This window comes from Xyrauchen texanus, chromosome 20 (genome assembly GCF_025860055.1).
Source record: "Xyrauchen texanus isolate HMW12.3.18 chromosome 20, RBS_HiC_50CHRs, whole genome shotgun sequence".
Taxonomy (NCBI): Eukaryota; Metazoa; Chordata; class Actinopteri; order Cypriniformes; family Catostomidae; genus Xyrauchen; species Xyrauchen texanus.
The window spans coordinates 23,886,437-25,039,869 of NC_068295.1; the positions used below are offsets into that span (position 1 = coordinate 23,886,437).

Below are 1,153,433 nucleotides of genomic sequence, written 5' to 3' on the forward strand. Positions count from 1 at the left end.
ACCTTCTCTTGACAAAGTAACTAGTTTGAGGATTTGAGGGCATACTATGATGAATATATCGGATCATTCTCAATCCATTGCAATATGAATGTTGAAATTATGGTAATTTTAATTTAACTAGAATATGTACTCCCATTTGGTAAACAAGCAGTATTCCAAAAGAGTAGCCTATTTTTGGATCTGTACATGTTTTCACTTTATGCTATGCTGCTGCCATCTACTGGTATTTCATCTATTGAGTAACACCTGCCTTGGCATCTATGACCTACACAACATAGTCTGCGTAAATTTAGATCTATCTAAATGGGATAATACCACTGACTTCAATTGTTTTTTATAATAAAGCTAATTATAATTTCTGTTGTCTAACCCTAAAAGAACACATTTTGCATTTTTAGAATGAAAAAATAAAAGAAAAACATTTATGTATAGATCGTTTTACCAAATAAGAATGTTCCAAAATGTACCCATAGGAAGCTTTTGTGAAATTTTACAGTAGCTCACTTAACTATAGTGTACCACACACACACACACACACACACGCACACGCACACACAAACACAAAACTTATCTGTATGATATAAATATCTTTCCTCAAAATCAGCTCTAGACAAACTTAGGTCTGATCGATGTTAAAAAAAAAACGTGTTTCCATCTACTTTAAGTATGGTAAGCATGAAATGTATACTGTTTCAACTACAACATAGTTTCATCTTTTGTCTGAACAGCAAACATCATAAATCCTAATTTTCTCATTTACTACTGCCAATGTAGAGCCCCCTAGAGTATGTGAGAGACAAAGAGAAAAAAGATCAAGGACAGAGAAAATGCAGAAGATTTCGCCTTACAGGCTGTCATCTTGAACAGAGTACTTTTCCTCAAAAAAAACATTGCTCTTTTATCTTGCACCAATATACTTTTTAAATGATCACATTCAGCTTTAATATCCCTTTCCTTAGCTACTTAGCCCAGAGTGAGACAGGAGTAGCAAGATGGAAAGAGGTGATAGGAGTGTAAAAGTCCTAGTGATCAGCCAAGAAAAATTGACTACTTCCTCACTGGCTGTGCAGACAAGTGTGTGTGTGTGTGTGTGTGTGTGTGTGTGTGTGTGTGTGTGTGTGTGTGTGTTCTAAGAGCATGCCCAGCTCCTTTGAGCTTGTAATCCTGAGAGCTGACCAGCCTTGTTGTTCACATCTCTGCAACCTTTCCATAGGGAGTAAGCTGGAGGTGGGTGTTGGCTTCATTTCCGAGGATTGTTGGAGGTCTTTGAAACCATCAAGAGGGAGGGGAGAGGGGGTACATGGGGAACGGAGGGGAACGGAGGGGAGTGGACTGACTGAGAGGAGATGGGAGGGAGCTAGAGGATCATTTGCGAGATGGGGGGTGGAGAGTTTCTATATGGAACAACAGAGCAACAGCTTTAAAACAACTTGTTATCCCGTCTCAGCCTTGTGCATTGTGGCAGTTTCTTTTGTGTTTACAGACATGGTGATGCTGAGGTTGGCAGTACTACTCCTGGGGCTGCTTCTTGCAGCACGCTGTGAAGTCAGAGCCAGGGACCCGGAGGTAGAGGATGAGGAAGAGTTGAAGGACATGTCGCACGATGGTGGATTGGGGCATGGAGTTCCCTTGGTAGGGTTTGGAGCACAGCAGAGCCCTGAAGTCTATGGAGCTCCTCATTATCCTATCGGTAATGGACACAAAGATCCCAGCCATGAACTTCCCTCTTCAGATGTGCCTGAGGAAGCAGGGGATCCATCATCTGAAACTGGGACCAAGGGCTCTTTACTACGCACTGGGTAAATGTTGCCATACCTCATCCTCTAATATAAAGTCAGTTAAGCTGGTAGTCCACCCAAAAATTAAATTTCTGCTGTCATTTATTTACTCTTGTATTGTTCCAAACCAGTATGAAAAGGCAGAATGTTAGAAACTGACAACACTACAAAAAATAATCTTTAAAATATCTTAAACATTCTTAAAACAAGATATATTTACTTGACAAGCAAACTGATATAACACATTTAGTCTTGTTTTTTCTTGTTCTAACTAAGTTTAGTAAGGTTTATGTTTAAAAAAAAGAAAAACTAAGCGTAATTCAAAGGGAAAACAAGCTTATTTTTCTTACCCCTTTGGAAGATGTTTTTTGTTTTAAGCATGAAGTTCACTTTAAATGTTATCCCACTTTGCGTTCAAGTAAATATATTTGTTTCAAGAATGTTTAGACATTTTTACTGGAAAACAGGACAAAAACATACTTTTGCAGTAGTTCACTTTCATTCAGTGTTTTCATACAATAAAAGTGAATTAGACTGAGGCTAACATTCTGCCTAACATCTCCTTTTGTATTCCTCGGAAGAAAGAAAGTCACATGGGGTTGGAACGACATGAGTGTGAGTACATGAGGACATAATTTTCATTTTTGGGTTCACTAAGTGAGTCTGGGATTCATTCATCATCCTTGCTTCATTTGATTCACATTATGCAAATATGATTTCATAATACAAAGTTATTTTCCTGAGGTTTCAGCCATGGGGAACTGTATGTTTAGGGTAGAAAACATAGAGGGCTGCCGCTCATGAGCTGCCTCATTAGATGCATGTCATAAAAAACTTAGTTTACATGTTTTGGAGCTCATTATTTGTGTTGGGGAGCCACCCAGGTTGAAGCAGACCAGAAGCTTGTGAAGCAATAGCTATAAAAACAAAGTCAAGCAGGGTTCCTCTCCATTAAATCAAACCCCTCTTGTCTGACCTCCTCAAGTTTCTTATCTCCTCCATCTATTTTGAAATCAATGTTTAGTTGATGCAGAAACTAAACATATGAAAAGTGTTTCAGCAAACATTTAGAAGTACCCATATTACTGAAGAAGTTGTGTACTCAAACACATCTCCTCTGACCCCACATCTCCTCAAAGTGTCAGGAGTGCCCATATGTTTTCTCTTAGCTCAAGATAATCCATAGTAATTCACTCTAATTACCTGGAACACATACTGTAGGAGATGAGTGTTTCCTGCACTTTTAGATCAGCTTCAGTTTAATCTTTGCATGAGAGCCGAGTGACTGGGTCACTCATTACCTCAACGCATACATTACACCCCAAATTGCTCAGCAGCATGCTTGAATCTTTGAAAACAACCTAGAGATAAACCCTGAACAGATAGGTTCTCTAAGTGTTATTATTTAAAACAGTTGTCATTGAGAATAAAGGAAGAACATCTGGTTGGGGCTTGATTAAGGGTACTAAACGGTAAGCATTAGGCACTCAATGTGAAAGAGTGAATATGTTTGAATGGGGAAAATCTGTGGTTAGGAATGCAACCGATCTTTGGCACTCTGCTGTATGGCAACTAGATGATACAATGCATTATTGCATGTGGACAGCACTCTTCAGAAACTTCTGACACCATTTTCTGAACCTCATGTTGTTCCAAACTTGTATGCCTTTCTTTCTTCCTTCTGTAGAACACAGTATGAGATGCTAGGAAGAATGTTAGCCTCAGTCACCATTCACTTTCATTGCATTTTTATTTTTTTGTTCCATATAATTAAAGTGAATGGTGTCTGAGGCTAACATTCTGTCAAACAGCTCCTTTTATGTTCCAAATGGTCATTTGGGTCAGGAAAATGATGATGGCAATTACAACATAATTACAAATTTTTGGGTGAACTATCCTATGAATTATGAATACATTACCTAATTTAAGCCTAGCTTAGCGTATGCAAAAATGGTAAATAAATTGTGGACTTAAAGGAATATTCTGTGTTCAATACAAGTTCAGCTCAATTGAACACATATGTGGCATAATGTAAATGTTGATTACCACTAAAATAAATTTCAACTCATTCCTCCTTTTCTTTAAAAAAGAAAAAATCGAAGTTACAATGAGGCACTTACAATGGAAGTGAATGGGGCCAATTCTTAGAGGGTTTAAACAGAAATGTGAAGCTTATAATTTTAAAAAAGCACTTTCATTAATTCTTCTGTTAAACCTGTAATGTTGTACAGTCATTTTAGGGTTTGTTGACATTACATCATCATGTAACGAAGTTGTAAAATTGGTTATAACTTTATACAGAAAGGGTTTGTGACTGATTTTATCACATTAAAAACATGTTTACACACATATCCTTTATGTCTTAAAAGTGAGAATTTTAACTTTAAAAATTGGCCCCCATTCACTTCCATTGTAAGTGCCTACTGGAACCTCGATTTTTGCTTCTCTTTTTCTTTCTTTTTTTTTCTTAAAAAAAAAAGTTGAAATACATTTTTGTGGTAATCAACATTATGCCACAAATGCTGTCGATTGAGCTTATCCTGTATTGAACCCAGAATATTCCTTTAAGGGGAGGTTTTAGTTTCAGAATGAGAGAAAAGATCCTTTTTTTAGTAATGTGATGTCTTAGAACACATGAGCAACTCTGAAAAACTAGAAAGAAATAAGCGGAGACAAAAAAAGAGTTTAATGTCCAGGTACAGAAAACTGGAGACTGCAAGCAAACTGAGCTGGAAAACCCATGAAGGGGGCATAATTGATCAGCGTAACAAAGATACATTTTTGTGCCATTCTGGAAAATCAATAAGAAGGTATTCAAATATTTTAAATAGAAATTTAATTTAAGGAACACGTCAAGCTGTCTTGTCTGAACAAAAACAGCTGTCAAACGTTTAAACAAATTCCAAATACTCATGAAATTAAATCTTGTTTTGCAAAAGCCAAATAGTCAAGACACATATCCTTTCTGTCATCCAACACCCCTGATTTCATCTGGATGTTCTGACCTGACATTGCGAGGGTGTACTTTTCTCCATACCTACTTATGTACATTGCTTTGTTTCAAATCCTATCTCATAGAGTCTGCTTTGTTTTTCAGTTAATCTGCTTTCATCCTGGCTCTGCCTCAGGAGGAGGCAGCTCTAGCATGCTGGCTTGAAAGGAGTTTTGCATTTTGCATACAACTTATTTTCTGGGTCTCAGCCAACCACAATAACTCAGAAAGCCTTTCCTTTTGTGCTCAATTCTTTATAAATGCATCACTACACTAGTTTATACAATATGCTTTATTTCTTGGACTAATCAAAAACATGAAATTGATGGGGGGAGTTATCTATTGCAGCTGTTGTATAGAAGTGAGAGGAGAAGCCTGAACAAGAACCAAAGAAAAACAAAATCCTTCATTGATATTCAGCCTTAATATGTCAGAAATTGGGATTAAGTTTCACTGATCATTTGTTTTTCAAAGCTATTTAATTTAATGCAGGGCTGTATAAAGTGGGGTCCAAAAGTGAAATACCTCTGTTATATTTTTCTAATGGACCTCTTTCACAGACTGTGATGACACATTTTCCAGCTTCCAGCATACATTGAATCTGGAAAACCTTTTTTATATTTTGAATACATCAATATTTTTTAGTAATTTAATGTAAATTTATAGCATTATTCTTTGTTACATAACCCTGGCATTAATTTAAAAAAAAGTTAAGACTGCTGTGATGGGTTTTCAAATATCATAGTTCTATAGTTTACTTTCACATTCCAAACTCAGAAATGTAAAAGAGTCATTTAATTAAAAGAAAGTATTGAGTTGCAAAACCTATGCCCCATTATAATGAACACTGTATGCCAACTTTTAAAATCCATCACTTATCTATGATAAACACTGGGGATGTGCACGAGTAGTCGAATATTTGAATATTAATTATGCAATAATTATTAGAATAGTAAAAATACTATGTGAATTTCGCAAAGTTTTGCTTTTCTGGCCATATATATACAGTGAGATGCATGTTAATTCCTGAACACACAAACTAAAACTGGCAGTTATAACAGAATGCACTGGGTGGCGCTGTTGAGTGTGGACACCAATTGATTAGCATTTGGTGAGCAAACCGTTCTATCAGTATGTTCAGATGGACACCAAAAAAGCAGGTTATTGTGAGAATGTGGCTTACTGTGAGAAAGCTGGGTTCCTGTTTAAATGTACTGGATAAGCGGTGTACATGTTACTCTCCTATATGTGCAGCTTATCAGAAAGCAGTGTCCAAATAGCAACTTAATCCCAGCGACGCTTCTGTAAACAACAAACATGGCATCCGAGAAAGACTTTGCTTCTGAGGTAAGGGACATTCCATCATTTAAACTGATGTTTACAGATGACTATAGTTTACTGAGCACGTGGATATGCTTGTTTATCTCAACAAACAAATGAGGTACAATATAAACATAACAAATATTTGTCAATTGTTTATGTTTGTCCTGTATGTTTACTGCGTCAGTCTACTTCATTAGCGGTTTCTTTTTATTTGCTTTGCATGAGCTTAAATGCTTTCATTCTATTCCTTTTTTTTTGTTTAAATATTTTTTTTAAAAACACAGGACATGATAAGCTTGTTTTTAATATAATTTGAAGCTTGTTTTTTTTAATGGTGACGCAAACTTTATGACTAAAACAATTATTTTACAACTTTCTCATTAATTACCTTTCTCAAGCAATTATGTTTTTTATGAGCTTAAATATTAGAATACCAAATTATTGATGAATGCCCATCCCTAATAAACACTACATGAATCTGATTCTAAAAAATAAAAGGTAGACATGATAACAGAAATGAAGATTAAAATGTTCTTTTCAATACACTGATCACCATTTTAAATCATAATGTATGAAACAATTACATTAAAATCAGATTATGTGTAGGGTCTAAATTTTCCTTAATGACAACCGAGCATTATTGTAGTGCATAAACACGTTCAAACAATGCAAGGAATGCAAAAAAAAAATGCTATATAAGCAGGATCACTTGGCATGTCATGTCCTGAACAATAGAGGATGTAGAGGAGGCATGAGAAAAGTTGTTTGGTACAGGGGCTATATCATGCTTAAAAAGGAATAATTCACCCAAACATTTTAATTCTCTCATCATTTACTCAACCTCATGCCATCCTGGATGTGTATGACTTTCTTTCTTCTGCAGAACACAAATTAAGGTTTTTAGAAGAATATCTCAGCTCTTTTGGTCCATAGAATGCAAGTGAATCAGTGCTAAAATTATTGAAGCTCCACAAATCACATATATCAGCATAAAAGTAGTCTAATCCATGTGCCTCCAGTGGTTTAATCCATGTCTTCAGAGGAGATATGATAGATGTGGTGGGAAACAGATCAATATTTAATTCCTTTTTTTACTATTAATTCTCCTCCCTGCTCAGTCAATCTCCACTTTATCTTTCAATTTCTTCTTGTGTTTTTGGTGATTCACTTTCTTCATGCATATTGCCATCTACTAGGCAGAGAGAAGAATTTATATCAACAAATGACTTAAATATTGATCTGTTTCTCACCCAAACCTGTCATACCAATTCTGAAGTCATAAATTAAACCACTGGAGTTGTATATATTATGTTTATGCTGCTTTTATGTGCTTTTTGGTGCTTCAAAGTTCTGGTCACCATTCACTTACACTGAATGGACCTACAGACCTGAGATTTTCTTCAAAAAATCTTTAATTTGTGCTCTGCAGCAAGAAAGTCATACAAATCTGGGATGGCATGAGAGTGAGTAAATGATGAGAGAATTTTCACATGGGGTCCAAATTGTCATCCTTTTGAGATTTAATGATACAATAACTAAACATTGATTTAGTTATTGTATCATTTAAGCCCAGAAATAGTTGTGTTCTCATTCTCATGCATGATGCACAATTTTCTGAAGTTTGTGAATGGTGGAATATCCTGCCTGAAGTGTTGCTCTACAAATGTTGATCTTTATAATGTCAAAGCATAATTATAAATAATTTTATCATCTCAGCTTCCCTGGTAATTTATTATACCAATTAACACACTCTCTACATCTGGGGTTGTAATTGTTTAAGAAATAAATTAATACAAATGCAAACGGGGCAACAACAACAAAAAAACCTTGGTGTCCCCTTCAAAAATTGCTCTTGAGAATTGTTATGTTTATTGTCCCCCCCAACATTTTGATGAAATTTTCGCCCCTGATTATTAGTGATCTAGAATTAAGCAGATTTTTAAATATTTTGCACTCATTTAAAGCCATAATGTTTATTGTTACTTACATTTTTCAACATAATAAAGCACTCTGTTTATTTCAAGGTTTAATTCAATTTGAATCTCAGATTTTGAATGTGGTCTAAAACCTTTGGACCAGATTGTACATGTTTTCCACATTATATTTTATGGCTTTCACTTAATTTCACGTAGATAGTAGAATTTACAGAGGATACTCTCTGGAAAATATCAGTGGAAACCAATGACACAAATGCATAGAGGTCATGTCAGTGTCCATCTGTGCAAATCCGTGGGTATCTTCATTGGGTGAGGATCCCAGGATGAGGGAATCTTGCATGAGGAAGAGAATGTCAAACACTTCCTTCCTATGAGGTGCCAAGACAGGAACAGGCCAATCTGCAGAGAAGCATTGTATTTACAGAGATGTCCATCCATAGAACTTGATGGCAGGAAGTGACATAAAGCAAGTCTTAAGTCTGCAGATTGGGGGAAGGTGGCTGGTGTACACCAGGGGTTATAGAAGATAACATATGCCAGAGAAGGAGGCAACGAGAAGGAATACGGCATCCTTTAATCCTATAATCCCAGTTTGCCCCAGAATGAAGCAAAATCAGGGCTTGTAAACTATAATGATTCACATGCTTTATCCATGTATTTATTCTGATGTGACTTGAGTTCTTTAATCCCTTTACCATCAGATCCTATTAATCAGCAGGCATATTACAGTCAGCTTAGTGAGCAAGGCAAACGTAATTTCAGGGGAACAGACACGTACATAATGCCTCAAATACTCCTTGCATTAACTCCAGGCAAAAAGAAAAATGCCTTGTATAGAGGTACAATTTCAGTCCATTTTCATTTTTGAATACTGAAATGTGTCAGAGTTGTTTTTTTGTTAACTTGTTTTTTCTATTTGGACAGAAGCATTCAGATAGATATAACTGTTTATGTAAGAAAAACAGTTTATGGTATCCAATTTTTCAGTGTCATCCTCTTGTGTTTAATTAGGAACCCTGGAAACTCTGTTCATACCTTCTTTATACAGCTCACTGCAGAACAAGTCATGCTTGTTAAGTTTCATAGTTTAAAGGTCTGAAATTAATCAAGTATTGCTAATCGTCCTTATATAGCTTTTAAGTGCTTACATCTCTCCTTGGCTCCAAGTCAAGGACCAGTCGTGTTGAAACAAGTACATCTATTTGTTTTTATTAATTTTTTTGGCTTATGACTGAAGTGCAGCTTTAGTCAGCCAAATGGATCTGCTGGAGATGTTCACTATATGTGTCATGAGTTTTGAGTCAAACCAATGTGTTACAGAAATCAAAAACTCAACCTGGCGTGCAGCCATTCGTTTAGTCATTAAATCTCTACTGAAAAGTACCGGGCCAGTTGACCTTATCTGGCCTACATTCGTGTCTGATTAATGTAGATATGAATACAGAGTTTCTCGTTCTCATGCTCATACAAAATGCTTTTAACCCTTGGCCAAAGACTGAACAATTACACCCAAAACAATTTAAGACTCGGCAGTAGACGTGAGAGTGATATTCGATTTGGCAGTGGTTGATAGCGAGAGGTTTTGACCTGTTTTACTTATGGATGATGAGTCATACATCAAGAGAGTTGGGCAAATAAAAACAGCCAATTGCAGGCTGATGTTCCTAATAACCCCTTTATCAAAACATCGGTCCACAAGGCCTTATCTGTCCACCCATTAACTTCAACAGACCTCTTGATCTCCTGTCATTGTAAACGTTTTAATTATAATCAGTAACAAAGACTAGGGTCAAGGGTTGATACTTGATCATCTCTAATGTTGTCAAATGAACTGCAGCCCACTATCATCATCATCAATACTGTCATGACCCCAGGAATATGACCTCACAGCTGGAGCCAATGAAATGTCATGCTATGTATCTGTCTCTCTTAGGCAGGGTATGTAACCAATCCCCCCACACCTGTGATGTGGTACCTCTTTTTACCTTTGTGGTGTTGGTGACTTTTCAATTTGTTTATCTCCTAATGGGGCAATGGGATATTTGCATGAAACAAGTTGGTGCTGGAACCAGCAGTTTTGGCTTGTCCAGGTCAAAAGGGGACATTGAGGGGGCTTGTTTACAACAGTGGTTCTCAACTGGTTTTTCTTCAGGATCCAGATTATACAGTGGCAATTGTGTGGCAACCCAACACCAAACTTGTAACCTGTATTTTATGTAGTCATTGTCATATTTTCTTTTACCTTGCATAGTTTTGTGGTTTTCAAGGAGGAGGGTGTGTCACGAAACCTTGCCAATGTTGGCACTGTGAATTCGGCGACAGTTCTACTGCTAAAATCTGTGTGTGTTGACTGAAAATTTGTGTTCCACAGTGGCCAAAGCAGGAAGTGTTTTTGAACATATGGGCACATGTGAGCTCCAGTTTCTGGGTGAAATGTCCACAGGGGGTGCCAGAAGTGAATTGTAAAGCGAATTGTTTTTAGTCCTAGATGATGTTATACATTGAAGAGGAATCCATTTTTAATTAATGTGCTATCAGTCGTGCCACAGGAACAGGTAAACACATTTGAATTAATGCAAAAATGTCTATTGGGAGATGGCACTTGTCAGTAGCTCAGCAGAACGGGGTCGATGTCAGGGTACTGGAACATTCGGTAGGAACATGTGCTTATGTTGGTAAGAATGTGCCTTATTTAACTTGCGCTCATTTAAGGATTTGGATATAGTTATTCATGCTTTCATCTCATCCAGACTCGACTATTTTAATGCATTGTACAGTACATTGGTCTTGGTCATTCATCTCTGTATTGCTTGCAGTTAGTCCAAAATGCAGCTGCTAGTTTGCTGACTGCTACAAGGAAGAGGGAAAGTATTTCACCTGTTCTAGCATCTCTTCACTGGATACCAGTCCAATGCAGGATTCATTTAAAAATGTTATTATTTGTTTTTAAAGCTATTAATGGTTTAGCCTCATCTTATCTCTCAGAACTCCTTAGTCATCAACAATCCTCCAGGACTCTCATATCCTCTGATAACCTTCTCCTGCATACACCATGCTCACGCTTGAAGTTAAAGTGGATTGTGTCGATTCTCCGTAGTCTATGGAATAACATACCTCTGGACATTAGATCTGCTCCTACACTTCACATTTTTAAATCACGTCTGAAGATGTATCTACTATTTCGAAAGTATATTGTATTGTTTATTGTATTTAATGTCAATCTTTTTTATTTCCCCTTAATTCATTGTTTTATGTGCCCATGTACAGCACTTTGGTATACACTTGTTTTATATGTGCTCTATAAATAAATTGACCTTGACTGTGTCCTTGCCAATATGGGCTACCAATTGTCTACCAAGTGACCGTTGAATTTGCAACAAAATACTGTGTCGATTTGCGGCCATTGACTTCAACAGCAAAAGATATGAAACAGCAAAAGAAACGTTTTCTCTGCCCTTTTTAAAGTTTATATAATTTGTTTATGATTAAATTATATGAGTTTATGAGTTTTTTATTATTTGCATATAGAATAGTTTTTACCACCTGTTTGAGAATAGACCTGGAACCCATTTTTGAGTCTTGAGTCACGTCCCACCAGTAAAAAACACTACATCTCACTACATTGTTGTAATGTAATTAGTTACTGTAATTTAATTACTTTTTTATTAAAAAGGTAGTGTTATGAATTACATCTTAAATTCTTGTAATCTGTTTACAGTTAAGTTAAGCTTATTTCTAATATATTATTAATGTAGAATACATGAATTATGGCCCCATAATGAGTCATTGTGAAGGAGAAATGTGAGTTGCTGAGTGTATGACTTGTGAGTAACAATGAACAAGAAAATGTGTTGAGTGAAAAGGTTTTTTGAAAGTAACTTTAAAGTAATTAGTAATGTGATTACTTTTTCAATTATAAGAAATAAGTTAAATTAACAGATTTTTTTTATAAATAATTAGTCATTTGTAATGGATTACTATTTTTAAGTTATTCAACACTGCTCATTACCATTCTGATTGAAGACCTAATGCCAGGGTTTCTGCCATGCTTTCAGCACCATTATCCTTGCATCATTGCAAGAGACCTATTTTTTGTTTCCTGGTTTAAAAGGATGAAACTATGTGCCAAAAAAGGTGTATAATGTGGACACAATGTGCTGACACAATTGCAAAAATGTGCCATATAATTATAAAAAACAGCACATAAACACTGGTAAGAAATGCACAGACCTTTTTACATTTCAATTAACCCTGTGCTCCTGTCTTTTAAAACTTGGGAATAGGGACACTGTTAACCCTGGGTTGGTTATTATGGTCACTTTTAATCCCAGTAAATGGCTTATATTCCAAGAACTTTGAGGAAAACATCTAGCCATTGATTAATCAAACTAATTGAGAAAAGCATGGATACATTCCAAAAAATACATTAGAGGGCTTAATGTGTCATAAATATGTTGATATTTTCCTCTGGACAATGAAATATCTTTAGCCTTAACCCTGAGAACTAAGAGAAAAGGTCTAGCTAAACACAAGCACACTGTATTACTGCTAAGTGTATTAGTACAATGAACCTCTAGCCTTGACCTAAATGGATGCTTCCTGATTCTTAACTGTACAGTAAACACATTAGGTTGTGTGGCTGACATACTTTCACTGTCTCTTCCAGGAATTGGTGTGCGTTTGTTCACAAGCGTGCTGTTTCTGTGGCAGTATCCTGTGGAACTGAAAAATACACTATCAAGTCCCAGAGTCCATGTCCTAATGGTACTCCAGACTGCCAGCTGGTGATGTAAGTGAAATAAATATATCACACCTTAAAGATGAAGGATGTCATTTTTGCTCCACTAATGTCACCAAATGATTTTACAAAAATAATTACTCTTTATTTAAAAAAAAGATTTCCAGAACATTCTCCCACATCTGCCATTGGCCGAACAAGCAGATAGTCCTGCCCCAAATTCACACCATTTGTTCATCCAATATTGCTCTATCGGTCTGGTTGAGATGCCCAATCAAACACCAATGTTTTCAGGGGAATCAACATACAAATGTCTGACTTAGTTATGGCTGAATAGTATTTTAACAGTTGTTGACTTTTTAAAAACATGTATAGTATGTGAAATATTTCTCTCTATGTATTTGTATGCAGGTACAAGCTATCCACTCGCCCAGTGTACAGAGAAAAGCAGAAAATATTTACTGCACTTCTATGGCGATGCTGCCCTGGGCACAGTGGGAAGAACTGTGAGGAGATAGGTAATGATGAGCTTATACAATAATCTTATAGAACAGAGTTTAAAGTGAAACTGGAAGCAAGAACAAAAGGTGCATTCCTTTGGTCAGTTGCTGTTTCATAAGTCAGTAAAGTGGTTTGTTTCTGCAAGGGGATCACAGTTTCTTGAAGTTTTTTTACACTTTGATTTGACATTGACTTCTGTTTCTATACTAGTAGCATCAATAACCTTGTGAGATCCCACATACACATGCGTGGACATTGTATTTTGGCTTCGCTATATGCAACGCATAATTAAATTAAATTTAAACCAACAGAACTCAGTTCAGGAGACTCTGAGCTGTCAGTAAAGTGTTAAACATTCAATGGACGGAGTCATGTGTCGAAACAACATGGCGCTGATCACAGTGGAGTTTGTCTTTGGGAGAAACACCAATAAAACTACATCTTAATTAAGTTTTTATCTTAAAACCAGTTTAAGTGAAAAGAGTCTCAAGTTTAATCTTGTTTAATTTGTGGGATTTATTGTAAAGCACAACAATGCTAATCACAATGTACAATTATGTGTACAATAGCACAAGGTTTTCATTTGAAATACAATATTTTCTGTGCATTATCACATTTAGATTTCTTTGTTTTGTTTTTTGCTTTCAGAGGCTTTATATGGAGTTAGGATGAAAATAAGGTGCATTTCAAACTGTTTTGAGACCAGTGCAGACAGACAGCCCACTGGAGGTTAAGTCATTAACTAAATAGGGAGCAAGGGTGCATCCTGTGTCTTTTCATCTTCCAATCAAAAGTTCAGTTTCAGGCTACTGATGATGTTTGAACCACTCAACATGGTTGGCAGTCATGGGACAATGGTAATCAGTACTTAAATTCAGAATTTATTTATGTATCATTTTATTTTAACATGATTGGCAGTGATTGGATGCTGGCCATTACTTTTATCAGAATAAATTATACTAATTTCTGATTGGTAAAATGCTTCAGCATTTTTGATTGACAGTGTAAGGAGAGAACATTTAGATTTTGTTGCCAAAATAGAAAAAAAAACTTTGTAACATAGAAGTCAAATCAAGTCAAATAATTTTTATTTGAATAGTTTTTTATTTGCGCTTTTCCCAATATACATTGTTCCAAAGCAACTTTACAGAAAATCAGCTGTGATGTCTGTAACGTCTCAAAAACATGAATAATCAACACTCATGGAAACATAATAAACAAATTGATTTAAAAAATATTACTTTTATGCTTTGGTCACAAATTTGTCCCGTTGTCCACATATGTTGACATAAATTTTTATGAAAACCATTTGCCCTAGAATTAACTTTTTATTAGGTGCTAGTTATATTTCAAAAATGGAAATGGAAAATGCACATAGCAGTCATGCTCGGGTGTAAGATGGCTTTAAACTCCCAGAGCCACTTTCCTTAGGGAATGTGCCATGTTTTTGACAACATAAGCCAATCAACATCATATTCTCTCTCTCTATTCACTCTGCAGTCCCAGACGGTCATATCGCTGACTCTGAAGACTCACATGCCATGACAGGCATACCACATCCAGGAGAGCATGACACCACTATTAGAGGTATGTATTACAAAAAATAAAAAGAGACTCTATGTATTAATTGGTAATTTTTGCAATCTGTTATTGAATAATCGCTATTATAAAATGAATAGTTCTGGTTCACGGTTAGTTCTGCTGACTGGTCGATATGGCATTCAAGATGTGCTTGCATTTCTGAGATAGTAACAGCTATGATGTGGAATAAATGTTGACCTAGCAACTGTGTCCAACTATTAACTTTAGTACTAGGTGTATAAAGTAGTTGTTCTATTCCTTACTCAGAGGCACATACAGCACCAGGAATATGGATTGAACTTGTATCTTTTCATGTGGTGGCCCACTTATCCTAAGTCTTGGCCGTTTGCTTACCAGTGACAAGCTGACATCCCATGGCACTTTTATTCAGTTATACTAGCCTGGACCACTGCAATCCCTGCTTGAGACAAACTAAGGAAATGACAAAGTGTGTTTGTGCATATAATGACTGGCTATGGGAATGCAATTGCCCCACATGGGAGGACGGAAAAAGGAGTATGAGCTTTGTAAAGACATGGGGCGAGTCCACGCTGGGTGTGAACTTGTGTGACCAAGCTTCAGTCCAAGCATGGACAAAACAAAAATGGTCTTGGGTAAACACACACATGCACTGGAGCACACTAGAAAAATAGCACGTCCAGAGGAGGCAATAAAATCCACAGTGCTAAAAATAATCTTTTGAGCTGGTTCTTGGGACACAAACAAAGGCTATGGAGACAAACCTAAAAATTCCCATGCTGCTAATTATTTCACTCTGATACTCACCACACCTCAACAACCTTCCTGAGATTCAAATGGACAGGTCAAAGAAACATTCATGAAGTAAACAACGAGAACTATCTGATGGCAGAACTACCACCAATTGATACATTGGCGAAATATTATGCTATCATACTAATCTAACAAATGTTTGTATTGGATTGTCTATTTACCTATAAGTGCAAATAGCCCATCTTGTTTTATATCTATATATTGCAGAACTAGTAAGAGTAGTATGCTAATTCGAACAGTAAAAGTCTAGCAGAAGTTAGCGGAAATGACTGAAATTGCTTACAAAAAAATCTATTCTCTGATGCATCATGATTCTTTCTCCAAGCATTCTGAATCGATTCTCTGAATCAATTTAGAATAAACTCATGAGTTCAATTTAAACTGTGGCAGCGCAGTGGTGCTTATGCTTGTACCAGAAACATAGTGAGATCCTAGAAACAAATGGTCAGACGCTCATATACTAAAGCCTAGAGCATACTACAGAACTGATCGCAGATTGGATGTATCAACCACACGAACAGCGTTCCTGACTGAAACTACGATCACAAAATTAATTTGCAAAATCAAGCACATAGCAACAGAAGAGATTATTTGTGATAACATGTCAACAAACAACATGAAAGACAAGATTGTGCCCATTATTGCACTGATTTGCACAGAAAGGGGAAAACAGCTGAAAATAATTATGAGACAGTGGCTCGGAAGATGTGGGTGATGTTTTATTTTTTAATTAAATTGTGTCTTCAAAAATGCCTTTATGTACTTTTGCGCTCTCTATTTCTTTGGCTGTTGCTCATTGGTGGTGTCATGCCGATTTTTCACTCCCTAGTATGGTTAAGTATAAGTGTAGGGGTGGCCCTAAGGGATAGGGGCCAGTGACTCCCTACTATGGTTAGGGTTAGAGGTGGGGTGGGGTTGGGGTGGGCTTTAGGGATATGGTCTAATCAGGAAGCAGGGAGTACAAATATGGCGGGGAGTCAAATTTGGCCACAACACCAGCAACTCCTCTATTTGTGTCACTTTACTATCCCCTGTGGTGTGGAAAGGAGAAGATGACATCTGTACTGACACAGAAGCAAATATATCATGTAGCCATCCTGGACCAATAACCGATAGTTGTGGTTATAATTATAGGCTAAGGGTCGTTTAATTCTAAATTAATAATTGAATACTATTTAATATTGCTAAAAAAAAATGTGGAGGACAAGATACATCGTGATGCATCGAGAATCATTTTGTAATTGAATCCTTACCCTTTGAATCGTAATCTAAACGAATCCCGAGGCCAATGAAGATTCACAAATCTAGAAAGTCTTGTCATGTATATTCCTTAATAAGTTATCAAAGATGACCAGTTCTTCCATAGTTCTCACTTTGATCTTTGTCTAAGATTTGGAATATTCTGGGATGTATTTTGAGAGGCAATCTTAATTCTGTCTTTAAAGCAGTGTCATTTGTTCTTTCTCTAGGATATGACATACTGACTCGGCAGCTAGAGAATCAGAACAGAGAGCAAAATGACTTCCAAATTGTAGAGAATCAAACTGCAATGGAGCCCAGCGATGACTATGAGCAGCACAGCCTTCATGCTGGCCATGACCACCATCACAATCAAGACTTTGACAGTAGGGGTAAGTTTAAAACAGAATCTACAGTGACTTTTGTTTTTGTGTGCAATATACCTTGCAGACTCGTAAAAACTGATACAGCAATTAGAATAATTTTTGCATTGACTACCTGATCTTACAAATGAGTGCCTGTTTCTTACACAATGTAATTTTATTGATGAGTGCTGGCAATGCACTTATTGTATGAGCTTATTGGCTTGTTTGTAAGGCTACCTTGGCACAAATATAGATAAACAGTGATAAACTGATTGGAAAATGCCTTTTCCTTGTTTCTGTAATATCCTTGTAGAAAATGTTTCTGTAATATTCTCTAAAACATTCAGATTTTCCTACTTTTGTATATACAAACAGTAATGAAAACAAATCCTCTCACATATTATGAATCTGTCTTCCACCCAGAAACTTGCTTACCAGAGGCACTTCCGTTGGTGGTAATATGCATTGTCAGAGATATTATGGGGGTATTATTCTGCCGGTCTCATTCAGAGCCAGTCTCACACACATCCTTCTAGCCAGAGGATGCCAGATTTAGACAGCTGTAAATAATGTGGCAGAGTGGGAGAAAACCTTCATTCCTCTGCAGTGACAACTCCTGCTCACTGTCCCATTACAATTTCCTACTCAGGATATCCTCTCTTTCTCTGGGGAAAAAAGTCCCTCTATACAGTGTATGATCATGTACATGATGTAATGCTTGTTCTCTACAGCCTTTGAGTCTTCTAAAAAACTAAGCAAAAACCTACCATAAAGAACCTTGAAGGTTTGAAGGTTTTGTCTAGAAATAGGAATGTTAATTTTAACATTTCAAGTGTTATGCTTATAATATAATTTGTATTTTAAAAAAATTACATTCAAAAGCTAAATATAGGTATTTTTATAATCAGAATGAGCTTTATCAGAAAGTGGACCACACACACTTGTAGAGGATGTGAAAGACCCTAGGCTGTTGACGGGTCAGATAGAAGGTCAACGGTCAGATGAATGGCCTGACTTGAACTGGAAATGGTGATATACATCTTTCCATCATGATATTGCTGTTTCCTCATGAGCAGCACAGAAAGTAAAACAGGAAAACATCACCATGCAGAGATATTTGATCAAAGAATGATAGTAAAATCAAATGACTATTTTTGGCACTGTAATATTTATCCCAACAAAAAACATTGTTATTGTCAGAATTAAGACTAATAAGGAACAAAACATAAGCACCAGTTTATCAGTGTAATCCTCTCAAAGGCAAATGCAGTGGTTTGGGATTTCTCACATTTTAGCAATTTAAAGAAAGGTATATACTTACTGGTGAAAGTTCTTTGTTCACTTCTCTAGCATGCATAATTTCTTAATGTCCATCTTTGTTGCAGATCCCTATGCTGTAAATGAAGGCATCCTTCATCCTGAGACATCTTACATTAACCATGGGCTCCTGCCAATCTTGAAAGAGGCTGTGATGTCTCAGCTGCAACCTGTGCTGGAGAATTTCAATCTAACCCTGGAACACCTCTTTCAGGAGGTGCAGGATTTGCAGCGGGACATGGCTCAACTCCAACATAATCAAAGGCAGGGGAGAGTCAGTGAACCTCTGGACGGTGGTGGTGAGGAGCATAGTCATCAAGAGGCTGTTGAGGAAGAGTTAAGGGAGAGCTTACAGAAGCTGGAGGAGGTGAAAGCTCAGTTTCACAACCACCGCATTGAGATAGAAGGGAGGCTCCATGCACAGCACAGAATGCTGCTCCACAACCTGACGAATTTCAAGACTGATATGGACCACAAAATCAAACATAACCAAAAGATGGTACAGGTCTGAATTTTTTACATCCTCAACCATCCTCAAACAGATTATTTTTATGAATGCAGATTTATTTTTTTTAAGTAAATTAGATCAAATTAATGTAGGTTGTAAGAAAAATAGAACACACCAGGTGGTCGATCTTCATGTCGATCTTTATATGAAGATGCTGAAGTCTTTATTACAGTGTAGCAGTGGCAAAGTACATGAGTCACACTGAACAACGAACAATGTAAACTCAAACCTTTTAACCAGTTTGTAAAAAACTGCCCACAATGTAAATTAAGTTGTGCTCTTCATGCAAATTAAGTATCCTGAAAGATGTGGTATGTTAATTAAGCTCAGGCACCCCATTGTCTGTGCTGGTTCTCCATGGCCCATTCTTGCCCCATTCTACAATTGATGATGACCATGTGGTCAGGGTGGGATCCCTCAGTGGTATAACAACACCAAGTTGTTAACATATCTTTGTTTTCATAAAAATAATCCATTTAGATGATGTGGACATTCTAAGATATCAATTGGAACTCAAATTTTAGGACAAAATACTGTGATTTCTTACATTTGTCCCCCCTTTGATGATTATCGGTCTAAATAAGCATCATAACCACTTCCTTTACCCATTATCACACCTACCGAGTTGGGCAGGTGTCAAGGGCGGTGATGTCCTGCCTTAGGTTGCCCTCTGCTGGCCAAAAGAAAGTCTTACCCATCATTGGGTCATCACCTGGTTCCACCACTCTATCACCTAGGCAATATATTTCTTATGGTCCCTCTCAACATGAAGACTAAAACATGAAGACAGTTCAAACATTTAGAGCAAAAACATAATTACATTTACAATATAATATGATTTTATTGTGTGTGTGTGTGTGTGTGTGTGTGTGTGTGTGTGTGTGTGTGTGTGTGGTCTTTTCTGGTGTCATGTGCAATGAGTCTATGTTCATTGTTAATTGAATGCAATGAGTGTCACTCATTAACAATATAATGTCACGTGCTGCATGCTGTCATGTGCAGTGTCTTTTCTGCATTGTCTTGTGCATGGGCACATCCTTTGTCCACCAGTGTGCCATTTAGGTGTGTAGGGATCATGTGTTAAAAGTGTCTGAAAGTGGTTTGATCTTGCAGATTTTCTTTTCTATTGTCCAAACTTTTCTCTTTGGAAGACTTGAACCCTGTTTCAAGGTTCTGTCTAGTCAGTCCAGGCTCATTTGGTGGGTATTCTGTATATTTCTTTTGCCTGGAGTTCTGTAATCCATGGTTGGCCTCTGGATCTTTGTTTTCCTGAAATTTCTAATTTGATGTGGGTCTCTGGATCTTTCAGCTTTGGGAAACCCTTCTGGATTTCTGGTCATGGCTTTTCCATTTTTCTTTTGATAGTCCCCTGGCTCCACTGGTTCTACCAGCTCTCTTGTCTTTTCCATGATTGGAACATCTTTCTCCAGGAGGTTGCACATTTCAGACAAACAGCTCAATGCTCATCTGAAATGAGAAATAAATAAAGAGGTAGCCCCCTTTCCCCCACAAGAATCTTCACACATTCAAAACATTAATCACATTAAGTTTCATCATAGATCAGTATTTATCATGCATCAATGTAATAAATATGAATCTAAAATTGAAGTCATAAAACATTCCCCACAGATTATAATCCTTATTAGCAATTATAAACAGTCACCCCCTATGATAGTAAAAATATTTATTAATATGTGGCTACTATCATAAAATTATTTATCCAATTACAGTTAACACCTGATCATGATGTTCATGCAGTGATGTGTTTGGCTTGGCGTCTTCCTTCTTTTCCTTCAACAATGACAATTGTTGCTCTAAGCTTCTCACTTTCTGTAGTAAATCCTTGTAGCCCAACTTTCTTTTATGTATTGCCTTATACATGCAAAATAAACTATTTCCTAATTGGACCTTCTGTTCTCCAAACGTTTTCTTGCTGTGTCCCTTCTTTCCACATGCATGACAGACAATGCCTTTAAGAGGTCTCACATTGTCTGGACAATGCCTTTCAATGTGCCCAGCATTTCCACATGCATAGCAAGCGACAACACCCTCTGAATCAACTCTTGAGAACTTTTTTGGCCTGTGATGGAATCCATCTGATAGTCTAGAAAAATGTTCAGCTTTGATTTCAGTATCTGCATTGAAGTACTGAGTCATTTTGGAAATGATTTGCTATGGTCTATTTACATCTACATGCAGAGCAAAGGCTTCCTGCATGTGCTATCAGTGCAGACTTAAACATGAGGTTTGCTTAGTCACATTTGGCACTCCACTGTAAGAGCTAAACATTTCCCACAACCTGGAAGCAAAAGCCACAGGATGTTCCCCAAGTTCCATTGCCACTTCAGTTATCTTTTATAAGCTAACAAGTCAGGTCCAACAAATCCAAGTAGAGCTTCTCTCCTTGCACCTCTTTCTGCTCATTTGCTACGGACACTCTGAGAGATTGCTCTCGTGAATGAGTGAGGAAGGCAAGTCATAAGAATTATACATGCATCTGCATCTGGCAATTTGTAAAGGTCCACTGCATTCTCCAGATGTGATTTCATATTCTCTCATTTCCAGTTCTGGTGTCACTAACTCTCTCATTGTCAGTTCCAGCCCTTCTTGTTTTTACTAGTGCTATTGGGAACCTCACAGAATCCTCTGATGACTCAATTTCTTTTGAAGTAAAGACCTAAAAGACTCACTCTCTCAGAATGTGCTATTTCTTATCTAAGTTTCACAATTTGTCCCTTCAGAATAATCACATCAGCTTGGTAGTTTCTCACAAAAATAACTCATTGATTTGAGTATGAAGCAATTTGTTTTCTGCCTTCATTTCCTCCAAATAGTTTTTAGTAACTTTGTATGATTACAAAAGAGCTTGAAGTGCATTAGCCATCTTTCCTTCTTTACTTTTAGGCATCTTGGGATAATTCGTGAACTGGGATATAGCCCACTCAAAGGGCTCATCCACTACATTTTCTATCCCATCAAACAATCCCTGTGAGCCGTGCTCAGCAATGTATTACACAATCAGCTCTTCCATTCTTAAAATCTTAGTGAATTTCTGTACTAATTCAGTAGGCTATTCACAATTATTCTTTCACTGACAATACATTGTCTAATTACGTTGTCACAGTACATTGGGCTTTTGAACTTGTAAATGTATCACTGCTTCAGACACAGCCACACTCCGTTGGGCATCAAAGTTCAACTTTACTAACACTCATTCTTTATGGTCAAACAGTTTATAATATAACACTGCCACACAACGCTGAGCAAAACCACACTACATCAGATTATCTATATATTTTTAAACAGTCTTCCAGCCACAGTACAGCAGACTTAAAACACTTAACAAGTTTAAAACACTTTCACGATTTAAAACACGGGAGACCTACGTCAGACAAAAAACATTGCTTTGGCTTATTGTTTTAAAATGAATGGAGCTGCAGTTCGTCTGGCTCCCTACACTATAATTAGTTTCAGTTACTTTAAAAACAACCTTTTTTATGTAATTCTGCCCCCACAGTGTGTCAGGTTGATTATTTTGATCTTGTTTGTTTTGTAAAGATTTATTTATTTATTAATAAAACCGATGACCCCACGAAGCCCCTCATGACTGTGTTACAAGTTTTTAACAATATCAGATATTTTGAAATTTAAATGAAAAGGCACATTTTGTTAAAGTCAAAGGGAGTAGCCATAAGAAAACTTCTTGATATTCATAACTCCAAAAAAAAATGTTTGTTTGTTTTTAAATCTGTATGAAAACCTTTTTTTAAATGAATTATTATGTTGTGTATATTATTCTATGTGTAAGGAAAGTTTTTTACCACCTTGCACCTAATGGTTACATCACTTGACATTTTTAAAATCATTAAAAATATTTGTAATATTTTTTGTAGAAAATGCTAAGAAAAAATAATAAATATAAATGTATGAAATAAACCAACATGGACAAAAATATTAAATATTTATGAACATCTGAACTTGACACATGCTTTCAACTACCCTCATCTGAGCACTTTATTAGGAACGCCTGTACACCTACTTATTAATTTGATTGTTTAATGTACCAATCATGTGGCAGCAGTGCAGTGCATAAAATCACGCAGATACAGGTCAGGAGCTTCAGTTAGTGTTCACTTCAACCATCAGAATGGGGAAAAATGTGATCTGGTGATCTCCTGGGATTTTCACGCACAACAGTCTCTAGTCTAGATTTTACTCAGAATGGTGCCAAAAACAAAAAACATCCAGTGAGTGGCAGTTCTTGTTGATGAGTGAGGCCAACAGAAAATGGCCAGACTGGTTCGAGCTGACAGAAAGGTGACGGTAACTCAGATAACCACTCTGTACAATTGTAGTGAGCAGACTAGCATCTCAGAATGAACAACACATTGAACTTTGAGGCGAATGTGCTACAACAGCAGAAGACCACGTCGGGACCATAGTGTTCTTAATAAAGTGCTCAGTGAGTCTATATTTAAAAAACTAATTTTCATTGTTATCACCTTGGACTATCATATTTTTCATTGACCTACATTCAAACCAATTTTGTTGTTCTAAATTAGGCTTAAATGAATGTTGGTTTCTTATTTAGGTGAATCACCACTCTCTGAACACATCAATGTCTGAAGTAAAGCAGGAGCAAGAGAGGATGGATGAGGAACTCCAAAGAATCTGGCCTGAAAAGAGAACTACTCCGACACAAAGTCAGCCTCACGAGAGCATGGCTGTCTGGGAGGCCATCACCCGTCTGGACAACAAAGTCATCAACAACACAGTGAGACTCAGTACTCTGACTGAAGGCCAAGAACAAGTGACTGACAACATCAAGGACCTCCAGAGTAGATGGAGGGATCTGGAAGAGAAAATAGTCCAGACTGGCCGCAACAGCCAGGTTCAGTTTATGGAGACCGGTTTGGAAGTGGAGGCAGCCAAAGTAGAAGTGCTTAACCGTATTAATGAGCTTAAAAGCAACATCAGTGACCTCCAGGGAAACCTGCAGGATATGGAGACAGATGTTGACTATCTTTATACACAGTATTACAAGAATATAAGTTCAGCAGGTGGGAACTGTGACTGTGTGGCTCTCGGAACATCTGTGGCAGAGTTGGAACAGACTGTAGCTAATGTGATAGCGAATGAAAACAGGTTAGTCAGGGAGGGTGAGGCAGAAGAGATGTGGGACAATCGGGACAATGGTGCTTGGATTTCATCTGTGGAAGATCTAAAACAAGGGCTAAACAATGTGAAGACATCCCTGGCCTTTGAACAAGAAAAGAGCAGACTGTTGCAGCAAAATTTGACCCAGCTCCAAGCCTCTATCCTGGGCAGCCAGCAGGACATGGAAACACTCCAGGAACAGGACAGGGCCAAGGTTGACAAGATCCAGCACCTAGCTAGCATTTTCAACACTTTGCTGCAGGATGTCATTCGTCACTCAGATGTACTGGAGATTTTGCTTGGGGAAGAGGTGCTGGAATTCATGGAGTGGTCTCACGAGGATCAGAGACATTACTCTATACCAGCATTGAAGAAAAGCATCAGGGATGTGCAAGAGAAGATGCCTGACAGCCTTAGCTTGGCCTCAATGTTGAACTCAGCTACTCCTCAGGTGACAGCAGCAGATGAGCCATCGGTGCTTGCAGACTGGGACTCGGTGGGCATCAAAAGGAGACGTGGGGATCAGAGATTTGACCTGTCTGAGGAACTGCCGGAATATTCAGACAATGACTTCTGGACTTTAGAGAAAAAAGTAGAAGAGCTTGGAACTCAGATCCGACGGCTTGAGGAACATCGCTGTCTTTCTTGCATGAACTCCACTAAAACCGCTGCTGGTGGCTTGGACGTCAAACTGGAGACCGAGGTCTCTACTTTGCGTAAAAACCTTGAGGCACATCTTGTTGTTTTTAACAACATTTTCAGTAACACAGAAGGACTTGCTGACACTAAGGCTTCTGTAGACTTAGATAAATTGTCAGCTTTGATGAAGAGAAAGGAAGCAAAGCAACAAAAAAAGAAACAGAAGAATAGACCAACTAAAAGAGTGGTCCAGCAAGTAAAACAAGATCGTTTCCGCAGGAGGAGGGATGCTTCACTGGAGTCAGCAGGTAAGAACAGTTTAATTAAAGTATTTAATAACAACATTTAGTGGAAGTAATCAGACCCTAAACTAATAATCTGATTTTACTGAAGAAAAAAAACATGTATTTTGTTCTGTAATGTTTTTTAAACCACTGAAAAACAATTTTAATCTTTGTATTTTTTACTGTTTGCATAATTATTAAGTCTAATATTCAGTTGTTAAGTAGGTTTATGTTTATGTAGTTACACAGCAATTATCACAATGACAATACAATCAGTCTTTTGAATGATTTTGAATCTAATCTATCACATTTGCAGGATAGGATTATGATAAAATAAAAATCATCATTTTAAAATAATAATAAAAACATTTGCAATTTATTTTTAAAATATTAATTTGCTCAATCAACAAAATAAACATTTCTGTATCAGTACTGAGTAAATCATATATATATATATATATATATATATATATATATATATATATATATATATATATTTTTTACAAAGCATTAATTTTAAAGGGATAGTTAACCCAAAAATAAAAATTCTCTATCATTTACTCACCCTCATGCCATCCCAGATGTGTGTGACTTTCTTTCTTCCACTGAACACAAAGATTTTTAGAAGAATATTTTAGCTCTGGTGGAACTTACAATGCAAGTGAATGGTGACCAGAAATAAAGCACAAAAATAAAAACAACATAAAAACATCTAATCCATGAAACTCCATTGGTTAAATCCATATCTTCTATTTTACACAGTTTAGTCTATTTATATTTATCCAACATATCATACCTCTTCTGCCATTACATTCCCTTGCTTCTGAATATAACAGATTGTATTTGTATATTGTACATATAGAAACACACAAGATATTATATATATATATATATATATATATATATATATATATATATATATATATATAATAAAAACCCCAATTCCAAAAAAGTTGGGACAGTATGAAAAATGCTAATACAAATAAAAATGAGTGATTTGTATATTATATTCTCTTGAAATAACTACAACTACACATACGATGTTTGAACCTGTGAATTTCATTGTTGTTTATAAATGTACAGTCATTTCAAATCAGATGATTGCAACATGCTCCAAACAAGTTGGGACAGTTGAGTGTTTTCCATTGTGAAACATCACCATTTGTTCTAATAATACTTATTAAGCATGTGGGCACTGAAGACATAAGTTTGTTAAGTTTAGAAAGTGAATTTCATTATGTAGGTCTTTAGCTGCACAATTGTACGGGGTCTTCATTGCCGTATGGTGTGTTTCATAATGCACCACACATTCTCAAATGGAGACAGGTCAGGACTGCAGGCAGGCCAATCTAGCACCCGCACTCTCTGCTTACACAGCCATGCACTTGTAATCTGGGCAGTATGTGGTTTGAAGTTGACCTGCTGGAAAATGCAGGGACATCTCTGGAAAAGACGGTGCTGGATGGCAGTGTATGTTGCTCCAAAATTGTACATGTATGTCTACAATCATGGTGTTCTCACAGATGTGTGAGTTACCCATGCCATGGGCACTGACACACCACTGGCCCATACAGACACTGGCTTTTGGACCTGATGCTATTAACAGCTTGGACGGCCCTTTTCCTCTTTTGGCCCGGAAAACACAATGGCTGTTTTTTTTTTTTCAAAAACCTTTTGAAATGTGGACTCTTTAGACCAAAATACACAGTTCCACTGTTCTACTTTCCATCTAAGATGAGATTTATCCCAGAGAAGTGCAGCGCTTCTGGACAGTGTTGATGTAGGACTTCTGCTTTGCATTGTTAAGTCTTAACTTGTATCTGTGGATACAGCAGCGAATGGCGTTGACTAACAAAGGTTTAATAAAGTAATCCAAAGCCCATGTTCATGATATCCATTACAGATCAATGCTGTTTTTTTAAAACAGTTATGTCTGAGGGATCAGAGATCATGAAGTGATCATTCAGAAATGGTTTTCGTCTTGTCCTTTAGACACTGAGATATTACCATATTCCTTAAATCTTTTAATTATATTGTGCACTGTAGAGGGTGAAATGCCCAAAATCCTTCCAATTTGTCTTTGGGGAACATTGTTCTCAAAGTGCTGGATTATTTGCTGAAGCATCTGTTGGCAAATTGACAAGTCTTGAACGATCCTTGCTTTTGAAGGACTATGCTGTTTTTAGAGGCTCCTAATACAGTATGAAGTATGACACAATAGCCTCACGCATTTAACATCTGTTTCACATCGCCTTTTATTTCAACTTGTCAAATTGTTATTAGTCTTAAATTGCCTGTCTCAACTTTTTTGGAGCATGTTGCATTCATCTGATTTGAAATGACTGTACATTTCCAAAAACATGAAATTCATATAATGTTTAGTTGTAGTGCTTTCAATATAGCAAAGGGTGAATATTATTTACAAATCACTCCTTTTTGTTTTTATTAGTATTTTTCATAATTGGGGTTTTATATATATATATATATATATAGAGAGAGAGAGAGAGAGAGAGAGAGAGAGAGAGAGTCCTATTGTGTATTTCTATATATACTTTATTTTCTATTCTCTTTATGTTTTTATTATTATGGATGTCTTGGTGCTGTTTTTGTATTTTTGTACACTGGAAGCTGCTGTAGCCAAGACAAATTCTTTGTATGTGTGCAAGCATGCTTGGCAATAAAGCTGATTCTGATTCAGAATCGATGTGAGCGGAGCGGGTGAGAAACAAATGAATATTGAATTTATTTTTAATACTTACTTTTTTTACAATAAATCTCCACTTTCACTTTCTTTCACATTTTGGTCTGGTCGCCGTTTACTTGCATTGTAAGGCCAAACAGAGCAGAGAAACTCTTCTAAAAGTCTTTGTTTGTGTTGAAGAAAGAATGTTATGCACATCTGGGATTACATGAGTAAAAAGATTAGAGAATTTTCATTTTTAGGTGAACTATCCATTTAAAGGTTTTATTGGTTTGAAAAGAGCACCCCCAGTGAACAGCATCATTAACTGCACTCTCATGGCCACTTTTTCCCCTCCAGTCAGCATTTTTATTTTGATTAGACTTTGTCATTTGTCAACCATTGTCATTTGATTCCAAACAGTGCTTCGTCAACTTCCAGACAGTCCATTCATGTTCCTGGCCAGCAGTGCAGATGGTGTTGATGTATCTGGTGCAGTCATTTTCCAGAACGTGATCCTAAATCATGGACAAACATACTTTCCCAAGACGGGCATATTTCGTGCCCCAACTTCTGGTGTGTACCTCTTTGTGGTGACACTGGACTTTGGACCAGGCCCTTCTCTGGTCCAGTTAAAGAGAGGTGGAGATGTAGCTGCCTCCTTGCGGCAGACCCAGAGGAAGTTTGGTGCACCTGCTACACGTGTCAGCATTCTGCAGCTGGATCAAGGAGAGGAACTCCAACTAGAATTGGTGCAGGGAACGTTAGAGCGCAACCCACAAGATAACACGTTTGCTGGTCTTCTAATGCTCCAGACCACCTGAGTGTGAGATACACTTGAAGAATGCAAAATGGCTGTGTTGAAGAGAGCGACAAATCCTGCTTTATTGCACTACACTCCACTTAAAATTTCTCTTTCAGGATCCCAGAGACTAAAGTAGCAGCTTATGTTGTTAGTAATGGTGACACGATATTATGAGACTGCACTGTTTACGTGGTGGCCCTGTTTGGTGGACATGGATGTCAGCATGAAAAGAGGAGTCTGGAATAGATGTGATTAATATATACACTACCGGTCAAAACATTTGAAACATTTGACTGAAATGTTTCACATGATCTTAAAAATCTATCAGAAGACATATGCTTAAATGTTTGAAATTAGTTTTGTAGACCAAAATATAATTGTGCCGCCATATTAATTTATTTAATTATAAAACTAACATTTATATGTATATATATAAATAAATAAATAAAAAAAATTTTTTTTTAAATTGATGACTTCGACCAAATAATAAAGAAAAGCAGCCATGAAGTGCCCAACATAGATGGGAACTCTTTCAATACTGTTTAAAAAGCATCCCAGGGTGATGACTCAAGAAGATGGTTGAGAAAATGTCAAGAGTACATGTCAACAGGGAGACTACATTGAAGATGCCATGTATAACACAGTTTTAATTTATTTTGGATTTTGTTTAGTCACAACATAATTCCCATAGTTCCATTGATGTTATTCCACAGTTTTGATGACTTTACTATTATTTTAAAATGTGAAAGAAAAAAAAAAGATTGAGTGTTTCAAAACTTTTGACTGGTAGTATGTATAAATATATAATGATTACATTGTATAATATTTGTCAGAGTATGAGGCCAACTCATAAGGTACCCTTTCAACATGGGGCTGTAGAAAACAAAAACAAGTTGTCCCAAATTGCCCACTAGGGGTTTTGTTTAATATATTACACAGATGGCTGTGTGCTACTATGGTAAATCACATTTAAAAATCTACACTCATATATATATACACACAGTATGGTAAAATTCATGCTCCAACACACTAGAAAAAAAAAAAAAAAAAAAAAAAATGGAGAAAAGAAATTAATTTAACAAGTGTCACTTCCCAACAAATAAACTTCATAACTAAAAGGTGCATTCTCAGTTGAGCACGGTAAAGAACATGGGTTAGATGCAAAATCTATTTGACAAAATTGCTGCACTGACAACGAGGATATTCTTCCAAAAAGGAAACTGACTTCAAAAACATTGGAATTGTGAAAATTAGACGAGTCCTCTTTTTTTTAAAGAAATCAGTTGCTAATGTTTGAATACCTCTTTTCAGACACAGAAGTGCATTTGATGTAAATAATCTGCTTCATGGATTCAAATACTAGATGGCTTATATGGCAGGAGTTTTCAGTGTATTTACATAGAAAGTATATATAGTTTTTGCTTTACCCCTATTGTACTGTTCACTGAAGTTAACGTCACCATGCTGAGATTGACTATTTCCCTTGTCTTAGAACTATTATTTTCTAATGATCTTTATTCAGAACTTTTCTAAAATAGTTATGTTGTTTTGTAAACATGACAGTAACCTTGGCATTCTGTGTAAATCAAGGCATACTGTGCAAAGTAGTATATATCATAGCACCTTAGTCTGGCACTGATATTATCATAGCATTTTTCAGCCACACTTCCAATTAGGGTTAACTAATGTGAATTGTTTTTTGTTTTGTTACTGTTTGAAATCACATTGGTCTTTTCAATGGCACTGAGAATAAATGGAGTATGCTAGGACACAACCTTGCATTTTGTGAATAATAAAACTAAATCCATATGGGAGTTTTGTAACAACTTATGTAACATTTTATAACAATAATGTGTATTTTGGATCGTACCAGTTACAGCAGCCCCAACTGAAATATTAAGCACTGATGATTAATAGATGTTATTTACGGTCATACCTTTCGCCTTATGGCACCTCGCAAACAATTACGCATTTGAAATACATAATTAAGAATATTGGCAAGCACATATGATCGGCATTTCACCACATGGTTAATAGTTGCTGTGGTTCATTTCATAATTCATAGTGGAAGCATCTACAGCAATATAGTGAACTCAGGAATGCATCACACCAATCCACTTATACCTATGAAAACAACCAACTCTCCCACCCTCACAAATCCAAAATTGAGTTTGACAACTTTGAAGGGGTGTTCACTCTTATAGTGATTAAATTGCCTGAGGTGGCCAAGCCACTGTACAGATGGTTGCAGGCAGACGTTCCTACTCAACTGCTGTATCTAACGGGATCAACTAGTGGACCACATTAGCCATTCCTTTTGGTTGTTGCCACAATGTGCCATTGCGTATTTGTGTAAAGTTAAATTCGGATCAACTTTGTTGCATCACCAGTGGTGTCGATCATGCTAAATCTCAAAGAAAACCGTTGTCGCTGGAAATCACAGTATGAACACCCTTAAAAGGACAGTTCACCTAAAATGAAAATTCTCTCATCATTTACTCATCCTCATGCCATTTCAGATGTCTATGACTTTCTTCTGCTGATTACAATGATTTTTCGTAGAAAGATCAGCTCTGTAGGTGCTAACAATGCAAATGAATGGTGACCAGAATTTTGATCCTCCAAAATGCACAAAGGTAGCATAAAAGTAATCCACAAAAAGTAAACCTCCAGTGGTTAAATCCATGTCTTCAGAAGCGATATGATAAGTCTGGGTTAGAAACAGATAAATATTTATGTCCATAAATATTTACAGTGATGCGTTAGTCATACACATCTGGGATGGCATTAGAGTGGGTAAATTATGAGAGAATTTTCATTTTGGGTGAACTATTCCTTTAACAGTTGGTTCATAAAAAAATAAAATAAAAATAATTTATCAAAATCACTTTAAAAAAAAAAAAGAAAAAAAAGGCTCATCTCAAAAGCATGCATTTTTCTTTACCTTATTTACAGGTAAAGGAGGTGGGCGGGTGTGTGTGTTATAGAATATTTATATGCCACACACATCAGGTAGCTAGATGCACATACAATCATCTAAGAAGTCTACAACTTGTACCAAGCTGGACAAGATTATATTGATAGTATATTATTTTGCTGTTCTTTGTTTATCTATTACTATAATATATTTACAAGTCATACTTTAAATCACAGTATGTTTTACACAGATTTCATGAGAATTAAACAGTATTTTATCCAAATGGCAGGAGGTTTAACCCAGAATCCAAAAAAAATTAAATGCACAACTGTAAATCCTCCAGAAAAATCCCACTCTACCATGTTTGTTTGTTTGTTGCAATAATTATCCAAATTTTCAACAATATAGCTTTCACAGAAAGCAGCGAAGGCACCAGGTCTGTGATCCACAACAGCTCGAGCAGGAGAGAAAAATATTTTACAGCTGATAGATGTCACCAACACCAACTCTCATCCTTCTCAGTGAAGTGGACAATGATGTCAAAGATTAAATAAAACCACTCAGTTGTGTTCTTGCAAACATGCGGAGGTAAAAAAGACGGCTCAGATTTTAATGTCTTGAGATTCTACCATTTTTGCTAAAGTCTTTTTGACTCGTAGGATGGTCAAACGTGATGCTGGATTGTGGGCCCAGCATTCTGACATCAGTTTCAACATGGCCCTCAGACACTGGGGAGAAAAGGTTTATCAGATCTAAATGCAATCCAACAAACATATCTTTATAAACTGAAGATTGTACGCAAAGCATATTGCCATCTGTTTGCCAGATATTGCATGTCGTCACTCACCTCATCACTGTTCCATCTGTTAGATACAGTTGGCCGCAGTCCTTTGACACACACTACCTCTAGCATATCCTCGTAGGACGGGTCTGATGGAACCATCTCATAATATGGTAGCTGATACTCCTCAACAATACCTGAAAAATGTGAATAACTGCTTAGTTTTAAAAATTGTTAGCGGTGCACCCAGTAATTTTTTACACTGGCAGATATGTGGACTTACACTGACAACTAGTGGCATGGATGCAGCATCACACAAAAACAAGATTTCAGCTACCAATGCAATTATCGAAATGCACTATTTGTAGCCAATCAGGGTTCATTTACTACAATGAAAGTGTGTGTGTGTTTGTGTAAGTAAAAATTCATATTTAATGAATACCTCCAGTTACACAGCGTCTGGCCATTTCCCATATAACCAGCCCATAGCTGTAGATATCAGCCATGATGTAGGCCTGGAAGTGGTTTTTATTCAGAGTCTCGTCCAGGACTTCTGGAGCCATATAGCGTCTGGTCCCCATACGTGTACTCAGTGGGAGGTCCACTTCATTTGTGTCACTGAAACAATAACAACATAACAAACTCAGCAAAAAAGAAACATCCTCTCACTTTCAACTGCTTTTATTTTCAGCAAACGTAACGTGTACATATTTGTATGAACATTACAAAATTCAACAACTAAAACATTTAAGGGGGGGTGGCCACCAGCTGCATTAAGTACTGCAGTGCATCATCTCCTCATGGACTGCACCAGATTTGCCAGTTCTTGCTGTGAGATGTTACCCCATTCTTCCACCAAGGCACTTGCTAGTTCTCGGACATTTCTGGAGGGAATGGCACTAGCCCTCACCCTCCGATACAACAGGTCCCAGATGTGCTCAGTGGGATTGAGATCCGGGCTCTTTGCTGGCCATAGCAGAACACTGTGCGTGATTTCCTGCAAGACAGCAATGTCAGAGCGAGCAGTATGGCTGGTGGCATTGTCATACTAGAGGGTCATGTCAGGATGAGCCTGCAGGAAGGGTACCACATGAGGGAGGAGGATGTCTTCCCTGTAACGCACAGCAGTGAGATTGCCAGCAATGACAACAAGCTCAGTCCAATGATGCTGTGACACTCTGCCCCAGACCATGATGAACCCTACACCTCCAAATTGATCCTGCTCCAGAGCACAGGCCTCGATGTAACACAGGCCTCTGGTGGGACAAAACAGTGACTCGTCAGTGAAGTGCACTTTTTGTCAGTCCTGTCTGCTCCAGCAAAGGTGGGTTTGTGCCCATAGGCGACATTGTTGCCGGTGATGTCTGGTACGGACCTGCCTTACAACAGGTCTGCAAGCCCTCAGGCTATTGCGGACAGTCTGAGCACTGATGGAGGGATTGTGCACTCCTGGTGTAACTCGGGCAGTTGTTGTTGCCATCCTGTACCTGTCCCGCAGGTGTAATATTCGGATGTACCGATCCTGTGCAGGTGTTTTTACACGTGGTCTGCCACTGTGAGGACGATCAGCTGTCCTTTCTGTCTCCCTGTAGTGCTATCTTATGTGACTCACAGTACAGACATTGCAATTTATTGCCCTGGCCACATCTGCAGTCCTCATGCCTCCAAACAGCATGCCTAAGGCACATTCACGTAGATGAGCAGGGACACTGGGCATCTTTCTTTTGGTGTTTTTCAGAGTCAGTAGAAAGGTCTCTTTAGTGCCTAAGTTTTTATAATTGTGACCTTAATTGCCTATCATTTGTAAGCTGTTAGTGTCTTGACGACCGTTCCACAGGTGCTTGTTCATTAATTGTTTATGGTTCATTGAACAAGCATGGAAAACCTTGTTTAAACCTTTACAATAAAGATCTGTAAAGTTATTTGGATTTGTACAAAATTATCTTTAAAATACAGCGTCCTGAAAAAGGGACGTTCTTTTTGTTACTTCCTCAAAATGATCAAACAAATGAAAAAGATCCAACACACTTGAGCTCAGCAACTTGTAGGATTAAATCTAAGGTATTTTGAAATTAACATGACGCACCTGTTGAACTTGACTGCAAGCCCCAGGTCAGCGATGCAGCAGGTTCCATTTTTCTTTACAAGGATGTTCTTGCTCTTCAGGTCTCTATGAGCTATAGCAGGTTTTCCTTGTGTGCCATAGATCTCTGTGTGCAGGTGACACAGGCCACAGGCAGCAGAGTAGGCCAGTCTAAGCAGGGTCTGTGTATCCAGAGTGATGAACCTCAAATAGTCATACAGAGAGCCGTTTTCATGGTAGTCTGTGATCAGGTAGAGCTGTGTAGAGGCTCCTGTACCATTTATGTCAGCAGCAATGAAACCTTCAAAATAAAAAATTGGAGACATAAAAAAAAAGCAACCATGCAAATGTGTAATTAATACACAATACTAAGCAAAAGTGAGTTGATCTTTTGTAAACTTATAAGATCTATTCATTGAATAAACCACAGTATACAGTACAAGGCTGAATGTGGACACCTGGACATCACACCCATGTGAAAATCAATAGGCCCTAATAGGGAGCTGGCCCACATTATTATTATGATTATACTTAATTTTTGAAACTAACATACCCTGAGATTAAACTGCAGTTTCAGAACTAAACAGCAGTATTATACTTTAGTAAAGCATACCTAGTATGTTCTCGTGTCTCATAAGTACAGTTTGGTAGATCTCGGTTTCTCGAAACCAGCTGGCCTCCTCTCGAGTAAAGAAAACTTTCACTGCTACCTTCTCCCCCCTCCACCGACCCAACCACACCTCTCCATATCGTCCTTTACCAATAAGACGCACAGTCTGGATCTGCTTTGCAATGGTGCGCTGAACCTGCAAGATATGAAAGTGAACCATGTTAAATGAGAGCAGTGAAGGGATTGAAACTTTAAGAACATTTAGCCTGCAATTCTCATTTCTCACCAGCAGAGGGAGCCCGGAGCCACTGCCAGAGGCTTGAGACTGGTTGATAAGATCTTTTAGAGATTCTCCAGCTGGGATAAAGGCCTCATCCTGCTCCAGGTCTCTGTGGTAGCGCTGCCTCTCTGCCTGCCACTTATACCTGAGGACAGGATACATTCATGCAACAACAAAAAAACAAACAAACCATGGTTATGGTAACTAAGCGCACCTTAGAGGACACACAATTAACTTTTCCTCATGAGTGTATCCACGCTAACATATCTGCATAGAATCTTGCCTCTGCCTGCATTAACAGTGACAGAAGTGTTTATCTTTAGACCACAACAATAGGTGATGATGTTGGTGGTATGCATTTTCAAAGGTTACAGTTCACTGATTTGGAAAAATGCAGCTATTAGCTTCAGTGTGTTTTCCTGATTCAGCACGGTGATGATCTCACCTGTAATAACAGATGACTGTGACACAGATGAGGGTGCAGCCGCACACAGTTACTGAAATAAGGGAGGCCAGCCAGTGAGGGTCTAGTGGTTCTGCAAAAGACAGACAAATCGAATTAATACCTGTTATTCTCCAGAACCTCCAAATTTCATGCTTTACAACTCTCAGGCTGAAAATGCTGAAGCTCACCCAAGTCTCGAGGTGGTAAATCTGGCTTTAGGTCTCGATTACAAAAGTCAAACTGGCAGCATTCGATAGTTCGACGTGACTGTGCAAACTGTGAATCCTGTAAAACATCAGTTTATGTCTCAGCAAGTGAGTAAAACTTACAAAGTCTGATATTTAGGGATATTAGAAGTGAAAGAGGTTTATGATACAAGTTTTCATACCTTGCACTGAAAGTGAGAGCCCTCATATTTCATGCAGCCTGAGCTTAGGATCACATCTCCATTTTCATCTTCTTCAATGATGGCGAAGCACTGCCCATTTGTCCTGTTAGGTTTCAAAGACAAGCCATCAACTTCAAAACCCTTGAATACATATACACAAAGTATATTTACAAAAAACAAAAGACGTACATGGTAGGGCTGAAAAATGAATCGAACTAAAATCTAAATTAGAGATGCACCGATCGACCGGCCAGGGACCGGAATTAGCCGATTTTCCGCATGCTCGGCCCGGACCGGTGATCGGCCGGTCAGCCTAATGTCTTTCCGATTCCAAGCCTGCCCGTTTTGTTGCCAGCGGTGCAGGCAATAACGTCACAGCTGCATGTAAACATGTCATTGGCGTGGAAGATCTTCACTGTGAGTGAAGAATACATAAGTAGTAGTAGAATGTTTTATTTAATGCCATGTCAGCGATCAAAGCTATTTTCATGGCAAGAATTCAATTACAAAAAACAAATATCATATAAATACAATAAAAACAAAACAAATATAAATAGCAAGTCATATTATACAATATTTCTTTTAAGATTAATATATGATAAGAAATCCAAAACCTTTTCAGGCACAATCTCATTAAATAAGTCCTTTAACGAGGTAACTTCATAAAAGAGCATTCTACTTGTGTTAAGACCAGGACAATCTAGTAAAATATGTTTGACAGATAAGGGAATATTACAGAACACACATAGGGTTGGGTCTTCACCTTTAAGCAAAAGGCATGGGTCAGATTTATGTGACCTATACGGCATCTGGTGTAGACCACTTGATCAAATCTTGTTTTAAAATTGATAAAAAGTCTGTTTGAAATTTCCGGATGAATTACATACAACTTATTGTTCTTGCACATATTCCACTCTTCTTGCCACTTATTTAAAATATATTGGTTAATAATCGGTCTGATATCTGAGGGAGGGATTTGACATTCATTAACTTCCTGATTAAGAGCTTCCTTAGCAGCTGCATCAGCTTGTTCATTTCCTGCAAGACCAACATGTCCTGGAACCCAGCAAAAGATAATGCTGAAAAACTGATTTAGTAGATAATCCACTTTGGTTAAGATGCAGTCCACTAAAGGATGGTCAATTTTTAAAGTGTCCATTGCTTGAAGGCAGGATTTAGAGTCAGTAAAAATTATAAAAAATTTTTGCAGAGAATTTTCAATGTGCTCCAAAGCTAAAAGTAAAGCACGAGCCTCAGCAGAGAAAATTGAGCACTGTTTTGGAATACTGAATTCCATAGCGTTGATTTCCAGTCACCATTGCTGCCGTTACACTGTTTTTCATCTTCGAGCCATCTGTGAATATAGGTACATGGGAGGGGAATTGGTTTCTTATTTCCAAATATTGCTGTCTATATACATTTGGATGGGTCACTCCTTTCTTCTGATGAGTCAAATCCAAATTGATATTAGGCTTCTTTAGTTTCCAGGGAGATATAGAATTGAATTGTATTTGGGTTAGAATGTTCAAATTTATATTCAAGTTCTCCAAATGAATTTTAATACGAATGAAGAATACATAAAGTTGGAAATGTGTAATAATTGTAAGGCCAAAGTAAACTGTGGGGGAACCACCACAATAACTTTCGGATCAACAAACCTAATCAGACATTTATAACACCATCACCCAGCTGAAAATGGCCATTTTAAAAAAGAAGCTAAAAAGTGAAAGCAGCTAAAGCTAGCCAGAGCTCAGAGCCAGTCACAATTTAGCAGCCTCACCTATCATTCCTTGGTATGAGCAGCGAAAAGACCAAAGCAATTACGAGGAAAAATATGGAATTCATGGCCCTGGATGACCAGCTGTTCTCCATATTTGAGGACAGAGGCCTCAGAAATTTGATAAATTTCCTCGATACAGGAAGGGGTGGTTATTTTCCACCATCGCGTTGCCCGAGTTGTTTAATCTCGTGTCATGTCACCCACGCAGCCTGTTATCTGTCAACATTTGGGTACACAAATCCGGGAGAGAGGAAGGGGGGGTGCTGGATGGCAGAGGCAGGCTAAATACATACAAATTGTGCCGTTGTGATTTAATGTGATTTTTCCCACCGTGTCCGATATTAAAATCAGTGCGACACATTGCAAAAGGCGTGGGCATTGTCGATATGGCTTCGGGATATGAAATTAAATTCTTCCATCCAGCTGTTGTTAAATGTACATGTATATTTTTTTTTTTCACCGGCGCACCAGCTGATTCTTCTCCTCCCATCTACCAGTGATGCTTGATTTAACATCCCGCGTCTACTGCCTGCGCAGATATCAACAGCGCAAATGGGTTGTAGGTTGCCAGATTGAGGTCATAAATGATTTGTAATGTGTATGATGTGTCGATTGTGTGAGTAGGATGCGTTTCATTCAAGATCTGGGAACTGGACCACCTTGGAATAATATATTGATGTGATTATTCATATAACGTGGTTTGGGCCATACAAATTACGAGAGTTTTTTTGAGAGAAATAACAAAACGGGAGACTCCAGGGAAAAACGGGAGTGTTGACAGATATGGTTACAAGCAGTTCCCGAAGCAGTGCTCAGTTTTACAACTGATATTTGGACATCTAACGTAAGTTGAGCGTATTGGACACTTCAGTTTTTCAGATCTTTGGAATTGTTTTGTTAGATGAGTAATAAAGAGAAAAAAATAGTTATATAAAGTTATATAATAGTTATATAAAGCAACTCATTTGCAGTTAATTGTTATTTCTACCTCTTTCCAGTCACAGAGCACTTTATTTTGAGAGTTGTTTAAGTGAGAGAAGATCCTGTAACTTAGTGCAGTTTGGGGGAGATTGTAATGTTTAATATATTTTATTATGAAAATAAAATTTAGCATTGAAGAAAGGTAGATTTTGTTTGTATATGTGGTCAATAATAGTTCTTAGAAAGAAAATCGTAAAAAAATCGTAATAGGCAGGTCACACTTGCAAAAAAAAATCGGAAATCGAAATCGGCCAAGAAAATTGCAATCGGTGCATCTCTAGTCTAAATCATATTTCTGAACATGATGCTGGCTATGCTGCACTTATTTGTGCAGCTGTTTTGTGTGTAGTGCTTTCATAAATACACATAAACAGGGTCAGTGTATTACACATGCATTTTCAGAGCAGTTCTGTGCTCAAACACAAATTCTACAGTATCTATCTGGTGTCCTGAGTGACAGATGTGCTCGGAGTTCGGTGTGGTGTGCTATGCACTGAGTGCATTATATTTATAGCACTCCAGATTTAATTTAATTTCAATATTTAATTTTAATTTAAAATCTGTTTGGCCACTACAATTTACAATACAAATCTGAAATAATCGCATGACACTGGGTTTTTGTGTGTACAGAAAAAGACATGAGCATTTCACTGCATCCAAAGGCTGTTTTCGTCTCAACTACAAACAGTTCCTGCAGTTTTCTGCCAAAATAAAGGCTTGAGGGTTTCACCCTTCAAGCTTGGATGGTGTTTTTAAAAGACTTCCTTTTTTTTTTGTTCCCAATCATGCAAACTGTATCAACTGTAATTTTGTGTTGACAAGACAAAACACTCAAAAGTTATAGCATTACAAAAATAATTTATCCTAGTGTCCAAAAATGTCTCCATGTGTCCAAAAGCCAAACAAATAAAACATTATAAATTTACATAAGAACTATTTACACATGCAAACACAACAATGACTTAAGGTTTGCATAGCATGCTGAATTTTTTTTGTAATGAGATTTCACATGATGAGTTTCATTTGACTTGATATCGAATCTGTGTCAATTACTTGGCGCCATCTCCTGGTGGCCATATGTAACGTGCTTTGTGTGGATAATCTAATGATCTATTCATCTGATTACCTTTTGTGAGCCAGTTTGAAAGATAATCACCTCCTCTAAGTAATGGTATGTGATATTTTATGTTCCGTTTATATTTCTTTAAGTTATAAGCAACACCAACATAATTGTCAAAGACATATATGTGGCTATTACGTGCTAGGGCTGCAACTAACGATTATTGTGATAATCGATTAATCTAATGATTATTAGAACTATTATTTGACTATTCGGTGATTATTGCAACGATTAATCATTAGCTCTTAACCGATTATTCAGCTTGTGCCCTGACTTAAAAGGTTGTATTAAACATGCTTACTAACAATAAGGAGAAAAAAAATTATCTTTTAAAAATACCTCTAAATGCCATTCACTGAATTAAAGGGGAAAGAAATAAGTTTATTCAGTAAAGAAATTCACCGTAAAAAAAGAAAACTATTGTTATCAAGAGTCGATAAGAAATGCACAGTGACATATATTATAATTCAATAAGTCGCGAGGCATCACGTTATAATCTAGCTTTAGCAAGTGTGAGCTCGAGTTGACGAGTGTCCCCGCGACAGAGTGTGCCTCAGCCAGGAGCAGTTTCAATCTCTCCCCTTAGATCGGGTCACTCGCGCAACTCATAGAAGAGGCACCTGTAGAGGCACAGCTGTTTGGAAAGTTTAGAGAGCATGTGGACTGTGAGCTGTGTAATTCTTCCTCTCCCGAGTCAGTGCTGCTCTCGCATGTCATCATTAGAGAGTTTAATGTGATCTCATGTTACATTAAATAACATCAAAAAACTATTCGACAATGAAAATGTTTAAAAGGTCGACTTAATTGCTTCAGCCCTATATTACGTACTATATTTTTGTCAGAGTAAAACAAAGAGGCTGGTTGTATTCTACTCAGAGCTTTCCAACAACATATGGAACATGGCTATTTGATGAGTTTGATGTTTTTACTGATTGCAATATGTACAGTGCAATTGTTTTTATTTTTTATAAATTATCAAAACAGAACAGTTCTGATTTGTCTGCAAATTTCAAACCACTTGTTCAGTTTTGGTCATAATTAATTGTTGTTAAATGGAATCACTTACAGTTGTTTTTATTTATTTTTTTATTAATGTTTACCATTTTGCAGTTCAAATCGCAATATTTTTCTAAATAACTCCAATCAGATTTTTTTTGTCCAAATCATTAAGCCCTAGTACATGGTCTCTGACACTTACTTGCAAGTGTTATTCTTGGCATCATCAGGGCAGTGTCCTGAGCAGTGGCAGCTGAGGAAGCGGGCAGCATCTTCTGGTGCAACAGTAGAGTCGTCCCCAGGCCTTCTGGAGTCTGAGCCAGGCCTCACTCCAGTGCCCTGTAGCATGTGGTCTGGATTCTGACCTGCTATAAATGACAAGACACCAACTATTAATATCATGCTGTGCTTTCTTTTTTTGTTAAGATAAATTGCACAGAGATACAAAATCACCAGCAGGTGTTAAACCACATCTGTGGTTAGAAACTCATACCTATGATGAGAATGAGTCCCCATAAAAATCACTTAGTAAGAAAATAAGACAATAATGTGCTAAAAATGTATCTCCTAAATGAATTATATAATTTCCTATCCTTCACCATCCCGCATGTCAAAGTTAGTCCTGTGAGCTTAATAGGTGATCCACACCTATTAAAAAAAAGCCAAAGCCCTCAAATCCAGTCCAACCCAAGTATCATGTACCCCCCTGCACAACATGAGCACCATTCCCATTTCTGTTTGAAACCCAGTAGACATCTTTTTACCTTTACTTGCATTTCAGTTAAAATAATGGCTCCTCTGAGACGTGTCACCACTAATCTCACTGTGTGTATATATTGCTGTAGATGCTCGAGCATGACTAACCCAGACTTTCCAGTCTAGACTTGTTGGTAAAACCGCTCACAAAGCAGCAGTTTGTGAGATTGGGCAGCAAGGCGACATGGCACTCTCTTTATCAGCTACATTCCATCATCAGATTCCATTACCAGTCTGTCGTATTCTTACAATCAGACTGGTCTCTACTCCTGGACTAATTCTATTAGGATTCAGTGATTAAATAGAGAGCTGGGCAAGATAAAGAAGCTTCTGTAGCTCTACAATTCACTTAATTCAACGAATGGGCGACTATATACACATACATACACGGAGGATGCGATAAATCCGAGATCCTCATCCAGGGGAATGTAAGCAGGTTCCAGACAGTACACAAAAACAATTGGGTTTTGTTATGTATAATTGAAATTATAAACAAAGTGTATGACTTCAAAAATAAACTGGGAAAAGGCCAGGGCAAAATATATATTTTCTGACTAATTGCAAATTTGAACAATCTCGATATCATTCTTAAAATCCCAAAAGGTATCTTTTAATATGCGAAGTTAAGCTGCATGTTGAGAGTAAAAGTTTGGCTTGACTTGTTCCGCTTAATTTGTGTCCAAAAACGAGATCCGCGCAAATCTATTTGTCATTGATGATGCTTCTTTTAATATTCTTTCTGTTCTGTACAGTCAGTTGCTGATCAAAAACAACAACAAAAGGAACATTTCAATATAAGCAAGCAAGCAAGCAAGCTGTGTCACTCCACGTTCATTAAAATTCACTCAACCGTAACAAAAAGCAGAACTGTTGCCATTCTTAGAGAAAGTACCGTTTTAGCACTTGTTCTACACTTCAGTGTAAATACTTGTATGGAGTGGTGGTGGCGTTGTGGGCTAAAGCACATAACTGGTTAACAGAAGATTGCTGGTTCAATCCCACAGCCACCACCATTGTGTCCTTGAGCAAGGCACTTAACTCCAGGCTGCTCCAGGGGGATTGTCCTTGTAATAAGTGCACTGTAAGTCACTTTAGATAAAAGTGTCTGCCAAAAGCATAAATGTAAATGTACTTGTAAATAGTTCAAATCATTAGTATACTTGTAACTGAACACATGCAAGGGTGCAGAGAGTATTTTTAAAAAGTTTAATAGCATAAGTTGTATTTAAATGCATTAACATGTTTACATTTAGCATACAACTTTATCGCTGCTGGCACATCAGCACTTCACAGAAGACGCTAGAAAAGTCCCACCACTTACTGAAACAGAAAGAATGATTTGTTAGTAAATATGCCATCTCGACTGAAACTAAGGTTCTGATTGGTTGCTCAGCCAAGTGAGACTATCTATCTTGCCCATGCCTCAAGTTCAGCTTGTTTGCATCTTTTGTGTTAGCTGTGCATGAGCACCTGCTTTCCTGAGCAGTGAAACTGCCCACTGTTCTTAAGAAAGATCCTACAGGTACTGCAGTCTTGACCAGCATCTTCCACAAATTTTAGTTCTTCCCAACTGTGGCTATATGATGTTAAAATCCAGTTTTTGACACTTAGGTCAAGTGAGGGACTCAAACACCGATATTAAAAAGGTGCAAACAATCATTGATGCTTAAAAGGCAACATACTATATTAAGAACTAAGGGGATGTAAACTTATGTACAGGGCTGATTTGTATTAGGTCTGAACGAAATCACTGATTTATAAACAATTGACTCCTGAGCCGGGGCTTTTAATGAACCGTTACCGAATTTACGTTTACTGAACTGTTAATCATAACTTTTCATTCATGTCTCGAAATGAAGATACTGTTACCATGGCATGTGAACTTAGCATGTTATGAAATTAGGTTTGCAAGACTTAAACTGGTAGAATTACTGACTGATTGTTCTTATAATAACAGACCATGTTAAATTCACACATTCAGAGTTTTATTCAATATGAAATTGCCACAAAAACAGCATTGTTTTGTTTAGCCTGTAGTCAAGTATGATGGAATGGATGGATAAAGTGTTTTGCCATTTAAGTAACCTACACTAAAAGGCAAACAACAATCATTTGTAGTTTATGCAACAACAAAACAAGAACAAAATTTGTTATGTAATGACTCAATGGATTAATCTTGCGCATTTGAATGGATGGTACGGAGACACGGTGGTGGTCTCTTAACAGATCGATCTTTACTGTGGAGGCTAAGAGCCAATACGTGACAACAGGATACATCAGTAAACCAGTCGATTGCCACACAAACAAGGGTACTGGGGGAAACACCCTGAGAAAATATGAGCTGATTGAGGCAGGGTAGTTAAATGGCCAGATAAAACTTAGTTCGCTTGTGAAACTGCGAGACCCTGCCTTGAAACGATCCATCTATTAAAGCAATTCTAGACCACAAACTAAATGACGCACTCAGCCTCTCAAGTGCTCTCATTCAGGGTGCGGACAGACTCCATATCTTACTTACTAAGTGGATCAAACACAGTGTCTCATATTACTTTTTCTAAACTAAACAAAATCAACTCTTAAAGTGAATTACACAGTCTAGACTAAATCTCATTCAACTGCTCGCAGGGGATTTAAATTAGGTCATTTCAGTCACTGAACTACTCAAAGCAAATGTAAAAGGTTGTGGGACCTTGAGCCCTTGTAAATGGAGACAGTAGCCATTGATGATGACCGTTCGCAAGAACATTTTGCTTAAGAAGGCTGGACCAGGATGAAATGTGCAAAGCACCAAATAGGAACCCAGGGGGTCCATCTCCCTCACTCTTTATTCCTCTTGTTTATTCTCTTCATTCAGGGCCAGTGCTTCAGTAATGTGTGCATTGGAGGAAAATTATCTTTGAATTCTTTTGTAAGAGCTCAATTGCTCAACTGCAGTCACAGAAAATGCATACTGCATTTTTACCATATTGGCACCTTGAAACAATGATGCTCTTCAAAATAGATACAAAGCAGTCATACTGACTGTCCAAAGGATATCTTTGCCTGTTATTGACTGTGGGTGATAACTGAAGCCCATTAGAGCCTCCACATTCACATGTGTGCCTAATTCTGCCACCAGTTACAGTGGAGACTGAGGTCTGGCAGAGCAGCCTCCTATAATAAACCACTCTTGCACACACATGCATGCACAAGAAAATATTTTACAGAAAATTCTTTAAAATGTTAGGTACAAACAGCCTCACTCCCTATTAATTTTCATTGTATGCAAAAAAAGCATGTTACCTCTTGTGTTCCACAAAAGAAAGTCATACAGGTTTGGAATGACAGAAGTGCAAGTAAATGAAGACATAATTATTAATTTTGGGGTGAAGTAACCCTATAAGCACTTGTAATGCTCAATCCTCATACATGACACTTGAAATGGTAGTCGGCAAGAACTTTCCTCCCTTGGAAGCAATGAGGGCTTATGTCAGGTAAAATAGAATAAAGTCAAGATATTGGAGAAAACAGAAGTGATGGTATTTTTGGTTTAAATTTTCATGCATTTTAATAAAAATTGTTTACCTAAACTCCACTTGTTGGGAAGCGTGGGAAACGACAGTCTGCATTTGAAACACACTTTCTTCTGCCCTAGGATGAGTGCTTACCTCATTCACTATTAAATCCAGGTACAAGTCTACAATTGCTTGGGGGGAAAAACAAGCAATTTAAAACTGTGGAGGGGACTGATGGCTTTCAGTCGCCAATGTCACCTCTATTTTTCTGTAAGATTAAGTTTCAGATGTGCAGACACCTGCCTGAAATTACATTTCATGGCTGCTCTAATGAGCAAGGTAAAAAAGGTGTACTATAGAGCCATTTAACTAGCTGTTACACAACTCGAACACTGGGGAAAAACAACAGTGCATTAAGAAGTCAAATGTCCTCGCTTTCATGCCTCATCTCTGGTTTCAACCATCTCCTACTTTTCTGCAGCATCTGTACAAAAATACATTAGACTGATGTTTGATATAATATGAACTCTAAAGGAAAACTGAGCTGTTCGAAAATCTGACTACTATGCATGTAACAATACTTCCACTCTTTCCCTAAACCAACATATTTGCCCAAATCAATTTAAATATAGCACTGAAATGCCTTTACTACAGAGAGCATTAACCCACAGTGGCATAAAGTTAAGTCTTGTAAGTGATGGGCCTACTTCATCCAAAAATGATAATATCATAATTTACTCACCCCCCCTTTGTTCTCAAAAGAAAAAAGAAAACCCCAAAAAACAGGCAAATAAACGCACACAAGTTTTCAGTTTCAATGAAAACTTTTATCGGTTAGTCCAAAAAAAGTAGAGAAAAATTAGGGCTGGGAAATTTAACATTAATTTCTGTGATTAAAAGTTGACTGTCAAACTCACATAAAAAAAAAACTGCACACAATTAATGCAGTATCCGCTTTTTTTTTTTACTTCTTGAAACTTCACTAATGTATTTCCCAACTTTCTGTTGCTAAAATTGCCATATACACATTTCCAAAAGGTACAAGCTTGACTCAACTGCACATCCTAACACAGAAACTGATTGTGTGGAGTAGTGCACGCTTATTCATTACGTGCAACGCATGTCTTTGGTTTAATAAACACGGGAGCAGATTTACTGTAAGGAGAATGGAGCCTTGACCAGCAAGAGGTGAGCCAGGTGTGGGAGAGATACGGACAAGCTGCTGTATCTCTTCACATTGCCCAAAAACACTCACTGTCATCTGAACCAGTTCAAAAGCGAAACCGCACGGAAGAAACCCAGTACGTGCACAAGACTGAACGTCAGCCAAAGACAATAACAGTTTTGAGATTTAAAACGTCAGCAAATTAAACTTTAGCATTCAATAGTTTTATATCTGTATGTTTAGTGTCTATTAATGCATTGGCAATGTACATTTAAGTTTATCTTGCCAATAAAGCTTGACTTAAATTTAATCTTACCATTAAATCCTTTAACTAAAAAAGTAGAAACTAGAAAATAACAAAATATTTGCCCAAATTTCATGGCATGTACAGTCAGGTCCATAAATATTGGGACATCAACACAATTCTAATCTTTTTGGCTCTATACACCACCACAATGGATTTGAAATGAAATGAACAAGATGTGCTTTAACTTGATTTTCTATTGATATAAACCATTTTAAGATACAATCACAACAGCAGGTACAATCTATATCTTTGTCAGACCACCAACATATAAACAACCAATAACAAAATTTAGGCAACTCACCTATGATGCCTCATAGTTGTACACTGAGCCATAACTTCCTCGACAAAAACGGTGTTGTTTCATTGTCAAATGTCCAAATGATCAAATCAAGTAAAATGTTTAGTCCAAATCACATTATTACATCAATAAATATCCACAGACTCTTGTTGCATCATTTCAAAGCACCTGGCAGCTGTGCCTAATCTTTCACATATTACCGTAATAACTTCAGTTCAGATGTAAACATTTCCTATATCCGTATCAAAATGGAAGCAAGCACTCTGACCTTTCGATTGACACCTCATTTGACCCAATAGGAGCTTCCATGTCCTGTCCACAGCCTTCAATACCCAACCACCATCTGTGTCGAGTGTAAGGGCATACCCACTTTCCTTTGTTTACTGATCAAACCAATTACATTGAAGAGTGGAAATGACTGACGATCGTGATAGCCAATGAAATTCTGAAAACAGTGATATGCGGCTTTAGTGGAACGATTAGAGTACGGCTCTGTTATTCCTGTGCGTAAAGTTTCCTCGAAGTTTACCCACTGCTGTAGGCCTCAGCAAATGCATGCAGAGCTGCTTTGGAACTGTTTACACATTTGGCGATTTAAATATGGTGAAACGGATGCTAAAAACAGGATTTTCACCCCAGGATGCTGATATAAGAAGGCATTCATTGTCAAAATTCTGAGTTTGGAGATGAAATTTCTGAAAACAATACAGATGATTCAGAGGCAGATGGAGAGATGAGACATGGCTCTGGACAAGTAAGTGTTTTCTTGTGTTTATAACATATATTACTGTATATTCCGGATAAATAAGCTTTAGTTTGAATAATGAATACACATTTTGTAATTACCCTTTGTCGTGTGTTTCCTCAGTGAGTGTTTGAACCGCTTGTGCGTGTTTTTAGTTCATTGTTTGTTTCAGATCTATTGACATGCTATATAGATGTTTTGTATATTTACTGTAAATATATATATATATATATATATATATATATATATAGTAAATAAATCAATAAATATAAGTTGAAAATAAGAATATATGTTTGAGAGTCTACTTGTTACAATGCGGGAGGTGGGGGAGGTGTAGGGCCATCTATTTGTTACAATGCTGAATTGATGGGGGAGGTGTAGGCCCATCTCTTTGTTCCATAGTACATTGGCAAAGTATACAGTATTTACAGTAAATATACATACAATAATACATTTTTACACACTCTAAAAAGAAAAATATACATATATATATATATATATATATATATATATAGAATACAGAAAAGATGGAAAAGTTGTGTCTAGCTTTGTAAATTACATTTATTTATTCTCCCCACTCAGCAAGCGCCACATAAAGTGGAGCAGCAGGACAGCACCTCATCAAGAGAGGAGGGCTTTCAGAGAGACCCTTGCTGAGGCAGACTTTCAGCTTTAATTTGAGGGTATTTACATCCAAATCAGGTGAATGGTGTAGGAATTACAACAGTTTGTATATGTGCCTCCCACTTTTTAAGGGACCAAAAGTAATGGGACAATTGGCTGCTCAGCTGTTCCATGGCCAGGTGTGTGTTATTCCCTCATTATCCCATTTACAAGGAGCAGATAAAAGGTCCAGAGTTAATTTCAAGTGTGCTATTTTTCATTTGGAATCCATTGCTGTCAACTCTCAATATGAGATCCAAAGAGCTGTCACTATCAGTGAAGCAAGCCATCATTAGGCTGAAAAATCAAAACAAACCCATTAGAGAGATAGCAAAAACATTAGGTGTGGCCAAATCAACTGTTTGGAACATTCTTAAAAAGAAAGAACGCACCGGTGAGCTCAGCAACACCAAAAGACCCGGAAGGCCACGGAAAACAACTGTGGTGGATGACCGAAGAATTCTTTCCCTGGTGAAGAAAACACCCTTCACAACAGTTGGCCAGATCAAGAACACTCTCCAGGAGGTAGGTGCATGTGTGTCAAAGTCAACAATCAAGAGAAGACTTCACCAGAGTGAATACAGAGGGTTCACCACAAGATGTAAACCATTGGTGAGCCTCAAAAACAGGAAGGCCAGATTAGAGTTTGCCAAACAACATCTAAAAAAGCCTTCACAGTTCTGGAACAACATCCTATGGACAGATAAGACAAAGATCAACTTGTACCAGAGTGATGGGAAGAGAAGAGTATGGAGAAGGAAAGGAACTGCTCATGATCCAAAGCATACCACCTCATCAGTGAAGCATGGTGGGTGGTAGTGTCATGGCGTGGGCATGTATGGCTGCCAATGGAACTGGTTCTCTTGTATTTATTGATGATGTGACTGCTGACAAAAGCAGCAGGATGAATTCTGAAGTGTTTCGGGCAATATTATCTGCTCATATTCAGCCAAATGCTTCAGAACTCATTGGACGCCGCTTCACAGTACAGATGGACAATGACCCGGAGCATACTGCAAAAGCAACCAAAGAGTTTTTTAAGGGAAAGAAGTGGAATGTTATGCAATGGCCAAGTCAATCACCTGACCTGAATCCGATTGAGCATGCATTTCACTTGCTGAAGACAAAACTGAAGGGAAAATTCCCCAAGAACAAGCAGGAACTGAAGACAGCTGCTGTAGAGGCCTGGCAGAGCATCACCAGAGATGAAACCCACCGTCTGGTGTAGAGGTCGACTGATATGGGTTTTTTCAAGCCGATGCCGATCTTTTGAAATCCGGGTCGGCCGATGGCCAATTAATGCTGCCGATTTATCTAGTTCAGATCTAATAGGCTCCTGATGCACACTATTTCCATAACTACATCCATTTAAGACATAAACTGTGTTTTAAGTGAATCTCCAAGCCAGTCGTTTTGACATTTTTGTGTATAGTTGATCGTTTAGACGTGCACATGAAACCCAAAGTAGCCTACACGTTGCTTGTCTCGTTGCGATCTGTTTCGGAGCGCGCGCGCCGCCTTGGGAACGGTCTCTCGTGCGCTCTTTTTATTATTAAACGCGTCCCGCAATTTAGCAACAGTAGCTAGACTGCATTTTACAACAATCACCGATCGTACTGATTCTGACGTTAAGTTTGAGTTTTAGGGAGAAATGTCAGTGCACCGCTGTGAAGGGAAGGAAGTTGTGCTAGACAGAATGCGGCTTATGTATAAATATTCTTTTTATAATCTTTGGAAGGTGAAATCTAAAATAAAATCAGACTAATATCACAGATCTAAAGTGTAAACAGGCTACGTTTGAATGTTTAGTTCTGTCACTCATTAAGCAGGGCTCGTGTTGTGCTCGCTGTGGCACCCCGTGAGAGAGATCTCTCTCGCTCTCTGAATGCGAATAGCTAAATTGCATCAGACAAATGGTTTCATATTATTATACATAGAAATGGCTGGCGAGATAAAATAACTTTCTCTTTATAGCAATAATAAATGTATTTTCTTAATTTCTCCAGTACCGACAGCAGAACCAATAACGTCCGAGCTTACCAAAGCCAGTCCTTCACTAGCCTATAGTGCGTTGGTATCTTTTTTATTACTTATTTCTCTGCATTGAGTGACAACCCTCTCAAAAATAAGACACAAACAGAACAAATAAAAGTCTCAGATTCACTGTCTGTAATTGCAAAATTCTTGCTTATTGTGACATGATAGCAACCCTTCTGCTCTGATAATGCAACTTCAACTACGCTATCAATATCCAAAGTAGCCGAACGTCATGTCGCCTATCGCGTTTTTTCTTTAAAGGTGGGGTATGTGATTTTCTTTTTTGACCATTTTTTCAAAATAACTTGAAATCCTATTCCTAACCCACTTACTGGCTGTAAATTAGAAGCACTGAAATGAAAATTAAGCAATTTAATCATCTGTGGAACGGGCAGGACTCGAAAAACTCCAGCCGATCATTTTCAAGACCATCTAGAATCATTGGACAGAAAATGTGTCAATCAAACGGTCGTACCATGCCCCCCTCCCCACTGGCCTGGCGTGTCCGTTAGGTCATCAGCTGCTTTCAGATGGGCGGCATTTACTACACAGAGCTGTAGTTCATCACTGACAAGCTGGGCAATTTACCCTTCATTATCACGGCCCAGCTTGTTAGTGAACTACGACTCTGTGTAGTATACCGCTCCATCTGAAAGCAGCTGATGGCAATTTACTAATCAATGAATGCACTTTATGTTATGTGCTTTACTGACGAGATGCGCATAACAATCTCATCTGATAACGTTATATCGGTCAGCCCTATATTTAGCCATAAACTTCGGTGACAACCAGGACGTCCAATATATTTTTATATATTTTATATTTATACAATATATATTTACATTTCAAAAACATCAATTTTCTAACAACACTAATGATTTATGTGACTGTTGAATGTTAATAATATCTGGTGCAACATACCGCTGAATGTTGTGCCATGTTGACGGTCTTAGCAGGTAAATGGTGACGTCATGCAGAAACTCCAACCTATGCTAGCCTGGCTCGCTCTCGCGCATCTGAGTTTTCGCTCGTGCATGATTGCGCGTCCATGTTTTTCGAATGGGTGGAGTCAGGGCCAGCATTGGAGGAGAGAAGGTAGGACCTTATGAGTTGTGTATTTTCAAAATCTGCCGGCCGTTTTGCAAATCACATACCCCACCTTTAAGTTGGCAGTAACATATCAAACGTTTTTAATTAAATATAAAGGAGTTATACAAATTTAATCCTTACTGTTTTCTCCAAGGAACTTAGCTCCTTCCTTAGGCACTGGATGAGGTCTGCTCACTCTGCTTGAAAATGACTCTAGGGGCAGCGTGCGTCGAACACGTGTTCCACAACAACACTAGGCTGCCCACAGATGCGCCTGCCTAATAATCGGCTTGATATACTTGGATATTGGCCGATGCCGATTATGTTAAAAAAATGCAAAAAAAAATCGGCCGATTAATCGGTCAACCTCTAGTCTGGTGATGTCTATGCGTTCCAGACTTCAGGCTGTAATTGACTGCAAAGGATTTGCAACCAAGTATTAAAAAGTGAAAGTTTGATTTATGATTGTTAATCTGAACTCTGGACCTTTTATCTGCTCCTTGTAAATGGGATAATGAGGGAATAACACACACCTGGCCATGGAACAGCTGAGAAGCCAATTGTCCCATTACTTTTGGTCCCTTAAAAAGTGGGAGGCACATATACAAACTGTTGTAATTCCTACACCGTTCACCTGATTTGGATGTAAATACCCTCAAATTAAAGCTGAAAGTCTGCAGTTAAAGCACATCTTGTTCATTTCATTTCAAATCCATTGTGGTGGTGTATAGAGCCAAAAAGATTAGAATTGTGTCGATGTCCCAATATTTATGGACCTGACTGTATAAATATACTTGTATATACACCTGTAAAAAGTGTTACATTAGATACATATCTGTACATATTTAAATAATTAAAATAAATGATGACTAATCTTTTTTTTTGCAAGTTCTTTGAGACAAAGTATAAAGTAAATATATTTATGATTATATGTTAATGTTTGTTTTAATGTACCATGTACAGTTGAAGTCAGAAGTTTACATACACTTAGGATGAAGTCATTAAAATATATTTTCTTAACCAGATTTCATATTAGCAAACTCTAGTTTTGGCAAGTCGTTTAGGACATCTACTTTGTGCATGACATGAGCAATGTTTCCAACAATTGTTTACAGACAGACTGTGCCTTTAAGTGGATTGGGAAGAAAATGTAATTATATCAAGCCTTTAGGCAATTAACCATTTAGCTTCTGATAGGCTAATTGGAGTCAATTGGAGGCATACCTTCAAATTTAGTGCCTCTTTGCTTGACATCAATGGAAAATCAAAAGAATTCTGCCAAGATCTCAGAAAAACAATTGTGGACCTGCACAAATCTGGTTCATCCTTGGGAGCAATTTCCAAATGCCTGAAGGTACCACTTTCATCTGTACAAACAATAGTACACAAGTGTAAACACCATGGGACCATGCAGCCATCATACTGCTCAGGAAGGAGACAGTCTCCTAGAGATGAACGTAGTTTGGTGCGAAAAGTGCAAACAAACCCCAGAACAACAGCAAAGGACCTTGTGAAGATGCTGGAGGAAACAGGCAGACAAGTATCTATATCCACAGTAAAACGAGTCCTATATCAATATAACCTGAAAGGCTGCTCAGCAAGGAAGAAGCCACTGCTCCAAAACTGCCATAAAAAAGCCAGTCTACAGTTTGCAAGTGCACATGGGGACAAAGATTTTACTTTTTGGAGAAATGTCCTCTGGTCTGATGAAACAATAATTGAACCGTTTGGCCATAATGACCATTGTTATGTTTGGAAGTAAAATGGGGAGGCTTGCAAGCTGAAGAACACCATCCCAACCACGAAGCATGGGGGTGGCAGCATCATGTTGTGGGGGCGCTTTACTGCAGGAGGGACTGGTTCACTTCACAAAATAGATTGCATCATGAGGAAGCAAAATCTCAAGATATCAGCCAAGAAGTTAAAGCTCTGTCGCAAATGGGACTTTCTAATGGACAATGACCCCAAGCATACCTCCAAAGTTGTGGCAAAATGAACTGGAGTGGCCATCACAAAGCCCTGATCTCAATCCTATAGGCAATTTGTGGGCAGAAATGAAAAAGCATGTGAGCAAGGAGGCCTACAATCCTGACTCAATTGCACCAGTAAACCAGTTCTGTCTACAGGAATGGGCCAAAATTGTGAGAAACTTGTGGAAGGCTACCCAAATGTTTGACCCAAGTTAAACATTTTAAAAGGCAATGCTACCAAATACTAACAAGTGTATGTAAACTTCTGACCCACTGGGAATGTGATGAAAGAAATAAAAGCTGAAATAAATCATTCTCTCTACTATTATTCTGACATTTCTCATTCTTAATATAAAGAAGTGATACTGACCTAAGACAGGGAATGTTTTCAAAGACTTCATGTAACAAGTTGTGAAAAAATTAGTTTAAATGTATTTGGCTAAGGTGTATATAAACTTCAGACTTCAAATGTAACATGATTAATCACAGAAAATTGTGTGATTACTTCAAACATTTTAATCGATTCAGAGCCCTAATAAAAATGTAGATGAATAAAATAAAACATTTAAACTGCACAAACACTTTAGTCAGAGTTTCCATTTGTAATATCTAAAATCTGTCCACACATATAAGCAACTTAAATCTGAAGACCAAAAGCACAAAAGACTCCAAGTATTTCCGGAAAACACAGTGTTTGGAAAAACTCATACCCGCTATAGGAAATGGTTAATGTGCTAAAAAAGGAAGAGAGAGTGGCAACAATCACTTCAACAGCTTCCTGTAGCAGGGGGGAGGGCCTCGTAGAGGCACATGGTTCAAGACTGATTCACTATGGGAAAGATGTATTTGAAACTCCCTTGCATGAGTAAACAAATCAACAGAGATATCTAGCTAAACCATCAGAACAAAGTGGTATTTTTGCATAGACAAAAGCTCAGAATTATAGTATGCCAACATAAACAATGTGTGCTAAAATATAAAACTGTAGGTCAGCTTCGCCCTCACAAAGCAGGTTCCCTATCGAGAGGTCTCTCCTATTGCGTAAGTAGCTTACGCTATGGGAAAACTCTGTTTCTCGAGAAATATTGAAGTCTTTATGTAAAACGCATTGCAGCTGCACAGCAGACAGCGATGAGCGAGGCAGCTCGGTCATTGGCTGTGCCGCGGCAACTGCTCGAACCAATGACGGGCGACTCTGAGCAGCGACCAATGGTAGCGCTACCGCGTTCAGCGCTCAGAGCCTGCCGAAATTAGCATAGGCAGGCTATATAATGGGCACCCCGTCATGCGAGTTCCTTTAGATTTAATCTCCTTCAGCGAAGACCTTCTCTTCGCTGGATCCTCCGGATTGTTGGAGTCTTTCACCGCCGTTGACAAGCTTACAGCGGGACTGCTAAGAGGACACCAGCGCCTTCAGCCGCCTTCGAAGCCTTCTGCTACGCCATCCGGCGCGCATCGCATATCCTTTACTGCAAGCGCTCGCCCCCGCGACGCTTTTAAAAGTAAAAGAGTAATTTTTCAAGGCCTTGTTTCAAATGCCTTCAGCCTGCGCCTCGTGCAGAGGCCCTCTTCACGACGGAGATCGGCACATCATCTGCACTCGCTGCCTGGGTCTGGACCACGCAGAAGCTGCACTCATTCAGGGCGGATGCCCCAAATGCGACTTGGGCCTCGCCGAGCTGCGCGCTCGCTTTGCCGTTTTCACCACAAACGAGCCGGCTTCCACCGTGCTGCCACCTCCGTTCGAGCCGCGCAAGAAAAAGCACCGCTCACAGAGGCTGCCAGAGCACGGCGACTTCGGTGACGTCACGCCGGCCCAGTCCCCGCGTGCATCACCGCTACCAGAAATCTCCCCGCCGCCAGTCCATTTCACGAGAGCGGACCTGCACCCCTCCAACAAAGCGGTGGGTCTCGTCTCGTTCGGCACATCAGGGGACAACGATGGAAAGGATGACAGCCTCTCTCGACGCTGCATCCGACGACTGGCCGGACGCATGGGCACCAGCATGGACTCGGAAATCGTCCGTATCCTGTCAAAAGCCGTGGAAGACCTCGGGCTCGACTGGTCTTCCCCGGAAGAACCCGCCCGCAGCCGGCTGGACGAGTGGTTCCTGCAGGGGCACCGGCAGGCCCCCGACAGAGACCCTCTCCTTTCTTCCCTGAGGTCCACGACGAGCTCACAAAGTCGTGGAAAGCCCCACACTCTGCTCGCCTAAAGCCTTCTTTTTCTTCCTCGCTCTCCTCAGTGGACGGCGCGAGAGAAAGAGGCTACGAGGCAACTCCGCCCCTCGAGGAGACCGTGGCCAACCATCTATGCCCACCCTCCACCGCTTTATGGAAGGCCAGAGCTTCTCACCCCTCGAAGCCCTGCAGAACCACCTCAGCTCTTGGCGGTCGCGCATACGCCGCCGCCAGCCAAGCTGCGTCAGCGCTGCATTCGATGGCGGTCCTACAAGTTTTTCAGGCCAAACTCCTCCGCACCATGGACGAGTCTGCGCCTGAACCCGAGGCTTTCAAGGACCTGCGCAGCGCTACGGACGTAGCCCTGCGAGCCACAAAGGCCACCGCCCAATCCATCGGCCGGGCCATGGCTAATTTGACCGTCCTTGAACGCCATCTGTGGCTAACGCTAACGGAGATGAAGGACGCGGATAAGGCACCATTTCTTGACGCGCCTGTCAGGACCGGCGGTGAGAGAATTCACTGAGCGCTTCACTGAGGCTCGGAAGGATTCGCAAGCTATGCATCACTTCCTGCCCAAGCGCTCCAGCTCGTCTCAGAAACCGCCCCAGCAGCAGCAGCGAGCCAGGGCAGAGCCGCCCGTCTCCCAGCCGAAGAGCAGACCTGAAAAGGACGCTCGACGCCGCTCGCGTTCCGCTGGCCGAAGAAAGCCGCACGAGCAACGAGGTCCCCGGCCCAGAATCACTCTGAACACGGAGCCTCGTAAGTCTTCCTAGCAACAGGAAGAAAAAGAGAGAGTACGTGTCTCGCAAAAGCCGGACCGCTCTCTCTCAAACATCTAAAACATTACCCAGTCCCCTTGCTGTCTATACAGCAGTCAAAGGGCCAGTCATAAAACTCGCTCACCCGCAATCAAACGCCGTTTTTACGGCGACACACAGAAATCACGAAAAGAGTCATTTTCTGCCTGTGTCACTAAGGGTTCACATGTCCACACTAAAGTGCGCATTCCCACATATCAATACTGTCCAAACAGTGCCAAATACCTCCCCAGTTCAGGCTGGATGTCCCAAAAATGTAGATCGTGTGCCTATTGTCATGTATGCACCACTACACACAAGCACTGTTCCCACAGTTATAAACACTTCCCCAGTAATAACGGGAAATACTATAAGTGTAGCGCGCGTGCCTGCTGTACTGCACGCACCCCTACACACAGCTACCCATACAGTTTCAAACAGCTCTCTATTTCATGCCGCAAGCATCACAGATGCAATGTGCGAGCAAAGAAACTCCCCGCTAAATGCGGAAAGCTTTATGAATGTGGCGCGCGTGCCTATTATGATGTATGTACCCCCACCCCAAAACACTGTTCATACAGTTTCAAGCATCTCTCCGACTCATGCTGTGAGCATCTCGGAGATAGCGCACGTGCCTGTACTCTCACATGCACCCCTGCACTCGGCACTCAATACGGCTGCTCAGCGTGCACCTGAGCCTCTGAGAGCCGTAGACTCTGTGTTAGCACAAAGCGATTTGCCGGTGGGGCCCATACTTCACTGCGACACGCCCCCAGCCAGCATTCAGCCCATATCTGTGCGAGCAGAAGCCTGGGAAAAAATCCCCGACATGCCGAAATGGGTTTTGAACATAATAAAACACGGATACTCACTTCAGTTCGCTCGCAGACCACCCCGCTTTTCAGCGGTGGTCGAGACGAAAGTGAGAATAGATGTGTCACATGTTCTACGCACCGAGGTGCTCAAACTGATAGAGAAGGGCACAATAGAAACTGTTCCTCCCTCTTTGAGCGAGGCGGGTTTTTACAGCCGCTATTTTCTCGTCCCGAAAAAGGACGGTGGCCTTCGCCCCATCCTGGATCTCAGACATCTGAACAAAGCTTTAATGATTCGCTCGTTCAGAATGTTAACAACCAGAATGTTCGCCCCGGGATTGGTTTCTATCAGTGGATTTGAAAGACGCTTACTTTCACATTCCGATAGCGCCTCATCACAGGCCCTTTCTGAGATTCGCTTTCGAGGGACAGTCATACCAGTACACAGTACTACCATTCGGCCTATCATTGGCCCCCCCGTACATTCACGAAATGTATGGACGCGGCACTTTCCCCTCTGAGACAGCGGGGAGTGCGAATACTGAATTACCTCGACGATTGGCTAATCATAGCACAATCAGAGGACCAGTTAATGACGCACAGATCTTGTATTATCAGCCATCTAGAATGCCTGGGTCTGAGAATCAATTTTGCAAAGAGCGTGCTATCCCCCAGCCAGAATATCTCTTTTCTGGGAATAGTGCTAGACTCAGAGCGCGCGCTCTCTATTCGACGCCTTGCAACATCGTTCAGAACGGGCGCGCACACCCCCGTCAAACGATTTCAAAGAATGCTCGGTCTCATGGCCTCGGCATCAGCTGTACTCCAGCTAGGATTGTTGCACATGCGTCCTCTCCAGCGCTGGCTCAAGAGCTGTGTCCCCACTCACGCGTGGCGCTCGGGCCACTTTTTGATCAGAGCGAATCACGGCTGTATAAAAGCCCTGACGCCCTGGAAAGCCATCAACTGGTATCAAACCGGCGTGAGTCTGGGCGTGAGTACGCGGAGAAAAATGATCATGACAGATGCCTCCAAAATAGGATGGGGGGCCCTTTATGAGGGCAGGCCTGTCTCCGGGTTTTGGTCAAACCCGGAAAAGCGCCTACACATAAACTGTCTGGAAATGAAAACGGTCGCCTTGGCTCTCAGAGCCCTGCTTCCGTACCTAAAAAACGAACACGTCCTGGTCCGAACGGACAACATGACGGTAGTTTCGTATATAAATCGCCAAGGTGGACTCAGGTCGAGCTCCCTGCACTCTATGGCCAGGGAGCTCATCCTATGGTCACAACACCACCTGCGCTCGCTAAGGGCAGCGCACGTGCCAGGTGTCCTGAACCAAGGAGCGGACATGCTATCCAGAGACAAGGTTCTCCCAGGAGAATGGTCTCTCCACCCTCTGACGGTTCAGTGGTTATGGCAAACCTTTGGCGAGGCAGAGGTCGACCTCTTCGCCTCCAAGGAAAACGCAGCACTGCCCTCTCTTCTCAAAAAGCACGGACGCTGCCGCCCAAGTTTGGCCGAGCCGCCCCTTGTATGCTTTTCCCCCGATCGCGATGCTACCTCAGGTCATCAGTCGGATCAGGGAGGTGAAATGTGCAGTGCTCCTGGTAGCCCCACTCTGGAAAAACCAGACTTGGTTTCCAGAACTGATACAGATGATGCAATCTGCCCCATGGCCGATTCCGCTGAGGCAAGACCTCCTCGGACAGGCCAGCGGGATGATTCTTCATCCCCGCCCCAATCTGTGGGCCCTCCATGCATGGCCCCTCAACGGGTTCCCGAGAACCTCCCCAGTGGAGTTTTGAGAACCATTACTGAGGCGCGAGTGCCCTCTACGAGGCGCTTGTATGCCCGAATGTGGAAAGTGTTCAGTGACTGGTGTGATACCAAGAGTTTGAACCCCAAAACGTGCGAGATACCAAGTGTACTCGCCTTTTTGCAGGAGCTGCTGGAGGCGGGCCGCACACCCTCCACGCTCAAAGTCTATGTGGCTGCCATAGCGGCGTCACACAATCCTGATAAAGGACATTCATTAGGGAAAAACAATCTGATCGTTCGTTTCCTAAGAGGCGCTACGAGGATGAACCCTCCTCGCCCACCTTCGGTGCCGATCTGGGACCTGGCCACGGCCCTGGACGCACTCAAGGGTGCCCCGTTTCAACCTCTCCGAACCGTGCACCTTAAGCAGCTCTCGCTCAAAACCGCGCTCTTGCTGGCGCTCGCTTCAGTTAAAAGAGTGGGCGACCTGCACGCGCTGTCATCAAGCGCTGCTTGCCTGGAATTTGGACCTAACGACTGCAGAGTTGTCCTTAGGCCAAAGCACGGGTATATTCCTAAAGTGCTCTCTACACCCTTCAGAGCACAGGTGATATCTCTGGCAGCGCTATCGTCCCCAGCAGACGAAGGCGACGCAAATTTACTCTGCCCGGTCAGGCGCTCAGAGTATATTTGGAACGTTCTCCCCTGTTCAGACAGACGGAACAATTATTCGTATGCTTTGGCGGCCGAACTAAGGGTCTCGCTGTCTCAAAGCAAAGAATATCGCGCTGGATAGTGGATGCTATAGCGCTGGCTTATGAAGCCAAGGGCCTTCAATGCCCCTTAGGCATCAGAGCTCACTCTACGAGGAGCATGGCCTCCTCGTGGGCGTGGTCGAGTGGGATACCCATTGAAGATATTTGTGCGGCGGCAGGCTGGGCCTCGCCTTCGACATTTATCAGGTTTTATAACCTACAGGTCCCCTCATTGCATTCCAACATTCTATCAGCCTGACTGTAGAATGGAATAGAGTGTGTGTATGCTGGGCATCACCTCCTCCCTTATAAGGTCCGTCTCTGACCGACTTAGAGGATTTATTATGCGTACCAGTACATAAAAAGCTCAGTACATAAGATAAGTGCTTGTGTTTGTACAAAGAGCGCCCAGCCTTGGGCAAGGACGCTCTGTAATATCCCAGTATATAGCTCGCCGTTGGCCGGCTCGGGGAATAATCACTTTGCTTTAAAGCTCAGGCACCTGCCTCTGGTTTTATAGAGCGAAGTCAGCACGCACGACGTTTTACATGGTGTTCCCATAGCGTAAGCTACTTACGCAATAGGAGAGACCTCTCGATAGGGAACGACTCGGTTACTAGCGTAACCTCGGTTCCCTGAGAGGAGGGAACGAGTACTGCGTAAGATGCCGTGCTTGTGCTTGGTCAGTTCGCTTCAGTCGATTGAACCTAAAGGAACTTGCATGACGGGGTGCCCATTATATAGCCTGCCTATGGTAATTTCGGCAGGCTCTGAGCGCGCGAACGCGAGGCGCGCGCCCATTGGTCGCGCGTTCAGAGTCGCCCCGTCATTGGTTCGAGCAGTTGCCGCGGCACAGCCAATGACCGAGCTGCCTCAGCTCATCAGCTGTCTGCTGTGCAGCTGCAATGCGTTTTACATAAAGACTTCAATATTTCTCGAGAAACAGAGTTTTCCCATAGCGTAAGCTACTTACGCAATACTCGTTCCCTCCTCTCAGGGAACCGAGGTTACGCTAGTAACCGAGTCGTTTTTCTGTACTCTGAAACTGCATTCAGAGGAATCAAGTATTGCTATTTGCCATCATAGCTCATTGACTGTTTACAAGCAACCTTTGTGGCAGCATCTGCAGATTTTACTGTGAAAACAGAATAATTTTCTTTGGCTCAGGGAGGGCTTTTTCTTAATAAACAAAGGTATCAGTTTGCTTTGAGATCAGTAAACATCACATTATTAAACATATGGAAATGTTCAGCAGAGCACATCTGATTCTTGTCCCGCTGTTTTCCTATCACATCAAAGCAAGTTGCATTTAGAGTAAAAAAATATCACAAATGCAAGACTCAAAACAAGAGTATGACTTAGCTTTAGCCTTAACCTTGTAACAATCAAGAAAATGATGAAGCAAAGTGTTGGCTGGAACTTCTAAAGCCTCTGTTATTTGCCTGTCTAAGTAGACCTCACATACAACAGTTACTCTGCTCGGTTTATGTAAACAGTTTAAATACAAGCTACTGTATCAAAACAATTACAATAAAATGTGTAGGACAGAAAACACCCTTACCTCGTATGCACAGCGTTAGAATGCAGGCTCCAGTCAAAAACACTGTCAAAGACGAAAGCCTTGCCATCGTCAATCAACCTTTGGGGGTGAAGATGAGATTAGGCTGTTTATGCTCCTAAAATTCCAGTGACCACTAACGCACAGGTGGAGCAATCAAAATTATGGCTCAAGGGGCTGCAGAGATGACCAGCATGAAAGGAATGGAGAGGGTGAGGTAGGAGGATGATGGCACTACAAACTCAGAGATTCCTTCTCACGGGGTCCACGGCACTAGAATAAAATAAAAGAAACCACACGTGATGAGCAGACCATACCATGTCTCAGCGCATCTTTTTAAAGAAGTCTAAGAAATACCCAGCCCAAGAATTACTCAGCCTGCTTTGCTTGAGGTTACATTTGAGGTTACTAGATTGCCCTAGGTTTCACAATAAAGTAGCCTAATTTGTGTATTATGTGAATTCATATTTCTATGACCTATACATTCAAATCACCCTAAGGTCATTAAAAGGAGTATAACAATAGTGGATGATAAAACTGCACAAAGACGAGAACCTGGAGGGAAAAGTTTAAATCACCACAATTCACTAGACAGTTGCAAGACTTTTGCATGATGAATCTTATTCACAAACCACCCGCAATCTTCTTTAAGCAGGCGCAACCGGCACCTTTCTATGTAAATTAGACTCATTATATATTGCGCTTTGTTCACAAAACTCAGTGCTATTTGCTCAGCACAATAAACATCAATCTATTAACGTCTGATGAAAGCAGGTGGAAAGCTGCTTTTTATTTCAAAAAGATGCTACTATACATTTTCTCTCGATGATGGCAGCAGTAATTCATCAGAAATGATCAAATTATGGAGAAGAGCATTATAACGTGGCATATATCCAGACAGACGTTGTAGTCAAGTGCACTTTCTGCATGTAAAGAAATTATTCAGGTGTCTAGATCACAATAGTGGAGTGATGCTGCACAGTTCCAGCAGAGTGTGCCAGATCGTGGTGGTCTGCTGCCTTCTCTTCTATAGAACGCTCAAAACCGACCCACAGGTTTTTCTGGGCTTGACCCCTCAACCCGTCAGACCGGCGCTACTCTTGAATGCTGAAACATGCCCAAATAATTTGATAAAGGATGTTCCAGCAATTACCCTGCGTTGGCCTCTTCCAACATTAATAACGTGATGTGTCTGTTCCCTTGTAGGCCTGTGCGTCTCGCTGCAATTAGTGGCCCTGAGGAAAGTCTGTCCTGAGGGGGGACAAATTAGTGGCAGAGTGGGCCGGTGTCTGTCACTTCTGATTTGCCCAAGGGGGACAAAGAGCCCCGACCTGTGCCCCACTTTCACACATCCCTGACTGAATAACAAGGGAACAAAGCCAGCCTTCGCAAGGCAGGGGGAAAGATATCTGTGCAGGCACCTACACACAGAAACAAGAGGTAGCGGCTGAGTGTGTCTACAAGGGGTGTAACGGTTCTGAGAGAGAGAAAGAAAGAAAAAAATAAAAAAAAACAACCATACGGTTCACCACACGGTAAGCATTTGCACCGAGGTTTACCTCAAATATATGGTTACTGTAGTAAAACCATGGTGATTTTTCATAAGGCCAAACGGTTGAAGTGCTTGCTACCAAATATAGTATTCTTATTTTGGATTTGGCAGTACTATTTTTTTTCTGAACATAGCAAGTACCGAAGCATAGCATACCGTTAAGCTAAAACTGTGATACAAACAGAACCATGAAAGAAATTGAAATGTTACACCCATAGTGTCTACCAGGTTAAGAGGTACACAAGCAGCAGGATCTACATCCAGGGAAACTTAAGGGCTGCAGTAAAGGAGATGAATAAGATGCCCTACAGCTTACCAAGAAGATGTCACAACCAAAACCCCTTCAGTAAACAATGGAATAAAGATGTGTAAACAACCGTGTGCATGCAGAAATGGTGCAGAAACTGTATTGGTCAAGCATATTAAGTCCTATTATAAAGTTGTGTAATTAAACGGTTTCTTTGCATCAGGAATTAATTATACAGGGCAAAAACCATAAGTGCCAAGGTTGAAAGAATGGGAAAAGAGTCAATGCCAGACTACAGGAGGACTTTTATAGCAGACATGCAATATGTCAGTCAAACATTGGTATCAGCCAATAAGGCAATTATCTGCACTACTGGACAGCAGCTAATTGTGAGGGTCCATTATTTTCTATAAAACATGGTGGAAAAATGTGTCAAACAATATCCTACAAGTCATACTTTGTGTGAGAAAATGTGGAAAAATGTGTCAAACAATATCCTACAAGTCATACTTTGTGTGAGAAAATTCTCGTTTGGAATTACTATGAATTAGGTGAGCCAACCGCGTGTGGTCGATTGCGTATCAACAGGTTAAAGATGTTCGTATTTGAATTTTGCCAATAGAGATAATTAACTGTTGGATGAAAAAGGATAACTAATTGATAGGCTGATAGTTTTAAAAAGTATATACTGCATTTACATCTCAAATGTGATGTGATGACATGCTTTTGACTACCTTCATATGTGTTTTTTGTGATCAGATTTTAGACCCATTTTGACCAGTGTTTGAGCTGACCACTTGTGATTGGGTCACCCAAAATGCATCTTAATACCAGGTGTAAACGAGGTCATAAAGCAGCATCCTAAATGGGAAAAGGAGCTTAATAAAAGTGTATAAGGGCCAGTAAAAGGGAATCACTCACATTCTGCAGGTAAAAACATCACTCAGATGTTGCTTCAATCTTAGACATGAATGGTTAAACATGTCAAGACCTGTCCTGACGAAGACAAAACTTTGGATCTACGAAACAGTTGTGTGTATAGGGCAAGAGTAACCCATGGAAGTAGCTCACAATACTTATATATTGGGCTGATCACATTCACTTTTAGGACTGATGGACTTTTACATTAGCCATGCGGTCTTGAAAGGACATCAGTCACTTTTATTGCTTCCAAAGTATCACAGATTTTCAAGGAATGCTCCGGGTTCAATACAACTTAAGCTAAATTGACAGCTATTGTGGCATAATGTTGATAACCACAAAAATAAATTGACTTGTTACTCTTTCTTAAAAAAAAAAAAAAAAAAAAAAAAAAAGCAAAAATCGAGGTTACAGAAAGGTCCCTCCAATGGAAGTGAATGGGGACAATAAAAGTGAATGGGGCCAATTTTTGTGGGTTTAAACAGAACTGTGAAGCTTATAATTTTTTAAAAGCACTTGCAGTAATTCTACTGTTAAAATGTGTGTATTATTTGAGCTGTAAAGTTGTTTAAATTTTTATTCTTACAGTAATTTTAGGGTTTGTTGACATTAAATCGTCATGGTAACAAAGTTGTAAAATTGGCTATATCTTTACACATAAAAGGTTTATAAGGGATTTGATCACATTAAAATCATGTTTACACACATATCCTTTATGTCTTGTGGTTAGAATTTTGAAAAATTTAGTATTTTAACATTAAAAAATTAACTTCCACTGAAAATGAAAGAGGAACAAGTCGAAATACATTTTTGTGGTAATCAGCATCATGCCACAAATGCTTCTATTTGTATTGAACTGGAACATTCCTTTAAAGCAATATAAGGCACACTATGCTTCAGTGTTTCATCTCATATTTCATGCTCCAGACACTCCTGGAGCTCTGTCCTCTGAAAGACTTTGGTGGTGCTGTAAATTTATGTAAGGAGGCTGAATGAATGGGGGTATTGTATAGTGAGGTGTAAGTATGGTGCACCTTTGCAGTCAACCTTAAGCCTGACCATGGATGTCTCCCAATATATTTTTCTGTCTTTCCTCATATACAAGCATAACATAATTAAGGGGTTCCTCAGATCAATGATCCAACATAAATCACAATTTCACCACAGCATACAGGCATCTGTGCGTGTGTGGGGAATAAACGGTTTTATATGGGGTGACCGCACAAGATAAAATCTTTCAGTAGAAAATTCCATATCTTGCCAAAGTGTTATACGGTTATAAAAATACAGATAGGTGCAGCAAAAGAATCAGCTCCATAGCTGTATTCGAGACTGTGAATAATACATTCCACTGCAGACCACTATCTGTGAAATAAATCTCACCTTGCCTTTACTATCAGTCTCCTACTGCCTGGAATGACGACCAGAGCGTTCTGGTGTTTGTTTCTCACCCCCCTTTCTCTGCCTGCTTTGGCCCGGATCTCTGTTCCCTCCTGGGGCCCCTCCTTAAAGCAGTGCTCCCAGAACTGGAGGCCGCCTTCCCTCAGTGTCGGCGCTATGCCCGACATGCCTTTCAAGGCCTGCTAGACTGCAGGGCAGACTTTCTGGCTCCGCTGCCATTGTTTGCTTGGCTGATTTGTGCCTCATCCCAGAAAAGAATTAGCATAAGAATACTTAGGCACATTGAGATGTACCCCACAACAAACTCACTCTCCCATCATCTTCTCTTCTTCCTCTTTCTTCTCCTCCTCCTCCTCACCGAAGTCCAGCATCTCTTCCTAAGACAGCGTCAAATCACTATCAAGCAGCTGCCTTGTGGACAGTTAGTTAAGCAGACTTTTCATGTAGCACAAATCTTCAGATTCTTTTCTGACACAGCAGGCAAATAACAAAAGTTAATCTGTGGAGCACTTGGGTGCAACATGAGCTCCTTCAGCCAGATTTCTCTGGAAGGGTAAAGGATTGAGACACCATTTCTACAACAAAGACTACAAAACTTGAGTATATTTTGGCTAAAATCTCAAGAAACTCAGCTCAACAGATTGGAACAGCCCATCAGTAAAACACTAAATTAAACAACTGATTCAATAAACTGATCTGTTCTTTGTGCATATATATGTACAAATTACCCAATAGAGGTCAACTGATATGTTTTTTTCAGGGCAGATACAGATAAAAATTATTAGTAATCAAGGAGACCGATAACCGATATTTGGGGCTAATGTACATTTGCAGTAAAAATTATAATTTTAAATCAACAATCAAAATGTATCTGAAATACTGGGCAAGTATGAGGACATTGTGGTCCAAAGACAACCAAACTAGTGGACTATGGTGGATCTTCTACTGTTTATATACATAAAATGATAGTAAAAGTCTTAAACAATTTGTACATTTTCTTTAAAATGCAAATGTACCAAAAACAATCTAAAGTTTAAATACTGTTTGCTATAGTCAAGTATAAATGGGCTGAATATCAAATAATAGAAACATTTTCATCATAAGTTGAATTTAGTTTTAGGTTGTCTTCCTTGCCATCCATGCCAGAGATGATGTTATCTCTGATTCATTTTCACAACATTTAAACAAAAATCTCTGTTTATTATCAATAGGCTCAAAACATGTTGATTAATAAAGCAAATTTAAGACTGGGGAAAAATTGTTACTAAACCCGGGGCGCTAATTGGTGACCGCTAGCATGGAGTATTGTGATGTTTACTGCAACTTCAGTATCTGAATTTTTCCTTTGAAAACAACTTGTCATCTCAGTGATTCATCTTTCTCTCGCTGCTTTCCTCTATCCCATATCTCCCCCACGAATACGGAGTACAGTGTTGATTGGCCATTTACTCATGACATATAACCAATCCAATAATACTGTGGGTGGGACACTGATCCAGACTACAAGCAGTAACCTTTCAGAGAGAGGTGGTGGCATCAGAGCCAACGGAGTGCATTTAAAACTTTATCAGCAATAAGATGAATATCAGATCCGATTATCGGCGAGGCTGATAATCGGTCAACACCTATTACCCCAGAATGAATTCAAAACAGTGGGTGCTAGATTTGCCAATTACTTTTATGGTCTGAATTGTTTGGTAGTTGGGCTGGGCAATACATTGAATATTTCTTTTTTATTTGCAATGATTTTGCTGGTGATATAAAATGAATCGTGAATATCACAATACGTTAATGCGCTTTATATTTGGTCACTATGTTTCCTAAATAGCACATCATTAAACCAATTTCACAATCCTTCATTGCTGCCCCGATAATTAAAACAGCATCAGAAATGTGATATGTTCATATGAGATTATTAAACCACAAAAAGACACAGGATCACAGAAAAAGAGATAATGGTGTTTAACCAGATTTGTAATGAGGAAACTGTCAAGTACACACCTAGGACAATTTTTAGGTGTTATGTGGCCTCTTTCAGTTTATTTTTTGTGTGCTTATAAACGAACCATTTATCATAAAATTAGTTCATATCGCTAGGTGGTTGATTCCATTTACTTTTTTAATGGTCTAGATTGTTTTTAGTTACTCACCCCCTCTTCCTGTTAGGTTATTGTTATTTGTAGAAGAAGAAGAAAAAAAAAAAAAAAAAAGGATTCCTAGCTCTTATTTGCTTGTTTTATGCCCCTTGTTAAGACTTAAGTGGCAGGTGAGAACTACTTTCTGCTTGTACTTCTCCAAAAGCTCAGCCTAAAATGTATAATTATACTTCTCTTCTTTTCACCTGAGACAAATAATTTAGCTTTTAATTCCTTGGAATTTACAAAGGAACAAATCTTGAGATGGAAATGTCCACAAATGTACTGGAATTACTGGAGCAGCTGAAATGTATTGCGAGTTTATTTTCCATTACCAGCCACTAACATTCCATTGAAGGGCCAGAGTTAGTAGAGGTGCTGGGGTTTTGATGAGAGCCAGGTTCAATCTAGAGACCTACAATACCCCATCATCTAGCAACAGGTTTGAACCATCTCTGGACTTCTAAAGATGCTGTTTTGGGATGCCCATTACTTCAGGGAACACACTCTTTCAAACAACAGGGCCTAATGCCTACTATTGTCTCTGATTAATTATATGAACCATTTCCAGCTCTGCATGATAATTGTTCACATGACCTTTCTAAAGGAAAAAAATCCCTCTTTCCAGAATTTGTCACAAGATTACATTTGCGGACCAAAAATCTACACCACAGGTGTGAGTGAAACTGGGCCCACCCATGGTATGCTGTTACCATTAAAAAAAACAGTCACACATAGATAAAATGTAGACTTGTAAATGTTATTTCTGCAAAAATTTATTTCAAAATCCAAACATGTGGAAATCATCTGTTGTTGTCTGTCTATTCCTGATGGAGGGAGCATTCCCATCTCTTAACTTGGGTCATATAATCACATTTGTTGCTTTTGAAAAGAAAACAAACGTTTTACTTGCACTGCAATGGATGTCAAGAACAGAATCATCTATGGTGTCCTCCTTTAGCAGAGGTTTCCCTACCGTACAAAAAGATCCATTTCTGTGAAGCATGTTTGCGTAGCATTTGGTAAACATGGAAGCTGGTTGCAGGTGTCATTCGGAACCAGGTGGTTGAATGTCCAAATTGCATTTGGGTTCTGGCATAGTACCCCAAAAACCTGTAACACAAGGGAGACAAAATCCTTTATGTACTGTACTAAAGAACGCAACACGTGTTAAATAATACACCATAATGAAAAGTTACCTTCAAACATTTTGAAATTCTGCAATAAATATAAGAAAGTGAATTTCTGAATAATAAATTATAATTTTTCTACTGGTCACCAGACTTAATCTTCAAACCAAGGTATTGCTTGCTCGGCCCTTAAAGCATGACACTGTGGCATTTGGAGGGTGAGTTGTTGCCAATACTAGGTATTCACGAATGTAAACTTTCACGTGATTTACATTCATGATGTAAATCACATGAATATGCGGTTTCATATATATTTTTTAAATGTGTAGTAATTACACATGTATAAATATTAAATTGCCCTTTTATTAAGTGTCATTAAGGACGTTATTCTGACTCAGTGAGAAGGAAGAGGATAAAGAGGCTGATAACAGATATAAAAAATGTATTAAACAACAAATAAACAATTAAGCGAATACAAATCTGAGTACAAGTGATGTAACTCGAGTGGTGATAACCAGGCGATAGTGACTTAAAGTATTTGCTTAATACTTAGTGATTTGTGTAACAACACACCAAAGACACTAAACAAATCATAGATATGAATGATTTCTCACTGGAGCAGTGTTTAAAGCTTGTAATGTATATAAATGTAAATCATCTCTGCTGTGCGTAATGCTCTCTTGGTTTTTGGTTGCCAGTATGTCACAATAACCTTTTGATATTGACAACAGAACTATTCATAACGGTTTTCAATACAAATAAATGTTGGGAATTGACAATTAATGTAATTTTAATGTAATTTTGGTATTACTTTATAAAAAGGTTCCATTCGTTAACATTAGTTAAGGCATTAGGTATCATGAACAATGAACGATACATTTTTATAGCATTTATTAATCAATGTTAGTTAATAAAAATACAATTGCTCATTATTAGTTTATAGTAAATGAATGTTAACTAATACACCTTTTGATTTTAAAAATGTAATAGTGTATGTTGTAGGGATGGGCATCCATCAATAATTTGGTATTCGAACATTTAAGCTCATACAAAAAAGAATATTTGAATATTCTATTATTTAAATGAAGGTAATTAATGAGAAAGTTGTAAAATAATTTTAGTTATAAAGGTTGTCACCATTAAAAAAACAAGCTTCTAATTATAATCAAAACAAGCTTATGTCATGTCCTGTTTTTTATTTAATTGAAAATATTTAAACAAGCAATGCATGAAAACAAAAAAAGAAAAGAATGAAAGCATTTAATCTCACGCAAAGCAAAGGAAAAGAAACTGCTAATGAAGACTGACACAGTTAACGTACAGGATGAATATAAACACTTGACATAATATATCTTGTTGAGAAAAACAAGCATATCCATGTGCTCCGTAAACTATACTCATATCACAAAGCAAAACTTTGCGAATAGTATTTTTACTATTAGAAATAATTATTGTAGAACAATACTGCAAGACTACTCATGCACATCCCTAATATGCTGTAGCTAACATTAAGTTTGTTCATGTTAACTACAGTAATGTTGTTAAATAATGTTAACAAATGGAACCTTTTTGTAAAGAGTTAACATATTTTATGGTGTGGGGCATAAACATATAACTGCAGCATATAACTTGCAAAAGTGTGGCAAAGGGCACTTTAAGAAAAAAATTGGTATTGGCCAATCTTAGTTTAAAAATAAATAAATAAATAAATAAATACATACATAGGAGATCGGCATCGGCCTCAAATTTCCTGATCGGTGCACCACTAATATTGTTAATTACAGGGAAGTAGATGCTAACCTTTAAAAAAAACAATTATCAGTTAAAAATTCACCGAGAGGTTAAATCACAGAAACAACAGAGTGGTAATTTGATGGGTAAGGGGCTCTAAAATAATTATTCATAAATAAGTACTCATTCAAATGTTGATGTAATAACTATTGCTAAATATGCACATCTGTCATATGAGCCTGTTTTGTTTCAGCCAGTATAGAGCTTTGTCATGCCTGTTTGTCACTTAATTTTTTCATGGCTTCTCGCTGTAAATTACAAATCTAATATACTCACATCTCGTGCAGAATTTCATTTTCATAGACTACGTTTACATGGACACCTTAAAGTGGCTTTTTGCGAGAAAGCAGCATTCCGGTTTGTATGTATAATCTGCAAACTCTTCTTTATATACAGTTAAAATCAGAAGTTTACATACACTCAGGTTGAAGTCATTAAAAAAAATTAACCACTCCACAGATTTTATATTAACAAACTATAGTTTTGGCAACCTGTTTAGGACATCTACTTTGTGCATGACATGAGTAATTTTTCCAACAATTATTTACAGACAGATTGTTTCACTTTTAATTGATAGATTATGATGTCGAGCCTTTAGGCAATTAACCAATTAGCTTCTGATAGGCTAAATGGAGTCAATAGGATGTGTACCTGTGGATGTATTTTAAGACCTACCTTCAAACTCAGTGCCTCTTTGCTTGACATCATGGGAAAATAAAAAAAAAATCAACCAAGACCTCAGAAAAAAAATTGTGGACCTCCATAAGACTGTTTCATTCTTGGGAGCAATTTCCAAATGCCTGAAAGTACCACATACATCTGTACAAACAATAGTATGCAAGTATATATGCCACGGGACAACGCAGCCATCATACTGCTCAGGAAGGAGACACATTCTGTCTCCTAGAGATTAACGTAGTTTGGTGAAAAGTGAAAATCAATCCCAAAACAACAGCAATGGACCTTGTGAAGATGCTGGAGGAAACAGGTAGACAAGTATCTATATCCACAAAAAAACGAGTCATATATTGACATAACCTGAAAGGCTGATTAGTAAGGAAGAAGCCACTGCTCTAAAATCTCCATAAAAAAGCCAGACTACAGTTTGCAAGTGCACATGGGGACAAAGATAGTAATGTTTCATGCACATGCCCACTCCTCAAAAACCTGTTAGAATGCTTGTTATGTGTTTACATATTCATAATAAGCCGCTTTCTCTTAATCCCTTAAACGGCGTAAGGAAATCTGCATTTTTGTTCACATGACATTCAGAACGCAGCATTCTTCTCCTCCCATCTACCAGTGATGCTTGATTTAACATCCCGCGTCTACTGCCTGCGCAGATATCAACAGCGCAAATGGGTTGTAGGTTGCCAGATTGAGGTCATAAATGATTTGTAATGTGTATGATGTGTCGATTGTGTGAGTAAGATGCGTTTCATTCAAGATCTGGGAACTGGACCACCTTGGAATAATATATTGATGTGATTATTCATATAACGTGGTTTGGGCCATACAAATTACGAGAGTTTTTTTTGGGAGAAATAACAAAACGGGAGACTCCAGGGAAAAATGGGACAAGCCGTTCCCGAAGCAGTGCTCAGTTTTACAACTGATATTTGTACATCTAACGTAAGTTGAGCGTACTGGACTCTTCAGTTTTTCAGATCTTTGGAATTGTTTTGTTAGACGAGTAATAAAGAGAAAAAGGTCCATTTATAAAAATAGTGGAAAATGACATCTGTTATATATATTTGCAGTTAATTGTTATTTCTACCTCTTTCCAGTCACAGAGCACTTTATTTTGAGAGTTGTTTAAGTGAGAGAAGATCCTGTAACTTAGTGCAGTTTTGGGGAAATTGTAATGTTTAATAATTTATTTTATTATGAAAATAAAATGTTGCATTGAAGAAAGGTAGATTTTGTTTGTATATGTGGTCAATAATAGTTCTTAGAAAGAAAATCGGAAATGGCCAAGAAAATTGCAATCGGTGCATGTCTAGTTTTAATTGTATAAATATATCGTCTGCATGCGCAGTGCTTCACAGTGATTATAGTCCTCTACTCTTTGTCATCAATATACACATAGTGCATGTGATGTTAATGATGCAGTTAATGTTTAAGCAGTGTCTTCTCACATTCACTACTGTTGAAGCGCGAAGCTCATGCAAATCACATATTTGTTTAATTAAATCTCAGCCTTTTGTGGTTTAATCATCAGACTAGGTCATACCATGATTTTAATTGGATTAATTGAGCATTTATACATTAATTTTATCCCAAATATGTCAAATTCCATGACATTCCATGTTTTATAGGAATTCCATTTTTATGACTGGATTCTGCGAGTCCGTCCACATTTTCCATATCATGGAAATCATAAGGCCCTACCAAATGCCACCAGCTAATATGGAAAACAAGCTTTCTAAGTGGATACAAGACCAGACAGAAATCCGTTTGGTAGTCTTTGCAATGTCCCAACCCATCTTCGAACTCACCCTATCCGATGCCACTCTAAATAATTTACTCCGACAGCCAAGTGTATTTAAAGCAGATCAATACCATTAAAGGACAGATGGGGCATACTGAATAAACAGAGACCACCCTCCTCATGGCAAAGGCTCAGCACTACATCAACCTCTGATTGCATTGCTTTGCTTTATCCCATCTATTTTGTTTGTCTGCCATAATGCTAACCAACAGTGGCGTAGAAAGAGTTAAAGAAAACAATTGCTCTCATTCACTTCTCTACCATCCTCCAACGAGCAATGGGAAAAACAACTGCAAATGCCTACACAGCCTACAGTTAAACTGTGTTCCATAAGGGCTCTAGCGTAGTGTGTATCAAATGGCCATGCTCATCTAGGATTAGTTTTCCACATTTTAGATCAAAGTGATATGACTAAATGGGGTGTTGATACATCAGCACTTTTGTGATGAGATGGTAGAAACATTCAAGACCAGGTCTGATGTGGCGTGTGTATGTTTTTCTCTTTTACTTAGCCATCCTGTCTTCAGAGTGAGTCAGGGAGGAGGGGTGGGGGGGCTGAATTTACATGGCACAGCAGCCTGAGGTAAGCAGGCAGGGATGTGAAACCTGATCTATATTGCCTCTTAACCCACCTCCCCTCCAACCTCCCTGCTGGAACCTTGCCACAGACACCCACTGCAATCTGATCCCTCTCACTGTGGCTGAGATTGAAATACACTCCTAGAGGGCTCCAGGGTAAATCAATTTGGGCCTGGCAGGCAGGCAGATATATATATATATATATATATATATATATATATATATATAAACAGATAAACAGAGGGAAAAACAACATCTGTGTTAATTGTTGTACAATTTTGAAGGCTTTTAAGCAATCAAGTGATTCTAGGCCTATTTGTCATTTAAGTGTTATTATATAAAATCGTGAACCTCATATCATACAGCAAATCAAATCAAGGGAAACCGGTCCTGCTCTACCCGCTTCGAGCGGGATTCGAACCGGTGTTTCCGTCAGTAGCTAGTAGCTCTTGAGGTCAGGGGAATGAGGTTTACACACAGTACACAGCTACATACCAGCTGGCTACCATTACTAGTGCGATAACCATATCGTCCCATCCCTAATATTGAGTTAACCCCTGATATTTTTTGGGCAAATGAAGAGGCTGAAGCAAGCTATATAGCATGTATATACTGTGAGCATTTCATTTTCTAAAATAAATCCATGTTTCCCAGCCTAAGCGTTTCTCTTCCAAGCCTCTGCAAGCAGACAGCATCACAGGCAGTGTTACCATCTGGCTTTTGACCTCCTTGTGTACCAGACCTCCGAGCTTTGAGAAGGTAAACGAGCTAAAAAGATCCCCTTCCCCCCAGAACCAGTAAACTAAAAGCAGCTTTTGTATTGAGAGGGGAAAAGGTATGGCCAAAATAAATAAATAAAATGAAAAAATCAGGACAGCAATACACACATATAACCCCAAATATATGGGAATACGAAAATGCACAGTAAAAGGAGGATCGCATTTATAGTACAAATAAATAAGACATTAACCAAAAACAGCCTGAAGTCAAAAACAGTCAATGAAAAGAAAAAATAAAGGAAAACAAAGTTGCATAGTGTATAGGACCATTCACTTAAATTATGACATTTTCTCTGAATGAATACACAAACGCGTTGAAAAGTGAGAGAGCTGTCAGATTTTAAAGAAAGTTGTTGTTAGCTTTGCGTCGCTGCCGCGTTAAAAACTACACACTTTCAAACGGACTATACACTATAACGGTGTCGTTTTGCTTTAGGCAATGTTAACGGCATTTTAAACGTATTACACGTAGGATAATAGTTATACAGTATTATTCGGAAAGAGAGTCGCTATAGACTGTTAAGTAAACCAATTAAAAAGTCTATTTCGACTTGCTAACAGCGATAGCACAATAGCTACAGTCAACTGGCGTCAAAAATCTGACAAAATCAAATTCTTACAAAAATCTTACATTACACATTTTAATTAATGTACAATGTTTACAGCGAGATTAAAAAACAAATCACGTAATACGGCTCAACAAGTCGATCAAAAAACATTTTCGAAGAAAATGCCAAATTCAGTGCAACAAACTTTCGTCAGGCAGCGTTCGCTTAGCCGAGCTAACAAGTCCCACTTCACTTACCTAAAGATCCTTCAGTTAAGCGTATATCCTTATAATCCGTCAGTTTAATGAGCTCTCAACACTGGGACAATTCCGAGGGGTCTGTCGTGGTCTACTCTTCCCGATGTACGTTAAAGGTCTGGCACTGGAACTAACCATCACCAATGCGCTGCGCTCTCACAGACGATACACAAATACACGAACCGCAGCGATCGCGCCGATTTACCTGACAGTACAGCTCCCCCTGGCGTCTGGAAATGAATATGGTTATGAGAATCGAGACTGTCTGTGCATTACCGAACTACATTTGGCTGCTCGTAGGCTGCAGGTTTGTACTGTTTGTAAAGTTTCAATATTTGAGAAAGAGGTTACACGGGTGAGGTCGAGACAGAGACACACTTTCTCCTTCACTTGTGAGAAATGTACAGAGGTGAGAGAGAAATACCTCCACAAACTCTCAAACCTCATGCCACAGTGTAGCAGAAACCGATCAGATGCTGGTGTTACTGGGGGAGGACCATCATGCATCAGTTGCAGCTAAAATCATTTTTGAGCTGCACACCCTCAGAAACCAATCACTGCCTTAATGTACTTCATTCACAGTACTTTTATTTTCTTATGTTCATAATGTCGTGTTAAATACTTATTTTATATTGTATAGTGTGTATTGTTATTATAGTTTTTATTTTATTTGATTCATTACGTGGCACCTTATTTTAATTCTATCTTTATTGTTATTTGTTACAATTTTATTATTATTATTATTATTATTTGTCTTGTCATTATCTGTTTTGTGCATTAATGCTTTGGCGATATTGTATGTAAACACAATCATGCCAATAAAGTACTTTTAAATTGAAAAAAACAAAATTGAAATTGAGAGAGAGAGAGATTGAAAAAAGCAAAATAAAAAAAAAAAAAAAAGAAAATTAAGAGAGAGAGAAAAAGATACACATTTCTTAATGTATCATTCTTTTATTTCATTCAAATCCATAAATTAATGAAATACATTATAAATACACCCAGTTGCATTTGTTCCAATGTGTGGTCATGTTGTATGGTATTTGCTGAAACTGTACATTGCATAAATTCCTTTCAAACAGTTTTATCACCATTTATTGTATAAGTTAAACATGACTTAGATTTAATTGTAAAAAATAATGTGATTAAAATATTACAAACGTGAATAAATAACGGTGCTGTCCAAACTGTAGAACAGTGTTATAACATTTAATCAAAAAATATTTAAGTTATGAGCAATTGTTTTGACAGTTTGTATAAAGCAACTTTTTTGTACTAGTCATGTTCCAAAAATGAAATGCAAATACAAGTCATTATTTTGACATTAAGGTCATGGTATTGGGTAATACAAGCACAAAGTAAGGCTGTTTGTTTTCTCCCAAAGGAAAAAAAAAAAAAAAAAAATACATTCAGCTATTATTTAAGTATCCACATCTCTGTTTGAACCATTTTTTGTTATTCTCCTACATAAATACCCAAAGAGAGAATCTGCAGTATTCAACAGAAGACTGCATTGAAGATTCTTTATGTAAAAAAATAAATACAAAAAAAAAAAAAACAGTAAACATAATTATTAAGGGTGTTTTTCTTACACTAACACAAATAAATAGCAAATTCAGGATTTTTGTTTTCATTTTTTCCCACTTTAAATTCCCAGGTGAATATGGAAGATGGTTTTACATTATGTGAAAAGAAACTGACATACAGCGTGACCATTCAGTAGTGTAAAATTACACGATGAAAACACGTCTTGTATCTTTTTCTGCAGTGTATTAAAATTATACAGTACATCCATACACATGAAACCAAGGCTGCTATAAATGCTGTGTACTGTAAAAAAAGAAGCTAATAATTTATTTCATTAAGGAGAGGCATTTTACGTGCACGAAAAACTGCTGTTTAAACTAATAACCCTACTGTATCAACCTGAAATCTAAAGTAGTCCTAAAAACACTTCTCAACACTTATGGTAGGTTAGATCAAATTCAAAATATGGCAGTGAACATATACTGACTTATATGTTTTTTTAAAAAGAATGACATGAATATATACACAGCTTGAAGGGAAATGTGTGTCTACAATTGCTCTTAATTTCAAAAATGTGAAAACATTGGTGTTGAACTTCTGCAGTGGCATTAAACAAATCCATTAACTGTAAGCTTAAAGGTATTTTACAGGCTCAATACATGTTACAGCATTTGTGGCATAATGTTGATTACTATAAAAAATAACTTTTCTTTAAAGAAATTTTTTGGAGGGTTTAAACAGAAATGTGAAGCTTATAATTTTAAGACAGCACTTACATTAATTCTTCTGTTAAAACTCATGTATGTTTTGAGCTGTAAAGCTCTTTACATCATAGTTTTTACAGTCGTTTTAGTTTTTTTTTTACACTAAGCTAAACTCATGATAACACACATATTGTTTATGTGTTGTGGCTATACTTTTGAAACAGTGAGTATTTTAACATTTATAGATTGGCTCCATTCACTTCTATTGTAAATGCCTCACTGTAACCAAATTGTTCTTGTTTTTTTTTAAAGAAAATGAGGGACAAGTCCTAAGAACTAAGTCTAATTTACCACATTTTTTATAATTTTCCAGAAAACATTAAGAATCCAATTTATCCAACTTTTCTTTTCTGTGTATGTGGTGAAATTGATCTTGTCTTGTTGATTAAATTATTAATTAAATTAAATTATCAATCCCTACTTCCCGGAAAAGAAAACAAGTAAATTATCTGTGCAAATCAGAACACTATGTAATTTGCAAATACAATCTTAATATTGAGTTTTTGGGCACATTAAATAACAGAACTAAAAACAACTATAATTGATGACCAAGAGAAACAGTTTAAGGTACTCAGTTCAGCATGGCAGGCTGGAAATTAAACAGCGATTTAGTCTTGCATACCGTACATTGTGAGGGCAAGAACTGATTGAACGTTTAAACTTTCTTACCTTGTCAGGTGCCCTGTTTATATGGTTTTTAATTGGCAAATGTAAAGTAACACTAATGCTAATATCACAAATGCATTATTTGCTCACTTTCACACATGAACAAGATTTGTAGCACATAAAAATGACCCATTCAGCATTTAAAAGACTAGATCGGTATGCTATCTCAGTGTAAAGTGAAAGAGCGACAGGCCTCGTTATTTTTGTGAAAACAACTTGTAATGCAATAAAAAGAAATACAACTAAGATTCCTTTCTGGGTAAAGGCTTAATAACATTCATATATTTTTGTTCAGGCTCTGTTTTTGATTTATGAATGATCTGAGGCATGACATCAACTCAAGACTATGCCTGGCCATGAACAAATACATCTCTAGACAATATTCACCAAAAACACAACAACATCCATGTATACCAATTTAAATTCTAAATAAAGAATGAGCTACTTGGTTAGGAATCTAACTAAATTCTCACGAAGGAGCGCAAATCAACGTTTTAGTCACTAACATCATAAAAATGCTGTTTAAATTCAGCAAACCAAAAAGTGAAAGTGATGTAACCTCAGTTAAATTAATGTATATCAGGCGAACAAGTGCCTGTATGCACATTTATTATAATAAAATATAAAGAATGAACTAATATATCATCCTCTATGTGCACATTGAGTTTTAATTTGGATTTAAAAATGTGCATATGCCAGAACACCTATCTGTTTAATTAAAAATGATATATATAATTATATAAATGTTTACATGTCATTTTCTGTAAGATTTTCTATTCATTTGGATTGGCACTGATGCCTTGCCATAGAACCTCAAATGCAAATGTTATAAAAACTGCATTTTTTAACCAACAGCTTCTGTTGCACCGTTAAAGCATCTACACATTGATGGCGTGTGCATGCTTCTTGCATAAGGGCTTGTCCTTCTTGGAGTAGAAAGGTTGCCCTTCCAGGTTCACATTGCACACCTGTATGTCAAGACAGAAGATAATTTCTTGTAACTAAATTATTTATAAACGATCTTCGGGAAAGTACAACTACAAACATTGATTTTGTACCTACCGCACAAACAAAGCAAGTATCATGCCATGTGTGGCCAAGAGCTTCAATAAATTTGTCTCCTGCCTCAACTGGGAAGTCACAGCCATGGCATTTTGTGCTGAAGAGAGCAATGTAATCTGGTGACAGAGAAAGAGTTAGTGAACATATGGTAGACCTGTAAAATGCATACAGAGACGTCTAAAATGAAATAAGACATAGCTGGTGATTCCCTTACCTTTCTCACAATAGGGCTCCCCATCCTCCATATGGAAGAGGCTGTTTCCAAATGGCTTTCCACAGGATGCACAAACAAAGCAAGTAGTATGCCAGGTCTGCCGCAGTGCATGCATCACTTCCTGTTGAGCACATGTTGAGCAGAGTAACTGTCAGTACCTGTGAAATGTGACTGTGTACAAATCAGCATGCATGTACATGTTATTAAGTTTTGAAACTTACTCCCATGATCTTGGTATTGCATCGGGCACAGGTAGGGGCAAAGAATTCTCCATAGCAGTTCTCACAGTAAACATTATTCTGCTCCTCCACAAAGCTGACATCGGCCAGAGACGAGTGGCAGTAATGGCAGTTGAACTCCTCGGGATGCCAGGAACGACCCAATGCTACCAGGAATGGTCCCCTGGAGGGTTAGAATACAATGTAGCATCAAACAATTTCTTTTGACAATTATGAAAGACAAATTTGAAAATCATGTTTTTGGAAAGTGTATAATTTCTGCAACATTAAACAGAATTGCAATAGGTTTGTTTTAGTGGCCTTTAGTGACATGACATAACGACATTGCTCAACCAATGGCGTGAGCTTGCAGCTTGTCAAGGTGGGGAATAAATTGCACCCAATACAAATGCAGTTTATTTGCATGCATTGCAATACTCAGAACCAGCATGAAACATCTGAATTGCGTCATGCAAATTGAGTTCAGCACAGATTTTGTGGGTGTGTTTGCACCATTATCTGATCAGCATAATTCCTTTAGTAAATCGGAAACTAAACCAGAACATATATATATATCTTTAACAAAAAGAAAAAAAAAAAAAAGTGATATTTATTGGGCTGACAAATATCACAGAGTTTGTAAATAAAGCTCAATTTACAATGAGCCTAATTGATATAGAAAGGTTTTGTGTTTGCATGGAAACTAATGACAATGACTGAATTAAAAAATACTACAGCGCTATTTCAGTGCAGATTGCACCAGCTTAAACTAGATCACAGGTGATTGATTAGTGAATAAGACACAGGCATTGAAATACCACACGCAAAAGAGGCGCCCCACAATGTTTTTGCAATTCTTCTATGCAAGTACAAGTAGATGTAGCTGCTGGCTGGAGATCTCCAAATGGAGGAGGAATCTCAAAAAGAGGTTGGAGTTACTTCAAAAAGGGGCTTCACTTCCACACATGATTAGAGTTAGGAAAAGGGTTCAGTTAGGGACTCCCTATTTCTTTGCTGGTGGTTTAGATCTTCTGCCCCTTTTTGGAGCTCTGCCTGCTGCTATATCCTTCTCTGCTAGTACGGCAGAAATTGCACACTTAATTTTTAGGAAAAATAGTGAATGCAGGGGGAGACAATGATTTACAACTCCTGACATCACAATTATATCACAAAAGGTCACAATTAGATCGACAAATATTGCACAGATGCACAAGTGAAATCATACCTGATGATGTTGTTGCAGGATGCACACAGAGCTGTTCTGCTGCTGGCTGCAAACCGCTCAGCCCTTTGAGCAACTCCACGAGCCACTGGTGGAAGTGGGGCGGGGTTCAATGAAGGAGAGGATGGGTTGAAAGCAGGACTTGGAGCAGCAGGAGCAGGGATGGGGTTGGGTATGTAGGTTGGTGGTGGTGGGGCACCCTGGGGCAGAGCCTGCACTTTGATACTTGTGGTAGTGGGTTTGCTAGGGTCAAATTTCTGTGCAAAATTATCATCAATAACCCAAGGAGGCCTGCTGGAAGGAGGGGCTGGAGCTGGGGCAGGTGGAGCAGGAGCATGAACCATTGTTGGAGCTGGTGCTAAAGATGCAAATCAATTAGTAACATGTACACATATACTGTATATACTGCTTTATACACATAGTGCACACACAATCATATGTGCAATAGCTACCTGGGGCAACCTGGTAGGCCGTAGGCACAATGGAGGCAGTGCTGACCAATTTAGGAGGCGCTGGATTTACAGGGATCTGAATGGAGCTGTGTTGCATGAGTGGCTGTTGCATTGGTGGAGGCTGCTGCATGAGTGGTGGCTGCTGCATGAGTGGTGGCTGCTGCATGAATGGTGGCTGCTGCATTAGTGGTGGCTGCTGCATGAGTGGTGGCTGCTGCATGAGTGGTGGCTGCTGCATAGTTGGAGGCTGTGTGTAAGGACTGTAGAAGAACAGACCAGAAACTGTAACATTTCAGTTCAAATGCATGACTAACAGAGCATCAAATCTATTCCTTCTTACCGCTTACAGTAAACAATATAAAATATATATTATTGGTGGTACAATAAATTTTACCTGAGTTACTGACTATTGTACTAGCAAAAATAGTTTGAATGCAGTTATCTAAGAGACTGAGACTATACTGTTAATATTTCCCATGGATGTCTGATCAAATACTCCACTATCTTCACATGGTCCAGTTCGACAGCATCTTACCTGGTATTCGATCCCTTCATCACAATTTTTTATGCATCAGTTAGTGTTCTTTTAAAGAAAGACAGACAGTCTAGTACCAAAAACAGTGTTAGACGAGAGAGCCTCCAATGCAAAAGTTTTAAATGAAATGACAATGTTACACAATTCCTTTCCACGCATTTATATATACACATTTAAAATATGGCTATAACATAAAAGGTAACAAGAAATCACCAAAGCATAAGTATTATTCTTTAGTGCCAGTTGGCCAAGAACGGACGGAGAAGGGAGATCTGTTACTGCACATACTGTATAAAACACTGACACTGTGAGGAAGAAAACATGCTTGCTGATTGAACACAGAGCTCCACCACAGCAGTACCTGGAGATGGAGGTTTTGTACTGGGAAGTGTAACCAGAGGAAGTCTCCAAGTTGAAGCTATATCAAAGACACAAATGGTGGACAGTCAAACTTATCATGCCTAGATTGAGCCGCAGTGAAGCCATACACACTCATATCTGTACCACTGCTGCAGTAATATCTAAATATTGTGATTCACAGTTACGATGAATTAGGTAACCTAAACAACTCAATGTCATCTATTCACACTAATAACAAATAAAGAGCTGTCTGGGTTTTAATAGTTTTAAAATGATTAATTTCTTAAAATGTACAGTATGAGATGCTTTGACTTTTGGGGCCCTATTTTAAGAGAGCTAAGCACAGCGCTATGCCATAAGTCATACAGTACACGCCAAGTCAGTGGGCATGGCCATGAAGTTTTGGCAGTTTCGTGCAAGCATGCGCCAAGTCTAGAAAATATCAATTTGCCACTTCATTAACATACAATACACTCACAGTTTGTGTGCCTACACACACAGTAGTGCAACTATTACTCACGACCACTTGTGCTTAGCGCTGGCACAAATTTGCACTTAGAAATATTACTCACTCTCACGAAATTGGATAAGACGTTGAGCACAGTTGTAGAGTGTAGTGCTGCGCTTTGCGCTCACAAAATAGAGCCCTTGAAATCAGTGAGAATATACAGTAACACTTTATAAACGAGTCAGATGTGTCCTCTTGTTTTGCTTAAAGTAGATGGAGACTTAAGTTGGCTGTAGATCGATCTACAGATGTACAGTATAAGTGAACATGGCAACAAATAGACCATGCACAAATACATGCATAAATAAAATGATGTTAGTAAATCTCACCAACATAAAAACATGCAAACACACATGAAAAGAAAGAAACATGTGAGTTCAAGACAAAGACATGTACCAACACTTTCTGTTTTCCCAGTGGTATATATTCCTATATCAGGTAGTATGAGGCCCAATATAAGTTAACACACAATCCAAGTATTTCAGGACTCAGTCTGACCGATCCATTAGTGGGCCTGAACATTAATCGTCTTTATTTCAGTTGTGTGATCTCCAGTAGAAGTTAATCTGAATTAAAAAGAAATATGGCTATGGCCTCTAATTACTAATTACTGGAGACTTCTGTAATTATAAGTCAATGTATAGATCATGAAAACATGAAGTTCACTCCAGTCTGCATGCAAAAATCATATTAGCAGGGTCAGCATTAGCAATGGATGAGGAAATGTCATAGTTAGATCCAAACACAGTGCAGTTTCTGCCATGTCTAAGAACAAACTTGTTTACAAACAAACTTGTTTGCTCTCAGTAAATCAAGCTGTATGGCAGTAGACTTCGTCTTAATAGTGGACTGTCTATTAATATGGTGTATGAATATATAACAGTCTTCTTGACATTGTCACAATGTGTACTAAATAAAATATTTACAAAATATATGTGTGTGAATTTAAAGCAATTAATAAGAAATTAAATCTAAAATCAAAACCTCTTCAAAAGAGAAAGCCAAGCCAGGCAAAATATAGCTCAACCCCCAAAAGTAACATTTTAAGTTGTTTCATAAAAGTCATTCTTTTGGCAAACAATATAAGAATAAGTTCATGGAAGTTTGCATTTGAATAAAGTTCTGGTGCTAAAAGATTGATAGAAACTCCAGACAAAAAAGCAGAACTTTAAAACAAATAATTAATCATGATATGGGTTAAATTATACGTGAGCTTCTAACTTCCTTTGGGGGATGAGCATTTGTCATAGTAAGAAGCAGAAATTGAAGCAGCAACTGCAACAAAAAATTGGGTTAAATCCAAGATGAACAATTTAGAGGATTAAAGTAATATTATCACATCATACTATCATACTATTGGTTATAACACCATTGGATTAGATGGATTAGAGTCTCCAGTGATAAATGAAAGCTCTCCTACAATCTCTCAAATGGAAAGTTAGTTTAATTGCACCATAATTGTTAATTGAATTACATACCTCCACTAATAGAGGTTAATTAACATTTAAATAACTTGTCTACTAACATTATGTGAAACACATAGCCAAACTGATGACCTGTAATTAATTGACTGTCACAATGACTAATCAAATTCTAACAGTTTTAAAAAAAACAATTCTACAGATATTTAAAACATTGATGACCCAATATGCCAAGAGCAATACAAAATGAAAAAAAAGCAAACCTGAAATATCAATTCAATGTAAAGCAATTGAATACAAATGGATGCATATATGCATGCCAAGGGAGAATAACCACACACGCAAAAAAAAATAAAACATGGAAAAAATAAGAAAAATACAAATCACAAACATGCAACTTTACCTGTCTACCAGGGATTGCTCAGGTGCCTGATAGACTAATTGCTGCTTCAACAGGAGCTCATTGGGCGAAGCAGCGATAGCAGGCGGACAGATAGGTGCAAGCCTGGTGGAAACTGGAGCATGCTTGGCAGGAGTACTAGATATAGGTTAGGTTGCATAGATTTCAGAGAAGCCAGGCCAAAGTCATAAATAAATACAGCAGCCATGTTACATGCTGTGTATGTATATATGCCTTCATTTGCCAGTTACATTTTATATTAGGCACTTTACAAGGAAGCTTCATTCTCATGCATGCAGAAAGCCTCAGCATTTCTGAGCCTAATGCAAGGATGTCCATCAAGGAGGCAGAAATGATTAAATAACCGAACCTGTTGGTTTCTTCTGAATTCATTATCCCTAGAGCTCACTGAAACAGGCCATGCGACTTCTTTCTTTGGTGGAACACAAAATGAGATGCTAGGTAGAATATTTGGGCCAGACAGCCTTAGTCCCCATTCACTTCTACTGTATTGAAAAAGATGCAATGAAAGTAAATGGTGACTGAGGCTGGAAATTAGTTTGGAACAACATGAGGGTGAGTAAATGAATTTTAGGGTTAACTATCACGTTTACCAATTTTGCAATGGGAGGACTGCAAAAACTGTGACATAATAGATTATAAACTATTGATTTGACAAGAGTCACTGTTTGAATAAGGACAGTCATATTTCACTCTAAATGATGTGATGTCTTGACAGCTGAAACCAGTGTAAGTGCTATTCTAGGACTAATTAAATAAATCCACACATGAGGGCTACTACAATCAATCATGTGCTTGATCAGGGACAATAAACTGCAGTTGGCATGACCACACCATAATAGAAAGATGCAGGGTATAGGTCAAATAAACCCTCTTAGTCTGCCCATAAACACTATATATTTTATTCAATGGTTGTAGTAGCAGTAGATAGTGTTAAATAATACTCCCCTGTGATCTAAGCAAAAAGTGCCTTATTTAAAAAACACAGATCAAATATCACTACTGACAGGTAGTGAGGTCACTTTTTTAATCATTTTTAAATCGTAATCAAACAGAATTAAATAAATAATGAAAACATTTTGGTGTTGTAGCCGCCCAGGTAGAAGAGAGAAGATAAAAGACAGGCACCTAGCAGCAGCAGGCTTGGTGGTGAACCGATGGCTGACCCCCTTCATACTCTCTGCAACCATCTTTCCTGACCATCTCTCTCCATTTCTGGAGGGGTGAGGTAATTAATAGTATTGTAATGGAAGACAGAGAGAGAGGTCTGGAACTGTTGGTTGCAGACATTTATTAAGCCTTCAATAAGATTTAATCACTTTCTGTGGTGAACTTGTATGTATATTGAATCACTCTCTAGTGTGTAACATGTGAGCAGAGCATGTACATGTGTGTATTGCTTTGGATAAGGTGTGTGGTTGTAGAAAGCAGGCACAGATTAGCATTTATAGCAAGCTGTGAGAGACTGAAATAAGAGAAAAGTTTTAAAAACTACTATAGACTATAAGCAAAGAAAACATGTAACTAATATTTATATATATATATCTCACCACTGCTTTTACTCTTTAGTCTGACTCACACACACCAACACAGAGTGGCCAGTCACAATTGTCCTAACATTGAATTCTTAAACTGGCTATTCTTTTAAAATGTTAAAATCCTGAATTTCTGAGACCACAACAATGGCCAACAATTGCTAAAAAAACTAAAATAAAAAAAAACACAAAAGCAGACAAAACCTTCAGAAAGAGAGGTTGTTATTGAAAAGAGTGCTGAACTACTTGCAAACTTGACAAGGACCAGGGAGCAAAGAGAGTCAAGACAGACTGAGGGTAATTTCAGACAAGAAACTGCAGTGCCACCTGCTGGCATTATCCGCTTAACACATAGTTTGGACATAGGGAAAGAGTGTTCTTGATCTGCAGCAAAGGGGTGCAACACCTTCACATGAACAGCAGCCATTTGACATTTAGACTATCACTGTATGGTATCACTGTAGACTATCTCTTTACAGTAAATTCAGGCATGCAAATTAGCAAAAAAAAGTTTGCATAGTAGAGGGTAAATATGGATGTTCATGCAATAACAATAATCACACACAGTAGACATGAGAGGTACTTTGAAGCTTTGAATGAAGAAATTAGATTAGATACATTTTCAGAAAATATTATACTCTTTAAGCTACAGACCCATCACTGGGTTGGTACCCTTGTTTTGGTTACACACTGTTATTTGTACCCTTAAAGGAAAATAAAAATTATCCCATTATTTATTCACGACATACCAGATGTGTATAACTTTCTATCTTCTGCTGAACACAAACAAAGCTTTTTAGAAGAATATCTTGGATCTGTTGGTCCATACAATGCAAGTGAATGGTGGACAGAACTTTAAAGGTCCAATAAAACACATAAAGGCAGCATAAAGTAATCCATATGACTCCAGTAGTTAAATTCATGTCTTCAGAAGTTATATGATAGGTGCGGGTGAGAAACAGATCAATATTTAATTCCTTTTTCACTATAAATTCTCCTCCTTGCCCAGTAGGTGGCGATATGCAAGAAGAATGTGAATCACCAAAAACAAAAGAAGAAGTGAAAGTAGAGATGGATAGAACAAAAGGACTTAAATATTGATTTGTTTCTCACCCACACCTATCATATCGCTTCTGAAGTTATGGATTTAACCACTGGAGTCTTATGAATTACTTTTCTGCTGATTTTATATGCTTTTTGGACCTTCAAAGTTCTGTCCACTATCACTTCGACTGAAAGGACCTACAGAGCTTAGATATTGTTCTAAAAATCTTCATTTGTGTTCTGTTGAAGAAAGAAAGTCATACACATCTGGGATGGCATTAGGGTAAGAAAATGATGAGAGCATTTTTTCATTTTTGGAAATTGTTTAGGTAGAGGTACATCAGGGTACCACCCCAATGACTGCCTTTGTACCTTAAATGGTACCTTTTTTCTGAGAGTGTATGTTCTGAATTTTCAACCCACACTTACATTTTAAGTATTAAACAGTTGTTTCCATTCATGTGTAGGTGATTTGAAGAAAATACCATCCTTTTTCATCCAAAAACATTAAACCATTAAAAAAAAGAAACTGAATTTAATAATGCTGCTATCCAGAACATGTTCTCAATTTACATAAAATACAGGAAGACATATGACTGTGCTGAGAGTTTCATATTATTGTAAAAAAACTAATCCAGGGCTTTGAAAGCTTTAAACGAATGCCCATTTGTTCAACCAATGACATGAAATAAATACAAATAGACATGATAGGAAACAGTTTTAAAAGGGTATGGGTTAAAAACACCAAAACAATTCTTAAATATTAGGACTATTAGAAGGAAATTGACTGTCTAACAAGAGGATTAAATACTGATAAAATAATGGCACTGAATGATTACAACACGCAATATTTACAGAAACACAACAACCAACATATAAAAGACTCGTACAGACAAAATTTCAGTGTAGCAGAAAAGGGAAATTTGTCAAAACACAAAGAGCATTGTTTTGTGGCAAACTGAAAAAACAGTGGGGCTCTGCTGACTTTTTAATTGTGTAGAAACATTGTAGAGCAACTACAATATATGCTTAATAATAATGAAACCATTTAAATATCAGAACCAAAACCAAGAAATACCCTCAAGCTACCAACACAAGTGCAGTAGTCCACTGAGATATATTACAGACAGATTTGGGCAGAGCAAGCAAAACAAGGCAACTTTGAGTTTTTGAATTTTAATCTAACTGTATCCATAAACTACAGTAATTTCACAAAGATAAAACGGTAACAACAGCAGGAAACAGAAGCACTGCAGTGATATGCAATGATTACTGAAATAATGTTTGCAAATGTTTTGTCTCAGTTAAGTTGAGAAGTGTCTGAGGTGAAAGACATAATGACAGCATATGACTGTGCAACCTAGTGACATATTCATACTGTATGTACATGAAGGCAGAGGTCTAGACAAGAAAGAATGAAGAGTGAGTAGGGGGGCCAGCCAACCAGGGCCACAAGCACTCCAGTGCAGTCACACGGTCACCCAGCATGTGTTGCATGCAAGTGGGAGGCTCAGAAGAAGTGAAGGAAACTAAAGGTGAGATGGTATGAGAGGAGGACACAGTTAGCAAAGGCATTAATCTATTCCATTATAGCAACCTAGCGCAAACCAGCCCACAGCAGAGCAAACACCATTTCCCTATGTGACATCCAGACAAGCAGAATTACCTGGATTATTGACTCTCTCTACTCACAGACATTGACCTCCATCTTGCCTCTCTTATTTCTCTTCTGGAAGAGGACAGACAGATGGATAACGTCTTGGAGTTCTGACGGCTTCATGTGCATTCGCCCATCTTCCAGACACAGAACTTGACCCTTCAGCCACGACTGAACTAAACCTAGAGGTTATTACTCATCCTAAATAAATGAACTCGCACATGTTCATATCTAAAATAAAAGCCTAATGTCCTGATAAAGTGAAACAATTCAATTGGAATCTATCATAGTACAAATGTCTCAAATGCATTATCTCACATCTACTCTGTCTTAGATCAGAGCCATTCACAAATACAAATCTAGCCTAATCCTTGTGATAGTTAGTAACTAACTGACATCTTCATATCTATATTTAGCAACAACGTCAGGCTTAATCCTTAAAGCTCAGAAGGTAACTTTTTAATAAAGTCAAAGCCAATTATTAATGAAGCCAAAAATTACCTTTTTTATTATTAGAGTGTAAATAAGGTAGCTCCAAAAAACTTTTGTTTTGTTCACAATCATGTCACCTGTAACTAAGTATAATTGTGTGTTGATATGACAAAGCAATCAAAAGTTATAGCATTACAAACATAATTTATCCTGGTGTCTAAAAAATGTATCCAAATGTCCAAAAGTCCCTCCAAACAAATGATAATTGTACATAATAACTAATTACACACAACTTTAGGTCTGCTCTCTCTCCATGCAGGCGTGAGTAATGAGATTTCATTAAATTCCATTCTGTGCCATCTGAGCCATCATTTAGTCATCATTTAGTACTTGACGACATCTCATGTTGGCCATATGTAATTAAAGTGAACAATCCTCTATGCCCATTTTTGGATGGCTCAACTCTGGTTGCAGCGATCTGAATACTTATATGATTAGTTAAGTGTTTTTAACCAGAGAGCACATGTGCTATGTGCACATTTTGCTTCGGATTGTGGATTATCTAATGATCTATGCATCCACTTATGTTGTTTGTGGGGGACTCCCTGTTTGTAATGGGAATCCCCTCCTCAATGTAATGGTATGTGATATTTTATATTATGTTTATTGTTCGTGAGGTTATATGTGAAAACGTGGCTTATAAGCAACACCTGTTTACATACAACATGTATGACAAAGACATTTACTTTTACTCACTTACTTTTTTTAGGCTGGTTATATTCTACCATTTTAGAGCTTTCCTATGACATATGACACATATGTATTAATTAATTTGATCAGTTTGATGTTTTTACCGATTACAATACTACAATACAATACTATGTACAGTGTCAAATTGTTAATAAATTATCAAAATGGAATACTTCTGATTTGTCTGCAAATTTCAAAGCACATGTTCAGCTTATGTCATAATGCCTACATACATTGTAAAGTACAGCTTCTAAGCATCAAAACAATATCTATTTTATGTTGGTAAAGACAGAACTTATTAATATTTTAATAATATTTTTTTTCTCACCGGGCCCACTGGTGGGCCAATCCGAGTTTAAAGGGTTTAAAACTCCATGAAATCGTTTGACAACGAACGTCACGAGAGAGTTCGGTCATTTCAAACAGCAACTGGAAGCAACGATTTAAAGTTGAAAACTTTTTAATTATTGATTTGTTTCTTACACAAACCTAACGATTTTCTTCAGAAGACATTTCTTGATCGACTGGAATTGTGTGGATTACTTTTATGCTGCCTAAATATGCCTTTTGGACGTCAATCAGCCAGCAGCATCATGGCGCCCATTTATTTTCATTGTATGGACATACAGAGCTGAAATGTGCTTATATAAATCTTCATTTCAGTTCTGCTGAAGGAGGAAAGGCATACACATTTGGGATGGCTTAAAGGTGAGCAAATTATGTGCGGATTGTTAAGTTATGTCACAGCCTTGAACCTACTTAGTAGTTGGTAGCAGGTGGTATTATGGGGAGGGAAATTCTCATTCTAGAGAGCATTTGATTGTACAAAATCTGTGTAGTGCTGGATGAGTCATCCAGACTGTAGGAAAAGTGAACAATATGTACACTTTTCCTACAGTCTCGATGACTCTTCCAGCACTACACAGATTTAATAAAATCTATTAAAAGTACATTTTGTCAAGTTTTGATTTCATGGATTTCATATGTTTTGAAACATCAGTTTCAGAACATCAATGAAAATATTCTCTTCAAAAGAATAATAGTTTTGTAATTCAAATTTTAAGTCTAAAGCTAAAGCTTTTACTTCATGCAGAACACTCTTTAAGGAGTCAGCGTTTAAGCAGATAAGCAATGACTCATGAATCCTGGAATAAAAATACCTACAATCACTAATTGCATATGCAAACAATTTTAACATTTGCTTGGCCTTACGTAATCATTGGTATGCTATCACAGCATCAAAGGTTTAGAGAAGGGCACAAGACAAATGATCTAATGAGGGGGCTTACCAAGCAGATGACCCAAGCAAAGAGAGAATTTGGAAATTTAAAAAGTTGTCATGCCTTAAAGCTTAAAATAATTATAGCAGGGTATTCTTTAAAATAATTGTAAGTTAATGTAAAGTTTAGAGCAATGGTTCTGAACTGGTGGGTTGCTACTCAAAATTGCAGGTATGTTGTGTTTGGGTAATTTGCTGCAGTGAAAAAAAGCTAAATGAAAATAATAAAATGCAACTAACCATATAATCGCGTATTGATAGAACAGAATAATAAAGGCTTATGAAGTTTTAAAAGGGAGGAAAAAATGTGTCCCATATCTTTTGCTATTGACATCAAATGCTGTGCATCTAATCAATCACGATATTCAAATTATTATTTTATTATTATTTTTTATTCTTTAGTAGTAAAATGGGTTATAATATTGCCATATTTAGCCCAGTGTTTGCTCCCTGTGTTTTTATGCATTTACAAAATTGTAAATTTAGTTGGGCCTATGTGGTTCATTGTAATATTATTCCAATGTTTAATTTTAAGGACATTTTGTATGTAACACAATTTGGTGCTGTGTTGGGTCACAACTTGATGTCTAATGTAAAATCTGGGTCCTATAACAAAACCATTTGAGAACCACTGATTTTAAATGTTTTTTCTTTCTGCAGACCTAAATCTTTTGAACACAGGTATATAGGGATGCACCGATATTACTTTATGAAGTTATGGCCAACACCGATACCTCCTTGAAAAAAATATTGACCCATAACTGTACTGATATTTAGCAACTTACCTTATTTTGTCATTAGATTTGTATTAGGAAAAAAAATTCAAAGAGATATAAAAGATGTTTACTGTTCTAACAATAGATTATTTCAACTGAACACTGGATCTGTTCAACACTTGACAGGCAAACATTTCAAAGAGAGCCACGGTTAAAGATACATCCCAGATAAAAAAAATAAAAGATACAAAACAATTACTAAATTTGATAACATGATGAAAAAAAATTCTAAGTAAAAGTACATTTTTTTACTTCTAAAAGTTTATTGCACTTCTGTTTTTGCAGTTTAAAACGCAATCACTTAAGGTTAATAAATGGATATCAAACAGATGTCTCATAAGTCAAAGTCTGCTGGTTTCAAAGCATTTTGGATGGTTTCCCTCATCATGTAGCCAACAGGTAAGACCCACTTTTACAACTGTCCCGTCCATTTATGGTGTTTTTTCTGCATTAACATGAGAACGATAAAAAATTCAAATTAAATATTACATGTTCTTCAGAGTGCCAACCCTTCTCTATTATTATTTCAAGATTGTGCTTTGAATTCACAGTTTTTGCAAAGTGTATTTTTAATTAATTAATTAACCATAGGGCTTTCATATCTGCGTTTTCATGCCTATTACCGACATGCAAGTAATTCTTTATTTTTATCAATAATTGGCCGATACATCGGTGTAGTTCCACACACACAAAGACCATTTCCAAAGAGGCTTTTGACTGATTTTTTTTAGTTCACACAGTCGCTTTTTTATTTGATGGATTTGAAAGACTTGCACACAGATGCAATGATGTTCTCAACAAGCATCAATATATAAGCCAACAATGCGATACAAGAGAGAGAACTTAAATGTCGGCGACATTCCCTTGAAAATAAAAATATACCACAAACTGCTCAACTATCTTGAAACTGTAAATCTTTCATAGTGGTAACATGGAAAAAGCCACTCAATTCTAACTAATATTCATTATTACCTTTTCTGCCTTTCCCTCTTACGTGCTTTAACTTACTTGTAACTTAAGTACTACAGTCTTTCTGTATAGCCTGTCTATGCCACCTGTCTAATTCTCTCTGTCTTGAAGCAATTATTGTGGCACATTAAGTATTTGTGCCGACAGGCCATTGTGCCAGTTTTTCAGTTTAGCAAAACGAGGGCCTTTGGCTTCAGATTCAAACTTTTCCCTGTGACATCAAGAGAGATATACAGGAAAACAGAGGGAAGGAAAGAGAGAGAAAAGAGAGGGTGGAGAAATGGGTTAGGGAATATGGCCTTCACTCCCCTGGCCAAATTGTGTAAGTGTATTAATGTTTGTGGCTTTCTGACCGTGTTCCAAAATGTACATGTAACATATGCATTCAGTCCAAGCCTAGTATAATCTGAGGTCATACTTTGATATTGAGGTCACAATTTACATTGTGTTAAAAATGTAAATGACAATATGAAATACAATACAGACTACTGTGAATAAAGTGCTGCATTAATGTAAATCAATGTCTAAACTTGGTATTAGGCTGTGTGTGGGTGAAGTTTAACACAGAAAGTGGTGTGAGACTAGGGGGTATATTTGGGGAACTCTGATCAAATGTCAGCTTTATTGATCAGCCTTTCAGGCTTTAAGAGTAAGAGGGCTGGCTCTCGGCACAGGTCAAATATGTGGCCACCAGATGCTGCTGGTAGATGCCTACCTTGATTTTCTCAGAGCATCCACATCAGGGTCTTGCACTGTAGAGGAGGAGAAAAGATAGGAGAGAAAATGTCAGTGGATAGATCTAGCTCTTTTTCAGAATCAAGTCAAAATCTATATAAAAAAAAGGAAATTGACAATAGCAAGCCAGATGTATCTATGCAACTTAGCAAGTATTACTGAACAATGCATATTGTTAAAAAATAATCATTAATTGTTTAGTGTATATAGCAGGCACACTTACTGTATTCAGTCCCAGTAATGTGGGCGAGGATGCGGAAGGACTTGGACTGCAGCTGGGCGGCTCTGAGAGCCCAATCAGAGGGCTCCATTTCATTGAGCTCCCTGGGGATGACGGCCTGATACACTGGGGAAGCACTGTCTATAACACGGTCTTTAACTGGCAGATTACTGCAACCACAGAAAGAGCCGTACTGGTGAAATATACAATTTCTTATCAACATGACTGGGAACGTAATCTAAAGTGTTTCAATTTGTAACCCCATAATGTGTATCCTTTTTTTAATGTTATTTGTAGGTTAATATTTTATAGTTTATGAACCGGGATGCAATTTTTCCCCATCCTAATTGGGACTAATTTACTGCCATTATTACTATGTCCAGGGTTGGGAGGGTTACTTTTGAAATGTATTCCACTACAGAATACAGAATACATGTTGTAAAATGTAATTTGTAACGTATTCTGTTAGATTAACAGAATACGTTACTCAATGTCAGTAACGTATTCTAAATACTTTGGATTACTTCTTCAGCACTGGTAGATTTTTTTTCACTTGTTTTGACTATAAAAACTCATTACAGTACAGTAAGACAAATTACACATGTTAAAAATACATTCTCTGAAAAACCTAAATATCTTATGCAGTGTTGTTTCTAAAACAAGATCAATCAAATTGATCTTGTTTTAAGGATTTTTAGATATTTTTACAGGATAACAATAGAAAAATTATTATCAAGAATACGATTTTTGCCCTAATATCAAAGGTCTTACTGGAAAAATTGAAATTATGCTCTAACGTGAATTTTCTTGATAAATAAATATGATCGTGTCTGATAACATGTGCATGTAAAATGGTTAGAAATAGCATTTTAGCTTAGCGTAAAGCTGACAATTTACACAAGGTTTATTTCTATTTCTTCTGCTCCAAACTTACTTCAAACTTAATTCTCTGTCTACTCGTATGAATGTTACACATCATAAGAAAGTGTTTCACTGCTGTTCAAATGCACTTTGAATCACATCTTTTGTATGTATAAATGTTTTCCATCTGAAAGGACTTAATATTAAATGAAACAAATGACAATAAAATACAAATTAATCTCTTCATTAATCAAACTACTTTTTAAATGTAACTGTATTCTAATTATCAATTATTTAAATTGTAACTCTAGTGGACTACAGTTACTTATAAATATGTAATCTCATTACATGTATTCTGATACTCTCCAACCCTGACTATGTCACATACTTTAGGATGTATTGCATAACAATGTCTGTCTCACTTTTATCTAACTTTTTTTACTCGCTTTTATGCCATCACAGATGTGTTTGACTTTCTTTCTTCTGCAGAACACAAACAAAGGCTTTTAGAACAATATCTCAGCTCTGTAGGTCCTTTTAATGCAAGTGAATTTGACCAGCTTTTTCAAGCCCCTAAAATCACATAAAGGCAGCATAAAAGTAATCAATATGACTCCAGTGGTATAATATACTGTACGTCTACTGAAGCAATGTAATCAATTTGGTTGAGAAACAGATCAACATTTCAATCCCTTTTTCCTATAAATCTACACTTTAACTTTCAGAATGTGAAATTTAATGTGGTTATAGTAAAAAAGGATTTATCTGTTTCTCACCCACACCTATCTCATCACTTCTGAAGACTTAGATTTAACCACTGGAGTCATTTTGATTAATTTTATGTTGCCTTTGTGATTTTGGGAGCTTGAAAGGTCTGGTCATAGCATTACTTTAGGAAGAACTTTCATAAAATCCAAAATGAAACAGAAAATCTTTAATCTTATACTATGTTTTTATTTTCTATTAGTATAATTATTAAAGTGTAAATGATTGTCCTATCTCTTTTAAAGCTGCACACAAACAGTGTTGTCACATGGCATCTGTTACTTTTTCATTTGTAGGATTTATTTTTATTTTTATTATTTTCTGGAGATTACATGGGCGGATTTCCATTAGTATCTTGTAATTAGCAGATTTAAACAAGCATACTTTTCGTGTACAATATGTTTCCTGTCAAAAAGTAAAACATTTAATGAGTTTTGAATGCAGCCCAATAGACGATTCTGCCCTCTTCAGGAAGACACCTTACATTTTTCATTTTGCACATTGGAGAAGAGCATCAGGATTAGAAAATAATGTTTTGTCAATAAAATCAGGTTTTTGTGATAAAAAAAAAAGTTAATTGTAGGCTAAGCCTAAAGCCTACTTTGATCAGGAGGCCTACTTTTGCTAAAAATTTAAGTACATATAAATAAACAATATGAGAAAAGATTATGTGGGAGTGAGGGGAGTTGGAATGCAGAAAGCTGGGGAAAATGTCAATGTTCCAAAGTTCCATTCTACCCATCATTTGTTCATCTTGTGATGTAAATTGTTAATTTAGCCTACACTTTGTTTAGATTTAACTTTTTACAGATTGTCACTTTATATTGTCCCTTGGATATTATTTACCAAGGTAAATACTCTTGAAAAATATAACATTTGATTTTGACCCATTAACATTACCGCATAATTCAACATATTATCCAAGTTTATCACATATTACAGTTTCCTCCTAACTGTGCAGTGGTCAGTTCTTAATTTTTGTTTTCTTTAGAAATACCTCTGGTTAATGGAGTGGTGGTGGCATAGTGGGCTAAAGCACATAACTGTTAATCAGAAGGTCGCTGGTTTGATCCCCACAGCCACCATCATTGTGTCCTTGAGCAAGGCACTTAACTCCAGGTTGCTCCGGGGGGACTGTCCCTGTAATAAGTGCACTATAAGTCGCTTTGGATAAAAGCGTCTGCCAAATGCATAAAACAAAATGCTAATATTTAACATAGTGGGGTAGACAAATACTGTAAGAAATGATAGGCCTAATTGTTATTTGACATTGTTATTTTTCCTATATTTCTGAATTTCTTGCATTTTCTTAATAACAACATTTTTAATATTATTCTTGCTTTATGTCCCTACCAACTTTCAAACCAAACCTATGCCCTTGGATCTGGTCACTATTCACTTGCATTGTATAGACCAACAGAGCTGAAATATTCTTCAAAAAGTCTTCATTTATGTTCTGCAGAAGAAAGAAAGTCATACACATCTAGGATATCATGAGGGTGAGCAAATTATGAGAATTTTCATTTTTGGGTGAACTATCCTTTTATCACTAATTTATTTCGGTAAATATACAGTATATAAATATGCAATATGCTTCACACATACAGTATGCTAATAAACAGCAAAGAAGAAGCATTGGCATTTTAAAGGGCAGAAACTTGCTTATTACTACAAAATTCACTTATCTAGAACAAAGCATATTTTGTACACATAGCCTATATCTCTTACCCAGAAGAATGACAGCGTAGTAAAGAGTATTCAGAAATCAGTTTGTTGACATCTACAACTGAATCACCGATAGAATGGATTTTCAGTTTCCACATAGCAGACCCTCCTTCTGTAAACCTCACCCTTTTAAACAAATTTCCACCAAACTACAAAATTGACGCCCAAGACTCTCAAAGTTACCCTTGCAGCAAGATCAAGTATGGAGTCATGTCATGTTGGAGGGGCATTTGAAGGGTTAGGAACAAGGCAAAACGAAAGGTACACTCTGTGATGTCATCATTGCATTTGGCTAAATAAAAATGCAAATCCAGCTACAGTGGCCCAAAAAATATTAAGAAACGTTTGGACACTTAAGGCACACTTTAAAATGTGTTAATCTAAAATGCCTTTAAAATGCCCTAATGCATTGCATCATGGCCATAACTGCCACAGATGTTGAGGAGGACAGACTGAATATACAGATGAGTAGTCTACTGCATTCCGTGTCCACAATCTTGAATGTCCGGTTACAGTACTGTGTTGCATTAGTGGCATTTGCAAACAAATGATGCTAGACCTTTTTTCAGAACAAAATTTTTCCTAGCCATTTTCTTAACAGATGTCAATGTCATTTTAGTGGATGTATGAATTTCTCCTCAGTTTACACAGGTGTTCTAGCAAAGCAACAACAGGTGCAGTTCATTACATTAAAAGGCACCTATTATGGAATTTTGAAAATTACCTTTCATGTAGTGTGTAACATAGATTTAAGTGAACAAAAACATCCTGCAAAGTTTTATATATGAAAGTTCACCGTAAAAAAAGTTATTGTCTCTCAAAAGTAGGAGTCGACTCTGAGTCAATTTAATGAATCGTTTTTCCAATGAGTCATTTTCCTTTTCATTGTGACATCAAGACGAAAAATTATCAAATTGGCCACGCCCACTCATTGCGCGCGCAGACACCAGGGAAAAATTGAAAACATCATGTCGACAACAAGATGCTGTGTTCTGAAGTGCATATCAAAAGCAACCTTTTTTTTCACTGCCCAGGGACGAGCATGTGAAGAATCAGTGGCTAGAGTTTATATTTACAAATATACCACACAAGTATAGCCCGAACCTTGTGCTGTGTTCGCGTCATTTTAATGACGATTGCTCTACGAACATGAATGCTTTCAAGTGTGGATTCGTAGGCCGGTTGATACTGAAGGAAGGTTCAGTACCAAGTTTATTTGGATCAGCTTCCTCCTCCGAATCACAACCTGTAAGTATTATTAATAATTGTTGCTTTTACGTGTTTTTTAGCATGCTTAATAAGTATTTGTGTGTGTTGTTACGCTCAGCACAGCTTCTAGGTCTCCAATGTCAATTTTTTTTAAATGTATGAAATGTTTGTTGATGTTATTGGAGTTGTCATAAAGAATAGAGCAATAACTTGTAGCAATGCAGTGCTTTACCAATATGTTTATGCGTTGGCCTAACGCAAACAATAACTGATTGTGTGTTTACCACCGAACTTTGGGCTATGATCGCTAACATAAATCAACTCAAATTCCTTCTCTGATTTTGATTTATTTACTACAAAGCGGTGATGGGCGTTCCGTTTCCGACAATCTCTGTACAGAGTATACCAATCACAACTGACTGGGTCATCTGACCAATCACCGCAGATTAGCGTCACGCAAAGGAGGGGTTTGGAAAAATGAGTCATTGAACGAATCATTTGGGAGTCGGTCAGCAAATCAGGTAAACATAAATGCATATTATAAGACAACAAAAGTGTTTTTTGTCATTACATGCATGTAAAACTGTTGTTGGGGACTCCCAAAACAATATTAGGAACATTTTAAATGCCATAATAGGTGCCCTTTAACTATGAACATACTGTTTTACAGCCAGAAAATGTCCAAATACTTTTTGTCTTAATTTTGAACAATATCATTCTTTTTACTTGAAAAGTATTTGTGCAAACACACACCACTTGCTTTAATATTTTAATAAAGAATCTAACACAATCATACATTTTTTAATTGTGACTTAAATGTTCAAAACAAATTTGGCAGGGCCATCGTTGGGGAAAACAACTGGGAAAATTGTTGTACCCTGGAGGGCTCACTAAGGTCCTCTTTGGCTCCACAAATATTAGTGACAGCCCTGCCTTTTGGGACCACTGTATTTCAAACATTACTGAAGTGTAAAACAGTCTCTACTCATGCACAACAAATGTCAGGTGCATTACAGAACTTGTTCTTTGAAGAACATAGATCATATTAGAAAAGGGTTGCAGTGTGTGAGAGAGGAAAATACAGATCGAGAGCGGCAGAGATAAAAAGAAATGGCTCGTATCAAACACATGGATCAGGCTACTTACGATAGGGTAGAGCCAGAAAGCGCTTCATTGCTGCCAGGCAGGGTCATTAGGATTGGGCAAGGCATGGACAGGACAGGGTATGTGATGTACAGTGTGACGGACAGATGAAGTGATGGATAGATAGATGATTGGATGGATGGAATGGAGTGAGAGAGCAATAATTAGATAAAGCTTCCACATTATGCACCAGAGAGTGGCTTCTGACACTACACTGAAATAAGTCTAGAGAATAGATAAGCATGAGTATAGAGTGGCCCCTTTCATTTACATTGTAAACCATACAAATACCACAGATCACAAGAATCACTGTTGACAACAATAACAACAAACATCAAAATATGTAGATCACAGCGAAAATTCAATCCCAGTGAGAATCCAGGAGCAAAACTGTGCAAAAATATAGTGCACAAAGCCCACATAGGTAAAGATGCTTGAGATCTGCTATTAAAACAGACAGCATGCCAATAAACCACAACCCTTAACTTCTCCAACTGACAATTCCCATTATTGTAACCACAACAAAAGCAAACAAAAAATCCAGCAGGCTCCACAGAAACTAAACATTACATTTACTAATATTAAGGGCTTTGAGAAGTTTGCTAACTGGCATTCTCTGCCCTCTGTGTGCATTCAGAGAACATGTACACATCATACAACATTTTACACCACTACTGGATCACAGAAACAATAATGCTAGAGCCAATATCCAGACTATCATCAGACATCCTTGGGAAGTCTTTAGCCTCTGCAGCATTGAGCAGATAGCGCTGGCCTAGTTAAGCATGGCTGTTTGGCTATATGGCAAAGACATTCATGCAGGTCATGTGGGAAGGAAGAAGACACAGTTAGGTGCAGGAGATCTTACCCGGACAGCTCGCTACCCCTGGCCTGGGACTGGCCAGCAATGGCATCCATGATAGCATCCTGGGAGTACATGCTGATTGGAGTGTTGTACTGGGCATGGATAATGGTGGCCTTGCCTCCAGGCCCCTTCACCTCAATGGGCTTGTGGGTGGAAAGGGCAGAGTCCTTCAGAGCTATGGGGTTGAAGCTGGGCAGGTACTCATTGCTGTGCCAGTGAGGGAATGAGTAAGGGTAAAGTAAGGGTAAGGGATGAGTATTGGGGGAAGAGAGAATAGAGAGAGTTTGAAAGAGGGATAGAGAGATAAATGGGGAAGGGGGTGGGGTTGAAGGTTTATTCAGTAGTGAAAGGTGAGACAGGAGTTGTAGGTGAGACAAACAAAATAAATTATAGTATGATAATAACTACATAAAAAAACAAAATAGGCTAAATAAAAGGCTCAACGTATTTTAAAGGTAATCAACACAACTATTATGCAACACATCAAACACACGTTTTACACACCACAATGTTACTACTGCACGAATCATGACACATACAACGATTTGCATTACTACAACATGCAGTAGAGCATAGCACATTGGGCCTTATTCATGAAAGATAAGTAGAACAAATTTGTGCATAAATGCATTCTTATGGAAATTGTTAATTTTTGGTTTACACACAAATTGTGTTTACAGTATATTAACAGAGAATTGTCCAAATAGGAACAAATAATTTGTGTATCCACATAACTATAGCTAAAACATTCTCTGCATATTAAACATGAGTTCTAAGAAAAACATATAGACATCGAGCCAAAGCAAACCTATAGCCACCCTTAACACACACTACAACACAGTTCTAGCTGGGATTATTATTTAAGGACAGGCCCAGATGGAATCAGGGGACTTTTTCCTTGCATTATCTACACTGATTTTGATTAAACCTTGGGTTAAAGTTTTGCAGAATTGATTAGGAAACACTTTACAATAATGTTCCATTATTTAACAACATTATGAAGGGGGGATCTAACAATGAACAATACTTAAGCCTTTATTACTTTTAGTTACCGTTAATTTCAACATATTAAAATAATTTCAAACATTTTGAAATCAAAAGTTAAATGTTTTATTTGTATTAACTAACATTAACAAAGATTAATAAATGGTGTAAAAAATATATTGTTAATTGGTTGTTCATGATACGTAATGCACTTACTATTATTAATGAATGGAACACTATTGTAAAATTTAACATTGATTTAAACTATGGAAGGTTACGTAGTGCTTTGTGAATGACCCAATTCTGCGGAAATCTGTACTGCCTAAAGTAGAGTTCTATTAGTGCAGATTCTGTGTGGACCTGCTTACCGATCCAGGCTCATATGAATTTTCTTTTCGATCGTGGTGATCAGTATTAGAATTGACTGGACTGGGAAAGTGACTAATCAAGAGTCGGCCACCTCCTACAGTTAACTACAGCTACCGGAATCATTCTGCTCAGAACCATTCAGCTCAGTGGAGGAAAAGTCTTCTTTTTCAAAGAATAGTTTATATACATCCAGCACTCAAAGAGTAAGTCAGCTTATCATATACGTTTCTCTGTGTTGTAGTATGGAATCACATTAAGCATACGTTCACCATTAAAGCAAGCTTTGATTGCACGATAAGACAAATCTCACTAACCACACTTAATTGTTGATAACACACCAAAAAGGCAGTTCCAAACAATTCCATGCACGTATACCACACAGAGCATTTAAACGTTATGCCAGGAAGCTGTTACTAACTTGACAGGAGTGTTGGTAATAACCTACAATGGCAGACGGAAACAGAAAGAAGGGCATTGGTTAGACTTGTTTAAAATTTAACATGGAGGGGTTCTGCCAGTGAAAGTTCTTCATTTTGTGGTGCTTCCTTGCCACAAGTGGAAATTACAAACTTCACATTTAAGGAAAAGGAAAAATGTTTGTGTGTTTGATTGTGTATGTGTGTGTGGTTGGGCTGAATGCAATATATAACGTGTTTGTGCACACACACAGAAGGTAGCTTGTCAAAGAGGCTAATTAATGCAAATAAGTGCCCACATTAATGTGACTTGTTTCATTGGCCACATACGATGGAAGAGAAATATGTCTTCATTTGAGTGCCTACTTGTAAAGGAGTAACAGGAGGGAGTGAGGGGGATGTATCAGTGTAGCAGCGTAGTTAGGAAACTGAACCCTGACATTCCATGACTTTTTATAGAGTGAAGTGCAACAGGTGTTCTCTCACCCCATCTCTATGGTGAAAGTTTAACTGTATTGGTCAATGGCCTGAGATTTCCTCTGTGCTGTAGCACATGTTATGAGGAAGAGGGTAAATTGAGATGGTACAGAAAACTGTCAGCCATTTTTTTTATCCACAACAGTACTGCCAAAATTCACTGCGATGACATTGAGATGACAGTATAACCTGACCACAGTACCTGAAGGAGGGCTGCCATTGGAACAACTAAAGCTTGAGCTCAAATTTGCCATCTTGCACATTCCTTCAGAAGCCTTAACTAGATCCTCTTTGCTCTACTATTGCCACAGTGGAATGGGGTCACTGTAACAGATGTAACCTCTTTCTGATTGCTGCATATCCGCTGTCATTCCTCTGTCAAAGAGGGACGTTAGCAACCAGGTGGGGCAGAACCATGCCTCCCATATACATTGTGGTTTCCCTGACTGACCTTTCTGATGTCATCATTTAGTCTAATGGCTAAAACATCTTTTTTAATTTCATGACAATGTCTGATTGAAAATATATCTTCCACTGGTTCACAAACAGTCAGCCTCTAATGAAAAAACCCTAAAGTTTTAAGTTAAGGCACTATTCATGAAACATGAGCAAAACAAATTTCTGTGTAAATCGTATGGAAAGATTCTGCACTGAATAACTTGTTTTCAGAGAATATATCATTTTATTTTATTTTTACAACATCGAAAAATATTATCGACATTTTTTTAAATGTCATTGGGTAAGATCAATTCAATATACTGTATATTCTTTAAAAACAAGTCTTATTATCACACACAATTTAGCTTCTTATGAACTTTTAACTGGAATACAAGACAAAAATACAGATCAAATATTTTTATTGAGTATTCACTTAATCTTTTTGAACAGGGATAGTTAAGGTGTACCACACCTGGCTGCTAGCATCAAATCTAGCTCTATGCATGATTACATACCCACTAGGAATGTCTGACCCCAAGCTCTCAGCCCTCTCCTGTAGCATGGCCATCTCTCTCAGTGTCTCGGCAGAGTATAGACCAATAGGGGAGTTATACTGCTGGCTTTTTTGCATAGGGGTGGATTTGTCCCTGAGAGAAGGAGACTGCCTTTGAGTAGGCAAAAAAGCCTCTCCACTACAGCTCATCACCATGCTATAGGTCTGGTTGGTGTGATTGCTTGAGTAGCTGGAGTTTGTTTGAGTAGAAGTTGAGAGACCCCCATTAATTTGCTGATCCTTAAAGAGAGGCATATGTGTGTGTGTAGAAAGGGTTGAAAAGGAAAGAACAGACAGAGCTGGTCAGAAGAGAGCCAAAAATAATATAAAAAGTTTAAAAATGAGTTGAAATACTGATGATTTGATCAGTACTTACTTATTTGAAACTTAAAAGGATAGTTCACCCACAAAATTAAACTTTTACTCATGTCATTTTTTGGGGTGAATTATTCCTTTAGTTCTGAAATGCATAATATAATACATGTATGTACTAATAAGTTTTAATAATATGCTCTTTTTCTTTTGTGTGATTCTTAAGTAAAACTCAACTCAACAAAAACTCAACATTTTAAACAAAAGTTCACTTCAAATGTACTTTTTTTTAATGCTGATTTAAAACCACTAGAGGGCATCATAAGACTTTTTATAAGTAGCAGAAAACTTAAAGGGGTCATGACATCCTCTTTTTTTAAAGTTTATTATCTTCCCTGAGGTCCACTTATAATGCTAGTAAAGGTTTTTTCCCAACAAACAGTCATAATTTAGTCATATATAATAATTTTCCATCCTGTCTCTGGCCCTCTGTCTGAAACACTCGGTTTTAAGCTGCCTAGCACTTTAAGACTTCAATGTAAATGCCCACTGTTGTGATTGGCTAACGTCATGCAGCCCTTCCAATACAGCTATATTTGAAATAAAATCCAAAGAAAAAGAAAACTCTGCACAACATTAAACTGCATTTCAGGGTTAACACATAATGTATACCCAACACATTTAATCTTTATGTATCAAACTATTCACAGCATAAACTATGAATAGACTATGAACAGTCTAGTCATTCATAGTCATTCATTCATATGAACAGTCATGATATATGAAATATTCATTAATTAAATTGGTGACAGTTTTCTGTCCAATAGTCCAATTTTAAAAGCCCCATCATTCAATAACAGCCATTTGCAAAGCTTGAATCACATTCTGACTGTTTCACAAGCAATTCACAATGAAATCATTTGAATACACAAATGTAATTCAATCCACGGTGATGTTGAGTGCTTCAACCAGATTCAACAGGCAAAAGCAGAAAGGTGCTAGTTTACACATCTCACATTTTCCCAGTTTGTTTTCACACTGAACAGCATGTGTTTCTCTCAGTCAGTGGCATCAGCAGAATGAGACAAGTTTTTTGCTGCTTTTAAAACTCACCAAAATTATAAAATACATCCATCGCATGCATGTTTACAAAAGATCAACAATTAAAAAGAGCACAGATGGGTACAACAATGGTCCAGGATGCCTTGAAAACAGCACAACAGCTAGACAGTGCAGCTGAATGAAACAAAATGGGGGATCCATTTTTGAGTTATAACTTGATATTGCGTCTTTTAATAGTGGCGAGAGATGTTTGATTATGGTACATGCCATATGCCTAGTGCACGTGTATGTTGAAAAACATTTAAATCCAGACAGGCACTTGAAGGTGTCCTGTGTGTGTACACTTAGGATGAATCTCGCATGACAGGCCCGTCTCTCTTCCTTCAGTGACTGACGAGCAGTGTTGGGGAAGCTACTTTGAAACTGTAGTTTGACAAGCTACAAGGTATTCATAATTTTAAGTAAAGCTACAGTCAAGCTACTCTTTTGAAAATGTTGTTAGTTACACTACAAGTTATTATTAAAAAGTAGTTAGCTACACTGAAGCTACTTAATGAGGCAATATTTTTTTTAATGTTACTATCAAACCAATAACATTAATAACAAAATTTACACTAATGACATTTATTAATTAATTAATGTATTAATTAAATAAATGTAATGTGTTTAATTAAATATATTAAATGTAATACATTTAATGAATAGTAACATTAATACAGTTAATAATGTCCATAAATAAAATACAACAGTATAAAATAAAAGCTAAAATGATCAGACGCCATTAAAAAAATATTTTTTAGATACACTTCACACTTTTCAGTCCTGCTGTGGCCAGGTGTAGCCTACTTCCCTAAAGATAAAGTTTTTATGACAAACTCTCCTTGGGCTGGCATTTTTTGTTCAGTGTGGATAATACATGAATTTCTCCCCTCACCTGGATTCATGCTCATTGTATTTTCTGACTTTTTTGACATTGACATGCAAGTGCCAGCTTTACAGGTCACATACAGAGGTTGCTCTACAAATATTTGTTTGCTTTGTTCAGGTCCAAAAAAAGTGGATGGATGGTCATCCTAAATCAGGGGTCGGGAACCTATGGGTCACAAGCCACAAGTGGCTGTTTGTTAAAAATCATGTGGCTCGCCGGGTGTCTCACCATTCATCAACACATGATCGTTTAAACCTTTCTAGAGATAATTTTCCTGCAGAAAGTGTGGTTAACCAATAATTGTATTTATTTTACATGAAAATAATAGTTAATTAAATGCTAAGAAATTGAGAAATCAAACAGTTCTGCATGATAGTAATTATTATGAGATATAATGTATATTTATACATATAATAATAATAATAATAATAATTCACTCGCTGCTCTCAATAACGCACAGACGATGAGAAGCGAAATAAACATTTAGAACAGAAACAAAATCCCTCAAAAGGCAATAATAACTTTTTGAATGATGTTATTTAAAATAGTAAATGTAATTATGCTGTTGTGTGATCTATTAAGAACAAAGTGTCTGAAACATTCTTTGTTACATAGAAGAATAAAATAATGTTCTTTTATTAACAATCAGACAATATCTTCTTATTTAAGTGAGCAACAAGAAGACGACGCTGCCTGATTCTGATCAGCAGATTGTCGGATGTTTTGCCGATAAAAGTTTGGCTTCTATGGTGTAAGGAAGGCTGTTAGTTATAATCTGATCAAAATGATGTAGCGTTTGGTCACGCTACACCACTACTTGCTGGAAAAAGTAGTTCGCTACTGGAAAAGCTACTCTGTTTTAAAAGCAGCTGAGCTACTGTCAAGCTACTGAAAAATGTAGCATCGCTAAACATAGTTAGCTACTCCCCAACACTGCTGACGAGCACCACTGGGCAGGGCCAAGGGTGCAATGATGGAAAAATTGGCAGTGCATATGCAGATATATTTGGTCTTTGTAAAGTCACAAGTTCCACAAATTCCAAACAAGCCATTTTTGCTGCTTGTTTTATATTAATGCTCTTAATCACTTAAGGAGAAAGTTTGCAGTTTTGAAACTTATAGTATTTTTATATACACTCACCTAAAGGATTATTAGGAACACCATACTAATACTGTGTTTGACCCCCTTTCGCCTTCAGAACTGCCTTAATTCTACGTGGCATTGATTCAACAAGGTGCTGAAAGCATTCTTTAGAAATGTTGGCCCATATTGATAGGATAGCATCTTGCAGTTGATGGAGATTTGTGCGATGCACATCCAGGGCACGAAGCTCCCGTTCCACCACATCCCAAAGATGCTCTATTGGGTTGAGATCTGGTGACTGTGGGGGCCATTTTAGTACAGTGAACTCATTGTCATGTTCAAGAAACCAATTTGAAATGATTCGAGCTTTGTGACATGGTGCATTATCCTGCTGGAAGTAGCCATCAGAGGATGGGTACATGGTGGCCATAAAGGGATGGACATGGTCAGAAACAATGCTCAGGTAGGCTGTGGCATTTAAACGATGCCCAATTGGAACTAAGGGGCCTAAAGTGTGCCAAGAAAACATCCCCCACACCATTACACCACCACCACCAGCCTGCACAGTGGTAAGAAGGCATGATGGATCCATGTTCTCATTCTGTTTATGCCAAATTCTGACTCTACCATCTGAATGTCTCAACAGAAATCGAGACTCATCAGACCATTCAACATTTTCCAGTCTTCAACTGTCCAATTTTGGTGAGCTCTTGCAAATTGTAGCCTCTTTTTCCTATTTGTAGTGGAGATGAGTGGTACCCGGTGGGGTCTTCTGCTGTTGTAGCCCATCCGCCTCAAGGTTGTGCGTGTTGTGGCTTCACAAATGCTTTGTTGCATACCTCGGTTGTAACGAGTGGTTATTTCAGGCAAATTTGCTCTTCTATCAGCTTGAATCAGTCGGCCCATTCTCCTCTGACCTCTAGCATCAACAAGGCATTTTCAGCCCACAGGACTGCCGCATACTGGATGTTTTTCCCTTTTCACACCATTCTTTGTAAACCCTAGAAATGGTTGTGCGTGAAAATCCCAGTAACTGAGCAGATTGTGAAATACTCAGACCGGCCCGTCTGGCACCAACAACCATGCCACTCTCAAAATTGCTTAAATCACCTTTCTTTCCCATTCTGACATTCAGTTTGGAGTTCAGGAGATTGTCTTGACCAGGACCACACCCCTAAATGCATTGAAGCAACTGCCATGTGATTGGTTGATTAGATAATTGCATTAATGAGAAATTGAACAGGTGTTCCTAATAATCCTTTATGTGAGTGTAGTACAATGACCTCTTATACTGAATGTCAAAAGATCAAATAGAATTTGATTCCTCATGTCATGACCCCTTTAAAAACAAGTCCTCTGTATAAAATAAAGGCATCCTGTGTAGAGTGGAAGCCAAAGCCAACAATCCATTATTGTAGCCTTTAAAAGGGCCCTCAGCATAGACTGCCAAATAATCCCATTTACATGACTCTTTACAGGACCTTACATACTCTAAGTCCTGTTGTCTTCATGAGTCTCTGTGTAAGATAAGAATTAGAGAATTTGGAATTGAAGATAAATTGTCTGAGGTTTGAAATATCTGAATGCATGAACATATGTTGAATGCAGATGTGTGTAGAATGGGAGGTGTAATGCATGACAGACCTTCTGATGGGCGATCATAGGCATAGGGGAGTCAATCCTTGATGTTGCCATGGGAACCGGGGTAGGCCGCTTTGACCTGTAATAAAACAGAGTAAATAAGTTTTTTTTTCTTTTGAGGAAATAAGTTCTGTGAACTAAAAGACTGTCAAGTTCGCACCTTAGTCTATGACCAGAAATTGATTTAAATAATTTATGATGAAATTACAATGTCCAGTAGGCAACTATAAACATGCATGGTACTGGATACATGATGCAAGCATAAGATTAGTTCACAGTGCCCCAACAAACACCAACAAACGTCAAACACGAACAAACCAAATTCAGTTGTTGGGTTTTGTTGAATAAGGCTGTCATACACCGGACGAGAAGCGCCACGCTGAGTTGCATCGTGGCTAGGATAAGGCACTTGTATCAACCAAAGGGCACGTAGATGCGGTTCCATTGGCACAGTACACACAAATGTTACCAAGGTTTTCCCTTCTTCAAGAATAAACAACACTAGAGTAAATAATCTGTCCTTTGGTAATGATTAGGGTTGAATTTAATGGAAAACATGCATGTTGCACTGCGTGGCGTGGTAGAAATTGAAGCAGCCTCCATAGGTGGCGGTGGTGTGTGTACCTTGATTGAAACTGTTGTTTCGAATTTTAGGATGTGCCATGCCGTCCACAAGACACGTGACCTCCTTCAGTTTGCTAATCTTGTTGTTGTTTGTTGGAGCAGTGTGAAAATGATCACACAAAATGAAAATTATGGTATGTTTGAATTTTTGTGTGAAGCAGCCAACTTTCCTTTTTGTTTTAATTAGATTGAACCCCACTGTCGCAATAACAACACATAGAATTCCATCCACAGAGGAAGCCATTTTTGCTGTTGCCATCAGAACTGAATGCTTTTTTCAAACAGACTTTGTGCCAAATTGAATCTTTTCAGCAGATTACATTAAAAACACTGCTGGCCTTGAGGCACACAAAGGACAAAAATAGACTTTATAGCACACATAGTTTAAAAAAAATAGAAAATGTGTGCAAAAAGACCATTTGTTTTCTCTTATAAGTCAAATCCTTGAAATATCACAATGAAGGCTGACAAAGTGTGTATAAATAAAAGGCGTTAGTGGCTATCAGCCTAGACAAGACACGTGGGGAAAAATGTTCTGTGCTATTTTTTAATTTTTGGTCTTTGACTGTTGTGATGCATCTCACAATGTTTTCAGGGGTTTCAGCAATTTTAAAATGACGTGTCAAGTTAAAAGATGTCTCGAGACGCCTGCATTTTGTTCCATTATGTTACACTACATTTTTAAAAACATGCATCCTATGCAGTCCCTCAGATCATCTCTCCCTATGTATCCACCCTGTATCAACAATTCTGCCAGAAGTCTGGGATCTATTAAGATTGCTAAAGTAAAAGTGACTATAAGGAAGTATGACCCAGTGTAATCCCCACAGGTATGCACAAAGAGGGGGCATGCCTTTTTTGGGGTTTTCTTCTCCTGCTCATGATAAAGTGAACTAGTTGTAAACGTAAATTAAGTGTACTTGAGATAGATCAAAATTGCTTATTAGGCTTAAGAGATTAAGGATGTTTTTAGAGACCCATAAACTTCACGGATCACACAGATGACTGGTGCAGGTTAACTCACTGTGGAAAACACATGCTAAAGCCAGTTTGGCACTTGCTCTGCATGGGTCACATATATACACACAACAACTTGCTCTGCATGGGTCACATATATACACACAACAGCTCAATTTTGAACCGGAAAAGGATTTTACCACAAAAAGATTTTACCCAGAAATGGTTGGTCTAGGGCATATATCACTGATCTGTATAAATATTTGTATAATGTGCCCAGAATAAATGGCTGGTATCTGAGTCTCTTTCACTTATAGTTGGCTCTCTCTGTTGATGGTTGGATTTAAGTCATATTTAATCGCAATTTAAACTTAATCCTCATTCTTTAATTAAACCTATATCTAAAACAAATAGTAGTCCTATCGATTTCTCCCACTGGAACTTGAAGTCCAAGCATGGCTAAAGGTGGCACAAATGCACATGAAATAACAGTCAATGCTCACCCACATGTGTAACTCATGTGTAACTCACCCTTATTCTGACATGTTCATCATCACATCAACAGATTACATGGATTCATTTAGGCTCTGACGTGATATTATATATTGATTTTATTATAGGTAATGACAAAATATGAAAGCATACTATTTAATCAGAAATTGGAACTTTTGTCTTATATCTATGGGTTAATATTACAATTTTAACTTCTATTGCCACCGTTCAAAGCAAGTGTCGCAACATTTTCTATATATTAAACAAAAATATTTAGCACCTTTCTGTGTAAAATTAAATACTGTATATACAGTACATTCACAAATCTGGGCCACAATCACAATTATGACTAATGCCGAGTTAAATCATCATAAATATTGCATTGATTCTCACCTGACTGTTCACACTGAAATAATATTGCCCAAAATCATATACATGTCCAATTTACATATATCAAAGTGGCCCAGATTGCAACAGAAGTGTCAGATTTACTGTTTAAACGGTCATACAAAATAATAATAATAATAATAATAATAATAATAATAATAATAAAAGAAAAAACAGATTTGTGCCACATTTGGAGTAAAATGGAGACAGTTTGCATTACTTCCTCTGGGAGGGCATTTCTATCTGCTTCTCAGAGCTGTGTGCTTTTGTATTTCTGTAAGTATGTTTATGTGGGTGCTGGGCAGCCTTGAGTTGGAGCACAGGCTTGGAAAATAGCTTATCAGGTGAACTGGAGTGTGAGGTTGCAGATAAATGAAACGGCACTTGGCAAAGACCATGAAGAAAGGTTCTGAAGTTAGAAAAGTGCTGCTGAATGTACAGTATGATATGCATTGTCCAATTTGCTCTATAATATACTCATCAAATCAAGAGGAAGACAGAAGAAAGTTTATAGTCTGTGGGGTGAATTTGTTATTTTAAAAAAAAAAAAAAAAAAAAGGGAATTAGTCGAGACGTGCGGTGTACTCAAAGGCACTTTCTCCATTTTAAAAAGCTTCAGGTGGTGGAGCGATGTCACACAGTCCCATAAAGTATGCCCGATTGCAGTAGTCTGCAGCAGGGGTGTTGCTAGGGTCAGAAGAGATAAGCTTAGCCCCATTTACATTGCATGAATGACTATTCACTGGTTAACTTAAGGTCTGGCTCTTTAAATAACTTTCTGCATAAATTAATCTACTTCTCATTTACTGGTCTGCCATGGGTCATGTCATACTTCTTGAGCTCCCTATCTTCTCCTGACTTGCAGTGTCTTGTCTGTTTTCTGAAATATTTTGTTATTTTCAGCATTTCTTCACATCTGAAAATATTATTTATCATATGGTTTAAAGTGAACCTACATGTAGCATAATCTCCAAGCAATGTACTACAAGGCTACAAGCATATTTATTTGTGCAAAGAGGTTAATTAACTGAGGAGCAGCAAGACTAATCTCTGATTAAACTGGATAGCTTGCTGAGCTCAAGTGGGAACAACTGATTTGTCCAACATTAGGTCATTAATGTTACAGTAACTGATGTTATCATCCTGCTACCTAGTTGGCTATATCAAACCTAGTTAAAATATGATCTATCTCTTTGAAATGTACAAGAACAGTGTTCCGTTACAATGTCTGTGTGTGTATATATATATAAACATTCATACCGTATTTCATTGAATAACGTTAATTTATTTCCCCCAAATGTAAATAGGGTCTAAAACAGCAATTTTTTTCTTGGTAAATTCCCCACTGTGTGTTAAAGAATGAAAGAGAAACATTAGATCTAGCGACATCTAACATGATGAATCAGCAGCTATTCTGTGTTGATAAGGCCAGTGCATTGTCAGAATGTGTTATTTTTGTTTTAGACTAACTGGGAAAATATGAAGGCAATCAAATCACATGACCTTTCCCTGATTAAACAAATAGGCTACAAGCATACACCGCTTATCTGCCTCTGTAATAACACATGTGTTAGTGATATATTGAAGCTGCTGTCTGTTTACGGTTCATTAAAATTTATACCATAATCAAGTGTCAGATTGTCCCGTTGGAAAAGTACGGTCCTGCTTTTATAACATTGCTGTGAAAGGGTAAACAATAGCACCCTCACTAAACACAGTTGCCCAAGAGACCTGCTAACATCTGTATTAAATATAGTAATTTACTGTATACAATACAATAATTTGTCTGTAACTCCAGAATAAACAGATCACACAAGAGGACGAGAAGCTGTCGGTGAAAATACAGCTAATTATGAGCTTATGCTGGTCAAGAGAGATGGAATATCAGAGAAGATCACAGTGTTAACATTGCGTTTTATGGTCTTCACCAGAATGGAACCCTAGAAGAGTCATTCTGGGATGTTATCCTTGACCTCAACCTCATGGTGTCATTTTAATCAGGATGGACAAATCTATCAAACAGGAATTTGCCAAATGACAAAATGCAACTTATGTCTTGCATAATATTGAATTTTCCATTACTGCTATGCCTTTATTTTCAGGTTATTATTCAGACTGAATGTGTCCTTTGGGCAAGTGTCCAAAGTTTTAAGGTTTCAAGGTTAATGTTCCAACCCTAGTAGCTACTTTGTGCTGTGACTGGTCATTATGTTAAAGTTAAAACTCACATCAGTTCACAGCAGGGGAAAACTCACTTACAAGATTTGCTGAATTGGGAGCTGAATAATCAAAAAACTACTTTGGTTAACAAGTTTTGTCAGCTAAATTTCGCTGGCGAACACTATGGCTATGCTAGTACAGCACATCAGCTAGATCAGCATCAAACCAGCTAGACCAGCATGGAAATCAATGCTGGTCTAAGATGGACTTTTCAGAAGGGTATTCTACTAATTTAGTTTACAAAGTCTGAGGGTCACGACCTCTGACTCAAGCCCTATCCTTACCCGTAATAGAAAAGTTTTAGCATTTTTTGAATTTATAAACATTATTTGCTTTATTTATAAGTTGTTGTCCAAATTGTTGTCTATTAATTGTCCACTTATTATACAAATGAGAATGTCCACAAATTCCACGCCACTCCAGTAAATATAACAATGTACCTTTGCATGGTGAGTGCCAGATTGAAGTTGGCAGACTTTATCTTGTTTTGGGCCTCCAGATGTGTCATCCCCTCCGTGTTGACCCCATCAATGGCCACAATGATGTCACCCTGATTCAGGTTGCTAGTGGCTGCCTTGCTGCCTGGAGTAATCTGACAAACACAAAATAAGTTTTTAAATGAAATATTGACAGGTCAGAGCAGTACCAAACACAATAGTTCAACAATAAAAATACCAAAGTAATAATTTGGTCTTTCTTCTTTTTGTCTGGCTCCTCATGGGACAGATAATATAGATTGGATGTGTGAATAAAGCTTCCTTGATAACCTCTCAATAAAATTAGGCTAGAAGAGGAAAAAAAACACACTTTGAATTTGAATCCATGACAGCTGGGTACACAAAGAGATCTGAAACAGTCCTTTATTGGAGCTATTTTTGCTCTTCACATTGTCTTAATTCTGCTGTCTCCCCTGTCCAGTCTTCTGTTTTGTTGCAGGATAAGCTGGCAGATTTGTCCGAAGTATCGTTGGATACCATGACTTGAGAGTGGTGTTCATCCGGTCCCGCACCATGACACTCCCTCCTCATTGACCATACGACTGTGCTATAGAATTGCTTCCTGGCACCTCTCCTCCTCGAGAATGGCTGTATTCACTCTCGGCTCCTGAGAGGGAGGCCATGAACAGGTATATCAATTATTCTTTAGCAGCTGGTCTCATCCAACCTTTCCCATTGCCCAAAGGGGTGGGGTTCTTCTTCGTGGAGAAGAAGGATGGCTCGCTTAGACCCTGCATAGATTATCGGGGGCTGAATGACATTAAGGTGAAGAACCGTTATCCTTTGCTGTTGATGTCCTCTGACTTTGAACTCCTGCAGGGGGTGTCCATCTTTACGAAGTTGGACCTACGCAACACTTATCAACACTGGTCTGTATCAGTAAGGGGGATGAGTGAAAGACAGCATTTAACACCCATAGGGGTGAAAACGAAGGACCATGTGCAGCCAGTCAGGCAGGTGCTTCAGCGGCTGTTGGAGAATTGGCTTATTGTCAAGGCAGAGAAGTGTGCTTTTCATGCACAGTCGGTTCCATTCTTGGGGTTCAGCATTTCATCTGAGGTAGTGCATATGGACCCAACCAATGTTAAAGCCGTCTCCGAGTGGCCAACCCCATATTCTCGCAAGGCTGGGGTTCGGCGACTTTTATCTGAGTTTTATAAGAAATTATAGCCAACTTGCCATGCCCCTGATGGATCTCACCTCCTTGCCCATTTGTCTGCCAAGTCTCCTTACTGACTTTTGTTGGTCTCTACGGGCTGAAGCCACATTTTCTAATCTTAAAGAGCGGTTTTCACCTGCACCTATTTTAATTACCCCCAACCCAGCTAGTCCGTTTGTGGTGAAGGTGGATGCATCTGAGTTCTGTATTGATCCTCTCACATCGCTCTCCCTCGGATGGAACGATGTATCAGTGAGCATTTTTTCACACCGCTCAACACCGGCAGAACGGAATTACGACGTCGGTAACCGGAAATTACTGGCAGTCCGGATGGCATTGGGTGAGTAGCATCATTGGTTAGAGGGTTCGGGGATATCTTTCGTGGTTTGGATTGATCACAAGAAGCTAGAGTACATCCGTAGCACTAAACATCTTAACTCTAGGCAGGCTTGCTGGCCGTTTTATTTCACAAGTTTTGATTTCACACTGTCGTATTGCCCGGGCTCCAAAAACATCAAGCCTGATTAGTTATTTTGATGTTTCGAAATTGAGACCTCCGCCACCCCAGTGGATACCGCTTTCCCCTCCCCTTGAGTGATGGGCATGATATCCTGGGAGGTGGAGGCTAAAGTCCACACTGTGCTACGTAACACCACGCACCCTGCCACATGCCCTGTGGGTAAGCTGTTTGTTCCGCGATCAGTTTGAACGCATGTCCTTCAATGGGGTCATTCGTCTAGCATCGCCTACCACACGGGGGCTTCTCGTACCCAGATGCTCATTAGACAGCATTTCTGACTTTCTTTGCCAGTTTATTGTTTGCTGTCAAGTGTTAACCATGCTCTCTTGATTAGTTGGAGATGTGTATGTTGGTTGCCTGTCTCTAGAGGTATGGTTACCTTCCTGTTCATTGTCGCCTTCACCTGTATTGTCACACAGTTCTCTTGGAGGAAGATTACTCTGTCTCTGCCCACGTGTCTGGGGAGAAACTCACCTGGGCTTTGTTTGCACCACATCAGCTTCAACTGACTCTCATAGCTGTGTAAGGGTAGCCAGCTGGTAGGTAGCTGTGCAGTGGGTAAACCTCACTCCCCTAGCCTCAAGAGGTGCACTAGCAAATGACACAAGAGGCTGTAGCCTTTAGCCTCCTTGTTATTGCGCCCGTCTCCCACACTGGAGATGCTGGTTTGAATCCCGTTCGGAGCGGGTCGAGTAGGAGTGATTACAGATGGATGGGCGGAGAATTTACCAGAACAGAACCATACCACCAACACCAACAGATTGTTTTAATTGTCTTGAAGTTAATAAAGTATTCAAGTAAAGTATTCATTTGACTGAAGTAGTCCTGACTGAAATGTAGGTTAATTTGATAATGCTTTCAGCTACAAATAAATGTGTAGTACTCTCAACGCATTTTTAAATCCATTCAACTAAATTAGTGCAGAAACTGTGAATAGGTCAACAAACTTGGTGTGCGCATGATAATTATAATACCTTGCATTGAATGGCTACTGTGTGTAATATCTTTAAAAAAGTATGAATATATAACTTTTGTTATGTTATGTTAATGTTATGTTTCCACAACTGTGGTCACGTCCATACTGTGGATGTGCTTAATATTATAACTTCATCCCAAACTGGAGATCTTATATCCTCTGGCACAAATTCTCAAATAACAGTCTGTCTCATATGCTTACTATGGTGAGGCCTGTAAAAATAAACCATGCTAGGTTTAGCAAAAATAAATGCTGGCTTTAATAACTCAGTTATAACTTTAATAACTCTCTTTGAAAGCAATGAGGTTAAAAGGAGAGCAAATGATCACCTTGTGTCTTCCGAGATTTTGAATTCTGAGAAACATCCCAATTCATACATGTTTCCTCTAGAGTTTCTGAAAAGACCTCAACAATTTCTCAAATTGTACTCAGATTTGCCAAGATAACAAATTCTGTATCAAAACTCAAAGGTCAAATTGAGGTCAACTTAAATATAAAATATTTCTTCCTAGACCAAATTATCCACAGTCTAAATGGGAGGTTATTGAATTGAAACATCTAGTACCAGCAGTTTGAGTTTTTATTGCAAAGTGCATTAAATCTCTTAAACTCTCATCTTCCACAATATATTAAAACAATCATGTAGCAGCATTAAACTTCACATAAAAAGTGCTTGCAGAGATCTTGTTTTGCTTTTAGCACTGGCACCGTCCACGTAATGATAATTCCTCCATATTGTCTTTAACACAAATTGTCTGGAAATGCTAATGCTTCACTCCAGCGGGTCGTGTAAATGGTGCTTATTACAAATCTCATCTGGGTTTGTTTTGTTCAAACATTTATGGTTAAGTGGTCCTTTCTCCATCACTTAATCAATGTTGTGTCTGTATTTGAGGTGTGTGCATCTATAATAAGACAAAATGCCCAAATACTGTAAAAACAAAGAAATAAGCAAATATACGTACTATACATTCAAACAAATATCAGTCTATACATGCCAATGTTATCAGGAGTGAAACAATTTTGTTGAGATTCTTTGCATGTGTAGTGGAGACATTGTTAAGCAAGCAACTTGAAGTTAATTTATAAAACATTCTCTGTGACCACACAATTCAGATTTAGATGTTTTTACTCAATGCACTGATAGTGTTGCTTTGTGCTGGGTTTAGCAAAACTAACAGCAAGAGGAAAAGGAAGGGAGCATGGGAAAACAAAGGCTTTGAAAGAGTGAGGGGGATTACTAGGCCTGGCACACAAAACATGCATTAACTCTCCACTCTCAGCTCATTCCAATTGATGCCCGGGTGAATGAGTGGCTGATATGCCAGCTCAAAACTTCTGCTCACTCAAAACAGCACAAAGCTGCTGTTCTACGGGTCAAGTAAATCACAGGGGTGAAAGTAAGCCACAGAGAAAATTAAAGAGGAAGACAGAGAGAGAGAGAGAGAGAGAGAGAGAGAGTGAGAGAGAGGGAGAATAATATTTTTTGTCTTTTTAATCTTTCATAAAAAACTTGCTCAGCATCTGAAATGACTTCTCTTTTCAGCTGACGTCATCAAGACCTCTTAGCCCATTTATTTCCAAACACCTGTAATAAATACTTTTCATTATCTGATCAATTCCTGGTGGGTAAATCAAGTTGTGCCCTAGATTTCTTTCTTTTATTGGATATCCTGTTTTACTCAGAGACACAGGTATGTATTATTTGATTATGTAACATTTCAGTATTATTCAGATCCTACATTTATGGAAACAAATATGCAAGTAAACACATCAGGGTCTGCATTAATCATGATTTGAAATAACAGTCATGGTGTCTAAATATCTGAAAATGTGAATATGCTCAGTTACATAATACAGAACTAGCAGTACTTACTCATATTTGAGGCCTGAGTACTTAACCAGATGGGCTCATTTATGCTAACAAGACCAAAAAGAATCCGATACCACATGAACGCAATCTGACCCAATACCCCACCCCCCTCAGAGAGTGGTGTATCACCCCTCATATAAGAGCTGAGTAAACCTGCCCAAGACCAAACTAATAAAACACATGTAAACAGACCAGAATTGAAGAGTTTAACAAACCACATCAAAGTTAAACTGATGAGTTGTCTGAGAACAAGCATTAGTGAAAAACACCCCAGATTTGTGAAGCCTGTGGTTTTGGTGGATCTACATACTGTTAGTATCTATAGCCTTTATAGTCTACGCCAGCAGAGCTGACTTGACCTTCAACAGCCATCTAAAAACAGCTCTGCCTGTCAGCAGCACTAGCCACAGGCTCTCATGGAACAGAACAAGACAGGGGACTTGCTGGCTACTGGTATGCAGAGGATTGTTTGAGACATTAGTGCGATGGATAAAACCCTAATTGTGGGTCCCACACCTTACATCTCTGGGTGGCTTCCTGATGGAGAATTTTTGTTTAAATTCTGACTATATACACCTCGTTTTATTAATCTATTAATTTATTATTCATGAAACATAAAAATTACATAAGGAACGGACTGAACTGATGGACGAACGATGGAATGATGGAAGTCTACGACTTTTTTTATATTTAAGTTGACCTCCATCATTCACATAAAAGCCATAACATTTTGATCTCGATATTATGCAAATTTACACATAATAGGGAAGAGCTGTCACACTTTTTAGTACAGTGAATATTTAGACCAGTTATTTTATTTATGAAAGTCAATTCCTGTAGGTACTGTACATGGCTACAAAAAAATAAAAATATTTTTTTTTTGCCAAGATCTTGAAAAAAAGTTTTCCCTTTTGTGACAATATGCCCCAATAGCAGGGTGTGTTGTCACTATTTATGGGATAAGTTGTCACAATGGAACCTGCCTTTAAATTGCCTAGGCTTTCTGGCTTTTGAAACACCAAACATCCCATGGAACAAAATGTAAAATTAAAACTATTAAAGTTAAAACGCTAACGCATGTGATTAATTAAAAAAGGTTTAACAAGTAATTTTTTCTTCATTGTAATTAACGCATTTACTGTTAAAGCATAAAACAGCATAAACACTGGTTGGACTAGGGCGGAACCTTTGGGACATGACCGCCCGGAGTCATTACACTGATGAACACACCACAAAAACACACATCAGCTGTGTTAGTCACCAAATGATAGGGAAAGGAGCTCTTAACATTATTTGTAGCACAAAACAAGCCCAGATGGGACTTGTGATGAAAGTACTTTGCAGCCTCTTTAATGCACAATTTAACAACCACAGAAGCATGTCTAGTCTTAACTCTTAAGAAAATGCAGAATGTGACGTTTGCAAGCGCTTTTCATGTGGAGATCAAAGCGGCGCTTGATGCTGGTGTTGACGCCCTGACACGAATCTTGAATGCGGCTGCACAATTGCTTTAGCAAAGGGGATAGCCACAGTCTGCCGGCTGATTAATATTGTGGAGGATGAGTGTTTTGCATCGCGTTGCAATGAGTATGCAACCTATGTGGAGACTAGTTCTTTCAATTAGTCCACCTTCCACTTAGAATCAGCGAAACTTTTAATGTTACTTGAATTGGTGCTATTTATTGCATTTCTTTATGCTGTGGAAGACGTTGTTTGGAAAATGTTAATAAAGCAATAGTGTTACACAGTGGGCTGATGTTATTGACAACATATTGATGCTCTCTAAACTTTCCAAACAGCTTCAGGTGATGTAGTTTGCAAAGTATGAGGGAATTATTATGCAAAAATACAAAATAACTAACTACAGAAGCACTCTCGTTTTGGAAATATTGGAGCTGGTGCTGCTGTTCTGCTGAAGCAAAACTTGCGTGTCGAGCATCTTTAAAGGAAACACCCTGGCGTTAAATTGAATGCGTTACAGCTTTATTAAAGTTCAAATAATATGGAAACAGATCATGTAAATAACTACAAACTCCAAAACTAGCATATCTCTGTGTGGTCGGTGCCTCTTCTATGAGTTGCGCAAATGTCCCGATCTAAGGGGAGAGAGATTGAAATTGCTCCAGGCTGAGGCACAATCTGTCGCGGGGATGGCTCATCCCACGCTTAATGCAGCTAGATTATAATGTGATGGCTCGCGACTAATTGAATCATAATAAATGTCACTGTGCATTTCTTATCGTGAAGAAAATTGGCAATACGCAGCTTTATTAATAAGAGAGAGTTTCTTTTTTTAGAGTTAAAGATGTGAAGTGAACAGAAATGTGAGAGAGTAAGTCTTCGCCCCATTATACACTGCAACAAAATATTGTTTTGATTTGTTTTTCTTTTGGCTTGTTTTCCAATATAAAAATATAAAACTCATTTAAAACAACATACATTTTCTTTAGCACCTATACTGCAGAAGAAATACATTTTATATGTTGAATATAATTTAAAATTTAAATTATTAAAAAATCCTTAAAAATATACATTCACCTGAGAAGCAGCATATAAGATATTTAGACTTGATTTTAGAGAATAGATCTTGAATATAAGTATATTTTGTCTTTTTTACTGCACTCGCAGAAGTATAACCAAGTGAAAAAATACACTTGTCTACAAAATACACTTATATTTAAGATACATCCTCTTAAAGCAATTCTAAATATCTTTTATGTTGCTTCTCAAGTAAATGTATCTTGTTTTAAGGATTTTTAAGACCATTTTAAATGGAAAACATGACAAAAACTCTTGATAACAAAAGGATTTTTGCAGTGAACTTCTTTACTGAATTAAGTATTTTTTCCCTTGAATTCAGTGAATGTCATTTAGAGGTATTTAAAAAATATATTTTGTCCTCTTTATTGTTAGTAAGCATGTTTAATACAACCTTTTAAGTTGGGGCACAAGCTGAATAATCAGTTAAGAGCTAATGGTTAATCGTTGCCACAATCGCCGAATAGTCGTATAATCGTTAGATTCATCGATTATCAAAATAATCGTTAGTAGCAGCCCTATCATAGTGTTTTCTTTTCTTTCCTAAGAAGGAAATAAGTATATTTTGACAGGAAAAGAAGTATATCTGGAGTCAAATGAGAGTACTTTCAAAAGCTAAACTAAAAAAATTATGTAATTAATCGCGATTAAAAAATGTAACCGTCAGACAGCACTATGTAAAAATGGAACACACACAAACATCAAACCATTGCTTTGGCCAACAAATACTTGGTATCATTTGTATTTTAAAACATGTGAAATTTGATAACTAAAAATGTGAAAACCTGAACTGACAATATAAATACACCCTTGTCCTGAGCAGATATAGCAAAATATAATTATTTATACAAAAAAAATCTCGTGTTGGTTATAAGTTACCAACGATGAAAAACAGAAAATGCCACTGTAGCCTCTTTTTGATCAGCTTGCACTTTGGGAAAGAAAATGCATTTACCCACTTCAAATAGGTTTGGGTTCATCTGCCAGATTTAATCTTACAGGCATTTCTGGAGTCTGACTGAAAAAAAAAAAAACATTTTCTTTCACCCATTTGAGAACAGGCATGTGAAGAAATGTCATATAAGCAGTCCAACATTGGAAAGTCACAAAGAAAATCTCCACTGTTGGGAACACTCTTATCAGGGGTTTTGTGCTATTTCTATATCTCAAAACAACTCAGAATGTCATCCAAGTGAAGAGACTGCCACATTTGTGTCATCAAATCCAACACATTCATAATATTAATGCAGATCAAATTCAGGCCACCCATAAAACTTAATCTTCACAAGCTTTAACTGGATGCTCCTTGAATGCCAAGTGAATGAGTGTGGCCCTTAATTTGAAACTTCCAAATTTGAGCACCCGAATTCCAGCTCACAGAGGGGAGATACTATTCCACCAGTTGCTACTCTAAGGTAAGTACAGAGAGCTCACAATAACATCATACTGTCATTTATATGCACCTATTACATCTCCCTAGCAAGATAAGATTTTGTAAGCTCATAAACAGTGGATTTCCATTGACATGTAACTGTAACATCTTTTCACAACCAAATGCATTTCTAATGACACCACCGTGTCCAATGAAATGTCACACAGCTTCAGCACAAAGTATGAGGAAATGTATTGCTGGGTGACCCCACAACTTTCCTCTTCTGCATAGGGGGTCCCCACTTCAAATTCCCCACCCCCACTTAATATAAGAGAATACGTGGTTTTATCATCTATGCAATGCATGCTAGTGTGGCATTAATGGGACAAGGGTTAAAACTTCCCTAAACATTTCCTTTAATCAAGATGAGATAGTTCCTGCACAATAATGAGCGCAAATGCTTGATTACCCATTTTGTAGTCTCCATATTAAAAGGATACATATTTGCTAAATGTAAGAACCTCTAAATGTGCATAGTTTTAATTGACATTGTGACATTTTATATAAATTTGTACAACTTCTTTGGGTCAAAACATGCACAACAAATTTGGCAATTTGCTAATATATTTTTTTTACCCTATATTGTCCAATACATTCTCTAAATACAAGTATTTTTCCCCCTTAGCAGTTCCTTTTCAGCCAAACCACCCAGAGGTATTTATACCCCTCATCTGTTGCTTTCAATCTGAACTGAATTGCAATTTTATGCTTTCTGTGTGCCATCTGTTACGGTCTAAACTGCTCTCAGCCAAGAGTAACACTCATTTAAGCACCTTGCTCTAATGAGGGAACACACAGTGATATACAGTAATTTCACCCAATTCAGAAAGCTAGAAAGAAAGTTTCTTATATCATGATATTCTACAAAAGCATTTGGAAAATTCTTGCACAAAAAATGCTTTAAAAATTGAGAAAACAAAAAGAAAACAAACAAAACACTGTATCATCGGACTGGAAAACTACTCCATGATGGTTTTTCTCTTAACTGTAAAATAAATTAAATAACAAAACATGGCAATGTCTGTATAACAATCAGAGTCCTGAGTGTGACTGCTGTGTTCATTTTCCATTTCCCTTTTTGATTTGTAACTAGTAGCTCCTTATAAACATACAAAATGAAACATTAGATCCTAAATAATACCAAGCTATATAAAAGTTTTTTTTTCTTTTCAAATTGAGTGTTGGTTATTCATGTTTTTAGGCATTAAAGACATTACAAATGATTTTCTGTAAATGTGATTTGGAACACCGTGTATTGGGAAAAGCACAAATAAAAAACTACAAATAAAATGATTTCACTTGATTTGAATTTTATGTAACAATGTTTTTTTCTACTTTGGCAATGTTCTCTCTTTACACAATCAAACAAACAAGTAATAGCAGGTGCTGAAGCTGTTTACCAATCAGAAATTAGCATAATTAATTCTGATACAAGTAATGGCCAGCATTGTCCAATCACTGCCAAGTGCCAACCATGTTAAAATAAAATTATACATTAGAAATTCTGAATCTAAGTACTTATTACCATTGTCCCATCCATGTCTGCCAAATATGTTGAGTGGTTCAAATATCATCTGCAGCCCGAAACTTAACTTTTAATAGGAAGTTCGCTCCCAATGCGCTCTAAGTACTCGTGGTGGCGTGGTGACTAACATGGCATTTTGGATGAAACTAGAGACTCATCCTTTGAATCAAATAGGTTTTAATTTAGTTAGTTTAGTTTAGATTTTTAGTTTATAGATGGCACACAATTTTTATTAGGTTTCTTGCTAGATGTAGGCTAGTTTTGTTGCCGTTTCTCCCAAAGACAAATTCTGCTGTGATCGGCGCCATGTTGTTTTGTCACATGAATTGTCCATCAAAAGTTTAATCCCAGAGTCTCCTGAACTTAGATCAATTGGTTTAAATGAAATAAAACTATGCATTGTGAATCCAAAATACAAGGTCCACAAGTTTACGTGGGGTCAAACATGGCTAAAGTAGGAAGTTTTCTAATTTGCATACAGTACAGTACAACATAGTGTTTAGTTCAGTGTACAGTTAGTCAACAGCATCTTTTATAAGAAGGGCATGTTATTTAACAGCACAGATGTAGCAACAGGTCTAGTACAGTACTGTACCAGAGGAGTTCGCATTTAGAACTTAGGCTCCAGCACTGAACTGGAATTTTCACAGGCTTATCATTAGCACCCAGGCTGCCTGTCTCCAGTGGCTGGCAAATAATATTAATCTATTTAAGTTACAGCGATCCTCCTCAGACCTACTAATGTGACACTCACAGCAGATGCAAATTTATTGATTCAAATTCAGAATAAGTGAGCTCTTCCTGTCCCATATTTACAGGGGGTTCACACATGTGAGGCATTTTCATAGAAAAGCCTCCTGTTGAGCCACCCCCACAGCCAGAGCAAAAGTGAGCTTTGGGTACCACCTGTCATTCCAGAGTGATGACTAGGCCCTGTGCTATACTGGTCTTTTCCTGTAGGGAGACACACAACAGACCTCACACACCTCTTGATTTGGATATTCTTAGTAACCACTACAGTGGTGTAAAATGCTGTCAACGCTCCAAATAAAAAGCCTGAAACAGCATCAGAAGATTCCACTGTGCCTTACGATACTGTCAAGAAGTGTCAATATACAGCATTTATACAGTATATCATAAGTACAATATTTGGGCTAGATTTTCAGGGTAATTTTTTACTTTACTAAGGGCATATTTTTATAACTATATTATAAAAAAATATATTGTGTCGACCATTTATGTAAAATACGCCAATTTAATGAATTCTTTAAAATATAAATATTCATTGGGAATGTATTACATCTTACATATCAAATTAAATTAACATCAACTAAATATAAGTATAATAAGTCAGGAGAAGAATTTTAAGAATTACATAATATATTACACATCTGAATCAAAGATTTTCAGAAGAGGTGCCCTTTTGGCCCCGTTTCTTGAAATTCAGGGGCATTTTTATCACTTTTGGTGGCATTTTTGCCCCAAGCCTTCCTTAATTTCTGACCCTGCTGTCAAGGGTGTTTATGTCACTACAGTATGACTAACATTGTGGGCAACCTAGGATAGTGACAGGACAGACATTGTTCCTGACGACCACATGGTATGTTGACAGAGGTGACAAAATGGCAGTGTATCATCTTTGTGTGACTTGTATTGCCACTGTTTAAGCACTTGAATCACTGCTTGAATCACAATTTATACTAGAGGATCTACTTTTTCAAGACACTCTAATGCCAGCAACATACTGGAGCTGTCAATCTGTCCTCACTAGACATCTGAGAAAAGGACAGTGAACATGGACTGTGTTCTTATTTAAAGACAAAAAGACACACTCAAACACACAAATGGATAAAAAGCCAAATGCCTTCATGGTCAAATATAGACATGCATATTTTAGCATTTTAATCTCAATCTCATATTCTTTGGTCTGTTTCCATGAAGCTTCCAGGAAGTAGAATGTTTGCTAGTTGTGTTTGCAGGGCTATAATTGTTCAGGACAATGATAACTTGCCCTCCTGTGATATTTTAACTTCCTATCTTACAACATTGGCAAAATAGAGGGAACAAAATGGCTCAATGCAATTTTTCACTTGTATGCTTAAATTCTTATATATGTCGAACAACAATTTCACAGAACTGGCTGTTTGAGAGAAGTGTTAGTCATCACACTTCCTGTTACATAAAAAATGCATGAAAAGCACATGCAGGAAAGCCATTTATCAAAATCTAACATCACAGAAAGGCATACCAATAAAAAATTCTGAATCACTCTCAAATAGAGACCCAGGGATACACAAAGGCTACTACTGCTTTATTACAAAGCACAAAGAACACATGCCCAATCCAGATTTCCAAATCAAGATGAAAGAGCAACATAATCTTTAGAATCATATGATAAATAACACCAGAATACATAATAAACAACTATCAGTCATACATCAGCACATTAATACACAGGATCATACGTAGGCAACAAGGAATGAAAAAAGCAACTACATCAATCCTAACATCATACATACAAGTCACATGGTCAGGAATCTTATGATAAGTCACATAATAAGGGAGTTTACTTTAGAAGGTCAGATTTTTGTGGACTTATTGAATATTGGAGTGCAATACTTAAGCAGAGTCCATGCAAGAGATCATCACCACTCATGAAAGTTTCAATAAAATCTATTAGATCCATTCTGCAGGGAGTCACAATTTGAATAAATGTGCTGATCTAATGAATCACTGAGTGTTTGGCCAAGATTTTGGGGTCTTACCCTAGAAACAGTGAGGGGCATGTTGAAGTCCTTGCCTCCTTGCAACCGGAAGCCCCAGGGTGAAGGTCCAGTGAGTGCCACGTTGTAAGAACTCATTGTTCAAAAAAGCCTGTGTATTATTTAATCAACAGAATTTCTCCAAACAGACGGGGAAAATGGATTTGGGGGGCGGGGCACGTGCCAAAAAGCCTCTGAAAGAAGAAGAGAAAAAGGAGTAAAATAAAAGCACCACTCACTCCTCAAAAAACAGGCACACTACAAGGCCAAGGACCAAACTGCAACCTACGCTAAAGAACCTGAGCAACAGAGAAGAGCTAGAAGCCAAAGGAAAATGATTCTTGCCTTCTCTGATGAGCTGGACAGACAGCCTATGAATAGCTGTCCCTCTGCAGAGAGCGATAGCACTTTGGCATTGTGGGGAGGGGAAGGAAGGGGTACTTATATGGCATGTAAGAGGACACCCAGAATGCCAGGCCTCCCATGATTCACAGGGCTAATATAGCCCCCTCTTAAGCTAAAAGATTTTTCTAGACTCCTTTCTTCTAGGGTGCCTCATTGATCTACAGACTAAGGACCATTTTGAGGACAATCCAGGGATACTGTTCATGTTATAACTGAATTAATGATCCCAGTAAAATTATTTCTTACTCTACCATTCAGCACTACTAAATCAGCAGTGCGAAATATACATCGCAACCCTTGTAGACCAATTCCCAGACAAATTACTCTCATCAACGGTTCTTTTAAAAGAATATCTGAACAGCAAGTCATTCATTTTGTCGTGTCTGTCTCAAAATTAACCAAAAATTGTTACTGTGTTATGCAGGGCAGCTTCTAGGCACCTTGTGGGGGGGCAAATTGGAAGGCGCCCCCAAACTCCCCCAACCCCCTGGTCTGGCAGTCAAGAGCGGCAATGATGCAGTCTACGCGCTAATACACCCCCAGCCCCTCCAACCCTACAGCACATCCCTGTTTCCCCAGCGCGACAATCGCAACAACGCCTAGGGCATGAGTTTTGTTGAAATTTGTGGCATGTTATAAAAGAAAATAATGAATGAATGCAATATCTTAATTCGACTGTGTAAAAACCTTTTGCAAGTATCTGTTCTGCTTAAATAGGGCCTATAAAATAATCTCATAATTTTGTAACGGTGATAAGGGCAGTAAATCCATAATTAATTCCATTTATTATATCCAAATATTTCCATCCTTAAAAGTAAAAAGAAAAATTGTTAATGGAACTGGAACTGATCATTCAGAGGATTCGGAACCGGAAATTAAATTCCTTATGATTCCCATCCCTTATAACGTCTTAACAAAAGGTTGTGGTTAATTGGAAGGCTCTATGAACACAATCAATCTGATCTCATCCTGAGATGGTACAATGAACCTGCGCCACCTGTTTGAATTAAGTGGCTATCAATTATCTCCATTCTAAATACATTAGAAGTTTAATATAGCTCAATGAATACATTAACTTTAAGCGGTAATGCTTTCATTTTCTTCATGTCTTTATTGCATACCCAAATTTTGAATGGCATCTACCACAAGATAATGGTATCCCAAACATTAAGAGGTATAGTCCACCACAGGGTTTTTGTTTGTGAGCTTCAGGACCAGAACCCCAAATCACAGCTTTAGGCATAGAGCAAGTGGCAAGAAAGGCCTGATATGCTCTCATTGCTCTCAGAGAACAGAGATAAGAGGACCTCTGCTGCACTAGCACTCTCTCCTGCCATCACACACTCTGCACTGAGACATCAAAGAGAACATAACCATTGAGGACTTGCCTGTTCACCCTGCCTAATTTGGGAGGCCTCTAGTTTGCAGCTAAGTTTAGCTCTCTTTATCAATGGAAGAATTTGAAGTAACACTGTACATGAATGTTCAACAATCATGCCTTTATAGATGCCATTTCAGAGAACAAGCCATGCCAATTCTGGACAGTGTGTGGCATTGCAACAATATATTGCTTGTCATTGCAAGTTGTTATTTCTTAGCACTTCTTGGTAGTAGCTTCAGACTCAACAAGTGTACTTCATTAATTTGTATATAAAATGCTTGATATTGTAAGACACCACAGCCTTCAGTTTAGCACTGGCCATTTAGTACAGTTATAACTTTTAGTTCTGGCATAGGTGTAGATTTATGTAGGGATGGTAAGGACATGTTCCTACCAACTTTAAAAAATCAGAAATGCCCCCACCAACATACGGTATGTGCAAATTTAACATATAGAAAACACTTTAACTTAATACTAGGTAAAACATTTTTGTTTTCCATTTTAATGAATGTTAAAGTTCTTCAGTATCATATTTCATGTAAAATTATTGTCGGACCTCTTCTGGAGCAGCGCAAAAATAGAGTTGTCACGTCACACCTGTTACTTTTCTCAGCACTAGTTGTTTTTGATTACTTGATAAAGATTTTTTACATTTATATTCTGTAGATTATACGGGCAGATTACCATTTGTATTTTAGGTCTAATCCTAGAAATTAATAGATTTAAACAAGGATACTTTTCGAAACATAAGTTTTCTGTAAAAAAATAAAATAAATAAGATCCTGAGTTTTGCATGTGGCCCAATGGAGGATTCTGTATTTACAGCTGGTATGCACTCTCAAAAGGAAGACACCTTTGAATTTGAATGGCTGTGCCATGTAAGGGGGTAAAATATGTGGGAGTGAGGGGAGTTGGAAAGTAATGTACATTCTCCCTAAATCTTAATTTCCCCCTTTGTTTAGATTTCCATGTTTAATGCTGTATAATACATTTTTCAGAACATAATTTGATGTCCCTTTGATATTATTGTTTTCTCAATGTAGATCTACTAGAAAACAATGTAATTCAGTTTTGGCACATTAATCTTAGGTTTATCTCATTGCATAGCATCGTCATATAATCCAACAAGTTTTTCCACATATGGCATTTTTCCTCCATATCGTAGTGGCCAGTACTTAACCTGTTTATTCTTCAAAAAATAAAATGTCAGTAGACAGAGGGTGAGCAGTAGCTATGAAGGTACCTCTTGATAAAAATAATAATAATAATAATAGAAAGGCCTATTTGAACTCATTTAAAATGCTAAGATATTTTCAAGTTAAATACAATTAAATCAAATAAAAGTTTATTTAAATAAAATACATCCTTTCATTATTATTTAAACTTGTGTTTTGGTTATTTGTAAGGTATTAAGGGTTTTTTTTTTTTTATGATTTAAGTGTAGACAAGCACAGAAGGGAAACTCTTTGTTCAAGCACCATTTCTGAGCCTGTCCTGAATTATGATAACCCTATCGCCTATATTATTTGCTATGTATGGTGAAGTGCATACATATAAACAAAACAATATCAGGCAAGACATTGACAACAGAATAGTCTACTTTAGGTCACAGTAGTAGGCCTAGTATATTAATTATTTAGAAGGTACGGATGAGTGAACATACTAACAAGAAGCAACAGATGTACACATAAACAGATTTCACGTGTCTGCAGCCACTGAGCGTCTCGAGCACCGTGTGAAGTCCTGTCTATAAACCTGTTGCATCCATTTCTCTACAACAAATCATCAAAGGCAAACGACTTCTGAAAGTTTTTGTTCAACCTACATTGCACAGTAAAAGTTGATTTATACAGACAGAAACGAGACCTTCCGTTGCGAGTCGTTTCGTTTTCCCCGGAGGCGAGCGCAGTCACTCACGCCAGGTCCCTGGAACCCCCGATGAACGTAAGCACAAGGGACGCGACTTTATTAATCCCACTATGGTGAAGGCCTCTCTCATTAATATTAATTACTAAGCGTAGCGTTCACCCAGTAAACCTAGCTGATTTGCTGAAAGGCAGACGTTGATAAGTGAGCACTAATCAGCTGGCGAATATACGAATCGATTTATGGTGAAATTTTGACTCATGAATACCAATTTATTTATTTATTTATTTTTTTAATGAACGCTATCGTTCGGTAACTACGCAACGCCCGCATGACCTAATAAATATTCATGAGCTAAGTCTTGGCCATCAAGGAGGTCTGTTCGGCATAGTATAATTCGTAATTTCGCACATGGGACAAGGGGGCGGAGAGCGAGGGATTTTCATTAGAGAGGAATTATTAAAGCGACAGTCATCCCTCGAGTGCTCTTGTAAAATGTTTTGAAAATGAGCCAACATTTGATGACAGAAGCATGTTGCATATCTGTGCCATATTATGCTTCTGTCATCGGCCCAGCCATACTTAAGGTTTTACTAGGGGCGTTTTATTTTATTAAAGGTGTTGTAAGATATTTTTTTATGTAGAGATCACTGAAATAAGTGTGCTCAGATATCTCACCGGTCTCTGTTGACAGTTTAAGTCTGTATATCCAGCAAATAAAAATGTATAACCGCGGGCGGGGACACATTCTTTGATCAGCCAATCAGAAGACTTTGATGTGCTTTCTGTCTGTCAATCATTTTGCGCATTTTCATAGTTGAAGCGGATCATTCAGTCATATATTCAGATTCATAACAGTTGTCTTTTACAGCACCTTTAACTAAACTCTATTATAATCCTTTGTGTTATTCTTATTTTTCTTTTTGAGTTGTTTCAATGAAATATAGGTGATTTCATTGAGCTGTGTTTGGGTGAACAATGAATAGTTCACCCCCAAAAAAAAAAAATCTGTCTTTCCAAACCCGAATGACTTACTGTTTCTCAGAACTCAAAGGACATGTTTTAACGGACGTCAAGACAATGAATAGGTTGTTTCTCAACAAAACCTGTTGTATTTCTTCAGAAGGCTTGGAATATAGACTTGAGTCACATGGACTTTTATGATACTTTGGGGTCCTTTTTAAAAAACTGAGTATACTTCCATTGTCCACGTTGCTGATCGCTCACCCAACACGTGGTGACTATTTTGCAATAATGACCAGCTGATTATTCCTTGTAAATTATTGTATCTGAAGTTATAACAAGTAAAAGTGGAACATAACTGAAATCTAAATGTAATGAATCAATTTTATTTATAGCAGCCCCTGATGTACAGGTGGCATGGCTCAGAGATTTGAGAAGAACAGCAGGCCCTAGAGAATGTGTCTTAATGAATAACTGCTGTAAGTGAAACACTTAAGGGGTATTTCATGCCACATCAGGTTATGATGCATCTCCTGTCTCCATAGAGCATATAAACAGTGTTGGGGGTAACGCAATTAAAGTACTTTTCAGAATAACAACTAAAGTAAAGCAATATTTTTTATTTTAGACCATACTATCAAAGTTACTTTTTAAATAGTGTAACACGTTGCTTTTGTACACCTCTGCTGGCCCTGTATTATGAGAAATCAGGAGTAAAAGTGCAAAGTGTGCAAACTTCAGGAAGGAGAGGTAGTGCATGATGGGCATTGTAGTTCTATAAAGTGTGAGGCCAGAGATTATTTAGCAGAGAGAGACGAGTCACTTCTATTTAAATTAATGAGAGAAATTGGAATGCTCAACCAAGAAGCTCTAGCACCCAACAGTCATTAGATGTAGCCCTAGCCCTCACCCTCACCCTCCGATCCACCATATCCCAGATGTGCTCAATGGGATTGAGATCCTGGCTCTTTGCTGGCCATAGCAGAACACTGACATTTCTGTCTTGCAGGAGATCATGCACAAAGCGAGCAGTATGGCTAGAGGCATTGTCATGATGGAAGGTCATGTCAGGATGAGCCTGCAGGAAGGGTACCACATGAGGAAGGATGTCTTCCTTGTAATGCACAGCATTGAGATTGCCAGCAATCTGATCTCAGTCCGATGATGCTGTGACACACTGCCCCAGACCATGATGAACCCTCCACCTCCAAATTGATCCCGCTCCAGAGTACAGGCCTCAGTGTAACGCTCATTCCTTCTATGATAAACGCGAGTCCGACCATCACCCGTGGTGAGACAAAACCGTGACTCGTCAGTGAAGGGCACTTTTTGTCAGTCCTGTCTGGTCCAGAAAGGTGGGTTTATGCCCATAAGCGACATTGTTGCCAATGATGTCTGGGAAGGACCTGCCTTATAACAGGTCTGCAAGCCCTTAGTACAGCCTCTCTCAACAGTCCCCTCTTGGTGCTGAACAATTTGGAATGAAGATCTTTTTAACTTGATATGGTGTTTAAAATGTGCCGGTCCTGTGCCAGACGCTGAAGAAAAAGCGAGACGTGATGCAAAGTCAAAGACATTCGTCTAGCATTTTTAAACAATGGTAAAACAGTACAGACAAATGCAAAAATACATTTGGTGTGAATGGCCATTAACTCGTCCATTAGTGCGTGTCTGTGAGTGAGAGCGCGTGCGCGAAACAAATTCGGTAAGCCTGTTTTTTATTTTTTCTTTAATTACAAACCTGAACCTGAAGATATGCTTGAAAAACTGACCCGAACCCAGCCTAAAACCCGTCGGGTTCTCGGGCCCAGTCTGGCCTGGGTCGGGTTGCAGACCTCTACCATGTAGGATACCGGAATAGGCCTGGCCATTCGCTGGGGGGAGTTGTCGTTTCTCTGATTCTATTCCCACAAAAACAATTAACAGATGGTCGGATGGCGAAATTAGGGAACACTTCTGACTAATTTGAGCTATCCTAGTTATGTGATTTTCGTGTGTGTCTTAACTTTAAATGCTTCTTTAAATTATATGTCGGGTCCATGGAAAATCAGTGCATCTTCACAATTGGAAGGTAGCCTCTAAATTGCACTGAACTGTAATGTTGTTTCCATTTTCTCCATTGAAGAGACAAGAACGTCTAAATTTCCACAAAAATAATAATATTTCTCCAGTAGACATTGCGATGAAACAGCACTTTTAATAGTTTGACCATATTTGCCTGGAGTGCGCAGTGTTGATGTGAGACATGTGTTATCTACACATGGGACAGTAAGTAGCACCAGATTCGAGTCTATAAGCAACGGTCTTTATAATTTTATGTCAGGATGATCTTTTGTTATGTTTTTTGTTATAAATAAAAAATTGTAATCCTGCTAGTAATCCCAATTTTTATCAAATGTAATTGTAATCTGAATATGTTGGCTTTTATGTAACTGTAACAGATTACAGTTATACAACACAAAAAGAATGCGTCCTCATCTTGTGCTGTCTCTAGTTTTAAGCAAGCCTGAGTAGTTTGTTGTCTGTGGAGTTTCTCTTACTACCACCTGCTGAAAACCAGTTGTATTTCAAGCTTGAATTGTTATAATAGTAGGAATATGCCATATTACGATCCGGGACATCACGTTATTTTTTAACATATTAATCGCACTGAATTAGCACATTAATCGTAAAACCTAATAATTCAATCTGTGCCCCTCTCCATTCATTGAGCTTGGTTCCTGTGGGAGTAGGTCATGGCCATGTTCCTTAGTGTTATGTGAAAGCCCACCCACCCTGAGAATTAAGAATAACAAGCAACTTGAGGGAAAATATATACAAAACCTGTGTATGTATGATCAGCTCACCTGTCATGTCTAGATGTGTTTTTGTTCATTTTTTGTTTTCATGTCTTTTATTTTGGAATTCTAGTTCCTGTTTCATGTTTCAAGGTTCCCTTGTCATGTGATTTCATGGTTCCCTCCATGTTCATGTTCATGTGTCTTGTTTTCATTGGTTTATTGTCTTATCAGTTCTAGTTTGTCATTGGTTTAAGGTTAATAGTCTTGTTATTGTTTTACCTAATGTCTGCGTCAGGGCCAGCCCAAGCCTTTATGGGGCCCTAAGCAGAATTTGATTTGGGGGCCCCTCGGTGCTGCCAATATGATTGAATATTGTCAATGCTTGATTATTCGCACACTATAAATCTAACACACCCCTTATCAATTTTATTAGTTGTAGATGTTATTGCTTACAACATACCAATGTCTGCCTGGCATGATTTTACCCTACGGTTATAAATGTAACAGTAGCACACCTATATTTACCCAATCCTTTTGTCCCTCTGTTACCAGTTTTGTGTACTTCCTAGAGAACAATTTGCAGCAGAAGCTGTAGACAGTATCATTTCTTTTTGAATAAGTGAGCAGCTCCACTTAAATTGTTTCCCCATTAATTAACTTTCTGTAGGTGTAGTGGAAGCTTCGGCCATCAGGTTTTTCAGGGAATGTGAAGTTTTCCTTTATAGGCAGTGGCCCTCTGCTTACCAGATCAGTCCTTTCTGAGTCAGATGACCACATCAGTGGATGCACGTGCTGGGAAGTGCTCCTCGCATGCAGAGGATGGACCTGATGAAAGATGAAAATAATAATAAAAGCTAGCCATGTTAGATGTCATATTAGAAGGTAATGCAACTGTCTGTCAAAAACAAAGGCATGGTTTATCCATATAAATATAATGATCTGGGATTGTTGAAAAATCATCATCAGCTGTAGCACTGGAACTTGGGGCAGGTGGCGTTGGTTGTGCCCCACGTCCAAATTTGACAGAATATTTGACAAAATGTGTTATTTTCTCAACACAAATTACACAGCAGCAAGCCATCTGTACTCCTAAAACAACAAGGCATAATGATATTGGAATATAATAGCAAAGACCCCAAAATGGTAGAGTAATGTAAATAATGTTAAGCTGTTATCAGTACAAAGTTTATGGAACAGAAGCTTATTTTTATTACAAAAAATATATACACAGGAAAGTTATTTTTACACAGAATACAAAAACTTTAATCTAAACTTGCTAAGTAATATGTTGTACTATAATATATTGAGATGTCAAGGCTATTTACTGATGTTTAATCAAACTTTCCTAAAAAAGCAGATATGCTACATAGGCTATGTTAACTAACTAGCCAGCTAATGTTAGCTCTTAACAGCCTAGCTACTTAACATACCTTTATCGTGCTGTTTTTCTCTTGCTCTGTTTTCTTCTTTTTCCTTTTCTCTGTACCAGAGGATATGTCCTTTTTTGTGACATTGCTGTTTTGCTGTCTGAATGTGCTTGCATCCTGCAGCCCGTTAACATAATATTGCATTTAATATTGCGTTTTGTATAATTACCATTGTCCATTGACAGTATAATCACAAAAAAAAAAAAAAAAAAAAGTGCTCTTGGGGGCCCCCTGGTGGCCACCGGGGCCCTAAGCAGCCGCTTAGTTCGCTTATGCCTTGGGCCGGCTCTGGTCTGTGTATTTAAGCCCTCATGTTTGCCATTGTCTCTTGTCAGGTATCATTAATGTAACCTTATTTGTTAGTCATAGTCAAGTTAAGTCTAGTTCATGTTTATGTTTGTTTCACGTGTGGATTTTGGGTTGATTAGATTTCAAGTTTTGTTTAATAAACTGCACAAAACTGTTGATGTGATTCTCTAAATGTCACTGGGAAAAAAAAAGAGTTGTAATTGAGACCCCTAAGAGGGAAATGTCCTAATCATTAATAATGACAGCTTGGTGGGGACAGTGATCGTTAAAGTCTTCATCATTGCCATTGCCACCAGCAGTATCGTTACATCACCAATGCTGTTGATGTGATTCTCTAAATGTCACTGGGAAAAAAAAAGAGTTGTAATTGAGACCCCTAAGAGGGAAATGTCCTAATCATTAATAATGACAGCTTGGTGGGGACAGTGATGCCTGACAGCTAGAGAAGAATCTCTATAAATAATCCAGCTATGAAAGTTCAACTTGACTGCCTCTTCTATATATATATATAACAAAAAATAAAATAGACTCAGACTGACCTAAATGTCAGTTTGTGAAGGGACAATTTCATTCGAAAATCCTCTAGAACTTTATTCAATATGCTTGTGTGGACTAAATGACCAGAAAAAACAATGTGTAGAACTGCAAATTTATTTAAAAAGAATAAATAAATAGGAGCAACCACATAATAACATAACAAATATACAATAACATTCACCTTTGTGTTTAATACATACATATATATACACTCACCTAAAGGATTATTATTAACACCATACTAATACTGTGTTTGACCCCCTTTCACCTTCAGAACTGCCTTAATTCTACCTGGCATTGATTCAACAAGGTGCTGAAAGCATTCTTTAGAAATGTTGGCCCATATTGATAGGATAGCATCTTGCAGTTGATGGAGATTTGTGGGATGCACATCCAGGGCACGAAGCTCCCGTTCCACCACATCCCAAAGATGCTCTATTGGGTTGAGATCTGGTGACTGTGGGGGCCATTTTAGTACAGTGAACTCATTGTCATGTTCAAGAAACCAATTTGAAATGATTCGAGCTTTGTGACATGGTGCATTATCCTGCTGGAAGTAGCCATCAGAGGATGGGTACATGGTGGCCATAAAGGGATGGACATGGTCAGAAACAATGCTCAGGTAGGCCGTGGCATTTAAACGATGCCCAATTGGCACTAAGGGGCCTAAAGTGTGCCAAAAAACATCCCCCACACCATTACACCACCACCACCAGCCTGCACAATGGTAACAAGGCATGATGGATCCATGTTCTCATTCTGTGTATGCCAAATTCTGACTCTACCATCTGAATGTCTCAACAGAAATCGAGACTCATCAGACCAGGTAACATTTTTCCAGTCTTCAACTGTCCAATTTTGGTGAGCTCTTGCAAACTGTAGCCTCTTTTTCCTATTTGTAGTGGAGATGAGTGGTACCCGGTGGGGTCTTCTGCTGTTGTAGCCCATCCGCCTCAAGGTTGTGCGTGTTGTGGCTTCACAAATGCTTTGCTGCATACCTCGGTTGTAACGAGTGGTTATTTCAGGCAAAGTTGCTCTTCTATCAGCTTGAATCAGTCGGCCCATTCTCCTCTGACCTCTAGCATCAACAAGGCATTTTCAGCCCACAGGACTGCCGCATACTGGATGTTTTTCCTTTTCACACCATTCTTTGTAAACCCTAGAAATGGTTGTGCGTGAAAATCCCAGTAACTGAGCAGATTGTGAAATACTCAGACCGGCCGGTCTGGCATCAACAACCATGCCACGCTCAAAATTGCTTAAATCACCTTTCTTTCCCATTCTGACATTCAGTTTGGAGTTCAGGAGATTGTCTTGACCAGGACCACACCCCTAAATGCATTGAAGCAACTGCCATGTGATTGGTTGATTAGATAATTGCATTAATGAGAAATTGAACAGGTGTTCCTAATAATCCTTTAGGTGAGTGTATATATATATATATATATATATGGTGTCTTTAATTTAAATGGATACAAATTAATCGATATAAACTTTGATACCATACTTCACAAAATTATTTGGAATAAAATGAAATGAAGCGATTCATTAACTTTTGGCCAATTTTCTACCTTTTCTAGAAAAAAAGAATAACAAACAAATTACTGAAGAAATAACACTAGATACAACTCTAGAGAGTGTAACAAAGTTTAAATTCTATGACAATATTTGCTCAAATATGTCTTTCAAAACTGTCCATAAGAGTAGCCACCACCATGTTTGAGGTACTGTACATCCAGCCCTAATAAATATTGAGTAAAAAGGCAATATTATAGTTGAAATATTAATTGCTGACTATAATTTGATTGTATAAGTTCATGTGAACATTGAAATTTAGGAACACAAACAACAATAATCAGTTCTTTTTAAATAAAAAAACACCATCATGTCATGTCTAGAGAGGTGGTTTGTCAAACTGGTTTTAGTTGTGCATGCTGTTCAGAGATCAATATTCATTAGGGTGCTATAATGATGATGGATTCATGGTGACAAGCACAGCATGCATTTTCTCATGGCTGCACTATTTTGTGATTTACTTTGTGATAATCATGTGTCCCCACTTCAGGCATTTGCATTACATGGTTTGTGCAGTCTGAGATGTCTTCTCTCGTTCCTTCCTATCATCAATAATGGAATACATTGTGTGACATACAACTGAAGAACTCCTTTCCCACCTATTTGTAAACTATGATAACAAATACAAATTAAATACCACATTCTTTTGCTGAAGTTATAATAAGGGTTATATTGCCCCACATAGTTTTTTTCAGAGGCCATTAATAATATTACAAGAACTTTTAAAAGCATAATAAGTACCGGTAAATACACATTTACAAATAAAACAATTGTGCAACATCAGACATCTAAAATGCTTTTCCAAATCAACTAGATGAGGACCTCCAACAACCTGGAAAATACCACATAGCTTTTAAAATTAGATGGGAGGTCAGATATACAGTTATAGTTGCAAATACAGTTCACTTAAATGTATTCATAAGAGTACAGTTTTCAAAATAAAACTTACAATGCAAAAGAAACTGATACCTCTAAACCTACTATAACACAAACAAATTTGCATCACGGCCTATTTGATATCAATTAATTTTGATGCCCATGAGGATTAAAAGTACTTTCAGATGTCCTTTCCCAGCCAAATATCCTTTCCATCCAATAACTCTCCATGGATAAGCTTAAGTAGATTTGCCTGATTCAAAGAACAGTCCCTTAAAATGTCCCTTGAACAAAAATATTGGACATCCTTTGACAGTTGAGGTGAGGTATTACACATGTAAAAGGAAGACAACAATCCATTTTCACATTTTACATTTAGAGCACAGATTACTACCTCTCTGTTTTTGTCTTGACTTCAAGTTTGCATTGCTAAACTTCTACACCACAAAACAGGATATCTCACAAAAACAAAAAACAAACAATCTCTTAAACTTGAACATTAGATTTTGGACAGCAAGTGAAGAGGTTTAAGGACTAATGCTGCTTTCATATGCTTTCGGAATTATCGTAAATATGAGTTTCCCACTCAGAAATTGCACATGGATGATCACTCAAGTCGTAATTACGACTGGTAAACTTAGGGATCATTTTGATAACTGAGTTTCCGAGATGGGAGGAGTACTAAACTTTCAACATGGCAGAGGAGATTACAGTTTATGAAGTGCATAACAGGTTTTGTTCATTTTTCTAAATGCAGCCAATTTTTAGCGCTTTCCTCTTTGGTCATATTAATTTATGTATATCAGCAACCATTCTATGCATGTTGTACATATTTACACAGTGAAAATAGCTTGTATTTGACCAAAATTCCATTATCGTCAGCAACCTAACTGAGTGATATGTATTATGGTGTCAAAATAAAAGTTACTCAAGAAATATGTATGAATGAACCTGCCATTGTCCATGTTTCCGGTTCTTTCTGACAACAAAGAACGTGAACATGACATACTTGTAATTACCACTTCAGAAGTGGGAAGTAGGATTATTCCGATAGCACATGAAGGCAGCATAAGCTTTTAAGAAGAGTTATTGAGGGCAAGGGTTTTCTAATAGTGGGAGCTTGGGTGTTTCAGGAGCAGTGAAGAGATGTACCTCCCCCTGCTGGACCTCTCCTCGAGAGTCTCTGCTGAAGGGATTTGCACCAACACTGCCACTGAACAAACTTGAGCGGCTTCTTCTGCAGCTAGGCCTTACTAAGGGTATCAAAGTGTTGGACTCAGAAGTGATAACAATGCTGGGGATCCGACCAATCGTACCTCTTGAAACTGACACTTCTGTACTGTCACCAGCCTGCAAACAATACAGAATCAAACCATGTATAGGTGTCTTCTGCTGTGGTACTTTTTCAGCTAGTTAATTATGGGAGATTACCTATTATATCTAAAATGAGGGACTTTATTGCACATTAAATTAAAAGGATTAGTTGATCCAAAAATGAAAATTCAGTCATTGTTTACTCACCCCTGTGTTATTATAAGCCCAAATTACTTTTTCTTTTTTTTCCTATTTATTTATTTTTATTTTCTCCCCCTTTCTCCCCAATTTGGAATGCCTAATTCCCATTGCTGTCTTAGTCCTCGTGGTGGCGTAGTGACTCACCTCAATCCGGGTGGCGGAGGACGAATCTCAGTTGCATCTGCATCTGAGACCGTCAATCCGTGCATCTTATAGCGTGGCTTGTTGAGCGTGTTACCGCAGAGACCTAACGCATGTGGAGGCCCATGCTATTCTCAGCAGCATCCACGCACAACTCAACACACTCAGGTGTGGTAGTCAGCGTCTTTACTAGCTGAGCTACCAAGGCCTCCATATGATGTTTTCTTAACACAAAAGGAGAAATTGTGAAAAACATTTGCTCAGTGATTTCATACAATGGCAGTTTATGGTGACCACCTCTTCAAGCTTCAAAAGGATGAAAAAGTATAATTCAGGAGTCTAATAAATTATTTGATGCAACTCATGTCTTGTTCTGAACGAATACAATAAGGATTTGTGAGAAACAAATCAAAATTGTCTCCAGTTACTCACGTAACATTGGTTCCCTGAGATGAATGGAATGAGACATTGCATCTGAACTATATGGGGAAAGTCTCTTTTCCACAACCTTGTTGAAGCCCTTGTATCATAAAGCCAATCTTGTGATTGGCAATGATGTTTGAGCTCCTCCACTTTAGGCGTGCATTTGCCATATATAAGTGGGTGCTTAAACACAATTTCTTCAGAATTTCTGATTGAGGGACAAGGACACGTCCTCGAAATGCAGACATTGTAGTGTGGCCAAGATTTGCAATGTCTCGTTCCCTACATCTCAGGGAACCAAGGTTATGTGAGAAACCTGAGACATTCCCTATCGATTCAGTTCACTCGGTACTACATTTGAACACTATGGGGAACGGAGTCCCATCACACCACACTACATAGCATCATACCCTAGATGTACCAGGGTAGAAACACTTAGAAGAATGCATATATGAGGTCACGACCCTTCGGGTGGTGACTTAAATGTCTTCAAGTATGTATGAAGATTAATAACCCCACATGGTGAAAACCATATGGAAAGTTAAGCTTAATCTGAGGATCTTCACTCCCCTAAAGGATTATTAGGAACACCATACTAATACTGTGTTTGACCCCCTTTCACCTTCAGAACTGTCTTAATTCTACGTGGCATTGATTCAACAAGGTGCTGAAAGCATTCTTTATAAATGTTGGCCCATATTGATAGGATAGCATCTTGCAGTTGATGGAGATTTGTGGGATGCACATCCAGGGCACGAAGCTCCCGTTCCACCACATCCCAAAGATGCTCTATTGGGTTGAGATCTGGTGACTGTGGGGGCCATTTTAGTACAGTGAACTCATTGTCATGTTCAAGAAACCAATTTGAAATGATTCGAGCTTTGTGACATGGTGCATTATCCTGCTGGAAGTAGCCATCAGAGGATGGGTACATGGTGGCCATAAAGGGATGGACATGGTCAGAAACAATGCTCAGGTAGGCCGTGGCATTTAAACGATGCCCAATTCGCACTAAGGGGCCTAAAGTATGCCAAGAAAACATCCCCCACACCATTACACCACCACCACCAGCCTGCACAATGGTAACAAGGCATGATGGATCCATGTTCTCATTCTGTTTACGCCAAATTCTGACTCTACCATCTGAATGTCTCAACAGAAATCGAGACTCATCAGACCAGGTGACATTTTTCCAGTCTTCAACTGTCCAATTTTGGTGAGCTTTGCAAATTGTAGCCTCTTTTTCCTATTTGTAGTGGAGATGAGTGGTACCCGGTGGGGTCTTCTGCTGTTGTAGCCCATCCGCCTCAAGGTTGTGCGTGTTGTGGCTTCACAAATGCTTTGCTGCATACCTCGGTTGTAACGAGTGGTTATTTCAGGCAAAGTTGCTCTTCTATCAGCTTGAATCAGTCGGCCCATTCTCCTCTGACCTGTAGCATCAACAAGGCATTTTCGCCCACAGGACTGCCCTTTTCACACCATTCTTTGTAAACCCTAGAAATGGTTGTGCGTGAAAATCCCAGTAACTGAGCAGATTGTGAAATACTCAGACCGGCCCGTCTGGCACCAACAACCATGCCACGCTCAAAATTGCTTAAATCACCTTTTTTTCCCATTCTGACATTCAGTTTGGAGTTCAGGAGATTGTCTTGACCAGGACCACACCCCTAAATGCATTGAAGCAACTGCCATGTGATTGGTTGATTAGATAATTGCATTAATGAGAAATTGAAAAGGTGTTCCTAATAATCCTTTAGGTGAGTGTATATGAGTCACATAATACACACAGAATAATTAACACCTTCATTATCAGAGGTAAGGATGGAGGTTTTTTTCTATTGGAAGTAGTTGTGACTTCTAGTGGGTGTAAATTGGATAGTGGCCTACCCAGACAGCTGTATTAAAATTATAACAGGTAATCAACCCAAATAAGGAGCTCGGGCTCACCTGCTAGGTGAAGAAATAGCAGCTCTCTAGACAGAGAGGACTCGTGAAGCGATGGATGAGAGACCATTCTAGTGCAAAGCATATATCCTGTGGGGATATACGATTTGTCCATGCCCATGAGGAAGCCATTCATCTAGCTGAATGCACCTTTATGCCAATAGGGTATCTAATGCACTGTGACTCATAAGCGAGGGTGATCGCATCAATGATCCAGTGAGAGAGCCTTTGTTTGGAGATGAACATGCCTTTTGTGCATCCTACATAACAAACAAAGAGCTGATCTGACAGTCTAAACTGGCGAGTGTGCTCCACATACGTGTGCAATGCCCACACGGGGCATAATAAATGTGCTAACTGCTCCTTATCAGAATTAGACGGTGGAGAATAGAAAGCTTTTAGGTGCACTATCTGAGCCTTGAAGGATGTGGAAAGCACTTTAGACACATAGCCATTTTTGGGTTTGATGGTGGCTTTTGAAAGCCCCGAACCGAATTCCAGACATGAACTGTCAACCGACAGCACCTGTATATCACCAACCTATTTTAATGAGGCCAGAGCCAACAGCAGTGCAGTCTTTAAAGAGAGCACACACAACTCAATGTATTCCAATGGGTCGAATGGGGGGGGGCTCGTAAGCACCCTCAGCACCAGATTTAAGTCCCATGTTCTAACTGTAGCATCGCTCCCCTAAGGAACTTTATAATCTGGGGCGTGAAATGCCGATATGGTCGCTACATAGACCTTAGCCATTCACAGAGTAAGACCTGTGTCCTACCGCTCTTGAATAAATGTAAGGATCTCCATTATGGAGCAATTCACTGAGCCAGCACTGGAGAGGTCTCATGTGTAAAAGACCTAACGGTATGATGGCGGATGCTGCTGCCGCTTTTCAGAATGCAGCTTCTCGATCAGAGCGCGTCATGCATCCGTGCAGAGCACTAATAGTTTAAAGGCTCGAGCGAGCTAGCAACAGACACCAAGCAATGCGAGGAATCGTTGCAATAAAAACTGACTAGTTCCCAGTGAGAATAACAGGGAAGGGCGAGTCGAAACAAAATAGAAAACTCTTCCAGGGGGATTCTTGTCTTTGGGGACTGACAGTGCTATTTGCATCAGAGCACAAAGACCATAAACTATGCCTGAGGACGGTAGCCCCACTGATCTGGACACGCACAGAGTAAGGTGCACGCCAGGTCTCAGTAAGCTCCGTATGAACCTCAAGGAAGAACGACATTGCCTTACGAACCACAGACTTTTGACGGTGGACGGTATGCAGGAATCATTCTTTCAGCACAACTCTCAAGTTGGTCTGATGGAGCGATGTGTCGCTCACAGGAACACTTGCGATGTGACATCTTTAAAAAGACGCACACACAAGCGGCTCTTTTATGTGTGTTTACGTCACTTGGACAGAATTATATTATATATATTGAAAGGTTACAACTCCTGCCTGGATGCTGCAGGAAGCGGGTAGATGTCTCGCTGTGAGAAGAACCCGATCAAACAGAGAGATAGGGCTGAAGGTACAGTTGAAGTCAGAAGTTTACATACACTTAGTTTGAAGCCATTAAAACTAAATTTTTAACCACTCCACAGATTTAATATTAGCACACTATAGTTTGGCAAGTTGTTTAGGACAACTAATGTGCATGACACAAGTAATCTTTCCAACAATTGTTTACAGACATATTGTTTCACATTTAATTGACTATATCACAATTCCAGTGGGTCAGAAATTTACATACACTAAGTTAACTGCACGTTTTAGCAGCTTAAAAAATCCAGAAAATGATGTCAAGCCTTTAGACAGTTAACCAATTAACGTCTGACAGGAGGTGTACCTGTGGATATATTTTAAGGCCTACCTTCAAACTCAGTGCCTCTTTGATTGACATCATGGGAAAATAAAAATAAAAATGTTGGACTTCCACAAGTCTGGTTCATCCTTGGGAGCAATTTCTAAATGCCTGAAGGTACCACATTCATCTGTACAAACAATAGTATGCAAGTATAAAAGCCATGGGACCATGTAGCCATCATACCACTCTGGAAGGACACGTGTTCTGTCTCCTAAAGATGAACATAGTTTGGTGAAAAAAGTGCAAATCAATCCCAGAACAACAGCAAAGGACCTTGTGAAGATGCTGGAAGAAACAGGTAGACAAGTATCTATATCCACAGGAAAACAAGTCCTATATCAACATAACCTGAAATGCTGATTAGTAAGGAAGAAGCAATGCTCCAAAATTGCCATAAAAAAGCCAGACTACAGTTTGCAAGTGCACATGGGGACAAAGATCTTACCTTTGGGTGACATTTCCTTTGGTCTGATTAAACAAAAATTGAACTTTTTGGTCATAATGACCATTGTTATATTTGTAGGAAAAAGGGTGAGGTTTGCAAGCTGAAGAACACCATCCCAACCGTGAAGCATGGGGGTGGCAGCATCATGTTGTGGGGGTGCTTTGATGCAGGAGGGACTGGTGCACTTCACAAAATAGTTGACATAATGAGGAAGTAAAATTATGTGGATATATTGTGTCTTAAGACATCAGCCATGAAGAAAGCTTGGTCGCAAATGGGTCTTCCAAATGGACAATGACCCCAAACATACCATAAAGGACAACAAAGTCAAGGTACTGGAGTGGCTATCACAAAGCGCTGACCACAGTCCGATAGAAAATTTGTGGGCAGAACTGAAAAACCGGGTGCGAGCGAGGAGGCCTACAAACCTGACTCAGTTACATCAGTTCTGTCTGGATCAATTGGTCAAAATTCCAGCAACTTATGAGAAGCTTGTGGAAGGCTACACAAAACATTTGACACAATTTAAACAATTTAAAGGCAATGCTACCAAATATTAACAAATTGTATGTAAACTTCTGACCCAATGGGAATGTGATGAAAGCAATAAAAGCTGAAATAAATGATTCTCTCTACTATCATTCTGACATTTCACATATTATAATGAAGAAGTGATCCTAACTGACCTAAGACAGGGTATGTTTTCTATGATTAAATGTCAGGAATTGTGAAAATCAGGGTGGTGGGACATTCTGTTGATCACTTGGTTTCTATATTTGGTGTTGCGCCATGATTCGCGTCAGCTATGAACTGGCCAGTTGAACTACCTGTTTTTGGCAGAGAATATTACATCTACCAACTGTTCTTGCAAAGATCTCTTCTGGCAGAGGTCTTTCTCTCTCTCTTTCTTACTCACTCACACACACATTGGTACTCCTAACATTACAAGGACTCTCCATAGGCAAAATTATTTTTATACATTGTAAAAAAATCCTGTTAAATTTACAGTAAAAAACTGGTAGCTGGTTGCCAGAAATTCACACAAAATAAAGTAACCACTTTTCATGCTTTAATGGATGTAATTTTGATGCCTGTATATCTTCCGGTGCATAACCATAGTTTAATAATTAAATGATAAGCAGTTTAACTGCAGATTGCAGTTCAAATTATAGACATTTGTTTTATAGTGTAATGTACAAACTTTATATTCTATCCCCTAATCTTACACCTACCCCTTAACCTAACCCTCATAGAAAACCTTTGGCATTTTTACATATTCCAAAAAGCATTGTTTAGTATGTTTTTAAAGCCATTTGAATTACAGGGACACTAGGGGTGTGCTCATAAACCACATTTATAGCATAATTCCCTCGTAATTACTAGTGTGTAACCTAAAAAAATTAACCACAAAAACCAGCTCACACACACAAACGCAGGTTCAGAATGGAGAAGAGGTGACAGAAATTCCCGCTCCTCCAACTTTCTCTCCAGTTCTGGGCATTGAAATGCATCTACTGTATTTTCGACTATAAACTCTTCAGACATGCTTGTAAGTTCTGTTCTCTGGTTTGAGTGCAGCTATGTTGTGTTTTCTGTTGTTAAAATCACCGGTGCTCCTGTTGAAGTGAAACAAAACCAGTTTTCGCTTGAACGGTCATCTCGCCGCAGCTGCAGTGTTCTGCTCTCGTGTAGGCTGTCTCACAAACACGCACAGGAGACTTACTGTCATTGAAGATTTTCACTAATTAATACATTCGATTCGGTTTGTTTCTCAAAAAACCTTATCATATTCCTTTAGAACAAAACATGAGTCACATACTATAATTTATTAGACTCCTGAATTGAGTCTAGAGATTGAAGGTGGTCACCATAAACTGCCATTGTATGACATCATGGAGCACAATTATTTTTTCAGTTTCTCCCTTTGTATTAAGAAAAGTAATATGGGTTTATAAAAACTAAGGAGTGAGTAAACAATGACTGAATTGTCACTAGATAGGTAAAGTTTGTCAAAACAAACTATGAGGTTGGTTTGACTAAGCCTTGTTTGAAAGTAAAAAAAAAATGTTTTGTTTTGAAGATGATAGATAGATAGACAGACAGACAGAGAGAGAGAGAGAGAGAGAGAGAGAGAGAGAGAGAGAGAGAGAGACCATCTTAAAGCTTAAAGCAGATTAAAGGCATTTTGTTTGTTTGTTTACATTTTATTTGTTTTGACAGTTGGGAGTTTGAATTAAAGAGTTGGCCTAGTATTTGAACATTCTGTCAGTGTTGTCTATGGGACTTTTACCATTTTGCATCATCCTCTGTGTGTGTAAACCAAAGTCTGATCAGTTACAAAAGCACACTATTTCAGAACAGTCTGAATGTCCGTGTTTGTTGGAGGTAGCTTGAAAGCTGTAGGAGGAGTTTAGACTGCTGAACACCGGACGAGAAGCACCACAAGTGTCGCAGGTAGGACAAGACACAGGTATCGCACACAATGCGTCGATGTGATGCAAGTGGCAGTCCGAAGTGGTGAATCTATTCACTATACACACAAATGTGCAAAGGTTTTTATTCTTCTTTAAAGATGAACAAAGTGGGGTTGATGAGTGTGCAGGTTAGTGTATGAAACAGCTGCAACTGCGCAAACTATATGATTAGAAATTCCGACGTTTATTATGCAATTTCCCTATATGTATCTTAGAACAGTCTTCATTCAAGCTGTTAAAACACAAAAATATGTGCTTGTAATTGAAAATACATTGTATAGGCTATATGAAAGATACATATACACAATGTATCATCCAGTCATGGCTAAAGTCATTCATCTATGTTCTTTGATAATGATTTGTCTTGAATTGAATGGCAATCTTTTGCACTCCGTGGCACTGCAGAAGTTTGAGCAGCCTACGGAGTCATAGCTGGGTGCCACTGACAGACGCCGGGCAGCAGCGGCTGTGTGCCTGCCTTCATAGACTATCATCCAGAGGCTTGTCAAGCCATCATAATTATAATTAAAACAGAGAAGAAATTGTTACAGTAGATAAAACTGATGCTATCACAAATATGTTTAAATGATCTCTTTAACAAAATACTTCCAGCGTAATAAGGCCTCACATGACTCATATCAGTTTAAGAGATTTCTTCTCTTAAATAAATAAAATTTATAAAGCATTTATTGACAACATGGAATAGTAATTTTATTATATGCTTTCCTTCTCCATTCAAAATGTCATCATAAAGCACTCTAAAGATTGTGAAGAGGCTTTCAGATTGTTCCTCACAGAAAAAGCCTGGGCATGAATTGACTGTATGAATTCCTCTTCCAATACTGCCAGAACAAAAAGTTCCCAAGGTCAGCTAATTTTACACGTCACACCTCCTAGAATATTCTGTGAAAGCTGAAAGGTGTGCGTCAGCAGAGATATTGTTTTATAGTGAACTTAATCAGATTCCCAGTTGGACTTACAGCTAGAGGGACAGTAGAGTCAGGATGACTGAGTCCAACCACAGACATCTCATCAACATCAGGGGAGCTCTAGGTCAGAAATAAAAGAGTGAAGTCTCTGTTGAGTGCTTTTGTACATACAGTGGAGCTTCCATAAGCTTTCCAAGATAACAACACAGCTAATATGAGAACAAAAAAATCAAACTGTACCTGCTGCAAGTATGTGCAATATGCAATATGTAATATGCTAAAATATTTTATTGGGATTAAGTGGTGCTGCATCACTAGTTAGGGGTTAACAGTCCGGCCAGCAAATTAATTGAAAATGAAAATTAGAAAATTAACTACAGTCTTGATCTGACCTGCAATTAATTCCAATTGGCTAAGGACACGTTAAAGGGATAGTTTACACAAAAATGAGGAATTATCTTTCACCTTCACGTCGCTTCATGTCCATGCCCCCCTCCCCTCCCCCAGTATGTGTTGGTGACATATTAAACGTTGTGCAGTTCCTACACAACAGGGGAGATATAGGTTTCCCACTGACACATCTTACCACACTCTCTTCTATCATTACCATGAACAAGATTTGAAAGCAAGGGCAAAAGACAAGATTTTCAGTGAGTAAGCTATTGTATCGCTTTAAAATACTTTAGCTGTGTCCCAAACGACACTATACACAAAGTGTAGTATCATCCCAAATGGAAAACTTAACGTTAACAGCTGGCGGATGTGACATTTCAAGCACACGTGATGTGTTCCACACTCCGTTTTGATGGTTAAAAAAGTGCATCATCCGTATACTTAAAGTACATTTATTTTTCGCAATTTTCTGTGTAAACATACTACTTGTACTACAAAATTGCATAGAATAGTGCAGAAGTGTGCAGTTTGGGATGCACCATTTGATATTATAGCTCATGATTTGTATTCTGAAGTCCATAAAACTAATTTTGTTTTTTGGAAAATAAAAGCCAGGACATTCTGCTAGACATCGCTTTTAAATGTTCCACACACACACACACACACACACACACACAAAACAAAAAAACAATTGACATAAGGGTGAACAGATAATGAAAAAAGACACATTTTTAGGTATAAGAAACTTATTTGTACACAAGCTACATTCCTTCCATATTGCCACATATAGAATATATTTGGCCTGAGAGGTCACCTTTTCAAAGATACCGGAGTCATGACATTTGAGTTTAGACTTGAAGCTGGATGAGTTAGATGGTTTGAAATCTGGGAGCTCAGTGGTGTCCTTGCTTATGTCACATGACACCTGCCGACTGGCTGGCCTGGAGCCCATGCTCGAGAGATCAGCCTCAGTGTCTGTCCAGCCCTGAAAAGTAGTCACACTGTTTTAAAGCCTATATACATCAACACATATATATGGATGATTCTTTTTATTTATTTCTATTTATTAATTTTTTTCAATTTTTTTAAGAGTGTTAAAATGTTATATTTGCCTGAATTTCACCATTTAACTTCCCCTTTATATTAAAATTATAGCTCAAGGCTTATGCAAAAAGTAAAAAAATTAATAATATAAATAAAAATAAAAACTTCCATTAAAACCATGGAAAACCCATCACACAAAATCCATTCCATCAAACAAACCAAAATTGACTTATCTACATCAAGGCCATGATCAGATCTTTACTCCAGGACACGTGATAAAACATAGTTTGGAAAAGTTTAATTTTTCAAGATTTCAAGCAGTCAAAAGTGCCTAATTGAAGAACCACCCACATGCAGTTAAAAGGATATGAGTGCCAAAAAGACAAAATTCACACACATCAATTTAAAGCTTGTACTCTAAAAGCCAAAGCATACTCTACGCAAATACGTGAATACAGACACTTCTCTCTATGCTAGCTGGATTTTGTGCCTTTTTGCATTCCAGAAAGTGTCATACTGCAATTCACAATGCAAATCATATATGTTTAGCATTGCCACAAGGGGCGCTAGAGAAGACATTAATGTGAACATTCCAGTTCTACAGTGAGTTTCCTCTTCAAGTCAACTACTGTCATGGTGGAGCAACAGTTTGAAGAGAATATTGCCTTAGTAAGGTCAACTATTAACTTGATATTTATAGCAACTTACCTGAATATTAATACATCCAGTTTAATGGCACAGACTTTTAATGGTAATTAGATCGCCCCCTTGAGTAATGAGGTTTCTAGCTATAAGTAGTACAAGCAGTGCAAAGCAAAGCAAGGTCGTTTTTTTATTTTGAGATATTCTAAAAAGCTGCGAGTAAGAGTCAGGCAGCTATTATGGCACAGTTAGACAGTTATAGGTGGCCCCCTTGTGGCCTGAGAGGGAAGGGAGAATGTAACTGCAATTCATGGGTGGCCCTGGGGTGCTTGGGGCACCCATATGCTCAGACGACCCTGAAGGTTTGTTACCGCCACAGTAATGCAAGAAGACACATTAAGCATTGCGTTGGTCAAGCACTTGTGTCTGAATATGTGTACTTGCGGAAAGTATGTTTCTGCACTAACAGTGTACTTGCATAGCCCATTACAAACACATTTAATCAAATATTCAGATCCACCAGTCTAACACACTCACAGATTCACTGTCAGAGGCGGAGGATAGCCGGGACTTGCCGGTGCTGGTTCTGCGGAAATATCCGGACATATCCGAGGACTGGCTCGTGACAGTGGAACGACGTGTGGACATTATGCTACTGTGGAATGAGTGGAGATCACGCTTGGGAACGCACAACAGCAGGCGAAGACATGGAATGTATTTTGCTATGGCCAGCCTGACAAAGAGACAGATCCGATACAGGCCTAAGACAACTTACCACACTAGATTCATATTCACAAAGAGCATGAAAGGATTCAGTTATTGGATACAGATATGTCAAGAGCTTACAATTCCTAAAGCTCTTCAGACCTGTCAAATAATTATCATATTTAGCAACCAGCAATAAGACACTATGTAAAATACTAATGAGAAATTACTGGTAGATATATTGAATGCTATCTAAAATATATGCACCACAGCATTTAGCATTATGTGTGCAGCCGGGTGTGTCTCTCGGGTAAAAACAAAATATACATTGACATATTTTTACATTTAGCAGCAAGACAACCATTTATTCTTATGAATAGCAAGTTAGAAAAGTGATGTTATCGAGCAAAGGTATACGGTAGGCTACAACTGGGCATCCTTAAGAAAGATTTCTTTTTCCAGTCAAAAAATGAATTTCTTTTTATTTAGTTTAGTTGGAGAAATAAAAATTATTAGTAGCAAAATCAAATGGCCATTTTCCCCTAAATACTATCCTTTTACTTATTTAACAGTAACTTAAAAATTTTATCACCTTCACCAAAACTGAAAATTAAGTCTTTTGTCTCAAAATATGTTAAACTTTTTGAGATTCTCATTATGCAAATACATTTTCAACATTTAAAAACAATTAAATGTTAGATCAACTTACCTCAAAATTAACCTAATGTCACTGCATGTTCCAGTCCTGTGATGGTGTTTGTTGTTATTTAATGTGGGAGAAAATACTGTACAATCAAATTGGCCTTTTACACCATGGGACCTTAAGCGCTGTTGTTTCCTAGTGTCGAGATGCTATGTGCAGGATTAATTACTATGTATGCTCAAATGGATATTCAGGTTAATGAAATCAGTAACAATGAAAATGTGCGCTTTAAACCCAGAAGCAATGGCTGTTTCTGATGTGACTGATCAATTTGTGATTGAATAGCTCAATGAGCTAGACATTTGTAAAATGAAAACAATCACAATTTGCATCAGGCATTTAGCCTTAATAGGGCCAGACCAAGTAAACCAGACACACACGTGAATCATGTTATTTTTCATAGACTGTAAGTTGGTTCATTAGAATGTCAGTCTAACTTTACCATTTTATCTCAATGAGCACATTTACATGCACACCAATACACTGATCTTGCAAATCAAGCAAGAAAACTGTGTTTACATAAGATTTGAAATAATTGCATTGTTCTCTGCTTTTGACGTCAACCCGTGAAGAGACATGCGCTCAACACGTGCACACATCAGATAAGATGGTGAGAACACCAGAAAAGGTGTTCACATACCATGCCCAATGGGCAAAAATCTAACAGGTTTATTCTTTCACCGTTTGTGACCTTAAAGGAATGCTGTTTATTGTGTTTACATGACGACACATGTTGTCAGCTTATTAAGCATAATCTGTGTAAGAACGTGCATGTAAACGCGTCCATTGTTACCACAGTCAATGTGGATCAAATATATTTTAGATTGATAGCACAGATACAGAGAAAATCATGTGTGACTCCTTCCAGCACCTGTATTTGGGGTGTGTGATGGCGTAGATGATAGGATTGTGAATGGCTGAAGCTTTGGCTATCACCGCAGGTACTGAATTCATATATGGTGTGAGTATGTCAGCATACCTGAGAAATACATGGAAAACGAGTAAATACATTAATTAACACATCATCACAATCATGCAAATCATGGTAGCTCAAGATTTCCTAATCGAGGGGTTTGCAAGCTCCTAAGGGTTCAAGATCTGTAGAAGTTTACAAAGATGCTGATTCCAAAGTTAATAATTTTTTTTTTAACTAAAATGTATATTAAAACAAATAAAATATAAAATGTTTCTTTGATCTTACATGCAAAAATGAGTCATTACATCTATTATTACATTATTAAAATGTCAGAACAACTTTAAACAACTGTCACAGGAATTCAATTTACCAAAAACATTTGGAACCATGGTCTTAGAAAATATAAAATATAGAAATTCACTGAGAACTTTTTTAGGAACACTATGTTCCTAATAAATTGCCCGATGTGGTCTTTTGCTGTTGTAGCTCATTCGACTCAAGGTTCGACTTGTGCATACTGAGATGTGTTTCTGCTCACTACCATTGTACGCAGTGGTAACCTGAGTTACCATAGCCTTTCTGTCAGCTTGAGCCAGTCTGACCATTCTCCGCTGACCTCTCTCATCAACAAGACGTTTTCATCTGAGTAAACTCAAGAGACTGTTGTATGTGAAAATCCCAGGAGATCAGCAGTTACAGAAATACTCAAACCAGCCCATCTGGCACCAACAATCATGCCACGGTCCAAATCACTGAGATAATTTTTTCCCCATTCTGTCAGTTGATGTGAACATTAACTGAAGTTCCCGACCTATATCTGCATGATTTTATGCATTGCACTGCTGCCACACGATTGGCTGATTAGTTAATTGCACAATTAAGTAGGTTTACAGGTGCTCCTAATAAAGTGCTCAGTGAGTGTATGTGCATGAGTGTTAGTATGTGTGTGAGGGTGAAGATTTATTTACCCAGCAAAGGCTGTTAGTGCCACAGTCGAATATGGAGACCAAGAGATGACATACATGAGAATAACTATAAGAGCGACTTTCGCCATCTTCCATTCATTTTTCAGTTGTTGGAATCTTTTAATTGAGTCTCTCTTGTTATCCCCATTAATTTTGCCCACAGCTCTGTCATAGACAAACAGAAAGCAACAATTAGTTCTTTCCATCTTATCTATTCTAGCAAGGTCACACTTCAAGGTTAATTAAAATATACCTGTGACAAGGAAGATGGTATGGCCAGGTCATTGGCCTAATCAGCTGGGAGGGGGAAAAAAGACGAACCTGGGGCACCAGTTCGAGAGAGAGACCCCCCATAAACACAACGGTGTGTGTGTGTTTATGTTTAAATTAATTTACGTCATTAAAGTTATGTTGACTAATCTGCTGGTTCCCACCTACTCCTTGCCGATCCTGAACCCTGTTACACTGGTGCCGAAACCCGGAAGGAGGAGGGTTGTCCTCGCCGCTGCCGGCCACCAGAGGATGGAGGAGTCGCTGCTGTCTGCCGGGAGTCGGAGAAACCGTTCCCACCCCCAGGAAGGGGAGGAACTGTTACCATCTGTCAGGGGTCGGAGGACTCACTGACATACGCCAGGTGGAGAAGCGGCTGTCGTCCACCAGAGGGCGGAGGAGTGGCTGAGGACCAGGCGTGTCAAAGGGACTGGCGAGCGAGTCCCTGTGAGCGAATTTTTCTATCTCTCTCTCTCTCTCTCTCTCTCTCTCTCTGTCTTTCCTCCTCACTCTTTCCCTCTCCCCTCTCCCCTCTCCCTCCCCTCTCCCATGGCTTCAGAAAGCGGGGAAGACCTAACAACAGAAGGGCGGCCGGTAGAGCAAAACCTCCCCTCCAGGAAGGTAAGGGAGTATGTCAAGCTGGAGGTTTCCCCGGCCTGAGTCGGGCAGTGGAGGAGTGTGACAAGGAGGAGGGCGTGGTCGGGCCGTGAGGCACGCCACATGCTGAGTTGTCCTAATCAGCTAGGAGGGGGATAAAGATGAGCCGGGGGCACCAGTTCGAGAGAGAGAGAGACACATCCGGCTGCTGTGTGTGGGTGTCTGTGTTTCTGTTTGTTTAAGTTTATTTATGTCATTAAAGTTATGTTGACTGTTCTTCCGGTTCCTGCCTCCTTCATGCCCATCCTTGACCCAGTAACAATACCATAGCAGTGTTGGAGAACTTCAGTTTAAATAGTTGTACTACTTTAATATAGATAATACAACATATATATATATATATATATATATATATATATATATATATATATATATATATATATATATATATATATACACAATACAATATCATCACAATATCAGCTGTGCTGATATTCAGTACAACAGCACTTTTGCTTGTGTATTATGCTTAAAAATACAATAAATATTTTAACAGCTTTAGAACAGTGCTGAGGTTATGCATAATTTCATATTGTAGTGTTAGAACTATTGAATAACTTACTTATTAGTACTACGAATGGCACGAAAGATGAAAAAATAGCAGTAGATGACGACAATTAGTGGAATGAAAAAGACGAAGGTGAAGAGGACCATGGTGTAAGCTCGCACAGAGGGTGTGAAGGTCATATAATCCCAGGTGCAAGATGTCAACAACCCTTCAGGAACATAAGCACCTGCAGAACAGAGACAGAGAATAGAAAATATTAAAGTATTTTTTTAAATATGAAGTATTTTCTGGTAATGTATGACAGTGGTCTTGGACATTAAACTGACACATAATGGCATAAATACAACAAACTTTTTTAGTTACAGATTCCAATGTAGAAAAATCCTATTCACGAGAGTATTTGTTGGTGTGTAATTAAATAATTCTGCAACCAAATGTGTCTGATAACAAGGTGTTAATGAGATTTATAACACATTCAATTCAACCTGTAAAGTCAACATTTCCAACATCCTATTTGGAAAAGTGCAATGGAATGTCATTTTAAGTCTGACTTCCAGCTTGGAAAACTCCGATTTCACAGAGATGCAAACATAACAGCACCCAGAGAGATGTGCAAAGTTAATTATAAAAAATTTTGTTTAAGCAACTATAAGGCATAACTCAAAGTCAAAGTTCCTACATTACATGATAATAAACTTGTTAGAAAATATTTGTCGTAAGTCGTAAGTCGTATGTGTAAAAACACAGTAAATAATACTCTCTTTTGATAAACATACACCTGAAGAATAAATGCTAGCATTGTTACTAGCATTGTTACTAGCATTGTTTATCCTCTGCAGTTGGTTGTTAGAAGATGTCTTTAGTGACAATCGAAGTAAATGGGAGTATTGCAGTTTTATTTCATTATCTTCTGAGCATCGGGCAATTAAATGCCTTTATGGTGGGAGATCAGAGATATCAAATAAGAATATCCCACATCCGACTTTGAATGAGACACAGCAAAAGTCAGTAGTATTAGGTTGGCCATGTGATCCCAAGGTGGTGGCCACCATGAGGGAGGTCCCACCCAATGTTGGATCAATAAGCTTTTTCTAGGTCCTGATATGACTGGAGACTGCATCTCATGTGAGATCAATTTTAAACATATTTTTCATAAGTATTATTAATTTCAAGTTTAGGGTTATATTTTTTTTACAGTTGCTGAGTGCATCTTAATTTGTGGAGGGAAATGAGGGATGGCCAGAAGCTAAGCTTTTACATCCAGTGAAATTTTGTTAAAAATTAAGAAATGTAAATGGATTTTATAAAGCTGGCAGCTGGGCAAATGCAGAGAAATTCTATCCAATGCACAAATAGCTAAGGATATTTTTTAAGTATGCTAAAGTAATAGTATTTATCATCACCATCAACCGCAGTCTGGTTTTCATGTGTGTGAGCTGCTATTATTTATCTCTATGGTTTGAGTTTCATGTGATGATCAGCAAAAAATATATAACCTGTCAGAAACATTCAAGGCGACACGTGAAAAGCAATTTGTCTGTAAACCAGATATAGAGAGTGCTACGGAAGTGAAAGCAGCAGGTTTTATTAGTCTATCCCTATCAAGCTAAAAGACTCAGTCCTCAGAGACCACCTTACACAGATCACAGTCCAACTCTGCACTATGTGCATTCGGAGTTGCCCACCATCCAGGTGTGCTTGAATGCAAGAACGTGTCCACACCTTGTGCTGTCTGCTGTTAGTAAGTGGGGTGTGTTGCCTGTACAGCTGGAGTTGAATGCTGACTGGTGGTACATGTAGGTGGTATATCAAGATGATTTCTTTTTAGAGGTCTGCATGGGTCTTAAAATAAAGCTCGAACCCCACCCATACATGAGACTGTGTGACCTGTCCAGCACCACCAGATTTTAAGTGTTTTTGAGTGAGAGTTCATGCACAAAACAAGCTAGGTAGGCCTATTTATATTTTAATTAGTTATAAACTCAAACCTATAGTCATACTTGAAAACTGCCCCGAACCAGGCCCAATACCCAATGGTGTGTAGGGTTACAGACCTCTATTATGGTCAGGAGGCATAATTAATTGTGTTGAATGCAACTATGTTGAATTGCGTTATAACGCATTATATTTTATATAATTAAAAGCACTGAATTAACGTGTTAAATCGACAGCCCTTGTTGGAACTAGGCCTGTCACGATAACTACTTTTGTTGGACGATATATTGTCCCAGAAATAATTGCAACAAATTATACTATTGTCATTTTAAAACAAAACAGTCCAAAAAATTTTAAAACAATATAAAACAAAATAAAAAAAATATTTCCAAATAATAAAAAAAAATGTGTAAACAATGACATGCTTCATGACTCCTCCTGCACGTGATGCGTGACAAGCTTAATTTGGACAATTAAGGAAAAACATTTTAGAAATTAGAAACATTAGAAAACAAAACACAAAACCAAATGTCATCAGCAAACAAATTGTATGAGATACTTTGGCAAATACTTTGAACCATCTAGCCCCAAGTTATTTTGAGGTACTCAACGTATGACGTTCACACAGTTGTTCTAGCAGTAAGTATTTATTTATTTATTTGCTTGAAATGTGTGCAAGAGCTATCTTTAAAATAAATGCAACTTAGTTTGATATTTTGTTATCTAATGCAATGATATTCATATTTTTTTAAGTGTGGCTTAAAGCTGCACTATGGAACTTTGGTCTCTAGTGACATCTGTGGTTGAAACCATACATGTCATATTCTGTATGTACTGTATATTATATTATACAAGGTATATTGTACATTTATATATTGTATGTTCTATTATGGCATATGGATACAAATTTTTTCGTGAAATGTTACTGTCCAATAGAGGTTCTGTGCCCATTACTTACTCCAACCAAAGAAGGGTGGCAGGCTCCAACCAAGTGAATAAGCCCAGGCTACCAAAAGTATCAGAAAAGCTCTCTTCTGAGACAACACTCCGATGGAGGCTAGAGGCCGCGTGATCACAAAGTATCGATCAATTGCGATGACCATGAGTGTGATCATGGAGCAGATACCGAATAAAGCCCCACAGAATGCATACAGCTCACAACCTGGAGAGGGAGATGAAACACAGTTAGGTGAACCTGTAACTAAAGCCTGGTTCACACGGGGTCATTCCTATGTTCCCCATATTTATATGGCACATAATGATCACATGACAAAGGGTCCTATGTTCCCCAGAATTATAGGGTTAGGGTTAATATTTATGAAATAAATATTATATGAATAATATTTATGAAATATTTTAACTTGAAATAGGTCAAATTTGACCCAAGCACAGTATGAGTGTAAATGTGTGTTAATAGAATATTGAACTGGCGAACTTAGGACATAGGACCCTGGGAACATAGATATGCTCCCATTTACACTGTACAATTTGGCAGTTGGCAAGTCACACAAAACGATGTAAATCAGGTGGCAGAATCGTAGCGAAAATCGTACAGTGTGAACCAGGTTTAAGCAATAAAAACCTTGGTAACACTTTATAATTACAGTACATGAATAATCATGAATTAATTAGTGAATGAATAGTTATTTCTGCATAAATTAATGATGAGTTAAGGAATGGACTAATCAGGAACTAATGAAGAGCTAACATAAACTACAACATGAGTCATATGAATTCTTGCATTAATAACGGTCACCTTAATTCCATGTTAGTACATGCTTGATAGTTAATGCATTAATTAACATTAGGAAATAAACAAAATCAAACAGGCTTTATAAGAAAGAATGTGAAGTGCTTCGACCTTGAATTAAATGTGCATAATTCAATATTTTCATCATTTAAAAACGATTTTTTGATGTCTTCAGGTTTGCCACTAACATCAGTGGATGACGGAGGATTATTCTGCATAATTTACATGGATCGTCATAAATAAATGTTGAAAACATTAAAGGAATAGTTCTCCCATCTTTTAGTCACGTCATGCCATTCCAGATGTGTATGACTTTCTGTCGTCTGCAGAACATAAATTGAGATTATAGAAGAATATCTCAGCTTTGTTGGTCCATACAATGTATGATGCAAGTGAATAGGGACCAAATTTATGAAGTTCCAAAAAGCACATAAAATGGCATAAAAGTAATCTGTATGACTCCAGTGGTTTAATACATGTCTTCGTGAGTGATGCAATCAGTTTTGGGTGAGATTAAACCAAAATGTAACTCTTTTATCACTGTACATCTTGCCATTGCTGTCTCTAGGCACAATCAAGATCTTAAGCTAATTTACACTTTATAGTTATTGACGCATGCAGAGAGTGCTAGATGTGCAAGGAAGCGTGATTGAGTTTGAAATCATGGAGTTATATTTTGGTCTGATCTCACCAAATATGGATCTGACAACTTTAGTAAACATAGATTAAACCACTGAATTTGTATGGATTAATTTTAAGATGAATTTATGTGCTTTTTGAAGCTTAATCATTTTGGTCACCATTCACCATTTTTTTGGACCTACAGAGCTGAGATATTCCTTTAAAAATATTTGTGTTCTGCAGAAGAAGAGTCACACACATCTGGAATGGCATGAGGGTAAGTAAATAATATGAGAATTTTCAATTTTGGATTTCAAATTTAACGATTGCCACTAATAATTATTCTTAATAATAATAATTGATCTCAACCCGTTCTGTGATTCTCCATTCCTTTCCCTTCATACTCACCCTACCACTGTAGGTCCTATCACTCAGTTCAATCATCATCCATGAGCAGGCCATGTCTGAATCTCAGCTTTTACCTAATGACAAACTAAATGATGCTAAACAATATGTGATTTAAATGGGATGAATACTTGTGTAGTACATGTGTATTTGATAGTAAGTTTATAATTATGTGTCCCACCAAATAAGGTCATGACATGATGATGCATGAACAAGTCATAGATTCATGAGTAGTTAATAATGAGTTAGTAATGACACACATGCAGTAAGGAGATCCTTACCCTTTTGCACCAGTGAAATAAAGACCAAATTTTTTTGGGAAACATCTGTTTATTTGAAATTACAAATCCACCAGCATATATGACATCAAAACATTTAAAGGGAAAAACACCTTTAATGTGAAGAAAAAACAATACAGAAAGTCAACTGTCAATCTTCCACCAATATGCTTTAAATGAATTATATCTCTTTTGAAACATATACAGGCTCAAAAGAAAACCCAAATATACCTGTTAAGACATACGATACACTTTTAAATGATTTACAAGGCGTGTTTTGTCTCTCTATATCTCCTGATGTTAAATCGTAAATATGCTAAAATATGCTAATGTTAGCACTTAGCCTAAAATGTTCAATTAAAATGACAACATTTATTCAAATAATCCAAATAATGTCGTAAAATGTATATTATGAACACTTATATCCTTAATTCAGTCCAATAAAACAGCCAATTATTTTAGATAAAAAATGTCAGCATTACCATAGGAAATAGTGGCAAGCAGCCAGCCAACACCTAGAGAGCGCTACTTATAATGTAAGTGCCCCATCGTAAACAAATTCTCCACATACTGTAGTTCAGGGCAGAAATGTAGCGAACTTTCTGCACTTGAAATGTGTAACATAGACTCCATTTGCAGCTTTACTTGTAAAGTCACAGAGAATAAACAACAGGTAGAGGTCAGTAGCCTATCCAAAATATACAGCACCATGGGCAAATCCAATAATCATGGTCACAAAACAGGCAGAGGGTCGAGGCAGGTAGAAAAGAGGCAGGTAGCTTGCTGTAGATGGACATGCGGCTGGTTCCACACCTCCTCGCTCAACCGGAGCCAGTCGTTGATGGCCGGCAATTCTGTGGGTTCTCTTGACCAAGGGAACAAGGGTGGTTGAAATCCCAGCACACACTGGAATGGAGTCATGCCTGTGGATGGTTTCAGTAGTGAATTCTGGGCGTATTCTGCCCACAGCAGGTACCGCCTCCAGATGGTTTGGTTTTGATGGCAATACATCCTGAGAAAACGAGTGATTTCCTGATTCAGACATTCGGTTTGCCCACTGGATTGAGGATGAACACAGAGGTGAGGCTGATGTTGACATTTAGTTGATGGAAGAAGGCCGTCCAGACCCAAGCAGTGAAACGGTCTGATACAATGTCTTCAGGTAACCCATAGAACCGAAATACTTGATGTAATAGATGTTCTGCTGTTCCGAAGGCTGTGGGGATCTTGGGTAGTGGGTTAGTCGACATGCTTTGGAAAAACAATATATGGATTGGTTGAAGCAGGCCTGCCGGGAGTAGTTTAGAAGATTTGGACACTGCACAATTGGAACCTTGGTTGACATAAGAAATGGTGTCCGTCTGTATGTTCTCCACCAAAATTGGTTCCGGAGCAGTTGGAGTGTAGCAGTGATGCCTGGGTTCCCGGAGCTGGTGGCAGTATGGATCCCCTGTAAAACCTTCTCCCGTAATGATTGTGGTACATAGATTTTACTTCAGGGCAGTCGTGAGGAACCAGGATCTTGCCTGGGTAATTTCTATCATGATGTCCCATTGGACTGGGGCTACAATTAGAAATGTAGGGATTATGCGTTCTGATATCTGATTCTGATTCTGAGCTTCAAATTGACGAGAGAGAGCGTCAGCTTTAACATTCTTGGTGCCAGGGCGATATGTGATCTTGAAGTCAAATCTTGTAAAAAATAGTGCCCACCTGGCCTACCATGGATTCAATCTCTTTGCGGAGTGCAGATATTCAAGGTTCTGATGATCTGTCAGCACGAGAAATGGATGCTTTGCCCCCTCCAGCCAATATTACCATTCCTCCAGCGCTGCTTTCATGGCGATTAACTCTCGGTTCCCCACATCAGAGTCATGGTGAGTTTTCAGGAATAGAAGGCACAGGGGTTGAGTTTCGGAGGTGACCCATGGCATTGTGAGAGAATGGCTCCGTTCCCGTTGTTCAATGCATCCACCTCGACAACGAATGGACAGTCTTGATTCAGATGATGCACAATGAGAGCAGAGGTGAGCAGGCTTTGAGGTTCTTAAAGGCTTGTAATTCGGATGCAGACCAACATAGTTTGGTGCCCTTTCCTTTTTGCATGGATGTGCAAAGGGGTGCAGCAATCGTGCTGAAGTTCCTGATTAACTGTCTGTAGAAGTTATCGAACCCCAGAAAACATTGTAGTTACTTCAGAGAAGATGGTTGAAGCCAATTTAAGACCACCCGCACCTTGTTGTCATCCATGGTGACCCCCTCAGAACGGATGATTTAGCCCAAGACGACACAGATGTCTGATGAAACCCACATTTCTCAGCCTTGGCATAGAGCTGGTGTGAGATTAGATGCTGGAGAACAGCTGTGACATGTCCGATGTGTTCTTCCAGGGTATTGGATTAAATTAAAATGTTATCGATGTATACAATCGCCCATTGATTTAACATATCTATGAAGTTGATGAAGGACTGAAACACTGAAGGACTATTGGCAAGGCCAAAGGGCATGACCAAGTTTTCATAGTGCCCACTACTGGTTGAAAATGCTGTCTCCCATTCGTCCCCCTCTCTGAAGCGGATGAGGTTGTAAGCACTGCGCAGATACAGTTTGGTGAAGTACTTGGCAGTTCATAGCAGTTCCAGTGCTGACGGGACTAATGGTAAAGCTTTTTTATTGAATTACATTATAACAGACAAGTGTCTGTTATAAAATAATCCTCCAACTCATCAGGATGTCTTCTCTCACACTTTGTTAGATAGAATATGCTTTCAGGTTAATCCATTCTAGAAAAGTGTATTTTTGTGAATTCTATCTGACTGATTGTGAAAGCTTTTAGGGGATTCAAGTTTATGAATGTAACAATCAAATTAATGATCATAATTGTGCCTTCATGCAGCAATCAGAGCTCACCTTTTAACCCATTTAACCATATGAAACTGGGTCAGAGCCCCTCCTCAAGGAAGGAGCCTTTAAACTGTGCTCAAAAATGGGATGATCCAATCAGGGAGACAAGAGGCTGTTCTGTTTGAATGAGAGTCAATGGAGGAGATGCCTCAATCTGCTGAATAAAGTGCTTTTGTGTGGAAACAGTTTTTCCACATACATAAATTATGCTTGCTGTGTCATATTAATTTTGGAGAAATCTATTTGGAGTCTGCTATGAATAAAAAATATTTATACTACAGGGCTGTTGAATGCTTGATTCTGATTGGTTGAGAACGTTCTAAGGTGTGCAATTATTTTCAGGGAAACGCACGGCTAAAGTAGTTCCAGGCAGGTCTTGACCGCATTACAGTTCCATATCACTTCGCGTAGTCAACTGTAATAACGGAAAATAGGATACAATTCATAACAAGAAGAGACAGCGACAAATCCACTTCAACTTCAAGAGGAAAAAAATGACAGACTATTTAGATTTTCCGAAGTAAATTTTAATATTTATGGTGAACATAAACATTTGAACAACTGGGCGACCGCAGTATTGGATAGCTCAGATGAAAAAACAAATAAACGGAAGAGGACATCAAAGGCAGCCGGCAACAACAAAAGACATAAAACAATCAGCTGAAGAACAGCTAGACCGACTCGAGGGCTGAAAAACATGAAGAAAACACCAAAAAACAACAGCTTGGGCTGTCAATGTGTTTAACGTGCAGTTTAATTTTACTAAATAAATTTGTTCGAATTAACGAATGAATTATAACATATGAATTAATAAATAAATTAAATAATATGACGCACATGATTTTCTGTCTCATTATTGCAACCTCTGTCTCTCTAATAACTACACTAATAACTGCATTAGTCTGCTGTCAGTGGCTCAAACCTCCGGTACTAACTCTAAAATGACGCTTTGGAATTAGCAACGGAGGCAGATTAGATGCGTAAGAAATTAGTCCTACATACAAGAGCGCTTTTAATGACAAAAACTTGACAAACGCCTAGAATCACATCATCTGAACAATGTTTCGAGGTGTGGTAACTGTAGTATAAGCGAATAATTGACTCGGGCGTTGAATTATTAGAAAAATAATGCATACCGGTGTAACAGCCACTCGGCCAGGCCGTGACCGCATTACCACCCCGGGTGTGCATTATTTTTCTAATATTTCAACGGCCCGTCGTCAATTATTCCTTACATATTTGTTTTACAAGAGAAGTGGACCCACTTTATAGGTGTCTTTAACTAATATGTACTAATATTAAAATACAGTTCATCCAGAAAGTATTCACAGCGCTTCACTTTTTCCACATTTTGTTATGTTACAGCCTTATTTCAAAATGGATTAAATTCATTATTTTCCTCAAAATTCTACAAACAATACCCCATAATGACAACGTGAAAGAAGTTTGTTTGAAATCATTGCAAATTTATAAAAAATAAATAAATAAAAAAATCACATATACGCAAGTATTCACAGCCTTTGCCATGACACTAAAAATTGAGCTCAGGTGCCTCCTGTTTCCAGTGATCATACTTGAGACATTTCTACAACTTCATTGGAGTCCACCTGTGGCAAATTCAGTTGATTTGACATGATTTGGAAAGGCACACACCGGTTCCACATTTAACAGTGCAGCATTGAAGGTCCCAATGAGCACAGTGGCCTCCATCATCCGTAAATGGAAGAAGTTTGGAACCACCAGAACTCTTCCTAGAGCTGGCCGCCCGGCCAAACTGAGCGATTGTGGGAGAAGGGCCTTAGTCAAGGAGGTGACCAAGAACTCGATGGTCACTCTGACAGAGCTCCAGCATTTCTCTGTGGAGAGAGGAGAACCTTCCAGAAGAACAACCATCTCTGCAGCACTCCACCAATCAGGCCTGTATGGTAGAGTGGCCAGACGGAAGCCACTCCTCAGTAAAAGGCACATGACAGCCCACCTGGAGTTTGTCAAAAGACACCTGAAGGACTCTGAGAAACAAAATTCTCTGGTCTGAAGAACTCTTTGGTCTGAATGGCAAGCGTCATGTCTGGAGGAAACCAGGCACCGCTCATGACCTGGCCAATACCATCCCTACAGTGAAGCATGGTGGTGGCAGCATCATGCTGTGGGGATGTTTTTCAGCGGCAGGAACTGGGGAACTAGTCAGGATCAAGGGAAAGATGAATGCAGCAATGTACAGAGACATCCTTGATGAAAACCTGCTCCAGAGCACTCTGGACCTCAGACTGGGGCGAAGGTTAATCTTACAACAGGACAACGACCCTAAGCACACAGCCAAGATAACAAAGGAGTGGCTACAGGACAACTCTGTGAATGTCCTTGAGTGGTCCAGCCAGAGCCCAGACTTTAACTCGATTGAACACCTCTGGAGAGATCTGAAAATGGATGTGCACCAACGCTCCCCATCCAACCTGATGGAGCTTGAGAGGTCCTGAAAGAAGAATTGGAGAAACTGCCAAGCTTGTAGCATCATACTCAAAAAGACTTGAGGCTGTAATTGGTGCCAAAGGTGCTTCAAAAAAGTATTGAGCAAAGGCTGTGAATACTTATGTTCATGTGATTTTGTTCGTTTTTTATTTTTAATAAATTTGCAAAGATTTCAAACAAACTTATTTCACATAGTCATTATGGGGTATTGTTTGTCGAATTTTGAGGAAAATAATGAATTAAATCCATTTTGGAATAAGGCTGTAACATTACAAAATGTGGAAAAAGTGACACAGCTGTGAATACTTTCCGGATGCACTGTACATATAATATAATTTATATAGTGTGTAACTACATTTCTCAGAAGATTCACATTTTCTGCTACTGATTTTGTGGTTTGGGTAGGTTTAGGGTTAGTGGTTAGGGTTTAGGGTAATGTAAGGGTTGGGGTAGTGTTAGGTTTAGGGTTATTGGAGTAAGTTTAAAAGTTTAACTACAGATGTAATTGAATGCAGGTACTAAACGTATTCTTTTAGGGGTAGGGTCACGTAAAAGTATATGGTATGTACTAATTTAGATAGCAAAGTAAATGCATGTATGTGTTTGCATACCTTTCTCTCCAAAGATCCATCTCTTGTGCATGCTAGTGGTAAAAAAGATAGGCGCCTGGGTGGCACACATGAGGAAGTCTGTGATGGCTAGATTTATTATAAACAAGTTAGCAGGTGTCCTCAGTGTACGGCTCCTACACACATATACACAAACAAAACAATTATTTGGAGTGCATTATTATTCTACTATAAACCTAATTGCACAGCAATGGTTTCCATGACTCCATTAGACTTACAGTCTTTCTGCATACACTTCTTTCTTTGTTTAGGAGATACAGTGGTATGACATCAGTGAAAATACCAGAATCCCTGTGCTAATAGTTTTCTGAATAAGTTCATTTCATTCAAGCTATCTAATGACGCAAATTATCAATTGGTGAGACATAATGGCTTTGGAACTAAATGAGTACCTCACAATGTAAATAGCAAAAGTATTACCACTTAATTAATTACCATATCAAAAGTACTACCCAACACTTAATTCACAATTTCACATTTTTAAATTAAGTTAATGATACAATGGATAGTTCCAACTCTAAATTCTGAGTTGATGAGTTGCATTCAAAATCCTTTGTAAAATTACTATAAATGAATAACTGTGATGCACTTTCAACATTAATATGTCTAGTTACTATGCTGCTTGGTAACTGCAAACAGCCTACAGATAGGATAATTAACTATATTACTTGGGAGGAATTTTTTATTCTGATCATTAATATTAATGAGTTTAACCCCGTGTTATGCCATGAACAATTCTTACCCATGGTAAAACCAGCTTTAACCAGTTAAAGGAATACTCTGGGCTCAATTCAAATTTAGCTCAATCTACAGCATTTGTGACGTAATATTAATCACCACAAAAAATATATTTTGACTTGTCCCTCCTTTTCTTTAAGAAAAGCAAAATGAGGCACTACAATGATGTTAATGGGGCCAATCCATAAATGTTAAAATACTCACTATTTCAAAATTATAAAATTATAAAACAATGTGTGTTAACATGATTTTAGTGTGATAAAATCACTTACTAACTTTTTCTGTGTAAAGTTATAGCCAATTTTACATATTCGTTGCCATGATGATGTAATGTCAACAAACCGTAAAACTTTAAAATGACAGTTTAAATTACAATTTTACAGCTCAAATACTACACAAGTTTAAACATAAGAATTTATGTATGTGCTTTTATAAATTAAAAACTTCACATTTCTGCTATTAAACCCTCAGTAAATTTTCCCTGCCTCACTGGAACCTTCTTTAATTTAAAGAAAAAGGAGGGACGAGTCAAAATCAAAATTATGCCACAAATGCTGTTGACTGAGCTTAACTTGTTCTGAACCCAAAATATTCCTTTAAGACTATCAAACTTAAGGCTGGTTTAAGATGTTGTTGTTTTTTCACCAGGGTTATTACATAATAGAATTTCATACACCGTGTTCATAGTGAATTCTTATCTTCCTCTCAGTAACAAGCCTGTTCTCACCTGCTGAAGGCATAGATGACCAGAAAGTTGCCCACCATGCCAGTGATGCCAACTGCAAGGATGACAGCGCCGATAGTGTAATGAGCATGATCAGGCACATCCACTGTGGGGAATGGGTAGACAGACTCTCTCACCATGGCAACCTTGAAGACACAGCAGAACAGACTAATTAATGGCTCAAATGAAAAGAAGCAGCTACTGTTTCATAATGGCCTTTGCATCAAAGAATGAGCAATATGTTTAAGAATTTCCATTAAGCTTGAACCCAGTTGACACAACCAGCAAACCAGAAATATTCACACAATACAGACATAGTAGTTTTTGTGTATTTACACCTTTGATATGATAAACAGATTTATGTTTGCATGTCCATCTAGGCCCTAAAGTGGAAATGGTAAACAGATTGTTACAGGTAAACAAATTTGGCTTGCTGTCCATAAAGGAGGGGCTCGAGCATGAGGGACCTGAAGTTCCCCCCCTTCAGGACTACTTAACAAAAGTTAGTTAAGGTTAATATAACAATCAAGGAAGAGTATGGGGTGGTGGAGGGATGCCAGAAGATTCATCACGGGAGTGAGGGTAAGCATCTGCTTCTATGTGTTTGCATTATGATTGATGGGACTAGCTTGACAAGCTCCTCCTTTTATTTACAACTCCATTTATAGGTCAAGATCTCAATTTTTTTTTCTCCTTTTCTCCCCAATTTGGAATGCCCAATTCTCAATGGGCCCTAAGTCCTCGTGGTGACGTAGTGACTCGCCTTATTCTGGGTGGTAGAGAATGAATCTATCCGTAGACCATCAATCCGCACATCTTATCATGTGTCTTGTTGAGCGTGTTACCGCGGAGACGTAGTGCATGTGGAGGCTTCACGCTACTCTCCGCGGCATCCACGCACAACTCACCATGCACCCCACCGAGAGCAATAATCATACATTATAGCAACCACGAGGAGGTTACACCATGTGACTCTACCCTCCCTAGTAACCGGGACAATTTGGTTGCTTAGGAGACCTGGCTGGAGTCACTCAACATGCCCTGGATTCGAACTCATGACTCCAGGGGTGGTAGTCAGAGTCAACACTCATACCCAGGTTCCCTAAAAGACAGAATGTTAAGGACAGTCAGCATCGGTAACCATTAACTTGAATTTTATGAAAAAAACAGCAGTTTTAAAAAAAAATTAACTTAAATTCAAACAGATTTGGAAAGACGTGAGAGTGAGTAAATAATAACATTATTTAAATTTTTGGGTGGACTAATCCTTTAAGTCACTTTTTGTGGAAAGAGATTTTGCGAGATTTATTATAAATTTTTTACACTAAAAAGTAATAAAGATTTCAGCTAACTGGATAAGCTTTACAAATATTTTAAAGCTTATCCAGTTATCTGAAATCTTAATTTTTTACTCTATCAGTCTGTCCCTCAACATTACACATGACAGACCAATAAGAGCAGCAATATCTGATGTAAGGCCAGTTATAAAAGCCTTTTGCCACTTAATTGAGCAGTAAACATTTTTGAAATAATTTTGAAAAAATTATTAGGAGAATGATAGAAAATATAGTTTTGCCTTGTTTTACAGTAAAATTATCTAAACATTCTTTAAACCTGATTTATTTACTTGTCAAGCAAAATATACATCTTAACATCTTAAGTCTTGTTTTAAGATAAATATGACTAAATGTAGTGAACTTTAGACTTAAAAAAAAAAATGTGATAATGGGGTAAGGCAAAAATAAACTAGTTTTCCCATTGAATGAAGATTATTTTTCTTACCTCATTGGCAAACAGTTTTTTCTTGTTTTGAGCATAATACAGTTGAAGTCAGAAGTTCACATACACATTAGCCAAATACATTTAAAGGGGTCATGACATGAGAAACCAAATTTGCCTTGATCTTTTGGTATATAAGAGGTCTTTGTATCATTAAAACGTCCTGCAAGTTTAATATTTTAAGACGTCCTCCCCATTCTAAACGAATCATTTATTTAATCAAGCTCAAAATACAGCTCGTTCTGGATTCATGGTTAGAAGTGACGTGTCGGTTAGAAGTGGCGTAACAGCGTTTGCATATGACCGCCTCCAGCACAAGATAACTACGCTTTAAGCGCAAGACAACTACGCTCATTTCAGTATCGCCGTGCGCCTCACAAGTGTTCAGTCGATGGACAGCGAGCTCTGACAGAGACTACTTGTGCACAGGAAAATTACGATGCCACACAGATGTGCTGTTCCTGGCTGTGGTCAAACAAAACCTCTGAATAAGCTGCCGAAAGATCCAGGCGTCAGGGAAAAATGGATGCAGTTTATTTTTTGCGGATGTTCCAGTCACGGCAGTGTTAACTTAAGCGTTTGTTCTGTACATTTTAAGGATGACTGTTTTGAGAACAAATCTCAATATGATGCTTTCTTTGCCAGAAAACTGTTGCTCAAAGATAAGTCCGTGCCGACTATTCTGGGAACAACGACGGCGCTAAACTGTAAGTAATCTATTTTAAACTTTAAACTACTTTTTAAAGCGCAATTTCATTCATTATGAATAATCACAGTGTTTTTACTTAGTTTACTTGCATATTGTTCTGGCTGGAAGCGTCAATAATTGATACATAGGCACTGGCGTTAGCCAATCATAACAGTGGACGTTAACACTGAAGTCTTAAATGGAAAACGCCCCCAAAACAGACTGTTTGAATCAGAGGATGAGAAACAGGGTGGGAAAAGGTCATAAATCACTAGATTTTAAAAGTTTTTCTTAAAAAAAAATATATTAATACTATAATTGCACCTAAGGGAACATAATAATACAATAAAAAAAAACCATGTCATGACCCCTTTAAACTCAGTTTTTCACAATTCCTGACATTTAATCATTTAAAACATTCCCTGTCTTAAGATAGTTAAGATCACTACTTTATTTTAAGAATGTGAAATGTCAGAATAATAGAAGAGAGAATTATTTTTTTTCATCACATTCCAAGTGGGTCAGAAGTTTACATACACGTTGATAGTATTTGGTAGCATTGACTTTAAATGGTTTAACTTGGGTCAAAGTTTTGTGTAGCTTTCCACAAGCTTCTCACAATAAGTTGCTGGAATTTTCCTCCAGACAGAACTGGTGTAACCGAGTCAGGTTTTTGTGATGGCCACTCCAATACCTTGACTTTGTTGTCCTTAAGCCATTTTGCCACAACTTTGGAGGTATGCTTGGGGTCATTGTCCATTAGAAAGACCCATTTGTGACTGAGCTATAACTTCTTGAGATGATGTCTTGAGATGTTGCATCAATATATCCACCTATTTTTACTTCCTCATGATGCCATCTATTTTCTTAGGTGCACCAGTCCCTCCTGCAGCAAAGCACCCCACAACATGATGCTGCCACCCCCATGCTTCACGATAGGGATGGTGTTCTTTGGTTTACAAGCTTCACCTTTTTTCCTCCAAACATAATGGTCATTATAGCCAAACAGTTACATTTTTGTTTCATTAGACCAGAGGATCTTTGTCCCCATGAGCACTCGCAAACCATAGTCTGGCTTTTTTATAGTGGTTTTGGAGCAGTGACTTTCAGGTTATGTCGATATAGGACTCATTTGACTGTGGATGTAGATATTTGTCTACTTGTTTCCTCCAGCATCTTCAAAAGGTCCTTTGCTGCTGTTCTGGGATTGATTTGCACTTTTCACACCAAACTACATTCCTTGCTAGGAGACAGAACGCATCTCCTTCCTGAGTGGTATGATGGCTACGTGGTCTCATGGTGTTTATACTTGCGTACTATTGTTTGTACAGTGGTACCTTCAGGCATTTGGAAATTGCTCCCAAGGATGAACCAGGCTATTTTATATTTACACCCAAGTTTTTTAGTGAGGTCTTGGCTGATTTCTTTCTTTCTGATATCTCAGTTTGAAGGTAGACCTTAAAATACATCCACAGGTATACCTCCTATTCAGTACACCTCCTATTATAAGCTAATTGTCTAATTGTCTAAAGGCTTAACACCATTTTCTGGAATTTTCCAAGCTGCTTAAAGCTTAGTTTATTTAACTTAGTGTATGTAACATTCTGACCCACTGGAATTCTGATATAATCAATTCTATATATTCAATTGAAAGTGAAACAATCTGTCTATAAACAATTGTTGGAAAAATTACTCACGTCATGCACAAAGTAGATGTCCTAAACGACCTGCCAAAACTATAGTTTGCTAATATTAAATCTGTGGAGTGCTTTAAAAAAAATATATTTTTTTAATGACTTAAAACTAAGTGTATGTAAACTTCTGACTTCAACTGTAGAATATGTTGAGAAACACACAAAGTGTAAATATGTGACTTTCACAGAGCAATTATGATTAACAATTCTGTGCATGCACACATTCCACTTGGCAGAAATTTGTTTACGGCCTATTCCTAAGAAAAAGGTTTAATGAAAGGAGCTTTCAATGGCAGAGCTCCAGGCCCATGAGATTGCTGAATGCAAGACAAGCACTCCAGGAAAACTCAAATCCATCCATGTGGCAGGAAATATGACAAAGCAGATCCTGTCATTGCCTTTGGTAAATGTCAAGTGATGATGTCAAGTCATTTCTTTACCAACAAACTGTCAAATTACTTTTTTTAGCTCCATTTTCTAGCATGGCTCTCTTGCAACATTATGCAACCTTAGGATGTTGAAAGAGAAAACTAGCATTGACCAACCACACATGCAAGCAAACCATGATTGTAATCAGAATGACCCATTTTCCATCATCAAAACAAATTACTAAACCTCTTCACATCCTTAACTGCACTGGTGAATTTATTTGTTCTGAAGTTATTCCAAAATATGTCAGTAGTCATTACTGTGTGTTTTCATTCATTATTTCTGGGGTCGTATGAAGATCTAAGACATGAAAAACTTTGAGGGCTGAGATAAGCTGTCTTTTTTTCCTGGATTGAAGATTTTTATGAAATTGATACTGTTTGAGTCCCACATCTGTTTTCCACTCGGGGTAATATGACAGTGTTAAAGCTTCTTTGGTGGGATTGATTTCAAAGATGTTTCAAAATGAACCAGCCTCTTCAATAAAATGTCTTGTTTCAAAAACAAAAGGGTTGGAATAGAAGAAAGAATTGTTGTGCATGTTGGTTTTTGTAACTTCTTATGTAGATTTTTCTCCTATAGTCTGGCTAACAAGAGAAAGCATTTAACCATTTTCAAATAAGATCTGTGGACCATCAATTGCATGGGGGCAATAACGCATCATGAAAGCAATTGCACTCTGGAAACAATATCAAAAGGCAACACTTAATAGAATTATTGACATGATAATCTTAAGAAAATATTTTGTATAATGAGCCTCAACCATTTTAAACCATCTGTCTTTCTTGCCATTATTTATTGGAATTGAGCACAAATAAAACACACATTATCATTAGATATGAATATCATTAATTGAACTTAATCTCTGTGAATACAATATTCCAACACCTAAACAAAATATTTAAGATGCAGTGGTTGAAAAACATTTAGAGTTTTTATTTGCTCCTTTTTCTCTACAAGACTTATTGTGGACTTAATTGGAATGATCATAACAGTTTCAGCATGCTTCATATTTATGACGAACAGTAAATAACAAACTAGATATAATGATATTGATATAATGTCGTTTTTATCAAAAATCGAAAGTGAGGCTTCACATTTAGTGATCTATTTCATAAATGATGGGATTTAGAATAATAAAGTGTATTGATGAATACTTAAAAAATTGCACTTAATTAACCTTTGAAAACAACACTTTAAAGGTGCAGTAAGCGGAAAGCTATGAAAAAAATGGCCTACTCCCTGAAAGATATTAATGAAATAAGTGTCATGAGATTTCTCACCGGTCTCTGTGACAGCTGTAGACTGTGTAAACAACAAACAAAAATGTGTCCGTGGTCTGCGGACAATTATGCTTTCAACCTGTCAATCATGTTGCGCATTCTCATAGTATTGTAGTTGCAGCAAAATATTGAGGCTTATGCATTTTTATGCCATTTTGTTCATAACAGTTGTCAGATGAGGGCACTATTTATCTACTGTTGTCTTTAACAACAGTTTCTGCTTTCAATAAAACTCATTTTGGTATCTTTAGTGTGCTATTAGTGCTATTATTTTGAGCAGGAACATGTAATAGTGAGAGGAGTTTCCAGAATTCCAGAGCTCTTATTCTTTTATTATACTTTAGATGTCACTAAATTAACAGCATGAGCTTTCAGACACACATTAATCTAAAATCTGTAAATCAATTGTCGGTTTAAGCTTGTTCTTCATCCTTGAGATTGAACTTACTCTAAATCATGAATCGAACATGACCATCTTTGATGTGCTTTACTGTAAATATTTTCTGTGTGTCTGGCCCAAATAACTGAGATTTAAATTTAATGTAATTTCCAAAGGATGTTCTCTACTGTCCTTCATATCTGGATAAGTTCTCTTACGCTCCAGATGTTACTGCTCTTTTTTGACTGCATTACTATGATTATTTAGCTCAGTTAGACAGTAAAGCTGCCTGAGCTTAGCTAAACACATATCCTGCCAAAACCTCCAACTTGATAATCTGAAACAGTTTTCCTCTACACTACCCTGAGCTTTTATTTTCAGTGTGTGTAGTTGTCCTTTTGGGGACAGTTTTGCCATTCAAATTGGAAAGAATAATATATTTCTATAAGAAATATTGTAAAAGACATACCAACTTTTTTCAAAGCAGGCAAATAAGCCTGTTTTGGTTAATGCATAATATACTGGGTTTTAGTACCAAATCAACAGACAATTCTCTTGGATAGCCTTGAGAATAATGTTGGCATTTGTGGACAGGCATTATCTTGGTCTAGGTCCTATTTTTCTGACCACTGCCACTTTGTCTGTGTAAATTAGGAATTTTCAGATGAAACTGAAGTTAAGTATGGAATGCCACCGGGATCAGGTTTAGGGCCTCTGCTTTTCTCCTTTTATATGCTTCCCCTGGGAGATATTATCAGGAACCTTGGAATTAGTTTTCACTGTTATGTAAATGATACCCAACATTATTATTTCTTTGAAACTTTACAAAATTTCACCATTCTCCTTCTGCTCAATAACGACAAAACAGGCACTAATTATTGGACCAAAAACCTCTAAAATAAGCAGCTAAAATATAATTTGATTCTTGATGTATGTACTATTATGTCGTCTTCTACAGCGAAGAAATTAGGTGTTATATTTGATAGAGATATGTCCTTTGAAAGACACATTTCCAATGTTTGTAGAACAGCATTCTTCCATCTCAGAAATATTGCTAAGTTACTGCACATGCTCTCTGTTTCTAATGCCGAAAAACGAATTAATGCGTTCATGACCTCAAGACTAGATTATTGTAATGCAGTACTGGGAGGATGTCCTGCAGGTTCCATAAATAAACTTCAACTGGTTCAAAAGGTAGCAGCTACAGGGCTGACAAAAACCAAGAAATATGATCATATCATCCCAATTTTATTATTGCTACATTGGCTACCTGTTAAATTTCATATTCATTTTAAAATTCTGTTAATTACTTACAAATGTTTGAATGGTCTAGCTCTACAGTACTTAAGCGACCCTTCTATCATGCTATATTCCATCATGTTCACTACGATCGTACGATTCTGGCCTGTTAATAATACCTAGAATATCAAAATCCACAAAAGTAGGTAGATTCCTATTTGGCTCCTAAACTATCGAATAGTCTTCATAGCATATCCAGCAAATTCCTAGCGGTCAAAATAATGCCACTTGCAGACTGTTTTCAAACAATAATATTAATATAGATAAAACATTTATGCACCCACACAAATTGAGATTTTTCATGAAAAATCTTTTGGTACTTTTGAATGTTGTTACACAAGTATAAACGCATGCATACATGCAAACACACGCAATACCCACACAACTCAAATACAGTTTTTATAATCTACATCTACAATATACACCAGTTAACAATGGTTGTTCTTCTTTTAAAGACTGCATTATCCAACATCATCAGAATGAATGAACCTAATCCTAATTTAACCTAATCCTAATTTAACCAAATCCCTCTTGGTCAGTGAGGATGGTTTACCTGTGATGTTATGCTAAACACCAGACACCCATTACTGTTATTGATAGACTTACAATTATGTCACCATGGCCTGGATTAATGAGCATCTTTTGCTATCAGTCCTGGGTGTCACAGGGTTTCTGGGTCACAAGATAAGTATGTTTATATGATTTATGCACATTTTGTTAATTTCCTGATGAATGTGACCCAAATATGTATCCTTCTAAACAAGATGCTCAAGGCTCAGATTTACATAAGGAAATCTCAAAGATTTCAAGAAGTAATCTACAGTAAAAGCTTTTTGTGGCCCATTTTTAGGTCTCACACATTCCAACATGGTCAGGATATAACTAACCCCCCTCTGTTCAATTTGTGTAAGAACAGTGTGGTAACAGAGATTTGATCATAACACAGTCCCTATTAATTTGTAGAGGAAATATGCAAAATAACATTATTCAAATCCCAGTCCAGGTTCTTGAAAGGTCATTAGGAAATCATGTGTTGGTGTATTCATTTGAATGAATGAGAATTGACTGCCACAATATGTTTCCACAGATAATCTAATTTTAAAGTCATCTATTGATAAAAAGTAGCGTACAATGGGGCTAAAGGCCCCATGGGGTAAAATGCACTTTTAATTGTATTTTCTCCCAAAACACTAAACAGCAACAAAAACACCTGTATGTCACTATACAATGCAAAATATTCCTGATCCATGAGATCATTGCGTGCGATGTCTAAGTTGATTTTATTGAAATTTTATCTAATATTTAATTATTTTTTAAATGTTGCAAATCCCTGAAATTATCACATTCATTTTAAGACAAAATAATTATTTTTTATTTTCAATTCAGTTTTGTTTCTGGTGATTAAATCACAAGTTTTTTCATAACTGTCTAATAACTGTCATAATAAAGTTATGAAATGTCAAATGTAATTGTATTTAACAGGAAATAGTTAAACCTTTTCTGAAGTGGATATTTTGAATAAGTATTATCTTAATTTGTTATTGAAGAAAGCATCTTGCTGTCTCAAATGTATTTGTGTAAGTTGACAAATTTGCCATACAATTATTGTCCATCAATTATTCTTGAGATATGGGACAAAACACATCCTACATGCCAAAGTCCTCTTTATGTTAAAAATCAAAATACTGATAAAGTTAAATCTAGAGGAAACATGTATACTCAGGGCATTTATTACTTAGATTTTTTAATAATTTCATTAGAATGTTTTAAAATGCATTCTCTATACCTGGAAGTGCAATCTGTCCTCAGCAAAGTTAAACTGCCAAACAAAGTGTTTAAAAATGCAACAAATTCATAAATATAAATATCAACTGAAAGGTAGGTATCTGTAATATACAAAACAATACATAAAGTAAAATTACACTTATAGTTTCCATCGAAATCTGCCTATCAAAGTTGTGTCCTCACTTTGCATCAATTTTTTAATAATCCTGAATAAATCAGACAATGTCAAGGTGTCTATAAAAAAATTATAGATTTTTTTATCACTTAACTTCTTTACTGAACACCATTATTACATAATTAAGACTTAACATTCTTGTTGTATGGATCAAATTAAAATAACATGCTATTATTGTGTCTGGCTGAGTTGACAGATATTAGTTATATCATCTTAAGATATAAATTATATAATTTTTATAGAAACTATAAATAAAACTCAGTTTTAAAACATGTTTTGTCCCTTATCTCAAGAATCAGTGCCCTATATTTACACAATGGCTGTGTCTTGTTTGGAAGGCTGCATGCTAGGATGCGTCCTTTGAAGGCTGCAGTATACAGAGCGTCCTCTAAACATGTCTCGTTTAAATGAGATGGCTTCGTAGGACGAACGGAAACGTAACGTAACATGGTTGCTATGACAGCACGCCACTCTTTAACAAGCTTTGAGTGAGAAGGGAACAAAGTCCCTTTAGAAGAGAATGTATGAGGTCAGTTTTAGGAGAGTTATAAAGATGTAGCCCTAAAGAGAAAAGAAAATAGATTTTACAGGTGCAGTTTTAGTCTAATACTTTATATTTATATAATTATACATATATTACATACACTGCACTGCACCCAACTTGGGAATTAACAGCACTTGCCTTTGAACATCATATTTACAGGCAAATTGGCATCTTTTTATTTTATTTTATTTTATTTTAGACATTTTCGTTGAAGCAAATAATTGTAGGTTATTAGTGCCCACGAAGTATACACCTCATGCATCCTCCGAATTCCCCAAAAAGAAGGTCACATTGGAAGGGTCCTACTCGCTTTTATGAAACGAGACAGCCCGACAAATGCGACCTCCGGAGGACGCAGCATTCCAAACGAGACACAGCCACCGTAACTATAAACCCCCTGGGGGCCTTTTACCCTAAGTGTAGGGTAAAACGCTCCCTTGCCAGCTTTTATTTTTATTATTATTATTTTATCAATCATAAATCATAATAACCTTCAATTATTAGCTATGTGTTTTTCTGTTCTTACATTTAGAAAAAGAATCGAATTTTCCTTAAAGGTTCAGATGTGTATGACTTTGTTTCTTCTGCAGAACACAAATTAAGATTTTTAGAAGAATATCTCGGCTCTGTAGGTCCATACAATGCAAGTGGATGGTGATCAGTATACTCTAAAGCTCCAAAAAGCACAGACAATCTGGAAGCACAGACACATCTGGGATGGCATGAGGGTGTGTAAATGATAAGAGAATTTAAATTTTTTTGTGTTAACTATCCCTTTAAGGTGTACCTTTAGCCCTGTTGTACCCTGCATATACGCAAGATTTTCTTTCGACTGCACAGTATTAAATAAGGGTTATAACCTGTTTAAGAGTAAAAACTAAATTCGGATCTTGGTGTTGAGTGGTTGTGACGCCCATCAGCACTCAAGCATGAGTCTATGTGGACTAACTTTGAATAAAATCTGTATTTCAAATGTGTCTTCTTATTTGATTTGATAACAAGTTGAAAACACTGAGTGTAAGACAAAACTGACAAAATTCAAGCGGTTTGGTTTATATCTTATTAGGCCTACTAACTCTGGACTGGAGAAATACATATAGAGTAAAATGAAGGGTTTCAGTTCATTATCCATATTTCATAAACGTGATGCCATGGATATTGAAAATAGCTTTTTTAAGGGCTAAACTTGCTAAACATTGGAATTTAGTACATTATTGAGGCAAATAGACGGCATTTATAGCAATTTAAATATTTTACGCATTTTGCCAAATTTTATTTACACCTAACATGACAATCAGCAACGGACAAGATGCACTGTCTGAAAACTGTCGAGAAGAATTTGGTTGAAAACAAGAAATCAAAGCATATGATTCACTTACGGATGTAGTCATGGGGGGTAAGTCCACCAGCCTATACGCGCTCATCACGGAATTGTTCCACGAGGAGAGAGTTTCCACAATGCGCGTGCAGTTCGGGTCTTGGGTCGGGCACGAGATACCCTTCCTTAAAGAGCGCATGGTGCCGCTCATCGCCACTCGCGGGACTAACAGAGAGCTGGCACAGCAACAGCCGGGGAGAAAAGCCTTCAAACCCGATCCGAACAAGTGCAGATGTCAGATTCTATTCACTCGTGTTCAAGCGTTAAAAGAGTGCGTAAAATTGTGTCAGCGCCAAGCATCAGTTGCGATGTGGGCAGAGCTCAGCTGAAGTATTATACTCAATCACAAACCCACACCTTCATATATTTAACACACACACACACACACACACACACACACACACACACACACACACACACACTCAGACGGACAGTTATGAAATAAGAGTACTGTGGTGACCTAACATAAGTAGACAGTTTTCCAATTTTTTCCCATTACAAATTATATTATCATGCACAGCATAACAATTTGAGTGAAAAGTTCATTTAAAAAATGTATGTCAAGCACATGGTCATTTCAGGATTCTGAGTTCTAAGTTTTCAGTAATTTGGTTATAAAATGCTGTTGTCAAAAACAGAACTGTCAACTGTATTCTTCTGCGGTGTGAATGTAGCCATTGTGATTTTGGTACAGATGTCCAGAGAACTTACACACCTTAACTTTAGTGAAGTAGGCCTACAGTCACTGACGTGCGGTCTGGGTAGGCAAACTAGGCACTGCCTACCCTGCCAAAATTCAAAAATAAAATGTTTATTAAATAATAAACTTGTATTTATATTTTTACTTTTTATTCTTGTGATTTATATATGCAATATGTGTGTTATTCCAATTGTTTAGACGTTATGATGACAAATGTAGCAGTTACGTATAATCAACTAAAAACAAATGGTAGAATAAGCAGTGCTTTTACGGTCCATTCATTGCAGACGACAAGCGGAAAACCCATGTTGCGCATGCGCACTTCGATCCTGTATTCTTTAACACGTACGGCAAAAAACACAAATCTGCTGTGCCTTTTGACGTAAATATGTTATGCCCGTAATCATCTCCGTTACGTATCAGACATGGACCAATTAAAATCAAGATATTCCTGGACATTTGCGTAGCTAACGTCATTACACCACAGCTAGCGTACATGCCTAATCCCCGCAAAATTCAAAATGACAGAACACCGGCCGTAATCACGGAATTAAGAAATTTTTCCAAGCTCGATTTTAATTCCAAATAGGAGTTAATTGCAAGAGGGAGGTCTACGCCAGCCTTAGATGGACTAGTACAGCAAAAGGGCCCAAAAAATTATCCGATCATTTCAAACTGATTGGTATGTAAGAAAAGATTGGCTATGTGGCTGTGCGCTTGTGTGTGTGTGTGTGCGTGAGAGAGAGAGAGAGAGAGAGAGAGAGAGAGAGAGAGAGAGAGAATACACGATATACATCCTGATTTGTACATTTCTTGATATGCCGCGCTTGTGCGTAACGTTCACTGTTTACGCGTGTGTGTGTGGGTGTGTGTGTGTGTGTGTGTGTGTGTGTGTGTGTGTGTGTGAGCGTGTATTTATCACTTTGTGGGGACCAAATGTCCCCATAAGGATAGTAAAACCCGAAATGTTTGACCTTGTGGGGACATTTTGTCGGTCCCCATGAGGAAAACAGCTTATAAATCATACTAAATTATGTTTTTTGAAAATGTAAAAATGCAGAAAGTTTTCTGTGAGGGTTAGGTTTAGGGGTAGGGTTAGGTTTAGGGGATAGAATATAAAGTTTGTACAGTATAAAAACCATTATGTCTATGGAAAGTCCCCATAAAACATGGAAACACAACATGTGTGTGTGTGTGTGTGTGTGTGTGTGTGAGAGAGAGAGAGAGAGAGAGAGAGAGTACACACTATATACATCCTGATTTGTACATTTCTTGATATGCTGCGCTTGTGCGTAACGTTCACTGTTATTACGTATTATCTTAAACAATCAGGTAATCTGGCTTTCATAACTCAGTGCCTAGCCTCTTTAAGACATCACCGCACGTCACTGCCTACAGTGAGACAAAAAAATAAATAATGCACATCGGTTCTCATTATGTTAACTAAAAATTTACTTTTTATACATTTTTATGATAGTGTTAGATTCTGCTGAGCTATACACACTCACTGAGCCCTTTATTATGAACACTATGGTTCTTATGAATTGCCCAATGTGGTCTTCTGCTGTTGTAGCACATTCCCCTCAAAGTTATATTACCTATATTCTGAGATGCTATTCTGCTCACTATAATTGTATAAAGTGGTTATCTGAGTTACTGTAGCCTTTCTGTTTGCTCAAACTAGTCTGGCCCTTCTCCATTGACCTCTCTCATCAACTGGATGTTTTTTGGTTTTGGCACCATTCTGAGTAAACTCTAGAGACTGTTGTGTGTGAAAATCCCAGGAGATCAGCAGTTACAGAAATACTCAAACCAGCCCATCAAACACCAACAATCATGCCACGGTGGAAATCACTGAGATCCATTTTCTTTCCCCATTCTGATGGTTGATGTGAACATTAACTGATGCTCCTGGCACATATCTGCATGATTTTGTCCATTGCACTGCTGCCACACGATTGGCTGATTATATAATCAAATTAATAAGTAGGTGTACAGGTGTTCCTAATAAAGTGCTCAGTGAGTGTAAGTCTGTTACTGTAAAACCAGAGGACTTTTTAACATTGGCTCCAAATACAACTTCTGATGTCTTTATATTCCTTCAAACTCAAGTGTTACAAATGCAAGCATGTCCTGATCTCCTCACACACGGGTTCTTGATGTGCACATCCACAGTTGTTGTTTCCACTTACAATGTCACCAATGACATTTTCTTCTAGCGCTTCTTTGTGAAGACAACAGCTCAACTTTTGCATTGTGTCATTCTTCATTTAAAAAATATAAACTGCAAAAAAATATTTAGCTTACATAAAGGTTATACTGTAAAATTAAAACTTTTTGCCTGTAGCAACATTTTGGAACATCGTTCACAATACTAATTAAAAAATACACCACCACTCATTGATTATTTTTATTATTATTATTATTATTATTATTATTATTTGCAAAAATTACATACAAATTATTTTGTTCAGCATATTATAAGAACTCATTAGCAAAGGCTGAAACACTTTTGTTGCTTTTTTTCACTGTTCATAATTTTTTTTTAAGCTGACAAATCAATTTCTAAAATGTTTTTGCTCTGGGAACAACAGCTTTTGTTTTCCGCTCCTAAAAATTCCATGGCCTTTTTGCCTTAACATAATATGAATTAAAACATGATATCAAATAAAAGAAATCCATAAGACTAGTGGTTAAATCCATATCTTCAGACACACTAAACAGATCAATCAATCAATATTCAAATCCTTTTTAATTACAAATCTCCACTTTCACTTTCAGATGTGAAAGTGAAATTGGAGCTTTATAGTAATAAAGGACTTGAATATTGATCGGTTTCTCACCCACACTTATTATATCACTTCAGAAGACATGGATTTAACAACTGGATTTCTTTTGGATTACATTTATGCTGTTTTAAACTTCTTTTTGGAGCTTCAAAGTTCTGACACACATTCACTTGCATTGTTTGGCCTTGCAGAGCTTAAATACTCTTATACATTTTTGTTTGTGATCTGCAGATGATAATCATACACATCTGGGATGGCATGATGGTATGCCAATAATGAAATAATTGTAATTTTTGGGTGAGGTATTCCTTTAAATTTAAACAATGGCTAAATTGTTTATAAATGTGTGAATAAAGTAATTTACCCCATGTTTTGAAGAATCTTGAGGCATCTTCTCTCAGCAGCACAGGAAGTGCACGAAGCACAGTGTTTCAACTTGTGTGGACACTATGTTGATCCTGAAAGTATATTTTTTTATCTAGTGTTAAATGTTGAACATTTTGAATAATAATGATCAAAATATTCATAGCTTTTCTAAACTTCACAATAGTCTGAAGAAAGCTTAGGCCCAGACAGAATCTGTAGACATTTTTGGCTCTTTCCAAGCAGATTTTTTGGGAAAATCTGCAGAATTTGGTGGATGGGTTTTAAACATGGTCAAATGTGTTAAATGAACCCGGGTACTGTACTCTAATGGTTACTAAATGCATCACACAATTAGCCAAACTATTTCACTAACAAAATGCAAGTGATGGGAATTTGTAGAACGTTTCAGAAATTATAAATGTTGCAATTCTGCTGAGTTTTCTGTGCACACAGATTCTGTCTGGGCTTATAACATAAGCATATTCTAACATAACATGTGAATATAACATTTCAGTACACTCACCATTAAAGGGATAGTTCACCAAAACATTTCCATTCTCTTAACATTTACTCACTCTCATGCCATACCAGATGTTTATTAATTTATTCCTTCTGATGAAAACAAACAAAGTTTTTTAGAAGAATATCTCAGCTCTGTAGGTTAATTCAATGCAAGTGAACGGGGACCAAAACCTAAGCTTCAAAAAGCACATAAAGGCAGCATAAAAGGTAATCCATACAACTCCAGTAGGTAAATCTATATCTTCTGAAGTGATCAAAGTTGGTTTTATTGTAGGTGAGAATACAAATATTAAATATAACTTTAATATGACTGTTTCACTATAAATCACCTTAGCGATCATGATTTCAAGCTCGATTACACTTCCTATAGCGCCATCTAGTACTGTACTAATACATGAAGCACCAGGAAGTGTAATCAAGCTTGAAATCATGATTGTGCTTACTGGATCACCTCAGAAGACATTGATTAAACCACTCGAGTCGAATCGATTACTTTTATCAACTATCATTCACTTAAATTGAGTGAACCAACAGAGCTGAAATATTATTTTAAAAATCTTAATTTGTGTTATGCAGAATGTGCCGGACCGAACTCCAGGCAGATGTCGCTGACAGAGAAGGCGTGCAGGTCCCCAACCCTCTTGATGGAGGCTAACGCGATCAAGAGGGCTATCTTCAGGGAGAGGGCCTTGAACTCAACTGAATCAATCGGCTCGAATCGGGGTCTCTAAAGGCCCGAGAGGACCACAGAGAGATCCCAGGAGGGGAACAGGCTAGGCTGGTGAGGGTTCAGCCTCCGGAAGCCTTTCAGGAACCTGATAATCAAGTCGTGCTTACCTAGGGATTGCCATCTACTGCGTCGTGGTGGGCTGCTTCAAGGGGGAAGGGGACAGCCTCCCCTCCAGCCTCTCCTGCAGGGATGAAAGCACTGACTGAACTGCGCACCTCTGCGGGTCTTCGGCTCGAGAAGAATACCAATTCGCGAACAAGCACCACTTTAGGGTGTAAAGTTGCCCGGTGGAGGGAGCTCTGGCTTGGTTGATCGTGTCTACGACTGCAAGTGGTAGATCCACTAGATCTTCCGCATCCCATCCAGGGGCCAGACGTGGAGGTTCCAGAGGCCTGGTGCAGGCGCCAGAAGGTGCCCCGTCCCTGAGAAAGAACGTCCTTCCTCAGGGGAATTCGCCAGGAAGGTGCTGTCGCGAGGAGCGTAAGATCCGGGCCAGTAAGGGGCCACCAGGATGACCTGTTCCTCATCCTCGCTGATCTTGCACAGCACCGGTGCAAGAAGGCTCACTGGGGGAAATGCGTACTTGCACAGCCCCCGGGGCCAGCTGTGTGCCAGCGTGTCTGTCCCGAGAGGAGCTCCTGTCAGGGAGTACCAGAGCAGGCAGTGGGAGTTGTTTTGGGAGGCAAAGAGATCTATCTGTGCCTTGCCGAATTGGTCCCATATCAGCTGGACCACCTGGGGGTGGAGCCTCCAATCTCCGCTGGGCGAAACCTACCGCGACAGCGCGTCCGCCATCGTGTTGTGGTTGCCAGGGATGTGAGTGGTGTGCAGCGAACTGAGTCACGGCTGACTCCAAAGGAGGAGATGGCGGGCGAGTTGTGACATATGACGAGAGCGCACGCCACCATGGTGATTTATGTACGCTACCGTCGCGGTGCTGTCTGAACGTATCAAGACGTGCTTGCCCCGGATTAGTGGAAGAAACCTCCGTAGGGCAAGAGATACAGCCAAAAACTCTAGGCAGTTGATGTGCCAATGCTGCCGGGGTCCTGTCCAGAGGCCAGCAGCAGCGTGCCCATTGCACATGGCGCCCCAACCCTGTCAAGAGGTGTCTGTGGTCACTACGACACATCTGGACACCTGCTGCAAGGGGACTCCGGTCCGCAGAAAGCAGAGGTCTGTCCAAGGGTTGAGAGTCTGACGGCAAGAAGGGGTGATTGTCACACGGTATGTGCCATGGCGCCATGCCCATCTCGGAACTCGAGTCTGTAGCCAGTGCTGAAGCAGTCTCATATATATCAACCCGAGCGGCGCGGCCACGGCTGAGGATGCCATATGCCCCAGGAGCCTCTGGAATTGTTTTAGAGCAACCACTGTGCCGGGCTCGAAGAGAGCGAGGCACCGGAGCACTGACTGAGCACGCTCGATGGTGTGACGCGCTGTCATTGAGACTGAGTCTAACTCCATGCCGAGAAAAGAGATGCTCTGAACCGGGACGAACTTGCTCTTTTCCCAGTTGACCTGAAGCCCTAGACGGCTGAGGTGTCTGAGCACCTGGTCCCTGTGAGCCAGGATGAGCCAGTCTCGAGGTAGTTGAGTATGCGGATGCCGACTTCCCTTAGCGGCGCAAGAGCTGCCTCTGCGAATTTCGTGAAGACGCGAGGGGACAGGGACAGGCCGAAGGGGAGGACCTTGTACTGATACGCCTGGTTGTTGAACGCGAACCGTAAGAAGGGTCGGTGTTGAGACAGAACGGTGACGTGGAAGTACGCATCTTTCAGGTCTACCGCCACGAACCAATCTAGCTGTCGTACGCTGGTAAGAATCTGTTTCTGCGCGAGCATTTTGAACGGGAGTCTGTCAGTTGAGAACTCGCAGGTCCAATATTGGTCACAACCTGCTGCTCTTTTTGGGTACGATGAAGTAAGGGCTGCAGAAACCCTTCTCCATCTCAGCTGGAGGGACGGGCTCTATCGCATCCTTGAGGAGCAGGGTCGTGATCTCTGCTCGTAAGGCGCTGGCTTTCTCGCCGCGCACGGAAGTGGAGCGAACACCGCTGAAACGAGGCGGGTGCCGGGCAAACTGAATCACGTAGACGAGTCAGATGATCCTGGCCAACCAGTGCGAAGGATTGGGAAGTGAAAGCCACGCATCCAAAGTCCGCGTGAGGGGCACTAACGGGACGATCGCTTTTGACATACTGGGCAGGGCTTTGCGGCGGGGGGAGAAAGAGCGTCTCATAGGATAGTCAATACCTTTGTTGTTGCAGTTTATGTATGTAAAGTAGTGGTTAAGGTATGCAAAATGACAAATCTTTCTTTAGTCATTAGTTTTCTTAAAATTATACATTTTGTAATGTATTATTAAAAGTAGGTTATTTTATGTATTTGACAGTGATATATTGCCATAACAAAAGCAATTTTTGTAAAATTTGAGAAAATTATGAAAATTTTGTCAATAAAGTATACTTTTTTATGTTCAGTTTTGTTAAAGTTGTCTTTTAAAAGCTGTTTAAAAAACAGTTATTCAATGTATTCCATTTATACAGAATTATTTTGTTAAGTCATGTGACACATTTCGATAAACAGTTTATTTTTGTAATTTAATAACATTTTCCTGACATTTTTAAATACAGGGACATTTTTTAAATGTATTGGTAAAAAATAAGTAAATGACAGTGTATTTCAACTTTTTTTACACTCTCAGAAAAAAGGAACCTTTTAAAGGACACCGATGACATTGGGGTGGTACCTTTGTTTTGAGGACATATTTTTACCAATCAACCCTTAAATGCATGGGAATTTCACCAAATACTCTTACATATTAAGGTCTTTAGAGATCCGTCATAAATGGATTTACAAAATGCCCAGATATTGTAATATTTTCCAAATATTTTCAAGACAATTATAAGTTAATCAAATCAAATAAAAAATTATATATATTTTTATGTTTCATTCTTCATATATCAAAGAGATAATGCAACAAATCAAGACAAATCTAGAATTCATTACTTTCACAGTGAGATGCATCTGTCTGTCAAAAGCATATTGGGTAACATATATGTAACCCCGGTTACAAACAGTATTAAGATGTGACTGAAAATGTAAATGAGCAGAAGGTAATTCTTTTTTATGAGCAGTAAGACAGTAAATGAAAATATGTTGTTCTTGGGAGAACTGACCAATGATATTTGAGAATGGTGTTTAGCGCATTTTCATTTCCTTAGGTAGCACGCGATTGAGTTTTTCCTTCTATTCACTCGGCGGAACAGAAGAGAGCAGACGTGTCATTGCGCTCTGAAGAAATTTGAAATTGTATTAGTCAAATAGCGATATTTGATTAATATTGAATTTATATTTATTAGGCACGATTTAACATGTGAAATTGAAGATTTTGTTGTAAATAGGGATTTTATTTAATTGCTTAGATTGACGCGGCTGCTGAGAAGAAGCCTCGTTTACGCATAGCGTGTTACTAACGCATTAAACAGTTGTTTTATGAAGAACTAAAGAGTTTGTAATGAGAGTGTAACTTTTATGATACGTTTGAGCGAAAGACCAGTTGAATCTGAGTTCCTTCGGAGTTAAAAGGAATTAAAATATTCAAGTTCATCAGTGGTCTTGGTCAGGTTTTTTTGTGTTTGTTTTTTTATGTTTATTTTGTTTGTTTGTTTGTTTCATCGTCTCCTTCCTGATGTGTGCTGATGAGCCAATGCTGCATTGAAGTTCTTGGACTTGAAAAAAAAAAAAGGAATCATATGTGAAATTATTTAGATTTCATTTGTGTTTCTTTTATTTGTATTGATGGTCGTGTCATTGTTTTTTTATTTATTTCCACAAATTGTAACTTAAAAGAAATTCTAAATTTAAAGAAATACTAAACAAGTGAATTTACCTTCTAAAATATATTTTTTTGAGTAAATATGTTATTCAAAAGTTAAACTCAAGAGTATCATTGGAGTGGGTTCACATTTATCTCTAAAAGTAAACTGAAACAAATAAGAGTATAATATCTAAGAAATCAAATTCAAAGGGTAATACAATTGGCATTAAAATAATTCTTCAGTATATATATATATATATATATATATATTATTTTTATATACAAACTTGGGTATTTTGTTAATTTTTTATTCTATTTTCATGTTATGCATTCCAGTAATGTGGTATAAATAAATATATTCCGCTGAACTTAATACAGTGTCTGAGTGAGTATATGGGTACCGAGAATTCACCATTGTTGCTCATTACTATTTATAAGCAAAAGATTGAGGAATACTAAAGAGGTGTGGGAACAACTCACAAAAATGGATGAGGTATATGGGGTGAAATTAGGTCCTGGGTCTTGTGTTTAAGGGTTAAGGCAAACCTTTGGCAACAATGGACAATTTGCCATCAACTCTTGATTTATAAGGGAAGTCATTAATAGACCACCAGACCAGACAACCCCTGAACCTCATTTACAGTCTCATCACATATTCACAATAATCTCACTTATCTGATAATAACACACTGGTAGGTTTATGGAAACAAATTTAATTCAGCATGGATTAGGATGGCTTTTTTATATTTATCACAGCACAGAATGTGCTTTAAATAACAAGACCTAATATTGGCAGCATCTACCTGTTTTTTTTATTCATATTATTTTAAGTACATTGTAATGCTGCATGTAGGAAACTCGTTCCCTGTGAAATCCTGCATGATTTACATTTCAAACACCTCATGTTATGAATTAGTTTTCCCCTTTATAACGTTTGACTTGAATAATTGCTATGTGATGTAAATTCATGCATCATGAATGTGTTTATTATGCAAGGAAATTGGAAAGGAAAATTATTTTGAAATTGTTAAGAAATGCATATTTCACTTACCTAAGCAATCAACACTGTTTTGACCTACTTGTTGCACATACAACTAAAGCACCATTCTGTGAATCCTTGAAAGATATTATGTTCATGCTGAACGTACTTCATTCTTGATGTTACATGAACATTTACAACATAGTGCATGACTGTTTGATGGACAATCACCACTGATAGACATATACAAACATGTCAAGGTTAAACATACTCAGCCTACATAGAATTAGGTCAAATGAGTGTCTGTGGGTCACTCAGTGTACTGTTTCATAAGATGCATTAATGTAATGAGTTATGGATAACTAATATACACACACACACACACACACACACACATGTTGTGTTTCCATGTTTTATGGGGACTTTCCATAGACATAATGGTTTTTATACTGTTCAAACTTTATATTCTATCCCCTAAACCTAACCCTACCCCTAAACCTAACCCTCACAGAAAACTTTCTGCATTTTTACATTTTCAAAAAACATAATTTAGTATGATTTATAAGCTGTTTTCCTCATGGGGACCGACAAAATGTCCCCACAAGGTCAAACATTTCGGGTTTTACTATCCTTATGGGGACATTTGGTCCCCACAAAGTGATAAATACACGCTCACACATACACACACACACACACACACACACACACACACGTTGTGTTTCCATGTTTTATGGGGACTTTCCATAGACATAATGGTTTTTGTACTGTACAAACTTTATATTCTATCCTCTAAACCTAACCCTACCCCTAAACCTAACCCTCACAGAAAACATTCTGCGTTTTTACATTTTCAAAAAACATAATTTAGTATGATTTATAAGCTGTTTTCCTCATGGGGACCGACAAAATGTCCCCACAAGGTGAAAAATTCCGGGTTTTACTATCCTTATGGGGACATTTGGTCCCCACAAAGTGATAAATACACGCACACACACACACACACACACACACACACACACACACACACAATTGATAGAAACCTAAATAGATAGAAGACCTGTGGCCAATACTCCAAGAAGATTGGAACAGAGTAACCAGTAAGTACATTAATCAGCATTTAAACAACAGAGTCATATCCTGTTACCTACAGATGCAGGCGTTCCATGCGCCTATGCCGGACATTATTAGCCAAGTTCAAACCTTCCCACTAACCATCTTAATTTTTCAGCATGACACTCTCAGCCTGTAAATCAAATAAATAATTTTTTTCATGTTTTATTTTTCCTCCTTAAATGAAATATGACTCAACTCTCCAAACATGACATCTTTGTCTCTTCATGGTCCATATGCACACAGCAATTGATTCAAATCTAAACTTTGCATCTTATTGGCAGCATGAAGACTTCCCATGGTGATAGATTAATGCTTATTTAATCTTCATAAGTATGCCAAATGAAGGGCTTTCAAAACTAAAATCCATTACACTGCTGAGGAAAATACAGTGATTTGAAACCAATATAACCCTCTGTCACTTTAGAATTCAGAAAGCACATAACTGTTATAACTGATGTTCAAGCTACTTGTTTGGTAATATTACAGGATAGGGCTCTCTGCTTTTGCAAGCCTTTAAAATACTTTGAGTTTAGTTGGACAGCAGTTTCAAAAGGACACAATACACTGAAATACAGTACATGATTTTCAACAAAACTCTTAACAAGAACCATTTTGGCTGCATAGAGTTCTAAAAAACATCATTATATGTTCTTCAGATCAGTATCTTTAAAGCACCAGTAGGCTACATAGATGGTTTTCTAAAGAACTAGTGAGTTAAATGTCCTTTGAGAAACTTAAAAAGGTTCTCCAACAACATCAGTCAATAAAAAAACATGTAGCCTTTTATTGGGACCTTTATTTTTAAGAGTGTACAGCAATGGAGTACAACAGAGAGAAACTATGGAATACATCAAGTATGTCCAACATACAAACATTCAAAAGACAAGCTGACATTATCTCAAGTACTCTTTTTCTCTTTCCCTCCCTTCTCCCAACATCAAGCTTGCACCAATAAAAAAAAGAGAACAAAAAAGTCTCAGGTGATCCAACAGCGTTAGAGATGCCCTGAGAATGACCCACTTACTTCAACATTTTCAGATGACTGGATAAGGCAGCATGGTTGAAAGTTATTGACCCACAGTTGGCTGGTTTGGTGGATAAATGGCTCCACATAGATGCATCTTCATATACCTGACAACAAACATGCAGAACAATATTGTAAATAAGAATTTGAACGTTGAAATCAGTGCTCAGTATCATTAATTTGTCAGTATCATCTATTTGATTTCTAACAAGAGTATGATGGTCACCTCTTGGTTTTGAGAGAATACTGCATATTTCTAGATATGGGTTGCCACACCACACAAATAACTTCACATACAATTAGTCATGTTTTTAAAAGTCATGTCATGTAAAGAAGTAAACATTTTGAACACTTCAAAAAAAGTAGCAACAGCAAACCCTCAACCACATTAAATGAGAAGAGGGTGTAAACTCTACTCAATATTTGCAATATCAAGAAACCTGAACATTTAACTAAATTAATTAATCTCTTCCCCAACTGAGCAACTGCACTTTCATTTAATTTGAATGAGTTGCTTTACAAGCCATTTTATGCACTGAAAACTTTGTGGGGAAGTAAATGTAACAGAATTGTATTTATTTTCTACAAAATTAAAATGATTTAAATGAAATAAGTTAGTTCAAGCGTCAACTTGAAAATATTAAGTAAATTCTACATTTAAGCATGTAAAAATGAATGCTCTAGCTTATAAGTAAATATTATTTATGATTGTTTTTTATCTTTACAATGTGTCATCATGTATCAATCTTAAAGTTGAAAACTTTGTCATATTTATTTGCTAATTTGAGGTTATTTCACTGGTAAATAAAGTAGGTACATTTTACTTAACTTTTCGAAGCTGGTGTTAAATAATAAATGAGCTGCCTGATACCACTGTTTCCAAGTTTTTGTACTCCATGTTTATTGTTAATTTTGTTGTTACATTTGGTAACTTATACCCATTCATGATCAAAAACATTATCAGTTGATTGTCAGTCATCGTGTTTTGTGCATGGTGCAGTAAGTATTGAGTTCTGCTTGTGCAGCTCTTAACCTTGTATGTATGCGTTGATCATACATTAAGCTTCCCTGAGGGAGGTGTCAGTTTGCATGTGGAACATGATTAATGTATTTTTAAGGAAAGTATAAAGTGTGACTGAATTTTCTCACTGAAAGTTCATTTACGTACCATGTAAATCATATTTGTAAGTATAAGTTATTGTTTTATTTAAATGTTTACATACATTTTACTCACTTCAATCAACATTATGCCACGTAGTTAACTGGATTTTACGTAATTGGAAACATTAAGATTTAATTAGAAAAACTGTGTGAAAAAACATGCAAAAAAAACAATTAAGTAAATCTTGGTCGTTTTTTCAGTGTGGTCTTACAACTGGAAGGAAAGGAATCCTAATAACACTGTGCTTCTGTTTACATGAACACTTCTGTTCTTAGCAGGTGCCTTCATACCAAATAAACTTTTAAAAAGTACATTACAATTCAAAAAGTGCACACAACACATTACCAGCACACGTAGATTAGTATACTTTTCTTGAGTATAAGTTTCATATCAGCCATGAGGGAAATGAAAATGCCCTGCATTAACATGGTTTCAAAAGGTGCATCTTATGAAGTAAGCCAATACCAAACATTGTGTGATGAAGACATGGAGCATCTTCCATCCAGTCCTCAAAAAAACTGTGAAACAAAAAAAAATTGTTTCCAAGAAAGACCCGATGGTTAACTGAAGGGCAGAGTCTGACATTCATCTGCAAATGCTGCTTTGACCTATAAAGTGAACGCAGCTCTACAATAACTAGGAACAGAAACAACCTTGTAAGTGTTATGAAATTCACAACAACACAGACAAACCTATTGTCATCTCATTGTGTGTGGTTGTGTTAATTTGATTGTAGGATCTGATTTGAAGTACGTGTGAAATCCCTTTAAGAGGACTTGTGGTGGATCAAGGTTAAAAAAATGGCCCTTCCCTTTGTGATTGAATAGCAGGCAAGTTATCACGCAACCAATTAGGACACAGCACAACCCCACACCAGCAGTGTGAGACAAGCAGAAGTCTTCTCAACACTAAATTAGCATATCAACAGTGGCATGTGAACAAAGATAATATTCCCTGTCAAAGAAACATTACTGTTATTACTCTGATGTCATCATTAGAAATGGTCTGCCTGTTTGATGTCTTACTACAGGAGCTTTGTGCTGCCTTACAAGAACCAAGTGACAAGGTTAAAGGGATAGTTCACCCCAAAATGAAAATTCTCTCATCAATTTCTTTATATGTCTTTCTTTCTTCTGAGTTGAGTCAGATTTGTTGAAGAATATCTTAGCTCTGCAGGTCTATACAATGCAAGTGAATAGTGACCAGGACTCCAAAAGTGCCAAAAAGGAGATAAAGTCAGATTAAAAGTAATCCAAATGACTCCGGTGGTTTAATCAATGTCTTGAGAACATGAGAACAGGCCAAAATATAACTTCTTTTTCACTGTACATCTTGCCATTGCAGTCTCTTGGTTATACGATCATGATTTCAAGCCCGATTACACTTCTCTTGACACAATAGCTGTGTCTAATGGACGAACAGAAATGGAATGTAACATGGTTGCTATGACAGCGCACCGCTCTTTAACAAGCGCGAGCACTTTGAGTGAGAAGGGAACAAAGTCCCTTTAGAAGGACATTTATGAGGTAAATTTTAGAAGAGTTATAAAGATATAAAGAGAAAAGAAAATAGATTGTACCGGTGTACTTTTAGTCTAATACTCTATTTATATATTAATATAATTATACATATTATTTACACTGCACCCATCTACTGAGGTACTTCAATTTGGGAATTAACATTACTTGTGTTTGAACATCATATTTACAGGCAACATTTTTTTTTTACACATTTCCGTTGAAGCAAATAGTTGAGTATGGGATTTTTTTCGCATTTCTGAAACGAGACAGCCTTGATGACGTATGCGACCGACAAACGCGACATCCGGAGGACGCAGCCTTTTAAAGACACACAGCCATGCACAGAGAGCTAGATGGCACTATAGGGAGTGTAATCAATCTTAAGGCGCAACACTGCACTTGTCTGAACCATGTTTTTTTCCTACCTGTAAAGATTGACCATAGCACAAGCCGATAGCATTGGAGTGCGGGCTGTGAAGGAGCATATCTTTGGTTTTACTCACCATTTCCTCATTTGCTTTGTGAACGAGCGAATCAGTGTCTTTTGACTGATTGAAGGAGAGGAGGTGTGTTGTTCGTTTAGTTCGAAAATCTAATTTAACAAGGAGAGAAAGGGGCTGGATAAATTAAAAGTATAAGTGTCCATGCCTTTACAATGATATCAGGTTGTAAATTAAAACTTGTAATTACTTTTAGGCTAATAATGTTGTCTTCTTTGTATACCTTGATGGGCATGCACAGCAGCTCACAAAATGATATGATTTGTTGTCATTTGTAGAGGAAATGCTTAAGACGCTCAAACACTCTGCTGAAGTCCTTTAGTAGATAGACACACAGGTTTTATTAAAATATAATTAGACTTGTATAGGTCGTGAAGCTGGTGCTTTATCAGTGGTTTAATGCTTTACTCAAAACACATTAAAGATGTTCTTTTGTTGCCACTGACTGGTGTAAAAATTCATTAACTGTGATAAAAAATAAAATTAAAAAAAGATTACTGAACAAATAAGTGAATAAATCTGAACTGTTTTTATTTTATACCTTTATTTTAACAGGGTTAGTCTATTAAAATCTCTTTTGTGTGATTTTCTCTTTTAAATGCATTCAAAAGACTCAAGTCACAAGTTAATGACATACATAGAAACATACTCCGGTGTTAATTCACTCCACAAAAAAATGACCAAGCTGAATGTGACATTTATTTAATACTATATTCTATTAGTATACTACTATAATAATTTTACATTTTAATCTATAGGCATTTTTTTTACTCTCTATAATAAAGTGATTTCCCATAATTGTTAATAAATGAAGAAAAAATAAGTAATTTAAATGTCAATATTCTGAATATTAACTGGCTATCTTGAATGATGTAAACGGTTTTAAAACAAAACAAAACAAAACACAATATGGCAAAGAGTAAAGTACATTAAATGTGCACATCTGATAGTGTCATTAGCCCCCCTAAGATTGAAATCTTCGATTTGAAAAGAGTCATACAAATCTGGGATGGCATGAGGGTGAGAAAATGATGAGAGAATTCTAATTTTTGGTTGAACTATTACTTTAAAGGAAATTCTGTCATCATTTACTCACCCTTATGTTGTTCCACACCAGCATTGTTCGTTTTTTCTTCTGTGGAACACAAAATAGTATGTTTAAAAAAAAAAATAATTTAAGTTTGGAACAACATAAGGGTAAGCAAATAATGACAGTTTAATTTTTTTTGGTGAACTATCCCTTTAAGAAAGTAATTTGTTTCTTTGAACAGTGTTAACAAACCTTTTGACTAAAGAATTATATAAACATTTTATAGAGATTGCTGGGGAGGATTTCCATTTGTATATCAGAAACCATTTTACTTATTGGTGCATAAATGTCTCCCAAAAGATATCCTGAGATTTGAATGCAGCTTAACGTATAATTCTGATTTCTGAGTCCCATGCAGACCACAACTAAAAAAATAAATACTCTTAATAAAAAATGTTCAGGACTTTAATTTTCCATGACATTTCCAGCTCTAGAAATCACAATTTTAAAGGTTCACTCAGTAATAATGTTATTTTTGCTGACACCTAGTGGTGAAGATGCAGCATTCACCAAAAGTAAAAATGCACTTATGAATTTATTCCGAGAGTGAAAGCAATTCAAGGGGATTATTGAGAAAAAGCAAAAATATTATCATATGATCTCAACATGGCATCGCTCATTAATGTGCAATGACACATTTAGAATAAAGAAGCTTTTTCTCTAAGGCCACATCCACACTAATTCATTTCTGTTTCAGTGGAGGAAAATGCAGTGTATATAGGGGTGTAACATAGCAAACTCAATGCATTTTCAAACAAAAATGTATAAGTGTAGACATGGCCTAAGATTGACATGACAAGAATCTCATGTATGCACTATTAATTTGGTGTAAGATTAGCTATTAGCAAAAGAATCCTTGAGCACACTTTTAAAATTACCTCTTAGTATAAAAACTGGCACCACAGAAAGACTCATCACTTAATTAAGTTTAACATGAGCAGTCACGGACAGACAAGGCATAGTGTGAATGCATATGAAGAAACTATATTTTCTAAAGAAAGAAAAAGTTACAGGAGCTCAATATAACTTTATTGCAAAAATACAAGTTTAATTTCTAGCACAGCATTTACAAGTCCTAATCCATCTGTATTCGGTCAAAGACTTCATATCTGTACACACTTATATATACACAGCCCTGCTTTTTTTTTTTGCAATATCTGTTTTTGTATTTTAATTCAGAAAAAAGGGAGGGACGAAAGAAAGAAAGGAGGAATAAGGAAGAAAAGGGGCAATTGTGTCACAGATCCATGTTCTTTTAATAATCATGCCAGGGCAGTGCTGTACTGCATATTGGCCAAGCTTCAGATAATTCAATACAGAGGCACTATGATTCACTGTTAGGTTCCGATTTACGAAATTATAGTACATGCAAAAAAAAGAAAACATTCGATTGGAGGTATTTGACCTGCTATAATCAGTGTTCATGTATGAAAAGCGTTAATAAATTTGGCCTTGTTTCAATATAAAGTACTCTTGTGGCCGCTATGATGAGCAGGTAACACTTTAATTTCCATGAAATGGCACATTTGCACTTTCAAATTCAGCTAACAGACATTGCTTCACACTTGCGTAAGACTTCATGACCAAGTTAATGATCTTAGTCCATGTTTCCAAGTAATAACAAAATAAAATAAAAAATAAAACTTTTAATCTCCAAGTGGGGAAAAGCTAATTTTGCACTATTATAATAAGCATGTATTATATTATATGGCTGCAAAATCTATAAAATGGAACTGAAAATGTGTTGCCTTTCACAATCCAAGGCACTGCAGATTTTTCTGTTCTTCTTTCATCTATCTTTTAATTCTTAACAGCCTAAAAACATTTTGCACTTAACATTTAATGTAAGATATACTGTATAAATCAAAAAGTTAAAACTGCTGCTACTACAAAATATTAAAAATGATCACAATTAGGAGGCTTTGATGCTACTATTAGGCAAAACTGTACACAAAAATACTGACACAAATGCCAATAAGGTGGTTGAAAATTGACTGTTGGTACAATGGAGAAATCTGATGTACCTTTGATTAATATTCTGATGCACAGTTACATTACAGCCCTCTAAGTTAAGTAGTTGCACATAAACATTTGTTTTCCCATAAAATGGGAGAAGTTACAACAGAGGAACGCTTCTAACGTAACACTTCTGAAGTGCACTAAACTTGTGTTAACATAGTTAAATTACAATCACAGAACTAAGTATGGTTAGCTTGGAATGCTAATTTCAAGGAGCATAAAGTAAACAAGTCTTATAGAACTTGTGCATATATGGAGCAAACACTGTATATCAGCAGGCAACGTTCAGGCAATGAACCTTGAACCAATGAAGTCAAGTCAGAGAATGAGAGTCTAGAAAGATGTATTTCAGATGTGTATTCCAGTATGTATATTTATCACTCAGCTGGTTATCCTGTAGTGGTTCATATGGGCTCTGCAGGTTTGGCAATAACTTCTAGAGGGCTCAGCTTGATTCTGCTTGCACAGGGCACAGAAATAGGCAGGTGGGCCACGGGATGTCCCACCACGTGGCTCTGGCTTGTGGAAGACACGAGTGTCTCTAGAAGCCACCCTATAGTCAGCAGTCGTCCAGTCCCTCTCAGGGGGCACATCAAGACGGAGTGGCTGGGCTGGTGGCATAAAGGCCAGATGTGGGTGATGATGGCTGGATTGATGTGGGTTATGAGTGGCACCATGGCTGGATTGTTGGTGATGCTGCCTGTGAAAAACATCCATTGTCTTAACTGATGGTGCATTACGGTGAGGGCGGGAAAGTGTGGCATAAGCATCTGGGTGGCTACGGGGTCCTGGGCCAGCCGGGGGTTCTGGCCTGGCTTGATGAACAGGGGGCCCGGTTGATGTTGACCGACGGAGAGCCCGTGGAAGAGTCCCATAGCTCATTGCGACATTGTGGTAGTTTTCACGGGAGAGCACTTCACCCCGGTCAAGCACAGCCAGAAACTTGTTGGGCTTTTGGATATCTCCTGCAGAGAGCATCAAAGAATATTTGAATAATGCGTGCAGGAGAAAAAAACAGTTCCATTGTAGAAAGACTTATTCAGGCACTAATAATAACTGGATTAGGTTTTTTTTTTTTTTTATAAACTCAGGAAAATGAGAAATATTTTTCCAGTTATGAGCTAAGCATATCTCAAAAAAACTATAATAACAAAGAGATTTCCATTACTTTTAAAAATTTGAAAATCCATTTGAAAATGTGTAACCTCATACCCCGCGTATACTTGTGTGGACGTTGTATTTTGGCTTCACTATATGCAACGCATCATTTAAATAAATTTAAACCAACTGATCTCAGTTCAGGAGACTATGTGCTGTCAGTAAAGGGTTAAAGTTTCGAGGCATAAAGTCATGTGACAAAACAACATGGCACTGACCACAGCGGAATTTGTCTTTGGGGAAAAATGCTATCCTGTAAGAAACCTAATTATGTTTTTACATTGAAACCTGTTGGGTCAAAAGTTTAGAGTCTTTAGTTTGATCTGATATGCCATTTTTTAATTTTGAGCGATTTACCGCGCTGCTAAACATAATGTACACTAATGTGTACTTAATTATATTTGCCATAGAAATCCTATATTTACTGTGTATAATTACACTGAGAATCAATGAGTTCACCAAATAGCTGAACATTTTTGCTTTCAGAGGCTTTATATGGAGTTAGGATCAAAATAAGGTGCATTTCTAACTCTTCTGAGACCAGTGCAGACAGAAAGGCCACTGGAGGTTAAGTCATTCACTAATTAGGAAGCATTCTATAGCACTCTATGCAGCTAAATGCATTCAATCCAAAAATCTGACCAAAAGTTCAGTTTCAGGCTACAGATGATGTTTGGCAGTAATCAGTACATAGATTCAGAATTTATAATGTATAATTTTATTTGAACATGGTTGGGCAGTGATTGGATAATCACTTTAAATCATAATTGATTATGCTAATTTCTGATGTAATGTCTGTAACATCTCAAAAACATTTATAGTATTTATAGGTGTCCCATGATCGTGGGAACTGTTTATCATATAACGTTTAATTAGGGGCTCAATTATTCAATTTACATAATCCTCAATATCTCAAACTTCAGAAAATAATGATGGAACAACAATGAGGACTGGTGGCAGAAAAACTTTTGTTTGTGGCATGGAGGCTCAACAATCAGGTGGAGGGAGATGGTTACCTGTTTGTCCATAAGAGGGCCCTGATACGCTAGGCCTCAGTGTCTGCTGGTGCAGGTGTGATGGAGGGGCGGGGTGGTGACTTGGGTGAAGGTACTTGTGCTGCGGCTCGTGAGAGAACATTGGAGGATTGTGGGGAGGAGGGGGTAAAACATGCAGGGAGGTGCTGGAACGACGTGTGGGGAGTTGCATGCTCACATGGTTGGGCATCCTGGAAACAGGGGGGTCCTTCATTAAACAAACAAACAAAAAAAGAGTAATGAAAGGGATGATAGGGAGGAGAGACAAAAATAAGACAAATTCCCAGCAGCAATATGACAGGGACAGAAATGACACAACAGAAAATAAAAAATGAATTGGTAATGAAAGTACAGATGCAATGGACACATTAATTGTGGCAAATTTTCAGATCAAACCAAAGTTCATAAACAACCTTTAAGTAAATAAGCTCTATGTAATAAAGTTTCATTGTGTTAAATATACACACCAGGTGTCAGTATTCCTCTTTCAAAATTAGTTCACAAACATCAAAGGTTTCCCAACCATGATGATACATTTAATACATAGTGAGACCAAACAAATTAAACGGTGCTAATGTGTTTGAGTGCATAATTTGAGACATGTTTGACCAAGTGAGTGTGAAGTGAGTGAGACACCCACAAAGCTGCGTGAGGGGGGGACGTTGTCAGCCCGTCCGCCGATGACAGTCCCACTGAAACTGCGAACAATTCGGCGCAGGTTCTCTGCACTGTATGATTCATCTTCACCATAGACAGCAGCAGAAACAGGCTGTACACACATACAGACAAACTGCATTAGCATTTCACATCCCAATCCACAGTAAGAATGTCCTTCACTTCACTGAAAATGACAGATGCATTTTTAAACAGTGTGTTAAAGACAACATGAAATGCCTTGATGAGTGCAGTTTTCTTTCCTATGTTGACATATTTCCAATTGAAACAGGAATAGAGAAGTGACATATCAAAGGGCTTTTTTATTTTTTTGTTATAGCCAGTGGGAATGGGTAGGACACTGAAGTGCACCATCAACGTTCCATCAAAGTAAAAGCTCTAGGTGAAGGTGGTCAAAACGACAGAAATATTTCACTATTGTATAAAACAAGCCCTCAAAATAATAACACCAATTTAGCATCATATTATAATAATAAATATAATATTCATCTAGGTTCCAAAATATATGTGAGTGAAGTTGTAATTTTTGCACACCCTGTTCATTCACAAATATTTTTGATAAAAATATATGTAGGTAAACTTTGCCTTTTTACTACTGTATTGTTGAATACAAATTATATTTATTATATTATACCATTCTTCCTTGTGTTCATTTAGTGAAAAACAACACTAATCAAGGGCCCCCAGCTGGACAGTTGCTTGTGATCATGACCCAGCCCCTGGGTAGGGATGTACCGTTACTACTTTTCTGCTTCTGATCCTATCACGATACCCAAACTCAATATTGGCTGATACAGATCCCATAAAAATATAGTTTTTTCTTAATCAGTTTAGAATGTATACCTCACTGTGTGGAACTGATTGGGAGTACTACTCTTATGTGAAATAATTTTTTTTTTCATTATAAAATGGTGTAGATGGAAAATAGTTAAAATAATGTGTAACTTATTAAAAAAACTTTGTTTTTAACAACTGTACTTAATAATGCTGCAGAAAAATTTACAGTAATTCCAGTGAAAATCTTCGTAAGAAAAGTATGTGGATTCAGATCTCTCTTTTTTTGTCCAATTTAGATGTTATAGGATATCAGTTCACTTTTCATTCAGTTATTTTTTGGAACCCAGTCATCTTAAATATTAGTGTAACTTGCAATATAATAATTATTATGATTAAATATTAGAGGTTTAGTATACAGTACTATTAAATTTCCATTGTCTTTTTTTTTTTTTTTTTAAACCCTCTGGCTTTTATTTTAGTGGAACACTCCAGGAAGACCCTAGAGATTCTGTGTGTGTGTGTGTGTGTGTGCAGCGTGCGTGGTCTGTTTTCCTGGAAAAGAAAGACTGTAAATTTGAAATGGGTGCATCTAACATTTTGTCAACTTATGAGTACACTAGCATATAGATGGCCTTAATGCTAAAAGACATGTACAAAAGCAACACAACTCAACAATTCCATGTGGTGTTTAATGTCTAGCTACTACTGAGATAATGCAGGAGTGCTAACTCACCTTCTGAGCCAGTTTACTGCTATATGCTGGCGTTCTGTAAGCATACTTCTCAATCTCTGCTGTGGGGGTTTTGGAACGACCAGGAGTGGCAGAATGTCCTACAATGTGCTTTCGAGAAGCAACGGGACCTAGAGGGACAATGATCCAATCATCACTCAAAAGACTGCACTTGTCAACTTCACTTCTCCAAATGAAACAAAATAAATAAACAAATTTGGAAAATATTTCCCGTATAACTCTTTCAGTCTTAATGTTTTGCCCAAAACTTGCCCTTACCTGATCTGTTGGCATGCTGAGGGCTGGGTCCTCGTGGGGCTCGGGGCATGCTGGGAGCCTTTAAGCTGGCCTGATAGAGCGAATCCAGCTCTGACAGCTCCTCACAGGGTGAGCCACGTCCTGACACTGCTGAATTCTGGGAATTGTAGTATCGATTGACATTCTCAGCCCAGCGCTCCACAGGCATGGGGGCAGCTGGATGGTGCTCCAGTGCTGGTGAAGACAGGGACGGAGGACAGGGAAGTGAGGGGGAGTTGAGGTCTGCTGAAGAGCGAAGGGTGGAATCCATCACAGTTGGATGCCGATCAGGTCGTCCCAAACTGCGGCAAGACCAGTTACGTGGGGGTGCCCGGAGTGTGTTTGATTTTTGACAGGCATCAGAAACGTGGCCATGGGGTGCATTTGATGGGCCATGTAGTGACTGAGGGCGAGCCTGCTGTGGTAACTCCTGCTGCCCATCCCCAAAGTTGGAGCTGATGTGTGAAGATGTGTGATGGATACTTTGTGACAGAGGTGGGCACTGACTGTTGAAATAAGATGGACTAGAGTGCTTGTAGTTGGGCAAAGCAGAGGGCTGGAGAGGACCCTCACAACTATTCACCGCAATCACAGGCACAGTGGCAGAACTGCATTTACTGGCAGTCTGTACAAGAGAGTTTGTGATTGTGATGGGGTCTTTGGGGCAACATGTGTGTGAGTGTGGTCCATTCTCTGTCACAGGACTGGAGTTGTCACCTGAACTGCCCTGCTGCATTAAGAGTGGGTCTGTATGGTGGGAGGATACAGGAAGGCCAGGGGCATCAGGAATTGGTTTAATTGCAGGCTGAGTTTTCATGAGGAGAGGTGAATGTGGTCTTAATGCATCTTCTGAAACTGCCTTCTCATCCTCTTCTTTAACATTTGTCAGAAGTATTTCGACCGGGACAGGCTGTTCACTGAATACAAAACATGAACACACACACACACACACACACACACACACACACACACACACACACAAACAACCCAGTGAGTTCCTGAACATACACTGATCAAAGTAGTTTCAGGTAAGTTCTGTCACTTTCAGCATCTTGAATCAGTATCTTCTGATAGTGTCATGCAGTATTCACACTTCCAGATTTGATCTGCCTCTCTATACATCAGTGTTACTGTACATTACCTTGGCAGCTCATTTCAGGACCTGGATTTAAATATGGACACTTAGACTAACCTGACTTTCTTACAAGATTTTGATCATGTTATGGCACAATGCATGTTTGCTCTTGGTGTGTGCAGGGCTCCTGGAGCACACACAAACACACAACTGCAGCCAGCAGCAGGTACCTGAGAGGCTGTTTCTGTTCCTTCTCTTCCTCCTGTTGCTTTTGCTGCAGTTCTTGCTGCTGCATGCGTTGCTGCAGACTTCGTGCTCTCCTCATGCACTTTTGCATCCTGCCCTGAGCGTTAGCGCTGCTCTCATGCAAGGTATGCCTGAGTTTAGCTACAACGCAAACAAAAACAAAAATAGGCAAAAGAAAAAAATGAAACAGATGCAGAAAATAAAGAGCTGAGTCATGGGGTGCATGCAAACACACTTGTTACAAAAAACTGAAATGAAAATGTTCTCAATAGACGCTTTTCCACTATCGGGCCAAATTAGTGCTAGTGCGTGCCAGGGTCAGTTGTGTTCTAACTGTCACTTCTGAGGCTTCATCGTGCCTCCTCAGGGATTCCTCGAGGCCAACGGCCAAGCGCCCAGGCCCACAGATTACCCTTGAGATTTTCCTTGAAAGAAGGCCAACTGGGCATTGAGGCGGGGTCAGGGTCAGGGCGAAATTTCGCTGAGTCAGGTCAGAGATTTCAGCACCAAGATACTAATTTCCCAATTCTTAACATCTAGCTACCATCTTACCTCAATAGATCAACAGAGATAGAGAATCATTAGGTCTGGTCAGTAGACGAAATCAGGGCTCTTCTGAATATTTGGGCAGATGAAAATTTGCAATGTCAGATCTACGACATCTGATCTAGGCCATAATCTGTCAAAACGAAGACGTGATGAAGTATATTGTTGCCGAAACTTGCCAAGTTGTTTAGCCAGCGCACAATGGTACAGGTTTGGGAAAAAGTTAATAAAGAATAAATAAATTGCAGACACAGTACAAATTGGTGTTCATTTCAAGGGCTAGCTGGTCTCCAGAGTCTGATAACTCTCGATATTTCCCTCTTGCTTGTGAAATGGTGGGGTGTGTGATGTTGGCATCAGGGCTGCGTATTCAGGGCGGGTTTTAGGGCAATGCTGCGTAGCTAATGGACAAATGCTGGGAATACAGATACGTTTTGGTCCCACGGGTCGAGGCTATTGGCCCATGACTGACCGGTTGATAGCCCTGTCTCGCAGTGGCCCGATAGTGGAAAAGCGGCTATTGTTTGGTATAGTTATGAGGAAGGGTTTGAGGGGAAGGGTCACACTAATAGGGAAGAATAGGGGAATCTACTAAAGTACTTACAAAATGTTAAATTATGTCAAGCACAAAATGATTAAATTAATGATAATTGATGATAATGAAGTTATCAAACCAAAATGAATTGTAGTTCAGCAATAGAACTTAAAAAAGCAAATTACATGAGCCTAACCTCTCAGTATAGATCTAATAATGGTATAGTAATTACAAAAGGAACGAGATTACTTTCACCATGATATGAGCTGCAATCTACCCAACCCTTACCCTAAAACTACAGAGCCTACAGATAATTTGTGGAGGCAGGTGGGGGAGTAAGGTTTAGGTAAAACACAGAGACCAGGCCATGAAAGGTGCATGTGAACACCGCATAAGTGACACACCTCAGGGTTGACTTATGAAAGTCGAAGACAGACAAACATAAAAAAGACACTGATAGTTGAAAGGCTCACACACTCTGATCACAGACAGCAAGAAAGAGAGATATTTTGTTTTATTGATTTTCATAAAATGGATAGTACTTGTGGATGCAAAAGCTATGATGTAAAATAACACTTCCCCTAGCTACTGTGTAATTGAATGCACAGCACCCATAGTTTGGTTATTATTTACATGTCAGGGACTAAATCTCCCAGCAGAAGGATGCCATTTATTAAATGTGCTTTAAAAAATGCTTTAACACAATGTTTATTGCAATTTTGTGTCTATAATATTTGTATTATGTAGTACCCATTTTATAAATGTATAAGGAATTCGGGACTGTGCTATATTGTGAATATATATTTATTGCTAAAGAGGTTGCAGACACTATGCTGTGTGTTGTGCCAAAATGACAAGGATTTTGGACTGATGTCAATAATCTCAAATTATATAATCAGCAGTGACTGTTAACAATATAGAATATCTCCTTGCTTAATGCTTAATTACATCATACACTATACACACATAGAATCCATCAAAGTTCTTGCACAGGGGTTGTTGCCATAGTGCTTGGCCCACCTACTTTAGAACTGCTGTTTGGTTTCTATGGTTACAGAAAAACAGGCATAAGCCTTGCCTGGTATCATTATGATGTCCCAGCCATTCCAGACAGGCGGCACGGCAAAAAGACAAGGCAGCCGACGTCTTTGTTATCCATGACTCCAGCAAGATACATTTTAACTACTGTTTTGAAATTAAAACATGTCATAGTAATATGGGGTAATTGTGGTGATGGCAGTGATAACAGGCCTATAAAAGCACTGCAATTGTCTCTCTCATATATGCACGCACTCATGCACACAAAGAGGCTCAAACAAAGAGGTGTACAGACATACACTTAGGTGGCAGTAGTGATAGCAGGCAGCAGACTGAGGGCAGGATTACTTACACATTGCTTCGTTAACCACAGACAGAGCAGCGGCCACCTCTCCTGCCTGTTCCAGTCTCAAAGACTGGTCTAACAAAGACTCTGCCTCCAACACACAGCGCTCAATGCCTTCCCCTTTCCCTGCAGGTGACAAACAGCAAAGCACAGCGCTTTTCAGCAAGGAAACCTGCACACCTGCATCACACACACACGTGCATGCACGCACACACTCACGCGCACGCCCACACACGCATTCCCAAGCTCCAAAGGTTAAGCCACAGCAGAAATCCAAGAAATGCATCTGGAGACAGAGCCACTCCCATTGTTCTTGCAAGGCATGCTAGTTACCTTGGTTCTGGAGCTCATCCAGATCCATGAACTTGCTGGGTCTGGGATTGAAGCCCATGGCTACCTCTTTCTCCTTTTCCTTTCGTCTCTGTAGCTCTTGCTCCTTGGCCCGGCGAGCTACTTCCTCCTGTAGCTCATCTAGTTCACTGCGGCCCTCATCCGCTGCGCCACACATACAAACATTAGAATATTAGTGAAACGGTATGTGCAAACAATGATCTACAGCTGCATTTATATTGTCAATCACTTTAGATCTTTTACTGATATCTGACACACTGATTGTACACAGAAAAAAAAAAAACTATTCTCATCTGATCTGGGCCATTTTCATTTAAACAGGCAGAACAAAATTGAATACCTGTTAAAAATTATTGAACCTGTAAATGCAGCCTTAAATACAAACAGTTTTTAAATGCACAATTAAATACAACAATTGGTGGATGGTGATACATAACTATTCTGGCAGAAGCACAAACAGATAAAGCACCTGATAGTTCTCCATGACAATCTCATGTTCCTCAATCAGTTTACATAGCATGTACAGAGATAACATTTCAGAGAAAGGAACAGGATGTATTTGGTCACAAATTTGTATAGATTCTCCTCAAAACTGCTTGCTTATTATTATATTAAGTACAGTACATACATTGAAACAGCAAGATAAATATTAAACACATGACAAGAATGATCCTTAAGTAAAGAACATGCAAAATTACCCTCATACCAGCTAGATAAGGAAAATAAACACACATGCTCATACTGTACACACTTTTGCCCTTTACTGACGCTTTGACATCTTGCAGTAGGCCACTGCTGCTCTTGGATTTGGTGACAGACTTTAATGATGGGTTGACATTAGGTGGAGGCTTTTGTAACCCTCCCTCTCGAAAGCTGAAGAACAAGCAGAAGACAGAAAGAGAGAGAGAGAGAGAGAGAGAGAGAAATATAGTTTTAATGATTATTATTTTCCATTATTTATGTCTTGTTTCAGGTATCTAACAGCAGTATAAAGTATTTAAGTAAACATTCAGCAAAAACAAATCAAATGTAAAATAAAACAGCTTAAATAATTGGCATTGTATTAATAGATATAACATGGTAATGATGATGTAATGTAGTTTGTACAGGTTCTAATATGATTGAAATTAACTTCTCATTTTATAATTATTATTATTTATATTTTTTCTTTAAGCCTTAGTTTGTGTTCAGGTTTGATTGCAGAGGGCAAAAGCTAAAGCTACTAAAATTATCTCTTTCTTGTATAAATATAATGTTATGTTAATGTCATTAACATAACATTATAAAAATAAGCAAATCCTTTAGCCTGCATTTACACTGCAAGTCCAATATTTTTACACAAATTCAAATTTTGTCCCACCTGTTTACATTCAATAAAATATGACCAATTGCATTAACTTTAACACCATGTAATTTGCCATGTAGCACTAGCACTCTTCACAGCAAGAGCATATTCATGTGAATGTACAAAAGCAGGTGCCTGTCAGTCAGACAGCAATTGTGAACTGCAGAAAGACTGGTATTGTTATTTATTGCATTTTAGCACTGACTTGGTACTAAAATATCTGTACTGTTACATCCATAGCATTTGCTTACTCATACCTGTGTGGGCTATTATTGGTGCCCTCGCTAACAGGCATGTCAAGGCTGACGGGGCTGTTACTGTTCCTCTCACTGCTCTCATAGCCACTCTCAATCCTCTGGATGAGCCGTGGGGGCTGGTCTGACTCTCTACCCAGGGATCCCGGCAGGCCTCGAAATGTAGACTGCTCCTTGGACCCCGTTAACGCCCCCTGAGGCTTGGTGTCTTCAGAAAGAAGAGCTCCTAATGGACTGTAGCCAGCCTGCTTGCGCCGTTCCTTGCCGAAGATACTGTCGATATTCAGGGCATCGCGCCGAGGCTTCCATGGCGGACGGTAGCGTCCTCCAGAGGAGCTGGACTTGGAGTCACTGCTGGTGCTCTCTGCCTCCCAGTCTTGCACCTTAGCGGTGGAGTCAGGTGGGCATGCAGAGCCTGAGGACAATGCAGAAAGTGGCCGGTTATGGATAATGTTGCTCATAGTCTCCTTGAAGTCTCGAAGTCGACTGGAGTTGGGTTTAGGTAGAGAGCGTGGAACCTGCTGCTCTTTTAAAGTCTCACCTGCAAGAGAAAAGGATAGGGAGTCAGAGGAGTGAGAGAGAGGAAAACATTTTGTAAAAAGAGGAAGAGGGAATATTATGTTTACTTAACCTATTTAGACATTATCTTATAGTGCACAGCAAGTATAAGCAATGACAATGTCTAATGCAGTTTGTATTTACTATCCACAATGTCAAAATTAAGGATTAATAACCTGGGTCCATTAAAACAACACAATGTATGTGCAAAGAGGTCCAGCTCCTGTTAAAAGTTTGGTGATAGGGTTATATTGTTAACTGAATACCTTCGCTGTGGTAGCCAGCAGAAAACACCTCATCTGTCTTTGAGCATCGACTCCTTGAATCAACACGTTTATCAAATTTTCGCGGCCTGCTGGCACTTCGTTTCCTTTCCAAAACACCTCCCTTCCTGTCCAAGACCCCGTCTTTTCGGAGAGTATGGCACTGCACTGGATCGGGTTCAGTCAAAGAACCTTCACAAATAAACAACAAGTAAAGTCATTGTTGAAGATAAAGAGCAACGACACAGGAGACAAATGTGAGCACATAACTCCAAAACTGATGAACCCATCTGGTGTCAATGCATCTTCATGGTGCAGCATATATAGTGCTATACCTGCGGTTTCCAGGCTGCTGTGGGAGGCGTTGTCAGGGTTACAAATTACGGTTCCCTGGGAGTCAGAGGAGAAGTGGGAAGCCACAGACTCATGATGAGAGTGAGAATGTTTATAGCTGTAGCTGTCTGTGGAAGAATCTGTCCGTGTGTCACTGGAAATAGATGGTTCACGGCCTGACAAAACAAACAGAAGTTGTGAATATCACAGTACCTGGAGAAACTGTATATGTGTAGAACTAGAATCCCTATTTTAAGAGTGCTATGTCTTAAGTGAAGTGCTCTACGTTACGTTGAATGCACAAAGTCAGTAGACATGACCATGAAGTTTTTATATTTTCTTGCAAGTCTTGGTGGTGTAAATGGGCTTTATGCAATGCATCCCCCTGCTCTATGTATTGTTGCCTGCACTGCTACAGATTACAATGTGTGTGTTGCATGTTCTCTTTCAGCCTCTGTCTCACATGCCCGTGTCTCACATGCTTGAAATATGCTTTGTTTTTTCAGATTACTCATTGTTTTGTAATGTCTACATTTTATATGCATCTCTGTTTATGCTTAATTTCAGTACAGCATACTTGAGGTTTGGAAAGGCACTATACAAAATAAACATCAAAATATTATCATAATTATAATTAATCATATTGATCTCCTGACAAACAAATCATGGCTAGTATTAAAGTGATCAATAGCTTTTTGATATCATCTGCTGGAGGAATCCCCAAACTGCAAATTTAAGAACTGATTTTAGACTTTGTGTTGAGAATAGACGTGGCCCTTAAACGTCCTTAAACGTCTGCAATGACCTACTTCTCAAGAAAGTCGCAAATTACACTTTGTGCCACTTCATTCACATACAACACACCCACGGTTGCACGCATACACCCGAAGATAGGGCAAACATTCCCAACTACATGCCCAGTTTAACTTTGCACTGGCACAAAAATTGTGCCTAGAATTAACGTTCTCATGAAAATTGGATAAGACTTAGTGCACGGTTGTTGTGCGTAGTGCTGCACCAAGTGCTGTCACGAAAGTGGAGCCCTAGATCTTTACAATTTAAGTTAAAAATGTGAGTGGTGCTTGCCCATGCAGAACTCATCGCCATAAAGCTAGGTTGTTGTGGCATTTGATAGGGTGTTCTTTGTGGTGCTAGGGCATTGTTAGGTGGTTGCTAGGGTATTGTGTGTGGTTACTGGCCCACCCCCAAGTCTATGAAATAGGAATCTATGAGATTTGTCGACTATTTAAATATCTTTAGTTCATTGACTTCTTGTCAACAAGCCAGCAAATATTTAGGTATCATTCTTGTCTGTAACAGTGCAGGACAAGTTCTCCATTGAAGTTTAATACTTAGGGGTATCAGGACTCTCCCTCTTTTCAAGGCACATTTCCAGGACATTTTATATGGGTGTTATACTTACACCCGATTTTGACTTTTGAAGCAAAAACACACAAGAGGTCATGATGTATATTGTGGTTAATGGATGGTTATTTTTTCTGAGTTCCGTATTCAACAATTTAATTAAATTTTATTGTCAGATGGTGTCTAATCAAATTAATCATGTGTATTAATTAGTGTATGAGTGAGATACTCATTTAATACATTATTATAATTAAATGAGTATCACACACAGAGCTTGCATGATTATCATGATAAAGTGTTTTCAGTGTATGAGCGGCTACACACATTTTGAAGGGCGCAGTACATGCAGATTATATATATTTAATGTAATCGCAGCATTTCACAGTATAGTAATCACACTAGGACAATATTTAATTTTATAAATTTTGCATTCAAAAATGCATTTTCATCCCAAATATATGAAAATCGGATGAGACGTTAAACCAAGGTCCTGACTCTCTGTGGTCATTAAAAATCCCAAACACGTCTCGAAAAAGAGTAGGAATATAAGCCGGTGTCCTGGTCAAATTCCCCCATCGGTACTTATCAATCATGGCCTCCTAATTGTCCCCATCCATTAATTGGCTCTATGGCTCTACTCTCCACCAACAGCTGGTGTGTGGTGAGCGTACTTGTGCACTATGGCTGCCGTCACATCATCCAGGTGTATGCTGGACACTGGTGATGGTTGAGGAGAGTCCCCTGTTCACTGTGTAAAGCGTTTGAGTGTAGTGTCAGAAAAGCAGTATATAAATGTAAAGTTCATTCATTAAACTATTTTGTTGGAGTAAAGCAGAGATGACAGCAGATGAGTACAGAATGTATATGAAACTGCTTCTTTCGTAAGAGTCAACCATTGATGTTGTTTCACAATGTGCAGCCGCCGGCAAATACACAAAAATGAATCCTGTTCGTTACTATGGTACATGCATCAAAAACCTTGTTGGCGACACAATAAAACATTTTACTATACTAAAATATTTTCCAGGACAAATAGGTTTTTTTCTTATTTTCCATGACTGGAAAACTGCAATGCAAAATTCCAAGTTTTCCAGCATGTGTAGGAACCCTGGGTACTTTTCCCTAACCCCATGTACGAGTAACTTTAATGGTGAAGCTTTCCTTAGCCTTAATGATTTGTTAATAATGGAGCTGAGAAGTCAATAATGGGATCTCATTATAATTATTAATATTAGCTGCTGTTGTTATGAATTTAACAATTGTTTTAGAACAACTGCCTCCTTAAATCGTACCAAAGAAATGTGTTCCACAAATAAAAAGCCCTTATACTGGCACAAAAGTACCTGAATCTTCGCTGTCGTAATATGCTTTAGTGTAGTGGTGTAGGTCTAGGCGTGAAGCCAGATCCTGAGCTGAGACCGGCGTCCCTCGGGGGTCAGCATAGAGCAGCAGTAGCGGCTGGTAATGCCCCTTTATACAACGGGATACCACATCCTTCCACTTAGGCCCAATCTGTGTGAAAAAATTAGAGCAGAGAGAGAGAGAGAGAGAAAACAGCAGTTTTTAACAGAATATTATAAACATTTTGGACGAGCTATAATCAAAAACCATAAGTTACTGTCTCCAACTGTAAAATTCATCACAAGCAGCAATTTGAAATGTTGAAAATTTGAAATGTTCTGGATAACCTGAATAGCAAGCTGTGAGTGAAACCAACCCCTTTCCTACATTTTCAAACCGATCTTACCCTGACTCAGATTTCCCAAACTGAAGACTTTTCCTGCACTCCATCCATAATCAGATACAGGATGTCCGAATGGTAACAGATAAGAATGCACGAATGTGTAAATGTGTGAGAGGTAGAATTAGCTTTAGTGTGTGTGTGTGTGATTGTTTGCAATGGGCTATCATGGCGATTTTTGCTGTGTCTCTATGTAGGCCACACCCTGCCGCTGTCCAGCTGGGGTTGTAAACAATAGTGGGATATCCTTGTTTTCAGTGGGCTTTTGTAAGCGTTCTGTGCAGCTCATGTTTTGGTCAGTGTAGGCTTGCCAGACTCTACAGACACACAGAAAAAGCGGCTTTGTATGCAACTGTCCAGGATCCATGGTCCTGCATTGCTATTATGCAGTTAAAAACCAGCACGTCCAGGTTTGCAATTCAGCATGGAACAACACCACCCAGAGTAACATAACATATGAGAATAAGAGAGAGAGGCGTGATTTTCCAATTGTATTGCAATGGAATAATTCATGGGATTTTGTTCATTGTTCATGTAACATGATTGCAAGATGGCAGTGTCTGTTTTGTTCTTCACACTGTGATTGCTAAATTAAGAGAAAAAGGCAAGAACCAGCAACACAGCACTTTAACAATGAATGACTATCGCGAAATCTGGATAATGAAAATGCATGTGCATTTACACCTTCTATGAATGTGGTTTCAGTGATCCGATCACGGCCCCTTCACAATGCGCCTTGCCTGCATTTACACCTGTCAATTAATGTGGTCAAGTGCATTCTGATACAATCACCGAAAACACATATAGAATAATTAATGGGATTTTGTTCATTGTTTGTGTAACATGATTGCAAGATGGCAGTGTCTGTTTTTTCTTCACAATGCAATGGCTAAATTAACAGAAAAAGGCAAGTGGAGAGTGGTGTCAACAAGCTGTCAAATTATGTACAACAGCATGTAAGCACTAATGGAGCAAAGCACACATACACCCAATGGTTGCGTTAACCGAACATTCTCCATTATTTACTGATTTTTTTTAAAGATTGACGGAAAATCTCAAATGCTGTCCGTCATTTTGACAGATAAAAAACAAGAAAATATTTTCACCTAGTGCATCAATTTGAACTTCCCTGTCTCACACACACACTCCTGCTGCATGTGTGTGTGTGCCCTGTTTATTGCCTTATATTAAGTATTAACTAGGGTTGTGCCGATGGACGATATCATCGTCCATCGTGATGGCTGACCAACATCACGATGTAGAGCCACCATCGTGATGCCACGCCCCCTTTTGCGAGTCTTGCTAGTGTGACTCAATAATCCTAGTCTCTTCTATAGTTAACCTAAAAACTTTGCAGGGATTGCTCTTTAAATTAAATTGAGAATATAACTAATGCATATATGCTATTTTAAATACTGTAGTATATGCCAGAGACGTGACGTGTTAGTCTGTGAAAATACCGTGTCAGGCAGGCTACACAAATATTGATCTTGACATTGTTAGCTTCTTGTCTTTTTTTTTTACATGTCTTACACTGTACATTTAGATTAAAATATTTTATGTTGTAGGCAACAAGAAAATAGCCTTTATTAATTAATTATTAGTAGTTGTAGTGGCTCAGAAAATCTTGCTCATTGTCACATAGCTCTTGTATACACTGAAGCGGCAGTTTAAGATAAACCCAGACCAGCGAACGTCAAATAACTTTTGTCTGGTTAATACTTTTAAAGAAAAATTTCCTTGGCCATAAATCCATAATGTCAAATCAAATGAAAGAAACAAGGTGAATATGAATAACACACATTTATTAAAACATAGAAGAACAACAAATAAAGAACAAGAAAACGGGAACAACACTCAGACCGAAACTCGGCATTAACATTTCACTTATAATTAGCAGCACAATTAACTTCAGCACAGGCTACAAAATAAATTATGTTATTGAAATATTGTAAAGTGGTCATATGAACTACACAAATGAGCGTTTAAAAAATAATATGCAAAATCGAATAGCTCCAGAACGGATGGCTGAAAAATGCGTAAAGAAGTCTAATATCTTTCACCATAGACCATGTTTAAATTTCGATGTTTCTGGCCATAAATACCAACATATTCACTTTATCTGGTTTTAATAAGCTGCGGATTGGAGTAACTACACTACCCGCTGTGCTGAAGACCCGCTCTGATGGAGTACTGGTAGCACATATGCGCAGATATTTCCGTGCTAATCTTGCCATGAACGGAAACCTTTTGTCGTTCGTTTTCCACCAAGTCAGCGGGTCCTCTTCCCCATCAATGGCCATTTCCTGCAGGTACATGGTCATTTCTGCCTCTACCTTTTGCTCATCAGTGAGTAAAATAACGAAATTATAGTTTTTAAGTGGAAAATAGTATTTATGTAAAGAGATATATTAAAATAAAAAGTGCACAACTCTTCTTAAATGAAAGCTAAAACGCTTCACGTGTCGTGCAACCTAGCCTACTGATAACGCGCCGACGAGTCATTAGTTGGGTTAGTAAAATAACGAAATTATAATTTTTCATATAATTTTTGAAAATTATATGAAATTATATTAAACCACCCCCCACCACCACCCCACCGACGATATCATCGTCCATCGCGATGTTTTACTGTCAACATCGTCAACTGCCAATTTAGGGGACATCGCCCAACCCTAATATTAACAGGCTACATCACCATTAACACCTGGTAGTATGCTTCTCTTTTGACCAATTGTGTTCGGATTTTGAGGAGAGGTCTGAATAATTGACTGCATGCATCAGTCATTGTGTTAGTGTGTTATTGCATGATCAGTGTGTCACTTTATTAATAAAGCACAAAAAAGTATAGTAACAAAATTTAAGCATGAAAAATTGGCACATCGTTTCAGCCAATTAATTGCATTTAATCTAAGTGCAAACATTAGCCTGCATTTAGAGCAGAACTGTCAGTAATTTTAGAGGAGTAGGCTACCTGCATTAGAGCTTCAGAGAGGAGTGTGCTTCTCATCTGTGACTTTATTGTTACAGGCTATCAGGCACATTGATTAAATTCCGTAAACCTGTGCAATTTCCGATCAGATGGTTATTTCATTTAAAAGCTGCATGTTTCGATAAAGTAAAGAAAATTGACAGGTAGCTACTTTCACCCAAGAATTCCTTGGTTTCACCAGATTTTTCTAGCGCAACTTCTGCATACACCCACCCACAAACCACAAATAACGAGCCAACACATCAGTCTATTCCAGCTAATGATTCAAAACAAAATACCTGTGGACAGAACAAGCAAGGAACATTACAACAGGGCATGTATAAATAAAACCCCAGCATACCGGCATGCTAAGGGCATCGGTTTAGCTTGTGTCATTCACCCTCGATTGTTTTAAAAAGATGGTGCTGATCAGATGGTTACCTCTTTCACATGAGCGTCATCGAAGTAAATCCATTTGCGGATTTTGGTTTGGAAGAAGAAAGTGGAGTAGTGTTTGCCATAGTAACAGACCACGCCCACCAAGTAGAGCTCCGCCTGTTTGGCTTTGTCCTCTGTAACTCGGTAGAACAGCTGAGGGTGAAACAGGAGGAGGAGAGGTCATTTTTCATTCATAAATACATACACATTCACATACACATACGCACACATGACAGTAAATGTACACAATCACACATTTACAAAGACAAAGTTTAAACTTCTCTGGCAAGAGATTTTAATTGACCATGAGCTCTTTCAAATAGATTAAAAACAGATGCGACAGAGATTATTGAATTACTACCCTTGAACTCTAGGTGTATTTCTGTCATTAGTTTAGGCCAGTTTAAAACTGTTTACATGCAACACTGAAAGGTGCACCTACTACATGACCTTAGTGAGGTTGAACTTAATGGCTGATCATCCCTGTTATTTGAGCCAGTCTTTGATTCATCAAGTTTATTTTACTTGTTCTGCCTGTAATCCGGAAATGTGCATTAAAATTAGCACTGCTGCTTTGAGCCCCACTGCATTCATCACCATTTATAACAGCAATAAAACTCCCATTTCCGCCAATTAATGCTCTCGAACAGTGAGGTTGTTCATCTATGCTGACAGAAATGTGTTGGCAACATATGATAAAAAAAACTAAAAATAGCAGCATTTGGGTAATGTCTATGTGTAGAAAAAAAACTTGAAAGTCTCTTCCACATATTTTAACCACAGACCTTATCCAAAACTGACATTATGCAAACACAATACAAATTCCCAAGGGAAACCACAGCTCGGAAATGCAAATTGTCTTCCAGGATGAAGGACTACAACCTGAACAGCTCTATATAGTTAGTGTTCGGGCCTTGTCAGGCATAAAGCGTGGCACCTTGCACCAATGGGGCTTTATCTATCCACCCATTTAAGTACTGAGAGCGTAGTTTTGGGGATTCTGACTACTGGTAGATAGCATGTCTTACATCTCCAAGCCGCAGGACGGTGCCCAGGCTGTGGATAACATCTTCAGCCAGGTCAGAGTGGTCTGAGTCCCACACCAGGCCAATGGTGATGATCTCTGGGGAGTTCATCAGTACACGTCGAATTCGGAGCTTCTCTCCACAGTCACCCTATATACGAAAGAAAGGAAAACAAATCTCATTCTGGTGCTTAATGAAATTACCACTAACCAACTTTTCCCATACAGTCATCCTAACATAGTCAAAAAAGTGTATATGCACTGCCGTATTTTGTTTAACACAAAAGATGTTAAGCAGAATTTTACCCTCAGCCACCATTCACTTTCATTGAATCTTTTTTTTCCCCATTCAATGAAAGTGAATGGTGACTGAGCCAACATTCTGCCAAACATAGCTTTTTGTTACATAAATAAGTAAATCGTTATTTATTTTTTTACTTTGATAAGATGCACCCCATCTAAAGCTATCCACTGATCTGACATGAAAACAAATATGTGTTTCATGTAAAAAGTCAACGCCATGAGACAAATTAGCATTCCAATGATAGCCTACTGTTTTGACACAGTGATCACTCAATGCTACATTCCTATTCAAACCCAGACAAGTGACACACACACACACACACACACACACACACACACACACACACACACACACACACACACACACACACACACACACACACACTTCATTATGCCTAATTAGCTTGATTTAATGGAGCGGAGTGTGTTGTAATACTAACCGGGCAGTTACGCAGGTCTCCCACTGTGCTGGCATTCCTTAGCAGCTCTCCGAACATGTCTGGAGTGGGCTTCTCCCGGCATTCCAGCATCCGCACTGCCTGGTTACTGTAGCATAACCAAGAACACATATTATATGTTAATACAGCACAAGCATTCAAATGTATCTCTCAGAAACATATTACATATCTCTAATTATGTGTGAATAATAATAATTAATATTAGATATATATACACACACACACACACACACACACACACACACACACACACACACACACACACACACATTCATTTATATGTTAGGTTATAATTGCACATTATAACATACTATATGACATAAACATTTGGATTAAGTGGAAGTGAGTCAAGTGTATGTGTGTGTTTGTGTATAGTGAGTATTTTCTTTTCAAAGGTGTGTTCATGACGTCACCGTCTGTTCCAGTTTAATCTCATTCTTGCAGAGGAGGGCACTGCACCTCAAAGACACTGCTACACTGAGCTCAGAGCAGAATCTCAGCTTAGCCAGCTCTCAGGGAGACAGCCATGCCAGTGTCACAATGCTACTTAAACAAACTCCTCTGAGTGATAGTGTGTATATGAGCTCATACAGCCTCAAAAAGCGACAGCACATCAAACCCTACCTTAACATAATTATGACATTCAGATACTTCAAATATATTACTGAAAAAAACACTCAAAAAAATTTCAGTCTCTAAAATCTAGACTGCATGAGTGATGTTCAAAGCCTCTGTAAAATAGCATATATATATATATATATATATTATATATTTCACACTAATTGAATTCAACATTACTACGTCAAGATGATAAATTGCTTGAGAACCTTTAACAGCTTATTGAACTATATAATTTGGTGGAAAAATTGTTTACTGTGATTATTGTTATTAATAGAATATTCCGGGTTCAATACAAGATAAGCTCAAACGACAGCACTTGTAACAATGTTGATTACCACAAAAACTCGTCACTCCTTTTCTTAAAAAAAAAAAAAAAGCACATGTCGAGGTTACAGTGAGGCACTTACAATGGAAGTGAATGGGGCCAATTTTTGGAGGCTTTAATAAAGGCAGAAATGTGAAGCAAATTGTTTTATAAAAAAAGCACTTAAACTTGTGTATAATTTGAAAGTTGTTAAAATAGTAGGTTTTCCAGAAGTATTAGGTTTCACAGCGTTATGTCGTTATAGCAACAAAGTTGTAAAAAACACAGAAAAGGTTAATAAATGATTGTATAACACTAAAATCATGTTAACATGCATATTATATACATATTGTGGCTATACTTTTGAAACAGTGAGTATTTAAAAGTTTACAGATTGGCCCCATTCAATTCAATTGTAAGTGCCTCACTGGAACTCAGATTTTTGCTTTTATTTGAAAGAAAATGAGAGACAAGTTGTCACATTCCCCGTTTTCTTTTGTGTACTTTTATTTTGAAATTCTTGTTAAGTCCCTGTTTCCTAGTCATGTGATGTCCTGTTTTCCCTCCGTGTTCATGTGTCTTGTTTTCATTGGTTCATTGTTTGATTACTTTGTTATCAGTTCTAGTTTGTCATTGGTTTTAGTTCATTGCCTTGTTTAGAGTTCTGTTTGCCCATTGGCTTATGTTTCCCCATGTCCATATATTTTTACCCTCATGTTTGCCATAGCTTCTTGTCTAGTATTGATGTTAGCTTGTGTAAACTAGCTTTAGTTTTGATGTTAGCCTGTGTAACATAGGTCTTGTGATGATGTTAGTTTGTGTAAACTAGCTTTAGTTTTGATGTTAGCCTGTGTAACATAGGTCTTGTGATGATGTTAGTTTGTGTAAATAAGCTTTAATCATGTCTAGTTCCTGTTGACGTTTTTGATAGGGTTTCTTGTATTATCTTCGTTTTGGCAATAAATCTGCACTTGGGTCCTACACAACGTCTTCGTCATTGCCTTTGTCAGCTACACAGCGTTACACAAGTTGAAATACATTTTTGTGGTAATCAACATTATGCCACAAATGCTGTCGATTGAGCTTAACCTGTATTGAACCCGGAATATTCCTTCAATAAATTTACTGTATTTACTTATTGATCATTACTGAACTTCTATTATATTGCTTTTATCATATTTGGTCATTTTCCACTCCACAACATACCTAACAACACCCTTTAACCATGATAAATCACTGTAATTTTATGTAACTTATTGTTACTGTAACTTATTCTTGAATTATACAGTACATGTTACTTTTTATTGTATACTTTTCTTATTTTGGTTCAGGAGGCTGAATCCATAAAACCATATTTGCACTTGCACACTAACAGCACTCAGGCGCAAGGACACATGGAGTCAATGGCCTTGAGCAGAAGAAAGCGATTCACTATTACAATGTCAACTATTATCATAAAAAGCCTGCTTAATCACCGAGCCACATGCTGGAATATTTATGAAGCTCTTTCATTGCTGTTGTTCTCACAAGTGTTTGCACCCGGCACCATGCAGTCAGCCTGCCAGTGCAGCAGACTGATAAAATGATCAAGAGGGCATCTGCAACTGCACAGCTCTAAAAGCAGATGTTGCTCTGCTCAGAGGCTCAGCTGTGTGTCTGAGAGCTCATCACCTGTGATGAAGAGCAGTGGCCCTGGTGTCCAGGAGACCTAGAGTGATATTTAAGGTTGCAGTTTCCATGTGCTCTTGGCCATTGAGGGAATCTCTTCTGTTCTGATGGGTTTCACTGTGTTTGATGTGGCAGAGAACTAATTTGCTCAGCTGGAGAAGAGAGCAGGACATGATGTTTTCCGTTCTATGCACAGTGTGGCCCTTTTTGCTGTGACCTCATTCTTCAACATGCATGCCTATATCCCTCACAGTGTGTGTGTGTGTATGTGTTTGTGTGTGCTGCAGAGGTGTTGTGCTCACCACAGAGAGGTGGTGGAAATGTAGTGGACCATCTGAATGAATGGCAAGGGGTCCGAAGAGGCTCCACAGTTGCTGCACACACACTAAATAAGAAAGAAATATGGTTAAATAATCATTATTTGAATGGAGTGATAATACTGAAAACTAGCTCAAACAAAACTTTAAACGACTACATGAAATCAAAATGAATACTATTTTCAAGGTTCTCACACATCTGACCAATGCATTTCTATGACTTTTCAAGTGGTTCATGACTTCTGATTTATTATTTTCTTATAGAGATCACAGTCATGGAGCAATTTCTATTCCAGAAGATTCAATATTTTAGATCTGATCATCAACTAGAATGTTTTTTATTTACAATACAAATTTTCACATAAGACTTTTGCATTCCTTTTAGATTGTATTCCTTTCTATGACATTTCCAGGCCTGGGAATAATAATTAAAAAATTCCCTGATATTTCCAGATTTTCCATGACTGTGGGAACCCTGTATTTCCTTTCTTAATAAATGCCCTGCGTCTTATATTGTATAATTCATCATTGCATGCCATTATAATGCAAAAAATAAATCGGAGGTGTCAGAAATAACACGTTAACGCATGCATTTAATTTTAAAAGTATAATGCGTACATTTTTCTTAATTGCAATTAATGCATTTTCCATGAATACAGTATAAACATTATGTGAATGGTGGAACCTTTGTAATGTGTCCGCTGGATTCATTACACTGACACACACGTCACAAACAGACACAGCACAAGAGCCCTTCTACCAAGATAAGCCTACAAGCTTAGCATAAACAGCATAACGCGGTGATCCCATTGACATTCTATCGGTGGTACTGTTGTAATACTCTCCTATGATAGAGCCACAGAGATTGTTATCTCTGAAAGCGCTTCTCCGTCAAGATGTATGATGTACGGAACAAGCCCAGATGGGACTTTTGGCACATTTTAATTACCACAGAAGCAAGTCAATTCTTAACAAATCACCAAAATGCAGAATGAGACGTTTTTGTCTGGAAGCATTTTTCATGATAAGTTCAAGTGGCGCTGATGCCCTGATGCGAATCATAAACGCAGATTCACGACTGCTGTAACAAAGTGGATAGCCACAGTCTACCGGCAGATTAATATTGTGGAGGATGTGAGTTTAGGAGATTTACTGCCCATTGCAATTAATATGCAACCTATGGGGAAACTAGTTCTTTCAATTATTAAACTACCACTTAAACTTTGGGAAACATTTAATTTTACTCGAATTGGTGCTTTTTTAGTGCATTTATTTTGGAAGGCTTTGTTTGAAAATGTTAAAGCATTATATTGTTACACATTTATTTTATTTTTTTTGCCAAGATGATATAAGTATATATAGTGCCAAATTTAAGCAATTTATAAATCTGCAATTAATCGCGATCAACTACAAAAAAATAATTTGATTCATTGTGATTAAAAAACTTAATTGACTGACAACACACAAAAAAAAATATCATACTTTTTCATGAAAATTATTAATAATAAAAAAATAAAAATTACTTTCCCCACCTCTGCTAACATAATAAAGGCTGTTAGGGCAAGGAAAATAATAGTAACCAATAATATCATGGCCCTTTTTCATGATCCAATCAGATTTTGATGTATAAAATCACTATTAGATTTCCAAATTAATTTTGTTTCACCTGAAAATATTTTCCATGATCAGAGTTAAATGATTTGGAAATGCATTTCACGTTGTCTTCAAAAGAAAAGACTGCACAAGCAGAGACAGCACTTGTTAATGAAGAGGCTTCACCTGCTCAAAGAGTGTCATGGCAAACTTCTGGTGTGGGATGCAGTGTTTGGCTGTGCAGATGTCCTCCTTGGACTCGTCAGAGATATGAAAGTGGATTCTCATGAGAATATTCTCCTGTGAGAGACAGAGAAAAAACAACCACAGTTAATGCTCAATTATTAACACTTAGTTTGCTGTAATCCCAATGAATTTGAAGTAAAATCCCATTGAGAACAGAATGAGAGCGCAACAGAATGTGCCTGTCCTGCATGTCTCATGTTAATTGATTCTTGCTGTCCTGTGGGTGTGTACTAAGTCTGTGGGTAACAGCATGCTCTGCAAAATGTTAGGTTGGGGGCAGCTCATGTTCCATAGGGATGTATTGAAAATTCACTAAGCATCTGCCCTTCAACAGTGTCTCCAGCCTTGCATAATGGCCAGACAACAATAGTGGTTAAGGGAGAAATAAATAACATTTGCACTTTGTGGTTGCAGTTCTTATTGGTCAGCATTTTGTACAATGTTGCAATACCAGCAGAAGAAAGAAGCAGAGACAGAGCGCCATTATTCATCTTGAATGTTGTGATGCTAGTAACTTTAAAGTGAGTCAACAGGAGGAGAGTAATCACTCTATAAACTGTACGAGTGTCTTTGTGATCAAACAGGGAGGTTTAATTTCAGTGGAAAGCATCTGTACTATAAATTATCCTGCATATAGAGAAAGACAAAAACTGACAAGAAAGGAGAACATGAAGTATATAACCAACAAGGAGAGGGAATGACAGATACAGATGACTAGAGAGAGATATAGAGCCAAAAAATAAAAATAAAACCCTTTCCTTTCTTCCTTCTGCCTGCCCTGATGGAACAAGGGCACTAACAAATGTCAGGCAGCATATGCTAACAATGTAGACTGTGTTTTTTCCTCACAAAAATCGACCTCTTCAGTAGAGTAGAGGATAATTTGACATGTGAAGGCATCATAAAGAGAATGGAGAGAACGAGGAAATGGAGGGGAGTGGGAGGAAAAGAAGTAATACTCTGAAGGGGAGAGTGACAGAGGGAAGAAGAAGAGTTAAGAGCCCTTACAAAGCACTCGGCCGCGTCGTCCATAATGCCAAGCTGGAATCGCTGCTCGTCCTGGAAGGTTTTGGCAAGAGCACAGCGGAGAGCATCAGAGGGCAGCACCTTCTCACTGCTGAACTGGAACTGCGCAAAGATGCTCTGAAAACACACAAACACATGATAGATGATGCACAATATGTGCATTGAATTTTTTGTTGTTGATTAAAATAAATAAAAAAGGTATAAGAAACAGTGTATATCTTAGGTATCTTAAGTTTCAAACATTTCTTTTAGGTTTTTTACCATTTCTCTCTCATTTCATGTGGTCCTTTTTAAAAGTAGAAATATTCCCTTAAGCCTCTCACTCTAAATTAATATGAGGTCATAAAAGTGACCAAAAAAATTTATGTAAACAATTATAAAATAATTGGTCAAATGCTGTATAAAATAGTTTTAGACATCAACACCACAGCTTACCCTCCACAGTAGCCAACTTCATGGAAGTAAAGAAAATCTTATGGATTTGGAATGGTATGAGATAGAGGTTGACCGATAGTTAATTTTGCAGATACTGATAACTAAAAATCTTAGTCTTTCCAAAATGTGATGTACAGACATAGAGGCTACAATAATCCACAAGAAGTTTATTAGTTAACCAAAAATCCCTATAATAACCACAAATTATGAAGATTTGGTGCATAGCTTAGGACTTTTAACAAGCCCAAAAAACACACCAGGGACACTTATTTTGCAATGACAGCGAATTGGCTCTGTTGCAATGCTCTATATTTAAGTATTTAAGTCTTTTAATGCCTTTATATTCACCACATGAAGGGTTTTTTATATAGGCCTACATATTTCACCAGATTTAGGTTTAAGGAGTTATAAGGTTTATTATTATTATTATTATTATATATATATATATATATATATATATATATATATATATATATATATACACACCACGCCTGTGCTGACAGGGCATTTCCATACGGTCCGCTTTGCTTCAATTTAGAACACTTGATTATCCAATCAAAATAAGAAAATATGCATTGAAGTGAGGATATAAATATGTCTGAATATTGTCAATGATGAAAGATTTAGACACAGCAAATCCCCATGTAATTGTTTTTATTTTACCTATAGAGGCTGCTTTTATACTGTAGAAACAAGCCTGCCACTGAGAAATAAAAAAATATTGGCAACTATCGGCACAGATATATTGGTCTACATCTAAAATGAAGTCAATGACCATGAAACCATCTGAAAGAAAATACAAGCAGAGCCTGAATCATATGAGAGAGTGGACAGGAATATTGTCCCAGTGCAATGCGTAAGAGCAGACAGGCAGCCCCTAACTGCACTGGCCCAGGGCTCAGGGGAGAGCTCTCTTATTTCCAGCTGAGTTATTGAATTTTGATGGAAAGCGCCAAAGGCACTCCTGAACATTAGATGGACTCTAATATAAAATGAGAGGGAACACAGACAGAGGGGAGGGAGGAACAGAAAAGAAACAGGACAGGAAAAAGAATGGCATGAATAAAGCTGCTTTCACACAAAGCTCTTTAAAAGTGATAAGATGGGAATCTGGACAAGACTACCATGCAGCTCTATTAAACACAGGATGTCTAGTTTTTTTACCCAAAAATCTGATCTATTTTTCCCCCATTAATGCTTTACAATATAATTATTATTATTTTTTTAATTTTGATAATACATGAAAATGTAATACACTGTTGGTTGAGTGGTCTATCATCAATTTGTCATCTGGAAGAAGAGGTGATTATATTGCATTATGAATAAGGTCTCCTGCTTTACCTTCAGAGCACAGAAGATGCACGAGTCCTCCATGCACTTGTGTGTAGTGAGCTGCCGGAAACTTCGGCGGAAGATATCCAGATGCCAGAGAACCTGTAAAAAAGGAGCAAAATTAGACTAAAGCAACAGGTTTAGAGTTTTGTCTAATTTTTGATGCTGCCTGCACACAGGCATGATTTGTCTTGCACTCTGGAAGGATGAAAAAAGGTTGAATCAAGCATCCGACACTCTTCAACACAGCTTATAAAATGTCTGAGTAGCTCAAGTCATCAAAACTGCATTAGGCTTAAAAAACACTTGCTACTCTGTACTGACTGCAGTTGACTTTCTACCTTTCTTAAGTGTCTGTCTCACAGGAGGGCAAGACTATCTAAGTAGAGCCGGTTTGGAGATGAAGAGCTTCTACCCAAGACATCCAAAGACAGAGTCCATGCTAGTTTTACCTTATGCTGACAGATTCCTTTCTATAATAATAATAATGTCTCATTAATAAACACTCAAGAGCTACTGTTATGTCCAGCTTTCTCGACACCTCGTAATCTGACCTTGACCCATCAGACGAGAGAAGAATAATGTTGTTTCACCAATCAGATGAAATAGGTCCGATAAGCCTGTCTGCTTCAGCCAAGAGTGTGAAGAAACAGGTAGCAGAAAGTAAAGTCTGAGTGTAAGTAAAGGAGAGATATACAGAAGTGATGAGAATGTTTTCCAGCTTCAGTCTTTCGTTCTGAGGAATGCATGCATCTCCAGGTGAAGGATAATGCGGAGTGTCAGCGGAACAAAGACCTGCTTGCGTCCTGTTGGGCAGCTCACATACACACACACACACACACACACATAGAATCATGTACACCTCCCATCTGGCCCTGCCCGAGAGGCTTCGGAGGCCGACCTGACTCCACCTGCTTGCCATGAGCTGGGACTTTGTGTGCCATTGCCCTACTGCTCGTCCTGAACATCTAACGCTTGCATGCTGAATTATAGAGAGAGCTGTCAGTCCCACTTAACATGACTCAACTACCCAACTGAATCTGCTGTCTGACTTTGCCTTCATAGATTATGTCTTTATCGGTCTAATAGTTATAAAATCTGTCAATGAACTTCAATTTCCAAAGCTAGCTGTGCTACACTATAAAAAAAAAAAGACTCTTTTGAGGAACCAATTGACAACGGTATAATCCTCACAATATCTTCCAGGCACCCTTTAAAGGACCCTTTAGTGTCCTATTTATGAACTCAATTTATATTTCAAGTGCCTCAGAGCTAAAATGAACCATTGACAGTCTTTTGAGTTCTTTGAAGTTCTTGCATGAACTAAGAGTAAGTTTCTCAAAGAACTGAAAAGGTTTGGAGGATCTCCAGAGGGTTCTGTGATGTGGCATCTGAGGAATCCTAAATGGTGCCTTAAGTATCTTTTAATTTTTATCTGAAATCTTATGCAGACTGCAGAGCTCTCCATTAAATTTACATTTGCATTATTTTGAACACCTTTAAAAATCTATAGTGCTGACAGAATCCAATTAAGAGAGTCGTTTTAGAGACCCCAAATCAGAAAACATCTGTTTGACTGCAGCTGGGCTAATGCCTCTGTCTCTGCACAATAAAACGTAATAGTACTCAACAGCATTGATCTTTCAGGCCATCATTCTGATGACCCTATGTAACCTCCTGCTGATGGCCTTTGCCAAGCAGGACTACAAGGGAAGTGATTAAACATGCAAAGCTGGCTTGGTTAAACACAAGACAAAAGCTTTTATGTAAATGTTTCCTCAAGCATGAACATTCAACCTGCCCAATAGAGAGCTTAAAGGAGACCTATTATGCCCCTTTTTACAAGATGTAATATATGTCTCAAGTGTACCCAGAATGTGTCTGTGAAGTTTCAGCTCAAAATACCCCATGGATCATTTATTTTACCATGTTGTAAATGCCTCTTTTTGGGTGAAATCAAAAACACGCTGTTTTCGTGTGTCTCTCTTTAAATGCAAATGATACTGGTACTGATCCATGCTTTAGAATCACGTTTTTGGAAAATCCTGCTTTATATTGACACTCATTCACAAAGCAGTCTGGTGTAAAATTATTTGCAAAAACATACAACATTTTTGGTATGTTTTGGGGCACATTTCCTTCTAAAACAAAACTTGTCCAGTGCATTTTCAGTGGCTCTGATGCGGGGAGTACATGAAGACCCTTGTGTTCACTTTTAGAACCAACAACAGAACACTTATGACGCTTACTAAGCTGAGACATTCTTCTTCTCACTTTAGCTGCTCCATCATGGAAAAAAATGGCTGAATGTGTGTAGATCACTCAGGGGAGGATCTATGATAATAGGGTGGTGTCTGTCACCAGTCTTGGGCGAGGCCTGCTCTTATGGGACGTCACATTAGAACAGAAATGAAAACCATTCATTTTGACACACTGTTTTTGATGAACAGAAATATAAGAAAGAGGAGTGCGTGGATTTTTAACATTGTAGGGTGGTTGTGTACACACACTGCAGACTCACATTTACAGTATGTACAAACGAATTTTGCATAATAGGTCCCCTTTAAACAGCACTTTCCCAGTATCCATCAAAGTCATTAAACATACTCTTTTTATTTGTAAAGCAAAGCACATGGCCTTAGGAAACAGTTGTTTAGGAAAAGTGACAGACAAAGTTTTAATAGAAGCCTTGGAAAGGTCAGCTGTAGTCCTAAATTTAACAATATCTATGACCAAAAAGCAACATTTTAAATTGTTAATGCAAATTTAGGAGATGGCTGGATGATTTGGTTTGGATAAATCCAGAAAAAACCTATTGGAAAATATACAAAATGAAGATTTAACACATAAAAATCATTCCAATGCACCACTGTGCATGCTTTGGCAATCACTAAAGGATTAGTCGGTAAACGTAGAAGAAGGGAATAAAAGGGACGATATGAGACCAATAACCTTATAAACGTCAATGGCGTTCATAAAGACATTCCCAAAATAAACATTGTTCCTTAAACACTGTTCTTGCAGGTCTCTGGGTGTATGTACAGCAGCTCGTCAGACACACAAGAACATTCTGAGCCAGTGGCCATGGACTATCTGATATGTCTGTGTCTCAACGGTCAAGTTCCCTTTTATTGATTTGACATCAATGATTTGACACTTAATACATTCTGGGAGCTCCTGTCATGCCACTGAGTTTGCCTCTGATAATGTCTGCAAACTAAATTCAGCTTTTCTTTTTTGAGATTTGGAGCTGTCTACTATAGTTCTATACTTGCATGGGACAAGAGTGCCTGTATTGAGGAGAAGCCTGCAGGACCTAAAAGAGGTACAAGTGTCTACTTGGCAACCTGGGCCACATCTTCTTATTAAAGCAATGTTCAGAGTCACTGTCATACGGAGAGGATTTCAAACTGCTGATCTGTAAGGGGACAGTCATATAGCAGTCACTGAAGCCACTTTAATTATTTATTTAAAAAACAAAACAATAACTATAAATGAAAAACAATAAATCCCAGCCATATCAGGAGGTCTAAACTGTGGAGTCTGTCATTGTGAAATGGCTCTAAAGCTTGCAGCAGATTGCTGCTTGAAAGATTAGTTCAATAAGAGCAACAAAGTTGCATGAGTTCCTAAACTGGACAGATCAGAGTTAGCCCAGTGCAAAGAGGGACACCACAGCCCATTACTAAGCATATTATACGCTTCAGAGTCCAGGGGACGGAAAGCAAACAGGAGGCAGGGATGATGAAAAAGAGAGATAGACAGAGACAGAGTGAAAATTACAACGACTGACTGGAAAAGAGATAAAAGAGAAGGGGGGAGTTACTTCCTTCAGCTCATCAAACACTCAAACAATGTGTGCAAACATGTGAAGTCTTCCTTTCACGGAACATGATCATTTCACATCATGTGCAGTTATCAGCAGAAATTAGGAACTGGCCTCAAAATGTACCCGAAGGCTGCAAAGATTCTGAATAAACTTAACAGATCAAGGGTGCTTTCCTAAAATCAAGTTAAAGGCAAATTTGTTAAGCATTTATAAATAGCCTAAACCCAAACATTACCTACCGTTGCACTCAACAGGAAATTGATGATAACACATCCTGACCAATACTGTTATCTTCTATCTCAGAATCAGCAGGAGATCATATGACGTCAGCTTTGAAAACACAGATGGCCTAGAGATAACTCTCTCCCTCTTTTTCCTCCTTTCAACTCATTTATTACAAATCATCTGAAGCAGTTCTTCTTGAAGTTTAAGGGGTTTCATAAAGACATCAATTTACAGTATATACAGACGATGGTTCTGTGGCTGATTCACAGAACTTGGTATGTAGGATATTAGACAACATGTCCCTAAACTCTGCAAAATGTTTTCTATAATCCACTGCTAAAGATATCGACCAATTAATAAGGTATTTTCCAAAGTAAAATAAAATAAAAAAAAATCACAAATTAGGTACTGATGTCTTTAAGGTCAACTGTTACCAAATACATCACCACCCTACCTAATGTAATAAAGACATTTTTACACAATTTGCAATATTCTTGAACTGAATTACTCAAATTATTTAGTTTGCCCAGATAAAATCTGTGTACTTTTCTTTTCTCCGCAATTTCACAGATTTTGAGGGAAAATCTGTGGAATTCTGCAGAAGGGATTTAGGAGGAAGGGGACTTAGTAAAATATATTAAATAGAGCTGAGAGTACTATTCTATACTGGTAGCTGAGAAATAATGAAATTAGTGAAAATATTTAATTAAACAAATATACATGTGGTGGGGATACCTTAAACTTTTATGAATGACAGATACCACAATTCTGCGATTTCATGTGAAGTTCTGAATGCACAGTTTCTGTCTGGTCCTGCTCACAGTTGGGCTGAGCAATTTTTCTGATTAGTTCTAATTTACTTTTTGACTAACTGACTTTGTTTTTGACACGATGTAGAAAAAAATCTACCAAAGTAGTCAATCCACCAAAGAATGAATAAGGATAAGAAAAAAATCTGCTTGGCTTAATGCTGCCTTCAATCTTATCAGCTGCACATGTGTGCATTCTCCAAATTAACGTAACAGGTTAACAACATGGAGACTGATATAAAAGGCACTAGTAATAATCCTGGAATGATTGTACAATGTGATTGTAGCTCAACAATCATGCATGTATACAAGTTGATAAACAGTCTCCAATAATACCCATAATAAAGTGTTCGTTAAGTGACAGTTACGGGCGCTTCATATTAAATCATATGGGTAGATTATAAATGGGAGCAGCTCCTTTTACCATGATGATTCAGCTAGATCGCAAATTATTGTGTTGTTCTGTGACATGATTCAAAAGGTACTGCATAGTCAACATTTGGCAAGCAATAATTTAGACAAACATTGCGAATTGAATAGTAATGATAAATAATTTCATATTGCTGCACTGCTCAGCATGTACAGCTAGAGAGCACCACATGCCCTGTATTCTATCTGCAGCGGTTTATGCTTATATACAGTTGATGTCATAAGTTTACATACACCTTAGCCAAATACATTTCAAATCAGTTTATCACAATTCCTGACATTTAATTGTAGAAAACATTCCCTCTCTTAGGTCAGTTAGGATCACTACTTTATTTTAAGAAGGTGAAATGTCAGAATAGGGCTGCCGGTTATTATTATTCACGATTATTAATGTCGATTAAAATATAGTACAGTAGTAGATTTCAATGTTGGATATGAGCTGCACTCTTAAGCAGTAATTTAATTACTGCTTAAATTATCAGTCCATTTACAGTAAATAATATGACATATTCAATATTCAAATGTATTAACAGCCGATTTAAATTGACCAAGTTACTGCATTCAGTAAGCACTGTGATGGTGAGACAAGTGCCCATTCATCCAGTTAGATCTTCAATGGTGATCTTGTTCATGTAAGTTCATCGTTAGATAATTTGCCATCTGAGTTTGCGCGAAAACTTTAACTCTACCAAAACCAATGGATCTTATTATTAGAGTAGATGCGATAACAATGACGGTGATTCCTGAAATATGTTATTCATGCCATATACTTTATGTTGGCTACACCTCCAAAACACACTTCGAACATTTATCCAATAAGCTGGATTACTTTATTGCTATTTTGTACAAATCAAATTCACATTGGCCCAATTATTAACATGACAAAACTAAAATATTATAAAAACAAATTATAAATTGCACACAGCAATCGAGCAACGTGACAAAACTCTCCCATTACAACGACTGCTGTCACTCGCTGCAGGTTTAAACTGTTTGAGATCTGCATTTCGTCGTCAGCTCAATGACACTCAGCACAATGTTCTGCACTCTCGCGAACGCTCTCATTAAAAACAAAGCTGTCTAATCAGCATAAACAACTCAATTATTTGCACCATGTCTGTGCCTTGATTAGAACAGGATTGTTTTAGTTTTGTAGTGTTGCTCATTTGCAGTGTATTTAACATCTACGTTCAAAGCGACCGGTGCAATATGCAATTTATCCAAAATAATTCCAAAGTGCTTTTCGCTCTCATTTTACAGCATTTTTCAAGTGTCAGTTGATGTTTCTTCTGCATTAATTTTTGTGTGCCACCACGAACAGAGATAGAACATTCAGACCGATTTAAGCATCTCTGATTGGCTATTGCCATTTTATTGCTCAACAGACGTGTTAGTGATTGGTTAGAATACTCAACAGCTGCAAAAACGTATTGTAAATAGAAACCATTGACGCAACAGCAGCAGACTTAAATTGAACGCTGTAATTGTCAGTTTTCACGATTACATAATCGTGGCAGCAGTTATCGTAATCGCGATTAGTTTTTCGATTAATTGTGCAGCCCTATGTCAGAATGCTAGTAGAGAGAATCATTTATTTCAGCTTTTATTTCTTTCATCACATTCCCAGTAAGTCAGAAGTTTACTTACACTTTGTTAGTTTGGTAGCATTAGGGCTGAAACGATTAGTCGACATTAATCGACAACGTCAACAATAAAAAAACATTTTGTGAGTTAAAGATGGATCGAAATCAAGTGAACAAAAAAGGTTTTTGGTGTAGTCTTAGCCCATTATACAATGCAAAAAAAATCTTTTTTGGTTTGTTTTCCAACATAAATATCTAAAAATCCTTATGTAAATTTACTTTAGCAGCTATACTGCAGAAGAAAAAAATTGTTATCGGAGAATTTTTTATAAATTATTTTATTCATTTATTCTATATTTTATTCATTTTAATATTTTATAATATCAAAAAATCCTTAAAACAAGATACATTTACCTGAGAAGCAACATATAAGATATTTAGACTTCCTTTAAGAGCATTTATGTTGAATACAAGTAAAGAAATTTAAGTATGAACTAGTGAAAAAATACACTTATAAAAATACAATTATATTTAAGATACAGTCTCTTAAAGCAAGTCTAAATATCTTATATTTTGCTTCTCAAGTAAATGTATCTTGTTTTAAGGATTTTAAGACAATTTTAAATGGAAAACAAGATAAAAACACTTGATAACAATAGGATTTTTTGCAGTGACATTTTTTATTAATTAAACAATAGTTTAAGCAAAGTAGTTTTCCCCCCTTTAATTCAGTGAATGTCATTTAGAAGTATTTTTAAAAGATGATTTTGTCCTCTTTATTCTTAGTAAGCACGTTTAATCCAACCTTTTTTAGTTCGGGGCACAAGCTGAATAATCGCTTAAGAGCTAATGATTAATCATTGCAATAATCACCCAAATAGTCGATAAACGTTCGATTAGTCGATTATAAAATAATAGTTAATTGCAGCCCTAGGTAGGATTGCCTTTAAATTGTTTAAATTGGGTCAAATGGTTTGTGTAGCCTTTAACAAACCTCTCGCAATAAGTTGCTTTAATTTTGGCCCATTCCTCCAGACAGAACTGGTGTAACTGAGTCAGGTTTGTAGGACTCCTTGCTCGCACACAGTTTTTCAGTTCTGCCCACAAATATTCTATCGGATAGAGGTCAGGGCTTTGTGATATCCACTCCAATACCTTGAGTTTGTTGTCCTCAAGCCATTTTGCCTCAACTTTGGAGGTATGCTTGTAGTCATTGTCCATTTGGAAGACCCATTTGCAACAGAGCTTTCTTCATGGCTGATGTCGTGAGATTTTGCTTCAATATATCCACATAATTTTACTTCCTCATGATTCCATCTATTTTGTGAAGTGTATCAGTCTTTCCTGCAACAAAGCACCCACACAACATGATGCTGCCACCCCCATGCTTCAAGGTTGGGATGGTGGTCTTTGGCTTGCAGGCCTCAAATTTTTCCACCAAATATAAAAATGGTCATTAATTTTTGTTTAATCAGACCAAAGGAAATGTCACCAAAAGGTAAGATCTTTGTCCCCATGTGCACTTGCAAACTGTAAACTGTATTTTTTATGGTGACTTTGGAGCATTTGCTTCTTCCGTGCTGAGCAGCCTTTCAGGATATGTCGATATAGGACTCATTTTCCTGTGGATATAGATACTTGCTTACCTGTTTCTTCCAGCATCTTCACAAGGTCCTTTGCTGTTGTTCTGGGATTGATTTTTACTTTTTGCACCAAACTATGTTCATCTCTAGGAGACAGAATTCGTCTCCTTCCTGAGTGGTATGTGTGGTCCCATGGGGTTTATATATATTGTTTGCTCAGATGTGGTACCTTCGGGTGTCTGGAAATTTCCCGAAAGGATGAACCAGACTTGTGGAGGTCCAACATTTTTCTTTTGATTTTTCCATGATGTCAATCAAAGAGGCACTGAGTTTGAAGGTAGGTCTTAAAATACATCCACAGATACACCTCCAATTCAGTACACCTCCTATCAGAATCTAATTGGCTATCTGTCTAAATGCTTGATATAATTTTCTGGAATTTTCCAAGTTGCTTAATGGTGCAGTTAACTTAGTGTATGTAACTTTTGACCCACTGGAATTGTGATATAGTTAATTAAAAGTGAAACAATCTGTCTGTAAACAATTGTTGGAAAAATGACTTGCCAAAACTATAGTTTGCTCATTTTAAATCTGTGGAGTGGTTAAAAAATTTGTTTTAATGACTTCAACCCAAGTGTATGTAAACTTCTTACTTTTCCCAACAAGACCAAACATCTGTTGAGGTCATTCAATGCACAAGTCAGTAATTATTGAGATTTTTTCTGATGACAAATAACCCCTGCATCAAATTTTTAACCACTCCACAAATTTCATATTAGCAAACTATAGTTTTGGCAAGTCGTTTAGGACATCTACTTTGTGCATGACACAAGTAATTGTAAACAACTGTTTACAGACAAATTGTTTCACTTTTAATTGACATTAAGCAGCTTGGAAAATTCTAGAAAATTATGTCAAGTCTTTAGGAAATTAACTTCTGATAGGAGGTGTACTGAATTGGAGATGTACCTGTTGATGTATTTTAAGGCCTACCTTCAAACTCAGTGCCCCTTTGCTTGACATCATGGGAAAATCTAAAGAAATCAGCCAAGACCTCAGAAATGTAATTGTGGTCCTCCACAAGTCTGGTTCATCCTTGGGAGCAATTTACAAACACCTGAAGGTACTACGTTCATCAGTACAAACAATAATATGTAAGAAATAAACCCCCTTGGGACCACACAGCCAACATACCGCTCAAGAAGGAGACGCATTCGGTCTCCTAGAGATTAATGTATTTTGGTGCGAAAAGTGCAAAATCAATCCTAGAACAACAGCAAAGGACCTTGTGATGCAGACAAGTTTCTATATCCTCAGTAAAACAATTCCTATATCGACATTACCTGAATGAAAGAAGAAGCCAAAGAGTACCATCCCAACTGTGATTGCTGCAGGAGGGCCTGGTGCACTTCACAAAATAGATGGCATTATGAGGAAGGATATTATGTGTATATGTTGAAGCAACATCCCAAGACAACAGCCAGGAAGTTAAAGATCGATCGCAAATGGGTCTTCCAAATGGACAATGACCTCCATACCTCCAAGGTTGTGGCAAAATGGTTTAAGGACAGCAAAGTCAAGGTATTATCTCAATCCGATAAAAGATTTGTGGGCTGAACTAAAAAAGTGTGTGCGAGCAAGGAGGCCTACAAACCTGACTCAGTTAAACCAGTTCTGTCTGGAGGAATGGGCCAAAATTCAAGCAACTTATTGTGAGAAGCTTGTGAAAGACTACCCAAAATATTTGACCCAAGTTGTTATCGGAGAATTTAAAGGCAATGCTACCACATACTAACAAAGTGACCCACTGGGAATGTGATAAAAGAAATAAAAGCTGAAATTATTTTTATAAAATGTTAAGACATTTTACATTCTTAAAATAAAGTAGTGATCCTAACTGACCTAAGACAGAGGATGTCAGAAATTGTGAAAACATTTGTTTAAATGTATTAGGCTAAGGGGTATGTAAACTTGTGACTTCAACTGTATAAACCCTCAGTAGACTGTGATCCACCATTTTAACTGTGAATCACTGTTTTCATTTATAGAACTGCACCATCCTTTTGCTCGGACACGTACACAAACACCTGCATACTAAACATTCTCTGTCAGACTGCCCTAACTTTGTGGAGACCACACATACACTGTGATACACAGAAGCCACACGATGCAAGAGATGGATACCTAACAGCACCATATAAAGTCATATTTCATCTGAACATGAGTACCGGTAGTCATTTCTGACTCATTAGTCATATCTTAATCTGAGCAACTACACAAGAAATACAAGCCACTGATTCAAGTATAAGAGAAGATAAGAAAATAATTTGTGTGCATGCCTGTGTGAGGCTCTTGTGTAGTAGGGCTGGGCGGTATATTGCCGTTTTAAGGTATATCGATATATTTTCAAACGAGATATAGGATTAGACAATACAGTTTATATCGATATAGTTTGATGTTGGTTGCATAACCCGTTTCTTTAGTACAAAAAAAAAAAAACAATGTTTAAATTATTTGGAGATGATCTGGATTTAAAAGATCAGATGAGCAGCAAAACAGCGGCGCATTGTTTGACTGAGAGGCGGCTTGTGTGTGTACGGCGTACTTTATTTTTACATTTGTTTTGTTCTATAATGGGGGGGTTTTCTATCCATTGCTTTTTTTCATTATTTAAATACTGACTTAATTCTTTTAAAATTAACAAATTAGTTAGTGTTAGGCTATTTTTTGTTGTGGTATTGAAGTTGAGGTATCAAAAATAATCACATTTCACTAAAGACTACTGAAATTTTGGTATTGTGGTAAATGTATAAATTGTGTATGGTAGATCTTGCTGCAATATCATGAGATATATCAAGTAGATCTTATTACATAGAAGTGTTAGCACCCCTGCAGTAAATGATGGCGATGTATCCTTTCCTTTATTTGACTACCGTGCGTACATGTAACATAAAATAGCCTCCCCTACCCAGCGCAGTTTACATTTATGTCCCAGAGAATCTAGCTGATTGTATAGGTATAATATTATTAGGTTGGCCATGTCTCCGTTTTAGAAAATATACAACAGAAACTCTGACATATTACTTGAGCATGTAACCAATACATGTCCTTTTTTCTCTCTGGACAAGTAACTTTTTTACTCGGAAAAGTTAATGACCAATTTACTTGTCCGAAGGACAAGCACATCACAATGCTTGATGTCGAGACCAGCATGCCATCTGTAGAGAATGCCATAAACAGGTTGCATCCAAAAGTCAAGGCACTTCAAATCTCTTCCACCATTTACAACAGCGCAATAAACTGCAGTATGTGTTAAACTTCGAGCTGCTGCAGCAACCCCGGCTTTCCTCGGGAATCCTTTGCAGCCTGAAAAGTCTTCAGCCCCGAATCAAAGTGCGTTGCAAGCTTAATTTACAATCTCACATGTGTCTTTGATTTACAACTAAACATTTAGTCCACCTCGTAGAAAATACGGAGACATTTTTTTTGTCCATATCGCCAGCCCATGTGTAGTATGGTGAATAGTGTGTGAATGAACATGTTTCCATGTTTTAGTTAAGGCACTAACATATGACCTCTTACCTGGAGAGCGCTGTTCAGGAAACAGCTGTTCTGTCCCGGCTCGTTGATGAGTCCTTTGCTAGGGGCGATTGATGTCATGGTCCGTGGGGTGAATATTCCCTGCAACCCACTGCTGCCAGATGCAAAGTAGTTTCTTTTCCATGACATGGTGGAGGAAATCTGTTTAGTTCTAACTCGTCCCTCCTCATAACAACAATCTCAAATTCATCTTCTAAAAAAGGCAAAGAGTAATTCATTAAAGTGATATATCTAAGAGAGGTGTGTCAGATATTCAAGTTAAAAACTGGTTGAAACTAAAAAAATATCCAAATAGTTTCTTCTGGGGAAACTGCTTTTATTCAAGGGTGTTGGCTTCTTATTGTGCTCTTGCATCAGACAGTAGTAATTCTCTGGTAATTGGTTGTGGAATTTCACACTCGCTCTACATATAGTCTTCTGGGTTGTGGAATGTGTGGTGATCCTCACTTCAGCTTTCTGTGTTACTCCACTAAACAGTAGCAACAATATGTAGACTGACGGCATGTGTCTTGTCCTCTTGTTGCTTGTAAACAAGTCTGCAGGGCGTGAATCTTCACAACACTGTAAATCTAGGGGAAAAAAACAAAATAAATATGTTAACATCTCTACACACTCAATCCAGTTTAATGGGGCACTGACACATGCAGCGATTTGCAGCAAAAAAGTGACCAGAAGTCATTCATTTTCAATGACAGTTTGCAGTTTCTGAGGCATAAGTGACAGCAATCGCTGGGGCTGCACAATTAATAAAATAAATAATACATTTCTGGGATTTACACACTTTGTAAAGTGTGTGTGTGTGTGGGGAATCAAACACAAAACATTTACCACAAACTCACCTAAATCTTTCTCAATTCCTGTATATGTCAGATGGAACAAGGGTCAGAAATTAACTTTTTAAATAAGGGGCAATATTTGATTTCCAGTGTCATAACTTTTTTCAATTCTAACCTTATAAAATGACACTGTCATCCTTTTATGTTAGAATTTAAACAATTATTTCCATTTGAAAAATGGCATGTTTCAATAATTACAAAATTGCATGATCTGCACATTTCATAATGTGCATTGTTACTGAAACAAAACATTTTTTCATTCACATTTTTCCAAACATTTTGGCTATTAAATTAACATCGCCTATAAAACTAATGCACTGACATAGAGATGACAGCATTTCTCCAGATTTGCTTAAAAAAAAATAAAAAACTTAGCAACTCCTATTGAATAAAACAATAACAAAATAAACATTTCACAATGAAAATTAGTCAAAGATTTGATTAATATCATAAAAGTGGTTAATGTAAAATTATTATTTTATTATTAAAAATGTTTTATTTCACATCAAGGCTATTTATTCAGATATTATTTTTGTTAATATTATTATTAACTACATTGTAGCATTTGGTTACATTATATTTTGTGTTCTCTTAGACTGATTAACTTAATAAATAAAAAACATCCATCCCTCCCACACTTTTGACTTCTCGCTGGTGAGGAGGGTTTTCAAACAGAGAGATGCATAAGTGAGATGAACCGACAGGCAGGTAAGTAGGCTAAAGCACAGGGAGTGACAGTGCTACTTTGTAAGACATTATATTTTTAACATAAGGACCGAACAGTCACATAATTTAGCGAGTGAGCATGACACCGAACTGCTGCGGAGCGTGAGAAGCGAGTGCTCGTTTGTGCACGTTTATGGCGCAAGCATCCGCCACTGACTCTGCACAATGGACAACACAAAACAAATTATGTTCAGAGAAAATTCCAATGAAGATCACGATGTATGCAGGGTTTTTCCTGCATAGAGAACTACTAGGCGGCCACCTACGTCAAATTTCGTCCGCCTCCGTCTGTCTACAAAAATCTGGTGGGTGTCTTCATGGAAAACACTAACAAGCATTGCACTTGGTGAATTGTCATTGTAACTGCAAATCTCAGCGATAATAATAAAAAAAAAATCCATTGTCGAATAGTCGCTTGATATCATTTAACGTAACGTGAGATCATATAAAACTAAAATGATGACGCGTGAGACGAGAGGAGCGCTGCAGCTTGAGTGTCTGATAGAAACACAGATCACAGCTTGCCGATATATCTTTATTTCATCCTTAATTAAAGTTCATATAATACTGCAGCATGACATGTAAATAAGCACAAACTCCAAAACTGTCATTCTCTGTGTGGTCAGTCACTGCGCAAAAGTTACCCAATCTGAGTGGGAGTCGAGACCGGGAGAGATTTAAAGTTCTGCTGGGTGATGCGCACTCTAACACGGAGACGCTCATCTGTCACCCCCGCTGTCTGCAGCTCGCAACAAGTTGCATCATTGATGAGATCATCGTGATAAGCTCAATCTTATGTGAAAAATAACACTAAAATGACAACAACAATAATATGTGTGTGTGTGTGTGTACCTGTATATCTATATATATTAGGTTTTGGATAGACTAGATTTACAAATGCTTATCAATAATACTCTATGTCTAAAAATGTCAACAGTTTTCATTGACTAAAACTACATTAAAATGCCCAGACTTTGTCAACTACAACTTGACTAAAAAAGAAAATAGGATAAGGTTGACTAAATATGATAAAAACTAAAAAGGACATTTGACACAAGACTAAAACAAAATAAAAAACAGCTGACAAAACTAACACTAGTATTCAGTTGCCAGGTCCTTAAGATTGTATTAATGCAAAGCCAACATTTACACGTTTTTAACGTCACTTTTTTGATCAGTATGGTACCACCTCTGCCTCATTTTGAGCCAGTAAAAACCCTGTATATGTATTTGGAAGTAGGCTTATAGGCTACCAGATGTTATAAAAAAAATACAAGAACGCTTTGCGGGAGCATTTTTTGACAAGATATGACAAAACTATAGCTCGTTCCAACATCACGCTTGCAATGTTAACACCTTTGTTAATTATTAACAGGAGTGATAGTTTTATCATGTCACTTGCTAACGGAGCAGTATAATGCCATTTGCATGTCGAATTAGGTTAAGAGGTTAAAAGTTTATACATCTGTAACATGTTAAATTAAGTAACTATCCGACAAAGTGCTCCCTCACTGCACATGCTCACACTAAACTCAACAAGTGCTCAACGAGCAGCTGACAGCTGCACGAGAGAGAGAGAGAGAGAGAGAGAGAGAGAGAGAGAGAGAGAGAGAGAGAGACTGGATTTACCCGCACATCTTCTGGAGTTACAGTTTGATACGAATACAAGTTTATTGATTTGATTTGTTCATCTGTATCTATTGGTGTAATAATTTGCAGCTGCAATGTAAAGTGAATAAAGCGTGCGGTATAAGATGTGTCTGAGGCAAGAACGATCGCTGTTTAGCATGTGCAGGCTATTTATATAAATCAATTGCAGCATTTGCAGTTTGATAAATCGCACTACGTCATATGCCAATTTCGATTTTATTTTGATTAAACATTCAGCCTTACATAACTCTGTAAGGGACACGATAGATGCAGCTCTTAAACCAGTCTCCCACAAGCAAGCTTATATTAGCAGCACTTAGCCAGCCAGTGCACTTGCATTAGAGTGAGGAGGATATGGTGCACCATTGTTCTTAGTTTTAGCTAGAGCTCCTGGCAAGAACTTTAAATGCTTCAGCTTTGAGCAGTTCCTCAAAAATTTTGCAAAACTGCCTATGTCCTTCTGTGTCTAATGTGCTTTTAACACAAGCAGACTTGAGGGCAGTTTTCAAGAAACAGAGGGGAAATCACGGAGAGAAAAGAAATAGGCCAAAGACTGACAGAAAAAAGGCAGACAGGAACAGAGATGACAAGCGCTGTGGCAAATGGATGCACAGAAATTATTATTATTATTATTTTAAGAAATGAGACAGAAGGAATGAAGAGAAATATTCTACCAAGATGTGTGTTTACCTAGCCCTGAGTCACCGGCTGACCTTGCTCTGCTTAAGTCACTGGGTTGTGTGTCTGTGTTTATGGCTTTGAAACCGCATAAATGCCTGATCTTGCTGTAAAAAAAATACTGTGTTTATAAACCGCAGGTAAAACATAAAGTCTGCATTGAAAATAATAGTCTGTGGACCCCCTCCACTCCGGGCCACCCTCAAGCCCAGGCCTGGGACAAAAGGTCCAGTTGTCCCCCCTTATCTACAGCCCTGGGTGCACCCCTCATGGGAGGTGGATAATCAATGTCATTTCCTAAAAAAAATAAAATTCAAGCACTATAATAAATTAAAATATAGATATAAATGAAGAATTTAAATGGGGTTTTGTGCCTTTGCTTAAAACTTTATTTTTCTATGGTACGGTTAACTTTTTCATGGAATTGAAAAAGGAATCCTATCTGATGAACTCCATTACAATTACTGACTTTTCTGCATGATATGTACTCTTCACTTTTTAAAGGTGAAGTGTTTAATTTCTGTGGCATTAGAGGCACCAAACCATAGCATCTTTAAGATGCTAGAGAGAGGAAATAATTGTGTTTCAAAGCTCAACATTAACACACATACAAACACTCGATAGCTAATTGTAGGTCTGTGAGAATTCCACCTCACAGGTATGCTGTACTGTGCCTTGTTAGGCCGGTAGGGCATGAAGTAGGTCGAATGGCAGTTCAAGCAGGCGGATTAGCCCGATCAGACGATGGATTATCCTGTCTGGCAGAAAACAGAACTAGCAGTGTCTACTGTAAGGTCCTCATTAGCTCCCAGACAGTGGCTTAGATGGTTCCAGAAGTAACTTTTCGTAAACAAGGGTTTTGGTGAGTCAAAAGCTGGTAAACAAGCATGTCTCAGAGTTTCACTCAGCGAATCTGGATTCGCAGATCATGTTAAGTCGTCAAAAAGACAAGATTTACTGTGGATTGCTGCTTGCCTATTTCTAATGCCAAGAAGGTATGGAGCAAAAATGTAATTCATCTTATTATACACAATTATAAATTGTATGCCTCTGTTCCCTGAAAAAGCAAAAGTAGGTTGAGTGATCAAAAAAAACCAACTAATTTAACTGACTCTGTAAAGACAGCCAAGTACAGGGGTATTCAATAAAATTTCCAAGAGGTACGGTCTCTAGATTTCCAGACAATAACATACATGGTGTTAGTAGTCAGTATAGCTATGAAATGATATAAGAATGCAACATTTTTTAAATAGTAGGCCTAATTATAAATTTCCAAGATGGCAGTAATAGTACTTTGAAAAAGAAGGAAAAAAAAAAGCATTGAAGTCAAAACTGTCTCTTTAAAACTGGGCAAGGATTAGGACATTGGGGCTCCAGACACAAAGCCAAAGTAGATGGGTTTGGGGGATCTTTTACCAAAAACATTAAAATATTTAAATGAGTTCATCAATCGAAAGCAATTTGTTATAAATATTAAAAGATAAAATCAACCGAATATTTGTAGATACTCAAGGGGCTAGGGTTGCAACGGTATGAGATTTTCACGGTATGATAACCGTCTCAGAAAATATCACGGTTTCACGGTAAATTGGATTACCATAGACTGTAAAAAAAGATGGACAACACCCCTTCGCTCTTTTCCATTGGTGAGAACTGAAGCCGCCAGTGTCCCGATATGGTGCTGACATCTTGAGACTTGAGTCTGCGCGGTTGCGATTTCGGGACCAGACCTGCGCAGTAGTGAGCAGGAAGTAAAGCCGCAAAATCAAGGCCCCGCCCTCACTCTCGCTGAATCAATCGCAAGCACACGCCCCTGCACTTTTGACTTATGACAGTGTGAAATAATGAATTATAGAAATTTAGATATTAAATTTAAAGCACCAATCTCCTCAGTCCTCCGAAGAAAAAAGTCTGTTGGTGCTTCAGTGACTACTTCGCTCAGAGAACCTGTCAATCACAGCTGTCAATCATGATGTCACAGCACCGTTTTTATAGCATCAAATAACTAACTAAAAACAAACTTATTTTGAAAACAAACACTTGAAATTACATCAACGTGATAGAAACTACAGTAAATGACAGAAACCATCTTTGGAAAAAAGATATGTGAAGTGTAATTTAATTGTTTAATTGGTCTCACGTCCCGTTGAATTTCATGGGGAGGCGGGGTTTATGACCTACACTAGGACCAGTCACCGGGGGGCGATCGAGACGTTTTGGCTTCACTTTTGAGGGCTTGTGCGGCACACTTGGGTATTACACATTTACTATTATTAGTGAAAACAGAAGGGTTATTTATTTATTTTTGAGCAAACAATTTATTATAATTGAAACTTGAAACCATTTATTTTATTGAAGTATGTGTAAAAAAGTCTCCCTTTTGAAAATAAAATAAATAGAAAAAATAAGAAAGCTAACAGAATTATAATAAACAGAATTATAAACATGATAAAAAAATAGCATGTAATTATAACATGTTATATAACTAAAGCATGTTAGTTTACATGTTAGCATAGCATGTTAAATTAATTACTAAATGAAAAATAACTTCAGCTGTGTGAGCTTTTAAAGTAATGTCCTGTGATCATTAATAATTAACTTTTACTGCTCCTGTCTGTACCTTTAACTCAGTGGTTCTCAACTGGTTTTGCTTCAGGACAGATTTTACATTGGAAATCAAGTGTCGACCTACCATAGATTAAACATAACCTGTATTTAATGTATCCTGGGTCGCATTTCCTTTTATGTTGTATAGTTTTGTTCATGGTTTTCCAGTACAAGGACATGCATCAAGTGACATTATTTTTGTTGATGATGTCAACAACAAAATCTACAGAAGTTTTCTCTCCCCCTTTTAAACATTGAATAGCATATTTACTTATATGGGCCCATTATTATCCCATTTGTCACCTAATATTAAATATGTATACACATATTACAAAGAAGGAAAGGCTCCTCATTACCATGGTTAGGTCAGTGTGCTAGTCTTAAATAATAGCAATAATAATAATAAATTAATGTATTTATGAAAAATAAATACTAGCTGAAACACATCTTGAAACTTTAACTACAACTGCCACTGTTGATATAAAATGAGGTCTAATAGATTCTACCTTTAGATTATCTCAAATAAAACTATAACATTTTGTCAAAATATACGTTTCTTTTACTCATGTAAAATCTTTTTTTTGGCGCATAGCACAGTTGCTCTTTTCCTCCTCAATGCTGTTTGGCATGTCAGGGCTGCTACTGTTTGAGAGGTTCGAATTGACAATCTCCATAACACTTTAAACTAGAAAAGTCTTGCTAGAATTGAAATTGGTCACATCAGTTTTGATGTCTGCGCTCAGCAACATCTAGGGATGCCCAGTTGTTGAACGCACGTGCCAGTGAGAAGAGCAGATCATTAACGCGAGCTCGTTACACTCGCGAAGGTGCAGATGAGAAGTTTTAGCTGTTTGAGAGATTATCATTAAATCTGCGTCGGCAGTCCTACATAGTCGCTCACTTGTGCGGCCACCGAAATATCTTTAATGGGAGACCCATGGCATTGTTCATTCCCTGCTGTCCCCAGTCCGAATAGACCAGTTGATAAACACTGCTTTAACTCACACACACACTCATGTCAGGCCGCTTCAACTCGCTTCTCTCAGACATTTTCTCTGCTGCATGTGTGTGTGATGCACGTTGACGAGTCTAATAGGCAGACAAGGAATAAAGGAGATGCGCACGCGCATGTGAGATTCTCTGTCCGGTTGCATTTTTTTCTCAATACCGTAGATAAGCAAATGTACATGGTATGATAACTGTCAATTTTCAAACCGTGGTATACCATGAAATATATACCGGTATACCGCTGCAACCCTACAAGGGGCATAGGAGGCCTTGTGACTATTCAGGAAATATATTGTTTGGGGATTCAGAGGCATCCCTTGAGGGAAAATATTTTAAAATTTAAAAGTCTGGGGCCTGGGTAGCTCAGCGAGTAAAGATGGTGACTACCACCCCTGGAGTCGTGAGTTCTAATCCAGGGCGTGCTGATTGACTGAGTGATGGAACCAATCCGAGGTCCGGACCTGGACAGCAGTCTGCTATTTGGTGACTGCTGGTCTAATATGTCAAAACATTGCTACTACTATTAAAATTTGCATTTTAGTAATGTACACAAGAATTTATTTCAGAATGACAGACAGAAATACATTACAAAGCCAAGCATGATTGTATTTACCTGCCAGCATGGGAACTTGCAAACAATATGTACCAACTGTATTTTTCAAATGGTAGCCTAGTACCACAAAAACAGTTTTTGGGAGCACATGAAAACGTTTAAAAGATTTGAAAAATTTAAATAATAAACATTTGCACTCACCCGATGCTTACATAGAAACCAATACTGACGGCATTAAGGTAATGCACAAACTGAGTTTACATAAAGGCCATAACATTTTTATCATTTCACACATTCCATAACTTCCTGGCATTCAGAAAAACAAGTGGTGAAATTTTGTATCAAATGTGCTCTGCCCATGTTCAGATTTATACTGCACCGGTCTGATGAGCTTCAGAGTTTCTTGTACCACTTCCTATCCACCATAAAAACAATTCCTTGACTGTTGGCATGCTTGACTTAAACAAGAACCGAACACCAATAGAGCAGACTAAAAAAAAAGAATCCAAACATTACAATCTAATTTCAGTGAGAATGTGTGAGGCAGGACAAAGCTCAACATTTTCTGACAATTGCTCCCATGGCACTTGGTCTCTTTGCTGTTATGCAACAACATTGTCTATGGAACACCTCCAGCTCTTCATCCCACTGTCCAGAACGAGCCTCTAATAGCATATAATGCTCCTACCTGGCCTTAGTCCAGGTCCAACACACTACTCCACTCTCTGGCTGATAGGCTGCAATACAACAAGCTGTAAGACCAACTTGACTTGCCACGGTGTCATCATTTTTAAACCGGTGTTCACATTCAAACCGACTAACACCGGTATTACCGCTGGTTGGATGCCTAGTGATACTACTGGGAAATTTTAATTAATCAATAGCCTACACAATAATGCAAGGCAGCTTGATTTCAAACTTTGAACTTTATTTTTTATTTATTTTAACAAAAATTTCAAATGAAACTGAAAAATTGAAGTGCAATTAAAATGTGTGTTGTTAAACTTTTTGAAAGATGGCTTTTCCACAGTTGTGAAGGGCAACATCTATTTGGAAACAAACCAATTTCATCTGTGCATTCTCTCCATCAAGGGCTACCGGTCGAGTATTTCATTGTACGGGCAAATACATCACTTATTGTGGGTTGTTACGGGTTTAATGTTAGTGTTTTATTACCTTTCATCCTAGGGCCCAATTTACCTGCTTCGGAAGAGTAATGTGTGAATACATTTGTTTTGTTCCCTCTTAGGGCTGGGCGATACGCAAGAAATATGTTCACGATATTTTTATATATATACAAAAAAATATATATAAATAAAAATACAAATAATATATATCACAATATCCAATTACATTGTAAACCCATCGTAAATCATGGTTTGAGGTGAACATGTTTTTGTATTATTTTATGATTTAATCACATATTTATAGGCTGTATATAAAGTGATCCTGCAGAGTTGCGCTCAAAACGAACTGCTCTGTGGAAATAAAGCGAACTGAACTCAAAGAACCTCCTGAGCTGAGATGTCTGACATCATTTACAGCATTCTTATAGACGATACTTTTCTTGCAAAAAATGTCAAAAGACTGAAACAAAGAGAGTGAGAACCCTTTACATATGCATTTAATAGACTGCATGCCTCTGAACATAGATGTATTTTCTGTCATCTGTTCTTAAAAATATAATAAAGTGGGTTTCTTCAAGCACGCCTGTGTGTCTAACAGCATTTCTTGAGTCATTTCCAATCCGAGATGTCTTACAGTTACCCACCATGTAATGCTACATACGCTACCTGCAATTAAATGTCTTCTGTCAGTGCGCATACTTTTCTGCCTGTGTAATTTGATAAATTGGTGATGAACATTTGTATTTCAATGTGTTATTTAGGTTAATTTATCATGGGTCAAAAACTCTTCATTAGGAAACTATTCTTTATTTAAGGATATTCTATTCATTAGGCTATTGTATTGATATTGGAAGTTCCATTCATAATTTTTCCACCGGTATAGAATTTCACACCGGTGTTGTCCCTTAAACTGAGTAAAACTGGTAACACTGTACACTGTGGGAACACTAAGCCCGACACAGATGACCGATGGTATCTCCAAACAGCCTCTTCAGGCCAAGGAAAAAAACGTGAAGATCTTAGAGAGTAAAGGTAAATGACATTAACTTCTCTACCATAGTAGTAACAAATCAGCAAATGTGAATATGTTCAAGAGCAGTTCAAGTGTGGCATAGTTTCAAGCATGGCACAGTTACCAGCTGCCATATCACCCTGTAGCTCTAGACTGGTTGCCCCCTGAAGCCAAGCAGATTTAAGCTTGGTCAGTACGTGGATGGGAGGCCTTCTAGGGAAAACTAAAGTTGGTGCTGGAAAAGGTGTTAGTGAGCCCAGCCTGAGGTGCTCACCTTGCAGTCTGTGTGGATCCTAGTGTCCCAGTTTAGTGATGGGGACACTATACTGTAAAAAGACACCATCCTTTGGATGAGACATTCTCAGTGGTCATTAAAAATCCCAGGGCACTTCTCGTGTCCTGGCCAAATTCCCCCATTGGCCTTTATCAATCATGGCCACTCTACTCTCTTCTTTCCACCAAAAGCTGGTGAGCGTACTGGTGTACTATGGCTGCCGTTGCTATAGTCATAGGTGGATGGTGCACACTGGTGGTGGCTGAGGAGAGTCCCCTTTTTCCTATGTAAAGCACCTTGAGTGTAATGTCAGAAAAGCACTTTATAAGTGTAAAATTAATCCATTCAAGAAGTCTCTACAGACTGGATTCAAAATATAGTAGTAAAACTAAACACACACTAAACGACTGAGGATCCCACACTACCCAACTGTCAAGCTGATCCGATCGGAAACAAACTCATAAATGCAGAAACACACACTCTCAAGTTACTTCGAGACATGTGACTGGTCTAAACAAACATGGATGAACAGGACCTGACTGCTGCTGCTGATGGTGCTACACTATGTGTCACACAAAAGAAAAGTGCTAAGCACATTTGGGTGAGGTCTTGGGTGGGAAGACAGCCAGTGTGACCTCTAAAGAGAGCAACAAGATTTGAAGGTTAAAAGTTATCTAGTTGGTGCTTGTTTGCCATTTCCAGGATTATTCCTAGAGTTACAGAATCTGCTGGGACTGTGATAACCATTTAGCCATCAGGGGTGAGAGAATTCCATCCCTCCCAGCCGCCACCTCTGACGCAGCTATCTGACATTTTGAATCCAGCAGGGCACATTTGTGCCACTAATGAAGTCTGTAATGTCTCACCGGTGAGAAGCTTCACACCTCAGTCTGTCACTGACAGCTTTGCCAAAACTTCACTTGAACCAGCAGTGAAAATATCCAACAGGGACAAAAGCTTGAGGAAAACATGTCGCCAGTCTTGGCACCCTATATCTATAACTGAAAGTGAATGATAAACAAGTCAGTTATCTGGCCAAAGTGTTGTTACAGTTTACTTTAGTGAAAGAGATTTAGAATCCATTCCGTTAGAGGGATTAAGCTATTTTATCTCTACATGCTAAATAAACAATTCTGTTTGGATGGATAGTGCACAGGCTTGCATGCAGCTAAAGCTATGTTTGGGATTTTCTCTGTTCAGTTAATTATATTAATAAGACATTACTCTGCTTAAGTAATCAGCCTTAACCTACATTCAAAGACTGCTTCTTGAGTACAAAAAGACAAGAAAACCTTGAACAGTCAAACTAGCAGCTTTAGAAGTCTCTGGTTATTTTATCTCCTGAGGGAACACAATTTCAAAGTTTAGTAGGACGATAAGAAACAGAAAGAGGCCCATCCTCGGGTGATATGCTCTCCACCTTTTCCATCATTCCCTGACTGACATCATTCCACAGCAGGAGCCCAGTGCTGAGGAAGCACAGGTCCAAGCTAGAGCAGTTATTTTCCACTATAGAGAAAAAAATACAGGGTAGGTTGCGGTTGCCATGGAAACCAAGACCCGATGCTGTTTTTGGAAGGATGAGGTGCAAGCATATGGGGTGGTCAAGCAAAGGATACAGCCAGACACAAACATTGTCCATATGTTTATATGTCCTATTCCAATATATACATCCAAAAGAACTAGATGATTTAAGCATTACCTGAATAAAAAAAATTAAAAAAAAACAACCTCATGGCATAGATCACAAACCAGGTTTATCAGAGGGTAAGACCCACAGTTGGAGAGTTTGGTTGTTCTCCTGTAAGCATGAGACAGTGAGCATCACTTTGGCCTGGCACAACTAACTACATTTCCCTCTAACCATCTGTGAAGGTGTAAGGCCACCTGAATCTGGGTCAGTATGATGCTAACTCTCTCTCCACAGCATAGAATGGGGCTGAGAACACTGTATTTTAGCCTGTGGTCATTTAGCACTGCAGTTACATCAAAACTGGCTTCTGTGCTGTTAATACGCAAGGGTAGCTTTCCAGATAATATTCAGCTGTTGGCAAGGGCCAAATCATTTGAAATATCCAAGAATAACAAACCTTTTATCTAGTAATTATAAACACCACAATAAGTGGTTACATCACTTAAAAAGAAGTTGTGAACTTGTTAATAAATTGTGAACTGTCACACCTTAACAGCAATTCATCTTCATATCATCATGATAATCAAAATGCATCATCATGTTCCTGTGGTAAAAGTATTGTTGTGGTTTATTTCTCCAATAAAGCACTCTCTTGTGTGCCAAAGCCTGTTAGTGAGGTCTGTTTGATCTGGAGCTGACCTGACCAAGGGTTTAGCCACATCTCACATCAGTGCAATTAGACATGTGACTAGAGCTGACCTGCAAAAGTTTGTGCTAGTGAATATTGAGTTGTTATTAGCCTTGTATAGTAATAACACATACTTCAGCTCCTCACAGACTATGTGAACATGTGTTAACTTAATTTCATTAACCCTTTTGATGCATACCTCAGGTCGAAAATTACCCTAGACCTCATTCCATGCCATTTGCTGGAGTTATGCCCACGTCTTTTTAGTATTCCTCAACATATCTCTTCTGAATAATGTCAGCAGCAGCAACAAAATAAAATAAAAAAGCCAAAATTGCAAAGAAACATTTTTTTTTTTTTAGAATTGCTTATCAAAAGTGTATAGGGTCAATAAAGACATTAGATACTGTATGTAATATTGTTTGGGCTTATTTAGTGCTTACATAAATGCTATTTTTATGATTATTTCATATCTATATAAGTTAACTATCACAGGATAAATATTTAATGTTTATTACTAGATAATTAAGTACTATATTCATACAAATGACAACTATATTATGTTGATTTTCTGTGCAATAATGGTGAATTATCAGTAACCTATATGCACATATGCATATTACACATATTATTTGTTACTCAGAGTGGCGCTGATGTATCAGTGATTGGCTCAATTTACATTTGGCATTGCTATTTGACAAAGCAGCAACGTGGAAGTAAACTATAGCAAGTGTAACACATGACCAGTATGATTTGGCTATTGTCATTTGGGTGTACTTCTGAAATTAGCCTATGTACAGTTGAAGTCAGAAGTTTACATACACCTTAGCCAAATACATATCAAATATTTTTTTTTTCACAAATGAAGCATTTCCCCCCTCATTTTAATTTTGAGATTATGGACATCTTATTTATTTTATGCACATTAGTTAAAAATAAAATGCTCTTTTCTAACAGCCAGGATATGAATGTTCTATGCAATAATATAACGATGCTGAATGGTTTATGTATTTATTGCTCCCTCTTGTGGACTAAGGAAACAACGTCAATTTAAAATCAGCTGATTGTAAAATTCGAATATTAGTTCATATATATTAATATTTCATTTAAAAAAGTCCAATATATTTTCATGGTTCAGTCAGTAGTTTATTTTTTAATAAACTTCAGCACCATTTACTTTGTGTTATATTTTTCATTCAGTATCAATTTAAAAAAATATCAGTTGATTTATCGGTTATCGGCAGGTACTACCCAACTTAGTTATCATATTGGTAAAATCCACTATCATAGGCTCCAAGCTCAATAAGTGTTTGACAGCCAGCTAGTATACTTCTATACTGAAATTCCAGTATAGAAGTAATGAATCCTGTACTAGGTTTGTTACATAATCTATTTGACATAAAAAATAAAACGTTAAAAAATACCTAAATATATTGTATTCAATAATTTTCTAATTGTCTAGATAATGTTTAGAAAATCTGACAATATCTGGCCATTTTGCAGATTAATTTGTGATTGAAATATGTTCATGTAATAATGTTTGGCGAAACACCCATGCATTTACGAGTTAAGACGTGTTAAATACACTTTGTATTCCACATGCAGGCTACTTCAGCACTAGTTCTCATGTGGTCAACTGAGAAAGAATTAAATGAAAGTAAAAGGGTAGAAAAGATCTTGCAGGTGCACGACAATAACATTACGCACAAATAAGGCACTCAATATGTTTCTTGTTATCCTTAACTTGTTATTTCCAAGTTAAGTCTTTTCTCACACCACGCGTACATTCATAGAGAAACTGCATACAATTAGCACCCTGTTATGAAGTTATATAGTCGTCGTTCACATTTTACCTTGAGGTGCCGAAACAAAAAATGGTGTTTAAAAAGCGACAAAAATGTTTTGCTACGTTTTTAGATCATAGTAATACATTAAGAAAAATATTCTCACACATTTATTCACAAGTTTGTCTCAGCTCTCGCAGAAACAAGATGTATGTCTTTTCAGTAAAACGATACTTTTTCTTTTGAATTTCTTTCCTGAAAAATAAAACCTGCTACCGCGTTTCCAACTTTGTTCCATAGTGTCTAGGTCCCAGAGGGATTCAGGAACAATACGAGTCTCTTCCAAACCAAATCCCGTGTGGAACGTCTAAATTTGATGGGTAAAAGTTTAGCCCTTCGTTAGAGAAAATGTTTGTAAAACTCACCCTTTTTATTCCGAGTTCGTCCGTATAAAGTGACGGGGAACTCCGGTTCGGTGCGTGACTTTATCCCGTATCGTTAGCTTTAGTTGCCGGTATCCTCGCGAGCTCCGGACTCTCCTCCGCACATAAATTACTTCGCGCGTTCATTGAACTCTTGAGAGAGAGAGAGAGAGAGAGAGAGAGAGAGAGAGAGAGAGCGAGAGAGAGAGAGAGAGAGAGAGAGACAGACATCGGGCGGGCGGGCTGGGGAGGGGTAGCGCTATTACCTGCAGCCCCTGCCCCCTGAAACACACACAATGGAGGCGAGTGAACTACTGAGCAAAGCCCACCCATGTAAAGAGATGCGTTACCTCTTTAATGTGCCATGCACAGTTGCAGATGACAAAGATGATACCCACAAGTAAATGGCTGAATGTTTGGCTTGCAACTGATCTGTCTAGATTTGACAAATTTATGTGAAACTAAAGTAAACAAGCTAGGCTAGATTGGAAAAAACAACATAGAATTTCAGTTTTCAAGCAAGTGAGCTACAGATATTTTCTTAAAAACAAGACTTCTGCTTTTACTTCGAATTCAATGCCCATCACACTAGAGTCTTGTGATCTTCTGTGTAAAAAAGTAGAGTATATAGTGGTTTGTGATGTAGAAGTCAAAAATCAATACATAGATATCCATGTTGTGTATATGGATATATGTTTACCTCAAAGTGATAAAATCATGTGTGTTAACATACTTTTATTGTCATAAAATCACTAACTAACGTTTTTTGTGTAAAGGCAAATTTTACAACTTCATTGCTATGACAAAGTACTGTCAACAAACCCTAAAATGGCAGTAAAAATGACCGTTTAAATGACTTTACCGCTCAAATAATACATGAGTTTTAAAATAATTAATGTAATTGCAGTTATAAAATAATTCTGTGAGAATTCATTAAACATAGCTTAACACTGAAAAGACACAAGAATAAAGATTCATTTTCAAACATCATGGGAGGAAACGTAAGAGCCTGATGACAGGAACCAAGCACCAAACACATCTTTCAAAAAACAGCAATTTTACAGTTCCCAAACTGTTAACAGATTGACTGCTGATTGAATGAGAATAACATGGTGTGGGGCAAGTTACTTCCTCCACACAAAGATAATTAACAAGGCTTAAAAAACAGTTTAGCCTGGAGAGCAGCCAGCAACTCATCAACACTCATGATTAAAAACATATGAAGAGGAAGGGAACTAAAGTGTCACAGCTAAAGAAATTACTTCTATTATACATCAGAAACTAAGACTAGGGATATGCATTCAAACTAATACTAGTTTAAGAATAAAAAGAGAGACTGGTACTTCTGATGTGCAATACAACTAAAATTCAATGTATTGTGTTTTAGTCACACTCACAACATGGCCAATTGTGGTCAAAGACAAAAGGATAAATTGTGTACTCAGATTTTCCATTAGCTAAACTGTTAATGGACAAACCAGAATATGCAATGCTTTTTTTATTTTACAAAGAGCCAGTCCAAACTGATCATTTTCAGTGACCACACAAAGGAAGGGAGGGCCAGTCCACAATTAACTTTATATTGGCAGATGTTAGAGGCTTTTCTTTCTGAGAAAAAAAAAACAGACTGATGTGGTAACACAAAGATTTGACCACACCAAAACATGAACATCAGAAGTCCTAAAATCATGATTATAGACATTTCTGACATGCATAAATGGTCTTTAATACAAATTTTGTCTAGATTCTATTCCAGGATGAGATGAGGCTGCAGTTCCTAGACAGCACGCCATACAAATAGAATATAAACAGAATAACAACAAACACTGTATAGCTTCCAGTCTGCACAGGAATTAATGGCAAAAAAAGAATAAAATAGAAACCACAATAGAGCCCAGTAAAAGGGAAAACAAATGATGGAGACAATCACAACATATGCACAGGTAACATTTCACAGAAATATACCTCCCACTATTAATAATAATAATAAATATATTTATATATATATATATATATATATATATATATATATATATATATATATATATATATTAGTAGTGTCAGTCAGTTTTAAAAGTGGGAAAAGGGGTACTCTATCTCACAATGGGCTATTCAATGACAAGACAAAAGCTTATGTAAAAAAATAAAAGGCTTCATTCATAACAATGCTTGCACTCTTTGTTCCAACACTTCCTCCACCTGTTCCAATTCTTCCAAAAGCCTGACTAATTGTTTTCCTAGGTTCACAAGTTCACTCATTAATTATGTTTTATGCCACCATTATTTTCCCATTAGAAGCTTCCCTTTAGAAATATACAGTATCAGCAGTTGATGTTAGTCAAAGAAAAATTTTAGTTGCTATTAATAAGTATATAAATAGTGCTCGTTTAGTTTTTTTGTCTCATTTAGTCTAAACTCTGAAAGTGTCATTTTGTCATATATGTTCATATAAGTAATATGTTCAATATGTCACTTCATATTACATTTCATTTAAAGGTATAGTTCACCCAAAAATGAAAATTCAGTCATTGTTTACTCACACCTGTGCTTTTATAACCCCATATTACTTCTTGTTTTTCTTAACACAGATGTGCTCAGTGATGTCATACAATGGCAGTTTATGGTGACCACCTCTTCAAGTTTCAGAAGGACAGAATGTCTTGTTCTAAAGGCATACGATAAGGTTTGATGAGAAACAGAACCAATATCTAACTGGTGAAACACTTGACAGACCTTGTTTAGATAAACAAAACAAGTTTTCTCCTTGAACACACCATGTCGCGATAAAGGGGCTATGTGAACTGTTGCTCACTTGCAGCCTTATGAACATGCAAAGGAGATCAATGGTAGGTCGAGAGCTTCACTAAATAATCAATTTGATTTTGATTTGTTTCTCACCAAACCTTATTGTATGCTTTCAGAACAAGACATGAGACTTCTGAATTACACTGTTGTGTCCTTTTCTAGCTTGAAGAGGCGGTCATCATTAAGTGCCATTGTATGACATCACTGAGCACAATTTTTTTTTTTTTCACAATTTCTCCATTTGTGTTAAGAAAAATAAATAAAGACATATGGGGTTATAAAAGCACAGGTGTGAGTGAACAATGACTGAATTTTAATTTTTGGGTGAACTATACCTTCAACCATTACATGCTGCTGATTATGTCACTGGCTGCTATACCGTTTTTTAAATGTGTGGTACATTGGCCACAGCTTGTAATTTGTGATTTGCATGGACTTCAGGAAACAGCCTTTTATAACCCCCTGTCATGACAAGGGAAGACAGAGTAAAAGAGATACTTCCTGTTACTTTTCATATCCTAACCACAGAATCATGACCGGAACAGTTTATGTAACAAAGAATTAACAAGAATACACAGAAAGTCTGGAGAAAATTCAGATCGTTCTTAAAAACGAATCGGTTACCTAACGTAACCTCGGTTCTCTCTAGATGAGAGATTAATCTTTTCTGAGTTATTGAAGCCAAAAAATTATCCTTAATTTTGTATCATTTGTCAACGCAGTGCAGCAACTGCAGACCTTGAGCGGGCTAGCTAGCGAGCTTATTGGTTGCTCTGCGGCAACCGCTGCAGCCTATAGATCGAACTTGAGCTAACTCGCGCCCAATGAGAGAGCGTCCGCAGCTATTGCATCAAAGCCCGCCAAAATGGGCGTGGCTAGAGTGCATATAAGCGTAGTTCGTAGGCTGGAACCCTGGTTTTCATTGAATGAAGCTTAAAGTCGCCGTGGCGCTGAAAGCACGGCCGGCTACGCAATACTCGTTCCCTCATCTAGAGAGAACCGAGGTTACGTTAGGTAACCGATTCGTTCTCTTACGAGAGGTTCTCTACGGAACCCATTGTCAACGCCGTGCGCACCGCCGAGTCCCGGGGGTGGGGGGACCCGGGGGAGCCCTTGTGAGTGGGGAAATAATATTTGGCCGGCAAGAGTGCGGGCCATTGTGTGTGTAATACATAAGCACATAGTGGGAAGGGAACGACAGAGCGGCGGTGCCGGTCTGTGTGGAATGAGTCCCATCAGTGCAGCTCACCAGGGGAGCTGTAGCGTATTAAACCACTAGTAGTTTTGCCTACAGGGCGGGCACTTCCAGATTATAAAATCTGACAAAGGTGGAGGGGGAAGCCCAGCCCGCTGCCACACATATGTCGTGAATGGAAATCCCGCTGGACCATGCCCACGATGAGGCCATGCCTCTAGTGGAGTGAGCCCTAATGCCCAACGGGCATGGCAGGTCTTTTGACGCGCATGCGGCAGCAATAGCGCCCACTATCCATCTAGACAGTGTCTGTTTCGAGGCGGCGAGACCTTTGGTGCGCCCCGAACTAAACGAAAAGCTGCTCAGAGCGCCTGAAAGAGGCGGAGCGTGCAGTATACAATCTCAGTGCTCTGACTGGGCAAAGGAGATTGACGCCGCTTCGCTATCGGATGCTGGCAGCCCGATAGGGAAATGACCTGTGCTCTGAAAGGAGTACCGATCACCTTGGGATCATAGCCGTGTCTAGGCTTTAAAATGACCTTGGAGTCACTTGGTCAAAACTCAAGACACGCAGCGCTGACAGACAGCGCGTGAAGGTCTCCCACACGCTTGACTGATGACAGGGCAGTCAGAAAACGGTTTTGAGTGAAAGGTATTTCAAATCCACGGATTGAAGCGGTTCGAAAGGGGGCTTTCATAGTTTCGAGAACTATAGAAAGATCCCAGATAGGAACCGATGGGGGCGCGGGGTTCATCCTTCTAGCTCCCTTGAGGAAGCCGGATGACCAGCTCGCTTTTTTCCCAGTGACTGGCCGTGCAGGGGTTCAGTGAACGCCGCGACGGCCGCCACATACACTTTGAGCGTGGATGGGGATCTGCCCTTATCCAGCAGCTCTTGTAAAAACACGAGCAGCGTACGTACACCCCACATGTCCGTGGGTCCAGGTCTCTGTCAGTGCACTATTTTGAAAACACAGACCATTTTGACGCATAGAGTCTTCTCGTGGAAGGGGCTCTAGCGTGTATGACGGTGTTTATTACCCCTTCTGGCAGAGCGACGGGTAGTCGCTGATCACCCACGCTGCAGCGCCCAGTGCTCTGGGTGGGGATGCCAGATCGCGTCGCGAGCTTGAGAGAGGAGATCTGTCTCACTGGGATGGGCCACGGCGCTGTCAGTGACAGCTGCGTAAGCTCCGGAACCATGTCTGATTCTCCCAACGCCGGGCTAAGAGGAGCACCGAGTGACGCTGCTTCCTGATCCTCTGCATTACCTGTGGCAATAGCGAGACGGGAGGGAAGGCGTAAAGCGGGCGGTTGGGCCAGTCCTGGGCCAGCGCGCCCTCGCTGAGAAAAACATTGGGCAGTGAGAGTTCTCTTCTGACGCAAGAGGTCTATCTCTGCTCTGCCGAATATGCGCCATAACTTCTGGACTGTTTGAGCTGCAGGGACCATTCCCCTGGAGGAATATTGTCTCTGGACAGTCTGTCTGGGCCGTCGTTCAGGTGGCCTGGCACGTGCATCGCCCTCAGCGAGCGCAGGTGGCACTGGGACCAACTCAGTATGCGTTTCGTCAGATGGAAGAGGTTCCTGGATCTGACACCGCCCTGACGGTTTAGGTAGGATACCACAGATCTGTTGTCGGAACGGACTAGGACGTGGTGACCCTGATCATTTCCAGACAATTTATGTGAAGGAGCTTTTCCTGAACTGACCATAGGCCAAAAAACCGGAGAGCCCTCGCAGACCGCACCCCAACCCATGTTGGACGCGTCTGTCGAGATGACTTTTCGGCGAGATACAGCTCCCATCGTCACTCCCTGCTGATACCATTCGGCCACTGTCCAGGGCTGCAGAGCTGAAATACAGGTCTGAGTCACCTTGATCGGCTGGCGCCTGTGGCCCAAGCCCGGCGAGACGCGCGGGTGTTTAGCCAATGCTGAAGCGGGCACATGCGCAGTAAACCCAGCTGAAGTACTGCTGCGGCTGAGGCCATGTAACCTAGCACTCTCTGAAATTTTTTCAGAGGCGTGAGGCTGTTCATCTGAAAGGACGCGGCTAGTCGCTGAACACGGCGCTGTGTAGATAAGCGAGCCGTCATTGCCACGGAGTCTAGTTCTATTCCAAGGAAGGAAATTGCCTGACTGGGCAGTAGTGAGCTCTTGGTCCAATTGACTGCAAGACCCAAACTGTTCAGATGGCTGAGGAGAACTGTTCTGTGAGACAGAAGCTCCGTGTGTGACTGTGCCATAATCAGCCAGTCGTCCAAATAGTTCAGAATTCGCAAGCCCTGACTCGCGAGGGGTGCGAAGCACCGCATCCATGCACTTCGTGAGAGTACGGGTGCTAAAGGCAGGCCGAACGGAAGGACGGTGTATTGATAAACCTGGCCTTCAAGGCTAATCTCAAGAATGGCCTGTGACGGGGATTTATCTGAATCTGAAAGTAGGCATCTTTCAGATCGAGAGAAATAAACCAGTCCCCCTGGCGCGTATGCGCGAGGAGTTTCCTGATTGTAAGCATTTTGAACAGTCTTTTTGCAAGCACCTTGTTCAAACCCCTGAGATCTAATATTGGTCTGAGGCCGCCGTCATTCTTGGGAACAAGAAAATAACGGCTGTAAAACCCCAACTCGCTCAGCGAAGGCGGCACTTTCTCTATGGCCCTTTTACACAGAAGGTTTGCTATTTCTGATGAAGCATGCAGGCTGCTTCCGTGTTCACAATAGTTTCGAGCCGCGCTCTGAAGCGGGGAGGGCAGCGATCGAACTGTAGCAAATAGCCCTGTTTTATTGTGCTTAACACCCATTTGGATATCCCTGGGATAGCTTCCCACGCTTTGAAGCGTAACGCTAGAGGGTGAATGGCCAAATCGCCCTGATTGCCACACAGCACGCTGAACAGAATGTGTGAGCGCGCTTACTGTGCTTATGCATGACTGCTCGCAGACAGCAGGGACAGGCTGTTCTGTGAGTGACTTCCCGATTGAGGTGAATGGGGAAAGAGTCACATCTGTTAAGTGATGTGCTAGCATAGTCACGGGCAAGGGACTTACATACAGAGAAGTGTTTGCTGGCCGTGTGACAGAGCGGGCAGTGAATGGGCGCGCGCACGTATTCATGAGCCGCTTATTGACTCTAACACTCGAGCGGGCTGTGTCCGCTTGATGTGAGTGGGCTCTGATCGGACACGGAAGTGTAATGCTTGTGTGTAGAGGTGAACACTGGATTGTGGGCACATTTTCTACACATAAGGCTGGTCGTGTGACAGAGCGGCCAGAGAAGGGCGCCGCGACGGATTCGAGGGCGCGCTTATTGATTCTAACACTCGAGCGGGCTGTGTCCGCTTTATGTGAGTGGGCTCTGATAGGAACACGGAAGTGTAATGCTTGTGTGTGGGGGTGAACACTGGATTGTGGGCACATTTTCTACACATAAGGCATGTTTGCTCTTTACAAGATTTCTTTGGGTCGCCGTGAAAACGGCATTTGAGTGCAGGCAAGCAGGCAGTATCACCGGCTTGTTGGCTGCTGAATCCACCACTGTAGTAGCCTGAGAGAGGGGGACTGACAGGGGCGAAGCTTTGACGGTGGTCTGGCTGCGGCGGGACTGAGCCGTCGTTTGTTTAAACAAGGCTAGGAGGACTTCGGTTGCTCAGGTTTCAGCGCAACCTTAGACCGAGGCCCGTGGGGGGGGGCGGCGGTCTGCGGCGGCTGTCTGAGCGCGATCGAGGGCGGCCGTCCTGTCGACGCTGAGAAGTCTGACTTTGTTGAGCTGGGCGCTGTGAAGAGGCTCGTGCAGGAGGCTGGTCACGTGGGCGGCCTGCAGAGGAGCTAGCGCGACGCAGCAGGAAGAGGTTCATGGCTTCGGTGGCTTTCTGGACTTCTGAAAACCGGTCAACAATGCCACTCATCGCGGAGCCGAAGAGACCGGTCGGAGAGAGCGGTGCGTTGAGGAACGTGGAGCGCTCTGCTTCTCCCATGTCGGCTAGCGTTAGCCACAGATGTCTCTCGGTCACAGTCAGCGAGGCCATGCACTTCCCTAGAGCTTGGGCTGCAGCTTTGGTGGCGCTGAAGGGCGCAGGTCCGTCGCGCTTCTTAGATCTGTAACAGCCTCTGGGTGCCTGCCTTTCTCATCCCACTCCGAAGAAGGTCCGCTTGGAGGATCTGTAAGACGGCCATGGAGTGCAGAGCAGATGCGGCTTGGCCGGCGGCGGAATAGGCGCGCCAACATAGGCGGAAGTCGCTCTGCAGGCCTTAGACGGGAGCACTGGCTTAGACCGCCATCTCGCGGAGGGCGGGCAAAGGTGTGCTGCTACCGAATCCTCGACCGGGGATGGAGGAGTAGCCCTTGAGTGTGGAGTTCCGGCAGGAAGGGAGCGGCCCGGCCGCGGGTGTTGCGCTGGCGACGGCTCTGAAGAAAGCAGTCGTCGAGTCTGTTGGGAGCCTGCTCAGGGGCGGTGACCACTAGGCGGTCGACGGCCTGTGTGAGGAGGCGTGTTAGTTCCCCTTCGACCCGGCGCTGGTCCTGCTGGATTCCTGGGCCGAGGAGGAGGCGTGGAGCCTGACCACCTCGCTGTCCGAAGCCATGATGGAACAGCCCTTATCCTCCGCCTCGTCCTCCGAGATGGCAGCAGTGCGGCCGCTGGGCGGCAACTGCGCGTCCCGGGGCGGGAGGGTGAGAGCGATGCTCGAGGGAGAGGCTCCGCAAGGCAGTCGCTTCTATCACCGGTTCTGGCAGCCTTTGGGAGCTGGCGCTTTTCCTGCGCGGGCGAACGGAAGGCGCGCGGCGGCTTCGATTCTGAGCGCTCGAAGTCGAGCCCGCAGGGTCGACATCAGAAGCTCCTCGCAGAGGTCGCATCCGCCTTCAGCGAGGGCGAGCTCTGCATGCCCCAGTCCCAGGCAGAGAGCGCAGATGATGTGGCGGTCTCCGGCGCTGAGAGGGGCGCGCATGAAGCGCAAGTGGTGCGAGGCATCTTAAAAAGACGCTCGTTACTCTTTTGTGAAGTTCGTTAAGAACTAGCTTGCTCTAAAAAGGATACGCCGCCGGATGGCGTAGCTCGCAGGATGGCTGAAGGTGGCGGAGACGGCCGGCTTCTTCGAAGCTGTCCAAGCTTGCTAGATGCCCCTCGAACGGCGACGCGGCTTCCAGTTCAGAGATGCGAAAACCTTCGCTGAAGAGATGAAAACCAGGGTTCCAGCCTACGAACTACGCTTATATGCACTCTAGCCACGCCCATTTTGGCGGGCTTTGATGCAGTAGCGTGCGGACGCTTCTCATTGGACGCGAAGTTCGCCCAAGTTCGCTCTATAGGCTGCAGCAGTTGCCGCAGAGCAACCAATGAGCTCGCTAGCTAGCCCGCTCAAGGTCTGCAGTTGCTGCACTGCGTTGACAAATGATACAAAATTAAGGATAATTTTTTGGCTTCAATATCTCAGAAAAGATGAATCTTTCCCGTAGCGTAAGCTAGCTTACGCAATACGAGAGAACCTCTCGTAAGAGAACAATAGTAACTCATATGTGATTCAGAGGTCTGGCTAACTATTCCTGCTTTACTAGATCTACTTTCTGAATGACATCATCCTCACTGAGTGACACCTCCCGGACATCCAGACATGCTTTACTCACTCTGTCATGTGATTATCCCTAACACAATGGCTGTAGTCATGCAACTTAATGACATCAGAGGGCAAACAGTCTTCTTACGCATAAACTCATTGGATGTCTAATACCACATCAGCTACACAAACACTACACCAGTTATGAAAGGAAAATGGGTCACTATTGGAATTTATTGTTCTCTTCTTCGCCTGTTTTCTTTCAATATTCCTAAGTCCCAACACCTTTCATTAATTTCCTGTTGTAGATTCATATCAGCAGTATATCTCATCCTGTAAAAACTCACAGCTGCTCATGGTATGTAAAACATATCTCTGCAAAGAGAATCAACTACTTTATGGCATGAGCTACATTGAAAACGACACAGAATGATTTAGTGTAAAAAAAGATTTACAGTGTCACAACTAACATGTCAGCACTGAGTTTAACGCTGAGACATAGCAGTGTAGACTGCAACTGTTAATTCATTATCATGTCCACATATAGTCTCTAGCCCTGAAAGTATAGGCTAGTGCATTATCATACAAAGCAAAAAAAAAAACACTCTAGAATTTCCTCTTTAACAATGCGTAAAGCCTGGCTTAAAATGCATTTCACAAAATGTTAAAACACAGCAATCACACCTGTCAGCTACAGCATCTGGTAGGCCATACATGTGAAACTGTAAAACAATCCCTCAAAATGACAAAAGGGGTTTCTTATAAACCTTTTATTCTGTGTCGAAGTACTTACAGCGCCTGTCTGGCAGACATCTGTGATCCGGTCGTGAGCAGCTGTAATGTGAATGTCCCACTGACAGTCATGCAGGTTTTTCCAGGTGATACTGAAACAATGACATCATTCCTATCAGTACACACCTGTTTCCTCAGGAAGCTCCTCCTCCCTTCCTGTCATTTAAATCTTTAAAGGGGCAGACAAGGTACTGCTGAAAAACATGTGACAGCTCATAATGAACATAATCTGTTTGGACAGACCCTGAAAGTCTATAATTGTGTATTATGTGAGCCAATGCCAAACAATGTGTTTTATACGTGTATATGTGTTTTTAAGTATGATCTCACCTAGCAAATAAGGCTTGAGACAGTTAACATAAAGACAGATAACAGAGCCAGTCAACCAAATACATATATATATATATATATATATATATATATATATATATATATATATATATATATATATATATATATATATATGTCATTGATTTACAGTATTGCTTTAGTCTTTCTTTACTGTTAGTGGATGGCCCAGACACAGAGATTACATGAGTGCAAATTGAATGAAATCCCAAATGCAGTTTATTATGCTACTCCAATGCCAATTAATAATTACCAAAAGGAAGAAAAAAAAACACAATACAGGACTTTTAACTAAAAAGAAGCCAGAAGTACACATTCGACTCTTATTTTGAAATGTCTGCACTCCCAGTTGTGAGTTCAGAGAAAGTGAATCTGATTCAAACTGCTAACCTGAGCTCCAGTTCTTTTCGGGTGATTCATGAAAAAAATTAGGTTCAAAAGAGTCTTTGTTCACGATTCCCTCGTACTGGGTTTGTTGCCGCGTGCAGTGCAGCGAGCTCATCAGAAACAGAATTGGTGAAAAACGGCGTGAGACACACCGATGCTCTAAAAATATATTCAATAACTCACAAGATATCTGACAAACCCGCATATGAACACACAACCTGACTGTCGCAAATCATTTTAGTCGCAGTCTGAAGCCCAGTGTGTGTGTATAAATATATATATATATATATATATATATATATATATATATATATATATATATATATACACACACACAGAGAGAGAGACTAAAATATAATTAATTTCTAAAATGTGATAAAAAGTTAAGCCTCAGGATTATTTAAAAAATTATAATTTTTGTCTTGAAAAAAAAATGGACATGTAATTAACATTGGCTTTTATAAAAGTTGACTTCATTCCAAGATCAAACCCAACTTACCCATAATGTCACTCAAAATTATCAACTGAAATGTCATTCACAGCCAGAAACACCAATGAAGGTCCATATGGGGCATTTATGGTTATAATCCTCTTTACCTAATTAAATGTTGTTGTTGCCTGGATGGACAATGAAAGGGTGTACCGTCTAATTTCATGACTAATTTGTCCTGAAAATTAAAAAGTTATTAACAGCTAAGCCTTTCTTAGAGCTGTGCCAATTAGACATCATTAAAACCAAAGCATTCAAACATTAAGAGCCTGTCTTCTTTAATCTAAATCTCCCATTTACATTAAAGACCTAGTGAAATCGTAACTGAAGTTTGCTTTTAGTCCATCTCTATTAGCTTTAAAGTAATCTACTGTATATGCTAATCCTTATGTATTCAAAATTTGTTAACAGAAGATATAAGCATTTAAGCATCTCTCTCTCTTCTGGCTAAAAAGACTCATGTACATCCATTAAATCACATAGAGGTTGAGAAACCTTGTCCAAATGCTTTTTAGAATGAAAATACACCCTCCCCCTCCATCTTATCAGTTCACATGACTGTTCTACATGACTGTGCCAATAAGAATTGCTTAAAAGTGAGTTGTGACTGACTATTATCACCTTTCAGCCCTCTGAAGATCTCACGGTGGAGGGTGATTCAAAACATAGATATATTGTGATCTTTGACTCACTTGTTTCATATTAATCTGCATTATTTGCACAACAGCTCCAGCCTCATTGTAGCAATGGCCTCAATGCACTGTGCCATTCGGATCTGAAGTCAGTGGAAAAAAAGTCACATTCTGTATTAAGATATCTTCTTAGTTTTCCAAGCTGAACAAAGTTTTTGGTATGAGAAGCATGATGTTTGTGAGAGGCTTTAGTGTAGCCTCTTTTAATGTATCTGCATTTGAAACCATGTACTGTCTCAGTATGTACTGTATTTGATGAGAAACGCACTTCTCAGCCAGTAAAACAGTACACTTTAGGTATGCGAGATGCAGAATGAATAGAATTCGAAAATACGAACATCCAGGAATGTACGCATGGTCCCGTGACCAGAATATATGATGTGACAACAACAACCGTGAATATAATCTACTGAAGTTCAGTTAAACAAGCGCCATTTAAGCACAATGAGCAACGTTCTTTATGTATACCGCACTTACTGTTGAAAACAGCCTTATGCCATTTGTTTTACTCCAGCATTTGAATGTGACAGATAGAAAGTGTTCAACCGATCCACACTTCGGATTCCCACCGGAAGTAGTAGGTCATCTGTTTATTTCTCGCTTACTGTCTTATGAATACTATGGATTCGGACATACTAATCCACTGGCATCCTGTTTTTGTCATACTATATAGTAGGGAAGTATGGATATTTGGAGACAGGACGAGTCTGCCTGTGAAATCGAGTCTCCAGGGGGTAACTGTTTTTAATGCCTGATCAAAAATCGTGTCATCGTTATGGCTTTGAAACAATGTGTATTATGAAAAGCACTATACATATGAAAATAACTTGACTGTCTTCATATAATTAACATATTTATTTAAAAAAAACATTCATGCATTAAAGACATGTTTTAGGACAGTTGCTTTTACCTAAATGTTCTTAAATGTACACAAACATGCTCAGGACACATTTATATTTATGGAAATGTAACATATATTTAGACTGCACAGAAATGTCATTGACTGCTGTTCCATCATAATTGCTTGGGTGCATATAAGACAGGAGGTTGTGTATGTAACATTTCGTATAATTAGCTTGCAAAATGTAACTGAAAAACAGAGAACGAAGCATTTTAATTTCACAATCTATAGCATTGGTTATATACTATTATGTGTGACATATGCTTTAAAAGTTGTTGTTGTATTTACAAAGTTATAATAACATAAATCATACAAGGGCTTTGTAGGATTTCTATTTAGGCAGTGAATAGAGTGCCCATTAAAAGTTTTATGTTTTAACTTATTTCAGTAGGAAATACATCAACATACCAAAGAAAACTGCATTTGTCAAGGCACTTCAGAGGACTTTAAGACTTGAAACAATGGTAAGTCAAGTTATATCATATGCTTTTGTGTTTTTTTATGAACTTTTATGAAATAAGTAATATTGTGGCTTCATTATGAATTTCAACCTTATTTTCTAAACATTTTAAACCATGTAATTCTGGACAGATTAATGAGGTACAATTAATACATACATTAAACTGTACAATTAAATTCTGAATAAATTAAAAGCCTAATTAATTTCAACTGGTTAGTCTTAAATGAAGAATTATAGAAGATAAAAGATTAATATATACATGATAAAATAAGCCTTAATTTTATAGGCAATTAAACTCGTATCTACAGCCTCATTTTTGTGAGTCTGGCCTTTAGATGACACAATATCCAGGACTGAAGAAAGCGGTTTATCATCAGCATATGAACTCAAATCCAACCTCACATCAATAAATATCACCATGGCTGACCTATTTACATTGTCACAATATGACAAAAGTGTCCCCAAACAAAGGCTTGAGGGGGTTGGAGAGGTTGTGTGGTTAAATTATTATTGCTCAACTGCATCCGTCAATATATGTGCTGTGTCTCTCCGGATGGCTAGTATTCAGTAGTACATGTACAGTGCCACTGGCCGCACACAAGTAGCCATTCACAAACGTGTGTTCTGCTCCCATGGGAATTCTGGGGGAAGAGTTAAAAATAGTCTGATGCTCCAAATGGGTAAATTTCTCAGAATTTCTGTCTCTCAGCATGTTTCTGCGCCTGAACTTGGCCACTGAAGCGTCTCTGTTCTTTATCATCTATAAACACTGTGAGCTCAACCATGAAATTATTATGCCAGAGATAAGAATGTGGATATTGTGTTTTTCACTTAATAACCTGTCTGAGTCACAAACATTTGGGCTATTCTGTTCTTTTCATATCAGCAGAAAAGTACAGACGTTATTAGCTAAGCAAAGTCTGTAGAAGACTGGCACTAAATTTTGGAAATGTTTTGGGTTGCTTATGTTTTCAGGGTGTAGACTTCCTTATGGCAGCCCGCAACTCCATGCCTTCACAGCTTTGCAGAAATTTCATGGTTTTCAAGGAATGTCTGTGACTCAAGCTTCAATAATACACACAGATATTTAAGTAAAAACAGATGGGAGGTGGAGAGAGAGGGTGGGGAGATGAGAAAGAGAGAAACAATGGGAGTAAAAAATAAATAAAATATAGCTGCAAGTGGCAATCATCAGGGTCCAAGCATGTATGGCCAGAACATGGCCAAAATAATTAAATTGGACATAGTAGATCCTGTGGATGCTTTGGACACAGCTGTTTTTCTATTAAAAATTAAAGTTAAAAATTAGAAATGTACAAACAGAATGACAATAGAAGATGAAAAAGAAGAAAAATAGATTTTGGATTGCCGGACAACAGCACTTTACAAGAGCAAAAAGCTACGTCAAAGAGGATTTTTAGTCTTGGCGCTACATCTAGTGGACAAAATCAGTAATACATCTTTGAGTTACCATGCATAAATGAGATTTTGGATTGCTGAACAATTAAATCAGGAAAAACTAAACTTGAGAAAAACAGATTTCATAGGTCTCATCATTTATTGGATAGCTGTTGCTATTTGTACTGCACATGTATTAAATTACAAGATTGCTGGACAACTGCACAATTCAAGAGCAAAAAGATAAGTCAAAGAAGATTTTCAAGGATTTTTAGTCTTGGCGCTACATCTAGTGGACATTGTTATTGCTATTTTTACTGCACAAATATTACATTTCAAGAGAAATAACTCAAAGAGGATTTAATGGAATTTCTTAACTTGCTGCTCCATCTAGTGTACAAAATCGGTAGTACATCCTTCATCTGTCAATTATAGTTGGAAAAAAATTAGATTTATAATATTTAGCATCCTGTGTATATGTTTTAAGTTTTGTCATATTTGGTCCTTGTGCACACAAATAAAGGCATAGTAGTGGTTACAGTTCAAACCCAAATAATTAATTTTATCTTTTATCTTCTAAATGATTTGACACATCAAAAAGTTTGAAAACATGCTTTTGTCAGGACAGTCCCTAGATGATATGTAAAAATGTTCGAGCCAATCAGACTAAAGTTGTTAATTAGAAAAATTCAAAATGGCAGAATATTTTTCAGAGCGGAAATAAAATCAGAGATATAGGTTTTGGTCATCTTGACTGAAGAAATTTTGATTCTAGCCCTTATAGATAAGAAGTTATTAGAAAAATGCTAAATAGCTCATTATAGCACCACCTTGTGAATGATTTTCGCTAAGTTTGGTAAAAAACTTAATTAAAAAAAAAAACTCCTTAAATTTTTTAACAATCTGCCATTCCTAACACAAGTTATAAGCTGCTGAAATGTTATTGGCTGCTGGCAGCCATTTTTGTTAATTTGTCAAATAGTTTTTGTGAGGACATGTTAGCACGTGACCCAAAGATAATGCATGCCAATTTTCAAAATTTTCACTCAATTAATTATAAGGAGTTTTTAGCTGTAGCAACCCCTATTGGCAAAATTGGACGAAATGTTGAATGCTTCCTCAAAATGTTCTGATATCAAAGTATTCCAAGTTTCATAAAGTTTGGACTTTGCGTTCAGAAGATATAGGCCACTGAGTAAATTTAGTTTTGACCCAAGGAATCAGAGGGAAACATTTTTTTATTCTAGCCCTTACATTTGCAAAGATATGAGCCAAAATGTAAAAGTGCTTATTATAGAGTTGGATGGGGGTGTGTATGCACCTGAGTGGGGGGGATTTAGGACCATCCAGACAAGTTTAGTGTCTCTAGGATTTACAGTTTTGGCATCCTATACACTTTTAGGCCAGACAAATAATAATAAGCAGCAGCAAATCAGTACAGATACAATAGGATTTTAGCACCTTCGGTGCCTTGACCACTAATAATAAGAAAATAAGCAGATTTCACGTGATGCCATGCGAGGGTCGGACGTGTGAACGGCGAGCTCTGCGCACTTTGCTAGTTATTAATTATTTTTATGTCATAAACCGGTGAGATTCAATACACCCTGTTTCATAACTGCTCTATGAAGAAAACATGTCAAAGATTTCAGAATACTCAGGTTTTGGAGACATTAAAAGACACTTACAAGGTCAAGCTGATACCCAGACAGACCAGGGACTCAATTTGGACAATGAGGTGGAAGAAATTCTACGTCAACTGTCGTGGCGAAAGTCATAGTGGACTTGGAGGATCTTGCTGTAATACGTTGATCGATTATGGCGAAATTCTCTGAGTTGGTTACAAGAATCGGGGACATCGAGAAATGGATCGATTATCTGGAGTCATTGGAAATGGAATAAGCTGCTAATCCGCTAGTGACCAAAGCAGACTTGGAACGCTTTTGGGAAAAACTTGAAGACCTTGAGAAGTGTAATCGGTTAAACAACGTCCGAATTGTTGGAATTCCTGAGCATGAGGAGGGCCGAGATATGGTACAATTCCTAGACATAACAGGCCATAAGATGGAAATCGAGCAAGCTCAAAGATTCCCGGTTCGGAAATTGAATGATGGAGACAGGCCCCGATCAATTGTGGACACATTTCTGAGATCATCTGATAAAGATTTTGTGTTCCATGAGACGAGGAGTAAAGGAAGGCTTTCTTGGAGGAACTGCAGCATTTTCTTGTTCCCAGACTTTGCGAATTTAACAAGAGAGAAGCGTGATCGATTCAAGGAATGCAAGAAACTCTTACATCAAATGAAGGTTGCTTTTGCACTGATTTTTCCGGCCAAGTTGAGAGTAGATACTAAGGATGGCCACAAAATGTTTACATGCCTGAACATTCACTTGACCGTCCGAGAAAGCTGGGTGCCTTTCTTGTTTCTTTTTGTGCAGGTTTCACCTAGTGGCTGGAGTTTGTTTTGTGGAATAGCATTCTTTCGGGTCAGTTGTGGATGAATATGCTCGTTCTTTGTGTTTATGCCTCCTACTGGCTGGAGATTGTTTTTGGAGTATTTTTTTCAGGACATTGGAAGGATTAGGTAATCTGCTGCACTCATGAACAGCGGGTTCTCTGAACATTCATTGACTGACTGAGGAAACTGAACAGCTTTTTTTTCCTTCTTCTTTGTGTTTGTGCTTAGACCTAAGGTGCTTGGACCCCTAAAAATCCTATTGAGTGACTTATAGATGCCTATTCAGAACAAGGTCAAGCAGTTTTTGCAATCGTAGAAACAAATTCTACGATTTTGTAAAAAAAAAATCATGAATGTACACAGCAAACATCGTAACTTCCCTTACCAGGTAATCTAACATTATTGCTGCCAGTATTACAAAGTGTGCACGATCAACTATTACTATTTCACAGTGCATGAAATGGAATAAATGGATAGTTCACCCAAAGATTTGAATTCTCTCATTATTTACTCATCATCATGCCATCCTGGATGTGTAAGACTTTCTTTCTTCAGCAGAAAAAAATTTAAGATTTTTGGTCCATACAGTGCAATTGAATGGGTTCCACAATTTTCAAGCTCCAAAAATCACACATAGGTCAGCATAAAAGTAATCCATATGACTCAATGGTTAAATCAATGTCTACCGAAACGATTTGAGTGTGGGTGAGCAACAGATCAATATTTTAGTAAATTTTTACTATAATTCTCCTCCCTGCTCAGTCGATCTCCACTTTAACTTTTACTTTCATATTGCATTGCATTGTATGGACCAACAGAGCTGAAATTCTTCTATTAGTATTCTGCAGAAGAAAGAACGTGATAAACATCTGGGATGGCATGAGGGTGATTAAATGATGAGTGAATTTTCATTTTTGGGTGAACTATCCTTTTAACCAGTTTTCAAGGTCATTTTAGTGAATGTGTGAAATCAGTTGCCCTGCAGAGTAACCACAGGTTCATCAAATTAACAATGGACATGTTCCAGTAAGTTTGACAACCAGAAAGTGTCTAAATACATTTTGTCTTCATTTATGCATTTGGCAGACACTTTTATCCAAAGCAACTTACAGTGCACTTATTACAGGGACAATCCCCAGAGCAAACTGGAGTTAAGTGCCTTGCTCAAGGACACAATGGTGGTGGCAGTGGGGATCGAACCAGCAACCTTCTGATTAACAGTTATGTGCTTTAGACCACTACGCCACCACCACTCCATTCAACCAGCATTTTATTGTTTTATTTAAAAAGTATAACATTTGTTTTTTTTAAATGCTTTGCTTTAAACATGTGCTTGGGCTATCTTTCTTTAAAATTAAAGCAATTTGGTTTTATATTTTATCTAACACAATAAAAATCAGGCATTATTAAGAGAAGCTTTAGTGTTCAAATTCACTTTATGTAACTTTACAGAGAGGACTTTGTAAGTTCAATGTAACTTAATAGAACTAATGTAGAGTGTGACCAGACTTTCGGCTTCAGAGACTGTTACATTATGACTGATTGAGACAGTCACCTGGTCTCAGGCACACATAAACACATAGACACACAAACATATGCTACAGTATACTAAAAATAAGGCTACACAGGTTTCATTGTAAGAGGAGGACCTTTAAGTTTTTGCTATTGGCTCACTATAGGCCAGTAGATAGAATTCAATAAGAGACAGAGAGGTGTGTGTGAGCAGTTCTCCAAAGACCACTGAAAGCACTGAAAGCACAAATGGATTTACGTTTCTCTATTCCCCTCCATTTCTTTAAAAGCATTTCTCCAAGCACAATTAATAAAGATTAACTGACAAAAATTGAAAACATTGAGCCATTCTTTGTAAAATAACAAAGACATATTTTATAAAATGACAAGAGCTGTTCCATACAGAGAGACCTTGTGCTGTTTTCTCAAAAATTGGAAAAGTTTTGTCTCTGTTGGGGCTTTATCTTGATTAAGCAGGAAAACTGCCCTTACAAGGAAAAGACCTTGGCAAATATCAAATGATGACAAAGTTCTGATTTACACATGAATGTCATCCACCCAGCTTCTATTGTCCTCTACCTTGAGAAGTTTAATAAAAGTTACCCTCAAAGGCTTTTCTGTCCCTTCCTGTTGTAAGCCCATATAGCATGTTGTGAAATTTACAGAAATCTCATACACCCCCAACCAATTAGCCTGAATGAAGGCTCTGTCCGCTGATGAATATTGTAGTGTAGGCCCTTGAGGGCCGACCATCAGTATGTTAATTTATTCATCTTTAAATTTTACATAACAATTAGTAGCCTTCTTTTATTTACTTTTTACAGAGAATTGGCTAAAGGAGGGGGTGATGCAAAAACATAAGGAGAATGTTGGGATGGAGAGGTGTCTGTTTTGATCACTCCTCTTCTCTGCATTAAGAGACATGTCACTTTGTTTACATAACATACCATCACAATGAGAACTAACTGATGTTTGTGCATGGCTATGCCCCAATTTATTAAACCCAAATCATTTTAAAAATGTGATTGTTTTTCTATTTGTGTTCAATTTTTTATCAAATTGAAAAATAATACTTTTGAAATGCAGAGTTACTTCAAAGACTTTCCATGCAATGTTCACATGCATTCAGACATTTTACCTCCATGTTTATGTTTGCTATTATTATTTTATAATCTTGTAATTTCCTTTGAACAGAAGGTGATATTAATACATAATCTGTAAGCAGATGTGACCACAGAGAGTAAAACAACAAAACAAAAACTAAGGAACCATTAAAGGGACAGTTCACTCAAAAATGCAAATTCTCTTATCGCTTACTCACCCTCATGCCATCCCAGATGTGTATGACTTTCTGACTTCTGCTTAATACAAACAAAGATTTTTAGAAGAATATCTCAGCTCGTAGGTCTATTCAATGAAAATGAATGGTGACCAAAACTTTGAAGCTCCAAACTCCAAAAAATACATAAAGGCAGCATAAAAGTAATCCATACGACTCCAGTGGTTTAATCCATGTCTTCTTAAGTGATCTAATCGATTTTGGGTGAGAACAGACCAAAATACCATAACTCATTTTCACTATACATCTTACCATTATAGTCAGGCACGATCATAATTTTAAGCTTGATTGCACTTCCTAGTGCTTGATGCATGCGCAGAGTGCTAGATGACGCTAGGAAGTGTAATTGAGCTTGAAATCATGATCGCCAAGGAGACTGCTGATGTCAAGATTTAGGCTACATCCACATAAATCTGGATACCTTTAACGGCAATTTCGTTTTCAGAACGTTTTTCAAAACACTCACTGCTGTTTTCAAGCGTTTTTCAAAACACTCACTGCTGTTTTCAAGCGTTTTTCAAAAGTTGCTCGTCCACACTAAAATGCCCTTACTGCGCATGCGGAAAATCGATGTTCCATGTGTGGCCTGAAACACAATTGTCCTTGTGTTCTGTCGCCGGACAGCAATTTCTAGTAAATTTGCCGTCGCCTTTGAAGGAATGCAATGTGAAGGTTGTATATAGTAACATTTATCTTTAACAACGCTATCAAAGTTAAACAGTAAAAACAAATGCTGCTACAACATATCCTTAGGAGTGGTGGTGGTGTAGTGGTCTAATGCACATAACTGTTAATCAGAAGGTTGTTGGTTTGATCTCCACAGCCACTACCATTGTGTCCTTGAGCAAGGCACTTACCTCCAGGTTCCTCCGGGGGGATTGTCCCTGTAATAAGGGCTCTGTAAGTCGCTTTGGATAAAAGTGCCTGCCAAATAAAAAAAATAATAATAAAAATAAAAAAACATGGGCCACCATCTTGATATTTTGGGATTGAATTGATCACATGACTGTGTCACATGACAACAAATACTGTACATCATTGTTTTCAGATATCTGTTTCCCGTCCACACATACGAATCCAGCATTTTCAAATTTATCCACTTGGAAGAGCGTTTTCGTAAAGCTCCATTTTCGCATCTCAGTCTGAAAAACGTAGAGAAAAAGATGTGTGGGCGTGGCATTATAGTGACAAGGGAGTTACATTTTGGTCTGTTCTCACTAGGCCTGTCACTATAACTACTTTTGTTGGATGATATATTGTCCCAGAAATAATTGCGATAAACTATATTATTGTAATTTTAAGACCCTTTTATGCCACTGATATAATGAAAATATAATAGCATAATAATGCAAGTACATCCTTTCAAAAAGCAATGAACTTTTAATTCTTAAGAATATTCAGACAGTGGAATCGGAATGTAAAAAACATTTAAGTCGGGAAGGGCCATCTTCATCTCCAACTGCGTTTTTTGTTCCCAGCCTGGAAAACTGGATGGGATAGTTATGTTTTAAATGAGATTTTAGGTTAGTTGTAGGGATGGGTGATATGGCTTCAGAAATAACATCTAAATATTTTTCAACAATTTGATGATATTCAATATATATATCTCGATAATTATGTTTTTGCTCTGAAATAGCATGTTTTGTTTTTTTTAATCAGAGGAACCATCATTTCATCTAAACAGCCATTGTAGCCAAGTAGAATTCATATTTCAAAAGTAGTAAATAAAAATCTATTTCAAAACGATGAATGCATGTTTCACACATTTTTTCACTAAATTAACACAAGGGAGAGGAAAATGTAATCATTTTCATTTATTTGCACGTTTATACTTATATTTAACAAACAATCATACATGGAAGCTTAATAAAAATCATATTTCTACTAAATATTTTCTTTGTGAATGAACAAGATGTGCAGAAACTACCGGTCCTTATCTTATTTTTTGGAAACCAGATGAATATTGCATTGTATTACATTATTACTGTGGAACCCAGTCAAGTTTATAATTATTATATTAAAGATAAGATTTGTTAAAAATAAATTAAGATATATCAGTCCTATTTTATTCATTTTATTTTTACACTGCAAGTGCACTCATGTTTATTTCACCTTCACCAGGAGATTTTACTATTAAACAGAAAGTGCAATGTTTGTTTGACATTTATAAGTTTAGCATCTTGTGAATTCTCCTTACTGTTCTGCATTTGTATATTTGTACAATAACTTTACAGCGGTTACTAATGTTTGGAATTGTGCGAATGCTTGAATCTGCATTACTTCACAATGCAGGTGAACTGCACTAAAAACACGAGTCCCCGCGCGTGCACAGATCAGCGTGTCGCCGGTTCATTCTGATGCACAAGATCAAGTTTTTAATTGAAGCCTTTGGCAGTTAAATAATCACACATGATCATATCTCCATTTTTATTTTATTTTGATTAATTACACAGCCCTAAAAAAAATCATGAAATTAGTCTATTGGTACACTCTATGAAACTTAATGGCCAAATAAATGGCTCATTAAAATCATCATGATATTGTTGAATTTTATATCTCCAGCAAAATCATTGCGATGATATCGTGGGTATTTGATTAAATCATCCAGCCCTAGTTAGTTGTAGTGCCACTTTTTGTCATCACTGTTTTTAAACAAAGTCGACATACCGGCTCATTCGCATTAATGGGCTCTCCTCTCTTGTTCAGCTTAAAGCCCAAATGTTCCCACACCAGAGCTCTGGAATGCATGCGGCTTTGAAACCAAGTCTATTTGGACTTATTCTTCCAAACTTCCTGTCTGGAATTATGCAGTCGTTAGGAAAAACGCCTATTAAAACACATAAAACAAATGCTGGTGACATTCTTATATAAACAAACACGCATGTAAACAAAAAGGGCAATATTCAGGTCAGCAAAATTATCATGTAACATACGATAAGTTGATAACTTAATTATCTTGGCAGGCTTAGTTCTCACCCAAACTTGGTTGGATCTCTTCAGAAGAAATGGATTAAACCACCAGAGTTTTATGGATTACATTTATGATGCCTTTATGTGCTTTTGGAGCTTCAAAGTTTGGTCACCATTCACTTGCATTGTATTGACCTACAGAGAATATTCATCAAAAAATCTTTGTTTGTGTTCTGCAGAGTAAAGAGCCACACATCTGGCATGAGGGTAATTAAATAATGAGAGAAATTAAATTTTTGGGTTAACTATACCAATAAGGGCCTATAGAGAAATATTAAAATACTGATGGATGGATGGATGGATGGATGCATAGATGGGTCAGCACACCTGCAGTACCTACTGTACACATCTCTCTTTGCCTGTCACCAGATGACATTGGGGGTTAGAGGACAATCAACTGTATTGAAAAGAGAAATTGCTACGTCATAGCAAATGGTAAGGAGGTCTCATTCTGGGTAAGTTAAAACGCAATGCAACAGAACCAGAAATGTATCACCTCTAAAATAGATAACACCCCGATTTTTATTTGATGTAGGTTGCATTTTATCACCAAAAAATAAAATAAGAAAATGTGCATTTTTGATATGCCCTATATTAAAAAATATTTTCATACATCGACAACGACCGAGATTCAACCATGTGGTTATTCTACAACGTGGCGAACTTCTAGGTACGCAGTTGGGTTGTGTTCGCCACAAATAACAGTGTGCACAGCTTGGTCAGCACATTAGAGCATGTGAGATGTAGAGTCTCCTTCACAATATGAATGTAATACAATACAACCCTCGTGAAGAACCATATTGAACATTAAAGCGCCACATTTAAATACGCAGCGCTGCGTAAATGAATAAAGCCATCCTTCTGGCAGCGCTGCATCCCTGTTTGTTTACTAACGTCACTCGCATTTCTTCAGGATCCCAGCAGCACATGCCCGAGGAAGAGCTACGTCCTAACTTCACAACTCACAGAGCAAAACGTCTCTTCTCCCCCTATTTAACGTCAGGGCAACCGATGCCGCCTCTTTATATTGGACAGTGAATTGTTGTTTCCTTACCTTGCTGCGTGCATCTTCGCCCTGACTAGTCTTTAGGGCAAAACCTGTTATTTTCTGCCGCTAAACCTTAAACATCCCTCAGCGTCACTGTGTGCTGCAGCCAAGGCAACCAACTCTCGCGATGTTTGGCGTCTCGGGTGTCGATGGAGTGCGACAGTGAGACTGGGCCATGGTTAGGGATGTATTAACTCTAAATAAATACAGAGGCTGTCTGGACTCTTTAAATAGAAGTGGATTTCACCTGGTAAAAAGTGCTTATGAACTATTGCAACCATGTGGCTGGCTGTGGTCAGCAGTAGGAGCAGTGGTAACTTTCTTCATTCCAATCTAATTACAAACACTGTACACTCACCTAAAGGATTATTAGGAACACCATACTAATACTGTGTTTGACCCCCTTTCGCCTTCAGAACTGCCTTAATTCTATGTGGCATTGATTCAACAAGGTGCTGAAAGCATTCTTTAGAAATGTTGGCCCATATTGATAGGATAGCATCTTGCAGTTGATGGAGATTTTTGGGATGCACATCCAGGGCACGAAGCTCCCGTTCCACCACATCCCAAAGATGCTCTATTGGGTTGAGATCTGGTGACTGTGGGGGCCATTTTAGTACAGTGAACTCATTGTCATGTTCAAGAAACCAATTTGAAATGATTTGAGCTTTGTGACATGGTGCATTATCCTGCTGGAAGTAGCCATCAGAGGATGTGTACATGGTGGCCATAAAGGGATGGACATGGTCAGAAACAATGCTCAGGTAGGCCGTGGCATTTAAACTATGCCCAACTGGCACTAAGGGGCCTAAAGTGTGCCAAGAAAACATCCCCCACACCATTACACCACCACCAGCAGCCTGCACAATGGTAACAAGGCATGATGGATCCATGTTCTCATTCTGTTTACGCCAAATTCTGACTCTACCATCTGAATGTCTCAACAGAAATCGAGACTCATCAGACCAGGCAACATTTTTCCAGTCTTCAACTGTCCAATTTTGGTGAGCTTTTGCAAATTGTAGCCTCTTTTTCCTATTTGTAGTGGAGATGAGTGGTACCCGGTGGGGTCTTCTGCTGTTGTAGCCCATCCTCCTCAAGGTTGTGCGTGTTGTGGCTTCACAAATGCTTTGCTGCATACCTCGGTTGTAACGAGTGGTTATTTCAGGCAAAGTTGCTCTTCTATTAGCTTGAATCAGTCGGCCCATTCTCCTCTGACCTCTAGCATCAACAAGGCATTTTCGCCCACAGGACTGCCGCATACTGGATGTTTTTCCCTTTTCACACCATTCTTTGTAAACCCTAGAAATGGTTGTGCGTGAAAATCCCAGTAACTGAGCAGATTGTGAAATACTCAGACCGGTCCATCTGGCACCAACAACCATGCCACGCTCAAAATTGCTTAAATCACTTTTCTTTCCCATTCTGACATTCAGTTTGGAGTTCAGGAGATTGTCTTGACCAGGACCACACCCCTAAATGCATTGAAGCAACTGCCATGTGATTGGGTGATTAGATATTGAATTGCATTAATGAGAAATTGAACAGGTGTTCCTAATAATCCTTTAGGTGAGTGTAGTTGGTTCAAACAAAAATTATAATTCTCTCATCATTTACTTACCCTCAAGCCATCCCAAATTTGTATGACTTTCGTTCTTCTGCTGTACACAAACAAATATTTTTAGATGGATATTTCAGCTCTGTTGGTCCATACAATGCAAGTGAATGGAGGCAAGATCTTTGAAAGTCCAAAAAGCACATAAAGAAAGTATATAAGTATTCCATATGACTCCAGTTAAATCTATATCTTTAGAAATGATATGATATATGTGGGTGAGAAACAGATCAATATTTCGATTAAAATAAAATACGTCGATTTTTTACTATTATCTGCCCAGTAGGTGGCAATATGCACAAAGAATGTGAATCGTCCAAAAACAAAAGAAAGTGGAGATTTATAGTAAAAAAGACTTAAATATTGATCTGTTTCTCACCCACACCTATCTTGTTGCTTCTTAAGACATGGATTTAACCACTCAAGTCTTACTTTTATGCTGTCTTTATGTGCTTTTTGGAGATTTAAAGTTCTGGCCACCATTCACTTGCATTGTATAGATGTACAAAGCTGAGATATTCTTCTAAAAATCATTGTTTGTGTTAAGCAGAAGAAATAAATGAATTACACATCTGGGATGGCATGAGGGTGAGAAAATTATGAGAGAATCATTTTTGGGTGAACTATCTCTTTAAAGTTACAAAAGACCAAAACAAAAATATAAGCTATCAATCATTTATTAAAGAAATGTCAGAAGACTAGTTTGTGGTAACAAGGACATTGTGTTTTGTGTATTACACTGTAAATAGCCTACTGGAAACACTGTAATTATAAGTAATTACACTGTAATGAGTTGTAATATGAGATTTAAAATGAAGGTTGTATATTGCACATTTGCCTTTTGCTGTTTTTTGGTAACACTTTTAAGTACATTAAGATTCCATTTGTTAATGTATTACGTCATGCACAAACAATGATAGATGTGTAATTTTACATCATTTATTAATCTTAGTGTAAGAAAATAAAAATACAATTGTTCATTGTTAGTTTATGTTAATTCATAGTGCATTAACTAATGTTAATTAATAAATGTTTTTATATTTTTTAATGTATTAGTATATGTTGAAACTAACATTTACTAAGATTAGTTAAGGCTGTATTAGTATTGTTTATTGTTAGTACGTCAATTTTATTGACTAATCTTAACAAATGGAACCTTACTATAAAGTGTTACCTGTTAATTTTATTGTTTTTATTTTGTATTGATTTTTTTATTTTGTGACAGAAAAAAAGCATTTTGTGTCAAGCAGTCCTTGGCTTCTTACTGGATTTTGTTGTCCAAAGGCACAAGTATTGCTAAATTTTGCATCTCTAAAGTGCAACATGCTGACAACATAAGAAGGAAAGCAAATCTTCAGTCTCATTCAGTATCCAAATGAAACTTTTTATGATCATTTAATATGCATCATGCTTCATGCAAAGACATACATATGTATTTGTAAAAAGCCCACATTCAGATGCAGATGTAGATTAAAGCTAAAATGTGGACATTGAGAGAGCAACATTTGGACAATACGTATTTTTACATTTTGTTTGTCAGCCTAATGATTCTACAGATTGTTACAATTTCTTTGTGAAAACATTTTGAATATGCTACAGGACATAAGCATTGATGCACAAGTGAAAATGTGTATGTTTTGTGTGTGTGTGAGTGTGTGTCTGTCTGTCTGTTAATTATAGTGCAGGCTAATTAGGGCAGGCATAAATTAGGTATGGTTTGTTTAAAAGGTTGTAGGTTCATAGGTCTCCAGTCTCCCCATCAAATGGTATAGTATCCAACTCCATTTGAATACTGCCTGGCTCAATGCTTCCTCCCCAGCCAATGGGTGTGCGATTAAATGAGGGCCGTGCGCTTATATCATGCTGGTACACCACTGTTGGTTCAGGCTCCTCAGTCACTTCGATGTCTGGCAGCTGAAAGGTCATCAGCTGAGCAGCCTTCTCAAAGCCCCCATAGGGTAGAGCACTCCTACACAGTTTAAAAGACACATAATGAAGACAAAAAGTAACAGGATTGATAATAGTACAATTATAGCCAGATGCAAGTGCAATGAGGCACCTGTTGAAGCTCTTAAATTTGCTTAGCTCCTTAGAAGCAGAGGGTCCTGACATTTGAGGCTTCATTGTGGCTAGAAGCTCTTCATTGCCCTTCATAGCCCGTTCCCAAGGTGAAGTATATGTCTTCACATGTTCAGTGCCTTTTTTAGCATTTTCCAAAGCAGCGTTAGCATTTTCCTCACCTATTGAGAAAGAGAAATATAAACTGATTGAAAGGGATCAGTCATGTACACCTATATAAAAGTGTCTGCTATGTAGAGATTAATTAATTTGTTAACACCGTTTTCATCATGAGTCTCAAGGGCAGTTTAATGTGGGTAAATTGGCTAGTGTTTCAAGGTCTCATTAGCCTCTTTTCCACTATTGGGCCATATAAGTGCATGCCAGGACCAGTTGCATTACCACCATCACTTCCAGGGCTTCATCGTGCCTCCTCGGGCCAACTGACAAGAGCAATGGCCCGCCGATTACCCTTGGGCCAAAGATGGCCAACTGGTGATTGAGGCAGGGTCATTGTCAAAGGCAAAGTCAGGTCAGATGTTTAAGCACCAAGATCCTCCTTTCCAAATTATTCATATCTAGCTACCAGCTTACCAGGAGAATGTAGAAACGTCAGTACTGGTCAGTAGATGAAATCAGGGATTTTCTGAATATTTGAGCTGATGAAAATGTGCAACATCTTTCAGTATACTGTAGCCAAACATGCCAAGTTGTGTATCCAGCATACAACGGTACAAGTTCCGGAAACAAACGTGGGCACAAGCTAGCTAGGAGTCTGATACCTCAGCTTGAGTTTCCCTCTTGCTTGTGAAATGGATGGTGTGTAAAGTTGGCACCAGGGCGGCATATTAAGGGCAGGTTTTAGGGCAACGCTGCGGGGCTATTGGCCCGATGGTGGGAATGCAGATCGATTTTGGTCTTGTGGCCAGAGGCTATTGGCCCCGGCTGACAAGTTGCCCGATAGAAAAAAAGCAGCTATTCTGGCTACCTACTCACTGTGTGAGGCATCTCCTGACACACCATCCTTCCCCCCGGCTCCTGCTCCAGCTCCTGCTGTCCCTATAGCACCTCCAGTGAGCCCATCTGCTGCCAGCCCACCCCCTGCTCCCTTGCCATAGCTTTCTGGTTTAGGAGGAGGCACTGGTGCTTGGATAGACCCACCAGCATGGCCAGCCATCTGTCCACCAATCAGGGAGCCACCAACATCCATCATCTGGCCCCCCAGACTGGGCACAAACTTCTGGAGGTTATCCTTACGCAGAGATCAGTAACAATATAATGGAAATGATGGGATCAGAATGATTACAGAATGAAGAATATTTATAGAGAATACATTTAGATAGATTTTATAATTACAACATAAGAACAGTTTGATGCATAAAATCTACCATCTGAGAGAAGTTTATTGATAACTACAGTATATTGAGTTTTTAACATTCCTTACCATAGACTCACTATTGAAGAGGTCAGGGTTGTTCTCATAGATAAACCTCTCCACACGAATCTGTCTCATCTTGAACATCTTGGAGCCTTTGTTCTTCATCAGGGACAGTTCCTCCAGCATGGTATCCTTTGGTGTCCTTATCTTTTTCCCCAAATCAAACTCTGAAGCCTCAGGCTTTGAATCATACTCTAGAATTGAAGTATTATACAACAGTTAGTTCCAGTCCTCAAATCTGATTGAACAAATGTCCCACCAAGAGTGCTGATATACAGTCCAACACCACATTGATGCTTCACTATATGTATCACTCCACTTCTCTGTGTTCATGGCTTTCCAAATATTCATAGTTCATTTTGATTTATTTCACTGATTCGCTCAGTGTCCATTTCTGGAGAATGCATATTTACTCCAGTAGGTGGCGACAAATGAGCATTATGTTAAAAGTGAGTGATTCAATCATTGAATTGAATTATTCAATCATTAAAAACTCAGAGTAATTTACCACAGAAACAAAGGAAGTGAAGGAGGATGATTGTTCACTGAAAAGATTCATTCAAAAACCCTGAACCATTTATGAATGAAACACATAGTTCAAAACAGAGTATAGTGCAGAGAGTGGAGTTGGCTTGGTGCTTTGGCTTTTTTTAGAAGTATGTTTACTGTCGGAGAAGAAATGGTTGAACTAACTGGTACATTTTTGACTGAAATGTTATTTATTGTTATTTTTTGTTGAACTGTTGAATAAAAGTAATATCACACCCACAATTGTGCTGTTGTTCCATGCATAATTATATATTAAGGTATTAATTAATAACTAAGTTGGTGAAATTAATGGTCAAGATATTTACAAAACAGCGTGATCAATTTAACAGTAATAATAACATTAATATGAATAAGTTGAAAGCATGAAATTGGAAAGCTAGTACATTTTATTTATTCATGTTAATGCAAAGTGCAATCTGCATTATTGCATTTTTATATCTACATTTATTTATTTTGCAGATACCTTTATCCAAGGGCTTACAAATGAGGAACAATATGTACAAAAGCGATTCAATCACATTTGAAGTACCACAATACAAAATTCCAGAAAAGCTAGTGCATAGGTTTAATATTCCGGGAGACAACAGATAGAGAACTGAGAGATTTTCTTTAGCATCATAGTGCTGACAAAGCATTAGTTGAATTATAATTGTGCATCCTGTTATTAATATGAAGAGACTATATTTAGAAAGTGAAATATCTCCTGGGTTCTCTAGAACAGAGGTCATCCATGTTCAGTGTATCATTCATATTAATACAGGCGTATCTAGGTATTTTTCTACATTGAAATCATAACAGTAACCGGATAGCTATTAGTCATCCTGCCACCCACTGCTTGTGCTGGAAAATAATTCAAAGTTCCTTGGAAATGCTGATGACAGTGATCAAGTAAACTACAAACGTCAATTGAAACAAGAGTTATCTCTGCATTAGTTATAACATCACTGACTGCTTAACATAGAATAAATGACTGTGTGGTCACTTTAAAATAATTTTGCACAAGGACAGACAGCCAAATTAGCATAGTTAGTGAAAATACAGACATAAATGTCAAGATCACAGGAATTTTTCTCAGAAAAAACATCAACAGCAATCTCCTCACAAGCTATATTTTCTGTCTTTCCACAACAAAAGTTTCTTGATCTCATTTAAAAGTATAGAAAATAACGTGTCAATTAGTCAAGTTTTCCACCTGGAGATTCTTATGTAATATTCTTTCAGTGGAGTATGACTGAGTCTCATGATTATAATGGTGAGGAGAAGGGTGAGATAGTTCCCAATGAACAGTTTGAAAGTGGCATAAATAATGTTTTTACTTTTCTGTCTTTCTCTCTTTATGTCCTGATCATTCTGTCAACACCCTAAGAATGGCTGCCGACAGGTGCTGGACCATGTTAGATACTGTCTGTGTTTTTGTTATCGTCAAAGCCTCTAATCTCTTTAATGACAACATTCAAAGACACCTGTTCACCTGTCAGACTCAACAAGGCTAAAAAAAATACTCATGAATTATATATACTGCACCACAAAAGATATATAAAGAAAAACTGTTATTACCAGTGTATGTAAGATACAAGATATAAGAAAGGGCAGAATCTGTTAGTCTCAGAGCTCAAAATCATGGTCAGGAAATGTTATTCTTAGCAAAGCTTCCACCTTCGAGAAAATCTTGCATGACTACGTATAATGCATGGCGTACTTGCTTGGTTGTACAGTATGATTACATTCGTCAGTCAATATGCATGAATGTTGAGGACAAAGGCTTACCATCCTGGGTTATGTGTGACAGGTCAGTGATTATCTTGGTAGGCTTTTTCCTCTTGTTGGGTGGGGCTGGGGTTCCTGAGAGAGGCATGGTTTAAGACTGAGAAAAACAATATCAGATTAGAGGGTTTGATTAGATATCCATAATTATAAAACTATATCTAAACTATAACAAATATTGATATCTACTGTATAACAAATTCATATAACAGATGATTCTATAACTTTCAAAGCAAGATTCAGAGAAGAGTTGAAGAGGCCTCTCATGTTTGCTGAAACCATGTCTTTCAGTACAGGTAGATGACACTCTGATTATGGTTTGTGTAAAAAAAAACATCCAGACAACAATCTATACATAAAATAATCTAAATTATATTATGCATTAAAGGGGTCATGACATGAGGAATAACATTTTCTTTTTTTTAATATAAGGGGTCATTGTACTGTAAAAACATACTGTAAGTTTCAGAACTGAAAACTTCCTCCTTAATAAAAAAGAGCATTTATTTAAACCAAGCTACAAAAAGAGGCTTGTTTGGATTTCATGGAACTTGTGACGTCAGTGCACCCTTGGCCCCGCCCACTGGTGTTCAGTCAGTCATACAGGTGAAGAGGAGAGAGATCGGGCCTGTCATGCCTGATTCATCCAAAGTGGTCTTACACAGGACACCTTCATATACCTATCTGGATTTAAATGTTCTTCTACATAAACGTGCACGGCTTTGACCATTATCATACATCTCGCGCCACTTTTAAAAGATGCTAAAATAAAGGTTTCCCCAATTGTGTTACATTCAGCAGCGATGTCTTGTTGTGCTGTTCTGAAGACATACTGAACCGTATTTGCACCCATCTGTGCTATTTTTAATTATTGGTCTTTTGTAAACATGCACTGCAGGGAGTCTTTGATTGTTGTGATGTGTTTTCGGCGACGTGCACCACATTTTAAGAGCCGTAAAAGCGCAACTTTTAAAAACGCATGTCATTCTACTGCTGCCACTGACTGGGAGAAACACATGAAGTCTTGTGTGTAAACATACATGGAAGCTGTGAGATGTGAATACCAGCGTTCTGCTTTGGACTGTTGAAGCCGGTTGAAGCACTCAACATCACTGTGGATAGAATTACATTTGTGTATTCAGACGATTTCATTGTGAAACAGTCACAATAAGATTCAAGCTGGGCTGAATCTTATTGTGGACTGTTACTGAAAGACAGGGCAGTTCAAATTGGACTTTTGCCAAAAAACAGTAAACAACCAGTTAATTCATGAATATTTCATATGACATGACTGTTTGGTAGTTTATGGTGCTGCTTGAGTGAACAGTTTAATACATTTATTGGGAGTACAATATGTGTTAACCCTGCAATGTACTTTTATAATGTTTAGTAGAGTTTGTTCATTTCCTTTGGATTGTGTTTCAAAAACAGCTGTATTGGAAGGGCTTCATGATGTTAGCCAATCATAACAGTAGACATTTACATTGAAGTCTTAAAGGGCCAGACAGCTTAAAACTGAGCATTTCAGACCAAGGGCCAGAGACAGGGTGGAAAATTATTATATATGACTAAATTATAACTGTTTGGTGCAAAACAAATCAAAACAAAAAACTTTACTGACATTACAAGTGGAGCTCAAGGAAGGTAATAAAATTATTTATAAAAAAATAAAAAGAGTCCCCCCCATGTTAAATACATAAAAAAATACATTCAATACACATTCAAACAAAATCAATAAAACACATACCCAACTAAACTACAAATCCCTCTCCACAGCCACTCCTCGTGAACCCTCCAAAAAAAATAAAAAATAGCCCCCCCAATTCCTGACGAACAATTACCATTTCCCCAGCCTTCTGTTTTTTAGATGGCTTGGGGAAATGGTAATTGTTTGTCAGGAATTGGGGGGGCTATTTTGCTTTTTCGCTTCAAACGCCACCTCCTCACCCATCTCCCCAGACCATTCCCTAAATGAGGGTGCCCAAGCCGACTTCCATCCCCTGAGGATGATTTTTTTTTACCAATCATGACTCCGGCTAGGACACAACTTTTTAAATAACTGTTTGGGGCTAAATGAAAGATCAGTGTTCAACACCTCACACATAAATTTCTGAACACCCAACCAAAATTCTTGGATCATTACACATCCCCATAATACACGTATTGTGTCTCCATCTTCTGATTGGCACCTGCAGAAGGTGGTTGTGTCTTTAAGACCCAACCTATACAATCTAGAGGGGGTCCAGTAGAACAGATGCAAAATCTTAAATTGCATCAGATGTACCCTAGCATCTCTAGATTCAGACTTAATACTTTTTAGGATCCTAACCCACAGTCCCTCTCCAATATCAGGTTTAAATCCTTCTCCCAAAATCTCTTGAGAGAAGACGAAGCTCCATCCCCCAGACTCTGAATTAACAAGGAGTAATACACTGATGCTTCATGACCTTTTCCAAAAGCAGTAATCTCCACTTCCAGAGTATCTGCCGCTTTGGGGGGTGTACACTACTCCCAAAAATAGTACAGAGCAGGTGGCGCAGCTGTAAATGCCTAAAAAACAGGGATCTAGGAATCTTAAAACATTGAACCAAATTATCAAAACATCTCAGTACTCCACTCTCATATATGTCACGGACTGTAGTAACCCCCCTCCCAATCCACTCTGACCAACAGAAAGGGGACTTTTTAATATGTAATTTAGGGTTCAGCCACATGCTTAAGGCAACATTTAAATAAATGTCTTAATTAAACACTCTGGACACTTTTGTCCAAACCACATGCAAATGCAAGATAACGGGGTGTGACTTAACTTCTCCGATTAATTTGATCGAAAGGCTTTGCAATGGCGAAATAGGGGCAAGGACTTCTTGTTCGATACGAAACCAGGGAGGGGCTCTCTCGGGTGGGAGCGAAAATGGGCCATATGTCTAAGACTGAACACATAATAATAAAACTAAATCTTGGGCAGGCCTAGCCCACCTTTGTCAATCGGCCTATGTAGCCTAACTTATTATCATCTCCAGTTCTTGAGTTGGAGTTTCTGTTTCATCTGATCTGTGTATGTTTTGATTGCCAATCCAGTGCTGGAATGTGTTATTTTGAATTTATTATAAATGTTTTTTTCTGATTGTTATCAATGTCATTTAATGTCAGCATTTTTTTTTTTTTTTTTTCTCGGAATAGAAGCGAAACTGTGAAATTTCCCCACCACTGAGGAGCTTTTTTTTCCCTCTCTCTAAAAGTCAGGGCATCAGCATTTCCTTGCTCCAGTACCACTCCATCACAAGCATAGGCTCACATTTACAAGAAAGATGGATTTTGTCAAATAGGCCGATAATAAGACAGTTTGATCACAAATACAGAAAATGACAGATGTTGAGAATGAACATGAGTGCGGGAGGAAGCCTGCAGTAATAATGAGCAACCACAAGCACATATTCATTGTGAAATAAAAAGACTTGTGGAAAGAAAAATTACAACTTCTCTGTTCACATTGGAGGAAACAAAAATAGTACGTCTTTCTCCTCTTTTGGATTAATAACCTATAGGCTATGCACAATTTCGAAAATTCATAAAGGCTGATAATATATCAGGCTTGCAAATACCCTATGGATAATGCACAAACATGAAAAAGATTTCTATAATTGTATCCAAATGAATTTGCTGATTTGGATTAAAACATCCCATAAATACTTAGTATAAATTGTTCAATATTTCTATATTATTTTATTTATAAATAAAATTAGATTGGTGTGAATCTTAACTAAAGAAGTTTACAGACATTTAAAGAAAATGTATTAAAAGTAAAATAGTAATTAAAATAACGTTGTAAAGAAAATGCATGATACATTTATAGAATAATAAAGAGAAAATGCAATCATTTATTTATTTTCATTTTGTATTTATTTAATTCAGAGAGCTTTCATATTGCTGACGTGTTTCACTTTTCTCCAAGTAGGCCTATGTTTATTTATTTATTCAAATTTTTATATAAAATGAAAAGAAGAAAAAACATAGAAAGTGCTTGAGTAAAGAGATAACTGTGCACAAATGTTGCTATGGTGGCGCACACACGGAGCAGGTTTCTTTCTAAGTGAATTGGGGTGTGAGAGAGGACTGCGGTCAAGCCAGCCGCCACATCGAAATGAGCGGTCAAACTAGCCGCACCTATATTTCGTGGTGTGCGTATACACTGGTTATTGCGGTATGACCGTCAGAACTAAAACAGGTTAAAGGGTAACTAAACACCTGCTCAGAGTCTGACTCCACCCACTAGAAATATTTGAAAATGCAGGAAAAGTGGGCAGACCCCGGCGGGGATAGAGGGAACGAACCGAGTGCGGGGCTGAGCGGGTGGGGGCACCTGAGACTAGTAGTGACGGATTAATTGACAGCTGCTGTCAGACTCTATGTTATTATTATTTCTCACACGGTATCAAGACGACATGTACATGAATCTGGCGTGGTGAGCTGGAACCTGCTTACGTCAGCTGTCACCGCTTACGTCACGAAGTACCGCAACAGCCAATAGGAAAATTCAACTGCAGTAGCCACCGTTCAACCTGAAGAGGGCAGCACTCAGACGTTTTTACACCATTTATTGTAGAATTAAAACACTTTATACACAAATGTCAAAAAAATTACTTGAATCAATGACCAGTACTAATAAAGCCCCATGCTTACAGATCATTAACTAAAAAAAGTTGGTTTAGGGTTTAGATACCCTTTAAATTCCTGCGAAGGCAATTTCACATGCATTCATTTATTCTGTCTGTCTGTCTGTCAGAAAGAAAGAAAGAAAAGACAGAACGAAAGAAAGAAAGATTTTAGCACACCTCACAACCTGTCACTGCATGATATATTGAATTCCAAAATAAGAACCCCCCAAAACTTATATATTACCTTTTTTGTCCATACATTCAGAAAATCATAAAAAATAAAAGTCCTAGCTTCCACAGACCAATTTCACCTCAGGTGGAGAGGACACCTTCTCAAGGTGTGAACTACAATGTTTCAGGACATTCTGATTTTGTCTTCCAAAATAAGAGCCCCCCAAAACTCGAATATTAGATGTTTTGTTTACACATTCAGAAAATCATAAAAATAAAAGTCCTAGCTTCCACAGACCAATTTCACCTCAGATGGAGAGGACACCTTCTCAAGGTGTGAACTACAATGTTTCAGGACATTCTGATGTTGTCTTCCAAAATAAGAGCCCCCCCCCCAAAACTCATATATTACCTTTTTTGTCCATAGATTCAGAAAATCATAAAAATATAAGTCCTAGCTTCCACAGACCAATTTCACCTCAGATGGGGAGGACACCTTCTCAAGGTGTGAACTACAATGTTTCAGGACATTCTGATGTTGAATTACAAAATAAGAGCCCCCCAAACTCGAATATTAGATGTTTTGTGTACACATTCAGAAAATCATAAAAATAAAAGTCCTAGCTTCCACAGACCAATTTCACCTCAGGTGGGGAGGACACCTTCTCAAGGTGTCAACTACAATGTTTCAGGACATTCTGATGTTGTATTCCAAAATAAGAGCCCCCCCAAACCTCATATATTACCTTTTTTGTCCATACATTCAGAAAATCATAAAAATAAAAGTCCTAGCTTCCACAGACCAATTTCAACTCAGATGGAGAGGACACCTTCTCAAGGTGTGAACTACAATGTTTCAGGACATTCTGATGTTGTCTTCCAAAATAAGAGCCCCCCCAAAACTTAAATATTAGATGTTTTGTTTACACATTCAGAAAATCATAAAAATAAAAGTCCTAGCTTCCACAGACCAATTTCACCTCAGGTGGGGAGGACACCTTCTCAAGGTGTGAACTACAATGTTTCAGGACATTCTGATGTTGTCTTCCAAAATAAGAGCCCCCCAAAACTCGAATATTAGATGTTCCCCTTCTGTCGCTCTCTCCACGTTGTGTCAGAGAAGCGACACTAGGGGTCTCTCGAGCGCCGATATCCACCTCTGATCTATGAAAAAAGGCCAATGAGAGTTGGCAGCCAGTATTTGCATGTCCCGCCCCCGGACATACGGGTATTTAAGCAGCGCAAATACGGGAGTTCATTCAGAAAATTTCTTCGGAGCCGATGGTCGTGTCTGCAATTGCTGTGTGTTACACACCGAGTTCCTGTCATTCCTCTGCTGCATGCTGTTGGATTCTACGGCGCACAACAGCGGCTTTCTCCTGTTTGCACAGCTGTGCATTTCCTGCCCCTGAGCGCTTCGACAGTGCAGATTATAAAGATCTCTCACGAGTCCTTTCTTTCATAAAAGAGTGATTTTATTTAAAAGAGTAATTTCCTCTAAAAGAGCAATACACAGCGGCGTTGAACGTCCTTTTAAGGACGCGTCTTTATTAAGATGCCTTTCCGCACCTGTGTTGTTCCTGGATGCGGTAGAATACTCTCCGCTTCCGACGGCCATAGGCGTTGTCTCGTGTGTCAGGTAGCGATCACACCGAAGCTGCGTTTGCGGATGGTTCATGTTCTCACTGCGAGAACATGACCATGACAACGCTGCGGTCGCAGCTTACCGTAAGCAAGCCACTCCAGCCGCCCCCCCGTGTCGCTCCTTCTTCCCACGGGATTGAGGACGATGCGGCTGGCGATGGAGGCGATTCTGGGATGGTAGCGGGTGCAGCTCCGCCGGGTAGGGCTGTTGCGCTCCATCTATGCCCCGGAAGCCCTACCACCTGGCGGGGCCGCCCTGTACTCCCTTCCCGGACCTGTAGAGCAACATCCTTGCTGACCGCAAAGGCCTACAGTGCCACCGGACGTGCCGCTTCCGCCCTGCATTCCATGGCTCTCCTGCAGGTCCACCAAGCCAAGGCACTGCGAAACATGCATGGGGGTGGCCCTGATCCCGACGCGCTGCAGGAACTGCGCTCAGCGACCGACCTCGCCCTCAGCCCCACGATTGTTCCCCCGGCCGGCCGGTTCAGACGAGTCCAGAGGACGCCAGCATCAGACCTCCTCCTCAGTCACGAACCCGCCCCCCCGCCGGGTGCGCGGAGCAAGGTAAGTGCTTTGAGTTTATTCTCAGCACCAGAGCCTCGGGACGCTACGTTGCTTCCCGACGCCGTGTTACCTGTTCCGCACCGCTGCGAAGCCCTGCCAGGTACGTACAAAATACTCGTCCCCTTGGTGCCCCTAGCACGGAGCTTAGAGGCATGGCTTTCACTGCCCAACCCGTCGTGCTGGCTGCACCGGACCATTCGACTCGGTTACGCAATTCAGTTTGCCAGGTCTCCGCCCCCCCCTTCGTGGGCGTTAATTTTTCCGCAGTGCACGACAAACATGCTCAGTCCCTGCGTGAAGAAATCGCCACCCTTTTAATCAAGGACGCGATAGAGCCTGTCCCTCCAACCGAAACGAAGAAGGGTTTCTACAGCTCTTACATTGTTGTACCCAAGAGCGGCGGCGGCTTACGACCGATCTTGGACCTGCGAGTTTTCAATCGGACCTTGTCCAAACTCCCGTTCACAATGCTCACCCAGAAACAAATTCTACCTGGCGTCCGGCATCTAAATTGGTTCGCAATACGCTAGACCTGAAGGACGCGAACTTCCACGTCTCGATTCTCCCTCGACATCGACCCTTCCTGCAGTTCGCGTTCGACGGACAGGCGTATCAGTACAAAGTCCTCCCCTTCGGCCTGTCTCTGTCCCCTCGCATCTTCACGAAAGTCGCAGAGGCGGCTCTTGCCCCGCTCCGAGGAGCTGGCATATGCATACTCAATTACCTCGACGACTGGCTCATTCTGGCCCCCTCGCGAGAGTTACTATGCGCGCACAGAGACCAGGTGCTCAAGCACCTCAGCCGTTTGGGGTTTCAGGTCAACTGGGAGAAGAGCAAGCTCACCCCTGTCCAGAGCATCTCTTTTCTCGGTTTGGAGTTAGACTCAGTCTCAATGACAGCACGTCTCTCCAACGAGCGTGCTCAGTCAGTGCTGAAATGCCTCGCTTCCGTCAAGCCAGGCGCCGTGATCCCTCTAAAACGTTTCCAACAGCTCCTGGGGCATATGGCATCCTCCACGGTGGCCGCGCCGCTGGGGTTGATTCATATGAGACCACTTCAGCACTGGCTCCAGACTCGAGTCCCGAGACGAGCATGGCGCCGCGGCACGCACAACGTGAAAGTTACCACTGCCTGCTGCCAAGCCTTCAAACCCTGGACAGACATCTGCTTTCTACGGGCAGGAGTACCCTTGCAGCAGGTGTTCCGACGCGTTCTGGTTACAACTGACGCCTCCAACCTGGGTTGGGGCGCCGTGCGCAACGGGCTCTCAGCCGCAGGTGGAACCGAGGCCCGCTGCGTTGGCACATCAACTGCCTAGAGCTGCTGGCTGTTTTTCTTGCCATGAAGAGGTTTCTCCCGTTAATTCGGGGCAAGCACGTCCTAGTCAGGACAGACAACACCACGGTGGTAGCCTACATAAACCGCCAAGGCGGAGTACGCTCCCTCCACATGTCACAGCTTTCCCGTCGTCTCCTCCTTTGGAGCCAGCAGCGACTCAAGTCACTGCGCGCCACTCACATCCCCGGCAACCTCAATGCGGTAGCGGATGCGCTGTCAAGACAGAGCTTGCCCGGCAGAGAGTGGAGGCTCCACCCCCAGTCGGTTCAGCTGATTTGGGACAGGTTCGGCAAGGCCCAGGTAGACCTGTTTGCCTCCCAGGAAACCTCCCACTGCCCGCTCTGGTATGCCCTGACAGAGGCTCCCCTCGGGGCAGATGCTCTGGTGCACAGCTGGCCTGTGGGCTGCACAAGTACGCATTTCCCCCAGTGAGCCTTCTTGCACAGGTGCTATGCAAGGTCAGGGAGGACGAAGAGCAAGTCACTCTGGTGGCCCCCTACTGGCCCACCCGGACTTGGTTCTCGGACCTCACGCTCCTCACGACAGCCCCTCCCTGGCGAATTCCCCTGAGGAAGGATCTTCTTTCTCAGGGATGGGGCACGCTCTGGCACCCGCACCCAGACCTCTGGAACCTCCACGTCTGGCCCCTGGACGGGACGCAGAAGATCTAGCCGGCCTACCACCGACCGTCATAGATACTATCAACCAAGCCAGAGCCCCCTCGACCAGGCATCTTTACGCCCTAAAGTGGCGTCTGTTCGCATACTGGTGTTCTTCCCAAGCCGAAGACCCACAGAAGTGCGCGGTTAGGTCAGTGCTCGTGTTTCTACAGGAGAGGCTGGAGAGGAGGCTGTCCCCCTCCACCCTCAAGGTGTATGTCGCCGTCATCGTGGCTCACCACGACACGGTAGACGGCAAGTCTCTTGGTAAGCACGACTTCATTGTCAGGTTCCTAAAAGGTGCCCGGAGGCTGACTCCCTCCCGGCCTAACCTGTTCCCCTCCTGGGATCTCTTGGTCGTCCTCACAGGCCTCCAGAGACCCCCCTTTGAGCTGCTAGATTCAGCTGGATTCAGGGCCCTCTCTCTCAAGACCACCCTGCTGATCGCGCTCGCCTCCATCAAGAGGGTCGGGGACCTGCAAGCGTTCTCTGTTAGCGACACTTGCCTGGAGTTCGATCCGGCAGACACTTACGTGATCCTAAGACCGCGACCGGGCTATGTGCCCAAGGTTTCTACCACACCCTTCAGGGATCAGGTAGTGAACCTGCAAGTGCTGCCCCGGGAGGAGGCAGACCCAGCCCTTTCGTTGCTGTGTCCAGTATGTGCTTTGCATATCTATCTGGACTGCACACAGAGCACTAGACGCTCTGAGCAGCTCTTTGTCTGCTTCGGGGGACAGCGGAAAGGGAACGCTGTCTCCAAACAGAGGTCCGACCACTGGGTTATCGATGCCATTTCATTGGCATATCACACCCAGGCCGTGCCCCCCCCTTGCGGGTTCGAGCTCACTCCACCAGGGGTGTTGCATCCTCGTGGGCACTGGCCAGGGGCACCTCCCTAGCAGACATCTGTAGAGCAGCGGGCTGGGCAACACCTAACACTTTTTCGAGATTTTGCAATCTCCGAGTTGAGTCAGTATCGTCCCGTGTTTTCTCAGGTCCGAGCCCGTAGAACTCGGTAGCACGCTGACGATCTGACCGGGTGAATCGCTTGCGCCTAGCGCCCTTTCCCTCAACCGAGGGAAAACAGTGCGCCTCCGTTCCCATGAGATCCCGTCTTCGGGTCGCTGGTTGACTCCTCCCTAGCCCTCGTGGGTCCGCAGTTCAGCGGAGGAACTCGCCGACCCAAGCCACTGCGGGTACCTCAAGTTACCCTGTACAGTTATAGGTGCTCCGCAGGTAAGGCCTCCTGTTCGGACTCCCCCTGTGTGTAATGCCACGGTACTGTCCCCTCACGAGCGGACCCCCGTGTCTCCCTTAGACAGTTACAGCTGCCTCGGTCGCCGTGCTGTTCGCTACCCCCCCCCAGGAGGTTGGGTCTACCACCGCACCAACTTTTCCACATAGGTCCTAAGTTAGGCCATCTGATGTATTTGCCACTTTTTGCCTCCCCTGCCGGGTAGGTGTGGCCTCCACAGGGTCTTCTCCACCCTGAAAGAAGGGCTAAGACCCCCTTCCCTCAATGCGTGTAAGGGCCCCGGCCGTAGTTGCTCTATGCGAGAATCATAGAGAGAAAAAAGGCCCAGCCAGGCTGGCCCGTTCCCAGGTTGGTGGCCATCACCTTGTTCCCCCCTTCAGGGTAACGATAAGGAGTCTGATGGCTTGAATGGGGCATTGGGGAAGGGTACGTGCAGCCTGATACAGTTGGTCGTCCTGCACGTAAGAATACCTACTCGCTCCTGTATCAGCAGTTCACGTACACGGCTCAGCGCATGGCACTTTATAAGTGGACCCCTAGTGTCGCTTCTCTGACACAACATGGAGAGTGCGACAGAAGGGGAACGTCTAGGTTACGTATGTAACCTCCGTTCCCTGATGGAGGGAACGAGACGTTGTGTCTCCCCCGCCACGTCGCTGAGCCGAGCCACTGTTGTGGCCAGACCATTTCCGGCTCCTCAGAAAAATCCTGAATGAACTCCCGTACTTGCGCCGCTTAAATACCAGTATGTCCGGGGGCGGGACATGCAAATACTGACTGCCAACTCTCATTGGCCTTTTTTCATAGATCAGAGGTGGATATCGGCGCTCAAAAGAGACCCCTAGTGTCGCTTCTCTGACACAACGTGGAGAGAGCGACAGAAGGGTACATCTAATATTCGAGTTTTGGGGGGCTCTTATTTTGGAAGACAACATCAGAATGTCCTGAAACATTGTAGTTCACACCTTGAGAAGGTGTCCTCCCCATCTGAGGTGAAATTGGTCTGTGGAAGCTAGGACTTTTATTTTTATGATTTTCTGAACGTGTAAACAAAACATCTAATATTCGAGTTTTGGGGGGCTCTTATTTTGGAAGACAACATCAGAATGTCCTGAAACATTGTAGTTCACACCTTGAGAAGGTGTCCTCCCCATCTGAGGTGAAATTGGTCTGTGGAAGCTAGGACTTTTATTTTTATGATTTTCTGAATGTATAAACAAAACATCTAATATTCGAGTTTTTGGGGGGCTCTTATTTTGGAAGACAAAATCAGAATGTACTGAAACATTGTAGTTGACACCTTGAGAAGGTTTCCTCCCCACCTGAGGTGAAATTGGTCTGTGGAAGATAGGACTTTTATTTTTATGATTTTCTGAATGTGTAAACAAAACATTTAATATTCGAGTTTTGGGGGGCTCTTATTTTGGAATTCAACATCAGAATGTCCTGAAACATTGTAGTTCACACCTTGAGAATGTGTCCTCCCCATCTGAGGTGAAATTGGTCTGTGGAAGCTAGGACTTTTATTTTTATGATTTTCTGAATCTATGGACAAAAAAGGTAATATATGAGTTTTGGGGGGGCTCTTATTTTGGAAGCCAACATAAGAATGTCCTGAAACATTGTAGTTCACACCTTGAGAAGGTGTCCTCTCCATCTGAGGTTAAATTGGTCTGTGGAAGCTAGGACTTTTATTTTTATGATTTTCTGAATATATGGACAAAAAAGGTAATATATGAGTTTTGGGGGACTCTTATTTTGGAAGACAAAATCAGAATGTCCTGAAACATTGTAGTTGACACCTTGAGAAGGTTTCCTCCCCACCTGAGGTGAAATTGGTCTGTGGAAGATAGGACTTTTATTTTTATGATTTTCTGAATGTGTAAACAAAACATTTAATATTCGAGTTTTGGGGGGCTCTTGTTTTGGAATTCAACATCAGAATGTCCTGAAACATTGTAGTTCACACCTTGAGAAGGTGTCCTCTCCATCTGAGGTGAAATTGGTCTGTGGAAGCTAGGACTTTTATTTTTATGATTTTCTGAATGTGTACACAAAACATCTAATATTCGAGTTTTGGGGGGCTCTTATTTTGGAAGACAACATCAGAATGTCCTGAAACATTGTAGTTCACACCTTGAGAAGGTGTTCTCCCCATCTGAGGTGAAATTGGTCTGTGGAAGCTAGGACTTTTATTTTTATGATTTTCTGAATGTATAAACAAAACATCTAATATTCGAGTTTGGGGGGCTCTTATTTTGGAAGACAAAATCAGAATGTCCTGAAACATTGTAGTTGACACCTTGAGAAGGTGTCCTCCCCACCTGAGGTGAAATTGGTCTGTGGAAGCTAGGACTTTTATTTTTATGATTTTCTAAATGTGTAAACAAAACATTTAATATTCGAGTTTTGGGGGGCTCTTATATTGGAATTCAACATCAGAATGTCCTGAAACATTGTAGTTCACACCTTGAGAAGGTGTCCTCCCCATATGAGGTGAAATTGGTCTGTGGAAGCTAGGACTTTTATTTTTATGATTTTCTGAATGTGTAAACAAAACATCTAATATTCGAGTTTTGGGGGGCTCTTATTTTGGAAGACAAAATCAGAATGTCCTGAAACATTGTAGTTCACACCTTGAGAAGGTGTCCTCCCCATCTGAGGTGAAATTGGTCTGTGGAAGCTAGGACATTTATTTTTATGATTTTCTGAATGTGTACACAAAACATCTAATATTCGAGTTTTGGGGGGCTCTTATTTTGGAAGACAAAATCAGAATGTCCTGAAACATTGTAGTTCACACCTTGAGAAGGTGTCCTCTCCACCTGAGGTGAAATTGGTTTGTGGAAGCTAGGACTTTTATTTTGTATGATTTTCTGAATGTATGGACAAAAAAGGTAATATATAAGTTTTGGGGGGTTCTTATTTTGGAATTCAATATATCATGCAGTGACAGGTTGTGAGGTGTGCTAAAATCTTTCTTTCTTTCGTTCTGTCTTTCTTTTTTTCTGACAGACAGACAGACAGAATAAATGAATGCATGTGAAATTGCCTTCGCAGGAATTTAACCTGTTTTAGTTCTGACGGTCATACCACAATAACCAGTGTATACGCGCACCGCGAAATATAGGTGCGGCTAGTTTGACCGCTCATTTCGAAGTGGCGGCTGGCTTGACCGCAGTGAGAGACGAGCGGAAGATCTCATCTGGCCATAATAATAGCATTCACGCTATATGGCTACGATGTTAAATTTCAGACACTGCCCAAACTTTGTTGGAGGCTGAAGTTCATCGCAAATGCTATTAATCAGTTGAACCGAAGATTACCGATTTTGCCCTACAACGAGAGATATCTAGAAATTTGTCTCAGACAGCGGAATCGTGGCCAAAATCATACAGTGTGCACCCGCCTTTAATCACTCTCAGGTTTGGGGGGTAACACGGTGATCTGATTGTTAATGGAGAGCAGCGGCACTCAGTATGTTTCCTTTCTTTACAAACCGAGTGTTTCATGGCTGGGTTGTGCAATGGTTGTTCATGGGCTGTGCCATCTTGGTCACCGGTGCTCTCACGCAAATTCCTGCTGCTGGAGCGGATTTTTCTGTGATTTTTTTTATCTACACATTGTTGATATGGCAACAAGTAAACAAATGAAGTTTTGTGTGAAAACATTTAAACAACGTGTGTGACAATCAACCCGCATTAGTTTGAGTCCCGGTGCTCTTCTAGGCTACGAATCTGAAAATGGCAATATGCGCTGAACACTTTTATGCTGAAAGTAAGTTTTCATAAATATATTTACTGATATAAAAATGTCAATTATATACAGTAGATATATGCAATATTCAGAATATGACAAAAATTTCAATTTTCATATCTGTATCATGCTTTTTTTTTTTTAAACACTTTCGGAATTTAAATGTGTACATAAATGCTCAAATATATGATCTCTAAATGTGTTTGTTCGTATATGGCCAGTGGCAAATTCTCAGGGCCAGCAAAGCCTTCTCTGGTGCATAATAGGCCTAATAAATACATTATTTTTAGCAAAAAATAAAAACGTATCCAATCAGAATTTATTCCTTGATGCTTAAATGTGAATTGTGACTGCTGTTTCACAAATCACATGCTGAAGCAGCGCGCGTTTGAGCTCCACCCTGTCAAGCCTTCAGAAATCCACAGAATCCCTCAACACTGCAGTGAATAGGCATCTAAAGTCAGATTGTCAGATTCATCAACCAATCAGATTGATTTATTTGTGCTTGCCGGTGTCGCCTTTAGGATATGTTACAGTCCACTTGCCTTCTGACTCGCCTTGAGTGACGCAATCATGCATCATGTTATTAGCACAATTACAGAGGTATATTATCATGATTTGTGAGTTCTCACTGCAAAACAACGCCAAAAAATGCAGCAATTTACATTGCAAATTTGAGAAAAGCAGAAGCAAATTCAGCCATTTTGTAATTCCAGCTAGCCGAATTACGTGGCCATTTCCTAAATACACAGTAATTTGATGACCAAAGTTGTGGCAATGTAACTGATTATGTTGTGACAACATAATGTGAAATTCCTGTATTCGTTGCCACAATGTAACTTTGGAACGGTGCCAGTCCATCATGATGACATTTTGCAACATCAAGGAACAATTGTTGTTTGTTGGTTACTGTCATATACAGTAGCTTAATGGTCCTGAGGGAATACTGTGTGATATACGGGAACGGGGGTTCAGCAGGAGTTACTGATATGTATGTTAGGATGACTTGTGAGTATTCATTCAACAGAAGCTAAAAGCTAGACATAAGACTCCATCGCAATCATTTACATGGTGTCAGAAGTGAACTCGTAAAGCAGACATGGCAAAATTGAATCCCCCGACAAACTTTTCCTTCATTAAGCTAGGAGAGTGGCTAGATTGGAAGCAGCATTTTGTGAGATTCAGAACCGCCACTAAACTAGACAAATAAGATGGCGCTGTGCTGGTGAGCAGCTTGATATAGTTGGTAATTACCAGTTGGTAATTTTTGATATTAATGATTATTCTGTAGGTGGACATGCAGTAGTCTAACCTAATCTTTGTCCTTATTTTCCCACCATAATTTAAAGGTGTAACACTTAAAGATGGGAAAGGAGGAAGCTGGGGCCGGCTTGACAAACAAATAGACATATATAATGACACTTTTCAATGTCCAAAGAAACAAAAACACGCACTGCTTTTCAGCCAGATGCGACATTCAGACACGCTAACAAGCTTCGTACATCTCTCTCCCATCTGGCCCTTAGTGATGGGTCGTTCATGAACGATTTGTTCAAAATGAACAAATCTTTTATGTGACTCAGAAGAATGAGTAGTCTCAGACTGATTCGTTTATTTTGTGTTGGCTACTCATGCACATTAAGAAACCTCCGTACATTTGTTACCTGATAACCGCATAGGCGCTTTACAGGAAACAGAAATGATTAGTTCAGCTTTCAACTCTTTTGGTCCAAGTCGTTCGTTATTTTGTCACGTGACAGCCATATACAGATTCCAGGGGTGAACTAATCTTCCTGTTTCTCATAAATTGTCCTTGACTGCATTATAATTTTTTTCCTTTTTGGGACTATAATCAAAGTTTGCGTAAGTAGACTTGTTGGGGGAGATTACTCATAACTGCCACATAACTGCAACAAAATTACAAGGCTAAATTACTTCTGTGCTCATTAAACTCTACCTAGACCAAATCCTAATGCATTGAACTACATTTGTTAACTTAAAGCAATTTTAGGGATGTATAAAAATGGTAAATGACTTCATTACAATATAATCTTCAGATCTACATATTTTTTCAATAAACAATAATATTACCAGGTGAACAATCCACATAAGACTTTAATGCCACACTTTTCAGTGTACATCGAAACATAAATGTGCTTTTCTGCGTAATAAACAAACACATTCAACAACACTCAACAGCCTTGCTTTTCATGCGTTTAAGCTTTAATTTGATACCAAGTTTGTGAACATTGATTTTTGATATAGAACAAAGCATTTGTTTTATAGCCACATTCAGATGGCCCAACTGTTGGCTAGTGACAGTTAACTGGTTTAAAATGGGCGTGTAAGACGGCTCCTGTAGCACACCCCCATTTTCACATGCAGTCACCAAAATTAGTACATATATAGTTCTCATCAAGCTGGACAACTTTCAGAAAAATAAGAATTAGCTCCGCCCAACAGGAAGTCTTCCATTTTTGATTTTTTACAATATTGCATTCTCTGAACTTTTAAATACTCCTCCTTGGGGATTCATGAGACTGTCACCACATTTAGACAAAATTATGCCAAGATATTGAAGATGCTATATTGCAAACAGATGCTATACTGCAATATTGTTCAACAATATTGAATGCTGTTGCCATAGCGAGGCATTAAATTAATGGCAAAAAATGGGAAACAGCAGTGTCTCACATCTTCTGTGTGCAATGTGTGATTTAGATCAAAATTTAGATGTTGGGGGCTAATCACATGGATTTGACAATTTTGGGTTATGGACATAGCGCCACCAGCAGGAAGCGTGGCTCTTAAAAGAGACTTTAAATTAGTTCTCTTATATTTACCCAAGTTGCTTCAAAATTGTCTAGAATAATGTCAAATGCCAAACGCATGTGTCCACCTTGCATTGTTTTCCGAAAGCCAACGGGTGGAAATGGACCCATGGTGTTTGGGCCCGTCATTGCTGCTTGCAGCTATATTTAAATTTTAGTATTTTAAAGCTGAAGTATTTCAGCACCACTAGCGCAACCAAATGGAATTGCGAAAATCAAAACAGCTTTCTTCAAACACCCCCCATCTGCCGTTGGTCAAAAAAAGAGATAGTCCTGCTGAAAACAAACAACAATTTTCATAGCGTAACAGAAACCGTGTTTACAGTTTGAGGAAATTAACCTATGTTGGATTATATATGCAGAAGAATTCCACCAACATTATTTGAATCTATGAAAAAAAACAGCCTTTCAGTTTGGAATGTGTCAACGTCATAAATCACAGGCCTTCACAAGAACCCCCCACCCAGTTAAAGCAGACTTTTCTTCTGTGCAAGGTTACCATCAGATTTGCACAACTCTAAGACAGTTTCATCTTAATCCAGGAACATTTTACACAAAGTCACAGTACTTTGCTGAATCAACCTTCTAACTTGTATAACTGACAAATGAATGATTACAGGCTGATGGAACTCTTTAAAATATGTGCAATCACTTATAATTGATAAATATAATCTTTAATTCTGTATGATTTATATAATTCTACTAAGAATGTAACTATAAGGTTTAACTTGATAAAATGCAATGATGTGTAAAACCAATATGATTTTATAACCAGATTTTCATGTTTTATTACCTACACGTATAACATCCATAAAAACGTCATGTTTAGTATGTAAAAACAAAATTGTGTTTGAAGAAAAATCTGATGACAATGAACATCATGTATCTTGTACCATTCTCAAGATAGAAAGCTCATGATTAAATATGCACTATTTTTGAGCGGGAAATTCTTAAGAGTCTGAAATGAAAGACCATAACTCAACTGTCGGAAAAGACAGCACAGTTGACCATGCGATTCTGAAAAGTCACTTCTGATTGGCGCAGGACACCTTTGGGGAATGCGGCCAATTTCAGTTAAAATAGTTCCAAACGGGAAGAATGCTCTCTCTTGACTCCGTTCTCTGAACACTCTTCCCCTGTGTTTGCTCTTCCGACCACTGCACTGCATCTCGCTGGATCCAAACTCATGACGTGAGATCCACAGGAAGGAGTGAGTAGGCCTCGCTTTTTTAAAAAAAGCAGTTGGATGCCCTGGTTGAAGCTGGTGACGTGCGAGCAGATGATTTCTTTTGTGCTGTCAGAAAGTTTTATCCAGAATGAGTGGATTACCTCCAGAATTGGAGCAGCTCATTGCTCACAAAAACTTGAGAGACTGAGAGACATCCCAGAGTGGAAAGATATTCAGAGAAACTTCTAACACTTCTACTCCAGAATCCCCGCTCTCAGTTTGATTGACAAAACCATGCTCTGATGAGTGGGCTTGCGCGAAAATCATTGTCACTTGTCGCATCACTGAGTGGAGCATGAACAAGATGGCCGTGTCTGAGAGATGAACATATGTTTTTCGTGAGCTGGAGAGCAAGACCATCAACTTGAGTCAAGGTGATGGAGTTTGTCTTGTTTTATGCCTGCCTTGGACATCTGCATCTGTGGAGCATGTGTTCTCATTAATGAACGCAGCATGGCCTCTGGATAAATCTAAACTCAGTATAACAGTCATGAAGGCAATGTAAAGAATTGTTGCTGAGATGAGACAGGAGACGTAGGATCTATGACTTTGACAAAGGGATACAAAAACTAGAGGAGATATATATATATATATATATATATATATATATATATATATATACATACACCATCAAGAACTAATGAGGGAATGGAAAACAGGTGAGAACAATCAGGAACAGAAGGCAATGATGAGGGCAGTGCATACTGGGAAATGTTGTCCGGGAATACACTTCACAATAAGAGTCCTAGGAAATCTTCGTATGTCTTAATTTTGGACTGGACTGTTCTGCATTGTACGATAAACTCTTGAAATACAAGTGCACACTGAGAAAAATTGCTGCAACTGAAAAGTACAAGGTATCAACAGTTACAGATGCGGATGCACCCTCTACTTCGCATCGATCTGCGCATAGGTAAGGATACATCATTTTCAGTTTTGCTGGGTGAGGGCTGTCCCGTTTTCCACAAGCAGGAATCTGGTCACCCTACTGACAGTAATTATCAAAACGTTTTACTTTCAAAGTCTGGACATGGAGGTAATTAAACAGTTCTTGGCAAGCAGTAATATGGCCTTATCTTCAAGAATTTTCATAATGTCCCATCAGCTTCACTGAGCACACAGTATACGTCATGTGCAGTTTCTTCAAGGATCTGTGAATGGCAAAAACTGCATCGACTTGTCTGTAACTCAATACAGTATGTCTATTTATAAACACTGTTTTGAAGCAAGACCTTTTAGCGATGAGTCATGGCATCGGTTTTATTGTCAGATACTTAGGTTCGTTCACAAACATACATGCATATAAACATGTACACAGTGACTTAACTCTGCTGAGAAAGCGAAAATCTCACTCAAACTGAAATGACACCATGGATGGATGTAGCGTTGGGATGAGGGGGCACAGTGACCCACCATGTAAAATAATCTCGAGCTGGGGTTCACCAGACTCAAGTTCCCCCAGCTGGACAGCACAGGATTTGCACTCCTTATAAAATCATCAGCCAGGCTAAAGGCGGGAGTGTGCAACACTTTCACACTTTCTTGCAGCAAAAGACATGAAGCAAACTGTACATATAAATTTGATTATTCCAAACAATACAAACATTTTGCATGTGCTGTTAATGGTTGCAAACTTGTTTTGTGGTTATCATGCCAGCAACAGATATTATTGCTGGTCATGTTCCTCTCCGGCATGCAGCTGTTAGTTTAACAGTGTGTGCTGTTAGTAAAGTGACAGAAAAAAAATCTCATAATCAACTTACCAAGGCTCTTGACTCCTTGAGGAAAGTGGTCTTAAAGGTACAGTGAAAACAGGCAAAGGCTGGTGGCTTAAGTTTACGAATTCCAGGGTACCTTTGACCTGTGGCTAGAACACGAACCCAGGGAGTGCAAAATCCAGTCGAGACTTGGATGACAGATATTCATGGAGGGGAGGGAGAGTTGGGGGAAGAAGGGGGAGTAAGGGATACGGAGGCTGCATTTGGTCTGCACAGCACTTTGCTGATAGGAATATCAAGAGACTAATATCTTTCTCGCAGATGCTTCATTGGCTAAATATAGTTAAGTGAGAGAAAGTGAGAGAGACTGGACGATTGCACACATAGCTTCACATTGGCAAAAGGGTATGAGGGTTGTGGCAGTAATAGATTTGCACTTTTTCACCTTTCATTAATCACCTACACTTCAAAAGGATTGTGGGCCCCCTAACTGTGCTAAATTTGTTTTTGTGATTTAAGCACTAAGATCCAGTGTTGGACAGGGCAGTGAATGTTATAACAATAAAACATGATTCTAAACAGTTTTAGTGCCAATTATAAAATTAATAAGAAAATAAACAAATTTGCAATTTCATACATTTGACATTACTGTACTGGGTTGTACACATTTGTGAACCGGAGAACTCATCAGATTCATTCTATCTTTGTCAATTCAGGAAGGATCCACTCATAAATAGAATCTAACCACATGTATAAAAGGGGAAAGCTTGGAGCAGCCATAAAAAGTGCCTGAACATTATCAGCACTAAATATAGGAAGACAACATATGTGTGAGAATAGAACCAGCAAAAGTGCTACTTATCCATCAGGGTACCTGATAGTACTTCACCACTACTGAGTTTTAGAAGAGTCATTGACTCTTAATTGTACACTTAAGGCATTATAGCTATACATTTATCCCTAACCAGCGTTCTTTCTTGGTCTTTGTTTAATATAAATTTGAAAGTGTTTATATCAGAGTCAGCAGAGAGGAAAATGGCATTTATTTTGATTTGAAATTATAAACAAGGAAAACTGTTTGAAATGATAATTTATGGAAAACAGGGACCTGCAGGTGCTTATATATATATATATATATACCGTAATTTCCGGACTATTGAGCGCACCTGAATATAAGCCGCACCCACTGATTTTTAAATAAAATATTATTTTGAACATAAATAAGCCGCACCTGTCTATAAGCCGCAGGTGCCTACCGGTACATTGAAACAAATGAACTTTACTCAGGCTTTAACGAAACACGGTGTGGCAGCGGGGGCGTGGTCAAGCGCCCGTCCGGGAGAGAAAAGCGGTAAGGGCGCTTACACCTGAGCTAAATTACGTCTAACACCGGTGTCTAATTTCAGTAAGCATGGGGAGAGCGGCATAAAAAGGCAGCAGCCACAGAGCTGAGAAAGTGACACACGTCAGTCTAGTGTTGGCGCATAGAAGAATTGAGAAACTTTATAAAATTGATTGTAAACATTGCTGTGGCCATTAAAAGCCTTACCTGGAACGTCAAGTGCTCTGCTGAAAACTGTCACACTGGTGCCCGTGTGACAGTTTTCCCAAGAAGGACACGTGAAGCAGGGCACTTGAAATTAGACACCGGTGTTAGACATAATTTAGCTCAGGTGTAAGCGCCCTTACAGCTTTTCTCTCCCGGACGGGCGCTTGACCACGCCCCCGCTGCCACATACGGCTTGTAATAAAACATTTGCAGTAAACAGTAGCCTACCAAGTCATTGGTCACTATCTTCCTCTTTTCATGTGCACTGAAACCACTGAAGTCATCTCCTTCGGTGTCGGAGTATAGCCTCAGATTTAGTTGTCTTTTTGCACTGAGTCAATTCCTCACGCTGCTGTTTCCAGCGTCTTATCATCGACTCATTAAGACCAAGCTCCCGTGCAGCAGCCAGATCAATCGCCTTCAGCTTGAAAGCAGCATCATAATGCGTTTCTCCATGTCTTTGCCATGGTGAGGGTGACAAAATTACTACCGTAATCAGAATGATGGGAAGTTTGAGCGCGCTCGATTTAATCTAAACAGTAAACAAAAAAAGTTGTTTTGACCTTAACCCGTTCTGCAATTTCATTGGTCTAATGAAAGCTTCACGCCGCCAAAAAACTGAGCACGTCACAGAATGTTTTTTTTTTTTTTTTTTTATAAAATTTGAAAGCGGGAAAAATCCATATATTAGCCGCGTCATTGTATAAGCCGCGAGGTTCAAGGCGTGGGAAAAAAGTTGCGGCTTATAGTCCGGAAATTACGGTATATATAATTTTCTATGTATTATAACTGACCCTGATAATTAAAAAAAAAAGTCAGATTCACAAATGAGTCAGATTCACAAATTCCCATACACTGAAGGCTAAAATGCGCATGCCCTAGAAGCAAAAATTAATAGGCTACAATACTTATGTATGAGAGCATATGCAAGACGCCAAGATCCTGCCTGCATTGTACACTGTGTGACGACCCTGAATCTTCTCGTGATTCTGTTGGATCAGAGAGTGGGAGTTTTTGATTGGTTCTTCCCATGCTAATTATCAATTAGTAAAAGTATAAGAATGTTGTGGGTTATTTGGGGAATGGGCTCGCTGGGATAGTTTGTTCCTTAGGAGTGGCTGGTCCCAGTATGTTAGACCTCATTGACACTTTTCTTGGTTTCCTTTTCTTATATCGTGTAGCATAAAGGTTTTGTTATAGTTATATTGTTTGTTAACTCTCTGTTTACTCCATTATCCCTAGACTCATGTTATTAATTATTGGTTGTGGTATTTTTTTAATTAAAATAAAACCATTTTTAATTGATTAGACTTGGTTGTCTGATCCCTCTTTTATGTTACATCTTGAAACGAGCTGGTCGTGACAACTGCAATACACTGTAAAAAATCATGTCAGGTAACCTATAAAAATCAGCTTTATATTATGACATTTAATCTAACTGTTGTTAATCTAGTCACCAGTATTATATAATATAACTAAATCAACCTGACTACTTTAGTTTATTACAAGTATTCGAGTGTCCAATCAAGTAGAAATGTCTCCTAAAGTTATCAACTGCACATTTTAAAGTGTAGATTCTCATTTCATGCCATGAGACAGACACTTGTGTGAAATTTCAGGAATATTTTATTCAAACTTGTTTATACAGTATTATCATTGTACTATAAATACAACACACTTTCACTAGCGTCATAGGGTTCAACTGATCTTCATTATATGTATTGCAAAAAGAAAACCACTATTCAGATACATTAATTTTGCAAAGACACACTAATCTAATGATTTGTACAACAGCAAAATAAGAGAATTTAACAAATGAAAGCTTTAATTGCATAGTTAATACAATAAAACATCATAACACTAATGGGAAAGACAAATAAACAAGATCTTGATGTTAAACACACTATCTACTTGATCTTTAGCAACAGTATTCATATTCTAAATAAAATAAAAAAATCTTTTTTTTCACCTACAATACAGCAAAAATTATTCGTTCTCTCCGTAAATCTAATACACATTAGTATAAAGTGATGTTCTTCCTTGTAATTCCATCCATTGTTCCCTGAGTGTTACAAGACCTCAGATTCCTTTACTTAAGACTTGCCTCATAACTCTGAGGGCTTTGGGAACACATTCTACAACAACCCATCCTAGGAATAATCAGCCTGAAAGCCATCATGTAAAGCATTCAAATAGGTAATCTGACAATGAGTATCCTAACTAATTCCATTAAAGCCAGTTGGCTTATTAACCTTCTGACATTCCTGGACAGTTCTAGCTTTGCACTTTTCATGCCAGTCTCAACTTGACAGAACTGCTTCTACACTCAGATAGCCTCGAGGACTCGAGGACTCTTTCAAACACTGTACGTTTCCTAACTTTAACACTTGCTGATTTGACCACTTAGCACCTTTATATAAAAATAAATCAAAACACGTGGTTTTCTGTAAGAGTAGTTCTCCCCAAAATAAATTGTCATCATTTATTCCAAACCTGAATGACAAGCAGAAGAGGATATTTTGATTAATATAATTTTAGGTAAGCTTAGGTTTTAGGCTTCGGTTCTGCATACATGAAATGCTGCTATTAATTGGTGGTCTGTGTAGCCATATGCCTGTTCAACTTATAAAAACAAATCCTGTGTGAATGACCAAGATACATTTTGAATGCTGAACATTATATCAATGTAAGTCAATTGTGGAAATTTCTTAAAATGTTTAAAGTTTGCCAAAAACCAAAATAGATTTATGGTTTAATATTTAGTGTTGGGAGTTTAGAATAAACCCTGACCAAAACATTTGAGGAATATTACAACTGTGATGCCTTGCAAGCACTACAACAATCAAGCAAAAATGTATGTAACATTTTCAGATGTTTTTTATAACTGAAAATTTAGAAATGTTCCGTTTTCCTTTCCTCAATGAATATATTTATCAAATTTGAAAAATATTAATTTTGAGAAGGGAACAGAAGCAGATGGTTCAGCTTCTTCGATAAAAGGTCATCTTTTCAGTGTGGTAGGGTTCCAGGCCTCCAGACACGGGGCTGAATACCCAATCGTGTTGCAGTAAAATGAGGTTTGGGAACTTGAATTGGAGACTTTAAAGGGTTTGGTGGTAGGGCACTTAACTCAGGTGCACTCTTAAACTGTTTAGCAGCTTGGAGCCGAGAGTAGCTAAGGTTTGACATACTTGACATGGGAGCTGGGGGTGAGTAGGGCATTGGGTGAGGGATGGGCACAGCTGAAATTCTGGGGATCTCTGGGAGGCCTGGGGCTCGTGAAGGTGCCGGAGTGGATTCCGGTACTGGTTTAGGTGGAGGTGGTGAAGTAGGTGTGGGGGGTGGGGATGTCATGTCAAAATGAGATCGATGCTCACCGAACGTGGACTGTGATCTTGGTACAAGCACTGTGGGGTTCAGAGTTGGGGCTGACATTGGGGTGGGAGTGGAGAATCGTTTGATTTCATAAACACATGCTGCCTTCACTGGGATCTGCTTAGGTGGTGTCAGAGTATGCCCCTCCCTCTGCTGTCTTTGGTAGGGGGGTGTTGAAGGCTGTGTATTAAAACTGAACATTGCTGAGTTCAGTTGGTAGGGTTGTCTCCTCATAAAGTCCAAGACTTTGATACCCTCTTTTGGGAACACATAACCACCTTTACTGCCTTTTGAGCTTTCCTCAGACACCTTGGCCCCTCCACGTTGCACCCCGATAGGACAGGAGGGAGAAAGCAGGGGGTTGTAACCAATGGGTGGAGGAGCACGAATGTTGGGAGAATACTTCCATTGGGATGGGTTTGGTGAGGGCTCATGTGGTTGGATCAGATCCTTGACTGATTGGGAGTGTTGAGCCCCAAGAATTTGAGGTTGCTGCAGAGGTGGAGAGTCTACAACAAAAAAATCCATACGACTCTGTCTACGAGCAAACAGCTCTGCACCTTTCCCTTCAGCCTGAGGGATATATGACATTTCTGGGATGACCCGTGGCTTAGGAGCCACAGGTGGTGGGACTCTTGTCATGTTGTCATCCATGTTCTGGACAACATTTTCAGGTTCAGAATACCTATGCCTGGGTCTTTCATCTATGTTCTGCACCATAGACAACAGCTCAGGGTTTGGCGAGTTCTTCTTGTTGTCAGGAACCTTAAACATAGGCTTGTATGCACTACGGCGGCGAGCCTCTTGAAGAATACCAGTACAACCACCAGTGGCTGAAGTTCGGTCGCGATACACCACAGGTGAAAGTGTAGTTACAAGACTGGATGTGGTCACAGGAGCTGCAGGGGTCAAAGTAGAAGAGGCCTGGGAAACTATCGCAGTGGTCTGAGGAAGCATAACAGAGGCCACGGAGGTCGCAGTGGTGTCAATATGGATTGCAGGAGTTTCAGTCTCTACAAAAAAATTAGGTTCTTTGGTTTGAGCTTTGGGAAGTGGCATTGATGGAACCTGAATATTTTCCACTGAGGAGAAGTGATGAGAAGTTTGAGAATAGGATTCCACTGGTGCAGTAGCAGGTGGAGGTATAGGCTTGCCAGGCATGAAGGGCTGCGTGGGTATCATTTCAGCAGGTACATAAGGACTTGGTTGGCTCATTGTGACCAGGGTGGAAAAGGAGGTAGGCAGAACACCCATGGCATGCTCCTCTGACAATGTTGAAAATGGAGGTCCCATGACAGCCACTGAAACAGGTCTGGGTGCCTTCTTACTGACTGCAGGGTGAAACACAACGGGAGCAGTGGCTGCCCGATTGGTAATGCAGCCTGGGGCAAAAGGTCGGGCAGTTCGGTTTAACACAGAGCTGGAAGGAAGTTCTGGTAGAGGAGTTGGTGGTGAAGGCATCATAGTTTCTGAAGGAGATACTGAGAGATCAGTTATGGGTACCACAGAGGGAGCTGGTGTTATTGTGTTTGAAGTTTCTTCATAAACCATAACAGGGATAGTGGGGATAGCTTGAGGTTTGCCAACGTTCATTTGTGTTTCTACTGGTGGAACTTCATGGTGTAGTGTTTTTGAAGGTCTGGCAGGTTTTAGAGCAACTGGTGGTGGCTTGACATTGGGCTTTGTTAGTGGGTCTGGTTGTGGTTTTTGTGTCTGAAGTGCTTGCGTCTCTTTCAGTGCAATGCCCAACATTTGGCTGTGCTGCTGTTCTTGACCAGTTTCCATTTTCTTGGCATGTTCCTCAGCCCTCCTCCTTTGCTGCTCAAACAACTGTGCCCCCTTCCCTGAGGTATCACTCAGACCAGGACTCAGAGCACCTCCATCCTCTCCTTCCAGACCTCTGGATGCTGATCTTTTCTCCAGCATCTCAAGATAGTCACTGTCCCAAGTGGGATCAGGCGCAGCAGAAAACCCATCCTCATCAAATTCTGATTCACTACCAGGAAATACACCATCCTCTTCTTGAGAGTCCTGCCTCATGTCCTCATCAACACTTCCAAAGCTGATCAGTGTGTATTTCTTGGAGCGTTGACGACGCTTTTTGAACATCAAAACACCCTTTGAGTGAGGGTTTGGTGCATCAGTCAGTAGCGAGGCGATGGTGCGGCACTTGAATTGAGCCTCTTTCACCTGTTTGTCCATGATTGTCTCTCTGCGATTCAATTCTGCAAAATATGAGATGAAAACACTTGAATCAGGATTGAGTTTGAGTTATGTCTAGAATAAGAATAATGCTTTGCTGTTTATGGCTTAACATTATCCACATTTTATGGTCAGTCTTGGTTATTTAGTATGAAGCATTTCAGTTATTTCTCCTAATGTGCATAATAATGTCAGCAGTAGTCTTTTGCCACATTAGGCCTGTAATATTGTGCAATAGCAGTGTGGAAAGTATTAAAGCTTTTCTTTTTCTAATCACTCGCTAAAATCTGCTCCTCTTTTAGCATTGCCAACAATAGTCTTTTTATAGGTTTGTTTGGAGTTTGGAGGTTATGTTGATAAAATACATTTCTCTATTAAAAAATTACTAGGCAAAAAAATCTACATAGTGAGGACTTTTTTTTAATATTGTAATGGTTAGCAAAGAACCTGCTATTAAAATGCTACTGTATAGTACAATCAACAAACATATCTTTTTGCATGCTAGGGATCCAAATTCAAAGAATTCTTAGCCCTTCCCACACAATCAACTCGGCACATTTAAAAATTTGAGTGTTGAGTATTTCAGTGTTATCAAACATTATATTAATCTAAGGCAATTAGAGAAAAAAGGATAATCATTTTGATGCAAAGATGATTTGTGTAACACAGGGACATGCTTAATTTACCTGTGCTTAATTATTGTCCCTGAGAAGAGCATGGGCATGTTTAGAGTGCAGATTAGTGTTGTCTTTAGATTTATGGCTGTTTATTTATTCTGGTGCTTTAAATGCCACTGCCTCAAATAGCTGTGGTTCTGAAGATGCATGTACACTTAATTAAAATGGTACTGCGGCACATAGCTTGAGATCTTTTAGCATACTGAGCTAAAACTGAAAATCCAATCTATAACAAAGGGCTTTACTCTAAAATGTAAAACCAGTAAAAGCAATTGCTTCAGTTATAAAGCTGTTGATTGCTTGTGTAGTTGACCTGATGCAGTTATTTAACAAGTAATTTCACATTGCAATATAATTTACATGTAGAAGATGCATTAGTAAATAATAAAACGTATATGTAATAAAATAAATCTGACGTTTTGATTACCAGATGAATGAACAGTTATCATTATATGTTTTTAATGTAGTTATTTATTAATATTCCATTAACAACAGATTCGATTCCACAGTAAGTAATATTAGCATAAACACAGATGTCAGTATGGTTTTTACTACCTGATCTGGGATTAACAAACAACACATTCCTCAGCTACCCTCCAAGATCAATGACATACCACTGTTATCTGTTACAGAGCGATTGGCATGGTCACAGTGTTATTTGGAATGTAAAACATGTGTAGCTCATTGTTTGTTGTCATTTATGCCTTGTAATGCATTTTATGAAGACGAACATGGCTACTGAAGTATGCTAATATGTGACTTGCACTGATGACCTTGAAGAGACTCTAAATTGCAGCCAGATATTTCTGATGATGTCTGAAAACAATACTGAAATAGAGAACCAAGTGCTAACGATACACAATACACTATTTCAGCTGTGAGCCTAGAGGGAGAGAGGTGGTTTATTGGTAGTGGTAGAACCTTTCTACCAGAAAGGTAGAGAGAATGAGAGCAGTAGGCCTGTGATGAACTCTGTCACCTGATATGTGCAAGCAAGCAGCTGGAGATGCTCAGGTTATTAACCCTTTGGGCATCAGGACAAATATAGGCAGTGGTGCTAGTTAAAATAAATCAGGGATGATCAGCCCACCTCTTTCCAATAGGTTACTTGCAGGCAATCACACTGTAATTTAAGTATTATTCTAGCTGTATTACCTGGGACAAGATGTGACCTTCATAACACATTTACAAAGCAGGTGTTCAAGACAGTATCTGTAAAGCCAGTAGTAAGCCAATCACAAGTTAAATTTAGAACTTATCTTGCCAAGTAATGAAGGATCCAGTGCAAAATTCTGCTCGTTTAGAGTTGGTAAAGAATTATTTATTGGTAGTTAACACATAACATCGATATCGCTTTTTCAATTTTAGGTTAAACTTTATATGAATGTAGAAGAGAAAGTGTTTTAAGGTGCTCATCATTTCTACATTCTGTGGTCTTCAGGGTTTTGAGTGAGATGGTAGAAGCATATTACAATTTATAGACATACTACAATCAGTCATTGGTATTGCATAAATCAAAATATAATTAGTTACCAAATTTGTCCACATATGGTTTCTTTCTGAAAATGAAGAGGTGAATTTGAAGTTAGCTAAACTTTGATGCCTGTACAGTATTCATTTGAAATTCTGTTTGTTGATTGGTTGGTCTAAAGTCATAACTTTTCATAGGAGACAAGTAGTACAATATCTTGTTATTTAGCAGTCTTGGACGAACTATTACCAGCTGCCATAAGACTATGTTGGTGGTAACACTTTGATGTTAAAATACTGCTTTTAGTGTTGGGAAGTGAAATTGGTAAATAACAAACTGCTTAGTTAGTAAAAAAGAAACCACCACACTTGACTTTGATTCTAATAAGTCATATACTCACTCGCTTGTTTTGCTTTATCCTTATATGTTAATGTAAGCTCCTCATCCACTGGATGGTCAACTGGCCCAACCATTGGCACCAATTGACTACGAGACCTCAGCATAAGAGCTTCTTTGGCTCTCTCTGGAGATACAAGAGGAGGAATATTTGTGGGCTCCTGGAACCCACTGTCCTCTTCCATTAACCCTTCTCGTGGGTTTTGGTCATCCGCACTCATGGATGAGGTCTCAGTGGAGGTCTGTGAGGACCAGGCTCCAGACAGAGGGGGCTGGAAAATCATCTCTCTGTGGGCTACGCCAGGCAATGTGTCTCCCCTCTCATTAGGTCCCATAGGATGGTACACTTGGGCATCTGTGGCACTGTCATACCCGCTCATCTCAGAAGTCTCAGCTCCCTCTGGTGAAGCTCGACCAGCCTTTGTGGGCAAATTGCTGGGACTGCGTCTTTTCGGCTTGCATTGCCTTTTGTGGGCGGCCACATCTGCATCACTGTCGGTTTCTCCATAGTAGGCCTCACTGCCAGGAGGAGATGTCAATCCACCGCGTCCAGTCGGGGATACGAGGGACCCGCGATGAATCTGCCGTACACTGGGCTGGCGAGGTCTAGAGTTGGATGGGGACATGGCCTTAAGAGCAGCACGGTACTCTTTATCAATGCGGGGAGAAGGAGCTCGTGCAACCAGAACCACCGATTGGAAGCCAGCCAGTGCCCTGATAGACATGTAAAAGAGTAATGTAGCACCGAGGTGGTCATAAACAACAGCAGCCCTGGCTTAGAGGTCTAATTACTGTTAATACTGTAATATACTACACTATAGGGCCAAAGGTAAGTGAACATCCTCTTCTTCAATTTAAAAGGTTCAGCTATTCCAGTAATTCCAGTGAAGACAAATCTTAATGATATACTGTATCATACAATTGTGTGCTTCCAACTTGGTGCCAACAGTTTGGGGAGGGTATTTTCTGTTACAGAAAAGGGATTGATTTATGTCTATGATTTTGAAATGAAGCACGTATGGGTGTGGTGCTCTATTGTTCATACTTTTGATCATGTATGTAACTTCAGCACTGCAAAGGTATAAAAGGATAGCTTACCTCCTAACCCTGATGTGTAGTGTTCCTGGTATGCTGTCGATCAGGTTCATGGCCTGAGCATGCGACAAACTGCCACAGGAATTCTCATTGATGGACACCAGTTCATCTCCCTCACGCAGTCCGGCCCTACATGCTTTACTTCGCTTACGCACCTAGGTGATAAATGTGCCAGATATAAACAGATCAAGAAGATAGATTTGAATGTTCTCCATAGATTCTAAAAAGAGTACATTATAGACACTTGTGTTTAATAGTAGATCTGCAAGAAAACTCAATAAGTGACTCATGGGTTTGGTTGTGTGCACGGACTGAAAATATGCCTATTTTGCTCACACCCTCACACAAAATGGTCTTGTTCTTCTTCTTATGCCAAAAGGGATGGGCCATCAAACAAGATAACAACATTGTTCACAATATTTAATAAAACTATGCCTTATGTTTCAAACAATTTTATATGAATATATGCAACATAACTGATGTCTAAAACCAGAACAAAAAGCACTTATAGCATATCAGGTGGCTGGGATAGACAGGAAACATGGGAACCCAAGTGCAAGTGTGTACAAATTTTCACTCACACCTTGAAATGCCATCTGGAGAGAATATTGTCAAACCCCTGTCCTGTCTGCCATCTTACCCAGCAAACTAACAGGAGGAAGATAGGCCCTGATTTAAGTTATTTTGTTTCATTCTCGCTCATACTGATTTGTAAGTCTTGCTGAAGCTGCAATAATCAGTCTTTAAATAGTCATGACATTCTGATGTGTTAATGAAATGTAAAATTCTCTGTTTGTTAATTCTGTGTGGCACTGCTGAGTCACTAAAAGAGTATCATATAGTTTGTGTGATTCTTTGGCCTTGCCAAAGCAAGTGTAAAGAACCATAATTGTAGGATAGAGAGGGGGAACAGAATCAGGACATGATTTCTATAGGATTCAATGAGCATGTCATGAGCTTTCTACATTGCCACAGTTCCAACCAGTGTTCAATTTCCGATTCTGATTCTAATTTTGAAAAGCACACTGTAACCATGAGTTCTGAGATCAGATTGTATTAAAGTGATCTTAATAGTCTAAGGCCATTATTAGTTCTATTACACTTTTAATGAAAAGTGTGTAGCTACAAATAAAAATGCCAATGTAATGCTCCTCATGGCAGCCAAGATTATTAGAAACATCCAACTTCCCTAAAAGTTCATCAGTCAGTGAGATAACACACATTAAAATTACCTAAATTAATATTGGTCAAATAATCTATATGAATATAACTGCACAGCCAATGTCCATGACAAACTGTAGAGGAAGAAATGCTCCTGGATCAGACACCACGGTTTATACTACCTCAAGAGGAATGTAGGTATAATTACAGGTACAGTTCATGCTAGCTATTTAGGACTCAAAATGTTAAGGGGTCATCCCACATTTGAGACAGTACTTGAAAGTTCACAGCTCTTTCAATCATTTTACTTTTTTGGTACAGGATCAGTTTCACACCACGCTCACAGCGCAGGGCCTGTGCTTCTGGTGTCCTTTACAGTTTAAGGATTGGTTAAATTGGAGCTATAGAGCGCTATGCTGACAACAGAGTTAAAAAGAAGCAAAGTACATTTTACAATATTTGTTTAAGTGTATTTTGCTCTACTGTGCTCACCACAACCATCATACCTTGGCAACCTGCAGAGGCTTCTGGTGTTCTATTCCTCCTTGCAGTCTGAAGCCCCATGGTGCTCCTCCAGATAGAGTGATGATGACCTCCTCAGCCACCATGGTGCGGTCTGTGCTTATGCCCTTTTTCCAGCAGTTTCCTGGCCTGGGGGGGCCCTTAGTACAGACGGTCCATGTTTTTACAGGGCCCCCTCAGAAAATCTCCAAGGGATTCTTTTAGTAGCCTACCTGAGTTGAGTCTCTAACACGAATACACTCTCAAGCACACAAAGATCCCCTCCCACAACAGGAGCTGGATGCAGGTGATAGGATCACAGCAATAAAGGAAGTTAAAATAGAGAGGGAAAGAGCAGAGATACCCGTCATCTCCCTATACAGTTGAATTTGTGTTGGATGAAGGTAGGACCCAGTTGTGCTGTCACTCACTGAGCTGGCTTGGGAGGGCTTGTACATTGCTGATATAAAAATAGCCCCTTGCCTCTCTTCCTAGGGAAGGTGGGGGCTGAACACTTAAATATTTTTGACAGCACATGTTCAGAATGGAGACAACAGTTAATTTAAGGTTAAAATGTAAAGAAATGGCTTTCACAATGTGTACAAACCTACATCGAAGAATCTAATATTTCATCTACGTAACTTTGTGTTGGAGGGTGGTCAGGTAATTTAAGACTACTTTAAATTCTCTGTCTGGTTAAGTCTTTGCTGGGTGTTATATTATTGTAATATTGGGAACTTATATTGTGACATGCGATAAAGAGCCAGTTCAGGTTTTAAACTAGTTTATGACTGTGTCTACACACATACTGACAGTAGACCTTTCCTTTTGACTTTCAAACTGGGACACTTGACCTATCAGTCCTTCTTAGACAAGCACACACATGCCTGACCTGAGTGGGACATTAAATAAGATGACCCCTTATTTCCACATACAGGTGTCATATTTTGATCTTGTCATTTTTCAATAATTAAATTACTTGATATGTAAATAATAATAAGGTACAGTCAGCCAGTTGTTACCACAAAATAAACCCTGACGACGTAGTGAGGACCCCAATACGAAGTGGAGGGGTATTTTATAAAACTAAAGGGGTTTATTTTGCGATAATGACAGCTAAATGCCTTAGCCCACTTATTACATGGCTACCTACCAAATAAATAAATAGTCGAAGTATTTATTTGCACTGAAATTGTTAATAATGTGAATAAAAAGATCACAGAGCCTCCAGAAACAGCTGAATTCAAACTCCAGTTTGCGTCAGAGTTCTGTTGGTGTCGAAAACGACTTACTGCTCATTATCCCGCTTTTTACAAATACATTTCAAATTTCAAATAAATAAATAAATGGTCATGAAATATTGATTTGAGCTAAATTGTCTAATATTAGCTTACGTAGAGATCACATAGGGATATGTGATGTAGCAAAGATGACTCGCAATACCTGGATAACCGATGAAATACCACTTCATCCCCAGATGTGCAGGCGTTATTTCGAAATATCAGACTGCTGGAATGGCGCGATTGACCTATCAGAATAGAGTATTCCAGACAGTTGTGACACAAATACTATTGTACAACAGTTACTTTCAGTCCTTGAATTTGATTGGCCAAGTGCCATATCAAGAGTGCTGATATTTAATATAACAGCACTGGGACGCTTTACTATTCATTTCACTCCTCTTGTCTGTGTTCATGGCCTTCCAAACCAGAGTAAGTGTCTGTGTTTTCTTTCATGCTATGATTGCTCTCACCAATGAGATGGAGCCAATGTAGAGCAGAAAATGGTAAACCCGGAGTGGCGCTTAAGAGTAATGATTACAAAGTGACTCAAGAGGGGAGGCAAAACTGCTGTTGCTCCAATCCATTTACATATTGTGTTCCAGTTTATGTGTTGCATAGCAACATGCAAAGCTTAATGCTTTGGCTTCTTTTGGAACCATGTTCGCTGCTAGAGGAAAGATATTCCAACCAATTTGCCAAATTCTTCTAGGTTACTCAATATTAACTTTCTATACCTATATAAAGGAAATATCACACTCTTGCTCATGTTATAATGCTTAAATAGCTATAAAAAATTAAAAATACAGTGTATCTACTGTAATTCTAATAAACATTTAACCTACATGCTACTTGAAGGTGATTTAAACAGGTTTTTAATTAAACAAAGTGATGCATAATCAGATTTATGTAGGAACACTCTTAGGATGTATAAGAAAACAAATAAGGACAAAAAAACCTTTGAAGGGTCTTTTGAATTTGTTGAGGCGTCTGAGGACCAAATGCATGTGGAGAGCAAAGACACTGCTGTTGAAATGTTCTTTTATTAAATACTTTCAAATGTTTCAATAACAAAGCTATGATGGCTTAACAACATTCAAGCAAACACTTGATAGATTTAAATTCATAGTTTTATTAATTGTGTGGTCATGCAAAAAAATCCAGCATCCAATTACACCTCAGAGTATAATCATACTAGTCCCACCATATATGGTTACAATGCAAAATAATTGACAAGAATGGGGAAAAATACCAAGCGAAAGCATTGATAGTCTCTTTTTGTCCTTTTCTTCAAAAAACAAAAAATAAAAAAAGATCATATAATTTTAGCATATTTCAGCCACATTTCATTTACCTTGAAGATGCAGGTAATATACATAGACTTCAATTTTAGGTAAACACAGACAGTGAAAATTATTACGAGAAAGTTACACATGCATATTTTCCTCCCGTTGAACTGCATATATGGTTTGAGTGGCCTTAAGAAGTTATTCAGTTAGCATTCAAAGGCTCCTGTGTCCATCTAACAGTCATAAGAAAAACAAGAACAACAATCTCATGCATCTAGAAATATCTCCTCTCTTGACCATTTAAGTTTTCTTAAAAGATCATTTAAACTGAATTAACTACACTACACTTTTTAAAACATGGACAAGGAAGTGGCAGAGAATGGAGCTGATCATCATTAGTGACACTACTCAAATCCAAATATCACATTGTTGTAAGACACACTGCAACAGGGGGCAACAGAGAGCACAGTGAGATGGTATGGCAGCCATCACAGTGCCAGATGGTTTCATCTTTAGACAAGTGAACTCACTAACAAGATGTCTTAGGGTCAGAGTACTTTTTAGTCCCTTTTTTCAACTACAAAACATAATATGACAAAAGCAATGGCTTAGCATAGAGTAAAGGGAAGAAGCAAGGCCCCACAGGCATCACAATTCTACATAACACAGTCAGTCACACAGATAAGCTTTAAAGGGAGCACAATGTGTCCGTGTGCTTTTACACACCAAAACCAGCATCATAAAATACATTTTTTTAACTATGTGGGTTTACTTTGTTGATAAGAAAGCGATCTGTGAGAGTTCAAGTGCCAGTGTACTGAAAGTGTGTTCAGATGAAGAGGGAGCCTGCTTGATTGGCTAAACTTTCAATCTATCACTCATTTAAAATCTGCAATAGTATTTACAAGATATATTGGAAGTAATAAAATAAAACAACTTCCAAAACAAATCAATGACAAAATACCAACACTTGGTAGAACATCAGAACAGATTCTGTCACAAAATGGACCACTAAAATAAACCTCGAAAATGCATTCAGCATTCAGTCTATTTCATTAAATTCCCAGCCACGTGATAACTGTCAAACCAAACCATAGTCACTTCTTCAAGTCTTTTAAAGTCACAATGTCTGATCAAAAAAACATTAGACAACGTAAACAGCTCTAGAACAAACACAGAAACGTGTAAAGACACCCATGGAGCGGTAACATGATGGGTTATGGGTGTTTGGGTCTCCTTATAGAGTGTGGACCCCTATAATGGATTTCATAAACTGAAGTTGCAAAGAAGTCCGCATGAAGTGAACAGAACAGCAGAGAGTCTCAAACTAATGTGCAAAACAGAACAGGCCATTTCATTTCCTTTTTTTTTTTTTAACATGCTTATAGTTAACAAAATGATATGCACAGCAGCTAGCCTAAAGGGTAAGCTGGGTACCCTCATGAGTGAGAGCTGCGAGCCTGGTCTATGTGTGTAGTGTTTAGCATCCTCTGGAGACCAGGAGCCATTCGATGATCTCGGAACACTACTTCAAGGAAATGAACGTTTGGAGAGGTGGGAGTTAACTGGAGCAAACATACAGGAGGGCAAGTAAACATACCCAACTTTAAGTTTAGGCCTCATGTAGATGTGCCCATGTGTGTGAGGAAAGACCTACTAAAACCACAACAGAGCAACAACCATATCAAATCCAAAAGAGACATTAATACAAATGCACACATTCAAGCAAATGCTCGCACAACTCCCCTCCCTGTATCCTGACAAGATTGACTATTTTTTCCTTTCTCTTCATAAATATCTGTTTATGCACAACTATATTAAATGGTGACCCACTTTAAAAACAATTTTTTGAAAACACAAAATACTTTCAAATTCAGCATCATTCAGGAGATAAAAATCAAGAGTTCCACAAAAACAATACAGAATGCCAAAAAACCTCATTCCTCCCTTCCAAGAAAAATAAAAGCAACAATAAAACAGCCTCTCCTCAAAGTCTACGATGTCTACACTTTGGTGCTTCAACATCAGATATTTATCAACAAAATGTTCTGTTCCTCTGATATGCCATTTCATCACATTCTTTGCATTAAAAATTGGAGAGTTTTCTTAAACTTCTTATAACCCACACCACTGACCCCTAAAATGGTGTGTGCTTTTTCAAAAATTCACATTTCTGATCCTAACTGCCATCACTATCAGTTGTTAATTACACAAGTTTAGATCTCAATATTTGACAATATGTATATTAATACTTGAAACACCTTTTCCTAATGTTGGGCGGCAGAGACTATGGGATTATGGATAAAGACAATACAGTGCCCCGTGTGGGCATTAGAAGCATGCAGCATCCAGAAGGCAGGGCTGCTGCCATGGCCGCCCGCCACATATCAACTTCTAGCTAGGTTTGGACTGAAGTGGTGGCCACAGTTGGCTTTTAAATAGATTTCTTAGTTGTCAATTTTTTCCTTCAAGTTTTCAAAACTTCAAGTGGTTCTCTTCTGGCCGGGCTCCAGGCGACAATACGTGCACGGAGAAGAAATGCTCCAATCAGCTTTAGTATTCAGGCATGCTAATGGAGAGAGGAAAGCAGACAGGAGTTTGTCTACATGCAATATATTTTTTAATAATATCAACACTTATATGATCATTTACTGATGCAAAATTTAAAATTGTTGTCCTGTGTGTTGATTCTAATAAATTAAATGCTCAGGGCAAAAATGCTACAGAAAGTGAAAAACAAAAAACAAAAACCAAGATATTATTTTCAGCTACTTTTGCATTTGATGTTGATTTGAAGTTTATTTCTTACACCTAGAGCCTAGCATAAAAGCTTAGTTCAGTGATGAGTACCTTTCCCCCGTGTGCTTCACTGTAGAGGTGCGGCGGGCGCTCCAGAGCAGTGGAAGTGGATGTTGAGCCACTTGGAATCTCGGCGGTGCCACACGCGTGTCTCCTCTGATTGACAACTGCATGGGCGGCCCTGGCTGTCGATGTACTGCATCAGGCGGATATACGCGATGCAGGCAGCGTCCTCTCCAATCAGGTGCACGTGAGGGTTCAGAATGGTTGTATGGACAGGCTTACTGTTCTTACTCAGCACTGTAGAATAAGGCCAAAGCAGTCAAACCCAAAGAGATGACAAAAACATGTTCAGTTACAGTAGTAAATCAAGTTAGCGTCAGTGTCAATCATTCTTTCATACATGATCCTCAATTGAATTTGTCAAATTACAACACAATGGAGCAGAAAGAACACAAAAAACGTATTTATATGTGCACTAGCGGATATAAATATAGGCGACATGGGCCAGCGCCCAGGGAGGCATCTTGCCAGCAATGCCGGGGGGCGGCACGGGGCACCCACAAAAAGAAATTCGGAATGGTGACATTTGTACAATTCATTTTCTAAAGCTCATTTGTACGTCATGTCAATGATATATTGTCACCGTGTGGGACTGTGGGTCAATTAACCTTGTCGGAGTGTGCGCCCTGATTCTAGTATTTTTTTGTGAGATAGGCAGGTTACTACCAGGGAAGTTCTCCCACTCAGAAATATGAGATGGGGAGTGGGGTGGGGATAGTTCAGGTCTAACCACTGGAAGCCTGAGGTAGGGGGAGCGGGGGAATCTATCAAATAGCGCACCTCTAACTTTGTACAGTACTAATAAAAATAAGTCACACTACAAAACATTACAAAATAAAACACAATTCATTCATAATACTGTGAATATATAGTTTCACCGACATATTGTTGCATTTTTTTCTGGTTTGGGAGAAATCGTTAAGAATAATATAAAACCAGACAGTCTACACCCCCAAGGTGAATTGGTTTAGTCTTGATTGGTTGACAGGGGTTATTATTGATGCTCGAGAGCCAAATCAACACAAATGGATAAGAAAAGAGTCTTATTTTTGTATATAATTTAATATGTATATAATTTAATTTAATTTAATATGGGGGGGGGCCCAGGGTGCCATACAAGCTATAACCGCCACTGAATATGTGGAAACAACTTATACAGCTTTGTTAAAAACAAAACACCTATTCATTTTTTCCAATTCACTAGGTGTACACTGTATAAAAAGCATGGGACTTACAATTCTCAAAGTAGAACTTATGGAAGTCCATTCCCTCTACAAGGTTTCCAAGTGCCTCTGGCTCAAAAGAGGTCAGGCCAGGGTCACAGATCCTCCTGAAACAGAAGAGGTACAGCATTTTTAGACTTGTATGAAATATGCAAATGTGCATAATCTTATTAATTATGCACACATTTGCATCTTATAACAAAAGTGATATAGATGGCACAGAAAAGGTCACAATTTGTTTTAATGTGATCAACAACTCTTAACTCTTAGCCCTTACTTAAGTTTAATAGTTAAACAAAACTTTTAGTAAAGCACTTAATGCATATAATTGCATGTCTTTTGTCCCTTTTTAAGATAAAATGCCTTCTAAAATGCTAATTTTAACCCAATTACAATTTTGAGATATTGCTGTTTTACGGCTTTACTATATGAGCAAAATATCAATTCAATGGCCAGACTTGTTTGGTAACAATCAAATTGCAGAAAACTGTTATATCAAACTAAAATAATCACTTATGCCCACTGTAACCCCTCCAGACAGCATTACCTTAGAACTAATAAATACCAGGCAAGTAAGCCAGGTGAAAGAAACATGTATAAACAGTACTTACGTGTAAGCTTCAAAATCTCCATTGTTGATGGCCTCAATCAGCTGCTCCGTGATTTTGATTATCTCCTGCTTTCGTGCTGGTGTTTGGGGAAATGGGAGGAAACACAGGGACACAATCAACCATAATCCATATCTATTCACATTCAATAATAAAATAAAAATAATAATAAAAATAAATATAAATCGTAAACCTACTCTATGCAAGCTCTTAGCTAGCTGCTCTTACTCCTGCAATACCTCATTCAGCCCAGTGCATTATTGGTTTTGAGAAGACTCAGGAATGGGAAGCTGTCTAATGTGGCTCAAGCATCCTGACTTTATCACAACCCCACACACTTATTACACCATTTTTCATATTTTCGGTTGTCTTCGAACATGCTCCAGTACTGTGAAGGCATCCATTCCTTTCAACAAGCAGAGATAGATGGACCAAATCTTAAATTGTTCTAGAATAACTTATTATTCAACATATATTAAATGCTTCTGCTTTCAACTGGCTGAATAAGATGTATAAAATGGTATAAACTTTGCATCGGCTTAAATATAAAAAAGCTCATACTCCCTACAGATGGACAATTTCACTAGAGAGGACTTTTACTGTGATGGACCCTGCAGCTACTTTGTAAAGCCAGAGGTAATGTCAAGCATGGACAGGACTACTATTTAGAGATGTAAACAGTTTTGTATCAATATGTCACTATGGGTGTGTCTTAATCAGCTCCATATGTGCTGAATCAGTATATCGTGAACACCAATTAGGGCACTGACAAGTGTTGATCTACTGAACATTGGTACACTAATGACTCAATCACCTGCAACACGAGTACGAGGTTGCGCTTTTAAACATAGCTGGAATTAATCAACAACGTCAATGTATACAGTAAATTACACTGTTGCATGTTCTTGCGGTAGATTTTTAAACACTGTGTTATTAAAGATAGATGATAGAAAGATAATGACATAAATAAAGAATTACAAATATAGGAATGTCTTTTTAAACTTCTAACAACTCTAATATTTAAAAGATTGTTTCACTTTCATGGTCATTATGGATGAAAAACCTTACAAACAACAGATAAAGAGATAAGGCTTTGACTTCATAGTTTTACAGTTGTGCTCCATATCTAACAACTTGATGACATTTCCGGCAGAGTGCCTTCTAGGAATTTTTGGGGAGCGAATATATCAGTGCACCGGAACAATTGTGCGATTGAGACAACACTAGAAAAGGCAGATTCCCTGATCAAGTGCCCTAGCTACCTACTGAACTAGGGAGCTAATTATGATGCAAAAAATGTCTACTACAGTCTAACACTTACAGAGCGGCCTGTGCACGCTGCTGCCCCCTGCTGTTGTGGAGGCTTGAGCTGGTACAGCAGGCTCTAAATCAGGGCAGGAGCTCCAAGCAAAACTCTTAACATCATATGATAAAATGGCTGCAAGACAACAGCACAAATAAACAAAATAGCAGCTAAGCACAAAGAGATGCTAAGACACAGCACAAACATCGTATGACAACACCATGTGAGAACTAAACTGAGACTTAGTGACTAAATCATACATGTAGATTATATTGTAATCTACATAGAAAATACCAAGCAATTGCAAATCATGTTTTAAAGGAATATTCCAGGAAGTTAAGCTCAGTCGACAGCATTGTGGCATAATGTTGATTACCACAAATTTATTTAGACTTGCCCCTCCTTTAATTTAAAAAGAGGCAAAAATTGAGGTTACTGAGAGGCACTTACAATAGAAGTGAATGGGGCCAATTTATGGAGGGTTTAAAAGTCAGAAATGTGAAGTGTATAATTTTATAACAGAACATTAATTCTTCTGTTAAAACTCATTATTTGCACTGTAAAGTTGTTTACATCATAATTTTGACAGTTGTTTTAGGGTTTGATGACAGTACATCGTTATGGCAACGAAGTTGTAAGAATGGCTATAACTTTACACTGAAAGGTTTAGTAAGTAATTTTAATCACACTAAAATCACGTTAACATGCATATAGTTTATGTCTAGTGGCTATACTTTTGAAACAGTGAGTATTTTAACATTTACAGATTGGCCCCATTCACAGAGTCTCACTGTAATCCAGATTTGTAAATTGATCTTAATTTGTATTGAACCCAGAATATTCCTTTAAAGGTTCACTCAGTATTTTTGTCCTCATTTAAAAAGTTTTACTTCTAAATAAATTAATAGTAATTTAGAAATATATGTATAAAATCATGACCACACATGCGAGATGAATTCAGTCAAAGCTGTTTTATTCTTCATGGGGCAGGAGCATCTCATAGGGGCTGCCATGTTAGCATCACATGACAAGCTGAATACTACTTCATCAGTAACTGGCCTGTTATTGGACACTTTCATTCATGGATTAAATTAATCCTGCTTTACAGTGCATAGTGCATTTCTTCAATGGCATTAGTAACTGAAAACCACTGAATTTGATTAATGCAGCACCAGGCCACTAGGTGTCAGTGTAAATCCAAGGTAAGCCAATTCGACATCAAAATATTACTGAGTGCACCTTTAAAGGAAAGGTTTCTCACTTCTGTGTCACTAGGAGAATCAAATGGAATCGCAATCTGATTTGGTTTAGTGCTTGTAACCATTTTTGTTATTCTGTTTAGTGTTACTAAGCTGAAATGGCACACTTCACCTTTAAATCACTGCACTTCTATTTACAGCAGGTCACACAGAAAAGTAAATTATTACTGAATTTGATTCATGAACAGAGGAGCCAAACACTAGAGCAGAAATAAATACAGTAGGGTTCACTTGTAAAAATGCTTCTAATTTACGTTTTACAAATTTAATACAGTTTTGTCATTACAAATCTTAAAAACTTATCTAAATCAGATATATTAAATCCCAGAAATCCAATGTGGACTATTGAATCCCACTGTGTGTGTGTGTGTGTGTATGCTCAAGCAACACTGCAACAAACTGATGCAGAGAGCTGTCAGAGTTTGGTTTAGCAGTATGAAAAGCACCCAGCAGATGGAGGCAGTCCCACACTCATGGCTTTCATTACTGTTCACTACTGATAGGTTCAGCTTTAACATTCAAAGATGTGCCTGTGCTATGAATGAGACTGTAATCTATGTACTGAAGTGGCATAAGCAGTAGAACTCAATGAAGAACACGCAGAGCTACAATGATGAATGGATCAAAAGCAATGGCCATACTGGGAAGAACTAGTCACAGTATGCTGGTGGGTGTATGTGTGTTTAGAGCTGTTTGCAGTGTACAGTCCCAGCACGAGCCCTCTGCTCATCTGTCACACTCAAAGTATTCAGTGTCACACAGATAAATAAACGAAAAGGTCACTCTGACTGAGAAGGTCAATGCAATTCTTTCCATGTCAGAGGTAAGGAAGTACATGAGGAAAGAGCAAAGAAAGTGAACTAGGAAAGACTCCGAGCAAAAACAGGTGACAATCTATATGTCTCGATGCACTAACAATGTGCAACGTGTTGGATTACAGCAGATTATATTATTGAAGTACTGCAATGATGAATATGACAACCCTAATTAAACAATAACATTTAAGAGTTTATATTATATAATAATACAGTCATGACTGTTTTTTTTTTATAGGCACGATACAGCAAATACAGCAATAAAGCACAGCCTTGACTGCCTAACCATTTTATCAAATCCTTTTACTAAAGAATAGCCAGTTACTCATTAATGCTTTATTTTATGAAGCAAATTTATCAAGCTCCAATCTTCTGCTAGAAGATATAATAACTGATATGACAGAATTGAGATGCTATGCAACAAAAATAACAATCTGCTATGGCTGCTGCTGCTCAATGATATGGTGAGCAGGTGTTCCATATCATAACTGTTACTATATTTTAGCAACAATTTGGCACATAATAATATTGATATCCAGCTAAATCAGATATGACAGGCTTAGAGAGGCGAGTAAGACTCTCAGTTAAGTTAGCAGAGGGAACAGTATAGGAACAGAGAGCATGGCAGTTAAAAAAAGGTGTAGAAACAGCTGATAAGGTTGAGGGTCAGATGACCAGTAGCTGCTGTAGCAGTTAACTTACTCGGAGGTGGGCAGGGGGCAGGGGCCTCAGTCTGAGGAGCTGGCTCCTTGGAGGCACTGCATTGGCTGACCACTGCACTGTCATTGCTAGCCCCACCCACCGATACTAACAGACAATTTGGGGGAAAAAAAGATGTGACATTTGTTGCAGCAAGTATTGCCACAACCCTTTTTCCTTCTCTGATTCAGTTCTGTATAGAAATAGTAACATAGTTTGCATGATACTCAAACATATTAACAGCAACACAAACACACAATAGAGTTAAAGAAAATGCTAGAACATATTGTGTGCAGAACTTACATGCAGAAAGCAATTAATTGAAAATAAAATATAGATAATATTGCCCAATTCAATGATTGTTTTTGCCCTCTAAACAAACTCTAACCTCTATCCAATGTAATGCTATAAATAGGGTTGCCACAGTGTAGGTTGTTACCAGTTTTACTCAGTTTAAGGGACAACACCGGTGTGAAATTCTATACCGGTGGAAAAATTATGAATGGAACTTCCAATATCAATACAATAGCCTAATGAATAGAATATCCTTAAATAAAGAATAGTTTCCTAATGAAGAGTTTTTGACCCATGATAAATTAACCTAAATAACACATTGAAATACAGATGTTCATCACCAATTTATCAAATTACACAGGCAGAAAAGTATGCGCACTGACAGACGACGTTTAATTGCAGGTAGCGTATGTAACGTACATGGTGGGTAACTGTAAGACATCTCGGATTGGAAATGACTCAAGAAATGCTGTTAGACACACAGACGTGCTTGAAGAAACCCACTTTATTATATTTTTAAGAACAGATGACAGAAAATACATCTATGTTCAGAGGCATGCAGTCTATTAAATGCATATGTAAAGGGTTCTCACTCTCTTTGTTTCAGTCTTTTGACATGTTTTGCAAGAAAAGTATCGTCTATAAGAATGCTGTAAATTATGTCAGACATCTCAGCTCAGGAGGTTCTTTGAGTTCAGTTCGCTTTATTTCCACAGAGCAGTTCGTTGTGAGCGCAACTCTGCAGGATCACTTTATATGTAGCCTATAAATCTGTGATTAAATCACAAAACAATACAAAAACATGTTCACCTCAAACCATGATTTATGATTTCATTGATTATTATCATCATTATAATTATTATGCCAATGTAATTGGATATTGTGATTTATATTTTTTTGAATAAAAATATTGTGAACATATTTCTTGCGTATCGCCCAGCCCTAAGAGGGAACAAAACAAATGTATTCACACATTACTCTTCCGAAGCAGGTAAATTGGGCCCTAGGATGAAAGGTAATAAAACACTAACATTAAACCCGTAACAACCCACAATAAGTGATGTATTTGCCCGTACAACGAAATACTCGACCGGTAGCCCTTGATGGAGAGAATGCACAGATGAAATTGGTTTGTTACCAAATAGATGTTGCCCTTCACAACTGTGGAAAAGCCATCTTTCAAAAAGTTTAACAACACACATTTTAATTGCACTTCAATTTTTCAGTTTCATTTGAAATCTTAGTTAAAATAAATAAAAAATAAAGTTCAAAGTTTGAAATCAAGCTGCCTTGCATTATTGTGTAGGCTATTGATTAATTAAAATTTCCCAGTAGTATCACTAGGCATCCAACCAGCGGTAATACCGGTGTTAGTCCGTTTGAACGTGAAACGGTGTGAAAATGATGATACTGTGGCAAGTCAAGCTATAACAATTTTTTGGAAAAGCTGAACTACTTCTCTATCTGGCACATATTTTCACCCTGGTATAGATTGTGAAATATTTGGGCCTCTCCACTATGATGCGATTGGCTAGATTGTGAGTTTTAACCCTCAGAGTGTCACAGTTGCAGTTTATACTGTAGGAGTTTAAGGTCAACATGAAATCAAAGTATTTAAAATGCACATTCCTGCTCTTATTGTGAACAATTAATCAGTGCAGGTTCTTCATGCAAAAAAACAATACAAAATGCAATAACTTCCTTTGCCTCTGAAAATACTTTTTTTTCAGATGTCACTGATCCCTTTTCAGCCCCTCCTCTCCAATCAATACAAGTTAGCTCCATTCTGGTATGTCACTCCCACTTTTCACAATCAGTTCTGTATGAATAAAATTCACCCCAAAACAAAATATGCATAAACGGCATCCGAAAACAACTTTTAAGAAAATAGGGAAAATCATCAATATCATGGTCTCTGAGGGCTGAATCATTGCAGCAAATTGACTTCTTGTCCATTAAGTTTAAAAAAAGAGACAACTAAAAACACTTTAAACATCTGCTTGTGGATTGACCAGTCAAGTTGAACATAAATAACTAAAGCTCCTTAGACAACATTTCATTAACAAACAGCTCTAAAAAGCAAGGTAGAAACCCAATAGACCAGAAATTAACACAACCATCAGATAATATGACACAAAAAATGATTGTTGAAATAAATTATATGAAGACAAAACTCTGTGATTAATCAGTGTTGTGTAAATTCTGGCATGCACAGCACGACTCCCCTTTCACAGTAGAGCTTGTGCTGATTCATCAAAACAATCAGTAAGTCTGACCCATTTTTTGTCCCTAATACTACACTATAGCTGCTGCTGTAGGAACCGTCAATTACTATGTTTCCATCCAAGGATTTTACGTGGAAAAAGTTTTAGCGCATCAAAATAAAGCTGATGGAAGCGCACATTATCGCTAAAATGTCACAAATGTCGACATAATATTTTTCAGTTTAACTCAAGCGCATAAACTCCATGTCGATGCATCAAATGTCGTGAAAAACTGGTTTGAAAACCCTTTTTGTTGATAAAATTGGCATTAAAGAAAAAATTTAGTGTCACTTGACAGAATTTGCCCCAATCGTTAGCCTGTGTTATCATGATGACAGAATTGAAAGCCAATTTATTGTATGTGATTATGGATTGATCTTTACAGGAGTGCCAACACAAATATCTTGTGCACATTGAACAAATGAATGGCCACTGTTTGCGATTAATTTAATCGCAGTATCATCCGTTTATTTATTAAAGTTTCTTTTCCACACCATTCCAAATAATAGACGGCAGGTACGGAATTAGCCCCCTAGTACAAAAAACATAGAATTTCTGTGCGTAAAGATGTTTTAAATTAAGAATAAATACACAATACTAGGTGAAAAGCTTCAGTCCACTTACAGCCCAATTCTATTAAATTGTTGTTTAGTCTATACTTTTGAAAAATGCCAATAAAATCTCCTGTATTAAATAAAATAAATTACCAAAAGAAAAAAGCATTAAATTAAAAAAAAAAAACTTATTAATCAAACAAAAAAAAAGCATTAAATTAAAAAAATGAATTACCAAACAAACAAATTAAAATACAAAATATTTTAGACCTATATATGCCTTTTTCTTTTCTGAAACTTAAATTAGCTTTACCCTTTTCTGTAGACGAATAAAGTCGTAATAAAGATGAATAACGTTCTCAGAATGTTCTGCCCTTTTCAAGACTAAAATATCAGAACTATTTTTCCAATGCTGAGTTCACTTTCCGAAAACGAGCTTTTTAACATTTTAAAACGTTTAAATACTTTAAATCTAACCCTCTTTACCTCGGATCGCATTTACTGCTTTTTCAGAAAATATATGCGGGGCATAATGCAGTGGTGATGGCGATGCTTTTGATTAGATGATTGTTCAAAACATTGAATATCAGGAATGTATAGTTTTTCTTTAATAGCGGTGCACACAGCATATACACATCGATTGATGGTCCTTATACTTAGACAGAAAGTTTCCGTCACTACTTGGTGCAGGTTGCCAGCTTGAACAGGGCCATGACAATCCGCATTCGGGTCAGAACCGGTGTCAACCTGCGATATTTGCAACATCAGGACCAATATTACAGTCCTATCAGAAGGGCAACTGTTCCCTTTTGATTGCAATTCCTCCTCTTCTGACTGCTATTATTTGTGAAATTAAAATGATTGTAAACTGGCTAATTTTAATGAATTGTCTCAAAACTCTCCCTATTTTACCAAAACTTCGAAGGAAATAAATTAGGGACATCTGGGAGGCAAATAAGTGATAGTGATAAACACACATTTCTGAATGGAAACGGCTTCAGGGCAGCTTTATTTTGCACTAAACCAAAACTTCTATGTGACAGTGTTTTTTTTTTTTAGGCATGACGTCATCACACACACCCTTATTATCGATAAAAGGCCATTTGAATGTAAACGGGCAGAAGGTGGCAAATGTCGCAATTGTATTTCACATTTTCATTTTGTCAATAATAGCACGAAAGGTGTACGGAAACTAGGCTAATGAATCTACTACGGCTCGCACAACTACAAATCTTTACTGGTCGACAAGTCATCAAGATAAGCAGTCAACTAGTAGGCAGGTCAATGTTTACTAATGCAAATCACTCATCATACAGTGCACTTATTAGTTCCAAAGAACTTTGCAAGAATTTTGGTATGTAAGGATACACTTAAAAAAAGAGGTGGGTAAACTATAAATTCTGGTGGACCACGACGTGGTCACCCGGTAAGGTGGGCCACTGCCTACCGGTTGTATGTGTATGACATCGCTATAGGCTATCATTTCATGGTACTACCAAGGGTATCACTGGTTGTTCCCTCATCATAGGTCACACAATCACTATTCAATTCATACATTAATCTAAGTTCATGTTAAAGAGACCCAAGAAGGACTAATATGGTTGAAATCTATAAAGTTTACTAAATGACAAAACAGAGAGAACAAAAATATTTGAGAGATAGAGAGGGAGGCTTATATCCAGGGCTTCCAATGCAATGCACTTGTACATAATGATTAGGGATTTGGGATTATTTTCATAGTCGATTAATCTGTTGAATATTTTCTCGATTAATCAATTAGTTGTTTGGTCTATAATATGTCAGAACAATGTGGATCAGTGTTTCCCAAAAGCCCAGGACGATGATGTCCTCAAATGTCTCGTTTTGTCCACAACTCAAAGATATTCAGTTTACTGTCACAGAGGAGAGAAGACACTAGAACATATTCACATTTAACAAGCTGGAATCAAATAATTTTTTACTTTTGTCTTAAAAAATGACTCAACCCGACTAATTGATTATCAAAATAGTTTAGATAGTAAAATAGTGCAGATTAACGACAGAAGAATGAATCTGGTGCCACATATTTAAAAAAAAAAAACTGCCGGATATCCATTTTTACATGAGACGTTTGGGCTAGTGAGTGACGGATGAATCTTGATGCAGTCTGCTGCTTCCTGCTGATTGGTCAACACTGACAGTAATGCAGCCAGGGTTTCCCATACGTTCATTTATTTGTGGCGGCCCGCCACAATATCAACGCTGACCGCCACACATTGATTTTCGATGTATTTTTTATTAAGCCTATTTAAAATCGTATTTGATTGCAGAGAGCCGTAGCGCGTTCGCGCAGCACTAGGCTACCTCTCGCTCATCCCTCTCTCTCTCTCTCTCTCAACCGTACCTCTCGCGCTCTCTCTCCGTCATGGAACACCGCTGCATAAATCTGTCCAACACAGCACTGTCGGTTATTACTTATTAGCCAGCATGCAAGGAGCCTAGCTAATAAGGAGAGCTAAGTTATTGTTAGAATACAGCTGGATTTTTGAGGTCAGCACGCTGTATATAGCTGGTAGTAGTCAATATCGATGCACGTGCATGGGAAACACTGGCAGCAGCGCATTATGAAAGACTTCGTCTTAGGTTTAACAATCTATGAAACTAATAATGAACAATATGAAACTAAAACGACATAAGCTTAATTTAAAATGGCTTAGGCACTATCTATTTAGAGGTGGATAAACGCAATTTAGAGGTGGATAAACCCACTTTGGAGGTGGGTAAACGCTATTTCCGAATTTTGGGAGGTGCGTAAACGGTGTTTACGTGCGTTTAGCATCCACTACATCCCTGACATAACCTCTTCCCAATCCTGTAAAATTAGCCTAAAACGCCTAATCAAGGCATACCCAAAGTAAATTTAAAGCTGTTCTTGAACTGTTTGGAGTACATGCATGGTTTCGGTCACATTTGAAAGGGGACACTCTGAAGTTTTTTCCCCAGCAGTCAGAATTACTGTAAGTGCTACTGATTTTGAGTAATAGAAGTTTGAACACAATGAAATAGAAGTTTGTTTTTCCGCCTGAAATTTTTTTTTGCATACAGATGCCTGCAGATGACTATAACTTGTAGCTATTAGCTTGAGAACACAATGGGATCACAGCATGAAGCCTTACCTAGTCCAAGTTCAAATGTTATAACAATACCATAAAAAAGGAATATTTTACACATGTTTTTCTAAGGGTACACCCAGGCGTTTTACAAAAGTGCATTTTGGATACTCCAAAAGGACCCTTTGATAACCTAAGACAAAAAGGCTCCTACTTTTGAATGCTTCAACGTACAGTCATAATTTTGGGCTCTAATGAAAGATGACACTTAGAGCTATCATATTCCATATCCAGATCCACTATTAGTTTTGCTGACACAGAGTAACTGATGCATAAACACATTAGAGTGCCTTTTCCCTACTTGAAACTAAATGATGTGCATATAAAAGAGTCAAAACTAGTGCTATGGTGGACAATTTGTTTATATAAAAAATACACAACAAACTATTTACATGAATTTTTACACAAAGTATTTACAAACCATTATAAAATTGTACATGTTTCTAGCAACATGCCAGTCATTGTAGCAGTCACATTTGGGTACAAAGCACAGAGGCACATCACAGGAAGAGTACTTCACTGGTGTCTTTGCATGACACTGCCTGCACTTCAGACGACCAGCGGTGCAAGATTTGGTGATGTGCAACGGCCTGTGATGTGCTCTTCGTGGAGCAGGAGATACGGGTCTGGCTGTGGAGTGAGACCCCAACTCTGCCAGCTCCTCAGCAAGGGTCTCTCTGAAAGCCCTCCTCTCTTGATGAGGTGCTGTCCTGCTGCTCCACTTTATGTGGCCGCTTGCTGAGTGGGGGAGAATAAATAAATGTAATTTACAAAGCTAGACACAACTTTTCCATCTTTTCTGTATTCTATATATATATATATATATATATATATATATATATATATATATATATATAGTTTTTCTTTTCGAGTGTGTAAATATGTATTATTGTATGTATATTTACTGTAAATACTGTATACTTTGCCAATGTACTATGGAACAAATAGATGGGCCTACACCTCCCCCCATGAATTCAGCATTGTAACATATAGACTCTCAAACACAACATATATTCTTATTTTCAACTTATATTTATATATATATATATTTATATACAGGTGAAACTCGAAAAATTAGAATATCGTGCAAAAGTTCATTAATTTCAGTAATTCAACGTAAAAGGTGAAACTAATATATTATATAGACTCATTACAAGCAAAGTAAGATATTTCAAGCCTTTATTTGATATAATTTTGATGATTATGACTTATAGCTTATGAAAACCCGAAATTCAGAATCTCAGAAAATTAGAATATTACATGAAATCAATAAAAAAAAAAGGATTTTAAATACAGAAATGTCGGCCCTCTGAAAAGTATAATCATGCATATGTACTCAGTACTTGGTTTGGGCCCCTTTTGCATTAATTACTGCCTCAATGCGCGTGGCATGGATGCTATCAGCCTGTGGCACTGCTGAGGTGTTATGGAAGACCAAGATGCTTCAATAGCGGCCTTCAGCTCTTCTGCATTGTTTGGTCTCATGTCTCTCATCTTTCTCTTAGCAATGCCCCATAGATTCTCTATGGGGTTCAGGTCAGGCGAGTTTGCTGGCCAATCAAGCACAGTAATACCATGGTCATTGAACCAGGTTTTGGTACTTTTGGCAGTGTGGGCAGGTGCCAAGTCCTGCTGGAAAATGAAGTCAGCATCTCCATAAAGCTTGTCTGCTGAAGGAAGCATGAAGTGCTCTAAAATGTTCCGGTAGACGGCTGCGTTGACTCTGGACTTAATAAAGCACAGTGGACCAACACCAGCCGATGACATGGCTCCCCAAACCAACACAGACTGTGGAAACTTCACACTGGACTTCAAGCATCTTGGATTGTGTGCCTCTCCATTCTTCCTCCAGACTCTGGGACCTTGGTTTCCAAATGAGATGCAAAATTTGCTCTCATCAGGAAAGAGGACTTTGGACCACTGAGCAACAGACCAGTTCTTTTTTTCTTTAGCCCAGGTAAGACGTTTGACATTTGAAGCCCATGTCCAGGACCCGCCTGTGTGTGGTGGCTCTTGATGCAGTAACTCCAGCCTCAGTCCACTCCTTGTGAAGCTCCCCACACATTTGAATGGCCTTTTCCTGACAATCCTCTCCAGGCTACGGTCATCCCTGCTGCTTGTGCACCTTTTTCTTCCACACTTTTCCCTTCCACTTAACTTTCTATTAATGTGCTTTGATACAGCACTTTGAGAACATCCAACTTCTTTTGCAATTACCTTTTGAGTCTTTCCCTCCTTGTGGAGGGTGTCAATGATGGTTTTCTGCACAACTGTCAGGTCAGCAGTCTTCCCCATGATTGTGAATTCAACTGAACCAGACTGAGAGACCATTTAAAGGCTCAGGAACCCTTTGCAGGTGTTTAGCTGATTAGAGTGTGACACTTTGAGCCTACAATACTGAACCTTTTCACAATATTCTAATTTTCTGAGATTCTGAATTTGGGGTTCATAACCTGTAAGCCATAATCATCAAAATTATATCAAATAAAGGCTTGAAATATCTTACTTTGCTTGTAATGAGTCTATATAATATATTAGTTTCACCTTTTAAGTTGAATTACTGAAATTAATGAACTTTTGCACGATATTCTAATTTTTCGAAGTTTCACCTGTATATATATATATATATATATATATATATATATATATATATATATATACATATATTTATATTCCATTTATATATAAATATATATTTACAGTAAATATACAAAACATCTATATAGCATGTCAATAGATCTGAAACAAACAATGAACTAAAACACACGCACAAACGGTTCAAACACTCAATGAACTCACACACGCACAAACGGTTCAAACACTCACTGAGGAAACACACGACAAAGGGTAATTACAAAATGTGTATTCATTATTCAAACTAAAGCTTATTTATGCGGAATATACAGTAATATATGTTATAAAACACAAGAAAACACTTACTTGTCCAGAGCAATGTCTCATCTCTCCATAAACATTTACTCTGCCTCCGAATCATCCGTATTGTTTTCAGAAATGTCATCTCCAAACTCAGAATTTTCACATTGAATGCCTTCTTAAATCACATCCTGGGGTGAAAATCCTGTTTTTCGCATCCGTTTCACCATATTTAAATCGCCAAATGTGTAAACAGTTCCAAAACAGCTCTCCAATGGTTTTACGCACGACGCACGAAACACTGGGTAATGGCAAGGCAACATTGCGCACACACATTTCAGAACCGTGTTGTAATCGTCCCACTAAAGCCGCATATCACTGTTTTCAGAATTTCATTGGCTATACGATGCGTCAGTCATTTCCACTCTTCAATGTAATTGGTTTGATCAGTAAACAAAGGAAAGTGGGTATGCCCTGACATTCGACACAGACTGTGGTTGGCTATTGAAGGCTTTGGACAGGACATGGAAGCTCCTATTGGGTCAAATGAGGTGTCAATCGAAAGGTCAGAGTGCTTGCTTCCATTTTGATACCGGATATAGGAAATGTTTACATCTGAACTGAAGTTATTACCGATAATATGTGAAAGTTTAGGTACAGCTGCCAGGTGCTTTGAAATGATGCAACAAGAGTCTGTGGATATTTATTGATGTAATAATGTGATTTGGACTAAACATTTTACTTGATTTGATCATTTGGACATTTGACAATGAAACAACACCGTTTTTGTCGGGAAGATATGGCTCAGTGGAGTACTATGAGGCGTCATAGGTGAGTTGCCTAAATTTTGTTATTGGTTGTTTATATGTTGGTGGTCTGACAAAGATATAGATTGTACCTGCTGTTGTGATTGTATCTTAAAATGGTTTATATCAATAGAAAATCAAGAAATGTAGCTTTCCAAAGATATGTGGCATGTGTACCAATGTAACACACAGCAGTTTTGTTTATCGCATACTTTTATTTTGTACATTTAAGGGCCCGTCCGCGGGCTGTGAAGTCTATGAGGATAAAATGTCTGCAGCGCATGCAGTGCGGTTCACTCATAACATGCTGTGTAAACGCAAAGCGCTCAAGGTTCACTTTATTTTCACTTTTGCGTAATTCCAAAAATATTTGCATATATTTGCATGCAAATACACCACCACACAGTTTGTGTGTGATGCATTTTCCTCATGTTGTCATCATATAGAACAAGCACAACTGTGGTAATATGATCATAGTAGTCAACACACACCCAGTGCAATTTTCTACTGGCAGAACTAATCAACTAGTCGAGTGGCTGACCCCAGTAACTACAGCAGCTGACGAGCTGCCCGTTAGCAGATCAGGCTACCAAAACACACAAAGAGTGACGTTACACTCAAATATCACCAGCCATGAAAATTGTCACTACAGAGGACTCAATCACACAATCAAGCACTCACTTCCTGTATCTGTACAGCACACCCTCTTTAATCTACTCTATTGTATTCCCAACAAGAACTGGGAAAGTGTGAAGCCTTTGATACACTAACAGATGACTACTTTGAATAACCAAGTAATATTTGTTTACATTTGTATTTTGTATGTATCAAAACTACCAGTCAAAAGTTTGTATAAATTAGTCAAAATTCATGTTTCTCAGGATCTTACAAACCTTTTGACCTAAATTCTTAAGTAATTGAATTTAGTTTTGATGATAAATAAAAAAATGTTTTTTTTTAAAATGGATGAGCTGCAACAGATAGAGAAGAAAAAGATGTTAAAAATAAAATAATAGTTACGCTTAAATTGACAGCATTTGCGGATTACCAAAAAAAATTATTTGACTCATCCTTATCTTAATATAAACAGAAATCAGTGTCATAGTGAGGCATTTAAAAAAAAAATGTGTATGGTTCAAAGTGTGTATGGTTTTTTTTAAAAGCACTTACATTTATTCTTCTTATAAATGTGTATTATTAGAGCTGTAAAGTTGTTTAAGTAGACATTTTTACAGTCAATTTAGGATTTGTTGACATTGCAAGCGATTTTATGACATTCAAATCATAACACGCATATTTTTTTGACTCGTGGCTATACATTTGCAATGGTGAGTATTTTAATGTTTACAGATTGGCCCCATTCACTTCCATTGTAAGTGTGTCTCTGTACCCAAATTATATTTTTTTTGCTTTTTGATATAAGGCGAGGCAGTGGTCCTGGGTAGCTTCAGCGTGTATTGATGCTGACTACCACCCCTGGAGTCACATGTTCAAATCCAGGGTGTGCTGAGTGACTCCAGTCAAGTCTCCTAAGCAACCAAATTGGCCCGGTTGCTAGGGAGGGTAGTCACATGGGGTAACCTACTTGTGGTTGCGATTAGTTGTTCTCGCTCTCAATGGGCACGTGGTAAGTTGTTTGTGGATCGCGGAGAGTAGCACGAGTCTCCGCGATGTCATTCACAACAAGCCACGCGACAAGATGCACAGATTGACTGTTTCAGAAGCAGAGGCAACTGAGTCTTGTCCTACACCACCGGATTGAGGTGAGTAACTGCGCCACCACGAAGACCTACTAAGTAGTGGAAATTGGGCAATCCAAAATTGGGAGAAAAGGGGAAAATTTTTTATTTTATTATATTAATAAAATTAATAAAAGGAAAGCAAAGTCAAAAAATATTTTTTTTTGTGGTAATTAATATTATGTCAATCAATATATAAGCATATTTTGGCTACTTTGAAGAAGCTAAAATAGACCGTTTAGATTTTTTTTACTCACTACATAATTTCCATAAGTCCATTTGTCTGTGATACTATTATTAAGAACATTTTATAAAAATGAGTGTGCTTCCAAACTTTTGACTGGTAGTGTCAAGTGCATCAAGTCCACATTTATCACCATTTGAAATTCTATCATGAAAAGCGAAAGACATGCAGAGGACATGAAGAGTTGATAGTGTACCTTTCCTACCTTTCATGTCCTCCTCTTCAGTGGTATTTTGGCTTTCTGTCGACCCCTATGACAAGAGAGAGAGAGATAAAGATGGAGGGATGGTGGTACAGAAGTAGGAGGAGAGGGAAAGGAAAGAGAGAGTTATGCAGACAGGGTCTATAAACCGGCATTGGAATATAAAAGCCACACACTATAAATCAGCAAATACACACACAAAGAATCACCCACAAGCACAGATATATCCAAGCTCTCCCTCAGACACACAGACCCCTTACAAAACAATAGGTTTTCACACAGGAACACACCAAGCCCTGCACAAACCAGCCAATCCTGCAAGAGGGCAAGCCCCATTTACCAGCCGCCAGTGTTGAGATATTTGTAGTGTTACTTTGAAGGTTTTGAGGTTGCGGTGTTAGTGAAGTTGCCCAAATGACCAATGTTTAGTTTCAGAGCTAAAACAGGTGGCTTACCTTGATGCCATTGGCTGGATTGTGCACGACAGTGGTCTGGGGTTCCTGGGAGAAGTAGGAGAGAGTTTACCATGCAGGGTTAAGGGAGGAGAGTGTGGGGGACCCTACAACTTGAACTTAGAATGAGACTGTACTACGGTCGTAAACTTTGGTAACAAAAATGTACATAGATCAATGATATTGGAGAATACTGCATATGAGCCAATTGAGAAGAAATATGTATAAAGTGATCCCAAAAAGTATTTAGACACTTAAGCAACACTTAAACATGTATGAATTGAATTGGAGAACAAAATATATAACCAAGTGGCAATTGCAAACAAACGATGCTAGACCTTTTATCAAAACTAACTTAGATTTTCTGAACCAATTACTTTTAACCAACTCATTCAAACACCATTTTTAGTGAATGTATGAGGTCAGTTCCCCTTAAGATCACACATGTGTCCTAGCAAAGTAACCACAGGTGTAGTTCATCACAATAAGCATGGAGATGTTTCTCTAACGTTTGACAACTAGATGTTTTGTGAAATGCATTCGTTGAAAAGTGTGTTTTTGCTTAATTTCTTTAAAACACATGCCACTTGGTTTCATAATTTGATATATACTGCAAAGACATTCATACATTCTTTGGTGTGTCAAAGTATTTTTGGGGGCCACTGGATATCATAACTAAAATCTCTATAAAGAAAGATATTACACAAGGGCTTTGCAGTTACTGTAGATAAATGAATATGCAGGCACAGATTGAGTATATTTAATCACAAAAACAGAGCAGAACAAGAAGTGATAATATAGGTTCTCTCTCCACGACAACCCCAGTCACCAACGGCACACAGACAATACAGAAAAGATTAGCACACTGTACAAACAGCTAGCTGTCAATGCCAAAATATGTTATTCCTCCTGAAAACACAAAGCATTGATCCCACCTTTGCACATACACACAGACACACTCTTATGCACTTAAGCCTACTTTATTTCCACAGCACCCTCTAATAAGCACACTTTCAACACACTTGAAGATGCAGTCCCAACATGCTTGAGAGCCAAATACAATTTCAAGTTATTGTCTTTCATGTGCATCTCATAAAACCCTTTCACTGGCTCTACCTTAAGGGTCTGGTCTGTGAGCAGAATGTGGCAAGATGGGCATACTGGTCAATGACATAGCGTGCACATCAGGCACACTGTCAGTGGCATTCAGTTTAGAGTGGGTAGACCACTCTAAAGCCAGTATAGTTGCTGTGATTTAGTGGGAGTCAATCTGTTTAAGTTTAATTTGAGCCGTATAGCCTCCAAGATCACTAATCGCTTTCATAGTATGGGAAAAAAATGCAGTAAACTTGAACGGTGACCAACACCCTGTCTACAACGAACGCGAGTGATGTCACATTGTGTCGCAAAAACTTGAGGCTGACTACACTAGACGTGTCAAAACAAACTTTCTAAACCGTTTATATTTCTTGTTGCAGTAGCAGCGCCAGCGTGTGAGGTGCAAAATGGCCATTTACAATCAGCCTTACACGACTAACGCATCCAGGGTAAACAGCATAATTTGTTATAATGGGAACAATTTGCTTTTGTTACGTCGTGCCACTCGCGTCTGGTGTAGACAAGGTGTGAGGCTAGCATTCTACCCAAGAACTGTTGTGTGTGTTTGTGTTCCATAGAAAAAGTCATATGGGTTTGGAACAACATGAGGGTGAGTAAATGATGACAGAATTAAAATTTTGGTGTTGAACTTTGACTTTAAGGCTGTGAACTGGCTACTGAGCAGTACCAGTGACAGGCATTTGTCAACCAAACAAGCAACCACCCACCCATAATGCAAAGGTTGAGACTGCATCTTCACAACAAACTAAACAGTTCTGCTTCCTGACACAAATGGATCCTGTTTTACCCTTGGAGACTCGACTGTGAGATTAATAGAAGGTACATCAATCTTTTAGTAGGATAAGGAAATGTATAAAAAATATCTTTGAGGCAAGAAAAAAAAAAATCCTAATATGGACAGACATTGCCCAAAAAGAAAACTGGTTATCTGAAATTATCCAAAACTTTTCCTACGAGTTTGTTTGGGTAAAATAGGAAGTGAGAAATCCACAGGCACAAACCAGGTGATTTAGTTCCACATATCTAAAGCGTAACAATGAGTAACATCAGACATCTTGATGTAAGTGAATTGAGCAATGAGTGGTGGAAGTCAAAACAGGAATAGGACAATCTCATAAAGCCTTTTAAAAGTAAATACACTATGAGTAAAAAAATGGTGAAGGAAATAAAAAGTTAAGATGAGTACCATTGGTGCAGTGGATGATATGCTGCTGTCTTTGGTGCTGCTGCTTACTACACTGTTTTTGTTGTTGTTTGTCTGTGGCTGGGGCAAAAAACAAAACAAAACAAAACAATGACAACAGAAAGTGAAGTGCAGTTCAAGAACTGAAAGGCCCCAGCTCATACTTGTCACGTCGAGAGGCCACAGAACAGCATGGTAGGGGACCTGTATGGGTGCATGTGATATAAAGTAACAGAACACTCCTGTAATGTGTCCTTGTGCACCTGATATACTTGTTATATTCTTTGAATTACAGTTTCAAACTACTGATTGTGGTGCAGTAGAAGTGCAGAGTCTACAAAATATAAACTACTGAAACAATGAAAATCACATACCTAGAAAAATCACATAATATTTCTTGATAAAAATGAAGTATGCAAAGTTGTATAAAATGAAACAATATGCTTCCTTTACAGGTTCAATACAAGTTAAGGACAATCTACAACATATGCAGCAAACATTATTAAATTTTTTTATTGACACGTCCCTTTTCTAAAAAAGACAAAAAAAAAAGGCATAAATCGAGGTTACAGAGAGGCACTTACAATAGAAGTTAATTGGGCCCATTTTTGGAGGGTTTAAAAAGGCAGAAATGTGAAGCATATAATTGTATAAAAGCACTTACATTAATTCTTCTGTTAAAACATATTTATTATTTGAGCTACGAAGCGGTTAAATCATCATTTTAACATTTGTAAGGTTTTCGGGTTTACGGCATTACATCGTCACAGCAACAAAGCTGTAAAATTGGATATAACTTTAAACAGAAATGGTTAGCAAGCAATATTTTTCACACAAGAATAACATTATCGCGCATATACTGTTTACGTCTTGTACTTTCCGTACTTTTGATACAGTGAGTAATTTAGCCCCATTCACTTCCATTGAAGTGCCTCACTGTAACCCAAATGCTGTTTATTTATTTTTTTAAATAGGGACAAGACAAAATTAATCTTTGTGGTAATCAATATTATGCCACAAATGCTGTCCATTGTTCTTAACTTGTACGGAACAGGAATACTCTTTTATTGGTATACTATATACTCTATAATGCTAAAACGTGATTTCCAAAAGGAATTTAGGTAAACTAGAGGCACTGTAATGCAAGACAATTAACCCATCTAGTACCTTGCCTTATCGTGTCATTTAATCGAAGTGCATGCTGAAGAATTTTTATGTCTACGTGAACATCTGTCAAATTTTATAAAGGGCCATGTTGTTAGTGTAATAATAATTATACTAAACATTAATAAATACATTTAAATATAGTAGTAGAATTTCTAAATTTCTAAATATAGTTCTAAAAATATATTTTAATATTCTAGAGTCCATTAAGATGATAACAATGGTTCATACCTTACCAAAAAAACATAAAAATTAAAGGAAATTATTTTTCCAGGAAAGTGTTTTTGTTTAAGGAGGTATTAAATCGAATACACTGCTTTCACAGTAATGACTAGAGGCCAGTGTTACTGTGTCAGAGCTGATGGTTTAGGCTACAGGACCCTGATAGTCCACTATTGCATGCAGTGCAAAGCTTTAGTGATACGTTTATGCACAGATCTGTGACTGTATACCACAATATAGGGTATATTTAAGGGAGAAGGGGAAGACGACAAAGAGAAGTAGCCTTACAAAAAGAGAGAGGAAAGGTGGCAGTAAATCACATAGTCATTTTTGAAAAACAATGCTCAAGGACTCTTGTAGAGGGATTTAAACAGGTTGGATTGGTACGACAAGTTAACAAACACCGATCAAACAGACAGAAGCAAAACAGCAGCCAAACGTAGCTCATCCCAAAATGCCATATGGAGAAAGGTTTTTAAAACTGCTCAATGTATAACCCAAAAAGTAAATGTAGCACATGTTTACTAATATATATATACACACACACACACACACACACGTATCTCAAAGTGAGTACACCCCTCACATTTTTGTAAATATTTGATTATATCTTTTCACGTGACATCATGTGTCAGTGCTCAGACCATACGCCGCACACTGCATCAAATTGGTCTGCATGGCTGTCGTCCCAGAAGGGAAGCCCGCAAACAGTTTGCTGAAAACAAACAGACTAAGGACATGGATTACTGGAACCATGTCCTGTGGTCTGATGAGACCAAGATAAACTTATTTGGTTCAGATGATGTCAAGCGTGTGTGGCAGAAACCAGGTGAGGAGTACAAAGGCATGTGTCTTGCCTACAGTCAAGCATGGTGGTGGGCGTGTCATGGTCTGGGGCTGCATGAGTGCTGCCGGCACCTGGGAGCTACAGTTCATTGAGGGAACCATGATAAAGAAGCTGAGGGTGAAGGTGATGGACTGGCCAAGCATGTCTCCAGACCTAAACCCTATTGAGCATCTGTGGGACATCCTCAAATGGAAGGTGGAGGAACATATGGTCTCTAACATCCACCAGCTCTGTGATGTTGTCATGGAGGAGTGGAAGAGGACTCCAGTGGCAACCTGTGAAGCTCTGGTGAACTCCATGCCCAAGAGGGTTAAAGCAGTGCTGGAAAATAATGGTGGCCACAAAATATTGACATTTTGAGCCCAATTTGGACATTTTCACTTAGGAGTTTACTCACTTTTGTTGTCAGCGGTTTACACATTAATGGCTGTGTGTTGAGTTATTTTGAGGGGGACAACAAATTTACACTGTTACACAAGCTGTACACTCACTACTTTACATTGTAGCAAAGTGTAATTTCTTCAGTGTTGTCACATGAAAAGATATAATCAAATATTTACAAAAATGTGAGGGGTGTACTCACTATTGTGAGATACTGTGTGTGTGTGTGTGTGTGTATATATATATATAGATATATATATATATATATATATATATATATATATATATATATATATACACACACACACTGTAAAAGCTTAACATTTTATAACTTCTTACGTCAAAGACGCCATCCAATTTTGGCATCCAGGACTCTGTCAGTTTGGCCGTTAAAACACCTAAAGGCCATACCAAAGATTGTGGCACTGTTATTTTAGTTTATTTTTAGGTTTCAAGATTGCAGATCCCTAGAATGTCTAGCATATTTAAAGAACTGTACAAAAGTGTTTAGAAATGCAAAGCTCTCCACAGCAGGTTTCAAAGTTTAAAACTCTAATATGACTGGAAAAGGACAGGGTTTATTTAATGGTAGGGTCTATATTAGAGTAAAACTGAAGAGTGTTGGCAATGCCGGTCCTCCCTACTGGCAAGCTAAGTAAGTTGCTTAGGGTCTCCGATCTGCCAGAGGATCCCCCCACACTCTGAAATACATTATAAGTAGTGTTACAGACATACTGATGGGGGCCCCCATACAAATTTTTGCTTAGGGCCCCCAACAGGCTAGGACTGGCACTGAGTTTTGGTGTGTGTATGTTCTGACCTCATGAAGCAGAAACCCAATATATGAGAGATGAGCATTTATGCATTGATATCTGAATGATGTTGGTTAGGTATTGAAAACGGGATAAACTACAGAAAGGTTTAAGTCCTCTTGTGAAAAGCAAATGCAGAGCAGCCATTTCAAGATAATTTTACCATGCACTATTGCTGTTGTCATTTACTTGCAATCAATAAATGCTTTATTTTTAAGGAAAAGAGAAAGACCAACAAAAAAGAACAGAAAATAATTGATTGAAAGAATGGCAGTTTTAAAGCAGACTAAATTTGACATAAAACTGATTTTCATCATTGCGACAAGGGGCTCTTCATTTGTTGTTAAGACCAAGCCTGATGTCACAGCCACTGCAGCTATTGCCATGGCAACAGAAATCGCCTGACACAATAGACTGTGGGAAAAAGGGGAGTTCCAGTGAGAGAAAGGCTTGTTTGTCTGGGGCTTTAAAAGTCTGCCTCGACAGCATTTAAATACTCTTTCCTATTGCGAATCATCAAGTAAGAGCCCTTTGTCCACTGAACAATCTTCGACCTTGGTTTATGGTCAGAGGATGGTACATTCTGCTGGTTCTAAAGGCAGGGTAGAGCTGAGGGAAACCTCACGGAAAGTATCGAGAGCTTGCAGAAGACAACCTTAGGTCAAGGTAAATGTCTGAAGAGAGATAGAGCAATCGACCTCTTAGAAAGAAAACCCAGGACTAGCTAACAAAGAAAGCACTGAGATGCAATGTCAATGAAAGATGAACTGCAGGGAAATGAGGTTTCTAATAAATATGTATCCATGTGAATGTATGAATGTACATGTTTTTGCCAGGGTAAAACAGACTTGAATGGGTGATCATGACTTTGTTAATGTTATTTGTGATAATGATGGTCCTATGATTGACAGAATCCTATGAAAGTCCAACAACGAGACAAAAAAAGACCCAAACAAACTCTCGAGCATCTCAACCAAGAAAAAAAAGAGAGTGAGAAAGTGTTGAGGGAGAGTCAGAAACAGGGGAGAGACACGGAACAGATCTCACCATCAAATAAACACTGGAGCTTGACTTCCTTTTCTGAACAGGGTGAAACAGAGGAGGGCAAAACAGGGAAGCATAGAAAACAGGCCAGTGGACACAGAAAAAATAAAGCTGCTAATTAGATCCCACAGAGAACAGAAAAAAAAAACTACCACAAGAAGTCCCCAAACTATGTGTGATATGACAGTGTAACACTTTTTAAAATAGTGCTACTAAAAACATCTGTTGAAATTGATTTAATTGATAAACGTTTTTAAGCAGCTTCTGCTTCTCAGTTCTGTTGAAAAGCTGATGATTCACTGCATGCAGAGACAGACACAGGGTTGAGTAGGTCTCTATGCTTGTATAGATTTTGCCATGACTAAGAATGTGAAATATATAATCTAAAATGGACATACAGGCAAATTACTGTCTAAATATGCTAAAAGGTTTTTGATCGGGGTGGTATTATTCCTTTAATAAATATTCAAAAATCACAGTGAATTATAAAAAAAAAATCCAACTGCTAAGATTTAGTTACCTTTTATAATAATAATAATAATAATAATAATAATAATAATAATAATAATAATAAATTAAGAAACTACAGAGAATATTTGTAATGTCTTGGGTTTATGCAAACCATTTGCTGGTTGTTTAGCTGTTAGGGAAAAATAACACAAAATGTGACAAATAAATCTTTAAAAACTAGGGAAGAAATGTGCATTTGTTAGATTTGTTAGCTCTTAAGTAATGAGAAAGATATTTGCAGGAAGTATTCGGGCTTACCTTTACGCCATCAGACTTTTTGTTCAGTAAACTTTTGCATGCTGAAAGATAAGAGAAAATAAAACATTTAAAACAGTTGAAACATCTGATCAGCTTGCATCGGCTCTTGAGAGACAAGAGATCTACAGTAAATCTGCCACTTCTTTCAGTGCAACACCACCCGCATCACAGAAAATCATCCATAGGGCAGTGAAAAATGCAGTTTTCCATTTAAACACATGGTAAATGCAAACATCAAAGCCCAGCTACCATATTAAGGTGCAAAAGTTGGTAGAACATTCTTTCCACCAAGAAAGCATGAAAGAAATACTCAGTTTGATTGATGTAACATGGTAGGAACAGACTAATAAGACAAAATATCAATATATAAGTGCACAAACAATCCAAATGAGAGGGAAAAAAATAGACTTCAAATATTTCATATCTTCGAATTCCCTTACCTTCCAAAGTGGATAGAGGTAGGAAAGAATGCAAAAGGGAGAAAGGCAAGATAAATTAATAAGCAGATTAATAATAATAAAATAACTGTGCCAAAAAGAATTTTTAAAAACAGAAGAATTTGTATATTTCATGCTGGGTCCATGCTTTGCAGACACATCTCCTGCCTGGCCTGCCGTTATCACTGAAACCATTCCCCTCCAGTCTCTGCTTCAGTTCAGTCTTCATTCATGAGGACTGTGAGTGGTGAGATGATAAATCCTACTTTTCTGACCCTGTTTGGCTGTGGTGTTCATAATTACAGAGAGGCCTAAAGAAACAAACTGTATAATAGGGTCATATGAGACACCAATTTATGAGTTAACGAGCTGCATTATTTGATAGTTGAGTTATATGTAATAAATCAAAAACAATATTAATATGAGTTTTTGAGACACCGATATGGGTTTTTAAATGGCTGAAGATAATGGCGATTATCTAGAGAGCAGGGTGGCTGATGTCTGATCAAATTTAATGAAGGATAAAGGAACTCAAGGAACTCTGAGTTTACTCAAAATATCTATCATTCATTGACAAGTTTTTTGGTAGTTTGTGCCACTGACACATCTGGGGACTACCAATTCTAATATAACAATAATTGTAATCCTTACACTGTGTTCTAACCAGTAGCAACAAAATAAAGCAGCATGTGGTATCTCGTCCATGCATATCAGATTTTTTGTCCTAACAGACAAAATCACACCAAGCGTCAGGACATTCTGTTGATCGCTTGGTTTTCTAATTCTACCGGCTTTTATTGTTCTTGGTTCTGCTCTCATTGGTCCAAAATCCAGTTTCTCATAACAGTACATTAAAGGAATATATGGGTTCAATACATGTTAAGCTCAATCGACAGCATTTGTGGCATTATGTTGATTACCATACTTTATTTCAACTTCCCCCTCCTTTGGAAAAAATCAGTGGATTACAGTGAGACACAATGGAAGTCAATGAGATTTATCAGAAAAATGAATGTATGTGCTTTTATAATATTATAACCTTGTGCGACCCCACGTACACATGTGCGGATGTCATACTTTGGCTTCACTATATGCAATGCGTAATTTCAATTAATTTAAACAGAATAATGTCCAATTTGAACTGTTCTGAAACTACTGTCGTTTCCTTAACTTAGTCCCGCTGTCCACATATGTTGCTATTAATTTTTAGGAAAACTATGTGCTCTATTTATTTTTGCTAATGTTTATTAGAGGTGCTACTAGTTACAAATCAAAATGGGAAATGCACACAGTCATGCTCGGGCCTCAGGAGGTTAAACCCTCCAAAAATTGGCCCAATTCACTTTTATTGCAAGATTCTTGCAATATCTGTGTGTAACACAGATTTTCTTTCTTTTTTTTTTTTTTTAAAGAAAAGGGGTGACGATTTGAAATAACTTTTTTGTGGTAATTTATGCCACAAATGCTGTCAATTGAGTGTAACTTGTATTGAATCCAGAATATTCTTTAAACATCAGATATGTTCTCATTGGCTGTGTGTCATGTCACACAGCAGTTTGCCTGCAATGTAGACAGACAGATTTTGATTCTTATCTCTGGAATCTTATCGCATTGTCTCAACTTAAGAAAAGGTGTTAAAACTATTCTTTCACCATTTCATATAGCTTTCAATGCATTTCATATAGCTGCAACTGACAAGTATGATTGTAAAAGAACAAAAGCAGTTGGCAGAGCATTCACAGGCATGCCATATCCATTAAGACAAATATGAGAGGGGAGAACGAAAATAAGAAACAAACATAAAGCAAGACACAAAAGAACAAGTGGATCCTGTTGCTTCCTCCATGCAAAAAGACACCTGAGTACATGCTGAAAGGCAGATGGTGCTTTTGAAGCACACCACACAAACATGAGTGATCCTTGCTGAGTGAACAACAGGTAGCATTTTTAGTGCAGAGGTTCTTCTTGATAAGTCTTGCCTTAAAAGCATGCTAACACATACTTTACATACTGTATGACAAGGACATTCATTCTTACACAACCTCAGGACTACAGACCACAGGCAACTGCAGCCATGATCTTTGCAGGTCAGCATCAACCCACAATTTCAAACCAGTGCAGTTGTGTTTGGTTGACAAAAAGATGACCTGACTTTAGAATGTAAGGCATACAAGGAGATCAAGCAACCTTAAGAAACCATCAAGATGATAAAACAAATTGTTGCTTAAGGTGACCCAAGTCTAAATACCTCCACCTGAGCATCCCTGGACCAAACCCATAATGCATTATGTTTCCAGAAAGACATCATATGGAAAACATAATACATTTTTAAAGAGATCATGACATGAGGAATCACATTTTCCTTGATCATTCGACATACTGTATAAGAGGACATTGTACTAAGTTTCGGATCTGAAACTTCCTCCTTAATAGTAAAAGAGCATTTGTTTAAACCAAGCTGCAAAAATGGCTCATTTGGAATTTGTGACATCACAAGGACCAAATACATCTGCATATGCAATGCCTATTTTTCCATCATTGCAACATTGGCCCCGCCCACTATTTTTCAGTCAGTGAAGAAAAGAGAGATTGGGTCTGTCATGGGAGATTCATCCCAAGTGTACTTACAAAGGACGCACGCCTTCGTGTGCCAGTCTGGATTTAAATGTTTTTCTACATAAACATTCACAGACAGACGTCCAAAGATACATATCTTTGCCCGCTTTTAATAGACACGGTGTCAAGTTACAACTCTGAAGAGGAGAAGCCCCGTCATTCAGCTGAGCACAAACACATCATGGATGAGTTCTTTTGCCCATCTGCACTATTTTTAGTTGTTGGTGTAAGAAAAAAATGAAGGAATGATACTGGAAACTGAATGTGTCTTCAGCAAATCGTAGAGTGGATTGTATGTTCAGCTCATAATGTACCAGTCTTAATACGATTCAAACTTTGCAAAGGAACTGTTATTGAAAGATGGGGCAGTTAAAAACACTTGGATGTGATCACAAAACCCCTGAGTAAACAGTTTTATTAATTCATATTTTATAAGTCATGACTGTGTGATAGTTTATGGTGCTGACATCCTATTTACACCAGGCATTACATCCTGTTGACGTGATACGACTCTCGCGTCCGGTGTAGACAGGTTGTGAGTGTTAATTGATTTTCTTGAGATTAACAGTTTAATATCTTCAGATGCAATGTGTTGGATGTGCATTGTGTAAACCCTGACATTTAGTTTTATAATACTGTTGAGCTAAGATTGAGTTTCAAAAATGGCTCTATTAGAGGAGCTGCATGATGCTAGGCAATCAGAACAGTGGGTGTTTGCAATGAAGTTTTAAGTAGGCGCTTAGGCTAAAACCGAGCATTTCAGACAGAGGGCCAAAAAAAGGGGGGAAATTCTAATAACTAAATTATGACTTTAATTTTATTTGGTTTAATTGGTTATGGGAGGCAGTGGCTCAGGTTGTAAAGCGGGTTGGTGGTTCGATTCCCAGCCCACACGATTCCACATGTCGAAGTATCCTTGGGCAAGACACTGAACCCCAAGTTGCTCTCAATGGCAGGCTAGCGCCTTGCATGGCAGCTCTGCTATCATTGGTGTGTGAATGTGTTTGAATGGGTGAATGAGACACAGTGTAAAGCACTTTGAATACCGCTAAAGTTTAAATAGGTGCTAAATAATTGCAGACCATTTAATGCAAAACAACTTTCCTTACATTATCAGTGGACCTCATGAAAGATAATAAAACTATCTATCTATCTATCTATCTATCTATCTATCTATCTATATATATATATATATATATATATATATATATATATAAAAGAGCATTTCATGGCCACTTTAAGATACTTCTTACCACCCCAACCTAATGGCATTGACACATAACATCCTCTGACAAGTTTGCAGCACTTGTGTAAAGATGTTCTGGCAGGTCAAAGGTAAAGGAAGCATTTGAAAGGAAATTCAAGCATTTAGCTCCAAACAGAAAATATATATATTTACTTAAGATCCCTATTGAAATGAATTTATATAGTGGTCTAAATTCAATTACTGAACCCAAACCCTGGAGACGGTGTTTGTGTGAAGGCCTGTATGCATTTTCTGCATAGCAAATGGTCTCTCCAAAGAGCTTTTGTGCCCGTGCGTTGGCAGGGGTATAGCAGGCTCCCCTAGGTCACATGCTGGCAGAACAAAGTCAGAAAATGGGCAATGCCCTCCTTGTGCCCATCTCACGTACCTTCCTGTGCCAGTGCAGCTGTGCTCGTGGTGGGGGTGGCGGGGCTGGTGTGTTGCCGACCCACTATTGGACAAAAGAGCATTTCGTTTTGGAGAAGCTGACTCAAAAGAAGCTCAGCCTCTCAGGAATCACTAAAACTTACCCCAGTGTGCACACACACATTTGTATCCTAACAAACCAACCTAAAACAAAGCCAAAATGACTACGCATATAGAAAGCGGGGCTAAATTATAAAATACAAGCTTTAAAACAATAAACTCAATCCATAACATTCAGATACCTTCAATATAAGAGCGCACTTCAAAACAATAAAATTCCTAACAATTATTTTTGACCTGTTCTCCAGTAAAGTAAAAAACATCCTAAAAACTGGACAAGTTCACCTGAAAAGCTAAATTAAGATTTTATAGAGATTAAACTCCCAAAAATGTTGTTATCATTTCCTCACCCTAATGTTGTTCCAAATCTGTATGACTTTCTTTCTTCCATGGAACGCAAAAGGAAATTGTAATCAGAATGTTAGCCTCAATCACCATTCACTTCCATTTTATAGAAATAGATTAAAGTGAATGGTGACTGAGGCTGTTCCACAGAAAAATAAAAAAGTCAAATGGGTTTGGAAAAACATTAGGGAGTGAGTAAATGACAATTTTCAAATTTGCATGAACTATTTCTTTAGGCTTGTTTTAAGTTTTAAAAGAATATGTCTTGAATATACAGTAAGTGTATTCTGTCTTGTGGCACTGGCTGATGTTTTCTCTTATTTCAAGCATAAATAAGTGAAAGAATCTGCCAGTGCCACAAAATAATTCATATTAATATCTTATTCACTCATGTTGTTAGATGTCGAGATATTTATACAAAAAAAACAAGCTCGATAAGAATATGATTTTTACAATTCACAGCTCTCACTAATGTTTCTGAAGTAAATGAGTTAATCACCTGAGAAGTTCCTGGACACCAGCATGGTGGTAATAATGGCCCCCTTCAAGAAAAACAAACAGATCTTTAGTTTATCTTATCTAGAAATTTAAAATAAAAATACATTGCAGAGAACAAGTCTTTAAACAATCATTAACTTGAATAAAGTGTTAATTAACAAATCAAACCTTCAGTTTTCTGCGGGCGTTGAACTTGCGCAGACACTCGACGGTCTCTTGACGATGCATCATGGAGGCAACAGTGGACCGTTGCTAAGTGGAGTAGACACAGCAAAGACCAACAAATTGGATATAAAGTGCCATTATATGTATTCAACAACCAACAGGCCAGCAGAAGTTTCTATGTTTTTTTCACAGCAGCCAGGAGTATAAACTGTATGACATTTTGACACATGCCAGTAGCTATTAGTTGCTGCATGTAACAGTGACAGGTGATGCAACATAAACCAGCCTTTAGAGATGCATTAAAAAGAGCTTGGGCTTGAAGGCAGTGGTTCTCAACTGGTGGGTTGCAGAACAAAAATTCATTGCAGGTCTGCTCTGATAGGGTCTCGGACAGCAGGAATAAAACAATGCTAAATGCAAAAAATATAATGCAATAAATCATATAATGCATATAAAGGCTTATCAACCTTTAAAATGGAACGGATAATGCCTGATATCATAGGATATCTCTGGTATTTTGCCTCAAAATCATCTGTCATGTAGAAGCTAGCCAAATTAGTCAGATGCCAACAAGAACAGGTCACCCTACTCTACAAAAACTATGAAAATAAACTATGGTAAAAGAAAATATAAACAAGGCACCATTTAAAGAGATAGTTATCCCAAAAACAAAAAATATTTTAGCATTTACTCACCATCATGTCATCCCAGATGTGTATGACTTACTTTCTTCTGCTGAACACAAACAACAATTTTTAGAAGAATATTTCAGCTCTGTAGCTCCTTTCAATGCAAGTGAATGGTGACCAAACTTTTCAAGCCCGAAAAATTCCAAAGGCAGCATAAAAGTAATCCATACGACTCAAGTGGTATAATATTTGTCTTCTGAAGCTATGCAATTACTTTAGGTGAGAAACAGATCAATACTTCCATCCTTTTATACTATAAATCTCCACTTTCACTTTCAGAATGTGAAAGTGGAGATTTATAGTAAAAAGGGACTTTAATATTGATCTGTTTCTCACCCACACCTATTATATCACATTTGTCATAAATCATATTTAATATATAATTGAATCACTGGAGTGTGGATTACTTTTATGCTGCCTTTATGTGATTTCTGGAGCTTGAAAAGTCTGGTCACCATTCACTTGCATTGTATGGAACTACAGAGATGAGATATTCTTCTAAAAATCTTTGTTTTGTGTTCAGCAGAAGAAAGAAAGTCATACACATCTGGGATGGCATGAGGATCAGTAAACGAGAGAATTTTTATTTTTGGGTAAACTATTCCTTTAACATGGGCTTCACATGGCAAATTACAATTTGAATATACTTTGTACAGTGAATTATTGGCTACCATTAAAATAAAACCATGAAAATATATGTTACATTTAAAATACCAAAATTGTCTATGTCCTATTCAGTTTATGTCAAGATAATAATTTTGTATTTTTTGGGGCCTATGTAGTTCATGATACTATTAACACATTTAAAGGTTTGAATTAAAGGACATTTGTGTTTACTTTAGCCCTATAAACCATTTCGGTACTGTAATGGAATGCCTTTTAGGTCCATGTGAAATCGGGGTCCTGAAGCAATACTAGTTAAAAACCACTGGGTTAAGGCTGGGGGACTTACGCAGATCCATGGATGCTTCAGCGCCTGGTCAGCCGTGATCCTCTTTGCTGGGTTGATGGTCAACATCTGGTTGATTAGGTTTTTGGCCTCTGGGGTAACAGTGTCCCACTCTGGAGAGGGAAACTAAGACATAAAACAAGAGAGAGAATCTGACACAGAGATTTCTGGATGACATATGAATAGGGAAATGTATACAGACATGCACAAACACACAGCTCAATGGCTTTCATGGCCTCTGTAATGGATGTTAATAAGATCAGTGCAGAGTAGCTAAAGTGATGGATGGAAAAGAGTTTTCCAACTGGATAGCCGAATATGCCGATACCAAAGCTGGCCGTGATAATCACATCTCTCCCAAACTGCAGCACTCCATCAAATGGACAATGCCACAATGCAACATAAACACTCTAAACATGTTATACTCTCATGCACTTAAAGAGAACCTAGTTGAACTAAATAGAATTTAGAAAGCAGCAATGAAATCAAATTAGAGTGAATCAATACTCCGATAATGCTATGCTAGAATGTTTACAAACAGCTATGAGCAGCAGCTCTGCCAAAGTGTGGTTGTCTCCGGTGTGGTACATGATTGCTTTCAAATCAATAAAGTTATCATATAGTATATTCATATATACATGATTAAATTTAGAATAAAACAAATTCTATTACAAAATGCCCAAAGTATACATATGGCATTTAATACTTTTTTCAAAAGAATGAATTGAAAACACTCTCTTCAGGTAACTACTTCTGCAGTATTGTGATGTTATATAGGATGGTGTAAATGGGAAAGATCACACGCTAAACTGTGGTTTACTACGGGGTTTGAGGAGATAAAGTCTCCACAGTTGTATGTTTCTCTGCTGTGCTCTTGAGCAGGGGGCTGGCATCATTCATTATTGAGGAACTCTTAGCCAATTAAATATTAACAAGGGCTTCAATCTGGGCTTGTCACTCGGGGTCAGTAGGGTGGCACTAAAAACTCTGTACGGAGACAGCAATGAGAGGATCTCTGTCAACATGTTGATGGGCTCTTAAAGACAGGCTTAATAAAAGGGCTTTCACTTGCTGTTTATAATTGAGCTTAGCTTAAGCAGGTCACACACAGGGTGTGTCTGGTGGATGACACACAGCATTCCTAAAAATTGTAAAGCATGTTTTCTATGAATGCACGCACCCAGCTACAACTTTGGGAGCTGCACTAAATTATGTCGTTTTCTATTAAAACTGGCCATATTTGTTATCATGGGATATAAATTATTGACTTTAGACATGGCTAAATGATACAATGTGTAAATGTATCTTTGATGTATACTACACAATGTAATTTCAGTAACAAGTATGTGTTTTTGTGGTCTAACAGCTTGAAAAAAGCCAATTGTATAATAAAATTCACCCTTTCTAATCTTTCGGTTAGCACAGTTCCAGAGACGGTGCTTTGCAGCCTAATGTTGTACTTTGAGACTTCAACAGTTCTACTTCATCAAGTATTTATAACTTGCACAGTATTCAGAAAACTCTGTGTTTTTGATTCACTAAAAAGAACCAACTCACATATGAGCCGGCTCATAAGAGTTATTATTTCGGGTATCATAATACACTGGACGTGCCGTATGTTTCACGTTCTATATTCAGTAGGAGGAAGGGCTGCCGCTGAAATGTGCTGCAAGAAACACTCTCAGAGTATTTTATTACAGTGTTTGGTCCGTAATGGTTGAAAACTGCATGTGCGAGAACTGTAAATGGAACCAAAAGTGGTGGTAAACAAGAACCAGTTCTCAACACTAGTGATTTGATTCACTGTTTTGGACTGCCACCTCTATGCAACACACCGGCACGCTGCATGTGCGAAACCTGTGCCTTGTCCTACACACAGCACTTCTCGCCCAGTACGTGACTAGAGTTAGAGTGCTACAAGAACTTTAAATGAATAATGAAAAATGTCTCATACATCATAATTACATAATTCAAATTTAAACATGACAAATGTTTGGAATTGACAAGACATATAAGACGGAATTACAACAGGTGGACATACAGTGCATCCGGAAAGTATTCACAGCGTGTCACTTTTTCCACATTTTGTTATGTTACAGCCTTATTCCAAAATGGGTTAAATTCATCATTTTCCTCAAAATTCTACAAACAATACCCCATAATGACAACATGAAAGAAGTTTGTTTGAAATCTTTGCAAATTTATTAAAAATAAAAAAATAAAAATAAATCATATGTACATAAGTATTCACAGCCTTTACTCAATACTTTGTTGAAGCATCTTTGGCACAATTACAACCTCAAGTCTTTTTGTGTACGATGCTACAAGAGTGACACACCTATTTTTGGGCAATTTCTCCCAATCTTCTTTGCAGGACCTCTCAAGCTCCATCAGGTTGGATGGGGAGCTTCGGTGCACAGCCATTTTCAGTTCTCAATCGGGTTCAAGTCTGGGCTCTGGCTGGGCCACTCAAGGACATTCACAGAGATGTCCTGTAGCCACTCCTTTGCTATCTTAGCTGTGTGCTTAGGGTCGTTGTCCTGTTGTAAGATTAACCTTCACCCCAGTCTGAGGTCCAGAGCGCTCTGGAGCAGGTTTTCATCATGTCTCTTTACATTGCTGCATTCATCTTTCCCTCGATCCTGACAAGTCTCCCAGTTCATGCTGCTGAAAACATCTAAACAGCATGATGCTGCCACCACCATGCTTCACTGTAGGGATGGTATTGGCCAGGTGATGAGTGGTGCCTGGTTTCCTCCAGACATGATGCTTGCCATTTAGGCCAAAGAGATCAATTTTTGTTTCATTAGACCAGAGAATTTTGTTTCTCATGGTCTGAGAGTCCTTCAAGTGCCTTTTGTAAAACTCCAGGCGGGCTGTCATGTGCCTTTTAATGAGGAGTGTCTTCCGTCTCGCCACTCTACCATACAGGCCTGATTGGTGGAGTGCTGCAGAGATGGTTGTTCTTCTGGAAGTTTCTCCTCTCTCCACAGAGAAACACTGGAGCTCTGTCAGAGTGACCATCGGGTTCTTGGTCACCTCCCTAACTAAGGTTCTTCTAACCCGATCACTCAGTTTGGCCAGGCGGCCAGCTCTAGGAAGAGTCCTGGTGGTTCCAAACTTCTTCCATTTACGGATGTTGGAGGTCACTGTGCTCATTGGGACCTTCAATGCTGCAGACATTTTTCTGTACCCTTCCCCAGATCTGGCCTCGATACAATCCTGTCTCGGAGGTCTCCAGACAATTCCTTGGACTTCATGGCTTGGTTTGTGCTCTGACATGCACTGTTAATTGTGGGACCTTATATAGACAGTTGTGTGCCTTTCCAAATCATGTCCAATCAACTGAATTTACCACAGGTGGACTCCAATCAAGTTGTAGAAACATCAAGTATGATCAGTGGAAACAGGATACACCTGAGCTCAATTTTGAGTGTCATGGCAAAGGCTGTGAATACTTATGTACATATGTAATTTGTAATACATTAATACATTTGCAAAGATTTCAAACAAACTTTTTTCATGTTGTCATTGTTTTGTTTTTTTTTGTAGAACTTTGAGGAAAATAATGAATTTAATAAATTTTGGAATAAGGCTGTAACATAACAAATTGTGGAAAAAGAGAAGCACTGTGAATACTTTCCGGATGCACTGCATATTTGTCCTTACCCTCATTTTAATGTTGATGAATAAGGAATATTCAAAATGAGGGGGCATGATCACCTGCATTTTATGCCGAAACTATCCTAGATCAAGCTTTAATGCACATTATTTTTATGACTCTAATATAAGTAAGACTTATTCATTAAATGTTCAGCACTTTAGTCTATGGTGTAATTTTAAAGGGCTTTATAAATAAATGAGACTTAACACTTATTGTAGGGTCAATTTTTATGTATATTATTAGAAATGAAATGAACACATTCCATGTCTGATACTTTTCTTAAAAAAAAGAAAAAGAAAGAAGTGGAGTCTGATGCTCACGTCATAAGCTCCAGCCTTAATCTGTTGATAGAGCTTGTGCTGGTCTTCATCCCAGAAAGGAGGGTAACCCACCAGGAGGATATACAAGATCACACCTACCCAGAACAAATAAACTGGTTACTTCATCTCACTCCACTGTCCCTCCCATTCAAAAAGACTGAATTGCATATTTAGTACACTAATTAAGCTGCGAAGCAGTCCGACAAAAACATAGAAGACCAAAATAAAGAGTCATTTATGTGTGAATATTGTGAAGTCCTACCACAGGCCCAGATATCCACTGGCTTGCCATAGGGGTCCTTTCTCAGGACTTCAGGGGATAGGTATCCAGGAGTGCCTGCAAAACCTGTTGAGCCATAATGGTGAATTAATACATCCTGCCCTAAAATTAATACACTGTAGATCATCACAAAAATCATCAACATCATCTCATTATGATAACCAACTTGTGTGCATTAGAAACAAAAGCAACAATATTTCAGTTAAGAATAAGAGAGCAACACAACAATACTTTGTTTTGTTCTTTAGGAATTTTGTCCTACATAGAGTATATTAAATGCTGGCAGACAATCTCAATCAATTGTCAATGTGCTCTTTTCCATTTCCACATTGTCACTATCTCACTACTATGTTGCCCTGTCCTGTTGTTCAGTGTCAAACATAATGGTTTGTTTGATTAAATATTTTGTCAACATTTACTGTGGCTTGTACTATTATTGATTATTAAGGTCATGTCTACACAAATACATTTTCACTTGAAAAAAACTTTTTCAATACGTTTTGGCCTTCCGACCACACTGGGACTGTTTTTTTGAAAACGCTCTCCCAAGTGGATAAATGCTAAAATGCATCTTGGTATTGATTGTAGTGTGGACAGTGAAAATGGAGATATCGGTGTACGATGATGCATTTGTTGTCATGTGACAAATAATGGTGGCCCATGTTGTAGCAGCATTGTTTTGCCTGCTATTCACTTTGAAAGCATGGTTAACAATAAATGTTACTTTGTACAACCTTCACATTGCATTCCTTCAAAGGCAATGGGAAGTTTACTCTGCTGCTCTCCAGGAAAGGACAATTGCATTTCAGACCATACATGGAGCGTAGAAGATATTCCTATAATGTAAGCCTTTGTTGTCTTTGAACTTTGACCTGCTTCAATAAGTAGTGCTCTTGACTCAAAAAGGACAGTAAACACTCGAGAGAAAACTACTCCACATTCTCCAAGAGCACAGTGGAAAAAAAATTCAAAAACAAACTCTGGCTCTTCTCCAGATTTCTCTAGTCTCAATAGAGCTGTAGATGCCATAGAGAGCAAACAGAGGAACAAGGGAAAATAAATGTTATGCTATCTGGAGAGACAGCCTTAACCTTAACATCATGCAAATACTTGTGCCATCTAAACAGGAAGATACATTTCTTTTCTCAAGAGATGAGCCAATAAGATTAAAATAGAGGGGGTCTTACCGAACCATGCTTGCTGGTCTCCCTGCACCTCGATGGCAAGACCAAAGTCAGCCAGCTTCACTGCAGCCCCCTTCATCTTACTGGCCAACAGCAGGTTCTCTGGCTGCAGGAGGACAAATGACAGAAAGGGTATGAGATAAAGAGAGAGAAAGAATAAAGAAGGGATTAAGGCAAAGAGAGCGTGGGAGACAAAGACAGAAAAGAGCAAACGAAAACATAAAAATTGGTACAATTGGTCACTAATGAAATCTCTCAATCTCAATTAACATCAACATTAGCATCTGCACCACAGTGGAACCAAATTAAATGAACTAGATTTTTTCAATTTCTGCAGACAATGTAGCACAGCACACCTTTCCTCAACAAGTAACATTATTTGAGATATCACTCACGTCTGTAGCACAAACGGTCAATAGAAAAAAAACAACCTGTTGATATGCATTTGTTCGCAATCTGGAGTGACGTCACTCTGCTTACGTTTAATATATAATTTACCGTCTATATATGTAATTCATGTTAACAAATTATACATCTTTTCAAAAGGTCTAAGGGTTCAACATTGATATCCGATCTCTGTTTCACGATAGCAATGCTCCAGAAATAGCAATTTGTTTATTTGTGCCAGGAGTACAAATGAAAACATGCAATATCAATACTTCATACCTTTATTATGAAACCGCAATCGCCAGATGAATCCAATTTGCCACACTTGGGTCAATTGTCCATGACAAGGGTTCATTGTATAACATCCAATAGCACTTTTTGTCCATAAAAGTGATAAATCTGAGAAATATTGATATATTCTCCATTGTTTACATGAGATCTCACCAGGAAGAATTACCCTTCATCATCGGTCTTCAACAAACTATGCAATCTGAGCAGCATTCATGTTGTAAAACTGTATATTATCTTATATATTCGAGTCTTATAAACAAAAAGAGCCTGTCTCCAAAGTCTATTTTAAAAAATGCAGTGTAGTTTCATTCATAAAAGCTGAGCATTGTCGGAAATTGTGCTTTGAGAATATTGTATTTCTGGGTTGTCTTGTCACTTTTATTATTACTTTTTTTTTTTTTATTATAAAAACAAGTTCAGCACAAAATATTTCCATTACTTTAAACTTCATAGTTCTCTAACTATAAAAAATAACAACATATTAATTCTGAAAAGCCCAAAGTGTCTTCTTATACTACAACTGTGTCCATACTCCAAAGGGTCCAGTAAATAAAACCATTTAAGTTCAGGTATGTCATTTTCATGGTTTGTGCTGAACAGGTATGATCAATAGTAGTCTTCCACTAAAAACAGCTAGATTTCACACCCCAAACTCATGTTAGTGGGTAAGCCAATGTTACTATTTCCACAGAGCCAAAAGTCAACCTCCAAAAGGCAAAATCTCTGCACATTAAGCTAGAATATGAGGAGGTATTTAACATTAAAAAAAATGACACGTAAAAGCACCAGCCAAAAGTATCATTGCAGTGCAATTCAGAGCCATTCACTCCCATATGACTGCTCATTTATTCTGTGCATGATTATACTAAAGGTGACAATTTAATCAGTTGTGATCTGCTCAAAAGGACATAAACGTATCCAGCATGTTCTATGAGCACAGTCTTTTATCACCGCTCTGTAGGAAAATTAAAGAGATCCAGGCAAGAACTACAGTGTATATCAAGTGAGTGATAGGGACAGAGAAAGTGTACATGCACGTAAGAGAGAGAGAGAGAGAGAGAGAGAGAGAGAGAGAGAGAGAGTGTGAGATATGAGAGATTGCATGAAGTGTCTATACCTTGTCTATATAGTCAAGTCAATTCAAGTCAAGTGGTTTTTATTGTTGTTTCAACCATATACAGTTAGTACAGTACACAGCGAAACGAGACAACGTTCCTCCAGGACCATGGTGCTACATAAAAACAACATAGGACTACACAACTAAATAAAATACCTATATATACCTATATAAAGTGCACGTGCAAACATGTGCAAAAAGTACGGGACAGTATAAGACATTTCTGACAATGAACAGGACAATAGGCACAGTGAAAAAAGATGACAGTTTCTAAAAACATAACATACTATGAGAGTGTTCTATGCACATAGCAGTTATTGAGGTAGCAGACAGTTATAAAGTGACAGTAATTAAAGTGCAACTCAGGACACGTGTGTGTTTGTGTGTGTGTGTGTCAGACCAGTCTCTGAGTATTGAGGAGTCTGATGGCTTGGGGGAAGAAGCTGTTACACAGTCTGGCCGTGAGGGCCCGAATGCTTTGGTACCTCTTGCCAGACGGCAGGAGGATAAAGAGTTTGTGTGAGGGGTGTGTGGGGTCGTCCACAATACTGGTTGCTTTGCGGATACAGTGTTTTTTGTAAATGTCTTTGATGGAGGGAAGAGAGACCACAATGATCTTCTCAGCTGTTCTCACTATACTCTGCAGGGCTTTGCGGTCCGAAACGGTGCAAGTCCCAAACCAGGCAGTGATTGCAGCTGCTCAGGATGCTCTCAATAGTCCCTCTATAGAATGTAGTGAGAATGGGGGGTAGGAGATGTGCTTTTCTTAGCCTTCGAAGAAAGTAGAGATGCTGCTGGGCTTTCTTGGTGATAGAGCTGGTGTTGAGGGACCAGGTGAGGTTCTCCGCCAGGTGAACACCAAGGAATTTGGTAATCTTGACGAACTCCACAGAGGAGCCGTCGATGTTCAGCGGAGAGTGTTCACCCTGTGCTCTCCTAAAGTCAACAACCATCTCTTTTGTTTTGTCCACATTCAGGGACAGGTTGTTGGCTCTACACCAGTCCGTTAGCCGCTGCACCTCCTCTCTGTATGCTGACTCGTCGTTCTTGCTGATGAGACCCACCACGGTTGTGTCATCGGCGAACTTGACGATGTGGTTCGAGCTGTGCATCGCTGCACAGTCGTGAGTCAGCAGAGTGAACAGCAGTGGACTGAGCACACAGCCCTGGGGGGCCCCAGTGCTCAGTGTGGTGGAGATGCTGTTCCCGATCCGGACTGACTGAGGTCTCCCAGTCAGGAAGTCCAGGATCCAGTTGCAGAGGGAGTTGTCCAGGCCCAGCAGGTTCAGCTTTCCAATCAGGTGCTGAGGAATTATTGTGTTGAATGCTGAGCTAAAGTCTATGAACAGCATTCAAACGTATGATTCCTTTTTGTCTAGGTGGGTGAGGGCCAGATGGAGGGTTGTGGCGATGGCGTCGTCCGTTGAACGGTTTGGATGATACGCAAACTGCAGTGGGTCTAGTGAGGGTGGCAGCTGGGTCTTAATGTGCCTCATGACGAGCCTCTCGAAGCACTTCATGATGATTGGTGTGAGTGCGATGGGACGGTAGTCGTTGAGGCAGGACACTGAAGACTTCTTTGGCATAGGGATGATGGTGGTGGCCTTGAAGCACGTTGGAACGACGGCGCTGCTCAGAGAGATGTTGAAGATGTCGGTAAGAACATCTGCTAGCTGGTCTGCACATCCTCTGAGCACTCTGCAAGGAATGTTGTCTGGTCCAGCAGCCTACCGTGTGTGTGTGTGGTGTGTGTGCGCATGTGTGTGTTTAACCCTTTAAGACCTAAGGGCATTTTTACAATTCATTTTCCGTCTGGTTTTATTTACTAAAAAAGCTTGTAAAACATCAACCCTGTTGTGCACAGACAATTGACACACCTCTTTTTTTTCAAGACAAATTGGACTTTCAGCATATTTGTGTTGCATTGATGTCACCTGAATGTAAAATAAGTTATGGGACCATAAAGACAAATGAAAAAATAAAACGGAAATTGAATCACTCAAATATTTATTGAAATCACACACAAATAAATAAAAGCTAAGCAAATTTCCTCTGGAAAACAGTTTGTTCATGTCTTTGGAGTCCTGGAGCACAGGAATAAACATTGTAACTTCTACAGAACCAAAACTATTTACATTTTTCCAAAAAAAGTCCAGGCGTTTTTTGCCTCATTCACTGGTGCCAAGCCTCAAAACAGTTCCTATCAGCAATCACACAGAGGGCCACATCACAGGCTTTGCATTTCCAGGGGTGGCCTGTTTGACCTGCCTTGTCTGCTTGCAGTTCACACATTGCCTTCTACCATAGGAGGCCTTCTTGCTGGTTTCAGTTTGGTCTGATGTTGGCACAGGTACATGGTCACTTTGTTGCTGGGTGGGGGGAACAGCAACTGTAACACCACAGAGTTGGGCTGTCAGCTCCTCCAGAAAAGCCTTGTGGGTCATGGGCTGTTGCTGCTTCTCTGCACAAACTTCCTTGTGAAGTAAGTAACTGTTGGTCACAGCAATGTCCAAAAAATGGAAAAACAATGTCCTGTACCAGCTCATAGTTTTATGGTGAACTGAGTAGTATTGGATGAGTTGATCAGAAAGATCAACACCTCCCATGTTCTTGTTGTATTCAGTGACAGGGGTTGGGCATGGAATGGATCTGGTGTTCCAGCCTCCATCCTGAGTTCTTACCCTTCTCTGAACTGTGTTGCCAGAGAAGGCCGGGTGAATTGTGGAGCAGACAGAGACTTCCCGAGTGTCCATCCACTTTACAAAAACCAGAGGGCCAGTCACGGATCCACCTGATGGTGCCCCTAGGATCCTTTTGGTCATGACTATTACAATGAACTATTACCTCAAAACTATTACCTCTCCTCAAAACTATTACCTCAAAACTATTACCTCTCCTCAAAACTATTTTGCCAGCATCTCTCTCTCTCTCTCCTCAAAACTACTTTGAGAAGAGAGAGAGAGAGAGAGAGAGAGGACACGCGTCTCTCTCTCTCTCTCTCTCTCTCTCCTCAAAACTATTATGCCGCGCATCTCTCTCTCTCTCTCCTCAAAACTACTTTGAGGAGAGAGAGAGAGAGACCGTCTCTCTCTCTCCTCAAAACTACTTTGCCGTGCGTCTCTCTCTCTCCTCAAAACTACTTTGCCGTGCGTTTCTCTCTCCACAATATCAGAGCTTGGTTCATGCGTAATGACGCACACCAACGTGGAAGACGGATCAGCCTGTCATTGGTCAACAACCTCGCGCAAAGCATCATGTGATATCCAAAATGGCAGCTATCATCGAGCTAGCGGCAAAAATTATGGAGAATTGATAAATTATGGACATCAAGTGGATAAATCTTGGATGTAAGTGTTTGGATTTATTGCTGAAAAACTCCGAAAAGAGGCACAAGTTCCGGGCTGGATAGAAAACCTTCTGTAAAGGCTACAAAGACACCAAAGACACCCCCGTGATGGCTAGCTCGTTAGCTTTCTGCTGGAAAAAACGGTAAGAAAATCGATAAAACTTTCATCAAATTATATAAATATTTTCGGAGGTGCCGTGTGATGTCGTGGACGATGCCGTCGGGCTCTGAGGGTTAAAGCAGACAGATAGCTGTGACAGCACACCCATTGCCCTGAGCTGCATAATTCTTGACGAGACAGAGAGGAGGGCTTGTTATCTCATGCTACGAGAGTAGGGGTGAGCTGCTCTCTCAACCTGATGTCCCGCACACCCCGCTGTCTCTGAATGCCGCAGGCACAGCCCTGACCCTGCCGCAGCTCACTCTGCCTGCAACATTTAGGGAAGGACTAAGACACTCTTTCCCCTCTCAAACATGCATATTCTCTGTATCTCCATGTGCCTTGCTTTTCCTTATCCACCTGGCTCCTGCTGGACTTTCTCGGTTCCGTTTTAATTTTGAATAATCATTGTTTTAGTGATTTTGCTGCCGAAAGCAACATTGTTAATATAGAGGATTTCAAGGTGCTTTTTATTTATCCATTCAAGGTGCACTCAATATGTGTTTACATTTTGCTGGCCGATAAAGCAGTTGTCTTATACTGACACCTACTGGAGCGGATGTGACATAAAAAAAAAAAAAAAATACTTTAGTTAATGCCATTATAGAATGCCATTATTCAGTCAGCCACAGTTCACTTATTGCACGAGCGAATGTGTCAAACAACAAGAGGGTTACATAAATAAAGCAAGCAATATTAAGCGGGGTCATGTAATCTCTATATGTCGATCCCACGAGGGATCTTCATCTCATGAGCGAACATGATGTTAAAACATTTTCAGCAGTATTATTCACTATTATTTAATTATGTGTAACACTTCTTTAATGAGAAAAACTAATTACGGTGTACACCTTTAAGTTTTCTTAAGACAAAATAATTTAGGGGGTCTTGGGTAGCTCAGCAAGTAAATGCGCTGACTACCACACCTGGAGTCGCAAGTTTGAATCCAGGGTGTGCTGAGTGATTCCAGTCAGGCATCCTAAGCAACCAATTAGCTCGGTTGCTAGGGTGGGTAGAATCACATTGGGTTAACCTCCTCATGGTCACTATAATGTGGTTCTCGCTCTTGGTGGGGCATGTGGTGAGTTTTGTGTTAATGCCGTGGAGAATAGCATGAAGCCTCCACACGCGCTAGGTCTCTGCGGTAACATGCTCAAACAGTCACGTGATAAGATGCGCAGATTAACAGTCTCAGACACAGAGGCAACTGAGATTCGTCTAGAGCACATACCAACTGAGCATGCCAAACAGGGGAGAAAAAAACTAAATAATTTCGCAATCCCTCCTATTCTCTCTCGACTTGTGGGTATGAGAGCATCAAGTCATGTTTTAATAGTGTCTCCAGTTAAAATTTCAGAAGTAAAAATAGAGTTGGTATGTTCTGATTCTAATTCACTAATACGACAATCTCTGATTGAAAAAAAGACTTCAGAGCAAATACATAAATAGACACATATAACGAATATTGTCAAAAGGGTAAAAAAAATAGAGAGATATAATTTTGTTTTAGTTATAAAGCCCAGCCCTGTTTCACTGTCACAAGATTCTTTCTCCTTGTATGTCTGTATTCATCAGTTGTTTCAGTAATGGCTGATGAATTAGAGGTGGCATAATACGTCGCAGCCACAGAAGCTCACTGCCACGCTGTCGATCTGCAGCCTCTGTGATGTCACACAAGTTGCCACAGCAACCACCCAGCCACCAGCAAATCTCTCTCCATCTTTACTTTTAAAGATATGAAGTAGCATGGTACGAGCTGGTCATTTGGAGGTTGTGAAGGGGTGATGGTTATGAGAATAAGACAGAAAAAAAAAAGAAATGACCACTCGAATGACACTGTTGCTGGTCCAAACTGGTCTAAACAGTTTTTTTAGAAGTGTGAGAGAAATCTCTGAAAACATGGGAGCACTGTTTGATTTTAATTCAATATGAGGTTCAGATTGAATGACAGCATTTTGTTAACAAATCTCTCCATCATCCATTAAATGTTCCTTGGTTTGGTTTCTGCATTGTACTAATAAAATGACCCCTCAGGATTTGTCATCTGTCTCTGACACCAAGAGGAAGAAATAACAGGGCCTGGGTAGCTCAGCGAATAAAGAAGCTGACTACCACCCCTGGAGTCATGAGTTTGAATCCAGGGAATGCTGAATGACCCCAGCCAGGTCTCCTAAACAACCAAATTGGCCCGGTTGCTAGGGAGGGTAGAGTCACGTGGGGTAACCTCTTCATGGTCGCTATAATGTGGTTCTCGCTCTCGGTGGGGCACGTGGTGAGTTGTGCGTGGATACCGCAGAGAATAGCGTGAAGCTTCCACACGCGCAATGTCTCTGCGGTAATGTGCTCAAACAGTCACGTGATAATATGTGCGGATTGACGTCTCAGACACAAAGGCAACTGAGATTCGTCCTCCGCCACCCTGATTGAGGCGAGTCACTATGTCACCACGAGAATTTAGAGCGCATTGGGAATTGGACATTCCAAATTGGGGAGAAAAAAAAAAAAAGAAATAACACAATCAAACAGGTTGGAAAATAGCCATTCAAGCTCTCTGATGACAAGCAAGCAGCCAGTGTTTAATGATGAAAGAACGTGTCTTGAGTGAGTGCATGCATGTGCAGATAACGACACAGCGTTTGACAAGGAGGAAGGTTTTGATGATGCAAGCTCCCATACTGGCACATTGCCACAGTGACTGTATGACTCACCTTGAGGTCCCTGTGCACAATGTCATGCTGGTGGATGTGGCTGACGCTTTCCAGGATCTGATTGATGCAATGACTGAGAGAGAGAGGGAGAGGGAGAGAGAGAGAGAGAGAGAGAGAGAGAGAGAGAGAGAGAGAGAGAGAAAAATGGGAAATAATAATTTAATTGTTTTTAATAATTTGTAGTACTTTTGAAGAATCTCCAAATAATTTATACCACTTATATCTTTTTTAAATATAATTTATATTACACCATAGTAAACCATTGTTTCTATGTCATATAAACAAAAATACTTGACAAAAACACCACTTTTGGTGACATATTTTACAAGTAAAAACAAACCTACTTAATTTGGAGTTAGGACAACTCCTGTTCATAATACGCATCTTTAACTACATGTTGTCTTGCCAACAGACAGTCGGTAATTACACTGATTTAATTCTCAGAAACCTTGAGAACACACAACCCATTAAATGACCTGACTAGAACTGAGAAATTACTCAAAAATAATGACAGGAAGTCAGAAGGTAATTCAGTTACTGCTCTAACTTATTCAGTGAGTCGTATTAGGCTGAAGGGTTGATCAATTCCACTTAAAAGAACCAGCTCATGAGACATTTGTCTGTGAATCAGACTACAAGGGCCACACATTATGTTTGTTTCTGCATACTTTGTTTAAACTGAAACCAGACTCAACTCCCAAGCATAGATATTAGTACAGACAACTAAATCAAACACCAGCGAGAAGACATCAGAGATCGCACTCAAGAAATAAAATTGAAGATTCTTGTCTGTGTATTGACTGAGCTTTGTTTTGCTGGTCCTTAAAGCTGCCAGACAAGCTTTCCAGGATGGAATACAGATATACTGCATTTACCATTTCACCCCAATGCCAAAACTAATTTCCTGCTGCCGAATACATATATACATATTTATCATTCCACACCACTCGGGTTGGCCAGATCCCAGTAATGTACAACACAGATGGCCATTTGCTGCTCTGACAGTCTCGCACTCCAGAAGTCTTTCCATAGACAGCGAATGGACCACAATAACAAGCACCAGTGGAGCTGACAGGAATGTTTATAAATGTAGCAAGTGGAACCGCTCATTATGAAGCCCTGAAACTTGTTCAAAAGGTTGCGACCTGAGGACAGAAGGTGGGTCAGATGTCTTCAAAGGCTTCTTTTCTGCTTTGCAACACACAGAATACTAAATTTCACAGCTCATGTGACCAGAGGACAAAAAGTAGAGTTCACAAAAAGAAAAGAGATGGTGGTCCAGTGAAGTGCCCCGTTTGCTATTCCATAAAGCTATCTTGAGTAAGGATGGCAAAGAATGCATTTCTTTTGTCCAAATTTGGCTAAATCTGTGGCCTGCATTCCACTCCAATACTGGGGCACTTTCCAGTAAAAACTCTCCCTCTCTGTTCCCCCTTTATGTGAACTCTCTCTCTCTCTCTCACACAAGCTCCAACATACAGTCATAAAATTTGCACTGTATGTCAGTAGAGTGCCTTCCAAAAGTATTTGGGAAGTGACATTAATTTTGTTGTTCCGTCTTAGTGCTGAATATGAAGTGGAAATGGACTGAAGTGCAAACGGTCATCTTTAATTTAAGGGGATGTCTATCCACCGTTGTTGACAGGTTAAAAATAACACCACATTTCAGGCAGGGTACAAACCCTTTTAAGGCACTTGGAGTATTTACATAGTTTGACATTACTCAAAATAAAAATATGTTTAATAATTAGTTACATACCCCTGGCAGTTAAATGACTGTTTCACTACCTAAAGCCAACATGCAACACTAGATTCTGGGTATCCTTATTGAACTCTTATAATAACTCAAATGAATATGCCATGGTACTGTATTTACATGTTATGCCAAGGTACATGAAAAGAATGCCATGCTATAAACATGGTACATATGTGGGGACTACTGGAAATTCGCAGTGGAATTTAAAAGACATGTCAAGAAATCATGAAGCAGCAGGATCAGAAATTAATTTTTGCAATAAGGGGCAAATCTTGCCCCTGGTTTTGATTTTTAGGGGCATTTTATACCTTTAAAGAACTTTTTTTTCCTCAAATTGAAAAATCTGTTGTCATAATTTTATTGCAAATACATTAACATTTAATCAATTAACCTAAATTCTCAATATGAATTACTAGATTGAGAAATTATTACCTCTTCAACTACCTCAATCAACATCAATTTGTACATTATACAGTAACATGTACAAGTATGACAAAACAGAGGAATTAATTATGGGGGAGTTTTTTTGACCCTGTATTTAGAATTTCTGGGGCACTTTTGTTACTTTTAGTGGTATTTTTGCCATGTGACAAAGTGACAAAAAGTTGTTATTAAACAATTTTATTGATTCCAACAAAGACAAGAATAGATTTAACAAACAAAATTATACGTATGGAAATCAACTTATAACCATCAGTTTACTTCCATCCCCTGAGGATTACCCGTCTGCCAATCATCACACTGGTTAGGACCCAGCATTATATATTTATCACCTATATTGAGGACCACCACATCACACAAAATACACAGTCTTGGACAGAGTGAGATTTGAGTGTCCAGGATCTCACAGGTGAACTCCTGGACTCTCAGACAAAATTCTTGAATCTTGGCACAGAACTAGAAGGCATGGGCCATGTCCCCCTCCACCAACTTGCATAGCCAGCAGGTAGGTGTATCCTTCAGACCAAGCCTAAACAATTTAGGGGGAGTCTAATATCTTAAATTGGATAAGATGGACCCTTACATTTCTAGGCATAGTCTTGATGTTCTTAAAAATTCTTCCCCACTCATCATCCTCGAGCACCAAATTCAGATCTTTTACCAATAACCTTTTAAAAGATGCTAAGGTTCCTTCCCCAAGATTCTGAATAAACAGGTAGTACACTGATGCTTTGTGACCCTTTCCAAAGGCAGTAATAACCACACGGAGGGTGTCCACCTCTTTAAGGGGCTGTATACTACTCCCATAGTTAGCACAAAGGAGATGGCGCAGCTGTAAATATATGAAAACGTTTGACCTAGGGAGTCCAAATTGTTGAACTATATTATCAAAGGATCTCAACACTCTCATCTAGGTCACAGTGTGTATTAACCTCCCTCACAATCCACTATGACCAGCAGAAAGGGGACTTATTAATACATAATTTTGGCCATATGATCGAGGCAACATTTAAATGTCACAATTAAACACTCTTGTTCATACAGAGTGCAATTGCGAGATAACGGGGTATAACTTAACTTCCCCAGTTAGTGTGATAGGCTTTGCAATGGTGAAATAGGGGCAAGAACTTCCTGTTCAATACAAAACCAGGGAGAGGCTCTCTCAGGTTGAAGCGACCGATGAGCCAAATGTCTGAGACCAAATGCATAATAATAAAACTAAATCTTGGGTAGGCCTAGCCCACCTTTGTCAATCGGCCTATGCAATTTACTGAAATGTAATCTGGGACATTTACCATTCCAAATGAAGGACTTCGCTATGCTTTCAAATTGCTTGAAATATTAGAGGGGGAAATCTATATGGAGAGATTATAGCAGGTAGCTGAATTTTGGAATACAATTTATTTTAATAACATTAACCTTCCCAATCATAGATAAATGTAATGAAGCCCACCTGCCCACACCAATTGAAAATCTTTTTAATAAAGGGTCAAAACTCTAACTAAATCACATAAATTTGCTGGGAATTTGAAAGCCATTGAAAGGTGCCTGGCTGAAAAGCCATTACCGGGCAGTAAACTGTCAGAGCCAAAGCTTCAGATTTAGACCAATTATCTCTGTATCCCATGAACTTAGAAAAGGATTTAATAATTTTGTGGAGGCAAGGCATAGATCTAGTAGGTTCAGAGGAGAATAATAAAATATAATATGCGTAAAACAAAAGCTTATGCACCACACCTCCTGCCACCACCCCTGGAAAATCATCCTCCTTTCGCAGCTGCTGTACAATAATGGGGAAAGAGGGCAACCCTGCTGAGTACCCCTAACCATAGTAAAATAATCTGAAATTAAACCATTCATTATTGATTCCATATAAACTTCTAGCAAAATTGGAGCCAGTTCTGTAACATAAGATCTAAAAAAACTCAGTGGCAAAGCATCTGGCCCCGGAGCCTTGCCTGTAGGCAAGGCCTTAATTACCTCGCCAAGCTCCTCCAAGGTTACCTCAGAAATAAGAGAATTTTTTTGCTCAGCTGTCAGTTTAGGAAGTTCTAATGGTTCCACAATGTTTTTAATATCCTCATCAGTAGACAAAGACGTGGAACTATAGAGATCAAGATTAATATCAATGGCTGTGGTAAATATTTCACCACCAGCCGATTTCACTGAAGGAATGGTAGAAAAAGATTCTCTGTTTTATATATCTAGCCAGAAGTTTTACTGCCTTGTCCCCTGACTCAAAGTATGACTGTCTTGCACTGAATAGTGAAAACTCCACCTTCCGCGACAAAAAAGCATTATATCTGTCTTGCAATCGGGTCAATTCTCTGAGGCCATCAGAGGACATTCAGTCCTTCAGATTTGCCTCAGCACTTTTACTATTCACTTCCAACTCCATGAGCTCTTATGCTTTGGATTATTTGGCAAATGAAGCATACTGTATAACCTGGCTGCTAAGAACCACCTTAAGTGCCTCCCAAGCCACACACACAGAGGATACTGAGGGCCAGTTGGTCTCCATATAAACATTGATTTCAGCCTTTAACATTTGTTGGAATTCAGGATTTTGCAAAAGGTATACATTTAAGCACAAACTATATGATTTCCTTTTCTCCATATGTGGCAACACCTCTAAACCCATGTGAGTCAAACAGATGAAATGAGGGACTTAGATAAAAAAAAAAAAAAAAATATAAATATAAATATATATATATATATATATATATATATATATATATATATATATATATATATATATATATATATATATATATATATATATATATATATATATATATATATTCTAGAATAATTCTTATGGGCTGATGACATTTTTTTTATAGTCCCTACCAGATGGGTTCAAGTGTCTCCAAATATCTGTAAGACCAAGATTTTATACATCCTGTAAAACATCTACACTAGGGAGCTTACATACTTTTGCTTTACTGTGATTAAGGACTCAAAAGATTAAAGTATCCTCCCAATATTATATCATGAGGGGTGCCAGTGGATCTATAAAAAATCCCTGATCTTCAACAGAAAGTGCGTAAATGTAAGCAAAATAAGACTTTGCCCTAAACTTTCTGCTAAAACAATAATGACTCTTCCTAATTTATCTTTAATCTGTTTGAGACATTTGAATTGTAGATGCTTCCTTATCAGTGTATTGACTCCCCTGCTCTTACTTGAACTAGCACTAAAGAGACCATGCCCACCCCATATCTTCCCAAAATGTTCAGCTTCCTGCAGGGAAAGATGGATTTCTTGAAGAAACACTACAACACATTTCTCATGAAGAGAAATAACCTTCCTTCTTTTGATTGGGTGCCCCAAGCCATTCACATTCCACATGGAAAGAGACAATCCACTCATATTAACGTTTGACATTTTGACATATGAGAGAATATAGATTGTGTCAAAAACAAAGTTATAAAGACCACATTCCAACATTAGAGCAACAATCAAACCCCAAACTTACCCACCAACCAAACAAACAGACAAAAGAAAAATGTACGCAGCTCCAACTGGCGTCCATCCCTCTAAACTCAGAGTCCATATACGATAACGAGCTCCCACAACAACTTTGCCATCGGATTGCTCAAGTCTGATTCAATACAAATTTTGTGAGACAGAATTAAACAACAAAAGATAATCTATAAAACAAACATCAGCCAATAGGTGGTATAAACACAAAGACTGTGTAGATTCATCCACAAAAAAAACAAAAAAGGCACTCAGTTTCCTCAGTCAAACAAATGTTTAGTGTGCTGGCCTGTAAGTGTCTTTTAATGTCTCCAGAGCCTGAGGATTTTGAATTCTTTGACATATAGTACTCCTAGAACAGTTATGGAACAGAGTGTATCGAATCTCACCGGTTTATGACATAAACGGTGTTAAAACTAGCAAAATGCACGGAGTTCGCCATTCACACGTCTGAACCTTGCATGGCGTCGATGACTCCTCCACCCTTGCAATTGTATGGAATTTGCAAAAAAAATAATTTCATTTAACACAAGTTGTGCCCAAATGATTGCTGTCACTTCACTTTACTAGGCAGACTGTCAGATTGCTTTTCGTCTTTCACACGGCTTACAAAAGTTTGCTCAATTTATCTGGCAGTTTTGGATTGTGTTCAATCTTTCAGACAGACTTGACATATTAAACTTTAATACACATGGCAGTATTGCTGAGTATAGGAATAGAAACTAGTCTGTCTTAAAAAACCTGCTGTCCTGCATCTCATGCTGTTGGCCATTCCAGCAATGTTGCCCAGCAACACTGCCTAAAACGATGCTCTTCATAAACACAATAGGCTACTGCAGAGAAGATGACAGAGAAAGGAGGAAAAGAACAGAACAGAATTCAGGGTTTCCACACCTTTCGACCAATAAATGTCATTCATAATTTCTGGATAAGGATTTTAATTTTTTTATTTGTAGAGATGTGCAAAGTATTTGTACTAAGTACAAGAGAAATTTCAATGACTTCTTAAGATCCTATTCATATTCAAGACTTTTCCAGGCCTGGAAAGCAAAATTTCCAGCTTTTCCATGAGTGTGGGAACCATGAAAAGTGTACAGTTTATGTTCTTCAGAGAGAATCAAACATGTGCAATTCATATGGATGAATCTAATGTCATTGAATTAAAGAATTCCCCATTTTTTTAAATTTTATAAATACTAATATGATCAAAGCTTAGGTTAATTGAACTTACCTTGCATCAGCTTCACTGTAATATTCTCTTGCGACAATGTCTTCAAACAGCTCTCCACCAGTCACACTACAGGGAAGAAAAACAGGCTTTACCAACAGCCAAAGGCTAGAGAGCTCACAGCGCTTTCACACAACTATAAAAATCTTGAGGCCTGTAGAGAATGAATGAATGAATGAATGAATGTTATATTTATATAGAGCTTTTCTGACACTACACTCAAAGCGCTTTACATACTGAACAGGGAACTCTCCTCACCCACCACCAGTGTGCAGCATCCACCTGGATGACTATGGCAGTCATAGTGCGCCACTACACTCACCACAAACCAGCTGTTGTGGAGAGGAGAGAGTATAGTTATACAGCCAATTTAGCGATGGGGTTATTAGGAGGCCATGACTGATAAAGGCCAATGGGGGAATTTGGCCAGGATACGAGAAGTGCCCTGGGATTTTAAGTGACCATGGAGAGTCAGGACAGCGGTTTAATGTCTCATCCAAAGGACAGTGCTTTTTTACAATATAGGCTCCCCATCACTATACTGGGGCATTATGACCCACACGGACCACAGGGTGAGGAAGTGCTGGCCTAACTAACACCTCTTCCGGCAGCAACCTTACCCCAGATTCACACATACTCCGTGAGAGAGGTGTCATATTTGGGCTTTCACTGAGGAATGTGACAGAAAGAGAATGAATGCAAGGAGACTTAATGATCAAAATCAAGTTTTAAGTTAAAAAGTAATCGGACAACACATTTTCTTTACATAAAGACTTTACTTAGTTTTAGACCTACACTACCGTTTAAAATAAGTCTATTCTGCTCACCAAGACAGCATTTATTTGATCCAAAATACAGTAAAAACAGTGATATTTTGTACTATTTTTACAATTTAAAAGAACAGTTTTCTATTTGAATATATCGTAAAATGCAATTTGTGATAACAACTGAATTTTCAGCATCATTACTGCCGTCTTCAGTGTCACATGATCCTTCAGAAATCATAATAATATGCTAATTTTCTAACATGGGCATATTTAAAGTGCATTTTACTCATTTACTCATTTGCAAGCACAAGCTTTGTTGATGATAATGAGGCAGCATAAACACTAGATAAAATATAATCTAAACATTCATATTATTTTTATATATTACATATCATATTTATATCATACTGCACACAATTTAAATGCCTGCTTTACCCGAAACAGCATTTAAATGTAACTAAAACCTGCTTATTAGGACATATTTCAAATTTCAACACTTTGAATCCTGGCTGGCAAGTTTGGAAACAGTCCCACTAGTAAAATATGAATATGTTTATATAAAATAGCATGTCAACTAATGAAAACTACTTACTACTTGTGTATTGTGCTGTCTTCCAAACGTGCAGATAAGTGTATGAACTATATGTTTTCAAGGCACAGTCAGGGGCGTTTACCATTTGATTTGATCGTCTCGAGACATTAGCATAAAAATGGCACGCTCTGCTGGTGGGTGTGATCACATTAGAGATAATTTGCAGAACCAGTAAAAACTGTACATCGCTTTGTTTCATACAGATTACATTGCAGGAGAATATTTGTTTTAAATTTGAATTGTTTTATTTAAAAGTATACATTAAGTTTTCTTTAGGCATATGTTTCATGTTTGTGTGATAAGTATTCGCAGAGTTTCAGTTCATTTTTGTGACGTGTTTCTGAAATATGCTCGCGAACACAGAGACTGCTTACAGCTCACCCTTTTTATTTTCTTTATTTTATAAAAGTACAAGGTTTGTTGTTATTGTGAGTGTACACAAATAAAAGTAGACCCTTTATAGTCTCTAATGATGTCTTACACTTATCTGTATGCCCCAAAATGACAGAATTTTATGTCGTTTCCGCTCTAATAATGAAAAAATCCAACAGGATTAACCCCAGAGGGTTAATACCAGTGGGCCATCTCTTCTAAACAGTCTCTGTATATATAAACACACAACACGGGCAAAAGCCTGCAGTTTATTTATTTATTCTTTCTTTTATCTAGTTATTATGTGTTTGCATACATGCAGACCTATAAATTGTAGCATATTGTTGTTCGGTTCAAATATTTCTTTTTCTGCTTTTGTTTCTTTTCTATAATCGCCTGATAATTTACATTTTCTACTGCATCCAGAGCCACTGAGTCCAACGTGAGCCGTGTAGGATAAATAGCTAACTGCTCAATGCCGCATCTGGGACACTTCTGGGATGCTTCACCTCAGGACTCACACTTGCAATGTGAAAGGTGTAATCTGTTTTTTTTTTTTTTTCATTTTTCCTGTGCTCTAAATTCTCAAGGTGGCGTAGTGATTTACCTCAATCCGGGTGGCGGCGGACAAATCTTATTTGCCTCTGCATCTGATATAGTCAACCTGCTCATCTTGTCACATGGCTTGTTGAGCATGTTACAGCGGAGACATGGCACATGAGGAGGCTTCATGCTAATCTCCGCAGCATCCATGCAAAACTCACCACGGGCCCCTCCAAGAGCGAACCACATTATAGACCAAGAGGAGGTTACCCCATGTGACTCTACCCTCCCTAGCAACCGGGCCAATGTGGTTGCTTAGGAGATCTGGCTGGATTCATTCAGCATCCCCTGGATTGGAACTCGCTACTCCATGGATGGTAGTCAGCGTCTTTACTCGCTGAGCTACCTAGGTCCTAGGTGCAATCTGTTAACATGGGCACTGAAACGAAAATGCAGCTCACGCCCCACTCACAGAGGATATATGAAACCACCATTAGTTTTCCCCAGGTGGTCTTACATCAAGGTACTGACCAGCCTCAACCCTACTTAGCTTCAGTGGGTAACCAGTCTAGAGCTCCAGGGTGATATGGCTGCTGGCAAGTGACTGGAGGGTAGTTTTATCACCATGGGTCTGCCACTTGAGTGTTGGGCGACAGCTATCAGAGTTTTAATGACACAAGAGCCCTGAGAGAGGGCAATACACACACAATATACACACATATGTGCACTTTCATGTATGGCTCACTCTCAAACACACACTATATTTTATCAACACTTCAGATTCTGATAACTGTTCAACAAGATGTCAACATAACCCATACAATGGAGTTCAGAAATAAACCCAGGTACATAGAAATGGACCTAATGACTGACTAATCTCATACTTTAATTGCATTCTCCTTTAACACACTACAGTTATTTACTGCCGAACTATGCTGAAAGAAATTTAAGTGGAAAGTGTTAGTATACTCGCCCTATCAAGCGTCAATCCTGTTTAACAACAGAGAAGATTAGAGTGAGTGACTCAGATACTTACAGGTCAAAGACCAGGTAATGAAAGCCTTCTTCCGAGATACTGTCATGGAGACGCACTGTTGAGAGAAAACACCCATGTTCAGAACAGGTCCAAGAAAACACAAGGTGTAATTTTTAAAAAAATGTAGAACGTTGAACAGGTTATTAGAAAGCAACTACATCATCAATTTCCGTGGCAATTAGGCAAGATTGCGAAGCAAAATAATCTCAGGCAAATAACAGAGAACTGTAGAAACAGTAATGGCCCCAGCTCACAATAAGTTCCTCTTGTGACCCCCTGTTCAAGTCAACATGAAACAGTATTACAAATCCATTATACTTTCAGAATGTGACATGTTTCTGAGTAGAACAAGATATTCAATGAGAACAAAAAGCAGGATGGGACCTCAGCGATTTTCCCCATTGGGAATTTATTGAATCTTAAGAGAGAATCTTGACATATCCCAAAGGTACAGCATCTATTTCTATCAATATATATCTCTATTGTAATTTGCTATTATGGTTCTAACCTCACATTAATGCAGGGGTCGGCAAACCTACGGCACTCGGAGTGTTAATCATATCAAACAAATCCCTTTATTGTCACTCAACCATATACACAAGTGCAAAAGTGGTTGAAAGTCTTGTGCGCAGTTCCGAGCAACATAACAGTGATGAGACATATAAAATTTACAGTTCTAATATACGCAAAATTACACACAACACACAAATAATAATATATAAATGTACAGTATACAATACACATAATATAGAACAAATAGTAGATATAAAATTTACAGTAGGTTGCACTGTGCTGTAGTGACATTCAGGCTGTTGGTTGATAGTCTGTTGCCAGTGTACTGTTAAGAGAGAATATAATTTATGACAGTAGAGTGTAAGATTAATAAAGTGCGGTGCTGATCAAGAGTTAAAAAGTCTGATTGCTTGGGGGAAGAAGCTGTCATGGAGTCTGCTGGTGCGGGTCCTGATGCTGCGATACTGCCTGCCTGATGTTGGCAGTTGCAGCAGCCTATGGCTCGGGTGGCTGGAGTCTCTGATGATCCTACAAGCTTTTTTCACACACCGCCTGTGTGGCAGGATGGAGAGTCCGCACACCTGACCTATAATCAGGCTAATCAATCCTCTGAGAGGGATAAAGACTGATTGGAGACTGCAGTGCAACAGAGTGTTACGGACAGCTGCCCAACACCTGAGTGTGTTTGCCTTTTTGGTTCAGTTTTATATTAAACTATTATTTATATCGTCAAGCTGGTTCTCGCCACCTCCTTAACAGTAACACCCTTTACAGCCTGGTATATATGTCCTGGCGGGACGGAAGCTCACCTCTGATGACCACCCTTTGCAGGGTTTTGTGATTGAGGGCAGTGCTGTACCAGGCAGTGATGCAGCCAGTCAGGTATCTACAGTGCTGGTGTAGAACCGTGTGAGGATGTGGTGGATCATTCTAAGCTTCCTTAGCCATCTCAGGAAGAAGAGGCACTGGTAAGCCTTCACAACAGCCTCAGTGTGGATGGACCATATGAGTTCCTCAGTGAAGTGGACACAGAGGAACTTGAAGCTGCTGACTATCCACCGGTGCTCCATTAATTCTGATGGGGCTGTGTTCTCTCTCTTTTCTTCTGAAGTCCACCACAAGCTCCTTGATCTTGCTGACGTTGAGGTTGTGCTCCTGACACCAGCGTGTCAGAGTGTGCACCTCTCCTCTCTGTAGGCCGTTTCATCATTGTCAGTGATCAGACCTACCACCATCATATCATCAGCAAACTTAATGATGGCATTAGAGCTATGTGTTGCCACACATGGAATACAGGAGTGGGCTGAGAACACAGCCCTGCAGGGCTCCAGTGTTAAGGGTCAGTGATGAGATGTTGCTGCCCATTCTAACCACCTGGAGTTTGTTGACAGGAAGTCCAAGGCATCATTATACATGTTGAAAAGAGTGGATAAATGGATATATTTTCTGGGTTTATTTTTTTAATTTTTCCTTTTTGCAACACATGATGTAAATAAGAAAATATGGATATTGTCTGTTATTGTTCACCACAGTGATTAACAATGAAAACTAAAAATGGCACTTTGTCAAAAAGGTTGACCCATGCATTAATGTTTACAGACATTAGATTTCTGTGCCAACTACTGGCAAGGTACTAGAAAGGCAGCATTTCCTACAACAGTAGCCTAAAACATTGGCGAAATAGCATAGCCTAGGTGACCTCATCCGAAAAGTTGTTTCAGAGGCAGAGCAAATAATTACATTTTGATGAATCATTAGAAAGACAAACAATTTTTCTTTGAAACAACATGCAGTCATGATGAATTGTGCACAATAAAACAAGAAATGTGTATAAAAAAAAATAAGAGGCAAATTTGACTTCACACGAGTTCTAATGAAAGGTGAAAATAATCATACAGCTGACATAATTTGCACATTAACCGATAATCTGCATTACTGAGGGAACAAAGGCATAACAAGTAAGGTAAGGAACATTCGTTTTCCTGATTGAAGGTAATTAATTTGTCATCGGTAGCTACAGATTTGAAATAGTGCACCAGCCAGATCTTACACACGCAGTCATTAAGAGATCCTCCCAACTCATTCTTATAGTGTGTGGGTATGTGTATATGACAGCGTGCATTAATCTCAGCTATGTGAGAGGAGGCTGTGCTGATGGAGGGCAGAGAGTGTAAGGTAGAATTATAGTTTAAGTCAGAAGTTTGCAAACACTTCAGTTGAAGTCATTAAAACACATTTTTTGAATCACTCCACAGATTTCATATTAGCGAACTATAGTTTTGGCAGGTCGTTTAGGACATCTACTTCGTGCATGATATGAGTAATTCTTCCAACAATTGTTTACAGACAGATTGTTTCACTTTCAATTAACTATATCACAATTCCAGTGGGTCTGACGTTTTCATACACCAAGTTAACTGTGGCTTCAAGCAGCTTAGAAAATTCCATAAAATTATGTCAAACCTTTAGGCAATTAGCCAATTCACTTCTGATAACTTAATTTAAGTTAATTGGAGGTGTACCTGTGGATGTATTTTAAGGCCTACCTTCAAGGCCTACCTTCAAACTCTGTGCCACTTTGCTTGACATCATGGGAAAATCAAAATAAATCAGCCAAGACCTCAGAAAAAATATTGTGGACCTCCACAAGTCTGGTTCATCCATGGGAGCAATTTCCAAATGCCTGAAGGTAACATGTTCATCTGTACAAACAATAGTACATAAGTATAAACACCATTGGACCATGCAGCCATCAAACAGCTCAGGAAGGAGATGCATTCTTTCTCTTAGAGATACATTTAGTTTGGTGTGAAAAGTGCAAATCAATCCCAGAACAACAGCAAAGGATTTTGTGAAGATGCTGGAGGAAACAGGTAGACAAGTATCTATATCCACAGGAAACAAGTCCTATATTGAAGTAACCTGAAAGGCTGCACAGCAAGGATGAAGCCACTACTCCAAAATTGCCACAAAAAAGCCAGAGTACAGTTTGCAAGTGCAAATGGGGACAAAGATATTACATTTTGGTAAATGTCCTCTGGTGTGATGAAACAAAAATGGAACCATTTGGCCATTATGACCATATTTATGCTTGGAGGAAAAAGGGTGAGGCTTGCAAGCTGAAGAACACCATCCCAACCGTTAAGCATGGGTGTGATAGCAACATGTTGTGGGGGTACTTTGCTGTAGGAGGGACTGGTGCACAGCACAAAATAAAAGGCATGATGTGGAAGGAAAATTATGTGGATATATTGAAGCAACATCTCAAGACATCAGCCAGGAAGTTAAAGCTCTGTTGCAAACGGATCTTCCAAATGGAGAATGACCCCCAAGCATACCTCCAAAGTTGTAAGGACGACAGAGTCAAGGTATTGGAGAGGCCATCACAAAGCCCTGACCTCAATCTGATAGAAAATTTGTGGGCAGAACTGAAAAAGCGTGTGTGAGCAAGGAGCCCTACAAACCCAACTTCAGTTACATCAGTTCTGTCTGGAGGAATGGGCCAAAATTCCAGCAAAGCTTGTGGAAGGCTTCCAAAAACTTTTGACCCAAGTTAAACAATTTAAACCTCTGACCTAATGGGAATGTGATTAAAGAAAAAAAACTGAAATAAATAATTCTCTACTATTCTGACATTTCACAATCTTAAAATAGTGATCCTTACTGACCTAACACAAGGAATGTTTTCTAAAATGAACTGTCAGGAATTGTGGAAAAACTGAGTTTAAATGTATTTGGCTAAGGTGTATTTAAACTTCTGACTTCAACTGTATATACATCCGCCCAGGATTACCAGCAATGCTGACATACAAATAGGGGTTCTGGCAGGTGAACGGTGTAATAACACAATTCAGACTGAAAGTGCTGTTAACAGTAAGTGAATGGAAAGAGATTTTTCTGGTTGGCCTGAGAGTGGTGATGTGTGAGATGATAAAGTATATGTATGAACTCTGATGATGTAGAAGGATATACTCCAAGGATTTAAAAAGTACTAGTACTTTCGTACAGACTCAGTTCAGTACCCTAGGGCTGTATGACATACAGACAGGTGCTTGTGAATGCTCACATGTATGGCTGGACAATATATCAAATATTCACAATATAAATCGCAATGCTTTTGCTGCCAAAAAACATTGAGAATATCACGATAATTTGAATGCGCCTTAAATGGACTTTTAATGTGAAAAGTTCTTATGCCTCTCTTTAATGCAGCTGCACATGTAAACTAAAATGTTCTTTTATGGCATATGCTTACTTGCATTTTTTGTTTCGGTGTTGACCACTGAAATTTTTGAAGCATGACAACCCTACTCTAAACTAGAGGAGAGCCAATTGAATGGACAGGACAGAACAGGGTGAAAAAAAGGAAAAGGAGAAAGAGAAGGAAAAGGAAAGAGAAAGGTGGTTGGATTGACCAATAAAAAGTCAGTGTCTATAAGCAGGTTTACTTATTCCTTGATTTTTATTGTATTTTTTGGCCGAGCGAAAAAATATTTATGCAGAAACATGATGAAACTTTTGCTCCTCAGTGTGCAGGGCTCCACATTGATACATTGTTTCATTTTAACACCATGTCACACTGAAAATTCACTGCAAAGCTCATGCCTAAAAGTAATAGTTCACTCAAAAATGATAATTCTCTTATCATCTACACACCTTTACTGTATGTAGACTCGTATAACTTTCTTTCATCTGCTAAACGCAAATGAAGCCATTTTAATGGAGATATACCGTCTGCTTGTCCATACAATGCAAGTGAATGGGGAGCAAATTTTTAAGCTTCAAAAAGGTCAAAAAGGCAGCATAAAGGTAATGCATTAGACACCAGTGGTTTAATCCATGTCTTCTGAAGCGATCTAATCGGTTTTGGTGAGAACAGACCAAAATGTATCTTTTTTTTTTTTTTTTTTTTACAATAAATCTTAACATCAGCTGTTTTAAAATATCCTAATTTGTGTTCTTCAGAAGAAAGATGAAATTGAGATGAATTATGGGTGAGTAAAGAATGAGAGAATTATCATTTTTGGGTGAAATATTCATTTAAGACATAGCCCAGGTTAAGAACACATGAAGAATGCATGTAGATATATGTGTTTTTAATCATGCATCTCCTGCGATTGAGTGACACAGCTCATGTTATTCTGTGTGCTCTAGATGGGTGTCCGTGGGCTGCAAGCAATCATGAATTCATTCAAATCTGTGAGAGAAGAGGGCTTGATTACAACAAACCTCTCTGTACATGTGTTGATAATGTATTTGAGGTTTGTAAGTTATCCTATAAGTGTTGTTGTGTGTGTTTAAAGCGAAAGGTAGAACGTTAGTGATGGAAAGAAAGACTACAGTGTGTGTTAGCTTTAGTGTTTGCTGCCAGAGGAGACGTGCTCCTTAAGCATGCTCTCCCTCTTATACACACACACACACTGGATTACTCTTTTTGTTAGGAGGAGTTTATTGGCAGTTCTTGTAGAAAATATGACAACCTGATCCTTTGAGAGAGGGGGGCAGGGAGAGAGAGAGAGAGAAAGAAAGGGTTGTTTAAGACGGTTAGACAGCACACAGGGTACAAGAAGGATAGAGAATGGAGGTGAGCAAATAGAGGAGAAAGAGTTAAAGAAAATAAGAGAAGAGAGACAAGTGGGTGAGAGGGTGGGCAGGGACAAATAGTTCCTAGTGAGAAGAAAAGCATGGGACACAGGGAAGTGTCCAGTTTGACTTAGATGTTTAAAAAAAAAAAAGTCAAAACAACAGCCTTTAAAGGGATAGTTCATCTGGAAAAAATATATATATTATTAAAATATATTATTAAAATATATAATAAATAAATAAATAAATAAATAAATAAATAAATAAATATCGGTCAATCCTCATGTCCAAACTCACTATTTTCTTACAATAGCTTTGAGTGAGGAACAAACTGAAATTTAAGTCGTTGTCACGATAATCTTCCTCTCTGCTGTAGCACTAAAATGTAATTTGCCGACGTGCTTTTCAATATTGCTTCGTCGTAATCAGTCACTTCACCCTTGAGACTCAATTAAGTTTTCCAAAATTGACATCAAACGTGGCGCGACAAATCTCAAGGTGCCATTTTTTAATTGAACACAAGTGCAAATGAGATTTGAGAGCCCTGGTGGATGGGAAGATTATTACTGAATAACAGTAAATTTTGGTCTCTTCCTATTACAAAGCTATTGTATGGCTTCAGAAGACTATGAATATAGCACGCACATTGCATGGACTACTTCAATGGTGTTTTTTTATTTTTTATTTGTAAGTATAATCACCACTCACTTTATTGTACAGAAAATCACAGTTCTAAGATCTCATTTTGTGTTTCACTGAAGAAATAAAATACAACATATGAAATGAGGGTGAGTAAAAGGATTTTTATTTGTGGTTAACTACTCCTTTAGATCGTCTGAAAAATATCAGCAGAGATGATAAAGATAATTATTTTCGAACAATTCTGACGGAATCGTGATACGAGTTCTTCACTTCACAAATAATTTAAATGGGTTTTCTTGTCTTCTTTCTTTGCACTTGGTGATTACCCACCTACCCACAGTGTCCTATGTCACCACCCACCACAATCCTGAGACATCTCCACCACCCACATTCCACTGTTCCCTGTAGCACTCTACACTGCAAAAAAACACTAATATCGAGTATCTTTGTTTTGTCTTCCAGAAAAAGTAATATTTTTCACTGGTTAGAAGCATAAACAAGTAAAAACAAGCAAAAATATTTGCCAATACCACAAGACCAAATAGACTTGTATTGAATGCAGATGCATTCTCTGGAAACCAGTCTAAACATCTTTTAAAGTTTTAAGTCTCTTGGTACATGCATCTTGTTTTACTGGAAAGACACTCATTATGAATTTGTAATTTTTTTGCAGTGTACTGTTCACTCACACTTACAGTAAAGGAAGCCCGAAGGGATGACACCGGTTTTATTTCCATGATTTTGCATGAGGTGGAGGTTTTGTCTGTGTGATCAGTCATATCAGCCCCATCCTTTCTCATTCCATGCAAATAACCTTGGACTTAGTGCAACTAGCACATTATTATATTTTACTGCTTATACATACATATGCACAATTATTGGGAGGGGAAAGGAGGAATAGGATCAGGACACAAACCTGTATCATCCACATGAGCACCAAAGTTCAACATGTCTGGAGCATTTGCCGATTTTAACCAACATTTTTCCAAAGCTTTTGTGTGTTTTAAGACCATGTGTGTTATTGAGACTAACCTATGTTGGGGTGTTTGAGCAGACGGCAGATCCGAGCCTCTCTCTCCAGCTTCTGATGATCTGAGAATCAGACAGAAGGAACAATTCAGCATATGAATCTGACATTACTCTCAACACAACACAATTCACTGTAATAACCTGTAAGAATGTATGCATGGGACCTTTTCACACTGTGGCCCGGTTTGCACCTGCTATTAACATGTTTCACAAATGCAAAAAGTAGTCTAAGACATTTGCACCCCAAGGCACATAAACAAACCTAAACACAGAACTTACCTGTGCCCTATTTACACCCATATTTACATATGACGGTCCAATTGTGATCAGATCACCAGAGACAAATGTAAATACCAGATTTAAACAGGGCCTATGATACATATAAATCAATATTAGGCCTACAGCCCTATTCTTCATAAGGATAGTTAATGAATGTGTATGTATGTGTATAGATAGATAGAGAGAGAGATTTATGGGGGGGGGGGTATAATGGACATAATACACATCTACTCAGAGCAACTGTGCTCACACCCAAACTACTGCTGAAGCATAAATATTGCACACACCAATACGGTGTTATTCTCCTTGGCCTTTAAACAATAATGCTACAAACTACCACACAGAACGGAGAAGTGTGATCATGCAATTACAGGACCTATTTACCCTTAGTAACTTCTTGTGTCTTTAACAATCAGATTGCTATCCAATTAATTATGCACATTGCATTTACTCATGGCCACATAAATTTGTCTCCGCAAAATGGATATAAAACTGATCTACAATTCCCACACTATATGCAAATTTAATGGGAGTTCTTCTCATTTGGCATTTACGGTTTGATTTTCGCAGTTGCTCCATCTATCTCATCCATGATTGCTGACTCATATGTGGATTATGGGACTCTCAAACATCTGGAAGTTGGTGTGGTTCCATTTTAAAGGCGTTAAGTTTACGTATGTGGCCTGAAAAACCAGATCCATTTACATTTAGCGGAGTCATGTCTTGTATGCGTCTTAAATCATCTCCAGAAGTAGTCTGAGGTTATCATATTGCTATCATAAGGAAAGCACCATTTAGAAGCTATTCGATCAGTAAGAATCCATGAAATGACCAAGTGTAAATACACCAAAGGAGAGGGAAAAGAGTTTGTGTCCGTGTGTGTAGACTGGCAGATAAAGGGTGCACAGTCCACTGGGAAAGAAGGTTGTATTTACAAGTTCCCATGCTGCTATTATGAGCTCTTTCAAGGAAGAACTAATTGTTCGATCTGCCACTGTTTGTGAGTTTCATGTCGTTGAAAAATATAGAAGCAAATGTGATATCTTTGATTACAATTGTATATTGTGCTTTGCTCAAGAGTTACAGTATATCCAATTTCAGATTTACCTGCCCATAAATGTTAAAACAAAACAAACGGTGGTTGGTTGTTTTATGTCAGTCAGACAGCCTCTTTCAGTCTAAATGGGTGGTTCCTGGCCTACAGACCTTATGCTGAAAGATGGATCAACCAAAGCAACGAATCCTGTTTGATTCTACTACGTTCTGTATCCACCTGATGAAGAAAGTGATTGATAAATATCATGGAAAGCATTTTGAATGGACCACTATCTGCATCATGCCAAAGAATGCCTTAATTGAAAATACTTACACACGTGCACCAAAACACACTGTCATCTGCAACAGCTGAGCTCAGCTCTGATGAATTCAAATCATGAGCTCAAGGCAGACTCCTGCTAGGTCAGATCAGCCTCGCATACACACAGCAATCATTAGGCTCTTACACAAAAACACATCCTTAGATCAAGATCACACAGCACAATAGTGAACTATTCTAAAGTAAACTTAAGCTCACATTTGAGAAAACATGAAAAAGAATACTAAAGAGAATATGAAAGGTATGGATGTAGGTGATGAAATCCGGTCTGTAGTATATGCTCTTGTTGTGTTTGTATTTGTGTGTCGCTATGTTACTCTCTCTACAGTAGATGTAGGCCTTGATAAGGCCCAGCCGTGACCAATAGATGTCCTCCTGTGGACATTCCAGAGACTTTTATTGTTATTATATACAGTAAAGCTAATTGAAAAAGACAAATCCTAACCCACATCCTAACCCTACCCCTAAAATACTTATTGCATTTTTTTGCCGTCAGATTTAGCTCACTTTTGGGGATATTTTTGCCCCCAGACTGTAGCTGTGTGTACAGACACAGGACTAACACTTACTATGTAGAACATAGTGTGTGAATCTTCTACCCAAAAGCCTTCAATCCCTCTGACAGTCACGGAGCATAATTCTTAGAAATGACATAACCCTCAGACATTCATCTTAAAAACTAAACCATCACCAGCGTCTCACAGCATTTACATTACTCTCTCTCTCTCTCTCTCTCTCTCTCTCTCTCTCTCTCTCTCTCTCTCTCATGCACAAAACACATTGTAGGCTTTCAGTGATGAAGTGTTCATCAGATTTGTAAAAAGTGAGTGTAGGATCATGGCGGCTTATAGCTTTTCTGAGAAATGCGACCAAATAAACACCTCTGAGAAAGGAGTGATGTGCGTGTATTTAGTTTACAGCAGCAGATGTCTCTATTACCTAACAGAATTAATGCAGGACAATTAATATTCAGCCCTGCTGCGTTTAATCTGAATGTGAGAGGGGGGCATATCCAGCACTGGCATGCAACAACTGCAGAGAAAAAACATGCATACACACACGTTGTTTTCCCATCACAGTGGAAACTTTCCATTTAATTTTATCGATTTTATACTGAGGTAATGATATTTTCTACCCCACCGCTTACACTAAAACTTAAACCTTACCTAACCCTTATAGATATTTTAAACATTTTCATTATTAATTTTTAGGGCTGTCAATTTAACGTGTTAATATAGTGAGATTAACGATATAATAAATAAAGAGCTAAAGAATTACAGCAATTAATCATGTTTCAGGACTATAAAAAGGAATATTACTACCATAATATACAATTCAAGTTTGAAGTACCACCTTCATGTTTTCAGCAGGGGGCAGTAAGTGAAACTCCAGCTGCAGAGGAAATGCTCAGCTGTACACAGAACAAACCACACTCTTATTTGTGTAAATAATTTTTATTTTAATAAATTAATCAGCATTTCATGCAATAGTTGACCCTTCGCTAAGCTCCGCCCCCCCAATGGTTACTGTCGCTTGCTCCGACAAGCTCTGGATAATATTCAGTTTATATAAAGTGGGCTGGAATAAACAGAAACATTGCAAGACAAATTAATCTGACTTTTTTGTAACATAAATCCTTAAATTACACAGCAATTATTTTTTAAATTGCAGAGACTGTGAATCAGAATAAAAACAAATTATCATCACAGTCACTTGAAAAGAGAAAAGCATCATTTGATAGTGATTACACACCTGATAACATTAATGTAAGTCAACAGAACAGTTTATAACATCTTATACACACACATTTTTATGCTGTTTATCTAATATATCTTTTACTATTACATGAATAAATACATAAATAAAAATTTCTAGGAAGATAAATGTCTTTGAGTGAACACACTTTCGTTTTTCCCTCATTTCCACTCATGATCCATTTTTGTGTTTTTTCTCTGTCTTTTCCTCTATCCCATTACTGAAAAGATAAATAAATGATGTATTGTTCAGTGACCATCTCTAAAATCCAATTGGGCTAAGTGCTGTTTTTTCACTGTGTAGTCAGTCCATGATGTCATGGACTTCACTCTCAGAGGAAGGCTGAAAGCGAGAATACTTAAGTAAAAACAGTTGAAAAACTGTAGTAAAAATAAGTTATCGAAAACCTCAAGTTGATTACTGCTTTTATAAAACAGCAAGAGTCACACGTACATACAGAATGTGTGGCCATAGTTGTACATTTATCTGCATTTTACAATGGCATCCAATAAGAACTATCCATTTTATAATATTCCATTAATATGGATTAGTGTTTAAAGCACAGAGCACAGTTGGAGCTCTTCTTTATGGATCTTTTGCAGGTGCTCCATCAGAGTTCATTGACGCAACCATAAAAATTTAAAATCAATTAATTTATATCTTGTCTAACATTGGCTAAATTGAAAGCACTGCTGTAGGCAAGTAAACACAGTGACGCCTCAGCAGGAGCAAAACAGATGTATCATGGGCCAGGCGCCTCAAATTTACCCATGAGAGGGTGTTTATCTCTGTGGAAAACATTGAACACGGCTGGTTTTTAGTAGAGACAAAATCACATAAATTCGGGGAATGTGTGTAAAAGGGAAGGAAATGTAACTGACCAGCTGACTGATACACTGTTGCCTTTAAAGTCACAATACAACACTAATAAAGTTACAGTACAATCACATTAAAGTTGTGTATCAGGTAGCCAAAATGAAGTTTTTGAGCATTTGCTCACCCTCATGTTGATACACAAAAGAAAGAAAGTAATTTGTTAATCATGACAATGTATTTACTATGTTTTTTTGGTGAACTATCCCTTTAAAACAGATAAACAAATCATATAAACCATCACATAAAGAACATGTGACTTATTTGAAAGTGATACATGAAGATTAGACCATCAATACCATTATCAAACAAAGATGACACTAACACAAATGTACCAAAAATTAACATTATTATTATTTTTACAATTTGTTGAAGTTTCATGGAAATAAAATGGTATATGAAAATGGAAATTATTTCAGTGCCATTGTATAGTTGAGTGAAAAGAGTTTTTTTAGAAGGATCATAAAAAATACATTTAGTACTGCCCTCATGATGCTATCTGACATAAAAAGTTAATTACATATATTCCACAAGACAAAATAATATCTGAATCTGAATTTACATAAATGATCCTGCTCAAAACTTTATATCCTCTTGGTTAATATGGTGTGTTGCTTTCTCTAATGACTGTTTGTATGTTTTGTTTGACTGCTCAGGACAAAGCAGGGACTCATGCACAACAATCACAAATGCAAACTTAGTAGAGTCGCATGCCGCCATGAGAGGTTCAGACATGTGAATGGCGAGCTCTGCGCACTTTGTAGCTTTAAAACTTTGTGTCATAAACCAGTGAGATTTGATACACCCTGTTCCATAACTGTTCTATGAAGACAATATGTAAAATAATTTAAAGTGCTTGGGCTCTGGAGACATTAAAAGACACTTACATGCTCAAGCTGAAGCTCCTGGGCAACAGGCCGAAAAGCCCAGGACTCAGTTTGGCCAGTGAGGTGAAAGAGATTCAGTGTCAACTGTTGAACATGTTGGCAATGCTGACGAAGGTCATTCCTGACTTGGGAGGATCTTGCTGTAATACGTCGATCGATCACTGCCATGAAGACGAAAATCGCTGAGTTGGTTACAAGAGTGGCGAATGTTGAGAAACGGATTGATTATCTGGAGTCAACAGAGAGGAAATTAGCTGCTAACCCACTATCGACCAAGACAGATCTGGAGCTTGTCTGGGAAAAGTGGGAAGACCTTGAGAATCATAACCGCCGAAACAATACACGAATTGTTGGAATTCCTGAGGACGAAGGCGGCCAACATATGGTGAAATTCCTAGACAAGCTCTACCCGAGTCTGCTCAACATAACAGGCCATAAGCTGGAAATCGAGCAAGCTCACAGAGTTCCGGCTTAGAAATCCGCTGAGGGACACAAGCCCCTGATAAATTCTGGCCAAATTTCTGAGATAATCAGATAAAGATCTCATGTTAAGCGAGGCGAGGCGTAAAGGAAAGCTTTCTTGGAAGAACAAACAGCATTTTCTTGTTCCCAGACTTTTTGAATTTGACAAGAGAGAAACCACTCTTTTGGGACAGTTTGTGGATGAATCTACGTTATTTGTGCTTATTCAGCCTACTGGGGCTGGAGTTTGTTTTATAGATTATTTTCTGTTGTGTAATTCTGTCTTAATTTGTAGTACCGGACTTGAGCAATCCGATGACAAAGTTGTTGCGGGGACTCTCGTAGGCGTACACTGACTGTTTGAGTTAAGAGGGATTGATGCCGGTTGGCACAGGGTTAATGCGCATGTTTTTCTTTCTTCATTTTTTTTTTTTTGTTCTGGGGGATGTTTGTGGGTTGATTGTTGCACCAATGTTGGAATGTGGTCTATATTTTTCTCATGTGTCAAAATGTCAAATGTTAATATGAGCGGATTGTCTCTCCCCATTATAGGAATGTGAATGGGTTGGGGCACCCCATAAAAAGAAGGAAGATTATTTATGTTCTTAAGCTAAAGAAATATGATCTTTCCCTGCAGGAAGGTGAAAAATATGGGGTGGACATGTTTTCTTTAGTGCTGGTTCAAGTAAGAGCAGGGAAATCATTACCTTGATAAGTAAACATCTACAATTCAAATGTCTCAAATGGACTAAATTATCAGAAATTAAGGGGCAAAGGTTGATTTTGGCTAATATTTACCCAAGTAACACTGATGATCAGGGCTTTCATATAGATCTTAAAGGAATGTTGCAATCTACTGGCACCCCTCATGATGTAATATTGGGAGAAGACTTTAATCTTTTGATAGACTCAGTCCTTGATCATAGTGAAGTAATAGTGTGTAAGGCCCCCAGAGCAACATTGACGCTTCACTGGATGTGTAAAAATATTGGTCTTACAGATATTTTGAGACATTTGAACCCATCTGGTAGAGACAATACATTTTTTTCATCAGTCCTTAAGATTTATTCTAGAGTAGATATTTTTTAGATCCAAGTCCCTCATTTAATCTGTTGTTGATTGCTCAACTGGAAACATCTTAGTCTCAGATCAAGCCATGGTGAGTTTAGAGATGTTGCCATACACTGAGAAAAATAAATCATATAGTTGGTGCTTTAATGTATCCCTTTTGCAGATTCCTGAATTCCAACAAATGTTAAATGCTGAAATCAGTGTTTATATGGAGATCAACTGGTCCTCAGTATCATCTGTGGGCATGGCTTAGGAGGCACTTAAAGCGGTCCTTAGGGGTTGGATCATACAGTATGCCTCATTCATCAAAAATTCGAAAGCACAAGAGTTGGAAGGGAATATTAAAAATGCCGAGGTAGAGCTGAAGCGTCGAATGTCGTCTGATGGCCTCACAGAATTGACCTGACTGAAATACAGATATTACACAATTTTGTCGCAGAAGGTGGAGTTTTGGCTATTTAGGGCAAGACAGTCATACTTTAAGTCAGGGACAAATCAGGAAAACATCTGGCTAGTTATATAAAGCAGAGTGAGTCTTTTTCTACCGTTCCCTCAGTGAAATCTGCTGGTGCTACCTTGGCCATTGATATTAATAATGCTTTTAAAGAATAATTTTTGTAATCTCTATAACTCCACGTCTACTGATGAAGATTTTAGACATTTTGTGGAACCATTAGAACTCCCTAAACTGACGACTGAGCAAAGAAATTCTCTTGATTCTGAGATAACATTGGCGGAGCTTGGCGAGGTAATTAAGGCCTTGCCTAAAGGCAAGGATCCAGGGCCAGACAGCTTTAACGCTGAATTTTTTAGATCTTATGCTACAGAACTGGCTCCACTACTGTTTAAATGGAATCATTAAATAATGGAAAGCTTCCACCAACCATGACACAAGCCCAGATCAGTCTGATTCTTAAAAAGGACAAATATTTTTTAAAAAGCGAGTGTAAGAGTTACAGTCCAATTTCCCTGTTTCAGCTAAATGTAAAAATATTGTCCAAAATTTTGGCTAACTGACTAAGTTATGACACCTCTTATACATATAGATCAGGTGGGGTTTATTTGGGGCTGTAGCTCTTCTGATAAAATTAGGCATTTCATCAATATCATGTGGTCAGTGGTGAATGATCATAGTCTGGTCACTGCCATCTCACTTGATGCCAAAAAGGTGCTTGATATGGTAGAATGGGATTATCTTTTTAAGGTTTTGGAAATATATGGGTTCTGGAATACTTTTATTGGATGGATTAATTTACTTTATAGACACCCGGTAGCGGCGGTACAAACTAATGGATTAATTTCTGATTATTTTACTCATGATAGGGGCACCTGGCAGGGTTGCCCTCTTTCCCCCTTATTGTTCTGTCTTGCCCAGGACCCATTAGCAGTCGCGATAAGAAAGTACAATTATTTTCCAAGAGTGGTGGCGGGAGGTATGGCACATAAACTTTTGCTTTACCCAGACGATATTTTATTATTCGTCTCCGACCCCACTAGATACATGCCTTGCCTCCACAGAATTATGAATATGTAAATTGGTGTAAATCTGAAGCTTTGTCTCTGAGAGCGTACTGCCCAGTAACATCTTTTTAGCCGGGCACCTTCCAGTGGCCCAAACAGGGCATTAAGTATTTGGGCATCTTATTCCCAGCAAAGTTGCATGATTTAGTTAGTTAATTTTGTTAAAATGAATTGTATTCCAAAATTCAACTACCTGCTGCAGTCTATCCCTGTAGATGTCACTCTCTCTTATTTCAAGCAATTTGATAGTACAGCGAAGTACTTCATTTGGAATGGTAAGTTACATAGGTCGATTGACAAAAGAGGGCCGAGATTTTGTTTTATTATTATGCATTCGGTCTCAGATATTTGGCACATTGTCACTTCCACCTGAGAGAGCCCCTCCCTGGTTTTGTATCGAAAAGAAATTGCAGAGCCTTTCTATTAAATTAACCGGAAAAGTAAAGTCACACTCCGATATCTTGCATTTGCACGCAGTATGGACAAGTGTCCAGAGTGTTTAATTCGGACATTTATTTAAATGTTGCTTCGAGCATATGGCTGAACCCAAAATTACGTATTATTAAGTCCCCTTTCTGCTGGTAAGAGTGAATTATGAGGGAGGTTAGTATGCTGTGTGACCTATATGAGAGTGGAGTGTTGAGATCTTTTGAAAATATGGTTCAACATTTTATAGGTGCCACCAACTCTGTACAATTTTTGGGAGTAGCAAACACCCCCCTAAAGCAGCAGATACTTTGGAAGTGGTGATTACTGCTTTTGGGAAAGGTCATGAGGCATCAGTGTATTATTACTCCTTGTTAATTCAGAGTCTTGGGGCAGGAGATTCAACTTCTCTCAAAAGATTATGGGAGAAAGATTTAAACTTGGTATTGGAGGAGGGAGTGTGGATTAGGATTCTAAAAAAAGAAATATAGAAATTTAAGATTCTATTGGAACACCCCTCTAGATTGTATAAGCTTGGTCTTAAAGACACACCCACCTGCTGGCGATGCCAATCAGAAGACGGGGGGGGAAAAAAAAGTTTTTTGGAGATGTGTTAAGATCTAAGAATTTAGTTTGGGGGGCTGTGATTTCATGTGGTTTGATTTTACATTATCTGTGTCCATTTGATTTTCTGCATGGAATCAATAAAAAATGGTTAATAACAAAAACAAATGCAAATTTATGTACTTATGTGCTGTTTATATCTAAATAACCATTGTATTGCCATTTAATAGCATCATTGTACCATCACAAACTGCTCCTGCTCTCACAGATCCCCTCACATTGTGGGATACGAAACCAGACTTATATATTGTACACATCTGAATAGCTGTTATTAAAATCAGGATAACCAAAGTCTCTAAACACACAGTCAGGTCAATATGACACAGAATGGAAAGCGAGAGGGGCTTGATACGAGAATTTCAACCATGTTTACAGACGATTTCAGAGGTTATCATAACAGAGACAGTTAAAAATATGCAAAGCTAAAAGGTGCACTATTGTGCATTAAACAGAGCCTTAATGGGAGAACAGACAGACACATTCAGACAATGGTGTCACTTTTTTTGAAGGGGCGTCAATGAAGTCCTGGCTCACTCTGTGCCCTAAGTGAGATGAAACAAGCCCAAAGAAATTTTAGAAACTTTTTAACAAGTGTAGTTTTCCGTAGGTTAATGTCAGATGAGTTAGTGCTAGTGGCTGAGTTTACATTTAATGTTTAAATCTTTATCACTTATTATAAAAGATACAATAATTTGTTTTTCGGAAGCTGCACTCAAAATCCTATTGACTAAAAGAGCCAGTGTGTTCACATTCCCTGCAGATCAGCGTCTATAAAGGACAGGGCTCACGTGATGTTAAATAGATGTGGTAGAGAGATTGGATCTCTTAGTACAGAGAACGAGGGGTTGAAAGGAGGTCTTTTCTCAGCAGCTGAATCTTAACCCAAAGTGCCAGACGCCCTCCAGGAGAAGTCTGTGACATCAGCACATTGTGTCTGAGCCAAGATCAGGTCTTTTCCAAGCGAGCTAGCTAGCTGTGTGTAGCTTTCCAATTGGCTGGATTTATAATAGCCTTAGCAACCTAAACATCCAGCTGGCCTCCAGGTAAAAGAGAGATACAACATCATCAGATAAACTTCAGTTGCAAAGCAACATATGCAGTACACAATGCAAGAAAAATATTTATGTAAGCTTCCCCCCATAGAAACACGTCTGATCGGGGTCTGGTGAACCCAAAATCAGCCTAATTATAAAAGGCTTCTTTAAAGCTGATGTGTGTAACTTTTTCAATATTAAAATAATTTCTCTTATCCTAATTTAACATGCAGAATCAACTATAAATCTTTTGTAAGTTAATGCCACCTAAAATGCCAGACACAGAACATTGGCTCAACCAATGGTGTGAGTTTGAGGCAGGACTCTGTTTGTACAACCAATAGGAGACATGGGGAAAACAGTAATTGTGTTAGCTTGACACAGAGCTTTCAAGCTACATCTGCCAAACCTCGTACAGACGTTCAGACTGTTCTGGTATAGTGGGAATTTTTTTAACTGATCGAACTTATGGTTTTTCGCACAGTGGACGCATTATTATACATTGCCAACATTGAAAAAAGTAACAAATTTCCCTCTGAAATGTAGTGGAAGTATACATTAATAGATAATGCCATGTTAATACTCAAGTACAAGTACCTCTAAATTGTACTAAAGTACAGTTTTATTGCTTATCTATAGCAATATTATGCTGTTAATGTATAACAGTCACAAACAATAACTCATGGTCCGCTGCTGCTGAGTCAAGAGATAAACAGAGGCAGCAGTGATACACCGTATTCTGCTATACAAATTCTGGGGAAACTTTCAAATGGTGAAAAAACAGACTTTTAAATATTGCGTTTTGTAAATGCAATGACTGGAATTGTTCGGTTGAAGGGGGTACCAAACTGTGAATACTTTACACATTAGCTTTGACTCTGCAAACAAGGTATGAAAGTAGCTACGAGGTTAGCTAGTTAGCTATAAGCTCATTGTCACGAAGAGTAAAAGATAGAAGTTGTTAATTTACGTTCCAGCATTGCGTTTCACCAACTAGGTAACAACGTTGTGTGAAATAAACCCTTAACAGACACAATCCCCCACCACACTGTTGTCTGCTGAGCTGCAAATAGATGCTCTGATGCTGACCTTTCAATCTGCTACGTTATTGACTGCACTGAACAAACTTTAGCTGACTAACAGCAAACAGATGTGATAAACATGAAAGAGGTGGTTGTCAGTGACAGGGTTAAAATTATATTAGTTATACTGAAAATTATGGAGTTATTGTTTATTAACTTTCCAGTATGTTTTTCACAAAGTAGTAAGCAACTTACCGAGAAGACACCGTTAAACTCAGCATCGTCAGCAGAACCACTGCCAGCTCAGCTCTGCAAACAATGGTGTCAAAGCATGCTCTACTGGACAAACTACGCTATGACACTACTTCTAAATCACCCCAAGCATTGTTTTCAGTCACTAATATAAACAACAAAGAGCATTCATAAGACACTACATAAATAATTGGAGAACACAGCATCCAGGGCATGTAGTTACAGATTTTTTTTTTTTTACGTTTTGTATAAAGTAAACGCATTTTACAATTACATAGTACAGTGAATATATTGTAAACTGTAAGTACTGCAAGTAATACGGTATTGAATATTCAGCATACTGTAAAAATACAGTAGTCCAACCGCAAAAGCCCACAGAACAAAGAAAACTGTAAATGAAAAGCACATTACAGTACATTCAAAAATGTTGTGCAACAGAAAAATCCTCAATGAGAGATTAATTATGCCTCAGCATCACGCTTATAATTCGTACAACTGGTTTGATCAAATCATTAGAAACAAGTGTGAACAATTTTGAGTCGTGGTATGTAAAAGATGACAACTGTAGTTGTGTTAACATTTTACCACCCGTGTTTACCATTTTGCAAAACAAGTGCAACACAAGTGCATCACAGTGCAAAATGTGTTTTTGTGAGTGATAATGTGTTTAGGGTTTTGCAAAAAGTGTGGATGAGATTTCCAAATGGCATCTAACTACTATCAATCACTCTTTTGCCAAAAGAGAGATTGAGTCGGCAAATGGGTTTAGATCAATGAGCATTTCGTTCAGAGAATGAGGTTTAGTGTTTTAGCAATTCAAAAAAACTTTATTATGTTTTAGATTTTTGTAAACTTTGTAAACTAGATCAAAGTTTGAAAATCTCCCATTGTTTAACATTGATGGAATGTTCAGGTTTCAAAATGTAACCACTGATGATGTCATCATTAGTATTGCATACCGAATTGTGACTGGTCTGGTTCTATTCATCTATTTAACCCTACAAATCCACATTTACACTGTAAAGAGTGTGTATTGTCTTGATTCTTGTGTACAGATGCGTACTGAGTGTCATGACAATGGCAAAGCAGCTTAAATGCAGCATTTTATTTTTACAAAGAACCAAAAGCCCAAATATTTACAGAGAACCAGTAATCTCAAAATGGTCAAATATCAACTGATTAACCGGTCTGGCTTATCACTAAAAAACTCCTGAGTTCTTTCTCTTTTGTGACATATCACGCTCACTTCAGGCAGAAGGGTAATGCTGAGCTGATATAATGGGCTGTCCACACATCTCGACAGCAGGACATGCACACGTCACTGGCCAGAAACTGAGAATCTGCCTCAAATTATCAGCCGACGGCCAGAGCTGCAGATTATCCCTCACTGACTATCTCTGTCACTTTCTCCATGTCATGTTCCCGATCAGTTTTATAATGTTAGTGTTTTGAGTAGAGTTGTTTTTAACGCATATGTTACATAATATCAGCTACTTTTCCACTATCGGCTAGTGTGAGCCAGGGCAATAATCTGGTCAGCCAGGGCCAATAGCCTCAAGACTTGAACAACGAAACCAAAATGTATCTGCATTCCAACCATAGGGCCAATAGCCCCACACCGTTGCCCTAAAACCCACCCTTAACCCTCTGGGGTCTGAGGGTATTTTGGGCCCTGGAGAAGTTTTGACATGCCTTGACATTTGTGCTTTTTTCAGTTGCTTAAAAACATATTAATGGCACTGTACATGTCACTCACTCTTCACTGTATTCAGCACAATCTGGGCTACAATAATATGTGAGCAACATGCATGTACAGGTTTGTATTTTTGAGAAAATAACATTCATGCATGGTTTTTGAAAAAACTAAAATTTCAAGTCACTGAAATAAGGTCATATAACAGATACTAAACATTTGTCCACAATACTTTTGAGAACTGGATATTGTAGCCTAGCGTTTTTGCTACAAAATGATGCAAAAATCATCCTGATCACTCATTCATACAAAACAATATAGTAATTGAACTTTTGTAAGGCACTTTTAGTGTTGATAGGTAATATGCGAGGAGGCGTGAACTATCTTGAATATGGATGTATTTCACACCTGAGGATACAAAGACCCTCCCCTGGGCCCATCAATGAGGGATAGAGAATGAATGTGAGGAGACTGAACGATCAAAATCAAGTTTTAAGTTAAAAGAAGTAATCTGATTATATATTTTCTTTACATAAAGACTTTACTTAATTTTAGACCTACACTACCATTTAAAAGAAGTCTCTTCTGCTCACCAAGACTGGATTTATTTGATCCAAAATACAGTAAAACATTGATATTGTGAACTCTTTTTACAATTTAAAAGAACAGTTTTCTATATAAATATATTGTAATGTATACATGTATATGTATAATGTTCGATAAGCTGTACTTTTATTTTATTTAAAATCTGCATATTATTGCTATTTTTTTTTTTTATTATTATTATTTTTTTTATTAAAGATGGTGGTAGTAGGGATGATGATATTGATATTATTATTATTATTATTATTATTATTATTATTATTAATCTATATAAATGCCAATTCAGAAAATATTACGTATAAATATGTATAAAATTTTGTTAAAAATATAAATGGTCTGGGTCGGGCGTCTGTTCTAGGAGCTGCTGGTGGGTGCAACTGGCATATCCTGTTGGCATAATTATCACAGACTCAGTGATTGGACTGACCGGCACTTCCCTTTCACTGCCTCTGGCCAGATCCCTCCCTCAGCATTAAATAATCATATTGATTTGATACCTAGGTTGGATGTGTTGTCTCTGGCTGGGGAGCTAACCAGTGCACACCTTGCTCAAGCCATGGAAGGGAAGAAAGAAAGAAAAGGGGGGGGAAAGAAAAAAAAAAAAATAAAAAAAAAAAAATGGCCCAACCACCCATAACATTTGGTTATGTCAAGTCACAAACAGACTAAGGGAGCTTGGTTTGGAGGTGCCTGTTATGGTGCCCCGGCGTACTTTTTAGAGGAAACCTCAATGGAGCCTAGAAGCTTAACTACTGGGGTTGGGTGTCGCTGGCGGCGGTGAGGGGGAATCGGATTATTGAATAGAGGAGAGGTATCGGTGTCTGTGTGGGGAGGGGGGTGGAGTTGTCTGTGGGTTGTGCTCACTGGCAGTTGTGGATCAGCCCCCTGACCTAGAGTTTAGAGCAGGTACGGTGACATTATTGACTGACCAAAATGTATCGTTATTTTATTATTATAGATTGCTAGAGCTAATGCTCCTATTATTGTCATGAATTATCATTATAAATATTATCATTGATACTATCACCACTAATATTAATATATTGCTGTTGTTGTTGTGATTGTTGGGGTGATTAATACCCTCACTAAAACTATACTGATACTACCGGACTGCCCCTATCTATACTTGCGTCACAGAAAGGATCTCATGTGCCTACATACACCACTTTATCGATGACTGTGTTGGGCTGTTTTGTATTTCGTTGTTTTTGTTTTGTTTTTGTGCCTTTTCTCTCTTCTGTATTGTATATGTGTCTCACTACCTTGTATGTGTTACTCTTTTGTTAATTTGCAATAAAAAAAAATTATCCTTCAGAAATCATAAAATATGCTGATTTTCTAATATGAGCATATTTAAAGAGCATTTTACTCATTTAATCTGAACACATATTTGCAAGCACAAGCTTTGTTGATGATAATGAGGCATTTTAAACACTAGATAAAATATCATCTAAACATTCATATTATTTTTATATCATATTACATATCATATTTATATCATACAGCACACAATTTAAATGCCTGCTTTAGCCTAAACAGCATTTAAATGTAACTTGCTTATTAGGAGATATTTCAAATGTCAATACTCTGAATCCTGGCTGGCAAGTCTGGAAACAGTCCCACTAGTAAAATATGAACATGTTTATATAAAATAGGATGTCAACTAATGAAAACTAATTGACTTACTCATCTGAAATTGTATCCGTGGCTGGATCAAGTCTCTCTTCAAAATACAAACATTCATCGGAGTCCCGCTCTTCTTCTGAGGAAAATGTTAAATCTTCCATAATATCCTGGAGCTTTCTCGTCTGTGTATTGTTGCAAACGCGCAGAAAAATGAAATGTGTTAAAATCAAACCTCACAGTCGCCTGTGTATCATTGCAAACGTGCAGAAAAATGTATGAAAAGGGTTTACAACCTCACAGTCGGGAGCCTGTACATTTGCATTGATCGTCTCTGCACAGTAGCGTATGAATAATGAGATGGACCAGTAAAAACTGTGCATCGCTTTATTTCATACAAATTGTATAACGGGAGAATATTTGTTTTAAATTTGAATTGTTTTATTTAAAAGTAGACATTTTAAGCTTTCTTTAGGCATATGTTTCATGTTTGTGTGAAAAGAATTCACAGAGTTTCAGTTCATTTTTGTGACGAGTTTCTGAAATATGCTCGTGAACACAGAGACTGCTTACAGCTCACACTTATTTATTTATTTTACAAAAGCACAAGATTTTGTTGTTATTGTGAGTGTACACAAATAAAAGTAGACCCTTTATAGTCTCTAATGATGTCTTACACTTATCTGTATGCCCCAAAATGACGGAGTATTTTAAGTTGTTTCTGCTGTAATGACGAAAATATCCAGCAGGACGCGCCGGCGCGTCCGTCGACCCCAGAGGGTTAATACGGCACCCTGGAGACAATTTAACACACCCCGCACATTTCACAAGCAAGAGGGAAACTCAAGCTGAGGTATCAGATTCTGGAGACTAGCTAGCCCTCAAATTGACTGTACTGTGTGTACAGTGTACTGTGACTGCAATTGTTTTCCCCCCGGACCTGTACTGTTGTGCGCCGGCTACACAAGTTTGGCGACAATATACTTAATCACATCTTCATTTCAGTAAATTAAGTCGATAATTCATTACAAATTTTCATCAGCCCAAATATTCAGAAGAGCCCTGATTTCAACTACCAATCATTACTGCCGATTCTCTGTTCTCCATTGACTCAAGGGTGGGCAAAGGCGCTTGGCCGTTGACCCAGAGGAAGCCCAGGAAGTGACAACTAATCCTGACTCACAGTAGCATGCCCTCATTTTGCCCGATAGTGGAAACACGACTAATGAAGCAAGACTTCAATTGTTATGACCAAACCTTATCTTTTGGTTTGCACTGATAAAGTAAAAAAAAAAAAAAGGGTGAAAAAAATGACATGAAGCACCTTTCATTTGAAAAACAGACATTACCTTGTGGTTATTTAATAAATAAAGCATGGCTGTGATTTATACCATTACTGTGATATAAAAATGGTCTTTTTTCTGGGGTAAACAGAGTAAATTGGATGGGGTGACACTGCTGGAAGGAACAGCGAGAGGGAAACAGATTCTATCTGGATCCAGATCCAGTCACTTCTTATTAATGCTGCTGATTCAGAATGAAACAGGTCCTCCAACAGTGGCAAAGCCTGAGAGGAACTGTGTGTGTGTGTGTTTGTTAAATATAAATGTGGTGGAAAATAAGTGTAAAATTTAAGAGGGAGACAGAAACATTTTTAGATTTGTAAAAATTATTGTGAGTGTTGCTTTTAATTCAATCCAATCCTCTAAAACATTTTATCACAGTCCAGCGTAAGTGACGTTCACACAAGAGCGCTGTGTTCCAAACAGCCAGAGTGCAAATAAAATGACTTGTGTCAGACAGACACTACAGTACAGCAGGAAAGCATCTTGGTTTGATGCTTTGGCTCATGCCAACAGGCCTTCATACTGCCAGAATAAACCACCAAACAACTTGCAATATTCAAGTATGTGAATGCAAAGCACCACCCTGTCTCAGTCGGTTCATCCAATTGAAAGCCTGCAACTACAAACAGACAGACAGACAGCTAAAATCCACGGCAGCTGCCACACTAGGACACATTCTGCAGGCACTCTAGTAGTGTAAAAGGTCTAAAAGGTTAATTTTGCAAACTTTCAGGAGTACACTAACATATAGATGGTTTCAAAGCAAACACTCATGGACTAAAAAGCATAAAAATTAAACGTAAAAACTCCTGCAAAACCTTCTCAAGCAAACGGCAAAAGACAAACAGGCCAGTGTCTGTCTTAAAGACCTGAGATTAAGCTGTCGTCTGATCCCTCGCCATCATACCACTAATCCGCTGTTTAGAGATTTACTTACAAACAGGACTGCAGGGGGACATGGACGAGCACTTGTCTTAGAGCACACAGTTTATAATAACATCATATTCTCTCTTGCCACCATGGTAACACTCACCTGACTCCTCTTTCCACCTCATTGAGCTTTCTTTCCACCCATATGCTTTCCAGCACTTCTCTTTCATCTCTCCATCACTCACTCTGTTTCAAGAGGCATGTACATGTGTGTGTGTGTGTGGGCTTTTCTGTAGTGGTGAATGGAAAAGTCAAACAGATCGTATGCACTTAAGGCCTGCATTCTACTTCATGATAACTGGACAATGCCAAATACAGAAGAAAACAATTATTGCTATAATTAATAACACAAATGCCTACCAAAAAACACTCACTCTGTCTCACTGTAATTATTCACTCTGATCAATGCACATAGCAGGATATACAAATGACAATTCACTCACATACATACACCACAATCTACTGAAGTTTGCGATTTCAAAGTACTGCACTCTTTTGCCTCACAATACTGTATTATACGAAAACAAAGAATCAAAAAGGCCAAAATGAGTCTGGTTTCATTTGTAAAGATGTCCGTGCTCAACTGCAATGTTTTTTGTTTAATGATAAACATGCTGGAAACAAGGTACGCTATTTGATCATGGACAATGAAATTACTATGCTCTGTTAGTGATTTTCTAACTGGGGAAACATATATACATATGGAAAAGAGCAGAGTAAACATTCTTCAAAACATATTTGATATTTCACGGAAGAAAGTCAAACTGGTTTGAAATTACATGAGGGTGTGTAAATTATGCCAGAAATGTTATGCACATTTTAGCATTCAAATGTTCATCTTTATCTGATATTTGATTTTCAAATCTTTATTTGACAGCCTTAATATGTACAAATTAGTTGTATCTATGTATATTTGTACAGTCTCTATATCTTAAAATAAGTAAATTGATACAGGTTTTCTTACTTGTGTACAGAAAAGCTGAAGATATGACTTGTAAAGTGGTTTCCTGTAAGCACGTGATGCTAGAGGTTATTGAAAAAGTGTGTTTATCTTCTGTTCTGACCGGATCTTTGTTTCCTCATCAGCAGAAAACAGATGTCAGAAACGCATCACAATCTTTGACAATTAATTTCATCCCAGTTTAACAGCTCTGCAGACCAACACAGCACATCTGTCAAACAAGCTGTCTCCTCATGCGTGCAGAGCCACGGCAAACACTCACTCACTGCACCCAATCCTGCGACATGCAACAGCTGCAGCCAGTATGACGCAGGGAGTGTCTCTAGTAACTGCTCCTTCACACACACGCTTAACAAATGTGATGGGCAGTAGCTTAGAAGCGGGAACCAGGAGGGACAATACAATATTATATTGATATCTGGATTGTGATAATACTGCAATTCTTTGTTTTATGATTCAGAACAAATATTGCAATCTTTATCTCACTGTTTTCCTCTTCATTGGACTTCGGTGCAGTATGCAACAAGTGCTGAACTTCCTGCTTTATCATAGAGCTATTGAAGTAGCTTAGAGCAGTGTTTCCCAACCTTTATTTGCTGCAAGTACCCCCCACAGCACCATCAATAAAGCTGCGTTCACACTGCCAGCTACTTTGTTGCTGCATGTCACCAGTGGCTTGCGGTTAGGTCGCTAGTGGTATGTTTGGAGTCTAAACAGAACTGTTTCTTTACAATTAATATTATTATTAAAATATTAGGATCACGTGAGCAAGTTAAACATATCTCAACATTGTCATGTCTCTGGACACGCCCACATCCGGTCGGCAACGGTCACCATCGCTCGTGTTGCCGGAAGTAGCCAGCTCTCATTGAAAATGAACGAGGCGAGGTCGTTTTGTCGCTGCACATCGCTGGTAGTGTGAACGCAGCTTGAGGCTTCCTAGTAGTAGTGTAGTCTAGAGCATACACCATATGCTCACCTATCTTTCTTAGGATTTTGCGTTTGCCCACCTAAATTAAGTAATTATACATATGGCCACCAGAAAAATTAGTAGGCTTTTGACCCAGAACTTTCAATCTACTAAAACGATGTCACAGCACCGTTGAGTGAATTGTGTTTTTTTTTTTTTTTTCTCTGAACACGCACTTAGCTGCGGGAGGTGGGAGTGCAACTGACAGCACTAGCATGACAGACAGTCAGACACCAAGACATGCATTAAATGGAAGGAGTCAAACCAAACCTTTACTCTCAACATGCAGCGAATGAATGTTGTATTTATATAGCACTTTTCTGACAACACACTCAAAGCGCTTTACATTGTGAACAGGGGACTCTCCTCACCCACCACCAGTGTACAGCATCCACCTGGATGACCATGGCAACGGCAGCCATTGTGCACCAGTACGCTCACCACACAACCGCTGTTGGGGGAGAGGAGAGAGTACAGATACATAGCCAATTCAGGGATGGGGATTATTAGGAGGCCATGATTGATAAGGGCCAATGGGGGGAATTTGGCCAGGACAACAGGGTTACACCCCTACTTTTTGCGAGAAGTGCACTGGGGGTTTTTTAGTGAACACAGAGAGTCAGGATCTTTGATTAATAACTCATCCAAAGGACGGGGCCTTTTTACGGGGTCACTGTCACTATACTGGGGTTTTAGGACCCTCAAAGACCGCATTGTGAGCACCTCCTGCTGGCCTCACCCACACCTCTGAATGGATCTCTATCCTTAACTTCACATATAAAAAATCTTGGAATTTTAAGAATCGATATCGGGGTCGTTTCCACTGAAGTTAATGATTAATTAGAAAATAATTATTTTTACCCAGCCCAACTCCCTATTATTTTGGGGCGTTTAGGTGATATATTTTGTTTCATAGGTTATAAACCAAGCATGTTCAAATTATTTCCACCTACTTACCACCTGGTATAGGCATTCAGGTGATGATTCCGTAAGTACCTGAGTGAACAAGTCTGCCTGCTTTCTAAGCATTCAGAACCACAGGAAATACTTTCACTTTTCAACTTCATGCTCATACTAGTGATTTCAGTCCAAAACTCTTTCCACTGACTGATTTTAATGTTTAAATTGAAGTTAGGGCAGTCCTAATACCAACACAAATTCCATCTTATCACATTAAATTCCACTTATCACAACTAAAAGATTATCACCCATTTTTTAGGAAGGCAGTGTATGTGTGCTTTGTGCAACTGACACACTAAGATAAAGGTAAACATTCAGTCAAGGACAGTAAAACTGCCACAAGGAATTTACTTACTGATTTATAGATATTCTGAGCTTGCATTATGGTTGAATAGAAATAATTTAGTGTTTGTTGTTCTAATGTCACATTGTTTCATTTTCCAACACATTTACTCTGAGTGGTAGTAAGTCTCATTTTTTTTCAAAACAGTATTGTGAAAAATATAATTGAAAAAAAGAAAACACAAACACATCCCAGTATTGCAAAAAACATTTTAAAAGCTTTTTGCAGTCATTTCCTCATTTGGTAGCTAGGTGTAAAAAAAAATACATCCAAACATAGGATAATGAAAAAGCATGCAAACTCAAAACTTTCTCATTAGCTCAAAGCACTAGAAAGAGAGAGTGAGCATAGTTGTTAATTGTAAAGCGAAGGGCATTCGTGTTTGTACGTTGACGTGCTTGTGTGTAAGAATGTGAGCTTAAGATGTGACTCTGCCCCGCACCAAGCCATCTGCTAAAAGGAGGGTGCCACTTGGTCTCCCCCCGATCTGTCAGGGATTATCCTGTTATGCGCATTAGATGCCTGAAGATTCCCAGAAGTAGTTAAATCCAAGCAGGTAGGACAAATCTCTATGACCACTGCTTGAAAAAGACATAGAAAGCGAGATAAGGATGGCCTTGCAGTCATCCCAATCACAGGCAGCATTAATGTGCAGTGTTTTTGTGTGCTTTTCAGAAATCATGGGAGATGTTTTACTCTATAAAATCAGTACACAAACCAATCCTTCATCATAAATGTGACAATGAAAACTCTCAACAATATTATAACATAACCTGTGCTTATGTGACTAACATAGTTCTTTAAGAAAGGAAAAGATTCACCCCTGGAGTCATGAGTTTGAATCCAGGGAGTGCTGAATGACTCCAGGCAGGTCTCCTAAGCAACCAGATTGTCCCAGTTGCTAGGGAGGGTAGAGTCACATGGGGTAACCACCTTGTGGTCGCGAATAGTGGTTCTCGCTCTCAATGGGGCATTTGGTAAGTTGTGCATGGAACGAGGATTTAAGCATTAGCCTCCATATGTGGAGTCTCCACGGTGTCATGCATGACTAGCAATGGATAATATGCACGGATTGACGGTCTCAGAAGCGGAGGCAACTGAGACTTGTCCTCTGCCACCCGGATTGAGGCGAGTAACCGCACCACCACGAAGATCTACTAAGTAGTGGGAATTGGGCATTTCAAATTGGGAGAAAAGGAGAAAAAAACATTTAAAAAAGGAAAAGATTAAAGACAAGTATACTTGGTCAACTGCCAATGATGGCATGATGTCCTGGATGTTGATTAGTCACTTCAGTGTTCCAGTCTACCAAAATACATGTTAAGGCCCCGATATACTTCATACGAAATCGAAGAATGAATGGTTGTGGCGTCATTTTGAACAAAATCTGGCCAAAAATATGTTTTTGCATTCGTTTTGGTGGTTCATAGCAGCTCGTCTGGGAAAACTTTTAGGAACCATTCTTACAGGCTGCCAAACACCTTCTTACTGCCATTGGTCCACGTCATCGTTAGGTGAGACATAGAGCGGCTGACAGCTAATTGTGTTTATGTCAGTCAAAATCAGTCAACATGGGGCCTGTGTAGCTCAGCAAGTATTGATGCCACGAGGAGCTACTAAGTAGTGGGAATAGGGCATTCCAAATTGGGAGAAAAGGGGATAAAAACATTTACTTAAATAAGAGTGATGAGTTATTAAAAAGCTGGTGCAAATGTAACTACATCTGTAAGATTTTTGACGCAGAGACATTTTAATGTTATGTGATTTTTTTTTTTTGGATCTACAAAAAGGAATCAAATCTACTCAAATACTTCATGTGCCCATTCTGCTTCTCTCGCGTGCCATTTGTGGTGAAAGCCATTCCAACATTTCCCCAAAGTAAGCCTATTATTCTTTTGTCTGTATTCTGCACATTAATACTTTTATACACATTAATCTTTGAAGCAGTATCGGTGTCATCAGAAATTACATTAACAGAGTGTAACCGGAGCATATTATGGCTGCGTGTAGTGTGCAAGTAGACTAGCATCATGAAATAAGAATGTAAACAAGAAAACATTTCTACTCGTATATATTACTCTAAATCATCAGAGTGGTTAAAACAACTTTTACTGATCTTGTGTGAAGTCTACTCATAGAATGAGGAATAAAGTAATTGATAACACATTTTAATGTTAGGTTGTAAGGAGCGTCCACATATTCAAATGTACTTCTAAATGCCACCCACAGTGGTGTGGCAGGTGTCTAAATGTTCGCAAACAGTATACCATTGCTCGGCTGTTTAAAATGTCTTTAAACCACTACAAGAAGAACAATTTCTCCGAAAGTATATTGGGGCCTTTACGGTTCACCTAGCTACTGTGCATATCACTACGAAGTACTCAAAAATGAAAACTATTAAGGTAAGTTTACATGTCAGGGACTATATCTTCTAGTGGAAGGATGGCACTACATTTATTTAATGCCCGCTTGCTCTCATTCTCAGGTGAGTGAAGACTACCAGTTCAAAGTCTTCTGATCATAACTCCAGACACCTAGACCAGCTTACACTTGCTCTTTTGGCACACCATCAACGCAGCTCAGAGGTGACAATTCTAGCCTAGATTATGAATAAATGATGCAGGGCCAAACAAACAATGAGTCAGCCATCTGAGTAATGGTGTTTATCTGTGTCAATGTTTGCACAGAGTGCCACATGGTACAGTCATATGCATTACATTATGGTCCTTTCAAAATATAGCACAACACTCGTAGGTTAAAAAAATGAACAGTCTCATGTATAAATAGGACTACAGGCCTGTGTTTAGTCTATGTGGAGGAGGAAAGTGGGCTTTTGTGTTGATTTTAAATGTGCAATACAAGCAGTTCATTACTGGTTGGTGGTAGATGCAGAGTAATATGTTAATTCATTTTATTAAAAATCCCTAACCCCTGAACTCTACTGATATACTGTTAGTGGCCAACAATATTCCTCACAATTTCATGAAAAATCCACAAAACATGTTAGAGGACTCATACTACAGAGTATACAGAGGTGTTAGAATTTTAAGGGCACCTGTTGCTGTAGAATTACAAACAAACTTAGATGTTAAAAAATATATATGGATTGCATTTGTAATGGACTTCTGAAGAGATGACATGGGTGAGGTCAAGGACATGGCCGGGTCATATTTCAAAATCAAAATAAGATAAAATAGGATACTATATTTACCATAAATAAAATTAACTCTATTTTGGGACAATTAACATTTTTATAAATTAACATAGACTTATGGTGCTGCCATCTTATAGTCTATTTTTAAAACATTTGTTTATCTGTCAAGCACCCAACAGTTTAAATAAATGCAAGTTAGGCCTACAGTGTCAGTACTTTGTTGCTACTTGTCCTACAACACACACAAGTACAAAAACAATTGATTTGGCTAGAACTACTGCTGCCATAATCACTAGAAAATGTACACAAACATCTCATTTAAATAAACTTTAATTTCTCACCTGCTTTCCATGGCACAGCTGTTTAGGAATTCAACCCTGGCTTAGTATGTTATGCCATGAGCAAATGTATCTAATTTAAAACTGAATTTCTGACATAAACTAAGTTGGGATACATTGATCTCATTAGACCAAAGAACATTCCTTTCAATCTATAGTCTTGTCAAGGTAAGAAAACAAATAGTTTACCTTTCATTAGCAGAGCTAATAAATCCTGTTTTGAGGCTTTCACATTAGAACTGAGAAAATAATTGAGAAACATCATTCACCATCCTAACTTTCGTGATAAAGGTGGTTTTACTCTCAAATCTATTTTAATTAAATATTAGCTACAAGTTATAAGTTACTGTAAACATGGTGACACTATTAAAGTAGAACTCAAAGCAACTGAGAAGGGTATTGTTAGATCCAGTCTCCTACTAGACCTTTCTCTCTGTCAGAAGAAATCCAAATATCAGAGTTCGGTCTGATATCCAAAAACAGTCAACATCAAACAGCTTGTTACGTTAACTCTTTTTCCAGCCCAAGAGCCAGGCAGAGTCAGCAGGTGAATATAGCATAAGGCAAGAGACGAAGTGATGGTAAAAATCAGTGCAGTTTATTGAATAATCTAAGTTCATTCATGACAACTCTATGAAAGATTTAGCATTTTAAAGAAGTAATAATATGACATGTTGATTTCGTCTTGGTGGACTAGATCTGCCTTACTGCTGCTGCCGAGCAAGTACAGAGACTTGCTACTGCTAGGACATACACAGAAATACTGAGTTAAGCATGTGGACATGCTACTTCTGCACAATTAGAAAAACACAACACATGCTGAATCAAGCCTGTATGGCATGCTTCTGCATAATTAGACATAAATATAAAACACAGATGTATCTTGAAGCCGCACTCACACTAAGGTTGCTTTTAAAACTCAAATTAGATCATTAGATCCTTCAGTGTGCCGTCATCCCCATCATAGGCAGCATTAATATGCACAGTGTTTCTGTGTGCTTTTCAGGAATCATGGGAGTTGTTCTACTCTATAAAATCAGTACACAAACCAATACTTCATCATACACGTGACAATGAAAACTCAAACAATACTATAACATAACTTGTGCTTATGTGACTACCATAGTTCTTTTAGAAAGGAAAAGATTCAAGACAAGTATACTTGGTGGTAGGAGGTTGGTACATATACTGATCTAATGCTTTAACTGTGTAGAGAAGTGACTGCCATTCCATGGTAATCAGAATACCACAGCAAGGGCAATAAGGAAGACATCAACAAAGTACAATTTGTTTTCACCAGAGAGCATGTAGAGCCTTTCCGCTCATACTTATTACACATGTATCTAGTCCTTTTCCAAAATGGTGCTTCTTCCAGAGTTGAGCCAGAGCCAGTGTTGTGTTTTCACTGACTTAGAGCTGAATGATCAGACAACTGATTATATTCCTACATATCCTGTTCACAGACAAGCATGCCACATCTTTGGTGCATTTAGGAGTCTTAGAATATATTAACATCCAACACAAGTTGATTCAGCATCTTGAGCCATATACAATCATGAGCTGGATGCTAGTGGTCGACCAATATATCGCTGCGACCGATAAATCATCTGTTATTTGGTATTTTTAAACGATCTGCATCAGTCGATACATTTCGTGTTTGGCCAATTAGTTAAGCAAGCCACGGTGGCACTGAGAATCCCTTGTTTGCATGTGAAGGCATGTAAATGTCCAAATCAGTTTGTTTTTTTACGTGCCATCGTCTGTTACAACAATAATAGATCGGCATGCAAAACGGTCTCATTTTAACAGTACCGCCCACTCAGGAGACATGCACAACTTATTATATTAAATGCTAGCGCTTTCGTTCTCAATGGTTCCTTATAACTTGTAATGGTCTTGTCTAATGACAAAAAAGGCAAATAGTAATAAAACCTTTCATATACAAGCTACAAATATGAGGATTGTATATCTTTAAAATATTTAATTCACAAAGTTTACAAAACTTGCACAAATCCAGCGATATCTTCCTGTGAAGTTCATATTCCTGTGTAGCACTAACAAATCTTCCTCTGAAACATGCATCATATTAGCCAGGATCAAAACTATGTCCCTCTGACACGAATTGTGCGTTACTGTCAGTCAGTGCAAAAGCAGGTGGTGAATTCAGCCCCATACACGCATGCAGTGACTTCATCATTTGATGTCGCTAGTGGGCGTTCCTATTGCTGTTGAGACAACGTTATTGGTGGACTGCGCCTATTTATAAAAAAATAAAAATAAATGTAATCCCCTTTTCTCCCAATTTGGAATGCCCAATTCCCACTACTTAGTAGGTCCTCATGGTGGCATGGTTACTCACCTCAATCTGGGTGGTGGAGGACAAGTCTCTGTTGCTCCTGCTTCTGAGACAGTCAATCCGCACATCTTATCATGTGGCTCATAGTGCATGACACTGTTGAGACTCACAGCATGTGGAGGCTCATGCTACTCTCTGCGATCAAATTACAAAGCACTCCTTCGGGAGCGAGGACCATTAATCGTGACCACGTGGAGGTTACCCGTGTGAATCTTCCCTCCCTAGCAACCAGGCCAATTTGGTTGCTAAGGAGACCTGGCTGGAGTAACTCAGCATGCCCTGGATTCGAACTTGCAACTCCAGGTGTGGCAGTCAGTGTCAATACTCGCTGAGCTACCCAGGACCCCAACTGCACTTATTTTTGAAAATACGATCACAAATTAGGCATAATTTGAAAAGGAATCGGTTTTCTTGTCCCTAAAAAAAATTAACCTTCTGCTGTGGAGAGTGTTTTTATATGAACTGTAGCAGTGCTCATTGCATCATGTAATTTACAAGACGAACAAACATATCAAACTCACTCAGACTCCTAACAATTTCTATTCCACACATTTTGTATTATATCTGTGGTTACAGACCAATCCTATAGAGCAGTGAAATCACTCATAGAAACATCTCTGTCTTAGCTGCACTTGACTCCATTATTTCAAAGGAGACGGATGACGTAAGCTCCACTAACACATTTTCACTGGTTGTCGCTCCAGAAAGTCACTCCTCATTTACATAAAGGTAAACCTTTTTCAACTTTGTAGCGTCGCTCGCCACGCCCGCATCTAGTCACCAGAGGCCATTGTCGCTCGTGTTGACATCTCTCATTGACAATAAATGAGATGAGGTAGCTTTGTAGCTGGAAGTCGCTACGTGTGTATGGGGCTTTAAAGAGCTCAGGTTAGCAGTTTGAGTGAATCAGCCATCGGTGAGTTCACAACTGACTACCGGATTAGGGGGATCGTTATATGATCTACTGTTGATTTTGTTATATGAAAATGTTCACTTTGTAGTGTTTATTTAGTTTTATATTGTAAATAATTGTAACAGTGGATATTGTGTTTCCTTTATCTATTTGAGGGAGAAGATGGGAGTGTAGACATTTCCAAATAAGAGACCCCGGCGTATTTAGGGCTCGTTTAAAAATGAACGTCCCATGTTATGCCCGCCACCTCACAGTAAGGGAAAACTAAAAAAACACATTTAATGTATATACATATATATATATCATTAGCAGTTATCTCTTCAGATTTCAATGTTACTTCTGAACAACCATCTACATTGAGCAATTCTGTTATTTGGCTACTAAAATCAGTCACAGTGTCTGGTGCTGATGCTTTACCCAAAGAGAAGAGAGAATAGAAGCTTATGCTGTTGGCACAATGGCATGCTGCTTTGAATTATAAAAATGCTTTGCCTACAATAGGGACCATATACAAATTTAACACATGCATGCAAGCTTAACTTAGAAGTGGACAAAAATGACAAGTGCACCACCATCTCTCCCTCCACTGGTACATACACACAGACATGCACAATAATAATAATAATAATAATAATAATAATATACATGAATGCAATTCTGTCTTTCTTTAAAATATGCCCCAATGCACACTCAGTCTTCAACCTCTCTCTGTTGCCCCATTTGTGCACACACACCATTTGGCTTGGGTTCATAAAAAATTCACAATTTGTTCCATTAAAGATTCACCACAGCAGCGCTGTTACATTTATCGTGCCTCTGCCAGTCAGCCTCCAGAGAACAGCGGGCATTCCAGAGCCCTAATAATACGGGAGGGCTGCGATGCTGCAGCTGACCTGAGAGAGGTCAGAGAGGGACAGAGAGATGTGTAGAGGAAGAAAGTGGTGATATACGGGGAGGGTCCTAGCCCCTTATTCCATTTAGATCTACTGCAGGCTGTGCACCTCAAAGATTCAGCAGTGTTTCATGCGCTTTCTGACATCACCAGCACCCAGTCGCATACTGCTTGCTTGCAATGAGTCTCAGCCACAGACTCCACGCAGCCCAGGATCACACCACTGACTACCATGACACAGATAGAAAGAAAAGCATGCTACCGTAAGAATGTTTAGGACAGCAAAACCGCACATGGTCATAGAACTGTATAAAAAATAGATTACATAAGAAACAGTTAAGCTATGCCACAGCAAATACAAGAGATCAGGATGTAAGATCAGAGTAACCAGAGATTAGATTAAATTGTTCTCAGGCTCTACAATTACATATTTGCCTTTACATTTCATTAGATTAATCTGAACCTTATGCAAAGCAGAAACTAAAGTAGAAGTCTCACATTCAAATAAATCAGACAAGGTGCAATTAAATTGCATTCAAAAGCCCTTTTAAGTATATTTAATAATGAACAACTCTGAATATTAAGAACATACAGTATGAATGTTTTTACATTACAGAAGACATAACAATCTCTCAGGATGATGCCAACAGGTTGCGAAGACACGCCCTCATTCTCGAAAACCATGAAGAAAACTATGAAAAGTAAATACTTCCCAGAATACATTCAATTTGGGTCCAACCACAATGTGTTTTTTTGTGCGTTAAATTAATGGCTGAAGAGAATGAAACCACCCAAATTCAGAAGACGTTTAGAAACCAAACACTTGGGCCTATGCAGTTGCTCTAAATACTATGAGGTATAAAACATTGTTAGAATGAGTAACTGCAGAATGTCCCGGCCTTTGAAAGACGACAAAGCAAATGATGGCACAGAGATGATAATAGCTTAATAGGTGTCTGTTAAGAGGTTGGCATGTCAAGAGATGTCTCTGGACTTTAATACAGGTTAAGAGAGTGGAGAGATTTAGCGGGAGGGGGCTTTGGCACTTGTGTGGGCCCCACCAAATGAATAGCACTGTTGCTTTTTAATGCAGTGCCAGCCAGCATGATGAAGATTTTGAAGAAAAACAGTTGCCAGGTTACTTTAAAGGAAGCCTATGAGAAATACCAAAACGTGCTGATCAAATTATCTTTTGTTTTTGTCCAAGGATCTTTTAAATTAATCTGTTGTTTACTGGCCACCCTTGGGGACTACACTGTACACACAAATACACGCACGCACACCCACAATGAGAACGGGGTCTGTTTTAATTCAGCTTGAAAGCCTATGGACAGAACAATCAATTCTCCAGATCTGGCCTTCTCAATACATTCACATTCCACATGCATTCACACAGTCTCACTTAAAAACTGCAACAAAGGGCAAAGGAGTTTTGCAAAACTAGAGGAAAAATATTTTATAGTTTATAGTTCAGATGCTGAAACTTCGCCAAAGGCAGTCAAAACTTCATTAAGAGCATTAAGACACCAGATGCCTTTCAGGAAAAATATGGTTGTTTGATGGACTGTTTGACTGGAAAAAAAGAGAATGCTTAATGAGAGATAACAAGCGGCTGGAAACTCTGTATGTGGCATGTAATTACCGGGGCTTGCTAAGGCAAGCTTCACTCTTACTACTGCACATCCTTAAGGTTATATATGAGCAAATCTCTAAACCCAAGTCATTGCCGCGAAGCTCGTCCTGCACAGTTTGTGCTATGGACATGAATAACTCAAATCATGCAGCTTGTTGAGGACAGAAGTGTAAGTACTTTACTTAGCAATTCGAATTACAATTTTTGTCCAGCTAGCAATAAATTGGCTGAAAAAAACCTTTACTTACATGAAAGGACTATAGTCAAATCCAGGGACCAAAATATCATAGAGACTTGGTGGTGGGCTCTTTTGAACTGGACTAGTAAGAAACTGGTCAGTTACACTGAGCCTTGCTGTTTTTTAAGCATTTTTAAAACTTAGTGTAAAGTTAATAAAAGTACAAAATGTAACTTACTTCTACCTGCTTTTGAACACAAGAATGCATCCTCTGTGTACACTCTCTAATTCTCTCAATACGTTGTTGACCACTGTTGCTGCCCCAGACATATACAGTGACATATACATATAAAGTGTGGACACAAACTGCCACCCCCTTTTAACCACCACTCAAAAAGCCATCATAACAAATCACAAAATAAGGCCCAAGTTTGCCACATGTGCACAGTTGTAGTTGTTACTGGACTTTAAAAAGTCACACAATTAATGTGATTTCATGAACATTGCCGTCACCTCCAAGCATTCACGAACCCTAGCTGATCATCCAAAAGACATTTAATTAAAATCATTTTGATTCAGTTCAACCCAAGAGAGCCCAACATGCTCCCATCAGGTACATTACAGATACACAGAGTAGGGGTGCACAGATCGATCAGCCACCAATCTAAATCAGCCGATCTTCGTCTTAAACCTGTGATCGACGATTATCCGATAGTGCCTAGATTCAGGGCGGATCTTTTTTTTATTGCATCATGGACCAAATCACACATACACTGCTACCCTAAAGAATGAGAGCCTGCTCAGCCATCGAAACATTGCAACCAATAAAGGGTTGTAGGCAATTCTGAGCATTCACAAATTTTATGAATATGCTGGTTTGTTTTAAAAATAATTATGAATTACATGTGTCTGAATTGTAAGGTGTCCATTTTCAAGAGTTATGAATTAAACAAAAAATAAAATCTGCAAATAAAAATCTGAGCATACTAGGGTTGCTCCAATACCAACATTTTGGCTTCGGTACAATACCAGCCCTTGTACCTCGGTATCGATACTAATTCAATACTTAAGCAACAAATAAAAAAGAAAACTCAGATTTGTAATTAAATTACACAGAAATTTATTGAGAAAAATAGCATAAAGTCTTATAGATACAAATTATGCCTTTTCTGTTTTAATTTCTCTGGATTCTATGTTAAATGTTTTAATTAAATGTTATGATCAAATTGTGTTAATTAGATACATACTGTACAGCTTTGATCAAATGATAATATAATGATCTATACATAATTCTTTTTAAAAAACAAAAATTAATTTTGGTAAAAAACTAAAAAGACGCACAACAGAGCTTTACAGTATTAATGAAATCATTAAATGAAAACAATATGATTACCAGAGGCTGCCATGGCTGAATCACAACATGCTGGTATTCAGCTTTTGTGATATTGCTTACAGATAAGAACACTAATAATATAATCATTAAATAAATTATTGTTATTATGAGTATTATTGCTACTACTTTTAATATTACACTTTTATACAGTAGTAATATTTTTCTGTCATAATGTCTTGCATCCAGTTAAATAAAGTGTTCATTTCAGTGGGACTTTTATTTTAAAAGACCTTTGAAGTTCTTCCTGTTTTAAAGGGTTCATTATATCAAGCTTCCCATGACTCGTGAGCTGAAATCTCTGGTGAAATATGCCATTTGAGTGTTCACAGCCATTTATAAACACTGCTCTGCAGATGGATACTATTGGACACACTGGATGAAAATCAAGCATTAGTAGTGTATGCTGCGTGTGTGTGTTGTGTGTGTGTGTGTGTGTGTGTGTGTAAAAGTGATGACAGAGCATAGAGGTGCCTCTCATTCATTCTGTGGGTCACAGCACATGTGCCTGTATATTATTTAATTAAATGATATCCTTCTGCTGTTTAATGATCACAATTGGCCATATCAAGACCTTTCTTTTTTATTATTTTCAAATAGATATCAGCATACTTTAATATGGTACCGAAATAAACAAAAGGATAATATGGTACCATTTAAACCATTTAATTTTTTGGTTATGAGATTTTTCTTTTGTAACGGTATACCGCGCAACCCTACAGTATACATGATGTTGCGCAAGTCTCGACAATCAGACGGTAAAAATATTCAGGATTTCTCACTGGAGCGGTTTTGGAAATTATAATAGATATATCTAGCTTATTTTTGAATATCTTTTCTGTATGTGTTATTCTCTTATGGTGTTTACTGGTTACCAGTATATCAATGATCTTTGATAGTGACAACAGAATTATTCATTACCGTTTTCAAATTCAAATAAATGTTAGCATTCCACAATTAATGGACATTTTATGTAATTTAACAGTATGGGCCATTAACATATAACTGCAGAATATAACTTTCAAAAGTGTGACAATAGGCATTTTAAAAAGAAAAATATGTGATCGGATTGTATCGGCCGATTACGGTGTTAAAATATCAATACCGGCCTCTAATTGTCTTACCAATAACACAGTGTCTCTATTCCCGGAGTCTTCTGCTCTTGCTTGTGATACAACAGAAATAATGTCTTGGGCACAAATATCCCAAAAATCTTTGCTAACAGCATAATTGGCACTGATGATCACTGACAGTGAGTTGTGACTCAAGTGAGATAAAGAAAGAATACATCAAACTGTGCAGCAATCAGGGGGCTGGACTGCTTAACATCATTTAAATGTAAGAGCAGCAAAGAAGCATGGAGTAATGCAAAATTACAGACCGTATTTAAGCTATTTTACAACTTTTAATATTTAATATCTACAACTTATATGGCTCAGCCAATACGAATTTGAAGTCTGAAGATTTTGGTCATACCGCCCATCCCCTATCCTACATACTAAAAAGTGACAAAATACAGCTCTTAAAAAAAGCATGTGGTTAGAGTAAGAGAAAGTGCATTATTTTTTAAAGAACTTTTAAATGTAACAAAAGACATATGGGGCTTTTCCACTGCACGGTACAACTCCACTCTGCTCGCTTTTTGGGGGTTTTCCACTGTGGATAGTACCTGGTACATGATACTTTTTTTAGTACCACCTCAGTCGAGGTTCCAAGCGAGTCGAGCCGATACTAAATGTGACGTCAAAATCCTGCAGATCACTGATTGTCAGGAAGAATCGTCACTTCCAGCATCACTGGATTTCCGACACAGGTCATCAACCTGCTAGTTTTAAAGTTAGCAACAACGATAACAGTATAATTTGTTCACGCGACTTTCGTATTGTGAAAAAAGAATTGCGCAAAACCACGCCACGGTCAATAAACGAGGTGCAGACGGTCCACTCGTTAGCGATGAGCGAAATGAAAAAGTCCCTCTGGAAGTGTATTGGCTGTTGGACGCACACCTACCAACAGCGTAGGAAAAAGTTAAAAAATAAAAATGACTACACGACATCAAGGAAATGTGGAAGTGGTTTGACCAAATGGACGGTATCTAAACTGGTGAGCAATGGGAGGGAGATTGCCCTGGACTGGCGTTGATCCACGATGGAGGATGGTACGTTTTGTTATGTTAACTCTATACTCTGCTTGAAAGCTTCACTTTATTTAGTTGACCAGCTACTGGAAGCTTGCTTCTAAAACAACCAGGCCAATTTAACTGTTACACTTGTGTAAAATCACCATGCAACAACTGCTTTATGCAGCACATTAGCTAGTAGCTAACAGCTAGCGGTCGTGATATTGTTTTGGTCAGTTTGTGTCGGGTTTAAGATGATGTCACGGCAGTAGAGGCGGCGCAACTATGAAGATCATCCTATAATCCCACCTACATTGAGGTTGCACTAAACTGCAGTACAAATGCAAGCTCAGAAAAGTAAAGCGAGTAGAGTTTATCTGAGGCGAGTCAAACAGTAACGTGCAGTGGAAAAGTGCCTATAGTTTTAGTTGCTTTAAGAATGATGGCACAAGTGTTGACACAAACAGAAAATGTAGACATTAGGACAGGTCAAATGCACCAACCTAACCAATGGAATAGCAAAATGGAGCACCTTACCTCTCGCTGACAACTTTTTTGTGTTGATGATTTTAGCAGCATATTCCTGGCCGGTTGATTTCTTTACACATCGCCGAACAATAGAGAAGGCACCCCTGTTTAAAAGAAATGCAAGTCAACACATTAAAACATTTCTCATAATCCTAACATCCCACATGAAGCCAATAAGACAAACAAAAAAAACAGAACAGAGAATGTAATGACATAGCACCTGCACTGAACATTTAGCATTAAATACATTGCATGCCAACATTCTTCAAAATGATTATTTACAAAAAGGCCAATGGTTCCCAAATGACAGCAACTTTATTATTGAGTAAATGGAGCCAGCAATCATAGCCTACTGCAAAAAAAAAAATCTAAACAAGGTTTCCAAAACACTCCCCACACGTTGCCCGCCCGAAACTTACACCATTGGCAGAAAACCACCACCAATTTTTCTGATTGGCTTACATGTGTGGGCCGCGGCCAGACATTTACACCAAGGGTCTTAAACAGGGTGTCTGTGAACCCCAGGGGGTCCATGGTGGTACCGCCTGTGGTCCGCAAATTATTGCTTGATCCACCATTAACATTTGTAAATCACTCACACGCGAGCGATGGAAGTATGAATTTTTGTCTATCCATAGGTTGAAGTCCTTCACAGCTTCATGTCAAATCTTAAAGTGTGACTAAACAGCACTAGTCAGTAGAAGCACGTAGCCCGGATAAACCCTTCACACGAGACACAACCACCGCTCATCACAAGCTGCTCAACGCACTACACACATCAGGTTCAGCAGTGCTGCAGTGGAGGGTAGCGTGAGTAAAACACGTCTGTTATGCGTTGTTCGTGCAGTGTGGTTGAGCAGATGACAGCCTACAGTTTTGTTTTTTTTTACTATTAGTTGCTTTTTGCTTTCAGAACAATAACTTACTTGCCTGTTGTAAATGAACTGTTACTGCTGAGATTATCAAGCTGGCACACACGGTCCTTAACATTCCACACATATAAGATGGTGACTCGTCGTTTTCCTCATTACAAATTTTTACTCAATGAAATGAACAATAATTTTGAAATATATGTATAAAATCGATCACTCACATGAGATGAATACTGAGATGAATTTAGTAACCTTATAATAGTAGTTATATTGTGCATAGACAGGGTCTGTCTGTTTTACTATATGTCTGTCTTTTTCTTTCTTTTTGGAGGAGGTTTGGCAGAAGGATTAACAGTGGAAATTAAAATGCCACTTCATGCAAAATTGTCCATGCTTAAAAGACCAGCCTAAGCTGGTTGGCTGGTTTTAGCTGGTTGCCAAGCCAGGCTAGTCAGTTCACTGGTTTCAGAGGGGATTTGAAAAGATTTTAGCTGGTCAGGCTGGGAGACCAGCTAGCCTCCCAGCTTAAACCAGCTTGGCAAGGCTGACCAGCCAAGACCACCCTGACCAGATAAGTCCAGACTAACCAGCTAAGACCACACTGACTAGCTAAGACCAGCCTGACCAACCAACTAAGACCACCCTCCAGCTAAGATCAGCATGACCAGCTAAAAATTGTTCAAAAACCAGCCTGACCAGCTACTTTATAACCAGACTGTGCAACCAGCTAAAACCAGACAACCAGCTTATGCCTATTTTAGCTGCTCTTTTCAGCAGGGCATCAATTAATGATTAATTCAACGACTTTGCAATATAAAACATCATTATGTACGTTCAATAAATTGGTACCTTAGCACCATACATGTTTTTATAAAACATAACACTCAATTTTATACAATATGTAACGGGTGCCCGGCTCCGTCTCTCTCTCTACCCACAAAGGGGTCCTTGGCCTGAAAATGGTAGAAGACCCCTGGTTTACACAGATGTTTACAGGTTTACAGGTGTTTACTCGGAAAATGAAATCTCTCAGGACACTTATTTAAGTGAAATCTGTCAGGTATTAGGGACATTTTATTAAACGGAACTCCATAAAAATGCGAGTTCAACAATAACAACAGCTTTAATAACAAACTGTCAGTAAAACGTCCGTCACATCGTAGTGACACATCTAACGTCACACATACAACGTCACGTCAAACTTTCCATTTCACAACCAAAACGGAATAAAGGCGACAACGACTGCAGCAGCATGTTCAATTCCTTCATTTCGTATTAATGTTGGCAACAAATGTAACCGACCACCCAATAACGGTGTGACATATGATGCTAAAACGCAGCAACAGCCACATTTTCCCGTTCGTGTGGAATGTCTATGGTTACACAAGTCTGCAGCAAAACCTATCATCCTGCGTGGCAGCAGTCATCATCAGTCATATTGCAACATAAATGCTATAAAAGTTTGGTTGAGCATAAAAAACACACATGGACGAAGATCACAAAGCTTAAATGCCACCAACTCAACGATTTCCCTTTCTAACTAATGTCCTTTAACGGCTAGATTCATCGATAAAGTGACGGTAAAGTATAGCATGTTGCATCATGACGACACGGAAGGCTTTGAAAGCACCCTGTTACGCGCGCGAGCAAGATGTATCTAAAGATTAACAAAGAAACGAGCGTCGAGAACACAGGCAACGAACAACAAATTTTTCACACCGACTAAATCGGGTGGGTAGCGCTGGCTTTTTAAACCTATGTCTCTTTGTGTGTATGCCGCTGTTTAACACACTGAACTAGACATAGGCAACACGATTAGACATAATGCAGTGAGTGGAGAAAGAGAGAGAGAATGTGTGCAACGCGTAAATGCAGCGGTGCGGTCGCTTACTTTCCGAGCTCTTCGTACAGCTGATATTCGTCTGTAAACCTGGTGGAGGTTACAATTGTAGCCATGTTGCGCTTTAGAAGGATATCGCCTCTCTGGTGTCTCCGGGACCGCCTCACTCGGGTTTCGGGAGATCTCGCGCTCACTCAAATGGAAAGGGAGAGAGAGAGAATGGAGGAGGAGGAGGAGGTGGTGGAGAAGGAAGAGAGAGGTGCTGCTGGTAAGTGGTGGTGTGTGTCGGTGGAGGTGGGGAGAGAAAACAGCCAGCCACGCGAGATTTTCTCCGTCGAGGAAGGAGAGGGAAGTGACAGCCCATGTATAGTTTGAGCGATGATTATTAGGGGTTATACTTTTGTCTCGTCGTGCCATCAGTGTAAATCGGGTGATGCATTGGTCTTTATTTGGCACACGATTGACTTAAAGCTTAATCATAGAGGTCTGATAATAATAAAAACCAAATATTTGATATTCAGCTGGATAAATATAACTTCATTAGCATTCTACATTACTTGATTGTTTTTTACTTGTCAGTGCTCGTTCTGTTCTTGCAGGATAACATCACAATCTCATGGAGTATGTTAATCGCAATCTGAAGGAAACTAAAGACATTTTAATTACAGTGTGGACAATCCAGAAAGATTTACTTCCTGGAAGAAACTGAAAGTTAAAGCTTAATATTGACAATTGTTTTTCATTGACAAATGAGATTGTCTGAGGTGATAAAAATGAGAAATCTTTTGAATTCTTTAAGGAATCCTTAGAAACAGTTGTGTGAAATTCATAGAAATTTATATATATATATATATATTTTTTATTTTCTACCTAATTAAAACTTAAAAGGTATTGAACTACTTTTACCTTGAATACAAGTGTACACAGCATAATCAATTCGAAAAGGATTTCGAACATATTTTTTGTCATTTTTCAAGGTTAAAAAGTCAAGAATATCAGGAATTTTTCTCAATGTAACACCATATGACCAGAAAAAATGTCAAAATATCTTATATTTAAAAAACAAAACTTTACACTCAGTCATGAGGGTAAAGGGATACTCTCAGATTTATTTATTTACACCATATGAATGATTTGGTGGACAAACGTTTTTTCAAAGATGAATCATATTTTAAAAGCAAAGTGTATTCCTTAATATTAAGAAAAGATTATTCTGCACTACTCATTCCAACATTTCCTTTTTATTGATTTTATTTCAGCTTTTAACCCTTAAAATGCATAACTCGGGTCTTTAGTGACCTCATTCCACCCCCTGTACCTCATCCATTTGTTTGGAGTTGTCCACACCTGTTTAGTATTCCTCAATCTTTCTCTTATAAATAATGTAACACAAAAACTGCCTTATATAGATATAAAATAAAAATATATATTTTATGGAAGTGCAAAAAAAAACTGATGCTATTACACACACACACACACACACACACACAAACATATATATATATATTATGGCTTAAGTACCAAAAGTGCCAAGGGTCAAGAGAAACTAAGAGTGTAAGTGTAATTTTTTTGTCCATAAATGTTATATATATATATATATATATATATATATATATATATATATATATATATAATTTTTATATCTATATAAGGCAATTTTGTGTTTGTGTTAAATTATATTTGTATTATTATTTTATATCTTGTATAAACTATCACAATATGTTTTTCTTTGTTAATTACAAGACAAATAACTACTATATAAATGACTACTATATTATGTTGATTTTCTGTGCCATAATGGTGAATTCTCTGTATCCCTTACATACAGTGAATCCAGAAAGTATTCACAGCGCTTCACTTTTTCCACATTTTGTCATGTTACAGCCTTATTCCAAAATGGATCAAATTCATTATTTTCCTCAAAATTCTACAAACAATACCCCATAATGACAATGTGAAATAAGTTTGTTGCAAATTGACTAAAAATTAAAAAAATCACATGTACATAAGTATTCACAGCCTTTGCCATGACACTCAAAATTGAGCTCAGGTGCATCCTGTTTCCACTGATCATACTTGATGTTTCTACAACTTGATTGGAGTCCACCTGTAAATTCAGTTGATTGGACATGATTTGGAAAGGCACACACTGGTCTATATTAGGACCCACAGTTAACAGTGCATGTCAGAGCACAAACCAAGCCATGAAGTCCAAGGAATTGTCTGGAGACCTCTGAGACAGAATTGTATTGAGGCACAGATCTGGGGAAGGGTTCAGAAAAATGTCTGCAGCATTGCAGGTCCCAATGAGCACAGTGCCTACATCCATAAATGGAAGTTTGGAACCACCAGGACTCTTCCTAGAGCTGGCCGCCCAGCCAAACTGAGCAATTGGGGGAGAACTTAGTTAGGGAGGTGACCAAGAACCCGATGGTCCCTCTGAAAGAGCTCCAGTGTTTCTCTGTGGAGAGAGGAGAACCTTCCAGAAGAACAACTATCTCTGCAGCACTCCACCAATCAGGCCTGTATGGTAGAGTGTCGAGACGGAAGACACTCCTCAGTAAAAGGCACATGACAGCCCACATGGACTTTGCCAAAAGGCACCTGAAGGACTCTCAGACCATGAGAAACAAAATTATCTGGTCTGATGAAACCAATCTTGAACTCTTTGGCCTGAATGGCAAGCATCATGTCTGGAGGAAACCAGGCACCGCTCATCACCTGGCCAATACCATCCCTACAGTGAAGCATGGTGGTGGCAGCAGCATCATGCTGTGGGGATGTTTTTCAGTGGCAGGAACTGGGAAACTAGTCAAGATCAATGGAAAGATGAATGCAGCAATGTACAGAGACATCTGCTCCAGTGCGCACTGGACCTCAGACTGGGGCGAAGGGTCGTTGTCCTGTAGGAAGATGAACCTAAGCCAAGATAACCAAGCAGTAGCTACGGGACAACTCTGTGAATGTTATGAAAATTAAAATGAAAGTGAAAGTGGCCCAGCCAGAGCCCAGACTTGAACCCGATAGAACATCTCTGGAGAGATCTGAAAATGGCTGTGCACCGACGCTCCCCATCCAACCTGATGGAGCTTGAGAGGTCCTGCAAAGAAGAATGGGAGAAACTGCCCAAAAATAGGTGTGCTAAGCTTGTAGCATCGTACACAAAAAGAATTGAGGCTGTAATTGGTGCCAAAGATGCTTCAACAAAGTATTGAGCAAAGGCTGTGAATACTTATGTACATATGATTTTATTTATTTTTACAAAATTTGCAAAGATTTCAAACAAACTTCTTTCACATTGTCATTATGGGATATTGTTTGTAGAATTTTGAGGAAAATAATGAATTTGATCCATTTTGGAATAAGGCTGTAACATTACAAAATGTGGAAAAAGTGAAGCGCTGTGAATACTTTCTAGCTACTTTTTATTTTACAGTTTGTAGGTCTTGACAATAAAATGTAAAATATTACAACATTTGCCTTGAGGTCAGCAGCCTTCTCAAAAATGCTGTTGTGTTAATTTTAGATAAAGATAGTGCCTTTTCAATATTTTTCACAGATATTTGGACCAATCTCTCATTATCCTCCACTCCAGCCTCTTAAATTGGATGTAAAAACCTTTTCTGTTACACTTTTATTTTTTTTATGTTTTCTGAGATGCAAGCCTGCCTCTGGTTCGCCCATTATATTAGGCAAGGTCTTATCACTCTTTAGAATAAGAATGTATCAATATTGTAACAATTCACCTGAGTAAATTGTCTCATGGTTTTAAATGGTCTCTCTTTCATGGTCAACCTTGTGGAGTAAAACACTCTGATTAGAAATGAATGCAAGAAAAGTGCAGGGACTGTAATCACACAGAGGCAGGTTAAATTGAAAGCTTAATTAGAATGGAGTAGAGGTGTGTGGCTATTAATTGGAATGGTGCTGTGTACGGTGGTACTATGGAAAGGAACTGGGTTAGTATACCAAAATGTGAAAAAAACACATTTTGGTATACTAACTTACTCTGCATAAGCTAGTAGTAGTGGTTTGAATGGGGGTTGTACATTTCACAGTGTAGATTTTAGAAGCATCTAGAACCATTTATTTAAACACACATGGGTGACCAAGGTTTATTTTACATTTACAATAAAGCAACACTAAATTTAAACACTTATCAGCGCTGTCAGGTCATGTCACATGGACTGCCCGCATTATCACATCATCTGTGTAATTGAAGAACAACCGAAGCATCACAAAGTAGGCTAAATATCAAGAGCAGTTCGTTGGGCTTGATGCAAATGTATTGTATTACACTACATGTCTTTAAATTGGCACAGTTATTATCTTAATAATAATATAATGTGTAATGAGTTGCCTGTTGGCCCTTGCAATGATGTTTGGTACCACAGCATTATGTTGCATTAACAATTTATGAAACAGATGCATAATCCACTAATTCTCATATCATAGCCATTTTACTGCTGCTGCAAGCAATTTCAGCCATTTTGCTAACTACCACCAGACTTAGCCACTTATGGCACTGTTCCACTGCACGATACGGTTTGACTCGACTTGACTCTGCTTGCTTTTCCACTGCAGATTAGTGCCACCTCGTGGGTGATTGTGCTGCATAAAGCAATTGTTGCATGGTGATTTTACACAAGTGTAACAGTTAAATTGGCCTAGTTTTTTTAAAAGCAAGCTTTCCAGTAGCTGGTCAACTAAATAAAATGAAGCTTTCAAGCAGAATATGGAGTTAACGTAACAAAACGTACCATCCTCCATCGTGGACTCCAACAACGCCGTGGCTGAGACCAGGGCATTCTCCCTCACATTGCTCGCCGGTCTATTGCCATAGATAGCGTCCATTTGGTTGAACCACTACCACTTTCTTCTGTATGAATCACTCCTGCTGTTGTGGTCCTCTATAGTTCTGTAGACACGTTTTTTTTTTTACTTTTTCCTACACTGTTGGTAGGTCCGGTGGTAGCCATGTGCGGCCAACAGCTGAGACACTTTTTGAAAGACTTTTTCATTTTGCGTCGTTTCGTTTGTCGCTAATGAGAGGAATGTCTGCACCTCGTTTATTGACCACAGCGTGGTTTTGCGCACAGCCATTTCTTTTTACAATGATACTGTTATCGCTGTTGTTAACTTTAAAACTAGAGGGTTGATGTCCCGTGTTGCAAATCCATTGATGCTGGTAGTGACGATTCTCCCTGACCAATTAGTGATCTGCAGGATTTTGACATCACATTTAGTATCAGATCGGCTCACTTGGAACCTCGACTGAGGTGGTACTAAAAAAAGTACTAGGTACTATCCAAAGTGGAAAACCTCCAAAAAGCAAGCAGAGTCGAGTCAAGCTGTACCATGCAGTGGAAAAGCCTAATTTGACTTCCCCCCCACTGGTTTAACCACTCACCCTCTCTCCAAAACACAGCCCTGCAAAAACAGGTCTGCAAACCTGAACATGCTCAATGATTGACATGCACTAGACATTTCTGATATAAAACATCTAGACTTTTTTTGGTTGTTTACAGAGCTTTGGGCTGTCAGATAGACATAGATTTCTCAGGACACCTATTTCAGTGAAATCTGTCTGGTAGTAGGGACATTTACAGCACCTTTAAGAGATGCCAAACTCAGCATGTGTTCAGGATGACTCATACTTAGTGAGGCAGTATGTTGATATCTCTCTCTCTCTCTCTGGGAAAGCCCATTGTGAATTCTCACCAAAGTTGAAGTCTGTCAAAAGTGAGTTGATGCTGTATTTAATTGTTTTCAGAGTAACTGGTAAACAGGAGGAGGAAGTAGTTGGTTTTGCAATGTTGAACTTATAATGCTACATTTGCTAATAAGGAGGAATATAATGATTGTTTTATTGTATCAATTCATCCATGAAGATTCCTGATAACGTGTGAATTTTATTTCCTTCTTTTGAATGGGCAAATAGAGACAGGAAACAAAAATGGCCTCTGTACTTATGACCTGTAATAAGTATAAAAAAATAAATAAAAAAGTAGGGGCAGATAAGTCAGTCTGAAACATGGTTTAATCAATCTTAAACAAGTATAGTCTACACCACGGAAACAAAAGATAACATAATTCTTGTTGTGTAACTTATAAACTAAATATCTGTTTTAAATTATCTCAACAAAATGCTAACTTTATCTTTTACTTTGTTCACTATAACCTTAATCTGGATTACTAAACCTTTTTGACCATCACAGAAGTTTATTTTGGGTTTATCTAGGAACACTGCAGCTGGGTTTCTATCCACAAATTTTTACGCAAATTGCATAGAAAATGCTGGATGGAAACACCAAGTTGCACATAAAATCTCCAAAATGCACATTAAAAAAGTAGATGCTTGAGATGGATAATTTTTTTTCGATAAGAAGACATTTGTATGATGGAATCACATTTATTTAATATATTCTTATATTATTCATTCAGAAAAGTCATACAATACATGCCATATGAATACATGATTTTCTCAAAGAATATCATCGCATAGCATCTGAAATGTTGCTCTGGTTTTTTTTAAATGTCGGAAACAAAGCCTGTCATCAAAATGATTGGCTGGTGTTAACTCCTAGAACTGTCTGACATGCTTTTGCTCTCAGACACAAGGCACCTGCAACTGAACGCTATCAAACGTGTTCTCTTAAACACATGGGATGGAAACACTGCTGTATTCTCAAAAAGTTTTTACTATTTTCGAAATTTGCACATAAAATAAATTCATAACTTGGATGGAAACATGAGAGGAAACGTTCTGAGGAGCTGAGCCGCATTAACTGGAATACTTACAAGTCCATCAAGGGGATTTACATAGGAGGCAAATATCAGCAGTTATTTAGAAATTAGCAACACAAGAACACAAGCATGACATCGCATCCTGAATACAAACCATTTCATCACATTTCTTAAGAATTTTGTTAATTCACTTGAAACGAGGGGATGAACAGGCTAAGAATGTCTCATAGAAAGCCACACAGCCTTCATATCAAGAGTGAACTTCCTTTTTTAAATAGGCCTACTCCTCTTTTAACATGAAACAACTTACCTAATCTCTTTCACATTTCCTTGCTCTGATGTGCTTTTATTTACTTCTGCAATGGCCTACTCAAAAACTAAGAAAAGAAAAAGGAAGAGAAACTGGTGGAGGAGACCGTGTGCAGAAACAATGAAGCAGCCTGAGTGTTATTCTGGCTGAGGTGGGCTGTGTCAGAGCAGATTTGGATAGTGCACAAGCTTTAAAGCAAAAGGTAGGACAATGAGAGAGGCGTGAGGAGGAGTATAAGGCAGAGGCATGTCGGAGAAAGAACAGATAGATGAGAGAAATTGAGCTAGGGGGTGGAAAAGAGAACACAACCAAGAACAAGTGAAGAACAAGTGAAGAAGTGCTGTATTGTTCTCTATCAAATCAATGCCAGTACTAATATTGTTTTCTGTGGATGAATAGCTGGATCATCTTATAAGACATGATAATAAACAAATAAACTGGAATCTTAGTAATCACATCAGTGGTAGTTGTTCTGAACAGCAAACTCTTCAGCAAAGTCTACTGATGCCTGGTCAGTGTTTCTTTGAATACAAAAGACCACAATCAACTGTACTATTGTGTAAAGATCCTATTTCAAAACACCATGCTGTGGTGAAATAGCAGAATGCAGGCAAATGTTTTTGATAGAGGGTCAGGATAATTACATCATCCTTCATTGTGTTCCTGATATAACATCACTATTTCTTTTGGTGATGAGATGATAAGCCTTGTAGGAGTGTGACACGGGCCCTGTTCACACCGATTATTAAGATGCGTTTTGGAGGATCCTATCGCAAGGTAAAACAAATCAGCCTTTACACCTGTTAATATGCATCTCTTTTGACCACATGTGTTCAGAGTTTGTAGGGAGGTTGATTTCATCTGATTTCTTTTTATAACTGCATGATAATGGATACAAAAAAAAAGTAAAAAACAAAATGAAGAAAAAAAAATTTCACACTCTTTCTTCCAAGAATACTTGCATTTATTCTAAATGCATGTTGATATCATGCACACTGAAGAAGTTCTTTTTTTAATTTTTTTTATTCCGATTACACTCTTTCATAGGTGACTGGAATGGACAGATATTAGCCAGGCAGCTTTGTTGATGCAAGCACTCCACAACAACCCTCCACTGATTACAAGAACAAAGCAGCCCTTTGCATACGACTACGGACCTTGTTGAACAAGGATCTGAGCTTGCAGACTCTGCAGGTACTCTTGTATCTGCCTTTCCTGCTGCCGCTGTCTGAATCGTCATCATCTTGTTCCTCTCCTGTCTCTTCCTGGCCTAGCCAGGGAGCCCAGACCCCTCCATGTAGTTGTGGGTCTGCCATTGGATCGTCAGGTGGATTGCGTGGAGGCACAGTTGTTTGGTTGTACTCAGCGAGTCTGGTCAACAACAGCTTGACGACCTCAGGCCGTGCCTCAGCCAAATCTGCCCTCTCGTAGGGATCAGCAGTGACATTGAAAAGCCAGACAGACTTCCCTCGCTGGTCTCGTCTCTTTTCCATGTCTTGCCACTGCTGCGGACCTCCCGGCATCGTCTGTGGAGGGAACCAGTCACCGTCGCCTACATTTCCGGTCAAAAGTTTCCAGTCACCAGCTCGGATGGCTGCACGCACTCCTGTATCCCAGATCCCAAAGCCATTGAGAGTTAGTAGCCTGGGGTCAACTTCATGCCTTTTGGATACTGGGTCTATGTTGAAAAGGATTTCAGTTCGCAGACAGGGCAGGCCTCTACTTATGGCCCCCCAAACATCGTGGCCATCCAGGTGCCTGGAATCAGGCTCTGGAAACCCTGCAAGAGACAGCAGTGTTGGGTACCAATCTGAGACATGAATCAGAGCCTGACTCACCACTCCCTTCCTTTTCAAAAGTGGGCTGTGTACAAAACCAACTGCACGAACTCCACCCTCCCAGTAGGAGCCTTTGCCTCCACGCAGGGGCCAATTACATCCCCCTGAAAGTGGTTGGCCCCCGTTGTCTGAAGAGTAGATGAGAACAGAGTTGTCATAGTATCCTCGTTCCCGCAGCTCACTGACAATCTCCCCTACTGACTCATCTACACCACTTACCATAGCGGCATAGTGGCGCCGGGGTCTATTACCAAGTGCCTGGTAGCGTCTGAGGAGGTAGGCAGGAGCCTGTAATGGCGTGTGCACAGCCTGGAGGGCTACATATAGAAACAGGGGCTTCCGTCGATCATGACTTCTCAGTATGTCTTTCACTCTGCAAGAATGATGTCAGTCCAAATTATTACAACAATGATTTGCATCAATCAATGTAGAACAAATACATTTACAAAATGCAATTTTAAAATGTGTTTCTGGGTCAAAGTAACTCAAAATGATGGAGCAGGTCACAAATGGTTGCAGTCTCTCACCTCTCTGTGTAAAGCCTTGTTGAGTAATTCCCACTCAGCTCCCAGGCAGGCCGGTGTCCATCATGCAGGTCAAACCCACAGGCCTCTGCACCGTCACAGCTCTGGAAGTTAAAATGGTCACTGCTGCCTGTCAGTGAGCCGAGGAAGCTTTGAAAGCCACGACTTGTTGGCAGACACTCAAGCCGGCAGAAACCCAGGTGCCACTTCCCTACCATATGGGTGCTGTAGCCAGCCTGCTGTAGCCTCTCAGGGAGTGTTGGTGTGTCGGGCGGCAGGCAGAGGGGCTGGCGTGCACGGATGATCGAGTGTTGAAGGCCAGTGTGAATCTGATACCTGGAGCAAGAGATGTTTGAGAGATGGAGAAGATCGGACAGGGGAATGCATAGGGATTCTGTAAACCATAAGTTCACTGGACTTAATGTTCCCATGAAAATACTTCAGAAGTGCACTTTTCATTCCTTTGTTGACGTATCGCCGATTGAAAGAGGAAGTTGGGGTGGGACTTATCGAAATAAAGGGCTAAAAAATATTTTATAAATAATTTATAAAAATTAATACATTTTAATAAAAAGATTAAAAAAGTCAGTGGGCTTTGGTTTGCATCATAGCTGTAAACCATTATTTGCTCCTGACCCATATCTGCATGATTTTATGCATTGCACTGCTGCCAAACAATTGGCTGATTAGATAATCATATTAATAAGTAGGTGTACGGGTGTTCCTAATAAAGTGCTCAGTGAGTGTACCATGTAGATCAGGAGTGCCCAATACGTCAATCGCGATCGCAATGCTGGTAGATCGCACGAAATTTAAATGTGCTTTCGTTAAATTTTAATTAAAAAATAATATATATATATATATATATATATATATATATATATATATATATTATATATATATATATATATGTCTTTCCTTCTTTTAGTTTCTGTCTGACTCGCACGTGACGAGTACATTTTGACCAGGTGAGATTTTTGTTTATTCAGTTGCCATGACAACTAGGTTTGGGCCTTCCAAGGGTTTCTGAGAACAGAGCGCGAAATTGCGAAGCTAGCAGTGTTTGAGACTAGCTTCCAGCCGCTACTGTCTGATTCCATTCAGTGCAAATCATCAGAATAAGGTAAATGCCCTGGCTATTGTGCTGTAGGTGTTTTGGGTTTAGTGTTAAAACTGAATGATATCAACATTGAACATTATTATATATATATATATATATATATATATATATTTGTCTTATTAATTACAAGATTAATTCCATGTAGGGATACATCCAGTAGTCCCAACAAGCATTTAAAAAAAAAATGAAACTGTGTTTTTTTTAGTTGGTAGATCTTATTGAGTTGGCCATTTAAAAGTAGATCATCATGCAAAAAAGTGTGGGCACCCCTGGTGTAGATGACCTCAAAGCTAACAGACATGAATCCAATTTTGATTTTCATGGGGTCTTTGGTTACCACAATATAGAACAGCTAATAAAACTGAACATGCAATACAATATTAAATTGGTCTGAAATGTACAAGTGAAAATCTTTCAATCCATTCAGGTATATTCTTTTATATACAGTAATAATCATTACGTTTTGTATTACCAATAAGTAAAAAGTGCCATTATAACCATTTTATTGATAGTGGTGTTCTTACCGACCAGTCATAAGCTGGCTGCGTGACGGGGAACAGATGGGCTGAACGTAGTAGTTTTCCAGCTTCACCCCCTCTCCAGCCAGCTGGTCCAACACAGGCGTGTGGATCTCTGAGCCATGGTACCCAATGTCATTGTAGCCTTGGTCATCCACCATCACAAAAACAATATGCGGGGGAACTTTACCTTGACCAGGAACCTTTCCAGAGGCAAAGCCCTTCGTAGTGTGTAGTAGTCCTTGCACCAAGCAGAAGCAATAGCCCAGTACCATCACATTCATGATGGGGTCACCGATCCACCAGATTATTTTCATGTCCACTGACTAGCCCTTTAATGTCTCTTAATAACTTAAATATTGGCTTTCAACTTGACCTAAGTCTAAAAGATTAACAGAGCAAGCTTGCCGTTATCCTTCATCATGGTACAATGAAGGTCTTTTTATCCTCTTTTTTTTTTTTATCCAAGTAGATTCAGCTCTTTCAATTTAGTTTTTGTTTTAAATCATGCTGGTAATTGTAACCAGTAGTGCAGTTCTTTGCTGAGTGTTAGGCTAGAATGCTGTACAGTATGTTTGATTAACTTTGTAATCCGAGCTGAACTGTCCAGGAGCAAACACTGATGTTTTCTAACAGCACAGTGTTACATTCCTCTAGGACACACACACACACCTACAGGATCAGGCACAGAACATTGCACATACAAGGCCCCCCAAAAGTACTATATTTGGATACATTTGGACACTTAATTCACATCTAAAAAGTCTGAGAGCCATTTTATTTTCTTCAATATCTTTCAACCAGTAATTGTGTCCAGGTCATTTTAGTGAATGTATGAAGAAAAAAATACAGGCCAATAAAATGTATATTATAATTTAGAAATAAAGATTTGACACCACCTGGCAAGTAAGTGTATTACAAACAGTATTAAACCACTGTAATAATGGGTTGGAATGATTCTTGCTCCACTTACCTGACTCACAATTTCAAAAGTCAGACATTATCAGTGGATGATATTGACACAAAACAAAACACATTAGTGCAGATGAAGCAGTGTTGATGAGATAAACCTCACATGTTGTTTCATTGATCCCATAATTACCACAGAACCACAGAAATGCATTTACCTCATAATGAGTTCCCAGAACAGAGGCTGTGGAGGTTGACTTTCCTGGATATAGGCTAAGTGATGCTTACTGTGAAGCTGTGCACGAAAGAGATACAACTGAGCTCTGATGGAGTTCTGTTAAACCCAAAGATAATGCAGTTATCCCCTCAATAAAGCATCTGTTCGTACTGATGAGATGCATAGCAATTAAACAATATTAAGGCTTGTGTTTAAAGTGGCCATTTAATAGATTTATCGCTTCATATTTTTAACCTAAGGTACATTTATAATGAATAAAATAATTCATGCATATCCTATTTGAAACATGATTTTATAAAGCCTTTACATCATTAAGATGATGAAAATGAAATGCATGTTTTTAATATGATACAACAGGTTTGTGAGATATATATCTCAATTATCATTACATTCATGCCCACCACAATAAAAAGCAAAGAACTTTGTAAATACTGACACATAATCACGGCTTGTGCTGTTTCTAACAAGATATTGGATAAACAAGGATGGATGGATGGTTGGATGTGTGTGTGTGTGAGAGAGAGAGAGATGGAGCCTGTGCGAACACCTGTTGCCTCTCCCAAGCAGAGATGCTGTCAGCTTTCTGAAGATCAGCTTTCTCAGCAGAAAAATAGCCATCCAAGAGGGGGTATTTCTCCCTATTTCGCGGTAGCAAGAGTCATTCACTTAAGAAACTGCAATGTCCTCCGCCATTTTAAACAGTGTGTCTACTCCAATGTGGAAAGTCCGATAAGAGGTAAGATCTTAAGTTTGTGTAATGTATCAATCTGTTGTGTCTCTCAGCTGTTATGAGCTGTAATGCTGAAGTTGTTTGTTTAAAGCCATTTAAAGCTATTTCCTAGCTTTAGTAGTAGTAATACATGCGATCATGAAGAGCTGTTGTATGTAAACGGCTGAAGCGGCTTCACTTCACGTCACCTAACTGGCTCATATTACAGATAAAATTATCTTTTGCCACCACCTAATGGCTAACATATGTAATGTCAAAAAACAAAAAGGCATGCAAAAAAAGACAAATCATAGCTCTTAAAAGATCTGCACTGCTCTTACACTTTAGTTTAGAATGGCACGAACACAAGCAGAGTGATACACAGTGAAGCGTCTGAGTGTTGATGGTTTCAGACCATCAGTGCTCATGGAACGTCTCTCATCCAATCAGATTCAAGGACTATAACTAACTGTTGTGTAATATATATATATATATATATATATATATATATATATATATATATATATATATATATATATATATATACACACACATATATTTATTTTTCAAACTTTTGGCTGCCAGTGTATATATGGAGTGGTGGTGGCATGGCATAGTGGGCTAAAGCACTGAACTGGTAAGCAGAAGGTTGTAGGTTTGATCCCCAAAGCCTTGTGTCCTTGAGCAAGGCACTTAACTCCAGGTTGCTCAGGGGAATTGACCCTGTAATTAGGGCACTGTAAGTCACTTTGGATAAAAGTGTCTGCTAAATGCGTAAATGTAAATTATATGACGATGAGGATAATTGACCTTTTTTTGTCAGTAGGTGCACTGTACATTCTGTAAACACTGGGTTAAAGTTCTTATCTGCAAATCAGCAGTGTCAGTAAAATGATTGGTTGTCATGATTGGAGTTCAGCTCATGATGGATACACAACCTGTCAAAGCCATTTAGACTTCTTTTCACATGTGTAATAACACACTTATTATTGTGGTTTTCAGATCCATTATAGCTGGCACTGCAGTATCCTTCATTATTACACTGCGACCTGAAATACTCTTTTCTTATTGGTCAATGGCGCCATCTAGCAGACGGTAATTTTCACATCAGCAGAACTCTGAAGCACACCAGAGTTTGATTTCAGCTTTTCAGCGATTTCTTCTCAAATTCCATACTTTCAATGCAAATCAATATTTTATGTCCAAGCATTTATTGATTAAGTTAGCAGCTGTGTAATAAGCAGGATAATGTACACTCTGACAGTTGTTATTATAAAACAAATCCATTCAGGGTGATACAAGACCCCTCTGCTTTGCGTCTGGGTCCTGATCACCCTGTCGGGGTTTATTGTGTGATAACAACCGGCTGACTGTACATTATCCGTTACATAACAGCTTCTTTGCAAAGTTTTGTAAAGGTTTTGTAAAGGTTCATTCATTCATACATTGTGATCTTCTGAAAATGCAGAGCTGTAGGTGCTACACACAGTCAGGAACAGGTTTGGCAGATCTACTTGCATCTTTTCAGTTTTTAGGAATAACTGGCATATCTGTCCTACTTCCATAATATTAGCTCATCTTGACTGGGAGCGCCAAGTTTCTGAATGCAGCTTAGTTTCAAAACATGGTCTTTTTAGACTGGAAAGAAGTTTTGAGTCCACTTACAGCAAAATTGGCTCGACCAATTGTGTGAGTTTGGGTGGGACTATCTGTTTGTACAACTATAGAAAGACATGGGGGAGTTTTCTGGAATTTGAAAAAGTTATAATATTTTGCAGTTCCGTTTGTTGACACTAGTGGCTAAATGAAACACTTCAGCTTTAAAAATAGTTTTTGTTAAATTCAACTTCTCATGACACAACCCTTTTAAAAACATGAACACTCATTTTGAAACATCTCAAGCCTTAAAATTCAGCAACAGCAGCATGAATAACTCCAAACAAAACTGTCCTTAATTCATGTTAAGAATAAACGTGTTATGTTGTGAAACCTACCAATTAAATAAATCAAGGAAGAAGCTGGAACTTTAGAGTCCTCTGCATTATAACAAAACCAGAGAGCCACTGACTAAACAACACAATTCATTCTGACATTTGCAAACTAAACAGCAGGAGCACCTTTATGTGATGCTACGAGGCCATAACAGTAGACTGCTAAAGTTACATTTATGCATTTGGCAGATGCTTTTATCCAAAGTGTGTTACACATACAAAGGAATTAAGAAGTCTATTCAAATGAGGGAAACAAACAACACACAAGCGCTCTCTCCCTCTCCTGAGAGAAGATCCAGTGAGTGAGAGGCCCTCTGTGGGACTATCGACTGCTCTCAGGTTGCTTTGCCAGCGATCTCCCCTATGAAGTAGAGAGGAAATCACTGCCACAGAAATGAGTCAATTTTCTACATTAAGCTGAAACAGACGACAGTCTCAACCAAGTGGGAAATTTTACAGCCATTTCACAGCAGAGAGAGAAAATGGAGGCGGGGGGAAGGAGAGAAGCAGAGATCAAACATATATATTCTCAAAATGAGCAGACTTGCCCGTTTACTTTGTAGGGGACTATCAATTGTGTCTCTTATAGACAAGTGGCTTTGGGGAAAAAGGTTGATCCAAATGGGATTTAATGCTCTGATGGAGCATGTGGCCTGTCCCACATCTACGGAGACCTAGCGGTAAAACAAACACAATCAAATCATATTCAAAATTAATCATTCAGAACACAAGAACAGAATTTCAAATAGCATCTTAGGTTAAAATCACATAAACAAGCTGCAAGCATCTCAAACAATGAATGTGAAACAAATGGACTTTGAATTCTCTAAAAAAGATACTCGTTTTCAAAAAAAGTAGTTATTTGCAAAGCCAAAGACAGAGCCTGTCTGGTAAGTCAATTTGGATAGTAGTGGTCTATCTCTACTCAAACAAAATATTAAAGAATGATAACACACACTCAGTAGAGGTGTAAAACCTTTTGTGGCCAAATGCCCAGTCAACATCCCATAAAGCATAACATTATGTGTTATTAATCAATAGTAGAGTAAAAATGTTCCAGGTGTACGGACTGTATATGCATGTGTTACTTAAACCGGATCGCTGCTTCCTCTTCCCATATCATGATAAACCCATGACAACTTCTATGCTGTGCCCCCTTATATTTCTTGTAATACACTGCGCCAGCCTATGTAGCTCATCTCGCCAGGTTAGTCATTTATCTTAATATTTTTTTCTACTTTTCTTCACTCTCTTTCTTTGTCTCTTTATTCTGCCATTGTCTTTTTGTTCTCTGGTTGTATTGTATACTGATTTGTTATTGTACTATTTGCAACATATTTGAAAACATTAAAATTTGCTCTCACACCAGATGGGATTACGGAGGTATCCTACCAGCCACACTGACCGGGCATATCCAGATGGAGGGGGGCCACTGCAAATTCAGAGAAGAGGCTTTTAACCATAACACAACTTGAGGACTAATACACACACACACCTGCAAATGTTGTTCCTCTATTTTGTATTTGTGTTCATTCTCCTCAAAAATGTCAAAATTATCTGAGCTAAATATTCACTGTCCTTTTGTTTGTCTTCTAGTGTGTTTATATGATGTGGATTGCTGTTAAAAATATATCTATATTTATATATATGCATGCATCCTATCCCTTTATTTTATTACCAGAAATTATTTTTTTCTGTCCATCACTGTGTTCAGGTTTACTAGCATTAGTTTTGTCAGTCTAATTCAGCAGATAAAACTAGAAGTTACCAAAAGGGATTAAATTGCTTACAATGCCTTCAGTAAGATGAAGAGAGTTTAAGCCATTACCAAATCTCTAAAGTCGGTAGCACCACTATGTGGAGAAAACAGACATGACAACTAAATATAATTCATATTGCTACAAGAGGCCATGCTTACCTGTTGAATTCAAAAATGAAATACTGTATATGCAGTCCTTTAGCCCATGACAGGTGAATGTCAGCCTCTTAATACAATGTTTTAGCATATTTAGTGTAACACTGAAGAATAATACATTTTTGGAAGAGGAAAGAGTTTTTTTTATTTTATATCTTCATTTAACAAAGCTTACACAGGAAGTTCATCATGCAGCTGTGAGATCTGTTTTGAGAGAAATGTGGTTTGCTTGAGTGGTAAGTGACCACGTCGAACCCTGAGCTACTTACCAAAATTGTGTCTGCACCAATAGACACAATATGAGTGTTACACATAATGTACATCGGTTCTGTTCAGCAAAAGCAGAGAGCTTCCAAAAAAACAACAACAACAAAAAAAAAACAGCTCTTGTTGGAGCATTTGCACATTTGGTAGAGCTGTGGTCCTTTAAGGTCCCTTTTTCTGGTCATTTCTAGTCAAGTATCGGTCATATCTACAGTACTTGACTTGGGAAAGACCAAACTGTCTAAAACTATTGGCTAAGCTTACATTTTAACAACCAGGTTGGGGAGAAACAGAATACATGTAACCGTGTTACATATTTAAAATACGAGTAACTGTATTCCACTAGAGTTACAGTTACAAACGCTCTGACAGATGAAATATAAATCCAATAAATACATAACTACAAGGCTATATGGTTTGTCTTTTTTAAATGCAATTTGGATATTTTTACAAGAATAAAGATGCTTATATGAGAAATACTAACCAATGTATCCTGTAGCATCATATACAAATCTACAAATAATAGATTATCTGCTTAATCTATGAGAAGAATCCACAAACGATCAGAAGATGATGATGATAAACACTATGGGGTTATGAAACAATTTGAGCATCAGAAATAGTTCCTTATGTAAACTGTCATGTGAACATTTAGCATTATGTCAATGTAAAATGGTTTTTCAAGCCATTAGATGGACCTGTTACCAGTCGCAATTATATTTTCAAGAAAATCCAAGTATTTTTTTTTCCTCTAGTAAGACCTTTGATATTAGTGCAAAGATCTACTGCAAAAATAATAAGAATGTGTGTATTTCTTTTTCTGAACTTTTTATTTTTTTATAAAAATCATTAAACTAAATTTACTCATCATAAGATACTTTGGCTTTTTCCAGAACATGTATTTTTTTTTACAATTGTGTTATATTTTACTGTACTGTCAGATGAAAAATCTGCCAGTGCTGAACAAGTAATCCAAAGTATTTAGATCACGTTACTGAAGAGTAATCTAACGGAATTAATTACAAAATACATTTTACAGCATGTATTCTGTAATCTGTAGTGGAAACATTTTAAAAGTAACCCTGCCAATACTGTATTAGATCAGCAATTAAATCTAACATTCTTAATATATATACAAATATAAATATATAAATATACAATTAATATCTGTTTATATCAAGCTGGAAAACTGTATTTTCTGTTTTGTCATACAAAAATAAATACATTCATTAATTAATAAAACAAAAAACAGCTGATGCCTTTAGAAGTCAGTCAATTGGCTCTTTAAACTGAAAACTGGGATTTCTATTCTTATATTCCAATGATTGGTCAGTGTCCTTCTCATATCGTCTCTGGTACAGTATATCCTGTATATACATTAGGTAGATAACTTCTAAAATGTAATCTGGTACAGATTACACACCTTAAATTGTAACTGGTAATCAGGAGTGTAATCTTTTATTATATAATTTTGGATTACTCATTGCATGTTTACATTTTAAGTGAATTAAGTACCAAATTATACGCCATGATACATAAATAATCATAAAATCAAAACAATTCACTCTTCTCGAGTCCCTGAGTCAAGGCTCAGAAACAGATTAATCCACACATAATGAATCACATAAACATTTCCAACCTCTGTAAGTTTATTAGAGATAATACAGCGTTGGGAGTTTTTAAAATACATTTTTTACAAAAAAAAAAAGACAGCAGCCTCTTGTTGTGTAGGATAGACCATGAATAAAAAACACAGCCCTTCTCCTCTCCTTCGTTTACAGCTCCTGACATACAACACATCTACCACAACGTCTATATGAACTTCCACGTGTCTGTGTACGTTGTGTAGAGGAAAGTGCATGGTTCGGATCAATAGAGGGATACAACCAGATAAGACACTTAATAAAAGCTTTTGACTGAACTACAGTACAGTGGGAGACAAGACGTGTACACAAATCCATACTCCCTCAATTGCATATACTTTCTTACCGTTTGGTTTCTGATCCAACTTTGTGCGTTTGTGTGTGCACGTGTGGAGAAGAGAGGGGCTGCAGATCTGGGGGTCCTCAAGGTGTCCTACTCAAACAGAGCTCAGTCTGTACACAAACACTGTCAGCTTGTGTCTATTCTGCACAATCCCAGCAACCCAGACCCAAAATATACAATGCTTTCAAATGTACAATGTTTTACAATCATTACTCTAATGAGATGAGCAAGGCTAAACCATGTGCATTTTGAGATTTAGTGTGTTTTAACACACTTCAAGTCACCAGTTAATTCATGCTTGTCCAGACCTGTAGTACGTTCTGGTCCGAACAGGCAGGCCTGTCATTAAGAGAAGAGGAAAAAGACAAGGGAGCACATTTCCCAATGTCTTCAACATCTCGGACAGAGCGTGCAAGCACCTTGGCAGAAGGGAAGTCTCATGTTTGCAGCCCACTCATAACTGCACTCCATCCCATCACTGCTACTAGGGTCCGGACAGAGTGGCATAGGGGTGTTGAATTGGGAGTCTCTTCCCCTGGTTCCTCTGTAGTGAGTGGACACTGTTTTTAAGGGTTCTGATACTGGAGAAGCAAGTCAAATCTTCTCAACTCCAGCTGCTGCTCTGGAGCTCTTCTCTAAGCCAGGAGGGTAACGGCTGGCCCAGCCGATTCAGCAGCCGCAACAGCTCCAGGTTATGCTCGTTGTAGTACTCCATCAGGAAGGCACGTGTCTGAGAAAAACACAAGTATTTAGCTATTTTAAAATACACAATACAGTAACAGATATCTACCATACTAGTGTGTATCTCATCATTTACCTAATGACAGGGAGTGGTGAAAAAGGTGAAAGTCATAGCAGGTTGTTTCAGATGTTTAGTTTCTGTTAAGTCTTTAAGCTTAAAAATATTCTGGGTTCAATACAGGTTAAGCTCAATCTTGCCCATCCTTTTCTTTAAAAAAAGCAAAAATCGAGGTTACAGTCAGAAACATATAATGAAAGGAATGGGGACAATTTTTGGATGTTTTAAAGGCAGAAACATGAATCTTATCATTTAAGAACGTTTCTGTTAAAACTCATGTTTTATTTGAGCTGTAAAGTTTTAGGGTTTGTTGACAGTACATTATCATGGCAACAAAGTTGTAAAATTGGCTATAACTTTACACATAAAAGGTTAATAAGTGATTTGATCGCAATAAAATCATGTTAACACGCATATAGTTTGTCTTGTGGCTACAATTTTTAAAAAGTGAGTATTTTAACATTTACAGATTGGCCCCTATTCACTTCATTTGTCTCACTCGAACTCCGATTTTTGCTTTTATTTTTTTTTAAATAAAAAGAATAACAAGTTTTTGGTGGTAATCAACAATATGCAACAAATGCTGTCGATTGAGCTTAACTTGTATTGAACCCGGAATATTCCTTTAAAGTGACCCTTTCAAGTGATTTTAATACAGAAAATGTAGAAAATGTCACAAAACAATTTGAGCAAATTAGCTTCAGAAAAAGTGACTAGCTGAAAGGTGAGTAGTTTGCATCCCTGTAATTAAAAATGGTGTCCTTTTATCTTATGCAGTAACTGCTTTACAAAAAGCATTAAGGCACTGTACAGTTACAGCTAAAGGGGTTGCAGTTACTCCACATCATGTTGTGACAAACAACACCAAGCTGTTGCTATATTCACAACAGCATGTTCTCTCATGCCTTATTGCTGAATTAAGTACATATTTACCCTCTAAAGTTTTTTTTATTACAACAAAGCATAACAACATTTCCAGAAATGATTCCATGAGTACATGCCATTTAAAAGCAAAATAAAAGTGAGGTGAAAAAAGTTGAATTCATCTGCACTCCTAAGCACATCACTGATGAGTCACATATCTGTAAACGAGTGTCCTTGCCACGGCGATCATTCAGAACACACAGAGAGAGAAAGTCATATGAGGAAAGAGAGAAGAGACAGTCGTTTACCTCAGGGGTCATTTCTGGATATTTCCTGCCTTTACTCTTGCCCAGACACTTAGGACGCCCACCTTCCAGCCTTTGACACCAGAATCCTTTACCCTCATCAAAGCTGTAATACATATCACACAAACACTCATTTTTATATAATAAACATTTTCAGATTATTCAAACTTTTGCATAAAATCAGAGCAGGACTCACACAAGGGCTTGTGTGTAGTTAAATATGGGCGCAAGTCCCAGGAACTGCTGGATGCCATCCATCACCAGGGCTGGGTTAGATCTGAGCAGAGTGCCATCTACAATATGGAGCTAATGTGGGCGTGGTCAAAAACAGAAAATATTCAGTATGTCATATAATGCAGGATTTATGTGCAACTTTATTTAAACCTTAACACTTTACAATAGTACACAAAAATTAAAATAATCTCATTATTCACATACCCTGATGACATCCCAGATGTGAATGACTGTCTTTCTTCAGCAGAACACAAATTAAGATTTTTAGAAGAAGATGGAGCTCTATCAGGTCCTTATAATGGATGTAAACAGATGCCAGGACTTTGATGGTCCAAAAGTCACATTTAGGCAGCATAAAATCATCTATGTGACTCCAGTCGATCAATGAATGTCTTCTGAAGCGAATCGGTAGGTTTAAGAAACAATTTGATATTTAAAAAGTTTTAACTTTAAATTGGTGCTTCCATCCAGGGCTCTGATGCAGTTTGAAATGGCCGAACTCTCATGTGACGTTTGTTCTTCTGTTGTAAATAAGCACCGCTTCAGAATTCTTGCGTGAACTCACCGACACGCTTACGTCACGCTTTGAGTCAGCTGCAGGAAGGAATCGCTTTTTAAAAGTTAATAACATTTGAATTATTTATTTATTTTTTACACAAACAGTAGCGAGCCGGGGCCGAGCAGTAAGTATGGACACCTGGCGGAGAATTAGCAATCAGACGGGAGAGAGATAAAGAGGAGCACCAGTTCGAGAGAGATGCCAGAGCTGTGTGTCAGTTTGAAGTGTACTGCTGAAAAGTAGTGTGTTATTGTGCGTCACTGAAAAGTGGAGTAATAAACGTCTACGTGGATTATTCACTCGGTCCCCGCTTTCTCCTTTCCACATTAAGAACCAGAGATGTCAAACAAATATCTAAATTTGCTTCAGAAGACATTCATTGATCGACTGGAGTCAAATAGATTCCTTTTATGCTGCCTAAATGTGACTTTTGGACCATCAAAGTGCTGGCACCTGTGTACTTGCATTATAATGACCTGATAGAGCTCTATCTTCTTCTAAAAATCTTCATTTGTATTCTGCTGAAGACAGTCATACAGGCTTCAGCGTAAGTGAATGATGAGAGAATTTTCATTTTTGGGTGAACTATTCCTTGAAGCCTATTTTACTCTGAACCCCATTTAACTTCTTTAGTTGCATAATTCCATGTTATGATATCCCAAAGACATATTCATAGGCAAAATAGCAATGCATCACACAAACTGTTTACATCTTTAGTTGAAAATAAATAAATAAATACATATTTTGATGAGTATTGACGCTGACTACCACCCCTGGAGTCGTGAGTTCGAATCCAGGGCATGCTGAGTGACCCAAGCCATGTCTCTAAGCAAACAAATTGGCCCGGTTGCTAGCGAGGGTAGAGTCACATGGGGTAACCTCCTAGCGGTTGCTATAATATGTGGTTTTCGCTCTTGAGGGGCGCGTGGTGAGTTCTGTGTGGATGACGCAGAGAATAGCCTGAAGCCTCCACACACTACGTCTGTGCGGTAAGATTTGTTATCCGTCACCCAGATTGAGGTGAGCCACTACGCTACTATGAGGACTTAAAATGTAAAAATTAAAGTGTAAACTTAAAATGTAAAATTGGGGAGAAAACCTTTTTTTGACAATGACAAAAAAAGTTGTTGGGAATAAATGTACATTTAAAAGTTGTTGGGAATAACCAGTATCAGTATTTCCAATTGCATTTTTGCTTATTTCCTCTGTAAAGCAAGACTCAGAGGAGAATAAAACGGAATGACAGAAAGACCACATTTAGTACTACAAGTTTCAAATCAATGCTTTCACATCAAGAGTGGTTAAATAGGCCATAAACCCAAATGGGAGAATGAAGTTAATAATAGAAAGATAACTGTTGTACCTGTCTTGCCTGGTAATGCAGAAGCCAGTTCTCCAGATGTGTGGCATAAGTGCCAGGCTTAAGGCTGCGGTTCTGAAGAGTCAGAAGCTCTTTAGATGCAGAGGGACCTGCTGTTACCACCTCGTGGAAGGTGTGGTTTATAGCAACAGGGTCCTGGTGTGCTCGCTGATGCTGAGAAGACACAAAAAACACACATAAACCATCCATGTCTTGATTTCTTTGGTGAAAGACACAAGACAAGGGGGAAAGTATAGACATGGTTACCATACAGAGGTGTTTAAAAAAAATTGGAGTAAGAAAGAGAGAAAGCTGTGGTAGTGTACCTGATACCAAGAATAGGCTCTGTCGGCAGGGTTGATGAGCACAGCTATGATCTTGGCTCTGGGCAGTAAAGCTGCAACCCTCTTTGGAGCCACCTCTGTGTCAAAGTAGTTGGCACTTTTCTCAAACATGAAGTCTGTGCTGACGTTCGAGGGAAAGGGAAAGAAGTCCATGTACCTACAGGACAGAAGGACATTTAGTAACAAAACAACTATGCTGCTTAAGGTTACAAAGAATCAGAGAGAAAAGGACATTATTTCCAAACAATCCCAAACTAGGTTAAATTTTCCATTAAATTACACTATGTATCACTACTAATTTTCCTTGTTCTTTGCCCAGGTAATGGCTCTATAAGACTTCAATACGAAACCAAGACAGTATAATCGGTATAATAAGGTGGAAGGGGTGATAAAAACTTTTTAGGATTGATGGTTCATGCAGTGGATTCAGAAAGTATTCAGAACCTTTAATTGTTTTGTTTTTTTACACATTTTGTTATGATGCAGCCTTATGCTAAAATGCTTAAAATAATTTTGTTGTTTCACATGAATGTACACTCCATACCCCATAATGACAAAGCAAAACCATGATTGTTGATAACATTGCAAATTTATTTAAAAGAAAAAAAATGAAATAATCACAAGTATTCAGACCCTTAACTCTGTACTTAGTTGAAGCACCTTTGGCAGCAATTACATTCTGCCATTCTTCTCTGCAGATCCTCTCTGTCAGGTTGGATGGGGAATGTCGGTGGACAGCCATTATCTCTCCAGAGATGTTCGATTTGGTTCAAGTCCGGGCTCTGGCTGGGCCACTCAAGGACATTCACAGAGTTGTCCCTAAGCCACTCTTGCATTGTCTTGGCTGTGTGCTTAGGGTCATTGTCTTGTTGGAAGGTGAACCTTTGGCCCAGACTGAGGTCCTGAGCGTTCTGGACCAGGTTTTCATTAAAGATATCTATATATTTTGCTGCGTTCAGCTTTCCTTCAACCCTGACAAGCCCCCAGTCCCTGCCGCTGAAAAACACCCCCACAGCATGATGCTAACGCCACCATGCTTCACCATTGGGAAGGTATTGCGCAGGTGATGAGGCCAAACAGTTCAATCTTTGTTTCATCAGACCAGAGAATATTGTTTCTCACAGTCTGACAGTCCTTCCAAGCAGGCTTTCATGTGTCTTGCCACTCTGCCATAAAGCCCAGATTGGTGTAGTGTTGCAGTGATGGCTGTCCTTCTGCAAGTTTCACCCATCTATACACATGATCTCTGGAGCTCAACCAGAGTGACCACAGGGTTCTTGGTGACCTCTCTTAACACGGTCCTTCTACCCTGATTGCTAAGTTTTGGCAAGAAGCCAGCTCTTGGAAGAGTCCTGGTTGTCCCAAACTTCTTCCATTTAAGAATTATGGAGGCCACTGTGCTCTTAGGAACCTTCAATGCAGCCAAAAATGTTTTGTAGTCTTCCCCAGATATGTGCCTCGACACAATCCTGTCTCTGAGTTCTGCAGGCAGTTCTTTTGACCTCATGGCTTGGTTGTTGCTCTGATATGCATTTTCAGCTGTGAGACATTATATAGACAGGTGTGTGCCTTTCCAAATCATGTCCAATCAATTGAATTTACCACAGGTGGACTCCAGTCAAAGTGTAGAAACATCTCAAAGATGATCCAGAGAAATGGGATACACCTGAGCTCAATTTCAAGTGTCATAGAAAAGGGTCTAAAGAATAATGTCAAAGTGATATTTCAGTTTTTTCTTTTTAATACATTTGCTTAATAAAGTAAAAAAATCTAGTTTTTGCTTTGTCATTATGGGGTATGGAGTGTAGACTGATGTGAAAAAACAAACAAAATAACAATTTATAGCATTTTATTAATGCTTTAAAATGAAAAAAACAAACAAAATAACAATTTAAAGCATTTTATTAAACACAAAATGTGAAAAAAATACTTTCTGAATACACTGTATCTGTTACATTAGTGTGTAAAAAATGAGTGTGTGCGTTATACATTACCAATCAATGCCATTGTTGTAATTAGGCCCATTAAAAAATTGGATCTCCTCAAAGGTGATGGGGCTAGGGAAATTGCTGGTGATGGCAGGGTGGAGGGTAAGAAAGGAGTGCAATGCTGTGGTACCTATGGTCAAAAAAACAACAACAATCCTTTATCAAAATGCTAGGTTGTTTCCAAATGTCTCCTATATATTTTGAATGTGTTGAAACTTGACACTGGGCGACGCACCCTGAAAACTGCACCGTTTGAATGGTTTCATGCTGAAGAAATGCTTAAAAGTAAATTTTTTCTGTCTCGGAAATGTAAACGAGTGTATTTGATTCATTGATGTCATTAAATATCAGTGCAACTCAAATATGTAGTTGTGTGTAATTTGTGACTTTGTGCCCATTTACGCCACAACTAGGCTAAGTTGTAATTTACGTAGAGCTGGTGCGTTGAAGTAATACCATGGCGAACATTATTTTACTGGATAAACAAACATTTTTGAAAAGAAGTTTGGATTTATTAATATATCTATGTCACCATTGCCCTCGGCTAGGCTGTTTTTTTGTCCCACCCCTTCTCCGATGGATCGTTTTACAATTGAAATAACAGAACTTTTTGTTCTACAAAGTTTTACAAGTAATGAAATGAACTGTTTTGCATATGTACTGAAAACAATAATAATAATAATAAATTCAAACTTAACTTTTTATGATTTAGTCTTTGTTCAAAGTTTTGTAACATGATAGAATCATGACTTCAGTAATGTAAATTGAACCAAATCCTTACGCCCTTTATCATTTCAGTTTCAAATTTTTTATTATTATTAAAATACAGGAAATATATATATTTAGAAATATATATACAATTAATCGAAGAAATTATCAAAAGATAATCGTTAGTTGCAGTCCTATTTAAATACTTCAACAAATAGTAGTTAAAGACACCTAATAAAAGGTGAAGTGTGTCATTTCCGTGCCACTACCCATAGTATTATAAGGTTCTGTCTAGTATTACAAGGACATGCATCAAGTGACATTATTTTTGTTGATGAGGTCAACAACAAAATCTACAGGAAGTTGTCTCTCTCCCTTTAAAAAATTGAACAGCATATTTACTTATATGAGCCGATTATTATCCAGTGTGTTACCTAATATTAAATATTTATACACATATTACACAGAAGGAAAGGCTCCTCATTACCAGTGTGCTAGTCTTAAATAATAGTAATAATAATAATAATAAACTCATGTATTTATGAAAAATAAATACTAGCTGAAACACATCTTGAAACTTTAACTAAAACTGCCACTGTTGATATAAAATGAGGTCTAATAGATTCTACTTTTAGATTATTTCATATGAAACTATAACATTTTGTCAAAATATAACAGTTTCTTTTACTCATGTAAAATCGTGAAACAAATTGGTAAAGGTGATGTGTGTAATTATTAATATTTGTAACTATTTTTGTAAAGGGGCCACAAGGGGCTGTAAGTAGTACATAGGGGCCACGTTGCTTTTGAGATACAATGTTCTGCATTGATTTGGTTTTTGTATCTTTTAAGCCCAGAAATAGTTGTGCACTCAATTTTCTGAAGTGTATCTGTGACTAATGGGACTATTCTGTAATTGCCTAAAGTATTATATTGCTCTACAAAGATAGATACTTTTCTATCTAGCATTAAAAAAAGGTGGAGATTATAAATGTATTTTGCCATCACTTCCCTGTTAACTCTTTCCCCGCCAGCGTTTTTAAAAAAAGTTGCCAGCCACCGCCAGGGTTTTTGACGATTTTTGCTAAACTTTAATGGTCCGCAGAATATTTTCTTTCATGAATATATGAAGATGCTATATATCAAAATAAAGATCTGAGCCTCTGCTTTTAGGGAAAAAAAAAAAACGATTTTATTTTATCTTCATTTGTTCTTTTTTTATTGCCACTTGAACAGAGGTAGGTTTTGTCAAAAACAACATTTCGGACAAAAAGCTGAGAAAAAGGCATTTTTATCAAACAAGTGCTTTAGTATTAGTATGGTGTTCCACTTCACATTTGAGACGATCGCAGTCTGTTTCTTTGATCAAAGAGTTGTGTACTCTTTCAAAACATGCGTGCGGGTCTTCCTTACCGTATACCACCTAAAACACGGACACCCGGAAAATTCCGTGTTTGCCGGGGAAACGTTTTTTCATAAAACCCGGAAAATTCCGTGTTTGGCGGGGAAAGAGTTAATGTGTTATTCAGTTTTAATAATAATAAAAAAAACTTTTAATGTTTGTCGCAAAGCGGCGAGTTGACTTTTTATTCTAAAACTTTACCCGTTTACATGCTAAAAGAGTCATGATGCGGGACTCCACGATGGATTGACTTTCAGCACATAACTGAATAACACCGACTGCATGAATATGATAAATGATTACTGCAAGAGTTAGATTAACTTACAGGTGTGAATGGACTTCAACGTTTCTAAATTGCAAAAATAAAACATTAATTTACATATTCGTCTCTGGCTTGATTTTGCTCACGTCAATGATTACCCCTCCGTGTGTCAATGATGCCGAGATCTACTTTTATATTTAATTTAATCACTGAGAAGGTTTACCTGTAAAATTAGTAGCACCACATCACAAGCAGCCTCAAGAATGGACACAGAGTAGCCCAATAACACTTTTCCTTGAGCAGAATATTGCACTACAGATAGCTAAGTTTGTTCAAAGTGGAAAGCGAGATGTGCATGGTTGCCAGATTGCACAAAATAAGTATAACATTAGGCAGAATATTTCCAATTTGCGCAAGTATAAATCTCAAACTAGGGGTGTTTTGTGCCTTATCTGGCAACCCTGAGCATGTTAAACGCTTGTGGAGATGCGTTAGGTCCCAACGCAAGTTAACTGAAATATCCAATGAAAAATAAAAACGCTTTTATGATAAATGAGCCGCGGGCCGGAGAACCATGGCATTGCTCTTTCCCTGCTGTCCGTGACCCAGTCCGAATAGACCAGTTGAGAAACACTGCTTTAACTCACACACACACTCATGTCAGACCCCCTCGCCTCACTTCTCTCAGACAGTTTCTAGGAGTGCACACGCGCATGTGAGATTCTCTGTCAGGTTGCATTTTTTTCTCAATACCGTAGATAAGCAAATGTACATGTATGATAACCGTCAATTTTCAAACCGTGGTATACCGTGAAAGCGGTAACCACTGCAACCCTAACTCAGAGATTGGAAGTATTGGGAAGAGGTAAAACTAATAGAGTTGTCTTACCTGTTTTCTGTGGACCAATGACTAGAAATTTGGGCAGCCTATCACAAGTCTTCTCCTTGGACCAGATGTCTTTATGTCTCTTGTCATTACAAGGGTTCTGATTGTATTATAAGATGAAAAGATATTATGAGTGATACTGTCCACCAATCCCTGTACACTTGAGTAATAATACAAACCAAACACTGGAAATATAAAGAAAACATCTTTATATGTTCCGGACGCCATTCTTCATGGTAATATATTTAATAGATTGCGTTTTTTCTTCACCTGCCATAGGGGGTCCATCTCCTCTGGAAAGATCTGAAAGTATTTCTCAGCAAGTTCCAAAGGAGGCAGAGTTTGTAGCCGTAGGTTGGTCCAGCATTGAACAAACTTCACCAGAGACTCAAAAGTGTAGAGCCCAAGTCTGTCATTTCCATAGTTAGACAAGTGAGTCATAAAAATGCTGATCTGTGGGTGGGAACAACATAACTTACAGTTAAGTTCACTTTTATTCTTATAAAAGCTTTGGAAACTCTATTTATGAAGATTAACATCTAGTTTATGTTTCCAGCTACCAAATTCTCAAAACCTACTTGCAATAGCCCTGTACACAAAAAATGCATAGAGCACAAGGGCAGATTTGTCACCATTCATGGCTTTGGGACTTTTTGAAAAACACAAACACAAAGAAAAAAATATACCCACTCCCATTTGTTAAGCACACACACACACACAAGAGCACAAACAAAGACAGCATAGATGCATTGCAGCTTGTGTCTACTAACAGGGTTAAGAAGGACGGTGAGGAAGAGCTCTCCTCCACGGATGCTTTTGTCCAGTTCGCGCGAGCCTCCGGGGTACTCATTATAGAAGATGGTGTGAGTAAAAAGGCCACATGTCTGCCTGGGCAACACCTGCATACAGTGGAAGTTTAGAGAATGGTACAGCCAGCACTTAATTTAGCTTCAGACATTAGACAGACATACTTAGTCTGAATGGCCAAGACAGTTTTATTGGAATGAATGATTGGAAGTAATTCTATGATGACAGTGGACTTAATTTATGCTCAGACTACAATAACAGCATTTCCGTTTCTCAGATTTTAACACTGAAAAGGGTAGGAGTACAAAAAATCCTCTCAAAATGTATTGACATTTTCCAAGGACTCAAATAACAGCTTCCATGTTTTTCTTCAAGACATTGCTTTCAATTTCACAATATGTAACATGAAAAAGTTGGAGGAACATTTAGCTTGTGGTCAGCAACCTTTTTTCCAAATGCTGCCATGTTACTTTTAGATAAGAATTGTAAGTTTTTATGCCAAGTTAATTGCATCTCAAATGTCTGTATCTCCCAGGACATAAAAAACATTTAAAGGATTAAAAAAAACACTGGTCTTAATTCACAAAAAACAGAGACTTTTTGTGTTAATTCTTCACAAAACCCTTATTACATAAATTGAATTAAATGTGAACATTTACTTAAAGGGATAGTTCACCCAAAATGTTTTATCATTTCATTATTTAGTCACCCTCATGCCATTCCAGATGTTTATGGCTTTTGTTCTTCTGCTGAACACAAAGATTTTTAGAAGAATATTTCAGCTCTCAATGTTATTACCATGCAAATGAATGGGTACCAGACTTTGTATCTCCAAAAATCACAAAGGTAACATAAAAGTAATCCATATGACAGTGGTTATATCCAAATCTTTGGAAACAATATGATAGGTGTAAACGGTCTGCACTTATATAGCGCCTTTTTAACCTTAGTGGTTACCAAAGCGCTTTACACTGTGTCCCATTCACCCAATCTCACACACACACACATGCGCGCACACACACGCACATTCATACACCAGTGATAGCAGAGCTGCCATGTAAGGTGCTAGCCTGCCATTGGGAGACTTGTGAAAGTGAATGTGGATATTTAGAGTAAAAAAAGGACGAACATTTTTATTGGCTTCTTACCCACACCTATCATATAACTTTCAAAGCTATGGATTTAACCCTCTGGGGGTTTTGACATACTTTGACATTTGTGCTTTTTTCAGTTGCTTAAAAAACATTAATGGCTAAAGTCTGATAACACTGTATTCAACACAAACTGGGCTACAATAATATGTGAGCAACATGCATGTTTGTAAGACACATTTAGTGTTAGAAATGTCATATGCGAGGAGGCGTGAACTATCATGAATATTGATTGTAATTCACACCTGAGGAGACAAACGACCCCTCCCCTGGGCCCATCAATGAGGAATGTGACAGAAAGAGAATGAATGTGAGGAGACTTAATGATCAAAATCAAGTTTTAAGTTAAAAGAATTAATCGGACTATACATTTTCTTTACATAAAGACTTAACTTAATTTTAGACTTACACTACCGTTTAAAAGAAGTCAATTTCAATTTTTCAATTTAAAAGTACTTTATTGGCATGATTGTGTTTACATACAATATCGCCAAAGCATTAATACACAAAACAAATAATGACAAGACAAATAATAATGATAAGATAGAATTAAAATAAGGTGCCAGGTAATGAATCAAATCAAATAAAAACTATAATAACAATATACACTATACAATATAAAATAAAATATGCATTTAACACGACATTATGAACATAAGAAAATAAAAGTACTGTGAATGAAGTACATTAAGGCAGTAATTGGTTTCTCTTCTGCTCACCAAGACTGGATTTATTTGATCCAAAATACATTAAAAACAGTGATATTTTGAACTATTTTTACAATTTAAAAGAACAGTTTTTTATTTGAATATATTGTAAAATGCAATTTGTTATCAAAGCAGAATTTGATCCTTCAGAAATCATTAAAAGATGCTGATTTTCTAATATGGGCATATTTAAAGTGCATTTTACTCATTTAATCTGAACACATATTTGCAAGCACAAGCTTTGTTGATAATAATGAGGTATTATAAACAGTAGATAAAATATAATCTAAACATTCATATTATGTTTATATCATATTACATATCATATTTATATCATACAGCATACAATTTAAATACCTGCTTTAGCCGAAACAGCATTTAAATGTAACTAAAACTTGCTTATTAGGACATATTTCAAATGTCAATACTCTGAATCCTGGCTGGCAAGTCTGGAAACAAGTCCCACTAGTAAAATATGTATATGTTTATATAAAATAGCATGTCAACTAATGGAAACTAAATTACTTACTCGTCCGAAATTGTATCCTCGACTGGATCAAGTCTCTCTTCAAAATACAAACGTTCATTGGAGTCCCGCGCTTCTTCTGAGGAAAATTGTAACTCTTTGTCTAACTCAGGACGCGCCGGCGTGTCCGTCGATCCCAGAGGGTTAACCACTGGAGTCATATGAATTACTTTTGTTTCTTTTAAGTGATTTTTGGAGCTACAAAGTCTGGTACCCATTCACTTGCATTGTAAAGACATACAGAGCAGAAATATTCTTCTAAAAATCTTTGTTTGTGCTCAGCAGAACAACAAAAGTCCTACACATCTGGAATGGTATGAGGGTTGGTAAATTATGAGAGCATTTTAATTTTGGGGTGAACTATACCTTTAAGAATGTTTTTATGATTTTATGTATGATTCATGAATGAGGCCCAGCATTTGTATTTTTGTATATTTGTATAGCATATTTACCACAATGGAACATGGCTTACTGTCCTTTTTTCTTACTGTATTGTGGAGCTTTACTTTGAAGTGGAAATGCATTCGCATCGTTTTTACCTTTATTTCACGATGGATGAATCCTCTGCGATGGCGTGCAGGTCTTAGGTTGGGATACTCTTCTGTGCTGGTCACTGTGATCCCCCATACGTTCTTCCAGGCATCATATAGTTGGCTGTGTACAGGATACACCCCTGAATGGTGGGGGGCCACGGCGTAACCCATGTCTGTGGGAATACCGTGCTCCTGTAATGGGGAGAAACAGAGAAAATACTTCAACAATCAATCTTGATACTAACCACATTATAGGGACAGTTCGCCCAAAAATGTAAATTGTGTCTTTGCAGTATCTTAATCTCAGTCACATGCAAGTGAATGGTGACTGAAGATGCCATTCTGCATAACATCTCCTTTCCATCAAATAAAGGGATTGGATCAACATGAGGGCGAGTAACTGATGACAGTTTTAATTTTTGTGTGAACTATCCCTTTAAATTCACTCTTGGCAATTGCATTCCCAAAATTGGCAGGATGAATGTTAGTAAAACAGAGGAGAAAAGTCAATACGAGATGCATTAGAGACAGCGCTAACAAGTCGTGTCATCAGGAGGCACGATCTTATTAAGTGTGCCGGGGGCGTAGTTATTTCTCTCACCACAGTAGGGTGGTATACAAGCACACCACCTCAGATAAGTTTACAGCAACACTGAGGCAGCATATGGGCAAGTCCAAGGTGTTTGTATTCACCTGCCACTTTACAAACTGTGTGTGTTTTTCCCTTTTTGAAGACCAGACTGTGAGATCCACAAGCCCTGGCTAAGGAGAGCCCTTTGCAGGCTCATTAAACTTTGATGAAGGAGCTGTGTATTCACCATTGAGCATAGTGCAGGAGAAGGCATATGTCAGTGTCTGCTCTAAAGACAGGATGTGACAGAGGGATTAGTGAGAGGAGGAAAGGGCTTGTTTATTATTCACAGCGTGCTCTTTCTCGCTCTCTCTCTCTGCCTGTGGTCCATATCCCAATCCAATGACCATCATTACACCAGGGTGGGCTCGTTTCAACAGCCCAAATTCACTATCTTCTGCACACAGAGTCAAGGTCAAAGAGAATCCAACCGAGCCAATGAAAAAGTGCTAATACAAATCTATAATGAAAGACCAACAATAGGTAAAGCTGGCGGGCAGAGAATCAATACTTGCACCTTTGTGATAGCAGCAATAATACCCATAAATAGTAACACAATGATGAAGGAACAAAATGCGCTTCCCGGTGACTAACACGCAAGAAAATAGAAAATGTTTGGTCAAATAGTACAGGTGAAGAGTGTGATTTAAAAAAAATATTTTTTAATGCTAAAATATTTTCTTCTATTCCAGGTTACTGTGTGACTACACTTAGTAAACCACTAAATCAGAGTTCCCACTCTTTTCAAGGCACAATTTTCCAGGACATTTTGTGTGCCCATCTGGTGTTAGGCTTACACCCATTTTTTGTGATTAATGTTTTATTAATTCTTTAAAGACAAAGAAAAACAAAACATATATACAATGAATCAACATTTAATTCCCACTGCTACCCCTCCCCAATCAAGAACCCATCCAACCCAAACAAACATCCCAGTGGTCTTACATAAGTACACATGCACGCACTCAGAGAATAAAGAAATAAAGGAAAAATATCATATCCCCAGAATTCTACGTTACCACTTCGAAGGCTGCCACCCTTCCCATCTCCTCGCATCACCCCCAAATTGAGGGTGCTCCTACCGACTTCCAACCCCTTAAACAATCTGCTTGACTATCATCACACTGGTGAGGACCAATCGTTTATGTAATTGTCACCTAAGTCGATGACCACCCCATCACCCAAAACACAGAGTCTAGGGCAAAACAAAATCCAAATGCCCAACACAAAACTCTGTACTTTCAACCAAAATTCCTGAATCTCTGCACACCACCAAAAAAACATGGCCATGTCTCCATCCTCAGATTGGCAACGCCAGCAGGTGGGTGTGTCTTTAAGACCAAGCCTATACAGTCTAGAGGGGGTCCAATAGAATCCATGTATAATCTTGAATTGTATAAGTTGCACCCTTGCATCTCTAGATACAGACTTGACATTTTTTTGAATCCCAGCCTACCCTACATTTTAATACCAAATTAAAATATTTTTCCAATAATCTCTTGATAGAGGTTAAAGCTCCATCCCCAAGACTCTGAACTAGCAGGGAGTAATACACTGATGCCTCATGACCTTTTCCAAAAGCAGTAATCACCTCTTCCAGAGTATCTGCCACTTAAGACGGTGTTTGCTACCCCCAAAAATAATAAAGAGCAGGTGGCGCAACTGTAAATACCTAAAAAACTGAGATCTGAGAATCCCAAAATGTTGAGTCAAATTACCAAAGGATCTCAACACTACACTCTCATATAGGTCACCGAGTGTAGTAACTCCCCTCATAATCCACTCTGACCAGCAAATGGGGACTTATCAATATATAATTTTGGGTTCAGCCATATGCAAGGCAGCATTCAAATAAATGTCTGAATTAAACACTCTGGACACTTTTGTCCGTACCGAGAGCAAATGCGAGATAACAGGGTGTAACTTGGCTTCTCCGGTTAGTTTGATAGAAAGGCATTGCAATGGCAAAACAGGGACAAGGAATTTCTGTTCAATATAAAACAAGGGAGGGGCTCTTTCAGGTGGAAGCAACCAATGAGCCAAATGCCTGAGACCGAACGCATAATAATAAAACAAAATCTTGGCTAAGCCTAGCCCACCTTTGTCAATCAGCCTATGTAATTTGTTGAAATGTAGTCTGGGACGTTTACCATTCCAAATGAAGGACTTCACTAAACTATCAAATAGCTTGAAATAGGAGAGGGATATCTATAGGGAGTGACTGCAGCAGGTAGATGAATTTTAGAATACAGATAATTTTAATAACATTAACCTTACCAATCACCGATAAGTGTAATGAAGCCCACCTGTCCACATCGCTTGAAAACATTTTTATTAAAGGGTCAAAATTAAATTAGAAAAAATTGCTGGGAATAAAATACCTAAATACTTAATGCCCTGTTTTGGCCACTGGAAGACGCCCGGCTGGAAGGCCGTTACTGAACTGGATGGATTTAGGCCAATTGAATTTGTATCCTGAGAACTTGGAAAAGGATTAATAATTAGAATTAGAATTAATAATTTGGTGGAGGCAAGGCATAGATCTAGTAGGGTCAGAGACAAATAATAAAACATAATCTGCGTAAAGTAGAAGCTTATGGCTCCTTTCTTTTGGTGGCTGCTAATGTACTCCCGAGCCCATACATTGCTAAAATCTTAAACCAATAATCCCATTCTACCATATCAATCGCCTTTTCGGCATCAAGTGAGACGGCAGTGACCAGAGACTGATAATTAGCCAACATTTTTGACAACATTTTTACATCTAGCTGGATCAGGGAAATTGGATGGTAACTTTTACACTCGCTTGTATCTTTGTCCTTTTTAAGAATCAGACTGATCTGTGCTTGTGTCATGGTTGGGGGAAGCTTTCCATTCTTTAATGATTCCGTATAAACTTCTAACAAAAGTGGAGACAATTCTGTAACATAAGATCTAAAAAATTCAGCGGCAAAACCGTCTGGCCCTGGATCCTTGCCTGCTCCTCCAAGGTTATCTCAGAATCAAGAGAATTATTTTGCTCAGTCCTAAATTTCGGGAGTTCTAATGGTTCCACAAATTTTCTAATCTCCTCATCAGTAGACGAAGAAATGGAACTACAAAGATCAAGATAGAACTCTTTAAAGGCATTATTAATATCAATGGCCGAGGTAAAAATGTCACCACCAGCAGATTTCACTTGCTTTATATATCTAGCCAAAAGCTTCCCTGCTTTGTCCCCCAACTCAAAGTATGACTGTCTTGAATTGGTGTTGGTGCCAGAAGGAATGGTTTTAGTATTTCTGTAACTGCTGCTCTCCTCGGAGTCTCTAACCACACCATAGGGACAGAATCTCTAGAATTTACTCAGAATGGTGCCAAAAACAAAAAAAAAAAAAAATCATCAAGTGGGTGGCAGTTCTGTGGATGAAAATGCCTTGTTGAAGAGAGAGTTCAAAAGAGAATGCCAGACTGGTTCAAACTGACAAAGTCTACGGTAACTCAGATAACCGCTCAGTACAACTGTGGTGAGAAGAATATCATCTCGGAATGCTATTCTGAGAAACAGGTTGGTGCTGTTTTGGTGGCACGAGGGGGACCTACACAATATTAGGCAGGTGGTTTTAATATTGTGGCTGATCGGTGTATATGAAATTCCAAATTTTTATTATTATTATTTTTTGCCATTTTATGACTGGATGCAACGATTTCATCCAATCATATTTTGCACCGTATCAGTACTTAAATTATTTTGTTGGAGTAAACAGAGATGATTGCAGATAAGTAGAAAATGTACATGACGGGGCTTCTTTCATGACAGTAAACAATTGATTACTTAATAAAACTATATAAATTTGTGAATTTGACGCTTATCTAGAATCCCAATCATTACCATGTTTTTGTACATGTAGCGAAACAGACAGTTTTACTATACTAAAATATTTTTCAGGACAAATAATTACTTTCCAGGACAATTAGGTATTTTTCTAATTTTCCCATTACTTTTCCATGACTCGAAATTTGCATTGGTTTTCCAGGACATGTGGGAACCCAGTAAATACCTTGATTTCCCCAAAGAGTGTAAACATTGCAACTCTCTGGTGATTTTAACATTGCTTTGTTTGTTTAAAACGTAAACTCTTTAAAAAATTCTTTCATCATTTGTTCATCCTTTCCTTCAATCATAACACACAAAAGGAGATGTTAGACAGAATGTTAGGGACTCTGATGGCCTCAGTCACCATTCACTTTCATTGTAAGAGAAAAATATTCAATGAAATTGACAGGTGAATGAGGCTGCCCATCCCTAACATTCTGTCTAACATCTCCCTTTTGTGTTCGAAGAAAGAAAGTCATTCATACAAGTCTGGAACAACATGAGGGTGTGCAACTGATGACAGAATTTTTATTTTTAAGTGTAGATTTGTATCCTCCTTTCCACTTAAGCTGATATAGCAACATAGGCTGAACCAATGGCAGAAGTTTGTCTGTTTGTTCAGACAATGGAAAGAAATGTTTGAGAGTCTCTCTCTCTGTAAGTAATAATTTCTGCAAAACTGTTTGGTGCTGCTAGATGCACAGATATTTAAAACTTTAAGTTGCATAGTCACAGTGAGAGTCACAACTAACCTGTGCAAACTGCATGTTGAGTCTCATCTGCTCCGCCAACACACTGACATTGTGAAAGAGGTGAGGCTGCATGTGACTCCACATGTGAGGAAACCACCAGAACTCATGCCTGTGCTGCAACAGCATGTCATCACCTTCATCTTCTTCCTCTGTACCTGCACACAGCAACAAACAAAAGACAGGATAATACAGATACCATGCAAGTTTAATAGTAAAACATTAGATGTGGTTCGGATAGGATTAAAGAGACCCTCAAAACAACAAATGAAGAAAAATAATAAAGTACCTGAATGGTAGAACTTCCCAGAGAAGCCAAGATTGAAGGTGAAGTTGGGAACTACTGTCCGTAGTTTGTTCTGTGTGTTGAGCAAAGCCTTGAAAATGAAGAGTCACTTTAATAACTAAAATTAGTGTTTTACCCAAAACAAAAACAAACGAATCATATAATCTGACTTCATTCTGAGCTGTGCTCAAAGGCAAAAACATCAACAATGGTGTTAAAAGAATCACTCCATGACCATAGGCATTCACATAATTATATAATCTAAATAAATTGTTTAAAGTATCCAATAGATGGCAGTGTGCTGCCAATGCAGCCCTACATAAGGAAAAGAACTTGCAGGCCATCAGCCATATCAACAGACTGAGTGGGATGAGAAATATACATTTGCATTCAAATCTCCTCTACCCACAGGCGGGTCAAATGCTCCGAAGGAAGCTGCAGTCTTAACATAAATCTAAACTCATCCTTGCGAAATGAACACATTTCATAACTTAGCATCACCGCACATATCTAGCTAATGATGGCGCTGTGAGGCTTGAAATACAAAATGATCCTGCCATCAAGCCCTTCAAACCTTGAGAGTGATACGGGTGTATAAGCGAATTACAGCGCTGTTCCAGCACAAATCAGGCTGCAGGAGAGATAGTGTCTCTTTGCGCACAAATCTAACACAAAGCCGAGGCGATAGATGTGACGATATCACAAATCAAGTCGTGCTGCTGGGAAGAGAAGGTTGCTGTTTTGCTATGAAGAGATGGCATCTTATGCTGATTTAAGAGTAGCCATGTCCCTGAGTATGTGTATCCAATATATATTCTGCCTTCGAGTGTGTTTGCTCAGCATGTTGGTATTTTCCTGCTGTTTTTATGACAATCTGGGAACACAAAGGGGTGGCCAGGGAAGACAGAGTTTGTGGCAAATTCAATACAGGGTTCCCACACTCTTTTCAAGGTAAAATTTTCCAGGATATTTCCAGGACATTTTATGAGCCCAACTGGTGTAATATTTAAGCAAAAACACAGGAGCAGTCATGCTGTATATTGTGGTTATTAGATTCTCATTTTTTAGAATTATGTATTCAACAGTTACATTTTTTTTTGTTCCTGTCAAAATGATGTCTATTCAAATTAATTTGTTAAAACTTTAATCAAATGACAATATAATTACTTTAAATGTATTTGGTTAACATTGGGTTAATTGTTTTTATAGTAGTAAATATAATAGTAGTATAATCTACACTGGTGGCCAAAGGTTTGGAATAATGTACAGATTTTGATTTTGCCAAGAAATTGGCACGTTTATTCACCAAAGTGGCATTCAGCTGATCACAATGTATTGTCAGAACATTAATAACGTGAAAATGTATTCAAATTGTCTATTAAATAATTATTATTATTTTTCTTAAACTACTTGAAAAATTCTCCACATGCAGCAATGACAGCTTTGCAGATCTTTGGCATTCTAGCTGTCAGTTTGTCCAGATACTCAGGTGACATTTCACCCCACACTTCCTGTAGCACTTGCCATAGATGTGGCTATCTTGTCGAGCACTTCTCACACACCTTACAGTCTAGCTGATCCCACTAAAGCTCAATGGGTTAAGATCCATAACACTCTTTTCCAATAATCTGTTGTCCAATGTCTGTGTTTCTTTGCCAACTTTAACCTTTTGTTTTTGTTTTTCTGTTTCAAAAGTGTCTTTTTCTTTGCAATTCTTCCCATAAGGCCTGCACCCCTGAGTCTTCTCTTTATTACTGTACATGAAACTGGCGTTGAGCTGTTAGAATTCAATGAAGCTGTCAGCTGAGGACATGTGAGGTGTCTATTTCTCAAACTAGAGACTCTGATGTACTTATCCTCTTGTTTAGTTGTACATCTGGCCTTCCACATCTCATTCAGTCCTTGTTAGAACCAGTTGTCCTTTGTCTTTGAAGACTGTAGTGTATGCCTTTGTATGATAATTTTTTTGGGGGGCAATTTCAAGCATTGCATAGCCTTCGTTCCTCAAAACAATGATTGACTGATGAGTTTCTTTTTTCTTTTTACATTTTTGACATAATATTGACCTTGGGGTCACTTGCCTGAAATGTTTCTCATGATCTTAAAAATCTTTTGATTTGAAGGCGTATGCTTAAATGTTTGAAATTAGTTTTGTAGAGAAAAATATAATTGTGCCAACATATTCATTTATTAAAAAAAAGTTTTGGAAATGGATGACTTGGACCGAATAATTAAGAAAAGCAGCCACTAAGTTCCCAGCATATAGATGGTCCAATCAAAGATCCAATCATAGTATTCGGGCCAAATGAAATGATTGGACGGGCCTCTTACAGGCTTGCGACAGCCACAGATAATGAATTTGTTTTTTATTATTATTATTTTTGTATCAGAGCACTTGATTTATTGATTGCTGTCAGGATGCAAAGATAATAACAAAAAATGCTTCTGGTATAAATTGCATACTCTAGCTTTATGTTTACAACTCGGAACAACACTGTTCGACTCCAAACTTCCTTCTCTGTCAGCTCGTATGAATGTAACGCATCATAAGAAAGTGTTTCACCGCTGTTCAAATGCACTTTGAATCACATCATTTATATGTTTAAAGGTTTTGCATCTGAAAAGCACTAAATATTAAACAAATGACAATAAAATGCAAAGAAATCTCTTCAGTAATCAAAATATATTTTGAATGTAACTGTATTGTAATTACCAATTATTTCAATTGTAATGGTAGTGGAATACAGTTACTAATATTTTGTATTTTAAATACGTAATCCCATTACATGCATTCCGTTACTCCTTAACTCTGGAGGATAGATTAATAGAAAAGACAGAAATAGTGCTAGATAGATAGACAGATAGACAGACAGATAGATAGATAGATAGATAGATAGATAGATAGATAGATAGAAAGAAAGAAAGAAAAGTTTAACAATAATAATGGGTTTCTATTTAATACACATAGCTAATAGAAAATAGTCATGTACGCCCCCATTAGGATGTGAGAGTCATAAGTCGAGCCAGGGCACTTGGCAACAACGTTGAGGACCCTGTATTGGGCATCAAAAACTACTTTTGCATTGATCCTGTGGAATAAATTAAGGTTGACGAACAAGTCTTCATCCTGTGTTGGTGCAATGATTGCATGTTACGTCTACTGCATCAACTAAAGTATAGCTCAGCGATGGCCATAAATGGGAAAACATAAGAAATGTAGGAAAACAATTTGGAATGCCCAATTCCCACTACTTATTAGGTCCTCGTGGTGGCGTGGTTACGCACCTCAATCTGGGTGGCGGACGACAAGTCTCAGTTGCCTCCGCTTCCGAGACAGTCAATCCGTGCATCTTATCGAGTGGCTTGCTGTGCATGACACCGCGGAGACTTACAGCATGTGGAGGCTCATGCTACACTCCGTGATCCATGAACAATTTACCACATGCCCTATTGAGAGCGAGAAACCCTAATTGTGACCACAAGGAGGTTATCCCATGTGACTCTACCCTCCCTAGCAACTGGGCCAATTTGGTTGCTTAGGAGACCTGGCAGGAGTCACTCAGCACACCCAGGTTTGAACTTGTGACTCAAGGGGTGAGAGTCAGCATCAATACTGCCCTGTTGACAGCCCTATCGGCCGATACTTATCCGATTATGGATATTTATTTATAAAGTGCCCCTTGCCACACTTATTAGCAGCATACAAGTTATATGCAGGTTATTTGATGCAGTTATACATTAATAACCCACATTGTAAAATTACATTCTTTCTATTTACATATATTGTGAAATGCTAAAATTTATTTGAATTAAGAATAGTTCTGCTGACACTATCACATCATATAAGATCATTTTGACATACTGGAAACCTGAAAACATCATGAGAGCGTCACACATAGCAGAAATACATTATATCCACTACACAATTCAAAACTGCTGCAGTGAGAAATCATTTGTATCTATGATTTGTTCACCATCTTTGGTGTTTTGTTGTAATGCAAATCACAAACTATTACGCAATTGCATGAAGATGCAGTGCCCTTATTGAAAGTTAAACTGTTACTGCTGTTATTAGTGATATTGCAACAAACATATTCATCTGATTTAAATCAGGGTTCTCACAAAATAACGCTGTGATGAGTTACTGAAAGAGACTTCGAGCGAGCAAGTTGGAGTGAGAGATACTGAGAGTGTGCATTATAGCTCAAACTGAAAGTGTGCATTATCTCTCCACACACTTTCTGACTGCCACGACTTTTGTTACATTAAGTACACTCAGATTTTGAATGCATTTTAATTTTTTTGAATGCCTTTTCACATCTGTTTGCAGCAACTTTGTCCTTCCTGTCTATAACTGTACAGAAGATCAGAATTACTACCATAATGACTGTTGAAAACGAGCCCCTTACAACTCAATTACGCCTATTATTTTTTTATACCACCCATCATATTTATCTGAATTACATGTCTGAAAGTGTACATTCACAAACTGACAAGAATTCACTCTCAAGTGGCCGCAATATCATGCTTCGAGGGCTGAGCAAGTGCTGATTCAATAGAGTAGCAATGTACATGTGATTTTGTGCATGTTGCAATTAAAATGATATCAGCCCTGAATCTAAAATTTACTATGTAAAATAAATTATCTAGGATGCCTTAAATAGAACTCCATGTAGAGAAAATAATTCCTAGCATTAAGTAATTCTGGAGTTCCTAAGTAATTCCATTGTCAATATGTCTTTGGAACAAAAGTATATTTTAAATAAAAATAAAGCAAAATACAATTTCATGGCTGGTAAGAGATGGCCAGTAAATCATTCCAATTTACCACCTTTGGAATGTGTGGCATACCATTAATTGAAGACCCTGTCAGTAATATTCATGGTCAACTAAAACATCAAATCAACAACCAACAGTGCCAATTAGAAGCAAGCTAATTACATTCTTTTCAGGAAGAAGAGCTATCTTGGCGTATGTGTGGAGTAAGGACATAATGTATGCATGGGTCTGTGAGTAGGTGGAAATAAACTTTAGCTGCCGAGAAAGCCCATGGAGTAAGAATTTATGAGATTAACCCACCATTAGACACGGTTTGTTTGAGTTTTCTATGCAGCAGCACTGCCTGAGGTGATTACAACCCACTTGTTCAGATTGAGGCCAGCTGGCATGACATACATCGATCAGCTACAACATTAAAACCACCTGCCTAATATTGTGTAGGTCCCCCTCGTGCTGCCAAAACAGCACCAACCTGTATCTCAGAATATTATTCTGAGTTAATATTCTTCTCACCACAATTGTACAGAGCACTTATCTTAGTTATGCCTACACTTTGTCAGTTCGAACCAGTCTGGCCATTCTCTGTTGACCTCTCTCATCAACAAGGCATTTCCATCCGTAGAATTGCCCCTCACTAGATGTTTTTTGTTTTTGGCACCATTCAGAGTCAATTTTAGAGACGGTTGGGTGTGAAAATCCCAGGAGATCAGAAGTTACAGAAAACACTCTGCAGAGCATAAAATCATGCAGATATGGGTCAGAAGCTTAAGTTTATGTTCACATCAACCATTAGAATGGGGACAAAATTTTATCTTAGTGACTTGGACCTTGGCATGATTGTTGGTGCCAGACGGGCTAGTTTTAGTATTTCTGTAACGGCTGATCTCCTGGGATTTTCACACACAACAGTATCTAGAATTTACTCAAAAAAACAAAAAAAAAAATAAATAAATATCCAGTGAGCAGCAGTTCTGTGGATGGAAATGCCTCTTTAAAGAGAGAAAACAACAGAGAATGGCCAGACTGGTTCGAACTGACAAAGTCTATAGTAACTCAGATAACCGCTCTGTAAAATTGTTGTGAGAAGAATAGCCTCAGAATGCTATGCTAAGATGCGGGTTGGCACTGTTTTGGTGGCACAAGGAGGACCCACACAATATTAGGCGGTTTTAATGTTGTGGCTGATCAGTGTATATCGCCAAACAAAGCTGCCAAAAAATCTAAAATAAATAAAAAACAACGTAAACACAGCTCTGTTGGTGGATAATCTGTCTGCTACACATACTGTATATTTTTGCAAAACAGTTATTATGCTATCTGTGGAAAACATGGATGAACTAAAAACTGTGTCTTTGCTCCAAGGTACTGTCCCCAGTAACCATTATGATTAATAATGATTGCAAGAGTAAGACATAGAAAAATCTGATAGTACATGCATTTTTAACAATTATTTCATCAATAATTAATAAACAGCAGTAAATGTATAAGGCCCTGTTTCCACTTGGTATTCGGATACATTTTCAAGATGAATTCATCGTTATTTTATATTAACCTGAGCTTCAGATGTGTGTGCTTGTCATCTGTGTCTCTGCATGTTGATATCAGGCACACCGAAGAAGATCAGTGAAGTTCTTGTGCTTGTGTATGTATTCGCTTTTTAAATTTTTCCTATGGAACGCTTATTTCCTTTTAAAATTTTAAGAATATTCAGAGTTCAATACAAGTTATTCTTTATCAACAGCATCTGTGGCATGCTACTGATTGCCACAGAAATTAGACTCCCTCTCAAATTTGTGGATATGATTTGTAACCTACTGAAATTCAGTTTTCAGTGATGTTTAGTTACAGAGATGACACATCTGTCCATCCACTGTATTGATTTAACTAGTCATTTCAGCACATCAAGTCATATAAAATTCCAATGGACCAATCATAAATAAATGCAACGACACCCCATGCAAATGCAACAAGTGGTGTTAACTTTGTCACATTTAATTGATGGTGGGCTAATTAACTGCCTGATTGATTCAGTAAGCAGACGGACAAGGCAGCTTCTTCTGTTGAAGCGACAACTTCATCTCCTTTTCTGTCCCACCTTCCGCTACTTCCTCAGTGATTTCAATGTTGTCAATTTAAAAGGGACGTAATTGTCCTATTTTTCCTCATTAGAACTGTTAATTGACTTTGACTGGCTTCACAGTGGACAACCTCCAAGTGCTGTCTCTCTTTGCATTAAAACAGTGATAAATAGTGAAGTGAAGTTTATAAGCCTCCAGCTATCAAGGGCTCAGAAAACCAATTCTACTCAATCTGATGAAAGAACTGGGAAAAATTAATTTGTCTCATGTAATCAGCCTTTTCGACAAAGACACTATTACACAGGGGGTTAACAAGCACATTGTCCAAACAAAGCAATTATCCCTTGCTATAACAAGCACATTATTTTGAGTACTTGCTGCTTAGCCTCGCATCTTCATCACACCACAGTGCTCAAAACATCTGTGTACCGTTTTCTCTCAGCCAAACTGTATGCAACCACAATTTGTGTTACTTATTTTGAGAACATACCTTTACAAAACTTTTTGCTCTTTACATGAGGTGTCAATTTCAAAACAGCTGAGATAAAGACTTTGAGAGATCAATGTTCCTCTGTGGTGAATGCTCACAGGTAAACAACATTCTGAGCAGCCAAAGAACTTTCATTTAACAAGGTAGGAAGAGAATTGCAAAGTCACTCACCTTCACATCCAATACCTTCATTCGCGTACCCTCCTTTCCCACAAATATATCATCCACGTCAACCAGCAGATGCCTCTCCAAGGACAGGCAGAGTCTTTTCCCTGTCAGATAGGCAATAGCATCCACAAAAACCAATTTATGAAGCCAAAATGACAGATTATTCCCAAACAGCACTCTTTGAATGCCATCGTGAAGGCCTAGGTCTTGAACTACAGTGGCGTGCAGGGCTCGGTGGGGGCCAAGGTGGGCCAGTGCTTCTGAGGATTTTGTGATGGCCAGGAGCACAGGCTCATAGGTGCTGTGGTTAGACTGAAAGACCGTCCAGTCATCGCCTGGGAGTGGGCCCTGCTCCACCTCATTGGGTTTGGTAATGTACAGTAATGGGGCGGCAGGGTTGATGTGATAGTCCCGCAGGCCTAGGTTAGAATGCAGGAAAAGGGGGAAGCCTTTCAGCTGGGCACTGAGCAGTGAGTTCTCATTGGCTTTGAAGAAACCGATGATGCCTACACCAAATTCGACACAGTATTTATCCAGCAGGTCACGGTTCCAGGCATCCAAGTTGACATACTTAAGAATATTCTCATAAATTACCAAGGCATAGCGGCCAACATCACGCTCCATCAATGTAGGCATGTCACCCTTGCTGGGCGCAATCTCCGTATGGTAACGGAAACGGCTGGACTCCAGGATAGCCACAATCTCTTGGCCAAGCTGAGAGTAGATGCTCTCAACAAAGACCAGCACCACAGATTCTGTTCGTGAGTTATCCACTGCTTTGACTGTCATCTGCCTGCCTGTAAAAGGGGGCAGGAATAGAGGAGCCCGTTGCCCTCCTGCTGCAGCTGCAACAACCCCACCACAGTCACTAAAGGGTAAAGGGGGCGCCTCCTTTATTTTTGGGCTTTTGCTGACAAAGTAGGCCAGGAAAGCCATGGAAAGCAGGCAAAAGACGATGAGCACCAGGATGAGGCGGTGGAGCTCGAGCTGCCTGACACCCCGCACTAACTTCCACAACCCCATGGTCACAGAGCGAAAGTGGGACTGGGGAAGAGAGGTGGGCAGAGGGAAGGACGAGAGTGTGACAGATGCAGCTTTTGCAGCAAGAGGAGGACAGACAGGAAAAGAGAAGAAAAAAGGAAGAGGGTTGAGCAGCAGACAATGGCACAAGCTTTGGGTCAGGAGTAGCCATTTATGCTAAGTCACCATGGCCCCCATAGCCCATGACGTGCGTTGTAGCCCCAGTCCTACAATGAGGGCAGTTGCCTCTTCTACCCCCCACCACACTCAGAGTACACTCTCGCTTAGCTGGCGTCTTGGGATAAGAGGATTGGGTTTCTTGATCACTCTTGACACTCCTCCTCCTCCAACACTCTCCAAAGGATCAGCTGCTACTCTGATGACTTCTTTAGCATTGCTGTGCAATGAGCATTCAAATAAGCATGTGCCTTTTAGTGCAGAGGGATCTTTGAGATCTGATGCTCCACTTGCCCAGTTGACCTCACTAGTGGGTGCTCTGCGGGTGTTCACCACTGGGGCAGGTTGGGGAACAGTGCCCCCTGCAGAGGCCCAGCATGGCTGATACATTGACCATTGCACAGGATAAGTCAGAGCCTGAAAGATAAAAACAAATCGGTCAAAACATTTTACATTAATTACATTTAATTTGAACTATGACAATAAGTAACAGGGCTGCACGATTATGACAAAAATCATAACTGTCGATCATTCCCCTTGATATGGTAATTGTTAATGTTGATTAACAGAAGTTACATTAAATACTTATTTGTTCATCTGCATGCCACATGTTGGCAAAGCAACAAATCAAGCTGGGAACGGTTGAGCTGAATTATTTTATGTAATCATTTGCGGTGTATTTACCATCTACATTGCAAGTAAAGCTGTGCAACAAATAAAAGAAAAATTCAAAATTACCAACAATGCTTTCGCTTTTGTTCTTAAGCTGAAGAATCTGGGTATTACACCGTTTAAAACTGGCACATTATGATTTATTGACTCATAAGCATCTTTGATTTTGCCATTGCTGTTTCAAAGCTTAAAGGGCATGTTTGGGATTGGCTAGAATTCTGAAGTGCTGCAAAAATCATGCTGTAAAAAGAATCCTTTGAGGCAACAGGAGTAGACTTAAATGGAATGCTGTAATCTTTAATTTTCATGACTAGTTAATCGCAGCAGCCATAATCGTAATCTTGATTACTTTTTTTTTTAATAATTGTGGGCTCTAATTGTGTAGCCTTAAAAGAGCAATATGCAACATTTACATCAAGCGTTTAAAATGAGTACTGCAGTCCAAATTCAAAATATTGGAGAGAGTTGTCACCCCCACCCCCACCCCCTCCTTCCCAGACTCGAAGCTCACGCAGGTTGCCAGGTTGAGGACACGTAACAGGAATGAGCAAAATAACAAATGGTAAGAGACTTACACTGTAAGTTGATCAGCTAATGTATACTTTTGCAGTGTTTTTATTGTTTGCAAATTTAAGAGTTTAAAACTCTGTCAATGTTAGCTAGATGTATTGCTGGCTTCCACGGCTGTAGCGCACTGTGTTTGCCCGCTAACTTGTATCAAAATCTGGCAACCCGGAGTGTCAAAATACTATTGGGAAATGGGCAGTGGGCGGGATCACACAGGCAAAAACACAAACAGAAATTCTGGCCCGGAAAAGACATTTCTAAGTAGAATATACCAGCTGTAGCATTTTCTTTCCAGAGAAGCCAGTATTTCAACTTGGCATACTTCCTAAATCTCTGATATCATATGATAATTCTATGCTTTAGTGCAGTAAATATATCACATATTGCTCCTTTAATTAGCAACAATACATAAGGTTACAATAAATGTAAAAATATATGTAGAGCCATAAATATTATTTACATATTAAACCTGCTAAGTAAAAAGGACCTAAAATTGGATGAAAAAATATTTTGCAGCTAAACACAGCTAAAGTAAGTGAAGCAGCATATGCGAATGAGAAATTACTAAATCTACTATCCGACCAATTGCTGCATCATTCTTTATGCTAGCAAGCAGCCATGTGATTTTGCCATTAGTGTGATTGCTGAAGCGGATCACCACATTTCCATGGCCTATCAGTGTTTTCCCCTTATGACTCCTAAAATAGTCCTTAACCTCAGTGAGCCCTTGTCCTCCATTAAGATACCATTAAAAGTAGGGTTAAAAAAAAAGGCCTTACGGATAACTGAAAAGTCTCATCAACCAGTGTGGGCTGTTTGTATTTAAACCTGGACCCACAAAGACCTAAATAGAGCACAGCATGGTGGATGAAGAGTAATTTAAAGGCGCGATTTGGAATATATTCTTGGTAAATTTGAGAATTATTGGATAATCTTAAATTTTCTTAGAAGAAAGCAAGGTAACACACATTTCTCATGTCTCTCCCTCTGCTTCCACCATGAGAGGTTTTGTCAGCTTACAGCCAGCTATCAGTCTATGACATTATCAATGCCAGCCAAGCTGTAACAATAAATAAGGGCTAGCACTTAAAGGATCATATTTTACCACAGGTGAACAAGCATAGTCTGAGCTTTGGTCAAAGGCACCCTGTCTAAGAGATTTGAGAGGGAAATTAAGAAAACGAGAAACGCAAACAGTTTTAAGATTGAAAAGATGCAAAGATTTACACATTCTACACTGATTTGAAAAAAGAAAAAAAGAAAAGAAAAATCCACATAATTCTGAGTAATGGATTTAAAAACAGAGTTGAGAGTAGTACACTTTGAAGGGCAGTGGAAAGAGTTATAATATTTGCCAAAATATGTAATAAACAGCAGAAATCGGCGTCTGTTTTCTGTGGAGTTCTGCACACAAAGATTCCATGTGGGTCTGGTCACAGCTAACAATAAGTGCAGAGAAGCCAAATGTAATAATTCAATATGAATGGTCTGAGATGGCACAGAATTATATAGAGAAAAGCAGAATGGTGGCAGTGCTCACCTGCATCAAATTTATCAACTTCACAGTGAACATTGCAGAAGGCAGCATCCTAAAACAGAAACCTAAGCTATTATTAGCCTGGAAGTACTAAAACCTTGCTGACCAGTTTTAAATCATACACACTAGTAAACATGCAAACACCAGTTTACACAAATAGTGGGCTTTCATTACGACACATCACAATTCACGAGGCCATAAAAAAAGACACACTCAGGTCAGTGTATCCAATTCAATATTATATTATCAGTGTATTCTAATAGGTAACAGAGCAAAAGAGAGATAGAGCGAGAACAGCAGTACTGAATCACTGAGCAAAATGGTTTCACATTGCTTGTACTGCTGGAGCCAGTATGAAATTACTACTGAGTATTTGTCACATATACACACACACACACACACACATATATATACACACACACAGGCGTATGCAAAACTTTAGGCACCCCTGACACTTTATAAATAATTGGGTGTTTGGATTTTGATTATCAAATAACTGAAGGACACAGTAATATTTCAGTAGTGAAATGAGGTTTATTGGATGAACAGAAAATGTGCAATATACATCAAAATGAAATTAGACAGGTGCATAAATTTGCGCACCCCAACAGAAATATCACATCAATATTTAGTTGAGCCTCCTTTAGCAGATTGTCAAAAAAAAAAACATGGTCATGGGTGCCTAAACTTTTGCATACGCCTGCACACACACACACACACACACACACACACACACTTTTTTTTAATTACTTTTTTTTGTATATGATACATTTATGGAACTTTTTCCTCATCTTAAGAGAATAGCTTTCACATTTGAGAGAGTGAATGTAAATAATGAACTATTCAGAGCTGAAGTGGACCAGGAAATAGATCAGGATGGTCATGTATATCTTGTGTGTATTAGGCTGCTCTTGTAAGTAAACAAACATGCTTACAGAGCAACGGTACAAATGAACACAGGAGGAAATGAGACGGGGACAGGGACTAAGAGAAAATGGAAGATGGAAAGAAAGAGTAAAAGAAGGAATAAAACAGGGAGAAGAAAAATGCAAGAGGCAGCAAAAAAAAAAAAAAAAAAGAAGAAGAAAAAAAAGAAAGAGCGAAATGCAAAAGGTGAAGAAAGTATGTCACTTGATAACTAATACAGCACCAATGATGTACTCAAGGAGCATGTGCATGTTTGAGGAAGTTACATTGCCCCTAATAATAGAGTCTTGGTTTGGGATTGCATTGGTATGTTTGAAGCAAGTGAAGACAAACACAGAGCGATCGGTTGTCTTAGTTGGTATGAAAAGTTATACTGTAAAAAATACAATATAAAATGAAAAAAGGAGAAAAGTGTCCAAAGGTGAGTATTACACAAACAAAGAGCATGATGACGATTTACAGGACAGTGGAAACACTTGAGTGAAAATATGTATGTCTGTATGTATACAAATCAACATGTGGATTCAAATACCAACATGTCTAACTTTTTGGATCTGTCCAGTTCTGTCACATGCACTAGGGTGTTCAAACTGCATGCATTGTGCGCCAACAAAGCAACTGGAAGTCATTCATTTCTGATTAAAGCTGGGGTAATTTGAGGCGACAAAGGTAGGGTGGAAAGATTTGGGAAAAAATATAAATAAATCGAATTGCAATTGAAAAATATTGCAATTGCGATTTCGAACTGTGATATGATGAACATTTTGAAAATTCTGAACATCTTCTACTGCCAATAGAAATACTGTTCCAAAAAAGATGTTCACACTTGAGTCATCTTAAAAAGAACCAGACTAAATAAAAACTAAAGTAAAAACATTGTATTTGGACTACCTGTTTTTTTATGGTTTTTTCTCGACTTTGTGTAAGGGTCTCAACCCACTTTTAATCATTTTTTATTTTTAACCCAATAAGTTAAGAAATAATGTTGGAAATATATTTCTGTATAATATTAACAACAACAGCAACTATTATTATTATTATTATTATTATTTTAAAACAGTATAATATGAATATAATATTTTCTTAATCTGCATGCAGCAAACCAATGTGGGCCTTTATTTTGGCGGTACTATTCAGTGTGTAGAAGAGTTGACAATGGGCATTTTATACAGAGAAAAGCTCATTCATCCAATCTTTTGTCCACAAAAACCCAGTGTTCAGATTTGGATAGTAACTTTTAGCGGCCAAGCATATTTGGAATTACATAAATGTGCAATTAGTGAATCTAGAGTGCTGTAAATGTAACGCACTCAGCTCATTAGCCCTAAGCTTACCTTGAGTACACAGAACAGAGATTAGTAAAGGTTCCAGAGCTCACTGAATAAAACCTACATCCTTCAAACACTACAATGTGTGAAAGAGGAGAGAGAGACCTGACAAATGCACGCATCATCCCGTTTTTCATTAAATATATGTTTTAATCTCTATTTTGTTTAATTGTTTCAAAGATAAGTATATTGATATGTTGAAATGTAAATGCAGAAGTAGAAGCGTTGGCAAAGATAATGAGTAATGACATGAAATATGTGTAGTGTAGTTAGATATACTTTATTGCAGCTGCAATGTATTCATTCAATTTGACATTAAAATGGCTTTATTCGGTTCTGAGTAATTCTTCAATCTGGGACATTTAACCGAAGTCAAGTCATTTGCAGACACGTATGGTGGAATTTACTGTAACCGGAAATGCCTGAGCCACACTATGTAGAACACTTAAGCAGCTGTGCAAGTAGTCCATTGGATAACTTTAGTAAAGTAGAAACACCTACTCGTGTCTCGGACCAACAGATCAGTGATTTAGGTACTATCGCAGTGAATTAGGGTTGCATACCAGTTTCATGGTATGAAAATTGACAGTTATCATACATGTACATTTGCTTATCTACGGTATTGAGAAAAACATGCAACCGGACAGATAATCTCACATGTGTGTGTGGATCTCCTTTCCTCCTCGTCTTTCTGTCAGACTCGTCAACTTGCCCCACACACACACATAAAATGTCAGAGAGAAGCAAGGCGAGGGGGTTTCACATAAGTAAGTGTGTGTGTGAGTTAAAGCAGTGTTTCTCAAACGGTGGGTTACAGCTCTATTCGGACTAGGTCATGGACAGCAGGGAAAGAATAATGCCAGGCTTCTCCCATTTAAAATATTTTGGCGGACGCACAAGTGATAGCCTATTTAGGACTGTCGAGGCAGATTTAATGATAATCTGGCAATCAGCTAAATGCTTCTCATCTACAATTTCGCACAAGTGTAACAGAACAAACTTGGGCTAATCTGCTCTGCTCTCTGACGCAAGTGTGCAACAACTGGCTTCCCTCGATATTGCAGAGCGCAGACCTCAAAATTGATGTGACCCATTTCAGTTCTAGTGAGACTTTTCTAGTTTAAAGCATTACGGAGGAAGTCAAGTCAAACCCATCAAACAGTAGCAGCCCTGACATGCCAAACAACACTGAGGAGGAAAAGAGCAACATGGTGCTATGCGCTAATTTCTTCTTTCATTATGCATCAGCGCCTTTACAAAATTGTTTCATGATTTTACATGAGTAAAGTAACTGTTATATTTTGACAAAATGTTATAGTTTCATATGAAATAAACTAAAGGTAGAATCTATTAGACCTCATTTTATATCAACAGTGGCAGTTAGCTACACTGCTAATGAGAAGCCATTCCTCCAGTGTGTTCTGTTTGAATTATGTTTGAAATTAGGAAACAAACTGGATAATAATGGGCTCATATAAGTAAATATGCTCTTCAATTTTTAAAAGGGTGGAGAGAAAACTCCCTGTCACTTTTTTTGTTGACGTCAACAACAAATATAATGTCACTTGATGCATGTCCTTGTACTTGAAAACCATGAACAAAACTATACAACATAAAAGGAAATGCGACCCAGGATACATAAAATACAGGTTAGGCTTTTACTATGGTGGGTTGCCACTTGATGTCCAATGTATAACCTGTCCTGAAGCAAAACCAGTTGAGAACCACTGATTAAAGGTACAGACAGGAGCAGTCTGGCTGTGCTGTCGTGCACCTACATGTTAATTGTTAATAATCACAGGACATTACTTTAAAGCTCATACAGCTGATGCTATTTTTCATTTAGTAGTTAATTTAACATGTAAACTAACATGCTTTAGTTATATAACATGTTATAGTTACATTATATATTTTTATCATGTTTATAATTCGGTTTATTATTATAATTCTGTTTGTGCGTTCTTAATCTATTGATTTGTTTTTACACATCAATTTAAAAATGGTTTCAAGTTTCAATTATAATGAAGTGTTTGCTCAACCCAAAAAATGTTAAGGGTCACTGTAACTGATAATTGTGTAATACCGTATACAGTGACATTTTCTGAGATGGTTATCGTACCGTGAAAATCTCAAACCATTGCAACCCTAGAGTGAATGCATCTTAAAAGGGAAATCTAGCTGTATTCACCAACCTGACAAAGCCAGTTTTCCAATCATTGCCTCTATACAATTTTTCCCCTTGTTTTTGCATTTCTACAAGGGGGTCATACAGAGTAAAATCCATGTACTCCTTAAGTGTGAGAAGCAAGGAAATGAAGAGAAGAAGATTTATTAGAACACTTATCTGTAATTACAGGCAAAATTGAAAGTCTCGCCTCAATATCCTGTGACACTGAGATTTCCCTGGTAATACAGAACAGTGCTAATGGGGCAGAATGAGGGCAAAAAGAAAAAAAATTAATGTGAAAGTGAGAAAGTTGACTGATTAGACACGGGGTGTGATCAGGTGTATATGGATTTTATCACCTTGAGGCCACGTGTACCAATGTGAAGCACACATGTAAGATATAGCTGTAATCACTTGAGGCTTTATTGCATTTCACCTGGGTAAGACACATTTTTTTTAGTTTAGTTCAGTGCAACATTAGGTTTATATCTCCAAGATTATCATCCAAGAGGGAGCCAGATCCATTGGCACTCCACAAATTACCCAGCAAGGCTGACGTGCCTCATGACCAGTATGACCTCTGGCCACTAACCTATACTAGCTGAGCTTGTGGATCGTGTTGCGTCTCGGATTTCCTACACACTCAGTTTCTTTCTGCTCTAACCTGATTATGAAGGAACAACTCAATCTGCAGTATCTCGACTGTTAACAGAAATCAGATCCTAACTCAATCAAACCAGCAGTTCTTAAGTAAATGTGTCTGCACCACTTTATCTACACCAAACTTGATTTTTTGCCATATTAGGGTGTTGCGGAGTGCTTTTTAGCATGTTGCTACAGTATGATGTTGTTAAAGTGTTCTGGGTGGTTGCAAGGTGGTTGTTAGGGTGTTCTTGCCTCTGGGCCCAAAGCAAAAGAGCCCACCCCCAAGTCTCTATCTTGTTCTGATCCCAATATATGGCTCTGAATCTTCCTTCTTAGTATATGGGTTTCTTTCAATCATATTTTCATCCTCCAGATGACAATCTTAAGCCTGATCACTTGGAAATGTAATAGCACCGCGCTTCACTAACAAGTCACACAATTTTTTTAGTAAATGTATAATTTATGTCCCTAGCACAAACGGTGCACAAGTTACACAATTGTTTGTTCAAATCCCTTTAGTGCAATGGAAAAATATTGTAGATATTGTGTAAGTGCAGAGTACCAAGTGACCAGCAGGGGGCTTCCATACACAATGCACAGAGAATTTAGCACTCTGGACAATGTGGAGGAGGGGGCTGTCATTAAGACCCAAGGTCATGCCTTATTTGAGCCACAGGAGTGCAGGCCTCTAGACATCATGGGAGTCTGGCCTGTACAAACACATGCGCACACACTCACACCTGCAAGAGAATCAGACTGCTTTAAATAAACACTAAGGTAAAAAAAAAACACATTAAACTGCTACGTGTTGAGAAATGTAATTAGTCTGTTGCCTACCTGCTATATTCAGTTTTCAAGTGAAAAAAAATACTTGCTGCTATCACAATAAAAAATAAAAAAAAAAACACTTCAATAGTAGAAAAAACTTTAGATGGATTCAATCCCCAGGGGCAATTATTATGCAAATTATTTTTAGCATTTACAAACCAGGGGGGCTTAATTTTCCAAGAGCGTGGCTTAATTTTAGCTATAATTTAGAATCTCTGAATTTCAGGAGACCGCAGAGTGACAACAGCTATGCTCGCTCTCTTAACCACAAATGTTTGGAACAAAGAGATAAAGGGGAACACACGAGGAACCTTTTCTCAGCCCCTTTCCCTCAACAAGCCCAGGGTCAAGCCCTCTCTACCCAAACACCACAATGCTGACTGTCAAATTCCACAGGGCGCAATTCCACCCCCCCGATTGTTCACCATGAATAACACACCAAAAAGACTCACTCCAGTGCATGAAACAGAAAGAACAAAAAAAAAAAAAAACAAAGGATAAAACTTCCCCTTCAATCACCACATTTATCTTCTCAGTGGCATTTCTGATCTAAGCTGCGAGGAAGAAGAAAAAAGTTTGGATGTCAGTTCCATTTGAATCATCCTGCGAGCTGAACTCTGTCTATCAAGTCTATGAATTTAGTTCAGTGTGGACATAGATAAAAGCCTCTTTATCCCATTCAAACTTCAATTGGGCATGTGAAGTGTGGCTAAACTACTTGTTTAAAGTGTTTATTTCACCTGTCTATGTCTCAGAGTGTTATGCGAGAAGAATGAGGTCGATGGAGCTGATAAAGGGCTGCTTTTATTTGACTTTTGAGGATGCCAGTCTCTCCAAAAAAAGTGCAAAAACAATGCATTTTGAGTGATTGATAAGGAATCAACTAAACTAAGCTGATTCACTGATGTGAGCTGAATGCATAAGTAATCCATTAGGGTTCACTCTCACTGGCCACAGATCACCTGATAAAGCTTGTAGCTAGACTTGCCATGATATTATAATTTTCATACCAGTGCGGTGTTCACATTCAAACTGACTAACACGGATATCACCGCTGGTTGGGCACTAAGTGGTACTATGCGATAATTTTGATTAAGCAATAGCCTACACAATAACGCAAGGCAGCTTGATTTAAAACTTTGAACTTTAGTTTTTATTTATTTTAACTAAAATCTCAAATGGAACTGATAAAAAAATAAATAAATGAAGTGCAATTAAAATGTGTGTTGTTAGATACCTTTTCCACAGTTGTGAAGGGCAACATCTCTTTGGCAACGAACCTACCTAATCTGATTTCTCTCCATCAAGGGCTACCGGTCGAGTATTTCGTTGTACGGGCAAATACATCACTTATTGTGGGTTGTTACGGGTTTAATGTTAGTGTTTTATTACCTTTCATCCCAGGACCCAGTTTAGTTGCTTCAGAAGAGTAATGACTTTGAATGTGTGAATACATTTGTTTTGTTCCCTCCTAGGGCTGGGCGATATGCAAGAAATATGTTCACAATATTTTGATAAAAAAAAAAAATATAATAATATTTTAATATCCAATTACATCGTCAACCTCCCGGCTGAGTGATCAGTGAATATTCTTGCTTTAGTGATTTTGCATTGAAAATAAATTCATTTATTTAAAAAACTAAAAACTTAAACCAAAAGACATTTCTAAATTCAAATTGCACTTCAAACTAAATGAAAAAGCAATTAAAAGAACAAAGTGGTCAAAATGTTTTTATATATAACCACTTTTCCATTTACTGTCACACAATATCTGTCGAAAATTACTAATAAAAATTAAGGTCTAAAAAAAAATTATAAAGGTAAACATAATAATTATAATGTTAATCAATGAAATCATAAATCATGGTTTGTGGTGATATAAAGTGATCCTGCAGAGTTGCGCTCACAATGAACTGCTCTGTGGAAATAAAGCGAACTGAACTCAAAGAACCTCCTGAGCTGAGATGTCTGACATCATTTACAGCATTCTTATAGACGATACTTTTCTTGCAAAAAATGTCAAAAGACTGAAACAAAGAGAGTGAGAACCCTTTACATATGCATTTAATAGACTGCATGCCTCTGAACATAGATGTATTTTCTGTCATCTGTTCTTAAAAATATAATAAAGTGGGTTTCTTCAAGCACGTCTGTGTGTCTAACAGCATTTCTTGAGTCATTTCCAATCCGAGATGTCTTACAGTTACCCACCATGTACGTTACATACGCTACCTGCAATTAAACGTCTTCTGTCAGTGCGCATACTTTTCTGCCTGTGTAATTTGATAAATTGGTGATGAACATCTGTATTTCAATGTGTTATTTAGGATAATATATCATGGGTCAAAAACTCTTCATTAGGAAACTATTCTTTATTTAAGGCTATTCTATTCATTAGGCTATTGTATTGATATCAGAAGTTCCATTCATAATGTTCCTCCTTTTACCCAGTATAAAATTTCACACCGGTGTGGTCCCTTGTACAGAGTAAAACCAGTAACAACCTACACCGTGGCAACCCTACTTGCAGGAAATGATCTATTAATTGTTGGATTAGGGTTAAGTTTAGGGTTAAAGGTAAGGTTAACAGTGTAACTACAAATGTAATTAAATGCAGAACAATGCAACAACAACTATGTACATATGTTCACAGTTACAAATGCTTAAGTACATAATAGTTAAAGGCACCTAATATAAAATGGGACAGTGAGGGAGAGAAGGTCGATAGTAGGGTTAGGAACCGAGAACCGGGTCTTGTTCAGAACCAGTTCCAGTCTTTAAAAAAAAAAAAAAAAACAGAATTGTTTGATCTTCGTGTCTTTCAGTTCCGTTAATGGTTCCTCCAGAGTGTGATGTTCCGCCGACGAGGCTGAAACGCCATCCTCAAATACTATTATAGTATATATAGTACAACATTAGGCTACAAAACACAGTCTAAACTGTCTATGGAAATGTTACTGTTTATTTAATGATGACCTGTGTCTCTATTAAATCAAGCAGTGCAGTTTCTGACTGGTTGTTCATATGACAATGTATAATTAAAGAAACACAATGTTAAAATAAGTGGAATTTTATCAAATAATAAAACAATTAATTAAATATGCCATCACATTTCGTGTTGGTTTAGATTTATTTAAAATAGTGTTAGGATCTATTATTGAAAGAATAACTGGAATTGTTACCGGAACCATTAAGGAACTAGAATCATTAAGAGGAATCGGAAAATTCCTTACAATTCACAACCCTAGTCGAAAGGTAAAAAAGAAAAGAAAGACATTAAAGACATGAGCTGAGAAAACAACACATTGTGAGGTCATCACACCTGCTCTTTCTCCACATGAGTGGCCAAGCATATGTATAACCACTTGACTATTCCCATTTGGATTCTCTGCACCGATATTCAGAGAAAATCTGCAGAATTCTGTGGAATGGATTTAAACATGCTAGCGTGTTAAAAATAGCTGAGAATACAAGTCTTATTGGTAGCTGAAAGTTTAATATAATTAGCTAAAATATTTCAAATGTGGCATTGCTGAAAGGTGTAAACAGTGGCGCAATCAGAACGTAGTTCTGTTGATGCTCTGAGCTCATTTGCAGTAAACCATTTTCTCTTAATCCCTTAAGTGGCATAAGGAAAACTGTGTTCACATTTACATGACAAAACACTGGAAAGATCCTGGAATAAACCATTTTCATAATTGCATATAAACAGGATCACTGTTAAGCGACCTGACCAGACTGACAAGTCAACATTCAGAGCTGATCATTTTAAATTTTAATTTAAATTAAAAAAAATAATAATAAGCTGATAAAATGTAAGGTCATGTAAATACCTTAAAAGGCTTTGCTTTATAGGATACATAGATTTTTGACAATTATCGGCACATTGTTGTGCATTTAACATGCTCAAAGACTCACACAATGATGTGACTGGGGCGGGACTATCTTTTTTTTTTTGTAACAATGGCAGATTAAGGGAGTATTCAGAAATTCTGTTTGAAAGTAATGTTTATTTTTGCTATTTAGTTTGATGATGCCAGTGATGTAGAACTTACAGACTTCAGCTTTAATAAACACAGAACTTTGTGAATGAAGGGCATTCAAATTCTGAGAAAACCTAAAGAGCATTCTATAGAGGTTTGCGGTTGCAGACTCCATGTGTGCCTGCCATGACTCATTCCCAGAGTAAAGCAACACTCTAAAATCCTACCCATCTACACTTATTACTGCTCTTCGTTAATTTAACATCAAACATTTAGAGAGAGAGAACAGATCTGATTAAGAATGACAAAAAGCATTGCAACGGTGGAATGGCTGGAGGGAAGCTGATAAAACATTTCATTACCAAGAGAAGGAAAAGACTAAGAAAAAATTAGCAGATTCCCACGCTGAAAGATATTGAGGGCTAATCTCTCTCATTAACACAGAATAAATATTTAACGACTAAAGATGGCACCTCATTAGAGGGCCCATTTGTCATGAGAGCGTACTGCAGTAAGCAGTCAGTCGGACGCACTTCTCTCTCCTCCTCTTGCAGGTGGCAGCTGTGATGTGCCCATTGGCATCGAGAAAGCCATGCAAAAATATTGACATTACCGGTGATAATGTCAAGCCTATCATCCACACTAATCCAAGCTCTGGAGCTTTGCCACAATGTAGTAGTATGTGATCGTTGTCAATGTCTGTGTGTGTGAGTGTGAGAGAGAGAATGTGCTGGCTCAATTGCTGCATGCTAACTGTGCTGTGAACAGGCTGGTAATTGCGAGTATATTGCAGTTGATCTGTGGATGTTCAGTGGGGTAAGATTAAAGTCAGCTGAGAAAGCAGGACAGCAGCAGTGAGAAAAATCAAACTCTGAGCTCAGTGCACACATTCAGAGGTAGCTGTATCGAGGAAAAGGATGCTAGAGCTCCTTTTACCTCAAGAGCATGCCGTTCCCATCCTGCAGCACCAAACATGACTTTTTTGAGAATAAACATTCCTCTCCTGCACACCAAAGAGCCGAGTACAGCCGGCCACCCACCGTGTGTGCATGTGTGGGATGGGGGACGCGTGCCTGCTCCAAAAGCAGAATGAAGGAATCTGACCACATGTCTGGCTTACCCTGACCGCTGGATGACCCCCAGGCCTCCCTGATCTCAAAAGACAAAAGTGAAGTTCCTGTATAGTGTTTAAAGGGGCACCAACACTAAAGGCCCCAATATACTTTCCAAGAAGTTTTCTGCATTCTACATTCAGGGGTAAAAAGAAGTTCTAATCAGCCGGGCAATGGTATACTGTTTGCGAACATTCAGACCACTGTGGGAGGTGTTTAGAGGAACATTTAACTGAGGAAGCTCAGTAAAACCTAAACTAATATGATATTAAAATGTGTTATTAATGACCTCATTCTAGAATTCACATGATGTCAATAAAAGCTGTTTTAACCATTTGATGATTTAGAGTAGAAAATGTTTAATTTATCTAGTTTAGATTCTGAATTTATGATGCTAATGTGCTAACACGCTATACGCAGCCATAATATGCAGCGATTACACTACTACTGTAATTAATACTGGGCAAAATACAGACAAAAGAATGATGATAATAGAGGCATATTTTACTTTGGTCAGATGTATGAATGGCTTTCACTGCAGATGGTCACACCTACCGATAAAGTGGATAAATGGCAGCAAGCAATGTTTAGCAGTCGGTTAGAGGTTTTACTAAAAGTTTGCAAAAACAAGCTATTCTGAACCACTGAAACAAACGCAAAAACATCTTTTAGGCCAGATTTTGTTCTAAATTACATCAAACCCATTCATTCTTCGATTTCGTATGAAGTACAGTTGTGGCCAAATATATTGGCACCCTTAGTAAATATGAGAAAAGAAGTCTGTGAAAACAAATCTGCATTGTTTATCCTTTTGATATTTCATAAATAAAAAAATAAATAAAAAAATAACAAAAAACAAACCTTTGATTGAAGCAAAATAGAGGAAATATCTAATTATTAAATACATATTTTCCTCCAAAAAGCACAGGCCATAATTATTGGCACCCTTTTATTCAATACTTTTTGCAACCTCCCTTTGCCAAGATTTCAGCTCAGAGTCTTCTACTAATGAGGTTGGAGAACACCTGGCAAGGGATCTGAGACCATTCCTCCAGAGAATCCTCCAAGGAATTTAGAGGACCATGTTGGTGGACTCTCCTCTTTAGTTCACCCCACAGGTTTTATATGGGGTTCAGGTCAGGGAACTGGGATGGCCATGGCAGAACCTTGATTTTGTGGTCAGTGAACCATTTTTGTGTTGATTTTGATGTTTGTTTTGGATCATTGTCCTGCTGGAAGATCCAACCACAGCCCATTGTAAGCTTTCTGGCAGAGGCATTCAGGTCTGTGGTATTTGATAGAGTTTGTGATGCCATGTATCCAAACAAGATGCCCAGGACCTCTGGCAGAAAAACAGCCCCACAACATTATAGATCCAGCACCACATTTAACCGTGGGCATTGGGTACTTCATCATCTCTGTGTGTGCCAAACCAATCTCTGTTGTTTGCTGCCAAAAAGCTTTTTTTTTATTTTTTTTTTTATTTCATCTCACCATAGAACCTGGTCGCATTTGAAATTCCAGTAGTGTCCAGCAAACTGAAGATGCTTGAGTTTGTTGTTGGATGAGAGCAGAGGCTTTTTTTCTTGAAACCCTCCCAAAAACTTTCTGCAATTCTCCAGCTGTGATCCTTGGAGAATTTTTGGCCACTTGAACCATCCTCCTCACTGTGCATGGAGACAATATAGACACATGTCCTTTTCCAGGCCAATTCTTAACATCTCCAGTTGATTGGAACTTCATAATTATTGCCCTGATGGTGGATATGGGTATTTTCAATGCTTTGGCAATTTTCTTTTAGCCACTTCCCATTTTGTGAAGCTCAACAACCTGTTGCCTCACATCAGAACTATATATTTTAGTCTAACCCAATGCATTGATGATAAAGGGAATTTGGCCTGTGTGTTAACTCATATTTATACCACTTTGAAACAGGAAGTCATGGCTGAACAATTTCATGTTCCTAGTCACCCAGTTGCACTACAAAATGTAAAATATGAATGGGAATATACTTCAGGTATATTTTACACATAATAATAATAGGGGTGCCAGTAATTGTGGCCAACGTGTTTTGGAGAAAAATATTTATTTAATAATGAGATATTTCCCCGCTTTCATTTGTTTTTCTTCAATTAAAGTTTAGATTTTTGTGATTTTTTTTTTCACAGACTTCTTTGCACATATTTACCAAGGGCACCAATATTTTTGGCCACAACTGTATAGCTGGGCCTTAATAGAGATTTAAATGCTCAAGGTCGCAAAGATGCTGTACTGATGGTTACAAGCAGACGTTCCTACTCAGCTGTTGTATCAAACTGTATCAGGTGGTGGATTCAGACTACACTGTCTGAACTCCCATTGGTAGTTTCCAGATTATGTCGCTGTGCAAATGCATAAAGTTATACCCTGCTTAAATTTGTCACATTGTCAACAGTATTTGTTGTTTATGCAGTCTCGAATCGGCAACTTTCAATTACAACGAATGAATTTGTGCATCCCAGCAGTCAAATCGGGATGGATTTTTTTCCATTTAAACTGCTCAGACTTAGACACTACAGTATGATTTTCTATAAAGCTGCTTTGAAACTATATGTACTGTGAAAAGCTTTATACAAATAAAAATTACTTGACTTCAGGACATTTTGACGGTGCAAATAGCTGTCAGTGTGAACATCCATTAATATGTCTGATTCTGACATACTGATGTCCATTCTGAAACTCAGAGAGAGCTATAGAGAGAGGCAAAGAGAGATAGGCCGAGCTCTGCATCATCATTAGGAAATGAAGAATGAGCGTAGGAGGATGGAGAGAGAAAGAGAAAGAGAGAGAGAGAGAGAGAGAGAGAGAGAAACAGCAGAGCCCTGTTTGCACAGTTTATTTCTGCCTTGGCTGTCTCTCATATGGGAACACTGAGTTCTAAGAGTGCTGGCTAAAGCCATAATCAAACCAGAAGAGTGGCAAGGTCAAGTGTGTATGAGGCATGTTGCATGCATGCTTGAATAGTCCTTTTCCAACTACAATTTGCCAGACCAACGGTTATGGAATGTTCTGAATACGATTATTGAGAATTATAAAGGCCTCAGCTTAATAGTGTAAATAAATAACTGCATCCTGTTTTCTATGAATCAGAGCATGTTCAAGATGTTGTTTATAGATGTTGTTTGTACATTAATGAGAGAGCCAACATTAAATTATTTAAAATGTGTTTTATCATGCATGAACAGAACATTATAAGAGTGTCTTTAGATGGCACTGGTCTTTGAAGAACATAGTGTTCCCACTTGCTTAACACGGGAGAGCGGAAGCACAGCCTGTGTTGTAACCCGAAAGCACAGGTCCAGTGACATATCTAGGACAGGGAGATTCCAGGAGGTAGACTGTGACCTGACCTGACCTGCCCTAACAAGGCACCCACACACTTCCTCTCTCCTGACAGGCTAGAGGCCAGTGTGGTCATAGGGTCACTCTGCATTCATTCCGATGGCCATACTTCTGAAAAGTATTATTATGAAGATGGCCTACCAAGCTCTGAAACCTTCTTCTATAGTTCTCAGTTCAAATCAACCAATTACATGTGCATGTTAGGGATGTTAAAAGCACCGTTACTTTGGTATCAAGTTGATACTAAAATAAAAAAGATGTTATGATACCAGTGGTTCTGCAGTACTGATAGTACTGAGCACAATCTCAATTTGATATGTCCTAGTGTGTACCACAAAATGCTGCAATCTTAGTCTACATGTGCTGCACCCTTCAAACTGAATGTGTAAAGCCGACCACTCATAACCTAAAAACACATTATGAACAATGTGTGCTGCACATGTTGTAAGAGATGACAGATCAGAGCCGCTCAATCATTATGAAACGTGCAGCCCATGCAGACTACATACTTGAAGACAAAAAGGTTGAGAACCTCTGTTTTAGATTATGCTGTGAGGGCCTTTACAGAAGTGCTACATTTGGTTAAAAACAGCAATGGTATGTTTAAAAGTAATTGTTATATTTTCATTTGTTTAGATATTTATGAAGGCATTTTATTATACACCAATTTGATGATTAAATTAATCTTTAATACATGATTCAGGTGGGCCCTAGTATAAAAAAAAACTAAGCAATGCTTACTTAATTGAGAAACTCTTGAACAAAAGCATGCATTTGTTTTAATTTATTATTTACCTTGATAGCATATTACCCATTTTTGTGGTGGTATCGAAACTGGTATAGAGAATCATGACATTTTACTGGTATCGGTACAGACTACTGAAATTTTGGTATCGTAACAACTCTATGTTAAAACAGGGTTAAGTGTGTGTAGAGTTTATTTCAGGCATGAACAAAGCAGTAAGCCAAGAAAGAATGTGTGTTACAGTGATTCTACTGTGGTTAAGAGGTATTTTTGGGCATGACACAAAGCCTTTTATACAATGCCACCAAAAGCAATATAATAAAGACACCAATGTTCAATGAAAATTATTATTGTTATTATTAATAATAGTAATCAAAACAATCAAACACTTATTTTGACAACAAACATCGATCAAGAACATAAGGGTTGTGGTGAACATGTTTTAAATTTTACATTTTTGTGTCGAAAGTCACTTTATCTGGAGCTTAAAGTAAAAAATGCCTAAATGGCGTAACCGAACAGGATGACTTCTGAGAAAAAAGTAATAAAAATAACTGTCATAAGAAATTCGGAATAATCTTAATTTTATCTACAGTATGAGGGATATAAGATAATAAAAAATAACAAAATATGTATTATTTATATAAAAATGCAAATTCGAAATTCACATCAGAAAGAAATCTAAATCAGGTGGTGTAACCAACATGCAGGCAGACATTATGCTGATGTGACAAAAACCACAAAACAAATAGGACTCCTTTACTTTTTTTTTTTTTTATATTTTGGAAATTTTTACAAGGCATATAGAGTAACCCTAAAAATCCTTTTTTGTTTGATTAACTTTTGTACACACATATATTCAAAGTTCAAGGAAAGTGTTTTTATCCCATTTACTTGATGGTTATACAACTTGGCATTTCTAAAATCATTAAATAATGTATTTTGTAGAAAATGCTATAAATGTTTTTCATAAATGTTTGAAACCAACATTTATTACATTTCTAAGAACTTGACAAATCTAGAATTTTAAAACATTTCTAATTTTTATCACCTCGGACAACCTCATTTGTTAATGAACCTTACCTATGAAGATGTAGACTTGCTGTATTACTATAGAATTAAGGTTTGGTTACAGGTGTGCATATATAGGCTATTTTATAATGGCTTGAGCCGTGGCTCATCCAATAAAAATTCAGAGTCAGAACTATTTTATAAAACTTGTTTCCATCTACATTTGCTAGGTTTTCTAGTCTGCTGAACCCAATTAATTTATTGTCAGATTTCAAGGCTACAGCTCACACACCTTCTTCTGAAACCTCAGTGCGAATCAATCACAGCGGCTTATTAACTGAGAGTTAAAGCAGGGAATGTGACTTCTTTATGACCGACAAAGACACACTAAAGTGTCACATGCTCTGACAATGGCAGTTCATCCTACTTGTCAAAAAAACTCATACAAAAATAATACAAATGCTCTGTCCAGACAGTTTTGCCTGTTGAGTTTTGTAACATGAGCAAATTGTAATTCAATATTTTTGGGCAAAATGTTTAGAAAGTAGATCTGTGAAAAAACAGAAAAATCTGAGCAGGGAACAGCGAGGGAATTAGCCACAATATGTTGCCCAAACCTGGCAGCAAAATAATTGCTGATGTTGGCATGTACCATTAACTCTTAGATAGTTTAACTCGCTATCTGGTCTTATATGCTATTAGAGCTTTTTTACATCTATTTTGTCATTTGCTTAAAATTAAAGCATTAAGCATGTTGTTGTCTTTCTCTGAAACGCTTCTAAATAGTTTAAAGTCAAACCACAAAGTCAGCGCACCCTCAAAAGATAAATTCCTCTCTTCCCACTTCCAGTAAGAAACTTCTAGAACTTCTTGAAAACCTTCAGTAAGTGAAGACACACAGAATTAGGGAAGGAGGACATGGAGATGGGATGTTTCAGGTCTCAGGTGAGCTTTAAATTACAAACTTCAGGGTAACACACTCACAACTGGCACAGTAACTTCTTCAGCTTCACAAACGCTTTAGCGTCACAGGCTCCTAGTCACAGCCTCTTAATCCTCACAAAGTCTTCATCACAACTCTTTAACATAACAACTCAGTTGTGTCAACTTCACCAGTGCCAGACTCTATCTGCCTCTCTGCTGGTGGCGTGGCCACTTATATGCTGCTCTCCCCATGCTCACTGGAATTAGAGACAGGTGTTAGACATAATCTAGCTCAAGCGTAAGTGCCCTTACCACTTTCTCTCTCTCCGGACGGATGCTCAACCAAGCCCCCGCTGCCACACCTACAGATGAAGTGAAATTACTTTAAACCAAGTGCATCTCAGAGCAGATGAGATCAGCCATTTTAAAAAGCCATAAGAGCGGGAGGCTATTTCCTTCTATCTTTGTGCTTTCTGATGTCCGGTGGATTCAGTTGAGTCAGCAGGGGATGAGGAGCTCATGGCACTATGACCTAAGCACTGCCCATTCTCCTGGAGAGAGAATAGGCATGGCCGCTGAGGAGTTCACAGGGGGCTGTGATCAAAGGCAGGCCCTGAAGGAGTTCTAGTGAAGGAGCGCGCACACACACACTTGCCTACAACTGTCATGGTGGCACTCTGCTGAAATCTGGTAGGGGGTCTAACTGGTGGCAGATATGTTGAGGAATTGCTATCCTACAAAACCGCTAAGTGCACACAGTCACAAAAAACAACAACAACAAAAAAACATACAGAGTGCTACAAGGAGAGAGCAAACAGATATATTTTTGGTTTTCAAAGGCTATGTTCATACAGGTAGTTTTTGGGATTTACAACCAAACAGGAGCAGATGAAATAATGTCTGTATGGACAAGTAACTGAAGACAATCCTCCTCTTTAATTTGCAATAGCCTTGAGTAATCCCTGTACCCAAATGATAAACAAAAGTAAATAAAAATATTTTATTTATTTTATGGATTTCATTATTATTTTTACAGCATTTAAGCATTTTGGGCAACTCCCGCTACATCAGAGAAGTGGTCAAAAACCAATTTCTTTATTTTTGTCAAATTTTAAAATATAGAAAACACAATGGCCTTATTTTCCACCATTAGTGATTAACAGAAAATAATAATCTGCAAAATGTGTGTAACCACGTGTCGAGATCACGCAGACCACAACAGCTTTGATTGATCCTCTTTGTAAACATATACCATCCCCCAGGATGATTATACAAAAATCTGAGGTACCGTGCATTTTCTCCAAAATTATTTTAAGATCTACGCATCACATCGCCTTTACACTTGTTTCGTTTTCCGAGAGCATCTGTTTTTTTTATATTTTGTTTGTTACATGAAGTTACAGTTGAAGTCAGAAGTTTACATACACTTAGGTTGAAGTCATTAAAACAAATTTTGTAACCACTCCACAGATTTAATATTAGCACACTATAGTTTTGGAAAGTCGTTTAGGACATCTACATTGTGCATGACACCAGTAATTTTCCCAACAATTCTTCACTCATTTTTCCAACAATTGTTCGTTCGTTCGTTCGTTCGTTCGCTCGCTTGAAATTCAACTTACTGTGAGAAGCTTGTGGAAGGTTACCCAAAAAGTTTTACCAAAGTTAAACAATATAAAGGCACTGCTACAAAATATGAACAAATTGTATGTAAACTTCAGACTTACTGGGAATGGGATTAAAGAAATAAAAGCTGAAATAAATAATTCTCTCTACTATTATTCTGACATTTCACATTCTTAAAATAGTGATCCTAACTGACCTAAGACAGGGAAGTTTCAAAACGACACCCATTTTGAGTCTATCAAGTGAATAGTTATTCATTTTATTATAATTTTTCAGCACGGAGCATCAAAGTATGACAAAAAAGTAACTTAAAATGCAGCATAATAGACCTGTTGCTGTCTAGAATGTCGATAATATTAAACAAACAACAATAACAAGAAAACCACGTACTGCTCTTGGCTGAATAACCAGAGAAGATTTTAAAATATTATGAATGCATTATAATCATACAGTGAAGACCAATACCGTAATTTAAGTAGTTTTCTGCTATATTTCATGCCTTTTCCCCCAATTTCAGGTTTATTGAAAACTTGATACTGCTGTTAAAAACTTCAAGCACTGTTTTCTTAATTTGTACCTTTGTTCTATTGTTGTTATTTGTTATATTGCTTGCAATTTGTTTCCTTGTCTTCAATAATTACTTGAGATTTGGAAACAATGTTTAATCAAAATAGTTTGTATTTTGTTGTTGTATTGAAATTGTATTTTATGGTTGCTAATTTAAGACATTTAAAGACCTTTTTAAAATCCTGAACAATAAAAATGTATACCGTATGCCCATACAGAACAAACCCACAAAATCTCAAAATAAATCATAGATTATTTTACTTAAACAGGCTGGAGTACACATTCAACAAGGCCTTTTGCTTATCAGCAAAACAGGGTATCTGCAAGTTTAAAATACTCAAGACATGTCTTCCACATATACATCTTATTACAATTGGTATATGTACCGGTATATTAAAACATTTGAATTAGGGACCACCTGATATTTTGCTGATACAAATTAAAACACCATTAAAGCAGTTCATATCACTCGTGTATTTTATTCAAAGCCACTTAGACATGTGATATCTCTGTGACTCACAAAAGGCTGTGTTTAATAAGTAAATATATAGTATGCGCAGCGCATTAGTGAATAGTGCTGCTCTGCTTACACACACACACACACTCGCGGCTATTTTTAGCCTTCACGCAGTGCGCAATATTTGAGCGCTACTCACGAACAACATCTCAGATGTAGATGCTCAATAGTTCGGTTCATTTATAATATGCATTTAGAACAGCATTGGACGTGCATTTTACCAGAATTTGAATAAGAAGTGAATTAAACTACTGTGAACTTGCCTACAATAGACACATACAGGACTTCCTGGAGAGTTCACAATTTCAAAGCATGAGGGTTTAAAAAGTGCACGATTTAAATATAATACTATTGTATTTAAAATTAAATGTCAATAATAATAATAATATTAATAACAATTTATTATTTATTATTATTGTCATCATTAATATTAGTTTACAATTTATAACAATATCTAAGTTGAATGTGTTCCAAATAATAACTGTGTGAATGAAAATTTGACTTACAACTAAATTGAACAACAAGGGCAAAAATAAAACACTGGTTACTTTTCTACTGAAGACTGGAATCACTGTTAATTTTACAGCTACATTATCCAGTATACTAATTAATAATAAAGTCTAGTGTGGAAAAGAGGCGTAAACACAACAAATCAATGTGTTTTCAAATGAAAACGTATTAGTGTGGATGTGGCTTGAAAGGTAGTCACTTCGATACCGATTCGGTTGTCAATCTCTTTCATAACCTACAGTACATGTACATAAACATTACCATATCTCCAAACAGGACTGACAACTGTACACTGCTGTGTGGATGTAGCCCAAGAAAAAGCAGAGATTGTGGGAAAAAAGTGTGTTATTATTTGTGAGTTAAGTGGATAGAGGGAGAAGAGAAATCTAAGAATCGATAAATTCCAAGCAAGATGTCACAGTGGCCAATCACAGCCAGCTCCTGTCACCAGTGTCATTATGAGTATTTAGAGCTTTCTAATTGGTCACACTGTGCAAAGACTTCTAGAGCAGCAAAAAGATAACTGACAATGGATCCACTCTTGCTGTCAAGTCACACATCCACAACCCACCCACATCTTGTACATAAGGTGCTTCTGTTATACAGTGCAAAAAATTTGAGTTTGAAACTCACAGCACCCTTTGGCTTCAATAAGAAGGCATGCTGTCACAGCTGGCCAATCAGTGCCAAAAGCTGCCTTGATGAACCAGAGGATTCAGTATGTTTTTGTGTGTAGGCGTGAGAAAAAGCAATGGGGGAGTATGTGTGTATCTGAAAGCAAGAGAGGCCCTACTTTCTCTATTCTACTTCGACGCTCTGTTTTCCTGGCCAGGGTTAAAGGCACTCCCATCCACCTCCAAACAAGAATGCCTCTCCGCTCCAATTAAAATTTCTTTGGCACCATTTCTCTTTGGTTATCTTTTCACTTTGTATCTGTCTGTGGATGGTGCTTGCCAATATTCTCCATTCATTCAGTGATCAATCCTACCCTGCACACAAAATTCCTGGTGGACCTCACAAGCACAAACTCGTCTTTTTACTTCCTCTCACCAGACAAATAGAGCCAAACAGAATTAAACAATCAAGGGGATGTGCATGCAAGGCCCCTCTGAATAATGAATTCTTTATTCACAGACAAGCTCTGAATAAGGAAAAAAAAAATATATAGCAACATAACATTATATCAGGGCCTTGATGACCAAGCCCTGAACGTAGGTAACATATTTCTCTTGTGCTGGGTTTCCCTGACTAGGTGAGGAAGGCGTCCCTGGAGGTATTACGAGTTGCTAAGTTGTTAGCTTAATTGGCACAGAGCAGGAAAGAGGACATGAAAAAAAGAGGAGGGGATAGAGGGGGCGGTGGTAAGGTTCAGGGGCCACAATTCTCTTTCTGGCAGAGCTGATAGCACCACAGGGACCACACAAGACCACACACACACACACACACACACACACACACACACACACAAAAACGGCTGGGCGATAGGAAGATGTAATCGGATATCGACGATGTCTTACAAAGATCCCGATGCCGATTCTGAACAGACATGATCGACAATATAGGGAAATGTCAAAACCATGGATCTGAAAAGTCGCCACATATATTAAACAGTGACTAACTACCATCCGCCACCCACCAAATGTGACGAGGCTGAATCCAGTTCGTAAACTCCTTGTCCAAATGTATTTCATGTGTAGGTAATTTTGCTCATCTACCCGAAACAGGAGGGTGACCTGCTGCAAGACATCTCGGAGTGAAACAAGACAAGAAATGCTGTTAGTCACAAAGGCATGCACTTGAAGAAACCGTCAAAAGAAAAGCTACCAATAGCTATGTTTCCATCAATGCTTTTTTAATGGGCATTTTAGGATATCGCATAAAATCTGGATGGAAACTCCAAAATGTGCATGGAATACTTATACGCTCGCTTGAGGTGGATAAATGTATTCGATAAAAGAAATGCGCATAGTGGGGTCTGGGTAGCTAAGCGAGTATTGACGATGACTACCACCCCTGGGGTCGTGAGTTCGAATCCAGGGTGTGGTGAGTGACTCCAGCCTGGTCTCCTAAGCAACCCAATTGGCCCGGTTGTTAGGGACGGTATAGTCACATGGGGTTAACCTCCTCCTGGTTGCGATTAGGGGTTCTCGCTCTCAATTAGACACGTGGTAAGTTGTGCATGAGCCTCCACATGCTGTCACGCACAGCGGGCCACATGATAATATGCATGGATTGACTGTCTCAGAATCGGAGGAAACTGAGACTTGTTCTCTGCCACCCGGATTGAGGTGAGTAACTGCGCCACCAGGAGGACCATCAAAGTAGTGGGAATTGGGCATTTCAAATTGGGATAAAAAACCGAAATATTTTTTTTATAAAAAAAAAAAAAAAAATAAGAAGAAATGTGCATAAAATATGATGGAAACACATTAATAAACTCTTATTGAATTTAACAGGAATACAAGATGAACATAAAAAAAAACATCATGCGACTTCATTACTGGACAAACCAGCAGACCAATCAACGGAATTGTTGGCCTGGGCTGCGATGCTTTTGGGAAACACAGCCCTGGTCATTCTGAATGTTTTTGTTTCCCAAAAGCATCGCAGCCTAGGCCAACAATTCCGGTGTCCTAAAAATCCAAAGCCTGCATAGAGTTTGCAGAGTAAATAAGTTAAACACAAACTTCATGTTGTGTCATGATGTCGGAATGCACGCCCACATATTACTCCCAGAACTGTGTGATGCTGTCATTTCCAATCATGAAACGAGTTAAAGTTTTTTGTCTGCGCGTCATAAACCGCCATGCACGCCCAATTTTTCAGTTTTCTATTTGTTAAAAAAGTTTGAAATATCCAATAAATTTCGTTCCACTTCATGATTGTGTCCTACTTGTTGTTGATTCTTCACAAAAAATTACAGTTTTATATCTTTATGTTTGAAGCCTGAACTGTGGCAAAAGGTCGAAAAGTTCAAGGGGGCTGAATACTTTCGCAAGGCACTGTAGCTACTGCTTGTGTCTGATTTGCTGTTCAAACAGGTCTCGTGTCTTGTTGAACAAGCGCAAGTAAAGAGTTTTCACTCTTTTTTCCATTTCATTTATTTGAAAACTGTTGACAACAATACTGTTGTCTATGAGAATGCTACAAATTATCTCCAATCATCTCCGGAGGTTCTGTGAGTTTAGTTCACTTTATTGCCATTTGGTTAACATGCATTGTGAACACAACTCTGCAAATTCAATAACATATATCTTTGTATTAAAGAAACAAAGACGAAAGTGAATAAATCAAAGTAATATAAAACATGTTCACCTTGAACCTAAAATTGCTTATTTTTTTCTTTTCATTTGGCAGAATGAACTGTATAACCAAAACGCAATACAAACACAAATTAAATAAATAAGAACACATTTGGCAGCATTATTTTGGGAACACAAGGGAATTTATTAGGCTTATTTATTTTGTTTATCATTGCCTTTCCATTTATAAGTCTTTAGTTCTTAATCTGTAGGCTAATAGTGTACCAGGTGCAGTCGACGGATACTTGCGTGATGGCAAATGGGTTCTTTGGAGAGTCGGTAAATGTTTAGATTTGGGGATCAATTCGTTATTTTAATGTTTTTTTTTCTGTTTAGATTAAAGTGCAATTTGAATTTAAAAATGTCTTTTGTTTCAATAAATGAATACATTTTTTAAAGCAAAATCAATAAATCAAATAAATTCACGACCCTCGGCAGGTGGGTTGACGATGTACATTTTTACAGCAATTATCACTAACAAAATGTTTTTCACATCGCCCAGCCCATCACACACACACACACGGTTTTGGACACGGTCACTGTGCTGCTTCATGGAGCATCACACTGAAGCATTCTTACACTCTTACACATTTAGAATATGAAGGTCTCAGCATTGCAGAATAATAACAATTAGGGATGTTCCGATACTGATACTGGTATCAGAATAGGGTCAGATACCGTGCTCATGAAGGCTACTTCTACTCATGCTCATAAAAATGCTCAGATTCCAAAAACCGGTTTAATAATAACATAATGTGATCCTCCTTATGCCCCATTCCCTTTGTACACTTTGCCATCCACTGTGAGAGCTTTGGAGGGCTGAAAGTTGTGGGGTCAAAAACAAAGTTTATTTGGAACTCAACTTTTAAGTAATTTTTATTGGAAATTCTGTTTGAAACGATCTTACAGAATGGCTATCATGATTATTCTCCCTTCCAAGTGCCCTTCAAAGGCTGAATATTGCGATTAGAATGCATGTCATGTCATGTCATGTAGTGACCTACTTTTCCGGAGGTGAGAAGCTCCCAGCAAAAACACACAGAAACCGAAAAGGGCTTTATGCCAGAATAAAAGCTCAATTTAAATGGAAATAAGAACAAAAATATCTGACTAATGTACAGTTATGTAATATTCAGTGTAATACTTCTAATACTACTACTACTACTAATAATAATAAATCAATAGTATCTATTATATTCAAGCAATTTCTTACATATGTGATACTCTGTTATGCAGCACTTCTTTTGACAAAAATAACACCAATGTTGTATTTTGGATTGTGCATTGAGGTTCTGTATTAAAGCATTTCATTTGATAAGAATAATTAGTATTTTCCTTTGATTTATGGCCATAAACAAGCCATTTATAATTTCTCTGGAACCTAATTGTTGCATTCTTTTAATGCAAGCTGACAGTTAATTAGGCTAAAGTAGCCTTATACTGAGAAACCAAAAAAAAAAAAAAAAAACGATGACGCAATGAGGGGCGGCAACAATTCTTATTTATAAATGTTTTCCGATTCACAAAGTTAAAAAAGTAATGATGTCTTTTGCTATTATCATGTTTAGGTAAGATTTAGTCTAATTGGAGTGCTTGTTTTCAGTGCAGCCTTAAAACATTGGATTGGGAACCACCGATTTAATCGATTTATAAGCTCTTGATTTCAATATCAACAGACCTGTCACAATTAGATTTTAAGAATCACTACCAGATATTTTTGTTTACCCAGTCCAACATTACAGTGAGACGAAACTCACCCACCCCCCCAGGGGAGGGAAAAAATGACAGCTTTCCAATTGGGTAAAAGACTCATCGATCACGTCGACTAGTGTCATTTCTGTGACAGAGATGCGCTCAGCGATTCAGAGCATATTCTGTTTGAACAGAGCTCAGAGGGAGACAGAGAATATATCCAGCACCCAATGCACTATACACCTGATTCTATAGAGCAATACGCTCTCTGTCAGCTTTTCAATCAATGCAATTCTGCTTCATTCAATTCCTTTATACTGAATTCAATGGATGGGCTATTGGCATTATTCACAGTATAGATGGAGGGGATGCATAAGACAGTATGCAGCTCTCCTCAAGAGACACTACCACAAAACATATCTTCATCCTGCTTTACTGTCACAACTGTGCCAAGTCATTCTCATTATTTGAGATCCAGGTATAAATACTATGAATACTCAAAAGCTGTCATGGTTGTGCTGCTACATACAGGACTGAATAAGATCTAAAAACAGAGAGGCAGCAGATGACACCGGTCAACAATCCCATACACAAGCACTGATGAAATCTCAACCAAACAAACTATTTCAAATCAAGATAGTTTTCATTGAAGCTTTACAGAGGCATCAGATAATCCCTGTGCTGATTGTCTCTTTGTGTCTTTCTTCTAAATGCAGCCCTGAGTGCAAGGCTCGAAATTTTGGTCACATAAGCTCCTGAAATTTTATCTGTGACATCAAAATATATTTGGGAGCAATTGTGTGAGCGCAAATAATTGTTGTGCTGTGACCTGTTTTAATTCCTCTACAAATCGTTTGCCAATTACAGCACTATGTGCCTGCTGTGAGCTGATACAGTGACCAGTCCACCGTTCTATTCAACGTTACATAACCAATTAAAGTTAATCTTTACATTCTTAACTTTAATGCAGATTTTAGATTGGTTGATATTCAATCACTTCCTTTCACCCCGCTTCATTGTCACATGACAGGGAGCTAACTAGCGCACAAAATGTAAAGAGCTGAAGAGAGTTGTTGATGGCGATCATGTGGTGAATGTGGATTCACAGTGCTCAATGCGCTGCATTCACTGTAAAGCCTGTGGGACAGAGGTTGAAGGTAACACCGTGTTCGCCAATGAATCGCACACATTTTAAGCGCTAGAGCTTGATTAAACACTGGGAGAGCTCCAAGCACAAAAAATACCGGGACAAGCGTGTGGCAAATAATTCCGGATCAGGTTTGATTGTTGAAGCTTTTTATCGTCAGGATGCCGCCGGACGTTCCGCTCAATTGGCAGAGCTGAATGTGAAATTTAACACCGCAAACACCATCACCAAAGCTTGCCTTCCCTAAATTTAAACCCATGTTGCAGCTCATGAAAATGAACGCCGTTGAGATCAACATGATGTATACAAATGGCAAGTCATGTGCCAACATCATCGGCGTGATAGCAGGATATGTAAAACCCTAGTTGTGGTGTTGTTTTTAAATAAAAGAAATCTGTTAATATATATAGATATAAATTGTAGTTGTGGTGCTCCTTAATTTTCGGTGGGTGCCCTGCCTGAGTGTGTATAAAAGTGAATATTAATGGGAATGTAGCTGCATATTCAGAACGACAAAGAGTGGGTGAATTTATGAGAAAAGGAACACAACAAAGACCTGGGGAGCTTGTTTTCTCCTCTGTGTGTGTGTGTGTGTGTGTGTGTGTGTGTGTGTGTGTGTGTGTGTGATATATATATATATATATATATATATACATACACACACTCACCTAAAGGATTATTAGGAACACCATACTAATACTGTGTTTGACCCCCTTTCGCCTTCAGAACTGCCTTAATTCTACATGGCATTGATTCAACAAGGTGCTGAAAGCATTCTTTAGAAATGTTGGCCCATATTGATAGGATAGCATCTTGCAGTTGATGGAGATTTGTGGGATGCACATCCAGGGCACGAAGCTCCTGTTCCACCACATCCCAAAGATGCTCTATTGGGTTGAGATCTGGTGACTGTGGGGGCCATTTTAGTACAGTGAACTCATTGTCATGTTCAAGAAACCAATTTGAAATGATTCGAGCTTTGTGACATGGTGCATTATCCTGCTGGAAGTAGCCATCAGAGGATGGGTACATGGTGGCCATAAAGGGATGGACATGGTCAGAAACAATGCTCAGGTAGGCCGTGGCATTTAAACGATGCCCAATTGGCACTAAGGGGCCTAAAGTGTGCCAGCCGGCATGACTTCTAACCATAGTGCATCACGCTGCCATCTCTTCCCCAGCTAAAACAACGCACATGCACCGCCCGTCCACATGATCTAAAAGAAAATGTGATTCATCAGACCAGGCCACCTTCTTCCATTGCTCCATGGTCCAGTTCTGACACTCACGTGGCCATTTTAGATGCGGTCAGCGGTAGTCAGGGGTCAGTGCACTGTGTGTTTTGACACTTTTCTATCATTTCAGCAATTTGTGCTTCAGTAGCTCTTCTGTGGGATTGGAACAGATGGGCTAGCCTTTGCTCCCCATATGCATCAATGAGCCTTGGGCGCCCATGTACCCGTCACTGGTTCTCCGGTATGTCCTTCCTTGTACCACTTTTGCTAGGTCCTAACCACTGCATACTGGGAACACCCCACAAGACCTGCTGTTTTGGAGATGTCCTGACCCAGTTATCAAGCCATCACAATTTGGCACTTGTCAAAGTCGCTCGGATCCTTACGCTTGAAAATTCAAGAACTGACTTTCATTTGATGCCTAATATATATCCCACCCCTTGACAGATGTAATTGTAATGAGATAAATGTTATGCACTTCACCTGTCAATAGTTTTAATGTTGTGGCTGACCAGTGTATATCAAGAGTTTCTGCTAAGAAATTTTGATGCCAGACAACGTGTCCGGGAATGCTAAAGTTGTCCGGAAAAATTTGACAAAATTAAATTTTTGGCTGTAACATTATGGACTAAATTATAATAATGCAATATTATAATAACACATTCAATTCAAATTAACAATAAATGTTTGTTCATTACAGCTGCTTTTGCATTAAATAAAAAACTGCCATAACGGAATTAGCATCTAATTCAGAAAAGTATTTAACATGGGACAAAGCAAAAACAAACCACAATTTGGCACATAAACTCAAATAAAGAAACATCCTCTCACTTTCAACTGCTTTTATTTTCAGCAAACTTAACATGTGTAAATATTTGTATGAACATAAACATTTTATGTTATTATAAATGTAAATATAATTATCACTGAAATATAAATCATGGTTTGAGGTGAACATGTTTTTGTATTATTTTATTATTTAATCACAGATTTATAGGCTATATATAAAGTGATCCTGCAGAGTTGTGCTCACAATGAACTGCTCTGTGGAAATAAAGCGAACTGAACTCAAAGAACCTCTTGAGCTGAGATGTCTGACATCATTTACAGCATTCTTATAGACGATATTATTCTTGCAAAACAATTTTAGAACACTGAAAAAAGAAAAAGTGAAAACACTTCACATACATGTGTTCCACAAGACTGCATGCCTTCGAACAAACAGCACGTCAGACATGTGCATCTTAAAATATAACAGTGTGTTTCTTCAAGCACGTCTGTGTGTCTAACAGCATTTCTTGTGTCATTCCGAATCAAAGACGTCTTACAGTTACCCACCATGCACATTATAGTCACTACCTGCAATTAAACGTCTTCGAATACCACTTGCTTTATCTCAGTAACTGCACTGTTATTCAAATCTTTCACTCATAAATGACTGAATTCACTTACTCTGAAGAGTGCATTTTTACAATGGTGTCAGGTGTCCAATATGTCATAACCAAAACATTTACTGAGTGCACCTGTAAGGATTATTTCAGTTCAAAACATCCAAACCATGAAAACAACACTTACGTCTTATCGCAGCTGCAGCTAAACTTAGAGCTTGATGAATCAGTCTGTTAGCTGACTGTCCTGTGAAGAAGTGTGTGAATCCCAGCGTGTGTTCAGTCACCTGTAATGAGGACAGAGAGGACATGTGGTGAGGCTTTGATAGATGACCCCTTGCGCAGTTGCGAGATGGTGCAGTCAATATTTGCGTTCTCTCATTTGCAGGGTGTTTGTCTCAGACAGAGCACTCTTGTCTCCTAGACAATGATCTGAAGACCAGAGAAGCTTTGTGTATCTGTGACTACTGATGCAAAGGTATCGACAAACCACGCAGAGATAAGAACCCACCCCTTGACCAATTATAGACAGACTTTGGCACTTCTGTCAAACAATGTTCATGTTTACTGATCCAGTAGGAGAGAGATCCAGGAAGGGTATTAAAATGAGGTTAAAGCAAGAGTAAATGGTAAAGCAACTTGATGTACTGGAAGATTTGATCACTGGACATTTGTGAATGCAAAGGGGTAATGTGCTATTAGGACACACAAAACAAAGTGTGATTCTGCTGAGCCACATAGTCCAGAAAATGTCCTGATCCTATTTTACTCCAAAGTCAAAAAGTAACAATTGTTTATTTTGCATATAGAAAATAAAGGCTATTTTTGGGCCATAACAATTTTTACATTATTTTCAAGACCGGAATCTGAAAAAAGTGTTTATTATGATATTCTTGTTACAAAAAAATTTGTTATTTAAACTGTAATGTATTTAAACATCATAGTTCTGTCTTTCCATTTCAGTGACTTTAAAAATTATTTAAAAAAAAAAAAAAAATATATATATATATATATATATATATATATATATATATATATATATATATATATATATATATATATATATATATATATCTCTAGTACATAATAAAATGTGTTACAGTAATGAGAATTGGGCTATAAAAGGTATATAAGTGTCCTGAAAATATTGTGTCAATGCAAAAATTTGAATAGTCCTAAATGTTAAAATATAATTGCTAATATTCTTTTACTGATATGTGGTTAAATATTATCAAGACATTTTCATGACAGATTTTGTGAGAATCACCCAAGTAGGTTCCTCCAAAATATGCATACAAAACACAAGAGGAAATATAGCATACCCTATGCAGAGACTGTTTGGGATGGGCAACGACGGTTGACTAGTCATTAGGGCAACAACTAATGATTATTTATATAATTGACTAATCTAACAATTATTAGAACAATTATTTGACTATTCTGCAATTATTGCAATGGTTAATCATTAGCTCTTAACCGATTATTCAGCTTGTGCCTGACTTAAAAGGTTGTATTAAACATGCTCACTAACAATAAAGAGGACAACATTATCTTTTAAAAATACCTCTAAATAACATTCACTGAATTCCAGGAAAAAAATACTTTTAATTCAGTCAAGGAATTCACTGCAAAATCCTTATCAAGAGTTTTTGTCATGTTTTCCATTTAAAATTGTCTAAAAATTCTTAAAAATTTCCTTAAGAAGCAACATAAAAGATATTTAGAATTGCTTTAAGATGAATTATCTTAAATAAAGTGTATTTTGTATAGACATGTATTTTTTCACTTGGTTATACTTCTTGCGAGTAAAGACAAAATATACTTTTTTTCAAGATCTATTCTCTAAAAGAAAGTAATAAGCATTGAATTTTAAGATGGCATGTCAAGTTATACCAGCACCCATATCACCCTGGTTGCCCACTGAAACGAAGCAGGGTTCAGCCTGGTCAATATCTGGATGGAAGAACTAGAAAAGCTCTATATAAAATGCAACGTTCATTAATTCATAAACAAACTGTTGTTAAAATCGAGTCCCCGGTGTTCTGTTCCATTCTTTTGAATGCAAGATTGCTTCTTATATCAGGTGAACCCAAAACAAGCATAATTATATAGTGCTCCCTTAAGACCGATTAGTTGATTTTGAACATCCCTATGTACAGTACAGAACAAGGAGATTTCAATGGTGATCATCTTTGTAACCAGCATGCATCTGGAGTTATGGGAGTCTATTTGTGCTGTAGCTTTATTCTGTAGCTGGTAATGCACAACAGGAGGCCGGGAGAGAAAACAGGAACATGTGGAGAGAAAACGATACTTTGAAAAAGAAAGGGAGAGATGCATAGAGGGAGGGAGAAAAAAAAGAGGACAGGCATAAAAGACAACAGAGGAAGCATACAGGAAGGCTTCTTTGTTCTTGTTGACGCAGATTGAGAGTTTAATGTTTAATGGAACTCAGAGAGATGCAGAAGATTCCTTAGAGGACTCAGAGGAAACTTAGATAACCAGGATGTCAACACACACCTGCACATGGACATGGATGAACATACAGGTGCATCTAAAAAAAATTGAATACCGTGGAAAAGTTCCCTTTTTTCTGTAATTTAATTCAAAATGTGGTGTACTTTTATTTGAAAATTATTTTCTTTTTTAATTCATTTATTTATATATTATAATTTATAATACACAAATGTCGACCTTCTGAAAAGTATGCTAATTTATGCACTCAATACTTGGTCTGGGCTCCTTTTGCACGAATTACTGCATCAATGCACAGTGGCATGGAGTCGATCAGCCTGTGGCATTGCTGAGGTGTTATGGAAGCCCAGGTTGCTCTGATAGTGGCCTTCAGCTTGTCTGTATTGTTGGGTCTGGTGTCTCTCATTTTCCTCTTGACAATGCCCCATAGATTCTCTATGGGGTTCAGGTCAGGTGAGTTGGCTGGCCAATCAAGCACAGTAATACCATGGTCAGCAAACCAGTTACTAGTAGTTTTGGCACTGTGGGCAAGTACCAAGTCCTGCTGGAAAAGGAAATCAGCATCTCCATAAAGCTTGTCAGCAGATGGAAGCATGAGGTGCTCTAAAATCTCCTGGTAGACCCTGCATTGACTCTCCACTTGAGAAAACAGTGGACCAACATGATGGGCACTGACTGTGGAAACTTCACACTGGACTTCAAGCAACTTGGATTCTGTGCCTCTCCACTCTTCCTCCAGACTCTGGGACCTTGGTTTCCAAATGAAATGCAAAATGTACTTTCATATGAAATGAGAATTTTGGACCATTGATCAATAATTATTTGCAGATATTTGTAGAAAAGGAGCCTCAACCAAGTATTGAGTGCATAAATTAACATACTTTTCAGAAGGTCGACATTTCTGTATTATAAATTCTTTTCTCTAATATTTTGAGATACTGGATTTTTGATTTCCATGAGCTGTAAGCCATAATTATTAAGATAAAAAAAAAAAAAAAATATTTCACTTGATGTGTAATGAATCTAGAATACATGAAAGTTCCACTTTTTGAATTAAATTAAGGGAAAAAACTTTTCCACGATATTCACATTCATTGAAAACAGCATTTTGATGTTTAACATGGGAAACGTCATTGGTCAAATCAGAAGAAGACATAAGTTAAACTAAAAATTAAATAAATGAATATTTAAAATTGGCATTTGAAATTAAACAGCACTGTATTCTGCTTCTCCACACATGCACACAAAACAATCTCTGCACAGTGCCAAAGTCCCAGCGAGAGCAACTCTCCACTGACTAATTCAATATTGATAGAGAAACTAAACAAAGCATGGCTATCACTGCTGGAAGATTCCCAGTACCAACAATCTTCCAACTCTACCCTCCCCTCATCCTCCACCCCCTGGACTGAACTGTTTTGTCCATTATTCTTTGCTTGCTCCTGCTTAATGCAATAGATTTATTTAGAATAGCTTACTGCCATACTTCTCTCATTATTTCTGCAGTTTTTAGAAGTAAGTATACTGTGCACAGTATGCAAATCTTCTGTATGCACAGAATACCCCAGATTACTTACTACCTACGACGTTTGCCAAAATGTGCAGCATTACAGCAGAGCACAGTGCCCACAATAATGTGCAGCGCATAATAATGTGGCAAGGTCACCTTGACCTTCCATTTCTAGTGTGATGAATGAAACGGAAGTAATATCAGGTGCAATCTCCTTTTTGACGCAATATTTGAATAGACTACTATAAATTCAAGAAATGTTTTTAACCAAATTGGATTACAAATGTAAATAAATTAAGATTTTTATTTCTGAAATAATACGCCATTCGCTGAATAATTAGTTAAAATAAAATGAGGTCATGTGCCAACTATATAGCATACTAACCTAGTCTTTGACATTTTTATCACTGCATATTGAATTTGGTTTCACACACTACTTTTTTTTTTTCTTTTTTTTAAAGTAGGCAGTACACAGTGAATACTGTGAAGTATGAAATAATTAGCACACTTCCATTATGCTCATAGCCATTTAGTGCACAATTTGACTCTCCGATCCATCCATCTATACTTCCTTCGCCATAACTCACCTCTCCAGTGAGTCCTCTCTTTGTGCACATTGTGCAGATTGGCTGACTGTTTAACAGCACTGGAGACAGTGAAAATCACTTATATCACCTTCCAACAACTCTGTATCAGCAGGCAGGAACCAGACAAACTTCATCTACCCCTTTATTAATTCAGTTTTCCACTGACTGTCAATTTGCATGTGCAAAAGCAAACAAAATCGAAACAGACTGATAATGTGTTTGACCGTATATTATATACACACACATACAAATTTTCATACGTTTCTACTTGAAGGATTATAGATTCTTCAATGTTAGGTCGAACAATGTTTGGTCTGTCTCTAAAAAATAGTATCCATCAAACAATGGTCTTCTAGAGTAAAATAACTTAATGTGCAAGTTGTTCGCATAACTTAAGAAAACAATCTGTTCTGCATATTGGTTATTGAAAAACGTAATATAATCGTAATAAATAATAATAATAAAAAGGTTTTTTTATTAGCCATCAAAAAAACAATATCAGTCAATACTGAACTCTCATTTCACAGTTAGCAGTGGTGAGCGTATGGCTGGCCAGGATGTGACTGGCAATGCCATATGAATAGTTGTGACTCATCCCTCCGGCAGACGAGAGACCCGTTAAATGTGACAGCTCCATGTGCAATGACAGGGAAGAAGATTAGAAAATGATCACAATGGAGATTGTGGAGTGCTGGGCTGTCAATACTCAGAATCATGGGCATATTTCACAAAAAAAGATGAGTAGAGGGAGGAGAGAAGCAATAAGTGAAATACCCTTTTAAGGTGCTGCAATCTCAGTGCCATTTTATATGACGAGCACTGCTACCAATTTGCGGACCACACAGGTGAGAAAAGCACAAAGCAGCGGGGGGTAGGTGCAGCATAAGACAGCTGCCAAACTGATGACAGGGAATGACTTAATTATACCTGAAACTACAAGCCAAATTAAAGAGATAAAGAGATGTAGAATGACAGAGCAAGGAAGAGAGAAAATGAATTCCAGATAAATCTAATCAAAAATAAAGACCAGCCAGGAAAACACTTCAAATTCATCAGTGTGAATATCTGAATGTGAAAGAAAGAATCTGTTTTAATACTATAATAAAAAGGCTGATAGAAAGCCATCACCACAAGTAAGATATGGCCAACAGAGGCCTATCACATCCCTGAAGAAACACTCATCCTCTCTAAAAGGCATTTAATCTTCTTTGCAACAAAAGAAAATACACAGAAGATAAAGCAAAGAGGCGATCCTGTTTTTTTATAATCTTATCCTGAGAAATACTTCAGCATCAATCTTCAGCAATGGACACAGCTTTTTCATATGTCTGCTTCTGAGACTTTATGTCAAGTAGGTCAAATTTGTTGTGGATGTGATTTGTACAAAAATCACACATACCTAGGCCCAGACATAATATGAGGCCATTGTTTGCATTTCAGCTGAATTTATGTTGCATGTACTTAACAACGGGCAAATGTGCAACATTAAATGTGGCTGAAAATACTATACTATTTATTATTTTTATTTTTTTTAAGTAAATGAGAGCATTGTTAACTTAGCTGTCATGCCAAGAGCAGATGACTTCTACAACTCCGTGAATAATGGCCAGTTGCATTCTGCGGAAATGTGCGGAGTCTGTGGGCACAGATTCAGTGTGGTCCTGCACATACTCTTCTGCTGGATCTTATGTCTCATAAACTGGTTACGTCGTTTTGGTTTCAGAGCTTATTTGATAAGTCACAGAAGGCTCGCTGCTCTAAAAATGAACATTTAATCCCTCAGGATGATCACAGCATGTTCACTGCAAATGTTACAAGTCTTCGTTTTCTGGTTGGAGACAGGGAGCTGTTTTTTAGTTGGTGCCAGAAAGAAAACCATCTCTGCCAAAGCTGTCCATTTTTCAACTGCCAGGAATCTAAATCTGCAAACAGATTTTATAGGTCTCAATAAATTCTAAAAGTATCAAGCCCCCCAAAAAAAACAAGTTGTTTTGAGCTTTCGACTGGAGAGATACCAGGATTTGCTTGTTTTGATTATTTTTCCCCCTCCACTCAGGGGTAGAAAGTTTTGGTGCTTACCAGAGTATTTAGATGAGATTTACAAACAGGCCTTGGAGAATTAAGGTAAAATGATTTGTGTAGTAGCAAATTCCCTAAATAATAATATGCTTGAAAATGAGCCTCACAAAATTACAAACTGGAGTTCCAAGGAAATGAATGAATAAAGAATGTCAAACAAAAAAGTGCTGAAGTGCAGAGATGAGCAGTAGCTGACCATTGTCTATGCTTCTTATGTCTAGGGTAGTTATGAATTGAAGGAATGTCATTATATCTGTCATTATTTCTCTTCCTTGTGTTGTTCCAAACCCATATGACTATAAAATCTCCAAAAAATGACCATAAAAGTAGTGGTAGTAGCTAATCTGCCATAACTCTCAAACCTCATTCATGCTTGCATATATTCAAACTTAGTGCTTTAACATGCGTTGCACCTTGGGACAGATAGCAAAGCACCAGGTTTGAACGTGCACAAGTGTGAATGAGATTTAATATGGAAAAATCTGTCCTTTTGTGAATGAGTTTTAAATGACATGAGTGTTAATGACAGTATTTTCATTTTTGCTTTAAGGTCTGTTTATACAACTAGAGAGCTTCATAAATATCTTGCTCAAGGGCACTGCAGCACAACCATGGGTCAATAAAACTGCTTGACCCTGGTAAAGGTGGGGAGGTGGGGAGAAAGAATAAAACAAAGGAGAAGTGTTGTGTATTTTTCAGCCTTTTGACTGCATTCAATTTCTCACTTGCTATTTATAAATTTGCTGTGAAAAAATGTGTTTAAGAACTAAAACTAAATGAACCCAAGAAAGAATAATATTGGTTTGTATTAATATATTCCAATTTGATAATACATAGTAATAAACAGCATCATTTAACCGCATGTCTTTTGTCACAAAAACATTTTTAAGCAGATCAAATGCCACACTGGAACTCCAGTTTTGAGGGATGACAAACGAATCATTGAATTCGACAATCTGAAACTTCAAACTCTATAATCTCTGCTACTGAGGTTCTAATCAAAGACACTAAGAACATATCTTTAATATCGCTCTCATAATCGTACGTTATGAGACGAATAGTGGCCACAAAACTGGGCCACCAACAAACTCATTGACACTGTGGTCTCTCTCTATGGAGAGATCATGCAATCATTTACAGAGACGTCAATTTACACCATCACATTAATAATCATTAAAAATGAAGGACGACTATATCCTCAAAAAGACATCAAACTCTACGACAGATATAATCTTCCAAACACCTAAATCAGACAAAGACAGAAATGTTTCAACAAAAGCAATGACAATGAATGACTGCCCATCAACTTTGACCACATCCTTTGACCTGGCCTTTTATTCCAGAACATTCCATTAACTCAACTACCCCTGCTACAGACCCTCTGAAATCAATGCTCTCCCGCTGAACATAGCAGTGATATTCAGCACCAATATCCACCAGCACATCCCTGTGTAATTCACAGTGACTTAATGGCTTTATTTCAGTGCTGAGCTCCCCATCATCTGTCTGGTATTTTTAGAGTGGGGAGCACTTGCATATTGTCTGTGACTTTGCTTTAATCTGCAGAAGGGTGTAAACAAAAGGGTCAGTTAAAGAACCGGTGATAATGGTGCTCTTAGGCTGAGTGGGAATGAGGAGAGGAAGGGAGGGGAAGAACAATGGAAGAGAGTGCAGATGGGCGCATTAGGGCTGGGTGATAGGACGAATCGGATATCGATGATGTCTTACGAAGGTCCCGATGCCGAATGTGAATGGACAAGATTGACAATATTGAGAAATGGCAAAACCATGGATCTGGGAAGTCGCCAAATATAATAAATGGTGACAAGGGTGTGGATCTAGCACCTGCCTCCAGCAAAATGCGACAAAGCCGAATCCAGTTTGCAAGCTCCTCGTCCAAATGTTTTTCATGTGCAGGTAATTTTACACATCTACCTGCAACAGGCGGGTGACCTGTAAAACGTCTCAGAGTGACAAATGACAAGAAATGCTGTGAGTCACAAAGACACACGCTTAAAGAAACACACTTTATAACATTTTTAAGAGTTATTAGTCTTTTCTTCTCTGTTTCATTCATTTGAAAACTGTTTACAAGAATACTGTTGTCTATTAAATTATCTCCAATCATCTCGGGAGGTTCTGTGAGTTTAGTTTGCTTTATTTCCACACGCTTTGCATGCATTGTGAACACAACTCTGCAGGTTCAGTAATATATATATTTGTATTAAAGAAACAAAGATGAAAGTGAATAAATCAAAACGCAATAGGAGGATCTTTGTTGACATCTTTGTACGCATGCGCGAGTGGTTGTGTGGCAAAAAAACAAACGGTATGGCAGGCTGTAAAGACGCGACGAGCACTTTCAAGAGAGTTAGCGGGCGAAATCCACAATATATAAGCACTTTAAAATCTGAAGACCGGAGGAGGTTTGGAGAGAAGCTCAAAATTTGTATTGGTGACAAAATCGAAGTTATTCAAAGCCCATATGAGATCTGGGATGACAAAAAACGTTGGTCCGACTCGCCCGTGTCTTGGCCACCAATCTGCTGGGGAGACATTTATTCTTATTTAATAGAAAACCCTGGACCCTTAACTCATGAAAGATTAAAGGCTTTCAAAAGTCTGGAGGCCTATGATTATTTTGTTTCTCGAAAAGTTGGGCCGATCTTTTCTGCCAAACAGAAAGCAGTGATCGTGCTAAAAGCAGAGGTTAGATCTGGCCAAGCAGAGTCACAGCGTGATTCGCGATCTCCGTGGGTGATCGCCAAAGCAACGGCGAAATAATCACTGCTCACTGCGACTGCAAAGCCGGGTAAGTCTTCATTGATCAGTGTTCTTATTTATTTATTGAAAATGTAGTGACTGTTGTACCAATTCAATTGTGTTCAGTGTGAGACTTTCAATGGCGTCTGTACTATGGTGAAAAATTGTATATCACAGCTTACACATTTCTCCTTCTTTCAAATCCAGTCTTGGAGAAACATGCAGTCATGTAGCAGCTTTAATGTTTAAAGTAGAAGCAGCTGTCAGGATAGGACTTACAAATGCTGCATGTACTAGTGAGGCTTGCAGGTATCAAAGCACAGCTACAGAATGTAATTGCACACGACCATTTCTTTCGTTTTTCGCGATCCTTTTCGGAGGGAATTCGGAAAAACTTTTTATCAGGCCCCCAACGAGCCGTACAATTGACCACACAGCAAGAGTGAACCATCCTCTTCTCTAAATCTTCCTCCAAACGTGCAAAACAATCAAATTACAGGTATCTAGCTGTGTTTCCTGCCACACGATTCCCATGATGCAACGCGACAAACATAAACAATGACGTCACAAAAGATCCGCCTATACAAACACATTCTGTAAGAACACACATTTGGCAGCATTATTAGGCTTATTTATTATGATTATTTTTGTCTTTACATTTATGATTGTCTTTAGTTCTTAATCAGTAGGCTATTAGTAATTTTCTACCAGTTGTTTTTGACAGATACTTGGATGATGGCAAATGGGTTCGTTGGAGAGAGTAATGTTTGGATTTGGGGAGGTGGTTAAATAATTTTTATCACTTCCTTATTTTATTGTTTTACTTTCCGTTTAGTTTCAAATGCTATTTGAATTTAGAAATGTCTTTTTATGTTTTTCGTATTTCAATAAATGAATGAAATTTTTAAAGCAAAATCAATAAAGCAAAAGAATTCACCGACCCTTTGCATGGGGGTTGATGATATAATTGTATATCAAAATTTTAATATCATCCAGCCCTAGGGCATGTGTTATGGCAGCTTCAACACAATGGCTTAGAGTGCTCTATTCTACCAGCACTGAAGATAAGCAAACACATAGCTCCACAAACCCACACACATATATATGCTCTCTAAAGGATATTTCACATTGCCCCAACAAAAAACTAAAATACACTAACATTTTAACTATTCTTAAGTTGGCAGTTGGATTTAGAATGTTGAGAAATAGGCAGTTAATCTACTTAAAGAATGCACAGACAAAGATGGACATTGGTGAAAGGTTTTTTGATTAAGACAATGATGACAAATATAAGACGAATTGATGCATGATGATAATAAAACTATTTTATTAAAGCATACTGTTGAAGAAGATATTATGAGAAAAATTAATTACTTCAAGATATTAACAAAGCAAGATATAAACAGAAGAAACAACATAGAAGATATTAGATATGGATTCATAATCCAATACATTGGTGATTTCCCCACTTGATCTGTGTGAATTAAAATTAATCACTTTAAAACGGGTTAATTACCTTACTCAAACGCATCCTATTTATACATGAGATTAATCACTATATTCACAACATATATGTAATATTTAGGGCTGCCAATTGATAAATTTTTTTAATTGCGATTAATCGCATATTTCTTTATAGGGGGTTTTTGGTGATAGTAACAGGACTGATATGAAATTAGGGGACAATGATAAAATGACTTATATTTCTAAGAAAATATATCTATTTATGTCAAAACCATTGCTTAACAATGAGATTACACTTAAGACAATATAAAACTGTGAAAATTTTATAATTTTACCAACATTGTACAAATTAAAAGTCCTGTTGAAAAAGAACAACCATAGCGAGGACAGGCTAAAATCCTTACCCATAGCATGTAATATGTGATTTTAATTATTTAAAATTATATTTTATTGGCTTTTACTTGGTCTTATATTTATGCATATGATCTATAGTAACATTAAGTTTTTTAAATTACAAATTTATTTGTTGTTAAAGCAACTTTAGAACTGATAATTAGTTAGGGACGCAAAAGGCACCGATTTCACGGAATCACCCTTGTAGTTAATCAAATATTTCGAAAATGATGAAATTTGACACCATATATCCTCCTTTTATGGTCATAGCACATTTATTTCCATCTCAGGAAATACAATAAAAACAATAAGTAACAATATAATGTTTAATTCATATTTTTAAACAAAATATTCCACAGAATAAAGATAGGAATGCACTAAAATAGCACCAATTCATCTAAATGTAAACATTTCCCAAAGTCTAAAGTCTGGGAGCTTGAGTTATTGAAAGAATTAGCCCCTGTAGGTTGAGTATTCATTCATATTTTCATTTATTTCATATTTCTATATTCTCTATATATCTCATAATTTTACATTTAAGATTTTCATGTAACAAAATTATAAATCTGCAACTTCTGTGTAAATGCATATTCCTGCTCTATGATAATACATCTAAGTGCCATTTCAGATGCAGCTTCTGTTCTGTGCCACATTTACTGTGTAAAAATTAGGGATGCACCGATTCGATACCTTGATCGGTATCGGCTCCGATACTGAAGCTTTCAGATGGGTCGGGTATCGGTACGATCCAAATCCAATACTGTGTGTTAGTCATGTTCGTTACTGTCAAGCTGATGACACAAAAGATCTATTAAAACACCATTAAAGCATTTCATATGACTCGTGCATTTTATTCAAAGCCTCTTGAAGACGTGTGATAGCTCTGTGAATCACAAAAGTGAATTATTCCAGAATTTGAATAATAAGCTAATTAAACTACTGTGAACTTGCATACAAACAGGCACATACAGGACTTCCTGGAGAGTTTAGAATGTCAAAATAAAAGCGTGAGGGTTTAAAAAGTGCACGACTTAAATATAATACTGTTGTATTTAAAATTAAGTCAATAATAATGATAATATTAATAACAATTTAATATTATTAATAGTATTTGATTACAATTTATAACAATATTTAAGTTGAATGGATTCCATAAAATAACTGTGTGAATGAAATTGAACAAAACAGAGATCTGAGTCCTTTAAATTTCCCAAAAAGTTTTGGGAAAAAAAAACAAAACAAAAAAAAACACTTGTTTCTGTTCTATTGAAGACTGGAATCACTGTTCATTTTGCTGCTACATTATCCAGTATACTAGTTAATAATAAAGTGTTTCTTAATAAGCTATACATTTATGTTGAAATAATGTGTAGTTGGAGGTTTGTATTTCTTTACATATTAAAGAGCACTCCCAATTATTTCCACACAACAATGTAAAGATATTATAAACTGATTATGCAAAGAAAAAACAACACTGTTATCATATCGGCCGATACTGAGATTTCCGGTATCGGAAGCGAAAAAGTGGTATCGGTACATCCCTAGTAAAGATGGCTTTAGTCCCCATAGGTTTAGTATTCATTGCAATGGGCATTAACTTTCATTCTCCACAATATTAAATCTGCCTGTAGACTGTGAGAATCCACTTTCCTACAGCAATTGTGAAGCGGCACTCATGATTCGCGTCAGAGCATCAATGCCCGTATCAAGCATCACTATGAACTTCTTCAGTGGTAATTAAAATGTGCCTTACATAGAAATCAAGTATTTTCAGCCTATCACATGTCTTGTTTTGTACAAAATGAAAGCATTAAACTTGAATTAATTGCATTAACATGTTAATGTTGACAGCACTAGTAATATTACATCTTACATCTGCACAAACAATGAAGTGGATGAACGGGTATACTAAGTTCCATGCTAGTCATATTACGCGTACCTTGCGTTGTATAACTTTTCGTTTAAGACAAAGTTTAAACCAATCTCTCTCTCTCCCAAACCGGTGTCTCCGGCTGGCCTTTATCTCGCTCTCCTGCTGATCAGCTAATTCAGTGCCAGCCTTGCTCCACCACAGCCCGGCCACATCCTCCTCATCACACTCAGTTTGGTTATGGGGTGAGTAAATAACTAAGGCTGAAACTTTCATATAACTGTGATCGATGTTTGTCTTAAACCTATGAATGGCTGGCTATATGTTAACGCATAAAAAAAATCCCTAAATGTAAAGAGCACATGCAATTTGTTTCACCCTGGTCAAGGTTGGACTATGGTTAGAATGATGGTGCTAATCCATAAAGACATTTTGACAATAAATGCACATACACACACACAAGAGTAAAGGTGAACACATTTTACACTGACTAAACATCTAAACAAGGTATATGTCAACATGTACTCATACCTGCAGGCTGCAGTGCTTACATTTCCACCCTCTGGTTCCGGCTCATTGTACACACTCAAATTTGACGTGATCTCACACAAATCATACCAGAAGAGAGGTCATTCAGAGGAAAGAGGAGATAGATCACAGATCAGAGAGATTAAAAAAAAAAACAGCAGGAAATAGAGGGCAATTGAGCGAGATGAGAAGAGGGAAACAGGGATAAATAAGGTTGGAAGTTTCCAGGCACATCTGTCGATGACATTGACAAGGCCATCCAAGCAGGCTGTCCAGAGGCTGTGGGACAGGAGAGCTGAGAAATGTGTCCTTCCACATCACTGTGCCTGGAGCCAAACACACAGACAGCAATAAGCCACCAATGAAAGAGCTATGCTGCTCCTCACACGTGTGCACACACACCACTAACAGCAAGGCTCAGCAACCACAATATGATCCAACAAATGGCTTTCTGAGGTTATATTACTGGAAGTCACCTAAATTCCACCTCCAAGTCAAACCTCAGATATCGTTTTGGGAGCTGAGGGCAGGAGTTAATATCTGTCTCACCATATAAACAAAGTGAAGGCAGAGTGCAATACCCTGAGACCCAGATAAAAGTGTGCTTGGCTTTGAGCCTCTGAAGAATACCTGTCTGACTGAAATTTGACCCAATAAACCCTCCACTGGACAATAAGCACCATTCCAAGCACCTCATTAGCTAAGGTGAAGGTCTGTCTCTAAATGCCAATTTAACAACCCTACCATTGCCCGAGTCCATCTAATTCCAATTACAGATCATTCTTTCTCACCCTGAGGCTGTGTTGCTAGTGAGGCCCATTACGGCCTATAATCGGCAACTTGTAAAGATGTGAGCTCAACGCAGAGGCTCAGGGCATACGGCCTGCTGGAGCGATCTCGTCTGACTGGGCGGGAGACTAATCCAGACTCATGCTGCGACAGGCCCCATCTAATAACAGGCTGGTTGGATTCAACTGAAGACCAGACGCAGACACTCAAGAGGGCAACTAGTGCAACGGGAGGAGAGCCAGAGAGACGAAGAATTATCTGATGTAAATATTCATGGAGGTTTTTCTCCCTGCTGTCTTTCTCTGTTGCTTTCTGTAAGTGCCAAATGTTGGGTCCCTGAGGGCTGCTTATTTAAAGGCAGATTAATGATAATCCAGGTTAATGCAAGAGGCAAACCCACTCCGAGATATACGTGTGTTCTAAACCTCCATTATTAACCCCAGAGGCAAGTGTATATTACAATGCATGAGGGTGTTTAAAGTCCTTTCCGCATGACTTCAAAGCACCTCTTAACACATGGGTCATGTGCCATTTTAACTTGCACAAGTAAAGCATTGCAAAGAGGTGATTTTACTGTTTTCCTGTTTAATTGGTATATAATTCTCCAAGATGAATGTCCTGATTTGCATTAAACATTATGTTGTGCAACTCAATGCATCTAGGTACGCTCAAGATCAGTCTTTGTGTCAAATTGTTTTGATTTTTACACCAGCCCCATGATGTAATGATACGTCATGTGAATTGTACGACGATCTCTAGCTGCTTTCCAAAAGGTCAGTGGCAAACAGGGTCAGAGTTGGAATTGTTTGAACTCTCATTACAATGCTTGACTTGCGCACAACATGGCACAGGGGAAAGGGCATTGTTTGATGCTTCGCTCCATAGAGCTGAATGCATTGGGGAATGCTGGAACAAGTTAAAGTGCATTAAAAGTAGGGCTGCATGATTTGGACAAAAAAGTCATATTGCGATTATTTTTTATAAATATTGCAATTGTGATTTGAACTGCAATGAACAAAATAGTAAGCGATTCCTTTTTACCAAAATTTGGATTAAAGTGTATTAACACAAAACATACCTGACTGAGCAGCGCAAGTACAATTTGAAGCAAGCACCATGCGCACACTATTCATTTATTTAATTAAATTGCAGGCCTTTGTGGATTGTAAATTATCCAAATGAAAAACTCGACAAGGGCTGAACCTTTTCTGTTCTTACCATCGTTGGCACTTTCATTTTATGCAATATATTAACATGAAAACGTTTCATAAAAATTATTTTGTGTTTATTTACATTCAAAGGGATATAGTTATTATTTTTAAGGTTTGGCTGAAGAACAAACATGACTTTACAACCTTTGACAATATCAACCCACATAAGAAAAAATGTCAATCTTATACAGGATCGTTCTGTCTAATAATGAACTTTACAAAAGAATAGGCTTATTTAAAAACTGAAAAAAGAGAGAAAATGTCTACTTTCCTTTTCTCCATTTTCCTCCAATTCAATGAGGGGAAATAAGACTTTCCTTATCCTACAAACACATTGAATTTGAACACATGAGCCATATTTCTGTAAATATTCATTGGTATATGGGAAAAAACTGATTTGATGTTCAGGAATGCAAAAGCTGATATATAGCTGTATATAGAACCAAACATTGTCAGAATATATATGCAAGTATGCAGGTTCAGTGGCACTTCACATTATTACTTTGTACAAGCACTATAGAGCAAGAACAGATGATACACGCCTGTTTAACATTTCAAGAATGGAGAACTTTTCTGAGCATTTTCTTTGAAGGTTTGGTTTTTATCATATCAAGTTTCTTAAAAAGTATGAAGTTTACAAAAGCCAAAAAAAGACAGCACACTGAAGGCTGAAATAATCTACAAAACAGTTTGAATGGATTCTGTATGTTAAGTGGTTCGGTCTGAATTAATTGCAGAAACTTGTGGAGAGGAAAATGGAATTTCAATAAAAGTGCTCGCCTTGCAAGCATAATAAATAAAGAGGGACAAACTCTGAAACAACTCCCAATCTTTAGGCTCATAAACCATCACTGCCCCTTCTCCCTCCTCTCTCTGTGTGTCAGGGTGAAAAAGATAGACGTGGTTGCTCACTTATTGGGTTAAATGCACCACACTGCTCTGCTTCTCTCTAATGCAGTGCAGCTCAGGAGATGAGACTTCCCACAGAGAAAGCTCCGAGCCAGAGAGAACATGTTGACTCACTGCTACATTAGACACATTTGCAAGAGAGTGCGCACGCACGCACACACACATAGAAATATAGCTTTTCCGATGATGCATCACACTTACAAACACTTAGATTCCACTGAACAGAGATCAAGATGACACAAAATTGATGGAACATGCTGATTGAAGACTGTCAACAAGAGAAATTGTGAGTTACTCTGAGCAACACAAAACAATAGATTTCTGTCCCCTAAACTTCAGTGAAGTTTGTGTCGTTTGCTCCATCCAAGACTCTTTTAGTTCGGGAAGCAACTGAGCACTCTGTGTGGAGGTAATGGTGCTGCAGTTGAGACGCAGCGGTTCAATGTGTCAGATCGCATCAGGGTAGAAGCATTACCCTGCAGCAAGACACAATCAGAGGAAGCTATGCGCACACACAAGTTTTAAATGATGTTATTAAGCAATGAAGCTCTGGCAAATGAGAAGAGGGATGAGACAGTCATGCTAAATGACAGCCTGAACATTTTCTATTAATGCTTGTTTTTCATATGGGAGAGTAAGGGGAGGTATGAAGAGAGAGATGGGCTAATCAATTTGTCTCTTGTACTCTCTTCTTCATCTGATCCAAACTTACAGTAGTGCTGATGGTGTAGTCATTCTTAATTCATGGAGTCTTGTGAAAATGCGCACACACACACACGCACACAAAGGTTTTTGGCTACTCGTGTCTCATTAAACCTCTCAGTGGGAATGAAGCAGCTAAGATATAAGTCACATTAACACAGAAATATGACATGAACACATGGAGGTCTGTGATTGTTCTAAAGAACCAAAGGCAAGAGATGAAGCAAGCGGAATATATTCCAGACCAAATACTTCCAAAAAAAGAAAGAGGAAATTTCTTATATATTATATTTCCTTTCTTAATGTTTGAAGTGTAATTTGAATGTAAAAATATTTGGGTAACATTTTTCCATGTTCAAATAAATGAATTACATTTTTCAAAATCGACCAGTAGAAGTAAAGTGCATACTAATACAATTATTATTAATACTATCAATGATTTATGTGTCAGTAAACACATACAAATCATTGAGCTTACAAATCCTGATGAGAACCACATTTTCCATGTGTATAAATGGAGTGTGTAACTAACTGTCAAAGAAAAATGCCTGACATTCAACAAGGTGAAGTTAATGCATAAGAGGTAAATTAATATTTCTATAATTCTAATTCATTGCATACTGTACAGTCCATTTACACCACCAACTTCTTAAGAATGTGCTGTCTTTATTTATATTGCAGGTGCTTGACAGGGAATGGACTTTATTATAGGATTCAGACACTGCCGGAAAAGAACCTCAGAACTAAATTGCACTTGATCCAGCCCATTAGTGAAGTTTCAATTTGACCAAACCCACTAACGCCTAGACTAACAGACAGTTGCTACTTACATTATTTAACTGATATAATAAACAACACCAAAAACTAAATTTTATTATAAAACATATTATAACAATGTGTAATAATATTATGAAATAATGGTTGTAAAAATTTTTTTTTAAAAAAGAGCCGGTTTTGCCATTGTTCTTTAATTGCTTTACATTCAAATTATATGTTTGTTTAGGTGAGCGAGTTATTTCTGAATGCAGTGACATCAGCAAAATGTTTTCAAAATGCTCAATTTTTGGTGGAGAAAAACAAAATTCCAGTGTGGTTGAGAGGCATAAATGTAGCTAAATTAATGTTTTTTTTTACTGAAAACATATTGAGTGTGGACATGGCCTAAGAACACTTCAAATCAGTCACTTATGAGATTCAGATTGTAGTTAGGATGTTAACTTCAATGGTAAACGTATACCTTCAAATGCATGATTCTAACTGAGGCAGCACACTAGGTTTTGGAACTGAGCTTCTGTCTCTCCTCATTATGGTCAAGACAGAATAAATATGGCTGTGAGAATGTTTTACATGAAGTGTGTTATTAGTGCATAATAATCGCTGCTGACTCGCGAGTAGATCTGCCCATCTCTTCAAGCTCATATCAGTACATCTACTGCAGCATTGCCTCTCTCACTTACTCCCATTTATATTCATAAATTTGGTGTTAATTTCCATTTGAGAATGTGCTATTTTAGGAGCATTGCTTGAGCATTTCCTGTCTGACTGTAAACTGTCTGCTATCTCTTGCTCCAACATAGTCTTGTAATGCTGGATGAGGCATCTATTACTTTGGAGGCCAGAGGAGGAATAAAACAGAACAGTGATTGAGTGTTTGGCATTCACAGCCAAACACATTGAGATGTTCCCGTGGAGGGATATAATTCAAGTCGTGACATCGGAGGAGGAAGAGGGAGCGATATAGAGATGAGGAATGGAGGATGACTATGTGCACATCTGACATGGCATTTACATCATTAAAGATTGATGAAGATCGGCTCTTTTGAGGCATTCAATCAAATTAGGATCAAAAGTTCATCCGTATTTCTTTCGTACACCATAATGCATTATTACGCTTTATACGTCACTAGCCCCACCAATATTTTTTGTTTTTAAAACAGCTTTCTTAATACACCATCTTTCTGCTTTTGATCAAACAAACTCACGTCATTGGTTGATTCAATGTTGTTGTGTCGGTATCAAACAATTATAGGGATTTTTATAGCACCACAGAGACAGTGTTAACAGTTTTTGATAAAATGAACCTAAAAAAGGTATACAGTTGAAGACAGAAGTTTACATACACCTGTCGGCAATGCTGACGAAGGCCATTGCTGACTTGGAGGATCTTGCTGTGATACGACAATCAATCACTGCCATGGAGGCGAAATTTACTGATGTGGTCACAAGAGTGGGGGATGTTGAGAAACTGATCTATTATCTGGAGTCATCGGAGAGGGAATTATATGCTAATCCACTATCCAAGGTGGAGGGACGGGATATGGTGGAGTGGAGGGACGGGATATGGTGGAATTCCTTGATGGGCTCTTACCGAGTCTGCTCAACATAGCAGACAATAAGTTGGAAATCGAGCAAGCTCACATGGTTCCAGTTCGGCGACCTGCTAAGGGAGACAGGCCCCGATCAATTCTGGCCACATTTCTGAGATCATCTGATAAAGAGCTTGTGTTACATGAGGCGTGGATTAAAGAAAGGCTTTCTTGGAAGAACCAAAGCATTTTCTTATTTCCAAACATTGCGAACTCGACAAGAGAGAAACGTGATTGATTCTATGAATGCAAGAAACTTTTATATCAATGGAAAGTTGATTTTGCACTGATATTCCCAGCCAATTTGAGAATAGACAATTCACATGCCTACAGCAAGCGATATCCTTCATAAAGTCAATGGAGTAAGACACTTTGTGGTACTCACTTTGCAGCCGAATGGACGGGCTCACTGAACATTTGCTTGACTGTTTGAAGATTCTGCATACTCTTTTTGTGCTGGTTCCGACTCTAGGCTGGAGTTTATTGTGTAGAGCAACACACCTTCGGGACGATTTTGTGGATGAATCTACATGCTCTTTGTGCTTAATCCGCCTATCATCTGGAGTTTATTTTGTGGAGTATTTCTGGCTAAGTCATTGGAGTAAGTAATTTACTTGCACTCATGTTGCAGCCGAGTGGACCGGCTAACTGAACATTCGTTTGACTGTCTGAAGAATCTGCTCGCTCATTTGTGCTGGTTCTGCCTAGCGGATGGAGTTTTTTTAATAATACACCTTTAGGACAGTTTTATGGATGAAGCTACACACTCAAACAAGTTTATTCTGCCTATGGGCTGGAGTTTGTTTTATAGATTATCTTTTGCTGTGTAATTCTGTCTCAATTTGTTTTTATAGAAACACCGGACTTTGCAATCCAACAGCAAAGTTTTCTCTCGTAGGCATAAATGGACTGTTTGAGTTTGGAGGGATGGACACCAGTTGGCGATGTCATGCGCAGGGTTAATGTACATCCTTTTCTTTTTTCTGTTTGGTTCTGGGGAAAGTTAGTGGTTTGACTGTTGCACTAATGTTGGAATGTGGTCTCTATAATCCTGTTTTTGACACACAATCTATTTTTCCATATGTGCCAAAATGTCAAATCTTAATGAGTGGATTGTCTCTATCAACATGGAATGTGAATGGGTTGGGGCACCCCATAAACAAAAGGAAGGTTTTTTATCTTCTTAAGCATAATAAATACGATATAGTGTTTCTTCAAGAAATGCACATTTCCCCGAAGGAAGCTGAAAAATTTGGAAAGATATGGGGTGGACATTTTATTTATAGTGCTGGCTTGAGTAAGAGCAGGGGAGTCATTACACTGATAAGTAAACATCTTTAATTCAAATTTCTCAAAAAGAGTAAAGATAAATTCGGAAGAGTCATTGTAGTTTTAGCTGAAATTCAGGGACATAGTCTTATTTTGTCAAATATTTATGCACCTAATGTTGATGATCAGGGCTTTTTTATAGATCTTGAAGGGATGTTACAAGCCGCTGACACCCCTCATGATACAATATTGCGAGGAAACTTTAATAATTTGATGGACTCAGTCCTTGATCATAGTGAAGCAAAAGTGTGCATGCCCCCTAAAGCAACAGTGACTCTTCACAGGATGTGTAATGATCTTGGTCTTACAAATATTTGGAAACTTTTGAACCCATCTGGTAGGGACTATACATTTTTTTCTTCAGTCCATAAGATTTAATCTAGAATAGTTTTATTTTTTATATCGAAGTCTCTCATTTAATCTCTTTAGATTAATTTCATTCATTTTAGTTACAGATCACACCGTGGTGTGTTTAGAGGTGTTGCCACAGAGAAAAATAAATCATATAGTTAGCACTTTAATACATCCCTTTTGCAAAATCCTGATTTCCAACAAATTCTAAAGGCTGAAATCAATGTCTATATGGAGACCAACAGGTCCTCAGTATCCTCTGTGTGCGTGGCTTGGGGGGCACTTAAGGAGGTTTTTAGGGGCCGGATCATACAGTATGCCTCATTCACCAAAAAATCGAAAGCACATGAACTAGTGGAATTGTTAAAAGTGCTGAGGCAGAGCTGAAGTGCCAAATGCCATCTAATGGCCTCAGAGAATTGACCTGATAGAAATACAGATATAACTATATATACTATTTTGTCATGGAAGGTGGAGTTTTGGCTATTCAGAGCAAGACAGTCATACTTTGAGTCAGGAGGATTCTGGCTAGACATATAAAACAGAGAGAGTACTTTTCTACTTAAAAGGCATTTGATATGGTGGAATGGGATTATCTTTTTAAGATTTTGGAAATGTATGGGTTCGGGAATACTTTTATTGGGTGGATTAAGTTACATTATAGACACCCGGTAGTGGCGGTAGAAACAAATTGATTAATTTCAGATTATTTTACTCTGGATAGGGGCACCTGGCAGGGTTGCCCTCTTTCCCCATTATTGTTCTGTCTTGCCCTGGAACCATTAGCAGCCACGATGAGAAAGGAGGCTGATTTTCCAGGGGTGATGGCAGGAGGTGTGACACATAAGCTTTTGCTTTACGCAGATGATATTTTATAATTCGTCTCTGACCCTACTAGATCTACGCCTTGTTCCACAGAATTATTAATTCCTTTTCTAAATTCTCAGGATACAGAGTTAATAGGCCTAAATCCGAAGTTTTGGCTCTGACAGCATACTGTCTGGTAACGGCTTTTCAGCCAGGCACCTTCTAGTGGCCCAAACAGGGCATTAAGTATTTGGGTATTTTTCACAGCAAATGTGTGTGATTTGGTTTCATTTTGACCCTTTAACAAAAAGGTTTGAGCGATGTGGGCAGGTGGGCTTCATTACATTTATCTATTATTGGGAAGGTTAATGTTATTAAAATGAATTGTATTCCAAAATTCAACTTCCTGCTACAATCTCTCCCTATAGATGTCCCTCCCTGATTTTGTATTAAACAGGAAGTTCTTGCCCCTATTTCGCCATTGCAAAGCCTATCAAACTAATCTGAGAAGTTACCCCCCTTATCTGGCATTTGCACTCAGTGTGGACAAAAGTGTCCAGTGTTTTTAATTCTGACATTTATTTAAACGTTGCCTAGAGCATAACTCAAAATGATGTATTAACAAGTCCCCTGTCTGCTGGTTAGAGTGGAAGGTGAGGGAGGTTAATAAGCTTATAAGAGTGGAGAGTTGAGATCCTTTGAAAATATGGTTCAACATTTTGGCATTCCCAGGTCTCAGTTCTTCAGGTATTTACAGCTGCGCCACCTGCTCTGTACTATATTTGGGAGTAGTATGCACCCCCCTAATGTGGCAGATACTCTTGAGAGTGGTGATTACTGCTTTTGGAAAAGGTCATGATGCATCAGTGTATTACCCTCTGCTAATTCAGAGTCTGGGGGATGGAGCTTTAACTTCTATCAAGAGATTATTGGATAAAGATTTAAACTTGGTATTGGAGGATGGAGTGTGGGCTAGAATTTAAAAAAAATTAAAGTCTACATCTAGAGATGCAAGGGTGCACCTTATGCAATTTAAGATTTTACATTGATTCTATTGGACCCCCTCTAGATTGTATAGGCTTGGTCTGAAAGACACAACCACATCCTGGCGATGCCAATCAGAAGATGGGACACAACCCATGTTTAATGGTGGTGTGTTAAGATCCAAGAATATTTGTTGAAAGTTCAGAGTTTTATGTGTCATGTATTAGGCCCTCAAATTTCATTTTTGCCCCAGACTCTGTATTTTAGGCGATGGGGGCGGTCATTAATATAGGGGATAAACACAAAAAATTGGGTCCTAGCCAGTGTTATGGTTGGCAGACAGATTGTTCTAAGGGGATAGAAGTCAGCTGGAGCGCCCTCATTTCAAGAGGTGCACAGAGACGGCATTCTGGAAAATGTCATGTAGATGGCTGGGGAATTTAGATTCATTTGATGGGAAATGGGGCAGCTATTTGGCATTCTTGGTGGGCTCTCAGGGAGGGGCAGTGGAGAAAGTAGTATAGTTTTTAACGTGTGATTATTATTATTTATTTTTATTTTGTATGTGGGTGTGTGTGTGTATTCTCATGTGTGACCACAGGGATGTTTGTTGAGGGTCAGGGTGGAGTTGGGGATTGGGAGGGGTAATAGTGGAGGTTAAATGTTGATTCTGTGAATATATGTTTTGCTTTTCTTTGTCAATTATATGAATAAATAAAAACTGTTAATCAGAGAAAAAAAATAATGTGAAATGTCAGAATATTAGAGCGAAACATTTGTTTTACCTTTTATTTATGTCATCACATTCCCATTGGGTCAGAAGTTTACATATACTTTGTTAGAATTTGGTAGCATTGCCTTTAAATTGTTTAACTTGGGTCAAACATTCTGGGTAGCCTTCCATAATATTCCTTCTCATAATAAGTTGCTGGAAATTTGGCCCATTTCTCCAGAAAGAACTGGTGCAACAGAGTCAGGTTTGTAGGCATCCTTGCTCAAACACGCTTTTTCAGTTCTGCCAACACATTTTCTAACGGATAGAGGTCAGGGCTTTGTGATGGCCACTCCAATACCTTTAATTTTTTGTCCTGAAGTCATTTTTCCACAACTTTGGAGGTATGCTTTGGGTCATTGTCCATTTGGAAGACCTATTAGTGACTGAACTTTAACTTCCTGGCTGATGTCTTGAATTGTTGCTTCAATATATTCACATAATTTTCCTTCCTCATGATGCCATCTATTTTGTGAAGTGCACTAGTCCCTCCTGCAGTAAAGCACCCCCACATTACCCATAGCTACACCACTGGAACAGCCCTATGTGAGTCACTGCCCTTACAAAAACTATAATAAGCACACAAAGCCATTAAAGCTGCATACGTACCAATCATAAAACAATTGGGTGGCCATCTGTAGCAATAATAAGGAACAAGAGGGGGGAGTTGTTATTGGTTTCTATACAGTTCTCATAATTCAAGAGGCAAATGCTCCAATTGTGCCAGGGTAAATTAATTGGACATTGCGGTGCTCTGAGCCATAACTAGAACAGAGGCCATGACACCAGAAACAATATCTATTGTTACATTATATAAAACTGCAGAGATGATAAAGATGTCGTTTAGACTGCCTTATGACCACAAAAAATAGAGGGAGATATAGAGCTGGCATTGATGAAGAGAACTGCAGGAGGTTTTTGGCATTGCATTAACACTAATTAGGGCAGAATTGATTGAGAGGCGAATGTTCCCGCCCATTACAGTGCATCCATTACTCTTAGAGTGACAGATGACAGTGTTTCAAATGAGACTGAAATAATACAATGCTTCTGCTGATAGCAGCATCGCTCAGAGATGGCACGCAGTTGCCTAACAGACGGAGACTTATTACAGTCTGTTGCCATACCTTGCACTTAGAATGTACTTGGTTTCAGACTCTCAGACTGTGTTCGAAACCTGAAAAATATATAATTTAAGAGGTAGGAAGGAATAAACCTGTGTCCGAATTCAATGTTTGTGTAAGAATCCGGTCTACTGAGAAGCCTGAAAGAAGCATAGATGTATCCTTTGCAGCCTATAAATATGTCACAATCCTGTGCATGTGGCTCAGCAGTTGGTTGGAAGAATAAAAATGTAAATAGCTGGAATGGTTGAAAGAGGTCCATTTATTTGTCTTATAATTCCATTTCTACCTAAAAAAATAGGCATTAAATATTTACTAGGTTATTTCTACAGCTCATTTGTAGGGGTGCGCCGATCCGATATTCAGTATCGGTATTAGTCCAATACTGGCCAAAATCACTGGATCGGATATTGTAGGAGCCGGGGGAGTATATTCCGATCCGATACGATCACGGACTTAGTCCTAAACTGTCGCTTAACACCTGAGCAACATGCCGTGAAGAGAGATGAGCAGCATACGTCACACAGGGTTGCCAGGTTTTCACAACAAAATCCCGCGCATTTGCTGCTCAAAACTGGCCCAATCGCGTTTCAGGAGGAGAAAAAACTCAGACTTGGCAACCCTGGCGTCACGTGAACAGTAGCTAGAACTTGAATGATAGATAGGTGAGACCTGTCAGCACTATCATCATGTCAGCTGTTTTAAACTCAATGAAGAAAAAACAAAGCAGAGTGCAATTTATGCAATGTAAGCGTTTCGAGAGAGAAACTTCAACATCATGAACTTGATTAAACACTTGCAGAAGCATCACAGAAAGGAGTATACAGAATTTACCCAGGCAACGAGTGCCAAGAAGAAAAGTGTGCCGCAACAACAAACATTGCTTGAAACAATTCAGAAGCATGAAAAACTCCCACCAAACAGCAACAAAGCAAAGTTGATAACGGAGAAAGTGACTGACTTTATTGTGTTGGATGACCAACCCCTTTCTGTTGTTGAGAATATGAGTTTGACGCATAATGGAGTATTTGGAGCCTCGCTACATGATGCCAAACCGGCATTTCATCTCCGACACGGCTGTCCAAAATAAGTACAAGCAAGTGTGTGAATTAATTTCAAAATGTTTAGAAAATGTTGCCATGATTAGCTTCACAACTGACATCTGGAGCTCAGACGTGTGTATGTCATTACTAAGCCTGACTGCACAGTGGATAGACTCAAGCTTTCATTTGAAAAATAAAAAGCAGTGCTGCATGCTAAACACTTTCGTGGAAACACTTTTGTTTACATTGCAAGTATCTTTTCATACTGGAATTTCATACTGTTTTATACAGGTGATTTACAGTTCAAATATTGTACTTATTGTACTGTGTTCTACTGTACATTTTATAATGGAGATACTATTTTTTTTTTTTTTTTTTTAAGTTATGGTTTACAATAGAGGTATGACTACATTGAGTGTTGAGTTACATCCAGTATTTTACTGGAATTATAATTCTTTAAATTTGCACTTTAAATTTCATTTTGAATGTTTGAATTGTGCTGACTAATTAAAAATGCTGCAACAAGTTCTGTTTGGAAAATGTAAATAAAAATGAAACAGCAGTATTGCACAACTGAGTCATTTTGTGGGCTACTTCATTTCTTCCTTTAGGGGAGTAGAACGTTTGTTGCACAGTTTGATCATGATGATTTTTAGATGGATAGGTTAAGCATAGTGCAGTCTCCTGACAAATGTGTTATTAACAGCTTAATTGTTTAAGAGGGAGTAAAAGATGGTAGTGTATCGGTATCGATATAGGTAACGGCAGATACTCAAGGCTGTGGTATCGAAATCGGTATCGGACATAGAAAAGTGGTATCGAGCCACCCCTACACATTTGAATTAATTCTAGTTTATAAGATGTGATGTAATGGTCCCTTTAAAGCTTGCCTGAAAACAGTTTGCTTAGGAGATTCTTTTAAACAAAATACAGTCTGGTAAAGAGATAGTTCATCCAAAATTCAACATTTTGGCATAATTTACTAATCTTCATGTTATTCCAAACCCCTAAGACTGACTTACTTTCATGGAACACAAAAAGAAATGTAAGGCAATATATTAGCCTCCCCCACAATTCACTTTCATCGCAACATTTGTTTCTATACAATGAAAGTGAAATGTGACTGAGGCTGTTATTCTGCCTCATCACTTTGTGTGTTCTACAAAGTCATTCAAGTTTGGAACAAAATGAGGGTGCGTAAATGATGGCAAAATGTCATGGACTGACTGGGAAGCATGACTGCTGCCTTTGGTATTAAACAGCCTAGAACAGTGGTTCCCAACCTTTTTTCCTTAAAGGTCGGTAGAGACTTTTAATGACGTTTTGCAACAGTTGCTATGGATCAAGGTCTTAAGACAGTTTTTTTAATGATTATGTTGAGCTAATTTTTATATCTTTGACTGCATCAAAGCATACAGTATGTGGCTCACATATGCACGCCTTGGAAACTCTAGCGCCCCCCTAAGTTTGGCAACCACTGGCCTAGAAAACAGTGGTGACCTACAGGTATCCCTTTCATGGAAATCTATGTTCCTTCAGAGTTTAGTTCCATTGCTGCTGTAACACACCTGCCAGCAATTTTCAAGTGAACCCAAAGACCTTGATTAGCTAGTTCAGGTGTGTTTGATCAAAGTTGAACCCAGACTCTGCAGGAAGGTAGACTTCCACTAGCAAAACTGAGTACCCCTGCGGTAACACAAATCAGCATCCTGCCCCCTAAGTGGTACAAACCTGACTGTTGTTGAACTGCTCTCCCCCATAAAGGCCAGTAATTGGAGTATCTCTGCTTCTTTGGCTGAGCTGCAGTGGAGCAGAGAAAGGTGTCTCATTAAAGAAAAGAGTGAGAGCGAGGTTTAAAGACATATGAGGAGCTGTAAGTAAAAACACACTGGAGTGAACAAGCAACGTGCGCCCTCTGCCTTGATCAACCCACTAAAAATGCCAAGCACGCACACACACTTGCAAGCACACCGGCATGTCCTAGTTTGGCCCATGGACATGCTTCTTCTCTCCATCTGCTTTGGTTGTCTCAGTTGCACTTGGCAGCAGATTCAGGACTCACCAAATCCCCACTGGTGACACCATTTACGTCCCAAACAATCAATCTCACTTACAGTCTCTGCTATCAGACACAAACATACATGCAAATAACATTAAAATGCACTTTACTTTTTGATGATACCCTCTTGGTAGACAAACAATTAGCCCCAACCTTTCTGGAATCAGTGTGATGCCCTTAAATAATAAAAATACATAGCACAAAAAAATATTGGGTCAAATTATTACATTTGTCTGATGATTGTCCAAAAGAATTGTGATTATGATGATTATTTGTCTGTTTTAGGAATACGACGATTAATTGTTACATACACATTTTATTATATTTATCTAATATTTATAATATTATGCAATAGTAAAACATTTCTTTCATAATTTCTTCACTTTGCACATATCTGTAAAAATTTTTAATGCATTTTGTCAATATTAAATTGCAGTTGCATTTTTAATGTAACTGGTGAGAACTGACTTGTACTCTTGCAGATGCAAGCACTTAGTCACCTCATTGCTAACGTGCAATCTGGTTGAACATGCTTAACAAGCATTAATGTGGCTGGAGCAAATCTCAGTGCTCAAGGGGGCGAGACAGTTACCTTGAAACGTCTGTGCCATTAAGCTGGATGTGTTATTATTCAGGTAATTTGCGATAAATATACAGTATTGACTAACTTCTCTTCAAACTGTTGCTCCGTCAAGACAGTAGTTGTGTTAAAAGAGAAAACTCACAGTAGAAGTGGACAGTTCACATTAATCTTGAGGTAGTGCCTCAAGGCTACATTGAGAATGCAACATGTAGTTCTTTAAAGTTATGTATTGCGGTCTGACACATTTCAGAACGCAACGACGCATGAAATCAAGCTTGTATTGCAAGGTGTGTCTGTGTTCACGTGCTTGCGTAGACTATGTTTCGGCCCTTAAATGGATAGCTCATTAAAAATTACAAATTATTGTATCATTACTGCCTTACTGTTGTTGCAAACCTCATTGACTTTCTATCTGCTGTGGAACTCAAAAGGAGATGTTAGGGAGAATGATATTCCGAGTTTCCACTACCCGATTTTAAGCTCGTTGAAAGTTTTGTGGACATCCCCGTCAAAAGGCTGATATCTTTATAGAAGCTCGCTCTTGTGAATGACGATCGAATGGTATGAATTATCAAAGACGCAATTTGAGAGCAGCATCGAAGAGTTGCTGATGTCAGCGAGATATTTAACATTTTAAATATCTGGACCTGTCTGCGATTCCAAATCGTGCAATGCGAAATGTGTTTTGACTGAATACAACTGCAGCGTTGATCTACAGCCAATGAGAGAGCAAGAAACGGGGCATGGGAAGTTTCAGTGGGAGGAGACCTGATGTACCTGCAGCAGAACATCAACTATTATGGCTGCAGTATCAATAAAGTCTTACTGGACCAAAGAAATGGAGGAAAAATTCATGGAACATTGGCAGGAGCACCAGTGCATATTTGATGTTTATTTCATCTGAACGGTACCACAACCGGGTGGAGAGAGAAGATTTGGAGAGAAATCGCCAATTCTCATGGAGTGTCAGGTAAGCAAATAGGTAGATTTGTCTGTAGGAGGTACTTTTTCATATTGTAACCAATCAAATATATGATGACTTTAGGCGATTAAAAACATACACATATTCTGAAATGCATAACATATGATCATGCATATGTTTGTATCTCGTATCACTTCTCGGATGCACTCTGTTGTGAAAAGTAATTTGGAGTCCAGGCAGAGTCATCAGGGATTCGTCAATAGTGAAATGTTTTGTAATGTGTTCACCCCTGTCGCCAATTCCTCATGTAATTTGAAAACGCTACAACTTCCATAACAAGACAGACAGATGTGTAATACGAATGGTACCATGATCCAACGTCTTTGAAAGTCGTGTTGTGTGTAGGAGGCATTAGTTTCAGTCACCATTCACTTCCACCATTCAATTGACAATGACAGAGATTGGTGACTGAGATAGAGACATTCTGCCTAACTTATCCTTTTGTGTTCTGTGGAAGAGAGAAATTAATTTGGGCTTCAGGGTGAGTGATGATAAAATCTTTTGGGTGAATGTTCTTAAAGAAAGTATATGAACGTTCTTCATTTTATGCAATACATACTCATGACAATACGTTCTTCTTCGAGAAGTTTACATATGATTCTGCCTTACAATTTGTCCAAAACATGTTATCTTATGTGCCAGTAAAATTAAATGGCCTACATTAGCGCACTTATGTTGCTTAAAATGCACCTGAAAATGCTGTCTATATAGGTAACTCACTAGGTTTTAGAACAGAGCAGTCTCTTCTGCAATGCTGTGGCAAATAGGTATTAAACTATTGGCTCCCCTGCTGTTACTCCCCACTGTCCCCTTAAACTGCCCTACTCTGCTCTCCCTCTTACAGCTCTCTCAGCTGCAGCCCATCTCTCACCAGCCCCACAACACAATGAAAGACTGTCATCACCACTACAACAACCTGCAGATCCTGATGACGATCATCAGCCTGGAGGCAAGGGAGAAAGAGATCAAATGAAGGAGATGTCACAGCTAACAGGGTTTAAAAAATAATAACACAAAGAAACGGATATCAAATAAGATTAAATATCATACAACCCCATATTTTTCCTCTCTCACACAATGTCATGAAGGAACTAAAACAACCTGAGGCCTACTACACACTACAAGACAGAAGCTTGTCTGCCTTTGATGTTTGAAGTCTGCAACGAACAGTCCCAGATCGTAGCCAACTCACAGAGTATCCCAATCATTGACACCCAGTGTGCGCTAATCTGTACTTGCATATGCTGCGACAAATTTAAGAACACTTTACAAAGGTTCCAAATGTTACCATAAGTTAACAACATTAGTTATTTCACAGCATTTATTCATCTTGGTTAATGCTCATTTAGACAATTAGTAACACATTTTTTTAAATCAAAAGTTGTATTAGTTAATGCACTATGAACTAACATGAACTCAAAATTAACAATTGTATTTTTATTAACTAAAAATATAATGAATAAAGGCTGCAAAAATATATTGTTCATTGTTTGTTCATTATACCGAATGCATTAACATCATTAGGTCATTGTAACATACTGGTAAGCAGTAAAAACCACGAGAGCATCACACACAGCAGAGATACATTCAAAAATAAGAAAAATATATCCATTACAATCTCAAAAACTGCTCCAGTGAAAATCATTAATTTCTGTGATTTGTTTACAGTCTTTTAAGCAAATCCTTGAAGACGCAGTGCCGTTATGGTAAAAATGTAGTTGCTGTGATCAGTGGTAATATGACCAACATTAATCCGATTTAAATTGGGATCCTCACAGAATAGCGCTGGGATGAGTGACTGATGAGATATTGAGAACACATGGAGAGCCACATGTTTGATTGACACCACAAGTGAGCATATTGAAGGGAGTGAAGCTGAAAGTGCTCATGATCGCTCAAACAGTCTCTATCGCTCAACACGATGTCTGATTTTCATGACACAGCTTACATAACGTATACTCCGATTTGCATAAGCATGTTTATTTGTTGTTTAATTTGTTTTTATACACGTTTGCAGGCTCTTTATCCTCTCCGTGATCACAGTGCAGCGTCAGAATTACTACCGTAATGACTCTAGAAAATGGGCAATTTACCATTCATGTTATCCTTACACATTTTTAAAAACAAAACCTGCAGATTCATCTGAATAACAGTATGTCTGAAAGTTTAAATTCATGAATACTTCGAAATGACAACAGTTCACCCTCAGAAGCCACACTGTCATGCATCAAGGTCTGAGAAAACGCTCATTCATTAGAGAAGCAGTGTATGTACGATTCCCTTCATGCTGCAAAAAAGATCGTCCCTGATTCTAGACATGATCTGCTGATCGCCGATCACACACTTAAAACAAAGAACGGCCAATTTAGGCTGGGGGCCGATTGATTGGTGCACCCCTAGTTGAAGCTACAGTTGAGGAGGAAAAGGATCTTGTAATTGATGCACCTAGTCTGCAATCATGTGTGAAGTGTGCATAATAACATTAACAACACAGAAATTTGTGCAGGGTAATGAGCTTCTGTTGTGTGGTATGTCTTTGGTCTAAAACACAAATGTGCCTTAGAAAAGACCTTTGAGACACATGTTAAAAGAAGTGATGGAGGCTTTGGGCTCATGATACTGATAGGAGAGACAGAAAAAATGACAGACACACCAGGGTGGATAAGGCGAGACAGACAGTCAGAAAGATTAATAGATAGAAAGATAGACTACTAAAACGGCACAGTATGTCTACTGCTAACAAGGACACAGAGACCAGATCAGAGAACATGGCCAGCACCAAAAACAAAGGCAGAGTCAGTCTTTCTCTGAGAACATGGTCATGTCTGTTTAAATAATGACTGAATGTGGGAATGTCAGAGTCATTCTTAATTGGGGTTGGGAATCGAGTAGTTGTTGTTATTCAGGACCAATTCCAGTTTTTCTTTTTTATCCTTAAAACAAGATACATTTACTTGAGAAGCAACATACTATATTTAGACTTGTTTTTAGAGAATATATCTTGAATAAAAGTGTATTTTTTTCACTTGTTTATACTCCTGCCAGTGCATATCCAAGATACATTCTCTGAAAGCAAGTCTACATTTCTTATATGTTGCTTCTCAGATAATGTATCTTGTTTAAAGTATTTTTAGATATTTAAAATATTTAAATATTAATTATATTCAACATTCTCAGATGAAAAAATAATTTCTTCAGCAGTATAACTACTAAAGTAAATGTACACATGGAGTTTTCTATATTTATATTGGAAAACAAAACAGACCAAAAAAACAAAACAAAAGAAAAAAGATCTAAAAACTTTTTTTTTGTTGCATTGTATAAAGGGCTAAGACTATACTATCACCTTTTTGGTCACTTCGATTCATTTTAACTGACACAAAAACAAACTCCCTCTTCTTAATAGAGCTTGAATCGCTGATTTTCTTCACAATAAGATAAACACCGTGACACATATATTATGATTCACTACATTGCGAGCAATCATATTATAATCTAGCTGCAGCAAACGCGCTAGTGTCGATTTTTGTCGACAATAAAAGATTGTCTCCTATGATATCTTGTTTCGGTTAAATTCTATATCATCATATGACACACCCTTCTCTGAGTTGCCAATCCCAGAATGAACGGGCAGTCACTTGCACTTGTTCATTAGCGTACATGGTCGTGATTGGTTAATATATCAAAGCCCCTTTCAAGGCAAGTCAGTCCACTCTCCGGTCATCTTTGGAACACACTCGGGCAGGCTGGGCAGCTATTTTCTTTGTAAACAAGTGGCATAAAAGTACAGCTCCAATCTACTTGAATGGGGAAAGACTGACATTTCCAAAACGATTGGTCATAACTACGATCAGAAAACATTTAAAAACAGCAGTAAAATCTGACAACAAAAGTATCATAAATTGTGCTGCTCTGCCTCAGATTAAGCCAAAAATGCTTACAAGTCTTACAAGCTGTGTGTACACAAAACACGGTAACAATTCTTGGTTCATTTCAAGTCGGACATGACGAAATTATTGACATGCAGTTCAGTAAGATATTCACTAAAAGGAACAGGATAATACGAGTAATTAATTTGTGAGGTAGCACTGTATATTTTGCTTAGTAGATTTAAAAGAACCTCCTCATAAAAGTAATTTGTTCAGAAATCGGACAACACTGGTCGTACTGCATGTTTCGCTCAGTAGATTATAAAGTACCAGCTCATATGGTCAACCTGTGTGTTTCACGATGATTAATTAGTAGTCATGTAGCAGTGCCACTAATGATAGCGCTGGACACACTATCAGAGTATTTCAGCACAGTGTTTATACTGCAAAGACGGAAGAATGCATGTTTAAGAACCGATCATCATTCGGTTCTAGTATTTATTCATTTTTAAACTGAACCGGTTCTGAATAGAAACCAGTATGGTTTCCAACACTAGTGATAAATAATCTGAAAGAGACATAAAAATGTGTTACCAAAATGTTTTTGTTAAAATTGTAATTAGTATTTCTATTGGGTGAATGTCTGAAGAGCACAAAAAGAATCGGTACTGAAATCGTTAAAGACCTGAAATCATTAAGAAGAATCAGAAACAGAAAAGATTCAAATCCATCAGCGTTAGTGTGTGTTTGATAATGTGTTAATGAACAAAACATTCTGAATGTGTTTATGCACCTGCCAGTCTATGTGCACTGCTATTTGTTCATGTTGTTTTCTTCTAACAATGCTATGAGAACTCAAGGCACTGGAAGCTTGCAATTCCTTATCCCATCTCAATGTGGACTGGCCTTCTTGTTCCACACACTGTCCCTCTCTAGTTGGAAGCCTGAACCTATTAACTTAGCAGTGTATACACACATCAACAAAAGCCCCAGTAAAAAAGCCAACTTCGGGAAACTTCTCAGATAGCTTTTCTAATTCGATCTTAATCAGTCCCTTCTCCGTTCCTTCCACTCCCTAGAGAAGGGCTGACACTTCCCGCACCCTCCTCTCCTCTCCTCTTTTCTCTCCCTCGGGGCCATCTCTTCCCTGGCTGCTTCATTACTCTGCTCGTCTTTCTGGTAGAAACAGATCCTGAACATTCCTGTGTACTATTAAGCTGCAGGCACTTACTGTATTATGGACAGCTCTCCGCTTTCCAGCACAGCCGAGCGATCACTCAAACTCACGTATCTGCTATATTTCCCTAGCTCTACTAGTTCTGTGAGCTATTCACACTAAGTCAAAGGAGGAAATGCAGTGAGCTGATAAACTATAGACTGATCTGAAGACCGTGCATCTGTTAGGAGCCTTCAATGACTCAGCTTTGAGTTGTCATTCAACACAGCAAAAAACATTGTGCTGAGCGATTTTGCTATGACATGTTTGTGCAATGCCAGAGCATAGCAAGCATCCTACTACATCTGCTGTAAGATGTATTGTGCTGTTTGATAAGTCCTGGTATATGTCAAGAGCAAGAAACATTGCTCTACTGAGCAAAAACTCAGAACACTAAAGTGATATTAGACCAACGCAGGCCTGAGCCTGATGTGGAAGAGCTTGAGTGCAGGAGTGTTTGATTACCCCCGCTGAGAGCAGCTGCCAGAGTGACAAGAAATGCTGTGCTGTTGGTGTAATTCCAGTTGAGCAAATGGAAAAACACAGCATCCAATTGCAATGGCTTTAAATTCACATTTCAGTGTCACCAGGATCAGATCAGGTTACACTGCTTGATGGTGGAAAAGTCAATGACGTTTGACCTCTTTATAAATGACTCAGGAGTTCCCATCGTGATTATATGCCTGTGGGTTTGCTGTAATCAAGCTGCATGCACTTCTATGCACGTTATTTCCCCTTTGCAGCGTCAGTATAATCTTAAGTGATGTGTGGAATGGTGCTTGTTCTGGTGCTAGACAGGACACATGCAATACTTCTGTATCATATGGGTGTTTGTTAAAGGGATAGTTCACACAAAAACAAAAATGTATTTATTTATTTACTTACCCTCATGTAACTCCAAACTGTAAAGATATTTTTCAAGATTACTCACTATATTCTTTCCAAATCAACAAAAATGTATCATGACAAGTTTCAAGAAGATAAAGCACCATAATAGAATAAAAAAGTAGTCCATGTGTGCTATATTTAGTCTTCTGAAGCCACAAGATAGTTTTGTGTGGTGAACAGACAAAAATGTTATTCACTGACATACTTGCATTCTATCACTGCAAATGCAAATGAGATTTGAAAGCTAACTCACTGTATCAATATGTGTTATGCTAGGTTTGGCATCAATGACACTAAACTGCATTGGTTCCGGGGCATCTCATAACCAAAACACAATTTGCCATTTCAATATGCTGTAATACAAATTAGATTTGAGAGGGCAATATTTGAAGTAAATAACAGCTCAAAATCCAAAAGTCTGTCTGGATCGACCTGAGTGAGAAACATCTTTTTTGGGTGAACTATTCCTTTAATTGGAAGAAAACGTCAAGTAAAAAAAATTGGGGGTTGTGTAAAAATAAGCTTGAGTTTAGCACTTCCTGTTTGAAAGGTGTAGCAGAGACCAGCTGGTGCATTAATGAAGTCATGTTGCGAATGTACAGCTGATGCAGTGATTGAGTGTCTGGCTGAAGACTGTTTCTCTCCTCACTCAGAGCACCTGGAAACGAGCCATTTCAGCTTTTCAGCAGCATGCAAATCAACGCCACACCGAGCACTCCTCGCTCAAACACACACACAAATCTCTACCTTATTTTCCTACCTTTAAAATAGGCGCCAACAGAGATGAACAGAATGTGAAAGCAGAGTTTAAAATGTTGTCTTTCCTCAGGTCTGGCACATGCAAAAATACCATCTCCCACGCAAACAAACAGCGCAACACAGGCACACATGTACACGCACAAAGGGACCAAGACAGATACAGCGGACACCCCATAGCTAGGCTTTGCCAATGGCTTCTTCCTGTCTCTGTAGTAATAGCTGTTTGAAAACTGGGCAGTGGGTGACACTGACAAATGTCCAGCCTCAGCCCCACATAGTGGGAGAAAAATAGGAAGAGTAAGATGGATGGACAGAGAGAGAGAGAGAGGTAGAAGACAGTTGCATCCCTGACAAGGCCATCTGCACTGCACCAGCCCTTGAGCCCTTGGTTCAGACACCTTCCTCTCTTTCTTTCTGCATTCCTGCTCTTAATTCTAAAGCAAGTCAACTAGAAATTAGCCCCTCGTGCACAGTCACCAGTAATGATGGCAGCAATGAAAGTGACATGAATTCGACCTGGTGATGAGGTCTTGGTTCAAGCCAACCATTCAGCTGTCCGTCAGGCACTAGCCATCACGATGTGTTACAGTTAGTGTGGCACAGTCCATTCGGCTGAACCTGTAGGGCTTCATTAGTGCAAAGCTAATGAGACAGAACCTCAGTGGGCTGGAGCACACACTCATTATGGCAGGATCACGGGCATGTGTAAGGTAGGAAACCAGTGTGTGAGAACACGTGACTTGTGGGAGAAAGCCAAAGAGGTGTGATGGAATTTGCTGAAAGTTTAGGGCTTCAGGGCTCAAATTCCATCAGAAAGAAAGTGAGTATAGATTGAATGTTCAATGAATTTAAACATCTGCAAGAGGTGTTGCCCAAAGCGGAGTAATTTACATAGAATGCTGGAAAACAAAGTAGAATACTGGCACATAGTCTTAGAGCAGTGTTATTTTTCAAGAAAATGAGTCAAGTCAAGAATGACTTGGGCTTCAGGGCTCAAGAATGAGTGGTGCTTTCTGGGCAAACTCACCACCAGGATGATAGGAGGTTCTAGCGGGTTGCAATGGGATTGCCATGTGGACTGATCAGTCCACTATTGATTATACAGGTGGCGCAAGAAGAAACAATGCTATACTTTAATGAGCATAAATATACATACACAAACATTTTTGGTAAAACAGTTTTTGATGATTTTAAACTATTTTTTTATTGTTTTTAAGGTACCGACCTTTTGGAACAGCCTTCACATTAGGAGCGCACTTATGATGCCTTAAATTTCTGCCTCCAGAGGCAGCTCACTTGGTTTTGAAATAGCCCCAATGTGGCTGCAATGTGCTAAGACCCACTGACTAGTGTACACTAAAGAATGCAAAAACAACAAAGCAGTGCTGAGCAACTGACTTGACAAACTAAAAGACCTGATTGAATGCATTTAATCTAAACTGTCACTTGTGTGAATCCAGTCTGATCTAATCCAGATTCCTTTTCTCCAAGATACACAAGTATACAGCCAGCCATAACACAGACTGAAATGCCAATCAACCAGATGGACAACACCTGCTTAAACACAACAGGACCGAAAATCCAAAGCACTAAAGGAACTCTTTGAGATTGTACCCTATACTGGCCTTTCTTTCCAGGGCTGGATGCAGGTAGTCGTTAAACTTGTCAAAACTACACAGTGCCTTGACATGCACTTATAGAAAATAAACAGAGGCAACCTGCACCATTAGGGCACAGTTGAGTGATGTCAGCTCTGCCACAGCCCCTGTGATGTAATGCAGAGCGCTAATAATCACACTGAACAGAAAGAGATGAAGTTGCTCTGGCCAAAAGGGACTGCACAGACTGTGCTTTAGCCCAACTCTCACTTTGGACACCATACAGAAAAGCCATTACCAAAGGAGTCATTTAATAACATCAATTAATCAATCAGAACAGGCAGGAAAATGAATTTGACCAGCATCTCATCACAAAGTGCATTCTGAGTAACTTTTTGATGCAGAATATCTCATATTTCAGAATGGGGTGGGGTATGGATAAAAACAACACAGGAGGGGAAATTGTCCCATTTGGATGCTGTCCCAGCTTCTTAAATCCCACTTCATTAGCAAAAGTGGGCAGAGAAACTAACAAGGCCTTGAACTCAAAAGAAACTAAGTAAAGTTCTATCAGCACTAAACCAAGGCAGGAATGACATTGTGTCTGCAGATTATCATACTCAGATTTGGATCACGGTCTTAAGCTGTTTTTTAAGATGACAAGGGACCAATGCTGATGACAGGAAATGCCCGTCAATAGCCGGAGACTGCTTCTCAGGTTCAGTTTCCTTCCATCTGTCTCAAAGAAGCTACTGCTGCCAATTTTTTCAGATTCTTTTCCCCTCATTCACCCCATTACCCTGTGTTACACAGAGGCATGTATGCTCAGGTGGCCCATTTGCGCAGCGTGACAGTGTGTCCCCATTTCCCCTTAGGACACATTAGGATGTGGAGGACAGCAAAACCACCCCAGCACTGTGCACACTTCGGCACTCCCAGAGAGGCCCTGATCTATTGGATCAATGAAAGTGATCAGCCTTATGAGCTCTGATCAGAGCCACTGTGGGGAATTGGCTAATCCAGTTAAGCCATTAGCAGTCTGGGACAGATGAGCCCATTAGGCATCAAGCCCATCTATGAGGTCTGCTTATTAGCACACTGCCATATGGAGACAATAAAAGTGCAAAAGTGAGAGACATTCATGAATGGTGGAGAGAGTGATAGAGCGAGCGGGATACAGAGCATGATAGAGTGAGCGATATATAGCTATAGAGAGCAATAGGGAGCATGATAGAGGGAGCATGACAAGAGCAAGACATTGTGATAGAACAAACACAATAAAAGAGCAATAGTGTCAGAGACCAATGGAGATAGAAACAGAGCGATAGAGAGCGACAGCGAGATAGATAGAAAGCGATATAGCGCAAGAGTGAGCATGACAGAGGGAGACAGACCAAACTTAATAGAGAGCGATAGAGTGTGATAGAGCACGATAGAGCAAGCATGTTTGAAAAAGTGATAGTGTGTGAACGAGAGAGCGGGTGAGCGCAATAGAGCGCTAACATGCAATACAATAACCATACAACAACACAGTTTGGAATGCTAAAAATTATCACAAACTTCTGTACTAGGGTTTGAGGTGTATCATTACTAGCAAACTATTACAATACAAAAAAATAGAAAACAATGTCATATCATCTTGTTGCTAATTTCAGCACCATACTACAGAGTGGTGCAGTGCTATTAGCAAAATGTTAAGAAATGTGACATTTTTAAGAGGGAATCAATGACAATGTGTCAATTAATCAAATGAAAACCTTGATATGGCTAAGTGCAATCATTAAACAGTTGAAGGATGTCATTTAATTAAATAATATGCAGTCTACAGATGCTGCACGCTTCAGAATGAACGAGATGTGCTGCTCTGCTCTGTCATACTACACACACACACACACGATGCGTTTAGTGAATGAGCGGCTGTGAACACTCAAAAACTCCTCCAGTGCTGTTCTGAGATCTCAGCTCACAGAGTATTTCAGCATTTCATTTAGAATGCGGACATTATTAAAAACTGTCAAAAAAGTTCTGTCAAAATGTAAGTTTTGCCAAAATGAAAGATCTGTTTAACTAGATGTGTGAAATTAAAGACAATACAATATAGAAAAATAATTTTCAAAATAATAGCAATAATACTACTATAACAATAATTTAATAATAAATGGTTTGTTATTATTATCATTCATATTTATAAATATAATTGTTATTACATGAAAGCAATATCACAATAACAATTATACTGAATATCAGCACACTGTGATTCAGTCGTAGCAGCCTTGTGCCACAGGAAATCAGATACATTTTCATTAAAGTATTAATTTATACTGTGAAGCTCTGTTTTATTTGACTAAAAATTCTGTTTAAAACTATTATTTTTTATTTGATTAAAACTATACGTATTTAGCTGATCAAACACTTTGTTCAATGCTAACATTTAACTAAAACATAAAACATGGAATCCAGAAATTTTTTAATGGAAATTGCAGAGTTTGCAACTGCAAAATTTTATACAGCTCTTTTAATGAAGTATTTTTCTGTGCCATTTCATGAGTAATCTGAGGTGATTTATTTGTTGCCGAAGTATCGAGTTGGTATCGCAGCAACCCTAGTCTGTGCAAGCTAATATCTGATTCAGTATGGCCGAGGCAGAGCATGTGACCTAACAGGACTGGCTGGTGCTGGTTAAGATGCATGGTGCAGGGCCGGTGGCTGGGCAGAAGAAGGGGGGAGTGAGACCCTGCCCTGGGTAAACACAGAGAAGGCATTGCCCTGTGCTAGAGGTCACCCTTCAGCCTGTGATTGAGCATGTGGATCAAACTTCATTAAATGCACTACAGCTTGTGTTACAGAAATCCATTTGCAGCTCTGCAATTACCAGCCACAGCCTTCAACCTGCGCTCGCACACACTGCCCATCTGGGAGGCAGTTTAAACAAGATCTGTCCCAACGTTTGGTGAGTGGGGAGGGCTGGTGGAGGAGGTCTACAGGTCTGCTTGGTTGCAGGATGAGTAAATCACATTAATCATCAGTCCTGATGTTGTTTTTCCTGCTGCTGCATTTCATTTGTTTCATATGTAGATGCTCCTCACAGATAAGTTTCTGCAGGCGCTCACGTAGGCTGACAAAGGCATAGGGGGCATTAAACAGCTCTGCACAAACCCAATATAAATTACTTGGCCACATTAAGAAGAACAGAAGATACTGCTGAGAAAGAGAGAAGGAGAGAAACTAGTCCTAGTTTAGTAAACCAGCAGATGCTCCACTTTGCTTTTACTGCAATATAATACATTTCCATAAACATGTTAAACATTAGGGATGGGCATTCATATATTTAAGCTCATAAAAAAAAGTATATTCTATTATTTAAACGAAGGTAATTGATGAGAAAGAAGAATTTTTTTTTAGACATAAAGGTTTTACTTTTCCATTAAAAAACAAGCCTCTAATTATAATCAAAACAAGCTTATATCATGTCCTGTGTTATATATATATATCTTTTTTTTGTTTGTTTGTTTAAACGAGCAGTACGTGAAAAAAAAAAAAAAAAAGAATAGAATGAAAGCATTTAAGCTCACACAAAGTGAAGAAAATGAAGTAGACTGACGCAGTTAACGTAAAGGACGAGTATACACACAGGGAATATAATAGTTATCATGTTTATATTGTATCTCATGTCATGTTTTTGTTGATAAAAACAAGCATATTCACGTGCTCCGTAAACTATACTAATTTATTCACATCAGTTTAAATGATGGAATGTCCCTTACCTCAGAAGCAGTGTCTTTCTCGGATGCCATGTTTGTTGTTTACAGAAGCGTTGTGGGGATTACGTTGCTATGGGGACACTACTTTCTGATGAGCTGCTCATATACGAGAGTAAAGTGTACACCACTTATCCAGTACATTTAAACAGGAAACCAGCTTTCTCACAGTAAGCCACATTCTCACAATACCACTCTTTTCTGGTGTCCATCTAAAAGTACTGACAGAACAGTGTGTCCACACTCAACAGCACCACCCAGTGCATTCTGTTATAACTGCCTGTTTTAGATTGTGTGTTCAGGATTTAAAATGCATCTCACTGTATATATGGCCAGCAAAGAAAAACTTTGCGATATTCGAATAGTATTTTTACTATTCAAATAATTATTGCAGAATGAATATACGACTACTCATGCACATCCCCACTAAATACAGATAAAATGCATAAAAACACAAGAAATGTGAAACGGACTGTTCATTTGGACAAAACAATATTATTGCTGTAGTCCGACTGAAAACAAACTTTTAAAGTCCATGTAAATGTGCTGATTTTCTCTCCTCCATCACTTAAAAGTCCAGAATGTAACAATTTTCATGTAATATTCGCTTTTTATTTTCCAGTTTGAACGGCTTGTAACGCAAATTAAAAAATGAGCCCTTCCCGGACTTCCTAGGAAGCCTGTTGACTGATTTTCATGGAAAGGGAGCAGCTCTGTTTTGCCAGGAAAATCCAAAGGATGTGATGTTTATGCGAGCTCCCAAGAGCCTTGCCTCAGTAATTCTCTTCCGCTATTCAGCAGCGACAACAAACTGCAACACTGGGTAACGTTATATTAGAGATGGAATCCAGCAAACGTCCGGCTCCCAGCACAACACCGACTCCTACACAAACTCCTAGTAAGCCAAAAAACAAAACAAAAAATGTATCTACTGAATCCTGTCTGGCTAAGTGGGAACGTGATGATGGTAGAGCGAAAACTAGAGTGAACATCGCCAGGGCATTTGATTCCTGAAGGGACCTTCGAAGGTAGCCATTCTCAGCAGGGTGGGAAAGAGGGGTGGAAAAAAAGTTAATTAGGTAAACACAACAGTTTCACTATTTAGCTTAAAGGATTTAAACAAATCTTCTTTGCATGAATTCAGCACCTTTATTGCATTGCAGAGCCTAAAAACTCTGAGAGACTTTGTGTGAACAGAGGAAACAACCTCAAAGCAGCAAAAAATTAAGATATTATATTTTCTAGACAGCCTGGGGGGATTTGGAGATGGAAGGAAACTTATGCTGCTATAGCATGAAGATATCAAAGGCACCTGCGTTAATGCCGGTATATCATAAATGCATCAAAGGATACTGCACTTAAGACAGCACACCTTTGATTTAGATGGCTGTTCCCACCACATGACAGCTCACAGTGTGCATGTATGTAGCATCCAAGCTTTTGCATCTCTATTTTTAATGGAGACAAATGCTCTGTGTTAGAATAAAAAAAAAAAAAAACATTTGCTTACTATTTATACATGTCTTGGCAATATCCTACAATTAAAATGAAGAATTTAACAGAGACGTTAAATATTACATAGCTCTCTGGAAACCTGATTCCTATTGGTCAACTGCAGCATTCTCTGGTATAATATTTTTGTAATGACCTCTAAACTGTATAATTGACAGTTGCCCCTGCAACCGATCTCCTACATAGCTGTGATACTCTCAAGTCTCTTGTAACACTTGTATAACATAACAATAAATAATTTTGACTGAAAAAAATATTTAAATGGCCATTTATTAGGTAAGTATCCATTTACTAAGTCGGATAATGTACAGTGAGTCTTTTAATATAGCAAATAAACCCTAACATTATCAATACATACATGCACACTCGCTGAGCACTTTATTTGGAATACCTGTACACCTACATATTCATGCGACTATCTAATCAGACAATCATGTGGCAGCAGTGCAATGCATAAAATCATACAAATACAGGTCAGGAGCTTCAGTTAATGAAAACATTTATTGAAAAAATTGTTGGTGCCAGACAGGCTGGTTTGAGTATTTCTGTAACTGCTGATTATGTCTAACACCGGTGTCTAATTTCAAGTGCCCTGCTTCACGTGTCCTTCTTGGGAAAACTGTCACACGGGCACCAGTGTGACAGTTTTCAGCAGGGCACTTGACGTTCCAGGTAAGGCTTTTAATGGCCACAGCAATGTTTACAATCAATTTTATAAAGTTTCTCAATTCTTCTATGCGCCAACACTAGATTGACGTGTGTCACTCTCTCAGCTCTGTGGCTGCTGCCTTTTTATGCCGCTCTCCTCATGCTTACTGAAATTAGACACCGGTGTTAGACATAATTTAGCTAAGGTGTAAGCGCCCTTACCGCTTTTCTCTCCCGGACGGGCACTTGACCACGCCCCCGCTGCCACACCGTGTTTCGTTAAAGCCTATTTATTTTTGTTACAAGCCGTGTTTCGTTAAAGCCTGAGTAAAGTTCATTTGTTTCAATGTACCGGTAGGCACCTGCGGCTTATAGACAGGTGCGGCTTATTTATGTTCAAAATAATATTTTATTTAAAAATCAGTGGGTGCGGCTTATATTCAGGTGCGCTCAATAGTCCGGAAATTACGGTATATAAAATGCACACGCAGCTTCAGCGCATTATTGAATGGTACTGCTCTGTTTACATACACAAACTCGCAGCTATTTTTAGCCTTCACGCGGTGTGCAATATTTGAGCGCTACTCACGAACTCAGATGTAGAAGCTCAAAAGTTCGGTACACTTATAATATGCATTTAGAATGGCACTGGAGGGGCTTTTTTTATTTTATTTTTTTACCATAATTGGAATAAGAAGCTAATTAAACAACTGTGAACTTGCCTACAAACAGACACACTTACAGGGGAGATTAGAATGTCAAAATAAAAGCATGAGGGTTTCAAACATAAAGTTGTACGACTGAGATATATTACTATTATAATATATTATTATTATTTGTTTACAAATTATAATAATATTTAAGTTGAATGGGTTCCAAAAAATAACTGTGAATGAAAAGTGAGCTAAATTGAACAAAAAAGAGATCTGAATTCCAGATACAAGATGAAAACAATTTGAAAAAAAAAAAAGAAAAAAGAAAATGCTTATTTTCTACTGATGACTTATACTGGAATTACTGTTAATTTTGCTGCTACATTATCCAGTATACTAGTTAATAATAAAGTGTTTCTTTATAAGATAAACATTTATATTGAAATAATGTATAGTTGGAGGTTTGTATTTCTTTACATATTAAAGAGTACTCCCAATTATTTCCACAGAATAATGTAAAGATATTCTAAACTGATTATGCAATAAAACAACACTTGTATCGGATCGGGATCGTATCGGCTGATACTGAGATTTCTGATATCGGAAGAGAAAAAGTGGTATTGGTGCATTCCTAATTTTGATCCCTACACATGTAGTGTTATTTTCAGGAAAGGAGTAAAGCTCTATTGTCTGGGCCCAAACAGCATCAGAGAAGTCGTAGTGGACTAGTGGAGGAATACTGAGGGAATCGTGGGACAAGAATTCGAGGATCAGGGGGCCACTGATCCTTGGCACTTAGCCCCATGTGCTCCAGTGCTTTGGTCCACTGCATCACACCCCTGCATGTCAAACGCCAATCATCTTAGATCAACCAACCAGCCAGCAAACACTGTACATAAATAATGCAAAGATATTGGCTTTAAGCTATGAATCATTCATACATGCTATACACATATTTATGTATGCACACAGTGTTGCAGATCTTTTTACTATGCACCCTCATTCTTGCAATCATGTTAAAAATATAATGAGGGTTTAAATATATTGCCGGCATTCTGAAGGGTAAAAAGAAACATACTAAATCATTCAACTCCCTATCATAATATGAAGAGTTCATGGTCACATTTAGAGACCTTTATGTTGTCGATGAGGAATTATGTCTCTCTGGTCAGACTCAAAATATGTGATTGCTTTTACAGATTAAAGACACTGTCAATCTTGTTTATCACACCCTGCCCATGTGATATATATGCCAATTAACAAACCAGCAGGAACACTAACAACTGCGCCTGACTGCGGATGCAGTTGCCAGAGTCTCTCAATTGGGGATAAAGCAAGAATGGAACAGAGAATGAAAAAGATAGTGTGAGAGAAAAAGTGCAAGTGATGGTAAGCAGCCTGCCAGCAGGTGCGGATTAGTAGTCTATAATAATGGGATTTTACCTATGCGGTATGTAGCAAATCAGCACAGCACAGCCGAGTTCCACAAGACTAAAGACTGAATCCAGCATTTCTACATGGACTTACTTTCTGCTTTGCCTCTCTCTCTCTCTCTCTCTCTCTCTCTCTCTCTCTCTCTCTCTCTCTCTCATACACACATAGAGCTTTGAAAGCTCCCTTCATCTGATCATGTTCAGGAGACATAGACCCTGTATACTGCTGGAATTAAGATGCGTGTTGTTCGATCTGAGAGTAGGAAAGGGAAGACATATTACTGTTTACCCCTGGTTGTAGTATGTGTCTGTTATAACCACTTGGGTTCGGGTTTCGAGGGGAGCGTGTCTGATTTCATGACGATATCAATCCTTGCCATTATCCACATAAAAAAATGTAAAGACAAAATAAAGGTGTCAATTTAAGTTATCATTTATTTTATTTTTTTTAAAACAAACATACATACACATATGTATGTATGCATGCATGTATGCATGCATGCATGTATGTACACTCACCTAAAGGATTATTAGGAACACCTGTTCAATTTCTCATTAATGCAATTATCTAATCAACCAATCACATGGCAGTTGCTTCAATGCATTTAGGGGTGTGGTCCTGGTCAAGACAATCTCCTGAACTCCAAACTGAATGTCAGAATGGGAAAGAAAGGTGATTTAAGCAATTTTGAGCGTGGTGGCATGGTTGTTGGTGCCAGACGGGCCGGTCTGAGTATTTCACAATCTGCTCAGTTACTGGGATTTTCACGCACAACCATTTCTAGGGTTTACAAAGAATGGTGTGAAAAGGGAAAAACATCCAGTATGCGGCAGTCCTGTGGGCGAAAATGCCTTGTTGATGCTAGAGGTCAGAGGAGAATGGGCCGACTGATTCAAGCTGATAGAAGAGCAACTTTGCCTGAAATAACCACTCGTTACAACCGAGGTATGCAGCAAAGCATTTGTGAAGCCACAACACGCACAACCTTGAGGCGGATGGGCTACAACAGCAGAAGACCCCACCGGGTACCAATCATCTCCACTACAAATAGGAAAAAGAGGCTACAATTTGCAAGAGCTCACCAAAATTGGACAGTTGAAGACTGGAAAAATGTTGCCTGGTCTGATGAGTTTCGATTTCTGTTGAGACATTCAATCAAATCAAATCAAATCAAATTGCCGTACCAGGCGGTGATGCAGCCAGTCAGGATGCTCTCTACAGTGCTGGTGTAGAACCGTGTGAGGATGTGGTGGTTCATTCCAAAATTCCTCAGCCATCTCAGGAAGAAGAGGCGCTGGTGAGCCTTCTTCACAACGGCCTCAGTGTGGACGGACCATGTGAGTTCCTCAGTGATGTGGACACCGAGGAACTTGAAGCTGCTGACTCTCTCCACCGGTGCTCCATTGATGGTGATGGGGCTGTGTTCTCCGTCTTTCTTCCTGAAGTCCACTACAAGCTCCTTGGTTTTACTGACGTTGAGGGAGAGGTTGTGCTCTTGACACCAGCGCGTCAGAGTGTGCACCTCCTCTCTGTAGGCTCTTTCATCATTGTCAGTGATCAGACCTACCACCGTCGTATCGTCAGCAAACTTAATGATGGCATTGGAGCTATGTGTTGCCACACAGTCATGTGTGTATAGTGAATACAGGAGTGGGCTGAGAACACAGCCCTGCGGGGCTCCAGTGTTGAGGGTCAGTGATGAGGAGGTGTTGCTGCCCATTCTAACCACCTGACATCTGCCTGACAGGAAATCCAGGATCCAGCTGCACAGCGAGCTGTTTAAGCCCAGAGCCCGGAGTTTCTCATCAAGCTTGGAGGGCACTATGGTGTTAAATGCTGAGCTGTAGTCTACAAAGAGCATTCTCACATATGTGTTCCTTTTTTCCAGATGGGAGAGAGCAGTGTGTATTGTAGATGCAATGGCATCATCGGTGGAGCGGTTGTTCCGGTAGGCAAACTGCAATGGGTCCAAAGAGGGGGGCAGAACAGAGCAGATGTGATCTCTGATTAACCTCTCGAAGCATTTGCTGATGATGGGGGTCAGAGCAACAGGACACCAGTCATTTAAGCAAGTGATTATAGCTTGCTTCGGAACAGGCACAATGGTTGATGTTTTGAAGCATGTGGGGACTGCAGACAGGGAGAGGGACAGATTGAAAATGTCCGTAAAAACACCAGCCAGTTGATTCGCGCACGCTCTGATGACGCGGCCCGGAATGCCGTCTGGACCCGCGGCTTTACGGATGTTCACCCGTCGGAATGATCGGGTTACATCCACAACAGAGACGGAGAGTGAATCAACCTCTGTAGCGTCAGCCGCAAATACTCTCTCCGCGAGGGCGGTGGTGTTGTCCTTGAAACGAGCATAAAATGTATTAAGTTCGTCCGGGAGAGATGCAGCGGTGTTCATGGCGGAGACTTTATTCCGTTTGTAGTCCGTGATTGTGTTAATTCCCTGCCACATACTTCCGGAGTCAGTGGTGTTGAACTGACCTTCAGGTTTGTGCCTGTACTGGCGTTTGGCTGTACTGATGGCATAACTGGCTTGTTTACGCTCCTCCGTGTTAGAAGAATTAAAAGCGGAGGTCCGCGCAGTGAGTGCCGCGCGAACATCGCCGTTAACCCATGGTTTCTGGTTGGGGTATATCCGTATACTTTTGGTCGGAACAACGTCCTCTACGCACTTCCTGATGAAACACGTTACGCTGTCAGCGTAAACCTCGATGTCGTCATCAGAGGCGGACCGGAACATCTCCCAGTCCGCGTGATCAAAACAGTCTTGTAGCGCAGAGTCTGATTGGTCCGACCAGCACTGGATCGTTCTGAGGGTGGGTGCTTCCCGTTTTAGTTTCTGCCTGTAAGCAGGTAGAAGTAGAACGGAAGAATGGTCCGATTTGCCAAATGGGGGGCAGGGGAGGGATTTGTAGCCTTCCCGGAAAGGAGAGTAACAATTATCTAAAACCTGGTCCCCTCGTGTGTTGAACTTTATGTGTTGGTGGTATTTTGGAGCGATTGTAGATTCAGAATTTGGCGTAAACAGAATGAGAACATGGATCCATCATGCCTTGTTACCACTGTGCAGGCTGGTGGTGGTGGTGTAATTGTGTGGGGGATGTTTTCTTGGCACACTTTAGGCCCCTTAGTGCCAATTGGGCATTGTTTCTGACCATGTCCATCCCTTTATGGCCACCATGTACCCATCCTCTCATGGCTACTTCCAGCAGGATAATGCACCATGTCACAAAGCTTGAATCATTTCAAATTGGTTTCTTGAACATGACAATGAGTTCACTGTACTAAAATGGCCCCCACAGTCACCAGATCTCAACCCAATAGAGCATATTTGGGATGTGGTGGAACGGGAGCTTCGTGCCCTGGATGTGCATCCCACAAATCTCCATCAACTGCAAGATGCTATCCTATCAATATGGGCCAACATTTCTAAAGAATGCTTTCAGCACCATGTTGAAACAATGCCACGTAGAATTAAGGCAGTTCTGAAGGCGAAAGGGGGTCAAACACAGTATTTGTAAGGTGTTCCTAATAATCCTTTAGGTGAGTGTGTATATATATATATATATATATATATATATATATATATATATATATATATATATATATATATATATGAGAGAGAGAGAGAGAGAGAGAGAGAGAGAGAGAGAGAGAGAGAGAGAGAGAGAGAGAGAGAGATTGATTACTGGAGTGCTTGTACAAACTGAATTGCGGGTATATGTGCCTCACATCGGTGTCCCCGTATGTTGATATCTTGTACACGTTTATGAACTTTTTTTTTTTCATATTAGGTAATTTTACTTTTAAAATTGTATTTAACCGGCACAGTTTTAAAATCTTATTTTAGCGCAGTGAATGATTGACAGGTGAGTAGGTAGTGCTTCACTGCTGTTCAATGCATTAAAAGGATGACCATTTACACTATGCGTCCAATGTGATCACATGCATTGCGACTAGTGGTCATCGGTAAAAATTTATCGGGCAATGCCGATAATTAAAAAAGTCAGAATATCTGCCAATTTATCATCAACGGTATCGGCGAGGCCGATAAACTGGCAGATATTCTGACTTTAATTATCGACATTGGCCAATACATTTTCCCATTTGGCCGATTTGTTTCTTGAGGGCACCAAGAATCGCCTGCTTGAAGCAACTGAGACATGTAAATGACCAGTAACGGTTAGTTTTATTGTTACATGCCATATTGTTATTACACTAATAGATGGGGGGCAACTTTCCAATTTAAACTGTTTGCATATCAGAGCCGCAACAGATGCGTTTGAGCTCATAATGTTAAAGTGTTCGCCTGTTTCATTCTCCCTCTCTCTCCTCAACAGTTCCCTGTAATTTTTAACTGTCTCTAATAACGAAAAGGCAAATATTAATAAAACTAATATAATATACCATCTGCAAATATGCACATATCTCATTTAAACAGATGTAAATAACTCAACCTCAAAACTTCAGCAGATCCAGCATCCTGTGAAGTGCTCATGAATCTTCTTCTGAAGCACATATTCTTATATTCTCTCTTCCATGTGACTTAACTTTTTCTAATTATAAAGGGCAAAAATCAATTAAACTTCTATTGTACACCATCTTTTTGCAAATATGTAGATCTCTCATTTAAATGGATGTAATTCACGAACCTCATGAAAATCCATAATTTTCTTCCCGTTGAGTGCTCATCTAATATGTTCCTCTCAAGCACGTATTCCATCAGACAGAATCTAAAACTTCAGGATCAAAAGTTCCTCTGATTCACAAATCATGATGGGCACTCCATAACAATCCAAGCAGGCAATCCAGGCCATATAAACTGTCAGGAGATTTAAGCTCATGCTGGACACGCATGAGTGTGTGAGTGCAACTTCGAGGCTGCGTCCAAAACCTGGAAAATGCTGCCTCCGGAGGCATAAGGTGCTTTTCAAACTGCTCTGAGACCAGTTTCCTTAAGAGTTCCATTCATTAAAAACAGCTGTCAGTTAAGCCATTAACTGAATAGGCAGCAAGGTAATAAGTCAGCTGCCTACGCATTCGGATGCAGCCCAAGGTAAAAGCGCTTCACCTGTGCTTTAAGTAAATGTCTTACTCACAATGCACTGTATGTACAATTGGTTTGATTGTGTATTTTTTGAGTAAATGCAATTGCTAAAGTGGACATGCCATCCATGTTTGCTGGAGGACTGTGTGAACTGTTATTTCCTTGTTCCTATTAACTATTTATTCATGACTTAAACCAAAATCTGAAGAAACTGCTATCAACCATTTAAATTATAATATTTTATTTTAGTTTTGTGTGAGATTGAGCAAATATAGTGCTAAATAAGGGTTCATATATATTTTGTTTATTGTATACTATATTAAATTGTGTGATATATCGGCATTGTATCGGTCCATCGGCATCGGGCATTAAAAAACCCCATATTGGTAGACCACTAATTTCGACCTCCTTAAAATATATAGTACATATGTATTTTTATTTATATATTTTTTACTCCTTTTCTCCCCAATTTGAAATGCCCAATTGCCACTACTTTGTTTGTCCTCGTGGTGGCACCTTGCCTCACCTCAATCTGGGTGGCGGAGGACATGTCTCAGTTGCCTCCGCTTCTGAGACAGTCAATCCGTGAATCGAATCATGTGGCTCGCTGTGACCATGGAAACTTCCCAGCAGGTTGAGGCTCATGCTACTCTCCGCGATCCACGCACAATTTACCATGTGCCCCATTGAGAGCGAGAAACACTAACTGCGACCACGAGGAAGTTACCGCATGTGACTTTACCTTCCCTAGAAACTGGGTCACTATAGTAGAGTATATTAAGGGCCTTAGGGGTTTTGATATGCATACAATGCAACTCAGTAACCTTCAATCCCCTATACAGCTCAGATTTAAAGTAGGATGAACCATTCAAATGTGCTGAGGAGGGAAGTAAACTGAGGCTAAGAAAGGAAAAACATATTTGTCAATTAAAAAACGGGAATTTTTTATTGGCCAAGTACATTCACTCCTAATCAGAGCGGCTGAAGTTCACGAGGTGACATTTGCATACTGACAGGCAGGGCCCTTCAAACTAATGCTAGAGTGTAATTAATCTGCCCCCAATGGAAGCCAAACCACTAAAGGTCACTCACACACTCACTCTTTGCATCTCTCACACACAAACACCCACACATACACATCCCCAAATGCACAGCAACAATCTGCAGCCAAGACTAATATTACTCTCTGCTGTGGGATCTATACAAGCAGCAAAGACCAGCAATTCACTTATCCTTCACTGCATATAAAGCTCATACGAGCAGAATGTGTGATGGTGCGCATCTAATAGGGCCTGAAATTAATTTCTGAAAATGGGAGGGAATTCCCCCCTTAAAGTTGAATTTAGAAGTTTATATACACATTAGCCAAATATATTTAATCTCAGTTTTTCACAATTCCTGATATTTAATCGTAGAAAACATTCCCTGTCCTAGGTCAGTTATGATCGCTACTTTATTTTAAGAATGTGAAATGTCAGAATAATAGTAGAGATAATTATTTATTTCAGCTTTTATTGCTTTCATCACATTCCCATTGGGTCAGAAGTTTACATACAATTTGTTAGTGTTTGGTAGCATTGCCTTAAAATTGTTTAACTTGGGTCAAACTTTTTGGGTGGCCTTCCACAAGCTTCTTGCAATAAGTTGCTGGAATTTTGGCCCATTCCTTCAGATACAATGTGGTACCTTCAGGCATTTGGGAATTGCTTCCAAGGATGAACCAGAATTGTGGAGGTTTAAAAAAAATGTTAAGGTCTTGGCTGATTTCTTTTGATTTTACCATTATGTCAAGAAAAGAGGCACTGAGTTGAAAGGTAGGCCTTAAAATACATCCACAGGTACACATCCAATTGAATCCAATTAGCCTGTCAAAAGCTAAAATGTCTAATTGCCTAAAGGCTTGACATCATTTTATGTCCGAGATGCTTAAAGGCACAGTTAACTTAGTGTATGTAAACTTCTGGCCCAATGGAATTGTGAAATAGTCAATTAAAAGTGAAACAATCTGTCAGTAAACAATTGTTGTAAAACTACTCATGTCATGCACAAAGTAGATGTCCTAAAAAAACTTGCCAAAACTATAGTTAGTTAATATAAAATCTGTGGAGGGGTTAAAACATTTTTTTAATAACTTCAACCTAAGTGTATGTAAACTTCTGACTTCAACTGTACATGGCTCATATACAATGTACAAGCCTCTGACTTATTTTAATCCATGGAACTCCACGGAAAAGATGTTTATGTTAGTTGTGCAGAATGTTAGTCTCAGTCATCTTTCACTTTCACTGCATCTTCTTTTTGAAAGTGCATGGTGACTGAAACTAACATTCTCCCCAACATCTCCTTTTGTGTTCCACAGAAGAAAGTCATACAGGTAATGACAGAATTTTCATTTTTGAGTGATCTCTTTAAGAGTACAAGTCAATTCTCACCAGTTACATTAAAAAACAATTCTGTTTAATGTTGACAAAATGCACTGAAAATGTTCACAGATTAATTCCTGGGGGAATTAAGCTAATATATATATTACTAATATAATATGAATATTAAAGATTGATAATATATTGTCTTATTTTGTATATTATTAATATTATAGTATTTATATAACTATATAATTTTTTATGTATAATATAAAAATTGACAAATCAAATGGTCTAATTCACATGGCAGGGTAAATACCTGTATAGGTCAAATCGAGCTCTAGAGAAATGGAAATGAGAGATGTAACAGGTGTTTAAGCATTTCTGGTCACCCATTATGAGGGAGCGCCATGACATGAAAGGCGGCAAAACTTGATTGCTCCAAAGTCTCGCTTGCAACATTGACAGCATTGTTGATTAGAAACAGGAGCGATAGTTTTAAATCGCACGCTTACAGAGAAGCCATTCTCGTGTCGAATTAACAGGTTTATAGATCTGTAACATCTTAAATTCAGCAAATATGCACTTCCTCACTGCATGCCCTCACACTAAACTAAACAAGCGTTCAATGAGCTGCCAAAAGCTGCACAAGAGAAAGGGAGAGATGTGGGGGTTAGAGGGGGAAGCAGAAGATCTGATTTATTTGAGCAGATTTTGGAATTACAGTTTGATGCAAAAACAAGATTATTGATTTGATTTGTTCATCTGAAAATATTGGTTTACCAATTCTCAGCTACATGTTAAAGTAAATCAAATTCCCTGCATTATGAATATGGAACATATAGAAATGGTTAAAATTGTAAGCAATACCAGAAATCCCACGCCAAATGTCAGGCCCTGATCTCATCTAAACCTTTCCTCAGAACCATTTCTGTTTAAGTGCATGACGAGCTTTGTTAAGAAACACAAGAATCTGCCATTGGAGACACGGAAGACCTTTCCTCTGATGCAAGCCAGGTCTAATGCACCTACAGGTCTTTCTGCATGCCAACCTCCTGCATTTATGTGTTCCTGATGTCCTATGTACAAACAGTACCGCTGCCACAGTCCCAGCATGAGGAGTCAGCTAATGAGATGGACCCTTTTACTTACAATTAGTGTGCCAACTGAGATCTTTCCATGAAGACTACTGTGTGCATGTGGTTAGTGCGAGCAGGGCCTATTGCTTTTTATGTATGAGAATGTGCGCATACATTAAATATGAGATTCCTCCACTTGCACTCTTCTGTGGAGCTTTGTGCCTGAAAAATATTGTCTATGTGTCATGCTACTGATTAAGAAAGATGAAAACAAGAAACATTCATTTAAAAAGCTACTGAAATAAATCTGCATGTTTATACATGTCTAATAAATAAATAACTTACATTTAAAAAACAGGATATCTTTCCTGCAATAAGCCTCTGTGTGTTTTCATTTTCACAAATGAAGTATCCGATTGTGCTGCTTAATGAATAGGCATATTTGTGCAAACAATTGATTTCAAGCCTGTACATCAGATAAGAGACTAAAGTCTTTGCAGTCTAGGGCTGGGCGATTTGCAAAAATTATTTTATCGATAACAGTCTTAAAAAATATCATGATATACGATTATATCGTCAACCCCCCTGCAGAGAGTCTGTGAACTTTTTTGCTTTAAAAATGTTCATCATTTATTGAAACACAAAAAACATTAAAAGACATTTCTAAATTCAAATAGCACTTTAAAATAAATGGAAAAAAGCAATAAAATAACGAAGTGATAAAAAATCTTATTTAACCACCTCCCCAAATACAAAAATTTACCGTCTCAACGACCCCATTTGCCATCATGCATGTATCAGTCAAAAACAACAGGTGGAAAATTACTAACAGCCTACTTATTAAGAACTAAAGACAATCATAAATGTAAAGACAAAAATAATCATAATAAATCAGCCTAATAAATTCCCTTGTGTTCCCAAAATATTGCTGCCAAATTCTTATTGAATTTGTGTTTGCATTGTGTTTTAGTAAAACAGTTAATGCTGCCTAAAGAAAACAAAATAGAACTAAATTTTAGGTTCAAGATGAGCGTGTCTTGTATTTTATGATTTTATTACTTTCGTCTTTGATTCTTTTTTTTATTATTTTCTCCCCTTTTCTCCACAATTTCGCATGCCCAATTCCCAAAGTCCTCATGGTGGCGTAGTGACTCGCCTCAATCCAGATGGCGGAGGATGAATCTCAGTTGCTTCAGTGTCTGAGACTGTCAATCCACACATCTTATCACGTGGCTTGTTGAGTGCATCACCGTGGAGACTTGGCGCATGTGGAGGCTCACGCTATTCTCCGCAGCATCCACGCACAACTCACCACACGCCACACCGAGCGAGAGAACCACATTATAGCGACCACGAGGAGGTTAGCCCAACATGACTCTACCCGCCGGGACAATTGGTTGCTTAGGATGCCTGACTGGAGTCACTCAACATGCCCTGGATTCGAACTTGCGACTCCAGGTGTGGTAGTCAGTGTCTTTAATTCTGAGCTACCCAGACCCCTCATTTTTGTTTCTTTAAAACAAATATATATACACACATTACAGAACCTGCAGAGTTGCGTTCACAATGTATGCGAAGCGCACGGAAATAAAGCTAACTAAACTCACAGAACCCTCTTGAGATGATCAGTGATCATTTGCAGCATTCTCATAGATGACATTATTCTTGTAAACAGTTTTTAGACAAATGAAACAGAGAGAAAAGAAATCTTTACGTGCGCTTGTTCCATAGGACAAGCTCGTGCTGAACGCCTCTGAACAAACAGTGAATCAAACACGAGCAATGACTTCTTTTCTTTTGTCTGTTCATAAAAATATAATAGCGTGTGTTTCTTCAAACGCATGTCTTCGTGACTAACAGCGTTTCTAGTCATGCATCACTCCGAGACGTCTTACAGGTCACCCGCCTGTTGTGGGTAGATGAGTAAAATTACCTGCGTATGAAATACATTTGGACGATTCACAGAATTGTATCAGGACTGCGCAAATGCTCTACGCAGATCCAATGTAAATTAAAAGACAAATGTGGGAAAAGTGGCTTTGATACAGCACACCAGGCTTTAGCATATCTGCATTAGGAATACAGCAGGAAAAATCTAGTGAGTTCCACCGCCACCAATGTGTCAAAGACATTCACTTAAGTGCTTTGTCTTTTTAATAGACAAGGAGTTGTGTGAATCCCAAACAGCAGGTCTATTATTGAGCAGATTTTTCCAAGTACACCATTTAAACAAGCATTGGTTTTAATTTATAATTAATTGCTATAAAATAACATTTAATAGCAATGAATGCAAACATAGGCAGGCTAGCTGTTTTAAGCATGGTTTGCTATGTGTACATATTAGAGAAATCACCATCCCTCCCTCCACAGAATAGGGAAGAGGAAATACAAAAATAAATAAAAAAAACATTACTTGGAAAGTGCACGGCAGGAGAAGTGCAAACTCTTGCACTTTCTGACAAGAGGAAGAAAGCGAGCAGGGTGAAGATTTATGGCGTGCACAGCATCAGGAGTTGATCATTCTATTAGAGGTAGCACCAAGGATTAATACACATCCTCCCTAGGCCCTATGGGTTAAAAAAAAAAACAAGAGTAAAACTGTTAGTTCTCCCCAATAGATCGACAGAGGAGAGGCGGCAAGCTGACAAAACTACAACTCCAATCTCTAACAGCCTACATCAAACTAGAACTCGGAGGGAGACCATAAGATAAAAACAGCAAAGATAAACATTTAACATTGAATAATAAATAAGGACAAAGTAGGAGGGCTACAACAATAGAATACATTCTCTAAATCTGCACTGAGACCCAGTGAAAATTTGAGCTTAAATTTGTATTTCAAACTCAAGGTTACAAACAAATATATAACAGAAAAAAAGCAATGCTTTAAAATACAGATGTCACCATCAAAGAGCAGATTTGTTCTCTGCTCTCCCATTTTGGCAGACACTTAGGCCCTGTTTACACCCAGTATTAACATCCGTCTCTGGAGATCCAATAACATGTTGTTAGCCAAGACGCATAATCGTTTACACCTGGTATTTGCATGCACCTCCTGTGCACACTTCCAATAAGATTTAATCGAAGGAAGGACCTCTGAATTCATGACTACATACCATCAATTAAAATGTCAGTACTACTAGGGCTGTCACGATAATTCTATTCAGCTAATGCTTAATTATAATACAAATAATTGCGAGTAATAATTTGGCTTTTCACAATTATGACGATTAACTGTCATACAAAATGTTAATGACTTAAGGTATATGCTGTGTCACTGCGTTTTACAAAACAATGCATGTGTGAACTTGCAACATTTGCCACTACACAAATGTTAAACTAGGGTGTGCTCTAGGGCTGCACGATTTGGACAAAAAGTCATATTGTGATTATTTTGAAAAATATTGTGATTGCAATGATGATGGTAATGCACATGTTCAACTGCAAAAAGGCTTCTGGGGTTTTCACACTTGAGCCCTCTTATAAAGACCAAACTGAGACCTTTTTTCAGTTCAACCACAAACAAATAAATATATAAACAGTGAAACAGTCTTCTTCATTTTCAAATGTTACCATCCACCATGTACCTGTTTTTGTCCATTTTGTGACAGGATCTCAGCCCACTAATCATCATCATTATTTTTTGAAACACAGTCAACTTGAATATTAGGGATGCTCCTATCAGGATTTTAACATCTGATTCCGTATATTTTTTTTTTCATCTCAATCAATGCTGATTATTTTACTTTTATTATCAGCCCTGTCAAAACTGGTTATATGTAAGCTTTCTGCTCAATGTCACTGTTAACCAAATTTCACAGTTGGTAAACCATAGTTGTTGCCTAGTTTTTGCTGTCAGTCAAAAATTCAGTATACACAAAATATAATTTTAAAATATAAATGTTACTCTTTATTCTAGGCCTTAAAAACTAGTAGGCTTATACAAACTATTCTTTACTGTATATAAGATAGTCCTAAAGAAGGAGGCTTAATGTCAAACTGAAGTTGAAGTGATAACCTATTGGTGTAATTAAACAAAGTGTTTTGGTTAGTTTTTCACCATTTCACTTTTATTCATTATTTTATTATATTTAATTTAGCAATGCGTTATATTACAGTAACTAAATATGTGATACAGATTTATTATAAAGGTGAAACTCGAAAAATTAGAATATCGTGCAAAAGTTCATTAATTTCAGTAATTCAACTTAAAAGGTGAAACTAATATATTATATAGACTCATTACAAGCAAAGTAAGATATTTCAAGCCTTTATTTGATATAATTTTGATGATTATGGCTTACAGCTTATGAAAACCCCAAATTCAGAATCTCAGAAAATTAGAATATTACATGAAATCAATAAAAAAAAAAAGGATTTTAAATACAGAAATGTCGGCCCTCTGAAAAGTATAATCATGCATATGTACTCAGTACTTGGTTTGGGCCCCTTTTGCATTAATTACTGCCTCAATGCGGCGTGGCATGGATGCTATCAGCCTGTGGCACTGCTGAGGTGTTATGGAAGACCAAGATGCTTCAATAGCGGCCTTCAGCTCTTCTGCATTGTTTGGTCTCATGTCTCTCATCTTTCTCTTGGCAATGCCCCATAGATTCTCTAAGGGGTTCAGGTCAGGCGAGTTTGCTGGCCAATCAAGCACAGTAATACCATGGTCATTGAACCAGGTTTTGGTACTTTTGGCAGTGTGGGCAGGTGCCAAGTCCTGCTGGAAAATGAAGTCAGCATCTCCATAAAGCTTGTCTGCTGAAGGAAGCATGAAGTGCTCTAAAATGTCCCGGTAGACGGCTGCGTTGACTCTGGACTTAATAAAGCACAGTGGACCAACACCAGCCGATGACATGGCTCCCCAAACCAACACAGACTGTGGAAACTTCACACTGGACTTCAAGCATCTTGGATTGTGTGCCTCTCCATTCTTCCTCCAGACTCTGGGACCTTGGTTTCCAAATGAGATGTAAAATTTGCTCTCATCAGAAAAGAGGACTTTGGACCACTGAGCAACAGACCAGTTCTTTTTTTCTTTAGCCCAGGTAAGACGTTTGACATTTGAAGCCCATGTCCAGGACCCGTCTGTGTGTGGTGGCTCTTGATGCAGTAACTCCAGCCTCAGTCCACTCCTTGTGAAGCTCCCCCACACATTTGAATGGCCTTTTCCTGACAATCCTCTCCAGGCTACGGTCATCCCTGCTGCTTGTGCACCTTTTTCTTCCACACTTTTCCCTTCCACTTAACTTTCTATTAATGTGCTTTGATACAGCACTTTGAGAACATCCAACTTCTTTTGCAATTACCTTTTGAGGCTTTCCCTCCTTGTGGAGGGTGTCAATGATGGTTTTCTGCACAACTGTCAGGTCAGCAGTCTTCCCCATGATTGTGAATTCAACTGAACCAGACTGAGAGACCATTTAAAGGCTCAGGAACCCTTTGCAGGTGTTTAGCTGATTAGAGTGTGACACTTTGAGCCTACAATACTGAGCCTTTTCACAATATTCTAATTTTAATTTGGGGTTTTCATAAGCTGTAAGCCATAATCATCAAAATTATATCAAATAAAGGCTTGAAATATCTTACTTTGCTTGTAATGAGTCTATATAATATATTAGTTTCACCTTTTAAGTTGAATTACTGAAATTAAATGAACTTTTGCACGATATTCTAATTTTTCGAGTTTCACCTGTATGTATGTTCCTTCCTTTTTTTTTGTTGGATGTTGGAAATATTAGTTCCGCTTTCACTTGTTTCCGCGGGGAGTGTAATAAGGGCGACACGCTCCCTCATGAGGTAAAAAAATGACAGGAGAATTAAAAGCGCATGTTTCTGGACTCTACAGGTGTTACTGTTAATGCTGTTTGCTCAGCAATCATTTAATAAAGATGTTTGAATTATACCCCATCTTGTATTCTTCGTTATTATTATGATACATGTGCCTTCCGGAGACTGAGATGCTGCTACCGCAGATAACAATAAAAAAAGCTTCACGCAGGATGCCGCAGTTTAGTGTAAATAAAGCGTTTAGCGCACGCAAGCAAACGGAACCGAACTTAGAGCACTTCTGTTACTCTAAGCATGAGTTGTCGAGCACAGAACTGCTCTGAAAACACCAACAATTCACTGACTTAATATAGACCGGACAGAGCAGCGCAAATTAACTTTGAAGGGAGCAGACTATTTATTTATTTAATTAAATCGCAGCCCTTTGCAATTTAATAGTCGCACAAGGTCATATCGCAGTTTTGATTTTATTTCGATTAATTGTGCAGCCCTAGTGTGCTCACACTTGTAGTTCGGTTCTCTTGGTCCGGACCAAAAAAGAAAATGATACATTTAGTCCTATTTCACTTAGCGTTCACACTGGCATTTTTAACACTGAACCTAAAGATACAAAACAAAGGGCATCAGGAAAAAAATCACTGCTTGTTTTGTGAGCACCAAGGTTCGGGTGACAGTGTTCACACTTGTTCAAATGAACCGCACTAACAGAGCAATCAGACCAGAGTTCGTTTGAATCGAACCAAACCTGTTAATCTGTACGCGCTAAGTGGTGTAGATCTGTGAGAATGTTGGAATTCATTCGGAGTGCTTACCTAATGTAATAACACAGGAAAATGAGACACAAAACGCAGCATTTCTAAAGTCACTTAAAATTAACTTATTTGGACAGTGATTGGAATTTAAAGTCCACAATAATCGTAGATCGATAAATATTTGCTGTATCTTAGTTGTACATCTTAGCTGTATCATGTCCTATAATCCAATCAGAAAGGGACAGCCTCACATTAAAAAGCATGAATGATATTTGAAGGTGGAAGGGACTTGCGCATTCTGAGAAACAGTTGTCAAATCTCCACACACACACACACACACACACACACACACACACACACACACACACACACACACACACACACACACACACTACGGTTGTCACAATACAATAATCATAACTTACAATTTTGAAAGGCAACACAGTTGACTGGGCATAATCCAATCTGAAATGTAGAAAAAACTAAAGTATACCCAGCCTTAACACAACCACACACTATACTTTTGTGACTGTCTGATGGAAATAAAAGACAAAGAGACATTCACAAGCTCGCATGCACAAGACTGTATCTCTCATACATACACACAAAACACAAAATATCCTGGCATTTGCTCTATCAGAGCTCAATTATTTCCATATTATGAAGGCGTTCCAGAAGAACAGAGCAGCGTAATAAATGGCAATGAGGTGACACTAATGTACCTCGCTTGCGCTCCCCACTCTCAGCCTGAGAAAACAAAAACAACCCAACTCTCAGGCCTGGCTGAACACAAACCTTCCTGAAAGGGCGGGAGGAGGCTTGCTTATCCATTTTATCCCCTTTGATTTTGCCTCTGCACCCACGTAGCAGCCTGCCTCTTTATGTTATTGTAGGGCAGTGTGTTCACAGCCTGTTTCTCTTCATCTACCCCCCAACAATTGTTCCCAGCCTGTCTGCCACAGGAAATTACACTTCCACCTTCAGGCCACGCACGAGTAGCCCAGACTTGCTTCCACATGCAGGCAGGTGGAGAGAGGGCGACAGATGTAGTCAGACATGTTGCTTATTCACATAGGCTGGAGACTGGCCCAGGCACTGTTTATACCTTACATTAACATCCATCTCAGAGGATAACATGAAACTGAAGCGGTCAGCTGAGACAGATTATTGTTCACACCTGGTATTCACAGTTACAAATGAGTGTCCTGTAAAAACTTGTAATCAGACTTTATCAAGGGAGGATTTCCTGTTGATTTTGTGACTACATACATCACTTACTACATCACTTTGTTATTAGGGATGGGAATTTTGGCCATTTTGTCATGTTTAACATGTTTAACTTTGGCTACATGTACATAACTGCATATATAATAACATGTCTGAAAAATGTATTTAGCTGCTGCATTGTATCTTGTTGTTCCAGTGTATCCTCAATTCATTATTATAGGCTATTGTAAAATAATCTTTTTCAAAATGTGCAAAAGATTGCATAATCAATATATAAGGTGTGTGTGTGTGTGTGTGTGTGTGTGCGCGCACGCATGCGTTCATGTCTGTGTGTGCGTGTGTTGGTTAATTTGTGATGCTCCGTATTGTTGTTGCTGTAATGATTCATGAAGTGTTTCGTTCAACTTGGAAAGTCTGAATTTCCAACTTTCAACTGGGGAAAGTGCAACGGAATTACATTTTATGTCAGACTTCTAACTTGGAATCTCGTGCGGAAATCTTCATTTATTTCGTTGAGATGCAGGTGTGTGTTACATCACGCAGGGCAGGGATGTTTAAAGTCAGTGACAAACATTCACTTTTATTAAATAATATCCATTAACGAGTCAAAGTTCTTACATTATTTGATAATAAAATGTGTTTAGCAAACATTTTGCATTCTCTTTTGATTATAATGATAGCATTGCTGCGTCATATATCAAGTTTGGTTGCTACGAGACTCTGACAATCAATCAATGTACCCCTCAAAATCACAACGTAATCAATCTCAAAATTAAATATAAGCTCCCTCTTTGACTCGTTTGTGTTTATTTGTCAGGTAGTTGACACTGGATTTCGAATGAAGACAAAAGATCATGCATGTTCACCATCGATCATCATTTCCATGATCGATCATTGCTGCCACATCCGAGTACCAGAGTACTCGAGTACTCGTGCCCATCACTGTTTGTTACATGTTGATAAAGCAAAGTACAAAAGCAGCACATTGTTGCATCGAAATATACTTCAATTGTTAATCCAACCACAAGCATAATGTTTTGATATTTGTCGTTCAGATGTTTTAACTTAACTTGAAACGTAAGTGCTGCACATGATGTTTCACTCTATGTTGATGTCTAGCCTGGAAGATATACCATGAATTCTTGTGCATAGGTTTATAACCCTTTTGGTTGCACAAAGGATGACAAATAGGCATTTAAACAGTCCTTCAATGTGGTGTCGTGCAATAGTATTTAGACTAGTGATGGGCCAATATATATCGGCCAAGCAGATTAATCGTCAGATATTTGGCCAATTTGAGATTATCAGCATAGTCCAAATTGTCATCTGAACAACCAATGTGTTAACTGCATTGCAGTACCACAAGTACATCAGTAAGTAGTTCACAACTAGGGATGGGCACAAACTGTTTTCATCTGTGTCTTAAGACAATATGGGACAGCCCTTGTCGTGACGCCATCGAAATACCTTCATTGATAATGAATATGCGAGACACTGGAAAAACAACAAGATGCAATGCTGCAGTTAAAGTGTCTGTCTGACATATAAGTACATACTGTAGATATATACATATACTGTATATGTACTGTATGTCTACATCTCTCCCGATCTGGAATATCTCATGCTTCTGTGTCGACCCTTCTGGCTACCGAGGGAATTCACAGCGGTCATTATTACAGCTGTGTACACCCCCCCCCCCCCACAGCAGACACAGACCGGGCACTCAAAGAACTGTATGGGAGTATAAGTGAGCAGGAAACCGTGCACCCTGAGGCCACGTTCATTGTTACCGGGGACTTTAACAAAGCCAATTTTAAAACAATAGCACCAAAATACCACCAACACATCAGCTTCAACACACGGGGGGATCGGGTTTTGGACCATTGCTATTCTCCTTTCCGGGATGGCTACAAATCCCTCCCCACCAACCATTTGGCAAATCAGACCACTCTTCCGTTCTGCTTCTGCCCGCTTACAGGCAGAAACTGACACGGGAAGCACCCACCCTCAGAACGATCCAGTGCTGGTCGGACCAATCAGACTCTGCGCTACAAGACTGTTTTGATCACGCGGACTGGGAGATGTTCCGGTCCGCCTCCGATGACGACATCGAGGTTTATGCTGATACGTATACGCACGATAGTGTAATGTGTTTCATCAGGAAGTGCGTAAGACGTTGTGCCAACCAAAACAATATGGATCTACCCCCAACCAGAAACCATGGGTTAACGGCAATGTTCGCACGGCACTTAAAGCAGACCTCTGGTTTTAATTCTGGGAAAACGGAGGAGCGTAAACAAGCCAGTTATGCCCTCCGTAACTCAGTGTAGCCAAACGTCAGTACAGGCACAAAATTGAAGGACAGTTCAACACCACCAACTATAGAAGTATGTGGCAGGGAATTAACATCATCACAGACTACAAAGGGAATAAAAACTCCTCCGTGAACACCGCTGCCTCTCTCCCAGATGAGCTTAACACATTTTATGCTCATTTCGAGGACAATAACACCGCCCTCGTGGAAAGAGCATTCACAGCCGATGCTACAGGGGTTGGTTCACTCTCCGTCTTTGTTGCGGCTGTAACCCGATCCTTCCGACGGGTGAACATCAGTAAAGCCGCGGGTCCAGACGCCATTCCAGGCCACGTCATCGGAGCTTGGGCGAACAAACTGGCTGGTGTTTTTACGGACATTTTCAACCTGTCCATCTCCCCTGTCTGTAGTCCCCACATGCTTCAACACGTCAACCATTGTGCCTGTACCGAAGCAAGCCAAAATCACTTGCCTAAATGACTGGAGTCCTGTTGCTCTGACCCCCATCATCAGCAAATGCTTTGAGAGGTTAATCAGAGATCACATCTGCTCTGTGCTGCCCACCTCACTGGACCCACTGACCCTCAACACTGGAGCCCTGCAGGGCTGTGTTCTCAGCCCACTCCTGTATTCCCTGTACACACACGACTGTGTGGCAACACATAGCTCCAATGCCATCATTAAGTTTGCTGATGATACGACGTTGGTAGGTCTGATCACTGACAATGATGAAACAGCCTACAGAGAGGAGGTGCACACTCTGACACGCTGGTGTCAGGAGCACAACATCTCCCTCAACGTCAGTAAAACCAAGGAGCTTGTAGTGGACTTCAGGAAGAAAGACAGAGAACACAGCCCCATCACCATTAATGGAGCACTGGTGGAGAGAGTCAGCAGTTTCAAGTGCCTCGGTGTCCACATTACTGAGGAACTCACATGGTCAGTCCACACTGAGGCCGTTGTGAAGAAGGCTCACCAGCGCCGCCTCTTCCTAAGACGGCTGAGGAAGTTTGGAATGAACCACCACATCCTCACATGGTTCTACACCAGTACTGTAGACAGCATCCTGACTGGCTGCATCACCACCGGCAATAGCACCGCCCACAACCGAAAAGACCTGCAAAGGGTGGTGCGAACTGCCAGAAACATCGGAGGTGAGCTTCCCTCCCTCCAGGACATATATAACAGGCTGTGAGTTAAAAAAAAGGAGGATCATCATGATCTGAGGATCATCAGAGACTCCAGCCACTCGAGTCATGGGCTGCTCTCACGGCTACCATCAGACAGGCGGTATCGCAGCATCAGGACCCGCACCAGCAGACTTCATGACAGCTTCTTCCCCAAAGCAATCAGACTTTTGAACACTTGATCTCTCACGATCAACAGTCAGCACTGCACTTTATTAATCTTCATCTTATTATCTCACACTGGACTGTCAAATATATTCTCCACAATATAACTACTGCATATATATTTTTATTTACTCTTATTTTTTATTTTTATTGTATGTGTATTCTATATTGTGTGTATTGTTTACTGTACATTGTATATTAGTATTGTGTTGTGTAAGTATATGTACATTTGATATGTAAATTGTGTTGTGTAAATATGTTGTTTATTGTAAATTGGTATGTCTCGCTATGCTATGTTGCTCGGAACTGCACACAAGACTTTCACCTACTGTTGCACTTGTGTACATAGTAGTGTGACGATTGATTTGATTTTGATATATGCTCCCGTAACACCAGGAGTCGTACTACACTATTTCACACTGTAGGTTCAGTAGAGGTGCAGAGCTGTGCTGCAGGAAACTTTGTCAAGAGTATTTTAGTGCAGCGTTTCGTTCAAATTGGTGGAAAATTGCAAGTTCGTGAACCGTTAACTTAACCGAAGATCATGAATCCTGTATTTGTTTATTTTTATTTATTATTTTTTTAGCCAGCTTTGAACAAGAAATTGTTTTTTGGTTCCCAACCCTCCCAATTAACACCAAAAATGTGGTCACATATATTTCTGACCAACTAAAAATTGTGTGTGTGATCGAATCACCAGAGACTGATGTGAATATCAGAGGGTAAATGGGGCCACAGTGAAACCCACATCACCTGATACAGAGGAAAGCACAGATCTGTATTAGTCAAAGCAGAACAAAGAAAAATCAGAATGAATAGTCATTTTGAGTCAAAGGTTAACAGAAATGGATCTGTCAAGTCAAATTAAATTAACTGACACTGTTCAAGCACAAAAGAAAGGGAGAAAAGTCTGTAGGAAGACCAGCTATACTCTGAGAAAAGGCTTGTTTTCTGTCTAGCAATTAAATGTTTAACTTGAATCTAAGCTCAATAAAAGCTACAGAAAAGTGGACCTCAAGAAGAAAAAATAAATAATTTTCTGAAGTACCCCTGAAAAGGAATATGGACATTAGACGGATCCAACCAGAGCCACAAAGATGTGGCTGAAAAGAGACGAGTCAAGAGAGAAAAAGAAATGGATCAAAGCAGATGGAAAATGAAGGGAGAACAGCTGAAAGTTTGCTCTAATCCAGTAAATGAACAAATATTAAATAAAAAAATAACATCTCTTCAAGTCGAAAGGTCTTAGTTTCCAAATGGAATCACAATACCCAGCTCTCCAGGCGACAGGAAAACTATTAACACAACAGCTGGGTTTAGACAGAAGGGAGAGAGACCACGAGGGAGAGACAGAGCGGGGACCGTGGAAAATAAAAGTGAGCTGAATAGACATGTCAGGGTAGCAGGGGGGCATAAAAAAGGTGATGTGAGTGCAGATGACAGGAGAGGAAACGAAGAGTGGGGAAGGAGAGTCTATGAGAGACAATAACTTTAAACCACCTAATCCATACTAAGACAAGCCACAACACATCAGGAAATGATCAGATCTCTGGTCTGCCCTTTCCCATAGAAAGGTAAAAAAAAACAAAAAAACTTTAGCCTTTTTTCAGTCACCATTAGTCATGTGGGGGAAAAAGATGGAATACATTAATTTCATTCACACATTACATTCATTTCGACACACTCAGAAAACGGTGATATTTCCTGTGTTAAATGCATGCTCAAAATATTGTCCATACACATGATCCTAAGTTTTCATAAGGTAGAAGCATAGCACACTAAACCCATATTATAAGGAGGAGGAGGACAAAATAAAACATACACAAAGCTCATTGCTTCTCAAGAGTATCGTGAACGTGCAAGGTTTGAACAAGCAGAAGTGCGAACAAGATTTACATTGTATTGATTTTTTTATTTCAGTGAACTTCGGATAAACTATCCCATAACTTTTTAACAACCATTCCAAACTTTGCTGAGTTTTCTGGTTTGGCTCAGCACTCAAAGATCAAAAGAATCAGAGTATAAGCTAAAACAGAGAGCAAACAGTCAAACCTGTCCCGCAATCAATGGTTTCTTGAAGACAAGGTGGATCTGTCCCAACTTTATTTAGCAAATGCTTTTATCCAAAGCACTTACAGTGCACAAACCAAAAGTACAGTCCATCTATAGCACAAATGTTTTTTACCAGGTAAATAAAAAAATGTAGACAAATTGTAAACATATTCAACATAGAGCTGTTAAAATGAATGTGTTAATGCCTGCAAATAATTTACAATGCATGAAGAGAGGTTTATGTGGACCATTAAACTCCTGTATACACCTCTGATTTTTGGTTGTATCCGTGGGTATTACTGACCGCACCTCACAAATTCCACCGTTATTTGGTTAATAAAGCATCATTACATATTGTTTGTTTTTTTTTCCTAGAAAAAAAAAAAATGACAAGTAGTAGATATACAGTAAAAGCTCTCTAAAAAAAAAACTAAAGCCCTTATCTTTAACATATAGTCAGCAATAAAAGTGACAATGACTTCACCAACAGTGAAAAGAGAATAGGAAACATCCTGAGGGAGACAAACTCAAATGTGAGCTCCCGTCAAGTTTCCTCCCTTTCATTACAGCACAGAGAAAGCGAAAGATAGAGAGGAAGCCAATCAGCGTTGCATAAATGCATCCCAAAAAACTGCAACTCAACTCAGAGTACTATGTGAGATTGCGAGATAAGTGTTGGCTATATTTGCAAAAACAATCTTGTGCAATTACGGGTACAAACAGACATTCAGACTGCACACATGCATAATACACACAAGTGCACTCTTAAAATACATGAGCACAAACATATACGTATGTTTACATACACAAGATAAAAAAATGTCATATTATATCAGTTTGCCAATTATCCCCAAGTCATGTACGGTCGTGAGAAGCTGGTACCATTATGTCATTAAATGTATTTCAAGCCATAACACACTTTCGAACATAGAGCCAAATATTTACTTTCATCCACTCTCACCTTCATCTGCATTTCCCAGCTGCTGTGAGCAAGCACGCACACTATGAAACAATGCTCACAACAAAACCATGTGGTTAATCTTTACTTGCCTCAAACCTCAAAAGAATGGGAGGCCAGAACTTATATTAAAACGTACATGGGACATTTATGGCACATATAGTTTAAATCATGTCTTCTGAAGCGATCCAATTGTGTTTGGGTGAGAACAGACCAAAATATATCACCTTGTTCACTAATCTTGCCATTATTAGTCTTCTTTGATGATAAAGCTTGATTCCACATCCTAGAGCTCTGCGAATGCATCAAAAGCTAGAACGTGTAATCCATCTTAAAATCATCAGACTGCAATGGCAAGACGTACAGTGAAAAAGGAGTTATATTATATATATTTGGTCTGTTCTCACCCAAACACAATTGGATAGCTTCAGAAAACATGAATTAAAACACTGGAGTCTTATGGATTATCTTAACTAGAGAACCTTGCTTATATAATATGTATATAAAGATAGACTGATAATAATATTTTCATTTTATGCATATTATAAATATTATAGTATTAATATTACTATCATTATTATGTATATTACATATTTATTAAAACTACTCTAAGGAGATGAGATGTAGCCTAATGGCCATTTAAGTTTTTCTTTACACCCTGCAGCTAAGCAGTTCTGGTTGCAAACAAGGCACATTTTTATTTATTGCTATTTCCGGTGCTGTATTTTTATGATGGTGAGCCATAGTATGAAAGGGGGCAAAATTATATTGCTCCAATTTCACGCACTTGCAATGTTGACAGCTTTGTTGATTATAAACATTAGCGATAGCTTTAACGCATCGCTCGCTTACAGAGATGCGGTACAACACCATTTGCATGTCGAATTAACCGGTTTATAGATCTGTAGCATCTTAATTCAGTAATTATGCCTCATGCTCAAAATGAACACAACAAGCGTTTAACAAGCAGCTGAAAGCTGTACAAGGGAGAGAAGAGAGAGATGAATTGTTGAGATTGTGGAAATAAAGTTTGATACAAAAACTAGATTACTGATTTGATTTGTTCATCAGCATAGATTGGTTTACCAGTTCTTAGGTACATATTATGAACGTGGAACATGAGTGATAACATTTTGCACAATATCCACATCCATGCCTAATTTCATGCCCTGATGATAATAATAATAATAATAATAATAATGGCTATTATTACTAAATCAAGAAATTACAGAAATATATTAGGCCTACAATTGCATTATAATAACTAATAATAACAAAATTAATGTTATTATTATTCCCAACTAATATTTCTCTAATAATTTAATAAACTTTGCATTGCAAAGGGATCTGGTTAAACCTTAGAGACGATCTCACCTCCTCTTCTGTCCACAAAAACCTGGTGTCATAGGGTTGTTTAAGATTTATATAGGAACGTGTAGTGAACAATTAATTTGGAGCACTGTACATATAATACGGTCAGCGCACTTTACCAAACTGACACGAACACGTCTTTTATTTTTTGCATGAGATGAAATTCGTGGAGCGAGCACAGAACCGCTGCATGCTTGCTCATTCAAAACGGAGCCGTGCACGAGCATCGTATGCAGTTTAAATCACATCACAGCCCTTTATGGGGTCATATCACAAGGTCGTATCTTGATTTCAACTTTATTTTAAAGGATCGTTCAGCCCTACACAATGCAATAGAAAGAGGTGTTGTTTTTACGTTATTTCGCGGCATGCGCTAATTTGATCACATCACATTCAATTCAGACTGCAAGCTCAAAACTTGAGTTTCTTCTTTTACTGTGGCACTGGAGATTCAGTAGTGGCAGAGCACTGCTGCTGAATAGCAGCGCAGGAAACACTGGCGTGTAGAGTAAGTACATTTTGGTATGACTTATACCATTTATTGTCTGTCCAAAGATGAGATCAACGCAATCCATTTGTAATTGAATAATGTCTCTTTAATATCTATTGTTCTCTACATTCAGGTTTTGATCAAAAACAACTATAAAATAAAATGTTAATTCAAATCACACATAGCACCGAAATGTTAAGAAGCCATTCGACTTCAATCTTGTTAATGTGTGCTCAACTGAAATACATCTGTCAGACAATCGCTGAACTATAACTATTCTTAAAGAGACTGTACAGTTTTAGGACATGTTCTACAAATCAATGTAAATAAAAATTTTAATAAACTAATGTAAACCATAAACATTCGACATAATATATATATATATATATATATATATATATATATATATATATATATATATATATATATATATATATATATATATATATGCTATATAATATATGCAACTTCAAGACATCATATTTATTGATTAAATAAACAGATTTGTAAATGTTTTTAAAAGATAAAATGTGACCAAAATTACACACAAAATAATACACTGTAAAATAACATTTGTACAATTAATATTTTTGTAATGTACCATTCAAATTGGGAAATTTGTATCAATACCCAGCCCTAATGTTAGCTACCTGGCATGTTAAAAAAGCAACGGTTATGGTGCAAGGTAGTGAAAAATACGAACACAAAATAAAAATAAACTCACTAGTCAACCTCACTGATAGTCAGTTGTTGTATGACTCAATCATCCTGACCCATCCCTAATACAACAAAAGACCCTTTAAAAGGCAGGTCAGGTCACTCTTGACAACTCCAGGCAGTCTGTGGGACACTATTTTTTATAGACACAAGAACAGCTCCTGTCACCTTGAAAGGAAATTATTGGAATCTCCAAAACAGTTGGTCAAGATTACAATCATATAACATTTTTCAAATCAGCAATTAAATTCGACAACAATGGTATCATAAATGCCTTGCATCCCCTTTAAAAAAAAAAAACTCTGATTTTACATGGATTGTCTTCATAATGTATTCCATATTGACAGGAGTTCTCTTAAACCTATAATATAATATAACTCACCTAAAGGATTATTAGGAACACCTGTTCAATTTCTCATTAATGCAATTATCTAAATCAACCAATCACATGGCAGTTGCTTCAATGCATTTAGGGGTGTGGTCCTGGTCAAGACAATCTCCTGAACTCCAAACTGAATGTCAGAATGGGAAAGAAAGGTGATTTAAGCAATTTTGAGTGTGGCATGGTTGTTGGTGCCAGACGGGCCGGTCTGAGTATTTCACAATCTGCTCAGTTACTGGGATTTTCACGCACAACCATTTCTAGGGTTTACAAAGAATGGTGTGAAAAGGAAAAACATCCAGTATGCGGCAGTCCCTGGGCTGAAAATGCCTTGTTGATGCTAGAGGTCAGAGGAGAATGGGCCGACTGATTCAAGCTGATAGAAGAGCAACTTTGCCTGAAATAACCACTCGTTACAACCGAGGTATGCAGCAAAGCATTTGTGAAGCCACAACACGCACAACCTTGAGGCGGATGGGCTACAACAGCAGAAGACCCCACCAGGTACCACTCATCTCCACTACAAATAGGAAAAAGAGGCTACAGTTTGCAAGAGCTCACCAAAATTGGACAGTTGAAGACTGGAAAAATGTTGCCTGGTCTGATGAGTCTCGATTTCTGTTGAGACATTCAGATGGTAGAGTCAGAATTTGGCGTAAACAGAATGAGAACATGGATCCATCATGCCTTGTTACCACTGTGCAGGCTGGTGGTGGTGGTGTAAAGGTGTGGACACACTTTAGGCCCCTTAGTGCCAATTGGGCATCGTTTAAATGCCACGGCCTACCTGAGCATTGTTTCTGACCATGTCCATCCCTTTATGGCCACCATGTACCCATCCTCTGATGGCTACTTCCAGCAGGATAATGCACCGTGTCACAAAGCTTGAATCATTTCAAATTGGTTTCTTGAACATGACAATGAGTTCACTGTACTAAAATGGCCCCCACAGTCACCAGATCTCAACCCAATAGAGCATCTTTGGGATGTGGTGGAATGGGAGCTTTGTGCCCTGGATGTGCATCCCATAAATCTCCATCAACTGCAAGATGCTATCCTATCAATATGGGCCAACATTTCTAAAGAATGTTTTCAGCACCATGTTGAATCAATGCCACGTAGAATTAAGGCAGTTCTGAAGGCGAAAGGGGGTCAAACACAGTATTAGTATGGTGTTCCTAATAATCCTTTAGGTGAGTGTATACTGTAGCATCACTTTTTTTAATACACAACTTTACGGTTCTTAAGTGTTTTTCTTTGCCAAATATTAATAATATTAATACTATTGCTGTCGTGCATCGACATGCAGTGCACTCTGTAAAGATGTCTTTGTATCACAGTACCCTTGAAGACCAAAGACTTGTTGATGTTGGTTGGAAATTAAGTTTTATTCTGTGTAATATATAGACTCCTGGAGCATTTAGATATCATCACATTTATTTTGTACCATTCATGGTTTTGAGTAAATGTATCATACAAGTAGATACTCATGACAATAAGTCACATTATTGTTAATTTGCTAACTTTCTAAATCAACCCACAGACTGTGTCTACACTGTACATGATAATGCTGTCCAGCAGGTTAATTGCAATATTTTGTTTAAGTGAATGTTTTCTTTCTAATTGAGCATATCAGCACATTTGTCATCACTGCTGCAGCTTGTACAGAGATATGTTTATTTTTTCAATCAGCTTGCTAGAGAACTCGCTTGCTTGTCTTTAGTATTGTGATGTCATGGTTGTTTAATATTCTTCTTCTCATCCTTGATCCTTGTCGCTTAGCGCCACCTATTTTAAAGGCCTGAATGTATTAACAGCAAACATTTGCATCGCTGTTAATGTGAAAGAGTCATGCCTTTGGTGTGCAATAGGGGTGTGCGAGACCAGTCGACTAAATGGTTCTGATGCTGCTAGTTGACTCTGGAATTACTAGTCGGTTAATATTTCTCCCCATTGAACTGATCAACATATTAAGGTTACATATTTTAAATAGAATTAATAATACAAATATTATTTTAAAAAGAGGATATCTGGCGCAGATACAAAGTTTGACTTACATTTACATTTATGCATTTGGCAGACGCTTTTATCCAAAGCGACTTACAGTGCACTTATTACAGGGACAATGCCCCCGGAGCAACCTGGTGTTAAGTAACTTGCTCAAGGACACAATGGTGGTGGCTGTGGGGCTCGAACCAGTGACCTTCTGATTAACAGTTATGTGCTTTAGCCCACTACACCACTACCACTTCTTCTCAGGCTGCGCGTGCTTCTTCCCTCTCTCACTCGCTGCGCGCACAGGAAAATGTCCCCTAGAATACATTAGGTTTATTGTAGGCTACATCATAGGCTTATTTTTTCTATCCTATGGCTATTTCTATTTTTTACATCGTAACTGTTATTAGTTAACTTTCTTTACCAAACAGCTGTCACATTAGATAAATGGCTAATGCACGACTGCACGTCATGAAATACAAATTTTCAGCACGTTTTTTTCCGGGTCATAAACAAATTGGGTCACATAAAAACATTTTTGTTTTACGGTTTTCTGAAGGTTACCTATTTAAAAAAAAACTATTTAATAAAAATAAAAAAAAAATTTTTTGGTGTATAATTGTATTAATATTATACTTTTTCATTAATTCCATGAATTTCATGAATCTGAATTGAAAAACTACAAACCAATAAAATAAATCACACTTTTATTGAAACACCAATATTGGACAAAAAATATATTAAAACATTATTAAATATTATTCTTCATTCAGTTCTGTAAAAATCTAATTTTACAGATTTTATTAACAATTATCCAAATAATGTAAAGTTTTAGAAAACTATTATATGCAAAACAAAAGTCAAGTAATGAACTTAGCTAACATCTTTCAAAAAGTTTAAATATGCAACAGTAACTTTTATTCAAACAAAAAGGCAGAACACAGAATGGCAGAGGGCCTCTATTCCACTGATCTATATATAACTATAATATATAATTATATATATAGATCAGTGCTCTATTCTGTTTATGTAAACGTGTGTACACTTTAAGTGAAAATTATTGTGCAAAACAACAGTAATTGAACTAAATCCAACCTCAACTGTAAACGACAGATGTATCCTCAAGTGAAGAACAAGTGTAATGTAATTGCTATACACATCAAATTGGACCGCTTTCTATTTCACTACAAGTGACCGGTTTCTCTTCAAGAACAAAAGTTGCTAAACTTTCTGACAGGAGCTCATCAAGAACATGAGATTCTGCACAGAACAGTCTCTCACTCTCTGTGCTGGTGCTTGGGCAGATAAATACCTGTGCGCAATCCGCGCAAGCAAAGTAAAGCGGTCTTTGTTTATGCGACCGTAGTCAAGGGGATTGTCGCTTCTGGCGTAGTTCAGCTAGATACGTCTCATGTTGTGGTGTAGCAGCGCTAGTTGTGACACTGCTGTGGATCGGGGCACTTTCCTGTAGAATCTCTTGCTGTACTCTGTATATATATATATATCTTGAAAGTTCTGCTGAACAAACACTGCAGATCGCAAATGTGATGTCCTTATCAGAAACTTTGAAGAATTTCCACACCGCTGACATGATCGGCCTTTGTTTGGTAGCGCCATGATAAGGGCTAGATCGATCCAGAGTGAAATCTGAGCACTGAGGGGCGGGGCGAGGAGGTATATATTTTCGGCCTTTTTTCTCTTTCGGCTGAAAACCGCAAGTGCCATTTTCGGCCGAAAATTTCGCCGGCCGAAATTTCGGTGCATCCCTAATTTAAATGTCAGTGAAATTAGTCTATCAGCACATCCCTAGTGTGCAAAGGCATTTAGTGTGGACTATGAGGACGACAACAAGGACAGAAAGTGTAGTTTGGGACAGGGCCAGAGAGCTAATGTGCAGATGGACATAGAGGATAGGACACCGGGACAGTCCTTAAGAACCCTGACAGCACACATGTTGACACCGTGCATCATCTTCCCTGTTTCCTTTATAATCTTCTACAGTAAACCCTGATAATGTTTCACTTACAGACAGTGAATCCATGGCATCTTAGCAGGACATTGGAAAATTAACCACTGAAACAGCATGGGATCAAAGCTCAAGCATCAAGACTCCTTCAGCTGAAACATTTTGGATCGGACCATCCATCCTTTTTATTTCAGCTTCTTTACTAGGGCTGGGTATCGCTAGCCACCTCACGATACCATATATATTGCGATACACATCACAATACAATATATTCCGATACATTTCGATATCATGGTGCAATTTCGCTTTTAATTTCAATTAATTTGGCTATACCAAAATTCAGTTACAATGTCCATTTTGCTTGCATATAGGATGGTAGAAATTATCTTTCAGCTAATGCTGTTATTAATTATACAGAAGACCCTCTAACTTATTAAATTACAGACGTATACATTTTACAAATGTTATTTTATCATTCGTTTTTCATCATTTGCGGACATTGCTTTTTAAAAATATAGTCCATGTATTACATCAATAATATTGTGTTTTGAAATTGCATATATTATACTGCATATATACAGTATATTGTTGCATGTTTGTTGTTTGCATGCCTAATTTGTAGTATTTACTAGTATATACTTAAATATGTAGAACAAGTGCTAAAATGGTACGGTCTCGTTAAGACCTGTGGCAGGGACTTGTTTGGTCGAATGGCTTCTTTACAGCATCCATGCTGTGTGTGATTAGAAATGAATGTTTTATATATATATATATATATATATATATATATATATATATATATATATATATATATATATATATATATATATATATATATAAACTGACTGTAAAGAACAGAAAGGATATTAAAACTAGGGATACACCGATCCGATATCTGGATCGGCTCCAATACCGAAGCTTTTAGACGGATCGGGTATCTGTCCGATCCAAATCCAATACTGTGTGTTAGTCATGTTCGATACTGACAAGCTCAAAAAAATGACATCAAAGAACCATTTAAACACAATTAAAGTCGTTCATATGACTCATGCATTTTATTCAAAGCCACTTGAAGACGTGCAATAGCTATGTGAATCACAAAAAGTTTTAATAAGTAAATATATAAAATGCATGTGCAGCTCCAGCGCGTTATTGAATGAGTGGCAAACAGCAGGTGAGTAATATCCAGACAGGGTATAGACACGATGAACAGATAACTCACAACAGTCTTATGATACTTGCAGGCAATAATGAAGACACAGGTATGTTTGACACAGTAGAAAGTTCTGGAGTCTCAGAGATACTATCAATAAGAACAGATAAATAGTGTGAAAGTGGGGTATATAAGCAGTCCTTGATTAGCCACTAATGATATGCAATGAGTATACTCAGAACTCAGGGGAAAATGAGCGCTGTGACGGGATTGAGGAAGAAAGAGAGAGAGAGCGAGACCGGTGGATCTTTGACACAAGATTCACTTTTCTACTGATGACTTATACTGGAATTACTGTTAATTTTGTTGCTGAATTATCCAGTATACTAGTTAATAATAAAGTGTTTCTTAATAAGCTATAAATTTATGTTGAAACAATGTATAGTTGGAGGTTTGTATTTCTTTACATATTAAAGAGCACTCCCAATTAGTTCCACACAATAATGTAAAGATATTATAAACTGATTATGCAAAGAAAAAACAACACTGTTATCGGTTCGGGATCGGTATCTGCTGATACTGAGATTTTCAATATCGGAATCGAAAGAGAAAAAAATGGTATTGGTGCATCCCTAATTAAAACTTTAACTTTAACTCTCAGCACAGGGTGAAAAGATCTCGTACTAAACTTCTGTGCCACAACACCACTCAAATCCTGGTGAGTGAAATCATTCAAGCAAATGGGAAGTATTTACACACATCTGATTGTTGGGGATTGCAGATAGAAATAAAGAGCGATCTTGGCATTTTAAGAATAGACACTGGGATCACACAAATGATCTAAATGATCTATAATGAAAAATCTATGTTTTTGCCCTGCCCTAGATTCAAACGCATGTGAGAGATCCAGCATGTCCTTGAGAGAAACCGTGAAACCTACAGGATGAATTTGTTAATAAAATTGTCTCTGACTGCACTGAAAAATCACAATATATCACGATACATGGATCCAAGTAGTGAGATATATAGATATTTTATTGTATTGACACAGTCCTATTCTTAACTCAGTAAATGCTGAGCTGTACACTCTGCAGCACATGGGCTGAGATCAGAGCATCATACAGTTGGTTAGCAGCAAATAGGAGAGCAGTGAAGGGCAGGCTTCATTGGCAAGGATGTCCTTCAAACTGGAAATCTTTTATCATTACATGCAGGGATAAAAATTACTCGTAGACTGGTTCTTGACCATTCCAAAACTTTCTTGATTTAAGTAATCCCCTTCAAGGCTTAGAATTCTCTTACACCTCTCTTCATCTCAAACGCTGTTATTTTTTTTGCCTGGTTTCTACCTCTATAAACCAACTTAGTTTCAACATGATTCATTAATGAGCAAGATTTGTCTTGCCATGGTGTAGAATCTGCCCGACTAATCTCTGTGCTGTTGCCGTTTGAAGTAAAGGGGCTGATCAGGAGTCAGGTCAGTGCGTTAAACCACAACTAAAGCCCAATGGACAGCAGGCTAGATGTACAAGCCTCCTCAGGACTGAAGAGCACTCAACTGGAGCACATCACACAGCGAGCACAAAAGCGTGACACAAAGCTGCAAAAAGCCAGGCACAAGAAAGTCTGTGTGTTAGCAAGTGAGAGATTATGGCAAAAAAAGATGGAAAGACCCATAAGACGAATGGATGAAAGAGACGGCATGAGGGCAGTAGTGTGGAGCTGCCAGGAAATTAACCAGAGAATCGGTGGATAGGATGGAAACTAAATAAGGCAAGAGAGAATGTGTCATGAAATCTCCCTAGTTCAGCACCAATCATTTACATCTCAGACTGAAAAAAGACTCACAGAATAGGCCTGCACATACATCGATCAGCCACAACATTAAAACCACCAGCATAATATATTGTAGGTCCCCCTCGTGCTGCCAAAACAGCGCCAACTCGCATCTCAGAATAACATTCTAAACTGTCATTCAAACTGACAAAGTCTACTGTAACTCAGACAACCGCATTGGGTTGGTGCTGTTTTGGTGGCACAAGGGGGACCTAAACAATATTAAGCAGTTAGTTTTAATGTAGGTGGTTTAATGTTTAATGGGGGTTGGAAGAGGGAAGGATGGGAGGGGGTCAAGAGCTACTTCCAAAACACAACAGAGATGGCTGAACATCCCATTATGAGTGGAGATGAAAACACAAGAGTTTTGAGGATCTTTGCTGTATATCCGTCATTGGAATAAAGTGTGAAGAGTGAAAACAATAGAACAGTTTGGAAATCTGCAAAAACATTTGGATATTTTATTCGAATTTCTTAGAATAAAGCAAGAACAGCAAAAAATGTTACTCGAATGTGTTCAGTTAGATGCATACAATGTAAGTAAATAGGTCCAATGCACACTTTTTTTTTTTCTTTTTAAAGTATAGCCACAATACTAAAGCATAATGTGTCTTAACATGACTCTAGTGTGATAAAATTGCTTACTAACATTGTCTGTGTAAATTTATCCAGTATTTCAACTCCATTGTCATGATGACATAATAGCAGTAAACCATGTAGGAGTAAATCCCGGAAACTTTAGTACAATGTAAAGACTAGAAAAAAGAGCTGACATGACTGAGTTTTCAGTATTCATCATTGTCTTCTGTTTTTTGAACAAGCCATCAAGTTATCTGGTCCATTATCAGACACTTAGTGAGAAGACAGTAAACCAGTGCTCCATTTAAACAACAAGCCTCTCCTCTTACACAGCTGCTTCATGTCTGCAGCCAAGAAATGTTCACGCCAGTCCGGCTATGGACTGCGGTCCGTTCTGAGGAGCTATTTCGATATTATCTGGTCCATTATCAGGCACACAGAGAATAATCTATGCAATCAGTGCTCGGTCTAACAGCTAGCCTTAATAAACCGCGTTTGGAGTGCGAGTAGCAAAACTGCAGCCAACAAACACTCGCACCAGTCCAGTTATGAACTGTAGTCCATTCTGATGAGTGCTCTCGATCTCAACATGATGTTTAGTGTAAAAGTCCGCTCTCATGTCTGTTCCCCCAAGTATTTTTGAAGTCTCACACCTGCTGAACAACGGATTTGTCCACGAGTTTGCCTGTAATGCCAGCTCATGCATTATGCAGCACTGTGCTTAGACTGAAGCGTTCCTTCTCATGAAAAAACGTGGAGAAATTCTCAGGATCTATTGACGTATATGTGTACTGTCATACCAATCATAAATCAGTTTATACCGCATATACCTAATTTTTGTGACGTTGCTTCAACTTAAGTTTTTAAAACTAGAAAATTGAAATGGCTCAATAAAATAAAAAAATAACTTTTCCCTTAACAATAAACACAATGAGTGATCATTGTTTTCAAATGATGTGCAAGTTGTACATACCTGTTACCATCTTAGAAAATGTGCTTTGGAGTTACATGACCCTTTATAGAGAAGAATAGCCCCTTAATAAAAGAAAGCTAGAGGTAACGCTTTCTTGGCAGATTGTCCGGGGTCAGGGGCTCTTTCAGTGAGCAAAGTCTATAGCCATTAGCAAGACATTAGGAGACTTAGGATCAAGTTCTATTCACAACTTTCCTGGATCTTCCAAATATTTCGGGGGAAAAAGGGATTGGCGGGGATCAGAATACCACTGAATGGGCTGGACTAGACCTCAGATGAGAACAACGGCAGGGGAATAGCAGAAAATGAGGGACAATAGAGCACATGAATGAAAGAGAGAGCGTGAGAGAACTGTGGAGAGAGACGGAGGGAGGGACAGAGAAAAAGAGAGGGAGAGACCAACTAAAAATGAAGCAGCAATAAAGAAAATATTCACTCTGCTAGGGCAAGTTGAGTCTTGTGAAACAATCCATCCCCATCAGTCTCATAAGATTGCTGCGAGACTATTAAACACACAGTCAGCCTGCTGTAATCTGCCCTGTGCTTTTGATGGATACACCTCTGTCCCTCACAGAGACTGACTAAAGAGGCATGGAAATGTAACACTTTGCTGGAGAATATGTAGGATTATGGTCATGGAGACAATGCAGTTGTCGTGGTAATGGACAGGTCAGGGTCTGGATGCTAAAGGTTTAAACACTTGTAAATTTATTTTGGTTGACAGGAATGTTTGGCATATGCTGTAGATTTCCACCATGCTCCAAATTCTAATTCTAAACTCCAAATTCTAAAATGTACCATGAATATTCCTTCATCTAAACACAATGCATCAAAATAATCTAAAAGCTAACACAATTTAATTAGTTTTCTTTATTCTAAAGGCAAACTTGGCAGTAAAAACCACCTATTAACACATGCACAGCTGTCTCTGAACACATTTTTGCAGTCTAGAATGAATCAGTGATTTCAAAATATTTCTATTGTTGTGGCATAAAATCGGCAGTCTTTGATCCCTTAATGTGACATGTTCACCAATGGCCGATGCAGTGAATCTTACCCAAGTTTTAGCCGTGTCTCTCAAACTCACAACATTGGTTGAGCCAAATGTCGGACCACTTAAATAGCAATAATTATTGCATTTTTTGTAAGACGTCAGAGAGCTACAGTGTTTATACTCTTTGGTGACTCATTTGATTTCTGAAATGTGACAAATTTGAGTGAATGAGTTTTTAGAACAGGACTTTTTTTTTATTTCATGCTGACTATACTGGGATAGGATTAAGTATTTAAACATAAAAAAATTTTTTTTTAAATTGCCGGTATCACCTTTAGAGTTTTAACACATTTAAATACTGACTGAAAATGGTTTCCAAGTTACGATCCCATGTTCAGTAAGGACCTGGGATCTCATGAATGTGTCTCTACGTGTGCAGGCATGCCAACACTGGAATGCAGCCACAAAACCTCCACTGCCGCAACCTCTGTACAGCTGGGGCGGATGCCTTAGACACAGCAAGGTCACAGTGAGGTCAACAGGTTAATAAACACAAAACCCCACTAACTACATCATGACACGTAAGCCATAAACTTAGCTGCACTTCCCTTCTGGATCTGACTCAACAAGGCAACACATGCAAGGAACGGAGAAAGAAAAAGAAAAAAAAAGGAGGACGCGTAGCTCACACAAAGTTGTTTTTGAACGTTAAAACTTCCAGCATCTGACAAATAAAATTTTTTTTTGGACAAAATGTCCATTGAAAATATTAACAAAGCAACCCCTTAGTTGATGCCACAAATGTGCAGCGTGATGGCATCCTAATGATGACAATACTTCGCTGCCACGGAGTTTTAAATATTTTCGGCAACTTGCAAGTCCAAATCCGCAACTACAGCAGCAAAACGCTTCTTTTTTGGGGGAAAATCTAAGAAAAATTGTCAAAAATAAAGAGAAGGAAATAAACCAAGGTGAGAAATTATGACAACCTAACAATTCTTTTTTTTTTTTTGAATTCTAAGATATGTGGCAAATTACAGTTTATCTTTTTGATTTGCCCTCTGTTTGTGTTTTGAATGTTTATTTATGGTTAAATAAGGCGCTAATTCCATGAATTCAATTTTTTCAATGAAAGAGCAGTGAATAAATGTTTATTTAACTTGATTGTATTTACGATTATCATAATGCATATTCCATTGCATTACAGCACAAAATAAATACCGAAATGAGATGACCGTATTTTATCCCATTTGTCAGGTCAACTTTCCCAGACATGTTGGCGGCACCAAATTTTTTTTGCGGAAACCCTGATGTGCAGTTACCAAAAAAAGTTAAAAAAAAGAAAATTATCTAAATAATACATTAATTTTAGCTTCTTTAAAATAGCCACCATTTTGTGCAGATTTTCTGCACAATTTTTGCCATTTTCTCAAACCACTTCATGAGGTAGATAGGGATGTACTGATACCACTTTTTCTCTTCCGATCCGATTCTGATAACTGAAATCTCAGATAGCCGATACCGGTGTTTTTTTTTTTGTTTTTTTTTTAGCATAATCGCTTTAGAAAATGTCTACATTATTTAAATTAATTATAATTATAAAAACTACTTCAATTATGTATTTATGGTTTTTTAAATGTAATTTTTGGATCTTGAAAGTAACAAACACGACTAACACACAGTATCGGATTTGGATCGAGCTCGTCGGACAGATACCTGACCCGTCTAAAAGCTTCCGTATCGGAGCTGATACCAATCCAGGTATCTGATGGGTGCATGCCAACAGGTAGCCACCTGGGATGTTTTTTTAAATAGTATTGATGGAGTTCCCATGTATACTGGCACACGTTGGCTGCAATTCCTACACCAACCGATCCAACTCATATGGTACATTAAAAAAATATACAATAAATCATGAATAGGCCCTACTTACCTGTCTGCAAACCTTAACTTCAAGAATTAAAGTATAAGCTATAAATGTAACATATATATATATATATATATATATATATACACACACACATATACACACACTCACCTAAAGGATTATTAGGAACACATTATTAGGTTCAATTTCTCATTAATGCAATTATCTAATCAACCAATCACATTTAGGGGTGTGGTCCTGGTCGAGACAATCCCCTGAACTTCAAACTGAATGTCAGAATGGGAAAGAAAGGTGATTTAAGCAATTTTGAGCGTGGCATGGTTGTTGGTGCCAGACGGGCTGGTCTGAGTATTTCACAATCTGCTCAGTTACTGGGATTTTCACGCACAACCATTTCTAGGGTTTACAAAGAATGGTGTGAAAAGGGAAAAACATCCAGTATGCGGCAGTCCTGTGGGCGAAAAATGCCTTGTTGATGCTAGAGGTCAGAGGAGAATGGGCCGACTGATTCAAGCTGATAGAAGAGCAACTTTGACTGAAATAACCACTCGTTACAACCAAGATATGCAGCAAAGCATTTGTGAAGCCACAACACGCACAACCTTGAGGCGGATGGGCTACAACAGCAGAAGACCCCACCGGGTACCACTCATCTCCACTACAAATAGGAAAAAGAGGCTACAATTTGCAAGAGCTCACCAAAATTGGACAGTTGAAGACTGGAAAAATGATGCCTGGTCTGATGAGTCTCGATTTCTGTTGAGACATTCAGATGGTCAGAATTTGGCGTAAACAGAATGAGAACATGGATCCATCATGCCTTGTTACCACTGTGCAGGCTGGTGGTGGTGGTGGTGGTGTAATGGTGTGGGGGATGTTTTCTTGGCACACTTTAGGCCCCTTAGTGCCAATTGGGCATCGTTTAAATGCCACGGCCTACCTGAGCATTGTTTCTGACCATGTCCATCCCTTTATGGCCACAATGTACCCATCCTCTGATGGCTACTTCCAGTAGTAACATTAACATTAATTGCAAACACAGCCCAGAACTGATAAGCCCCAAAACCAAAAAGCAAGACCCAGACATCTTAATTCCATTACAGTGGTATTGTAAACAGGTGCCTAGTAACTCAGTCTGCTGCATGCGTCTCTCTGCAGAGGGGAAAATAAATCCAAACCCCAAAACCTCAGGGACGATCACACTGCTGGCTAAATAATGAAAAGACAGATAGAATGGAAAAGCCCTGTGAGCTGAAAAAAAAAACGTTTTAAAGGCAAGGAGGCAGATTGGATGGGGGGGGATTTGTGATAGACCCCCAGTGTGTGACAACAACAGGAGGGGGGAGGTAGGGGATGGGGAAGCCCTTATGTTTACTTTGGCACCTATTTAATCTTATTTTCCTCAAATGTATAAAATAATAGAGAAACAATTCAATGGAGAACAATTATTTCACACAATATAAAAGAGGTTACCCCAACACATTAAAACTCTCCATTGTGATACACTTTTACACATTGTGATGGGGGGGGCTATCAAATTAACAAGAATGATCAAATTAGCGCAATAATTTTAAATCTCCAATAGCCCTGTATGAAAAATTTTATTGTAGACAAAAAAAATTCAGGGACATATGGGACAAAGTCAAACAATAATGCACAAGACAAATCCTAAGAGAGATCAGAAAACCCACCTGAGATAAAAATTTCTCACAATGATAGAGGTAGAGTGTGGGCTGTGAAACGAAAAGGCTCTGGCAGAAGATGAAGTGTCTCCCTAATTAAGTGGTCAGGAGGAGCAACCTGTTAAAACAAGACATGGATCATAAGATTATATTGCTCAGAATAGCAATGTAACAGTACAATCACATTCCTTACAATTAACTGCATTGGACTGTCATCTGACCAGACCATTGGGCAACAAATGCTATTGGCTTATAACGGTAACCTCAACAAGTTCATGCTCTAGGGTGCATTTAACGGCCTGAATACCTGACTCATCTTTGGGCTGCATTTAAACTGAGACCTTTTTTATTTTCCTGGTAACATCTGTATCTGTATGATCACAAATAGATTCTACAAATGAACATAAGACATAAGGCTGAACAATTTCAAAGACATGTGACTAACAGAAATGGAATAATGTGTCTGCACATTGCGCGTTCGACCTGCCTCAACTCTACTTGCATTTCCACTGCAGTTTAGTGCCATCTCAACGTGGGTGGGATTATAGGCTGATCGTCACAGTTGCGCCGTCTCAACTGCCATTTCTTTTTTTCACAATTCACGTGAACAAATGATACCGTTATCGCTGTTGCTAACTTTAAAACTAGTGGGTTGATGTCGCATGTCGGAAATCCAGTGATGCTGGTAGAGACGATTCTCCCTGACCAATAAGTGATCTGCAAGATCTTTACGTCACATTTAGTATTGGCTCGGATTGCTTGGAACCTCAACCAAGGTGGTACTAAAAAAAGTATCAGGTACCAGGTACTATCCACAGTGGAAAACTCCCAAAAAGCGAGCAGAGTCGAGTTGAGATGTACATTGCAGTGGAAAAGTCACATAACAGTCAGTATCTGGTGTGGCCACCAGCTGCATGAAGTACTGCAGTGTATGTCTCATGGAATGCATCAGATTTCCCAGTTCTTGCTGTGAAATGTTACCCCACTCTTCCAAAAAGGCACTTGCAAGTTCCAGGACATTTATGGAGGGAATGGCCCTAGCCCTCACCCTCAGATCCAACAGGTCCCAGACATGCTCTGGGAGATCCAGGCTCTTTGCTGGCCATGGCAGAACACTGATATTCCTGTGTTGCAGGAAATCACGCACAGAGCGAGCAGTATGGCTGGTGTCATTGTCATGCTGAAGGGTCATGTCAGGATGAGCCTGCAGGAAGGATACCACATGAGGGAGGGATGTCCTCCCTGTGACACACAGCATTGAGATTACCTGCAATGACAACAAGCTCAGTCCGATGATGCTGTGACACACCGCCCCAGACCATGATGGACCCTCCACCTCCAAATCGATCCCGCTCCAGAGTACAGGCCTCGGTGTAACGCTCATTCCTTCGACGATAAACACGAGTCCGACCATCACCCCTGGTGAGACAAAACTGCGACTCGTCAGTGAAGAGCACCTTTTGCCAGTCCTGTCTGGTCCAGCGAAGTTGGGTTTGTGCCCATAATTTACATTGTTGCCAGTGATGTCTGGTAAGGACCTGCCTTACAACAGGCCTACAAGCCCTCAGTTCAGCCTCTCTCAGCCTATTGCGGTCAGTCTGAGCACTGATGGAGGGATTGTGCATTCCTGGTTTAACTCGGGTAGTTGTTGTTGCCATCCTGTACCTGTCCCACAGGTGTAACAAAACCTGCACCGGATCGGTACATCTGAATGTTAAACTTGGTCTGCCAATGTGAGGACGATCAGCTGTCCTTCCGGTCTCCCTGTAGCGCTGTCTTAGGCATCTCACAGTATGAACATTGCAATTTATTGCCCTGGCCCCATCTGCAGTCATCATGCCTCAGAGTCAGTAGAAAGGTCTCTTTAGTGTCTCTTTAATTTTTATAACTGTGACCATTATTGCCTACCACCTATAAGCTGTTAGTGTCTTAATGACCAAAGGTGCATGTTCCTTAATTGTTTATGGTTCAGCATGGATAATACTGTTTAAACACTTTACAATAAAGATCTGTAAAGTAATTTGGATTTTTACACAATTATCTTTAAATACAGTGTCCTGAAAAAGGGATGTTTCTTTTTTGCTGAGTTTATATATATATATATATATATATATATATATATATATATATATATATATATATATATATATATATATATATATATATATATATATATATATATATATATATATATATTTATTAGGGCTGTCCATTTAACTTACTTAATTTTACAAAAAATAACGCATAAAAATTTTCCCCGCATTTAATCGAAATGCTTTCCTGAGAAATTCAAGCTTGCAGTATCACCCGTTTATGCCAGAGGGCAGTAAGTGAAATTTCAGCTATGTGAGCAACACACTGTTTATTACAGTGAACAAAACATTAACAACTCTTCAGCGGACACACACACACACACACACACACACACACACACACACACACACACACAAGTGTGCATTACATTCTTGCGTTCGAAACACTTGAAGGAGCGCAAATGCGAACTAAAGGGATCTCAAGATGTGTTTAAAGATTGAGTATTAAACTATATTTAACTTGACACAGTGACCTAAACATTTTATTTTTATGACGTAACACACCCGAGACGCAACAAGCATGTCTGACACAGGTCGTATGGTCTTTACCTCACAAATATTTAATTACCAACAAGGTTAAGGAGGTGTCCTTTAAACTGTTACACTGTTTTTACCCAGTCAATCTTTATATAAGAAACATGCTCCCTGAAATAGATCCACTTTGCTCCTTCTGTAATGCTGTAGATTAATCTGACCCTCACCTTTTTTGGGAATGTGTCCGCGCAAGTTTTTTGTTTGTTTGTACGTACCTCTATTTTAACTAGTTTTTCTTTGCTTTATAAAAACGTTTTATGTGGTTTTCACAGTTTTGATAACTTAAGTTAATATTTTCTGATTAATCCGTTTATTTTTCTTACCAAGTTTTTTATACACAAGTGTAAATTTATGTCTATAAAGCCCCATTTGCACTTTTTTGTAAAGACTTGAAATATTATTTAAATACTCTTTGTACCTTCAACAACTCCAAAGCATTGAAAACCATTGCACTATGTAATGAATATAATGTCTTGGCATTATTGTAAAATATATATGTAGTATTGTATACCATGTATACCCCTCGCTTGTTTAAAAAAAAAAAAAAATGTCTGACGCAGGTGTACATTGATGGGTCCTTAAACAAGCCCTCATAATAAATCTCCAACTGATTGACAAATTCACTTGTGAACTGGATTGCAGTGAACTGTATGCCAATGATTGACGTATGATCAATAATATGGTAGTAAACAATACATTGTATTCTAAAGCCGCATTTTGAATGGTCTTATCAATGATGAACTCTTCTGCCACAAGAATGAAATGCATTTTAATTATCTGAATATTTTTATTTTATATATATATATATATATATATATATATATATATATATATATATATATATATATATATATATATATATATATATATATAATTTTTATATTTAAAGATAACCATGTACAATTATTTCATCATTATATATTGAATTATTGTTATATGAGGGGCTTTCTCAGCAAATATTGTATATGCGATTAATTTATCGGGACATCATGTAATTAACTAGATTAAAGATTTTAATCGATTAACAGCCCTAATATATATATATATAAACAATTCTAAAAAAAAAAAATAATTGTAGACAAAAATTCTCGTTGTCGAATAGTTGATGTAATTTAACGTAACATGAGATCACAATAAACTCTAATGATGCGCACGAAAGCAGCACTGCAGTTCACGCCTGACTGAGGAGAGGAAGACTTACACCGCTCCTAGTCCAGATGCACTCTAAACTTTCCATTTTATGCGTTAAAGCTTTATTGAAGTTCAAATAATACGGAAGCAGATCATGTAAAGAACTACAAACTCCGAAACTAGCATATCTCTTCTACGAGTTGTGCGAAGTGTCCCAATCTAAAGGGTAGAGAGATTGAAACTGCACCAGCTGAGGCACACTCTGTGATGGGGCACTCATCCCTCCAGGGGACATGCTTGCTGCAGCTAGATTACAACGTGATGTCTCGCAACTTATTGAATCATAATATATGCATAACTGTGCATTTCTTATCGCTAAGAAAATTGGCAATACGCAGCTTTATTAATACAAGTGAGGATTTTTTATTTTTTTGGGTGAGTTAAAGATGGATTGAAGTGAACAAAAAGGTGAGAGAGGGTCGTCTTCGCCCCAATATACACTGCAACAAAATACGTTTTTGATTTGTTTTTGGCTTGTTTTCCAATATAAAAATCTAAAATTCCTTTAAAATAACTTACATTTTCTTTCAGCTATACTGCAGAAGAGGAAAAAAATATCAGAGAATGTGAAATATAATATTAAGAATACAAATACTTTTAAATATCTAAAGATCCTTTAAAAAAAGATGCATGCACATAAGCAGCAGCATAGAAGATATTCAGACTCACTGATGGCTGATTCGCTGAGAAAGTAAATCTGATTCAAATTGCTTCCCTGAGTTCAAACCCTCAGTTTTTTTCATGCGATTCATGAAAAAGACCCTGTTCCAAAGAGAAATTTGGGTTTGAGCTGGGTTTGTTGTTGTGTGCAGTGAGCTCGTCAGAAACAGAACAGGTGAAAAGCTGTGCGAGGCACACTGACGCTCTAAATATATTCAAAAACTCACAAGATGATATCTGACAAAACATATGAACGCACACAATCCGACTATCACCAATGGTGACTACATTTTTAATTATTGTTGAAATTAGATATCTTTGGTCGCATTTGCAACCATTTTAGTCACTGTCTGGAGCCCTGGATACAAATGATACATCCACCCTGCAATCTCTAGAAAAGAGAGTTTTCCTTTTTCCTTCTATGGACTAGAATAATCTTTAGAAATGCATAGTGATGTTATCTAGAACGTAATGTGTAATTATTGGAGGTTTCTTGATTTGTTTAACTGATACTGTCATTTTCTTAAAGTCCTAAGTTTAGCATGCAACGTGGGTTCTAGGTACCTGTTCTGGAAAATGGCACTTAACTGTGCGATTCTCACATGGCCTAAGAAAATAAATGCAAATGAAGCTTATGAACAATGGCATAGGATAGTGATTCCCAACCGTGGTTACATGAGCAGGTTCAAAGAGGAGTTTGGTTTGACTTGTTAGTGTAATATGTCCAAAGACGAGATCCACGCAATCCATTTGTCATCAACAATAACTCTTTAAGATCGTTTTTCTTCTTTACCAGTCAGTTGTTGATCAAAAACTGCAAAAAGCAGCATTTGATATTAATAAAAGAAGCTGTGAATCTTTACAAAAAAAAAAACAAAAAAAAAAAACAGAACTGCCACTGATATATAGATCAGTGGGAATGGCTGGTTTTCCAAAAGACAGTAACATTGTTCTACATATCAGTATAAATAGTACAAATTGTGCATGTAAACAAACATGCAGGCCTTATACACACACACACACACACACACAATGTATACAGTGGCCTACATGTTTATTGTTTTTAACAAGTTTAAGATGCACTCAGTCATTTTTTCCTCGTTAAAAAAGTTTAACTCTTGAAGATATGAATTGCAATTTTGCAATACATGTAGAAAATCATGACCACTCACATTAAAATGACTCCAGTCATATCAGTAACCTTATCTAAGCTGTTTTATTCTACACTGAGAGGGTCCACACATGGGGGCTGCCATGTTAGAATCACATGACCAGTCGAATACTACTCGCTTAATCTCAGTAACAGTCCTGATATTTGACAATTTTACTCATTGATTAATCATGTCTGACTGTGAATTCTACATTTCTACAATGGCATATGAAACTGAAAACTATTTAAAGGATGCTATATCCAAGCCACTAGTTGTCAGCGTCCAAGACACAAGTCCAAGATGACACAAGGACAAAAGTTAGAGTGCACCTTTAATATACTGTGTAACAGAATGATGAAAAAAAAAAAAATAAACATTTTTTCCAAAATACAAAGTTAGAATATACCCAGCCCTGTATAATTAACAGCATTAGTCTGTTCTAATTGCCCATTTCTCTACTCATTTGCCCTGGTTTTCTTTTTGTTGATAAATAAAAATCATGAATTATACTTCTATATATAAATGTTTAGTCTTTGGTACACATCATTGGTTTTGTATCAATGAGAGGTTAATTGCTTCTTACTGATAGTGATGTGGGGATACTTACAGCAAAAAGGTTTGGGAAACAATGGCATGGGAGACTCCACATTATCCAGGTAGGCTCAAATGAAAATAAATAAAAAAAGTTAAGTTAAGCCACAGTGCACTAGAAAATGCATGCTTTGAGTTTGTAGCATAGTGTGGCAAACAGCACTCGTGGTTTTCAAAAAATTGGACTGGCAAGTAACATTAGTTTTGTTTCATAGAGAAGTGAATCTTCTCACGTTTGGCAGGGGATTTTGGAAAGAAAGCTGCCCAAGCTAACCACAGTAACAGAATTCTCCGTTCATGACAGCAGTGTAAAAAGTTTTCCTTTCCAGAAACCTTTGTTAGATATCACAAAAAAGGTTTAGTTTTTGGCTGTACTTTATCTAATAATAAGATGTCCTTGAATAGCGGTTTTAAATCAACTATTGTTTGTGTGACAGCCTTCCAGGTTAGGCCACGCTGAACACAAATTATCAAGCTATCCAAAAAAGACAACACTACTAAGAGTTTCAAAAATGTCCATATGTCATTGTATGTGAGGCCATCACTTTAATTAATAATTCAGCCAGCTCCATCTCTTGTTGAACAAGATTCATAAAACATCTTGCCTCCTCCCCTCGTTCAGCCAATAAGCAGGGGCGTAACCGGTCAGTGGGTCAAACCAATCATATGGTCCTTCACAGTCCACACTCGAATGCTATTGGCTCATGCTAAAGTCAGTCTTTACAGGCATTAAAAGTAGTATAGCTAATTTGCTGTGAAAGGGAGAGATGTCGGTGAACTAAAAATATGATTCAGTGTATGGAGGTGAACGAGAACGATTCGTTCACTTAAGATTTGTTCAGAAAGACAGATTTGTTCACGAAAGACACATCACAAATGTTTGCTATTATTGTTCTGTGCAATCTTGAATCTGCAATGAGACAGCCTTCATTAATACAAGACTTCATTAAAATGTATGCTTCCACATTCAATATCAGAGAACAGCAGTCTCTACAGGTGCACAATCTGTAAATGTAAATCATGCCAAAAAGCCCAGAGTCTGGATCGTGTTCCCTGTTCACCCTCTTACCTCACTATCTGCACACACACACACACACACACACACACACACACACGACTCTCTTCAATGGGCACTCTGCATTTCTATAGAAGCCCAGCAAGTCCAATTTGTTTACATGGCAATAATTAAGTCTGCTTTAATGGAGTAGCAAAAGTGGCAACAATGAGTCCCTGTATTGGGAATGAGAAAGTGAGAAAGACAGAGTGATACCTGGCTTATTTATGTAATGCAAGACTGGCAACCTATTTTGCAGCCCTTACATGTTAAAACAAAAAAAACAGAGAAAATTATACTTTAAGTCAACATCGAATCAAAATAGACCCCATTTTAGGGATGTGCAAAACTACCAATTTTCATAATCAACTAGACTGTGGGTTGTTTGAATGACAAGTCACCTAGTCTCTGTTAAGGATAATAATGATGCAGTCTCCATTATGGTCACATGACCCTAGGGCTGGGAATCGTTCAAAGAATTTCAATATTGACACCGATATATTGACTTCGATACCGGTTCACAGATGATACTTTTTTCGATACCAATTTTATGAAATCAGTTTTAACAAGATTACAAACATTACCTCAAAAAAACGTTGGTTTTATTATTTCAGTTTGTTGACTTTTTTTACAGACTCATCTCCTGAGCCTTCTGGTCTCCTCATGCCAGGGTCGGCAGGGGCAGAAGCTATAACATTAATGTGAATAGGAAAAAAAAACAAGAAAGCTAAACTGCTAATTCAGCCAACCCTAAGGATAAGTATGGTTTAACAAGATAGCTAGTTTAATGGGAGTTAAATTGATCAGATACTGTCAACCTTTAAGGTTTTTTTTTAGCATCGATTTAGCTAGCTATCTATAGCCATACATCCAAACAATATCTAACGTTACGTAGGTCCCAGTTTATAGGACTATGTCACTGCGCACAGAAACGTTAATTTAACAAGTACACAAACATGTACCACTACAAGTTAGCCAATTTTGTTTGTTGGTTTGTATGCTAAAAGTTAACCTTACCTGTCGGAGTCCCAGTCATAGCGCCACTGCATTCATCAGTAGTTTTGCAGGAGGACTCGTGTGGTGGGCATGTTCAAGGAAGCTCTGTGGCAGGAGGACGCTGAGAGGATGACTGCAAGAAGACAGAGCCGGTGCAGTCGAAGACGGAGCAACTTTCTGCTCTTAAGTTTATTTTGGGCACTGTCAAGTATCAGATTTGTCATGTTGCCGGTCTTGGCAGCAATTATCTTGTCACAAATATTGCATCGCGCGTTGTTTGCATTGATCCTGTTGAAATGTAGCCACACTTTTGATATTTTCCACATCTTTTACATCTATGGGGGTTGGGACGCATTCACACTACAGCCTCACGTGTGAGCCGCATCTCTGGACATAACCGGTGTAAACTAGAGTTTTCCTTGATGCCTACACACAGCCAATCACTGGCACTTTTAGATTTAGGCAAATCTAGCATGCTACATGCTTTTCACTGAAGCTGACGAGATTAACCCCTTAGGTATTGAAATTTGGTACCGAACGACAAGACATTTTAGAATGTATCTTATATACAAGTGTATTTTTTTCAGTTAGTTATACTTCTGCGAGTGCAGAAAAGACAAAATATACAATATTCAAGATCTATTCTCTAACAGCAAGTCTAAATATCTTATATGCTGCTTTCAGATGAATTAATCTTTTTTTTTTTTTTTTAAATGATTTTTTTTATATTTTCAAATATTTGTAATATTATATTCAACATTATCAGATTTTTATATATTATAAATTATTCTGCAGTATAGCTGTTAAAGAAAATGTACATTGTTTTAAAGGAGATTTATATATATATATATATATATATATATATATATATATATATACATACATACATAGGAAAACAAGGCAAAACAAAAACAAATCAAAAACGTATTTTGTGGGATGAGTGTCCACGTGACAGAATGTGCCTCAGCCGGGTGCAGTTTCAATCTCTCACCCTTAGATCGGGACACTTCATGGAACTCATCGAAGAGGCACTGACTGCACAGAGAAATGCCTGTTTCGGAGTTTGTAGTTAATTACATGACCTGCTTCCGTATTATTTGAACTTCAATAAAGCTATAACGCATAAAACCTAACTGCATTTAAGACGTAATGACGGGTTGTTTCCTTTAAAGAGCTCCGACTCCACTTTTTCCACAACGAGAGTGCTTCTGTATTTACTTATTTGCTATTTTTGTATAATTCCCTTGTACTTTACAACCTACAATCACCTGAAGTTCTTTGGAAAGTTTAGATAGCATTTTTACTGCAATCAGTGTAATTCCTCCTCTCCTCAGTCAGGCGTGAACTGCAGTGCTGCTCACGTGCATCATCATTAGAGTTTAACCCACTGGGGTCGACGGACACGCCGGCGCGTCCTGCTGGATTTTTCCGTCATTACAGTGGAAACAACATCAAATTCTCCATCATTTTGGGGCATACAGATAAGTGTAAGACATCATTAGAGACTATAAAGGGTCTTCTTTTATTGGTGTACACTCACAATAACAACAAAACCATGTGCTTTTGTAAAATAAATAAAATAAAAAGGGTGAGCTTTCAGCAGTCTCTGGGTTTGCGAGCATATATCTGAAACGCATCACAAAAATGAACTGAAACTCTGCAAATACTTATCACACAAACATGAAACATATGCCTAAAGAAAGCTTAAAATGTACACTTTTAAATGAAACAATTCAAATTTAAAACAAATATTCGTCTGCAATGTAATCTGTATGAAACAAAGCGTTGTACATTTTTTACTGGTTCATCTAATTATCTCTAATGTCATCCCACCCACCAGCAGAGCACGCCATTCATACGCTAATGTGCCGAGGCAATCAATGCAAATGGTAAACGCCCCTGACTTTGTCTTAAAAACATGATACACAAGTGAGAAAACTCCTGGATAGTGACGAAGAGTTAACATTGTCCTCAGAAGAAGAGTGGGACTCCGATGAACGTTTGTATTTTGAAGAGAGACTTTATCCAGCAGAGGATACAATTTCATTAAAAAAATGATTAAAGTCATTTAGTTTTAATTAGCTGACATGCTATTTTATATAAACATGTACATATTTTACTAGTGGGACTGTTTCCAAACTTGTCAGCCAGGTTTCAGAGTATTGACATTTGAAATATGTCTTAAGCAAGTTTTAGTTACATGTAAATGTTATTTCGGCTAAAGCCGGTATTTAAATTGTATTCTGTATGATATAAATATGATGTGTAATATGATATAAAAATAATATGAATGTTTAGATTATATTGTATCTAGTGTTTATGCTGCCTCATTATCATCAACAAAGCTTGTGCTTGCAAATATGTTTTAGGGTTAAATTAGTAAAATGCTCTTTAAATATGCCCATATAAAATCAGCATCTTATAATGAATTCTGAAGGATCATATGACACTGAAGACTGCAGTAATGATGCTGAAAATTCAGCTTTGATCACAAATTGCTTGATTTTGATTATTAAGTCGTCTCACATTCATTCTATTTGTCACATTCCTCATTGATAGGCCCAGGGGTGGGATCTTTTGTCTCCTCAGGTGTGAATTACAATCAATATTCATGATAGTTCACGCCTCCTCGCATATGATCTTTAACACTAAAAGTGTCTTACAAAAGTTCAATAACTATATTGTTTTGTATGAATGAGTGATCAGGATGGTTTTCACATCATTTTGTAGCAAAAATTCTAGGCTACAAGATCCAGTTCTCAAAAGGTTGAGGACAAATATTTATTATGTGTTATATGGCCTTATTTCAATGACTTAATTTTGTTTTTTCCAAAAACCACGCATAAACGTTATCTTCTCAAAAATACAAACACGTACACACACGTTGCTCACATATTATTGTAGCCCAGTTTGTGCTGAATACAGTGTAATCAGACTTAAGCCATTAATGTGTTTTTAAGCAACTGAAAAAAGCACAAATGTCAAGGCATGTCAGAACTTCTCCAGGGCCCAAAACACCCTCAGACCCCAGAGGGTTAATATGATGTTAAATGACATCATGTTACATTAAATTACATCAAACAACTATTTGACAAATAAAAATGTTGTCAAGAACTTTTATTGTCAATGTTGTCGATAATGTTGACTAATTGTTTCAGCCCTAGCGCTCACATGATGAGAGACGATCAAAACACTTTAAAATCACACACTTTGACCTCTAAGACATCAGCGTGAAATCAATGAAAGCTGCACAGTTGAATATATTGAAACTGAAAGCGCAGTATGATGTTGCACAAGTTTAATCAAAATGATTGCACTCCCTTTCTCCATTGTGATGTGGATTGATTGACGCGGATGCACATGCTCGCTTGCTCAGCGAAGTTTAACGGAGACTCGCATGTGGTAAAAATCTGATTTGCGAAATACATGGAAATATGCACCTGAAGAACTTAGTTCTTGATGGTTGAAAAGTGGGCTACATTTTTCTTAGGTATTCTGGCGATTAGTATAAATACATTCCCATACATAGTACATGTGCCATGTTGGCATTATCCTTTGACTAGAGATACAACAGTGAGTTTAAATTAATTACTGGTTTTACGTTTACAAATTTTTGCAAGAAAAGGGACAAAGAAAAACCCTGTAATGGTTAAATTATGCACAGACCAGAGGGAGAGACACTGTAGAGGATTTTCAGAGGATGAACTAATTCTTGTACACAAATGCTTGTTTTTGTGGTTCCGATCACAGTGAAATAAAACATGCATGAAGCTCAACAGAGAGGAAGAGGCCAGTAAACAGAGAAGCTCATCATGCTTTTCTCCCTCCTGTGGAGTGCTGCAAGGGAGAAAGAGAGTAAGCGAGAGAGAGAGAGCATATAAGTGGGAGAGCAAGCAGTGACCGCTTGTTGCAGATCCTGCTGTTTATCCGCCAGGCTGCCTCCACACTGCGCTCATTCAGACTGAAACAAAGCCAGATCAACCGAGGGGCTCCGCTAGGATACGCGCTACAAAACAGGGACTGCAGAGACAAAAACATAGATGGACAGCGAGGGAGAAGGACAGAGGATGGGAAAGGGGGAGAAGAGCGAGGGACATTGTACCAAAACAGAATTAGACGTGGGCACTATATAGCAGGGCAGTTGTGCAGGGCCAACAAAACAGGGCCAAAAATAATAAACCTTATGAAATTGCCTGATGACAACATGGGGTACAAACAGATTACCAATATGCAAAACAGCCCTAAACCTATTCTTCAATGCCAATAGCACTGATGATATTTTTCAAAATAAAGCAGAATCCAATAGCCAGTGGAAGATGATTTGTATGTGCATTGTCTCTTTTCACAAGTGGAAGTACGTGAGTTTCAATGGCTTTATAGTTACAGATGTGTCAAAAAAAAAAAAATCTTTTTTTTTCAACACGCAACCAATTTCTCATTGTAAAATACATTTTTTTATACCATTTCTATTTTGTACAGTCAGTTGTTGGTAAAAAATAAATAATAAAAGTTTAATTCTAATCAGGCAAAGCACAGTTAAATACATTCAAGTCTCTCTCACATTTATAGATGCTCTTTATAGAACAGACTTTTTAGCTCGTTCAACAAATCAAATGTAAATACCTGTAAATAGTACATATTATGCAATTAACCATGAATATAAATATATATATATATATATATATATATATATATATATATATATACACAGTGAGGAAAATAAGTATTTGAACACCCTGCTATTTTGCAAGTTCTCCCACTTAGAAAACATGGAGGGATCTAAAATTGTCATCGTAGGTGCATGTCCACTGTGAGAGACATAATTTAAAAAAAAAAATCCAGAAATCACAATGTATGATTTTTTAACTATTTATTTGTATGATACAGCTGCAAATAAGTATTTGAACACCTGTCTATCAGCTAGAATTCTGACCCTCAAAGACCTGTTAGTCTGCCTTTAAAATGTCCACCTCCACTCCATTTATTATCCTAAATTAGATGCACCTATTTGAGGTCATTAGGTGCATAAAGACACCTGTCCACCCCATACAATCAGTAAGAATCCAACTACTAACATGACCAAGACCAAAGAGCTGTCCAAAGACACTAGAGTCAAAATTGTACACCTCCACAAGGCTGGAAAGGGCTACGGGAAATTGCCAAGCAGCTTGGTGAAAAAAGGTCCACTGTTGGAGCAATCATTAGAACATGGAAGAAGCTAAACATGACTGTCAATCTCCCTCGGACTGGGGCTCCATGCAAGATCTCACCTCGTGGGGTCTCAATGATCCTAAGAAAGGTGAGAAATCAGCCCAGAACTACACGGGAGGAGCTGGTCAATGACCTGAAAAGAGCTGGGACCACCGTTTCCAAGGTTACTGTTGGTAATACACTAAGACGTCATGGTTTGAAATCATGCATGGCACGGAAGGTTCCCCTGCTTAAACCAGCACATGTCAAGGCCCGTCTTAAGTTTGCCAATTTGGCCGCTTAAGTTTGACCATTTGGATGATCCAGAGGAGTCATGGGAGAAAGTCATGTGGTCAGATGAGACCAAAATAGAACTTTTTGGTCATAATTCCACTAACCGTGTTTGGAGGAAGAAGAATGATGAGTACCATCCCAAGAACACCATCCCTACTGTGAAGCATGGGGGTGGTAGCATCATGCTTTGGGGGTGTTTTTCTGCACATGGGACAGGGCTGACTGCACTGTATTAAGGAGAGGATGACCGGGGCCATGTATTGCGAGATTTTGGGGAACAACCTCCTTCCCTCAGTTAGAGCATTGAAGATGGGTCGAGGCTGGGTCTTCCAACATGACAATGACCCGAAGCACACAGCCAGGATAACCAAGGAGTGGCTCTGTAAGAAGCATATCAAGGTTCTGGCGTGGCCTAGCCAGTCTCCAGACCTATACCCAATAGAGAATCTTTGGAGGGAGCTCAAACTCCGTGTTTCTCAGCGACAGCCCAGAAACCTGACTGATCTAGAGAAGATCTGTGTGGAGGAGTGGGCCAAAATCCCTCCTGCAGTGTGTGCAAACCTGGTGAAAAACTACAGGAAACGTTTGACCTCTGTAATTGCAAACAAAGGCTACTGTACCAAATATTAACATTGATCTTCTCAGGTGTTCAAATACTTATTTGCAGCTGTATCATACAAATAAATAGTTAAAAAATCATACATTGTGATTTCTGGATTTTTTTTTTTAGATTATGTCTCTCACAGTGGACATGCACCTACGATGACAATTTCAGACCCCTCCATGATTTCTAAGTGGGAGAACTTGCAAAATAGCAGGGTGTTCAAATACTTATTTTCCTCACTGTATATATGCAATATAATAAAGCACTGCAGCTCACGCCTGACTGAGGAGAGGAGGAATTACGCAGATTACAGTAAAAATGCTCTCTAAACTTTCCAAACAACTTCAGGTGATTTAGATAATAAAGTACAAGGTAGTTATAAAAAAAATAGCAAATAAGTAAATACAGAAGCATGTATAACAAAATGATAAAGAACTAATAAAATATAATTTGTAAAATATATATTTTCATAACGTACCTTGTTAAAAGGTCCCCTGTATAATTAACAACATTAGCTGGGAGAGAATGTATTTCATATGTAAGCAAAAGGAACATATAACTGAAATATACCCATATGAAACTAATCGAAATCTTGTGAATCAGAATCAAATCAGGAAATCTGTATCAATACCCATCCCTACCTGTCAAGGACAGCAACAATAAATTCATGATTTCAAAACAGCAGACTTCGCTTTGTGAGGACTACAGTGAATGGACCATTTAAGATTTAATAGGAATTTGACAAACTAATGACAACAGGGTTGTTAAGCTGTCTGTCTCTAATGAGACTGGGGTGGGCACGAGTACGCTGATGTGGCAGCAATGATCGATGGTGAATGCATGATGTGACTTTTCACTTAATTTGAAATTTTGTGAGAATTACCTGACAACTAAACACAAACATGTCAAAGAGGGAGCTTATCTGAAATTTTGAGATTGATTACGTTGTGATTTTGAGGGGTAAACTGATTGTCAGAGACGTCTTATAGTAATCAAACTGATTTACCTCTAGGGTTGGGGAGTAACGAGATTACGTATTTAAAATACAAAATATAGGTATCTGTATTCCACTAAAGATACAATTTAAATCATTTGTAATAAAAATACAGTTACATTCAAAAAGTATTTTGATTACTGAAGAGATTACTTCGCATTTTATTGTCATTTGTTTCATTTAATATTTAGTCCTTTCAGATGGAACATTTATGGATATATAATAAATAACATATAAATATATGCATTTGAACAGTGGTGAAATACTTTCTTTTCCTCCCAATTTGGAATGCCCAATTACCAATGTGATCTAAATCCACTTAGTGACCACGTAGTGTAATCTGGTTGGCGGAAGACGAATCTCAGCTGCATCCGCATCGGAGACAGTCAACCCGCTCATCTTATCACGTGGCTTGTTGAGCGCGTTACCGCGGAGATATGACTTCACGCCATCCACCGTGGCATCCATGCACAACTCATCACGCACCGTTTTTTTCCCCGTTTTTTGCAGTTCTAAACAATAAACCTCACATTTTACATATTATGATAAAATATTACAAATTTATATTATGAATCATTATATTCTACATTATTTTTCTTATTGGATTTTATTCATTTTGTTTAGTATTTCTTTGTACAACACACAGAAAAAATATGAAAAATTGAATACAAGTTAATAAATATACATAATTATAAATAAACAATCCATTTTTCATATCAGCATTTTCATGCTTATTCGATCATAAGTATGAACGCAGCGATATGAAAATATATACACAAATATATAGTGACTTATATATATTTTAGGAGGGGGTCCCTCACAAGGTGACTGTCATATTTGGGGGTCCTTGGCATCAAAAAGTTTGAAAACCCCTGCCCTAAACAACAAAATTAGCCCAGTTGCTATGGAGGGTAGAGTCACATGGGGTAACCTCCTCGTGGTCGCTATAATGTGTGGTTCTTGCTATCGGTGGAGCGCCTGACGCTGTTGTGCATGGATGCCACGGAAACCTCCACACGCACTATGTCTCCACAGTAACGCTCAACGAGTCACGTAAAATGATGCGCGGACTGACGGTCTCAGACGCGGAGGCAACTGAGATTCTTCCTCCACCACCCGGATTGAGGCGAGTCACTACGCCACCACGAGGACTTGGGCATTCCAAATTGGGGAGAAAAATCGCATACACACACACACACACACACACACACACACACACACACACAAGAAATACTGCCAGTCAATTACAGGCAGGTTGTAAAACAAGCATTTACACCTCCCGAATCAAAAGATAAACAGCAGCAACGGTATTACACCATATTCTGCTATACAAGTTCAGGGGAAACTTTCAACAGTGGAAAACCAGACTTTTAAATATTACATTTTGTAAATGCAACGACTGGAATTGTTTGGTTGAAGGGGGTACCTAACTGTGAATCCTGAACAAAACAGTTTTTGTGAATACATGTTTACACATTAGCTTCCACTAAGCTGACAAGGTATGAAAGTAGCTACGTGGTTAGCTAGTTAGCTATAAGCTTGTTGTCATGGAGAGTAAAAGATGGACGTTGTTTATTTACCTTCCAGCATTGCATCTCACCAATTAGGTAACGACGTGGCGTGAAATCAACACTCAACAGACACAATCCACCGCACCGTTGTCTGCTGAGCTGCAAAAAGATACTCTGATGCTGACCTTTCAATCTGCTACATTACTGACTGCACTGAACAATCTATAGCTGGCTCAAAGCAAACAGATGTGATAAACATGAGTGATGTGATTGCCAGGGACAGGGTTTATGTTATATTGAAAAGGGAAAATGATGGGGTCATTGTTTATTAACTTTCCAGTATGTATTTCACAAACTAGTTAGCAACTTACCGTGAAGACAATGCTTTTCTCCGCACTGTCAGCTCAGCTCTGTAAACAATAGAGTTTGAGCATGCTCTGCTGGACAAACTACGTTATGACAGCAATTCGAAATCACCCAAAGCATTGTTTTCTGCATTATATGTTCTGGAAAAAAGTTTACATATCTGCGCATATTGGAAAAAATATACGCCGATACTGATATATCTGTGAAAGTCTAATATCGGCCAACCGATAAATTGGTTGGGCGCTAAAAAATTATCTGTTCCAGTTTTCAGTTACGTTCCTTGAACCGCTTATAGCCCCTGGTAAAAATGACTACTGAAACAACTTTACAGCTCAAATAATACATGAGTTTTAACAGAAGAATTATTGTAAATCCTTTATAAAATTTGAAGTTTCACATTTCTGCCTTTAAACCCTCCAAAAACAGTTGCCATTTTTTTAAAAGACAAATTTATTAATTTAACCTTTATTCCTCCAAAGGTCCCACAAGAGTCCAAGAGTCCTCCTACAGACCGTAATAGCTTCCTTTTTTTCTGCTGCAATGATGACAAAGGTGCATGTTTTCAAACTTACGTAAATTAATTAGCTAAATTGTTACCAATCCGTTTACACTACTGCTTTCTATGTTTCCAACCTCCAAAAATTGGAATTAAACTAAAAAAATAAAAACTTCCCTTTTTTTCCCTTTTCTCATTCATAGCAACCTTAAACAATTAGATGTGACATCAGAGTATGTTGACTTGTCTTTCGGGACTACTGAGTCACTGTTGACAAGTCATGGAGTGAATGTTCTTTTCCATCTTCTGACACAGATCTTATGCAACATTTAATGGTGTTGTTACAAAAATCTCTCTATAGCCATTATGCCTTCAAGATAAGCAATTAACCCAAGATTGTTCCAGATGGACTGTCCATACAAGTCGCTTTTGAAAACTAGCATTGGCTAAACAATAACAACGACACAAATAACCATAACAGTTTGACCACAGCAGTTTAAAAAAAATATGTGAAATAATTAACTCAAAGCTAACAAAAATACACAACATTTTAAATGCATTATTCCAAACTCAAAGATTTTTCCTCAATCTAAACTCAATTTGTACAATACTGTCCAAACAAAATCTAGAATGCATCAAACTTATATGTAAATTTCGATGTATATAGGTGAGCAGGTGGCAGCTAGTGCCTCCTGTCAGGTTAAATGAAAACAATAAACTAGATTGATCAGTAAAGGCATCATATTCTTTTGTCTTTTTATCACTCCATGTACTTTCTTACACCGAACATGCTTGGTCTACATTCATAAACAACTTAATAAACCAATCGACATATAGAGAAATATCAGTGTATTGGTATACATATAAACTGCCTTGTTGAAGTCCACTTACAGGTTTTGTTTCTGGATTATGTTCCACTTCAGTTCTTCAAAGCATGCTTCTGTGTATGCAGTGTTGTGGCACATTAACGTAACATTTTTCAATATACGTTTTTCAGTATACTGTTTTCAAACAGTTTATATACTCATACAGCCTAGGCAATGAGAGATTTTGATAGCAAAAATCCAACAAATCTACCTGAAGGACACTTCTTTCCTGGTATTTAGCTGAAAACATTGTTTTCAGGAATGTTTTTAGGTATTTGCAACAGAACAAACTCAAGGTTGTGCAGCACTGCATCTGACAATGACAAAAGGGTCACAGAGGCCCTGGTAGCAAGAATGGATAAACTTGTATTAGAAACAAAACTAGAACAAGACTAGTAAACAAGACAGAGTCAAACATAGTAGACTTTTGTGCGATTCCCTTATTAATCTATAGTTATTTAAGATACACTGTTAAAGACAACCACAAGGGTTCATGCGCTTCTGAAAATGTGAAGCAATAGCAAACACTTATTGATTTCTTTCCTTTGAGGAGCCTATAGACAGGAGAGCATCTCAAAATGCTGAGTGCGTGCCAAGTATAACAACTGTCTATATCCCAGCAGTCAGGAAAAGTGCAGAGCAATTGATTTAAGACTTGAAACATTAGCTGAAATCAAATTAAGCCTTACAGAAATCAAGTGTGGAAAATGAAGTCTTCAGCAGCCACACACTTCAAAAGGAAAATAAATCATGAGATTGCGTTATCCTTTGGAAGAGGACTAAATAACATTCCACTTAAACATTTATTGGCAATTCAGTCAATAATCATATAAAATCTTGTATCATAGGTCAGGGTTGGATAATAATGGGGGCTTATGGCAAAAAAGCCACCAAAATGGACAAAAATGCCCTCGAAATTCAAAAATTGCTCCTGAAATTAGTTTTGTTGTTTTTATTAATAACATCTGACATGGATACAGAACATACATGATGATCTTCAACTGAATTTTCACTTAACATTTGTAGCCATCTGTCGTGCAGATGTTGCCAAATCAGTGGTGGATCGTTGCACCATCGACGTGCACAGATGGGCACTTCTCTTCTACCGCTCAACAAACGCTTGGTGTCCTGATCCCACTCTAAATTCTGTGACCGTTTACCCCTCTCATTGAAAATATACTGTTCTAGTGAGTAACACTGTATTAGACTTCCTTGCTCATCATCCCATTTCACTTGTCCTGCTCCAGTATCTGTGTGAAAAGCTTTCACACCTGCTAGAGAACAAAACTACAAAACTTGCAGGAGGGATGGATGGTTATATTTTGTAAATTAATCAGGTATGAAAAATCACAAACTATAATGTAACCACATTCTAAAATTTACTTAATAATATGAATGTTTATTAATCTCAATATTATATGTTAACTCTAATGTTAAATAAAACTATAATAATACAATAATACTTCCAGTTGAAGTCAGAAGTTTACATACACTTAGGTTGAATCATTAAAAAAATTTTTTAAGCACTCCACAGATTTCATTTAAGCAAACTATAGTTTTGTCAAGTCGTTTAGGACATCTACTTTGTGCATGACATGAGTCATTTTTCCAGCAATTGTTTACAGACAGATTCCTTCACTTTTAATTGACTATATCACAATTCCAGTGGGTCAGAAGTTTACATACACTGAGTTTACTGTGCCTATAAGTAGCTTGGAAAATTCCAGAAAATTATGTTTAGCCTTTAGACAGTTAACCAATTAGCTTCTGATAGGTGTATTGAACTGGAGGTGTACTGCCCTACAAAGGCAAAACGCCGTAACATCATGTTTGGTCAAAAATGAGTTGTCATTTTTGGGGTATTCAAGACCTCCTTTATCATGTGAATAAATATCGTCAATTTGATTGTTTTAACGAGAAATTAAAGGGCTTTGACAACCGTAACTTTCAAAACCATACGAGAAACCACAGCATAACGCCGCAACAGTTGTTACAGCTCTTAGCCTTTGTTCCGGCACGCTGAAGTTGAGTTAAGGTGTTCTGACTTTGTTTCGCCTGGCATCAAGAGAGATGTTACGGTGCCACTGTGATGTTACTGTACTCTGGCTTTGTCATACTGTCAAAGATTACCGCTCTTTTATTGTCACCAAACCGCGTAACATACACACGACACATCTTTGAAATAAAGTGTAGACTGCCGACTGATTGTTTGTATTATTGCGATGTGATAGGGCGATGGTTCAGATCTGTCAATGTCAGTGACAGCCCGGAGATAGCTAAATTTAATCTGTGTCAAGTAAATTAGCGCTAACGTTGACGCTGACACTCGCCTCACATCAGATGCTGAAAACCAAATATTAAATACAGAGGCATCCTACCTTTCCATGCAATCCGATATAATCCATAGAAGATATAATCCATTGCAATGCACGTCATCTGCCGTATCCACAACAATCCATACGTGTTTGAGCCATATTTCCTTCTTGCAGGTGTTCACGTCAGATTTTACAGCTAGTTATCGCTAACGTCCGTACAAAGTAGGCTAACCTAAATAGTAAAAATAATTCCAACTTTTTTTCAGTATACTCGGTCTATATTATCTCAGAATTAAAAAGTAGTAATCCAAGTCGAGTTTGTTGACTGAGCATCTTGAGCAGTTTGGTGGCCCTTAACCCTTTAACTGTCACCCCTCCCCCTTTATTCGCATAGACATGAAAATCACTATCCAAACTTAAATGGTTGTATTTCAAGAATGCTTTGTCATATATACCTATGGACAAGTTGTGTTCCAAATTTTAGGTTGATATCTCAAAAAATTAGTAAAAAACTTGGAATGAGCAGTCTCTAATCTCTAATGTATTGGTCCAATGTTTAATTAATTATTACTCTATATCTTGCATTTAAATACATATACCTTTGTATTCAATTATAATTAAATTATCCTTATTGTGAAAATATTTATTGTATTTATTCATACTGTACTGCAAAGTAACTTATCTGTCATACTGTTTAACTGTGTTAGTGTTGCCGCACTATCCTGATCATTATAGCACTAAATAGGAACAACCAAAGGTCTTCTATATAATTTAAAACAAATACCATGATGACTAGACCTTGGATAGGTGTTCTTATAATGGATGTAAGTATGGTGAACAGCAAGTAAATATTGATTATATGTCAGTTACGGCCTTTTGCCTTTGCATGACTCCTGATTTTTGGCACATGATACAAAGGCAGAGTACAGTAACTGCCAAACAAGGGTCAAAGGTCAGTTTTGAGCTCAAGATTTTTTGCATACAAACATTTCTTCAGTATAGCAACTAGTTGTGAAATTTTGGGAGTCCTACCTATAATACTTTTGTCTGGACAAAACACAAACTTTAAAGTAATTTTTCTCAGTTTCACACTCTAGTGAGTTAAGGTCTTTAGCTTTTGCAGGGCAGTGTACCTGTGGATCTATTTTAAGGCCTACCTTCAAACTCGGTGCCTCTTTGCTTGACATCATGGTAAAATCAAAAGAAATCAGTTAGGTACATTTGGGTTGAGCCAACAGACGATGATTTCGGGAATCAACAATTGTTAGAGTGATCGCCAATAGCTGATGCCTTTGACAATGTCAAGATAATATTTGGATAGTTTTCCCATTAAAGTATTTATTATTTTTACATTTATATTGTTTCTATGTCTTCATTTGTATAAGTAATTTTCCTCCTGCATGTTTAGACAGATATTTGGCTGACGGTAAATGGAAAGGTGGTTACTTATATTTCTGATCAATTCATTATTTTAATTGCTTTTTCATTTCATTTAGAGTGCAATTGAATTTAGAAATGTATTTGATTTAAGTTAATTGTTTTTAAAATAAATTCATTTTCAATGTAAAATCACTAAAACAAGAATATTCATCGATCCCTCAACCTGGGGATTGCCAATGTGAATGGACATTGCGAGAGATATATATATATATATATATATATATATATATATATATATATATATATATATATATATATATATGCATCAAGTGTGTGAATAAATTAGTTTTGTTCTCCTTCACGAGAGAGATACATTATATATCTCGTGAAGGAGAACAAAACTAATTTATAGTAAAACGAGTCCTATATCAACATAACTGGAAAGGCTGCTCAGCAAGGAAGAAGCCAGTGCTCCAAAACGCCAGACCACAATTTGCAAACTTGCACATGGGGGGAAAAAGATCAGCCATGAAGTTAAAGCTTGGTCGCAAATGGGTCTTCCTAATGGACAATGACCACAAGAATGTTTAAATTAGGGCTGCACAATTAATAAAAAATAATAAAAAAATCGAAACAGCGATTATTAAACTGGAAGGGTTGCGATTTAATTAAATAAATAAATCTTCTGCTCTCTTCAAAGTTTATTTGCACTGCAGTCAATATTAAGTTAGAGCATTGTAGGTGTTTTCAGAGCAGTTCTGCACTCCACAACTCCCTCTCATGCTTAGAGTAACCGAAAAGCTCTGAGTTTGGTTCCGTTTGCTTACGTGCGCTAAACGCTTTATTTACACTAAACTGGCACATCCTGCATGAAGCGTTTTTTATTATTATCTGCGGTAGCAGCATCTCAGTCTCCGCAAAGCATGGGTATCATAATAATAATGCGAAATACAAGATGGGGAATAATTCAAACATCTTTATGAAATGCTTGCTGAGCAAACAGCGTTAACAGTAACACCTGCAGAGACCAGAAACTTCCCTTCCTCCATTCTCCTGTCATTTGTTTACATCACGAGAGAGTGTGTCGCCCTTATTACACTCCCTGCAGAAACAATTCAAAGTCAAAAATATTACCAATATCCAACAAAATGAAAAAGAAAAGAACGTACATATAATACATTTATATTAAATATTAAGTTACTATACTATAATGCTTTATTAAATTAAATATAATAAAAACAATTGAAAGAAATGGTGACAAACTAACCAAAATTTTCACTTTAAATTGAATTACACCAATGGGTTATCAGTTCAACTTCAGTTTGACATTAAGCCTCATTCTTTAGGACTATCTTATATACAGTAAAGAATAGTTTGTATAAGCCTACTAGTTTTTAAGGCCTAGAATAAAGAGTAACATTTATATTTAAAAATTATATTTTGTGTTTATAACATTATTCACATCAACCAACATTATTTTTGACAGTAAAAACTAGGCAACAACTATGTTTTTACAAACAGGGATATATATATGTGTATGTGTGTGTGTGTGTGTGTATGTATATATTATATATATATTTTTTAAAAACCATGTTCCAATTGTAACCATTCAATTTGACGATGCAATGATGATAATCTTGGATATTTGATAAAATCTACATAATTTAAATAAACTGTATCACTCTGAACTGAATTAGAAATGGCCCAGGAGACAGCTTAAAATGTAAAAATGTATTTGCATATATGTCAAATCGAATTTAACATAGTACCAATCAACTAGATATTGAATGCTAGGCATACTGAAAATTCAGGCCATGACAGGAAAAAAGCCATTATGTTTCTGTTTGTGTAAATTGTACCGCCATCAAATACACGTAACCTCCTTCAACTATAACACCAAATTCTATCAGTCTGGACAGTGAAGGAAAAACTCTGAACTTTTTAAGGCTGGAACTTAATTTATGCAAAATTAAAGTGCTATAGAAATTTGTTTTAACTTGGTGTAAATAAGAGAATTAATCCATTGCATTAGTTCACTCACTTTTAGTTCCAAATCTGACTCAACATTTTTCAATTCATTGCATTTGTCCTTGTATCTCATCAGAGTATTAGATTTTTTAATCATTTCAGTCATGAGTGTGTTAGATTTGTTTTTGGCCTGCTCAGCTTTTTGATCGACATCATTCTGAAGGCTGGCGCACATCTCCATCAACACCTCCCTTTTCTTTTTCAATTCTTCCAGCTCATCTTCCAAAGCTTTTCTCTTAAATCCACGCATGGCACCCTCTCTCTTGCTCCTCTCTTCATCAAGGTAGATCCTGTATATGGTCCTGGCTGAGGCTACATTGTTAAATCGCAGAAATCAGTTTATTTTGAAGTATGGGGCAAGTCCACATTTTAAAATGTAGCTGGTTTTGTCCTTTCCACGGGTGAAAGATTTGGCTATTTGCGAATCAGGAAAATTAATACGTGTAGGAATAACATTTAATGCTTTTTAATGCCAATTAATGCGTTAATTTTCGCAAAATCCATATAATGACTTTTAATGGTTTTCAATGCCCCGCAGATTTTTAAAACCCTATTACCGAGTGCACATTTAAGAAGCAGACAGCAATGTATCTGTAAGTTTACAATGCCTTGGTGGTCTTCGTAACCTTTTGGTAAACAAGGCTTTTGAAAGACGTACAACATCTTTTGAAAACCTTTCATGAACAAAAAAAACAAAAAACATTTTGCATTATGGAATACTTTCATTCAAATGAAAGACTGATGGCACACCGACTACCTCTTCAAGCCAAGTAAGTAGGCTTAAAGACAGAGGTTTCATCTTGAAATAGGCTAGAGGAAGCACTGCTCTTTGTAACAGCCCCCATGTACAAGAGCTCTAGATAGGAAGCAGAAAAACCCTGAAGAGATTAGATCAACTAATCTGCCACTGTTACTTCAAAATTTAGTTTTTCGGAGTCCTCTGATCTCTCATTTACAGATAATTGAATCAATCTACCATTTATTTAACTTAAGCGGTAAAAGCATTCTAGAGGTGCACTAACCACCCCTCCGATTCTGCTAGACTGATTAATACTGGTCTGAGCCAGGCTTTCATTAGCTTGCAGCTATTTTGCTGAACAAGGTGTTTCTCAACCAAAACTATAATTTCACTTCAAAAGACATGGATTAAACCACTTGTACGGATTATTTTATGCTGCCTTTTTTTGAGCTTGAAAGTTTTGAATCTCATTGACTATATGGACAAAAACACCTCCTACAGCCTACAAAAAAAATATTTTTGTTTCACAGAAGCAAGCCAATCTAGTTTGAGATGGCATGACTGAGTAAATTAATTTTGGGTGAACTATCTCTTTAAGTAGTCTTTTGTGTTTTGCCAATTCATATTTCATTTTCCCCTATATGCATTTTGCAGCTGTGCTGTGCCACTGCTGAATTATAAGAGCCGCTGTTGGGATTTCACATGGGTAATTTAAAATATTTGACTTGCCAGCCCATCCATCAGCTGTGCGCTTTCTACACTGTGAAAGGGACCCCACCAAACACAAATACACGCACTTACTCACAATGACGTCACCGCATAACAACACGTGTCAAACTCGCTTCATTTCAAGTGGCCCGCGAACTAATTTCTGAAACGTAGGATGGCAGAGATCACAACGTTTCACTGAACAATCAGTTATCGCTTCCCTTGTGAATATAAATTAGCCTTTCCAGTCATCTGTATGCTTTGGAGCACATTTTGTTCGATTCAAAAGCGGAATGCAACAGCACTACACGGGTTAATTATCAACTAGGCATAATCCTAGCAGCATGAGGGCAGAGCAGGTGCGGCAGACTATTGTAAATGCACCTGTGAACCAATGAAATTTGCAGCGGGGATTGCGAAACACGTTTGAATGTGGTACATGTTTGTTGCAAAACTCTTATGTCTCAGTGATGAAACTAGTTTAAGACAAACAGCCCCAACATTCTAAATGGCATTGACAAAGAAAACAGGAGAAAATATCAATTAGAAGGCTTTTCAATTCTCAGATCACAATGCTTACAAAACTTTACCATGGATTTTCTGCAGTAACACTAACTGTACTGTTCTAAATGTATTTTTTCATTACAAAAATGCCATAGTTCTTTCTATAGAAACCATAGTTACTAACCATGGTAGTGAGGAGCCATGCATGGTTTTACCTATGGTTACCATGAACCATTACAAATGTCATTGTTAAAACTACAGATCCTATGGAAGAACTATGGTACATTTTCATAATTATGGACCAAGCTATCAGTTTTCCATCTGTATAAAATCTGTACTCTTATAATGCTCTCTGATTGTAGGAAAATATAAGTTGTTTTGTTTGCCTTCAGAAATTCCAAGACATGACTTAGTAGTTTAATTAGTAGGAGCCTGATGAAAGGATTCTTTAAAGAAGACCCAACTTATTCACACTGTCAGAATATTTCAATTTAGCCATGTAAAAATGTGGTGTTTTTCCACAGATGTTACTGTTGTTAATATTATAATTTTCATCTGAATCCCAACCTCAAAATCAATGCTGTACTGTCAAATGTGCATTTCAATGCACAGAACATGTAATATTATTTGCTTGGGTGCTCCCAAAGCAGGTGCTGATGACACATTTTCAAAGGGCCCTTTGATGACACAAATAAACCCTGATGTGGCCCAGGCTGAAATGGAGTCTGACGACCCTGTTTTAATCCATTCTTTGACCAACACACGTTAATATGGGTCCGCCGTTGCAGGCTTGTGGACACGTGCACAACAGCACCACTGCTGAAAAAAATCCTAGGGGAAACACTGTATTAATTTACAATTGAAGTCCGAATTTTACATACACGTTAGCCAAATACATTTAAACTCAGTTTTTCACAATTCTTCATATTTAATCGTAGAAAACATTCCCTGTCTTATGTCAGTTAGGATCACTACTTTATTTTAAGATTGTTAAATGTCCTAGAGTGCATTGGAAAATGGCTATGCCAAATTGGGGAGAAAAGGGGAGAATTTTTTATATAAATAATAATGAAGTCAGAATAATAGTTGAGAGAATAATTTATTTCAGCTTTTATTTCTTTCATCGCATTCCCAGTGGTTGAGTTAGTTTATTTACATGGCACACTCCCGTATTATATTAACTTTAATTAAGGATAAAATAAAGATATATCTCCAAGCTATGATGTGTTATTTTTTCTGGCCACCAGTTCAGTGTCGGTCTGCTCTGCGTCCATCTTCACCTGATCTGAAAAAAATCGGTATCGCCAGGTCACACTTGCAAAAAAAAAAATCGGAAATCGGCCAAGAAAATTGCAATCGGTGCATCTCTATTTAAAAACCATTCAATTGACTCCAATTAGCCTATAAAAACGAATTGTCTTAAGGCATGACATAATTTTCTGGAATTTTCCAAGCTACTTAAAGGCACAGTTAACATAGTGAATGTAAACTTCTGAACCACTGGAATTGAGATATAGTCAATGGTCAAATGGAAAAATCTGTCTGTAAACAATTGTTGGAAAATTTTATAATTTCAGGTGCAAAGTAGAGGTCCTAAACGACTTGCCAAAACTATAGTTTGCTAATATTAAAAATGTGGAGTGTTTATAAATGTTTTTTAATGACTAATGTAAATGATTTGTGTATGTAAACTTCTGACTGCAATTGTAACTATTTTGTGTAGTCTGTTATTTTATATATTCTTAAAAGGGAAGTGGGTAATTTCTGTTCCACAAGCATTATTAGAAATACAGTTTTTAAGCCAGTTCATCAAAACACTCCATCTTCCATTGGTAACATACAGTTAAGCCCAGCCCCTATCTGCTTAAGCAAAAACTGATCCACACAGGAAGATTCTTACCCTATTTTAAAATAATTTTACAAAGCGTTGAATGTTAACAGATTTACTGGCATTCTTACTGGTTTTTCCGATGTGCACACTTGTCGAATGCATATCTCTTCACAGTTTGACGTTAAATCAGAGTATAACGCGATTATTTCAAAACTCACATATACATGGTTTTCTTGCTTAGTCAGATTTTTTAAAAAGCAGATTTTTTTGGTAGTAATCAGCGTATTGGTTTGAATGTAAAGGTGTTCAGTGATATAAATACTAAGATAAATGTTCTTTGTGCTGAAATGGTGCTTGTTTAACAATACAAGAGCAGATCATTTTTGTGGTTCTTACATCATATATTCAGGTCACAGGTCAGTACCCATATCCCCGGATAAAACATGTCCAAAATCTATTCATACTAGCACGCATTCCGAAAATAACGTACTGTTTTACCTGTGCATAATAATAAGCGAGTCCATCAAATACAGTACAAACTGTGACAGTACGCAGTTTCAGACACAGGGCTAGATTCACAAACCATAACTCAAATTTCCATGTTTTCTGCAAGTAATGATGCAAACCCCAGATACAGACCTTAAGGATAGCACCTCTCAAGGACAGCAGCTTGGTAATATGTGTCTAGTACCAGCATTTCAAGGGGCCATTCCTGATTATCAAGTTTAAATTAAATGCCACACATCATCCTCAATTGTGAATAAGCACCAGGAGAATGAGGCTTACATTAAGGAGAGTTGTGCTTGCCCTCCATGGCTATGCAATTAGTTACACACTATCTTTTCCCCTGAGAAACTTCATGAAGAATATAAACCCACAGAAAAGGGAATGCAATTTTTTAATCCGCAGCTGTGCAGAGAGATAGATTGACCGAAAAAGAGACTTAATATTTTGTGGTATGTAGAAAGAATCCATCTTATGGGGTTCTAACCAGGTGAGATTTCCAGACAATGGGTAGGCCTAGATAAAAATAAATAAATTATGGATCTAAAAAACAATTATACAACTGAAATAAATTAAGTTGAAATTTTGTTTGAGAGGTGTGCAAATAGATTTTAAGACACATAAAACAAAAAAGCATATAGCTTTAAACACCAAGTAAACTAATCCATGCACATAATTTTACTATTATAAACAGGTCTAAATATAAAGCCCTCTTTATCAAAAACTTACTAAGCAACATGTATTAAAAGGCTGTAACATTAAAAATTGTATCTTAGTCTACACCATAGACAAGAGCCACAAACACTCTTAAATCATAATTATTCATAATTCATCATTCACTAGATAAAAAAAGATTGTTCCCTTCAATGCTGTAACCTGTGAAGATAACACAAAGCTAATTGAAGCCCCACAGGCCTGCAGATGAAGGACGCTCATATCTCTGCTGTGCTGGCAATCAGCTCAGAACTGATCTGATATTAAACTAGCATGCCATTAATACTTCCACCTCTTGACCCCTGCCATGCAGAGATCCCTGCAGCATTCCTTTTTTATTAATAACAAGAGCTATTAGGCCCTGCATACTGATCTGCTGTTAGAAACCAGAGGAAGACGTGATAAGTGTTATGATGACAGTCCGTTTGCCTCTGCCTCTTGACTCACTGATACGAGGGCTGAAAGAGGTGCATGGGTACATGAAGCTGTCTATTCCAGTAAACTGTTTTAGGCTTGTTATCAGGGCTTCAATATACTGACCTGAATCAAAGCCACAACCAAAGTCTTTCAAATGTACCAACCTGACAACTGGAGACTCCAAGTAAACAGCTTGGTAGGTGTTGGGCTTGAATGTTGAGAAAACGGATAAACTCCATCTAATTGATTCATAGGGATAGGAATCAAACAGAATTTAACGCTTCTGGTTCCAATTAATCCTAATGATTTCAGATCCTTAAATGGTTCCATTTTTTTACTTTTGAGGAAGAAACCACTGAAAATAAGTAGGCATGCACAACATATATACACATATACAACAGTTAGTTTCGGTCCTCAAAACTGATTGGACGAGAGACGTTCCATGAGCACTGATGGTCTGACAGCATCATCACTCGGACGCTTCACTGTGTGTGTATCACTCCGCTTGTGTCTGTGCCATTCTAAACTAAGGTGTAAGAGCAGTATATATCTGTTAGATGTTACGGTCTTTATTTTTGAAATTACATATGTTAGCCACCAGGTGTTGGCAAAAGATCATTTTTGTGTGTAATATGAGCCAGTTGGTGATGTAAAGTGAATCCTTTAGTCATTGTTTACATAGAACAGCACTCAGTGATCGCTTGTATTACCACTACATTACTTGAGCTAGGACATTCTTTTAAATGAACAATTTCATGATTAAGGCTCATTTCAGCTGAGAGACACTGTTTGTGTATAGAACTCGAGGCGCTTACAGAGTTTCCACATTGGATACCCACTATTTAAGAATGGTGGAGGACATCGCTGTTTCTATAGTGATCGACTCTTGCACGGCTACCACGAAATAGGGAGAAATACCACCGCTTGGACGCTATTTTTCCACTGAGAAAGTTTACATACAGAACGCTGACAGCATATCTGCTTGGGAGTGGCAACAGTTGACACACACGCTATGTCTCTCCCTCTCTCACGCACACCAATCCATCCATGTTTATCCAATAACTTGTTAGAAACAGCACAAGCCGTGATACTATTTCTGACGTGAACTTTTTGAATTACTAACGGAGGCTTGGACGCATAATTTGTTTTGAACCACCAACGGCAGATTCTGATCCGTCGCCTAAGAAAGTAGTTCCACGCACAAATGCGTTTTTATGACATTACTCAGTTTTTCCTAATTTTTTTAAATGTACTTGTTCATTGAACTGTAGTATATAAGCAATATCACACTCGAATCGTGCTATATGGCCCTACATCAGCACTGCTGTAATTACCTACGGCACTCGTGTGATATTACTTGTGTGTGTGTGTGTGTGTGTGTGTGTGTATACACACACACACACACACACACACACACACACACACACACACACACACACACACACACACACACACCAGTTAGTTCCAGTCCTCAAATATGATTGGACCATCAGCACTCGGACGCTTCACTGTGTGTGTATCACTCCGCTTGTGTTTGTGCCGTTCTAAGCTAAAGTGTAAGAGCAGTGCAGATCTGTTAGGAGTTACTGACTTTATTTTTGAAAGTAGATGTCCTAAACGCCTTGCCAAAACTAGTTTGCAAATATGAAATATGTGGAGTGGTAAAAACGAGTTAATGACTTCAACCTAAGTGTATGTAAAATTTTGACTTCAACTGTATATACAAAGATTATAGTTTGTATTGTGTGTTTTGTTGTTTAATATTCGTTACATGCCATTTATTGCCTCATTTTGGTTTAATGCATTATTACTGCTGTTTGAAGTTCATTATTACCTCTGTTAATCATCAGGTTTACCGTAAACACTCACATAAATGGGCACCATATAATTTATGCACGTGAACATTAAAATCAGCATTCATCCGTAAAATAGGCACATTTCTGGATCATGTTACACTGGCCAATCCTGAAATATCAATCCAAATTCCAAGATTTTAAGTTACACTTTTGTCAAACGAAAAGCTTTGAGATTAGCTAGCAGTTCAAGTTAAAGTATTAAAAATTAAAACTTTTTTATTATATCGGTTATGGGTCACAATGAGCTGTGAATTATCGGTTATCGTTATCTGCCTAGAAATAATTTATCGGTGAACCTCTACATGTCAGAATGTAATAGCATCTTGGGACTGAAGAGTGATTGGTAGCAAAAAAGAATCGAGAGCATAGCATATGTGAATAGCAAATGTGATAAATTTACCAGTAGTAGCAATCCAACGATTTTACTGCAATTTGACCTGTTTCATGTGTAAAATTGGCCATTGTCAAGAGTATTTTTGTACGATGTTCCATCTGCGTCAGCAGAAAATTGCATGTTCAGACACCTAAATTCATGAAAAATCAACCGGTTCTGAACAAGAACTGATTCTCAGTTATCAACCCTGGTGATTCAGCAGCTTCACATCAAATAAGGAGTGGTCATGTTCATTCCAGTCGTGCAGGACCAACAACTGTAATTTTCCTCACACTGAAACACTTCCTCCAACACTTGAACCAAACAACAAATTCTGGATTAATGTTGTGACTTGTTATTGTAGTTATTATTCTTGTTGCCCTAAAGGCTATTGGTCTGGAGAAGAACCATTCATCCCCTCAAGCATTCTGTGTTTCCCTCATTGCATAGCTGTGATCAAGCTTTAGAATTCCCTCCATGTTGACATCCCTCTCTGACTTTCAAGTGCTGTGCAGGACCTGACTCAGCTCCCTGAAGATTAAATGGACAGAAAAAAATTAGATACCCTATGCTTGTTTTCTGTCGTGGTCCTTAGTGGAGAGTGACAATTGACTCAGTGGACTGCAGTGCAGCAAAGGCAGTTTTACATGATCAATGCAAAGAAAAGGTGCACTGCATGCCATGGACAGAACCAGACTTATCTAGCTTGATGTAGCCTAATCCTCCCACACAAAAGCTTTCATGAGACTCATATCATTATGAAATCTGAAAGATAAAATACATGATATAAACCTGGCTTGAAAATTCAGTTAAACAGTCCCAAGGTCATTTGGTGTGCAGAAGAAGAAATCAACCAGCATGCGAGTAATTCTATATGCATGTGATTAAGATAAAGGTGCAGATGAATACCAGATTTAGGGATATGAAACCAAAATAAAGAGCCTGGTCATTTTAAGTAATTAATCTAATGAGATTCTGGGCTCTTCTGCTCTATTGAAACGTAATCCAAGCTTTGTCCCAATTTCATAGACCCAAACTTTGTTTTTTATCCAGTTCAACAAAAAAACGTCTCCATTAGAGAGTTACCCCCAGGCCCAACAATCATTTACAAAATTATCTTTAGACATTTATAATGTTCTCAGGACAGAACAGAAGTCATCTTCAACTTACAATTAATTATAACCATTATTATTTGCGTCAAGCTCTCAGAGATGGAGTGATGTCATGGCATGATATTTCTGTCCTGTTTTTAAACTCTAAACTTGTTCAAAACAGTCAGCATGGTAAAGAAAATGGTTAAAAGCAAAAGATGGGACAAGAAAAGATAAATAAATAAATACAAAATTAATAAATACAAGCAACGCAATGCTTAAATTAGTTAGTTATTTCGCTGTTTTACACAATGCCAGATTCCAAGGTTATTTTCATGGCTGAAAAACAAGTTAAAATTTAGTAAAAAGGTAGTGATTGTGGGATAGTGGGAGGGATTAAAAAATTATTATATATATATATATATATATATATATATATATATATTTTTATTTTTTTTTATTTCATGCAAGTTGTTGTAATGCATTGATCCCATTCAGTTTGCTATTTGTTGATGATGTAAGAGATTATGGTAGGTTTCAGATCTGAGGGTGGTATGGAAAATGTTTTAAGATCTGTAGAAGGTGCTTCTTTAGCAGCAGTCTGCTTGTTCATTTCCTCAGATTCCACAATGGCCAGGCACCCAGCAAAAGTAAACATTAAAATTCTGTGCCTCCAGAGCTGACAATTTGTTTACAATCTTTACAAGGGCTGGGTGGTCATTTTTGAGTGATGCAAGAGCTTGAAGTCATGATTTTGAATCTGTAATTCACAATGCTTAAGAAAACTACTTAATCTTTGGAGTCTTCAATCCAATGTTTCACAAATGCCCTAGGATGGGGAAATTATTTTATGAGCATTCATTTCTCCAATTCCCTTGCAGGCAACTAAAGGACTTCTTAAAGAAGAGAAGAGGAAGCAAATATTTAAAGCAATCTGATGATCTAATAACTCAAGAATCAGTGATTCAATAGTCACAGATATGACTAAAATGAAAGAAATTTGATGTCAAATTAAATTTCAATGACACTTGATCAAGTATGCATTAAACATTTAAATGCTATGCCAGGTATTGAAGCATGAGTTTGAAGAACACTTGGGGCAAGGATTATATATATAAAACACCCAATTCAATTATTAAAGAGCAGAGAGTTCAATGAAATACTAATATCTTATAAAGATTCTATACGAACAATTACAAATGTGCATGTTCTTACTCGAGATGAAAACATGGAAATAAAATCAAAACAATCCGTCAAGCAGACAATTTAATTGCATTCAAACAGTTCAAAGTGCTGCACGTTCAAGGGCAGAAGCGGTTAACGTTCACTAGGGGCAAAATGCACAAGATGATTATTTTAAATTCAGATTTTAACATCAATACAGTACTGCACTAACAGACTGACACAATCATATTCATGATTCATCTAATAAAAAAAAAAAAAAGAGAAAAGAGCCTTGACTGAAGCCCATGCAAAATTCATAACTACCCATTTCAAGTCAAGTCTCTATGGCACGAGCTGGCACAACTGTTCGGATTTTTCTCTGCATTCCTAAGCACACTAAATCTGTCCATAAAGATTCACAGAAACATTATACATCACATGCATTAAAACAACAAAACACTTTGGTTTGTTTCCACGGCTGCTCTTTACACTCATGCTTACACACATTTTGCTCCCGTTACCAAACACGAGAAAAGTGTAAAAAGCAGAAATTCTCTGGTTTGCCCATGTATAGAGATATTAATTCTATTAAAACACTCTATGTGTGCAGATGAAAATCAGACTCTACGAAACTTCCACAGAACTGTTAAACTCCATGTAAACCAAACTCCACAGCAGCTTTTATGGTTTCCTTCAGTGCAGAGTTGTATACGAGCAATAGAGCTTTGAGAGCTGTAAATGTATATGTTGTGGAGTTTTCCGTTTGTTAACTCAGGTTTAAAATAAAATCATGCTGATAACTCGCTCAGATTACCCTCAGAACGCGGTTAGCGCGGTTAGCGCGGCTAGCAGTAGCATTTCTTCAGTTCTAAAGTGGTACAGCCGCGCAATAAATGGAAGAAACCTCAAAACACGACTCACCGATAAACTTTTCTTTGATACAGCTATCCAAAAGGGAGCCTAGAAGGTTTGATAAGTTTAAGAAGAAAAAGGTGAACTCAAAGTCTCGTTGACAGCATCACTCTCTGAGCCGCCATCTTCACTCGGCTTCCACTATGATGATGCTGTTGGCTCGAGACGCTCTACCTACAGAAAACTCTGGAAGGAACCAAATCACTCCGTCAGAAGGGAGAACCGCAGACCCAATACAACTTCACATGACATTATCCAAAACTATTTTTGTAACATGAAGCTCAAGTTGGTGGTCGTGCAACATCGTGCAATTGAGGTTGCGGAGTATTTACAGTAAAATATCCGGAATATAATATTTTAAGATACACATCATTACAAATAACCCCCGCGATGTTGTAAAATTGGAATATTTATTTCCAACACACTGCACCTCAGAACAGTTTTTTTTTTTTAGGTAGGGGTCCAAACCAAGACCGGTGTGATAATTATCATGCATGATGACACGTGTTTTTAATGCACATTCTACCTGAACTGTGTTTGGCGTGGGTTTGACAAACACTGCGAAGTTATTTTAATCGATTACTTAATTTATTAAAAAACAAATTATGAAAAAGTTCCACTTTGTATGCATCTAAACTAACTGTGTATTGAATACGCAAAGCTTCTAGGCCACGCATCAGACTCTCTGTTGAACTGGAATTCACGACAGGCTACCACAAAACAGGAGTTAAACAATTCGATTTTAATCTTCTATTGCCCCCATGCGGTCAAAATACTCATAACACTCCTTACTCCTAAACGCCAAGATGTGCATTTGAACTGCTCAAAATGAGGAAACATTTCTGACAACAGCTTTTGCAAAAACAACTGCCATATTTTAAACATTAGAAAGGTTAGTAGATGATTTCTATTTGGTTTAGTTAAAGGCACCTTTGATATATATTTGTGCTGAAATGAGATCCGATCATATGTGAACAGACACAAAATCTATTAGTTTTTGATTTATCTTTATTAAGTAAATACTACATTTTTAATATTGCTTTGTTCCAATTTAGTTTCTCCATGTTTCCCCATTTATTCTAGATTACAGCCTCTTGCAATCAGCAGTTTATATATTTATATAGATTTTTTTTTCATGTTTTTTTTTTTTTTTTCCAACTAAGCTACACTTGAATACAAAAATATCACAGTACATTTTCTATGCAGTCACTCTCAACTAAATAGTTCCAAAGTTGGGGCTGAGCTGATGCTGGAAACATGGGAATCTGGCAGTGACGTTTATCGACTATTTAACTACACTAGGCACAGGGGAGCATTTAACCTATTTTATAATGAGAACCAACTGCCCCACCCTCCAAAAAAACCTTAAAGTGTGTGTATCATAATTGACTTGTCCAATAGCTGGATTACAGATACAAAAGAAATGACTAATTGTTGTGTACTTATGTCACAATTCTAAATTAAAATGTTAAAGCAGTGTAATCTGGTCCAGCCAGAATTCTCTGTTCCAGCACTCAAGACCCCAACAGTTAACTGGAAAAAGGAACCCACAAAGCAGTCAATAATAACATTCTTCCATCCCTCATCCTGCTCTCTGCAGACACGCTATACAATACAAAATACTAAAAACAAATGATAAAACAAAACATTGAAGAATCCTCACTCGTACTTTGATTATTGTTTCATAATAATTGTCTCTTTAATTCTTTTAACAAAGATTGTTTTCCTCATTTTTACACTGCCATCGATTATCCAACATTGAAATCCTTTGACCGGTGGAGGCTCTGTTCTCCAGGGTAGAGGAATGTTATAGTACGAGTCTGACATTTATTGGTTTTGTTCAAACTTGAACCAAACATCAACATAGCAAGTGAAAACCTTTGGCCCCTTCTCAGCCATCTAAATGAACTCAAGAGGGATCACAAAGCACAGAAATCATTGAATGAAGGATATAAGGACACACAGATAAAACATAGATTGCCATTAAGTTACTTGACAGTACACACCAAATAAAGAAGATAAAAAGAAAAATCAGACACAACACTGTGTTCAACAACTTGACAAAGGAGGGATCCATGGACTGAAATAATTCTCTTGCCCCAGTAGCTCAGTTCCACATTCGCATGACTTCAGGGCCTGGAGGACTAAATGTTCTGTCATGTGAGTAGGCTTGTATAGGAAGTTGACATGGCTACACTTCCTACAAAGGGGAACAGAGAGCGGTGTGGGATTGTGTTAGTGGTCTGGAGAATAGCTGCAGGTGAACGGGCGTTTATAGAGCCTTCAGGGTGAGAAAGTGGCCATCTCCAAAGAGATCCTTTGCCATAGCTCCTTAGTCTGTTTGCCCCTCTTCAGGTTTTGCAGCACATCGTTGAACTGCATCATGCCAACTGGTGTCAGGCAAAATGCCCCACGGGCACTTCGGATAATGTTCACAAAGTCGTCGTAGTCTGCTGGAGTCAGATGGATCAACCTATGGTGGATATACTGAAACACATACAAGTAGACATTAAAATAAGAGGGTGGGCAGTGCTGGGTAGTAACAGATTACATGTAATCTGGATTACATAGATTACAAATCACATATTTGTAATTGGATTAAATTACATTTAAAATACTCGTAATCAGACTAGTTACTTTTTTTTATAGATAACAATTACATAAACAAGACAACAGCTGTAAATTGTTAATTTATTATTTTCTTATCAATATTAAACATTCTTCCCACGAAGCGCAATATTTTCACAGATGAACATTGAGCATGTGCTCCTTTTAAGCTACAACAGTAAGATATGCACCTCAGATAAGGAATAGGTGATGGACTATTAATAAATAATAAGGGTTAAAAGTGTTAGATTTGAGCTGTTACCTTTCGCCTAGCAATGTCATTGCTGGTGATTTCAGGTTCATTACTGTTTGTTCGTGTAATGTTTCTATTGTTTTATGCACTTAAAATAAACAATGTTTAAAAAATTTTTTGTATTTTTTCTTATTACCTCAATAATGGATAATAAAAAAGATAATATCTTGCACCTCTGCTTTGGAATAGGTGATGAACTATCAGTAAACAGTAAGGATTAAAAGTGTTTGTTTTTAGACGAAAGCTTTGACCTAGGCAACGTCATTGCTTTTAATTTTATAGCCATTAATTTTCATTCATTTTATGATAATTTTATGGTCCTTAATGTTCGTATTGCTGCTATTGTTTTAGGCACTTAAAATTAACTTGATGTCTCAGTGTTTTGAATTATAAATTTTGTCCATGCACTGTCACTACTTTTAGACTGCTTATAGGAAACCTATTATGCCCCTTTTTACAAGATGTAATACAAGTCTCAGGTGTCCCCAGAATGTGTCTGTGAAGTTTCAGCTCAAAATACCCAATGGATAATTATACCATGTTATCAATCCCTCTTTTTGGGTGGAATCAAAAACATGCTAATTTTGTGTGTCTCTTTAAATGCAAATGAGCTGTTGCTCCCCGCCTCCTTTCCGGAAGAGGGCTGTGCCTTTACAGCAACAACAAATCAGAACCAATATGACGGACAGCCAGGGCTGGACTGGGAAGAGAAATCGAATTTTACATAGCCCGGGGTTCACTGTCATTTACTGCATATCGCGGTGCAGTTTTGTGGTCCGTTCTGCATAACGTGATGGGAAAATGCCCGGTATGCCAAATTAACAGTCCAGCCCTGCTGACAGCGTAAATACCGGAGTTCAGTCATATATGTAAGAATATATGTACATGTATGAATATATGTATACACACACACACATACATATATATACATATATACACACACACTCACCTAAAGGATTATTAGGAACACCTGTTCAATTTCTCATTAATGCAATTATCTAATCAACCAATCACATGGCAGTTGCTTCAATGCATTTAGGGGTGTGGTCCTGGTCAAGACAATCTCCTGAACTCCAAACTGAATGTCAGAATGGGAAAGAAAGGTGATTTAAGCAATTTTGAGCGTGGTGGCATGGTTGTTGGTGCCAGACGGGCCGGTCTGAGTATTTCACAATCTGCTCAATTACTGGGATTTTCACGCATAACCATTTCTAGGGTTTACAAAGAATGGTGTGAAAAGGGAAAAACATCCAGTATGCGGCAGTCCTGTGGGCTGAAAATGCCTTGTTGATGCTAGAGGTCAGAGGAGAATGGGCCGACTGATTCAAGCTGATAGAAGAGCAACTTTGCCTGAAATAACCACTGCTACAACCGAGGTATGCAGCAAAGCATTTGTGAAGCCACAACACGCACAACCTTGAGGAGGATGGGTTACAACAGCAGAAGACCCCACCGGTACCACTCATCTCCACTACAAATAGGAAAAAGAGGCTACAATTTGCAAGAGCTCACCAAAATTGGACAGTTGAAGACTGGAAAAATGTTGCCTGGTCTGATGAGTCTCGATTTCTGTTGAGACATTCAGATGGTAGAGTCAGAATTTGGCGTAAACAGAATGAGAACATGGATCCATCATGCCTTGTTACCACTGTGCAGGCTGGTGGTGGTGGTGGTGTAATGGTGTGGGGGATGTTTTCTTGGCACACTTTAGGCCCCTTAGTGCCAATTGGGCATCGCTTAAATGCCACGGCCTACCTGAGCATTGTTTCTGACCATGTCCATCCCTTTATGGCCACCATGTACCCATCCTCTGATGGCTACTTCCAGCAGGATAATGCACCGTGTCACAAAGCTTGAATCATTTCAAATTGGTTTCTTGAACATGACAATGAGTTCACTGTACTAAAATGGCCCCCACAGTCACCAGATCTCAACCCAATAGAGCATCTTTGGGATGTGGTGGAACGGAGCTTCGTGCCCTGGATGTGCATCCCACAAATCTCCATCAACTGCAAGATGCTATCCTATCAATATGGGCCAACATTTCTAAAGAATGCTTTCAGCACCTTGTTGAATCAATGCCACGTAGAATTAAGGCAGTTCTGAAGGCTAAAGGGGGTCAAACACAGTATTAGTATGGTGTTCCTAATAATCCTTTAGGTGAGTATATATATATATATATATATATATACACACACACACACACACACATACATGTATGAATACATACATACACACATACATGTATGAATATATACACACACACACACACACACACACATATATATATATATATATATATATATATATATATATATATGTATATATGTATATATATATATATGTGTATATATATATATATATATATATATATATATATATATATATATATATATATATATATATATATACACACACACATATACACACACATATACATACATACATACATACATACACACATATACAGGTGCTGGTCATTAGAATATCATCAAAAAGTTGATTTCAGTAATTCCATTCAAAAAGTGAAACTTGGATAATTGACAATTTCAAGTGTTCATTCCTTTTTATTGATGATTATAACTGACAACTAATGACAAACCCCAAAATCAGTATCTCAGAAAATTTGAATATTGTGAAAAGGTTCAATATTGAAGACACCGGATGCCACACTCTAATCAGCTAATTAACTCAAAACACCTGCAAAGGCCCTTAAATGGTCTCTCAGTCTAGTTCTGTAACACAATCATGGGGAAGACTGCTGACTTGACAGCTGTCCAAAAGACGACCATTGACACCTTGCACAAGGAGGGCAAGACACAAAGGTCATTGCTAAAGAGGCTGGCTGGTCACAGAGCTGTGTCCAAGCACATTAATAGAGAGGCAAAGGGAAGGAAAAGATGTGGTAGAAAAAAAATGTACAAGCAATAGGGATAACCGCACCCTGGAGAGGATTGTGAAACAAAACCCATTAAAAAATGTGGGGGAGATTCACAAAGAGTGGACTGCAGCTTCAAGAACCACCACGCACCGACGTATGGAAGACATGGGTTTCAGCTGTCGCATTCCTTGTGTCTCTCTTGAACAAGACACCGTGTCAGAAGCGCCTCGCCTGGGCTAAAGACAAAAAGGACTGGACTGCTGCTGAGTGGTCCAAAGTTATGTTCTCTGATGAAAGTACATCTTGCATTTCCTTTGGAAATCAAGGTCCCAGAGTCTGGAGGAAGAGAGGAGGCGCACAGAATCCACGTTGCTTGAAGTCCAGTGTAAAGTTTCCACAGTCAGTGATGGTTTGGGGTGCCATGTCATCTGCTGGTGTTGGTCCACTGTGTTTTCTGAGGTCCAAGGTCAATGCAGCCGTCTACCAGGAAGTTTTAGAGCACTTCATGCTTCCTACTGCTGACCAACTTTATGGAGATGCAGATTTCATTTTCCAACAGGACTTGGCACCTGCACACAGTGCCAAAGATACCAGTACCTGGTTTAAGGACCATGGTATCCCTGTTCTTAATTGGCCAGCAAACTGGCCTGACCTTAACCCTATAGAAAATCTATGGGGTATTATGAAGAGGAAGGTGCGATACGCCAGACCCAACAATGCAGAAGAGCTGAAGGCCACTATCAGAGCAACCTGGGCTTTCATAACACCCGAGCAGTGCCACAGACTGATCGACTCCATGCCACGCCGCATTGCTGCAGTAATTCAGGCAAAAGGAGCCCCAACTAAGTATCGAGTGCTGTACATGCTCATACTTTTCTTGTTCCAACATTTCTAAAAATCCTTTTTTTGTATTGGTCTTAAGTAATATTCTAATTTTCGGAGATACTGAATTTGGGATTTTCATTAGTTGTCAGTTTTAATCATCACAATTAAATGGAATAAACATTTGAAATATATCAGTCTGTGTGTAATGAATGAATATAATATCCAAGTTTCACTTTTTGAAATGGAATTACTGAAATCAACTTTTTGATGATATTCTAATTACATGACCAGCACCTGTATATGTATGTGTATAATATACAGTATATATGCGTATAATATATATGCGTATAATATATATATATATATATATATATATATACACACATACACACACACACACACACACACACTCACCTAAAGGATTATTAGGAACACCATACGAATACTGTGTTTGACCCCCCTTTCGCCTTCAGAACTGCCTTAATTCTACGTGGCATTGATTCAACAAGGTGCTGAAAGCATTCTTTAGAAATGTTGGCCCATATTGATAGGATAGCATCTTGCAGTTGATGGAGATTTGTGGGATGCACATCCAGGGCACCAAGCTCCCGTTCCACCACATCCCAAAGATGCTCTATTGGGTTGAGATCTGGTGACTGTGGGGGCCATTTTAGTACAGTGAACTCATTGTCATGTTCAAGAAACCAATTTGAAATGATTCGAGCTTTGTGACATGGTGCATTATCCTGCTGGAAGTAGCCATCAGAGGATGGGTACATGGTGACCATAAAGGGATGGACATGGTCAGAAACAATGCTCAGGTAGGCCATGGCATTTAAACGATGCCCAATTGGCACTAAGGGGCCTAAAGTGTGCCAAGAAAACATCCCCCACACCATTACACCACCACCACCACCAGCTTGCACAGTGGTAACAAGGCATGATGGATCCATGTTCTCATTCTGTTTATGCCAAATTCTGACTCTACCATCTGAATGTCTCAACAGAAATCGAGACTCATCAGACCAGGCAACGTATTTCCAGTCTTCAACTGTCCAATTTTGGTGAGCTCTTGCAAATTGTAGCCTCTTTTTCCTATTTGTAGTGGAGATGAGTGGGACCCGGTGGGGTCTTCTGCTGTCGTAGCCCATCTGTCTCAAGGTTGTGCGTGTTGTGGCTTCACAAATGCTTTGCTGCATACCTCGGTTGTAACGAGTGGTTATTTCAGGCAAAGTTGCTCTTCTATCAGCTTGAATCAGTCGGCCCATTCTCCTCTGACCTCTAGCATCAACAAGGCATTTTCGCCCACAGGACTGCCGCAAACTGGATGTTTTTCCCTTTTCACACCATTCTTTGTAAACCCTAGAAATGGTTGTGCGTGAAAATCCCAGTAACTGAGCAGATTGTACACATACACATCTACATCACATACATACACACACACTATATATATATTCATACATATTTGACTGAACTCCGGTATTTACGCTGTCAGCAGGGCTGGACTGTTAATATATATATATATATATATATATATATATATATATATATATATATATATATATATATATATATATATATATATATATATATATATATATATCTCTAGTCTCGTGAATACAATCAGAGACAATGGTAACTTTAGCTGCATTAGCCGTGGAATTAGCTACAAAGCACATTCGGAAAGGCGATTTGCAAACATTCACAAAATATAAAGTGCGATACTTACATCTTCAGGATATAAAGCTGGAATACGAACAGTTGGTACTGATCCATGCTTGAGAATCAAATTTTTTTAAATCCTGCTTTATATTGACAAGAACTCACAAAGCAGTCCAGTGTAAAACAATTTGCACAAACATACACACATTTTGGGGCACATTTCCTTCTAAAACAGAACTTGTCCAGTGCGTTTTCAGTGGCTCTGATGCCGGGAGTACATGAAGACTCTCATGTTCACTTTTACAGCCAACAACAGAACACTTATGACGCTTACGAAGCCAAGATATTATTCTTCTCACTGCAGCTGCTCCAGAGCAGAAAAAAAATGGCGGACTGTGTGTAGATCACTCAGGGGAGGATCTATGATAATAGGGTGGAGTCTGTCACCAGTTGTGGGCGAAGCCTGCTCTAATGTGACATCACTTTAGAGCAGAAATGAAAAACATTCATTTTGGCACTAAGTTTTTGATTAATAGAAATATGAGAAAGAGATTGGGTGGACTTTTTACATTGTAGGGTGGTTGTGTACACACTGCAGGCTCACATTTATGTACAAACACAATGTAAAAGTAAATTTTTCTTTACTTTAATGCTTTAATGTTTATTTCATTCATGTAATGTTTAATGCACTTTTTTTGTTAGTAATAAATGGAACACATTTTCTACCTCTTTGTACATTTATGTTAAAATGATTATCCTACTCTAATGCTTGCGACAAAATAAAATAGAATTGTTCAAAGTAATCCAATTAGATTACCCTTTTTGTCATATAATTTGTAATCAGTACCTGATGGCTATTAACAAGTAATCCGCCCAGCACTGAGGGTCGAACATGAAAATGTAATGCAGGAGTTTGTCCTCTCAGGTAATCTACAGTTGTTGCAAATCATTTTGGAAGTTCTAAATATGCTAAATGATTGTAAATAATTTCATACTATTAACCCCCCAGTTAAATTTGTGACCGAAATATTTTTTGAATTTCTAAATCACTGAGCACTTAATTAGGAACACCTGCACACCTTCTTATTCATGTGATTATCTAATCAGGCAATCATGTGGCAGCAGAGCAATGCATAAAATCATGCAGATGCAGGTAAGGAGCTTCACATCAACCATCAGAATGGGGAAAAATGTGATCTCTGTGATTTCGATCGTGGCATGATTGTTTGTGCCAGACGGGCTGGTTTGAGTATTTCTGTAACTGCTGACCTCCTGGGATCTCCTACGGTAACTCAGAGAACCACTCTTTTGTACTCAATTGTAGTTAGCAGAATAGCATCTTAGAATGCACAACACATTGAACGTTGAGGTGAATGTGCTACACAACAGCAGAAGACCAAGTCGGGCACTTCATTAGCACCATAGTGTTAGAAGATAAAAAGTAGTTCTAACCATACTCTTCTAATAGTGTTAGAAGAGTTTGTTTAAAGGGTTCATTATTGATTTATTATTAAGGCTCATATAAATCATGTTAACAATTGTGGCCAGTGGAAATTTGTTTTAAATATGGTCGCTTTACGATGAAAAACACGTATCTCCACATTTGGTCATTTGTACTTTTTACCATAGACAGAATGCACTGAATGACCTCTTCCTACTGTTTGAATTGTGCATCGAAATGACCAATGAAAAGATGTTTTATCAGGCTCTCTTTTTTTAACAATATCTTGTAAGATTGTTTATGAGAAAAATAGTTTTTCCATGCTCTTGAAAAATTAGTTTTTTGGAGCTACGTGTTTTTCATCAGACAGCGAACTGCACGTGTCAGAATCTGACTGCACTAAAAAGTATCACAAAGCAGTTATAGTACCTATGCATTGAATGTGTCCATGGTCAATGGAGTATCCTTTGAAAAGCTAAAATACTCAACTATGAGTGAGAGAACAGTGGGGAAAAAAGATGGAATAAATGCAAACCTAGGCCTAGGTATTAGTGTTATGCTTTTTGTAGTTAAATAGAGTATTATTGTGTCTCACTGTATTGTGAGACACAATAAGGCAGGATCACGCTGAACCTGTTTTAATACAAATGTAAACAAGTTATAGTGTCATGTCATTGGATGATTATAGGGACACGCCTTATATGGAGTGCACCAGCGACATACAAAATGACTCCGTGACAGTGTGCATAGATTTCCGCTTAAGTATAGCCTCTGGTCCCTCATCTAATTAGCCACGCATGTAGATAGTTGATTAAAACTGGCACAGTCTCCCTTCCACATTTACTTTACACTCATCTGCAAAGATTTACAGTGGCAGACATATGGAAGTCTCCCTTGATCTGGGCATTTTTAAATGCAAGACGGCTACAACAGCATGGTAAACACTTGCGTAAACATATGCGTAGTTTGACAATGCAACAACTTGAAACCTCTTTGAAAGAGAAAAACAGACTCTGAGCTAGCTAGCAGGTAACTACTAGATTGTGTCTGTGTGTGAGGGGGAGATGGCATGTGTGTGCTGTTCCTCTAGGAAGCAGCTCTTGGCTTTGGGCTGTCACTGTGTGTTTGATGCTCTCTCATCAGTATGCCCCATCCTGTGAATACACTCAGGCACCCTTCTCTAGTTGTAACACTACAGAAATGTTTGTGCAAATTTATATTCAACGTGGGTGAAAATGCCATCACAATCCAGCCTCGCCACCACTCTAAATACCCTAAAACTCAACTCAAATTCTCTACTTGAAATTTAGCAGAAATTTAAGTCTAACCAAAAGAAAACCGATTTTATGACAGTTGCTCCTGATTCAATACACAGTGTCTTCTGCAGGTTTCATGATGCTAGATCCAAGACTTTTTAAAGACCTTTTTAACACCACATTGGCCTAAATGGAAATGAAAGAAACTCTAAGAAGCATGTCGTACTGTTATGATCAACTTATGTCTTAACCACAGGCATGAATTTGAAGCACACAACGTTATGGAAATGTGCTTGAAAAACTGCATTTTTGCAATTTGGTTTGTTGCCACCAAATGTGTAATAAAAAAAAAAAAACTGCTACTTGAATGAAACAAGAAATCAATATTAGAGGTCGACCGATGGCGAATTGTGCCAATACCGATAACTAAGGTGGTGGAAAAAGCTGATAACCGATTAATTGGCCAATAGTTTTTACAATCGATTTATAGAATGTTAAAAAAATATATAAATCTTAGTCTTTCCTTTTTCATATTTCCTTACTATGAAAAAAATTAAGACGTGATGCATAACCAGGCACTTTAAACTATAAACAAGCCCAAATGGACTCTTATTTTGAAATTGAGACTTTCCTTCGTTACAATGCTCTATATTTAATTTTAAATGATTCTTTCAGTGGAAGAATGTGTTCCTGGATCACGATCCGGGTACAGATTTATATCTGTATTTCATCCCATTAGCAATGTTATTAGTAATAATATTAGCATGATTAGTCCCCCATGGTGAATCTTGGGGATTTGTGAATCTGTACCTGCAAGTAGGCCTGCTGGCAGCGCTGCACAAGCTGGTGGAAGGCAGGAGTGCGGAGGTGTGCATGGATATGTGCAGGATTTAATCTCTGCAGAGCCTCCATAATGATTTCCTGCAGGACAAACGGACTCAGAACACCTTTTGCTGCTCCAACACAAAACTGGTACACAAGGTTCACACCTGCAGAAAGATGCATGCAGAAGATAGATAAGGAAACAAGAAATCATCTGATTAAAAAGAAAAAATATAAGGCCGATATTAGAGATCATTTGAATTAGTGCTGTCAATCGATTTAAAATTGTAATATAATTAATTACATTAAATCAAAATTGCATATATATATTTTTGCTGAGAAAAGCCCTCACATAACAATACTTCAATATATAATGATTAAATAATTATATCTACATAATTCAAACTATAACATAGTTTGAAAAAAAAACTATAATATATATTATAAAATGTAATCATTCAGATCATTTAAATGCATTACATTATTGTAGCAGACGAGTGAAGTGTAAGACAATACAAAAAGTGGCAATATATTGTTTATTTCCATATTATTGAATCCAACTACAGTCCAAAGCAATCCATTTTGTATTTGAATTCATCAATCTGTCTAGATTTGTTAAAATCATAAACACAATTGCATCATAAACACAGCATTTAGGTCACTGTGTCAAGTAAAACACAGTTTAAAATGTCTCAAGCTCCCCAATATATCTCTGACCTTCTTCAGCCATATTCTATTATTATTATAATACATATATTATTGGGGGGGTAGTATATCTGTTGAAGATAAGAATAGGATAAATAAGCTGATTAAGAGAGCTGGTTCAGTAATTGGTCTTAACCCAGATGTATTGGAGGTTACTGTGGAGAAGAGAACAAGTTCAAAACTAAAACTTGTCCTGTTCTTTGAAGGCCATCCACTTCACAATCTGTTTAAAGGACTCAGAAGCTCTTTCAGTGAGCGATTGATAATGCCCCGGTGCTCTAGTGAGCGCATGAGATCATCTTTTGTTCCTTCAGCGGTTAGATTTTTTAATGAACATCGTTAATTTGAACTGTGAAATTGAATTCTATTCACATTGTGTTTCCTAATTAGGGCCTATTATTATTAGTCTGTTAATCCAGAATTGTCTATTTGTTAGTTGTGTATTGTGTTTGTTTGATGGCTGTATGGTTGGTGGCAAACTAGTTTCCCTATCGGGATTAATAAAGTTTTTTCATTCATTCATTCATTCATTCTGCTCCCAGGTCGCTTTGGTCAAGCAATAAACTCTTTTTATCCGTTCCCCACTATAGGTGTAAATCAAAAGGGTATTGAGCTTTCTCTGCCGCTGCCCCAAAGCTCTTGAATATCTTACGTTCTCATTAAGTCTTAACCCCCCATTCAAATGTTTAAATCCAGCCTAAAGTCCCATCTACTGTATATTCATTTGCCTCAGACGTAATTTGAGTTTGTTATTGGTTGTTTTTGGTACAATTTAAGAAACTACAAATCTTAGTATTCTTAACTATATATGTATTTTTATCTATATGTTACTTTAGTTGTATTGTTTTGATGTATTTATTTACTTTTAATAGTGTAGCACTTTAAGTCAACTTCTGTAGCTTTTAAATGTGCTATATAAATAAACTTTGAATTGACCATTCCGGTCCAGGCATATGATTAATTGCGTACATTTTTTTATACACTTAAATTACACTGAATTTATGTGTTAAAGAAATGTAACATTAATATTATGGAATTGTGACACTGTTATGAAAGTACAGAATAATAATAGAAGTGTTAAAATGTGACTGGTGTAATAGATTGCTAGAAAACCACCTCCAGTTACGAACTCAGAAGTTCATCCATCTAGAAAACTAGTCCAACCTAAAAGGATGATTTAGATCAAATAATAATCTATTTTTAAGTGTTTAAAAAAATTAAAGCTTCACAGTTCTGCTTTCAAACCCTCCAGTACAATTGCCCCATAGACTTTAATTGTAAGTGAATTGCTGTTTCGTGTTTGTTTATTTGACAAATTGATGGACAAGACAAATTTATTTTCTGTGCTAAATGACAAAATGCTCCATTTCATTACCATCTGATCAGCCTTTTATCCCTTCTAAATAGGGAAATATAGCAAGGAAGCAGAAAAAACAGTTGTTTGATAGGATCTCTGATCTGAACAAGTCAAAAAGAAATTCTACTATAATCCTTTATACTTCTACATTTTCAACGATGACATTTAAGAGAATAAAATCTGGCCACGTTCTGCGATCAGACAAGTATACAACCCCAACTTTAAGGAAAGACATCAAAATGTAAAAAACTATGTTAAGAGTCTTACTGTTAAATATCCTCTTCCTCTTCTCAGCTAAAGGCAAAGTAATATGGCAACCCCTCATATACAGCTGATTTCACCACCTTAGCTATTTTTGCAGGTAACAGGAAATTAAACAATTTGAGAAAACCTAAAGCCATATTTAATGTGGGCATACCGAGACGTGCAGCCAGGCCTAACAGCCATTTGACGTCTTCTGTGTATGGTGGACTACGGGAGAAGTTGTTTGGATGATCGTTGTGGGCCCTCCTTCCCAACATCTCCAAAGCCAGCATGCCTAAATGGGAGCAGGAATAGTTTACAGTCAGCAATCAGCCACTGTATCGATCAAGTATAGAATTGGCTCATGCACCCAATGTCCTAATCTCCTTTGCGAGTACAGGGTCATGCCTTATTTAATATTTCTCACTGTGAGAGTTCTTTGTCAGTCCTGCAACATGGACTCATCTCCCTCACCTTTCTTGATAATTAATCACCACAATTCAGGACCAGATGGATCCTAATGAGTGCAAAAAAGCAACATAAGGACAGGCAAGCCATGCCCTAAAGGATCCATGTAATCAGAAATCAGCCGTCCTTACCGACTCTGTAGGCTGAGTGTAGATAATGCAGCCCCTGCTGGCTGATTGGTTGACTATGCTGCTCGTCCTCTACAGGGAAGGGTGCGCTGACCAGTGAGGCGGGCTGGGATGAGAGTCCTGAAAGTGAAGCCCCCTGAATGGCCTGGATGGTAGAGCCAGAGTGTACTCCTACTGAGTCAAAGATGAGAATGTTCATGTGTCTCAAATATAAAATAAACAAAATCTTTTTAAAGCAAGTCAGTTCACACTGCAGCCATATTGGTAATGTCTCCAGGCTACTATTTCCATCCGCACGAGTACAGCTACTTTAAAAGTAATAGTTCACCCAAAAGTGAAAATTCTCTCATAATTAACTCACCCTCATGCCATCCCAGATGTATGGCTTTATTTCTTTTGCTGAACACAATTTTTTTTTTTTACAAGAATATCTCTGCTCTCCAAGTCCAAACAATGCAAGTGAATAGTGGCCAGAACTTTGAAGGTCCAAAAAGCACATAAAGGCACCATAAGACTCCAGTGGTTTAACCCATATCTTCAGAAGCGAGATCATAGATGTGGGTGGAAAAACAGATAAATATTTAAGTCCTTTTTTACTATAAATTATCCTCCCTGCCCAGTAGGTGCTGATTTATAGTAAGTAAAAAAAAAAAAAAAAAAAAGGACTTGTATATTAATTTATTCATCATATTGCTTCTGAGGATATGGATTAAACCACTGGAGTTATATGGATTACTTTTATGCTGTCTTTATATGTGTTTTGGACCTTCAAACTTTGGCCACCATTCACTTGCACTGTATGGACCTACAGTGCTGAAATATTCTTCTAAAAATCTTTGTGTTATGCAGAACGAGGAACGTCATACATATCTGGGATGGGATGAGGTTGAGTAAATGATGAGAACATTTACATTTTTGGGTGAACTTTATTGGGAAAACTATATTTTCAGACTGGTCTAGGTATTGTGCATGCACGTTCTAGAACAAACAAAAGGCAATTAGCTTTTACTCCTTACAGTAAGGAGTGAAAACCGCTGTCAAATTTACGGTTACGATTTCTCCTATTGATTTACATCTACACCTATATACTGTATAAATGAAAACAGGAGTATTACATATCCTGAATCCTACCCTTATAATATCTCTGGAATAAAATGATTGCTGAAAGCAGATTCTTTCACACAAAGCAGCAATTCTCAAAACTAAAAAATTTCTGGTAAATTCTGCACTGAATTAAAGGTACACAGAGTAATTGTTATGTATGTTTCATTGGGTGATAGGACAGTAGTCTGGGTAGAATAAAATATCCTTTTCTAGGACAGCAATCCTTTTCTCATTTTAGACACGTCAAAACACTATTCATTACTTCAGATGCAAACTGTAACTTAATATTGTATTTTAACAGATAGGATGCCCAAACTTTCAATGAACTTTTAGACTGAGATTTCATTGTGACCATTTTTTTACACCTATGCATGCACTCTCTTATTGCACTCTCTCCCTCCTTACCTGCCACAGTAGTGCTGAGGGGCAGTGCTGCTTCTGCGGTGTGGAATGGGTGGACGGCAATCTGGGTCATGGATGGCACAGGAACTCCAGGGAAAGTCAGAGCAGTTGCTGCCATAGGAGGATGTGGGCCAGTGGTCACTGAAAATGGGTACTGTGCACCAATAAAGGCAGGGTGCATTCCCTGAAAAGACAAACAGATCCACTTTAAACTAGGTTCATTATCCTGCTAAAAGTTATATATCCATGGTGTTCCAAAAATTCTAAGTCATATAATCAATTCAGGCACAGTTGTAAAGTGTATCTTTAGAAACATAAAAATAAACTGCTATGAATTTCTCATTTTAATTAATTTATACTCTTTATTTCATCAAGGGATATCTTGATGCAGAGCTACACGTATGCTTCTGCATTATCGTTAAATTGAGTATTTATCACCTTCAGTTAACATGAATACAACAAACAATATTACAGACTGTAATTATGGTATGAACAGTAAATTGAGATCCATTATTCATGTCACAACTAAAAAAAACTGACAGTGCTCGTACTTGTGGGTAAGTGGCCCCAGTCACAGGGAAGACAGCAGGACGAGGGACGTGCTGAAGTGGGTGGCCCAGAAACTGTGGGGTGCAGACAGTGGGCAGATGGGTCTGAATGGTGGTGTAGGGATGCAGGCCTTGCGTGTGCGCAATGGCAGAGCCGGGCAGCGCGTGTGATTGGTAGATGGTGGAGCCAACGGAAATGACAGGTACTACAGCTGCCGCTGTCACTGTTGTTGTTACTGCTGCAACACCTGATGAATCCAACACTCCACTGTTATCAAGAATACCACAGCTTCCCTCAGGGGGCGTCCTCCCTGCTCCACCGTTGGCCCTGCAGCGTACCGAACCTTCTCGCTGGGCCCCTGAGCCACCACCCACCGTTTGCTCATACAGCCAATACCACTGGTGAGCCACCTCGAACAAAACCTCAGGATATACACCTCCTCCCTTTGCTGCCTCCTCAACCGCCATGCAGGCTTTCTCCAACATCAAGTTATCCTAAGGAGAGAAAAACGCAGAGAAATGGCAACAGGAAATTATTACATGGTAATGGCGTGCAAAAACAAAGATGTGTGCCGAGTGTAAGGATGTTTCCTTTACACGAGTACAATGTGTAATCAGGCAATCTAATCTGAATTGTGCAAAATTGTTCATTAAAGGTGCTGAAATTGTTTTTATCCAATACAGAACTTCCACCACTTGCCACTGAGTTATACACACCCCCTTTCCAAAGTTGAGCAAGCACACAGATATGCCGATGTCAACAAACCCGAACGCTGGCCTTGTATTGGTACTATAACGTTAAAGCCCAGGTATAGTTCTGGATAGGTTTGCGGCAAGTCAACCACGTTGCCTTTTGAAGTATACTCTTTAAACCGTGAGCAAATGCGAACGCGTTCAACGCTTGCACGCTACGACTGCTATGTGATACTCTTTGCCCATTTCTCTATGTGCATTTTTTTTTGTTCTCGTGGACTTGTTCGACGTCATCATCCACTGCCTAAGTTCAATTAAGATACTCAAGAACACAAGTACCAAGAATGCATAAAATTACCCAGATATCCTCTTGATCAGGTCGAATATCAAAGATGCATCAGATGGGAGAGTCACGTGACGTCATGCAAGGAGAGGATATGTGATTGGCGAGCTCTAAGCACTTTGCTAGTGTTAATAATATGTGTCATAAACCGGTGAGATTCATTACACCCTGATTCTATACAACGGTCTCAATTCGGGCGGTGAACTGAAAGAAATCCAGCATGAATTGATGAATGTGTCGGCAATGCTGATGAAGGTTGTTGCAGAATTTGAGGATCTAATGCAGTAATACATCGATCGATCACTTCGTCGATTTGGTTACAAGATTGTCGGACGTCGAGATTTGGATTAGCAGCTAACACGCTAGCGACCATGGGAGATTTGGAGCACGTTTTTGAAAAATTGGAAGACCTTGAGAATCGTAGCCGGCAAAATCCTGAAACAACGTCCGAATTGTTGGAATTCCTGAGCATGAAGGCAGCAGAGATATGGTGAAATTTCTTGATGGGCTCCTCCAGAGTCTGCTTGACATAACAGGCCATAATCTGGAAATCGAGCAAGGTCACAGGGTCCTGGCTTGGATATCCACAGAGGGAGACAGGCGCCAATCAATTCTGGCCATATTTCTGAAATCATCCGATAAAGATCTTGTGTTAAGTGAGGCGAGGAGTAAAGGAAAGCTCTCTTGGAGGAACCACAGCATTTTCTTTTTCCCAGACTTTGCGAATTGACAGGAGAAACGTGAACGATTCAGTGAATGCAAGAATCTCTTACATCAATGAAAGGTTGCTTTTGCTCTGATATTTCCGGCCAAATTGAGAATAGATATGAAGGATGGCCATAAAATATTTACATGCCAACAGCAATCATTGGCCAACATAGATTTGAGTAAGCCATTTGGTGATTTTCATGTTGCCGCCTAGTGGATCTATCTCAGCGAACATGCACTCGACTGTCCGAGGGAACGGAGTGCCTTTTTCGTTTTGTTTTGTGCTGGTTCCGCCTAGCAGCAGGAATTTGTTATGTGTAGTATAATTTCTTCGGGAGAGCTTGTGGAAGAATCTGATCGTTTTGGGGGCTTATGCCTCCTTTTGGCTTTAGTTGGTTTTGTGCAACATTACTTGCAGGACATTGGGGTGAGTTGAACAGCCCGTTTTCATTATTGTGCTGGTTCCGCTAGCGGCTGGAGCTTGTTTTGTGGAGGCACACACCTTCGAGACTATTAAGTGGATGAATCTACACATTCTGTTGTGTAATTCTGTATTACAAAATATTTGTAAAGATGCACCGGACTTGAGCAATCGGAAGGCAAAGTTGTCGCAGGGGCTCTCGTAGGCGTACATGGATTGTCTGTGTTTAGAGGGATGGACGGCAGTTGGCGCTTTCGTGTGTGGGGTTAATTTGCATGTTTTTTATTCTTTTTTATGTTTTTTCTGTTCTAGGCAAAGTTCGGGGGTTGATTGTTGTGCTAATGTGGATTGTGGTCTTTATAAATTTATTTTTGACACACAATATAAATTCTCTAATATGTCAAACTGTCAAATGTTAATATGAGTGGATTGTCTCTCTCCACATGGAATGTGAATGGGTTGGGGCACCCCATAAAAAGGAAGGTTTTTCTTTTCTTAAATGTAAGAAATATGATCTTTCCCTGCAGGAAGCTGAAAAATTTGGGAAGATATGGGCTGGACATGTTTTCTTTAGTGCTAGCTCAAGTAAGAGCAGGGGAGTCATTACATTGATAAGCAAACATCAACAATTCAAATGTCTCAAACAGATTAAATATAAATTAGGAAGAGTCATTATTGTTTTAGCAGAAATTCAGGGGCAAAGGTCGATTTTGGCTAATATTTAAGCACCTAATGCTGATGATCACGGCTTTTTTATAGATCTTGAAGGATGTTGCCGCTGGCACCACTAAAGTTATAATATTGGGAGAAGACTTTAATCTATTGATGATTCAGTCCTTGATCATAGTGAACCAAAAGTGTGAAACACTGACGCTTCACAGGATGTGTAAAAATCTTGGTCTTGCAGATATTTGGAGACTTTTAACCCAATCTTGTAGGGACTATAAATTTCATCTTATCGGTCCATAAGATTTATTCTAGAATAGATTTTTTACTATACATCCAGGTCCCTCGTTTAATCTGTGGAAATATCTTGGTTTCAGATCACACCCTGGTGAGTTTAGAGGGGTTGCCAAATATGGATAAAAAGAAATCAAATAGTTGGTGCTTTAATGTATCCCTTTTGCAAAATCCTGAATTCCAACAAATGTTAATGGCTGAAATTAATGTTTACATGGGAGACCAACTGGTCCTCAGCATCCTCTGTGGGCGTGGCTTGGGAGGCACTTAAAGCTGTTCTTAGAGGTCGGATCATACAGTATGCTTCATTCACCAAAAAATCCAAAACTCAGGCAGGTCATTGTCATGCTGGAGGGCCATGTCAGGATGAGCCTGCAGGAAGGGTACAACATGAGGAAGGAGGATGTCTTCCCTGTAACGTATAGTGTCGAGATTGCCTGTAATGACAACAAGCTCAGTCCGATGATGCTGTGATACACAGCCCCAGACCATGACAGACCCTCCACCTCCAAATCGATCCCGCTCCAGAGTACAAGCCTCAGTGTAACTCATTCCTTCGATAATAAACGTGAGTCCGTCACCCCTGGTGAGACAAAACCACGACTCATCAGTGAAGAGCACTTTTTGCCAGTCCTGTCTGGTCCAGCGCTGGTGGGTTTGTGCCCATAGGTGACATTGTTGTCGGTGATGTCTGGTAAGGACCTGCCTTACAACAGGCCTACAAGCCTTCTGTCCAGCCTCTCTCAGCCTATAACGTTCAGTCTGAGAACTGGAGGAGGAATTGTGTGTTCCTGGTGTAACTCGGGCAGTTGTTGTCGCCATCCTGTACCTGTCATGCAGGTGTGATATTCGGACTTACAGATCCTGTGCAGGTGTTTTTACACGTGGTCTGCCACTACGAGGACAATCAGCTGTCCTTCCGGTCTCCCTGTAGCACTGTCTTAGGTGTCTCACTGTACAGGCATTGCAATTTATTGCCCTGACCACATCTGCAGTCCTCATGCCTCAATGTAGCATGCCTAAGGCACATTGATGCAGATGAGCAGGGACCCTGGGCATCTTTCATTTGGTGTATTTCAGAGTCAGTAGAAAGGTCTCTTTAGTGTCCTAATTTTTTACCATCAGTAAGCTGTTAGTGTCTTATCAACCGTTCCAGAGGTGCATGTTCATTCATTGTCTATGGTTCCTTGAACAAGCATGGAAAACATTGTTTAAACGCTTTACAATAAAGATCTGTAAAATTTGGATTTTTATAAAATTATCTTTAAAATACTGTGTCCTTGTTACTGCTGCAACACCTGATGAATCAAACACTCCACTGTTATCAAGGATACCACAGCTTCCCACAGGGGGCGTCCTCCCTGCTCCACCGTTGGTCCAGCAGCGTACCGAACCTTCTCGCTGGGCCCCTTAGCCACCACCCACCGTTTGCTCATACAGCCAATACCAATAAGGGACGTTTCTTTTTGCTGAGTTTATAAAGCAGAGCCAGACTTTTTCTACCATTCCCTCAGTGAAATCTGATGGTGGTGAAATATTTACCTCGGCCATTGATATTAATAATGCTTTAAGAATTCTATCTTGATCTTTATAGTTCCACGTCTTCGTCTACTGATGAAGATCTTAGAAACTTTGTGCTCAGCCGTTAGTTTAGGGAGATCTAATGGTTCCACAAACATTCTCTTGGTTCTGAGATAACCTTGGAGGAGCTTGATCAGGTAAGTTTATACGGAATCATTAAAGAATGGAAAGCTTCCACCAATCAAGGTACAAGCCCGGATCAGTCTGAATCTTAAAAGGACAAAGACCCAAGTGAGTGTAAGAGTTACCATTAATTTTCCCTGATTCATCTAGATGTTCAAATTTTGTCAAAAATTCTGTCTAACTGATTAAGTTATGACATCTCTTAAACCTGTAGATCAGGTGGGGTTTATTTGAGGCCGTAGCTCTTCTGATAACATTAGGCGTATTATCATCATGTGGTCACTGGCGAATGATCAGTCTCCGGTCGCTGCCATCTCACTTGGCGCTTAAAAGGCATTTAATATGGTAGAATGGGATTATATTAAGGTTTTGGAAATATACGGGTTCGGCAATACTTTTATTGAATGGATTAAGTTACTTTATAGACACCCGGTAGCGGTGGTACAAACAAATGGATTAATTTAAGATTATTTTACTCTGGATAAGGGCATCCGGCAGGGTTGGGCCATGTGTGAACCAAAGCGTTTTTTCCTAAAGCCAGAGTATATTTTCAATTGTTTGCAATGGGAGTGCCATGTATTTAAAAAAGCCAGCAGCATGATGAGGCGCTGAGCGTCTATTCATGTGTGACATTTATTTCTGGTCGCCGAGAGTTGAAAAATTTTCAACTTTGGGTAAAACGCAGCGCTCATCACGGTCACCCAGCCATCCAATCACAGAGGAGGGGCGGGACAAATACCACACCGACCGACCAACCATCACAGCCTACTTGAATAACAACAACAGAGAAGTTTGCCTGTCTCTGAGCATTCATGTCTGTACCAGATGACATTCCCGGACAACCACAATATTAATATGAAAATATAATGCTTCAGCCTTCCCTACATCCAGAGCAAGTACTCTTCCTTGTGCCTACATTTTCACATTCAGTACTTGTTGATAACACAAACAATCTGCGAAATGAGGTACTTGCAACACTTTCATGGATATTCCATATCATAGCAACCAAACCATCTCAGCTGAAAAACCGATGCGCCTCCAAAGCGCTCTGAAGCACTCCCAGCTGGCCATTTTCAGCTGCAAAAAATGCTTTGGTGCTTTCCAGATGTCCCAAACACATGGCCTTTCCCTCTTTCCCCATTATTGTTCAGTCGTGCCCTGGAACCATTAGCTGCTGCGATAAGAAAGGAAGATGATTTTGCAGGGGTGATGGTGGGAGGGGTGGCGCATAAGCTTTTGCTTTACGCAGATGATATTTTGTTATTCGTCTCAAACCCCTCTAGATCTACAACCGTGGCCAAAAGTATTCGCAGTGATATAAATTGTGTTTTGCAAAGTTTGCTGCTTCAGTTTTTGTAGATTATTATTTCACATGTTTCTATGGTATACTGGAAAACAATGATAAGTTTGAAAGGTTTTTATTGGCAGAAACACTCAACTTATGGAAAGACACATCACATCAACCTGCTGCCAATATTGAGCAAGCCCTGCACTGGTGGTGACACGATTCCATAGTTGACTCCTCAGGAGGAGACGGTCCTTGCTGAACACTCTGGGACATCCTGAAGCCTTCTTCACTGCAGTTGAACCTCTCTCCTTGAAGTTCTTGATGATCCGGTAAATGGTTCTTTCAGGTGCATTATTCTTTGTACCGATTTCCTTGCATGGGATGCCATTTTGATGCAAAGCGATGATGGCTGCATGTCTTTCTTTAGAGGTAACCATTGCTAACAAGAACACAAAGATTGGAAGCACTTCTTCCCTCCTTTTATAGCAAACAGTCTGCTCTCATAATCCAATCAGAATAATAAAGTGATTTCACCTGACTAGTACTCATTCACACTTTCCCAGGTGATGCTGATATGATTAGTGAAATTATGTTAGCTGATCATATTGTGCCAGGACGAAAAAAGTGAAATTTGGGTTTTTGTGATAAAGTAAAAAATTTTTGGCCAATGAAGCTTTTTGCAATTACTTAAAATGCATCTGATCACTCTGCACAATAATCTAGAAACAACTGAAGCAGAAAAATTTGCGGAACACAAAACTGATTTCACTGCCAATAATTCTGGCCATGGTTGTATGCCTTGCCTCCACAGGATTATTACTTCCTTCTCTAAATTCTCAGGATACAGAGTTAACTGGTCTAAATCCAAAGCTTTGGCTCTGACAGCGTACTGCCCAACGGGTTTCCAACCGGGCACCTTCCAATGGCCCAAAGAGGGCATTAAGTATTTGGGCATTTTATTCCCATCAAATTTGTTATGTGTGATTTAGTTAAGAGTTCATTTTAACCCTTTATTAAAAGGTTTAAGCGATGTGAACAGGTGGGCTTCATTACATTTATCTATGATTGGGAAGGTTAATGTTATTAAAATGAATTGTATTCCAAAATTCAACTATCTGATACATTCTCTCCCAGTAGATGTCCCCCTCTCTTATTTAAAGCAATGTGATAACATTCCAAATGAAGGACTTAGCTATGCCAAGGGTCCCAGATTAAATTTCAATAAGTTACATAGGCCGATTGACAAAAGGTGGGCTAGGCCTACCCAAGATTTCGTTTTTTATTATGCATTCAGTCTCAGACATTTGACTCATTGGTCGCTTCCACCTGAGAGAGCCCCTCTCTGGTTTTGTACTGAACAGGAAGTTCTTGCCCCATGTCGCCATTGCAGAGCCTTTCTATCAAACTAATCGGAGAAGTTAAATTACACCCCGTTATCTTGCATTTGCACTCTGTAAGGACAAATGTGTACACAGTGTTTAATTCAGACATTTATTTAAATGTTGCCTCGAGCATATGGCAGAATCCAAAATTATGTTTTAATAAGTCCCCTTTCTGCTGGTCAGAGTGGATTGTGAGGGGGGGTTACTACACTCTGTGACATATATAAGAGTGGAGTTTTGAGATGTTTTGAATGATGAATTTATGATTTAACATTTTAGGATTCCTATATGTCAATTCTATAGGTATTAACAGCAGCGCTACCTGCTCTGTACTATTTTTGGGGATAGCATACAGTCCCTAAAGAGGCAGATCCTCTGGAAGTGGTGATTACTGCGTTTGGATAAGGTCATGAGGCATCAGTGTGTTACTCCCTTCTAATTCAGAGTCTGAGGAATGAAGCTTCAACTTCTCTCTAGAGATTATGGGAGAAAGAGCTAAACTTGGTATTGGAGGTTGGCTAGGATTCAAAAAAATAATCAAGTCTACATCTACAGATGCAAGGGTGTGCCTTATGCAATTTAAGATTTTACATTGATTCTATTGGACTCTAGATTGTATAGGCTGGGTCTTAAAGACTCACCCACCTGCTGACGATGCAAATCTGAAGATGGGGACACAACCCATGTTTTTTGGTGGTGTGTTAAGATACAAGAATTCTAGTTGAGGGGTGACGTATTCGCAATTCAAAATATCATTTTGCCCCAGACTCTGTATTTTAGGTGATGGGGGCGGTCATTAGCCTAGTTTCCATACACCTTTCACGCTATTTTGTTATCGACAAAGTGAAAATGCGAATATGCCACCTTCTGCCCGTTTACATTCAAATGGCCTGTTATCGCTAAAAAGGGTGTGCGTGATGACGTCATGCCTAAAAAAAAAAAAAGCTTTGGTTTAGCGCAAAAGAAATCTGCCCTGAAGCCGTTTCCATTCAGAAATGTGCGTTTATCGCCAATTCGCCTCCCAGATGTCCCTAATTTATTTCCTCTGAAGTTTTGGTAAAATAGGGACAGTATTGAGACAATTCATTAAAATTAGCCAGTTTACAATCATTTTAATTTCACAAATAATAGCAATCAGAAGAGGAGGAATTGCAATCAAAAGGGAACAGCTGCCCTTCTGATAGGACTGTAATATTGGTCCTGATGTTGCAACTATCGCAGGTTGGCACCGGTTCTGACCCGAATGCGGATTGTCATGGCCCTGTTCAAGCTGGCAACCTGCACCAAGCAGTGATGGAAACTTTCTGTCTAAGTATAAGGACCATCAATCGATGTGTATATGCTGTGTGCACCGCTATTAAAGAAAAAAAAAATAAATGATGCGGTGTTATATCAGGGTTTACATGATACATTCCTGATATTCAATATTTTGAACAATCATCTAATCAAAAGCGTCGCCATCACCACTGCATTATGCCCCGCATATATTTTCTGAAGAAGCATTTTAATTAAACGTTTTAAAATGTTAAAAAGCTCGTTTTCGGAAAGTGAACTCAGCATTGGAAAAATAGTTCTGATATTTTAGTCTTGAAAAGGGCAGAACATTCTGAGAACGTCATTCAGCCGACTTTATTCATCTACAGAAAAGGGTAAAGCTAATTTAAGTTTCAGAAAAGAAAAAGGCATATATAGGTGTACTATATATATATATATATATATATATATATATATATATATATATATATATATATATATATATATTTTTTTTTTTTTTTTGTTAATTTTTATTTAATACTTTTTTCATTTGGTAATTACATTTTTTAATTTAATGCTTTTTTCACTTGGTAATTTATAAAATTTAATACAGGGGATTTTGATGTCATTTTTCAAAAGTATAGACTAAACAATAAATTAATAGAATTGGGCTGTAAGTCCTCAAAAATAAAATAAAAAGCACACTGAATCTTTTCACCTAGTATTGTGTATTTATTCTTAATTTAAAACATCTTTACGCACAGAAATTCTATGTTTTTTGTACTAGAGGGCTAATTCCGTACCTGCTGTCTATTATTTTGATTGGTGTGGAAAAGAAACTCTCATAAATAAACGGATGGATACTGAGATAAAATTAATCGCAAACAGTGGCCATTCATTTGTTCAATGTGCACAAGATATTTGTGTTGGCACTTCTGGAAGTATCACATTTGCAGACCAGCTCTATATGCCATAAAGATCAATCCATTGGCTTTCAATACTGTTGTCATGATTAACACAGGCTAACGATTGGGGCAAACTTGCTGATGTAACATGCTCATATGCTGCCTTTTGTAGGGATATGATCATTCCCTGCAAGCAAGTTAAAATCTACCCTAATAATAAACCATGGGTGACCAAATCTGTTAAGCTCAGCATACAGAAAAAGAAACTTGCTTTTAAACAGGGAATAGCCTTAGACATGTATATAGCTACCAAAGAACTGAAAATAGAAATATTAAAAGTAAAGCAGAATTATAAATCCGAATTAGAGAGCAAGATGGCTGCAAATAATCTTGGCTCAGTCTGGTCTAGTATGAAATCTATAGCAGGCCTACGGAATCCAAAGACCAGCAGTCGGGTCAACCTAGATGGTTTTAACTCTGATACTGAGCTTGCCAATGCTCTCAACCAATTTTATAACCGCTTTGATACATTTGATTTTAGTAATACTCAGCAACTGAGAAATAAACTTGAAGATAACCAGCACTTTGTAATAGACCAAAAAAAGAGTGGAAAAAGCATTCCGCTCAGTAAAAGTAAATAAGAGTCATGGACCTGACAAAATAAGTGGTCGCTTACTTAAATCCTGTGCAAAAGAACTGAGTCCTGTGTTCCACTTCATTTTTAATAAGTCCTTACAGACACAGTATGTACCCAAGGTCTGGAAGGATGCTGTGGTAGTTCCGGTCCCCAAAACCTGTAATGATTTTAGACCGATTGCTCTCACGTCGATTTTAATGAAAATTTTAGAAAAATTGGTAAGGTCAGAAATCCTACTGAAAACTGAGCAAACACTTGATTCCATGCAGTTTGTTTATAGGCCACATAGAGGAGTAGAAAATGCCACAGTTACCTTGCTTAACTTACTTGTTAAACATTTGGAAGGAATTGGGTCTCACGCTAGACTTTTGTTTGTTGATTTCTCGTCTGCTTTTAATACAATCCAACCACATATTTAATCAGTAGATTAGTAGATCAATTCAACTTGAGTAACAATCTTGTGGGTTGGGTTCTCGACTTTTTAACTGACAGGACACAAAGAGTTAGGGTAAATGGAACACTGTCAGACCAAGTCTCCTCCTCAACTGGATCCCCTCAAGGATGTGTGCTTTCACCCCTATTGTTTATCCTCTACACAAATATGTGTCAGAGTAGGTATGAAAATAGGACTATTTTAAAATATGCAGATGATTCTGTTATTGTTAGTAGGCTTCAGGGCAATGAGACCTGCCACGGCCCGGTCATTGATGACTTCGTCACGTGGTGTGAGGAGTCCTACCTTCAATTAAACATATCTAAGACAAAAGATATGATTACTGATTTTAGAAGAAATGCCCATATGCATGAAGTCACATCCATCAAAGGTCAGACTGTGGAATGTACCCAATCCTACAAATACCTTGGGACAATTATAGACTCAAAAATGAACTTTGAAGCAAATTGTGAAGCTGTGTGCAAAAAGGGGCACCAGCGGTTGTTTTGTTTGAGGAAACTGTCTGATTTTAACATTGACAAAACCATGATGGTCTTATTTTATCTTGCTTTTATTGAATCATTTTTATCTTTTTCTCTGGTGTCATGGTTTGGAAATCTATCCTTAAAGAATAGAAACTCCTGATTGTGTGTCACAGTTTAGTCCAGTGTCCCTGTACACTAGACAGTTACAGCGGATAACTGGCTCAATTTTAAATGATGATGCCCATCCTCTGCACAAGGAATTTCAGCTTCTTCCCTCCAGACGAAGGTATATAGTCCCAAAGTGCAGAACAAAGCGGTATAAAAATAGCTTTGTTCCAGCAGCCATCAATCAGAGGAACAAAATGCACAGATGACACAGAAGCTATGTTTATTTATTTTTATGTATTTTATCTATTTTATTTTATTGTTGTCAAATGTGTATTGTCTGTGTTTGTCGTAAAAATTGTGTGGATAACTCTGACTCTGACACTGCAAAACAAATCTACCTATGGGTACAAATAAAAGGAACTTGAACTTGAACTCTGTCATGCGACACTACATTTTTGCGTTAATGCCAATTTTATCGACAAAGTCTTTCCACATAATTTTTCCACGACATTTGATGTATCGACAGAGTTTATGCACTGGAGTTAAACGTAAAATATTATGTAAACATTTGTGACATTTTAACGATAATGTGCATTTCCATCAGATTTATTTTGATGCGCTAAAAAGTTTTACACCAAAAAATGCTTGGATGGAAATGTAGTTATTGATGTAGGGGATAAGAACATGAAGAATTGGATCCTGGCCAGAGTTATGATGGAAATCAGCTGGAGCACCCTCGTTTCGTGAGTGGTATGCGGAGATGGGCAGGGTAGCGACATTTGAAGATTTGACACATAGAAGGCTAGGCAAAATGGATTTATTCATTAAGAAATGAGGCAGCTATTTAGCCTTTTTAGAAGGCTCTTGGGGAGGGAATGTTGAGGGAGATGTGTTCGTTTAAATGTGTGTGTTGTAGCCTTTTTGTTTTTGAATGTATACTTTTTTTTAAATATATATGTCAATTGGCATGACCACTGGGGTATCAGTTTGTGTTGGGTTGGGGGGGGGGTTAATATTCAGAGGGAAGGGTTGTACGTTTTAAAAAGTGATTCCAAATATTCTGTTAATTTCTTTTATTTTTTATATGTTATATGGAATCAATAAAATTGTTAACAACAAAAAGATGCATCAGATGGTGACTTTTGAATCTGGTACTACTGAGCAGACAAAGGACATTTACCATTGTGTTTTTCCTCAACTGTTTTCCACTTTAAGCTTCCAAAAGTCTGACGGCTCGTCACTGGTGTGATAAAGCCGGTAGTTCTCTCACTGGCTACAAATGTGCTGGGACAGGCAATTGCACAACATGAAGATCGCAGCACATCTCAAAGCTCACAATAGATGCATCTGCATCCTCCTGTCCTTCAGAGTTCGTTTTTTGAAGGTAGCTTGGCAAGACTAGCCTTCATAAGAATGCAAGTCTGTTCTCTGTGTTCTTAGCATTGAGAAACACCCTTAGTACAGTCAATAGCTACTGTATGCTTCAACAATGCGCTCAGACAAGAACTGTGCACGCTTGTCAAGAAAATCTGGGCCGAGAGCGGAGTTCGTAGAGACTGTGCTGATGACAAAATTTGTGTCACGTATACTGTGTGTGGATCAATCAGCAACACGGAAAACCGAAGTATACTTTGGACTTAAGTTGTCAAAAGCAACGGTAGCAAAATAGTCTTCTCACACAATAAACTGACAACTATTAAGCTGTCACTCTCAGCTTCCTAGCACGTCTTGATTGAAAGCACCAAAAAGTGTTCTGATTGCCTAAACAAATAATCTGGCTGTGGCCTGCATCCAGTTTTTTTCTACTGTATACAGAGCCTAGGACTGTCAGAGACAGGTGAGATATTTTATGGCACTCATTTCAGCAATATCTTACAGGTAATAGTGATAGATTTTCTGTGTGTCAGTTAAAAAAAAATGCTTACAGCACCTTTAAGAGTTAAAAATAAAAAGGAAGCTGTCAGAGATGATCTTGATAAAACACACTAAGGGAACATTGTATATGGACTATGCCTCTGCTCTGGTAGTTAAGTGTGAGGAATGTGGGGTGTGCTGGTTGGTACCTGCTCTTTGCACTGCACCAGTGCTCTCTGTATCTCATTGGGGTTGAGGGCATGAGCATGAGGCAGACAGCTTAAGGCCAGCTCTGCTGCAGCACGCACCATGTTGGGATCCCGTGCACGTGATGCACGGTCTGCAAGTGATGCCACTTCAGGAGGCGTTAGGTGCCCATCCCAGCATTCCACCAGGATGTTGAGGGCAGCACTCCCAATCTCCATGGCCTGGCCTGTGTAAGAAGATGGAATGTAAAACAGAAGTCCAACCATTTATATTTTAATTAATTATACTTGGATTTCAAGTCTTGACAATTTTGGTTGCGTTCACTCTCACCAGTACCATAAATTTCCTCTCACCTGTAATCCAGGACACATGTGAAGAATAAGTCCTTGACAGCCAATTAGGAGACACAAAATTGTGCAGGCCGAGAGCATACAGGCCAATCTCAAAGGCACACAGATGCAGGTTGCGGTGGGGACCCTGGTGCCCTCCACTAGCAGAGGGTTGGGTGAAGATTGATGTGGAGCTGTTTCCTCCAGCTTTAATCAGCACAGTCTTGGCCAGCTCAAAGTAAAAATGGGCAGCTGCCTCGGATGGCTGGTTGGGCACGTGTGGAGCGTGGCATTCAGGCCTACGGCCTTTATACCTAAGAGAGAAATACACAATGTGTGACATAAACTGCAGACTTTGAGGATCAGAGAATGTGTTTTGAGTAAGGTTGGGCAATATAGCATAGTTCTAGTTTTAAACAGTTTGAAAAGATTCGCAGAAAGTAATTTGTACTTTAACTTACCAACTCAAACACTGTTTTTGCCACAGAAGTTTAAATGAGAAATGCTTTTAAAACAAAATCTCACTCATAATGGTCTTATTCTTGTAAGTTGTAAGACAAGGAGGTAACAAAGAGTTGCAGAGCCAGTCAGTCGATGCGGTCTTCAGGAAACTCAAAGGGTTAATTCACCCAAAAATGTAAATTCTCTCATCATTTACTCACCCTCATACCATCCCAGATGTGTAAGACTTTCTTCCACAGAATACAAACAAAAGATTTTAAGAAGAATATCTAAGCTCTGTAGGTTTATATAATGTGAGTGAATGGTGGACCTTTTAAGCACCATAAATCACATAATGGAAGCATAGAAGTAATCCATATGACTCCAGTGGTTAAATCTATATCTTCAGACGCAATATGATAGGTGTGGGTGAGTAAGATCAATATTTAATTCCTTTTTACTATCAAATCTATAATTTTTAAAGTGAAAGAGGTAATTGTGAGTGGTTATCTGGGTTACAGTTTCTGTCAGCTCTGACAAATCTGACCATTCTCATTCAATTGTCAGTAAAATTGGCATTAAAGCAAAAATGTAGTGTCACATGACAGAGTTTGCCCCAATCATTAGCCTGTGTTAATCATGACAACAGTATTGAAAGCCAATGGATTGATCTTTATGGCATATAGAGCTGGGCTGCAAATGTGACACTTCCAGGAGTGCCAACACAAATATCTTGTGCACATTGAACAAATGAATGGCCTACGTTTGGCCACTGTTTGCGATTACTTAAATATTGATCAGTTTTTCACCCAAAGTTATTGCAATGCTTCAGCAGATATACAGTATTAAACCACTGGAGTCTTAAGAGTTACTTTTATGCTGACTTTGTGATTTTTAGACATTTCAATTTCTGGTCACCATTCACTTGCATTGTATGGACCAACTGAGCTGAGATATTCTTCTAAGAATCTGTGTTAAGCAGAAAAAAGTAAGCCTTCTGGGATGGCATGAGAGTAAATGATGAGAGAATTTTCATTGTTTCAATCTATCTCCTTAATGGTAAAATAAAAAGCGTATTAAAATAATCCTGGAATTCACAATGTTGCTCAATTGTATTTTTTTTGCATTTGCAGCCAAAACAAGACCACACAATCAAAAGGCACAATCAAAGGGCAAAAACTCAGGGCATCTCACCTGCTTGTGTCAGTACTTTTGGCTCTGGCTCCTCCTCCAGCTCTGCGTGAGCCACTGGATGACGATGAGCCCAGTGAGTCAGAGGAGGAGCTGCTGATGCTGTCACTGTCCTGGCCTCTCCCCCAGGAAGCAGCTGTCCAACCCCCACGAAGTGGCCGTCGACTGAGAGTGGGGGAGCTATCTGAGGTAGTCTCTGGAGCACTGCTATCAATGCTTGCCATGCCTGACAAAACACAGGTCAAAAGAAACATGACCTCAACAAATACTTAAAAATCCATACTCCTACATTTCTTTATGCATACAATTAACAGTACAAAGATAGAATATGTTGCAAAATAAATGCATGAATTGAAATAAATACTAAATGCATGAACTGAAATAAATCTATCAGATGTTTGATGACCACAGGTGCTGCATTAAACAGGCATGAAAACTGGTCAGGGGTAAAAAAAGGTGAGAAGAATACGGCAGCAAAAAAATCCAATCCAATCGACTTTATATATACTGTACATAGCACATTTTAATTAATCAGGTGCGTGTATGCAGTACGAGCGCACAGAACCGTATCCGCGGGCGTAAAAACCGTCCTCGCAAGGGAGCATTTCTGCTCCAGGCTCAAACAAATTGAATTATTAATGCAGAACGGATAATTGTTAATTTATCATTAGCCTACTGCTTCGCTAAAAATGGAAATTCAGCATTTAAAGCATGCCATAAGTTAGGGTTGGGCAATTGCCAAAGAAATCTGAATTTTGGGGCTAAATGGCGATGGTATAATCTCAGTATTTAACTTTTTTTTTTTAATCTGTACTTAATTTAAACAAAAAAAGTTATTTCATATCCTGGTAAATATTGTCCTACAAACAATGTTCATATTGAAGGCTATGAAAACAAACAGTGAATGCAACCTTTCAGTCTATCCAAAAAGGGGTCAAATCACATTACACTCTAACATTGCAAACATTACGATCTAAAAACAAAATAATGCTTTTTAAAGAAGTAGTAAAATTTACTAAACTTAAAATGAAAATAAAAACAAAACTGATATCATAAAAATACACTTGTAGGTTTGAAATTCTCTAGCACATTTATGTTCACCATCAACAACAAATATTCAACAACAAATATATTAGCAAAATCTATTTATTATTTAGTGTTAATGTATATTTTAGTCAGAATTATTACGCTCCTATTCTATTGCGCTCCGTCTGTTCAGCGCGCATGCTCGTTCACGGAAGTTTAGCCTGCTGAAGGCTCGTCCACTCATGACAGCAAAATGGAAATATTTGCATAACTTTCTAACATTTACAGATGGAGAATATGTCTGTGGAATCAAGTAAGTTATGCACTGAGGAAATTATTGGAAGTCACTTCGTTAAATATTATTAATAGAGGTATATTTGTTTCCACCAATCGCTGCACAAGTTAAGGTCACGTACTGTATGAAAGCACGTTAGTGCGAACCCTCCCGGAACCCATAGAGAATGCAAATAACATTGTAAGCTAACTTACCTCAGGCTTGCTTTTCGACGTGCAGAACTGTCTTTGTTCGGCAGTGTGTCCAGTTATCAGACTTGCGGTGTGGTGTCCAGTTGTCAGATTCACGGTGTGACTTTGAAAAAAATTCTGCCGTACGCTCTGACTCGGATTGGCTGTCAGTCGGCATTAGGAATGATGATTGGTATTTAAAGCCGCGAAGTTTATGGTAACTATAGATACATCACACACACCCCAACACCCCCCCCCCCAATGTTTTTTCATCGGATCTGCACAAGTCACGTAGGTGACCCATTTTGTTTTTAAAACGGCGAAATTCGCCTAAAGGTGAGGAGTTTTCATGCCTGATTAAATAAACACTTCTATTTGTCTTTCTCTTACCTGTGTGTTTTTTCTTCTGCCGTACAGGAGATCCCCAGCAACGTGTGCCGTATGCCCCACGGCCCCCAAGCGCCAGACGACTGGGGACAGTGCCCTCAGGCTTGAAGGGTGCAGCTTCATTCTGCTGCTCGCAGGAGGACTGCGCACCTTCTGTCAAAGAAAAATTATGAGAGATATTAATATTATACATGGTCACTACAAACGCCACAAGGTCCCAAGATAATAAAACTTTTCAGCATAAAAAAAAAAAAAGAAAGAAAAAAGTCCTCGCCATTGTCAAAATTATTTTGTAAAAGAACAATACGGTGCTGTTAAATACAACCAGCAGAGAAAAACACTTACCTCAAACTCATCAAAATGCTAAATATTTGAGCAAGAAACAGCATTTGAAAATGACCTTGAAGACAGGTCAATCGACCAGATTCACACTTCTTTTTGACTTTTCCATTTGTTGGTGATTACAATTATTGTTTAAGTAATTTTACAGAGATTGCACCCACAAAGAGCAATTTCAAACTAATTCTACTAAGCATAAGTAGAAACACTTGTAATAGTTACTTTTTTTTCTTTTTTTGCATGACTTTTGCAAGCTTTTTATATATTTCCATTACTTTTCCAGGCATTTCAACATTCCCTATAATATTTCCAGGTTTTGTATGACCATTGGCATCTTAAATCAAGTTATCTATTAAGACTAAATGACTATGCACCCTTGTAAACAGAATTGGTGGAGGTGGTTCACCTTGATCTCTATCGTTACCGATGCCCTCCCCCGTCGCTGTGTTCTGAGGTCCACCACCCGTTAATCCTCCCTGCTGCACTGCCACTCCCCCGCTGGTCACACCCTGCACAGAAGCTGATGTTGCTGAAGGGGTGTGCTTTGACACTCCCCCAGTGGCACCATGGTTGGCATGTTTGGAAGGGCTCTTCTGGCTGCTGGTGGCTGGTTTGCTCGAATAAAATGAGCTCAGAGTCTGAGGCTTATGGGTCTGGCTCTCACGGTCAAGGAGCTTATCCAGAATCTACATAGAGATTAAATCATACATTAACACACCAGTGACAATATAAAAAAACAAGGCATTTACTACTTTTCAAATGTTTCTTCACAATCAAAATCAGAACCAAGAGTCTTATTTGAGAGTGGTTGCTCTTAAAGTCCCCATGAAATCAAATGTGGCTTTTAGTCCAAGTCTATAAGCCTAGAAGACATCTACATTCTAGTTTTTGCCTTACAATTGACAAAATTTTACTCTTAGCAAATAAAATTTTGTCTTTCTCTTCTGGGAAAATGGACAACAAATATGGATGACTCATTTTTCACTACACAGATATTTGCTTAAATAAATGCTCTCTAGAATGAGTGTGTTACCAAGTTTCAAATCACAGTTCATGGCTGTGACTTAACTCAAGTTTATTGACTATTGTAAAATAAGAGACGAGCCCTTTCGATATGTCCCGTGCAACAACATACATGTTTCAAGCAATATGAGGGTGAAAAAATTATGACCAAATATTCATTTTTGGAAGAACTATCCCTTTAATCCTTTGCATAGTGAGCAGGCAACCTGAGCCTTCATGTACTTTTTGTTGATAATTATATGTATAAATTTACATTTACATTTTACATTTATGCATTTGGCAGACGCTTTTATCCAAAGCGACTTACAGTGCAATTATTACAGGGACAATCCCCCCGGAACAACCTGGAGTTAAGTGCCTTGCTCAAGGGCACAATGGTGGTGGCCGTGGGGTTCGAACCAACGACCTTCTGATTAACACCCCAGATTAACAGCCCTGTGCTTTAGCCACTACGCCACCACCACTCCATTATAAATTAGATGCACACTCACTAACACTTTATTAGGAAGACCTATACACCAACACATTCATGTGATTATCTAATCAGCCAATCGTGTGGAAGCAGTGCAATGCATAAAATCATGCAGATATGGGTCAGAAGCTTCAGTTAATGTTCAACCATCAGAATGAGGAAACATTTTTTCTCAGTGATTTAGGTGTGGCATAACTGTTGGTGCCAGAAGGGCTGGTTTTTAAGTCTTTTTGTAACTGCTTATCTTCGGGGATTTTCACGCACAACATTCTGATGAATGTTTCATCAGAATGGTGCCAAAAACAAAAGACATCAAGCATATGCCATTTCTGCAGACAAAATGCCTTGTTGATGAGAGTGGTTAATGGAGAATGGCCAGATTGGTTAGAGCTGACAGAAACTGTAACTCCGATAACCACTCACAATTACAATTGTAGAAAGCAGAATAGGGGACCATAGTGTTCCTAATAAAGTGCTCAAAGAGTGTATAATTTCAAAGCTCTTGCCTTTTTTAGCTTGCTTTGGTCATCTTTATAGGTGATCATTAGTGCTAGAGCCAGATCTCCTTTCTCTCTCCGTGTTCCTTCACATAGTAGAGGATGTTCTGCTTCACTGACCGTTGTCTTCATACCTGAAAAAAGACAGACAGACAGAGTAGAGCAGAACAAGAGAGAAGGAGAGACTGTTGAAACACAGAAAGAGAGAGAATGTCTTGGACAACAAACAGAAGTGCTATACAGATTCACATATATTGACACTTACCAAGAGCTGCTACAGCAGCCTCAAATCCTAGCTCCTCATCTCCAGGCATCTCATTGTTACGGTTACGGCTAGGAGGTCGGGAGCCCGTTGGAGAAACCACTGCGTAAAAGGTAAATAATAATGATAGATGTTAATGAAAGTCATAGGGATATTGGGGCTCTTAAAAAGCATTTTAATATAGTGGAAAAAAGGGCAGGTGCCCTACCAGGTGTGCAAAGTACATCAAATATGAAGCTAGCCAGCATGAGGGGAAGAACAGGTCGGTAATCACAGAAGTTTCCATCTCGGAGCTGCTCAGCTCTGTCCCTTATGGAAGTCATCTCTACAAGACCAAGAGGAATCTTCTTCAACAGAGCCACCACTTCTGACTCTTGATATGCCAGCTTCACCTAACACAAGAGCACAGAACCTCAGAACTGTAGGATTCAAAACACTATTCGACATACAAAGGCATGTGGAGCATACTGTACAAATTAGCATTAAATCAGATGTATTTTCATCGTTTGTGTTTCTAAAGAAACACAAAAAAAAATGCATTTCACACTCGACCTAAAGATCTAAAGACAAAAGCAAAGAAACAAATATGGGTGGACAGATACTGAAAGCTGATAAATATTTTTATATTATGGTAAATATCCAATATGATATTCTAAATAAATTGAAAATGTTTTTGCCAGTTGTTTCCACACTAAAGCTCCAATCTAGAATTGTATGTGTTGGAAGTGAGATCAGAAATCAAAACATTACAACTTTCTACTTTTAGGCCTAAACACACACATCCCTAACAACAAACTGTACTGTCATACTAGCAGATCATTAGATGCATCAGAATAGTGTAGTAGCCTGTTTTACCTCAAGGGCTTTAGTAGAAGCTGGTGGTCTCTGCAGCTCCAGGGAGAACATGCCAGTGTTGAAGGCCAGGTTATGGAGCTCCAGCCTCTCACTCAGCACAGTCAGCAGGAAGGCAACTTTAGACAGGGTGTTAGTGGCCACCTGGGTCTGTTTACTGGTCGACACCTTACTCTTCTTACCCTAATACAGACAGAGATAGATTAAGTTTAGATTCAGAGCACAAACATTGATATAGATCTACAGTGGGAAGAGAAAGTATGTGAACCCTTTGGAATTAGCGGTTCTCTGCATTAATTGGTCATAAAACGTGATCTCATTTGATCAAAGTCACAAGTATAGTCAAACACAATGTGCTTAAGCTAACAATGCACAAATAATTATAATCTTTCAGTCTTTATTAAACAAATCCCATGAAACATTCACAGTGCTGTGGAAAAAGTGAACCCTTGGATTTAATAACTGGTTGATCCATCTTTGGCAGCAATAACCTGAACCAAGTGTTTCAGGTAGTTGTGGATTAGTCCTGCACAACGTTCAAAAGGAATTTATGACCAATCTTCCATACAGAATGTCTTCAGCTCAACCATATTCTTAGGATCTATGGTGTGAACAGCTCTCAAGGTCATTCCACACAGTCTCTTCTGGGCTCTGACTGGGCCACTCGAAAAGGTGGATTTTCTTTTTTTAAGCCATTCTGTAGTGGATTTACTTCGATGTTTCGGGTCATTGTCCTGCTACATCACCCAATTTCTACTGAGCTTCAGCTGAAACACAGCCACCCTGACATTATCCTGTAGGATATCTTGATAAACTTTTTAATACATTTTTCCCTCAATTTTGGAAAGCATTCACGGCCCAAAAGTAGCAAAGCAACCCCAAATCATGATGCTCCTTTCACCATACTTCACTATTGGGATGATGTTTTCATGTTGGTATGCGGTGCCCTTTTTACACTATACGTAGTGCTGCTTGTTCTTCCCCCCAAAAAATTCAACCTTTGTTTCACCAGTCCACAAATTATTTTTCCAGTAGCATTGTGGAGTGTCAAGGTGTTCTTTGGCAAACTTAAGACATGAAGCAATGTTTTTGTTGGAAAGCAGAGGCTTCCTTCGTCGTGTCCTGCCATGGACACCATGCCTTTTTAATGTTTTCTGTACAGTAGACTCATGAACTGAAATGTTAACCAGTTCCAATGATTACTTCAAGTCTTTAGTTCGTCCTTTGAGTTAGCTTGGCTGGACGGCCACTTCTAGGGAGAGTAGCTACAGTAATAAATGGTCTCCATTTATAGATAATTTGTCTAACTGTGGACAGCTGATTATCTAAGCTCTTCGAGATAACTTTGTAAGTCTTTCCAGCTTTATGCAAAGCAACAATTATTGATCGTAGGTCTTCTAAAATCTCTTTTTTTACGAGGCATGGTCCACATCAGCAAATGCTTTGCTCAATGTTTGCGTGCTCTTTATTAATAAAATTGGCACTTACTGACACCACCAATCTTGTTTCATTAATTGGATGCCTCTCACAAAACTACGGGTTGTGAGATTGCAAATTTAAGTGTAACTATAAGATCAGGTGGTCTACTGTCTACTATCAAATTCAATCTAAAAGTGATGCACATTGTATTTGGCTTTCAAGGTATTTGCTAATGTTATTCTGTGAGATCATCTACACATGGCTGCATCCTGTTTGTCAACTTGAAAATGTGTATGTGAATGAAAACTTGTTTCTCATGCTAAGGCCATCAACTTTTGTCTATGATGGCTCTAGGTGCCCTAGCCCTATTCTTTGAATTGGTGACCATTGTTCATGATTCAATCAGCGTCTGATTTCTATGAAAATTAAGTCATCTGAGTAATATAGTTATGCTGTTTGGCTTAGGCATGGAGAAACCCCAGTCTGTGGCGGGTTCAACTGCATTCTTTAAAGTTCACCAGAATTTTTTGTTACCACTTGGAAGGACTGCCCACTGAATGCCTATAAAATACAATGTATGCCTCCCTAAGTTAGACTTGATTACTGCAGCACAAGACAGCACCTTCTGACATGTAGACTGATTCTCCCAATCTTCAACCATAAAGAATCCTGCTGAAGCTTTACCGGAGTCTCCTTGTCTTCTCTCTATCTTGGTCTCATCAGACCAGAGAATCTTATTTATCACCATCTTGGAGCCCTTCAGGTGTTTTTTAGCAAACTCCATGCAGGCTTTCATGTGTCTTGCACTGAGGAGAGGCTTCCATCGGGCCACTCTGCCATAAAGCCCCGACTGGTGGATGGCTGCAGTGATGGTTGACTTACTACAACTTTCTCCCATCTCCCAACTGCATCTCTGGAGCTCAGCCACAGTGATCTTTGGGTTCTTCTCTAACTCTCTCACCAAGGCTCTTCTCCCCGATAGCTCAGTTTGGCTGGACGGCCAGCTCTAGGAAGGGTCTGGTCATCCCAAACGTCTTCCATTTAAGGATTATGGAGGCCACTGTGCTCTTATGAACCTTAAGGGCAGCAGAAATTGTTTTGTAACCTTGGCCAGATCTGTGCCTTGCCACAATTCTGTCTCTGAGCTCTTCAGGCAGTTCCTTTGACCTCATGATTCTCATTTGCTCTGACATGCACTGTGAGCTGTAAGGTCTTATATAGACAGGAGTGTGGCTTTCCTAATCAAGTCCAATCAGTATAATCAAACACAGCTGGACTCTATTGAAGGTGTAGAACCATCTCAAGGATGATCAGAAGAAATGGACAGCACCTGAGTTAAATATATGAGTGTCACAGCAAAGGGTCTGAATACTTAGGACCATGTGATATTTCAGTTTTTCTTTTTTAATAAATGTGCAAAAATGTCAACAATTCTGTGTTTTTCTGTCAATATGGGGTGCTGTGTGTACAATAATGAGGAAAAAAAATGAACTTAAATGATTTTAGCAAATGGCTGCAATATAACAAAGAGTGAAAAATGTAAGGGGGTCTGAATACTTTCTGTACCCACTGTATATACACACACACACACAAGTATTCACAGCCTTTGCTCAATACTTTGTTGAAGCACCTTGGGGCACCAATTACAGCCTCAATTATTTTTGTGTATGATGCTACAAGCTTGGCACACCTATTTATGGGCAGTTTCTCCCATTTTTATTTGCAGGACCTCTCAAGCTCCATCAGGTTGTATGGGGAACGTCGGTGCACAGCCATTTTCAGATCTATTCAGAGATTTTCAATCGGGTTCAAGTCTGGGCTCTGGCTGGGCCACTCAAGGCCATTCACAGAGTTGTCCCGTAGCCACTCCTTTGTTATCTTGGCTGTGTGCTTAGTGTCGTTGTCCTGTTGGAAGATGAACCTTCACCCCAGTCTGAGGTCCAGAGCACTCTGGAGCACGTTTTCATCAAGGATGTCTCTGTATATTGCTGCATTCATCTTTCCCTCGATCCTGACTAGTCTCCCGCTGAAAAACATCCCCACAGCATGATGCTGCCACCACCACCATGCTTCACTGTACGGATGGTATTGGCCAGGTTTCCTCCAGACATGACGCTTGCCATACAGAGAATTTTGTTTCTCATGGTCAGTGTCCTTCAGGTGCCTTTTGGCAAACTCCAGGTGGGTTGTCATGTACCTTTTACTGAGGAGTGGCTTCCATCTGGCCACTCTACCATACAGGCCTTATTGGTGGAGTGCTGCAGAGATGGTTGCTCTCCCCTCTCCATAGAGAAACGCTGGAGCTGTCAAAGTGACCATAGGCTTCTTGGTCACCTTCCTGACTAAGGCCCTTCTCCCCCAATTGCTCAGATTGGACGGGCGGCCAACTCTAGGAAGAGTTCTGGTGGTTACAAACTTCTTCCATTTACGGATGGAGGCCACTGTGCTCATTGGAACCTTCAATGCTGCAGACATTTTTCTGTACCCTTCCCCAGATCTGTGCCTCGATACATTCCGGTCTCAGAGGTCTCCAGACAACTCCTTGGACTTCATGGCTTGGTTTGTGCTCTGACATGCACTGTTAATTGTGGGACCTTATATAGACAGTTGTGTGCCTTTCCAAATCATGTCCAATCAACTGAATTTACCACAGGTGGACTCCAATCAAGTTGTAGAAACATCTCAAAGATGATCAGTGGAAACAGGATGCACCTGAGCTCAATTTTGAGTGTCATGGCAAAGGCTGTGAATACTTATGTACATGTGATTTGTTTCGTTTTTTATTTGTAATAAATTTGCATAGATTTTAAACAAACTTCTTTCAGGTTGTCAGTATGGGGTATTGTTTGTAGAATTTTGAAGAAAATAATGAATTTTATATATTTTGGAATAAGGCTGTAACATGACAAAATGTGGAAAAAGTGAAGCGCTGTGAATACTTTCCAGATCCATTGTAACATCATGTGAAAAACTAAAGTGATGCACATTGTATTTGGCTTTCAATGGATTTCCATACCTTGATTCTGTGAGATCATCTACACACATGGCTGCATCCTGTTTGTCAACTTGAACAAGAGTCTATGTGAATGAAAACTTGTTTCTCAAGAAAACTAAGGCTATCACCTTTCGTCTGTGATGGCTCTAGGTTCCCCAGTCCCATTCTGTAATGTCAGAGTCAAATTGTAAATGCATTGCCATAGGTGTGGACCCTTCCTTGTTTCCAGGAAAATAAAGTCATCTGAGTGATAGCTATGCTGACTGGATTAGGGCTGGAGAACTGCCCACTGAATGCCTATAAAATACAATGTATACCTCCCTAAGTAAGACTTTATGTCCGCAGCGTGAGACAGCACCTTCTGACGTGTAGATTAATTCTCCCGATCTTCTACAATAAAGAATACTACTGAAGCTTTACCCGAGTCTCCTGGTCTTCTCTAAGTTTCCAACAGGGTTCACATACTTTTTCCAACCTACACTTTGAATGTTTTTATTATGTATTCAATATGTACAATAATAATACAATAATTTGTGTGTTAGTTAAAACAGATTGTGTTTGTTCATTACTGTAACTTGGATGAAGATCAAACCAGATTTTAAGACAAATTTATTTCTAAATGCAGGTAATTCCAAAGGGTTCACATTCTTTTTCTTACCACTGTATGCAACATTTGCAATTTCTGGGAAAGCACTAAATAAAGTTGTTTTTTGTACCTTTGTCTGTGGTTGCTCCACTTTGAGGTCGGGCGGGTTACCCAGCAGATCTCGAGCAAGATCAACAGCTAGTCGGCATGCATCATTACTGTAGCCGTGAGCGTAGAGAGCCTCTGCACAGGCAAACAGCACCTGCAACATACCATTATTCCATAGCTTGAATGCTTTGAAATTCTGTGCTATCAAATCAGAGAAACTGCAAGTAAATAAAGTTATTTATGCTTTTATCAACTCTTTTTACCTCCATCCTGCCCTCCAGCTCCAGAGGTTTAATCCCAGCAAAGATGTCTGGCTCTTCCTCGTGGTTGCTATCCGCAACCCCTCTATCCACTCCCTCTTCTGATGCAGCGCTAAGGTAGTATGCCTGGTAGTCGTCTTCACCAACAGCATCTCCTCCAGCTGCTGCCTCAGCAGCCTGAGGTCCGGGTGCCCCTGAAGCCCCATCTCCCTCGCCCTCTCTCCGGCCTCGCTGCGCCTTGCTGGTAACCGACATCGAGGGCCTGGTATCTTCTGCTGGGTCAACATCTCCATTTTCATCCAGGTCTGCCTCCACCTCCACCTCTTTCTCTATAGCTACCACTACTGGGGTTGGCACAGAGCTCTCCTTAGAGAAACAGGCATGAGCATCAGAAGCAGAGGGCATGGCAGGGTGTGCAACACGCTTGGTCTCAAATGTGCGGTCTTTAGAAACGTTACCACTGCTGTATTTGCGTGGCTCTCGGAGCAGGGGACTGGGTGATGGCAGCATCTCAGGAGGAGGAGGAAGAAAATCAAAGGTGTTACTTGCCTCCGCCCCCAGTGCAAGGCTGGATCCATCATCCAGACTGAGCTCTGCCATGTCAGGCTCTAGAGAACTGTCCTCACTGCTGGTTCGCCGCTTAGCACTGGGATGCTTTCCACCGACACCACTAGAACTTCCACAAGAGCCCTTATTGCTCTGTGTTAGTTTGGCTTTACTTCCAGTTGATGGGGAGGAACCACTGGCTTTGTACATGCTTTTTCCTCCCTCCTCAAGTGAGAGAGAGACTCCACCAGCCAGACGAACCAGCACCCCACCACTGTTCACCCCTGACACTCCTTTCCTCTTGCTCACAATAGTCTCTTTTGGGCGGACAGCCACCTCCTGTTGGGGAGGATGGGAGTTGCTTCGTGCTCTGTGTTCAGAGGAGGAAACTTCGGCCGGTAACTTCGTTCCTCCTCCAGGCTCTTGAGGGTCCCCACTAGTACCAGCTTTAGCACTTCGCTGCTGCTGCATTGCCCTGGCCCAACAAAATGAGGCTATTTTCTTATCTGCGTTGGAATAGGTGATGCCAGGCAAAGGGTAGGCCACCTCCCAGTTGAAGTAGCAGCATTCCACAGCTGGTTTGAAGCCCTGGAATAGTTTGTCCAGGGACTTGCGGTGCTGCCCCCGCTTCACAATCTCTATTACCTTCAGGTGCCACTGCTTTAGCTGGGCGGCAACTTCCAAACGCCTGAAGAATCAGAAACACACAGACAGCAAAAGAACATTTACATTAGGGCTAAATATTGATACAGATTTCCAAATTTGATTCGATTCCGATTAAAAGGCTCTCCAATCGATTTTATTTCAATTCTGATTCGATATCGGTTCATATGGGTATATTTCATTTATCATGTTCATTTTGCTTACATATGAAAAAATATATATATATATATATCTTCCAGCTAATGCAGTTTACAAAACGGGGTACCTTCTCACTAGGCACATTACAAAAATCACTTTTTTGTTTTTTTCAAAATAAATTTTTATTTATTCACATTTAAGCTTTTAAAAAATTTACAAATCCATGTATTCCATTAAACAATATGATATTATACTGAATATATATAATGCAGTAAAAGGATGCTGAACTTTGTCAATATACTACTCTGAACATTCTAATCTGAACATTTACTTGCCAGTGGCTAATCACAGATATTTTCAGTCACACAGTGCAAAATGTGGTCTCATATGAGAATGATTTAGCATTGTAAAGAGTTGCGCATATATAGTAAAATATTGATCTTAGGATTTAAGAATCGATATTAAGATCGTTCAAATAAAGATCGCGTTGCATCAGAAAATCAATGTTTTTACCAAGTCCTAATTACCTTCCTTAAATATGGACAAATATAGTCATTATTCCTCAGGGTTTTGATCTAAAATATCTTTCAGCTGATGCACTCAAATCATATTATACAAGGATTGGTAGCTCTAGGCGGGCCTGGGTAGCTCAGCAAGTAAAGATGTTGAGTGACTACCACACCTGGAGTCTCAAGTTCGAATCCAGGGCATGCTGAGTGACTCCTGTCAGGCTTCCCAAGCAACCAATTGGCCCGGTTGCTAGGGTGGGTAGAGTCCTCGTGGTCACTATAATGTGGTTTTCGCACTCTATGGGGTGCGTGGTGAGTTGGGCATGGATGCAGCAGAGAATAGAGTGGGCCTCCACACATGCTACGTCTCCGTGGTAACGTGCTCAACAAGGGACATGATAAGATGCATGGATTGACAGTCTCATATGCGGAGGCAACTAAGATTTGTCACTACGCCATCATGAGGACTTGGAGCGCATTGGGAATTGGGCATTCCAAATTGGGGAGAAAAGGATTGGCAGCTCTTTTAAATTCAAGGGATCTATTGAGTTTCTCACCTCTGAGGACTCATTGTAGGGTCTAGAACTGCCAGTCTCCATAAGACCACCATCTCATCACACATACTTGCACAGGCATGTGCTGCAACCTCTGTCTGCCCATTACTGCGGCCTGTGTGCCCACTGGCACTGCTGTGAGAGGCAGATGTCCTCACACTATACCACCAGCCAATGATCTGGATAAAAAAAAAAAAAAAAAAAGAGCATTAACAGTTATTTAAATGCTTGGTTACACTATATTTTTCAGTGTCCTTGTTACAGTGTAATTACACAAGTAATTACTAATTATTACTTATTAACATGTACTTACTATAGGTTTAGAGAAAGGGTTTGGTTTAAGATTAGTTGCTTGTAATAATGCATAACTGGCTGTTATTACTACAGTTAATACATCTATTGTGTAAAAGGACACTGTAAAATAGTGTTACCAAATTCTTAGTTTAAAATGCATCTTTAATCCAATGCGAAGGAGACTTTTGTTTTTTAAATGTTAATGTTCTGCATTTTAACATAAAAATTAATAAAAATGTTAGTTCAAAAACCTACTATTTAACAACTATATTTAATAAAGCAAATATCTGCCACAGAGTTAAATGGCACATATTACATACTATTATGCCAGTATAAAAATTAAATAAACTGATCTCAACACCCAGTGAATAACCAGGTAACAGCATGATGTCAATGCACAGTGAATGGGGTCAACATAAAATAATGTTGGGAAGTTGGAATGTCGTGTGGTGTGACATGCTAGAATCCATCTAAATCTACATTAAAAAGCATTTGGCCAATTCTTTCATAACTATTATGCATGCAGTATTATTGAGACTACATGGAATGTATGTACTTTTAAAAACAAATTTATCACACTGCTAGACTATTTAAAGTGAACGATTAAGAAGTTAAATTAAGTGAAAAACTGACCCTAAAATATACATTCTTAAACATTCATATCATTTTAACCTTAAATATTGATTACATTTTATTTATTTATTTATTTTAAATAAAATTGACATGTTTTACTTAAACTACCCCAATACAATACCACCAAGTTAAAAATTTAGGGTGCTGGCAATTATGTCATGAGTTTGTCTATGATTTGAATGTGGACAGCATTGTGTCAGACGTTGTTGACACGCAAGTGTTTGCAATCACATTGGGATGATGCAATTTCTATACACACATGAAACTCTCACCCTGGGTATAAAGCATGTCTGAGTGAGATCGTGTACCTGCTCGTGGGTTAGACACTGTTCAGTAAGGATCTCTAACAGGGGTGCAGCGTTACTGTCTCTCCTCTTAAACATCTCTCTAACGATGGACAGAAGGTTCCAGATGCCCTCTGGCTCTCTTCCTCGCAGGGGCCTCAGCAGACAAGCCCATTCTGCAGCTGCCGGAGGCTCAGTGGACGACAGGTACATGGAGTTCACATCACTAAGAATGACAAGAGACATACCGAGATAACAGTTAGTTCGGTCTTTTTGACTCAGTGATGGAATAAAGATCCGTTAAATCAAAATTTGTGTTTTGTGGCTTTTAGTCTACGTCCGGTAGGTTGGAAGCCATCTGTTTTCAAGTATACCCCATAAAAGTTTAATTACATCAACACAGGGCAGAGAACTGTGCTTGTTAAGCTATTTAATGGGGTATTTAAAAGGTTGCTGCTAAAATAATACTAAATATGTAAAGGAATCTTAAATGGAAATAATATGATGCTTTCGCACCACAATCCATAATGGAAGTGCTTTTCTGTGATACCTAAAATAACTTTATATTAATATGGCAGTGTATGAATGAAAACAGCATCAAAGAATGTAACAGGTTGACAGGGTAATACCAGTCTGACTGCTTTTACCTAAACACAACAGGTGACGGACCACAGAACTTGTGCAGGGTCTTCTTGATGTTGTCACTGAGGGTGGACTCATCTAAATACCAAGTGCTCTGGTCAGAGGCTGAAGGGCCAGCAGTAGGATCTGTGAATCCAGAAACATTTATTTTTGACAAGGTAACAATATTCCAAACCTAATGCCTTCACAAACAATTAAATGAGAGTGGTTTGTAGGTCAGTGCATACCTGGGGCTCCACACACTGTGTTAATAGCGGTAGACTGAGAGGAAAGGAGCTCATCCAAGAGACGCTGAGCAGTCGGCAAGATCTGTGATATAAAACGGCGAATCACAATACAGCCCGATATAAATCAAATATCACACAAGGCAAATCAGCAGAAACAAATGTCTTTGTTCTGAGCTCAACAAAGGGCTAGAAGAAAAGGAGATGAAATTCATCCACCTTCAATTTTAAGTGTTCAGCGCTGCCTGTGGGGGTAAGAAGGTAATGAAATGAGGACATTTTCAACTACCTAGTAAATTTTAGAAGCCAAAAAATTCTTACACTCTCTCTCTCCCCAAGGCTTAAATGACCAATAAAATTCAGAGAGCATGTGGAACCCTGGTAACATTACCCATTCCAGCAACAAATAACTGATTTGCACCTATAAGGACAATGAGGCCACTGTGTGCACTTTATCACTGTTATTTAGAGCCTTGAAGACACATTAGAGCTCAGAGAAGCCATGAGCAATGAGCCCTTCTCTAAAATTTATGACAACAAATAAAGTATGCATGCCTCACCTGTTGTGGGAGTTCACTGATTAGGTATTGTGCAAACTTTTGAAGTTGATCTCGCTGTAATCTGGACAGGGACTCTGAGACAGGAGCTCGAAGACACACCGCAGATGCCTATAGCACAACACATACCAAGAGTCACTGATAATTGAATTCGATGTCTGACATAAATAAATCAAACTTCAGTGATCTAACTCAAACTCAGGAGTGCAAAGTAAACCTGGAGCAGACTGCTCATTAACAAACATTCTGTGCATTTCTAATGTTTCTAATTAAAGAGAGTCCAGAGTGTCCTGTGGGGGTTGTGTGTAGAGATGCCATGGTGTGAGTTTTTGACGGTTAGACTACCGTCTGAGAAAAACATTATGTGTTAACCAGTTGAATGTGTTAGTAGATGCATTTCTAAGGTATAATGTATATGGACACTAAGCGCAGCTCAATAATAGAAAAACTGATAAATATACAATAAATAAATAGTAGGTATATATTAAGACGCTCCAAACTTAGGGCACAAAATAGCTTATGCGCATCCCAGGTGCAGAATGATGTGCTTCAATGTAACCAGAGTGCTTGGAGTGCATAACTGTAAAATTATTTTGGGTGCTCAACATGTAGTCCACGGCATCCAAAAGTTTTTATCTTTTGCAACAATTTATTAAACAATCCATTGTCTGTCAGACACCCCACTATAAAGAACTGGTAATAGACTCTATAAAAATACTCTTTACAACACCTAATATAAACATGTTGACTATGCATAATATGGGCAAGAGTAAAAGAGCACGTTGCACACTTTATTAGGAGTGCTCAGTGAGTGTATATTATATTTTTGCCACATGTAAATATAACATTTCAGCGTTTTTAAACATAGAACCTAAATTCTTATGTTTAAATTAACCGTGAAATTTGTATTGCGTTTAATAGTGAAACGTATAATCGTGACAACCGTTATCATATAGGAGCATATAGAGTGATATGTTTTGGCCATGTCTGAGAGACCAAGGCTATGTTCAGACTGGAACACTACCTTCCAACTTACTGAATACTTTGCAGTACATAATGCATATAACTTAATATTTCTTAAAATACTAATTGAAACAGCAGGCATTCTTCCATGAGAAATATTTAAATTACTAGTATGTAACATTGTTGGCACTTGACCTCATAATATTACATGTTTTAATTCAGTGAGTGGGGTCCAGTTATCATCTTTGAAATAAAAACATTTAGTTTGCATTTTTAATCCAAACTTGTTTAAGAATGTTCAGCTGTCCGATCGAATAGTAAGGACCATTTTCCAAACTGCATTTTTGTGACCTCGAAAGTAGGGCTGAAACAATTAGTCGATGTTATTGACAATGTCGACAACCAAACAACTGACAACTAAAATTTACGTTATTGAAAAGTCGTTTGATCTTATTTAACGTAACATGAGATCACATTAAACTCTAATGATGACACAAGCTCTTGCCTGACTCCGGAGAGGAAGAATTACACAGCTCACAGGCCAGATGCATCTAAATTTTCTACATCACCTGATGCTGTTTGGATCGCAAAGTATGAGGGAATTATAATACAAAACTAAGTAAATGCAGAAGCATTCTCATTGTGGAATAAGTGGAGCCAGAGCTCCACTGAAGCAAAACTTGCTTGTCAAGGATCTTTAAAGGAAACACCCCAGCGTTACATCTTAAATGCAGTTAAATTTAAAGAGTTATAGCTTATTTAAAAGTTCAAATAATACAGAAGCAGATCATGTACATATGGCATATAAAACTGGCATTTCTCTGTGTGGTCAGCACCTCTTATATGAGTTGAATGAATGTCCCGATCAAAAGGGGAGAGAGATTAAAACTGCACCCAGCGGAGGCACACTCTGTCACGGGAATGCTCATCCCTCAAGTTCGCATGCTTGCTGCAGCTAGATTAAAACGTGATGGCTCGCGACTTATTGAATCATAATATAGGAGTCACTGTGCATTTCTTATAGTGAAGAAAATTGGCAATATGCAACTTTATTCATAAGAGTGTTTGTTTTTATGCAAGTTAAACATTAATTGAAGTGAACAAAAGTTAGAGAGGGTCTTCGCCCCATTATACACTACAGAACTATATGTTTGATTTGTGTTGTTTTGGCTTGTTTTCATGTTATCTGAAAATGTTGAATATTAAAAATATTTTTAAATATAAAAAAAAAATGCTTAAAAAAAATGCATTCACCTGAGAAGCAGCATACAAGATATTTAGACTTGCTTTTAGAGAATAGATCTTGAATATAAGTATATTTTGTCTTTACTGCACTCGCAGAAGTATAACCAAGTGAAAAAATACACTTGTATACAAAATACACTCATATTTAAGATACATTCTCTTAGGGGGCTGGGTAGCTCAGCAGTTACTGATGCGGACTTGCACACATGGAGTCGTTCGAATCCAGGGAGTGCTGAGTGAATCCAGCCAGGACTCCAAAGCAACCAAATTGGCCTGGTTGCTAGGGAGGGTAGAGTCACATGGGGTAACATCCTCGTGGCCTCGATTAGTGGTTCTTGCTCTCAATGGGGCGCGTGGCAAATTGTGCATGGGTCACAGAGAGTAGCATGAAGCCTCCACATGCTGGGAGCCTCAGCGGTGTCATGCATAATGAGCCACGTGATAAGATACGTGGATTGACTGTCTCAGAAAGGGAGGCAACTGAGACTTGTCCTCAGCCAAACGGATTGAAGAGCTACCAAGTAGTGGGAATTACAGTAGGCATTCCAAATTGGGAGATAAGGGGATTTTAAAAAAAAAAAAAAATATATTATTTTCTTAAAGCAAGTCTAAATATTGATAGCAAGTTGCTACAAGTAAATTTATTTGTTTTAAAGATTTTTAGACAATTTAAAATGGAAAACAAGACAAAAACACTTGATGATAATAGGATTTTTTGCAGTTAATAAAAAAAAATCCCTTTAATTCAGTGTCATTTAGAGGTACTTTTAAAATGTTGTCCCCTTTATTGTTAGTAAGCACATTTAATACAACCTTTTAAGTCAGGGTACAAGCTGAATAATCAGTTAAGTGCTAATGATTAATCGTTGAAATAGTCGCTCAAATAGTCGTTAGATTAATCGATTATCAAAATAATCGTTAGTTGCAGCCCTACTTGAAGGGCATTCCACTCGAAGGATCGTTCAAAATGGGAGAAAATGAATCTTTTCATAAAGGCTCTTTAACAAGACCGTTAATGAAGAGTCCCAGAGAATGGGAAGTAAAGGACAATGGATGAAGAATGGACCTGGAATTCTACACTGGGTAGGATAAATAGGACGGAAACACTTAAGATTCCTGGTCAACACCCCAGTAAAACATACTATATGCTGGATTAGATGTGAAAGAATCACTTCCACATAATTCCATCTTAAATATCAGAAATGACCCATTTGCAGACATTTCACACCAAACACATCCTAAATGACCATTATCACTGATCATTTCTAACAATATCTAGGTACTGTGAAATTCTAAGCATTTTTACTTTAAGTTATTTCAATACATGTCAATTAAAGTAAAAGTAAAATGTGCATCTGCCAAAATGATACACATTATGCCATTAAACATGTGAATATACAGCATTCTGATATATATATATATATATATATAAATATAAAAAATGACCCAGTAATTTCCTTGACACTATTCCAAAGCAGTTTTGGGCACATTATGTTCATTATGGTAATGAGAAGGATACTTTCTAGTGTTTACAGCAAAAGTTGTCAAAGCAGTTGACCAGCGCAATTAAGCTGGTGGGATGCGTCGATGCAAATTGAGCTGTGAGGACAGTCTCGCAGCTCACTAGATGTGAAAACCACACAAGCCCACTCAAAAAGTTAAAAGGGCACAGCAAAGATGCAGATAGAGAGGTCTAATGACTGACACACATAAATATACACCTCTATAGATAATACATATCATAATCCAGTAGTATCAATATCTGTTTGAGTTTGTTTCCACAAAGTTCAGTGTCAGGTCTTTATCTTTGTCATATACAACTAGGATAGATTAGGCTATTTTAAAAAAATAAAATGCAGTAGTGCTGAGGCAGGAATGCATTTTATTTTGAGACTCTGACTTGCTCTGTGATACTGTTAAGTAGGTGGGCTAAATGTCAAGCCCCAAGAATTTCAAATTCAAGCTGATGTAAGGGAACAATAGGCAACCACCACCTCAGACACCAGCCTCAGCACACAAAGCAAAGAATGAAGTGATACTATTGCTAGATATCAAGGCACTCAAATCATAGGTGTCAATTAATTACTGCACGCACACTTAAATACCAGTGTCTGGCTGATAATGGTCACAAAGAATCTTATAGCAGTATTCTACTTGCAATAGCAGGTTAAACACAAGAACCTTTTGCAATAGACATTACTGCACAATGGCAGTAAATTTTGGGGGAATAAGATTGATACTTTTTCAAAGCCATTTGCCAAGAGATTGTTTAACATAAGAGACAACTATAACCTTTAACTATGATTATTCCATGACTATTCATTTTTTTTTTATTCCAGACCATTCCATTTGCGAATACTGGATAAGGATTTAAAAAAACAATTTTGATTCAAACCTCATTTCAATTTGTAAACTGGTGTGATGATTTATTTAAAAAAAAAAAAAACTACTCAAAAGAATGATTCACTCACAAATGAAATCTCTCACTGTTTTTGGTGAACATTTTTACTCTAAAACATTTAATTGGGTAGATATTGCTCTTGTGTAGAGCAGAGCATAAACAAAATATTTATTCATTCTAAAATATATATAAATTACAAATTCCCATAACTTTTAGTATTTTATCAGTTCATTATAAATTTATCATCAATGACTCTTCCAGAATTGGAAAAAAACGATTTAATAGTTCCATGGTATTTCCAGGTTTTCAATGACTGTGAAAACCCTGCGTTAAATTAGGGCTAGCCCTAATTTCCTCACGGTTAACATGCAAGTTTGCATATAGGCTAATGTCTTGTGCTCAGCCTTTCAAAGTATACTCTTTTGACCAAAACCCCATACAGATGCGTGTCAAACACATGTGCAGGACGACTGCTTTGTGATACTCTTTTAGTACAGTCAACAGCAGGTGCATGTACAGACGACATAACCATAGTTTATGCCAAATACATTTGTTAAAATTTTACCTAACGGCAAACAGAACACACAGGCTACATGCAAATGCTAAATGCCACCCACTGTCTGTGCTGCAGGGTCTATCTAACTGAGGCAGGCCTTCCTATGAGGGGGGGATATCACAACAGTGCAGATCCTTCCCTCCACCCTCCTGACCCACAGGGAGTCTTCAAACCTAATCAAAAGCTTCTCAGTGCTCTCACGCCCACGGTGACTGTGCACAGATAGATGAACCATAGAGATGGATCACACATGTGCTGTATGTGAAATCTACCCCACAGATATGTCCATCAGAGGCAGGCCATTGTGCATATTAAAATGCTTGGGTATATATTGTTTTGAGACATGGTGAGAATCATTGCCCGAAGTAGTCATTTTTCAATGCTTTCATTCTTTCAACCTTAGAGGATTAACTGTAAAAGTGGTGCAAATGGGTTAGTAGTGTTTGTTCATCAACAGACATATTAAAACTTAAAATTACAATAATATTAAGAGTTTAATTTACTTATGGACAGAATAAAGTCAGGTGTGTGTTTTTTTTTTATTTTATTCATTTTAAGCTCCCTGGTTTGCCCCAGAATTGACACAGTGGCCATTTCCATCAGTACATTTACATGTTTTCAAAATTCAATTTCCGTTATACCAAACTTTTACTTCGTCTTTTAAAAATGTCATGCAAGCACTTTACTCTGACTGAAATTGTAAAAGTCTGATTTTTGCAAAGTCGGACTAACAGACCTAGATAATACGATTGTAGCTCGGCTTCGCCCACCATATACAGGTTAATCCAACCACATTTGGCCTCAGCGTTATGCACACAAATGCCCCAACACAATTCCTTAGCTGACATAGTTTAAATATTCAATAATGCATTGTGCCATGAATAAATGGACAGGCATACAGACTGTAGCTCAACTACGCAAAAACCCACTGTAGATTGATTATCACTTAAGTGCTATCATTCAGTACGTTTACATGTGCAAATATGGAAAATATTGGAGAATACTTCTCTCATCCAAAATCCCTTACATTGTGAATTCTGAAGAGACAGAGGGCCACAACATGGGCACACCATTTGGCACCCGCACCGCACGTACAGCTGCAGGACGTGATGCGGCAGCGGTCAAACATTACGGCCACATTGTAGGCTCCTTTTGATTGGCCAGCCTGAGGCGACACTACTGTGGCGCTGAGGTGGAAACCTGTTAAAGAGAACAAAAGAAGCCTGTCAGTTTGTTTACACATTTCATCACAAAAACAGTTCACACTACCCTTACACTAAGACTAAAAATTCCTAGGGGTTTGGAGAATTACTGGTGGTAAAAAAATGCCCCTTAATAGGACTACATTTTTGCTTCGTTTTTAGACAGATTGTTCTGCCAAAAGGTCAATTTTACTGGCATGTCCTTTTAAAATAAACCAATCTACAGTATGTTTGCATTTTTAATCAAAGAAATGGGAGCCTACAAAAATACGTCTTTACGTGATATGAGGTGGTCTTTAAAATCTAGGGGCAACCTTATTGTTTAAAAGGCTGACTTTTGTAAGATTATATGATTTAATAGGTATTGCTCTGTACACAGAACATACAGGAAATGAAAGACATTTGAGAGAGGCAGAATAGAGAGAAAAAGTGCTTGTGGAAAGTCGAGTGTGGGAGTTGGCTAAGAACTTTTACCAACTGGACAGCGGCCAGAGCTCCTCTGACCAGTAAGAGCAGAGGAGGGGCAGAGAGTGGTTTCAGCTTATAGCTGCAGTTCCAAATTAAATGGGCCTCCTTAGGCCAATTTTACTACGCTGCCTCTATTTCTTTCACTCTACCTCTCCGTGGCATCCCTCTTCTCTTTTATTCCTAACCTGCAGTGTCCTGTCAGACATCTAAAATAAAAGACCCAAAGAATTTCATAAATATCCTGTTAAATAAATACATCTTTTTTTTTAAACGGTGTCTTCCTTAAATTTATGAACAGCTGACTGGGCCAGCAAGCACACAATGACCGTAAATGTCACTGGGTTGTAATCAGTTTTATGTAATGACAGAATAAATGGACAGTTATACAAAAAGGAAATCTCTTCATTTACTCACCCTTATGTCATTACAAACCCTTATGTCACCATGTACTTTCATTTGATATTTTTCCATACGTTCAGCTTAACATCTTTTGTGATCCACAGAAGTCATATGGGTTTGGAACAACATAGGGGTGAGTAAATAAAGACAATGTTCATTTTGGAATCAACTACACCATTAAAGACGGTAAACCTGATGTTCCTGAGTGGTATAGTTAGAATTCAGCTCACATGCAAAATAAACAATTAAGTGATTGAATGAGTCTACTTAACATATGCTGAAACACCTGTAGGTAAAGTTTGTTTAATAGACTAATATATCTTGTAACAACAACCAGGGAGTTTTGAGCATGTTGGGTACAGGCTGATCCTTAGGGCGTAGTCTTTTAAGCATTACATTCTCATTATGAGGTTAAACAAAGTGCAAAGGGAACAACTTTGGAAGCACTTCCTTTTTAGGTGCAGCTGTTCTGTGTTTTCTGTCTCAGCTGTACTGGAGTGATAGAGAAAGTTATGAGATAATTTTAGTAGATGGCCACTGATTGGCCAGGCCATTTAGAACTCTTAAAATTCATAAAATTGACCACAATCCCCTAAAAAAAACAAATCTACAAGCAGGGAGTGAAACCCCACATAAAACAGAGTAACTAAGTACTAGTGTGGTTACAATGCAACCAAAAATATATAATTTGCTTCTGAGAAACAAACAATTTTTAGTTTAACCTTATTGAATGGCAAGATCTACTTGAACAGCCCATGGTGATATACACTCACCTAAAGGATTATTAGGAACACCATACTAATACTGTGTTTGACCCCCTTTCGCCTTCAGAACTGCCTTAATTCTACCTGGCATTGATTCAACAAGGTGCTGAAAGCATTCTTTAGAAATGTTGGCCCATATTGATAGGATAGCATCTTGCAGTTGATGGAGATTTGTGGGATGCACATCCAGGGCACCAAGCTCCCGTTCCACCACATCCCAAAGATGCTCTATTGGGTTGAGATCTGGTGACTGTGGGGGCCATTTTAGTACAGTGAACTCATTGTCATGTTCAAGAAACCAATTTGAAATGATTCGAGCTTTGTGACATGGTGCATTATCCTGCTGGAAGTAGCCATCAGAGGATGGGTACATGGTGGCCATAAAGGGATGGACATGGTCAGAAACAATGCTCAGGTAGGCCGTGGCATTTAAACTATGCCCAATTGGCACTAAGGGGCCTAAAGTGTGCCAAGAAAACATCCCCCACACCATTACACCACCACCAGCCTGCACAGTGGTAACAAGGCATGATGGATCCATGTTCTCATTCTGTTTAGGCCAAATTCTGACTCTACCATCTGAATGTCTCAACAGAAATCGAGACTCATCAGACCAGGCAACATTTTTCCAGTCTTCAACTGTCCAATTTTGGTGAGCTCTTGCAAATTGTAGCCTCTTTTTCCTATTTGTATTTGAGATGAGTTGTACCCGGTGGGGTGTTCTGCTGTTGTAGCCCATCTGCCTCAAGGTTGTGCGTGTTGTGGCTTCACAAATGCTTTGCTGCATACCTCGGTTGTAACGAGTGGTTATTTCAGGCAAAGTTGCTCTTCTATCAGCTTGAATCAGTCGGCCCATTCTCCTCTGACCTCTAGCATCAACAAGGCATTTTCGCCCACAGGACTGCCCTTTTCACACCATTCTTTGTAAACCCTAGAAATGGTTGTACGTGAAAATCCCAGTAACTGAGCAGATTGTGAAATACTCAGACCGGCCTGTCTGGCACCAACAACCATGCCACGCTCAAAATTGCTTAAATCACCTTTCTTTCCCATTCTGACATTCAGTTTGGAGTTCAGGAGATTGTCTTGACCAGGACCACACCCCTAAATGCATTGAAGCAACTGCCATGTGATTGGTTGATTAGATAATTGCATTAATGAGAAATTGAACAGGTGTTCCTAATAATCCTTTAGGTTAGTGTACTTTGTTGACGCACTTCATATTTATAAACTCAAATCACTAAACAATATACCTGTATATCCTGATTAATGAATGATGTTATTTTTTGTTTTGTTTTTATGGCCAATGCCGATATCTAGAGAGCATGGTGGCTGATGGCCATTTAAAACAATTTCAAGATGACAAATGAGACAAACAGAAAATGGCTGAAATGAAATTAACACTAACACAATATTTACAAGAAAACTGAAAATGTTAGATAGAGTTTAGTAATGATCCATTTTAGTATTGATGGAAGAAGGAAATCTCGATGACAAATCATAAAATGGTCCAATTAATCAGCAGCAAGATATATCACAAATCTGACACAGCTCAAAGTGATGGTGTAGCCTTTTAAAAGAGTTGGCTTGACTCTAAAGTGTAGTATAAACACTCTGAATGGAAATTCACGACGAATCCTAGAGGGTGTGTGGATGTGTGCACGGGCTGGGTCAAGCTCAGGCCAGCTGCATCATGATGTGCCTCTGCTACTATACGGCGCACTGCCTCCAACAACAGCATTCATTCACATAGCCTGTGTTCAAAAGACTTGCGCGCGCGCGCGCGCACACATTTATCACAGGATATTTGAAGACTTGGCATTGAACAAGTATCAAGTAAACCAGAGCCAAAGACAAGCACTTAAGGGGTCAGATGAGTTGAAACATTAGTAAGCATGAGTTAACAGTGATGACTTACAGGTATGTAGGTAAACTAATGCGTCTCGGCACAAAAACAAGTGGGATCCAATTGTTTTTTTTTTCTCCCCAATTTGGAATTCCCAATGCCCTCCAAGTCCTCATGGTAGGGTAGTGACTCGCCTCAATCCAATTGGCAGAGGATGAATCTCAGTTGCCTCAGCATCTGAGACGGTCAATTCACACATCGTATCATGTGGCTTGTTGAGACCTAGCATGTGTGGAGGCTGCATCCACGCACATCTCACCACATGCCCCACCAAGAGCGAATCACATTATAGGAACCATGAGGAGGTTACCCCATGTGACTCTACCCTCCCTAACAACCGGGCCAATTTGGTTGCTTAGGAGACCTGGCTGGAGTAACTCAGCACACCCTGGATTCAAACTTGTGACTTGAGTGGTAGTCAGCATGTTTACTCACTGAGCTATCCAGGTCCCCTGGGATACAATTTTATGAATGATGATGATGATGATTTTCAAATCGCATCACTTATAACTAGATGATGTACATGTTTGGTCATGGTAAATGCTTTTGGTGGATGTGTTGGAAGTCTTTGGTTACTCACCTATCTGCAGAGGGTCTTTCACAGCTCTCACCCTATAGAGCTGCTCACCACGCTGAAACTCATCAGGGCTACCATTAGCCAAACATGAGTATAATCTGAAAAGACAGGGAGGAGAAATTGATTAATAAGAGCAGTAATTTAAGTATTCAACAGGTCATCTTGTAATTTTGTAAACTTAAACGATACTCTGGCAATGTTGAGATTTCAAAATGAAGCTTTAAGGAATGTTCCGGGTCCAATACAAGTAAAACTCATTCGACAGCATTGGTGACACAATGTTAATTATCAAAAACTCCTTTTCTTTAAAATAAATAAATAAAATCTGGATTCCTGTGAGATGGAAGTGAATGGGGCCAATCCATAAACATTAAAATAGTCAACGTTTCAAAAGTATAGCCACAAGATAAAGTCAAAAAAATGTTTTGTGGTAATCAACATATGCTGTCGATTGAGCTAAACTAGTTTGAACCTAAAATATTCCTTTAAAAGTTAACTAATAAGATATTAAGTTCTGACAAATTTAATAGAATTTGATCCTAACTGAAATCGACATTGCTACTGGTCACAGACAAAATAGGTTCCTAGAGTCAAGATATTTCTGTAATACCCTAGGTTGTCCACTTCCACTCACTATAAATGTATACACAATTTTAAAAACCACAGATGATAATATAGTTCCTGCACACACACAAAGCTGTTATAAAGGCTGTAAGGTTTCACCTGATGTCCTCTTCATTCTCTGGGAAGCTCCAGTAGGCGATTCTTAACTGTAGCTGCTCAGGAACAGGAGGATAGACCTTTTCCACAACCTCAAATGGAATATGGAATGCCACCTGCTTGGCTGACAGCTCCACCAGTGGGATGACTTGTCCATCTATGAAAGGAATGCAATCAGACTATTTGCTTGTGCTTGATGCGGTTGTGGCTGCAGGTGAACTACATTGAAAAGCAACTACATTGAAATAATCAATGGAAGAAATTCAAATGCCCCAAATAAAATCTTAATCTGAAATAAGATTTACCAGAAATATCACTCAAAGGCAACTAGATCAGTATGTTTAAAATAAAGATCAAATAATTTTTGGGGCCAATCCATAAACATTAAAAAACCCACTGTTTTATAGGTATAGCCACAACACAAGCAATATGCAAGTTAACATGATTTTATAGGTTTCTAACCTTTTCTGTGTAAAGTTTTATCTAATTTTACAACTTTGTTGCTATAATGATGTTAACCCTAAAACAACCATATGATCCAATGATTTAAACAACTTTACAGCTCAAATAATACAACATTTTAACAAAAGAATTCATGTTAGGGCTTTAATAAGCTTCATATTTCCTTTTTTTTGAAGAAAAACAAAAATTATTTTGTTCTGGTAATTAACATTATGCCACAAATGCTGTAGATTGAACTTAACTTATATTGAACCCGAAACATTACTTTAACCATGCTCAACCATAGTGGTACAATTGCTTCAATATATGCCGACACACGATTGTCAATTTGCCAAAGCAGCTAATTTTTTTCTGGGTAGCAGGCAAAGTTTACTATGGTGATGTTAATGCAATTTCATTTTTAAAAAGGTAGCACATGTTTGGTGAATTTCAATGATTTTATGATGATGGCGTAACTAGTAAATACATTTTTCTACATACCTTTAGGTCAGGGAGGTAGATTACATTTGCTAGCTCATTAAAACTCTATCATTATATTACTCGTATTGGCCTATATTTTGTCAATACAATTTCATTTTTAGCCAAGTCTGGGAACTTTTACCATCCTGTGTGTACATGTCCAGTGGCATGCAGAACCAGCAAATGATGGTAATGGTAAACCGTTTTCTCTTTTTGCGACATGGATGTGTCTTTTATGTGCTTTAGCAGAGTAAAAACAAGGAAAAAAGCAGTCCTAAAAACTGAAATTTGCAATAATCCTTCATAGCGCACTTGCTCCAATGGTACCTCTCACGCCATAGCCCACTGACTTATTTATTATGCCATCTGCCCCGGATCAGCACGAAATGGCACGGTTTCGCATCGAGAACCGTTGGACAAAGTGGAAAAGTAGCAATACATTTACAAGCCACTCAATGTGTTTAAGTTAAACTCAGCAAAAAAGAAATGTCCCTTTTTTGGGACACAGAATTTTAAAGATAATTTTGTAAAAATCTAAATAACTTTACAGATCATTATTTTTTAAGGGTTTAAACAAAGTTTTCCATGCTTGTTCAATGAACTATAAACAATTAATGAACATACACCTGTAGAACGGTTGATGAGACACTAACAGCTAACAGATGGCAGGCAATTAAGGTCACAGTTATAAAACTTAGGACACTAAAGAGACCTTTCTACTGACTCTGGAAAAACAACAAAAGAAAGATGCCCAAGGTCCCTGCTCATCTGCATGAATGTGCATTAGGCATGCTGCATGGAGGCATCAGGACTGCAGATGTGGCCAGGGCAATAAAGTGCAATGTTCGTACTGTGAGACGCCGAAGACAGCACTACAGGGAGACAGCTGATCGTCCTCGCAGTGGCAGACCACGTGTAAAAACATCTGCACAGGATCTGTACATATCACACCTGCGGGACAACTACTGCCCAAGTTACACCAGGACCGCACAATCCCTCCATCAGTGCTCAGACTGACCGCAATAGGCTGAGAGAGGCTGGACTGAGGGCTTGTAGGCCTGTTGTAAGGCAGGTCCTTACCAGACATCGCCGGCAACAACGTCGCCTATGGGCACAAACCCACCTTCGCTGGACCAGACAGGACTGGCAAAAAGTGCTCTTCACTGACGAGTCTCGGTTATGTCGCACCGGGGTGATGGTCAAACTTGCATTTATCGTCGAAGTAATGACCGTTACACAGAGGCCTGTAATCTGGAGGTGGAGGGTCCGTTATGGTCTGGGGTGGAGTGACAAAGCATCATCGGACTGAGCTTGTTGTCATTGCAGGCAATTTCAACACTGTGCGTTACAGGGAATACATTCTCCTCCCTCATGTGGTACCCTTCCTGTAGGCTCATCCTGACATGACCCTCCAGCATGACAATGGCACCAGCCATACTGCTCGCTGTTTGCGTTCTCCTGCAAGACAGGAATGTCAGTGCTCTGCTATGGCCAGCAAAGAGCCCGGATCTCAATATCTTTGAGCACGTCTGTGACCTGCTGGATCGGAGGGTGAGGGCTAGGGCCATATGAAATATTGGGGGGGATGTGGCTAAGGTGGTAGAGCGGGTTGGCGCTTACATTCCCGGCCCACATGACTCCACATGCCGAGGTGTCCTTGGGCAAGACATGAAACCCCAAGTTGCTCCCAATGACAGGCTAGCGTTGCATGGCAGCTCTGCAGTCATTGGTGTGCGATTGTGTGTGTGTGAATGGGTGAAAGAGTTCACAGTGTAAAGAGCTTTGAGAATATAAACCATTCCCCCAGAAATGTCTGGGAATTTGCAAGTGCCTTGGTGGAAGAGTGGGGTAACATCTTCTCAGTCTATGAGGAGGAGATGCACTGCAGTACTTAAATGCAGCTGGTGGCCACACCAGATACTGACTGTTACTTTTGACCCTGCTTTGTTCAGGGACACAATTATTCCATTTCTGTTAGTCACATGTATGAGAAACTTGTTCAGTTTATATCTTATTTGTTGAATGTTCATACAAATATTTACACATTAAGTTTGCTGAAAATAAAAGCAGTTGAAAATGAAAGGACATTTCTTTTTTATGTTTGATTTTTTAGTTTATTTGACATCAAACGCACACCAAAAAAACAGTTCAAACAATCAATTTCAGATGTGGAGAGAAGGCCTTAGAATTAAAAATTAGGTTTAAGACCTCAGGAAACCTATTTTGTTCCAAAGCTAGACTGTTCAAACACATTTAAGGCTGAATAGAGAAAACAGGACAGCTGCCAACAGGGACTAAACACTGTCCAGTGAGAGATGGGGGTTCCAGTCTCCTGCAGGTTCCTGGATTCAGGACACCACTTTTCTACAGACAAAGATAATAGTTGCCAAGCTGCAAGCTATGAAAAACAGTCCTTCAAGAGCAACTTCAGGATATTTGTGCCTAAAGCCTAAAAGTGAATTTAGCCACAGGTTTTAGAGGCAGCTTTCATTCACATAAGGGGAAGCAAGGAGAGGAAAATAAATCCCTAATGGAAGATTGCTCCCAAGTGATGGGCTGACTGCTGTCATGTTGCTACAGTGCTTGCAATTCTACAAATCTCTTTTTTCAATGGAGTAAATTATCAGACATATAACCTAACGTTATTTTCGGTAATAAACTTCAGGGCTAAACTGACACATACACATCTCATTAGATGTTACCAAGCTCCATCTGAAATGAACACCAACATCAGGAGGTCATTATCATAACATATCTTGGGGCAATGTCATTGTAGTCTACTGCACTCTTAAGTCAACTTAAGGCTAGATCTCACATTACATTTGCTGAGACAGTGCACTGATGCCCAACAACATGCTTGATCATACCCCTTAAAAGAAATAGTTCACCAAAAATTGACAATTCTGTAATTTTTTCACCTTCATGTTGTTCCAAGACATATTACTTTCTTTCTTCCATGGAACACAAAGGAAACATTCGGCAGTGTGTTAGTCTCGGTCACTCAAAATTCACATTTGTTGCATCTTTTTTTGTTCCATACAATGCCAGTGAATGGTGCCCACAAATTTGAAAGTTCAAAAAGCAGATAAAGGCAGCATTCCTTACTCAAACAGACTTGAGCAGCACTGTCATGGCTATCGGAGTGTGGGGAATACTGGCATATTGTAGTAAGACAACAAACTTGATTCAGCAGTTAAGGATGATGCAGTGGGTGATGTATGGATAATATGAAAAGTTTGTGTACTGTCCTGTTTATGTGGCGTTTCACATGCAACAAGGCAAAGGGAAAACAGCGCGAGCTGTTAAATGTATTATCGTTCATGGCGACAGCTTCTCGGTCTCCGCCGGTCATAGGCATCTCAGTAAAAACAGGAGTTACAAGATGTGGCGTAACTCAAACATCTTTATTAAATATCTCCTGATTAAACGACATTAACAATAGTAAAACACATAGAGTCCAGAAACATGCTGTGTCTGCTTTCCTTTCATCTCTTCATCTCATGCTACGTTCCCACCAGAAGCCTGCGGTCGGCTAAGGATCGTCGCCTTGTCGTACCAAAACAAAGAGGCACCAAAACACTTTCCCGGACTTTCAATTTCATCATACCACGGCGGTGGAATGACCTTCCCAACTCAATCCGGGAAGCTAACTCACTCTCCATCTTCAAAAAACGGCTAAAAACACATCTTTTCCAAAAGCACTTAACCGGTCACTAAAAAATTTTTTTTTAAAAAAATAAAATAAAAATAAAAAATTATTTACATTTCTTGTTGCACTTAAATCTGTTTTGTATACTATTATGATGATAGTGAAACTTTGTAATATGGCACTGTTTGTACCACTGTCTCCCTAAGAAGATTCGCTGATGTTCCTCCTCTTTTGTAAGTTGCTTTGGATAAAAGCGTCTGCCAAATGAATAAATGTAAATGTAAATGAGAAAGCGTGTGTTTCCCTCATTAAAGTTCAAACAGCATCAAGTGAAAACTATAAATACAATCATCCAACTAAATGAAAAGGCAGGAAAGAAATGTATAAAAGGTAATAATTATTTATACAATATTAAAATACCACAATATAATGTAGCCCTATTAAATATAATGCCAAAATAAAATGAGAAATAATAATATTATATGAAACAATGTCAGAAATGTCACATTAAGTTCAATTGAACTAATAGGTTATAATTTTGCCTTCAGTTTGACACAAAGCTTCATGTTTTTTTATATAGTGCTATCTATCTTAATATAGTGAATATTTTGGCAAATATTACTTGTTTTAATGTCTTATTAAAAAAACTTTTTGTCAGCAGAAACTAGGCAAAGTGATATTACTGGGAAGAGGGAAATTCAATTAATAGTTAGCGTGCAGAAAGCTAACATATAGCCAGTTATGACAGAGACCTGAAAAATTCGAAAAGGTGAAATTATCTGTATTTGGATCGGTATCGGTCGATATGGTGACAGAAAGATCAGTGATTGGTATTAGCTGTAAAAATCTTGATCCCTATTAAATACTTGAACAACACTACACCATTATCAGACACTCATATAATCAACAGCCAGTTTAAAAAAAGATGAGACGGTAAACTACCTTGGTGACAGATTAAACAGACCACAAGAAGCTAAAATAATACGTTACACAGACAGTGGGTGTCAGAGACAAAAACCACACTGGGGACATGTGAATCATTAAAGGTAAGCTACTACCAACAAACTGCTGCTCAGCAACAATTAAATGTTAGTGAGTGTGTGATAGATCCCAATGAATCAGGTGGTACACTCTTAGCCAGATTTGGCTGACTACACCATGGTGACCAATAGAGGAAGAGTTAACATAAGCTGCTAGACGGCTTTGTCTTTTGTTAGCCAGTGAATAGGTGAAACAACCTCTCAAGCAAGGTCTGCCGTGCCACTGCTCCTAACCCTACTGTCTGACAACCAGAGAACAAAGACACCCAGCTCACAGTGAGCTATATACACAGCCACGTCTGAGTGAACGCATTCTCTGTTCCAGCGGCAAGAAAACGGCTTTGGGCACGTGAAATACCTCCGATTTACTTTTAGAACTGATCCGGATAAAAAAACCAATGGGATTTGGTGTCTCAAACTGGGATGTGCAAGATCACGCAGCATTAAGCAGATTGATCAAATGTTTTTTTTTTTTTGCACAAGACAAAGCTCTTCTTACAAACCTCTGCTATACTCTACCCCAACCCCCCCCCCCCCAACCCCCACAACACTCACCACACAAATCTGCAACTTTACACATGCACAGCATAGGGCCATTGGTGGCCAGTAGTTTTAGTAGCATAAGTAGTCAAGAGCCTGACTAAATAACTGAACTGCCATCTAACTGTTATATAAACACATTTATAAGTCAGAAAGTTGTGCTACAATGACTATGCTTTTAGTCTTAGTTAGACATAAATCAGTCTTGAAGAATTAAAGGGAATATTCCAGGTTCAATACAAGTTAAGCTCAATTGACAGCATTTGTGGCATAATGTTGATTACCACAAAAAATAATTTCGACTTGTCCCTCCTTTTCTTCTCTCCTCTTTTCTCCCCAATTTGGAATGCCCAATTCCCAGTGAGCTCAAAGTCCTTGTGGTGGTGTAGTGACGCCTCAATCCAGGTGGCGGAGGACAAATCTCAGTTTCTTCCATGTCCAAGACAGTCAATCCACGCATTTTATCACATGGCTTGTTGCGCATAGCACATGTGGAGGCCCACACTATTCTCTGCGTCATCCACGCACAACTCGCCATGTGCCCCACCAAGAGCGAGAACCACACATTATAGACCACGAGGAGGTTACCCCCCCATGTGACGCTACCCTCCCTAGCAACCGGGCCAATTTGGTAGCTTAGGAGACCTGGCTGGAGTCACTCAGCACATCCTGGATTCGAACTCGCGACTCCAGGGGTGGTAGTCAGAGTCAATAATCGCTGAGCTACACAGGCCCTCTGTGCAGTGGGCCACTAGGGGGTGCCCAAAAAATCATTTTTTTATTTATTTTTTTTTTTATTTTAAGTGTAAACATTTTGACATTTTTTGTCATTATTACAGTTTCGTTTAGAAATCCTTAGATTAATCACAACTATTTTATTGTATTGACAGCCATAGTAAGAAATAAAAAAACATAAAAAATATTTTGCATATGATTATATATATATTATAATATGTTTATTTTTTGGGTTGTAATTCACAATTCTCTGTAAAGCTACTTTGAAACAATATTTATTGCTTTTTTGTAAACTTTTAGAAATTTATTCGATTAGTGCTTTTCACAATAAAATAAATGTTTTATTAGAGCGGTCAGAATTAACACGCTAATCCATGCAATTTATTAAAGTGTAACGCATTAATTTTTCTTAATCGCAATTAACACATTTTCCATTAATACAACAAAAAGACTGGTGTGAAGGGTGGAACCTTTGTAATGTGTTCGCCCAGAGTCATTACACTCACAAACACGCCACAGCACCAGAGCCTTTCTAACAAGTAGAACCTACAAGCTTAGCATAAAATAGCATTACATGCTAGTTGACCATTACGTTCTCTCCTATGATAGAGCCGTGGAGGTTATCTCAGTAAATAAAAGAATCAGGGGCCTGGGTAGCTCGGAGAGTAGATTCTCATGGGTTAACCTCCTCATGGTCGCTATAATGTGTGGTTCTCGCAATTGGTGGGTCACGTGGAGAGTTGTGCGTGGATGCCGCTGAGAATAGTGTGGGTCTCCACACGCGCTACGTCTCCACGTTTACGCGCTTCAACAAGCCACATGATAAGATGCGTGGATTGACGGTTTCAGGCATGGAGGCAACTGAGAAGCCACCTCCACCACCATGAGGACTTAAAGAGCGCATTGGGTATTCCAAATTGGGGAGGAAAAAAAATTAAAAATAGCGCTTCCCTGTCAGTGATAAAATGGAGAAAGGACATCTTAACACTATTTGATGTACAAAACAAACACAGATGTGATTTGTGATAGAAATCAAGTATTTTCCAGCCTATGTAAGACACGTTTTAATTAACACAGAAGCACACCAAATCTTAACTATCACGAAAATGCAGAATGAGACATTTTTGTTTGAAAGGACTTTTCATGGTGAGTTTAAAGCTGCGCAAGATGCTTGGGTTGACGCCCTGACACAAATCATGAACGCAGCTTCACAATTGCTGTGATAAAGCGGATTGCCACAGTCTACCGGCAGATTAATATTGTGGAGGATGACAGTTTAAGAGATTTAATGCCCACTGCAATGAATATGCAACCTATGTGGGGGGAATATGCAACTAGTTTTTTCAAACTCCTACTTAGACTTTGGGAAACATTTAATCTTAGTAGGTGATTCTTTAGTGCATTGTCTTTATATCTTTGAACGCTTTGTTTGAAAATGTTAATAAAGCATTACATTGCTACATATCGTTTTGTTTTCTTTCCTATGATGGGAAAAAATATTTTAACAAGAATATTTATTCAACTTTTAAAATCTGTGATTAATCGCAACATACTACAAAAAATTATGCGATTAATTGCGATCAAATACATTTATCGACTGACAGCACTATTTACATATTATTATAACATATTATTTTTTACATTAAATTGAAAATGTTTGTCTTTGGCTATAAATGTCTAACATCATAAACATAGTATCACTCCAACATAAGATACACTCTCAACTTAATAACAGTAAGTAAATATTTTCCAGATAATAATTGAAACCATTTATTTTGGCTTTAGTACAATGACAATATAAAATGCAATTTTTACATTTAGCAAATAAGAGGTCTTTATAATATTATGTTTACTACTTTTCTTACACAGGGGGTCCCTTGCATAGGGCTCATCAAATTTGAGTGTCTTTGGTATGAGAAATGTTGATAACCCATAAATGGACATAACTTTACACAGAAAAGGTTAGTAAGCACTTTTACACTAAAACCGTTAACACACATATTGTGGCTTTACTTTTGAAACTGAGTATTTCGATGTTTACGGATTGGCCCCATTAACTTCCACTGTAAGTGCCTCCGTCTAACAAAGACTTTTGCTGTTTTTAAAGAAAAGGCACAAGTCGAAATGAATTTTTGTGGTAATTAACATTATGCCACAAATGCTGTCCATTGAGTTTAACTTGTATTGAAGAATATCGATTTTACGTACTATAATGTTCAATTTAAGTAACAAAGAGATCAATAGAAAAGTGAAACCACAATTTAAAATGATATTTTTCTGTATTTCTAGTTTACAGACTTGGTGGGAAGTGTTTTAGTCCAAGTTTTAACCAAGGATCACAATAGGGTTATGAAGGGGGTATGTTTTGACTTGGAAGCTTAGAACAGGAAAAGTCACGTGACAGTGTCATCCATAGTTAAGTATACACTCTTAAGGTCAAAGGTGCAGTCAAGCCAAGGCGCGGTGTGATCGCATTAAATGACAGCACACAAACCACTTCACAACTCACAAGTGAGGTCTTTGTATTACCTTTAATCTTCACAGTGGGTGAATTTGGACCGGCAGACTGTTTCCTCCATCCTCTCCAGTTCTGGCACAGACTTTCTGCCTCTGATATGAATGAGCAAAGAGAGTCTTCCTCAAAACGGTCCGAGTCTTCGAAGGAGAACCTCTCTCCGTCTTCCCACTCAGCGAACATCAGTTCCATTACATTCGCTGTGTGCGGATATCACGGAGACCTGAAGCCTTTAAGCTAAATGTTCTTATTTGCTTTTGTTGTTTTGACAGAGTGACACTTGCACTCAGGCAAGTTACAGCAGGGGGAGGGGAAGCTCAAGCTAAACCAACCAAAGCGTGCAAAGGAGCTCGGAGTAGTCCCACAAGAAAATCACTCTTTCTTTCAAAAATATGTCAGAATGGAGCACTTGCAAATCGCTGCGGTCACAAGTGGAGTTCATCCATGGTTTGAGTGAAAATGTGCTCTTATTCTTTTGTTGGAGATGTTCAGAGGTCTAGTTTGTGAGAAAAGTGACAACCCATATTTAAACGTTCAATTAACACAGTGTTATCAAATATATCTCTTGTGTCAAATAAGTGGTCTCTTACATAGTTAAATGTGACTACGAGTTCCTTCCCAATGCTGACTCAAGGGACAAAAACACTCCAAAGATGGTTGGACTTCTGGATGAGGTATGAAATAATAAAATAAATAAGCCCCCTCAAAACAACCAACTCTCCAGTAGTCTTGCTTTTCTCAAGTTCAAAAACTACATAGCAAGCTGTGTTATCTGACAGCACGAGCTGTAGTCCCTCACTTGCATGTAAACATATGTTAGTGAAGTTTCGGGGGTTTTGTGAGGCATAAGTTCTTCATTTTTACTCTAATTCTAATTTAAACCTCCTCTCCTCTGTTTGTCCTATCAGCTGGGTATCGAGTCCCACAGCAGCTCCACGGCTAACAAAACAAGAGAAGGATAACGGGTCCCTAAATAAACCTGGTGAAACTCAGTGGGTTTATTTCTTTTAAATGAGACCGTATCACAGTAGTTAACACATTTGAACCCAAAACAACCCAGTTGCAATTATTTTATTTCGACCCCCACTGTTCGAGGTAGCTCAGCTAACTCCGAGAAGCTAGTTGGTTAACGTGCTAGCTTTCCGGCTAGCTCGAAATCACAAACACGACCAAATAAGCTGACATCACCCGCAGACACGACCTGTGCCGTGTACTTATATACAACCTGAGGGAATAACGCCGTTTCAATGTTTTGGCACGAAAGCCTTGGTCCCTACTCCGAATCTTTTCGAGCCACTTCTTATCCAAAACAAACAAGTGACCAGTGCTTTTATCGCAGCATTGTGTCTCAATGTCTCTTCATAGAAAAGTCAGACAAGCAAACTGCAGATCTGACCGCTCGACCAGGCCAGACGTCCATCCAAGGCAAACATATTTAATGTTCTTTATGCCACATCAAGAATGGCATATTCTTGTCCTTTGTATGTAAAAGCTTGTCATCCACTCGTCTTGTCGTGCAACCGGCCGGTTCTTGTCTAGTTTTCCGTTTATAAATTCCTCTCTCAATCCCCACGACGAACTCCCGGCAGTCACCGCTCTCTGGATCCAACGTCTTCCTAAAGCCGACAATTTGGAATCGAGAGCCCCCTGTTCTCTCTGTCCTGTCCCCCTCCTGTTCTCTGCTCGGGAGAATGAAGATGGCTCTCCAGCATCAGCTGATCCGCACTTCCGCTCGACATTAAAGCCAGACAAACACCAGTCTTTTCAAAGGACTTCTTAATGCACACTAAATCATGTATTAATTTGTTCATATTTAAGTAGTTCTGTAATTTACTTATACATTTGTAATGTAATATGGGCTTTTGGACCTTCATCAACAAACGAATGCATGATTTGTTGTGCAACAGATTGCCGTGGGTAGCCTGGATAGAGCTTCTTTGAGCAATTCAAACCAGAGTTTCTGTAAGTTTCATGTTTTTATTTAATATGTTCCAATGTAGCTAATTTCACCAATGCAGACATGGATTTTGAACATACAAGCACAATGTTGGAAATTATTAACATCATGATGCTTTAACATTACGCTATACATTGCTAGTTAATTTGTACATCCTCATCATCATTCCTAGAAGACGAAAATAAGAGGCATAGAAGGACAGACATTCAAATCAGTTTACCTTACGGTTTCCATTACATGTTGGAGCCAATTTGACATTCCTGAGTATGCAGTTCTGATTAAATTGTTTATCTATGCAAAAAAAAATAAAAAATCTATTTTTAAGATTTACACATTTCAGTTGTATGACAAATTTCCATAAAATTAAATCGATATTTGTTTTAAATGGTGTACCTATTACGAATTAAAGATAAATGGGAAATATTTAATTAAAATTAATGAGGAGTATGAACGTTTAAGACCTATTAAAGCTGAATGGTTACATTTTAAACAGTAGTTTGGTAAATGGCAAATCAAGTACATTTGCTTTGGCATAACATAAACTAATTTATACATAGCAGAGTTAAAGGGATAGTTCACCCAAAAATGAAAGTGCTCTCATCATTTACTCACCCTCATGCCATCCCAGATGTGTATGAATTTCTTTCTTCTGCTGAACACAAAGATTTTTAGAATATCTCACCTCTATAAGTCCTTTCAATGCAAGTTAATTGTGGCCAAAACTTTAAAGCTCCAAAAGTCACATAAAGGCAGCATAAAATTCATCCATAAAACTCCAGTGGTTTAATCTATGTCTTCAGAAGAGATATGATACAGTATGTGTGGGTGAGAAACAAAGCAATGTTTAAGTATTTTTTTTACTATAAAGTCTCCTCCCTGCCCAGTATGTGGCAATATCCATGAAAAATGCGAATCGAAAAAAACAAAAGAAGAAATTGAAAGTGGAGACTGATAGTAAATAATTACTTAAATATTGATCTGTTTATCAACCACACCTATCATATGACTTCTGAAGACATGGATTTTACCACTGGAGACATATGAATTGCTTGAATGCTGGATATAACTTTACACAGAAAAGAGAGGTCATTCACTTGCATTGTATGGACCTACAGAGCTGAAATATTTGTGTTCTGCAGAATAAAGAACATCATACACATCTGGGATGGCATGAGGGTGAGTAAATCATGAAAGCATTTTCTTTATTTTTTTAGTGAAATATCCCTTATGTATTTGTATTATTTAAAGTGTATTTAAATAAATCTCATTTAACCATTTGACTTTTGCCAGGAATAATTGTTGAGTGAAAAATTGGTTAAATTTGGTTTACTGCATGGATTGCAAGGAACCATTCCAACATTTGTATAGCAACATGATTTTACATGCCATTTTTCCATAAAACTTTAATAATCACTAAGGTGATCTTGACTTTTTGTCTAATTTCAGCTATTTCAGATAGGAACAAAACAGTAGGCTAAAACAGCAGCACTGTTGTACTTTGCAGGAAGCAAATAACCATGTAAATGTAACAATATAATTCAAGCCACTTTTAGCACAATTGCCATGTAATACAATGACTGACAGAAATATCTTATCAGACTACACAGGTCACCATCTCTTATTTTTAGGCAGCATGTTTTGAAAATATCTTAAAGGAGTTTTCCAGGTTAAATATAAGTTAAGCTTAATCAACAGCATTGGTGGCATAATATTGATTATTATGGGGCCAATCCATAAACATTAAAATGCTATTTAAAAACTAAAGTCACAAAATTCAAAAATATGTGTGTTAAAATGATTTTAGTGTGACTTACTACTTTTATGTGTAAAGTTGTAGCAAATTTTACAACATCATTGCCATGACAATGTGATTTTAACAAACCCTAAAGCGACTGGAAAAATTACAATGTAAACAGCTTTATAGCTTAAATAAAACATGAGCTTTAACTGAAGAATTATTTCAAGTGCTTTTATAAAATTATAAACTTCACATTTCTGCCTTTGGCCCCATTCACTTCCATTGTAAATGCCTAGCTGTAACCTCCGTATTTTTCTTTTTTTTTTTTTTTTTTTAAAGAAAAGGAGAGATTAATCAAAATGTGTTTTTGTGGTAATCAATATTATGCTACAAATGCTATCGATTGAGTTAAACTTGTATTTGACCTGGAACATTCCTCTATGTCAGGTTTTTGCCCATTTTCCCAGATTTTGTTTTCTATTTGGTTGTAATTTTAAGTTCAGATCATGGTTGTGCAAGTCTTTTCCCCTGGATGTTAGTCTGTTGGGATTGCAATTTTCACTGTGTTGCGCATTCACCACATCCAAAGCTGGTTAACTGTCCAGTACTTCATACTAATCCAATGTCAATATCATCAGACCATGTCTTGTGTAGGGGCAAAAAATAATAGGAAAGAAATCTTTGCACTGTCATGTTTTTTTCAAAACTGCATTCCCTCCTAAAATATACACCTAGAAAAATGTATTGTTGTCGTACCCTCTATGACATACAGTACATTCAACAAGAGTACAAATGACCAACATACATTTACAGTGTGACACAAGTGGAATGTTCATGAATCCTTACATCTTATATGCATGTTCCTTACCTTAATGAACATACGTAGTTCCAGCACAGCAAATAATTAAGTCCAGTAAGTAAAATGTGCAAGTACATTATGAAAACTAATTTCAGAACCTGATCCGAAACAGCAGTCACAGAATTCCCACAGATGTTCCACTTCCACTGCATACAGATTAGTGCAAATTGACTTATTTACAAAAGCTTATCCATCAAATACCTTACAATCTCTGCTCACTTAAAGGGATAGTTCACCCAAAACATTTAAATTCTCTCATCATTTACTCACCTTCATGTCATCCCAGATATGTATGACTTTCTTCTGCTGAACACAAAAACGAAGAACATTATCTCAACTCTGTAGGTCTATACAATGCAAGCGAATGGTGGCTAGAACTATGAAAGTACAAAAAGCACATAAGGCAGCATAGAAGTAATCCATAAAACTCCAGTGGTTAAATCCATATCTTCAAAAGCTATATGATAGGTGTGGGCATGGCCACATGAAGGTGATGCGGGGCCCTGGGGTTTGACGCTCCGCTGGACCCTGCAAGACATCAGATGGCAGAACTTTTTTACTCTATGACCGTGTGCTACACAATCAGCTTTCACTGTTGTGCATCGTCTCTGTTTATATCACCATCTCCCGCTGAACGCGTTTACATGTGCATCCTCCCGTGTACTTCGATGGGAGTGAATAGGGCAGATGCCTTGCAACCATGAGGCCCATTGTTTAAGCCCATGTAAGCCCGTGCGGTAATTCTGCCATGGGAGCGGGTAAGAAACTGATCAATATTTAAGTCCTTTTTTAATATAAATCGCCACTTTCACTTTCTTCTTCTTTTGTTTTTGGTGATTCGCATTCTTCGTGCATATTGCCACCTGCTGTGCAGGGAGGAGAATTTATAGTAATAAAGGACTTAAATATTGATCTGTTTCTCACCCACACCTGTCATATAGCTTCTGAAGATATTAATTTAACCACTGGAGTCTTATGGATTACCTTTATGCTGCCATTATGTGCTTTTTGGACCTACAGAGCTCAAATATTCTTCTAAAAATTTTTGCTTGTGTTCAGCAGAAAAAAAGAAATGGATAGCATGAGTGAGAATACACGATGGGAGAATTTTCATTTTTTAGTGAACTATCCCTTTAAAGCTGCTGTCCATCAAAAAACATCTCACCCACTTCTGAGATCTGTGGCTTCACATTCCTGTGCATTTTCATGAATGTTTCTTCAAGTGTAGAAAAAATAATTGAATTGACATGGTGCAAGTAGTAAAATGTGCAACACATAAAACAAGATCAAACCAGCTTTTTAGCTATTGGCCAGCTGGCAAACCCTCAGAGGCATTACATTATGTATATACTGTACAGTACAATGCATTAAGTGGCTCTAATGTCAACATTGTAACATCACACTTTGGCAGAGCTGTCAGTGACCTTCTCAATCCACTTCAAGAACCTGCTGACACGTGTATATACACCAGGATAGGTGGGGTTACCACAACCATGACCCCAGGAGATGATTCCTGTGAGCATCCAGTGCCCAGCCTCACCCTGGCACACCAGTGGCCCCCCACTGTCACCCTGACAACTGTCCACACGGCGATGGTTTGATAAGCTGCCAGCACACAACATGCGGCTGGTGAAGCGACTGCCATAGCATTTTTTACATTTCCAGGAGGGCAGTATGGGAACCCAGGCTTGCAGCAGTGTTCGGGAGTACTCGGAGTCTAATGGACACAACAAGAGGTGTAATAATTACATTAAAATATTTATTTTTCTTTTAGCAAAATCTCTTAAAAGTCTTTGATATTCCATGATATACTGTATAATTAATTATCTAATATATTTCTACACAGAGGTGTAGACTAGGGCATATGCTGTATGGCCACCTATCTTAGGATTTTACGTATGCCCACCTAATATAAGTAATGATACGTATGGCCGCCAGAATAATGAGTAGGGTTTTGACCCAGAACTTTTTCAATCTAATAACGCAATGCCGCAGCATCGTAGAGTGAATTGTATACCCTGGGGGCCAAAAGATTGTAATAATATTCAGATTTTGCTCTTATGGAAAGAAATTGGTACTTTTATTGACCAAAATGGCATTCAACTGATCACAATGTATAGTCAGGACATTAATAATGTGAAAAATGACTTAAATTTTTTTTTTTTTTTTTTCAGAATTTCTTAAACTACTTCAAAGAGTTCTCATCCAAAAAATGCTCCACATGCAGCTTTGCAGGTCTTTGGCATTCCAACTGTCAGTTTGTCCAGATACTCAGGTGACATTTCACCCCACACTTCCTGTAGCACTTCCCATAGATGTGGCTGTCTTGTTGAGTACTTCTCACACACCTTACAGTCTAGCTGATCCCACAAAAGCTCAATGGGGATAAGATCCATAACACTCTTTTCCAATTATCTGTTGTCCAATGTCTGTGTTTCTTTGATTACTCTAACCATTTCTTTTGGTTTTTCTGTAAGTGGCTTTTTCTTTGCAATTCTACCCATAAGACCTGCACCCCTGAGTCTTCTCTTTACTCTTGTAAATGAAACTGGTGTTGAGCGGGCAGAATTCAATGAAGCTGTCAGCTGAGGACATGTGAGGTGTCTATTTCTCAAACTAGAGACTCTGATGTGCTTATCCTCTTGTTTAGTTGTACATTTGGCCTTCCACATCTCTTTTGTTCTTGTTAGAGTCAGTTGTCCTTTGAAGACTGTAGTGTACACCTTTGTATGAAATCTTCAATTTGTGTATAGCCTTCATTCCTCAAAACAATGATTGACTGACGAGTTTCTAGAGAAAGCCGTTTATTTTTGCAATTTTAGAACTAATATAGACCTTAAGACCTGCCAGTTTGTGTTGTTTGAAAAATGACAGATTGTCAGATAGTGATGGTGCAGTTTTTTACATCAGTAATGTCCTGACTATACTTTGTGATCAGTTGAATGCCACTTTGGTGAATTAAAGTAAAAATGTCCTTCCGAACCGCAAAATCTGTACATTATTCCAAACTTTTGGACGCCAGTGTATATACTGTAAATATACACTGCATGCCAATAATTAGGCAAATTTTCTTCCCCAGGATTCATTTTATTGTTGAACAAACTCAATGCTCTCAGTCAATCCAAAATGTTATTGAACCTCAAACCTGAATGTTTAACTAAGAAAATGCGAGTTTTGTCTTTCTCAGGGGAATATATATAAGTGTGCACAATTATTAACTCCATCCATCCATCCATCTTCAACCGCTTATCCTGTTTACAGGGTCGCGGTGGCCTGGAGCCTATCCCAGCTCACAATTATTAACTAAATTACAAAAATAATTTCTCCCAACTCAATTGTTTATTCTCAATTTTTAGAGTAGGTGCAACAAATAAGTAACATAAAATGTTTGGCCTTTCAAAAATATTCTCTGACCAATATAGCCACCCTTCATTTCAATAGCTGCCATGAGCCTTCCATCCATGGATTCTGTCAGTTTCTTGATCTGTTCACAATCACATTTTGCTGAAGCAGCAACCACAGCCTCCCAAATGCTGTTCAAAGAGGTGTATTGTCTTCCCTCACAGTAAATTTCACATTTGAGAAGGACCCACAAGTTCTCAGGTGAGGAAGGGGGCCAATTCATTATTTGGGAGTCTTTGAGGCCCTTTCTTTCTAGCCAAGCAGTGGAGTACTTGGATGCATGTGATAGGAGCATTGTCCTGCATAAAGGTCATGGCCTTCTTGAATGCTGAGGACTTTTTGTACCACTGCTTGAAGAAAGTACTTTCCAGAATCTGGCAGTAGGTTTGAGAGTTGAGTTTCAGTCCATCTTCAACTCGAAAAGGTCCAACTGCCTCATCTTTAATTATAGCAGCCCATACCAGTACCCCTCCTCCACCTTGCTGGCACCTGACTCTAAGTGGTGCCCTGTGTCCATTAGTGATCCAGCCACGGGGAAATCCATCTGGTCCATCATGAGTCACTCTCATTTCATCTGTTCATAAAACCTTTGAAAAATCTGTCTTCATGTATTTCTTTGCCCAATCTTGACGCTTCAAAAGTTGTTTTTCAGCCTTCTTGACATTGGTCATGTCTATGAGCACTTGGCACCTTGTACTTCTGGACACTCCAGGTAGGTTACAGTTCTGGAATATGGTAGCATTGGAGGATTATGGGTTCCTGGTAGCTTCACGTTAAATTCTTCTCAAGTCTTTTGTAGTTAATTTGCACCTTTTCTTCTCCATGCGTTTTTTGCGCCCCAGTTGACAATTCAAAACAATGTTTGATTGTCCGGTGGTCACACCTCAATAGTGGAGCTATTTCAAGAGTGTTGCATCCGTCTGAAACGCATTTGAAAATATTTGACATTTCTGTGTCAGTTAAATTTCTTTTTGGCCCAAAAGGTAATGAAGCTGCCTAATAATTATGCACACCTTGGTATAAGGTGTTAGGCATTTTTGCCACACCCTCTCTCCTTATATAAATACATACCACCTGAAAATGATTGAATCCAATAAGCATTCAAGTTTATATGGTTTGGAGTTGGAAAATGTGCATGGAAATAATGATAAGATCAGAATACTCACTTGCCTAATAATAATGGGCACACAGTGTGTAAGAGATTATCTCCAAATGCGCACAGAGCTGCGGGAGCAAACCGTTGGCACGGACAAACAGTCCGACTAAGCTGACCCACCAATCAGAACGTTCATTTCAGAATGGATTGGATATTTGCTAACCAATAATATTTTCATTTTCAGTAAGGGGCGGGACATTTACAGTGTCTGATGCACAAGCATCCCTGGAGTAACCATAATTTGCGCTGTAAATTTATTTCCCTGCTAAACGTAAATATATGTATATACATTTAAATGTAACTTATACAATTAAACTTTGTGCAAATGTGGCATTTTATTGCACCCCTACTAGTTTCTGATGCTCTTTTTTTTCCTTTACTGCTGTCAGTGGTGCCTTTTTCTCGTGATATCAAATCATTTCAATTTATAATTCTAAACAGGAAAACCATTTCCCTACACACAGAAAAGCACATTATAGTACACACATAAAACAAATAACCATTCATTCTTATGTAGCTATATATGTTAATTCTAGACAACGTGTTAACGTGAATATTACTCCACTCATATAAGCTACAATGCTTAACAGTTTATTGTGTATTATGAATTTGTTTATTAATTAGAGTACTAATAAAGTATTAATCATATTCATAGTAGCCTAATCAAAGGAACATTAATGAAACCCAATAATTTAAATATATATTTAACATCAAGTTACCATACCATGTTTCTTAGTAGTGTACAGTACACCATACCAGCAAGTAACTTACCCTGATAAACGTTTTGTAAGTTTATGTGTATACTATAATTACAACAGTCATTCATAATAGGTTTTTCATAAATTCACAGTATGCCCAACTTCAGACACTACGACCACTGCTATGACACTATATGCCCGTTCGCATCTGTTATTAACACCCATCTCAGATGATCCCATCACGAGTTGGTAGTGCTAAATATGGGTGTAAAAGAGGTCCACAACATTTGGTTAGAGGTAGTCAGAGACACTTGTGAAGTACCTGTAATTCCCCAGCCAGTGATAACGCATGCAGTGGGCCTCTTGCCCCTCTTGTTGCCCTGAGCTGGAAGGCAAACTGCATTAGTGTGTGGGTTAAAGGCCACACAGTTCCCATCAGTGCCCTTCAACTTCAGTAAGGCAATATCATACTCCCAGCCCTGGCTGAGGTACCTCTTGTGGATTACGATGCGTTCGGGAGAGAGAGTGCGCTCAAAGTCGTCCCTCTCCTCTGTGTGGTAGTCACCAAGCCGTACCACATAACGGGAGGGGTCTGTGCCAAACCTGAGAGAAAGAAAAGGGAGAAAAAATAAACAGGGAACAAGAAAACAGAAATGTACAAATGTATATTATATGTAACTAAATGGAAACTACAGCATGTTCACTGCAAATCTGACATGAATTGTCATTTGTTTGACATTCTCTATACAGCCACTAGATGGCAGAAGAGTCTCTCTCTCACCTCTTAAAGCAATGAGCAGCAGTTATAACCCAACAGGAATCGATGAGAGTTGCCCCACAAAGCGGATGGGTGCCTTTTGATTGAGACCTTAGCCATAGAGATACTTGCCACGGCCAATCCCCCCTACATGACAGTTCAGATTATGCATATGCATAAAATGATGTTATTGCCACAATGTACTCTTAACTCAAAACCTAATTTCCTATTTGCATCATCAAACACACAAGCATGTAAAAATAATAGGTCTTTCATAAATTCACAGTATGCCCAACTTCAGACACTACTACACCACTGCTTCAAATTAAAGAGTTCCACTTGCAATTTACGGCTCTTGACAAGTGTAATCGGCAGTTCCCATTCAAATAAATGTCCCACTTTAACATGGAAATCCAGATGTTATACTTTGAAACCGTTAAAATCGCTCTTAAAATTGTGACAAATTTATTGGAACAGACATCGATGAAAATCGAGTCAAACCTAGAAAAGGTTATGTGCCTAAGGTTCTAACCACACCCTTCAGAGCACAGGTGGTTCACCTTCAAGCCTTCTTCCCTCCTCCATTTCATTTGGATGAGGAACAATCCTTGCACTAGAGGCATGGCCTCCTCATGGGCATTGACGAATGGTGTGTCTTTTCAAGACATATGTTTTGCAGCAGGATGGTCTTCTCAAAACACATTCACAAGGTTTTACAACCTAGACGTAACATCTCTCTATCTTCACAAGTCCTCTCTGTTTAGAGCGCTTGCTATTTCGTTTGAATCACCATAGCCGATATTAGAATATTGGTGTTATTGTAAAGAGGTTTCAACTAGGTCCAGTGAATGACACTCCCCATATGTGTAAGCAAACACAATGTCTCATTCCCTTCGTCTCAGGGAACCAAGTTTACGTAACATTTTCATTGCAGTCAGAAGAAAAAAAATCAGAACACTCTCCGTAAAAAAAACTTCAGATTTTTGGAGGATGATTTGTCGGACTTGATATAAATAGCAGTATTAGCAGTCTGCACTAGACAAAATGCACCTTATTTTCATCCTAACTCCATATAAAGCCTATGAAAGCAAAATATTTCAGCTTTGGATGAACCAATGCATAGAAAATATAGGATTTCTAAGGAATATGCAAAAGTACACATTGGATTGCACTGTGTTTAGCAGCGTGATGTTTCACTATTAATCACTCAAATGTCAAAAATGGCATATCAGAGGAAACTCTAATCTTTTGACTCAAACAGGTTTCAGTGTAAAAATATAATTAGGTTTCTTACCAGATTTAGATTTGTTGGTGTTTTTCCCAAAGACAAACCAATGTTGTTTTGTCACATGACTCTGTACTTGAAAGTTAAAAAACTTACTTACATCACAGCATCTTCTGAACTGAAATCAGTCGTTTAAATTTAATTTAATTATGTGTTGCATATAGCGAATCCAAAATACAACATCCACGCATGTGTACATGGTGTCGCACGGGTTCTCAAGTAAAATGTATCTTATTTTAATAATGTCTTACTGCATAAGACAAAAATGCAGAATTAAAAATTGTTGTTTGCTGTCTATTTGATGTTCATTACCGTAGAGAATTGTCTCCTCCAATTATCCTTCTCTGCCGCCTTTGTGTGTTGAGTCTCAGACCACATTCCTGCTTGTATTTAATGGGCTCAGTAATGTAGTCACAGATGACCCCTGCATCTTCACTGTGTCTACAATCATGGGCGTCTAAGCCTAGAGCTGAACACTCCCCCAATGAAGCCTCTGTCCCAACACACTTCACATTATCCAGATGGATGGGCCCCTGACCCTCGCCAAAATAAGCCATGGAACGGGCCTTGGAGGAACCACTGATATTGAAAATGATGAGAGAAAGGAAAAAATTAGTTTTGTCTGAAGTTTTTCTGAACATTTTCTTCTTCATCTTGTATGATCACATTAAACATGCTTACATGAATCCCAGTTGTCTGCAGACTATGCCTGCATTGATGTCATCCCAACCATCGTCACACACACTTCCCCACTCGCCATTAATAAACACCTCCACACGGCCCTCCTTGCGGCTCTCGCCATTAACCAGCCTTACAAGTGGACCTGAAACACAGCATAGCTAGAAACAGTACAGTAAAGATAGTGAATATATGGATGAGAATTAAATTAGCAGATTTTTTTGTTTCAATTTATCACATATATTTAGCTTAACTGATCCTTCAGAATAGAGAAAATAAGAAATGCACATGCCATTTAGATTTGCTGCCATAAGGGGTGCCTAGATAGCTCAGTGAGTATTGGCGCTGACTACCACCCCTGGAGTCGTGAGTTCGAATCCAGGGTGTGATGAGTGACTCCAGCCAGGTTTCCTAAGAAACCAAATTGGCCCGGTTGCTAGGGAGGGTAGAGTCACATGGGGTAACCTCCTCGTGGTCGCGATTAGTGGTTCTTGCTTTCAATGGGGCACGTGGTAAGTTGTGTGTGGATTACAGAGTGTAGCATGAGCCTCCACATGTGGAGCCTCCGCGGTGTCATGTACAGCGAGCCACATGATAATATGCATGAATTGATGATCTCAGAAGCGGAGGCAACACTGTGCCACCACGAGGACCTACTAAGTAGTGGGAATTGGGCATTCCAAATTGGGCAAAAAAAAAATTATTGCTGCCATATAGAATGAAATCACTTCTTTCTGATGAGAGCAATAAATTACATAAACGGTGGATTCCATTAACCTTTACAAATCTCCTAACCAGGCGCCATTCAACAAGCTTTCAGCGATGAGTAATATTTCACACTGATAGCAAATATGCTGTTCCAGGCAACAAAATCTCAGTGAATTCAATCATATCTGATGTTTAATATACAGCAGTTTGGAGCTAGATTTTAGACGAGTACAATTTCACTATGGTCAAAGCTACCCAGTGTAACGAGACAAAAATAGCAGAATCCCTTAAAGAAATGTACAGGTAAAATTATGCCCAAAAAATAATAATAATAATTTATATTTTGCATGAAAGATGAAGGCTATTTTAACCCTTTAAGTTTTGAGGGTGTTTTTAAAGATTTCTTGTTACAGGAAAAAGTACATTCTGACACTCTCCACCAAAGAAACTACTGAAAAAATAAATAAAAAAATGCCAAAAATGTACTTTTATTCTTTTTTTTAATTTTTTTACATTGTATACCTCAGGGTGAAAATAAGGTGGCTAAGAAAATCTGCTTTTGTTTTATTGAGTTAATTTTGTGTTGATTCGACAAAGAAATATACAAAATAATTTATCCTAATGTCCAAAAACATCTCCAAGTATCCAAAAGCCTATCCAAACAAATAAATCATAATTACTGTACAAAAGAACACATTACAAATGCAAATACAAAAATGACTATAGGTTTGTATAGCATGCAGATGTGATTTTAGTAATGAGATTTAAAAGAATGAGTTTCAAAAAATTTAGTCATCATTGAGTCTGTGTCATGTACAAGGTGCAATCTCCTGGTGGCCATATGTAATTACAGTGATTGATCAAATGACTCTCTGCCCCAATATGGAGGACTCTGCCCCACTGGATAGAGCAATCTGAACCCAATCCGATTGGTTTAGCATTCCATGACGCTATAGCATTTAAGGTGATGTCATATAATCCTATATTAATTCTGAGTGCATCTAATTAACATTTTTGTAGCCAGATAGCAAGATGCCAGAAAGCCAGATGCTGTGTGCACTTTGTGCTTTGCGTGGGTTTTCTAATGAGCTATGCATTTGATTACTTTGTGTGGGTTCGTTTTAAAGATAATCACCTCCTCCAAGTAATGCTATGTGATATTTTATGTTCGGTTTATGTTTAGTGAAGTTATAAGCGAAAACGTGGCATATGAGCGTCACTTGTTCACATGAAACATGTATGTAAAAGACAAATACGTAGCTATTACTCGCTATATTTTTGTATGGAGTATGGAGGCATATTATATATATTTATTTATTTATTTATTTATTTATTTATTTATTTATTTATTTATTTATACATGTATTTATTTTTACTTTTCTGTGTGCTACATGGAAATGAGGGAGGCGGTCCTCGCATAGCTCCAGTGATGCATTGGTTGAGAGCTCAATAGTACTTATCGGAAGCAGATGGACATCCCACATTAGCACCCTCTGACTCGCACAGATTTTGAATATGCAGGGAAACGTTTTGCAGAGAGTTTAACAATCCAGGATGTGCTTCGACATTCATACCGGCATACAGCTCTCCTTAACCATCAATAAGCACCACTAATCTAAATGAAACATTTTTTTTTTTTTTTGCGTGGTTATCGACTTCATTCGCAAGTTGTGCAACTCTCTAGATATATGTGAAGCGTCAACTATATATATATATATATATATATATATATATATTTTTTTTTTTTTTTGCAGAACTTATACATACATACATAAAGGATCAGGGAAATGAACCATGGTTGTATCTTTTACAATGAACAATCATAACAACAGAAATCAATAGTATGGATTTGCGGACATCAAAATATGAAGTTATATACACAGAAAAAAGACAAGGACAAGGTTAAATCATATCATTTATGAAACTTGCTCATTTTGTGGATTTGTTGAAGAAACAGCTCCCCATTTATTTTGTGATTTTAGTATAACCAATACATCTTGGATTGACCTAAGCTCTTGTGTTTTTAGCCCCACAAATAGCTTTAGTTTACACGATATGGCTATGACCTAACTTAACATCAAAACAAGTCAAGAGTAATCGAGCACACGCTTCAGTCTACAATAAGCCAATGGTAAGAAGAACACGCCCACATCATTATCATACAAGAGACAGAAATGTAAGAATAAATACAAAAATAAATAAATGTGGGAATATTTAAATATAGAAATAATTACATGTGGGAATAAATAAATATAAAAATATATGAATGCATAAATAATAAAAAAAACAAATGAAAGAATAATAAAGATTTAAAGAATAAAAATAAAAAGAGAAAATAATAAATAAAGGAAAAAAAGTCATGCAAAAATAAATTCAGGAATAACTTTCATTAAAAACTAATTATATTTGTTTTATCAAGACATTTATTCCTTTATTTTTTTATTATTACATGTATTTATTTATGTATTTATTCATTATTTTTGCATGTTTTGTCCTCCATATTTGAGAGCTTTCCAACAACATATGACACATTGATTTTAGATGTTTTTACTGATTACAATAATATGTACAGTGCAAAATCAAAACAGAACACTTCTGATTTGTCTGCAAATTTCAAAGCACTTGTTCAGTTTTGGTCATAAAGCCTACATGCATTGTCAAATTGAGCTTCCAAGCTTTGAGATAGATAGATAGATAGATAGATAGATAGATAGATAGATAGATAGATAGATAGATAGATAGATAGATAGATAGATAGATAGATAGATAGATAGATAGATAGATAGATAGATAGATAGATAGATCGATCGATCGATCGATCGATCGATCTTTATGCAAAATATTATTTCTTATTTTTTTATTTTGAGGTAAAATAAAACCCAGAGATGTCTTGGAAAAAAAAGACATGGATTAACATGGAAGAGATTTATCACTTGTTGTTTTATTGCATCAAACTTTTTTCATAAAATGTTATTGCAACACAGTGTTACTCTTTATCTCAATAAAACGGATGAAAGTGTTTACATAGGTTTTACACACCTGTGACAGGAGGCACTTCAGGGATTTCATTGTTCTCACGTTCTCTCTCACAGCGTATTCCCACATCCTCACTGTGGGAGCAGTCATGCTTCCCCCACTCATCATGAGCACAGTCCAGCAGAGAGCTCTCTCCCCCTTCACATTTCACCTCATCCAGCAGGATCAGCCCTGTGCCTTGCCCGTACATCCCATCCGGAGCCAGCTCAGCACGCCCTCTTTTGGACAAATAATTGTATTTCAGCAATAAATTACAGAGTCTGAAATGCTCCACTTTTAAACTGAATGAAACAACACTAGTCAAGTTTTTTTATTTTATTTTATAAAGATAGTGAAAGAAAAAAAAGAGCAGACGGCCAAACATGGGTACTTTGAAGAAGCAAAAATATTAGATAGTGTTTAACAGGTTTTGCGTCACTGCATTTCATTTGTTATGCACTATGCTCTCATTTATGCTATTTTCATGACTTTACTATTATGCAAAAATTTGGAAATTGCTAATATTAAAATAATTTGTAGGTTTGTCCAACTTTTCACTAGTAGTGCATAAAAAATGCACTCTACCAAGCATAATAAACAACCTACCGGTAACCCAGCTGTCGACACACCACCTGGGCATGGCGTCCAGTCCAGTTGTCATCACACACTGTGCCCCATTGTCCAGCATGATATACCTCAAGGCGCCCTTCCCACGGGCTATCAGCTCCTACTAGACGCAACACTCCATCTACAGCAGCATTAGTACTGTTAAGTGATGTACTTATCTACACCAATATAACACTGATAACAGGGTAGGACTTTTGCTCCCTACAGTATTTTAATGTGTTATCATAAGGGTGTTGATGTTGTTGTCTGATATGGTTCTGGCATTGAGTCATCTTCACCTGTATATGGGTTGCATGAGACTCCGGCATCCTCCTTATGGTCACAGTTGTGCTGACCCCAAGGAGCATGAGGACATTCCTCAAGAGAGAGCTCATTTCCTGTGCAGTGCACCCCATACAGGAATATTGGCCCGGTGCCCTGCCCAAAGTGTGCCCATGTCCACGCCTTTGGCACACCACTGAAAACAAACATTGCACGTGATTCTTTCCAATATCAAAACCACAATGAAGATACATTTGTTTAGAATATATCTAGGAAGTAGGGAAATTAAAAATATTGGGATAGAACTGCCACTAAAGAGTAGAATACAACAAAACTAAGTTTGTTCCTTTACAGTGTAAGGTAACACAGCAGTTTATCTAAGTCTATGTGTATGTGTGTTTGTGTATGTATGAACGGCTGCTCTAATCACAGGAGAAAACAGAACTGAAGGCATTGTGTTAAAGGGACGATACAAGGTAAAATCAGTGATTCAGAGTGAATCCTGGCACTCCATTAATTATTCATACACTCCTTCCATTCATCTATATAAATAAAGTCCACTCACTGTGTGTGTGTGTGTGTGTGTGTGTGTGTGCAATACTGCCCTTTTAGCCCACATATTTGTGCATTATACCCTCAGTGACTCTGAGCTCTTGTAAATACCTGAAGAACTTGCAAAGGATCAATAGCCATAGATATCATTGTATTAAATGTAAAGATAACCCAAAAATATCCTAATGTTGCTCCAAACCCGTATGACTTCTTTCTTATGTGGAACACAAAGGAATACATTTAAAAAAAGTCTTAACAGAGTTTATTTGCCATATAATAAAAGTGAATAGTGACCCTGGTCTGTCAAGCTCAGAAAAGACAAAAAAAAAAAAAAAACATTAAACCACAGTAAACCTAATCGATATGACTATATATGGCACTATAAGTCTTCGAAAGAAATACGATTTTGTTGTGCCTTGAAGAGAAAGAAATTTAAGTTGTTATTCACTTTTGATTGCTTTTACTGTTATTTTATGGTGTGTGTGTGTGTGTGTGTGTGTGTGTGTTTGTCTTTTCGAGTTTGACAGACCAGAGTCACTATTCACTTTTATTATATAGCAAATAAAACTCGTAAAGCCTTTTTAAAAATGAAAGCTGAAGTATGTCTTTTCTGCGCCACTAGCGCCACCAAACAGAATTGCAAAAATAAACATTGTTTTCAAAAAAGCTTTCCGAAAACGCCCCATGGAAGAAAGAAAGTCATACTGGCTAGGAGCGACATTAGGGTAAATAATATCCACGTTTGAATTTTTAGATGAACTACTCCTTTAATGCTATAAGCAGATAATGCTTACCCCAATCCCAACTGTCTGCAGACCACTTCAGCATCAATATCATCCCATTCGTCATCACAGATAGTGCCCCACCTCCCATTCTGATACACCTCCACACGCCCCTCAAAATCCTCAAGTCCTCCCACAAGCCTTAGGGGGGCACCACTGCCTAAACAAAACACTTTAATCAATCAACAATCAATTCATAAACATTGAAGAGGAGAATGATAAATTAATTAACAAAATATGTCACCATAATCACAGCAGAAGCTATTTACATCAGTAGGGAATCCCTTTTAAGTCTTGCACATATGGAAGAAAGATTTGAAGGGTAATGTAGGTGTATGTGTGTGTTTCTGTGTGGCACAGGATGAGGAAATATATAAGGACCCTTGGCAAACCCTCAGAGCTCTCAGACTGCTTTCTCCTTCCTAATATTTTTGTGTGAATAACTCACAGCTCTCTCTAAATATACCTGACCCTGTTGCAAAAGTACCCCCACCCCCCAACACTCATACATACTGTACACATTGCAACAGGCACACTGTTGATGAATTCTGTCTTCATTTAGCTCCACAGAAGGCCTGTCCACTCTATAACGCTGTTGCAAAGATAGATATAGAAGTATGAAGTTTGAGCAGATACAGAAAGCTCAGCTGTTGGTTTACGAATTGCAATTCTGAAAAGTGAAATTGAGAACATGCAACAAAGATAACTTTTCATTTCTTCACGCAGCTTAATTCTCCCAACTTAAATATGCTTGTGTCAATATAAATACGTCAGTAAAAGTGTTCTCTGTCAAACACAATATCCTTTAGCCCTAATAATCTGCACACGTCAGCCACAATTACAATTAAAAAGCTAATTTTTTTAACTAAAATATTTAAGTGATACATTGTTTTATCAGAACAGTATCCATACTGTCAAATATAGTGAAGCATGTCCATAGTTATTATGATGAACTACACATGCGGTTACTCTGCTAGGACACCTAGGTGAAGTTGAGGGAAAATGACTTAATATATCAGCTAAAAATCCCCTTGAGACCAGCTGGCTAAAAACGATTACAGAGATAGCTTCTAACATTAACATTAGTTCTGAGAAAAGGTCTTGCACTGTTTGTTTGTAGATTGCACATGGTTTGATACACATTGATATACATAGTGTGTATATCCAAATACATTTTTGAGGCGACTACACATCATAAAGCATTAGAAATTAAATACAAATATATTCATGACAGAGTGGTTAAATTAACACACATGAATAATAATCACAATACAAAAAAAATCAAACATACCCTTAGGTACATCACAAACCACTCCAGCTTCATTGCCATGGTTACAGTCGCCGGAGACATATTTCCGACTCCGGCACTCCAGCAGAGAATTTTCATTGCCATGGCAGCCAAGACGTTCAAAGTGGAAGAGGCCAGAACCAGGTCCAAAGTAGGAGTGCCGAAGTGCAGTGCCAAATTCACTGTACAGTATTAGCAGGTAATAACATAATAGCAATAGTGTTAATCAGGTATGAGCCATTAGATGATAATGAATAGAGTTTGCAGCTCATACCCAAGCCTCAATTGTCCACAGATTACACTGGCATCTCGGTCAGTCAGGTGGGTGCCACATACTGCTCCCCATTGGCCATTCAGGTACACCTCGAGGCGGCCACTCTTATTGGACGAACCCCCCACCAACCGTACTGCACCTGGAAAGGTGAGTGTGGAATAGGTATAAAATCAACTATATTAATCAATAAGACTCCACTGGTGAAATCTATATCTTCAGAAGTGATATGATAAGTGTGGGTGAGAAACAGATCAAAATTTCAGTTGTTTTTAAAAAAATATATAAATCCTCCTCACTGACCAGTAGGTGGCGATATGCAGGAAGAATGTGAATCACCAAAAACAAAAGAAAAGGACATAAATATTGGTCTGTTTCTCACTCACACCTATCACAACGCTTCTAAAGATATGGATTAAACCACTGGATTCTTATTGATTACTTTTATGCTGCCTTAATGTGCTTTTGAAGCTTCAAAATGTTGGTACCCATTCACTTGCATACCAACAGAGTGAAGAAAGATGGTCATAGACATCTGGGATGGAATGAGGGTGAGTAAATACTGACAGATTAAAATATTTTGGGCAAACTATTCCTTTAAGTGAATGAATTGTATTCGTAAAATTCCAATGTTTCATTTAAGAACGATTCAGTGTTTTCTGATGAATGAGTTGAATCAATGTTTCAATGACTTAACTCATTACACACATTTGTTGCCATCTACTGGTGTAAAGATGTCATCTATCTAAATGGTTACTGTTACTCTATCAGCCAGAACGTTTATATGTGCAGTTATAATCACGCCACCGTGGGTTTTTTGTAGTCGAGCAACTGTTTTTATCTGTCCAACTATACATGATACAATGCTTAATCAAATATTTTCAAGCCTTTTGAAGACTTAAAAAGAAAAGTTGACGGTTACTTGTTTTTCATCTGTCCATTTAGGTAAGAATGTTGCTCATCACCTCATTACCATTTTACGGAGCATGCGCTAGCAATGCCGAGGCTGATTGTGGTTCGATTAACGTGTGCATTCAGGATGAAGACAAGCATTTTCTAGTTCTGTTAGTCTGAATTCGCCAAAATCAGACCGGTATGATTTCAGTCGGACTAAAAACACAAATTATTCATTCAGTCAAAATTAAATCAAACTTTTGATGTGCATGTAAACAACTGAGTGAAAGAATCTGAACTAATCTCTTCAGTGAAAGGATTCAGTGTCTCGCACTATAATTAAAAACATAGCAAATGAATATGTCACTGCCACATGTCATGCTCTCAGACATTTATATATATATATAGTACAGGATACATGCTCTAATCATTTGAGTTGGTAACCGTGTTAAATATTATTACATATGATGGCAGACAGCGATAACCACTGCTCACACAGATAAGGAAAACAGATTTCAACAACAGCTTGGTACACAACAGCAGACACAGAAATGCGATGACAGATCAGCACAAAGAGATACAGAGAGCGAACAGAAACTTTCCGAATAGATGCCAGGGAAACAGAGTAACAAAAGCACACACTCATATATGTGAAATGAATCTGATTGATGAAACATAGACAAGATAAATAGAGGCCAATAAAAAGAGAGGGCAGACAGAAACTTTGACTGCTTTTGGCTCACTGACAGACACATTGTTTCCTGTACAACAACACATACTAATCTATGACAGGTGTGACACCAATATTCACCAGGACAAATTAATGTAAACAAATAAACACAAATAGCACGGCCAATCCACTAACAAATTGCATAGGTCAAATGATGTTAGACAAGAGCCACCTGTAATGATAACGGCAGGAACACTTTTTGAAGCTGTTGGTTGGTTTGTCAATGGCTTTCATTCATCTCGGTCAAATGAAAACAGGGGGTTTTGGGAAACCTGTCATTATTTTTGCAATTATGTTTGGGGATGCTAAGGGCTCAGAAATTACACACTTAAGCTTTAAACTTAAAGTAAATCTTTTAAACTATATCTCAAAATGTGGAAAGCCACAAATGAGGACTCACCCTGGTGGCAGTCGCAGTAGGTCCACCCAATGGCTCCTGACCTCTGTCTGAAGAAGCACCAGGGATTAGACTCACGGTCAGGGTTTCTACAGTAGTTGTGGTTGCCCAGCCCACGGTTGGGATATTGCAGCATGTAGTCTGGAAAATCAGTCCATTTAAGACAGGAAGAGCCAGAGTCCGTCTGAGACACAGATCCATTGTAATAACCCAGTTCAGTGAAACCCTCAGAGCAGGACAGAGGGCCTATGGCACACACACACACACACACACACACACACACACACACACACACACACACAATTTATATGTTAAACTGAAGGGGCATAATAGAGACTTTTTAAACTGAGACAAATGAAAGTCAACTCAATACTTTGACATGAATACATTATACTAATTTGGCATGAATACTTTTAAAAGAATGGCCTTAAATGACAAGGTGGTCTTATTGGCTCTCTCCTCTTTAACTTACACTCTATTAGTCAAAACCCCTAGGGTCTCTCCTCTGGTTGCAGAGGGTTAAGACAGCAGTTTGCTGTGCAATATAATGATAACTTATTATACTGCTGGAGACTGCAAGTCTTGTGAAGAATCGACCCACTATGAGTCACTCAACCAAAACATCCTTGCCAGGGACGTGCACAGACATTTTGAGGGGCAGGGGCTCAAGTGAAAAAAAGGGCAAGAATCGACCCACTATGAGTCACTCAACCAAAACATCCTTGCCAGGGACGTGCACAGACATTTTGAGGGGCAGGGGCTCAAGTGAAAAAAAGGGCACTTCTCATAATTACGTATTTTTTTACGTTTTTTAAACAAAAAAGTATATATATTAACACAACTCTGACTTCCTTTTTAAACAAATTATTAAAAAAGTTAATTAATTTTATCTTCCTCAAACTCACGCAATTGTTTCATTTTCAAAAGATGTCTACAAAATAATCAGTTCACACAGAAACCATGGTCTCCTTAGTATTCACTAGGTGTATAGAGCAGCAAAGGAAACCATGCCACAATGTGCATGTTTTCTATGCTACTAGTTTCAAGTATATATTTAGAATAACCTAAATAACTGTATCAAGCAGAGGGGCGTGTTTTACTAATAATTTGAAACCAAGCATCAGAATACTGAATTGCCTGAATGTTTTAATCAAATACATAATATGTACATAATATATTATACAAAAATAGGGTTAGGGAGAGCTTCAGAACTCCTGACCCGATATTTATATACACTATTCAATAAATATATTTGCTTGACAGGGAAGCTGTGCGCATTCTGCGCAAACAGGAATATATATTATTTAAAAAATAAATAAAAAAAAGCACCCCAGAAAAAAGGGCACTTTCTCTCCAGGAATAAAAAGGGCAGGTGCTCAAGCCCCTTTTGATGTCTATGTGTGCACGTGCCTGATCCTTGCAGTACTGTGAAGAGTTATACCATATTTGTGTATGTGTGTTTCAGGGTCTGCATTATGGCTTAATGGAAATCCAGAAATGCAAAAAGGTTTTATTTGGTAGGGGTAGAAAATAGGCAGTGTAAATAGCAACAAAAATCATCTTCTTTGCACCATGTGCAAATAGTGTTAGATGCTACTGTATTTACACCCCTAATAATAAACTAGCATATAGTATAGTGGCATCACTGCAGCATGTTTTTTTTGTGTTTATTTAGAGTTCCAAAGTCACCCTACACCAACACCTAAAACTAACCCTAACCTTCCCTTACAAAAATTAATTACAAATATTTGTATTTTAGTTTAAGATAATAATGACAAACACAGTTTAATTTATGCAGTTAGGATACAATAGATTTTGTGAATTATTTACAATAATACATGTCTTTGAAATGCATTTTCAGGCTATTTGTCATTTTTCTTTAAAAATGTATACGCCCCTATGCCAAAAGACCGCTTAATGCATGTCATCTTCACTGTGTGCTCGGCTAATCTGATCGATTTAGTACAGCTCAGTTACAGGGTATCCGTTGGTCATTAAAAGTAATAAAATGTATTAAATCAATTTGGTGAAAATAAAGACCTTTAAAAAGTCATAAATCACATTTCCCGAGGTATTTCTTGTTTTATTTTAACATTTCCCTCCTTGGGTCTTAAGGTTGAATTTTCAAGATTTTCACTTGTGTGTGTGTGCGTTCAGTGAACATGTCATCATGCAAGGATCCTGTGAGTGCTCTGGGGCTCCATTGTCATTCCAACATTAACAGAATGAGCGATTACATGAGAGAAGACACATTTCAGAAAGTTGTATGGTATCATTCAACAAAACCTCAGATGTTCATTCGTGTTTTTTTTCGTGCTATTATTTGGAGAGAGAGAGCACGTTGTTCCCCTCTCTGTTTGAATGGCCAGCTGCCGCAATCTGTCACACACACCATTTAAGAGCATGAATACAAAATGTATTGTTTGAATTTCAAGATAAAATGACATCATTTGAAAGCTGAGGCTAATATCGTGTTTCTCCAAAAAACTACATCAGACTCAAATGATGGAGCATGTCACATTTTGTGCATATGTAGCTGTAACTGGAACTGTCCTGTGCTTTCACTGCATTTGTGTGTGTGTGTGATGCCTCTGTTGTGACTCCCTATATCCTTATGTTTAGGGGTAGGTCAGGTGAAGCAATGGGCTTTAGCGGTAAGGGCAAATGACTGTTAGGGTTAGGGGTGAGGTTTAGGGATAAGGGCCAATCAGGTAGTGTGGAGTCAGAATGTGGCAGGGAGTCAAATTTTGGCACAACACCTGCAAGCGCTTCTGGACAACATTTTTTCAAAATAAAAGTCCATCATTGAATTAACTCATTTGAAAATGTATATAAACATGTATTGCTTTGTAAAAATAAAATATTTTATGACACAGATTATTTTAGGATATCCTTCATTTAGTGAAATTACCATTATATTAATATGCTTTATAAAAAATACAAATAATTAAAGATGAATTTTAAAGAGCTCCTATTATGGTTTTTAAACATGCCTAATTTAGTTTTAAAGGTCTCATACAATAGATTTACATGCATCCAAGGTCAAAAAACACTTTAATCTGCTCATAATTTCAATTGCAGCATTACCTTTTTTTTCCCATTGTCAAAAACGATTCGTTCAATGATCCGTTCTAAAGCATTCATTCTAAACTCCTTTCAGAGAGCCTACTCTGCTCTGATCGGTCAGATGTCCCAGTCTGTTGAGATTGGTCTACCAATTAGTGTAGTGTTTGAGGGTGGGTCAAAGCTGTTCGCGAGCAGCCAATGAAGACCAGAGGTGTTTTTTTGTTTGTTACCAAATTACATAGGTTAGTACAGGCAGAAAGTCTGGAATTACCAACGACTCGTTTCAGATATTCAGAATCGGTTCTTTCTTTTGGGATTCAATAAGTCCATTTGTTGTGCACTTTGATTTTGAAACTTTGCAGACTTTTTTACATTCACAAATAGCTATATAACACACTACATGAAAGTTAATATTTGAAAAACATAGGTGCTCTTTAATATCTACTACATAGCTAATAGTAAAACTGTATAGACCTATATATCAAACACAGTCTATTTGCAAATTGGAACAAAAGACGTTTGTGATATCTGGAGAACACAGTCTATTTGCAAATTGGAACAAAAGACGTTTGTGATATCTGGAGAATATATATATATATATATATATATATATATATATATATATATATATATATATATATATATATATTCTCCAGATATCAGAAACGTCTTTTGTACCAAATTGCAAATAGACTAATTCAGTGCGATTAATTGTATTAAAAATAACACGTTAAAAAATTAATGCAATTAATCACAATGGCCCTGGATTGTAATAAGGAAGATTCGTGAGAAATGCAAGCTTGTTGTACCACCTGTTTACTCCAGAGGGCAGTAATGGAAATTTCAGCTGTGTGTCTTTTGTTCCAAATTGCAAATAGACTGTGTTTGATATATATACAGTTTTACTATTACAAATATTACCATTCTAAAGAAGTATTGAATTTCCGGCATCCCACCACGTCCCCATCTCCTCCTATCTATTCCATCAATACTAATCCAGTCCGGGGAGGTTTTCGAGTTCGGGTCAAACTTCGAGTCTCGAGCCCTTTGCCCCGGACAGAAAGCCACATATGTTTACACTATCCTTAATACCGGATTACATTAACTGCAAACTACTGAATTTGCCTATACTTGCATCAGTTAGTAAAATAATAAGGAAGAAAAATCATTCTTGAAAATGATACTTATTAAAACCTTGAAATCATTAAACTAAACAAAAAAGGTGACCACATTATGTGGTCTAGACTAATCTCTTGTGAGAGAGCATTTTCTCATAAAGTTGATGGTCAGCATGCAGCACAGTTATGGTGACTGACAATCCAATTTCACTGACAACAATTCTTTTAGCATTCACAACACAGTAACTTAAGACTAATGCTGTTCCCCATATGCTGCCAGTCTGTGTTTCATTGCATTCCTGGAAATGTGAATGGAGATGAGGAAGTCCTGGGCTTTGTGCCCACTGTCCTAGAGCAAGCTTAAAAATTTAAGTTCAAGGTCTATTGAAAATGTATGTTTTTTCAGATGAGAGATGAATCCATCAACCTCGAAAACAAAAGGATGTTAAATTCAGGTATTTCCTTTTTGCAAGGTCAGGGTAGGTTTGCACCAGCTGTGCGTAAGGTCTTACTTAAGTTAGAACGTAATGTTCGCACTAAGGGCTTAGTAACTAATAGTAAGTATGCTACTAAGTCAGTGCTTAATTTGATTGCACCACTTGTACGCACCACCTGTGTAGTCGCATAATGACGTTTACCTGAATTGATCCAATTAGCAGCCTTTAAATTTGAACACCAAAGTGTTAAAATGCTGTGCATTTCGGTTTTATCTGGTTACGGTTAGTGTTTAAACCTTGTTTTCTCACATAACTGTCAGCTGTAATAAATTATATCCCCATTTAAATACGATCTGTAATAAATTATAGATTTAATTAATGTATTTAATTATTGCAAGTGAACAAATCAGATTTGCGCGTTCATACATAACCAACCTAGCTACATGGGTTGCTTTGGTAACGACGTATGCGTACACATGTGACGATGCTTTCTAAACAGATGCGGGAAAAATGGAGGTGCACTATCTCGCTCTCCAAATAAAAATGCCCAAACAAATAACGCCAAATTGCCCATAAATATGATGATCAAACTGCAAGTAATATTATTTCCCAAGTTGAAGTATCTCCGTAGATGGGTACAGAGTATATAATATGTATAATTATATTAATATATAATAAAAATAAAGTATTGGACTAAAACTGCAGCTGTAAAATCTATTTTCTTTTCTCTCTACATCATTATAACTCTCCTAAAATTTACCCCATACATTCCCTTCCAAAGGGAATTTGTTCCCTTCTCACTCAAAGTGCTCGTGCTTGTAATAGAGTGGTATGCTTTCATAGCAACCATGTTACATTCTGTTTCCGATTGTCCTATGAAGGCCATCTCATTTAAACGAGGAATGTTTAAAGGAGGATGCTCAGTATACTGCAGCCTTCAAAGGACGCATCCTTCCTAGAACGCAGCCTTCGAAACGAGACACAGCCATCATCGTTGTGTGTCACTTTATGAGTGACGCTAAAGACCATTTGAAATCCGATTTGAGCAGCCAGAGCATCCGGACTGAAAAGCATCTGAAAAAAATCACATTACCATCGCATTTGAAACCACCTCCCGATGTGGTTTGAATCAGATTCGGAAAAATCAGAATTCATGTGTTTTTTTTTTTACTTTACAGACTATCAAAAACTCATCTGGATACAATCTGGATATGCAAAAAATCTGATTTTTAGTGACAGTCTGAACATGGCCTTAGCATCCATTTACGTCTCAACTAGGCTAAGTTGTAACTGGAATGTTACAACTTAGCCTGTAACTGGCGTATAGCTGGTGCAACCTGCCCCAGGTGCATATCCCTCAGGGGAGAGAGAGCGAGAGAGTTGAGACCATTTCCATTTTCATAAAGCCCCCTGCAGTACATGCCTCTCATCTCATACCTAGAGCTTTATGGGGTAAAATACTTGTGGAGAATGCCTGAAAATTATTCACACCTGTGAGCATGCGCTTCCAAATTTACACTTAGCGGACACTTAGCCCAACCCTGTCTCTGCTTGTTTACATTTATTTTAGATAGTCTTAGTGAGCTAAGACTAGATGATTTAAAGACAAATGATGGAGAGAAAGGCGTCCTGAATGGCTAAGATAAGAATATTTTATCAGAAGCAAAGAAGTCTAGCAACTGAATCCCTATGACACCCTACACTTCTGTCTATATTATTCCAAATATACTGTAATTGTAAACAAACGCTGAAAGAATCCTGAAACGTTATAGTTTAACATCTTGTCAGAAAAAAGAATTGGACTTCTCTTCAATGTGAGCTGTTTTAAAAACTCCATCTATTATGATTGTCTTGATTTCAAACAAGCAAATGGAGCAGAAGAGGATGCCGTGAAATGAAAAAAAAAAATGTTTCAATCCATACGACTCCTGTGGTTAAATCCATCTCTTTAGAAGCAATTTGACAGTTGTGCATGAGAAACAGATCAATATTTAAGTCCTTTTTTACGACCAATCTCCTCTTTCACATTCTTCTTCTTTTGTTTTTGGTCATTTGCATTCTATGTGCATATCGCCACCTACTGGGCAGGCAAGAGAATTTATGGTAAAAACCATAAATAATGTTAAATAATTATCTGTTTCTCACCCACACCCATTGGTGTAGAACTTGTAGAACAGGTGATTTGTACCCCCCAATCATGTATCTTGTCCATTTGGTCCCCCTCAATGTTCAAACCAAATCTACACCATTGCCCACACCTATCATATTGCTTCAGAAAATGGAGTCTTATGGATTACTTTTATTCTGCCTTTATGTGCATTTTGGAGCTTCAAAATGTTGATACCCATTCACATGCATTGAGAGGACCTACAGAGCTGAAATATTCTTCCTAAAATCTTTTGTGTCCAGCAGGAGAAAGACAGTCAGACATCTGGGATGGCATGAGGGTGAATAGACGATGAGAGAATTTTCATTTTTGGGTGAACTATTCCTTTAAGATTTGAGCTGTTTAATAAAAATCTTATGCGGGTTTACAGAGATCAACACCCATCTTCTTTTATTAGTTTTCCTTAGGTTTAATATGGCACATTTATTATACTTTGTCTGTTTATGTTTACTGCATATGTACTGCATATGTTTGTCTGTTTTTTTGTCTACAGCATATTTCCATTCTGTGGCAAATTGAATGGATAATTAAGTGTAAACTAAACTAAACTACACTGTGTTGGCACAGCAGAAGTCTATGATCAGACATAGAGCTATGGAGAATATAATTGATCCTTTGTGTTTCTTTAATGTGTTTAGAAAGACTGGCCTTCTGTACACGATTACGACTGAAAATAAGCACAACACACCGCTAACAGGTTTAAAAACTTGTTTAGGCATTCCAAATAGTTTGCATTCTTGTACAATCACAGGTTAATAGTTCAGCAATGCCAAATCTTTTCTTGCGCACACTCAAACTCGTGACAGCTCAGGTTCCATGTTGTACATTGGTGTGTTCATAAAGCAATTTGCTGAAATAGTATCAGGGTAGAGTTCCACTCATATTTCCCATGGTGGTACGGTTATAGAGCACCAACAAGAGTCCTGATTGTGGATATCACAAGGGCCTAAATATTTGAGAGGTTTAACAGCAGAGAGCTGGTAAATATAAAAGTTGGCGCAAATAAAATGAATCCACGGATGAGGCAATCCTAGAGGAATCTCACACTGCCCCAGCATGAACTGGGAGTGGGTTGAGGATTTCATGGAAAGGCTGAGCGTATCTCAGCATCCTGCCCTAAGGATGTCAGCTCACAAACCTGTCCAGGCTTGGAGGGCAAGGAAAGGAAAAAGTTCATGGAACTTGATTATGACACATGAAATGTGTACAAATAGTGACATTTTCAATCCCAGATTAGCAACTCAGAGCCCATCAATGTCACAGTTGTTTCACATCCATTCACTGTCATCAGTAAGTGTTTGTGCTTAGGTCATGTTACAAGCAAATTGAATATTGTGTTTCTCCCTACAGCAATCTTGTCTGAGTAATTGTTGCGGTTGCGTATTTCTTTTACTCTGCCGTAGGGAACCATCAACTTCTCTTGACAGCAGACTGGCTTTGCATCGGTAATGCTATATAGATATGGGTCCAAGCAGGGATGTGGTCTTTGGCAATGACAGAGATGCTTTTCACCAGAATCAAATTTAATAAAAATATAGTGACGTTTCAGCCACAACCAATAATGAGTAAGTGGCATAATTAAATTTCCCAAGCAAATGATCATTCAAAAGAGTAGCTGGTAATTTGCCAATTCTTGTGAAAGATAAGGAAGTAAAAATAAATTCCAGACTGCTAGAGTCAGATAGGATTCCAACTCGCCCCTTCATTTAACCTCCAACAAATATTGAAATACGCAGACAGACTCAGATCTGTGTATGGGAGTGCCTACCTGAGCTCTGCAGGGTTTTCATGTTGACAATATTTGGTCCCGCCTATGAAGACAAGAAAACAAAAATCAGCTCACTCCTTTCACTTCTTTTCAAAAGAGTATCGAAAGTACTATGGTACTACCATTCTATGTTAATACCTTATATTTCCTTTTTAGACATGTACCATGATTTCCAGTTTTGTTTGTTTACGTTATCCCAGCTAACTGTGCCAGCCTGGGGGCTTTCTCCTTGCTGGAAGGCTATCAAAGGTATTTGTTGCTTTACAACAGGTTAACAAGTTAATAATGTGCAGCTTTGCTTTAGTATTACTTCAACTGAGATCAAAGTGCACTTTCATGACCATCAAGATATTACTGCTACTGTGAGCTGGGAGTAGGCAGCGTTGTTGATTACAATGGGAATGTTCTACTTTTGGCATGTCACGTAATGTATGAGACACAAGTTCCTTGAACCTTCAGGCTTTAGTAACAGCAACATGCATCTACTTAAAGTATAGTGTTGTTTTTCATGTGCGCAAAGTTTGCCACACTTTACAGGTTCTGACAAAGCCAACAAACTGATATTCTACAAACTTGGTTTAAACTTGATGTCTGACTGTAATTCAAACTACAGCTTTCAAGCTAAATCCACCAAACAGTACAAACCTTCAAACTGTTCTGACTCGGGTTGCAATGAATTTTCTGATTGGAATTACATTTTTCTCACAGTAGATGATCAAATATCCCCAAATTCCATAGACTTAAACTGACAGAATGTTGAAACAGGCCAAGACATCTCAAAATCCAACTGTCAAAAAAATGCAAAAATTCAAATGTAAACACATCTAACTTAATTTTTTTTTTTTTTAAATCATTTTAACAAGGAAAATTCAACAATTCAAATGCACACAATCCCACACAAGGCTTTAAAGGAATAGTTCACCCAATAATGAGAATTCTAATAATAATAATAATAAGTCACATGGATTACTTTTATGCTGCCTAAATTTGAATTTTACATCCATTATAAGGAACTGATAGAGTTCTATCTTCTTCTAAAAATCTTAAAGGGTAACTAAACCCTAAACCAACTTTTTTTAGTTAATGATCTGTAAGAATGGGGCTTTATTAGTACTGGTCATTGATTCAAGTAATTTTTTTGACATTTCTGTATAAAGTGTTTTAATTCTACAATATATGGTGTAAAAACATCTGAGTGCTGCCCTCTTCAGGTTGAACGGTGGCTACTGCAGTTGAATTTTCCTATTGGCTGTTTGCGGTACTTCGTGACGTAAGCGGTGACAGCTGACGTAAGCAGGTTCCAGCTCACCACGCCCTTGGTACGAGCTACCACGCCCATGGCAGTATAAAAACCATCTTGTTTCAGTCAAAACCACTGTAGCGAGTCAGGAGTTGGAATTACGAGTATTGAAAATGATCAGGATAGAGTATTTTAGCATCTATTTAACATAGCATTTATATAGTTATTTAGATTATTTCGTGTAGCCTAGGTAGTTAATTAGCATATTTGTTAGTGTAGTATTGTTAGAAGCATAGTTAGTTAGTAGCATAGTATTAGGCCAGTTAGGATAGCTTCAAGTTAGCGTAGATTATCTGTATTTAGTACAGTGGTCAGGATGGTACGTAGGTGTAATGTTGCTGGTTGCAACAGCACTGCTGGACTGTATTGCTTTCCATATAGACTTGGAAATTAGGCGCCAGGGGTTGCACGTCCTTGTTCTGGAAGACCGCGAAGTTCCGCCTAGAGCTGTAGGAGTGTGCAAACTGCATTTTACGCGGGATTGCTTCTCCAACGCAATGGAGGTGGAAATGGGCTTCTCCAAACAGCTCGCGCTGAAAAGCGACGCAGTGCCAAACGCTGCTCCTCTTGCATGGACTCCACCACCTCAGCGGCGTCTTGAGGTGAGTGATCATATATATTTGAATCACAATTTATGGTTAGGCTAAAGTTAATCCTCTGGGTCCGACAAACGCGCGTTTGCGATGCGGGAGTGTTAAACGTATTGCACCCTTATACATTGTATTACGGCATTGACTACATGTATAGTTTTATTTGGAGGTATATGGTTTTGTACATGTTGACGTTACGCTTTACGTCACATTCTTCTAAGTTGAGAGAACAGCTAACTGATGTTACGTTCAAATGAAGCTTGCTAAATAAAAATCCTGCTAAAAGGATAAACATCACTGAACAGTGTTTCGTTTGTTTTTCCTGCACGCGAGTGAAGGTGAATGCGCACTCGGATGCTCAACAGGGAGTTAAAACCGCAGTTTGAGCCAGCGGCTCGAATTGATATGGCTCCGGCCCTGTGTCCACAGACAATTCACCCTCCTACACTTCAGGTGAAGGTGGGGGAGAAAGGTCCTCGACTTCAACAGACCGCTCCGTGGCAAAGCTGCTTGCGTCACTCCAGTCACTCTCCATTTTAGAGTCTGACAGCAGCTGTCAATTAATCTGTCATTACGGGTCTCAGGTGCATGCCTCCCCCTGCTCATCCCCGCCCTCGGTTCGTCCCCTCTATCCCCACTGGGGTCTGCCCACTTTTCGAGCATTTTTCAAATATTGCTAGTGGGTGGAGTCAGACTCTGAGCAGGGGTTTAGTTACCCTTTAATTTGAGTTCTGCTGAAGAAAGACAGTCATACTTTTGGATGGTATCAGTGTAAGTGAATACTGAGATAATTAAATATTTTGGGTGAACTATTCCTTTAACTTCCTTTCTTTCTTGCCTATCTATCTATCTATCTATCTATCTATCTATCTATCTATCTATCTATCTATCTATCTATCTATCTATCTATCTATCTATCTATCTATCTATCTATCTATCTATCTATCTATCTATCTATCTATCTATCTATCTATCCATCTATCAAACTTCAAATAAAAAAAAAAGGTTTTGTCAAGCCAACATCAAATGTTCTCATTTTCATTATATATTCATATGAATGAAATATATTAGGCAATAGGTAAAAGACAATAATATAAAATTCTAAAGGGAATATATAATCAAAAGATTGCCTATTATAATGCTAAATTAAATTGTTAAAATGTTTCATTAGGATTCAAAAATGCATCTGCATGGCTCTCATTATCTCGTGATTATGTAAATCCTCTTTAAAGAGCTGAATATATTCGGGGCAAACAACACTTGCACCCACCGAAAATGAACAAAGACCGCATGAGACTAATGCCCACTGCAAGACAAATTACCAAAATACTTTCACGTGACACACGGCTTTAATGTCTACTGAAGCTCTTATAAAACATTGCCATAATTAATGATGGCTATTGAACAGACACAGAATATTAAGCGACACGATGGGACATTTCCAAAGTCAGTTTTTATTCGTGCTACTCTTTTCACAGAAATATTGTAAAATTAAATGTACTGTCAAACAAGCTTGTGTTGTCTGTAAATGCGAGACTTATTCAGATAAATAACCAGTTTGACTGTGAGCCAAGTATATAGCCTACAACAAAACAAATAACTTTTATGTCAACGGAGTAAACTACGTTTTACATACCTCGCCATAGACACAAATAGAGAAATAATAGACAATAGCGATAGAGAGGATCCCAGTGATATCCATCTTGTCATTGGCAATAGCCTACATCCAGCACAACTGTCCCATCATTACTGCTGTCCGCGGTCCCAAATTCACCTGCGCGAACGGTTTATAAATGTGTCTCACAGAAAAAAAGAACATTATGTTATGAGACAGGGAAAATTATCTAAACTTCTCTAAACACTCCTCCCATGCTGGGGTCTGACTGAGTCATGGATATAGGAGGTGACACTGAAAAAAGACACCGACTCGGGCACCGCCGCTCCAGTCTCTATCCTTCGTTCATGGGAAATAAATAATTATGCAGCACACATCAGCGGACTTTGCATGCTCACCCAGCTGACCAACTAGGCGCGAACATTTACAAAATTTTACTAAACTAAAGTTAGATTTTAAGTGTGTATTTATTCTGTAAGATTTAGTATAGCCTATTTAAGATTTGCATTTAGATATATTTACATTCAGAGTCAATGTTTATATTATGCATTAAAGGAGTATTCCGTGTTCAATACAAGTTAAGCACAATCGACAGCATTTGTGTCATAATGCTGATAACACAAACGTTTATTTAGACTTGTTCCTCCTTTTCTTAAAAAAAAAAAAGAAATAATAAAAAAAAATGGAATTGAATGGGGCCAATGTGTAAACTTTAACGTTAGAATACTCACTGTTTCAAAAGTATAGCAACAAGACATACACAATATGTGTGTTAACATGATTTTAGTGTAATAAAATAGTTTTTCTGTGTAAGGTTATTGCCAATTTTACAACACCATTACCTTGACTGTCAACAAACCTGGAAATGACCGTTAAAATAACAATATAAACAAATTTAGCTCAAATAATACATGAGTTTTAACAGAATAATAAATATAAGTGCTTTTATAAAATTATAAGCTTCACAATTCTGTTTAAACCCTCCAAAAACTGGCCCCATTCACTTCCATTGTAAGTGCCTCATTGTAACCTTGTTTTTGCTTGTTTCGAAATAATGTTTTGTGGTAATCAACATTATGCCACAAATGCAGTCGATTGCGGGTAACTTGTATTGAACCGAATCGGTTACCTAACGTAACCTCGGTTCTCTCTAGATGAGGGAACGAGTATTGCGTAAGCTACCTTACGCTACGGGAAAGATTCATCTTTTCTGAGATATTGAAGCCAAAAAATTATCCTTAATTTTGTATCATTTGTCAACGCAGTGCAGCAACTGCAGACCTTGAGCGGGCCAGCTAGCGAGCTCATTGGTTGCTCTGCGGCAACTGCTGCAGCCTATAGACGAACTTGGGCAAACTCGCGTCCAATGAGAGGCGTCCGCGCGCTTACTGCATCAAAGCCCACCAAAATGGGCGTGGCTAGAGTGCATATAAGCGTAGTTCGTAGGCTGGAACCCTGGTTTTCATTGAATGAAGCGAAAGTCGCTCGTGGCGCGAGCACGGCCGGCTACGCAATACTCGTTCCCTCATCTAGAGAGAACCGAGGTTACGTTAGGTAACCGATTCGTTCTCTTACGAGAGGAGGTTCTCTCGTATTGCGCAAGCTAGCTTACGCTACGGGAACCCATTGTCAATGCCGTGCGCGCCAAGCATCCACTGCATGAGCCCCGGGGTGGGGGGACCCGGGGAGCCCTTGTGAGTGGGGAAATAATATTTGGCCGGCAAGAGTGCGGCCCAGTGTGTGTGTAATACATAAGCACATAGTGGGAAGGGAACGACAGAGCGGCGGTGCCGGTCTGTGTGGAATGAGTCCCATCAGTGCAGCTCACCAGGGAGCTGTAGCGTATTAAACCGCTAGTAGTTTTGCCTGCAGGGCGGGCACTTCCAGATTGTAAAATCTGACAAAGGTGGTAGGGAAGCCCAGCCCGCTGCCACACATATGTCGTGAATGGAAATCCCGCTGGACCATGCCCACGATGAGGCCATGCCTCTAGTGGAGTGAGCCCTAATGCCCAAAGGGCATGGCAGATCTTTGACGGCGTATCGCGGCAGCAATAGCGTCCACTATCCATCTAGACAGTGTCTGTTTCGGTGGCGAGACCTTTGGTGCGCCCTCGAGCGAAACGAAAAGCTGCTCAGAGCGTCTGAAAGAGGCGGGCGCGCAGTATACAATCTCAGTGCTCTGACTGGGCAAAGGAGATTGGCGTCGCGTTCAGCTATCGGATGCTGGCAGCGCCGATAGGGAAATAACCTGTGCTCTGAAAGGAGTACCGATCACCTTGGGAACATAGCTGTGTCTAGGCTTTAAAATGACCTTGGAGTCACTTGGTCCAAACTCAAGACACGCAGCGCTGACAGACAGCGCGTGAAGGTCTCCCACGCGTTTGACTGATGACAGGGCAGTCAGAAAAGCGGTTTTGAGTGAAAGGTATTTCAAATCCACGGATTGAAGCGGTTCGAAAGGGGGCTTTCATAGTTTCGAGAACTATAGAAAGATCCCAGATAGGAACCGATGGGGGCGCGGGGTGTTCATCCTTCTAGCTCCCTTGAGGAAGCGGATGACCAGCTCGTTTTTCCCAGTGACTGGCCGTGCAGGGGTTCAGCGAACGCCGCGACGGCCGCCACATACACTTTGGCGTGGATGGGGATCTGCCCTTATCCAGCAGCTCTTGTAAAAACACGAGCAGTGGCGACACCCCACATGTCCGTGGGTCCAGGTCTCTGTCGGTGCACCATTTTGAAAACACAGACCATTTTGACGCATAGAGTCTTCTCGTGGAAGGGGCTCAAGCGTGTATGATAGTGTTTATTTCCCCTTCTGGCAGAGCGACAGGTAGTCGTTGATCACCCGCGCGTGCAGCCCAGCGCTCTGGGTGGGGATGCCAGATCGTGCCGCGAGCTTGAGAGAGGAGATCTGCTCTCACTGGGATGGGCCACGCGCTGTCAGTGACAGCTGCGTAAGCTCCGGGAACCATGTCTGATTCTCCCAGCGGGGCTATGAGGAGCACCGAGTGGCGCATTTCCCTGATCCTCTGCATTACCTGTGGCAATAGCGAGACGGGAGGGAAGGCGTAAAGCGGGCGGTTGGGCCAGTCCTGGGCCAGCGCGTCCTCGCTTCGAGAAAAATATTGGGCAGTGAGAGTTCTCTTCTGGCGCTAAAGAGGTCTATCTCTGCTCTGCGAATATGCGCCATAACTTCTGGACTGTTTGAGCGTGCAGGGACCATTCCCCTGGAGGAATATTGTCTCTGGAAAGTCTGTCTGGGCCGTCGTTCAGGTGGCCTGGCGCGTCGCGTCGCCCTCAGCGGCGCAGGTGGCACTGGGACCAACTCAGTATGCGTTTCGTCAGATGGAAGAGGTTCCTGGATCTGACACCGCCCTGACGGTTTAGGTAGGATACCACAGATCTGTTGTCAGAACGGACCAGGGCGTGGTGACCCTGAATGACCGGAGAAAGCGCTAGCGCGTACTCGACAGCTATCATTTCCAGACAATTTATGTGAAGGAGCTTTTCCTGAACTGACCATAGGCCAAAAACCGGAGAGCCCTCGCGAGACCGCGCTCCAACCCGTGTTGGATGCGTCTGTCGAGATGACTTTTCGGCGAGATACAGCTCCCATCGTCACTCCCGCTGATACCATTCGACCACTGTCCAGGGCTGCAGAGCTGAAATACAGGTCTGAGTCACCTTGATCGGCTGGCGGCCTGTGGCCCAAGCCTGGCGAGACGCGGGTGTTTAGCCAATGCTGAAGCGGCGCATGCACAGTAAACCCAGCTGAAGTACTGCTGCGGCTGAGGCCATGTAACCTAGCACTCTCTGAAATTTTTTCAGAGGCGTGAGGCTGTTCATCTGAAAGGACGCGGCTAGTCGCTGAACACGGCGCTGCTGTGTAGATAAGCGAGCCGTCATAGCCACGGAGTCTAGTTCTATTCCAAGGAAGGAAATTGCCTGACTGGGGTGTAGTGAGCTCTTGGTCCAATTGACTGCAAGACCCAAACTGTTCAGATGGCTGAGGAGTACTGTTCTGTGAGACAGAAGCTCCGTATGTGACTGTGCCATAATCAGCCAGTCGTCCAAATAGTTCAGAATTCGCAAGCCCTGACTCCGCAGGGGTGCGAGCGCCGCATCCATGCACTTCATGAAAGTACGGGGTGCTAAAGACAGGCCGAACGGAAGGACGGTGTATTGATAAACCTGGCCGTCGAAGGCGAATCTCAAGAATGGCCTGTGACGGGGGATTTATCTGAATCTGAAAGTAGGCATCTTTCAGATCGAGAGAGATAAACTAGTCCCCCTGGCGCGTATGCGCGAGGAGCCGCGGCGGGACTGAGCAGTCGTTTTTTTCAACAAGGCTAGGAGGACTTCGGTTGCTCAGGTTTCAGCGCAACCTTAGACCGAGGCCCGCGGGGGGGCGGCGGTCTGCGGCAGCTGTCTGAGCGTGATCGAGAGCGGCCGCCCTGTCGACGCTGAGAAGTCTGACTTTGTTGAGCTGGGCGCTGTGAAGAGGCTCGTGCAGGAGGCTGGTCACGTGGGCGGCCTGCAGAGGAGCTAGCGCGACGCGGCAGGAAGAGGTTCATGGCTTGGGTGGCTTTCTGGACTTCTGAAAAGCGGTCAACAATGCCACTCACCGCGGAGCCGAAGAGACCGTTCGGAGAGAGCGGTGCGTTGAGGAACGTGGAGCGCTCTGCTTCTCCCATGTCGGCTAGCGTTAGCCACAGGTGTCTCTCGGTCACAGTCAGCGAGGCCATGCACTTCCCTAGAGCTTGGGCTGCAGCTTTGGTGGCGCGAAGGGCGAGGTCCATCGCGCTTCTTAGATCCTGGCCGAGAAAGGCGCGTTCCACGACTTTGCAAGCTCAGTGTGGAGTTCCGGCAGGAAGGGAGCGGCCCGGGCCGCGGGTGTTGCGCAGCGACGGCTCTGAAGAAAGCAGCCGTCGAGTCTGTTGGGAGCCTGCTCAGGGGGCGGTGACCACTCGAGCCCGAGGCAGTCGACGGCCTGTGTGAGGAGGCGTGTTAGTTCCCCTTCGACTCCGGTGCGGGTCCTGCTGGATTCCTGGGCCGAGGAGGAGGCGTGGGAGCCTGACCACTCCTCGCTGTCCGAAGCCATGATGGAACAACCCTTATCCTCCGCCTCGTCCTCCGAGATGGCAGCAGTGCGGCCGCTGGGCGGCAACTGCGCGTCCCGGGGGGGCGGGGAGGGTGAGAGCGATGCTCGAGGGAGAGGCTCCGGCGAGGCAGTCGCTTCTATCACCGGTTCTGGCAGCCTTTGGGAGCGGTGCTTTTTCCTGAGCGGCGGAACAGAAGGCGGCGCGGCGGCTTCGGTTCTGAGCACTTCGAGTCGAGCCCGCAGGGTCGACATCGGAAGCTCCTCGCAGAGGTCGCATCCGCCTTGTTGCGAGGGCGAGCTCTGCATGCCCCGGTCCCAGGCAGAGAGCGCAGATGATGTGGCGGTCTCCGGCGCTGAGAGGGGCGCGGCATGAAGCGCAAGTGGTGCGAGGCATCTTAAAAAAGACGCTCGTTACTCTTTTGTGAAGTTCGTTAAGAACTAGCTTGCTCTAAAATAGGATACGTCGCCGGATGGTGTAGCTTGCAGGATGGCTGAAGGGGGCGGAGACGGCCGGCTTCTTCGAGCGCTGTCCAAGCTTGCTAGATGCCCCTCGAACGGCGACGCGGCTTCCAGTTCAGAGATGCGAAGAGCTTCACTGAAGAGATGAAAATCAGGGTTCCAGCCTACGAACTACGCTTATATGCACTCTAGCCACGCCCATTTTGGCGGGCTTTGATGCAGTAGCGCCGTGACGCCTCTCATTGGACGCGAGTTCGCCCAAGTTCGTCTATAGGCTGCAGCAGTTGCCGCAGAGCAACCAATGAGCTCGCTAGCTAGCCCGCTCAAGGTCTGCAGTTGCTGCACTGCGTTGACAAATGATACAAAATTAAGGATAATTTTTTGGCTTCAATATCTCAGAAAAGATGAATCTTTCCCGTAGCGTAAGCTAGCTTACGCAATACGAGAGAACCTCTCGTAAGAGAACCGGAATATTCCTTTAACTCATAAATATAAAAAAAAGGGCAAAAGTTACGAGTTATATGGGCCAATCCATAAACATTAAAATACTCGCTGTAACAAAATGATAGCCATAAGACGAAAATATTATATGTGTTTGTGATGGAGAGAATGAGGAGGTGAGGGTTAATTTGAAGATAATGGTATGTTCCAATTAGTTGTGGTGGGAAAATCATGTATTTACCCCAGGGGAAGAGGAAGAGAGAGAGAGAGAGGAAAGAAAAGATGGACAACAAGCTTTTGAAGCACATGGGACAAGGTTGCTAGCACTGCTTAAGTGCAACAGAACTCTGGCCTCTAATGTTTAGGGAGGGGATTAGGTACTGGCTTTTAGTCCCTAAAACAGTTCGTTTTTAGACTTTTTTTTTTTTTTAAATGTAACCTTGGTTTTATGTTTACTTTTAAACACTTATTTGCACTTCCTCCCTTTTAAGTAAACAAAGGATTAGTCAAAATATTTTTTGTGTGGTTATCAACATTATGCCACAGATGCTTTCGACTTGAGTTTAACTTGGTTTGAACCTGGAACATTTCTTTTTACTTTTCAAACTGCTTTTGCAAAACATTTTTAAAATCTTTAGGAAAATCTTGTAAAATGGCAGGAGTACGAAAATGAACACTATTTTGAAGCATGCTTTTATTTCATATTCAGCGCCACATAACAGAAAACACCTTTGTGGTCACATGGCAAATGTAAAACAGAAAGTGTCAAAGGAGCTCATGAAAAATCCCCAGAATGACTCAAAGGGCATGTGTTGATATGGTGGATAAAATTTGCCATCAGGACAAAGCAAACGTGTTTCTTGTTTAATGAAAATTAAATCAGGTGTAGATTTATTTGGTTTTCATATTTGAAGTGGAATAAAACTTATTCTGATTGGATCTTGCTAAAAAGGGGGATTTGCTCATCCTGGCACAATGGCTAAGATTACATCATAACTGAGTTTAAAATTAAAAACTTTTGCACATTTGATCAAAACAGCTGTTTTCTTTACTTATTACTGTAGCTCAAAGATCAGTTTATCAGGGATCAAAGCCCTGAAAAAACAAACTGACAAATGCGCAGGGTTTAGACTCAAACATACAGCATTTCCTAGACACATTAGTTTGCAGACAACTGTAGAAATACATCCTAAGGATATTGTGGGCAGCATTATCACATGATGAAATGGCCATGGTTAAATTGCATTAATGGAATAAAGCCAGTCCATGGCCACTAAGTTAAACAAGGTTTCAGACAACAAAAAACCTTGAAAAATATCCTTTTAAACTCTCTGTACCAGATATATGAACACATAGTCAGTAAGTTAATACTTTTAATAAGAGTTATTTAGATTTATTCCAGTCATTATCAAACAGTTCTCATGGCCAAAACTAATACACTTTGTCCTGGCATGTAACATGACCCAGCACTGCGTAGTTCTTCCTTGATCTCAATTTTCTGATAACTGAATATGGCTTGGACAAATTATATTGCTGGACAGACCATGACACAGGAAGATAATTTAGTCACAGCCCAATAATTCATGGGAGATATAGAAACACCAACACAATCAAATGAATAACATATAGATTAAATGAGGAAATTATATTGGTATGGACATATATTACTAACAATATTTCCAAAAACTGCCACACAAATTACAGGCTCTCAAAAAGAATCAAGAGTGTGAACTGCTTGGATTTGAGGTTTATCAGTGATCCTTCCTTTGCACTGTTATGGAATGACCTATTGGAGTGTAGCCAGTAAAATCTAGTAATGAACAAAAGTGCATTTACAGCCTTGTGAATGCAGCTCATTTGCTTTGTGGGCATCTGCTGATGTGGTTGTGACAAACTGCATTAGGCAGAGTCTCGTTGACAACATTTTTTGTCTGCTCAATTTCACTGCTGCTTTTTAGAAAACCTTTCCACACCCTGTTCTCATCAGTTTGCTAGTCCACTCACTCCCAATCATAAACTAAATTTTTTGACCAAGCCATGTCTGTGGTCCTAGATCTCACTGTCCAGGTTGGGATATCGCTTCAATAAGTTTGTGGCTTCCTTTGGCAAAAGTCGACCTTGACCTCCCTGCTTTCCTTTGGCCTTGTTCTGCATCTGTAAGAATTGACATTAGGAAACAATGTTAGTTATGTTGAAGAACTATGACAGACATTTTTATTTTCTATACCTCTTAATGTGTAATGTCTAAAAATAAGTTTAATAAATATGATCTACTGCACTGGATCTAAATCAAGGGCACTTGTTTTAAAAAAGCCATTCCAACCAACAACAGAAAAAGGAGGTAAAATAGGACCAACTGTCTAACAGGAAACAGCACTGTCGAATGGGAAGTGTGTTTTATGACTTCGCCATAACCATGGAACAGTAAACAAAATTTAGCTAGTCATTCTTCCTAATTACCCCTTTTCATGTAGTCATCAAAAACATGTTTAATTAAGAACATTAAATCGCTGCCCCATTTGAACTGTAAATCAGCAGGGTGGGTTACTTAGGATTTCCTGACAACCATGAGCAGCATGTCTGTAGTACCTGGGTCTTTTCTACACACGCATAAAACGTTGAGACTTCATTAGAGCAGACGGTGTTGTTAAAGTCGTTCTGTTTCCAGCAAGCCATCAGTAATGACATCTCCGTGACACAGGTGGCCTCTGTAACAAAGAGTTTGTATCACAATATAAAGCTCTTTCAAACAATGGATTAGAATAAGGTCCAGTTGCAAGAAACCACTTGAAGAAAAATCTTGATTATAATTGTAAGTATATTGTCATAAAGTGATTTCTTAACATAAGGAGTTTCTTGCAGGTGGCTGCATCTCTTTGATGTTTCCTAAAATGCCTTGAACCCATGTCTTGATTTAAACGACCACCCGAATTTCCTGTCCCAATTAAGAAAGAGCGAATTTGAATGTATGCACATTATTTTGATATGTGAATTTAAATGCTTAAGAGAAAGAAATAAAATCCATACAATACAAAATCAACAATAAATGAATTAGTGATAATTCATCTTAAATTTAGATCTGACAAATAATGTTCTGTCCAGAGAGTACATTGTCAACAAACAGGTATTTAAATGGAGATCATTTTCAGGTATACTCGAGTGGCTCGAGTTGAGGGTGGTTGCGAGGGGATGACATCCCCCTTGTTGCAAGAAATATAAAAAAGCATACCCCTTGTAAAACCACCATCCCCCCTTACAATCCGCTTTAGTTCAACTGTGTTATGTATAACTTTGAACTAATCATGCATGTAAAATATGCAATTTTCTACTTTGACAAATAACAGACTTTAAATTCAGAATTAGATTTTGGCATGTGTAAGGTTGCCAGATTTCTATGAAATCACCCAATCAGATCTTGACACTTTTACAGTTTGGATATATTCTGCCAGGGTGACGCTTTAGTAATGCAATCTGGCAACCTTGAGCATGCAAGCTCTCTCTCCTTGGAAAAGATGCAGGGTTTCTGAAAACACTGGCAGGTATGTCAGTTTAGAAATGTGTTGATTTGCCCTTCCTAGTGTTCACATGAAACTTACGCCACTGATGGTAATGCAAGTTTTCTAAAGTTTCGCACACTTTCAAAACTGGCCAAGAGAATATTATTTTATATATATATATATATATATATATATATATATATATATATATATATATATATATATATATATCGCTTTTCTTAAAAAAAGAAAAAATAACAAAATGTAAGGTATGACAAGTTTGCAGTTACAACGTGTACATTTTTTTAACTCAAAAAATTTTCATAAAACTCTGTATGTAGAACAACTGTTACACCACTGTTTAAGCATCATTCATAGAACCAGGCTTTACTAGTTCAGTTATTGGAGTAGAAAAAATGTGTGTCTGCAGTGGGCGAGCAATCTAGAAAAAACGTTCATGACCATAGCGTGGACTCTTTTCGCAAGATTCATCATAAAATACAATAACAGAGAATAAAAGGTGCATATTATGGCCATGTGTCCTAAGGGTCAATGATGAAGTGATGCTATTTTTTGTCCAGATATATTACATTAAAACTACATTAAATAATGCGAATCACACAAACCATTTACTTGAATACATCTCTTCTATGATGAGCATAATTTCAATTTCTGTATTTAGCATCATACTAATATTTTTTCTGGGGCTTAAAAGTGAAAAATGTAATGTGGTGTCCAGAGACACAGACTCATTAAAGCTGAAATTCATGAAAAAATGACTAGTGCAGAATAATCTTTTATTATTATTTCTTAAAAAAAATAAGCAGTGAATTCATATTTTTGTCCACCAAATCAAAGTCGTGGTGTAACCAACAAGTAGGTAGTTATTTTGATGTTTTTGTTGACCATAAAAACTTTAAAACAGAGAGGAGACATTTAGACCCTCAAGACTGAGCACAACGTTTTAAAAAACATCCGATCTTATTTGGATATTTTTATGAAAAGGCACATTTTGTTCAGATTATGTGGTGTAACCCTGAGAAAACTTAATTTTGAATAAAAAATTTGTAACATTTTTATATTACATTTTGTTGAAATATTAGATCGAAAACCTTTTAGAAATGAATGATTAAGTTTATACTCTCATGTATTCAAGGTGCAAAGAAAGTATTATTCTACTTTATACTTGATGGTTACACCATGTGACAATTTTAAAGTTTTTAAATGTTTTTGTAAAATGTATGAAACAAAACTGTACACAGATGCACCCTGACACTTTTAGCTCTAGGAACCTGCAGCGCACGTGAGATAAATCATATTTACGTATAATCTTCTTAATCTTTGTAGAAGCTTGTTATAACAACTCGTTCTGTGTAACGCCAGTTTATTTAATCGTTAAACGTCTTTTAACATTTAATGCAATAATATTAGACATTAGAAACCACGTTAAAGTATATTCAAATCACAAGCATTGTTGAAGAACTGGACAGCATACTAAGTTTTATTAAGAATTAATAGATAATAGCAGTCACATTAAAGCAGTCCTCACCTCCTTTCCGGAGCCTGCGGTTAGCGACCTCATTTTTCAGCGCCAGAGGTTTGATGGGTCTAAGTACTGGTCTGCCATTCTGCCTGCTCAACAATTTGGCCACCTTCTCTTGAATCACAGATCCACTTTGCATCGACATTTTTTTAAGTCACCCCCAGAGACGTTCAAACAAATCCTCACTAAATCCAAGATGAAATTGAAAACATGTGTTATAACAATATAGCATTAAGCAATGAATGTTATTACCATCCACTTCTTGTTAAACGTCCTCAAATGCAAGTCGCCATGTTCTGTCGGAAAGCGTTTACAACCTGCTGTCATGGTTACCACTGCTGACACTGTCGTAATAGTGTCGGTAAGAGCAGGGTTGGACGGAAAATCTTTATTGGCAAAAAATAAAAAGGATAGAAATCATAAGTGACTTATCAAAATCTACATAACAACATACAAACATAATATGAGTTTTGCCAGGGGAAGCTTATAGGTCATTATAACGAAAAGGAGGACCATATGTTAACTGCCTTTTTGTTGTTGGAGCCAGAAATCAAATTATTATAATGTACAACTTCATGGAGAAAAAGTACAAAATTAGGTTTTTTAGTGCTGAATTTACATTTATGAATGTGAAATTTTGCCAACAGAATTAATAAATTTATAATGAACTACGTCTTTACTTTGACTTCTATAAAAACAAAATACAACATTCTCCCATAATAAGGCAAAGTTTTTATAAATATGGTCAATGATAAATCTGCTGAAGTTTTGCCAAAATGTCCTGGTGTGTGAGCAATACCAAAAGAGGTGCAAAACAGATTCTGGGTGGACTTCACAAAAAGAACAGTCGATGTCTCTTTTAAATTTAACCATGTAATGATTAGCAGGGTAGTATCTGTGAATCATTCTGAACAACACTTCCTTCACCTTGTTTATTATCAGGTGTCTGTGAGGAATCATCCAAACGTTTTTCCAATCAATGTCATTTACAAATCGGTTCCAGTAAAAAGTAACATTTGGAATAGAGACAATTTCTTTCTGAAACAATGCACAAATGTTCTTATTCTTTCGAGGAAGTTGAGAAAAACAGGTTTTTCCAACTGGTGATTCAACCACATCGGGGAGGGAGACAGAAGTAGGCGGAGGTCTGCAGGATTTCTAAAAAGCATGATTGTGCCTGATGGAATGGCATCAAGTACAATTGCAAATTCTCTTGGCGTAACTGGAATATTATATGTTAATAAAAACTGTCTATAAGAGAAAAGTCGTTGGGCGGAATATTAACTTATTTTGGGCTGAATACTAAAAACGCTACTTAAATGTATTCAGATGCATCACATAAAAAGTAATGTATTCAGAATACAAGAATACTTTTAAAATGGATATTTATGAAGGCATACATTTGGAAGAATTATGTGTAATATGACATCTGAACCGCTACATCTCTAAACAGCTAGCTAACTTAGCAATACCTTGATTTCTTTCAATTTGATGTGGAGTTGGACACTAATGTTTTTCTAGAAGGTAGTTATGTGGTTCAAGTACAATATCTCATCCACTTTCCAACAAGAAAAAAACAGCCTGTACTTCCAACAAAAAAAAAAGCCCCTAGCTGTCAAACTGTAGCTACCAAGGGGTTATTTGTGAATGTTTAGAATTACTTTTTTATTTATATATGTTTTGGGTATTTTAAACTTCATCTTAATTAGTTGATTGGACTGACAAAGATTAATAAAGTTTGTCCAAAAATTGGATACAAAATGGAAATGAATGCAAATTAACCACATTTTTGAGAGGATAACTGGATGCCACTTGCAGAAATGAAATCTACAACATAGTGAGGTCCTGTGACAAGGTAGTAGGCCTATATGAATGATTTTAAAGGCTTGCTTCTGTATTTCGGCCTATTTATTATTTGAAATGTCTACATCTTTTAGTACTGATTCTTTTATTTTTTACTTTGATTTTAATTGTCAATTTTAGATTTTTGTTTTTGAATCACTTTAGGTGTGTCCAGAACTGCACACTTCTATGCCATTTTGTAGTGTTAGTAGTGCAAGTAGTATGTTTACACTGAAAATGCAGCAAAAAGAAGTGTACTTTACGTACCCGGATGAGTGTTGATTGTTGGACACTTCATGCACACAGCGCACGTGGCTTGCTGTGCATAGCGGAAGGGTTGGAGTTACCTGCCTGCACTGCTGGTCTGAAAAAAACTTCAGCCAAACTTCAGTGGATACAGTGCCTTACAAATGTGAGTTAAATGCTCTACCATCACCCCAATATGTGTGAATATGTACATAGTTTAAGATACAAGTGTTGAACTGAGGTTGGCTAACACGCTAAAGCTAGCAGCAACACATCACGTGTGCTTGAAACATCACTTTTTTTTCAATTGTTTATCATGTTTCCAGGTGTGTTGATTATTCATGTTTTTGATTATAAGAGAAATTAGCATAAATAATTCTGATTCAATGTATGGACAGCATCATCCAATCAATTCCAACCATGTTAATATTTTATCATACATTATAAATTCTGAATCTATGTACTGATTACCATTGTCCCATGTCTGCCAAACGTGTTGAGTGGTCCAAACATCATCTGAAGCCTGAACGTGAACATTTGCTTTTGTCTGAAATTGGATTTTTCAACATTTAAAAAATCTTTATAGTCTGAATCTGCACATAAGCTTTGTGCAAACTCAGGGATTGGCTCCTGTACCTCTGTAAAAGTTTGAAAAGTTCATTAAAATATCTTAAAGCAAATAACAATACATTAAATGAACATATACATTTTTTACTGTTTGATCATGTCATTTTAGTGAGTTAGGACTTTTTTTAAATGGAAATATTGGATTTGTTTGTTTTAAATGTTGATTTAAGTCATCTCTTGAAATATATGAAGGCAAGCAAAACCAGATTTCCATCCAGAGTTGTATACATTTTTTGCCGAGATCTTGTATAGATGACGGGAGAGTCAAATCACCCCAAAGACTTTCAGTGGTGTTAAGGTCAGGACTCTGTGGTGGCCAATTCATGTGTCAAAATGATTCATCATGCTCCCTGGATAAAATCCATTGATGGGATATCCTGGTCATTCAGTACATTCAGGTAATAAGATAACTTAATTGTATTGCCGCCTAATGTTTTTTCTGATTAGCCTGGCTAACATGTGGCTTTTTTGTGTGTGGCCACACAGCTGTTTTGTCCCAATCCTGTAAATTCTCATCACATTGTGCATGTGGAAATGCTCTTACTTTCACTATTAAACATAGCCGTGAATTGTACTGTCGATTTGATTATGATGCGACTTCAATCCTTTTAGTGATCTCTAATCATGATCATTCAAGATTTTGTTTCTGACCACATTTCTTCCACAAAGCTGATGGTTCACCACTATCCTTCCAGGTTTTAATAATGTATTGTAGAGTTCTTAACCCAATTCTAGTGATTTCAGCAATCTCCTTAGTTGCTCATAAGTATCTGCTTATCCAAACTGTGACCTTTTTCTTTTTTTTTTGGGCCAGGCAATGTAATAATGAATAAGTAGACTTCTCCTTCCCCTTTGGTAGTTTTTATATGAATCTATAACATTTAAAATCATACCTGTTACTAAGTTGGTGATGCTACAGAGGCACACATTAAATTAATCGTCTTTTCCTCGTCAGTGGGGAATGTTGGGGCTGTCTGGCCTTATGAGATGTTTGACATTCTCCATAGTGCTTCAAAGTAGAAAATGATCAGTTTAATTCAGGTTTTGTGGTCTGTGCTGCACTGTTAAGTGCTCCAAACAATCCAGTCAATAGCTTACAACTTTTGAGATAAACTACTTTAAGGAGGATCGTACATATCAAGTACGATCAGTCTTAATTTTTGCTAACCAGTGGCCATTTATCAGAAAATCATGCATGATGTGACACTTATTTGACAATTTTCAACCCAAATGTGTGTAAAAATACTTTGCCATTCTAATTTGTTTCCTGCAGGTCGAAACTCCCCTCTGTGCTCAGAGCCCCACTTGCAGAGACTCTGATTAAGTTAAAACATAATCGTGAAGAATCTGTATAGTGTATATCTTCTTTATCACTAAAGTTTTTTCTGTTGTCCCCTGCAGTTTCTGTAAATTCAATATTGCATAAATGTTTTAAGAGTGGTTGATTTTATAGATCGAGGATGAGAGCTTGGCAAAGTCATTCTTTTGTGGATTTGTACACATCACAGCTGTGTAGCAGGGTTTCTGTGTAAATATAAACCATTCAAAGAATGGCATTAACTTATGACATTTTTAAAACATCCAGTGAATATGAAGATAAGGGTGTATCTGGTTAGACAAATCTTTCATAGTGAGTAAAGCAACATGAGTTGTTATGGACTTTAAGGAAAATTAGCAAAGCAAGACATATTTCTTTATGAAATCTTCTATTTTTACAAATTGTCACCTTTCCTGCACCACAGGTTTGCTTCAGAGTACTAAAGCTGATGAACAATAAGAGGTTCATGCATCCCATTATATTGCAGCTTGTAGGCTACTCAGATCTGCTCAGGTATTCTGACCATGTCTCTGCCTGTCTGTAACCTTGTATAAAAGCTTAGTTTCCAGCCAGCTGGAACATCTATCAGAATCATAAGCTGGCTGTTACAGTTTTTGCACAAGATTTGATTTAGGTTTGGAAGGGTTCATGGAATATTTAGGATCAAGTAAATATACCATTTCATAATTTCACCAAGGCAAGTTACACATCATGGGATAAAGGCACTGAAAAATGTTGTGTTTAATTACACAAGACTAAACATTTATTATTAAAGGAATAGTTCACCCAAAAATGAAAATTCTCTCATTTACTCACCCTCATGCCATCCCAGATGTGACTTTCTTTCTTCTGCAGAACACAAACAATGACTTTTAGAAGAAAAGTTCAGCTCTGTAGGTCCATACAATGCAAGTGAATGGTGACCAAATTTTTGGCCACATAAAGCAGCATAAAAGACCCCAGTGGTTAAATCCATATCTTCAGAAGTGATGTGATAGGTGTGGGTTAGAAACAGACCAAGATTTACTGACCTCTCTGTCAGTAGGTGGACAAAGAACATGAATCACCAAAACAAAAGAAGAATCTAAAAGTTAAAGTGGAGATTGATAGTAAAAAATTACTTAAATATTGGCCGGTTTCTCACCCAAACTTATCATATTGCTTTTGAAGACATGGATTTAACCACTTGAGTCTTATGGATTATATTTATGCTGCATTGGATGAGATTTTGGAGCTTTTAAATTTTGATACCCATTCACTTGCATTGTGAGAAACTACAGAGCTGATATATTCTTCTAAAAATCAAAATTTTTATGTTCAGCAGGAGAAAGAAAGTCATACACATCTGAGATGGCATGAGGGTAAGTAAATGATGAGAGAATTTTCATTTTTGGGTGATCTATTAATTTAAGAAATGTGGACATTAACCCTCATGTGAGATTTTCATACAACATATATAAAATTGCAGCACGGGGAATGCAAGTCTTATTGTCTGTATTGGTTTTTGATGTGCCAGCAGAATCTATTGACATGGACAATACCTAAGAGACAAAGAATGCCCCTCCCTGAACTCTGACCTTCCTTGCTCCTGATTGCTTGGCTGAACTAAACTCAATGGCATGTACACAGAACGTTTTTCCAAGGATGTTTTGTCTTTTCTGTCTTCTCTAAAACTCACAATAATAAATCATTCCCTGAAACAATTTATTTCAACTTCATTCAACCAGCTTGACAAAGCCGCTTCTTTCTCTTAGAACTAGACCTGGGCTATTGGACCATGGACAGACTGATACAAGTTGCTTTTGTATCAGGACTTCATTGTCATTTGCTCTCTCAGTGGTAATTTCAAGAAAGTCTCTCCTCCAATTTATTTGCTTTAAGATAAAACCTGAGGAGTTTATTTTTTCTAAATGCAGACTTATATATCTTTATGACAATAACTACTTCTTGAGAAGTCTGGACTTATCTGAATACTTCAATGTACCTTGGTGGCCCATAAAAAAATAAGAAGTACACTTATGACAACATCAATAAATGAAACGTTACTTTAATTCTGCTCACCTCTTGCTTGCATAGATGACCCATTGTAATTAATAATTTAACAATAGCCTCATAAATTTGACAAACCAAAAAGCTTTGTACTTTCTCTGCTTTTCGCCAATAATTCAATTTAGCAACGTTTTCCTCTCTCTCATAGGTAGTAGCATGTTTCCCCAATTCCCTCCCTTTTTTCTTTCTAAAAGTCTTAGTGGCACGCCCACTGTACATACCCAATGTATTGCACACACAGCACAAACATACCAGTCCAACTAGAGGTCATGACTTTTCCCTCCCTCATTGTTTCACTGGGTTACAAAGTGTTTGTGACCCTACCTTCCTGCTCTGTAAGGTGACCCTATAAGAATGCAGCTATATTTACTTTGAGACACTTTTCCTCACATGATCCTTACAAAATGTAGCATCTTTGAATGTATGACATTGGTTGTAATTGGTTTATTTAAGCCTATGAACCAATGATTTCAAATATACATGGAGCACAATGAAGTAAGGGCATAGGTTTGGTTTGAAAGTTTGTATGGACATATTGCAAAGAGGACATTATTAAAATATGTTGATATTAAGAACACAAGAAAGTATCTATAGGCACAATATTTCCTCTTATAGCAAGTTCCATTTTCTATTCTTCTGCCTTACCATATTAAATATTAGCTTGATTTTACTAGCACCATTTTGATCATGAAGGTATAATTTTCTTTCCTGTATTTTAGAGACAAAACATGCTTTTCCTATCTACCCAAATGTTTTGAAATTATGATCCAACATGAATTTTCTTGATAAATAAATATGATTGTGCCTGGTAACGTGCATGTAAAATGGTTAGAAATAGCATTTTAGCTTAGCGTAAAGCTGATAATTTACACAAGGCTTATTTCTATTTCTTCTGCTCCAAATTTACTTCAAACTTACTTCTCTGTCTACTCGTATGATTGTAACACATCATAAAGTGTTTCTCAACTGTTCAAATGCACTTTGAATCACATAATTTATATGTATAAATGTTTTTGTAACGAATGCAGGAGTGAAGGCAGACGAGGAGGTGCGGATCCAAAAGCAGGTTCTTTATTATAAATCAAAGTGAGGGCAAACAAACAGGAACAAAGAAATATCCACGAGGTGAAAACAACATGAACATGGGAAAACATCCACAGGCAGGAGAAACAACCATAACATTCACGTACAACAACATTCAACAACCCACAAGGGAATGAAGGAACAAACAGGGTTTAAATACACAAGGACAAGGGTAACAAGGCCAATCAACAAACAGAACTCTGAAACAGGATAACGAGGTAATTAACTAAAACCAATGACAAACAAGAACTGAATCAAGGTAATCAACCAATGAACCAATAAAACCCAGATACAAAACATGGAGGGAAAACAGGATGTGACAAAACTAGGAACTGAACAGGAATTTTCAAAATAAAAGTACACAAAAGAACAAAGGACAACAATGAACATGACAGTTTTCCATCTGAAAGGACTAAATATTAAATGACAATAAAATGCAAAGTAATCTCTTCAGTAATCAAAATTCTTTTTGAATGTAACTGTATTCTAAATACCAATGATTTAAATTACTAATATTTTGTATTTTAAATACATGTAATCCTGTTACATGTATTTCGTTACTCCCCAACCCTGGCTATATATTGTGTGCATAAAGTATGAAATATTAGTTAAAAATGCAAACATCCTTCCGCTGACATAGACCAACTGATTTTGATGAGCTGCTTGCTCGGCTCTCTCACACACGCCATGTCATCATACAAACACACACAAACTAGATGCGTGCCTAATATTTACAGTTCCCTGTATCTTTATAAATTTACGGATGAATGCATTAAACTCATACTGCAAGTTAATTTGTATATTGAAAAAAAAAACAATCTATACATAATGCAGCCCAACTGGCCAACACTAAATTCTTAATTTGGGATGACAATCAGTAGTCTGTGCTGTAGTAGTTAGCATTTTAAAATCATGCTCCTCTAATCCACCCCATTACCTGGCACAATCACTCAAATTCAAAAGTATTCCTCAAGAAGACCCTCACCCCATGCAAAAGCAGAATCTTCCAATGGGTCGCGTACAAAACTCAGGATGTTTTTTTTTTTACTTTTCTTAGATAGGAAACATTTGTACACGAAAAGTATGCTTGTTAAACCTATTCGTTTAAAACAGGTGGGGAACGTGAGGTCTCATGGCCGTATAAGTCTCGCGAGACCATTTTACCCAGCCCGCGAGGCCATTTGAGAAATTATTTGAAAACCAAAAAGTGGCCTTGATTCAGTCAAATAATGTTTAAAAATCATTTTAAATGATAACAACATAAACTATTGTATGATACACAGACCTTTTAGTGTTTTTGGTGTTTGACACGTAATGGAATGCGTACAATAATTTCAACCCACAATACGAAATTGCAAGCAATTTTATGACCGCAAATCATTTCGTAAATACTCAAATGGCCCTTAATGGAAAAAAGGTTCCCCTCCCCTGTTTTAAAGGATTGGACCTAAGATACAAATGGAAAGAAAACTGTAGATGCCAAGACGGTGTATTCCTGGTCATGGACAGTGTATTCAGTGATGATATGAAAAAGAATAACTTCGTTTAATGTTTCCATGAAGCTATAAGTTTCTTGTGTTTTATTCAATTATATATAATCCCCATTCTAATTCTAGAATGCATTTAATGGTTGTCAATGTTTGTGTAAGACATTAAAAGGAATTATTTGGAGAATAGAAGGCTTAATATAATATCATTAAACCCTGTATAACTTTCAGTCAGGGGAAAAGGAATTAACACTGACGCTTTATGTGCCCATAGAGTAATGAAGCTAAGTTAAGTAATCATTTTCTGCTTCATTGAAATTTAATTTAAAACGGCTTGACCTGTTTGTAATAGTTTACTAAACACAGTATGTCTGATATGTCTTGCTTTCTTTCTTTTACATTTTTTTTATTCATTAATGTGCCAGACTCAAGCAGTATGCCCTTGGTTGTGTCTTTTACAGCATATCACCTGATTTATTTCATTTCTTACCTCTCATTTTAGTAAAATTGATCTAATAAACATGGTCTCCTCATTATGCAGCGTATTATCTTTTATTTGCAGCATTGGCTCTGTTTTGATAATAGGGAGTGTTTTAGAGAAGTCCCTGAGGAGAGTAGGAGCCCCCAGATTGTATGACGAAGATTAATTTTTGATGAGATGTCATAGTGGAGATGCTTTTTTCAGATGGCACAAGATGTAGCACGGACAGACTTGCGAGTTCTCACTATTGGCCCCCTGTAGTACAACCATGACTCCCCATCTGTCAAACACAGACAATTTAGTGGGAGACCATTTAGAGGCTCAGAGACATTACTCAAACACACATATACACTTGCTTATTGGTACACAATTTTGAATAATCTAAAATGAGTGCTCCTGTATTGGAAGTCATCACACATTTATACATACTGAATGTTAGATCTAAAATTCATGTTTTACTCAAATACACTCCCTAAAGAGAACACAATAACAAAATATCTGCCAGTGGTAAACAGGACTGTTTTTCATCTCATTCAGTACCAAAATAATTTCTTATATGGCCCCTATATTATTGTGGAGCGGAGGGGGGCGGGGCCGGGCTAGAATGTCGGTACCCAATCGGCCTGATGGGCAAGGAGGAGGCGAGAACCGGCTTGTCAATATAAATAATATTTAATTAAACTCAAAACCAAAACACACAAACATAAACACACACATGACGGACATGCCCGTAATTCTCTCTCTCTCTCGTCACCGGCCGCCTTTATCCCTCGCGTGCCCCAGGCCGATTGGGGACCAGGCGTGCAACATTTTAGTTCGGCCCTGCCCCCCTCCGCTCCACAATTATTTAACTTTTTATTATTTATTGATATATTTAACAAATGTAATTTTTTATTAAATAATCAAGGGTTTTACTATATCTGTATAAAAAAAAAAATCTTTTTAGAAGAAATTCTGAAGATAGTTGCTACTTTTTCACTTCAACGGAAGTGAATAGGGACTGATAGTCAGTCATTCTGCATAACATCTCGTTTTGATTTCCACAGAGAGACAGAAAGTCAAATGGGTTTGGAACGACATAAGGGTGAGTAAATGATGACAGAATTGTCACTTTTGGGGTGAACTAACCATTTAATATCACAAGGGCACAGTAGACAGACATCATTAAAAAATATCAGGGTTCAGGGCAAAAAGAAATTGAGGGTTTGTCCATAAGGAATATGAGGAAATTACAAAAGTGTATGTTTGGGTGAGAGAGAGAGAGAGAGAGAGAGAGAGAGAGAGAGAGAAACACAGAAAAAGAAACGAGAAGAGAAGAGAGGCACAGTCTGTTCTCTGGGAGGACTGTCTAGAATTGTAAATTGATTAATGCAAGGCAGATCCATTAGCTAATGAAGTCTGTCTGGTCAACAGTACATTCTGTTGTGCAATTACTTCACCTCTGTCTTGCTTCTTTTGACTTTGTTCCTCTGCAGTATTGCTGGGCTGTTGCATCATTTATTGGTAGTATTTATTTGCTTTAATGTATAATTTCATTATTGCTATTGGATAGTATTATGGCCATTGTTCTTTAATGGCTGTCCTATATGATGTTAATCTAAATTCCAATTTGCTTTCATTGTCTGTTTGAAGCGACAGCTAATGTACTATCCCTGATTGACATCAGTTTAAACAGGTTAGACTTGCCTCTATGCCATACAGTAAATGTGACTATTCCTCTGAAATTCCATATATAGTAAGTACCAAACATCTTTAGCAATAAATCCTGCAGTATAATAAGGGGGTTTCATTAATTCAGTGTTTGCCTTATTTGTGCTCACCACATGATCTGATCGCTTTAATTACATTAACCATGATGATAGTCTGGTGGTTAACTTAAGTGTTGTCATAAGAGTTCAGTTTGCTTATATTTGATAGAGGAAACATTATTTGTCTGTTTCTTCTAATTTTAGTGACATCTTATTGTATAAGTAGAATGTTCTTGAAACGTTTACTTGTGCTTCTTTATGTGTATAACTTGCTAGATACATATTATTTGGATTAAAATTAAATAAAATTTTTTTTTTAGTTGGCCAACATTGGTAAAACAACATAAAAACTGAATGCATACTCATTAGTTTGGGTCAAAATGGAAGTAAATAGTGTGACATTTGACTGAGTTTCAAATCCCTCACCGGACATAAACATGCATTCTATTGAGATGTTTGACGCCAATGATATCCCAGTAGCTTGAATACTGTTGTCATAAGGCCATGCTGTCTTTTTGTGTCCATGCCTTAAGTTTATAAGGTAGAATACCATGTTTGATGAGAAATGATCCCATAAATGATCTCTAAATGATATAAACTGTGCATGAACTAATTCATAACAAAGTCCTTTCTCTGCTGTTCTGCACTTGCACTTTTCTTCCATGCAAATGCAAGACGCAGTCAATTTAGTCAAAATTGAGTTAATGTATGACTGAAACCAGGACCCCCCCCTATCTGAGGGATGTCCTCCCCCTAAAATATCATTCAAATATGTGTATTGTAAATAATATAATGACATATTCTTAAAATAATTGTTTAAAAAATAAAATAATACAAATGCAAACGGGGCAATTGTTATGTTTATTGTCCCCCCCAACATTTTGATTACATTTTCGCCCCTGGACATGCCCTGTAGTAGATGGGTTTGGCTCAACTATGCTAAGACTCAGAGAAAACAGATTGTGAAAATTATAGTAACTACAAAATCCACACAAAACCAAGGCAAATAATGTTAACTTGAAGGCATTTTTTTCTCAGTTTCAGTGTTGTGTAAAAGTTAAGGTTATGCCTTTGTAGGGTGTTTCTGCTTTACTATTCTAGCACTCTAGTGTAATTTGGTGCAATAACACTATTTGCATTGTTGTCTCCCTTTGATCAATTATGCGTATTTTCCTTAGAATAGGCCTTCTACAAATCTGTAGATCAAAGTGTCTCTTTTATCCAAAAATTTAAATAAACAAATATTTTTTTCTTTTTTTAAATGTGGTGGAAGATATAACAATGTATATTTTTTTTCTAAAACATTTTTTACATTTAGAATAATTTTCTTTCCCTATTTTTCCTATTATTTTGTTACATTTAATAGAAATACTTTGAAATCTACAGTTCGTTTTAATCAATCTCCTATTAGTATGATGTAGGACATTTGAGCCAGTGTACCAGCATTAAATTTGCTCTGGCCATGCAAATATTTAAGTCACCCATGTAACAATGGTCAGACAAAATCATGACAAACTATAATTTAATAAAGTTGTAAAATACATAAGCAATTCTTATTAGACATTTCAAATTCAAATTTTGTTTCAAACTGTGACCAGCAGGATATAATTGATGGCTTCATACTGCCACCTGCTGCTACAAACCATTAGATGGAAATGACAAATTACTCAATGAGCTCATTGTGTGTCTGAAATGAACTCTGCCCTTAGCACAAACGCAACGTTGTTGTTTTTTCAGTACATTTATAACAATGACAAAAATCATCAAAACGTACAATGGTATTGCCATGGGTTTTGACATGTACTATGGCAAAACTATGTTAATTTTAAAAATTAATACTTTTTTTATTATTATTTTTTTTTTTACATATACAGTACCATGGTAGTAATAGTATCAGCACAAGTTTTTTTAAGTACCTTGTAGTACCATGTAAATATCATAAATATGATTATCATTTAGTATGCTTATGGAATATATTAATGTACAATGGTATTGCCACTTGATGTTATCACTGTACCATGGTATCACAACAGCACTTTTTTTTTGGTAAGGAATTGAATACACTATTTGACATGCTGGAGGTATTTTGGGACTTTCTGCCTGATTTGTTTTCTCCAAATGATTTGATGTAAATACTTTTTTATTCTAATGACTGTTGGTGCCCTCTGCTGATGGTATATGACATTTCATGCAATTCATTTTGCTGCAGGGATTGCCCACATTCAGAATGAGAAAATAATAGTTATATATCGAGACAACTTTTCTATAGATGAAGAATCACATAAGTTTCTCCCCAGCTCGGCTGTTTCAAGCATATGGCTATTTTCATCCTATTCAACTGATGCTTCCTAATTTAATGTGAATACTTTGACTGTAGCCAGAACAACATTTGCTTCATTTGTCCAAATGGTCATTATTCTTAATTTGCTGCATTGCATCTAATCTCTCTTTACAATAATATTTTATTAGTCACTAAACACTCATGAATACATTCCCGAGGTTCATGTCCAGAGATTTAAATTAATCTTCACCACTAAGACAGCCTTGGTAATATAAATAGCTGCCAGACACCCTTGGTCACATACCCAGTTTTCATATTTTATGTGTGCTGTGCAATATACCCAGGATGGAGGGTATTGAACAGGAATAATAAGCATGGCTAAGAATCTGAGGGTTTTGTGTCAACCTCGGCATCTTCCTCAGGCTAATTGTCAACTGATGAGCTTTGAGCAGCTTTGGGATTTAGAGTGTATTACGAGGAGGGAGGGAAGAAGGGAGAGGCAGCAAGAATACTGCCAGAGAGCTTTAGACTGGGATGGGGAGCATTGTATCGGCGGGAGAGAGAGACAGATAGAGAGAGAGAGAGAGAGAGAGAGAGAGAGAGAGAGAGAGAGAGAGAGAGAGACACACACACAGAAATAATAGGGCATGTGAATTAGCCTAAGTGGATGCAGCATCACTGAGAGGCACAGAGTGAACGTGAGAGAGTGAGTGACAGCGAGGGACTGAAGGAATACGCATGTGTGATCGGAGCAAATAGGAAGGGAGCAGACGAGAGACACGGCTGCTACACTGACTTCAGGCAATATCAGGGCTGAATCCTTACATCACGCCTCGAGGTCTGCCTCTCTATCCACACACACACACACACACACACACACACACATGCACACGCACACACACAAACATACAAACAGAGGCACCATAAGCAGCTACAGATACACAGGAGGACACCGAGAGGCTCTTAGGGAGACTCAGTGGACCTATGGTCATGGCAGACATAGGTGAGTGATTCAAATCTCTTCTCTGTAAATCCTCTCTTTGCTTTTGCATTGAGCCAAACAAGTCAGCCATACACTGCTGTTAGATTTAAACCCTAAAGAGCAGGAAAAACACAAGGTATACGTTAGAAAATATGCTCTCAGAAGAGCTTATCCTACTGCCTTTTCTCTTAAGATCATACTTTCATTGGTTAAGAGCAATGGAATTGTGATTAGCCCTCTAGTAAAGCTAAAGCCTAATTGTTTTGAGAGGTGTATTCTTCCTCAGTGTGTAGGGTTTTATATAAGGGCATGCTGGGAGCCAGACACCCAGAGCTAATGAGAGCCCATGGGTATCCTCACCCTGTCTAGCTCTCATAGGCACTGCTTGTTTTCACTCTGCCCTTTACTTCTATAATAGAGAGGGATAATATCAAAAGAGAAGAGATATCCATTGTGCCTGTGAATGGATCACAGAGTGTGAGGAATAGAGGTTGTATCTGATAGCCCCTCTCTATGTCTATTTTCACTCTGCTTACCAGGGATTATCAGGGTGATTACTTATAGAAGAAGCACAGAATAGTCTATCTCTTGCTTTCTCTTTCGGCTTCTGTATGCTTCTTATACCAGGGGAACTTCCATCATACTGTGCACAGAGGAAGACTGTAGGCATGACTTTTAAAGCTATGTAGTATGATGGTTTTCATTATCTCCATGGAGTTTCAGTGATACATTTCACAGCAGATTGCAAAAAATTCACATTGACATGTTTGTCCGCAGGAAGAAAAACTCACAGAAAACGTGTGAACAGTGACAGTTGATTTGCTGTCTAAAGCAGGGAACAATTTTAGGGGGTAATTTTATTCATTGTGCAACCTGCATGTTATGCATTGCAAGAAACTTTGAATACAAGGAATCTCTGCATGCCACATTTCCCAGTACATACACTCACTGAACACTTTATTAGGAACACTATGGTTGTAATAAAGTGCCCGATGTGGTCTTCTGCTGTTGTAGCACTTTCGCCTCAAGGTTTGACGTGTTGTGCATTCTAAGATGCTACAGTGCTCACTACAATTGTACAGAGGGTTATATTAGTTACCGTAGCCTTTCTGTCAGCTTGAACCAATCTGGCCATTCTTCATTGACATCTCTCAACAACAAGGCGTTTCCATCCACAGAGCTGCCACTCACTGGATGTTTTTGGTTTTTGGCACCATTCTGAGTAAACTTTAGAGACTGTTGAGCGTGAAAATTTCAGGAGATCAGCAGTTACAGAAATGCTCCAACCAGCCTGTGTGGCACCAACAATAATGCCACAGTTTGAAATCACTGAGATCACATTTATTCCCCATTTTGATGGTTGATGTGAACATTAACTGAAGCTTCTGACCCGTATCTGTATGATTTTATGCATTGAACTGCTGCCACACGATTGGCTAATTTATTAATCACATAAATATGTAGGTGTACTGGTGTTCCTAATGAAGAGTCAGTGTAAATTAACTTTTTGGCTGGTTTTAACATTTCCAAGTTTGGAACTTGGAAGTAAACTACAGCAGTAAATATTCTGCATACAAAAAAATACACTATTATGCTTCCAAAATAGGAAAAACAGAATACAGAGAGAGATTACAGCAGGTCAGAAAAAACAAAAAGGCCATATTTACTGTCACTACATAAGCAGCTGTATTTGAAAACCCAATGTAGCAGTGTTTTTTCAAAATTATAATATATATATATATATAATGGCTAGATTTATGATGGCAGAAACTTGTCATTACAGTCTGTGGAAAGGGTCCATTTCATGATATTTAGCACTGATAATGTGAATGGGGAATTCACTGAATACATGGATAAACTGTGTCCATAATATAAACAAATATGAATCACCATGAAAATAACTCAAAGACAGAGTAAAATATTTGCATTTAAATGTGTAGTGGCGTTAACGATGTGGTGATGCTGTGTGATTGTGTTTCAGAAGCTCTCAGCGAGGCCCTGAAGGCCATCAGTGTTAGCACAGAGCTGGTGGAGGAGGAGTTAAAGCCCCATCTGGATGTTCTGCTGAACCTTCTATTAGAGAAGAGTGAGCATCTACACCCATGTACCCATTTACTGCCCCAATCTATTTATATACAGTAGACTTTTTCCATCTGCTATTTATCTGTCATCCATCCATCCATCCATCCATCCAGCCATCCATCCATCCAGCCATCCATCAGCATCCAGTCCTAGTGACATGATCCATATGAGAGCCTTTAAAAAAAATGTGACCACATGTGAAAGTGTTGTTTATTAGAAGCTTTGTTGAGTGGGGGCATAATTTAGCACTGTGCTCATTATACACTCATCTTGGTGTGAACTGCTATTTGCCTCTGACTCCTTGGAGTGTGTGTGTGTGTGTGTGTGTGTGTGTGTGTGTGTGTGTGTGTGTGTGTGTGTGTGTGTGTGTGTGGGGGGGACAATCCAATGTAGGGGGCAGCAGAGAGTCAGATTATTTTCCTGCTAGTAGATTTCCGGCATGAGCTGGAGACAAGTTATTCACATTTACATAAAGAGAGAGAGAGAGAGAGAGAGAGAGAGAGAGCAAAGAAGAGAAAAAATGGGAAAGGTTTAATCTCCTTAATCTGTCTCTCCCTTTCATTGTTTTCAACATCTTCAGCTCATTCGTGCCTTCACCACATAATAGTTTGCGCCAGCTGTCCCTTCTTGGCAGATTCCCTGTGCTTTCAGATTGCAGATGCATCTAAAATTGGAATAGCAGCTCCCACAAAAGAACATAAAGTCAACGTTACCATGGTAGCTAGGCTTCCTCTGACAGCTTGACCTGCCACCCTGGCCCTTGTGGATATCTTTCTCTAGGAAAACATGCTTTAATGACACATTTCCTCCTGCTAGCATCTGTGTATGTTTACTGTCACTGTCTTCAGAGCAGATACCCATCTACCATGTTGAATCTGAGTGGATTACTCTAAGGGCTTGCTGCCAAAGTGAACATCTCTGAAGTACACCATACAATACATGAGGGAGGAGATCAAAGAAAAACTGAAGCACCAGGGTCAAGGAAAAGTGTGGTTTGAAACTGATTTGATATAGTTGAAATAAAGGGAACATGCAAAGCTTTGCAGAATAATTTAGCTGGTTTTATACAATATCATTGTACATAAAAGTTACAGTGGGGTTCAAAAGCCAGAGTCCACATTGAAAATCTAATTGAAAACATTGAAAAAAACCCCCAAAAAACTGTTTTAGGATACAAACATAATAATCAAAGGCTCCATATCTTTCTCCAGAGAAAGGAACAGCAGAGAAAATAGCTTCCAGTGGTGTTCTGCCCATACTGGCACAAGTCCTGAGGAAGAAGAGTCCCCTCACTTCTCAGGTTACCCTGCTGGTAGCAGAGATGGCCAGGGAAGGTAATAGAGATACATCTTTAATACATTTTAATTAACCATTTGATACAAAATGTTAATGTATAGAGGACCAAATGTCACTATAAGACTCTATATAGATAACAAGACTGGAGCCTCGGGAGCTCAGTGGTAAGGAGCTCAGTGGTAAAGAAGCTGGCTACCACCCCTGCAGTTCGCTAGTTCGAATCCCAGGGCGTGCTGAGTGACTCCAGCCAGGTCTCCTAAGCAACCAGCCACAGTATCTGCATTTTCTACCTGTCAATCATTTTGCACGTTCTCAAAGTGTTTTCTTCATTTGTTAGCTTTAGAGTGCGGGGTTTTGGAAAGAGGAGGCATGGCTAATCCAACGGCTAAGCTTGTGGATATTCCAGAACAGCTTACAGCACCTTTAAGTTAAGGACAATAGAAAAGATAACATGTTTGTCTTTGTGTCTGTTAGCTGCTGTAAGGGAGCACTGTATAGAAGCAGGCCTGGTGACTGTGTTAATGCCTTTACTAAAGAGCTCAAACCAGGACCAGTTGCTGCACACGGGCCGAGCAATTGGACGTATCTGCTTTGAAAATGGTGAGTGGCACTGTTAATATCTGTTGTTGAATTAATAGTTTTAAGATACACAAAAACAAGCTTGTAGCTAGCCAGGTTAAATCAAAGAGATGAGATTGGACTTAGATTGAAAAGGATGTCATTGCTCTAACGCACTGGACCTAGATGGCAGGGACCAAGGCTGCTTGGGTATGTTGGACCTGGATAATTGCAGCTGGGGCTGTTCGGGTGCATTAGACCTCGGTGACAGAGGTTGGGGCTGCTCGGGTGTGTTGGACCTGGATGGCGGTGTCCAAGACTGCTTTGGTATGTTGGACCAGGATGGTAGCAGCCAGGACTACTCATGTATATTGGGCCTGGATGATAATGGATGGCAGCTGTCAGGGCTACTTGCTTTTGTAGGGTGAAGTAAACAAGTAACGTTTGAAGGAAAATACATTACAAAAATAAGTCATTTCTTGGTGAATGCAAAATTTTGTTCTAGTTTTGTCAATAGCCTTTTCATGTCCCTCACTCTTTTGGGAAAGCATAGCTCCAATCTCTCTATCAATTGCATCAGTACAATAAACATTTGTCTGAGATCAGGTAATATACACTAATAAGCTTGGCTTTAAGGGCCCGAAAAGACCTCTTACAGTCTACAGTCCCTCCCTCCATCTCTCTTGATGTCCATCCCTATCAGGCATGCCTGTCCCTGTGTGTCTACTCACCCACCTTCCCCATCTCTCTCTCTCTCTCTCTCTCTCTCTCTTAGCTGTTCAGCAGACACATCTGGTGGAGAATGGAGTCATTCCCAGGCTGGTGACCATAATGCAGCAGTATCCTGAGAATGACCCACTGGTAAATGTCTGCCTGCTGGCACTCTGCAACCTCGCTGATGTGGGTAAGAACAAATATAACCCTGCCACCACACTTCATCCCTTCTATCCTGATAATCTTATTTACAAAAAAGCTAGGATATTGTTCTCATAATATCTCAGTTGGAAATATCAAAAAAGTTTTGAAAGTTTTGGGATTTAATGTGGATTTTGTAGTTAATGCAATTTTCACGCTCTGTTTTCTCTGAATTTGAGCATAATTGAGCAGAACCCATCTGTTACAACTGGGTCAAAACTCAATATTGACAAAACATTCATTTGGCAAGATAGGTCAGAATGCTTGGCCTATAAAAGCAAGTGATTCTGATGTGTGTCCAATGCAGAATTTACATTACTTGATGTGCACTCAGATGCTGCACGAGAGGCCCTGGCTGAAGTGGGTGTGGCGGAGGTTTTGACCTATCAGCTGAAGCGGGCACCAGATGCAGAACGTCGACACCTCATACTGGAGGTTCTTGGATCTCTTGGAGAGAGTGGTGAGCCACATATCCAAATCAGTGCCATATGTGCACATGAATTCAACTTGACAATCATTCGTATAGTGTGCTTTGGATCTATATTTGGCCTTAGTCACCATTCTAAGTGATGATGTCTAGAAGTGTAGTAAAAATGTCCTTGATTGTGTCCTTGCAAATGCCTGTGCAACCACATGTGAATGTCTCTTAGATGGTCTAAAACTCCAGTTTGTGGAGGCAGGCGTGCCTGAGGCTCTCTCTGAAATGATTCGAACTCTTCAGGGTGGCTCTGACACACATGACCTCTGCAGCATCAAAGTGGCCTCAAACCTTATAGTGTCACTCCTACTGGGAGGTACGTCTCTCTTGCTTATTTCAGCACTATTAATCATGATGGGTATTTTTTTATGCAACAAAAGAACATGCAAACTCCACACGGATGGATGGAGGACTGCCACTTATCCTGTGGAGGTGTCGAGTATTCATGGGAACATCAGTGCAGTGGCAATTGAAAGACATTGATATCGATTCATCAGCGTTAAAGAAGTCTCTATAGGAAATGGCAGAGAAAGCTGAGAAAGGGAGCTTCTGCCTATGGTTAAGAAGGAAGGCTACCACCCCTGGACAAAAAAGCGGGGTGTGCAGAAGTGAGAAAGGCAGTAGAGAGACAGTAGGTATATGGAATATTTGTTATGTTTGAGACTATGTGTGCTACATTTATGTCGCAGCAAGGAATACTAGGGCTGGTGTCTGTCTTGTATGCTAGATACGGTTAATGGAGAGGTTGGTGCGTAGTGTGGTGTGGTGACGTAGTATGCCATAGGGAACCGGGAGCACTGAGCATGCATTATTTGTGCCAGTGGGGCTTGCACAACCTTAACCACCGGGTTGCCGCATGTGTCATCATAATTCAGAAATTCTGCTTGAACAAGAAGTTTCTCTTTTGTGCTTGTCTACTCTTTAGCCTCCATTTTTTATTGAGCAAAATTATGGTTATGATTATAAAATATATGTTATATTATAATATAGCATTATATTAAAATTGCACAGTATAAACAATATATACTGTATATACTATGTATGTATGAAAAATCAAAGTGGCTGGTAAAAGTGGGCATTCATCAGCCACTGTGGCTGGTGGGCAAAAAAGTTAATTTCATAACCTGGATAGATGGCTCCTGGCTGAATGCCCCACACCTGGACTGAAGGCACTGGTGGAGGTGCAGCAGGCAATAACACCAAGCAGGTTTTGACGCCACCTGTGCACCTGATTAGCTCATTATAAAAAAATTGTCAATGAAAAGTCTCCACCATGATTGAAAAACAAATGTGTGTTTCCACCATCGCCTGTTTTTTTTTTTTAACAGATGAATCAATGCAGAAGTGTTTTGGAGAAGGTACAGGGACAGTGTATCAGGATGTTCTCTCCTGGCTGCAGTCATCAAACACTGAGCTGCAGTTGTCAGGAGCCCTGGCCATTGCTAATTTTGCCAGGAATGGTGAGGAGATGAATATGGAGATTTTGTGGAGTGTGGAGTAGGTTTTGTCTGACAGTACCACTTCTTGTTCATCTGTATGAGGAAAACAACTGAAAACTGTTACTCCCTCTTTTGATCTTAGATAGCAACTGTGTGAAGATGTTAGAATTGGGGGTTGTTCCACGTATTCTGGACCTGTTGGAGCAGCATGTAATAGAGGGAGATGTATCTGTACAGCACGCTGGCCTCAGTGCACTTAGAAACCTTGCCATTCCAGGTTCTTTTTTTATTCATTTCAATGTAATGAAATGTTATCAAGCTGCCTTCTATAAAATATACAGTATTTTAGAAGCAAATAGTCAGAGTTCCCTGAAAAAAAAAAAAAAAACAAACAGCATGGATGATCACCAGCACATATTGTATTTGGCTGTTGGTTTATAGCATGAGATGTTGGTATTCCCACAAGGCTTCTCGAATAGCTTAACAAGTAAGACTTGATTGGTCAAATTGCTTCAACAGAAAGACCATGCTGGTTGAAAGTTTTCACCAACCAAGCCACAAGACCAGTATAAATACAACCAGCATATGGAAATTTATGTTAATCTAAGATAGTCTTTTCAGCAGGGATACATTTCCAATTACACAGTAATAGGCCATGTATACACTAATACTTTTTATGTTTAAAAATAGATTTTGCTAGGTTTACAAATCCACATTGGAACGGCATTGTTCTCCAATAACCTTATTCACAGTAGTGCCATCTTGAATTTTTGATTGGAATGAAACTGAGGCTGTGAGAAAGACTAACAGTCTACAGTGGGTTGTAGTACTGTTGTTTAAAGTATTTTGGATTGTTCTGCTGATGAAAAATCTTTAGACTAAAACTCCAGAAAACCCAAGTTGTGGAAAATTAGATTTAATCTTGGAGCTTTATACCATGCATGCCATTTAAGAGACTGTCGTCTTTCACAGCCTAATATTTATTCCTGTCAAAAATCAAATATGGCACGAATAAGGTGAATAAGGTCTCTCTAGTACTACATGCATTGGAAAACCATGATGTTAGAAGAAATACATCCAGTATTATTTAGTGCTTAGATTTTTCATCTTGTTCTCTTTCTTTTCCTGATTTTAGCCTCCAATAAGGTGCGTATGTTGGAGGATGGGGTCGCCGAGAGGATCAGGACACTTCTACGCTCTGACATGCCCCCCGTCCAGTTCAAACTGCTTGGGACTTTGCGCATGATGGTTGACGGACAAGGTGACAAGACAGAAAAACTGAATTTGTGTGTATTGTTTTGGGAGGCTAGTTTGTAGTTTATCCAGCAATGGTTATGGTTATAACATAGATGCATATGTGAGCTATTAAACTTTTTAGGGAAGCAAATTCTACCCTAAGAAGGGTTTGAGCAATGTGCTAGTCTTGTATATTACAACGGCAAGACTAAGTCTGGCTGCCCTAGTGGTTGTAATAAGGAAATTCATTTGGCAGTAGAAGAGGAGGAAACAAAAACAGCCATACTGTAATTTTAGACAAAAGCTTTGCTAAGCTATACAATTACCTGCCAACTGACTATGATTGCTGATAAATTAACATTCGTTCTCTAGAACTTTAAACTGTTGTTGAAATGTAGGGCATGTAGAGGCTGTAATTTCCAGCCCTTCAATGAAGTGTGTTATTTCAGCGAGAGCCCTTAGACACCTCAGTACACAGACAAAAGGCCTGCAAAAGATTTGTCACAGTAAATTGCTGGCTACACTCAAGTAAGGATTTCACTTGACAAAGGTGATCTGAGTAACTAAATACAGTGGTAAACAAGCTCTTAAGCGCTGCCACAATATGTCTATTTTATCTTATTCTTTATATTATTTTCCATTGTATTAATAGTTAATTTCTCTCTCTTTTTCTCCTCCCATTTCTATTATACTTTCTTTTTTGCTTCTGTACTGTCTTTTTCCATTTCTTAGAGGAAGCATCTTCAGTGTTAGGGAAGGATGAGATTCTGTTAGCACGGGTAATGGAGTGGTGTGAGGCTAAAGATCATGCTGGTGTCAGGGGCGAGGCCAACCGCCTTTTAGCAGCTCTCATAAGACACAGCCGAAACCCTGTGAGTTTTAGACAAACACAAAGGGTATAATGGTAGTCATTACCCTAGTTTCTCTAAAATGTTCCACTCTCTTGTCATTACAGGAAGTCATCCAAACTGTCATTAAAGCAGATGGAATCCAACATCTTATTTCAATGGCAACCAGTGAGCACGTCATCATGCAGAATGAGGCTTTAGTTGCTTTGGCCATTGCCTCTGCAATAGACATTGGTAAGACTTTATGAACAATTGTTAAAGTGATAGTTCACCCAAAGACGGTTTGCCAGTTATTCTTGGAACTGAATGCATTAATGTGTCATTACTTTCTTTCCCCTGCAGAGGCAGTCCAGGAACCATTTCGAGATGCAGATCTTCTGCCAACCTTGCAAAAAATGCTAGATGACCCAGTTGTGGCTGTGGAAGTCAAATTCAGCGCTTTAGGACTCATCTGCAGCCTTGCCAACTCCAGTCAGTACCTAGAAATGCAGACACTGTAGAAGGGGCAAAGATAGAAGTCAATTTCAGAGTCCTATATTAGATTAGAGCTTATTAAGAGTTGTTAGTCCACTAATCGAATATTCAGTGACGATTGAAATTATTATGAACATACAAAGTTTCTAAACTAAATGCTCCTCTTTCCCCTCTCTGTCCTCTTTGCCCTTCTCTTTCTCCCCCATAGGCATGTTACGGGAACAGATAACATCTCTAAACCTAAGGGAAACCCTGTCTAAACTCTCTACTCACACCAGCACAAAGCTAGCTAAACAGGCGGACACAGTGATGGCTGTTCTTTTGGAGACTAGCTTGACTTAACAAATTATTACACATCATAACCATAGCACTACCACAACAGACTTATGCCACAGTCATCCTATCGACACACATGCACATTCAGTATCCTCTAAGGGATGATTTCTGATATTTTATCCCTACAAGGAAAGGGAAACACACACACACACTCGCGCACGCACGCACACACGTTTACTTAGAATGAGAACATACATTCAATGAGGACATACCAGAGACTTCTAGTGTTTTTATTAAAGCTAGTTATAAATACAACAGACTAACCCTAATAACATAATATATAGTATATACTGTATATACAGGTATGTGTGTGTACAGCAAAAAGAGACCACTGCAAAATCATCAGTTTCTCTGGATTTAAGGTGTGGTTTGAGTAGAATTAACATTTTAGTATTATTCTATAAAGTACTGACAGGATTTCTCCCAAATTCCAAATAAAATATTGTCATTTAGAACATTTATTTACAGAAAATAACAACTGGTCAAAATAACAAAATATATGCAATGTTTTCAGACCTCAAATAATGCAAAAAAACAAGTTCATGTTCATTTTTAAACAACACAATACAAATGTTTTAACTTAGGAAAGGTTCAGAAATCAATATTTGGTGGAATAACACTGAATTTCAATCAGCTTTCATGCATCTTGGCATGCTCTCTACCAGTTGTGGCCATCCATCTTCCTCTTGATCACATTCCAGAGGTTTTCAATGGGGTTCATGTCTGGAGATTGGGCTGGCCATGACAGGGTCTTGATCCGGTGGTCCTCCATCTACACCTTGATTGACCTGACTGTGTGGCATGGAGCATTGTCCTGCTGGAAAAAAACAATCTTCAGAGTTGGGGAACATTGTCAGAGCACAAGGAAGCAAGTTTTTACAAAGATTTGCTTCCTTTACAAAGATGAATCTGCCTGATTCCAGCCTTGCTGAAGTACCCCCAGATCATCACCGATCCTCCACCTAGTCTTCTAATGGTTAGACGGAGGCCTGGAGAGACCTTCAAGCCACAGTGTCACAGTGACGTATGACTCAAGCCACGTCCTAGGTTATCCAGGAAGAAAACTTGCTTCCTTTTGCTCTGATACTGTTCCCCAAATTCGTGGATTGTTTTTTCCAGCAGGACAATGCTCCATGCCAGGTCAATCAAGGTGTGGATGGAGGACCACCGGATCAAGACCCTGTCATGGCCAGCCCAATCTCCAGACATGAACCTTATTGAAAACCTCTGGAATGTGATCAAGAGGAAGCTGGATGGCCACAAGCCATCAATCAAAGCTGAGCTGCTTGAATGTTTGAACCAGAAGTGGCATAAAGTCACCCAACAGCAATGTGAAAGACTGGTAGATAGCATGCCAAGATGCATGAAAGCTGTTTGGTTATTCCACCAAATATTGATTTCTGAGCTCTTCCTAAGTTAAATCAGTAGTATTGTGTTGTTTAAAATTTAATATTTCGACTTTACTTCAACTGGCGACCTGTCCAGGGTGTCCCCCGCCTTTCGCCCAATGTTAGCTGGGATAGGCTCCAGCCCCCCGCGACCCTGTACACAGGATAAGCGGTTGACGATGGATGGATGGATGGATGGACTTTACTTCATAGAATAAAACAAATGTTCATTTGACTCTAACCATACCTAAATGCAGAGAAACAGATAATTTTGTAGTAGTCACTTAATTTTTTCACACACACACACACACACACACACACACACACACATGCACACACACACATGTTGGTCTACCTATCATTATGAGGACTTTCCAATTTTCATTAAAACTAAAAATATGTTTTTTAAGCTATTTAAATTATAGGGACGCTAGAAATGTCCTCATAAACCACATTTATAGCATAATACCCTTGTAATTACCAGTTTGTAACCTAAAAAATGTCCTCGTAAACCACCTAATCTCACACACACACACACACACACACATCCAGCTAGCCAGTCATCAGACAATTTAAACAAAGCAATATAAATTTATCATCCCCACTTTGAAGAAAGGTGATGTAATTTCATCAGCTTTAGTAAGGAAAGTGTTTGTCCATAATAATAATAATAATAATACACATTATTTTTATATAGCACCTTTAAAAGTAGCTTCTCAAGGCATGCTACATAAAAAAGACAAGCATATAACAATACATGAAGCAAAAACAAAGAGTATTTAAACATGCATATGAAAACACAATGTTAGAATATGACATTTGTTGTCAGCTGAACCAGGAACACTTTGAAGAACATTGCAGTCTCTGATCATCCATTAGAGAGCAGTAATGAACCTGCTGCCCTCTAAAACAAGCTCTGAAACAGCTCTGTAAATTCCTTGAGTTCTTCATCTGTTCTGCTATGTCCAGTTGCAAATAACTTAGTAAATATCTGCATACAAACATGCAAGTAATAATGCAATTACTGTATATTGTCCATGGAATTCCATTGTAAGAGCACTAGATCTAGTCAAGCTGCTGTATGTATCCATGAGCCTAGAAATTAAGTCAACAAATATTTTGTTTTAGTTTTTACACCAATGTACTGCACTACTCTTAATATGAGCAGTGTTAAAGGGATAGTTCCCCCAAAAATTACAATTCAGTCACCAATAACTCTCAGTCCCCATTCACATATATTGAAAAGGAAAAAGGAGCAGTGTGAGCATTCTTCATAAATTTCTCCTTGTGTTCCATGGAAGAAAGTCATACAGGTTTTGAACAACATGAGGGTGAGTAAAGTTCAGACAGAATTGTCATTTTTGAGTGAATGATCATTTTAATGTTATATTTGTCTTTTATCAGAGTACATAAACACTACTAAGCCAATATTTCATTTTAAAGTTACGTAATGCTAAATGTAAAAAAATATATATACACTCAAAGGATTATTAGGAACACCATACTAATACTGTGTTTGACCCCCTTTCGCCTTCAGAACTGCCTTAATTCTACGTGGCATTGATTCAACAAGGTGCTGAAAGCATTCTTTAGAAATGTTGGCCCATATTGATAGGATAGCATCTTGCAGTTGATGGAGATTTGTGGGATGCACATCCAGGGCACCAAGCTCCCGTTCCACCACATCCCAAAGATGCTCTATTGGGTTGAGATCTGGTGACTGTGGGGGCCATTTTAGTACAGTGAACTCATTGTCATGTTCAAGAAACCAATTTGAAATGATTCGAGCTTTGTGACATGGTGCATTATCCTGCTGGAAGTAGCCATCAGAGGATGGGTACATGGTGGCCATAAAGGGATGGACATGGTCAGAAACAATGCTCAGGTAGGCCGTGGCATTTAAACTATGCCCAATTGGCACTAAGGGGCCTAAAGTGTGCCAAGAAAACATCCACCACACCATTACACCACCACCACCAGCCTGCACAGTGGTAACAAGGCATGATGGATCCATGTTCTCATTCTGTTTAGGCCAAATTCTGACTCTACCATCTGAATGTCTCAACAGAAATCGAGACTCATCAGACCAGGCAACATTTTTCCAGTCTTCAACTGTCCAATTTTGGTGAGCTCTTGCAAATTGTAGCCTCTTTTTCCTATTTGTAGTGGAGATGAGTGGTACCCAGTGGGGTCTTCTGCTGTTGTAGCCCATCCGCCTCAAGGTTGTGCGTGTTGTGGCTTCACAAATGCTTTGCTGCATACCTCGGTTGTAACGAGTGGTTATTTCAGGCAAAGTTGCTCTTCTATCAGCTTGAATCAGTCGGCCCATTCTCCTCTGACCTCTAGCATCAACAAGGCATTTTCGCCCACAGGACTGCCACATACTGGATGTTTTTCCCTTTTCACACCATTCTTTGTAAACCCTAGAAATGGTTGTAGCGTGAAAATCCCAGTAACTGAGCTAGGATTGTGAAATACTCAGACCGGCCCGTCTGGCACCAACAACCATGCCACGCTCAAAATTGCTTAAATCACCTTTCTTTCCCATTCTGACATTCAGTTTGGAGTTCAGGAGATTGTCTTGACCAGGACCACACCCCTAAATGCATTGAAGCAACTGCCATGTGATTGGTTGATTAGATAATTGCATTAATGAGAAATTGAACAGGTGTTCCTAATAATCCTTTAGGTGAGTGTATGTCTTTGGTTGTAGTCTATTTTCATATAATTTAGCTGGCCTTACTACATTAGTTTTCTGGTGTAGGCCTACCTGATGCAGATACTTTGATCATGTTGATAATCTTTTCTATCTTGCCATGAGCACAAAACACTTCTCATCTCCATATCATGAAAGCAATAGCCAGAAACATATAAGAACAGTTCTTGAGCTTCCTAAGCCTAAATTTGTAAAAAAGAATAAAGAAAAAAGCAATTGTCATTGATACCACTAGCAAGTGCTGTGTAAATGCTGTTGTTGTGTTTGCATCTTGTATCTACAGTATGTCTTAACATTCACTTGTTAGCTCAATTTCTGTCGGGTCCAGACCTCACACAATAGACAAAACAGATCAATTTAGTGGCTATTGTGTCATGGGAAGTAACGCTTTTATTCAACCATGTCTATGAGTGTATGGCCTCTATAGTTTCCAGAGAGAAACAGCATGAGGTTGAGGACTGACTTTTCTGATTTAACAAGATAAATTTTTGCTCCCACTCTGAGGGAGCTTGGCCATGTGCAGTTTAGAAGGCATCATGCAGCTCCACAGTTCACCACAATGGTTTAGAAAGACTTTTCACAGCTTGACCAATTGCACAATCCCCATCAGTCCTTTATAGTCTCTACGCTAATGGGTGTTACTTACATTTTTAAATAAATATAGACTATTTTTGTGTGTAAATTGTATGGTTTTCCAGAACAGCTTGTTTCTGGCAATAAAGTGGAGCTATAGCAGAGAATGTCTTGCTGTCTGTGTGTGCTGGTTGCTGATATTTTGTATTGCTTGTGATGGTGTAATATGGTTAATGATACTTTGAACATACACCATGGCACTGAATGATTACCATATTCATATACCATTTCACAGTACTCCAAGGTGCTTCAAAGGTGCATGTGCAAAAATCATAGTAATAGCACTTCTTGGCACCTTCTTGTTAGTTAACCACTGATGCATTTTATGAATATTGTGTAATTATTTGATCACAAAGCTACAAAGATAGTCTTCAAATTCCAATCTCCTATGTGACAACTAGGTTGTGACAATAGTTTGACCAAAAGAGAGGCTCTAATCCAACTACCTGGTTTCAAAAGGCAAGCTGTCACTGCAGAGAGCATATCAAAATAGTTTATAATAATGCTTGTTTGCAAGCACAGCTCTTTTAAATATCCTTAGGGTGTAGAATACTAATTGTCTTAATAAAGAAAAATCTGGAAAAGCAGTTAATTTTTGTAATTGTAAACCAATTTATGTCTAAAATGTGATTACTTGTTGTTCATTGTAACACAATACTTTAACTAACGTGTATAATCAAGTCTTGATTTATTGTTACTCGTTCTAGCAACTTCAGCTGTTCAAAAGTGAGACTTCAGAGAGTCAGTAAAACTGACACCCAGAAATGGTTCTGTAAATGATGCCTGAGACACATTGGAGACCATGGAGGTCTAATATACGTGGAGATAGCTATGTGTTGTATCTCCTGTTAATCTCAATGGCATTTGTTTAATTGGTGCATAAAGTATACGTATGTGTAGTGCAATCTCTGCTTCACTTCTCTCTGTTCCAGAAACATTCCTTTTTTGCAACATGGGTAGGCAACATGCCAAGTGACTGATCACACAGAGAAAACCTATTTCACACCGACTCAAAAATTAGTCACTGGTGAAATATACAGGCTATTATAATATTATGATATTATTATTATTTAAAATTAATATGTTGCATATAGAAATTATTGTTGTAGAGTATATAGTCAAAGAATTACAAATAAATAGTGCTCCGTGGGCCTCAGAAATTCGTCACCTTCAGAGTTTTCAATGGGTTTTTAGAATAGTTATTTTTGATTTATGAGTGAACTTTCATGTTTTATTATACAACATAAATAACACACCAATAAATGTGAATTTTGAACAGTTTTTGTTTTTAATTTTAAAGGAATATTCTGGGTTCAATACAAGTTAAGCTTAGTCAACAGCATTTGTGGCATAATTTATTTCGACTAGTCCATCCTTTTCTTTAAACCTTAAACGCATACCTCGGGTCTTTAGAGACATGCGACCTCATTCCTTTAAGTAACAAAAGTGTAAAGGGTCTTTAGAAACCTGAGGTATGTAAGAGTTTTCCACACCTACATAAATAATATTTTTGATGACATATCTATTTAAATTTACTATCATAGGATATCAAGAGGGTGAGTAAATTAGAGAATTTTCATTTTTAATTAAGTCAACTGTGGAGCGGAGGGGGGCGGGTCGGAATATCGCGCACCCGGTCCCCAATCGGCCTGATGAGGCGCGCGAGGGATAAAGGCGGCCGTGACGATGGTTCGAGAGAGAGAGAATTACGGGCATGTCCGTCATGTGTGTTTGTGTCCTTGTTTGTGCTTTTGGTTTAAGTTTATCATTAAAATATTATTTATGTTGACAAGCCGGTTCTCGCCTCCTCCTTGCCCATCCTTTAACGTTACATCAACCCAAAGACAATGTTACTTACGGTTTATTTACATTTTGTATTGCACTTTCATTTCAAGACATGCAATTGTAACATAAACGACATCTGACATAACATAACAATAAACAATCTCATATTACACATTTTAAAAGGTGTCCTGTATTGGAGCTGCAACCACTGGGTTTTGGAGCAGGTGAGTAAAGTGCTCAAAGTTGATGGGCAGTACACAGGGGAAACATCTGTAAAAGATGGTAATAACTAATGAGCCAATTATCACTGTCAGAACATGACGCTCTATTTTTGAAAGGGGCCCCTGTAATAGTACCTCTTAAATAGTCTCACAAAAGTACTCAAATGCTAAATTCTAATAAATATTACCTTACAACTGCTTTTATTAAATACATTAACATAATGTGAAACCAAATTATTGGCATAGGAGATCTTGTACACTGTGTAATATAGGGTATTCATTTATGGTTTGTGCTCCTTAGATCATCTAATATGATTCACATTTTATAAAGAAGTCTTTATTGGGGCCTGGGTAATTCAGCGAGTATTGGCGCTGACTACCACCCCTTGAGTCTTGAGTTCGAATCCAGGGTGTGCTGAGTGAATCCAGCCAGGTCTCCTAAGCAACCAAATTGGCCCGATTGCTAGGGAGTGTAGATTCACATGGGGTAACCTCCTGATGGTCGCGATTAAGCGTTTCTCGCTTTCAATGGGGCGTGTGGTAAGTTGAGGGTGGATCTCGAAGAATAGCATGAGCCTCCACATGCTGTGAGTTCCTGCGGTGTCATACACAGCGAGCCACATGATAAGATGCACAGATTGACTATCTCAGAAGTGGAGGCAACTGAGATTTGTCCTCCACCACCTGGATTGATGTGAGTAATTGCGCCACCACAAGGATCTAGTAAGTAGTGGGAATTGGGCATGCCAAATTTTGGAGAAAGGGGTATAAAATCAAAATAAAATTTAAAAATAAAGAAACTATCTGTATTACTTATCTTTTATAGTGTTTAGTAGTGTGTCTGTTTGGATCTGCCATGTTAAATTAAGAGTAAAGATTTTGATGACACATTTCAGTCAAGAAACTTAAAAATTATAATAGCAGCCAGGTTAGCTATAAAGCTAATGATCAGGACACTACAAATGGGTGATTTTCAGCTGTCGACATTTAACAAGACACTTCTGTTGGGCCTCATGTATTCATATACAAGACAAAGGCAGGCCTAACACAGTCGTAAAGCCTGACCGACACCCACAAACACAAAGTCATTAATCTTACTGATAAAAACCACGCCAAAATCAAACAAAGGGAGTGCAAAACAGACTAAAAATCCCAAGAATTCTTGCTCACTTTACAACTGTGTGAAATTCTAAAGGATCGAACTCAACTCCTATTGGATGAGGTGCTCAACAGAACGCCCCTCAACCATGATGTCATCAGGAGTAGAAATACCTATGAGGTCCATCTGAGCATTGCTTAGACTGCGCTCAGGTGTAGTCTCGTTGCACAAGGAAGTAATGTATGACTTGAAACTGTGGCCATACAATCTCCATCTTGCCTGGACGAGTTGAGATTACTCTGTGTTCCACCAAACACTAATCCGAAGGAGACAGCTGAGCAATCCACATTTCCATCCATTTGCCTGCAGAAGTGAAGAAAGAAGATTTCCCTTCCATCTTCTATTGAGTCGACATCACTGATTTCTCCTCCAGCCTGCCGAGAATCAGCAGCCGTTCCGCCGGCCGACAGAGCGAGGAAATGGCCTCCCGTCATTACCCGAGACTCGAGGAACCGTTACGGAGTCAAACGACGGACGAACACACATTCTACCTGCATCCTCACACGGTTTAAATTAGAGGTTACTAGTGTGTTATAGTGTGAATATTATAGTGTGTTAGAATAATAGAATATTATAGTGTGTTATTCTTGTGTATCAAAGTTATTGCTTGTAAAGTTTACGGACCACCGAGTTTGCTAATTGCTGTTAATAATACTCAAGGTATTACTGTAACATACTGTTATCACTAATTAGATTTGCTGTGTTGTAATCCAACCATGTTGGACTGTTGCGTATTTAAGCCATCTCGGATGAGACTGCATACTGTGTTTATCCATTAAAGGACCAAAGACTGCGGGACGGGTTGTGAGCCATTCAACGCGTCTCAGTGATAAACCAACAGTTGCCTTCTCTCCCAAGATAGCGAAACTGGCTTCGGTGCCGCCACTTTATTCTCTTTCTCTGTCGTACTAAACGCACACACACGCGACCCCTCACAAACATTTGGCTAGTAGATAACTTTGTGATAAAGCTCAGCTTTGTCCCCAAGTTATTGTACAAGCGGAGACATGCAGTAAATAGGCAGACACCATTAACCGTCTTCACTCCACCCACATTCGCGGCCATACTAACTGGACGTAAATCTCGTTTGACCTACTCTCCATAAGAGTCGCGTCCGCCATTTTGTGCGCAACACTCCTCTCACGTACGCACGCACGCACACACACACACATACATACCTTCCTCATGTGTTATATGCTTATTTTTCGGTACTATATCTAATCATGTCACTGTTTAGTTTGTAGTTGTAAGTCGGAAGTTTATTGACTGGATTGTATTGATTATTAATTGATATTACTGCATCAATAAACTTTGTTATATTTCAAAGAGAAGTGTTTGGTTTGGTTTGGTTTGGTTTACATACACATGTGTCAAAGGCAGGCAGGGGATGTCAGTTCTTGGATTCAAGCCTTCATTGTTCCCTTTTGAAAATGTATGTTCTCCGGACGTCGATTTTCCTGAGAGCACAATCTAATATTGAGACTGTTGTTGGTTATTAGTCCCTGATTCCAGGGTGGTGCCCCAGCGATATTAATCCTTATTAATATTCTATTGATTTTGATAATTGACAATTATCTTTGATTATTGTTGAATTTGAAAGATCAATAAGCTAGTGTTAATTCTAATCAATGTTCCATTAATTTTAATAATTGATGATTATCTTTGATAATAATTAATATTCTATTGAATTTGATAATTGATGATTGTCTTTGTTGATTGTTGATTTAAAGGATTAAAAGGTAACCTTGATTCTAATCAGTGTTCTATTGATTTTAATAAATGATTATATCCAGGATAATTATTAATTATTGCTTATAACAAATCCCACTCCTAAATGTAGAGCCCTACACTACACATGTTTATAACCAAGATAAAATTTTACAAACCTTAAGTTACAGTATTCCTCTGAAGATGTCTATTTTATTAAAAGTTTGCAGCCTTGGAGTATCTGTAAGATTAATTCCATGCTCATGAGAGCTGTGACACTGGTCCCGCCCTGATAGTAAAACGAAGCGTGATTGGTTGAAGACAGAATGTGCTACGATTGGTCCGAGTAATGTGGCTGTTATCTAATTGGCTTGAGGGTGGAGTCCACCTATTTGTAGATCTGTGTGCACATCTTGATGCTAGATTTGTTTCAAAATCGACAAATGCGTGTTGCGATCTGCAAATGCACAGGAAGTGATCCACAAATAAATGCGCATGATTCACAAATGAATGCCGGACAGAGTTGTGTTTGTGAATTAAAAAATATATTTGTAAATATTCTTTTTATTTGCAAATTTTATTTTATTTGTGAATTCATTAAATTTTTTGAAACTCCATAACATATTTGTGAACCAACTTTCTATTTGTAAATCTCTTTCCATTTGTAACGCCCCCTACCTGCCTCTAGTAATCAAGTAGGACAGCGCTCCAGATTCATTAACGATATGCCTACAGATGTTGAAGTTAGGCCCCTCTGGTGTCACTAAAATGAATTAATTTACCTGAATGAAAATTATAATAAAAATCTATACTCACTTATGCTTAAATGGTTTGGTATAAACTCTTTTTGAAAGAATAAAACTCTTTGAAAGTAAAATATCAAATGCGTTCATACACAAAGTAACAGTATGTGATTAATTCACGCAGTCACATTTTATCTCAAATCACAAATGGACACAATATCACAGAAAATATGCAATATATTATAAGTCAAAATTAAAGGAATGTGTCTATCACACTTTCACTATAGATGAAATGGTCAGAAATCACAGTTTTTAAGTGCACTGAATAACCACATATGAATGATAACTAAACACTGTGGGCACACACACACACACACACACACACACACACACACACACACACACACACACACACACACACACTGTTAGTACCCACACACACACCGTTACAGGCCTGAGACGTTGCTGGAGTATGTGGTGGCCTTTGCTCTCCTGAGCAGGAAAACAAACACACTAAATGTACCTGAATTCAGTTTGGAACAATAAGTGACTCAGCTCCACTGAAGAAACCTAAGGAAATCTTCCTCCTGTCGTTGCTGCGCGCCCTCTGAATACGGGCCAACGACTCCGCTGCACAGTAGTAGGCCTCCAGGATATCGTCCTCCGGTGCCCGGCTGCTCTCTCTGATAACGAGCCAAAGACTTCTCTGTCGCGACTGGCAAACTCCTGATTCTCGCGTTAGACTGAGCACTATCTGTTCCTCACAGACATCAACCAACAACAACTAAAGTGAGTAACTTCAGTCTTTGAGTCTGTCATAAGTTATCTTTAGAATAACTTGAATCATTGTCGGTATTTGCAATCTGTACCAAAAAAGTGAAGGGAAAAAAAAAAACTGCGATGTCGATCGAACATACACAGAGAACTCAGTTACTCAACAAAAAAACCCTCATTACAAAACGTGTGTGTCTTACACACGTTACTATGCACAATTATTGTTTTAATCAGATGAATAATCTATTTAACAACTTTTTGGTTACCGCAATCTCTAAGTGTATTTCCGATCGGCTGCATTTGTCAAAATCTTCTCTCGTCTCTTCTAGAACAACCACTCACGTTACACAAAAACACCCGTGAGGGCGGGACTTAATTCCCATAAACCAATAAATTAATGAAACACCTAACTTGTTTGTTAATGCCACGTTTTTCACATGTACATAGCAATCAAACTTGACATAGGAACGACGTTCTTAATGGAACACACACATCTTTATACATCACTATATTGAGTGGTATATTTATACACATTTCAGCTCTGGATTAGCACCAAACAAAAAACAAGTACATTGAGATAACCCATTACCTGAAGAATTGTATTCTACTGGGTTACACATTTATATGTGAATATGCAACAATTCTATCACCATATACCAAAGCTATGCAGGTTCCGCACATAAATGCGTGGGATCTTCTGCGTCTGTGATTGTGCAATGTTGACAATCGTGAGTTGTCAAAACAGGTTCACACAACAGATCGACAAATGCACACAGGATTCCATGGACAACCTATTCAAACAGATCCACACATGCTTTTTTCTCAAATACACACCAGAAGACAGCACAAATATACGATTTTCTTTGCTCACAATACCATCCACAAGTACATAAGTAGTGCATTATGTGTGTGATGCTTGCTGTATGTGTAATTTAATGCACAAATAAAAGCTGAGCTGTTTGTATTGGTATTCTTCTTCGAGAATGTCTGTTCTGCAGTCTTGACACACACACACACGTAATGATGTGGGTGTAGCATCAATGGCAGCAAATGCCTATTCATTAAAATTAAGTAGATTTGTCTTTTTTTTAACGTTCAGAATGTTCAGTTTCGAAGCAAGATTACAGAGATATAATCTATATTATACATCTATCTAGTACACACCACCATTCAAAAGTTTTAGAAAACTGAATACATTTTTGTTTTTGAAAATGGCATGTAACCTTCACCTTAGATGCATTAAATTGATCAAAAATACTAGCAAAAACATTAGAAATGTTGCAGTTTTGTGCAACCCCCATAGAGCAACATTGACGCTTAACAGAATGTATAAAAATCTTGGTTTTACAGATATTTGGAATCTTTTGAACCCATCTGGGAGGGACTATTCATTTATATATATATATATATATATATATATATATATATATATATATATATATATATATATATATATATATATATATATATAGTCCCTCATTGAATCTGTTATTGATTCCTCAATTTGAAACATTTTAGTCACAGATCACACCCTGGTGTGTTTAGAGGTGTTGCCACATATGAAGAAAAGGAACTCATATAGTTTAATGCATCCCTTTTGAAAAATCCTGAATTCCAACAAATGTTAAAGGCTGAAATCAATGTCTATATGGAGACCATTATAAAATAGGAGTTATATGATCATATTCCTTTGTTCTAGTGAGCACTCTGTCTGCTGCATTTTGAACCATCCATCCATCCATCCATCGTCAACCGCTTATCCTGTGTACAGGGTCGCGGGGGGCTGGAGCCTATCTCAGCTAACATTGGGCGTAAGGCGGGGGACACCCTGGACAGGTCGCCAGTCATTTTGAACCAATTGAAGTTTATTTATTTAACTTGCTGAACATCCTCCCAGTAATGCATTACAATAATCTAGTCTTGAGGTCATGAATGCATGAATTAGTATTTCAGCATCAGCAACAGAGAGCATGTGTTGTAACTTAGCAATATTTCTGAGGTGGAAGAGTGCTGTTCTACAAACATTGGAAATTTGCTTTTCAAAGGACAGATTGGTATCAAATATTACACAGAATTCTTTGCCGTAGAAGGTGATGTAACATCCATTGAGAGTCAAATAATTTTTGTGTCTTATTTTTAGAGGTTTTTTGTCCAATAATTAGTACCTCTGTTTTGTTGGAATTGAGTACAAGGAAATTTCTGGCCATCCGATCTTTGATTTCATTGATACTGTTATGTTTACCTTGTCTTGTTTCACTGTTGCCCTTTTTGTTTACCATTTTTGTCACTTTTGCACTCCATAGGTTCACTTTTGTCCCTTGTTTAGCTCCACTAGTCTGTTGTTAAAAGAACTACACTTCCCCGTATCCACCTGTCATCATCACTGCCATTTTGTTCATTGTTCTCACCTGTGTCCCATTTAGTCATCACGCCCTGTGTATTTAAGCCCTGCTTCTTGTTCTCTCCTTGTCTGTCGTTGAATGTTGTCAAGCCTGAGCTGTTGTTCCCTGCCTGAGTTCTTAGTTTATGTTTGTTTCCCCATCGAGGGTTTTTCCTTGTGTTTGTTTTGATTTTGCTAAATAAAGAAACCTGCATTTAGATCCTCTCTCCTCGCTGCCTCATTCGTTACAGATACACTCTGCTAATTTGGAGAATTGTGAAATTTCATTGGGTTTGTAGAAATATAAAGTTGAGTTTCATAGGCATAACAGTGGAAACTTATTCCACGATTCCTGATAATATCTCCCAGGGGAAGCATATGTAAGGAGAAAAGCAGCGGCCCTAAAACTGATCCCTGTGGCCCGCCGTATTTAACTTTTGTTTGATTTGACAATTCCTTGTTTACACAGACAAAGTGGTAGTGGTCTGCTAAATAGGACCTCTACCATGCTAATGGAAGTCCACAAATGCCAACATAATTCTCAAGCCTATTCAAGAGAATGTCATGATCTATGGTGTCTAAGGTAGCAATAAGATATAAAAGCACTAGAAGAGAAATGCAGCCGCGATCAGATGATAAGAGAAAGTAATTTGAAACTCTGATAAGTGCAGTCTCTGTACTGTAATGGGGCCTAAATCCTGACTGAAATTGTGCATATATAGTATTTATCTGTAGAAATGAACATAGTTCAGAGGACACTACCTTTTCTAGTAGTTTCGACTTAAACAGGAGATTTGAAATTGGTCTATAATTAGCCAATTATCCAGGAACAAGCTGTGGCTTCTTAATAAGCCATTTTAAAGTTTCTTTGGACATGTCCTAAGGATAATGATAATATAAAGAAGAGGTTCAGAGATTACATATCTTTTTAATATCTTTTTTTTAAAGCTTAGTTGATATTGGATCTAGCATACATGTTGTGGCTTTTGGTGTTTTGATACATTTTGTTAGCTCTTCATGACCTAAGACACCGAAGGATTGAAGTTGCTCGTGAGAAGAATTATGAGATACTATTTTCTATGTTACTGTGACAGATGATTGCATAATTCCAAATTTATTTCTGATTATTTAAATTTTATCTGTAAAGAAGTCATTACTATTGTGCTGTGACAGAATATATGGTTCAGTTGAGGCTGTATTCCAAACCGATTTAGCCACAGTACTGAATAAAAACACCAAGGATTGTTGTGGTTATTTTCTATGAGTTTGCTCAAATATGCTGACCTGGCAGATTTTAGTGCCTGTTTGTAGCTACAGACACCATCTTTCCATACACCTCGAAATACCTCTAATTTTGTATTCTTCCACTTGCGCTCCATTTTCCGAGCTGCTCTCTTGAGAGCATGAGTGTGATCATTGTACCATGGTGAAGGGCTTTTTTTCTTAAATTGTTTTTAATCAAAGGGGGGTGACACTATCAATAGTGCTTATATATTTTCTGTTATTACATCAAGTTCTTTTAGACTTTTTGGTTCTACCTGAATGATAGCATGGTGTAGATTGAGAAACATTAACTGATCACAACATACAAGAGACAAGGTAATGATCTGAGAAGTCATTGGCCTGTGGCAGAATTTCTATATTATCAATATCATCTCCATATTACAGAATTAAATTTAGCTTATGATTATGGCAATGAGTTGGTCCTATCACATTTTGTCTGATTCCAAGAGAGTTTAGAATATCAATAGATGCTAATCTCAATGTGCCATTTTCATTATCTATGTGAATGTGTAACGAACCCCGCTCCTCTAGTTCTCCCCGCTTCATCGAGCTCACAAGCTCGCTCCCCGAGCTCACACGCTCACTCCCAATCACCCCCCTCTGGCTCTCATGCACGCTCCCAATCACCAGAGTATTAGTTTCACCTGTACTCGTCCCAATCACCTGGTTATTCGTTTCACCTGCACCGCTCGTTTTCTCCCCTATATATTTCACAACCCTTTCGTTTCACTCTGGTTGGTTATTGTTTAGTTTACCCCTTCGCTTTGCCAGCTCTAGTGTTCCCCTAGCTCCCCTGTCTATTCAACTCGCTTGTTTACCCGTTCTGCTATTCTGACTTCCCCGGCTTCGACCTTACGCTTTCCTCGACCACTCTTTTGTAGTTTTGCCCCGTTGCCATATCCTGATTCCCCGGCTTCGACCTTACGCTCCCCTCGACCACTCTCTTCTGGATTTGCCCTATTTGTACTTTTGCTTTGCCTGCAATAAACGCAGTTTGACTATACATTGTGACTGTCTCTTCTTGTGCGGGTTACAGAATAACCAACCATACAGAAGACAGTCACAATGGAATCCATTGAGGATCTCCGCAGCTCGCTAGAGCGGATTTGCACGGCGCTTTCTGCCCAAGGATCTATGGTTGGGAAACACAACCAAGCGCTCACGGCTCAGGGACAGCAAATACAGGAAATACTGCAAACGGTACGTACCATTTCCGATCAGTTTCAACCTGTTCCACCTGTGTCTGTCCCTGTACCCGTTGATGTTCCCACCGCATTTCCCAGCGCCGCGAGCTTTCAACCCCCCCGAGCGGTTTGACGGTTCGTCGGAAGCTTGTCAGGGTTTTTTAATGCAATGTACTGTTTATATGACGTATCACCCCCTTTTAAGCACTGACAGTGAGAGAGTACATTTTTTAATCTCACTGCTCTCGGGTAAGGCACTGGGCCACTGCATTGTGGACTGCCGAGAGCCCCCTTTTGACGTCATATGATCAGTTTTGTCACCAGATTGCCGTGGTTTTTAATCACCCGGCAGCTGGTAGGGATGTAGGCAGCCGCCTCGTGTTTTTGAAACAGGCGTCACGCACAGCTGCTGCCTATGCACTTGATTTCCGCACCCTTGCCGCGGGTAGCGGGTGGAGCGACCCCGCTTTGTTGACTGTATACCGCCTGGGTTTGAATGACCACCTCCAAATGGAATTGGCATGTCGAGGAGAATCGCTGTCGCTGGAGAACTATATTCAGCTCTCCATCACAGTGGATAACCTGCTTCGTGACCGTGCTTGTCGGAGCCCCTCTGTCGTCCAAGAGCCTGCTACGGGTCTCAACTCGCCTAAACTCGTTTCTCCCGAGTGCTCTTCCAAATCCGAACCCATGCAACTTGGTCGCGCTCCACTAACCCAGGCAGAACGAGCTAGGCGGTTGACACAGAGCCTCTGCCTATACTGTGGCACCCCGGGTCACCGAATTGACTCATGCCCAGCCGGTCCCGGCGTTCTCTCTCAAAAGCCAGGTGAGAACGTCTGTCTTTCTCAACGTTACCCAGAAACAAGTCTGCCTCCCGGTAATGTTGAGTTTTAACAATGTCTCTTTTTCTACCCCAGCCCTAGTGGATTCCGGGCAGCGGGAAATTTTTTAGACGATGGCTTGGTCCAGAAACTATCCATCCCACTCAGTCCGGTCGTGCCACCTCTCAGAGTTAACTCTCTAGATGGGGCACCCCTCGGATCGGGTCTCATTTCCTTCCGGACCATGCCATTGTCCCTCCAGGTGGGCTTGTTTCACACGGAGCTCATCCAGTTTTTTATAGTGCACTCACCTAGAGACCCTGTGGTTTTAGGCCACCCCTGGTTAGCGCTTCATGACCCCCACATTTCCTGGCGCACGGGGGAGCTGTTGCGCTGGACCGACCACTGTTTGTCACATTGTATTTCCCTTCTGGTGTCCTCCACCTCCGTAGAGAGCCCGAAGTGAAGTCTCCTGTCTCCATCCCTCCTGAGTACTCCTCCTACGCTGATGTGTTCGAGAAGACCCAGGTTAGTCTCCCCCACATCGCAGTGTGGACTGCGCCATCGATCTCCTTCCGGGGTCCCCACTCCCTAAGAGCCGAGTGTACCCCTTAACGCTACCGAAACCAAAGCCATGGAGGACTACATCGACGAGGCGCTCAGTCTAGGCATCATTCGGCCGTCCACCTCCCGGTGGCGTCCGGCTTCTTTTGTGGGCAAGAAGGACGGCGGGCTTAGCCCCTGCATCGATTACCGGGCCCTAAATAAGGCTACGGTGAAGTTCAGCCTACCCCTGCCTCTCATCCAACCGATCCGTCGAGCAGGTCAGTAAGGCTAAGATCTTTACTAAGCTCCGACCTCAGGAGGCGTACAACCTTGCATCCGCCAAGGGAGGCGAGTGGAAGACTGCGTTCATCACCACCAGGGGCACTCACGAGTACTTGGTGATGCTGTACGGCCTCGCCAACTCCCCCTCTGTGTTCCAGTCATTCATGAACGACGTCTTCCGGGACATGCTAGACCTCTTCCTCGTCGTCTACATCGATGACCTTTTAATTTACTCCTCCACACTCTCTGAACACACCGTTCACGTCTCGAGAGTGTTACAGAGACTGCGAGAACACGACCTGTTCGTTAAGGTAGAGAAGTGTGCCTTTCACCGCCCCTCCGTCTCCTTCTTGGGCTACGTCTTATTTGCTGGAACTATGGAGATGGAGACCGACAAGGTTGCCGCAGTCCTGTCCTGGCCCGTGCCCAGCACGCTCAAAGAACTCCAACGATTCCTGGGTTTCGCCAACTACTACCGGCGTTTTATTAGAAACTTCGGCAAGATCGCCGCACCCCTCACGTCCCTGACCCGAGGCAACCCGAAGTTCCTCACTTGGAACACACCCACCCAGCAGGCCTTCCAGGCCCTAAAGGAGGCCTTTACAACCTCCCCAGTTCTCCAACAACCCGACCCCACTCTGCCGTTCGTGGTAGAGGTGGATGCCTCAGAGGTAGGGGTGGGAGCTGTACTCTCCCAACCACACGGGACTCCCGCCAAACTATACCCTTGCGCTTTCTATTCCCATAAACTGTCCTCCCCCGAACAGAACTACAACGTTGGGAATAGAGAGCTGCTGGCCATCAAGCTAGCCCTGGAGGAATGGCATCACTGGTTGGAGGGCTCTAGGTTCCCTTTCGTTGTTTTCACCGACCATAAGAACCTGGAGTACCTCCGCTCAGCCAAGAGGTTGAACCCTCGACAGGCCAGGTGGGCGATGTTCTTTACCCGCTTTAACTTTTCTGTCACTTTTCGCCCGGGCTCCCAGAACATCAAGGCTGACGCCCTCTCTCGTCTCTTCGACCATGGCTCAGAACCCCCGGGGTCGGAGACAATCCTCCCCACATCGTGCATCGTCGCACCCGTTAGGTGGGAACTGACGGAGGCCATCCTGCAGGCTCAAGGCGACGAGCCCGCGCCTCCTCAAACGCCCCCCAACAGGATGTATGTACCCACCATTATTCACCCCCAGCTCATGCAATGGGTTCACACTTCCCTCTGTTCTGGCCACTCGGGGATTACCTGTACTACCGAGCTCCTTGCTAGGAGATTCTGGTGGCCCTCGCTCAAGGACGACGTCCACGACTACGTCCTCTCGTGTCCGGTCTGTGCCCAGTCCAAAACACCTCGTCACCTTCCCGCAGGACTCCTCCAACCGTTACCTATCCCTGACTGACCATGGTCCCACATCGCCATGGACTTTATTACCGACTTGCCCCCCTCCGACGGCCGGACCGAGATCCTTGTTGTAATAGACCGTTTCTCCAAAATGTGCCGCCTGATTCCCCTACCCGGGTTACCCAACGCGACACAACTGGCCGACCACATGATCACCCACATCTTCCGAAACTTCGGTATTCCCGAGGAGATCACTTCGGATTGGGGTACCCAGTTCACGTCTCACTTCTGGCGGGCCTTCAGTGACAGACTGGGTATCCAACTCAACTTCTCCTCGGGATACCACCCCCAGACCAATGGCCAGACCGAGCGTCTCAACCAGGAGATTGGCAGGTACCTACGAGCCTACTGCACCCAGACACAAGGCAGCTGGCACACCTATCTCCCCTGGGCCAAATACGCCCAGAACAGCCTGGTCAGCTCTTCTACTGATCTTACCCCTTTCCAGTGCGTCCTGGGCTACCAACCACCCCTTTTCCCGTGGGAAGCGGATCCCAGTGACGTTCCGGCGGTGGATGCCTGGGCCCGAAGATGTGCCCAGGTCTGGAGAGCCATCCATGACCGGATTCAATGCTCCACCCAGACCCAGAAGGCTAAGGCAGACCGCCGACGCCGTCCTGAACCCCTGTTCCATCCAGGCCAAAGGGTTTGGCTCTCGACCCGAGACATCCGCCTCCGTCTCCCGTGTAAGAAGCTAAGCCACAAGTATGTCGGCCCTTTTAAAATTATTAAACGTATTAACCCAGTCAGTTACCAATTACTTTTGCCACCCCGCTACAAAATTTGTCCTGTGTTTCATGTTTCCCTTTTGAAGCCCGTGTTCTATAGCCCCATGTTCCCGCCCACGGAAGCCCAAACACCCCCTCCACCACTCGATGTCGGTGGTCAACCCGCCTATACGGTCCGGGCCTTGCTAGACTCCCGACGTCGGGGTGGCGAGTTGCAGTATCTGGTCGACTGGGAGGGCTACGGACTTGAGGAACAGTCGTGGGTACGATCGAGAGATGTCCTGGACCAGGCTCTCAAGCTAAACTACCATTGCCAACATCCTGATCGTCCCGCACCGCTTCCCAGAGGTCACGCTCCTCGCAACTGAGCGCGGCCGTCCGGAGCCATCCGTAGCAGAGGGGGGAGTACTGTAATGAACCCCGCTCCTCTAGTTTGCCCCGCTTCATCGAGCTCACAGGCTCGCTCCCCGAGCTCACACGCTCACTTCCAATCACCCCCCTCTGGCTCTCATGCACGCTCCCAATCACCAGAGTATTAGTTTCACCTGTACTCATCCCAATCACTCGTTTGTTTCACTCTGGTTGGTTATTGTTTAGTTTACCCCTTCGCTTTGCCAGCTCTAGTGTTCCCCTAGCTCCCCTGTCTATTCAACTCGCTTGTTTACCCGTTCTGCTATTCTGACTTCCTCGGCTTCGACCTTACGCTTTCCTCGACCACTCTTTTGTAGTTTTGCCCCATTGCCATATCCTGATTCCCCGGATTCGACCTTACGCTCCCCTCGACCACACTCTTCTGGATTTGCCCTATTTGTACTTTTGCTTTGCCTGCAATAAACGCAGTTTGACTATGCATTGTGACTGTCTCTTCTTGTGCGGGTTACAGAATGTTGAAGTCCCCAACAATTAAAGCTCTATCAAGTGTAACTACTAGATCTGATAGAAAATTTGCAAATTGACCAAGGAAATCAGAATACGGCCCAGGTGATCTATATACTGTAGTTAGCACACAAGACAACATTGATTTTTTAATTGTATTTGACAGTGTCACATTAAGCATTATTAGTTCAAAATACGTAATACTGATTACATATTAAAGATAATTAAGACTGATATCATGTCCTATGAGTAACAAAATTTCACTGTAAATTGCAGAAACACATCCTCCTCATCCCTTCAGGCGAGGCTCATGTTATAATGTAACATTTATATATTTGTTATAAAACAATAACCTGGGGGAGTAGATTCATTTAAACTAAAATATTAATCTGGTTTAAGCCAGGTTTCAGTCAAACAGAGCGCAACCAAACTATGATCTGTAATAATTTAATTTACAATTAGTGATTTGGTTGAAAGAGATCTAATGTGTATTAGCCCTACCTTTATATGATGTTGTGGCAGCGGGGGCGTGGTCAAGCGCCCGTCCGGGAGAGAAAAGCGGTAAGGGCGCTCACACCTGAGCTAAATGATAACTAACACCTGTGTCTAATTTCAGTAACGTGAGGAGAGCGGCATAAGAGGGCAGGAGCGACGGAGCTTGGGGGAACGGAAAACACTTTTCCGTCTAATAGCCCGTTTCTATTGGCCGGGCATTAGCGGCGACGTCCGCAGGTGGTGTGCGGCGTGCCGCGAATGTCAGCTGGTAAACCCACCGGCCACCCCAAAAGCGCCTTTGCGCCCCCTTCCATTGATCGAGGTTCCCTTCGAGAGAATTGGAATGGACCTCGTCGGGCCATTAGAGCGGACGTCACGCGGACATCGCTTTGTGTTAGTCCTGGTGGATTACGCAACGCGGTATCCGGAAGCAGTGCCTCTGAGCAACATCTCAGCACGCAGTGTTGCGGGGCACTCTTCAAGATAATCTCCGGGTGGGGGTTCGAAGGAAATCCTCACCGACCAAGGCACTACTTTTATGTCACGAACACTTCGCGAACTTTACGAATTATTGGGCATTAAATCGATTCGCACTAGTGTGTACCACCCTCAGACGGATGGACTGGTGGAGCGATTTAATAAAACACTCAAAAATATGATTCAGTAAATTCGTGCACGAAGACGCTAGGAATTGGGATAAGTGGCTGGACCCCTGTTGTTCGCAGATACGAGAGGTTCCGCAAGCCTCCACAGGGTTTTCCCCATTTGAGCTACTGTACGGACGACGCCCACACGGGGTCCTCGGCGTCATCCGTGAAACTTGGGAGGAGGGACCTTCTAGTGCCAAAAATGAAATTCAATACGTTCTTGATCTTCGAGCAAAACTCCACACGCTGGGGCAATTAACACAGGAGAATTTGCTCCAGGCTCAAGAACGCCAACGCCGGCTGTATGACAGGGGTGCTCAGCTACGGGAATTTGCACGGGAGATAAAGTGCTTGTATTACTCCCAACATCAAGCTCAAAATTACTCGCCAAGTGGCAAGGGCCGTTTGAGGTCACACGACGAGTAGGGGACCTCGATTATGAAGTCAAACGTACCGATAGAGGCGCGCGTCAAATATATCACCTCAACCTCCTGAAATTGTGGAGGGAAGAGGCGGCCTCTGTGGCGTTGGCAACGGTAGTTCGGAGAAGGCGGAGCTCGGACCGGAGGTAAACAAAGCCTGCGATCCTAACACCCCGGTTCTGTGTGGAGACCACCTCTCACCACGCCAACTCGCAGAGGTTTCCGAACTGCAAAAGGAGTTTGCGGACGTGTTCTCTCCTCTACCGGGCCGTACAGACCTCATACAACACCACATCGAGACCGAACCGGGCGTAGTGGTGCGTTGCCGCCCTTATCGCTTGCCCGAACATAAAAAAAATAGTTCGGGAAGAATTGGATGCGATGCTGGACATGGGAGTAATAGAAGAATCTCACAGCGATTGGTCCAGTCCGGTCGATCCTTGTTCCCAAGAGCGACGGGTCTGTCCGTTTCTGTGTGGATTATAGAAAAGTCAATCGCGGTGTCTAAATTTGACGCGTACCCAATGCCCGTGTTGATGAACTGCTCGATCGGTTAGGTTCTGCTCGGTTTTATTCGACCTTGGATCTAACGAAGGGTTATTGGCAGATCCCCTTGACACCAATATCCCGTGAAAAAGCGGCCTTCACCACGCCGTTCGGATTACACCAATTCGTGGCGCTTCCTTTCGGTTTGTTCGGGGCACCAGCCACGTTTCAGCGCCTCATGGATAGGATCCTCAGACCGCATACTGCTTACGCCGCTGCGTATCTAGATGATATCATCATTTATAGCAATGATTGGCAGCGGCACTTGCAACATCTGAGGGCCGTCCTGAGATCGCTGAGACGGGCGAGGCTCACGGCAAACCCGAAAAAGTCGCGCGGTTGGGCGTGTGGAGGTACGGTATCTGGGGTTCCACTTGGGTCATGGCCAGGTGCGACCCCAAATTGACAAGACCGCGGCGATTGCGACTTGCCCTAGACCCAAGACCAAAAAGGGGGTGAGGCAGTTCCTGGGGCTGGCTGGCTATTATAGACGGTTTGTTCCTAATTATTCGGATGTCACCAGCCCGCTGACTGACCTTACTAAAAGGGAGCTCGGATCCGGTCCAGTGGTCGGAGCAGTGCCAACAGGCGTTTACAGACATTAAAGCTGCACTTTGTGGGGGCCGCTTTTGCATGCACCTGACTTCTCTCTCCCTTTTGTTTTGCAGGCGGACGCTTCAGACAGAGGGCTGGGGGCCGTACTCTCGCAGGTGGTGGAGGGAGAGGAGCGCCCGGTGCTGTACATTAGCCGGAAGCTCTCCTTGAGGGAGACTAAGTACAGCACCGTGGAGAAGGAGTGTCTGGCCATCAAGTGGGCGGTTCTCACCCTCCGATACTATCTGCTGGGGCGGGCCTTCACCCTCTGCTCGGATCATGCCCCACTGCAGTGGCTCCACCGCATGAAAGACACTAGCGCCCGGATCACCCGTTGGTATCTGGCCCTCCAGCCTTTTAAGTTCAAGGTGGTCCACAGACCGGGGTGCAGATGGCTGCCGCTGACTTCCTCTCCAGGAATGGGGGAGTGGTAGGCAGGCGGATGACGCCCGGCCTGAGTCGGGCGGTGGGGGTATGTGGCAGCGGGGCGTGGTCAAGCGCCCGTCCGGAGAGAAAAGCGGTAAGGGCGCTCACACCTGAGCTAAATGATAACTAACACCTGTGTCTAATTTCAGTAACGTGAGGAGAGCGGCATAAGAGGGCAGGAGCGACGGAGCTTGGGGGACGAAGGAAGTCTGTCTTGTTATATGTTGAAAGAACTAAAAGAATTAAAACTTACCCCTTAAGTTGACGTGTGTGTCCGTCCTGTCTTTTACCGAACGTCACAGATGTTTATCTTTTTTTTGTAAGTTTTAACTTAATAAATTTTTTTCTAAATGATTTAGGGAGGGGTTTGTGTTTGGTAGTTCGGGGGAACAGACACAGTCACTATGTGATATATAGGTGATCCAGTCTATAGATTTTGTTATTTATGTGACGTCTCAAAGCAGCTAGCAGACGATTGGATTAGCCATTTTGTCTGTTTCCTGACCTGGGCCACAGTTAGTCAAATTCTATAAATATTAAATATTATAATAAGACTATGAGCCAAATTATTAGAGAGGAGAGCGGCACTTTCCCTGGAGGGATGGAGTCCATCTCTCTCTTTAGCAGGACAGGTCTACCCCAAAAACTCTTCCAGTTGTCTATAAATCCTATTCTCCGGACACCACTCAGACATCCAGCCATTTAGTGACACAAATCTACTATAAACCTCATCACCACGACAAGCAGGGAGGGGGCCAGATCATATTACCAGTGCATGTTATTGCACCCATGCTAGTTTTTGATGCTCTTTGCAGATGCTGGACAACTGTGTAATTATATAAAATGGCCTTTTTGTTTGCCTTTTATTGCTCTGCTGTCTGTGCTACCTTTTTCTCATGATCTAAAATAACTTAAATGTATATTTCTTAGTATGAAATATTTCACATACTCATTATACACAGAAAAGCACCTTATAGTACACACACAAAAAAATTAATCATTACGTACGTGGCAGTGAACAAGGAGAGAGATAAGTTAGTGAACCAAAATGCAGTATTAATTGAAGATGATTATACAAATAGAAATGGCACAAGGCTTGATAAACAAATGAACTACTTAGCTTAGTGCTACAATGGACGTGACTAGACAATGAGTGAGGAAAAACAGACTATACTGTATATGCACTGGCATGGGAATTAACAATATGAGGAACAACTGTGAACACTGATAGAAAACTAATGATGGTGCTTGCTGGGAATTGTAGTGTGAGGAACAACTACAGCATGAAGGTCCATGAAAGGGTTAAAGTATAGGTCAGTGAACAGTGGAACGACCTCCGTGGTCGTGAGCACATACAGTGACAGGGGTACGACTGCACTGGTTGTGAGAACAGGCAGTGACAGGGGAGTAGGAGCCCTTCTCCTCTTCCTCTTCCTCTTCCAGATAGCCATGAGCACAGCTGGACCACCTAGGCTGGGGAGAAAGTGGCCTCTGTTGAAGGGAGTTTGGAGTCCACTGGAACCATAGTAGCCCCCCTCTATTCCTCTAGGGCCGGAAATGGTGTGATAGCTGGCTCTGGGACGGATGCGGCTTGCAACGCTGGCTCTGGGACGGACGAGGCAGGCGTGTGCATTGACCTTGGTGAGCTTGGAGGAAGGACCTGTGGCGGGCTTGGAGGAATGGCCCATGGATGCCTGTATGCTACATGGTTTATGGGCTGTGATGGCAGGCTCGAAAGATGAAGAGACTGGGGCCACCGGAGCGGGAAGCGGAGGAGCCTACATCAAGAAGTAATGGTTTGCCAGCGTTGCTTGCACATACTCCTGAAATGAAAGGTTTCTCATCCCTGGAAGAGCTGTCCTCCGTTGGTAGTTTAGTCCCATACCATAGATGGATTTAAGGTAGCTGTCAGTTATTGCGGTTGTCACAGTGAGTTGATAAAACTCTACTGAATATTGAAGACGATTATACAAACAGAACTGGCACAAGGCTTGCTATTCAAATGAACTACTTAGCTTAGTGCTACAATGGAAACATAAGGGAATTTATTTATACAGGCATGGGAATTAACAACACGAGGAACAATGATGATGGTGCTTGCTGGGAATTGTAGTTTGGGAAACAACTACAACATGAAGGTCCATGAAAGGGTTAAACTAAATGTCAGTGAACTTGAAGGAAAGGTGAGATGAAGGGATGTGACAATAGGATATATAGGGTAATACTAGATAATGTGCTAATGTGAACATTACTACACTCATGTAAGCTATACAATGCTTAACAGTTTATTGTGTATTATGCATGTATTAGTTTATTCATTAAAATAATTTTCATATTAGCCTAATGAAAGGAACTTTAATAAGACCTTTAAATTTAAATACATATTTAATATCAAGTTACCATACCGTGGTTCTTAGTTGTTCTGTACACCATGCCAGCAAGGAACTTAACCTGATATAAATTTTGTAAATTCATATGGGACTATAATTACAACAGCCAAATAATTTTTTTTAAATGGAATAAAAATATTTTATGGGTATGCTCACTTCTTCAGACACTGCTACACCACTGGCCATACAGCGTTCTTGCTCCTATGATATTGTTTATATATATATATATATATATATATATATATATATATGTATATATATATGTGTGTGTGTGTGTGTGTATATTACATTTAGGTAGCATTTTTTCAGCTCTGGTTGTTGATTCATGCGACAAATAATAAAGACAGCTGCAGGAACCATTATCTCTGAGGTTTTGTGTACATATTTACACTAAACAAACGGTGCATGTTTTTGGCAATGGTCGGGTGAAACATATGGGCAGTCTCCTCAGGAGATTGGTACAACAGGCCACATGGCCAGAGTTCATCCATTCTCATCCCCCCCATTTCACACAAGCCACAGAACCCAGCCAAGCCTAATCAGTGTGTTCCTCCATTATACAGTACTACCTCCACCTCTCTGCTGTTTCTCAGCACTCCATCACTACCATAAACATCATAGCTTACAAAATAATTTTACCAGGGTAAAAATTAAAGGCGTATTAACGTATTAACATTTACAATCCCATTTTTTAAATACTGAATTTTATTGCATTAGATAAGAAATTATCAAACCAAGTAGCACATGCAAATAAATGAGGCTCAACCTAATCCCCCTAAGTCCCACACAAATGTCCTAACCACAAGTGTTGTTCATCACTGTGACTATGGACATGTTCAACTAACGTTTGGCAACCAGAAAATGTCCAAATACTTTTTATCTTAATTTTGAGCATATATCTATTTATATATAGCTTCAAAGGTCTGCTTGTGCTGTCTGAAAAATGTCTTAAATGTTCAAATATGTTTTTATTTATCTTGTAAACCACGATTATGAGGTTTTTAGGACCCTGAGATGAACATATTGATTTATATTCATTGAGTAAAAGCAATTGCGCTGGTTCTCCTCTCCAACTTGTGTCCAAATTCATTTGAGAATTTTTAGCTGTGACAATCTAGCATGATCATATCTAAATCACTGCAGCTATACAGGCAAAACAGGTTAAAAAGAACACAGCACTGCTATTTTCAAGGACTTTAAAATATCAGATAATAGAGATTCTTGGTCCATGAAGGAAGAACAAAGATTTTAATGTCAGTCTTTTTATTTCAGCAAGAATCATTCTTTCTTTTTAATCTTTGACTTAATCGATGCTTGTGTGTGTCACAATGTGAACTTTACAGATTACAGATCAGAGACAGGTTAAACTTTTGATCCTTCAGAGATTGGTTCTGCTTGATTAAAAAGTGATGAAAAGGGAAAAGGGAAAGAAAGAAAATAAAAGTTGTCAATCTTATATTTGGTTATGGATCTAGATCTAGACATCTAATCCCTGTGGGTTTATAAAGAATTACATTTGTGACTTCCATAACCTCCTGTATGACAGTGATTTCTCCATCTTCTAAATGTGCTACAGTACAAATACTGGAATCCACTTCATACCCTGGAGTTAGGGAAAAACTTTAACCTACTTAAATGGTGGGATAAATGAGGATCTCTTCACAATGAAAATAAACTAACGTTAGTTCAGAAGCAAAATTCAGAATCAAGGAATAGTTCACCCCTAATATGACTTTCTTCAATGGTATACAAAAGTAGTTGCTTTATTGAGAATGTAAACAGGGCAGTGTGGGTGTGGCTGGAGTTCAGGAAGGTGCGTGAACAGTGGACAGAAACAATCCTCTGCTCCAGGGAAGAGAGCGTGAAGGAACAATAGTGTCCTTTGAAACAACCATGACTCAAGTTTGAAGGACTATTGTTCAGAAGAGAAAGTTCCCATTAGTAAAGGACACTTGAGACAGACACAATAACTCTTAAAGGACCACCAACACACTGAATTCACCTTGCAAGGTAAATAGAAAATGATTACAGTCAGTTTAAATGATAAATAAATAACTGATGATCTACATAATGTGTAACTACGCTTTGCCACTGGGCCTGCTTTTGTAAATAAAATATCTAGAGCAGTGCAGCCTGAATCTAAATGTGACTTAGTGTTTAAGTGTTTCTGCTTGTGCTGATACTTTCTGTTAGGATTATATTATGATAATTTACAAAGATTAATAAATGCTGTAAAAGTATTGTTCAAAGTTAGTTCATGTTATCTTTTCTGTTAACTAATGATACGACTACAACATTAATGTACCAAAACATCAAAATGCCTGTAAGTGCCACCACTTTCTTTGCTAATGTCAACATAACTGATTTGGGGCAAAAAGGTACACTTTAAAGCGTACCTTAAAAAGTTTGCCTGTAAATATGATGGAAAAGGAAATTTTATTGTGATTTTGGCTCGTGTTTTTTGTGTTATGTCTTACCCATTAATTTTAGAAACAACAAAGCTCACAGTACTGCTAGATTTTTGTTACCATGAAATCTCACAGTACTGCTAGATTTTTGTTGCCATGAAATCAAACTGTAGAAAATACTTGCAAAAACAATAACTATAAAGCATTTGCTTAAAAATACAGGTGAGTTACCTTTTATGTATTTGTATGATCAATTTGAGCCTAGTGTGCTCCTGCTGCAAATCATTTTTAAAATCTATTTGAGACCAACTTATTCTGTATTCCTCTTTCTATATGTCTTGTACCACTAACAGGTACATTTTTGTCATTCTGAGTTCCTGAATGGGTGTTAGCCATTTCTTTGTTTATTATTAGACATATTGCTTAACATTGTTTCTATCTGCTGCCCTTTACTGCTTGGCTAACAGTGGTTTCTTCTCACCAATGTAGCTCAGTCTCTGAGCATGTGGCTTTTTATTTTGTTTTACTGAGCAGAATTTGAAATTAGCTTTAAATAAGGTCAGATCAACCATTTTGTCCTTGCTTACTGCACAGTAGTATTGTGGTGCTATTCTATAATATGAATTTTCAGTAAACCCTCCAAACTGTGTCTGCAGCACATGCAAACCCCCATTTTCATTTTAAAAAATTGCCACATTAATGGACGCCACATGCAATTTACTGTGAACACACTGGTAAAAGGTAGAATAAATCCTCAGAAAAGAGTGCTGATTGGTGCAGGCTGGATTATCTCTGTAGTCTCTGCCACAAACCGCTGCCCACCTTCTTCACAAACTCACAGGGGATAAAAACTTCTAAAACGGAAAATATATTTTTTTTAAAACAAACTCTTTAAGAACAACAAACTGAAAGAAAATATTACAAACTGGACTGGAAGACAGAGCAAACAAACACCAACTGAACAACAAAATGATCTGACAAACACAAGAGGAAAAGGAGCACAATATATACAGGTAGGGCACATGAGGAACAGGTGAAGACAATTAACATAACGAGGATTAAATGTGTGAAAGTAATGAGAGTAATGAGGAGGCAGGGTCAGGGAAGCACATGACAGACAAACACAAAGCCATGTACTAACACATGCGACTAAAACAGTGCACATGGTGATAAAAGACCAAACAGCCATGTGCACTCACAACACACAAGACTGAAAGAAGAGCACATGGCAAGAGGACCAAACCCAAAGCCTGGGAGGCCGGGTAAGTGGAAAGGACCAGGCCAAGGGTTAGATGACAGACCAGGGTGACAAGGAATGGCAGGGTGGAACCGGAGGCCTGAATGGGCTGGGAGGCCAGGGTGTAGCCGGAGAAGAGCCTGGAGACTATGGCAAGGTCTGAGTAGCAGGGTTCTGTGCTGGACAGTCCTTGACCATTGGGCCGATGGGGACAGTGGTGGCTTCTGGGCAGAGGTCAGTGCCGGCACAGGACAGATCAGACCAGGCCAGGACCCCGAAGGGATGGACAGACTGGGCAAGGGCCCCAGAGTGCTGGACAGACTGTATGTTGGAAGCCACAGCGTGTTCGATTGACTGGACATTGTCAACCACTGGACAGAGGTCTGATTGGATGTGAGCAGCCGCTGGACAGGGATCAGACTGAGTAGCAGCTGAAGCAGGCTTGGACCCCTCCTGGAATGTGGCAGCAGACACTGATGCAGAGACCCCTCTCCTCTTTCTCCTGCTCTTGTGGGTGGAAAGCTCCAACGCATACCTCCTCACCGACTTCTCCTCCTGCTGGTGTCTGAGGAGCTTGATGACCTACTTGAAAAAGAACTCATTCCTGCTGGGTTCACGCTGGTCGAATCGTTATGTCACGGAATTAAGGAATTAAGACCCAATTGCAGGAATGAGGAAAAAAATTAAATAAAGTCTTTATTGCATAAAAGAATACAAACAGGGGAAAACAAACTCTCACAGGAGAGAAAAACTGTGATGTCACCACTAAAAAACATGAATGACAAAGAGACAGGATCCTGACGATGGATGGATGATTAGAAAATACAGAATGAGTGATGGATGGATGGATTGATAGATAGATAGATAGATAGATTACTACATTATATTTCCCATGTTCACTAGAACACACAGAAATCAAAGTATTAGTGATTGAATGGATGCCTGCTTTCAGCTGTTTTAGCTCACAAATGTGTCTCAGTTTTCCCAATGTTCATTATTAAGGCTTTACTTTGGTGATCTCATTTTAGTGTATGTACATTTAGAGAGATACATAATATCACAGCATTACAAAAAAAAAGGATGAATCTCTGATTGAGAAATCTTGTTTCCATAGCAACAAGGGGAGAATAATGGTTAGCCTGAGAGACCTAGGTAGGCAGCGGCACTTATTTGTAAAGAGAGGGGCGAAAGAGAAAAATAAATTCCATACTTTGTGTTTGTGTGTACATAAGAGAAAGTCAAAGACATCTGAAGAATAAAGGGAGGGAGAGGCAAGTCAAAGGGAAGTGATGATCATTTGAGAGAATAGATAATTTAGCTGTACAGCTATTGACCTTTACATTCATTCACATGTTTTCCTTCTATTTCATTCAGATAGATAAATTGGCAACAATGCTTGTGGCTTAACCATTACTGCATCACCTCTTCACCATATTCTCCTCCTTGCCTCAGTGTCCAATCTCCTTCAGCCCTTCTGTCCAGCACTCCACCACACACAAATAGTCTTTCCCCACAAAATCCACCCACAAAACACAGCTACACACATTCCATCTTCATTTCTCTCCTTCAGTCTCTCTCTAACACACATACACTCCCTCCTGCCAGGGGATTTGAAGATATGACTGATGCTGGTTTATAATCAGATGGAAGAGGAGTTTAATCCTGAAGCTCCCACCATCTTTTGCTCACTGCTAGAGTGGGGATGTTGAAGGAGAGGACAAGGGCCATGGGTGATGTGTAATGGAGTGATCGTGAAAAGAAAAGACTGCTTACTGATTTTCCCTTTTTAAGAAACTGGCACTGACGCTGCACTTTTTGGAGTCTGAGAGAGAGAGTGGGCAGGTAGAGACGAGGAAGAGAAAACAGAGAAGACAAAGATCAAATTTTGAGCTGCATCTGTGACTGGGACATAAGGTAAGCATTTATTTAGCTTTTGACAACACTGTCTGGCACCATTTTTCCCAGTTGTGCATGCAGATGCACAGGGTGGAGATATAACCATGCCAGGTATTTTTGGATTTAATGGCAGAAAGAAAAATGTTTACAGGCCTTAAATTAAGAATTATTGAGAGACAGTGCCTGGTCTATTTCAGAAAGTAGTACATTATTTTCATGGATGATATAAAAACTTGTGTCGTGATGTATTTTAGAATTTACAGGGACACTGTGCATTTTATAGTGTTATCTCGAATGTCTAATACAAGACATTGGACATTTTCTCCTCTGTTAGGAAGAGGTTTCATATTGATAAAACTGAAGCTAAATAAGGCACAGTGAAGAAAATCAGGCTATTAATTACATCCTACCCTTTAGTCAGCCGGAGTCTTTTTATGGTTGTTGGCTCTTCTTACTATCTATATTGTTATCTCCCAGAACAACAACAACACCATACAATTTGTAATGTATCGACAAAGGGACTGTAATGTGATAGAGATTTCACAGAGGAACCCAGACCCTTGTAGGTTGAAGCTGATGCATATTCTACCTTTAATGCACAGAAATGGTTCCTATAATTCCCAGGCTAAAACACAATGGTTCAAAGAATGCTCTTACATTACACTAGACAGTATACAAAAATACAATTACAAGTCTGAATAGCATACAAAGGTAACACTGAAAATCTTTGTGTTCCCCATACTTACTGAAATTTGTTTTCTTAAAAGTGAAGTATGTAATAGCAATGCCATCAGTGGTACCAAATGGAATTGTAAAAATAATGATTGGTTTCAAATCTTATTTGCCCTTCCCTGCGCAAGCGCTCACCTTCAACAGGTAGTTCTTCTAACATGTCAGACTACTCAAGCAAACAATGTTGTGATAATCAGTGACTTCTGTAGGCTAACAATAAGTTGACTTACAAAGAACACCACAGAATTATAACATTAAAAAAAATTCCACACTTTACCTTTAAGCAAATTACAAATTCATCATTACATCCTGTTGTCCATTCTATGCATATGGACATTTCAACAGTTCTGAAGACCTACAGTATATTAGGGTTGCCACCTGTACCTTAATTACAGGATCATCCCATATTTAAAGATTAAATAATGTGTCCCATATCAAATCAATTGGGAATTATTTAAGATGGTCTGATGGCATCACAGTGAAACCGTTCAAGAACATTAATTTGACTTTGATATTCATATGCAAGGGACCATATAAAAGTCCACACATTGGACTAAAACTTGCTAAAACTGTCAACAACTCTAGAGAGTTGTCCCCTATTTTAGAACTTCAAAAGTGGAAACCCTACAATAGACAATTTTCTACTCATAACAGGATAAAATGAACAAGTTAGCACAGGCTAATCCAGATTTCTATTTCAAAGCTACAAATTAAAAAGCAACCTGGAACAGAGCAGCAGGCTGAGTGAAGTACCAAAATCAATTCAGCTCATGTTTTATTTGTTGATAAAAGTCAAGGCCTTTACATTAAAGACACTTTGTCTACCTTCACAGCAGATATCCAATGGCGGAAACCGGGGACCTTGTGTCAGAACTATTCCCAACTGGGGGCACAATCCCATCAGAACCTGTTGTCACAGCTGAATGCATTCTCTCTCTCTCAAAGAGTTCAAAAGAGTTCAAGGTCTTCCTCCATCCTGAAGAAGTACTAAAGAGCTCAATTGAAGCATCATGCTCAGCAAAAGACCATAAAGATAGTAGCCAGCCCACCGCACAAGCCTGCAATATCATCTCTGACTGTGTGCCTGGCCAACAAGATACAAGTCGCCACTGTATATCTGAGACCCACGTGTGTGATGGAGGGAGTTCACAGCCAAGAGACATAACAAGCCATCAAATTAAACAGGCATGTAGAGCATCACTGACAGAACAAAGAGAACATGAAATATCCCCTAACAAGGACCTGAAAAAAAACAGCCTGTTATCAATACAGAGAAGCCACTCTGACAGCTTGCAGATTTTCAAAGAAGTTGCTGCTCATCCTCTCTTCTGTGAAACTAGTGCATTGTTTTGTCAAGGAAAAGACAAGGAAGCTTGTACACAGTCAATCCCTTCTTTAGTATGTAAACAGGCCATGCCCCTTCAGCAAAGCAATACGGTTACCACGTCCACCAGAGCAGGAAGTAGTGGATCAGGCAGCCCTACTCAGCCAGCAAAACAAGGCTACATTCAGATCTGCCCATCTTGTCAGACACCAGTGCCCAATGAGGTCATTCCAGAGTCCACCTTCCCTAAATGTGAAGAAGCTTTTTGCTGTAACTCACATTTCCACCATTGGGCTGTAGAGGACACATTTGCTGCAAACTGCCACCCCCAGCCCATTCCTGCCCCGGCTCAACTGCTGCCACACTTAGTAGGGATGGAAGAGACCTACAGGGGCCAGATAGTGGCAGGCAACTTGCTGACTCTCCCTCGGCTCATCTCCTCTATCAGTGAGACAGGACTGGATGCTAAGGGACTGCTCCGCTGTTGCAATCTGGACTGTTCTTGGCCTGGTCCTTTGCGTTCAACTGGGAATCAGATGGATGGAAAGACCACAAGGGAAGCAGGAACCATGACCTTACAAAGAGAACTGAAGGATATAGGGGTGCAAGTGGGTCAGAACTCTGAGGAACCTCCACAGCACATGTTCCCAGAGGTGTGCCTGGTTGAGGAGAAGATGAACGTGAGTGTTAAAACAGTGTCAAAAAATCACAAGTCCCCAGTAAGGGAAGTAAAATGGGATGCAGAGGGCATGACTTGGGAGGTGTATGGAGCCTCGGTTGACCCTGAGGATCTTGGAATTGCAATTCAGCGACATCTGGAGATGCAGATTAAAGAGACTATGGGAATAGCGGCAAAGCTCTCACGCCAGAACACAACAGCATCTCAGCACAGCTCAGGATCAAAGCATAGGAGAAAAAAGGGGTTATTGGAATTGCTTCGCCATCCAGGTTGCTGTTCTCGGACCACCAGTGCAGTGGACTAAAGGGCCTGCCCTACATGACTGAGTCCTCAAACAGCATTGATAATAATCTTGGATAGCTTTGAAAGTCAAATGAAGAACAGATTAATTCTGAACTTTGTCAAATTACAATTAAAATCAGTCTGGGTTTAGACATCCAAGTAAAAAGGAATAAAAATAGGGAATTTTGTGTCTTCCTTTTCATTTCTAAAACCTTACTTTATAGTTATAGTACTTTGCTCAGTTAAGGGCTTTTGATAACATTGAATAATTTAGATGAGACTGTGGGTGATTTAATAACAGATAACTGCTATCAATGGAATGTGTTTTTTATCACCCAACAAAGATGATTCTGAAGTTCTTGTTTTATATCAATCTATGTGGGATTGTGTCTATTCATCCAAAACTTTTTATTTTTTATTTAATTCACTGGAAGCACTGTGAAAGATATTAGAGAATACATTAAAGCAATAGTTCACCCAAAAATGAAAATTCTCTCAACATTTACTCACTCTCATGCTATTCCAGATGTGTATGACTTTTGAAGATTTTTAGAAAAATAACTCAGCTCTGTAGGTCCATACAATGCAAGTGAATGGTGGCTAGAATATAAAGCATTTAAATGCAGCTAAAAGTAACCCATACAACTCCAGTAGTTAAATAATTTTTTTTTAGAAGTGATATGATAGGTGTGGGTGAGAAACAGATCAATATTTTAGTACATTTTTGCTATAAATCTCCACTTTAAATTTCACTTTCACATTCTTCTTGTGAAGGAGGGGATTTATAGTAAAACATGACTTAAATATTGATCTGTTTCTCAACCACACTTATCATATCGCTTCTGAAGATCATCACTGGAGTCATCTGGGTTAGTTTTATGGTTCTTTAATGTGCTTTTTAGACGTCAAAGTTCTGGCCACCATTAACTTGCATTGTATGGACCTACAGAGTGGAAATATTCTTCTAAAAATATTTGTTTGTGTTCTGCAAAACAAACCTAGTCACATGTCTGGAATTGCATGAGTAATTGATGAGAGCATTTTCATTTTTGGTTGAACTATCCCTTTAACGGTGGCGCTATCTGCTGGCCAAAGCATTGCAGTAACAAAGAAGTTAATGGTATCATAATTTGTGTACATGACAATGTTTTTAAATGGTCATATCCAATTTATGTTTAAATATTAGGATAGTAGATGCAGTAGAAGAGCTAATTATGAAAAATAATGTCAAACAATATGAAAATATGATATAAAATGTAATATTAAAAATATACATTTTACAAACAACTACTTTTATATTTAATGAAGAAATTAGCATTAGATTAACTACACTACAGCACAATATAACAAGGATGTTGACATATTATTGTCAAGGTGATTAATTGTTTGCCATGCATTGTAAAATCCTTTTGCTTCTGGACAATAACAAAGAGGAATTATAAAGTATTCTGATTAACACGTTTTAACCTTTGGAAGTAGAACTCTGTACAAAATAACATATATGCATTATTTGTCAAAGAAAATGAAATGTGCCACTAGCTGCCTTGTTTTTGTCTATGTAACAATAAAAGCAATATGCCATTTAAAAAGTGACACGAACACTCGTAATTCCAAGCATATTAAATGTTTTTGTGACTAAATGATATATAATACCACTATGCATACAAACTTGCGACATATTGTTTTATATTAACTAGAACTTGACTTGACTTGACTAGCTTGGGGTATTGTCTACTGCTACTTGAAGATTACAATTTTTGTGTAAATCTTACATTTATAAAACAAGAATTACTGTCTCATCCCTTATTCTAGTATGTCTGTTCTCTCCTCATGTTTATGAACATCAGTACAGTTTTGGTCTGGTGTTGAACCAGATTAGTCATTAGTGTTATAAATGATATGATCACGTTGTTTGGCTATGTGTTTGTATTTTATTTTGGCATGTATGAGGCCAAATTAAAATTAGATTAATGGGTTCAACAGAAATACACTCATGCGGACATAAATTGCAAATAAATAAGTGATACGTTTTCAAGGGAAGATGGAAAATGGATTTGACTCTAGCATATCAAAAATGTAATTTAATAATTCATTAGCCATTCATTAGCCAACCAGGCAAAACTGCAAAACTAAACACTGGGCATAAAGGCACAGCTACATAACCATTGATGAGTGAACATTCAAATTATTGTCACAGTTCATAATACTGACAATATATTCATAATATATAACATATAATCCAGAATAATTCAAAATGTCTAAATTATTATGCATTTTTTGGCAGTCCGTGTTATAAAATCTTGCTGTCAATTTTAAAACCATAGCTACACAACATCAATCAAATCATATAAGGGTGCGTTTAAATGCAAAATGCATACAAATTGTAGCTCCTCCAAACATTGCACATAGCCTTTTTTTCCGGCAGGAGTCCAGAACTCATAACTAAACCTACCATGCTTTTAATTCATCTCCAGCTCTACGCGCATTGTTGGCTTACATAACGGTTGCGTTTTATTTGATCTCACACATGATAGTGAGATATCGTGAGATATTCTGTGGATACGGCCATACACGGAGGTAAGTAGCATACCCTTTATAAGGCTAAAGATAAAAAGGATATAAATGACTTACATATGGTTTGTAGCAGAGGTGTAGAATCTGAGCCCACTCACCAATTGTACAATACTAGTCTATTATAGACCGTCGCGACATTCCACTGAAAGCTTTGCATCAGTCGACGCCGCGTTCAGTTATTGTCATATTTTACACGGTGTATTTTGATACGGATATGGCAAATGCACATTTGGTATATATAATTAGTCAAAAAGTATGTTTTCTAAAAAACAATATTAATTATTGATATCGTTACCATTTAAATATGTGACCGTACAAACGATGTGTGCTAATCGCATTTTCTCATCGTAAATTGCAGGCTATTGATCGTCTTCAACATTACTATACTAGGATTATTAAAGGTTAGGATAATCTTCTGACCTCTCAACCAGAGTGAATGGTAGCCTGTAGTGAATGGTAATTGTCTGGATTGACCTAGTTGGCTCAAATCCAGTCATATTTCTAATTATCATTTAATGTTCCATAAATAAAGGCTACATTTGAGCGCTTCATATACAAACGTATATAGGTCAGTATTAAAACAGTTATAGGCTAGGCCTGTTCATTATTATTAAAGCAAAAGGCAGGTTCAATACAAGTTAAGCTCAAGCGACAGCATTTGTGGCATAATGTTGATTATCTAAAAAAAGCAATTTCGAGTCAAAAATCGAGGTCACATTGGCGCTTACAATGGAAGTGAATGGGGCAAATCTTTGGAGGGTTTAAATGCAGATCTTGTTACAAAAGCACTTCCATTAATGCTTGTACAAAACCTGTGTAGTATTTGAGCTGTACATTTTAAACTGATGTTTTTGCAGTCATTTTAGGGTTTACACCATTACGTCATTATCATGGCAATGAAGTTGAAAAAATGGAAATAACTTTACACAGAAAATTTAAATATGAACATACATATTGTATATGTCTTGTGGCTTTACTTTTAAAACAATGAGTATTTTTGTTTTTTACGGATTGTCCCATTCACTTCCATTGTAAGTGTCTTACTGTAGCATAACCTAGATTGTTTTTTTGTTGTTGTTTTTTTTTTAAGAAAAGGAGGGACAAGTAGAAATAAACTTTTTGAAGTAATCAATGTTATGCCACACATGCTGTCGATAAAGTTTCACTTGTAACCCGGAATACTCCTTTAAAGAATTAGGTTTTAACTGTTGAAATTCTCCCTCATTGTGAATGCCTTTTGCATCTGCAATACAGAAGACATTCCCTAAAATCACCAATCAGACCAAGTGAAGCTAAACAGGTAAAACAAATAGAACCTTGCTAATTAGTTAGAAAATAGGATTGATAAACTGTAGCTTGCTTTATACAGCCCCCAAAAGTATTTGCACTCTTTAAGGGATAGCTCACCCAAAAATGAAAACTCATGTCATTATTTACTTACTGCTGTTCCAAACTATATCACTTTCTTTCGTGGATCTCGAAAAAGTAGCATCTGCAAACAAAACTTATAGACTTATCTCAGTGTATATATATATTTATAAAAATATATTTGTAATATTGTTCAGATATATATATATATATATATATATATATATATATATATATATATATATATATATATATATATCTGAACAATACACTATATATATATATATATATATATATATATATATATATATATATACTCACCTAAAGGATTATTAGGAACACCTGTTCAATTTCTCATTAATGCAATTATCTAATCAACCAATCACATGGCAGTTGCTTCAATGCATTTAGGGGTGTGGTCCTGGTCAAGACAATCTCCTGAACTCCAAACTGAATGTCAGAATGGGAAAGAAAGGTGATTTAAGCCATTTTGAGCGTGGCATGGTTGTTGGTGCCAGACGGGCCGGTCTGAGTATTTCACAATCTGCTCAGTTACTGGGATTTTCACGCACAACCATTTCTAGGGTTTACAAAGAATGGTGTGAAAAGGAAAAACATCCAGTATGCGGCAGTCCTGTGGGCTAAAAAATGCCTTGTTGATGCTAGAGGTCAGAGGAGAATGGGCCGACTGATTCAAGCTGATAGAAGAGCAACTTTGACTGAAATAACCACTCGTTACAACCAAGATATGCAGCAAAGCATTTGTGAAGCCACAACACGCACAACCTTGAGGCGGATGGGCTACAACAGCAGAAGACCCCACCGGGTACCACTCATCTCCACTACAAATAGGAAAAAGAGGCTACAATTTGCAAGAGCTCACCAAAATTGGACAGTTGAAGACTGGAAAAATGTTGCCTGGTCTGATGAGTCTCGATTTCTGTTGAGACATTCAGATGGTAGAGTCAGAATTTGGCGTACACAGAATGAGAACATGGATCCATCATGCCTTGTTACCGCTGTGCAGGCTGGTGGTGGTGGTGTAATGGTGTGGGGGATGTTTTCTTGGCACACTTTAGGCCCCTTAGTGCCAATTGGGCATCGTTTAAATGCCACGGCCTACCTGAGCATTGTTTCTGACCATGTCCATCCCTTTATGGCCACCATGTACCCATCCTCTGATGGCTACTTCCAGCAGGATAATGCACCATGTCACAAAGCTCGAATCATTTCAAATTGGTTTCTTGAACATGACAATGAGTTCACTGTAATAAAATGGCCCCCACAGTCACCAGATCTCAACCCAATAGAGCATCTTTGGGATGTGGTGGAACGGGAGCTTCGTGCCCTGGATGGGCATCCTACAAATCTCCATCAACTGCAAGATGCTATCCTATCAATATGGGCCAACATTTCTAAAGAATGCTTTCAGCACCTTGTTGAATAAATGCCATGTAGAATTAAGGCAGTTCTGAAGGCGAAAGGGGGTCAAACACAGAATTAGTATGGTGTTAATAATAATAATCCTTTAGGTGAGTGTATATATAAATATATATATATATATATATATATATATATATATATATATATATATATATATATATATATATATATATATTCCACAATTAGGCATTGGCTTACTTAAAAACAACTGGTCCAAAGGACACTTTTGGTGAATGTCTGAAGTCAGTTCCCCTCAAATTCACACATGCATGTGCACTACCAGTGTAACCAAAGGTGTAGTTCATCACATTAACATTACAGAAACACATTATGGAAAGTCCTACTAATTTTGACAACCAAAAAGTATCCTATACTATTTGGCATAGGCTACTTAAATGTTTTGTTTTGTAATACAGTGACATTCATACATTTTTACATATGGCTTAAATATCCAAATAGTACTTGAAATAAAGGCTAAAAGGTATAGAGAAGTTGAGTAAGATAAAAAAAAAAAAAAAAAGGCAGATATGGAGAAGTTAATAGCTGAAGTTTAAATAAATGTTTTTAAGAGCAAGTTAGTGAGACTATATCTGTCTGTCCGTGTATAGGCCCACCATTTGCCGATGCATCCTAAACTTCGAGCCAGACCACTTCAGTGTTCTTTCACATAGTCTTTTAGTTTTTCAACACTTATAACAGTACAATCACATGTGTTTAATGGACACTTTCCCGCAGAGGGCTATGATGCAGAAAATAATTTAGACTTATAATAAACAACATCTGTTGGATAAAAACCATGCTTTTCATTCATTCCCAGATTGTTCCAGAATGAACAGGTCTATAGCCACCTGCTGGATATTTCTCCTGCTTTCAGCATACCTGTGCGACCAGGTTATATCCAAAGGTGGCAGAGGAGGAGCCAGGGGGTCAGCGCGGGGCAGTGCCCGGGGAGGCCGGTCATCCCGCAACCGAGGCTCCCCCGCAGTACGGGTGGCAGCGGCAGCAGCGGCAGGTGCTGCAGTGGCGCTAGGAGCTGGAGGATGGTACGCATCAGCCCAGCGTCGTCCGGACTACAGCTTAGAACACGGTGATGATTACTATAGCAACAGAACAGACTGGGAGCTTTACCTCGCCAGGACATCAAGCGCGACAGTGCATGATTCCATTACCATTACAAAACTATGCGCTCTGCTCCTGCCAATAAACTTTGTGATGTACTTTGCCCCTTGAGGCAGTTTAAGACTTGACACAGTTTAATAAGCTACTTAATGTTACTGTGCAACAAGTTAGTCACACCAATGCTTAATAATGTGTACTTTGTTGCACAAACAGGATAAAAAAAGAGGATAAAACGATAAAAGAACATTTCAAAACCACTGTATATTTAGATAGCAAATAAGCATTTGATAATAAGATCTGAAAGGTTAGAGTGCATAGTTTGCTTCAAGTGGAGCATTAGTAAATACACAAATTTTCCTACTAAATTTATGCTGGCTAAATCGTGCACTGGATGGCAGATATACTGTGTTAATGCTGTGGAGAAGCACCACTGTCCTTGAGTGTCTTATAGATTTAAACAATTATGAAAATTTTTATATGAACCTTTGTCCGTTTATCAATGTCTGTGCTCACTTTTAACTGTAATAATTTTGTGTGAACTGAAAAAGTATGCTGTGACACAACTCTAAACTTTTTATCTGTAACTGTACTTCCATTCCCGTGAGTGTGAAAAATGTTTTTAAATTTGTCATGCTTTGAAATATTGATCGAAGCATTTTGTATTTCTTGTAGACACTTTTGATAATCCACACAACAATGTTAATGCAGTATCTATTACATAAAATCTATTTGCCAATCATTAGATATACTGTATACAAAATATTATTTTAGAAACAAAAAAAAAAAAAAACAATCGTGTGCCAAATATTTCTCTAAATGGATGCATTAGTCTTCAAAAGTATATTATCAGCTGATGTATTACTGGGACAGTAGGAAATCAAATAGTTAAAAGTACTGTAGTTTTTGTTTCTATCTTTTTGGTTGTAATCCATGTTTTTTTTTTTATATATAAACATATACATACAATGACACCAGGCTATATGAAACCGAATAATTTATTGTAGCTTCAATTTCAGTAAGGAAAAAATACACTGTTTACCTTTTCTGATACCTGTACACAATAAAAACAAAGAAATGTCCAAAATCCTTGATGCACCCTCTTTTAATGAAAACAATAAAAGTAATTCATGCATTTCCTTTGTGCTCAGTGTCCAGCCTTGAAAATACATACAGTATGGTCAATAGTCCAAACAGTTACAATGGCAAAAATCATCCATGTTTTATAAGTCTAGCATCACTTTTCCAAGTTCTCCTTTCCGGAATGCTCTGATGAAATCATAGGCTGCCGCAGTGTAGTCTGGTACTTGGACAGTAATGTTACCTAAAGATTGAATGTGTTTAAATACATCAGAGGAGTTATGTTTCATGAACAAGTATATGCTTTAAATTAGGGAGTTACCTAATGATAAAACATGTCATACTATGGCATAAAACTAGAAGTTTTAAAAGTAAACTATCATCATTGGAAACCATAGAGATTGATTCATTTTGTGAATTCACTACAATTAAAACTTGAGTGGCTTGACTGAATTAACTCACCAATGCCAGTGATTGCTTTCACACGCTTGGTCTTGCCCAGCTTCACGGCAATACACTTCAGCACATGCTGAATATCATCACAAGGCTCTTCAAGATCATACTTCTCGACGTAACTAAAGAAGCAATTGTCACAAGCGTTAGTGATGACTTGCTGCAGACTTGCTGTGTGTACACACTTGGCAGGTTTGGTTAGATTACAACGAACTCTGGTGCGATTGTTAGTGCGGTTCATCTGAACAAGTGTGAACGCTGCCATATGAACCTTGGTGCACATGAAACAAGCAGACTGAGACCCCCTGAATAGTGGGTCTCGGTCTGCTTCCAAATGAACTCTGGTGTGGTTTGAATGATATATGAATGCAGCATAGACCAAAGACATCTAAACGGACCAATGACAGGAAGTAATTTGCCTTTAATATTGACCTCAAGCATACCTGGTTCTTTTCATCATAGGAGCTATGTTGCCCATTACCTTCACAGGCGTCGGAACCGCCGTCCGCGCAGCATATCTTCGTTTGTGTGTGCAACGGAGGAATTCCTGGTGCCGTTTTGACTCCTTTACACATTTTATTCGCTTGCTTTGTTCTCAGCTGGTAAAAATACTACCATATATACAGAAATCCAACGAGCTCATTTAGCCCAGCAGCCAGCATGGTTTTGGATGTTTGGCAAGTTCCATCGCAAAATATATGTCATAAAAGCTGTTCAATCAGGTTGTGACCTTTTCCTTATGCCTTTTGTTTTGTATCTTTAGGTTCGGTTTTAAAAATGTCAATGTGAACGCGAAGCAAACCAGTACTAATTGTATCATTTTCTTTTTTGGTCTGAACCAAGAGAACCGAACTACAAGTGTGAACACATGCTAAAAAGCCCACAAGAGAATATTGTTTACTAATTATAAAACTGTCTTTTTAATATATATATATATATATATATATATATATATATATATATATATATATATATATATATATATATAAGAGTTGCAAATCTGTTTGGAAAAGGACTAAAAATTCACAGAGAAGTATCACTGCAGTAAGTACCTAAATCTTTCCAGTCTGTTCAGTGAAAACAGCAGATAATCTGCAATGATATCCTCACCAACTAAATGGTCCAGAATGGTACCTGTTTCAAAAGAAGACACCTTCATAAATCTTACACTGACAGCAATAAAGTTACTGTACACTAAGAAATGCATTGTTTGTTCTGGAACTGTGTAGACTTACCACATAAAGCTAGTTTCATTCCTGACTCTATGTTCTCTATTTTAGGTGGCAGAACTCCCGGGGTGTCCAGTAAATGAATTATGGGTCGCTCACAGACCTAATACAGCACAGGTTTCATTTAATACTAGAGGAGAACACATCAATCCAATTGAACCCTCTACTTAAATCATAATTAATACAGCAAACCTGAATTCTGGTCAAGACAGCTTTTGTAATTCCTGGTTCACCTCCAACTTTGGAAGCTTTGCCTGAAAGCAATACATATATCCAATGTTTGCCGTTTATTTGCTAGGATTCATTTATTAGATTTTTTTAACAGCATAATCTCATGTATACTACAAAAAAATACCTTTTTTCAAAAACGTTCTTCTTACAGCATTAATCAGAGATGACTTCCCCACATTTGGCACTCCAATGACCATCAGGCAGTAACTTATGTCCTACACACAGATGGAAAAATAAATGATTACTTTATAGCAAATGCAAGCTGCCAAATAAATAATTTTCATAACTTTCAAAACTCACCTCTTCTCTGTGAAAACGTGACCCTCTTTCTATCAACTCTGTTATGAGAGGAACAATCTGAAAAGATCACACAGAACAGTGACTAGACACAAGGGTTTGTTTAAAACTATAAAAAGTAAAATTATTCAGTCATGCTTTTATTAGAAGCATCTGATGTGATGTCTGTCACTGCTCACCTTTTTTACATTCTCATCTCTTTGTCTTAAACAGTCAGTAAACAAAACATTCTTCACACTTTCCCTCTCAAGCCGTTTTAGAATACTCTGGTGGAATAATAATAATAAAAAATAACAGTCTGTTATAATCTGTTTGATTTTCACATCATTTCAGTACTTTCAATAACAAAATGCATAAGATTATGAGACCTCCTTATTGGATGTGTCTGCCAGATCCATCTTGTTCAGAACAAGTAAATGTGGCCGGACATCAAGGCTCTCTTGAAATAAAGGATTTCTTCCAGAAAAGGGTATGTTGTCCCGTTAAAGAAGTTTTCAGAGAAAGAAGTGGGGTTCAACAATTCAGAAGGTACATTGTCTGCAATAAAAAGGATATTCTTGCATCATGGATCTCAATAATGCAGTCAACCTTCCGTAAATTTGCTCTCATCTGCTTGAGTCCTAGAGAAAGTGACACTGGTGAGCATTTCTATGTCGGAGAAGATGGAACAACATGACATATTCACAGTATATGACTGACTAAAATGTTTACAATATTGCTGAATAATTTCTGCAGCATCATGGCGTCATATATAAAAATACATTTCATGTCCCCTGCCTCTTTGATCTGTAAGAAACATTAAGTTCCCATACTACAGCCCTAAAAACTGTAAATCGATCTTGATTTTTATCACGTGACACGGACCTTTAGCCATATGTCCGGGAAACCAATGTGCCACCTCTCGCTCACCAAAGTCAAAAACTGTCCTAAACTTGGCAGCACTAAATAACGAATGATAAATCCTCATCGTAGCCGCTCGGAATGTCTTGGCTCTTGACTGTATTTGCAAGGTTAAGACCGTTGCTTGCTAAGAAAAACTCAAAATTAAAGATTGGAAACACAGTTGAAAACATCACATTACTACTGATGCCGTTCTATTTCTTCTGCGACATCATTGTTACTGAAGGAACAGCAAACATCGCTCCCTAGTGGATTGGCAGAACAATTACAGGACGCTCTAAAGATCTAACAGAGGAAACTGCAGAGCAGAGGCGACTGTCCTCACGCAGAGTTCACTTTCTCTGTGATCGAGGCGTTTTCGTTTCGGCGCAAATAGGCTCGTTTGAGATGCCAAACGCCTCGCCTCGAAAGTAGACGAGAGCAGACTGGTGCAGTCAGGGGAGGAGTGAAATAAGTGCTGTCAAGTCAGACAGTTCTCACTTCTCATACTGGATCAGCCGTCACAAGATCAGAATCAGCTTTATTGCCAAGTATTTGAGATATTTCAGAAATACAATACCAATATCCCAGTCAAATAGTTGGGAAAATTCACATATTTATACACATAAACCCCAATATTAGAGATAAAAATCTAACATTTTAGAAAAGAGAGGCGTGAGTGGCACATTTTCTTTCGCCGCCCATATTAACAGATGGCACCGTTCACACTGCCAGTGACACAAAGCGACAAAACAAACTCATCTCATTCATTTTCAATGAGAGCTGGCGACTTCCAGCAACACGAGCGACGGGCCGTGGTCAGCGACGCAACAAAGTTGAGAAATGTTTAACTTTATGCAAATGAAGAGCGACAGCCAAAACAGTGCCGTTTAGACTCTCCATACACACCACTAGTGACCTAACCGCCATCCACTGGCGACATGCAGTGACAAAATAGCTGGCAGTGTGAATGCAGCTTTAGTGTGAGGTGACGCGTCCCAGACGTGGCAGTGAGCGGATAGTTTTGGCATTGAGCCTATTATTGCCACAAAACTCATAATAATGAGTGAAAAGCAGTTCAATGGAAAGGAGGAGGCGAGAACCGGCCTGGCGATATAAACAATATATTAATGAATAACTTAAACAAAAGACAAACACACACACATGACGGACATGTCTGTAAACTATCCCTCTCTCATCGCACCACCATCCACAATCGGCCTTTATCTGTCTCGGAGGCTTAATTAGCCTGATAAGGGACCGGGTGTGTATAATTACGACCCGGCCCCGCCCTCCGCCCTGTCACAACCTCTTTCCCTGGGGGAGGGCGTGCCCTAAGATGAGGGACGGGACAAGGGGAGGGAAACAGAAATATAAAAAGTGTGTGCGTGTGTGTGTGTGTGTGTGGGGGGTGTACTTAGTGTTACAGTGTAGTACCCCCCCAAAAAACACTGTCAAATTTAAACGAGAGGGAAAAGGCCAATGCGGATCGGCAGTGAGAGAGACAGGAGAGAGAGATGAAAAAAATACACTTACTCGCCAGTTCTCCGATACGCCGTAGCTTGTTCCTCGGTCACCCCTCCACCCTCTAACGGATGACAGCCTCGCCTCTCCGGGCGGATCGGAGGCAGTCCTCCAGCCCCTAGAGGACGGAACGCCCCGCCGCGTTCTCAGGGAACAGAAGGGGTCTCCCCGCCCCTGGCAGTGGTTCTCCCGCTCCAGGCGGTCGGCAGCGAGCCCCTCCCCGCTCGAGGTCGGCGGTCTCAGACCCCGCCCCGTTTCAGCGGCCGGTAGGGGACTCCTCTGCCCTGTTACAATGAATAAACTGCCAGACCTAGTCATTCCGTGTATATATGTTTACAGTATAGACAAGACAGCATTAACCACTCACAACCAAGTGTGCTGATAAAGATGAAGTGCACGTGACTGCCCCCTGTTGTCCTTGTAGCAGCAATAACCTCTGATTATTATGACCTTATTACAATAAGAAAAAATGGTGTAGGATTTTCTGCGCAGATGCGCTGCTGTTTCTCTTGGAAGAGACGCGGCCAATGTGAACATCCAACGCGACCGCCCCACTCACGGAGGATGTGTGAACCCATTTAATCCACTACGTAGTTGAACTTTTTTTAATGATGTATTTAATGTGCATGTGCACAGCTACATATTTGCTTCTCTTTACAATATTATATTATTTAGTTTTGTCATAATGGCATAGCCCATTCACAATTTAGTTTGACAGTTTATATTAGTTTATAAAAGTTAGTAGTTTAACTACTGCCGGTAGACATCTGTGTCTGTATAAGCTTTAATGTTTAAAATCAACTATATAACAAATGTTATTTTCCCTTTGGTAACCTCAAAGTTTGGTGCTTCTTTAAAATACTGGATACATGCATAGTTTTGTATTTTATCTCCAAAAAACTGATCTACTTGTGCCGTAGTGTAATCGACTATTGCAGGACACATAAATATAGGCTAAACGTTTTATTATTATTGTTGGCCCAAGTTATGTGTTGTCCATATTTCACATATTTTAGTATAACATGTCTTAAGGTGCGTACACACTGCCAGCGACATCGCACGCGACAGCGACTCCATACCATTCATTTTCAATGAGAGCACAGCGACTTCCGGCGACACGGGCTGTCGCGACCCTTGGCGCTAGATGTGGGCGTGTCCAGCGATGTGACAAAGTTGAGACAAGTTCAAATTTATTCAAATGAAGAGCGACTAATGGAAGCGACAGCCAATAGGAGAGAAGACGGGAGAGCTCACATGATCCTTCTCTCTCTCTCAGCTCCTGCAGTAACGGAAAGATGGATGAAAGGCTAATTCTTGCTGTTAGAAATTTTCCAGTGCTCTATGATATGTTACTTCCCACGTACAAGGACATTTTTAAGAAAAATACTGCGTGGAAAGGTGTATCTGAGATCGCGGGGATTTTATGGACCCAGACAGACCGGCATTTGCATTTTCGCTGCAGATAAACAGCCGCTGTGGCAAACAGCACGCCTTGTTTCTCATTCATCTTTGATATAAAGCATTTTATGTACTGATTCCATTTATATTTAGTCTTTTCCCTCCAAAATGTTTGTTTTTAGTGGCAAGAAAAGAGATTCGCTGTCAACAGCAATGGAATGACATCCGTGAATGTCATTTATAAACGTTACTAAACAACCAGAAGTGGGAACACCCACTAGCGACTTCACCGCCAGCCACTGGCGACCAGCAGCGACAAAGTTGCTGGCAGTGTGTACGCACCTTTATACTCTATCACGTATATCACAAAGAGACAGAGAAATATATAGTATTTGATTCAAACATGAATGATTATTATGCGCTGATTATACACATAAATGAAACAATGTCACTTTTTATCTACACATAACGGCACATACTGTAATTGCATTAAAAAACATCCAGTATATCACAGCTCCAAACATTTAAAATCCATTAAAACATTAGTTCAATCCAGTACATATTGGATGTCTGTGACGTAGTAGATGAAATCCACAACGTCATTGCGCTACAGTCTGCAGCGAGGACCTCTTGGGGAGTCTTGTCCCCTTATTAGAATTAAGCATTTTTTGTGCCTCTGATAAGATATATATTATTTTGAGCCTATTGTTGAGTATAAATGTTGTGTGTTATAGCAAGTCTTGTAGTAAATGCAACTCTAGTTTAAAGGAATATTCAATACAAATTAAGTTCAATCGTCAGCTTTTTTGGCAAATGTTGATTACCACAAAAATGTTTTTCCACTTGTCCCTCCTTTTTTTTTAAAAATGTCATAGCAACTCAAGCTGCATAATCACATTGGGACACGTCCTGAGTATCACTTGGTCTGAAGCCCTTGTACAATCATGGCAATTTATTGGCTGGTGGCACTTAAGCGACCCCCTTAGGGAGCTATGTCACAGGCTCCATAAAAGCGAACATAAAAGAGAATATTCCCCAACGGAGTGATGGCGAACCAACGTACGGAGAGCTTCATTGGTGCCATTATTTTTTTGGGATTCTATCAGGAGATGCGAGATATTTTAACTAGTTTCCCATTCGTGGACCACGCAGGCATTCTGGTGAGACAAGAGATGTGCACTGCTATCTCTGCTAAATTTGTTGGTGGCGGCATGGATGTCTCTCTTTTCAGTCAACTGTTGGATTTACGCACAGTGGTTTTGCAGTCCAACCAAGCGCATTGTGTTAAGGAATAACTTTGAGCTAATATCGGCTCCATTTGGAATTTCCCTCATGTTTTCCCACCGCAGCTCATTCTGGTGAATGAGTTGGTCAAGGCAATGCTTTTGTTTGTGAGGATATTTCACGCTATCCGGGTACTACACGTTTTTCACCCATTATATGCTGGGATCGGTTTAGTGCCTAACCCGTTTTTCAGTACACCAATTTAGCTCAGTTTCCCCCATAATTTATGCTGGCGAAAGAGCATTGAATATTTTTAGCTTGAGTTTGGCCTCTGCCTCCATGACCAAGGGTCTCTGGACACATGCAATATATCACAAAGTATGATATAAACAGGTCTACACATGAGAATACAGGCTTGCTGTTTTATGAAGAATGAGCCCCGATTCAGTGAATGAAACTGGACCATATAAACGTATCCGTTTCACTCCTGTTTTACCCTTCGGTCAGCATCGGAATGAGTTTGCTGTCGTATGCACCTCAATTTTCCGACAACCAGAAAAGGGTTCAGTTTGCAGGGGAACAAACATTTAAAAAAAAAAGCTTCCCGAATTCAGCATCTTTCTCTATGACCAAGGATCTCCAGATACGCATAACAGAATTCCATCAAACACAAGTGTACACAAATCACAGTGAACATAAGCACCACATGTTGTCCCCCATAAAGAATGCTGGGGATGTCGTGGTGAGCCTTCTTGCTCTTAATTCCCCTCCATGTTCGCACATTCTTCCCTGTTCTATGCTAAGGAAGATGGTTTGTCTGGTGTCCATCTGCTGTAAATACATTCAGAGTGATAATTTTTTATAATTGCCTGATCGAATTTGGCCTCTGTCTCCATGACCAAAGGGTTTGAGACATGCATAACAGAATTCAATGTTCATTGAGCACAAATGTACACAAAAACATACAGTGAACATAAATACCTCACGTTGTCCCCCCATAAAGAATACTGAGGCCATTGTGGTGAACCAGTTTTCTCAAATAAACATTCTCCCCAATGTTCATACACTTTTCCCTGTTCAAATACCAGGGAAAAGTTTTATTCTATCAGTGTCCATGCTGTAGATACATTTCAGGGTGCCCATTATTTATGCCTAAATACAATAAAGGCAAAAACGTGATCAAATTCCCTTCAACCAGCCACAGCATTGGAGGAGCGAAGGCTTCCCTCCGCTGTGCCGCTGGCTTGAGCCATGCATTGATCCCTCTGTCTGCCCATCTGTCGGCTTGGCAGTAGCAGTAGGGCATTTAGAACTGGGTTCTTCAAATGATAAAGCATGGTTATGTAATTAAATTCAGGCGTGCTCCGCCAGTGTTCAATGGGGTTGTTCTGACAAACTTTTCTTTTCAGGAAGCCCCATATTTGATTTGGGAAAAGCACTCTTTCTTAGAAAAAGGGGCAATAGAGGATATCCCCCCTTCTCAGAGAGAATGTGGTTTTTGCAGCTGTAATTTTCTGGTCCTGGAAAAAGACACCAGCTTGAGTCACATTCTGGATTTTGAGAAGTTTGAATTTTGCTCTAATGAAATGTCAATTCAGATGCTGACGCAGAAACAAATAATGTCACAAGTGCAGCCGGAGAACTGGTTGGTGACAATAGATTTGAAGGACATTTATTTCCAGATTCAGATTGTGCTGAAGCACAGGCACTTCCTCAGATTCGCTTTCAGGGGCAAGCATATCAATTTTGCATCCTTCCGTTCTGACTTGCACTGGCACCACACAATTTCACGAAATGCATGGATGCAGCTTTGACGCCCATGAGGCTTCAAGGCATCGTGTTTTGAATTATCTCGATGATTGGTTGGTTGATGTTTGCCCACTCTGAGACTTTGGCTGCCCAACATCGAGATGTCATTCTCAGCCATTTGATCAAGGGCTGTGTGTAACTTAGACAAGTGTGTCCTGTTTCCAGGGCAACAGCCTCTGTTTCTAGGGGTGGAGCTGGATTCGCAGGTGCATCTATCATTTTGCCAGTGTCTAGCAATGTTCAGAGTGGGACACGTTCTCCCTGCGAGAACATTTCACAAGCTTTTGGGGCTAATGATCATGGCTTCCGCTGTCATTCCCCCGGGTATTTTGCATGTGAGACCTTTTCAGTGCTGAATGAACTCCACAAAGGGACTTCAACCACTGATGAATGCATTCTTGGGGCGGCTGTGGCTCAGTTGGTAGAGTGGGTTGGCCACTAATTGCAGGATTGGTGGTTCGAATCCCAGCCCACACAACTCCACATGTCGAAGTGTCCTTGGGCAAGACACTGAACCCCAAGTTGCTCCCAATGGCAGGCTAGCACCTTGCATGGCAGCTCTACCGCCATTGGTGTATGAATGTGTGTATGAATGGGTTAATGTGTCACAGTGTAAAGTGCTTTGAATACCGTTAAGGTTAAAAAGGTGCTATATAAGTGCAGACCATTTACCATTCTGTCTCTTCAAAATGACCTGTAGGTGCTACTGAACTCTTGTTACCATGGAAATGGACCCGCCTTTTGATGTTGGGGTTCTGTTGGGACAGGTATGTCGCTGCAAAGTTATAATGACAGAGGCCTCCTCCACGGATTTGAATTTGTGGGCGGATCTCCTGTTCAGACAGGTTCCAATGGAGAGTGGACATTACATCCTCAGATTATGGAACAAATCTGGAGAAGGTTCGGCGAAGTGGAAGTGGACCTGTTTGCTATGAGCTAGACATCACACTGTCTCCTCTGGTTTTCCTTCTTGACCCCAGCACAGCTGGGCGGATCAATGTTGTCGACAATGCGTCTTTCTGCATTCCCATCGACATGCTACATCGACTTTCTGCTACATGCAGTTCTCCAGAGTTCAGGAAGATCGATTTCGGCTTCTGTTAGTGGTGCCGTTTTGGCCATCTCAAGTATGGTTTTTGACTCTGGTCTCTCTCCTTGAGGAAATGCCTTGGGAGATTCCAGTCAGAACAGACATGTTGTCTCAGGCTCAGGGCAGAATTTGGCACCCCAAGCCAGACTTATGGAAGTTATAGGTATGACCCCTCAATGGGGCACACTTTGTTGAACACTTGATCTATCAGGATCAATAATTAGCACTGCACTTTATTCATCTATAATCTCACACTGGACTGTCAACATATTCTCCTCAATACAACTACTTATATATATATATTTCATATACTCTTTACTTATTGTATATTGTGTATTCTATATTGTGTGTATTGTCTACTGTACATTGTATATAATTATTGTGTTGTGTAAGTACGTGTACATTTGATATGTAAATTGTGTTGTGCAAGTATGTTGTTTACTGTAATTGGTATATGTCTCGTCACTGTCATGACTGCTATGTTGCTCGGAACTGCACACAAGAATTTCATTTCTTGTGTACATGGTAGTGTGACAATAAAGTGATTTGATTTGATTTGATTGTGAATGATGGGTTATCCCCCGCTGTGGTTGATACCATTCTGAATGCTAGAGCTCCATCAACTAGGAAGCTTTATTCATTCAAGTGCCGTATTTTTGCTTCTTGGTGTATAGCACGAGGTGAAAATCCAGTTCACTGCCCTGTCGGTACAGTGCTGGATTTTGGGACCGGGGCTGCCATAGTGGCTGAGCATGTGCTTATGGAATCTGTGTCGGTAGACATCCTCTTGTCTCTCGTTTTATGCTCGGGGTATGCAGGCTTAGACCTTTTCATTCCATCTGTTCCCTTATGGGATTTATCTGTTGTTTTAGAGGCGATCTCAGGTGCTATGTTTGAGTCTTGGCAACAGTCGAAGATAAGTTTTTGATCTTAAAATAGCCCTGCTAGTAGCAATGGCATTGTTTAAAAGGGCTCGTGATTTGCAGGCTCTGTCAATCAATTGCTTAAGTATGGATTTTGCACCAGGGTGCTTAAGACTGGTGTTAAGACCTTGTTTGGGCTATTTGCTCAAGGTCGTTTCTACATCATTTCGCTTGCAGACTATTCATTTTCAGGCTTTCTATCCTCCCCCATTTTAGTCAGAGGAGCATGAAAGATTCCATATGCTTTGCCCAGTTTGGGCGCTTGAGTTTATGTTGACAGTACTAGCCAGTGGCGTAAGTCAGAACAGTTGTTTGTGTGCTTTGGTGGCTGCAACACTGGTGTTTCGGTGTCCAAGCAGTGTCTCGTTGGCTTACTGTTGCAATTTCAAGTGCTTATGAAGTGAGCAGTTTACCTTTGACTTCGGGTATTCTAGCCCATTCTACAAGGAGCATGGCAACCTCATGGGCTTTGGCTAGAAGTGCGTCCTTGGAGGACATTTGTATGGTGGCAGGGTGGACCCCTCTGCATACATTTGTTAGATTATATAATATGGATGAGGGTTTTACTACTGCTTCCCAGGTTCTCTCTGTTGGAACAGGAGTAAACTAATAATTTCCTCTGATTTATTCAGATGCTTTTGCTCGCTTGTGCGGCACTATATGCTTGGCACACGGGCGTAGACAGTTGGCAGCTACTGTTCGCATAGCGTGAATGTATATCTTTCCTAATACGATTACACAGCTTGAGTTTCTACAAAACGAAACATCTCCCTGGTTCCCTGAGTGGGAACGTGTTGCTCCGTAAGCTGGCCGTACTCTCTAGCAGCTGCATAGGCTCATGACTTCCTGCACTCGATGGCGCCAAAGCGATCGCTTTCATGGAGCCTGTGATGAAGCTCCCTAGAAGCACCACCAAGGGCTTCAGACCACGTGACACTCAGGGCATGTCCTAATGCGATTACGTGGTGTCTCGTTCCCTCTCAGGGAACCAGGGATACGTTTCATGTCACCGACACGTAACAGTGAGCCACTTACAATGAAATTGCCATGACAATAGACCCTAAACCCCTATAAACAGCTTTACAGCTCAAATAATGCACAAGTTTTCACTGAGGGATTTATATGCTTTTATAAAAATATAAGCTTCACATTTCTGCCTTTAAACCCTCCAAAAATTAACCTCATTCACTTCCATTGTAAGTGAACTGTAACCTCGATTTCTGCCTTTTTTTTATGAAAAAGAGGGAAATAATTGTTTTGTTGTTGTAATCAACATTATGCCACAAATGCTGTCAATCGACCTTAACTTATATTGAACCAGGAATATTCCTTTATTTTTATTATGCTCGCATACAAATATACAATTTTCAGAACTTCTGTTTCAGAACAGAAGACAAAATGAGTGATACAGAGACAAAACATAATAAGTGAAAAGATAGGGGGAGTAAATACTATTGAAAAATAAATAATTCCAAGCTTACAGAGCCAAATAAATAAAAGTCATAATAAATGCATGGCATACAACACTTAAAGTTATATAAATATGCAGAGATTCGAGCACACATTCCAAGTTTAATAAAAAATTAGAGGTGCATTTTTTCTCCCAGATTTGGAATGCCCCAATTCCTAATGCGCTGTAAGTCCTCGTATTGGCGTAGTGACTCACCTCAATCCGGGTGGTGGAGAACGAATCTCAGTTGCCTCTGCATCTGAGACGTCAATCTGTGCATTTTATCACATGGCTTGTTGAGCGCATTACCGCAGAGACATAACATGTGTGGCGTCTTCACGCTATTCTGCACAACTCACCACATGCCCCCACAGAGAGCGAGAACCACATTTTATTGGCCACGAGGAGGTTACCCCATGTGACTCTATCCTCCCTAGCAACCAGGCCAATTTGGTTGCTTAGGAGACCTGGCTGGAGTCACTCAGCGCACCCTGGATTTGAGCACGACTCCAGGGGTGGTAGTGAGCGTCAATACTCGCTGTGTTACAAAGGCCCCAGGAGCAGAGTTTTAATATAAATTCCAACATCTCATCTGGAATATTCCTTTCAAACAGCCTTTGGCTAATGCTGCATTCCATTCAACATAGAGAGCCGGATTTTCCAAATTCCTACAGGGAAACGTGCAATGGAATGCAACTTGAAGTCATAATTCCAACTTGGAAAAACTCTGATTTTGCCGAGATGTAGGTACGTGATGTCACGCAATCATGTCGGCACCCAGGAAGATATACAAAATAAGAGATAAACATTCACTTGTATTAATAAAATGGATGAATGAGTCCAATTTTCTACATTACATGATATTGAAGTATGTTTAACAAATGTTAGCAGAGTAGCAGGTGTTCAAAACATGGTTAATTATCCACCTTATTCCTGGGGGTCTTAATGGGGAAATGGGTGTGGGATGAACTTCTGCCGAAAGTTAGACCCTGTTTTCAACTGGTATTAGGATGTGATTCGGATGATTCGATGACAAGTGATCAGCACTATATACTTTTGTAAATGGGGTGCAAAAACACTTTTCTTCGCTAAATCAAGAGTTTACCTGTTCATGATTCTGGTGACACATGGCTTTAAAAGGAAATAACTTTGTATAAACTCTTTTGAAAAGGAAACTGGATATAAAAGTGTGGTTCACTCAATCAAACCACTGTAACTGTTGTTGTTGTTGTGTTTTTTTTTTTTTGTTTGTTTGATTTTTAAATGACCAACTGGTATTTCCAAATCCTCTTTCTAAAAAGTTCTACTGTCCAGTGTGTGGATCATTTTCTGAAATCCCACTTTGCTAACGGTGCATCATGTCTCTTGCCAAGCAGTGTGTTATGGAGTCCGTGATTACTTTATATCTCTGTGAAGAATTGTCATATGGCCTGACACTCACAAACTCATCTGTAATTGTGCTTTGTTTTGTTTGGCTTACAGGTTGTTGTTTCAGCTGCCTCTTTACTAATCTGGGCTTTCACCATCATGCATTCATCATACTTTTCTCTGTGCTGTTTCAGGTGCTAATATAAATTTGTTGTGTTGCCATGTGATGTAACAACTTTAATTTAGCAAATTTTGCATAGTACCTCTCTCTGCTCAGTGTTGGTTATCTTAAAGCCAAAATATTGCCATATAACCAGGGTTTTTCCTGGCTAAAAATCTTTATATTAGCAGTGTAGAAAATGGGCAAACAGCTCTCAGAGAAAATGGGCTGTCACGTCCACACATGCACTTATTTATTTAATATAATCGCAGCATTTTGCCGTCATATAATCGCACAGGCTGACATCGCGATTGCGATATGATTAATGGTGCAGCACTATTCCCAAATTGAAGTACCTCAGTAGATGGGTGCAGAGTATATAATATGTATAATTATATTAATATATAAATAAAATAAAGTATTAGACTAAAAGCACATCTGTACAATCTATTTTCTTTTCTCTTTACATCATTATAACTCTCCTAAAATGTACCTCACACATCCCCTTCTAAATTGAATTTGTTCCCTTCTCACCTAAAGCGCTCGCGCTTGTTAAAGAGTGGCGTGCTGTCATAGCAACCATGTTATGTTCCGTTTCCGTTCGTCCTGCGAAGGCCATCTCATTTAAACGAGGACGCTCGGTATACTGCATCCTTCAAAGGACGCATCCTACCTAGCACGCAGCCTACGAAACGAGACAGCTTTTGATAAAAATACACCTGTAGCACAAATACTAGCTTTGCTATATTTTTATGAATTGGGTTGCTAGGAGACATCTCTATAGGGAGCGTTGCAGTTTTGTTTCCTTAAAGGTCAAATTCCGAGCATCTGGCAGTGGATTGCATAAATGGTTTGAGATCGGAGATATCAAGTAGGAATCTCCCACATCCGACTTGAATGGAACGCAGCATAAGAGCCAGGCGTTACCCAGCCGCATCATAAACTCCACCCTGTATTTAAACGAGACAGGTGTGTGCACAGGTATGTGTTTGAGGCTCTCCTGCTTTTTGGACAGAAACCAGAGTCGACAGAACTAGATTACCAAATTGTCTTTACGTTTTTATCTCAGCTAGGTCTTCAAAGAAAGTAAGGTGTTCACACCACTCAAAATGAAAGGAACTGAATTTCACCTTCCACTGGCCGAGTATGATTTCGAGCGGCACTTTGATGAGAGGATTGCCATTGAATGGATGCAAGACAACTGGTAAGAAAAATTGTTGTTTGCTATTTCACTTCAATACGTAATTGGGCGTTTCTTCAACTTCGGGCACTTTTAGTGGAATTTCAAAAGTAACCTCGAACTAGTTTATTGAATTGGTCTACTAACAGTGCTCAACAGTGTGCTCATGGATAATTAAGTATTTTTATTAACCTCTGAATGTCATAAATCCATTTCTTGTCTCAAGCATGATCTTTACTGATTCCATTTGTTAACTTGGCCTGGTGGGGGGGATTGTTTGGTGTGGAGGAAATGACTTGATTTGAGTTCACATTTGTGTTTTGATGTATACACAATCTAGTAATAATTACTTTTTCTAATGCCACTTTGTCTTTTTATAGGAAAAAGTCATTTTTATTTGGTGGTGTGTATGTAGTGCTTGTGTTTGGGGGGCAGCACTTTATGAAGGAGAGACAGAGACTTAATCTGCGGAGACTATTGGTGCTGTGGTCTCTCAGTTTAGCCATCTTTAGGTGAGTAAAACCCCTTTTAGCTTTCTTGGTGAATACAGATATTTTTCAGACATTGTAATGCATATAATACATAACATGGTAAATATAAGATTTTCTAGTTATTGCTTTGCTCTCAGACTCATCTTGTTTAGTCAAATGTGACTTTCTAAATGAGAATCATTTAATTCTTTATCCAGAATGAATGGAAAGGTCATTGGTCAAAAGGTGTGGGAAGTTCATGGCCTTATATTTTCTTTCAAAATCTGTCCCTATAAAAATGCCCATCCATGAAGTTATTTGAAAAATACAATGTTCTGCACTTTTTTTTATTTTATTTATATCTTTTTTTTTTGTGTGTGTGTGCTTTTTATGCAGAGCCATGACTGGAGACTCTAGGTCTTCCTTTCAGTCACACTTCTAGTTTCACATTGTTGAGTATTGCATTCCATGTCAACCAGTTTTACTCAGGAGAAACAATATCTGTTGTTAACATGTTCAAATGCTATGAAACATGATCATTCACGAGAATGCATGCCAGTGACATGTTTGCAGAGTGAGTTGAATTTCCTTGTGCAGCATATTTGAAACTGTAGTCAGCTCCTTTTTTTTTTTTTTTTTTTTAAATCATCAGCTGCCATTGTTTTAGCTTGGGTTTTGTTTCATCATTAATAGTCCTCCAAGGGGGCTGACTTCTAGTTACATGCCCTTTCAAGCTCCCACAGCAACTGGACCTTGATCACAAGTTATTGTTAGTATTGATTTTAGTTTAACAGAAATTGAGGTCAGGCCTGCTAGCTACCATCTCAGTGTTTCTGTTTGACATACCCAAAACAAAACCAGCTCTCTTTTTCCAGAGTTCACTAGAGGGCTGATTTGTTTATCATGGATACCAGGGTGTACTGACACAGTCATGATGGATGCAGTGGAGATACTGTGATACGTTTGTAATGGGAGGGTTGCTTTTATGCATATTCTTGTTTTATTTCAGTATTGTTGGAGCTGTGAGAACTGGGTGCTACATGTTACACGTTCTCAGCACCAGTGGTTTTAAACAGTCTGTTTGTGATCAGAGCTTCTACAATGGACCAGTTAGCAAGTTCTGGGCTTGTGCCTTTGTGCTGAGCAAAGCCCCAGAGCTAGGTGAGCCTTGAATTGGAATGAGTTATTCTTAAATAATTAATAGTTCATCCAAAAAGGTGCACTTTTTTTTTTTTCTTTTCATTCTAATGTCATTCCAAACCTGTATGAGTTCCTTTTTTATGTGAAACTCAAAAGACAATGTTTTAATGTATATCACAGCTGGTCTTTTCAACTTTTTATGCTTTTCTGCATGATAAAGTCTTGAAGGTTTGGAACAACATAAGGACAAGTAAATAACAGCATTTTCCTTTTTTGGGTGAACTATTACTTTAATTGACTTAATTTAGCAAACTTTAACACTTTAAGGTTCCATTAGTTAACATGAGCTAACAATGAACAATTATTTTACAGCATTTATTAATCTTAATTTCAACATATGTTAACATTAGTTTATGCGCTATGAACTAACATTAACTAGCAATTAACAATTGTATTTTTATAACCTTACCATTTAACAAATATGAATAAATTCTGTAAAAATATACTCTGATCAGCCACAACATTTAAAACCACCTGCCTAATATTGTGTAGGTCCCCCTCGTGCCTCAATTCTAGAGACTTGTGTGTGAAAATCCTAGGAGATCAGCAGTTATGGAAATACTCAAACCATCCCATCTGGCACCAACAATCATCCCACGGTCCAAATCACTGAGATCACATTTTTCCCCATTCTGATGGTTGATGGCTGTATCTGTATGATTTTATGCACTGCTGCCACACGATTGGCAGATTAGAAAATTGCGTGGATGATTGTTGGTGCCAGATGGGCTGGTTTGAGTATTTATTTAACTGCTGCTCTCCTGGGATTTTCACACACAAGTCTCTAGAATTTACTCTTAATGGTGCCACACAATTTTTTTAAATAAAAAAACCAGTGAGCTGCAGTTCTGTGGATGAAAATGCCTTGTTGATGAGAGAGGTCAACCGAGAACGGCCAGACTGGTTCGAACTGGCAAAGTCTACAGTAACTCCGATAACCGCTCTGTACAATTGTGGTGAGAAGAATAGCATCTCCGAATGCTATTCCAAGATGCTGGATGGCGCGAGGGAGACCTACACAATTTTAGGCAGGTTGTTTTAATGCTGTGACTGTGTGGTGTATAGTGTTCATTCATGCCTAATGCATTAACTAATATTAACGAATGGAACCTTATTGTAACAAGTTCCCACTTTCTTTTTATTTGTAATGTATACTAGAAAATGTCCCTCAATGCCATTCTTTGAATTCTAATAGTATTTTTACTCCTCTATTTACCTTGTCAGGGGACACCATATTCATTGTCCTGCGTAAACAGCGACTCATCTTCTTGCACTGGTATCATCACATCACTGTACTGGTGTACTCCTGGTATTCCTACAAAGACCAAGTCGCTGGTGGCGGATGGTTCATGACCATGAATTACACCGTGCATGCACTCATGTACAGCTACTACGCTGCTCGAGCCGCAGGACTCCGTGTGCCGAAACCCTGTGCCATCATTATCACTTCCTCCCAGATAGCCCAGATGGCCATGGGGCTGGCAGTAAGTGCACTGGTGTACCGGTGGATGCAGGATGGGGATTGCCCTTCTTATGTCAATAACATAGTGTGGGCTTCACTGATGTATCTTAGCTATCTGCTGCTCTTCTCTTCTTTCTTTTATCAGTCTTATGTGAAGGGTTTAAAGCCCACGGGCATCAAAACTGACTGAGATACAGACTAGAGGATTATAATGTTGTGTTATTTACCTTTGTCAGTGTTTTACATAATTGCTATTAGAGTCTGGCTATATTATGATGTTTCAGGACCTTTTTTTTAGTCTTGTATTGTTTGAAAGGTCAAGTGCAACCATTGATTTTGTGGTTCTGAGAAGGAAAATGATTTGACAATTTTTGGAGGGCTATTTTAATCCTTCAGTCAGTCTAACAGGCCAAGATGTCTAATCTTTAGAAGTCCATGTATGTTTACTCTTATAGCAGACTGACATGCCCTGAACTCCTCTCAGATATATGGTGTATTCCTGTAATGTATGTATGTTTGTTTGTTTGTCTGTGCAGTTGTGCACCTTTTATTGGGCCACACAATGTAAAATCAAAGTCACCATTCTGCAGATGTGCTTCTGTTAATGTGGGGCATGTAGGTGCAGTGCTTGTGTACTACTGTGTTTCAACCTCATGATGTCACAGAAACTTGAATTATCTGTTCTGACTGGTTGGACTGGTTCCTATAAATTTAAATTGGTGGACAGTGTCTAAACTGGAATTTTCTAGATGTTCCAGAATGATGACGCCCTTGTCCCCCCTCATTCTGTTCATTCTTCTATCACTGCAGCTCTAATTTGCAGTAATTCCTGTTTGTGGTTTTATTGAATCTGAATCTCACTTGCCCTGGAGTGACGCATGGGCAGAGTCGGTATGAAATTGTTCCTTAGTTCTGAGATTTACTGGCTTTACGACCTGTTATGACGACATCACAATTTATGCTTGACAGGGAAGTTATCCTTTAGCCATCCATATAATGTTGGTTGTTTCTTGCATCATTAGTTAAATGTACAGCTATATCTATTTACATTATCACATTTGGTTGAGGCGTTTTAAATATTTTCTTTAACCAGAATTAGTATTTTTAAGTTAAGGATTACAAGTAAAGGTTCCCACTTAAATGGATATTTTTCTATATATTTTATTCTGTAATAGACTTCTGATCATTCATACACAATATCTGAAATGTTGCTGCTACAACTTCTCATCTCCCGTCTGTAGAATCACCATTTATTTCAAGTCTGAGTTTTTGTTTGTTTGTTTCAAGGGCATTTTGATATTTTAAAGATATATTTTATGACTCATTTTGTCATTTAATATGGCAGCCATAGAACAATTTTTTTTTTTACATTGTGTTAGAAACAGCCAAATTGAATGTGTGCCAGAAGTCTTCACCACCAACCTTGGACTTTATGGCTTATGTTTCTTTTTAAAGGAGGCCAAATGTGTAAAATTTAGTTTTGTCCTAGCTGATCCTGTGTGCAGGTTATTGGCTAATATAAAGGGCTGTGAAGTGTATCCCATGATTAATCATGATGTTTTATTTATTAGTGTAAAAATAAAGTTTTTTTTTTTCTATGTGTAGCAAGTTGTGTTTTTATTGACTAAGTATCAGCTGAAAGGTATGGTCACTAGGGAGCGTATCAGCGGAAAGGTGGGAGCACTAGGGTGATTCTAAAGACATCTGATTGGCTTGCAATGACACATAAAAAGTGGTTTCTTTTTCAAATCAATGTAAAGTGTGCTTCAAGGGGGATGCACACTTTTTTTTTTGGATCACACTTTTTCCTTGTGTATACAGTGAACATATACAGCAGCTTTGTGGCAAGTTGTGTTGCGCTTTTTATTGACCATATCAGCTAAAGGGCTCTTAATTGAGTGGACATTATATACACACACACACACACACACACACACACACTTAGTTTGTGACCAACAGGAATCTATTTTCCAGCTCTGACAAGAGTAGATCCTGGTTGATATAATTTATACTCTGGGTTGTTTAATGGGTTAAAATTGGACATGGGAAAGAGAAAACATATAAGCATGGCTAAGAGTTTAGTCAACAGTTTAATTATATTAAGCTGTAACCATATCTTGGCTCACCTCTGTTCATCCAAGGAATGTTTGCCATTTTAATTCTGGGTCATTCACTTCCCAGTTACAGTATACCCGCTGTTGATGGATATGGCTTTGGAAGGATACGTAGGAATCTCTTGAACACCTGTGATCTTTGTGACACTTTCCATCAGAAGTGCCCCTGCTGCAACCTGGGGTTATGCAACTTATGTGGCTGTATCATCTGTGATACAGTGAAAGTAAATTCAGTGGCTGGTTCGTTTCTACTTGAAATTGAAAAATGTTGTTGTAGTTCAGGTCTTTAGCCATGTCTCTACCACCATCCTAGAAGTGAACCAACAAACATTCTGCTCTCTAAACAATGCTGAGGGTTGTGCTGTATGCATTTCCATCCCCCAGCATATTTACTTGGATGGCAGTATTTAGGAGGAGAGGGCTACTTCAAAGTAGGCCAAATATTCACTACAGCTATTATTTTTATCATAAGTAAACTTTAATTATGGAGAGACTCAACAGACTCTATTCATAGCTAAACAAAGGCATTCTTTGGCTATTTAGCTCCTTGGAGGGTAAAATGAGGAACTGAGCCATCAAATCATCTGCTATAATGTTGAATACCGACTTACAATAGAATCTGCTACATGTACGGACATGCATCACCATATTTGTTTGAATGTGTATTTGTTCAATATTGAATATACAGTTGAAATCAGAAGTTTAAATACACCTTTTAGCCAAATACATTTAAACTGTATTTTTTCACAATTCCTGACATTTAATCATAGAAAACATTCCCTGTCTTGTGTCAGTTATGATCACTACTTTATTTTAAGGATGTGAAATGTCAGAACAATAGTAGAGAATTATTTCAACTTTTATTTCTTTCATCACATTCCCAGTGGTTCAAAAGTTTACAAACAATTTGTTAGTATTTGGTAGCATTGCCTTTAAATTCTTTAACTTGGGTCAAACATTTTGGATAGCCTTCCTCAAGCTTCTCGCAATAAGTTGCTGGAATTTTGGCCCATTCCTCCAGACAGAACTGGTGTAAATGAGTCAGATTTGAAGGACTCATTGCTTGCAATTGCTTTTAAGTTCTGCCCACAAATTCTTTTTTTTTCTTATCTGATTGAGGTCAGGGCTTTGTGATGGCCTCTCCAATACCTTGACTTTGTTGTTCTCAAGCCATTTTGCCACAACTTTGGAGGTATGCTTTGGGTAATTGTGCCTTTGGTAGACCCATTTGCGACCAAGCTTTAACTTCAAGCCTGATGTCTTGAGATGTTGCTTCAATATATCCACACAATTTTCCTTCCTCATGCCTTTTTTGTGCAGTGCACCAGTCCCTCCTACTGCAAAGCACCCCCACAAAATGTTGCTATCACACCCATGCTTAACGGTTGGGATGGTGTTCTTCAGCTTGCAAGCCTCATCCTTTTTCCTCCAAACATAATGATGGGTCACTATGGTCAAAAAGTAAAATTGTTTTATTTAATCAGACCAGAGGAAATTTCTCCAAGATCTTTGTACCCATGTGCACTTGCAAACTGTAGTCTGGCAGTTTTGGAACAGTGGCTTCTTCCTTGCTGAACAGCCTTTCAGGTCATGTCGATATAGGATTCGTTATACTGTGGCTATAGATTCTTGTCAACGTGTTTCCTCCAGCATCTTCACAAGGTCCTTTGCTGTTGTTCTGGGGTTGATTTGCACTTTTCGTACCAAACTACCTTCATCTCTTGGAGACCGAATGCGTCTCCTTCATGAGCTGTATAATGGCTGCGTGGTCCCATGGTGTTTACTTGCATACCAATGTTTGTACAGATGAATATGGTATCTTCAGGTGTTTGAAAATTGCTCCCAAGGATGAACCAGACTTGTGGAGGTCCACAATATTGTTTAAAGGTCTTTGCTGATTTTCCCATGATGTCAAGGAAAGAGGCATAGAGTTTGAAGGTCATAAAATGCATCCACAGTTACACCTCCAGTTCAGTACACCTCCTATCAGAAGCTAATTGTCTAAAGGCTTGACATAATTTTCCAAGATGCTTAAAGGCACAGTTAACTTAGTGTATGTAAACTTTTGACCCACTGGAATTGTGATATAGTCAATTAAAAGTTAAACAATATGTTTGTAAACAATTGTTGGAAAAATTACTCCTGTCATTCACAATGTAGATGTCCTAAACGACTTGCCAAAACTATAGTTTGCTAATATGAAATAGGTGTATTGATTTAAAAAAATGAGTTTTAATGTCTTCACCCTAAGTGCATGTAAACTTCTGACTTCAACTGTACAATTTAAACATTTATAGTTTTGGTTTAAAAAGGATGTGAACCTCTGGGCTTCTAACTTCTTAAATAGATAATTGGAGGCAGGTGTCAGTCAGTGCGCTGAGAGTGTAGCTGTGGGTACTGAAAGAGTCAGAACTTCTCAAGAAGTCTGTGAATCATACCCTGATCAAACGAAATGCCACAGAACCTTAGAAGAATTGTAGAGATACGTGAAGCTGGAAAAGGCTACAGAAAATGTCTTAAGGCCAATCCACTGTACGACAAATTGTCTAAAAATGGAGGAAATTCAGAACTGTTGCTAGTTTACCTAGGAGGGAGCATCCTGCATAGTTCACCCCAAGAGCACAACATGTGATGCTGAAGGATGTGAAAAAGAACCCAAAGGTAACACATATTCTGGTTAAATATCTTGAACTCGCTAATGTCTCTGTTCATGTGTCAACTATGAAAATCACTGAAAAACAATGGTGTTCATGGGAGCACACCACAGAGGAAACCACTTCTATCCAAAATATTTTTTTGCATGTCTCAAGTTTGCGAAAGACCCTTGTTGCTCCACAAATCTTCTGGAACAATGTTCAGTGAACAGATTGAACACATTTTGTATTTTTGGCAGAAACAAATCACAATATATTTGGAGCAAAAAGGCACCACACATCAACACTAAAACCTCATCCCAACTGTGAAGCATAGTGGAGGATGCATCATGGTTTGGGACTGCTTTGCTACATAATGGCCTGGATATCGAGGTAGTGGTCCCAGTTGAGTGATTCAACAAGACAATGACCAAAAACACACAAGCAAATCAACAACAGAATGGCTAAAGAGGAATAAAAATGTGTGTTTTGGAATGGCCAAGTCAGAGACCAGACTAACTCAATTGAGATTGTTGCTGCATGACAGGAAGAGGGCTGATCATCAGCTACAGGAAACCTCTGGAGGTTCGACCAGTTATCAATACAAGGGTTCACATACTTTTTCCAGCATTGACTGAGTAATTAAACATGAAAACGAAAATTATTAATTACTTTAAGCAAATTGTGTTTGTCTATCATTAGGACTTTTGTGAAGATCAGTCCACATTTAATGAATAATTAATGCAGAAATGCAGGTAATTCCAAAGGATTTGCATTTTTTTTTTCTTGCCACAGTACAGTATATATTTAAAAGTTCTGTTGCAAGGTAATTGTACACAAAACAACTAAATGAAAACTGTCAAAGTTGCACATTTATCTTAAATCAACATAAGAGCTTGATGGGATTTAAACTACAGCACAATGTAGTATCAGCCAAGATGGGTGTGTTTGATTAAGAGGGGTGGATGTAATGCTTTACTTTGTTAGAGATTTTCTGATAAAGGATGAAAACAATCTTATAGATGAAATACAGACTTGCCAAACAAATACAAACCACTTTGTCTTTTTTCATGGAAGTTTCATTGAAAAATTATTTGAAGTCACTTTATCAAAATCTTTAAAGAACTTTGACTTAAAAACTGTCAAATATATTGCCTAAATGCTGATTGCTAACCAGATGTTATAATTGACTTTAGCTTGTTTGAATAAATAGGGTATTTATCATTCCATTCAGCATTTACTTGAACTGGTCATGCACCCCATGTTTTACTGGTTTTAAAGTTCCTTCTGTGACTGTTAGATTCAGTTTACTTTAGTCTGGGCTAATTCACCAGCTTTGCATTGACAAGCTTGGTAGGCACCTTGACTATGAAATGACTGTGCTATCCCCCTCTGGAGTAGAGAGAGGGAGTGACAATACTTACATGTAAACGGTCCTATTAATCATTCCACAGTTCACTCTCCTTGTTATATTTTGCTTCCAACATGGTTAATGTTCCATTTGAAAAGTGTTCAAATGACACAAAGTGATATATTTTCATGGACCTTTGCTTAAACCCACGTTAAGCCTGTTGCTAATATCTTTGTTAGTTAATATTTTCTTGAGTCCATTGTTTTATTGATTACAATGCTTGAATGGAGAGAAATGAAAGGAAAAAACACCATTTATATGCAGTAAATAAAGTGTTTGATTAATGTGCCAAAACAAGCCTTTGTATTTACATACATCCTGTGTTAAAGTTTAGCCATTGAAAAACTCTCAAAACAATAATCTGCGATTATTATGTGTTTAAATAAATATTCAGGGTTCAATACAAATTTGTGGAATACTGCTGATTACTACAAAAAATTATTTCCACTAAGTGATGCACTTACAATGGAAGTGAATGCGGCCAACTTTGAGGATTTTAAGGCAGAAATGTGAAGCCTATAATTTTATAAAAGCACTTGCATTAATTCTTCTGTTTAAACTCATGTATTATTTGAGCTGTAAATTTGTTTAAATCGTCGTTTTTATAGTCATTTTTGAGTTTTATGGTTTGTTGACATTGTCGTCATAGCAACAAAGTTGTAAAATTGGCTTTTACTTTACACAGAAAAGGTTAGTAAGCGATTGTATCACACTAAAATTATGTTAGCACGCATATTGTTCAAAATCTTGTGGCTTTTTAAATATTGAGTATTTTAATGTTTACGGTTTGGCCCCCATTCTCTTCCATTGTGCCTCACTGTAAGCTTGATTTCTTACTTTAAAAAAAAAAGTAAAGTAGGTATGAGTCAAAATAATTTTTTGTTGTTAGTCAACACTATGCCACAAATGCTGTCGATTGAGTTTAACTTGTATTGAACCCAGAATATTACTTTGAGGTAGTATTTTTCAACAAGCTAAAGAGAAGCTTTAGAATTGTCACATTGAGAGTATTGTAACTGCGCAGCTGCAAATGTCCATAATTCTTTTTCCTGGTGATAAAACACAGTGAACAATTCTTTCATTAGTCAATAAACATCAGAGTGGAAATAATTAATTGATTACACAAAATCTTGTAAATGCTATATGCAGAATAAAGCAAACAATATCTGACTAATATATAAAACCTTAAAATCGCTGATGTCTTGCCTTACTAAACCTTCACTTGTGATTTTTGTTGCAGTTTTTGTAAACAATTTTAAAGTATAGCTTTTAATGTTAGTCCTATTTAAAGAGACAATATTTATATTAAGTCATGTGTAAATCTAAAGATTGTAAGCTGTAAATGAACACTGTATAGATCATTTTTCCCTCACCCTGGCCTTCAAAGAGTGCCTTGTATTCCATTCCTATTTTGTACATAATAAGCACTTCTAATGGAGGAGGTGGGGGATAAAGAAGGATCATGGGATACGTACTAGAGGGCACAGGTATAAAAACACTGCAATAGGGGTCAGAAATCAAATCCCTAAGGAGTCTCAGACAAGAAAGAACTTCACTCTCAGCCTTGAGAATCCTGTAACCTCTGTCTCTGGGATTCAACATGTGGAAAGACAACAGTATTGGTAAGCAGAACACCGAATGGGGGTTTCACATTTTAGCTTTACACATTTAAAAGGAAAACCTTCCTATAGGAAGAAAGATTTGTTTCCACCTCAAACAAAAAGAAAATAATCTTGAAAAGATTGGCACTGTTACTTTACATTTTTGTATAAGTATTCTATGATGCATTGATGTTTTTAGGGTTTCTATATTCCGTCTTTGCATTTTAGTTTGAACTAATTGAAAAATGGTAGCCTTGACAAGTGATACTCCATGTTTGGCTTGACACTGATTTTGATTTTATTCTTTAGATGAATCTGCAAAGAAATCTGGTAGTAGTGCTGTATCAAGGAGTGCAAGTCGTAGGAAAAGGACAAGTTTCTCAAAGGAACACGTAGAGCTCCTGCGTGCTACCTTTGAAACAGACCCTTACCCAGGAATCAGCCTCAGAGAGAGTCTCTCCCAAACTACAGGACTGCCTGAGTCTCGCATACAGGTGGGTGATGATGACATATTATGGCATGTTATTGAAGTTGTACACTCATACACTGCATGTACTAGCAATGTTGAAAAGACTAGCATATGTTTTGGATGCTGATTTCAGTGTGGGACATCTTAAATAGTTTCACCAGCATGCCTTTCTTGGAACCAGAACTAGCCTCACCAGAAAGTTCATGCTGGTCACCAGCTTAATTTTGTTGGTGAACAGCAAGCGTGGCAATGCTGGTCCACTTGCTAGACCAGCACCAAACCAGCAGTAACTAGCAAAAACAGCCTGGACCACCATGGAAATTCATACTGGTTTTAGCTGGTCTTTTCAGCAGGAAAATTAAGTAAATAATTAATTAGGAAAAAACCTTTCTCTCGCTTTGTCTTTCTTTTGTACAAATTCCCACATACACTCAAAAGCAGGTCATGTGTTATGCTAAAAAGGCCTTATGTAAAAATGTGTTTGCTGTTGTTGATACCAGTTTCAATATCTCTTTTTATCACTTCAACACTGAGATGATGCAAGTGTCTCTCTGTGATTATCTTCTGTTTAGTTCAGAAAACTGTTCAGCCTGTAAACAAAGGACATACCAAGCATAGATAACCATTCTGACTATATTCCACAATAATGGATGCCATGTAACAATGATTAACCTGAAACATTTCACAGGGAAGCTTATCTGTGTGCACTGGATGGTTGGCTCTAATCTCTTAACTGTATTCTTAAGTAGCTGACCCCACTTTGTCTTGATGTTTCTGCTCACAATAGGTATGGTTCCAGAATAGGAGGGCTCGCACACTGAAATGCAAGGGTGGTAAGAAATCACTGTGGCAGTCTGATGCCGCTTTGCCAACCTACAGTGCCAGGCAGAATTCACTGGTACAGCTACACACTACTGGCAGGGAGGGCAGTGAGTCTGGTACGATCAATGTGCCCTCATGCACTCCACCACCTGCATACCCCATTCATATTAAAGAGGAGATGGAGAGGGATGGAATTTATGGGTGTAACACTCCATCTTCCATGTCAGTTGGCGATGACTCAGGCTATTGCACGCCTTCATATGGATATCATCAGGGCAGACCCATGAATACTCATGGCAGTCCTTGTCTTCTAAGCCCAGAGCATCAGATACCCCCTAACAGTTCTGCAAGAAATGACAGGGGGTCACCTATGAGCTCCATGTGGACCCCCCTTCATTTCGATGCCTATGGCTGCTATAAGAACTCCGGTCAGGGCTTTTACTACTCTCCATCTGAGAAACATCACATGTCCAACAGCCTCCAGCCACTGACCCCTGTTACCCCAGACTCAGGCTGTTTGGAGGGTACTCCCCCAGCCTCCAGCTCCTTTTGTTTGGAAAACCCAGAAATGCCAAGGATAGAAAGTCGAGAGGAAAGGGCCGTTCATCATGGCCCTTTGCCTGAACTGCCAACCTTGTCACTGCAGGAGATCCTGGGAGAGTTGCAAGGAGACTGGTGGCAAGGAGAAGGACTAAACAGCCAGTCATCTGAGGATAATCGTGTCTATTGCTGAGCTAAATTTGGCTGTGTACATTATATTTGAAAATATTTATTAAATGTATTTATTGACTTGCCTAAATAATGTATTGTTTGGCTTATCTAAAAATGAGATTTAAAATGTTTTCTGACTCATCAAAGGCAGTTCAAATGGTTCAGTTGTTAAGGCAAAGATATGTATTTATTTTCAGTTTTGCTATTTATTCGTTGGTGTGCAAAATAAATAATCATGCGGCTTTGTGTATATTATTTACAAACATCTTTATTGACTTCATTTAATTGCTGCACTTGCATTTTAATAAATATGTTTTTCTCATTTTCTCTCAAATGTCAGATCTATACAATTGTTCTGCATACATTTATTATATTTTTATTTTAATGAATAGATAACCTGCAATTCACAAAACCATCATATTGCTTTCTGGATAATTGCATTTTTGTGACGTGAATCAGAAAGTATGTTAAAGGTAGCCAAGAAGCAGCAAAAAAAACATAACACGACAACGCGAAGGGAAAACAGCGGGGTTTAAATAAAGAGACACGTTAATGACTAAATGACAGACAGGTGCGGACAATAACACGCAGACAGGGCCGGAAACGACGGGAAGAAGGGAAGTGTAGTTTTCACAGAGACAGTGAAACACGGGCGGACAACAAGGAAGACATGACAGGGAGCGTGAACGGTAAAACAGAAAACACGGGGCGGACAACAAGGGAGCGTGACATGGAAAGTGACTAGTGACGGGTGAAACAGAAAACACGGGGCAGACGACACGAAACACGGTGCAGGTGAGCGAGACCGTGACAAGAACAGCTTGAATGCAAATTTTACATCAGAGCAGAGAAAAGAATATCACGCAAATATGGGCATAAGTCATCCAAAATTAGGAAATTATACTAAAGGAAATTCTTAGTGAAAAGTTGGATACATGGATTCAGTTGCAAATACATTTAAAAGCGCTGTTACCAGGCAATTGTACAAAACAAAGCAAATTTATGAAAAGTACATTTTGTAAGTATTTTATCACAAATTTACAGAAAGACTTTAAAAAGACTTTTAATTTTAACAACAACAGCCATTAAATGGTCAATATCAGATATTAAATTGTTTTGTTTTTTTAATTATTATTAATGGGGAATGACATTAATCTTTTTGTGGTCAAACTATTTTTCTGTCATGAATCAGAAAGTGTATTTGGGGCTTACAAAAAACAACACAAAACATTTTCTCAACTTTCATGCCATGTCATGATGACCTGGTTTTAATTTTGAGGCAATACAACTTTGCTTCACAACTGTTACAGCACTACCAAAGTAAGTAAGTTTTGGCCAAAAACTTTTATTAAAATAGTCACACTGACTGTCATTCAGAGAAAACAGATAACAAAAAGATCTTTATTTATACACTACTATTACTACGCATACAATGTTTAAAATTCATTTTTATGAATGTGACCATAAGAATTTGTATGCCTCAAAGGAGAGTTTGTTTTTAAACACATGAATCAAATGTTACTCGGTATCACCAGAACAAAAAGAACAAAACACAAAAGATCAAATAGCAAATTATATTGCATGAATCATGTAAGTGCCTGTAAAAGAAAGTTACTAAGAATAGTGGTACATAAACTATTAAGCTCTTGTCAAAACTGAGTTTTGATGTAATCTACTTGCACCAGCATCATTTGCATAGTGAATTGTTTACTTTCGTTTTCAGTTTTTGAGGATAAAGAATATTTTGCTTACTTGCAGAAAGTTTGATGTAGTAGGAGGGAGAAATAAGTTATTTGCATAAACTACAAAAGCATTTTTTGTGTGCTTGCAGCTCTTTGATCAACCAACAGGGGCTGAACCATAACTAATGGGTTATGACAATGTGGTATAAAGGTTTGCAAGATAAAAAAATAAAATACAAAAATGTTATGTTAATATTATATAGAACAACAAGAGCCACAGGGACCCAATAAAGGTATTAAAAGGGCATAAGGAACACACTGGTCTCTGTTACACAACTAGATAGGAGTACAAGAGCAAAAGTTTTTGATATGCTTTTATGGTTCCCTGGTGGTAAGTGAACTATGTCTCCTTCAAATGTTGGAGATATCTACACACTCCATCTTGTGCCTGCCAACAACATGTCTCTCGACATCTGATGGTCATTTTGTTTTCGGTTTCATTATTATTTTTCTGGCACAATGCTCTGTTTCCTATAGGAGGATGTGTGATTTTGAGGATGTCTGGCTTTTTCTGAGCATTTTACGTCAAACAACATGCATTCAAAACAAACAACAAAGAGGGAGTGGTCCTTTTGGTTTTTCTCTTCCTCTTAGAGACTACAAGGGATATGACTCATGCTGTTTCCAAGTACAAACAAGATGTCTCTTCTTGTTATACATACAAATGTATGCCGCAGCAGCTGGTTTTGCCCTCACTGACAAACAGAATTAGCCTGAACTTTCACATAATCAATTTAGAGTTTGGATTGATATGATATGATATATATATATATATATATATATATATATATATATATATATATATAATATATAATAATAATAATAATATTATATATATATATATATATATATATATATATATATATATATATATATATATATATATATATACGTTATTTTTTAATTTACCATTAAAGAGCATTTATATCTACATGAAAAAAAAAGATATTTATCAATATATCCAATCAGTTCATCTAGTGGCTTCAGGACCCACTATTTGTAAGTCTAATGATGAAATAACATGAACGCAGAACAGTTCTATTTTCAAGTGCACTTCCCAAAAGCAGGTTTCATGTGTTGTTAATTTCTCGCATATGACGAATACAGGGGAGAACCGGGTGTGTCTTTCTCACTCACACACAAATTTCTGCATTAATGTGTGGGTTGGGCGGTAGAGTGGAGTTTTCTCAAACTAGCCTACAACTACCAGACGGAGGCGTTGTGTGACATAAACAAAGAGGTGAGCGTTTTTCAAGTTCCCATAGTATTACCACTCAATAATTTATATTTTCTTAACACGGAGCAAAACGTACTCTTGCCAAAATCGTCAAAGCAACACCCTTGTTTGTGTTTCCGAATTTTTACATTAAAAATACATCAAAACAAACGCGAGTGTTTGGGCGACGCGTTGCGTTTCTCACACGGATTCAACGCGCTCGCGCGCTCCTGACTACACTAAAATAACTTAAACAGCGGGGTTAATTTCAGCTAGTTCAGTGTGGAGTAGAATATAATATAATTAAAATGATTTATTGTATGTATAAGAAGTAGCGAGTATGTTTAACCAAGTCGTAAAGCGATAGATAATTTGTTGGCTAGCTAGTTACATTGACGTATCTAGGTACTCGCTTTGCTGTTGCGTTTACCTCATAGAAATCATGTATAATATATTCTAATTCTTAGAGATTCCCCGTATCGTCATTTTAAAGTTCTTACCGGAGGCTGTATTTTTGAGAATTGAGCTGATAACTTTGCTAACCACTAGCCACGTAGCTAACTAGTAAGAGGAAGACGAGAGAGAGAGAGCGAGTTTGTGAGCCATCTTGTGTGTCTGTGAAATCTCTATTACAAATGAACACTTACTACTAGCTGTAAACTCCCGAAGTTGCAGCTGCATGTGTTATTGCCAATGGGTGAACTTCTTTTAAAAATTCTCAGAGGTTACTCCATGATCTGTTTGCAGGTGATGCAAAATTGAAATAATCATGATTACATAAGATTTTGGAAAATTATTATACTTGAATGCTTTTAATATTGACAGTTGATAGAGACTTATTTTGCAAAGAAACGCTTGTACAATTGTCCAGTGTTTTTAGGATGTGATGCAATTAAGTTGATTTAATCATATCAAGAATATTATTATTATTATTTTTTTTTAAATGAAAACATATGACCAAGATCTCTCCAGGTGTTTTGTTTTTAGTTATGAGCTAAAACTTTTCTTTTTTCCCCTAATGGCACAGAAGAAGATGCACTATTACAGATATGAAAATGCAGAGGTCAGCTGTTGCTACAAATACCTCATGTTCAGCTACAACATTATCTTTTGGGTAAGTTGATATAGTTTTGAAGTTAGATAACGTCCTCTGGCCAACCATAGACATCCACCACTGTGTTCCACTGCTGTCTTTTTTATCACTCTTGCTCATATAACATCATCTGCAAGCCATGCCCACATTTCATATTTATTTGTTCCACTTGGGTTTGCACAGCACGCACAGATGTTTTTTCTCTAATATGACTCTGTTTTCATTACTGGGTGTTTCATAGTTGAACAGTGAGTTAACACCCACAGATGAATCTTTATCAAGACAAAAAGTCAGCCCGCTAATGATGTCTGGTTTCCGTATTTACGTCAAGTGGAAAAATGCCACTGTTTGTGTAGTAAGCCTTATTTCAGCATAGCGTTGGGTTCCCTATCGAGAGGTCTCTCCTATTGCGTAAGTAGCTTACGCTATGGGAAAACTCAGTTTCTCGAGAAATATTGAAGTCTTTATGTAAAACGCATTGCAGCTGCACAGCAGACAGTAATGAGCGAGGCAGCTCGGTCATTGGCTGTGCTGCACCAACTGCTCGAACCAATGACGGGGCGATTCTGAACACGCGACCAATGGGCGCGTGCCTCGCGTCCAGCGCTCAGAGCCCGCCGAAATTAGCATAGCCAGGCTATATAATGGGCACCCCGTCATACGAGTTCCTTTAGATTTCATCTCCTTCAGCGAAGACCTCCTCTTCGCTGGATCCTCCGGATTGTTGGAGTCTTTCGCCTGCCGTTGACAAGCCTACAGCAGGACTGCTAAGAGGACGCCGGCGCCTTCGCCGCGAACGAGCCTGCTACCACCGTGCTGCCGTCCCCTCTGTTCGAGCCGCGCAAGAAAAAGCGCCGCTCACGAAGGCCGCCAGAACACGCGGACTTCAGTGACGTCACGCCGGGCCAGTCCCCGCGTGCTTCACCAACACCCGAGAACTCCCCGCCGCCAGTCCAATTCACGCAGACGGACCAGCACCCCTCCAACAGAGCGGTGGGTCTCATCTCGTTCGGCGCGCCAGGGGACGACGGTGAAAAGGATGACAGCCTTTCCAATTGGCGCTGCATCCGACGACTGGCCGGGCTCGGCCTTCGACCCCGTGCCGTCGACATTAGCGGACACGAGCACGGTCACCAGCACGGTAAGACAGTTCGCTGAACGCTTCACTGCAGTGAGCAAAACGTGTAAAACATTACCCAGTCCCCTTACAGGCGGCTGGAAATGTCTGTACAGCAGTCAATGGGCCAGTCACAGAACTCGCTCACCTGCAATCAAATGTCGTTTTAACGGCAACACACAGAAATCACAAGAGTCATTTTCTGCCTGTGTCACTATGGGGTCACGTGTCCACACTAAAGTGCGCACTCCCACATATCAATACTGTCCAAACAGTGCCGAATACTTTCCCAGCTCGAGCTGGACGCCCCATAAATGTAGATCGTGTGCCTATTGTCATGTATGCACCACTACACACAAGCACTGTTCCCACAGTTATAAACACTTCCCCAGTAAAAGCGGGAAATACTATAAATGTAGCGCGCGTGCCTGCTGTCCTGCACGCACCCCTACACACAAACACTGTATGCATGGCCAAAAACCCCGCCGCTAGCGGGAGGCTTTATGAAAGTGGTGCGCGTGCCTATTACAATGTAATTGTAACCGTAAGCGCTGCCCATACAGTTCCAAATAGATCTCTGGCTGAGCCAAGAAACTCCCCGCTAAGAGCGGGAAGCTTTATGGAAGTGGCGCGCATGCCTATTACAATGTATGCACCCCCACCCGTAAACACTGTCGTTTCAAATATTTCTCCGGCTCTTGCTGCGAGCATTACAGAGATAGCGCGCGTGCCTGTAATCTCACACGCACCCCTGCACTCAACAAAGCTGCTCAGCGCGCGCCCGCGCCTCTGAGAGCTGTAAGCTCAGTGTTAACACATTTTCTGCCTCTGTTACTAAGGGGTCACGTGTCCACACTAAAGTGCGCATTCCCACAGTTACAAACACTGTATGCATGGCCAAAAACACTCTGCCGCGAGCAGGAGGCTTTATGAAAGTGCCGCGCATGCCTACTACAGTAGATGCACCCCCACCCATAAGCGCTGCACATACAGTTTCAAACAGTTCTCTGTCTCGTGCCGCAAGCATCACAGATGCGACGCGCGAGCCAAGAAACTCCCCCGCTAAGAGCGGGAAGCTTTATGAAAGTGGCGCGCGTGCCTATTACAATGTATGCACCCCCACCTGTAAACACTGTCTATACAGTTTCAAACATTTCTCCAGCTCACGATGCGAGCATTACGGAGATAGGGTGCGTGCCTGTAAGCTTACACGCACCCCTACACTCGGCACTCAACACGGCTGCTCAGCGCGCACCTGCGCCTCTGGGAGCTGTAAACTCAGTGTTAGCACAAGGCAATTTGCCGGTGGGGCCCATACGTCACTGCGACATGCCCCCAGCCAACATTCAGCCCATATCTGTGCGAGCAAAAGCCTGGGAAAAAATCCCCGACATGCCAAAATGGGTTTTGAACATAATAAAACACGGTTACTCACTTCAATTCGCTCGCAGACCACCCCGCTTTTCAGCGGTGGTCGAGACGAAGTGAGGAAAGATGTGTCACATGTTCTACGCACCGAGGTGCTTGAACTGATAGAGAAGAGCTATAGAAACTGTTCCTCCCTCTATGAGCTAGGCGGGTTTTTACAGCCGCTATTTTCTCGTCCGAAAAGGACGGTGGCCTCCGCCCCATCCTAGATCTCAGACATCTGAACAAAGCGTTTATGATTCAGCTCGTTCAGAATGTTAACAACCAAACATATCCTCGCGCAAGTTCAGCCCGGGGTTGGTTTCTATCAGTGGATTTGAAAGGCGCTTACTTTCACATTCGATAGCGCCTCATCACAGGCCTTTTCTGAGATTCAGCTTCGAGGGACAGTCATACCAGTACACAGTACTACCATTCGACCTATCATTGGCCCCTGTACATTCCACGAAATGTATGGACGCGGCACTTTCCCCTGAGACAGCGGGAGTCGCGAATACTGAATTACCTCGGCGATTGGCTAATCATAGCACAATCAGAGGGTCAGTTAACGACGCACAGATCTTGGATTATCAGCCATCTAGAATGCCTGGGTCTGAGAATCAATTTTGCAAAGAGCGTGCTATCCCCCAGCCAGAATATCTCTTCTGGGAATAGTGCTAGACTCAGTGCAGATGACAGCGCGCCTCTCATCAGAGCACGCACTCTCTATTCGACACCTTGCAACATCATTCAGAAAGGGCGCGCGCGCCCCGTCAAACGATTTCAAAGAATGCTCGGTATCATGGCCTCGGCATCAGCTGTACTCCAGCTAGGATTGTTGCACATGCGTCCTTTCCAGCGCTGGCTCAAGAGCCGTGTCCCCACTCACGCGTGGCGCTCGGGCCACTTTTTGATCAGAGCGAATCACGGCTGTATAAAAGCCCTGACGCCCTGGAAAGCCATCAACTGGTATCAAACCGGCGTGAGTCTGGGCGCGAACATGCGGAGAAAAATGATCACGACAGATGCCTCCAAAATAGGATGGGGGGCCCTTTACGAGGGCAGGCCTGTCTCCGGCTTTTGGTCAAACCTGGAAAAGCGCCTACATATAAACTGTCTGGAAATGAAGGCAGTCGCCTTGGCTCTCAGAGCCCTGCTTCCGTACCTGAAAAACGAACACGTCCTGGTCCGAACGGACAACATGACGGTAGTTTCGTATATAAATCGCCAGGGTGGACTTAGGTTGAGCTCCCTGCACTCTATGGAGGGCCCTCCATGCATGGCCCCTGAACGGGTTCCCGAGAACCTCCCCAGTGGATTTTTGAGAACCATCACTGAGGCGCGAGCACCCTCTACGTGGCGCTTATATGCCCAAAAGTGGAAAGTGTTCAGTGACTGGTGTGATACCAAGAGCTTGAACCCCAAATCGTGTGAGATACCAAGTGGACTCGCCTTTTTGCAAGAGCTGCTGGAGGCGGGTCGCACACCCTCCACGCTCAAAGTCTATGTGGCTGCCATAGCGGCGTCGCACAATCCTGATAAAGGACATTCATTAGGGAAAAACGATCTAATCATTCGTTTCCTAAGAGGCTAGGAGGATGAACCCTCCTCGCCCCCTCGGTGCCGATCTGGGACCTGGCCACGGTCCTGGATGCACTCAAGAGTGCCCCGTTAGAACCTCTCCGAACCGTGCACCTTAAACAGCAAAACTGCGTTCTTGCTGGCGCTCGCTTAAGTCAAGAGTGTGGGCGACCCGCACGCGCTGTCATCAAGCGCTGCTTGCCTGGAATTTGGACCTAATGACTGCAGAGTTGTCCTTAGGCCAAAGCACGGGTATATTCCTAAAGTGCTCTCCACACCCTTCAGAGCACAGGTGATATCTCTGGCAGCCTATCGTCCCCAGCAGGCAAAGCGACGCTAATTTACTCTGCCCGTCAGGCGCTCAGAGTATATTTGGAACGTTCTGCCCTGTTCAGACAGATGGAACAATTATTCGTATGCTTTGGCGGCCGCACTAATGGTCTCGCAGTCTCAAAGCAAAGAATATCGCGCTGGATAGTGGATGCTATAGCGCTAGCTTATGAAGCCAAGGGCCTTCAATGCCCCTTAGGCGTCAGAGCTCACTCTACGAGGAGCATGGCCTCCTCGTGGGCTTGGTCGAGTGGGATACCCATTTAAGATATTTGTGCGGTGGCGGGCTGGGCCTCGCCTTCGACATTTATCAGGTTTTATAACCTACAGGTCCCCTCATTGCATTCCAACATTCTATCAGCCTGACTGTATAATGAACTGGAGTATGTATATGCTGAGCATTATCTCCTCCCTTATAAGGTCCGTCTCTGACCGACTTAGAGGATTTTTTATGCATCCAGTACATAGAAAAATGCATTCCAACATTCTATCAGCCTGACTGTAGAATGGACTGGAGTATGTCTATGCTGAGCATTATCTCCTCCCTTACAAGGTCCGTCTCTGACTGACTTAAAGGATTTTTTATGCATATCAGCACATAGAAAACTCAGTACATAAGATATGTGCTTGTGTTTGTACTATGAGCGCCCCACCATGGACCACCTTGGATGGACGCTCTATACTATCCCATTATGTAGCTCGCCGTTGGCCGGCTCGTGGAATAATCACTTTGCTTTAAGGCTCAGGCATCTGCCTCTGGCTTTATAGAGCGAAGTCAGCACGCACTAGCGTTTTACATGGTGTTCCCATAGCGTAAGCTACTTACGCTAATAGGAGAGACCTCTCGATAGGGAACGACTCGGTTACTAACGTAACCTCGGTTCCCTGAGAGGAGGGAACGAGTATTGCGTAAGCTGCCGTGCTTGTGCTTGGTCAGTTCGCTTCAGTCGATTGAACCTAAAGGAACTCGTATGACGGGGTGCCCATTATATAGCCTGGCTATGGTAATTTCGGCGGGCTCTGAGTGCGCGAACGCGAGGCGCTCGCCCATTGGTCGCGCGTTCAGAGTCGCCCCGTCATTGGTTCGAGCAGTTGGTGCAGCACAGCCAATGACGAGCTGCCTCGCTCATTACTGTCTGCTGTGCAGCTGCAATGCGTTTTACATAAAGACTTCAATATTTCTCGAGAAACTGAGTTTTCCCATAGTGTAAGCTACTTACGCAATACTCGTTCCCTCCTCTCAGGGAACCGAGGTTACGTTAGTAACAGAGTCGTTTTCTCAGTAGGGAAGCATGGGAGGAGTTTGAAGGTTTTGAGATAACTGCTTTTAACCCCTGTTTTCCTGTTTTCAATATTTTAACATGGTTTCTGAGAAATGGATGTTGTTATTGCTACATAATCTGCAGTTCTACATATTTCATGTCATGTTTTAGATATGAATTGTGTGGCTAACTGTTACCTTTCTTGAATATGGCTTAAAGGTGAGCAATGTTTTTTAATACCACACATAAATTGCCCCTGCTGAAATAGGTGTCTCTGTTACAGCACTAGCCATTTTCTCACTACACAACTGTCAGACTGCTTGATTGCTGTACTGATCATATTACACAACAAGATTTTTTGTCATCTGTTGCATCCCCGCCTAACAGCAAAAAATAAAAAGTTCTCACAAAAATCAAGAGGGTGATCGAGAGAATTCTCCAGAAATAAATGTGTTCATGATCAAAGTCATTCTTACCATTATGGTAAATTTGACATTATGCCACATTTCAGTATGATATGTTGTTGACCATTATTATTATTATTATAAACTTTCCTCAAGAAACTCCCAAAGCAATATGACAACGAAAATAATGCACAAATTAAAAAATTAATCCCCAGAAATATAAACAATTCTTGCAAAATTATCCTAAATTATTATCACTCCTTGCAGAAAATAAATATTAAATAAATGTAAACACAATGCAAAAAAAGAAAAGAAAAAAAGACTTAATGTTTAAAATGAATGAGGAGTTCATCATTTGGCGTTCAAAATATACCTTTGCATGCTTCATTTGAGGAGGTAAAAAAAAAAGTTTTTTTTATTATGTGATATGCGGCATGCAACACGGCTTGCAAATTAAAAATTTCTGCTCTGTGTTGGCTTTTGTGAACCCACACCACTGATGTCGCACCTGTTTTAATAACAAGCGGATAACATAAGAAATAATGCTCTGCGCTCTCCTGTAATTATCGGGAAGCTTGCTGGTCTCACCTGCACATGAAACTCAGAAAAATGTGTCAGATGGGAAGAATATTAAGTGATTTTGAAGCGCCATACGTGAGATGACTGTAATTCAAAATGCTTGGGTGGCCTCCGAATTAGTTTTTTTTCATGCCATAAAAACTTTGTCCATGTTTCTTAAATTCTCTCAGATTGCTTCTCAATTAAAAAGCTGCAGGATATCTCGGCTGCCACATCATGCTTTTTTCGCAGCATTCATTTGCCATATTTTAGAGGATGCATTGGGTAAATCGTTTGTGGCATTCAATCACCCACAATCCTTTGCACATATCCCACATATCCTGTTCATCCCAAGCACAACAGTTAACCCTCACACCCTGTCTACACCAGACGTGGGATTCGTGTCACATCAAAAGCAATAGGACCCATTATATTCAATGATGCTGTCCACCATGGAAGCATCAGTTGTAGTGCATTGCATTGTGCAGACAGTAAACAGATGTCCCGTTCCATTTTGCGTTGCACGTGCTGGCTCTACTACTGCCAACAACACAAATAAATGGTTTAGAAAGTTTGTGCTGACTTGCCTGGTGTATACAGCCTCAATCTGTTGCATTGCATCGTGTCAATGGACACGCCGGTGTAAACTGTGTCAGCACGCCAGTCATGATCACATATGAAATATTAATAAACAAATCTTTTTAGTCACGTTTTTTGCGATCGTGTCCAAGTGTTTTTAACTGCACCCATCAATAACAGTTCCTTTGCAAAGCTTGAATCATACCAACAACTGAAAATAGTGCAGATTGGCTAAAGAAAGCATCCATGACCCACTTATGCTCAAAACAGCAGGGCAGCAGCTGAATGATAGAGAGCTTCTACTCTTCAGAGTTGTAACTTGACACTGCATCTTTTAAAAGCAGCCTGAGAAATGTATCAAGAGGTCAAAGACGTCTGTCTGTGCATGTGCATGTAGAAATACATTTAAATCCAGACAGGCACATGAAGCTACCCTGTGTAAGTCCACTTAGGATGTATCTCCCATGACAGGACCAATCTCTCTTCACCTGTGTGACTGATTGAGAACTAGTGGGCAGGGCTAAGGGTGCAATGATGGAAAAATAGACATGTATTTGGACATGTAATAGATGTATTTGGTTCTTGTGACGTCACAATTACAAACTAGCCATTTTTGCAGCTTGGTTTAAACACATGCTCTTTTTCTATTAAGGAGGAAGTTTCAGTTTAAAAACTTAAAGTATGTTTTTGTAGTAAAATGACCTCTTGTATGTCAAAAGATCAAGTCAAATTGTATTCTTCATGTCATGACCCCTTTAAAAAAAAGGGTAGAAAACGAGTCTCGTGATCGAAGTTTTAATTCACATGTGCAGCAATGACAATATATAAAAAATATAAAATGCAAGTAGTTTAGTCAAAACAACAAATTAGAAGATACAAAGCGCAAATTTTTTTTGAAATGGATATAATGAATAAAAGGGCAATTACATGAATTTAAAAAGCTTTAAAAGTCTATGGTTCTGTTTTTCATATTTGAAAGGGTTTAAATATAAATACATTTTTTGAGTGACTCTAGCTATGTGACTAAAACATTATGCTAAAATAATTCATGGATTAAGGACATATTTCTCGTTTGAAGAATCTGGGTTTTCTAAACAAAGTAAAATATCACTGTAAAGGGGTTCAATGGGAAGGAGGAGGCGAGAACTGGCTTGGCAATATAAATAATATTTTAATGAATAACTTAAACCTAAAGACAAACACAAATGACGGACATGTCCGTAAACTATCTCTGTCTCTCGTCGCACCACCGTCTGCCATTGGCCTTTATTCTTCTCTGAGGCTTAATTAGCCTGATAAGGGACCGGGTGTGTATAATCACAACCCAGCCCCGCCCTCCGCCCTGCCACAATAACATGGTTCTAAGCGTATGGTTAGCCATGCACGCCCACTAGACCATCTCATTCTAGTGCTGAATGCTGAGGAGGAGTCTAGCCTACAGCCTCCGAAGGACTGGTCTAGGAAAGACGCAGTCTTACTAGGCTGCAGTCTTTCATTTGAGAAGGACCCTCAGTCTCACGTGAAGCCCTGTCCACAGATAGATAAGCCCATGCTGTGCACATGAATAATTACATATTGCGATATACACGATATAGCAAAATCTCTATCAATTGACACTTTATATTGTTGCAATGATATATATAGTCATATCACCCAGCCCTACAGTGTACTAATTTTTGCTGAAAAACAAGAGAGGAAAAAGAAAATATGAAATATTGATTGGGAAGATTCAGGCAGGCTCTTTTGGAAAATGAGTTGGAGGTAAATAAAATTGCACAATGTCAAGTATAGTGCTCCGACCATTAATTTATTTGTTAAAAATTCGTTAAAACACAATTGTAAAGCAGTTCAATGGAAAGGAGGAGGCAAGAACTGGCTTGACAATATAAATAATAGTTTAATGAAGAAATAAACTAAAACAAAAATAAAACTTGAATATAAACACACAGAGCAGCTGCCTGTCATTCTCTCTCTCTCTCTCTCCCGAACTGTCATCCCCGGCCACCTTTATCCCACACGTGCCCCCATCAGGCTGATAGGGGACCAGGCGTGCGTTGTTCCAGCCCGGCCCCGCCCTCCTCTGCTCCGCACAGCAATTATGTTGAAATTGAGGCTTTCCGTACTCGTACAAAGATGCATGATAATATGTGATTGGCTGGAGCAGTTCGTCATTGTTGCTGCATTGCTTACACTTCAAGATTATGTGGCAATAATATCAAACATGCTTGAAAATATTGTGGCTTCTGTGACAGCTCAAGACTGGTTCAGATCACGTTGCTGAAACTGCATCGCTAACCTGAGGGAACATTGATTTGGCTGTGACCTGGGGGTTTTGTCGCAGACCTCAAATCTGTCTATGACAGAAAAACTTCTGGGTCATGTGCTTTTTTTTTTAGCCAATAAGAAATTATCTTTGTCTGATAATAATTTTGCACATTAGTGTTTGAGGATATAACTTTAGAGGAAAGTGTTTTGTTGAAAGGGCATGTGGTTGAAGGGATGGGCATGGGCTAATTCACTGTCTGGTTGAAGTTAGCAAAATGGCTGAAATCACTTCTGGCACCTTTATGAATTGATATCTCCAATATTTTTTGTTGATATACTAAAAGTTTGTATTGATTTGTGTCTGTGTTATAAGTAGAATTGCTGTTGTCTAGTTTCTTGGTGTCTTAGACTAGTCACATCTTAGTCCTATATTGTCATGCCCTGTTATAACCACACACTCAATAGTTCTTTGATGTGTCTAAACTTGAATATTCTGATTCAGCATAACGTAACATGTCTCGTAAACCTTTTGTATACCTCAGCTGGCTGGAACAGCATTCATTGCAGTTGGCTTCTGGGCCTGGAGTGAAAAGGTGAGTAGAAATCTGTGAAAAGGCATACTAAAACACCTGGGACAGTGCATTTTACCTTGCAAATGTTCCTTTAATCATCTCTCAAGTCTACATTTTCTATTAAGTTGTTGTTATTGGGCACAACCAACATATTTGGCATCCTTTCTAAAAACCTAGTGAGTGTAAAGGTGTTTGAGTGTATTTGAAAACAACAATCATTGTAAATGGGTGCTTCGATTTTTCCACAGGGTGTACTATCAGATCTGACACAAGTAACACGTCTACATGGTTTTGACCCTGTTTGGGGCGTGCTTGTGGTGGGCACAGTCACATTTGTTTTGGGCTTCGCAGGGTGTGTTGGAGCCCTCAGGGAAAACATCTGCCTCCTTAAGTTTGTAAGTACCCATTGTTTCATTGTGATTCTGAGGGGCCAGTATATTGTTCTTTTTTCACTGTTATATAACAAAATACCAGTATTCCACATTGTAGCAGCTAACATAACATGCATTATGTCCAAGTTTATAGAAATAGGTCCTTAGAACAAGGGTTCTAATTTCCAAATGAGTTAAAGAAAATTATTTGTTTTTCATATAACAAAATATATATATATATATATATATATATATATATATATATATATATATATAAATAAAAAAAAGAGTCAATATACAAGAAATGAGTCTGTGAATATTTTGAGGATTTCATGAATCTGAGGTTTCACAAAAACATATCACACTCTGCATGTTAGGGTGAGAAAAACATCAGCATTTATTACACCAAGTGGATATTGCATAGTCTGAACAACACATGACTGACTCGCCAAATGGTGGTCAGTGTTTTTAAAGATAAATAAACCTATATCCAGGTATGGTGTCCTATAATTGTAATGAAAGGTAAAAGCTACATTACACAAATATGTATTCTCAGAACTTAATCAAATTTACAGCAGATTTTTAATGACGATGATGTCACTTAAACAGACTCTGATCTAGGACAAGCTTCATACGTTCAAGTCCCAGCCTTTTCTACAATGAAAAACAGATTGTAAAATGAGTCCCCAGGACTACTTAAAAAATATACAATTTGTTATCACCAGAAAATGCAGTTATTTTATCTGACTCTTTGCTTCATGACCTTGTCTTGCAGTTCTCTGGAGTCATTGGGTTTATCTTCTTCCTGGAGCTGACAGCTGCGGTGCTGGTATTTGTTTTCCAGGGACAAGTAAGGGGATGGATCAATGATTTCTTCTTGGCCAATGTAAAGGCTTACAGGGAAGATATTGACCTACAGAACGTGATTGACTCCATTCAGAGACTAGTAAGTTTGAGTTTTTAAGCATATACTAGGGATGCACCGATATTAAAACAGTTTGGCTGATAACAAAAACCCTATTAGCCGATAATGATTTTTGTTTTGTTTTGGCCACTTATCTTATTTTGTCATCAGATCACTATTTTGCTCAGAAATTATTTTTTAAAAATGTACAAAGATTTACAAAAGCCATAAAATTGTTCTTAAAATAAATAATTTTCATTGAACATGGATTAGTTCTGTTGAACACATGACAGGACAACATTTTAAAGAGAGCCAAAATAAAGAGAAATAGAAGATGTTTATACTGTATATAATAGAACATCACAAATTCATATTATGCATATGTTGGGCATACTGTGGTATATTGCAGTGTTTCCCAACCTTTTTTCTACCACAGCACACTTTTTACAACTAAAATTCTACGGCACACCACTATCCCACATAGTCTAACTGTCGTCAATATTTTTCCTTTTCAATAACTTGTTTTCTGTCTGTCTTAGTAGCAGGGTTACTTGTTATGTTTGAAATTCAGCTATGAAAAATTTTTTTATAAATGTGTTTGTGTTAGACTTTCTTATTGTCCATCATTTAGATGGACGTGGTCAAAAAAATTCTGTCATAATCTATTTTTACCCATCATTTTAATTTTCATATTTTAATGATAATAAGACATTTAATAGCTTATATTTCCATTCACATTTTCATTATTAATCATGAATTTACAGGATGAGCATATAGCAGATTATGCATTTATTTATTTATGAGGAGAACAGGTGAACAACAGAGACACCACATGAAGCAGATGAATGTTCCCCCCCCCCGCAGTGCCTGCGGAGGCCACTAAAACACGACATATGAACAACGCAATATTACAAAAAACACTTAAAAAATAAACTGAGCAGAACTAAATGGACAACTCAAATCTTCCTCCTGGTCTGCATCAATTTAAACTGGGTGCTCACTTGTGTGTAATCAAACGCATCAAGGGAGACTGATGCTGAGGCAATTGTCATTTCATTGCATTCTGGAGCGCTGATGTGAGTCATGTGAAAGACTCTTAACGCTCTTAACTCTTAACTTTTGCACATTCTAAAGTGACCGATTATGGTTTCAAAATGGCAAATTTCTCTGAAAGGGGAGGAGTTAGGATCCCTGAAATTATATATATATATTTATTTTTTGGAATTTGATAATTTTTCACGGCACACCTGACAATCTTTCATGGCACACTGGTTGGAAAACATTGCTGTATAATGGATAATGCCATAAACACCACTAGAGGGTGCCGCTTGCTTACACAATGCTGACAAAATCTCTGAATGCAGTTTATTTTAAGCTTTCAAGGTTTAGTAATTGCTTCACATTATTACTGTATTGTGCATTTGAATTCACAGAGTTTTTACAATGTGTGATTTTCATATAGGTGTTTTCATGCTTAAAAGGATTTGCCAATGGTTTTAATTTGGTTATTAATTGGCTGATAAATATACACAGACACAGAGATGAAGAGCTTCTTAAGGAAAGACTACATTTGTGCAGGGTTTGAATAACAAGTACAACATAATTGTTGTTATGTTTGCAGAATCATTGCTGTGGAGCTAAAGACCCCAACGACTGGAATCTGAATGTGTATTTTAACTGCTCAGTTAGTAATCCCAGCAGAGAGAAATGTGGAGTACCTTTTTCCTGCTGCCTAGGTGATCCTGCTGTAGGTTCCACTCTTTTCCACAGATTACTGTTATACAACATACATTTTAATATTTGATAATATCCAAATTGTGTGAAATATTTAATGTGATTTAATTGTCATGTACATATGGCCTTTCTTCACAGGATACAGTGCTGAACACACAGTGTGGATATGATGTTAGATCATCTGGCACATTGGTGAGTGCACATTGCGCAGTTCTATTTGCACTTCTGCAGACAGACATTATGTTTGTTGCCATTATTGACAAAAGTTATACTTCAGTACACTTAAAGATGAAATGTGAAAAATGTGGAGTTCCTCCTCCAGAAAGTGGGGTAAATGTAAAACATTTGTCAGTTTCCACATATTATTGGAAAATTTGGGAAAAATGAAGCCAAGTTTTCAAGTTCATGAGGGTCAGTCTCACTAGTCTTTCAGCAGACGTGATAGTGGCAAAGTGACATTAATAATAATTTGTGGTGTTCTGTACAATCTACAATCTGTCAGTTTGAAAATGTCATTTTCACGAAAGGAGTGTGTATAGTTATTGTTCTTGTACTTGCAATCATTTTCTTTTTGCACTATTGTCAGTAGGGAAATATTTTTTTTAGAACAGAGTATGCATGCTGAATAAACTTATTTATTATGTGACTTACTGCTGTGTAGTTCACTTCAGTAAAATTGCTGTATTCATTGTATAAATACTGTATTTTACTCTTTATTTAGTGCATCTTATTTAATGAATAAGCTGTTTTTATTTTGGATTTACAGTCCCAGTGGAGCAGCACTATTTATGTCAAAGGATGTATCACAGCTTTAGAGGACTGGCTTCCACGGAATCTCTACATTGTGGCAGGAGTCTTCATAGTCATATCACTTCTACAGGTATTGGAAGTGCTTGGGCTGTAAAAAATATATTTTACTGCTAGATGTCACCCTCGGCACTCTTATTTCCAGCAACCACAATTCTCAAAATGGTAACACTACTGTGTAAAATGAAAGATTGCAAATATAATGATATAATTATCAGAATTAATACTAAGTTGTAGGTCCTAGAAAGAAAACACTGAACATCAATAAATGCCCTGATGACAGTATTCTAATGAACGCCTTGAGTTTGTCTTTAAAACTCTGGTTTTAAAGTGAATCTGAAGCTAATGTTGTGTCTTGTCACTGTGCTATTAGATGGTGGGAATCTTCTTGGCAAGGACGTTGATTGGAGACATTGAAAAGGTCAAATTTAATTATTACTGAGCTCATCTATCTGTGGAAGCAACTGGAGAACAGTATACGGAAAAAGATGCTGACCTTCTATTATGACTCTGCCTCCTTTTTTTTCTGCATCTACTTTGTGCTGGCCAAGCACATGTGTGGAGAAGGTTACTCCATTCACTGAACCACCTCTTTATCAATTCTTAAGACAATTTATTAAATACTTAGCTGCCTAGTTATTTTGGATACCATCACAGGTGTGCCTTCTCTCTTCACCAAGTATTTCTTGGATAGTTTACCTCCAGTTTAGGATAGTTTACTCTTAAAATTTGTATATATATATACACACACACACACACACACACACACACACACACACACACACACACACACACGTTGTGTTTCCATGTTTTATGGGGACTTTCCATAGACATAATGGTTTTTATACTGTACAAACTTTATAGTCTATCCCCTAAACCTAACCCTACCCCTAAACCTAACCCTCACAGAAAACTTTCTGCATTTTTACATTTTCAAAAAACAATTTAGTATGATTTATAAGCTGTTTTCCTCATGGGGACCGACAAAATGTCCCCACAAGGTCAAAAATTTCGGGTTTTACTATCCTTATGGGGACATTTGGTCCCCACAAAGTGATAAATACACGCACACACACACACACACACACACACACACACACACACACACACACACACACACACACAGACAGACAGACAGTTGAAGTCAGAAGTGTACATGCACTTGGGTTGAAGTCATTAAAACTATTTTATTTTTTACCCCTCCACAGACTTAATATTAGCAAACCATAGTTTTGGCAAGTCGTTTAGGACATTTACTTTGTGCATGCAACAAGTAAACTTTCCAACAATTGTTTAAAGACATTTTTTCACTTTTAATTGACTATATCACAATTGCAGTGGGTCAGAAGTTTACATACACTATGTTAACTGTGCCTATAAGCAGCTTTGAAATTTCCAGAAAAATATGTTAAGTCTTTAGACAATTAGCCAATTAGCTTCTGATGGGAGGTGTACCTGTGGATCTATTGTAAGGCCTACCTTCAAACTTGGTGCCTCTTTGCTTAACATCATGGGAAACTCAAAAGAAATCAGCTAAGACCTCAGAACAAACATTGTGGACCTCCTTGGGAGCAATTTCCAAATTCTTGGAGGTACCACGCTCATCTGTACAAACAATAGTACTCAAGTATAAATGGAATGGGACCACGCAGCCATTATACTACAGCGGAAGGAGATGCATTCTGTCTCCTAGGGATGTGAAAAGTGCAAATCAATTCCAGAACAACAGCAAAGGACCTTGTGAAGATGCTGGAGGAAACCTATATCCTCAGTAAAATGAGTCCTATATCGACATAACCTGAAAGGCTACTCAGCAAGCAAGAAGCCACTACTCCAAAACGGCCATAAAAAAGACAGACTACAGTTTGCAAGTGCGCATGGGGACAAAGATCTTACTTTTTTGGAGAAATGTACTCTGGTCTAATGAAACACTGTAGCTCCCCTGAAAGTGAAGCCTACAAAAAGTAAGCCAGAGCCTTGGCTTAATGATGCCATACGAGCTCTTAGACAGACCTTCAGGAGAACAGTGTGCAAATGGAAGAATGTTAAACTCCTAGTTTCTTATGATATACTAAGGGATTCCTTGCATAATTATCAGAAGACAGTTAAAGAAATGAAGATAAAGTTTATTCAGATATAATTGAGAAAAACTGTCATAGACCATCAATTCTGTTATTAATCCTTCTAATCAGGTTCTAATGTGGTCTGCCCTGATTTATCAGTAACTACATGCGAAAACTTTCTCAGATTTTTTTATTTTATTTTTTTATTACAAAGGTTGCTAATATTAGATTTAATACCCCTCTTGTATGCCCTGCTATGTTTGGTCACTTTGAACCTGTCTCTTTTCCCAGTCTGGCAAAAATTGTAGATCAATTAAAGCCATCTGATTTTACACATGGCATTTTACCGTCAAGATTGCTCAAACAGGTCTTTGATACTGTTGGGCCTAGTATTGTGTCTTTAATCAATAGTTGCCTTGCATCATGGTCTCTACCAGCCTTTCTTAAACATGCTGTAGTGCAGCCCCTTATTAAATACACAAATCTGATCCTACAGTTTACTTCAATTATAGACCTATTTCTAAATTGCCATTTCTCTCAAAAGTGTTGGATAAAATTTTTCTATTTTGGAATCATTTTAGTCTGGGTTCAGAGCACATCATAGCACATAATCTGCAATTTTAAAGGTTCTTAATGATGTTTTGTTAACTGTGGATATTCCATGTTTTTAACAAACTTGGAATATCTTTTCATTGTTACGCAGATGTTACTCAAATTTATCTGCCAAAGAAAAAGTAATGTAATTAATTAGAAGCTTGCTTAAAGGATTTAAAATCATGACTGGAATTTAGAATTTCTTTTTACATTTAAATGATTGTAAAAAAGAGATTATTGTGTTTGGGACCCTTGATGTTCTGGGGTCATCTTTTTTCAATCTAAGTCCTCTAACTACATATTGTAAACAGATGGTGATGAATTTAGGGCTACTTTTTGATAGTTCGCTTAAATCTGACAGATTAATTCTGTTGTCAAATCAAGTTTTTTTTCACTTAACACTGGCTAAGGTAGTCTTTTATTTTCTTTCATGATTTTGTGAAGGTGATGCATGCATTTGTTTTCATCACGTCTGGACTAACTCACTGTACGTTAGTGTTAGTCAGTCCTCCTTGTCACGACTGCAAATTGTCCAGAATGCTGCTGCTAGACTCCTGACCGGTACTTGCAATTGAGATCATATTACCGCAATATTGGCCTCTCAGCATTGGCTGCCGGTCCGTTACAGGATAGATTTTAAGATTTTATTGTTTGTTTTTAATCCTTTAATGGTCCGGCAGGCACCTTCTAATCTTTTAGACCTTTTGCACTTGCACATGCCATCTAGATCCTTCTGGTCCTCAGATCAGAAAATCTAGACTGTTCCAAGGTCCAGACTTAAGCTGAGGGGTGACCGTGCTTTTGCAGTAGTGGTCCAGAAGCTCTGGAATAGTTTGCCTCTGCACATTAGAACAGCTCCTACGCTGGTATTGTTAAAAACCCTTCTTTTCGTCCAGGCTTTTAGCTAAACCATGATTGGAAATATGTTGGTACCAATGTGTATCATGTTTATTTTAACTACCTGTTGTTTTGAATTGTCATTTATAAGTACGTTGCCTTGCATTTGCTGCAGGAGGGACTGGTGCACTTTATGAAAATAGATGGCATCATGAGGAAGGAAGATAATGTGGATATATTGAAGCACCATCTCAAGACATCAGCCAGGAAGTTAAAATTTGGTCGCAAATGGGTCTTCCAAATGGACAGTGACCCCAAGTATACCTCCAAAGTTGTGGCAAAATGGCTTGAGGACAACAAAGTCAAGGTATTGGAGTGGCCATCACAAAGCCCTGACCTCAATCTGATTGAAAATTTGTGGGCAGAACTGAAAAAGCGTGTGTGAGCAAAGAGGCCTACAAACCTGACTCCGTTACGCCAGTTCTGTCTGAAGGAATAGGCCAAAATTCCAGCAGCTTTTTGTGAGAAGCTTGTGGAAAGCTACCCAAAATGTATGAACCAAGTTAAAGAATTTAAAGGCACTGCTTCCAAATAGTAACTAAGTGTATGTAAACTTCTGACCCATTGGGAATGTGATGAAAGCAATAAAAGCTGAAATAAATAATTCTCTCTACAATTATTCTGACTTTTCACATTCTTAAAATAAAGTAGTGATCCAAACTGACCTAAGACAGGGAATGTTTTCTATAATTAAATGTCAGGAATTGTGAAAAACTGAGTTTAATTGTATTTTGCTAGGTGTATGCAACTTCTAACTTCAACTGTATTTTATCTTTTTATTGGATTGCATCAACAGAACATAATCTGTTAATGTTGTAAAAAAGATGTAATTATTATCAAGAACAAAAGCGGCTTGGACAACCAAATTTTAATTACTGAAACATCTGTATGGTCCCCTTGCACACTTTCCACAACAGCGTGTCAAGTCTTTTCTGTTGATTACTGAATTAAGAAATGGTACAAAAGCACAGTTTGTTCAAAGAGGGTGGGGTGACATACTTTAGCTTTTGAAGTATGTTTCTACAGTAATTGTTCATTGGATAAAACAGCATAAATCATCTCCATTTATAGAAAGTTTGTCTAACTGTGGACAGATGAATATCTGTCTCTTCAAGATATCTCTTTCCAGCTTTATGCAATGCAACAATTCTTGATCGTAAGTCTTCAGAGATCTCTTTTGTATTTTTTATGCTTTTTACAAGTCAAAATAGCTCTAACCCACACCTCCAATCTCTACATTTATTGGATGCTAGCTTTGCCAACTCCTGACTCTAATTAGCTTTTGTTTAACCTAGAGCAGTGATTTCCAACCCCCCCCCCCAATACTACTTTTTGGGTATCTCCCTAATCAGACATGCCTGATTCAACTCATCAGCTTGTTAGTGGAGACTCCAAGACCTTAAATGGGAGATATTCAAAATGTGCAGTGTTGGGGGGCCTCCAGGAACAGATCTGGGAACCATTGGCCTATAGGGTTCACATACTTATTTCAACCTACACTGTGAATGTTTGAATGATGTATTCAATATGTACAAGAACAAAATATGTTAAAAAAAGATTGTTTTGTTCATTATTGTAACCTAGACAAAGTTCAAACCAGATTTTAAGACACTTTTATATATAAATGCAGGGAATTTCTATGGGTTCACATACTTTTTCTTGACACGATGTATGTATACAGAAAAAGGTTCTGCATTCAGTATTAACTAAAAAGAGTGCAAAGGGGCGGCTGTGGCTCAGGTGGTAGAGTGGGTCCGCCACTAATCGCAGGGTTGGTGGTTCGATTTCCGGCACACACGGCCGAAGTGTCCTTGGGCAAGACACTGAACCCCAAGTTGCTCCCAATGGCAGCTCTGCCGCCATTGGTGTACGAATGTGTGTGTGAATGGGTGAATGAGTAACACTGTAAAGCGCTTTGAATACCGTTAAGGTTAAAAAGGCGCTATATAAGTGCAGACCATTTACCATTGAGAAAGAATATTTCAATAACTGATCAGAAGTCATAGGCAAACAGAACATGTCATTGAGAATCCAGTTGGGGTAGGTATCAGATTTTAACTAGTTTAGAAGAGAAGGGAGATTCTGTTGCATTTGAACTCATTTACTGCATATCAGAGCCGTTAGACCCTTAGGAATCGCTGAAGTTGTATTGTAGTCACCATATGTTGTTTTCTAGAGTACAGATATCATTTGCTTTATATGCCAACTCTTACCTCATTGTTTCTTATGAAAATGCACAAATGCATTGAGGTTGTGCCTTTTCTCTGACATTTAAGATTTCAGAAATGTATATTGTTCCATGCTTTACCTGAAATATTGTAACAATTAGATTATTGTTCTATTAGGATGCTAGTTTTTTTATTCTGAAATGTATTTGAGGCAATGAATGTCAATAACTCCAAATCAGGTAATACTTTCTGTATCAAATTGGAAACCCAACTGCCTTTAGAAAAAAATCCTATTTACAACACATAACATTAAAGATGAAGTGTGTAATTTCTGCGACACGAGTGTCACCAAACTGATTTTAAACCGATTCCAGAAAACTGTTCCCACATGTCCATTTCCTGCCCCAAACACACACTATTGAGCCACTGTTGATGTGTCGAGCTGGACGGGATTCTCAAACAAACAGAGAAAGCATTAATAGTGTTACGGAGCCATGGTCTTAAACTTTTAGGTGAAATCAACCTACAATTGGCTTACCTATAAATGCCACTGCTTATTATGCTGGGGAAAACATGCAGCATAAAATTTTTTACATCAGATGTAACATATTATTCCCCCTTGGATTAGACAAAAACAATATGTATTCTGATTGAACTGTGAATGCTTGCCTCTGTTTACCACTCCATTCTATAGCCCAAAGACTACTACTGTGCAGACTTCTGGCTTTCTTTTAACAGTTCTGTTGTTGTTGTATACTTGTGTAATATGACCTCTAAAAGAAAATGGAAAAAAAAAAAAGTCTTCTCAATGCAGATTGCACTATTTTTGTAAATATATTTGGAGTGTCTGTCTGTGCAACTGTGTAGTGTTAAAGGAATATTTCACCCTCCAAACCCAAATTACTTCATGTCTTCTGTTAAACACAAAATATGTATGGAAGAATGTTCAATTTAAGTTGCCATTCACCCGTCACATCTGGGTGAGTAAATGATGACAGAATTTTCATTTTTGGGTGAACTATCCTTTTAAATCTTTATAGAGTATTTAATGAAACGCTGTACAGTTTCCCTTAATCTTGCTGCAAGAACCCCTTTATTCATGACGAGACATTCTCTGTGTGTGTATGTGTTGGAGATGTAGTTTTTTGTTGAATGTGTGATATCTTTGTAAATATTTTAATAATTATTTTAATTTTAATATTCAATAAAAAATACATTTGACCTTAGTCATTGATGTCTTTTAAAGGAAATAGTCTGTTTTGTGAGGTTCATACCAGCTTTGTTTATATGTATTAATTAGTATGCTGCAAATTTTGATTTTGTTCATTGGATGAAGCAGAAATGCTGTGTCCCTCATGGAAAAAGCCCTCATTGAACAAAGGAAAGACAGAGGAAGCAATGTTTTTTTTCAGAGCATCCGTAGTCACAGTGAGGTGCTTTGGATACATTGTCTTTGTTCCAATGGTCACACTGATTGTTATTTACCAAGCTATGTGCAACAATTGAACAATACTACAATTTGCAAATCCTTTTCTCAGGAACAGAAAATAATCATTTGGTTTCAGCTGGTGTTTATGCTTGCATTACATTAGTTTATTTTGACTTCCATGCACCAAAAGCAGACAATTATAACACTATCGCTTCCACAATAGTGGCTAGAACAGCACTACACCACTCATCTATGGAAACCATACATTATTATGTTCCTTTATATCAGAAAGGTTTATGGCCACTTTTTCATTTTCAAAAACAATAAGGTAAAGTAAATCCAATCTGGCCTCATGTTGAACTTGCAAGTCAACCCTTTTTATTGTCATTCAACCATATACAGTTTGTACAGTACACAGTGAAACGAGACAACGTTCCTCCAGGACCATGGTGCTGCATAAAACAACATAGGACAAGAACTTACACGAGTTAACCAGATGGCTAAATCATTCAAGTTGGCTCGTACTAAGAACGTACAATTTTAAATCCCCTGTTGAGAAAAATCAACCAACCAACAAACAATTTTAACATTTGTGGTCATGCTCTTAAAAAGAAATAAAAAGTACCATTAAAGTAATCCATACAATTAACCATATACTATTCCACATCCTCTGAAGCCATACTATAGCTTTGAAATCTGGTGTATTCAAATCTGCCGCTCTTGTGATAAAAGCAATACTGTGATAATTTGGTTGCATACATCGAAAGCCCCGCTCATTAGTGGAGAATACATTCATCTCAGACATAACTGGTTCTCGTGTGTGCTGTAGGACCAACATGGTTAATTTTAATGTGCAAGATTTGAAAGCTATCATATGACTTCAGTGAGGAATTGAAACATAAGGTACTACTTGCATGGACTACTTTTCTTCTATTTTACTGGTACTTTTTATTCTCATTCACTTATAGGAAAATAATAGCTAAATAATTTTTATGTTCTGGACTAAAGAGAAACATGCAGGTTTGGAAAGACACGAGGGAACTGTGTTACCAAAAGTTTATTGACACACATCTGTAAGTTTTATTGCATAACTAAGTATTGAATGACTAACCAAACATAATGTTGTTTCCTTTTTAAAATAAATTCTTGGATCGGAAGCTACCTTAAATTTGATGCCTGTATCGTTTTGATTGGAAATTCTGTTCGTTGATTGGTTTGTCTAAGTGGGAATAAAAGTCATAGCCTTGTACGTCTCATACCTTTTTTTATTTTATTTTTTTTATTTACAATTATCATGGACATTAGGACAAGACGTCTTGTTAATTTTTGACTATGCTCTTTAAAATGCAGTGAGTTACAGTTGCCAACTTCCTCTTACATTAGCTGCCCTGCAGAGGTTAGTCTTTGAGGTTTTTAGTAGCATTCCTCCAAAGTCTTCAGAGGGACCAGTCCATGTGCAGGCCTCCAGCAGCAGTTCTTTTCCTGTAGTTGTGATGACTTCCTCCTAGGAATTGACAGTTGTCACACCTGTGCTCTTCTAACAGCAATACAAGATTTCAAGGCTGTTGAACTCACAGAAAAATGACAGAAACTCACAGTGAAAATAAAAAAACCCTGAGAATCATCATCATGCTAAAAGAAACAGTTCTAAAATTAGCATGCTATGTGTCAAATCTGTTTTACATATTCAAAACTGTCAGATCTGGCTTGGAATAGTGAGACCAGCCCTGGTAGAAGCTCTACTGTGTCTGAAGATAAATCCAAGCCATCTTCTATTTCTTCAGAGATTGTCACTGTATTCCTTCTGGATGCTAAAGCTGTATTAATTTTCATATATGTAGACAGGTTCTCTACAGAGTATTTGTTTATTTTATACCATATTGCAGAGGCGTGATGTGGGAAAGCTTGTTGACAGTTGTACAATGTCGCCTGCATTTGCATTAACCTAATGTCAGGGATATCACAGTTTGTGACTTCACTGACAGCTTTCCAGACATTGAAATATGTATCCATGGTTACACTGGGTAAGCTGCAAGGATCTGAGACTTATAGAGATGGCAAAGCAAGCATGCAGTTATTGAAGGTTGACTTAGTGCAGATTAAATGACAGTTTTTGACAAAGGAATCCGTTTGACTCTTAATCCATTTCTTTAATATTTTGATGTTCAAACACATTTAAAGATTTGTGAGATGTTAAGATTGACCAACCTTTAATCCTGCACATTCTGGCATGTATTTGGGCATTTGAGCCTCTTTTCAGTGCTAACATTCTGAAGAATGGTAAAAATGAGAGCAATGTTTTAGATTCTGTGCCAAGTTTAAATTAACTTTAAATATTAAAAACGCATTGCGCTCAATAATTCGAGTCACCAGCTTATCCATTTTTAAACCATTCATAGAGCTTCTGCTATGCCATACAAATGATAAAGAATGGGTTTAATAACCAATCCTAAACTTCTGAGACCTGAGTGTGACTGCTGTGTACATTTTCCATTTCCCTTTTTGATTTGTAACTATTAGCACCCAATAAACAATAAATACAAAATAAAAGTTTTTTTCTTTTTTTTAGAGCAAATCGTTTTCCTAAAAATGGATGGCAATATATGTAGACAGAGGGCCTAAGTTGGGAAATTTTAATACCAAGCTATAGAAAGTCACATTTTTAATTTTTATATATCAAATTGTTTATTGTGTTTCCAGGAGTGTTGGTTATTCTCATGTTTTTTAGATGTTACAACATTACATCAGAAATTTGCATTATTCATTCAAATAATGCATTATATATAGCATAGCATTATAGAGTCAAAGTAATGGCCAGGATCATCCAGTCACTCTCAACCATGTTAAAAGAAAATTATACATTATAAATTCAGAATCTATGTACTGATTACATTGTCCCATGTCTGCCAAACATGTTGAGTGGTCCAAATCATCTGCTGCCTGAAACTGAACGTTTGGTCAGATTTTTGGAGTGAATGCACTTAGCTGCATAGAGAGATAGGATGCTCCCTATTTTCATTATAACTCCATATAAAGTCTCTGAAAACAAATAGTTTCAGCCTTTGCATGAACCAATTGATTCTAAATGTGATAATGCACTGTAAATATAGGATTTCTATGGCAAAAATGCACTAAAGTACATTGTAGGGATGCATGGTAGACTGGTGCTACCATAGTATCGGGATACCAAAGCTTCATAATACTGGCAGTGCCCAGAGGTGGGTACAGTAGCCAAAAACTATACTCAAGTAAAAGTACAATTACTTAAAAAAACAATTACTCAAGTAGAAGTAAAAGTACTAATATAAATAATAATGACATTTACATTTATGCATTTGGCAGATGCTTTTATCCAAAGCAACTTACAGTGCCCTTATTACAGGGACAATTCCCCCCGTAGCAACCTGGAGTTAATTGCCTTGCTCAAGGACACAATGGTGGTGGCTGTTGGGATCAAACCAACAACCTTCGGCTTACCAGTTCAGTACTTTAGCCCACTACGCCGCCACCACCACTCAAGTAAGTATCCAATTAAAAGTGTACTCAAGTAGTGAGTAACTCGTTGTCACTAGCGCACTCAGCACTCCCTCACAGTCAGTCACCCGCTCTCACTCACTTGAGCATTATTCATGCACACCTTCAGCTCATTATCATCACATATAAACTTGCACTTAAACCCCACACTCACATTTAGTCAGTGCCTGAACTTGTTGTAGGTACCTTGGACTTCCCTTTCTCTCTGCCGCTGTGGAATACTGCTTTTCTGTTTATTACTTACCTAATTGTCAAAGATCTGTTCTGGAGATACAAGATAAGTTACTCTGAGAATTCTGTGAATACGGCTGTAAAGTGATTAATGGAAAGGAGGAGGTGAGAACCGGCTTGTCAATATAAATTATATTTGAATAATAAACTGAAACAAAGGACAAACACACACATGACGGACATGTCCGTAAACGATCTCTCTCTCCCGCACGATCCTCTGCAGTCGACCCTTATCCCTCTCAGGAGGCTTGATTAGCGACGGGGTGTGTAGGATCACGACCCGGCCCCGCCCTCCGCCTTGCCACAACGGTACATCTACTAACCTGTTTGTCAACGATCTGTTCTTGATGTACACTACAAGTGACTCTGAGAACACTGTGTTTCTACTCACCTGTGTCGATCTTACCTGTTTGTCTACGGTCTGTGCCAGATGTGCAAGATGAGAGACTTTGTGAAACCTGAGTTTAATGCATATCTTGCCTGTTTGAAATGTACCTGTTATACTACGAGCCTCTCTGAATGCTTTGTTTGATATACTAACCTGCTCCTCCATTTATGAATGTGACTCACCTGGGACCCAGTAAAGCTGACGTAACCTGTTTGGTCACTTGTTAATTTGGAAGTTACCATTTATGGATTTGTGCCTTCTGCCTTGGTTCACTGTTTTACCATAGACCGTCTCCAAAGACTCTGTACTGTATTTGAATACTTGCCTTGCTTGCTTACCTGCTTTTCCTATGTTGAGTATAATAAACTCCCGCATGTGGGTTCATCTCAAGCTCCTGAGTTGGTGTGTCATTACACTCGTTACTTTCCCAAATTGCATAATGGACATTAACTCCCCTATATTCCATTACATAATACACATTTAACATGTATTACATAATTATTATTAATGGAAATTCTGTCATTTACCATGCTGTTCCAGACCTGTATGACTTTCTTCCATGCAACTCAAGTAGATATTAAACAGTATGTTTGCCTGAGTCACTTTTCTTTCAATGATTTTTTTTTTCCCTCCATATTTTTGAAAATGAATGGCAACTGATGTCAGTCTCTAACATTCTGTCTAACATCTTTGTGTTCCACAGAAGGTCTCACAGGTTTGGAACAACATGAGGGTAGGGAAATTATGACAAAATATAAAATGATGGCTGAACTATCACTTTAAAGGGATAGTTCACCCACAAATGAAAATTCTCTCATTTACTCAACCTCATGCCGTCCTAGATGTGTATGACTACCTTCCTTCTGCAGAACACACATTATGATTTTTAAAAGAATATTTGTTCACCTCTGTAGGTCAGCACAATGCAAGTGAATGGGTGCCAAAATTGATGCTCCATAAAGCACAAAAGTAATCCATAAGACTCCAGTAGTTAAATCAATATCTTCAGAAGTGATATGATGTATCACCCAGGTGTGGATGAGAAACGGGTCAATATTTGTCTTTTTTTGCTAGACATTCTTCTCCCTGTCCAACAGGGGGCGATATGCAGAATGTGAAAGTGATCTGTTTCTCATCCACACCTATCACATTGCTTCTGAAGATATTGATTTAACTACTGGAGCCTTATGGATTACTTTTATGCTGACTTATTTGATTTTTATTTTAAGCTTTAAAATGTTTGCACCCATTAACTTTCATTGTATGGACCAAAAGTGCTGAGAAATTCTACATTATGCAATATATTACTTTTTTGACAAATCATTACTTGATTAACATAACATAAAGACAGGCAAAATGGGCCAATGCATTTTGTGGCCTATCAGGAGCGGACTGGCCATCGGGAAAACCAGGACTAAGCTGAAATTAGCCACAACGTTATGCGGAACGGGCCACAAAATGGTTTCTATGTAAATCACGGGCCGATTTCTCTCCCCAGTCCACCCCTGATTGTTTAAAGATACTAAAGTATAGCAAATAAATACAATAATGTACATTTGATAAAATGTGTTCACTGTTTATATTAACATAAATATATAAAAAATGACAAACAGAATGAAGATTTATTGTATTAGTATATTATTTAATAAGAATAACAAGTAAGGCGCAAGTATTTTAAAAGTTCATATTTGATGTTGTTTTTGCGACAGCCCCAGAATTTGAGCTTCAATTTTAATCTTGAAATATCCACTTGTCTTGGTGTTAAATCAATACATTGCATGACTAAACTATTATTTTTTTACTCTGCAGAGCGAAAAAAGTGTTTCACTTTGTTTGAAGAGCTTGATTCTGCAGCCGTGATGGACTCGACTTGATTGACAGCTGAAATTCCGCTGTTTTAAAAGTCCCATTCAATAACCTCTCAATAAATTATGCATGAATTAAAATTAAACCCAGTAATGTAATTACAGGAATCCACCCATTGTAATTAAGTAAAATCAAATTTTAGAAATTTACTTGAGTGAGAGTAAAAAGTACCTACTTTTAAACCTACTCTAAAAATATATTTTCCCCAAAAAAAGTTACTCAAGTAAATGTAACAGGTTGAATGTAGTGCATTACTACGCAACTCTGCGGAGCCGCAGTATTTATTTGTATATTTATTTTAACTAAAACCTTTTGAGTGGTGTCCCCTTCACTCAGTGCCCTTTAAGAGCGCAAAATGCTGTTTAGAATTAGAATTTGTTTATTTTTCTTTGGAGTGTTAATTTGGTGGTCATGCCTCCTAATAGATGATATGGATTTAAGTAAAACTTTGGAGAATGAGGTGCTTTTTATACATTATTTTAGGTTTTGCCTGATGAGACCGAGAAAACCCATTTGTTGTGAATGTCTACAGAGATTTCAAGCCAAAGGGGGAAACACCACCTTATTAAGCACCTTCGGACACATCCCACTGCCTCTGCAGAATACACATGGGTTAGTGCCACTTCATTTAACCGAAATGCTTTATCTTAACATTTACTGATTTACAGTTTCTCTGAAAAATTGAACGTTGCACTCATATAATTGTTTTTCCAATTACAAATGCATGGCGGTAGTTCAATGTAAAAACGTAATTAGGTTTCTTACAAGATGTATTTTTGTTGGCGTTTCTCCCAAAGAAAAACTCTGCTGTGATCGGCACCATGTTCTTTGGTCACATGACTCTGTGGCAAATGTTTAACACTTTACAGCCCGATTAGTCATTTTAAATTAATTAAAATTATGCGTTGCGTATAGCGAGTCGCACAAGGCTAATTGTATTATGAGTCAAAAGGTTACAGTTGGCTTTGTGTATCATATGTTTTGGGATTGCTCTATTATATTTAATCTTTGGACTCAAGTTTGCAGTACTTTGAAAGAACTGACTGGAATTAATATTACTCCGGACCCTTGCTTGTATCTATTGAATGAAGACTCTTCTCTGAATCTGAGATCTTTGGACAAAATAATTATTTTCTCTTGCTTCACTGCAGCAAAGTAGACATTATTCGAACTTTGGCTGGGGACTAAGAAAATGCACTAAGACTTTAGTTAATATGTGAATATACAGTATGTAGATTAAGAATGCTCTACAGCCAGATTTAATGAAGCCAGTGCCAGAACAGTGCAGGACAGGTTAGGGGTCTCAGAGGCTATCCATGACTACCTTACTGAACAAGAAGACATGATTTCTTAAATTGTAAAGGTTTCTTCACACTTACTCTCCATTATAGAGGTAAATGCTATTGTACATGCTCTGATGAATACATGTAGCATTTATAAGGTGTGCTGACAGTATGTTTTTTTGTTGTTTGTGTCTTTGTTTTATGAAATGTAATGCCCTTAAAGCTAAATGCACAGAAATAAATATAGGTAATAATTATAGAAATAATTATAAGAAATAATAATGCATAGAAGGTAAATATTAATTTCTAATTGTTAATGAATTTGTTTTTCATGTGTATATTTCCATAAAATACTTTAATACAATATTTTAAAGTGTACTTCTTTAGGGTTGTGTGGAGACATTGTTATACAAATCTTTTGCTATCTTGGAGTCACAGACCAGCTTTCTCAAGTTAATCTACTCTCTTACATTGTGGAGGGCAATGAGATCAGCAAGGGTGGCATGACGGTTTTGGTCCACACCCAGAAAGCTGTAATAGTCCCCAGAAGCAGCGATAAGAAATGCTTGAAACCACTGGCTGTGCGATCGGACAGTGTATAACCCCATGTCCTTTAATTTACTAGCACCAAAAAACAGCCCTCAGTAGCATTCATAAGTAGTCTCTCTGAGACCTCTTGAGAGATGGTGCCTTCAGGGTAAAATCATGGATAGACATATCAGTAAACAGTCAGTGGAGAACTACACTTGAAGTGTTTCCATTTATAACATGAGAACTACGCTTGAAGAGTTTCCATTTATAACATGAGAACTACGCTTGAAGAGTTTCCATTTATAACATGAGAACTACGCTTGAAGAGTTTCCATTTATAACACTTAATAAAAAAAAAGTCTACACTAATTCAAACTAACAAAAAAATAATTTACTTACCCTAATGTTGCAAAACTATATGACTCGGCACACAAAAAGAGATGAATTGCTTTCATAAAAAAAAAATTCACATTCTATGAATGGTGTCATTCTGTGCGACATTCTGTGTTTTCCACAGAAGAAAGTCATACAGGTTTTTAACAATATGAGGGTGAGTAAATAATGACAGAATTATCATTTTGGGTGAACTATTCCTTTAACATCTCAAAGAGTCTGCCCTGTTTATTGTCTTTTAAAGAATATTTTTTTAGATTTTTCAGCATCGCCTCTATTGTAATCTTGTTATCTCTGTGATAGAGACTTCAGGTGCCAGGTAGAAAGCAGAATAGTATGTTTTTTCCCCATGTATCTGTATCTACACCATGGCTTGTGCTTGTGTGTAAGGAAGGGTATGAACAAGTGAGTGTTGGTCCCGGTATCTAGATGCCTCTATTCAGAATCTAACAGGCTGATGTGATTCTCACATTCCATTGGAATTTCCGACACTTATAAGCCTATTAATCTGCCCTCTTGTCATTTAACCAGGAGTCACATACTGTAACCCATTCTAACAAGACAAAGCTGCAGGACTCACACCAGTAATTAGCCCAGTAAAGCCTTTTAATTATTGAGGACTCACCTCAATTTCTCTCTCCTGTCTGTCCCTGTGTACAAGTAGACACACACCACTGCTCTCCTGTTTCTGGTTTCTTCTCTCCACGTGGATCTGTGTGACAGGGTGTACAAGACAGGGTCTTAGGAGGGTTAACCTCCTAAGACCTGAGCATGACTGCTGTGTGCATTTTCCATTTCCCTTTTTGAGTTTCTAGAGCAAATAGTTTTCCACATATGTGAACAGATTTTTTTCTCATCTAATTGTTGATTATGTTTCCAGGAGTGTTGGTTATTCATGTTTTTGGGACATTACATTTTCTGTAATGCTAAATAAATAATTATAATTCAAAGTAATGGCCAGCATCATCCAATCAATGTCAACCATGTTAAAATGAAATGTAGTATTAAAAATTCAGAATCTATGTACTGATTACCATTGTCCTATGTCTGCAAAACATTTTGAGTTGTCCAAATCATCTGCTGCCTGTAACTGAACTTTTGGTCAGATTTTTGGAGTGAGTGCTCTCAGCTGCATAGAGAGCTATAGGATGCTCCCTTTGGTTCATTAAATGAAGCTTAATGTTGTCTTTGTAATTGTTTAACATTTAAATGTACATTTATTCATTTGGCTTCATTCAGATGCTTTTATCCTTTTATGCTTTTAAATAGGAAAACATAAGCGAATCATCTTAAGGAGACGGTGGTATGAAAAGTGCCATATTAAAAAGTTTCACTAGCATCAGAATAGTATTCAAAACAGATTCAAGTGCAACATTTTTTTTTTTAATTTAGAGACTGGTTATGTGCTCATGGAAAATGTGTTTTTAGCCATTTTTTGATGACAGAAAGTGAGTTAGCTTCACAGATGGAGCTGGGAAGATCATTCCACCAATGTGGTGTGATGAAGCCAAAAGTCCGGGAACGTGTTTTGGTGCCTCTGTGTTGATACAACAAGGTGACGTTCCTTAGCTGACCGCAGGCTACCTTGAAGGACCTACCTGAGAGATAGGAATGAAACCAGTCAAGCACAGTTCCTGTGATGCCCAGAGAACAGAGTGTGGAGAGTATGATCGGATGGTTGACTGTGTCAGTGACTGCAGAAAGGCCCAGCAGAATCAGGATGGATGATCTGGATTCTGTCTCAGTGACTCAGTGACAGACAGCAGGACAGACTCGGTGGAGTGTCCACTTTTGAAGCCTGACTGATTGTCATCCAGCAGGTTGTTCTGTGAGAGATTTGATTGAAAACTGCCCTTTCAAGTGTTTTTGCCATGAAAGGGATGCATACTGAGTTGCCAAAGTATGCAATAGACTGGCATGTCTTAAGGCCAATATCAGATCAATAATTGCAAAAAAGAATCAGCGTTCTCTAGAAACTCTTCAGTCAATCAATTTTTTTTAGGAAGGAAGGCTATAAAATCCTATATAAGATTTAATTCAAAGGTGTACACCACAGTATTAAATGACAAAGGACAACTGGCTCTAACAAGGACAGAAGAGATGTGGAAGGCCAGATGTACAACTAAACAAGAGGATAAGCACATCAGAGTCTCTAGTTTGAGAAATAGACACCTCACATGTCCTCAGCTGACAGCTTCATTGAATTCTGCCCGCTCAACACCAGATTAATTTACAAGAGTAAAGAGAAGACTCAGGGGTGCAGGCTTTATGGGAAGAATAGCAAAGAAAAAGCCACTCTGGAAACAGAAAAACAAAAAGAAAAGGTTAGAGTAATCAAAGAAACACAGACATTGGACAACAGATAATTGGAAAAGAGTGTTATGGATCTTATCCCCATTGAGCTTTTGTGGGATCAGCTAGACTGTAAGGTGCGTGAGGAGTGCTCGACAAGACAGCCACATCTATAGCAAGTGCTACAGGAAGCATGGGGTTAAATGTCGCTTGAGTATCTGGATAAACTGACAATGAGAATGGCAAGGATCTGCAAAGCTGTCATTGCTGCATGTGGAGCATTTTTTGATGAGAACTCTTTGAAGTAGTTTCAAATTATAATAATATTTCACATTATTAATGTCCTGACTATACACTGTGATCAGCTGAATGCCACATACTTTCCATAAGAGCAAAATCTGTACATTATTCCAAACTTTTGTATGTGTGTGTGTGTGTGTGTTTATGTAGCAGTGTACCATGAGAAATGTCTTGATAAAATAATCAAAAGGCATTGCAGAGGTGAATTTTATGTGTGTGAAATTTCCTTTGTTTTATATGAGCAAAAAAATAAATACAAAAAATACAAACAAACACTAAAGAGCTGAAATAAACTTAACCATCTTTATTCAAACTCCTTTTCCAAGTTTTACCATCCACCTAAAACCATTAATATTTTGTCATTAGGTTTTCTGGATGACTCTTCTCATAGAAACCATCATTAAGTACAGAACATATCAAATAATTATTCAATACCCAAGTCTTCACTTTTCTCTGTCTTTTCTTAAACAATATAGTACATTTTCTTTTGTTGTTTTTGAATCAACAACAAGCCTTGTATAAATGCGTGCAATTTGCTAACCACATAGCTAAATCTTGAAAATAGAACAAAGAATGCCAAACATTTAAAATGTAAATTTCACATATAAGTGGAGACACATTAGTGGGTCTCCACTCTCTGCTGTCACATCTCTAGCTCTCTCATCCAATTGAGGGAGCATTACCACAGCATGTAGTGTTTATGTCGGAGCTAACATTAGCTAAGGTTGATGTAACGTAACTTTATATATATTAGCTACATAGCTTTATGTGGCCTGTCTTGTCACTACATGCCCTGTCCACTCGATCTCTCACAAAGTTAACACTGAATTAGCTACATCCCTCAAAATCTCTTTGGGTGAGGGGTGAAGATGAGTTTAGGATGTGGGATATTCCACTTGATATCTCCAATCTCAAACAATAAATGCATTCCATTGCCAGATGCTCAGAAGATGACGTTTAAGGAAACAAAACTGTAACGCTCTCATTAGATTAGCAGGTGTTTGACTGTCACAACAGATGTCTCCTAACAACCCAATTCATAAACAATCTGCAATGCTAGCATTTGTGCTACAGGTGTACAATTATTAAAAGAGTATAATTTACCATGTTTTTTATACCTGCTACTGTGCTAACATTTGTTAAACAAGTTTTAATATCATGTAATATAGGAATTTTGACATTTATCGATATTATTTAATGTATTATCATTAAATGTATTGTTTATCACATATTTTGTACATCTTCCTGGGTGCCGACAAGACTGTGACGTCACGCACATGCATCTCGGCAAAATCAGAGTTTAACATTTCTGCACAACTTTCCAAGTTGTAATTATGACTTCAAGCGTCATTCAATTTTACTTTTCCCAGTAGGAATTTGGAAAATCCGAGTTGAATGAAGTAAGAGGCAGATTGCTAACGTTAGCTAGCTAGCTTTGCCAACATCACTTACACTTAGCTTAGCTTATCTTTCTTTATGCTTCGTTTCTAAGTGTCGATAAAAGTTTAACATGGTCCCATTAAGGCAAGCATTGCATTGCAGAATTCACATACTGCTGTGTGTTTTCTTTTGGAAATGTTTTTGCAGATTAACTCTTTGTGGTTTAGGTCAGTGTTTCCCAAAATGTTTTCTGCCACGGCACACTTTTTACGATAAAGAAATCCCATGGCACACCACTATCCCACATATCCATCGTCGATAGTTTTCATTTTCAAGAACTTGTCCATGTTTTCTGTCTTAGTAGTGTGAACTCGTGATGTTTGAAATTCAGCTATGCAAATAATCCAAGTAACATAGGTACGCTGTATAATGAAGTCACAGATGCCAAGAGTGCTAATTGGATAATGAAAACCAACAAATTTGTGTTGTTTCCAGTTTGTAGATTTGTTCTTTCAAATTCAAATTCACTCTACTGCCGTGACATCATCTTAAACAGGACAAAAACTGATCAAAACAATAACACAACTGCTAGCTGTTAGCCACTAGCTCATTGTGCTGCATATACAGTGGTTGCATGGTGTTAAATTGGCCTGGTTGTTTTAGAAGCGAAATAAAGTGAAGCTTTCAGGCAGAGTATAGAGTTAATGTAACAAAACATACCATCCTCCATCGTGGATCAATGCCAGTCCAGGGCACTCTCCCTCCCATTGCTCGCCGGTTTAGATTTCCACTTCCACTTTTCCTTGATGGTTTTGTAGTCACTTTTATGTTTTTTTGACTTTTCCCTACACTGTTGGTAGGTCCGTTGGTAGCTGTGTGCGGCCATCAGCTGATACACTTCCTGAGAGACATTTTCATTTCTCTGATCGCTAACAAGTGGACCATCTGCACCTCGTTTGTTGACCACGGCGTGGTTTTGCGCACAGCCATTTCTTTTTTCACAATTCGAAAGTGGCATAAACAAATGATACTGTTACTGCTGTTGCTAACTATAAAACTAGTGGGTTGATGTCAGGTGTCGGAAATCCAGTGACGCTGGTAGAGACGATTCTCCCTGACCAATCAGTGATCTGCAGGATTTTGACGTCACATTTACTGTCGGCTCGACTCGCTTGGAACCTCGACCAAGGTGGTACTATAAAACGTATCAGGTACCAGGTACTATCCACAGTGGAAAACCCCCAAAAAGTGAGCAGAGTCTAGTTGAGTCGAGTTGTACCGTGCAGAGGAAAAGCCCCATAGCACACGAGAGCAGCTGCCTAGCCTCCATTCACCGGTTCAGATGTCAAACACGCTTCGTGAAGATTACAGTACCTCAGAATCTACACATCGTATCACAGTGTTTTTGGACTTGTTTAAAACAGGAGAATTTGCTTTGCTTTTAACTTTAAAACTCTTCTACTGTCTCTATAAATGCCTTCACTTCAATACTGGAAAACAACGGTATTTATTTATTTGGAGGAATTTGATAATTTTCCATGGCACACAAGTGGTTAAGAAACACTGGTTTAGGTAGACAAATTGTATTACTGAAGATTTGGCTGACATCTCTCAAACAGCCACAGTTTCTTCTCCTGTCTCCCATATTCACTTTCTTGGAGTGCTTGTGAAGGGGGGTGGGGAGGGGTGACAGCTGTTAACAGTAACAAAAATGTCAGAGTCAAGTTATTGCTTGTATATGAAGCAGGAAGTTTTACATGCAATCACAGTAATGATGTGAACAAATAAATCAGACAATGCACAGGCAATTTGCAATATCCCGGCAATTGTGGTCTTGACCAATCATAAAATAAAATCCAGTTCTCTTTGTCTGAGACAGAGACAAGACTGAGTAAAAATGCACTTGATTCTAAGACGAGACCGAGACCTTCAAAAAGTGGTCTTAAGGCTACTTGTTAGTTTGTACAGTAAATAACTCTGCACTAAATTTTTAGTTTGCAGATTTATCTGGTAGGTCGTAAGCTCTCGGTAAAGTAATGTGTAGTCCCATGACGTTTACCTTTATTGATCAAGGAAGCAACCTTTAAATTTGTAAACAGTGTTTTATCTAGTTACAAGACAAACAGAGGCCTACATCTTTTGTGGGTGACATGGTGGTTCAGTGGGTAGCACTGCCAACACACCAAAACAAAAATGGTCCACGGTTTGAGACCTTGCTCACACAGGGCCTTTCTTAGGGTCTCCAGTTTCCCCAACAGTTCAAAAACATGCAGGTCAATTGAATTTGAAACTTTAAATTGCCTGTAGGTGAGAATGTGTATGTTTTTGTGTGTTTACCCTGCGATGGACTAGCCTCCTGTCCGGGGAGTTTCCGTGCCTTTGGCCCAAGACAGCTGGGATAGGCTCTAGCATACCATGACCCTACATAGCACAAGGGGCTATAGAAGATGGATGGATGGATACATCTTTTGCCTCACTTAAGTTTCAATTATAGTCAATTACATTTCCATAGAAATACATAAATTATCATGTAATACAGTACCATCTTTAAATATATTAATATTCAGGAAATGTATCTAAAATTAATGAAGGGGCAATAAATAAACCCAATACAAATAATATTATTCAAAAACTGGAAGAATTGACAGTCATATATTTCAATATATTTTTTTACGTGTTGAAACTTGGCTTACAATGGCAGGGCGACACACAGGAAAGTTCACCGTATTGAAGTTCACCATAATAACAAATTGTTTTCGTACTGAAGAGCTGCTAAGTCAGTTTTTCAATTAATGTTCTGTCTTGTAAATGTCAACATAATCATATATGTCAGGGGCGCCTTATATCTGGGGGGTCTGGGGAGCATGCTCCCCTGGGATATTTTTTATTCTTTTTTGTGTACAAAATACAAAACCAAAGTGTTCAATTCTGGTGACTTTGAGATAAGCATTTGCTTTATTTTCTAAAGCATTTCATCCAGTTAACATTCAGAACAGATGTGTTCTCGTGCTAAAAAAGCAAAACGCACCACATTGAAGAGAGCAGAACACAGGTGTCTTGAGACACATTTTTATCAGTTGAAGTTCTTTTTTACTTGACACAGCATCTAAATTTTCAGCACTCCCATGAGAGATGCTAAAACACAGGTAAACGTGATGTAGTTTTCAAAAGACATCTATCTATCTAATGTTTTTATGGTAAACGATTGAAAAACGCAAAACACGTTCAGCTACAAGCAACCCTGATATATGTTTACAGGATTGAAGTCTGCCACAGAAAATATGGGCTCACTTATGTAATTCAGTCAGTCTGTCATTTTGTTCCAGCCATTATTGTATGGAAGCATATGGGTAGCAATATTCAATTTGACATTTAATATGCAAAATGACAATGCAATATGTAAAATGGCAATGCATTCTGTATTTAAATTTACATTTTACATTACCATTCTAGCAACGTTTGGTGCAAAATGAAAATGAAAATGAAATTACATAATTTACATTTGCTATTTCATACACTCGTTTTAATATGCATTATTGAAACGCTTTATAAGTTGCAAAATTAAAATGAAAATGTATTACAGAAATGATTAGATATGTGTAACATGTTCAAGCAAAAACTGTGGCAAAATGATCATTCAAATGTTATTTTTCTTAATTGCAGTTACACTCACAGTCAAGACACTTGCGATTGCTTTTTCATTAAATGTCCACAATGAATGTAGCAAAATTCAGTGTGCACATTGAAAATGCATTCGAGCCGATCACGCCCTGCCCGCCCCTCCGCCCTCTCCGCCCTGTCAATCACTGCATCAAGGCGGGGCTCGGCAACAGGTAAACATAACATGTTATGGCTATGTTACGTGTTTTGAGCTTACAGTCTATGGTTTTGAGGTGTTGGAAAAATGGCGCGGCAGAGCTATCTGGCGTTAAATTCACTAGCAGATGAAGTGGAGCGTGAACAGAGAAACGGTAGTATTTCCGAAGATTATTACGAGTACGTAGGTGATAGAACCAGTACGTTGTTGGAGCGTCTGGGAGAATTTTCTGCCTTATCAGGCGCCGACACCCGTTTGGCTGCTGACCTCTTAAAGGTGGTGGAAGAACAATTGTATTCGAGAGGCCTAGGGGAGTGGGAGACCAGCAGCCGTGGAGATCCTGGCGAGGCCATAGAGGGTATCTTATGTATGGGTTAAAAGTTAAAGATATCGCGGCCTTGTATGGAGTTAGTCGATGGACGGTATATCGACGAATGCAGCAGTGTGGACTGAAGTAAACAACAACTTAAATATATTTTAATGATTTTATACGATTTTAGATAACTATTAACAGTTAACGTTACTACATTTAAAAAACAAAACTGCCTTTTTTTTTATTAAAATCTCCATGGCAGAATTCGGGATTAAACACAGAGATTATGGCCTTGAGGCATTTGTATAAAATCATTAAAATATATTTAAGTTGTTGTTTACTTCAGTCCACACTGCTGCATTCGTCGATGTACCGTCCATCGACTAACTCCATACAAGGCCACGATATCTTTAACTTTTAACCCATACATAAGATACCCCTCTATGGCCTCGCCAGGGATCTCCACGGCTGCTGGTCTCCCCACTCCCCTAGGCCTCTCCGAATACAATTGTTCTTCCACCACCTTTAAGAGGTCAGCAGCCAAACGGGTGTCGGCGCCTGATAAGGCAGAAAATTCTCCCAGACGATCCAACAACGTACTGGTTCTATCACCTACGTACTCGTAATAATCTTCGGAAATACTACCGTTTCTCTGTTCACGCTCCACTTCATCTGCTAGTGAGTTTAACGCTCGTATTAGCTCTGCCGCCGCCACTTTTCCAACACCTCAAAACCATAGACTGTAAGCTCAAAACACGTAACATAGCCATAACATGTTATGTTTACCTGTTGCCGAGCCCCGCCTTGATGCAGTGATTGACAGGGCGGAGAGGGCGGAGGGGCGGGCAGGGGCGTGATCGGCTCGGAATGCATTTTCAATGTGCACATTGAATTTTGCTACATTCATTGCGGGACATTTAATGGAAAAGCAATCGCAAGTGTCTTGACTGTGAGTGTAACTGCAATTAAGAAAAATAACATTTGAATGATCATTTTGCCACAGTTTTTGCTTGAACATGTTACACATATCTAATCATTTCTGTAATACATTTTCATTTTAATTTTGCAACTTATAAAGCGTTTCAATAATGCATATTAAAACGAGTGTATGAAATGGCAAATGTAAATTATGTAATTTCATTTTCATTTTCATTTTGCACCAAACGTTGCTAGAATGGTAATGTAAAATGTAAATTTAAATACAGAATGCATTGCCATTTTACATATTGCATTGTCATTTTGCATATTAAATGTTAAATTGAATATTGCTACCCATATGCTTCCATATTATTGGTGGTCGAAGGCTTCCGTAAATATTTATTTCATACATAGAGTTAAGTCTCAACTAAGTTTGACAGTGCAACACACAAATGTTTAGTAGTATTTAAGTTGTAACTTATAGCCCACATGTGCCAAAACAGGGCTAAGTTGTAACTTGTAAGATTGTGACTCCGGTTCTAGGAGACTAAATATATCTGTATTTGTTTTAAATATATTAACATGGAATCAAATGGGCTTCAATCATTTCATGTTGTTTACCTTTGCATAACAGATTGAAGATCAGAGAAAAGGTGAAGAGATTCAAATGTTGCAAATGCTAAGAAGAGCGATAAGGGATGAATGAAAGGAAGGATTGGACTGAAGAAAATGTAGATATAATGTTTTAACTGTAGAGAAGCACTCACATTGTTCCTCCCACTCTTTTGTCACGTTGTTCGCTTTTTTTCTGTTCATGCTCAAGGGACATATATACAGCTCTCTTGCTCTTTGTTCCTCTGCACACAGTATCTCCTGTTCTTTTCTCTGCCTCCCCTCTTCCTCTAGTTTCTGAGCGATAGTAACACACACACAGAGAGAGAGCGAGAGCGAGCTGATAAACCACCACATGCATGCCTCAGTCCTTACCTAACCTTACTCTAAACACTTGCAGCACTAATGAATTAGCACCAGTGGCTCATTATTTGTGTTGTAATGGAAATCATTTGGTTGAATAATTAATCCTTGAGGACACAAACATGTGGCAGCATGGTTGTTTGAAATACTTAAGCTGTGTAATTATTGGCACATGTAATTACCAATGAGGTTTTATCTGAAAACAGACTAGACCACTAGAGAATGCAGCTGTGGTCAAACAACACGAGCACAGTTGTAGTCATGACAGTTAAAGGGATAGTTTACACAAAAAGGTAAATGATGCCATCATTTACTCACTCTCATATTGTTCCAAACCCAGATGACCCAAGTAACATTCTGCCGAACATCTCCTGTTGTGTTCCATAGAGGAAAGAAAGTCATACGTGTTTGGAACGACATAAGGATGAGTAAATGATAAACTATCCCTTTAAGATTTTTATTGAACATTTACTTGGTTGCTACATATTGGGGCACTGACAATGGCTCATCTAACCTAAACATTGGCAAAGTCTAGATTATGCTTGATCACATATGACAGAATTTCTTCTTTTTACTATTCACCATACCCAGGGCGTCTACATTCTTTTCTAAGATTTCCAGAGTATTTTGAGATAAAACATTTCAAAGTTTAACGACTCAGTACTTTCCAGTAAGACGGATGATCTGTGGGCTGTGATAAATGAGCTCTTTAATATTTGACATGTTTCTTTTGAAGGTCTCATTACCAGGCAGCAACTAATCTCTGACCATCGAGGCCTCTTTTGGAATCTGCAGTGTGAATATTGAAAAATGGTCCCGCCGCCACCCTTGTATACACCAACTCCTCCCACGTTCTGCCGTTTTTCTGTTTTTGAAAAGATAATACCATGAGTGCAGCTTCTGAAGAACTAATTGTGCAATATAGGAGGTACCGTTAGGATCTAAACCCCTCTTTAAGATTAATTGACGTCTCTCGTTTCACTTTTGCATCCAAACAAATTCCCATTCTTACTAAACTGTCATGCTTTTGCTATTTCGAATTACCATGAATCTAGATTTTACCCTGTGTTTCAAACCACAGCATGGTTTCTACTTTTCACTTCATGTGAGGCCAAAAAAAGGTACGAGTTTTTTGTAATACACCTTCCAGTTTCACTTAGCCTCAAACCGGGAAGCACATACAATAAACATAACAAACACAAGAACACACATACACTATTTTGGAGAACTAGGAACCCAAAGCCCTCTGCTTCAGTTTTTGCCATTGAGGTAAAAGGTTGCCATCCTGTTAGTTTCAGATTGAGTATTGATTGCCTGGTTGTTTTCCTCATTGTTCTCTGTCTTTCAAAGAGAGCTACAGAGAAAAGAGGTACAGAGCACCTTCAAATACAGAAGCTGTTCCACACACTAACCTAAATAATGTATTTTGGTGAAAGACAACATCCAGCAAATGGATGTTAGACCCTAAAGGTGGACATCAATGCAGGTCTCTCAAAAGCAATTGCCCACTCTGATTGTTTTGTGACTCTCACTGCTAGGTTGGTCCACTATTCTCTAGCAGATGGTTTGGATCATTGTGAAACACTGGAAACAATTCTTGTCTTGCCAAAAATGACAAGATGCCAATTAGTGCATTTTAATTTTGCAGCTCTGTTAGAAGTTTGAGGGGTTTGTTGATCAGTCAGTTTCCTGTTTGGCGCCCTTCCTGTGTTCAGCTTCTTCCTTTGACTTTCCTGTGACTAAGTGTGCTTTTTCCTTTTTGATGGCATATCTTAAAATTAGCTTGATTGCTTCTTTTTTTCCGCCTTGGAAAGACTCCAAAAAATAAGGTGGAAAATATTTTCCAGAAACTGGGATTAAAAGTTCAATACCTGATTTTACTTTTATGTGTGTGCATTTTCTTTCTAGGCATTTCAAGTGTATTTGGGAGAGTGAAATGAAATTTCTGTATGAATAATATAAATCTTTAGCCTCCATGTGGCACCCCAAACCACAATGCTACATTGCCAAATCTCGACAGCAAGAGATAACGTCTATTTTTTATTTTTAGAAATCATCATTCAATTGCTGTACAGTTCACAATACTCACCACAGCTCTAGCTGAACCTGTCGCATGGCTCTCTCCTCCATCAGTTCCTTGATAATCAGCTCATACTGTTGGTCTCCAGGGGCCTCTTACATCACCCAGACCCACACTTCACCATGAATGCCCTTCAGCCACTGCACACTCTTCCTGTTTTCTGGAGACAGTGATAAAGGCAGGGGCTTTTCTTGAAGATGTAAAAACCAGCCTACACATCTTCAACTGCAGTATATTTCAACAGTAACTAAGTAATTTAGATAATCTAAATTGGTTTTTACACTGTATTTACATATTTTGTAGTAAATACACTCTCTTAGACACTATGGTCCTAATAAAGTGCCGACATGGTCTTCTGCTATTGTAGCCCATCCACCTCAAGGTTTGATGTGGTGTGCATTCTGAGATGCTATTCTGCTCACTACAATTTTACAGAGGGGTTATCTGAGTTACCATAGCCTTTCTGTCAGCTCGAACCTGCCTGGCCTTTCTACATTGACCTCTCTCATCAAGTAGATGTTTCCTTCTACAGAACAGTGGCTCAATTAAAGTTTTTTGTTTTTGCAACATTCTGAGTAAACTCTAGAAACTGTTGTGTATGAAAATCCCAGGAGATCAGCAGTTACAGAAATACTCAAACCAGCCCATCTGGCACCAACAATCATGCCATGGTTGAAATAACTGAGCTCACATTCTTTCTATTCTGATGGTTGAAGTGAAAATTAATGGAAGCTCCTGACCCGTATCTGCATGATATTATGCATTGCACTGCTGCCACATGATTGGCTGCTCTACAGGTGCTCCTAATAAAGTGCTCAGTAAGTTTATTATGAACATAACTCCCTTTAGCCATGGCTATATGTAGGCTACAATTTAGCACAGCCTCCCATATCTTTTGCTTAAATAAAGCATACCAAGCATGTGTTATTATATAATACAACAATTTGACCATTTATCTCTGAGAAAATAAGTGCTAAATACATCTAAATAATTTTTTGTAGGCCTGGATTGAAAGGTTGGTGTCCAGACCCACCATCTGTCTCCTTGGTCAGGGGACTCCTTTCTCAGCCTCTCTCTTGGCTCTCACACTCTATCCAGCATGCACCTGCTCTTGATTTATTTTTTAGAAGAGAATTTGTTTCTACTCCTCATTCCGTTCATTCAAAAGGTCTGGATCTCCAAACATATCCCTTAATTATTCTGAACTGCCATAATCACCTCACCAGGAGCACGCTGAGAGAACTGCCAGATATATTAGGAGCAGCATGGTTTGGGGTCAAGCAAGATGACCATGAGTTGACTTTATTAACTAACAAATATTAATAATAAAAAAAAATCTAAATCAAATCCCTTTGTTGTCATTCAACCATATACACAAGTGCAACAGTGGGTGAAAGTCTTGGGTGCAGTTCCGAGCAACATAGCAGTGATGACAGTGTTGAGACATATACCGATTTACATTTACATTTATGCATTTGGCAGACGCTTTTATCCAAAGCAACTTACAGTCCACTTATTACAGGGACAATCCCCCCGGAGCAACCTGGAGTTAAGTGCCTTGCTCAAGGACACAGTGGTGGTGGCCGTGGTCTGATTAACAGCCCTGTGCTTTAGCCACTGCGCCACCACCACCCGATATTTACAATAAATATCAGATTTACACAACACAATTTACAAAACTAATATACAGAAAATTACACTCAAAACAATATACAAATAATAATATAAAATGTACAGTATACAATACACAAAATATAGAATACACATACAAACAATAAAGAATACACAGAATACAATAAAAAATAGTATATATAAAATATACAGTAGGTTGCATTGTACTGCATTGAAATTCAGGCTGTCGGTTGATAGTCAGTTGCCAGTGTGTTGTTAAGACAGAATATAAATAATAAATGCGGAAACAAATATATTGTTAATTGTTTATTCATGATAACTAATGCATTTACTAATGTTAACAAATGGAACCTTATTGTTAAGTGTTTCCAGTTATTCATTGTTAGTTTGTGTTACGTAATGAAGGTTTACAAAAAAGTGTTTCTGAGTTGTAACACTTGGTCTTTACAATGCTTTTAACAAGTGTACAAAAAATAAAAAATAAATCAACAGATAACATTCTTTAGCACTGTGTTTTCTGTGTTCCTACATGAATCAGTCTTATTGTACATTATTAATCTTACTGACCTGCTCAGGCTGATTTAGGCTGATTTTTGTGTCTTGCCAGAATGGAGGTTCTTGCTGTGCCATTGAAGAGTAGAACACAGCCAGGTGATTTCCAGTGAAGACTTGAATTATGGGGGCACTAGAAATAGTAATACCCTTGTAATTACCAGTTTGTAACCTAAAAAGTCCTCATAAACCACTTAAACCTGTGCACACACACCCACACACACGCAGACATACACAGGTAAGTGCGCTGGTAGATACTGGTAGTGTAATTAAGAACCTCTGTGTTGCCCTATCAAGGTTTCATCTTGGGCCATTGCTCTATTCATATGCCCTCTTGTGATACATTGATATTGCCTTTGTATGAGAGCTTTTGAATTATTCTGTAAGCTACTTAAACAAAATAAATGTTGCTGTTCTTATCTACACTGAGATGATGTGCTTGCCCTGAAGAAAATATATTACTTAATATCTGTATTTTGATCAATCCTTTCATTATCTCTGTCTTGGTGAAATAATGTTTAGCGTTTCCCCCCAAAAAAACACAGCAAATCCCTGTGGCTAAACTTGTGTGTCTGTAAGTCTTGAAGTAAATATGAGAGTGTGTTGGTGTACTTCATTTCAATAGTGTCTTAGTATTCAGTTTAAACACCATCAAACATAATGTTCTCAGCTGGGCACCACAAACAACCACAGGGTCTCTCTCTCTCTCTTATTCAGGTAATAATATAAACATAATACAATTTTTATAATAAAAAACCCAAAAATAAAAATGTTTTTGAAAGATATACTGTTGCAGAATACTGCAAACTCTGAAGCATTGTGAAAGCTGATTATCACAGATGATAGATAATATGTCAATGTAAGTGTAATGTTTAATCCAACAAAACAAAAATTATAATAATGAATGACACTTACAGTACAAATACAAGCACTGTTTAACTGATCATTAGATTACATTCAAACAGCCAGAAAGTTAGACAGTCATGAAACTTCGATTCATATTTTCATACACAGTGACACCGCTTGTTTATTTTTCATTTTCTGTTCTAATGCATGTTTTAAAAGCTTCAATTCAACATAGGTGCTCTCTGGCAGGCAAACTCACACAATATAGTTTTTCTCTTCAGTTTTTCATAACAAGTAAACTTATCTCCAAGCAAGCTTAAGTCCTAGGTGTAAAGACAGATTGTTTTACCTCTTTGCTCAGCTGCAATGACACATGAGATATGAAATTGAATGTGTGTGTGTGTGTGTGTGTGTGTTTGTGTGTGTAAGTGTGTTACACCATCTGTAGGCTTAATGTGTATGTGAGTGTGTGCGTGTGTATTACCAGATAAGAGTCTACCGATCAAGTGTTTATTGACTTGAGGGCCATCAGCACCAGAAGATCTCAATACAAAGAACTTCAAGTAAGACCCCTTGGTCTCAGGGATTTACACTCACTGAGCACTTTATTAGGAACATTATGGTCCTAATAAAGTGCCTGAAGTGGTCTTCTGCTATTGTAGCCCATCTGCCTCAAGGCTAGATGAGTTGTGCATTCTGAGATGCTATTCTGCTCACTACAATTGTACTGATTGGTTATCTGAGTTTCCATAGCCTTTCTGTCTGTTTCAGCTTGAGTCTGGGCTGCTTTTCACAAAAAGACTCATAAGCCTAGACTATAGAAACCATTGGTGCCAACGACCTCTACGATCAACATAAGCTTACAATGCTTTTGTGAAACGCAGCCCTAGTCATTCGCCATTGACCTCTCTCATGAAACAGGCATTACTGTCCGCATAACTGCTGTTCACTGGATGTTATCTATTTTTGGCAACATTCTGAGTAAATTCTAGAGACTGTTGTGATCAGGAAATCCCAGGAGATCAGCAGTTACAGAAATACTCAAACTAGCCCATCTGGCACCAACAATCATGCCACGGTCAAAATAACTGAGATCATTGATGTGAACATTTACCTCTGCCACACAATTGGCTAATTAGATAATCTCATGAATAAGTATGTGTACATGTGTTCCAAAGAAAGTGCTTAGTTAGTGTATGTCTGAAACTTATTTTTACTTCAGAGGTTTTTGAAACCTCACAGTATTAGCTTGTTTGATCTAGTGGGTAAGAATATGAAATGTTTACTTGAAAGATCTGTTTCTACTTGATCTTACCCTTAAAAATTACTGTAGTAGGTGTGATCTAATGTAGTCAGGTTGATTCAGTGATATTAAATAATATTTTTTTAATTGGATCAAACCAGTTAAAAGGATATATCACCAAAAAAACTAAAATTATGTCATACCCTCATATTCATACAAACTCATGTGACTTTATTTAGTGAGTATATCACAAAAGGAGATGTAAGGCTGAATGTTAGTCTCAGTTTCCATGCACTTAAATTACATCTTTATTCCATACAATGACATTCTGACTAATATAATGACTAGTTTCACATAAGGTTAAACAAATTTGGAACAACACAAGTGTGAGTAAATAATGACAGAATTTTCATGTTTGTGTAAACTAATCCTTTAAATGTTATGAAGCACAATTTTAGGGTATTTGACAAAAACATGTTTACAGTGTAGGCAACATGTTTATGAGCAATTAGTAATTTAATATTTAATAAAATATGCTATTTTCCATAATTCCTCTTGAACCTTAGCTCTATTTTCTTTTAGGCTCTATTTTCTTTGTTCCTTCGTAGAATGCAGGTACTGCCCACACACTGCAGACATGTGTGGTATAACAGACAGGGGGCAGTGTTGAGCTAATGTTGAGCAAGCCATTAGAGATGAGTTGATGTTTCAAAACAGCACTAATCAAGAACAAGGCTTCAGAGCCAAGGCTGTTACAGCCTGCTTGGCACTGCTTTTCCTGTCGGTCACAGTCAGCTGTCAGGCTTTCACTAATGGTGTCTGTCAGTCTCTTATTCACACTGGCTGTCTTGCTCATTTTGTTTCTCAGTCCCCAAAGTCTCCCAGGCTCTATTATTTCTCCTTTATGTTGCTTTATTCCTCCCAGTGACTTGTCACCTCCTTACCTCCCAAACTCCACACTATAATACACTTCTATAACACACTGTCTTCCTTTGACATTTTCAATTTTTATTTCTTTCTAGTACTATGAAGTATCTAACCAATGGATATATATATATATAAATAACTGTTCAGTGGCTTTCCACAGCTGGAACATTGCTGCAGAATGTATGCCAAAATCCATCTCAAATGTATTCAGTGGGGTTCAGGTCTGGGCTTAATTGTGCAGGTCAGTCAAGTTCTTTCACATCAGACTCAGTAAATCATATCTTCATGGACCTTGCTTTGTGCACAAGGGCATTATCATGCTGGAACCAAAAAGGGCCCTCCCCAAACTGCTGCCACAAAGTTGGAAGCACACAATTCCCTAGAATATTGTTGTGTGTCATCACAATAAGATTTGTCCTAACTGGAATTAAGGGGCCAAGCCAAACCATAGTGTTTATTCTGCCTCAGATAGCCTCATAGACACAATTTCTAGCAAGTTTACAGACCCATATGCACAGCCTACCTGCAATGTCCATGTTGCCTTGGGCTTTGCACAGCAGCACATAAACTAACACAACAAAAAGCGCCTTCAACAGACAATGACTGCATCTGTTGCACACTGGGCAGAAATAAGAAGGCTGTGCAGATCTGAGACAACTAGAAGTGGGAATTAAAGGAGTGTATCAAATAACCAGAGAGAGAATGTTGTAGAAGACAGCAATCAGTCTTGCTGTTTGAGTCACTGAGAACTCTTTACTGGTCCAGATTGATTTGTCAGGGCTCTGACAGGTCTCCCTGTTGTGTGATCTCTTTCTCTCATTTTCTCTCTATTCCTTCTTATTCTGCGGCATTATAGCTATATTATAGAAGCTTAAGTGGCTGTGTGGAGACATGCAGCTTGACATAAAGATTTGTGTGTGTATAAAAGAGATGCATTGCCTTTAGTGGAGGAGTGCTAAAACACCTCTCTTTCTAAGCACACACTGAGATGCACCATAACATTTTCTGCATTTGTGTGGCATATGCGTGTATGTAGAAACACATTTTTGTGGTGTTCAAAAATACAGCCTTAAACTATCAAGACAAACAGAAAGTGTGCCTGTAATTTGAGTCAAAGTAAATTCCCCCACAGAAATACTTCCTCCTGCTGTTAAGTGTGGTGAAAGATTTAACCCACATTATTGGATGTTGTTTCTCTGCAATCATTACAATTTATGTTTTTGAATTGTGTGCACCAGAAAGTGTTTGTTTTTCATATAAGTGCCTCTCTACACCTTGAAGATCAACTGACTATATAAGCTGCTTTGAAAAATGAAGTGGAATGTGCAGAGATTTCCACTGTTGAGTTTTCCATTTTCCACTGTTCAAGATTTGTGTGGGTGTTTACGCACAGCATGCACACCTCTGATTGCAAGCCTCAGCAAAGCTCAAAATGTACAGCAACAGAGCCGCTTATTATAGAATTCATAAACTTAAGTTTCTTCTTTCTTGTTTTCTTAAGAAAACAATGCATCCACTTAAAGGAAAAGTTCATCCACAATTCTGTCATTATTTGCTCACTTTCATGTCATTCCAAACCCATATGACTTTCATATGCAGAATACAAAAGGAAAAATATTAATGGATATTAACAGTCTGTCTTTTCGATTCAATGGCAGTTGATAGAGACTTTACATAAAGTCAATTTGAAAGCACTCGATAGGTTTTAGTGAGGAAAAACCTGAAATGTAGGTGATTTGTCAGTGAAAATCTTGACCTCCATTGCACGCTCATGAGCACTATGAGAGAAGCTCATTCACAGTGGCTTGCGTGCTCACGCAAGAATTTGTTTTTAGCATAAAAACAGTTTGAAAAAGTTATCGTGTGAACATGTGTGCCATTAAGAACAAGCTTCTCTTTTAGCGTTAATGAATGAGCAACTGCCTCTGTCACATGCCATTGTGTTGAAAAGACTGCATGTTTATGAAAAACTATTCTTTTGCATTCTGCATAAGAAAGAAAGTTACATGGGGTTGGAACGACATGAGGGTGAGTAAATTATGACAGAACATTCAGTTTTGAGTGAACTATTCCTTTAATGTTAGTGATTTGGAGATAGAATGGTAAAGGAAAACTGAACCTTGGAAAATGTTAATAGATGTGTGAAATCTGGACAGAAAATAGCGGAAGAATATTAGGGCTATTAAAACTGTAGCATAAGATCTAAACTAACATTGTCTCTCCGACAACAGACAATTGCTTTACTGTAACCCATACGTTCCCTCTTCGAAGGCAATGCAGTACACTCCAGAGATTTGACATGTTTTAATAATGGTGCGACTTAGATTTGTGTTCATTTTTAATTTTTTTTTAAGTATCACCAGAGCTACGCACTCTGCCCCCACCCCAAATGAAACCGAAGATGTGCCCCAGTTCTGCACATACAATGCTCTGGATGCCTTATTATCAGCTTTTAGAAACATTGAGATAGCATGTCATAAGCAAAGCATATTGTCTTCTCTCTTGTCATTTGCTCAATGAACAAAATAGACACCAGGGAGAGGACAGAGTATACAGTTCACTCTCTATTCTCTCTATTTCAAAAGCAGAAAGATAAACAACATTAATATATAATAGTGATATTATTATGCAACTGGGGCACAGAGTTAGTGTGCTAAGAGCCACAAACACACAAATAGTTATCACAGTCCCAGTATTCATGGGTATAATTAGTGTGTAGGATGCTCTGGTTGACAGCTCTTATGTTGATGATCAGTTGTCAGCTCACAAATGTCTGTCTCTCATTAAAGCTAGTGACCGGACAAAATCTCTCTCTTAAGAGTTACTTTTCCTATATTTGAATTAAAGGCCACTGCTCAAACATTCCATTTGTTCCCTGTTTCCATGTAGTTATGCAGTGCCAAATAATCATTGCTTGATACTTGTAGATTAATAAACTAAAATGCAAGTGGGTGGAGGGTTAAATAGCAGCATATACAGTAATGCAGAAAACCTTTTATGATTGTGGCTCTCTCATTGTTGCCAGGGGAAACATAGAAGGTACATAAAACAATGTTCCAGATGTTATATATCACTTTAGAATAGAAGCCTTTATTTTGGTCACACATTATACAGTTTTTTGCATATATACAGTGAAATGTATTAGTTTTCACATATCCCAGCTAAGATTATTAACATAACCCTTGCATGCCACTGACCAAATAACTACCACAAACTAGAATTTTTTTTTTTACTAGGGCTGTTGATTTAACGCATTAATTTAGTGCGATTAATTATATAAAAAATTATGTATAAACAAAATAATGCCCACTGACACGTACGTAAATTCAGAAATAAGAGTACACAGTTTCCTTCCATAAGATCAATTCAAGCTTCAAGTACACCTGTTTTTACAAACCACCTCAATAGGTGGCAGTGCGCCTCAACTAACCTCACAAGCAGCACAGCCACAGAATGAGAATCTCTCACTGATAAAGCACAACAGAATACAGGAATCTTAAGATGCACTTTTCAAAGTTTCCACTGCTTTTAACTTGACAAAGTATCCTAAAAATGTGCCATTTATGACACTGAATACCAGTCAGATCCTCCAAACACGTCTGTCTGAGACACAAACATGTACATTGAGCGACAATAAAAATGAAAAACTCATGCATAACAGACTGCTGTCAGCTGTAGGATTGTTCAATGAAATTTGAATAAAATAAACAATATATTACGTTCTAAAGCCACTTTTTGTATTGTCTAATCAATGCTTTATTCATCTGCCACAATAATGCAAATATTTTCAATCTGTAGTAAAATATAAAAATTAGTATCCATCATTTATGAATTATCTTTATTTGGGGGCCTTTCTCAGCAAATAAGGATGTATGTGATTATTTGCAAATCATAATTTGATTGATTAATTAATTGGCATGCCATGTGATTTTTTTAAAAATTATTTTAAAAGATGACAGCCCTACTTTTTACATTTCATATTTTTACAAAGTAGTTTTCCAAAAAAATAGAAAGCCAAAAGCAACAGTGGCAAGGAGATCTTCTCGGGCTAAGACCAAAGATTTTGTCACCTGGAAGTTTGTTTGTCATTTTCTGAATTTAAGAGCATTGATGGACGATCCAAATTGAACTTAGAATTATTTATATTTATATATAATAATTTTATGTTTAATATAGGCTGGAAGAGAGATGCGAGTGAGTATACATAAAAGATGCCTAACCAAGGTTAAGTGCTGTAAAAGTGTTGTTCATGTTAACTAATTAAGTGAACTAAAGCTAACGTATACAGCCTTGTAAACTGTTTAAAGTGTATATATAATTGATTGATGCACTTTTGTAAATCCCAAGACTCAACGTTTTGATGTAGTGGGTTACTAGGAAAGGAGCCAGGAAAGATCCTTGGGGTGTTACTGACCACCGTTCCTGACACACATTCTTGGAGCCGCATGAACGGCTGCCTGCCACAAAGGTCATCTATGATCCTAGAACTTGGGAGGCATCCACTTGCATCAACCTGAGCTTGCTCCCAAGTTGAAGAGGTGGAATGATATAGAAGAATGATGAAAAGTCAAGAAACAGAATACTGACAGTGGTGTCAGCCTTTGTCAGGTGCAAGTAGGTCCTGTGATGCATACAGATCAGGGTGTTCCTGGCATCTATGCAAAAGCCCCAAAAAGTATTTAGACTAATAAACCATACTTGCCATGTAATGTTTAGCAAATGTTATTGCATTGTGAGTGCCATTGCATTACATAACAAAATATCAAACAAAGTGCCATCTACAAGCATATGTGGCAAGACCGTTTCTCCAAAGTAAAATCACTTTTCTGAAATGAATGATTTTATTTTAAATGCATTTTTAGTGGATGTTTGAAGTCAGTTCCCCTAATCTCACATAGTTATCACAGTCCTAGCAGAGTAACCACAGACGTAGATAATCACATGACTTCTGTTCATGTTTCACTAATGTTCAAAATCCAGAAAGTCCCCAAAATATTACAGTATATATAGTGTATAAGTGTGTTACCATTTAAAAGTTAACAAGCTTTTTGTAAAATATATGGCTTTATAAGTGTTCTTGAAATACTTTTCGGGTCCACCAAGTTCAGTCCATTAAATTTCAAAGAGAATTTTCTTCAAAAGTCCTTACTCTGACAGGCAATTGACCATAATCCTAAGGGAGCACCTTCACTATTAAAAAAGACAAGAAAAAATTAGAGTGGGGCTAAAATTGACAGAACTGTGATCCTTAGTCTGACCTATCTAAAACCCAGAGAGGTTTTTTAAAAAGCTGTTATATAGCACTGATTCTTTTAGCAGAATTATTATATTATCATATTAGATTTAATATGATGCATTCCTTGCTCACTCTTTGACTGATGTGTACTGGAAGTGTTATCTTCTAAATGGGAGAAGCCAGCAGAGGGAATTGAGGACAGGTCTGCATAATTGCTGTTTTAATGGGGTCACCCTCAGGGCTACTGTCCTTTCAAATGCACTCACTGATCAACATTATTCAGTCTCATCAGCATGCACATTTTCACTATGTCATTAATCAGTGTTTACAGCTAAAATTATAATAAGCATAAACAGAGTGTAAACTCTATTCTAAGCACACAAATACATAAACTTAGAAAAGTAGAAAATTACTTCTCTTCACATTAGCTCTTGTATATTGGATATGATTTTATTTTGGATAATAATATATAAATGAAACAAGATATCACAGCAACTAAATGATTATGCAATGCAGGAACATCAATCTTATTAAATCATGTAGAATTTATGGATGACTATTGAAATCATACACAGGATTCATCATTTTTGTGAAATAGGTTTAATAGTTCTAGACAGAGACTGAACTAACTAATTCCAGTTCAGACATAGGGATGTGTGGTCTTTGGACAAATGTGTATGTGAGACTGCATACAAATAAATACCCATAATTGCTGCATATAATTTAATGATTAATTACACGTTTCACGTTCACCTGTAAAAAATATATTTTGTGGAGCCAAAACACCTGTTTTGTATTTTTTTTTTTAGAAAGGGCTTCCTCTGGCTTTAGTAATCCTTGACCAAACTGGAATCCCCGGTAGCATGCTTCAAACAGCCATGTCCACCCTCCAGAGTCTTGGATACAAAATCTTGAAATATTATGGCCTAAGGCTTAATGGATTGGCAGTAATTTATGTACAGCTTTTTCCCATTTAAGCTCATAATAATAAAGTAATATTGTTTTTACTGGTCCTAATTCTTTCCAGCAATTTTACATCCATTTTCTTAATGCAAATATGGAAATCCTTTAATGCTGCTCTACGTAAGATTTTTTGGGGGGTTGAAATCCATTATTGAGCGACAACATGAAAAATACGTGTTCAAAACCCTGTCCTTGCCTTACCCCAAATCACTATGGTAAGCCTACAATAATGATTTCTATTTTGAGCTGCCAGGTCAGATTTGGCATGAAAAATCAGGCTTATGTCATTCGTCCTTGTGTGTTTATGTCATGTCCATAGGCACAGAAAAGAAAGGCTGGGCAATATGTTGCATGTGTAATGGCTGTGGAAGCCGTGGCAGGGGCGGAGCTAGGGGGTGGCCAAGGGCCATTGAGACTAATTTGTTTAGTCTTTCTACACCATACTCATCTCAAGTTGTTTATAATACACATTTCATAGCATAGTAATGTACATACTGTGTTAATTTGTTTAGCATGGAACCATCTCTCTTATACAGTGCATCCGGAAAGTATTCACAGCGCTTAACTTTTTCCACATTTTGTTATGTTACAGCCTTATTCCAATATGGATTATATGGACAATATCCCATAATGACAACGTGAAAGAAGTTTGTTTGAAATCTTTGCAAATGTATAAAAAAATAAAAAAATAATTCAAATCACAAAATTAGGATATGTGTATTTAACCAGACTCGAACCGGCGTGGGAGGCGGATGCGCTAACAAGAAGGCTAAAGGCTATAGCCTCTAGTGTCAGTCGCTAGTGCACCTCTTGAGGTCAGGAGAGTGATGTTTACACACTGCACAGCTATCTACCAGCTGGCTTCCGTTACATGTAGTTCAATACAAACATTAATATGAATGGATAAAACACTTGAAGAATAATCATATTAAAGTATGTAAATAAGAGTATTGTTTATATTGTTCAAAGCAAGCAGGCCTAATATCTTGGTTAGAAATCGAATATGTCGATTAACATATCAAACTGAAAATAGCACGTCATTATGACTCTGCAGGTAAATATCTCTGGGTGATCACAGGTAAAGTCAAAAATTAGATTCATCCGCTCAGTGTCCCTCTGCCAGTTTCATGCAAATTTGTGTCAAAGTGTCAAAAGAGAGCCCAAAGTTCTGTAGTGCAGCTTTAAACTTGTTTTACTGGAAAGTCATAGGGTGGTTATAGGACTTCAGTGTCTGCTTGCTGACTTTGGACACAGATGACACTTTTTTAAGCTAACATATTTTTCATAAACAACCTTCTATATTTAACCATTAATTTATTTCCCTGGCCTGTTTGTTCCTTGCTTCTGGCAGACACTATCCATAGCTATTTCTTCCCCTCAAAGTCCAGATGACAAGATTGACTTACAGTTATCTGCTACTTCCCTACTGATACCTCTAGTCTGCTATCTTGTATAAAAAGCTCTGCACTTCCTAAAGTCCTCTTAACAGTATCCTTATCTTAGCATCTGTTACAATTTGACTGTAAATATGTTGTAAATATGGGGACTGCCTCAAATTTTATGATAAGTCAACTTAAAGGGTAACTAAAACCTAAACCAACTTTTTTTAGTTAATGATCTGTAAGCATGGGGCTTTATTAGTACTGGTCATTGATTCAAGTAATTTTTTTTGACATTTGTGTATAAAGTGTTTTAATTCTACAATATATGGTGTAAAAACGTCTGAGTGCTGCCCTCTTCAGGTTGAACGGTGGCTACTGCAGTTGAATTTTCCTATTGGCTGTTGAGGTACTTCGTGACATAAGAGGTGACAGCTGACGTAAGCAGGTTCCAGCTCACCACGCCAGATTCATGTACATGTCGTCTTGCGACCGTGTGAGGAATAATAATAACATAGAGTCTGACAGCAGCTGTCAATTAATCCCTCAAATTCCACCCCCCGCTCAGCCCCGCACTCGGTTCGTTCCCTCTATCCCCGCCGGGGTCTGCCCACTTTTCCAGCATTTTCAAATATTTCTAGTGGGTGGAGTCAGACTCTGAGCAGGTGTTTAGTTACCCTTTAATGTTACAAATTCACTATGAGATCAGCTTCATAAGGTGCTTTTTTGAAGTAATCAATGCACATAGACTTTGTACAAGCTCACTCTAATTTCATGAACATGGCAGGATGCCATTGGGTGGACTACATTCTGGTCAGATGTCTGGTGTATAATTCAGCCAATAGCTAAAAGAGTAAGCGAGAGAACAGGAATATTAATTTACATGGCTGGCCCTTTGAAGTCTGACTAACAGATGGTAGAACTGCTTATTGGAAGATGATAATGCAGCGGTATATTTGTTATGACAGCTCTTTCTATGGCTTTCAATAATTCTATTTGTGGCTGTCTTTGTTTCTGTGAAGCAAATTATGAAATATAAAATGAAGTATGGAGGTACTCCACAGTTGTAGTTGTAACAAATTCCTGACGCTCCCTATGGAGATCTGGCGGTGCCAGTAACCAACATGACAAGAGAACGCACGACTGTGCTATAAAGGGTGAGCCATGCATTCTTACATAGACTAGACAAAAACACTAAACAAGGTTGTCAGAGCTCAGCCACTAAGACAACAAAACTCAATCAACAGTGAACTCTGACATTACCCCCTCTAAACAGGGGGATCCATACCGAGGCCAGAGTCCGGTGGCCAAGGTGGAAGTTCTAAGTCCCAGTCCAGATAAAGCACCCAGGATATGACGCAAGACTGAGAGAAATGTGGCAATACAGAAACTAAACAAAGACATGCGCTCTCACAGACATAACACCCGAATGACACATGCGCATATCGCCAGAGACAACGGCAACATGCGCACACGCTAAATGATAGACGGGACATTTTTGTGAGGGTGCGGCCACATACAAACAAGCAACCAAGACCGAAGTGGCTGAATCCCAGCACAACATAACAACAAATGGCGACCCGAACGTGCATTGCAAGGCAAGCGCAACACAAAGCGCACACAAGGTCACAAGAGACAAACACAAAACAATTGACAAGAGTGCATGCTGCAAGAATGACATAAGCGCAATGCACTCCTGCCAATAACCAGCAAGACAAGAGGATGCATGACAGCGCCAAAAAGGGCGAGCCATGTATTCTCACATAGACTAGACAAAAACACTAAACAAAGATTTGTCACAAACCCCTTTCCTCTGCCCCATCTCCGCTTCCTCGAGCACGCACCCATACACTCCGCGAGCATGCTCGCTTCCCGCTCCCTCGCTCCGCCCCCTTGAGCGCGTACGCTCTTTTTCCTCCCTCGAGCACTCACGCTCCTTTTGCTATTACGAGCTCTCGCTCGTAAACTCTCTCCCCCCTCTGACTCATGCTCGCTTCTCACGCGCACCAGCCTGAACATTATGACCACCTACACTCACGCGCATCCTATCCCCACACATTAGATTCACCTGCACTCGTCTCGTCACCTTCATTGTTCACACCTGCACCTTCCCCTATAAATACCCAGCACTTCCGTTTCACGGGTGTTGGTTATTGTATGTATTTAGATTCCCGTGTTTATGCCCCCGCTAGTCTCGTCTAGTTTTGCCCCTGCTAGTCTCGTCTAGTTTTGACCTCCCCACTGTTTGATTACCTGTTTAGCTTGCCAACTCTCTCGTTCCCCTGTCTTTGTTCCCGCTAGTCTCGTCTTGTCCTTCGCCCTAGTTGTTAACTGTTTTCCCCGCTTATCGTTCACCTCCCTCATTAGATCTGCCCCCTTGTTTATATCGTTGTTTCCCCGGCTTCCGACCTTACGCTCCCCCTCGACTACTCTCACTGGATTTCCCTTGTTTTGTACTTTTGCCTGCACTGCTTTTAATAAACATTAAAAGCAGTTTCATCCAACATTGTGACTGTCTCATCTTGTGTGTGTGTGACCGGGTTACAAGATTTCAGAGCTCAGCCACAAAGACAACAAAACACAATCAACATGGCTGTAAAGTGGCTGAACTCTGACAATTTTAAAGGAATAAACCGAGTGTAAAACAGTTAAAGGATGGGCAAGGAGGAGGCGAGAACCGGCTTGTCAACATAAATAATAATTTAATAAGAAACTTAAAGCACAACATAAACAAACACACATGCGGACATGCCCGTAATTCTCTCTCTCTCGAACAATCGGCACCGGCCGCCTTTATCCCTCGCGCGCCTCATCAGGCCGATTGGGGACCGGGCGCGCGATATTCCGACCCGGCCCCGCCCCCCTCCGCTCCACATTCCTCCCGGCGTTATCTCAGGCCGGGGTGCCACCGGCATGACTTACACCCCCCCATCCCTGGGGCGGGGTGTATCTTGCGTGGTCATCCCCGCCTTCCTCGCCCTGTGAGGAGACAGAAGGGGACAAACAACAACAAAATAGGCGAGGGAAAAGGCCAACACGGTGCGAAAGGGAGAGAGAGAGGAGAGAGAGAAAAAGCTCACTCACCGGTTCTCTGATGTACCGTCGCGTGGTCCTCGAACACTCCTCCACACTCAGGCGGACAACAGCCGCTCCACCCCCGGGCGAACCGGAGTGAAACCGTCGACCCCCAGCGGGTAGAACGCACCTCTGCTTTTCTGGCGGCAAATGGGGACACTCCTCCGCCCCTGGCAGCGGCGGTCGGAGAGTTTCTTCCCTCCTCCCCTCGCGGACGGCGGTCTTCCCTCGACCCCTCCCTCGCTCCAGGCGGTCGGCCAGTCCCCACTTGCCCCGCGGACGACGGCCGTACCCCGCATCCGGGCGGTCGGGCTACTCCGTCACCCGGCAGATGGCAGCGGCGCTCCCCTGGGTGGACGGCAGTGTCGAGGACTCTGCGACGGGCATCCCTCCTCCTTCCCGGGTTTCAGCACCAATGTAAAACAGTTAAAGGATGGGCAAGGAGGAGGCGAGAACCGGCTTGTCAACATAAATAATAATTTAATAAGAAACTTAAAGCACAACATAAACAAACACACATGCGGACATGCCCGTAATTCTCTCTCTCTCGAACAATCGTCACCGGCCGCCTTTATCCCTCGTGCGCCTCATCAGGCCGACTGGGGACCGGGCCGGCCCCGCCCCCCTCCGCTCCACACCGAGTTCAATACAAGTTAAGCTCATTGACAACATTTGTGGTATTATGTTGATTGCCACAAAAATTTATTTTTACATGTCCCTCCTTTTCTTAAAAACAAAAACATACAACTGTTTTCCAGTGAGGCACATACAATGGAAGGCCAATCTGTAAATGTTAAACATAAACCATTTGCATGTTAACGATTTAAGTGTAATACAATAGCTTACTAAACTTTTCTTTGCAAAGTTAATGTGCTAAGTGGGTTTGGCAAAATTGCGCGCACAAAGCGCTAATGGGCTGAGTCAAGTGCAATTTATTTTGGAGGTTCTTCTCTGGTAATTGCACCGTCTGCATCCTTTTATATAGTTAATTTCCTGTCAAGCACCAGCAATATAAACAGATAGCTTTTTAAAGCACTTTATTTATGACTATAAGTAACTTTTATTCATACTATTGTTGTTTTTGCTGACACTGTTATGCCACAACCTGTCATGTCTTGTCCTGTCATATCGTATGTTTTGCTCTTGTTCTTTCCTTCTACTCTCATGCCATCTATTGGCCCTCTTTTGTTACTTCTCTCCTTTTCCCTCGCTCCCCAGCTGTCTCTCGTCTCCCCCTAATTCTTCGTCTAATTCTTCCCCACCTGATTCCGTTTTCCCCGCTGATTAGCGCTCTACTTCTTTCCCTGCTTTCTCTGCCTTCATTGTCTGAGTCTCACTAGAGCACGCTACACGCTGTTTCTGTCTACCGTCAGAATTGTCGCTGTCCAGTCCTGTCCTGTATTTGTTCCCGCTCCTCTGCACCCCTCTCTCCGTTAACCACCTGGATTTGTGTTCTATTCAGTTCGCCCCTCGCTGCTAGAGGTCTGGTGCCTACGCTCTCCCCTCTATCCCTGCCAACCCCAGGGGAATCCACAGCCTGTTGGCGTCACACTGCAAGCCCCGGCAGCCGCCTAAGGGAGGCCCGCTAAGGAGCGCTGAGGACTGCTCCCTTCATTCTTCGTCCGCGCTGCGGATTGTTTATGTTAACCTTTTCGCCTCTCAAGGAGAAGACTTTGTGTTTTGTAGTGATCTAATTTTGAACTTCATTAAAGACTGCTTTCTGTTATATCGCTTTTGGGTCCTCACTTACCTCACAACACAACCGGCTGACTGTACATTATCCCTTACATATTTTGACTTAATATTTGTTGATTGTCACCATTATCAGTGTTTGAACATTGAGGTCCATTTGCTTCTAAACAAATCCATTATATTTGCTGGGCAAGATTACAATTTCTTCAAAGACAAAGATTGCAAATAATTGTTGCTTATTGATAATTTGTTGAGCACGAAATCTTTAGTTGCACTGACAACAATTTATTGGCTGAAATGAGACATTTGGCATGTAGTTAACAATCAAATTCAGATTGCTGGCTAAATAAATTAGTATCAGTGGAGACAGTTATTGTGCATCATGTTGCCTTGACATTTTTATCAGTCCTTCTTTACATTGTATGCTCTGTGTGGTATTCTTTCTTTCGCACATTCTTCTTTCCACTGCTTCCCTTTTGCAGGAACTCTTTTCTGTCCATTTTAGAATGGAGACAAGCACTTTTTCAAAGCTGACTCTTGACATTATGTGCATTGACATATTTACTGAGCTACAATGTACCACAAAGAGTAAGCTGTTCCTGCTTTATAAACAGAGACAAGAACTAGAGGGGTTGATGACATTTGGCAATACAATATATTTATATAATTATGGGCATTTGTATGTTTACAACTAAATAGAGAGATAACAGCAAGGGTATCAGCCCTGACAAGAGCCTCCCATGATCACAGTGCCACAGATTCACACAGGCAGGTACATCCTTAGGTTAATTGCAGTTTTTCGGTGACTAAACAGATCATGACTACAATTACAATTTAAATCGCTAATGCTTCTCCAAGGCACACTTTTGAATTTGCTAAAAATTGCAAAAAATGGAACCTCAATCATGGACTCCATAATGGGCTTCACATATGACTTTCTGGCTGAGAACCAAAGGCGTATGTGGTAATTGTGGCCCAAGGTAAGAGAGCTTCATAGAATTACTGTAAGTAGTACAGTTGTCAGGACAATAATGAAGGGAGTATTAATGCTAGAGTGAATGGTAAAAAAAAAAAAAAAAGAATTGATGGAACACAGTTGGCATTTGTGAACAACGCTCATCCAAACCTATATTTTTTTTCTCTCTCTCTCTCTCTCTCTCAAACCACAGGGTTTAGGAATAAATATTACTATTCAATCTAGTATGATTTATAACTCCTGCAAAAACTTTTATATTTTTGGTACTATTTAAAACTCTCAGGTATGCATTTGTGGAATTTTTGTTCCAGACAATCAGATTAAATCTAATTTTGTTTCAAATATTTGAAGGAATATTTTTTACCCACCTCCATCATCCAGAATCTATGCCCCTGATTATATTATCTAATATTATATTCTGCTGAAGTCACAAAACTGGACACTAACAATAAACATACACTCACCTAAAGGATTATTAGGAACACCGTACTAATACTGTGTTTGACCCCCTTTCGCCTTCAGAACTGCCTTAATTCTACGTGGCATTGATTCAACAAGGTGCTGAAAGCATTCTTTAGAAATGTTGGCCCATATTGATAGGATAGCATCTTGCAGTTGATGGAGATTTGTGGGATGCACATCCAGGGCACGAAGCTCCCGTTCCACCACATCCCAAAGATGCTCTATTGGGTTGAGATCTGGTGACTGTGGGGGCCATTTTAGTACAGTGAACTCATTGTCATGTTCAAGAAACCAATTTGAAATGATTCGAGCTTTGTGACATGGTGCATTATCCTGCTGGAAGTAGCCATAAGAGGATGGGTACATGGTGGCCATAAAGGGATGGACATGGTCAGAAACAATGCTCAGGTAGGCCGTGGCACTTAAACGATGCCCAATTGGCACTAAGGGGCCTAAAGTGTGCCAAGAAAACATCCCCCACACCATTACACCACCACCACCAGCCTGCACAGTGGTAACAAGGCATGATGGATCCATGTTCTCATTCTGTTTATGCCAAATTCTGACTCTACCATCTGAATGTCTCAACAGAAATCGAGACTCATCAGACCAGGCAACATTTTTCCAGTCTTCAACTGTCCAATTTTGGTGAGCTCTTGCAAATTGTAGCCTCTTTTTCCTATTTGTAGTGGAGATGAGTGGTACCCGGTGGGGTCTTCTGCTGTTGTAGCACATCCGCCTCAAGGTTGTGCGTGTTGTGGCTTCACAAATGCTTTGCTGCATACCTCGGTTGTAACGAGTGGTTATTTCAGGCAAAGTTGCTCTTCTATCAGCTTGAATCAGTCGGCCCATTCTCCTCTGACCTCTAGCATCAACAAGGCATTTTCAGCCCACAGGACTGCCGCATACTGGATGTTTTTCCCTTTTCACACCATTCTTTGTAAACCCTAGAAATGGTTGTGCGTGAAAATCCCAGTAACTGAGCAGATTGTGAAATACTCAGACCGGCCCATCTGGCACCAACAACCATGCCACGCTCAAAATTGCTTAAATCACCTTTCTTTCCCATTCTGACATTCAGTTTGGAGTTCAGGAGATTGTCTTGACCAGGACCACACCCCTAAATGCATTGAAGCAACTGCCATGTGATTGGTTGATTAGATAATTGCATTAATGAGAAATTGAACAGGTGTTCCTAATAATCCTTTAGGTGAGTGTATGCTTTATATAACATATAAAACATTAAATTCCTGCAAAGTTTATTTGCTGCTCAGGTTCAGTATACATTAATGCTAAATTTTTAACACATCTCAGTTTATTTTCTTTGTTAAATGTTAGATAACTGGTAATCCCCATCAACACACATTTAGGCCTCATTAACTAAACAATACAGAGGAAAGAGGATTTAACTCACATATACTGTGGAAATAACAAGACACATCCTTAATCCTGTGCTCACACATTTATAAATTGGACCTCACATAAGACATGCATGCATTCTTCTTCAAGGAGATGTAGTAGAAGAGCCTGTGGCTCATGTAAATGGTAGATTAATGCTTCATTTCACAAAGTTGAATCCCAGGCATCACTTACAGCACTATGGCAGATTGCTGAATGCTGCATTTTGTTATGAATGTAATAACTGGTTAACATTTCTGCTTTGAAATTAACAGACTTAGACATTCGTGCCTGTGAGGGCATCAGAATCAGCTGTATGTTTGATTCTGTTTATAGGTTTACATAAATGGGTGTCTGTTTGTTTGGGCAGACCATGTCAGAATTCTGAATGGACATTTTGTGGCTGTTGGGCACAATGACTCATGTAATTAGCAGCTGTGAATGATGATGGGAAGAGAATTTGATTAGCCTGATCCTACCTACAGAATAACATTTGTGCAGTTTATGGTGTTTTTCACCAGAGGCCACTGTTTCATTGTTTTGGCAGATTTGTGGTGAATACACACTAAGCTAAAGCTGACAGCTAATGCTAATTCTACGATTTTCTTGTCATGGCTAATACATTGTTTTGAAAGTGATCTTTTTGTGTAATTTATGAAAAGTCTAGCTTTTTAAATGCCCATAAAACATTGATGCATATTACTTAGCTTATTGTATTGATATGAGAGTGTGTTTCTATGTATGTTTTATAACAAGTATACTAAGGTGTTTAGAAGAATTCCACAACCTTTTTCCTCTCTCACTAACACTTTCTTTTCACTCACTCAATTCTGGATTAAGTGGCAGTGGCAATGAATTTTCTGAGATGGCCCTTCGAGTGGAGTCCTTGTACGTGACAGGGAAGGAGAGTTCTTTTAAATGGAGCTCCAACAGAGCGCTACCATCTATTTTTCTCCCCACAGGAAAACAACACCAATAGTCAAAAACTTCTGGGAACATCATAATTCTCAGAAAAGAACACTGAATTTTCTAACACAAGCAGTAATTTTTAAATCTGTTAATTGCAACCTAAGAAATGCAATGATATAATACAAATTTCCAAATTTGGTAGTTGAGACAAAGATGTGTGGCAGGGGTGATTCTAGGATTTCAATCTTAGGGGGGCTCAGCCCCAATGTCACTATAAAAATTTGCACATTTTATGTTTCATGGATGTTGTTTTGTATTTTAAACTGTGTTTACAACATTAATGCTAGCCAACCAATATTCATTCAGAATATTGCCATTTTCTATTTAACATTTATTAAGTAAACCATTTGAAGAATATAGACATACCACATATTTTATAGACATACCACCTGTTTGAAAACTATCATTATTTTTATATTCCATTTGGGGATGCTAGTGGTCCTTGCACACTTCAAGTCAAGTCAAGTGGTTTTTATTGTCATTCAACCATATACAGTTAACAGTGAAATGACACAGCGTTCCTCCAGGACCATGGACAACAAACACAGAACCACATGAGACTACACAGACTAAATAACTTACCTATATAAAGTGCACGTGCAGACGTTTGCAAAAAGTATGGGACAGTACAATAATTAAAACATTTTTTACAGGACAATAGGCACAGTGAGACTGTGCAGCACCAACCAGTACACAGTAGTGCAAAAAGTTGACAGTTTCTAAAAATGCCTCCGCAGTCATCCACAGCTTCTGGTTGGAGCGTGTGTGATGGTCTTGGAGAAGGTGACATCATCAATGCACTTGCTGATGTAGCTGGTCACTGATGCTGTGTATTCCTCCAAGTTGGTAGAGTCGCCATATGTTGCCTGTTGCAGGTGAATTCCTAACAGTCACTTCACGATATAACTGCCTTTTTAAATGTCTAAAAAACCATGACATTTGGCAACTGAAATTGATGCACGCAATTCTACAATATTATGAGAATAGTAATTTGAACACCAGTTTCAGAGGGCATTTGGCTCCAGTTCACTGTGTTCTCCCTACAACAGTAATTTGCCAGCTTTGCCAGAGCAGTGGCTGAACATGTACTAAAGAAAGAAGATATATTATATTATATAATAAGGTATGTTTTAGGTCGCAAACAAGACTGGCTCTCTGTACACCTTTGTACGCTGGACCCTGCTTTGAGTCATGGGGAATGAGAAGGGAAAAAACAACAACAACAACAAACAAACAAACAAAAACAATATTAGCTCCCTTAATTAAAAGATTGCATTCACAACCCTCAGAGAGTGTTGCTAGCTGATTTGTAATCTATCATAAAATGTGTTTTACAGGCTCACAGAATGTCACAAAGTTCAATAATGAAACCAATTGCACTTATTTTTCATCTTTCTCTCATGATATACAGAGACCCCAAAAACGAATTTGGAAATGAAGATCACATATGAAAATGTCTGAGTATTATTGCATTAGATACAAAATATCAAAACAAGAGGCATCTGCAAGCTAATAACACTTTTTTCAGAACTAACTTTTCTCACATTTTGGAGCCATTTTTGCAATTACTTCTAACCAACTGGTTTGCACAAGTGTTCTAGCAGAGTACTCACAGGTGTAGTTCATCAAATTAATAATGGACATGTTCCACAAGTTTGACAACCAGAATGTGTACAAATATATATTGTAAAGAAGTCAATGGAAAGGAGGAGTTGAGAACCGGCTTGATGATACAAATAATAGTTTAATATAAAACTTAAAACAGAAGACACAAACACACACATGACGGACATGTCTGTAAACGATCTCTCTCTCCCGCACGATCCTCTGCAGTCGACCTTTATCCCTCTCAGAGGCTTAATTAGCCTAATACGGGACCGGGTTTGTAGGATCAAGACCCGGCCCCGCCCTCTGCCCTGCCACATTTCTCCCTCATTCTCTCAGGATGGGGAGCCCCCAGCATGACATACATCCCTCCCCCCTCTTTCCCTGGGGGAGGGTGTGCCCTAAGCCCCATCTGCCGGCAGGTCATCCCCGTCTACCTGGACGAGGGAGTGGACAAGGGGAGGGAAACAGAAATAATTAAACTGGGGGTGTACTTCCTGTAACAGTGTAGTACCCCCAAAAAAACACTGTAAAATTTAAAAGAGAGGGAAAAGACAAATGCAGAGCGGCAGTGAGAGAGAGATGGAAAAAAAAAAAAACTCTTACTTGCCAGTTCTCCGATATGCCGCAGCTTGTTCCTCGGCCACTCCTCCACCCTCTATCGGATGACAGTCGCACCTCCCGTTCGCGGCCGGCGGTCTCAAACCCTGCCGTGTTTCAGAGGCCGGTAGGTGACTCCTGCGCCCCTGGCAGCGGCCCTGACTGCTCCAGGCGGTCGGTTAGGAGCCCCTTCTCCCCTGCCCTCCCCATATGCATGCTCACTTGTTATTTTGGTAAAATGTTTGAGTTGTGGCCAGTTGTATTGTAAGAGATGTTGTGATGAGTAGCCTTTTTAAGTGACATATTATCTGTAACAAACACAAGATGAATTTCTCTTTATAAAGTGATGTGTTATTATAACTTGTGTTGGGTTAAAAACCTTTGTTCACTTCGAAGGATCTCTCTTGCAGTCTAATTTACAAGCTGATAATCACTAATACTTTAAATATAATAAGAGATTGTTGCAGGCAAGGTTGTTTTTATTAATATTTCCCAATTAATATTGTTATTGGCGATATTTTTCAATTATAGATTATTAGCCTATGCAAAATAAATGTGATCTTTCATTTTCATTGTAAATGTATCTTTGATAATGTATTTGAAAATAATAATTTTTGCACCCTTGACTGCTGCCTCATTAAAGCAAAGAATAATCATAGAATTGGTAAAGTAGATTTTGAAAGTCACCATTTTAGAGTATATCTCCATCTTTCATATGTAGTAACAGAGGACAATTCATCTTAATTATGTAGGATGAAATGTTTATGTTAACAGGACAAACGTGTCTGTGATAGTTATCTACTGATTGCATATTTTTGATTGAAACGCTTTTCTCATTCTTAGCTGGAAAGCATAAAGGGGTAGAATCAGGGGCGGACTGGCCATCGGGAGAACATTTTCCGAAAGGCCGGCCGTGAAACGGGGCCGAATGGGAAGCGATAAGCTGAAATGGGCTGCCATGCAGAACTGGCCACAAAACGGCACCACGATATGCCGAAGGGGTCAGTGATATGCAGAAAATGACAGTGAATGTTTGATATGGTACACTGTACAAATATTTAAGAGTATGCTATGAATATGATTTTTGATTTACCTGTGCATTAATTGTAACTGTTACTATGCACTTTGTAACATGTTGTAATTAAACAATCATAACAATCATTATGTTTGCACATACATATTCAGAAGATTCAAAGTCAGATATGGATCATTTAGATTTGTAACCTTCTTTGAATATGAACAAAATACAATTTCTAGGTGCATTTCAAATAGATAACATCTGTACATTACAAGTATTTAGCTAATATAGTCAAAATTTAGCTCAAAAGCAAATGGAAATGCCATGTATCTGGAGAAAGGGTGTGTATTGGAATTTTTAGCAGTTGTCAGCCATGGCTGAGCACACGATTCTTATAAGATCATGCTTCATTAAGAAAGGGTTGTGAGGTCAATATATTCTGGATCATGTTCATTTAGCATGTACTATTCAGTTATCTAGCAAATAATTAAATAAGTATGGACATGAATATAGCAGTAAACAGTGATTAGTGGAATCCAGCCAAGGACCCTTAATCTGTCAGAAAAATCACATAAGGACATGTGAACCTGTAAACTAGTGCAGAGTATCAAATACACAGAATGTATGAGAGTCCTAACAGCAAGTCAATAAGAAGAAAGCCAAATCCCAGGGAACCAGGGTTACAGTCGTAACCAGAACTGTTACGATTGAGCAACGAGGCAGACGAGGAGATGCGGATCCAAATGCAGTTTAGAGTTTTATTAAATAAACAAACAAGTAAACACAAAGGAACAACCCTCAATGGGGAAAATAAAACATAAAACTGAAAACTAAACACGATGAAAACAAACAGAGAACTCAGGCAGGGAACACATACCAGGCAACAACAATCAACGATAGACAAGGACTGAACCAAAAACCAGGGTATAAATACATGAACATAGGAAAAAGGGGCCAATGAACAAACAGAACTCAAACAAGATAACAAGGTGATAAACAGAAGCAAAATGGCAAATTAACGAGGGCAGGTGCAAACAATGAACATGAACACGAAAGCTAACAGAGAGACTATGGAGTTACAAAAGGGCCAAAAGTGAAAACTAAGGAGTACAAAAGTGACAAAAATTGTAAACAAAAGGGCAACGGTGGAACTAGACAGGGTATTCATAACAAGAACTTTCCCTTTCAAGTTGGTCATGCATAGTTAAAAAATATAACAATGACACTAGCCATAATTGGTAGTGAAACACTGTAAATAAATCTACACCGCATTAGGGAAATTAATTCAGAATGGCCATAGACCAACAAAGTAAAATAATGCTACTAGCCAACAGGGTAGTAGAACATTAAAACGTTGCCTTCACTCTGAGAAAGGTCAAGGACCTTGAACGTAAAACCAACAGCCAGAACACAATTTTTCTGTAAACATTGAGAAATCAACTCTCCTTCGCAGCAAGGTTCTGGAAAGATAGAGACAAAACATTCAAGTTATAAAACTTGGCAAAGGTGTTTAAGGGAAATCAGGAAAATGTCCTAAATAACAGAAGACACAACATAAAAGTCCTACATAACTTTCACTCAAGCCCAGGAGGAGACTATGCTCCTGGTAGAGTGGGCCTTAACACACATGGGGCATTGCACACCTTGAGAATCATAAGTGAGTGCAATAAAGTCAACAGCCCAGTGAGAAAGTCTTTGCTTGGAGACGGCCAAACCATTTGAATGGATTCCAAAGCAGACATGGAGTTGATCCGTCATCCTGAATTGACTTGCACGGTCAGTGTTGATGTGTAGCACCCTCACAGGGTAGAGCATGCGGAATCTCTGCTCCTTATAAGGAATTTTGCTAAAAAAAAGGGAATTAATAATGAATTTAGGGAATAATAATAGAATTAATGTTTATGTCTGATCAACCTACAGCCAGTGATGAGTTGATGAGAACGTATTTATTAATTTTTAGTGATATTATTCACGTGGCCACCAAAATAATATCACAAATATTGTTAAAGCACTGTTTATAAGCAAGGACACTTCACTTTGAATATAGCAATGAGACTTTATTACTGTTCAATAACATAAAAACGAATTTAACACACACAGACACACATCAAAACAAGTTAATACACACAAAGTAATACGTTTAAAACAGAGGGAATAAATATATGAACATACCTCAGACCATGCCTTGAGAACTACACTGTAAATTCGAATTAGTTAACTTTACTTAGAAAAAGCATGCAATAAAGTGCAAGCAATAAAGTGCATGCAATAAAGTGCAATAAGTATTATATGTTGTACTAATAAATGCTAAGTTAGTTTAGTATATTTAGACTTGAGTTTTAGTTACTTTAAATAACTGTAGAGAGTACTTGAAAATTTACTTTAGATGTACTCTTGATTTAGTTTAGACTAATCACAGTTACTATTTTACACTACCCAACCTAAGTTGGTATAACTAATGTGACATTTCCTGCTACTTAGAAATTATCAGTTGTATTTACTTGAACAGCCATCCAATTTTGCTTGTTAAACCCATGCAAACCGATTGTCTTAAAAATACAAGTAACTGTTACTCATGTAACTCAAGTGTTGAAAACATCCATTACACAAAACAGGTTCTATTCTCCATTCTTATCAGATTTACACTAACACATAATAAATCATGATAGTGACACAATTTCAACTGTGTGTTTTTTTTCTTTGCACATTGCACCAGTTCAAAAGTGTATTGTGCTGGTTAAAAACAATGGTCATGGTACATACTGGCTTCTGCAGACTATACAAAAGATGCCCAGCCAATACTGTAAAGGTGGAGATTATTTGGCATGCCAGGCTCATCTTCAGAGATGACAGTCAGCACCCCAACAGAAACTTTGTGATGCCTCGTCACTGTCTGTACAAAAAAACAAAACAAACACTACATCAGGAAGATGTTAACATGCAAGATCAATTAATTTTCAGTGTCATCTGCCCTGCCTACAATGAACTTACAGCCTTTTTCAATCCACATGCATCTGTATTTAGAAGGTTTATCAACATTAGTAGACCTAAAACATTTCAGTTTTAAGATTTTGAGTGCAAAACAAAAGAAAAAGTATTCCTCACATTGCTGTCAGAGAGATCATGTTCTACCTCTTGTGCAGAATACACAAATTTTAAGCTCAGCAGTGAAACTCAGTGAAAATTTATGACAGCTCCATGGTATGGGTGATGTTATTAGCCTTAGTTTATGTGAAACGGGAAACCGAAACACCGTTCACCATCTACATATTCATCTAAATGTTTCTAAGATTTTTTGGGTGCATGTTTACTTTATTCCATAGTAACAGTAGAGCGAGAGCAGGAGAGAGTTGATGAAATCCAAACCAAAATGTTACCTTTAAGATGTCACAAAAAGAACTAAGCAAGTGTTGTAGAATTTACTTGGGCCATCACCAAGTAGGACCGGAAGGCCTCGGAGCACAAGCGTGCGCAGTGCTATCACATAATTTTTCTAGAAGAGATAACGAACAAATAAAGTTCAAGATTATAAAGTATTCAAGTTATATTACACTTGTTTGTATAGATATATACAATAGTTGTGACAGTTCAATCTTATTATTCTCCTTAAACAGTGTTGTTGCAAAAAACAAAGTAAAACACTATTTTTAGACAACTCACCATAATAAAGATATAAAAGAAGCCTCTTGAAGACTCACCCGTGAATCTTTTTATTGCACAAGCTCAGCCAATGATTCTCCAACATTTCCTTTCTTGGACTTGAAGATTGTGAGAAAGCGTGGTGTGTGCTGGCCCAATGCATCATAAAAGTCATTCTCCAGGTTTGTGGTTGCTATCCTGTTGAACTCTGCAAACACCAGCAACATTGCAAAAAACATTGACTAAACAGGCTTGTGCCAGTGTGGACATTTTTGCTACCCAGTATGCAAACCTTAACAACTGTTAACATAAATTTTTTGCCAAATTTCACCAGTAGATGGGAAACCTATTTAATCAACAGGCAGACTGACAGGACAGAGGTGGTGGCATAAAGGCTAAAACTAAATAAGTTCGAGAACATTTTATTTTGATTTATCTTTAGCTAGTAACATAATTTGCTTGCTCATATGTATGTATGAATGTAGAAGATGTGAAATATAACACACATCGTTATTCTTAACAAGAGTCACATCATTAAATGTTTTTGGTCAAAACTCAAAATCTAAGTTATTCCTCAAAATAAATATTCAAGAGCTAGTTCTGGAATTTTGAAGTGGGGCTGTGTATACAGTACATATCCATAGTCAGAAGCTACAGTAGATGGCAGTTAGAATGCATCCAGTTTGGAGAAGCAGACAGAGTCTCAGTACAGAAGCAGCAAAATAGGGTCACACTGTCGAAGCAGTGAAGAGCACTTGGGCATTTGCTGAGCACTTCTGAAATAGACAATTATTATTTTTTTTTAAGTAAAAAACAATTTCCTACACTACCACACAAAATATTGATTAGGCCTATAAATATAATGTATATGTTTTTTTTTTATTTAACATTTTAGTTAAAGTTGGTCTAACATAATGATGTTATTAAAACAAAGTACATATTTTTTTCATAAACGACCCTATAATATAAACATTGCATCTCACCATGTCGCTGAATTAGTGGGCATTGAATCGGAGAAGGTGTTTGTGATCGCCGTCCATTTGCTCACAAAGCTGCTGAAACAGACTCTAGTTCAGGACTTGTGCTTTGATGTGATTGATAACTTTAATAACGCCATTGAGTACGCGGTTAAATTCAGGTGATATTTAACTCTCTTAACCCTTCCGAAAAAGCTCTCCAGCAACATTAGTTTTTTTACTCATATTAGCAAGCTATTACAAAGTTAGCAGGCAACTCAGTTTACGCAGGCCATGATGATCTCACAGCACGTGTGTTTCAAAAATTCAAAATCTTTAGCCTAAACGGTTGTGTGTATGTGTAACAGAGTAGAGATGGATGGAATAGGACCGACAGATTCACGTTCAACATGTAGCCCAATTAGAGCACAATAATAACAGTATATTGTTTTCATATTCAGGCTTTTTTATTTTTACCGATCAAAAAAAAAAAGAAGACGTATCATGTTCGGCCCGGTAGCGAATGTGCCGAGGCCCGGTGGCAGGGGACCGCTGTTCAATACTACAACAGCAGCATTTCCTAATAATTGGGTTTGTTAAAAAAAAAAATTGTTGTGCCAGCATAGTGATCAAAATGCGTTATCTGTGTCGACTGGGGGAAAGCACAACACTATCTGGCTACAACAGAACAATTATTTGGAATACTTAAAAACAAGTTTTCTGGTCATCCATGGTGGTGGTCAAAGCCAAACTTTACTGCTAAAACATGCCTGAACAAGTTTAGCTTCTGCCACAAAACCTGTAAGCAAGCATTAGCTGGCACATTCTAACATTAGCAGCAGTCAGAAACACAAATTCACACATATACTTGCTTGATAACTTACCGTGTATTCTTCAAAGGACAAAATGAAAAATAAAAGGCTCAAAACGGTTTTCCTCAGTTTCAGTCGGCACCAATCCACCTCGGCATGTTGATGTTAACTGCATCCTCCGTCTTTTCGGCAGACTTTGCTCAATTTAGTGCATTGCTGCCTCCCACTGGCGAAAAAATTTAATTGCTCCCTTTGTTGTTACTTATTTGTTTTAAGTTACGGTCACTCAAAACTATAAGTAAATAGTTTTATTCACCATGCAAGTAACTCTTCATAAAAAAAGTAAGAAGTGCAACCAAGTAAAGTTAACAAATTTTTTGTAAGTAAGGACAGCTATTAGATTTTACAGTGTACCAATTTGACACATATTAATTTGAAATGTTACTCAAATTACAAAATATTGCACCAGCTTTTAGCAAAAGATTGGAGGTATTTGCGTTACCTTGGATCATTGTTAAACAAAGTTTATTGGGTGCGTCTGTAGCCTGGAGGTCTGTTTGAAGACTGAGTCGATCTCCAGGAAAATACATTGAAGATGGAGAGTGATGTAATGAGCCGTGTGGAGCCTCGGGTTGAGCAACTCCAGCGAAACCATCAGCACGGTTTCCGTGTCCTCCCAAATTTCACACAACACTTGGTGTAGCAAACGAACTGGAAGGAACACATACTTGCATTTTGCTGGCCATTTGTGAGCTGGACTGTCCTAGCTAAGCAGAGCCTGAGTTGACAGAGGCAACAGTGCATTGACTCAGCACGGTTTCCGTGTCCTCCCAAATTTCACACAACACTTGGTGTAGCAAACGAACTGGAAGGAACACATACTTGCATTTTGCTGGCCATTTGTGTGCTAGACTGTCCTAGCCAAGCAGAGCCTGAGTTGACAGAGGCAACAGTGCATTGACTGAGTCTGTTCATCAGTCAGATGCAGTAACATGGTCATTGAGTTGTATTGAGTCTCCCTGGCTTGAAGCTTGTCAAGCATCAGAGAATTGACTGAGTCTGTTCATCAGTCAGATGCGGTAACATGGTCATTGAGTTGTATCATTCCCAAAAACCAAACTTGGTACCAACACACTCTACACCCAACAGACTTTGAGACCCAAACATTCAAAATATGGGGCCCTGTTGCTTGCACGCTTGTGCCTTTGCCTGCGCTAAAAGCAACCAGGCATGAGGAAATGTAAAACATGGACACGGCTCAGAATACATTTTGTAAATGGGCAAGGAGCTAAGGACAGGCCGAAGCGCAGGGCCTTGAACTGGTATGCAGTTCCCTTGAATGCAAATCTCAAGAATGGCCTGTGACGATGGGCTATTTGCACCTGAAAGTATCCATCCCACACTTGTATTGTCTCTATTACGTCTTTTGGCAAGGAGACTTGGCACCACTGAGCCCAAGACCGGCTTGCTCCACACACAATGGAGGACAGAATGTTCTTTTATTATCTCAGGTCCTCTGTGGTGGAATGAGCTTCCAAATTCCATGCAATCTGTTGAAACCATCTCAGCATTCTAGAAAGAGCTGAAAACAACCTCTTTCTTCTAAGCTAGCATCTTTACTACTCCAGCCACTGTGAGAACTTGGCATTGCAATACTAAAGATATTTTTGACTTTTGTATGACAAATTGCTTGTTTTGTTCCTCATATGTAAGATGCTTTGGATAAAAGCCTCTGCTAAACGACTAAATGTAATATAATGTAATGTCTTTGAAACAAGGTCTCCACCTTGCGAACTGAAGCACCAAGCCATGATCAACCATGCACAGTACCCAACTGGAGATGTCAGGAAGACCACGAGGTCAAAACATTGCCCACCAATGTGAAGCAGTCGTGCAGTTTAACTGGGTTCACATGGGGAACTGGAAATGTGCTAATTATTGTGTATATAAAACATTATGACAAAACATTTGGCACAGAGCCAAAATCAGCACAAACAGTGACATTGTTGAGAATGCTTCTTTTTCCTGGCAATCGGCAGCAGAGAGAGCGAGGAAAACTCTGCAGGGATACGGAGAAGTGGTCCAGGTCCTTCTTTGGAGCCAGAGCGAAAGATTCTGTGAGCTCTCTTCCCCGCTGCATGGTATTTGAAGCATTAGGAATTTTTGCTTTGCTCGGAAGGAGGTTTTCATCAGTGACGAGGGTCAGAAAATAAAATTTTATGCTTAGGCGATGGATGCTGGGGCCTAACTGCTGGCCAGAGAAAGAGCGCAAGCAAGTCAGTTCACCACCTCACTTCAGAAAGATGTGCTTGTATGCTTGCTTCTTAGCTGCTTGGAACTGCTTCTTGAAGGCACTTATGGCATCACCGATGAGGCTCTGCTGCAACACCGGGGGCATCAAGCAGCACTTTGTTCTTATTGCATATCTCTGACATATTGAACCAGAGATGACGCTCTATGAAGATAATTAATAACCAGTTAATTTCTTTCAGATTATTATCTTCATGAATCCTAAGGCAGACTATACAGTACATGCATGAGTAATCCAGATGCAAGGAAAAATATTGATGTAAAAAGTAAATTTCTCAAGTGTTTCTAAGTCTTCACTGAATTATTGTTTGTAATAATTCATTAATATATATTTGATGCTGCCGGGTTATGACCAACAAATCCAACAAACACTTGAGACTAGGCCTCAAGTAACTGACTTAAACGGGAACCCACAGTCAACATTAAAGTCTATGAAGTTAGATTGATGGTCATATATTTTAATATCTAGATCCACAAACACTCAACAAACTATTAAAAGTTTTCATAAAAAAAAATAAAAATAAATCTCAGATTCGTTGGATGACAAGTTTTTTGCTAAAATGACAAATACTGAAAAATATTCATGACAGAAGTAATGGATCCTTGATCCATATTAAGAGAGGTGTTTCTCTCTCATGAAATTTTAAATGTTGCATATTTTACCGATTGCTAGGCAACACAAATGGAATTATCCGTAGACCCTTCATGCATGTAAACTTTGAGTTTTCACCTGAGGAATAAAAAGTTAGCTATTCAAATTGAGAGAGAATAATAATAACAACAGGCCAAAGGAAAAGCAAAAGGAATCCAGCTTATGCAAGATCATTTTCTTGATTAATTTCATTTCTCAACTACAATATCCTTGTCCATGTGGTTATTTCCACTTTTATTTCCAAATAATTCCGTTTTGCATGTCCTCACTAGGAGAGAATGAGGTCTGGATTTGCCCTACAAGATAATCACCACATCAAATAAAAAACTGACAAGAATGATTTCCATGGCTTTTACATTCGTGGTTGTAACTATGATGTATCATTAAAATTCAGAACAGCAGATAAAGATTTTTTATTTATGCTGTTGAATGCTGCAGAACAGGCCAAAGAAGAGTCTCAACAGATTCACAAATCCCACTAAAGTTTTTTGGATAAAGCAGTAGAAAATCACCACTCCAAGTAATCTGTTAATTTGATTGAGACAAAAACCCATAATCAAAGGGTGGGACAGGGGTAGAAAGGATGTATTTTGTGAACAAAAGTTGTCCATGAGTCACATGAATGAATACATGTATGAAAGCTTTCAGCAGAAAAGACCTATGCTTCCACTTGAGGTTTACAAATGTACAGTTTTTTTATTCAGTCCCTAGTGCATAATTAGATATGTAATGTATTACAAAATATATTGCTTAAGAGGTGTGTCTGTCAGACTATATGCATGATAGAATACCACAGTGAATGTTCACCACTTTGACTAACAGCTTTCACCATGTTAGTTAGCTTGCCTTAAGTAAATCTAAGCATTTTTTTTAAGATTCATATGATGCTTGCCATGTTAGTTTGGGTTCATAAAATAAAGACTTTATGAATATAAATACTGGCAATTAAACGTATTAAGTAGAAAATGAACTCTGTGTTGTTTTGTTTTATGTTAGGTTCAGTGTAAATATGTATTGAAAGCGAATAAAATCCTGAAATCCTTTTGAGCTATTTGGAGGTCTTTGGCAGTGAACGTAATCTTGTATTAAAAAGAATAAATCAAGGGTAGCTTCAGTTCAGACAGGTCAAGTAAGTCAAGCTTGCAATCAGCTGATGCTCAGCTGATCATGACATCTACCAGTACAATTCAAATACTTATCAGAGTGGTCCTATTTAAGTCCTCCATTTATTTATTGTCTTAGCTGCCTTTGCATGTATGAAAGCTACACTTTACAACCTCCTCCACCCCCTAGCTCCAGGTCTCGCATGGCAGCTTTGTCTTTAATTTTCTCGACATCTGACTTGTTGTGTGCTCTTAGACTACATTTGATAGCCTGTTTTTGAAATACTATCTTTCAATGTGTTGTTGCACACTCAGAAATGTTAAAATTGTACAGTGTTGTAATAATTCTGCTGGATCTATTCTCTACACTCCCTGCTGGCTGCATGGATGGTCATGGAGTTTGTCCAAAATGGAACCATATCGCCAACACCAACAGAAAACTTAAATTGTCGATAAGTGAATAAAATTATTTATTCAAGTATTCAAGTCAAGTATTAATTTGACGGAATTGTTCTTGACTGAACATTGTTTATCCTTATATTTGATTCTAATATTTCATCAATGATATCAACTAATATGTATACTTCATTTTATTGTTTTGTTTACATTTAGTTTATAAGCATAGCCAACTAAAGAGATTCAAGTTGTTGGTATGTTACAAGATTTATGTGCAAAATTTCACACAGGCTGAAAGTTAAAATATTCTTCTCTTTCTTAGTTCATGTTATGTTCAATCAGTCTTTCTATAACATGCTTGGATTACAAAATATCTAAAGTCTATTTGATCTTCATATTATCAGTGCATACAGTATGTGGATTCGTCATGGGGTCTGCACCCTCTCTTTGATGGTGATTTGTTTTTTAACAGGGTTCATTTAACAGTTTGTTTCATGTTTCAGGTGTTTCAGCTTAGCCTGAGCCTGAACCTGATGAAAGTGAGTGACTGATCTGGGCTTAGTTGTTCATTAGGATTTATCTTATACCTACTGAAAGAAGCTAATAGAAGATGAACCAAATGTAACTGGCAAAAAAAAAAAAAAAAAATATACACAAAATGATGAACAATGTTTTGTTTATCGTAAAAATAAAGGATTAGGGAATTTAGAAATGTGGACATTTGTCCCAAGTCCAGAAGTGGGTAGTACGGCAAGTTTCAGTCGTTATTCATAAAAAAGTTTCCCCTCCACTTGTGCACAACATTGGCAAGAGCCAAAGGAGCTTCATGCAATGTTTGTAATAGTACAATACTTGAAATGAACACAAGTATGAAAAAGATTTGTAAGCTATCAGTGAATAACAGCTGAAATTTTGGTCTTCTCCACATCCTTTTCGAAGCATGATGAGCCTGTGATCACCGAATGCTTTCAATGTATCACTATCTAATGAGCCTTCAGGTGTCTTTCCATGGACTTACACCAGTGTATTGACTCACTCCATCAATAATTGCTGTGAACCTTTGGGATTGAAGTGCTCCCAACGAAAAGGGAAGTCCGCATGGATCTAACCCCTCTTCATTTTAATCAGTCATTACCCAGCTAACGGTGCAGGGAATTGGAATTCAACATCAGCTCTCAGTCTATTATGTCCTTAACGTTTCTGCTGTTTGGTGTACAGTTCCCATCTTCCTTTAGAACAAATGAAAGGGAAACTTGAGTTGGTGAACCTTCTTTCCATTTGAAAAGGAACTTCCTCACTCACACACACACACACACACACGCACACACACACACACACACACACAAATGAAAACGATATGCAAATAATAAGCAAAAAATTATATTACGTGGCTCAGAACATGTCTTGTGGCATTTCTAGGGGAAATATCCAATAAGTAGCACTCAGGATGTTTAAATCAACAAAACCTGCCTCCCTACCCTAAACCTTTAAACAAAACATAACTGAAAGTGTCATAAAAAGCAAATGTTACATGAAAAATGCAATGGCTGAAGCAAACATTTCATTTTGTGGTGCTTTTATTACAAAGGATCTGAGACCATTCCTCCATACAGAATCTCTCCAGATCCTTTAAATTCCAAGTTCCACGCTAGTGGACTTTCCTCTTCAGTTTGGTCAGCGAACAATTTTTTGTGTTTTGATGTGTGATTTGGATCATTGTCCTGCTGGAAGATCCAACCAGGGCCGATTTGAAGCTTTCTGGCAGAGGAAGTCAGGTACATACACACGGAATCAAATTACATCAAATTATAAGTCTCTACTCCTGAACATCCCCCCAAACATCTAGTGGGCCAACACAAAATTAAATTATACCCACATACATATACAATTACACCCCCAAGAGATAAAAAGAAACACTTAAGAATAGATACAAAAATAAAATTATACATTTAAAAATCTTCCTCCACCACCCCTCAATGAGAACCCTCCAAAAAGGCCCAATTTTTTACTAAACAAATCCATGCTACCTAGCCTTCTATATGACATACCCTCAAATGCTGCCACCCTGCCCATATCTGTGGGCAGGGTGGCAGCATGACTGGGGGAGGGAAGTCAGCATGACTCCAGCTGACTTCCCTCCCCTAAGAATGATTTGTCTGCCAATCATAACACTGGCTAGGACCAAATTCTTTATGCATATATCCCCTATATTAATGACCACAGAGTCTGGGGCAAAATAAAGTTTTAGTGCCCAGTACGTCACACATAAAACTCTGAACCCTCAACCAAAATTCTTGGATCTTAACACACCACGAAAAAACATGGGTCGTGTCCCCATCTTCTGATTGGCATCGGCAGCAGGTGGGCATGTCTTTAAGGCCAAGCCTATACAATCTAGAGGGGGGTCCAATAGAATCTATGTAAAATCTTAAATTGCATAAGGCGCACCCTTGTATCTCTAGATGTAGACTTGATGTTTTTTAGAACCTTAGCCCACATTCCATCCTCCAATACCAAGTTTAAATCTTTATCCAATAATCTCTTGATAGAAGCTAAAGCTCCGTCCCCCAAACTCTGAATTATCAGGGAGTAATACACTGATGCATCATGACATTTTCCAAAGGCAGTAATTACTACTCCCAAAAATAGTACATAGCAGGTGGCACAGTTGTAAATATATAAAGAATTGAGACCTGGGAATCCCAAAACATTGAACCATATTTCCAAAGGATCTCAACACTACAAATATGACACAGAGTGTATTAATCTCCCTCACAATCCACTCCGTCCAGCAGAAAGGGGATTTATTAATATATAACTTGGGTTCAGCAATATGCTCTAAGCAACATTTAAATAAATGTCTGAATGAAACATTCTGGACACTTTTTTCCATACCACATGCAAATGCGAGATAACGGGATGCAACTTAACTTCTCCTGTAAATTTGATATAAAGGCTATGCAATGGTGAGATAGGGGCAAGAACTTCCTGTTCAATACAAAACCAGGGAGGGGCTCTCTCATGTGGAAGCGACCAATGAGCCAAATGTCTGAGACCGAATGCATAATAATGAAGCAAATTCTTGGGTAGGCCTAGCCCACATTTGTCAGTTGGTCTATGAAATTTGCTGAAGTATAATCTGGGATGTTTACCATTCCAAATGAAGGACTTCGCTATGCTGTGAAATTACTTGAAAGAAGAGAGGGGTACATCTATAACGAGAGATTGTAGCAGGTAGTTTTAATAACATTAACCTTCCCAATCTTTGACAAATGTAATGAAGCCCACCTGCCCACATCGCTCCCAATGATCTATATGTATAAGAGGTGTCATAACTTTATGTAATCAGTTAGCCACATTTTTTGACAATATTTTAATGTCTAGCTGGATCAGGGAAATTGGATGTAACTCTTACACTCAGCTTGGATCTTTGTCCTTTTTAAGAATCTGATCCAGGCTTGTGTCCTGGTTGGCGGAAGCTTTCCATTTCCATTCTTTAATGATTTAATTTAAACTTCTAGCAAAAGTAGAGACAATTCTGTAGCATAAGATCTAAAAAAATTCAGCGGCATAGCCTTCTGGCCGCGGAGCCTTGCTTGAAGGCAAAGCCTTCGACATTTGCCGCTTCAGCACTATTCACATTCAGCACATCTGCCTTGGCACTATTATTATTCCCTTCCAATTCCGCGAGTACTGTATAGTCCAGCCCCTACAAAGAACCTTAAGTGCCTGTCAAGCCATGCCCACAGAGGATACTGAGGACCAGATGGTCTCCATATAGACATTGATTTCAGACTTTTTACAGCATTTGTTGGAATACAGGATTTTGCAAGAGGGATACATTAAAGCGGCAACTATATGATTTCCTTTTCTTCATATGTGGCAACACCTCTAAACACAACAGGGCACGATCTGAAACTAAAATGTTTCCAATTGAGCAATCAATGACAGATGAAATGAGGGACTTAGATATAAAAAAAAAATCTATACTAGAGTAAATCTTATGGACTGATGAATAAAATGTATAGTCCCTATCTGATAGGTTCAAAAGTCTACAAATATCTGTAACGGCAAGATTTTTACACATCCTGTGAAGTGTCAATGTTGCTCTAGTGGGCTTACACACTTTTGCTTCACTATGATCAAGGACTGAATCCATCAATAGATTTAAGTCTCCTCCCAATATTATATCATGAGCGATGCCAACGACTTGCAACATCCCTTCAAGATTTATAAAAAAAAGCCCAGATCATCAGCATTAGATGCGTAAATATTAGCCAAAATAAAATAGCCTTTGTCACTGAATTTCAGCTAAAACAATAATAACTCTTCCAAATGTATCATTAATATGTTTGAGAAATTTGAATTGCAGATGTTTATTTATAAATATAATGACTCCCCTTCCCTGCGATGGACTGGCGACCTGTCCAGGGTGTCCCCCGCCTTTCGCCCAATGTTAGCTGGGATAGGCTCCAGCCCCCCGCGACCCTGTACACAGGATAAGCGGTTGACGATGGATGGATGGATGGATGGATGACTCCCCTACTTTTACCTGAGCCAGCACTGAAAAAAACATGTCCACCCCATATATTCCCAAATTTTCCAGCTTCCTGTGGGGAAAGATGAGTTTCTTGAAGATACACTATATTATTTTACTTACATTTAAGAAAAGAAATAACCTTCTTTCTTTTTATGGAGAGAGATAACCCACTCATATTAACATTTGACATTTTGATATAATAGAAAAAATTGATTGTGTGTCAAAAATAAAATTATAAATACAACATTTCAGCATTAATGTAAAAATCAAACCCCAAACTTCCCCCCGAACAAAACAAACAGAAAAAATTAAAACGTGTGCATTAACCCTATGCACATCAGCGCCAACCGGCATCGATCCCTCTATACTCAAAAGGTCCATGTACGCCTACAAGAGCCCCCCGTGACAAATTTGCTGTCGGATTGCTCAATTTTGCCTCACAAATTTGTAAGGCAAAATTACATAACAGAAAATACTTTGTAAAACAAACCCAGAATCCATCAAATAAACAGAAATACTGTGTAGATTCATTCACAGAACTGTCTCGAAGGTGTGTTCGAGAACAAAAGCCGTTTTAGTTTCCTCAGACAGACAAACAAATGTTCAGTGAGCCGGCTGTTAATGAGTGCAGCATATGACGTAAACATTCCAATGCCCTGCAAAAATAATTCACAAAATAAACTCCAGCAATCAGGAGGCATAAGCACAAGAAACTAATAGATTCATCCACAACTGTCCCAAAGCAGTGTTATTCCGCAAAACAAACTCCAGCTTCTAGGCAGAACATGCACAAAAAGAAACAAAAAATGCATCCCGGTTCCTCGGATGGTCAAGAGTCAAATTCACTTGGAGGCCGTATAAAAATATACACCATGACTTACTCAGTACGTCAATTTTATAAAAGACATCCTTTGTGTAGGTATGTAGACATTTTGCAGTCACCCATAGTGTCCATTCTAAAACTAGATGAAAACTTCAGTGAAAAAGTGATCTTCCGTCAATGCAAAAGTCGTTCTAGTCGTAACCAACACAAAAAGAAACAAAAATGACACCTAGCTTCCTCAATCAGTCGAGACAATGAACAGAGTGTTGATCCACTCACATGGGAAACACCAAATGGTTACTCACCCATTGTTTTTATGAAAGACAATGCTTGTTTTGGGCACAAAAATACATTGTGGCCGTCCTTGGTGTCTATTCTGTTTGGCCAGAAACATCAGAGAAAAAGAGATCATCTGTTGAAGTAAGAGTTTCTTACATTCCTTGAACCGATCACACTTCTCTCTTGTCGAATTAGCAAAGTCTGAGAACAAAAAAATATTGTGATTCTTCCAAGAAAGCTTTCCTTTGCTCATTGCCTGATGCAACATGATATCTTTATCAGATGATCTCAGAAATTTGGCCAGAATTTGTCGGGGCCGGTCTCCCTCAGCGGATCTGTGAGCTTGCTCGAGTTCCATCTTTTGGCCTGTTACGTCAAGCAGATTTGGGAAGAGCTCGTCTAGGAATTTCACCATATCACTGCCCTCCTCATGTGCAGGAATTCCAGCAATTATGATGTTATTTCTGTGGCTCCTATTCTCAAGATCTTCAAGCTTTTTAAGAACATGTTCCAAATCAACTTTGGTCGTGGGCGGATTAGCGGATAATTCCATCTCCGATGACTCCAGATAATCGATCCGTTTCTCAACATCTGCCACTCTTGTATCCAACCCAGAGAATTTTGATTCCAATGCTGTTTTGGACACAAAAATACCTTGTGGCCGTCCTTGGTGTCTATTCTGTTTGGCCAGAAACATCAGAGCAAAAGAGATCATCTGTTGAAGTAAGAGTTTCTTACATTCCTTGAACCGATCACACTTCTCTCTTGTCGAATTAGCAATGTCTGGGAACAAAAAAATATTGTGATTCTTCCAAGAAAGCTTTCCTTTGCTCATTGCCTGATGCAACATGATATCTTTATCAGATGATCTCAGAAATTTGGCCAGAATTGATCGGGGCCGGTCTCCCTCAGCGGATCTGCGAGCCGGGACTCTGTGAGCTTGCTCGATTTCCATCTTTTGGCCTGTTACGTCAAGCAGATTTGGGAAGAGCTCGTCTAGGAATTTCACCATATCACTGCCCTCCTCATGTACAGGAATTCCAGCAATTATGATGTTATTTCTGCGGCTCCTATTCTCAAGATCTTCAAGCTTTTTAAGAACATGTTCCAAATCAACTTTGGTCACGGGCGGATTAGCGGATAATTCCATCTCTGATGACTCCAGATAATCGATCCGTTTCTCAACATCTGCCACTCTTGTATCCAACCCAGATATTTTTGATTCCAATGCTGTAATCGATCAACGTATTACAGCGAGATCCTCCAAGTCAGCAACACAAATATGTTGTACAGTTGACACTGAGTTTCCCCGGCCGCACCAACCAAATCGAGTCCACGGTCTGCGAGCCTATCAGGGCTTTCATCTTTAACATGTAAGAGTCTTTTAATATCTCCAGAGCCCGATGATTTTGAGTTGTTTGCCATATTGAGTTCAAAGAGCAAATGTGTCACTGGGTATATTATAACATGTGGATTATAACATGAAAATGATAAAAAAAAATTTGCAAAGTGCACAGAGCTTGCAGTCTACACGTCTGCTCCTCGCATGGCATCACGTGACCCCAAATTTGAGAATGTTAAATGTTATTGATCTCTGTAAAGGCACTATATAAATATAACATTGTAATAATAATAATTATTATTGTTATTATTTTACTAAATAATGGTGTCCTGTCGGAAAAATTCCTGATGGACTTACATAACTCTCACCTGTTTGTTGGCTATATGAATTTATTTGAATTGATTTTAATTTTTAAATTTGCATTTAATACACACTGCAAAATGTGTGCTTGACATTTCACATTTTGCTTGACACCTCTTACCTCCAGAGTAAAATTATACATGATCCTAAAATACTGTTTCAGCAGATTTTTTACATCAAATATCGGAAATACCAGAAGAAACCACAGTTAACATATTCCACAGTTAATGTAGCCTACAAATTAAGCTTCATCTGGTAAGTAAATCATAAAAAAATACTAATTTAACTAAACAATATTTGTGCTTTTAATAATAGCCTACAATAATAATAATATAATAATAATAATTATTATTATTATTGTAGGCTATTATTATGAAAAGTCATTTACAAGGCATGTTTATAAATGTATGATTTACATTTAAATATGGGTGTTTCATTTAGTTTTGATACATTTCCGGTTTAAGCCCTGCCCACACTCAGTTCTATCCGAATACAGATATAGATGCAGATAATTTTGTCATATGAACAGATACAGATACTGGCTTCGCTGCACACCCCTAATATATACACTCACCTAAAGGATTATTAGGAACACCTGTTCAATTTCTCATTAATGCAATTATCTAATCAACCAATCACATGGCAGTTGCTTCAATGCATTTAGGGGTGTGGTCCTGGTCAAGACAATCTCCTGAACTCCAAACTGAATGTCAGAATGGGAAAGAAAGGTGATTTAAGCAATTTTGAGCGTGGCATGGTTGTTGGTGCCAGACGGGCCGGTCTGAGTATTTCACAATCTGCTCAGTAACTGGGATTTTCACGCACAACCATTTCTAGGGTTTACAAAGAATGGTGTGAAAAGGGAAAAACATCCAGTATGCGGCAGTCCTGTGGGCGAAAATTCCTTGTTGATGCAAGAGGTCAGAGGAGAATGGGCCGACTGATTCAAGCTGATAGAAGAGCAACTTTGCCTGAAATAACCACTCGTTACAACCGAGGTATGCAGCAAAGCATTTGTGAAGCCACAACACACACAACCTTGAGGAGGATGGGCTACAACAGCAGAAGACCCCACCGGGTACCACTCATCTCCACTACAAATAGGAAAAAGAGGCTACAATTTGCAAGAGCTCACCAAAATTGGACAGTTGAAGACTGGAAAAATGTTGCCTGGTCTGATGAGTCTCGATTTCTGTTGAGACATTCAGATGGTAGAGTCAGAATTTGGCGTAAACAGAATGAGAACATGGATCCATCATGCCTTGTTACCACTGTGCAGGCTGGTGGTGGTGGTGTAATGGTGTGGTGGATGTTTTCTTGGCACACTTTAGGCCCCTTAGTGCCAATTGGGCATCGTTTAAATGCCACGGCCTACCTGAGCATTGTTTTTGACCATGTCCATCCCTTTATGGCCACCATGTACCCATCCTCTGATGGCTACTTCCAGCAGGATAATGCACCATGTCACAAAGCTCAAATCATTTCAAATTTGTTTCTAGAACATGACAATGAGTTCACTGTACTAAAATGGCCCCCACAGTCACCAGATCTCAACCCAATAGAGCATCTTTGGGATGTGGTGGAACGGGAGCTTCGTGCCCTGGATATGCATCCCACAATTCTCCATCAACTGCAAGATGCTATCCTATCAATATGGGCCAACATTTCTAAAGAATGCTTTCAGCACCTTGTTGAATCAATGCCACGTAGAATTAAGGCAGTTCTGAAGGCGAAAGGGGTCAAAAACAGTATTAGTATGGTGTTCCTAATAATCCTTTAGGTGAGTGTGTATATATATATATATATATATATATATATATATATATATATATATATATATTAGGGTTGTCGAGTTACCGTGTTAATAACGCGCGATTAATTATACAAAAAAGTACGTGTTAAAATTATTAACGCATTTAATCGCATGTTTGTAGTACCACCTGTATACTCCAGAGGGCAGTAAGTGAAATTTCAGCTGTGTGAGCAACACACAGTTTATACAGTGATGAAAACAACACAGATATGCATTACTAAGGGTTCAAATGCAAAATAAGGGATCTCAATATGTGTTTAAAGATTGAGTATTAAACTATATTTAACTTGACACAGTGACCTAAACATTACATTTTTATGACGCAACACACCGAGACACGACACAAGCATGTCTGATGCAGGTCGTATAGTAGGGTGACCCAGTCCCGAAATTGGAAGCTTTGTTCCACGTCCCACAAGTCATAAGCAGCGTCCCGCATTTCAATTTTGTCTTTATAATTTTTTATCTTTATTATTATTTTGGCATCATTTTATTTCATCGTCCTTTAATTACAAAATCACTATAAAAAATAGTTAATAAGAAAACACTGAACATGCGAACAAGCCCTCATAAAAATCTCCAACTGATTGACAAATTAACCTGTGAAATGGATTGGTGTGAACTGTATGCCAATGATTGACTTATGATCAATTATATGGTAGTAAACAATACATTGTATTCTAAAGCAACTTTTTGTATCGTCTTATCAATGATGAACTCTTCTGCCACAAGAACATAATGCATTTTAATTATCTGAATATTTAGTATTTTATATATATATATATATATATATATATATATATATATATATATATATATATATATATATATATATATATATTCATACATACATAATTTTTAATATTTAAAGATAACTATGTATAATTATTTCATCATTATGTATTGAATTATTGTTATACTGAGGGCTTTCTCAGCAAATATTTGTATATGCGATTAATCGGGACACCATGTAATTAATTCGATTACAAATGTTAATCGATTGACAGCCCTAATATATATATATATATATATATATATATATATATATATATATATATATATATGAGAAGCACAAAACCATGAAATGTGGACTGACCAACTTTACAAATAAGTTCAAGACCTGACAAAGAATTAATGAAACATAAAACACACATGAACAAAAAGCCCATCAAACAACCTTTAACTTAAATATAATCAAACTTAATCAAGATAGAGCAGAGGAAATACTGAGGTAAAAACTTTTGCAAAAACTCTTGAACTTTACTACAATAAAATAGACATACCAATATTGTTCATATGAAAGGGGACATTTTAGAAGAGTGTGTTTGATTAGTGTCTCACTTTGCTTTGCAGTAAAGCAGCAGTTGCAGTACAATGTGGAAAAAACCCTAGGGATACAGTGTTTTATCACACTACACCTCTACTCATTGAAAAAAGTATGCTGTTACTGGAAAAGCGACACTGTTTAGAAAACAGCTTACTACAGCAACTAAAACAGCTGTTGGCTTTCTATGAGAAATGTAGTTAAGTTACTAACGTCTCTACTTTTACAGTAGTTAGTTTCTCCCCAACACTGACTGAGATGTATTTATATACAGTATGTAGATGTTTGAGTGTGAATAGTCAACAGTAAGTTTGGTCTGTGATGGTTTTGATAGATTGTAGTTCTGGTTTATATAGGAGCTTCTGGTGCAATTAGCTGTTTATAAAGAAAATGGCTGACAGGTGAATTGATAGACACTACCATTCATTTGCATTAAAGGCACTTATTTAAAGGTAGCGATTTGTCTTCTCTTTTAGCTCGGGGCAGAAAGGGAAGAAAAATTTACTTTGAAAAATAATTGATTTCGTTGAATAAATGGAGCTAATGTGCTGTAATATTTATCTCCTCTTGATTAACGAGCCAGTTGGTAGTGGAGGGTAAACCTAATTGAATGCTACCCCACACCTTTGCTCACTTGTTTTTCTCTCCCCGTGACTTTCCTAAACCCTCTTTATCTTCACAACACTGTGCCTCTCTCTTCCTCTCTGTCTGTAGATGAGAGATGATGGTCCTTACACTGGGGCAGTATTAGTTTCACTGGCATTATGTTGAGCTGATGTGCATTTTGAGTGTTCTACCACTTGCATGAAAAGTGTCTGTAATGAACTAATCTGCCAACCTTTAATCAGATCACTCTCTCTCTGGTTTACACTGTGTATTGAGCCTCTCAATTTCATGCAGTATTGAACAATTGCAGTCCATTTGAATTAATTTCTATTAAAATCAGGCAGCCTTCATTGTGTTTCATGAACAACAGCTTTTCTGATGTCTTGAGTATGCAACATATTACAGAAAGAAGAGGGTTGTATACTACACTGAATGTTAAGGCTCTACATAACATGGTTCAAACTTGATATCTTATATGCCACAGTTATTCAACCCTTTTTTATGACTAAGGCTTAAAGGAATAGTTCACATAAAATGATAATTCTCTATCATTTACTCACCTTTATTCTGTCTCAAACATGTATTACTTTCTTTATTCTGAGGAACACAAACAAAGTTAATTTGATGCAGATATCAGGGCCTGTATTCACAAAGATTTTTATCTTACCACTAGGAGTTCTCCAAGGAGTTCCTATCTAGTTGGTTTAGCTTAAAACCTATTCACAAAATGGCTAAGAGTAAGTTTTAGTAAGGAAATCTAAAGAAAAGAGTAAGGGGGAATTGACCTCATTGCTATGGATGACATCACGTTTTATTAGCGTACTCTTTTAAATCGCCCTCAGTGATTGGGAGACAGAGAACCATTTTTTGTCAGATAAGACAGACAAGGATATATATATATATGTACACACACATACTGTACATACAATAGATAGATGGATGGATGGATGGATAGATAGATCTTTTTTTCAGTTGATGAACATTTCTTCATCCTATGTTGATGTAATGAAATAAGCATGCATCAAAACACGATTGCCGTGACTGCCCCCTTTTTTCTCTGCATTGAGCGCTCATCCACAGGAAAAAAATACACTATGAATTGTCAGAGAATTCATATAGTTTGATAGATGATTCTGGTGACAGATGACAGAAATTTCCAATTCATCCACGCTTAACAGTTTTATTTTGATGTGATCTCCAGAGTAATTTGGTTGTTTCAGTTTTTGGGAGAGGTAAGCACATCTCTAACGAAGTTTACAATAATAAAAATACCCTCGTGATTCAGGCAATACCTTTTTTAAAGGTTGATGTCAGCATAATAATAGTTATAATATTGGAATCTTATTTTTCTCTCTCCCCTTTTCTCCCCAATTTGGAATGCCCAATTCTCAATGCGCTCTAAGTCCTCTTGGTGTTGTAGTGACTCAATCCAGGTAGCGGAGGATGAATGTCAGTTGCCTCTGAGACTGTCAATCCCTGCAGCTTATCACGTGGCTTGTTGAGTGTGTTACCGTGGAGACATAGGAGGCTTCACGCTATTCTATGCGGCATCCATGCACAACTCACCACGTGCACCACCGAGAGCGAACCACATTATAGTGACCACGAGGAGGTTACCCCATGTGACTCTACCCTCCCTAGCAACCAGGCCAATTTTGTTGCTTAGGAGACCTGGCTGGAGTCACTCAGCTCTCCCTGGATTCGAACTCATGACTCCAGGTGTGGCATTCAGCTTCAATACTCGCTGAGCTACCAGCATTATTATATAATTAAATTCAGGCAATTTTTTAAACGGTCAATGTCATAATAATATTCCAAAGTATTGTTTTTAATGTGAATTGACGACAGCAGCCATGCTTCGGATTGTTTGTGGGTCACTCTTAGTGAGTTAAATGAATGAATTAATAAATAAATGACTCTTACATTTATATTGCACTTTTCTGACACTGTACTCAAAGCGCTTTACACAGTGAACAGGGGACTCTCCTCAACCACCACCACTGTACAGAATCCACCTGGATGATGCGACGGCAGCCATAGTGCACAAGTATGCTCACAACTCACCAGCTATTGTTGGAGAGGAGAGTGTAGAGTGATACAGCCAATTATGGATGGAGATTATTAGGAGACCTTGATTGACAAAATGCCAATGGGGGATTTTTAATGACCACAGAGGACCTCGGTTTAACCTCTCATCCAAAGGATGGTGCTTTTTTTACAGTATAGGGTCCCCCTCACTATACAACCCTGATTTTTAAGAGTTGCTCCTAAATTTCCACTTTATGAGCTACTTTTAGCCTTAAGATTTTTGGTGAATATAGGCTCAGATGTTTTTAGTCTATACAATGCAAGTCAATGGGGTCCAACCTTTTCAAGCTCCAAAAGGGGCATAAAGGTAATCCATGGAACTTTCACTTTTTGCCTATTATCTCATGAGAATGAGTAAATGATGATAGTGTAAGATTATATATGCAGAAGAATTCCACCAACAGGATTTGAAATGGGAAAAAACAGCCTTTCAGTTTGGAAATGTTTCAACATCGTAAATCACCGGCCTTCACAAGAACCCCCCACCCAGTTAAAGCAGACTTTTCTTCTGTGCAAGGTTACCATCAGATTAGCACAACTCATTTAATCTTAATCTAGCCTTGCTAGACAATGCTGAAAATCACTTTGAACTGTGGTAACGTTTGTACAAATTAAGGATTATAGACTGATGGAACTCTTTAAAATGGGGGTAGCGATGTGCAATCACCTATAATTGATAAATATAATCTTTAATTTTGTAGGATTGATCTAATTTTACTAAGAATGGTAACTATAAGGTTTAACTTGATAAAATGTAATGATGTGTAAAACAAATATGATTTTGTAACCAGAGATTTTCATGTTTTATTACCTACACGTATAACATCCATAAATACATGTCATGTTTAGTATGTAAAATATTTGTTTGTGTATGAATAAAAATCTGATGACAATGAACATCATGTATCTTGTACCATTCTCAAGATAGAAAAGCTCATGATTAAATATGCACTATTTTTGAGCGTGACATTTTTACGAGTCTGAAATGGACCATAACTCAACTGTCGGAAAAGACAGCCCAATTGACCATGTGACTCTGAAAAGTCACTTCTGATTGGCGCAGGACACCTTTGGGGTATGCGGCCAATCTCAGTTCAAATAGTTCCAAACAGGAAGAACTCTCTTCGTCCTCTTGCTCTTGTCTCTTCAACTCGGTCTCTTCACTTCCTTTCGGCCTGCACGTGCTTCATCTGGTCACTCTGCTGGCGGCCAGGTCCTCCCATGTGAGATCCAAGGGAACTCGGGACTCGACTGATCAGTTATTTCACATTCTGTCACTTTTCACCAACCTGTCTCATGTATATATGTGTTAGATTAGATTTATGTTTAGATTAGTAATAAAGTTTGTCTGGGTTCAAAGACGATTTGACTGGTATATTTGTATAAATAATCTCATCCCTGTTTCTGAAAGATTTCACTTCAAAGCTATACCTAAATACATGTGATATTATTTTCAATAAGCCATGAGAATAATATCACTCCAATAATAAATTAATCATAATTCACTTATTAAAGCTAATTCTTTACAGTAGAAATTGTGAGCTGATACAACTAGACATTGTATTATGATTTCAATGGTGGAGAATCTATTAAATACAAATAATCTATTTATTTGTCATTAATCTCAATTATAATGGTTGTCAAACATGACTAATTCCCTTATACATTTCATTACCTAATAAGGTACAACAAGGACAGTTTAATCTAGTCCATAGCTCATATATTTCGAGACCCTAAAATTTTGCATGCGTGCAAATAACCCTACATACAATGGTGGTAAAATGCGTGCAAAATACCCATTTTAACTGATTGATTCCACATCTCTAAATTATATATGTAATACCCTACAATAGAAATTTAATTTTTAGGTGAACTATTTTAAGTACCATCTGGGATACGCATTCCACTGGTTGGGATAACTATTATATTGGAAACAGAACAGGACCCTGTTCACCCTGATATGACTCGGTGACTCTTTGTTATATATAATGTTGTCCTTAAAGTCTTTCTTTGTCATCATTATGTTGGAACTAGTGACATTCATGATTTCTGGCTTTGTGATTATATCTTCAAAGCTAATATAAGAATTGCTTAACATGTAATTTTTTTTTTCTTTTTGTAATTTCAAACGATTACCAATTATTTTGGCTCTCCAACAGCCTGGAGATAATATGGATGCCACGTTGTGCTTACCAAACATGACATCTTTATTTACCTTGTTGCTCTGTGGAAACATATGCACATCTTGGAGTGTTGGTTGTTATGTGAACATCAGCAGAGGAGAGCAGCAGGGTGTTCGAGTTATACCTCCCTTCCCACTTTCATAATTAGAGGCAGAAAATGAGGCAGTGGGGGAGCTGGAAGGGCAGGGACCACCTACTTGTCCTTGCAGGCCCAGTGGCTCAGTAATATCACATAATTGTTCAGTTTAAGAGAACTTATAGTTTGTCAGCCCTAGAACCGTGGAGGAAGATCTCAAATGGTGGAAGCGGTTCTGTGTAACAAAAGTATGTGGTGATGCATGGTAATGAGTATTGAATTACCAACTGCAGAAACACAAACCAAAACAAGCCAACCAGACATTTAAACCGTGGAAGCAACAGTTCATTAAAGACCAGTTGAACTACATAGTTAATAACTGGATTATAGAAATGTAATGAAAAATATCAACCATTGCTCTTTAAAGATAACTACACACATACAATTTAGGTATTAAAGGAAAACAGGAACAAACCTCCTGTTACTGATTTTCCTGCGTAATCAGTCAGTAAATGGATATACAAATACTGCCTATACACTGCGCAGTATAAAAATTTTGTATATTCCCCTCTGTTTCACTTTCACTACTGTAATGAAATCCATGTGTAGCTGTGTAGGTTGTAAAGCCATACTCTATAACCTTTGAATACGTACAGTGGGGTTCAGCAGTCTTTTATTTTCCATTTTTCATTTTTTTCCATTACAAATGATGTTAGCAGCATAACAATTTGAGTGAAAATTTTCATTTGAAAATTAAAATGGTTTTGAGAAGATCTTAGTATTTTTTTGTCCACTTTTTGCTTTAAATAGATTGTTCACCAAAAAATAAAATACTCTCATAATTTACTCACCCTCATGCCATCCCAGTTGTGTATGACTTTCTTTCTTCTGCTAAACACAAAAGAAGATTTTTGGAAGAATATTTCAGCTCTGTAGGCCCATACAATGCAAGTGAATGGTGGAGTTTGCATATTACTGACAAAGAGTTTAGGTCATTGTGTCACTCAGAACATCATATATAAGATATTTCGCCATCTCTGTGAGAAACTACACCTGCCACAACAACGTCAATACATCATAACTGTTACGGGTGTGGGGAAATCAGGAGAAGGCAGATGGGAGGTTGGATCTAAGTGCGGCTTTATTTGCAGCGATAAGTGAATAAAAACACAGGAACAAATGAAAAGTCCACGGTGGGAAGAAAATCAAACTCAAACACAAAATAACACACAGCTGGTAGGACAGACAGCGAACATCCACGAAGGGCAGGGTAATCCTCGAACGAACAAGGGGGACAGAGAGAGAACAATGAGAGAACATTGGTATGAACATGAAACGTCAACGAACGACACAGGAAAGGGAAAACAAGCGGGTTTAAATAGACAGACACGGTAATAATAAAATCACAAACAGGTGCGGACAATAACGCTGTGACAGTGGTGATGAGGGCCGGGAAACATGGGAAATGTAGTTTTATACACAGACAGTGAAACACGGTGCGGACAACAAGGAAAACGTGACATGGAACGTGGTAAGTGACATGTGAAACAGAAAACACGGGGCAGACAACACGGGAACGTAACAATAACTTTTCTCAAATTTTTATTTTGGTGGCTTAATATGAGGAATATTCCATATGTGTTGCCACCATAGAGTTCTGAATAATAATAAAAAAAACTTCATGCATCCTAGAACTGATTTGAATTGCTCATATGAGTGAGGTTTTAACTATTATTCCTAGAATTCCATTTTAACCATGTAAATGTTGCAGAACTATTAGCTAACTGCAGTATATGTATTTGATGCTTGGTGAGTGTTAAATTCCTACAGGTTCTTATAGATTTATAATCCACTTTGAGCAAACATTTTCTTTGGATTTATTAAAGAGGTGTCAAAATTGTTTATTATAATTATTTCTATAGCTTTTGTTAAATGTCTTTAAAAATTGTCATCATATTAAGTATAACTCTTACAGAGTGCTCAGAGATTCACTCAGAAGAGATTCATTCTTTATCTTGTCTGAATACAACATTAAGGGAGTTTGATGAACATGTCTGGTTTTTATAGCCCTATAAATCCTTTGATTTCCTCAAGGTGAGATGTTGCCCACAGGATGTGGATCTCACGGTCAAAAATGGTACAGCCAAATGATGTAGAGAAACAAAGACCCTTCCATGTGTGAATCAAGAAGTGTCATTCTATGATGATAATTCAAAGCTTTAGTTCATTCTTCAGTCTCATAGTTTAGTGTGTTCTCTAAAACATCAAGGCAAATCCATGTCCTTCTTTTCTCTCTCTCTCTATCTATCTCTCTCTCTCTAACAGCTAGAGTAGTTGTTTAAACTCAAAACCATTCCACTCAACATTTTACTGTGGCTTTGTTTTGTTTCCTCTGGCAACAGTGAGGCAACATGACTAGATGTAGCAGCAATGGCTGGAATTGAGATATTTTCAAGTGTGCTTATCTAATTTATTTCAAATCCATTTTAGAACTGATATTAAAAGTCACAGAAAACAGACTCTGAAAGAGACCTCTGCAGATAATTTTAGCTTACTTTTATGTTAAATGAAAAGAGAGAAAATAATTGGTTGTATTTCTCTTGAATCTTGGCTATTGCATCTACCTGCCTGAATTGATCTGAAATTGAAAAAAAGTCTAAAAAGTTCTGAAGAAATGAAGGTCCTGATTAACTTACATCCCAAACAAAGGGTACTAATTTGTTGTCCAATGTGTGCTCCTGGACATATATGTACAGTAGGGGTGATTTTGTACAATTTACTAGAAGAATAATTGTGCAAAAAGGTTTTACACAGTCAAATTAAAATTTTGAATGTGACAACTATGTATTAAGTACAGATATGTTCTTTATTTCCTATAATTTTGAATATAACAATTGCTTTCAATAAATAATTTAGATCACATTAATGTGTGCCAGCAATCCAGCAGCATTGGGTATGATTACATATTCTCTTTAAAAGCAAACATGATACTTGCCTTTGAGTCATATTATTTTTCACACAGTGTCTGAAATTACTTTCAGGCTTGATAAATATATTTTGCTATTTGCATTTATGCCTATTTTGCACAATTATGGAGAAATGCCCCAAATTCCATTAATTAAAGTTGACATTACCTTCATTAAAGATGAAGTGTGTAATTTATGTGGCACTATCACCACTAAACAGAAATACAAATATAAACATTGTTTTTTAGAAACAGCTTTCTGAATATGCCTTCTGTCTTCTGTTGACCAAACAAATAGATAGACCATCCCCAACTCTCAAGTCAATGTTGTTGCTTCAGTCTGGGCAGGCCTCTCAAAACAAAAAGAGGAATTTTTTTCACCACAGAGACACAGGCCTCTATTTTCTCTATTACGCGTAAGGTGCAGTACGCACAATGACCATGTGCTACATCTTATCCAATTATCCTTTGAGCACTATTTCTAAACACAATTTTCATGCCAGTACAAAGTGTAAGTGGGCATGGGTGGGAGTTTTTGTGCTATCTGTGGGTGTGTGCATGCAAACTGTGGGTGTGTTGTATGTTTATGAAGTGCCACAAAATGCACTTAGCTATTTTCCTGAGAAATAGGTCATTGCGCTAAACACTTGAGAATCACGTCTAATCTCGCCTCAATGTCTAAACTCAGTTTGGGGATTCCACCAGCAGATGATATCAAATAGCTTTTGATCACTTTTAATACTAGCTATGATTTGTGTGTTAGTAAATCATCAGCTGATTAACCCGATTGGGGGCCGGGCGTGCATAGTCTCACCCCAGCCCCACCCTCCTCTTCATCACAAATAATAATGATACAAATATTTTTTATTTTTATGCTTATAGCGCCTTTCCAAAGCTCAAGGATGCTGTACAAAAATTAAACATAAAACAGAGAAACATATAACAAATAAACTGTAACTACAGTTTGTACAGGCTTTTATTGTACCTTCAAAATGTTGAGATTTGAAGGTGCCTAAATGTTCTCTCATGTCTTTCAGCTTCAAAGAAAATGATTTTTTTTCTCTTTGTTGAGGCATAGTTGAAAGCACTATTTCTGGGAATTCTGTTGCTTCCTTCTCTGTATCGTAGATATCACCAGCAATAATTTTTTTGGTCTCTGAAATGTGAAATTTTTTTTTTCCCAAACTATGGTAAGAGCTTGTTTCTCACAGAACAGGTGACACCAGTCGAGCCGTTGTTTGATGAGGCTGAGCTAATGGAATCCTATGATTTATAATAAGACAAATTATGCCTCTCACTGACTTATCTCTGCTAATAATAGATAGGCCAATATTAGCTTTAGTTTTAATGTTCTCGTTCCACTGGAGTAGCTCCCCATTAATTAACAACCACTTTGGTTGGATATAGTATGTGTGCTATGCTGTGGGTCCACAAAATGAGTTTTTTAGTGTTGCAAACAAGAGTTTGTTGTGGGTGGAGGATTTTTGAAAGAGCGGTTTTCACTTATACTGATTTGCCACGTCTCTGTAAGCAGTGGCATAGGTTTGGTTTGATATCAGCTTACATTATTTACTGTGTATTTTTTTTCATTACATTGATTTTGAGGTCATATCATGCTTCTCAAGTACTGTTTAAAAACAGTGAGCCAAATTCACTAAACAGTTCCCTTTCTGTCACTCACTCGATGTTGTCTTGATGTAGTGACAATAGGAGTCGCTCTTGGGAGCCCCAAAACTCCATCAATCTTTGATAAAAGGCCAGTGAAAATTGGTGAGTGGAATTTGCATAATTACAGGTAGAGCATAATTTGTGGTCAGACCCAGTACGTGTGCTAACGTGCCCTTTACTGGGGTAAGTGCTCCACAGGTGTGTCGGTTATCCTGGTAAACTCAGGTGATGTATCTTCCACAGTACGGTCTCCCTTTGGTAGACCCGCATCTCCGTTGGACAGAGCCCTCTCTGCCACAGTCGCTGTATTTATAGAGCTCATCCTCTTCGAAGGGCAGTACCATCGCTGCGCCCCCTTCCATGTGTGGCCTTGAGCCCATGTGAGGTATCTGCTACATGTTTACCTCCCTTCGGGTGTGGTCTCCGTGGGGTATTTTTCCCCTGAAAGAACAGGAAAAGGAAAAGAACACCTTCCCCGGTGCATTTAATGAGCATTAAAAGGCCCCAGCCGAATGTAATACTCTGTGGAGAGAAAAAAGCGTAGAGAGAAAAGGCTATGGCCAGCTCAGCCTGCTCCCATACTAGTTACGTCTCGCACCCCAAACCCCCCGGGATGTGGGAAACCACACAACGTTTTTTGGGGGATTGGGGGAAGCTACGTACAGCCTTAGTGCATCTGTTCTTATGCTAGCAGTAGCCTGCTTACACCTGCATCAGCAGTTCACGTAACACAGTTCAGCTGTTGTGGCGTTTCATATTGGGACCCCTAGTCGACGCAGCGTCGAGTGAGTGACAGAAGGGAAATGGCTCGGTTACTGCCGTAACCTCAACGTAACAACATCTCATTCCCTCCATCAAGGAACGGAGGTTATGACAGTAACCGAGACGTTTGGCCACTTTTGCATGTGGTATTGCAAAGACCTGCGTTATATTAATATACGTAATTTGCATAAATCCATTTGTGTATTGCATTGCTAAACAACACATGTGCAAGTAAAAATGCTATCAGCGTGCTTAAATTCTTGCGGGTTACGACATGACTTATGTTGGAGCATCAACACATGGCTCAATATCAGTGTCTGGTGCCATTTTGGCCTTCACATGACAAGCATTACAGAGAGAGTCACAGAATTGCAAATTACTAGTTTGCCAGGCAAGAAAGCAGTTGGTATGCACAGTAAACATTCAAACATGTATTTGAATAAGAGAAAAATGTCCTGGAAATTGCTTTGATGCATTAATTGCAAAAAGTAATAAGAGATCTTGTTTACATTTGGGCCTTTGAATGTTCTTGGTGAATTTAATTTAGTTCAGACTGCGGTCTAAATTTGGTGAATTTAATTTTGTTTTAGAGACTGCGGTCTATAAACAATAAGGAACATTTTTATGAAAAATAAATTATGAGAAATGGAATCAAATTGTTTAAAGCCAGGGGCAATTCTGACAATGACGCTTTCCTCCATAGGCTTCAAAGTGTTCTGCAATACTGACAGGAGTCATGTGCAATTCCCTTTTGTAAATTCCCCCTGAATCTGATTTACCACATTTACTGCTCCTAAGCTTGGTCTTCTAAATAAATAGTCTATGTATGATGTGTCTAAAATATAGTGATCAACAGATATGATTTTTTAAGAGGATGATATCAAGAGAGCAGGATAACCGATAGGCCAATTTAATATCAACATATACAATATATGATATCACACATAGTAAATGACATGTTGTAATGATGCTGAGCGATGAGGTAAATGAAAAGACGATGATGATGGGGTGAAGAACCCAAGTGCAATTTTATTTACAAATGTGAAATCCAATAACCCTAACTATAAACATGAACTTGACTTAACTTTTACTTGAATTAAACTTGACTTGACATAAATTGCATTGACATGACAACGTTACCAAACATACAATACCTAACTAAGGACAATGGAAAACATGAGGGTTTAAATACATGGACATTGGAGAACATAAACCAATGAAAAAACGGAACTCTTAACAAGATAACAAGACTATGAACCAATAGGAAACAGACACAATGAACATGAGGGAAACAAGAATCCCATGAATTGGGAACCACATGTCATGAAACAGGAAATAACTTTTCGAAATAAAAGACATGAAAAACATGAATCAATAAAATACACATGACATACCCACCCCCCCACCCCCCAATAAGGGCCGATGCCCAACACCTCAACACATGAACAAAACACATAAAACATGACATCATTTTCAAAGTTCTGTGGGGAGCTGGGGGGTCTTGAAATGGCTTGGAATGGTGGGACTAATGAGAGACTTGAGGGGTGGAGCCAAGGAAGGCAGAGCCGTGAGAGACTTTAAGGTCGACACCAGGGAACTTGGTACACAGTAGTACAGAGTAGCTTGAAGCCGAAGACTTGAAAGGACAGGGTGGATCCGGAGGCAGTGAGAACCAAAGCGGAGCTGGAGGCTCGGAGGAGCAAGGTGGAGCTGGGGGATCGGAAGACTGAGGCGGAGCCGGTGGGGCAAAGGACCACAAAAACGCATGTGGCCACATCGCATTTGGGTGTAATTCATACTGCATGTGTCCTGGCAGTAGTGAGGTGCCATCTCTCACATGTCAATAAACCGCAATGCTAAAACAAGAGTATAAACTTTGCAGGTTACAAGCGGCTTTAAAATAAAATAACCTTCTGATCAGAACAATAAAAAAAATTGGACTAACATACACATTCACAAGAGTTCCACGGATCTTCTTCAGTGAGTCTGATATCAACACAGAACACCTGAAGCTCCTTTAATACTGGTAATCCACTAAAATAACAGATCATTTTGCTGGTTTGTGCTTAGATCAAATTTTAACCGGATTTGGGAGAAACAGTGCAGTTTTTAATGCTTTTTTTTTTGTCTTTTCTGACTTTGTTGTGCTTTAATATCTTGCAGTACCACACTGACATAGTGATTGATATACGCTGTCCAGAAACAGAGACTTTCCCCTCCAAATCTGAACACAAGTGGTCACAGGAGACTCATTTAAACAACTAGGTGTAAACATCCATGTGTCTCACCTGACCACATGTGATCGAATAACACAAAACACATCTTTATACCAGGTGGAAATGGGGCCTGTTTGTAGCTGTGTTGACCATGGCCATTAATGCACTCAAATGTGCAGGTAACGTATTATATCAGGTGTCTTTAATGATGTATAAATCAAAACACACACAATACAATGTATTTATTGTGTTCTGTTGTTGTACTATATGTTGTTCTGCAAAATTCTCACAAGATTCACATTTGCAGCTACTTAGGTTGAGGTATGGGTAGGTTTAGAGGTAAGGTTAGGGTTTGGGCTAAGGATTGGGTAGGGTTTGGATTAGGGGTTACATTTAACAGCGTAACTATAGATGTAATTAAATGAAGGTACATTAAATGTACTGTACAATGCAACAACATGTATGTACCTAATAAATATATTGTAGGGTGGGTCCAATGTGAAATTAGTAAATCTAGAGTGCTGTTTTATAACACGCTCGGTGCATGTTGGCACACCAAACTGAACTCAAACTGAACTCTAAATTTTCTAAACTTTAAGCCCGAGAAGGAATTTTTCTATTTTTAAGTACAGACCAGCTTTTAAATCATGAGCCTCATGCTGGCTCAGAGTATGTGCAATACACTAGAGAAAAGATCTGCCCACATACATTAATGCAGGATATTTATTAATTTAATTAAATCGCAGCTCTTGCGCTTTATAAATCTTTGAAAGATATTCAATCTCCATATTTGTAGGCAGTATATGATAAGTTTTAATTCTATTTGACTTTTTGTCACTAGACAAGACAGTTCAAAGTTAAAGGGAACTGCTAAGGAGACATGGAGATTAAAAATGTGAGTGTAGTGAGACAGACTAATGTCTTGTAGCAGTTTCCCCCTTCGTAATGTTGTAATTTGTGTGTAACCGTGATTTTCCCGGTTATGCATAATGTTAACTTTTTAATGCGATTTCGTATTATGCGGCGTGCATAAGAATAGCGCATCTGTCTGTTTTATTATATCCCGCCCCTTAGTATTCGGTGGTTTTGTTTATAGCCTATCAGCGTGCATTCGTGGGGTATATTAGGGCGGCTATGTGCCGCCTAGAGGCGCGTCATGGTCTAATGGCCTCCCCCTTTTCTCCGGTATTGGGCGTTTCCGCTCAATAGCGTTTGTTTGCGCGAGGCTCGTATCGAGTTCCGCAGGCCAATTGCTGCCTTCCTTCAGTCAGCTGTTCCATACAGCCGTGTGTGTGCGGCTGTAATTATGGCTGTAGCTTCAACACTTTTGATCTAATCTGCTCACCAGAAGGTGTCTGTCTGGATTGAAGCTGCAGGGCTGAACTATGCTGCTGTTTTGTTTTCTGTTCTGTTATACCTTTTGTTTTCTGTTCTGTTATACATTTTGTTTTCTGTTCTGTTATACCTTTTGTTTTCTGTTCTGTTATACATTTTGTTTTCTGTTCTGTTATACCTTTTGTTTTCTCTTTTTTTTTATACATTTGTTTTGGTATGTTTACATTATAAACTCTGGCTTCAGAAGTGCTGGTTCCTCTCTCACAGCGAAGTGAGATCTGTCCTCTGTGTGTATCCTGAGCCACAGAGATCATCAGAGTTTGGAAATGGTGTTGTTTTGTGTTTATTGAAACCATTTTAATTTGTTATTGTTTGTGTGAAGTTGGTTCTGTTATGGTGATTTTTCATTATCCGTGCCCTTCACTGACATATGTGTTGTATGTTGAAAATCAGTTTGTCTTTTTGCTTTTTAGATGTATTAGTTCATTTTCTCTTCTGTGTTCCCAGGAGCTGAAGGCCCAGTGCAGGGGGCTAGCTGTTCCCTGCGCTAAATGGTGGTAGTGCCCCTTTCACCTGTGGAGTGCTGTGTGTCTACAACTGACTAACCTGTGTTTGTGTGTGTGTGTGAGAGAGTGTACACTTGGGGGTGACGTGTCTTTATCGCGGTGACGTGTCTTTGCCCCCGGCTAGTCTTCCTGCTCCTGGTAAGCCTCAGCCTTCTGCGTTAGCGTATATGTTTAATGGGTGTGTGAAGCCTACTACAAACCACACAGCTGATTGTGGAACTCATCATTTTAATACACTTTTAAAGGACGAAATGAGCATTCAGTGCCCATTATGATTAATCTGTATAGATGAATAAAATATTTTGTACCGTGGTATTCACGTCTCTTGCCCTCTTGTCTTGAAACAACGAACCTGTGTGCCCTTTTTGATTTGGGTTATTATTTCCCTGTTAAATACAGGGAAATAATTTTCTTTTATTTCCCTGTATTTTATTGTCTTTTATTGTCGCTTTCGTGGCGGCATCGGCAGCAAGCGTCTCCCCTTGGCTGGTGCCGCCGCCCTATCTATCCTCGACCGGCCGTACCCGCTACATGAGCATTTAACATCATGAGCTTGTGTGCGTCTCTTGAGCCGGTGGTACTGTTTATGTCTGATCTTTTATTGCTGTAACACCATGGCATGTAACAACAAAACAAATTGTGATTGGTCATTTACATGTCTCAGACGACACCTTTACATGTAAATGATTGATTCTCTTGTCACGGCATGCTAATCCTTCAGCCAAATGACAAAGTTTATCGGCCAATGCAGATAATTTAAAAATACCAAATATCGGACGATTTATCGTGCACTGCGATACACAGTCGACAACTAATAAAATAAATGACTGCTTGATAGACATTGGGTTTGTAGCTAGACTAGACAGGATGTACAATGTGGGTCATGTGGCAACAGCTTACCATCTCAGTTCAAACAGGTAAGATAACTTGACTATCATCAGATCGCCTGCTCAATGGTGTATGAAGCTACTTGCCTAGAATGCCTAAAATTGAGATCCAAGATCATTCATATTAGGATTCTTGTTTTAATGATTTAAAAACATATGTTGTCTCATCTTTTTGAAGACTGATTCATCTTGGAACTTTTAATGCTTGTGCAGATGTTACTATAATTCTGGAATTTGTTTTGTTCAGATTCTCATGTTAAATATGTTCCAATCAATAACTCACTGAACATGGTTTTGTTTTTTCTATATGAAAGGACATACTAAAAGGTTGAGAATCATTGTACAATCTGATTCCAATGATTCTATTTTTCATTTATTAGATTTTTTGGTAACTTAGAAGTCTATGACTATTTGGTACTTATTTTTTTATTTTGTTATTTATTTATTTTTTTTACATAAAATAGTGTGTTTCTTATATATTCCTTGTTATTACTGCTTCAAGGCAGACCTTATGAAGAAGAAACAATTGAAGCATGAAATTAGCTCATGCCATCTATAAGAAAAAATCAATATAGACTAAAAAAATTTAACTTGAGGATTAGTCTGGGTTGGCTGAACAAGTGCAAGAAGCAAAATACCCAGATTCCGTTAAGAACAATTTAAAGAACCATTTCTTGAGGAGTTAGAGATTGCACACTTGCTTTCTTATCTCCTGAGTCAAGCCAGTTGTTCATTCACAGAAAGCAGGGAAAATTGTGATGCTTAGAGAAACTAATTTTGCAATGTTAACTCTTTTTAAGTTTACTAAAATCTGTAAAATTCACCTAGTCTCATCACAATCATTAACATTATGAAGTATCATAATCAAATATCTTAAAATACACAAGTATATATATATATATATATATATATATCTGTGGAGAACATGCCATATTTTGCAAGGCTCCCTGTTCTTCTGTTCTGTTCTATTCTATTCTGTTCTGTTCTATTCTATTCACAAAATAAATGTTTGGGAGTCTAAAATGTATATTTCCTATTGACACACTAAGCTGAAAATATAAATAACCATCTTAAGACAAATGTTCTGTGCCTAAGACTTTTGTAGAGTACTGCATATATATATTCTGTCTCTTCTGCGCTAACTTCTCTACTACATACTATGAAAATTTGGCAGTACGATACTGCAGATATTGTTGACTTTTGTATGACAAATTGCTTGCTATGTTTCTTATTTGTAAGTCGCCTTGGATAAAAACATCTAAATTACTAAATGTTAATATAAATCTTTATAACATGTTGCGTAATAATTTTCATTGTGGGGATATGTTTTATATATTTTTTTCCTCTAACAACACATTACTTCATTACAACAGTCTGGGTTATAAAATTAAAATAAAATATTATAAACAGAGCAACTACTCCAATTTCTGCGGATTATTGCTTATGTGAGTCGTTGTTGTAGCTGTAACTGTGCCTTTGATTCTGTCCTTGATTTAAAATGAATTGATTGATTATTAAGCCTATATATTTGTATATTCATCTTCATATAAGATTGGAATTAGGTTGCAGTGAATGAGTGTTTAAAGGTGTTAACACATTCATAAAAATCAATTGATTAATTAAGCAGTCAGAACAAATTAAGAGAGCTTTTGGATGTACTGTATGTGAAAAGGCATTTATTATATAAATCTGACAATGTATGGTGTTAGCAAATTGGCAAAGTTACCGATAGCACTATGCAACATTGCATGTATGACTCAGCCAGAAATAGTATATTGCAATTACTACTCATTGATTTTGTTCTTAATTTATTTTCAAATGACTTAAGAGAGTTCTGTAATTGCTTCCCCTCGAATGTTTTGATCAATTTTAATTTTGCACTTCTCAGATGTGTATTGAAAACTAAGCAAAGCAAGTCAAGAGCATTTGCCACTTCTGGCAGCTAACAAATTCCTACTTAAGAAATTGTAAAATAATGTACACAGATAAATTTTTTACTCACTAAGCTAAACATTACAATGCTCCCATTTTGATCAAGTCTCGTCCTACAGCTAAATAATCTAATTTTCTATTTTCTTTAATCTAAAACTTTACTTTAATAACTTGCAGACTAAAACATGTAACATTTTGGTTTCTGAGTAACAAAGAATTTATTTTCTGAAAGCAGCTTTATTTAACAAGGTCAGTATGGTGATCCTGCGTAAACCATTGAAAAATTAATCAGGGTAATTAATCATGATGGAAATTGTAATGCATAAAAAGTACTCAATACTTAATTTAAGTGTCTTAGACTAAAATTAAATTAAATGATCTACTTCATCTTATCTGATTTGTTGTTCATAAAGCAATAGCTCACCCCAAATTGAAATATTTAAAAAAAAAATAATATTTACAAATGTAAAAATTATTAACTCATCTTAATGTTGGAAAACATGTATTCTGTTGTGAAACACCAAATGATCTTGTGGCACAATGATTGATCTTTACAACAGGAATACTCTTAATCAAAATATGCAGGAAAAAAAATATGCTAGGCATGTGTGTATGTAGTACTTGACCTGAAGATTTTGAGAGCTCCTTGTCTCTATTGAGGACAGATGAAAGCTACCAAACTGCAGCTATCTTGGTGAAGAGTTTGTGGCAGGAATTGTGGCAGGAATAAAAGCTTAAAGCCCATTCTGTGAGAATGACTCCAATCTCAGACCCTGGGAGTGTCCATATCTCTATAACTCTGTCTGCTTCTCTGTCACATTCATTCTTTTCTCTCTCTCTCTCTCTCTCTCTCTCTCTCTCTCTCTCTCTCTCTCTCTCTCTCACACACACACACTCACACACACTGTCCTGTCTGTCTGTATCTCTCAGTAGCTCAAAGGGAGTATGCTGTTGTGTGTGCTGCCGCATCATTTCACCCTAAGCTATAGACTATTTTATCTGAAAAATAATCTTCTTTAACTGAAGATGCAAGCAATCAATGGGCAGACCAGTGGGGATTTCTTTAAGACTGCAAGGGAAGCTCAGCTTCCCCTATAATGTCAAAAAAATAATGGTCAAATATGTACTATTGTGTAAACAATTTATTGACTAAAAATGCGTTAGAACACGTTCATCTCGAAGACGAGTTCGTTCAGAATCAGCTACATTACATTTAGCAGGTCGGCTGACTCGATTTACTTCTCATACATTCCCGTAGCGTAAGTGCATTTCCCTGTTGAAGCCGAGCGTCCATTGACTTCAATGGGGCTGCTCTGAACAGTTTTTTTCAGTGCTCCGAAAATAGACAGTCATTGGATAAATGCTCGATTATGTCCCGCCCACGGACGCTCAGCGTCTCTGGGGGTGAATGAGGAGTGGGCTGGCCCGGACTCCGGGCTTCCGCGTGATGATTGGAGGATCTGTCGAAAGACTGCATCTCCTTTTGATTGACAGCGAATCTGTACTATAAGAAGTCACTGAAGCTATTTCAAGCTCAGTCCCATCATGGATTTCTCAAGTGTAGTCGAAAGACAAACCGCTGCAACCTATTTCTTTATATTTGTTTGGCGAAATTGCTAGTCAATTTGCATAATACATTTCACACAATTATACACCCCATTCCTTGTTTCAGTTTTACCAAGTTTAATATATTTTGTTCCCTTTACAAAAGGCTTCACTACGATGTTGCGCTGCTAAGCGCTATGGGGGAACAGCTCTTGCTGTGAGCCAAGCTGAAATAATGTGTGAAACACGTCAATGAACATTGACCGGAATTTATAGCCTCGGCTGATGTAATTATTAGATGCACCTGCGATTCTGTTTCTGTGTGTTTCACACACGCTGTCAAAATTTTCTTTCCTCTGTTAGGAGATATAATCAGACAGTGTGCAGTGAACGTTGTTCTTTTTCTCTTCTGTTTAGAAAATATTATATATATATATTTCTAAAAAAAGAGAGAATGACTGAAAGCAAACGGTGCTTGTTCCCCTCTTCTCGCTCTATAGCTGAAGACGACACACATCAGTTTTTGCTGTTTGTTTGGGGGTAAGATGGCTCTCGCGTTGCAGCAGGGTGGGTGCGAGCACTGCGATTTGCTTTAACAGGCAGAGTGCGTCGTGCTCGCCTCGCTTGCTTCCGGGAGTCAGCACTCTCGAATGGATTTGGTTGAGGAGCAAGAGACGGGTTGATCCCTTTCTCTCACTCTCTCCCCAAACCCAGCTGTTCCTTCACATGATCTCGACGCTTCTTCGGATCATGAGGTAGATCGCGATTTTCTTCCCACCTCCGAGCTTTCCGTCTGCGATAAAAAATCTATGGAGGAATTGCTCGATGTTGTTACTCGTGCGGTTGCCAGATTGGTCAGGGCCACGCGAAAAAGAGACCCCCCAAACGCTCCAAATTAGGGGATAGATTTTATCTTCCAGTCTAAGAAAGGGAACGCCTCATGGGTTCCTTCCCTTCTTTGATAACCTCCATGAAGAGCTTTTTCGCTCATGGAGAACCCCCCCCCCAAAAAAAAAAAAAAAAAAAAATATATATATTTTCTATGTATGTTCACATACCCTCGACTATCGTGGGTGCTGAGGCACGGCAGTATTCAGTGATGCTTCGAAGAGACGCTTGCGGGCTATCTCTCGCAGGGCTCGGCATCGTCACTTAAGAAGCCCTCTTTCCCCTCAAAGCCTTGTAGGACAACCTCCACTTTAGTGGGAAGGGCTTATTAAGCAGCAGGTCAGGCTGGTGCTGCTCTGCACACTATGCTGCTCTGCACGCTATGCTGCTCCTCCCAGGGATTGGTGACAGTCTCGCCGCCCTCGAAGCCCCTCCATTCCCGCAACCTCTTGGTGTTTCGGGTTGCAGAGGCTTCCGTCAAAATTGGGTGTTTTCGCTGTTCCTGTATGTTATTCAGGACGCGAAACACCCGACAACCCCTCAACAGGAAGTGTTAAAATATAATACCCACCTCATAGATCCCGGCAGCGTGGAAACTTCTGCCGGATGAATTCTTTTCTGTGGGTCTTATAAGGGCGCCAGGATTTAATTCACTCGCCGTTTTTCCGTGCTTCAACAGTATGTTCTCACTACTGTGAACCGGATTTCTTTTTATGTAAAAAGAAAAATCAATCTCCTGGTTAAAGGGGCCACGGTGTGTGTTCCCCTTCCAGAGAGAGAGTTAGGCTATTACACTAAATACTTCCCGCTTCCCATGGAGGGTGAGGGGTAGCGTCTGGCTTAGATCTTAAAGCATGAACTACCCGTGGGTGTTCAAGTCCAAGATGATGCCTGTTAAGACGGTCGTGTCTCAAGCCCTACAACTCGTTTGGCTGGTCACCATCGATCTTATGACGCACTTCTATGCTTCATTTAGAAGTTCTGCCACAACATGGAAAGTTCCTGAGGTTCACTTCCGGGGCAAAGTCTTCCAGGGTCAGGTTCTTTCTCTCAGCCTAGCCCTTTTACCCGCACATTTACAATGCATGATGTAGCGCTGGCTCCTTGCGACTCCGGGCATCTGCATTCTGAATTATGTAGACGACTGGCTGATCCTAGCGCAGTTCCAGGAACTGGCAGTTCAGCACAGGGACATCGTCTCAGCTCATCTGTTTCTCTGGGGTTGAGGCTCAACGCCAAGAAGAGCGTACTCTCTCCCACTCAGAACACTGTCTATCGGTGCATCGTATGGAGTTCAATCTCAATGCGGGCACAACTGTCTCCCGCTAGTATTGAGTCCATTTAGATCACCATGAGCAAAGTCAGGCTAGGGCAAGGTTGCACTGTTATCAGTATCAATGATTTCCAGGTCTCAGGGCGAAGGCGTCCACAGTGATCCCTCTGGACCTTCTGCTCATGAGACCGTTTTTGTTGTGGCCAAAAGCCAGGGGATTTCATCCAAGGGCCAAAACCCCTAGGCTAAATAGGGTTACGCGCCTCAGGCTTCGTTCCCTTTCTATGTGGTTCAAACCCCGGTTTTCTGCTTTGGGTCCCACTCTAGGTGCGTCTTGTTGTCGCAGGCTGCTAACGACAGACGCCTCCCTGATGGGCGGGGTAGCGGCCTTAAGTGGTCGTCCAGCTTAAGGGGATAGGAGGGTCGTCAGCTCGGTTGTCACAGTCACTGTCTCGGGTTGATGGCTGTATTTCTGGCCCTGAAATACCTCCTCCTGAGGCTTCCATGTCTTGGTGCGGGTGGACAATGCAGCGGTAGCCTCTTACATAAATCATCAAGGAGACCCACGTTCTTGTCAGCTGTATTTCTGACACGTTGGGTTCTCCTTAGGGCCCAGGGCAAGCTCCTGTCACTCAGGCAGTTATATCCCTGGATGCCCGTATATGGGAGCAGATTTACGGTCCAGACAGAAAATACCAACGGGGGAGTTAAGAACTCCACCCTAAGGTAGTAGTTGCCCAGAGTTCACCAGCAAGGGTTTTTTGCCTCTTACTGATAGCACTGTGCTGGCCGAACAGGGCTTGGTTCTCGGAGCTAATCTCTTCCCTCGACGGCTCGCCTTTGGTGGTGCCGAACAGGAAGGATCTTCTGTCTCAGGCACAGGGCAATATTTCATCCCTGCCCCAAATTGTGGAATCTTTCATGTTTGGCCCCTAAGGGTACCAACTGAGGGACACAGGGCTCTCTCCTGAGGTTATCGAGACCTTTTTAAATGCCTGGCTTTTTCCACTTGGAACAAGTTTGGGTGAGATCTTAGGGCAGAAGAGGACCTCTTCGCCTCTATGAATAGCGCAATGTCTCCTCGACTTCTCCCTGAAATCACCCAGCCCCTTTGGGTCTGGACGTTAAAACACATACATGACCCAGAATGCGTCTGTATGCGTTTCTTTCCCGGTTTCTCTGCTCCCGGAGTCTTGGCAATGTTCACCAGCAAGGGTCTTGCCTCCTATTAATGGCGCTGTGCTGGCTGAACAGGAAATGGTTCTCGGAGTTAATACCTCTCCTCGACGGTTCGCCTTTGGCGATTCCGATCAGGTAGGACCTTCTTTCTCAGGCTCAGGGGCATATTCATCCCGGCCCGAATTGTGAAACCTTTCATGCTTGGCCCCTGTAGGGTACCAACTGAGGTTCACAGGGCTTTCTCCTGAAGTTATCGAGACCATTGCAAGTGCTAGGGCTCCCTCCCTTGGAACTGATCTGGGTAGATTTTACAGGGCAGAAGAGGACCTCTTCAGCCTCTGTTGATAGCGCAATGTCTCCTCTACTTTTCCCCGAGTCACCCAGTCCCCCCTCGGGGTGCTGTTCGTGGTGGCGCATACATGGCACAAATGCGCCTGCATGCGTTTCCTTCTAATAAGCTCAAATTACAGAACCTGCTAACTGCCAGTTTGCTTCAGTTCTGGATTTTCTGTGGAAAGAACTGTCAGCGGGCACTTGCCTCGCCACTGCCAGGTTCTATGTGGCCTCCACTCGGCTTGCCACGCCTTGGTGGGCGGGTGCCCTCTAAGAGGCATCCTTGCTAGGACCTCTTCATAGGGTAAGACCCCCCTTTTTTAAAACCTCTAGAGTCAGCGTTTGGTAGACTTCTGACTCTCAAGATGGTTTTTCAGATGGCAATTACGTCTCTAAGGAGACTTGGGTACCTACAGTCTCTGTCTCTTTTGCCGGCCTGTTTTGAGTTGCCCCAGGTAGGACCAAGAGCATTCTTTGCACCCTCACCCTGACTACCTGCCCAAGGTGCCTTTCTCGACCCTTGGCCAGTCATTCTCTAAGCCTTCTGCTCCCTGTCGTTTGTAATGCCGGAGCAGCTAAGACTACTCAGACTTTGTCCAGTCTGTGCCCTTCAGAATTATGTCCACCGCATTTGCTAGTGGCGTAAAGTCAGGGCAGCAGTTCTTCACTTTGAAGCCGCGACCGGGTTGTCACTTTGGATGAGGGACCTACTGCCCGGGCCTACGAGGCGCGCGGTCAAGCTTCGCCAGTAGGTTTTAGGGCGCACTCTTCCAGAGGGCTCTCCTCCTCTAAAGCCTTGGCTAGAGGTCTCCCTCTGCAGCAAGTTTGTGGTGCGGCAGGTTGGTCCTCTCCGCGCACATTTATAAACTTTATAGTTTGGATGTTCTTGCCACTCTTGGCTCTTACGCCCTTGAGTTGACACCGAACAAGTTTGTGGTGCGGCAGGTTGGCACTCTCCGCACACACTAATCACATTTTATGGTTTAGATGCTTTGCTACTCTGGGCTCTTATGCCCTTGAGTCAACATCTCAGCTCATGCCTGAACAAGTTTGTGATGCAGCAGGCTGGTCCTCTCCGCTCACATTCATCAGTTTTTATGACAAGTTTGTGTTGCGATAGGATTCTCTTCGCACACATTCATCAAACTTTATGGGTTAGATGCTTTGCTACTCTGGGCTCTTATGCCCTTGAGTCGACATCTCAGCTCATGCCTGAACAAGTTTGTGATGCGGCAGGCTGGTCCTCTCTGCTCACATTCATCAGTTTTTATGACAAGTTTGTGTTGCGATAGGGTTCTCTTCGCACACATTCATCGAACTTTGTGGGTTAGATGCTTTGCTACTCTGGGCTCTTATGCCCTTGAGTCGACATCTCGGCTCATGCCTGAACAAGTTTGTGATGCGGCAGACTGGTCCTCTCCGCACACATTCATCAAAGAATTAATGGTTTAGATGTTTATGCTACTCCGGGCTCTTATGCCCTTGAGTCGACATCTCAAGCTCATGTCTGAGACCTCTCGCATTTTTGTGAATACACTGCACAACCATAGGGGTCCGGACAGCCCCAAGTGCGGCGGCGTGGGTATTGCGTTCCCCGTAGCGCTTAGCAGCGCAACATCGTAGTGAAGCCTTTTGTAAAGGGAACGTCTCGGGTTACATGTGTAACCCTTGTTCCCTGAAAAAGGCGGAACGAGATGTTGCGCTGCTTTGCCGCACTGGGACGTCCCAGGACTGCTCTTCAAAAAGGAGTATCTGACGACACCTGGTGACGTATCCATTTATAGCCTGGCCGCAGGTGCATCTAATAATTACATCAGCTGAGGCTATAAATTCCGGTCAATGTTCATTGACGTGTTTCACACATTATTTCAGCTTGGCTCACAGCAAGAGCTGTTCCCCCGTAGCGCTTAGCAGCGCAACATCTCGTTCCGCCTTTTTCAGGGAACAAGGGTTACACATGTACCCGAGACGTTTTAGAGCGTTCGTTCGTTCGTTCATTCATTCATTCATACAGTAGGCTAGGCTAGCGTCGTACGGGTGAAACTGCGCACGATGTCAGACGGTGCTAATATTGTCGACCTGATTTTGGCGAAGCCATTTGAAAGTCTTCCTTATGAGGAAAAAATTAGAATTAAACAGCAGGGCAGATCAACACCTAAGATTGATTTAGTGCAAAAAATAGGGTAAATAAGTTTATAATGTAGAACGAAAATGAGCTTCCCTTCTTTGAAAGACCAGCAGCCGCCACTGGGGCAGACACAATATTACAATGAGTTGGTTTCACTGTACAATAATACAGATTTTCAAAGATACATTTTACAATATTTGTAAAAATAATTAAATAAATAATATATTTATTATACATTGAAGGTGAATTAAGTAATATCTGTACCACTAATTGAAATCTGGACTGGACAAAACACCATTGGCTCCTCCAGTAGAATAGTTGACACCACAGAAATCTCTGGAGTGGAAAAAAAACATTCAAAAGTGTTGGTCTTGGGCTGTACAGAAAACACAGACAAAATTAGTTTTAGAATTGTTTTGTAATCAGAACTTCTGTTCATCCAAAGGTAATAATCACAGATCATTTCACAGATTTTATACAATTCTGCTAATGGATATCATGCTACTAAGTGCCTCAATAATGATTTCTGTATGTCTTTTAAAGATGTAACTTCGAAAAATTTGTAAAATCCAGTTATTATTTCAACCTCAAATGTGCTTCTTGTATCAACCTGGTACTTTGTAAACTTGACTTAATTTCCTTGCGGACTGGTGCAACCCCATGATTTCCAAAGGTTGTGTGCCATGCCATCCTATGGTCGTGCTGTCTGAGGCTTAGACTAGACTTTGGAAAAAAATATTTCCAAATGTTTCCATTTGTGTGTGTGCATGAAAAAATAGTGAAGGAAAGGAATACAGGTAACAGTCAAAATGCTAAAGATGTCTTTGTTATTTATAAAGGTAGATCTCCAGATGCTGCAAGGGAGGAATAGATAAGACTAGATAAGAATAAGGAATAGATAATTATTCTAATTCACTGAGAGCATTATTTGTTTTTTCCTTTTGAGTGTAGGAATGTAGTGGCAATTAGACATTGGTTGGTTTATATAGATAGGAGATGAGGTCAAATATTTGGTAGCTTGATATGCTTGAGATGAGAACAGTTCACAGCTTTTCTCTCACTTGAATTTATTGTTGTATTTATTGATGTTATTGCATCAGAATTCTGCTATATGCTCATTTGTGCTCATAGTTTGCTTTAGAAACTTCTATACTCATCATAAAGCTGGGTTTCTCAACACTGCTTTTAAAATCTGAACACATTTTAAAACACTAAGCATCACACACTTACCAGCAAACCATACCGAATGCATAAAAAAACTCCCAAATAGTGTATATGAAATTCGAGCACATTCCAACCAGAATACCAAAGCATAGCGGTTACAAACCGACCCCCTTTTTTTTTCAGTCAAAAAGACAAACACACACTGAAAAAAACAAAACAATATCAAGAAGCCAAACAATGTATTTCATTGTGCTATGATTGAAGTTATGTTTTTGCCATTCAATATTTTATGAATCAATATGTAATAGGCTATAAATATTTGATATAATCTGTCCTACTTTAAGCTGTAATGGCTCATTCCAAACTCCAAGTTGAACATAAATGTCATTGTACAGTCTGTTGAACTGGCTAAAACACAGAAGAAACAAAGTTCCCAGACTGTGAGGAAGGAGCACAGTGATGTTCATCCATTCCGTATTCAGGCCTGTGAACACATCCATGAGTTAAGAAGAGCAGCGAATTCACTAGTGAAAATGATCTCTCCACATTATTATTAGAAGAGTGAACAATATGATTACCATGTGCTAAAATCTGTCTATCTACATCTATGGTGGTTACGGCCCTGCTGAAATCTCGAAATAGCCTGCAGTGGTCTAATCCAGTACCACTGAACTTCAAAAAGGCATCAAATCTTAGGTGTAGTTTCTCCATCGGTTTGCAAGAGTGTCAAATGTGCACATGAAAAATTCCACAGAGAAGTCCTGGCATTAAACATCTTAACTTTAACTTAACTTAACTAAAAATTAAACATTTTCACCACTTTGTTGTTGTTAAGATTGCCTTACTTCTAAAATCCACAAGCAACTTGCAGAATCAGATTGCGTGCTTGTTCAGAATATGCTATTGGGTGTGGCATCATGTAACTCCGCTGAATAGGATTGCACAGATTTTCTGTCAATCAATATTTTAGCTATTTGATTGAATAATTGTGTGTGGAGTCATTTCCATTATTTTAGTTGCATGATCAATGGAATTTATTGATTTTATAATTTTTAAACCTGTCCAAATCAGCACATATTTTATCAACCCGCCAAATCACATTTTACCCCATCTATTCATCGCCCAATCAGGCAACACTGCATGGAAACCCATGCCCTCCATTATTTGGAGATACCTGACAGATGTAAACAAACATAGGACACAGGAATGGCTGCTGTTGTAGCTGTTCCTTTGTGTTCCATGTTGTGAAAGACGTGGCAAGCATAGCCTCTAGAGACAGCAATGTGAGTTGAGGTGAGTGAGTGTCATTAAAAGTTAAACTCCACTCGAGTACTTGTTGGCAATCTCGCTTTCTTGAACTTCGTGGCCCTGTGTGCTCGATTTCCACTTGCCGCTCACCGTATAACTTTAAATTTATGTCGTGGAGCATAATACACTACAAGATTTCCTCTGTAGTCATGGATTGTCAGCTCAAAAATATATATATATATATATATATATTTTTTTTTATATCCTCAGACACAACTGAATCATAGTTGGAGGGTACAAAATCTGAGTCAGTAACAATCATATAACTTAATTTTGTCAACTCAGACTGGAGCCATTAATTATCAACTTGCACTGACTAACAAGGACTCAGCCAGACTGAAAATCCAGCCTAAAATCTGTGTTAAAGTCATGTGTAATCCAGCTTTTAATCTTAGTTGATTTCAATAAGGACCTTTAAGAAATAACTGTAACTTGCAATAGAACCAGCATTGCTTAACAGATGTCAACCCCCATGTAAATGTTGGTACTAACTTGATTTTAGGTTTTGAGGTTGAGTTTTGTAAGAATAATATGTATGATGGAAAATTTGAATTGTTTGTGAGATATTTGAGTGTGAGTGTAGTGTAATTTTAGTATGGCTGTATATATTTGTATTCAACTCTACTAAACTACTGTACACACTGCATATTTAGTAAAACTAAACTACCATTTGCACAAACTTTAACACGTGTGCAAGATTTCAGTGTTAGACTCCCTTCCTATCTTTATTTTATTTCTTTAAGTCTTTACTAAAATATTATACAAGGCCCTGCCACAATACTATTATTTCAGATCTTTAGGAGAAAGTAATTAGATTGAGACAAGCACTCAAAATAGGATATACGTAGGTGTATAATAGGAGTGCTTGTGTTTTCAAAGGGACAGAGGTGTAAAATCTTATTGTATATTATTTAGTTGAACTTTCCACTGTTAAAATTCCTCTTCAAGTCATAATAAATGAACTCCTAGTTTCCAAGATCTATTGTGTTTTAGGTATAAGCAGATCCTGACCTCTTCCATTCAATCTCTTTGCCTTACTACTTATGCATTTAAAGGGCACAGGCCCATTGGGTAATAGAGTGCTTCATTAAAAACTGGGATGTGAATTCACAGAATTTCAGCGAAAAACAAAAAAACTGTCGTATTCACTAACTACCAGCAATCCAGTTTAACTGGTGTAAGCCCGTTTATCGGTCCAATGACGGTCTCCAATAATACGGGTGAAGGTCTCTGCGCGTTACTGTCTTTCTTGTTACGCAACACAACAATATTAAATGAAATACATTTTCTCTTATGTATTACCTCGTTATTTCATCTGACTCCATAAATGAAAAAGGTTTTTAATGATATCTGAGTATCATTAAAAGTGAGCGAATGTTTGATTATTCTTTTAACTCCTTTAATTATATTTTACCCGCTTAGATTAAGAAACTATGTCGCTTTGAGGTCCTCGCGTGTTTCTCTACACCGCGGGTCTCACGATCACAAGCGGCCAGTATTGGATCATCAAACAGAGGTAATTGCTATATACCTGAGATCGGTTACGTTCACGTATACACAATCAAAGATACTTCAGTATAGCCCCATGGAATTGCATACACTTGAATGTAACTTAACGTTTTCTTCAGTAGAGGTCACGGCCACTATTACAGATGTAAGTTGACCAACATAACTTCTCTTATAATAGCTTTGGATTGGCCATGCGTGGTTTCCCACGTACACTTATCTGGAGAAACATCAAATTAAAACAGAGGTTAGACACCCGAATTTAGATTGGTCAAGCAGCTTTTGCTGTTCTAAACGGAAATTTCCTTTTTGTCTTTGCAAACCAAGTACACTTGAATCGATGCCAAATATTAGTCGTCACTAATCTGACGCAGACTTGCGGTAACATACGAATCGTTTAATCTGTTTGGGAAACACAATGTCAGAGTCAGTCAGAATAAAATCAAATGTTGACAATTTATTGACCAGGTAACATAATCAATTCATCAATTCCAATTAGACAGTGATAAGTCAAAGTTAGACATTTTATCAAAACATAAGAAATTCGAATTGCAATCACCTGAAATAAACTACAAACAGTAAACTGTTTGGGATCGTCTGATTACAGAGAGCCTTTCCTCTTAAGAACCTTGCCATTTTTGGGGATTTCCGCCTGGATTTGGCCTACCCAAATTAAAAAGCTTCCCATTCCCACATACTTTGGCCTAAATACACAGTTTTGGTGTCATTTTACAGGAAACCCTTTGAAGTTGCATAAAACACTGCTAAAAATTAAAAAAAATTAAATATATGTTGTCTGAACAGTAATAACCCTCCTAAAAAAAAGAGGCGCTTTTTGATTTTTTTTATATAAATTCATTTTTGAAAGTGTATATAACTCAAGCCCTGTAAACCCTAGCAGCAAGCAGACAGTTTTGGCTGTTTCCACTAGATGTCAGCAAATACCTGAAAAAGGAATTTTGTCTGTATCATGTTTTATTTAATATCTATTTCAATTTATTTGAAGGGAGGAATATTACCTTTTTTGGTGTACTTTCCGCCTACCCAAATCTAAAGTCTCCCCATACCCATATACAGTGCTATAAATGCAAAATCCCAGTGTAATTTTACAGAAAACCCTTTGTCATTACATAAAACACTGTTGAAAGTGGTAAATATGCGCTCAGGTGTCTGGTGAGACGCGTCTGTGTGTTTTGGGCACGTAACCTACCCAGTGATCACTTCACAGTCTGGATGCAATATCACAGCCCCTGATTGGTCTATTTGATCTTGAGAGACATTGCCGAAAGCGGAGGGTCTAAGCTTTACGGCAATATATGCTTTATCCGGATCGGATGTTTACATATTTTCCTGGATTGTTGAATATCATATAACATTACTTTGTGGTGTTTCTGCACTCGTGTGACATATCGAGGGATTACTTGGGCACACAACCACAGAAAACACTGAAAAACGGCTCATTTTGCAGAGAATAACCTAAGGTAAAGGATTATGTAGCATATGTGGCTAACTGTGCTGTCTAGTGCGAGTAGCACGGCAAATATTCAATAATTTCACTTGTATGATTGTATACTTCATGATTCATTCGAAGTGTATTAGATATGTGATTATACCTCAATAAAAAGACTTATTGGAACTTCTTACTGGCAATGAGAGCTTTCATTTGATACATGGTTTGTACATGTGCGTCATATTTGAGCGATATGAGACATATGTATTCAAAAACGCACATAATTATGACACGACTTTTGATGGGTGGAACTATGTAATTTATTGTAAATAAGTTACTTAGTGTAAAACAAATGCCAAAGTGATGCATATCTCAAGAAAGTAGACATTCTAAGCTTTCAAATGGTACCAGATATGAGCTCATAACTCCTCCGCATACATTTAAAATTGGAAGTACATTATTACTGACGTAATTTTAAATCCCGGAACCGGGATCGTGGATTTTAAGATAATACCCAAACTTTGGGAGTGGTTAGGTTTTGTAGTCCTGGGGACATACCTCATTAACATACAGGCAGAGATGGGACAGACATACAGAATTATACAGCATTTGGCAAAGACCTTTGAGACTTGTGATTGATTAGGTCCTTTGATGCTTACAAAGAATATACCTAATCTGCATACAGCATGTGGTCCCTGTGGGATATTTGGGAGGGACATGTCTTTAATAGAGTGCATGATTCTGTTAAGTTCTAAAATCTTAATGGAGATTTGGTTTTTCTGAAAAGGGAATGAGACCACCTTACCAGTCGCACTGCGACCTCTTGAATGATATCAAACATGTATGAACAGAAAACCTCTTATATTACAGAAAAGGATGTCATTCTAAATTGCCCTTAGGTGAGATAGAGGTCAAAATGGGATTTGCGTTGTATGGTCCTTAGCAAGTAAAGAGTGTTATCTTGGGTGGAGATGTTCATCTGTGTGAGAGTTTTATGACGTTGGTTCTCGCAGAGTTCTTTGACTTTTACGACCTCTTGATGTCAGCCTTACACTGGGATGAGTGTTATAACTGACCTAATATCCGTGCGCACATTGATTCAGTTGCCTGAATCGCAGTGTATGCAAAATTGCGGTAATTTGCTGCACCATCTTTAACCTAATGTTCAGAACCAGCCTACAATTTAGGGAATTGCACCATGCAAATTGCATTTAGTGTACCAATCTACAAATTATTTGCTTAATTCCTTTAGTGAATTGAGTGCTTAAACAACACAGACAGCATGTGTAAATAAATGACACTGTCAGCAGACACAATTCATTCTGAGAGAGTTCCCTCCAGAGCCTCTCAGTATAACAATGACAATATGATTTCTTAGGTTAAGAATGTGCAATAAATGTGAGAAAGCTCTTCTGCAAGAGGCATGGGCAGCCATCTGAGAGGGAGGAATGAGGAAAAATGAAGACAATTCATATGAGACTGCACAGCGGTTATGAAAATCCACTGGAAAAGTAGAATTTATTCAGATGGTTCCCAATGCGTTTCCTATCAACACCCCCTGTTTTTGGATTCACATAATGCTTAATGCTTTATGCAAAGTTTTATCCATTGACATATGTGCATCAAGATCAAACAAACATTTCTTTCATTATGATAAAAGCCTGAAATGTATGTTCGCCATACATCATTAATCTGTTTATATACGTTATGCAAATGCCTACACATCAAATTTGACAAACATAGTGCTTCTTCATGGTATTAATCTTTAACTGTGTGTTGTGAACAAGTTCGACTTGAGAATGAGTTATCAGCTCTGCTAAATTTTGTTGAAGTGGTTTAATGCTCTTATGGATTAATGCTCTTATGCATGTAATTTAATTCAAAAGAAAAACATAATCCTGTGGTTTATTTTTCATTCCACACCATTAGTTTTTGTAAACATTTCATGTACTTTACCAAAGATTACCCCAGTAAAAGCTATTGAATAGTGCATTTTTATTACTAGGCACAGTGCAACACCCTTTCTACTAGTGCAACATGTCGCCTACAAGCTTGCATATAGGTAGTGATCCAGCATCATGCTGCAGTCCTATCAAGGTGGAAATGGCATGCAAATGGGATCCTCCCATGGCTATAGTCTCATTAATCTAAAGCAAGTTACAACGCCCGGGGACCAATGACTGAGCCATACGGCCATTTTATCAACGTCTAGGCATTTAGATACGGCAACATTCATAAAGCTCCTGACAGCCCAGCTTGTTTAAAGAAAGAAATAAAATCTCTATATTGATTGCACTCCTCTTACGAGTAGCTTATTCTAGAAAATACATGATTGAATAAATGATGGGAAAGAGAATGTGGGGAGCGTGTGATACAGTGGGATAAGATAACAGTGAAGGGTCCTGCATGGGGCTAATTTATACACTTTAAATTCAGGATTGTGATAATAGACAGGGAGTTTAACCCATTTATCACATCAGTATAAACAAATGGTGGAACAAATATCAACACAAATGTGATACAATTAAAGTGATTAACAGCATCCCTAAAGAAATAAATGCAAATGTTTTATAGTGTGTGTGTGTGGAAAGATTGAACCGGACACTGGCTCATAATTCAAAGAATTCAGCTGGGCATTGATCAGTTTCCATCTGTGGGGTTTAGATCAGCGAGATGCCCAGAATGGAAGAAAAATAAGTATGATTTGTTTTTATTAGAACAGTACACTGAACACATGTATCATTTTGTTTACAGGTGTCTAATGAAAACAAAGAAATAACAAGCCATGACAATTGTATTTATATTCACATGGCAAACATAATGCAACTAATGGGATCTTCAAGTTTGTAGACTTATATTTTTATTGCTGAAAACAACTACTTGTATATCTGGATTATGCTTAAATAAAAAATAAAATTCTCTGCAATTATGTTCCCCGTCTGTCACTCACTTCGACGTTGTGTCGAAGAAGCGACACTAGGGGTCTCTCTTGAGAGCCTCGCGCATCTCTGAAATTGAGAAAAGGCCAATGAGAAATTGGCAGACAGAATTTGCATGTCCCGCCCCCGGACGTACGGGTATAAAAGGGAGGGAAATGCATCTGTTCATTCAGGAATTTTCTTCGGAGACGACCGGTTGTGTGATCAGCGAGCTGCGATTCACAAAACTGTTCACTTCATCTCTAAGAGCGTATGCTGTTGGATATACGCCACATATCAGCGGCTTTCGCCCCTGGGTGCTTTGACAGCGCTTTTTAAAAAGAGAATATTGCAAAAGATTTTGATTCTCTAAAAGAGCAATATACAGCGTTGTTGAACGTCCTTTTCAGGACCCGTCTTTATAAAGATGCCCTTCCATCCCTGTGTAGTTCCTGGATGCGGTCGAGTTCTCTCCACTCCTGACAGTCACTGGGCCGCAATCACACCGAGGCAGCGTTTGTGGATGGTTCGTGTTCTCACTGCGAGAACCTTACCATGGCAATGTTGCAGTCGTGGCTTTCCTTCCTTAAAGGAACGCCACTCCAGTCGCCCCCCGCGTCACTCCTTCCAACGGGATTGAGGACGACCCGGCTGGCGATGGAGGCGATTTGGGGATGTAGCGGCCTCGGTTTCGCCGGGTACATCCCCACGAACCACCCGCCCCCCGACACGCTCGTTGACTTCTGCCCGGGCTCGGGGTGACAGCGGCTCGGCCAGTCAGAGGCAGACACAGATGGCTGACATGCTTGCCCGGGCTGCCGACAGCGCAGGGTTGGACTGGAACCCTCCGTCCTCCCCACAGCCTTCACGGCTGGATGATTGGTTCCTCTGGTCTGGGCGCCGCTCACACCCCCCCATTTCCTTTCTTCCCGGAAGTGCATGATGAGCTGACAAGGTCATGGAGGTCACCTTTTACTGCCCGTAATCAACTCCCTCGCTCATCCGCTCTCACTACCCTTGATGGCGGAGCAGTCCACGGGTACTCCAGGTGGACAGAGCTGTTGCAATCCACCTGTGTCCTGAGAACGCCGGGCAGGCGATGGCCACCCTCGTGGTTCAGGAGCGACATCTGCGGCTGAACCTGGTGGAGATGCAGGACGTGGACAAAGCACGCTTCAACACCCGTCTCCCAGTTCGGTCACTTCGGTGACACCGTCGAGGACTTCGCCCAGCAGTTCTCAGTGGTGAAGTAGACAGAGGCCATCTCTCATATCATGCCCCATCGTACCACCAGCACAGGCCGTGCTCAGGGCGTCCTACTGCGGCTTCCAGAAAACATGCAACTCCGCCTAAACCTGGGCCCAGCTCTCAGCCACATCTTCGAGCGCCCCACAGGAAGCATACGCCCATGTCTCACAAACACCCTCCAAGACCTGGAAGGCTCCCAAGCATTTTGGGACAGATGACCCAGAGATGGAGACGTTTGCTCCGGAGCTGGTAAGCAGACCACTCCGTCCCCCGGTTGAGGGCCTGGAGGAGAATCCTCAGTTCAGTTTGTTTTCTTTGCCACACCCCCTTCGGGCTGTTGTACAAACATTCACAATAAAGGAGCAATTTCCTCTTTCTCTGAGTCACCTGGCCCGCAAATGCCATTCTTACGGCACCCTGGTGCCACACCTCAACAGACACATTGGACGTGGACCCCCCGCCTCCAGCCCCACGACTGTTACCCCCTGGCCGGCTGGTTCTGACAAGTCTAGAGGACTGCTCTATGGGACCTCCTCCTCAGTCACTAACCCGCCCCCTGCCGGGTGTGCAGAGCAAGGTAAGTGCTTCGAGTCTTCCCTCAGCACCAGAGCCTCGGGACGCGCTTTTGCCTCCCGACACTGTTTTACCTACTCCGCCCTGATGCGAAGCCCCATCCCTTAGTGCCCCTAGCACGGAGCTTGGTTGAGAGGCTTTCACTTCCCAAGCAGTCACGCTGGCTGGCCAGGACAATCCGACTCAGTTATGCAATTCAATTTGCCAGGCCTCCGCCCCGAAGACGGCAAGTCCAAGCTCGCGGACTGAAGGACGCTGACTTCCACGTCTCAATCTTGCCTCGACATCGACCTACGGTTCACGTCCGACAGCCAGAGGTTGTCCCCTTCCGCATGTCCCTGTTCCCTCGCGTCTTTACGAAGGTCGCAGAGGCAGCCCTTGCCCCGCTTCGGGAATCAGGCGTTCGCGTACTCGACTACGTCGAGGACTGGCTCATCCTGGCCCACTCCCAAGAGTTACTGTGCATCCACAGGGACCAGGTGCTCAGGCACCTCAGCTGCTTTGGGCTTCAGTCAACTGGGAAAAGAGCAAGCTCGCCCCGGTTCAGAGCATCTCTTTTCTCGGCATGGAGTTAGACTCAGTCTCAACCACGACTTGGTTATCAGGTTCCTTAGAGGCGCCCGGAGATTGAACCCTCCTCGGCCAAGCTCTTTTCTCGGCATGGAGTTAGACTCAGTCTCAACCACGACTTGGTTATCAGGTTCCTTAGAGGCGCTCGGAGATTGAACCCTCCTCGGCCAAGCCTGTATCCCTCCTGGGATCTCTCAGTGGTCCTCTCGGGCCTTCAGAGACCCCCCTTCGAGCCACTAGAATCAGTTGAGCTCAAGGCCCTCTCCCTGAAGACGGCCCTCCTTATCAAGCTCGCCTCCAAGAGTGTCGGGGACCTGCAATCGTTCTCTGTCAGTGACACCTGCCTGAAGTTCAGTCCGGCAGACACTCACGTCACCCTAAGACTGTGAACGGGCTACGTGCCCAAGGTTCCTACGACTCCCTTTAGAGACCAGGTAGTGAACCTGCTAGCACTGCCCCGGGAGGAGGCAGACCCAGCCCCTTCTTTGCTGTGTCCGGTATGTTCTTTGCGTATCTATTTGGACTGCAAGCAGAGCTTTAGACGTTCTGAGCAGCTCTTTGTCTGCTTTGGTGGACAGCGGAAAGGGAACGCTGTCTCCAAACAGAGGCTTTCCCACTGGATGGTTGATGCCATAGCATTGACCTATCACACCCAGGCCGTGACTGCCCCCTTGCGGGTTTGAGCACACTCAATGCGAAGTGTGGCATCCTCGTGGGCACTGACCAAAGGCACCTCCTTAGCAGACATATGCAGAGCAGCGTGTTGGGCAACACCCAATACCTATATGAGTTGCCGGTCCCCCCCGGTCGCCGTGTTTGTAACAACTCCTCCCTCCCAATGAGGTAGGATCTACCACCGTGCCATTCTCCACATGCGACCTGAAATCTCATGTGATGTATTTCACCACACTTTACCTCCCCCAGTCTGGGCAGGTGTGGTCTCTGCAGGGTCTTTTCCACCTGAAAGAATAGGAATTGGGAAAGAACTCCTTCCCCGATGCATGTGATGGCGTTAAGATGGCCCCAGCCGCTTTAACTCTATGTGAGAAACCTAGAGAGAGAGAAAAGACGCGGCTGGCATGGCTTGCTCCCATGCTTGGCACGTCACCTTTGTTCCCCCATATCTGGGTGTAGGGAACCAGAAGTTTATGACTATTTTATGGGGCGTTTGGGAAGGGTACGTACAGTCTGACACGGCCTGTCGTTTTGGCACGCAACTGCCTGCCCACACCTGTGTCAGCAGCGCACATGCACTGTTCAGGGCATGGCGTGATAAAAACTGGACCCCTAGTGTCGCTTCGACACATTGTCGACGTGAGCGACAGACGGGGAACGTCTAGGTTACTGTTGTAACCTCCGTTCCCTGATGGAGGGAACGAGACGTTGTGTCCTCCCGGCAATGTCGCTGAACCGAGCCACTGTTATGGCCGAACCTCATTGTCGGCTCCTCAGGCAAAATCCTGAATGAACAGATGCATTTCCCTCCCTTTATACCCATATATCCAGGGGCGGTACATGCAAATTCTGTCTGCCAATTTCTCATTGTCCTTTTCTCAAGTTCAGAGATGCCCGTGGCTCTCAAGAGAGACCCCTAGTGTTGCTTTTTCGACACAACATCTCATTCCCTCCATCAGGGAATGGAGGTTACAACAGTAACCTAGACTTTACTATGCTTTTACCCACATATTTATTGGACTTCTGCATTTACTAAATCCACGTACTGTATCTAATTACTGACTTAACGAGACTCAAGCATTGTAAAATTTTGCATTCTCATTAACTTTTTCCTTAGGACAGGACATTTTTCAACTCATCAATCTCTTATCATGGTGATAATGTGAATGTATTATTGTAATAATGTGTATACAAAATTACCTCTTAACAAAGTGTCTCTTACAACTGTGTACTCTGTGCTTATCACATGTTAAAACTGTTTGATTGTGTGGGGTTTACAGCGAGCGACCACTGACAGATCTAAAAGGAACATATTTCTCCCAGTAGAGAACTATTGATTTCTTTTCTAACTTCTCTGTGCTTCAATATTGATTCAGTGGCTTAGCTTGAGGGCATTTCAATAGCATTTTATTGCACCACATTTGCCAAAAGGGTGTTTTATTTAGACAGAATTTCATACAATGTCATCAAATGCCACTTGGAAACTTCACTGGCCCTCAAAATGTACCTAGGAGATAAAACTTTGGAAAGATTTGGTTTCTTACAAAAACTGGATTAAATTGGGTGTCAGGAGTAATCTCTATTGCCTTTTAATCATGAAAATTGAAAATGTGATTAAGAAAATTATACTTCATAAAATGTTATTGATATAAATGCTAAATTAAGCTTGAAAGTGTTGATTTACTTTTTAAGTGATCTCTCTCTCTCTCTCTCTCACTTTCTCTCTCTCTCATAACAAAAAGAGATTTATGGCAAGCCTCACCAGCACCTCAAGCTTCGCTGCCTTGTCCACCTGTCCAGTCTCTCTGCCAAGAAAATACTCCTAAGAATTTTTTTTATACTGAACTGCATACAAATAGTGACAAAAACAAGTATGGAAAATAACATATTTAACATACATTTCCGAAACGTCAATAATGGTGTTACAGTAACAGTCATTTGTTCTCATACTCACCGATTCTGTCACTCAAGCTAGTTAGAATGCAATTTGGCTTAAATATAAATTTAAACTGGAATTAAAATGCTAATCTAAGTGCTGCCATTTTTAGGCAATGATTTGACAGGGCTGTCATGAAAGTCTGTGACAGTCTGTCCTTCTACAGTATAGTAGCCTTAGTGTGGATATGGTTGTGTACATTTATACATTATACATTTAATTTTTTTTAAATGATGGTCAACATTTTGACCTAATCAACAGCTAATGGGTTGATAGATAGATCTCTTTACTTATAAATTGCATTCAATCTTGACTGCATATTGTGATATTGCGGTGCTGCTCAGGAGGGTGAGTGTTGCACACTTCATAATTTTATGAACTGCCTCATAAAGGCAAGAGATATGATTTTATGAAAAATTAAACGGGTTGATGAAAATGGTATTGAGGGGGCAGCTCAGCTCAACTGTGATATTTATTGTGCTTGTATTTTAGGGCATGGCTAAAATGTAACCATATATGACAATTGAATTAAGGGTGCAACTGAATCCTACTAAGAGGACATTTGATTGCTCAGAGGATACTTTTTCATCACTCAGAAGACATAATGGAATTTGTGTTTGCTTTCAATGGTATATTGAAAAAATAATGTTGATAGTAGTGCTGCACGATAAATCATATCGCAATCGCGATGTCAGCCTGTGCGATTATATGATGGCAAAATGCTGTGTGGACGTGAGAGCCACACAGCATGTAAATAAGTGCATGTGTGGACGTGAGAGCCCATTCTCTCTTAGAGCTATTTGCCCATTTTCTACACCGCTAATAAAAAGATGACCGGTCAGTCTCTGTTTATGGAGTGGCACGTGTGGTCATGTCATGTCAGTTTCCAGTGTTCAGCGTGGAAATAGGTGCCGAGCAGGCCGACACTGAACTGGTGGCTAGAAAAAATAACACAGATCATAGCTTGGCGATATATCTTTATTTCATCCTTAATTCAAGTTCATATTAAACGGGAGTGTGCCATGTAAATAGACACAAAACTGTCATTCTCGGTGTGGTCAGAGCCACTTCAAACAGTCACGTAAGTGACCCAATCTGAGCGGGAGTCGAGACAGGGAGAGATTTAAAGTTCTACCGGATGATGCGCACTCCAACACTGAGACGCTCGTCTCTCACCCCCGCTGTCTGCAGCTCGCAACATGTTGCATCATTGATGAGATCATCACGATAAGATCAATCTTATGTGAAAAACAACACTAAAATGTGTAATATTTGGATAGACAAGATTGACAAACGCTTATCAATAATACTCTTATGGCTAAAATGTTTACAGTGTTCAGTGGCTAAAATATCAATATGACTAAATGTTACTAAAATACGACTAAAATGTTTTCATTGACTAAAACTACATTAAAAAGCCCAGTAAGCCAAACAAAACAAAGCACAATTACAGATGCGTTTGCGAGTGTCACGCCATATGGCAAGTCTTCACAGAGATACAGAGACACGATGCCCCGTTAGCAAAGTGGGATTTCAGAAAATTATCGGACAAGAGGTACCAGCGATAAGTAGAACTTTTTAGAAAGAGGATTTGGAAATACCAGTTGGTCATTTAAAAACACACACAACAGCAGCAGCAGCAACAACAACAACAACAACAACAACAGTTTTAGTGGTTTGAGTGAACCACACTTTTATATCCAGTTTCCTTTTCAAAAGAGTTTATAGAAAGTACATGTTACATCCTGATTAAATGTCCCTGTTTGTTTGGACAATCTTATTTTCATGAACATTTCTATGTTCTTATTTATTGTTCCATTTTATTTAGGTGTAATATTGAGAAAATAACAAGTTTGCAATAATGCAAAGATGTTGTTATTTAATTTTGTAAAAAATATTATTTTAATTTGAAAATACTGCATTTATAGTTGTTGTTGTTGTTAGTTTGTATGTTTGAGTTGAGAAATACACATTTCAGCATTATCGTTAATCTATTTGTGCATTTTCCTTGATAACCAAGCAAGTTGACTCATGTTACCATTTGTTATTATATTGCAAATCGCAATATTAGCCTCAATAATTGCAATATGACATTCTCCCCAAATCGTGCAGCCCTAGATGATAGCATAGCTCAGATAATTTCATCTTTGAATTTGATGAGAAATATTTTATTAATATTTATAGGTTTATATTAAAGTTTCTGAAGTTTGATTGCAGACTATGGTGTCTGGACAAGTCTGTGAACATTGAGACATTTGTTAAGATTTGGAAAAATAAAAAAGCAGGAGACTTAAATGTCCAATTTTTTTTTTGTATTTTGTCTAATTCCTGTCTAGGAGAAACAATTTAGATTTACTCTTAAATTTGTACTTTGGATACATTTTCAGAGGATGAGTGATGACTAAGAACACAGACTGACTGATTGAAAGTCAGTATGTGACTGACTGATTGATTTCCTCAACATGAAAACAATGATTGTGCATTCACAATAGACATTTGGAGAGAAAGGAGGGAGAAGGAAAAGAAATGCCATACTGGCCCATTTTCCTGTTGTCACTGTTAGTCAATTCCAAAAAGGACTGACCCATGTTCTGACAGAGTCTTTTTGGACTATAGTTCATATTTTTGGGCATATACAGCATGTACATATTCAAATTCCAAATGTTAACAGAAAAATAATTGACATATACTGTATAAAGAAAACATTATAGTGAAAAATAATACATGTATTTTACATATATTGTAATATAAGTGTATGCTGTAATACCAGATTTCTGTATGAGTTAAACCTAAAAACAAAATTTTCTAGAACTGACTAGACTAAAAAAAATAATAATAAAAATAATAATAATAAAACAAACCTGAGATGGCACTCTGCCTCCTCAATTCAAAATTATACCACAAGCCACTGCATTCTTGTCAGGGGAATTTTTGTTTCAAAACAATTTGTAGTTCTTACCTTCTAGAAAGCCTGGTTCAGATGCCAGTTTTGATGCCAGTACCACTCTGTGCTTGCAAATAAAATATTCTTTGGAACCCAGTTATAACCGCAACACCGTATTCAGAATAATAATATAGTCATCAAAATTAATTCAGATGGGCACAGTGATATATACACACCACACTACCTTCTAAGTTCAAAAGAAGGATTTTAGACAGCAAAACAAAAATGTTTGAGATAGTAAAGTGTAACTTTGTATTCAAATTGTTCTTTTTTCTTTGACGTGTACTTCTCAAAGTATCTGCAGAATGGAAAGATACAAAACATATAATCAGGCCTGTATATGGAAAAGAAAAAACAAAACAACCCCACAAAAAGTGCTGTTTTTCTTGAAAAAAAGGAAAAATGTCTCAGTCCTTTACATTCCAATGAGGGAAAATGACTGTACTACCGGGTCGTTTTTAAATCTTGAAATCACTGAAATGTATCTAAAGAAATTGGTTACAAGGGAGTGCAATACTCTATTACATTGTCTTCAAGTATGTGATCTGTCACATTTTACATCTCGGTTTCAAGTGCACTATGAGGTACGTCACAATCTTTCTTTTTTGATTGGCTGTTTTCCTCCAGATGACAGAAACCCACTAGGTAAGATTAAATCCCTGTGTAAGGTCTGCTCTGGACCATCTAAATTCACAGGAGCAATGACATAAAAAGGTGAGTTTCACAATCTTGCACACTGTTTTAATCCATTTGTCTGCTATTTTATGTTTTCCTCGAAACTCAACATTTCTAACAAGCACTTTATCACCAGCCTCCAAGATAGATTCTCTGACTTTAAAATCATATTCTCTATTGTTAGAACTTGGGATAAGTCCAAAGGCAATATCAATTGTAATGCTTAGTTGTCTGCTGAACATGAATTGGTATGACGAAAACCCTGTGGTATAATTTTTAATACAGTTATAGGTGTGCACTAAGGGTTTGATGAATTCTCTCCATTTGACCTTGTTCTCCCTAGAGAGTGTTCCAAGCATTTCCAAGAAAGTCCTGTTAAACCTCTCCACAAGATTGCTCCGTGGATGTTAAGCAAGTGACAGAGATCTTTTATGACAGAGGACTCAAAGTCACAGCCCTGATCACTGTGAAGTCTTTCAGGGAAACCATAATGCACAAAGTAGTTGTTCCATAGGGCTTTGGCAACAGTTTCTGCCTTTTGGTCAACAGTGGGGACAGCAACAGCATATTTAGCAAAGTGATCGTACAAGTATGTTCTTGATTCCCTTTTCATCTGGATCTAAAGACAGGTAATCATACAGACTAACTCAAGCGGACGGCTTGTCTTTATGTTATAAGGGGCGGGGCACTCTTTTCAGCTCTAGCTACGGGTCTTCTTCACCTTTCACAGGTTTTGATCTTTTGCTCCACATCTGCTAACATCCTAGACCAATAGAACATTTGAGGTGGAAGATCGACAGTCCTTTTAAGGCCTAGATGTCCAACAAAATTATGAAGTCCTTCAAGAGCTGATTGTCTGAGGGATTTGAGAAGAACAAGTTGGAATAGTGGCTCTCCTCCAACGATGAGCTTTCTATAAAAGACATCGTCACTACGGACAAACTGATCTGCAATCCTCAACATTAACTGTACTTCTCTGTCCTCGTATGGTCTGGCTCTATACGAGAGACGTTTTTATGATTTGACAAATGTCAAATTACTCAGCTGATGACAGGATAATTTTGTTGTTCATGAGACCAATCCTTCTGGCACATATGTGGAAGTGCACTAGAACCAGGAAATGGGGCGGAATCCTAAAAAACAGGTGATATGGCTCCTTCACTCATTGCGAGACACTCAACGGTGATGAGTTCACTGCTTGATCCATCTATACTGTCTGGACTGTCATTCATCTGATGTCTCAGACATACAGCCTTTACAGCTTCCTTAGGGAACATGGGCTCAGATACATCCCTCATAAAATTACTCGATTTTCCTCATCCTTGGAATGATGATCTTGCTCATCTGGGGCACGTGGCCATCTGGATAGGTCATCACCATCTTGATTCGTTTTACCAGCTCTGTATTGCATGCTGAAATCATAACTTGAGCGGCTTGGTACTGGTGTCCTGCTGCATCAAGCTTAGCTGAGGTCAGAACATACGTTTATGGATTATTGTCAGTCATGACAACAAATTTGGCACCATAAAGAAATTCAAAGAATGTATCTGTCACTGCCCATTTCAGAGCAAGGAATTCAAGCTCATGGACAGGATAGCACTTTTCACAGTTGGACAGCCCACAACTTGTGCAAGCAATGACACAAAGTTGACCATCCTGCTCTTGATATAATGCAGTACCAAGTCCATGTAAACTGGCATCAGTATGCAATATACAGGGCTGCTTTGGGTTTCCAAACCCTAACACAGGTGCGGTTGTCAGCTTTTCTATTAAGGTTTTGAAAGCATTTTCACATTCAGTGGTTCACTTCTCTTTAAAAGGCTGCTTCCATTCAACTGAGGAATGTGAAGTTTTTTTTAAACTGGTTGCCATTTTGGGTGGATGGTAGCCAGCAGTGAGACTGTTGAGAGGTTTTGCCATTTTTGAGTAATCTTTCACAAACCTTCTGTTGTATCCTGTAAATCTTAAAAAGGATTTTAGCTCCTTAATGTTTTTTTGTCTTGGCCAGGGGGTTAGTATCTTTTCAGGGTCCGTTTTGACTAATTTGTTCTGACACAACATGCCATAGGTACTTGACAGAAGTTTGAAAAAAATATAATTTTCTGTTGACAGTTTAAGTCCGATAAGCACACACGAGACAGTCCTCATGTTCTTCAAGTGTACTGGAGAACACAATATGGTCGTCGAGGAATACGAAGACTTCGTTCAAATTCATACCACCAATACACTTCTCCATTACATTTTTAAATGTGTTAGGCACATTAGTGACCCCTTGTGGCATACGATTGATCTCCCAAAATCTCATGGGGATCATGAAGGCTGTCTTGTGTTTGATCTCCTCAACCTCAACTTGATAATAGCTGGACTTTAGATCCATTACTGAAAACAACTTGGACCCATTCAAGGCTGCAAATATTTCCTCAATGTTCGGTAGGGCATAAACGTCTTTAATAGTCTGGCTGCTTAAAGTCCTGTAATCGACGCATCTTATAGCACCAACCTTCTTTTTCACTACAACAAAGGGTGAAGCTCTGTGAGATGGAGTCTTACTGCTTTGTAGTCTGATGGATGTATGGGTCTCATCTGCTGTTTAAATGGAGTAGGATCAGAAAGACGTATGCAGTGTTTGACTTCAGTTGTGTGGCCATAGTCAAGGTCACCAACAGCAAAGACATCAGGAATTGAGTTTAGCTTCGGTGTTATCCTCTTTCTCCATTCTCTTGATAATGGTAAGTCGCCAAAGTCAAAAGTCATGGGACTTTTGGTGAACTCACTGCATTGCACTGCACAAAGGCTGGAAAATTCTGACTGGAAGTGGATGGAAGTATAGAGAGAGAGATAAGGGAACTGGAAGCTCAACGATGTTTTTCCTAGCAGGAAATGTAATGTCATGATTTTTTCACAAGGATGAGTACTTTAAAGGAGGTTTCAGCTAGGCTGGTCAAGAGATAACTACAAAAGAACAACTCACCAGGTAAGTTTGAGTGATCAGGGGGCTCAACGAGGAGGGGTACTCCAGAAACTGATTGAATGTTTCTGGCGAAGCCATTTAACACCATCTTCTGGCCAGTAGGATCAATATGGCCAGTTTAACCCTGGAGCTTCACATTTGCAACTCTCCCATTTCTCAACTCTATTTTTTGTCTGTGACTCAACTTTTTCACAAGTGCTACAGACACATGACTCTCTGGGTTTACCATTAGGACCATTAACACAGGTTATGTAGAGAGCATCTACGGTGTTGGTACCAATCAAGGCAGGAACGTCACTATTGGTTTTACTGCCTGGAACAACTAAAGCTAACATGTGGATCTCTGCAGCTCTTCCAGCAATTTCCTCTGGAAACTTGATATTGAGTTTGTGATAGCCCAGGTAATGTACCGCTTGACCTCCATCACCTTTAATTTCAAGTATATCATTAAGGGGTAATACTGGCTGTGACTGCAGGTGAGTACTATAGAAGGACTCAGACACAGTAGTCACATGAGACATTTACAGGCGGTTCCTTCAGTGGTGAGTAAAGCAGTATATCTGGGTCCAACCAAACCATTTGGAGGAAATTCTGAAAAGGACTGGATCCATGTATGAGTTTCACATTTGGCTTTGCATGGTTTCAGGTTTAAATTGGGACTGGAATCAGTCTCTTGAGCCTCAATATGTCCCTCTATTGAGATCCTTTCCGCCATGATCTGCGCCAGTAACAACACAGCCAGCCACGCTGAACAGTTGTAGGGGGAAGGTGCCAGAGGTGGGTAGAGTAGCCAAAAACTGTACTCAAGTAAAAGTACAGTTACTTAAATTATTACTCTACTTACTAAGTAGAAGTAAAAGTCCTAACATAAATAATTACTTGAGTAAGAGAGAGAAAGTATCAAATTAAGAGTACTCAAGTAGTGAGTAACTCGTTACATTCACATATGACATAACCGTTAACTCCACTATATTCCATTACATAATACACATTTAACATGTATTACAGGATTATTATTATTATTATTAATGGAAATTCTGACATCATTCACCATCATTTTGTTCCAAACCCATATGACTTTCTTTCTTCCATGCATCTCAAAGTAAATATTACACAGAATGTTTGCCTGAGTCAATATTTACCTTCAGTAAAAAAATGTCCCTCTATATGTTGAAAGTGAATAGTGAGCGAGAACATTATGTCTAACATATTTTGTGTTCCACGTAATGCAAAATGTCACACTGGTTTGGAACAAAATGAGGGTAGGGAAATGACAGAATATTAAAGTATGCTGAACTATCACTTTAAAGGGGTAGTTTACCCAAAAATTTTAATTCTCTCATCATTTACTCACCCTCATGCCACCCCAGATGTGTATGACTTCCTTTCTTCTGCAGAACACAATTTAAGATTTTTAGAACAATATTTTAGCTCTGTAGGCCACAAATTTGATGCTCCAAAAAGCACATAAAGGCAGCATCAAAGTAATCATAAGACTCCAGTAGTAAAATCCATGTCTTCTGAAGTGATATGTGTTATGATTCACTTTTGTCTGCCCTGTTTTTTGCTTCTGTCATCTGTTCCCCATGAACTACACTTCCCATAATTCCCTGCCCTAATCACTGCCAGCTGTCTTCTATTGTCCTCACCTGTGTTTTATTTACTCAGTCTTTTTGTATATATGCCTTGTTGGTTGCTTGTTCTTTGTCAGTTGTTGTACCTGAATGTGTTTTGATCTACCATGTTTTGCCCGTGCCCTTCGTGGATGTTTTCTCCTGTTTATGTTTCCCATCGTGGACGTTTCATTTGTTCCTGTGTTTACCCGTTATTTTGTACTTGTTTGTTTCTGTTCATTAAACTATTTTGCCGCACCTAGATCCAGCTCCTGCGTGGATTCTTATTTCAGTGTAGTTACAGTAATTAGTCTGTACAGCAGTACCTCCGCTCTCTAAGCGCAGAGTATGCAGCATGTGTAGGGCAAAAACCCCGGTCGTGGAACACTCGCTGTGTCTGAAACCGCCCCCTATCCACTATATTGTGCACTATTTCAAGTGTCTGCCATTTTGTAGGATTGTCTGAATTCTGAATGAGCCACTCATTCCCTACTTTTGTTCACTCTTTATTACCAACAATGCACTCTAATTTCGAGTGTACATTTGATGTACACTCGACGGCAGTTAATTGCCCAAAATCCACCATGGGGAGGACGTACGAGCTGAGAGTTTACTGCTTCCTCCACTCCTGCAATGTTTTCTTTTATGCTGAATGTATTAAATTACGTTTGACAAGTCATTACTTAATTAAAATAACATTGTAACATACATAGAGCCAAAACATGCAAATACATTTTAAAATGTACTCTTTATTTGATCAAATGGGTTTACTCTTTATATTAACAAACAGAATGAAGATTTATTGTATTCATATATTATTTAATAAGAATAAAAAGTCCCAAACATTTAAAAAATTTCATAGTGATGTTGTTTCTGTGACAGCCACAGACGTCAGACGCATTGTGTACGCATCCATCAGCATCCAAATTCACTCATTTTGTTCCCTCACTGCTGAGATATAGTGCACTAACTGACATTCACTACATAGGAAATAGTGAAAGATTTTGAACACAGCCACTCTCTTCACCATACGATCCCCTCGCTCCCGCAGATCTCTCACGCGCGTGCCCTGTGCACCTCAATGTGTATGCGCAGAAATGCTGTCTGTTCGCGCTGCAGTTGTCAGTCATGCGAACAGCAGAGCCAAAGCATTTATTTACACTTAACTTGGATATTTACAGGGATTAATACAGTTAATCCACCTGAAGTAGCTGCGATAGTTTTCAGTACCACCGCGAGGGGGCGTGGGAAATGCAATACTGCTCATGACATGCGGGACGCAGGACAAAGTGCAACGATATATTGTTGAACTGATTTAAAAATGAACACTAAAAAACTGATGTCATAAGGGCCCAGTAACAGAATCATCCTGAAATGTCTATCACATTTCATATTTTACCCCAGTGTGCTGCCTTAAATTGAAGCTGTGATTTTAATCTTAAAAAATCTGCTTGTCTTGGTGTTAAATAAAGGCATTGTATGACAAATATTCTTTTTTTTTTACCGTGCAGAGCGAAGAAAGTTCTGCACTTTACAGTCTATGACAGCAGCATGTGTTTCTGTGTGAACTTCCGCTCCCCTAAAAGTCTCATTCAATAATCCCTCAATAAATTACGCATAAATGTAAATTAAACCCAGTAATGTAACGGCAGGAACACCGCCCTTTGTAAAGAAGTAAAAGTAAAAAAATATTTTAGAAATTTCTTAAGCGCGAGTAAGAAGTACCCACCTACGCTAAAAGTATTTCCACCCAAAAAGTTACTCAAGTAAATGTAACTGTAAATATAGCACGATACTTCCCCACCTCTGGAGGGTGCTCTAGAAAGCATTTGATTGGACAAGGTTTCTCAACCTCTATGTGACAACATGGAGTCTTTTTAGCCAAGCAGAAAATATATCTTCTGAAAACAATCACACGTTTAGATGACCTTAAAGCTTATATATAAATAGACTTAAAAGCAGCAAAACTTTAATTTCAAATTTGTAATATTTAAAAGGTAGTTGACCCAAAAATTTTAATTCAGTCATTATTTTACTCACCCTTGTGTTGTTTTAAGTTGAATTATTCCAGAATTTCAGGTGCTGCCAGTTTATACAGTTTGATGTACACTGTACTGCTGCTTGCATGAACTGCTGCTACAGAGAGTAGCTGTCCAGTGACGACACTGATAAATTATCAACATTTAGGACCAGTTTAATTACACTGTATGTACTGTGAATTCAAGTATATTCAGCGCTTCAGTATATTAACCTGATCAATGTCCATTACCATGTTACCATGCTTCTAGCATGACCTTCAACACATTTTCTCTCTTTAGCAAGATCTGGTATGACTGCTTTTAAGGAGCCACAGACAATCAGAATAATGCTGACATCACTCCAAATATTCAAAAAAGCTTTTAGTAAGGCATAGACCTGTGTTGCTATAGCAACCTATGTGGTCATCATTTGGAAGACCCATGCTGGAAAAATACTTGGCCTAACTCAGTCCCTGCTGAAAAAATAAAACAACAAACAGATAAAACCAGCCTAATCTTTTAAGCAGAGTTAGCTGCTCGAAAGGACTTGCCAGTGTTGAGCATCATGACCAGCATGAGTTGAATTTGAAATACACTTTTTTGATGCATGTAGCATAATAATGCAGGTATTAAGTTAAAAGTAATAGTTTGTTTGTTTTTAAGTAAAGGATCCTAATGAAATCAACCATGGATTTAATATAGGTATGTTGGATTAACTATGACTGAAGCAACCATGACTGCTGTAACCATGGTTGTATTGGTAGAAAGTATATATAAATTATATTAACCATGGTGTCACTACAGTAAAACTTGTAGTATCCACATAGTATGCATGGTTTCACTATGGTAACATTACCGTGACTGTATGAACCATGGTTAATTTTGTGGCTTCTGTGGTTTTACTAAAAATACTATGGTGAAACTATGGTTAAAGTAATACAACTGTGTTGATTTTTCATAAAGGCAATCATGTTTAAGTGCGTGTTACCAAATTGAGTATTCTTACTTTGAATTTGGCAGTAGTACTTATTTTCTGAACATATCTAGTACCAAACTGTAACAAAACTGTGAGGCTAAAACTGTGATATAATCTGATTGTGCGACACCCCTTCACATTTTTTAACATAATGCTGAAACTTAATTCAAAATTGACTGATTAATATGATTAATCATTTATTTAATATACATGCTCAATGTTGTTTTTAATGTTTGATTCTCTTCCTATTTTTTTTTTGTGAAGGTTCTTCACTCCTGTGTCATTCACTGTGTTCCCTCTCAGACAAACAGACCCATTGCTTTTCTGACACAATAGGCATAATGCACATTTCCCTCTCTGTCACTTTCACCAGAATTTCTGTAATACTTTCAATGTGTTTTTCAGATTTGCATTAATTTAGTCACAGTTTTCTCAGGGATTTGAAAATCCAGAAAAAAAATACAAATAAATTAAAAATGTGAAGCAGAGGGTAAAGGGAAAAGGGAAACAGAGGGAAAAGAGCTATGACAGTTAGAATGAGTGGATTTTGATTACATTGTTTACTGTGGAACATCACAGTGAATTCTCTATGGAGTGTTGTGTAGGGTCTGTAAAAATGAATTGGATACTTGCAGCAGTGACGTTTTACAAGTATTTTCTGTAAAAAGATGAGTGCATTGTTTTTTCATTGTTAAAATTGCTTTTTATAAAAGCTTTTTGTTTGATTGCCACTCAGTTGTTGCAAAGGCCTACTGAGCCAGACAAAGGTTTGTATGCATACATATTTACATTAATGGATTGTGAAAATTCATGGATTCTAATTTTTAATTTTGGATTTAACCATGGCATGATTGTTGGTGCCAGACAGGCTGATTTGAATATTTCTGTATTTTCATGCACAACAGTCTCTAGAGTTTACTCAGAATGGTGCAAAAACAAACAAACTAACAAACAAACAAACAAACATAAAACATCCAGTGAGTGGCAGTTCTGTGGTCAGAAATGGCTTGTTGATGAGAGAGAGGTCAATAGAGAATGGCCAGACTGATAACCACCCTGTACAATTGTAGTGAGCAGAATAGCATCTCAGAATGCACATGTCGAACCTTGAGGTGGATGGGCTACAACAGCAGAAGACCACTTTGGGGACTTTATTAGAACCATAGTGTTCCTATAGAGGTCATGGAGTGTATTTTGGACCAAAGTAACTTTGCAACAAAAATTTGTATTAAATAACTACAAATTTGCAAGTAAATAACTTTGATAATAACAATTGTTTTTATTGAGAGAAGGAACCCCCCAAGAAAAAACAAACCTAATAGTCGTTAGATTTTCATGTTTACAGTATTTAAAGAAATGAACAGTTTGACCTACAGCTTTCAACCAATATGATATACACTGCCTGGCCAAAAAAAACATTTGGCATTGCATTGCTTATGCAACATCACAACATTTATTTCTGTCCAGAATTGTATTCATTTTTAAACATATCTGTGAGTTCTACTGTTGATTTTCTATGATGGGACTTCAACCTTTTTAGTCTCACCAAGCATCTCCATTCACGATCATTTAAGATTTTTTCCAACCACATTTCTTCTGCAAAGCTGATAGATCACCACTATCTTTCCAGGTTTTAATAATGTGTTGGACAGTTCTTAACCCAATTCCAGGATTTTCAGCACTCTCCTTAGTTGTTTTCTTTTCTTGATGCAGGCCAATAATTTACCCATTCTGAAACACAGAAACTTTTCCACGACCACGGGATACGTCTTCCAACATGGTTGTTTAAGAAATGAGAAGCTACACACTGCATCAGTTAGGGTTAAAAGAATTGTTGCCAGCTGAAACATATTAATCACTCCCATAATGATCCAATCATAGGCTCTAAAGGATCTGCTTATTTATTTCCAAACGGCAACCTTTTTTGGCCAGGCAGTGTAGTTAACAGTACTAAAATGAGACAGCACTAATTTCAAGCACCCAAGAAATTCAGTCCTTGTGTGGACCTCTAAACAGCCATTTCTTTTTCTCTGTAAGTTCCACTTTTGCATAATGTTGGCTTAATTCACATGGTTGCCAATGGAAAACATCTGTGGTTAGCTGAATAGAGAGTATGTGCAGCATTACCTACAGATGTCTCCACACCTATGTGGTGACCTGAGTTCAGATCAGAGCCCATGGTCTGTCATACCCCATTATGTCAACAACATACCACTCCATATGGTTTAACAGGGTTTCTCTGTATATCTTGTCCTTCAGCTCCAACACAAACAGAGGAGAGGGTAGAAAACGGTTAGAGGGTTTTGGTCCACTATGAGGGACTGAACACAGGGAGATTCCAGTAAAGGACATCTAAAAATATTGAATTGAAAAAAAAATTCTGCAAGGTGCATATATTTGTACATTTTCATAATTACAAATGCACAGATTTTCCCTCTATATATGTTTTATTTTCAAAATGTTGAGAGTACATGTTTTCAATATTTAGGGGTGCTCAGAAGTTAAGCATGACTTTGATAATTGCACTTACTTATGGTTGGGATTTATTTTTTAGAGATGGCCAGGCAGTGTAGTTAACAGTACTGCAATTAGAGTGTACTAATGTGGCGATATAGAGGGGCTGCACTCTGCAATACAGAGCTCTAATATATAACGACTACACCACCCCAGCATTTAACCAGCTGGGGAAATACCCGAAAAAGGGCACACCAGTTCGTTCTCCTTCCCACAATCACAAAACACTGAGGCGTGAATACGTACGGGAAAATGTCTCTTTATTCAATGATCATAAATAGTTTAAAATACCACAAGGGTCAGTAAAACAGTTGATATAGAAGGCAAGGCCACTGATTTATATTTGAGCTGATTTGTATATGAGCAACTAGGTCCAACAAGGAAACAAATGCAGGCTCTCGCCACGGAGCGGGGGTGCACCATTGGCTGGGTAGGCTGAGCAGAGGACTTCGAATCAGCCCGCAATAAGTACCCCGTGCCCAACACTTCCAAAGCACACACAAACTCCAGTGAAATCCACTGCAAGAAAACCTACACCGCACTCTTAAAAGGAGTTTCCATTCACCATGCACAGGATGGCTAGCCTGCCCGCTTTTGGGTCACCCCGGCTCCGATCAGCGGGACTTCCGTTCAAATATCCGGCAGACCATTCTCTCATACCATTTTGAGGTGGGGGGGGGGGGGTTGCCCATCGTCGGGTCGGCGATGCAAAAGCGGGGGGTAGATTGTGGTGAAGTGGCGCTTTAAGCATGATTCCGCCCCATGTATATTTACAGGACCTTATTTAGAGTATATAAAGGGCATCACCAGAGTGGCGGGATATTGCGTCATCATTGTGTCACCTGGGCGTCATGGTTGCCGGTGCTCGACAGCTCTGTGTGTGAGGTGGGTGTTTGTTTGCCATAGCTACGATTTGGCGACTAGATTTTGTGTTTACTGACTTTTCTGCTCAGCTGGTGTCTGTTCGGAGGTACTGATCGTACTGCTCGAGAGGGTGTTTCCTCTGCATCACTGCTGTAGTTCCAGTTTAGATCGCACGTAGTGACTGCTGCTCTTCTGTTTGGTAGGTCCATTGTGTATATTCGAGTGTGGGACTGCGTTTATTTTGCTTCTGTATGACGCGTGATTTTCTCTGTGTAGTAAATGGTATGAGAGAATGGTCTGCCGGAAGTCCCGCTGATCGGTATGTAAACCCACTCATGTCTTTATGTCCACTTTAAAGTAACGTTAAAAGTGTGTTTTTAACTCTGTTTCTTGTGTATTTTAGGCTGTGAAAGTGGCCGTTTGATCGCAACATTGATTAGCCTTGACGCTGCGGTTTTGCTTAGGGGTGTTTTGCTTATGGCTGTTTTGATTACGTCTGTTGTGCTCGTTGCTGTTTGTTTTTCTTATTGTAATATTTGGTTTATATTTGGAGAGTAATTGTTTATTCGTTTTTTGTTCTTTTGCCTTTATTTTGGTGACAGTATATTCTTTTTGTGTGTTTATTTTGTGTTAATTGTTTATTGCTGGCAACATTAACAATTAAAGCCGTTGGTTTTGTACATTTTCTGCATCAACTGATTTTGCTTTCCTTGATTATTCATTTTTTTGTTCTTTTGCCTTTATTTTGGTGACAGTACATTCTTTTCGTGTGTTTATTTTTTATTGCTGGCAACATTAACAATTAATGCCGTTGGTTTTGTACATTTTCTGCATCAATTGATTTTGCTTTCGTTCTTTTCTAGGAGCCGGGGTGACCCAAAAGCGGGCAGGCTATCCATCCTGTGTATGGTGAATGGAAACTCCTTTTAAGAGTGCGGTGTAGGTTTTCTTGCAGTGGATTTCACTGGAGTTTGTGTGTGCTTTGGAAGTGTTGGGCACGGTGTACTTATTGCGGGCTGATTCGAAGTCCTCTGCTCAGCCTGCCCAGCCAATGGCGCACCCCCGCTCCGTGGCGAGAGCCTGCATTTGTTTCCTTGTTGGACCTAGTTGCTCATATACAAATCAGCTCAAATATAAATCAGTGGCCTTGCCTTCTATATCAAATGTTTTACTGACCCTTGTGGTATTTTAAACTATTTATGATCATTGAATGAAGAGACATTTTCCCGTACGTATTCACGCCTCAGTGTTTTGTGATTGTGGGAAGGAGAACGAACTGGTGTGCCCTTTTTCGGGTATTTCCCCAGCTGGTTAAATGCTGGGGTGGCGTAGTCGTTATATATTAGAGCTCTGTATTGCAGAGCGCAGCCCCTCTATATCGCCACACTAATTTCAAACATCCAGGCAATACTGTCTTACTCGAGTATGTAGCAATTGAATGATACCTCAAATTGTGCAGCTTTCAGAGGGGAGGTCTGCTATTACTTTTTCAAGTGACTTACAGATTCCCAGGCCATGCATAGGGATCAGAATGTCATAAAAACTTGAGATGGGCGCTTTTGACATGGCCACTAAGCAGCCACATACCAACAACAGACAACTAGCAAACTTCTGGCAATCTCTCAAAATACCTTAGCATCGTGACAAGTTTTGCATGGGTCATCACCACTCACAAATGTAAAAATATAGTTTATTATGCTATTTGAACAACCACAGGAATGGAATACTTGACTAGTTATTTCTTATGACTTTCAAAAATGGTCTTCATATTGCATCACCCACACAGTTACTGAGGTCACTGCTCAAAACAATCCCTTCTAAATGGGTTCTTGTTTTGATAGTAACTGACTAAACTCTCTTTGAAATCTTCCAGAAGTTACATAGGGTCTCTAAAGCAACAAGCAACTTAGCTGTGCCTGAGGCAGCTAAGGTGCTGTTTAATGCTGGGGAAATAGGTGGTTCTGGCATTCTTACACTTAATATATATATATATATATATATATATATATATATATATATATATATATATATATATATTGTTTTACAAGGTAAAATAAATTTACACACAGCACATGTATCAAATTAATATTTACAGCAGGCAGTTAGTCAACCAGGCTGTAGAAGAATGGCAGAGCAAAGCATGGGCACACTGTGTCATCAAAGGAAATGTTACATGATCAGAACAAGAAAATTGTCCATTTATTGTTAAGAAACCACCCTCAGGCAAGTCAGATGGGCATCATGTCACATGTCATTTGATAATTGCATAACAGAAAATAAAATGTTATTTCATGTATCCACTTGTTGTCTATTTGTATGGCTTTCCCCAGATTTAAACCAATGAGTTGTAGCAGTCCAGTTGATTAAAACAAATTTGCTCTCTTTCACTGGTGTTTGTGATTGTCTTGCTTTCATTCTTTTCACATATTTTGACTCTGCAAGACTATCAGAGCTAAAACAAGCAAATAAAACCATATGGGAATTTGCAGTGGAAAATGTATTTGAACATACTAATGAGACAATAGGCTATTTTACAACAAAATCACACATTTAATCCAACATCTAACCATAAAGAGCATAAAATTAAAGAAACTGACATGAAAACAAAGACATACAAAATGTAAAAATAAAATAAACATTACTGACCTTGTGCCCTTATCATGGGCACATTTGCACATTAAAACTCCTTTATCTGCACTGTAGCGTATTACTGTTGTGTATGGATCATGGGTCAGGGCCACTCCATTCCCCCCATCTGGGCCTGCCCCTGAGGAATATGTCATTTTTGTTTAATATTTTTACAATTGACATGTTTTAATGTTACAAAAACCAGGTCTGGTGATGAAGAGTCTGTGACCATGCACACCAAAGACAATTCTGATAGATCGAACTCCTGTGTTGCCAGTGCAATTACAACCAACTCTCATTGAAACACAAAACACACATACTGTTCCACACCACCCACATTATCTCTGTGCAATCTGCCAAAGGCAACCCAGAGGATTTATAGGTAATGAGACTAGATTGTGGTGGGTGGGTCTTACTTGTTCTGCCACTATGGTGACAACTCACATCGCACAGCACAACCTTTCCTTATCCTAATGTGTGATGTGAGTTGTCATAAATTTCATAAATAAACTTCATCTCTCAAGAGAGAAAGGTCTGTTCATTTCAGCTACATTATGAAATGAATGACAGAAGGAGTGAATGTTCACTATTACATTACACGATTTAAGTAAAAAAGTGTGTAAGATACATCATATAGATGTGCTGGGATGCATCATCAGTGATGTGACCTGGGGTCCTTGGGTGTTTTGGATCTTTCAACATCAGACACCCTCTCCCAGGCACCCCAGCCGGGGTTGATCAGGTCCCAACCTGTGTCCCAGAATCAACTGCTCACGGATCAGCCCTCTTGATCCATAGCCACCTTGTGGCTTTCTCAGCAGCTTTGCTCAAGGATATAATGCCCAAACTCTTTGCCATCCCAGTGATGCCCAACAAGTTCAGGACTTTGCAGAGTGAAGCCCCTACATCCCACCTCAATGGGATCACAGTGTGTCTTCCAGCCACTGTCCCGGAATTATTAAATTATTAAAATCAATAGCACACTGATTATAATCAATGTTAGCTTTTTAACCCTTTAAATCAACAATCATCAAAGACAACCATTAATTATCAAATTCAATAGAATATTAATTATTATCAAAGATAATCATTAATTATTAAAATTAATGGAACATTGATTAGAATTAATCAGTCATCAAAGATAATTGTAATTTATCAAAATCAATAGAATATTAATAAGGATTAATATTGCCGGGGGACCACCCTGGAATCAGGGACTAATAACTAGACAGTATAACAGTCTTAATATTAGATTGTTCTCTTACGAAAATTGACGTCCGGAGAACATTCTTATTCAAAAGGAAACAACAAAGGCTTGAATCCGAGCACTGTCATCCCCTGACACAGGTCTGAGCAAAACAAACCAAAACATAAAGTTTATTGATGCAGTAGTTAATATTCAATACAATGGAGTCAGTGACGTGATTAGATATGGTAACCAATATAAGCCTATAACACATGAGAGGAAGGTATGTGTGTGTGTGTGTGTAAGGAGTTACACGCCCCAAATGGCGGACGTGACTCTTGTGGAGAGTACGTCACGCAAGATTTACGGCCAGAGAATATGGCCTTGAATGTGGGTGGAGAAGCCGGTTAATGGTGTCTGCCCGTTTACCGTGTGTTTCCGCTTGTACGATAACTTTGGGAAAGCATAGCTTTTTCACTAAGTTATCTACTAGCCAAATGTTTGAGAGGGGTCACATGTGTGTGCGGCTAGTACAGCAGAGAGAGAGAATAAAATGGCGGCACCGAAGCAGATTTCGCGATCGTGGGAGAGACCACAACTACAAGGATATCACTAAATTGCCTGTGCATTGTCTGATTTATTTGTCATTACTGTGATTGTATGTAAAACTTCCTGCTTCAAATGCAAGCATTAACTTGACTGTGACATTTTTGTTACTGTTAATGGCTGTCACCCCTCCCCGCACCCCTTCACATGCACTCCAAGAAAGTGAATGCGGGAACCAGGAGAAGAAACTGTTGCTGTATGAGAGATGTATGCCAAATCTTCTGTAATACAATTTGGCTACCTAAACGTCTTGGTTACTGTTGTAACCTCTGTTTCCTGATGGAGGGAATGAGAAATTGTGTCGATGTAGTGACACTTGGGGACGCTCTTGGGAGCCCCAAACACCTCTGATCTTTGAGAAAAGGCCAATGGGAATTTGCATGCCACTCCCTCGGACATACAGGTATAAAAGGAGCTGGCTCGCAACCACTCATTCAGGTTTTGTGCTGTGGAGCCGAGGCAGGGTCCCTGACATTTCAGCGGGTACTACAGTGTTGTGGCAAGGGGTACACAACGTCTTGTTCCCTCCATCATGGAGCGGAAGTTACAACAGTAACCAAGACATTCCTCTTCTGTCATTCACTCGACATTGTGTCGATTTAGTGACACTAGGGGTCCCTATACGAAATGCCACAACTAGCTGAACTGTGTTACATGAAGTGCCAATGCAGGTGCAAGCAAGCTGCTGTGTGCATAACAGCAGGTGCACCGGACTGCAAATAGCCTCGCCCAAAGGATATCTTGTGTGGGAGTGCCAGCCAAAGTATTTTCTCTCAATGTTTTCTCTCCACAGAGTATTTTAGGTTTTTGACTGGGGCCTTTTAATGCTATCTATTCACATCGGGGAAGGTGTTCTTTTCCTTCCCTATTTGTTCAGGAGAAAAGACAACATGGCGACCACATCCTGCCAGAAGGGGAGGTTAACATGAAATATGACATGTGGGCTCACCAGCCACACGTGGAAGAGGCGCATTGGTAGGTCCTACCCAAAAGAGAGGAGTTCAACAGACACGACTGCCGGGGGCAAAGAAATCTTTGCCGAAGGGAGATGCGGGTCTACCGATAGGGAGACTGTACCATGTAAAATACATTACAGGAGGTTACCGCAGGAAACCAGTGTCTGTGAAGCACCTAACCCAGGGAGGAAGGACATCCAGGGTCCACGTTCTTGTGAACTTGAATGGGTGAAGAAAGTGCATGTCTTCACCTCATGGAGGGGATAGGCACTGTACGTAAATGGTACATCCGGCCAGCTGTCCCGCCAACTTACCTACTTGACAACACACGGGACAAAACTGACTCAACCCGGAGATTACAAAATATCACAAAGATATTAGGTGTTGCCCAGCCCACTGCCCTGCAGATGTCTGCCAGTGCCCATGAGGATGCCACACTCCTCGTAGAGTGTGCTCGTATTCCCACAGGTGCGGGCACAGCCTTGGCCTGGTATGCCAATGCGATGGCATCCACATTCCAGTAGGCAAGCCTCTGTTTGGAGACAGTGTTCCCTTTCCGCTGTCCGCCAAAGCAGACAAAGAACTGCTCAGAGCGTCTAAAATGCAGTCAGGAGGGCAGCTATCAATGAGACTACCTTCAGCTCAACTGACTCAAGAGGCTCAAACAGGGCTTTCAGAAGGCTCAGACGGACCACAGAGAGATCCCATGATGAGAAGAGGGGAGGCCTAGGAGGCTTCAGGCTCCTGGGCCCTCTCAGAAACCTGATGATCAGGTCATGCCTCCCTAGGGACTTACCATCCTCTGCTTCGTTGTGTGCTGCTATGGCAGCCACATACAGCTTCAAGGTGGAGGGGAACAGCCACCCCTCCAGCCTCTCCTGCAGGAAGGAAAGCACTGACCCGAATGCGCATCTCTGGGGGTCTTTGCCTCAGGAAGAACACCAATTCATGAACAAGCGCCACTTCCAGGCACATAACTGCCTCGTTGAGGGACCCCTGGCCTGAGTGATCGTATCTACCACTGCCAGTGTTAGACCGCTTAGGTCTCCTGCATCCCGTACAAGGGCCAGACATGGAGGTTCCAGAGGTCTGGGCACGGGTGCCAGATGGTGCCCTGTTCCTGAGAGAGGAGGTCCTCCCTCAGGGGAATACGCCAGGGAGGGGCAGATGTGTGGGGCAGATGTGTGGGGCAGGAGGTCCTCCTTCAGGGGAATACGCCAGGGAGGGGACCCAAGTCTGGGTGGGCCAGTACAGCACCATGAGGATGACCTGTTCCTTGTCCTCCCTAACCTTGCACAAAGTGTGTGCAAGTAGGCTCACTGGGGAAAACACATATTTGTGCAGCCCCCGGGGCCAGCTGTGTGCCAGTCATGGAATATCAGAGCGGGCAGTGGGAGGATTCCCAGGAAGCGAACAGCTCTACCTGTGCTTAAACGAATCGACTCCAAATCAGCTGGACCACCTGGTGGTGGAGTCTCCACTCTCCGCAGAGTGTTACCTGCTACAAGAGCACGTCCGCTGTGTGGTTGAGGTTGCCAAGGATATGAGGGGCCCGCAGCGACCTAAGACGGCAGGCGAGTTGCAACATGCAACTTGAGCGTAAGCCACCTAGGCGGTTTATATAAGCTACCGTCGCAGTGTTGTCCATCCGGACCAACAGGTGCTTGCCCTTGATCAATGGCAAAAGCCTCCTTAGGGTGAACAGTACCGTCAGCAACTTGAGGCAGTTGATATGCCAACTCAGTCGCGGATCTGTACAGGAGTAAACGCCGCCGAGGATGCCATATGTCACAGGAGCCTCTGAAAGTGTTTCAGTAGGACCGCCATTCTCTGTCTGAATGACAGTTTAGCACCGACTGTGCATGCTCGGTATTGAGGTGCACTATAATAGAGACTGAGTCTAATCCCCAGAAAAGAGATGCTCTGAACCGGGGAGAGCATGATCTTTTCCCAGTTGACCCGAAGCCCCAAACGGCTGAGGTAATTTGCAAGAACAAATCTACTAATTGGAAAAGACACAAATTTGTTGGGTTTTTATTATCCAATTGGCAATTTTGGCATCTTCATTCTACAGCGTACCTATGTTAATTGTGTTTTTTGAGTTCACGCTACTAAGACAGACAGAAAACATGGTCAAGTTCTTGAAACATCATGGGAGTTTTTAATCGTAAAAGTGTGCTGTAGCAGAAAAATGTTGGGAAACACTGACCTAAACCACAAAAAAGTTAATCTGCAAAAAATCGTCCAGAAGAAAACACACAGTAGTATGTAAATTATGCAATGCTTACTGACAGGGACGTGCACAGACATTTTGGGGGACAGGGGCTCAAGTGGAAAAAAAAGGGCACTTCTTATTATTATTTATTTAATTTTTTAATTAGTCAAATACATGCAAATTAGCGCATTTTAATTAGTTAACGTATCAATGTGGCGATTGCGATTACGTTATTATACACAAATTTTACTGTACTCACCTGTAGTGTCTCCAATAAGTACAGTACATTAGCCATGATATATTGCCTTAACTAAACTTTTTCTAACTTATTACATTAGCTAGTAGCTCATGAGTCATGCATGTTAGCAAGACACAAGATAACTATATTTGTCTTTTAGATTTTGGCTAATTAGCTGTAAAGTCGAGGCACTGGTAGCTTAGTCTTTTGTTCATCACCGCTCACATCCACACAAGCCAAGAAAAACACAACTGGGATAGGAGCTGGGAGGGGCTGCTACCTGCCTGTCTGTGTGTCTGGGAGAAAGAGAGGGAGGGAGGGCATCAGAACTCAACGCAGTCTCATCTCCCGACCTGATATTTAGATTTTTTATTCAATAAATATATTTGTTTGACAGGGAAGCTGTGCGCAAACAGGAATATATATATATATATTGCTAGGAGACATCTCTGGTGAGCTAACGGAAGTGTTGCTGTTTTGTTTCCTTAAACGTCATCTTCCAAGCATCAATGGAATGCATTTATGGTTTGTGATTGGAGATATCAAGTGGAATATCCCACATCCGATTTGAATGGAATACAGCATCTATAACTAAACTCATCTTCACCCCTCACCCAAAGAGATTTAGTGAGTATTAGCTATGCATATTAGCTACCTATGTATGTTTTTTAGAGCGCAAGTTTCAGTTGCTTACCAGCTATTTGCCACCTATCTGTAGTGTGATAAATGTGGATCTTTCAGATCAATTTGAGGAGTGCCTATGATTTGCATGTCCCACATTTTATCGTAAGTGTGTCATGCAGTGTTGGACTCGCACTGGTCTGGACTTGGTCTTGACTCGGTCTCGCCCTGCCTTGATCTTGGTCTCAACTCGGTCTCAACCCCTCAAAATCTTGATCTTGTCTTGGTCTCAATACACTCTTGTCTTGGTCTCGGTTTAGATGGTCTTAACTAAAACACTGCTTTGCGTGTTTCCACTCATTTGCTTCTTCAATGTGCTCGTCCTAGGGCACTGTGAGTTCCAGCATGGTCAGTTGTTTTGTGGCCTCAGAGGTGATGATTATGTCTGGATTTTGTTGTGAGAGGAGACCCAACCTTGTTTTTACCCGTGGATGGGGTTTCTCTCCAGCTTTCACCAAGTTGATGTACTTTTTGGGGGCATGGTGGTGCTTGCTGGTGCTAATGGCAGAGGCTATGCTCTCTGAAACTACCTTGAGCACCTGGTCATGGCACCAACGATACTGGCCTTCCCCCAACGTCTTTGGGCAGCTGCTTAAGAGATGTTCCTATGATGTTCCACAGAGGGTAGGAGGTTGTCTCACTCTTGCCCCAGATGTTAAGGTTTTCCGGGCTTGGCAGCATGTCATACACATCTTGGACAAGAAACCTGACATGATAAAAGTCTGCATGCATGATGATCGACCAGGTATCCCTGTGCTGTGGTAGGCCTTCCCACCTCGTTCATGCTCCCTGTTGCATGACCCACCATCCTACTAACTCATTCCTCCTCCACACCTGCTCAAATTTCCTGCTGGATTACATTATTTCTGTCTTTGCCCTGAACCTTGACAACCTGGGCCGTTGGGAAATATCCCAAGCCTGCTCTGCCGGTTGCCACATTGCCCACCAGTGCCTTTTGCCTTAGTTGAGACTCTGCCACCTCCATTGCGTTCTCAGCCCTCCATTTTCTTCCTTTTCTGACATCAATATTGGCTGCTGACTACAAACTATTTAATTTTTTCACATTTTTTACAAAGGTTTATGTATATTTTAAAGAGAAGTGTCAGTGAAGAGCACAAAATATTAGACATGCAATGTGTAAAGTAAAATCAATGTAAATATCTAATTTCTTTATTATTGTGCATCATTTCCAATCAAGCTGTAATTTTGTCAATTTTTTTTTTAGATATTTAAAACTGATTTATAAAAGGAATAATTCACCCCAAAATGTTAATCCTCTCATCATTTACTCTCATGCCTTTCATGACTTTCTTTCTTTTGCTGAACACAAACAAAGGATTTTTAGAAGAATTTCTTAGCTCTGTAGGTCAATGCAATGCAAGTGAAGGGGTACCAAAACATTAAAGCTCCTAAATCACATAAAGGCAGCAGAAAAATAATCCATAAGATTCCAGAGGTTAAATCCATGTCTTCTGAATAAATATGATAGGTGTGGGTGAGAAACAGATCAATATTTAAAGGAATATTTAAAAGAAATTAAAATTCCCTCATTATTCACTTACCCTGATGCCATCCCAGATGTGTATGACTGTCTTTCTTCAGCAGAACACAAAGGAAGATTTTTAGAAGAAGATAGAGCTCTATCAGGTCCTTATAATGGAAGTACACAAGTGCCAGCACTTTGATGTTCCAAAAGTCACATTTAGTGCATGCGACTCCAGTTGATCAATGAATGTCTTCTGAAGTGAATCTTTAGGTTTATTTAAGAAACAAGCCAATAATTCAAACATTTTTAACTTTAAATTGGCACTTTCATCCAGGGCTCTGATGCAGTTTGAAATGGCCGAACTTTCGCATGATGTGTATTCTTCTGTTGTAAATAAGTGCTTCATTTGAACTTTTCGACGCGCTCATGTCATGCTTCACATCAGCTGCTGGCAGGAAGCGCTTTTTAGAAGTTAATAAAAGTTAATATTTTAATTATCTATTTATTTTTTGGTCCGTCAAAGTGATGGCACCCGTGTACTTCTATTATAAAGACCTGACAGAGCTCTATCGTCTTCTAAAAATAATTTGTGTTCTGTTGAAGAAAGACAGTCATGCTGCATTCATGTTCTTTTTGAATTTTCAAAATGTTACTTGTATTGTGAGGAGAAGAAAGTCATACACATCTGGGATGGCATGAAGGTGAGTCAGTGATTAACCTTATTTTTGTGTGTGTGAACTATCCCTTTAAGAATGCATAAAATGTTAGCTATAAAATTAGCCTTAGCATAAATAAAAAAAATAAAAAAATAATAATAATAAATAATCTGCCAGTTTATTCAAAAAATTATTACAATTTCATTTTCATCACAGAATGATTTTAAAAATGATACATAATTTGAGATGTGGTGGAAATGACACTAGTGGAAATGTGCAGAACCTTTAGAAAAAGTGACACAAATGACAGAATTCTTCTGTGAAAAATGTAATGTATGTCCACTGTTGGACATTGTTAATAGACTAATTCAATTTGCCAGAGTGTGAAATACTCATCTGGCACCTGTAGCATATAATTGAAAAAGTCTGCAGCATGTGGAAGTGTAGGTGCAGATTTTTTTTTACTTCCAGCATTCTCTGGTGTCATATATATTTTCCAGTCACTGAAGTACAGTTCCAGTTTGTTTTTAGTGATATTGTACCTTCACCACCAAGCTCCAGTGCTCATATTCTGACAACATTGTGAAAATAATCACTTCAATAATGGTTCAAAGACGGTTAGAAAATTAGCATCATTTGTCAGCATCAACAGTTGAAATCGATCTGAAAGCTGAAAGGGGAGTCACACACACGATGAGACTAGCTTATATGTTTTAAATCCACTATTGTACAGAGGAGTTATTAATTTTCTCCATATTCCACTGTCCCACTAATAATGAACTTTTGTGTCTTTAGAGTCCACAAATGCTTTTGATATTGAACTGTCACTATTACAGTAAACAAGATTCAAGTAGCACTGTCCCTGGTCCTGAACTAATTTTAACACAATGGAAGAAATAAGAAGCTGATGTTGTTCTACATTAAATGATGTTGTCCTCTTCAATGTTGTACTTTTAGCTAAGATATTGCTTTTGCCTGGGTTATACCTTCCTTTTAAGTGATTTCAGCAATAGTATATTTTACATCTTATCTTTCATATTTATCCCTTTCATACTGTCAAACTTCTGGATCAAGTCTCAGACATACAATAAACAACCCCTTCTTTATGCATAACATTTTTATATACTATCATAATAAATATGCACAAAGATAAACAATAACCTTTCTAATTGTCAAATTATTCATTCTAAATGTTTCTGATTTGCAGGTAATGAGACCTGGTGTTTGAATAGTTGAATATAGCACATATCTTTTGAATGATAATAGTTTAACCAAATAGATCATCATAAAACATGCATTACTAATTGTAGGTATGTTCTACAAATAAACCTAACCATAAGTTTGTAATAATAATAATAATAATAATAATAATTGTAGAGCGGAGGAGGGCGGGGCCAGGCTGGAGGATGCACCCCGGTCCCCAATCAGTTTGATGGGGTGCATGAGGGATAAATGAGGCCGGTGACGACAGTTCGAGAGAGAGAGAATTACGGTCAGCTGCCCTGTATGTGTCTTTTTATTTAATAAAATATTACTTATATTGTTATGGTTATGTTATATTGCCGGTTCTCACCTCCTCCTTTCCCTTTAACCCCTTTACACTGGTGCGGAAACCCGGGAGGGAGGAGGGATGCCCGTCGTAGAAAACTCGACACTGCCACCCACCCAGGGGAGCGCCGCTGCCATCCGCCAGGGGACGGAGTTCCCCGACCGCTCGGACGTGGGAAATGGCCACAGTCCACGAGGTGAGGACGGACGGGACTCCCCGACCGCCTGGAGAGATGTAGTCGCTACCAGGGGCGGAGGAGTGTCCCCACGTGTCGCCAGAAAAGGGGAGGGGCGTTCTGTCAACTGGGGGTTGGAGGTTGGATGGCTGTTATCCACCTGAGAGTGTGGAGGAGTGATCGTGGACCACGCGACTGTCACGTCTAACCTTGTCTTGTTTTACTGTTTCCCCTTGTTTTCCATTTGTGTCCCTTTCGTTACTCCATAGTTTTCACTTTCGTCCCTTTCGTACCTCCACAGTCTTGTTAGCCCTCGTGTTCCTTGTTCATGGTTTCTACCTGCCCTCGTTAGTTTCCCATTGGTTTCTGTTCATCACCTTATCATGTTATTTTGAGTTCTGTTTGTTCATTGGTCCTTTCTTGTATTTATACCCTGCCTGTTTTTTCAGTCACTGTGGATCGTTGTTTGATGTTTGTTTGTGAATGATGTTTGATGTTGTCACCGTGCTATTCCTGGTCTGTGTTCCCTGCCCGAGTTCTTTGTTTATGTTTATTTCCCCATCGTGGGTTTTCCTTTGTGTTTGTTTGTTTAATAAAAGTTAAACTGCGTTTGGATCCTAAACCCCTGTCTGCGTTCTCCTCCGTCCACACAATCGTGACAGAACGATCCACCAAACATGGATCCAGCAGCCTATTCAGCAAATTATCGGCTCCTTTGCCTCAAGCAGGGGGACCGCCCTTTGGAGGACCACATCCAGGACTTCCTTCCCCTGGCAAGCGTCTCTGACTTCCCGGACCCAGTCCTGGTGAGCTTCTTCAGGGGCAATCTGAACGCCTCACTGAGGGAGCGGTTACCACCAGCAACGCATGAGTGGACTCTCTGCAGCTTCATAGAGGTGACTTTGCGGGTCAGCGGATCGCCGTTAACCGTGGGCGACGCTGAGGAGGACCCTACCTCTCCTCCCTCAGTGGTGACTCTCCAGTCGCCCATGGCGCTTCTTGTCATGCCACCCCCATCTGTAAGCGAGCCCCCCTCCTTGCCAGTCGCTCTCCACGAGCCAGCGCGGTCCACTTCGTCTGCCCGGAGGAGGAGAAGACGGGCTTCCGCCTCCCGGCCCACGCCTGCCCCGGTCTGTGAGCCAGACCCCTCGCCTGCCCCGGTCTGCGAGCCAGAGTCCACGCCTGTCACCGTGAGCGAGCCAGAGCCTGCGCATGTCACGGTGAGCGAGCCTGCGCCCACGCATGCCACGGCCAACCAGCCAGAGCCTGATGCCTCAGACGTCAGTGAGCCAGCGCCGGTAGCCTCAAGCGTCAATGAGCCAGCGCCTGTAGCCTCGACCGTCCCTGAGCCAGTGCCTGTAGCCTCGACCGTCCCTGAGCCAGTGCCTGTAGCCTCGACCGTCCCTGAGCCAGCGCCTGAAGCCTTGACCGTCCCCGAGCCAGCGCCTGTAGCCTCGACCGTCCCTGAGCCAGCGCCTGAAGCCTCGACCGTCCAAGAGCCAGCGCCAGTAGCCGTGACCGTCCAAGAGCCAGTGCCGGCAGCCATGACCGTCCAAGAGCCAGTGCCAGTAGCCATGACCGTCCAAGAGCCAGTGCCAGTAGCCATGACCGTCCAAGAGCCAGTGTCAGTAGCCATGACCGTCCAAGAGCCAGTGCCAGTAGCCATGACCGTCCCAGAGCCAGCACCCCCCGAGCTTTCCAGAGCTCCGCCTTCCGAGCTTTCCAGAGCTCCGCCTTCCGGGCTTTCCAGAGCTCCGCCTTCCGAGCTTTCCAGAGCTCCGCCTTCCGGGCTTTCCAGAGCTCTGCCTTCCGAGCCTCCCAAGCTTTCCAGAGCTCCGCCTCCCGAGCTTTCCAGAGCTCCGCCTTCTGAGCCTCCCGAGCTTTCCAGAGCTCCGCCTTCCGAGCTCTCCAGAGCCCCACCTACCGAGTCTTCTAGGGCTCCGCCCCTCAAGCCTCTCAAGCTTTCCAGAGCTCCTCCTCTCGAGCTTTCTAGAGCTTCTCCTCTCGAGCTTTCCAGAGCTCCTCCTCCCGAGCCTTCCAGTGCTCCGCCTCTCAAGCGTCCCGAGCCTTCCAGGGCTCCGCCTCACAAGCCTCTCGAGCCTTCCAGAGCTCCGCCTCTCAAGCTTTCCAGAGCTCTGCCTCTTGAGCTTCCCGAGCCATCCAGGGCTCCGCCCCTCAAGTCACTCGGGCCATCCAGGGCTCCGCCCCTCAAGCCTCTCGAGCCTTCCAGGGCTCCACCTCTCAAGCCTCTCGAGCCTTCCAGGGCTCCGCCTCTCAAGCCTCTCGAGCCCTCCAGGGCTCCGCCTCTCAAGCCTTCCAGGGCTCCGCCTCTCAAGCCTCTCGAGCCTTCCAGGGCTCCGCCTCACAAGCCTCTCGAGCCTTCCAGAGCTCCGCCTCTCGAGCTTTCCAGAGCTCCGCCTCTTGAGCTTCCCGAGCCATCCAGGGCTCCGCCCCTCAAGTCACTCTGGCCATCCAGGGCTCCGCCCCTCAAGCCTCTCGAGCCTTCCAGGGCTCCGCCTCTCAAGCCTCTCGAGCCTTCCAGGGCTCCGCCAATCAAGCCTCTCGAGCCTTCCAGGGCTCCGCCTCTCAAGCCTCTCGAGCCCTCCAGGGCTCCGCCTCTCAAGCCTTCCAGGGCTCCGCCTCTCAAGCCTCTCGAGCCTTCCAGGGCTCCGCCTCCCAAGCCTCTCGAGCCTTCCAGGGCTCCGCCTCTCAAGCCTTCCAGGGCTCTGCCTCTCGAGCCTTCCAGGGCTCCGCCTCCCAAGCCTCTCGAGCCTTCCAGGGCTCCGCCTCTCAAGCCTTCTAGGGCTCCGCCTCTCAAGCCTCTCGAGCCTTCCAGGGCTCCGCCTCTCAGGCCTCTCGAGCCTCCTTCGGCTCCGCCCCCAGAGCCTCCTACGGCCCTGCAACCAGAGACTCCAGAGCCTTCTAAAGCTCCGCCTCCCGAGCCTCCTACGGCTCTACTCCCAGAGCCTTCTGAGCCCCCTACGGCTCCGCCCCAGAGCCTCCTACGGCTCTGCAACCAGAGACTCCAGAGCCTTCTAAAGCTCCGCCTCCCGAGCCTCCTACGGCTCTACTCCCAGAGCCTTCTGAGCCCCCTACGGCTCCGCCCCTAAAGGCCCCTACGGCGCCACCTTCCTCGGCTCCACCTCCTGAGCCTCCCTCGGCTTCACCTCCAGAGCCTTCCAGGCCTCCGCCTCTGGAGCCTCCTACGGCGCCACCTCCATCGGCTCCGCCGCCAGAGCCTTCCAGGTCTCCGCCTCTAGAGCCTCCTACGGCGCCACCTCCTACAGTTCAGCCTCCTGAACCTGTCCTTGCCCTGTGGCCAGCTCCTAGGCCTCCTGAACCTGTCCTTGCCCTCTGGCCAGCTCCCAGGCCACCTGATCCAGTCCTCTTGCGGCCTCTTTGGACTGCCTGTCTGCCCTCGGTATCCCCCCCTGGACCCGTCCTTGTCCGATGGCCACCTCCCAGGCCCCCTGAACCTGGCCCTCTGTGCCCCCAGGGACTGCCTAATTGGCCCCGTGTACTGTCTCTTTTCCCTTTGTGCCCCCGCGGACTGTTTAATTTCCCCCCGTTGCCCCCCTTGGACTTCCTGCCTGCCCTCTGTGCCCCTTGGACTGCCTCCCTGCTCATGTGCCCCCCCTGGTCTGTCTGTCTGCCCCCGGTGCCATCATTTTGTTTTCTATGGTTTTTGTCTTGGGTTTTGTTTTTCGTTTTGGATCGTCTGGGATCCGATCCTTAGAGGGGGGGCTATGTCACGTCTAACCTTGTCTTGTTTTACTGTTTCCCCTTGTTTTCCATTTGTGTCCCTTTTGTTACTCCATAGTTTTCACTTTCGTCCCTTTCGTACCTCCACAGTCTTGTTAGCCCTCGTGTTCCTTGTTCATGGTTTCCACCTGCCCTCGTTAGTTTCCCATTGGTTTCTGTTCATCACCTTATCATGTTATTTTGAGTTCTGTTTGTTCATTGGTCCTTTCTTGTATTTATACCCTGCCTGTTTGTTCAGTCACTGTGGATCGTTGTTTGATGTTTGTTTGTGAATGATGTTTGATGTTGTCACCGTGCTATTCCTGGTCTGAGTTCCCTGCCCGAGTTCTTTGTTTATGTTTATTTCCCCATCGTGGGTTTTCCTTTGTGTTTGTTTGTTTAATAAAAGTTAAACTGCGTTTGGATCCTAAACCCCTGTCTGCCTTCTCCTCCGTCCACACAATCGTGACAGCGACGGCACATCAGAGAACCGGTGAGTGAGTTGCTTCTTCTCTCTCTCCTCTCTCTCTCTGTTGCTCCGTGCTGGCCTTTGCCTTTTAGTTGTTGTTTTTTCCCCTCCAGGATTCTTGTTCCCTCCCAGGTCGAGGAAGACGGGGGTGTACATCATGTCGGGGGCTCCCCGGCCTGAGGCAATGCTGGGAGGAGTGTAGAGCGGACGATGGCGGGGCCGAGCTGGAACGACAAACGCCCGGTCCCCAATCAGCCCGATGGTGCGTGTGAGGAATATAGGCGGCTGGTGACGACGGTTCTCGAGAGAGAGAATTACAGGCAGCTGCCTTGTCTTTGTTTGTGTGTGTCTTATTTATTTAATTAAATATTATTTATATTGTTGAGCTGGTTCTTGCCTCCTCCATTCCCTTTAACCCCCTTACAATAATAATAATAATAATAATAATAATAATACAAGTGGGCTTGTCACGTCATTCTTGTGCTACCCCCTTCTTTTTCATATGATTCCTTAATAGTCATAATATCTTCTGTTTGTTTATGATTAAATGTTCTGCATTTGGATCCTCACTCTCTCGCCTCTTCCCTACTCAACCCTGACAAGGAAATCTTCTCACCCTAAAAAGCCACTACATATAAGCTTGTTGGAAGGAATCAAGCATTTTGCCAAATTGTCATGAAATGAATCACAACTTGTTGTCATCTGGAGTTGGAAATTCACCAAAGTCATGCATCGGAGCTTCTTGGAACGAGAGAGATAATGTGGTTTGAGTGTGGCATGTGGAAATGATGGACAGCTCAGACCATTGCTGTCATCCATTTCTGACTGTGTTTTTGTTGTTGTTGCCTTGTTTGTGGATATAAGCAACAACTGTGTTTATCTATACCTTGTTATTGTTTTTGTGCTTAAAATCAATAAACAAACTTGCAAAAATAAAAAGAACATGAAAATGTGGGAATGGTAATGTGGGATCCAAACACTGGACATGTGTTTAGGGTGATCCCTAAACAAGCAAGTAGTCATTCAACAAATCAAATAACTTTATTGTCACACTACCATGTACACAAGTGCAATAGTAGGTGAAATTGTTGTGTGCAGTTCCGAGCAACATAGCAGTCATGACAGTGACGAGACATATACCAATTACAGTAAACAACATACTTACACAACACAATTTACATATCAAATGTACACATACTTACACAACACAATAATTATATACAATGTACAGTAATCAATACACACAATATAGAATACACAATATACAATACAATAAGTAAAGAGTATATGAAATTATATATATAAATATATATATATATAAGTAGTTGTATTGAGGAGAATATGTTGACAGTCCAGTGTGTGATTATAGATTAATAAAGTGCAGTGCTAATTATTGATCCTGATAGATCAAGTGTTCAACAGTCTGACTGCTTGGGGGAAGAAGCTGTCATGTAGTCGGCTGGTACGGGTCCTGATGCTGCAATACCGCCTGCCTGATGGTAGCAATGAGAACAGACCATGACTCGGGTGGCTGGAGTCCCTGATGATCCTCCGAGCTTTTTTCACACACCGCCTGGTATATATGTCCTGGAGGGAGGGAAGCTCACCTCCGATGATGTTTCTGGCAGTTCGCACCACCCTTTGCAGGGCTTTGCAGTTGTGGGGTTGTGCTATTTCCATACCAGGCAGTGATGCAGCCAGTCAGGATGCTCTCTACAGTACTAGTGTAGAACCGTGTGAGGATGTGGTGGTTCATTCCAAACTTCCTCAGCCGTCTCAGGAAGAAGAGGCGCTGGTGAGCCTTCTTCAGTCAATCAGAACTGTGTTAGCATTGATTGTTATATATAAGCACTATTTAAAAAAACTAAAAACACACACAATCAACAAGACAGCTTACATTCCGTAGCCAATTTTGATAGGATAAACCTCCTCATTTGCTTAAAAGAGATTTGTGTGAATTTTTCAACTAGGCTCCACCCAATTTAACTGATTCAATTATAAAAAATTAGGCTGGAGGAACCTGCACCAGAGACTACCCTTGTTGAATTGTGATGTAGTAGAGGTAAAGCAATGGTCCAGAGGATAAGAGGAATAGTTCAGCATTCTTTTCATTGTCATTAACTCTTTTGCTTTTTATTAAATCTTAGTGGATGTAAAACTCTCTGTGAAGGATGACACAGGCAACAGGGTTTCCAATTCAAAGGTAAGGCTTTACAGTCAGTCTACAGCTTTAGTATGGCTTTTCTTCCTTGCTGACTCTCTCCCCACTGGAGGTTCTGTGGCTGCTTTTATGCCGCTCTCCCCATGCTCACTGAAATTAGAGACATGTGTTAGACATAATTTAGCTCAGGTGCAAGCACCCTTACCGCTTTCTCTCCTGGACGGACGCTTGACCACACCCCCGCTGCATACCCCAACTCAGGCCGGGGTGCCATCCGGCCTGCCTACCACTCCCCCCCCCATTTCTGGAGAGGAAGTCAGCGACAGCCATCCGCACCCCCGGTCTGTGGACCACCTTGAACTTAAAGGGCTGGAGGGCCAGATACCAACGGGTGATCTGGGCATTAGTATCCTTCATGCGGTGGAGCCATTGAAGTGGGGCGTGATCCGAGCAGAGGGTGAAGGCCCGCCCCAGCAGTATCGGAGCGTGAGGACCGCCCACTTAATGGCCAGGCACTCCTTCTCCACGGTGCTGTATTTTGTTTCCCTCAAGGAGAGCTTGCGGCTGATGTGAAGCACCGGCCGTTCCTCCCCCTCCACCACCTGTGAGAGTACGGCCCCCAGCCCTCTGTCTGAAGCGTCCGTCTGCAATAAGAAAGGGAGAGAGAAGTTAGGTGCATGCAAAAGCGGCCCCCCACAGAGTGCGGCTTTAATCTGCGTAAACGCCTGTTGGCACTGCTCCGACCATTGGACCGGGTCTGAAGCCCCCTTTTTAGTGAGGTCAGTCAGCGGGCTGGTGACATCCGAATAATTAGGCACAAACCTCCTATAATAGCCAGCCAGCCCCAGGAACTGCCTCACCCCCTTTTTGGTCTTAGGTCTTGGGCAAGTCGCAATCGCCGCGGTCTTGTCAATTTGGGTCCGCACCCGGCCATGACATAAGTGGAACCCCAGATACCGTGGAAGTGTCACGAATTGGTGTAATCCAAACGGCTTCGAGAAGGCTGTTTTCTCATGGGAAATTGGTGTCAAGGGGATCTGCCAATAACCCTTCATTAAATCCAAGGTCGATTAAAACCATGCAGTACCTAACCGATCGAGCAATTCATCAACACTTTTCTATAATCCACATAGAACCGGACAGACCCGTCACTCTTGGGAACAAGAACAACCGGGCTGGACAAATCACTGTGGGATTCCTCTATTACGCCCATATCAAGCATCGCATCCAATTCCTCCCGAACTATTTTCTTTTTGTGTTCGGGCAGGCGATAAGGGCGGCTACGTACCACGACTCCCGGCTCGGTCTCGATGTGGTGCTGGATGATGTTCGTACGACCCGGTAGAGGGGAAAACACATCTGCAAACTCCTTTTGCAATTCGGAAACCTCAGTGAGAGGTGATCTCCACAAACAACCGGGGTGTTAAGATTGCGGTCTTTGTTTACCTCCGGTTCGAGCTCCGCCCTCTCTGGAATGACTGTTGCCAACATTACAGGGACCGCCTCCTCCCTCCACAGTTTTAAGAGGTTGAGGTGATATATCTGATGCGCGCCCCCTCTATCGGTTCGTTTAACCTCATAATCAAGATCCCCCACTCGTCATGTGACCTCAAAGGGTCCTTGCCACTTGGTGAGTAATTTAGAGCTCGATGTTGGGAGCAATACAAGTACCTTATCTCCCGGTGCAAATTCCCTTAGCTGAGTACCCCTGTCATACAGCCGGCGTTGGCGTTCTTGAGCCTGGAGCAAATTTTCCTGTGTTAATTGCCCCAGTGTGTGGAGTTTTGCTCGAAGATCAAGAACGTACTGAATTTCATTTTTACTATTCGAAGGTCCCTCCTCCCAAGCTTCGCAGATGACGTCAAGCACTCCGCGCGGGCGCCGCCCATACAGCAGCTCAAACGGGGAAAATCCCGTGGAGGCTTGCAGGACCTCTCGTGCTGCGAATAACAGGGGGTCAAGCCATCTATCCCAATTCCTAACATCTTCGTGTACAAACTTACGAATCATACTTTTGAGCGTTTTATTAAATTGTTCCACTAGGCCATCCGTCTGCGGATGGTACACGCTAGTGCGAATCGACTTAATGTCCAACAATTCGTAAAGTTCGCGAAGTGTCCGTGACATAAAAGTCGTGCCTTGATCAGTGAGGATTTCTTTCGGAATCCCCACCCGGGAGATTATCTTGAAGAGTGCCCCTGCAACACTACGTGCTGAGATGTTGCTCATAGGCACTGCTTCCGGATATCGTGTTGCATAATCCACCAGGACTAATACAAAGCGATGTCCGCGTGCTGTCCGTTCTAATGGCCCGACGAGGTCCATCCCAATTCTTTCGAAGGGGACCTCGATCAGTGAAAGGGGGCACAATGGCGCTTTTGGGGTGGACGGTGGGTTTACCAGCTGACATTCGTGGCACTCCGCAGACCACCTGCGGACATCGCTGCCAATGCCCGCCCAATAGAAACGGGCTATTAGCCGGAGTAGTGTCTTCCTGTCAGGATATAAGCACGGAGGCAGAGGTAAGTGAATCCAAACACAGCTTTATTTTCAGTGGCAAGAGTGTTAGGTGAGTATATAGTAAGTTCAGGTGCAGATACTGTGAAGATCACTCGGTGCAGGGCAGGCAACAGGTAAGCACAAACACTTCGGGAATATGGGCATCGGGTAGTAACAGCTTAGTGATGTCAATCCTCTCTTTCAGAAGCAGTCTTAGCAACCAGGTTCGGAAGACTAACTGGCGAATCGGAGGGATACTGGAGAGCAGACGGTAGGGGGTACGAACAGGAGTCCTGGAGAACAACAGAATGAGGACACAGGGGTTTAGAGGTTTTCAGGTGAGTAAACGTTACGTATTTCAGCAATCGGGATGCTTCAGGGGCTCAGAAGACGAAGAAGAGAGGTCTGTTCCTGTTGGAGGCTTGACGCTGAACTAGGGTTATGGTGAGTGATTTATAGTGCGTGTTGATGAGGTTGCTAATAGTGAACAGGTGTGTGTGATTAGTCATCTGGGGAGAGTGATCGTTGAGTGGAGAGTGGAACCAAGCTTGGCTGATCTCTCACAGTACCCCCCCTCCAGTGTCCGCGCCAGCGGACCTTGGACCCCCACGTCGTGGGGTGGATGCGGTACTGAGCAGACAGGCGAAGTTGATAGGTGACTGGGTTGAGGTCCGGGAGGCAGCCACAGGGCAGAGACCGGGTCAGGGGGCCTGGAGGGTGACTATAGGACAGGGACTGGGTCAGGGGGCCTGGAAGGTGACCACAGGACGGGGACCGGGTCAGGAGGCCTGGGAGGCAGCCATGGGGAAGAGACTGGGTCAGGGGGCCTGGAAGGTGACTGTAGGACAGGGACTGGGTCATGGGGCCTGGAAGGTGACCACAGGATGGGGACTGGGTCAGGAGGTCTGGGAGGCCACCACAGGTCGGGAACAGGGTCAGGAGGCCCGGGAGGAGGCCACAGGACAGGAACTGGGCCAGGAGGCCTGGGAGGAGTAATGGTTACTGGGGGAGCTTGCAGAACCATGTGAGGAAGGGTTTCTGGGGGCGGAGCTGTGGGAGGTGGAGCCAAGGCGGACTCTGGGGGTGGAGCTGTGGAAGACTTGGCAGGCGGAGCCCTGGAAGGTGGAGCCGTGGAAGACTTGGCAGGCGGAGCCCTGGAAGGTGGAGCCGTGGAAGACTCATCAGGCGGAGCACTGAGAGACTGAGGAGGCGGCGCCGAGGAAGGCTCGGGAGGCTCAGGAGGCAGAGCCATGAGAGGCTCAGGAGGCGGAGCCGAGGAAGGCTCAGGAGGCAGAACCGAGGAAGGTTCGGGGGGCTCAGGAGGCGGAGCCGTGGGATTCTCAGGAGGCAGAGCCATGGGAGGCTCAGGAGGCAGAGCCGTGGGAGGCTCAGGAGGCAGAGCCGTGGGAGGCTCAGGAGGCAGAGCCGTGGGAGGCTCAGGAGGTAGAGCCGTGGGAGGCTCAGGAGGCAGAGCCATGGGAGGCTCAGGAGGCAGAGCCGAGGAAGGTGGCGCCGTAGGAGGCTCTAGAGGCGAATCCCTGGAAGGCTCTGGAGGCGGAGCCGAGGAAGGCCCAGGAGGCGGAGCCGAGGAAGGCTCGGGGGGCCCAGGAGGCAGAGCCGTGGGAGGCTCAGGAGGCGGAGCCGAGGAAGGCTCAGGAGGCAGAACTGAGGAAGGTTCGGGGGGCTCAGGAGGCGGAGCCGTGGGATGCTCAGGAGGCAGAGCCATGGGAGGCTCAGGAGGCAGAGCCGTGGGAGGCTCAGGAGGTAGAGCCGTGGGAGGCTCAGGAGGCAGAGCCGAGGAAGGTGGCGCCGTAGGAGGCTCTAGAGGCGAAGCCCTGGAAGGCTCTGGAGGCGGAGCCGAGGGAGGTGGTGCCGTAGGAGGCTTTAAAGGCGGAGGCCTGTAAGGCTCTGGAGGCGGAGCTGAGGAAGGCTCAGGAGGCGGAGCCGAGGAAGGTGGCGCCATATGAGGCTTTAGAGTCTCTGGGATCAAAGCCGTAAGAGGTTCGGGGAGAGGAGCTGTAGGAGGCTCGGGAGGCGGAGCCCAGGAAGGCTCGAGAGACTTGAGGGGCGGAGCCCTGGGAGGCTCGAGAGGCTTGAGGGGCGGAGCCCTGGAAGGCTTGAGAGGCGGAGCCCTGGGAGGCTCGAGAGGCAGAGCTCTAGAAAGCTCTGGAGTCTCTGGGAGCAGAGCCATAGGAGGCTTGGGAGGCGGAGCCGTAGGAGGCTCTGGAGGTGGAGCCGTAGGAGGCTCTGGAGGTGGACCCGTAGGAGGCTCGGGGAAAAGGGCCGTAGAAGACTCGAGAGGCTCTGGGTGCTTGGGAGGCTGAGCCCTGTGTGGCTCGAGAGGCTCAAGAGGCGGAGCCCTGTGTGGCTCGTGAGGCGGAGCCCTGGAAGGCTTGAGAGGTTCACGAGGCGGAGCCCTGGGAGGCTCGAGAGGCTCATGAGGCGGAGCCCTGGGAGGCTCGAGAGACTTGAGAGGCGGAGCCCTGGGAGGCTCGAGAGACTTGAGAGGCGGAGCCCTGGGAGGCCCGAGAGACTTGAGTGGCGGAACCCTGGAAGACTCGTGAGGCGGAGCCCTAGGAGGCTCAAGAGACTTGAGAGGCGGCTCCCTTGAATACTCGGTAGGCGGAGCCCTGGGAGGCTCGAGAGACGGAGCTCTGGAAAGCTCGGGAGGCCGGAGCCCTGGGAGGCTCAAGAGACTTGAGTGGCGGAGCCCTGGAAGACTCGGGAGGCGGAGCCCTGGGAGGCTCAAGAGACTTGAGAGGCGGAGCCCTGGAAGACTCGGTAGGCGGAGCTCTGGAAAGCTCGGGAGGCGGAGCTCTGGGAAGCTCGGGAGGAGGAGCCCTGGAAGACTCGGGAGGCGGAGCAGAGGCAGGCAAAGCCGTGGAAGACTCTGAGGGCAGAGCAGAGGCAGGTAGAGACTGGGGAGAAGGCGCCCTCTTCCTTCTCTTTCTCTTTTGGCCAACAGGGAGCATGGTTATGGGGACGGCCGAGGCTACAGGCGTTGGCTCTGAGACAGTCGAGGCTACAGGCGCTGGCTCTGGGACGGTCGAGGCTACTGGCACTGGCTCTTGGACGGTCATGGCTACTGGCACTAGTTCTTGGACGGTCATGGCTACTGGCGCTGGCTCTTGGACGGTCATGGTTACTGGCGCTGGCTCTTGGATGGTCATGGCTACTGGCACTGGCTCTTGGACGGTCATGGCTACTGTCACTGGCTCTGGGACGGTCGAGGCTACTGGCACTGGCTCTTGGACGGTCATGGCTACTGGCACTGGCTCTTGGACGGTCATGGCTACTGGCGCTGGCTCTTGGACGGTCATGCTACTGGCGCTGGCTCTTGGACGGTCATGGCTACTAGCGCTGGTTCTTGGATGGTCGAGGCTACTGGCACTGGCTCTTGGACGGTCATGGCTACTGGCACTGGCTCTTGGACGGTCATGGCTACTGGCACTGGCTCTTGGACGGTCATGGCTACTGGCACTGGCTCTGGGACGGTCGAGGCTACTGGCGCTGGCTCTTGGACGGTCATGGCTACTGGCACTGGCTCTTGGACGGTCATGGCTACTGGCACTGGCTCTTGGACGGTCATGGCACCTGGCGCTGGCTCTTGGACGGTCATGGCTAATGGCACTGGCTCTTGGACGGTCATGGCTACTGGCGCTGGCTCTTGGACGGTCATGGCTACTGGCGCTGGTTCTTGGACGGTCGAGGCTACTGGCACTGGCTCTTGGACGGTCGAGGCTACTGGCACTGGCTCTGGGACGGTCGAGGCTACAGGCGTTGGCTGCTTGTCAAAGGTAGGCAGAAGCTGGAGGGCAGAGACCTTTCTTTTTCTCCTCCTCCTCCAGACGGACGAGGCTGGCAACACTGGCTTGCTTACCATGACAGGCGTGGGCGTAGGTGTGGGCTCTGAGACTGGGGCCTCTGGTCTTGCAGCTATGTTTTGGAACACTGGCTTGGCCTGCCCCACAGTGAACGCAGAACCAGTGAACAGTAGGGCGAGGTCAATATATTGAGCCAGGCTGAGGGAACAGCGACCACCAGGCATACAAGAGGTTGGCTCATTTAGCCCATAATGAAAAATGTCTTTAAGGGATACCTCACAAAATTCAACCTGGTTTGCCAGGGCGCAAAACTCCACCACATAAGCCTCCAGGGTTTGATTCCCCTGACGAAGATCCAAAAGTTGAGCCGCTGGGTCCATAATGGTTGGGTCAGGTACTCCGCAACGCTCTAGACCAGAGAAGAAGTGGGGTTTGCGGAAGCGCCGTCTTCAGGCTGTGCAGGATTCATAGCGGTGTATGATCAAGCCTTCTGTCAGGATATAAGCACGGAGGCAGAGGTAAGTGAATCCAAACACAGCTTTATTTTCAGTGGCAAGAGTGTTAGGTGAGTATATAGTAAGTTCAGGTGCAGATACTGTGAAGTTCACTCGGTGCAGGGCAGGCAACAGGTAAGCACAAACACTTCGGGAATATGGGCATCGGGTAGTAACAGCTTAGTGATGTCAATCCTCTCTTTCAGAAGCAGTCTTAGCAACCAGGTTCAGAAGACTAACTGGCGAATCGGAGGGATACTGGAGAGCAGACGGTAGGGGGTACGAACAGGAGTCCTGGAGAACAACAGAATGAGGACACAGGGGTTTAGAGGTTTTCAGGTGAGTAAACGTTACGTATTTCAGCAATCGGGATGCTTCAGGGGCTCAGAAGACGAAGAAGAGAGGTCTGTTCCTATTGGAGGCTTGACGCTGAACTGGGGTTATGGTGAGTGATTTATAGTGCGTGTTGATGAGGTTGCTAATAGTGAACAGGTGTGTGTGATTAGTCATCCGGGGAGAGTGATCGTTGAGTGGAGAGTGGAACCAAGCTTGGCTGATCTCTCACAGTACCCCCCCTCCAGTGTCCGCGCCAGCGGACCTTGGACCCCCACGTCGTGGGGTGGATGCGGTACTGAGCAGGCAGGCGAAGTTGGTAGGTGACTGGGTTGAGGTCCGGGAGGCAGCCACAGGGCAGAGACCGGGTCAGGGGGCCTGGAAGGTGACTGTAGGACAGGGACTGGGTCAGGGGGCCTGGAAGGTGACCACAGAACGGGGACCGGGTCAGGAGGCCTGGGAGGCAGCCATGGGGCAGAGACTGGGTCAGGGGGCCTGGAAGGCGACTGTAGGACAGGGACTGGGTCATGGGGCCTGGAAGGTCACCACAGGATGGGGACTGGGTCAGGAGGTCTGGGAGGCCGCCACAGGTCGGGAACAGGGTCAGGAGGCCCGGGAGGAGGCCACAGGACAGGAACTGGGCCAGGAGGCCTGGGAGGAGTAATGGTTACTGGGGGAGCTTGCAGAACCATGTGAGGAAGGGTTTCTGGGGGCGGAGCCGTGGGAGGTGGAGCCAAGGCAGACTCTGGGGGTGGAGCCGTGGAAGACTTGGCAGACGGAGCCCTGGAAGGTGGAGCCGTGGAAGACTCAGCAGGCGGAGCACTGAGAGACTGAGGCGGCGCCGAGGAAGGCTCGGGAGGCTCAGGAGGCAGAGCCATGAGAGGCTCAGGAGGCGGAGCTGAGGAAGGCTCAGGAGGCAGAACCGAGGAAGGTTCGGGGGGCTCAGGAGGCGGAGCCGTGGGATTCTCAGGAGGCAGAGCCATGGGAGACTCAGGAGGCAGAGCCGTGGGAGGCTCAGGAGGCAGAGCCGTGGGAGGCTCAGGAGGTAGAGCCGTTGGAGGCTCAGGAGGTAGAGCCGTGGGAGGCTCAGGAGGCAGAGCCGAGGAAGGTGGCGCCGTAGGAGGCTCTAGAGGCGAATCCCTGGAAGGCTCTGGAGGCGGAGCCGAGGAAGGCCCAGGAGGCGGAGCCAAGGAAGGCTCGGGGGGCCCAGGAGGCAGAGCCGTGGGAGGCTCAGGAGACGGAGCCGAGGAAGGCTCAGGAGGCAGAACTGAGGAAGGGTCGGGGGGCTCAGGAGGCGGAGCCGTGGGATGCTCAGGAGGCAGAGCCGTGGGAGGCTCAGGAGGTAGAGCCGTGGGAGGCTCAGGAGGCAGAGCCGACGAAGGTTGCGCCGTAGGCGGCTCTAGAGGCGAAGCCCTGGAAGGCTCTGGAGGTGGAGCCGAGGGAGGTGGCGCCGTAGGAGGCTTTAAAGGTGGAGGCCTGTAAGGCTCTGGAGGCGGAGCCGAGGAAGGCTCAGGAGGCGGAGCCGAGGAAGGTGGCGCCATATGAGGCTTTAGAGTCTCTGGGATCAAAGCCGTAAGAGGTTCGGGGAGAAGAGCTGTAGGAGGCTCGGGAGGCGGAGCCCAGGAAGGCTCGAGAGACTTGAGGGGCGGAGCCCTGGGAGGCTCGAGAGGCTTGAGGGGCGGAGCCCTGGAAGCCGTGGGATGCTCAGGAGGCAGAGCCGTGGGAGGCTCAGGAGGTAGAGCCGTGGGAGGCTCAGGAGGCAGAGCCGACGAAGGTGGCGCCGTAGGAGGCTCTAGAGGCGAAGCCCTGGAAGGCTCTGGAGGCGGAGCCGAGGGAGGTGGCGCCGTAGGAGGCTTTAAAGGTGGAGGCTTGAGAGGCTCACAAGGCGGAGCCCTGGGAGGCTCGAGAGGCTCACGAGGTGGAGCCCTGGGAGGCTCGAGAGACTTGAGAGGCGGAGCCCTGGGAGGCCCGAGAGACTTGAGTGGCGGAGCTCTGGAAAGCTCGGGAGGCGGAGCCCTGGGAGGCTCAAGAGACTTGAATGGCGGAGCCCTGGAAGACTCGGGAGGCTCTTGGACGGTCATGGCTACTGGCGCTGGCTCTTGGACGGTCATGGCTACTGGCACTGGCTCTGGGATGGTCGAGGCTACTGGCGCTGGCTCTTGGACGGTCATGGCTACTGGCACTGGCTCTTGGACGGTCATGGCTACTGGCACTGGCTCTGGGACGGTCGAGGCTACAGGCGTTGGCTGCTTGTCAAAGGTAGGCAGAAGCTGGAGGGCAGAGACCTTTCTTTTTCTCCTCCTCCTCCAGACGGACGAGGCTGGCAATGCTGGCTTGCTTACCATGACAGGCGTGGGCATAGGTGTGGGCTCTGAGACTGGGGCCTCTGGTCTTGCGGCTATGTTTTGGAACACTGGCTTGGCCTGCCCCACAGTGAACGCAGAACCAGTGAACAGTAGGGCGAGGTCAATATATTGAGCCAGGCTGAGGGAACAGCGACCACCAGGCATACAAGAAGAGGTTGGCTCATTTAGCCCATAATGAAAAATGTCTTTAAGGGATACCTCACAAAAGTCAACCTGGTTTGCCAGGGCGCGAAAGTCCACCACATAAGCCTCCAGGGTTTGATTCCCCTGACGAAGATCCAAAAGTTGGGCCGCTGGGTCCATAATGGTTGGGTCAGGTACTCCGCAACGCTCTAGACACAAAACAGGCAGAGACGCAGACGGAGTGGAGATGAACCCATTGCAATCCTCCGCCCGGCCTGAGAAGGGCGCTGGTCGGGAGGCGGAGTTGGCGACATACACCAGAGAAGAAGTGGGGTTTGCGGAAGCGCCATCTTCAGGCTGTGCAGGATTCAGGCTTCTGTCAGGATATAAGCACGGAGGCAGAGGTAAGTGGATCCAAACACAGCTTTATTTTCAGTGGCAAGAGTGTTAGGTGAATATATAGTAAGTTCAGGTGCAGATACTGTGAAGATCACTCGGTGCAGGGCAGGCAACAGGTAAGCACAAACACTTCGGGAATATGGGCATCGGGTAGTAACAGCTTAGTGATGTCAATCCTCTCTTTCAGAAGCAGTCTTAGCAACCAGGTCCAGAAGACTAACTGGCGAATCGGAGGGATACTGGAGAGCAGACGGTAGGGGGTATGAACAGGAGTCCTGGAGACACCCTGTATTCAGCAAAGCTTGGTAAGTACCCCCCTTGATCCAGTACGCTCCAGCCCGATCGGGGGCAGCCTGCGGGACATTGGAGACCTGCACCACCGTCCCCACCTCCATCAGCGGACACTGATCCCGGAAGTGGCCCAGGTCTCCGCATCTCCAACAGGTCGGCCCAGGCGCTACGCCCATACCTGCGTCGGCGGGTGCCCCCACCTGAGGGGGAGAGCGGCTGAAGGACGGGGAAGGGGAATGTGTGTTCTCCCACGGCAGAGAAGCTGGTCTCTGGTATACTCCTCACCTGCGCGGGGCAGGAACAGGCCCTGGGGAGAGAGCAGAACGAGAGGGCAAAGGGGAGGGGGAGGGAACAGGGGAAGACACAGGGGAAAGAGAGAGAGAGAGGGCTCCTCCGCCCTCGGGATCGCCGCCATGTGGTCCTCCGCAAGCTGGACGGCTGCCTCCAGCGATGCCGGGCGGTGACACTGGACCCACTCCGCCATTTTCCTGGGCAAGTGTTGGACAAACTGCTCCAGCACCACATGATCGATGAGTCCCTCGACGTCGCGGTCCCCCACTAGCAGCCACCTACGGCAGGCGTCCCGGAGCCGCTGGGCAAAGGCGAACGGGCGGTCGGTCTTTTCCAACTTCATACCCCGAAAGAGTTGGCGGTTTTCCTCTGGGCTCCGACCAACCCGTTGCAAGATGGCTCTCCTCAGGCCAGCATAGGCCGCGAGTTGGGCTTCCCCAGACAAAAGAGGAACAAGGCGAGCTGCCCATTGGTCGTGCGGCCAGCCCCAGATTTTGGTTCCTCCAAAACATTTGAAGAGGTCTAAGAACGCTTCTGGATCGTCTGCCACCCCCATCTTCAGTAACGCGGGTGGGGGCAAAGTGCAGCGCGTGTCCGGGGTCGCGGCTGTGGCTGGAGCAGACTTCATTGGCATGCCGGTCCTCTGCAGGGACTGTTGGTGGCTCTGATGTAATGCAGCAAGGGACTGGAGGACCTCCGCCAGCTGGGAGGACTCTACGGGGCGACTACTTTCCATTACTTGGATAATTCAGTTTCCCGGGTTTCGGCACCAGTGTAAAACTCTCCGCGAAGGATGACACAGGCAACTGGGTTTCCAATTCAAAGGTAAGACTTTTAATTAATACACTTTTAGCCTTTATACAGCTTTATAGTCAGTCTACAGCTTTAGTATGGCTTTTCTTCCTTGCTGACTCTCTCCCCACTGGAGGTTCTGTGGGTGCTTTTATGCCGCTCTCCCCATGCTCACTGAAATTAGAGACAGGTGTTAGACATAATTTAGCTCAGGTGCAAGCGCCCTTACCGCTTTCTCTCCTGGATGGGCGCTTGACCACGCCCCCGCTGCCACAGTGGAGTAGAACCTTTGTGATAGTCTTTATTTAGCAGGGCTCTGTTGACAGCAGAGCTGCATAATTGTGTTAAAGGAATATTCCGGGTTCAATACAAGTTAAGCTCAATCAACAGCATTTGTGGCATGATAATAATTACCACAAACATTAATTTTGTCTTGTCTCTCCTTTTCTTTGGACTACATCTACAATAGTTTTAAGGCTTTTGTTGCATTGGACAATGGCACCCCTACCTAAATGCAGGTTATACATACTGCATTCCTTGGAAACACACACACACACACACACACACACACACACACACACACACACACACACACACACACACACACACACACACACACACACACATGTTGTGTTTCCATGTTTTATGGGGACTTTCCATAGACATAATGGTTTTTATACTGTACAAACTTTATATTCTATCCCCTAAACCTAACCCTACCCCTAAACCTAACCCTCACAGAAAACTTTCTGCATTTTTACATTTTCAAAAAACATAATTTAGTATGATTTATAAGCTGTTTTCCTCATGGGGACCGAATGTATATATATATATATATATATATATATATATATATATATATATATATATATATATATATATACATGTATTTTTTATTTTTTATATCTCTGATACTTAAGGCCCTATTTTAAGATTACTAAGTGCAGCGCTATGATATACTGTACTTCATGCGTGTACATTTTAAAACGGCTACAACAGTGAATGTCATGGACATAATTTGATATTCCTGTCACTATTCCCTGGTTGTCTGCCCCGTGTTTTCCGTGTCACCGTCACCATGTTTCTCTGTCACGATTCCCTGGTTGTCTGCCCCGTGTTTTCCGTGTCACCGTCACCAGGTTTCTCTGTCACGATTCCCTGGTTGTCTGCCCCGTGTTTTCCGTGTCACCGTCACCATGTTCCTCTGTCACGATTCCCTGGTTGTCTGCCCCGTGTTTTCCATGTCACTGTCACCATGGTTCCTGGTCCTCAACACTCTGTCATTGTTCGCACCTGAATGTCGTTTGTGATCATTCTGTGTCTGTGTATTTAAACCCTGCTTTTTCTCCATTCCCCTGTTGGTCGTTGAAGTTTGTGGATGCTTGTTTTGCCTGTTTTCCCGTTGGATGTCTTCCGTGTTGTTGTTTTGTTTTTCCCATTGTGGATATTTCATTTGTTCCTGTCTTGTTTGTTGTTTTTTCATCTTTAAATAAAAACCCACTGCATTTAGATCCTCACCCCTCGTCTGCCTTCACCTGCTCATCATTACGGTTCCACTATATATTCAGGGTTTGGACATTACATTTATTGCCACCTGTTGATGGAATCTCCAAACTGCAAATGCAGGAAATTATTTTAGACTTTGTGTTGACAATAGAGGTGCTCCTGAAATGTCTTTTCATTTCTCAGGAAAATAGCAAATTGCGCTTTGCGCTACATCATTTACATACAATACATCCAAATATTACATGCATACACAGATAGCGGAAACACTCACACCACTTGCTCTTAGCACGGTCATGAAAATAGAGCCAAAATTGTCTTAATCATCAAAGTCTTCCTTCATTATGAGTAAATACATTCTTGCTGTGGTTTCTAATGTTGTCTAGTAACACAAGTTTATGTGGTTTGATGTGGGAGGTAGCTCTAATCTGCTTTAGTTCTGTTTGCCGCCTCAAATTTGCAGAGAATGCAGGGCCTGATCTAGGGGTGTGCTGAGGTGGGCTTTGCTGCCCCCAAATTATCTCTATGCCCTCCCAAGTGTGAGTGAAGCAAATGGTCAAATTGTATCATGGTAACCCTAACCATATCACAGTGTGCTTGAGTGGATGATGTGCAACGACATATCCACTAAACTACCTGCCCCTCAATTGTATATCATTTCCCCCCTAAAGTACCTGTCAGAACATGTCTTCAATCAGCATTTCATGGCATGAGACTTTGTGTTGTGGGATAGTAATTCTTGTGTATATACTGTACATTTTTGTCCCTCTGTGTAGCATTAAAATGTGTATCTGTGTATCTGTGCATTTGCCAATGGCAAAAAAATATTGTAAATACATTAAAGGTGCTGAGAGATGATAATCATTTTGCAATCTTCTGCTATAGTTAGCTACAGAATTAGACCAAAATACAGAATATATACCCTCTCCAAATTTCTTCCTGTCAGCAAACCCAATGTCTCATGTTGCATTCTAATCACACTCAGAAATGCAACTTACATGCAAGTGCCATGGGGGATTTGTATCCTATAGGGCAGACAGGCATTTACTAAAAAAAAATTATAAAATAAAAATCCACAAAAGTTGTCTTTCTGATAAACTGTCTATTAACACACGCAAAAAACACATGCACAAGCAAACTCAGACACAAGTAATTCAAATCAAACACTAATTATTCTGCTTTAGTGGATGACTATTGACAATATGACAATATGACTATTGAACAATAATCATATTTAATATGGCAGTGTTACAGGTGTTAAAATAGGCAAGGAGGAGGCAGGAACGGACGAAGCCTCAAAGTAATATTTTAATGAACATTTAAACCACACAAACACAAACACACACACGGCAGCTGTTTGTTGCTTTCTCCAGGGTTGGGAGGATTACTTTTGAAATGTATTCCACTTCAGATTACATGCTGTAAAATGTCATTTGCAACATATTTCATTAGATTACTCAAGGGCAGTAACGTCTTCTAAATACTTTGGATTACTTCGTCAGCACTGGTAGATTTTTTCACTTGTTTTGACTATAAAACTCTGCCAGTACAGTGAGACAAAATACACATTAAAAATACATTCTCTGAAAAACGTCTAGGTTACGTATGTAACCTCCGTTCCCTGATGGAGGGAACAAGATGTTGTGTCAGAGAAGCGACACTAGGGGTCTCTCTTGAGCGCCAATATTCACCTCTGAACTATGAAAAAAGGCCAATGAGAGTTGGCAACCAGTATTTGCATGTCCCGCCCCCGGACATACAGGTATTTAAGCGGCGCAAATACGGGAGTTCATTCAGGATTTTTCTGAGGAGCCGGAAATGGTCCGGCCACAACAGTGGCTCGGCTCAGCGACGTGGCAGGGGAGACACAACGTCTCGTTCCCTCCATCAGGGAACGGAAGTTACATACGTAACCTAGACGTTCCCCTTCTGTCGCTCTCTCCACGTTGTGTCAGAGAAGCGACACTAGGGGTCCACTTATAAAAGCACCACGCGCTGAGCCGTGTACGTGAACTGCTGATACAGGAGCGAGCAGGTATTCTTACATGCAGGACGACCAACTGTATCAGGCTGCACGTACCCTTCCCCAATGCCCCATTTAAGCCATCAGGATTCCTTATCGTTACCCCAGAAGGGGAACAAGGTGCTGGCCGCCAACCTGGGAACGGGCCAAGCCTGGCCGGGCCTCTTTTCTCTCTATGTTTCTCGCATAGAGCAACTTAGGCCGGGGCCCTTACACGCATTGAGGGAAGGGGGTCTTAGCCCTTATTCAGGGCGGAGAAGACCCTGCGGAGGCCACGCCTACCCGAGAAGGGAGGCAAGTTTAAGTGGCAAACCCATCAGAGGCCTGACTTAGGGCTTCTGTGGAAAAGTCGGTGCGGTGGTGGATCCAGGCTATAGAGGGGGGAACATACAGCACGGCAACCGAGGCAGCCGTGACTGCCTAAGGGAAGCATGGGAGTCCACTCGCCAGAGGGGACAGAACCGTGGTGTTACACACAGGGGGAGTCCGAAGGAGGCCTTACCTGTGGAGCACCTATACCAGTGCAGGGTAGCTTGCGGTACCCGCAGTGGCTTGGGTCGGTGAGTTCCTCCGCTGAACTGCGACCCACGAGGGCTAGGGATCTCCTGGGAATGAAGGCGCACTGTTTCCCCTGGTTAGGGGGAAGGGCGCTAGATGCAAGCGATTCACCCGGTCAGATCGTGGGCGTGCCACCGAGTTCTACGGGTTTGGTACCTGAGAGAACACGGGACGATACTGACTCAACTCGGAGATTGTAGAATCTTGCGAAAGTGTTAGGTGTTGCCCAGCCCGCTGCTCTACAGATGTCTGCTAGGGCAGTGCCCCTAGCCAGTGCCCATGAGGACACAACACTCCTGGTGGAGTGGGCTCGGACCCGCAAAGGGGGGGGGCACGGCCTGGGTGTGATAAGCCAGGGAAATGGCGTCAACAACCCAGTGGGCGAGTCTCTGCTTGGAGACAGCATTCCCTTTCTGCTGTCCCCAAAAGCTGACGAAGAGCTGCTCAGAGCGTCTCTGTGTGTGGTCCAGGTAGATACGTAAGGCATGTACTGGACACAGCAGTGAAAGGGCTGGATCTGCCTCCTCCCGGGGCAGCGCTTGCAGGTTCACTACCTGATCCCTGAAGGGTGTGGTAGGAACCTTGGGCACATAGCCCGGTCGCGGTCTTAGGATCACGAAAGTGTCTGCCGGACCGAACTCCAGGCAAGCGTCGCTAACAGAGAACGCATGCAGGTCCCCGACCCTCTTGATGGAAGCAAGCGCGATCAGCAGGGCGGTTTTGAGAGAGAGGGCCCTGAGTCTAACTGAGTCAAGCGGCTCGAAGGGGGGTCTCTGGAGTCCCGTAAGGACGACCGAGAGATCCCAGGAGGGGAACAGGTTAGGCCGGGAGGGAGCTATCCTCCGGGCACCTTTTAGGAACCTGACGATTAAGTCGTGCCTACCAAGAGACTTTCCGTCTACCGTGTCATGGTGGGCCGCGATAGCGGCGACATACACCTTGAGGGTGGAGGGGGACAGCCTCCTCTCCAGCCTCTCCTGAAGAAACACGAGCACTGACCTAACTGCGCACTTCTGCGGGTCTTCGGCTCGGGAAGAACACCAGTCTGCGAACAGACGCCACTTTAGGGCGTAAAGATGCCTGGTAGAGGGGGCTCTGGCTTGATTGATTACATCTACGATGGCAGATGGTAGACCGGCTAGATCTTCCGCATCCCGTCCAGGGGCCAGATGTGGAGGTTCCAGAGGTCTGGGTGCGGGTGCCAGAGCGTGCCCCGTCCCTGAGAAAGAAGGTCCTTCCTCAGGGGAATTCGCCAGGGAGGGGCTGTCGTGAGGAGCGTGAGGTCCGAAAGCCAAGTCCGGGTAGGCCAGTAGGGGGCTACCAGAATGACTTGCTCCTCGTCCTCCCTGACCTTGCATAGCACCTGTGCAAGAAGGCTCACTGGGGGAAATGTGTACTTGCGCAGCCCCGTGGGCCAGCTGTGTGCCAGCGCATCTGCCCCGAGGGGAGCCTCTGTCCGGGCATACCAGAGCGGGCAGTGGGAGGTTTCTTGGGAGGCAAACAGGTCTACCTGGGCCTTGCCGAACGGGTCCCAAATCAGCTGGACCGACTGGGGGTGGAGTCTCCACTCTCCGCCGGGCAAGCCTTGTCTTGACAGCGCGTCCGCCATCACATTGAGGTTGCCGGGGATGTGAGTGGCGCACAGTGACTCCAGTCGCTGCTGACTCCATAGGAGGAGACGACGGGCGAGCTGTGACATGTGGAGGGAGCGTACTCCACCTTGGCGGTTTATGTAGGCTACGACCGTGGTGCTGTCTGTCCTGACTAAGACGTGTTTGTGCCGAATTAACGGAAGAAACTTCTGCAGGGCCAGAAAAACAGCCAGCAGCTCTAGGCAGTTGATGTGCCAGCGCAGCGGGCCTCGGTTCCACCGGCCTGCAGCTGCGCGCCCGTTGCACACGGCGCCCCAACCCAATTTGGTCGGTCGTGACCAGAACGCGTCGGGACACCTGCTGCAAGGGTACTCCAGCCCTTAGAAAGCAAAGGTCTGTCCAGGGTTTGAAGGTCTGGCGGCAGGCAGATGTAACTTTTACGTTGTGCGTGCCGCGGCGCCATGCTCGTCTCGGGACTCGAGTGTGGAGCCAGTGCTGAAGTGGTCTCATATGCATCAACCCCAGCAGCGCGGCCGCTGCGGAGGATGCCATATGCCCCAGGAGCTGTTGGAAACATTTTAGCGGGACCACGGCGCCTGGCTTGAGGGAAGCGAGGCATTTCAGCACTGACTGAGCACGCTCGTTGGAGAGACGTGCTGTCATTGAGACTGAGTCTAACTCCAGACCGAGAAAAGAGATGCTCTGGACCGGGGAGAGCTTGCTCTTTTCCCAGTTGACCTGAAACCCCAAACGGCTGAGGTGGCTGAGCACCTGGTCTCTGTGTGTGCATAGTAACTCTTGGGAGTGGGCCAGTATGAGCCAATCGTCGAGGTAATTGAGTATGCGTATGCAGGCTTCTCGGAGCGGGGCAAGAGCTGCCTCTGCGACTTTCGTGAAGTCGCGAGGGGACAGAGACAGGCCGAAGGGGAGGACTTTGTACTGATATGCCTGGCCATCGAATGTGAACCTTAGGAAGGGGCGGTGTCGAGGGCGAATTGAGATGTGGAAGTACGCGTCCTTCAGGTCTACCGCTGCGAACCAATCTAGATGCCGGACGCCAGATAGAATTTGTTTCTGGGTGAGCATTTTGAATGGGAGTTTGGACAAGGTCCGATTGAAAACTCGCAGGTCCAAGATCGGTCATAAGCCGCCGCCTTTCTTGGGTACAACAAAGTAAGGGCTGTAGAAACCCTTCTTCGTTTCGGTTGGAGGGACAGGCTCTATCGCGTCCTTTAATAGAAGGGAGGCAATTTCTTCACGCAGGGAATGGGCATGTTGGCCGTGTACTGCGGAAAAATGTATGCCCACGAAGGGGGGCGGAGACCTGGCAAACTGAATTGTGTAACCGAGTCGAATGGTCCGGTGCAGCCAGCATGACGGGTTGGGCAGTGAAAGCCACGCCTCTAAACTCCGTGCTAGGGGCACCAAGGGGACGGGTTTTTTGGACGTACCCGGCAGGGCTTCGCAGCGGTGCGGAACAGGTAACGTGGCATCGGGAGGCAACGTGGCGTCCCAAGGCTCTGGTGCTGAGAATAAACTCAAAGCACTTACCTTGCTCCGCGCACCCGGCAGGGGGCGGGTTCGTGACTGAGGAGGAGGTCTGATGCTGGCATCCTCTGGACTCGTCTGAACCGGCTGGCTGGGGAACAGTCGTGGGGCTGAACCGGCAGGCGGGGAGACCGCGTCCATGGAGCCGGTACTGTTGAGGCCTGAAAGCAGAGTGCCGTGAGAATGGCATTTGCGGGCCATATGCCCCAGAGACAAAGGAAATAGCTCTTTTATTGAAAATTTGGGTACCGCAGCCCCCGTTAAGGGGTGCGGCAAATGAAAAAACACAGGATTCTCCTCCCAGCCCTCCACCGGGGGACGGAGCGGTCTTACCACCTCTGGAGCTAACTTCTTGGACTCTGGGTGCATTGTCTCAGAAGCGCCTGGGAGCCTTCCGGGTCCTCGATGGGGTCCGTGAAACAGGGGGCGTGTGCTTCCCGCGGTTTGCTCGACGCTGGGGCTGAGAGCTGGGCCCGGGTTGACGCGGAGCAGGAGCTTGTCTTCTGGCCGCGGGAGGACGCCCTCGGCGAGCAGACAGGGCATGGGCCGTGGCGGAAGGCTTGTGGCGAGGCATGATATGAGAGATGGCCTCCGTCTGCTTTTTTACCATGGAGAACTGCTGGGCAAAGTCCTCGACGGTGTCGCCGAAGAGGCCGAACTGGGAGACAGGGGCGTTGAGGAAGCGAGTCTTGTCGGCTTCACGCATCTCGACCATGTTCAGCCACAGTTGAAATTCCTGGACCACTAGCGTGGCCATCGCCTGCCCGAGCGCTTGCGCTGTGACCTTCGTCGCTCTCAGGGCGAGGTTCCTGCAGCGTGTCGGGATCAGGGCCACCCCCGTGCATGTTGCGAAGTGCCTTGGCTTGGTGGACCTGCAGGAGAGCCATGGCATGCAGGGCTGAAGCGGCGCGTCCGGTGGCGCTGTAGGCCTTCGCTGTCAGCGAGGAGGTTGCTCTACAGGTCCGGGAAGGGAGTACGGGGCGACCTTGCCAGGTGGTAGGGGTACCGGGGCATAGATGGATCGCAACCACCCTATTCACCTGGGGAATCGCCACGTACCCGTGGCGCGCTCCGCCGTCGAGGGTGGCGAGGGCGGACGAGCCTGTGGTGGTGTGACGAGTGGAGAGGGGTGCTCTCCACGAAGACGTCAGCTCATCATGCACTTCCGGGAAAAACGGAACCAGGGGGGTGAGGCTGTGGGTGGCACTCAGACCCCAGGAACCAGTCATCCAGCCATGATGGCTGTGGGGAGGACGGAGGGTTCCAATCCAAGCCCACGCTGTTGGCTGCCCGGGAAAGCATGTCGGACATCTGTGCGTCAGCCTCAGCCTGGGCGTGCAAGCCCGAAGGAGGCAGCCCAGGGGAGTCCTCTGCATCAGATGCCGCGCCCTCCGATGTCGCGGCGAGCTCATCGGCTTCCATCGCAAGAGGGTCGGCTGACTGGCTGTGAGGCGAGTCGCCACTGCCTCGAGCAAGGAAGGGAATCAACGAGTGTGCTGGGGCGCGGGTGGTCCGAGGGGGCGTACCCGGCGGAGTTGCACCCGCTGCCATCCCCAAATCGCCTCCATCGCCAGCCGCATCGTCCTCAATCCCGTGGGAAGAAGGAGCAATACAGGGGGCGGCTGGAGTGGCTTGCTCACGGTTGTAAGCAAGCTGCGACCGCAACGTTGTCATGGTCATGTTCTCGCAGTGAGAACATGAACCATCCACAAACGCAGCCTCGGTGTAATCGCTACCCAGACACACGAGACAGCGCCTGTGGCCGTCGGAAGCGGAGAGCACTCTACCGCATCCAGAAACAACACAGGGGCGGAAGGGCATCTTTATAAAGACGCGTCCTTAAAAGGACGTTCAACGCCGCTGTGTTTTGCTCTTTTAGAGGAAATTACTCTTTTAAATAAAATCACTCTTTTAGGGAAAAAACTTGTGAGAGTTTTTAAATCTGCACTGTCGATGCGCCCAGGGGCAGGAATGCACAGCCGTGCAAACAGGAGAAAGCCGCTGTTGTGCGCCGTGGAATCCAACAGTTTATGCAGCAGAGGGATGACAGGAACTCGGTGTGTGTAGTATGCAGCAGTTGCAGACACGACCATCGGCTCCGAATAAATTTTCTGAATGAACTCCCGTATTTGCGCCGCTTAAATACCCGTATGTCCGGGGGCGGGACATGCAAATACTGGTTGCCAACTCTCATTGGCCTTTTTTCATAGTTCAGAGGTGAATATCGGCGCTCAAGAGAGACCCCTAGTGTCGCTTCTCTGACACAACGTGGAGAGAGCGACAGAAGGGGAACTAATTTCTAAAACACTATTAATCAAATGTATCTTGTTTTAAGGATTTTTTTATATTTTTACAGGAAAACAATACAAAAATAGTTATCAAGAATATGATTTTTGCCCTAATATCAAAGGTCTTATTAGAAAAAAGAAATTATGATCCAACGTGAATTTTAATATGATCGTGCCTGGTAATGTGCATTTAAAATGGCTAGAAATAGCATTTTAGTGTAAAGCTGACAATTAATAGCAAAAGGTTTATTTCTGTTTCTTCCGCCCTAAACTTACTTCAAACTTTCTTCTCTGTCTGCTCGTATGAATGTAACGCATCATAAGAAAGTTTTTCACCACTGTTCAAATGCACTTTGAATCTGAAAGGACTAAATATGAAATGAAACAAATGACAATAAAATGCAAAGTAATCTCTTCAGTAATCAAAATACTTTTTTAATACTTTTCTTTACTCCCCGACCCTGGCTCTCTCCCTCTCCACGGCTGATTAGTCTGATTGGGGCCCGGCCCTGCCCTCCTCCTCACAGGCAATTTATGATCAAGAGGCTCATTTGCATCACAGCCACTGATTTATTCACTTATAGTTATTCATTTACGAGAATGAAAACTTGATTTACTGTATGCCTTTAGACCACCCACAGGCACTGAGGCATCAGACTGGCAGTGGAAGTGATAGAAGATGAGTTGTGAACTGATTGAAGAATGGTTGTGATTTAGTTGAACAAAATGTTAATATTGAATTTTGTAAATGGATTTCTCCATGCACATAATTAATTCAATAATACACTACCAGAAACACTCATGCTCATTTATTCTTCACTATTACTATTTGACACATTTAGTGGTTAGTAGTAAACAAGTTATACAAGTTATTGTGAAGTCATCAAAATTATGAAACTACAAAAATGAAAACATGGGAATTATGCACTGAAACATTTTTAAATAAATAAAATTATACATTTTAGATTCTTAGCCACTATTTACCTGCTTTTTAAACTCAATTGAAGGACATTACATGTTTACTGGGTGGCTTGATGGCTGCATTTCCTTTATTATCTGGTCTCATTTTTATAAAAATTTTACAATTACAATTACATTTTATCTCAGGAGTTTTTACAGCTCAATTTGTATAGGTCTATAAGGGGGTTAAAATAACACAAATACGTATCATGTGCAGCAATCAGGAAAGTGTGAAATTATTCAAATGGAAGGAGGCCCACCTCCTTCAGAATACACTATGGCAAAAGTGAAAACCAATTTTGGATGGGATCCAAGGTGTTTGTCCTGACCATGGTGCTAGTCCCACACAGAGGTCTTTATCCAGCAGATGTAGATGAGAACCTATTGACACTGTATTCATTATATGGATTTATTTGGTTATTAGGTAGAAGAGTATGATGATCACACACTGTGTCTGAGAAAGCTGCAGAGGATGAAGAGGCAGCATTCATTATAGAAGACTAGTAAATGTGAAGACACAAGTGATTGCCTCCTTCACTGTTGTATCTATTCTTTTATAGGAAGAAAATAAAAGCAGTAATGCATCAATAAATGCACAAACATTACAGCTCTGTCATAACCTCCGTTCCCTGATGGAGGGAACGAGAAGTTGTGTCGATGTAGTGACACTAGGGGTTGCCCTAGTAACTAGCATGGGAGCAGGCTGTGCCAGCTGCAGCCTTTTCTCTCTATGATTTATCTCTACACAGTTTAGTACCCATAGTGGGTGTGGCTGCGTACTCCTCTGAATTTGCGAGCCACAGGGCTAGAGAAAAAGGACATTCAGGGTCCACGACTTCGTAAACTCGACCGGGAGTAAAAGAGCACATTTTCTCCTCAAGGGAGGGGAAAGGCGCTATACACAAGCAATAAACCCTGCCAGCTGTTTTGGCAGGGTTTATTAACTCTACCTGTTAATATCTGAAAGAACACAGGGCGAAACCTGCTCAACCTGGAGATTGTAAAATTTCGTGAAGGTATTGAGTGTTGGCCAGCCCGATGTTCTGGCTCTATCACGCCCTTGCGAAGAAGGGTCGCGATCTATGCACGCAGGGTGGCGGCGTTTTCGCCCTGCACTGGATGCCACTGAACTGGTGTGGGCGCCTGGCGAACTGAATTGCATAGCCGAGTTGGATGGTCCTGGCCAGCCACCGCGACAGGTTGGAAAAAGTTAGCCATGCCTCCAAGCTCTGGGTGAGGACCACTAAGAGGATAATTGCATCTGATGTATCTGAGGGTGGGGCCTCATGGCGGGGGGGGGGGGGGCAGGCAACGCCATGTCGAGGAGTGTTGCTTCGACCCGAGGTGGCTGCGCTGAGGGGGACCTCAAAGCACTTACCTTGCTCTGCGTCCCCTGCATAGGGCAGTTAGTGACTGAGGAGTAGGGCATCTTGGGTCGTCCTCGAGACTTGTCAGAACCAGCTGGCCATAGGTGTGGCATGACCGGGCGGGGCCCTGACAGCGAGTGCTCGGTGTCTGGCAGCTGTGACAACGGTGGCCGTATACACCGATTATGTGACCCAAGGAGTGAGGAAACCGATCTTTTATTGACAATGTGGGTACCACAGCCTGTTAGGGGTGCGGCGAACACGACACAAAAGGAAACAAAAGACTTACTTTCCGGCCCTCCACCAGAGGATGGAGTGATCTGGGTACCAGCTCCTTAGCAGACATCTCTCTCCCTGGGTCGTCCATCTCAGGGGCGCTTAGGAGCCTTCCAGGTCCTTATGCCAGGCCGTGAGGTGAGAGCATCTGTTTTCCTGCTCTATACAGGGGCTGAGAACTGGGCTTGGGCTGTGACAGAGCCACCTGGGCTTTCATCGCCACAGGGGGATGCCCTCAGCGAGCAGACAGGGTACGGGATCTTGAGCCACGCCTGGGCAAGGTGTGCTGTATTGCCTCCGTCTGCTTCTTCACCGCTGAGAACTGCTGGGAAAAGTCCCCAACTGTGTCGCCGAATAGGTTGATCTGGGAGATGACCGCATTGAGAAAGTGAACTTTGTCGGCGTCCCTCATCTTGACCAGATTCAGCTATAGGTGGTGCTCCTGGACCACCAAGGTGGACAAAACCCCTTGCCTGAGTGCTCGTGCCATGACCTTCATCACCCTGAGGGCGAGATGAGTCGCCGATCACAGCTCCTGCAGCAAATCTGGATCAGGACTACTCACATGCAGCACTTTCAGTGCCTTGGCCTGGTGTATTTGCAGGAGAGCCATGGCATGCAGTGCAGAGGCGGTCCAGCAGCACTGTATGCTTTGTTCGCCAGACACAACGTAGTCCTACAGGCCCTGGAGGGGAGTGCCGCACGATCCTGCCAGGTGGCACCATTTTGCAGGCACAGGTGCACCGCTACCACCTTATCCACCTAAGGGACCTCCGTGTAACCGTGGGTCAAGGGTAGTGAGAGTGGACAAACCTGGAAGTCGGTTTTAGGCAGCAAAAGGTGCCCTCCACATTTTCAGTTCGTCGTGCACTTCCAGAACCATGGAACCAATCATCTAGCCACGAGGGTTCAGGGGAGGACAGATTGTTCCAGTCCAACCCGATACTTGCAGCGGCCCGGGCAAGCATAGCGGTCAGCTCTGCATCGGCCTCAGACTGGGTGGGCAGACCCGAAGTTGGCAGCCCAGTCAAGTCCTCGCCGTCTGACATCGCCGGTGCGCTCTCCGATGCAGCGATCGAGAACTCATCCAGCGCAAGCCGGGCTAGCCTCGAACCCGTAGGTAGAAGGTGCAGCGCAGGGGGTAGCTGGAGTGGCTTTCCCCTGGATGTTCACGTCAATGTGTTTGCACTTAGAGAGGAAATACACGCTCTTAGTAGCGCTGTGGAAGTGCCCAGGGGCATAATCTGCACTAGGCGTACAGAAGGAGAGAAAGCCACTGGAATGTGCCGTATATCCAACAGCATACTCTTCTTTCAGAGGTGAATTGAACAGCAGTAGGATTCAGTTCACTGATACACAACCGCTCGGCTCTTAAGAATAAAACTGAATGAGAGTGGGCATTCCTTCTCCTTTCATACCATATGTCCGGGGGAGTGGCATGCAAATTCCACTTGCAAATTCCCATGGGCCTTTTCTCAAAGACATCGTGGCATTCAAGAGCGACCACTAGTGTCACTACATCGACACAACCTCGAGTGACTGACAGAAAGGGAACTATGGTTATTGTCTTATTTTGCTGAATCATTTTTGCTGTATCTTTTACAATATAATACTCCATATGTATATGCATTTATCTTTGTTGAATTACAATTAGAAGATATTTGAAGGTCTGATTGAGTTTGAGTTTTTAGAGAGTAAGCAAAAGCTGACCTACTTTGATTTAGTTTAATTTATCTGAAATAACAATGCATTATTAATTTGCAAGTTCAGAGGATTGCAGTTTGGTTCCTTCAATGATTCATCAATTTAGTCTTAAAAAGAACATGTTGTAGGTCAAGCTGCTAATTCATAAAAAAACGTACCACTGCCAGGGTAATTTTTGCATTTGGCTGTAGTGACCAACAGTACTATTACACACAGGCAATTGCATGCACAAAAGCCACATCAATCTTAATTTTTTCCAATTATATTGTCAATATGTAGTGATAAACATAGTTAAGAGAGAGCAGAACCCTTATCTATCATGTTTACCGCTATGATGAGAAAAAGGACACAAACCAGGAGCCATAAGGCCAGTCAATTATTAATTTAATTGAGGACGCTTAGATGCACAATGAACACATTTTATGCATGCCTTATGGTTGTCAAATGCAATTAAACTTATATGAAGAACATTATAATGTAATGTTTGGCCAGGATACAATTTTCAAGCTTAATTGAACTATTTTAAATGCAAGTATTTGAACATAGCTGCAGATGTTTATTTTAAAGGAGACAATCAGACAGTCTCAATGAATTGTGCCTGAACCTTTTTTACATTGTGCCAACTTATTTGTCTGCAGTAATAATTAGATTACATATACATTAGTAATTACAGTAATTAACTAATGAAGCTACTCTAGAAATAGCATTTACTTATTTGAAGGGAAGTTTGTTTAAAGTCATTCTGTGGGTTATTGCCACTAGTCATGCTTTAAGTTGATAGAAATTGGCTGTGTAATAAATACAAATTTATTTAGACTCAAATCGAAAAAAAAAGATGCAAAATCAAGGTTCCAGTGAGGCACCTACTGGCCTCACTGGAGTTTTTAACATTAAAATACTCACTTTTTCAAAAGTATAACCACAAAACATAATTGATATATGTGTAAATATAATTTCAGTGTACAACTAACAATCATTTTCTGTGTAAAGTTATAGCCACTTTTACAACTTTGTTACTATGATGATGTGATGCCAACAAACCCCAAAACCCTAAAACTTTACAGCTCAAATAATACACAAGTTTTAACAGAATAATTAATGCAATTGCTTTTATACAATTATAAGCTTCAAATGTATGCGTTCAAACCCCCCAAAATTGGCCCCATTCACTTTTATTGTCCCCATTCACTTCCATTGTAAGTGCCTCATGTAACTTTTTTTTGTTCTTTTGTTTTAAAAAAAAAAAGGAGGAACAAGTCAAAATAAACTTTTGTGGTTATCAACATTATGCCACAAATGCTGTCGGTTTAGACCCTGACTTGTATTGAACCCGGAATTCCTTTAAGTTAACAAAACCCTTAGTTATAATTGTAAGTTTGTTGTGACTAAGGATTATTATTTGAGAATTAGATTTCCCCCAAAAAACAAACTTGGCTGGAGCTTAACATGTCTTCTTGTTATTTATGTAAATGATGAATTTTGAACTCCCAGTGAGAGCAGTTTGGATCAAAGTCAAACTGCTGCAGTTTTGTGTCTTCACAGTGGGACACTATACATATTTGAAAGTCATTACGTGTATGTGTGTGTTTTCAGTACTGTTAATGTGCTAAATATTATCAACACCTTGGAGTTGGAGCTCATTTATAAAATTTTTAATAAAATTTTGCAATGTACAATAACTCCTAGTTTATTTACAATAATATAAACATCTTTTTAAACAGATGTTTGCTAATTCTGCAAAACTCTGTACAGCATTAATAACAGCAAGATTACACACGTTGCTTTATTTTGTTGCTTTATGACTTCCTGTTGCTTTGTCACTGTAAACCGCTGCCAGTTTAAAAATGCAACCTCGCTGGAGGTCGCCAAATTGGTTGCTAATTTTCATAATCCACCCAGAATGACGTGCTTCAATGTAACCAGAGATCCTTTAGGCACATAAAAATAATTTTACAAAAATAGAAGTAACTTGATTCTATGAGACAGGTTGGTAAGAATAGAAATATCTAGTTCACTGCATCCATCTAATTCATGGCATCAATCGGTTTTTTAAACTTTTTTCTAATGCAAGTGTAACAGACTTAATTTTGGATTTTAGTTAATTGTTGTTACATTGAGTGCCTTTACACTCTATGGTGTTTAAGTGTGTGCGCACAGAGGCTGGTTGTTCTGTTGTGTCCGGTTTGTTCCACTACTGGTGTGTAAGCTTATAAAGAGAGAAGCACGGATGAAAACTCTGTCTGCAGTCGTTTGTTATTTTCTTATTTCTAAGTATCTAGGCGAACTCCACGCGAACGCTCGGTTACATTGGTGGCAACGGTTTTGGTTTATTTGCGTTTGCGCGGTACAGTGTTGCGGCAGGTGTTTAACTAATTAGCTTAGTATTACAAGTTGTAGATAGTTAGCGCACGCAAGTTCATCGCTTGGCGGTCATCATGTGGTGTAAGGACGAGTATGACTTCCATCCGAGATGGGAACGTGACAAGAGCAACAAACACGTGAGAATTGAGCTACTGCCGCCGTTCTCCGGTGATGAGAAGCATGTCTGGGCACGTCAGTTCGAGGTCGCGGTCAGGGCGCTTACAGAGAGTGACGGCGCTGCTTCCTACAATTACGAGCTGGCAAGAATTCGACTGACACGTTTGAGCAACGCAGCATTTCTTCTGTGGGACAGTTTTCCTGATAATGTTCAGGCGGATTACACAGCTATGAAAGAAAGACTCAAGGAAGCGTTCGGCAAAGACAGCTTATGGATCATTTCAGAGCTAGCTTATCGGCCCGTCCTTGTGCGCCGCGGGAAAGTTTGGAGGTGTATGCGGCTGAAATCAGCAGGTTGGTCGATGAAGCTTTTCCTGAATATGGTGATAAGGCTCAACAGGAAGAAAAGTTTCGCCGTTTTGTGGCTAGTCTGGATCCTGTGCTCAGAACAAAATGCCTTGAACAAGGAGCAACAGATTTAGAGGAGGCTGTGATAATTGACTCATACTCTACTCAATTTTCTACAAGACGCAGCCCCAGCCCTGGTCCTCGCAGATGGAACAGCTATGAGGAGGACTCTAGGAAGCGCGGAGTGCGTTTCATGTGTCCTGGTGCAGGGGAACGACGCGATGGGCCGGGAAACAGACTGTAGCTGATGTCGCGGCCCAAACATCAGCTGTATTGCCTGTGGGCCCTCAAAGAGATGACACTAATTTAATTTTAAAAGACATTAATGAGAACACAAAAACTGACAAGGAACAGCCAATGTGGCAGATTCTTCCAGTCTAGTGGTGGCTCACACGGTAACCACTGTTCACAATGGACTGAGAAAAGCTTGGATTTTGAATCCTACCGGACAGGACATTTTGTTAAAAGAAGGTATTTTTCAGTTGAGTTTTATTCAGTTGATGACTCAGTTGATGATTCAGTTAATTCATGCTCCAGTTAATATAGCGGCAGCAACTGCTTCTAGAGTAGCACCTCCTGTATTGCTGGATGGGTCGCCTATTTCAGAGTCTAAGAGAGCTGCACTATCAGCATTATTGTTGGAATATAATGACATCTTCAGTTCCTCCATGCAGAATGAGGGTAAATGTAAACTAGTGAAACATTACATCAGAACTGGTGAACAGACACCTATCAAACAGCGGGCATATCGTGTGTGTGTCAAAAAACGTGCTGAGATAGAGAGACAAGTAGCCAGTCTACTAGCGGATGGGGTCATTGAGGAGAGCTGCAGCCCTTGGGCGTCACCAGTCGTTTTGGTAAAAAAGAAATGTGGCGCCTGGCGTTTCTGTATGGACTACAGACTCTTGAACAGTGTGACTGTAAAAGATTCACACCCTCTGCCCCGTGTGGATGATACATTGGATGCATTGGCAGGCACTGCGTGGTTTAGCACATTAGATTTTTCTAACGGCTACTGGCAGGTAGAAGTTGCTTAAGAGGACAGAGGAAAAACGGCATTTATGACTGGACGGGGGCTCTATCAGTGGCGATCCATGCCAATGGGCCTCTCAAACTCCCCCACCACATTTCAGCGTGAAATCTAATGGAACTGGTCCTCAGAGGACTCCCGTGGCATATCTGCATGGTATATCTTGATGATATTTTGATTTTCAACAAAACATTCGATGAACATCTGTCTAGCCTGCAGGAAGTGTTTTCGAGAATCCAATCGGCAGGTTTGAGACTGAACCCAAAAAAATGACACCTTGCCAGAGATCATGTAGTCTTTCTGGGCCATGTCATTTCTCAAAAGGGCCTTTAGCCTGATCCCAGGAACACAGAGAAAGTTAAAAACTGGCCTGTTCCCGGTCTCCTTCAGAGGTCAGGGCATTTGTGGGACTATGTTCTTATTATAGACGATTTGTCAAAGATGCTCCATTGAACCAGCTTGTTGGAAAGAATGTGGCCTTTGTGTGGACTGCTGAATGTGACAAGTCATTCAACTTTCTGAAAGGAGTGTTGTCATCTGATCCAATAGTGATATTGCCTGACTTCAACGTGCCTTTTAAAATCCATACTGACGCCTCTAACTTGGCTGTCGGTGCGGTGCTTGCTCAGGATAGAGATGGACTTGAACATGTGGTTGCTTATGCCAGCAGGGCATTGAACTCCACACAGAGGCGTTGGTCCACCTTTGATCGTGAGCTGTGGGCCATTGTGTGGGCAGTAAGAGAGTTCAGACATTACACTGGACTTGCTTCATTTACCATTATCACCGACCATTGACCGTTATTGGCGCTTCGGCGTATGTCTATTGAGGACGACCCAACAGGAAGGAGAGGAAGGTAGATTATGGAGCTCGATCCGCTGAATTGGATCATTGTGCATAAAGATGGATGTCAGCACATGAACGCGGATGCACGGTCTCATCGTCCTGTATCACCTGACCTGAGTGAGGTGGAGTCTGGTGTTAAAGAGGTATTGGGAGTGAATGTGGTGAATTCAAATCAACCAAGTACTGACATTCCATGTTCCTCTGAGGTTGCTGATTTTGCAGGGGAAGTAACTGCTGCAAACTTACCAGACAATCTAGAAACTATGTTTTCTCTGAAGGCTTTATCGCATGATACATCTGATGTTAGGGCTATGCAGCAGGCTGATCCTGATATTAAAACTGTTGTTAGCTGGGTTGAGCAATCACAAAGGCCATCCAGGAGACAATTAAGAGGAGCCTCTCAATGTTTAAGAAAGTTTTGGACTGAGTTTAATCATCTCTCAATTATTGATGGACTGTTGTGCTGCTCTATCATCTGTTCTCTCACATGTGACCCTATAGTCCAAATGGTTGTTCCCTCTGTTATGATTTCGGACATTCTTTTGCAACTGCATGGGGCCCCAGCCTCTGCACATTTCTCATCTGAGCGTGTGTGGGAACGGGCGAGACAATTCTGTTACTGGCCTTCCATGTACAGAGACATCAAAGCATGGTGTGAGCAGTGCAGGGCATGTCAGACTCGTCGAGGTCCTGTTCCAGTGCACAGAGCACAGAGCACCTATGGGTGTGTCCCAGATGGTTCAGCCTTTTGAGAGAGTCGCTATGGACATCTTGGAGCTGCCTACGCAACAAAAGGAAATCGGTATGTGCTAGTCATTGAGGACGACTTTACTAAATTTGCCAATGTGTATGCGTTGCCTAATCAAACTGCTCAGACGGTGGCGCATTGCCTGTTTGAGGACTATGTATTGATTCATGGAATTCCTGAGACTTTACATTCGGATCAAGGTCGTCAGTTTGAGGCAGAGGTGATTCAGAGCCTTTTCCTTCTGCTGAACATTAAAAAGACGCGTACCACTCCCAACCACCCAAAGTCGGATGGTATGGTCGAGCGCTTTAATAGGACTCTAATTGATCAATTGGCTAAGATGCTGCTAACTTATGGTGGGGAATGGGATGATTATGTGAAGCATACAACACATCGCCTCCAATTTCTACAATAAATGACAATTAATTCAACAATCCTCTTGGATCATTCTTCTGGGGACCCGAGGTAAAGATCGAGAGGCTCATCTTGCTCACATACACCTAAAGTGACGTTTGATCAAAATACACATCCGAAAGAGTACATTTTAGGAATAAAAATCCACCTGGAGTGAGCCTGTGTTCCCACAACTCTAGTAAGCCAGAGGAGACTTACTGACTTCTGAGAATGTGAGTGTTGGGAGGGTGACGCGACAATTCTTTAGAGAAAAGCCTCCAATATGAACATCAAATTACACCGCTCCAGTGAACAAAAATGGACAAAAACATTTCATACATTTTACAGTGAAAAACAGTCAAATGTATGCTGTTGACTATATTTAATCAGATGCATATTATATTTAGGTTTGAGATTTTTTTATTAAATTATTAAAGGGACAGTAAACACCATTTTCTCTGTGTTTGACATTTAGTTATTATTAAATATTGACCTTTTTAATATGACCTTTTTTCTCTCTGGGTTGACCTCATGCATAATATGCTGAGATAGCAGGATAGAGGGTTGTTTTGGGTTTTGGATTGAGAGAGAGAGAGCGAGCAGAGAGAGAGAGAGAGAGAGAGAGAGAGAGACGTTTAAAATTCTTTACTCAATCAAAAATTACATTACACACTTAACAGTAAAACAAGAATTATTCAAAAGTATTCACCAAACAAAAGATAAAGAGTCATCTTCACACAACACAAACAAACCACTATTTACACACCATTAGTACATAAATTCAACCATATTTCCTGTGGTTTTAAAGAATATATATTCTGCCCTTATTCTTGATTCAACAAGTGCTGTAAACAGACTTAGAACTTTAACAATTCGTCCTTCAATAGCAAGTCTACAAGTCTTCCAAATAGCTAGTTTCGCTTGCCCAAGTATAAAATTAGCAACAGTACAGCGATCCTTGTTCACTTTAGAATACCTACAGCCATAAATAAAGAGTACTTTGTTAAAATCAAAACCCAACCCATCAATAATTCTTCCCAGCAATGCAAAAAGTGGCACCAACCTTGGACATTCAATGAAAACATGAAAAACCGTTTCATGACTATTACAGGCATGACATAAGGGCAGAACATTCAAAGTGAATTTGGACACAAAAACATTAGTGGCTAGCACACAATGTAATACTCTCCATTGTAGATCACCTGAGCATTTTGGAAGGGGACTTTTATAAAAAAGCCTCCAAGAAGGATTAATATCATCTGCAACTGTAAGTTTTTCTCTCCATTTTGTATCATATCTGTCATGAAGATCCTTAAAATAAGCTGTTTTTACACAGACCTGATACATATCTTTTTTTCCCACTGTATGAAAAAGTAGCCCTTTTAATCTCTCAAACTTTAGCAACATCCCAACCTGACTGGTTTCAGGGCAAACTCCAGGGCACACACCTAAATTAGGAAAAGTGAGATGTGTAGGCCCACCCTCTAAAGCAAGCTCTACAAACTGAAAAAGAGGAGAAGGGAAAGCAGCTTTCAAGCCTGAAATCAACTGCTCTACCACCCTCACAGACCTCAAATCAACCTGCCTGGCAACATCTTCTGCTGATCTCCACTCTTTTAAGTCTAAATTAATCAAGTGTCCTACTTTAGTAAAACCTTTCTTCATACATAACTTAACTATACTATTAGATACGCAAACATTTCCTAAAAAAGGATTAAAAAACAGTGGTTCATTCAAGCCATAATGATCATTTTCAGACCGCTTCAACCTAAACACTTCCCAAGATTTCAAAACCGATGCATAAAAATTAGCACCAAATGTAACATTTTCAATAAAAGGTGACATCAAAAACAGTTGCTTATCAAGAGCACTACCACAAAGGGATCTTAGTAAAGTTAGTCCAAAAGACACCCAAGGGATAAATTCTGTAGAAAAATGCAGTCTCTGGGCAGATTTTAGTCTCATGGCTCTGACTTTAGCTGACAGTTCAATCAGACCTTGTCCTCCTTCATTTACTGGCAAATATAGGATTCCAGAAGGAAGCCAGTGGAAACCACCCCAAACAAAATCAACAAAGTCCTTCTGTAGTTTTTGTAGTAGTTCTTTTGGGGGGTCCATAACAGTCAAACGATGCCACAGCATAGATGCTGCTAAGTTGTTTACAACAAGAACCCTCCCTCTATACGACATTTGGGGGAGAATCCACCTCCATTTCTGTAAGCGACCAGCCACTTTTTCATAAAAGCCTTCCCAATTTTTCTGCATGTATAGCTCTGTTCCAAGGAAAACCCCCAGCACTTTAAACCCCTCTGAACTCCAGGGGCAGCGCTGAGGAAGTTTTGGAATAGGCCTACCTTCTTCCTCCCATCGGCCTAATAACAAGGAAGCACTTTTTTCCCAGTTGACTCGAGCTGAGGAGGCTTTTTGATACATCTCAAGAGCCGCTTCCAGATTGCACACATCTTCATTTGATCTTATTATTACAGTGACATCGTCAGCATACGTGCTGAGTTTTACAGTTACCATCTCTGATGTAAAATGGCCCGCCGTTGAAATTCCACAAAGTTGACGCCTCAGAGCCGTTAGCAACGGTTCAATGGACATGGCATATAAAATACCTGACATACTACATCCTTGCCGTATGCCTCTGCCAACTAAAAAAGGTCTTGTGAGTGAACCACTTATTTTTAAGAAACTATAGATATCAGTGTACAGTAATTTAACATAAGAACTAAATGAAGAACCAAAACCGAATGCTTCAAAACATTTAAAAAGAAACTCATGATCCACACGATCAAACGCTTTTTCCTGATCCAAAGATAAAAAACCCACTTTAACATTATTGTCTCTGGCAAATGAAATCAAATCACGAAGCAGAAACAAATGATCAAATATTGTACGTTTTGGAATACTGTATGACTGGTCTGCGTGAATTATTGTTGATATGTAGAGTTTTAATCTATTAGTTAACGCTTTGGACAGTATCTTATAATCCACCCCAAGCAAAGACACTTTACGTCAGTTTCTTATATCCGCAAGATCCCCCTTCTTGGGTAGCAAAGTGATAAGCGCTCTTCGTAGACTCAGCGGTAAGGTGCCTCTTTCAAAGCACTCTAAAAAAACTGAGAACAAGTCTTCTCCAATCACTGACCAAAACTGTTTATAAAATTCTGCCGTTAAGCCATCCAAACCCGGAGCCTTGCCTGAAGATATATCATTAATAGAAGCAGTCAATTCGTTCATGTGCAATGGCTGATCAAGCTTGGCCTTATCAGTCTCCATCAGACGCGGTAGATCCTGGAGAAGTGTTTCTGCTATCTCTCCATTGTTGTTAAAGCGCCAGTAGGGACATTTAAATGTGCTCTGTGCAGATGTGACATTGACAGAAATATAATGGTGGTCTGAGAAAGGAGTAGGAATAATACAACTATCAAAAAACTTTTCACAAACACTTCTTTGTACATAAATTCTGTCAAGTCTTGCTGCAGAAACCCTATTCGAACTTTCATCCACGTATATTGTTTTACATCAGGAAAAGCTTCTCTCCAAACATCCACAAGATCATGATAAACTATCAATTTTCTAAAAACATCTGCTGACGGACTATGAGGTTCTTCATGATTCCTGTCCACTGTGTGATCTAAAGTGCAGTTAAAATCTCCAGCCAAAGCAATAATCCTACCATGTGGGACACTGCTTAATGCTGTATGAAGTTTTCCAAAGAATAGTGTACGTTCAGTCCCAATATTAGGGGCATATACATTGAAGAGTGAAAAATTGAGCCCATGTAAAACAACATCTACTCTTTGCATTCTACCTGGTAGAACATCGAAAACGCTCACATTCTGTTCCTTAAACTCAACTCCAAGAAGAATAGCCACTCCTGCACTGTTACTAGAACCATGACTCATAACAACCTGTCCATCCCATTCACTTTGCCACTGAATTTGATTATTAACATCCGTGTGAGTTTCCTGTAGAAAAACAACACTACTTTTTTTTATAAAAATATAATCAAAAAGACTAGTCCTTTTCAAAGCCTCATGACACCCATTAATATTCAATGAACTAAATCTCAAAGGTGCCATGAAAAAAAATAAAAGATAACTACACACACAAAAAAAACTATACTCATTTTTTATTTTGCAAATTCAAAGAACTTCTAACGTTACTCAGAAGTTTCTTGAGATGGTACCTTTTTGGTTTATCAAGCTCTTCAAAGGAAGCTTTTCTCATAGCCATGGTGCCGGACAGTAAAAACAATTTTACATCCGGAAAATAAAAATCGATTCTCGGTTTACGATGTCCTTTAGTAGTATCCAAAAAATGATTGATCTGCTGAAGCGAGTAAAGTTTGGTCTTACCTCCAGAGATGAGCTCCGAATCCGCTGCGTAATCTCTCATTAACTCCGAATCATCATGCTCAATGTCAGAGTCAGCCATTAAATCCACAGGGTTTTGAGATAAAATTTCATCTTTACTCTGTTTAAACGTTTCCTCAGTAGTAGTATCACTCTCAATTTTTTCAGGCCGCGCCTGTCCTTCATCGCACCTCAACTCAGTTTCAGACATGGGCTGCAACCACACCTGTCCCGGGCACGTCTCCGGCTGCATTACAGCGGGAGCATGACTCGGGCCTGCTTCCTCCTCAACAGCCTCCGCCAGGCGATCTCTAGAGGCCTCCAGCACAGGAAATCCTTCACTGACACCGCGGCCTCAGGCATACACTTACAACCATGATTGATTGTTAACCGTGAGAGATCCACTATTTCCGACCCCATTAACCTCCCTCCCCGACCGAAGTCAGGGGAAAAAAAATAAACCTAATAACTATAAATAAGAAAAGAAAAAGAAAGAAAGAAAGAAAGAAATCTCACTCAAAACAAAGAGACACTTCCACTCCCAACAACCGGCTCCTTCCACACTCACTCCGCACATGCGCACAGAGAGAACGAGAGAGAGTGAGAGAGAGAGAGAGAGAGAGAGAGAGAGAGCTACATTGTAAGGGGTGATTGGTATCAGTAGAGGTAATGTGCTGTAATTTCTGATTCACAGCCGGGTGTCATGTTGAGGGAAAGGAGGAGAGAGAGATAGAATAAAAAATAAAAACTAGCCGCAAATAGAAACAGGTATACATGAAGAAAACAAAAAAGAACTACAAATACTAAAATAATTTAAGTACAGGGGCGGGGACAGAAGGGTGCCAAGGGGTGGCAGCTACCACCTTAAAACTGAGCTTTGCCACCCCGCTTGCAACCCCAACTCAGACCCTGCTCGTGTCGTGGAGACGGTGCGCAAAGGCTTAAAGGAATAGTGTGTAGATGTATATAAGTATTGTTTTGTTTCTAAAAATAATCAATCGTTTGGGTCCAGAAGAACTTTATTTGTCGATTGGAGTCCTGTGGATTATTTTGATGCACACTAAATATGCATTTTGGGCTGTCAAAAAATGTTGTACATTCACTTTCATGGTTTAAAGGAGGAGGCCTGAAATGAAATCCTAAAAATATTAAATTCTGTTTTGATGAAAAAAGAAACTCTGATACATCTTGAATGGCCTGAGGGTGAGTAAATTATCAGCAAATTTTCATTTTTGGCAAACTATTCCCCCACCCCGGTCAGACGGAATCCTCCACGAGTCAACACAAAAGGATTGCAAGTATTATTGCACACACAAATATAAATAAAATACAAATGTTCGAGCTGATTCAGATCTACTGAGGACTGTCTTTCAGATGCTTAAAATAGCATGTCTTGTCAGTTTTTGCATGTTTCCCTAAAGTAATCTGTAATTTAAGGCATGCTGTCCTGAATGTGGACCAAAAGGCCAATGTCTATGAAATATATATATATATATATATATATATATATATATATATATATATATATATATTACATAGAACAGCAACTTCTGAATTTATCATGCCTGAAATTCATTTCAGAAATGGTAACTGCATGTGCAAATGAATACCACTATAAAGCAGGTATTAATCCGCTGTCACTGTGACAACAGAGACTTTGAGAATGGAGAATTGTAATATTTGTGTATCTAGATTACGTCTATGATTTTAATTAAATAATATGATGTTTTGGGATACGTAGTTTAATAATAATTAAATATTTTATTTAAAAAAGTACTCATTCTAGCATTATTCACACTGAAGATTCATCTTTATTGTGAAAAAACATTAAAATAAATTAATTAAATGAAAAACAAACTATTTTATTTGAGGGGGCAATAATGCAGTTTCTCACAAGAATGAACAGAAATTTCATTTCTCGATTTTGAAATTGCATATTGAAGTACATGTCAAGGGGCTGTTATACAGATCTATGAAGATTCACTTGCACTTTGTGTTTTTTGACAATTTCAGTGTGTGCATACTGTCAAGACAGGTCTTGCAAAGATATCCCTTCAGTGTATTGTCTTCAGTATTTGTTTCAAGTTGTCACAAATGCTGTACCTTACTGTCTGTAATAAGTCAGCATGACAGCATAAAATCCCATAAATTGTGATTACTGTGCAAAAATATATTTCCAATATACTTAAGCACCAGTGTCCAAAATATGGTCCAGTTCAAATGAAACACTATCCCCACATCATTTCAATTTAAAATGAACATTCTTCAGCTGTAACAGATAAAGAACAGTTTATTTGCTGCTACCTGGATATGAATGAGTCTGCTATTTTATAGATCAATTAGAAATGTGGCTTCATCTTTTTTGCATATGTAAAGTTTTAAACACTTTACATCACTATTTTTGTGACTTAAAGGGATAGTTCACCCAAAAATGAAAATACGTTCATCATTTACTCATCCTCATGCCATCCCAGGAGTGTATGACTTTCTTTCTTCAGCAGAACACATTTGAAGAAAAATAAAAAAATATCTTGGCTCATTAGGTCCTCAAAATGCAAATAGACGTTTTTCTTTCGGTTGAGACATCAAGGATAAGTGCAAAGAAATGCCTCATTGTGAGTAAACAAACAGATACAGACACAGGTCTAAACAAAACCAACAGATCATCTGTACAGCATTCCTCCTACACAGCTGTACACAGCGCTGCTCTTCTGGGTGTGTCGCACATGCGTCTGTTCTTGCATGAACATGCCAACGTCATTACGTCACACGCACGTACTGCTGCTGACCGGAAGTAATGATTTATAGTTAAAAAGTACTTAATTATTTATCTTTTTCACAGCACGCGTAATCGTTTCACTTTAGAAGACACTAATTTAACCAATTGAGTCATATGGATAACATTTATGCTGACTGTCTTGTTCTCCACTTGCATTTTAAGGATCTACTGAGCTAAGATAATTTTCTATTTTTCTTCAAATATGTTTTGATGAAGAAAGTCATACACACCTTGGATGGCATGAGGGTGAGTAAATGATGAGAACATTTTCATTTTTGTGTGAACTGACTCTTTAACTAACACTTATGTATGTGTTAGACAAATGTTTAAGTAAGGATGAAAATATAAAGGACATCCAAACCTCTTTTCTTTTAACATATGCATAGATGCACCATGACTAACCCAAACCTTTTAAATCATTAATAAAGTATTATAATCCACCCTTAAAGAGCAACATGCAGGTTGAATTTATAACTGAATTAGTACTTTATATTGTCTGCAGAGGTCTTTTAAAAACACATATGTAGAAATTACTAATGAAATCTCATTTGATGTAGAGATTTTGATGAAAATGTGCTAGGCTCTGGAATACACCTTTCACGCTATAGCAACGCGTCATATGATGTAGGGCGAGGCAAATAAAAGAGCTCGCGGTCAGCTCTCTCATTGTTGGGTGTTGATGTAGTTAGAGCAGTAGTGAGAGACAGAAAGTTTTAGATCGAGTTTTAGAGAAGCCATAATGGTAAATTATTGTGTTTGTGCTGGTTGCACGAATTCCAGCCTGTCAGGACATCGTGTCCATCATTTTCCTTCTAGGAAAAACAAGGTTTTTCGGTCTTGGGTGCGTTTTGTGCAGGTGAAGAGAGCAGACTTCACTGCCGCGTCTGTTACCACACACTCTGTCGTTTGTGGCGCACATTTCACTCCGGAGAATTATCGACCTGGAGATTTGTTGGAGTCTCGGATGGGATTTCGGAGTAAGGACCACGTGAGGCTGATTACTGATGCTGTTCCTTCGGTGCACTCGATGGAATCAAGTCCACCGTCAAAGTTTACACCGGATTTTGGCATGGGCGGGACTGGAGGACCAAGTGCTAACGTTAGCAGACATTCTGTGCAACGAAAACGAGCACTTAGCAGAGTAAGTCTTACTTTTAATTATTTTAACTCTTAATTTGTGTAATTTCGTAATAATAATAGTATAATATATTTATATAATATATTTTTTATAATATTAAATATTTAATATTTATTTAGTATAATAATACAGAGAGAGGGAGAGAGACTGAGCTTTAGGACAGGTTGTCGTAACGTAATTGTCTGCTTTCTGAAATGAATTTAGTAGTTTGCACAATGCTATAGCTATTGGCAGGAAGCTAGCCCAACTCTCCCGTTTCCCCCGCATTTCAATTCAAACTGTTCTCCCGCCGTACTTCTCTCCTCTGCCCATTGTTCCTCCCCCTGATCTCCCCCTGGCTTCTATCTCACCTAGGAGGCTCATAATTATAGGCCTGTGGGCTATCATAGGCATGTTCGTCCACACCGGAGAACTCGGTTTCTTCATTCGATCCATTGTAACCTGAGCTTGAACTTGACCAGACTCCCTCGGCCATCGTCACTTCCGGTTAGTGCTTTATAGACGCGGAAGTTATTTTATCACAATTTATCTCAAAATATCGTTAATGGCTAAATATATATTACTCCAGTTCAGAAAATCTAGTTGTTTTATCATCAACATACACTATGCTATATAGGGGTGTCCAACCTGCATGTTGCTCTTTAAAATCTAAATATATCCAGATTACCCAGATCACCATTTACAGTAAGGTTTTTCTGATGCATCACAGCACCCTTTCACATGATGGTGGTGGTGTTTTATAATATAGCTTTACAGACATGCTGTCCACGTAGCTATTCACTGATGGGGGCATTGCCTCTGCCACGGAAAGGTCTTATAAAATCATGCAAGACTCTTATCTGTCTACCCTTATAGCCCCTTTTTGCCACACACTAACCTTTTCTTTGCTTTCTTAACAGGAGATGTTTTGTTTTATCTTGGCCTTGGGTTAGGCTTGGCAGGGTGGATACAGCTTCTCTGATGATAGATAAATTCAAAATGCATTCAAAACAAAGAAGGATATAAAACAGAGCCACATCTGGCACTCTTAAAAAGTGTTTAAAGAGAAACAACAGCACATTAAAACAAAAATACAGGAATTCAGAAAGAAGCATGAACAGCCACTCAACGGGATTGAATGCAGCCATTGACCATACCAAAACAGTCCTATTTAGACTGATCTATAAACTTAGCAGACCATTCATTTGTTTTTTTAAGTTGTTACACCAAGGTTTAGGCTGGAATAAGCAGACTTGTCAATTATAATGCCTTTTACTCAATGTAAATCATTCAGGGCATGTGACTTTTGAATACAATTGTGATATTTATCAAATACTGTTACCAAACCCAATAACTGTTCATCTTCATGGCTTAACTCTGCAAAACAATACCATCAACATGCACAATTGTGTGAATTGTGGATCAGAAAAAACAAACAAACAAACAAACAAAAAAACATAAGAAACAAAGAAACAGCTTCACCAACGATTCATAGTTAATTTTTCTTTCTAACCACATTTGGTAGAAAAATCACAGAAATAGTATATCCCAATCCAAAGGTAGCATACAGACTCATTGTGACCACTGCTCTCACCCACCTTCTCCTTCTCCATAAAGCAGCAGTTCATTCCATTAGAAAAAAAACAAAAAAACACAGAAGCTCCTCGTGTTGTTTGAGCCTGCCCACTCTTATCCTGTGCAGGAATCATCTCTCTCCATTCAGAGAGGCAATGTTACATTTGTGCATCTCAGGTGGTGTGCAGTATGATGTGCTCTGTTCACTTAGCTTATCTTTGCTTTTATCTGAACCAAAATTAATTGAGGAGGAGTGAGCACACTGAGGCACAGAAAACAATGCAGATTGCTCCACAAACTGACAGACACACCAATTTCTTCCAATCAATTACTTGGAGGCAGTGCTTAACTATCAGTTACCTCATGACTCTATATGATTATCTATAGAAGTTTTGTCTGATTGTAATCCATGTTCCGTTTGCACTGTTCTCAAGGCAGATGAAGCCATATTCCTTGGCAGGGCAGAGGACAGTGACTGGATGGGTGATGGCAAACTTAGATGCTGCAGGTGCAAAACACAAGATTGTGTGTTGGACAAGCTCAGCTTGGATGAAAATATGGAGTGGAACAAGTGAAAAAACAATTCCTTTTTTTTATATATATATTTTTTTAACCACCAAGCATTGAGTCTTTAAAGATGGGGAGGAGCTCATACATTTAAAAAAGCTGATCATTCCCATATTCCTCTTTTTTACTTGGCCAGCAATTTGACTTCATATATTTATATCCATTTATATATATTTATGTAAATTTTATACAGTTAAAAACACCATGGAGATGAGAGACTATTTGGTTTCTTTTTCTAAGTAGAAGTTTCTCCTTAAATAAATGCATATAAATAAATGATCTTTTCACATGTTTGAGACTGTCACCCTCCCATACTTCTACTCACAGCAAGTCCACAAACATTGCATGGTTCAGTTGTATCCCAGGTTGGCAGAGCAATCTGAAGTCTGCTGTCTGAAACATGAGTGATGTTTGTGGTTAGTCTGGTTGACCCATCTCAAACGCTCTCATTGGCCAGTCTTTGTGGCATATTTGTGTGTGTCTCTCGGGCTCACTAATTGAGTCTCTGTGGGGCCAACAGAGGCCACTAGACCTTGCTCGTCCCCATTTGCTAAAAGGATGCACACAGTCTCTTTGGCTCCCTGAGGAATGGAGCCACCGACGTCCTCTTGTTTCCTCTGGGCATGTGCTAGGGCTCCGAGCTGTTCCTGAACCTTGTCTAGTAAAAAGGCCACTTCTGCTCGTCTACCAGACACTCGATTGGACATTGTTGCGTTAGACTGTTGAATGACAGCAGAACCATCCACTGTGCTTTCCAGGGAAGCTGAACTGTGGCTGCTTCCATTAGAAGAGGATGTTTGCATACAGGAGACCTCGTTCTGGTAGGAGTGGACAGAGGGAATGATGGGGATAGAGCAGGGTCGGTAGGGAGCAGGAGGACATTGGCTAGGGGCGACTGATCTGAGGCTCCTAGCTGACCTGTGGTCTAAGTGGTCACTCCATGATTTAGAGGATTGTGAAGCTTGCATATTGTAAAAGGAGTCCTGATGTAGGTCATTAACTGGGCCCAAGATGTTCCTGCAAAGAAAGAGAAAAAGAAGGGTGAAAACTGTTTGAAATATAGAAAGAACAAGTAAAAGAAGGAAAGTGAGAAAGAAAAAGAGAGGGAGAAATCCTTGAAGAGGGTGTCAATATATGTTTGTAAATATTAGTCAGCTTGAAATCTAAATTGACCCCATTTAATTTCTTAATGCATGTTACTGGTCTTATTGTAAATAAGTCACCCATGCATGTAAAAAACAGCGCCATTACTATTTGAAAAAAGTAATTTTTGACCAAATCTAGACAGACTTAAATATTGATCTGTTTCTCACCCAATTTTAATTACTGGAGCAGGGTTCGGCAACCTATGGCACACGTGCCAGAATTGGAAAGTGGAGGGGTAATCACTGGCACGCCAGCAACGGTGAGAAAGGAGTAGACTATTTTATTCATATGAAATTCCGCACCTGCATTCCAATCTACATCTTGATGTAAACCTCATGATCATGCAGAATGTTTACATGAGCTGAATGGGAGGCTAAACAAAAAGTTAAATTGTGACGAGACTGCAGTATACCCAACAGACTCGTGTTTCACGAGCCGGCAGTGCTTCACTTTCGGTTATTCGCATGAGAAAATGCACCTGCTTTGCTTTAGTCAGGCTACGCGGATGACAGTCTACATGCCGTGTTTCATTTGTTTCTTTTTGCTTTCAGAACAACACATGGTGTAATAATGAAAAAAAAAAAAAACACTATTAATCCTTGAGATTTCGCATACAGGTACACCCTCCTTAAACAATGGTCACACTCAAAATTACATTAAAACATTAAAAGAGAAAACATAAACCCACATCTTGGGGTTAAAAAATCTATTCAAGTCTATTCAAAATATAAATTAAACCTGGAAATAAAGTTTTAGAATTTTGCAAATGCAATTTACCGAAAAGGGCTAAATAGTTGATCGGCTGGTGATGCACGAAAGGCTTGCATGCTCAGCGTGAGTCTCGTCACACTTTAATAGTTTTTAGTCTCCCATTCAGCTGATGAAAACATGCTGTGTGATCATGAAGAAGGATTACATCAAGATGTAGACTGGAATGCAGGTCAGGTGTGAAAAACTTAATATAAATAAAATAGACTTCTTTTCTTTCGTTGTTGCTTGCGTATTAGTAATTGTTGTGGTTGTTGTCACAGCCAATGACCAGGAAAATAAAAAATGCCACTCCGTGTCAAAAAGGTTTCTGACCCCTGCAATGGAGTCTTGTGAATTACTTTTATTTGCTTTTTGGACCTTCAGATTTTTGGCCACCATTTCCTTGCAATGTAAGGACCAACAGAAATGTTCTTCTAAAATATTTGTTTGTGTTCTTCAGAAGAATGAAAGTCATACATATCTGGGATGGTATTAAGGTGTGTAAATTGTGAAAACAATTTCATTTTTGGGTAAACTATCCCTTAAATCAAAATGTAATGACTTGTTCTTCCTCTGAAATGACTTACTCTTCTCTGATGACATATATGAGTCTGTTCAGCAGCTAAGCTAATTGTCAAAAGTTTTCAGTCAGTTTTAACCCAACCTCTTCAACAGCCTGTCATGTACACAAATCTGGCTTCGAAGCAGCAAGCACAGAAATAATGAAGAGGTGTATTTTCAGCTGTTTACCTACCCAAACCCTGTTTCATTCCACAAACTGTTTATGAGCCTGCTGGCTTGAATTTTTACATTTCAAGGAATAACGGCAAATTTGTGTTTGTGTACAAGGCATTTCATGCCTAAATGTTTCCAAATGTGATAACGGATACGGAGAAAGTGGCTGGAGTTTCTTCATATTTTTAACACAATTTTCTGAGGTATCTTGAGATGTACAGCACAAGTAAGTGTTAGATCACTTAGATCATCATTTGGTTCTCAACTCAGTGAAAAAGCGGGCCGGTATCAAGATCAGTTCTCAGTGACCCCAGTGACCAGCTCTGGCATAAGCAGCAGGGTGGAAAGTGGTATATGTGTGTATGGCTTTGCCAGACTGCAATGTAAACGAAAGCCTATTTGTTATTTAAAAAAATGAGATGACCTGTTCAACATGTCACGCCCCCACTTCCTGTTTCACTGCGCTCATTGAGGTACTTCACTGCGACTTTAACATGAATATGACTGGCCATTTTACATCTGGCCATAATATGTCTAAAATGCAACTTGATAATAACATCTTGTAATAGAACTGAATTAAGGCAATATAACTAGAGCTGTCAGAATTAATGAGTTAACACATACGATTCATTTCAAAAGTTTAACACTTACATTTTTCTTAATCGCGATTAACGCACTTACTTTAATAATGTGTAAACCATCATAGACATTTGTTGGTAACCTTTGTATCTGCCTGGAGTCATTACACTGACACACACACACACACACACACACACACACACACACACACACACACACACACACACACACACACACACACACCAGCACTTCTGTGCCAGTGATAAAATAATGGAGAAAGGCCCTCATAACGCCATTTGGTGTACAAAACAAGCCCAAAAGTGAAATCAAGTATTTTTCAGCCTACATAATGCTCATTTGAATTACAACAGAAGCACGTCAAGTCTACCGGCAGATTAATAATATTTTTGCATTTCTATCTTTAGACTGTGGAAGGCTTTGTTAATAAAGTACAGTGTTGTTACATATTGTTTTGTTTTCTTTACTAAAATGGAAATAAATGCATTTTGACTGGAAAATAAGTATATTTAGTCGCAATTTACTAAAATGTATGCGATTATTCGCAATTAAAAAAAAATGTAATTAGACCGACAGCATTAAATATAACAATTGCAATCGTGCTGCTGTACATGTACAGTCTTTTTAAATGGCAAGTCTATTAAGTATGGCCAGAATGAAACAATTACAACACATTTCTCAGGTTATTAGCAATTAACTTATTCTGTTTGTCTGGAACCAAGATGGCTTCTAGGACACATAATAATTTTGTTCAGATGGGTTTTAGCTGGTTTCCTGATTCAGAATTTGCTTCCCCCTGTGGCAGTCATTCTTAACTGAATCTACTCACAATTTGCATGCAAAATACTTTTAAAAGCGATGAAAGCAGAAGTTCCATCCAACCAGACCTTTGGTAAAGTAATCTCTCAATTTAGGAGAAATCGGTATTGTTCCCCTGACTCATTATCTTTGTGTAATAATTCATAATCCCTGACAAAGAATGGCTTTTCTCACAGCATCAATATTTAACCAAGCACTGCCATTTCTGATAATGATGAGTCAGAGTTAAGCCTCGATCAAGGGGAGCGATATTTTCTGATTCCATTTTCTATGCAAAAGATAATATGACAAAAATCCAGAGCATTTCAGCAGGCAATGGATCATCCATTCTGCAGGGTATACACTGTGATTGATATATCAAAACATAATAGCAACAAAAGCAACAAAAATATTATGCAATAAAAATGTTACCATAAACTGCATGGGCCCAACAATAAAACTGATGCAAATACATAAACAACAGCAGAAGTGAGTTGGGCTACTGAGTTTAATTAAAAACTTGGCTTTTGATATCAACAACAAAAGACATGGAAGCATTTTCTCCTTTCTTTTATAAGTTTATAATCCAAACCAAATTGGTAGCCCAACTATGCATGATTATGTGTTTTGTTTAGGTAATAATATTTGTATTATTTGCATTTAACATTGTTTTTCGCTGTTGTCCACAACCCAATCAGAATTGACCTGTTACCTAACCCACCAGTTGAGAAACAATGGTTTAGGAGGTAACATCTGAAGGATGTTCCTGTAATGCTGTTGTTCTCATTATGTAACAATTTAATATACCTCCAAATTATTTGGCTGAAAGGAAAACTGCTAGAAGAGCATCAGAGTTGTTCAATATTTTTCAAGGGCTTGTTTAGAGAGGTTCTTTATAATGAACAGCCAGGACTTTTTTACACCCTCTTACTAAGAAAACGTGATGAGCAAAAACTTGCTGTAAGAAAGGAAGAGAGCTGATGAGGTCAAGGTTTAGAAATGGACTTTGTCAAGGTAACTGGTAACTGTAACTGTGAAAGTAGCCTTGTGTCAATAAGCAGGAGGGAGGGAGGCAGCAATCAAAGAAGCAGTTTTTTGTTCAATTGCTTGGTCCAAAATTGTTTTTTATTAAATTCCTCTCTTCCTGCTTACTGACCACATGTAACACTGTATTATTTGTGAACTAAACCAGTGTCCCTGTGTGAAGTATTTGTCCCTCTGAATTTACAAAAATTGTACATGCACAGAACAGCACTACAGGCAGTTGCATGTATGAGAAATCCTATATGCTATAACAATTTTGACAAAGATGCAAAGATTCAAATTATATGACAACATCATTGATAGTGGTTTACTTCCTCAAGTTACACTTACTCAAGTTACACCTGCTTACATAATACATACAAACCGTACACCAGAACACCTTTTCAGGTGGTGAGTTGTGCATGGAGATTGATGGGAATAGTGCTGAGACTCCGCGGTAATGCACCCAACAAGCCACGTGATAAAATGTGTGGGCTGACTGTCTCAGAAGCGGAGGCAACTGAGATTTGTCCTCCATCACCCGCATTGAGGGGAGCAACTGTGCCACCATGAGAAACTAGTGAGCATTGCCAAATTGGGGAGAAAAGGGGATAAAAAAGAGAGTTTGAAAAACCGAATGCAAATTAACCGAACTCTGATGTCAATTTGACACAGGTCTGCACCAAAAGCTCAAGTGGGGAAGCGCTATAAAAGTCCTCCAAAATATATTGTACATAACAGTTTTTTCTTCAAGATACACCGTTATGAACAATCAATTATAATTTATGCCTATATACTACTTAAAGTACTTAGCTTGAGGGAATCCATTAAACTCAGAGGAGTCTGACAGCTACCTTTATCTAAAAATAATGTGAACAATAACACAGTGCCAAATCTGTTCCCTGCATGAGTCATTTTAGTGAGAAAACAGTAAGCTTTCTGGGATGAAAGGAATGAGATGACCAAGATTTTTTTTCTGCTGTCATATGCAAAACAGTTCTACCTCTGTTTCTCTCCCTCCCTATCTTTTTTCTGTCACTCTTCTCTTGCTCCGACTCTCTCCTTCTCGTTCCTGTCCCTTATCCCAGCCTGTCTCTATGGTAACCAACCTCTCTGTCAGAGGAATATTCTTATGCAGGCTGAAAGGCTGGAAATAGGTCAGTACTGAGATCCTGTTGGAGCTCTAGTAGTGTTTTTAAGGCAAGGTGGGGTCTTTCTGCACTATTAAGCCTTCCTGTATATCAAACAAGCACTAACCGGGCCAAGAAAAGCCTGCAGTCCGTGTGGGTTGATAATTTGGCCCATTCTGGAGAACTCATAGAGGACTGCCCATTCCATTGATATATCACTGGCTGTTTAATTGGCTATGACAGTGTGGTTTTTATTAGCTGTGCAGCTCCTGGAGAAGGCAGCGCTCCCCAGTGCCCTCCTGTCTCCGTGAGTCATGCCTGCATGCAGAACTTCAATAACAGAGCTCAGACTAGCCCGCTTGTTGCTCCCAGAGTCAACACAGAGGAAAAGGCACACACACACACACACTCCACATAAAACTAGGGAGCAATTATAAAACAGGCTTTATGACACGAACACAAAGCCATTAAAGATACATTCTGGGTAACTCTATTTTACCACAGATTACAGATAACCAAAGCTACACTTGTTGCTATTTTCCTCATAAATTGCACTGCATCTAAAGAGGAAAACATAAAAACAAATAAATATTTATATATTCAAGCTGGACAGAATAGTGTTTTGTGAATTTTCTTTGACTTCAAATCAAAGCCAAGACATACACAAAGAGAGAGATTGAAAGACAGAAACAAAATGAAAGTAAGAGGAAGAACAGTATCTGTTTTGTGGGTTGTGTGGCAGAAGCTGTTGTTTAAAGACTATAGATTGGCCCATAAATCAGAGGATAGAAGTTCTGATTGAGCCTGACAGTAGCTTTGTTCCAAAACCTATAGTGAGCTGACTTGCTGCCAACTACCTAGTGTACATAGGCAGCTGCCTTCTTCCTAACCATCATGGAACCTCATAAGTGGCCTAGTTGGAATGTAAAACATAGGCTGCTACTCCACGTGACACACAAATAGTGCTCTGTCACAATTGATTTCAAGTTTGACGTTGACACATGATTCAAATATATGATATATAATATAAAATACATTCCTTACTACATTGAACTATTGTTAAAGACACCTTCCAGTTTTATTTATAATCGACATAATACATTTATCTCGTCTCATCCGCCATGTTTTAATATGTATAAACTACTTACAGATATTAAAACATGTATCAAACATATTAAAGATTAATATGTTTAATATGTAAAATTAAAAACATGAGAACACTGTCCTGAAAACATGAGATAATAAGATATAATGAATATAGTGAAGTACAGTATTAGCTACATTTTAGAAGTAGTTTTGAATTCCTGCAGTATGTGTAGTGCATTTTTAAGGAAAACGGCATATTCAAAATGTAGGTTACACATTCTTGCACGTAACTTGTAAGTGTAAGTTTACCTGTTCATTCACTTCATTGTCTGTGCAGATCCAGGTTGTAATATTAGGTTTGTGGATATAGTGATTAATCTCATGTGTATAGGATGTTTAAATGAGGTAATTAACCAAACAGCAAGTGTTCAGCAAACCGGGGGTTTTGAACAAATTCTTTACAGATTTTTCCTTCTTTATTTAATATAAATCAAAAGGCTTATTAAGTATTCTTTTTTTGTCATCAATATTTTCATCAGCATTAATTAAAACATTTGATGATCTTTTTCATCTTGTCTTCGTTACCACGGGCAAATTAAAAAAAATACCTTTTATTTAAAAATTAGATTAACAGTACAGCATTGGCATCGGGAATGCAAACATGGTGTCTTTCAATGCTGCATCCATAAGATTTGGAACAGCGCATCATCAACCAGAATTCAAATGGACACTATGCTTCTTTGAGAAATAGCTCTCTGCATGTAATTTTCATTGCATTCCCTACACTCAGTGAATCAACGACTAGGGTGGAATCCATTAGTGCAGAACTACAGAATGCACAGGCATTAAATAATTAGCATTTAGCTCATTAAGCCTGCAGTAAAAGTAATGTTTTAACCTAACCTTCTCACTGACTCCCTCTCTGAGCTGTCTAATTCCTGCAAGTGCTGGTAGGCGGGACCAGAATCTCGTGATCCTCCAATGGCATTGAGACATCCTCTGGTTATGGTTGGAGTTTTGCGGGAGGCAGACCGAAGAGCAGGATGACAACTTTGATCTGGATTGTGAGAGAGAGAACTGCTCCTGAAAAAATACAAAATAAAAATAATAATAATAACTAACAATAAATAAATAAATGTATTGCGCTTGCTATTATTTAGGGGCTTCAGACTGTAGTATTTTATTTAAGGAAAAAGGTATGAGAGCTGTGCTATATTGTAAATATTATTATTCACAATATTGACAAATTATTGTCTTTCTTACATTGACTGTATTAACTTGTATTTCCTATAGCATTGCTAGGAAAGACACACAGCAGAGACTTTTTACAATATAGCATGGCCTTGTGTGCCTCATTGCTTTTATAAAATGGTTACTACATAAACAGATATTAAGGATATACATTTTCGGTTTATTTTACAAAGTAAATTCATTAAGTGCTATACTTATGCAAAAGATATCATCCCTGACATAATAGAATGTTGCTAGGCAATTGACATAGAACATCTATGGGTGGGTTAATAGTAATTGTGCAATGGTTTCAACAGTGGCATCTCAGGCTCATTATTTCTACTGGGGCATAAACAATCACTTAACCCAACATGGCACGATGCCATGCACAAACCTAATAATTTCATCTAAGCACATAACACCACTAAAATGTGCACATCCATGACAGAATACCAGATATAGGCAAATGAAAGACTGTGCATATTATCTCACGAACAGCATTACATAAACGAAAGACTCAATATCTGCAGTTATAGTAATCTGATACCAACCAATGCATCAACAACACCTCAAAGCAATAGCATACACTTCCGAAGACATGTCAGCTTGACATACATATGATCAAAGCTTCTGATGTGCTAAGGGGCAAAGGCAAACGTGCCCTACAGGCTTTCATTGAATGCTTGTTGCACATGCACATTACGTTTTCCAGATCTCCCTTGATTAACACTGAGGACGACGGGCTAGCTGCGGCGACGTAACTAGCATGCAAACAGGCAGCGCCAGCCTATGTTTCTCTCCACAGTGTATTAGATTCATCTGGAGCCATCTAACATTATCATACGCATCGGAGAAAGCGTGCTTTGTCGGCGTCCCTCATCTCAACCAGATTCATCCACAGGTGGCACTCCTGGATGATCAAGGTGGACATAACCTGCTCGACACCAGGAGGGCAAGGTCAGTCGCCGAGCACAGCTGCTGCAGCACATCGGGATCAGACCTAGCCACATGCAGTTCTTTTAGTGCCTTGGCCTGGAGTACCTGCAGGAGGGCCATGGCATGCAGTGCGGAGGTGGCCTGTCCAGCAGCACTGTAGGCTTTGGTCACAAGAGACGACAAAGTCTTACAGACCTGGAAGGGAGCGCCAGACGATCCCACCAGGTGGCGGCGTACTGCGGGCACAGGTGCACCTGCCTTATAAGGCAACTGCCTTATCCACCTAAGGGACCTCCATGTACCCGTGGGCCATCCCGCCATTGAGGGTAGTGAGTGCGGACGATCCCGGAAGTCTGTTTCGGCAGCAAAAGGTGCCCTCCACGACCTCATGAGTTCATCATGTACCTACAGAAAGAAAAGAAGCCGTGAGCGACGCCCCGCTGTTGAATCCAGAGGAGAAGATGGCGGGCGAGTTGTAACATGCGACGAGAGCGTATGTAATCTTGGCAATTTATATATGCTACTGTCGATGTGTTGTCGGACTGGACCAACACATGCTTGCCCTGGATAAATGGCAATAGCCTCCGAAGGGCGAGTAGTACAGCCAACAACTCTTGTTGATGTGATGTGCCAGTTGGGTTGGTCCGTGCCAACCCAGTTGCGGTCCTGACCGGGAAGCTGCGGCTGCGTGTCCGCTGCACACGGCACCCCAGCCCAGTTTGGAGGCATCTGTGGTGATTACCACATGTCTGGACACTTGCTGTAGGGGATCTCCTACCCATAGACACGCAAGGTCCGTCCAAGGGCTGAATAAGTTTTGGCAGAGGGGCATGATAGCTAAGCTATGTGTGCCGCGGTGCCATCTCCATCTCGGGACTCGAGTCTGAATCCAGTGCTAAAGCTGTCTAATATGTACCAACCCAAACGGCGTGACTGCCACTGAGGAAGCCATATGCCCTAGGAGCCTCTGAAAGTGTTTCAGTGGAACCACTGTCCTCCACCTGAATGACTTCAGGCAGTTTGGCATCAACTGCGTGCGCTCGCTGGTGTGGCACGCTATCATTGAGACTGAGTCTAACTCCATGCCGAGAAAAGAGATGCTCTGAATCCGGGAGAGCTTGCTCTTTTCCCAGTTGACCCTGAAGCCCTAGATGGCTAGAGGTGCACACATAGCAACTCTCGAGAGTGTGCTAGAATCAGCCAGTCGTCGAATTAGATTAGTATGCGGATGCCCACTTCCCTTAATGGGGCAAGAGCTTCCTGGTCGTCGAAAGCAAACCGTAGGAAGGGTCTGTGTCGAGGTAGAATCGAGACATGAATATACACGTCCTTCAGGTCTACCGCCGTGAACCAATCTTGATGCCGGGCACTCGTCAAAATGTGTTTCTGCTTCAGCATCTTGTACGGGAGTCTGTGTTAGCCCTGGTTCAGAACTCACAGGTCCAAGACTGGCTGCAACCCGCTGCCTTTCTTTGGCACGATGAAGTAAGGGCTGTAGAACCCTTTCCCATCTCGGCTAGAGGGACAGGCTCTATCGTGCCCTTGTGAAGAAGGGTCATGATCTCCGCAAGCAGGGTGGCGGCGTTCCTGGTGAACTGAATCGAGTGGCCGAGTCGGATGGTCCTGGCCAGCCACCGTGATGGGTTGGAAATTTTTAGCCATGCGTCCAAGCTCCGGGCGAGAGGCACTAAGGGGACGATCGCGTCTGACGTACCTGGGGGTGGGGACAAGCGACGGGGGGAGCAGGCAACGGCGTGTCAAGGAGCACTGCTTCGACTCGAGGCAGCTGTGCTGAGGGGGAGCTCAAAGCATTTAACTTGCTCTGTGAAACCGGAAAAGGGTGGGTTAGCAACTGAGGAGGAGGGCCTCTTGGGCCGTCCTCGAGACTCGTCACAACCGGTTGGCCATAGGTGTGGTGCAGCCGGGCGCACAAAGTCAGGGAGGCCGCATTCATGGGGCCCAGGCTGTGGGTGCTTGGTGTCCGTCACAAAGGCAGCTGTGAAAAATGATTATGTGACCATGGAGTGAGGAAACTGGTCTTTTTATGACAATTTGGGCACTGCAGCCTGCGGGGAATTACCTGGAAAACCGCGCCCATTGAACTCTCCAAATAGCCTCCAGTGCTAGCCGGGCCGGCCTCATACCCGTGGGTAGAATGAGCAGCACGGGGGTCGGCAGGAGTGGCTTTCCCCCGTTTGAAGAAGGAAAGCCATGACCGCAACGTTGCCATGTTCATATTCTCACAATGAGAACATGAGCATCCACAAAAGCTCCCTCAGTGTGATCGTTGCCCAGACACGTCAGGCAGCACCCATGGCCGTCAGAGGATAATGATTGCACCCAGGAATTATACAAGTAAGGAAAGGCATCTTTAAAAAGATGTGTCTTTAACCCTCTGGGGTCTGAGGCTGTTTTGGGCCCCTGGAGAAGTTTTGACATGCCTTGACATTTGTGCTTTTTTCAGTTGCTTAAAAACATATTAATGGCACTGTACATGTCACTCACTCTTCACTGTATTCAGCACAATCTGGGCTACAATAATATGTGAGCAACATGTATGTATAGGTTTGTATTTTTGAGAAAATAACGTTTATGCATGGTTTTTGAAAAAACTAAAACATTAAGTCACTGAAATAAGGTCATATAACACATACTAAACATTTGTCCACAAGACTTTTGAGAACTGGATCTTGTAGCCTAGAGTTTTTGCTACAAAATGATGTGAAAACCATCCTGATCACTCATTCATACAAAACAATATAGTTATTGAACTTTTGTATGACAATTTTAGTGTTGAAAGGTAATATGCAAGGAGGCGTGAATGATCATGAATATTCATTGTAATTCACACATGAGAGATAGAGAATGAATGTGAGCAGACTTAATGATCCAAATCAAGTTTTAAATTAAAAGAAGTAATCTGACTATATATTTTCTTTACATAAAGACTTTAATTACTTTTAGACCTACACTACCATTAAAAGAAGTCTCTTCTGCTCACCAAGACTGGATTTATTTGATAAAAAAAAAGGAAAAACAGTGATATTCTGAACCCTTTTTACAATTTAAAAGAACAGTTTTCTATATAAATATATTGTAAAATGCAATTTGTGCTCAAAGCTGAATTTTCAACATCATTACTGCAGTCTTCAGTGTCACATGATCCTTCAGAAATCATTATAAGATGGTGATTTTCTAATATGAGCATATTTAAAGTGCATTTTACTAATTTAAGCCTAACACATATTTGCAAGCACAAGCTTTGTTGATGATAATGAGGCATTATGATGAAATATAATCTAAACATTCACATTATTTTTTACAGATAATTAGATATCCAAGTAAAAACTGTTCATCGCTTTGTTTCAAACAGATTGCATTGCAGGAGAATATTTGTTTTAAATTTGCATTGTTTTATTTAAAAGTAGACATTTTAAGCTTTCTTTAGACATATGTTTCATGTTTGTGTGATAAGTATTCGCAGAATTTCAGTTCATTTTAGTGAAGTGTTTCTGAAATATGCTCGTGAACACAGAGACTGCTGATAGCTCACCCTTTTTATTTTCTTTATTTTACAAAGGCACAAGATTTTTTGGTTATTGTGAGTGTACATATATAAAAGTAGTCCCTTTATAGTCTCTAATGATGTCTTACATTTATCTGTATGCCCAAAATTGACGGAGTATTTCAAGTTGTTTCTGATGTAATGACGAAAATATCCAGCAGGACGCACCGGCGCGTCCGTCGACCCCAGAGCGTTAAAAAGACATTCAACGTCAATGTGTGTGCTCTTAAGAAATATATTCTCTTTAGTAGCGCTGTCGAAGCACTCAGGGGCGAATATGCAGTTGGCGTGCAGAAGGAGAGAAAGCCGCTGGCATGCGGCGTAAATCCAACAGTATACGCTTCTGTGGAGGTGAATGGAACAGCAGTATTATTCAGCTCACTGATAGTACAGCAGCTTGGCTCCGAAGAAAAAATCTGAATGAATATGCATTCCAACTCCCTTTTATATCCGTATGTCTGGGGGAGTGGTAAGCAAATTCCACTCGCCAATTTTCACTGGCTTATCTCAAAGGTCCAAGGTGATCGAGGCTCTCAAGATCGACCCCTAGTGTCGAGTGAGTGACAGAAAGGGAACTATTGTTGTCTTGTATAATGGACATAGAAAATATCTATATAATACATTTTAGTCAATACTTGACATTTTAGTCTAGAGATTAATAAAATAATATTATTATGAAAATGCTAAATATTGATCTTTTAAAGACTGTTCTATTGATGGCTGTTTGTGAGGAAACATATTCAATATGAATAGCACACATTAATCTCTCAATACTATTTATCTTAGTGTTTATTTATGTTTATTTTTAATGGCATAACATATTTTACACTCTCACGTTCTCTATCTCTCTGTCTCCATCTGGTGTACTGAATGTTTTACAAAGGATATATTCCCATAAAGCTTGCTGAGAATGATCACTCAGGAAAACAGGCCTTGGTCTAAACATCTGTATTCTATCAAATAATACAATTTACTAGATATCACTGATTCTTGAGGTAAGGGACAAAACATGTCTTACATACAAAAGTCATCTTTATTTTAAAAATCAAGAAATTCATAACAATAAAAATACTGGAAAAGTTAAATCTAAAGGAAATGTGTATACTAAGGGCATTTTTTTTACTTACATTTTTTAATAATTTAATTAGGATTTTTTTAAATGCATGCTCTATACTTGGAAGCACATATAACTATGGTCACAATGTTAAACAAAGTGTTTAAAAATGCAACAAATTCATAAATATAAATATCAAATGAAAGGTAGGGATCTGTAAGACAGATATATAGAACAGCAGAAATATAGCTGTTACCCTGGTAACGCCTGTACACAAAGCAGCCCTGTGCTTATAAACAATACTGTATTAGGCATTATACAGAGGTAAGATGAAAATGAAATGCCATCAAAACTTTTCTGAAGACAGTCAGTTCCCTTCAAAGATACTATTATATAAAATAGACAAAAAGTATCGCATTCAAGGACTTTGGTTAAAGTCTTCAGAAGTCATAATCACTATGAGAGCACTTGGATTTCATCATGAGTTATTCTGTTTTTTATACTATTTGTCATGTTTTAAATGGTGTTGAGAGTGCAAATCTGCCTGCATTGTGAGCGCAGTGTTAACTGCGGAGATACAGATCAGTGGTGTTGGCGGGCTTACATATTTACATATGAAATAATTGACGTTGTAATATTTTTTAAACACATTTCATTACTGTTTATAATTTATTGAAAATAATAATAATAAAAAACATTCAAGTCATTGTCGATTCATTCAGTTCATGTCAAGTCAAGTCTCAAGTCGCTGGTTCTCAAGTCTAAGTCAAGTCAAGTCATTTTCTTCATTTAGTCAAGCAAGTCACAAGTCCCTAAATTTGCAACTCGAGTCAAGTCATGTAACTCGAGTCCCCACCTCTGCTGTAAGATATCAAACAACACATTTAGAAAACTTTAAATTATATTTTCCATAAAAAACTACCTGTCAAATTTGTGTCCTCACTTTGCATCAACTCTTCATCAATTTTTAAAGGTCCCTTACCTTTAATCCTGAATAAATCAGAAATGTTCTGGTCAGCTTTAACTCTGAGTACCCCTTTCCCATTTCCTGCTCATGGTGGATGCAACAGTAGGACACGTGGTTTGGTATGTTTGATATTTTTCAGATTTCAAACAAACAATGTATAAGTCTCTGCGGTCACAGCTTCAACTTGTCAAATCCGTCATTCTCATTATTGTAATTTCTGTTAAAATTGTGGGATCAATTTTGGCATTTTAGATAGTTAATAGAGGCATCTTCAACTGAGGGGAAAAAGAAATGGCTCCAGTGTACAACACATGGTAAAAATGGATAGTATGAAAACAGAAAAAATTATAATAAAATATTGAATGTATTTTATCATTTAACTCCTTTACTGAACAATTTTCTTAGATAATTAAAGACTTTGAACTTGCTGGATGAATCAAATTAATATAGTATGCTTTTTGGTGTGTCTGACGGAGTTGACACAAATGGCAGTAAGAAGCAGTGAGATGCACAATTGAAGTTATAAAGTGAATAAATGTCAATTTTCAGAGAAAAAAACAAGTATTTTTATAAAAACCTGTTCCCTTACATCGTTCGTTAGCTGAGAACTTCGTCTACAAAAATATCCATTTCGTATAAATTTTGTATTAAAAAAATAAAAACTAAGATTGTAAACATGTTTTGTCCCTTACCTCAAGAATCAGTTATATATTTCCTCTATCATCAAAAAATGGAGCACATTGCCTATGAGTCACCGTGTTCCCAATTAGATATTTATGTGATACCACTATGCAAACTACAGGGAGATGCTGTATATGCATTTGCACTGAATGTTGCACCGAACATTAACATAGAGATTAATTGACCTATCAGATCACTGGCAATATAGAGCACATTTATGACTATTTGGCAAAAATAGCCTAAAGAGGAATTTGGGCTCGATATTAGATGGGTCTCCAACAAAATGATAATTCGCTGCATATTTAAAATCCTTCCTTATGCTGAGACAAGTGCAATCAGTTAGATTGTGATGATCTTTTGAACACATGAGCAATAGAGGGAGGGCAGAGGCTGTTTGTAAAAAAATTATAGAAGAAAAAAAAAGACTGAATGAGTGTACTGAGCCACAAACAAAAACAGAGTGTGGAATCGGGGCTTAACGTTTAGATATAAGAAAGTATGATGATTAAACAAGGCTAAAAGGATTTGTGTCTGGGCCATCAAACACACCCCACCTCTTGCCAAAGCCCAATGATATGCACAAGCTCACTCACTCACTCTCTCTTTCTCTCTCTCTTCAGGTTTTCCTTGTTAGTAAACACAATTTAAAACAACAGATAATTTATATCAGGAAACTTATGACCTACTTTTTGGATACTTTTAAATAGCTTTTTTTTGTCCTTTTGGAGTTTGACAGATGTGATCACTATGAAATGTTGTTGTATGGAAGAGACTTGCATGTATATTCTTCAAAATTCTCTTTTTTGTTTTCCATGGAAAAATAACAGGATACAGGTGTGGAACCACATGAGGATGGGCAACTGGACAGACTTTCCATTTTTGGTGAACTTTTCATTTAAGAACATAAGGCCAGCAGGCTGATTAACACAGTGTTAACAAAACAAGATTCCGAGGACAAAGACAGAATGTTATTTAATAATTGTATGAACTAATCACTTTACGTGAATAAAACTAAACAATTAATTACATCTTAAAATATCTTTTTCAATTACCAATCATGTTTTCTCTCATAAAAAGACCTTCACGTAAAAGAGCCACAGTGTATGGAACCAAAGATTCTACTCTATGGAAGTAAATATAACTTGGCTAGCAAATGAAATAAGATGCTCACAGTGAAATTTATCTCTGATTCATAAAGGCCCACTCTTCTACTGACACCATTGCCATTACAGAAAAGCATATTAAAGGAATAGTTCACCTAAAAATGAAAATTCTCTCAAGATTGACTCTTTAAACCATCCTAGATGTGTATGTCAAATCTTCTTCTGCAGAACCAAAATGAAGATTTTTATAAGCAAATTTTAGCTCTGTATCTCCACACTGTGCAAGTAAAAGGGTGTTAGCTGTTCAATGGTCAAAAGTCATATTTAGGCAGCATAAAAATAATCTACATGACTAGTCGAACAATTCATGTCTTCTGAAGCAAATCGATAGGTTTGTGTGAGAAACAAATCAAATCAAATAATTTTTTTACATTTTTTATTTAAATCATTACTTCCGGCCAGAGCTGGGATGCTGTTTGAAATTACTAACTCCTGCGTGATGTTCGTTCCTCTGTTGTAAACAATGGCATGCTTCTGACTTCTCGTGTGAACGTGCCTTAACGCTTACATCAAGCGACTGCCAGCAGGAAGCATTTTTTAAAAGTTAACACATTATCGATTTCGACCTATCGATTTGCTTCAGAAGACATTCATTGATCGACTGGAGTAACGTGGATTATTTTTATAATGCCTAAACATGCCTTTTGAACCATCAAACAGCTGGCACCCATTTACTTGCATTTTATGGACTTACAAAGCTGAAATGTGGTTATTAAAATCTTCATTTCGGTTCTGCTGAAGAAGGAAAGTCATACACATCTGGGATGGCTTAAAGGTGAGTCAATCATGAGAGAATTTTCAGGTGAACTAATTCTTTAATGTATATATTACCTGTTATAATTATTACACATTTTTACTCTTCAGTAAATGTACAATAATCAGTGGGTGCACAGGAACGAATGTCATTTAATTTTTTCACTTTTTGACAGATTTCTAAGGGGCATGCGGTCCTCATGGTGCATCATTACAATATTGATTGTAAATATTGCATGTTATTCCATTAAATCAACAGCGAAAAATGATTACATATAAGGTAGGTCCCTATAGAATAACATATTTATTATAATTTATTTTATGTTTTACAATGAAATTGAGAATTCCTTAGCTGTGATTCCAATATTCGGTAATCTCGGTTGTCGATGTGAACTTGAATATAAATTATTCTTAGAAGTAATATGATCATACCTGGGATGTTTGCCCTGTGGATAAGAAGAGGAAGCAGTGTTCTGCGTGAAACTGGACTCTCGAACAGTGCCTCCATATGGTGGGGAGGACTTTGTGGGTTTATAATACTGTGAAAACAACAAACACACAAAAAATAGAGACAGGTGTTAAACATTGCATGAGCAATATTATGTGGGAAATGTTATTAGCTGTCACCCCAATAAGCAATATCAAACAAATAAGAGTACTATTGTAATAAATATCAACATGAATCTGATGCTGCCATAGCTTCAGGCACGAGGCTGCAGGTAATCATTGCCACCTACATTTCCAGCAAATGCTTTTAAAAAAGCAGATCACCGAGCAACCTACAGACTGGCAGCCTGTTTGAAGTGCTACAAACACAAGCAACGTAGTGATACAAAAAGTGAAGCGTATCAGTGCTATTACTAAAGGTCAGTCTCTTGTCCAATTAGATTAGAGAACAGTAACTAATTGTTTCTTAAGTAATGTAATGTATCCAGTTTGCCAAAAGAGCTCATCCAGGATCCTGCTCTACTTCTTCCCCTGACTTTTGGCCTTGACAAAGAGCCTGTGAATAGGTTCCACTGATGTTCAGATAATCCAACAGGCCTCTTTGGAACCTGCAGACAAATCCAATTTAAATTTCACACCTTGAAAGTCTTCATCATAAAAGCCCATTTCTGCTTCAGGCAGAATGCAGTGAATGATCTAAATGTCAGAGAGATACTTAATCTCCTCCATTATCCCACCTTTACTCCACAGTGTCAAGTGGAACAGAAAAGAGAGAAGTTTACAGGAGGAGAACTGATGGCAGATGGGGGATAAGAGAAGGGCACTAGCATCACTCTAATTGGTTAATATAGCACTTCCGGGCTATGTAAATCCAATGTCCCAATAGCTTCTTCTATGGAACTTGTTTGAGAGAACTTGTGTAGTGCAAAAAGGTTGTATTTATGTAGCCTAAGAAACCATATTTTTGTACTTTTTTCATTATGGCTGCTAAAAAAACAATTATTAGAACATGTGAAAGGATATACAGCATAGTGTATGCAAAGGTTCCCTAACAGATTTCATTCATGACAAATCCCTTTTCATGTTTTAATCACATTAATCACACACATCCCAACCCCAAGGAATTTGTATATGTGGCAGTAGGCTGGAGGAAGAGTCATATGCTTATGAAATATTGACAGTACCACCACAAAGAAATGACATATACAATAAGCTTGACATTATTTTTCAAATTAAAATGAAATGAAAATTAGAATAACATGAAGATACATATGTGAAATTCAACCCACTCACAACATCAGGGGCAATACTACCCATTTTGCATCTAATGAGTCAAATGTAAAAAAAAAAAACAACCTTCATTTCTTTGAAGAAACTAGCTTAGACATTTGTATATGACTTTTCGTCAGTTCTTTCACCAAACACACTCAAACAGAGGAATTAGCAACTTGTGTGCTTAATTAAAAACAAGGAAATCTGACCATATGTACAAAGGAGATAACATGTTCAAAGTCAAAAATATTTCACATGTTTGGCCACTCTGATCATAATGGCAGTTAATGTGCAATTGAAAATATCAGGTTAGTGGGAAGGAGATAGAGAGAAAAAGATTTAGAAACAAGCAATGGAACCAGAGAGTGATTAGAAATCAAACTGCTGGAGGAAGTGGTGGTAAGACATTATGACTAATAACAGATTTATCTAAATTCAGAAACCATCCCAAATAATCAGAAAAGAAAACACCATGACAAATGACTCACTGGACTTGTTTGCAAAAATTGTCATATTTTGTCTTTGTAATGTATGATTCATAAAAGGAACACATATGTTAACTTGTTTTTACTGAGGTTAGAATATTTAGAAACCCAAAACCATTCCGGCATTAGAATTAAGCCCATTTTGCTTCACAAAGACAGTCATGACTCAGAGTGCTACAACACGTCTTAAAAAGCATATCCTGGAACAGGTTTAAAAAGATAGAAGCAGTCTGATTGATTCAAATATAGAAATGGTAATTTCTGAATTTAAGGTCAACACTTTCTTCTGTAAAATGTGTCACATGGGTAACTGGCATCAGAAATGGATGGAATTACTAAAGCAGTCAATTTATTTTTCCGTAGAGATGCACTATGGCCACACTCAAAAAAAGCCTGTTAGGGCTATCAAAAATAATTTGAAAGAACATATTTCTTATCTCTGAAGATGCATTTTCTTTTTCAAAGCACAGCCACCTACATTTCCAGCAAATGCTTTAAAACAAGCATGTCTCAATACTTGACTAAATCTATTGTAATAATCAGGCATCATGTGCTAGTCCTTAGTGAAATAAAAAGTCTTAAAAAGTACATGCAGTATCTGTTCATTTTACTTTATGTATTTATGTATGTTTTAGATTCAGCATGCATATGCATAGTAAACAGGGAAATACTATCAAATAAAATAAGTTTTGAGAAAAAAAATACAGATTTATTTTAATAAAAAACAAATAAACAAAAAACAAATAAAATTGAAAATATTTGAAAAACACTGAAAATGTTATTTTTAAAATCGGATTCACACTTTTGCCAGTACTGAGCAGGTAATAAGCCGGTTCTATTTTTATTTTATAAATATATATAATTTTATAAAACATTTAGATTTTATTAGATTTTTTTATCAAACATGTTGATGTTTTATTCATAAAAATACCATAACATAAAAAAAAAAAAAAAATATAACATAACCATAACATAACGGACCATATATGCTACAGACTGCTTAAACAGCTAGCAAATTAATTTCAGAAAATACAGTATATACTGACATCTGAGAACAGTAAATGCATTTGAGAAATACACTGTTTAAACATGCCAAAATGTGAATAAATTAAAGATCATACTATAAACAAAGGCACTATACAAAAAATGTATAAATAAATAAAATAACTAAATACACAATAATAAATAAATAAATAAATACTTCTGAAAAGTATTCTACACAAATTATTTTAAAGTAGCATTCGTGCTCAAGGGGGACAATCTCACATATAATCTCAGATATGATAGCTCTCTGATATGATGTACCGACATCCCAATGGCGGGTATGAAAGCTTCATGAGCGTGTACCTCACAGCATTACATATTTATACAGCTGTTCCACAAACATAAAAAAAACTGTGGCAAAAATAGGAGATGATGAAAAATAAGGAGTTGGGTCACTGACACATGTCTAGAGTATGTACACGTGTGCAAACACAGGCTTTTGATGCACCTGCTTTGAACATTGGTTCCTTAAGGCTTAATAAATGCAGTCTTGGATACTAGTTTCTCAGAAGGACTGTTAGACTGGAAAGAGGGGGATGTTAATGTAATGGATATTTAAATTTAGCAGCAAGATAGTTCTGGGCTTCTAATATACCAGACCACAACCAAGACTAAGAGATTTATGATTTGCATGATATGTCCCAAGGTAGATGGCAATTTTTTTAAATGTCAGTGAGGAGTTTCTGGGGTAAATGTATTTTATGTGACAGGGTTCAGGAGAGTTTGAATTGTAATTCCTTGTTGACCCACAGATATACAGTAGCTTCATGTCAACGGTTTTGAATTGAATTTCTTACACATAGAAATAAATACCTTTGGGATATATGCAGGGGTAATGCAAGAGGGAAATAATTCACATTTACATGTACATGGCACAGACAAGACTAAAATATTGTCCTATATAAGACAGGCTGTTTATTACTTGTGTGTTATTACATGTCTGTTTATAGGCCGTGTGCTGAACCTTCAGTAAATATTGCTCGTGAATAAATGAGCTGCATTCAATATATATATGGACATCTTGATGGGGATCTCCAAAGGTTAGGACTGACTTTAAAATGTGATGGAATAATATCTCAGATCAGTGACCTTATAGATGACATGATCTCACAGATCTGACAGCGGAGTCTCTATATAGTTTTCCAGCTAAGGTGAATTTCTTTTTAAATAATGTTTTACAATGTGCCAAATTAAATCTCCCACTATAAGGTTTTACTTAGTAAAGGACAAAGGACAAACTATTATTATGTCTCATTGAAGTTAGACAAGATTTCAAAGACAGTGATATAAGGGGTAACCTATATTCATTGGTACACTGTAAGTCTTATTATTTGAAAAGAAACAAGTTGGAAAAATACAAGTGTTGGTTTCATGTTCTTGACACTCCTTGTCACTGGAATTTTTTGTATTGCATTGACTGATATTTACATGTCTACTGACAGTGTGTGATTGCTGTAGCAATTAAACATATCACTGTGTTTGAGTGACTTTCAAATCGCCATCGTGTTTGCCATGCAAATAGCCTGTATCGGCTTATCTGTGATGGATCTGCCGACCAGAGTGTTCAAGAATGTGATGAATATTAACAAAATCCTGCAATGGGATGCAGGAAATGTAATACACTATCTGCATTGTCTAGGAGACTGGACTGGCTCACATGCTCTGAGCTGAGAATGATCCAGTAATCACAAACCCTCAATGATGGATTAGCATGACTTTCATTATCAGTGTGGCTGTCCTCAGAGAGTTACACATCCTAAACAGCTTTGACAAAGACACTGCTGCAGTGAGCTGAGTGCTGTAATGCGTCAGCTGTTCTTGGTTCTGATCACTGATGAGTAGAGAAAGAGATGTGTCACAGAGGTGCTTACTTTCTGGAGCTGCTGGCCTTGCTGTAGCCTGAGGCTGGGTTTGGGGGCCAGGCTGGAAGAGTTGAGGTTGTAGTTTTTCTGGCTGCGGCTCTCTTTCAAGTGGGCCTGGAGCTTTTCTCTCCGCCTCCTATAGGGGGCAACATAATGTGATTAGAATATGAAAAATTAAGGGCTGTTAAACTGCTTAAAATTGTGTTTTAAATATATTTACTTACATAAACAGGCACAAACAAATTTTTACCTGCAGAAGCAAGTTTTTTTTTTCATGTTTAGAATGAAAAAAACAAAAACAATAAAGCAAAACAAAAACAAACAAACATTATTTGCTTTATTTCTGAATCAATTTTCCAATAGAAGTGTCCAAAATGTCCCCAAAGAACAATTTTGTCCATAAATTATGGCTAAGTACATCCATATTTTAATAAAAATATGTTCTGACTGTCAAGACAGCCCATAGTTATTTTACTGGGTAATAAAATAATTACTAGGGCTCTTAAATGCCACTACATCATTGTTTGATATCCCCACTGTCAGGTTGCATTGTATCATGTGTTTTATTGAAATAGCTGGGCCTTTCTGCCTCAGCCACTCTAATGGATATGCTTGACCCAACTCAAGGGTGTAATGTGGCTATATTATCAATAGCCAGCCAGGTCAGACTGGAACTTTGATAGATCTGATCCATGCTGTTATTACTGCACACTTCGTATTGCAATCAAACACACCCAACATTCAGAGCATCAAAGCACACGTGGCATGAATCAGACAACATGTTTTTTGAAATTTCACCTAGAAATGAACAGAATGCTTTTTGATTTTGAAATTTTAAAAAAGAGTGAAACTTTTCAATGTAAAATTAATGTTTTAGGACACTAATCAAATAATAAATTGTATATGTTAACGGTCAGATTTTCTTGCTTCCACTGAAGCACACAAGATGCTTGATAGAACATTCTCAGATCATGCTGGTATAACATGGATCATCAGGTTTTGCACAAATGTTTGACATGCTAGTCCATGCTGACATTAAAGGCATAGTTCACACCAAAATAAAAGTTCTCTCATCATGTACACACCCTCATGCTATCCCAGATGTGTATGACTTTCTTTCTTCTGGTAAACAATAACAAAGTGTTTCAGCTCTGTAAGTTCACACAATGCAAGTTAATGGTGTCCAGAACTTTAAAATGTAAAAAAAAAAACATATAATAGCTGCATAAAAGTAATCTATATGACTCCTGTGATTTAATCCATATCTTCAGAAGCGATATGCTGGTGTGGCTGAGAAACAGATCAACATTTAAGCACTTTTTTCCTTTAAATTCTCCTCCCTCCCCAGTAGGTGGTGATATGCACAAAGAATGCAAATAACCCCAAAAAAAGAAGTGGAGATTTATGGTAAAAATGACTTATATATTGATCAGTTTCTCAACCACGTATATCATATTGCTTCTGATGACAAGGAGTCTTGTGGATTATTTATGCTGCCGTTATATGCTTTTTAGACCTTCAAAGTTCTGGCCACCATTTACTGCATTGAAAGGACCTACAGAGCTGAAATATTCTTCTAAAAATCTTTGTTTGTGTTCAGCAGGAGAAAGAAAATCATACACATATGGGATGGCATGAGGGTGAGTATAAGATGAGACAAAATTCATTTTGAGTGAATTATCCCTTTGAAGCGAAATGGGGGACATTCCAAATATAAAGAATTTAATGTTAATTTTTCAATTGTACTTCTCACTCAAATTGTAATGCTGATAATATAGTTTGTAATGTCAAATTTGCACAATAGGAGCATTTTCATAAGTGGACGCAGACTTTTGAACCTTACTTTATTTATTTATTTTATAGTTTTTTTTAGAAAGGAGTCAAAGTTTAATACTGTAGCAAAATCTGTAACACATTTAAAGCAGAGTGAAGCATGTCATGGTTCAAAAAGTGTTTTAATTCATTCCTGCTAGAAGAGTGTCAAGTAGAGCTTTTGTAAACCAGTAAGGTAAAGCATTAGAATACTGTTTCATACTTAATAGGCAACTATGCAGGAATTAATGCAGGACAAATGAGTAGTACTACATAAACACTTCAGTCACTACTATTAACTAATATAGAAACACATTTAAATAATCAGTAAGTAATACCGATCAGATGACTGAGGTACTTTAGTGTTAGCTAATCAATATCAATTGATTTTTTGCCTCATTGAGCACTATTAACTAACTATGGGTAAATTAAAAGAACTACCAATTGATAACTCATCACAACATTATCTCATCAAAATCCAGAGTCTAAAATGTAAACAATTATACTTGTATTGTCAACATGAAATTGCATCATCAGAGATGCATATGCATCATGTTTTCTTTAACCAGAAATCAGTTATGAACTTAACACGACTCTAACTCACCTAGTCTCCAGTGCCTGGTACAGTATCATGACTAGTCAGCTTACCTTAAAAAAGGAATGTTGTACTGTATGTGTCCAACAAGAATATGTTTTGAAAAGGTGTGAATGTTTATGTAATTGATTTGTATGTACAGTATGTATCTGATTACATGAACTGTTTAGTTTTATTTATTTATAAAGCACAATGTAACACAACAACAGTCATCCAATGTGCTGTACAAAGAGGAAAAACCAATTAGTAAAACAAATATACAACTATAACATTTAAAATACACATACAACATTCTCTCAGTTTACGTATGATAAAAAATGTCAGAGATAACAAATGTGTTTTTAACCAAGTTTTAAAAATAGATAAAGTTGGAGCTGCTCTAACATGCAGGGGTAAACTGTTCCAAAGCTTAGGTGCAACTACCATACATGCACAGTCACCCCTATGCTTTAATCTCGACCTTTGAACAGTTAAGAGCAGCTGATCAGAGGACCTAAGAGACCTAGTGGATGTGTGTCATTTTAACAGGTCTTTAACGTATGGCAGTGATAACCCATTGAAGTATTACAAAGCAAACTTTAAAAGCTTAAACTCTATTCTAAAATGCACCGGCAACCAGTCGAGGGAAGATAAAATAGGGGTAATGTTTTCTCGCTCACGCGTACCTGTCAACAGCCTAGCAGCAGCGTTTTGGACCATCTGTAATTACACTGTCTGGCTAACTCCTATATATAATGAATTACAATAGTCAAGTCGTGATAAGATACAAGCATGAATAACTTTATCAAGGTTATTTAAAGAAAGAAAAAGATTAACTTTGGCCAGGAGTCTTAAATGAAAAAGGTGGATTTGACAACTGCATTTCCCTATCTGTCACTCACTCGACGTTGTGTTGATGAGTTGACACTAGGGGTCGCTCCTGTGTAGCCCAGACATCTCTGATCTTGAAAAAAGGCCAATGGAAATTGGTTTGTGGAATTTGCATGACACTACCCTGGACATACGGTTATAAAAGGAGTGAAGCTGCAAACACACATCAGATATCTTCTTCGGAGCCAAGCGAACAAGTTCACAGAGCTGAATTCCTCTGCCGCCTCCATTCCTCTCTCTACGCTGTTGGATCTACAAAGCATTCCAGCGGTCCTCCCCCTCGCAAACCACGGTTGTGCTGAGAAAATACCCCTGCGCGTTTCAGCAGCAGAAAACTACTGAGTGAACAACTTTGTTTATTTATATATCTATTTATACCTACGTATACATGCATATATATATATATATATATACACACAAAAGAGTTTAATTTCCTCTAAAAGAGTGGCGCAAACGAAAAACATCTTTTTCAAGATGCCTTTTTCGTTTGTGTATGTTTCCTGGTTGCGATCGTAACCTCTACGCTTCCCACGGCCACTATCGCTGCCTCTCATGTTGGGCACTGCCCACGCAGGGACAGCACTTGTGGATGGAGCCTCTCCAAAGAACTGCACAAGGATAGTTCTGACCCAAGATTTATGCAGGAGCCGCGCTCAGTGACTGGTCTCGCCCTCAGAGCGATGATGGTCACGGCGTGGTCTCTTGAGCAGGTGATGTCCACCTTAGTGATCCAGGAGCCCGACTTTGTCCCGACTTGGTCGAACCAGTTTGGCCTATTCGGCAGCACAGTAGAGGATTTCGCCCAGCAATCCTCAGTGGTTAAAAGGCAGACAGGGACCATTCAACAGATCCTGCCCTGGCGCGACGCACTGTCTCGCACCCCCATCTGTTTGTCGCCAAGGGCATCCCCCTGTGGCAACAACACTGGCTCCGCCACAGCCCGCCCCAGTAGGCTGGCTCCGGCGTCGAGCCACCCGCAGAAAGCAAATGTCACCCGTCTCATGGCCGGGTGCCAAGAACCCAAGAAAGGCTTCAAAGCGTTCCCCGAGACGGGAAGTCCAGGAAGTAGGAGACCCGCTGCACAGGAGCTGGTAAGAGCATCACTCCTTCCCCCGGTGGAGGGCCGGGTGGAGGATCTTTATTTCCTTTTCTTACCTCACCGCATGCCCCAAGGGCCGCGGTACCAACATTCTAAGAAAAAAGCAGTCCTCTCATTTCCTGGGCCTCACAGTCGGTGTCCCGGCCGTCGTTATCATGACCACCGGGCACAGTTTCTCTCTCTGGCAGGCATGGCGCCTCGGAAGTGTTGGCGCGCCCAGCTGTGGCACAAATCGGCCCCTGATGTGATGGTCTCCACGGGCTACGAGGACGAAAATCTTCCTCCCCTGTCCCAGGCTGTTCCGGGAGCGGTCACAAGGAGCCAGGTAAGTGCTTTGATGTCTCAGCACCTCGGGCTCTGCCCCATCGAGAGGCCCTGCTTGCTGGTACGTCTGACGCTGTAGGTCCCTTGGTCCCTCTTGTGCGGAGCTTGGGGGCATGGCTCGCGCTCCCCAACCAGTCACGTTGGTTGATCAGGACCTACCGACTCGGCTATGCGAATTAAGTTCGCCAGGCCCCCGCCCAGGTTCAACGGCATCCGCTCAACTGCGGTGAGAGGCGAAAACGCTGCTGCCTTGCGCGTGGAGATCGCCTCCCTTCTACGAAAGGACGCGATAGAGCCTGTCCCTCCAGCCATGGCGAAGAAGGTGTTTTACAGCCCCTACTTCATCGTAACTAAAAAAGTCGGCGGGTTGTGGCCAATTCTAGACCTACGAGTTCTGAACCGGGCTCTGCACAGACTCCCACGAGATGCTCATGCAGAAACACTTTTTAGCACGCTTCTGGCATCAGGATTTGTTTGCGGCGGTAGACCTGAAGAAAGCGTACCTCCATGTCTGATTCTTCCTCGACACATACCTTTTCTCCAGTTTGCCTTTGAGGGTCAGGCATATCAGTACCAAATCCCCCCCTTCGGACTGTACTTGTCCCCTTGTGCCTTTACGAAATCGCAGAGGCATCCCTTACCCCGCAAAGGGAAGTGGGCGTCCGCATCCTCAACTATCTCGATGACTGGCTAATCCTAGCTCGCTCAGGGTACATGTTGTGTGCGCACAGGGACTTGGTACCCAGGCACCTCAGCCGCTTGGGGCTTTGGGTCAACTGGGAAAAGGGCAAGCTCGCCCCGGTTCAGAGCATCTCTTTTCTCAGTATGGAGTAGACTCGGTCTCAATGATGGTGTGCCACGTCCTTGTCACGCAGGCTTGCTGCCATTTTCTCAGCCCCTGGTCAGACCTAGCATTCCTACGGGCAGGAGTTCCCCTAGGCCAGGTCCCCAGGCATGTCGTGGTTACGACAGATGCCTCCCAACAGGGCTGGGGCGCCGTATGCAACGGGCACTCAGTCGTCAGCCCTTGGACCGCCCGTGACTGTGTTGGCACATCAACTGCCTCGAGTTGCTGACAGTACTACTTGCCCTGAGGAGGCTATTGCCATTGATCCAGGGCAAACATGTGTTGGTCCGGACAGACAACACAGCGACGATTGCGTACATCAGCCGCCAAGGCAACCTACACTCCCGTCGAATGTCACAACTCGCCTCCTCCTTTGGAGTCTGCAGCGGATCAAGTCGCTGCGAGCCACTAACATCCCGGGCCACCTCAACAGCAACAGAGGCTCCCCTCGGCAAAGATGCCCTGGCACACAGCTGCAAGTATGCGTTCCCCCCAGTGAGCCTACTTGCACAGACGTTGTGCAAGGTCAGGGAGGATGAGGAGCAGATCCTCTTAGTGGCCCTTTATTGGCCCTCCCGGATTTGGATCTCGGACCTTATGCTCCTCACGACAGCCCCCCCGGCGAATTCCCCTGAGGAAGGACCTTCTTCCTCAGGGACAGGGCACCATCTGGCACCCGCGACCTGACCTTTGGAATCTCCATGTCTGGCCCTTGGACGGGACGCGGAAGACTTGAGTGGCCTACCACCCGCAGTGGTAGACACGTTCACTCAGGCCAGGGCCCCCTCAATAAGGCACCTTTATAGCCTGAAGTAGTGTCTGTTCGCTCAGTGGTGTTCTTCCCGAAGTAAAGACCCCCAGAGATGTGCAGTAGGGTCAGTGCTTTCCTTTCTGCAGGAAAAGTTGGAGGGACGGCTGACCCCAAGTGTCAACTCATCGACACAACATCGAGTGAGTGACAGATAGGGAATGTTACATAACCTCCATTCCCTGATGGAGGGATTGAGACGTTGTGTCCCTCCTGCCACAACACTGAACCAACCGCTTAAATGGCCGGGTCTTTGGCTCGGCTCCTCAGTGCGATACCTGATGTGTGTTTGCAGCGTCACTCCTTTTATACCTGTATGTCCAGTGGCATGCATATTCCACATGCCAATTTCCATTGGCCTTTTCTCAAGATCAGAGATGTCTGGGCTACGCAGGAGCGACCCCTAGTGTCAACAAATCTACACAACGTCTCGTTCCCTCCATCAGGGAACGGAGATTATGTCAGTAACTGAGATGTTAATTTCTTATCTAATTTAAAAACTTGTAAAATAATACATCCAGGTTTTTCACAACCACTTTACTATAAGGAGCCAGGATGTCAAGATTATCGACATCGAGATTATCAATTGGCCCAAATGTAATGAGTCTTATTTTCATTGAGCTTTAAAAAAAGACATCCAGCTTTTTATGTTATTTAGACAAGCTAAAAGAGGAGTCATCCTGTTATTTTTCTGTTGCTGTGGCAGATAGATTTGCGTGTCATCTGCATAACAATGAAAAGAAACACCATGTTTTTTTTTTAAATAGATCCTTTGGGGAGCATATACAGGGAAAACAAAAACGGAGCAAGAATGGACCCTTGAGGGACCCCACAGGTAAGAGGAGCTGAGGTTGATGAAAATTCACCCAGATTAATTGCAAAGCTTTTATGTGACAAATAGGACTTAAACCACTGAAGAGCCACTCCTTGAATTCCAACACAGTGCTCAAGATGGGAAAACAAGATAGCATGATCTGCAGTATTGAAGGCTGCATGAAGATCTAACAAAACAAGTATTGCAGAGACCCCAGAATCAACAGTTAATAAAATATATTTAAAAACTTTTAAGAGTGCTGATTCTGTGCTGTGTTGAGCACTAAAACCAGATTGGAATACTTCAGATACTGCATATTTCTCCAAAAAACTAATTTATGTAATTGGATAAAAACAACTTTCTCCAAAACTTTTGGATGCATTTTTAAAGGCAATTTAGAAATCAGTATATAATTTGACAGAACTGTGGGATCCAAATTTGTATTTTTTATAAGATACTGCAATATAGCATGTTTATGATAAGCTGGTACAGAACCTGTGACTTGGCAGCTATTAATTATAGCAAGAACACTCAATTATATTTAAAACCTGTTTAAAAACATGAGTAGGAAGAATATCTTGGAGACAAGCTGTATGCTTCAAATGTCCAAAGATCTCTACCAGGGTTCTGAGCGAAAAAGGCTCAAACAGACAGCAGAGCATGTAGATGGGATTGGGGGATCAAGAACAGGAAGTTGAATAGATGATCAATTAGAAGCAATCTTCTCAATAAAATATTTAAGAACGTTTTCACAAGTTGATAGGTATACATCAAGACAGCCAGAAACAGGAAGTTTGATAACAGAATTTAACATTCTAAATAAACCCTAGGTTTGTGACAATTTTTTCAATAATATCAGAAAAATATTTGTTCTTTTCTTTTTTGACCATTTTCTAATATTTTGAAAAAGAATCAAACAAAATGTCAATAAGAGACCTGAAGCTTGTCCATTTGCACTCTGCTCTCCTACAAACCTGTCGAAGGGCACGAGTGGCATCATTTAACCCTGGTTCTGATTTAAGTTTAACATGCTTGACCTTCAATGGAGCAACAGAGTCTTGAATAATAGTACATGTAGAGTTAAACAAAGAAAGTAGTTCATCAGCACTCAAGTGAGGAGGTGGGCTTTCAAGACTAAGAAAATTGGACATTATTATAAGCAATAAAAAAATAATTAGTAGCTGCAGGATTCACCATACGGAAGCAGCAGGTAGAAACACATGTTTTAACAGACTGACAAGAGAGGGAAACACCAAACGAACTTGTGATCAGAAAAACCTGTTTCACAAATTTCAGTGTCACATACAGGAAAACTAAGATCCAAGTTTCGGACCTGTCATAGACTAAACAAGATTAAAAGAATCAATAAGATTTACAAAAATCTTTAGCCAAGGAATTAGAAGGCCAACAAAGGTGGATATTAAAATCACCAAGAAATAAAAGTATGTCATACTTAGGCGTAATTCCACCTAAAAATTTGGTAAACGCTTGAATAAAATCCTTCTTAAATTTGGGTGGATGATAAATCACCGCACACAGCATAGGATTTACCCGATCAATTTGAATTAACTGTAATTTAAAGCTGAAATAAACATCAGCCATTAGACTAAGGCAATCAAAACTTATTTTAAAAACTAACGCAAATCCTCCACCGTGGCCTGCAGTGCGAGGAACGCTAAAAATAATTACAATCTGTTGGTACAAGTTCAGAGAAATGACTTAAGTCTCCAACATTGAGCCAAGTCTCAGTCAAAAATAAAAAATCCAAACCTTGTGAAGTGAAGAAATCTTTCAATATGAATATCTTATTTACTAACAATCTTGAATTAACCAGAGCCATCTTGATCAAGATCAAATCACAAACCGACTGTGATGCACGACACAGTGGACGTAGGTTCTGTGATTCCACTCCACCTGTGCGAAGACGAGGCAAATAGAATTGAGGAAGGTCAGATACAAACTCCAGTAGGAAAGGCCAAATCCACCGGTGTAGTGACAGTGGCAAGAAATGTAGCGATCCTGATCCAGCTCATATCGGTGGACAAAAGGGTAAGGGTGAGACACAGCAAGGGATGGCAGGTATGACTTCCATCTAGTGGAAAGGCCTTCTCGCTTTCCATGTCTTTGGCATCGTTTCCTCCTGGGAAGAACGCACGATAGCTGGCGCAGGTTTATTGGTATAGAATACAAAAATGGAGGAAGACAAGTACTTGGTTCACTCAGGTCCTGCTTGATAATTTCTTCAACAGAATTTCTGATAATAAAAAGTACTTCATCATCATAAACCAGGAGAGTTGAGGCATTTTGGATAATCAGATATAAAAACAAAACGATAACACCCGGGTAAGTTGCAAATGGCTAGCCAAACACACCAGCACCATCAGTTTTGATTATCATACATTACTTATTCATTAATATATACACATTAATAAAACGCAGAACCAAATACTTGAGTATTCACTATTAATTGAATAGTATGACCTCAATTACTATTAATAGTTTATAATGTGTTTTCACTTTATAATACTGTTCAAGATAACCAGTATCTCATAAGGAAGAACACAATAAGATCTCATTAATTAATAATTAGTTACCATGATTTGCACTTTATGATACTGTTCAAGATAACCAGTATCTCATAAGGAAGGACACAATAAGATCTCATTAATTAATAATGAGTTACCATGATTTTCACTTTATAATACTGTTCAAGATAACCATTAACTCATAAGGAAGGACACAATAAGATCTCATTAATTAATAGTGAGTTATTATGAATTTTTATAAATAATACTGTTCAAGAAAACTATTAAATCATAAGGAAGGACACAATGAGATCTCATTCATTAGTAATGCATTATCATGATTTTCACTTTAGAATATTATTCCACATCATTTGTAATTCCTTCATATGGATGTGGTAATATTTGACTCATTATTAAGTGTTAACCAAGATTTTCACTTTTCTATTCTAAGTCATTATTGAGTAGAACTCATTATGTACTATGTAACATGCACAAGTTCTTTATTAATGATTATAAAGGATACCCCAAATAATAGTTATTAGTTCACAATAAGGCAAATCAAATTCTGTAAATATTGATTAGCTAACAGTGAACTACCAGATCAATATTACTTACTGATTAGTTAATTGTGTTTCTATATTAGTTAATAGTAGTGACTGAAGTGTTAATGTAGTAATACTCATTTGTCCTGCATTAATACCTGCATAGTTACCTATTAAGTATGAAACAGTATTCTAAAGCATTACCGAAAGGAATTATGTCCCCTCCTCCAGTCATTGTGTTTTTGGGTTTCCATAGCATTAGCTCTTTCCTCTAGCTTTTTATAGTATGCCCCTTTATTCAAATGATATGCCCAGGGGAAAAGCTCAAGCTTTGAGGTCCACTTACTTGTTCCGACAGTAGAGAGCCATACAGAGGGTGCCTAGAAAGCTGATCCCCATGGCAATACATGTGATAGACATCACTTGTCTTGTGTGCACCTCCTTGCTCTCTGTTGGGATGGAGAAAAACAAAGGATGGATAGAAAATTAAATAAAAGACATGAGCAAATATTCTCTGTTATAAAAAAATATGATCATAGCACATATTTAAAAATATATACAGAGGAACATTGGCAATGAATGCAATGTACAGATAAATATTTGCTGTTGAAACAGAGTAAACTAAGAATAAGAGAATAAAACATGGCTTGTTGCTCAAGTGCATGCTTAACTTTCCAAAATGCTAGTTTGCAATATGAAACTATTTCTGTGTAACTTCCAGGAAACATTGTTATCTTAACAACACAGATGGAAAACAAGTCATTTTACTGTTTTTCTGAAAAAAGTAAAGTAATAGAAGCTTTTCTTGGCAATGGATAGCACAGGACAAGTGTTAAGCCTAAATGGACACTATTAAGAGTGAAATATAGCAGCTGTCAATTTTCATATGAAAGAGTAAATCATGCCTCCTTTCACAACTTTTAATAGGCAATCAATCAGATTATACTTAGACTTTACAAGAGGGTGCCACAAACTTCATATTGGAACGAGTATAATGAATGCATGGTCTACATGATTTGAGCATGAAAATAAATAAAAACCAACACACAAGCATCACAAGGTCAGATTTAAAGTAATGTTAACAACCTCCTACTTCAGAATAATATGGCAAAGACTTCATGGTCACCCAAAGCAATATAGATCCAATAGATTATCCATAGATTCAAATCAAACCATTAACTCACATAAAAGATCATGAATGAGAGTGCAAAACCTTGTGAAACTGGTCATCTGATTTTCTCTCTTGATTTCATTACTTGTTATTCATCATGCTTTTTATGTTTTACAAATTGACTTATTATCCAATTATATATGTGCCATTATATGTCCACCCTCACCATAATTAAGTGACTGAAAACCCTGGGACACAGAAAAAGAGAGAGAGAGAGAGGTGGGATGTATTAAATCATCCACTCTTTACATTCTGAGCCACTCCAACACATTACCTCATTCTCTTTCAGGTATCATTTCACATATCATTTCTCTTCCAGGTATCATCTCTCAAAGAGGAGAGAGTGATGGGGAGGTTATAACAGATGGGTTATGTTAATTTCTTTGTTCTTTCATTCTGAGCCTGCTATTATTCCCCGAACTTTCAAAGATATAATCAATCCTCTCTGAGTCTGACATGCCAAAATGTATTTCCTCATAAAAGTGAATAATTTACATTGTACAGTATACATGGTGCAAAGAACATACAAGCAAATACTGGTTGCTTGGGCAACTGCTGTCCTTTGTTTGCGCCTGACAAGTATAATATGTTAGAACACATTTTACATTGATTGTATGGAGACTGAAATATCGATACTTAACATTTACATCCGATACTGGTGTTGTATTGAGAGTATAAATCCTCAAATAATATTACTGTACTATGTTTTTTAAATGAAAATGAATGCCTATTATAAGCTTTGAGGTTGAAAAAGTGAACTGTGTCTACGTCGTTTGTTAAAAATTCCCACTATGGGATTGTGTCCATGTCCATGTCCATGTCCATTGTGTCATATTGAATTTATTTACGTCAGTGGTACTCTTGTAAAGGATCCGGCAATACCTTAAAAGATTTGTAAACTTTTTTATATCTCTAAAGTCATCCAAATATTAAAGGGTTAATACATTACATTTCAGAATCAATCCAAACGTATATATATTTAAATGCACATAAGTGTAGATACATTGTCACTATTGCCACTTAAAATACAGCTGGGTTATCTGCTGTTGTATTTGGATATCTATGCAATTCCATCACTTAGTTGTGAAAAGGGATTCGTTTGTCAAACTCCTTAAATATGCAATTGTGGTAAATACGATCAATAAACTTAACTCTCTAATTATGATAATTGCACCAATGATTTGGGAGCAACAGGCAATTTATCTCAATCATATGGTAACCAGTGCAGGACTATATGAAACCCCTCTGTGAATAATTGTAAACTTGCCTCCCTTTGATTCAGGCAGCCACAGATGGAAAATGCAACTACACAAAAAAAGGCATGTCATAATCCCTTTAAATTTCTTGTTGGGCACAAATCCATATAATTCTAGGACCTGTCACAAATGGCACAGTAGATTTTTGGAAATGTATTCTCGTAATTTTATAACTACAAAGACATATACACTGTAGTTATCTATTCTTAACCATTGAATGGGTTCGCTATAATAAAAAATAATTCACCTAAAAAATTGCCCGCCTATAGATCATATATCTATGCATTGTGTAAAATGAATGCATACATTGTACAATTTTAATATAATTAAACAGAAATTATATGGAAATAAAAGCCTGTTAATCATACCAAAATGTGTGTGATGAAAAAAAAAATCACATGTCAGTGGTACGATGTGGTTATTCATAAACTAATACGTTTTGACTTTAGCAATCATTTTACTTTAGAAAGGTAAAATATCTACAATAAATATCATTTACTTTTTTTTAATTTTTCAAAAATTTCAAGGAATACTTTCATTTATTTCTTCTCCAATTTCTCTCATCCTCACTAAAAGGGCTCTGTATGTGGTCTCCAAAGGCCTGCAGGAATATCTGTTCCCTCTTTAATAAGTGTAGTCCAATCTTCCTTTGCTGCTCAGAGGAAATTACACTTTCTTCACAGGTATTATTCTGAGCTTTGAGTGTGCACATGGCAGCTATAAAAACCATTGCATTCAAAACAAATGCGAAAGTGAAAGCTTAAACAAGCTAAGTCCCACCACTGTGTGAGATAAAGCAAGCTCTGATCATGTCTCAGCATTCACAATATTCTTCTTTTTTCTAAAGGCAGATTGAAAAACGTAATCCCTGTCTGCTGATGCGCACTGATGGCTACGAAAAGATGCTAGGGGGTCCATGGAAAAATTGTAAATGTAAAATATTTATTTACAAAAAGCTTGAAAATATTTAATTAGTTAAAAATAAGTTTAACATTTCAAACACATGTCTTTACCTTGTCAATGACATGACTGTTGTTTCTAATAATGCATATGAATGGATTGGAGATTCAAACAATGTAAATAGCCATGAGTCATGAGCAATGATCACGTTCGACTGGAATTCAACCAGTATAATGTACATCTTATGTATGTTTTCTTTACAAAACTGGGTTCTCTTCTGGCATTGAACCATACATTATGTATTTACTGTATATGAATCTATGGATTTGAGACCATTGTTAGAAATAGGCCATATAAAGCTGGTTTGGGGTAGTTTTCTCCTCTCAAAGAGCTCTGATTGTGCTCAAGGTAACTGAACCTCCTCTCTGGAGCCAGATCACTCTTCCTTGGTGGGGGCCAAACAGAGAACCCCCTCTTCTTTTCAAAGTAATTATCCCTCTAAATGTACCAGCCAGATTCCTATCTCTGATGTAAAAGCTATCAAGTTCTTCTTTTGTCTTTAACAATGGATTAGAATTTTTTTTTAATCACTATATATCACAATACACACATTTAATATAATAACAATTGAGTAGTAAAATGTAAAATTTTTCATGAATTTAAATGTTATAATACCTGAAGTGCTTGGTTCAGGCCATAAGACAGTAAGGTAGGCTCTATTTTAGGACCGTTACGTCTTAAGGACAGTGCTATGCAATATGTCTTATATTCAAAGTCAGTGGGCATGGCCAACAAGGTTTGGTATTTTTGTTCAAGCATGTGTTAAGTCTAGGCATAAGTGGGTTGGCAAAATGAAGACAGCCTATTCATAAGACGCTGGTAGCGAGTGTTAATGGGATGTATGCATAGGCATTGATTTATGTTACTGCAGCTGGTTGCCCTTAACAACTGAGAGGATCCAGGATCAGATACCTACTGACTAGTAACGATATAATACTTTACTTAATGTGGCAAATTTTAAAGTTTTTATGACTGGTAATAGGAGGATTCAGACTGAAATAGCTGAGATTACTTATATACGATTAGTTTAAAATGAAGATAAAATGCTCCCTGCAGCTGCTGTTTTCAGCTAATTTAAAGTAAGGAGAAAGTAAAGATGCAGTAAATTATCAACACCAACCAATCAAACACAAAATATAAGCATATATTACATTGACTATGAAGAAAAAAACCTTTGACTGTACCGCTGCAATCAAAAACATATTAACTATATTAATTTCAAGTAGACTGTACATCTAGGTATACAACTCTGTGACATGCTCTTTATACTCCTGGAAAATATGGTGTTCATTGGGATTAATTGGATGTAGGTTCTGTTAATAGGTGTATTTAATCATATGGCTCTACTGACACACAACATCATGACTAGTATTAACTGTAATTGTCATTGACGTATGTGGCAGTGGGGGGTGTGGTCAAGTGCCCGTCCGGAGTGAGGGAAGCGGTAAGGACACTTACACCTGAGCCAAATTATGTCTAACACCTGTCTCTAATTTCAGTGAGCACGGGGAGAGTGGATAAAACACCCACGCCACGGGCAGTGGGGGAGAGAGCCCCCACTTTGTTGGGGGCTGCTTTTACATGCACCTAATTTCTCTCTCCCTTTCCTATTACAGACGGACAGCACCGTGGAAAAGGAGTGTCTGGCCATCAAGTGGGCAGTCCTCACTCACCGATACTACCTGCTGGGGAGGGCCTTCACCCTCTACTCGGATCACGCCTCACTCCAATGGCTTCACCGCATGAAGAATACTAACGCCCGGATCACCCGGTGGTGTCTGGCTCTCCAGCCTTTTAAGTTCAAGGTGGTCCACAGACCTGGGGTGCAGATGGCTGCCGCTGACTTCCTCTCCAGAAATGGGGGGGAGAAGGGGGAGTGGTAGGCAGGCCGGATGGCTCCCTGGTCTGAGTCAGGCGGTGGGGGTATGTCGCAGCAGGGGGTATGGTCAATTACTTTTACAATTACAATTATTAAATTGTCATTTACTCACCCTCATATCTTTCCAAACCCATATAACTTGATATCTCCCGTGAATCACATGAAGTGAGTGGAATAGACCCAGCTTTTATTTTTTTTCTCCATACAATTAAAGTGAACATGACTGAGGCTCTCAGTCCCTCACATTTCGCCTAACATCTCTTTTTGTATTCCACAGAAGAATGAAAGTCAGGTGGATTTTGGAAAAACATTTACATTTTTGAGGGGGACTATCACGAGAATTTTGGGTTTATGTTCTAACCTGCTGTGACTGTAAAAATTGACAGAACATTTTGCAGAATGATCTTTCAGTGAATTCAGAAACAGTAGGTTGAATTTTCTTGAGCTAAACTTGGTCTGTGGTTGCCGAAATTTTGAGAAGTGCCCCCAGTGGCCAAAGTGGGAAGTGTTAAGGTGAAATGCCCACAGAAGTGCGCCAAAAGAAAATTGTAAAGCGAGATGTTTTTTGCTGTAAAGGATGTAATACAGTGAAGAGGAATGCATATTATTGACTTTACCCTGTTAGTGGAGAATTTCTTTTTTATTAAAGGGAAAATGGAACCTCTGAATCACTGTCATCAGTCATTATGCGAACGTGACTACTTCCAAGTTTCAACATGGGATATGAACCCAGGTCTCCCGCGATGCTGATGCAAGCACTTCCAGTCACGTCACAGGAGAAGGTGTAAAAAATAATTAAACTGATAAAAAAATGTCCAAGATGGAACATTCAGAAGCAACATGGAGACTTTCCATGTGATCATGTTGCATGGGTTGGGAGGGTTACTTTTAAAATGTATTCCACAGATGTCACATATTCCCTGTTGTCTTTTTTTTTTGTGCTTTTATGTTGAAATTCTTGTTTAGTTCCTGTTTCCTGTTTTTGTAGTCCCTTGTAGTTTCATTTTATTATTGGTTTTCCCCTGATTGTTTCTACAGGTGTTCCTCCTTCCCTTGTTTGTTCCCTTGTATATTTAATCCCTTGTTTCCCCCGGTTAGTTAGTTAGTTAGTAGTAATGTGTTGTCATGTTCTGTTTTATTTGGTTTCCTGCATTTTATTATATTCTAAGTTATCTTGTTTATCTTTTGTTTCACTAAAACTGCACTTAGATCCTCATTCTTTGCCTGACTCGTCACAACAGATTACAGAATACATGCTGTAAAATGTCCTTTGTAATGCATTCGGTTAGATTACTCAAGGTCAGTAACATAATCTAAATATTTTGAATTACTTCTTCAGCACTGGCAGATTATTTCATTGTTTTAACTAAACATTCTGCCAGTACAGTAAGACAAATGCACATGTTAAAAATACATTATCTGAAAAAACTCCTAAATATGTTCTAAAACAAGTTAAAGCAAATTGATCTTGTTTTAAGGATCTATAGATATTTTTACAGAAAAACAAAATTCTGATCAAGAAAAATATTTTTGCCCTAATATCAAAGGTTTTAATAGAGAGAGAGAGAAAGAGAAAAAAAATATCTAAAATGTATTTTCTTGACAAGAAATATGATTTTGCCTGGTAACAGGTGCATGTAAAATAAATATTAATAAATATATTTAATAATAAATATCCCTGTCAAACAAATATATTTATTATCAAAATATCAGCTCTGGAGATGAGACTTTGTCGAGTTCTGATGTCCTCTCAACATTCCATTGCCGTTTCTAAGGAGACCAAACAGCATAAGGATGCTGCAGTGGAATGTAGTCAAGTGATTGGAGGAGAGGGAAGAGTAGTTTGAGATTAAAGGAAAAGCAGTAGGAGGCACTGTGCTGACACCTCAACTTTATAATTAAGATTTGCTTTCCATTAATAACACTGACCACACACTGTGTACAGGGTGCACATGCTAGTTATTTGATAATTCACATAAGAATTGTTTTATTTAATGACAATGCAGCAATGTCAGAAATCAATATTTTTATTAATGGACAATATAATAGGTGGGCAACTGATTTTCAGGGGTAATGTTTACTGTTTTCTATCATGTAACACACAGCATGTAATCCATTTAAGTCAAATACTTCAACTAAATCAATTCATTTAAATGGTCACTATGGGGGTATAAACCCATAAGTAGATAAGCCTAAACTACAATCTTGTGAAATATAGCAAAGGTTAGATAACAAATATAAAAAGAACTGGGGAATTAACTACAAGGGCATTTCTTTATCCCCACATTTTAAATACCTGAAGCATTTTAGTGACTTTTGGTGGCATTCTTGCCTTAAGCCCTTCATTTCTGACCCTCCCCTGCAGCACATGTATTGCCAGAATGTAAGTGAACTCATGTCTATGCTGTTAAGCTTTGGTAAATGTAGCATTACATGTTCATATGGATTCTTCTCCAGTCAAATCTGAATGAAGCAGCTTTATCACTTGAATATTACATCTGTTCAAATATGAGCTCATTCAAGACACAGGGGGCTATACATGGAAGCTATTTGTTTTAAGAAGTCAAGAAAAGAAAACAGCATTTTAGCCCACATACAATGCACAATCAAAAGAGATTACAGAACGTTCACTTTTAAACACATGCAATCAAACAAGAGGCACGGCTGCACAAAGCAGATACACAGCCGACTCTGCTCACATACACTCTATAAGCATGATTCATCACTTTGCCAATAAGAAAAATCTTTCTTTTTCTTACCCATGAACTCAATGCCCAAGTGATCCACTGCTCCAGTGAAGATAGGCGAGGGCAGCATTGAAGGAGGAGTGGAGGGAAGAAAACAGAAAGAGAGAGAGAGAAAGAGAGAGAGAGAGATGTAATAAACACTCATGGTTTGCATTCTTTTCTCAAAGCAAATACAGTTATAGTTACTATTTACATAGGAGCCTTGCACTAGGCCTGATATGTGGTTAGAAATCCATACTTGGCTTCATTATGCGAAGCAACTAGTGCTGTCAGTTGATTAAATCTCTTAAACCGTCATCCTCCAAAATATTTATCAGCTGGCAGACTGTGGCTATCCACTTTGATAAAGTACTTTGCTAATCATGAAGCTGCCTTCATAATTTGCATCAGGCATCAACGCCATTGTCTAGCACAGCTTTAAACTCCACATGAAAAGCGCTGCAGAAGTCTTGTTCTGCTTTCACATGGGCACTGCCCACGTAATGATACTTCATATGAATTGGCTTTTTAGTGATAGTTAAGACTGGAAGTGCTTCTGTGGTAATGAAATTGCACCCTAGGTTGCAATTTACTTGATTTCTGTCCATTCTGGGTTTGTTTTGTACAACAAAAAGCATTAAGAAGTCCTTTCCCCATTCCTCAAGTATTTACTGTATATGGAATTACAGTGTGTGTTTGTGGTGTGTGTGTCAGTGTAATAATGTCCCTGGACACACCACAAAGATTCCGCCCTACTCTAACCAGTGTTTAGAACTCACACGTGAATGGAAGAGATGAGAGAGTAAGGATCCAAATGCAGAACTTTAATTATAAAAAAAAGAAGGGGATACAACAATGAAGGAATAATACAAACAAGGTAACAACATTCTACAGCGGTACACTGTCAAATAATGCACTACATATAAACAAGAACCGACACAGGAAAAAAGAACAACAAGGTATATATACACATGGGTTAACAAGACGACAAAGAACACCAGGGATACAATTAGGGCAAGATAGGACGACAGATATAAAAGAGAAAGATAAAAACTTAAAGATAAGATAAGTAACTTAAGATAAAAAGAGTCTCTTCAAAACAAGCAGGCAGAGCTAGAGGAGGAGGAATGGGTGGAGCCGCAGGAAACTTCGGGGGAGGAGCGGGCGGATCCACAGGAGAAGGTGCGGGAAGTGGAAGGGCCTACTTCAAGGGAAACACCAAAGCTAGGAGTAGAGGGGCCTCTGTTGAAATGGTCTCCGGAACCACCGGAGCTAGGAGCAGAGGGGCCTTTGTCGAGGGGTTTTTCAGGACCACCAGAGCTAGGGGCAGAGGGGCCTCTGTCAAGGGGGTCTCCGGAACCACTGGAGTAGAGAGTAGAGGGGCCTCTGTCAAGGGGTCTCTGGGATCACCGGAGTAGAGAGCAGAGGGGCCTCCGTTGAGGGAGTCTCCGGGACCACCAGAGCTTGGAGCAGAGGGGCCTCCGTTGAAAGTGTTTCCGGAACCACCGCAGCTAGGAGCAGAGTTGCCTCCATTGAGGGGGTCTGCAGAAGCACCGAAACTGAGAGCAGAAGGTCAGCCCTTATGATTTCAGTGATAAATCATCAGATGATACTGAAGAGACTCACGATTAAAGTCCAAAGGAACCAGCTTCATTAAGTACCATCCAAAACATGGTCCAGTGAGATCTCTCATGCCAGTGCAATTATGCGGCCAGTTTCTAAAACAATGGAGCAGTACTCAGCTGCAGGAGAGTTTCTGGATATGTTCTGCTGGATCCATAATGTAGGTTGGCTATTCTGTCAGGGTTTTGTGAAGGGAAGAGACAAGGGAGTAAGAAGAAGAGGAACACCTGGGATACAATTAGGGCAATGGACAGGAAGACAGACATAACAAAGGAAGGTACAAAACTTAAAACTAAGAGTCTCTTCAAAATCTCAAAACAAAAGTCCTTTGGGGAAAATATAAGAATGATGCGAAAACACAGAACTGAATAAAATGTCAAAATCTAATGTTAAATTGGCCAATGCATTAATCGTGTTAAAGAAAAATGTATGTGTTAAACATTTTAAATTAATTGCATGTGTTAACACATCTGGGGTGCACCCGCCCCAGAAGGAAAGCTCGGGAAAAAAATGCTTGAGGGGTATGATGTTCTTGGTACATGCACAAATACGTTGTTGTCGAGTGGTTCACATTAGAAGCCGCCAGGGTCGGGACAGGTGAGTTTTTTAAGTAGGGTTCGGTTTTGTAATTTATGAAAAAAATAAAAGATATATAAAGGCCACCCCAACTTGTTTCGCGCACGTGCTCTCACTCACAGATACGCTCGAAAGGATGAGTTAGGGACCGAACGTGTTTTTGCCTGCATCTGCTGTTTTTCCTTTGTTTTCCTGTGTAAACGCACTGGATGAACGTCCATACATGCTGCACCACGTCTCGCTGTTTCTTCAGTGTCTCATGGAGGACTGCCACATTTTTAGACACTGTGTCAAGATAAAAAGAGCTTCAGGTTTCAAAAATGCATTCGAAGACACCTAAGTTCTGTTTCAGTCGTTGTACTGTGTCTAAACTGTTTTTTTTTTTAGCGCAGGTGTCACAAAGATTTAACATTGAACAAGTTCAGTTTGCAAAGAGGGGACTGTTGCAATGTTTAACATTATTCCAGATTGTTCTCCATCAAGCAAAGTTTTAGCACTTGATAAACGGTAATGTTTTTTTCCCTTCTGCTCTAGTGTGCTAAAGGGCCGCCGTGCCTTGTGTGTTACAATGCTTACATATATTCAATGCTCAGCATTAGAATATAAACTCCAGGTGAATGTAAAGTTAATGAGACAGGAACATATTATTGTATACAACAAATCCTCAAAGTAATAATAATACTGTATCATATTATAACGACAAACTGGACAACAATACTGCCCTACAAAAGGCAAAACGCTGTAACATCATGTTTGGTCAAAAATGAGTTAATGTCATTTTTGGGGTATTCAAGACCTCCTTTATCATGTGAATAAATATTGTGAGTCAATTTGATTGTTTTAACAAGAAATTAAAGGGCTATGACAACCGTAACATCCAAAACCATACGAGAAACCACAGCAGAACGCCGTAAGAGTTGTTACGGCTCTTAGCCTTTGTTCCGGCACGCTTAAGTTGAGTTAAGGTGTTCTGACTTTGTTTCGCCTGGCATCAAGAGAGATGTTACGGTGCCGCTGTGATGTTACTGTACTCTGGCTTTGTCATACTGTCAAAGATTACCGCTCTTTTATTGTCACCAAACCGCGTAACATACACACGACACATCTTTGAAATAAAGTGTAGACTGCCGACTGATTGTTTGTATTATTACTCTGTGATAGCGATGTGATAGGGCGATGGTTCAGATCTGTCAATGTCAGTGACAGCCCGGAGCTTGCTAAATTTAATCTGTGTCACGTAAATTAGCGCTAACGTTGACGCTGACACTCGCCTCACATCAGATGCTGAAAACCAAATATTAAATACAGAGGCATCCTACCTTTCCATGCAATCCGATATAATCCATAGAAGATATAATCCATTGCAATGCACGTCATCTGCCGTATCCACAACAATCCATACGTGTTTGAGCCATATTTCCTTCTTGCAGGTGTTCACGTCAGATTTTACAGCTAGTTATCGCTAACGTCCGTACAAAGTAGGCTAACCTAAACAGTAAAAGTAATTCCAAATTTTTTTCGGTATACTCTGTCTATATTATCTCAGAATTTAAAAGTAGTAATCCAAGTCGAGTTCATTGACTGAGCATCTTGAGCAGTTTGGTGGCCCTTAACCCTTTAACTGTCAGCCCTCCCCCTTTTTTCGCATAGACATGAAAATCACTATCCAAACTTAAATGGTTGTATTTCAAGAATGCTTTGTCATATATACCTATGGACAAGTTGTGTTCCAAATTTTAGGTTGATATCTCAAAAAATTAGCTTTCAGTAAGATCTTATTTGGACGCAGTAAAAAACTTGGAATGAGCAGTCTCTAATCTCTAATGTATTGGTCTAATGTTTAATTAATTATTACTCTATATCTTGCATTTAAATACATATACCTTTGTATTCAATTATAATTAAATTAGCTTTATTGTGAAAATATTTATTGTATTTATTCATACTGTACATACTGTACTGCAAAGTAACTTATCTGTTATACTGTTTAACTGTGTTAGTGTTACACTAACAATCCTGATCATTATAGCACTAAATAGGAACAATCAAAGGTCTTCTATATAATTTAAAACAAATACCATGATATTAGACCTTGGATAGGTGTTCTTATAATGGATGTAAGTATGGTGAACAGCAAGTAAATATTGATTATATGTCAGTTACGGCCTTTTGCCTTTGCATGACTCCTGATTTTTGGCACATGATACAAAGGCAGAGTACAGTAACTGCCAAACAAGGGTCAAAGGTCAATTTTGAGCTCAAGATTTTTTGCATACAAACATTTCTTCAGTATAGCAACTAGTTGTGAAATTTTGGGAGTCCTACCTATAATACTTTTGTCTGGACAAAACAGAAACTTTAAAGTCATTTTTCTCAGTTTCACACTCTAGTGAGTTAAGGTCTTTTGCTTTTGCAGGGCAGAATAAATAATTGTTGGGTTATAATATTAATAAATAACAACTGAATTCCAAAATGTTACTGGGTGTAGTAGGGTTTGCACACAAAAAAAAAGAAAAAAAATTGGGGTACAAATATATGTAGGGAAATATTGTTTTTTTATCACTGTATTGTGGAAAAACAGGAAAACATGCATTAATTATCTTTAAAAAGATTTGTATTTAATTAAACATTTTGAATATACTTGGCTACGATGGGTGATAGGATTAATTAAAAATTATGATTTAAAATAATTTTTATGTAATTTTTTAATTAAATTGTTTTTTTTTTTTTTATTATTTTTTGAAATGGGCACCGGCTTGGTCGGATGCTTGAAGACTCAGAAATCATAAATCTGCCCCTGGATGTAAATCAGACCCTGATTTACAAAGTATTTAGACATTGTTGATGTAAAGGGTATGGCCCAACCTATTTGACCAATGAGTTTCCATTACTTTATCATGACTTTTCTAGTCGTTTGTAAGTACATGATAACGATTATTGAAAATAATTTTGTAATTGACAAAAAAAAAAAATAATTCACAGCTATCTGATAATATATAGAACATATGCATAACTACAAAAATATTCACTATAGAAATTTTCAATGGGTTTTCCATGGCCTTTTAAGATTATATTAATTTCTATGTCTTTTTCAGGGCTGGAAATCACAATTCTAAACTTTTCTGATATTTCCTGGTTTTCCCCACCCACTGGAACCCTGGAAAGTTGTGATAAGATCATTTATTTCATGATTTTATTGCTCTTGCCATATGCTCAGAGATTTCACACATTCTAATGTCTCCTGTAAATCATGTCCGTGGAATATATAATGTTTCCTGAGAATTTCCAAGAGTTGAAAAAATTTACCCTTCAGGTATGCTCTGTTACAGATTTAGGTGTGCATGGCATTCGATTTATTTTTGCTTCTCTTTAATGCAGTGGAGTAAACAGGATGAAGTCTAAGGTAAAAGCTTGTTTCTCTCGAGGATCTGTGAATGTGTTTACAGCAGTAGTATAAGAACCATGCTCTTACACAAAGACAAATATAGATACCATAGGCTCAAAACTGTTATTTCATTTTTTATTTATGAGACTATGCCATAATTTTCCTGTCAGACTGTGACATCTGAATTATGTTTTAGGTGGTAGGATTTGAAACTTCACACTCGGAGTAACATCTCAGAGCAATTGATATGGCCTTTTGCCATAATTTTCCTGTCAGACTGTGACATCTGAATTATGTTTTAGGTGGTAGGATTTGAAACTTCACACTCGGAGTAACATCTCAGAGCAATTGATATGGCCTTTTACAAACTCTCATACAGTCAAAATACCCCAATTTGATTGGATGCCAAGGAGTAGAGAAGGTTAAATGTGGAAGAACTTGAATTGACCTGCTTCAGTGACATCACTTTTCCCCACAGCCGCTTTATTTGTGATGGAAAAACACCCATAAAACGATATAAAGAAAAACCTCAAAAACACTTTTGATCCATACCAAGTCCAAGGAAAGGTGTATGGTCTGAGGTCTGCACAAATATTGCCAAATTTGACTTTTGCGGACATTTAAATATATTTTATTCACAACTCAACCATACAGCGGCGAGTCTGATGTGTGACCGGCGAGTGCATGACTACCATAACATCACCACACATGATTTTGTGTTGTTTTCTGCTATGATTTTGTCTAAATATTACAAAAGGTATGAGATGATCCATTCTGTATGAATGTAAGAGCTGCTTTTAACTCATGAAAAATACACAGCAACCAAGGCATATGTTTTTTACTGACTATCATTAGTATATACACATTAAATATTTACTATATATTCACATTATTTTCACATACCTTGATGCAGTCTGGGTTTTATGAATAGCATCGTCCTGTGTGTCAATAGAGGTCATAACAGTTACATTGTGAGTATACATTTCTAAAAACATGCATACGTTTTGGTGTGATTGGTAACCTTGCAATTTTTAGTTTGGGAATGCTAACAAAATCATTGAATTCCCTCCAGAATGTCTTTAAAAACTGTCAGTACCCACAGCCGAATACATAAACATAATCTGTTGGTGTACAACTCTCTACAACATTGTGAATGATCCATGGTGAGATGCTCTCTCATCCGTAACAAATGTCGTGCTTTATTAGATCATTGGATGTGTGCCAAGAAGTCCGATCTATCAGGAAAAATTTAGAAAGCAATGTGGCTATTGAGCATAAAGGTGACTGTGCTTTGATTGTCATAGTGTGAGGAAGAACAGACTGTGAGGCAGGTGCAGACTGTGGGGTTTCAAGCCCATTTACTTCCCCTATTCACAAACACACACATAAGGAGCACAAAAAAGACCTTCTCAAGTTGCTTGTTAAAAGCTATAAGGCTTTAGGGACATTTTCTCCTTCTAAAACCTTCCTCAAAAACAACCAAGGACTCTAACACCCAAAATTGTTCCTTCTGTTACTGGATACTCAGAATAAAATACATGGCCACTTGAGTAAACGTACAGAATCAGGTTTTTACCATAAACAACTCATATATTATACTGAAGCTGATTTTGTGCAGCACTCAGTATCTCACATGAGATCAGTTCTGTCCCTGAGACAGGAAGATGGACAAGGATAGTGATGCTTCTCTTGTAGTCCTTGAGAAAAACACTCACATTAAATTGCTTTATTCACAGGTGCACAGGGGATGTGCCTCAAATTGTCCTTATTGTCCCCTGAAGGCGATCTGGGATGATGGCTTGTGTTGAAACTGAGACAAAACATTAATCTATTTAATGAGACTATCTAGAGTATTTATCTGTCTTATCATGAAGAGGTTTACAAAGTCTTTGTGGAACTTTGCAGTATCACTTATTTGTCAAATATCAGGAGAAGTGGGATGATTTCTTCTTCTAAATGTATACCCTATAGCCTTGTAATGCTATTATTGATGCATTATACAGTACATTCTGAGGCTATGTGCAATGCAACATAAGAATAGAGATTAATACTGTCAGACTAATGTTATGTCTAGCCCTGAATGGACAAGTAATATGAAAAAAATAGATAAAAACAATTAAAAAGATTTAGTTTGAGAGGCAAGTTTGCCATCAATTCAGTATGCATCAGTCTTCACACGCATTCACCACAGAGTAGAAGCAATTATCTGTATCTGTATCTGTTGCAATGGCAAAATGATCTGTATCTGTGTTCGGATAGAACCTGATGTGGGTGGGGCTTAAACTGAAAGTGCGTCAAAACTAAATTAAACACCCATTTTAAATGTATATCTATTACATTTATAGTTTCTATAAATAAATATGCCATGTATATGCCTAGTAATACAATATAAATATTACTATTTAAATGTACTGTATTTATTTAAATACATAAGTTATTAGTTTTATTATTAGGCTATTATTATTTAATTATATTATTATTCAAGACCGAGTCGAGACCACGGCCTACACATTTTCATTCATAAGGTTAACACTTTAGTAATATTGGCTTCAGTTCACAGACATAAATGTAATGAATTATGAATGAAGTTCATAATTTCATTTAAATTTGTATATGTTTATTTAAAATATTGCTTTATCCTTGTGCTTCATGGATTACCAGAATAACAAATATTTTTTTCCATTATTCGAATGAATTCGCTGTTTGTTTTGAAGTCATTATTCATGCCTTTCCGAATAAGGTATTTGGCTTCGGGCACATACCTATTGTCTTTGAAACTCATAATTTTATGAAAGCTCATACTTGTGCCTTCATGTAAAAGGAACCATGATGGCTAACCATGAAGTTAAGTGTTGTTTGTTACACATAATTCTATTTGATATGCCATTTCATTATAGCAGTTCTAAAGTTGCCATAACTCTTCAGTTGTCATCTCATATTTACTGTAAATACAACAGCTTGTGAATGCACAATTCATTAGCCTGCAGGTATGTTTTTTTTTTTTTTTTTTTTTTTTACTGTTGCCAAGCAATGAAGCAACTTGGTACTTTAAAATTAAATATTTGTAGTTCAAAGATGTGTGCTTATCAGTATTTTAGGATCGCTCAACCAATCAAAATTTAGAGTTGGCACTATTCATTTTATAATTGGTATTTTATAACAACTGCACAGTTTAACAGTTCCAGTACCAAAATCTAGTCCTCCAATTCCAGATGGAGAGAACATGACATACAATATTTAAGTCGGCAAGAGCTGATATGGGCCCAGGGGTTTGCTTAAAGGTTCACGAGATGCCAATCACAAGATGATATTGCTCTATCTCCGGGAGGACATCTTTAAAGACTTTAGCATTGTAATGAAGAAGTAGACATCTATTCAAACAAACCCTGGAGTTGGGGGTTGGGGCAGGGACTTGCCACTATCTTCCTCCTCACCATGCTCCTTCAATGATCTTGGACCACACATAGACATGCCCTTGACTATGTCCTTCTATCCACCCCCAGTAACACATGCACACATATTCACTGTGTCTAAATCAACTACTATGGGGAGGCATTTGTTTCCCCTTTCATTTTTCTTTTTTTTTTGTCAGTAGACAGACACACCTCCACTGACAACTCCCTGTCAGAAATAAGATGGATTTCCTTGTTGCCCGTGGATTACATTTTGGATTATATTAAAGTGTGTATGCTGCTACTTTTATTTCTTAATAGAGCAACTCAAATATGACTGTGAATAAATTATTTGCATATATTCTTTGGTCTCCAACAGTGTCTCATTGTACTGATCACCTTTAAAAATAAAGGTTCTTCTATCATCCTTTTGGCAGCACTTTAGGAGCCTCTTCGTATAAATATATTGTGTGTGTGTGTGTGTGTGTGTGTGTATGTATATATATATATATATATATATATATATATATATATATATATGATATATAGATATATAGATATATAGATATATAGCATATAGTATTGAGTTTGCTTTTTGGTTCTTTGGTTCAAGATTACTAATTTCTTGAGAAAATGAATAGTTCACCCAAAAATGAAAAAGCTGATTAAAATTAACTTCCCTATAATGCGATAACAATAGGTTTTGGTCAGAACTCCATTTTCTCTTAAACATTTCTAATATTACAAGTTGTCTCCTAACAAAACCTATTGTTTGCCTTCAGAAGACTTAGATTATGATGCACAAATCACAATAACTTCTTTTTCTAATACTTTTGAATCCTTTGTTAATCTTTAAATTGAGGCACTATCCACTGCCAATGTATTAAGAAGATGACCCAAGATATTACATTTCAAAAAGTCATCCAAGTCAAGACATATATGTACAAAAATAAAAGGATGCAGAATCCAAAAAACAACAAAAAAGTGTAGTAAATAGTAAATAGTATAGATCACATGATCAAACTACACCAATAAAAAATGTGCTGTACAAATATACCATGAATAAAAACATATGTTGCACATAAATATGTACAGTATCACCTCTACCAAATCAAAAGGTATTTATTAAACATCTTCTTTTGTGTTTTGCATAAGAAAGTCACACAGATTTGAAACTACATGATGGTGTGTAAATTATGACATAATTTTCATTGTTTCCTATTTCTTTAAAAAAACAGTAAATAGATGGTCATCTGAAGAATTAGAAAATAAAAGGTTCTTTGTAAAATGAAAATTTTTTTGGTTCTAATTTGAATATTTATTTTTAAGAGTAAATTGCTCGGGCCATTCTAGGCCATGAGTAGCCACATTTCATTAAGTGGTTATTTGAAAATGTAAAAAGAGAAAATCTACAGTACTTATACAGAAGCTCCTGTAATATATCACAGAATAAATAATAACTCCAGATATAGACTGTATCTGTGTTGGCTGATGTTGCTTTTATTATCTTCAGCATCACCTGGTCAGCACAAATGCCTGCTAGCTCATTAAAAGTTTCTGCATGTGTGCTCAAAAAAGGCTTTAGTGAACGTGCTGGGCACAAGGTAAATACTGGCCATGCGTGGTCTGAGCATATCAAACAACCCTCTCACCTCGCAGAGGTCACTCTAGATATAAAGAATTGCATCTTTCAGTCTGAGATAATATGTCCATTGTTGCTAATGTCACATTCTTGAACAGATATTGTCTCAAAATCTAGTGAGCTTCCCTCTACTGCCTACTTAGTCAGCTACCTCCTTAGGCAGCATACTTATTGATATAGAGCCTTATAAGTGACTTGTTTGGAATAATTATTTTATATTACACAAATTATAGGTATTATTAACATTTCTTCACCATTTTGAATTGATTTTTCCAACAGAGACACTGTGAATAGAAAGACAACATATTCTAAAACTGTCTGTCATATGAAGAGAGGACAATTTAGAAGTGTTGACTAAGGGGTGTTGTGAGACATCTGTTAATGAATTGTACTGACAAGGTACTGTATACACACACTCTCTCTGGGTCTTACACATTTACAAAAACAACACCCTGTTAGGGTAAAAAGAGGAAAATAATATTTGCAAAGAACAGAGAAACTAGAAGATAGGATGGAAAAAAGTAAAGTACAAAGTAAGAATGCAGAAAGGGGAGGAGGAGAGAGAATTTCACTGTGTTTCCTCTTTAGATAGTGAGTTATTTTGGATGTGTTCTATTTTTCTTGGCTGTCCTTCCCTGGTGATGTGTTGTAGAATGAAAGGTTTCATCAGCCAGATGGCAGCAAACTCCCTATGCTCCAACTAAGACAACCAGTGAAAACGGCTAACCTGTTTTAAAAAATATATATTTTGTGCGTGCGTATGTGTGTGAGACAACAGCAATTGTTATTGCTTAAGTCAAATTTATTTATGCTTTCAAAAACTAAGTTTGAAATGAATTTCTCTTGTGGATTTTCTTTAGAGATGAAAGAGGAAAACATATATATATATATATATATAAGATATATTTTTTAAAATATGTGTTTAAAACTCTGTAATATGTTTAGATGGAAGAATAGTTACTGTATGTATTCATTGATTACGGTAAATTATTAATCACTCATCATAAAGAAGTGATGGTAAATCAGATGGATCTGTGTTTTCTTCTGTTAGTTTATTTGCAGATGTACATTTTACCTTTAGGCACAAATCAATGTAGCTATGTCCTGTACAGTCCCTTATGCTATTATTCACTGAGTCAAGATACGTGTGAGTTTTAGGCAGCTTAGGCAGCTATCTGTCTGGGTTAACACCCAGTGCACCACAAGTCATAAATTATAGGTCCAAATCTATAACAGAAGATACATAAATCTGTATGCATATGAATGGAGAGATGCCCCATTTCTTGAATGTTAAATTGGATTTACACAGGGGTTGTGGCAGAATGTAATCTTATCTTTGAGCAATATAACTCAATGAGGCTTATTGAGGTCCCTCTGAGTGACTATTCACAGTTTGTTCAATGTTAATGCTTTATCCCAATGACGAAATAAAACAGAAACCCTGTATTTCAGAATGTCAACATTATACGCAGAATATAAGATCACTCTGACTTTAATGAAGTGTCAGGACAACAAAGGATGAGTGAAGAAATGGGTTACAAATAGATCAAGAGATATTATTCTAGAGCAGGGGTCGGTAACCTATGGCACACTTGCCAGCATTGGCACGTGGATGGGTACTCACTGGCATGCCAGCAACATTGAGAGTGAAGTAGACTATTTTATTCATATGAAATTCTGCAGCTGCATTCCAGTCTACATCTTGATGTAACACTTTCGGTTAATCAAGTAAGTAAACGCACCCGCTTTGCTTCGGTCAGGCTGCACGGATGACAGTCTACATTCTGTATAAAGATTTTTTTCAGAACAACACATCACACAATAAGGAAAACACCACTATTAATCCTTGAGGTTTCGCATACAGGTACACTGTCCTTAAATGATAGTCACTCTTAAAATTACATTAAACGATTAAAAGAGAAAACATATGACTCCTGTCTGGCTTCCTAAGCAATCAATTGGCCCGGTTGCTAGGGTGGGTAGAGTCACATTGTGTTAACCTCCTCGTGGTTACCATATTGTGGTTTTTCGCTCTCGGTGGGGCACGTGGCGAGTTGTGCATGGATGCCACAGAGAATACCGTGAAACCTCCACATGCGCTACTTCTCTGCGGTAACGTGCTCAACAAGCCACATAATAAGATGCGAAGATTGACGGTCTCAGATGAGGAGGAAAATGAGATTAGGATTAATAAGGATTATATAAAGATGCAGGCTGGAATGCAGGTCAGGTGCAAAAAACTTCATATAAATAAAATAGACTGTTTCTCTCGTACTATTGCTTGCGTACTAGTAACTGTGATTTTGAAAAATGAATGACATAATAAGAAATATTTAAGATTCCACACAACTTTGTGATAAGTAATCAAATAAGCAAATTTGTGACTTTAACGGTGTTAATTCATTTTGTGCAAAGGACGTCAGGTTTTCTTTCATTAAAGCACTTTCAAAAGATGCTCTGTGAAAATTCACATGCAAGATTTTTCACATGCGGGTTTTGCGCAAAATTTTCACTCAAACTGTTATTCTGATAATATAATTTGTTATGAAAAATAAACAAATCAAATAGAAAAATGCAAAATAGAATATTTTTACTCTTGTAAAAAAGGTTACCGACCCCTGGTCTAGAAAGAGAGAGAGAGAGAGAAGCTTTAAAAAAAAAAAGTAAATACATTTCTGCACCGCTGATCCCAATAGAAGGATGTAAATGAACCAACAAGAGACCATAATCTCTCTACCCATACCAGCCTTAGGCTACAAACGACCAGCTGAACTCCATTTACATACGCCAACAACATCAGAATCAATGCTTGGATGAGTTTTGGATGCATGCGTGTGTGAGAGAGAGAGCTTTCACATGTGAGTGGGTGGTTTTGAGATTGCCATAGCAATAGAATCGGTTTAGATTCACTATCTAAAGAAGAGAATAGTCCTGAACAGTCTCAGAGTGATTCAGTTATTTATCCCTGGAATATACAAAATGTTCCTCACATCCAAAGAATAATTAGTCGTAGATTTGTAAAAGAGCAATAAGAGCAGACAGGAAACAATGCATATATTAACATGAGAAGAAAATGCTATGAACTAAGTGATAATTTCTCAGTAAAATACAACATTATACATTAAACAATGGAATTCTGTGATTACCAAACATCCGGCTACTACTGCTAAATTTACACAAAGGATAAATGTGACAGGAATTGCAACAAATCTCTAGAGGTGTCTAAACCTGATTACCAATTTAAACCTAACCCTAATCTAACCCTACCATAACCCTAACCCTATTCTTTAACAGCTACTGGTACAGAGTCATTAATACCATATTATATGCCTTAAGGTGTAGTCCTCAAATTACCTTGAGCTTTAAGAGAGATTACTCTGTCCAAATGAAGCCACGAATGCTACAGATTACATGACAAATCTGAGGTTTCCCATGATGCTGTTTTCTAAACAACAGCCAAGAAATACAAAAAATGAACATGCTACGAAGACATTAAACTTGCTCTTTCTCTCACATACTATAACACAAAGACGAGACACAGATCACCACCTGGTCTTTATCTGATCAATCCACCCAACACTGTCCTTCCCTGCACAGTGGTGTATTAATGGAAAACGTGATTGATATCTTCAAGGTGGTCTTCAGACTCCAGAAGTCCAGCTGGGCTCCCACCGCAAAAGATATAATTTTATGAGATTTGTCATTTTGGGGACAATCATAAACTACTATCAATGTCTCCAAAAAATACATACAAAATTGAATACATACAAAGTCACAGGTTTTCAACATTCCGTTTAACCATACCCATTCTGATGAATGTTGTAAATCTAATATCTAATAAATTATATTATTTTTATTTATTTTAATTTTAAAGGAAACTTTGCAAAACTTGAAGCAAATTTTTTTCCCACTAAACAATTTCCATACTTCTTTTGTGTTATTTCAAATATTTATGACTTTACTAATAATCAGAAATTTTTAAAATATAGTAATAATACAGAATGAATAGATTTGTCCACTCTTTTGTTTGTCATAGTGTAGATTTGAACCATTGTGCAAAAGCTGTACCTATGGCAACAGTACCAATTAAGTCTACTTAAAACTGTCTCATCTAGTCTCTTTTATTGTATTATTTAACATCTTTGTAGGAAATTTGGTCCCATGTATGAGGCTTCTAGGGCAGGTCAGAAAATATGCTCTCATCACAAAATAGCATGGCCTCTAGCTCCATTCTTTGATTTAGTTATTTTCATTTGCCCTTATCTCTTATACACACAGTAAGAAGAAGTGCATAATATCAGAAACATTCATGCTAACCTGGCTGAGTGGTCACAGCTGGACAGCAAGAGTGTTTTGCTTTCCCACTTTACAAATCGGAGATTACACTAAGCTCCAGATAGGCCAGAGACAAAGTTCACCCATATACCACCTGCTTCCACTGAGAATGCCACCACATCAGAACATGTGGCTTTAAAAGATAGAGAGAGGGAGAGAGAGTGAGAGAGAGAGAGCTATATGAGTGTGTGCCATCAAATGGAGGTTTAAATCTGACAAAAAAGGGTTTCACACCACATGCAATCGAATTCTCTTGAAATATTGTTTTACCATAAAGGTTATTGAATGCTGCATTACTGCATGGTCAACTTCAGTATCTAATTCCAAATGAATGCACTGAAGTAAAAAGCACCTGCAGCCTGAATTTAATTTTGAAGACTGTCTACATGATGATCTATAAACTGTATGGACAGTTGTTCATAATGACAGTCATTTAGAAGAGAACAAGTGCAAAATGGTCTTGTTTCGCTGTAGGTCATAGGTCACGTTATACCAGATCTATACATGCATAAGTGAAAATGGTTTGTGGCTCATGAACTTTAAATAGGATCACAGGAATCCATTGAGCATTTGCATTGTACTAGTCTTGCACTGGACACTAGACTCTGGACTCATCCCCACAGCATATAAATGTTTATTGCCTGATTTTGCACTCAAGAACCACATACTGTGCCAATCACTGCCTTATTTCCCTTATACTCCTCCGGAAACTTCTAAAGGGACCCTTGCACCAGGCACATTTCATACAAAATACTGTATTGTATCTGTATGTTACATATAATTTGCTTATTGAAAAGTGTTCTGCAACTGAAACTCCAACGGAACTGTTCAAGTACAAGTACATCTTACTTATTACAGTGTAATATGTGCAGTGTTTTATCATGTGTGTATATGCTGTATATTGTGCATAATAGTTATCTTGTATATTATGTGCATACTAAACATAGTTTATGTATTGTGTTCTGTACTTATCTTGCATATTGTCTTAGACTGTCACTACATGACTGCAATGTTGGTGGACCACACAGCCAAGATTTTCTCTCACTGTTACACTTTTGTTTACAATCTCAGAAAAATATTAGCAAAAATTTAAACTTTAGGCCTAAAACAGCATGTCACTAGGGCAGTACCCTCAAAGGTACACCCACCGTTCCTTCCTTACACCTTAAGGTACTAATATATACCCTCTAGGGAGGGATAAAAACACAAGCTACTAATGTGTACCCTTTCAGTAGAGACAGCACACACTTAGAACCAAATGTCACTGGAGGACTTTTTGCTTGCACTACTGAAATGTCACTCTCATGCCATATATTCAATTTATAACTCAAATGTCATTGGCTTTTGTATGTAATGTGACCGATTGCGTAAATCCAATGTTTGGATGTTTGGACTTAAAATGCAGCATGAGACTGCACTGGATTATGTGCATATACATTCCTATAGACATGTAATGGATACAATGAGTGTACCTTTGAGAGTATTGCCCCAGCAACAAGCTGTTGTACCCCTAACAATAAATTTTTTGCAACAATTTCTCTAGCCTAGTCTCATGAAATTTACGTGAGCTTTGCAACATTTTTGCAAAACTGAAATGACGTGCTTCTTATCACATTTGGCTGCATTTTACAAGTGAAATGTCCAGCAGGGGGCATGAAAAACAAGCAAAATTAGGTTTTGAAGGTGATTTTTATATGGAGGATTTAATAAAACGTATCTCTCAAACCTAAAAATTTACCGTAAACTTAACCAGTGGTGTCAAAAAAGAGAAACGAGACTTTAACAAAACAGACATCCTTACCCTTAATAAACACCTAAACTTAAATAATAGTGCAATTTTAAAATGCAGAAGTGAAATGAAAAGCACATTTTCTTAAGTAACCATGTCAATATGTGTCGCTTCTATGTTTCTGTCATGTCACGTGTCAGCTTGAGTTCTTGTCTGGCTTTGAACCGTGGTTATCCGAGTCCAATGTCCAGTGCTCTATAAGGTATGCTACGTGCAAGCAAATCATATTGGAATAAGTGCATATATGTAGGTGGGTCTGTATCTGGCCTTCCACGTCTCTTTCTGTCCTTGTTAGGACAATCATAGGTGCTTAAATATCTGCTTATTTAAATCCAAATGGCAACTTTTTTCTTTTTTTTTTTTTGACCAGGCAGTGTATTTTTAAACATTGTACACACATGTATGGTCTACTATATATATGCAATGCCATTAAGAGGGTATCTAGTTCAACACTGTGATACGCTCAAAAGTACTTACCATAAGTTTGCCCTCTGAAAACCTATAGCTATATTGAACAAAGGCCATCTATGTTAGTTGTACTCCAATGTGAGCAAACAACATTAGGAGCAAGTATGGTTTGCTCACACTCAATATAATCTTTGTATGTCTATGAGAGAAGCGTTTCAGTGAGGGTATCAGATGCATTTTAGCATCTTGCAATGTGATGAGATGTGTCATTAAGATATCCTTTTTCACCACTTCACAACCATTAGAGCCATACAAGCATCATCAGCTGAACCAGTGCCATGACCTACAGTATATTCATACTTTGTTTTCAGTAGTACCATCAGTAAAAAAGTGACTGCTGCCATTTCAAGAGATGTCCAGTTTTCCGAAGTGCAAATTATCAATCTTTTCTGTTAGTCGATGGATACGCCAAGACAGATGGTGGACAAAACAAGCAGGATTGAACCAATTACTGTTCATTTACTCCCCTTGCTATTCATCTCGCACAAGATTTCCAAAATTCTTCTTATGAACTGCCAGACAAACTGTACCTGTCAGCACTAACTCAGCTCCCCATGGTTTTCCATTGTGATTGTGACCGGATGCTCTCCTCCCATGTTGTTTATTAATAAATTAAGTTAATTAGAGCTCACCGCCTACAAATTTTCTTTAATCGTTGACACGTCATTTCCGATCGGCTATAAATAGCCTATTCCTATTTCTGTCGAGACGCGTAATTTCCGACTGACCTGGGGGTTCCCATTTGTTCCCAACGTGTGGATTATTTGACTGCGGCTGTACACCAGCTTTCGCTTGCTTCCGAAACGGCGATCTTTCTTTTGGTAAGCTGTTACTGCAGTAAGTTGTGGAAACTGTGTTTGGGCATTAATCTGACGAGTGGGTATGATTTTTAGCTTGTTTCAGGCATATGTAAATCCGTTTATGCGACGCTGCGGGATCAGAACAAGATCAAGCGATCAAAAGATTGACTGATTCTATTGTCAGGTAAGTCATCATCATAGGAAGTTACGGGTACTGTGTCCTTAGGCATTGATTGGGAAAGTGGGTGTGATTTTTAGCTCATTTCAGGCATAGGCAAACCAGTTCAGTGCTGGCGTAACGGTGGTTTGTGATTGAGACTGACGCGATTCTATCATCGGGTAAGTCTTTTCCTGATTGGGTTGAGAACATTGGGCATGCGTGCGGGCGTTTAACCATTGTGTTTCCCTTCTAAGGAGTTCGTGATCTTTCTTTGCCTTCTGCCAGTCTTTAATGCGAGGAATCGCCATTGTCCTACTACCTACGTTTTTGTGTGTTCTTTAGTTTGATATGCATGGTTTATTAGATGTGAGTTGAATGACTGTTATTAATGTGTTTATTTGCTTTGAGATTATTTGCTGTGTGAATTATAGTGTTTTGTGATTTGTTATCATTGTTTGTTTTGGTGGTTATATTGTTGTGATTTACAACCCAATTATATTTTGATTTTTGTTGTGTGTGTGTGTGAGCAATTGTACTTTTGCTAGATGCTGAGGGCTTCAGCCAGGAATCCTCCCTGGTTTTCTCCGCGTGTTGGTGGTGGTTTGAACACTGGGTGCTGTGTGCAGTGAGACGCACGGATTTTGTGTGAGTGATAAGAGTTTACTCCAAAGTGTGTGTGGTACTATTCCTTGTTCTTTAGCCCTCAGCCAAAACGGCTTCTGAGTGTAATGTTTGATTATATTTGATTTGTAGTGACTGATTTTTGAGTGACTGTACTTCTGACAACATAACAACCCGTTTTTATTGGCAGATGTTGCGGTTGCGGTGTGTCTTGCCTGGTACGCTCTGTTTATTTTAATGTGTTTTTAGTAATAAAGAATTATTTTTGTACAACATTCACGTCTCTGTTCCTTACTAGTGCAACCAACTTGTGTGCCTTTGGATAAAGGTACCAATTATTCTCTGTGTGATATCAGTGTGGCGTAGTCCGTTTTCTTAAATCTGTATTTTTCTATTATAAGTAGTTAGGCCTTAGTGCCAGTCTATTGTGGTAACTTTTCTTGCCACATAAGGATGATGTTGTTTTTCTCCCAAGGAATTGTGGGTAATAAGTGCTCATTTGCAAATAAAGGTGAGGAGAGTGCAGACAGTATGATGCCTATGAGGCTGATTGACAGACAAAGGGTCACTGGGGAGATTAAAAGGATTATAAAGAATTATTAAAGGAGCGCCTTATAATGTTTAGACGCTAAGGAGGCCAGATGACTGAGCGCTGTGAAATGAGAAGAGAAATTCTGCAATTGAAGAAGGCTGATTCAGGTTAAGACAGGTGTGTGTGTGTGTGTGTGTGTGTGTGTGTGTGTGTGTGTGTGTGTGTGTGTGTGTGTGTGAATCTAGAGAAAGAAATATTGCTCTGAGGTTTCTCTTTTATAGCTCATATCATGAGACTTAAAGGAACAGTTCAACCAAAACTGGAAATTCTCTCATCATTTGCTGTACTCATCCTCATGTTGCTGCAAACCTGTATGACCTTCTTTCTTCCGTGGAACACAAAAGGAGCTAGTTTGCAGATTGTTAGAGGCTGACAGCCTCTGTCAATATTCACTTTTATTGGATTGAAGAAAAGATGCAATGAAAGTGAATAGTGATTGAGACTAAACATCTCCTTTTGTTTTCAATGGAAGAAGGAAGAAAGAAAGTCAAACAGGTATGAAACAGCATGAGAGTAAGAACATTATGACATACATTTCATATTTGGGTGACCTATTCCTTTAATTGAGATCTCAGTGATGTATCATCTTTGCCTCAGCTGTGTCTCATAACATCCCTTAAAATACATTAAAATAAACACAAATCTAATTATATAATTAATGTGTATAGCACAGATCCTTTGGTGTTGAATTAATTTGATGAGAAAAATGTAATATTGAAATCTCTCACTTTTAATTGCAAACTTCTCTAAATTCTGAGCACAGTTTGAGACATTGATGATATCCTGTCTCAAATTCTAGATAACACATGAGGTAATAATTAGAAGAAATAGGATCTTTTTCTCAGAAGAAAAATATGAGAAGCAGAAGACATAAGCAAAAGTCTTAATTTGCTCTTCATTTAATCTTATTGGAGTATATGAGAAGAGATTACATTTGTCTTTCCTATGGGAATCTGTGAACAGATGAGATGGAATGAGAGTGTTAGTTACAATATGAACTTGATAGTTTCATACTTTCTGGCATAGCAAGTGGGTGACATTTCCTCATAATGGCATGGAAATTATATCGGCTTGATTTACATAATCTGTTGCAAAGAGGATCATGTATGAACATGATCCCACTATCTTTGATAACCAATAATTCTTGTGACTTGCCCTTTAAATGGAAAGTTACAAAATGTCAATAACACTGTCATCTAGACAGAGAAACCGAAATGATGAGAAGAAGATCTTGTAGCCCAAATCATTCAAATGTGAAGCGCCCAAAGGCTGTGAGAGCCCACTCTAATCAGCAAGTCTGAAAATTACTTACCCCTCTAACCTGCTGCCTCTAGCAAAACCATCATCACTAAGAGACTGCTAATAAGCACTGATTCACTTTTGAGTAAACAGACATTCCGATCAGCAGGGAATTTGGGTGACTGGAATGAGGGAACAGCTCTTGTGAAGCTTTGGAAATCAGGAGGTAGCTCTCAAAGTAACAATAACAAACAGATAACTCCACAAATAAACAGCAGGTCCCCACAGAGACACGCGCAATTGAGAGCTAATAGGTTGCTGTCAATCAAACAGAATAGAAATGTAAGCAGCACAAAGTGGCGGTCTGTATTAAACCCTGAGTGCATAAATCATGTTGTACATGATTGCTTTAAATCAAATGCATTGAGCACTCCTGACATTTGCCAGAATTGATTAAAGATTGATGCTAAATTGAGCTATCATATGAAAATAGGTTTAAAGGAAAACGATGACTGTTTTCAGGCAGGCAGCTACACTCCAAAACATTTTTGGAGTGTAGGTTATTTATTTTACACAATAGCTGGGTTATTCCTAATGTTTATTGGGTTGTTTCTATTATAAAGCACCCAGTTGGGTTAAAACTGGTCTCACAAGGACATTTAAAATTTCAGCGGTCAACCAGTGCCACTGCCCCTCCATTCCCACCACCTCTTGGTGTTTCGGGTTGCAGAGGCTTCCGTCAAAATTGGGTGTTTTCGCTGTTCCTGCATTTTATTCAGGACACGAAACACTCGACAACCCCTCAACAGGAAGTGTTAAAATATAATACCTATCTCAGAGATCCTGGCAGCGTGGAAACTTCTGCCAGATATATTCTTTTCTGTGGGTCTTATAAGGGCATCAGAATTTAATTCACTTGCCGCTTTTCCGTGTTTCAACGGTGTGTTCTCACTACCATAAACCGGATTTTTTTTTATGTAAAAAAAAAAAAAAAAAAAATATCCTGGTTAAAGGGGCCATGGTATGTGTTCCCCTTCCAGAGAGAGAGTTAGGTTATGACACGAAATAATTCCTGTTTCCCATGGAGGGTGAGGGGTGGTGTCTGGCTTAGATCTTAAAGCTTGAACTGCCCATGGGTGTTCAAGTCCAAGATGATGCTTGTCAAGACTCGTTTGGCTGGTCACCATTGATCTTATGACGCACTTCTACACTTCATTTAGAAGTTCTGCCACAACATGGAAAGTTCCTGAGGTTCGCTTCCGGGGGCGAAGTCTTCCAGTGCCAGGTTCTTTCACTCGGCCTAGCCCTTTTTACCCGCACATTCACAATGCATGATGTAGCGCTGGCTCCTTGCGACTCCGGGGCATCTGCATTCTGAATTATGTGGACGACTGGCTGATCCTAGCGCAGTTCCAGGAATTGTCAGTTCAGCACAGGGACATCGTGTTAGCTCATCTGTTTCTCTGGGGTTGAGGCTCAACGCCAAGAAAAGCATCCTCTCTCCCACTCAGAACACTGTCTATCGGGGCATCGTATGGAGTTCAGTTACAATGCGGGCACAACTGTCTCCCGCTAGGATTGAGTCCATTCAGATCACCCTGAGCAAAGTCAGGCTAGGTCAAGGTTGCACTGTTATCAGTATCAACGATTTCCAGGTCTCACGGCGACCGCGTCCACGGTGATCCCTCTGGACCTTCTGCTCATGAGACCGTTTTTGTTGTGGCCCAAAGCCAGGGGATTTCTTCCAAGGTCCAAAACCCCTAGGCTAATAAGGGTTACGCGCCTCAGGTTTCGTTCCCTTTCTATGTGGTTCAGACCCCGGTTTTCTGCCTTGGGTCCCACTCTAGGTGCGTCTTGTTGTCGCAGGCTGCTAACGACAGATGCCTCCCTGACGGGCGAGGTAGCGGCCTTAAGTGGTCGACCAGCTTAAGGGGATAGGAGGGTCGTCAGCTCGGTTGTCATAGTCAATGTCTCGGGTTGACAGCTGTATTTCTGGCCCTGAAATACCTCCTCCTGAGGCTGCCATTTCTTGGTGCGGGTGGACAATACAGCGGTAGCCTCTTACATCATCTTACATTAAATCATCAAGGAGACCCACGTTCTTGTCAGCTTTATTTCTGATGCGTCGGATTCTCCTTAGGGCCCAGGGCAAGCTCCTGTCACTCAGGTCAGCTATATCCCTGGATGTCCGTATGTGGGAGCAGATTTACTGTCCAGAGAGAAAATACCAACGGGGGAGTTAAGAACTCCACCCTAAGGTAGTAGTTACCCAGAGTTCGCCAGCAAGTGTTTTTGCCTCTTACCGATAGCACCGCGCTGGCCGAACAGGGCTTGGTTCTCAGAGCTAATTTCTTCCCTCGACGGCTCGCCTTGGGCGATTCCGAACAGGAAGGATCTTCTATCTCAGGCACAGGGCAATATTTCATCCCTGCCCCAAATTGTGGAATCTTTCATGTTTGGCCCCTAAGGGTACCAACTGAGGGACACAGGGCTTTCTCCTGAGGTTATCGAGACCTTTTTAAATGCCAGACTTTTTCCACTTGGAACAAGTTTGGGTAAGATCTTAGGGCAGAAGAGGACCTCTTCGCCTCTATGAATAGCGCAATGTCTCCTCTACTTCTCCCTGAAGTTCTCCCTGTATGCATTTCTTTTCCCGGTTTCTCTGCTCCCAGGAGTCTTGGCAATGTTCACCAGCAAGGGTCTTGCCTCCTATTAATGGCGCTGCACTGGCCGAACAGGATATGTTTCTCGGAGTTAATACATCTCCTCGACGGCTCGCCTTGGGCGATTCCGAACAGTGAGGACCTTCTCATCCTTGGCCCGAATTGGGAAACCTTTCATGTCTGGCCCCTAAGGGTACCAAATGAGGTTCACAGGGTTTTCTCTTGAGGTTATCGAGACCATTTCAAGTGCTAGGGCTCCCTCCACTTGGAACTGATCTGGGTAGATTTTACAGGGCAGAAGAGGACCTCTTCGCCTCTGCTGATAGCGCAATGTCTCCTCTACTTCTCCCCGAGTCGCCCAGAGGCGGGGCTGATCGTAGTAATGCACAAATGTGCGTAGTATAGCACAAATGCACCTGCATGCGTTTACTTCTACTAAAGTTCATATTACAGAACCAGCTAACTGCCAGTTTGCTTCAGTTCTGGATTTTCTGTAGAAAGAACTGTCAGCGGGCACTTGCCTCGCCACTGCCAGGTTCTATGTGGCCACTGCGGTTTGCCACAGCTTGGTGGGCGGGGTGCCCTCAAAGAGGCATCCTCATTATTGCCGAGATGCTGCGCTTTTTTGCCGCACTGGGACGTCCCAGGACTGCTCTTCAAAAAGAAGTATCTGACGACACCTGGTGAAGTATCCATTTATAGCCTGGCCGCAGGTGCATCTAATGATTACATCAGCCGAGGCTATAAATTCCGGTCAATGTTCATTGACGTGTTACACACATTATTTCAGCTTGGTCACAACTAGGATTGTTCCCCCATAGCACTTAGCAAAAGCGCAGCATCTCATTCCGCTTTTTTCAGGGAACAAGGGTTACACATGTAACCCGAGATGTTTTCCTTATTACATGACGTGTTGTTCTGAAAGCAAAAAGAAACAATGGAATGAAACTGAATGTAGGCAGTCATCCGTGCAGTCTGACTGAAGCAAAGTGGGCGCATTTACTCAATTAATCGAAAGAGAAATGCTGCTGGCTCGTGATGTGCGAATGGCTTTCACGTGCAGCGTGAGTCTCATCACACATTAACAGTGTTTAGCTTCCCATTCAGCTGATGAAAACATGCTGCATAATCATGAGGAAGGATTTACAACAAGATGTAGATTGGAATGCAGGTGCAGAATTTATATAAATATAGTCTACTCCTCTCTTGCCGTTGCTGGCGTGTCAATGATTACCCCTCCATGTGCCAATGCTGGCACGCGTGCCATAGGTTACCGACCCCTGTATTACACAATAGCCAGCATCTACATGACATTGGGTGATAGCCTAATCAGAAGCCACTTTTCAGATAGTTCTGCGCCCCTGAATTCATGACGGTTATGACTTTTATCACGTTGTGACATTTATCACTTTTATTGTGACTTTTTAATGCCAAAAAGCAGCAACATTTTGATGGTGTTCTTTTACCATTGCAGGAAGATGTCTGGCTCTTTTTGTGATTGCCTTGTTAATGAAGCCCATTGCTTGAAATTGAAATTACAAGTTGTTAATTCACTTTATATGAGCTACATTTTTAAAATAGGATGTGATGGATTCATATGTGAGGGAAACACTTCAGAAGTGGAACCTTGAAACATTAATAAAAAAAAAGCTCCATGCCATGTCACAGCCACGCCTCAGCCTTCTCCATACCATTTCACAGCCACGCCTCAGCCTGCTCCATGCCATGTCACAGCCATGCCTCAGCCTGCTCCATGCCATGTTACAGCCGAAACTCAGTCTACTCCATGCCATGTCTCTGCCAAGCTCCAGACTACTCCATGCCATGTCACAAGCAAACCTCTGCTCACCGGTCCAGGCCTGCCTCTGCTCACCGGTTCAGGCCAGGCACTGCGCCACAGTCCAGGCCCGCCTCTGCTCCATGGTCCAGGCCCACCTCCATCCCTATGACTCCACCTTGGCTCTGCTTCTAGAGCCTCTCATGCCACACCCACCCCCCCCCCCAAGACTCCGCCTTGATACCATGCTCCACGCCCTATCTCGCCATGCCCCATGCCTCAAGACATCCCCCCCCAGGTCTCTACAGAACACTGAAATTATTTAATATTTATTCTGTTTTTGTTCATGTTTTAGAGGAGGGGATATGTCATGTTTATTCTGTGTGTTCCTGTTTTTCGTGTCTTTATTTTGTAAAGTTAGTCCTGTTCATGTCTTCAGGTCCTTCATTTTGAAATTTGTTCACTCCCTTGTCTAGTCATGTGATTATCCTGTTTCCGCCGTGTTTCATGTGTTTTTTTCTCATTGGTTCCTTTGTTTATTAGTCTTGTCTTGTTATTGGTTCATGTTTCATTGTATTGTTATATTGTTTTCAGTCTTGTATTTTCATTGGTGGTCTTGTTAACTTGTTACCCAAGTCAATGTATTTTAGCCCTCATGTTTGCCATTGTCCTTGGTGGAGTATTGTTAATGTAAGTCAAGTCAAGTCAAGCCAAGTCAAGATTTAGGTAAGTCATGTTTTGTTTGTGTCAAGTCTAGTTTAGTCATGTTCATGTTTATGTTTCATGTTTCTAGTTAGGGTTTTTGGATCTCACTTTATTAACTGCACTTGGGTTCATCACTCCATCGTCTTTGTTCTTGCCAGCAATGTTACACCATTGCCTACTTATTTATTTGTGGTGGTTCTTGTAAATTGAAACATGATTGTAAGTAACTTAATGATAAAAAGGAAGTAAATTGATAACAAAATTGCAACCATTTACTTAATTAATGAAAATGTTTGCAGCTTTTAATTTAATGGAAATAAAGCATTTTCAATGATATTTGTTAAGTTGTTCATTACAATTTATTTACACAGTAAAATAATAATAATAATAATAATAATAATAATAATAATAATAATAATAATAATGTCAACAATAATAATAGTACCAATAATACTAGGATGGTTAAAGCAACATTTTGCCCCCCAACATTTTATTTTCAGTCATGGTATGTAAAAGGGAAAAATAGCCCTCAATATTTATGTAATCCTACCTACATGACAGGTTGCCAAGGAGACAGCGATGTAAGCAAACATGGTGACAATATACACAAAAAATCTGCCTATAATTCGCACATTCTTCATTGTGAGGCAGACTGACAAGAGCTATATGTCACTGTAAATGACCCATCCAACAGTATTACCTCAGACTTGAATAAATATTTTACAAGTGTGTACAAGCAGAATTGCACAGGGCCTTATCAGATGAATTGCAGCAATCAGTATATTTCCCTTTGCACTTGTGTTACTCTTTTTTTATGGTGTAAGGTAAATTGGCTCTAGTGAGTATAATCTATTAAGTCTTTTATCCCAACAATGCTGCATGTGCCTCTTTGCCCAGTTTGTATGATTATCAAAAGCAAAATCTGATCAAATCACACTCCACAAATCCTATATATCACAAATCCCGAGTGTTATACTTAAATATAATTTTTTGGGCATTTGTACTTTACTCGAGTGCTATTTAAACTAAATACTTGTACTTTTACTCAATTGCATTCCCAAAGAAAAAATAGACTTTTTACACCATATATTTATATTTTAACTTAAAAGTACTCACTAAATCTTTACATATAATTTTCTTTAGTCTTACTTGACCGAAGCTGCCTTTTCACTGCATCCAACAAATGATATATGACAGACCAGAGGTCATTTCAAGTGCAGTGTGTGCAACTGCAATTGCAAATGCAGTGTGGCTGAGTGGAGTTCCGACCTTCTGCAGAGGCAGGATTTTGGATCAGATTTTAGATTTGGATAAGTTTAAATATTTGTGCGACTATACCTCATGTGACCGCCTGACTGAATCTGATGTATTGATTTAAATCTATGAGCATGAAGTGAGAGATTCTGATGGTTTTTGTCTTAAACTTGTTCTAAATGCCTTTTTTTATCTTTCTCTATGTCTCAAGGGGCTTGGTGCTCTGACATCGCAATTTGTGAGTGCCTTCTCCTATGCAACGAACACTGTGGACTGTGGCAACGCTTTTGCAATATAAAACTATGTGGTTCATTACATGTCTTAGGGCAGGTCTGAAGAGAAATGTCCACCATGTGGCGCTAAAAGCGAGTGTAATGTTCTCCCGAACAGAAGAGGTTTTTAAGGTAAATGTTCTATCGAGATTTAATTCAACAAAACCTACCTCTCTGCCCTAAACCTTAAACCTAAACCTAACCGAAAGTGTTATAAAAAGTAATAATAATAAATAAAATAAAATAAATGACATTTATTTTTTGACACTTCCGGCTCATGTGTCGACTCACATGCTCTTCAGGACTCGTACCCCAGTCCTTTGTATTGCATATGCAACACTGTATCAGATGATCTACCATGCAATTTGATCAAAATTAAACAAGCATGTAAATGTAGTTGGTCATGCACTGCAAATATTAAAATGAGTTATGCATTATAGTAAAAGTGTTTATATGTCATAAGATAGCATTGTGTGATGAATAGAGTGAAAAGTAAGTGTTTATGAACTGATAATATTCTGTTTTCCTCAGGATTTGAGTGAAAGGTGATAAAAGTAATTGTTGTTTTAGCGCCTCTAGTGTTCATTCCACCAGGAAATTGCCATGTTATGTTCAAAAGCCACATAAAAATGATTTAGCAAAAAATTCATTATTTTAAAATGATTCTTTGACCTGGTTGTGAATGTCACTAGGGGAGAAATATGACAGTTGTCAGAGAGAGTAAAAAGGCAACTTAACAAACCAAGAAAACGGAACATCCTCTCTCACACAATTTCCACGATTTCATTCTAGCTAGGAAAAAAGTTACTTTTAAATTTTTAAGTACAATTTAATGTGAATAGTTTTTTTTTGTTTCACTCAAGCTTCTGGTTGGCTTCTGTGGTAGATTTATGGACCTTGTACTTGGACGTTTGAGACTTGAGCCCAGCTAAGCACATAAGCTCACACATGAGACGAGAGTGTCATAGAAGCAACGAGATGACGTGGTTGCTTCAGAAAATTTGCATTTACTTTAATATTTAGTTTTTGGACACTAACGAGCCAACGCCCACGCCTGCCACGGCCATCGAGCCACAGCCCACGCCTGCCATGGCCATCGAGCTGGAAGTCTCGTCCGTCCCAGAGCCAGTGTTGCCAGCCTCATCCCAGAGCCAGCGTTGTCTGCTTCGTCTGTCCCAGAGTCAGCGTTGCCAGCCTTGTCCGTACCAGAGTCAGCATTGCCACCCTCATCCGTCCCTGAGTTAGAGTTGTCAGCCCCGTCCATCCCAGAGCCAGCGTTGTCAGCCTCGTCCGTCCCAGAGTCAGCTTTGCCAGCCTCTTCCATCCCAGAGTCAGCGTTACCAGCTTCGTCCGTCCCAGAGTCAGCTTTGCCAGTCTCGTCCGTCCCAGAGTCAGCGTTGCCAGCGTCGTCCGTCCCAGAGTCAGATTCTTCCACGGCTCCGCCCACAGAGTCCGTCCCAGAGTCAGCGTTGCCAGCGTCGTCCGTCCCAGAGTCAGATTCTTCCACGGCTCCGCCCACAGAGTCTTACACGGCTCTGTCCCCAGAGACTATTCCTCCCGCGGCTCTGCCCGCTCCCTGCCTATCTCCCCTGCGCCTCCGTCCGCTCCCCCATAGACTATTTCCCCCACGGTTCCACCCGCTCCCCTAGAGACTGCTCCTCACGCAGCTCTGCCCCTGTCCCCAGAGACACCTCCTCCCTCGGCTCCACCTGCTCCTCCAGAGACTATTCCACCAGAGACTCCTCCTGCGGTTCTGTCCGCCTTACCCAGGCCTCCCGACCCAGTCCCTGTCCGGTGGCCACCTCCCAGGCCTCCCGACCCAGTCCCTGTCCTGTGGCCGCCTCCTTAACCAGTCCCTGTCCTGTGGCTGCCTCCCAGGCCTCCTGACCCAGTCCCTGTCCTGTGGCCGCCTCCAAGGCCTCCTGACCCTGTCCCTGTCCTGTGACCGCCTCCTGACCCAGTCCCTGTCCTGTGGCCCCCTCCCTGGCCTCCTGACCCAGACCCTGTCCTTTGGCCTTCCAGGCCTCCTGACCAGGTCCCTGTCCTGTGGCCACCTCCCAGGCCCCCTGACCCAGTCCCTGTCCTAAAGCCACCTCCCAGGCCTCCTGACCCTGGCCGTCCCCCTGATCTGCTCTGGTCTCTTTGGTCTCCTGGCCGTTCCCCTAATCGGCTCAGTACCCTTGGTCACTTGGCTGTCCGCCTGATCAGCTCTGGTCTCCTTGGTCTTCTGGCCGCCCGTCTGATCTGCTCTGGTCTCCTTGGTCTCCTGGCTGCCCTCCTGATCTGCTCTGGTCTCCTTGGTCTCCCGGCTGCCCATCTGATCTGCTCCCTGACCTTGCCATGTTCCTCTGCCTGTTTGCCCCTTGTACCCCCTGTACCACATTTTTTTCCCCTAGACTCCATGGACAATTTGTTTTTACTTTTTAGGAGCGTATGAAATCCGCTCCTTAAAGGGGGGACTCTGTCATATTCCCTGTTGTCTTTTTTTTTTGTGCTTTAATGTTGGAATTCTTGTTTAGTTTCCTGTTTCCTGTGTTAGTTTTGTAGTCCTTGTAGTTTTTTTTTCTTGATTGATTCTCCCTGATTGTTTCCCCAGGAGTTCCTTGTTTTCCCTTGTGTATTTAAGCCCTTGGTTTCCCTGTTTCCTTTGTCAGTTTTTGCAAGTTTTGTCTATGCTCTGTGCTAGGTTCTCTGTGTTTTGCTTTTCCATTTATTCTAAATTTAGCTTGTTTATTTTTCAGTTTAATAAAGCTGCGGATAGATCCTCATTCCTTGCCTGCTTTGTCACACCACGTGAGCTGAGGAGCCATCAGGTTCAACGCATTGAAAAATAAAAATGGTGGAAAATTGTGACCTAAGTGGATTTTTTCAAGTGTAAATACTATGCACTGGCAGCCAAAAGTTTGGAATAATGTACAGATTTTGCTGTTTCGGAAATAAATTGGTACTTTAATTCACCAAAGTGGCATTCAACTGATCACAAAGTATTGTCAGGACAAAAAACAGCACCATTACTATTTAAAAAGAGTCATTTTTTATCAAATCTAGACAGGCTCCATTTCCAGCAGCCATCACTCCAACACCTTATCCTTGAGTAATCATGCTAAATTGCTAATTTGGTACTAGAAAATCACTTGCCATTATATCAAACACAGTTGAAAGTGCAGTTGAAAAGTGTTTTGGATCTTAAACTCATTGAGGTTTTATGCTACACTGTAAAGTGGGTTAGAAGTGCCCAACAAGACAAGTGCTACAGGAAGCGTGGGGTGAAATGTCACCTGAATACCTGGACAAACTGACAGCTAGAATGCCAAGGATCTGCAAAGCTGTCATTGCTACACGTGGAGGATTTTTTTGATGAGAACACTTTGAAGTCGTTTAAGAAGTTCTGAACATTTTGTTCAAATTGTAATAGTAATTTTTCATGTTATTAATGTCCTGACTATACACTGTGATCAGTTGAATGTCACTTTTTCTCAATTTCACAATTTCTTTCCATAAGATCAAAATCATTACATTATTCCAAACTTTTGGCCGTAGTACTGTAGGTACCAAGAACATGGATCCGTGTTGTTAAATTGTACTTGTTTAACCACACTCAACAATAAATTGTTAGCACATCATAAGTCAAAGAACATATGGGTCAGAGGACAATGCCAACATGGCAGATGTAATATTTCTCTGAATGTATTTATATTACACATTAGCATAGCATACTTCATCAACATTCAATAAGTTTTTAACTGAATTCAGTATATTACTAAAGTAATGGAATTCAGATGCAGCAATGACCTCTTAAGACTTTTTGTTAAAAAAAAAAGTTAAATAAATGGGAAGAATCTTCATGCCACAAATGAAGTAAATGCACCTGAATTTTTATTAACTTTTTGCAACCCTCATCATGTCTAAATAAAGTTGTCCAAAGTGCAAAAGTCTTGAAGGACACGATAATGTGAAAGTTGTTTTCTTTTCTAAGCCACAGCGGTGCCATATATTTACACAGATCTGAGCTAAAACATGTGTCATATCCTTTAATGTTAACTTTAACTACCATAATTTGTTACTTACAAATGCATCTCTATCAGTGGGCTTCATTTATGCCCTTACCAGAATATGATCTTATATTTTAATGTGTGGTATAACTGCAAATACAGATATAAAGCTCAATAATGTTAAAAGAATGAAAAACAGAAAGTTGCTGTGTCTCATGTGCTAGTTCTGGGAGCACAACCACATAAATAAAAATCTCCCTGATGTTTTGAGAGAAAATCCCAGTTCCCTTTCCCTACTCCTGTGTGGGTCTCGTCTTTCCATCAAAAGATTGAGGACAAAGAAAGGAAGCGATAGTTTTCTCAGTTTTGCTTAAACGACAGCATGATTTACATATGTGTTCTAGAAAAGTCAAGCAATAAAACGCAATGAAAAAATCATCTGCAGAGAGGTCACAGATAATCAGAGATTCCGGGGTTTGTTTCAAATAGGAAATCTGGTCATGTCTTCAATCAGCTGAACAAACCTAATTTGAAGCTTTTATAATTCAGGCTTGGAGAGCAGCTGTTGTTTTTTTTGTTGTTTTTTTTGCTTTTCAAATGATAGGCTCTGCCAGCTTGATCTTGGTGAAATTCAACCAATTGTATCAATTCAACATATACTTCTTGACCTTCGGTCAGGTGCTTTTTGATGAATATGTATCACACTGGGAGTGGGTCTAGAGCTTTCAGTGCAAATACACCTCCTTTCTATTTAAATTATGCTCATTGTATATTGAGCTTTATTCACAAACATTGCCTAGCACAATTTAGATCAGACTATTACCATGATGTTTATGTACATTTTCAGCCGATAATATCAGCAGTAATTCATCAAATAATGATGAAATTATGGATTTATATATAGTGCTCAGAATCAGCCTGCAAGATCAGAATTACACGTGCAAAATTGCGTTCATCAGCGATTTTGTGGGAGCATTTGCACCATTGCCTCATCTATATAATTCCTTTAGTGAATTGGCCGGTAAACGAGCGCAGGCAGTGTGTGCAAATAATGTCTAGGTTACTGTTGTAACCCCCATTCCCTCATGGAGGGAACGAGACATTGTGTCGATGTAGTGACACTAGGGTTCTCTCTTGAGAGCCTTGGTTGCCTCTGAACTTGAGATAAGGCCAATGAAAAATTGGCGAACAGAATTTAGGGTGCAAAAGGACACAACTTCTCGTTCCCTCCATCAGGGAAAGGGGGTTACAACAGTAACCTAGACGTTCCCCTTCTGTCACTCACTCAACGTTGTGTCGATGTAGTGACACTAGGGGGTCCCTATCCAATAACGCCATGACACTGAACCGTGTTATGTGAACTGCTGATGCAGGTACAAGCAAGTTGTTGCGTGCCAAAGGAGCAGACCACATCAGGCAGTACGTAACTGTCCCCAACGCCTCATAAGACGTCATATACATTTTAGGTTCCCGGCATTCCAGAGGGACAACAAGCAACGTGACAAGCATGGGAGCAGGCCAGCCGCTCCCATATAGTGTTAACATCTAACACTATAACACGCATCAGGGCAGGTGTTCTTCTCCAAGCATATTCTTTCAGGGGGAAAAGACCCTCGGAGATCACATCCATTACAGGCTTGGGAGGTCAACATGTGGAAAATACGTCACATTGGCTTACAAGCCACACATGGAAGTGTGCAGTGGTAGGTCCTGCCTGGTGAGGGAGGAGCTCTACAAACACAGCGACCGGGGGTGGAGGGAACTGCCCATGATTATAACTGACACCTGCGGAGCACCTATTCCAGTACAGAGTAATTAGTACCCATAGTGGGTTCTATGTGCTTGAACCTGACAAAACACGGGACGAGACCAACTCAACCAGGGGATTATAGAATCTTGCAAAGGTATTGGGTGTTGCCCAGCCCACAGCTCTACAGATGTCTGCTAGAGAGGTGATGTTGGCCAGTGCCCACGAGGATGCCACACTCCTCGTAGAGTGCGCTCAAACCCGCAAGGGGGTGTGCATGGCCTGGGTCAGATAGGCCAATGCAATGGCGTCGACAACCCAGTCGGTAAGCCTCTGTTTGGAGAGAGCATTCCCTTTCCGCTGTCCACCAAAGCAAACAAAGAGCTGTTCGGAACATCTTAAGCTCCCTGTGCGGTTCAAATAGGTGTGCAAAGCCCCTACCGGACACAGCGACGATAAGACTGGGACTGCCTCCCGAAGCAGCGCTTGCAGGTTCACTTACTGGTCCCTGAAGGGGGTCGGTCGGGGCCTTAGGATGACATGAGCATCTGCCGGACCGTACTCCAGGCAAGTGCCGCTGACAGAGAATGCTTGCAGGTCCCCAACCCTCTTGATAGAAGCAAGTGCAATCAGGAGGGCCATCTTTAGGGAGAGGGCTTTTAGCTCAATTGACTCTAGCGGCTCGAAGGGAGCTCTCTGAAGGCCCGCAATGACCACAGAGAGATCCCATGAGGGGAACAGGCATGGCCTGGGTGGATTGAACCTCTGGGTGCCTCTCAGGAAATTGATGATCAGGTCATGCTTCCCTAAGGACTTCCATACACTGTGTGTGGTGAGCCAATATAGCGGCTATATACGCCTTCAAGGTGGAGGGGGACAGTTGCCCTCCAACCTCTCCTGCAGGAATGACAGCACTGACCCAACTGTGCACCTCTGCGAGTCTTCTGATCGGGAAGAGCACCAGTTCTTGAATAGATGCCATTTTAAGGCGTAAAGCTGCCTGGTAGAGGGAGGTCTGGCTTGCTTTATTGTGTCTACGATGGCTGGTGGTAGATTATTTAGATCTTCCGCGTCCCATCCAGGGGCCAGACATGGAGGTTCCAGAGGTCTGGCCGTGGATTCCAGAGGGTGCCCTGTCCCTGAGGAAGAAGCTTAATCAGAGGAGTTCACCAGGGAGGTGCTGAGTGGGCCAACAAAGAGCTACAAGAGTGACTTGTTCCTTTCCCTCCCTGGCATTGCACAGGGCTTGTGCAAGTTGGCTCACTGTGGAAAATGCGTACTTGCACAGCCCCCAGGGCCAGCTGTGTGCCAGCATGCCTGTCCCAAGGGGAGTCTCCAACATGGAGTATCAGAGCAGGCAGTGGGAGGATTTCCGAGAGGCGAACAGGTCTACCTGTGCTCGCCCCATTGATCCTAAACCAGCTGGACCACCTGGGGGTGGATTCTCCACTCTCCACTAAGCATGGCCTGTCATGACAGCACGTCTGCTGTCATATTGATGCTGCTGGGCTGTGAGTGGCGTGCAGCGACCTCAGCCGATGCTGATTCCAGAGGAGGAGTTGGCGGGCGAGTTGCAACATGCGACGAGAGTGAAAGTCACCTTGGCGAGTTGTATATACTACAGTCGCAGAGCTGTCTGAGCGGATCAAGACGTGTTTGCCCAGAAAAGGTGGGGAAAATCTCCACAGGGCAAGAAGTACAGACAGCAACTCTAGGCAGTTGATTTGTCAGCCTAGCCGTGGTCCTGTCCAGGAGCCTGTGGCTGTGCGCCCATTGCGCATGTTGCCCCAGCCCAGATTGGGGGTGTCTGTGGTGACCATGAGGCATCTCAACACCTTCTGTAGGGGGACTCCTGTCCGCAGAGAACAGAGGTCTGTCCAGGGGTTGAATAACTGAAGGCAGAGTAGGGTGAAGGTCACACGGTATGTGCCGTGGCTCCATGCTCATCTTGGGACTCGAGTCTGAAGCCAGTGCTGATGCGGTCTCATATGCATCAACCCTAGCGGCGCAGCCGCCGCTGAGGATACCATGTGCCCCAGGATCCTCTGGAACTGCCCCAATGGAACCGCTGTGCCTTGTCTGAATGAACTTACGAAGTTCAGCATCGGCTGCGTGCGTTCTCTTGTGAGGTGCACTGTCATTGAGACTGAGTCAAACTCTGTCTGATTGACAGAGTCAGTCAGATGCATAGTGACCCTGTGGATGCATAGTGACTCTGGAGCGTGAGCTAGAATCAGCCAGTCATCGAGGTAATTGAATATGCGGATGCCCATTTCCCTTAGCGGGGCAAGGGCTGCCTCTGCGACCTTTGTGAAGGTGCGAGGGGACAGGGATGAGCCGAAGGGGAGGACCTGGTACTAGTACGTCAGGCCATCAGACGCGAGCCGTAGGACGGGTCTATGTCAAGGCAAAATTGAGACGTGAAAGTACGCGTCCTTCTGGTCTAACGCTGCTAATGTTATGTCGGGGAGCAAAGTTGCATCCCGAGACAGTTGTGCTGAAGGAAAACTCAAAGCACTTACCAAGTCTAGAGTCTAACGAGTCTACAGTCGAAGGCGTGGAGGCGAGGGGACCGTGTCCATGGTGCCGTGTCTGTAGGTGTTTGGCGCCAGACCACCATGAGAACAGCGTGTGTGGACACCGGTTAGTTGAATCATAGAGTGAGGAAGCTGCTACATTGGGTACCACAGCCCGGTCGGTGTGTTTTCAGCAGTGTCGCCTGTAGGCTCTGTAGGCTTTGGACATCAGGGACGACTTCTTCCTACAGGCCTTGGAGCGGAGTACCGGGTGATCCCACCAGGCGTACGTGTTTTGCGGCACAGGTGCACCGCAACCGCTTTGTCCACCTGGGGGACCTCTGTGTACCTTCCCGCCGTCGATGGTATTGAAAGCGGACAATCGAGGAGATCGAGGAGATAGGCTTCAGGCAGTAAAAGGTGCCCTCCACGACTTCTTCAGCTCATAATGCACTTCCAGGAAGAAAGGAACCAGGCTGTGAGCGGTGCCCTGACCTGAGGAACCAATCGTCTAACCGTGAGGGCTGAAGGGGGGGTGGAGAGTTCCACTCCAGCTGAAGTGGTTTTCGGTCGGAGGAAGGAAAGCCGCATCCAGCAACTACACAAAGGCGGAAAGGCATCTTTAAAAAGACGTGTCTTTAAAAAGACTTTCAACGCCAATGTGTACTCTTTTAGAGAAAATGCTCTTTTATAGGTTATTTTCTCTTTTAGAAGTGTTGTCGAAGCGCCCAGGGGCGTAAGAGATAAGAGAAAAGCCGCTGGTAACACGCCGTAAGATCCAAACAGCAAAGCTCTGCAGAGGTGAGTGGAACAGTAGTGGAAACATCAGCTTACTGAACACACAACTGCTTGGCTTCAAAGAAAAAATCTGAATAAACCACAGTATTGAGCCCTCCTTTGTACCCGTATATCCGGGGGAGGGACATAAAATTTCTGTTCGCCAATTTTTAATTTTCTCAAGTTCAGAGGCCACCGAGGCTCTCAAGAGAGACAACCTAGTGTCACTACATCGACACAACATCGAGTGAGTTACAGAAGGGGAACTGGCAATTTTACCAGGCACAATTCATTCTTGGTGAATTCCCCCATTAGTGTGCAATATAATTGAATAAAGAATTATATACTTTATTTCATATTCCTGACGAGCAACTGCCATTGAGATCAACGGGAATGTTAACAGATAAATTACTTCAGATATTATAGACCCCTGAATATTGTAACCTAATTATGGTAATAACTTCTTGCTAGTAATACCACATAATTATGTGAAGTACGTAATTCCACATATGTAAGTTTTTCTGCATTTCGTATCTTTTACTGTGCAAATAAGGCAAACAGTATATAGAAAATTGTGTGTTTGTGTGAGAGAAATATAAACAAAAGGACATAAACACAGAGAGAAAGGAAAAGAGGTAGATAGATGTGTGATGAAAGGCATGTCCGTCTAACTCAAGGACACAGTGACCCTGGGTGTCTCTCTCTTCTGTGACTGTTGCTTTTAAGAGTGGTGGCACAGTAGAGACTTTGGCTCTCTGTGCCTGTCCTGTCAGTGAACTCATTACTGGCATCTGATGCTATAAACACTCTAAGCCTGCTTTTGTTTCTGAAAAGCAAGAGAAACATCAGTGCAGGAGGGAGGTCTGTGGGATGATGGGGTGGAGATTTAAGCTTTGGAAACCCCACAAACAGTAAGTAATTCTACCGTATGTGAATTGTATGAAGACGGTCGCATGTATTAAATGATGTGTCTTGTCTGGTTGCCAAACATAAAATATGTGCGTCGCTTTTATTCCAAAATAGCCATTTGTCATGCCGCTAAATTCTCCTTCAACAGAGCAATTATTGTCTGGAATGAGTGGTAAGCTCATTATTCACAATTTGCAGTTGTGACACGTCTGAAATTGGTTACTATGCTGTGCTTCATTTTATTTTTCTTATGCCCAATAGGTGGTTCCTTGTCTCTGTGCCAAAAGAGATAAGCAGTGGCTAAGACTTAACAGACTGGTAGTGCAAATCTGTGCCAAACTCCACCAGGGTGCCATTCAGAAGATCACAGTGTTGTTCATTAACCTTCAAGTGAAATAGAACAAACAGAACAAAAATCTGAGCAAAATGTTTATTTGACATCACACACTAATGTATTATACCACACTATGCAACTATGCAAGAAAGTGTGTTTAAGTAGATTGTATAGTAATTTAATCATATTTTTGTAAATGAAAAGATAATATGTATAGCTGCCAATCAAATTTATTACATTACAATGATATAACAAAGTAATAATCTGATATAATAGCTGAGAAATCCTCCAAATATAGATCATTCAAGCACATATTTGTGGCACAGGAGTATAATATTGACATAAAACATTTGCACTGTGCATATTATTGTAACTAGTAAAAACATCAAACTCTCAAACAGCCATGTATCATATGTTATTGGAAAGTTCTCAAAGAGTAGAATATAATCAGTCTATTTGTTATTTATAAATATGGTGAGAAATAGCTAAGTATGTGTCTTGACATACATTTTTCATGTGAACTGGTGCTGCTCATGCCATGTTTGGATTATAACTTCACAAAAAATAAACAGAGCATAAAATATCATGTGACATTACTTAACAATTACCAATTATCTTTACAAGCCCACACCCAAAGTAATCAGATGAACAGATCATTAGATAACCCACACGGAGCACATTGTGCACATAACGTCTTGCAAAAACAAAAACAGTTTTTGGTGCCACCTTGTTTATACCTTGAGGTACTATATATTATGTCAAATATATATATATATATATATATATATATATATATATATATATATATATATATATATATATATATTTAATTTTCAGCAGTTTCTTAGGCTGAGAGTCTTAGTATTTATCATAATCTATATAATTAAACAATTTGAAAAGTTTTCTTTGAAAATATCATGTTATTTTTAGAGTTAAGCCTATTATGCCCCTTTTTACAAGATGTAATATAAGTCTCAGTTGTCCCCAGAATGTGTCTGTGAAGTTTCAGCTCAAAATACCCAATGGATAATTTATTATACCATGTTATAAATGCCTCTTTTCGGGTGGAACCAAGAACACATGACTGATAGCGTAAATACCGGAGTTCAGCCATATATGTATGATATATATATGTATATCTGGTCTCCATGAAAACAATCAGAGAGAATGTTAACTGACAGTAAAATATTTAAAATATTTTTTCCATTTTGTATGTTTTGGGGCACATTTTCTTCTAAAACAAAACTTGTCCACTGCATCTTCAGTGGCTCTGATGCCGGGAGTACATGAAGACTCTCATGTTTACTTTTACAGCCAACAACAGAACACTTATGACGCTTACAAAGCAGAGATATTATTCTTCTCACTGTAGCTGCTCCAGAGTGGAGGATCTATGATAATAGGGTGGAGTCCATCACCAGTCGTGGCCGAGGCCTGCTCTAACGTGATGTCACTTTAGAGCAGAAATGAAAACCATTCATTTTGGCACACTGTTTTTGATTAATAGAAATATAAGGGTGGAGTTTTAACATTCTTGGGTGGTTGTGTACAAACTGCAGACTCACATTTATGTACAAACACCAAGTAAAAGTAAATTTAGCATAATAGGTCCCCTTTAATTTCGCTTATACCACTGAAACATTTAAATCTTTAAAAACACCTTCAGAGCTTAAAGGGTTAAAAGTAGCATCTTATGTTTTGTTTCATTCCACTGTGCCCCATCAGCTGTTGTTGAGCATGTCCTGTTTGAACGGCTACTTACTCATTCTATGCTGCCTGATCTTGATTGGTTGCCTGTAGCAGCTGGGCCTGAGATGACTGATGAAAATATGCTTTTATTTATTTTATTTATTTATCAATTGTACAAAACAAACCTGTTAAATTGGCATTACTGATAATATGAAATTACATTTGGGAAAGATGAATCTAGTATAGATCTGTTTGGTATGAGAATGAGAAGGTCAACAAACAAAGCCTCTCATAATCATATACTATTTGTGACTTATCATGTGGGCTTACTTACTGCAGACAACATGCTATCACAACCTTTGAACAAACAACCACAATGTAAATGTATGCATGCAACCACACACACAAAGTCAGTGCCTGATTAAATAAAATGGCATAAATCATTCAGAAAAGAAACATAAAAGTTTGGTAAAGGAGTGTCGATATGCAGCCATTAGCTGAGTGGGAGGAAATTTTTTTAAATCGGTTCCTGTCAGGAAAATCTGCAAATGTTATGACACTTTGGTAATGACAAGGTTACTATGACAACAGTGTCTGTAAGACAGAAAGCAGCAAAGCCTTGTTTTTATTGGCAAATGACTGCATAAATGCATTATGGACCACTATGATTAAGCATTTATTTGTGATAGAGACTATAATATAGAGTAATATAGCCATGCCTCTATACACATCATTGGGCCTGTAGACTCATTTCAAAACAATTTCAAAATTGTTGTTTAAGACATTTACATGCATTTGGACATGCAAGTTTAGAAAAAGATTGTGTCTGTGTTTATATAATTCACGCATTGACACTCACTTGGGTCAGACAGAATGGAGTCAGTCTTGGGCAGGAACTGGTGACAGCGAATACCCTGGAAACCCTCTTTACACCTGATTTGAAAAAAAAAAGATAGATGCTTTTATTCGAAGCAACGCACAGTATATAGATATTATTATATATATTCTTTTCAAACCAATACATAATACTACCAAACCCAATTTTGCCAATAGCATTACCTCTAATAAATACCAAATTTTGTTTTTGCAATTTATGTGAATAAAATGGGTAATCATTGCCATTTCACATTATTCACTTATCTTTTTAAAAAAAGTTTAAAAGGCCTTTATTAACAGCAATTACAGGACATAATCAATATAATCATAATCAAATAAACTTTTAATAAATGTTACACAATCCAATAATGATAAATGTCACATTTAGCTTCATTATTTATTGTAAAAATAACTGCAGATGATGTTTCTGTCTCTGTCATTATCTGGTAAGCAAGCATTATTAAAGTATATGTCTTTCTGTATTTCTGTGTGTGTGTTATGAGGGAAGTGGAAGCAAAGTAGTTCTTATCCTTAACAAATATTTGCTAACACAGTTAATTTTTTTACCTTTGCTGCTTATGCTAAACACTCGTTTTCATGTTAAATAAAAAAATATCACTAGTTAAAAGGAAAAAACAAAAAAAAAAAAAAAAAAACAGATAAAGTGTCAAAAGTATTAACGATAATTACACTCATCCCTTGTAAATGTCTCAGCCGACAATTTTTGGTTCAGAAGTTTTTGGGAACATTAAGGATATAAAAATAAAACCTATAAAGGACATTCCTAGAATGTTAGGAATTGGTTCCAAAAAACAAAAAACAAATCTTCTGCCTGAGAATATGAGCACAGTGGTGATGGCTTCCTCGAAGCAGCAATCAACAGCCTAAATAAGCCAGCACCAGATGCCAGCCGTATTGTCTTTGCATCTCATAGTAATGAATCTCCAAAATGTGGATAAGCCAATCAAAGTGCAACATGTTAAAGGACTATGTTGTAATCAAATGGGAAATCCAAACTTGCCATATCATGCATCTGTTGCAGATAGCAGTAGACTGATTTGGAATACATTGGCACAGTGTGTTTGCTGATTTTCTGCCTCAGCACAGGCCTGACTGTTTGAATAAGACCTCGCAGTCTTCACTAAATATGGAAATGAAATGCCTGTCTTTTTACATATGAAATATGTCCCTCTCAGCCCAGCTCTTTGCTCTTTCACTCTGTAACTGCCCATGTCTTTCTGCCTGTCTTGCTCTTTCCCTCTCTCTCTCTCTCCATCCTGTCATCAATTTATCCTCATTTCTCTCTAACTTCTTGACTTTCCAAAGACACTGGAAGCTAATACCGCTTTCAGCTGGTTGAGTCAGGAGAGCAATGTGACAAATAGAAATGTCCCTGTCTCTAAATGGCAGAGTACCAACAGAGCATATGCATATGCCATGCACATGAGCCTCAACAGATAACACAAGACTATGTTGGATGTACTGAACATTTTATTCCTTTTACAGAGGACAAGTACTGCACATAACTTTTATGGATTAATCTCATCAGAAAAAAAAAAAAAAAACATTCTTATGAGCAACTCAATACTGTTTCAATTGTATACAGTATATTCCATGCATAAAAAAATAATAATTTGTCTGGCTTGGCAGCTTTTCCTGAATTATTAATAATGACCATTTGAAATTTCACTACATTTAGCCAGCCTGGAGCTAGTGAAGTCAATTAAATGTTTATTTTTGTCTTTTCTTTTCTTTTCTTTTCTTTTCTTGTTTTGTTTTTTTATTATTATTATTTTGCTTTTATAAAAGATTCAGAATCTATACATTTGAAACATTATTACAATTAATATGTTTATATGTTCATGGAACAGTTTTTCCTTTTGGGTCAGAAGAAAGAATTTGTGGTGGAGCCTAGTAAAGGTACAAAACCTGCTCATGTTTTTCATTGTGTTCATCTCAGAACAGAAAAATCTGATGAAACTGCATAATTTTGAATACATTTGAATAATTTTAGAAATTTCCCTTTCCAAGTCAAAAACCGAACCCCTAAGCTTACGGTTCTAATGTTGGGCCTCATTCATGAAACAGGAGAAGAATGAATTCCTGTTCATAAAACCATTCTTATGTAAATGTTTGCATGTGGCAATTTACACAAGGATGATTTCACAATTTACACATAACTATGCTCAGCTTGTGTTTTGTAAATGATGCCCATTGCTTATATAAATGTCAACACAGACAAAGTATTGTTGGCACACTTGTTCAAACTTTAAATCTGATGTTAAAAATTATAATCCCTCATTCTTTATTAATAGGAGACATGAATAGCATACTCAAACTAATTGAATGTACTGCCATATGTGTGGCTGTAAAAATGTAAAGACTATACACTAATTGCACACAAAGAGCTACAGAGTACTGTTGGTCTGTAATCAAATGTGCACCACAAATGGGCTACTGTGTGCTTTACACAGTACATAGGTCATGCAAACATGTCTTATGACTGACAATGCTATGTTTGAGCAGTACAGCATTTTATATCTAATGCACTTGCATCTTCTCTTTTCCCCATGGGGTCTTGTCATGTTACAGTACCCCCTGTGTAGAATCGTGCATTTCTCCAGGATAATATAAGCCTATCTACAATATTTCCAGTGAGTCCACTGTATTTCGCTAGGTGGGCGGAGTTTCTGGTTGGCTAGCGGAAGTGCAGTGGGTTGGCGTTTAGTGTAGCCGATCACTGCTGACTGCGGTTAGATTCTTGCTTTTTAAAGGTTGTAAGATGTTTTTGAAAATGTCTCGGACAATGAGTACTTTTATTTACTGTCCCAAACAATTTTGACTATAACTTCAGTGTTATGATCAGAAACCAATCGCAAAATTACAGTGCTCCTGTCCCAGATGCTTTGCCTTCCATCGGCTGCCTTCATAAGAATTGGCTTTTGAACATCTGTTTGGAAAAGCCACAGAATAATGTGTTTGTGTGCTCTTTGACTGACAAGAAGTCAAAAGTGGAGAAGTTCATTAGAAAGATTTAGAGTATGTTCATTTCTATTCCTCACTGGCCTTTGCAAATACTTCACATGTTTGAAGTGACATTATAACTCAGTATAAAAATTAATGAGTAGTGACAATGTTTTCAACTGTGTATTTGTCATGTTCACTGTTGTCTTTTGTTTTGTGCTTTTATGTTGAGGTTTAGTTTAGTTCCTGTTTCCTGTTTTGGTTTTTGTAGTCCTTTGTAGTTTATTTTATTCTGTCATGTTCACTGTTGTCTTTTGTTTTTGTGCTGTTATTTTGAAGTTTAGTTTAGTTCCTGTTTCCTGTTTGGTTGTTGTAGTTTCTTTTTATTATTGATGGTCCCCTGATTGCTTCTCCTTCCCTGATTGTTTCCTCCAGGTGTCCCTCATTCCCTTGTTTGTTCCCTCCTGTATTTAAACCTGGTTCTTTGTTCAGTCATTGTCGATTGTTGTTGAATGTTGATGTTTTGTTCATGTTTGCTGCTCCTGTCATCCTCTTGTTCGTTCGAGGTTTCCTTGTCCTTGTGGATGTTTTTGCCCCTCTCTGTTCTCCCGTGTTTTAGTTTCCTTTTTCCCATTGTGGACCTTTTATTTTGTTCCTGTTTTGTATGGTTATTATTTACTTGTGAATAAAGCCGCGTCTGGATCCTCACCTCCCGTCTACCTTCTCCTGACTTCCCTAATTCATTACAGTATTGCTCAATGTATGAATTATACACTGGGAGACTATAATTATTTATGTGACGTACAGTAGTTGTTTGACAATTAAAATGAATTGCAATATGATTTCCATCTGTCCTGCATTTTTCCTTCCCTACACTTTCTTTTGAGGGTCTTTGCAGGATGTCTTTCCTTAATGGGAAAGGGTGATTTGTAAAATAACGTGGACATTAATTCAGTATCACTTAAATTTATTTGTATAGTGCTATTCATAATATTGTTTTAAAGTTGCTTTACAGAGAACAGTGAACTTATTTGTACAATGTTTATAATGTATGTCCAAATAAATGTATTTATTTGTAATGCATGTGGGTTGTTTTGTATGGAACAGTTCACTGTGTGTCCACTAATGCATCATTATTTCTTACACAAGAACACTAAATTCAATCTATCAAAAGGATCAATCATTCTGTCAACACTAAAACATTTCATTTAGGTTTATGCTAGAATTATGATGTTGAGTCTATGCAAATTAATGATTATAAAGCTAGATTGAGCCTACAATGCAGTCATCTCCCAAATCTTCATTTTATTTTATCCAAACAACAACAGCAGCATAAGTGTATCAGCTCTAATCCCTGCAAAACATGAGCATCCTGCTGTCTTGACCTCTCCTGTCTCTGCAGAAAGTAAACAAACTTGATAGAACAAACTCTTCAGGTTCTGCCTAGACTCAAAATCTGCTTTCAAATAAACTATATTATCTACAGGTCTCAAAACATGTCCAACTTTACAGATGTGTACCAATGATAGGTTTCGGAGCATTTCAGGTCAGCCTAATCTTACATTTGATATACAAAGACTTAAAAAATGAACTACAATGCTTTTTATGTGATATTTGGCCATCATCCTTCCACCCATTATCATAGCAAATCGCCTCGCTGTAATTCTGTTTTCATTTGTTTTCAAGTTTCTGTCATTTTTAATGCTTCATTATTACATAACATAATAGTACGTTTTCGTGTAACCGGAAGTTCTGCACACATCGCCAGCAAATTGCATGGGACCCATGTAGGAATATTGTGGATGCATAATATATAGAGTATGATTTATGTGGATTTCTTTTAACAAAACCCTTTCCCCCAACCCTTTAATTTTCCTTGGAAAATATTAATTATTCTCTGGGACCTGCAAATGGTAATGTTAATATTTCTCAAGGACCCAGAATGTACAGTGCTGAGTGTTGCCTGGCTTTTAATTAGCACCACAGTCATTAATTAGCAGGAACAAATGAGGGAGGGGGGTGCTGGAAGGAAGTGTAGATCATTCTAACTCAGAAGAGGCAGCTTTACAGGCACAGATAAATATAAATACCAAGCCTCCAGCTGTCAGTTTCTTACAGAATGTGAGAAGAACATGCATATTAAGCTATGCACCGTTAATGATCAGAACTAAAAAAAAAAAAGTAAAAAACATGTGAACCCATTTATGAAGTTCAAAATGTTACATAAAACATATCAGGAAAACATAACAAACAGCCATATCGAAACAATATATTTAAATACCAATGAAAGTAGCCTGATCATGAGAAGTTTCTCATCAATATCTCATGAAAAGCTTTCACTGGATTATATTATGATGTTGCTCGGGCACATTTTGGATTCATTTTGGAATTAATCTATGTTATTCCTAATAAAGGCAAATTATAATCCCTTTAAACATGGCAGCAGTTCTTTTTGAATGTTTTTAAGTTAAAAAAAACAACAACAAAAAAATGAAAACAAAACTAAAAACAAAGACAATACTGACAGTTTCTATGAGCAACAGGACAAACCTTATGGACAAATTACAAATAAATAAAAATATAAAATATATAAATTATATATATAAAAAATATATACATATATATATATATATATATATATATATATATATATATATATATATATGTATGTGTGTGTGTATGTATGCAATTTATATATTTTATAAACATTTGGTACAGCTTTTAAAAAGGATTTTATATATTTTCATTTCTGAATGTCAATCGATTACAATTTTTAAACTAACTAATAACATCACGTGCCAATTAATTAACTGAATCACAATGAATTACAATTTAGAATACATTAGACCATATACATCTATTGTGGCAGCAGACATGCATTAAGACAATATAAAAGTCAAAATACTGTTTGTTATATTTCCATACCATTGATGATATACCCTATTATTGGCCTTATATTGTCTGCACTATTTTATATTGTTTGTGGTAGACAGACACTTATGGAGCACCTCCATTTGGTCATGTGGTTGCATCTCACTAGTTTTTAGCATCTCAAGTCATAAGTGCTGTGTTTTTTTAGGACACTGTGTCAAGTTAAATCTAGTTTAAAAAATTAAAAAAGGACACTGCATTCTGTTGTTGTCAAGAGTGCATATTCTGTGGAAGGCTGTGCTGTCTGTTGCTCTGGTTGGTTTGATGAAGCGTGTTGCCTGTGCAGCTGGAGCGCTGACTGTCCCTTACTGCCAAAGATTTGCAAAAACATCAAGGTGGTACAAAAAGTGTGAATTGTTTAAATGATCCTTCATACAGAATTTACGCACAGGTCGGTTAATTTGTCTGAATTTTACATACAATTAATCACACTAGATTAACATGTTACATCAACAGCCCTACTTTTAATTGAGGGATTTAATTGAACAAAACAAAAGTTTTTATATATATATTTGGAGAGGGTGAATACAAAAGGTAAAGAAAAGACACTTAATTAAATGAGACAGAAAGTGAGACAATGTTTGTTCAAAATACTGTATGTAGTGGCTCACGTCCAAATGTTTTAAAAGCGCTGGGAGGGCATTGATTCACATTGAAGATTTGACATTTTGAGAAAGCCAATTTCCTGCCCTCAAACAAAAGAGAAATTATGGATTTCCATCTTGTAACCTTTGACCATTTTGTCCATGATCATACCTGCGGCCACATAGTCTTTTCAGCATGCACACAGAAAGAGGCAGAACGAATCGATTTTGGGCGGTGTGAAAAGGTACTCAAAGGTTTAATAGAATCAAGCCATTTCCTGGACCCCAAAATTTCACTGAAGAATAAAGAAAAAGAAATGTTGCATCAATTTGTTCTTTTCAAACTATCATTAGCACATATCCACATTGTATCATTCAATGAACTTGGCCATACACAACCAAAGAATCCATTATTGTTAGTACTGAGATAAGCATTCACCTGCTGAGATTTGCAGAATTGGATGAGGAGATCTGTGAGAGGGCACAGTGATAATAAGTGACACTTATTATCACTGTGAAGAGTGGGTCTGATTTCACATTGCTGTCTTTGACATTGGGAAATAACTTAGTTGCCCACCCTGGAATATGCACTGCCTTCCAATGATAAAAGTTAAACAGTCAAAGTTCAAGTGAAAAGTAAAGCCTCTCTGACTTATCAAATGCATTCAAAAATGTATCTGGAATTGTTTATTATTACCTTGGGCTAAAATGTTCAATCTTGACATTGTGACGACCTCTTTGACCACATATCATTGTGCATAAACTGTCATCGATAAGGACAAACTGGCCTAATCTACTATTTGAGCAAACCCACAGTATGCTAGTTTTTGATGTATTATTTACATGCTCCTTTGCTTGTGATCTGAACTTAATTGGACCAGGTGCAAAAGCCATAACATGAAAACACCATCTATTGGTCTTTGTGAATAACAAGGAATGCTGTCTTGCCTCAACTTTATTGAGTGTAATTTTGTATACATGAATGCATGTAGACTGTGAGACCTCTTACTCCTTTCTTTTCTGGCTGACCTCCCATTCTGCCCTTTCAAATCAGATGGAATATCTTAAATAATTTATACTCTGGTGTTAGCAAACCTGAAAATAAAAGATAGCTCAACTTGTGTCATGCTGCTGTGTTCACCTTTGTCTGACCCTCCTCTTTTTGAAACTTGAGAGGAGATGGAAGGAACACTAATTCACTCTTTGCTTCCTGAATGAGGGTAAGAGCCTCTTCTACCAGCTTGACTCAAGCTGTGTGTGCACTTGTGTTGCCATCAACTTAAAGCCTGTGACAGGTGTTCTTTTAACTTTTAACATGCAATTTCATCAGTTGCCAACAGATGTGACAAGGGGCGAATAAAATGAGATGACTATTGCACAACATAAATCAAAGATGAACCAGTGGAATCCAACTGAGCTGAAAACACTCATCTAGCCTTTTTAACAGCTTTACTCAAATCTACACAGATGCAGCAACGTACAATTTATTATAGAATAAACACAAATAGCTAAACAATTTGTGACACATTTCCTATTACTCTGACATCTATACTGTGTGGAGGAGACAAGCTCAAAACAAGTTATTTTCTAACATGCAACTGGTTTGTACTGAATTTAACCATACCATACCATACCATACCATACCATACCATACCATACCATATAATACTTTGTGAGTACAGCTGTGAGAATGAGCAAAATGATAACACGGGAAGTCTGAATGTTGCTTCGTAATTTTCCAGTACCCTGACATTGGTCCCATTATGGCAAGTTACTGACAAGCGGCATATCCCTTCAGACATTTTCGGTTCCGATGTTATTACCTTCTCCTGTGGCGTGTTGTGTGGGAGACCCAGGTTCTCATCACTTGTTAAAACCAGCAAGTAATCATGTTTGCTTAATTAGTGACAAGCACTATTCGGAAGTTCCATTTTACCTCTAATATTACATTTTTACTTCACTGACGGTTAGGTTTAGGGTCTGGGTTGTGTCCTTACATATTAAAAACTCTTCCAGCTACAGCCACTGGGGCAGTACTAAGAATTTTGGTAAGCTCATTCCAGGTTTAACTCATTAAAAGTCAACCTACTGTTTCCGAATTCACTGTGAGATCAGTCTGGCTAGAACGAGAGACTGTACTAACATATGGCTGTCAGTTTCACAACACAACACGACTTCTACTGTAATATTTAATGCTTAACAAATAAATAGTTAATGCATATTTAAATAGTGAGAAATATATAATGCACTTGATAACTAATTAATTTAACTAACATTACATAACACAATAGATCATAAGTTAATGTAATGAAAAAGTTTAATTACATTTGTAAGCATTCACATATATATAAACAAATGATCTGTTTATTATTATATAACATTTGTTAAATTAATCTGTAGATATTAAAAAGTGCAAGGCAATATAGGATGGAAAGTTTAATAACATTTGAAAGTATTTGAATTTTCATTACATAATGCTTAACAGATCATTGGTTTATGTTAGTGAAATTTATTAGAAAACATTAATAAGTGCATTATCTTATTTATTTTAACTATTTGAAAATATAGTAACTAATGATCTGTTAAGCATTGTATAATTCGTGTTAATGATTTATTAATGAAAGTTATTATAAAGTGTTACCCATGTATCTATTATCTCTTCCTGTAAACACACTTTTTTATTACTTATTTATTTTCTGCATACTGCATCTAGAACACCTAGAGTAAATAAGCACTGAATCACTATAAAATGAATCTCAAAGCTTGAAGGTCAGAACTTTAGTAGGTTATTCAAGTCATAGGCCCATTGCATATGGTTTAGCCTTGAATATCTAAATTACTGGTAGTTCAGCTGTACCACAATTACAGTATGCTCTTCTGTCATACAGCACCATGACACATAATGAGTATATGTGTGTAAATCGTGCAAGGATAAAAGACAAGTCCCTCCCTCAGGGGGAGCCTACTAGGTTAGCTAATTCAACCATTAGGAGACCAGGTGCTGTTCTGTTTGAATGGAAGTCTATGGAGGAGATACCATAAAATCCTGAAACAATTTGTTTTGTATGGAAACATCTTGTCATTTAATAAATAGATATAGATATAGAGTTTATCTTTCACATGTTTTCACTGAAGTATTCATAAGTTTATCATCACATGGGAAATTACATTTTGCTACCGAATGTTCCTGCCAACAGAATTTCAGTAATCAGATTTCAGTTGCAGAACATTTTGCTGAATTTACAATGAGATCAGTCTGATATTGTTTGCGTACAAAGTGCATATGATCTAGTTGAGAGCTGTTGAAAAACGTTTCAAATAATACAGACACAGAGGTTGCATCTCCTTTTTATTTGAGCTCTGAACACATGCAAGGGCTCAGACCGAAGCAAGTGTGACGCGACTGTTGATCCTCCCCTCAAAATGAAACGCCAATGAGAGCTTGATATGCAAAGCATTACATTTCCCTGCTTATCACCCTCCCTTCTCTAGAGCATTGAGACACCTTTATAAGCAGACTTCTTATCTCACCATTTTAGTATTGCCATCTGCTGACGTTGTTTATCGGATTTGAGTTTAAGTAGTGCTTTGCAAAATCCCACTTCCATCGCACATTTTTCAAGTGGAGGTTATCAGTCTGGTTTTTGTTGATTCTAATCTCCAGTGATACTCAAGGAACTAATGAAAGTAATCTTAGTTTGGAGTGTTGACCCAAGAGTAACTTTGCTGTACCCGTTTGATGGATTTAATTGGATTATATTTTGACTCAAGCTGTCAGATCAGAAGAAACAATGAGGTCCACTTGTTAGATGAGTTTTATCAAATTATCCTAAAATATGCCTTAAAGATCACAGCACAGATCAAAATCAGTTAGCAAGCTGTATTTAGACATGTAAAATGATTGTGCACATCATGAAGTCACTGACTAATCACTGGATAAATGTGAGACCTCCTCCTAGCCTCAGATGGCACATCTGCTTTCTCAGTCTGAAAAGCTTTAATCTGATTGGCTGACTCAACTTCAAAGCATTTTTGATCATAGGTATATTGGGTTTTGATCAGTCTGCCTGGAAAGTGTGTGTTTCTTGGCATATACTGTATTAGCTGGAGCCAGGACCAGACATTTTTGCTGTTTAGTTAAATATCTGTAAACACAAGTCTACATGAGACCAGATGCTGCAAGTCCGACTCTTCTGGAGCACAACATGATCATGATCGCTAGAATATGTAAACACCTGCTTTAGGCTTACAACCCCCAAACACACATTCACAGAGCTCACTGTTTAAAAATAAAACAATGTCACAGTAATTCTATGTGAGTATAAATATATAACTAATATGTGAATATAAATGTATTCTTTATAGTAAAATAAATAAATACTAATGATTTAACATGCTCAGCATACTTTTAAATTTTGTATGCAAATTATATTGTAATATACATTAGAGTTACAACATTTCCCCTCCTTTAATTTATTTTCATTGAACTGTTATTTTACATGCACTCACAAATGCCGAACGAGAATAATTTTGACTCAGTGTCTCATGTCAATAGTTGTTAAATGAAGCCTCAACACATTAAGTCCAGCAGTGGGGAGAAATACTTGTATGTAACTGAAAAGCCATGTGAAAAGTGTTTTATTCAATGCTAATTACAGCCAAAAGTGTGTTATAATTAGAAATGTTTTCAATCATGTTTAACGCAGTGATAATAGATTGACCTAATACATCTGGGACACTGCATAAGAAACCTTTAGTTGGATAGGGCAAAAAAATAAATAAAAGCTTACAGAAACGGGAGTCAAAAACACCTCCCATAAAACATTACTTATTCATTACAAGCAAATTAGTCAGTTTACTAAGCTAATTTTCATACTTTATTCATAAAAAAATATATAATAAATAAAAACAAATATTATTCAGTTCTCAAAAAATAGGCCAACTGTATGTATTTTTATGTTGTGCAAAATCTACAGTAAAATTAAGAGTGACAAGAATTATCAATACCACAGGCCATTGGACAGAAGCCTGAATTAAAAAATTAAATACAAAAAAATCTGGGGGAGAAAAAGGTTTAATGTAAAGGTTAGAGGTTATTCTCGGCTCCCAATTTCATTCTAGAAAGAGTGAGGAAGTTCATTAAGATGACAGGGCAAAGAGGAGAAGAGGAGTAAATAACTAGAACAGAAGAAGACACTTACACAGCCGCTCTAGCCTGCCTCTGGACTGGCTCTGTGGTTTAATATTAATTACACACACTCAAAGAGACATGCACATAGTACACTCACTCACTTCCAAACATCTAAGGTACCCTGCTAAAATAAGAACTGCAAATTCATCATCTTCAGGGTTTTAAATGAAAACAGCAAGAATGTGTGTTCTGGGACAAAGAGAGGAAAGCAGCTTGTTATGTGGGTTTTGTTTCTCAAAAACATCATACACTACTTGAGGGCACTTATAAGGGGTATCAAGATACCTCCCAAAACTATCAAGGCAATTCATCCTTGTGTTAAATTTAAAAACCTTCTTTTTTAATTTTAGGCAAATTAAAGTGTGAACGGTTCTCTAAAGTAAACTGAAAGGGCAGATTGCTGTGAATTGTTATGGAAAGCTTTGCTTCATAATCCTTGGCCTGAACACAGAAAATATTTGTAACCTTGCCAAATTCAATAAAGTCCAACTCAACAACATTAAGTTGTTTATAGTTACAACATGGTTACCTGCTTAAATCACAACAAGCATGCTTTGGGGTCCTGTGAGTTCTATTATAGTTTGCATTTTCTTTTTGAATTATTATAATTTTTTTTCAACCTACTTTACATATTTTGTTCAGCAATGGTTTTGATAGCTACAATTTAGTTTAAATATTTTGGACATATGGATATATAAATATATAGTGCCAGAAACAAAACAAAAACATCAAGAGAGCAGCAGTTCTCTGACAGAAACACCTTGTAGATGAGGGAGGTATGTAATAGTATTTATGAATACAGTATATATACTGTATGTTTTAGTTTCAGTTTTAGAGACAATAAGTTGGGGACCAACAGAATATTCTGTTGAGATTTATTCTGTTGAGATTTAGAGAGTTTAGATTTACATCTAAATTAAGCAAGACCGTCTAGGAAAGAAGCTATTTGTGTTGTTTCACATAAAATCTAAATTACAGAAAACAATGTATCAATTCAATTTGTCACTTGTAGGTTATTTTGTTCAGCTGACAGAAAATGCCCTGGTTACTTTCATAACCTCCATTCCTTGATGGAGAGAACGAGATGTTGTGTCAATGTAGTGACACTAGGGGTCACTCTTGGGAGCAATGGGAATTGGTGAGTGGAATTTGCATGCCACTCCCCCGGACATATGGTATAAAAGGAGTTGGCTCGAAACCACTCATTCAGGTTTTGTGCTGAGAAGCCGAGACCTTGTAGTTCAGTGTTGTGGCAGGAGGGACACAAAATCTCATTCCCTCCATCAGGGAACGGAGGTTACGAAAGTAACCAGGGTGTTCCCTATCTGTCACTCACTCGACATTGTGTCGATGTAGTGACACTAGTGGTCCCTTTACGAAACGCCACAAGTAGCTGAACTGTGTTGCATGGACTGGCGGTGCGACTGTTGCGTGCCTCATAGCCAGATCACCCGGCCGTCACATAAACTCCACCAATGCCCCTACAAGCATTGTATGGTTTCCTGCACCTCTGTGACAAGTTGACTGACAGACTGCCCTAGTCGTGGCCTCTTCTCTTTTTTCACCCCAAAAAATAATGGACATTTTTCAGCTGGGGGCCATAAGTGTCCATGTCAGGGAGGTGTCCCTTCCCAAGGGGAAGACACAGTGGAGACCACACCCTGCCCAAAGGGGAAGATACATCACACAGGTTTACATACAGGCAACCAGCGCATGAGGAGCACCTACCCCAGTACAGGGCCTATTTAAAACACGTACTGGGCCGGCATCGTTTGTCTCCGCAAACTCGACTGCCAAAGGACTATGTAGGAAGGATATCCAGGGTCCACGATTTCGTGAACATGGCTGGGGGTTAAAAAGCGCATGTCTCCACCTCCAGGAGGGGAAAGGCGCTATATGCAAGCGGTACACCCTGCAGGTTGGGACATGGGACAAAACGGCTCAATCCGGAGATTGAAGATCCTTGCAAAAGTGTGTTGGGTGTTGTCCAGCCCACTGCTCTGCAGATGTCTGCTAAAGAGGTGCCATTGGTCAGGGCCCTGGAGGCCGCCACACTCCTGGTAGAGCGTGCTCATAGCCCCAAGGGGGGCGGCACGCTATCTGCATTATATGCCAAAGCGATGGCGTCAATGACCCAGTGGGCAGTCCTCTGTTTGTAGACAGTGCTCCCTTTCTGCTGTTTCCAAAAGAAGACAAAGAGCTGCTCAGAGCATCTAAAGCTATGCGTGAGAGAACACCTTTAGGTCCCCTATCCTCTTGATGGACAAGGGCGCAGTCAGGAGGGCAGTCTTCAAAGAGACCGCCTTTAGCTCAACTGACTCAAGTGGCTCAAACAGGACTCCCAGCAGGCCCAGTAGGACTATGGAGAGATCCCATAAGGGAATGAGGCAAGGACTAAGAGGATTCAGCCTCCTTGCACCTCTACGGAACCTGATGATCAGGTCATGCTTCTCAAGAGACTTACTGTCAACTGCATTGTGGTTCACAGAATCGACTCCAAATCAGCTGGACCACCTGGGGGTGGAGTCTCCACTCTCCACTGAGTGTGACCTGCTGCAACAGCATGTCAGCCATGCTGTTGAGGTCGCCCAGGATGTGAGTGGCTTGCAACGACTTGAGTCACTGCTGGCGGGCGACATGCGACGCGAGCGCACACCACCTTGGCGATTGATCTACACTACTATTGTCGTGTTGTCTGTCCCGACCAACACATGCTTGTAATGGATCAATGGCGGAGACTCCACAGGGCGAGCAATACTGTGAGCAACTCGAGGCAGTTGATATGCCAACGCAGTTGTGGCCCTGTCCAGGAGCCGGCGACTACTCACCCATTGCACACGGCACTCCAGCAATGCGTCTGTCATAACCACGATGCACCTGGACACCTACACTAAGGGACCTCTGCCTGCTGAAATGCATGGTCGGTCCAAGGGTTTAAAAAGCACCGGCAGCTAGGCTTGGTGACCACACGACCAAACCATGCCCATCTTGGGACTCGAGTCTGAAGCCAGTGCTGAAGCGAATATGCCGAGGATACCATATACCCCAGGAGCCTCTGAAATTGTTTCAGTGGGACCGACATTCTCTGGCTGAATGAATTCAGGCAATTCAGCATTGACTGCGTATGCTTGCTTGTGAGTCACACCATCACAGAGACTGAGTCTAACTCCATCCCGAGAAAAGAGAGGTGTTTAGGGCTCCCAAGTGTGACCCCTAGTGTCAGTACATCGACACATCTTCAAGTGTTTGACAGATAGGGAACAAGATGCACACAGATAAAGACATAGGTTTAAAGTGACTCTAATCAGAACTTTTAAATACCCAAATGCTAGCAGAAACTTGCACTAAACTGGCCTGTACAGTCATAGTAAACAGTATCTGGTCAAACATTTACTAAATAATTGCACAAAAGTTACATGAAAATGCTATATTTTTAACAGAATGAAGAATGCTCTGCCATTTCCTACCAGCAATTGCGATTTGATTTGCGTCCATCTCTGTTATAATGTCATTAACCTTACTAGGATCAATCATGTAGCATTAATAATTATTTATGTAATTTGCTTTAAATATTTTATGTCAGTAAAAAAAAAATTCTTAAATCATCTTAGTTTTCATCTCACAGTAGTTTAGAATTATAGTGAGTTCACATAAACCCTTTTGTTCAACTATGGGGGTGCAGTAAACCAGCATCACGGAAAAAGGAAAGTGTTTGTGTAAGAGAGAGAGAGAGAGCGAGAGAGAGGTGGGAGATGGGGGGGTGAGTGCATGTTAGGCAAAGGGAGAGAAGGCGGGGGATAAAATGCATCAGTTCCCTGCATATTGCCTGGGTGCTCGGTTGGCGGGTGCCAAGTGAGCCCAGGCTCCATCTGGCCATGTTAGTACAGGGCTCTGAGGGGAGAACTCCACTGATGAGTCCCTGTTCACTCCAGCACTGACAGATGCCTGTGGCTTACAGAGAAGACAGAGATGGATAGAAAGAGAGAGAGAGAAAGAGAGGAAGAAGAAATCAGTGTATTTCTCATTACCTAAATACTGCCAGGAACTTACACAATAACCCATGTGCCAGCTTGTATATTGATGGGATGAAGATGTAGGCCTGTCTAAAAGAAAAAAAACAGAGCTTGGCCTAAAAGAGTCTCTTGGTGATGGGAAAATGCCTAGATTTTAAACCTGATGGTGTATAATGGAATTCACCATTACAAGCATCTAACACAAATGCCCTTCTGAAACATAAAGTACATCTGGCCATATGGACTCATACACACTCACTCACTCACTCACACACCGAAGCCCTGATTCAGCAGCATGGCAGCTGCCACATGTATCAGGACAGCACATTATCTACAACCACGTTCAGGTGACATCATGATTATTTTTAAATGTAACCTCTTAAAAATATTTTGTTGGGTGCTCATAATAAAAACTGATTATATCAATCTTCTAATCACTTGAAAAGACTGATCTTATTACGTTATGTTTCGCACGTTAAGTGCTTATATGGAGCTCAATTTTTTTATGTTATGATCTTTGCCATCTAATTTTATTTTTTTTTCAGTGTCAGGAATATTCATAGTCGCACAGTAAAGGCCACTTCACATGACTCACTTCATTGCCCCAAATGCACTGAACACCATGTATCATGAACTCAGATTCCCAGCAGTCACAGCAGCATCCAAACATGGCCACTCGGACTCAAATTCCCATACACCTCCTCGATCCCAATCACCTGAGTTCTGATCAGCCTCACCTGCACATCATCACCACAGCTATCACTGCACCCTTTATAATAGACTACGTCATGTTCAGACACTGTGAAGTATACGCTAATTTCTTGTGTGAGATGTTACCAAGCATTCTATATTCTGTTTGATTCTCTGATATTATCCTTTGCCTGTGTAATACTTCTCAGATGAAGGAGGACAGGAAACAGGTCTTCACCACAAGGTACGCTTTTTAATTCCCTTAGTTTCTCACAGTATTACTTTCACACACACAATACAATATCAAACACTGGGTTTGCTTGTCGTCTCTCTCTCTGACTGGAGGCTCTGTGTCTGCTTTTGTGCCGCTCGCCTCGTGCTCACTGGAATTAGAGACAGGTGTTAGGCATAATTTAGCTCGGGTGTAAGCGCCCTTACCGCTTTCCTCTCCCGGACGGGCGCTTGACCACGCCCCCGCTGCCACAGCCTGTTTATTGACTATGAGATTGTCTCAAGCCTGTTTACCTCTGATCGCCTGACATTCTGCCTGTACTCTCTATTGGATTTTGCCTGACATCTGAATTGTACTGTTGCCTAATCTTCATTAAAACGGCCCTACTGCACTTGCGTCATAATCTCCTGGTGATATTTCCTGACACCATGGAGCAAAGCTTCAGCTATTACCCCCTGTGCCACTTTGCTTGCAGGTCAAGCATTGTGATGCAGCACTTAAAGTTCAAACCATTTTAACTTTGCCCTACTTGCTGTTGCCACAGTGTGAGTTTGTAACGGTTCGATTACAATCAGAAAAAAGTGGTTAACTGGTTTTAGGATTATTTGCACTTATTATGCAACAGATCTGATGCAAAAAAAAAGTCCTATCATATATCAAAGAGATAGTGTATACGTTTCTTTGGGATATATAGATTCTAAGCACTGCTCTAAAATAGGAAAACTGATAAATACACAACAAATAAATGGGAGGTATACAATAAGAGATGCTACAATATAGGGTACAACACAGGTGCAGAATGATGTGTTTCAATGTAACTAGAGTGCTTGGAGTTGAATCAAAAGTGCATAACTGTATGATTATTGTGGGTGTTCAAGATGTAGTTCATGGCATCCAATAGTTTGTTTCTTTTGCAACAGTTTAATAAAGTCACCTGTCAGACACTCCACTATAAAGAATCGGCTCCATAAAAATACTCTCCATAACACCTTACAATTAAACCTGTGGATTACGTATAATAACGGGAACATTGCTTACTGCATGTGATTTAAAGTTCAATAATTAATCAAATTGAAATCAATTGTTGAATGCAGTAAATGTGTGAACAAGCAATGCTATGAACAATGAGGATGATTTAAGATGCAACTTATCAATGTTTCTTCACTGTTAGTAACTACACGCAAATGTACTGTGCAATGCAAGTATGCTTAAAAATGAAGAATGTTTCCACCTCTCAGTTCATCCCTTTAAAAGCAAAGACAAAAATATTAATCACTAGTTTGTTGTTTGATGACTAGTGGAACATCCTGTCCCATTTGTAGAATGTTTACCTTATGACTTCTGTCTGCATGTTTTACATCTGTCATCTTTGGGAACCCTTAGTCATTCAAATGCTCCTAAGAAGCTGATTTAAGTTGCATTTTTGGTGGATAGGAGTCTGGTAGACCAAATTCCTCTGGTATATTTTGGGGTCTGTGTGTAGCACAATTTCATGAAAATTGAAAGGTAATTATCAGTTAGCAAAACCTGGTCAAGCACCAAGCAAACACCATCTGTAACCATAGTAATGGCTGCAGTAACCACCCAACCACAAGCAAAAGAGTTTCACATTTAGGCTTTCACCAAAAACATTTTATTTTGTTTTCCTCAGTTCTTGAACTGATTTAAATTCAACAAGTACATCCTTAATCAGAAAAGGTTCATAATCCAAGTTGTACAATTCTTCTTTTTTTTTTTTTTTTTTTTTTTTTGGGTGATTTATCAAAGCAATCGTCAATACTTTTTTTCTGTTTTAAGCTCAAATACATGTTTTCTCCATTTACTGTGCACTCCTCTTGCTTTCTTGCTAAGTAACAACCTTAAAGAGAAAAAAAAAAAGCACCTATCTCTGACAGTAAAGCCTTGCACCATTCTGCAAGGCCCTTCATGTGGAGGTCAAATCGTCCCATGGCATTTGCCTTGGAAAGTGCGTTGAAGCAATGATACGCAAGTCACATTAAAGTTGAGAACATTGTGCAAATCACTGTGTTGATGACAGGACCCCAATGGGGTGCATCCAACTGTGTGGGGGTTTGTTGTTTTGAATAGCTGGTGGCTCCATTCAAAATCTGCTCTGGTCCTCAAGTGGGCAGTCTTCTGTTTATAATCTCCTCTGTTTGAACAGGCAGAAATCTTCCAATCTGCTGATACCATGCTCATTATCACAGCTCTAAAACATCCAGTGAACATCTGGTACTTGTAATGCAATCAAATACATACTGCCCCACACTTACATTAACCACAGCTTGCATGCTGACATCTGGGAAAAGAACATGCACAATGGCTAATGAAAACAAGAGTTGACTCATTTTTTCCCCTTATCTTTAATTTAACACTACCCATTTAACACAACATAAGTAAGGTGAGGACCATACTACAGTACACACTATCTACACACAAAGCAGCACATGATATGCTATATATTAACATACTGTATACTGAATAGTGCATATGTGTGGATAAGGAAGTTAACTGAATGCAGTTCTGATATATGGGACATGGAGTCTCTCCCTGGAGCTCTGAGCACCCAGTCTGTTTACCTGCTCCGGATTTAGTATGATTTCCAAGAGTTGTCATGACTGAACTACAGAAAGTAAATTCGTACATTACTGAAATTTTCACCAAGAGACCACCACAAACAGTTGGAGCTTAAACTCAGCTACTGAAGCAACTGTTAGACAAAAAAAATATCACATCTTCATTGATCAAAGCCATTTGTGCATCATATTTTGGTTGCCTGAGTGATATAGGGAAATGTAAACCTTCACTTTTGTAAAACCAGCGATCACTACAAATTCTCTAGTTATGTTTGTTTATTGGAAATCCTGACATGTTTGTTTGAAATGCTGTTGTGTAGTCTTTTAAAGCCTCTTTTATATAAAGCATATACACAATATTTATAAATAGTACTCCAGGATGCCTACTATAGACTGTTTTGTAAGAGTTTTCATGAAAGCGCCTTTGGCCACTTTTATTTACTGACATAATGGGCAAGAGCAGCACCATGTATTTGCAGGTGCTCCAGACCAATAATCCTGCACAAAGGCTTATAAATACAGATGACAGTCAAGAAATAGACTGAAAAGTACATAAAATGAAGAAGTGTTTTTCCCCTTTACTTTTCTCCTGTTTTGTTAGCCATCAGTTTCTTCCAATTCAATTTCAAGGTGCTGAACTTGTTTATAGTTTCATATCTACAGACTTTTAAAAGCATTTGCAAATGTATTGCGGGTAATTTACACTGCATGTCTGGGACTTATTGCCAATAAATGTATTCCTTTTCAGTGGCCCAGGAATTATTACAGTAGTAAAGGTTGTTAGGGATTAGTGCCAGAAGGTAAAATTAGACCAGTTTTAAAATGGCTATTTAAAAATTAGGGCTGCCAAGTGCCACAAATAATTGAGCATTATTCATGAAACATGTACAGAACGAATTTATTTGTAAATCATACATAACACCATTCTAAGTTAAATAGTCCTATTAAATTAACGTCAAGTTACAAATTTCATTCATCTAGAGAAGCCTAATTTTCTAAGAATACTATACCTACACCAAGCATACAAATGCAATAGCAAGAAAATAATATCACTGCAGTGTTTGTTTATTTAAAGTCCCACAAACAACATATACCATCCCTAGAGTATGGTGTATGTTGTCTGTGGGACACACATAGCAACGCTTGAGGGAGGAGAATGTCTTTCATTTCCAACAGACTATTGCAGTGCAAATAGCCACACTGTGATGCAGGTGCTATTTACACCTAGTCACTCCATATATATATTTTTTTTTTTCATGACTCTCTTACACTGAAATCTTTCGCAATAGCAGGATATGTTCCATATGTTACTGTATTGTGGACTTTGTATTAATATATTCTCAGAGAGTGCTGAACACGCATATATTTACCTCCAGAATAAAAATATACCCTCGTCTAACAGAAGCTTCAGAAATTACACTGGGAACTTTAAGAGACAGAGGGCAAAAAAGAAGGCTGAACCTTCAAACAAAAAAAACAAGGTTGAAAGAAAAATAACCACATTTTATGGTAATCTGGCTGTTTATTCAAAAGCATCTTCTTTAAAACTAGACTAGGAGACGAGACCGAGCAAACAAAAGACTGCTGACCAATGTTTATTCTCCCTGGCAGATTCTAAGATGAAACTGCCCATGGTAAGAATCTGCCCTGTCAGTTCTATACATAAAGTACAATCCTTCTGTCGTGTTCTTACAACTGACATTCCTTTCTTCCATATCTGCTTGAAAAAATCCATTATACTTATCTGCTGAGGTTCATTTGCTCCTAGTTCAGCTAGGCATTTTCTTTGCCTTCTTTCTCCCCCTGAGGAGATTGTTCTTCACTAGTTCTTTATAACAACCTTCTGCCTAATGATCCAGCATGACCTTAGCCAGGTTTAATTAAACAATAAATGGCCTGATTCCTTTCATTGGAGGCACAGAATGAGTCTTTGCCCTGGAAGAAGCTCTGTAGAACCACACAACTCTTTCCCCAAGAAGCTGTCCAACAGACAGTGACTAACACAACACCTATAAACATCCTTTATAAGCACAGCACTGTGGGCTCAGTATTGATGGGTTGTTGAACTAATGGATCTGCCCAGTTTCTGCTGCCAATAATGGTGATCGCTGATTTAAAAGCACTATTTATTGGTATCCCTGTCAAAAAAAACAATCACACTGAGGTGTAAAACCTTATCAAAAAATACAACACTATGAAAGTGTAAACCTAGAATCAAACGCTAGATAAAATTTTTTGACTTATGATATTGGCACAGCAAGCTGGCACTCTGTTTAATATTTAATTTGCATGTTTGTGTATCTGTCTGTTTGTCTGCAGTGTGCTGTGAATCTCAGACTGCCCATTTTGCAGCTGAAGTAGCAGAAAGAGATACGTTTTTCTCTAAGCCGCTCAGAGTCCTATTACTGCCCCATCGCCAGATTTTAGCCCTTTTCAAATGTAATGGATGACTGGAGGCTTTGGACCCAGATCTTTTTGCCACCAACACATTCTGAAAGGCCATAAAATTCTTACTGAATATCAGGCCAAATATCTTTAGGCATAGTCTCAAGGATGTGAAACCCTCCAAGTGTTTTATAGTCTTCAGAAATACAAGGATAATGCCAAAAATCCAAATTGAATGTTAAGTTCAAATATGGAACATTCTAGTACATGTCTGTGGATATTCAGACATTTATATCATTTTGTTCTGTAATTGAAACTAAATTAAACCAGAATTGTCATTTTTTTTTTATACACACAACTTGCTACCGCAATACAAGTGTTTTATGGGTGGTTGCTAGGGCATTGCTAGGGTGTTCTGGGCGATTGCTTAAAAGAGCCCACTCACAATTCTCAATATTATCCTTGTCATGACTTGGGCCTTGTTATCTTTATGGGATTTACTCTCCTCTGTCATCATCTGCCAGGCAAAAATCATATGTATGATTGCATAAAGTAACAGAACCTCTTCTCAACAACAGATTTTGTCTTTTCAATCAATTTCACTCTCATAAGCAGCAGACATCAGAAGTAAACATAATAAATTCTACTTGCATGGCTTTATTTGTGTGATATATTCTTTTGCAGCCTTTACAGGCCACTGCACTGACTACAGCACTTTTTTTTTCTTTTATGCTCCTGCCACCTGGTTACCAAGGAAACAACCTCTGTACCATATGGTTGGTGTTCCATCGACAAATCCGCCTCAAATATAATGTGTCCACCATCTTGTTACCTTCCCCATTTATCTGGAAAGCTCCTACACTGTTAATGATGTCAGTGGTCACATAACTCAGAGGCCACCGATCACTACACATCCAATAATGTGCTTATTAGCTTCTGCTAGTATGTCACATCAGCATGTCTCGAGCTGTAAATGAGGACAATTTCCTTATTAAACACCTTAAATACAATACATTCGACACACGTACAGATATCTATATCTTGACTAAAGAATATGCATTTCTTAGTCTATGAAGTTAAAGCAGCCATGCTCATTTAGCCACTGATTTAAAATAAGTGTCTGATGAAAAACAACAGGGTACAACTTAACTGTCCATAAATTAACCCTTTCAGGCAGTCGCACACCAGACAAGAAGTGCCACATGTATCAAACACAGGGCATGTCGATGCAGTTCAGGTGGCTGACAGTACACACAAGTTACCAAGGTTTTTCCCTTTTTCAAGAATGAACATGACTAGAGTAAATAATATATGTCCATTGATAATAATTTGAGTTGAATTGAATAGAATTTTTTTTAGTTGCGCTCCGTGGTGCGGCAGAAATTTGAGCAGCCTCCAGAGTCGTAGGTGTGCAAAAATTCATAGTAAACATTTGTTTTGAATTTTAGCATCCAGTGTTCGACCCCATTCTTTTGTAATTTTTCTTCTTTCTCTATATTTTGAAAAGAATACAAACAAACAACACAAGTCACATGACATTTATGACATTTGATGTTCTGTTTTAAAAAATATGTGTAGCCAGAGTTGGGAGGGTTACTTTTGAAGTGTATTCCACTACAGATTACAGAATACATGCTGTAAAATTTTATTTGTAACATTTCCATTAGATTACTCAAGGTCAGAAAAGTATTCTAAATACTTTGGATTACTACTTCAGCACTGGTAGATTTTTATTTTTTTTTTTTTCACTTGTTTTGACTATTAAAATCTCTGCCAGTACAGTAAGACAAAATACACATGTTAAAAATACATTCTCTGAAAAACCTAAATGTCTTATGCAGTATTGTTTCTAAAACAAGATTAATCAAATTGATCTTGTTTTAAGGATTTGTAGATGTTTTAACAGAAAAACAATACTATTATTATCAAGAATACGGTTTTTGCCCTACTATCAAACGTTTTACTAGAAAAAAAATTATGATCCAACGTGAAGTTTCTTGATACATTTTTTTTTTATTTTTCTTATTTTTTTTTTTTATTGTGTCTGGTAATGTGCATGTAAAATGGATAGAAATAGCATTTTAGCTTAGTGTGAAGCTGACAATTTACACTAGGTATATTTCTATTTCTTATGCTCCAAACTTACTTCTCTGTCTAATCGTATGAATGTAACACATCATAAGAAAGTGTTTCACTGCTGTTCAGATGCACTTTGGATCACATCATTTATATGTATAAACGTTTTTCATCTGAAAGGACTAAATATTAAATGAAAAAATTACAATAAAATGCAAAGGAATCTCAAAATATTTTTTGAATGTAACTGTATTCTAAATACCAATGATTTAAACTGTAACTGTAGTGGAATACAGTAACTTATATTTTGTATTTTAAATATGTAATCCCGTAACATGTATTCCGTTACTCCCCAACCCTTTGTTTAGCAAAACAATGCAACTTGATCTCATGAGAATGAAATGACTGTAGCAACATTTTTGCAAAATGAAATTACAAGGTTCATCACATAAAATGTGAGGTGAAATGTCCACCGAGGGGTACTAAAAGCGATTTCAATGTCCTCAAACAGACGTACATCTCCTGTACAACTACTTAACTCACTTCTTAACCATATGATCATTGGAGTAATTAACTAGCTAGTGAGACGTAGTAGCTATGTGGCACATTTATTGTTCGAACCACACTGGTTCCACATTATAGAGTTGCCGTTAATAACATTATGCAGGGGTTGAGTAATAACTTCTAAATCATAATAGCTTATTTACACATACTCCAGAAAGCTGTTTAATGCGAAAGCTGCTGAAGACATCAACGCTGCTTGCACTATGGAAATAAAACAAATGACAAATTTGCTGCAATAGTGGAGTTTCCTTTTACATCAGACTTCAGGGTTCCCCAATGCACTTGAGCACATGCAAACTCTTCAAAAACAGATAGGAACATTACTTATGCCTTAACATGTACATATAAGCCATGTTCTCTGACAGAAACCATGTGTGTTAAAGCGTTTTCTCTTAACAGCCTTTGATCCAATAAACGGATGCATTTGTGTCAATGTGACGTTTCAAAATGCTGCTTTCTGTAAAACCCCGGAATAAGCAGTTTTCTTAAGTGTATATAAAAGTGGTCAAAGTATTGATGGAATGAAAGATATATTTGAAATAATATATATTGAAGCCTAAAGATGTAAGAAGCATACTTACAAGGAACTATACTTCTAACGACAGGTGGAGAACTGTAGTATGGTTTCGGGAAACACCAAATCATTGAACTATGTTGGTAACCATGAATGAACTTGTGACCATAGTTGGTTAACAATTCTTTTGGGAAATGCAGCCCAGGTGATTTAAGATCAATGCTCTATCGAGTTTAAATGGACAAAACCTACCTCACTAACCTAAACCATAAACCTAAACAATAGTGTCAAAAAAAAGCACATGTGAGATACTAAAGCATTTATAAAAAAAATATATATATATATATATATTTTAAATAAACAAAATGCATGTTCTTACCCAGGGCTGGCCCAGGCTCTGTTGGAGCCCTAGGCGAGATTTTAAATTGATGCCCCCAAAATTTGGAGACAAATCATAATTACACATTTTTAAATAGATTAAATCATGCTTAAATGCTACTAAAACAATGTAAAAGAACAGCTTTTCATGTAAAAAACATGTATTGCTTTGTTTTTTTTCTTTCACATGATCTGTCGTTGAAAATGAGAGCAAAATGCTGCGCCTTTAGATTAGGACATGATGCAGCATTTTGTGTGCTGCACTCCGCGATCCACGCACAACTTACAAGGCACCCCCATTGAAACTACTAGGTAACCTCCTAGTAGTTTCAATGGGGTGCCTTGTAAGTTGTGGGACTCTACCCTCCCTAGCAACCGGGCCAATTTGGTTTCTACCCTGGATTCGAACTCACGACTTCAGGGGTGGTAGACAGCATCAAGCTTAGAATTCTTAGAATGCTGAATAATGCGTGGAAACTGAAATCCATGTTATTTTGTGCCACATGTTCTGAGAAATATTTGCTTTGCAGCTTTAGAACACTGTATATATACAGACACAGAGCATTAGTATCTATTTACATGCAAATAGGAAGTGCAGGGATCTTCTCTGCTAATCTCTATTTGGTGTACAAGAGAACAGGGAGGCATGCTGTTCAGTAGACAGCTAATTTATGTGAGATGATGTTGGTAGAGAATCTCATGCTTGTGTTTTCTTCATCTTAGAGCAGTAAAGCACAAGGCCTTGGTGCATTATCCCTTATACAAAATCTATCTAGATAGACCATTCTATACACCCACTACTATTGCTTGGTTCACCTTGGCTAGAGGATGACAGGAAACTGTATCCATTTAGAGGTTAAAACCCCAGAACAGAATTATAATTTGTAGTTACACTTTGTTGCCATGGCAACACCCATGTACATGTATAACAATCAGTCAAAGCAAGTATTATAGAGGATAGTTGTGTGTCCCCTGAGAGTAGACCTGCAGCCCTCCTGCTGATTGGTAGAGACAAGGGAAACATAGCATGCTCTCTGGTCAAGCAAGCAGTTGCGCTTGAAATACTCCCCTGGCTACGACCTCTCTGGCCGTGGGAGTGGTTTTATTTATATTCATCTTTAGGGGTTTAGCATTTGGAGGATTTGTGATAGTGAGCAGAGAGGCAGCATTGTTGCAGTGGGGGCTGTTAATTACTAGGATTAATTGGTGTTTTGATTTACGTGTAAATAGTGGAAGCTGTCAGTACTTGACACCAAGGGAGAGATGGCATGAAAGTGGATTAGTGTTGTAGGAGCACGCAGGCTATCATTAAGCTTGAGAACTCTAATATAATGTAACGAGAAGGAGCTTATCCAGGCTAATGTTCAGGCTAAAATATTAGTTACTCTGTAGCATACTAAAGACATTATACACATTGATGTTGCCATAGTTGCAAGAAGACATGTAACTGTTGCTGTTATCAATGCAAGGTGTTGAAGGTAATCCAATATGTTGTGAGTTACATTCAATGAGGCCAATCAAGTGACCTTCCCAGGAAAAAAAAACCCATCAGAAACAAATTGATCTCATTTTGTTGAATAAAGACTAATGCAGGGCTATTTATACATGGGCAGTGCCACTCATTCATGTAATGGCACCAGTATCGTTAAGATACTTTTCATAAAGTTGCTCAAAGACAGGCAGATAACCTACAGAATAATGATCTAATGTATAGTGATAAAATATTCCTGTCTGGTGCTATGCTATCAGCTGACTCAAACAGTATTTTTTTTTTTTTTTTTAACTATTTACCTCCCAGTAATGTTTTTTTTTTTTTTTTTATTATTATTTATTTACTTAAATTAAAGACAGTTGAGAGAGTAATGTAGAGGGAGAGAGAGGGGGTATGGTGGTATGGTGGAGAGGGGGTTGGGTGGTGCATACCTGTCAGCACAGCAGCTCTAATGTTAAGCAAACATGTGCATCACCCCTACTGCTTTGAGAGATTGTAATGTTGCATAAACAGTAGGAACATCTGTCTTTCACTGCCCTGTTAAGCACTAGCTAAGAACAGCAGAACAAAGGGTTTGTGCTGAGAAAGGAAGCAGGTCTGGAGACAGTGAAGTGTAATGAAGGGCAAAATTGTATGATGATGCAATTCTTGCTGTTGCTCAATTCAACAATGAACAATCTTTTTTTTTTTTTCCTCCAACCGATTCACAAGTGATTTCATAATGAAATTAGATATATTTGGAACATTAAAATGTTCCAAAGTTTGACATGCTTAAATACATGATTATGTTGCAAGTGCATCAAGATACATACAAAGCAACCTACTTTTTGCCTGAGAGGCTGATCAGCCTAACAAGCTAAATAAGGCAAGGGTTAGGTTTATGGTTTGGACATTTAGCCTGACAGGCACAAATCAGGGCACCTATCTGCAAAGCGCATTTTATACCTGGACTAAGCCCACAGCAAACTATATTTTTTGAGGAGAAGATATTGTGTGGAGTAAATAAGAAGAAAGGTTTTAGAAAAAACTTTTGAACAGAATCAATAGGATTTGCCAGTAGACAATACAATTTTAGCTTGCTTTTCCAAGACTGTGTTTCACGGATATAATAGCTGTGGTATAAATAAACTCTCAAAACAAATAATATTGACTAATTCAAATGAAAGGATATCAGAAAAAAGAACAGCAAAGGGTGTCATATTGTTGGAGAACACGTGAACACGTGACCACCAACTTTGCTGAGAACGGCCCTAATATATTTATTAGATTAGTTTAAACAGTGGCATTAATAACAACATTCTCATACTAATTCATGTGCGTGTGTTTTTCTGTCTCTTTCTCTTGGAATTCATTACCACAATGCTTACCAGCAGCTCAAAGTCACCATTCAACCTATACAAAGAGAACCACAAAAAAACGATTTAAGCCTATAGACCATAACAGAAAAAGGATTGAATCACCATGATGGAGCCCATTGAAACTGAAAATCGTTGTTGAATGTAGCAAATAATGGGTCAGCTATATTATATAATTATATACAGTGGCCCCTAAAAGTAGTTGGACATTTGAATTACATTAAGACATGCAGCATTTATTTAAAATATACAGTACTGTGCACAAGTTTTAGTCACTTGTGAAAAATGTTGCATAGTGAGGATGTCTTCAAAAATAATGGCATAAATAGTTTTCATTTATCACAAAGTCTAGTAAAGCTAAATCAATATTCAGTGTGACCACCTTTGCCTTTAAAACAGCACCAATTGACTTTTGCACAGTACTGTATTTACCACAAACCCAATTTTAAAGCCAAACATTTCACAAAAAGAACTTAGCCACTGATAGTTTAAGTTATAAAACAATGAACAATATTTTTTAACTATATATATATATATATATATATATATATATATATATATATATATATATATATATATATATATATATATATATATATATATATATATATATATATATATATATATATATATATATATATATATATATATATATATATATATATATATTTTAGACAAAGTATTTGGACAATTTGTGGTTGCCAAATGTTAGTGGTATATACATTAATGCGCACTGTATAAAAAACAAAAGTTCATGAAGAGTGGCCAGTCCAAAGGCAATAACCAATGTAAAGACAGTGCACATTGTTACACACAAACACAAAAAACCATCAGGTTAACACATGTGACACTAAAATAATGTGTCAAACATTAATAGACATATAACATAACATACACTCTTAGAAAAAATATTCATATGCCAAAAAGGTTGTATTTACAAAGATTTACAGAAAATATAACAAATTCAAACTTTGGGTTGAAAATTGCTTAATATACACTACCAGTCAAAACTTTTGACACACTTGACTGAAATGTTTCTCATGATCTTACAAATCTTTTGATCTGAAGGTGTATGCTTACATTTTTTAAATGTGTTTTTTAGACAAAAATATAATTGTGCCACCACATAAATTTATGTAATAATAAAACTAAAGTTTCATTAAAAAGTTTTTAAATTGATGACTTGGACCAAATAATTAAGAAAAGAAGACAATAAGTGCCCAACATAGATGGGAACTCCAATACTGTTTAAAAAGCATCCCAGGGTGATACCCCAAGAAGTTGGTTGAGAAAATGTCAAAATGAGTACATGTCTGCAATTTCTAGGCAAAGGGTGACTATTTTGAAGATGCTATATAACACAGTTTTAATTTATTTTGGATTTTTTTTTTTTTTTGTCACAACATAATTCCCATAGTTCCATTTATGTTATTCCATAGTTTTGATGAATTCACTATTATTCTAAAATGTAAAAAAAAAAAAAAAGATTAATAAAGTGATTAAATGTTTATAAACTTTTGATCGGTTGTGTATGTATGTACTGTATGTATATGCAAAATGTAGTGCATTGACGCAGAAGAAAACTAAGAGAAATTGCCAGTGTAGACTTAAATAAGTAATCTACACTGGCATTCCTCTGAGCTATAAAGAATTCAGACTAGTGCCAGCAAGCGCATGGTCTCATCTGGCAAATCTGATCTGCAGGGGAAGCACAGTGAAACTCTTCAGTCTTTGTTAATCAAATAAACCCTCAACTCATCACATGACTGATAAGTTGAGGGACTGTTCCATGACTGCCATGGAAACCTCCATTGTTCTTCAATATAACCAACTCTCTACACTTAAAATCATTATACTAATCATGAGGCATGTTTCTGGCTCACCAGTTCACATGAAGCATGATTCATGAATTTTACATGGACCTTGGACTTGCTTATTTTATTACTATCAAAAGATACAGCCATGTGTAGGATTATACTTAAAAATTGACAAATCCTATGCATCCTATGTAGATGAGAACTCCAACAATTAGGTCTCTCATAATGTGTAATGTATTATTCTTTTTTTAAACTAACAAACTAAATATTAGGAGGAGTGGTGGTGATGTAGTGGTCTAACGCACATAACTGGTAATCAGAAAGTCACTGGTTCGGTCCCCACAGCCACCACCATTGTGTCCTTGAGCAAGGCACTTATCTCAAGGTTGCTCCAGGGGGATTGTCCCTGTAATAAGTGCACTGTAAGTCGCTTTGGATAAAAGCGTCTGCCAAAAGCATAAATGTAAAGTGTAACAAAAAAAAAAAAATTGCACTTGTATATGTTTTGAATAATATTCTGATCCTAGTGAAACTTTGTAATATTGCACTTTAGTACCACTGTCTCCTTACGATGATTCGCTTATGTTTTCCTCTTTTGTAAGTTGCTTTGGATAAAAGCATCTGCTAAATGAATAAATGTAAATGTATGTTATAAAACATTTTAGGGGTTCCAAATATGAACCGACCGATAAATATAATGAATCGGCTTGTTTTTTACCAGTATTATAACGTTAGGTAACCGTAACGATACATGATTACATGTATTGTCTTTTTCAATCTATTATAACATTTTATTGTCGATGTTAACGTAACTACCAGTTAACCAATTAAAGTTTTTTTTTTTTTTTTTTTTTTTGACTGTAGCATTTTACACTTAGTTTTTTTACACAGACATTTTTACAGTGATACACCTGTGGTTGCTGTGCCTGTGTGAACTTGGGGTGAACTAACATTATACACCTACTGAAAATCCCCTTGAAACCAGTCCATTAAAGGTAATAATAAGTTAAATTAGTACTGAAAAAGGTCTAGTATCATTTGTTAACAGATGCAACAATATTTTGATGCAATGGTATTTAATTTTTTTTTAGAGACCAAGTATTTTTGGGGCCACTATATAGTAAATGTTATTAATTCTCTTCATAAAGCAATATATTCTGCAATATCAAAAGAATGGCAAAAAAACATTCTGAGCAGGTCTTGGCCAGGCTGAGAGCTGCTGAGAATGACCAGCATTCTACTAGATTAATTTACTTTTCCTGATGCTACTTCATCTCAAATATTAACTTCCAACAAACACCATCTCCAACAATGATAACGTGGCAGGAGAGCTAAGGAAATCTTTGTGTTGCTATAGCCCAAAAGAGAAGTAAGATATATTTTAAATCTGATAAGAGGCTCATATCAAGAAAACAATGTGATGCCCTGGTGTCAGCATATTTATCTGTGATTGGGTGAAGGGTAGAAGGGAGGGTGAGAGGGAGGAGTACTGGTATATACTGGTATACCCAATACTGGTAATCTCAGGTTTATGTCTTTTAAGATCTTGAGAATGATGTTAATGGCTGCGGGTGGTTTAACTTTATAGCAGGCTCCACCAAGCAATCAACCCAGGGAGAAATAGGGGATAAACTTTAAACATACAACAGAGAATTTATATTTCCATCTTGGAATGACAGTTAAGGAGATGTGCCCATAAGGCAGTCACATAAGTGTCACATATAGATTACCATAGTGCTCTGACAAACTTAATTTATTCTCTACCACCTAAACTCTTTGTTCCTTTTTTTTCTGTTTTGTCTGCATATAACCTCAGCACTAATAAAGCACTGATACAGATATCAGCTCCTTTGCTTTCAAGGGCAGAAATAAACTATTAGAGGTAATAGGGGCATTTTTTTAGCTGATTTTTCATAAATACATAAATCTGCAACCAAACATCAATTTAATTTTATATATTCTATGTGCAAGTTCTTATGTTGCTTAGTAACAGTAAAACGCCTACAGTTACAGCAGGCTAATGAGATATATTACTTTGCTAACAAATTATTTGTTGCGATCATATTAATACATTTAATTATCTATGTAAAATTGGTGTGCTTGTTCATATTAGTGGTTTAAAAAAACAATATGCTATGTTACAGTTATTTAACCATGGCTTTTGGTTCACTGACCCATAACAAAAGGCCCATATGTAGTACACATAATGGATTTCTTCTTTGCTGCATGACTGTTTACGGATATGATTTCATGTCTTAAGGTGTCTTTTATCACAGCCGAGTTAAGACTGCTCTGTGTCTGCTCAAAATGTGTAAAGATGCCGCATAAATTATGCCTGGTCCAACTCGCCTCTGCCCCTATTATCAAATGAAATTCTGATGTTGCTTTTGTTCATCAGATCAACTTTAATCTTTTTTTGTTGTCATGACAGAATCTATACTGTTACTTCATCATTTTGTTTAATATTTAAAAGTATAATTTTATATTTTCATTCACTTCATATTTTGATAATCATAATTTCACATTGAAAACATTAATCTCTCAAGATTATCTAAGCAATTGTGATTGCTGTGTAAATGCATTTGTCACCTCTTGCGGCATTGAACAGTCTGTGCAAATTCACATAAATGCCACTTCAGATGCAGCTTCTGTGCCACCTTTCAGTGTCAAGATGGCTTAGGTTGGCCTTCACATGATATTTTATTTGATAATTGATTTGCTAATGTTTAGTGATGACTTTGACAAACCCAGAGTATAAAAATCAACTCTATTTTCCTGAGAGAGATTGAGCTTATCCAGAGGTCAGTGCAAAGTCGAGGTCAAAGGCTGAACTGCAGGAAACTCCAAACACACCAACGCACACACACACATGCACACACAAAACAAAAAACAACATTGTGGGTAATAAAACATGAAAACTTGAACTGGCAATCTTGAAGCATACATGCTAGGGGCACTTCAGTAGATTGAGGTAATTTGTTTTCTATTTCATCGTGTATTTGTGTCACTGAAGTGATCATTTATTTTGCTTTGTAGAGGAAACAAATCATCAACGTCTTGCATGCCTTTCATCTGAGACTCAAGAATCCATTGTTGTCTCAGAAGTCCCCACTGCCAGAGCTGCTTAAAGTCCACTTGATAAAGTCCTTAGATCGATAGTATAATGGTTCCAGAAAGAGCCAGGAACATAAAATATTTATTTTCTTTCCTGACAAGGCCATAGTTGTTTGGCTTACATCTGAAGTGTTTGACTGAAAAACCCAAAAAAATTTGTGACATTGAAGCTTTGTTTTCTTTGTCTAAGATTTTAATTGCCATGACAGGCAGAATGGTTTTAACTTTAAGGGAATTTAAAAGGACCAGTATGTAAAATGGATGTACTCAGCTACAGCCCAAAGAAAAGGCTTCCAAAGACCTTTCAATACCTCAGACTACAAAAGGCCAGTCCCGTTTGGTGGTGTAATTTAGATGAATAGATTAAAACGTCAAAACGATGGGGTAAAGGTTAGGTTGTTAGCATGACCCACTTAGCCTCTGATGGTAGATGCAGTAACTGGTTTCAAAAACATAATTCTCCATAAAAGACCATTCAAAAGTACCCAACCTAAATCTTTGAAAAAACGAGTTTTACTTGGATCATTGTAACGATTGAGGACTGAGGCTGACAAAGGTTGAGGATCCAAGTGCAGTTAACTTTATTTAAACGAATGGAAACAAACAGATGAACAAACAAAACTACCACGATGGGCAAAAATGAAAACAAAACACGAGAACACTGGAACTGGGAACACAGGCATGGGAACGAACATCACCAACATACAATCAACGAAAGACAGGGACTGAACCAAAAACCAGGGTATATATATATACATGAACATAGAACTAAGGGGCCAATGAACAAACAGAACACCAAACAAGATAACGAGGGAAGCAAAAGGCAAACTTAACGAGGGCAGGTGAAAACAATGAACAGTGAACACGAGGGCTGACAGGAAGACTATGGAGGTACAAGGGTGACAAAAGTGAAAACTAAGGAATAACAAGTGACAATTACAAACAAAGGGCAACAGTGAGACAAGACAGGGTAACCGTTACAGATCATTGTATGAAATTATGACTAAAATTAATTGTAAAAAATTATGACTATAATTCCTTTCACACAAAATGGAAGATTAGCAGTTAATGAGAACTTACACTTCATCCTGTTCCTCACAATGTACTCTTATGACATGAAAGCACTTTAACTACATCACATGACTTGTAAGGTGATAAATGTTAATATTTGCCTAACATTACCAACTACATTTATAAGATCGTTTGAGCAAGATAAAGTTGCACGGTAGCTCAACTGATAGATCATTGCACTTGCGATACAAAAGACTGAGGTACAAGTCTAGAGCGTGCAAATCTGCGTGACACCAAAAGTATCAGAGGCACCAGAACAAGATGTAGTTCCTTCAGCAATTGCATTTTTTGTCATATTTGCTTTTTATGACACTATCGGTTAGGTTTTGGTTTAAGGTAGGGAGATTAGTTATGTTGATTTAAAACTCCATGAAGCATTAAACTTAAGAACATTTGGGAGAACTCCCTTTTACCATCACACATAGCCCTTTTTCACCAACATGATTGTGGGGTGGGTCCTTGGCCAGGGTTCCCAAAAGCTTACTGGACTCTACACATCAACTGATTACGTTGGGGATGGAGGGTGTGATTATGTTTTTGTCATCAGGTAGTTTCCAATCAACAACAGCTACTGTCTGCAGCAAGGAGTACTTTTTAAGTCTATAACAGCAATAAAAAAACAACAAAAATGTCAGCCATCAAAAGCTTTGAAGAAACAGAGGAAACGAGCGCTCTACTTATGATATGGTCTGCTACGGAGATCCGAGATAAACTAGAGAAGTGCTTCCCAAACCTTTTTGCCTTAAGTACCCCCACAGCATTATCTGTAAGGCTCAAGTACCCCTTAATTGACACAAAGCAAAATATGTGTATCAAAGGCTAAATATAAATTTGCGTTATCCTTACAGTGGTCATTACATAAAGAATAAAATTTTCCTTGATCTTTTGATGTATAAGAGGTCATTATTATAAAAACATACTGTAAGTTTCAGAACTCAAAACATTCCCCTTATGAAAAAAGACCATTTGTTGAAACCAAGCTGCTAAAACAACTTTATCTCTACTACTTCCACCTTTTGATGCTATACTATGGTAGACATTTGCATCTGACCGCCTCCACAAAACATATCAAAGCCTATTTGACCTTATAACTTGCTTAGCCTACCCAGTAGATGGCAAGTAGAGAGTGCAGGTCAGTCAAGAGATTCAATCATAACAGTGGGCATTTATTGTCAAGTCTTAAAGGAAAAGCTGCATGAAAACCGAGCATATCTGACAGAGGGTCAGGATGAGGGTGAAAAATGATAATGTTTTACAAACATATCTATATTTTGTGCAAAAATCTTTACTAAGACTATAAGTAAACCTTAAGGAACATATTACAATTATAAACTAGGTATGTCATGATAATAACAATAATATTGTAATATCCCTGATGTACAAAATACAATAAGAGGAAGATACCGGTTATGATGTTTATTGATGAAAGGGTTCTACAGCCCTTACTTCATCGTACCAAAGAAAGGCGGTGGGTTGCGGAACCGGACCTTGCACAGGCTTCCGTTCAAGTTGCTGGTGGAGAAACACATTTTGGCGTGCATCCGGCATCAAGATTGGCTAGTGGCAGTAGACCTGAAGGACGCGTACATCCATGTCTCAGTTTTACCTAGGCACAGGCCCTTTCTGCAGTTCGCCTTTGAGGGCCGGGAGTACCAGCACAAGGTCCTCCCCTTTGGCATGTCCATGTTGCCTCGCGTCTTTACAAAAGTTGGGGAGGCAGCCCTTGCCCTGTTAATAGATGTGGGCATTCGAATCCTCAGTTATCTCGATGATTGGTTGATTCTAGCCCACTCTCGGGATCTGTTGTCTGCACACAGGGACCTAGTGCAGACAACAGATCTCAGCCGGTTGGGGCTTCAAGTCAACTGGGAAAAGAGCATGCTCTCCCCAGTTCAGAACATCTCTTTTCTTGGAATGGAGTTAGACATAGTAATGTGACATAGTTACTAGGGTTTTAGGAAACAGTTGTGATGCATCGTACTATGGTGGTTAAGCAGTGAGTTACATCAATGTATATAGTGCCATAAGGATTGATCTGTGTAATTGTAGCTAACTTGATCTTGCCTGCACAGTAACTGTCATAAACAATGTTAATCTGTATTTATTCAGCAAGGTAAACTACAATAACACATGAAATTAATGCTTGACAATGTTCAAGATAATGCAAAAAGACCCATTCATTAGTATAACGTACAATCTATTATTATAAAAGCAATAGATACACATCGATATATCAAAATGACATTTGTGATGGAATCACATCAATACTGAATTGTCAACATATTTATAATGTACAGTCAATTTTATAAACCGCTACTGTCATCCAGCAAATTTAGCTAACAGATATCGATAAAACTGTCTAGCTAGCTAACGCTGACATAGGCTATCGTATAAATGCAGTCAATGTATCATGTAAAGAAAAGTGATTACTTCAGTCTTGCATAGTCAGACCTACACTCACCTAAAGGATTATTAGGAACACCTGTTCAATTTCTCATTAATGCAATTATCTAATCAACCAATCACATGGCAGTTGCTTCAATGCATTAAGACAATCTCCTGAACTCCAAACTGAATGTCAGAATGGGAAAGAAAGGTGATTTAAGCAATTTTGAGCGTGGCATGGTTGTTGGTGCCAGACGGGCCAGTCTGAGTATATCACAATCTGCTCAGTTACTGGGATTTTCACGCACAACCATTTCTATGGTTTACAAAGAATGGTGTGAAAAGGGAAAAACATCCAGTATGCCGCAGTCCTGTGGGCAAAAATGCCTTGTTGATGCTAGAGGTCAGAGGAGAATGGGCCGACTGATTCAAGCTGATAGAAGAGCAACTTTGCCTGAAATAACCACTCGTTACAACCGAGGTATGCAGCAAAGCATTTGTGAAGCCACAACACACACAACCTTGAGGCGGATGGGCTACAACAGCAGAAGACCCCACCGGGTACCACTCATCTCCACTACAAATAGGAAAAAGAGGCTACAATTTGCAAGAGCTCACCAAAATTGGACCGTTGAAGACTGGAAAAATGTTGCCTGGTCTGAGTCTCAATTTCTGTTGAGACATTCAGCTGGTAGAGTCAGAATTTGGCATAAACAGAATGAGAACATGGATCCATCATGCCTTGTTACCACTGTGCAGGCTGGTGGTGGTGTAATGGTGTGGGGGAGTTTTTCTTGGCACACTTTAGGCCCCTTAGTGCCAATTGGGCATCGTTTAAATGCCACGGCCTACCTGAGCATTGTTTCTGACCATGTCCATCCCTTTATGGCCACCCATGTACCCATCCTCTGATGGCTACTTCCAGCAGGATAATGCACCATGTCACAAAGCTCGAATCATTTCAAATTGGTTTCTTGAACATGACAATGAGTTCACTGTACTAAAATGGCCCCCACAGTCACCAGATCTCAACCCAATAGAGCATCTTTGGGATGTGGTGGAACGGGAGCTTCGTGCCCTGGATGTGCATCCCACAAATCTCCATCAACTGCAAGATGCTATCCTATCAATATGGGCCAACATTTCTAAAGAATGCTTTCAGCACCTTGTTGAATCAATGCCACGTAGAATTAAGGCAGTTCTGAAGGCGAAAGTGTGTGTGTGTGTGTGTGTGTGTGTGTGTGTGTGTGTGTGTGTGTGTGTGTGTACTGTAGGCTACACAAACACTGTGAATTGCTATGTTTGTTTGTGTTTGAGGTAGTCATGTAAAACTACAACATGAACCAGCTGAGCTCAGACCATCTGCATTTTAGTGGAAAGGGCCACCACCAGTTGAAATTTCACTCTGGATCTGCTGCAATATGTGTAAGGAACCATGTAATATAATTTTGCAAAAATGTTGCCACAGTAATTTTCAAGAGATAAGACTGAAAGTACGCTCCAAAAAACTTTGGGTTATTTATTTTACCAAATAGCTGGGTTAAACATATTGGGTCGTTTTTTGGGGTTATTCCTAACATTTATTGGGTTGTTTCTATAACGCACCCAGTTGGGTTAAAACTGGTCTCACAAGGACATTTTAAATTTTAATGGTAGACCAGTGCCACTGCTAACAGAAGATACAGAGGTGAGTGAATAAGATCATGTTATACGAACACTTCATTTTCTTTATCAACATACAATAATAGCTGATTAATTAAATCATTTCCCCTTCATTTTGGGTCTGCTGTATTGCTGCTCACTTGGCTACTGACATAACACTTGCTATAAAGTCAGCCTATTTTAAAATGTGGCGTAGAAACTATTAATTGGGATGCTCCCCCCAACTTTCTCTATTCGTCCCGGCACTTCTTTTTGGAAATCATACATAATATTTCATATATTTGGCCGACGCGCGAAGCCTCGGCTTTTAGACTCATTATTCGGTGTTGCAGACACGGCAGTTTTTTATCAACTGAAAGAAAAGTATATTGTCATTTTTACAGTGTAACATTAAAATACTTCAAAGCTGAAATATGCAACATTTTATCTAGAAAGTTATATCTGCAAGGCGCTAAATTATATAATACACAAATTGGACTCAAGATATTACACCAGGGATCGGCAACCATTTTGACTTGGACGTCATTACTTGCTCCACATCGTGTTTCAGTCAAACCCCAGAATGCTCCATGCCATGTCACAAGCAAACCTCTGCTCACCGGTCCAGGTCCACCTCTGTGCCACGGTCCAGACCCACCTCTGCTCCACGGTACAGGCCCACTTCTATCCCTATGACTCCGCCTTGATCCCATGCCCCACGCCCTATCTCACCATGCCCCATGCCTCAAGACACCCCCCCCAGGTCCATACAGACCCCTTAGAGGAGGGGATATGTCATGCTTATTCTGTGTGTTGCTGTTTTTCATGTCTTTTATTTTGAAAAGCTCGTCCTGTTCATGTCTTCAGGTCCAGGTTTTAAAATTTGTTCACTTCCTTGTCTAGTCATGTGATTATCCTGTTCCCTCCATGTTTCATGTATTTTTTTTTTTCTCATTGGTTCCTTTGTTTATTTGTCTTGTACTAGTTATTTTATACCCCAATTTATTGGGTAAGACTTGCTACCCAATACATTGGGTTAAAATAACCCAACAATGGGTCGGTGCTATATCAACCCACCATTAGGTTATGTGTTGGGTCATTTTTA

General features: G+C 39.1%; 20 protein-coding genes across 81 annotated transcripts in view; 6 read left to right on the forward strand and 14 right to left on the reverse strand.

Annotated features, from left to right (window-relative positions):
* Nucleotides 1-1,384: 1,384 nt before the first annotated feature.
* mmrn2a (multimerin 2a) lies at nucleotides 1,385-31,431 on the forward strand. Of its 2 annotated transcripts, none has more exons than XM_052150525.1 (8): nucleotides 1,385-1,799; nucleotides 12,697-12,819; nucleotides 13,180-13,286; nucleotides 14,770-14,856; nucleotides 17,112-17,273; nucleotides 18,632-19,062; nucleotides 23,663-25,175; nucleotides 28,255-31,431. In XM_052150525.1, exons 1-8 carry the CDS (start codon nucleotides 1,399-1,401, stop codon nucleotides 28,653-28,655), a joined length of 3,225 nt encoding a protein of 1,074 aa, XP_052006485.1. In that variant the 5' UTR covers nucleotides 1,385-1,398; the 3' UTR covers nucleotides 28,656-31,431. The 2 variants fall into 2 exon arrangements, with proteins under 2 accessions (XP_052006485.1, XP_052006484.1); XM_052150524.1 differs by having other exon boundaries at nucleotides 18,632-19,068; nucleotides 28,255-31,428.
* A 177-nt stretch (nucleotides 31,432-31,608) lies between these two features.
* Nucleotides 31,609-75,403, reverse strand: bmpr1aa (bone morphogenetic protein receptor, type IAa). 3 transcript variants are annotated; one of them, XM_052150584.1, is made up of 13 exons: nucleotides 75,243-75,403; nucleotides 68,644-68,780; nucleotides 61,415-61,684; nucleotides 41,220-41,385; nucleotides 36,141-36,243; nucleotides 35,941-36,037; nucleotides 35,753-35,843; nucleotides 35,314-35,452; nucleotides 35,031-35,223; nucleotides 34,421-34,718; nucleotides 32,777-32,952; nucleotides 32,401-32,531; nucleotides 31,609-32,281 (listed from the first exon to the last, which is right to left on the reverse strand). In XM_052150584.1, the coding sequence occupies exons 3-13, from the start codon at nucleotides 61,479-61,481 to the stop codon at nucleotides 32,156-32,158; spliced, it is 1,587 nt and encodes a 528-aa protein (XP_052006544.1). In that variant the 5' UTR covers nucleotides 61,482-61,684; nucleotides 68,644-68,780; nucleotides 75,243-75,403; the 3' UTR covers nucleotides 31,609-32,155. The 3 variants fall into 3 exon arrangements, with proteins under 3 accessions (XP_052006544.1, XP_052006543.1, XP_052006542.1); XM_052150583.1 differs by lacking the exon at nucleotides 61,415-61,684 and having other exon boundaries at nucleotides 41,220-41,382; XM_052150582.1 differs by lacking the exon at nucleotides 61,415-61,684.
* Nucleotides 75,404-76,213: 810 nt separating this feature from the next.
* Nucleotides 76,214-127,262, reverse strand: ldb3a (LIM domain binding 3a). Its single transcript, XM_052150467.1, has 17 exons — nucleotides 127,149-127,262; nucleotides 126,807-126,997; nucleotides 113,962-114,113; nucleotides 108,845-108,920; nucleotides 102,349-102,371; nucleotides 100,581-100,784; nucleotides 94,013-94,179; nucleotides 93,770-93,806; nucleotides 93,170-93,265; nucleotides 84,595-84,729; nucleotides 82,264-82,320; nucleotides 81,368-81,627; nucleotides 80,919-81,273; nucleotides 79,697-79,877; nucleotides 79,476-79,596; nucleotides 79,262-79,377; nucleotides 76,214-79,167 (listed from the first exon to the last, which is right to left on the reverse strand). The coding sequence occupies exons 2-17, from the start codon at nucleotides 126,900-126,902 to the stop codon at nucleotides 79,078-79,080; spliced, it is 2,166 nt and encodes a 721-aa protein (XP_052006427.1). The 5' UTR covers nucleotides 126,903-126,997; nucleotides 127,149-127,262; the 3' UTR covers nucleotides 76,214-79,077.
* A 12,606-nt stretch (nucleotides 127,263-139,868) lies between these two features.
* Nucleotides 139,869-179,436, reverse strand: opn4a (opsin 4a (melanopsin)). The gene is made up of 11 exons (XM_052150588.1): nucleotides 179,346-179,436; nucleotides 167,915-168,057; nucleotides 166,432-166,565; nucleotides 158,352-158,555; nucleotides 155,513-155,684; nucleotides 154,027-154,188; nucleotides 153,014-153,121; nucleotides 151,272-151,467; nucleotides 149,863-150,033; nucleotides 148,707-148,775; nucleotides 139,869-140,272 (listed from the first exon to the last, which is right to left on the reverse strand). The coding sequence occupies exons 1-11, from the start codon at nucleotides 179,388-179,390 to the stop codon at nucleotides 140,009-140,011; spliced, it is 1,668 nt and encodes a 555-aa protein (XP_052006548.1). The 5' UTR covers nucleotides 179,391-179,436; the 3' UTR covers nucleotides 139,869-140,008.
* A 17,232-nt stretch (nucleotides 179,437-196,668) lies between these two features.
* LOC127660376 (inactive ubiquitin carboxyl-terminal hydrolase 54-like) lies at nucleotides 196,669-276,578 on the reverse strand. 6 transcript variants are annotated; one of them, XM_052150518.1, is made up of 23 exons: nucleotides 252,143-252,266; nucleotides 237,589-237,710; nucleotides 237,124-237,334; nucleotides 225,093-225,185; nucleotides 223,299-223,433; nucleotides 222,231-222,344; nucleotides 220,437-220,519; nucleotides 217,524-217,629; nucleotides 216,785-216,931; nucleotides 215,760-215,909; nucleotides 211,950-212,118; nucleotides 209,244-209,417; nucleotides 208,912-209,100; nucleotides 208,091-208,628; nucleotides 207,240-207,361; nucleotides 206,471-206,632; nucleotides 206,144-206,263; nucleotides 203,657-203,813; nucleotides 202,334-203,268; nucleotides 202,058-202,185; nucleotides 200,513-200,641; nucleotides 199,855-200,080; nucleotides 196,669-198,645 (listed from the first exon to the last, which is right to left on the reverse strand). In XM_052150518.1, exons 3-23 carry the CDS (start codon nucleotides 237,268-237,270, stop codon nucleotides 198,062-198,064), a joined length of 4,608 nt encoding a protein of 1,535 aa, XP_052006478.1. In that variant the 5' UTR covers nucleotides 237,271-237,334; nucleotides 237,589-237,710; nucleotides 252,143-252,266; the 3' UTR covers nucleotides 196,669-198,061. The 6 variants fall into 6 exon arrangements, with proteins under 6 accessions (XP_052006478.1, XP_052006477.1, XP_052006476.1 ...); XM_052150517.1 differs by lacking the exon at nucleotides 252,143-252,266 and adding an exon at nucleotides 276,495-276,578 and having other exon boundaries at nucleotides 237,124-237,710; XM_052150516.1 differs by lacking the exon at nucleotides 252,143-252,266 and adding an exon at nucleotides 262,486-262,575 and having other exon boundaries at nucleotides 237,124-237,710.
* A 2,193-nt stretch (nucleotides 276,579-278,771) lies between these two features.
* LOC127660395 (myozenin-1-like) lies at nucleotides 278,772-303,951 on the reverse strand. The gene is made up of 6 exons (XM_052150596.1): nucleotides 303,786-303,951; nucleotides 283,916-284,012; nucleotides 281,606-281,793; nucleotides 281,158-281,413; nucleotides 280,163-280,343; nucleotides 278,772-280,072 (listed from the first exon to the last, which is right to left on the reverse strand). The coding sequence occupies exons 2-6, from the start codon at nucleotides 284,001-284,003 to the stop codon at nucleotides 279,841-279,843; spliced, it is 945 nt and encodes a 314-aa protein (XP_052006556.1). The 5' UTR covers nucleotides 284,004-284,012; nucleotides 303,786-303,951; the 3' UTR covers nucleotides 278,772-279,840.
* Nucleotides 303,952-306,909: 2,958 nt separating this feature from the next.
* Nucleotides 306,910-316,566, reverse strand: synpo2la (synaptopodin 2-like a). Its single transcript, XM_052150523.1, has 4 exons — nucleotides 316,173-316,566; nucleotides 314,509-314,660; nucleotides 313,415-314,124; nucleotides 306,910-310,889 (listed from the first exon to the last, which is right to left on the reverse strand). Exons 1-4 carry the CDS (start codon nucleotides 316,272-316,274, stop codon nucleotides 308,299-308,301), a joined length of 3,555 nt encoding a protein of 1,184 aa, XP_052006483.1. The 5' UTR covers nucleotides 316,275-316,566; the 3' UTR covers nucleotides 306,910-308,298.
* A 1,912-nt stretch (nucleotides 316,567-318,478) lies between these two features.
* LOC127660384 (calcium/calmodulin-dependent protein kinase type II subunit gamma-like) lies at nucleotides 318,479-424,019 on the reverse strand. 38 transcript variants are annotated; one of them, XM_052150538.1, is made up of 23 exons: nucleotides 423,771-424,019; nucleotides 421,017-421,111; nucleotides 386,500-386,559; nucleotides 378,730-378,784; nucleotides 375,423-375,488; nucleotides 368,512-368,584; nucleotides 360,506-360,608; nucleotides 359,301-359,384; nucleotides 359,039-359,133; nucleotides 355,058-355,180; nucleotides 353,420-353,503; nucleotides 353,253-353,295; nucleotides 352,311-352,373; nucleotides 347,624-347,664; nucleotides 342,389-342,466; nucleotides 340,087-340,131; nucleotides 339,635-339,680; nucleotides 327,509-327,613; nucleotides 324,751-324,867; nucleotides 323,433-323,508; nucleotides 322,834-322,928; nucleotides 321,587-321,835; nucleotides 318,479-321,305 (listed from the first exon to the last, which is right to left on the reverse strand). In XM_052150538.1, exons 1-22 carry the CDS (start codon nucleotides 423,833-423,835, stop codon nucleotides 321,603-321,605), a joined length of 1,845 nt encoding a protein of 614 aa, XP_052006498.1. In that variant the 5' UTR covers nucleotides 423,836-424,019; the 3' UTR covers nucleotides 318,479-321,305; nucleotides 321,587-321,602. The 38 variants fall into 38 exon arrangements, with proteins under 38 accessions (XP_052006498.1, XP_052006497.1, XP_052006501.1 ...); XM_052150537.1 differs by having other exon boundaries at nucleotides 339,626-339,680; XM_052150541.1 differs by lacking the exon at nucleotides 352,311-352,373 and having other exon boundaries at nucleotides 339,626-339,680.
* A 7,875-nt stretch (nucleotides 424,020-431,894) lies between these two features.
* On the reverse strand, nucleotides 431,895-435,142 carry si:dkey-174i8.1 (arylsulfatase I). Its single transcript, XM_052150576.1, has 3 exons — nucleotides 434,783-435,142; nucleotides 433,142-433,474; nucleotides 431,895-432,987 (listed from the first exon to the last, which is right to left on the reverse strand). The coding sequence occupies exons 1-3, from the start codon at nucleotides 435,091-435,093 to the stop codon at nucleotides 431,895-431,897; spliced, it is 1,737 nt and encodes a 578-aa protein (XP_052006536.1). The 5' UTR covers nucleotides 435,094-435,142.
* A 6,545-nt stretch (nucleotides 435,143-441,687) lies between these two features.
* LOC127660379 (bifunctional heparan sulfate N-deacetylase/N-sulfotransferase 2-like) lies at nucleotides 441,688-622,518 on the reverse strand. Of its 5 annotated transcripts, XM_052150528.1 has the most exons (18): nucleotides 622,392-622,518; nucleotides 587,265-587,373; nucleotides 559,195-559,348; nucleotides 530,056-530,124; nucleotides 502,456-502,555; nucleotides 469,264-470,874; nucleotides 461,749-461,836; nucleotides 461,463-461,617; nucleotides 456,230-456,415; nucleotides 453,270-453,398; nucleotides 452,770-452,952; nucleotides 452,503-452,599; nucleotides 449,248-449,371; nucleotides 447,236-447,410; nucleotides 446,913-447,083; nucleotides 444,953-445,062; nucleotides 444,760-444,862; nucleotides 441,688-443,518 (listed from the first exon to the last, which is right to left on the reverse strand). In XM_052150528.1, exons 6-18 carry the CDS (start codon nucleotides 470,281-470,283, stop codon nucleotides 443,393-443,395), a joined length of 2,667 nt encoding a protein of 888 aa, XP_052006488.1. In that variant the 5' UTR covers nucleotides 470,284-470,874; nucleotides 502,456-502,555; nucleotides 530,056-530,124; nucleotides 559,195-559,348; nucleotides 587,265-587,373; nucleotides 622,392-622,518; the 3' UTR covers nucleotides 441,688-443,392. The 5 variants fall into 5 exon arrangements, with proteins under 5 accessions (XP_052006488.1, XP_052006489.1, XP_052006487.1 ...); XM_052150529.1 differs by lacking the exon at nucleotides 559,195-559,348; XM_052150527.1 differs by lacking the exon at nucleotides 530,056-530,124.
* Nucleotides 622,519-623,370: 852 nt separating this feature from the next.
* zswim8 (zinc finger, SWIM-type containing 8) lies at nucleotides 623,371-692,435 on the reverse strand. 2 transcript variants are annotated; one of them, XM_052150514.1, is made up of 27 exons: nucleotides 691,354-692,435; nucleotides 690,778-691,259; nucleotides 681,367-681,520; nucleotides 680,647-680,741; nucleotides 676,355-676,527; nucleotides 670,166-670,273; nucleotides 669,609-669,690; nucleotides 669,387-669,507; nucleotides 668,764-668,965; nucleotides 667,532-667,707; nucleotides 665,122-666,352; nucleotides 664,881-665,012; nucleotides 659,754-659,933; nucleotides 659,107-659,290; nucleotides 658,902-659,000; nucleotides 658,646-658,770; nucleotides 657,051-657,330; nucleotides 656,309-656,458; nucleotides 654,431-654,653; nucleotides 652,820-653,109; nucleotides 652,469-652,692; nucleotides 639,088-639,579; nucleotides 638,540-638,720; nucleotides 637,034-637,204; nucleotides 636,610-636,729; nucleotides 634,118-634,296; nucleotides 623,371-624,869 (listed from the first exon to the last, which is right to left on the reverse strand). In XM_052150514.1, exons 2-27 carry the CDS (start codon nucleotides 690,953-690,955, stop codon nucleotides 624,666-624,668), a joined length of 5,754 nt encoding a protein of 1,917 aa, XP_052006474.1. In that variant the 5' UTR covers nucleotides 690,956-691,259; nucleotides 691,354-692,435; the 3' UTR covers nucleotides 623,371-624,665. The 2 variants fall into 2 exon arrangements, with proteins under 2 accessions (XP_052006474.1, XP_052006475.1); XM_052150515.1 differs by having other exon boundaries at nucleotides 637,034-637,201; nucleotides 690,778-692,435.
* Nucleotides 692,436-696,314: 3,879 nt separating this feature from the next.
* LOC127660382 (neurotrypsin-like) lies at nucleotides 696,315-725,196 on the reverse strand. 3 transcript variants are annotated; one of them, XM_052150533.1, is made up of 15 exons: nucleotides 724,901-725,196; nucleotides 721,375-721,417; nucleotides 712,822-713,064; nucleotides 710,801-710,939; nucleotides 710,530-710,708; nucleotides 709,251-709,398; nucleotides 707,922-708,100; nucleotides 707,623-707,764; nucleotides 707,041-707,255; nucleotides 703,297-703,438; nucleotides 702,928-703,194; nucleotides 701,355-701,477; nucleotides 701,066-701,176; nucleotides 700,896-700,958; nucleotides 696,830-697,034 (listed from the first exon to the last, which is right to left on the reverse strand). In XM_052150533.1, exons 1-15 carry the CDS (start codon nucleotides 724,964-724,966, stop codon nucleotides 696,971-696,973), a joined length of 2,124 nt encoding a protein of 707 aa, XP_052006493.1. In that variant the 5' UTR covers nucleotides 724,967-725,196; the 3' UTR covers nucleotides 696,830-696,970. The 3 variants fall into 3 exon arrangements, with proteins under 3 accessions (XP_052006491.1, XP_052006492.1, XP_052006493.1); XM_052150531.1 differs by having other exon boundaries at nucleotides 696,315-697,034; nucleotides 700,896-701,176; XM_052150532.1 differs by lacking the exon at nucleotides 724,901-725,196 and adding an exon at nucleotides 721,513-721,606 and having other exon boundaries at nucleotides 696,315-697,034; nucleotides 700,896-701,176.
* A 6,378-nt stretch (nucleotides 725,197-731,574) lies between these two features.
* On the reverse strand, nucleotides 731,575-736,226 carry chchd1 (coiled-coil-helix-coiled-coil-helix domain containing 1). Its single transcript, XM_052150600.1, has 3 exons — nucleotides 735,929-736,226; nucleotides 733,472-733,590; nucleotides 731,575-733,036 (listed from the first exon to the last, which is right to left on the reverse strand). Exons 1-3 carry the CDS (start codon nucleotides 736,065-736,067, stop codon nucleotides 732,932-732,934), a joined length of 363 nt encoding a protein of 120 aa, XP_052006560.1. The 5' UTR covers nucleotides 736,068-736,226; the 3' UTR covers nucleotides 731,575-732,931.
* Nucleotides 736,227-749,783: 13,557 nt separating this feature from the next.
* Nucleotides 749,784-760,308, forward strand: si:dkey-191g9.5 (rap1 GTPase-GDP dissociation stimulator 1-A). 3 transcript variants are annotated; one of them, XM_052150577.1, is made up of 14 exons: nucleotides 749,784-750,087; nucleotides 752,048-752,152; nucleotides 753,360-753,482; nucleotides 753,919-754,044; nucleotides 754,778-754,906; nucleotides 755,252-755,377; nucleotides 755,568-755,711; nucleotides 756,724-756,855; nucleotides 756,977-757,111; nucleotides 757,970-758,095; nucleotides 758,803-758,942; nucleotides 759,026-759,152; nucleotides 759,261-759,389; nucleotides 759,601-760,308. In XM_052150577.1, the coding sequence occupies exons 1-14, from the start codon at nucleotides 750,069-750,071 to the stop codon at nucleotides 759,732-759,734; spliced, it is 1,695 nt and encodes a 564-aa protein (XP_052006537.1). In that variant the 5' UTR covers nucleotides 749,784-750,068; the 3' UTR covers nucleotides 759,735-760,308. The 3 variants fall into 3 exon arrangements, with proteins under 3 accessions (XP_052006537.1, XP_052006538.1, XP_052006539.1); XM_052150578.1 differs by having other exon boundaries at nucleotides 752,051-752,152; XM_052150579.1 differs by lacking the exon at nucleotides 749,784-750,087 and adding an exon at nucleotides 750,842-750,917.
* A 27,435-nt stretch (nucleotides 760,309-787,743) lies between these two features.
* si:dkey-191g9.7 (uncharacterized) lies at nucleotides 787,744-796,058 on the forward strand. Of its 3 annotated transcripts, none has more exons than XM_052150585.1 (3): nucleotides 787,744-787,884; nucleotides 791,311-791,433; nucleotides 792,981-796,058. In XM_052150585.1, exon 3 carries the CDS (start codon nucleotides 792,991-792,993, stop codon nucleotides 794,452-794,454), a length of 1,464 nt encoding a protein of 487 aa, XP_052006545.1. In that variant the 5' UTR covers nucleotides 787,744-787,884; nucleotides 791,311-791,433; nucleotides 792,981-792,990; the 3' UTR covers nucleotides 794,455-796,058. The 3 variants fall into 3 exon arrangements, with proteins under 3 accessions (XP_052006545.1, XP_052006547.1, XP_052006546.1); XM_052150587.1 differs by having other exon boundaries at nucleotides 792,984-796,058; XM_052150586.1 differs by lacking the exon at nucleotides 787,744-787,884 and having other exon boundaries at nucleotides 791,238-791,433.
* Nucleotides 796,059-801,045: 4,987 nt separating this feature from the next.
* On the reverse strand, nucleotides 801,046-805,324 carry mtg1 (mitochondrial ribosome-associated GTPase 1). 3 transcript variants are annotated; one of them, XM_052150595.1, is made up of 11 exons: nucleotides 805,088-805,324; nucleotides 804,779-804,843; nucleotides 804,592-804,692; nucleotides 804,403-804,489; nucleotides 804,227-804,283; nucleotides 804,051-804,141; nucleotides 803,888-803,949; nucleotides 803,702-803,798; nucleotides 803,519-803,600; nucleotides 802,476-802,588; nucleotides 801,046-802,257 (listed from the first exon to the last, which is right to left on the reverse strand). In XM_052150595.1, the coding sequence occupies exons 3-11, from the start codon at nucleotides 804,619-804,621 to the stop codon at nucleotides 802,157-802,159; spliced, it is 720 nt and encodes a 239-aa protein (XP_052006555.1). In that variant the 5' UTR covers nucleotides 804,622-804,692; nucleotides 804,779-804,843; nucleotides 805,088-805,324; the 3' UTR covers nucleotides 801,046-802,156. The 3 variants fall into 3 exon arrangements, with proteins under 3 accessions (XP_052006555.1, XP_052006553.1, XP_052006554.1); XM_052150593.1 differs by having other exon boundaries at nucleotides 804,592-804,693; nucleotides 804,776-804,843; XM_052150594.1 differs by lacking the exon at nucleotides 804,779-804,843 and having other exon boundaries at nucleotides 804,592-804,760.
* Nucleotides 805,325-817,029: 11,705 nt separating this feature from the next.
* On the forward strand, nucleotides 817,030-821,920 carry elovl6l (ELOVL family member 6, elongation of long chain fatty acids like). The gene is made up of 4 exons (XM_052150598.1): nucleotides 817,030-817,252; nucleotides 817,609-817,740; nucleotides 818,708-818,859; nucleotides 820,123-821,920. Exons 1-4 carry the CDS (start codon nucleotides 817,158-817,160, stop codon nucleotides 820,548-820,550), a joined length of 807 nt encoding a protein of 268 aa, XP_052006558.1. The 5' UTR covers nucleotides 817,030-817,157; the 3' UTR covers nucleotides 820,551-821,920.
* Nucleotides 821,921-828,118: 6,198 nt separating this feature from the next.
* Nucleotides 828,119-830,357, forward strand: mxtx1 (mix-type homeobox gene 1). Its single transcript, XM_052150597.1, has 3 exons — nucleotides 828,119-828,140; nucleotides 828,429-828,613; nucleotides 829,376-830,357. Exons 1-3 carry the CDS (start codon nucleotides 828,119-828,121, stop codon nucleotides 830,141-830,143), a joined length of 975 nt encoding a protein of 324 aa, XP_052006557.1. The 3' UTR covers nucleotides 830,144-830,357.
* A 2,675-nt stretch (nucleotides 830,358-833,032) lies between these two features.
* Nucleotides 833,033-852,984, forward strand: tspan14 (tetraspanin 14). 3 transcript variants are annotated; one of them, XM_052150591.1, is made up of 10 exons: nucleotides 833,033-833,103; nucleotides 834,107-834,193; nucleotides 844,218-844,268; nucleotides 844,496-844,642; nucleotides 845,394-845,564; nucleotides 847,144-847,269; nucleotides 847,395-847,448; nucleotides 848,023-848,136; nucleotides 848,437-848,484; nucleotides 851,733-852,984. In XM_052150591.1, the coding sequence occupies exons 2-10, from the start codon at nucleotides 834,113-834,115 to the stop codon at nucleotides 852,000-852,002; spliced, it is 1,062 nt and encodes a 353-aa protein (XP_052006551.1). In that variant the 5' UTR covers nucleotides 833,033-833,103; nucleotides 834,107-834,112; the 3' UTR covers nucleotides 852,003-852,984. The 3 variants fall into 3 exon arrangements, with proteins under 3 accessions (XP_052006551.1, XP_052006552.1, XP_052006549.1); XM_052150592.1 differs by having other exon boundaries at nucleotides 833,055-833,103; nucleotides 834,110-834,193; XM_052150589.1 differs by lacking the exon at nucleotides 833,033-833,103 and having other exon boundaries at nucleotides 834,098-834,193.
* Nucleotides 852,985-1,029,108: 176,124 nt separating this feature from the next.
* The window catches only part of LOC127660383 (pro-neuregulin-3, membrane-bound isoform), a 486,917-nt gene continuing 362,592 nt past the window's right edge, over nucleotides 1,029,109-1,153,433 (reverse strand). Inside the window, exons 3-9 of one of the 2 annotated variants that reach the window (XM_052150535.1) lie at nucleotides 1,114,339-1,114,412; nucleotides 1,074,256-1,074,282; nucleotides 1,066,577-1,066,679; nucleotides 1,056,004-1,056,130; nucleotides 1,051,317-1,051,423; nucleotides 1,041,439-1,041,618; nucleotides 1,029,109-1,034,287 (exon numbers count right to left, since the gene is read on the reverse strand). In XM_052150535.1, coding sequence (XP_052006495.1) covers nucleotides 1,033,717-1,034,287; nucleotides 1,041,439-1,041,618; nucleotides 1,051,317-1,051,423; nucleotides 1,056,004-1,056,130; nucleotides 1,066,577-1,066,679; nucleotides 1,074,256-1,074,282; nucleotides 1,114,339-1,114,412 — 1,189 coding nt within the window. In that variant the 3' untranslated portion in view covers nucleotides 1,029,109-1,033,716. The remainder of the gene's footprint in view (nucleotides 1,034,288-1,041,438; nucleotides 1,041,619-1,051,316; nucleotides 1,051,424-1,056,003; nucleotides 1,056,131-1,066,576; nucleotides 1,066,680-1,074,255; nucleotides 1,074,283-1,114,338; nucleotides 1,114,413-1,153,433) is intronic. The other variant, XM_052150536.1, reaches the window with a different exon arrangement.

Bases quoted from the DNA above. Each gene is read 5' to 3' on its own strand.
- ldb3a (XM_052150467.1), bottom strand. From the start codon at position 126,902: ATGAGTTCTTACAACGTGGCACTCACTGGACCTTCACCCTGGGGCTTC. The intron at 93,807-94,012 runs GTAAGTGTGCCT...CCTCCTCTACAG, and splicing joins CATTACTGGGACTGAATACA to TGCAAGACCCTGATGTGGAT. The intron at 79,878-80,918 runs GTATGATTTCAC...CTAACCCTCCAG, and splicing joins TCCTGCAACAACATCATCAG to GGGACCATTCCTGGTAGCAT.
- LOC127660382 (XM_052150531.1), bottom strand. From the start codon at position 724,966: ATGGATATCACTGGGATCCTCTCTATCGCTATTGTCTATTATTTCTCT. The intron at 707,765-707,921 runs GTGAAGATGACT...ATGCTGCTGTAG, and splicing joins CTCATGCAACCCATATACAG to ATGGAGTGTTGCGTCTAGTA. The intron at 703,195-703,296 runs GTAAGCATGTTT...TTTCAATATCAG, and splicing joins TGCAGACAACTGGGATTCAT to TGGTTCCTCCAAGGCCCGTT.
- si:dkey-191g9.5 (XM_052150577.1), top strand. The intron at 755,712-756,723 runs GTACGTCTCTCT...TTTTTTTAACAG, and splicing joins AGTGTCACTCCTACTGGGAG to ATGAATCAATGCAGAAGTGT. The intron at 758,943-759,025 runs GTGAGTTTTAGA...TTGTCATTACAG, and splicing joins TAAGACACAGCCGAAACCCT to GAAGTCATCCAAACTGTCAT.
- elovl6l (XM_052150598.1), top strand. From the start codon at position 817,158: ATGAAAGGAACTGAATTTCACCTTCCACTGGCCGAGTATGATTTCGAG. The intron at 817,741-818,707 runs GTGAGTAAAACC...GTTTTATTTCAG, and splicing joins CTCAGTTTAGCCATCTTTAG to TATTGTTGGAGCTGTGAGAA. The intron at 818,860-820,122 runs GTGAGCCTTGAA...TTACCTTGTCAG, and splicing joins GAGCAAAGCCCCAGAGCTAG to GGGACACCATATTCATTGTC.
- LOC127660376 (XM_052150517.1), bottom strand. From the start codon at position 237,270: ATGTCATGGAAAAGAAACTACTTTGCATCTGGCAGCAGTGGGTTGCAG. The intron at 223,434-225,092 runs GTAAAGCAGGAG...GTGTGTTTTCAG, and splicing joins GCATCTTCTGTGCTCTGAAG to AGCATCTTTGCGCAGTTCCA. The intron at 215,910-216,784 runs GTAAGACATGCT...TTTCACCCTCAG, and splicing joins CCGTCCTGCGGCTTGGAGAT to CTGTTCTACCGAGTTACAGA.
- mxtx1 (XM_052150597.1), top strand. From the start codon at position 828,119: ATGTGGAAAGACAACAGTATTG. The intron at 828,141-828,428 runs GTAAGCAGAACA...TTTATTCTTTAG, and splicing joins GTGGAAAGACAACAGTATTG to ATGAATCTGCAAAGAAATCT. The intron at 828,614-829,375 runs GTGGGTGATGAT...TGCTCACAATAG, and splicing joins TGCCTGAGTCTCGCATACAG to GTATGGTTCCAGAATAGGAG.
- opn4a (XM_052150588.1), bottom strand. From the start codon at position 179,390: ATGAGCGCGTATAGGCTGGTGGACTTACCCCCCATGACTACATCC. The intron at 153,122-154,026 runs GTAAATAAATCT...TGTATTTCTCAG, and splicing joins GCACTAACAGCCTTTGCTGG to GTATGCTGACATACTCACAC. The intron at 151,468-153,013 runs GTGCTGGAAGGA...TCTCTTTGTCAG, and splicing joins ATCACACACCCCAAATACAG to GCTGGCCATAGCAAAATACA.
- mtg1 (XM_052150593.1), bottom strand. From the start codon at position 805,190: ATGAGGATTTATCATTCGTTATTTAGTGCTGCCAAGTTTAGGACAGTT. The intron at 804,844-805,087 runs GTCCGTGTCACG...CACTTTCTCTAG, and splicing joins TCCCGGACATATGGCTAAAG to GACTCAAGCAGATGAGAGCA. The intron at 804,490-804,591 runs GTCTCATAATCT...TTATTCCACCAG, and splicing joins CAGACACATCCAATAAGGAG to AGTATTCTAAAACGGCTTGA.
- LOC127660379 (XM_052150530.1), bottom strand. From the start codon at position 470,283: ATGGGGTTGTGGAAGTTAGTGCGGGGTGTCAGGCAGCTCGAGCTCCAC. The intron at 447,411-449,247 runs GTAATGTATAAC...TCTGTCCTGTAG, and splicing joins TACAACAATGGCATTGATTG to GTACATGGACTTCTTTCCCT. The intron at 443,519-444,759 runs GTAAACGACTGT...TGTTTTTCTCAG, and splicing joins ATCCAGAAATGACCCCTGAG to ACACGTGCCTTCCTGATGGA.
- si:dkey-174i8.1 (XM_052150576.1), bottom strand. From the start codon at position 435,093: ATGAAAATAATCTGGTGGATCGGTGACCCCATCATGAATGTGATGGTA. The intron at 433,475-434,782 runs GTAAGAACACCA...CTCTTGCTCCAG, and splicing joins AGCCAGCTTATGACTGGTCG to GTATCAGATTCACACTGGCC. The intron at 432,988-433,141 runs GTGAGAGACTGC...TCATTCTTGCAG, and splicing joins ACAAGGCTTTACACAGAGAG to AGTGAAAGACATACTGAGAA.
- synpo2la (XM_052150523.1), bottom strand. From the start codon at position 316,274: ATGGTGGCTGAGGAGGTCATCATCACTCTATCTGGAGGAGCACCATGG. The intron at 314,125-314,508 runs GTAAGCTATCCT...CATGTCTATCAG, and splicing joins CTACACATCAGGGTTAGGAG to GGCACTGGCTGGCTTCCAAT. The intron at 310,890-313,414 runs GTGAGTATATGA...CATATTTTGCAG, and splicing joins GGATAAAGCAAAACAAGCGA to AATTGAATCGCAGAGAGACA.
- LOC127660384 (XM_052150537.1), bottom strand. From the start codon at position 423,835: ATGGCTACAATTGTAACCTCCACCAGGTTTACAGACGAATATCAGCTG. The intron at 378,785-386,499 runs GTTAGTCTCAAT...TTCTCTCAACAG, and splicing joins GCTCAAACACCCCAACATAG to TGCGTCTCCATGACAGTATC. The intron at 339,681-340,086 runs GTAAGCCACCTG...CTCTTGTCATAG, and splicing joins ATCCAGCCAATGGCATCAAG to GGGTCGACAGAAAGCCAAAA.
- LOC127660395 (XM_052150596.1), bottom strand. From the start codon at position 284,003: ATGCCTCTCTCAGGAACCCCAGCCCCACCCAACAAGAGGAAAAAGCCT. The intron at 281,794-283,915 runs GTAAGCCTTTGT...CTTCAATTCTAG, and splicing joins GTCACACATAACCCAGGATG to AGTATGATTCAAAGCCTGAG. The intron at 280,344-281,157 runs GTGAGTAGGTAG...CTTTCTCAATAG, and splicing joins GTCAGGAGATGCCTCACACA to GTGAGGAAAATGCTAACGCT.
- si:dkey-191g9.7 (XM_052150585.1), top strand. From the start codon at position 792,991: ATGGCGGAAACCGGGGACCTTGTGTCAGAACTATTCCCAACTGGGGGC.
- chchd1 (XM_052150600.1), bottom strand. From the start codon at position 736,067: ATGTCGATGCAAAGTGGATCTGTGATTCAAGAGAAGGTGGCCAAATTG. The intron at 733,591-735,928 runs GTGAGGACTGCT...TCTTTGTTACAG, and splicing joins CCGCAGGCTCCGGAAAGGAG to AGGCCACCTGTGTCACGGAG. The intron at 733,037-733,471 runs GTACTACAGACA...CAATTCTTACAG, and splicing joins CGTGTGTAGAAAAGACCCAG to ATGCAGAACAAGGCCAAAGG.
- zswim8 (XM_052150514.1), bottom strand. From the start codon at position 690,955: ATGGAACTGATGTTCGCTGAGTGGGAAGACGGAGAGAGGTTCTCCTTC. The intron at 667,708-668,763 runs GTACACGATCTC...TTTTTTATCCAG, and splicing joins AGTGTCTAACCCACGAGCAG to ATCATTGGCTGGTGGTATAG. The intron at 666,353-667,531 runs GTGAGAAACTCA...CTGATTCTTCAG, and splicing joins CCTACAATGAGTCCTCAGAG to GCGTTTGGAAGTTGCCGCCC.
- bmpr1aa (XM_052150582.1), bottom strand. From the start codon at position 68,752: ATGCAATTTGGACATTCAACCACCTGGTTCCGAATGACACCTGCAACC. The intron at 36,244-41,219 runs GTAAGTGTCAGA...GAAACCTAACAG, and splicing joins GCCAAGAATAACACTTGCAA to GACAAATGGGCAGTGCTTCG. The intron at 32,953-34,420 runs GTGCGTCATGTT...TTATTGTTTCAG, and splicing joins CTTGCAGTCAAGTTCAACAG to TGACACAAATGAAGTGGACC.
- mmrn2a (XM_052150524.1), top strand. From the start codon at position 1,399: ATGGAACAACAGAGCAACAGCTTTAAAACAACTTGTTATCCCGTCTCA. The intron at 12,820-13,179 runs GTAAGTGAAATA...ATTTGTATGCAG, and splicing joins CCAGACTGCCAGCTGGTGAT to GTACAAGCTATCCACTCGCC. The intron at 13,287-14,769 runs GTAATGATGAGC...TTCACTCTGCAG, and splicing joins GAAGAACTGTGAGGAGATAG to TCCCAGACGGTCATATCGCT.
- tspan14 (XM_052150589.1), top strand. From the start codon at position 834,098: ATGGCACAGAAGAAGATGCACTATTACAGATATGAAAATGCAGAGGTC. The intron at 844,269-844,495 runs GTGAGTAGAAAT...ATTTTTCCACAG, and splicing joins TCTGGGCCTGGAGTGAAAAG to GGTGTACTATCAGATCTGAC. The intron at 845,565-847,143 runs GTAAGTTTGAGT...TTATGTTTGCAG, and splicing joins TTGACTCCATTCAGAGACTA to AATCATTGCTGTGGAGCTAA.